Genomic DNA, 999,388 nt, shown 5'->3' with positions numbered 1-999,388 from the left:
AGTTTCATTTTCTTAAATAAAATTTGTATTGCTTCATCTCTCTACCAGCTCTATGATTCTAGTTCATCCTCAAGTTTTCCAAAGAGAAATCTCTAACTCTGACACCCACGTTGTGGCACCATCATATGTGTATGAGTTGCACATCTCCATTTATATGCTTGAAACGAGATTCCAATAAAGGCAAGACTCAGCAAAGCTATATGAAAAGAAGAACCATCTTGTGATAATGGAGCTTGAAGCTCTCAGTGTGCTCAAATATTTTATTCTTCTAAATCTTTTACTGTTTCATTGCTGCCTAGGTGGGAAGTGAGGGCTCTTAATGACTTTGAAATGGAAAATCCTGAAAGCTTTCCAAATCAAAATTTTGCTTTAAGAGTTTTTGCACAGAGAAAGTCTGTGTACAAGGGTTGTAATATGAATGGGCATTTTCAGTGCTGTTCCAATTTGCAAGAAAACAGGAAATTCTCTATGACATGAACAAAAAGAGTAAACTCTTCAGAAAAATAGACTCTGTTTTCCACAATTATTAAATAATATAAATACTCATTGTAAAAGTATAAAATATTCAAGAAATTGAATATTTCCAACCAGATGGGAAGAGGCCATTACAAAAAGTACCAAGGCAAACTGCTTCTGTGACAGCTCTGTCGGGAGAATCTGTATCATACATGTGCTATCTCCTGCTGAGAGGATTAGTAACTAAGTGATTCTAAAATTATTTGATGTCTTTTGTTGTCTCCATACCTAAAAGTTGCAGAACAGCCTCATTGTCAGCATGTCTAAAATTAATTATATAGACCATGTTTATTCTAAATATTGTCAGATGTTTGGAAATTCTTATCTATTTCCAAGGAAGGTATTTACATTCAAATTATTCTAGTTCCTCCTTAAGACAGACATTTTCTGTTGTATCCATTAAAAACTTAACAAATTGTCCTTTTCTTTCTCTGCAAGCTGGTTCTTTCTGGATGAGAACAATTAATAACAGTTCTGAATTTGTCAGCTTGTAGGACTTTATGGATAAGTATGAACTTATTTTTCTTTCTTTTATAGTACATTGCAGGCAAGGAGTCTTAAAGAGTTCAGCTATATTGTGAATCCCCGGCAAACAGTGGAGGATTTAAAATGTGGTTCCACCATTTTACATAAAATTAATATAAATTTATCAATATTTTCTAGCAGTGATGTTTTTGGCCATAGCCAAATGTATAAGTAAAGAAGGAAGATTATTTTAAGTGTCATTCTGATTAATCAGATTCTGAAAAGATGAGCTGATCTATGAAGAAGAAAATTCCTACATTACCTGCTATTCTTTCCCACGGCAATATTGATCTGTTCAGGACAGAGACATAACACAACCTGAAACACCTGGAAATCAGGTCATATTATCAACACAACATGAAACATATGCACTTCTGAATGAATAAAATGAATAAACCTCTGCATGTATAAATTAATAAAAAGCAAATCAAATGCCTGAAAACCTGTAAGAAAATGGAGGACAAGACTTACTACATAGCTGCACACAAACCATTCATTCAACTCTGCAGATAATACTCAAAATTACTTTCAAAATTCCTCTGACATTTTATGTGCAATTTATTTAAGCTAGTTCTGATTAATAATATGTCAGACATATGTCTTCATTCAGCAGGCAGTGAAGGCTGGTGCTCCTCTCCAGGTATCAGTTCTGCCAGTTTTGTTTCTGTGTTTCATTTGTGTGTATGTTTTGTGATTTGTAAGTGTATGAAAGTTAATAGCCCCCAAGTGCATTTGCTAGTTGGCATTTAGAAAGTTCATGAGAAGAACTTAAACTTTTTTATCTCAGATGGGATGGTACAACATTCCCATGGATTTACAAGAGCTATTTATCAAAGACAACACCTGCTGCAACACAAATATCAGCCAAGGTCATTTTTTTCATCTGATACGTTGCAACATCCATTGATTTTCTATCTTCTACTGCCTTTCCAGAGCATCCTCTAGAAACAGCCTTTTTGATTTTCCTTCACAATGTTCATAGCCATACCTAATGCACATTTCCAGGATCATAACACAGGAGGATAGGAGGATCATTCACTTCCACCTTCTTTACAAATGAGCTGGAAATTCTCCCGTCAATGCCTGGGGAAGACGTACTTAATAACTTCCATTAGTATTAATAGAAGTTGCCAGCATGGATTCCAGTGCATTTTATTGAGAGCAGACTTCAAATTAGACTCTGAATGTTTTCATTTATTTTTAATTGTGTAAGTAAATCCGTCCAAAAATCCAGTGGAAGATTTAGTTCCTTTCTAAACTGTTCCTGGATGAAATGTTAGCCCCTTCCTAAAGGAATAAAAATGGAGTCAATATTGCTTCTGAGAAGCCAGGTACTTTCCAGTAAAAAAAAAAAAAAAAGTGAAAACACACTTCAATGCAAAAAAGAAAAAGAATAAAAAAGAAAGGGAAAATGCTGTTAGGACTATAGCAAATTTCTGCTTTTAAATTAGGAGATTAATTATTAAAGATGAGTGGTTCATCTTTAATTTGCACCATTTCACACTTCAGTATAATCTGATGTGCAGTAAAGAATATGTTTTTCTGTCTAATATAAAACATTCCTGTCAACAAACATGTTGCTACCTTGATGACTACAGCATATCACCTCAGTTATGCCCTCCAAACTGTATCTCCTTGACAGAATGATGTCATTGTCACACTTCCCAATTGTTTTGATTCATTCAGTGTTCCTTGTTGTACATTGGAAGAGGGCTGTCAACACCATGAAATGGCTGGTGTGATACTGACAGCTTGTCAGGAAGAGACATTCTGCAGACACAATAATAAAGGAAATTCATTGAATGATGTTGTGGAAAAAAAGTGATTTGAGGTGGGTTTTTGTGTGGTTTTTTTGTTTGTTTTGTTTTGGTTTGGTTGGTTGGTTTGGTTGCTTTGTTTTGGTTTGTTTTTTCCTTATCTATTTATGCAAAGACTTCTGGAAATACCAAGTTAATTGGCAGAAAAGCAAATTACTGAATAATTTAGGACCTGTCTCTGAAGACCCACATTATTCCCTGCATCTGAAAAGAATTTTGAAGAAGAAAATCAACAATACAAATAATGACATTAATGCATGTTAGAAAATCACCTGCAGTTAGCATCCAAACTTTAGACATTGACATGGTATAACAAACAATTTAAATCATTTATTCTCCCTTTTGGTTAGCAGCATCATCCCTCCCCACTGATCAAAGAGAATTGTGGCTGTTTTCTGCCATTCTTTTGGAGAGGTAACAAAGAGAGGGGTGTTTGTGCTGGCAGATTGGTTGTTAAAGTCTTCACAAGAGACTCAGAATGAAAAAGCAAGCTGAAAATTTAATCCAAGTAAGAACAAGAATCCCCACTATGGTCCACCTAAAAATGCATGAAATTAAAATGGGTTTGGCCCAATGCTCTATAATTAAAGAGTTGTGGGCTTTCAATCAGAGAAAAATGTCATCTCACTCTCTTATTAGGTGCCAGAGTAACTTAGTTTCATTTCATGGTTCTTGCACACAAATTGCCCTTAGATTGATCAGTGTGGAGAAATTCCTTAGTGTTGTACATAGAAATTTATGTCACGGCAATTCCTGTGGGTTCTAAGGAGAAATAGAGCCATCCTAGCTGAAATTTAATCACTAGGTGTACCATGGCTATCGTGCACCAGGCACCTTCATTTTCAGGTGCATGCTATATGATTGGGAATATATGCCAGGGAATATAGGCAGCTAAATTGTTCACAAAGTTTCTTCCCTTCTCATTGATCAGTGGGAAGCATAGTTCTACATTCACAGTTCCTATTGAGCTCTGGGAGTAGAGAGGAAGTGCTATTTATTTATTAGTGGTCATTGTGGGAAGAGGCAGACAAACAGATGACTTTTTCGGATTTGGTGAGAGGCTCATTAGACCTGATATAATTTTTCTGACTTAAGAAAGGCATCTCTATGATCAAAGCTAGTCAGCCAAAAGAAGCTTTCATCAGAGTTGTCAGAGATACACACACCTAGATCTCACACATGAGAAGGGGTAGAATCGTCTACAGAGGAGATTCCAAGGCTGTTGTATCAATTCCCTTGAAAACAAAGTCACTTATACTGCAGTTCCTATATGGAGATCGAAGAACTTATATTTGAGCACTCAAGTCTGAAAGATATTTACAAAATCACCGTTTGTCTCAAATCCTCTTGACCCTTCTTGAACATCTCCATTGTTTCATTCTGCAGTTAATGTGGAATGCCTGGTTATTAAAAGGTAGGTTGCCACAAATGTTTTTGCTATAACCACGTGTTATAACCTAGAAAATACGTTGGATTCCAAATTTTGGATATGAGAAAAGAAGCTGCTAGGTTTAAACAGAAAACCTTGAGTCACAGAAGCTGGGGAAAAACCTCTGTTTGAGGGACAGACAGATGTCCCTTGTTTGGAATGCTCTGCCAAGGAATAGGGAGACGGTTGTCTGATATTATCAGATCCCTGCATAAACCCATTGTGTTCTCTCCTTTTGCATGTGTATACTCTGTAACCTGTTGCATATGTATATCCAATACCTGTCCCCCCTGTAAAATCCCCCAAGTTAAAGTGGGTTTTTCCAATGAAGTAATTCCTAAGACCCCAAGATTTGTCAAACCTGGTTTTTCCCTTACCTCATTTCTGGAAAGTCCCCAGTTGTAATAGAATGAACATGCAAGCCCCCTGTTGAATATGTAAACCATGAACCCTTTAAATATGAAGTTGTGAACCCAATAAAGCATTCCAGTTCCTGTCTCCAAGCTGGGATTGCTTAGTTATTGACTCGCTACAAAAATAGATCAGGAACATAATGAAAATCTATCATGCAAAAAGCAGGCAAAACAGCTAAAAGAAAATGACATCTTAGTCATAGCTACAGATAACTTCTTACATAGTGTTCTATCACTTAGGGAGGGAAGTTGATGTCACTTGAAGTGCCTGCCTCAGGTGAAATCAAGAGCAGATAAAGCTGGAAGCAAAGTTTTCTGTAGAGCCAATATTAAAAAACTAGTTATTCCCCAAAAGACAACTGATTTTACCTAAACCTGATTCTTAAATACAAGCTATGTCAATAGCTGTGTATGATCTTTCAGCTATCAACAAAATTCATGAGAGGTATTTGGAGGACTCAGTCCTGGATATAGACAGTATTCCTTAGCTTCACCCCCCCCCAAATATCTCAAATCAAGAAAGAATAAACATATCCAAAATCTATACTGACTGCTATGTAAGACCTTGTTAGTAATTCTGAAGACACGGTTATGACATCTGACAAATCACTGGCATATTTTCTGATAAAGTAGGTTCTGGAATAATACCCAATTTAAAGCTGTATTGCTTTAGTTAATATTCCAAACAGAGATTTTTTCAGGTTCATTATAAATTATTAATTTCATCAGTATAGGTTTTAAATGACCAATATATTCTCCTACTTGCTTAAATTCTAATATTTTTCTTTCACATGTTGATCTTGGGATTGAGTTATTTCTTTAAAGAGCCAAAATACTGATTAAGCAATGATTTATAATAAAATGATTATTTATTGATCCGTGTTCTCAAAAAATTACACAAGTTGAGTTGAGTTCAAACACTGCCAATTCTTTTTACAGCGAAGTCTCTAAACTTACTTTCACCTCTTTTGAAGTAGCTACTTACCAGATTAAGTATCACTATAGAAGTAAAGGTGTCAGAATCTAATTAATCATTTCCTGGTTGCTTTGTGTAAAATGGATATTTGATGTTATCTTTTGTGAACAATACAAATATATCCTATAGTTTCCATTTAGCTTTTTATTAGGCTCTCTTCAAATTATTTTGCGGACTTTTCTGCTCTGACAAAGGCTGTCAAAGGATTTTAAGTGATTTAACCACTGAAATAATAAAAAAAGTAAAAATAAAAAATACCATCCCTGGTGTTATTCAGTTCAGAAATTAAAATGGGAGAAATATGAGTGTTCCAATATTAAAACACAGTCTAATCACCGCACTCCAGATTAAACATTTTTGCAGAGGAATCAAAACATGAAAGCTGCTGAACTGTGGGCAGGTACTCCTGCCTATTTCATCATGTAAGAGTAATCCTCAAAGACCTGCCACATTGCAAGCATGCCTAAGAAAGGAGGAGGTTGAGAAATCTTTACTCCAGGCTCTGCTTGATCACTGTTAGAGATCTAGCTGCCAGTCTGCCTCAGAACAGCTGCAGAACAATCATCTCACCAGAGCAGATCTAGAGGGAAGTGATGGTTGAGTGAAGTCCTGATTCCTGGGTGGGATTAGCAGACACAACACCTGGAAATGTTCTTTAAATAAGAGAACAGGATTTGGGTTATTTGTTCAGAATTTACCATTGATCTACTTTTGAACTATGAGTTCAACATGTCTAGAGCACATCTGGTTCACTTTCACGCAGAAGGCAGCTGTGCAACATGTGTGTGTGTGTGTGTGTGTATTTCAGTCCAGGAAATCCCAGGCAGAAGCATGACAAACAGTTCCTGGCTTCTTCCATCAATTGACAAACATTATGGAGAAAGTCACATACTAACATGTTCCAAAATCAGTGGGTTAAGATGATACCTTCTATCTATATATCTGTTATTTCAAAATGAGATATAGGGAGATTTTTGTCTTGTTTTGAAATATCTCAGTGTGACAACTAGTGATGGACCACTGATTTGAGTCCAGTTTAGACTAGCCTGCAGTTTGATCCTGTTTATTTCCGGCATTATCAAGTCTCAAAAACTATTGTCACTAATAAATTTACTTTGTATGATCACAGATAAACTCCCTTTTACCTCCTCTTCAAGAGGAGGTAAAATTCCAAGAATTTTCTTGAGATACTTGGAGGATGAGCCACTGAATTTGGTAGTTACAAATTAGTGTGCTATGATTCCAGAGTGTCTCAGAGTAGATCTTCTGTCCCAATATTCCTACTTCTTTTCGTAACCTGCACTTGAAGTCTTCTAAGGCTAAAAGGCAAGGGCTGTGCAAGTTGGTTTTTATTTGCCTTTTATCCTAACTAGGCCCCTATGCAGAACATGTGAGAGATGTGTAGTGTGGATATTTTTCATAAACAGGCTGTGCAGTTTTGTCAGTTAGATTGGTTTTCAGAGGCTTCAGAAACAGAACTTCGGCACAGCCACCACTCACTGCAAGTTCCTCTTACATTTTTTTTCTTTTAAGATTGCTCATAAAATGTGTCTTAAAAATAAGATAGAGGGTATTACATTCCCAGATCATATCTAAAATAACCAAATCAATATGGCTCTGGTGCAGCATTTAAGTCTTTAAAACAAAAACTACCAGAATCACTTATCTGCTACTGGAAACAACACAAAAAACCTGTAGATGCCTCCAATGACAGTGGAGAAGGAATCAAGTGCAAACTGCAAAGCTTTGCATATGGATGACTTCAACACAATTTTCAGATGGCTATTTGAGTTGCAAAGAACAGTGTTTAGTACAAACGATATCTGTGCCATTATATTCAAAGGATGATATGTTCTAGGGCTTGGTAGACGGCTGATTTGTGTGCTCTTCACTCAGTTCTAGGCAATGTTGACTTGTGGATGCAAGTGAATACAGGTGAACATTTGCCAGCTGTCTTGAGAGTTCACCAGAAGACATATGGCCTTATCTTGTGGTACAGCTCATAACTATCACTGATTATATCTTCTGTTTGCATTCAGCAAATTTATGGGGGTCTGAGGTAATACTTCATGTCTAAAGGGAAGTGTGGTCCAAACTAGCAAACACTGTTTTAGGATCCAGACTCTATGATTTGGCAACGGTGTTTGAACAATCATGTTATTTTTTAAGCCAGTTTTCAACAGATTGGAACAATACAACTGCACAGCCATTGCAAACATCTTCCAAAGTTTTAAAAAACAAATCACAAGAGAGAAGATGAACAGATTTCATTAGGTTCAAGGCAACACTGAAAAATGAATGTGAACAGAGTCATAGAGACAAGTATCATTAATGATAGTTTGGAAATACTTGGAGATATAGAATTCATTGAAAAATTATTTTTTCTCCTTTGTCTTCTCTGTGCTGGCTTCCTTCCCAGCAAACAAATCTTTTGATAATGGTGATTTGTTTGAAGCGTCATTTGTTATGACTAGCAAGAGTTTTCAGAAGTTTCCAGGCAGGAGAAGAATAAAGCTTACATATCATTAAAATGGGCAAAAGTAGTTGGAAAGAGTAGATGATATCCTGCATAAAAATATTTTACAGATATCTGAGTTTGCAATCAGTTTGTTGTCTTGTTACTTATCAGAAAATTGTAAACAACTTCCACAATGGCAACCTATAAAACAGTGTTCCTGATTAGAGTGAATTAAATTTAAAATAGCCATTTAGTGGCTTCCACAATAAACTGCTAAAGAACATTAGTATTATTAAGGGTATAGGTATACATGCTTTGGGCAAATACTTCTACTGCAGTATTTCACCTATTAAATTTGAGCAATTCAATCAACCTGCTTGATGGGATTGATGGCAACATCTGGCCTGTTTAAGACTGAGAAAAATTTTTCTTTCAATTCTACATTTCTCTGCCTTTTGTCTGTCTTTGGATGGCTTTTACTGTTGTTATTTGACAGCTCTGCTAAGTTCTGAAGTCCCTGGTTGTGTATGTGAGTTTATTAATCACTTCAGCACTACTGAGTCCCCTTTTAAAACAACGGTAGAGAATGTTGAGCTTGTACCAAACTATTTCATATAATTACATATTTCAGTTTCAGCTTTCATGAAACCAGCAGTTTTACAATAGCCTCAATACAGTTTGTCTAGCCTGAGAAAGGATATGCAACCCAGATTACAGCAGGCAGTGCATGGCCAACATCAGAATTAAACTGAGTGCTTGAAGAATTTCTCCTATGCTCTGTCCCAGGTCCCAGGGAATCAAGTGGGTCAAAGATGAGACTTCCAAGATTTCCAAGAAAAGGATGAAATTTAGCCATGTAGAGATTTTCTTCTGTCATTATTTTTTTCCACCTTCTGTGATATAACTTCATGAGTTTTGCCTCAAACCAAAGGGTTGCCCTTAATCCTGATCACTGCATAAATGCCAAGGAGCAGAGTCAGCTGGTGCCTGTGGTGAAATCTTGGATAGGGGAGAAAAGTCCTTTGATTTGGCTGTTTGAATGTGAGATAAGCAACAGTCTTCCACCCCAACAGACCTCTAGGGGCGAGTCTGCTGCTTGGAGAGAGTGGCTTGAGAGTGGAAGGGGGAAGGCAGAGGTAACCCTAGAACTTCATTCAGAATTCAGACATTTCCAACTAGAATTAAAAGTTCATCCAAAATCTCACCCTTCATATTATTGCACTATTTAACTGCTTTCTGCAACAACTTATATGAATCACTTGTGCTGATGATGAATTCAATTCAGTCTGTAAAACCATCACTTACTCTCTTTGCTCTGTAAGGTACAAACTGGCCAGTGGTAATGTAACGAGATCCAAGCTGTGTATTGAAGTTTTACACATTTTAATGGACTTCAGTGTGCTGATTATACTTATAAGCAAGGGGAAAAGTATAGCCAAACTGGATGAAGATGGCCATCAACTTGTAGGATAAACATATCATAATAAGCACTTTTCATAGCAAGATTACTGCTGATTACTAAGTATCACAGCTAGAAATCAACTCATCTGGTTATTATTGAAGTATATCATAAACCAGGGGCTGGATTCTATGAATAGAAAAAAAAAACAATGAGAAAATACCTATTTCACATTTCACATTACATATTTCATGTTTCACATTTCACATTCCATATTTCATTTCTCTACCTCAACCTCATGGACAGAGATGACCTCATGTATCCCTCGAGTAACACTACTGGCTTTGTGAAGGCACACAAAGCATAATACAGCTCAGAGCACTGAGATGACAAAACTAAAAATGAACTACGGCGAAAGGAAGGGCTCTATTTCTCAATCAATCAGGTTGCAAACAAGTGGAGTGTAAGCTTTACCTGTCATTAATTCAGTGACCGGGTGTTGGTAAACCCTGTGCAGACAGGTCTCAGCTTCCACCTCAGCTTCTGTCTACCAGTAAATGAAATGTAAAGTTCTGACAATCACCCTTCCATTGAATCTCTGTCATATAGCAATTGAATTTGTTATATGACGAGATTAAAACCAGAGCTGAACTAGCTGAAGTTCACTAGCTGAAATTCATTTAGCTCCTGCAAATGGTTGCCAAAAGTGCATCTAACACAATGCAGTAAGAACAAGTTACTCAGTTATTCAAGTTGTTTCCCTAGGGCTTTGTGTTCAGGTAGAGTGCTCTTGCTAGTGGCAGGTGCCTGAAGACAGTGCATTGCCTGACATTACAGTAATAGCAGACATTGAGTGTGCTGTTAAATACACATCCTCTCAGACAGCCGATGTTTCAGTGCCTGCCCTGTGCAGGATGACAGTGATTTCTTTAGGTGATACACATGGAACTGCAGCTCTGAGCCTGGTAATAAACTTGTTGGATTCTACTAGCTTTTTTCTTATGCTGTGCCTATGCTTCATTGTCTAGTGCAGGCAATATACTTTGATTTGCACATAATTCATGTTTTGTTTTAATACCTACTTTCATAGAACTAAAAAATTGACATTGATTTGTTTATTTAAGAGGCATAAAATTGTCATGAACTCCATAGCCATTAAACAAAAATGTTATTCCAAAAAAACTATAGTAGATTCAGCTCCACTTTCATGGTCAGATAATGTATGCATTTAGTGTCATTGGAGCATGTGGTTAAGGATAACAATATTTTTACTAATATGTTAGAGACGTTTTAGAACATTTAGTTTATTCTTTTTGTATTTTTATGCATCTGCAATTTCAAAATTCATTTCATGGGCCATAAAGTTTTAATGATTTTTCAGTCTTTCCAGGTAGATCATCAAATGTATTAATTTACAAGAAATATTTGGATTTTAAATTTATTTATGATAATTAAACAATTCTTTTTAAGTCTACTGTACTACAAAGAAAAGGTACAACTAAAACCAAATATTAGGCACCTCTGGAAAAACAACCTCACTGATTATAGAAAAAAATGGAAGGTTTTTTCATTCTGTGAGGATTAAAATGAATTTTTTATTTTTTCTGAACTTTCTGTAACACAGTTTTAAAATATTTATCCATTTTCTGTAAAACAATGTCAAGGAAAGTTTTGAGGATACCTTATCTAATTTTATTTAGAAAAAAGTTTCTAAAAAGTTTCTAAAAAGTTTGACTCAGATTAGAATTTCTATTAAGTTGGCTGTTTTTCCACAAACTATTTTTTTAAAACGAAGCATATTATTTCCCCGCAATTTTCATTCATCTGTCAGAAACACTTAGTGTAAGTAGCAGAAGGCAAACTATCCAATTGCTGTTAATCCATTTTAGAGCTAAGCAAATATTTGGGTTTTCTATATGAACAACCACAGAGACACTCTTTATATTCCAAATATTTGCTTGCTTTCACCACCTTAATAAATTTTAATATTTAGATTTTGCAAAATAGAATACTTCCACCTCATAAAATGTAGTCAGTAAGCTAATTAAAAGCAAGAGAAAGGGATGCTTTAACTGTCTGGCAGTGGAAGATCACTCACTTGTCAGGGCAGGCGGTGGACACGGTACATCCTGTAGCTGAGCAGTAGATGGAGTTGCACAGAGGAGCTTCAGATCCAGGGACTCCTGAGGCAGAGCAGACAGCCCTTCCAGGAGCTGGCAGCGCTCACAAGAGAGGATGACATGGTTTGAGCATTGCCAGGAGCAACTGCAGGAGACTCAAACAGCTCCAGGGAATGCTGAGCCCAATGCTGAAAAGGCAGAGGTTTCCCATGTTTTTTTCACCTCTGTCTATACCAGCACTGTTGGGCTCCAGGCCTCAGGAACAGAAATCCAGGTTGATGCCAGCATAGACTCACTGTCAGTGAAGGAAGGATCCATGTGTGCCCTACTGCAGGAGCTTGAGCCCTACAAATCAATAGGCCCTGGCAATATCTGCCTGAGGGTGTTGAGAGCTGTCTGACAGTGTTGCAAGGCCAGTATCCATAACCTTGGAGAAGTCATGGAGGTCGAGGGATGAACCAGAAAACTGGAGAAAGGCTAATGTCACCCCCATCTACAAGAAGGGCTTAAAGAAGGCTCTAGGAAATTATAGGCCCATCAGTCTTACTTCAGTCCTTGGGAAAGTTGTGGAATAAAGCTCCTGGAAACTATCATGAGTCAAATGAAGCACATGATTGGGAAGAGCCAGTGGGGATTCACCAAGGGCAAATCATGCTTAACAAACCTGATTACCTTCTATGACAAAGTAACCTGCCCAACTGAGGTGGGGTAAGCAGTGGACTTTGCCTACTTGGATTTCTCCAAGGCTTTTGATATGGTTTCCCATTGTCTCCTCTTATGTTATGGTCTGGACAAATGGTCTGTGCCATGGATGGAGAGCTGGCTGAGAGGCTGAGCCCAAAGGGTGGTGGTAAATAGCTCCTTTTTAAATTGGCAACATGTCACCAGGGTCCCTGGGGACCAATATTGAGTCCAATGCTAGTCAATGTCTTGGACCAAATGATCCAATCTGATATGCTGTGATTCTATGAATCTATGATAGTGTCATGGGTAAGTAGTGGAGCTCAAGGAGAACACATTAATATTAACTAGACAGTGCAGCAAAGGATAAGCTAATTAAAGAATAAAGAAGCAAGAGTCAATCTTCCCAACTCAGGGCTACTGTCAGCTTTTGTAAGTTGAGCATAATCATGCCCGCTAAGGATGTCAGATCTCCAATGAAAATCCCTCTGCTTCTGGAAATGACATTAGTGTTTAGTCCTCAGTCCAGTAGTGCTTTCAATGGCACTATATGGGAACCTGCTAAATAATGTCAGGGCAGTTCTACACAGCAGTTCAAGCATAAGATATGTTCACCTGTGAATTCACATTTCGTTCACACCTACAGGACAAAGGATTGAATTTTAAAAGGCAGCAAATCAGAAAAATATTTTGATTATCAAAAAGGCATATGTTCTCAGTGTGATATAGTAGCTAAAATAGTCTTTGGATGCATGGACATGTAGGGCTGTCTTCTCATTAAGGCATACTCGAGTTATCACTCAGAGCTGGAAGCACCGCGTCCGTCTCAGGGCAGTGCTCCATGCAAGACTAATTGGTCCTGCTGAGAGGTGGCACAGCCCTCAGCTGTGCTGTCTCACACCCACAGGAAAACGAGTCCTGAAAAAAACCAAACCCACCTCACTGCTCTTGTACACAGTATTAGAGTATTAGAGAAATCTGATGAAATGACATACATGTTCTGTGGCCTCTGTTTGACTTAGTGAAAGTTAAGATGAATGAATCAGTTGTGGTGTACCAGCACAAACTCCCAGCCAGCATCACTCACTACTGCGGGGCAGCTGTCAGACCCAATGAGATTGCTGTGTTGTTTTGACTGTAGCTGACACACAGTACACATAACCCAGGGTGGTAACTGACTCCACCTAATTTTTTTAAGTGTCTACAGTACGGGTGTTTACAAAGCAGTTATCAGTCTTCAGTACAGCTAATGAACATCTGGTCTATGAAGTCAATGAGAAAGAACTCAGTTGCCTAAATATGGGTATTTGATGCCATTTGAGATGCCCTGAAGGATGTCATACATCCACACAGGGCTAGGCTGTATGATGACCCCATTCCAGAGGGAAAACAGGGCCTTGCTGCATCAGCAGCAGGAGGATGCACAGGCTGACCCACAGCATCCAACTGGCACTAGGCACTGATGTTTTGGCAGCTGAATATTACTACTGGAGAGGTATTTTTCTTCACTGAGAACATCTGTATTGGGAAGCCAGAAAGCCCTCTGGATTCACTATGTTTAATAAATTTCTATTGTCTATAATTGTCTAAACCTATCACACACATAAGCGTTATACAACCCTGTAATACTTAAATTTGGTATCTAAATCTGGAACCTCATTTCTGACAATCAAAAAGACACAGGATGATGTACTGGATGTTCCAACCTACACACTACTGAGGTACAGTGCTACTATTGTTTTCCAAAGGGCTACCTCATTTCCAGAAGTTAATTTTGGAACACAAACTTTGTCTTCCTCATACTTTCTTAAATATTGATTTTCAAGAGATGATCTCAGGGATGGAAAATTTGTAAAAAAACCAAAACAGTTTGCAGGTTTGTGAATGCAAGATACAAATACAGTGAGCTTTGCTGCAGTCTCCCTTTGAAACTCCTGATTTTATGGATATTTGCACTTTGACTAACACCTGCAAAGCAAATCTGTCATTTCAAGAGGCAAATGACCTGAGACACATCAAATGAAATTTATCAGTCACAATCACTAAGGCCAAATCTGTTTCATTCAGTGGAACAGTGTACAGTGATTTAAGGTAGCACAGGACCAAGTTAGCAACCAGAAGAGTGTGTAATGCTAACTTGGATGTGGAATTAATAATTTATTTATGCGTAACCATTTTCAGGATTTAGCTAAGGCAAAGTTGAAGAGTAGTACTGAAGAAGGTTTGCTGTACAGATTTAGGCCCTCTCTGCACTAGTCAACACTTCTAAATTCAGACCTGACATCTCTGTCCCTCTTGGAGTGAACCAACAGCAGAACAAGTGAGGAAGCCCTGTCTGAAACTTCTGCATCTGTGTCCCACAAATTGCTATAACCTCCCATCAAAATATGAGAGAGATAAAAGGAAAATCTGATCACCTGTGTACAGAAAGATGAAAATGTCATAAAAAATTCACTGTAAGAGGGAATGGATTTTCACGTATTTTGTGTTCCCTCTGGTGATGTGCTGATAAAAAAAGGTAAAGAATTCCAATTTATCTCAAATAACTGGATTTACCCCCCTATATATTTGAGTTTACTTTATCAGATAAGAAAGAAAAATATAATTTTAAATTTATAAAATGCTGAGCTTGTGATTAAAAGTAATGGGTACAAGATCTTTTCAGGTTTGATGTTGTTTTATTTTTAGTTCAGTTTAATATTTTTTTGCCCATATAGGAAGCTGGGAAAAAAATAGACAACTTTATTCAATGAGAACTGTAAAATAAAGCACAATAAATCCCTGCTATTTGCAGATATTTCAAACATGAAAACTTGAAAAGAAAAAAAGCAGCAAACACTTGGAGGAATCCAATTAATATTTTCTATCAAAAATAGAGATTTGATGTCAGGTCAAGGGACACAGTAATCAATACAAGTTATCAAATATTAGTGTAGAGCACACTTATAATCTTCTTGCACTAATGCAAACTATTTCTACATGTTTTCCCTCTTTAATTCCTTTTTACTCTAGGTCTTGTCACCTAGAACGTCACTGACAATCTACAACATGTGGTTAAAATGTCCTTTCATTTTTCACTGACAAAGCCCCCTATCTGCATCAGATGCCTCGAGCAATTCTTACTAGGTTATAAGGTTGCATCAGACAATACGTGGGTACCTGGCAGGCTTAGAGAAATCTGCCATTCACTGTTTTAGGCTAATAGCCAGGAGATCTCTCGGCCCAGGCTTCAGGCAGAGATAACAACAAGCCCTCAGAAATGGCACACAGGGACTTACATGCCTTGGCAGGCTATGCAGTGGAATGTGGAGGGAGGAGATAAGTTTTACATTCGGATGCACTGAGAAACAGTGACAAAAATTGTAATCAGATCATTATCACGTTGCCAGAATGTTCAATTCAATTATAAATCTTGCATGGATAATAAATACGTATATGCAGCCTCGGTCTTATATTTGTTTCTATATACTAAAATTTCCTTTGGCTACAGAACAAGTTTCAGTCAAGCAGCAAATTTCAGGGCCAGAAGAACATCATGGCTACAAGATGAAGCTCTCTGCCTCCGTGAATTTTGGCTTGACAGAGCAGAGGAGGAGGAGGAGGAGCATCGGGGCACTAGGCATGTCTCCAACACAGGTTCCAGCCTCCTGCCACACACAGCAAGAGGTTCCTGACTTCCTTCTGCCTCCTGACTGTTCCCAGTACTGAGTGAGAAAGGGGTTCTGAGAAACGTGGTGAGGTACTTGTTCTTCTTGGTCTTATACAAGTTTTATACAAGCCCTTGACTATGAACCTCCTCCTACATTTAGCTGCACTGACACAATTTGTGATAACTCTGGCCTCAAGCTTTACATAACTTTTCACACCTTGATGATCCAACAACCTGTTCTTAAACCCATGACTAGACTTTATCTGAAGGGAGTGAAGTTGCACTCCAGATAGGGAAAGTTGTGGGTTTTTTACTGCTAAGGGCTCTTTCACCTTGTGCACCTTCACTTTCCTTGGTGAAGTATCACACACTAGCTGTGTCACACTGCTTGGAAAAGTCTCCAGTGGGCACCACTTAGAGACTCTCAAGCCTTAAAATTTTGTGGGTTCATTTCAAAAATCTCAGCACAGCGTCGATGCTGCCAAAGTTGCCATATGGTTTTGTAGTACAAACTGAGGTTACATGTTCTTGGGCACTAGAGAGACCTGCATGAGGTAGGTAATTGTTTCAGTGGGCAAGTCCTGCTGGACTAACACTGGGTAACTGTATAGGGCAGGAATCAAATGTTAGTGGCATCAGTGTATGAAAAGAATAACAGGAAGAACAATGCAAAACCTGGTTTTTTTGGTGCATTTTTACAAGCTTGCTAAGGTGTGTGTAGACAGCTTGTAGCAGAGAGAGCAAAATATCATATGTAAACTCAGGCCCATATCATACAAATCAAAGATTTGCTATTATGTTTCTGAAACTGAGCTTTCTTTAAAACCTCTTTCTGTCAGTTGCTGAAAGCACATTTATTAGCTCAATAGGAGTTGGGAGGGTCCTCTCCTCCAGCAGAGAGCGACTGAAAAAGCCTGTATTTCTGTAGTGGAAGGGGCTTTTCTGACCAGTCTGATTAGTGAGACAGAGTAATTTATTTGCAAGCAGAGAATCCACAGTAATGTCATTTTTCATAGTCAGCCATAGAGGTCAACTATATTTCCTCCAGAGTCCTCAGCATGTCAACACTTTGAAATACATCACAGGATCAAATCCTTAGTTTATCTATCATTGCTCTCTGAGCTGAGTATCTGGTTTTGGAAGAAGTTTAGGCTGCTCTAGTTCATGGTTTTGGACATTTTCTCCTTGTGTGTTGTCTTTTGGGCCTTGTACTAACTCCCACATGGATCTAATCCAAGCAGCTCAGACACCTTAATTGTATAGATAGGGAAAAAATAATTTACTTTTCCCTTATATCTCATTAATAGAAATATTTATCATTCCAAGGACTGTTTTTCTGAGGAGAAATCTTCTCCAGCAGTGCATGAATTCCCTACAGATTATTAGCTGTATCACAACATTTTTCTAATTTATGGATGCAAATATAAAGGTGACTTAGAAAAAAAAAAAGATTCTTCTTTGCTCTTTTTTGGGAATAAAGAAAGAGTAGAAAGTTCCTGTTAAAAATTATTTCCTCCATTGTGTGTATTAAGTGTACTTTCCTGTTTTGCAGGAGTCCTCTGGGATCAATCAGAAAACTACTGTATGTATAAGAAACCTCTAAGTCAGCTTTCACTGTCTAAGGCGGGGAGAGGATTTAGCAGATTTTTTTATGTCATTAAAAATTACATAAATGAAACTTTAGCAGTATTCTTGATAGAAATTGGTTCTTAGGAATAAGTTCTCATTCCTTTCTCATGAGATACCAAGAAATAGAGCAAGGGTCAATGATCCTGAAGCACCCCTCTGTCTATGTCTTGACAACCTACCTGTCAATTCCTGAAAATTTTGAACGAATTGGCCCAAAAGTACTCTAAATTACATGGAAATTCCTCTAAATTACATGGAAAATGGTGGCTCTACAGAGACGAAAAATCCAAATCAGCACTGTTATAGTAGAAAATCTGGGTTGTTTGGTAGCATTATAGACCTCCATGTCAGCCAGGTCAAGACATCTGTAGCTTCAAGTCTGACAGCTGGTAAACAGAGGTCATGGGCAGAAGCTGAGGGTACTCTATGGGACATGTTGGAAAGCAGAGGTATTACAAGGGTTGTAGGGCACATGGAGCAAACTACATGTTGCAGAAGGGATCCATTTTTCTTAGCAAATTATCCTCAAGTGAAAAGGATTTGAGACGGAATTTTTTGCGGTATAAATCACCATGAATTTAATTATAGTAGTTGATTATCTGGTCACAGCTGCAGTGCTGATGAAGAGGGAGACTTAGCTCATGAAGGAGATTCTTGTACAGGGAATTGCTTATCTTGTTTTTTTCCTCTTATTTCTGTCAGAAGGTCAAAGAAAAGCTGGCTATTTAAACAACACTGGATATTACCAGAGTTCTGGTCAAATATTAATAACTTGCCAAAAATACACCTGTGAATGATGCATACATTCCAATAAACCATAGTAATGATAATGATGTGGGGGAGACTGAAACATTGGGATTGCTTTTCTTGCTCCAGAACACGCAATGAGTCAGGAGGACAGGAACTCAGAGTAGCTATTCATAGTCCTTAGGAGGGAGCTTCAGCACTGCTGAAGACACCAACACTGAGATTATCCCAAGTCTTATCCCAAAGAGAAGAAAGGAGGTAGAGAGTGATGTTAGTGATCAGTTACATGAGTAGAGCTCTTGGCTATTTATTGCCTTTTTCCCTGTAATTCCTTTTCTACAGGCCTACATAAGAGAAGCTGTTCTTGCCATACTCACACTAGACCCACTAGGTTGCTAAGTATGTGATTTGTTGGAGATTGTTCAGCAATCTTTAATGAGAGCATCTCTAACAGATTTTACTTCATCAATCAAAACAGCAGCATCTGCATCCTTTCTTCCCTATCAATTTTGCCATATTTTTTCTTTCCTCATTCTGGGCTCTTCATCAGCTGCATCTCCTGACAGCCTCCCCCTCGTCCCCCATCAGTTGCCACTGAAGAAAAAGATGATGATTTCCATTCTGTGACAGCATCTCAAGAAACAAAACCCGAATGGTTAACTCTAAATTATTGGGGCAACAGCCACGAGTGCCCCAGCACTTACTTGAGTGCTGGTGTCCTGCTTTTAAATTTTCTTCATACTGCAGAATTGCCAGTGCAAATCACATACAGCAGTGACCAAGGTAGCTAACAGAGCTGGCAACAGTCCAGTTTGTGCCATGCTGGGGGACATTCTGGGGGAAAAAATCCTATAGAAGTGGGACAGATACCTGCCTGTGGACACATAAATCAGACAGGTGTAGAAATAGATTGAAAGAGATAAAGCAGCAAATCTTCAAGATAAGAAAGACATTTCAAAGACACTGCTGGAATCAGAAGGGTTTGGTTTGGGGTTTTTTTTTGGCTTGTTCTACTGTGTGCTTAGCTCAGGCTAAGGGAGAGGAGATGAATTCTATGATCTAGCAATAAAACTGCCTAGCAATACTTCTCGGTAATAACTTCCAGGGAGTTTCTCATTAAAACTGCACTACTGCATTGCACATCTACACAGAGCTCAGCTTAATGGCATAGCCAACAACATAGCACCTCACTGCAACTCTCTTGTACCCAGCCTGAGTGTGATGTGTAAAATACACTTTATTTTATTAACACCCTGGTTCCAGAAGACAGAAGTTACGTGTCTAAGTCCGTCCCTGTGAGAACTGCTGATATGAACAATGACTTTCCAGTATCAGGTAACTATATCTCACTACAGGAACTATATGGATAGAATTAAATGGCAAGGACAGTCTCTGAAGGAGCTGAACACTAGCATACTACAGTACTACATACTGTGCTAGCATAGGTAGGCCTGGCAGTTCCTAGAAGACAGCTTTGGGAAAAGTGTTTCCTGGTAGAAAAGACTGATGCTTTACTGATGTTCTTGGAAACAGTCCCAGATATTTGTCCTGACAAATAGGAACAGACAGAGGGTGAGTAGTGATAACAGGGAAATGGGATGGAGAAAGAAACAGAAAGTAGAGCAAGAAGTAGAACTAAGTGTAGCACTAACTAAAAGTAAAGGAGGAAAATGTAAATCTTGGTTACTGGGATCAGCAGCAGCCTTGTAAATAAAGGTGGATTAATAGAAGTGTGACTCTTACTCATCTGACCCTAGGCTTTAAACTATAGATATATACTACATAACAGCTACATTACAAAAATTACCCCATTTAGGCAGGGAGAAGTAAAAGGCACTTTCTATGCAAATTGTAGATAAAGGTTGATACTGAAGTATCATACTTTATACTGTCCTGAGATACTGAGAGATCAGAAAAATGCAATCTCAGGTAAACATTTGGAAGTCAAGATTTTTCACTGGTTTTTTGCCTGGTTAAGGTATTTGGTGAATGCAGCCATATCACTTAGTTGCTGAAGCTTCTTCATCTACAAAAGTAATAATATTTAATTACAAATTACAAACTCAAAGGCAGGTACTTTTCACCAAAGAGCTTTTTATTACATACACTTCATCCTGCACTATTCCAAGGTCACCGAGGCTGCCAGCGCAGAGATTGAAAGTGTCTGATCAGGCTTTTCTCAGTATTTCACTATGTCTAAAATGAAAACTGCCTTGAAGTCATGTCTTACATTTCTTTCTACTGCCTGAATGTGTCTCTTGTGTTGTGAGACATTACAGAAAATGATGACCAAGAAAATGAGTTTCTGCTTTAAATGATGCCTACCCACTTAAAACAGCTTGATGCTATTAGAACATCATGTGACAGACTCACATTGAGTTAACCTTTTACTATTGCATATTCACTGCTTAATCAGATGAAGAGCCTTGCTAGCTCTTGAAAATGTTGTACCATGAACACTGGCTAATTATCATATCTTCACATATATTCAGACAGCTTCTGGCATGCTTCACTATCTGTTAGTACGGTAACTGTCTTTTTCTTTAATAATTAAAAGGTCTTAAAATTTTTCAGTTTACTAAAAACCATCTCCTAGCATTAATGTGCTGGTACACTTCAAAATATCCTCTACTGTCTAGAATGAGCCATGTGTTTCAAATTACAACAAATGGAACTTGATGAAACCAGGTGGTATACTTGGGGGGATATTTGTGTGAAAGGTGTTCTGGATGATAGCAGTCTGTATCTGTAATGCATTCAGGGACAATGCAATCAAGTTTTACTACCTCTTTTGCTTTCTTTGTGGCTTGAGCTAGAACTAACATAGGGCAATTACTGAATGATGCAAGTTGTTTGTCCCTTGAAAGAAGGTTGCTGGCATTGTGGACCATGAAAGCAAGCTCCTAAGTATTGAGGCACTCATTTCTTCTCTGAAAGGTTCTCTTCTTTTTATGGCATCACATTCATAACTTATCTCAGTCAGGAGAGGCATCTTAATCCCATAGATAGAGTAAAAATTTCTCTTAGCCATAACAGCAATAGTAAGCAACACAAGTTAGGAACTAGTCTACCTTACAAGAAAACTTTCTGAGACAACCTGATGATTTTTTAAAAGTTGCCAAAAATATTCTTATGAATCAATGCCACTGCTGACAGCATAATTCTTCTAATTACTTAAAACTTCCTTCTGCCCTAGATGAAATACAACTCTCATATCACTCACTATAGATTATTACCAGAGATAACTAGCTAGCTGACAAAAGGATCATATTCTGAATAGACACACTGGTTTAATACACCATTAACATTATTAACAAGAAAGATTCCAGATGTTTGCAAACGAAAGTGAATTCACTGAATTTTTCACCAGTTGCTCCTCTTGTATGTAAAAAACCTTAAAATTAACTGTGCTCTAGTTCACAGCCCTATATCAGTACGTATGTTCCCAAGGGCTCATTAGGATATATTTTGTGTCATACTTCTACATTTATGTGTAAATTTAAGAGGCTCATTAAGAATATTTGTGTTATAACAGTACATTTATGTATAAATCTAAGAGCAAAGGCCATAATTGAACTCTCTAGTATTTCAATAGGAAGATATATTTTCCCATTAAGAACAGAGATACTTTAGTCACAGTCATGTTTGGATTACATCAACAGAACATCAAAATAAGGCAAAATCAAAGTGAAATCTTTTTTTTTGTACTGTTCATCTGCATGAGCTGAATACAGAATGATTGCTTTTTTGTGCAGCAGAGTACAGAGGTCTTGAATCTTGTGTTAGAATGAAGGTTTAGAGCATAATGACAGACTGTTTTGCAATTACAATATTACAATTTATATTTGCACATGGAAAAGATAGATAAGACCACTATAATCTGCACACCCCCATAAACCAAATAATTTAATTTTCCTGATTAACTTCCAATACAGCAGTAACTAGAAGAGTAGCCAGTGATTTTTAAGTTTCTGCAGTGATGGAAAAACTATCTACTACAGTTCTTGTTAAACTGTACTAATGATTAAGGGCCATTGCTGTTAATAGTGTGTGCTCCACTTATTGACTAGGCTCCTTCAGGTTTAATTTCAAACATTTGTATCTTCTTACACATGTCTCTGTGGAACAGAGGTGCCCCTGTTTTTATCAGATTTCTGTTCCACATGTAAGTGTTTAAAAACGTGATTGGATCACTCCTTGTAACTTTTTTTTTGATAAACTCCTATGTACACAACCAAGATTTCATTAGTCCCTTGGCCAAATAATTGTACTGGAGTCAAGGTTCAGCTGATTATCACTATAGTCTCAGTATGCCTGTTTTAAAGCCATTTCTAATGTGGATAGAGCTCCCCATGCTGTAATCAGGCTCTGTATTCTTCCTTCCTAAATGCATAATTTTATGGTCGATTTTATTGAAGGTCAAATTAATTGCTTGCAGTCTGATTTGTCAAGTAGTTATTGTGATTGGTTTCTTTCTGTAACATATCCTAACCACTACTTATCATTCTCATTACTTGTGTCTTCTGTGAACTTTGTCAGCAGCAATTTTTATTTTCTTCCAGATCAGCAGTACAGTGTGGAATACACGAAGTCAAGGACCAATCTCTAAAAGACCCTGCAAGAGGTCCATCTTGCAGTGGCATGCTGAGACATAGCAGTTGCCTTGCTTTTAAAGTCATCTAGGTAGATTCTGGGTTCTCAATGAAAATGGTTATCAATCTCAGTTTAAATACTTCACAGAAATCTAAGTTTGCAAATTATTCCTTTTGTTAGCTCTAACTTAAAAAGAAGCAACAAATTAATTTTTTAAAAAATCACCCCTTTTGAATAGTTTATTAACTGTATTTTAACAGTTATGACATTATTTGTTTTGAACTGATGGTTGAGTTCATGCCTCTAACCCCCTGTTTACAGAGCTGCAGCATTTGCATCCTTTCAGTGCTCCAGACCCTTCATGTTCCAAGACTTGAGACTGAGTGTGGAGGAACCAGAGAGTCCTTGGCCATCTCTGCTAAAGTTATTGAATGCAAAGCATCTAAAGTCAGTAACTGGTAAATAAAATTCTGTAGCTGATGAGCACCATCCTGAGTGTCTGTTGAACTGGTTGTCAGGAGCTCTGATTGTCTCCTAATGTCTCAAAGCTGAACTATTTATTGCACATGCTTTATATTACAAGTCACAATCACTGTCTCAGGGCTGGTCATTACAGTAGTTAGTACAAAATTACACCCAGGAGAAAATCCTGTGCTAATCTCTCCTTTGTTTATCTAGTTTCATGTTTCCTCTTTTCTCAATCTTGTTCACCTGTTGAAGAACAGTGGCAGTTAATGTGCTAAACCTGCATCTGGCTCCATTCTCACCTTAACTGGAAGAAGTTGGAAAAAAAGGGTTTTCAGTCTTTAGGGATAAGCTTTCTCTTTTTTTGTTGCTTTGTTTACACCAAGGGAATTCTGTACAGTCACATTTCTAAAGCTCTGCTGAACAAAACTAAAGTATCTACTACTACTGTCCTTCAACTTTAGAATCAGAAGTATCAGAAGTATGCACGTCTGTCTAGTGGTATTTTTACTGCAGAGAGGTTCACATCATTGTTTTGACATCCTACAGCAACTGTCACTTATGCTTTTATTTGTGTCACTTGATCATACATGTGCACTCCATAATAGATGACCTGAATTTCATTTGTTGGTACTGTAACCTGGAAGTCTTAACAGAAATAACTTGTAAAATAATCCATCTGATCTAAATTCTCTACCCAGAGTTAGAAGCTCTTAAGGTGTCTGTTAATTAATTTTCTTCTTTTTTTAATATACTTTTGAAAACTTCTATCTTTTAAAAAATATTTGTTATTGCAGAAGAAAAAAATTATCACTACATAATTATTTCAAACACTTACATGTAAAAATTAAATTTCAAGAAAACAGTATTTCTTACAGAAATACCACTTGAACTGATCTTCATGTGAATATATAGGCATTTCCCCCTTGAACTTACTTGTTTATCCATGTTCCACAGAAAAATTCCTGATGAGAGCAATAACTAGGTCTTAACTAAGTCAGTGAAAGACATCTGCCTGATCTCATGACGGTGGCCATTTTTAGGTTTCTGTGCAGAGGAGCAGATTCCTTCAGTGTGCAATGTGTTAAAAAAAGGCAAGCTGTTTGTGGCTGATGAATATCTCAGAGGGCACAAGACTTGTGGTGTGCTTGACAACTCCTTCTACATTATGAGTCAGAGGAGTTTGTAACAGTGATTTTGAAAACCTGTGTGACATGCCTCTGGTTTCATTAACCCTTCAGTAACACCAATACATTAATTCTGTGTCACAGCCCAAGATATACAGAATTCTCGTGGTTTAGATTCCATATCAACCCATAGTTCATGAAACTTCTGTATTTTCCTCAGTACAGCAGGAACACACCTGTTTGAAGAAGACTGTCTGCTGCAGTCATAAATAAATTTTTCAGTCTGCTTGAAGCAGAGACAGATGTCAGAGATCTTGTCATATGTTGTCACTTAAAACACGATACGGTGATGTTGACTAGAGGTAGCTAACACAGGGTCAGTCAGACGGGTCAGATGAGAGTATTCGATGAATAATAATCAGTGTGCTGACAAAAACATATCAACTGACATTCCTCACAGTTCTGTTGTGGGTCAGATAGTATTTGATATTTTCATAAATGACTTGCATGATGGAATAAATAATGAATTTATTAAATTTCTAAGCATTATCTAGTTTAGAGGGACTGTAACTATGTTGCAAGGCAGTCCAAATTACTTCAAAAAATTAAAAAAATATTTTGGAAAACGAGGATGCAATTTTATAATTTGAGAACAACCAACAGCAGGAACACAGTATGTGAAATTATTGAGGTAAAAGTACTGCAAGTATCAGGTTAAGATGTTGTAGTAAATCTCAAACTGTAGAGAAATCTAATAACTTTGCAGTTGCAGAAGAAGTCATTGTACTTGAATTCAAAACAGCAGAGGCACATGAAGTGGTTTGCTTGCTTTCAGGTGGTTGTAGAGAGTGGTAATGTCCACCCTGAGCTGCCTTTACTCCAGATTAAACAACCCCAGTTCCCTCAGCTGCTTCTAATATGACTCTCTGTAAATAGTGACTGAACCAATATTATTTAATCTAGAGAAAAAAAGGTGATATCATATTGTTTATCTATACAATAAGAGTCTTCAAATACACAAAAGTGACCTTAAAGGGGAAGGAAACAAACCATTCTAAATATCTGCCACCATCAGGACAAGGAGTAACAAGTTTAAATGAGGACAAGGGAGATGTAAATATTGAGTAGTGAGAATAGTTTAGCTTGGTGGGGTTCTTATGAATATTGTTGGATCGTTATTTGAAGTTTGAAGTTTTTGAAAAATATTCAAGCTAGCCATCCAAGGGATGGAGGGAAAGGGTGGGATCACAGTCCTTGTCTTCTGCATGGAGGAGAATTGGCTGGGCTGCTGAGCTTATTTCCAGTTTTGTTGCACTGATTATTTGAGTTCTGTCTTGTCTGCTGCATCTTCCTCCATGCCATCCAGCAAAGGTTGCATGGTGTCTGTGGGGCTCTGACTGCAGGAATGGGGGTCATCACTACAGCCAGAAATGTTACCTGTTTACTGTGTTGCAACAGAGCTGCTGTGTACTGATCACCTCTTGTTTTGATGCTGTGAAGTGCCTCATTGCAGCATATGGCTCAGGCAGCATAGAGTTGGAAAACATTTAATATTTTTTCTCAAGCTCCTGCTGGCATTCAGTCTCATGGGACAGACCATGAACATGCTATCCAAAGAGAAGGACGTTGTAGGTGCTGGAACTACTTTGAATATTCATGGACGCAGACTATGTATGTCTGCAGCATGTCTTAATTCCTGCCTGGGGCACAGCAAATTCATTCTGACTGGCATGTTTTCTGTCTGTGATGCAGATACTGATTCAAAGCTACAAATCTCACAGGTGGAATGGTCATGTGGGTCAGATATATCCTAGAATCATAGAATGGTTTGTACTGTAAGGGAACTTAAAGACCATTTAGTTCTAAGCCTCCTGCCATGGGCAGGGACACCTTCTAACAGATGAAGTTATTCAAAGCTCCATCCAACCTGGCCTTAAATGTTTCCAGGGATGGAGAGCCATAACTTCTTTAGACAACCTGTTCCAATGCCTCACCACCCTCGCAGAAAAGAATTTCTTCTTACTATTTAGTCTAAACCTACAGTCTTTCATTCTAAAGCCATTACTCCTTGTCCTGTCACTGCATGTCTGCATAGATGCACATATCAAGATGTGTTGTCTCTGTCAGGGAGGGCTGTTCAACAAGAACTGCTCATGTTTTATGTTTTCAAAGTTCTCTACAGCAATGCAGTGTCTTTTGTTGTTGGCATAGATGTAAGTGGGCTCAAGGGATATGGTTTGCTTTGATGAATGACCAGTTTAAATATACTATGAACCTCTTTAAAAATTTACCTGTCTCTAGAACATTTTTAAAAAATAAGAAAACATAGCACATGCATATTTCATCTTTCATGGATTCAGCACTTTAGATTTGTCTTATTTTTTCCATTTAAAATAAAACCTATTTTCATTATTTTTAATGTACTTTGAAACCATCATTGCTCTGACTTCTTGGCTCAAGTAATATCAACTCATTATTACTTGAATTATTTGCATTTTTTTTTGTCTTAATGATAAGGATGATCCTTTTCAAATCAACACATTTCTGACCAGATTAGAACAGAGAAGTGTTGGCTCCAATGACACTTTAATGTATCATAGACTAAATATTCTGTTTGAAAAGAGAATTTTTCCTTGTATTGTAATTAGTCTTGTGATTGAAGCAAGATTACCTTATTTTTAAGCTCCATTACAAGATAATTTAAAATGTTTTGTTTATTCAATGAGTAAAACAATATAAGTGCTTTAGCAGGACAATATTTTTGCTGTACCAAAAATATTTTTTTTAGTTTGAGTAATAAGTCCCAGTACCAGAAATATTTTGTTCTTGTTCACAATATGGTAAATATTTAATCATTCATTGTCACTGCTAAGCACAGCTTTTTTCTAGTTCTTTCTTTACAGTGTGACATGACTAACTACTCCTGCCATTATGTTCTCATTTACTAATGTCATCATGAAGTAGTAACTTGTTGTCTTTATAATGAGATCAGTGCCTGGAAAAAACAAAGCAGAGTAATCATGCATCACATTTACCATAAATGACATATTATATAAGAGGAGACCTTGTTGCAGTCTTCCACTACTTGAAGGGGCCTCTAAGAAATATGGGGACAGACTTTGTAGCAGAGTCTGTTGCTACAGGTTGAGAAGTAATGGTTTTAAACTAAAAGAAGGTGGAGTTAGAATAGATATACGGAAGAAATGTTTTACAATGAGAGTGGTAATGCACTGAAACAGGTTTCCCAGAGAGGTGGTAGATGTACCATCCCTGGAAATATTCAAGGTCAGGTTGGACTGGGTTCTGAGCAACCTGACCCAGGGGAAGATGTCCCTGCTCATTACAGGGGAGTTGAACTAGATGTTCTCTAGAGATCCCTCCCAAGCCAAACTCTTCCATGATTCTATGACATGCTTGGGCAAGAATGGACTATAATGGATCAGGAGCATTTAGTACTGAACAAGAGAACCGCAGAAGCAAAGGAAAACAAAGTAACAGTCTCCTGACACAAGGCAGAGGTTTTGCGTCAGGTGGGTAAATGCTAGCCTAGGTGCAGCTCTGTAGACGAGGTAATTTAGTGTACCTGAGCTGAAATGAATAGAGTTTATCCAACTCTACAATTTAGCTCATGAAACAGAAAATGAGCAGTGAGGGCATGGAAATGTGAAACATAGGAAAAGGTTGACATAACCACTGAAAAGGGCCTTCTGTGGGCACCCTCTCAATACAGTGACAGAGATGTCGGGTTGTTCGCTGCTCTTATTCCACAGAACATCAATAACATGGTGAATGAGGCTGATTAAAGAAATGCAGCAAGCAAAGCAAAGGTTAACTACCAACATTATAAGCTGAACAAAAAGGAATTAGTACTATTATCATTCCTTGACTAGGATTCTTCAGAAATCCCTACCCTTTTGTACCTGGCAGCATTGGGTTCATGGTATGCCATGCCATCTGCTCAGGGCACGGCTGCTAGCATTTCCACTGTTTTCAAGAGGTACTTTAAGGTTGTCTTGTTCTTTGAGAATTTTAATAATGTCGGGAATTTTTGAGGGGACCAATGTTTTAAATTTTATGCTGTCCAGTTTAGCACATGAGGGGTAAAAAACTTTTTTTAAATGTTAATTTCAAAAATTCTGTGTCCAAATAACTGCTAGGGTTTCATCATGCTGATTACTTGGAGTCTTCTCTGCTTGAATCTTCTCAAAAAATGCTGTAAAGCATTCTCTTCTGAATACGCCAGTGTAGTTTGTATTAGTTCTTCATAAAAAATACTTGTTACATTCGAATAAAAAAAGTACTCATATTCCTTTATGCCTTAACATTTTCTCAATCTAAAGAAGAGGAGATCAGCAATGCAAAGGTCTATGTCTGTTTTAGCTTGGGTAACAGAGCTGTTTTGACAGAAGAAAAGAGAATTCACGATTTTGTTTGTGATGTAGGAGGATATTGCTGAAATTTCCATGCAATGCATCAGCTGCCCAGCATATTTTTCATGAGAAAGAACTGAAAATTGAGAATGTAATTGTCTTTCAGGCTTAATAGGAAATAATCAAAATACCCAGTTCTTCCACAAAGATGATATCATGGTGCTAAATATTGCAAAACAAGCAGAAAGATGCAGGCTACATGTCTTCACTCCCTGTTTTGTTTTGGTTTGGTTTTTTTTATAAGTAGGAATGTACTCAAAGAGAACAAGTTTCACCAATCTAATTTTTTTTTCTCTCCTCACAGTATCTCTATTCAAACTTCTTTGGTGCTCCACATGACACTGAGTACATGAGGAAAAGGATCTACACAACAGTGGCATTACCTACACAGGTGCATAAACTTTCTTCCCTACTGCCTTCAAATAATACCTTCTCCTAGTCCTGATATCACTTCTGGTTTATTGTGAGCTGAAGAAATCCCGTACTGACTGAAAATCTATATGATGTAGAGTACAACAACACCTAGACATTATATACTCCCAACTGCTCAGTGGGATCTCTGGGTGTCTGAGATGAAAGACAAGAACAAGCCTCACTCCCAGGGAAAATTGTTTTTCTCTTTTCTAGTAGGTAATGGCAATTGGCATCATCACAGTGACATGGGAGAGGGATGGAGCTCACAATCCCACTGTAAAATTGTATATAGCCTATGAAAAGGAAAAAATAGCCTCCACATGCACTGTATGGGGAAAAAATGAGCTTTTCCTGAACCCTTCTATATGATGTAAGCAGCCAGGTAATCATTCTTTGCAGGTCTAAATGGAGGGAAAAAATACTATTACAGCAACAGTTTGGGTTTTTTCCCTTGTCTAAAGAATGCCTCCAAAACTCTGAGGTTCCTGGCAACTGGGAATTTTACTGACATATAAAGTGTTACTGTGCACAAATATTTGCACAGTGTTGTGCATGCCTTGATTATGCGTGAATTAATTACTGGTTTCATTGAATAACAATTATAGTATTGTAAATAACAGCAGAAGTAACAGTATTTAGAAGTGAGAATTTTGGTTTTCTGTCCAGGAAAGAAATTGCATCAAAAGGATGTCTGCTTGCACAAAATGTAGTGAAAAAAAAAAGAATATGAAATCAAAGCTCAGCAAAGAAATAAACCATGAAGGCAAGCTGGGTGAGGTGCCTGGCCAGCTGGACAACATTTACATTCCAAGCAGCATTCCCATGATTTACTCTGAACATATGGTGAGGTCATGACTATCAAATAACTCTAGTGCAGATTCACATATCTTTGTGCCTGAAAAGAAAATTGAGGGACAAAAAGATTAAAAACTGAGCATTTAAAGATGTGTTTTAATATTTCACAGAAATATATAACATCTTCCATCCACAAGGATTTTCAAAATCTTTCTAGGGAGAAATCATTTTCTCCTTCATTGACTTTGCAAAGATATTTGATATGGTGGGATGAAACCAAAGATGAAGTTCCCATAACATCTCTTTGAATTTTCATGTTAGCTTTATTGCAACAAAAATATTTGTCAGAACTGAAGACACAATGCCGCAGTGCTTTGTCATTATAAAAGACATAAAACAAAGGCATATATTACAGTGCTTGCTTTTTATCTAACTTTTATCTATTTTCCAGCATTTTTGAACAGATAGGGAAAAAACTACAGCAGGTTAAATAAGGAATGCTAGTAAATTCCAACACTTACAAACTCACATTTAGCAATTAATATGCATATTGTACACTCTTGACTCAAGAGTGGATTCATCTCCACAGCTGCTCATTATCAACTTTATACTAAATCTCCAATTCCATTCAGTCTTCTGTGCCTTTCCCTCATGTTCTACTGTGTCCTCTCCCCCACCATATCCTTCAATTATTGAATTCCTCAGTTTCCTTCATATCTGACAACGTGTACAAGACATGCTGATTTCCTTCTTTTAATTGTTTCTGTACTTGCACTCACAGCAAAATATAGTTGGTATATACACAGTTTCCTCCGGAGTTCTGATTATGAGCTGATTTTTCTACTTTTTTAGAGCCATTTGGTACATAGGTTGTCTCTAATCTCCAAACAATCTGCTTATATAACATAGTTCATTAAGCCTCATCTTACATGCAGGATATTGTTTTGTCTCACATTCAGACTCTTCATATTACTCCAGAATCATCAGAGTCTTCTGTTATTTCTTTTGGCTGCTCTTCTTATCTGAGAGAGACTAACATGAGCTCTTCTTCCTCTGTGGCTTTTTTTTTTTTTTTGGTTATAAATAGCCTATTAACTGCATTGCTCAGGTGATAAAATAGACAAGCTAATATATTCTGCAAACTTTAGATTTCTGAAGAACCTGCTTCCTGCCTTAGGTCACTGCTAAAATCTCCCAGGATTTTGGTTATCATCTTTGTTAAAATACAAAGGTCGGATCCATGTTGAAAGACAAGTAGGATTCAGACAGTAGATAAGAAATAACTCAGGTGAAGATAATTGAAAATTTGTTGAGAAAGAAGAAAAGATCTAAGAAGCAGGAAAAGACCCCATATTACTTGTCGAAATAGATGAAGACAGAAAGAGAGAAGCCCAGCAGATGGACCTAGGCTGAAACACAGTCCAGAGGTTGAGGTTTAATTGAGTTTTGCAGTCAATGAAAGAGCTAAGTCTCTTTATTAATCATAAAGCCAATGTCTACAGTTTGTGACAAATATAAAAGGTGACACTGCTACTACCATCATATACTATGTAAGGGTTTATTATCAGCCAGAGCCAACAGAAAGGTAGAAATGCTATTCTCCTAATTACCAAAATGGTATATTGCAGCATCATGTCCTGTCTGGGGACAGTAGAAACACAAAATATCTAGGAAGTGCTGAAAGAACAGAGCAAAATAAATTCTGCTGCTGTCTTAAAAAGTAACAAATGAAGCTGTATTTTACATAGGTATATGAAGTGCTAGAACTTGAATTTTGAAGCAAACTAGATGTGAAAAACAAAATCATAGTAATACCTTTCTGATTGTCATAGTTCCACCTTTTATTCCTAGTGTCTGGAGACTTTCTGCCTGAGAGGCAATGGAATTAAAGTGGACAATTAGTCTCATTCAATTGCTGTAGTCATTACAGATTTGGAGTATTGCTCAACCTATTAACATTCAGGTTTCATTAATCCAAATTTTTGTAATGGATGAAGTGAGGCTTTATTATTATTACTGCAAATGACCATATTCCTTATGTTTTCCAACTGCATATAAAGTATTACAGGCAGATGAAAATTTTTACTTTTTCCATACTGACATCAACACTGAAGTTCAACTGCTCTTCAGACTGCTCTACTCATACTCACCCACCTTAATTTCATATTTACCTGAGGTCCAATCCTGTGTCCAATATATGGGTCTTGAGAAACACTGTGTATCATATTCAAGCAACATGAATTGCTCCAGCCTTGGATTCTTGGGAGCAAAAAGGGGGGGAAATCTGGTCTAGGTAGAGTCAGAGTCCCTTGCTGGCTTTCCTGGGAGGTTGTTTAAGTACTCTGTGTCCCCAGACGTGCTGCTGAAAGCCTGACCCTTGCCCACCAGCTTCTCCTTGCCCATCAGACTGCCCCTCACCCCCCAGACTTCCCTTCTGCATTGCCTTTCTGAGTACCTGTTGTAGACAATCTAACTGACCTACTGTCACCTACTGGCATCACAAGTCATGTGACGTGGTCCTTAAGGGTCATTTTTTGAAGCAAAGGCAGAGAAACTGTTCAGCCACCATCAATATGGTCTTGTCAGAATTTCTTCCTGTCCCTGTGGTTATTGATGAGCACTTTCTGGGCTCATGTATTCAATTATTTATGGTGGAATAAGTCAAAGGGGAGTACATTGGCTTCCCTGGCTGCTTATCAATGGTCAAACTCTCAGGCTAATCCAAGCTAAACATAGACCCTCCCCAGTATCCACATCCCAGTAGCTGCAGTATAAAAACTACCCCAAAGGTGCAAAGTATCCTGATGAGGACACCTGGGGGATGTTTCCATTCTCATTCCTTGGGCTGAGTCTAACCAAACTACAAGCTGAAAACCCAATATCAGCATTTTCTCCATAATGATATCCCACTAACACCACTTTTTTAAGGCTCTTCTGATTTAAGTATGTCTTTCATTTGTTAATTATAATTAATGAAGTGCTTCTGAAACTCCTGTGATGGAACATGACCACATTAGGATTAGTTTGCTGCAATAATTGCACCATCTTCAATTTTTCTATATTTTTTTTACCTTTAAAAGAATACCAAAAGTCCTTCCCCAGGTAAACACTACAATATTAAGTTTCTCTAATATTCTGCAATACAGAAGTGTTGTGTTGCATTGAAAAAATAACTGCATTAATTCTAAATGTTTATATTGAATTTTCTATATTGAATTATTAAAACAACACTTTAATTATTTATGTGCAGCATTGATGTACTCCCTGGTAAGAAAATTTATGAAATAGAGCTTTCAAATATAAAAGAAAGGGAAAAACGTTAATGTTTGCAACAAAGGACTCCTACTCGTTCCAGACGGAAAAGTTTGTTGTTACCTTATCCATCACAGGTTGACAGAAAGTGTTTTTCACTGAGATACATAGTTATAGGGACATCCAGATGATTACTGCCTATTCACATTCACAGTATTATGGATCACAGAAATGCACACGCAGTCTAGACTCAAAAGTAATAATTGATAATTTTGGTTCTGATAGTCTAGTGGCAGAACATATTAGAGGTTGAAATGGCACACATTGGAATGTGCAGTGAAAACGGATGCCTTGACAGAAAAGGTTTCCTGTAATGAATGCTTTGGAAGATGTGATTAATTATAAACTGCTTTCATCTCTATTAGTACTGTGGTTAATATAACTGATAGCTCAAGGGAAAAAAAAATTCCGTAGCCAGATCATTCTACAATGCACCTTGAACCTCACTGACTGCTACGGACTGTACTACAGTAGTGTCGTTAGTAAGAGACAGACACAAAACCAGGACCAGCCCTACTGAGGCATGCAGTAGTGACTCTCTGAAGACAATAACAGGCTGATGGTGCTAATCTTCTCCTAAATGACAATCTGTCTCTCTGTGCACCAGACAGGGCAGCTGGCTTGAACTCACAAATAATTAACTTGTCATGATTACAAGACTGGAAAAGGAAGAGAATGGGGTATGAGGCTATGACCCGCTGCCACAAACCCCACTTCCCTAGTCCCACGGCTGTCAGGCTGGATACTACCCTTGGTTTAGGGTTTATGGATTAATTTAAATGGAAAAGGTCCTGAAGAAATGGAGGGGAGAAATTCAGAGTCACCATTCTGCAGAGAAAGGTTCATTTGACTGGTTGTTATCCTGGTTTCCTACAGAACTGAGCTATAATGCTCTGAATACGTGCAGCCTGCTCTCTGGACTATGTAAAGACTTTTGGTAATTCTTGGCAACTTCAACTAATGCTAAAAAAAAATAAATAATCACAGACTCTAAGTTCTTAAAAGCTTTATGAACATAGAGTGGACAGGCTGTATGCAAAGTGTATCAAGTGTATGAAGTACAGTACGAGCTCATCCCCAACTGAGATATCCCAGAAACTACATTTTATCAACACACTAATCACAGAAGGAATTGTGATGGGAACTTCAACTCAGGTTGAAGTTATATAACAAATCATAAATATGCTGAAATTAAGGTCTCATTAGGAATAGTTTCAACATTTGCTAGCGTAGAAAATTCCAGAACTATTGTGGAAATAGACTTGGGAAAATCTATTTTCTTTTCTGATGAGTTTCCCAATGACACTTTTTAAAGCCAACTGTGATGGAAAGAGATGAGATACTGAAGTTAGAGAATTCCTCAGCAATTGCATATACCAATTACCAAGTGCTTTACAGTCGTAAAGCAGGAACATGATAATTTCTGAACTGTAAGCTTTCTGTAACATTTTCATGTACAGGTGACGAGAAATAAATTTGTAATTTCATAATGGAGAAGATGATGATCCCAATTTTTACAAAACCCTCTAAATTAATGAAAAGCCTTACCAATTCTTCAAAAACTATGACTGATCTGAAAAGAGGATTTTCATTTCATGAAAACACTTCTATTTCAAAATTTGTGTGTTTTTTTCTGAATTAGAGCAAGTTAAAATAGTAAGAGCTCACAGAATGAATGTTATAGTCTGAAATCTTTTATTTAAAAAAACAGTAGAGTTCTGACTCCTTTGAACCATAAAATATCTTAATATATAAGATTAATGGAAATAATAATGATCTCTTTATATAACCAAACAGGTAGAAGCTTATTTATGAAACCAACACTTTGCTTTTCTGTATTATGTGACATAAGATTGCTTTGAGATTAATTCAACGGAAGGCACATTCCAAACTTCACTTATGGAATATATTTGTTGTTTGTAGATAAGTTTTAGGCATAACAGCTCTACCTTTCATCTGACCATTTAAGGGCAAAACCACCCACCATGTTGATAAATTAATGTCTGCATCCATTTAAGGCAATGGAATCATGGATTCCACTTTATTTGCAGCATTGGAAATGTTGTGGTTTATTAACAGTAAGAATTATATATCCAAGAAGTGCAAAGTGAGTAAAGTTACAGGATAAAAAAATGTGCCTCATTTTGTCTGTAAAGCATTTGAAAGCTGATCAACTCCACTGAAGGCTACAAAACTGCAATTATTTCAAGAAATTGGGCATATTAAGAGCAGTCAATGTAGTCAGCAGCAACATACACTCTTAACTCAGAGGTCAGGCCTAAAGAGAATTCTACATTTACCAGAGAGTGATGTGGAATATATGTGTATGATAAAGAACTATTTGTTGCTCCCTGAAGATTATTAAGATATCAATTATTGAAGACATGTTAATTTTTCTTTCATCTGGATGAGTATTTATGCTCTGCTGCAGTTTTTAATAAAAGATTGTATCACTATTCCAGTGTAGTTTCTAATTAAAACAGGCTTCCTATGCACTGTGTGGCTGATTAGATGCTCTATCTGTTATGTGAGGTGCTATAGCTTTAATCTGATTCTTAGGTAGGTCCTTCACCTACATATCTATTGTGAACTAACCTATTAATATGAAAACTGATTAGAATTGTGCTACATTGTGCTCTTTATTACACGAACAAAGTGTGGTGGAATAGGGAAACCACATTCCTAGGATTCAATATGCCTTTTAACAGAATTACCAGTCCGTGAATATCAATTGTGGAATGTGCCTGCAGCAATGACTCAGTCCTGATTTTCCAAAAAGCTCTGCAAAGCAACATTATAACTTCTATACATCTCTCACAAGGAAGAGTTATTGGATTGCATCCTGGAACTGTTTATCAGGCACAGGAAAAAAAAGAGCCTTACCTTACACTTTTTGTGGTTCAAACCCTCACCTCTGCAGTAAGGAAGGGGAAAGCAGGAATCTGAAATCTGAGATGCCCAAGGCAGCTACAACAAGCTCTGAGCAGGAACCCTCCTTCCTGCTACACCAAAGTGGATGGATGTCAGGCACTCTTTTTGGGCTTTTAGTCTCTTTTGTTTTATTTTGTCTATGAAACATCTTTAAAGACATTGGTTTTATCCAGATAGATCAGAAGAAATTAAAGTAATTGTTTTTTCAACCCATTCCCTTGTCCTCTGTTTTACTCAAAACTAAAAATTTTGAAGGGAAAAATTAATATGTTGAGTAGGTATTATTAAATGTCTCGTAAGTAGTACTGGGTAATATCTTTTAAGAATAAATTTAATCTGTGAACATAATTGTCAAAATGTCTTGTGCTGTTATGGCTGAAGAATGTTGTAACTGTACCGACTAGTGGGAAGTTTTACTCAAGATTAGTATTTCTTTGGGCAACACAAGCACATTCAAAGGTGCATCCTCTGTCAAAAAAAAAACCAAAAAACTGTTGAGTTTTATGCACATAAATGACAGCAACAAAATATCCATGCAAATCAAACTCAGAAAAAATCTCTGCAGTCTCAGATTTGTGCAGCGATGGGCAGAAGGTTTCCTTATCTAGGAGGAAACATTTAAATTTGGTACATCGTTACTGAACATTTTAGTGAGGCAACTAGACTCTTATTTTAGAATGGGAAAGGTCGATTCCCTGGGGAATTGAGACCTCACTGTCCATTTTGTCATTTCAGTTACAATAGTTTGCTTTCAAATTAAGGGTATTCCCTAAAACTTCAGGCCATAAATGTATCACAAACTGTTAGAAAGAGCAGACAAGGCAGATAATATTAGGCATCTACTGAGGCACAGTGGTCTCTGAATTCTTTGAATTCTTTTTTTTACAGTCCTAGTTCTTCTGCTCCTACAGACTTACCATTTCATCCTGCCTCATCTTTCCAAATTTTCCTCTTAGCAGTTGCTAAATGAATTTTAATTGTAATCACATATAAATCACTAAAAATTACAAGATATCCATGACATTTTTAGAGACTAAGACCCCGGAAACAGGCTATATGAACAGAGAGGATTGCTGCTAGATCAAGCCTGCTGTTTGTATCGTCCATGAAAGGACCTGGAAATCATGAGGACAGAAAGTTGAAATATGCACAAGATTTGCTTATAGTCTCTGGACACTGAACTGAGAATGGAAATTTTCCATTTCTCTTTTCTGTGTCCCTCTAGTCTATTCATTAGCTATGGAAGAGCAATAATAGTAATGCAGATAAACAATCATGAAAGCTGATTGATTTTAATTTTTTTCAAGACAAAAATATACTAAAAAAATCAAAATGGGGAGAATATAGGGGAGGATTTCTAAACATATACATATGATTTAGGAGTCAAAATCTCTTTGAGGAGAAAATTCAGTAAGTCAATCTGATTCTGATTCTCCCCCTTTACTCATCAAAAACAGTAACTGAATATGTAACTATTTATTCCTGGGAATTTTTATTTCTTGTTCTGTTCCTCTGTAACATGCTCAGTAAATGAATGCTTAAAATTATCACCATGGAGTTTTTACTATGGAGAAATAGGCCATTAAGTTTCAAATCAATGTGGATGATTGCAATGGGAAACTAACAATTTTCTCGGAATTAATGCTGGAAATGAAAGACTGTGGTAAAGAAGTAAAATCAAGCTTCATTATTAGACACACTCCCACCCTTACCACAGAACTCAGAAAATTAACTTATATAAGAAACTTACCACTTTTCTGATTGTTCACTCAATGCCCCTTTCCTAGAACCCACTAAACTCAATGAAAAAATTTTTGGAACTCACATAAAATCTGAATTAATCTTTGCCTATATATTCAAGCATATTTTCACAGGATCAGTTTACCCAGGTTTATAATACCCCAAATTCATGAGAAATCTCTTGGAAGGAGGATCAGTTTTGATGAAGAATCGGTGTGCTATAAGCCTTGACCAAGAATACCAGTGTCAATCCCCACCAACAGCATAAGCAATACACACAGAAACTGCTGAAATACCTTTTTAATTTCTATAGCTAGAGCCTATGTCCATATAGGGCAAGAAGAAATAGGGGTTCAGTCATCACAGAGGGCATATATCTTATCCAAAAGGAACATATGCTGGTTCTGTAAGGCAACTTATCAAAACAGACATTTGGAAACTGTATTTATAGTGAAGAGCTTACCATCTAAGCAGCAGAGACAGTGAATGGGTAGATAAACACAGGCACAAAGCAGTCAAATGTCTTTGTCAAGGTTAGTGACAGAGCTGAAATTAGAAATCAAAGTATCTTAAGTCTCAGCCAAAGGATTTCAGATCTACTAAAGGATGAGTGGCATGAGACTTTAATGAAGTTTTAAAATTTATCACAAAAAATATCTCATGTTGTGATCTGGCTGCAATCAAATGCAGCTTCTCTGTGGAAAGCCTACCTCTTTTCTGCCTCTTGCAAAAGAAATAAAGAAAGAGGCAGAAAACAAATTGAATTTTGATGAACAACTGGAAATTCTTGTCTGCTGTTCCAGCATATTTTACTGGCATAGAACAAAGAAAAATAATAATAAAAGAAATGCAGAAAATGAAATATATAGAGATCAGCTAATTTGGATTTATTGAACCTCACTCCTTTATAGGAACATAAAAGACTGATTGGCTTAATAGAGGTGACTGTGAGGGACAGAGATTCATAGAGAGTAATATAATATTTTGATACAACTTTAATGTTGTGTCTGGACACATACTTGCTCTCTCTGACACAGTTCTGCTCATTTTTTTCTTAACCTTTACTGTCCCAAAGGCCAGAGTAGATCAAAATGTATCACATATCTGCAACACATAAAACAAACTATTCTATTTTCAGAATTACACTTTCCAAACCTTATTATTTCTTATCCGTTATTTCTTTAAAAATTACCTTTAGAGGGATTTGTGTGAATTATTTTTGCGGAAATAATACAGAACTCAGGAACTAAGCAGTACAGAGCTCAGGAAACTAAGCAGTAAGACATTATATGAGCCCTGACCATGAAGAAATCACAACTTCCTGAACCAGGAGGCTATGAGACAAAAAGATTTGAGCTGTTTCAAAGTGCTGTAATTGAGAACAGCAAAAAGGCACAGAAGGAAAAAGAGTCACATCTCTGAGCTGCTGTTTCAGCAACTGCAGCACAAGGGGCAGCTGATGCTGGTGCCAGCAGTTTCTCACACACATGGTATGAGTGTGAGCAGAAGTACGTGCACATGCATGAGAATATGTCAGAAAGGCTGCCAAAATTCAATGCAGGAAGACACGCCTGAATGATACAAAAATGGCTTTTTTCCCGCAATTACTAGTGCAATGAACAAAGAAGATCAAATTACTTCTCTGAACTTAACTGTGACACACTGTGATACAGTTCCAACAACACATGCCAAGATTATCTCCTTTCAAGTCATCTGATTTCTTTAAATTCATAGGATGAGTTTTGTGATATTCTTTGGACAATAAGCCAAATTTGCTAATCTAAATCTAGCAATGACCATAGGAAAGAAGAAGAAAACTGCTATATTTCTGGTATTAGCAGCTGGATCATTCTCTGAGGATCATCAAAAGGGTCTCAGCTGTTAAAAACACACATGAAAGGTGCACAGTGAGCACACTGCAGCCCTTAGTAACTCCAGATGAGATATTTGATGCTATGTGCAAAGCACAAGCAACATCTGTTGAGGCATAAACACTTAGTACTGAGGGCAAATGTCTTCTCAAGTTCACATAGTGATAATGAAGCTTCCCTTTGTTTGAACAATTACCTTTCAATTTAAAGAGGGAACTTAACGTTCATCTAGATTATAGGTTTGGAGAGGATATCTTGAAAAGATACAGGAGCAGAAAACTATAGCTTCATGTTAACTTTGAACCTCTGCAACACTTAAGTCTGAACTAGTCAGCCCCGCCTCCCTCGTCAATGGAGTGAAATAAGCACTTTGAATGTCTATGTCTGCCTATGGACAACTATTTTAGGAAGGGACAAATCATACCCTAGAAACATTTATTTTTCTTTGAGCCTTCTAAACTGTAAATCTCTTGAGATAAGGGTCTTTTATATGAGTTTGTGACTCCTAATGCCATAAGACATTGACATATGACTCCTAGTTTCAGTCCCAAGAAGGAATAGCCTGTGAACAAATATAAAGAAGAGGTAAAGGGCAATCATTTAGAGTAATTCTGAGCACCACCATAAGACTGGAAATGGGTGATCGATGCAAATGGCACAAAGATAGAAAGAGAGCTTTGTGGATCATTTACTTTTCTGACCTTGGTCCAGAAACCTATGTACTAAGAACTGATGGAATAAATCAGCTTGGCTAAGTACAGTGTCTTTGCCACAGGGTAAAATATTCCCTCACAAATCTTCATATCCTTCTGCAAACTTTAAACTTTATGTGCCTGAAGTAAATTATTAGCTACCACTGTCAGTGTTTCCCAGCTAATGCAATGGAAATAAGGAACAGCTTTATCAACATTGAATAGCAAGTATATATTAGAAATAAGAAATAACATGGGAGTTTTCTTAACAGGTTTGATTCCAGTTCCACTATGATTACTACAATAATTTTCCACTTAATACATCTAATACACCGCAATCCTTAAATTCAAATTGTTCATGCTTTCACAAAAATACTTTCCTTTGATGCATTGACCCATTGCATTAAAGTATTAAGTAAATTGTTTAAGAACATGAAGTGAGAATAATTTGAACCATTTTCTTTCTGATTCTTTCAAAAGGACCATATCTACCACCTAATAGCCTGCTCCGACCTCCAGTGAAGTTCATAGAAAGACTCCTATTCATTTTAATGAGGGCTGAGTTAGTCCTGTGATTCTACTAATTTAAACCAAGTATAAATGAGTCCCCTGGTTTTTAAAATAAATGGGGCAATATTACAAGGAATAAGCATGTGTTCCACAGTATTTTATTTTTCTTTTATTACTGACTTGACATCTTTTCTTATTCCAACCAAACGGCTGAGAGAGGTGAAGGACAAGAACTACTCCCTGAAGAAAATATAAAATCCTATCTTCAGAGCCTTAACTATGTTCCCAAACTTAAGAGATGGCTGTTTGCCAATCTAAACTCTCCTTCAGAGCTGGTGAGTCACAGTGTTCTGCAGTGGGTTATGGCTGGCTACGCCTCCCAGCTTGGACAATTTGAGCAACAATAAGAGGTGCCACCATTCCTCAGTCACACCTCAGCATTACCTAGAGCTGAGAGCAAACTGTTGCTGCCAGGTGTGTAATGAAAGAGGTCAGAGACAGAGCAGAAGCATGGTTGACAGTTGATGAAAAAGAGAGTGATGCAGAAAACTACCTTTTAGCTGAGACCTCAGCTGATATAGAGTGACCTAGCTCCACTAAAGTCCACTGATGTCACATCAGTGGATATCAGCTACAGAACTGGCCCACTGTCTCTGCACACTGGATGGCCTCAGGTTCAGATTGTACCCGCTGTCTGAACCACAAGTGGAAGATGTTCTGTTTTATATACTTCCATTCAGATGTAAACTTATATAGGCATACTCCTGGAAAACAGCAATTCATATTTACTGGCATTGAAGGCATGAAAACAGGTACATTATGCAGCATTTGAAACATCCACTTCAGCTCCTCTTAGGCCTTCAATAGGTTATTTGACAAAGAACTGCCAAACAAGCACTCCAGAGCTGGTTAACAGCACAACTGCTCCCTTGCCTTGGATGTACCGCAGCCACTGTGCAGCACTTTGGAGGGCTTTGTTCTCTCTCATCCCCAGGAAGGATAGAGATAGAGGAGGCCCTGGCAGCAATGGGTTGTCTCAGCCTCACATTTTTTTAATAGATGGGAAAATCTTTAGAATTTGGAAGAGTAAGACCACTACTTAGGGTAACTTTTTATTTATTCTCTTTGGGGTTTTTTTATGGCTGTCTTGGATCAGTTGCAGAGCTCTGTTCGCTTCTGAGAATTATCACCTCCTTTCTGAATTTCTGGATTTCACCAAACGATGTGATGTATAATATTGAAAAACAAACAAGCAGAGAGACTCAGAAACCATTGCTAGTAGTTGTTTTTCAGACTTTTTTTTTTTTTTAAAGCAGTTTATATTTCAAGACAGGACTTCAGAGTTGATTAATTGTCTTTGCTGTTGTTGCAACCATTATTTTGGTAGGCAGCTCGACAATATCAGTGAATCTAGTCTGAAGTTGAGTCAAAGGATACAGAAGCATTTATTTGCACCCATCTCTTCTAGTATCTAGCAAAGTTAGTGGAAAGCCTGTCGAAGGCCTTGAGTGTGGGCTTACTGAACCAGTAGGAGAGCCATTAGACATGTCTTACCTGACAGTCACTCTGCATCTTTTTCAAGGAGGATATTTTGACAGCTTATCACTAAATGCTGTTGTTTGAGATTCAAATACAATGGAAACTATGAAATCTGGTGAAAAACATCACATCTAGAGCAATTTATTTTCCAGAATTTCTGGTAGCTACTTGGTGAATATTCTGCAAATAATTAGTACTTCATGTCATTAACATCCCCATGTTTTCGTAATAATGCTGTTTTATTTTAATAGTCTGTTCCCATAAGGCTACTCATGTGATTGTGATTCATTATAGACATAAAAGCATTTGTTTTTTATCTGAAGAGTGCAGAAATCAAAACACTGCATGCAAATACAAGATAAAAGTTGAGGAGCACAAGAGAAATAGAAGAGAGAGTTACTGATCTTGCATTAGTAAGAGCCAGGCAGCACAAGTGGGACACTTATGCATCACTAAGTGCCTCATCACCATACTGAGGTCTGAAGCACAAGTCCATTTATTTAAAAACTTCTTTGGTCATGTCTGCTCAGTCCCATTCCTCAAAGTGAGCCACATATGCACGTAGTGGGCACAGACTTCATGTTGCAGAGAGTTGTATTCAGCATTTACCGTGACCTGTGCAACTTGACTCTGAATTAGTCCTGCAGAAAAACCTTGGGGCTTTTTGGTATTCTATGCAAAACCTTGCAGAATTAAGGTCACAGAACTTGCATTTATACACATACAAATACTGGAGACAGATTGGAACGTTGACATTGCAACACAGACTTTCGGGTACAGCTGACACTCACTGCACTTGCTCTTAGATGCAGTTCCTGCTTCTGCTTCTGCCCGCAGGTTTATATTTTAGACTTTTAGTCTTTAGACCTCAGGTAAGGTGTGTCAGACAAGAAATTATATGTTTTAGTTGAAGTATGATATATTCGGGTTAAGTGTAATGACAATGTTTAATGGCAAAAGAAGTGAAACAGTCATTGGTTGAGGAGTTTGTGGAAACTCCACTGCTGTCTATTTCTGAAGATAGACTAGATTAACGTGACATAGAAGATTCTGATTAGCCCAAAGACCCAACTGACAAGTTGGTCCGTTTCTCCCCACCATTTGGAATGAAATCTAGGGGAGTAGGTGTCCACAAACATTGATGTTGCAGGTATATACAGGAAAGGAGATGTATCTTCTTTAGAGCAATCAATACTTTTTGTCTAAGTAGAAATATATTTGCTTGTATCTTCTGTATTTCAGGAATGTGGATTTCCAAGACAATGAAGGCATTTGCTCAACTACCAATTCAAACAAAAGACAAGTTTGGAATTAAATGTTGACTGGAGTTTAAAATATAGATCTGCATTAAGTTTATATAGTAGTTTGCATATCTATTTGCTGCAGCAAAGCAATTCAGTTGTTCTTCTTTAGCAAATGCTCTATATCACTGAAATAATACTGTGTGACTCACTTTTTTTTAGAATGGCAGCTTCACAAATCTCAGTCCAAATTGTCTAAATGTTTGTTGCAGCAACAACAGAACCAGGTCACACCTAAAAAATTTGCAACAATCTTCCTTGCTGTATCTTGGGATGTTTCAGACCCCTGATTTCTGCGTTCAGAAGTAAAATTTAAGAACTCTAAAAAATATCTTAGCTTTTCAGGACTTTACAGGTTGTGCATTTTGAATTTTAATATGGAAATTAGACTGAAAATTATGTTTTTACAGGTGATTTGACTGCTCTTTTTTAAAATCCCAACAGAACACCAGCTTCAGTCTCTGCCTAATTTATTCATTAGAAGAAGGTACTTGTTAAAACAGCAAAATTTTAACTGAAATATGTCTTCAGATCCATAACTTAAGACAAATCCTCATCACTGCTTGCTGCTTCTGACAAGGCTACACTGGAAATTTGTATCAAGTAACATGATAATGAGCCTGCTGTTACAAAAATAATCCTCTTGGTTATTAATAATAAATAAGGTTGGACACTGATTAATTCATGGCCCATAATATTAAAAGCATTTTATGAATTAGAGTCAGAAAAAAGGGAATGTTTATGATTAATGAGTTCTTTTGAATCATTTCCAAAATCAATAGAAAAAGCTTTAAACTTCCTATGTTTAATGCAAAACACATTGCAGTAGATGCTGGCCAACACCAAATACTGCTTTTGTAATCGAGGGGCTGTTACCCAGGCTCTCAGACTGGTCTGGATGGGAAGTACCTTTCCTGCAGACAAAGGTGCCACCAAACTCTGATCTTCCCTATTTCTCAAGTAAGCTGAGGCAGGGTAACCAAAGAAACAGTAGAACATCTTGTAAGACCAGAAACAAAAAGATAAAGATTGATTTTAATTGGTCCACTTGATCTTCACATTCATTCCAGCTTTTCTTTTAGATAGTGTTCAGTGCTCCTCACAGCTGTAAGTTCAAAACTTGCTACCTCAGCTTCTGGTTCTACTTCTTCTGAAGAAACAAAAATTCTATTAACTTTTATAGAAAGAAGGTCATGGCCCCTGTGATCACTTAACAGTGTTTCCTCTTTCCTCTAAAAAAAGAGAATAGCCAGAAGGCTTGCAAAAAAAAAAATAAATTCCCCCCCTAAAGAAAAAGTAAAAGAATTCACACAGTTCCCCCCAGGGCTTAATGAAGAAAGACTTTAATGACTTTTGCCTGCAGAATCCCAGAGAAATCCTCAGGAGTGATTCTGTGCCCCCTTCAGCAGCAGTAATTCCAATGTGCTGCCAAAACTACATCTCCAGTTGTAGAAAAGTCTGAACCTCTTCAAGCAATGCATTCCACTCTTCTGCTATATTACCATGAAAACCCTTCCCCTAACACCCAACCTACATGTTATTCTTCTTCATCTGGGATACAGAGAACAGCTTTTCTCTTTGCAGCAACTTTTCATATATTTAAAGAGTGTTAACAGACTCTCAGGGTTTTTTTACTACATTTCCATTATATCTCCACTATGCTAAACAGTTCTACTTTATTCAGCCTCTCCTTGAAGGTTATGTGTCCTGGATCTATGATTGCTTAGATTTCTATCTATTCCTCTCACACATTTGCTGCACTCTGTAGCAGAGGTGAAGAGCTAAATATGTGCAGTGTATGCTAGACAGTTATGAGTTCTTATTACTCACATCAAAAGAAACTGATAAACTATATGAATGCTACAAAATGATAGTGCTGAATTTTTTAAATGAGAAGTAAATTAAGATAAAAGTTTTGGATAAAGAGGATTCAATATTCGTATTTAATATCCTGAGAAAAATGTCTTTAGAATAAAAGGCAAATAGATTTTCATGGCCAAAGAACCGGATAGGAAACAAAAAATAAATTATAAAAATTAAAAAAAAAAATTCTAGCAAAGTCCATCATGACTCTATATTGAGTCCACTATCATACTTATCAGTTAACTAGAAGGACACAGAAACTATTTTAAAAAAAGCATGTTAAAAGGGTTATCTGAAATAATCCCATCTCTTACCAGGCATTTCTTACATAACAAGAACAGCGGCATAAACAACAGTAACACCTCCAATTTTTCTTAGGTCAGCTTTTCAAGACCCCTGGTCATATTTGTTTTTCCTCTCTAGATTCTCTACAACTCTCCTTAGTCACTGATAGGTAAATCCTCCATGAATTTAACCAGTCCCATTTGGTCTCCACAGTGCATTATGTCAATATGTTCCACAGTTCAGTGAGGTACTCTGAAAATTGCTCTCCTTTTATTGTTTTAAACCCATTAAACATTATTTTCTTGACTGCCCTGCTGTTGTGGGACTGTGAGAAACAGTGAATAATCAATTCCTATTCACTTTTTTCAGGAATTTATAGGCTTTTTTCCAAAATGCCTAAATCATTTCTTTTCCAATCTAATTGTTCTGCTCTATTACTCGCCTTATTTTATAAAAGTTGTTCAAACTTTTGATCAGTTTTGTTCTACTAAATCCTCTCTGAGACGGAGTGACAAGGAGTTCACAAAATATTCATGGCTGGAAATGACATATTGGGTGCTACTTGCCCTGCCATTTTTACACAAAATATATAGCTTTTTTATTTGATCCTCTATTTTTCCAAACGTTGAAGTAAATGTAAGAAACATAAGAAAAAAGACCTAGTGTGTGAAACCTGACTGACTGTGATGCTTCCCATTTCACATTTCACAGTTCAAACACTCAGTAATTTCAAATGTCTACTAAATGTAAGTACTCTTTAATACATATATTTTTGGCACAGTTTGAGTTTACTTTTTTCCTGTCCTAATTGTCTAATCTATCTGACCACAGCTGACTAAGGTTTCTGAAGACTACTTTTAAAAACACCACTCGTGCCACCTTGATATATTGATGTGTGGTGATCTTCCCCACTCAGTAGCTGACCCAACTCTTCCCTGTGTTCTTCTATCGTTCTCAAGTCACTTACAGAATGTTTTTTTGTTCATCTTAGTGCCTCTTGCAAACAGCACCTCATTTTGCACTTTTTTTTGTGCTTACTGCTGTTGCCCATGGATGCTTATCTGCCCTTATCTGTCCCCGGCTTAATTTGCCCATCTCCACACTTCCTTCCTACATTGCCAGCTCATGTGCCAGCCACAGCAATCTCTTTCGGCATTTCATCTTCTGCACTTGCACAGTTTGCAGTCGTGCCATTACTGTAACTTTCTCAAGAGAGCTACCTATTAGCTCATTTTCCTTTTTATATAGATCTGCTTTGAATAGTAATGCTCTGAGTTTAATGATGCCCTGACAATGCAAGGATGGAACAGATAGTCTCAGCCTCAAGGATTTCCTTCCTCAACAGACTTCTGTTTTGTTCAAGGACCCCAATGCCATTATAACTTGTATCGTGACTGATTTCACTGTCTTCTCACAATAAACTGGATCTCCACAGCAAAATTGTCTGTAGAGAACAACACATCTATATGTGTTCAGGACCTCAACCTTAACATACAAATCTTAGATATATATGGCAAAATGCTTTTTCCTTTTTTTGTTGCTGTAAAAGATGCATATTCTGATGCTAATACTCTGACCACGTAAATAACCTTTTGTGAGACATAAGAGAGTAAATAATGTGATAATGTAAAGGGTTTATAAAGAAAACAAGAGTGTGGATGTATAGATGGAATATTTACAATACTGACTGCCTCCCCTGAAACAGTGTATAGTAAAAATAAGCATTCAAGAAAAAAACAATGAAAATTAAACTTTGCAGCATTATGCATAGGCACTCTAACTCCCAGACTTTGAGAACAAAAACACTATCCAAGTATGAGGAAGGTACTATGGAAGGGGTTCTCACTGGTTTCACTATGATATCACAAATTTACAGAGCTACTAAAAGGGCTACTCATAGATGTTACAGAATACAAAGCCCATTGGCCCCTTCTAAATCAGCACCTTGGAAAGAATTCCTTCATCTCAGTGCTTAGTCAACTTGAGTTCCCCGGTCACTGCATTTCTGCAAGGACCATTTTCTTGAACCTTACAACAGAACTCAGCTCTTCAAGTGAAACACCACATTCATTTTATTTTTCATGACAAATGTTAGCTTTCTTATGTGTCCTAGTAAGATCTTGGATAATCCTGCAAGAAGTTGAATTCAACTAACATGAGCAAAACCATTTATTCAACTTCAGGGCATTCAGCTATAACTCATAAATGCTGTTACCTTTAAAAGCCACTGCTCTATTTGATTATTGTTCTGACTTTGTTGGGAATGTGTCGTTATCACCATTATTCAAGTTCATTCTCTAACCTTTGTTAAAAGCCCCCTCATTTTTATAAATACATATCAACTGTTCTGCTTCACTGTCTTTATATTATGTCACAGACAATAGTGTTGTATTAGCATTTTGGTGAACTGCCTGTAAAATTCTGAGGTTTTCTTCCCATTTTTTATCTACAGAAACTTCTTGATTACATTAAAAAATAATGTAAATGTTAAAATCAATCACAAGGCTAATATTTTTTGTCATTTTTGTTCAATTTTTAGCATCAGAAATCAACCTGAAATTATTTCACAGTTATCTCTTTAACACAATATTCATATTTCATATAATATTATCTATTCTTACATTTTTTTCAATAATCTTTTCTCTGCTAACATCTATGTAACATTTTATATTCTTGAGAAACTTTTCAAAAACAAAGCAAATGTTTGTCTTAAAGCAGCTCACATTCCAGCTCACAACTGGTGGAACTCAATCAGGAAAAAACTTCAAACATAGTAACTTCATTAAAATGTATAAATAATATCAGGTGAAAAAGGAAACCTAAAAGTGATCAGCAATTAAAAGTCATGACATACAAAAAGAAAGAGTGAATGTTATTATATTTCTTAATCAGCTAAGTTACTTTTCTGGATGTGATGTTCTGTGTCAGCAACTCAGGAAAACTTCATATAAGAGTGATTCCAAAGAACAGTATAGATACTTTTAACTTCTAATGTTAAGGTTTAATAATAAACTTTCTTTTTGAAAGGAAAAGTTCAGTGTCTGCTAGTGTATGAGTCCAATTTCTAATAAGCCCTTCAGCATTAACGGAGAATAGACTCATATTCCATATTAATGGATCCCAGAAGTGCTATCTGGTGACAAATGTACAAGTAGTTTTATCTTTTGGGCATAGTAGCTGAATTTATGTGACTTGGCATGGAAAGAACCAAAATCTGCTGGTAGCTTGAGTGTATTAAATAGCATCAGTACTAAAGGCAATAAGCCAGGAGCATCCAGAGAACAAACCCAGGGTCACCAACAGAAGCAGAAGGGGACAAGATTTTTTTATCCACACCCCATAGATGGACATGGCTTCCTTATTCCTCATTATTATAAGCATTTTTGAGGACCTACACATCCCTATTGGAAAGCAGTAAACAGGAGAATCTTAGCAGTGCATGTTTCTAAGAGTGCATTTAAAGAAACAAGAAAACTTGTTTCTTTAAATGTAGCCCAGCTACATACGAGTGGGCAGGCCTGAGCACGGTCATTTCCTGCCACGAGATTCAGGCAAATCTTTTCATCTTCAAACATAATGCAGGACAAAAAAAAATATAATCATTTAAACCAACCACATCAAAAAGGATCCCCAATCTCCTTTTATCACATAAACCTTGATGCACTTTCCTTAGACCTTAGATAAAGTTGGTGTATTTCATGTTATCAAGTGTTTTTATTAATTTTTATGCAATTTTAAAGGTTAGAGAACTGTTCAACAGTAGCATTATTTAATTTTATTTTTCTACATGCTGTTTTGGATCAAAGGACCAATTCATCGATTGTTGCATTGATTCATCTAAAATATGGATTAAATAATATTTATATTGGCATTGTGTTGAGTTGGTTGAGGTTTTTATTTTTCCTCCCACAGTTCTAACTTATATAAGTAACTTTATTTTAGGCAGTTTTCCCTTTTGTCTTTAAGTGCCACTGCAAGCGAGTGCTCTGGCTGTTGGAGTTTTATGCTCAGCCAACTATATACAGTCACAGATTCTCATTTCTAGATGAAAGCATTTATAGAGATTGTTAAAACTCTCCGTCCTGCAGTTCCTCCTAGACCCTTCTGTGTATTTAATGCATATAGTCCCCAGTTTACATAATTTAACTTTGGAAAGGCTTCCTTTATTTTTTACCATGTCAGATAATGTTTTGCTCTGTTGTAACACTTCATTTAACAAACAGAATTATCCTCTGGAACTGGGTTCTGTATTCCCAAGCCTAGGAATACCAGAGCGATTAGAGGATGTCTCTTTCCTGTACCACTGTGGTTTCAAAGGTAGCAAGTGGGATCATTGCTGGCTGCCCCTTCTCTCTGAGAGAGATGAAGGTAACCAAAAAGCAGTAAGGCAAGGCTGGGAACCAGGAAGCATTTACTTCAGATGACAGTGTTTGTAGGCCAAGGTTCAGAAAGAAGCCAACTGCTGCCTTTCCCCATCAGTATCGATAAAAGAGAAGGGAGAGACAGAGTTAGGCACTGATGGTACCATGGTAGTGTTTGCATTCACTGCCAAGAGCAGCACAAACCACCTCTGGTCCAGGAACCATTCAGACACACAGCTGGACACCCATGGAGTGTTCACAACCAGGGCCAACAGATCAGAGCAGCCCTGTGGTCACCTGGCTCTGAGCACAAGGAAAACGAATGGAGCGTTGCCTGTTTGGACATGACACACCAGGAATGTCAGAGCAACCAAATGCATGGGCTGTGTTTCTCTGCTGCTTTATTAGTTATAGAGTCATACTGACTGCATTGCACTGGACTATAGTCACCCTGCATAAGGCTCCAATATGGTGACTATATGCTGACCTGTTATAAAGGCAAAACCCTCCCAATAACAAAGATTAAAAAAAAAGGTTCTGCTCACTTATTTTTCTTCCAAAACCCATCAGAACTCAATCACTCACGAGTCCTAATTCTGAAGTCAAGTTGCTACTGTTCAAGTTAAGGAGTACTTCTGTGAGCAAGACTGCGCTTTTTGTATGCGTAGGAGAAGTCTACCCTGTGTTTATCATTTCCCCAGCAAAGGTGAGTGTCTGCTCAGGCCCTGAAAACCTCGTTTTCTGTCCCAATGTTTTGGTTTTTTTAATAGGGGATGGAAGTGTAAGAAATTAGAAGGGTGTGAAATGTTGGAAGCAAAAGTATATTTGAGCACCTGAATTGCTGAGCTCACCAGCAAGCTTGCTGAGCTGAACCTTTGATATGTTTTGGTATTCATTTTTCTGTGTTTCTATCAGTATTTTGGGTTTGGACTTATTCTCTTTTAATTTTTTTCCATGTGTATGTGCGTTAATAAACAAAAGAAAATTCAGGCTGATATTATTTTCAACTGTCTGATTTATGCAAGTTTTGCCAGCTGATATACAGCATGAAGCACATGATTAATGGATAACAGCATTGTTCTCCCTATTCACACAACACACAATTTTATGTTTTTATTTCTGAAAATATGTTTGCAGTCATGCTGCAAATAACACACAGTCCTGGGGAGGCAAAATAGTATTTATATATATTTGGCAGGACCCATTTAAGTTAATATAAAATCAGTGTTCCTTGAGATTACATCAGAAAGAAGTTTTACTGTAAATGTGGAGCTATGAAGGCACTATTGTAATGGGCAGAAAGCAGTATACATAGTTTTTTCTGGGTAAAAAATTTCTATTTCCAAGGAAATAAAAATCCTAATGTTTAATCTCTTTAAAATATCAAAGCAAACTCATTGAGGCTCCTGAGAAGTAATCTTATAATGCCATCAAAATGTGAGATTACTGAAAAGCAGCACATCACCCTGACAATGAAGATCCTTTCCATACGTGATACTGGATACTCCATACGTGAGCTGCCATGCCAAACGGTGTTACTTGTGGCTTTTTGGCCTTCCTGGACTTAGGCTGTACAGATACAGGTGTCTGCTACCAGATATCACATCTGTATGAATAGTTAAATTACATCTCCTATTTTTAATTGCAGGCAATACTATTTTTTATTATTTAAAAAATGCTTTGTGCTGTGTATACTTTTCAGCTTCACTGTGCTTGGATGTTTTATTGGAACATTAGCTCAGCTAACTTGAGAATTACTGGGTAGTAAATGCACTAGTGAGGGAATTTAGATGTGGTGGGGCTTTAATTTATTTTTCAAATAAAGACCTATGGTGCAGTTTACTATTATTTTGTCTAACTATTCCTGTTTGAAAGCTATTAGTCATACCTTACTACAGATTAACCTTGCAGATTTGAAGCACTTATGAAAATAAACCTGTGATTTCAGAAGAGGAACGCACATCTTTATTTATACATGTGCTGCATAGTAGTAATTATTTTCACACATTCGCTGTTTAGTTTTAGTTGTGATTATTGATTTGAATGGATTTTTGCTTAAAGTTGATCCCTCAGTTATGATGAGTCATATTTGTCATTTAGTCCTGAGCCATGATGGTCTTCTGTTAATATTTCAGCTATATCTAGGTCTTCTGTGTCTGCAGTCATTCACTGGCCACAACTTTCCTGCTTTCACAGTAGCTCTGATCATTTGAAATGTGCTTCCTTGAGAAGAATTCCAGTATTAAAAAAACTTTATTTAAAACTCATGACTCAGGGTTTTTACTGTGTTCAGATCTTCAGTGATACTGAGCCACATATTGCTGATTCACCAGCACATGAACTCTGTAGTGTTCAAATTACTGTCTACAGATGTACAAACAACAAGTGTTTGCTCCAAAAGATTGATTCATTGCATCTGCCCTAAACACTCAGGATTCCTATATAAACAAGGAAAGTCACCTCTCAGAAGAAAATTTGCAAAGGCTTAAAGATGGCACCTGTCTCTCAAGCCTACGTAAAGCAAATATTTCCTAACAGGGCACTTGCACGCACCCATTGAGGAGCTGCCTGAACCAATGGGACAGGGAGCTCAAGAAGGGAATGATCTGAATCATACCCAGACACTGCCCTGCATAGGGCAGCCCAAAGTCCAGACCTGCAAAACTGGACTGTTAATTTAAACTGATTTTCTCCAGTTGTGGGAGACAGAGGTAGCAATGATTAGCCATAAAAACCAATCTGCTATTCTATGCATTTTCTACTGATAGGGGTTGGGAACAAGCATGTTGGTGCTTACAGATGCTGACAAGTAAGTTCCCCCTTATTTCCATGAAATTAATTACATACAGACATGGTAATCTCACTTTAGGTGATGCGAAAGAATAGTATGATTGCCAGTTTACATTATTTAAACACTCTAGAAACCAGTGCCATATGTTGACATGTATGTACAAGCACTGATTTTGAACACATTTTCTCTCTTCCTTAATGTAGCTAAATGCCTTTGCTTTCCCATTCTCTGAACAGACTGGGAGCTGTTTGCTGCAAAATCCAATTCTTTATTACATGAGACTTCAGCTAATTCAGGGACCATCTGTGTGTACTTATAACTTAAATCATTCCTTACAATGTGCTTTATATTGTGCTTGTCAAGGTTCAATTTCATCTCCAATGGTGTTGCCTGTTTACCTAGTTTTGCTCTTTCCCAGTGGAGCTTGTCAGATTCCTTCTGAATTTGCACATAAATAATCTTGAGACAGCACCATATTTTACAAGTTTTCTGCATTTTGGTGGATCACCCAAAAAGGATAGTTTCTGTACAACTAAATTGCAAAGTATAAGGTACTGGAATTGCTGCCTGTCCTAACGCAGTGTTTCCCCTCATACTGTTGCACACCACTGCCCCATGAAGCAACAACAGCAAAGTGTAATTTCCATCCTAAACACAGAAGGGGTGGGGGAAAGGGCTGTCCCACTTCAGCCTCCCTGATGTCCATGGATCCTAGTTCAGACTAGTGAGGAGGAGCAGATGTCTGGTGGAACAGTGGCTGGCACTTCCAAGAGTCCGCTGAAGATCCATGTGATACATTGAGCACTTTCTGATGGATGACTTCTTTCAGGCAGCATGACTATAGCACAGAGAGAGAGAATTAGCTCTGTTAGCTGTCTTAGGTACCAAGAGCAATGATGCCTGAGGTTGTGTTATATGCAGCTATATAACCATGTAACCATTCGTCAAAGGCCACGTTGCTGTGAATATTCTGCTACTGATATCTAAGCCAGATGGATTTAAGGTACTGCAGACATATCAGCTGCAGTCCTTCTGCACAGACATGTAAGTGTTCTTTAACTTGCCTTCTGTACATTCGCTGTCTTTTCAGAGATGTCAATACCTTTTATTAGGCTCAACCACTTATAGGAGGTATAAAGGGTATGTGTTTCTGATGAGGGATTAATCTCCCTGAACTCCAATTCTCAAGTGCATGCAGCTGGAGCTGCAGTATTGGCTGACAGTTCTTCTGCACCCTGTTCTGTGTCACCAGCTCCTCAGGTTTTATAACGCAGTTTTGTAGTATTTGTGGATTTTTCTGAAAGTCCTAGTTCTCCTACTTTAAATTTTTCATAATGTGACTATTTTATTATGGAAAATGTTTCATCTGCAGCCACAAGCACTGGAAAGGAAAGACTAACCACATGGTTTTAAAAAGGCTCAGTTACAATTACCAAAAATTGATCACTGCTAAATGTAGCCCCCAATCAGAACTGGAGACAATTTAGGCAAGTGACACATGCTGTGGTTGCTGTCAGCTGCCAAACTGCAGGGTTGTCTATGTCTTCTCATGCTGAATCCTGAACTCCTCTGAGAAAAGGTGCTGCTGGATTCATCAGCATCACAGGAGCCTGCAACTAGAGACAGGAGAAAAGAAAATGTAATCAAAAGTGGAAACAAAATAGCTTCATGTCAGATGTGAAAGGTACAAAAGAAGAGGAAAGGGAAAAAATGGCAAATCTACAGATGCTCTGAGACGTGGAAGAATGAAGCAATGGATGAAGGTGGTCACAAGGATAGGAAACAGCGAGGGAGGAGCACAGAAGAGAAGGGTGGGTGAGTCCCTGCCTTTTGGGCAGAACCGTCGGTGTGCCAGTTCCCATCTGACTCTGTCCACTCTCGTGGAGTCTTGCTCAATGGGAATCTGCCAGATGGTGATCTGAGGTGAAGGAAGGCAAATTATCATTAAACATCTGTCCAGGGACATTTTGCACTTAGAAGGAAAGGACAGTCAGGAAAAATCCTCTGGGAGAAGAAAGGAAACGCTGATGAGGGTTTACCAGGAGGGTTGCTTCTCCTTCTCATCTGTTCAGGTTGCACATAACATTGCAACAGAATCTGTGTCTCTGTTTCTGCACAATGTCAAGCATATTTCAAGAGCTGCAGTCAAATAAAAGAAAGGAAATACAGTGAGAAAAGGAAAGAGGGAACCATGGGTTTTGTGTACCCAAGAAACTCGAGACAATCCTGCTGAATGATAATTTATCTGTTCTTAAGGATTTCATTCTCCCAATATGTTTGCTGTGTTTCTTCATCTGTCTTAAAATATGAAAGCTGATATTATGGAACACATATTTTTAAGTTATTTTTTGGGTTTTGTGGGTTTTTGTTGGTTTGGAGTGGGGGGGTGGGTTTTTTTGGTTTGGTTTGGTTTGGGGGTTTTGTGGTTTTTTTGTTTTGTTTTTTGTTTTTTGGTTTTTGTTGTTGTTGTTGTTGTTGTTGTTGTTTTTTTTTTGTTTGGTTTGGGCAGGTATTATAGCATATAAATGTGTGATGAATGCCCAACTAGCACACTGTTTCATTTAAAACTCACTGATTCTTTGTTGTGCAGATTTCCTTTCCAGTTTTCTGGGAAGAACCATACAAAGGCAAGCCATGAAAGATGGATGGAAGGTGTAGGGAACAAAAGCTCTTTGAAAGGACAGAGAAGACAATGGAAAATTAGATGCAGAAAAGAAATAAAAAGGATATAAAATCTAAAGAAGTGGAAATCAAAACCAAGGCCAACAAGAACTACTTTTCTACATAAAGTTAAGTATATGTGTAATGATTTTTTCCTGAGAAACTCTATTTTTTTAAATAAATTGCACAATATTTTTGTGCATAAAATTATATCCTGCTATTGCACTATTCTACCAGAAGGCTATATGAGCCTGCTAAAGTTATTTCTCGTCTATGTAAATCTTCTCTTAAATATTTTTTTATCTCATCTATCTAATGAGTTCAAGACATCAGCAAAATATGAGGTATATTACTTAATGCATCTTCCTCCAGTATTTGAAAATTGTATTTATGCAATTTTTTGTGTACTGCTAAGACTGTGATTTCATATTTTGTCATGAAAAGAAAACAAGGAATGTCAAGTGGCATTTTCTAACATGTAGTAAAATTCATTTGTTGACATAAATATTGTTTCTAAGAGTCCAGAGTCAGCATCAAAGTGTGCTGTTTTCTGGTAATTCTGATTGCCAAACATGGCAATCAGACAGAGCCTGCCAGACAGAGATTTTCTCTCTGCAATCATGGAGAACTGCAGGACTATGAAGGCTTCCCAAGCTTCCTTAAAAATTTTAATCATCACAAGGTCTTCCCAAATAAGTGTATGCTTATTAAATGCATGATAATCTACATAAAACCAGAGGTTATTGCAGTGCCTTGACTACAGTTATGCAATCCTCACTAGAGGGACTTTTTTCTTTATTCCTATTTCATGCATTTTTCAGCAATAGGAAACAATGAGGAAAATGTATTTACTAGCTGCAAGTTGTTAAGAGGAGCTTACTATATTCAGCGTTAATGTCTAACACAGTTCTGATTACAAAGTAAGTGCTAATAATGCTTACAATGCACTCAAAATGCCACTGTGCACTCTGTCTGTTCATGTGAGATAATTAGAGTAAATGGGAGAGTTTTTCAGGTGAAAGAGTTGTTCAGTTCATCTCCTCCTAGTGCACTGCTGTAATTTTAAAGTCCATACATCATGGCTTTATTTCATTAGACAAATGAGTAATAAATAAATAAATCCATCACTGACTTGGGTTGTAACCTTAGGAAAGTTCTCCTGCCTTTACTTTTCTTCTCTCTTTTTTTTTTATCTGCTTTATCAATCTCATTAGATTTCCAAGTCAGGGATTATCTCATGACATATTTTGCTCTCAGCTATGGCTCAGTAAAAAAGACCTTGATCTCCTTCAGAGTCTGCTCAGTACTGTAATATAAAGTAATGTTAATAAATTGAGTTCAAAATAGTAATACTTCTATTGCTGTCCTTGAAGACTATTCTATAGATCAATACTCAAAGGAAGTAGACTTCAATCAAAGGAAGGAAGTTTTCCTTTTTCATGCTTTATCACAGCCCTTTTCTTCTCTGCATAACTCTGCTCTCAGCTGTTCTGCTCAGTACTGTCCTGCACACTCCTTGTCTACCTCAAAAGTCCACTCATCAAAGATTTATAATCTTTGATGAATGTTTCATCACCTCTTAAGTTAAATACACAGATTTCCCTTCCCGAACCCTCCTTTAAATCTCCCTCAGCCCCTGGATTTCATTTTGTGGTTTGCCTTTGGCCAAGCAGTATTTCGTTTGAAGGTACCCTTTTTCCTACAGACAGCACAAACAAAATATCACCGAGATAATTGATGGTCCTAAAAAATTGCTTCACAAGACCTGAAATAGCAAAGCATTCTTATTAATCCTGAATGTACCGTACTGCAGGAAAGTCACACGGATCCCCAGTGTCAGACCATAAACCACGCTTCTACCAGTTTTACTACCTTTCTGAGAAGAACAGCTTCCGTGTTTGAATTTTAAAATAAATGTTAGATATTTAAAGCAAAAGGATTCCTTTTGCTCTTCAGATGCTTAGCCAGCCATAAGGCACAACGGGAATTCCTTTGCCAGCGCTGACATCCGGCTCTCGTGCTGCTGGTGCCACAACTCATTACACTTTACAGAAATATGAGAACTGCTAGCAGCAGGTCCAGGAAGGCTCAGCCTTCCCCACCTTTTAAAGACTTTGATTCAAAATGTGATTCACAGCTCCTACATGTTTTTTTCCCATGTGGATATACATTTAAAACAGTACAATAAGGAAAAAATGTTTGTTTTTCTTTTGGGGGAGTATGAATACAACACATATTTTTTAGATAAAATAACCCAGAACACTCTATTAAGTGATGGACCTTTTTTCACACAGAACTATTTTCTCAAGGTCAAATCTGTTCTCAATGAAATCCAGAGGAGGTTCACAACTGATTGCAGTGGGATTGAGATATTACATTTAAGGTCAGGTTCTCTCCTCAGAGCTCAGCTTTCATATATGCAACGAAATCAGTGGTATGTGTTGGACCTTTTGCAAACTTTCTCACAGTTCATAGAATTATTTTTCTAACTCCAACTTAGAGCTGTAGGGACAGGAACAAATGCTAGAAAAATCCATCTGCCTGAAATATTTAGTGAACTATCACAACTTATCTAAAAAACAAAATAAGAGTAACAGCTTCAGCAGGGTTGTTTGAGTTATTTCTAGTCTTTTTTGCTTCCATTCTGTTTTCCTTTATTCCCTTCCTTCTCACACCAGATCCTCCATTCTCTCTCTCCCCCTCCTCTTTTTTCTCCCATCTTAATCCTTACATAAGAATATAAACATCCTTCTACTCTTAAGGTAATTGGGTATCTTTGTTTTTCAAAGCACATTTCTGCTGAATAAAAGATCATGTTCTGATATACTTCAGTAATGGCTTTTCATAGATATTATCTCTGAGATTTCTTGAGTCCAGCTCCGGACAGTTTCACCTGAGCAACTTCAATGCTCATTATAGCAACGGTGATGGGGGAGGTTATAAAAGTAGCCACTCACTGTCAGAGGTGTTCAGTTGCCTAAGCATAAATGTCTAATGATTAAATACCTGGGGTATCTGAGACATCCCTACAGTGGTAGCAGGCATGATAGTCTGCAACCTGCAACCTTCTGCCTGTATTTGGACAACAGAATCAAGCATTAGATGCCACTTGTAAGATGCTGTATGAGCTCTGTTCCCACAGCTGAGTAGGTCTCTGATGTCTATAACTATTACACCAGGGAGCTTAAATGCCATAGGTGTCGTACAGACACCTACATGTATATGCTTAGACAATATGTCTTGGTTTAGACCTGAGTTTCAGTCACATTTTTTCAGTTGGCACAAGCAACACTGTGATCATTGTCATACAATAACAGGGCCAAAGGATTTCTTAGCAATTGGTGACAATTTTGATGCCAAAGTAGTGTGGGCTTTTCAAAAGATTAAAAAAAACAACCCATAACCCAAAACAACCAAACCCCAAAAACCTGTTACTTAACAGTCGCTTCTAAAGGAAAGGAATGCTTACAGTCAGTTTCCTGAGACACAACCAAAATCACACCATTCCAGATAAAGCATGGGAACCATCTTATATCTTCAGTCTGCCGTGTTGAAATCTATGAAGAGGATGATCCTTATCCAGAGCAACAATAAAGCCTCTCACTGTGACAGAGCATGAGCTGCAATGCAGAAGACTTCTAAGTATTAGCAGATAATCTGGTTGCTAGAATAAAGTGATTACCATTAATCTTGTACTCAATATATAAAGGCTGCAATGTGTAAGGGGTTACTGCCTTTCTGAGATCGAGACAGGAGTGTGAATATTTTTCTAAAAAATAAAGTTTCCTTACTGCAGTTCAGAAACTATTGACTAGCTTTAGTGAACCCTTATTCAAAGATGTTGGCTCCATACACCAATTAGAGCATGGCAAGCTTGTTTGAAAATATGGTGTTTTATCGATACAAAAGTGCTAGATTAAAATCAATACTGTAACTGATGTTATTTCCCAAGAGGAGAGGCATGTACTTTATCTGTTACATACTGGAGATCAGCTAGCTACAGATCTTAATAATAACTAGACCAATAGTCCTGGTCATGCAGCAACACCAACTCATGGTTCAATCTCACACTGCTTTAGAACATTCTAATGACTGCAAATGGCAGAAGGGTCTTGAGAGAGAAAAACCCTCTGTGGAGTCTTACATGGTGGCCATTTCTCACTCTTCATGCCAGAGGCAGCTTTGATGCTCTATGTTCTTGATCCTGCAAAGTGTTGAGAAATCTGAAATAATGTTTAATAGAAGGCAGCTAGCTGTGCTCATAATTTCATCTGCTTTTGATTTACCTATACAAAGTGTTGGGAAAAAGTACATAATAAAAAATGTTGGCAAGTTGATGCATGAGCACTGTCTTTTTCAGTAAAGTAGAAACATGTGGCATTTATACACAAGAGAAAAAGGTTTCTTCTGTTGAGAAAAACCACTACCTCTAATGTTTTACAAAAGCAACTACTCTGCTTCAACCCACTAAGATCCTCACCACTGAAATTATAAAAGTAGTATTCAATCTGGGGCACAGCAAGAAAACCTAAATGTTTAGAACTTAGAGTTTGTAGAGTAGCAGTGGATTTCTACCTTCCTTCATGTTAGCAATTTTCAGCATCATTTATAATTTTACTTACACAGTTTAGGACCACATCAATGGATAAAACTAATATGCCCATTACTTGGGGCACAATCAGGGACTGTACACTTAGGAAGGAAATACTTCTGAGATTATTTGATCTTGATTGTGTTTTAAGTGTCTGAAGTGGAGCATTTTGAGGAGGCACCAAAAGGAAATATATAATTAATTATGTCCTGAAAATTTCATGGAATGTGTTTTCTGATGGAGAAAACTGGTTTACTTATGGCTCTGTCTGATCTGACACCACATGTCTAAAGCCATCTGAATGCAATCAGTGAAGCTTTCAACTGTGTAAAGCTAACACAGTCTTAAAATTGGACCCATCTTGATTAAATAATCTTTAAAATCAGCTTTAATTTACTGTATCTATCTCTACAGTAGCTTTGAGTCTTAATTTTATCAATAAATTAGCACAAGTCTATTCTAATTAAAAACAAAAATACATTCAGACACCAAGACTATGTGAGATGACACCAGGTACAGGTTCTATTAACGGAAACCAATGCTACTGAATCCTCAGCTAAGACAGTAATTAAAGCATAATATGTTGTTCCTTCAGGCTTTCATGCAATGGAGGTTATTACAAGAACTCCTTCACTTTTACCAAATAATTTACAGGGAAAAAAAGGAAATTAGGAAACAGTTAATATGGAAAATTATATAATTAATACAAAGCACTTAAGCTTTTTGAAACCAAAGTTTATGCAAAAATTCTTGATCACAGTATCACTCTTATCTCAACAGCCTTGCAAATATGCTGAGGTTTCAAATAGGAGTCTCCCCAGTCAATGAGGAGTGTAGGTAGGGTAACTCAGCTGCTCCATTACTTGTCATGCCTGTGGAGGCCATGCAGCAGGCCCAAGGTGCAGCATCTACTCCAAAGTGTATGTTCAATAAAATTACATGTTCCATCCCATTTCATTTATGTGGATCACACCTCAGCCCATGTCTGTGCAAGAAATGGACAAGGATTAAAAAACAAGCTGAAATTCATTTGAGTATACTGTGACAAGCAGAGAAAATGGTGATGCAACCCTAGACTGTTTGACTTAACGCTTGCGGCCCTTAAACTCAGGTGGATGCACACCAGGGATGGCTTTAGACACCATCCCTTAGCAGGTGCTGGCCCTTGATCTGGATGCAGAGTCCATTTCACTGTTTCAACACAGGTAGTAGTCAAGTATTCGGTTTAGATGTGACTTTGTTATCTTTATCTCAGCCATTAACACCTTCAAATTGGAGTACCAAAACATGAGGCTCCATGATGCTGGAAAAACCAGACCGAGTCCAGCACGCCTTTCTTTGCCTGCAAAGCCCATGCTAGCCACCTCATGGTCTTCCAGCCGTTTCCAAGGTGTGGAGCTGTGAGCCATGCATTTCTTGATAGCACAGAACACCCTGCTTGAAGAAAGCTTTATTTGCTTTGAATGTACTTACAGGAGTGAGATTAGCTCAGTGACTGATCAGGCTGATCAGACTGACTGCCTTTTAAGGGAAAGGGCATCGTCAGAAGGGCATTTCCCATGAAGCGTGGAACTGATTTTACAGAGCTGCTACAAGATCTCCTCATGCATGCAGAGGTTATTGATCTGGCAGCTCTGTGGGAAAGCTTGCAGATTTGGTCAGAAGTAGAGGCAAAGTAGAATTTCTTCTGTTATTTTTTTCTTATTAGTTGGATGTCGGAAGCCTTTACTTATACCTAGGAGTTTTTTTGTTTGTTTGAGTCTGTGTAAACAGCTTTAATTACAGCTCCATTAAATTGAAGTCCACAGAGGTTTTGTATTGATATTTTTATTGTGGTTTCAATCAAAAAAATGCAGGCCTGTGCCATTTTTTTACACAGTTAGGTGTAAAATCCAGATAAGTTCCAATAATGACTTTTTTTACTTTCTATAATGAAGTAGGATTACTGAGGCAAGACTTTGAAGAAGAGCAGTGCAGATAACTGCACTGAAGGCGTGTTTTTTGTTTCAAAAAAAATCTGAGATTAATTAAAGATGGACTTCTCGATTAACCTTAGATTTCAATATATAGTAATATTATAATAAATATATAATATATAATAATATAATAAACAGGAAAATCTATTTTTTTAAAGTCAAAGATACACAGCACAATTGATGACCTTGTTGACAGAAAAGCAGATGACGTTGTTTATCAAATGTAGTCTCAACCTTCCTGCCTCCTCAGATATCCACCTAATTATCAGAGATTTCAGGAAAAAAATGTTGATTTAGTTGTCCTGATGTATATTCAGAAAGTTATTATTAATAAGGATATCATTGTAATTTTTTAGCATCCAAAATATTTTCAGTGGAGGGGGAAGGTTGTTACATGTCAACTGAATATGAGTATCTAGTCTTTCACCATAACATTGATCAGAAGACAGTTTCTACAGCTCAAATGTTCCTGTCTCTCTGTTTTGCAGTTTTGTCTATTGTGACAAGTGAGCTTTGGTTTCAAATGGAAGGTGATAATGTGCTAGTCACATCATCCCATTTGATTAGTTATTTCATAAAACTATTTTGATGACTAATCACTTTTACCATGTCAAAATGAATCCTACTCATTTTGAAAGGTAAAGGCACAGAAGTAATGGATTAAAATTACATGTGGATAATGACTTTGAAATTTTTTAAAATGTAGAAAGAAACAATAGTGCTCTACACAGTTTGTAAACCACACATATGCCTATGCATAACAATAAGGGAACACAAGACTGACTCCTGAAGTCTGGTTGTTTAATAACACATATTGTTTTATTCTTTTTATAAACCAATATGGTTCTCTGTCTTAGAGTCAATTAGGTTTTATACCCTTATGATTCTAATTGGAAGTCTGTTCCCAATTTTTGTTTCTCTCATGGTTAAAAATCTCCTCATATCCAACCTAATTGCATTCTTAGCTAGTTTATATGCATTTATTCTTGTGTCAGCACTGTCCTTTACCATAAATAGTTTTTTCCTTCCTGATGTTCTCCCATAAAGGATTTTTACAGAGCAGTTGTATCCTCTCTGAGACTTCATGTGATGGACTAAACAAGTAAAGCTTTTTTAATAACTTTTTATGAAAAGGCTTTCCATCTATTGATCACCCCAGTAGCCATTATGTTTCTGATCCAGATTTTGACTCAACTTTTTTAAAAATAACCAGAAAAATCTGTAATATTTTGGATAGGTTTATTTACAGCATCTTGAACAATCCCTATGATCCATCTGTTACATCTCACTACTACATTTGAGGTTTTTTCTTTTTTATTGTTAGTTATGATGCTTTATGTATAGAATGTACATGACAGACCCTACTGTTCCCAAGACTTTCTCCACTTATAAGTTTGCATGTGTACATCTGTGTATTTCCTAAAATTGCTAGCACTTTTGTTGTGATTAATCACAAAAATAAATGTGTTATTCTGTAGAGTATCTCTCTCTGCACTTAATTTATGGATAATTCAATTCTATGCCAATATGAATAATAAGAGTCCAAAGCAATACTATTTCATAGGGTTTTTTTCTACAGAGTCCAAGTTTAAATTTCCTGAACCTCTTCAAGACAACTTCACAGCAATAATTAATCAACATCCAAGTTTTTGAAACAAGTCTTAAAGACCTTATAATTATCAGTATTGCCTTTAAATATATGATTACATCCCCATTACATTTTAGGAGAACATTGCAACTAGAGAAAGAATTTTGCCAGAAAATGTTTTCTCTGAAAAACTGGGATAGACTTGACATACCTTTACAGTCTAAACTGTAATTGTTCTTGATTTAAGAAATCTGACTCAGTACAAAACAAAATTAAGAGCCACTGAAATTCTTACAATTAAAAGTGATTGCTTTTGCAGTGAACCTCTTCACCACTGTGTATGCAGGCAGTTACTTCAAGAGTTTTGTCAGTTTGAATGAGTTTGCAAGCAGCTGTCACACATCTTTAGCCAATTTTAGCTTGTCACACACAAAAAGCTGTCACCAGAATCAGAATGACTGTCATTAGCTGTTATTAAAACCAGTTGGGTTTCTTGGAATAATTTTAAGTGAAATTTCTGTAGTATTTCTTGAACTTATGCAGGATGGCAGCATGGCACTATGGGACAATCTCCTGATCCTCAGGACAGATGCAGTACAGATGCATTTTCCCACAGAGCCTTGCAAAGCTGTGTTTCACCATAGTGTGAGAACCTCTGGGAGGAAGGATGGGCTTGGGGCATACTTCTGCTGTACACCCTCTGTATGATCATGATCAAAACCATTTTGTCAAGCAGAGATGAGGAGGTGATGATGCTTTGGTACTTTGTGTGGAAACACTTTCATGAATGATGGTGGGATTTTTGCATAGGGCTCATGGAGGGAAAACTTTGCTCATGGCTACATGCAAATCAGCTCTGATATAAAAGGCATTTAGCCATGGCAAAAGGGGAAGGTACTCTGGGATACTGACACGTTAATGTAGCTCTTTGGCCTCAGGAATTGACACTGCTCTTGTTCACACAACTCAGATCACAAGCAGTGAAGTTTGTAACTTTCCAAGCCTATATATCACAGAAAGTCAAACACCTAAGAAGACATGTTTATAGGTGTTCCTGTCTTCAATTCCATTATAAGTCTGATTAATAGTTAATGGGGGGTTTAAACTCTTCTGATATATTTAAAATAGTAAAACTTTTAACACAGTGTTATAGCAAAGCAGAAGTAGAGCCTTTTCTCATTTGGTGAAATGCTACTGCTAAAAAAACCCTCATGGTGGTGTAAGAGTGTCTACACTAACTCTTTCAGTGGAATGCTGATGTTTTAAAAATTGTACCCTCTACTCTCATAATTGGTAAGGTTTTAAATGCAGGTACAGGAGACTGCTGTTTTTCACACTGATTTCCCATGGAAGTGTTCTGATGGGCAAAGGAAACAAACCTCTAGTAATTCAATTGGAACTGTTCTTCTGCAGACTAACGAAGTTACATCAGACATAAGTAATTTTCGGTGACAGATTTTCCGTAATACTGATATTTTCAAAGGCATACTGAGGCACTCAACTCCCATTGGCTGCAGAGAGGAACAGGGTCAGGAAAATCATAGCCAAACTCTGTGCCACCTCACCAATTCTCTTGTTTCTCTGTGTTGTAAAAGTGGATTCCCTGAAGAGGATATTCTTCTTCACTTTTCCTTATCATTAAGGAAAGGGGTAGAACAACCGAATAAGCAAATAGATACCAGCATTTCTAGAGGCCTTTTGCAATGGAGTGTCAATGGACAGGAGCTGTGGATGTCTTCTACTTGGATTTCTCTAAGGCCATGGTCCTCCACAGCATTCCCATTGTTAAATTGGAAAGGTATGAGTTTCACAGATGGACTTTTAGATGGATAAGGAATTGCCTGGATGGCTGCATCCAGACAATTACAATCAATGTCTCAAATGTCTGAGTGGAGTCCAATAATAAGTAGTGTCCCTCAAGGGTCTGTATTGGGACCAAAATTATAGGCATAGACAGTGGAGTCATGTGCACCCTCAGCAAGTTTGCAGATGACACCAAGCTGAGCAGAGAGAAGGGATGTCATCCAAATGGACCTTGTCAGGCTTGAGGAGTGGGCCCATGTGATCTTCATGAAGTTTAACAAGGCCAAGTACAAAATCCTGCACCTTGGTCAGGGCAATCCCCAATATCCCCAATATTAAAGGAGCTGAGGGCTGAATGGATTAAGAGCAGTCCTGAAGAGAAGAATTTGGTAATACTGGTGGATGAAAAAAAGGGTGGAAGCCAACAATGTGCATTTGCAGCCTAGGGCTGCATCACAAGAAGCGTGGCCAGCAGTCAGGTGAGGGGATTCTGCCCCTCTACTCTGCTCTCCTGAGACCCCACCTAGAGTACTGTGTCCAACTCTGGAGTCCCCTGTACAAGAAAGACATAGACCTGTTGGAGCCAGCCCAGAAGATGACCACGAATATAATCAGAGGGTTGGAATACACCTTTAAGAGAGCTGGGGTTGTTCTAATTGGAGAAGGGAAGGCTCTGGAGACACCTTATTGCAGTGTTTCAACATATAGATCTTTTGTTTGTAAGCTACCATAACATTCTGCTCTTGCCAGTCTCCTAAGTGTAATTGAAAAATGTGCCACCCATACCAACAAAGGAAATTACCAAAATAAACCTGAGGGAAGTTTCCCTTATAAAAGTATCAGGTCACCGAGTGCAACTTCAGTGGTGGACTATCTTTTTCCAGGGCCTAGAGAGGTGGATAGGTGATGGAATCTGAAACTGAACACCCATTTGCTCAGACCCACAAAATGTTTCACTCTACCTCATTGTCGACCTAATCACAAATTCATGACTACTGTAAAAAACTCAGGCTCTGAGCTTTACTGACCCAGGCATGACACCCAGTAATTCAGAAGGGACCAATCTAAACATCTTGTTTCATTTTGTTTCATGAAGCCAAGAGCCCATATCACTTTCATTTCAGCTTTCTTGTGTGCTTCAGCAGAAAACAACCCCCCTATGTATACTTTTGGTCCACTAAAATTATATGAAATTTATCTACAGTGAATTTCACAGAGTTTCTAAGGGCAACCTTGTATATAGTTAGCCATACTGAGAAATGCATCATGTTGAGGAAAAAGAGTGAAATTTATATATATAAACATATAATGCCTGAGTTATTGTATCCTTTAAACAGGAATAGCCCTTGAAAAGAGTACAGAACTGTACAGAAAGTACCCTGTCTGCTTGTGCGACATTATAGGGAGTTTAACAAAATAAAAAGCTTAAGATATTCAAAATCAGCCTGACACAGAGTGAATCAAAGTACAGGTGTTGGAACAGGAGTTTCTAAATATTTATACATACACACATACTTATGTATATGATTTGGAATTTCCTTTCTTTTATTTGGAAAATCCTGTAGATACTCTTTCACCTAGGCTTTCAGTTAGTAAATCAATTTTACTGGAAATATTCAATTTCCCAAAAAAACCCATTTCTTTTGTGACTTAAACACCAATAATTTGACTAAGAAGAACTTTTCCCATGGTATGAACATATGTTAATGTTTGGAGTTGAACATTCGTTAGTTAAATGGCATTAAATCTGGGTGACTAGTTTAATTCACTTCCCAACTGAAATTAGAGGGAAAAAAAATTGCAAACACTTGAATTCTGAATGAAGATGCCCAATCATTGATTCACAGCTTTCATTTTCTTTGAAACCGTGTTTTCAGTCTGTATTAATGGCCCTGAAGTTCATCACACAAAGAAATCCTGTGTCTGTTTTACTCTCTGAAAGTTCAGTTTTTTCTGAAGTGGAAAGCTGGGGTAAAATGGATAGAAGTATTTTTAAAAGGTCATATTTAAAACCTCTCAAGAATCTGTCATATGCATAGTGAGGTAGATAATATTAAAGTAGAAGTAGTTGAATATATTAGGACCTTTTTCTACCAAATAATTGTAAGATCAAGTCAATTAATTTTAATGCATATGTTAGGAGAGTCACTTTTAGATGAGAAGTAGGGAAAACTCAGGGAGGGCTTGATCAGGTAATGGAGAAATGATAGATTTTGGGAGTATGGTTGTTTTTCAATCAGATGTTTAGGTGAGATATCATTGCATTTATTTCCCACTTGTTTTGCTTCTGCTCCAGCATTGTTTTTACTCAGAAGAAGATTCTTATTTCAGCTCATGTAAGAACTTGAGATACTTCCTTTGCACTGTCATGCAGACTAGGATTTCCACGGAACATGGGTAGCAGATATTGCCCCAAAATAGCTGCCACATTTGCTGTCAGTGCCAGAGTGCACACACGGGCCCTACCATCCCTGCCTGGCTCTGGAGCTCCCCCTGCCCTGTCCACAGCCTGGGACCCCATTCCAGCCCCTGGGATCATCACTCCCTGCCCTAATGAGGCTGTAGGACACGTCTCCAGCCCTGCCACAGCCCTGTCCCTCCTGTCCATAGGCTGTGCTGAGTCTGGCACACCCACAGCCGAAGTCCCATTTCCAGGAGGTGCCCAATGCTCAGGGCTGTTTGTTCCCTGGTGCCCCCAGCTCTGCTCCTGTCTGGGACCTTCTGCCCCTCAGCCCCTGCACGCCAGAGTGCAGAGAGGACGGGTGTGATCCGGGCAGCCATGAGTAATGAGCCAGCAGCAAGAGAGGAATAAATCACAGCCTTCCAGGAGATTCAATAACTTGTCAAGCAAAAGGGTAACAGAGATTCTCTTGGATTGTTAACAGGACAAAGCAGTTACCAGCTCTCCTTTATTTGGAGAACAGCAGCTGAAGCTGACTCATACAAAATGTTAAATCTTACACTGACCTACTCTACCCTCTATTACAATTACCTGGAGACCTCTGTTCTCCGTACAATATGTTCAGCTCATCAAAGTGATGTATGCACCCAAGCCTACATGCTCGTGCTGACTTTCAGGAATACATATACATATATATAAATGGATTCTTGGAAGTATATAGAGATATATATAGATGTAGATAGGACAAAAATCTCCATGAAATATCTGTATATGAAGTCAGTTCAGGCTTGGTAGTTGCTCACACAAATGCTGCCTACTCTATGGTAGGAGTTTTAACAAACGTAGATATCCAGAAAATTCAGATCTGTGCATGTATGGTATATTCATGCTATGCAGAGGAAAATATTTCTTTGTGAAGATCTAAAATAACCAATCAATCTTTTGGCAAGGAAGCCAAAAGTGAAAAGTTGTTTCTACTTAATGCCAACCTCTCTCCCTAAAAAAAACTATTTAAAATAATGAGATCAAAAATAATATCAACTAATAGATAACATTTTTCTGATGTGAATTTTCAAATATTCTTATCATTCTTGCTGTTTCAAGGTCCATAAATACTCCTAGAAAAAAAATTTGGTTACATATGTATTAATTTTTAATTAATGTATGAAATATTTCTAAGTTCCAAATAATCATTTATAACATGGATTTTATTATGAGCAGAGATTTTAACCACTGTTCCCCAGTCATCTCTGCAGCAAAGCACTACCATCACATTTCACAGATCTCTGTGCTCCCCAGCAGAACATATTGTAAACATGCCCTCAATGACCTTTCATAAGCAAGAGATTGGTATTTTTTCTTTCTTTGACCACCCTACACATCTTGTTTTGCCAATCAAAGCCTGAACTGAAAAGAACTCACCATCACATTGATGGATTGTCACATTTCTGACTCGATTCTGCATGTTCACTTCAAATTCATCTGCCTCAGCAAAAGGATTGGGACCATTGTTTTATAGACAAATGTGTACCACTGATCAATAATCTACTCTCATCAGGTCATGGAAAGTATTTACTTGCTCTCAGTGAATGCCAAAATTCCCTGCCTAATTCAATACACTAACAAATGAGGACACATTAAATGGCTTTCCTGTATGTATATGTCTATTGACAAGAGATTTCAAGCTAATCTCCTTTATACCACAGAACTATTTTAATGGTTGAATGCTTCAGCCTTTGTCTCTTCTGCGTAGTAGAGGCAATCATGTTTTCTCTTCCATAATTTCTCTTGCTTGCCTGCAGATGTACACAGAACATTTTCTCTGTAAGCTTAAAGGAACAACTTCAAATTTTTGAAGAAAAGGTATTTATTAATATTAAACACAAAGCTCTGCAAAGTTGATGCTCAGATCTGGAATTCTTCATGTCATCAACACCACCACACACTTCCTGTGATGCCAAAACAGTATAGTTTCAATACCTTGCCCGTCTGCCAGACCTAACCTAATGTATATTTTCTTGCTACAAGACCTTGTTAGAGGTTCCCTGAGTTTTATTTTCGTGACAAAGGGTTAGAGACATTATTTTGACAACTATCCGATCCAGGCCATCAAAATTTTCAACAGTTGTACATATATCACATCAGGTATTCAGAACTTCATAGGAACCTGAAGTTAATTCTTCTGTCCAACATCATGGCCTCACAGCAGTCAGGGTACAGTTGAGTCATACAGTAGTTCACTACCACCCCAGCCCAAACAGATTGTATATGAAGTGATTTATCCAAGACACACATGATTTCACCAACACAGAAACATGTTCCACTGAGTCTCCTCCACCATGACAGTGCTGAGAAAACACCTTCCTTACAGATTTGGCCAGCATTTCACCAGGTTGATGCGTTAGTTAAATCAGGCAAGACTCTCTGTGAAGCATACACCTGTAATGTTATCAGCTATATATGGCATGGGTACAAACATACCATATAATTCATTTTTTTGAAATTCAAAGATGCCTAAATAAACTTAAAAGAATAAATCGACACAAATAAAACAACACCAAACAACTCATTGAATTAGTCATAGTTCAGAGTTAATTGTCCCATGGTCATCAAATACCATCTAATTCATTATCACATTCTACAGAAAACAGAAAAAATATTTCTTTGCCACCCACACATAATATTTGCTGCAGTATCTTGCTGGAGTTAGATGAAGTATTTTCAGTGCCTTTAAATGTTACAAATTTGATTTATAATTGCTTTCTCATGTTAAGAATAGTAATGTACCCTTATGATGAGAAGTAGTAGTAATTTTATGTAAGCAGGTAGGTGGTGGTGGATATTCTTTTTTTTTTTTTTTTAAAAAAGCAATACCTCATGGCTTTTGAAAGACATCCCTGCAACTTGTGAAGTAATGAAATTCAGGCAGTATCTCTTTGTGCTACCATGACTCTGAACAAGTTCTTATCCGTATCATGTGTATTGATAAGATAGTCAAATACCACAGGTCTGTGATTTGTAAACATCTGAATCAAGGGCACTGCTACATTCCCTGATCATTCATGCAGTGGAGTGCAGCAAAACAGAACAAAGAAGCTCTTTGGAGCTCTAACTGCAATGCCCAGAGTTCAATAAATTAACTGAATATGTGGGAAGGTTAAAAGAAACAAGCTGGTTTGATTCAAGTTATAATTATTTTGCTTGTATAATTTTTGGCATTCTCAAAGTTTGTTTATGCCCTAGAAAGATATGTACTTCTTCCAGCTCCATGCAAATTATTACTCTATGCATGACCTTGTCAGGCAGCCACTTTGAGCATTTCATTGTCTTTAGGAAAGCTCTGTTTTAATTCAGCCAAATAATTGTCACAAAAGTGGTGCAGAAAAAAATAAAATTAAATCCCTGAGTCTAATCCTGCAATACCTGATTTTTTTTAATGATTTGCAAAACATACGAAGTGGACATAAGGTATTCTTAAATCAAAATTGTAGTGATTCCCATTCAAGTAATTGATAAAACAACAGCTCTAGGCAACAGGGCCATATGTATTTGTATTTCAATCATGAGACTATGTGCTGCATCTCAAAAGGGACATCTGAACTGCCACCAAAGATGTGGCTGCAGTTCTTGCTACCATGTTATGCTGACACAGAATTTGCCACTCTCTTCCCATTTCTGAACACTTGTCTGAAAAGTACAGATTCACTTGTCCCTTCCATTGTGACATGAAGTGCCACCAGAGGTTCCCCAGCTTCTCATATATTTTTGGCACAAATATTGCAGTGGTTCCCTGTTTGGATTCATTGCCCCAGAGAAGTAAAATTACTTCAGATGCAGCCTCTTTCCCTGAGCTCACTTTAGAATATTAAGCAAACTTTAATGGCAAAAGGATTTTTTCCTAACAAGCAGAAAGGTTCATCTCTTCTTTATAATTTGAAGATTTAAAAGGAAACATTGGTGCTTGAGGATCAATTCACTTCCCTCAACATTGATACCTGACACTGAGGGAATTGACATGTGGTTTTCAATTTTTTTTTCTTTTAAGAAAAGAAGCCATAAAAGATACATTAATCTAACATACATGACCTGTGGATCAAATCAGTTCTTTTTCTGTACACGTAAACACCCAGAGTGTCTGTTTTGTGCATACCCAAACTGTGTTTCATTGAGTAAGTTCAGGTGAAGAGTGTAGCTATGGAATAGGGTTCAGGGCATCTGCCAGGTGCTGCACTCTGTGTCATTACTGCTGGGGATACACTACCATTAACACTGAGGCTGATTAAAGATAATTCCTGTAGGTCTACATGACCTTTTGTTACACCTTTGAACTGCAGAGCAAATGTACTATTAGAATATAAAGCCACCATGAGAAGAGGTTACAGTGGGGCCCAATTCGCTACACAACCCCTACACCAGAGTGTCCAGTACTTGTACAAAAAGGTCTTTGAGGTCCTCTTTACCCTGCTCAGGTCCTAGCACTGAAGAGCTCCCACTTTGCCCTCCAGAACCATGGCTTTCATACAATTTAGAAGTAGCCTAGAATAGGTAACTTTCCGTCCTGAAATAGCAGTCCTAAGTACCCTAGGTTTACCAGAATGAATTAAGTGGGGTAGAAAAAATACTGTAATCAATGTTCAATTTAGGGTTGTTTAATTTTTAATTTTTATTTCTGGGTTTCAAAATTGAATGACTAATCTTCTTTATGAACATTTATATTGCACTGTAAATTTGATAGCATATATCTTTGCAGACGTGCTAAATGTTACAATATTTAATTTGATTCTACTGGTTTAGGACAAAATTTATATTAATTACACACAGCTTGTCAGGCTTAGTTTTTTGTATCTATTTCAGTCTGGCTGTAGGAAAAAATAAAAAGAGTGCCATTTCAAATTGTTTCTAAATCATCAGTGTTAAGCAGCAAAATTTTCTTTAACAATAAAGTAAACCCCAAAATTACATTTCTTTTTCCAGGTTTTAAGCCCTTATAAGAGAGATAAGTGGGATGGGAGGAAGAACCCGCTACTTAAATATTCCTCATTTAAACTTCTGTTTGCCTTTTTGAGGTCCTGGGACACTCATTAATTGAAAAGTCTCCCAGAGCGAGACATTTCAAGGAAGAAAAATTTCAAATGACATCTTTTAAATCTTACAGCCATGCATTCCCAGTACTTTCATGTGCTCAGATCAGTTTTTCTTGTAAACAAACAAGGTCATCCTTTGCTTGGCTAAGTAAATATAAATAAAATTAACAACGGTGTAATACCTGCCTGTACTCACATGAGAGATTTTGTGGCTTTTGAAACCATAAAATTAAGCCTCCAGTAATGTTGTTACTGGCTAGAATTTGAAGTCAGAAATGTTTTGCATTACCGTGTGCCTGAGCTTTTTCTCTCATTTAATACCCTTGATTTAAATGAACCTCTTTCAAGAGCCACATGCAGGCATTGTTGGTGGCATCATATGAGTAACATCAGCAAGGATCATTGCCCTCAGTCATGAAAAAAACAGGGAAAACATAGCCTTTAACCACCTGTTCCCCCAAAATAAATAAATAAAAAAATTAAAAAAGTAATCATAGTGCTATTTTGGTGGACATCCAACAGAGCAATAAAACTTGTGTACTGTCTCATTGCTTACTAGGCAGCACAGAAAACACCTGACACTGGAGCTTATTCCCAGGCTCAGAAGAAACCTCACATTTATTATTAGGGACACAGAAACAAATATGTGAAAAAAATACTCAAAATGTTTGTGGAGAGAGAAGCAAGAATTATGTTTGTAAGCATGATGTATTCTTGTAAACTGAGCCGCAGACAGAATGAGAGGAAGTACAGATCTCAGCAGTCCTGTGCTCTCTTAAATCTCCAGGAATGTCAAATCTAATCTACTATTTTTTGAACAGTCAAACCTCTTTCAGAAGATATGTTTCTCCTCCCAGGTTTTCAATACAACTGTTCTCCAAGAAGCTCCCATCTTCCAGCAAAGCACAGAATATTCTGAGTTGAGAGGGACCCACAAGGATTATTGAGTTCAACTCTTAAGTGGCTCATATGGAGATCAAACCCACAGCCCTGGAATTATTAGCACCCTGCTCTAAGCAAGTGAACTAATCTCAGGGTCTGAGTTTCCATTTTCCACCTGAATTACATCTCTTTCTTATCACACATTATTTATAAAACTATAATATAATCATCTTATCCATTCAACAGCCAGGATAAAACAGTCAGAAAAACCCAGGCTGAGTAGATTTCCAGATTGAAAGAATTAAAGTATTTATGTTTTTCCACATTAATTTATGCCTTTGAGAACTTGGTTTAAAACTACTAAGTCATCTCTTGCCACTGAGATTGTACTTTTAAAGTAAAAATGAGCTGAAAAGTTCATTTACTATGATTGTTAGACCAGGTATTGAATTTCAAAAGAGTATTTCCCCAAAGGAAAGGTCAGTGTTTTGAAGCACTGGGGAAAGGTAGAAATAACAAGGAATGAATAATGGGGCTGGAAACGTGATGAAATCAGAGAGTGCAGAAAGTGACTTCCTTCTGTAGTTTGACTTCTTCAAAACAGTTTTGATGGTGATCAGGGTAGGTGTGACACTGAGCTGCATGAGATTGGATCATGTTTTCATTTCACTGCCTATCTGCTGCTCTGCTGTGGATATTTCCTATACTAGAGCAGTTATGGTCTTCCTGACTCTGTGACACTGTGGAAAGAACAACTTGTGCTACAATTTTCAGGCCAAATTTCTTTGTCATCTAAATGTGTCATGGTTTTGAAGAAATCTTGGCAGGCACCAGGCTGGGGGGGTGATCCTAGGGCTGTTGCCCTGTAGGTTGCCACATTACATATTTACACGACCTAGCATGAGGTCCTACACCTGCATGAAGACCTGAGGTCCACCACTGTGCATCCCACAACCATGTGCTCTCATTCCAAGCTCAGTGCTGCTGAAGCCCATCAGACCACAGCAAGGACTCATGAAAGTGCAAGTGTACTCTGTGTGTGTGTTTTCTGGTCCAGCCTTCTCACATGACATGATAATTGATACCAAAGTACAGAGGAAGGGTGATGGTACAACAGTGTATCTTAACAATCTCCACAAAAACAGAAGGGAATTTAGCTTTTTCATTCACTAGCATTCACACTGTGTGGCCTGACATAAAAGTGACTGGTAGAAGGAATTGAAGACTAAGGAAAGACTACAGACTCATGTTCTTTCAAAGACAGAACCCAACTCACCTTCTCAATTATGAAGGCAGAGTTACAGATGTGTCCAGACACGTGGCAGCCCCTATGCATCCCTTGTCTCTTTGCTTTCCAATAGCAAGTGACCAGCCCCTACCAACCCCACATAGGCAGACCTGCACAACCTCTTTGGTACTGCTCACCAGCCAACACAGGTCTAGCAGGCATCTGGCCAGTGCATTTGGAAGTGCTTGCTGGTCTTAATTCACTCAGTATCAGAGGATCCCTGAGTGATTAGGGATGCACTGGTTTTAGCTGGGTTACAGTTAATTTTCTTCATAATATCTTGTATGGCACTATGTTTTGGATCTTTAATGAAAACAGTGTTGATAACACAGTAATTTCTAGCTTTTGCTGAGCAGAGCCCTTTCTGATGCTCACCCCACCCCACCAGTGAGGAGGCTGGGGGCACACAAGGAGTTGGGAGGGAACAGAGCTGTGACAACTGACCCCAACTGACCAAGGGATATTCCACTCCATATGATAAAAGCTGGGGAAAGAAGAACAAAGCAGGGGTATTTAAAATTATGGTGGCTTTCTTCCCAACTAACCATAGAGAATGATGGAGCCCTGTTTTCCTGGAGACGGCTGAACACCTGCCTTTCCATAGGAAGTAGTGAATTAAGTCCTTGTTTTACCTTGCTTGCACATACTGCTTTTGCTTTACCTATTAAACTGTCTGTTTCAACCCACAAGTTTTCTAACTTTTCCCTTTGATTCTCTCCCTCATCTTGCTGTGAGGGGAGTGAGTGAGTGACTGCGTGTGGCTGAGCTGCCTGCTGGGGTTAAAACCACAACAAGGGATTAATCCTGTAGTAATCCTGTATTTAATCCCATTGCTTGGCCTGAATGTATAAACCATTGTCATGCTGACAGGGAACACAATGTTTCTTATGGGTCACATCCTTTAACACTGGATTTCTGGGCACATTTGCACCTCCTAGCTTAAAAAGGGGTTATGGACTCAAAGGCTGGAAGCCTTCGAATTCTGTGATATCTGTGGAGCTCTCAAGATCAGGAAAGTATCAATCAGCTCTCAGTCAATTTTTTTTCATTTTATATGGATGAAAAGATGCACAGTTTTACTTAGTGGATGCTAGAACATAACTCAGAACATTTGGTTATTCAGTTTCTGCCTAGGCGTGCTTCATCACAGCCCAACCACTTCTGAAACTCCACAGGGATTACAGAACATAAGAGATAAAGGGTCTGTTTAAAACACCACAGTTCTTATAAATTCTTATCTTGTCAATTTTTCAGCTGGAAAGATAGATAGAATCATGAAAAAACATCCTAACAGTACAGAGTCCATCAGTGCCCTTAAAAGAGACATGAGCCTAGCAGTCATGTTGTATTTAAAGAGTGGATAAGAAAAAGCTAGAAGTTGCAATGTGCAAAGAAGATTAAAAGCACTTTTCCTATAGAGAGAAGCACATCTGACATTCATTCAAAGACAATGATAGCAGTCTATTAAAGGCAGGTGAAACAAAGGGACAAAGGAAAATGTGTCTAAATAAAAAATAATGGTCATGGATCTTAAAAGGACACAAAAATAAACACGTCAGGTCACTAACTGAACAATAAAATCTTAAGTGCCATTTATCACAGAAATGAACAGATATACATAAAAAGAACAATGTTCTTCACCTCAAATGGTAAATCAAAAGTATGCTTTTAACCCGGAACAGCCCAAAAGAGGGAAACAAAGAAACTCTTGTGATTCATTCTTGACATCACAGAGATAATGACATCAACTCTCAAGACAGTGACAGTTACATCTGAAGTCCCTTCTTAGGGCTTTTTTTATTTTATTAGGAACAAAGGCAATTGAAGGAAGATAGGTGTTTGGATAGTAACTTGTGCTGTGTGCTGGGGGCTGAATGAAAACTCGATCCAGCTGAACAGATATGTTTTATCGATCTATAAAAACCCATAAAACTCAAACAGTGTTCCCAACCAATCTGGTCACCATGAATTAAAAGACTCATTTCATGAGTTTTTTAATTTTCCCTCGTTCAGTCTGAGCTAAGAAGATAAGAAGATACAAATACAGATTTCTGCCAGACTGCATTTCACAGAACAGATTCTCAGCTTTTATACATGGTTTCATCTTGTTAAACTCCAGAGACATGCAGATTCAGAGAAGATGAGTATCTTGTCCATCAAGCAAGTAATGCTGTTGTATGTGTGTGAAAGGAACAGTTTATTTTAGGACTAGAAAAGGAAACTATTTTATGCAAGACTGCACCAGCCTTCCAGAGCTTGGTTTGCAACAAAATTTGCACACAAGTTTCATCTACTTGAAACTTATAAATAAGGTCTTATTCCACAGACCTGATCAAATTTCCTCAAAAAGTCATAGAAGAACTTTACTGTCTCAAATATCTTCCAGAGTCTTTAAACCTCCTGGCACAGAAGCCACTTACACATGTTGAATAGGTGCTCCATAACAGGGGAATTTATAATGTCAACCTCTTTCTTTTTAGGATAGAGGAAAATTATTATTTGCTTGATCTTTGATATAAATGGGGGCAGTTTTGATGCCACCCAGCAGACAGCAATGGTACACATACAGAGTCACATGTGTGTGTACACATGTGCCCTTGCATGCCAGCCAATCCTTTATAGTGTTTTTGAATAACATTTTGAATGTGAACTTTCTAAAATCCCACATGTCTACTTTGGATGTAGCCCACTTAGAAAATTCAAATGAAAAGCAGAAGGATGAATCTTTGAGTTGATATTCTAACAGACTTGGATGACTGAAACACACACTGCCAGGAAAACTGTTCAAGATCTCTCATGAGAACTTAATACATAATTTCAGTATCTTTACTTGTCTGGTAATGTCTCTGGAAAGCTAGTCATAATCACCATCTTAATTAAAAGATGCTCAAAATTAGACTGACAGAACCATCAGCCTAAGTCTGTCTTCTGTCAGACTCGCCATAAAATGTTCTGAAGATATCCTATATCCCAGATAGTGTGTTGCTAGTGTCTATGTGGCTGTTAGAAAAAAAAGGTTTTTCTTTGCCTTAGGAAGCACCAGAGAAGAATTCTCCTACATAGTAAATGTTACTTACAGATGGGTATTTTTCAGTCCTCAGTGTTTAAAAAAAAGCCAACCAATTTCTGCACAGGTAATATGTGTAAACCACTCAATGAAACTAGTCACAGTAACGCTTGTTTTGGTGCCAATTTCATTACTTTGATCAGTGTCGCTTCAAGGTGGAAAACAGCTTGTGGAGAACAGCTTAAAATACTTTATACAGAGAAACAAAGACATGGAAGATTTGTAATTTTGTTCCACAAAAATCACAGATGTGTTTGACTGAAATTCTAAAACTAATTCAGAATTAAGAATGAAGAAGACATGGCTAATGTCCACTTTTTAAAATTTTCATTCCCTAAATCAGAACAAAAATTCACTGAAGCTGAAAATAATTCACTGCTAAAAAACCCCAATGCAAATAAATCTGACTCAGGGATCCCTGTGTGTTACCTGTTTGTCTGACTTCAGATTGTGATGATTTAATGTCATTCCTATCTCTATTACATTCAACAATTTCTCGTTAAAGAGGACATAGGACAAATCATTATGTTGGTTTTTAGACACCTCTTACTTCTTTCTCTGTCTGCCCAGGACAGGTCAGTGCAATTCTAGGCAACTGCCACTGTTATGAACGTCTTCAAAAAAACCTGACTGTACTGAAAGCTTTTACATTTGTCTGGAGCACATATTAATCTCTAGAAATTTATTGCACAGGTATTCCTGAGAAGAAAATATGCTATTTCCCATGTCAGTCTAGATAGACCAAAGTGGAATGCATGTCTTGGTGGCTCAAGGATGTGCTCTCTGACATATTAAGTCTTCAGTTCACCAAGTTCTTAAAAGTGAAGGATCCCCATCTTCCCTGTTTCCCTTTCCTCATGGGAACATGAAAAATGTCATGGGGGAAAGCTTTAACTGAGAAAAGTGCAGAACATTTGGCAGAAGGAGCAAGTACTTTTTGCATGCTCCCATCAAATCTGCCACACTATATCTCCTTCTCTTCTCCTCTCACCAAACAAGGTGTAGACTCCTACATGGGAAAGCATGGGAGGAGTAAGGAGAGAACAGAAAAAGACTTTGAAAATCAGTGAATCTTATGTCGTGCTGCTCAGAGATGAAGCCTGGTACCCTAAACCTCCTGGGCCATGCAGACCGTTGAATTGTGTCACAGCCTTGGTTTTTTGAGGGTTGCATGGTATTCCTTGCAAGAATAAATTACAAATGCAAATCAGTTCCATGACTATCTGAAGTTCTATTCCAAAAGCAGGTGATGGGTAGAATAAATATAAATATTCGGTAAAATAACAACAAATGTTTTTTTCCAAGTTCCTGATGCACCCATCTATGCTCTATAAGGATGACTTGTGTCCTTTCAGTCAGTTCTTCCTCTGGGTATACAGAGGACTTAGATTCCAAAACCACTTTAGTACTTTTGAAAAGGTTTCCCATTATGAACTCAATCAGACTTTTTCCTGAACTTTATGAGGTCCTCTGAAATGGATGAACATTGAAATGCCTTTGATATTATCATTTTCTCTCAGAGTAATAATTATAATTAGCTCTTTTCTAATATCCTCTTTTGGCTTTAGTACAGCTAAGGCTATAAAACAGACTTGAAATTTTTCCCAGGCAGTGTTGGGAACTCTTTTGTATTTTAAGTCAATACCTAAATATAATCAGTTTTCTTAATGTGAATGAAAAGTCTGTATGAAGTCAAAGGACTTTTATGATGTTCTAGAAAGATATTAGACCCTTATTCCCTTGAAGTAACCTTGACAAGATGCCTAGAAACTCTCATGAGGAGCATTCTAGAATGTTTCCTGATTTTCTTCCTTCCTCCCCCCATTTCATAAATTTATCCCTCTCTTATTCCTTTCCTTCTACACAGAATCTTCCTTTCCAAGTGACCAGAGCCTCTTAAACATTCTTACCTCTCCAAAAACTTATTCCCCTTTCTTCTTTTCCTTTCCAAACACTCCATACACGTCATTTACAGCCGGTGTGTTTCTGCAATTAGAAATCATCTCCAAAGACACCTGTCCATGGCTCTCTAATAAACAAGCTCATGTCAAATTATTTGAAAACTGCTTTCTAAAAAGCAAGTATTCCATGTTCACCTTGCTGAGGACTGTCTCATATTTTTTAACTGTTGCTTTCTTTCAACTGTAAGAATATGGCCTTGTATTGGTCATCCAGGTGTCCGTATGTCTCTCAGAAGGTTCAGTCATTGTCCACAGCTCTTTCAGTCCTGCATAATGTCACTGAGCAACAGTATTCAGAGCACCCTTATTCTGATGAGTCTCCATTCTCCTTCTGTGTGCAGCTTTCACCTCTGATAAAGATGTAAACATAATCTTGTGTTTCTGTTGTATTCTTATCACAGGATCATAAAAAAAATTTGGATGGGAGGACAACATCTGCTGCCCAAATCCAGATCAGATCTGAAGTCAGATCAGGCTGCTCAGCTGCATCTTTAAAACGTTCATGGAAGGAAACTGTGCAACCTCCATGAGAAGTCTCATCATGTGCTGGGCTCTTCTTGTGAATATCAGGCCTGACATCCTTAAGAGTACTCCAAAGGAGTGCTGCTTTTCTTTTATACCATCTACTATGAAAAATCCATATTCTTTCTTGTCATCAAGTTACATCATCTGGGTGCTGGTACTGCACAGACACTCGAGAGACAGAATTTTTTGTGTACAAGTCAAATTATTTGGACTGGGGCACAGGATCGTGTGCAGGGCGTAGGGGATTGGACTGTCTGGTGGACACCACAGGAGTCTCAGTTGCAAGAATTCTCATGGCAGTAGCATCTTCAGATGGATAGAGTGAGACTCCCTGATATACTCTTCTGCTCATTTCACATAATCTACCTGTCCTGTTGTGGCTGTATGTGACCACTTCAACACATGAGTAATAAAATGTTATTGATTGTCTCTACCACATACAAAACAGCTTCGAAACACCTTACCAAGGAGCTGTCCTACGTGACCATTTCTGCATCTGTAGGAATATATTCTATTGACTATTTACATGGTTTGTCCATGTACAATTTGATTGATCCTGCAGGAAAAATCTCTGTGACACTCCACCCACAACATTAATCAATACGCCTAAGCAAATAAATTGGACTTGACACAGCAGGAGTAGCCCGGTGGAATCCCTGGGGCTGTCTGAAATCCCCACCTGGAGAGCTCTTGCAACAATCAATAAAATACTTAATTTTCAAGGTGACTGGTGTTTCAGACAATCCTCTGGTTTTTTAATTCTCTGTTGGAAAGTGATAATGACAGCAAGCTCAATTCCTAACTTTCATGAGATGGGGGAGTAGTAAAGTCCTGGGAGTCTTTTACTGTCATTGGTGTGTATCTCAGTCATTTCAAAAACCCATGTACTCCTCCAGGCTTTCAGTGGAAGTCTCCAGCTGAGATTGAAATTAGCAAATTAGTTTACTGTAGCAACATCAATATTGGCACAAGCACGGAAATGGATTTTAGGTTGGTAGTTACTGTTTTTAACAGTATATAAAGAAGAAGGACATTATATTCATTCATATGGTATTGGCAGGTCTCTGTTTTTTTCACAGTTTGTACCCACTTGTTATGAATGTATTTCTGTTTCTTGTTCCAGATGTATTTGTTCTATTTTATTCAACTTTTCTAATCCAGGGTTGGTACCTGATGCTGTTGTAAGTTGGAAGAAAACCCACAAAAAACCAAAATCAAACAAAATACAGAACCTTCTTTTGTTTCATACTTTATATCAATTATATTACTCTTGGAATGAAAGACTGAATTAAAATATTCTGATGTCACTTCATTAATGAGGATTCAGGGCTGACATTTCTTGTCAAAGTCCTACTTTCAGTTACCCTGGTACAACACAGTAAGGCTATTCATTTGATCAAGTTCAGAATACACTTAAACCCCAGAATTAATGAATTTGAGATTGTGAAGAGAGGGAGGGTATGAGGCCCAAAGAATCTATGACAAAACTTTTACACCAAATAAATCTTTAAGTTTTCTGGAGCATGAGTATCTGAGATGAAATGACCAGGAGTAAAAGAAATTACAATAAATAAAAATTTTCTTTTTTGTTACTTTAAACTTTTCTGTGAAAACCACTTGAAAGTCTTGGTCGTGGTACTTGTTTGAAAGGAACTTGCAAAGGAACATGTTTGTAAAATTAAGTTTCCAAGTCATTCAATCAGTATTTAGTTAAACTAAATAAACTAAATAAACAGAAAAACTGTTCATAATACAATAAATCATACTTTTACTATTGTGTATGTGTGTGTGATTATTAATGAAGACAGTCCTTAAACATTGGAAAACTGAAATATTCGTAAATACACTTGACCTGACTGGAAACTTTATTTTGTCTTCACTCTGAGGATCACAGTCAAGTTTGAGAATGAATATACAAATGAACACAGATGCTCCAATCCATGAAATATTTGTATTACTATATTTTTTCAACACAAAGCAACTTCAAAAACCTGTTATTAGGTTCCATCAGAAGGTTACAAAAGGTTCCACCAGAAAAGTTACAAAACCACCTTGGTAAAAACATAATTGCAAGTGGATATGTCCTATACAGGGACATATGTTCCAAAGGTGGACAGAAGTCCACCTATCCTGGTATCCTGTGACTGACAGCAAGTGAAATAAATGTCCTGGGCAAACAGGAGAGGGCAAGCACATGATTATTGTTCCAGAATGTTTTTCCATCTTCCTGCTATTTGGAATTCAGAGATACATTGGAAGAAATGTGACACTTTTACATTTAACTGAGGTAGATAGATTATCACTTGTACCAGCAATACTTCCATGCCCTGCTAAAAAAAAAGTAAATTACGATCAGGTAAAAAAATCAACTGATGAGCAGTGTGAGCAGTGCAGGGGGCACAAAATAGTCTCTGTTATAATTTCATCGACCTTTTCAAGATTTCCTGAGGTAGAGAGGCACTGCTGACAGCCCTTTGGGGTCTGACCCCAAACTACCTTCTCTTATGAGACTTAAGGAGATTTTCATCCTCCCTACTATTACTTTTCTTTGACTAATATAGTAAGGAAAATCTGATATGTTTAATCAGGTTAATTAAATAACTATTATCTCTTTGTGTGAATGTTATTGTTTTGGATTAACTGAATTTAGTTCAAATATTCTGAATCAACTTATACCAAATAGAAATAAACCTAGTATTGTACTGCAATACTTGCTCACATACAGTTTTCAGTGTTCCACATTTAACTTGACGGATTCCATTAAGGTAGCATAATTTCAGACTTTGAGCTGTGTATGATGACACTCCACAGTACATCAGATATTTGAGACAATGTTTTCTGGAGTTGCATTTACCTCCTTGTCTATTTCTGCTTAAAAAATTAAGCACTAAGCAGAGTGCTCAAAAAAAATAGCTAGAAAACTATTCTTATGACTATCAAGAGCAGAAACCATACTTGAAGTCTACAAATGTTGAGATCCAGAAGCTGTTGAAATCAGTGGAAAATGCTTATTGACATCAAAATTTTGTATCACGCCCAGTAGGCCAAATCTTCAGAACTGATAAAAAATTCTGTGGTGACTAACAATTTCCAACATAAAGTTTTTCTCTCATTTGAAATAGTAAAAAGAGCGGTTTCTTTGGGCTGTTTTACAAAGCTAAGCATCAAAAGGGTCTATTAGGGCGAGATTTAAGCTGTTAAAAGGGAAAATTTTACAGGCAATTTATGGGATTTTTTGCAAGTCCATGCCTTGTAATCTCCCATTTGGACAGTAATGAAGCTTTTTTTGTACAGAGGCTGTCAAAGGAAGCTTCTTTTCTTACAAACTTTATGTGTTTAAAGCTCAGTGAAATTCTTGTTGGGTGGAAATTATTGGCATGGTCTTTTTTTTACCCATTGGGAAATTACTTATCTTTAATTAAGATATGTGTCAAAATATTGTCCACCCATGCACTGCTTTATGAGGAGGAACTCTTAGAAATTTTATTGAGACAAAAACCAGAGCTGGTGACTGCAAAGGATATTTGTACCTAAATGTCAGGGGCATTCAGGTCCTTTGCCTTTAGAGGAAATGAGATGTGTGTCTTTTGTCATTGGCTTTAAAAGGAGCAGGGCTGGGTCCCGATGAAGCAAGAGCAAGATGGCAACTGGTTTTTATTTCTCCTACATTAACAGTGATGGAAACAGAGAAAAGAACTGATGGGCAGCCTGGTCTACACCAGGAAGGCCAGTGCCAGGGAAACAAGGCACATCATTGCTCTCTACAGCTTCCTGAGGAAGTGAAATGGAGAGGGAGGTGCTGAGCTCTTTTCCCTGGTATTTATTCAGTGAAAAGACTTGTAGTTCAAAGCTGCACCAGGGAAGGTTCAGACTGGACATGAGGAAGCATTTCTTTATGGAGAGGGTGGTCAAACACTGCAACAGGCTTCCTAGAGACATGGTCAATGCCCCAAGCCTGTCAGTGTTTAAGAGGCATTTGGACAATGACCTCAATATTATGCTTTAACTTTTGGTCTGCCCTGAAGTGGTTGGGCAGTTGGATTAGATGATCATTGTAGGTCCCTTCCAACTGAAATATTCTAGTCTAGTCTAGTCTAGTGTATCTCCTCACAGACTCTTTTATGTTTCAACTTTTCCTTCCTCACAATCACAGCATGTAGAGTGATCCAGAAGATACTAGGGAGAAAACAAGAGAGGATATTCTTCTTTACCAAGCTGTTTACCTCTCACCAAAATATTAAGTTCCATCTATTGCTCAGAGTGTAATAGATTGTTGTTTATACTGTGATTCTCTAGAATATGATGAAAGAGATTATATTGTTATAAACAAGCCAAATCCTTACCCTTAAAGTCCTGGAAAGTGGATAAAAAGAATAATCCCGGATTCAGTCAGGAATTCAGCAAATTCACTTTTTAAAATAAAATAAAAACTTCATTCTCATACTATTTTTTTCATAATATGACTTATTCTTTGAGCTCTGTCAGGAATTGGGATAACAGTAGTTCAGATGATGAAAATGAATTATTCTCTGATTCTATCATTAGTTTTTAGCCAGATAAGTCACTCGACTTTCCTGGTAGACATATTCCAAAGCCCCTTTACAAATCTTTGCTAGATCTCATCTTGTGTAAATTAGACCCAACTCCAAGTGAAACAGCAGAATGGAGATGATACTGGATGGAGAGAACATTGTAATGGAGAGGATATTCAGAAACCTTATGTTCTTGCCCAGAAAATTACACTCACCAGGCAAGCCCGTGAGAGCTCATTAACACAAAGCCTGGTTCTTGGCTTGGTCTGTCAGCTTGATGCCACTGAGCCCGTGGAGTTACTCCACAGCTAGATTGATGTAGCAGAGAGAAGAGAAAACCCTTTCTCATTATCTGCATCTTGTTTCCTTTACTGAAAAAGTATGCATTATTTCTTCTATATTCCTGTAAGAAATTTGTATTTGCTGGGAATGTGACAGAGTTTATAACATAACAGCATTATTATTCTTACTTCTGTTTGTTTTTTTCCAAACTGAAGTTAAGCTGAAATTGAATATTGAACTGTTGCATTTCAGCCATAGAAGTCACCTTTACTTTCTGTCTTTGATGCTTAACTAGGAATGGGTCCCAGCATCATGACCCTCCCCAATATTAGTGGAGAAATGCCAGAGCCATTTTTGCAAACTGTGGCAGCGGTATCTGTTTTTTGGCCATTCAGTCCACTTTATGTCAGCACCTGTAATAGTTCTGCTCCCACTAGGCACTGGTCAAGTGATGCAAAATGAGTTTAAGCAGAACCTAGTTTTGTTCCTGGCACAGGCAAATCTGGAAGCACTTCTTCTCAAGGGGATCTGAGAACTCTCACCTCTTACTCCACAGTAGGGTCAGCTTGGTTGTATTTATGTGAAGATACCAAAGCAATTTCAGAGAAAGAGGCTGGCCATGCATTTTCTCAGCTATCTGGAGTATCTCCTGCAAGCAACTGTAAAACATGAAAATTCATTTGTTTTCTTTACTGTCAATATTTATGTTATCTCAATTGTTTTAGGAGTTTGCAACAGCTGTGGAACCCCACCACAGAGAAATTCCTGGAATAATTATCTCTTGCTGTAGTATAATCAGAGTAGAGAATGTGACTGGGTCAAGGCTTTGGAGTTTGTTAAGATGAGATCCATGCAATGATAAAAAATGTATGTCTCTAATGTTTTGCAACAAGATGTAAAAGCAAATTCATTCCAGAGGCAGTTTTTATTATTCTTGAGTCTGTAACCTGTCATCTTCACTGTAAGTCAAATGCCAAATTACAGCAAAAATCCTGTTCTGCAAATGAAATCCTTTAGTCATGCTAATTTTAATTTTAAATTTAATTGTTTGCATTTTACAACCCTTACTATTAGCCTGGAAAGCAGTTCTACCTCTTAAATTTTAGGACACACAAAAAATCTTCTCCTGTTTAAGTACTGCAGATGTAAGTCATGATGCTGCAGCCTTACCTCATGTGCTTTTCAGGAAGGCTGTGGGTAATGAGCTGAGGAAGAAACTGGGGCTATTGGGAAGGCCTGTGGGAAGTGGAACACTTGGCACAGGAAGGATCTAGAGACCTTTGGTAGACACAGCATTTAGGCTACAAAGTCATAGGAAAACTGCATTTCATCAGTTCTACTAAAACAGTTTGTTTCTGCAGGAAAATATATACATGTAAATAAGCCATAAAGTTAAACTATTGCTCAGGGTCAACAAGCCATCAGCAGGGTCTTGTGCCCCTTTGAACTGGGACCATGCAAAGTTACTGAGTCTCAGACCCGGGGGACAGTAACTTCCTGCCAGCTTTAACACTATCTAGGTCAAACGCTTCTCTTATACCTCAAGTTTTGGATCTGGGCCTAAGCTCCCACTTCAAGGTACTTCACCAGCCAAAAACATTAAAAGATTTACTTTCCCTTTAAAGAAATTACTTTGCAGTGAAATATAACTTTTTTTTCCCAGCATGAATCAATTTTAAACAATATTTTATTACAGGAAATGAAACATACTAGGTGGAGCTGCAACATGCTTTTTAAATTGGCAAAATTAATCAAACCCCAGATTTGACAGGCCAGTAGAGTTAATACAACTAGACTTTCAAAAAATGCCCAGTAGTGAATACTGTTCAAGACTGTTACTTTCCAAATGAAAGAAAAAACTCAAGCCATTTAGATACCATCTTCTGCATGCTGTATCCCCTTGCTTCCAAAGAGATTACAGTATTGCATTCCATAACAAGTGACTGGACATGTACAAAAGGCATAGGTTAATCTTTTGCTCTAAAAATTCACTAGCTCCAGGCAGACCTCTGTCTGGAGCAACTGTGAAAGTGGATTTAAGTGACCTTGATGTAAATAACACCAAGAACAGAGATCACCATCTGAGAATATATATCTAAATCCAAACTACCACAGCTAAATGCTAGAGCTCTATGTTCAGCTGAAATTTGTTGAACATATTTGCCAACCGTTTTGGCTAATATCTAATTTTAACAGCAGAAGGTCTGCTAATCAGTTCTGTATTCACCAACTCAGCCTGCAGAAATGCTTTTCCCATTGAATTAGCTATGAGATGCACAGACCAGCTTATGAGAAGGCAAGTTATCTGGAGAGGGAAAAATAACTGGTAACACAGCACACAGCACAGCTATTGATCTGGCAGCTGATAGTTTTGAGCCTCTAATAGGACATTTCTAATAACTTAAACAAGCAGCAGCTGAAAATACTTATCAGAGAAATTAAAACAGAGGAAGAGAAGACAAGGATAATATTCCCTGAATCATTCAGAACATGAAATGAATGAAAAGAGTGCACATAAAGTTAAATGAGAGAGATGACAGGAACATCAGAGGTGAAAGTAAGATTATTATTTTTTTTTACAGTACAGTATTTTTGGAGATAATCCTCAACTTTCTAACTGACATTAGGCTGTCCTGGGATTCAGTTTCTAAACTGATAATATGGGCAGAAAAAAAATACTGCTTCCTCAGGGAAGGACACTCCTATCACAGAACCAGCACAGGGGATTATACCATTTGCCCATGCATTCCAGTCTGAAAATACATACACATTTTCACACTGTGTGTGTAAAAGAACATGCAAGATCCTGAGTTCTGGACCAGACAAATTACTCAAAGCTGGGTAGGATGCATGAGTCTAAATCAAATGTTCTGACTGAAGGAAATCTTTCATGAGTTTTTGACCACCCACTTCAGGAGCACTGAAGTCAATATGTACATGAACATCTTACTCTAAAGATTCCCAGGGACCTGAATTTCAGTTTTTATGTATGTCCAGGGTCGTATCAGTGCCACAATCTGTGTGCCAACCCCGCACCTAGCTGGAAGCAGGACTGGAAGCTCAATGGACCCAAGGGACTGTGCAAAGATTTTATTTCTCTAAAATTGTAGCTCCAGATGCATCCCTTCAAAATAAATGCCCTGGAGGAGGCATTTGCATTTAGACTCCTGTTTTGGAAGCAAGAGTGTTCCCCACTCTTTCCGATGATGCTGTTCAGCAAAGAATTTGGCTACAGTGGGGACACAGGGAACATAATTTCTACCACAGCAATTACTATAGTCCCATGGGATAACAGAAATTACAGAACTGATATAGTTACCTAGTTACCAAGCAGGCTTGTCCTAGCTCCAAGTGGATTTAGAGGATCTCACCTTTCCAGCCACAGATGTCCCTTATTCTTGGTAAATGTTAGGACATTACTGAATAAATGTCACCAGGGGCTGATGTGCTCAGGGGTCAGATATTTCATCAAGGATGACCATGTATCTGGAAATCCACACATGTCCAGGGGTCATGTGTAGTGTTACTAGTAAAATGTGGGTTTTGGAAAACATCTGGCTCACTAATCCTCTTCTGCAAGTCACAATGTACAAGGAGCCTGACCTACTGTGCCAAGACTCTGCATTCACTGTGCAGTACCCTCAAGGGCTTACTATTAAAAGGTTTGTATATTTGCTTAGATGGGTGTCTTCACTTCAACAGTGTTAATACTCCTCTGTTCCTCCTGCCTCCAACTTTGTATACAGAAAAGCTTCACAAAGCTAGAGATATTTTTTTTGTGTTGAGTAAAATAATATGGAGGATTGAGATGTTAGTTGCTGTAATCACAAAATAATAATAAATTATTATAGTCTAAGTATCTAACTTATATGATAGTGATATTCAGGCACACATTTCTCTTAACTAGACTTAGATGGGAATTACCTAAACTTTATACATACACATATATATATACACACACATACCTACATTAGATTGGCACTGCCTATACTTGTATTGCATTCATTCCAAAACTGATTAAAAGATCTTAAAAAGATAATGTAGACTACAGCCAGAAGAAAAAAATAAAAGCAAACCAGAAAACTTTTTGTGTTGCTGCTTTCCACATAATGTAATTCTATACACATGAAATCTTTAAAAAATAAATCGCAACAAAACCTCCTCCTTTCCTCATTGCAGCTTGCACATGCAGTAAATGGTATAGGAGTTACAAAACAGTTCTTGATTCAATGGTCTAATATTTTGGAATATAGAAGGGGACATTTTCTGGGAGTAATGTTGAAGTACATTGCTACACTAAAATATGAACCACTTTTATGAGGTTACACTACAGATCATTTGGATCTGCTTGTAAAACCTCTCCTGGCAAATGCTTCCTATCATATTGATTTTTGAAGAATGCTTCACATTCTCATGCTCTCAGCATGGCGTATTAGCATACAGTAGATCAAAAAATACATCTATTTTTGGGCATTTTTTCTATCAATATTAATTAACTCTTGACTACTCTAGAATGATTGAGACAGATGACAGTTTTATTTTGCCTTTTGCTGGGTATCTTGCTCACAAACTTTGAACTACATATGCATGTTTTCATGAAGAGAAAAAAAATCTGAAATTGAAATTCTCCTGGGTTTCTAGGCTCAAAACATCAGAAGAAAAATGAAGGTGTGGAATTCATACATTTAAAAGCAGAGATGGGAGAAAAAGGATGGCAGAAAAATCATTTCTGTATGTAAATGCTGTCAGTCATTGTGATGTGCATCAAATAAAAAAGGAGAACAAATAGGCAAAGTGAAAGGAAGACTGTGAAATAGGAAATTTTACCGACTGCTTGTGAACAGGGAGCTCATTCCTCTCTGTGCCCTTAAATATCATTCTCCACAAGACACTGTAGTATCCACTCCTCATTAGAAATCTGCTGACAGCAACAGCCTGAAGGCTTTGGCCATTTGTTGAAATGGAAAGTACAGCAGAAATAATACAAGCAGTCCCTTCATGTTTGACAGCTGGGAGCATACTGGATGCATGCAGCTTTTAATAGCCAACACACAAAAAAAGTAAATGTCCTAAAGAATTCACTTGTGTACAGTGCACTAACCATGTACCAAGTACATTCACAATGAAGGAAAAAATCTTCAAAGAAATAATCTTGAACTGAAAATTTTAACAAAATATAAAAGGAGCCACTAGAGATGATCTCATCCAGTACCTTGTGCTGCTCATGAATGAGTACTTGTTTGATATGTTTTTAAGAGCCTGTAAAGAGATTTTGCAGCCTTCTTCTATGACCTTAAATATATCATTTTCACAGTGATTAGAAAGTGTTTCCTAATATGTCATTTAAATTCTTACATGCCAAAATTTAATTCACTTTCCTACTTACTTTAGGCATGTAGAAAAATAGCTAATTCTCCTCTAGTGTAACCTTTGACAAATCACAATACCTTAAGTATGATTTTCCCCTTATATCTCTTTCTTTGACCAAACAGAACTAATTCCTCTATGAGTTTGGTTTTGATAGTTCTAATATTACTTTAATTACTGCTCTGAATAATCATGTGTCTCCTTATCAAATGCTATCATTAGTAATGGTGAGACTATTATTTTTATCTCACATTCCCCTTAATAATACTTGGACAATGAAAGTTTATTTGATGTCTAAATATGAAAAGAAATAGAGTGTTTCCAGATGACCAGAATAAAACTGTTCAATTACAAAAAACCCTTATTATTACATTTTTAGTAGGATTGCTGTTTATTGTCATGTATAAAAAGTCTCTTGGCCTGTCCATTGCTGGTCTTATCATCTGAAAATGTTTTGGTTTACAGACGACCTGCAGCACAGGTGAGATGTTGGAGAGCCATGCTTTGAAAAAGATTTTGTTTCTCTTCTGCTATGGAAAATAAAGCATCAGTCCATCAGTATCCTCCTCACAAATAATGTAGATTTCTCATAATTTTTGTAAGTCTAATGCAAACTTAATATTAAGTAAAGGTGCTTAAAATCAAACATATTTGACATCAAGAAATTTTTCATTCTAGTGCAAAGGTAAAGCCCTTTCAGGAGACACACAGCCTGAACCATCTCATCCTTCATTAACACATGGCATTTCTCAAAAAAACCTTGAAAGGCCTCTTGCACACTACAATCCTGCAAGGTAATAATAATAATAAAAAAAAGAAACCCACCCAAACAAGCATATTTGCCTATAACTGCTTACTTCCTCTTAACAAGCATGTCAGCCTACCCTCTACAGCAGGGACTAGCCTTGACCATAGAAGACAAAATCACTTTGTTAACTATTGCTTACAAATTTTGTACCTTACATCCTGACAACATGAACTTGTGTTACTGCATGATTGTCTATTGCTATTGCTTCCATTCTCATTAATGACTTAAAAGCAATATGAGAGAATTAAATTCAGAATGGGTTAGAAAAATCAGCCTGTTGGTCACCATGTAAAATTGCTCATGTCTACTGAGCTTTCAAAATAAAGACAGAAATTTGATGCAGGAAAGAAAGAGATCGATTTGCAAAGTTGCTGTGGACAATATCATTCATGAGTTGGAGGTTTTGTCAACAGCTGATCTGTAAATCACTGTTCTCTTGTGATTTTCACTGGGAATGAAAACTTTCCAAATCACTGTGAAGGTAGTGGCTCTTTGAATGTACAGTGTCAGATCCTAAAAGGTATATAATTTATTAAAAGTAAAATTAAGGATAAGAAGATGAGAGTATTTGCATTATTAGACTGAATTAGTTCTGTCCAGAGTAACCTCCTGTGAGAAGTGAACTCCTGATAAGGGAAGGGACAGCTGATTGGTTCAGTCTCATTGTCATCCTTTGTGTCGAAGGAAGACTTTCCCTCACTTTCCAATAGATAGAGAGGCCCAGGGAGAGATTCTGTGTAATTATTTACTACTACTACTACTACACATGGGATTCTTATCTCCTTTAAAGAATATGAGAGATTCAAAGTGGAGCAAAAACACTGTCCTGTCACCAGTGCATTAAATTATTATAGTGAGTTCAGCATTAAAGAGATTCTCAGAGGTGGAGAGAACTGAACACAAAGCACTCTCTGATCAGACATCTCCTTCCACAAAAGCAACATTTACAAGACAGTCAAATTTAGGGGAAGCAAAAAGATACTGCAGCAAGTATATTAATCAGTGTTGTGGCTTGGACTTGTGTTCAAGTATGTAAATGGAGAAACCTACCTACCCAATCACCCCAGACAAAGAAAGCCCATTCTGTGGCCCAGAGAGAAGTAAGCTTCATCCTGCCAATACAGTGCATGATTCTATTTAATCATTTTAAGTCTTTTTTTCTGTAGTATTCTAAATTTAAAATGGGAGAAATAAGTACTTTATATTGATTTATATATGCCAGTCAACAGCAGAAGAAACCTTCTGATCATGTGAAAAAGATACTTACAAATGTTTCTGTTTTGCCATTTTAAATTAGATTTGTGAACATCTGCCTGATTTTTGTATTTAATAGATATCATAGAAGTGGTTTCCATTACATTATAAAGAAAAAAACCCTTTTTCTTCAAGGTTCATGCCACCGTTTGCTGAATATTGACTATTTTGAGCTAGCACCATCTATCACTTTAATTAGGCAATGTAATTGAATCTTTTCATTCTATATGATGGCATTCAAAATCCCAACAAACTTTAAGGACAAAGCAATATGCAGCCTCCAGGGAAAATGTGTTTTCTTTGCATGCCTTTATGGCAGCATGCTTTTATATGGCAGCATCTTTACTATGACTTAGCCTGAAGAAATGTTACCTGTCATCCCATGCACTGGGAGGGTGGAAGGATGATCTTTTCAAAGGCTTAGATGTATATTAGGGTCAAATTGGCTTTGAGCAATTTCTCCAGCACCCCAAAGGATATCCTTTGTATCAATCAATCCCATTGTTTGACAGATGTATGTATAGTGCCTTTCAAGCACAAGTTCCTGGACCTCTGGTAAGAATTTCTAAAACAAATTTTGTGCCTCATGTGTTACGGAAGAAATCAGGCTACATGATCATTATAGTGTAATCTGTACACAAAATATATGAATCTGTGAGTGTAACCCAAAGGCACGCTAAGAGAAATTGAAATAAACGTGTGGGCTGAAGAAAGGCAAAAATTTAGAAAGTGACTATTTTTTAGGTTCGGTATTTTTTTCTGTAAAATATTACTTTCTTCTTTCTCCAGAAACAATTTGTGGTTTGCTTAAAATAACCCTCCTAATTTTTGTTGGTTAAACCTTAGGATTTTCAGTATTTGCTGGAAAAAAAGTGGAAAATTTGAAAATATATGATGAAGCAAGAGTCAAAAGGACCCTTGAAATTAATTGGCAGTGTTATTGCTGACAAAAATAATTATTAAAAAATTTGCAATGTCATAAAAATAAATGGTCCAAGAAGCATTGAAAATGCTTGAGAAATATTGACAAAATTATTCAAAAAATGAGAGAAATTTGAATAAAATACATGAAAGTGTATTAAATGGTAGAATGCAGTAGACAAATCTGGTAAGTTTGAAACCATGAAGTTTTCAAATATCAGCCTGTGAATACTTCTGAGTTGGGAAAGACTGAATTAATGACAGAGCATAAAAGAATCACTAAATCTAAAGGTCATAATTTTTTTGTCATAAGAGAAATGTTGTAGAATCTATACTAAATATGAATGCAAAAATATTTCTTATTAGGTATCATGTAAAAATGTAATACAGAGTAACTGCAAACTAATTCAGAGCTGGTCATATGGCCAATCTTGACTAACAGTGCAAATCCAGCTGGACTGATGCAGGAGAACAGTCAGTTAATACCAAATTTTACATCATCTGAATTAACTGAAAATATGTTGCACTGTAAAAACAAACAGAAAAACAGGGAAAAAAAGGTACATTGGCCTAAGAAACAGAATGACCTGTGGAGTGCAGTTGTTTACTGAAGCTTAGCTATAAAGCTTATTGCAACTGGTACAATGGCTGCAAATAGAAATTTCCTGTAACATATGAAGGGAATTGATTCAGACCATGTTTTAGAAACTAACACTGCTAAAAAGGCTGGATAAAACACAGAAGGCAAATTCTTAAAATGGGTGCAAAGGTCCAGCTGTGGACACTAGTGCAGCACTTCACACGATGCACAAGATGCACAAGAGAGCAAGTAATACAAGTTTGTGCACATAAGAACAATCAATTTATGTTAACAAGTGTGTAAGGCAATGAATGGTCTATATGTTTTGCTTCTGTAGTTGTGTGCTCTTGACCTTAATCTGGTATTTACACTTTTTCTGGGGTTCTTCCAGGTATGACTCTTCTCTTGGTTTTATTGGAATTAATGGTTCCTGTGATGGTGTGAAAAAACAACTCCTGGATAATTCTGTAGTGGAACATAGAGTAGAAGCATAAGAAACTGTAGTTCCATAAAAAAAGGTTTTGATGTCAAAGTCAAATAAATCTAAAAAAACACCAACCAATCAACCAACAAAACAGAAAAGACCCACCAAAACCAACTAGCTAGAAGTAAGAAATTCAGATCATTCAGCCTGGAATGGCTTGAAGTCAAAAGTGCAGACTATCTAAGTGAATTCTGTAGGAAAGAATTCCACATCTAACAGAACCTACAAAAATAGAAAAAAGTTTTATTGAAACAAATGATTGACAGAGTAGTTATCCAAGGTTCATTGTGAAAATGAAAGGATTTATCATATGAGGTTCTGAAAAAGTCTGTTGTAGATTGAAACTAATTGATATTTTCAGGAATGGCTTGAATGATGGAATGAAGCATATTTCCTGCGTTTGCTAATGACACCATCCTGGATGGAACTGCAAGTACATTCACCCGGAATTCAAACAACCTTGATAATTCAGGAAATTACCTCAAGAAGCATAAGGCTGTCCTACAAAACAGGAACCAGAACAAGATACTGATGATAGCACAGGAGTAATCAGTAACAAAAACATAGGAAAGGGACAACTGATTACAGAGTAGTTCTGCAGGGGTATATGTTGGAAAGGATTACAAAGTGAACCTGAATCTATCAAGCATTTTTGATGCAAAAAGAAGACAAATACCATCCAGCATGTACAGGCAGGAATACAGTTTCCAAAGTTCTTGAAGCAACACCCTGGAAGACTCAGCTGATGGATATTCTTGAGATCAAGTATGGTAAGAATCAGTTGGATGGAGTTTGGAGAAGAGTAATGAAACAAATCTGTAGCCATGCACACAAGTTCACTCTGGGAAAAAGAGTGGGACTGGCTGACCAGAGGAAGAGGCAGTAAAATAAATAAATAAATGAATAAATGAATGAATGAATAAATAGATATATAAATAAATATGATAGTAAAGTTAATTATAAAGTATAAAATATTTTTGAGAAAATGTAAATGTCAGAAGTGTGTTTCTAAAAATAATGAAAACAGAAACAATATGCCACTGGAAAAAGAGATATCAATAGCTATAAAACCACTTTTTTTCTGACCTTAATATTATGCATGACTTGGGAACAAATTTTTGGAATTAAAAAATATTGAAAACATGGAGATAAATCAAAAATGGGATAAAACATCATCTGCATTAACCAAACAACAGATTGTCTGAGATTTGCCTGGTTTCTCAGTAAGAAACTATTTTTAGAAGAAAATTTAAATATAGTAGGGTGTTTTCTATCTGGTTTTCAAACATGGTGCTTTATGGAAAACAGTTGGTAAAGCCTAGCTGTGTGGGAATTAGTAAATGAATTCTGATGGGAAAAGGAAATGACTTATGGAAAATGACACCTGGCCATGCTTGAGGGGAAAATACCAATCTGGATAGAGTTTACCCTTCACTACCATTGATCTTTTAAAATGTTTTTCGACAGCCTAAGCACTAAGGATAGTGGTATGCTGCTGAAATAGAGCATGGTCAGCAGAGGGACTGGGATATCACAGGGAAAGAGAAAGACAGCCATAGTTTATGAATAGTAGAAAAAGGATGAAATTCGAGAGTACCACACACAGCACAATGTGTTTAGGGACAATAAATATAAATTTGTGATGGAAAATAGTAGAGAATGGGATGAAGAACATCATCCTTGTAGGTGATAAAAACCGGGTCTCCCACCCTTCTTCCTCGGGAAACCCAGCTCCCAGAGCTGGAAGTTAGTGATGGGAAGCTGAGAGAAGATCCTATAAACCAGGAGGAAATGGTGAGTGACCCGCTAAGCCAATTAGACATCCACAAGTCTATCAGCCCAGACGAGATGCACCCAAGAGTAATGGGGGATCTGGCACAAAAGCTTGTCAAGCCACTTTCAGTCATTTACCAGCAGTCCTGGTTAACCAGAGAAGTCTCAGCTGACTGATAATTAGCAAGCATAATGCTCATCTATAAGAATGGCTGGAAGGAGCCACAGGCCTTTCATACTGACCTCAGTGCCAGGGAAAGTCATGGAGCAGATCATCCTGAGTGCCATCACATTGCACATGTGGGACAAACAAGGGGATCAGGCTCAGCCAGCATTAGTTTGTGAAAGGCAGGTCCTACTTGACCAACTTGATCTCCTTCTATGACAGTGACCCACTTAGTGGATGAAGGAAAGGTTTGTGAATGTTATCTACCTGGACTTCAGTAAAGCATTTGTAATTGTCTCCCACAGCATTCTCCTGGAGAAACCGGCTGTTCATGGCTTGGATGTGTGCACTGTTTGCTGGGTGAAAAACTGGCTGAGTGGTGGTGAATGGAGTCACATCCACCTGGTGGCCAGCCACTAGTGGACTTCTCCAGCGCTCAGTATTGAGGCTAGTCTTATTTTACATTTTTATCAATTATTTGGGTGAGGGGATTGAGTAATCCTCAGTATGTTTGCAGATGACACCAAGCTGGGTAGAAGTGTTGATCTGTTGGAGGGCAGGAGGGCTCTGCAGAGGGATCTGGACAGGCTGGACTGATGTGAAGTACAACAAGGTGAAGTGCTGGATCCCACATTTCAGGCACAAAAACCCATGCAGAATGAGAGGCTTGGGGAAGAGTGCCTGGAAAGCCAGCAGAAAGGGACCTGGGGTTGCTGGTTGATAGTCAACTGAACATGAGCCAGCATGTGCCCACGTGGGCAAGAAGGCCAGTGGGATCCTGGCCTATCTCAGACATAGCGTGGCAAGCAGGACCAGGGAGGTGACTGTCCCCCTGTGCTCAGCACTGGTGAGGCTACACCTCAAATCCTGTGTTCAGTTCTGGGCCCCTCACTGCAAGAAAGACATTGAGGTGCTGAAGTGTGTCCAGAGAAGGGCAACAAGGAGAAGGTTCTAGAAAATGTGTCCTACAAGCAGCGGCTGCAGTTACTGGGATTGTTTGGTCTGAGGAAGGACCTCATCACTCTTTACAACTACTTGAAAGGAGGCTGTAGTGAGGTGGGAGTCAGTATCTTCTGCCATGTCTGAAGTGAAAGGCTGAGAGGAAATGGCCTTAAATTGTGCCAGGGGAGGTTCAGATGAGATATTAGAAAAACTTTTTACTGAAAGAGTGGTTAGGCACTGGAATAAGTGGCCTAGAGAGGTGATGGAGTCACCATCTCTGGAAGTGTTCAAGAGGAGTCTGGATGTGGCACTTGGGGATATGGTTTAGCCGTATATATGTTGGTGTTAGGTTAACAGTCGGACTAGATGACCTTGAAGATCTTTTCCAACCTGGATGACTCCATGATTCCCTCTTTTTTTCCCCCCATTAAACAAGGAACCTGTCTCTCTACTTCATAAATTATGCTTAAAACTGCCACTTGATTTTCTTCTTTTTAAGTCTAGTAAAAAGGCTTACACTGGCACACTGCTGGTGAAGCAGCTGGAGGAACTCAACTCAGAAGCTGCAGAAAGCCCTAGAACATAAAGGACTGGCTCCTGTTGGATGCAAGATACTTGATATGACACACCAGCATCTTGGCTACATAGCTTTCCTGTGCCCCTACCATGCATTAAGGTTTCTGACATCAGAACAGAGCATGATCTGTTCTGATTTCTACATACATAGTTTTGACAAACATCAGCCTAAGCACCACAGTTTAATTACTGCCAAACTGTTGCTCCTAATTCCTCTTGGCACTTACTCAGGTGCGGTAATTTTGTCATTCTTAGTACAGCTTCCTTTTGCAGATCAACACAATCATCTGCACTGCCTCACCTCTCCGTCTTTAACATTTGGTGTGGGTGCTCAGTTGTGTTTAATTAGTCCAGTTTCTACAGTGAAGAGAAAGACCTGGCCAGTCCAACCAGTCCAGTGCTCCCAGTTATGGGACATGTACATTGCCTCTTGGGGGAAAGTAATAAACCCCTGTTGTTGTAAGTTAGACTACGTAAATTTGCAGCCTTGTTACCTGGGCAACTATCAGAAATAATAAATATGGGTCGAGATACAGTAATAGTAGCAGCAGTGAGGAACAAATAACTAGGGGCAGGCAAAAAAGATACAAGAATATATAAAAAATATTGACAGAACACAAAAAGAAAATTTAATTTTCTTCTTCTGATGAAAGAGAGAAAGATTTGTACACTGCTTTCTGACAAACGAAGAGGCAAAATTTTGAATTCACAAAACTTCGATGCTATCCTTTTAAAAGCCTAGGCAAAATCTACCTTAGATTTTGTAGTTCTGGTGCAACATTCTGGCATAAACATTAGAAAAGGGAAAGGGTGACCCAGTGAGAATAAGTGACAGAAGGAACTTTAGAAATGAGAGTAAATAGAAGAAAATTACTTTCACTTCCCAAAGGATTCCAACAGCCCTGAAGCTATGCAAATCAGTGTCTTCCTAACCTCAAGTAATCTAAAGCAATCCTGCACCTGCCCTTGCTTAAATTGTAAAACTAACACAACCTTGCAAGAAACCACTGCATGCTATAATAAGCAAGATCATTCAAGTGCAGCTCAGTAACTGCAGTAATTAAAGACTTAGTTATTAAAAAAAAGAGCTCTGTGGCAACTTAATCAAATTTGAGAGAATAATATGCGCCCCACCTTTACTGACAACTTCTGTTTTGGACTTGGGAACAGCTAATGCATTTTGGCTGAGCACAACAAGAGCTATCACTCTGCAGTAGTGATTAAACAAAAAGAAGAAAAGAAGTCTTACTGATACATCTCCTTGCTGTTTCAAAGAACCTGATAAGGAGAGAACTTGTTTCAGGGCAAGATCCTAATCCACACGGATCCATTCCTCACCAAACTGATTCACTCTAATCTAACTGTACAAATGGACAATAAAGTAAGAAATTTATTTACATTCTGATATGAATAAAATTGATTGAGGTATGTTTGCCAGCACAGAAAATCTGCAAATTCTTAAATGATGTGAAATTGTATTTAAATTTTAAATGCCTAAATTGTAGCCACTGAACAACTTCCAGTTATTCTGGAGCTATTTGTTCAAGCCTCAACCAAGCTCAACAATTTGGCAGAGAAAATATTTAGTGAAAAAAATTATTCTTTTCTTTCTTATTTTAGCATTTCATCATTTCCAGATTAAGGTATTCATTAATTACGATGGTGGAAATCTAATATAGGAGAATAGGGCAGGGTAGAACAGAATAGAGTAGAACAGAAAGAAAACATGCCCTTGTCAAAATATTCAGGTTGCACAAATGAAGTCATTTAGGAACTCATCTGAAAGGATCTCCTTTCCCAGGCAGGGGGAATTCCTTCTAGACATATAGCTTTATGTTTTCAACAGCCAGAGAAAATGAATACACATTTCTAAGGGAAGTAATAGCAGTGACTGTAGCTAAGCATGAAAGGTCTCGTTTTGCGAATCATCCATATTTTTAAAGTGCTCAGAATTATAAGTTGAAAAATTCCACTTTCTGAAATTGTGCCCTAATTTTATCTCAAAAGAGAAGTGGTTTTAGACCCTTAAGCAAAATTGGTTGAGCTCGCTGTCAACATTTTGAATATGTAAGCACAGCTTTCTGATGTAATTTAATAGAATAGTTTCCACAGCAAGAGCAAAAACTTAAACATACACTTTAAGTCTTGGCTTTTCTGTAGCTATTACTGAGATATATGAGAAAAGCAGAGCAACAACTTGAAAAGTTATGAATTTTTAAACATATGAATGATGGACTTATTTTGTCCTTGTAAAGCTAAAAGAGGATATACACACATTAGGGGGTTGCCATGGGTTGTGAAGACATCAATATTAGTAGTATCTCCCAGTTACCATATATGAAGCATACAGATTTTTGGAGCAACATTTACATACTATTTATTTAAAACTGGTTGTGACATTTGAAGCAGCACTGATACAGCTGCAATGTATAAAAGGAGAGACATGAGTCAGTTCTGTTAAAAGATTCAAAAAGAATTTAGAAGTGATTTTCTGTATCTGCTGAAATCAATCGTAAATCTTGCATTCATTCTAGTGGCACAGACCCATGTACTTATTTTTGTCTGAAGTTCTCAGTCTGCCCCACTTGAGGTCATGCAGGTTTGGAAGAGAATTGTGATTCACTGATATTCTGCTAAAAGGGAGAAGTGCTACACCTGCTGCAGAAACATGTCTAGGTGGATTTGTTTCTAAGTACGCAAACACAGGAGGTTAAAAGAATGGCAGTAAATTGATCTTCCATTGCTCACCCAAAAGGTGAGAATTATTGTGAATGTGAGAGCTCCTGCTGGATATTGAGAATAGTCATGCAAGCAATGTTGTGCAGCAAGCAACATCAAATAATGATGCTGCAGAGACCTTTATATAAAATCCTCTGTGTTTAAAAATTATGAGAATAAGCGCAGCCTCACATACAGGCAGCACTGTATTCTTTAGCAGAGAGGGATGACAGACCACCTAACACAGCATAGCCTAGCAATGAGCAGTGCAAGTGCACCAATGTATGCCTGTCACCTGTGCAGCAAGCAGATCTCTCATGATAATTTTTATGAGTTAGATTTCTTTCTTGCATAGTAGACCCCTTATTTAACATAATTTTCAGATGAATATTGTCATTGACACAAACAGGATCCCCAGAATGTTCTAAAGTGTGCACAGTGCAGTTACAAACTCTAATAGAAAAGTCATCCTGAAGGAGAATATGTGCAATAAGACCATGAAACTAAAGAACAAGGAGGTCTCTCTCATGCAGTAGGCATGCCACAGAGGAAGGGTTCTCTTCAGGAATTAGGGAAATGGGATTGGGCAAAAAAGATGGCCAATTATGGTAAAAAGGGCAAAGACAGTGAAGAAATAGAACTAGGAAGTAAGTTTACCTCTAAAATCAAGAGCTGTAATTTTTAGTAGTTACTGGACACTTTGAATTTGGTAGGAGTTTCAGATGGTTTGCTTTACTGATAGCTTTGAGCAATTTGCACCAGATTTCCTAATTGCATATGAAGTCCCTGGCAGTGACTAATAAGGTGGATGATATCGCCTCTATTCCTAGTATAGCATGAGAGCAGCAAAAAGTGGTTTAAATATGCTTGGGTCAGCAAGGTGAGCCTCAACTAGATGAGTGCAGTGATGGATGAGCTAAGATGAAGGCTTCTGCAGAGGAGGTGTCAGGAAACAACACTCATGGATAACGCCATGGCGTTCATAATAAGACAGCAGACTCAGGGAGGCAATAGGTTTCAACATATAGCTGACAACACTGGAATAAAATTTCTAGCAGTCCTACTCCAACGGAGAAATAGGCCTGGCCCAGGTAAAGATGCCAGAGTGCAGCTGCCTTCCCAGTGACTGTTAATGCTGTTCAGCAACTCCAGATTAATACAATGGCCTCCAATCACACATTTGTCACCAAAGTTGTTCCACAAGTCTAAATGCCAAAACAGTCTCAACCAGAGTCCCTAAACACCAGCTGCAGCATTTGTCAGACAGAACAGAAGCTCATCAGTTGCTCATGCAGGAAATTGAGGGTCTCTCTTTAGTCTGTGTAGTATAAGGAATAAAGGAGACAACTTTCTGGGAGCTGTACACTGAGAACTCCTCTCAAGTTTTTGTGTCTCAATGTACACACTAATTAAAAATTTAAGTGGTCAAATTACAGGCTTTTTTAAACATGAGGGCCAAATTTTATTACTACTGGAATTATTTTGTCTCACAGTTAGCTCAGTGGATTTCAGTTCTGTTTTCATTTAACTGCAGGAAGAACTGGATTTCAGTAGGTAGAAAGCATGATAAAATCTCACTGCAGTGCTGCTTTCCCCTGCAGAATTACAGACTCAAAGTAAGAGATGTATCCCTAGCAGAAAAGAAGCAGTCTGCAATGAACATAGATTCACAAATTTGAAGGCCAGAAGAAGATTATTATGAACATTTATTCCTCCTGCATAGTTCAGGCTACGGAATTTCCTACAAGTGTCAAATCCAGTAATTTACAGCTGAATTAGAGCACATATCCTAAGAATGATTGGAGTTTTTCCATAATGAAGATGCAGGGCAGCCCAGTGTGCTCTGCAGTGTTGTACATTGGCTTCCTTACCAGAAATGTACTGAGGAAATACAAATAACTTCACACTTTTAAAAATCCTTTTTTCAAGACTTTTTTCAGCATTCTTGGATATCTTATTTTTAATTAGTTAGGCTGAATTTGGTTACTGAGCTCTGCTACATGAGGTAATCATTGATAGTTTGTGCAAGTATCACCACTGGCAAACAGGAGACCCAAGACATCTGACATCTGGATGTCACTCCTGCAGTGACAAAGTATGACCATATGTAATGGACAGTGTAGGTGACCAATCCCTTCTTTGGCTCTTGCTCTCTGTTACCCTTTTGTCAGACATAGTTACTCTGAACTTGTGGTCACTGTGCATCTGGGTACAGAAATGTTGGAACAAGCAGGATGGATGTCAGGTAGTTTCCTGAGGGTGTTCAGTAAATCTGCCTTTAGCTGTGTCAAGCTTAATGTGGTACCCAAGAGAATATTTGTTTGGTGCAAGGAGCTTGCAATCATTCAGCTAACACTTTTATTAACAGATCTGCCCAAATGGAGGTTGCAAGAGCAAATTTCATCTTAACGTTCTTTCAACCAGCAAGGCTCATTTCTCAGCTGATGCAGAATCTGTTTAATTTACCAAAGTCAAGAAAGCTGCAAGAAAATCCGTTGTAACCAATGGGAATAATGTCATTTTCAAAGTCATCTCCAAAAACTCCTGCAAAAGCAGTGCTGCCTGGAAAGAACTTATTGATCAGCTTTTGTGGCAAGACCATTTCTCATCTGAACTCCAGCAAACTGCTTCCATACAATCAGTGCACCCATCAGTCCAGCCACGGACTGCATACAGCCACTATGGAAAACATAGAGAAGGGAACCAATGAGCTCCATAGTGTCTTTTCTGCCCTAGAATAACCATCCAGCTATTAAAGTCCACTCCTAGTTCAGTGCATAATTATTGTTATATTTCTTTTGGAAATGACTGACTTTTATCAGCCTTGATCACTCCTCCCCTGGAAAAGGTCAGGGTCTCCCCAGGGAAGTCCTGCTCGCAGACTGTGAGAGATTGCCTGAGAGTCATACCCTTTTGTCAGCTGACCTTTAAATACAATAATGTCAGTTTGTTAACAAGAAAGTTTCATTTGTTAAAGTCCTTGGTGTTAGTCTGACATGACATGCCTTTAAAACAGTTATCTGATTTTTTTCTGCCCTGTGATCTCATGATAATGCTATAATGTTAATCTTTGAGGTCACATTCTAGGCAAATCCCCTTCCTAGTCCTTACTTTCAAGCTTAATATGAACACTTTCCTCTGTCATTAAAATACTTTTTAAGGAAGTTCAGACATAAGTTCAAAGAAATATCATACAATTTCCAAAACCTTTTACAGCAGGGGCTGGGAGTGCTCCTTCTGTTTCTCTGTCTATGATTGGAAATTTTGGGAAACTGGGGAAAAGTTTTTGATTGATTTCATATGTCTCATTAAATCAGTGCTCTGTTCTGCAAAACAAACACTATATTCATCCTCTCTGTACTAAAGGGGCAAATACCAAGTATTTAATTAAAGACAATGAGAGTGCAAAACAGTTTTCCAGCCAAGAGTTTAGCTGGAATATAGCTGGGTGAATATGAATCATCCAATATTGCAGCATAAATTCAGACATGCTTTCCTGAACTCTCAGGCTTCTTCTGATGCTGCTTGTATTGAGAATTACAGGCATGATATTAGGTCTTTTGGTGAGCACATATATTACTGGCAGAAAGCAAGGAATTTTCTGTCGGGGGGACATCATTTTTCTTGTCACACTCTTTCACAAACAGAAGGTCAGGCTCTTACAGGTCCTCTTCTAGGAGTTACTCAAGCAGTTTACAAACTATGGGTAGCAGGCTAAATGTCAATCTTCCCCAGAAACTTGCTGAGTCCCTAGTGAACAGCCCTTCTTCCCAGGCTGCTTATATAGGATGTTTTTCTGTATTCCCAACAGTTTTCTTCCAGGGAAAACTGAGGGAAGCATGTGTTATGACCCGCCCCAGGAAAAAGGGGGGGGGGGTAACCCAGGTTTTATCAAAAATTCCTTTGGGGTGGATTAAAGCGAAGCGACACTAAATAATCGGTGTATGAAAACATATATTGATAAGATTTATTTTAACAATTTTGAATCAATAGGTAAGTTAACATTTTTGGGTGCTGTCACAACCTTTCTGGGGAGGAGAAAAATGCATAGGGGAGAGAAAGGCAGGATAAGAGCAAGGGAGAGTCAGGGAAAGAAAAACTGAGAGTGGACAGATGTCCATAGTCACCACCCACGGGGTCCAGCGATGATACTTGATAGTTGCAGCTTCCATGTCTGTCACTTGAAGTGGTGGCCTTGATCTGCTGGGGGTGAAGGAGGGAAGCCCCCACACTCCAAGAAGTTATGAATTATCATAACCATGGTCAGTGTCACGGGCCATGCCTCGAGCCTCCAACCTCTCCCTGGACCCTGCTCAAGAGCTGCTGTGTCTGGCCTGGTTCTCACCCTTTCAAGATTAGCAGAAGGAGGGAGGGGCCTGATTGCTCGTCAGATGTATCAATAGTCAAAGCCTGCAAGCTCAGCTCTTACCTTTTCAGGACTTCACACCTTCAGCACTGCAGGGAGGGAGGGGCCCGACTGCTCATCAGAGGTATCATGCAAGTCAAAAGCCTGCAAAAGTCTCCTAGAATGCATAAATCATTAACCATTTCAGTCTCTGACAGCACGTATACTGGTGACTGCCACGTAGGGATTAAGGTTATGGGACACAATGCAGAGCACACCTGCCTCCAGCATGGGCACATCCCTGAAGAAGAGAAGAAACAATGAGGCCATCTACATTTGTAAGATCTCAGTCACTCAATCCTGCCAGTGCGAACAAGGACAGGGGAAAACAGTGATGTACCATCAGAGTCTGAGAGCTGGTTAGAGTCAAGACATTGAGTAGGCGAAATACAATTGAATATCCTTTATCACATACTAGAAAAGTCAAACTAAAAATAAATAAATAAATAAATAAATAAATAAATAAATAAATAGATAAATAAATAGATAAATAAATGTCCAAACTATAGTCCAAACTAATCTGTCCAAACCATGGAAAAATGTTCTTCCAAACTCTGTTAACCACCTTGATAATGAATGTGTGATTGCTTTACACTTGCAGCACATCTAAGGATATGGATTCCCCACAAATCACTAGAGCACTGGCAGAGCTGTGCCGATGATCTGCCTCCAGCTGTGCCCCATAAGCAATGCTTCAGGCAAAGATGCACACACACACACACCTCAGATTACTTTCCTACCTCTACTTGATATATCTTCCCCTTAATGTAATTCTGAAGTTCACATCATCCCTTTTAGTCACAGCACTGCAGGCATCTCATGTTAAGGTAATTATCTGTGATGACCCTAAAGTCCTTCTTGGAGTCTAATGTACCTATCATGCTCATTACCATAATATCCGAGTCTCCATAGTATCAAGGCATCTGAGTCAGTCATGTCTGTAGAACAGCAGAGAAGGAAAGTAGATAAAGATTCAAGAGAAAAAGCATAGGATTTTTAATTATTAGAATATGTTTAGGAGGTCAAAAGGGTAATGTAAATTTTCAGTAATAAAATGAAGTCTAAGTGACAATGTTTCATTCAAAATAATAATGCTGAAATTGCTTTGAAAAAAACAGCACAAAACTGCATTGTAGGAAATGACAGGAAATCTTTTTTACTAAGAACAAATACATTGAACAAAAGCAAATTACAGTAGAAGACTAATGCCACTGCCATGTAAAATGCCTAAACCAAGAGTAATTTCATTACAAACCATGCAGTTACATGTGTGTAAGAGTGTTGTGAAAGCGGAATAAAGCTCAAAGTAAGAGAAATTCAGCTGTATTAGTATTGATGTGTAACAGTGGACTGTCATGTAAAAATAATGCACATTGCCCAGCATGTTTTCTGTCAAATTATATATTCACTACGCTCTTACAGATCTCTCCTTGGTGACTTGTTTCTTGCTGGTTAGTCATTGAGTGAACTCCTTTAACAAATGACACATACTTCCTAACATCTATAACTTTGCATCACTAAGAAAGAAAACATCAATCACACATTGTTGAACTGTGCATCTTATATATGTGACTGTATTGAGGGAAGAGTCCTGCTGGAACAATAGTGACTCAGGGTGGGAATTTTCTCACCTCACTTTACACATCTACACCTAAGGCAGTCAAACTTGATTCTCCTTACAGGTGATTACAGGCTTTTCTCTATTAGGCCATAAATGGCATCTACAAGCACTTTTCCAGTTACCAAAGGACAGCAGACCAAGCTGTATGGCTGCTGCTTGATTACTTATTAGTCCTCTGTGGCCCAGCCTATAGTAAAGTATTTTAGTGAAGAGATGGAAAGTAAAATAGTTTTCATGAATACTGTTTGAAAATCAGACATTTCTTGCTACAAATGTCAGGTTACTCCAAAAACCCTACAAGCTCTGTGGGATCTGTTGTCACGTACTGAGTAATAGTCATGCAGTTAAGTGGTGTCCTCAGCTCACTCTGTGCTCTTTTCTTCCAATTCCCACTGCAGGTACCAAACCTGGTACCTCATCAGACATGGTGAGTTAAAGGCAAAGCACTGCAGATGCCCAGAGTGGCATACCTGCTTCAAACCAGTCTAATCTGTAATGATCTAATCAGTGCAGGACATGAAGGACATTGTGCAGGACCCCCTCTGTGTTTTATTTTCATTCCTGTTGTAGCAATGACATAAAATCATGGAATCATAAAATGGCCTGAGTTGAAAGGGCCCTTAAAGATCATCTACTTCCAACCCCCCTTCCATTGGCAGGGACACCTTCCACTAGACCAGGTTGCTCAGAGCTCCATCCAACCTGGCCTTAAACACTTCTAGGGATGGAGCATCCACAACTTCTCTGGGTAACCTGTCCCAGTGTCTCACCACCCTCACAGTGAAGAATTTCCTCCTAAAATCTGATTTTAACCTATTCTCTTTCAGCTTGAAGCCATTTCCCCTTGTCCTGTCACTACACCCTCTTGTAAATAGTCTCTCTCTCCATCTTTTCTGTAGGCTCCCTTCAGGTACTGAAAGGCCACAATTGAGTCACCCCAAAGCCTTCTCTTTTCCATGTTGAACAAATCCAATTCTCTCAACCTTTCCTCATTGGAGAGGTACTCCATCCCTCTAATTAACCTGGTGGACTCACTACAATAGGTGGATGTTCTTCCTGTGCTGGAGCCCCAGAGCTGGATGCAGAACTCCAGGTGGGATCTCACAAGAGTGAAGCAGAGGGGCAGAATCACCTCTCAATCTGCTAGCCATGCTGCTTTTGATGCAGCCCAGCATACATGCTGACATGTCTAGGAATATGCTTTGCTTACAAACAAAAGAAAATAAATCTAATCTCAGACGATCAAGAAACAACTCTAGGTAGAAAACCCCAGGTAGATACTTCAGGTAGAACAGGTCATCTAGAGAGGTTGTGGAGATAAAAGCTGCCTGGACAAGGTCATGGGCAGCTGGGTCTATGTGGTCCTGCCTCAGCAGGGGTTTGGACAAAATGACTTACAGAAGCCCCTTCTAACCTCAGCCAGTCTGTGATTCTGTGAAAATTCCCACAAAGCAGCTGGTAGAAAGGTTGGTCAACAAAAAATGGAACTGAAGCATTTGTACCTGTGCCTGCAAAAGAGACTTCTGCAACAACCTTTAAATACACGGTGAGGAAGGATATCCCTGCTGCTGCTATTAGAGATTCTTGTTCAGGCATCCAGGTAAAAACAGAGTTGTAGATTTAATCTCTGCCATAGGAAGTAATTGGAATGTCTTATGTCCCTCTCTGTTCATTGGTCCCTTCCGTAGCTACTTCACAGCAAGATGACGATTTCTACTGTACAAATACAACAGATCTATCCATGTTACTTCATAACAGCAGCTTTCATTTTTATTGATTTTAAGATGATTCTTACATAGCAGATGTTACAGTTACTCTTGTTCAGCCTGCTTATAAACATTTGTAGAAATTCATATAGTTGTTCAGAAATTAACCAGTCTAGAGAAAAATCATGTGCAATAAAAAAATCCATGCAATGCCAGCACACAGCAGGGCAGTATTTTCAAGGTGCTGAAAATGCACCAAAAACAGAAGACTTTTTTTTCTTCACAATAATATGTATATAACGCAAATTGATTCTCTTAACATGAAACATTAAAATATACATGCCTCACCATGTTTTGGATATTTGGCCATATTTCGGATTGGCTTAGACTTTGACATCAAGTTCTGCCGAATTACAACCAAAATCTGAATGCCAAGTAATACAGCTTGCTGAACAATTGCAGGTCTAAAATTTCAATTATTTTGCAAATAGAAGCACTGAGCCTCACTCGTGATTCACTGGCTCACATGAAATACTGAGTTCCCAAAGAGAAAACAACAGTTCTGGGCTTTAGTCCTTGTCTTAGGACAAGCCTACAGTCTACAAGAGCCAACAGACCCAGAACTCTACAGTTGAACTGTTTATACAGATTATGTTTTGTACCTTCAAGAAGTGCTGGAGTTCCAGTACTAGACAACACCATCTTGTACCATTAGTAGTATTTTCTTTTTAATTCCCCATGCACTGTCTTAGGAATAACAACCAGTAGATGTTTTTGAGATAGTCTGATCTTCCTTTAGTATTCTGTTGGTTGTTGCAAGATGAAAGAACCACTGAAGGAATTTGTGTTAAATGTCAGTCTCAGAGAATGATGTATAAAAAAGCCTCATTCTATTTTCTGCATAGAGATTGCTTAGAATATTTTTTTAAAAATCTTTCTTTTTGGGGGAATACATATGAAAAACACCTATATGACACTGAATTTTCTTGGAATTTTAAGAATTCCTACGAGATGAGAAGTTGCCCTTTTATTTTTTTCCCCAGAAATTGACTTTGAGGACGTTTTTTTAAAATTCAGCTAATGCAAGATTGTACCTTTTTCCATCCTTAAAAGGGCTTAAATATCATTCTGATCACTAAATATAAGTACAAAAAGCTAACAAAATTTTTCCCTGTTGCTATTTTATAAACATAAATCTCATATATTTACTACAGCAGTTACTGCTACAGTACTTGTTCATGCTTTGTAGCTTTTTTATTAAGAAAATATGATGGGAGGTGGTGTGAGTAAGATCATGTGGACATACATAACTGCTTTGGAAGTCACCTTTGCTTTCATGTGGAGAAGAAATGAAGAGGAAACTCAGCCAAAAGAGAAACAGTTTTGCAGTTTACCCTCTGGCATGTCAAATGATGAGTACCTGCCCTGTGGGAAAGTGGCACACAGCAATTGTATCAGCAACGGGAAAGCTTTAGAGAGAGAATTCAAGCCAATGAGACTTGGAAGCCTTAACTAAAACTGATAGAGACAGAAAAATTGATCAAAAGCACTTTCAGGGACATGTTGGGGCTATTTAATCTTCAAATGGGTACAAGTCCCACCTAAAAAAACCCCTTAGAGATGAAGCTATTCATTAAGGAGAAGTTTAGAAACACCACTGTCTCAGTTTGAAGAGACTGGAATGTTTGCTAAAGAGGTTGAGTTATGAGACAAAACAAACTCCTCTCTCTCAGCAATTGTAAATTCAAAATTAAGGGGCCTGTAGTGGTTTGGATCTTTTTTTCCCCAGAGGCTAAGAAAAGTGGTAGACCCCAAGGGGTGGAAACCCCTGGAAGTTTTGAAGTTCTGCCCAATGGGCACTCCTGCAAAAATGTCAACATTCCACAAGCTCACCGGAAGAGATGACTTGTAGTTTGGTTGTTGAGGAGAGGTGGCCATGTTGTAGAGCCACGAGGAAGGGGCTCTGAGCCCCTTGGGCCCTCTGGGGCCTCCCAGCCCCTGGCTGGGGGGCTGAGGGGACCTGGAACAGCATAAAGCTGGGCTAGGTGCCTGTAGTTATGCCGGGAGATGTTTTCTCCATGGGCACAGAGCAGCAGCCGGCACTGACCAGAGAAACGGTGGCAGAGAGCCAGAGCTAAGAACCTGAACTGAAGGAGCAGCAGAAACAACATGCAGCACCAGAGAAAGGACTCCTGGAAGGAGAGTCAGGAGAAAGAGAGCCAGCAGCTGAGAGACAGAGTTTGGGGTAAGACTGTACCAGCCCCCAAAACTCCTTTGAGACCCTCTTGGAGAAGAGGGAGATGGACTCCTATTAAGGAGAAGAGTTTTAGACATGCAGCACCGGAGAGAGAGAGGAGCTAAGAAGCTCAGAGCGTCCCGGACCTGGACCGGGACGGCCAGATGGAATGCGGGGGGAGTTGACCTTGGTTCTTCCCCCCCTTGCACTGCTGCCACGGTGGCAGCCTGAGAGACAGGGCACAGAGGCCCTGCAAGGAGCTGAGTCTCCTGGAGATACCAGACCGTCACGAAGACCCCCTGTGTCTTTGTGATATGACGTGGTGAAACGACCTTGTCTGGGGTTACGAAGCCCACGGAAGACCCCTCGGTTGGAGGCGATGGGGCCGAGAGAGGCTTGAATACCTCCCTCGTGAGTGCTGGCAGAAAGCCAGCTATCAGCTGCTGCATGTGGAGAAGACAGACAGACTGCTGCCTCAGAAGATGCTGCTGCTTAAGGACTGGAAGGGATCTGTCCTTCTTTCCCTCCTGGACTTTTATTTGGAGGAGAGAAGAGATCTGGTCCATTGTAAATACATATGTCATGGTAGAGATAGTTGTGATCGTGTGTATAATGTGATATGGTATTTATTTGTACAGTCATTGTAATATATTCCCTTTCCCCCACTTTGAGTCTGGTGTGTTTTGTCTGGAAAAACCCATCTCACATTAGGTTGAGATGTGGGAGGGGGAATGGAGCTAGAGAATTGGATTTTGGGGCTATCTCAAACCATGACAGGGCCTTAATTGAGGAAGTGTGGGAAAAAAACCCAGAAGAAATAACAACCCTTTATTAAAAGATATATGTATGTTGGCAAGAACAGTAACAGAACACACAAAAAAAAACTAGACAATTGTCCCGTACCCAAAAAGTCCCCTTCAAACAAAAGAAAAAGTCTGAATACTTCTCTGTCTTTTAGCGCAGTTCTAATCACGGTTGGCAGGGGGTGCTGTTGGATCACTGGAGGTGCAGAGCCTGCAGTTCTCTGTGGTGACTGCCGTCAGGCTCTGGTGGTCACCACGCTGGGAGGGGGTCTGGGGGGTGGTCTCAGGTCGCGGGAGAAGTCAAAAAGAAAATGGGGACCCTTCCCCCAATGGAAGAAGGGGGAAAGGAAAGCAGTCCACCCCCACGGAACTCACTATTGTCCTCAGATGACAGTGTCTCAAGGCTCCTCCTTTTTTTCTCCCAGTGAGCACAAAAACTCTCCGATGAAAACGCAGCAGGTCTGAGTTGGAGGCAAAGACAGCTACCCCATCTCCGTCCCAGAGAGAGAACCCAGTAAACTGACTTCTCCCTTGTGAGGAGAGCCAGCAACCCCTCACAAAACTCCTCCCCTCTCCCCCCCAGCCTCTGATGGGGCATCTGTTAGGAATGCAGTCTGGCCAGCTAGGTTCTTTTGTAAAGCTAATCGCCCCCCTTGCCATTCAAACTCTGTCTTTCCTACAGTGGTGGTAGGGGGAAGAAAAATTCCCCCCCTCGGATTTTTAACCTATAACAACCACAGAAGCTGGGAAGGGTAAAACCTGAGTGAGAGGTTTTCTCCATTAAATTATATCAATATAGCATCAGGCACTAAGGATGTTCCTCTGAGATCAGGAACTCAAACTGGAAGAGAGAGAAAAGGTTGTAACAATCAGGAAAAAAAATAAATGTTTGCTACTTCAAAGATGATTACATAAAGACTTTATCACAATTGTGATAGACATCATAGGGAACCTGAATGACTTAGAACCCCAACAGGACAAGGCAAAGGGGAGGAAAGTGCTTGAGACAAGGTTTTTTTGTGTGTCAAAAGAAGGGCAATGAAGCTGTGAAGGGTCTGGAGCAGAAGTTTGATGAGAAGCTGTTGAGGGAGCTGGGGGTGTTTAATCTGGAGAAAAGAAGTCTCAGGAGAGACCTTCTCACTCTCCGCAACTACCTGAAAAGAGGTTGTAGCCAGGTGGGGGTCAGTATCTTCTTGCAGATAACAAGTGGCCAGAAGAAAGGAAATGGCCTCAAGTTGCATCAGGGGAGGTTTAAATTGGATATAAGGAAACATTTCTTCACTGAACGGGTGGTCTGGAATTGGAATAGGATGCCCTGGGAAGTGGTGGATTCACTATCCCTGGAAATGTTCAAAAGGTGTGTGGATTTGGCACATAGGGACATGGTTTAGCGTGGACTTGGCAGTGCTGGGTTAACAGTTGAACTCAAGGATCCTAGAGGTCTTTTCCAATCTTAACTGTTCTATGATTCTGTGACTGAAAGACAAAATGACTCCAGGTTCATTGTGAGTAAAGATGATCTGAACATGAGATGATCCCTAAGAGAAAAAAATAACTGGGATTTAAAATCAAGATGGTTGTGAGGGAACTTTTAAAATAAATGGTTGAGGAGTGCCAGTGTTTGCAATGATATTTTAAGGAAGAAACCTGTTGGAGCCCAAAGTATAAAGGAGAGCTCAGGAAAGACAAGTCCATTCAAGAAGGCAGAATAATTCTTCAAATAGGCATTAACTTCAGGAAAAAATGAGAGCATTAGTAGATGAAAATCTTTCCTTGGGGGCAAGCTGAAAAGGGTCAAGGGTGTCCACAGAGAATTTGTTTGAAACTAAAATAATTGTGGAAAACAAGTAGTATAACTACACATAAAAGATGTATTAGTGAACCTGTGGATAAATACTGGGTGATTAAAAGTTCAACATTGTTTCTTTAAGGGCAAATCCTGCTCTGCAAGTGCCAGAGGGTTCTGAAGGGGGTTACAAATTATTTGTCTGATTTAGTCTGACCTGATTTCCAAAGATGTTTTAAAGGAAATTGAGAATCAATGCGGTAAGAGAGAAGGTCGTAGCATGTACTAAAACATTTGATAAAATATAGAAAGCTTAGAAAAGGAGTAAATAAATACTTCTTACATATCAAGGATGTCAGTAGTGGTTTCTGTAAGGATCTGTTCTGGGACCTCTGCTGGCTAATATATTCATAAATGACCTAGAAAAGACAGTAATCATTGATAAGGTTTGCTGATGGTTCCAAGTTATTAAAGGTAGCAAGATGAGAGCCAACTGTGAAGTGTTGCAGAAGAACTGACAGGACTAATTGGGTAATAAAATGTCAGGTGAAATTTAGTGTAGACAAATGTAAAGTGATGCCCCTGTGGGAAGCCAATTGTAGCTTCAGACAAAGTGGTTTATTCTGAGCTCCCTTTTTCTTCTTGGGAGGGAGAGCTTGGGGTGTTATACTTGGTTCTACAAAAATATCAGGTCTGGACTGGTCAGGGTTATTAAAATAAAAATATTAAGCACATGATAAAAACATGTTGGACAATCAACAGATAGTAAAGAAAAAACACCTCTTTACTGATGTATAAATTCACAACTTGCCCATGCCACACCCTTCAGTTTGAAAAATATATGACTGAGAGGTGTCATACAGATCTACAAAATCACACTGATTGTAGAGAATAAGGAGAGGGATGGACTGCTCAACAATAATTCAATCAGTGTAAAATAATCCATCTTCGTCAATGTTCAACATCAATAACAAAACTAGAGGCTAGTGGGCTTCAAAAATGAAGCTAGTGGGAGCATTTTAAGAACAAGAGGAGTTGGTTCTTTGCACAATGGACAGTAGAGCTGTATTACTGCATGTAGAATATTTAAATGTTCTGCATGTAGAATATTTAAATGTTCTGCATGTAGAATATTTAAATGTCCAAGCAGAGACTGGATGAAATTCTGGAAGAGACATCCCATACAGGGTTAGTATGCAGACCAACTTTAACAGGCTCGGGAAGTCCACAGAGAGGAAAGTGTTAGGCAGAACTTTGTCCTCATACAGCTGATTCTTTCCTTATTTTTCCGTAGAGATCTGCTTATGGCCGCTGTTGGAATCAGCAGCCTAGAAGAACCATTTGCCAGGAGAGAAATTATAGGACCCACGTTCCTGTGTGCTTATGGTTTGCAAAAGACAGTGACTACTTTGTCATCAATGTGATCCAAACACTATTCATGACAGAATAAAGCTGTATGGTACCATTACAGGTACTTCTCTAAAAAATATCCCATAAACTGTACAAGAAATATATATAGTTCTACAAAATATTGGCTGCATGTTAACAGAGTTTGCACTCTTAGGTTGCAAAACATTACATAAAGCTACCTGCAGCATCTGGGCACAAGGCTGTCTATTTGACAGAGAGTATTATTCCAACTAAACAAAGGAGACAGAATAAGGTAGAAAGATAAGATGGTTCTGCGCAAATAATGTAAACACCTGTGTTGTAGAAATGGGACAATGAATGAAAGAAAGGTTTCAACTTGTGTACCTGAAATTAAGCACCTGAGAGTTCAGCAGACATCAAAGATATCCTTCAGCACAATGATACTTAACATGTGCCACAGAGGTTTAAAAAATAATGCGAGGGATTGGACACTTTGATTAAATAGATTTTGGAATCAATCCCTGCCCAGCTGGAAGTCTTATCAAAAGGATATGAAATCCATTTTGTGTAACTTTAGATGTCTACAGTGTGTCTATACCTGAGTTAGTTGCCTGAACTTCTTTTGCAGTCAATAGAAAAGTGTTTTCACCATGCAATCAGATGATCATTTTAGACATGCACAAGATAAGCTGTAATCAAAATGCCTGTTTGCTTCCAGTGACCTTAAAAGTAATATAGATAATTACCTCAGATACATAAAGCTGCACTCCAGTCACCTCAAATTTACATGAAATACCACTAATGTCCATATGTTGAGCAGAACTCAATATACCTATAATTTTGCAAGGCACTCACGTACTCAACTGATTCCACAGATGAAGCCCAATGCCTACGGAAGGATCTCCTTTTATTCTTCTAACCCCCAACACACATGCTCCCTTTCTATCTCTTCCCATTGCTTTTATTTTTGTCCCTTTGGTTGTGCATTTCAATTACTTTTTCTAACTACGGTTCTATTCCCCTTGGCTGTGTGCTTTGCAACAAATAACTGTCTTCCTCTCCCTTTACTACAACTGATCTCCTTTGCTTTCCATGTCTTAAATAGGTGCTACTCCTGTACCTTCGTGTCCCATCAGTCAACATCTTACATCTTCTTTAAAGCGAGGTCCCACATTTCCTTTCCAATGGCTTCCGTGAGACAAGGTAGGCTAAAGAACATAAAACGAACATCACAGGTTTTCTTTGATCATCTGGCATTCCAGAAAAATTCCTAAAATATTGTCAGCTGATTAAGCAAATCCAGTGAAGAGACTGCTTTTTAAGGAATGTAGTACCTATCAAATAGAATAACTTTTAAATTATACAATAAAAGCATAAATAACCAGGGTTTATTTACACAGGTACCCACATGCACAGTATGCACCTTTGGTTTTGTACCAGATCAGTGCAGATAAAGAGCCATTTTATAAGATGTGTATTCTCCAATGTAAATTAAATATTTTTACCTTTAAAAGAAGAAACAATTTACATTCTGACTCTTTAATAGCCCCTTAACATCTTTTACATTCAATTAAGCAGAGCAAGTTTACCATCAGTTTAAAGACAATTAGGATATGAAAAGCTAGGATTCATCAGTTAAAAACTAAAACCATGGTTTATTGAGCTAATTTTTTGCAACAATTTTGTTTCATGAAGATGCACAAGAGTACTTTTCATTTCAGTTTATTTGACTACTTTAGTTTAATGCTGATATGAAGCAAAGCTGTGAGATCCAGAGCACATTGAAAAAGGAGGTAAGTTCATTTTCCAGTTACAGTTTGTAAGTAACGAATGATGAGGTGTGAAATGGCAAGACTTACCCATTTTAAAAATTTGAAGAACATGGCAAGCAGAAAAAATCAACTGATGACTGATGGTTGATATTTTATTCATTTAATACAGTAATTAATTTTTCATTAAAGCTTGTTTGGGGGAGCCTTTTAATTTTTGTAGTGTTAAGTCCACAATAAACACTATGAAAATACTGTTAATTTTTAAATGAGCATCAATTAAACTGAATATCCATTCAAATGAAACTTCACACAAAAAATAATTAAAATGACAAATTATCCACTAAATAATGAATTCACCATTCATTGATTTCCAGTATAATAAAACTATAAGTACTAAGTAGCACAAGAAAAGCACATAGTTTTTGAACAACTTAGACAAATATGTAGCAGACATGCATATTTAGCTGAGCAAATAGCTTCATTAAATTTATCAAATTATATCAGCTAATTAGAACAGACTCTATTTTGCAGAATATCTTAGAGAAAAGGATAAACATTATTTAAATTAATGCTTGTTCATTTAAATGGTACTTAAAATCACCATGACATAAATCACCCATCTTGGTGCATAGTTTGCATATACACTCTGGTTTTATATGCAGGCAATGACATCTCAGTTGGAGAAGGCTGAAATCTATTCCTGTTCCATTGTTAGCTGTTGAATACTTACATTTGCAAGCCTGATATTATTCTATCATCTGTGTTTTTGAGATGTCTGTTCTAAATTAACGTAAATTGCAAGCATTGCCTGCTTAATCTGCCGGTAAAAGATTTTGTTAAGGAATCTGAGTACAAACAGAATTTCCACAGTTGTCATAGATGTAGCTAAGGCATCTAGATAGGAGAGACACACAGGAGTGAGTACATCTGCATTTTTGAACATTTGCAAGTGACAGTGTGATTTGAAAGTAAGTGAAAATAGGAGTTTCATAGTAGAGCTACAGGATGTGAAATGGTAGGAAATGATGAACTACTGAACTACAACACTCAGCTGGAGAAACTGAACACTTTACATGATTGTGCAGTGCCTCCAACCTCTTCATGATTGTCACCTAGGATAAATCAACATCTAGGATGCGGAAAGCCAAGATTAATTTCTAAAGGGCATTATGCACAGAAATAGTGCACTTGAAAATTCACAAAATAAAAAAGGAAAGCTCAAAATATAAATCCCGGGGGAAAAAATGTATTTGGCATGGATTTAAAATGATTGCATTTAGGGAACCTCTTTTGATCTAATTCACGTTACTATCAGTAACCTTGTGGAGCTGGCTACAATAGTGAAATGCAAATTTGTACAGATTAAGCAGCCAGTTCATGCTACATCAGAGGGTGCAGGAGTGAGGGAGACTACTGTAGCAATCAAAAATGCTGCATTACCTGCCAAGCAAATCCAGAGGAGATATGGCACTGACAAGCAACAAACGCAAGCCAAATAATTTCTCCCTGCCTGAACATATTTGCCACAGGGAAAATATGTATTTCTGAAATACTTGTTCAATTCAAATGCAAATAGCCCCATAATATTTGTCAGTAGCATAACTGTAGAACAAACTGACTAACTTGAGGATATAAAAAAAACATAGTCATAAATAAGGTTTGATTTTCAGAGGACATGATTTGTCGTAACTATTGAAAACTTTGAAAAGCCACAGTAGTTTCTTTTAAAGCTAGATCATGAAGGATTTATATATGGCAAATTACATACAAAATCACACATCATATTGGAATTACACATTAAATTGGAAAAATGCAGATGATTCAAACAAGAGTAAAACTTCAATTCTTGCTCTTCTCTGGCCCTTACCAAAACAGAGTAAATTTTTAATGGACATAACTAAAATATTTTTTCAAGGAAATAGACTACAAGGCAGATTAAGAAAAACAGCTTACAGAATAATTAGCTGACATAGATGTATTAAGGTAGGCATGGCCAGAAGTAATCCATTCTTGGATGATTAAGGAAATGGACAAAATAAACTCTGATTACTATCTCTAAGAAGTTGTGAGAGACACATAACATCTTAAGGACTGGAAAAGGGCTACCAAAATCTCTATCTCCAATTTAATGGGGAGAAAAGAGGACTCAGTTAAATACAGATCTAATCAGCCAAGTTTTAAATCTTGAAATACACTGGAAGACTTATTAAAGACTCTGTTTGTGAATGTCCAAAAGATAATTGGATGATAAACAATGACCAACATGATTTTGTCAAGAAAATTAATATGAAACCACTCTAGTTTCATTAAACAGCTTATTAGATAAGAAAAAAAGAAAAATATATTATATAGTTTATTTTAATAAGGCTTCTGACATTATCTAGCATGATGTTCCTCAATGTAATTAAATAAGAATAAGTACTACCTCCAAGATGAGTCAATAATTAGTTAAAAATTGGATTTTGAATTGGCTTTTACCTATGGTCTACTCTTTAGATGTTGTACATAGTCCTAAACATGTCTGATCTGTTTTTTATTCTTCTCAGAAATACTAGTTAAAGAGGAGGCTGGGCTTGTATTATGTTTCTGAGCTGACCTAGAAATTTCAAATCTGCAAAAATCCCAGCAGATGAGATGCACTATGTTTTCTCTTTCTAGAAAATTAGGCACCTCTTAGGCGTAATATGGCAAATTAGTTTGGACTGATCTGATTTCATAAACCAATATTGCATTTAATCCCATTTTCCATTTATCTCCATGTCCTAATTATTCTTCTCTTCCAAATTTGTTCAAAAGCTTCTCATTATACTTAGGTCAAACTGACAGATCTCTAGTTTTCAAGATTACATTTTTTCTCCTCTCAAATATCATTACGGTAATGCTGTTCTCACTGCTGTACCATCTCCAGTTTGACAGATTCAATACAATTCCTTGCTGCCAACTTTGAAACTTAATGTACTAGTTCTTTCCAGTATTATGCGAGGCACATTATTCTTTCCCTCTAGACTGAGCACAGGAACTTCACTTCCACTTAAAATGGACAGGCACATTCATCACTCGTTTTCTTAAAACTACAGGGAAGATGACAGTTGCTAGTGCCAGCCTTCCCTTCAAGGCCATGCTTCTCCTACCAACCTGTTCTCTAACTTCTCCAGACATGAACTCAGCAATAATCAGATTTCCTTTTGTTCCAGAAAATTCAGTTTGTCAAGATCCCTGTCGATGGTTTCTTGCAGGCGGAACAACCACTGACATGCAGCCCTCCAGAAGGTGGAAGCACCTATCCCGCATGGTGCTCATGTGTTCAGCACTCATGGATAACACAACCTGTGGGCTTTTTCGTTCTCTCATCTTTGTTCTTTCTTCGGTCTGCATCATCTTCATTTATAATATACATTACTGCAGTCGTCTCTTTTAACACTTCCAAAATATTTTGACTTCTCTCGCTTAAAATATAACTTACCGAAGAATTCCTGCCAAAACACAGTTCATACATAATATGGAGAGTATTCTTCCTTCTGAAACCTCTGTTAACATCTTGGAAGAGGTTTTCTTCAAGAAAAAGCATTCTTATTATGCAGTACTTACTGTCCTCTGCTGCTTGAGCCCTACAATCCTAGAATTAACCTTTTCTGTAATTCCCAGTTTCTTGGTTAATCATGCACAAATTTATTCTACTGAATAAAGCAAGCTGAAATTTTCCCAGTTGGTGGTGTACCTGACTTGCTATTACTTTCCCCTTCTATGCATTGTACTAATTCTAATGCCTAATTGTAATACAGTATGTTACTACTAATTTTATGCATGTAGTTCTACAGCACTGATAGCATATATTTTTCATTTTTGTCAGAGCTAGACAGACTTTTAATCCTCTTGCACATTTTTAAGAGGAATTTATTGAAATTTTGAAATAATATTGATTTTTACATACAGGTATAATAATTAATGTATTGTTTGCTTTCAAAGCAGCAGTCACAGAAAAGAATAAATCCTGTTTTCAGTGATAATGTATGACTTTAGGACTTTGGACCAAAATCCTATTTGACTCCTACAAAAGACAGTAACTTTCTGTGAGCCTTTAACAGCCAAGGTCTTGGCCCCACAAAGGATGTAGGGGCTGAAAAAAAAATTAGAGATTATTTAAGAGTACAGTTTCAAATTGATATGGTTTAAGCTGGCTCCCTGCCAAGTCTCCAAACCTTACCACAAGAAGTCATCGTCCCCCCCCCAAACCTCAGGGAGAAGAAGGAGAAAAAACAACCAAGAAAACCCAAAACGAGAGAGAGACAGTTAAAGTAAATAGATATAAATATATTTACACTTATGTTACAGTTATATACAATTGAAATATATATACAATTTCACAAGGGAAAGGGAAGGGGGAAGGGAAAAGGAAGAAAACCAAAATAAAATATATATATATCCTGATTAGTAGCCCAATATCTAGCAACTAAAAGAATTGGCAAAAAACTATCTTACTACTCTCCTTGGGACAACGGAGAGTCACGATGGAACGATCACCAGCAACCTCCGTCTCCCAAGGTCAGCAAGGCCTTACCAGGTCTCGCTCCCCAACACGACAGAATCAACAGCAGGGAACCTGCACCTCCAAGCCGCTGGAAAGGAAAAAGAGCAAAGGCCTTTCCTCCTTTCTTCTTATAGCCTGGCTTACTTAAAAATCGTAGGGAATACTGGGTAAATCTGGACCCTTCCTTGGTTACAAACTGGTCACCAAGGAAGGCCTAGACCAAACTACCACACAAATCCATGATATGAAAATTCTGCACTTAAAGGTTGCCTAACTCCGCAATTGCCAAAGGTCCATAATACTTCAGGTTTTAATTTGTTAAGTTCCTAGGCACATGAAGCTCTGCCACAGCTTATTTCCAGGATGATATCTTTCTTGATTAATTTGACCTCTTTGCTGCCTAACTTATGCCAATACACCAGATGGAGCAAAAGACTGGTCACACTTACTGGTCTCTGCTTGTGACCTCCACACTAAAAGGGAGATGACTTTAGCTAAGAACATACAGATTAAAATGCCGGGTTATCACAGTACATTGCATCTCAGTCAATGGGTGCCCAGTCCTGAAACCTCTGTAACAGATGGCCATTTCCTAAATCAGAGATTGCTACACACCTGTATAGAATAATATAGAAGAATCCTATGTTGTACTTTATTTTGGCAGAGAGAAGGAGTTGAACTTCAAGTTAAAAAACTGCTGAAATGGATCATGGTTCTGTCATATTTTTGCAAACCACTGAAATCTGACTAAACCACACAGGCTAACATTCTAGTTGGTGAAATAAAATTTTAACAAATTTTAAGGCTTTATTTGCCTTACCAGGCTGCTTACACTGAGTCAGGATTCACTGTTTTCTGTCAAAACCAGGATGCCAGGAAAAAATTTAAAGTAGACAGGTTGATGGTTGGGACTTTCATTTGGAAAGGTGGAAAACTATGAATCCACTCCACAGACCTTGTCTAATTTTTATTTCAGTGAATGCGTGATGTCAAGTATATGAATAGTCCAAGGAATAGAGCCTTGATCAGTCCTGGAATAACTTGTATTGGAAATTCAGAATGATTGCACTAAATAATATATAATACAACATGAATAACAAAATGAAGACGAAAAACTGTCTTCATAATGGAAAATGCAAGCCTACCATAGCCTCTTCAGTCTTATCTAACTGTCACTTATCTCAAACCCAGGGCCAAGCTCATTAACAGTGGAAGGCACCAGAATGAAACTGCTCGTGCCTGATTCCTGTGGTTGAAGCAGGCTAGTCCCAGGAGCTGGACAGTCATACTCTGTACTGGAAGACTAGAAGGGAACATAAGCAAATAATAACTCCTGTTAGTACTCTATGTGAGGCATTTGAGAAGAGTTTGAGAAGATAAGGATTTATGTTCATCTCTGCTTTTTCAAATATTCAAAAGATATGTAGAAATGAAGTCTAAAGATAGTCATACCCAGAATATATTGGGCAACCTGTAATCTGCAGCGTGTAGTCTGCAATGTATAAAGGAATCAAAGGGACGGTACAGGGAAAGTGTACACTCTCTCTCTTTGAGTTTATGAAGTGGTACATACACAAGTTTTAGTCAACTGCTGTGAGACACTAAAATGATTTATTAAAAAACTTCATCGTAACAAGAGCCTTGATTTCCTTCTTTATTCTCTCCTCTTTTTTTTTTTTTCTATTTTCTCTCCCCTTTTTTCTTTTCTTCAAGCTATCATACTTTGAAGAAAGCTTTGGAGAGAATAGCACTTCTATAGTGCAGAGTGGCTCTTCAAGAATTAACCAGTTTGGACCTGGTCCATGGATGTGATAGTGTCGTGCTCTCAGAGAAGGCAGAGAGAAAGCTGTATGGGCAGAAAATGTTGTATTCTAGTAACCACAGCAGGGTTGGATCAAAGGTTAGACTTGATCTCAGAGGTCTTTTCCAACCTAGTTGATTCTATGATTCTATGATTCTATGATCTTCCTGTCCCTACAAGTAACAGCAAGTTAGGCAGGAGCAATCAATATTAACCAACAACCTGACCACCTTCAAGGGTGCATTGGGTGGACAAACTAATATGTTTCTCTGAAATATAAGAAGAAAATACTGGATTTTTGTAGAGACATTTTAGCAGTGTTTAACAGCAGTTAACCACTGATACTAGAATATTATGTCTATTCCTGCCACAGAGATTGAAGAAGAACTAAAAAATGGAGAGGGGTCATCACGATTGAAGGTTTGAAAAACATTGCCTGCAACTCAATCTTCAAAGGTCTGAATCCATTATGTTTTAAAAAAAACCACCATGATTTTATTATGGGCTGTAAATTCTAATTTGAGTAACAATCTGATTGCAGCTGGCTCATCAACCTCATATATAAAGATAAAAGAAGATTCAATGACTGTAAATTGAAGCAAGGAAAGTTCAGATTCAGAAACAAAAAAAGGTGAGAATTTTAAAAAGAGGTATAATTAACCACTGAGATAACCTAATAAGATTAATGTTATGCATATTGTTAGCTTGTTGGTTTGCTTTTTTCTTTTTTAAATAAAAGGAATATTTAATTCAAGAAAATTTATTCAGGAAAGCCTTATGGCATGTATTATTCAAGAGTGTAGAACAGACAATGGTGATGATGATAACATTAGTAATAGAGAGCATACATCTATTCTGAGTGGAAGCCTGAGCTTATTCAATCCACAAGTATTTTGCCACTGGCTTGATTTCCTTGTTGTATTTGATTATATTAAAAATTCTTTCATCACATCAAATTTACTGGTAAAATAAGCGCACACAAACCCCAGCTGATGCAAAATACGTTATTTCTGAAATAATTAAAAGACAAGGAGGAAGAAATTGCTGAATATGATTGAAATCCTGCCATTGTTTATTCCATATTCACAGCAGTGCAGCACAGATGTACCAGGGCAACTGCCCATGGCCCAAGCTCATGAAAGGGATCTGGTCAAAGACAACACTCCAGGAATTAAAGGTTTGTTGGGTTTTTAAAGCCAAATCTTCAGGCACCTGTCTACATTACACCACCACAAATAGTTAAACTGGTACGACTGAAAACATGGCTGATTGTGCCAGAACAGCATGATAGATAGTCAAATCCGGCTTTGGCAGAGGGGAATGGGAACTTCCAAAGCCAGCTTTGCCACCAAAAACTGCATCTCATGTAACTGCCTCCTAGAGCAGGATACTGGGCAGAAGAGGACAGTATTGGTACATCGACCCTTCGTTGGCAAGGTTGTTGAGTCAATAGATCTTTTTAATGCAGTGTATTTGAAACATATTCCTTGTGCTTCGTAATGAAGAGTAAGAGCTGAAGTGCTTTTACTACAGAGTAGTTTTGATATAAACCACAACCCCACATTTCATTTGCTAATAGCTGTACTTCCCATTTCCAGTCTCTAAAGGAAATAATAGACAGTCTTAATGGCATTCCTCTTTTTGAAATTCAGCCTCTCCCATACAGTGCACATTATACCCAGCAGTCATTGGGGGGGAGGGCAGGACTGTGTTTTTCTTAGTGTTGAAGATTCAGTGAGCTGCTGACTCAGAATCACCTTGCTTGAAGATATGCCTTTCTCACACATTAGTCCTTTGCTCAGACCTTTGCTAGAGCCATTTAAAGAATATTTGATTTGCCACATGGCAGCATAAGTTTTGAGTAATATTCCCACAGCACTTATACTGTGGTTCAAAATAGCATCCACATACAGTTATATCTTAAGATAATTTATTTTTAGCATACAGCCCAGAGCATTTTTTAATGCCCACATTTCATATTGCATTTGTCTTTGATTTGTGCTGTGGAGAATCCCTAGTTAATGCAAAGTGCATCCAACATATTTTTTTTAGCATTTTTGAACTGACATGCTATTTTTAGACAAGATTAGTTATTCCCTCATCTAGCTACTATATTTTGATCTGTTGCTAACAGGCCTCAAGCCAGTTTTAATATGTCATGTCCTGAAAAGAAGAGGAGAGAAACAGTACAAGGGAGACATAGCTGTGTATTTATATCTGCACAACACATACAGGGTGAAGAAACTCAGCTGAAAATACCCATAAGCTTTCAGGTAGGTGGTTAGGTAGCCAAAAAGCCATCCTCAATAACTTCTTGTAAAGCAGTGTCACAGCATTTTAAGAACTTGCCAGAACAAGCAGTCCCATCATTACCCCTGACCTTGGTGAATTACTCCAACTCCCTCATCTGTGATGACCCATGCTTTTGTAACTGAGGGGGAAGCAAGGTCAGAGACTTGATTCAGTTTAGTCCCTCACCTCTCTGGGATCAGCTGGATAAGGTCCCTGCTTTGTTGGGTGGGCAACTGCTGGTAGTTCACAAGGGAAAGTGGGAATGTACATCTGAGAGGGAGAGAGCTTTGAAAGAAGTTCCTTAATCTGCCTGTCCAACAGATTCACACTTTTTCCATGTGTATTAAATGCTTTTCTACTACGAAATTAGAGCAATATTCAGTCTGTATGAGCTGAGGAAAATCACTATCAGCTATACAATTACAGAGCATCTACTAGGTTTTATAACAGATAGTCTTAGATGTAAATCTAAACTGCTATGGCAATTTTCTCTTGCACAAGAGCTGACTTAACAGTGTCTAACCCAGGAGTTTCTCCATTCATTCCTTCTGCAACCCTGAAGCCCTGCAATACAGCATTACCACTGCTAAATTAGAGGCCATAAGGACTGAGGCTTGCCAGGGCTGCTCTGCCTGCACTTTTCTTGACTGGCCTGCAACTCTAAGGTGTCTAGGGCTCATTTGTTCTCCTTTTGTTTATCTTTATGTGGTAAAACCATGGTTTTATACAGATAGCTGTAACAAGCAGTTAGTCAGTGTAGAATGAGGTGTTTATGACTCTAACACAAGGATGTCATGTAGAAAAATACAATCCTGCTATAATAGCAAAGACCTGGAGAAGTGGAGAGGCACAGAAGAGTGCAAGTCTGGAAAGGTAAGAGGTGGGCACAGGCTGGCACTGAGGTGCCCACAGATATAAACCACCCACCAGCAGGCAAAGGAATGCAGACTAGAAGCTGTAAAGATATAAGGGTCATTAATGGCTTTACACATTTGGAAGGCAGAAGATGTTTAAACTGCTTTGATGTTGAATAATCTCTTGTTATAGGAGAAGCATTTTCAACAGGAAAACATCACTAGAAAAAAAGTGTGCTTTTTTATGAACTTTGTATTTTCATCTTTTTTTTTGAAAATAAAGATTAAAAAAAATAGAGAATTTTTTCTTATTTTTGTTGAGCCAGATTTTTTCAATTATTTAGAGAAATTGGGTTTGCAATTTTTCAATATAAAAATATATTGTGAGATTTTTATTGTATATTTCTATTATATTTCTATATTAAATATTCTTGATATTTTTCAATACTTTGCATGCCAGAATCAGATTTTTCAAGAGAGAAAGAACAGAGCTTTATGAACTGCACAAGATCTCTGAACAACTCAATTAAGTCTATTATGACTGAGATGAGTAAACCATTATTTTACAAATTGATGTTTATTAGTTCTGAAATATCTATTAATTTGTTCCAATTAAAAATAAATAAATTTCTTTGTCAAGTTCATATAATTCCTTCCAGACTGTAATTTAGACCTTCTTCTCTTTGGATTTCAGGACTTTACATTGGCTTCTGCATCTTTTGTTCAAGATCTTCCTTGACTAGTAGAAAATATTTCTTAGGCTTCCCTTAAAATCTTCATTATGCTATTGATTGCAATAGGTACCTAGCTCAACTAGGTAATTAAAAATTTCTCAGTTTAAGCATATGAAATATGCCATTAAGCACAATTCTTCCACTTTGATCAGTACTTAAAAGCTTGGTTGAATTTGGCCTTGGAGAATGTTTCTTCTCTCAGAGCAGCTCAAACAATACTTCTCTTAGTAAATTATGCCCTTGTCACTGATTAATCTACTTCTGGTCCCCTTCAAAGAGAAGAGTGTTACCTTTTGATTTAGAACTAGGTCTCAGTGCTTGGACTACAAAACCTGCTCATTTGAAGAAGTAATTAACGTCTATATCACGAAACGGGATATTTATTATCAAGCTTAAGATGTTTCATTAGAGGTACAGCTTGTTCCAAGGAAAAATAAAATAGTCACTGTAACACTGAGCACTGTAATGGCCTAATGTTTATGTTCTTTGGCTCCTTATCCTCTGAGAAATTTAAAGTGGTGCCAGCAGTAAGAATTGTGCCAGCGAGAGCCACCTAAGCATAATAGGACCCACAGGAGATAGAGTTATCTCATAAATCCCATATGACCCCAGAGCACCCTACAAAGTCCTACTTGGATAGGTAACTCAGTCCCAACCAGAGCTACTCTCTGCTTTGTACTAACAGACCAGCAGTCCACCGTCAATATGAGCTGGTGAAATACCTGAAAAATAAATTGCTAGACTTGAGTGAGCATACACTGTCCTAGCTCTGATGCATGTCCGGGAAATTAAGAATTGTCCCGTGCTGCAAATACTGCACTGGCCCATGTGGCACTTAGATCTGCACTGGTAAAGCCATTCCTACCTTCTCTTAAAGCACCCGGGGTTGAAGCAATTTCTATGCTTTGCCCTTCTGAGCAGGGCAGTCACACTCTTCCCCACAGTCTGAGGTGGGGAACAAATTCTGCTCTACCTGTTGAAATTTTAAGAGATTATATCCTTAATTTGTGAGATTTACCAACTCTAATTTTCAGAGACAAGGCAAAGGAAGGTATCTCTCAGGATCACATCTATCACATCAATGAATTCCATTCAGCAGGAGAACATTTACGAAGCTTGATGGCGGACCCACATTTCAACTCAAGCGCCTCCTCTTCAGTACCCTTCTCTGCAGCTCCCAACTCTCAGCAGCTCTGCCTCTTCAACCCCATCTTCACTTTTTAGGGTAATCCTTTCAGGGCCTCAGACCAGAATAAATCTTAAATCCCTGCATGTATAATCTAGCTATGCATCTGCCCCAGACATAATTTCTGTCTTTTCTCCTAGAAGAATGGACATTAGTAGTTGGACTCAAAAGCAATTACTTTCCTACATGTGTCTATTTATGTACCTGAAAATGCAGCCTAAAGATGCCCTTATTCTTTTTCTTAGCTCTTTACCCATCTTATCTTCAGAAGATGTAGTGAAATTTGATAGCATCCTTGTCATTTAACATGACATGTAACCATTTCTTTATTTTACATAGTTTTTGTCCTCTTAAATCCAGCAAACACAAACATAAACTTTACAAAATCCAAATTGCTTTCAAGTAAAATTTTATAATTTGGGGAAAAAATTTATAGTTTATTTAAGGTTTCACAACTGCACAGCTGACGTATGGACTAAAATGTGACACTTTTAAGTACACAGTTATTGATTTGACATCCCTGGATCATAGAAAAGTAATATAGGTCTTACCCTGAGACATTGTATTTAAATTTTATATTGAATCAAATGACATTGGAGGTCTGGAAGTAGTAGGTATTAGAATTATAAATATTTGCACATGACATGTAAGTTCTCAGTGCCACACATAGGAATATTGATTTCCTTTTTGCACTGAAGGCTAATAACCTCTAATCATTCTAAGAAAGTTCCTAAACATTTGCAATGATCACATGTGAATGTTGTTAACTTCAGTTTGTCTTTAAGTAAAAGGATAATCCTACTCTTAAAAGTTTTAGGACTATTATGAGCCATGAGTAGCTATCTATAAATTAGCATTTTAAAATCTATCTCTTTCAATCTACTCAACATAATGAAAATAGTTCTATTTCTACTGAAAACAGTTTCAGCAACTTTCAAACCAGGTTCTGATAATGTTCCTTTTATATCACTACTAAAATATGGCTTTAATATGATACACCTGCACTCAAGTATTCACATCACTCCTGTAATTTGTTATGGGTAGTCACTAATACTTAAGGCTTTCATTAAAACCATTAATTTTAATGATACAGCTTATAGGCTATAAATTAGGGTTTTCCTGAAGTGCCTAGTCAAACTGAGACTTAAAAGAGTAGCTGGATCTGCATTTCTTGAATCTCTTTAATATTATTATAGTAATTTGAAACAATTATGATATCAAATATTATTGTGCACTTCTGTAACTCCTTGTATAGAAACACTGCAGTGCACCACAGAAAAAAGTTGCACTTGAAAATGGCCCATTATTGTCTATCATCACTCATTATTATTGGAGAAAATTTGGTCATATAGGTAATAACATCATATGCATCTGTCTGAAACCAGATGCACAAAGTATAATTTTCAAATATGATTTCTAACTCTGTATAAAGATGAGGTTTGATTCTTGAAGTTATTGAACAACCCGAGCTTAAATTATACTTTGTTCAACTCCTCTGAAAAATCAAGGTGAAAAATGTGAGCATTTTCACCTGACATCCCAAAGATCACCAGAAAATGTGATGGTGTTGATAATACAATCCAGAACTTCCCAGTTCTGCTTTTGCCATCAGTTATCATGAACTTTGACAGGTACTGTATTCATTTTTTCAAAGTAACTTTTTCAGAATGTACTTTCATATTCATCAGAATATTTATGATCCGGAAAAGTTGTTAACTTTTTTGTATTAATATCTTTGTCTTTCTTATTTTAAAATAGCTTTTCAGATCTTAATAATACATCTTTCTCCCAAAAAATTGTAAACTTCGGTGTATGCACAAAGCCAAGTTATTTGCTCTCCTTTCAGCATAAAAAATATAATTTATATTTATATTACCATTGAATCACTCACCCTGTTGAATTACTTTTAAAATCTCTGAGAGCCTTATTTGTAATTCCATGTTCTGATCATTAGCATCAACTACTCCTCAACTGACTACAGAAAATAAAGAACTTGATATACCCTCATGCAGAAGATGAATAAAAGCCTCTCTCAACATATTCATAAATGCAGTGTCTATTTCTATTAGGGTTCCTGAAAATGTGATCCAACTACAGGAAAAGAATGGACCATTGACTGCAGCAGTAACACTTCCTGTACCATGATGCTCTTCACTAATTTACCACTGAAGGTGAATACTCTCGACTAGGTTGAAGCAGGTCCACTGTGCCTTCACTTTTGAGCTTCTCACAAGCTATGGTGTAATAGCCACATTTTGCTGTTTTTAAGTAGTTATGTGGATGAATTGCTGTTATTTTCTCACCTAATTCTTTGCACAGTACAGAACAAAATCCAAAGCTCACGGGAGTTATTTTTTCTACAGCTTCCCATTATCAGTAGTGAACATTAACAAATCTCTTGTCTGGGTTATTAAAAGAAAGTCGGGAGCTGCATAACCATGGAAACACAACTTTCAGCCCCCTCAAGCACATGACTACTCCAAGCCATGACAGGCAAAGCCCTGGCAGCAGAAGCACATGATCCAATGGATCTGCTGACAATCTAGGCATTCAATTTTGTTTGAACTTACAGTGGAGTTTTTTACTATGAAATTTGGCTTTTCAAAGGATAGTACAAACACCTAAAAGGACAAAGCAGTTTTCCCATTAAATTGAATAAGCTTTCTGTGTGTTTACCACCACTGTTAATTTAGGGCTATGCTAGCACCTAGGGATCTGACCACAGGCCTATTTTGTTTTGGGCATTTGAACAAACACACAGTGAGAGACACTTCTGGTCCTAAGGAGCTTACGTGGCTTACAAATAAAATAGTCAAAGTATGTGGACAGAAAAAAAAGTCTCGTTTGATGATGTCTTTAAACACACACTGTAATCACACCATCAGAAAAACAAGTTGCTTTACTGAGTTGATGCCTAAGGTTCCTAAGGACGCACAGAAAACCTGCCCTGGTTTTAAAAGTTGAATCTCCATTTCCCATGTTGCCTCAGCAACAAAATCTTACTATCTTCCTCAAAGAAAAGTGTGTCTTCTGTTCTGCTGTTCAGGTGCTTTTCAAAAGAACACGTTTCACTACAAATTTAAAAACTGTCACTATCACACTCTTTTCACTCCTCCATAAGGAAAAGACTACAACCAAAGATCTTCACAAATGTCTTGGAAACAGCTGTTATCTTCCCAAGCCAGATACTCAGGATGGTGAGAGAAAAGGTGGTGACACAAAATATTATTGACATACTTCTACTGTTTTTAAACCTGCTATTGCACCATTTTGCTTCTTGGAAAATTCAGCTTCCACTAAGCATTATTATTCCTGACAGACCACCCTGTGAAAGGCTCATTTCCAGAATGAGTGCATCTTCCATATCTAAAACTAGAGAATTTTTTTTTAGTAATAGCTTCAAAGTTTTTTGCTCCTGTTCAAGCAATTCCTCATGTACCCCACACAGCAAAATCATCTTTTCATTCTAAGAGCTCCCTAGTCCTAGTACATCCCAAACTTTGGGAGGGACTGCACCTTACAGCCCTGCTGCTGGGGGCACTGAATGGAGATGCTACAAGCACACTTACTGTTTAGGAAGACAGGACAGCCAGATGCAAGCTCAGACCCAGCACAACCATTTGTTGGCACTGTCAGAAACCCCACTCTTTTTTCCTTCTGAACACACCTTGAGCATTGTTTCCAAGAACAGATTGCACAGTATACATAATATTTATCAACTAATCTTCAAAGACACGTGAAAAGTTTCTCCTCGGGGAAAGAAAAGAACTGCACATGATGCTGGATAATCATACTGCTTACAGCAGTTTCAAAAGGATTTGATAGTGTAGTCATGTGAGTATACACAAAACAGAGCAAAATATTGATACTGCTGTTTTAAATATCCCAGCAGTACCCAAACACTCCTGCAGGCTTCAGAGGAGGAGGTGATTTTGAGGACTGGGAGATATCATTTCCCAAGACCGATCTTCTTTCTGTGCTGTGAGGAGTGCAACACAGAGATCCAAATTGGCAGCTGCGGGATTGTTTCATCATCAGGGTCCCGTAAGGAGATGTCTTCCTTAAAATCTGACTAAAGCTTTGCTTCCCAGGATGTACATATATGTATGTGCTTGCTGGTCACATCCCTTCCAAGCAGAATCCTGCTCGCCCACAGAAGTTCCTAACATAAGTATTATCTCACCAAAAAGGTAAACACTTGGCTCTGGGGGCAGCCCATGATGCCTAAAATATCTGCCTCATATTTCTGTGCTCTTACAGTGCTGCTGAAAACCTGCAGAGGGAAAAATCACTTGGTCTACAGTGAAGTGTCCACACAGAATACAAGAAATCAGTAAGAAATAGCAAGGTTGTTCATCCACTTGTCATCCAGACTACTCAGCCCTTTTCTGAGGATGAGAACCTAATGGGCCAGGACTGCTGCTCTGTGTCTTTCACATTCTAGTTTGGTAATTAAAGCAGTGGCCCAAGAAGTGAAAATCCTGAAAAAACATCACTGAATATTATTCTAGGTAGTCTCTTTCATCAGCCTGCTTTGTCCTCCCCTGATAAAAGCAAACCACTGTGTAGCTCAAGAAAGCAGGACCTAAACGTCTACAAGGAGACCATGCAACTGGGCACCTGCTTTTCTGTTTGAATGGATTTGCTGAGACCAGGAATTCTGTTTATATAACAAAATCTGAATTGAGCCCTGTAAGTAGAACGAAAGTCTTGTATTATAAATGACAACTCCATGGCAGATCTAATGCACTGTGAGCTGCTCAGCTCCCAGGTAACTGTGAGCTTCCACTGCTGCAGGCAGACCTGCTCTGGTGTCAGTGTTAGCAGAGCATGATGTTCCTATGCTAGCCAGCTGAAGAAATGCCTTGGACATACCACACTGCCAGTTGGAGTGCAAGACCACTTTTCTCTCACAAAGTTAGAATGTCAGATTTAAAAAAAATATAGTTGTAGCATTGTTAGGAATCTTGTCCAAAATAAGCAGATGTAATTACAGCCACCTGCAAGAATACTGTGCCAGCCCCATACAGAGAGTTTTCTGCTGTTGCTGAGCCAGGTGAGTGCAAGAAGAGGGAGAAGAACAGGACAGGTGTTATATATCAAGTACTGAAAACATGGCTTCAGATGTGCAAGGGCAATTTCATTAAGTGCCACCACATGTGATAACTATAACACATTCAGTGCTATTTGGGTTCTTTTAACCCCATCAGCTGACTGATGCCATTTCAGACATCACTTATTGTTCTGCCTTGTCTTAAAATGTCTGCTGGGTCTTCACATACTGCAGTTGAACAATTTAGAGGCTGATGAAGGAAATTTGTCCTCCCTATTCTTCAAAGCAGCTACCTTTCCTTTTCTTTTTCATGCTGCATAAGACTTTTACTTCTCTTGACTACTAAAGATAAGCCAGGTACATATCTATTCTTTAACTAAGTTCATCCCAGCGATCACTGAAAGCTGTCAAAGCTGTTACAAGAATACTGTGTTTTTTGCACAACAGAAATGGAAAACAAATTATCCCGTAGTGTAAGTTCAAGGCTCCATAAAGCACGGACACAGAACCCAAGTTCTTGGTCAAAAACTCTTAATTATTAAACTGCTTTGCAAAAATTGAAAAGGCCATGGGAGAGTGTCATTACCAGTTGCAGTGATGCTCATTTTAATGCTGCCAGTTTCTTTGGGAATTTTGGCAGAGATGGGTGTCCATCTGGCTACAAAGCACCCTTAGGCAGGATATGGGAGCTCATTTCATTCCTCCTATTCCATGCAACTGAACAACTACAGTTAGGCATACAGAGAACATTTAGCCTAAACAAAAGGGCATGTTATGGTTATAAGCACTTATGGGGCAATACTCTTGGAGAACAGGTAGGCTAGGTTGTTGCTAACTTTTTGAGATCCTTAATCAAATTTTGATAAGATTTAAGAAGATTAAATTTCTTTAGAACTAAGGCTTAAAGGAGGAAAAAAACCCATTAAAAGACCATTTCCTTTAGACTCAAAGCTCTATTGTCTGAACAGAAAAAAATTATCCTAAAAAAATGAAGATAAATTAACTTTAAAACAAAGAACTGCAGGAAAACCTGTCTCTCATTCATGCTCCTTTACCTCCACAGACATGTTATGTACATTTTCACTTGTGAACTCTTAACTATCTGTGTATTTTGGCTTGATCCTTAAAAGACCCTATTTTACTTCTTAGACCTTACAGTTACATCACTTTAGCGTGAGCCACATCATTAGGTTTCCAATGCTGTCAAGAGCATGACTTGGCCTGTATCATTATAGGTTTGGCATCATCACAGTCTGAAATCAGAAACATTACATAATCTCAAAAGTAAATTATTTAAATGCATGAGCACTCATAAGTCCATTATACTAATTAATAAAGTATCAGAAGGCATTTTAGAGCACTAATTGATTTTTATTTATAGAGAACATGTTTATATGTCTTAATATATATGTTAACTTATCTATATATATATGTAACAAAATCTTTGTTTTTCTTAAATCAGCCTGTTGCCACCTGTTTAACTCTTTATAACTCCACCCTGAGTGCTGCTCACTCATGAAGCTGGTGCAAAAGCCATACAAGGATTTATGTTTTTCTACTATGTAGGAGTTACTAATGTGTGATAATATATCAGGTATTTGACCATCAGACAGGAAGTGATTCTAGATTTCTAGCCCCAGAAAATTTCTTCTTTCTCCGTTGTTATTTCCCATCCATCACAGGACTACCCAAGAAGTTAAAGGAATGAGTGCCAAACCACAAGACACGTATGAGTGCCCAAATGAAAACAGAAGCACTTGTTGCCATCCTTTTCTGTTTCTGTGCTGGACAAATGATGTTTCTGTTACTCTCAAAGGGAGTGCTGATTTCTGTCATTTATCAGAGATCAGTCTGTCACTGCCGGACAGAGTGGCTCTCCAGAAGAACCAAGCTGACCTTATTGGGTTCTTGCAGGTCACAGTGATGTACCCAAACATCCAGCAATCTCACAGTGGACACGCCTATCTTTGCAGCAAGCTAAAAGTAATCTAAATGAAAGACATTTTCAAGTATCAGAACTTAAAATAAAATCCTATAGATGAGCCAAAATTTGAAAGTATAAAATACTTCTTTTTATTGAAGTCCTTAGTCACAAAGGTGTCTATGTCACTCCCATGATGAGCCTCAGTGTCAAAGAAGAGGAAGAAAATGCCCTGCTGGGTCTGAAGAAGAAAATTAAATGCTAGGTGTGAAGAATTATCTCTGTGCCGCAGTCCAGTGCTCCTCCACTTCTGAAGGTAGCTGGGCAGGTGACTGGGCAGGTGACATACTACAGCTATCTCATTTAAATTCAGCACAGCTGAAGTGTGCTTCACCAGCCACAAGATCTCAGTTCCTGGTTATGGGAATAGCAAGAGCTGGCAGCTCAGATCCCACTACTTTTCCTGTGGCTACAACCCTGACATCAAGCAACACCAGCAGAAGAGGATATTGTTATTAGCGGATGCCTTACTGTGTTATCTATAGATGGGGATCAATGCCCTTCCTCTGTTTGGTCCATGATGAATACACAAAGACAAAAAACAAAACACCTTCAGAATTTCCTTGTGCTTAATAGATTTCCAGGCAGATAGACAAAAGAAGTGCTTATCCTCCCATCAAATATTGGCTATGTGCTCATTTAATTACCATGTAATCATTTTTAATGAGAATTAGAAATTTGGGGTTATTCTTATTCATTGAAATAATTTCTCCTACTACTGATGTAAACAAAGAGAAGAAATAAAAGAACCAAACACATACTGACAATTGGTGTGCATTTTTTCTACTTGTGGCTCTATATAAAATAATTTTATGACCAGGAGATAATTTTTGTCATCACTACATCAGGTTTTAATATGATATTCTTCACAGCATCTAGTAACAAATACTCAGTTATCAGCCTCCAAAGGTTTTTTTGGTATGTACTGCCAATAAAAATTAAGTTGATAGTGACTTCTGAATAAGTGACTGTCCAGATCTATTGACCCAAGAGTTAAATATTAACTGAGTAGATGCCAAGGTCAATATTCTTCTAGAGCACCAATAAATCCTGATATTCTTCACAATAAAAACGATGCACCTACTACTACATGTACTGAATTCAGTTGCTGATTCCCAGTCTTTCTGCTAGTCGAATAAAGGATCTTCAAGACAGAGGGAAATCTTTGTTATAGATGAAAATAAAGAGGGAAAGGTACAATCAGACAGCCTGGAGTTCATTTCCCATTGTGTTCTTTAAAATAAGCTGTCCGTTGTTCTAAAATGGGCCAGGAAAAGTTTCAATCTGTAACTAGCACAACATGGAGAGAACAGCTGGGTACTTAGCCACAGAGGTTACTTTTCCAGATTCATATTCTCTGACTATAACTCTTCATCCAAATTTAGGTGAAACTACAGAGAAGTAGATTTCCATTTTACACCAATGAGCTGGGCAGCCCATCTCATCCTTGTTTGGGGATCAGCTGAATTATTGCAAATTTCCTATGATGAACATTTATGAGAATATATGAACATAGATGAGAAGAGCTGAATATGGATATTTATGATGCAAAGATCTCCCTCTTCTTTTCAAATAAAAAAACCCAACAAGTAACAGTCTCAAGGAATTCACTAACCAATAAAAATTAAATTTTAATACCTGATCCCTTATTGCATTTGCTTTGTAGGTACTCAGAAATGTTGAAGTTGGCCTAAGTTACATAATACTATTTATATTTCAATCATCTGAATTATCTGCATGAGTGGTCTTGGTAGCAGTTTAATATTGCCCAGCTGCAGCTCTTTCAGACTCAATAGGATTTACTGTGTGGCAAAACATTCAAATCAGCAACAAGAAATGCAGTTTAGGGCCTGAGTGACTCACAGTCACTCAGCAGATCACAAGCAAGAGCAGGAACCAAATCAGGGTGATTCCCAGTCTGACAGATAGAATATTTATTTACCAAACAGTTTAAGGTAAAGGTTAAAAAATAATCTCTGAAGTTATAAAGTATCCAGTAAAAAACTTTATTATGCATTGAGTTTAACTCTTAACCAAGGTCAGAATTAGAAGGCAAAAAATTATTTCATTTTAAGTCTAAACAGCCCTAAAACAGCTGCTTTCTTAGTTACTATTAAGAAATCAAAGTGATCAGCACAATTTCACTGTGAAGAGCAAAATGATTAACATATTTGATTGATTAAGCATAGTAAATAGATCCTTCCACAGATAAACTACGTTACCCCGTTAAGCATCAGGCTCTAAGAGAACAGCAAAACAATCCCACTCATAATGTTTGTTTGAGGAGAAAACAACCTGTGGAAAAACGTGACCCAACAGACCATGCATAGACTAAAAACTGTTTTGCATATGGATGCCAGCATGGAAAAATGTAAGAATTGTACGATAAATAGTGTAAGTTAGCATTCAGGGTGGGAAATCCCATTCCAAGAGAAAGAAAGGTACTTTCAAAAAGCTGTGTGTCCATACCTTATCTAATAATTTTATGAGCTTTTATATAAGCTTAACAAGACTCAATGCAAATTTTCCTAATTTTTCACACACATAGAGCTTGTATAATGTGGTAGGATTCAACCTTGCTCTAACAAGCTTTTTTTGGGTTTGGGGGGATTTTTGTTTGTTTAGTTTGTTGGTTTGGTTTGGGTTTTTTTCCCGTGTGTGCTCGTTAATCCATTGTTTCACCTTACAATTTCTTTGGAATAAGAGCTATGGAGTAAATTCAGATAAACAGAATTTTTTTACCAGAGTAGAGTTTACAACTTATATGCCAAAGTGCATGATCCAATATCTAGTAAAGGAATTTTCAAATACTTGCTTGTAATGTTGCATTTTCTCCTGTGCATGTATAATGTAAAGAATACAACTCATTATTTATTTTTATACTGGTTGACTCTAACCATGGGGGAAAAGAGAGTGAGATTTTTTTTCTTATTTGCTCACTCTGCTTCTGATATTTAAATGCAAATTACCTACGGTTAGCAGGATTGTTATTCTTATCTCCCTGAACCTTGTCTGTCTTGTATCTCTTATTTTTTCTGTTTTAATATCTGTGAACTGTCTTTTTTAATTCCTACAGGCAAGTTCCCACAAGTCTGTTCTAAGATGTACAGTGGTAAATGTACTCTTCTTTCAACTGGTAGAGCCATTCATTTACATTTCAAGTCTCATGCTACTGGAAACTGGAAAATTACCAGATGATTTGTTTATATATCACTGTTTTTCTAGAGTTCAAATCATTATAAGAAGAAAATCCTATCCAGTATTCACAGAGAAAAATGTTAAACAGAAAATATGGACATATCAGATATTCAGATGACTGAATCTCAGACAATATTGTACTAGGGGAAGGGAACAAAAGCAATTTTGTAGTTAAATATTCCATAAAATATAGAAGATGAACAGCAGGCAAAGGTCTCTTATTCACGTATCTTTTTTTTCCCGTTGTGCTAAACCCCAAAATTGTAAGTCTGTGACTGAGAAGAGAGACAATGCCATGAAAATTGTGTGGTTCACTTTTTGACTTGGGAATGTACTGCCATAACTGAATTCCAATTTCCAGTGAGAGGATTTTATTGAAAACTGACGTTTCTGAACATTTGCAAGATGAAAAATAAACCAGCAATAACACCACAAAGGCATAAGCCTTATGATAGATTCTTATGAGTATGCCCATATTGCTTTAAAAAATGTTTAAGAAACTGTAGCTGAAACGAAAAGGATGGTTCCTCTTATTACAGACAACACAAACTTAGGAAATAAATGCTGACCTTTAACTATTTGATGCTGGTTTTATTCTATTAATTGAATTTAGCGTCTGTGGAAAAGGCTAAATCAGCAAATTTTTTCTATGTTCAGAAAAATGAAAAGAACCATAAAGCAGCTTTTTGTGCATAACCCTCAAAATGCCTTTCTGCCGTGACCTAAGGGAACTACCCAAACAGACCTTCCAGCTCAGGTTTTGGGTAGTGTGATGTGGTTTTCATAAGGCGGCCCTGCTTGAGCAGGATTGTTGGACCAGGTGACCTCCAGAGGTCACTTCCAAGTTCAACCATTCTGGGACTCCGTGAAGGGGAATAAATGTGTTGGTAACTTTCTGAGAAGGGTTCCTGTCCACTGTGATCTTCTCCAAGCCTATTAGGGTTTGTTCTTGCGGATCACAAAGCTGCCAAGAGAAAGTAACAAATTTCACTCCCTTATGACCTGTCAGGTTCAGACCTCAGTACAGGGAGGCCATTTAAGCACATGAATAACTTCAATATATAAGCAGTGCCGCTAAATCAAGCCTACAAGGATTTTACTTATTCCTTTAATGGGCTATCTATATGCTCAAAATTATGCATGTGCATTTTTGTTTTGACACAGCCTCAGCCTTGTCCTGAGTTTCTTTCCAGCTGAGCCCCAGCCCCAGAACAGGCACTGGTCGTTCGGGGTAGTCAAGTACTAGGGTTGAGTGACCATCATTTCTTCCAATTACAGTTTTAGGTTTTTTCCTTTCTTTTGATATTTATCATTGCTTAAATTGCAATACCTTTCTAAGCAGGTATTCCCCTCAGTGTAATGCTGTTAAGTCCTGCCCTGGAGAGTTTCATTCTGCGCTGCTACTTCAGGTTTATTGCATATACAGCCTTGCAGCTAAGCAGAGTGCTGACCTCTGGACTCTGGACAGGTTTGTTTTTTTTTAATCATCAGCTTGTATGGGGTTATTCTTTGCAAGGTCAACATTTCTGCCTATGGCCAGGATAAACCCTCAAATGCTATTTAAAATCCTTCCATCATCTTCTTTCTCCTATAGGTTCAAGGATAAACTTTTCAGCCTGGTTCTTCTAAAAAATGTGTCATTTTATTTAAATGTTAAAAAGGAAATTTGTGTGTATTACCACTTCACCTTCATGTAGGGATTAAGCTCAGTAGTAGGATTAACTAGAGAGCTAAGGGAGATGCCACCTGTGACACACTGGAAGTTTCCTTATAGTCTGGAAATGTTGATATAAACCTGGTCCTCTGGGGCCAGGTTTTTCTCCAGTTTTTGCTGTTTTAAAACCAGAGTAGCTTCACTGACTCCTGTAAGACTGTCACTTACTTGAAAATTAAATAACTCAGAAAAAATAGTCTTTAATTTCAGTCACACTGGAAGAATTTCAAGTTAATTTCTTTTTAACAGAATAAAGTTATACTTCAGATCTTAGTTTTGCTCTTGGTTAAACAAGTATGTTTTGAAAAAATAAATACTGAATAACCAAAAATCCAATATTTTCCAATCATTGCCCAATTTCTAATTTATTCTTTACGTAATATAGAACTGGATAGCAGAAAAATAATTATTTCATTACTTATGACGAAAAATAATTTATGAAGTATGCTGGAAAATTCTTTAGCTAGGAAATAGTCCTCAGAAGGGCTTGGATAAAACCAGAATCTGACAATCAAAAGACAATGTTTCATAAAATTTCTACAATATTTTTTCCCCTAGAAAAATACCTAAAAGGAAGTTATAACCTTTCCTTTTCTAAATTGCACCAAATCCAACTTCCTGAAATTTTTAATAATGTGGAGCAGGAAGAAAGTCAGAATCTTAACACTTCCACTGCAGGTTTTTAGTGCCAGTCTGTTTTCCCAGGAATTTGTTCAGATGCTGTTGGAACTGGCAACAGTACAAAACATACCAGTGGACAGGTCAGAGCGCTTATGAGCCATGTGCAGGTACTAGATGACCTTTCCTCAGTGCCAATGACTTTGACTTTAATCTTATTAGAGGTTTCTGCTGCAGTGGTGATAGGTCACTGGTGAATTGTACGGAGAACTTGTGTAAGAGAAAGGTTTCCCGTTTGTTTTCATTAGATTTATTATGGATAGATGGGCAGTGATTGTGTTCAGATCAGATTTAAGTTTTAAATGAGGCTTTAAAGTTTAGACCTGAGTTATATAGGTTTGGTTTTGATGATGGTCAAATTCTCCGGGCTTACCATGTAAGATCTCTGCCATCCCAAATCCTAAAATTTTGCTCTCACGATGTTCTTCCTATGTCTAAAGTAGAACTGGAAGAATCATGATTTTACTTTGGACTTGTCCTGAGTGTGACTCCCTAGGGATATATGGAGATTTAAATACATACATTTCATTCTTCTCAGAATTAAAATATCACTTTTTGTCTTTCAACCATCTTTCATCATCATCATCATGGCCAGTCTTCGCGAACGAAGATTTGGGAAAGGTCTTTACCCTTCGAGCCTGCGCAGTGGATTTTTTAGGTGAGACACAGTGTGCGCTGAACTGAACCCACCCTTTAATCCTGAGGTTCATCTGCCAGGGCCGAGCAAGCTCGGACGGTGGCAGCGAGGTCCTCAGGACGTAGGTTTGTTTAGAGAGACCTTCTCTCAGATGGATGGCCTTACAGGGCTGACGAGCTCCATCTGCCCGGAGGAGTTCCCTGACTGGGAATCGAACCCGGGCTGCGGCGGTGAGAGTGTTGCATCCTAACCACTAGACCACCAGGGGGCCCCTTCAACCATCTTTAAATTCTAAACATTTGCTGTCCATTTCCAGTTTCTTCATGGGCCATGTGAATGTATTTTTGGAGCCCATTATCATTCAAGTACTTCACATTCACTTGTTTTCTTCAGTGATCTAAAACATGTATTAGATTTCAATTCTTATGTTAATGTTGTGCAAGTTTCTTTGACGATAAACTCTAATCTTTCATCCATGTCTGTCCTTACGTGAGCTTTCCATGAGAAAATAAATGCCTGGCTAGTCAAGCGCATATTAAAATAAAATGCTAATAAAAATGAACTATTAAACTGAAATATGCAACTTTTAGATGTCTTCTTTTTTTAATTTTTCTTCTCTGCAGCACCCTTTCCTGGTAACACACCACCAATTTAGCTGGTAGGCCCAAGACTCTTGGGGTTCACTGGATACTGCAATAGAGCCATTTCTAAGAATACAATTGTACAAGTCAATTTGGTCAAAAACCAAGGAAAATTAGTGTCTTTCTCCTGAAAATTGACTTAAGAGGAGAGCTCTCCAAATGGGAGGATGACTTAAATGAATATTTTGCAACCTCTGTTCTCTCTGTGAAAGAAAAGATGAAGTCTAGAGATAGCTAGAGATAGCTTAAATAAATATTACTGGAGAGTTTACTGGGATCAAACCTCTTTAGTGGGATCAAACCTCTTTAGTGGGATCAATACTAGGCAAAGTTACCAGTACTCTTATCATGATGTCAGAGGTATGCTGTATTCCTGTAGCAGCAGAGCACGTATTTTATGGTCACTGCACTTTACAGGAACACAAGTACAAGAAAGAGTCATCACATTTAACTAGAAGGCCAGACACGCAGAGACATTTTTATTATATCTTAAATAATGAATGTCAAGAATATTCACAAACCAGGTACGTCAAAACGAAGGTTTCGTTGTTTAAATGCCTCTCTCACTTTACTTTGGGTTAACTGTTTCCTGTTTCACAGAATCCTGGCCATTATTTCTTGATATTCATAAAATGTTACTCTGTCACCTTGAAACTAAATGGTCAGGTGAAAGAAAAGCCAGAAATTTATCTTATTAAAACTATAATTTTTAAAGTCCAAAGTAAAAGTAAAATAGTCCACTGGGACAAATCCGGGTTTACTTGTCTTTGATATTTTCCATTTTTCTTTCTAGTCTTTTTCCAAAAGGAAATGTTGAAGTAGTAATCGTATTAAGCTTTGTCAGTCAGAACTCCTTATTTCTTAACTTTCCATAATGCCATTCATCTGAATTAATCAACTCACAGAAGGTGATTCTGTGTTTTAAAAAGGGCTTTTTTTCCCCCCATGAGATAGAGCTAGGAAACTGGCAATTGAAAGCAGATACTGAATGTATTAGTGGGATGAAGTCATCTGCCTCAACAAACAAGTCAGATTGGCACAACAATTAGGCAAGACTCTCAAGCAGTTTCTGTATCAGATACAGCTTATCAACTGGATTGGAACAGGAAAAGGGATAAAACCATGCTTTCTAGAGATAGGCCTGGGAACAGCACGACACTGTTTGAGGGATGTTGTCCTAGTGAGGTCTGCTGCCTCAGTCATCACAGAGGATGGAGATACACATGGTAGCAAAGACACAAGGGTTATTGATGTTCTAGAAACCACAGGACAAGGGTCACATAGGAATTAGGGCTTCTTCCCCCAAACAGGTGGTGGGATTAATAGCCCAACTGAAGTGCATCCACACAAATGCCCACAGCACAGGCAACAAATGGGAGGGACTGGAAGCCAGTAGGAAGGCTGTGATATAGTTGCCACCATAGAAACGTGGTGGGATAACTAGCACAACTGGAGTGCCCAGGATGAAGAGGAAGACAAAATATTCTATAAGCTGCTGGAAAAAGTCTCGCAATCACTATCCCTTGTTCTCTTGGGTACTTCAACTTACCAGGTGTCTGCGGGAAATACAATGAAGCACAGAGGAAACAGTTTAGGAGGTTCCTGGAGTGTGTAGAAGATCAATTCCTGACACAGCTGTCGAGTGAGCCAGCTAAGCAAGGTGCCTTGTTGGACCTGCTGTGAACAGAGGACTCATGTGATGGTTGGAGACTATCTTGAGCAAAGTGATCATGAAATGATGGAGTGTTTGATTCTCAGAGAAGTAAGGAGGGATGCCAGCAGAACTGCCATCTTGGACTTCTGCAGGGCAGTCTTCAGCCTTTTAAGGAGACTGGATGAGAGAGATGAAAGATGTCCCTTAAGAGGCAATCCTGGGAGGCAAAGGAGGCCAGTAAGGCTAGAAATTCTTCAAGAAGAAAATCTTAGACTGCAGGAACAGGCTGTTCCCACTGAAATGGTGAAAGATGAGACAGTGGGGAAGAAGAGTGGCCTGGTTGAAAAGAGAGCTTTGTCTGGAACCCAGGGAGAAAAGAGAGTTTATGACCTATGGAAAAAGGGATAGGCAACTCAGGAGGATTAGAATGATGTTGTGAGGTCATGCAGGGAGAAAATGAGAAGGGCCAAAGCTCAACTAGAACCTAATTTGGCAACTACTGTAAAAGATAATAAAATTTTTTTCTACAAATACATCAGCAACAAAAGGAGGGCTAAGGAGAATCTTCATCTTTTTTGGATGTGGGTGGAAATATAGTGACAAAAAATGAGGAAAAGGCTGAGATACTCCATGCCTTCTTTCCCTCAGTCTTTAATAGTCAGACCAGTTGTTCTCCAGGTACCCAGACCCGTGAGCTGGAAGACAGAGATAGGGAGCAGAATGAAGGGCAGGAAGGCTCTGCAGAGGGATCTGGATCGATGGGCTGAGGCCAACTGTGTGAGGTTAGACAAGGCCAAATGCCAAGTCCTGCACTTGGGTGACAACAACCCCTTGCAGCACTACATGCCTGGGGAGGAGTGGCTGGAAAGCTGTCCAGAGGAAAAGAACCTGGGAGTGCTGGTCAAGAGTGACTGAACATGAGTCAGTGTGTGCCCAGGTGGCCAAGAAGGCCAACAGAATCTTGGTTCACATCAGTAATTGGTGAGGCAGCACCTTGAATCTTGTGTTCAGATTGGCCCTCTCACTACAAGAAGGACATTGAGATGCCTGAGCATGTCCAGAGAAGGGCAAAGAAGCCAGAGAAGGGTCTTGAGTACAAGTTTGATGAGGAGCGGCTGAGGGAGCTGGGGGTGTTTAACCTGGAGAAAAGCTCAGAGGGCACATTACCACTCTATACAACTAACTGAAAGGAGGTTGTAGCCAGGTGCAGGTTGATCTCTTGCCCCAAGTAACAAGTGATAGGACAAGAGGAAATGGCCTCAAGTTGTGCCAGAGGAGGTTTAGATTGGATGCTAGGAAATATTTCTTACCCAAAAGGGTTGTCAAGCATTAGAACAGTCTACCCTGGAAAGTGGTGGAGTCACCATCTCTGGAGGTATTTAAAAAATATGTAGATATGTGACTTAGAGACCTAGTTTAGGTGTGGACTTTTTAGTGCTGGATTAATGGTTGGACTTGAAGATTTTAAATGTCTTTTCCAACCTGAACAATTCTATGATTCTATGATACTTCCTTATCAACCAAATTGCAACATTTCATTTGCATAATTAAATGTAATTCCTCTTGCCACCTGCATAACATGACAAACAACTGACAAGTTTTAAAAAGTTTTACAAATATATTACCCTGAAGTGGTGATTCTCCAGACTAACACAGGTCAAACCACTCTGAGCTGAGGTAAAATAATGAAAGATGTTTGAGGTAAGCAGGGTTTATGTGCACATGCATTTCGTCCAGTATTTCTTGTTTAAAACATCACAGAGATTATTCACAGTCTATGCAAGGTTTTGTTAGTAGTTTTCTATATTTCCTTTTATAACTATAGAACAACACATATTTTTTTGCCTGCTACAATACACATCTCTACTGAGGAACTGAGCTGCAGAACCTAATTGCAATATTATGTTCTCCATAACTTCTATGATACTCCAGGGAAGAAGGAATGAGAAATTTATAACTGCAAAAGGAATCTTTACACCCCTTTGGGCAGCTAGGTCTTGGAATACATTTAAATAGAATTTCAAGCATTATTACTTTAGCAGACAGTCATATTCTCTCTAACCGCATCTGGTACTCACCTGTCGTTTGCCAGTCCACCAAAAAAGAGTAGTTGTTTTTCACTTTAAAACAATTCAGAATGAAACTCTGAACAGTGGCATCATTAGATCTTTATTACAACTCAGAGTTAGTGATTCAAAATGATACTGAGCTAACTGGAAAGATTTTAATTCTGTCAGACCCATGAGAGGTGGGTTTTTATCTCATCTGAAAATAAATTAACTTGTGCGAACTCAGCAAGTCCATTAGCTCAAGTTGTTCTAGCAACTCAGGAACCTGGTGTTGTTTTTGTGAAGACAGTTCCAAACTGGGTTTCATTTTACGTGAATTTCCACTGTGCCATAGTTCTCTGTGAACTGGCTTTATTTGGTGCAAATGGTAGAGTCACTCTCCTTCTCAAGCTTTACAGGTACAGTAATGAGAACAAAACAAAATATATTTCCAGTTCAGCACCTGTGAGATCATCAACATAATGATTGAAAAGGAGAATGGGATAAATGCTAACTAATCAGCAGAGAAGAACTCATGGCTCTGTGATATTGTCATTCTTTTGGGCTTGTTTAGTTCAAATCTTTGCCACAGGAAAATCACTTACCAAACACAGAATATGATCTTGACAACTTACTTCTATTAACTGGACTCTGCAGACTATCTGAGCACATCCACCCTTTAAGACAATCTCCAGAATTCCTCACCAAACCTTTCAAAAAGCCTACAGATAATCTCAGGCTTCAAGAAGACACTGTTACGTATTTCTAGTATTTCTGATTATTTTGCTACCTCATCCTTCCAGATTGTTTGCCTGAGTCGCCCAACTGACTCTTCAGCTCAGATTCATCTCATCTATTTCCAGACACCTAATATATGTGAGAGCACATGTACTCAGTTCCTGGAAAATAAATGGAGAAAGACAAGCCGCTCCCGTGAGCCATTTGCAGTTTAGGTGGGCTGAGTCCCCCCCAGAAGTGCCCATCCTTCTCTTCAGACAGAAGAAAGATGCTACAACAACTGTGTATCTCATGAAGACCCCTAAGCAAGGCACATAAAGTTACCTGCAACTGCTCTGGACTTGCAGTCTCATACCCTTAGCTGATTTCAGTTTGCATGGGGACAATAAAATAGGGTTTTGGTTTGAGAAGGTTTTGGTAATATTGTAACACTATTTATGCTTGATCCTTTTGGCACATTTGTCTGCATGCCATTATTACATTACCTCAAATTTGTGGATTATAAGACAAGGAAACCTGATGTGTAATAATATATAATCAAAGCAGCGATAAATCCCAGGAAAGTAGATGGTATTCTTTATTTTGTTTTCCTTGACAAGTCTTTTACTTCAGTTTTCATATCGGCATTGTCACAAGGTTTTAAGATCTGCTTTCTAATGACTTCTTAGCAGAAGAAAAATCATACTCTAATAGATAGAGCTCTTTCCCATTCAACCTACAAAGCAATCAAAATAGCCATATTAAAATTGCTAACTTGAATTTTGTCAGGTGAGAAATAGCTTGAAGTAAAGAAGCAAAAATCCTTTTCTCTCATTCTTTCCAGATGCACTAGAATTGAAAAGGAATGACTTGCCACGGCCCGCGGGGGAAAGGAAATGGGACCGGGCACTGCAATTAGGGTCTTGACACAGCTGAGGTCTCGTGAAGCAATGCCAACTTTATTAGAACCAGCAGGGACTTATATAGGGTTGGAACAGGGGCTGGACTCAGGATAGGGGAGGAGTAAAGGATTGACAACTCAGGGACTCTTGGGACTGGGCAACAGGGTAGAGATAGGTGGAGTCTGGGTGTTACTAGGAGAATGGGCCAATAGGAGCTACCTCTGCACTGCACCAAACAACAGCCAATAGCAGGCAGAGGAGCGGGAAAACAGGGGAGAACAACAGGTTTTGGCGGGAAAACTGTGAGGGAAGAAGGAGACAATATGGAGGATATGATTTTTAAAACAACAAGCTGGGGTACATACAACACTAGAACTGTACAACAATAAACTGGGGAAAACTGGGAAAAAACTGTCAGTCCAATGGTCGTCACATCCGGTAAATAAACGTCTTTTCCAGTGTATTAGTGTCCATTCCAGTGTAGATTAGTCATTTCAGGGGTTATAGATCTGTCTCCAAGCCTGGTATTTCTGCCAGTCATTTTCCTCTTCCCCAACAATGACTTGCACGTTGGTGGTAGGCAACCAAACTATACATACAGAATTGTGCTAGTAGCTGAGTCTGGGAAACAAGTATGAGAGTACAGGAGGAAATGACCACACCACAGAGCAGTGCAGCTGCAGTTTAGAAGCCTGAAGGAAAAGAAAAGCTCTATATTCCCTAGAACCACCCATGCATCCATCCCTCAGTTGAGTTGAGGTGGAAAATGTAAGGTAGGAAATCATACCAGAAATGGATATTATTGTAATTAAATGGAGACCAAACTCCTGAAACTGATGTCTAACTCACACATTCAAACCCTGGAAGTCCATCACAAGAGTTGCAGCACTGACCCCATGTGAAACACAATTTCTCTTTCATCCACATGTTTTTAATTCTCTGGACAGTCTCTCTGTCTCTCTTCCCGTTCCTGTAGTGTCTGAGTGTAGTTAGATAAATTCATCTGTTCTTTCCCCATTATTGTTAGGAAAGATTCTTTTTGATTATCTTTCACTTGACATCATTGTATCCCTGATCAAAACTCCCACCTACATACATTCTGTGAAGCCTGCAATGCCTTCAGATACCAATCCTGTTTACATCCACTGCATCTTTTCTCTCCTACTAATAAAGTGCTATCACCCAACAGGTTTTTGCATCCCATCTGGCAGGAACATAACACATAAACTGCTTAACCTAAGTCTGTAGATAACAGCTCTACTCCAGAATTATTTAAACATGATTTAATATTGTCCTTTATCCTAAAATTGAGTGGTAACACATTCCTGGCAATACCTACTGGGGTAATAAATGCCTCTGAGGTCGGGACTGGGGTTCACAACAAGAGGGCAAAGGACTTCGAATATTCTCAGAGTGCTCCTAGTGCATTAGAAACACAGTGCTTAGCATGTCATACTGTGAGCAGGAAATGAAAGGCAAATAATAAGATGAAAATGTTCTGCACTAAAAATGGCAGAGGTATAACCTTCCTGACAACAAAGCAAACAGATTCTTGCTTAACATTACACTTCCATAATAATAATTATTGTTAATATTAGCAAGTTAATTAGCTTTCCACTGTACATAGTAGGTTGCAGTCAGAATACGATTTAGAATATCTGTAGCATATCTGTAGAGGTTTCTCGCAGTGGGAACTGCTTACCCAGTGTGGAATCAACAACTTTTGATGTTACAAGGTAGTTTTGTGCCCTGTTGATGTTTATTATTTCCATAGGCCAACTTTGGATTGTGCCCACTGACAGAAGCTATATTTTTACAGTACCAGAAAGAAAGAGATGCAGAAAGGGATGGATTTACAGAGGTAACTAAGCACATTAAAAGCTGAAAAGTACCTTCTTATTGGGATTTACAGAGGCATGTAAGCACAGTGGAGCCTCGACAGTAGTTTTTGCCAGCCAAACCCAGCTGTGTTCCCCAGCATTTCTTTTCTGTGTAACTGAAACTAGTTGTGTCCACACTGCTTGCAAGGGCAAAGTGCTAACTTGCACGTCCCCCTGCATTGCTAGAGCGTCCCTTCACAGTGAGCCTGCAGGTCTCATCCAGAGGAAGGCTGGGTGATGGGCAGCTTCTGTCCTGAATGTCTGCTCAGCCTTGTCCTAGACAGAGAGCACAGCTGTCACCTGGGGCACCTGGCATCCAGGGATTTTACTCCGGCCCAAAGAGAGAAATTACCCAAATGAGCATCATAGGTAAATGAGGGACTACAATTCAACAGTTTGTGACACTGGAAGTGTGCCATTAAGACCATTTTTCACTATGCAAAGATCTCAGATATATGCATTTAAATTTTCCATGGTTCGTGTTAAAAAGAATGAGGAACAATGATTTCAGTAGTTGTTTTGACAGAGACAGAGGTTCCATTGTTAAATTCTCTCTCATAGATGTGAACATATACATAAACATTAATCTAAGCATTTTATTCTCCAGTCCCAAATTTGTTTCACTCAATTTGGCAAATAGCACACTCTCAATATGTGCCTATGAGGAAATAATGTTCTCCCCTGTGCTTCAGCTTCCCTTTCCTATCAGTGGAAGCTTCTAATCTAATAATTTTAAAATTCTCACACAGAAGAATGTTTTCAGGCTTAATATATCAAGATAAATAAATTATACAAAGATGTTTGCAAAAGAACACTGCATAAATGCTGAGAGATTAATCATAAAGAACAATTATAGCAAACACACTTCGAATATTAAGCCTAAAATGTTTATAAGTGTATAAATCTTCAAAACATATCCTTTGAGCAAAGCTGTTGCTTTCAAAAGAAAGTGCTATGCAAGAAAAAGAATAAGATTACATATTTTTTATGTAAATAGAACACCATAATAATGTAGCTGCATTGGCTAAAAGCACTAATAACATCACATTAATTACTTTAAAGAGCTAAATTATCTCCCACTACAAGTGCCAAAGGTCTCTTAGCTGTAGCTGAGCTAAGACAACTCCTCCTCAGCATAAAATCTGTTCTTTATAGATACAGTTTTGGACTTAATATCTATCACATTCATATCTGCGTTAAATGAAAACCAAGAAGAGAAGACAAGATTGCTATCTCTAAACTGCTGAGGTGCATAAATATCAAGGAGGGAGATGTGTCACAAAATAATAAGAAGATACACACAGAATAGTTCAGGCTGAATAGGAGAAAAAATGTCTTAATAATGACAAGATGTATTGGACCATGTAATAATCTTTAAAGAGATATAATAGAAAGCCCATCTCTAGGGATAGGTATAAGCACACTGGAAAAAAATATGATAAAAAAGGTTGAAAGAAACAATCTTAATGTGACTCAAAATGAATAAAATTATTGTGACTGGTTTTGTTCATTCTTAATATCTTTGATTCACAGTGGACAAAGACAAAATGTAAACACACCATGCAAACACTCCAGAATCGCTTTGACGGAACCAGTTTAACAGATTAACACTTAGAAGACAGATTTGCAGGCCTATCAGTTGTTCCATGGGAGCATTTATTATTCAGAACATATATTGATAATAACTGATTATTCATATTTAAGTTTTCAAGTCTCCCTTTTCTTCCCCTCATTCCCTCTGAGCTCCATTTAACAAAAAAATACAGTAAACAAAGCATTTGAGTCTCTGATATTTATCTGTCTAGATCTTGTCAGGGCATAATCATTACGGAAATTATGTTGTCAATGAAGTTCAATTTCCCTAGCACTTTTATCTTCATTGTCATGGATATTTTCCTCCTTGTAAGCACTAACCAAATACCAAATTGATAGAAGAATGTGCTTTGTAATATTACGACTCGTGGAAAAAATACTGAAATTGTAGTCTTCTCCATTGGTAGAGGATGACATTCAGCTCTAGAACAATGAAAAAATTAGGGTTTAACTAGAATGAGGCCAGCAACCGTAAGTTTAGTCTCTAGAAATGTTAAGGTGATGCCTCAGAGCTTTTTTTGATTTTTAATTTTTATAGATTTTAGAAGTAGATGTGTAGTGAATGTAGATTTCAATGTAGCTGTATTATATCCCTTACCCTGTAGCATATTTACACATACCAAACCCTACTGCCCCATCTCATATCAATCCCTCAAAATTCCATTAGTTTAGTCTTCTTTTCAAGGTAGAATTGTAGAAAAATACCTTAAGGCCTGGACCAGAAGATATCACACAGACACAGTGACCTTCAAGCCCAGAACTCTGGAGAAACTCCAATGACTGGATGTGCTTTGAGGAAGATGAAGATGATGAAGGGGTCCCAAACGCCTCCAGACTCAATTGCTGAAGGGGCGTGTCGGGAGGTGGAATGGGGCAGAACTGAGGGTGGGCAAATTGGGATCAGATGGACATTATTATAAAATCAGAACCAGTGTCTGAGCGTGCGTGTGTGGTATGTATTCCTCTAGGCCTAAGGACTCATTAAAGCTCCTGCTCTCTTTGTCTTATCTCCTACACTAAATTGGCCTGGAGTCTTTTTCTCCGCGGTCTTTTAGGCAACAAGGTCACAGGTGCTAGAAGGATTGTAGTTCAAACAGTCTCTTCTTTTAGTTTCTTTCTCAAATCTGTATTCTAGTTATAAGACTAACTCTTCAGAGAGGAACTTCTGAAGATTCCTCCACCTTCCAAATCTGCAGCTACTTCAGCAGACAGGGACTTAAAAGAATAAGTGACTGACCTTAAGAAACTTGAAATCTCTTGTTCTAGAAAGACAGCAAAGCACAACGAAGTACAGTATACAGATATCTTCAGGATGTCATCCATGCCAGAGATCCTGTGATACTCTGAAGACCATAGTAACTCCTGACTGTTTCTCATCAATGCCTACAGATTCAGCATGGAACCAGACGAAATATTTTAGCTAATCTGACTACTATTTAGAATAGAAGCTTCATGTACAACTGTGCATACCATTCTCTCTTATTGTTGAAGAACTATGTACGTGCACACTTATCCCCTCCAGAAACAAAAATTCTGGCCCATACCTAAAGCTGGGGCACATAAAATGTCACGGCTCAGAACGATAGGGTTATTTTGATACAAAAGGGATATCCAGTCAAATATGAGGTTTGAGGTCTCCTAACCTGTCTTGCTACAAAAGTATGATACATGGCAGAGGCAAGCTGGTCTTGTCTGCTTTCTGCAGCTGAAGTCTTGATTGTGCCTGTAGTATCCTGTTATCTGCTTTTATTTATACTCTGCTGCTATAGCAATTTACTTCTACATTCTGATTGCCTTCAAAATGTAAAGGTTAACAGAATAGTAACTTCTTAAATAAAAATCATCACCTTGCTTCTCTACTTAATATGATACATTGCCTTTTAGTATATAACACGTATTTTCACCCTTGATTCCTGGCTCTCAGGTGCATGACATTATGAGCTTACATACACTCTCCATCACAACTTCAAGTAAATAAAAGCCAACAGTTCTGTTATTTTTGGCTGCTCTGCATCTCATCCCTCATTTTCACTAGCAAGAGAGAAACAACATGAGCAGTAGAGGGCTAGTCCTTGTAGCTAAATATCTCACATGCCCCTTTTCTCCTAAATAAGCATATTGTGTTCCAAGTTTCCACCCAACATCCCTATTGACTTTTCAGGGTAGGCGGTAGTGCATGCGTTGTCTGCTTCTGAGTTTGGAACACACTGATTGACAGACACACATGCTGATCAACAAACCTGAGGGTAAATTTGGCTTTCCTAAAGCATAGGGCAGTGATTTACTCCTTCTATACTTGGCTGCAAATTTTAATGGCCAGCTGGTTCATTATGAGGGTAAAGGGAGACAGATGGGAGAAAAAAGAGGCAGAAAATTCACTGTTGCAGTTGTTATCAATTGTATGTGGAGAACACAACTTCAGTCTCTCTGTAAACTGAAAATGGCTCACAATGGTATTCAAAGATTTCTGTAACTATAAAATGACAAACTATTTGACTTCCTACAGTCAGTTAGGTTTTCTAAATATCATTGCTATAGATACCCAGGATAATGAAAAGAAAGGTTTTTCATTTGCTGATACTTCCAGTTAGAATGTAGGATTTAGGGTCATTATAACTTGTTCATACCTGGATGATAAATGAATCAGCCAACATCTGGTAAGACCAGTTTTTCTGAGTAATTCTGGAAAAAACCTGAGAACAAGAATAACAAACCATGCAAATCTACTGGATAAAGCTTTAGAGAATCCAAATAATATTATAATTTGCAGATTTGTGTCAGCATGTAGCTAAAACCCTAAGCCAGAGCTACCTTTAGAGAAAAGCATATAGGAAAAACAGAAAATCCTAAAGAAGTATCTTTTTTTCCTTGAATTTGAAGACAAGTGACTTGAGGAATTAGAAATATTGTGGTTAAGGGACAAGATTCCCAAATACAGATAATATTTATGTCATGTTAATCCATCTAAAGTCGATATCCAACCTAAGCTGGTCATCTAGATTCAACTTTGTAGGAGGAGAGAAGTCAGCATTCACGTCATCCTGAGAGCAACAAATTAGCTCTTCAAGGCACCTACTGCTTTCCACAGATAGTTTAGAACACAGTTAATTTTTAACTTTCTGAAGTTTTTTAGATGACTGCTAACCAGGCTGAGTGGGTTGCTGTCAGCCAGAATGAGACACATAAAAATCATGTGAAGTACAGGCACTTTTGCTATGGAGGGGTCACAGTGTGCTTTTAGGAGGGAAGCAGAACCAAGGTACAGGGACAGTGAAGGGCTTGGCCACCTCACCATGGCAAAGGCAAAACGTAACTATCAAATACAAAACACAGTAAATTTGAAAGCAACAGAACAGCTGAAAGGAGTCCAGGAGACACCTGGACTTCAGGCTTGCCACATTATTCTACCCTACATTTCTCCAGACACTGGTTTGCTTTGGGCCCATGTCAAACTACCTCCAGTCAGCCGAGCACCTGAACACCTGGCCTACAGTGTCTCTTCTCTGGACATGCTTCTCTGTTTTATTCCTGTGGAATTTGGTCACAACAATCTTCTCAGACCGCTTCAACATGCAACAGTCTGTCGTCTTCCTCAAAAGAAAAATAAAAATGTAGTAAAGTTGTCAATGTCTTTTTACCCTTCTCCTCATCCCCATTTATTTATTAGTCTAATAGACAAACCACTCTCCTATGAAAGCAGCAAATGAAAGTTCATTTTCTCCTTTTAGCTGAGAGAAGTTCTGAATGGCAAAGTATATGTTTTGCCAGTCATCTGTGAAGATAGAGACTTTTATCAACATATTTTAAACCATCTATTATTAAGTATATACTATTTTAAAGCAGCTGCTTAATTACATCCATCTTAATAATCTTAACTGCATCCATACAGTTCTAATGAACTGTATTTTCTCACTAGGTGTGTAACCTTGGTGTGTAATTTGTCCTTTGATTCTATAACCAAAGTTTCAAGGGTCTGATGCCCCCTTGCACTTTGATTTACCATCAAGGTTTCTAAAAAGTAAGTTCAGAAGACTTGTGAAACATTGCTGAATCTCAACATCAGTGTTACACATCCCCTGTATAAGATGACATTGATGCAAAATACAGAATAAAGCAGAATCTTAGGTCCTCACACATCAGTGTTCATTTCTTAGTCTGTCATTAATATTCCCCCATACTTTTTAAGCTTCCAGAAGCCAGTAGCATTTTAGATCTGCAGGAGGTTGTGAATAATAACATGCATTAATAAGGTAGCAGAAGACACAAGTTCCTGCTGATTGCATATCCAAGATTGTTGTTAATGACTACATTACTTGCTAAAAAAAGTAAACAAATTCCTACATGGAGAGATCCAAGATCTGCTAGTTGCCTAGTTGCTAAAGAATATTAACATTTCTACAAAGAAATGCTCAACTGTGCTATCACTGTCAAGGGATGTGTTTCACAAGTAACATTTTTTTGCAAAGGGTATCACAACCACTTGAAAGTATGATACATATTCAAAAGAAGTGCAAGGATTTTTTCCCTTTCATTGTCCACATTATTATGGTCTCTAGCATCAAGTCCAACATTAAAATGGCCAAGTAATGAAGTAAACCTTCAGGTATGTAATATAAATTGTTTTTCTGAAACTAAATGTCACCCTTTTGTGCTACGATTGAAAACACCCACATTTCTTTAACCAGAAGCTTAATCTGATAATCTTATGAGTCTGCTTAGCGTTAGAATTCATCTTAGATACCTCAGTCTTTTCCATTGACTTCGGCTGAGCTTCTCCCATGAGGCTGGGTTAGGATTAGGCTGTTTTCATTTTTTATTTCATACACTTTTATTTAGGTATATGAGCCAATGCCAGTGTTGAATGAGTTTATTTTTGGAATATGGGAAATGTAAGTAGACAGTTGTATTAATACAATTAGAGAAAGTTCTTCAACATACAACAATACATTTCATGTCTAGTTTTTTAGATAAATAAAAAGCTATGGAACCCTGGGATCCACCTTACAGAACCTGACTTACAATTTTGTCAATTAGTAGTTATACAATATACAGCTTCCTGAGCAGCATCGAAGAGAAAGTGCAGGATCCAACTGTAGACATGTAAATACAATAAAACAAAAATAAGGATATCCAAATGAGAGTTAGCTTACTCCTCCCAACAAAAAATAAGAAGCAACAAGCTGTGGGCTATTCAAATAAATAACTTCACAAGGGACTGGCAGAATGAGGTACCCAATCACGGACTGTCTGGCTGCTGTATGACTCACCCTATGATCAACCATTACCTGAACTTTTTTGGTGAGTCTTCTCTGACCCAAGATGTTAACTGCCATACTACTACCATGAAATAAGCTGCTTTGTGACAAATATTCCACAGTAGCTTTTCTATGTGAACATCACTTTCCAGGCCTTACTCCTCTGCAATAGGGTTTGTAATGGTAAATTGTTTCAAAACAAATTAAACCATAATTGATCTTCCAGAATAATTATACTTGTCAGTTTACTCTTTAGTGACAAGGCTGGAGAAGACAATGGTTGAAGTGCAGTCTTGAAGAACTGCACTATGCCCTGGGTGTGGGTTCAGGCCCTTTTTCTTTTGTGGCAAATATATGTTGTTCTATACAAGGACCTGCCTAGACAAAGACACCACACCAAAAGGATATAGCACACAGGCACACAGGTTTGTTCTGATTAAAGTTTCAGCAGAGCTGGGACCATGCTCCTGGATTATATGCAATATTTCCTCATTTATAAAACATTAGAAATGCTGATTTTAAGCACTAGTATTGTGAAATGTAGATGGCAAAGCCTAGGCTGGGTGTAAGACATCTTCAGCTCTAGTCCAATTTCTCCATCTGATCAGTGGTACCTGAGAAACACACAATATACAATCATTATTTGCTTGTTTGTTACATTTTATCATGCCTGCCAGTTTATAGAGTACTAATGGAATTTCTACTTACATCTATCAGCAGCATTATGTAGCATTTATTTATACCATATGGTTAAATTTTATTTTATGCATGGATAATTTTACTTTGCCCAGTTGAAGACAATGAGGTACAAAGTGAGTAATGTGTAAAACCAGTGGGCATAATGCAATAAGAAAATTTTAGAAATGTCAGTGCAGCATATGAGCATAGTAAAGGGGGTCATTGCTCAAGATATATCACATTGTTTTGTCAGAACCGCAGTGCCTGCAATGCTTGCAGAAAGCTATTTTTGCTCTTGATGTTGCTAACAACCCTGCTTTTATCACAATCTCACAACATTTGGCATTTTTCCTGAATCCTCAGGATATGTGGGGTTTTTTATTTCTTTTTTTAATGGAAATTTCCTACTTCTTACAATGTTAGTGAAAAGTCTGGAAACATATGGGCCCAGAAAAGAGATTCAGAAATCCCCAAAACTATCATTATTTTTCATACCTAGATTTTTGATGTGTATTCTATTTGTAGGTTTGTGATACTGGCTTATCTTACAAGCTCAAGCAATTTATTATTTATTTATTTATGTTTTCATGTTTCACTACCTATATTATTGCATACTTTTAATCCTAATTAAGAATCTAGAAAGCCCAAATTTTCAAAAATTTCAGAGTAAATCTGGATACAAAACAAATTTTCAGTTTGCAGACTTACTTTTCTGCAAAAGTGATTTTGGTTTGAATCAAATGAAGCAGCAAATCAGAAAAAACTTGACATAAACCATCAGCTCCCTAGATATGGCACCTGGCCAGTGAAACTAATTCCCTCCTCAATTTTGCTGTGAAGATAAAGTACAGCAATTTTGCTGCTAAGAAGTTGCTGGGGGCTCCACATCTCCCTGGCACAGGGCAGACCTTCCACTGGACTTCCCTCCACGGGAAGGGACAAAGCACTCGATATCACATAACACAGAGGTTTTTCCCAGTACCTGGACCAGGTTAGACAAAAAGTTCTGGGAAGCTGTAAGAACAATGACTTTTAATTTATTAATTTCTTGTTAATGAAATGGTTGTATTTATCTCTATGGGAATAATGGTGAAAGTCAGTGTATTCCTAGTATGGTGATACCCCATAACCACAAAGTGACACAAACAGACAAAGAAAAGTATGTTCTGGCACCTGATACCATAGCAAAGTTTTGAAGACATCATCTGTATACAGATACGAAAATAGAAGTACCTCTTTTCAACATTCTCTCACAGCAGAGCAAATAAATGCTAGTCTTGGGTGAGCAGACTGAAAACCTAAGCCTTTCCAAAACCAGCATTGGTTTAATCTTCAATACTACTGTCAGACTCTCCATAAAGAGAAGGCACGACAGGTCAACAAATTTAGTTGGAAAGATGAGCCATGAGAGAGAGATCTAAGTAATTTCTCCCAGTGACCAACATACACATTTCTTTCCTAATTTGACATTTCATACTGCCTTTCCTCTAAAATATTCTCCTTTTGAGTTGATTAAATACATTGCTGGGTGTCCCTGCTACTGTACTGGGATTCCTGCAGAGAGAAGGATGGAAATAGGGCCAGCTGAGAGGTCTGTTTCAGGCTAGAAGAGCTGGATTTGCTTTACTGGGTAACACCTGTATGTGACTGGCATTAGCAGATGGCATTGGAAGGGATATAGTTGGTATGCAGAGCTACATGGGGCTGAAAATATGAAAACCTACTGTTTGGAAAGGGAAATAAAACATGTGGATGCTGGAACATAGAAACAGTAACAAAAACTTGTCTGTGCTAAATGCTCATTGAACAGTGACATGATTAACAGAATAATAGTTTTAGATTCTTACAAAATGCAGTTTCAAGCAGTACAGCTTCCAGAGTGAGGGATTCCACTCTGCTTCCAGTTCTTGAGCAGTCACTAAGTCTAATGAGCAGGGTGAGAGGGATGGCAAAGAAACCCCTGGAACTGCACAACGAATTGTACAAAACTGAGAAGCTTTTTCAATCCCTTTAATCATTATTTATCTGCTCTGACTGTTCCTATAGCAAAGGTATGGAACAAGCAACCCTGAAATTAAGGTTAGACTTCTTCACACGAATAGTTTTTCCATGGTGGGCACTGCAAAGATCTAGCACGTTCTCATGGAAGACATATACATTAAAATGAATGAATAACTGCAATGTGCTTGGATGAGCAGGGAGAAGCCATGGTCCACTGTCCCAAAAGTATGGGGGAAGGCCACCTTTAAGAAATCAGGCAAACTCTGTGTTACGGCACTAGGTTGGGAAATAGTAGATGTGGTTTCCATTCCCATCTCTGCCTTACTCCTCCCGCCTGAATTCAAACAAGTCTCTAAGACTTTCTCTGTCTCAGTCTGTAATGGAGCAATAATATTTTCCTGCCTCTATGGGACACTGTCATCCAGATATTGTGCTGATGGGTACAACTGAACAATCTGCCATATATTAAAAAGAATATTTGCTCAGATGGATGGTACTTTATCACTGAAAAACGTCAAGTGAATGAGGTGTACTCACTTTTTATAGGTTCCTTGTATGTGCTTTGTTATAATAAGAAATACATCACCACTGTGGGGACCTGAGTCATCTTTGTCCTCATTCTACTCTTTTTCCAGTGTTTTCCTTGAATGCAATACACATAAATCAGTATAAAAATTGAGTAATACTATGGCAAATCAGAGCTTTTGTTTTTCTCCCTGGAAGCTGCACTAGCCCTGCACTCCAAAACAATTACTACCATGTAATTTATTTTCACTTTATTATGTTTCTCTGAAATCCAAATTGGAGTTTGCTGGTTATGCAACAGCTCCCCATATTCATTTTCCTACACAATGAAACTTCAGCTGGGAATACATACAAATTAAGGATTCAAATCTTTCTAAGAAGTTTTGCAAAACTTCCTTTATAGCCAGCTTCTATCAAATCCCATTTGGTTTTATATGCTGCTGAAAACCCTAATCAGAAACGTCTGTGCTTATGGGCTCAAAACAGAATATTATCTATATCTTACCTTACTTCCCTGCAAGAATCTCTGAATAACGTCAAAATGGCATGCCTTTCCTAATTCAAACATTTGGCAAAACAGGGTTATAATAAATGATGTAACAAGAGAGATCCTAATAAGAAACATCTGTACAGATTGCTGAAGGCAATCTCAAAGTATGTCAGAGTCTAATAATTTACCACAAGGAAAAATTACTGAGAAAAATATGTAAAAAATGTTTATGTTCAATGTTGCCTGAAAAGCAACATGAACAAAGTGTCTAACAATACCACACAAGTAGACCACAACCCTCTTTTCATATTTACAAAGCTATTGAAGGGCTGGCACAGGGAAGTAAAAACTCATCCCTGACTAGCAGCTGCTTAGAAATTCCCACTGTTCATGGGCACAAGTCTTCCTGTCGAGCTTCAGACTCAGTGCTTCTGAGCCTCATTTCAAAAAAATGAGCACATTCAGCCTTAGACCATTAGTGCAGGACAGAAAAAGATGATTATCGCTCCCTTTTTGATAGGAAATCTCAGGTACAGAGAGGTCAAGTCAAAATTCTTCCTCTGATCCAAGTGTAATAAAACCTGGGCAATCAATTTCATTTACCTGTTACTTCATAAAAAAATGCAATGTGTCTGAATTTCTATCACTTTCAGCTAAAGAAAACAACATTTGGCCTCCTTGGACACCAACCTCCAAAATGACTATATGAACTTGAAGGTCATCCATCACATAAGGAATTTGCCAAAGGATGCTCCTGCATTGACCATCTTAATAACCTGATTCCCTGTGCTCCAATACAATACTTTTTTTCATTTCTTACAGGACTTTTTTCATCCATCTGCACCAGGAGGAAATGAATAAGAAAAAAGAAAAACATGCTGAAACACACTATGTTCTGGAAAGTCATAGTGGGCCCTTGCCAACAGGTAGGCAAGGCAGCCACTGAGACTGTAAGCAGAGATATAAAAGAAGCGCTCTCTGAATGTTATGCCTTTAGGCTCCAGGTGGAACAAGCAATGAAAGAAAAAAATCAAGAAGATTGGACGTATTTTGGAGAATGAATAATAAAGTTGGACAAGCAAGTAGCATCCTGTCAGCCTCTTGCTAACAGAAAGTCAACCTTTGCAGGAATTGATGCCCTATGCCTGGAGTCCAAGAGGCAAAAGAGCTGAGAGTCTTCAATGTTTTGTACTTTCATCAGCTTGGCCAGGTCTAGAAGGAAAATACTTGCAGTATTATGTAGCATTGAGTGGAGATGACTCTGCTGTACCAGATACCTGATTATGAGAGCTCAGAGACTACTGACAGTGTATGTCACTGATACTCAAATGAAAATTTTTGCTCCATGCTTGACTAGTAACTGGATTTTTATTTTTCTGTCATTCCTCAGAGCTTTTCAAAAAGTGTTTTAAAAGCTGGAAAGACACTGTTTCAAGGTTCTAGTAGTTGATAATTGTTTCTCCACGCATGAGGCTCCACAGTTCGGAGGGGAACTGAGGATGGCTTTTAAATAACAAACTCTGCTACTCAGGACTATGTAAAATATTTTTGTGTTCTATAAAAATAATGCTGATTCTGTTCAAATAAACTCACTGCTGAGATGCTGCAGTGAGCTTCAATATTTTTAGACCATTTGGGCCCCAGGCAATCTGAAGTAAATATATTTATTTTAGCTTATCCCTGGTGTAAACAGAGAAAACCTGAACATCAGGTTAAAGGTCATAATCCCATGAGCAACATCTGCTGTCTTGAATTTTGAGGAATAGTTCTGACTGCATGTGCAATAAAACTCAAGAGCTCTGCTCTAGTTCTCAATTTTCTCGCACCCCACCAAGTCTCCCAGTCCCAAAATGTTGGAACCTTTAAATTTCACCTCGTGCATCAGACAGGAGTGGGTCAGCTACAAGTGCTGGACAAGCTTCAAACTGTGACTCAGTCTCAGAGTGTCCCAGCTTCAGTGAAAATCTCCAACAAGTTTTCATTACCTCTTGTCATCACTCTGAATCAGGAAGTAAGAAACTCCATAAACTCATGTATTTTAATCTTTTTTTTTCAATCTATACTCATTTTTCTAAAGCAAAGTTTATGCTCTTCATTTAGTTAAAACATAGCAGGCAGAACGAATGGGATCTTTATGTCACATTTTGCCACATATTTTAAAGCTTATACAGTTTGTCTTAATTTGTTTCCTTTTGTTTTGCTGGAAAGTTAAGAATGGCATTTATTAATTGTTTAACTCATGATTTCCTGCTTTGGCAGGAATCAGAATCCATTTCAAAATACCAGACGCCTCAGTTATGTCTGATTATTATTTATGCAAAATTATTTCATATGTTCTGGACAAAGAAAAAAAAAATCATAAAATCATAGAGTCATAAATTATGCTGAGTTGGAAGGGACAAGGATCATTGAATTGGACAGGGATCATTGAGTCCAACTCCTGGCCCTACACAGGAGACCCCAAGAGTCACACCACATGCCTGAGTGTATTGTCCAAATGCCATTTGAACTCTGTCAGGCTTGGTGCTGTAATCACTTGCTTGGGGAGCTTGTTCCAGTGCCCAACCACCCTCTGGATGAAGAAGCTTTTCCTGATATCCAACTTAAACCTCCTCTGACTCAGCTTCACACCATTTCATCAAGTCCTGTCTCTGGTCACGAGAGTGAAGAGATCAGTACTTGCCTCTTCTTCCCTTCATGAGGATGTTGAGTGCTACAATGAGGTCTCCCCTCAGTCTCCTCTTCTCCAGGCTGAACTGACCAAGTTACCTCAGCCACTCCTCATAAGGCTTCCCCTCCAGACCCCTCACCATCCTCATGGCCTTACTTTGGATGTTCGCTAATAGCTTAATATCTTTCCTATATTGCGGAGACCAAAACTGCCCACAGTGTTTAAGGTGAAACCGCACCAGTGCCAAGCAGAGCAGGACAATTCCCTCCCTCGACCGGCTGGCGATGCTTTGCCTGATGCCCCCAGGACACGGTTGGCCCTCCTGGCTGCCAGGGCACTGCTGGCTCGTATTTAACTTGCCACTGACCAGGACCTCCAGGTCCCTTTCCACAGTGCTTCTCTTCAGCCTCTCATTCCCCAGCCTAGGCACACAACCAGAGTTCCCCATCTCAGACGCAAAATCCAACACTCGCCCTTGTTAAAATTCACACAGTTGGTGTGTGCCCATTTCTCTAATTTCTCAAAGTCTCCCTGCAGGGCCTCTCTGCCCTCAGGGGAGTTAATAGCTCTTCCCAATTTAGTGTTGTGTGTCCAAGTAGTTTATGAAGATGTTGAAGAGAACTGGGCCGTGGAAGGAGCCCTGCAGAACCCCACTAGTGACCAGTCACCAACCTGATGTTGCCCCATTCACTATAACTCTTTGTGCCCGACCTGTGAGCCAGTTGCTCACCATCACACAACACAGTCATCCAGCTATATAACTGGACATTTTGTCCAGAAGGATACTGTGAGAGACAGTATCCAAAGCTTTGTTGAAGTCCAAAAAGATTACATCTACTGACTTTCCTAGATCAACTAGGTAGGTTACCCTGTTGTAGAAGGAAATTGGGTTCAACAAGAAGGACTTTCTCCTCATGAAGTCGTGTTGACTGTGACCGGTGAGTGCGTTGTCTTTCAGGTGTTTTTCAATACCTCCCAGAATAATCTTTTCCATGATTTTACCAGGCACGGAAGTGAGACTGATAAAAAATATTTATTATTGAAATATTTATATATATAGATATATAATTGAAATTATATGTATATTATTGAAATATTTATTATTGTACTGTACAAAAATATTTATTATTGAAAAGTGTATAAAAAGTGAAAAGTAACTATAGTTTCATATGACAGGTTTTCGGTCTAAGAAGTTCACAGTCACTCAGATTTCTGGGATACTCATACGTAACACTGCTGCAGGTCCATCTCTTCTCAGTGTTTGCACGGCTTATAGACACTGGAGTGCCTATCTGCTGTGTACCTGAAGTCATGATTTATAAATAACAGTTCATAACAAACTGTTCCTCTGTTCTTCTGCTCACAAGAACTGAAATATGCATAAAACATGAGTTCTTTAGGATATTATACAGTGTTCTTGTTTCTAGTGAGGCTATTCCAAATCTAACCTAATCAAACATCTAGGTTAAACTCCCACTATATTTAAGTTTATTTATAGCAAAGCTGCTGTACTAATTCAAGGCATTTTATTTTCCCAAGTAAGCTTTTGCATAATGGTCTGCCTTTCTTGTTCAAATTACGAAGAAAAAAAAATTGGCAATGTATGAAAGGAAGAAAGCAGACATAAGAAACACATTCCTAACATGGATCTACTGTGACACAATAAAGACTCGAGTCTGGGAATTCACTGAAGTCTAGACATATTTGGAAGAAAAGGAGAAAGTCACTTGCAGAGATCTCTCTCAAAGATGATATTTTCAGATGAGCTCTAGATATCCTTGAAATGTCCTTCATCAAACCAACTCCTGACTACAGATGCAGGCTTAGTGCTTAGAGGGTGCACCCTCCCCGGAGCTATGGTGTTTTATCATTATGACTGAGTTACATCACCTTTTTTTATCTAAATAACCTGAAATCATGCCTTCACTCCTACAAACCAGTGAAATCACAGAGGCACACTGAACATTGTTCTATGCCAGCATGCATAAGAAATTCCATTTTGCATTGAATTAGATATTAACTGATAGTAAGCAATAATTTATACTGCTACACTGAAAGAGTCTTTAGGAAGAACACATACAATTGTGTTTTCAAGCTTAACTCTGTCTCCTGACTGATGATTGTTTGATTTCTGAAGCTGTGTGATGCATAAACTCCAGGTAATTATTAGGTTATTTAAGATGTAGGCAGATTTAGACCAACTATGGATATATCTTCCATATATTTACACATCATTTATACAGATGACAAAGGGTCACAGCCTGAGGGTGTTGTCAATTTATGAGATCTCAGGACTTGTCCCAAAGAATCACATGGAGCTTTTGTATTTATCAGAGATTCCCTGTCAATTGGTCATGGACTTGCAGAGCATTCAAAGTAAAGGACCACACCCACAGGCACAACTCTCTGCACCATTGAGCATTTTCTTGGCCGTGCAAGTGGTTCACACATCACAGCTGGGAATCACTCTACTAAATTGCATTTTAGATCCTGAAATTACATGGCAGCTTAACTAACACTAGAAGAGACAACATGGTTCACTGGTCCATAATCAGGTTCCATGTCGTTGTTACTAAGGCCATAAGGATGTCCCCTCTATCCTCTGCACCACTATGCATTAAACATTCCACTGTATTTGACTAAAGACATTTCTCTTTAAGGAACCTAAAACCTAGGAAAAAATTATCATGTGCAAGGACAGGAGGAATTAAGAGTCTCACCTATGGAAGTGGGCCATCACAATGGACATAAAAACTCTGACACTAAAATTCCTATGACCTATATTTATGCTATCCTAAAGAGAAAGAGGTCTTTGTCATTTCTACAAAGTAAAAACAAAGGACAGGCATTTAAATAATAGCAGGCAGTCTTACACATCTTAAAAACAATAAACGGTCAGTACTGGGAGAGATTTTTACTGGTCCCTCAACAGACTGTTAACACCTTAGCACTAAACCTGAACTACAATTAAGAGACTGAGACAAAATGGAAAAGATAGGCTCAAGGCAGAAAGACTTACAGACCTTAGAAATGGATTTCTAAATCTCTAAACACTTACAATTTTTCTGAATTGCAGCAATAACTTTTTATTGGAAACTGTCTCGTGCTGCTTTTATATTTTATCATTGTAACACCAACACGAGTGCACTTGGGATAGATATGAGGTCATGGATTCAAGCCTGATGTGTGTTTGACCCAGCCGTTGCAAGAGTGCCTGTATTTCTCCACACACCAAAAGGAAAAGGTTGCCCATTTTCAGAGTCCAAAACTGCAGTGGAACTAGGGCATGGCCCTAAAACAGCGATGAGATTAACTTAAAGAACAATGCAGTTTACACCAGATAATTTCCATACCCTCATGGGACATTCCCATGATGTATGCCTGACACCAGCACCACGAGCTGCCTGGCAAGCCTCCATCTGACATGTATGCTGAATGAATAAGCCTGGAGAGGTAAAGTAGGACAGTTAGCATCCGTGGGCAGCAGTTGGGATTTAGGCACCCTGGCCAGGGCCCTGTGCTCAAAGAAGTCCTGCTGAAAGCCATTTTTTACCACGGTCCATGCTCAGCAACACTTTTCCTCCTCCTGTGGCCTCAGAGGAGCCGTATACTTCACACTACACAAACTGTGCCCCTGCTATCTGGCCCAGGGCAGGAACCTCCCATGCAGGTTTAATCGGAAAAGGAGAAAGTCAGAATGTACCTCTGTGTATTTTCCCCGGCAAATGCCTGCTTAGGAATGCCAGCCAGGAAGATGAGCTCATTCAGACTCAAACCCACCATGTGAATAACAGAGAGTATAACTCCAGGCACGTTTGTTTCATTAATAAGTGAGTTTGTGCTGAGTGTTACAAAGCTGTTCAATGAAAGTGTAAACCTTGTCAGATCTCTCGACAAATATATCCACAAAGAGGAAGTGAATATGAACAGAGATTGAGGAATAGTATAATAGATAAATAAATAAATAAATAGATAAATAAGCAAAACAACCTCCAAAACAGCAACAAAAACAAAGCCCACCCCCTCCTTTTCCAGGCTGGATAAGATTGCCATCTACCATGTTTTCTTCCTTGGGTTACCTAACCCCAACTTTTTCCTTCTAGCAATAGATATATCAGTCTTTCTATGGTATAATATAGCTGAAAATGTAAAATGGTATATATCTCATATGTTTCAGTAGATGTTTAAATATGTTGATCTTATTTTCCCTTTGGTTTATTTAGCATATAAACAGTCTTTTTTTAGTGTTATGTATATTTTAGCTCTTCAGAAAAAATAGTATAAGTTATAGGTCAAGAACAGATTTTCCATAATACTGCTCTGTTTTTAAGCTATTGTGACTGGTAAATAAGAAATTATATTGACTACCATAACATTAAAGCAAGACAGAGAAGAACTGGCTCATGGGTTGATTCATTTCAAGAAAGCAAGAATCAACAAGAATCAGTGTCTACTTAACCCATCAGGGAACCGTGCAAACATGACTCAAAAACAGCTTGCCCCATTGTGTCAGACACAGTGAAATACAAAGCCTGCCTCATGTGTACACTTTTCAGCTCTTTTCACAGCCACAGCAAGAGGAAGAGGAGTCTTCACAAGAGGTAAATATGTGCAGCCTTCCTAGCAGCTCTCGCCAGCTCAGATGAAGTGAGTGGAAGTTCTTTGAACCAAGGAGAGCAGGACATTTATGAGCATGAGCTGCAAGAAGCCTATGGAGGTAGTGGTCACTCCTGCTCTGGCTATTACAGAGCTGTGTGGGATATCTTTGTATCCAGTCTCCAATTGACCAAATAATAAAGAAAATCCATTTTAGGAAAGTATTCACCTTTTGCCTAGCTTTTTATGTTGTTTCACTCATTAGAAACATGAAAGGAGTTACCGCAATATGACCAGCCAGCTCTCCATGCATCACGTATGATTTTTCCAGCACTGCAACCATCTGATGTGAGGATCCAACCCATCTGACATCAGCCTCATTTCAAAACGTAATAAAGATTGCAACCCCCAAGAGTAACTACTGCATTTTTCTGAAGGAAGGCAGATGGTATTAAACCAAAGAACAGATTTTCCCACAGTCAGGTGTGGGAGAATGACCACTCCTGCTTCTGCTCCAGGTCAGCGCACGAGAGGATTGACAATTATGAACAACTTTATTTCTGAAACATACAACATTATGTGTTTTAACACAAATGGAAAAAAACCCCAAACAAACCACAAATGTATTTCTGATCCTGTATTCAGAAGTTGTTGGAGGAATATCAAATCTAAATCTGTATTCCTAATGAATACAAAAAGGCTGATTCTTCACAGTTGGCAGATCAATGTGAGCCATATAACAGAAATTTGTAGCTGTTATAGTTCTTGAGTTAGAACTAGGGCTATCAAAATAAAATGATGGATGTTAAGAGACGTTTTACAGTATCTGCTCCAAACCTGCTTACATTTTGCATGTAAGTCCCTTTCTCTGCAATGTGCTGGGAAAACAGCAGACTTAAATGCTCTCAGTTATAAGTGTCAGCTTCAAGCAACTCAGGTGGGATCAACAGAACAAAACTGGCTTAAAAACAGCCCACATGAGAAAGGAACCAGACCCAGCAGCCACAAAACAGCTATATTAGCTGTTTCCATAGAAATGGAAATATAGATGCAATCCCTTCAAATCAGAGCTCTGAACAAAAGCAGGAGTAACCAAACTATTTGTAAACCTGTCATGTCAAACAGAAATTTCTGGTAGAAGGACAGACTTGCAATGCTTATAAAGATAATGTAACTGATGTTTATAATAAAAAGTCAGGCAAAATGCAGGCCCCGGTGTCTCCAGGCTGCCTTGCTTACTCTTGCTGTAGGGGGAAGGAGGAGGACTGGAAGGCAATTATACAGTATTGATTATCATAATAGCTCAATCCTTGCCTCTGGTTAGAGCAGCTTACAGTGCCCTGATGTTTCATGCTTACTGGTGCTTACCCCACCGTACATCTCCTGTCGCAGGGGCATCATTCCTCACATAGCCAGCACTAGGAAGCAGTACCACCAGATGGCACTCCCGAATGCTTGCCATCATCCCCGCTCTTGCTGCAAGGCTGCAGAGGTATCTCCCCATGAGGGAGACAGGGGTCAGGGCTGAGAAATGAACTGCTAGAAATACTCCCAGGCAGAAATGTTTCTGGGATATGGGCAGTGACATCCCTCCACCAGGCATGAATTTCTCTCGGCTATGCCTGTGGTGTAGAAATCCTTGCTCTGTGCCCTGCAGCAGTCGGGGTGCCAGCAGTAGCACTGGTGAGCCCGGCCGTGCTTCCCAATACTGGGGTTTAAATGCCAAAGTAACTGTGACTGGGTGTGCAAAGCTGCCCAAGCAGAAACTGAAAAGAACACCGAGGAGTGAGTGAGGAGAATAAGCAGGAAATTACAAGTGCAGAAGACATCAGCACTACTAGGAACGCTGAAGACTTGAAGACCCTGTAGTTGGGAGATGATAATAGTGCACTGGCAACCACAGCACCAGCAGTGTCCAGCCTTTCAGGAGGGAGCCAAAGCTCTACCACTAACCATTCTTATTCCACACATAACAAAAATCAGTTATTAGACACTTTTCTTTCACCCTTAATCCTGACCTTGGGTTTTTCATTAGCTTGGGGGAGTGCTGGCGACTCCCATCCCAGCAAGAATTTCCTGATTGCTTACAGAAATGCTGCCTGCCGCATTCCTCTGAGGAATGTCTTCCCATTTACACAGTATAAACAAGCATAGGAATGGGTAAGACTTACTTGCAGCAGTGTAAAGTGGATACTCCTCCACATGCCTTTATTTCTAAGGTTGAACTTTGACTTCTCTGCTTCTATCAGTATTTTTAATTTTTTTTTTGTGATAAAATTAAAAGAGGAAAGTAGATAAAAGCAGAAAGAGCAAAATATAACTAAAACAGCAAATTGACACTTCCTGGGGAAGACTGAAAAGAAAAAATTAATTTTATTAGGTATTTTGCATTAGACTTTATTCCTAATTTCCTAATTCTTGTCCGCTGTGGCTTCTTATAGTCATTTAATTATCTTTGATCATAACGGCAGGTTCCAGACCTTTATTCCCTATTTTTAGCATGTTGTCCTCCATGTCAGCCTCCTCTACCTGCAACTGAGTAGCAGACATTGTGGTCTTGTTAGTAATTCACTAAGTGCCCTTGTTCCTTATTAGGAATGGTTGATTTGGCTAGGCTGAAACTAATGATGGCAATAACAAAAACATGGAAAAACTTCTGACTTATTCCAAATACAAATTTCATTATTTTAACAATAAAAACCTGCTCTTCCATGGTATATTTATTCCGATTAGGGTGTTCTAGGTTGATGAACCTTCAAAATTGTCCTGTATTTTCCTTTCAGCTCAGTTAGTTACTACAACAACGGCCTAAACCACTGTTATACTTGGAGACATCAGTTCATTAATTTTAATAACTTCATTTAAATATTTCTATATTGAGGAAAATAGAGTATAGAGCTAAAGTTCTTGAAATACTACACAGAAGTGTGAGCTTTAGGAACTCATGAAACAGCTGGACATTCTACACTCACATTTTCAACACTGTTTCATAGAGCAGTGAGTTGGCTACTATGTCATAAATATCTTATTATTTCTACTGACTTTGACAGAAAAAAACAGGCAAGAAAATCCTATTTCTGAACCATCAATGGAAAAGCATGTGGTTACATCAATGCTTAAAGTAAGAATTACTTGAAAAGCCCAAAGCATTTTTGAAAGTAAATGATTAATTCTTGAAAATTCTTGCACATGTAGACAGAGATATAAAAGCTGAAAAAGTACAGAAACTCCTAATCTCCTTGATTATGCTTTCTTTAAGTAACTGCTCATTAAAATAATTTCATGCATGCCCTCCTATCATGAGTGAAAATTAGACTGTTTAAAAAAAAAAAAAAAGTAAGTAAATGGGAGTTTCCTGTGTAGTTGCAAAATCAGGTTGAAAAATGAACATAATTTCCCCTCCTCTCTCACACCCACTCACTCACAGTTTTTTTTAGTGAGATTTTCTTTTTTCATTCCTACACCTTTAGCCCTCCTCCAGGTCTTCCTTCAAACAGTGCCCTTATCTGTCTGTCTGTCTACATGCCACACAAAAACAGCTGGAAAAGTTTTGCAGCTACTACTAAACTTGATTAGATCTCAGCTTCTACTCTAACTGCGAACAAGTTTGGGCAGGGTATACTCATTCCTCCTTGTAGGCCCCTTTTCAGCTCTATGTCCAGCCCTTGTTGAAAGCCATATACTAGGTTTTCCATCACCCTTTTCCTACAAACAGTTCTAATAGCAAAACATACCCACCTTTTGGTCCCCAGAATTAGGAGCTGATAAAAACATATCCCTCTTACTTAGCAGCCAGCACAGTGTTTGTGTGATGAAGAAAAAAGTCTATTTTCTGTCCAGAGCTTTGAACCTGCCACATGTTCTCCCTGTTAATGCATTTCACAGAATCACAGAATATGCCAAGTTGGAAGGGACCCATAAGGTTATTGGAACTTCTCAGTCCTTTAAATCGTTCCACTGTGAATGACATATAGAAATAGCCACTTGATGACACCAAAGACAGAGATGATGTGGGATAGGATTTATACTTTACAAACATAAAGCTGATCAATTCCTGCTGGGAATTGAAACTTACCGAAGTTTCAGCCCTTGCTCCAAGTGCTATTTATTCAGGCAGTACAATACTTTATGTGTACTTTCCAGTGGAAGCTAGTGTTCTAACCGTGGGGCAAAATGTCATTCCCCCTCTCCCTTGAATACAAATAGCTATTTATTCTTTGTAAAATAAAAAAAGCTGCATCATGAGAAATTGAGAAATGCAGGTGCCATGTCATGAGACTGCCAAAGGAAACTGATCACAGGGGTTAAATTAATTGAAGATTAACCATTAGGTGTTGGAAAAATTGGCTATAAAACATGGTTTGTGCACATAAATGTCCTTTCTTACAATTTAACAGGGCATGTGGCATAAGAACGTCATAAAAATTTTCACATTCATATTGAAGACGTTAGTGGATTTTTTTCTTGGGCACCCAATTCTTCCCATACACGAGGCAGACATCTCATTATCAACATATAATTTATACATATCCAGGCATATAACTCCAAGTTTCCTCTGTCTACTCAAAGTTGACTCCTGCAACACTGAAATTCTGCAAGACCCAAGTCCTTCTGGAGTCCTACATCTGAAACAAGTGCAATGTACTTTTGAAAGCTGCTTACCCAGATCTAATACTGATCAGTCAATTGTTCTCTTCTGTGGAAGCTTTTAGAAATTGAGGTGACAATTCGTTATCTCACCTGGGAACTTTTGGACTCCACCAGTTTAATTGGTGTGAAGGTTCACCATAGCTACGTTATCCGATATCTGTAGGTTCTGAATTTGTTACAATATATTATAAAGTATATCGATTTAAATATTTTTTCCTCTGTTAAGTTTTTCTATTGCCATGATAACATGTTTTCCAAATGATGCTTTAAACGAACAGTAGATGATGTTGGTAGCTGTTTTACAGAAATACAGCATTTGGAGTCTTGCCCACAGAACAGCAAAGCTAAGGGTATTCATATTGAGAAAAGCAGAATTTACATTTCTAAAGAATTATGTACATGCTTCTTGCAGCTACTAATGTCAGCTTCTCTAAAGATAACCTGTTATACACATTAATTTTAAGATTCAGAGTTCCCACACAAACAAGGACACAAATATATATCTATGTATATCTATCCATGTAGGAATATAGTACAAAAATAAAGGAAGTTTAATTTTCAAAGCATTTTACAACCTTTAACAAAATCTGAATCCTGCCTCACCATTGCTTTTTCTGTCTTGCTCCTGGGATCTCTCACAGTGCTGCAGTTGTTCCCTGAACAGATATCCTTTAACCACCACAGCTGTCCACCCAGCTCCCTGCAAACCTGAGAGTCTGTGTTTCTTTGCAGGTGCTCCTGACACTCTCTTGGCTAAGTTGTGTGATTGAGGGTGCTGGTAGGACCCTCCTGTTTGAGATCTACTGAGCAGGGAAAGACTTCCCCTCTCTGATGTAACACCAGAAGTTCAGAAGGCTCTTGGAACCTCATAGCCAAGTAATTCCACACACCTCTTGTCTGTTGGCAGCTCAGTTATTCCTCTGAGCCTTGTCAAAGATGCTTGAGAGAAGTCTGAATAGGTTGAACTTTGTTGGGTAGACCAAGTTTTTTTAGCTGGTTATCAAAGAAAACTGCAGACACCAAAATTAATATTAATTAATATTCATTAATTAATTATTATTCATTTGAGCAGGAAGAATGAACACCACCACCTTACAGAAATGGTTCTGAACCTTGTATCCAACACCAGAGAACACAGGAGGCACACAGTAAGAAAAAGCAAACAGACTTCTCTATAATATTATCAAGTATCAATCTGCATCTCTTTTATTCACCTAATTATCATGTTCCACTAAAAACATTGCACCATAATACAGATTTGATCATGTTTGCATGTACACGTTTGTTAACAGATCTTGGAAGTAATGGTAAATTATTGAAGTATTATAATGACATATTTGGACACAATAGTAGCAATTTAAATAATAATGATTATTTTCTCACTTTGGCGTATACAGGTAATTAAAGTGCCCCACTTGAGAAACAGGATAATTTCTAATTCATTATCAAAAGCTTTTTACTATGACAGGTATATTAATGTTTCTAAGTAAGAAAAAAGTCAAACATGACTGTCATTCAAAGTCAGTTTTAAGATAATTCCCTCTCAAATCAGGGCTTGGCTAGATTTACATTAATTTCTTCCAAAAAGGGACCTCTAAAGATGCAGGAATCTTCAGGCAGTTGGATCTGATTAAATTTGCCATGTACAGACAAGAAACATAAAAGATTAAGACAAGGAAAAAAATAGGGAAGATTACATTTTCCATGATTTTCCCCTTAGGTTTCTAACTAAATCCTGTCTAACATCGACAGCAGTGTGTTTTAACTTTCATCTACTGCTCCACAAATTATTTTTATGTCCTGTTACATAAGTACATCTTGCTTGAGTGCAATAATGCATTAAAGGGATAATAAATAAACAGCAACATAATAAAGAATGGTATCCTGCAAAGGGCAGTGCTTGGGGACAGCATTCTGTCCAGCTGATTCTTTGCCAAGTGTGCAGCCCACGGATTCAGAAATATTTAAGTTTAAACACTTTCATTACTTTTCTAATAAAATGGAATAATGGATTCATAGTTCATCATACTAGTTGCAAATTCATTTGCACTTGTAAAATTTGCTAGGTAGAGTGAACCTAAGTACAAAGCTAGAAAATGTAAGTAAAGAATTATTTTAGAGCTCATTTGAAGAAAATATGGGAGATCCTGTGAAAAGTTTCTGAACTCTGTAGATAAAGTATCTTTTAAATCATTTTGAATACCTCAAACATAATTATAAATTCTCTTCCCTTTGGCTTCTTAAAGGACATAACAACATCATTTTCTGTGTCAATATAACTATGCAGGGCACTGATCTTAGAAACAGCTACAGGAATTTTGTACTCCTTTAATGAGCTATGCTCCTAAAGTAAAGAGATTGCTTATTTGTTTGAAGTCCAATGCATATTTAAAAATGTGTGCATTCACAGTCTAAATCCATTTGCATTATAGAATAGAATCATATAATCACTTAGGTTGGAAAAGACCTCTAGGATCATCGAGTCCAACTGTTAACACAGGACTTCCAGGTCCACTACTTAACCAGTCCCTAAGTGCCAATCCACACATCTTTTAAATCCCTCCAGGGATGGTGATTCCACTGCTTCACTGAGCAGCCTGTTCCAATGCTCGACAACCCTTTCAGAGAAGAAATTTTTCCTAATGTTCAATCTAAACCCCCCTTGGGAAAAATTAAGGCCATTTCTTCTTGTCCTGTCATTTTTTACCTGAGAGGAGAGACCAACCCCCATGTGGCTACAACCTCCTTTCAGTAGTTGTTGAGAGCGATAAGGTCCCCCCATAAGACTCCTTTTCTCCAGGTTAAACAACCCCAGTTCTCTCAGCTGCTCCTCATAATGTTCCAGGCCCTTCACTGGCTCTGTTGCCCTTCTCTGATCACGCTCCAGCACTTCAGTGTCTGTTTTGTAGTGAGGGGCCCAAAACTGAACACAGGATTCAAGGTGTGGCCTCACCAGTGCTGAGTACAAGGGGACAATCACTGCCCTGGTCCTAATGGCCACACTGTTGCTGATACAGGCCAAGATTCCTGTCCTAGTTAGAGCAGCTGAGACCAGTTCATCACTGTGTGGGAGTAACTGTGTATTCTACACCCTCTATGTCATTTCCCAGGAACTGTTAACAATAGACCATTTGCAGCAACTGCCCAGAGCACACCTGACCCCTCAGGCTATAAGATGGATGTTCCTATCCTCACACCAATGACTCAGGTGTGATAACTCCCCTTCAGGGAGTCATTAGCACCTCCACACCCAGCCTGAGGGGTCATGGCTGCTAATGGGCCACCAAGGATTCCAAAAATATCTCACGACTCACAACCACCCATTGTGGAACTCCCCGCCCTGGGGGAGGTACTAGGCTTTCCCACTTGAACATGAGTGTATATAATCTTGGGATTTCTAGGCCCACTTGTTGGATCCAGAGGAGGAGCAGAATCTCGACGGGACTGCAACCACCACTCTCACCAGCAGGTTTTCCTTTCCTTTTACTTTGGACTCAGGGGGACCATGGGGGGCTCAGCATGGGGGCCAATGAACATCATTCTGTTTGTGCCCCAAGGTGCTGGGTTATACATCTGGGTTTTGTGGATCAAACCCAATTATTTGTCTGCATAATTGTATTTACTGTATTATTTTTATTACATTGTAACTCTGATTTATAATCTCTTTTGAGTTGGGTTCATTTCTCCTGCTGGTTTACCTTTAAACCAGTATAATTCCATTGGCCTTCTTGGCCAATTGGGCACACACTGGCTTATGTTCAACCACTGTCAACCAGCACCCCCTTGGCCTTTTCCACTGGGCAGCTTTCCAACCACTCTTCCTCCAGCCTGTAGCACTGCATAGGGTTGCTATGACTCAGGTGTAGGACCGAGCACTTGGCCTGGTTGAACCTCACACAATTGGTCAGAGCCCATCAATCCAGCCTGTCCAGATCCCTCTGCAGAGACTTCCTGCCCTTCAGCAGACCAACACTCCCACTCAGCTTGGTGTTGTCTCCAAACATACTGAGGGAGCACTCAATCCCCTCGTCCAGATCATCGATAAAGATATTAAAAAGCCCTGGCTCCAATATTGAGCCCTGGGGAACCCCACCAGCAACCAGCTGCCAGCTGGATGTAACTCTATTCCTCACCACTCCGTGGGCCTGGCCATCCAGCTAGATTTTCACCCACTGAACAGCGCACCTGTCCAGGCCATAGGCAGCCAGGAGAATGCTGTGGGAAATGGTGTCAAAGGCTTTACTGAAGTACAGGTAGACAACACTCACAGCCTTTCCCTCATCCACTAGGTTGGTCACCTTCTCATACTAGGGGATCAGGTTGGTCAAGATGGACCTGCCTTTCACAAACCCACGCTGGCTTGGCCTGATCCCCTAGTTATCCTGTACGTGTGATGGCACTCAAGATCTGCTCCATAACCTTCCCCAGCACTGAGGTATTGTTTTGCATTGTCATAAATCAAAATTTTAAAACAGGGGGCCCCCTGGTGGTCTAGTGGTTAGGATGCAGCGCTCTCACCGCCACGGCCCGGGTTCGATTCCCAGTCAGGGAACTCCTCCGGGCAGATGGAGCTCGTCAGCCCTGTAAGGCCATCCATCTAAGAGAAGGTCACTCTAATCAAACCTACGTCCTGAGGACCTCGCTGCCACCATCCGAGCTCGCTCGGCCCCGGCAGATGAACCTCAGGATTAAAGGGTGGGCTCAGTTCAGCGCACACTGTGTCTCACCTAAAAAATCCACTGCGCAGGCTCGAAGGGTAATGACCTTTCCCAAATCTTCGTTCGCGAAGACTGGTCATGATGAAAACAGGCTACAGTAATTTTTAATACTTTCGGAAAAAAAAAAATCCAAGACCCAAATGTAAAATAAAACAAAAGTATGAACTATACTTTGATTTTACCCAAAGATTAGCTCAATCACTGATATGGTTTGAAGCTGGCTCCCTGCCAAGTCTCCAAACCCTACCACATGAGTTCCCCCCCTCTCCCCAAACCTCAGGGAGAAGAGGGAGAAAAACAACCAAGAAAAACCCGAAATGAGAGAGAGACAGCTAAAGTGATATATAAATATATTTACACCTATGTTACACTTATATACAATTAAAATATATACAATTTCCCAAGGGAGAGGGAAGGGGGAAGGGAAAAGGAACAAAACCAAAATAAAAAAAAAAATATATATATATCCCGATTAGTGGCCCGAGATCTAGTAACTAAAAGAGTTAGCAAGGAAATATCTCACACTTTCCTTGGGACAACCGAGAGTTGCTCTGGACCGATCGCCGGCAACCTCTGTCTCCCAAGGTCGGCAAGGCCTAACCAGGCCTCGCTCCCCAACACGGCAGACTCAACAGCAGGGAACCTGCACCCCCAAGCCGCCAGAAGGAAAGAGAGCGAAGGCCTCTCCTCCTTTCTTCTTATAATCTGGTTTACGTAAAAATCGTAGGGAATACTGAGTAAATCTGGACCCTTCCTTGGTTACAAACTGGTCACCAAGGAAGGCCTAGCCCAAACCACCACATTGATTAATTCAGAAGAGAAGTTTAAGTTGACAAGGAATAGGTGTAATATTCTTATTTTAACTAATAATGGTCAATTAAATTCAATTCATCAAGAGTAAGACACTATTATGATAAATGGCTAAATTTATTTACTAATTTAGTCTGGTGTACTAGGTACACCAATGATTTTTCTTTTTTAGCCCAAATAAGGGCACTTAAGAGGGTTTCTTCCTATTACAAGAAAAGTGAGCTGCATGGTCAGGGATGGAGCCACAATGCAGTCTTATAGTTTATTAAGTTCTGATGGTCAGGAGACAAGACTGCAGAGTACAATATTTGTCCTTGACTCTTAAAAGAATGGATGATTATTGTCATTTTAAGATTAAGTCATCTAGAAGCATGGAATATAAAAAAAAAATCCAAGTCCCCAAAAGAGTTTACAAATCTGGATTACAGCCAGACACAACAGCGAGTGAAGTAAGCAGATGGAAGAATAAGGGCTAGGATAAGGAGCAAGTTTCTCCTGCTAAGTAGTAGTCACAGCATAACACCTGCCTACTACCATCCTCTTATCACTGCAGAAAGCCAAGTGTTAGTAGTAACAAATACTGTCAAGTGCCATGCTTTTGCAAAAAGGATTGAACGCACAAAAAGTAAGCACTCATTGCAGTTAAAATCGCTGCTTGAACCATCATTTCTAGAATCATAAAAAAAGTGCCTGTGATTCAGAAGAAAAAAATACAAGCAGTTACATTCTTTGTAAAAAAATTTGTGTTGCCTTCTACATCTCCAGCAATTACCCTAGAAAATCATCCATTTTTCGAATGACCAACTAAACTTGTAACTATTCAATAGTAACACATAAATGTCAAACTAAAGGTAAACTGAGAGATGTATGTACATATAGCAGAAAACTGAACTTCAAAATAAATCATTAAGAACAGAAATTCAAGTTTATCTTTTAACTCTTTTCCCCACAGACTTTGCTTTCATAATTTATATCATACATGCTACGCAAATCAATTCAATGGAGTTCAATGCTCTCATATTTATACCAAGAAGGAGCGTAAATTGCTTTACTTGCTCTTTTTGGCTGGAGGAGACTTGTTATTTCTAAATCACAAAATTGACTTATTTTCCTTAAATGTATAGAAAACAAACCAACCTTGAAAAGGTTCAATTTTGACATATTTCTTATCAATTTGGTTACTGTTGTCTAAGAAACAAGGTGACCTCCTTCTGTTTTACGATTGAAAACATGCTCTTCAGAAAGACTTTCTGTAAGAAACACTGAAAATTCTAGTCTAATTCTTTGTTTGCTATGCATTTAATTTTTTTAAATTAAATTGGCTAACTTGAGAAGACATCAGTTTCAAAATTAATGTTATTTACATTTTGCAACAGTATAATCCCAAAGCAACAACTTTCAATATTTTTTCATGCACAAAAAGAATTAAAAAAAAATCTGACTAACTTGATTTCCTTTTGAAGGCAATGCTAAGATAATGGACTTCAGTACAAATCAAGGTACAACAATGCTTTAGAAAGATCAGCACATACACAAAACCTGCAGGTGGAAACCTGTGTATTTTTTGAGAGAAGGGCATCCTGAGGATACTAAATACCAAAACTGAAGGAGGGATATAAGGGAAAGACAGAAGCGCTTCAGAAAATAATATTGTTAATTGAGTAGGTCAGATGTTTCCTCATTCTAACAGTGCAGGGAAACAACTGCCAGCGCAGCATTCAATTTTTTGTGCAAGTAGCAAGGGCAAAAGATTTTTTCCACTGACGTGTAAAAATGCATACATGACAGTTAATCCCATATTAAATGCAGCACTATGTGGGTCCCACTGAAAATTTGGGTTCACCTACTGTAAATAAGTAAAAAAAATTTCATTATTAAGAATAATTAATATAAACAAATAATTAAATATAATATAAATAATATAGAATAATATATTAGTTTATGATAGTAACAATTCAATATTACTTTATCTGTGCAGGATGATACAACCTTTTTTTCTATTTCCAGTACTCCTTTCTATTCCACAAGAGATAAAATCCCATCCAATGAACAATTTGTCATTTTCTCTCATCACTGGAAGAGATCAGTTCTGATCTGAGACCAGCTGAACTAATACCAATTGCACACATTTAGTACTTTAGGAATGCCAATATATAAACTCAGTAAATATATTATTCATTCATTCGGGCTCCTAGGTTTGGAAATTAAGAGAGTTATTAATATGGGTTTGGAAGAAGTGTCTTAATAGTGTCAATTAATTTTTAGATTGAATTGCATATTAACAGCTTAACCTTCAGGTCAAGAGGTGCTCAGAAGCCAATTTAATATAAAAGTCAATGGGACAATTGCTATGAAGAAGTACTACTCAATCTAATAATTGTAGAACTGGTCTCCATCCATAACAATATTGGTTCTGTACAACTTTATGGCAAAGATGATGTTGTTCAATGAACAGTTATGTCATAAGACTCCAGAGACTTAGGTCTGGTTGGCACAAAATCACACACAATTACTGACATGTTGAGATTGGACAGAACTTCTGCAGATCACCTAGTCCAACCCCAGGCTCAGAGCAGGGTCAAGTAGAGTAAGTTGTTCAGGGCTGAGCCCCATTGGCTTATAAATGCCTACAAAGACAGAGACTCCATGCCCTCTCACTGTAACATGTTCTAGTGTTCAGTCACCCTCAACTTCTACTGTATGCTCTGAAAATGATCCTGGAGCTATGTGATCTTGCCTGCTTTTACCCATATGATGCATGACATCTGTATTATAAACTGCTCAGAGCATAAATCCTGATTTATGAATGTAATTCCACAGCACATGGTGATTGTAGGAGTCCTTCGAGGAATGCGAGTATCAGTATTTGCCTAGAATTTAATTCAATTTGAAATATAAAGTGAAAACAAGACACATCCCAAATCAATATATATCACAATGTCCTTTCTGATGACAGTAGGTCTTTTCCTTTTCCTCTCCACTCTTTTAAAAGCTCATTTTAAATAAATCTCAACATGTGGTGTTAGTCTCCTTATTTACCGATGGTATGTTCATTACTCCACTACCTCATTATTAACTTTGGGGTGAAAAATAATGGAGCGAAGGACTGCAGTAGCAGAACTGTGGATTGGAGGCACCAATTCATACACCATTAGCTGAAAGGGACAAAGAAGCAAGTGTTAACAGGCTTCAGACACAACACCACAGACATTAGCTATACCAAGAAAGAACGAGACTTACAGACAAAGAATCCTTATGAGAATAAAACATCATCATGGTATGAAGGTTATGAGAGTTCCAATATTATTTAGCTGAAGAAAACTAACATACTTGTCCTTGAATAAAGTCTCTCAGATTAATAAAATAATCTGTAGGATATTGCCAAAATAATCTAATTGCTCATGCAATGTTTCATCTTCATGTGTGTTTCTAACTACACAGTCAGTAAGAATGTTCTTCCCTTTGAATAGTGATAAAAAATTCAACACCTATGTCAGTCTAGCAAACATGGTACTTCTTTCATTTCCAGCTATCACATAACAAGACAATGATAAAGTACGGTATCTTTTCCTCCCAGCACAAGAAAATACATTCCTAAAGACAAAATCAGAATAATTTTACCTCTGAAACTTTTAAAATCTATTTTTATATGCTCTGTGTTCAACACTTATCTCTCAACTGAGCGCAGTAAGAACTAACTTGCACCTGTCTCATTTCATGAGGGTGGGGCACGCTTCTTTCTTCAAATTCAGTGGAGATGCCTATCTGAGAGTTTTCCTCAGGATAAGTTGGGGTTCTGTGGTCAAGCCTTAAATATTCCTGGAGACTGTGGCCTTGACCTACAATTCACAGAAGCAAAAATCTTGAATTGAAATCTTGATTGAGTGTTCTGTCTTCAAATCATTAGATTTAGGTCATTACATCAGCTGAAGCTTTTTATTTCCTGAAAACATCATCTGAGAACAGCATCAGTGACCTGATAATACCATGCAGTCCCATCAGTAAGCTACTGTTGATGGAAGCACCTGTGCAGAAATGTTTTTATTAAGAATAATGTATAACCATTAGTGTGGCTGAGCATGAAGCCATATTCTGAGAATAACAACAAAACTGCATAAAAACGTAATTCAGCTTCCTTGAATGCACTTTTGTTTATCATCACAACTCCAAAGCAAAGGCCATCACATGCTTTTAAGTGTGTGTGGACCAATTCCAGAACTATATAAACAAAATTGAATAAAACCTCGGTGATCACAAATGCATTATGTCACACCAACTGGGGCAAAGATACTCCGGGTATAGGGCAGAGACAAGGGGTTATCAGCCTCTATGTTTACCCTAGTATTCAAGTTTTTGAGTATTTATATCTCAGCCTGGAATGAAACCCTGCTAATTCAAAACAATTTTTGCCACTAACCTTAGTCTGATGATACTTTTACTTAAACATGCATCCATCACCAGATAATCTTTCAAAGCAACCAGCTTGTGAAAGCAATTGAAATGTTTTTGCAGTTGTGAAAAGCATCCACAGCAGGGAGTAGAGATTAGCTGGATCCTGATCCGCAGCACCCTCTTGCAGGGCAAGGAATGCCCCGTCCCTTCGGCTGTCACGAGGCAGAACAAGTCAGGAACTCTGTTGAACTCAAAAGCTTGGTAAAGCAATGGAGATTAGACATCACCCTCACCCAAGTGAGCTCTTTAAAGCTTCAGGTTTACTAAGGTAAAAAAGCTGAGAATTTGGCTTCAACTCAAAGTTCAGTGGTTCAGCACCACTTGCACTGAAGTGTTAAATTGACTGAGGTGTAAGTCTTTCCACCAGAATTTTGCTCATGCACAGCCTCTGAGCAGCGACAAGCATTGGGCGAGTTTCTGCAGGTATTATTTTAGAGTCATTTTCTCTAAACTCCTCATTGCACCATGCTTTAATATTTATGGAAATGTATCTACAAAACACGTAACCTCTTATAAATTTCCATGGTGATGTCTGTGTGAAACTACGCTACTTCTAACTTCAGAAGTATTTGCTAATTTTCATGACAAAAAGGCTTTGCAATCACATTAAGAGCAAGAATTTTGACATGGAAAGGTGACTCCACTCAAAGAGATGAGAGAGATGTGCAAATAAGGTTCTGAATGGACACGCTGTCACAATTTTATGTGGAACATCAACAATACATCCCTAGAATAATATGCATTCATTTTATCTTTTATAAGTTCATAAAATATTCATCTCCTTTCCCAGCCACGCTGTGAGATCAATCTCAGCAGCACTGTTAGTTCATACGAAATGTAAAATGAAACCGATTATAGACACCAAAGAGGAAAGTCTCATTTTGTCTAATCCAAGGGAAATGAAAATGCGACAAGGAAAAAAGAATTAGGAGAATAGGTCTACTGTAGTTTGCTAATCTAGGATATCAACACATAAGAGCAATAGCTAAATGTTTACAGATAATTCAATGGTGAGATAGATCACTGAATACTAAATATTAAAATGCAAAAATGAAGAGACTAGATAAGACAATTTAAGCTAGAGAGTGCACAAACTGGTGCCATGATGGTAGAGGAGTTGTCAATTCAAACCCAGGCAGATACCCAGCCACTCCATTTCTATTTTCCAGAATACCAGCCACCACGGCCCTGTGTGCTACGAGGATCTCAGTAGCAGTAATTCAGTGAGCCTCAGACTTTTCTTTCCTTTCACAGTAACAGATACTTGTAAGTGTGCTCTCTTTCCACTGTCAGGCCAAATTTAAAGGATTATTTTCCGATAGGGTGTTGTGTGCAGTTTTGTTTCCATCTTATTGTCTTCTACTGTGGTTATGTACTGGGATGCAACCTAAACTTGCATTTCTGTAGAAAGAGGCCATGAGTTGTTTATTTCAATAGCTCTTTCTAAATTTATTTTGACAGATTGTCTCCAGAACATTGTCCCTGGGGAAGTTTTTGACCTCCAACAAATTTTCTATATCTCACCTTAATAAACTCATGAGCAGATAGCAAGAGCAGCACAGGAAGTATATAATACCAAGGTTTGATAGGAAAAGAGAAAGGAAACTGTAAAAGATCACATTTAAAACAAAAGCCAATACAGAGATGCTCAGGAGAGAACAAAATGTCTCCTGCAATCTTATAAACCCATTGTAAACTCTACTATTTAAGTGAACTCCTCTCTGATTTTAACTCCACTCCCAAAGGTTGCATTTATCTTTCAGTACAGCCATGGAGACTCTTTTCTTCACATCCAGAAGAGATCAGATTTGCCCTCTGCAAGAGCTATTGTCACAACAGAAATACTCCAAAGGGTTGAGACAGCCGAGTATTAGCCATTACTTTCCATTCTAGCCAAATGTATGCTTTACAAAATGTAGAAGTTTACAAATAAATAACAGATTATTTTAAAGCACTGATGGCCAAAACTATGAAACATTTTGGTCTAAGACTTACAAAAAACCCCCAACCAAACACACACACAATAATTACTCTTTTGCTTTGTAGTACAATAAAACATGAGGTTTTTTATCAAAGTTTGAGAATTTGGAGAACTTGGGAAAAGAGGTTTTAGATAAATAGCCTAAAGTTTTAGTCTTTCTGAAGTAAATGTTCTCAAAAGCTGAAGCCAGAAAATTGGAAAAGATTATATTAGTAATAACTCTAGGTTCACAGTAGTAAAACTAAGCTCATAGAAGATAAGTGCCAATAGTAAAGATTGTAACAAATTTCTAGTGATTTTTTGGTGAAATTTGCAACTGAAAAATTAGGAATCTTAAATTTTTACCCAGAGAAAGACAGGACTTCAAATTTTCTCAGAATCCCAAGGAAAACATTTAGGACTCCAAGCAGAAGACAGTGAAATCAGCTAAAATACTCTGGAGCTCCACTCTTGGGAAGACTAGCTACTACAATCTTTTGGAGCAACTAAGAGCACAGGCAAAATTTTTTGTGAATTTGGATTTAAACACCTGACTTCCTAGTCCTAGATGATTATATGTCCTGTGGTGGATCTAGATTGTAGAGTTGAGAAGCTTATGTAAGAATAAGGCTGTTGGATAGCTGACATGCTAAATAAAAAACTGTGGAGAATTATGCCCACACTAAAATGGAAAAAATAAGAGAGAGCAATGTCATGTAGTTATCAGCCAGTCACGCAGGAAGTATGTGCTGAAGAAGGAAATTTAATGTCTTCTGGGTTCAAGCCCAATGTTACAAACAAAATTACAAGGTAGAGAACTCCATTCCTGCATAAATAGTAGAAGGTAATGGATGTATTTTATTTTTTTTCCCCTTTGGCACATGCAATACATCATTTTTTGTTTGAGGAATTCACTTATCTAAAAATGTGGCATACTGAAAATACATACAGAATTCAGTTACTTTTTTACTGAATCTGTAATATTACAGTAGGCAGAATTCCTTTCCAGCTACAAAATGCATTTATTTATGAAGTCTCACACTTCAGCTTACTCATGTGCTCAACTTTACTCCCAAAAGTACAGTGACTTACTGATTCCTATGTTTACAGGCTCGGATTTAAAGGAATAATAAAAGGCATTTGTGTTGTGTTTGCTGAGCGTGTTTCATTATGTGCTGTTGTTACTTTTACTCATAGGAAATCCCATGTGTTAGATAGACTTACATTCACACACAGGACCAGTTCACACCCTCCTGGGATGAACCAATGGAAGGGATTAACAGAAAGGTCTTGGCAAGTCACAAAGTCCTTTTCAGGCTCTTTGGGGGCCAGACAGAAAATCTGCCCGCTCACCCTCTCAGCTACGTGCTGGGACATTTGCTCTGTCAGTGACAAGAATAATCTTGCTTTACAGATTGCCCTCTATCCCTGTAAAAATGAAACAAAATTATCTTAAAGAGTGAAGCTGATGCAAAAGGACCTTGTATGAGGTTTAATTTCCTCCAAATATACTTTCAAATAGAAGACCAAAGCAAACTATGCATTTCTGGCACCACTGCCCTAGGCCCCAAGAACTTAAACCAATGATGATACGATGGCAAAATTTTATCCACATACATATACTCTAAAAAACTTATGCCCCCTGTATGAAAATGTTGCAGAGAAACACTGAATCCTTCAGTCATCCTTTAGTGACAGTATCCTTCACTCTTTCCTGATCTTAACAGGAATGACCTGCCATTCTACTCACCAAATTTCCTTGGTATCAGAACCTGAAAAATGCCATCCTTTCCTCATATGAAGATCAACTAACACACAGCTGTGCTTTGGGAAAACTGTTAGGGCTCCCTCCATTTACCCTCCCACCTCTCTGTCAAACTGCAGATGCCTGTGCTGGGGTCTTTCTGGCTCACAGTGCTGCCCTCCTTCAGAAAGCAAAGCTAATGCACCAGGAGCACCAATTCCAGCACCTCTGCAGGGTATTATTTTAGATTAATACAACTGCAGTGGGAAATGAAGAGCTCACTCAGCTTGATTTGTCCATAATACATATGAAATCAGAAATGCTTTCACTTGTAGGTCCTTTAAAATAGGAGTTTGTGTCACCACTTTTTTAGCAAGGCACCTACTTATTACCTACTGCCAATGTCATCTGTCTTAAAATGGTAATGAGTACTTAAAAAAATTCTGATCAATAAATTACTGGAGACTCCTAAGAAACAGAAAAATAACACCCACAGGATGCCCTTCCCCCATCTAGGAATATTTCCAATATTTCTTGCCATATTTATTAAAAGCTGCATTTTTGGCAGATGTCCTAGTGTTGTACATATATTGTGGTAAACATGGAGTTCTTTAGAAATTTATTTTAATTATCAGACAAATCAACAACTGCAATACTATACTAGCAGAATAACTATAAATTCTATACTAAGAAGTGGTGACCTCTTTGGTAGAGTGGGCTTTAGTAGAGCACAGGACTCAGCAAAGAAGTGACTGTGGTGAAATTTGCAAAACTGAAGGATAATAAGATGTTATGTCTTTCAATTCCTCTTTTCAGCCATTTGCTTCCTACCATACTTCTGAACTAAACAGCAAGACAAAACTCAAGGGTAGGGCTACAGAGAGACAAATCTACTGACTCTCTTGCTCTCTTTCAAAATTCCTTAGCCCATATTTGTCCAGACCAGAGACTCTGCTCCTAGTAGCATCAGGACACTCATGATGGTGTTTGGAAAAGGAGACCCTTGTCCCACCAGTGAAAACAGAACCTTCCAATGAAAGTACCTGTCCAGCTCCCCTGCCATCTTCAGCTGCCTGTGCTCATGCATATCTTATTTCCAGATTTGTGGGGTCGTTTTTGTTTTGTTCACTTTTTGAGCCTGCTTTTGTGAAGCCACTCACACTCAGAGCTTTGCAACTCTGACCAGGCCCCCACAGCAGAGCAGGTGAAATGACTTGCAGAGTATAGCTGTCAGTAATTTCTCATTGTTTCCTTCCCCTCTGCATGTGCCTCTTCCACCTTTGCAACGCAAGTAATTCTGGGACAACGTGAACCGAAGAACTCTGGTTTCCCATAGACTTATAGTGAGGCTGATAATGAGCTGTAATTGAAACTTTTCTCATTACTAAGACATTTATATGGTCTCTCAACCATGTGAATCACCGTTTAATAAGACACAAGTTCATATTACAGCCTTTGGGACGTTTACAGGACCTCTCAGCCCTACCCAGCTGCCTGTTTTCATGAAATAGCTTAATTATATTTGAGATAGATTTGGGTGAAACTGCCCAACAGCTTCAAAAGTTATTGGAGAAGTGAAGGAGACACAGCCAAGAATGATCGCACAGAGGCCTGTTTCCATAGGAACCTATAAGGAAAACAGCAACACAATTTGCAAAAAATTTCATTGCAGAGTCACTTTAATTGAAATTTTAAAAATATCTGACCATCTTTAAATCACATGCCGTAACACACGGTATGTTTTTCCTGCCTTCCCCCATTCAGTACGCTGTCTGCAGACCCCTGCCTTCCTGTATCCTGCTCTCCTATATCCTGCAGGCACAAAAACTACACTTCTTAAAGTCAGGAGGTTGTTCTGCCTGTATTTTGTCAATCTCCCCTTTGGATGGAAACTATTTCTTTAGGCAAGGCAAGCTTCACATAAAGACATGCCAATTGCTACACTACACTGCTCACACACACGTGTGAGGCATATGACAGAACTAATTAAAGGAGTGAGCTGAGTATCACCTGCTGATCAGTGCATCCAAGTTCTCGGGCTGAGGGAAGCTCTGCAGGTTGGAGTGTTGCTCTTTGGCTACTAAGGTCATTTGGGGCTTGAAGCCAAGTAGCAGAAGGTAAAGTGGTGAACACCTGGGAGGTGACTGTCAATAGATTTTATAGGAAGAACTGCCACCCCTCCCATTGTTATACCCTTTTCAGGTGTAGCACCCACCTGAACCATCAGCTCTGGCTTCCTGCAGCCACAGCAACTCAATGCCCATGAACAACTCAATAAACTGAGCGTGAAACCTCCGAGAGGAGTGAAGTTACTCTGCAAACGCCCGTAACACAGTGATCCTCGAAGCCAACAGCTGCCGCTTGGTTTTGCAGCCACCGCCCGAAGCCTGGCTGCCTCCGGTCCTTCCTGGCCACGAGCAGAGCTTCTGGACCGCACACCTTCCTCCGCTCCTTCTCGGGCAGCTCCCCCATCCCCGCGGGGCACGGATACGGTGCCCCCGGGGTGGTTCCAGGCGCTGCTGGTCCCCTCGCCGCTGCAGTGGGGGCTCAGGCTCGCCCGGAGCGGGGCTCGCTGGCCGGGGGTCATTGCGGGGCTCAGGCTCGCCCGGGCGCGTGGCTCGCTGTCCGGGCGGTTCAGTGCGGGCTCGGCTCGCCCGGAGCGGGCTCGGCTGCCGGGGGTCATTGCGGGGTCGGCTCGCCGGAGCGGGGCTCGCTGGCCGTGGGGGCAGCGCCATCGCTCCCCGGGTGCCCCGACTCGGCGGGGCCGGGGGCGAGGGGTCGCCGCTCTCCCTCCCTCTCCAGGGCGCCCTCGCCCCCCCGCCGGCCGTCCTCTCTCGCCTTCGTCGGCCGTGCCAGGCAGGCCCTCTCTTCTCGGCCTTCACTACCGGGGTAGGCGAGGCGGTGAGCCAGAGACGCAGCGCCCGCCTTCGTCCACCACGACATCGACACCCCTCCTTCTCTCCTCCTTCTCTCCCGCGCCGCGGCGTCCCCTCCCTCCCTCCTCCCTCCCTCCTTCCCCGCTAGCCAGTTTCTTACAACTAGGTACATCCCACGCGCAGGGTCGGCCGCCGGGCGGCTGCCATGGATATCAGCTAAAGCCGGGCGTGAGCGGGCCAGAGGCGCTCCCCAACCCAGCTCCCCGTCACCGCGGGGCCGCAACAGCGGCGGCCGGCTCCCGCCCGCCCCGAGCCTGCCCGGAGGAGCCCGGCTGCCCCGGGGAGGGGGGCAGAGAGGGAGGGAGGGAAGAAGCACGGACCGCAGGGAGGGAGTCGGGCAGAGCATCCCCACGGCAATGTCCAAGGGCTTGAAGAAGAAAAGCCACTGGACGAGCAGAGTCCACGAGATCGTGATCGTGAGGAACCCGGAGGGACAGCTGGGCTTCGAGCTGAAGGGGGGCGCCGAGAACGGGCAGTTCCCCTACCTGGGGGAGGTGAAGCCCGGCAAGGTGGCCTATGAGGGCGGCAGCAAGTTGGTGCCGGAGGAGCTGCTGCTGGAGGTGAACGAGACCCCCGTGGCCGGGCTCACCATCAGGGATGTGCTGGCCGTGATCAAGCACTGCAAGGACCCCATCCGCCTCAAGTGCGTCAAACAAGGTAAGGCGGACACGGCTCCCCCCTCCCCCTGTGCCCACCCCCTTGGGGGCCGGGGCAGGTCTGGGGGAGCTTGGGGGGGGAGTAACTTTGTTGCTGCAGTTTGACTTTCCCCCTCCCCGCCGGAGCCGCCCCCTCCCCGGTGGCGGGGGGAGGATGCGAGCGGCGCTGCGCGGTACCCGCAGCCGGGCGAATTAAATGTGCGTCAGTGACAGCGCTTCGCCATGCCGGGGGGGACGGACGGGGGGCGGCGGCGGCACCCCCTGCAGCCCCGGTCTCACGGGGACGGGAACCGCCCGACACGGCCCCGGCCGCCCCTCCGACTGCTGCTGCCGAGGGCGCTGTCGGTGGGGCCGCGAGCGGCCGCCCGGCGCTCAGCTGCGGAGCGGGGCTTGCCCTTGGCTTCGCCTCGCCCCGGCCGCCTCGGCGTGGGGTCAGGGTCTGCCGCCGCTCGCCGGGTTCCCTGGTGGCACCCAGGGATGGCTTCAGCATCTCTCAAGTGTCATTAGCGGAAAAGTCATTCATTTGATCCCTGGTGAAAGCGATCGCTAATCCCAGGGAGCGGGAAGCTCAGAGCCGAGTGGGAGGACAGGCAGAAAGAAACTTTTGGGAGAGAACGGCTACTCTTGCCTCCCTTCTGTGTGTTTATTTTTGAAGTACTTAAAAGGTTAATGCATTTCCAGGAAAGTCAGTAAAGACGCCACAGATGCTGTTTACGTGTTTGTTTCTGTCCTCTTTAAACTGTGCTGAGTTGAGCTCTCTGCAGCTGAACGCTCATGAGGAGGTTTCTGCTACCCCAGCAGCATTTCTAGAGTACAGGAGCTGCTCTGGGAACCGAGTCTGTAGGTGCTCCTCGGCCATGGGTGGTGCAGCGGCTGTAGGCGTATCGCTAAAGTACGCATTCCAGCCGGGCAGCGAGCCCAGCCATTGAAAACTTGGGAATTTCTGCGGTGGGAAGTTTTTAGATGCCATACATCAGAGGCGCTTGTGCTCTGCAACTGTAGCCATCAGCCTGTGCTCAGAGGACACAGAGGAGAGTCCCTCTGACTTTAGGTATAATTTAATAATTGGTGGTTTATTGTTTAAAGCATAATTTGTGATACTTCTGAATGCTTGCAGAATATGACGATTATTATTTTATCCAAACGTGACAGAACCAGTAAAAAGAATTTGAATTCCACTCAGGTCTTCAGAATGTACTTTATGATATATTCTGTTATCTCATGAGGTCAAACCTCTAAATACAGATATGGTCTGGGATTTTTCTATTTGTCCTTATGGGTAAGTTGTGTAATGTGCTGTAGATCATATCTTGACAGTCAGGCAATGCAGGGAGACACAATAGTTCATGTGATAATGTGAAGATTAGAAAAGAGTATAATGGATTCTGTCTTGTCAGTATATTGCCATCTCTGGGTACCTTAGCACCAGGAAACCTGCTCTGTAGTTTTTTCTTTTTGTTAATAATTGTAGTGTGAGTGGTCTTACTGTAACAGGATTCAAAGAGAAGCAGCAGTGGAAGTGTCAAGAAGATAAGGGTAGAATTGTCTGTTATTTAAATTCTTACTTTTTCTTTTTTTTCAAAATCTTATAAATACTTTACAGTAAGGCAAATTTAAGGTTACTTTAAGTTACTATATGAAACAGTCTCTGTCCCACCTCCTCACTGTTTTTCTAATATTTCTCTTTAAGTCAAAGCAACCACCAGTGATTCATTAATGTGTGCACCCTTAATAAAGTTACCTGTCATATGTGAATTAGGGACATTAGTCAGGCCTTTAGTTTGGGAATTAGTGCAAGTTTCTGAATGAGACATAAAGGATGAATTCTGAATTTCACCTAATTTAAAATATTTATGTCTGTATCTACATACATCTGAGGAATTTTGGTTACAATTTTGATGCAAGTTCTCAAAGCACTGGCCAGATGACTGCATGTTTGGAAATAACAGTTCAGCATAGATTCTTGGACTGAGAAAGACTTCCTGGCTAAAAGTCCTTCTTGTGCACCATCTTCCTTTACTTTGCCAAAGGGAGAGGCCTTCTAGATCCAACTTTCTATTTAAAAAAAAAAAGTCAATGGTTTTTGCATTTTACTACCTGACTCCTCCTTCAAGCGTAAGCCAGTGTAGTCCCTCCACCCCTTGGTGACAAAGCACAGGCAGCAGGAATCTGCTCTACAGTAACATTACTATTCCCTAACAGTACTTTGCAGCAGTGTGTAGGAGAGAAAAGGCTGGGTAATAAAATTTTTATGTGTTTTTGTAACTTTTGTTCTCTCTTTAATTATAAAGCACCTTTAGTGTGCTGGAACAAGGTTAATGACTCCATTATCATTGTTTCCGCATAATTTATCAATGATATCTCTGTCAATTAGAGTAGCATGACCTTGAATGCACCATGTGACTGTAGCTGCTTCTTCAATGCTGCCTAGGAATGAAGTCAGAGAGAGAACTGTGGAGGTAGGACACGACTATTTATAATGCAATCCTTAAGAGACTGTGAGTATTTCTCTTGTTTGAAAGTTTTGACAATTCAGCACTGAAAATTCACTTGTAGGTGAAATCAGGGAATGGCTGATTCAATTTACAGGAATTAGCTTAGCTGTTTTGGAGTACAGAAAATAAAGGTGCTTTCATGATTTTTCATTATGTTGTGTTTGAGTAAATACCCTCTCTTCAAAATAATTAAATACGTCATTGTTTATCACATTACCAGGCAAAATACTCCATTTAAAAAGTCTGATAAAATATTACTGTTTTATGTTAGCTGAACATCTTGAGTTAAAAAAAACAAACATATAATGTAGGAGTTGCTGTATAGTATTAGGAGGAGTAAACTTCATGAAAAACTGATTTGTAGTTCCATGATGTGATCCAACATGAACTCTCCTAAGTGTGACGCCTAATAAGTAAGGTTTTAATGCAGGAAATTATGACTGTAAGAACCATTATTATTATTTAACCTTAATTGTAAGAGTTCACAAAGAAGTATTCCTTGGAGACTATTTCCTGTTTGGTATTTTTTTGTTAGTTTTTTGTTGTGTTTTGTTTGTTTGTTTGGTTTTTTGTTTGTTTGGTTGGTTGGTTTTTTTGGTGAGCCACTAATTGTGCTACTATTGGCACAACCACAGAGATTCTCCCGAAACACATGGAGTGAAATCTTGGTCCAACTGAAGTCAATGGTAAAGCTGTCCTTGACATCAAATAAAGAAGGCAGGATTTCCTCTGCACAGTCCCATGCTTTTTAAAATATATCCCTTCCAATGGGAGAATTTTATAGGACAATTAGATTAGTTGGGCATATTGGAAATGTTCATTATGATCCTCTGCTCTCTCCAATGAAGAGAAGAACCTTACACTGCTGTTTCTTAAAGAAATACTTCTGAATTTCAAATGTGTTTGTTTTTACATGCTGAACAGTCTGGATTAAGTACTGTAGTCTTCCCACAGATGCGTAGTTGTAAAAGTAGCAGTGTGTTAAGGACAGGCATCTTTATTTGGATAAGTAATCACATGGGGAAGAGTCATGTGGGGAGCAATGTCGTCTCCAGTTCCATTCTCTGTTCATCACTGCTTCTCAGATCCACAGTATGTTTCTTCATTAATTCTCATCAGTGGGCGACACAGGTCCATGACACAGACTCCTTGAAGGGTTGCAGAAACAGCCCACTCAGTTGTACTGCATAAACCAGGATCTTTATTCTTTGTAGAGTTATAAACTTCCACAGATACCCTCAGCAGAATCCCAATGAACAGTCTGAAAACATGGATTTCAGAACTCAGGAGCATTGCAACAGGTTTTGCCCTGGAGCTGCTGCCTGATACATCTCCTTCTCAAGGAAAATGGTTTGAGTGTACTATGTAACCAGGTGATCTGACAAACTAAACAATTTAATTTACTTTTAGAAGTATTTAATGATATGACCATATGAAATACGAATAACATTGATACTTTTGTGGACACTTTCTAATGTCTCAGATTTGACTCTAAATAATCAGACTTTAGGCTTCAACCCATAACACTTTAGCTCCTTATGCAAAAAGGCATTTAGTACACATAATGTAAGGAGGCACTTAAAACCAGTTTAATTTTCTCAATCCAATCATTTACTTAATAGTAAGCATATGCTAAAATGTTTTGCTGACTTGGGCATATTTTCAAGTGTCTTCCCAGTCAGGAGAAGATTTGGAGCCTCGTTAGGATGGATACAAGAGCAGCCAAGTTTGGGCAGACTGCAGGCCTGCATCCTCCACATCTTATTCCTGGTAGCTGCGACAGTGGTTTCCCAGTGAAGACTAAAAGGACAGGAGGGTACTGTCCCAGCACTCTTTTATTTGTGAGTAAGGGATTTAGTAGCCTTGTAGTGTTTTTTCTTAATGGGTTCATCCGTAAGCTTTGCAATTAAAACCTCACTTAATTTTTTTTCTTTAAAAGTCTGTGACAAGCCTTTTGACAGAGAAATACGGGAATGCTGTGGTTTTCCACAGTTTTTGCCTGCACATGTAAATACCATGTCAGCTAATTAAAATGTTAGTATTTTGCTACAGACTTTTTCATACACATATTCCTATGTATAGTTATATTTTAAACGAATTTCTTTGGTTATTTAAAGTCATAAATAATTCTCTTCTATGTTCATTAAAACACTCTATGCATACAGATTGTCTTTCGATAGTTTTTATCCCTGGATGTCAATATATACTATCTCACATGATGGGAAGGTTGGGTAAAATTATCTTCATGAGAAGAACAGTATTTTGCAATTGAAGAAAACTGCATGATTTTCCAGATTAAAAATATGATAAGGATTTTGCAAAAAACAAACCCATAGAACTCTGAAAACCTGCATGGTTGTACTTCTGCTGTATAATGCATATATAGTATTGGAAGCTAAACTGTACTTCAGACCTGTTTCTTTTTCCTAATTTTTACTCCTTATAATTTTCCTAACTCTTGAAATTAAATTCAGAGTTCTTTTTTTACCATTACTTTATGCCATTCTTCTACTTGTCCATCTTAATTTAAAGACCGTTGAAGCTGACTTCTGACTCGTGTAGCTTGCGTTTTATTCTTCAGCTCTTCCAGAGAGCTTGTGATGTTTCATGTCAGGAACTCTGTGTTCACTGGCAGTAGAATTATGTTCATCAGTCTTTTTACTTCTCTGAGAATTACAAATGTGCCATTAAAGGATGGGGCCATGACTTGGTTAGTGCATCATTTCCTTGAAGAAATTAAATAATTGAGAGTGCTCTGCTTGGTTCCGTTGAGTCGCATATGGCAAAGTTGATTTCACACTAACACTTGTCCATCTGTTGATACTGTTGACATCAAAGGAAAGTATTGGTGTGAGGGGGTAGAATTGTGTCTGACTTATTTTATACATCCTATAACCTCACCTGCATTAATTCAGCATTTCATGAAAGACATGGATTCTGAACTTTTGCTTTCACTGTTCTTGATCTTCTTGCTCCTTATAGATGAGGAGCTCCTTTCATGACATGAAGGAGTTGATAAATTATTCATCTTCATATTTTGTATACAAGAAGTAGTGTATACACAGAAAAAGTGCTCCTTCAGAGGGGATTTATGGGAAGAGGTGGTCACAACTGTGATTTAGAAAGGGTGATGGAGAGGAAAGTGCTGCAATAGTTACAGAAGCAGATGTTTCTTGTTCTCTTCCTCATGGTGGTGTAAACAAATAAAATCCTAAACTTTTTTTTACTGGGGAGCATCAAGGCAAAGGTCAAAGAACACAGTGCTATTGCTTGACTGTGCTAACATTCTGGAATCATTTTTTTCTTAAATACATAGGTGTTTATAAATATGTGAGTTTACATGTATATCTGGGTTGGTGTTTTTTTTTTTTTTTTTTTGAGGCCGGTAGGAATTATTATCTGTAGGTTGAGAGTGTGTAAGAATTTGTGTAGTGTTGCTACAGTACTGCTCTAGAATGCTTTTGATATGAGTTTTGATGCATGATAGTTACATTGAACCCATGCAATCTGGTGGCCAAGAATGGCTCATGATTCTGCAGCAGGAAATAAAATGATCATAAACTTTGTAATAAGGTTGACAAGATGCCTACCCAAGCAGGCACAGTCTAGAGTGCAGGGTTGGAAGGTATTGATTTCAGTAGCAAAGTGCCTGTCATTGGGTTTTGTTGTTGAATGTCATTGCAGTGCTGGCCTTAACTGAATTTTCTAAAGTCACAGGGGCTGTGATCCCAACAGTATCTCTTCAGCACACCTAATTTGTTACAAATCAGCTTTTTTCCAAGCTCATCTATCCAGTAAGAAGGTGTTATAGTTTTCTGACCATAAGTTTTCTGTTACAGCTTTCTAACTGTAGGCTGAAACTACTCAATGGAAAGTTGAATGGCAGACAGAAGCAAGAGAAAAGGAAGATGCTAAAAGGCTTTAGGAGAAAAGGAAGATGCGAAAGGGCTTTAACAGAAAATATTTAGTGTTCCTAAACTGGATTTAAAATCCTTGTTGGTAATTGATAATCTCTAAAACAGTACTTACAGTTTGAATGTTCTTTTAATATTAGCCTAAAAAGTCTCATTTATTCACACCTCCTGTCCATAATTTGGAGTCTTCACTAGAAGCTGAGCTGAAAGAAAGCTCAGCTTTGTTGTTTGTGTGTATCTGCCATGTATTTATCCTTTCTACAATGTGTAAATGAACTACAAATGCATTATTTCTGAACTCTTAGCACATGCAGATTGCTAGAAACCAGACACTAATCAAAAGATATGTTGCTGTCAACACAACACTACCAGGTGTCTTCTCATTCTTATATATGTTATGATTTGTAATATATGAATAATGCTCTTTCACTGTGCTTATCAGCTTCAGATGTTTCTCCTGGATGTCTTTGATTATTTCCACAATGCATGAATTCAAGACAAAAGAAAGTAAGACAAGGAAAAAAATGGAGAAAATAAATTCGTGCAAAAGTCCCAGGAAAAAAAATTAGAGATTATTAAAGTACAGTATTGCTGGTTTTAGAAATCACGTGTTCTGTTGTATTCAAGAGAAATGTACAGCCCTGGGGAGATTCTCCAGCACAGGAAACCTGTATTTCCTATGTCTATCTTAGTTTCTCAACAGATGCTGAAATCTAGAATCATTTAGGTTGGAAAAGACCTTTGTGGTGGACTACCAAGTCCACCACTAAACGATGTCCCTAAGCACGACATCTCCAGGGCTGGTGACTCAGCCTTTTCCCTGGGCAGTTTGTTCCAGTGCTTGACAATGCTTTCAGAGAAGAAATTATTCCTAATATCCAGTCTAAATCACGTAACCCTGTGGTGCAACTTGAGCCTACTTACTCTTGTCCTATTGCTTGTTACTTGAGAGAAGAGACGAACTCACATTTTGCTATAACCTCCTTTCAAGTAGTTGTTGAAAGCAATAAGGTTTCCCCTCAGCCTCCTTTTCTCCAGGCTGAACAACCCCAGTTCTGTCAGCTGCTCCTCATCAGACTTGTGCTCCAGACCCTTCACCAGCTCCGTTGCCCTTCTCTGGACACGCTCCAGTGCCTCAATGTCCTTTCTGTAGCGAGGGGCCCAAAACTGAACACAGGATCGAGGTGTGGCCTCACCAAGGCTGAGCACGGGGGGATGATCACTGCCCTGGTCCTTATGGCCACACTGTTGTTGATTCAAGCCAGGATTCCATTGGCCATCTTGACCATGTGGGCACATGCTGGCTCATGTTTAGCTGGATGTTGAACAGCACCTGCAGGGCCTTTTCTCCTGGGCGTCTTTTTGGCCGCTTTGCCCTCAGGCTGTAGCGCTTCATGGGATTGTTGTGACCCAAGTCACTTGGCCATGTTGAACCTCACACAATTGGTCATGGCCCATTGAACCAGCCTGTCCAGATCCCTCTGCAGAGACTTCCTGCCCTTCAGGAGATGAATGCTCTTGCCCAACTCCGTATTGTCTCCAAAGTGACTGAGAGTGTCCATGATCCACTCATCCAGAGCCTTGATAAAGATATTAAGCAGGCTTGGCCCCAATACTGAGTCCTGGGGAACCCCACTAGTGACCGACTGCCAGCTGGATGTAACTTCATTCACCACAACTCTCTGGGCCTGGCCATCCAGCCAGTTTTTTACCCAGCAAACAGTGCACCCATCTAAGCTGTGACCATCCAGTTTCTCCAGGAGAATGCTTGTCAAAAGTTGTCCCTCTAAAATACCCACAATTAACTCATTCCAAAGGGAAAAATAACATTCCCACTTCTTTGTCTGAAAGCACGAGTTGTTCTTAATGCATCTGTTTCTTTCCCAAGTTCTCACAAAGCTTGTGAAACAAGTTTCTTTAAGAAACTGCTTAAAGTGGTGCTGCCTGAGAAGGGAGGGAGAAAAATATTTGTATAGGATGACTTTCATATGTGTGTGACCTTCCTATAGAAATGAAGATTTACCAGGTAGTGTTTAGTTACCACCCAGCCAGAACCATGTGTTGTGTCCCTTTACTGCTGAGATAGCACCTTGACCTCCCTGGCTCACTTTCTGCATCCTTCTTCTCTGGTACTGAAACAGTTATGGTGTCATTGACCTTCAGAAGCAGTGCAGGACCATAAACACTTAAGTCATGACTGCGCTTTTCATTTCAGATCTCTCACCTTGGGAAGCAAGGGCAAGAGTTCAGGGGTTCAAGACTATGTGAAAATGGAATTAAAAAGAAAGCGTACATGTGTTTTATAGTTTTTAGACACGACAAATTGGCTGTGTCTGCTACCACAGAAAATCCATAGATGAAGTAATGCCTCCTTAGATTTCTATATAACATTTTTCTGACTCTTGAACCATCCTTGGTTCAGATTAGTGTACTTCATGGAGCTCCTCCATACACCTTCTTTACAAACCATGGAACGCTATCTGCCACCAATGTCTTTCTTTTTTGCCTGCTCCACAGCTTTTGTGCTACTGAAGCATCTTCCTGTGTCCCTGGAATTCACCTTGAACCTTTCAAGTAGTGTGTCTTTTAGGCCTGGCATTAGCAGCAACTAGTTTATTCTGCCTGTAAGATAAATCTACCCTCTGTGCTTGAGTTTGCTTCAGAAAGCATGCAGAAACTTGTTTTGACACAAAATTTTGGCATTCCATGATTCCAGATCATGCCTGTTCTGATGGGAGAAAGCCTGGTAATAACAATCTCCCATTGTCCGTGGTCTGGGAGATACGTGACACAGCCTTGACAACATATGGTAGTTTCTGTAGCCAGTGATGGCAGTCATTTCATTGAATTATCCAGAATTATTAAATGGTTCACAGAGTTCCCAGATTACCACGCTGGGGGCCAGGGTTTTCCTTTGGAAGTCTATTAGGTCAGATGCTGAGGACAAAATTAAGATCACTCACTCTCTGCAGTCATAGCGCGTTTGTTTGTTTTTAAAACCTCAGAAAAAAATATTGTGTATGCAGGGGGAAAAGGAAAAAAACATAGATAGATTTCATCATTATGAGTAGTGCTGATGCATAGCAGAACAACTGGAAAATAATAGTAGGAGTATAATGGGCAAAATTTTCTACACTGTATACTAGCAAGTGAATTGTGTAGCTGTGTTAATGTAACATTAGTATTCCAGAGTGGAAATTCTTCCTGCAAGCAGGTACAAGCTGTCTTTTATTACTTATCTGTTTAATCTTGGTATCTTTATATCTCACATTGTCCTTGCATTTGTCAGAATGAAATGTGTGATATGATTTGTGAAATTGCACATTTTACGGTGCTTTTTGTAATATAAAAAAAAAAATCTTCCAGTTTGTTTCCTTCATGCCAATCATGAATTAATCTGCATATTTCTAATAAAATATAGCCATTTCATAAAGCAACACCTAACTTGTCCTGCAGAAGCTGAGAGGAAACAAAAGTAGGATATCAGGCTCATTCCAGGCCATCCATTTCACATGTAAGTTCTTATAACACACACTTTTCTTTTTGCTTAAAATTAGACTGAAAACTGAGGAATGGTCCTATTTGTACCCCATATGAGTTATACTGAATAGTTTCTATCATGTTACACTCACATGGCTGGTGCTTTAATATGAAATGACTGTGTTAGTTTCTGTTATTTCCTTATTAAGTCCTTCTTTGTGCTAAATCTGCATTAATAAATGTCACATAAGCCTCTCACACGCTTCCAGAATTGTATGTTAGTACAAACAAGGATTAATCCCATTATATTTTAATTCTCTGTCCTTGTTTTTTTTTATAGGAACAGCATTTTATATTTTAAAGTGTTGCAGAGTCCTCCTGCAAGTTTAATAAGCTAATGGAGCACGTAGGTGCTCCCATCATGGAATCCTCATGGAGTGGGAAAGGCAGCAGCTGCTCAACTCTTGTATCAGACTGAGGGAGGAGGTGAACACTTCTTCAGTTTAAAATATTGAGTACTTTGGTTAGGTAAAGTGTAATTACCCCCCAATTTTCCTGCACAGCCACTACATTACTTATTTGCAAAACTCTCCTTGAAGCTCAGGTCTGCTGAGATGCCTACTCTGCTCTTGATGGTATTAGGTGGTGTACTGTGACGCCTTCATTATGTCACAGTCATTACATACATTGTGTGTATATATGTATATAATAAAGTAATTGGTTTTGCTGGTATTTCTGATTTCTCTTTCCATGTGGGTTTGTTATATCTGCCTGTTACCTCATGCATAAAGTCTGAAAACTTGTGGTGAGAGAAACTACCATCTTGTAACAATTAGCACGACGATTTCAAGTCGTGAGTCTCTCCATTCTGTGGCAATGTAAGGAAGTGTTCACATTAGAGTCTAACATAATGACTTTCTTGGTAATAGTTATTGGAAATATTCTGTCTCATTTTAACATAGGATCTGTAACTCAAATTAGTCGTATTTCAGTCTTGGTGATAGAAGCTGGAAGGTGAATAAAAGTTGAGCAATGTTTTTAGATTTAAGAGGATATACCTAGTTATTACTAATGTGGAGCTTCTCTTATTGGTAACACTGGTCTGTTGTCTCATAGTCTTTCTACTGCAGCTACTGCTAGTGAAGCCTGTCCAAAAAACTTCAGTTATACTGTGTACACAGAATAAATTTCCTGAAGAATTTAACTTTTCATTTTATCTGCTTGATTATATGTGGAAGAAAATTTCTGCCCTATAAACTTCTAGAAGAATTACTGGAATTTCTGATAAGCCAGTAAAAAGAACTTTTTCAAAACTCACTCTGTTTGGTCATTTTCCAGTAAAAAGAGCATAAAAGATTTCGGGAAAAGAATGCATCACAGTACTGGAGTTTTTGTTGGGAAAATAAAGTAAATCAAGATGTTGGGTTTGCTTAATTGAAAGTCAGTAAACAAAATATTAATTAAAAGGACTTCTGGATTCATATTTATGTTGAGTATTTATGTTATGCCTGTTATACTTATGTACTGAAATACTCGTCAGAACAGATGAACCCATAAAATTTAAAAATGCCTCCTTTAAATATGTGTGAAATAGTGTAGGGGCTTGTGTACATTTAATATGACTTGCAGAAGTGTAACAGCTGCTTTGCCTTGATAGGCATTCAAGTCCATGTATGTGCTTTAAGGATAATAAAATTAATGTTTCTGAGTGTGAAAGTTGGAGAAACTGAAGATTTTTTTTCGTATCTGAGAAAGCACCTCCTGCATGTGACTAGATTAGTACCAGTTGCTTCTAGAAAAGTAGCAAATCCAGTTGGGACCCAATGGTGTTCTTTTGGGTTAATATTAAGTAGATTTCTAGTAAGTAATAAGCAACTTTGTCACCAATTGTTGTAGGAACTGGTTTCAGTGAGCTGCAGAATTCCTCCCTCTTAATCTGAACATTGCTGTCCAGCTAGTGAGGAGGATGAGACATTAAAACAGAAGTCTTCACTTGTATCCCTTTAGACATTAATATTACTCTTGTTATTAGACTATCTGAATAGCTTTCAGATACTAAAAATCATTTACAAAAAGAGCTTATTCAGACTCCCCCAACAGGGAGTTATCATTGATGTCCTCAGCTACCTCTGTGATTTCACTGTGAGGAAGGAAGCTGGCACTGCATAAAACTTCCTTGCATCTTTGGTCTCCTGACCTAAGCTAAAGGATATGGTTCTTAAAAACTCTTGGGAAATTGCTGAGTTTCACAATCACAAAGATTATATTTTCATCCCGTGTGCTGTCCTTTTATGGTTCTGTTTGTTTCTCTTTTTTGTAATGTTATTTAAAGCTTCTCAAGCTTTTTAGGAAGAAATGGTTTTTCTCAATATATATGGTTTATCCTTAGAACTTGTACTGTATTTCTGCAAGTAACGGCTTAGTTTTTTTCATTTTATTCTTTAAAAAATTAATCTCTTACAGCATGAATGTTATTATTAGTCAATCAAGACAACTGAAATAAGATCCCACGGTGACAGGTACTACAAACTGGCAGTGAAAAACAGTCACTGCCCCAAAGGGTTTATGAAGGCTAATTAGCCACAGTGGATAGGTAGGAAAAGACAGAACCACACAGTGGTGAAGTGACTTGCCAGAAATCTCAGATCAGTCAATAACAGAGTGAAGAACACCGCAGTGTAGTTTAAAAGTCTGTGCAAGTGGTGCTGCATCCAAGTAAAGGCACGCCACAAAAAAACGCTCTCAATGAGGGGTTCAATGAGGATTTCTATTGATTGCTTGAGTAAAATATTTTTGTAGGTATTTGTTTTATATTCCATGACTCCTTGTAAAGCAGAAGCTTTGTTAATAACAAAGAAGCACAAGCATGCACAGGTCTCTGCAGATGAGAGTGTGATGGAGTGTTGTCTTCTAAAATAAAACGCGTTTCAGAAATATATTCAAAGTGGTAAAGTATAGGAAACCAAAATAATATACATTTATGTATTTTAATGAGATGTTTATATTTGTTTGCAGTGCTAATTGGACATGTAGGTACATCATTCACACTGTATAAGGCATTCATTAAAATTCTTCTGACCTGTTAAAGCCACTGCCTGACAAGTGGCAAATTATAAATAATTCGTATGGGGTTTCTTTTGGGGTATTTGTTCCCCCAGCCACCCCCACTGTCTTTTTGTTTTAAAACCCTACTAATTTGTTTTGGAAATATGAAAAGTCCTTACAAAATGTTACCATGGCCAAAGTTTGGTTTGTGGAGTGACATGAACAAAACAGTAATTAAGAACCCAGTGGGAACCTCTAACTTTTCACCATGGTGGGAGACTTCAGATTGGCTTCCTCTGGATATGGCTTCCTTCAGAGCCCAGGTGTTGCTACCTTTTGACCCAAACTGGGTGGGTGTATTGGCATAATCCTAGATTTAGCCCAACTTGCAAGAAGTTAGGGCTAAGGTCTAGAGTTATCTGATGACATCCCTCCAAATTACTGAGGAATCATGGAGAAGTGAGCCTGTCCTGATGTTTTGAGGACACCTGGTCATCCCAGGCAGGGCTCCCTTATGTCTGTGGCAGTGGCGGTTACACCAAAGGTTACGCTTTGTGGCTCTGTGCTTTTGACCCTCTGTGGAGAGCTGTTGGTGCATCTGTGCTTTCACCCCCTCTTTGGCATTGGTTTCTCATTTCTCGCTGAAAACTCTTTGCTCCCACTCCCCTTGGAGAGGCTGGTACAAAGGAATACCTTGCTTGTTCTGCTGGAGTACGTTTCATTATCTAGAAGGTCTCTGTGTTCTCCTCTTTCAGTGCTGGGGGCCAGTGTGGATTTAAAGCAGCAATCAGTGAGAGGTCAGGGCAGGATTTTGCCTTGCACAAGCAACATGACTTAGGTCTTGCTGAACACACCCTTCTTTTTCAGGAGAAAGGAGCTGTATGACATTAAGGGTGACGTCTAGCCGAGGTTCTGCAATTCTTTTTTAATCCCTTTCTATGTACCACAGTACTTCTAGATCTTTTAAATAGAGCTGACACAAGCTAGTGCAGCCCATTCTGGGTATCTGACCTGTTGAAAGTACTCATGTCTCCTTTTGACAGTCATGTAGTCCTGTTTGATATACAACACCTTTCATTATGCAGTTAGTCTGATAGGACTTTGGTCCTGAAGTTGATCATGAGCACACTGTTGCCCTGTTTGCAATATTAATTCATCATGGCTTTTTACAGGTGCAATCATTGGTAGATATGAGGACAAAGGAAACCCTGAAAAGCTGATGTCTCCAGTTGATGAGCAGGGGCAGCTGGTTCACAGTGCATGGTGATATTATGCAACAATTTGGTGCAGAAAATGTGCAATGTTCTCTGTGGCCAGTATCACCAGGGAATTGGTGAGGTGAGATAGACTTGGCTCAGGCACCAGACTTAACAGTCCAAGAAAAGGTGTACTTGATGGAATAGCACTGGCATCACTCGCCTCCCAGGACCATCACCACCTCTTCGCTGTCCTCAGGTCAGCCAGTGATCAGGCTGTTCAGGCATGCCAGGTGTCCTCATAGCAGGAGGTGAAAACAGCTGTGTTTGAAGGGTGCTGGGTGATTCTGCACTGTAGAATACTGATTTTTTTCTTGTGCATGTGTGTGTGTCTCCCACTGTTATCAGTAGGATGGGATAGGTGAAGCTGCACAGATTGCTGGGCCCAGCCACATCCCAAAACAGATGACTGAGTAGTGGATAGCTGTCTGGGAGATACAGAACTTGAGCTTGCCCTCTGGGAATGTTGTGTGGGGCACCATAAAGCTGTCCCTGAAGGCAAACTTACAAGCAGGTGACCTGGATGGGCTCATAATCTGACTTGGAGACCGTCCTGTGGAGCAGGTCTATATAATAATATCCTTGATGCAAGACTACACTTGGGTAGGAGTTCCTCAACTAATATTTGAAAGATTCCCTTCTTTCTCCATTTTATTTTTTAAAAGCACAAAATGAAGCCAAATGCCAACCAAGTGCTCCCTGCCACTTTGCCTGGCCACAGGTTACACACGATGAAAAGTGTCCTATCTACTCGATCACCAATTAGTTGCAGCTCTCCAGTTCCTATTCAGACACCTTTCTAGCAAGAGACGACCCCATCACATCATGTTTATCTTTTAAGATCTGATGGATCACAGAATTAGTGTGGCATTGATCTGAATCAAAAGTTTATGCACATGTTTATTTACGTTTTGCCTAAAAACAGTGCTGTGTGTCACTGCTGAGAAGCCATTTCTGATCAAATCCAGGAGCAGCCAAGCCTCTGTGTGTTAGCCATTATAATTTCCACCCCCCTGTGGCTGGTAGCTACAGATACTGCTGTCTCTTGAAACAGCCTGCAGTTAAGGAAGGTGAACCTGCAGTGTATGATTTACACAGGAGGTTTTCCGAGGGGCAGCAGAATAAAGAGGGGAAAAAAACCCAACCAAGATGTTTCACCCCAATTGGCAAATCAAGAATCCCTCTTTATACTTTAATTTTTTTATTTTTGTTTTTCTTTTATGAAGAGCATATCTGTTGAACTCACAGTAATTATTTTGTAAATCAGATGGTAACATTTTATTATAATGTATAGATGACTTTACAAATACCAGATTTTCTGCCCTTTTTTTCTCCCTTGCTACCCTAACCAGCACACTGCAAGGGCTGTGTGCTCAGAATACTTTGAATTGTATGTAAATCATATCTTTAAAAATAAAAGGGATCTGTAGCAGAGAGGCTCCATCTTTAACTCCTGAGGGTATTTTACACATCTGGGATTTTGTATAAGAAATAAAGAAACCCCTGGAGAGGAATTTTTTGCTTGTAGTGATGATGTTGACAAGGAGTAACAGCTTCAAACTGAAAGAGGACAGGTTTAGATGAGATATGAGGAAGAACTTCTTTACTGTGAAGGTGCTGAGGCACTGGAACAGGTTGCCCAGAGAAGCTATGGATGCCCCATCCCTGGAAGTGTTCAAGGCCAGGTTGGATGGGGCTCTGAGCAACGTGGTGCAGTGGAAGGTGTCCCTGCCCGTGGAAGGGGGGTCAGAACTAGATGATCTTTGAAGTCCCTTCCAATGCATGCTATTCTATGATTAACAATATTATAGGTCATATAATTTTAGAAGTTGGCTTTGAAGGGCTATAAACTGCAGATTTCTGAGAGAACCTAAATTGTAGGTGTTCTGTAGGTTCCAGGGTCAGGTACACATTTCTTAAAATATCTGAGCCAAATGGAGCTTCCCATGCAGAGCAGCCCAGCAACTGGCCCAGCTGAAGTGGTTGTCATCCCCCATAATGCTTCTAGAGCCTGCTTCCCATAGGAGCAGTTGATTTCCAGTGCCATTCCAAAACAAACAATAGCTTCTGACTGCTCCAGCCCAGGGATGGTCATAACTACTTCCACCTGGGTTTTTTCATTAGTCAGCTTTGAGATCTTCCTTCTGCTTATTTTCCTTCAAAAAAAAATTGTCTGTTAACAGTCAACTGGGCATCATGTTTGCTTGCAAAACACTTGCAACAACACACTTTCTGCTTTGCTTGTGTCAAACGAGACCTAAGAATTACATGCCCATGTTGATTTATGATGTGCTGATTTATGATATACCGTTTGGAATTACATTGGAAATGCATGAATTTCATGTGTCCTGCTGAGCTTTCCTTTATTTTCATGTGCCAATATCAACTTCTCGGGAAATTTCATATCAGTTCTATCAAGTTCACAGCACTGTGTGGAATAGTTTGCATTTCTCTTATAGGAGAATTGCCAATCAAGTGTTTGCAGATCTTGCATTTCTGTGTGTTAGAGCTGTGTTTTAAAGGTTTATAATTGAGTTTTGCTTACTAAAGCTGTCTGCAAGCAATGTCTGTAATTTATTTCTGTCTTAGAATTGTTTATGAAACCAGGAAATTTTGGATTGTCATTGTTTTTCAGAGAGGATTGCTTACTATATGTACAAAGAATAATCTGCTCAGCAAAGAAAACTGAGGAAAGGCAAAAAAAAAGGTAGGAGTGGAAGGGACTGCTGAGTAATTCCATCGAGTTGCTTTACAGGCTACAAAGATTTGTCAGTATGTAGTGCTGGTGCTACTGCATGAAAGTTTCCATCTTTTCAGGTAACATATCCTGGCATAGGACTCTTCCATTGTTTTTTTACGAAAGGCAGAATCTAGTGTAAGAACTGGGAAGTTTCACTGGGAACTGGAGATGTCCTGCCTTTGGAACCTTGGCTGTGATGCGCAGGAGGGGCTGTGCTACAGCCCAGCCTGGAAATGGAAGAGGCCTGGAGGTGCCCTGACTCTGACTACAGGGATGGAGAAGGGAAGGGGAATTGCTCTCCCCAGTGAGACAATTCCGGGCCCATGTGCTTGTTGGAAACCATGGGAGATGAAGGGAGTTATACTCTTAGCCCTGGGACAGTTGCCTCCCCACCGTTCTTGCTACCCATCTCCAGCGAGGAACTTTGCATCCTTACTCTCTACCCTTTCCTTCAACATCACTTCCAGTTGGATTGGTGGCTAAAGATGGCGATTCTGCCATGGGGTTCATGCTGACTGTTGTAAAGAAGTGTTGCCCTGCCCTGGCTCTGTGGCACGTACCCACCTGCAGTTGGAGCCCAGTGCTGAGGCTTTGGCACCACCTCAGGCACCTTGCTGCCCCGAAGGGCTCACCCACCGATGGGCTTGTTGCTGTGCCTCTCCCACTTCCAGGCTGCACGTCCCATGGGCTTTGGGCACAGGGCAAAGCCAGTGCCCTTGGCAGGCTCCTCCATGTTGCCTCACAAACCAGAATCACCATGCAGATATCAGCAAAGTCTCATTGTAATAGATAATAATAGAGCTGTTTGTCGTCCTTCACTGTACAATACAATTCACATCAACAGAGGAGATAAATGTACTGGGTCTAAAAAAATTTCATGTTCCTCCCAATTTTTGTGAGTCTGTATAATGAGAACCTTTGGAAAAACTGTATGTTTAATGCACAAGCAATTAAGTTACAGTAGCATTAACAACTTGATTTAAATCAACAGAACCAAGGATTTCCAATTAAAATTGAAAACCTGCCTTTTCATACAAATTTTGTTAAGCATGTTATGTATGTAAAATATCCTCTTTTATTTTGACTGTTTTCTGGTTTAGGACATGCTTTTTTCATTTTATTAGTGAAAGAGGTTCAGTTTTTCTGTAGTGCATTAAAACAGATCCAGAACAACTAATCAGTCTGTGTGTTTGGGTCCTTACTGGTAGATTGGAGTATGTTCAGCATCAATCAGATAAACGCTGCTTCCTATCACAGTCTTTGATCCTGTGATTTGATAGGAGTTAATGTGCATAATCTCACTGTGTTTCAAAGATGTTGGCACTCTTAGCGCTTTTCACACTTCTACCCTCTGTTTTAAATACATGCTTTATTTGATACCTCAAATGGTAGAACATTCAATCCTAGAATCATTTAATTTGGAAAAGACCTCTGAGATCATTGAGTCCAACCTTTGACTGATCACCACCTTTTCAGTTAGACCACAGCAGGAAGTGTCACATCCAGCCATTTCTTGAACACCTCCAAGGACTATGACTTGCATAGTCATAGTTGCATTATGTTGTTACTATCATAGAATCATAGAATCATAGAATGTCTTGGGGTGGAATCAGCCTGAAAGATCATCTCATTCCAACCCTCCTGCCATGGGCAGGGACACCTTCCACAGCACCAGGTTGCTCAGAGCCCCACCCAACACTTCTAGGGATGGAGCATCCAAAATTGCTCTTGGAAACCTGTCTCCCTTTGCCCTCACTGTAAAGAATTTCTTCCTAGTACCTGGTCTAAACTCTTTCCATTTAACACCACTGCCCCTTGTCCTGTCAGTACATGCCCTTATAGTCCCTCTCCAGTACATGCCCTTCTGTAGTCCCTTTAGGTGCTAGAAGGTGCTCCAAGGTCTCCAGTCTGAACAATCCCAGTTCTCTCAGCCTGTCCTCATGGGAGAGGTGCTCCAGCCCTCTGATCATCTTTGTGGCCTCCTCTGGCCTTCCTGCAGCACATCCATATCATTCTTACGTGGGAGACCCCAGAGCTGGACACAGTGCTGTAGGTGGGGTCTCATGAGAGCAGAATAAAGGGGATGACCACGTTCCCTGACCTGCTGGTCATGCTCCTTTTGATACCACCCAGGATATGGTTGGCATGCTCAGTGGCGTTTAATGAATGTGGCTCCTGAGGAACTCAGTGTTGATAAACATACTGTCTCAAGGAGTAAAGATGTAACAACCCTGCCCCACTCCACAAAAAAAACCCAAACCAAAACCCCCAAACAACCGAACAAAGCAAACAAAAAAACCCCAAACCCTAAGAAAGGAAGAACAAACAGAAAAAAAATTATAGCATTCAAAAGGGGGTTTGGAAAGTCCATAATTTAAAACCAGTATTAATCCATTACAGATGATGTGATGCTTTAAAAACAGTGTATAGCTTGCAGCTGGTGGAGGTGTTTTTCCTGCAGCTCATCAGCACATGGCCATGAGAAGGAAACCAGGGTGCTACTGCAGGGGGTGTCAGGGTGGGCTTGACAGGTCCAGCTGGTGCTGGGAGGGAGGAGCAGTGCTGGTGCCATCTGGGGCTTTGGTGATGATGTCTGGATGGATGGAGGAAGGATTGGAGGTAGCTACACAACCACTTCTTGCCATGCCATGGCAGACCTTTGTTGCTTTTTGAAAGCTGCCTTTTGGAGTTGCTCATATGCAGCTGTACATGTAAAGGGGTCTTTTTACTATAGACATGACAAAAGAAGAGTGGCTTATCATGTATATCACTTGATACAGCACTGAGATACAATAATATCAGTGTTGTGTTTGTTACCTGTTTTAAAGTGACAAATCTACAGGTTGTTTCAGTATTTTCAGTGAGGTGTTTGAAATGTGCAGTGACATACATTTTAAGATGGTAAGTAGATTGGGCAATGGGCAAGCACTCAGGAGATCTGGACTCTGTCTGATTCTCCAGAAACCTTAAATAAATTTCTCAGTCTCTCTACCTTAGTTCCCTAATGATGATAAAATCATATAGATTATTAAACTAATAATACGTCTGTTCCTCAGAAGGATGTTCTGAGGGTAACTCGATTAATGATTGTGATGCATTTGTCTGCAGAAGCAGTAAGGGTAGCATACTAATATGACGTAGAGACATGTAATTGCTAATTATTCAATATTGACCTGATCTTTGAAAAGTAAACTCTGAAAGCTGGAACAGATCTTGTGTAAATAAGATACAAATTACAATTTTTTTTTTTTTAATTCAAGGGTGTGTTTTTCTTTGTTCATTTTCTCTGAATATAATACACTGGCTCAAGATATTTTCCATATGAGCTTTGAGACAATTTGACAATTCTCTGATCAAGTCAGTGATCTTTTCTACAGTGTATTTCTACTTTTTTTTTTTTTTAGCTGCATAGTAAATATGGGCCTTTCCCTTAGCTGAGAAGTGTATTTTATGCTGTTATTAATTTTTCAGAGGAATAGTTTCGCTTTGCTAGCTGGGAGAGCTAAGGAGGATGCTCACTGAATGCATTCTGCTTCTTTTTTCACCATGGTAGCCCATGTGCTGAAGATTTTATTTAAGCATTTATGTAATACTTAGGATCAAATGTTGGCACTCTGGGGCAGTTCCACATGATTTAATTCCTTACTTTCCAACAAAACTCTAGTAATAGAAGTTAATGTTGTTTATGATTCTTATCTTTGCACTAGATTTTTCTCCTGAGGGCATGTGAACATTTTGGAAGATATCTGGCCAAAAATATATCTCTGTGTTGCTTTGTCATCTCCTACGCTGTTATCATTCTGTGATTTGTCTATTTTATTTATTTATATAAGGAATCTACATTCTACATTATATTTCTTTGCTTTTCTAACCTTTTGCACTTCATTTTTATCCAGTATCATACTTATGGGCATTCACATGTTGGTTGTTACAGGCAGCATTGAAAGTAAAGAGAGTTATAAAAATCCCAGTCTCAGAGTCAATACTAAAGGTAACTAGACTTAACTCTTTATCTGTTTTTGCTGGATTTTAATTGCCCAAATCTTACAGGCTGGTTGCAATATTTCAGTAAAATTTGTGAGCACCAGGTGCATACAAAATAAGGCAAGAAAAAGATAAGGCCACACTTCACAAACAAGTTTTAATCTTGACTCCAAATGAAGGTGGTTTGGAAAAGGAAAAAAGTATAAGTTACTCCTTTGATTTCTCTGTTTGATATTAAAGAAATTCAGCATTTTTTTCTGAGCATAATGATTTTTTTTTAATGCCTGCAGAACTGTTTGGGATTTGTTAGGTAGCTTGTCAGGTATCTTACATGCCAGGTCTGGGGCTGTTTATTGTTCTCAGATGTCAGGTAAGAGAGGGTATAATTTTCTTTTCTTTTGCCTCAAAGTACTTTTACAAAACTATGGTTAGTTTATTTAGATAGTCTTGAAAGAGCAGTTCTTCTAAAGGAAAAGAATTCACCTGCATGAAAAAAAATATAAAAAAATAAATATTTGAGGTTTTTATGTATGATTTTGGGACAAAATCTACTGTCAGTTAAGATGCTGTACACCCTGATCACATCTGCAGTGGAGTTGCCCTGGATTCATTGACAAGAATGAAAACACAATATGCTCCACTTTCTTCTTTGTATGTTATAGTACTGGGGGCTGTCACTACTCCATTTACGGGGCAATATCTGACTTCAGTAAAGATAGATAAAATTATTATTTATCTTATCCACTTCAAATTAGGTTAAATTCCCTGTACTGAGTAGTAAGGACCAAAATGTTTGGCTGTAATGCATACTAAACTATTATCCACCAAAATACCAACTTTCAGGCACTCAAATATCTCTGCTTTATGTTTCATGTTTATTGTTTATCATAATGTCCAGTATGAGGAGTTTATGGGAAGGATTTGTTCATTTTTCTGGGGCATGAAATGTTGAACTCTGACTTGAAGTGATCTTTGATTCCATCTTTCTACACAACTACAGATATCTTAACTTATCAAATATTCATATCATTCACATGTAAATCGAGAATCCATACTCTTAAGTTTTTGTCATCTTCAGTTGTGTGTAATCTGCTGTCCACAGAGCAGTTGAGATGGATGATGCTATGAAGTCCAATTACTCTTCCTCAAACTCAAGCTCTTAGCCAATACATAAATTATAGAAATGTTTTGGGTTTTTTTCAGAACACTATATGGTAAATTACTGTGGCAGACCTATATTCAGAAGGGATCAGTACTGTACCACAGCTGACTTAAGAACTGGAAAAGAAACTGCAAATTTAGTGGCTGAAAAAGCAGTTTGTAGGTGAAGTATTTGCTTAAGTTTGATATAATGTTATAATCTGGGAACAAAGCAGTAATGTGCAAATTTTTTTGCATTCTGAGCAAAATTCAAACCCTCTTGTCAGATTTGGGTTTTAAAAATCCTCTATCAACTGTGATGCAGATGAATAGGTAGATTTTCCCAAGCAGCTGTATAAGCCTTAAGAACATTTTTGTGATTTAATTATAAATTTCTCAGATGAGACCTTTCTCATATGTTCTAATATAAACCCTTAAGTTTAGCAGTGACAAGAAGCTACTACAGGTTAATTCATAATGCAGTTAAAATTAGTATCAGGTTTACCTTGTGAATAAGGCAAGAAATTTTTAAATATATGATAAATGAAAAGTAAAGTGATAATTAAGACTTTTACCTAATCAAATTTATCAAAGGCCACCTGAAACTGAAAATTGTTTTTGCAATCCTACTTGAGATTCACCTGAAAATTGGACATATTTCGGAATTTTTTTTAAATTGTTTTAATAGTTTGTCTTTATTAAATGTTGAGCAATTCTAGATTTTATTGATTCTAGATTTAGGGATACTTGATGTTTTGGATAGCAAGCTCTAATATCCAAGATCTTAAATGCATTTGTGATAAAACTGAAGTGAAATGGCTTTTCATTGCTTCTCTGAATCATCATTTATCTTACTAGGAAATATGGACATCTAATAATTTTTCGAAAAGTATATTACAATTATGGGCCAACCAGACAACAGAGCATTAAGAAAACTTAAGTTTTGAGATAGAATATTCGCTATTGGGGTACTAGAGTGTGTAGGCCTAGAGAAAAGCATGCCAAGACTGGGATTTCCAAAGGACACAAAGGAGCAGGAAATCACTGAAGTAGAATAGTCCTCTTGAGACTTTCTCGTAGAGAAAAAGGTTTCAATACGTAGCACAATGTTGGTTTCCCCAAAGAACTTCATGATCTGGGGGACCCTGGGAGAGCCTTGTAGGACTGTCACTGGGGAACGAGGCCAAAGCTTGTCCTGTATTGATAATAAATGCAGCTTGACCTCAGTCAAAATCACAACTGTCTTTTGTCCTCAGGGATTCCATTGTACAAACTAAAACTGGTAGGGTTATTAGTGAATCTGATTTCTACTGTCTGTAGTGCATGATTTAGTTCACTAATTTGTTTAGAAGAGCCATTTGACCATTTTAGCTGTTGATTGCATTTGGTGCTGTCTGATTCCACTCAGTAATATACAGGTCTTCATTTCTGTAGAGTTCCTTATTCCAGGGGAGGAAACATTTAATCTTATTCCACATATAAAATAAGAATCAGTATTTACAGAAGGGGAAGAGAAGGTAAGCATACCACTGGAAGATGCTAACAGATTTTTTTAATGTCTCTGGAAGAGACAAATAACGGGATGGTGTGAAGAGGAGGTGAGAATTTGTGGTGGTTTTATTAATTTTTAATTTTTTTTTAATTGGAAGGACATATATTCCCAATGAATAATTGATTGACAATGGTATATTCAAGTGGTTTTGCTCTTGGTAAAACATATTGATTTTCCCAGGGTAAATACACCTGAAAAGTGGTAAGTTGGAAGGTATCTGTAATGCTACACTTAAGAGAGCACCAGTGTGAATTCCTTCATACCATGAACACAAGAGCTCACCTCCTTCTGGGAGGGTCACCTGGTGGCTTTCATGGTGTGGATGCTGCTCTGTGGGCATTTGGAATGAAACAGAAAAAGTACTTTTCATGTAGAGGAGACTGTGCCAGAGATGGACAGTGCCCAGGGTAGCTGGTCTGAGGAGCCCTGGGCTGTGTTTGCTGAGTGCACGTGGAGACAGTGGTGTCACTGAGGGGTGTCTGGTCTACCCTGCAGGAACCATCAGTAGTTTTTGTGACACATGGACGGTAAGGTTGTTCTTTCTGTCTTCTGCAGCCATTTGTGCAGAATTTCTGTATCTCCCAGTCACAGTAAGAGTTCAAAAACTTTGTGGATGCCTTGTGAAAGGGCATATTACTGGTAAATATGATAGATTTGGGAGGTATCAGTGGCAGGTGTCATGTAAATTTTCTATGGTTTCCAGTAACTTGTCCAGTATTCCCTATCACTGTAGGCTGCATTTCCTCACCTGATACACAAAGGTAAGTTTGTTTTTTTTTTAAGAAATGAATGGAGTCTGTACTGTATTTTTTTTAATTACCAGGAATAGTCTGTGGAAATTAAATATATAAAAATTGTCATCACAACCCAAAGATTAGTTCTGTGTTTCAGAATCTGCATCCTTTTCTAGGAGGCAAAGGGAAAAACAAAACAAAACAAAACAAAAGAGAATAATTTAAATTAGCTAAATCCAGTTTTAATAGATATTTGTGGGGGGAAGAGCAAATTTAGGTTCTTCAGTAGCATAATAAGGTGCCTCAGAAATTGTTGTCTCATGTACTTGAATACCATTTTATTTTATGTTTTTGATCTGACCCAGGCTGTAACATTATTTCTTTTGTTTGGTCATAGCTGATTCCTCATAAGCTCCATGCATTAGTATTCACTCAAACAATGTAAAAGTAGTGGAGGAAAAAGTAAAATTACCCTCTTAACTGCAATAAATAAGTAGCTAGGTTTTAAGACATAAGAATAAGATAGAGGTAGTGCCAAAGGTCTGTCAGAATTCAAATAATTATCTACATTTATAACTTCATGGTGAAATTTTGCAAGAAATTCAGATTTCATCTGCAGAATTGTTGCCCAGGGGAATTCTCTTCAACAATCTTAAAATTACTTGAGTTTAAAAAGTATAAATGAATTCTAAAGAGCACTTTCTAAAAAGTCTATTTCAAGTGAGTTTCAGTAATGAGAACACAGAAGCAGAGACTGAATTTATGTCTTAGTTTTATTTTTTTTACTGGATTGTAAAATCCCTTTTCCTATACTCCTATCTTACCAGTGAGGATAAAATTTACCTCATTACATGTTGTTTCACATGTTGGGAAAATCTTTTGTATAGAAGAAAAGCAGATTTGGTCTCTTATTTGTGATGTACTCAGAGTCATGTGACTTAATCACTTTGGATAGCAACTGGAACAGATAATCCCCTTGGAGCTTAAGGAAGTGCTCCAAAATCAGGGTATGATCTTGCAGTCCTCAATTACTTGGTTACTTGACCAAAGACCATCAGCCCTGTTTTTAAAGATTGGTGCTGAAAGGTATAAAAGCAGCTAGTGGGGTGTTCAGGTGGTTTAGGCACTTAGGAAAACTTTACTTGCCAGCTGCTTCTTTATACACTCACAGACTTTTCCAGACATTCCCCAGTGTGTGTTAATATGGGATTATGAATGGGAAGCCTTATTTTATTCCAACCTAAGTATGTTCTTGATTAAACGTGAGGATGTGGATCAACCAGTTCTAATTCATAAATGGATCAAAGAAAAGTGGAGGGGACCTCCTCTTTGAGAAGCAGAGGGGATCTCCAGTGGTTTCACTGAGTGTCTTCTCCTCTCCAGCTTGTTTGCTGAGGATGTATGGATGCAGCAGAGAGGAAAAAGTTATTACCCAACTGGCTTCCAGCTTTTTTAATTTGTTGGTTGGAGCAACCCTACTCCTTAATGATGACTGATAAGAGGGTTCTTGTTTGTATTTTTGTTTCCCTATCTGGGAATATCTTGCTAAAGATATTTTTTTGTTCTGCAGAATTGTTGTAGTGAAGTCTGTAGTAGCTCTGATGTTCAGGAGTTCACCAAACCCAGACACACAGGGGCCCTCCACAGTGCCTTCCTCTCTCCAAACTCCTTTGAACAATGGACCGGGTGCATAGAGAGTGGATTTGGACTTAAGGCTTTTGCTCACATTATAAAACTTGCATTGCATTTGCAGAAATGAGGAAATTTGTGGAAGCACATTTTTAAACTTGGGAACAGGTTGTGGAGTATTGTTCTTATGTTGAGCTCAAAAGCACACACTACTGAAGAGGGTGGAGCTTCATGGATGTTAAGCCTCTGTGAGGAAGAAAAGTTGATGGTTGTGGATTTTTTTCTAGAAACTGTAGGTAAACTGCATTTTAATTTTATTTTTATCATTTGTGGGTGGAGTGTCTGAAACTGTCTGAAGATACCTCCTAATCTAATTATTGAAGAATCTGAATACCTGAACACAAATAAAAAAAGCTACACAGGATTTCTCTTTGCTTAGCCTGCTTAACAGCTTATGTTTGAAGAATGATTTCAGCATCTCATGTCTAGAATGGAATACCAATAACCAGCTCAGACTGAAAAATGTTGCTTTTGCTATCTCTTAGTGAGCAGCAGCAGCAACCTGAAAAATCAAAGCATCTGTGCCATCTTCCCCATAGGAGCATATGCAACCACTGTGCAGTAGTTTGCATGCTAAAATACATACTGCCCAAACTGGGCGAACAATTTTGTAAGTTGCCTTTATACATATTTATATGAGTGAATGAATTATTAGAGTGTCTTGCTTCTCTTTACACTTCATAGTTGAAATTTATGCCTATATGATCAGGTATCCATTACACTCTGACATTTCACTGCTCAGTCACTTTCCCAGAGGATAATTTATTTATTCTTTTTATCTGCTTGTTTATAAAATGAGTATAGAAGGGAGTTTTACATAAGGGAAGATGAGGGTTTGGCTGCAGGGAGGAAATATGGAGCATAAGAGAATAGCTAGAAACCCTGCAGGCTAAGAGGATTCTCTGTTTCATGGTGTTGTTACATCCTTCAGTGGTACATCAATACTATATTATGTCGGAAGCAACCCCTGCAGTTTCCCAGCCAGAGTGTCTTGTGAAGTTTCTGAGTCAGCAGATAATGGAGACAAATTTGGAATTTGAGAGAGTCCTTAAAAGAGACTTTATTCTTTTCTTTAAATTGACGTAAAAATAAACAAAGCTTCCTAAAACCACTTTTTTGGTCTTTCTATATTTAATTTCTTTTGTTCTTATTCAACTGTTATTTTTGTCACACTTTTTTAAAGTCTGGTCTGTTTAGGTTTTTATACCATTCTCATCACTATTGTTTCTGTGTGCATTTACATACTGTATAAAATGACATGACAAACATCTGTCACATGTTGCTCTTTCATCTTCTCCTCAGGGAAGAATCATGCTTGCAGTGCTGTATTTTTTAAGACCTTTGTTGTTGCTATTTTTTTTGTTTTGTTTTTTTAAGCTATATAGATGCTGCTGCAACTTTATGTTGGAGCAGGATGGTTTAAAAGAGAATCTTTTGTACTGGAAGGAGAAGGAGGTGAATGTCTCCCCCATAAATGAGGGAAAGGGTGGCAATACTCAGCCTCTTGTCAAAACCTGCTGATATTTTTGTGGGGCTTTTTGAGGCACACTGTGAGATATTTGTGGGAAAGTTAAAACAGAGGAATTGGTTTTGCCTTTGGTTCAGCATGTGATAGAGACAGCAGCTGTCCTGATTTGTGTTTGTGATCCACTTCCAGCTTCTGTGATACTTCATCTCTTGGACAAGCTCTCCCCCCTCACAAGTGACAAGCAGACACAGTCTGCAGGTACCATCAGGCATCCTGAGCACTGTGTTGCAGTACCAGCCTTCACTGTGGTGGTGGAATGTTTTATGGGAATATCTAGGCAAGGAAAGGGTTCTGCTTACTGAGTATGACATTATCTCAGGCAGTAGATCAAGACAAATACTCTTGGAATCAGAGTTGTCTGGATGGCTCTGCTACACTGACTGATTTGGTAGGAGCCTAAGTCTGCAAATTCACATTAATGGGCAGAGAGGGATCATTGCAAGGGACTTCTGATGCTCTCAAGGCAGCTGGCTGCAAGCCCTGCTTGTTTAGTTCTAGCCAACAACTCTTGATTGCCTTGGAAGATGTGAAAATGGTTGCTTGAGTCCGGGATGAAGAAACTGCTGGAGTGGGCAATTCTTCCATCTCCTTTTAAAAAGTGTACAGAAAATACATGGTCCACCGTTAACAGAAACAGCTTCAATTTTTCTGACCAATTACATGATTTCAGAGCCACGTTTAAAAGATTGTCTCATTTCCTTTGCCTGTTTTCTCAGGACTTTATAGGATGTCCTGTAACAACACTAATTTCTGTGTGAAGGTTACTTTTACTCAGTAACATTCTAGGTGACTGTGCAACATCACGCCTGGAGTCACAGAGGCATCGATTCTGGACATGTGGATTTATCAGGGAAGGTTCAGCTGAGTCTGGCCTTTCTTGGATTACATCATGTAGTGTGTTTCATCTTAGGATTCACAGTTTTTTAGTCTAGCAAGACCATTACCATCACACAATTGACTCCACCTCATACTTACCATGTCACTTTAATAGATGGGTTTTCTTCAGGAAGGCCACAAGTTTTGGAAGTTTTGTCTGTTGTTTTTTTAGCTCAAGCATACCTTTTAGAAATATACACCCTCTTGATTTAATGTCCTTAAGGGATGAGAAATTCATGATAGGTGAAGTGTTCCATAGCTAATTATTCAAATTCTTAAAAAACCTTAATTATTTCTAATACAAGTTTCTAGCTTCAGTTTCCAGTTGTTGAACTTTGTTAGGCATTTGAATGAAAATTAAAGAACTCTCTAGTGTAAAAAATACCTTAATACTTGTATCTGGAGAGGAAGACTAAATTGCTTCTTAACCTTCTATGTGTAAACTACACACCTGAACTTTATTCAGTAATATCCGTTTTCCAGCTCTCCAGTTGTTTCTGTAGCTTCTTTTGAACCCTAATTTATCAATATCTGCTCAAAATACAGACACCAAAGCTGAGCCCAGTATTCCACTAATGATTTTATGAAGCCAGAATGCGATGCTGCTACCAATTCTGAGCACTGTTTGAATGCTCTCCTGATCCATGCATCGTGATCCACGTAAGTGATCATTTTCACATCGGATCACTTTTTCTTATCCACCACTTAGTATAACTGTATAGTTTCTTATTCTGAGACACAAAGAGTGATAGAATTTATGCCAAATTAGGCAATAAATCTGTGTGAACAGAGCTATGAATTGTGAAACTAGACCTTGTCTCCTTAACTTGCATGCTCCAGAATGTGTGTATCGTGCACAGTTACTTTCAAAGTCATAAGTATGACATGTGAGAATAACCATTTTGATAACTGCAGTGGGAAAAAAGGCAGAAGTCAAATGTCTAACATTTTTTTTGCAGTGGAAAAGAAAATGATTCTGTATTAACAGGTATCTATCAGAAAACAGAATATTGTCATTGTGAAGTGATGCCCTTTATTAGTAACCCAGACATTAGCAGTGACTTAAGCTGCTCTTAGGCACAGGCAATTCTGTGAGGTATGTTAGGAAAGGAAGAAAAAATTATGCTAGGGGATTAAATAATTGAGTCAACAAGATTAGGTAGGGCTCTTAATCATGGTTTCTCTGTCACAACTTTGAGAGGGTAGTGGAGCAGTTAGTTTGCTGTGTCACAGTCAAATGCCACAGCTGGTAAAGGGAAAAAAAGAAAAGACAAAGTCCATGCTGTTCCCAAAAGGACTGAATGTATCTGGCAGCAACCACTCATCCAAGTGAAGGGAATAGAGCTGTCAGACCACTTAGGAAATCCATACTGTAATTTTTGGATTAGGTTGGGGATATCTTGGACTTCAGCCTCAGCAGGTTGAGCTTGGCATTAGCTGGACAATGTAGGATTCTTTGAGCTGCCCTTTTCTCTTAGATGTATCCAGTCATCTTGGACAGCTTTGTACAACATACAAACATACAGCAGGTTTCAGCTATCCTGGGAGATAGTGTGTGATACTGATCTGATAGCTTGTGTGGATGCACCTTCTGGCTGGACACCTCGGTGGTCAGCATGCAGAGAGTAGGTCTTGGTTACCTTCCCATGACTAAGCACATCAAGATCAAATAACACAGAAGGAGATATAAGGGAAGATAGTAGTTCAGGGGATAAGTAGGTGAGTCTGCCACTCATGGGGAGTAAGAATGGATAGGACTGAAGAGATGAAGAAGAGAAAATGTGGTCAAAGGAGAAGAGTACTTGGAAGAATATAGGGAGAGGCAGGTGGTAATAGGGAGAGAGATTTGAAGAATAGTAGGATTTGCAGAGGGCAAAAAGGATATGTGGACAGAGAGATGTGAAGGGGGTTGGTCAGACACAGCGTGTAGTGGCAGAAGATGGGAATGTGAGCCTCAGCGTTGCTAAACTGGAATCACTAAATACTGACTCCTTCATCTGATTGGCACACTAACCCCTGGGGCTTCATTTGCATGGCTTACGTACCAAAAGGATGTGATTTGCTAGGGAAAGTTATTTCATCTACAAAAAGCAATTTAAGAAGCAGACTATCAAGAAGGTGCTTAAGGCATGAAGTATGATATGGCAGATAGGAATACAGTGGCTTAGAAATATAAACAAGAGAAATTTAGCAGCATTATTTCCATTTGTAAATGCTTTACTAGAGCACGTGTCAGTATGACAAGTAATGTTTTTATGTCTTATCACAGTAGTACTCTGCACATTTATTCTGAGCAAAGAGTAAACATAAATAACTAGGGTCTCAGATAGTGTGGGGTTTTTTAACTCTGACTTTTCAGATAAGATACGAAACTGCCGCAGCGGGGCCCTGCTGGAACATGTCTGATTGTTTTTATTTCCCTGCTTTCTCCTTCAGTTTGGCAATAGTCTGTTTTATTGTCTTGGGTCTACCAGTCCTTGAGAATGAAGTTTGCTACCCTAAAGTTGCCATCTGCATTGTGAAGGGTGACTTAGGAACTCCAGTCCTTTCACAAGATACCTAAACAGAGGTGGCATTTAGATATATATGTTTGTATTTGTATGTACATACATTAGCCTATATTACTTATATATAATAGCCTAATGACTAGATCCCTTGCCAGGAAGTGGGAGGCCCAAGTTGCAAATTCTCTTCTCCGTAATGAGATCTCAAATGTCATTTGCTACCTTCTAAGTAGATATCCTCACTCTAGATGCCAGATTCACTTATATGATGTCAAAACACTCTACACAGTACTTTTGAAATGATATAAATGTGAAGAAGTGAATGCAGGCTGGTCTGCTTTCTCATTGTTTAATTTTCTTTAATTTTGCCCTTAAAGGGTGAAGTCATTGAGATAAAATTGTCTCCTACAGTTGTTTATCACATACAATGGGGGTGTCATCTCAGCTGAGATCTTTTCATTCTGAATCATTTTTTGAGGCAGTTAAATAATTTGCTTGGTATATGAACTTATCAAAAGCCTAAAGTTAAATGTTTAAGACCATCCAACCCACTGTTCTATATATAAATCAACATAAGAAGAGTGTCTTACTAAACTGTGTGTGGTAGGTGGTTACTCTTCTGAGATTTGGGAATAGGTCAGAATTTGCTAAACCTAATTTGTCATGGAGAGAATTAACACAATATCTGTGGGAAATCTAAACTATACTTCTTATCTCATCTTTTATTATCATTTTTTTAGCATATCACTAAAGAAGCATCAGAAGTATATGTTTAAGATTAAGCTTTTTTTGGTGTTAGCAAGGATTGCAAAATTTAGTTCTTATTAGTGAATCAGAATCTTTTGCCTTAGACAATTGAAGTTAGAACATTCAACAATCCTTTTTCCTCTGAGTGATGTCAGAATTACAGTCAGCTCCATTCCTCTCATTCTGTGAGTTCCATGTGAACTGAGGTCATGCCATCATTCACTGTGGTGACTCGCTCTCTGAGTTTAAGATCAGATGAAGAGTTACTCAGAACCTTGGCCATTGGTGGCCAGATGTATTAACAGTCTTTCACATCCCTCTGGTCTTATATGGAGAGTCGTCACTGAATGAAGCTATGATGAATCATCTGCTCACATTTGATGTGGTCTGGCAGGAACGCTGGGGAACTGGGGAACGCCAGAGTGGTGAATTAGTCTTGATCTATGGCTGGTAGCTCCCGAATATGGGGTCAATAATCAGCCTGGGGATAGCACATGACTCCTATTAGCATTCCATACCTGGATTAAGGCTTACAGTAAGCACATTGAGCATGCTGTACATTTGCTATAGTTGGGGGTTTGTGTAAACAAATCTCTAGAAGTGGCACAAAAGCCACCATCCATAGTGGGACAACCACTGTACAGCTGCTTGGTGAGCATTTGGGGTGGAAAAATCACTGCCATATTTCAACACCCAGTTGCACAGTTTACCAGGCATGACATTTTTATGTAAATAATAAGATTGTAGCAAGTAATTAAGTTCTTACTCCAAAGTTATGATTACTGTTTAAGCACCAAACTATTCCCAAGTGGCACAAAGAATTATAGATATGTGCAGTTCTGAATTTTTTTCATTTTCAGCAACTGTGAATTCTTTTATGACTCTGCCATGTACTGCTTAGTGCACAGGCTTATATTAGGTCAGATTTTGGAATATAGTATCTTTCACTGTGGGAAATAAGCAGCATAGAAGGAACTTACAGTTTTGGGAAAATTGAGGCTTATAGGGCAAAGTTACGTTTTACGCTGCTACTGCAAACTGAAAGACAGCACATGAAGAATTGTCTGGAGGCTGAGATTGAGGTTCAGTTTCATGCCCACATCTCTTTTATGGGAAGAATAGCTTATAATAAAAATTACTATCTTAACTGCGTACAGACTGGGTTTACACCATACTGATTGTAGTCTGTCTACTTAGACGATAAGCTCCTTAAGATATAGGCTTTTTCTTCACACAGCAGCAATTGTTGTGGGGCCTTGATCTCCGGGGTATTTTGTGCAGGCAGTATAGTACAGTCTGTAATGATGCCTGAATAGCCAGGCTACTTAGTGAAACTCCTTCCTTCCATGACACCATAAAGTACTTTTGCTGGAAGTCTACTATATATAGAACTGTGAAGTGTTTAAAAATGAGCTCAGAAATTGCCCTGTGTGGGTGTGAAGTGTCCTCATTTATTTTCTTTTCACCTGGAATGCACCTGGTTGGTTTAGCCATGGTTGGTTTAGGAATTTTTTCCTATGGCTAAATCTTTTGTTTTGTAGCACAGATTTATTTTGGAAACTTACTATAACCATTTAATTACAGTTTGTAATTCAGTAGTTGATTCTTGACTATCTACCAGAAGTTACATAGATGATAAGAGCGGTAGGATGCTAAAAGGGATGGCTAATTATCTACACTGTTTCTAAAATGAGTTTTCTAAATGGCTAAATTTTTAGCAGCACATCAAAGCATTCTTCTTGAAGGAAAAAGTAAATCTACTCATGAAGTCTGTCTCCAGCCAAAAACCCCTATCGAATTTAAAGTTGATATGTCAGTGAATCAAAAGAATGTGCTCCTAATCTGAACACCCAGCATTTTATGAGAGTTATGGAGTTAAGGGTTCATAATAATATTTGAAAACTGGTCTTTAATTGGATGTTCCTATATCCAAAGTTTTGTTTTGGGATAGATTTGGCTTCTGTGAAATTTAGCTGATGTATTTGTTTTTTAACACATGGCGATTTGTTAATATACAATCTGTATTTTACTGTAATATATCAAATGTAATTTAAAAATAAGGATTTTATAGTTTCTTTTAAATCTGCTGATGTTTATTTAGATATAAAAATAATGAGGCAGAAGAAATTAATTTACTTCTACTTAGGCACCTCTGTGGTTTCTCTTCAGTCAATAAACCTTACATTGTGTAATCCATGTTTAAACAATCATAGATGCATAGTTCAGCACCTATATGGACTAAAAAGTTGTGTTAACTTTCTGCTTTACAGGAGGCATCTCACCCCTGGGTCATTGGCAAGTGGTACCTAGTTTTGGGAGATTTGATACAGTTAACACCTTGTTCTCACATTTCTTATCTGTAGGGACCTTTCCTGCTCCCATCAAAGGGAAGAGGACTCACTCACTCAACTTCAGGCAGAGTGTGTTTGGCTGTTTGTAGCTTTTAGTTCCTCATTGTGTTTTTTTTATTTTGGAGAGGAGCAAACAAACTTTAGAAACAGTAATCAAAAATCGAACAAAAAACAACACCAAACAAACAAAAACCCCCACAAACAACAGCAACAAAACACAGTTTGGGGGTTTTTGTGTTTGTTTTTTTTTTTTTTCCTGAGAATTAGTTATGTATTTCCATCTGCCAGGTTAAAACGTTCAAATACACTGTTAGACCTAATGGATAAATCTGGTGTGTCAAGAAAGACTTCAGATTACCAAAAAATTAATGGGCAGTGTCTGTACCATTGTATTGGTGCCTCTGAGGGAAAAGATTCACTAATGGTGAAAGAATTGGCATTCACTTTGTCTGTGAAAGGAAGAAAATTCCCTTTGTAGTAGCAGAATTGTAGTTTGTGATTCTCCAAAGTTATACAAGATAAAGGATTTTTATGGAGAGATTGTCAGACAACTATTATACCAACAAAAAAAACCCCACAGAGTGTTAGCCATGCTTTGGGCACACAGCTTCTTCTTCAGGTTTCTTTTTATACATCACAATTTTTTTTAGCTTGAAAAGCAAAAATATGAAGTCTGACTTTTCACTTCTTTTCTTCATCTTGCTAAATGAGAACCTCATACTCACTAAAAGGAAAGCAAGCCAGTGTGTGAAGAAAAATGCCCACCCCTTTCTCTCTAAAATTCACATGGCAGAGGGTCCTGAGAGTTCTCCGTTTCTCAGAGCTGTATAAGGGTAGGCAGCTTTCAGTCTCTTACAGTGGAACTTGTTGCAGTTAAGAAGTCATTCAAAGAGGCACCATGTTTACACTGCAAGAGACAGGGTTTTATATCCTGAAAAATATGAAGAAAATATTTAGCAATTCAAGGGATTGAAAGAGTAGCCAAGGAGTTGCTGTGTAAACTGACCACGAGGAGAGTGTCTGGAGAGAATTCCCACTGCTCCCTCTGCACCTGCATTGCAGTAGTATCTAGTTTTTAATTACTTTTCTCTAAAAATCTCCTTTGGTCCCTCCTGAAAGCAGGATTCCAGGTGGTAGAGTCAATTGATATAATTTGGTATAAGAGGTGTCCTACTCTTAGGTAAATGTAAATAGTGAAAAAAATATGACAAAAGGAATGATACAAATAACTAAACTCAAAAAGATCCAAACCCCACACTAATTTAGCATGGCGTGTGACCAGTCAAATCTAGGCATGAAAGAGTCCAGCTGTACAAAACAGAAGTGTCCCTTGTGATGAGAGATGAGCAACACATATTGGGTGTGCTGCTGATTTTGAGAACAATCATTCTATTTTTGGACTGTTGTGGCCAGCTATGGCACAATACCTCTTAGGGAAGGCTATTACAGTACTACCCATTATTTCAGCTATACTTAAAATTCCACCAGCATTTGCATGATAAATCTATTTCTAAAGGCTACAACGAGGCGGTAAATGTTCATTCGGCAACAATGACAGCTGCGATTAGCCCTTTAAAAAATTTAGAAATAGAAGCAGAAGTTAATGAAAAGAGTCTTGGATTCTGGCTCTTGTATACAGGAATTTAGAAGGTGCACAAGCAGTGCAGGGATGGGAAATGCCACTGGTGTAACTTTGTACAGAAGACAGAGCAATGGCTCTGGCTACCCTGTTCTGCCAGAAATCTAGCATGTCTTTGAGACCACAAACCTCTGAATATCCAAATTCTCTGAGCCATTCGAGTCCCAGCCAGAGTACCATGGAGGTATAGAGTAATGAGGACCAAGCAGGAGGTTTGAACAACTACAATTGCCAAGAAGAGCCTAATTTCTGAGGCTGAAAGGCTAATGCCATCACCCTTCCCCCTGTGACTTTACACTCTCTTACTAGTCTTTTCCAAGACCTCATTTGGCACAGATGACTGGTCCCAGAGGACACCTATATCTATTCTTCACATGGGAAAAGTGCAGCTGGCACTACAACTTTGCCAAAGCCTCACTTGTGTATTGAACTCATCACCTGGGAATTTTCCAGCAAATGGGTCACCAGTGCTACATTAGGGCAGAAAAGCTGGAAGAGGTTGCATGGTTGAGGACAGCTGCCCTTGCTCATGGATGATACCTGCTTCTGCACTGAATAGAAGGTTTTATAGAACTCGCTGGTTTTGCCATTCAGTTCATATTCTTAGGTCAGGCTGTCTGTGGGACAATTCCCATCTCTCTGGAGAGGACACAAGTGAAACACCCGGTGTGTCCATGTAGGTTCAGGCTTCAGCTTTGGTAGGCTTGCAGTGCACACAAGTGTGTGCTAGTCAAGATCGTGTCAGCAGTATGAGGGGCCAGCTTCTCTCTGGAAATGTTGTCAGATCTTTCTTGTCATGGTCCTCATACTGCAACAGACACCCCGTATGCCTGAAACACTTCAGTCTGTAATCTTTGCATTGGGACAGCCAGTCCTCCTCTTCCTTCTTCTGCCAGCAGGCTGCAGCTCACAGACATGACTCAACTATTCATCTTCAGGCCATCACCACCTGATAGTTTTCTGAGAGCCCTCTGACTGAACCATACACATTTGCCAGCTGACATGGAGGAGGGCTTGTTCCAGCCCAGATCATGCAGGAGAAAGTTCTTCCTCACTCCTACTGGACAGCACACAGGATTAGGACATTGGTGAGTCTGGTTTTGGGTCTTGTGTTTGGGAGATGGAGGGTAAGTTCAATTACCTTTAGGCAATTTTAAAGGGAGCAGCTCTGAGTTTGTAGTCACATGAAGGCAGGGGCGAGGACAAGCTGGGCTCGGAGAACAGGGTCTTTTGCATGAACTGGACCTAACACCTTAGAAGTTATTTTGCTCAGAGAAAGAGCAGGTTGTTCAGACTGTCTAGAAGGAAATGTATCTGCTCAGCTACTGCTTGTGTGAGTCTGACCCACCTGTGGTCAAGACAGTCAGTTAGGAGTGACAGCCTTGACCCTCACTTTCTTTACAGAATCATCAGGCAGAGTGGCTCAGTGTGATGGATTCTCCTGTGTCCCACTACTTCTCCAGCAGAAATCCAGGCTGCAGAGGCCACACCAACTGTGTAATATCCCGAACTCCTGGCTCCAGTAGACTTGTACAGTTGCCACTAAGCCATAACGAAGATTACCAAGAGGGTGTATGAGCAGGTAGCAGAGCTGCAGCAGGACCGTGTAGGATGGGGGTCTAGTGCAGCTGTGAGCTGCTAAGGTGGAAGAACCTGGTGGCACATAAGGAGTTCCTGGCACTTCTCACTCCAGACATGACAGTTTGACTGCCAATTTTCCTGGGAAACTCCTTAATCACCTGTTGTGTGGAGACAGCCAGGCATCTCACACTACTTCCAAGCCCAGAAACTGTTTACGGTGCCTAGTCTGCTGGCTCAGGGAATCAAGGAGGCTTTGGAGGGGGCACCTGCAAACCCTTGGATACCAATAATGGAACGTCCATAGCCTTTGGTCAGTCACAGTATTTGTTTTTTAAAATGGTGGTGGTGGTGGCTTTCACTTTGGCATTTGGAGATGCCCGGTCACAGAATGGTAATTCCAATTAAAGTTGAATAAATTCTAATTTAATGAGGAAGTGGGTAGGCTGATGGACCATTATAATAGGGCAGAAAAGACTAGAAATCTTCATATTTTTAGTGCATGTCAACAGACATATGCTGGTGCTGTAGATACTTTTTTGTCAGGTTGCCCTTAAGAACAGAGAATATTTTAATTCTCTTTCTCTCTGTCATCAGCAAGAGGGATGAAGCCCAAAGACTGCCCCTTGATGCATGTAATTTTTCTGTTCAGGTCTCAGTCACTAAGAATGGCCAGTTTCTCAGTCGTGTGTGGCAGGACCGTGCCTGATCTTATCTGGTTCTAGTGAACAAGGGTGGCCTGTATGAAAACATGTATGGGGCAATTCAGCTGGTGGTCTCTGAGTGTGCCTGGCTGCAACAAGAACAGCTGTCCCATTTTGAAATGTCATCTCTATTTGCTTATTAGTGTCCTATTGTGGTAGTTAATCCATGGAGTTTAATATTGGTTCCCTTTCAGGTCTGCTCCTTGCCAGCAGCTCTTCTATATAAGGTTAATACAGTTGCCTTGCACTTGTCAAAATGGAAAACAAATGTGATAACAATTAAAGCTTGTTTTGCACTGTACAGTATGAGTACTCAGTGTCCTTTTGGAGGACTCTGAACTTTATGACTGCCTCAGCCATCCTATGGAGTTTAATTGCCACTTGTCCCAGGAATGGAATTTGGCATGGTCTGGGAGGGCCTTACTCTGCAGGAAAGCTGCTGTGCTGAGGAAAGACTGAATGTTGGCAAATGCGTGACTGGTATTTTCTGGGCAAACCTGTGGACTTGGTGGGCATCTGGGATATTTGCTGCTGCTCCTTATGTTGAGTGCTTAGTAACCCTGTAGCTGCCCATGACCCTGGTGATGGATGCAGCTTCCCTAAGTTGTGGCTACAGAGTTCAAACAAGAATTTTCCTACATTAAAAAAATGTGTTTTGGATGAGCTTGTCTTTGCACATATTTCAATACCATCTCACTGGCAGTGCCATTGAGCAGAAGCTGATGACTGTTTGAAACTCCTGGGCACTGTGGTCATTGGAAGGGATCGTAGATGCTGCTTGAGGCACTAGAAAATGGTTAGCTTTGCCAGTAATGAAGGCTAGTACTTCCACTTTCACATAATGGGGTTTCTGTTCTTTGGCAGAAGTAAGGCACCAGCATGTCCCAGGATGTACATGCTGGAGCTCTGCTCGTGTGTGAGGAGTACCTGGTTTTACTTGTGGAGTTTGTACATCACCACAGAGTTTTTTGAAACCTGAGCGTGTGATGGTTTATATTCCTTATCATCATAATGATCATGTATTTCCTCCTGTAGAGTTCAAGGGGGAAAATATATCACATTTGGACCCTTGCTTGTTACTGCATCTCTTAGCTTTGCACATCTTCAGTGGGGAATTACAATCGGTACAGCAATGGCCTTGCAAGCCTGACAGATCTGCTGACAGTGTAAGACTTAAGAAGCCCTTAAAATAAACCCACTGCCTAGCACTGCAGCACTGATGATTGCACTTTTCCATTTGTCTGGGTCTTCTTGGAATCTTTAGCTCCTTCCTGCTTTTACTGAACCTTGCAACCTGTCATAGCAGAGTAATGCAGCATGATCAGTGTGAAGGCAGGAGGGCACTGACAAACTGAGCCCTTTTAGGTGGATAATGTGATTACCTGTGAAACAGGCAGAAGCTAAGACAGCTGGGAGGAGCACACTGAATTGTGGAGTATCTGGGGATCTGGAAAGTCTCCCTTCTTTGATGTAGTACTGAGATGCTGAACACAAGGTCAGTAATGGAGACATGAGTGGGCAGTGGTAACCCACAGCTCTCCCCTAAGGCTGTACATACCAGTGCAGTGCAGGTCCAGGCAGTTCACCCCTGGTGTTTTATTGGACTCTTTAATATTTAGTGAGGGTGGTAGAAATTTTAGAGAATTAGGGAAGTAGTAGGTTTCCATACCTTTTTGCTTCAGATTTCTTAAGGCAAAGTGAGAATTTACAGTCATGTGTCTTTAAGTTTTGAGAATAATCATGAGGTACATAGAGCCAAAAGATAGCCTAAGAATTTCATCTGGCATGGGAGGGAGGTGACAGCTTAATGTTCTCAAGGTGTTCAGTTAGAGCCAAATCTTCCAGTTTCTGATTGAATGGCTTAAACATTGCTTTATGTTAAATATTTAACACTTACCTGTATATTAAAGATGGGTAATGGCCAAATCTTTTCTTCCTTTGAAAGAAAGTGGCTCTGTCTTTTCAACTGTGCTGAACATGGTAATTTTGAGGCATAGTAGGTGACATTAGAGCAAGCTAACAAATTACACACCTATGGGGATGTAAGCAGTTATTGCCAGCATTGACACTAGTTAATTCTGCTAGGGCAGCATGGTGGCACCTTTAGGTGTGTGCAGTCTGGAGACCTCTAGATGCTGTTTTGATTTCCTTGTGTAAAGTAAGATGCCCGTGACATGTCAGAAAGCTGTGCAGTCAAATAAGGTTTCCATGGCTTTTTCACATGGATTTATTAAATTGCCTTTCTGTAGCAAGTGGGTAGCAGGACATCTGTACTTGACAAAGGGAGTTTTGAGGACAGACTAATAATAACTGTTCAGTGTTTGTATAGAGCCTTCGTTATTATTGTCTTCTAAAATGTGAGAGCATCCAAATTCTTGGGGTTTATCAACTATTATTAAAGTTTAGTAAAGGAAAACATTGGGGCGTGGGGCCAACTCTGACATCTTCGTTTAGTATGGCTGTAGTGTTAGATCAGTATTTTTTTTTCAGAGAGAAGGAAAAAAATTGGCCAAATTTGTACAAGGTAATTACCATGAAAACAGAAAAAAAAATCTTGGTCCTAAATACAGAGACAGTGATATTTTAAAGAGCTAATAACTGTTCTTTATGACTAATTTTTCTAATAAAAATCTAGACTCAGAAGGGGAAAAAAGGGACCAAACCTAGTCCTGGATGCTGGTACATGCAAACCAAAAACTAACTTGTAGATTAAAATTCCTACAATGTCATTACGCTCAGTAATACAATAGTGTGGATTTACTGTGTTTCCCTTGTAAATGCCCTTTGGAAAGTACTTAAATATGGTTCAGATAAGTTACTGCAACAGTTCTGATAATTTTCTGGGTAAATATTCTGTATCTGGAAATTTCCATACAAGGTAGTTTAGCTGCAACCATGAGGAATTAGATAGCAAGTTCATATGTGCAGTTGTGGAAGTTTATGAACTATAATACAATCTTAATCAGAATCTATAAATAGGAATGCTTAAAAGTGCAAAATATTTTCTCTTCTTTTGAGATGCCCCTACTAAATCCACCTTAGGCAGCCTCACGGCACAGCATGAAATGGGATCTGCCTCAGGTACTGAGTTATATTTACTTTTAAAACACTTCCATAAAGAGCACTATAGTAGATCCTGTGTGCTGTCCGAAGTTAATGCTCTGTAGGAGATCTTACCTAGGGCACACAGACACAAAACTTCCATCTCACTGCTCAGTGACCCTGATGCTATCAGGTGCTGAGTACCTTCAGGTTCCTTTGCTGTTGGTGGGAAAAGACCTACACACCTCAAGATCAGGCCTTTGGTCTGCAGTATTTGCACACTCATGCTGTCACTGTGTGTGCAATGGGATGGATGCTTACACTGACACCCAAAGACTGACACTGCAGGTGTCCTGGAAATATTGATAGAAGCTGAAGGAGCATTTACTTTGCTTACAGAGTAAGAAAAGCTTTAAAGCTTCTCTGGTATTTCCTCTTGAGATTTCATGCTAATATTTATGGGTTTCTATTTTTTTTTCTGTGCTTAACATTTTCTAGCTTTCAGCTGAGTTACTGGTGCTGATTATCTCTTGGAGACTGGAGACACCTCCCCCTGTCTCTTTTCTCAAAGACACTTCATAGCCTCCCCAGGTGCTGTGATCCCCAGGCTCCTGTCAGTGCCCCACTCCCCCAGACCCCTCAGGTCTCATGTTCCCTGCCCCAGCCATCAAACCCCACTGGCCTCTCCCTCCATGGGCCTCTGCAGCTTGCCCAGGGTACCAGTGCTCAAAAACAGGACTAGAGGAGGTGATCACTGTATGCAGTCAATGTTCTCTGCACTAATCTGCTCGAGATTTCTGTTCTAATGTATTTTCCTCTTCAAAAGGCTGATCAGTAAGTGTGGCAATTCCTATTACTAATTCAGTGACTTTAAACAAATCCTAGGCAACAACCAATGCTTTTCTCAAGGGAGAGTGTACTGAAAAAGATAAATGGCAGAGGTTTTTTTCCCCTTTGGTATTTTCTTTGCTGAGTATACCTGTGCATTTATATAATCACAGAGCCAGTACTAAATGTACTTTTGTTAAGCTTTGAGGTTGTTTGTTTGTTTTTTTTTTAACCCATCACAAATTGTGTTACTGGAAACGAGAAGTACACCTGGACTGTAACTAGCATGATTGTAGTTTTATTGGTTAAGTGTGGATGCCTATTTGCAATGTTTTCATGTGCCTTGAACTCAGACAAGAATGTTACTTGCATTAGTGCATGCATTTCATGGCCTTTCAGAATTAAATGGAAAAGACAGCCTTTCAGGAAGCCTTAGTGCCTTTCCATATGGAGGTAGTGCCTTGTTGTGCACATGGTGTTTGATTTCAGTCATGAAATTTCTTACCTTATGGTCTGTGTTCCTTTATTCTTTTTTATAAAGGAAAAAAATTAAACTGTATGAAACTTGATGTATTTATAATGCTGGAACTTTTTGTGTTTGGTGGGAGAAGTTGCAAATATAATTATTTTATAAGAAGAGAACAGGCTGCTATATGAAATTGGAAAGATTTTCTGGAAGGCCTATTTCTGTACTTAGGATAATAATATAGAATTATAGATTTGTATGGTATAAGAGTTGCAGAGTATGAAACAGTAATACTATCAGAAATAATTTTTTGTGTGCTGTGTGTGATTAACTAGACCTTTTCTGGTCTAGAAGTTAAATTAGAATTGATAAACATAAATGGAGTTGTCTGAACTGTAAGGTTAAATTGAAAAACTCATCTCAGGTTTACTGAATCTTAATTTGACTAAGGTCACCCCTTGTCTTTGTTGGGGAATTGATTTCCTCAACCTTCAAAAACTGGCTGGTATTCAGATGCTAGGACCCCAAGTAAAATCCAGTGCACTAAAATCCTTGGAGGCTGAAAACCCACCAAGCCAGACAGCAGTCCAGCAAATTTACTTTCCAGGACTGCATAACCTAGTAAACATCTCCTTTCCTAGCCTGAAAGCTTTCAGGATTCCTGTTATGAGGAGATAAGCACTTACCTCCTGCTTAGACTGTATTTGCAATTGGATTTAAGGAGGGAATAATTTATACCTCAGCTGGGTCCCTTGAGAAGCCCCGACAGTCCAGAATTTAAATTACTGTTTCAGGCTGAATTCTTGTCCATCTTTCCGTGCTCTCTAATCAGCACCCAAAATGCTCAGCTCCCGTGACGTGTGAGGGTGAGCACTATATGAAGGCTGATGCCACAATAGATTAGCATTTCTTTTAGTACATCCCTAAATATAGCTCTTGATGGAATGATATTAGCCAGGAAGGGAATCCCTTGCTCTCTGTGCTGCTGTTCATGGAGGAGCTTTCACCAGATGTGAAATGAGGACAGATAGTGTTGTCAGACTCTGAATGAACATTTCAGACATGGGTGCTGATCCTTTGGGTTTGAATTGTCCTGTTGGGAGAGGGGGCAACATGGAACAGAGACATTTTTGCCTTTCTCCTGTTATTTAGCAGTATCCCTTAGAACCTGTGAAAAATCCAAGTGTGAACAGATCCGTGAACTCAAATACTCATTCCCTGTAACTCCCAACCAGTGATGTACCACACCCATGGTATATGTGATCATGTGATAAAGCTTCAAGAAGAGCTCTGTGCCAAGCTTCTTATCCTTTTTCTTGTTGCTAGTATTGTCATTGATGATTAGCCCCTGTGTACAACGTACCACAATCCCCTCATAATTCAGCTGAATTTTTTATTTTCCTAATACTTCATCTCCTCTGGTATGAGTGTGCAATTGTTGGCCTGACTATAAGCATCAAAATGGTTCCTGAAGTGACTGAAATAGGCTATGGTGCTTCAGCAATTTGATACCAGGAATTGCACTTCATCTGCAGTGCCCATATTAATTCGAAATATCCCATCTGCAAATTAGCAACATAACGCCTTTTAATTTATATTTAACATCAGAAATGTTGTCAGATACATCTCTCCTACAAAAGATGGAGAAGAAGAGCTTGCTTTCATCAGTCTGCTTCCAAATGTTCCTAATAAAACTTAGTGACTTCACTTTTAAGTCTGGTGGCACATGTATATAATGTTAACAAAACCAGCTGTGGATCAGACCCTTATTGTTACTTTAGTAGAAAATCAGAAAGGTTTGGTCCAGCTGAGCAATGTTCTCAACGTGCTAAGCACCATTATCTTCCAGGAACTTTAATGAAATTGAAAGCACTGAATTAGCTAGATTGACCTGGCATGAATTAATCAAGACAGCCCATCAGCCATGCAGCAGAGTAAAGCTGAGCAATGTTTGAGTGGTCAGATATCATTGTATAAGATAGTGCTCCAGCTGTCAACAGGAAAGTTATGTATCTGAGGGACCACATGATTTTTTGCTTGATGGATGAGTAACCTGCGGGATGATAAAACAACTGGTGAAAAAGGCTTTAATTCATCTTGCTTTTTAAAACTTATATTTTTTTGATGAGCAACATGCATTATTTAGCTAATTGCTACTTTAGTCCTTTTTATGGACACTAATTACGGTAGTTCAACAAGTGCATTGGAAAGAAATATATCCCATTCATCATTGCCATGTGCATTCTAGCATAGGAAGATGGAGACAAATACACCATTTTGGGTCAGAAACTGCTGTAAGGATTCTGCAGCTGTTGAAGTTCTGAGAAAATTATTATCTGTACTCATTGAGTCAATGAGCGCTGACTCATGCTTACGTAGCAAATAGATGCTACACTTTAAGGTACAGTCAGCCCTATAATAAAAAAGTCAGATGAATTACATATGCCCACACCTTCAGTCACACCAACATTCTGCAAGTACTTGAAAGGAAATTATGTTATAGTGGGATTGAATCGGTCCAGACAGGGTGGGAGAAGGGCTAGGACATCTTCTGCAATAGATCTTGGGCTTTGAAACTCCATCCCAGAAGAAGTCCCAAAGCCCATCTGAATTTAGGAACAGAATAAACCTTTTTAACAGAATTATATTCCTGCATGTGTTTGATAGTACATATGCATCCTAATGTACAACCCAAAGGAATAGGTTGTGTTTTTTTTTTTTTTGTTTTGTGGAAATATATTGCTTTATAATTTTGTTTGTCATTTATGTACCTGCTTCATCACTAAAAATGCAGGTTAGAATTTGGATGGTACAACTTTTTACTTAGGTGTAAATACAGGCATATGCTAAAGCCTGTGCAGACTCTGTGTCAGAATATCTCAGATTCACATTGGCTCCCCCCATATTCCTGCACTTTTGTGTGTTCTTGGGTTTAGCCAGCAGCTCTTGAAGCATTATTCATGATTCTGGATCTAGCCAGGACTTCCTTCCAGCTGACCAACCTGCCAGTTACATTCAGAACATGTGGCCAGATGTGCTTGGAACATAAAAATGGCTAATGGTCCTAAGACATCCAGGAGTTAATAGGCAGGAGCTGCACTTCATGACTTCTCCTTCGCAGCTGCATAGGCATAGTCAGGGACTTTGAGAGGAAATGCTTGGGTTTTGGATCAGTTCCTGAATTTTCCATCAGTTCCTAAGGAGTTAGAACTGTACCTGCAAAAAGTAAAGCAATTTGTCTCTTCAGAAGCTTTGCTGAACCACATAACAGAATAATCTCTGACATAATTTTGTTGAGCTGTGTTTTTTTAATGGACAAAGACACTTTAAATTCCTATTAAAAGAAGAATCATGTACAAATGGAGATTACATTGGAGATAGTATGTCTAAAATTCTGCATGCTTGACAGTGATAAATTAGACCATTTAATATATGAGAAGTTCAGTGAAGCAGTATTTCAAGAGGTTGCCTACAATTAGTAGGTTCTACAAATTAATGAAAGCAAATAGAAACTGGAGTGCAAAACTCATTAAAAAAAGAATGTATTTTTAAAGAAAAGCAAGGGGATATAGGGTGGTTGATATATTTATTCACTGTAGTCTCCTATGAGACAAGTATATCTGTGAGTGAGCTGGAAAATTTTCAGATAATGGTCACTTCCATAATTTGTTTGAATTCATCATAAAATATGTCAGGAGGAGATGCATGGTACCTATTGCTTCTAATGTTGGCAAGACTAGAAAGAGATGCATTTTACATACTGAGGAAGGCCACTTCTGAGACTAACATTGAGTCTAATGCCTTTTCAAACACTAAGAAGGAGAGCAGAAACCACTGGTAGTATTTCCTCACATACTTTCTGGTTTTGTTGTTAGAGACCCTCTGGCAGAAGTCATGCTAGATATAAAAAATTAGTGACAGGGACTTAGCTCTTTGCATCACAAGCAGTAGAAGTTCTTGACATTTCTTGTCGTCTGCCCCAGCCATGCTTTCACCAGGTATTAAAATTAGCCTAATCTTGCAGCTGAGTCTCCTGGGAGTTTGTATGCCTTTGGGAGTTCTGCAGTGGCAAAGGAAAAAGAAAAAATCAGAGAAAAACAACAAGAATAAAAAAGCAACCAGCCTTGATTCAGAAATAAGTTTCTCTTCCTCTAAGGCTATTGAAAACTTTTCAGTTTACTTTATACAATCATGGGATCATTTAGTTTGGAAAAGACCTTTAAGATTGAGTCCAACCATTAACTCAGCACTGCCAAGTCTACCGCTAGAACAAGTGCCTTAATGCCACATCTACACGTCTTTTAAATACCAGGATTAGAAGCAAAGTCTTTGGAATAGCAGCTTGCAATTCAGGCCATTGCTCTGAATACTGTGCTTTAGCTTCATCAAAATTTTCTCAGGGAACATGAAACCTACGAATTCTTTTGCACCCTCAAGACTCAGTGGGTTCTGGCTCCTTAATTTTTACGCCCTTCCCCGCAACTCCTCAGACTGGCAGAGACTCTTTGCTGCTTTTCTGGCGTCTGGTCTGTATGATGATCATGACTCCTTGCTTCTGGAGCTTTGTCTACAAGACAGTATTTTGCTATAAGCACTATGCAGTTGTGCATCATTGCAGTTCACAATATGCTTTATAATGCAAACCTATTACGACAAACCCACTAGCTACAAAAATTCCAGAAGTAGTTTAATGACTTTTTTTTCTGACCTGGGATTCTGTCGCCCACTGTTGCCACAGCAGTGTCCACAGTAGTCACGGTGTCACTGCAGCAGCAGTGCAGAACAAAGGTACCACACAGACACAAAGATGCTGTGGATCTTCCCAGTGCAGTCATCTGTCATTGATGGCTTATCTCCAAAGCAGCACGTGCGGTGCCTGAACAGTGTCTCATCCCATTCCCACCATCCTTTGCAGAACTCAGCTGTGGTGTTACGTGTCTGGCCTCAGCTCCCATTCTTCATTCATCACCCCTTCTTCCTAGGCTCAACAGAGAGACACAGACATAGCGGAAAAGAGTACCGAAAAGGGCAGGGTTTAGTTGCATTTTTCTTTTCTCCTGGGAAATTCCTCTGGAAAACTCAAAAGGAAACAGCAGGACCTACAGTAAACACACATATGCAAAGTGTGCTCTGTGTCCTCACTATCCTTATGAAGTTCAGCTGTTACCAGTAAACATATATCCCACTTGTAAGACCTGAAAACAGATCATGGATCTGAGAGGTGATAAGACAGATGAGCTAAAACTCAATTATTGGATACAAATAGAAGAAGCTGTCTCAGAACTTTGCTCTTTTCCCCATTTTCACCTTTTTCTTTTTTTTTCCTGACACTGTACATGCCCAAGGGAATGATGGGTGAAGACAACTAGCCTGGACCAGGATAAGAAGGCACATAGAGTGATATTCTCCTTTGAACCTGGGCCCTCAACAGAGCCTTTCTGTAAATGCTAGAAGAAACTGAATAAATGAAGAAAATAGTTGAGATAGAAAACACGGTCCAATTCCTCAAGAAAATAAGATTTGAAGAGTTTAACAGTGAAAGTGATAGGAATTGGAACACAAAGAAGGGAATTATTTTTTTCTCTTTTCTTCTACATTTACAATTCATTAAGATCTGACAAAAGCCCTCCAGGTATCAGGGCACTCACTTCTTCACACACAGCCTGCAGGAATTGTTCCCTGTGTTGTACCATGGAACAGTTTAACAATAACAGCTCTTGAGTTAGTTTACCAGTGCTTACAAAGCTCCTCCTGTTTTGGGATTAGGAACTGGCAGTCTGGAATTGGCTTTACAGCCATCACATATCAGGTTCTCTTTCAAGGCTTTTTCTTGGCTTGTCTTTTTAATTTTATTTTTTAAGGCTGAGAGGCTCTGTGAGTTTTTAATTTTTTTTTTCAAAATTTTCAAAATTTCTAGTAGCAATATCTGATGTTTCAGCCTTGAGTTTTCAGGTTATGAAGTGTACATAGGCAAGTGTTAATTGTCATACATCCCTGTGGTAGTTTTCTGCTTCTATGTAAGTAAAGCGTCTCAATTTTATACAATTAGTCTAAACCCCATTAATTTCAAATTAAAAGCATTATTTTCATATAAGCTTTTATATATATTTCTGTCTTCCCCAACTGTAGCATAGCTTGTCTCCTATTTTAATTTTCTTATTAGTTATTGATTGAATCTCATCCGCAATTCATAAGAACAGAGTGGTTCAGCAGGTTTGTAAGCCAGATCTGGACTCGGTTTGGTGTCAGAAATACCATTATCTTATTTTTTCTAGCCTCAGTACACTCACAGATCCTAAGATCCTTGTCCTTCTTGCCTGTCTTTATCTAGCAGCTGCCGAGTGGGGGAGACTGGTGGCCAATTGCTCCCTCCTCAGTCAGTGGCCATAGGTCAACATTTAAAGGTTGAACCCACTCTATATATGGAAATTTTTCTTCTCTTTTCGTCATCCTCCTTGTTCTTCTAAATGCTCATTTGATAGGACAGTTCAGGCTTATCTGAATGAGGCCAGAAAACAACAAAAGAACAGTCTTTGAAAGAGTGGGAGACCTCTGCCTGTTGTACCACACAATTTTCTCTAGTGTTTCCATTATTGCATCTTTAATAAAATGGCATTTTTAATTAAAACTTTTCTTGAGAGTAGTTCAGGTGTTCATAATGGCTTTCTGCCTTGTATTTTTGTTGTTGTCAGAGAAGGTAGTTGAGCAGCCTTTCAAGCTTGGCATTAATATGGATTATGTTTTCTATCCCATGTGGCCAAGCCTTTCAGAAATAAATCTCAAAGACCATCCCCCTCCTTCAGATTTGATTAAAATTAACTGATAGGCTTAACAGTATTTAAAAAGGCTTGTTGGACAAGCAACATGGTTGCTTAGGCTTCATTTGTTTAATCAGATATATGAGAGTGAAGAGTTCATTCTTGCAGTGCTCAGTAGAATCTACTCTAAATTTGGAAAACATGCATTGTCAATTTTTAATGAAAATTTTGAGCAGTATGAAGTTTCTTGGTCATCCTTTTCCCTCAGATAGAAGCACAGCAGGAAATGGAAGCTGATGGAGCTGTTTTCACAATGGATGGGGATTAACCAGTTCCACTACATCATTCCACCACTCCATGGAATTTAATAATAGTGTAAGGCTCAGGATCATGGACTTGTGGTTCCCCTGGTTTTGAGACTTTATGGAAAGGAAAAGGATCTTATATTTGTCTTTAAGCTTTTGCCAAAACTACCGAAATGTGAAAGAACAGGAAGAAGTTATCTTACTACCACTGTCTGTATGCTGAAAATCTGCAACTTGCTGTGCTCTGTATTCCAGAGGCTTGCACAGCCTTCCCAAAGGTGTTGAAGGAGGGGACTCTAAAGAAAGAGGAGTGAAAGTTTTATCAATGCCTACTGTAGTTCAATATTTCACACTGGCATCAGGTGATGCGTAAAAAATGCAAAAAAAAAAGTTATATTTCTATAATTACTGAACTCATTTTGGCTGTTATACTATTTTCACCTACATAAAAGGAAGTGCTTTGAGAATTCCATCATTGTAAGAATGGTGATTGCATTACTGTAATACATTTCAGCTCAAAGCACTTCACAAACCACAGAGCCTTACAAGTATGGTATGTAAGCCTCTCTAGACTAAAGAAAATTAGTGGTCGTGATACAGCACCATACACAGCATTGGGAAGAATACACAATGCACAGAATTTTCTTTCAATCCAAAAAAACATAGAAGGTGTGCTTTATGTTCTTCATGGCATTTTCCTACTTTCAATTCGCTACTATGTAAAAAAAAATAAAATTCCAAAAATGCCTCTTCCAGATCTGCCCTCATTAACAGCAAAATTTACCCCCTCATTGACTTCTTGTTTAATTTAGCTTCAACAGTTGTTTTCTGCAACAATCTAGAATTAATTGTTCTTATTTTCAATTTCTATGAGATTCTCTGTTGCTGCACTCATGAGTTTACATTAAGGAACAGATTTGTTCCTGTGTACTTAAGGTATACAAAATCCTTGTCATAGTTATTTTTGACACTTTGATCTCTCAGACTCAAAGCCCCATGAAATATCCAGTTGCATTTCTGACACTTTCCTACTATATTTTTTATTTTGATACTTTCTTTACATTATTAGATTTAACTTGACCTGATGTATTATCTTGTTACTGACATATACAGTTAAACCCAGTTCGCTTTGCATGAACTGATAAAAGGAGCATGGCTTGTTTGTGAAAGAGAGAAATTGCCTATCATTAAAAGACTTTAAATTGTGTTTGCTTTCAATATTTACTTTATGAAACTCAAGAATTAAAACTGTTATTTTTAAAGGCTGACTCAATATGGACATTATTTTCTAATTTGATAATTAATAATCTAATAGATATTTTGATTTGTAATCTAAAAGACCTTTATTGACTTGAAGGAATTTTGATTGAACACCTTATGAAATCATTGCCATTAGAAATTTTACACATAGTTGAAAACTGTGTGAAGAAATACAGCATCATTGGAATGTTGCAGTGGAGTGTGGCCTACTACTCATCTCGTACTCTGTCTCAGCCTTTTCAGCTTGGTGACCTCTATTTAGAGCAGAGTGGAGAATTTTTTACACTCCTCTTGGTTTAGTGTTAAAGTAAGAAAAAAAAAAAGACAGAAATACTAACAATGATAAACCTGTGTTAATTATTAGTGTGTCTGTGTTTTGAAAAGCTAATGCATAATATTCAGGCCTGAAGGATAGAAGATTCATGGAATAAGCTTTTCTATCCTTTTTATTGGATTTCAATGTTTAGCACCTTGCAGTTTCTCTTAATTACCTTTTTGTAACCCGTTGGGACTCCAGAAAACCTCCAGAGTTCATAAATTGCAACTGTCGAGTATTTTTAAAAATAATATACCACATAGATGGAAAGAATTAAATGTTCTGATGGCTGAATTACATCTCTGCAACAGGGTCTGCATAAAGGGATGAAGAAACTGCCAGAGACCTAGGCCAGTGTCCAAAAAGAAGTCAATAAATTGTTCCCAAGAACTGCATCTTAGTAAGGATAACTGGATGGAAAGCAGAACTTTCTGTTTTATGGGCACATTGTGAAGACATTGTCCTTTTTTATTGTGACTCAAAAATCTTTAACGCAAGAGTTTATCCGATGACTGGGAGAAATTGTGAAACACAAGATTTATACAAATCCAGGCCAAGACCTGTTAAGATTCTGAAAGAAGAACATGGATTTCAGCTGTGGTTTGGTCGTCCACATCACCTTGGTATGACTGAGGAACTTAATGTACAGGCGATAATGAGGAACTTAATGTACTGACAATAATGACGTATAAAAGATGAATAATTAGTCGGGACAATGCAATGTCAGATGATAGCACCAGAAGGCATACTGCTGAGAATTTAAGTATAATAATAAAATCTTAGTACAATATAGCCAGAGTTGGCTTTGTGTGATTAAATAGCAGCAAAAAGACAAGAAAGATGCAAAGGAGTGGAAATGATGATGGAGCAAGGGAAGAAGAGGTTCTTGTCAGTAGATTTTCTTCCAGTTGTTCCTAAGAGGCTGGCGTGCTCTTGCCTCTGCAGATTAGAAAATTATTCAAGATCCAGAAGTGTTTCACTACGTATCATGCATCACAGCTGCTTGTGCCATGTAGTCAGCAATGGTCTTTAATTTATTTCTATACTTATGCCATTTAAAATCTAGGAGCTGTGACTCTAGGAACACGAAAAGATTTGCACATATAACTGCAAAATTTTTGGCGAGGTTTTCGGGAAGTCCTAAACAAGAAAAAAATTACCTTCAAGTCCATGTCTCCATCTTATTTACCAGTTCTGTGACCTTGGTGTGGTCTGTCTATAGGGGCTGTGGGAAAGGAGCACAGAACCACAGAGACAACTGCCTTTTTTCTGTGTAGTGGCACTGTGGAATCCTTGGAGAATCCTTTAAATACAGATGGAAATTGTTCCTTCTCCCTTCTAAGCATGCTTACATCAGCTGTATAGACTGTAAAATATGCAGATCATTCATAAGCACTCTAGTAAATTTCCAGCACCAGATTTGAACTTTTTCAACAGTGGATAATCAGAACAGATAAATACTTCCTTACCTCACTGCAGCACAGGGCAAAGATAGCCAACATAACACAAAATGAGGATAAAGAGAAGGAACTTTGCCATTTTATGTGGCTGCTCAAATTACTAACAGCAAAAAATCTTTAAAAAGTTATTTTTTCTAATTTAGGGTCAATAAATATAACCAAAAGAGCCAGTTTTCAAGTGATAAATCTCTAAAGCTTAGCATAAAACCTCAGAAGAGGCAATTTATACTGTGGGCTTCAACCATAATTTTCTTTCTTTATGTGCAAATCAGTCTAAGAAGTTTAATACATAATTCATGTATGTGAGTAAATTTATTTATTTTGATGGCATAGAACAATATTGTCGAAATAGAAAAGGATGTGAAAGCACAACTACTCTGTAGTATCCTAAGATAGCTTTAATTATCTTCAAATGTATTCTCTGTGTGTTGTCAATGGATGATTTAATATAATGCAGCTCCATTACCAGTGTTCTTTATGCCACACAAGCTTTAAAAGGCATTATCTGGCTAAAAGACAGAGATGGCCTTATTTAGAGCTCTACTTATTATCTGATCTCTGAAAGTGAGGGGAGGAAAAGCCCACAGACTTTAAAGGTTTTTTATGCTAAAGGAAGATATTTAAAACCATTAATTTAAAGCTTAGAAGTCTTCCATTGGTCATGGGATGTTGAGATGATATATAAAGGGAACAACTTTGTAATTTAAATTCTTACCCACTGTTATTATTTTACCAGCAACATTTTCAACCTACTTCTTATAAATTCCTGTCTTCTTTACTTCACAGTAGACTAATAGGTGCTTCAGAAATACCAGCAAGTCAAATATAGGGATCTAGACAGAAAAAGGTGATGTTATATATCCTAAGGAAAGCCATTTTTTTTTAAAAAAAGCAGTCCAAGTGTTTTTAAAAAAAAAGGCAGTCCAGCAGTTGTTTAGTGGATGTCACAGTAACACCAAAGGATCAGTGATTCAGTGTTTATCCATTCCTGGGGCTGCAACATCAGAAGTCTTCCTGCAGACCTTGAGAGCTCGGACTTCCCAGCGCACACTGGACACTGTGGTGGAGAGGGTCTGAGTGGACATTGTACAAACACCTTGTGTTTGATATACAGGGCATCCGGTTTGTCAAAGTGTTCACAGCTTCTCATTGCCAAAGTGATACACTGATAATCTTATCTACATGAGACATAACTCAGCTGCTTAAGTTGTTTCAGAAAAAGGTGTACCGATGATTCAAGTTGTTTGGCACAGGGCAAGAAACTCTTTGGATGTCAGGTGGGGAAAAGCAGAGTTGCAGGGGGATGTTGTTTACTGAAGGCTAGAAGAGATGCAATTTTTTTTTAAGATTCGTGTGGAAGAGTTATACAAGCAGGCAAATAGTCAGGTCAGCCACATATTATAACATTTGGCATGATTACATAAATTTTTCATGCTTCCCTAAAATTGTTGCTGACTTCTCAGATTTGTTTGGTTGTCCTGCAGGAAGCATCTTGTATGAGTTATATTCATTGCTGTTTCACACATGGTAAGTACTAGGACTGTTCATTTAAAGGGTTAAGATTTTTATTATGGTCTCATAGTTTTGATGTATTTAATTCAGAATTTGGCTAGAGTGGTGTTATTTCAGGTTTTTTATTGAAGAAGTCGTTTGCCCACAAAGCGATGTGGTATCCTGTAACAGGTCTATTTCTTGCTCAGTGCCAGTTCATTGTATCCAGAAGCTGATGTATGAGCCGAAAATACAGAAGTCAACATTAGTTAAGGCTGTTTTGATCTCCATGACATTGTTGGCTGTAACTTCTTATCCCGGTAGTATTGTCATTGAGGGTACAGGAATGACCTGCTGGAGAATTTCCAAATAGGCTTGTGCTTGTGATTCATTATTCATTAAAGGAGACAATCTGTACAGGGTTTTTAGGTAGTCTAGTATGATGTGCTGCTTTCTTTCTCATTCCTTGTTCTCTTGTCTGCTGATTAGAAACAGAGACTGAGTTTTCTGGGATACCAGGACAGCTTGATTAAAACAAAAGGCAAGAATATGACTTAAAAAAAAAAAAAAAGGCCTTGTTTTACAATGAGACGTTAGTGATATATAGAATGAGCTTAAGTGACAGAACTCAAGCCAGGAGCCAGTGTGCAGATGTTTACTTGCTGGTACTTGCTTCACCTCAGCATCAAGTCAGTGGTCCTGGAATGCTTTTCTCATTGCCCTGGCATGCTGGGCAGAGCCCCAAAAGGTGATGCTTGATTCCCCAGGAGAAAAAAAACAAGACTCTGAATGGACAAGGACAGAGGACATGTCTGTTGGACAAATCTCCTGATAAAATAAACTGGATTATTTGTGATGATGATGAATATTGTGATGTGAAAAGAATTAGTAGTGGGAAAAAATGCTAATAAATTATTAAAGGCAGATGAAATGATAAAGTGAAAGAGATGAAGATATATTTTATACAGGTACTGAAGTTATTCTGATGTCTCTGTTTTGTGCTTGAATATCCCTATAACAGATACTTTAGGAAAGAGCTAGAGAAGAACATTCCTTCTCTCATACTAAGCATCTCTCAGACAAACAAATGTAATAAGTGGTGTGAGTCAGCACTGGCTAAAATTTAAGAAGGCAAGATACTGTTTTTTGATTAGTCAGATACCTCAATTAAGAGTGGCAAATGCATAATTTTAATATAAATATTTAAAGCTTGTGCTCTGTAAGCAGTGAATGGTTCTACTGAATTTTGAATAATTTAGATCTCGTTTTCTGAAGTATAGGGCATCTATAACTTTTTGCAAATGTTTTAATTTCTCCCATGCAAAGACCATAGTTCAACAAGTTATTTGTGCATAATTTAATGTATGGATAGTCATTGACTTTAGCTTAAACTTTTAATCTTTAAGGGTTTAATTTGTTAATTGCGTTACTGAACTAAAGCCAGAGTTGTTAAAAAAAATGTCTTGAATTCAGTTCTTTGGGATGCTATAACATTCAATTAAAATTTGTAAATCACTTAGTATGGCATCAGTCATTACCCGTTATTAATTTGTACTTTGTTTCCTGACAAGCACAATATAAAAGTCTCTGTACCAGAGGGGGGACATGCTTTGCTTTGCAATGATTCCACTGTGTAGCAGCTAAGGAGGAAATGAAGATTTGAGGCATTTTCCTGTGGCAGTGTTTTCCTCTGTCACCAGGACGTGACCCTGTCCCACAGCTGTGATGTTGAAAGAGGGAGATTAGGCTATAAAATGAGGGGGAAAGCATTCACAGACTGATAGGGGAAGAAAAGACAGTTGTGGAAGTGGGATATGACATGATTTTCTTGGGTTTTTTGGTTTGTTTTGTTTGTTTGTTTTGTTTTCGGGAGGGGGGTTGTTTGTTTTTAGACAAAAAAGTCTCTTGACATCATTTTATCTGTAATTGTAAATAAACGGTGTATGGGAGTGAAGTTACCCTCTAGGGTCAGGCCTGTAACTAGTCAGAGCTTATTTAAGTCAGGGGAGTTAAAACAGAGCTTTGGCACGTAGAAGTTCAGTTAGTCAGAAATGTCTCCTCTGATGGAAAGCAAAAAAAAAAAAAAAAACCAAAAAACTTGAAAGATACTGTACCTTTGAGGGGCAGTACAATCTTGTCAGTATTTAAAATGGATTTGAGTATTGGTATATGTGACTGAAGTTGGTTCTGCACCAGATTCCTGGTTCAGTGAACAAAACCTGAGAGTCTGTGTCACTTTGAAGATAAAATAGTCTCTCTCAGGAAGTACTGTCAAAAGTCTGATGAAATGAAGTACTGATGCTTTGACTGGTTCTTTAGTTGTGCTTTGACTTCAGAGTCCTTTGGGTTATTCTTTATTAATCTAAAGAAATCACACCTTCTGGCTATTTCACACTGTTTGAATTGCTAAACAAGCCTGGCTGCTCAATTTCTAATTCCAAAGGAGTCCTCTAGATCATATGAATGACCTCGGGCAGTATTGCTCGTACCTGAAAATGTTCTCCAGATTTAGTAGTGTAGTCAATATTACAATGCAGGCTTATTTTGGGAATTTCTTTGGATCCAGAAAAGTCACAGTAGCAGGACTTGATTTTTTGGGGCTCAAACTGCAGTTCTGGGCTTGTTCCATAGTTCTGGACTCAATCTTCCATTCTCCATGTTTTTGATCCTATACTAGGAAGGCATTGAAATTACTGACTGTTCCAAATTAGCTATAGTTGATGGGTTTCTTTGATGTTGAAGTATCATTGCACAGTCTCCACAGGGAGACTATGAAGGCTCCATCTTCCCACATGGAACCTCTGAAACCTTATGTACAGGTATACTGAGTTGACAAGCCCTTCTTATGGAGAACAAGGGAGCAGGTGATTTTTTCATTAGTATCTTACTCTGTGTCTAGCGCAGAGGCCTTAATTTAGTTGCTATCCCAAAATACCAATCAAACAATAATAATGGTAATTGCTAATGATTTATGGGGTCTGGAGGATCATCATGGGATTATTGGGGGAGTTTCCTATTTATATTACTGTGTTGACTAAAAGCTGCCAGAGCCAAGCTTGGAGACTTTGTCCTCATCCTACTGAGTAATTGGTTGGGCTTTTTCATTTGTATTATTTTGCTGATGTGCTTATTGAATGTTGAAGTTACTTAATGCTTTAGAACGCAGTGTATTTTGTCTGGATCTATTAATCCCAGAAGGCAGAGGTTTCGATTTCTTTCTTTTTATACTACTCAGTGTAGAGTAAAAGCAGACTGGGGAAGAATTCAAGAGGCTGATTGTATATATTCTCTTGAGAGTAATTGTTTTTCAGGTTGGAGACATTTGGCTCAAATTCCTTTACTTTAAAGTTCTTTTCTGGTTTTCTTTTTTCCTTTAACATTTAAATTATACTGAGTAATTCTACTCTAATAATAACTTCTCTGAAAATAGATGTTGTTTCTTCTGGCTTTATTAGCAGTGATTCCTGATGTAAAACATTGTGGAGGATGAGAGATTTGCAACACAGTAGATTATTCATTAGCTGTTCCAGTAGAGATGTTGGTGGAATTCCGTTCCAATCTACTGATTATATGTTTTGAATAAAATGAGTTCAACATTTTCAATAAAATCCTAGTTGATTGGAATATTTTTATCCTTTTATAAAGGATTTCTCTGGAACATCTTTGTTAAAGGTAATACTTGCAAGATCTGGAAAGAGCCTTCCATTCCCTCCATCCCTGCTCTCTAGCTTTGTTTCCCTAGAGCCACTGTCCCAGCCTTAGATCCTCCAGGTCCTTGATGTCACTTCAATGGACTCTCATCCACTGTGTTGTCCTTTTGATTTCTTAATATCTGCAAAATCTTATAGCTCAAACTTTTCCTGCTTCACTAGTGCCTCTTGCCCCATTGTCCTACTGGTCCTGATGGCTCAAGTCCTCCTGATGATGCCTACTAAGGAGTTTGGGGCAGTCAGCAGGAGGCAGAGAAATGTGGCATTTCAGGCTCTTAGAAATGTGGAGCAAATCACTCCAATCAAACTGCAAACCCCAATGTAGAGCCTGACCTGTCCTACCCAAGTAAATCCTTAATTAACATGGATATTTCTGGCAATGCAGACCTTGATGTGTGAAGCCATCATGGCACACAGTGCTTCACATAGGTTTGATAGTCTACCCTTAATCATACAATCCCACTACTGTTACCGGTACCTGAGCTGACTCAAAGTTTATGTATACATCTTTTTGGGAAAGATAGTAGAATAGATGTATCCTGAGGCTGACAGGAGTCTTCCATAAGGACCATCAGAAAATGGTGGGAAAATGTTGTCTAAGGGAAATCTCTGTTTTCTGTGACAAAGAGTCAATATTTTTCACTGAAAAATCTAATGAAAATGAAAGCTTGTATTCTGGGGAAAGATCTGCAGGGCAAAACAAATTCTAATAAACTTTGTGAGTTTTATTAAAACATTTATTTGTTTCTCTTGCTTCTATTTCCACTCACTTCTTTCCCATTTCTCCTCATGCCAACTGTGCCACTTTATGACCCTCACATTCCCTTATCATATTCTGTCTTTCAGTTCACTTGTCATCTCCTCTGGCTGCCCCAAACACTTATCTCACTGTATTTTTACATCTCCTGCCACAAAATAAACTCCCCTATTTGTGAAAGATTTACACAATCTCCTTTTTTCTCAGTTCTTTCTGAATCATTGCTTTTTGCTTAAGATCTTCAGACTTACACCTTTGGCAGTAAACCCTATTTATTCCTTTGTTTATTAGATTCTTATTGTCTCCTGGGTAATCCTGTTCTTTGCTTTTCCTTTGCATTGTAAATTCCTTTTGTATTGGTTCTCTGAGAATTTATAGAGCATCTGTTGCTCTGACTCTGTGCCTGGCTTTCTGTTAATTATATTTGAGCTGATTTATTTAAATCTATGGCAGTGAACAACTGTATGACCTTCAGACTTGCTTTGAAATTGGGGAGTAAACATTCTGGATGATCAACAGTTTTCACTGGAATCATCAGAAAATTACACTGTTTGTTGTGTAAGGGAGGAATATGATTGTGATATTGAACTACAAGTTCATGAATCTTGAACATGAATCTTGATCCAAAAAAAGTTAATTCCACTTTAATGTCACATTTATGACCATTCCCCTGCTAAATCAAAGGCTGTTTGTATTGTTCTTGAGAGGAAATACTGCTTATGTAGATTCATTCTTTTCTGAGTATGAAAGACCACAAATATTTCCAGAATGCTAATGACATTTAACACTGTTGTTGTGTTGCATCATGCACTGTGCTGTTATTTTTTATCTTCTTCCTTTCTTTACTTTTTCTTTCTTAAGAGCTATAGAAAATAAAAGTAAAAAAAAAATAAAGGTTGATTGTCTTGTCAGAGGTGAACCAGAGCCTAGATGGATGAGAACAATCTCCTGACTGAATGATATTCTGTAACTGAGGGGTTGGGAGCAATTCTTTAAAATCCTGCTAAAACAAACCACATGACTCCCCTCTAAATTTCTTTATAGTAACAAGGTTTCATGAAGAGCATGAGATGCAAAAGCAACAAAAAGAGTGATGTCTGAGGAAGACACGTCTGGGGCTTGTTTTGTTTGTTTGATGGCACTTTAGTACCTTACAGACATGGTTTTGACAGCTCCCATTTCTTTTCCACTATGGAAAATTTACTGTAAATCCACTATATATTAAAATAATATATTTTCATTTACTAATATCAGAATTTTATACCTTCTGTTGCACACTGCTGATTTTTCAGAAGGTGTTAGGAAATGAAAAAATTATTTCACTAGATCTCAGAAATTATTATGACAAATGCTAAAATAGTATTTTGGGCCAAATTATCTATTACCATTATTTTAATGGAATTACACCGCAGGCAAAGAACTTACCCCATTATTACTTCTGCTGTTTTGGATATCACAGAAATGGCCAGTAAACAAAGTGGTAGCCTTGTTAATGCAGAGTGGTTCTGTGGGATTTGTGACATGATTGATGACTCTGCAAATTTTGGGGCTTGCAGACTACTGACAACCCTCTTAATTTAGCCAACTGTATTCTTAGCAATACACAGGCAATAGAGTTACACAGTTCAGCTTTAGTCTGGTTGTCACAGAATTGAGGGCTGTTGGTGGTTGGAAGAGGCAGAATGTGCCCTCTTAGGAGCTTACCACCATTGTCGTGCTAATCAGTGTGCTTTACCTCAGGCAGGAGTTTGGAACCACAAATTCTGCATAATTTCCATAAGTCTATGGAAACCTGCCTGTGGAGCAAGACTTTAATCATAACAAAGAATGCATTTACCAACCCTGCAGTGCAACATATGATTTCTTACAGACAAATAAGTTACTTCGTAGCGAGTTGGTGCATTACCAAAGTTGGCAAAATATGCTTCTGATACTAATTGATAATATCATTAAGGATAATTCTTTTCCCACTCAGATCTTAGAAGTGGAACTTGAAAATTAGAGTCATTAAATAAAATGTATGTCTTTGTTTCTGTAGTGAGTGATCCATATGCCTAGCCATAAGGGCCTAATGTTATTAGAGATGCTCTGGGGTATCCATGTGTGGCTGGCAGATCACCCAAGGCCTACATGACTCTTGTGTGGGCTAAAAGCTGAAAGTAGGGAGACTATCCAGGAAGATGACATGAGATACAGACTATTAAGCTCACTAGGAAGAGTCCACCTAGGCTCTCAATTGACTATTTTGATTAGATCACTTGACTGTAATGGGACTGTAAACGCATAGAACTTGATTCAGCTGACCACACATAGGTAGCTAGAGCCATCGAGTCTCCTTGGGAAATCTGAGACATCTGAGAAACCTGTGTGGGCTCACAGAGAGGACCCACACCTTCCAGAGTGGGCTGAAGACCAGGTGGACATAGTGTAGCACATGTATGTGACACAAGACACATACAGGCCTTAGTTCACATGTAAATTTCTAAATTTAGATGTGTTAATCTGTGAACTGAATGCAGTCCTTATGGTGCATCTCACTAAAACAGAGAACTTTTTTTTTTAAATACCATTTATTTTATGTTGCATTTTTTCTTAAAAGGCATTTGAATAACTGTGAATAATGTTAGCTGTTCTGCTAGAAATATTTTCTCTAAAAGTAACTATGACTGAGAATATTTATACCTGCTCTTCATTGAGGATGAGTGTCTGCTGTTCAGTGGATGAAAGGGCATCTCTATCACAGGTGAGATAGTCAGCACAAACTGCCTTGATCACAGACAGCAACAGGCTGAGGAGCTGAATGCCCCACTTCCATAGCATAACTTCAACTAATTTTTCCTCATATGGTTTACAAACTTTATCAAAGGTATACTATAAACATTAGGCTGCAGATTTTTTTCCCCCAGAAGTGTGCAGACTATCCCTATATATTTTGGTAGTAAATGCCAAATTTTTCATTTGGCTTTTTGAATTTCTCTGAGATCCCAAGAATACTATAAACCTTAACCACTTCACTGAGAAGGTTTCAGTATTCTGTTGAGTGTTTACATGAAGTTGTGGATGCGAATGAGAGAATGAGGTCCCTGTCTGATGTGTGCAAATTCTCTTCATGTGCAGCTTAATAACCACCAGTGTGGTTCTCCAGAGGACAATAATACTCTTTGATTTTGTATTTGTACATCAGAGATACCATTGGAAAATTATGTGCAAAAGAAGGGGTTTTCCCCTGACCTTGCCATTGTTTCTAAAAGACAAAAAATAAGGAATGGTGTGTAAATCTGTATTTCTAGATATGCCTGTCCACAACATTTTCTTTGAGTCATTCTTCACCGTTACTAGCTATCACTTAGTTTGTATTTCTTGTTTTCAGTGCTGAAATGAATGGGGGTAATGATCTCCCTCACAAAGGCATAGGGAGTATTAATTGGTTTGTGCTGCTCTTGAGCAGCTATTGCAGCTCTTAATGGTTCCTTTGTAAATAATAAACAGGATTGTTCTCAGTAACTTATTTGAGGATATATGATTCACTTAATGCAGATGATTTTCTTAACTATAAGAACTTCATACAGTGGGAGCCATTTTGAGACCTTGGTTAAAAACCTGCCTTCAGCTGAGTCATTTGGTGTTCTCTAAACAACGCTGATGCCAGGATCTCATTGATTCCCCTGCAATCCAGGTGCAAAGCTAATATCTGTCTATACAAATATATGGGAGAGAACTGCAGTGAGACTGCAGTGGTCTTGATATAACTCTGTATTGGGTAATGAAAAAGTATTGGGTAAAGAGAAAGTATCTGAAAAATACTCAGAGGACTCGAGCACAGCAGAAAGGTACAGGTGAGAAAATCCTCCTCCATTGACATCTGCTGGAGACACACCCAGCATGATAAACATTTGCATTTATTTTGGCAGTTGCAGTATGCATATGACTGTGCTCTTTTGACTCACAGGCAGCTGAAACAGAAATACTTGGCAGTTTTAATTGCTCAACACTACAAGTGATATTTTAAATATTGAGCTCTGTTGTAAGAGTTTTTAAGGCTGTGCTTCTCTCTGAGTGCTTTGGGTTTCAACTGTGTGCAGTATAGTAGACTAATTCTCTCTCAAGGAAAAAAAGATTGTTGGACTTTGGTACTTTTAAATATGGGCAACTCTCCAATAATTGTAATCATGATGTTCATTTATGTAGCACCACAACCCTGATTTGAGGTTTTAATCATTTTAATGGAAGGTTTTATTTCAACCTAAACTCACAAATAAGGATATTGTCAGAAAGTACAGTGTATTCTTTGACATCACTGCTACACTGAGTTTGCTTTTCTATACACCATTTATCATGTGGGGAAAAATTGCTGTTGATGGAATTTTACTTGTTTATGTTGTTTTTAAACTCAAAGAAGTTGTAGTTTGGCTATGTAAGATGTTCTCTGTTAGTGTGCTGGGTGAAAATGAGCACTTTCTGTGTCTGCAAGGGCAAACTGTTTAGTTAAAAGTGATGCTACTTACAGAGAGACAGCAGATTCCACTAACATTGTGTTCATTTGGTGAAAGACTGAGACTTTGTAGTGCCTTTTCATAGGTCTTCTGATTTCTTAGCCTGATTTTCCTCTGTTGGCTTTCACACAGGCTACTACTACTTCCCTGTTAGCAGTCATTTTGCTTATTGTGCTGTTCGTGAAAATAAGCTGATTCTGTGTGACCACAGCCTGCTCTAAGGATGATGTTCTCATCTCTCCTTTCAGGCTGGTGGCTTAATAGTCCTTGGTGGCCATGCTGCTTTTTGCTTCTGCCAAATGCATCTTTCATTTGTTTGAGTGGACACCCACAGAAACCTCTGTGCTGTTCTTTCACATCCTTCTGACTCTCCTGGGTCAGACCTGCTGATTGAGTCAGCTTACCTTACTCAGTCCTGATCCTTTGACCCTATCTGATTGCCCAGTCTGGTTGTCTGCTGATCCTGTTTGGTTATTTTTCATTCCTGCTCCATAGATAATGTCACTGGGAGATTTAAGAGAAGTCACATTGCTCAAATGGATGTTTTAAGTCTTAGGGAAAATAGCTGAGACAAGTCAGGATTGATATTTATGCTAACAGTGATAAGAAGTTTAGAACTAATGTGGCCCATTTGATCATGTTATATGACCTGCTGTACCTTACAAGCCAATTGTATTTTTTTATAACTTTTCTTCTCTTAATCCTACTTTAAAAAGTAGACTTCAAAATAGTGTATGATTTTATGTCTCTCTTAACTGCAACTTCCAGCTAGTCTGAGCTAAAGAAGAATCTCTCCAACTGTTCTGTAGCTTGCTGTAGCTCTCTTTCTGATAGATACTGATAATACAGGAAGACTTTTAATGTAAACAAATTTAAACAGCCCAGCTCTAGGGTGCTCATAATTATTTTGATTTTTCTGCCCTGATAGTGGTGCTAGGTATCTGGTAGTGTTTGAAACGCAGATTCAAACAAACTTGCTGTTGTTTATACCTACATCGTTTGGTGTCCTCAGATTTACAGGGATTTTTTTACAGAAATACCTACTGTGTGTTACATCAATTCCCAAACTGTATAAAATTTTCTGTTATGTCATATCTGACGTCATTTTCTATTCAGGCTTAAAATTTTAATAATTATATTTTCCTGTCCTGTTAAAACACTGTTGTCGTGAAATCTCATGATATCCTTTGTACCTGGTGACTACAGCACACTGCAAATATATTTGCTATTTGCCTGTTGCTTATTTATGAAACATATGCCCCGTGTTTGTCCAGTACTCTGGAACACTTCACACATAGGAGGCAACATGTGGCACCTGTTTGTAGTTAAGGAAAATGTTGCTGATTCAATCAGAGGCCGATTAAGGATTCCTTTGCTTCACACCCAAAATTCCACTGCCTGAGGGAAGGAAAGAAATGAACTGAATAAGACTGGCTGAAAGCACCATTCCATTTAAAAATTTCTGTCTGGCTGCTACTTTGTACTCGCTGAAATCCTTCCTCAGGATTTCCCAACATGCTGTTGGGCATTCACGGAGTTAAGCAGCTGCCAGCATCTATTAGCTGCTTATGAAGCTAATCATAACTTTCTCCTGCTGTACTCCTTTCACAAGGATTTCTTGTTTCCTTTAATTATTTCCTTTTACATAGTTAATATGATTGTAGTATAATTGTTTTTAATCTGTTTTCCTATATGATTTCACAGTATTTAGTATGTATAGGTGTGTACGTAACCGAAGTAAATAACTTCTAATAAATTTCCATCTTCCTGCAAGAGGATTTAATCTGTCAAGAGCTGTTGGTTTCATTCACAGGAAACATTTACCTATCCATCCCCTCAGGCTATGCAGAAGATATACTTTAGATAAAAGAGCAGCCTCTGTGCAAATAAACTCAAGATTTTTCTTTACCTTGAGATGACACACAGATTTTAACCTGAATAATTCCCATGGACTTGTGGAAGTGGGACTTGCTGTCTCGTTAGTTTTATCTATGATCTTCTGCTAGTCTTATGGCCTCATTACCCTTTCTGTACCAGTCAGAAATAAAACAATCTGACCTTTGATTTTCAGTTAGCAGTCATTTGGAATTATTTTTATAAATGTGTGTGATTTTCTTAAGATTCTTCAAAGAAATGAAAATTATTCTTAATAGTGGTGTTTTCAACACTTAATTGGTGAAATTCCTCTTTTATTTAGAAAGAGGAATTTTTCCATACAGAAAAAATATTTACCACCTAATTATCTGTGGGACCAGTGTGGTATTATATATGAGGAGCATTGAGGACAATGAAAGTTAGTGTAAGAAATTCTGTCTAAACAAATTGAAACTTTGTTCCTTTCTCTGCTGGGTTAACTACCATTGCTGTGAATGTGGTCAGGGACTTTTAGGGGGTCTTTTGTTGTTATTGTGCGGGTTTTTTTTACATTTCAAGTTAAGTATTTTTTAGCTTGCAATTTCTTTCTTATCTAAATACTTTCCTATCAATATTTTCTTTGCCACAATCTTAAATAGCCTGCTTTCAATCTGATCCTACAGTACCAGTTGACACCATCTGAATTTTCCATATAGAGCAAATATAAGATAAGGTGTTAAATATTAAACCCATAATATTATTTTTCATTATTGGTTTGAAGTGTTGTTGAATTAAATGCAATGAACAAAGCTGAGCAGGCAGCAGAGAAAAAAACTGTTCCCAAAGTCAAAGAATATGATGTACAAAGATGAAGGACAGAGAGTCTGCATTAACAAAGTCCGCTAGGAAGAGATCCTAAAACTAAATGAGTAGCCAATTAAAGCAGTTTGTTCTCACATAAAGACTAAATGCCTTATTATACCATTGATCCACACCTTAAACACTCATTGATTTTTACAAGGTCTTTCATCTGTAAAGGGTGGTAAAAGATAAAGATTTTAATAAAAATTCATTTGAAGAAGATAAATGAAGGTATAATCATATTATTTCAAGCCACCTAAGATCTGCTTTTTGGGAACAAGTAGGTTATATTGGCACATGTCATGTCCAGAGCTGGGCTGCCCAGTGCACGAAGGACATGGACTGACTGCAGCAAGTCCAGGGAAGGGCCATTGAAACACAGGATTTGGAGAATCTCCTTTATGAGGAGAGTCTGAGGAAGCTGGAAGTAGAGAAAGCTCAGGTGGATCTTAGGAATGTGTGAAGGATGGTTATGGAAAAGACAGATCCAGGCTCTTCCCAGTGACACGGGCGCAGACAGAAACATGAGAAATTCCATTTAAACATCAGAAAAAACACTTTTACTGTTAGGGTGGACAAAAACAAGGACAGATTTCCCAGGGAGGTTGTGGAGTATCCATCCCTGGAGATAACGCAAAACTTACCTGGACACAGCCCCGAGCAACCAGCTCTAACTCTTCTCTGAGCAGGGGGCTTGACAAGATGGTCTCCAGAGATCTGTGCCAAACTCATCCATGCTCTGATTATGCAATTCTGTCACACTGGGTAGTTTTCTGATTGTGATAAGAAGTTTTCTAGGAGCACAGATTTTCTCCAGCTTCTGCACAGCAAGATTAATTTTATAGATTTTTTTTCAGATTTGCATAAACTGCTAGGAGAAACACCTTTTTAATGATCATATACATAGATTTTTACAAAGAAAGATGTTGTTTTTCTCTAGGATAAGTGAGTCTGAAGGATCATAAAATATATGCAAAGAAGAAAATACTTTTCCAAGGGTGGAAAACACCAAGAGTTAATTTTGAAAAAGAGAGGTGTTCTTGAAAGGCTCTGTAACATTAGTTCAGGTTAAACCTCTGAAGAATGATAGTCTGTATTATTCTTTTAGGGTGCTCAAAATTTGTACATTAAATAAATATATTTTTTACAGTTATTTTACAAATGAGCAAATTGAGCAACAGGGAATATAAAGAAACAGCACAGCAACACAGTGGCATACACAGAAACAGAAACCTATCTAGGAGATGTAATTTCTAGACCCTGATATAAGATTCCATTGCATTAATTGAAAATTACAGTGTGTTATACAATAACTTTTGTAATAATGACATTATGATTATATTAAATCCATCAGAAGTTAAAATAATAACTTTCAGATTAAGTGGCATTGTGGAGAAGAACAGATATGTTCTTGTTCAGTGAAACAATGGTTGTTGAGGGACCCACAAAGGTGAAATCACAGCTGCAAGTGAAATTCAGCAAAACTCAAGGTCCAGAGACTCACAAGTGCTTTCAAAAAGTGTACTTTCTAGGTCTAACAACACACATTTCTGTAAACTAACAGAACCACTGGAAAATAGTGTGAAGAAAATGTTTGCATAAATATGAAGTTGGGCACAGCTGTTCTAAGAAAGCATGAAGCTAAAATAGCATAAGAAATGGAACCAAGGAATTCTTTTATGTTTAAAATATGAGTCTACATAAGAAGAGATTAATGAGAATAGTTGTGAAAATGAATTCATTTAAGTATGAGCTATTTCCTTTTTCGGACCTGTTAAGTTACGGTTTCATGAATATTTGTCAAAGTTAATGTTGCGAAGCTGAGCTGTTGCTTTTTCTTGGAGAATAAAAACTTGTTGTCTTCCTTTGTGTTACATATTCTCTTTAAAAAAATGAAGAGAATGCAATGATTAATATATATGCTGCTAAATTCTCATGCATAGTTTGATTCAGCTATGGGACGTGAACATTTTGCTTCTTGTGAAAAAGTAATGAACTATATAAATAGAGGGATCAAAGCTTAAAGTTGGCTGAAAATGATGAAGGGCCCTTCTCCTTGGAAACTTGATCTTTGCTCAGTTTTTGACATTCAAATAAGAAGAGCCATCAGGTTTTTCCAGACTTGCTCATGCAGTGTCACATCCACTGTGGTGCTTATGGTCTCATGGGAAAAATGATGCTTTGTCCAGTTGTGAGGTGATGAACTTGGAAATAATACAGCTGCAGTTTCAGATTTAAAACACACAAAGAAACAAACAAAACTCCTCGTGGTTTGCCACAGTGAAACAGTAAGGCAAAACCTTTGTTGAAGGCTGTTTGCATATGTATAAAAAAATAGTTATTATTAGAGTCTAAATTCTAATTGTGCAAAAAGCCTCAGATATATGTTTAATCTTGATTTTTATGAAGCCAGTATAATCATGCATTAATTAAACTTGCAAGTCTGTTTTTAATGAGAGGTGTTTTCTTCTTGGCAGGATATTATTTTAAATTAAAATTCTGCTTTTGGGCAAACTCATAGCAGGTTTCCAGAAAAGGATAATTTGCCTTTGCATAAAGAGTTTTTAAACATAGAACAAACTCTGTATTCACTTTTAGATTGTTCTCAACTTTTTTTGTTGTTCGTCCTTAGCTTTCTTTGTAATTTATTACAGTAGAACGTAAAGCACTGAAAATATAGTTCATTAAAAAATTCTACAAAACTGAGGACTTGAGAAATGCATAAATGGCTTTCCACAAGATGCTTATAACTTGTAATCACTTTGGCAGAATTTTTTATTTGTACATTGTAAAGAATTTTGATGAGAAAATAGACTGCAGTGGTATGATTTATTGTGAAATATAAAGTTATTTGACTAAAGGATTAATAAAAAGATGAATTAACACAACTTTTTTAATGGCTTAATAAGATTCCCTGTAAAACAATGTGAAACTTAGTGAGGGAAGGTAGCACTGGTCTAAAGCACAGCAGCCTGCCTAAGCTACTGCTGAATGGTCAGTCAGAGGTATGATTGTTTGCACTAATACCCTTCAAGATTCAAACACAAAGAACTGCATTATCTTAAGAGTGTTAGGACTTCAAAGTGATGTCTTCTGTGCAGACTTAAGCCAGTTACATAGGACATATGTCTCGATATGTCATAAAATCTCAATGTGTGTTTATAGCATGGGTCTTTAAATACTTGGACAAAAAAATCCCTAGCATTGTTTAAGTCAAATAAAATTTTGCCACTGGCTTCAGTGAATCCAATTTTTTTGCTGTAAATTGGTTTAACCTTGAAAACTTGTTTTTAGTATTGGTTATTCCTTTTTTTTCCTGAGGCAGGCCAGGTAGGTTTTGGCCTATGGAGATATTTTTGAAAGTTAAAATTTGTGCTTCTGCAGTTTCTAGTCTTATTAAGGAGAAATTGTTCTCCATGTATTGAAGTTCTGTCTTGAGTACTCAAAAATTTGCCTACACGTATATCTCCAGTGCCATACCAGATATAGTGTGGTCTGTACAAAACATCTCTGAGAGAAGGGTGGTAGAACATAGGACAAGAGAAGGAGCACAGGAAGGAGCTCCTGGGAGCACAGGAAGGATTTCCAAAAACATCTCAAGTATTGCTGGAAAGCTTTTAGGCAATTAAACTCAGGGCCTAGGTTATATGTAGATACCTAAATCTAGATTCTTATTCTGGAGATCGATATATCATGCATCTATCTATCTATCTTTTAACTGCAAACGAATGAATAATCCCACCTCATGCATTGATCTTGGCATGCACATGGTATCTCTCATCCTTTGAGATACTCAAAAGCCTTCTGGACGTAGCCCTGTGAAAACTGCTGTAGTGGTCCTGCTTGAGCAGAGGGGTTGGACAAGATGACCTCCAGAGGTCCCTTCTAACCTCAACCTTCTGTGACTGTGTGATGTTTGCTTATAAACACATTATGACTCTGCCAGTAGCCGGTGCTCATGAATGTATAGCTTTTTCCTCACATAATTAGCAGGTTTTTGGTATTGAATGTTACCAGGCTTCCAGCATATTGTTTATGTGGCTCTTTTAACAGTTGCATAATTAAAGTTCAGCACATACATAATTGTTTGCAAGGTAAGAGCCTAAATGATGTCATAAGGTTGTAGGTGAAACTGATCCGGCCCTGAGCCTCTCAGTTGTCTTCATGCTAGCATGAGTCCTCCAAAACCAAATTATTTCCACCCTGTTTGAGTCTCCCAATACAGAATGACATTGTTCCGTGGCTCTGGAACTATCCAAAATCAAAGAATTTTGAGCACATCAGGGAGTTCTGAACATGAACTGCTGGCCTCAGCACTATATCAGAGCTAAATTAGGATAATAACATATTCTGTTTTGTCAGGCTGCAGGAACTGACCTGAGAACTGTATTGGACTTGACTCTGTTGAACAGATGTTGTAATGAGATGATAAAAAATCTAATTTGTTCCACAGAGAAAAGGAACAGAAAAGTATTTTATTTATTATGAAGGACATAACCACATTAAAAACAGTTCGATGAACACATTATATATTTCAGAAAGTTGTTGCTGAATAGAGTTAGGGCTAGGGCTTATAAAAGACACATCTACAAGCTGGTATGTCAGTGGTAGCTGTAGGAGTAATGACCTACTGAAAATGCTGCAGTAGAGTGTCCAAGGTCCAGAAAACTGAAGGAGTAGAACTGGAAGCTCAAAGAGGCAACTGGAAAACCTGAGGCTGAGTGAGAAGTCACCACAAATTAACTGTTAGTGTACAAGAATGGTATCTGAACTCCTATCCCATGGCAAGAGCTAGTGTCTGTCATTTGATCCAGAAGTGAGATGCCTCCATCCATGGAGAGAGGAGTTTTAAGTCTAGCCACTTCCAGATACTTTTTTTAATGGAACAAGTGATCAGAACCTACTGCTGTCATTGTAAAGAAATAGTAGTAGCATGACAGCACCTGACTTTCATAGGCTACTGTAAGTGGGTGAACACCTCCCAGGAAGCAGGAGAGCTGCCTTCTGCAGCCTCCACTCATGTGTCTCCAAGGTGAGAACTTCAACTACCCCATACCAGGCTGATGCAGGTGGGCACCCACTCCCACGCACTCTCTGCCCAGCCTAGCATACATTGGAATGTGACTGAACTGACCCTGCAGCCTGACCCTGCAGCCCTGGCTCCACTGGTGAGCTCTGCATCCACAGGCAGTTCACATTAGTCTCTGGTAAAAATGTAGAAACTATCCAGAGACCAGGCACGATGGATCAAGACCACCCCTTCTAGGTGATTTCCCCACATATTCAAGTAGAGCCTGTTCTCAGGTAGAGCCTGTTCATCCGTGCCTTGGCTTCCTGTGTCTCCACAATTCTTGATTCCCTGTCTACACAACAGGACAAGAGTATTCCTCCTCCTACGCTGGCCTGCAGCCTGCTGGTTCATGCACTATTGGCAAGTGGCTTTTGTTCACGTCAGGAGCTTGTGATGCTGTGTGATATGGGAAATGTTTCATATTGACTGAATCCAACACTGAAGAGCTTTCTTGGTCAGGTCTTACAGAGAACTAGAGAATGCCAGTTCAGCAGAGGGCCCAGTGCAGTGCAGGGGAGAGAGCATCTACCTGGTCAAATGGGCAGCTCTCAGCATGGGCAGGGAACAACCCACCAGGGACTTGGAAAAGCCCTTTCTGGATCTGACTCATTCCTGAATAAAATGCTAAAATTATTTAGTAGCTTCTGTGAGTAAATTCATTCATTTAATGATAGGAAAATGGTGGTTTATAAATTTTAGACAGAAAAGCAATACACTACCCTTATTTTAGTGCAGCATTAGGCAAAAGCTGAATGTGTTATGTTAATGGATTCACGTACTGTTTACATTTTATTCGTACTATTTTGTTGGTCCTTAAATACAAAAATATCATTATAAATATTTTAGATGTTTTCTACTTGTAAGTTCTTTTCCCACAGCTGGCGGTCTATTTTGCCAGTTTGGATTAACTGAACGTCATCAGTTGGGAATCTAATCCATTTTAAAAGCAGAGTTAAAAGGAGGATAAATTACACCTGCTAATAACCTCCCTGCCAGTTTCCCTATTTCTTTTTAAGACTTTTTTCCCCTACTTTTCTCTCACTGTGCCAGGGTTTGATCATTCACTCACTGCTGTGAAATTGCCACTGACTTTGGGTGCAGATTTTGAAGCTCTAGAGGTGGCTGCAAGGCTCTATGTGCTGTGGGGATCTGCGGAGCTGCAGCTGTGTCGCATGATGGATTCCTGAAGCTGCTTTGAGGCCACCCCTCACACATCAGCAGTCTCATATCAGTACTACGGAGGCTGCTCTCAGTAGAGATTTTGGCATTATCTTTAAATCAGCTAGCTCAGTCTGCAGGTGGCAGAGCAAAGCTCAGGGCAGGCTGGTTTGATATGCGTGTGCCCTCAGAGAAACGGTGAGCAACTGAAGGAACTGACTACAGAGGGAACCAAACAACTGTGCCCAAAGGACCAAAAAAAGCACAGAACCATAAATTAAGGGGAGAGGAGGAACAGAAATTCTCATGAATAAACTGATAGCTTGCTTTGTATGCTTATAAAATTCATTTTATAGCACACAGACTCCTGAGTGCATCGTCTTCTGTGAGGTGCCTGGAAAACTTGTGAATGTGAGAGCATTACCAGCAGATGGAAAGCTACTACGTTAAGCTTACACAGAGTTCCCTGTTAGTCTGACTCATCCACCCACCCACCTTGTCCATGCTGCTAGTGAGGTCAGACTTCACAGGCACTTTGCCTTCTCTGCCTTGTACAGGTTACCATTCTCATACCAGCACGTGGGATGTCTCCCCTGCAGACCTGCAGGGACACTGGAACACATGTCCGTGTTCTGCTCCTTTCTCAGCTGGATCTGTCTTGGAATGCCTGAGGGAAATGAAACTGTCAGGAATGACAAAATATCCAGGTAACTGGGCAGAACCTGGGTAGCTTAAAAAGAATCTGATTTATTTATCATTAGTATATTAGATTTTCCACCAGTTACCTATCAGAATATGTCCTCTTCATCTGCCCCTCTCTCTTGGCACACATAACCTTTTGGTAGCCAGACCTCCCTCCTATTTAGTATTTTGGAGACAGGACAGTGGCTGAAACTGTCTGACACTCATTCACAACTCCCAAGATTGCCAACCCCTGCCACAGTGCATCAGTTCAACCATTCATCTCCTACAATATCTTGCAGCAATCACTTCCAAATGCTTCTCAAAAACATGTTACTCTCCCTCAGTATGCAAATTTTACAACTACAAGCCTTGGAGGAGAAATTTCTTTTGAACCTCAGGCATCATAGCATCTAACTTTTCCTGTAGACATTTTTTTCTCCAGGCCAGAAGAATATTTTTATTTGTCACATGCATACCTTTTCCAGTTTCATTAATGTAAAGGTCATGATAAAATGACTTTTATTTTATTCCAGATCATCTCAGGGAAGAAATATTTTCTATCTTCTCTGGCAATTAATCAGTAAAACCCTATTCCAGTGATGCATAAAAAAAAAGCCGCCTTCAGCAGTAAAATAATGATTAATTTATGCAATGTTTGAATGATTTTCATCAGTTAGCAGATACAATGATTTGATTTTTCTGTATAATCATTTCATCTTAGATATCTCACTTGCCAAAAAAGCCTGACAAATCTGATATGAATGCTATTTTTTACTACAGTAAGTTACATTGTATTCAGATTTTTTACATTTTGATACTTGATTACCTTAAGAGATAATTCAAAATAATTATACTTTATTTTCATTTTGAAGTTTCGTTCTTTTAAATGAGTCACTGGTAAACCTGTTAATTCCCTACTGTGATTCAGAATCCAGTCTGCTATTCTGAATAACCAGCTACTTCACAAGGTGTGTCAGTGCCCACTTCCACATTGAGCAGTTCAGTCTGTCTACCATAATCCTGTTTTTGCTCCTATGTATTCCACAGAGGAACTTCAGAAGATGTACAGGATCCAGCCTGCCTCATTTAAATACTCATTACTCTCCTTTGACTGCATGGGGCTTTTCAGCACCTTGAGTGACTTATTCAGATTTAGTGCCAACCACCTTCACTAGAAGTAGAGGGAAACAGTACAAATGTTAGACACCCAGTCTGCCCAACCTTTTTTGGCAGTGGGTAGTAGTATGCCAGCAACCACCTTATGCATTTTGATAAGGATGCTTTTCAAACCATGGGGATCTAGGGGCTTTTAAGGACAAGACAGCTAATTGCCAGTAATCTTAAAATCACTATGCAGAGCCTTGCACTTCTGTATGAATTAAGGTTATAGTTATTATTCCCTGGAACTTTTGTGTTTTATATTATATTATTGTTGTATAAAAACTTCAAGTTAGCCTAAGAAGCAAAACCTAAATTTCCACCTTTTCAATGATGTTATGTGCCTAAGTAAGAGACTACAGCCAGACTTCTCCAGTGTGCTTTCTCTTAAGAGTGCATCACTCAGTTCTGGTGCTTGGGGTAGCTTTACTGCTCATGGATGGCATGCACAGGATATTCCAGGAGTGGATGCTCAGGAAATGTCTGGCAGCATAAAATACTATACCAATTTGCAAATTATTTGGTTGATTAAATTTAAGCAGGCAGACTAACTGTGGAAGTACCTAACAAATTTTTCTGGAAAGCAGACAGTGGACCAACATATAGAAATTTAAGTGGGCTGTATGGGTTCACCTCCATGCTCAAATAGAGACTTCCCCTTGGTTTACCCATTAATAGAAACAGATTTGTGCAAATGGCATTGCCAATTTTAAGCTGGCCTTCTGAACTTGACATCTAGGAAGGTCAGGAGATAGCTGAAAGCTAACATTGACATAGTTTGCACCTTCCTTAACACCTTAATTAGAGTGTAAAGCCCACACCTTGGCTGATGATTGACCTTTTTTGTTATCACACTTCCTGGCAGAAGGTTATCAGGATTCCAGCTTTGGTTCAGAGGTGGTATCCTCTCTCAGTCAGTATACACAAAGATATAGGTAGTGTTAGTGGATTTGGCTAAACAGCTAATTCCTTTGTCAGCTTTATCACTGTCTGGTCTTTCTCACCCTCCATCTCTCCTAGAACCCTGTGTTGAAGCTGGGGGAGGTAAAGCACTCCCAAATCTTGCCAGGTAAAGAGGGAGCATCCTGGGGCAGATATGGGGAAGAGTCTCATGGGATGTCTGTGAAAGAGCTGAGGCTGTGGAGTGGGTTTTGTGGGGCTGTTGTTGGTGGAGTTAATTTGTGAGCAGTGGAGCTCTGCAAAGAACTCAGGGCTGGAGGATGTGGAATCAATTACCTTGTATTTTTGGGTGGATGGAGAGAAGAGATGCGTAACTTGTGCCAGGAGGCATGATATTTTGGAAAGGTATGTAATTTCATGCAAATTGAAAAATGTTATTTATTGTTTTAGTCTACTGCCAGATGGAGAGGGTCCAGTGGAGGGCTACAAAGATATTTAGGGGACTGGAGCATCTCTCTTATGAGGAAAGGCTGAGTGAACTGGGCCTCTTTAATCTGGAGAAGATACAGCTGAGAGGGGATCTGATCAATGCATACAAATATCTTAAGGGTGAGTGTCTAGAGGGTGGGGCCAGATTCTTTTCGGTGCTGCCCAGTGGCAGGACAAGGGTCAATGGGCATCAACTGAAACACAGGAAATTCAATCTAAATATGAGGAAAAACTTCTTTACTGTGAGGGAGACAGAGCAGTGGAACAAGCAGCCCAGAGTGGTTGTGGAGTTTCCTTCTCTGGAGATACTCAAAGCTGCAATCCTGTGGAACCTGCTGTAGGTGAACCTGCTTTAGCTAGGGGTTGGACTGGGTGATCTCCAGAGGCCCCTTCCAACCCCAGCCATTCTGTGATTCACTGAGATTGCTGGCACTTAGTGCAGCACAATTATGTTCTTGTTGCTCCTGGTGCAGCATCAAATGCTGTAGTAGTTACCCATATATATTTGTCGAAATGTGTGTAAAAATTTGCCAAGAGTGTTTCAGCATTGCTCTTTAGGAAAGTATTAACTGAAATGGGTAAGGTAATAAAAGTTGCCTTTGATGCTGAGTTAAAAACAGCCTAAATATTGAAACAAACAAAAAAACCCCCAGAAACGTCTTAAAAGTTTAGCCAAGAAGTGAATATCCTCTTCTATTTTACTGTCGCTGTTGAAGAGAAAGCTTTGTTCTTTTTTCCATGGCAGTCAGGAGACTTTTATATTGCATATGTCTCCAAAGCAACATAAGAAGAAAGTAAGTCTTGAATAGTTCATTAGTCAATTATTCCTAGTCACATTATGAATACATCTAAGTTTAATTATTTTAAGGATGTGCTTACAAGTATGTAAAATCTTCTGGTTTTAACAAAGCATACAAAATTAATATTGAGGTATAATTGAGGTATAATTTTTTTTAATAGAGGCAGAAACTTTCTCCCCTAATAAAAAAAAGTGACGAGAAATTTTGATCTGTAGATGTGTGTATTAATATTGCAGGCTCTATTGAACCTGATCCCTGGGTAGAGGGGCAGTTCATCAAATTCTTTGTTGAGTATCCCATTCTGGAAACTATGTTTATAGATACTAGTCACAGAAGCAAGTAAAGGACTAATTTTGTTGAAGGACCATAACTTTTATTTATAGGTTACATGTATTATAATTAGATATCATTCAGGAATGGTACACTTAGGCACAAATCTGTTCTGAGGGTTTCTACTTCTATTCCTCTTGTCCCTACCTGCCATGAGCTGCTTTTTAATTATTTATCTGAGATCATCGTGCTCATCCTGTCAACTCGTAACTATTTGGACTCTTCTTCACCAGATAACTCTGTGGGAGTGGTCCTGATCCCCCTCATCATTCCTTGATGGATCACAGCCAGGGAAATGCCTCTCTCTCTGTTGAGTTGCAGCAGTTGTCATAGGACAGGAAAGAGAAATAGACCAATCTCTGCCGCTCCTCCAATAAGTAAATTGGATTCTTAATCATGTAAAGTGTGTGCATCTTGGAGGTGCTCTTAGTGGCAGGAGAACATTCAGAGAGGGCTTTGGTATGTGGTCTGGTCTGTGGTGGGGAAGCAGCAGAAGGTATAAGTACCTTTTGGTACTGTGCTTGTATGGAAGTGCTACCATCATCTTGGAGACAAATGTGATTATGAATTCGTAATGTTCAAACCCTGCCCCTAACTCGGGTTCCTAAGAAAAGTTTAAATAGGTGTCATGACTTTAAGGTACTTTCCATGTGTTCAGCCTGTATTGGAAGAACTGGAATACAATGAAAAGCACTTCAAAGACACAAAGCATGGTGTCTTCTTACACTTTCTTTTGTGTAAGCCTGCTGCTACTCATTTTTGTAATAGACCTTTTAATGTGAAAAAAAGACCTTAAGTCGTTATTTTGTGTGTTGAAGGATGGGCTAGAAAACTACAGGTATTTAAAACTCAAGTCAGATTTGAGCCACTTGAGGAGTTGAACTGTAGACTGTGTTATATAATGCCAATCGTGAAAAGTCCATGAATTCTTAAGTATGTGCTTTGATACTGCCTGACAGCTTGATTTACTGTACACAGACTCCTTTACCCATTCATATACCCATCTCTCCATACTAGAACTCTGAGTCAAAAGGGATTCTCCTCACTGACGAGAAGGCTGGGGGAATCAGGCTCCTGGAATGATTCTAGACTGTAGTAGTTCCCTTTTTGCTGAGACCTAGTGTCAGTGGCACAGATTTTTCTTTCCTTTTTTTCACCTTTTTCTCTTTTTCATTCTTTGAGGCACTGCACTTTTAATTACATGCAATTTTTGCTTACAGATGGCAAAGCCAGTTGTGTTATTGTGGTACATAACAGACTGGGTGAAATCCATCTCTTTTTCATGGCATTTTTGTGTAATGTGTGCTAAAAAATCTGTTGTGCTTGAGGAACAGTGAAGTTTTTTCTCTATTCACTGTCCTTAAATGTTCTTACCCATCTTAGTTCAGATGGACTAAAAGTTTTGCAGAGCAGGAGCTGTACTGAAAGTCTCCTGATACTCCTGAGGCCTAAGGACATTAGTATGCAACAAGAAGAAAATATCTTAATTGCACTGGTCTTCTTGCAAAACCTGTTCAGTAAAGTACCTGTTCACCCTTAAATCTGTGGTTGTGTAACATCTCATAAAGAATAGAGTATATTCTTGGGCATATCTCATAAATTATTGGTGTCCTTGTTGAGTATATAATACTCCTTGGCTGAGAAACTTATGGTAAGAAATACGATTTATTTTCTCCCCAAAATACATCAGTACTTGAAGAGCAGGATAAACTCCAGTATCTCAAATATCATGTGGCAAACTCTAATGTTTGAAACTTTGTTTTGCCACAATTGGAGCTTTTAGTTTTTCTCAAGCCACAGTTGCATCTCTTGGTACTGCTTTACTGCTTCTTCATTCTTCATCTTTTGATATGCAGTGCTTGATAAGGTTTTTAAATTGGAAATAGAGCTCCAAATCAATGATGTAAGCTTCTTAAACAGATATGAAAAATGATGAAAATTTTTAAAATGTTTTGTAAGCACTTTATTTTTAACCTTGACTCTTGATTGTTAATTATTTTTCAATAGAAAGCAAAACATACATTCAGAAGGAGGCAAATATTAACTAGTTCCTGGTCTTCTTCCTTAAACCTGTCTTCTTCCTGTGCTGTCTCTGCAGTCCTTGAATCAAATAGGCTTGTAAGTCCTCCTATGCCAGAACTATCCTCTTCCAGGAACTAAATGACTCCCAGGAATTGCTGCTGTATATAACGTGAATAGTGTATACATCTGACATACAGAAATTGAATGTTTGATCATTGAGCATTCAACTGGGATATTTCTACTGTGAATAGTTTATAAGCCAGAAAGTGCCATTTAAAATTTTCAAGGAAGTGCAAAACTTTCTTGCATCTCGGTGCTTATGTATGAATGTGTAACATAGTCTAGCTGTTGACTCTGAAATATTGATTTAAAATGAAGCTATTCTATTCTAGAAACATATTTTCCCTGGAGACATAAGTAAATTGGAATAATCTCATGGACTTTCTTACATTGTGTATTTTCAGGATAACTGCAGATTCTTGTGAATCTGAAAACTTCAGTAACCAGGTCAAACTCACTATTTTTAATTTAATTTATTTTTACTTTTATATAGAACGTACTAGTTAGGGGTAACAATTTTTAATTAAATTTCTGCTATGTCACTGTAATTCATCTTGTTGTTATGTTTCAGTTTTTTTGTATTCATTGACTATGCCTATCATATATTATTGTAATTATGAAAAAGTAAATAATAGTGTTCCTTAGCAGCAATATAACATCTTATTATTCTGTTTTAAGTTCTGCCAAATGACAAACAACACTATTGTGTAGTGCTCATAACACTACAGCAAATAAAACTTTAAGGATAAATAAAAAGCTTCTGTAGAATACGTCAAACTGAATTTACTCCAGTCCTTTAGGAATAACAAACTTGTTCATGATAATTTAAATAAAGAACTGGAAAAGAGAGATGCAAACAATAAATGAAATAGGCATGGAATTCATGCTACAGAAGTAATTAGGTTATTCTGCACACAAATCAGTTCAAATAAATTCTTTAAACTATTTTTCCCCACAACAGAAAGTTTATAGAAATATTAAGAAAATAGACTACATGTATTCAACATAAAATGGCTGCTAGAGCCTTTTCAGTCTTTGCAGATTTTGTACTGAAGCAATGATCTAATAACTGGGAACGACTGACTGAGTCTTCTGCACAAGCATTGCTACATATCTAACAAATAATTCAACTTTTAAAACGTCTTCTAAATATATTTATCTCTTTCAGTACCATTAGACTGGAAAACATCTTTTGTTGTTTATAAAGTGCCACGTATATCTGCAGCACTAAGACTTTTATTAGTAATTAGGTCAATAAAATTACCATTTAAAATCCCTTAATTATCTATGTAAATGACAGATTAACCCTCGGAAAAAAACAGATAGACTCATCAGACCTGTAATGCACACTCAGAGGAAATCTCGAAAACTGATCAGTAGTAGACTCTAATATAGAAAGCTTTCACAGATCATATTATCAAATCAGTCTCTCTTATCTTTACTCAAAATAATCTAGACATGATTTATACTTGTCATCCACTGTCTTTAGACTTAAATTGTCACATTTCTTGGTTGGACTTGCTTTCATGTGTGGAGCTGCCCTATCCCATGTAAAGTGCTTCAGCTGTTCTCCATAGATATACTTTAATAATAGAAATTATACTTAGCTCTCTGTAATATTTTTATGCATTATTGTCCAAAAAATAATAAATGTCTCTGTTTGAGAGGCCAGTTGGTTCTCTTATTTCTCCGAGGACTTTTTATGTTTAAGGAAATATTCTCTGTGTAGTGTGGCTAAGCATTGCCTTCCACGGTGCTGTCATCACTGCTCTAGGATGTGCTGTACCCTACATCAGTCTCTCTCATTAATACTTCTCTTACAAAACTGTCCTTTCACATCAAGTTTCTTCCACTTTTAATGCAGTCTTCACCATTATTGGAAGCATTTACCTTGCCAGACAAGGTGTGAATAGAAAAACCAGATTTTTTTTCTCCTTTAGTTGGCCACAGATTTCCCTCTGAGGTCAGGAGAGTCACAATGTTCACAATACTCAAGTAGATCTTTTCTACAGTAGAAATTTGGGACTGTGTTCCCTTGTCAGCACTTTGATAAGATCAGCTGTGATATTGCTACTATTAGTATTACTTAGTATTAGTACATTGTGTCCACTGAGAGACAATTTGTTTGTTACTGGGGATGCTGCTTCTTTTCTGAGGACACTTTGTGTTGCTTGTTTTTCTCTTTCCTTTTTTTTTTTTTTTTATTTCCTGAAATATGCATGTGTAATCATGATTTTCCCCCTGAGACATTACTGTTCCTTTTATGAGTCTTAATATTTGGGTCTGGCAAAGGATTCCCACCTAACTTGTGCTTTATCATTGTTGGCAATTGGTAGAGATAGCATTATCTGTTGTTGCTTTTATTGTATCTGTCTGTACTTATATCCTATCCTGATTTGCTTTCCATGTTGCCTTTGAGTATTTGACAGAAGATCTGCTTTTATTTGAGAGCTCTCAAAAATGTGTTCACTGAACTTCAACTATTTGATTTACCTGGGAGGGGAATATTGTAAAGTGGTGTTTGATTCTTTTGTGAAAACACTGTAGTCCTGCAACTTTAACTTGGAGGTAAATATTTCACAGATTCAGGTGATAAGGAGTGCATAAATGTATGTGCATAAACTAGCATAATAAAATATATTATTGCCACACACTTGTGTATGAGTTTAAGGCCTTGTAGAATTTTCATTAATGTCATTTACTTATGTCTTTCACTATCTATCCACTGGATTTTTTTCCCCACCCTTTATAAATTTGGCTTTATTCACCATTGGAAAATTAAAATATTATAGAATGGTAGTAAAATTTGTCTTTCATTTCATCCTGGGAACAACCTTAAACACTTAACACTGCAATGAGATGACATACAAGCTTTTACTTTGTGGTTTTGGCATGAGTATAAGAAATCCCGATTAAAAGCTTATCTAAATATATGAATATTTTAGACTGTAATAGGATGGAGGGAATCCTCTTCAAGATGATAATATCCCTTTGGTAGTTCTACTGCAGCTAAAGTAGTTGTCTGAGCAGCACAAAGACTAGAACTTGAGGCTTGAAGAGCAAACTGGGAGCAGACTTAGGAGCCCAGACTATGGCTTTAGATTCACTGTGGTAAGAGAGCCTATGGATGATGAAGTCATTGTAGCTTTTACTGTAATAAAGCTCCCTTTGGAAGTACAGAGTTCCCCAGTTCTCTTCCCATTCCATGTACTTACCACATATGTACTTTAATGAATAAACGTGCTTTGAAACCATTGCACTTCCCCAATTCAAAGTGCAGTAACATGACAGCTTGGACACTGTCAGGGCTGATGTACATGTGTGGGTTTGTTAAGTGGACATAATGAATTTTTTACTTCTGTTCATTAAAATGGTGTTTAAATGAGATCCTAACATGTTAAGAGCATGTTATTAAGATGATGTGTGCATTCTGCAACAGCTTAATTCCAGCTGCTTTATTTTGTTGTTATGACTGGCTAAAGTGTCGGGTGATTTTTTAATTTTAAACATTGTGCCCTTTTGGTAAATAAAGGTAAAGAGGAAGCACTGTTCATGAAGTGGAATAGAGAGAGTGAAATTAAGTCCATTATGACTGAAACTTTCAAATTACTACTCTGCCAGACTGACATGTAGACAACCATCTTCTTACAGACAAGCCCACCTTTCTGTGAGTATCTGGGGGAGGCTTTCTTTATGCCTTTTTAAAGTAAAATAAAGTTATTTTGACAGGATTGAGGCTTCAAAATATATTGAACATATCCCTGCCTTGCTGCCTGACTCGACTACACCTTGAGACTTGTTAAAGTCTGTTTTCAAGCCACTTACCCTTGCTTGCAATATTTGCAGGGCGACTGTTGTGTTCTAGTTGTCATTTCTATCCTCTGGCAAGTCAAAACACAGTGCCAACAATCTGCTTTGCAACCTGTCAGCTCTCCAAGGTTGTCTCTGCTCATGCTGGTTGAACAGATTTTTTGAGCCAATGGTTTTGGGTGTTGGGTTTTTTTCCCTTCTTTTTATTTTGGAGTCGTATTCCCTTTCACTTCTGCTGTTGCTTTCACTTATTGCTTTCTTAGCCACCCAATGGTAATGCACAAAACTAGAATCTGTGAGTTGGAATTTATGTGATTCTGAAGTTCTGGAAAGTCTAGGAGGATTTGTAGCCAGTCAGCATTTCATGGAGGATTGGCATGTATATGTCTGTCATCTCACAAGTATCATAGTACTTTTTTAGTAAGAGAATTTTCATGATCAAAAGTGTGATTCTTTGGGAGACTGTGGAGAAGAAAGTCTGTTTCACCAAGACAAATGATTCCAATGCACTTGGAAAGGATTCTCCTCAAAGCTGCCTTTGGACCAAGTCCCAAACTGACATGGTAGTAAAGCTGGGGCTGTCACTGAGCCTTCAAAATGCTTAAAAAGTAATTGTTAAGATGGAAGCAAACTGAAGAATATGGAAACACATTAATTGAAATTTACCTCTTTTTAAATGGGCATTTGATTTGTTTTGTTCTTCTAAAATTTATCTTCATAATATTCCAGAGACCTGATATTTAGTGTCATGTCCTTTTGGCATTAGTCACTCATGGTGCAGGCCTTCTTAAAGGCTTGTGGCACATGGTGCATCTGTGACATTTGTTAATTCAAAAAAATTAGCACAAAATAAATTCTGAATTTTGCATTTGTTGGCTAACCTATAAGGTACTGGGAGCTACACATGCATACAAATCAAACTTAGGTCACATTATTTCCTCCTCTTGATAATGGCACAATACTCAGTCCTAGATGTTGGTGTGAATCACTGGTACTGTGAAATGGAGTACACAGGTACAGCAGGAGGTGATAGAGGAAAGGGAAGGAACTCCTTGGCTCAATGTTAATCTACTTTGAGTTCTAAATCAAGCTGGAAAACTTTTGTGCTGTGCTTCTGGGAACCTTTCTTCATGTGAAATCTCACTGTAGATGGATCACTATTGAAATCTGTGAACTAAGGAAAGGAAGAGGAACACTCTTCTAGTCCTGGCTTGGTAAAGATTTTTTTGGAATTGACTGGCTCAGCACCCAAAATTTTGATGTAACCTTGCAGCCTCGTGCTTACCAGGTATTTGATTTCTGAGATGCTGGAAAGTACTCAGATACCTGTGAGCTTGGTGTCTTCACAACTAGTGTCCTGAACTTTACTCTCTGGCACAAATTTTCTAAGTCTTGCCTATTGGGATCTGATTCAGTGAAGAACAGTCTACAGTTATTTTCAAGGAAAACAGGCCATTTTTTATTAAAATAATAAAAAGTCTTGCCATAACTTTTTTGTTTTGCAAAAATGTTCTGCAGCACTATCAACTGGAGTTCAGTTTTTATTTGTAAATATAATTTTTGTTATATTTTTATGGTAAATATCTTTATGGCTACATGAATAATATGTTAAGATACTTATGTGGGGATGTGACAGTTACAGAAACATAACTACGAAATTCTTACTTTCCAGGCTTCTTTCATTGCTATTCACAGGTGAATTGCTATTCACATTTTCCATTAGAACTGGTCATGAGTCCTGAGGAACTCATCTGACAGGCTTTGTCCAACAAAGGCTCTTAGAAATCTCCACTAGGTTGGTTTCCCCTGAAGGTTATTTAGAGACTACCAGTTTGTTTTAGAGCTGAAGGAATAGGTGATCCTCTTACCTCTCCTTTCCACAATCAGGGATTTGAACACTTTTTCAGTACTCATGTTTCAGGTGGAAGAGATTCAAATACGTGCTTGATTGTTTGTAAAGTAGAGAGTGGGTTAAGAAGGAAGAAAGGTGTAGGGACACTTCTGCCATGTCTTGTTTGACAGGATTAATTTGTCATAAAATTGTGAAAAAATCAAAGTGAATCAGAAAAGGAGCAGTTAAGATAGCACACAGGTTGTTCACCTGTGACTGGGGAGTCTTAGAGTCCAGTTATATTTCTAACTTCTGATTTTTACCTACCAGTGTGTGAAACAGTCCTTGAGGAGGCTGCAAACCCAACCTTCCTGTTTTCACCCAAGTCTCCTATGCAGATGGCCACAGACTCAAGGCTTGCTGCCTTCTTGGGCCAGCAGTTCACAAAGTATGCCTGCTCTGTAGGAGCACTTGCAACTGAGGGAGTTCCTGGACCAGACTTCTCTATACCACAACATTTAGTCAATGCCTGTAAAAGAGGGATTTGGGTCCTTTGAAATGAGGAAATTATTATGTTTGAAGTTAGCTGTGGTATAATGCTCTGAGAAATTGTTGGATAAAACTGGGGCAACTAGCTACAGGTTCAAAACAAATTGATGATTCCTGGACTTCCTTGAATGGAGACTGTTGAATATCTGGTGCTGATATATGAAACCTGAGTATAGAAAAGAATGCCTGAGACTTTCTAATTAATGTTAAAGGTGCACCTCTATCTCTCTCTGTACTAACTGAAATAGATCCCTCCCTGTTCAACCTGTTTTGGCTGTCTTTTCTCCACCTTTCACCCCCGGAGGTGCTAATGTAAGAAGTTAAGATAAATCTGATAGATAACCTTTTAGAAGTGCCTAATTCTCTCCACCAATGAGTAGATGAACTCAGAGAGATCAGCTTTGATTTAGATACCTGAATTTTAGCTTTCTAGAGCTGAAAAAGATTAATCTTTTGCTACTAAAAGGAAGCCAAGTTGCTTAAATGACTCACAGTAAGTGAATGGCATTTCTTTTTTACTTATCAATGCAATTCATAGTATTTTTACTGTTTTCAAGACCTTGGATGAACCTTACAGTATGCTAGTTTAAGTAAAATTAATTACACTATTAACTTTTGCTTCTTCAGGGCACAGTTGCCCAGAATTATCAACTGCTGTCTAATGGTGCTGTTAAATAGCATGATTGTGAATATACTTTAGGCCACATAATTTTTTTGTGGGTTTTTCTCTTTTTTATACCTTCGTCTTTTTATTATTACCTGATCTGAATAGCTGTTGTACATCTTACTCTAAGTAGTTTAAGTAGAGAATAGGGATAAAGAGTTAGCCAAACAGTCCCTTTCTGATGGATGACCCTGCTAATCGTGGCAAGAGGTTCTCTTAGAATGGTTTGATAAATAAAATTCCCTTGGAATTATGATCTCATTGTCTTTGTGTCCTTACAAAGTACCAGTTGCTGTTCTTGTAGGCTTGACTGGCATTTGATTTCTCAGGTGAAACTTCTTGCTTTGCCCCACTGGGACTGCCACTAAAAGGCTTTGCAATTTTTTAAATTATTTGAAATCTGTTTCAGATCAGACAAAGGATTTACTTCAAGTGACAACCTGTATAGAAGTTCTCTGAGGGAAATCTAGCCTACAAAGAAACCCCAAACTGTTAAAGGGAGAAAAGGTCATCTTGTAGACAGTGGAAGGTTAAGGTTTGCTTATTTTGTTATCTAACAGTATAGCTCTGTAACTAGAGGTAATCAAACACGTTGAGTGGTGTCCCTCAGGCATTGGGACTGGGACTGGTGTTAACATTTTTGTTGGCACTTGCAGCCCAGAAAGCCACCTGGGCTGCATCAAAAGCACTGTGATCAGAAAGAAGGCTGAGGGAGGTGGTTCTGTCCCTCTACTCCCCTCTGGTGAGTCCCCACCTGGAGTGCTGCATCCAGTGCTGGGAACCCCAACATAAGAAGGACATGAACCTGTCGGAGCGAGTCCAGAAGAGTCCATGAAGATGATCAGAGGATTGGAGCACTCGTCCTGTGAGGACAGGCTGAGAGAGTTGGAGTTGTTAATCCTGGAGAAGAGAAGGCTCTGGAGAGACCTTACAGCAGCCATACAGTACTTAAGGAGACCTACAAGAGAGCTGGAGAGAACTTTTTACAAGGGCATGTAGCCATAGAACATGGGCTAATGGCTTTGAACTGAAAGGGGGTAAGTTTAGATTAAATGTTAGGAAGAAATTCTTTGCTGTGAGGGTGGTGAGGTGCTGGAGCAGGTTGCCCAGAGAAGTTGTTGATGCCCCTGGAAGTGTTCAAGGACAGGTTTAATGGGGCTTGGAGCAACCTGGTCTAGTGGAAGATGTCCTTGCCAGTGGCAGAGGTGTTGGAACTACATGGTCTTTCAGGTCATTTCCAACCTAACCCATTCTGTAATTCTATGATATGACAAAACAGTTAATGCCAGAAAATATACTTACTCAAAACAGTAATCTTGTAGCTTTTGACGAAAAAAATATGCCAAGAATTCTCTCTAAATCAAATTAACTGGTTGAGCTAACTGGCAGAATGCTACTTTGTCTTAGTTTTCTAGTCTGATATCAGAACTTTATAGAATAAAGCCTAATTTCTCATAAATGCTAGCCATAAACATATATAAACAATTCATGCAGAGTTATTTTGTGGGAGTTAGAGGAGTGGAGGAGTTAATATTTATTGGTACAATGTACTAGGAATGCAGCCAGATATCGTCTAATGCAGACTGTGCTCAGTAGCAGTGAATATAAGATTAGCAGCACATGGAGTGCAAGACTGGCAAAGACAGGACTTTAATTCATAAACAGAGAAGTTGGATTTGTGCATTAAAATTGTTATTGTACAACACTGTACAAAAGACAGCACTAGAGAGAGCATTTGCCTTGACTTTACCCCTACTTAACTAATTGCTCCCTTCTAGCTGCTGCTGTTAAAATTATAAACCTCAGCATAAATACCTCCAATTTTCACTATAATTGATCATAACAAATCTTTTGCCGTCAAAACTCAGTTAAACCTTTTCAGTTCGGGTTAGTAACAATTATTCTCACTGGTCTCTTTCCTAAGATTGGCATATATTTAACTTAATGTTAGTCTGCATTTTCTCAAGGCCTGAGCTGGTCCAGGTTATTTCCATAAATCTTGCATGTCTTTTTTTTTTCCCCTGAAGCATTTTTAAGACCTGGCAGTACTGAAGATCACATAAATATATTCTACAAGCTTGGAATAAACTCCACCTTTTTTGTTTGGTTTGGTTTTGGTTTTTTTTAAGGAAAAAATGAGATTTCAACCCAGGGGGTCCTTTGGAAGTACAGTAATGACCAAGATAGAATTTATACTCTCAATAGTAAAAAAAATTGCAATCAAATGGCCTATGGGCTTTTATAGGAGCTGCATATATGAGAAATGGAATGATTTGGATTTTGGTGGTTCCTCTTATAGGAAGTGAGGAGTGAGGCTCAGGAAGGATGCCTGTTGCTTGCGAAGTTACAGGCTTGCTTTGCATCTGTGCAAGCAGTTTGCTCAGTAATATATCTTGAAATTAATAGAAAAGTATAAATAATTGGGATTACCTAATTGGAAAACAAAACCAACAAGACAGTCAATCTTATTTACACATTGGGCCCATTTTTCACACGGTGTATCTGCAATATTGTTCAAATGGCAGCTCCTTCTGTTATTGGGCTTGGGCTTGTTCTTTTGGTCCAGGGATTGTGCTGCACAGCACCACTTATGCTGGAGAGATGGATTTCATATAAGGAGTCATCCTTTATTGTAGACACTTTTTTTATTAATGGGACTATTAAGCAGCAATGACTTTTTTACTTCTACACCAAGTCTTGATGTTTTAAAGGACTCCACTCCTATTCTAGAGCCTGTTTGCCCTTGAAACAATGACCTGCAATGGGATTCATCAATAAGTAGCAATAGGCTTTACAACAGGGACAACTTAAAGAAATATTAGCATGGTAGTTGTTTATGGGGTTATCCTGACAAGGAGGGCACAGAGCCTTTGTATGTTGTCCAAAGGAGAGATCAGAGGACTTGCAGAAAACCCATTTGTGCTCTCATTGTAGGACTTGTATGAAATACTTGTATTTCAGAAAGAAATGCTGAAGTTATACCTCAGTGTGGCGGTCTTGCCTATCTCATGAAATATCTGTGACTCTTCTTTAATTTCTTCTTCTTTAGTTTTTATTAGGTACTGTATAATTTTGTAGTTACTTGATGCCACAGTATCCATGCGGTGCTCTGGCTGCACTGTTTCTTAAGTTTCCTTTGTTCCGCTGAACTAAGATTCCCCACATGATCCATGGCATAGATAACTTTAAGCACCTTTCTTCAATGTCCAACGCATTGTAAAACATTAAACTATTGTAGTCTATCCTAAGGGCTTTAATATTTTGTAATTGTTCTACAGTTTTCATTCAGTCTCCACATTTTAGCATCTGGGGGTAAATAAGTGCCTTCAAGTTACATAGTTTTTGGCCCACCAGAGCATCGTCATAAAACAGTATGAAACCAACTGCTTTTATGTTTTGTGTCAGTTGTTATGAATATGTGTTGCTTAATTAAAGCTCCAGCTTTATGAAGGAAATATCTACTGGGAAACTTCAAGTGTAATGTAAAAGTGGTAAGATGCAAGTTCCCATGATGGTGGGAAAGAACTTGACAATGTGAAAGTAGTGTGCACTAACAGGTGAAAAAGAGAAGATAAATTCCCAGGCCTTTCTTTAAGTCAGTCATATAATTTGCAAGGTACCAACCAGATGGTGTGGTGAAGCTAATGAGGTGTCTGTCATTAAAATGCATTTTAATTTTACTTCTTCGAGTGTAAAAATAATTCAAAGCCTTTTGCAGTTCCTTGAAGAGAGAATTTTCAAGTTTATGGCTGAGAATTGCAAAAGTTTTTTATTCTATGGGGCTTGGGCTTATTTTTGTATTAGTACTTGAAACTCTTAGGTTGTAAGTTTACTGTTTGGATGGAACTGCCAAGCTTTCTGTGAACATCTTGCAGTATTAGTTTGATTTGCTGACATTAAAAGTCTTGGTACATTTTCTCTCTGAACATCTAGGTTTTCTTTGTGTAGTGGAGGGATTTAAAGTTTATAGCATGGATACGCGTTTTTACTATGCCTGTAAAAGTCCACCCACATTTGGCAAAGTTATAAACATTTGAAAAATTGCATTTCACACATTCTTGGTCAAGTTTTATTAGATTTTTTTAGCAGCTACATTTCCAAAAGATTACGTATGTACTGGATGTTTGCCTCCCTAAAGAAGGGACCTTCCTTGAAATTGCTGCTCTGAGTTGAACAGGTCAAACCAGAGTACAACTGAGATCAAGGAATTTGCCTGTCATGTTTTCTAGTGAGCATCCTGTTACAATCAGTTAGCACATCACTATGAATTAAACATTGAGGATTAAACTTCAGAATGGATAGGAATTGGGCAGGTGGGTGAGAGGCTTTATTAGTTAAGTGGTAAGTGAAAAAAAAGGTGTATTTTTCTGCATGGCTAAACCAGAGGGGGGGACAGGACTGAGATAGGATGAGAATCATGGAAGGGAGCTCTGGCTGAGCAAGGGACGGGGGCTGATCTGGTGGCCTCGAGGGATTGCTGGATTGCATGAAGAGAATATGCTACAGCTGGAGAACAACATGAGAGGGTAGAGAGGCTGAGTGGGATGGCCTTGATATGATAAAGGAGTGTGCTGGATGAAATCTGTGTGGCTTCAAAATGAGTTTCACCAGGAGAACAAATTGCGTGACACCAAATATAGTTGCAACACAAACTTTGTATTATAAAATGAATGCCTTCAGTGCAATAAATTGCTAATATAGATGCATCCGGTGTCCCCCGGCAATATTTGTGTGTGCTGATGCAGAGTTTCTTAGTTATTCAGTTGTTGGCTACCCCTTATAGCCAAGATTTTTGTGGTAACTCTGTGCCCCATGTTTTTTGGCTAGACCATCTTCCCTTTTGTTTTGCATTGTGGAAAATCCTTGTGTTGGTTGACAAAGATCCTGAAACTTTTTTTCTCTAACTTGTGAATAAATTTACCATCTGCAGTCAGAGAGGATCCAGCAGGTTGTCCCTGGTGTCAGTAGAGAAGCTTCACGCAGGAGAATTTATGAGTTTCCAAGGTTTAAAAAAAAAAAGTTACCTACTGATTTAGTTCTTTTAGGAGGTTGTGCATTGTGTCTGCTCTAAGTAGATACCACATGCCTGCCTTTATTCTTTTGCATGAAATCCAAGGTGTGGGAACCTTCAGTGTCTTCAGTTTTGTTTGGAACACTGCCTCAGTTGCTTGGTGCTTTCTTGCCCTTTGGTATCCTCTATAAGCCATCAACTGCCAAACTTACGTAGATGTTTTGATTTATTTTATCCTGGCCAAGACAAGTAAATCAAGTAAAGATTCAAAACTATACAGCTTTCTATAGTTACTTATTCTCATCCTGATTATATTGTCTTTTGAGATGAATAGAGTGCAAAACCAGTTAATGCCCAACAGAAAGAAGACCCAGGGTAGAATTACAAGGCTTCTCCCAGGGCACGTGAATAAGTTAGGCCAAATCCAAATTGGATTGAATTGAGTGGAAAGTCACTGTACTTTTAACGGAAAAAGAGTTGGGGGTTTTATTAGTAACTTTTATATAGTACTGTCTCAAGAGGTTGCATTCTACTGCATTTTATGTTTGAATATGACTGCCTTGCTGCAAATGAGACCATTATTGCAACTTCAGCAGCAGCAGACAATTTCTTTAAAAGATTACCATTACGAATAATGGCACTGAGGGAGAAAAGTTTATTGCCTGCTTGAGTTTTTTTGTAGATGAAGAGCTAGAAACACAAATGTTCAAACAAGAGTTGCATTCCTTAGTTTTAATGCACACTGCTGTGTTCCAGAAAAACAGGAATAAGGGGGAAATATGTGTGGGTATGGAAAACATGTCATGAAGTAGCTGATTCATTGGCAGTGCAGCCCAGAGACAGTAGCTCCAAAGCTGGAGACAAGGCAGTGGTGTCCATGCTGGGCTGTGGCAGAGCCAGTTTATGCTGCTGGGCAGGACATCCAGTGGGACAGCAAATATGTTCCCAACAAACTTTTGCAGGGCTTGGCATCGCATTTTGCCCCTTCATCCATCCTGGGAAAGAAAGAGACCCTTGGTAGACTCTGCCCAGCTTTCCTCCTCACATACTGGAATAAATTGGTAGCAGTTCCGAACTCCAGATGTGTATTTCACATTCTCCAGTATATGTGCATGTAGGCTCTAGCTCTCACTTGAGTGGCTTCTATCTTTCAAACTTAGAGCTGGCTTGTTGGGAACCAGATTATATGTATCTGGATGATGCTGTTTTGCTAATTCTAAGTAAGGCCTTTCTGAAGCTTGCTTGTTTTTTGGCTGTTTGATGATTGGTATATTTCTGGATTGCTTTATTTTTTATTTTTTATTTTTTTTTAAAGGCAGTGTTTTACATTTATGTACTGAAATAAATCAGCAAATACATTCGAAAGTTAGGTAAATCATTTCCAGATAGTATTCTGATCATTTCATTATCATATACATAGAAATGGAAGTACAGCATTGATTACAAAATCAGAAAATATTTTTTTAACAAAAGAAATCTAAAATCTACTTAAAATTTACTACTTCTGTCACTTCCCTCATATTTTAGAATATAAAGGCATAGCATTTTGAAGTCCTAAAATGATAAAAACTAAAATTTGCATTTCTGTCCCAATTTCAAGGCTGATATGAGGTACACCTGAAGCGTGATAGGAGAACACAAGTTTCTTAAGCTTGTCTAAGTGTCATCTTCTAAACATTTAGGAAAACAGGTAATTTCACAAAGGCATTAGTTTTAAATATGGTCCCATAAATCTATCAGGAACCTGTGTTTATATCACCATATAGGCAGGTTTCTTGAAGGATGTGGTTCATGTATACTGACTTTTCTTCAAAGCAGTTGACCCATCTTCCTTTATGCAAAGTTCTGAAAGGAAGGTAGTCTCTAAGTAAGGAGGTGGAAGTGGGCTTTCCTCTTATAGTGTTTCATCAGTGCTTGTGACTAATTTTTTTTTTAATTGTGACCATTCCCAGCTCTATTTCTACTTTTCTGTCTTTATCAAAGTCTTACATTGTTGGAGCTTAATCAGCTCTGTTCAGATCTCGATTGATGCCACATAAGGATCTTGTTTGATACCCCAAAAAGAACTTGGATGTTGGGCATGAAGGGATAAGAGATGCAGACTGCAAAATTGCTAGTTTAGCATCAGCCCAAACCAGCAGAGGATCTGCCAGTGCATTGTCACAAGAGGAGGCAGCTGCTGCTTTTTAGTGCTGAGCATTTACTGGTGCATCCATTGGCAGGGTGAAAGTGAGCATTGCTTGGCCCTGTCACCAAATGTTTTGTGTCCGTAATTTTCATAACAGTTTAAATACATATATATATGTACAAATTAGTCATGTGAGTATTGTCTGACTCCAAATTTTACTTCAGAGATGTTTAATTTCTGATTTCATTTACTCACTGTAACAATGTGCATTAGCTAAAGTGCCCTTAATGCTTATGCAGAACACAAGTTACTTGACAGTCATGCCAATGACCCTCCTTATCATCAGCTGTTCTAGTCCTTCATTTCCAATCAGTTTATTATTTCAAGCCAAAATGTACATTACTCTATCTTCCAGATAATCACAGAACATAGTCTAGACTAAATTTCTGCCTTTGTTTCCCTTGCAAGGGTTTGTATCTAGTGTTTTTAGAACGGAGAACTGATGTTCACATGCAGTGATTTTTCTGCAGTATAAAAAGGGCTAAAGTAGTTTAGCATTGATGTTTCTGTTAAATAAAAAATATGAAAACTCTCTGTAGGAAGCAACATTAAATTAGTACAATTACATTTCACTCTAATCACAGCAAACAGCATTATTATTAGTTGTATTTCTACTAACTGCTGTGGACATGAAGTAATTAAAAAAAATAGAAAATATTAAGAAAAACAAGCAGAGACATGTACATGCCCCCTTTTCTTTTTCCTGAAATGAGCTAGTGACTGGCATGTCAGTAACAGCAAAACACTTCTAAGAAAGAGACTTAGGGCTAAAAAAGCCCAGTCCTTCAAATATCTGGAGACCTGTTTTCTTCCAGGCCTTGGTGGTGTAGAAGGAACACTACAATTTTGGGTTGTTTTTTTTTAAATATAGGAACTGAATCAATGTCCCTTATAATCCCCCTGCCACTTCTGTGACAAAACAAGACCACAGGAGACAGGGGGAGGTAATCAGCCTTTTCTTTCATCATGTTATTAGCTTCGTCTGTCCAGGTTGGCACTTTTTGTGGTTATGTATGCCAAATATTCAGGATTATTTGTTTGGCCACACAGCAACACTGCATGGCTTTGTAGCACTTTGGTCAGTCCCCTTTAATGTACCTCCTTTGACTGGCTTTTCTGACACTGTTTTGTTTCTTGCCCATTGGTTCATAATTTATTTCAAGTAAAAATAACCCTTTTCTACTGCTGAAATATTTCACTTACTACTCTGTTCCCTGTAGAATTAAAAATTTGTTGCTGTTTTTAATATTTTTTACTTTGGTACTGGATTTCAAGGCTATATATGCAAGGCTTTTCTTTGTTTCCTGTTGTTTCATTTACGGTACCCTGAATTCAAAAAATAAGTGTAAGCAGAATAAAATACCCAGCATATTTAAAGGTGAGAATACCTACATAGTAAAGGTGTAAATCTCTTGAGAGACGGTATCCAAAACTGTGAATTTTTGCTTGTAAAGAAATTTAGTTACATTCTTATTCCATTAGAAGTATGATTAAAGACAGCTTTTCTTAAAAAAAAAAAAAAAAAAATTATTTAAATAGGCTTATACTTACCAAAATTCTTTACATCCCTAGTTGCTTAAAAATAGTTATTATTCTTTTACAGCTCATTTTAAATTTGGATTATTGCTTTCATTTATTAAACAAAAAAATAAAACATTATTTAAGTGAAAAATGTAGGTTGTTGAACAGGCACTTTCTAGTGAAGATCAAAGTTCTAGTATGTGCTGTAGAATTTAGTACAAGTCATAGCTGTAAATGTGCCTGTATTATATTTTTTTTTATGTAACCCCTTCTCATTATTACATTAGTACTGAAATGTGGAGTTTTTTCAAAATTAAGCACCCTTTTGTCTTTAGATTCATATATAATAGAGTGATCAATAGCATCTTCATAAACTCCATTTGAACCTGGAGAATACACATCTTTCAGTCTTTGCAGAATTAGGGCCAATAATAACAGAGAGAAAGTTCACAAGTTTTGTAGTTCATACTACCCACAGTCATTTATTCAGGTGCTGATAGTGGGGAGAAATAAACACTGATTAGGCTAATAGGAAACTGCGGGGGAAATTCTGAGGAGTTTGGATACATCTAGGTTACAGTAATTGTATCTTCTCTAATTGTAGCTACAGTAATTGTATCTTCCAGCAAAAGAAAAATTGTGACTTTTGCGTAGTGATGTACTCAAGCACCTTGCTGAAATGGATTTTTTTTCTTCTCTGCTTATTTTTTTTTTCTTGAAACAATGTGATGGAGTATTCTATAATTCAGTAATTATGGGATATAGATTTTAGAATAATAATATTGGTCTTTATCAAATTCAGATGTTTTAAAATTTTAGGTTTATTTTGACCTTTCTCAGGACTCAAAATATGCATAGATATATGCTATGTACTTCTGGGAGAATGCTTTCCTGTATTTCCTTTCAAACGTTAAATTGTAGGAAGGGACTTGATTTGATGCATAGCTAAATCATTTGAATCTTTCTTAATTATTTTGAACTATGAATTTTAAATAAACACATAGACATCTTTCCATCATTGGTTCAGGTGGGAGTAGCTTTCTCACTTCACTGAACCCAAGTTTGACTGGAGCATATATTTCTCATTTATTTTAATGCGTTCCATTTCATGTCTCCAAATGTTTTTATTTTTACCCAACTCTGTGGGTCAGTTCCAAAATTCACATGCTACAACCATTCCTCTCCCCACCTCTACCAGAATGAGCAATCATATTTTATTCCTTATTCTCCCTAGTGGGCTTCTTCTGCCAGACTTGTGTTTGTTTTGTTCGCCTGCCAAACTCCACCAAATGTCTTGTTTTAAAGATGATGGGCCAGTCTCCACATGGATTCAGATGGTTCTGCAGATTTTTTGGAGGCTTAATTTTGTTTTGAGTTTTTTCCCCCCTCTCTTTTGTTTTAGACCTTTTTTTTTTTTAATTTTTACTTGCAGATTTTTTAGTCTGTAAGGCATTGCAGCTAAGATGATCTTCAGCTGAGGAGTGAATTTTTTTCTGTTCTTCCAGAGTGATAGATGTTAAAACACACTTCAAAGCAATCAGGAATTCAGAGCACTGCACGACCAGGTCTTTCACTCATTTATGAAAAAACTATCAGCTCTCCAGGAATTTGTGGTTTAAACACAGTATTTACAGCCAGTACACTTTAACAACTCTTCACTTTGTTTACATGACCTGTTAAGGGCAAAACTTATGTTCACTCATATTCTTCTACAGTCATTGTAATCCTGAAAACTGCCATGAAAGTTCGATTTCAGTAGTTCACTGCTGACATTTTTATGAAACTCCTCTGGGATGTGAATTTTTACTTCAGCACTGTGGGTAATGCCTATGTAAATCTGTCTGGGAAAATAAATCGAATTACATGCAAGACTGAAATTATTATTTTTTTCCCCCTGAACTATTTATCAATTCTATTCCATTCCAGAAAATGATAATGATGTGATTGTCCAGGCTGTCATCTGAATATTACAATGTGAGTGGGATATTTTTCATACTATTGAGAGCTCAGCCAAAAGAAACAACTATGTTTGAAATATTTTTGGTTGTTTTTTTTTTTTTTTTTTTTTTTTTTTTTTTTTTTTTTTTGTTTGTTTGTTTGTTTGTTTGGTTTTTTAATTTTATTTTTATTTTTAATTTGAATTCAAACCCTTATGTTCCTCAATGCTGGAACAACTTCCTTTATAGGGGGAATGGTTTGATATGTGATATTTCCAGGGAGACCATACAAGTGCCTGGACCAGTTAAAAGTTTTGGGGGACGGTGAAGGTTGTATGACCCCTCTTCTAAGATGTTGCTGTCACCTGTACTGTTTTAGGGAATGGGCTCTGGATGGGTTCTGAAAAATAACAGGGAATCCTAGGAATGTGCACTGATGTCAGTAGAGGTTTTCCTCATTAAAACTCTTACTCTGTGGCTTTTGAGGTCAGCCAACTGGGTGAGAAGACACTCAATGCATGGAACATGTTATAGTCTGTGGCTCCTGTTCCTCTGGTAGAGGTGTCTGTGGAGGACTGTGAAAGTTGTAATGTCCAGTGTTGAGCCCAGTTAATAACTAATATACTCTATATTTCCATAATTAAGGCATTCTAATGAGTCTCTTTTTCCACTACTCCTTTTCATCTTAGATTTTTCCCACATCCTTGGTAGTAAATTCAAGGAGAAAACCATTGCAGTTAATCCCAGGCAATAAACACACTGAGGCAAACAGAAAAATGAGTAATTTCTGCCAGTTTTCCTATTCCTGTCCTATGAAGTCTTACGTCACAATGTAGTTATCAAAAAAGACAAGGGAGGGAGAAGACAAGAAGAAATATAAATTCATTTCCTTATCCAGTTTTGCAGCTTCATGACAGTGAATTGAAAAGAGAGATTTGGCATTTGTGAATTACCCATGGATTTAGCATTTTCAGCTTGCCTGTATTTTGGAGGCATTTGTCCTGATTGAGTCTGCTGTCATTCAACTAAAATCATCTGAGAGAGAAAAAACTTTGTAGGTGACCTTATAGCATCTGTGTTTGTGAATGTTTTGATCTCAAAGTAAAACTAACTGGCACGTCTGTCTATCTTGAACCTTGTGGAGTCATTTACAGCCATGAAATGAGACAAGATCATTGTGGTATCATTTTACTCTCACTTCAAGAAATGTATAAAGCATCTGTGAGAGGGTGGGTAGTGGAACGCTTGACCCACTTTTCTATTCCAGGGACTAACACTAATGTGTTAATTTAATGTTGGCAATATTAGAAATGGCTTTTTTAGCATATATTAAGTACATAGAATCATAGGTTGGAAAAGACTTTTAAGATCATTGAGTCCCAGCTATAGATTTGAAGTTTGCATATGCTCAAGGAATGGATTAGGAGTTCTCTGTGCTTTCCTGGTGTTGGTTGGTTTTTCCTCCCTGGTTTTTTTGTTTCTTATAGAAGAAGAAAAACATGGTGAGATAAAAGGGATGTGCCACAAACATACACAAATCTTGAAGGGGTCAATGAGATTTTTAGTTTCTTCTCAGCAAACCTGAGGTAGCTAGAATTAGAAAAATTTTTGAAATTTTTAAATAAGACTGTCTAATAGACCTTTTGGGCTCTCCACTTTTTTTTCATAGAATGAAATGCTCAGTTGAAAAGGACTCATCAGGATCACTGAGTCCAACTCCTGCCCCTGTGCAGGACACCCCAAGAATCACACCATGTGCCTGAGAACGTTGTCCAAACGCTTCTTGGACTCTGACAGATTTGGTGCTGTGGCCACTTCCCTGGGGAGTTAGATTTGGGAGTTTTGTTTGCTTGTTTGTTTTTAAACAGCATGTATTTATCCTTGCCTCTGAGATGTCCTTTCCAGGGGCTTAAATTTTGGACTATGACAGTCACTTTCATTTATCTATAGGTAGCAGTGTGTAGTGGATGCTTTTTGGAAATTTTACTCTATGGTGACTACCATGAGCATTTACACCAGGGACAAAGCCAAAAAGCTACAAGACTCCAGCTTTTCTGACACAAGAAGTTTAGAGTCCAGCATTTTAAGACCATTTAAAGACTTCAGTGGGGAGAGTGGTGATGCCTTTTGTTACCATTAGTAGATCATTAAAGTTGAAGAGAGGAAAATACAAGAGAGAAAGCAAAGGCAGGGGAGATCCTACATCTGCATACAATAACTTGACTAGGATACACTAAGGTCAATGAGGAGAGGACAAGTCACCAAGTTTGAAGGTGCAAAATATGTCTTTGCTGCCATTTTCTTCGTGATGTAGATAATGGGAGACTTGGAGGTATTTTACCATCCTCTGCTACCAAAGAGTGGATTAAAATAAAAGCACATCAGAGTCTTGGTCCTTTAGGGCTTTTGGGGGCTTTACTGTGTGCTGATTGCCTGTGGCAATGTTTACCTGATTCCAGTGAGTTGTTTAAACTAGGTGTAACATGAGATCAAGAGATCAAGTAGTGTCTTTCCCTTCCTAAGGTACACTGGAATGTGATGAAACTTTGTGGATTTGTAGACTCTTATAATAGCAAATGATGATAAATTAGTTTAAAGACAACCCTCGAACAGGACTAGGATTTCAGGGAACTACCACAGAAACAGAAATAAGTCATCTGCAATTTCATTTGGCTGCATGATGCACAACAGAGAAGTTACAAATAGTGTTATTTAGGATATGGACAATAATCAGGGCTATTTTAAGTGCATCTACTGGGCTTGCTATGCGAAATTTATAGCTGGATAGTACTACTTAGTGACTGAGGTTTGCATGTGCCCTATAGGAGGCTTAACATATTGTGGATTTTTAATCTAGAAGAAAAATTATTTTAAGAATGAGGAAAGGGAAAGTGGGCCTCATATGTCCTCTCTTGTTATTTTTATTCTTGTTAAGATGGGCTTTGCCAGGACAAAAATATTAAGACTTGTCCACAGAATACATTTCGAGCCAACAGCAAATAAATCATTACCTGAGGAGAAGCTATTTGTGTGTGTATGTGTGTGTGAGTGTGTTTATTTTTCAGGAAAAAGCCAATTTGTTTCCACGAAAAGATGTGACACCATATTCATGCAAACAAATTTCAGGATGCAGAAAGAACAACCATGAAATGAGACCAGATCATTGTCGTATCATTTTACTCTCACCTCAAAAAATGTATAAATTTTCAGAAGTCACTGAATTACATTTGAGGCAGACTTTTGCAGACATGCACAGCATTTGGTTCTGCATGCCAGTTCTCCCATCCTCACAGCAGAGGCCTGCTGCAGAACTTGGGCTATTGAAGTATGTTGTCCTGCTGAAGTGTCAGGAATAGGGCATTTTCTAGTTCATATCATATGGAAAAAGCCTTATTTTGGCACACACATATCTTCACACGCATATGTGCACATATATGCGGTATGGATGCAATTCTAGTATACTTAGTTTAAAGATGTTTCTTTTGACAAAATAAATGCAGGGAACAGTAAGACATTAAATGCATAGAAGGAGAGAAAAGATAAGAAACCCAAACCCAACTCTATGGTAATGAATACTTTCTGGGATGGTCCTGAAGGTAATGGATTTGATTTTAAACTCTATAATTCTCAGAAGTGCAACTTTGTTGTGTAATATCTATCTGCTTTTTACCTTTTTCCAAAAGGACAAGCAAATTTTATTAACTTTATATTTTTTTTTTTTACATACTTGCTGACTAATACATCATGGTAGAGGACTTTGGAATCATTGGAATGTCTATCTGTGTATGGTGGGTGTAAGCTACCTACCCACCTGACAATACCCAACTGACAATAACAATGGGAAAATGTCAGATTTGTAGGAACTTGTCATTTCAGTGCATCCTTATCTGCAAAGGCCGGATTTATTACTAGGCCTATTTCTGTACATTCTGGTTGTTGGGTTGGAATAGTTGTCACTGAAGCTTTAATAGACTCACACATCAGACAAGCAGAGGGGAGTGGCAAAAGCTTTTTAATACTTCATCAAAATTGTATTTCTTTGCTTTTAATAAAATCTAGTTAGGGAAATATATTTATAGGACTTCTAGTATATTTATGAATTCTGAAATATAAGAGGAAAAGTCCCCCACGCTTGCATAGCTCTAAACCAAAACATTGCTCTTCAGACACTTTTTTTATTCCTCTGTTTTGGGTAACATCTTAGTGAATGAGTAACAAACTGCACTGAACTCCCACAGTCTGTCACTGTGTACCTCAGCCTCTTCTGTGCCATGCCTGGATTGAGCCTGTACTTTTGGCTTTTGCAAAATGCTCTTTGAACTTGTGAGTGGAGCTGTTGATCTTTCTCTGACATTTGCATTGGCTTTGTGGGGAGCTTCCCCTGACCCGTGCTGTCGGAACACATTGGGGTGTGCGTATCAGAATACCTGCTGCTCTGTTCTGTCAGATCTGTCTGGATTGTACTGCTTTGCCCTTGTCTCATCCTCCCTCTTGGCTGACAAGAGCACAGGAGTACCGTGTGTTGACAGAGGTCTCCATCTGACATTTCCAGGTGCCCCAGTCAGGCAAAGAGAGCCGCTGTTTCTTCTGCTTCCCACGCCTGTCTGCTTGCTGACTGCCAGCATGGGCCCTGATCCAGTGGATGTGTGCTCAGCTGTTTCCACTGAAACACATGTACAAGATGCTATGGGTGCACGTGAAGCAGTGAACATCTCTGATGTTGTTGTTCCAGTCCTCTATTCTCTGCAGCGTGAACATTCCGCAGGCTCCTTCCTCCTCTCAGCCATCTTTCTGCTTAACCAAAGGCTGCAGAGATGTTGCTGAGCTCTTCTCTTCTGATGTTTTATGGTCTACCCATATATAACCATAAGTGGTCTTGAAGAAGTCAGCATATAAGTGCAGAATAAATTTTCTTTTAAAAATACTTCTTCATGGGAAATTTGAAAGTGCTCCTTTCTGAATGAGGAGTTGCTTTATACTCACCACATCTAACAGGAAACAATGAAGAATGAAGCACTACTGTGGGGATACCTAAACAGTAATGATGTTAGTTAACTCTTTGCATTTTGGTCACCGAGAAAAGCAAAAATAAGCAAGTTTATGGTTTGAGGGTTTTTTCCCTACTTTTGTGTTAACACTTTAAAGTTAGTGAAATAGTTCATTATTTGATTTTCTAGGAATTCAGCAAATGGTTTTCACTTAAAAGTGTTTACTTTCTTTGAAATTTTGATTCTGATAATTATATATTTGCTCATAATTGGTTTCAAAAGGCCCAAATTGCTTTCTAGAAGGAAAATCTGCACATGACCTTTGTAATGAAATGAAGGTGTTAGTCTGAGAGTGTTACCAGAGTCTTTACAATTCTGATCTTACCCTTTCTCAAGTAAGTTGGGTTGGGAAAAATTAATTATAAACTAAAGCAGGCTGAAGGAGCACAACTGCTTTCAGCAAGAATATGTATGCTATTTTTTAGGTGGTTTTTGGGGGGGTTGAATTTTTTAGAATTATTTTTAAGTGCTTTGTAATTAAATATTCATGCTTCATTTTATTAGAATTGTAGTTTAGTCACATGCTTCTGGAGGGGAAGACTGCCAAGCATGACTAAACAGATGGATCTTCCTCAGTGTTGGTCCATTTTTGTTTTACATATTGATTTAATTGACTCCAGAGTCCCTCTGCACATTGAATACAAATGTATTGTTTGGTTAAAATCCTGGAGTCCAAATCAGACATGGATCCCACTGACTCAATGGGGAATCATTCCCAAGAGTTGTAGGACTGAACTAGCTGAACTTGTTGTGCTCCAGGGAAGCAAAAGCAGTATTATTGGCTTTCATATCAGAACTGCAGAGGAAGACATTATCAGTCTCTCAGTTAAGCAGCAACATCTCTTCAAGTTTTCGCTCCAGTTTTACTTCCTTTGTAGTTGCACAAAAAACCCTGTGGGTGGGATTGTGAAAACTGAAGTTGAGCTCTTTTGGGTTTTTCTCCTCATTTCCCAAAGCCTTCATGTAGACATCCCTTATTTTCCTTTGTCATTTAGTTTTGGGTTGTCTGGTCCCGAGGAAAACAGGCTGGAGCCAGGGAAGTATATCTGGCAAGCCAAGCAGTTTATGTGGCTCGTGGGAAGACACAGCAGTAGACTGTCCTGAGTGCACGCACGGCAGCGAGCTTGGAACCTGTCACACAGTGGGAGGTTCGTCTGGCTGAGCTGGCAGGCACAGATTAGTCAAAATGTGTAATACTCTTGAATGCAAAGTCACAACTGAGATCTCATGTCTTGATCTGGAAATTAAAAAGGACTTATGCGCAAGCAGGAAGTTCATAAACTGGCTTATTCCTTTCCACAAGCCTGCAGAAATGAAAGAAATGAATGAAAGGCTATTGAATTCAGTGAGAATTGCTGAGAACAATCAAATGAACATCTTTGGTGAGATCAAATACAGTTACAGCTTCTCAGTGGGTGAATACCCTTGAAATTTGGCAGAAATATGACAATAATTTAGGATATATCATGGTTGCATTAACTATACTTCGATAGAAAAATCACTAAAACCTCATTAAAATCCTTAGGTAAATCTTTTAAAGTGTTCATAAATATTTGCTCATAAATAAGAGCACAAGCTTGTCATTTAGATGATCACTGAAAGAAATTTCTTTTAAATGTAGTACATAGCAAGGACCTGAAATGGATTCCTCAATCAGAGTAGCTCTGACTAAGGTAAACTGTTATGTTGTGAGCAAAGGTGTTGTAGTAAATAAAGTCATTTGAGAATCTTGATTTTGGAGCTATGGTAGTTGATATGATGCATAATGGATGTTGTTTCTTTAATTTCTATGTGCTTTAAGATTTAATAATTTCCCTGAAGAAATAACTCAGTGTCAGGACTAATGCTGCATTTAATATGTGTTAGAAAAAGATGACAAGAACTGCTGCTGCTCTTGTTACCCTCAGTTTCAGAGGGTTTCTGTAGGTTATTTGTGTCAGGCAGGAAAAAAGCTTCATCCTGCTTGTATAAATTTAACTGTGACTGAGAGCAGGGAAGAGTTAGTTGGGGTCACGTAGTCACAGTAAAACCTTTGCTGAAAGAGACTGGTCTAGAAGAACGATGCTTACAAGGTCTCATGTCTTGGAGAGGAGTAAGTTGGAAGCAAAAGTGCTTCTCCAACTCTAAGGTAACTCACTGCTACAGAGCTTCCATGCCAAATTAAGTTTTTCAGAAGAGTGCACTTCACAGACTTACTGCCATGTGTTATTGAACAGAAACAAGTAACCAGGTCCCCTGAGGTAAAGGGGAAGTTAAAGGATTAGCTGGTGATGAGAGTTCTTCCCCCCCTCTAATTAAATAAAAGATTTTTATTGTGGAATGGAAGTCTGACTGTGTCTAAGCAATTCTGGTGATTGGCTCCAATCTGCACCTCCTTGGACAAATGAATTTAGGCAAATTTCTGTGAAAATAAATTTTAAGAAGCCTCGAAATTTCTCTGAAATTTGGTATGGCTGTGGCTTGCTTTCCCCTTTTTGTAAGAGGGGAAGGGACATAAAGATTTCAATGATGTCAGGAACATATAGTTTGGGAAATAAAGGGTGTAATCTTTGGTCTAAAAAAGTGCAACAGCTTGAAATCAGTGAAACGAGAGGAGGAAAAAAAAAAAGAGAAAAAGAAAAGGAATGTTGGGAAGAGTCCAAATCCACAAACCCCATAGACCTTCCACATCAGCAAATGCTTTTTGTTTTTGACAATGCTCTAAATTATATACTGGGGATAGAAATGGCAGATTTTCCACATAAATGTAAAAGATGTCTTCATGATAAAAAGTAAGTGTGTAAATAGTGATGATGTTGACAGAGGATGATAAAGGTCTAGTATAATACCAGGTGACCAAAAATAAATATTTTAAATGTGTAAATAATTGAAGGTTTTCACTTCTTAGTCCTGTATTTGTGCTACAGACAAAAGTAAGAAGGTACTTGATACACTCTCACACGTACCTCTCAGAGGCTGTGATTCACAAGGACTGAGGGTGTGTGCCTAAATTATGCAAACACAAGTAGTGTTTAGCTAATGAGACTTCTCACATGCTTAAACTTATTGACACACTGTAAGATTAAAAAGCAGATGCTCTATTTTCACTCAAAAAGGTGATAAGGTAAATAGCACTCGGGAGAAACCAGCAATGTGTGTACCCCCATAAAGTTCAGTGCAAGGACTAATTTAGTAAATAGCAGTGTCTCAGTTACAAGACATAGTCTAAGCCAGGTAGTTGTATGAGTGCATGTGCACGTGTATATGTTGTTTGGCAAAGAAATAGGAAAACAAGTTCTCAATTTTGACAGATATTATTAGATCATTCAAGCTATAAGATTCCGGTCTGTTAGGTAAAATTACCTGTAAAGTGGGATCTCTCACTAGCTTTTTGTCAGTAAGGAAAACTGTTACATTAAGATCAAAGACCAAATCAATCACATTTTATTTATAATCTACTTTTTGCCTTGTAGCACAGTAGATATATTCTAAAAATAGTATTTATGACTTAAAATGTTAACTGACAAAAACTGTTGTAAAAAATTATTTATAAGAGTTTATTGGGGTTTTGAGGTTTGTGGGTTTTTTTATTTTGAGAGGGAATGAAAGAAAATTTGGTTACTTTTGAATTCTTCAGTGAGACCATACCAAAAGTTTCTTCTAAAATAATTTAGAAATGAGAAACAGAGTTACTTTATCATTACAGTGTTTACTAAACACATAAAAATGGTATCTCTGTTACTTAGAAATACAATAAGGAGGCGGTTGCCTGGGAACGTGAGAGCTCATCTAGCTCCTCTCTTATCTGGAGGCAGGATCAACTATACCTGTGTACTTCCTGACAGATGTTTATCTGACTCTTTCTTAAAGATTTTCGGTAATGGAAATTCCATATTCTTTGTAGCCAGGCAGTTTGTTCTGGTGCCTCTCTTATACTAGAAGAGGTTTTTCTTTCAACTCTCTAACCTAAATCTGCATTACTGCAGTTCAAGGTTATTTTATAGAAGCAGAGAAGAGATTCTTTTATTTGTAGCAACTTCCATATATTTATTTAAAGAGTTATTATGATCCACACAAGTCTCCTGTAAGTTAAAGAGTATTAATTCTTCACTTAACATTTATCCCAGGATTATACTGAAATCTAGAGTAGTGTAGGAGATATAACTTCACTTAGAGTGAGATTAATTTGGAGCACTTTTAATTATAGCTCTTAATTATACCTGCTTATTCTAGCAGATACCTGCGATGTCACCCAATGATTGTCATGTCAGAATGGGAAAAATAGAAAGTGTGTATCAAGAGCTTTTAACCTCTTGATTTTGGTTGTGATTGTACTATTTTATTAATGGGTCATTTCTGTCCTACTCTCAAGTACATATTGCATTTTCGTTGCAAGTTCTCTGCATAATATTGAAACAAAGTAGAGATTGTAATGTCCAAATTTATATCAATTTGGGCAATTTTGTTACAGAAACGATATGAGATATGGGAAATTATCTTTTTGTTTACATGTAGAATTATAAGGATCCTGTTAAGAGGTTGAAGAGGTTTCAGCTAAAAGATTGCAGCAGACTTTTCCAGCTCTTGCTGATCTTGATTTCATTTCTTTTAGTAATGTTGCAATTCTAAAAGCCAGAACATTTCATTTCCCCCCCCTTTTTTTTTTTTTAATGCAGGGGAAATTGCAGGTTGAAGGTAGATATACTGAATTATTTTGAATGCATCAGATTTGCATTTGTGCTTGGCTTCTTGATTGGTTTTGTTTTCTTTTTGTTTTCATCTATGAATAAAGGTAGAATGATCCTAAAAAATTATATTATTGAAATGAGGGACCACAAATAGAGTTCAAGACAGAAGCAGAAAGATCTCTAACAATGCTGTTTTGCAGAGTATCCCAGGAAGGGTTTTAACAATGGAGACTTGATCAGCTTGAAATTTCATTTATATAAAAAAATTAAACCAAACCAAACCAGAACAGCAAACAAAAACCCCAGAACCCTAGCCTATTCCAAATGAGAGATATAAAATTGCAAACACATTTGTTATCTGCCAAATGCAGGGCTAGGGATAACCATGATCTGAACAGGAAAGAGGGGATAAGGGGGAAGGGGGCTGCTCCTGCCACCCTCCAGTGTGCCCTGAAGGACATGCTCAGCCTGGACCCACAACCCGACTGCAGCTCATCACTGTCCATCCCTCCTGCCCAGTCAACACCTAAAACACCAGTTGGGTTTAGACCATACACTAATACCTCTGATTATTTTTTTAGTTTCTCTGCAAATCACTCAGTGTTTAAAGTAGTCTTTTTCTAGATGTCAGATGGATTTCTGTTAATTTGGTTGTAAGAACAGTTCAGCCAAAAGCAACTTCAGTGAGTTCTCCTCACTTTGAGGTCAGCATGCTGTAGTGGACTGAAACAGAAGTTCAGAGTTACTCCCTCAGTAAGGTCCGATAACTTGTTACACACTGTCTCTGTGCTCTTATTCTTAATGTTTTAAAATATAATACCTATTTTTTTTTTCTTCTGCTTCCTTTCCCCAGAAAGCATAAGCCAATAACAAACAGAAAAACATCTACTTTACTTCTGGTCTATGCAAGCTTTGGAAAACCTCCTGAGCTTCACAGCTGTGGCATTCAGCTGCCTTTTATCTAATTCATTGTCATTTTGCGGTATCTCAGTGACTATGACTGTTTGCAAACATACCTTTCTTTTCTCTGTGGGGGCGGCAGATTCTTCACATGAAGACCTGAACACAAGTCATTCTGACACCAACAGGAACTTGGGGATCATTAGTTTAGGGTGGGAGTGGGGATGAGCATTGACTCTGTCCAGATATCGGATGTAGTGGGTCGTAGAGAAAGGAAACCCATTGATCTGAGCGCCGTGAGCGCCTGCTGAACGTGTTCTTGAGATGCAGGAAGCCAATTGATCTCTGAACTCAATAGGTCAGCAATCCATTATAGTAGGTCAAAGGGACGGTCTTCCTTTTAGATTTGTGATGCTTTTACCCAGTGCACTGGAATGTTTTTTCATGGTGAATTTTGAAACGATGATTCCAAAGAATCATGTCCTTTCAACTTTTTCTATTTGTGGCCTTTATCCTGGGATTCCTTGCCATTTATGTTGGCATATATGTATATGAATGTATGTAGTGAACCAAATTAAAATATGAATTCCAGTAAAATGAAAGTATTTGCAAAATTTATCATAGATTTGCTAAATCATTAATAAATTTCTTTCAAATAGTGTGATATTAAAGATGGAATTCATCTGACCAAATATATTAAGCTAAAATACATCCTAAATGCATATCCCCACAGAGTATGAAAGGAAGTTGTAGTGATCAACTAAATATATCTATCTGCAATGGAGATTTTAGGGTTGGCTTGCTTTGGGGTATTTTGGGGGGAATAGTAGTAGTGAGTTTAAGAAACAAAAGAATGTTTTCTACATCTGGCAATCAGTGATGAATTCTTGGTGTAATTATTTTCTTGTGTAGGAGAGGGTGTGTATATATATATATGTATGTATTTTCACGCATAAATAAATTTTTAATAGATATATCTAAAAAAATCTCATGCAACTGTGTTTGTATGACTAAGCTTAGACCTGAATAGCACAAAAAAGTGAACCTGTAGATAAGTATAAGGCTAAAACAAAGCATTGTCCTAAACACTAGCGGAGTTGCTGCCTAGGTTCTGCATTTTAAATGTATATCTTGAGCTAAGGTGGTTGTGGAACATTTTAAATTATGTGGCAAAAATAAATTCTTTTTTGAAAACAAGAATGTTGCTAGTAGAAATTCAAGTTGTCATTATTAAATTAGTGCAATTTCAAGAAAGTAATTAAAAATCCAAGTTTCAGTTATCAAATTAATGCAATTTTAGTGAAGTAATTAAAGTTAAGACAGAAAATTACTGTTTTGGCATTGTATCAAGCTATATTTTTGAGGTATTATCCCAAACATGTGAATAATCAGCACACACATGAATAATCAGCACATAATTAAATGAAGCACATGCCAATAAATTCAGAGACTTTCACAAGTAGAATTTTGTAATGGTAACTAATGAAAGAAACCCATAGAATATAGTCAGGAAAATATAACCGTGGAATTTAAAAACAACAACAAACCCCCTTGGTATTGTAATGAATACAGAAATTACTGGTGCCATCTACTGTTGGTAAAATAGAGATGACAGAAAGAAGTAAGCCAAGTGGTGGAAATGAGCAGGAGAAAAGAGAGGTTGAATAATTCCACTCTTTAATATCAAACTGAAGAAAAATGTGATGGGAAGGTGAAATTAGTTTATCGTGTTTCTGAGTTCTTACCAACCAAAAAGAAAAAAGAAAAAAATGGAAATAATTGAGACTGTAATTGGGAACTTTCGGCTTTTTTTAAACCCTCAAACTCTGTGATTGTTCACAGAGGAAAGCTAGGACCGGATATGTGCAATACAACTATTTTGGGATTGGAGTTTATCTTGATAACTTTATCCTGTTTTTCTTTAGCTTTTAAATCTAATGGGATCAGTTCTTTAGCTTGTACAAGCAGGTGTTGTTTAATTAATGTTAGTGTTGAAATGTCATACTAAAACGTGACAGGCAGGAATGCACTTTTTTTTTTCCCCCTGTTTGGCAGGAACGAATTTCCTTCTTTGGCTTCTAAGAAGGCAGATAAATGTTGGAGTAGTTTGAAAAGTATCAGCAAAAATAGCGCAGAGATCAAAAGGACAACTGCAATAGAAATATTTCAAGTTCTTAAGAAAAAAAAACACTAAAGGACAAGTTTCTCAACATAAGAAAACCCATTAGGAATTTAAGAAATTCAACTGCTTGTGCTTTTCAAGTGAGCTTGAAGCAGTGACAGAGGCAAGCACAAGATGTTTCTGTCTGCTTGTGTGCAGAGTACTTCCAGGGCTCTCCTGTTGGAGATTTAATCTCTTTCATTATGGTCTGGGTCATTTTTTTCCTTTTAAAACTACACCCTGCTTTCATTGAACTCAACACCAAAGGTCTCGATTTCTTTAGCCAAGGTAGAGTTTCACCCACAAGTGACCCTGAAATATGAAACTTCTCCATCTCTTGGACAGAACCGTGCTCTGGAAAGTAAGCTGTTGTTCTCTTCCAGCGTACTTTTGTAACCTTTGAGATGACTAGGATTTAATTTAAAGTTCAAGGCCAAGGAGGTGACCACTCTGTCAGTAGTCAGATTGACATATAAACTCAAAGGTCCAGTTTTGTTTCTTTGTACTGCTGGGAGCTTGTCTGGTAAACTCAGTAGGACTTTAAACTTCACTGGTGAAACAGAGATACCACACAGAAACACAGAGATAACGCATCGCGTTTATTTTAGGAAAACCTTAAAGACTTCATTTGATTACAGAAGGGGAAAAAAGTGCAAAAAACCAAAATGTAAACTTGGACTCTCATGGTTCATACATGACTTAAATTCAGGACAGCTCCCCAACAAAGCAGAATCCCAAGCGTGTACTGTTTCCCAGTCTGCCTTGGAGATTCTGGGTGAGAATGAAGCATCTCTAGTAGTTTATCTGGGAATCTGTGTCTGGAGGTAAGGAACCACTGGATGTTTCCTGGCTCCCAGGCCTGAGGGAATGTTGGAAATGCTCTGAACTGACTAAAGGCATAGCGGTCAGCATGGTTAGAAACTCCCTTCCCACATAAAGGGATTCAAGCCAGTGTTTCAGACCCCAAAGCTGTGGATTACTTTGTCAGGGTGAGGAGCATCATTCTCTTGTTTCTCCAGCTGTCTGCTGAAGTTGGCTGCTGTGCAGGTCAGGGTGTTTGGATCAGGACAGGGACAGCTGTCCTGAAGTCCCTAGACTGTTTATGCAATTCCCATCATACAACCATTTGGTTACCAACACCACCCCTGCTCTGGAGCATGGAGTATAGCCCTGACAGTGCTGCTGTTGTCTGATGGCTCAGTGTCAAGGCTTGGTTGGTGACACAGCAAGCTGTGCTTTTGGCTGCCAGCAGGAGCCTGGGTATTTGTACGCTTGCAATAACACCTTCACAGTCATCTTACTTTTAACGTATACAGTGCAGAGTTAATCCTCTCCTCCTGCCTGAAATGCCAAACAGATGGGTTTGTCCACTTGCTTATTTGCTATGATGGCACTGGAAGCATCAGTGGGCAGGCTGGAAGGCAGAAGCATTCCTGCATTTAGGGAGAGAAGGAAATTGGGGGCTTCAGCAGTTACTGACAGGGAATTCCAAAATTGCTTTCTGTACATAGAAAACAGTGAGATTTAGGGTTCCTGTGATTCACCATGAATGATTTTTACAACCTTGCTTCATTTCATGCAGAAAACGGAAGGTATTGGGTGAATCAAGCTGAAGGGGAGGAAGAGAAAGGACTGTCATGTCTCTGAAGTAGTTCAGTGCTGCCTTGAAGGACTGAATTATAACAATGCCTGTACCACTGAACTCCTGTATTGTGTTAATCAACTTGTTTAAATCTGAATTTTCACAGAAAAGAGAATCGAAGATCTCAAGTTACAGGCATGCTGAGCCCTCAAAGTTGACAGAGTTTGAGTGCTTTGGATATGTAAAGCCCAAGTAATATGAAGAGTTCTAGAAAATAACAGATTGTATTCCTTGCTAAGTGGGCTCCAAATCACTAAATATGTGCTATTTTTTTTTCTGTCTTACATTTCTTCATCTGAAAATTGCAGATAATATGATTCCCTTCCACTTCTTGATCTGAAAATTGCAGATAATTCCCTTCCTAGAAGGAGTCTGGTGAAAATAAACTAATATTTGTGATGTTGTCTGATACTATATGAAGGAATACTGGAAAAATTTTACACACAAATTAATTGTCCTGTTTACAGACCATATTTGAATGGACCACGCTAAACTAAAGCATATGGTCACACACTGAAAACTGAAGAGAAAGCCAGATTTTGAGTATCTTTTCATTGAATGAATGTTGCAATCCATCTTTTACATTAAAATGGGCAAAGGTCTTGCAGAAGAGTTTGGATATGGTTGTACAGTTAAGAATTACATCATAGTGCAGATACATGGAAGGCTATCCCTTAATTATGGCATTCTGTAAGTTTTTTGAATGTTTGTTAAGATGTAGCTGAAGTTGCTGTGGTTTTTTAATATATTCCGCCTTCTTGCTTTTACAGCCCCATTTAGTTTGTATATGTTCTATGTTGCAGCTTCTTTGCAAACACTGTTCTCTTTTAAGCTGATGATTCAAGAGTGAATCAGTACATATTAATGTATATAGACTGTGAAATTGTGCCTTAAAATGACTAAAGCCAAACCTAGGGGGAAAAATAATAAAAATCTACACTAAACATGTTTTCCTTGCCCAGATAATTGATGATCAGAGATATTTTAAGTCTGTGCCAGGAGTGCAAATCACTGCATAGATGTCTCTCAACTGTGAAATTGCTCAGACTATCCAAGGTCTATACTAGTTAAAGTATTGAGTATTAAATATATTTTCACCTGTGTGTAAAATCTGAATAGTGGCATTGTGTCTTTCTGCTACTTTTCAAGGCTTTTCCACAGACTGATTAACTCCTATACAGGACTTCAGTAATGCAGATAAAACAACAGGATTAATCTTTTCGATGTGCATGCTTTAGTTTTAGTATATGTTGCATCAAAAGCTTTTCTGTGCTGGATGTGTATGGTCTTTGTTTGAATGTTGTTAGCATTAGCTATTGTTCAGTTTTTGTTAGTATTAGATTAATGCTGCAGCACTGCTGTAAAGCTGTGGTGGTGCAAAGGCACAGCACTGATCTGTGTGTATAGGCAGAGAAAAGCTTCCTCTTTGGTTGCTTTTTTGGTGTGTGATTTTTTTATGAGTGCTTTTTTTTGTTGAGGTTTTTTTTCTATTTTGGGGTAGGGTTCTTTTGGTGGGGTTTTTTTTTGTGGTTTTTTTTTTCTGGTTGTTTTGTTTTGCTTTGCTTGTGTGTGTGTGTATGTGTTAGTGCTTTAGGATTAGTCAATCTATTGTCTGCTGCAGAAGTACTTGTTTGTCCTTGGGGAGATGAGAGGAATTTTCAGAAGGGTACCGTACAGACTCTGAATACTAGTGATTTGTGCCAGTATCTTCCCTTCAAAGTAGATGGCTCCCAGCCTTGATTGAAGTGAAAAGTGATTTCTAGCATATGACTCAATGATTTGATAGCATCTCTAAACCTGAATGGGTCAGGGGGAGAAGTCTGTGTGAAGGTTAAAACTTTGGCGTGAATCCAGGTTAAAGTCTTCAGCAGATACCCTTAAATGAGCACTTAATGCATCATCAGCTGCTACTCTAATAACACTGCATTGCCTCTGGGCAAAGTTCAGGTTTACCCTTTTTTTAAAAAACATTGTGAATTGTTTAGTGGTTTAGGATTTAACCACTCTTTGTTGGTAATTAAAGTTTCAAACATCCTATATTACCAGACTTTCCTTTCGAGATGTTTCCATACAAACTTCATAATGTCATCTAAGCCAGATGGTTAGAATTGGAAACTTAAGTCATTTTTACCCTCATTATGTTAAAGGTACTTTGCCAACAGGTACACTAACCAGGCATATCACAATAATGTAGGGGTTTGCATCAGTTTGTGAATCTAAATTACAGCTTTATTATATTATAACACTGGTAGAAATTCTAGATTCAGCTCATCTATGTATCAGTAATGTAAATTTACCTCCCTTCTCTTCCTGTCCTGAGAAGGTTTCTTAGCAGTCCTGGTGACTGCATCTGGCTACACATTTAAATAGCTATCATTAGTTTGAAGTGTGAGAAACTTCTGGAAACTGTCAGTTTTAAGTTATTATAGTAGATATGCATATTTAAAACTATGGAATTGAGATAGCAGCAGCCAGTGTTTTTTTCAGTGTAGCTTTCTCAAATGATTTCTATTCTGGTCTAACTTGAGTGAAACAATTTAAAATCAAAATGCCTAGGTTTGGTGTTTCATTTTAGTATATTCAATATTTTTTTTAAGGCTCTACATTTGAGTTTCAGATCCCATCAGAAGAAAAACTTGATTACATTTCTGGACTTCTGGTTCAGAGAGTCTTTTGTTGCAGAATGCTGCTTTGCATTTTGTTGAGCAATTTTTCTTTCTCAATCAATAGAAATCATTTCTGCTGGTGGGGTGGGGGAGGAAAAGATCAATCTAAGCTTTACAATATTTTGTTGTTGTTTTTAGTTCAGGGCAAAGTGATTTTAGACAATGTGGCACCCAGACCCCCGGTGAACGAGCTATTCCTTGCAGTGACACTTTCCGGTGACTTGGCTCTCAGTGTATTTTCTAACAGCAAGGTGACACTGCCATGAGGAGATTTGTCAGATTTGGCAATAATTAGCATCACTGGAGGCTTAGCAGAAAGCTCAAGGTCAAACTGTTTCCTTGAACTGATTTCTTTTTTCCTCTCCTAGGGAGGTGATCCTTGCAAAGAGGGGTTAAGGCATTCCTGGGATTAAATGGGGAAGGATAGATTTTTGTGCTTTTCTAGATAATTAGAGGCCTTTAGTCTCTGAAGTTCCCATCCTGCAGCTTTCATGGGCATTGATTTTCACTGGAAAAAAATTGGGGAGGGAAGAGAGAGAAAGCAGAGGAGACTGCATTACACTTCATTTATGAGAACTTGAGCTAAAATTTCAAACATATGCAAAGAGAAAATGTGCTCAGTAAACTTGGTATTTTCTAAGTGTTCGTTTTCTTCAGAAGACCAGCCTGCTACTGGGTTGTTTTAGCAATGTCCAGTCAGCAGAGTCCCGGCCATGAAACAGCAATGACCTTGCCAGTGCAGGGATATTTCTTTAGCAGTGTTTGAGCACTGTTCAGATCTTCCCTCTCTGCGATCGTGCTCAGGTTAGTGATTTGATTTTATTTTTTCCTTTCGGGAGCTTAATGCTGCATTTTTAAAAGGGAAGATGTAAGTGAAGCAAGTAGATAGAAGAGATATATTTTGAACACCTCATTTAAAAAATATTACTTTAAATGCAAAGACTGAATTTAAGCATTTAAGCATGAGTCTTTTCTTAGACTCAAGATTTCTTCACTCTTCTCTGCCAGAATAATAGCGGAGCCGTTCCCACCATAGCTGTCTGCATGGTGTGTGAAGGAAGGAGGTGATATTGCAAGTAATTATGTTGGTCTGGAAAATTATTTATTCAAATGTAATTAAAATGCCTTTAGGATTAAAGAACTGAGTAAGACTTGTTATTCTGTGATGTTAACTACCTTCTTAAAAGTCTTCTGTTTCTGGAGTCATTTTAGTAAAGAGTCTATGCAGTATCTGCCTTGCTGGCAAGCTCTCGTGAATGTTCTGTTTAGTATATATTGCAAGATTTATTTTTTAAAAGTATTGATGAAAAATAATCAGCTACTGATGTTGCCAATTCTTTTTCCAAAGGAAAAACAAATCAGATTGGCTCAGTTTTACATGTGGACTTGTGGTTCTGGGCTCCCATGTTCAAACATGATGTTTTTCATGTGTGGATTACTTACACACTTTCAAAATGTAGTGTATAGTAAAACTGCAGCATTTGCTGTCAGAGGGTTCCTGGGGCCAGTGGTCAGGGAGCTGTGGGTGGGGAACAGGATCAGACCCAGTGAGGGGAGCAGTGGTCAGACCCAGCCAAGGGTGGATGGGCAAGGCTGTGGGGACAGGGGTGGGCCAGGAAAGGGGTGCTTGGCTTGGTGGTGTGAATTTGCAAACTGACATCTTAGTTTCTGCCATATGAAATATAACATAATGGGCAGTATTAACTGGCAAACACAGAGCCATTAGCCAACACTTGCAAATGGTGCACCACAAAAGCTTGAGTTTTAGGAACTGAGGCCAACTCTGTGCAACATCATTTTATCTCTTATAGAAATTATTGACAGTAAATGTGCCCACTGGCTCACAAATGTGCAGAGTCTTGCAGCTGTCTCTTTTCTCTGAAGCAATTATAGACTCATAACGTTGTGCAGTAATGTCACAGAGAAGAGTAGGGTTTAGAGGACCTGAATGAAGGCTGTGGTCCCTTCGGTAGTTCTGGCAGTGACTGTGCTGTACGTGGACTGGAGATTTTCCTTTTGCTGCTCAGGGAGTGCACAGTTGGGTTCCAGCTGTGCTGAGTTTGATAGAAGAGGTTTATGTACTCTTGCTCTCTCAGAAGAGTTGAGTGCTAACTCTATTCACTTCAATTTATATCACAAGTTGAAGAACGTGTTATGGTGCCTTTTTAGGTTTGAATGTTTATTTCAGAAAGTTTATATTGCAGCCTTTTGATAATTTTTACTAGCTGCTTAAAGTGTGCATTTGTTTAAATAGCATCATTTTAGTCTGTGTACATAGCTGATTTCTAAACACAGAAATGCTGGCTAAAATAACGGGAAGAAAAACCCCTTAATTAGCCATTTTTAATTACTAACTGTTCCTATTATGAACTCCATAGTGTCTTCTGAAATCTAAAATATGGAATTATTGGAAATGTTCTATATTGTTTTATTGAGCTCCGAGATTCATCTCAAAGTCTCAAAGAGCTTGCTTTAAGAAAACCCCATGGTTAGTCTCTTCCTTAATATTGCTGTGCTTGAGAATAATGGTGTCTTATCCAGTGGTTATTGCACAGAATAGGACATCAGACACAGTCTATGCTTCTTCCTGAGTAACAGGAAAACAAACCAACAGTGTCTGAAATACTGGATAAGGGAAGAGTTGACTGGCTTCGCTGGACTACAAGGCAGAAACTGGCTGGAAGAATTTGATCTGAGAAGAAAATCTGTGCCCTGAAGAGCAGTGGCATCCCAGTGTTCTTGATGGAATCTACTTTATGTCTCTCAGGTTGTCTAACAAAGGCAACAGTCCCTAAATTACATTACTGTGCAAAACATAAAACAAAAGCAGTGAAAATAAATCAATTAAATTAAAAAAATAATCAATTATGTAGTCTAATGTTTCTAATGTAGTAACATCAACAGCTGCTTTAAAAAGATACCAAAACAGACCTTTCCAGTTCTGAGTGCATTCCAGATATACCTTGTCACTAGTTTGAGTTGCAAAGAGAATAATTTTGTTATTGTTACTCTGTTATCGAAATCCTTCTCATCATTAGAGATATCTGCATCTTCATTCAGTGTTCTCCAAATTATTGTAAATATAACACTACAATGTCTCCTCTTTATTTATTCTCAATCAACTGTATCATGGCCCCAAACTGCGTGTGTGATGGTAAAGTTTGGCTGTTGATTTATTGCTCATTGCCTCCTTTCTGGCACACTGAAGTCACGGGCATGATTTCCTTTTGAATCCCACTGGGAATGGAATTGAAGAACTGCATTGTTTGCCTAAAATATCCTAATTACAGAACGGTCATCAATCAGAGGTTTGGCTGTGTGCAGTCTTTTGTGTTGGTAGCTGTACAGGGTCTGTCCTGCTGGCTGTGATTTGCTTTGGTCTTGTGTTTGTTTAGAAATCACCCAGTAATTTCCCTATCCTCAAAAGAAACCGTATCAATTATAAGAAACCAAGATCCTTTCCAACCCAAAATATTCTATGATTCCATGAAGAGACTAGATGAGGGGATGGGGGAAGTAATATTCACCTGCCTGCGCTGCCTCGTCTGCTTTTTGTTCAAGGGCTTTTTGCCCCTGCAGAATCCCTGTCAGCCCTCAGGACACAAATGTTTTGTCTCACTGAGACCACAATCTGCTTTATTGCTTTGAGCAGACCTATGCAAAAGCTGCATAACAAGGCCAGCGTGGGAGCTATGCACAGTATTTTTTCCAGAGGAGTGTGTATCATGAGCAAGATGATCGTTGGTTCTGGTATTAGGATGAGCATTTCCCGAATGGCAGTGGATGGATCTTACTTTGTACAAAGAACTGTCTTTTGGATTTTTATCACTGTGGCTTGTCACCCTCGTTGTAACACAAGGCAGCTCCTGAGAAAGAGAGAAGTTATTTCTTCCAAGCTTGGGAAATGTAATTTATTATTCTAATTTTCTGTTTATGAGTTAGTAGATAAAATTGAATCACTCTTCTTACCTATTTTTGTTTTGGCTCTGGAAACGTGGTATGTACAAGATGTCTTTAAAAATTTAACATGTTGAAATAATTGTGCTTGGGGTTAGTGTGCTGTTCCTGTCTTTCACCTTACAAAGGGAAGGACCACCGAGGAACACATTCATAAAGCATTTATGGTGCTCCAGAAAGCCTGATAGAAGTGTTCTGTGCATTGATTCCACATATTAGCTGGTGGCAGACCTAGGTTTTGGGTTTGGGTTTTTTTAAGTTGCTTTTCATAGTGCATATTTGCTAAGAGATAGCATTCTTTTCACAGGATGTTGTACGTATTCATTTACAAGGGTTAAAAGGGATATGAGCTGTGGGTCAGGAATTCCCTCAGCTGCAAACTCTTTTGAAATACAGAGTATGCTAGACAAGTACAGTGTTACACTTCTTTCACATTGTTATTTCTAAATCTGGTTTTGGTGCCTGTTGGAGTCAGGATCTCAGGCAAGGTGGAGCTTTGTAAGAATGTCTGTACTGAGCCAGAGACCTTTTTATGTTATGTTCTTATGATATTCAGGGTGGAGATATACAATGGACAAAATGACATCTCAATTCTGAATATGTTAACAAAGTTTTCTATCAAATCATCTCACAGTGAAGCAGGCACTCTTTCCTATCATATTTGAATTCATAAAAGATGAATAGTATAGCTTTTGTGGAAGATTAGAGAGTGTTCAAGTAATATAAGAGCAGGGGACCTTTTGGCCTCAGAGCCATTGGGGAGGTAATTACTGTGATTGAACTGCACTGTTTCCTTTCATCACAGCTTGATGCATATACGGCATATTTTGCTTAATATTTTTATAAAACCTGTAATCTTAAGTTACACATGCTGTTCTTTGGTGCATGAAGGTTTACAGTCTGTTTAAAAGGAACAATCTGACGTACTTCATGGTTGGAGAGATGCAGTGTGAGCATTGACAGCAAAGAGAAAGATGGATCAGAACTACCAATCACTGCCACGAGGGAAGTGTTGATGAAGGCTCTCTGTGCTTTATAAACACCCAGTGGATTGGTTCCAAAGCTTCTCTTTTAACAGTTTGGCCACTAATTTACATTAGTCATCCAAGTCTAGCTCTTGCTTTTTACTGAGTCTTTCCCGCTTGATACTGACAGCACTGGTTTCAAATGGAGGACAGAGCCATAAGAAAAAGCAAAGAGACCTACTTCAGTCACTCTTACTTGTGTTGCTGAGTAGCTTTTCATAGCGCACAGAGTTGCTTTGGCCAGGAGAGAAAGCACACCACATTGTGGCTGTTAGCCCAGGTGTGAAAGGTTCCCTACTTCCTTTCCCTAAAAGGTTTACAGACAGTGTGTCCTGACAGCTGCCCTGGTAGTCATTCATTTGGCTTAAGAACATGAGTTTCTGTACTCAGGCTTGAACATACAGGGCTGCCTTCCTTCTCCATGCCAGCCTTCATACCAGGAGGTCTCTCCTGGTATCTCAGTCCTTCAGGGACAAGGCTCATCAGAGGTTTTGGGTCTTGATTTTGGATCATTTCCTGACCTTCAAGTGCATCAAGGGTTGATCAGAGGAAAATTAATTCCCATTCACTGGAATACTGAGACATCTGTAGATACCTGGAAATGTCTGAGTTCAGTTTTGCTAATTTTTCCACAAAAGCATCATTGGGACAGATTTCACAAAGTATATAAAGACGTTGTGGTCTAAAAGATAATCTGTTGGCACCATTTTTTCTGACTTTTTCAATGGGGAGGGCTTATCTTTTGGTCTTCAGTTCCCCTTCTGCCCTCCCCATGAATGATGGAGGCTAAAGAAGAAAGAACAAGGCCTAGGTCTAAGCTGATTTCCCAAGAGGCATGTACTCAAAGTTGGTTTTTTGGAGTTTGTTTTTTGGTTTTGTTGGTTTGGTTTTGGGTTGGATATTTTTTCCCCTTCTTCAGGGAGAAAAGGCACCTATCTGAACTGGGAGATTAAGTGGAAACATTCATGCATAAGTAGTCATTCCTCTGGGTGGAATTTCAAGTAGTGTGAATATATACTTAAGGTGATTATAGCTGCCCCAGAAAAGCAATAGCCACTTCTGTGTTTCATGTTGCTTTGGAAGCTGGAACTTAAGGAAAAGGACTTACCACTCATGGAAATCCAAAAGCATATCTGTCTGTCTCCACAAAGTACCAGTACCACTGTGAATTTCTGTGCCCTTATGCCTGGATCAGCAGCACGGCTGCCACTGCTGCAGATTACAATGTTTTATTCCTGCTCCTCTCTTCCCATAACTAAAGGGAAAAGACCTGATACAGGGGAAGAAGTGCCCTCTTGCTTACAACACATTTACTGGCCTACTCTGCTCCATCTCCCAGAGACACATTCTTCCCTATGTTTTGTGAGGCTATGCAATTTATCATTCGTAGTAACTGTACTTATGATATACATGACTGTCTGAAAAGGGTTTCTTCCTTGTTTTTAATTTGGAGATGTTTGTCCTTTTTAATTTTAACCCTTTCCAGACTGCAAATCAAAGATGTAACTTCAGCTTCCATGGCTGTACGTTGAAAAAAGCTTCAAATCCAAACTTTTGGCATTTAATACCAATAAAGATAAAAGCCTGAAAGTTCATGTGATACTGTGCCCTCACTTTCACAAGTGAGCTAGCACTGGTGCTCAGTGTATGATTTCTGCTCTCTTTAAATAAAAGACCAAACCACTTTAATAGGAGTGAGACACAGCTGTGTTGGCGTGTCATGCATAGTCCTCTGCAACTACCCTTCCATTGCAGATCTTTATCTCTGAAAGTGATACATAGGCACTAAAATTAGATACTTTGGCAAATCCCACCTCTCAGTGCTAGAGGAGAAAATTGTGCAGAAAACTTGAGACTGACCAGAATCCATCATAGTTTTTTGTGAGCCTTTTTTTTTCTTCTTTTTTTCCTTTATATCAGAATCCACAGAAGGGAATTTGTTTTGAGTGGCAAGTCCAAGGCAGTCCCCAAAGCAAAACAAGAGGGAGTATCACTTTGCAAGCAGTTTCTGGAATAACTCCAGATGTTAGAGCAAACTGTATGGCTCCTAACACACCCTTCCTGGAGTTGGTCCTTGCCAATAGTCAGGAACTTTCAGTCTCTGAACAGACAGCCAACTATAGCTTCAGACAAAAGAAGGGAAATAGGCATTGTCCAGAGGGGGAAACTTGTGGAACTGTATAAGCATCTTGCTGTAAAGTTACCAGTGGAGTAGAAGCCATGAAACATGGATGTGGGATCATAACATGTAGCATCTTAGAGCATCTTTGACTAAAGCCGTGAAAAACAAACCAGGATTTCATCTATAAGTTCCTCCAAAGGAGGTGCTGTTGTTAGATCCTCACTCACTATCCACATCTCCTGCAGTACACAGGTGAATTTATTAATTTAGGGCATTAGCTTTTCTTTGCCCAGTGTAAATATAAACACTTTTCATTTGCTATTAAAAATATTTATAAATTGTGAAAAGCCTCCTAGGTGATAGAGATTAAAAGTGTTTAGAAAAAGAGAATATGGAAAAGCATTCTGCTGATTATCACTCACTCCAGAGACAGAAAAAACCCTATATCCTCTTTTCTGCAATATCAAGATTTGTGATAAAAAACAGGCCTTGTGTAGTAAATAGGAAAGCCTGGATGGAATATGCAACCTTTTTTAGTAGAAACTGGTCTTGGAGGGATGTTAGCTGATCTTGGAAGGACAGTCATTAAAGACATGTCTGTGTCAGAAACAAAACTATAGCTACTAGGAAAATCATCTGGCAATTGCGATTTCATTTGCAAGTGTGCTTCAGTGACTTGGTGCTCATGTCAGTCCTCTCCAGTAATTTCTCCATACTGCATCATATCACCCTATTGACAGAAGTCAAGACCCTAAATTTGTTCATTTATAAGGAATTCACCTGCTTAGCTGACGAATGGTTTTTAACCATGTGATATTTGGAATAGTGAAGTGAAATAATTTGGGGGCAGGATATATAATAGAGAAGTAATATCCCCTGAATCTCAGAAGACCATTGTCCTCTCTTCTGAATAACTGCTTTGTTCCTGCTAGGATAGCCAAGGGGCCTGGCAGTCTTTGCATGGAGAAATTGGAAGATATATAATAGCACCTTGCAGTTTTAAAAATCAGCATCTTTTGTGGACTAGGTAGCAGTACCAAGGAGAAAACTTGCCCCAAGGCTTATAGGGTCAATAGCATGGAGAAAAACCTGTCCCTAGAATATTCTCATGCATTGTAAGTCAAGCTGATGTTTTTGTTGGGGTTTTCTTGTACTTGGTACCAGTAATAAAACACCTTGTGGTCTCTTCAAGTGTCAGAACTCATCTGAGTGGGTGATAAATGGTGTCTCACAGATTGGAAAGGTTGCTGCTATATATCTTCTCATGGCTCTCCAGAGCCAGATAAAATACGGGAAGGAAGCAGCAGAAGTAATATTCATGCCTTTTTGGCGAGAAGGCTCTAAATTGTAGTGCTGACTAGCATAAGAGCAGGATTTTAAACAAAATTCTTTCTTCATTAGGACATTTCAGGCTATCCGATTTAGCTCTCTGTTTATAGCACCTCAAAATAGATGCCTGCATGAAGTGGTGGTAACTTTCCTGAACTTTATAGCAAAGCTAACAAACCTGGCTTATTCTTCTCTTGAAGTAAAAGCATTACTGTGAATTTAATGTCTCTAATATATTAGTACTTTCATGTCTTGGTTCTATTGCTGCCTCAGATGCACTTTTTCTTATATTCATTAAAACAATCACTTTAAATAGGCCTACGTTTAGCCTACTAAGGGAAGAGAATTTGCTTAAAATGTTAATACATCCCAATGGAAATCCTTCTGGCAATGTTACCTATGTGGATATATAGATGAAGCATACATTCTCTTTGGTACTAAAGTAAAAAATTGATTATTATGGTCATTTGTTGAGTTGGAAGCCTTCTTGGATGAGACCCAGAATGACACTTGTACTTTGGAAAAGTGTTCCTAATAGCTGTAACCACAACTTTCCTCAATAAATAAACATTAAGAACACTATTGCTGTTACAGAATGCAGGTGGGGAAATAATGTGTTCTGTAATAGCATCTGCTTGTTAAAATGCCATGGTGTACTGAAAACATTAATATGGGCATTAGTTATTTATAATGGACACTTGGTGTCAGATTTGAGCAGATGTCTTTTTCAGTGGCCAGAGATAAATAAGGACACATAATTCTTAATTCTGAGCTGTCCATATTTAAAGAGTAATTAATTTTTGTACACTGGAGTTGATGATGCAGCAAAAATCCTCTTATGATAATTCTCACATAATCATAGAATCATTAATAAAGAATAGGCAAATTCTGTTTACTTGAAATTATCCTTCCCTTCCTTTCCTTTTCCTTTCCTTTATCCAGCAAGATATGTTTCCTTGATCAAAAAAGAATATTTTTCAGGATTATAATGTAATTTTCTATCAGAAGTTTTCATTATATTAAATTGGAGACCTGGTGTGCCTGTGATCTGTGATAAGAGACACTAAGGAAAAACACCAGGTAGGCATAACTTTTCTGTAACTGGGGAAAGCAGAGGAAAGTAATGGTTATAAAAATTGTATCAGCAGATTAATTTCCAGAGGTGTTTCATATTAGTAGAAGAATGTGACAATTCTTGTTATGATGGAAAGCTGCCATCCATTTTAATGGATCTGCACACATTATTAAAGAGCATAGAAAGAGAAGCAAACTGTAAAAATATATGTAGTTTACAGTTGTGGCAGTGTTTAGCCTGTTACTTTGTGAAGCTTTGACTGCTGACAAAGACTTCCAATCAGAAAGTATGTAGTACTGTGGATTTGCCAATGTTATTTGCAAGAGAAAAAACCCCATGTTTTTCCCTCAAGGAAAAAAAACCATTCAGAGGTTTTCTGATAATTTGGCACTTTTTTGGTGCTAAAACATTAGTGAGCATTGCTATCTCATTTCCATTCATCTCCTCTGGGGAAACTAGACTTTTGTAGTCCTGCAATCTCTGAATGCAGGTAGTGGGATGGAGGTGATAACTTCCAAATCAGTTGTCCAACTTAAGCCAGGCTTGACAGAAAGACGAAATTCCAGTGATTATGATACTGCAGGCTTTGGGAAAAGGAGAGTCAAATACAGTTGTTTGAGCACAGGTACGTTAGACATTGGAGAATTCACATGGGAAAGAGCTGGTGAAAATGGCCCATGCTGGACTGATGCATTTACCAATACTTTTCTTATTGTGATGCTTGTAAATAAAAGGTTATCAAATGTAGATCAGAACAACCTCATCGACTTCTGTTTTGTTCTTATGTCTGATCTAGATCTAGGAAGATTCACACTTGCACAGGGAGCCAGTAATAGAGCTGCAATGCAGCATCATGTTCTGCTTAGTTTCTTTCAGAACATAACTTCTTTTCTAACATTGCTTCTGATGTTTGTAAATATTACTCCTATTGTTTGTAGATTTTTTTAGGAAAAAACTAAAAGCTCATTTTTAAAAATGCTAATTAGACTTAAGGCTCATATGATAAATTCAAGCTAAGAGGAACCTTCTACCTCTATATTGTCCCTAAAAGTTTTTAAAAAATTTTGTCCACAGCATGTTGAGTCTTGTTCCAGCCTGAGAGTAGGTTCATTCCACAGTATGCACTGCCCTATCTTCCATAACTCTCAGTTTCTGCAATAGAGAAGACAGGGAAACTCCAGACAAATCCCATGTCAGGAACATTCCTGGATTTCACAGCTTACTGACATAGTCAATGAGTGCTGTCCCTTGAGTTGACCTTCTTCATCATAAGAAGAAAGATGGTCTCCCTACCGGTATTTATCTCAATTCAAATGTCTTTTATAGAGGTTTACAAATGTATGAAGCCATTTCTATTTCTTCTTCCAGCTACTACCATATTCACATCTGTACCCCCCTTAATTGCATTGGATGCAGAAATATCTCTTAATAGAGTGAGCACCACATTTTTCAGTGTCACTGCAGTCCCATCCATCAGGAACTTTATCTGTCACCTAATTGTATTAACCTTGAATGATTTCACTAGTTCAGCAGAACAAAAAAAGAAAAAAGCCTTTACCAGTTCTGTCATTGTACTTTAAATGTAGAAAGTGCTCAAATATATAGGCAAATAAGCACAGAGCCAGCCTATCATTTGGGAATTTGGGAAATCAGTCATTAGGCTGTTGCCCCACTACAGTGGGCAACAAAAAAAAATATAATCATCTGGCATTTCTGTTGACCTCAACCTGGAAAATGTTTTCAGAATCCATCTCAATACTCATGCTAATCATATTAAAGACACTAAAAACAGAAATTTTTGCAGCATATATTTTCTTGGTAAAATCTGAGCCTACTTAAGTTCATGCAAAAAGCAGCAGAGTCTCCACTAACTTCTCTTTCACTTTGAGATCCAGCATCATCTGGACACTTCAAAATTACAAGAAATTTCAAAGAAAAGGTTGTGAAAGCTGCTGGACATAAGATGAATCAATGACTCTTCCTTGCATAAAAGACAGAAATGTGTTGTTTTGGGCACAGATTTGGAGGAAAAAAATTAAAATTTCAAAAAGTTTTTTTTGGGCAGGGAGTGGTGGTGGTGGTTTATTTCTTATGATCCTAGATGTATGTTGCCTTATGACATAGGTCACATTAGTCTGAATTTCAAACTAAATAATCATTGAAAAGAATTCTATTACTTTGTGAAAACACATCCTGTCTTCAGATTTTGCTGAACACTTTATCTGTATTTTTTGAAGAGCCTGTTTTAAAAAACCCAGACATACCATTAATGGGACTTAGAAGCTCTATTTAAAGACTTTAGTTCTTAATTTTACTCTGCTTTGATGTAATTATGCCTGGAAAAATGTTACATACTAAGTCCCTAGCTTCATTGAACATGAGCAACAGCTTCCAGTTTGCTGTTCCAGTTACAGCAAACAGGCCTAATTCAGTGGCAGCCTGCAAATCCATCAAGAATGGTGGAAGATGTGGTTATCCCACCACACTGTCACGCACAGAAAGTACCGACTGAAAAACTCCCTTCACTTACACACAGATCACCACTCAGGACCATTCAACTCCTGGGCTTATAGCAGGAAAATGCTTTGCTGTTTGCCATGCTATAATTTCTCCTGCTTGTTAAATGCAACCAACAAGGACAACAGTAAAAATTCAGGTCTGTTTTAAGTGCTTTTAAGTAATAGGTAGTAGTAGTTGTCTGTGTTTATTCTAGACATTATAAAAAATGCTTATGGTAAGGCTTTTTGCAACATATCTATCTGTATCTTCTCCCTTAGTCTTTGCTGGAGAAGATGGGTTTTACACCAAGTGTTTTTCATTTCTTATTTGCAGCTCATGTTAAAAAAGTAGAAACTGGTATTTGCCATTTAAATAAAGGCATTGAACTGAATAAATAATTGAATTAAAAATGTAGAGTTATCTAGGCATCAAATTTGTTTAGTAATTTGTCTTCAGAGTGCCACCGTGTATGTATTTCTTTTCTGCATGACAGCTGATTAATCTGATTTGACATCTACTTAATTTTGCTAGCTAAGATATAGGGCTGAGCATCTATTAGCAAGTATTTCTTGTGAGGCACTTGCCTCAGGCTAGTTTCTTATTTAAATGAAGAGCTCTCTAAAGCACAGCAGCTAAGTAAATGTACCTGGGTGTGTTTGAAATATTATACCTGTCTCTGTTACTAATCAGAGAATGGCATAGAAATGAGACTGAAAATCAACGTGTGAAAATCAGCTTTAATATGGGATTCTTCTCTGTTTTCTTTTGAAGAGGAACTAATTAGTATTTACTTTTTCCTCCTTTTACTTTTATTATATGTCTCCTTTTTTTTCCAGGATGCTATTATTTTAGCTATTCCCATATGCATTAAAAATGTCAAGTATTTGTACTGTGCTATGATTTTAAAAGTGGCACCACTTGTGCTATTCTGGCTGATCAGAGATGGACTGTTAAGTAATCCTGGTTGAGCATTTGAGAGAAACAGGAACCAGCAGCCTCTTATATCCACATCTTTATCCTGAGCAGGGAAATCAAATGAAAAGGCTGAAGTAGTACCTGAGTGTGCAAATGTGACAGGAGCAGAGGGAGCAGCAGCTGAGGGACAACACTGTGGCACAGTCAGTCCAGCTCTCAGGTGCCTCTTGTACCCAGCCAGGGCCACCCAAGCTTCTCTCAGGAGCTCTCTGTGCAGATACAACTAGGGCCATTTAAATAGCAAGAGTTGCTCCATGTGCCGGGGAGAGATTAAATTACTTTGTATTCTGTTGATGTTCTAACCTGCTGCTGTTAAAGGCATTTTTAATTTTTTTTTTTGGTGCTCAAACAAAGCCAGAAATGGGGTGATCCCATTCTGAGGGAAATAAACCACAACCAAACCAAAACAAGAAAACCTCCAACCAAACAGAAAGAAAATCCCAAACAAAACTCACAAAAGGGGACAGTGTTTTTTGCTTGTCATCTGTATTGAATTCTCGAGTAGTTGCAATGACAAGAAAAGATCTGATGGGTTAAGGGACAGTGTTGAACAGCCGAGTAATGGGGAAAATGTTTGATGCCTCTGAGTTCTCTGTTTATGAGTGATTAATGACCAAAATGTTTAGAGAGAGAAACTACTCTTTGAAGAAGCATGGGTTGTATTTAGGTCTAGATAAAAATAAAAAATGTGTCTAGTGGAAAGATGGAATGGGTGAAGGGAAGTATCTTCTGATCATAACTTATCTGCTAGAAGTGAAAAAATAACCATTTCTTCAAAAAAGTCCTTGGTAGCTGACCTCTAAGCATACTTTTAGACCTTTTTTCCCCCATTTTTGTTTTCTAACAGATGACAGTTAAAAAACCATCTTACTATGTACTGAAACGTTTTATTTCCTTTCAATTTGCTTTCTGAAGTCTTAAAATGACTATTCCTAGACCTGTCCTTGTGGCACTTAAATAAAACAGAACAAAGTGTGTATATTGTCTGAACAGAAGCTACAAGAAAGGAGAGCCATAAGGAGGAGCATGGTTTGAGCTATGATATTGTTTTGCATTGCATAACCAAATGTAAATATTGCATTGAGAGAAAACTGCTAAAGGGAGCCACAAAGATTGGAGAATAACTGAAAAAAAAACCAAAGCAAATAAAGGTCACATGGGGTAAAATCCAGTTGAGGATCTAAAAGGTGGATTCTGGTTTGAATGTGTGACATCAATGATGGAAAAATACAGAATGAAGCTGCATGTGCAGGAGAGGGCAAGAAAAGTGAAAGTAATAGAGTTTAAGGGAACAAGAGAAAAACTGGAATAAAAGAGCAACAGAAAGATGAATAAAAAAAAAGACAAAATATTTGAAATAAGATGAAATTGACCTTTAAGAGGCTAAATGGGGAATTAAAGCAATAAAGAAACAAAATCCAGAGTTGGGGTAAACTACTGTCTTTGGCAGTTGATTCTTAGGAAACTTTGAACGTTGTATGTAAGTTTTTTCAAATACAGTGTTAATCTGATGGCACTGATATCCTCTAACCTTGTAAAAAATGTTGCTTTCAGGGAACACTTGCCACAAAATTATTTCCTGGACAACCCTAGCAATTTTGAGTGTTAATAAATAAAAGACTACAAGCAATTAATGGAACTGCTCTGTTAAGTACTTGCTGGTAAAAATCCCTCTTGAAATGCTGTTTCTAGGATTATGCCCCCTGTAGTTTTTTAAATATCCCAGAACTGGTAGAGTTCCCACTACTCCCCTCAAGCAATTATTTCACAATTTAAGAAAGCTGTGAAGATATCTTCTGAGCTCGGCTGCAGTCTTTGTCTTTTACTCAGTTAATTGCACATCCATGGACTAATGAGAAGCAACTCATTCAGTATTAGCTTTTGTCCCTTGCAAAACTGTTTCCAAGTCCCTTCATGAGTTGTTGTTTAGCTGAATTGCATATGTATTTGAAACTACTTTCTTAGCTATTTCTTTCATTTCCCAGGTCATTTTGTAACTCTCCTGTGGTTCTTTTCTAGACTCTGCAGTTTTTTCCTTTTTCCCCTACACTATGCAAAATTGAGAGTCTTGATTTTACATGGATACCATGGGGTGGTACAATAACTGTCATATCTTTATCTGCATTGTCTCTAACTTGTAACATTTAATATGAAGATCAGAATTAAGCACAGATAATCCAGGTGTGATCAGATCTGTGTGGTTTGTTTGTTTGTTTGTTTGTTTGTTTTTCTGTTTGTGAGGTTTTGGTTAGGTTTTTTTTCTTTTTTTTTTCTCAGTCTCTGGCACAGTGGAAGCATTTCCCCACCACTGTTCCCCCTCAGAAAACCCCTCAGAACAACAAACAAACATGTCATGTGGTAGCACTGCTGAAATGGAGTCCATAGCCCCCAGATTTGCTGCCATAGGCCTCCAGTGCTTGCAGCCAAGGATGAGCTGGTAGGCTCTCAGAGCAAGCCCTGTGCTGCTGCAGTGCCTCCTCTAGCATGGATGTGAGCAGTGTTTGCAGCCTGACTTTAAACATCCACACGTGGAAGATACTTGGGCAACAGTGTCACCAAGCCCTGGGGTGACAGCACCCCAGTCCCAGCAGACTTCAGAGGGAGAGAGGGCGTGTGGGTCCCAGAGCCTCGTCCCCCAGGAACTGGCAGCTCCTCAGCCCTCTTCTTCCAGGCTAGAGCACATGGTCAGGGAGGACCCAAGGAGGCAGAAATGGGGCAGAAGGCAAACTTGACCCATCAATCAGGAGCTTAGTTAAGTAAATTACTATTTTAACTACTTTTTTTTCATGAACTGCAATCCATACAGTTAAAGGTCTGACATACCTTCCATGCCCCAAGCTGGATGTAGTTTGCTATGCTGAACTGTTACCATTTAATTACAGGCATGTGTATCCAAGTAAGATGCTGCTTCTGTGGAAAATAAGTTGGTAGGTACTTGAAGATATTCAGCATAAATAAACAGGGATTGTTGGAATTCTAATTTGTGAACAGCAATTAAATATTCCAGTAAGACAACAGCGCAGTAACAGTAAACATGAGTTACTGCAGGCCTACAAATAATTTGTTTGCTAGAAGTTTTGAATTTTGTCTAGAGTCCTGCACTGGACAGTGTTACATGGTTTTCCATGGGGATTTTGGATTTAGTTTGTATGATTCTCTAATTCCAGTTCCACATCTTCAGTATTCCATTTGCAGAAATGCTCCTTGTTCTTTAAGTGCAAGTTCTGCTCTAGTCTTCTTGTGGTCTAAATTACCACATGTGTTGAATAAGGAACACAAGTAGGTCATTCCTACCTGAGTAACTTGATTTTGGTTGTACTAAGCCCAGACCTAAGATCTATCCCTGTCCTCAGCAGTGACTGCCACAGGTACTTAAGAAGGCCTCTGAAGACCACATAGTCAGGTTGTGATACTGCTCTAGAATACTTTGCTGGCTTCCAGCACGTGACAGTCACAGATTTCATAAATTTTAGGAGACAACTTGCTATTCAATAGTTGTCAGTGGATTTTTATTCCATAAACTTGCCCAGCCATTTTGTGAACTGAGGTAAGCATTGCAAGTCCTCTCGGAAGGAATAACATAGCTTAACAACTATGTTAATAGTTGCAATTCATAACAGTAATTCATAACAATAGATATGGTCATTTGGTTTCTAACTTTGAAATCTCATTCCTTTGTGGTGATAACTATTTCAGAGCCAAATGCAATATGAAATTTTTTGCTCACACATATCGCTTCATTTTAATTTATATTTCTTTTTGTCTTTCTTACCACTCAGTACCTTGAAGCTCTTCTACAACATACTGAGTTGGCCTTTGTCTTTACTCCGTGGAATAGTTTATATTGTCCCCCACATTTGTTACTGCACTGTTCATTTCCTCATCCAGATAGAACTTGCCCCTTTCCTGACTTTTTTTTTTTCTTTTGTTTTTTGCTGGTCCAGCTTTAAATATGCAAGAGAAAATAAAATTGATACATCTCTCAGTCTTGAAGAGGTTTCCTAAAGCCTCATGCAAATTTGACTCAAGCCTCTGGCTAAACTTAACAGCTCTAGAGATACACCACCTCCTCCTATCACTGACAGGCTGTTCCACCTGCCCACCGAAGATAAATTCTCTGCCTAAAGGAGGCACAGCCAAGCCAAGAGGAGGTACTGCAAAGGCATTTAGCAGAAGAGGTATTCACATCAGAAAGCACAGGAGGGGCAGATGCTGCGAACTTATAGGCAGAGGTAGAGAGGAATGAGGAAAAGGCAGCCTGGATAACAGCAGATCAGTCAACCCTGGTTTTTCCTGCACCTCTCGCTGAGCTGACAGTGATCTCAGTTTTTGCAATATGTCTTTGCAAGGTTTTGTTTGAGGAACTCGGAGGCTGCAGGTGCAGCAGCTTTTTGCTGAACTGTGGTAGTGATAGTTACACTACAAGGAATAGCAAGTGTTTCTAACAAGGTACTTCAGATGAACAGATAGTTTATAGATTAGTGTCTGTAAATTCATTGCCCAGTCCCTGATATTTTTAGACAAAATTATTAAGGTTGTAGTAAACAGTTAAGTTTGATCATTTAAAACCACTTGAAAGATATGACTAATGCATTCCCTTAACTTTTTATGGCATGACTTTTTTCCACTTCCAGATTCCAGGTATATCTCATTAAGCACACCTGTGGCCGTACATCTCCTGAATATTTTGTTGTTCAAGATGCATCTCCCTGATATTAAACTAGTACTCATGCCCTACAGGATTAGTTTTGTCTATTAAAAAAGTAGCCACAATTGTATTTTTCAAAGAAATATTGCAAGGAGCTCTGCTGTTTCCAGTTTGCTTACCAAATGGACATTGTGTTCTGGGAGGAATGGAAACAATCCTATTCATAAGAATCAGAAATTTGCATATGCCTGTTTCCCATTCACAAAGAACAACTGAATTCTTCTAGTCTAGATATTATTTATGTAGTTTACTTTTCTAATGGACAAGCAGAAATTATTTTTGCTGAAGTAAAATAAACATCTAAAGCAGTGTTTGGTTTAACAGCGAATTAACTGATTAATCATTGAGCTTTCAGGGTCAGCTCAGGAAACATCATAGAAACATAATGGAATGGTTTGGGTTGGAAGGGACCTTAAAGATCGTCTATTACCAAGACCCCTTCCATGGGGGGTTCAAGTCCTTTTGCTTCCCAAAATAACCATTAATATGTAATTTCCTTTAATGACTGTTATTAACTGTGTAGCCTCTCCTTATATATACAGTTTTGAAAAACTTAGGTCATATTTGGCTAAATAAAAAAGATTATTTCTAAATTGGTGAAGAGCCCTATCATTTTATCCCAAAGGAAGCCAAACACTGTGTGAACGTGGAATATGCAAAGTGTAGTGGATTGACTTAGCTGACGATCTAAAAAGGGTCTGTCATCAAGTACAGCAGCTGTACTATACATATATTTGAAAATATTGTTATCATGCGAAAACAATGAACAATGTAGAATGTATTACTTTTCCATTCAAGGCCTATTCTTTCTGTAAACTTAAGTGTTTTGTGGGTTGGTTTCTTTCTTTCTCTGTTTTGTTTTTTGTTTGTTTGTTTGTTTTTTGTTTCCCCTAAACTACTCAAAACAATTCATTCTGGAAAAGAACGCTTAGTAAGTTTAAGAAAATTATCAGGTTTTCATTTTGGTGAATACATCCTATACTTGTGTTACAAAGCCTTAGGGTTTAGCAGGTCACGATCCCTTGTTGCTCAAACTATTCTGATAATCTTTTTCTGTCAAATCTGGGTAGTTTGGCTTACATTGTTGCTTTTTTCTGTTAGAATCTGGACAATCCAAATTCCCCAAACAGTGACAGTTACTTTTTTACCATTACCAATAATCCAAAGAACATGAAAAAAAAGAATATTATGATAAGATTTATTACACAAGTTAATAATCTATGAAAACTTCAGTAAAGCTTGTAGAATAAAACCTGTTAATTAATCTTATGTGCCCGAATAGATGTAGGAGCATTTGAGCTTCTTAACCAGGTCAGTAGTTTAGCATCCAAAGTAGACTATTTAATAACATTTGCTTGATGTTATTGTAGATTTTCCAGTATTTAGTCATTCTTAAAAATTAGGTGTATTTATATTACTCAACAATGCCTTTAAAATTAATAAATTCAACTGTACTAATTGTATCTTCGGTTTTTAAGCGTCAAAATCCTTTTTGCATCTGTGACTTCTAGAACCAGAAGAGAACAAACACTCAGTTTTCCTAACAAAGACTCTTAACTTGTGTCTGCTAGGACTGCTGGTAGCAGCCCAGGGTATTCCTAGAACACGCTGATAAGACTTTGCACCACGTGACAGACAGTAAAGGTACCAAATCCTACAGGTAGCATTTAGCTCCCAGCAGGCAATTCCCAACTGTGCTGCTTTGTGTGTCAACCATAAAATGTGTGTTGTCTTTCTGAAGCCTGACTAAGCAGCTTTGGATATTACAAAGACACTGCTGCATGTTTTAATTTGCATAGATTAGTCTTTTTTATTACATTGACTAATCAGGAGAATATCTTAGCCCAGACATGTTTATAGCCTTGTGTGGTCGTGTTTGGCTACATAGATAAAATATCCTCTCATTTGCATGATTATTGCATGAAAGCAGTACTCATAGAAGGCCAAAACACTAATTTAATAGTCATTCCCTGCCTCTCTTCTTTGTCTTTCCCTTTTTCCTTCTAGAACCCAATAGTCCAAATCCTCACCTTTTTCCACGTCTTCACTTCAATGAAACCTTTTGTCGGCACGGACTGAGCTACATGGCTCAGTTCTCAGGCTCATAACCGAGTGGAAATATTGAATGTGGATTTGGCAGGGATGGAGTTTGCTGTGGCTGGAGATGGTGCTACTCGATATTTGCCCTTCCCCACATCATGCTGGGCAAACGGGACAATCCAGGGGAAGGAGATGAAGCCACGGGGGGAACAGAGAAAGGGAAAGATAGAGCAGTAGTTTACTGTAGAGAAAGTCTCAGGAAAACTGAGGACAATCTTTTGGGTGTCTGAAGGCCCACCACTTTTGTGGCTGGCAGCAGCTTCTTCCCCAGCCAGGGCCTGGCAGGCAGGAGGAAACACCTTGATGCTGAGCTGCTGAACTGCTTCTCCATGCTCAAAACATAAACTGCCCTAAGTAGAAAATAAATAATTGGTTTCACGTAAAACTCAATAACATAATAGGTATATGTCTTTTTATTTCAGGAAACAAAATTATGTCGAAGTGTTACTGAATCTGCAGAAATTCAGCTATGACACTTGATTCACTAAACTGTACGAATGCAGGATAAAGTCTCAAAGAAGCATCTGGCCTTTCAATTTTTCTAACAGATGGATAAGAAAATGCATAGCACAAATTCAGGCCTGAATACTCCTTCCAAGTTTTCACTGAGATTTCTATTAGCAGATTTAGGCTTTGGTATTTCATATCAAACCTTTGATACCTCAGTAATGAAAACAGAAGACATTGCCTCAGGTTCTGATGGTAAGGAGTGATGCTTAGAAATAATAAATCAGTCAAAAGAAAAGCAAATTTAAGGATTACACAGCTAAACCAAAGATTCTAATAACACATAGTGGATAAACTTCCAACAATGAATCCTAACACAGTTCTGAGAGATGAGAAAATGCCATTTGAAAGTCTGGGTTTTTTTCTTCTTGTTTGGAAAACGGGAGTTTTTTCCTAAATTGATTTTTGTGGAAATAGAAATCATGCATGAGTTTAACCTGAGTTAAACAAGTAATTAAGATAAAATACTTGGAAATACTTTGGAAAACCTTTGGAAAAGTGACAACTTTTAAAATAAGGAAATCCACATACCCGTGTGGATAGATATGAGAATTTTTCAAAAGAGTGGTTAAATTTAAAAGAATTTAACCTAAATGCTGCTTAGATAAGTTATTTAATTTTTAACTTTCTTTTTTTTTTCTGATATTATATCAAAAAATGTAAGAAACTCACCTTCCCAAGGAGTGGTGTACTTACAGCAACTGCCTGAGCAACTAGAAAGAGCAACAGTGAACTCTCTTAAGTGTTCTGGGGAGACACATCTGTCACAGCCTCAGCTTATTAGATCTAACCCCATTACAAGCCAGTATAGGCTGCATGCTCCCAGTGCTGTCATAAACAATTCACTTACTTTCCTTATACAGTCATCTAAACACTGTTCCTAGCAAAGAAAGCAGAGTAAACTGTCCTTGTAGATGGATGAATGTGCAGTCTGATTTATTCTATCAATTCTGTAAAGCCAGCTGTTTGACTTAAACCAAAGACCATGAACTACAGGCCAAGTGACCATCAGAGAGCAAGGGAAAATGGCTGATGATTTCAGAGACAGGCAGAGTTGTCCTTGTCCTTATGCTGTCACAGAAACAACAGACAATCAAGATGAGGTGAATTTGTACTCTCATGTATGTTTTTGTTTTTCGTGTGGGCTTTGACATTTATTTCTTTGCTCTATCAATCTGTATGTTACCAGTTCCATTGCTGACATATTCATGCCTTCCAACTTAAAGTATAGGATCGTGGAGCCCTCATTTGTTTCAAATCTACTTGTATTTGGAATACAAATGCACGGTAGAAGGGTGAACTGCAGAACTGTAGCATCATTTGTAGTTTTCCTCTGCTTTTCCTTCTCTCTTGTCTTTTAATGTGGGGTTAAAGAGCTGATTTGGAACAAAGTGCACATTTTACCAGCCTAATATTTTTCACTTTGAACACCTATTACATAGCGCAGTGGGATTTCAATTCTAAGCTGAAGTACAAATACTTCCATACATATTCTAGGTGATTGGAAAAGTGTATCACTGTACCATACCAGAACACCCCTTAATAGCACTGTTAAAAATGGCTTCCTGAAAATGTTTCCTAATAGCTATAAAGATCCATTCCTTACCCTTACCTTCACCCACATTCCAAACTTTTTTACTAGAACTTCTATGGTATAGTGTCTGATATTGTTATTAATACCTGTTCAAAAGATGGTGTTATGAGAAGCCGGAGGTATAATTTTCTGTTTGTGGCTTTTAACAAAACCCACCTATTTTCTGATCTTACTTACTCTGTCTAGTATCGTACAAATCATCTGAACTTGTCTGGAAATCTAATTTTGTGTTACTTCTTGCTCAGAATGCTAAGTTCTAATTTTTGTTTAGTATGCATGAAGTGTAGTTTTCATTAATTCTTGTTGCCACATTTTTAGGGAGAAAAATGAGACAGCTAGGGTAATGGTTTGTGTCTCGATTTGCCATGCTTTTTGTTTTTTAATTTCCTTAGGGTATTGTGGATTGTGGAGAACACTGTAATGGTTGGGACACGATAGCATTTTTTTTGGTAATTATATTTAAATTTTAAAAATGAAGACAGCTGTTCAAGAGTCAAGAACTCTCACTCCAGGGTGGGCAGCCAGTGGTACATTCAAATTCAGACCCATATTACTAAGTCATAATTTAAAAGTGAATTTATTGAAACTTAGTCACCTGACTATCAGTTTCTGTTGAGAATTAAATTCAATGAACATGTGTAGAGTTTTGCCATTGAGCAATCTGTATGTGTTATCATAAAATTGAGTATTTACCAAGTGAGCTTGGAAATCTTTTCCACATTCTGATTCTTGCAAGTTATTCCATTTAAATTTACATGAATACATTGCAGGATCAAGCTCTCAGTTTTCCGTTTCACTTCTTGCTTTGAATTATAAGCTGTATGCTGTTACAGGGAAAACAGAAAATTTAAGGCAACACCTCTTAGGGTTGTCTTAAGCTGCTTATATTTTGGTTGATTTACATAAACCTGGCTTGCTTCCTTCTTATTCAGCATAAAATAATGTTTATGTTCCTAGAAGGAAGCTTAGAGAGGACTGGGGGATGCACTTCACAGTAGTTGAATAGTGAGTGGCTTTTCACAAGTTCCTGGTTTTAAGTTGAAGTAATTTGAAATTTTGTTGAATTCCACTCCTTTAAGCACCAGCACAAAGGTGAATGCCAAGACTTCTGTGACGCAACTGTGCTCCTCTTAGGACATAGACCATCAAGCATTCTGTGTGATAGCTCTCTTTACATTCATATTGAAAATTGATTTACAGTTGTCAAAATAAATGATACAACTATCCAAATAAATAATACAACTAATAAGTTAAAGTTTGACTATGTTTCCTAGTGAGTGATTCAAAAAAGTAATTTGCTTATGATTCGTTCATATAATTGTGTGATGGCCTGTCAAGTCACCTGACTTTAAAAATGACTCATTAAAGCGTAGATGAAATGCATCTCAGTGATCTGCATTCCTAAATATTTTCCTTTTAGTCTCTCAGTTTCTATGACGTGTAAGACAGATGTTTGCTACCTTCCACATGGCGGGAAGCAACATCCACTAAGACTTGTTTCTTCAGTTTTGCCTTGAATACTTTCAGGTCTAACTTTTAGTTCCTTCCTGATTTTGGCTGACTTTACAGAGAGGATGTTGTGACTAAAGTATTGGTGATAATCTTTGGATTAAATCCCTTTACTGAGTGAAGTTTTTCAAATCTGTGTTGTGCAATTATTCTTTTTTCCTGTTTTTATCATCAACATTAAACATGACTGTGAATAATTAGGATCAGGATGTCAGACTAGATTTCCACTTAGAAGGTGTGCCCACTAATCACGCTGATCTCAGATGATAAAAAAGATTAATTACTCTACTCACCCTGACTGTTGCTGGAGATTTTGCTAGAAGGAACAGAGAGAAAGAGTGCAAAGCAATTAATTAATTGCTCTGTATACGTTCCACTGCTAGTTCTCTTGCTTCTCTTGGAGTATTATCTTTTCTGAAGCTTTTATGAACTCTTGTGGGCATTTAAACTAATATAATCTGTGGCACAAAAATCCATTACAGTCTTTTCTCCCCCCAGATTGTGTGAGATTACTAATCATGTTGTAAATAAAATAAAATGGCTATTGGTCTTTTCCCTCCACAGAAGATGTGGTATCTTATATGTGGCAGCAGTTGAGTGCAATTTTAGCTGGAAATGTAAATCCATAAACAAACATTAATATAGAAAGCATGTACAGTGATTTATCTACCACTTTATGGAGAGTAAAGCAGGTGCAAAACATGCCCAGGATTTTGTACAAGGCTAATTTTAATTGATTAGCATTTCCCCCTTTGCTTTGAAACCACAACCAACCGCACCACACACTGATTTTACACAGTGCCTGTAGACTACATGTACAAGAGATCAGTACATTTGAAAATAATGTTTCCTACTTTTCAAGTACACCTCTGAGGAATGAAGGTACAGTTTTAGCAGAAACCACTTAGAGATGGTGCACAATGGAAACACGAAGCAATGGTGTGGCTTGCAGGTCAGGGCTGGCCCCCAGCCTGTGGAGAAGGGCCCCAGCTGAGTTGCTGCTGCTGCCCCAGCGGTGTCGGTGTGGCCGTGGGGTTTGATGGAGTCAGGGTGATGGGTAACCGAGGGTGTGCCTGTGTGCACGTGCTCCTGGGCAGTGCAGTCACTCCTTCATTGCATGGCAAAGTCCTCCCTCCCAACCAGCAGCAGCAGTGGCAAGGGATACAGATGTTGTAGTGACCTGATCGAAATTCCCAGCATTTGTGGTTGGTGTTCCTCTGCACTGCCTCCCCTCCTCCTTGGGCTGCTACTCATGCTTCTTGCATATCTTGGTATTAATGTGGCACTCTTTTAATTCAGTTTCTTAAATAATGCAGTGGAGCAGTTTGGTCTTTGTGCAGATTTTTTTATTCATGAAGGCATAGATTACTATCATTTATTGATTATTATAGTATGGAAGATAAGCCCTAACCACAATTATGGCCCTGCTATACCAGGCAGTCAGCCAGCACAAAACCAGAATGTTGTTCTGTCCAATAGTTTTACAGTTCTTACTTTTCTGTTTTATAGAGGGAAGCTAAAGGCAGGGCATGAAGATATATCTTTTTTAATGTCACATGGGAAGACTGTGACAGAATCTGGAATTTAAGACTTTATTAATCTTAGTCCACTGCCTTAACCAGAAAAGCATTTTCTTTTCTTGCAGTAGTTAATGTTATTTACTTAGTGTAGCTAAGCTTTCTCCCTTGGTTGGTAAGAAACACTATTAAACAAAGGTATAAGATTACCATAAATCTAAACCAATTAACATTATACTCACTCAGGCAAAGACTTTGTGGTTTTAATATTTAGAGAATGTAAAGAGTATTTATTTTTACTTTAAAAGCAAAATATGTGTGCAAAAACTGTATTTACTTGTGTTTTGCTTTTCCCCTGAAGGAAGAACCAATTACTCCTCTCAAACAGAGCATGACAGACTGGAGTAGATGTTAAGAAAAAAATTAGTCAAAGTTAAAATAAGTAGTTATGGCAAAAACAAAACAAAAACCCTCTGCAAATTCAAGAAATTTGAAGTGAGACTGTAGCATGTCAAGAAGAAAATTACAGTAGGAATTTTCTGTGTTATAAATGATACTGCTCTGCAAGCAAGGATTATGTAGATCTTTCTACTTCATTAGGACGCATTCACCTGTGAGATTATGGGATTCCCTACAATTGAATGCAAATATACCCTCCTGTAGGTCTCTGAAAAACAACTCTGTGGCAGTTTAGGGGGGAGAGGAAGAAATCTAACCAAAATAATATTGATTTTTATTACTTGCAGTTTATTTGCAAAGGAGAAGGAGGAAGAGGAGATAAATGCTGTTTCTCAAGCATTGCATTTACTGTGCTCTGTGAATGTTTTGTAGAGGCCCAAGCCGTATAAGAGCATTTGCTCTGAGCAAATAAAATCCAGCACTCAGCTCTGTAAGGTGATAGTAGGTTCTCGGGTCCAGCAACCCCCCTGTGGCTCATCTCATGACATGGACTCACATTGCAGGGCTTTGCCAAACTTAGCAAATTTGTAACTTATGTGTTTTCTGAATAGTGTTTGTAGAATCACAGAATGGTTTGGGTTAGAAGGGACGTATAAAGGTCATCTAGTCCAACTCCCCTGCCATGAGCAGGGACATCTTCAACTCGATCAGGTTGTCAGAGCCTCATCCAGCCTGACCTTGAATGTTTTCAGGAGTTTTCATTCTACCCAAAGATTATTACCTTTGTTAAAGTTTTGGGTCAAAAAGGTCTGGTATTTAAAGACTAGGACTCCTTATTTATGGGGGATCCATAAAAGTATTTAAACAAAGCTCTGTCAGAATTGTGACTGTAGACAAAAACATCTCATCTCCAGGAAAATCTGGTTTGGATCATTTTTAATGTTCCTGCTAAACTTTTCTTGACTTGCATTTCCACACTGGTTTTCCTACTTGTTCTCTGTGGTCAGTGTGCAGTGCAGCAGGAAGAGCTGTCAGATACAGGGAATCCACAGTAAAAACACCCTTCTGAGGAAACTGAGTAAATGGAGAAAATATCTGGCAGGCTGACTATTTGCTGTTGGAAAAGAGTTTGAGGACAAATGGCATCAGGCTAGAAGAACTTGAAGTGTGAACAGCCATGGCTGGAAAGAACCTGGGATTGTGAGAAGAGAATGAAAGTCACTGCCACAACATCCCTGTGGCTCTGAACATGCAGGAGGGACTTCCCAACATGGGGTTTGTGTTCATCTGGGAGCACTCTGTGAACCAAGGACAACTTATATAGTTAGAGGTAATATTTGTGCTTTTGAGCACAAATTGAGGTAAAAGGTAGTGGAGGTGGTCTCAAGATACTATCTTTAATACAACCGTTTGATGCATATGACTATATCTGCATATTTATGTGTACAAAAACCTGGCTCTGATCCTCTGCAAACTTTCCTCAAAAAACCTTAATTTCATCTTTCTGAGTTTAGTATTTTCATCCTGTTTTCTATACCACATTTTTCTCCACTTCCTTTGCTTGTCACCATGCTGACGACTGGCTCCCTGTGCTCTAGAGGGATGTCTGCACTTGCAGAAAGAAACCACAGAGGTCTCAGAGAGCACTTTATTGTAAACCAAGGCATTGGAAATACCTCCCTCTTCTCAAAACAGAATGAAAGTCTGACAAACGGAAATGTGAAGCTTTGGGAAAGAAATTGTTCAATTCCTACCTCTTAACATAAATTTGACGTCTTTCAGTAGATAGCAGCCAGGAGTCTATACTTTTAAAAAAAGTGTAAAAAAATAATTCTTAGTCTTGTTGAATTGAATGGATGTACATCAGAGGGCATTGTGTACAGAAGATTTTAGAGCTTCATGTTTATACCTTCCTTTTAATATGGAAAACAGAATCAGTGTGAAGAGGGTACTCCTAAGTGTCAGTGTAAATGAAGAGTGCAAACTGCAGATTCCATTTATATTTAGAAGTGAAATTAAAATTAACCAGAAATGCATTTGGGAGATATGAAAACAGTTCATATATTCTAGGTAATGCAATTAAAAAAAAAAAGTGCATTCCAGAATAGGTTTTCTAGAGTAGTAATACAGAGTCCCTCTTATCAGGCTCTGATACTTATTTGAGGAATTCATCTTGAATAACCTGAAATTGTCCACTGATTCTGTGGTCTAAACTGAACAGAAAAAACAGTCAGTGATGACAGAGGCTCTTCTTGAAGGAAGCAATAACTGCAACCTGAGCAAAAAAGATTCTCAGGCAGAACATAAAGATCTTTGAAAGCCATACTGCTATTATTGTATCTCCTGATTTGTGGTGGGGTTTTTTTGCCTGCAGTTTAACAAAGAATTGATTAAGGCAAGGTGCAGTAGAGGTTTACAAAAGAATGAATGGACAGAAAGGAAAGCGACTTACTCAAAAAAACTGGGACAGAGTCTCAATTTAAAATTATCTGGCATTTAGTAAAAGAAAACAATTAAGCACTTCATGCACGGCTTTATGTAGAAATTCAAAATTAAGTTCTGTAGAATTAAATTGCAGAACTTGTTGCCATGGGACATCATACCTATCAAGAGGAGAAATGAACCACAGTGTGATTGGACAGGTTCATTGAAAGAAAGCAAAAGAGACCTATTACTATCTCTCAAATTCAATTTCCCCTTTATAGAGTCCCTAGGTAGTGGGTTGCTAGACTCTGGAAGGCACACCAAGGTTGTTTTCTCATTTTAACTTTTTAAAAATTTTTTTCTGATTGTGCAGATATCTTTGCATTCACTTTTTGTGTATGTGTGTAACTCCAGTTTATAGACTGTCTTGGCATAAATTTTAATGTAATTAAGGTGCTTAAATTAGACCATTGAAAAACACAGCAGAGTAAGACAGATTCTAAAATAATTTTTAATTTTTTTTTTTTTCTTGAAAGGATGAACTCCTGGCAGCTTGGAAAATTAAGTCACCTATTTGGACAGTCTGGATATCTGTTCATACTGAAAAGCCTAGCTTTTTGGGTTCTTTGGAAATCACTGTCTTTCACTGAATGTGTTGAAATGGAAGGGGACCTGTATAGATTGCTGGAGATTTCTTCTATGAAACTTCCAAAATAAGCATTTAAAGCACTTTTGAAGTAGGTCACAGTGTGCTGAAGAAATCTATTTTTTGGCAAAGCTAAATCAGAGTTTCTTTCCTGTGATTAGTCAGTGAATTTGAGAATTTATTACAAAGACATAATGATGTGTAGAGATAGATAGATAGATAGATATACATATATACTTCATGATGCAAAATCATCTGGGAAGCTGAACTGAAATGTCAAAATCCAGTAAATATTGCTGCATCTTGTATATAAATACTGATGCATAATATTTTAATAATCACATACTAAGCTTCAACAGTGTAACTGCTGCTTTTCTGCCAGAATAACTTCCATTTTTGAGTTGTCAGAAATTAATTTCATCTAGAGACAGTTTAGACATGTAATACCTTTTGAGAGGACACTGTACATAATAAAGTCAATACCTCAATAATGTTTTAATATTTAATAAAACAATTAGCCCTGCTGTTACGCTGACAAAACGTAACAGCAGTCAGTGAAAGATTTTCTGGAAAAAAACAAACCAAACAATCCACAAGAGCCCCAAAACTTTACTGTGCTGACTACTAGGGAAAGTTATAAGCTTTAATTTTTTTTATTATTATTTTTCTCCCCAGCAAATTAAGTCACTCTCCAAGTCTGAAAGAAATGAAGGATAATATACTTGAAACATTAGAGAATAGCTGGCTAGTTCAAATTCAATTCTAGAACTGAATGTAATTATTGTTAGCAGCTATTTTATGAATATAGCCTAGATTAAATGGTTGTGGTACTTACACTGTAAGCACAGAGAGCTAGGAGTCCTACTAATAAGCAAAGGATGTTTGTTTATGAAAAATTATGGATATTTTTATGTACAGCTGAATTCTTTTGCCTATATACAATTTAAAAAATGGAAAGTTTTGTACTGTATACCCAAACTTGCAATCTTTGCTAGAACTACAAGTGAGATCAGTCACCAAACTTAGTTTTAGTTTTCATCTGTATGAGGGCTGCCCGTTTCAGTTCATAATTATTAATGTATTCCAAAATGTCATTTTAGCTCCATTATGGAAAAACCGCACTCCATGGCTCTGGTTGTAATCTGAAGGGTAGGGTAAATTAGGCAAGAGGTCAGTGAAGTTACAGGTGCATAAAATACAGGAATAAAGCCTGTTCTGTCGTTTCTGAGGTGGGGAGAATCAACCTAGAAATGGTCCTTCTCACAACTGTGTTGCAGCTGTGTATTTTAGGTAAAATAGAAAGAAAGCAGTAATGGTCAAGGCCTGATGTCACTTTGATCTTGATTTGCTGTCACCTCTCAACTCTGTAGTTTACCTTAGGCCACAGGCTGCAGAACTGTTTTGTTCATGTGTTAAATCCTTGGAGATGAGAGGAACATACACACAGTGTGATGATAATCTTTCCAGCTATGTCTTTGCACTCTGAAAGTTAGAGAAATGTTTGAATTTCAAAGCCACCCTAGAGCCTGTGAACCAAAGGCTGATGGAAGAAATTCCATTAAATCCCTGAGACACCTCGGCAACATCAGCCATTGTTTCTGTGGAAGCTGGTGTTCATTTGGGAGACCAGTGGGTACAATGCATGTAAGGACACCTGCTGAAACCTGTAGGATTTTATTATTCTACTAAGTTATATATACGCTTATATACAGATGAAAGGCTAACAAAATTCATTGTTTAAAAGGAAAAAAACCTGTGCAAAAGTCTTACAATACCTCTTGGATGCTGCCTTTTAAATAAACATCTCCTGCTTTATTTCCAAAACATTAACAGGAACATGTATACAATACATTAGGAAGCAGTTTCATTCTGCAGTTGCTTAGCTGTGTAGTCTTATCCCTCATCAAACTTAGATGTGTTCTAACTTGTACAGTCACATATCTGACTACCTCCTTATTAAGATGATCAAGACTTGTTCTGTGATAGCAGGTGGCAAATTAGTTTTTAACAATCTTGCCCACTGAAAAAAGTAATTATTTCTGTGCCTTTTTTAAGGGTTTTGTTTTATGCTATTGCTTTTCATGCTGCATTTGTTATTTTCCAAACTCCTTTTGTTAACTGTAATCTGTGATTGCCAGACTGCAGACAGCCACTTGTTTGGACAAATAGAATGTAGTATTTTTCAAGTGGGTATCCATTAAAAGGCATTTCTCTCCCAATTTTGTTATTTATATGATATAAATAAACATTACAGTTGAGTTAAAGAAGAATTCTTGTTGTTCATAACAATCTCTGAATATTTTAAAATTTTATTTTTCCAAAAAGTTATTTAAAATAAAATAAAAAAAAAAAACTCTAAACCTGTGTTGTCAGAGTTCAGCTGTGTATCCAAAAACTTATCCACAAGAAGCAGGCACATACAATGACAATCAAGATGAAGACTGAAGATGTGTTTAATCTTAGTTAAAAATTAGTCTACTGTGTGACACAGGTATAATTAGAAATATAGATCAATATATACATTTACCAAAAAAGGAAAAACCAAATTTCTCTGATCAAAAACCACTATTTGCTAAAGTAAAGGAAACAAAGTCTGGGGAGTCTGAGTTACTATCTGTTTATTCCAGACTAAGCCATGTTACAGTGAAATTCTCAGATATGTAACTAGAAATTTAATCGTTATATGTCTAACATCCAAGGAATGACACAGTATAAGAGCTTAGCAAAGGAGCATGAGCCAAACTTTGAAGCTGTGTGATGTATATTGTAAGTGAGGAAATACTGATGGTTTTCAAAATAGGAAAATACTTTTCATTATGAAAGAAGTTCCATTTTTGACAGAAAAATCTCCACCAAATCTCAGTTAAGAATTTTTTACTACTGTAGATAAGTGTAGTTGGTGGGCTGCTGTTAAAAAGATATTTCTGTTATGTACTGCTGACCTCTATTGGCTTATTCCCACTATATGCTGATGTTTTGGCACTGTTGTTTTCCTCCCCTGGGAATTATGAGCTTATGTTTGATTTAATTTAGGTAGTTTTGTAGCAGGATGACAAACATTTGAGCATATATTCATATTTCTTGTCATGCACAAGTACACCCATTAAGTTACTTTTCAGTCTCAGGTAAGTCAATGGGAAAGCCATTATCTTGAAATAGTGATTTGGTAGGAGCTGCTCATGTCTATGAATTTACAAATATGTTTAAGTGGTTTTACTGAGGTGCAGCCCTAGATATACTACACTATAAAAATGAAAATAAATGCCATAGATGCAGTTTTCTTTTGCCTCTGTTAGTCAAAAACTACTTTTGTTTTAGAAAGGATAATTTGGCAAATCATCAGACTGTAACATAGTCTAATTGGTTTTGAAGTCACAACATAAAATTTAAATTGGAGAAGATATTTAACTGTGTAAAATATTCCATTCATTCCCTCATAGAAGTCAATGCCATAATGTTATTTTCTGAACATTTGCTCTAATCACTTTTTAAGTCTATTTCTGTTTGATGAGAAACTCAACATGACCTGGCAATTTGCACTGGCAGCCCAGAAAGCCAATCGTGCCTGGGCTGTGTGAAAAGAAGCATGACCAGCAGGTCTAGGATTATCTTAGATATTAGGGAGAAATTCTTCCCTGTGAGGGTGGTGAGGCCCTGGCACAGGTTGCCCAGAGAAGCTGTGGCTACCCCATCCCTGGAAGTGTTCAAGGCCAGACTGGATGGGGCTTTGAGCAACTGGTCTAGTGGAAGGTGTCCCTGTCCATGGCAGGGGGTTCCTTCCTAACCAAACTGTTCTGTGATTCTATGATTCACACACTTCACATCTTCTTTCTGGTATTTGTACACAGATGTCTAATTTTATTTGCTTTTGTAATACCTGTAATATCTTGGATCCATTCATAGCCTAAAGTCACCTTCACCTGACAAATGAAAGTCATTAAGGCATCGAACTCATGTAGAACAGCCTCCCCCCAAAAAAACTAAGATTTTTATGAGGCCATTCTTTTGATCTTTGAGAAGTGGAGACTATAATGGAGATCTATTTTCCAAGTTTGCTTTTATCAGAAAGAGGACCTATAGTTAGCTCTATAACAATGAACATAACTCTGTGGAGCGTACTCAATACGTAAAGTGATCCTCAGTGTGCACTTTTTAGAAGAAACCTTGGTTTGGAATTATTTTTTAAAGGAATAGTTGCTTTAAAAATTAATTTGTAAAAGCATCTGTGGGGTTTTTCTGCCTACACTACTGAACTGGATTTTCAGATCTTAATGACTTCACTGTCTGGAGAGGACAGTTCAAGGAAATAAATGTCTAAGAAATAGGTTTTACATCATGGCAGCCTGTAAGAGGATGATGATTCTCCATGTGAACCTTCTGTAATCACTCCCATCAGTGGGAGCAGATGTAAGAAACAGGCTTCAATGGCTACATTAGGCTCAGAATTTCAGAGAATCAAGTCCAAAATTGTTTGGGATTTTCTTATTTGATTCTCTCCAGGGAAACATAGGAAATAGCACTGAGAGGATGAATAATAAGGCTTAGGAAGTGCTTAGGGAATGCTATATCCCTCTGGGTGAGTTATATGACACATGTACAAATAGGAAATAATTTTTCTTACTCTGTCTTAGAGCTGCCAGAGAAAGACCAGGACGTTTCTAAACCATTGGGGATTCCTTCAGATCTAAAACTAGCCCACTGTCATGTACTCCTAAAACAAGCAGGGCATTCTTTCTGAAAAATAGAGGAAACTGCTGTTCTGGCCATTCTCTACTCAAAGTTCTGTTAGGAAGAACATTTGAAAGGTCATTTCCATTTCTAGAGAAATATTTCATATTTCTTGACTTTGCTAGCAATCAAAACTTTGCTAGTGCTTGCTAAGTCAAAAATATCTCATTGCATCAAGCTGGATTTAACTGTATCAAAATTCTTTATAGACCATGATTATTAGTGCTCTTGATATATACTGAAGAATTTTCCAGCCAAGTACTCTAAGCCAGTGAAAGTCTAATGATGGGGCTACTTACAGTCAAAACTAAAGTTTAGGCTTTGGGCACATAGCAGGATAATGAGTAGCAGGGATCAGAAAGATTCACTGAAGGTGAGGTAAGGCACAACCAGGGATCAGGCAAACAAAGCATGTATGCAGCAAGTGGAGTCAGGCAGGAAGAGCTTTGAACAAGGCAGAGAACAACACTGAAACACTGACCCAGAACTCAGGTTCAGATGGGCTGGCTGCCTCTGCTTTGGCCCCCAGTGAGGGGTGGTACTTACATGTCCAGCAATGGCTGTGGGCACTGTATAGTGTCTGCCTTTCGGGAGCTTTCTGGAAATAAGTTTGAAATAAGAATTACTCCAGAGCAGGAGAGATTGTAGAGTAACAGCCTCTGTGAGCACAGTGTGGTGTGGCTGCATTACAGTGAATGGAGAAATGCCACCAGACAGGTGAATCTGGCATTCTTTTTTCATGGGCTGCATCTGTGACTAGCTGTTAACTAAAATTTCCAGGTATTTCAAGAACTCTATTAAACTTTGCATTAATAGCTAGTAGTCTTTATTCGCCAGATCACTATGGATGCAGGTAACCATATTTTATCATTATGATAAGGACTTTCAAAGTGTCTTGTTTAATCTCACCTCATAAGGTATTCCATGACTGTGCTAGGAATATGCTAATAATCTAAAAACTGTCTTTTCTGAGTTTGTTTGTTTTGCTTTGTCTTTTCCCCCAGAGGGAGCTTTTTATTAATATCAATATTATTTTCTAAAAAAAAAGTATTAAAGAATTGCAGGAGAAATTTACTATTTACCCCTGAAAACATTATTAAATTAAAGCAAGAAAAATGACTCTTCTATTTCCTTTTCTTGTTTGAGTAATCATCCTTGAAAAGCTTGAAATTAATAGAAAATGAAAGTCTGAAAGACTGTATTTTCAACTCAGAGTGGTTTATCTGATTCCCACAAGAATTTTATAAATTAGATTTCTCTGTGTGTCTCTGCGACTATGCAGTTTCATAATGATGAGTGCCTCTGCATTGGTTTCAGAATAAGTTCAAACCCAGTACCGAAAAGCATCTGATAGGCTGGTACAACTCAGCTTGCAGGTGGGAAGAAGTCTGCTTTACAAGGCTCTACCCATTTCCTACAGTGGTTTTTTGTGGAGAGGCAATAAGCATGAGGCATCATACAACAGTATGATACAGTTTTAGAAAGGTCTAATTGTAGTTGTCTTTCAAACTTACATTTTTGTTTAGTGGTATTCCAAAAGTTTAGAATAACTATTGTGCACCAAGTCTCTGTTAAGCCTTTGGCAGGAGTGCTTGATATTTTAGTCTTGTAGACAGCAGTGAGTGAATTGTGCTAATTAGCACTACAGCTCCCCTGTCTCAGGGGTAGCAAGAATGTTTCTTAAGAAAAATGTCTTTTGTAAGGTGTCTTTTGTACATTTAATGTGTAAATTATCCTCTTAAAATATTTATAATAGTGGGATTGTGTAACTACTCTGAGATAGGTTTGTAAAGAGGACAGAGCCATGTGTTATGTGCAGTGGGTAATTGGACCAGTGGTGAGAGGGGCAGAAAGCTCTTTGTGTTTCCCTGTACAACTGCCAGAGCAACATAGTTCACAGCAAAGGCAGTCTGAGGAAAAGTCTTCTGCATTCTGTGGGATTTGGTCTTTTGTATTGGATTAAGCTTTAAGAGGACGTATCATAGCAATAAACTTGCATGAAGTTAAGAATTTAGAATATCTGTCCCTCAGACACCAAGGAAAAATTTAAGTATCAAATAATAAAAGTCACCCTTTCCCAAGATCATCCCTGTCGTTCAGCATAACACTAGACAAGTCTAACACCTGTGTGACAAGAGATGTGTAATTCTATGTTTTCTTCTTCAAATGCACTTGCCCTCAGAGGTTTCTGCCAGCATTACCCATTGCACCAAGGGCACTTGAGCCCTTGGTGAAAGTTGCAGTGCTCCATGTGTTTCCTTCACTTTGTGGCTGTAGGGGCTGTTTTCCTGGTGCTGTGCAGAGAGCTACAAGTGTTCTTGAAAAAGCCCTATTGTTCCAGAAATAGATTTAATGGCCATTTGTCTTCACCACCTTCACAGTCCACATGCCCCACATTCAAACAGTTCCTTCTTCTTTCTACTTCATCTGATCATGGGTTATTAAGTGGTGACTGAGGAACAGTGGGTGACACATGCAGAATGCAGTTAATTAGCATTAAAAGCACTGTTGCCAGAAGAACATCATCTGACTGGGTAAGTGCATGTCCAAACTCTGTTTTATTTGTCAGTGCCATCAATCTGAATCTGTACAAGTAAAATTGTTGATGGGCCAATGTGCTTCCTTATATTAGCAAAGCTACGTTTCCTATGACTTAAACTTTGCTCTATTAGCAGTAGTTTCAGCATAAAATAAAAGACATTAAGAGCCACAGGCAGTTTTGCTGTCACATGAAAAAACTCCCTGAGAACACTTGCTTATGCTCATTGACCACAGGATTCTTTACCTTCTTCATATAGCAGTAGTAGGAGGAGGAAGGTTTTAATGTTTGAGATACTAAGAAAAGGATGAAACTTTTTACCGAATCATTTGCAAAATAATCCCTCCTTTGGGGATTTTATTAGGTTTGACAGCCCTGGAAATGTAGTCAGATGAGGGCAGCAGAGGTGGGAGCAACGTGGAGATTGTCCCCCTATCTTTTTCTAGTATAAAATAGGAAAGCTCAAATATTGCTTAATGCCTAATACCATCTTGTTTACTTGTGTATTCCTTCTAGACCATCAACTTAATGTAGGTGAATCAGTACAATTGTAATCATTAAGATTTTGTCATTCAAACCATACATAATCCCAAAGAGTCACAATTTTGACTGTTGGTGATAAGACTTGGCCATGACTTGTAAAAGCTGTAAATCCAGAATAAATTCTTGTGTGAAATTAAATTCAAAATCTGCAACTAAACAAAAAGCCACTGGAAAATAGCATATTTGGGTGTCACCTTCCACGGGTAGGAGAAGAATACTGGATGATACTGAATATTCTACCTGAACATTTATTCTAGTCATGTTTTTCTCTTCCACATTCCCTTGTATTACTAAACATTGAAGAACATATTCTTCCACAGATTTATTAAAAAAGAAAATAAAAAAACAAGATTGTGACTGCAGGAGGCCATGTTTTCACAAAAGCAGATGGAGATAAGCCATGTTGCTGATTCATGTGGCAACATGTTAGCTGTTCTTTAAAAGTCTTTGCTTGTTTAGTACAAATGAAGTTACTAGTTACTTACTGCTTAAGTAGATGTGTTAGGGTAACAATATTGAAAGCTCTATTAGCAGCAGCTTTTACTCTGTTAAAAGCAATTCTTAAGTTTTTATTGTGACACATTTTCATTCTTTATAGTATTGTTATATTTCGTGAGAAGTTCTATTGGAAGTATTCTGTACTGAAAAATTCTGTTTTGAGAAAATTGAGTATTTTGTATGAGTATGTTTGATATTTAAAGAACTAATGAAGCATCCTTGCTTGTTGAGGTTGAAATATTTTACCATGGGAAAAAAAAAAGTCAAATGAACTTTGAGTAAGATTGAAAGGTTTTATTATGACAAAAATAATAGTTATGTCACAGTATTTTTTAATAAGTTCATCTGCACTAGAGAACATAAACAGTCTCTTGAGCCTTATTGAAAAATACATCCTCAGAAAAACCTTTTTGTATTTTCAAATAAAACTTTCACTCCTATGACAATGTTGTAGTATTGTGTTAATGGAAAATTACCTTCCTTCTTCCTAATATTCTTAGGGATTTTAGGTCCTCTTCTGAATCAGTGTTCAGTATACTGAACAGACTTCAGTATTTCTGGAATTTCTCACTTGGGAAATGCCAGTAGTGCTCTTGGGTGTTTATGTTTGCATTGTGAAAGTGCTCCCATGCATGAAGTCAAACCTGACCATTAACGATAGTGTTACTCTCATTTCCAATGTAACCAGTTAAAGCTGTTTGCAAAGTATCCAAAACTCTCCAACTAAAGAAGAAAATAAGCTGTGAATTAAATCACAGAATCTACAAGTAACAACAGTACTTTTAAGCACAGCAAAGTAATGCTTTTGTGCCTGTTACCCTCACCCCCCACCTCTATCAGCTGATCTAAAGAGATGCATCCTATTCTTCTGCTGGGCACTGTGTAACATCCCTAAAAGTATTCTGCTATCATTGTCTCACATTAGCAGTCGGAGGCAGAATTGCAGATCCTGAGGTAACACGGTCAAGGCTGCCAAAGACAATTGTGCCTGAGTTAGGAACAGAAATCAGATCATGTTCTGTCCCTCATGTAATACTAGTTCTCAACCAGAGGATTTGGTTGAGCAAGTAGACCAACAGAAAGTTGCCATAGTCCTTCTATGTCCATTTGGTTGGTATTCCTACATGTCAGTAAATTCTCTGTGATGCAGTTAAATGCTCACTAATACTCACTATGGTAGTACTTGCTATGGCGAGTGTACTTAGAAGTATGGGAGATGTTTGGGTTTTGGTTTTTTTCTGTCTAGGAACTGTGTGTAATTCAGGAAAAAAGAACGAAAAAGTGTTTTAAGTCACCATTTGATTCCCTCAATAGTTATTCGCATCCAGTTTGAGCTGTAGAAAAGTGACTGTTTCCTTGGCAGTTTTCACAAAGACGAGTTGCAATGAAAGGCTGGTTGTAAAGCACTTATTCCTGCAGGATTTCAGACTATTGTTTTAAGTTTTAGGATAAGAGCAGTTTTGCATATTTGTTTCGTCAGACCTTTCATCTGTAATAGTAATAATAACACCACTTTTCAGTTTCAAAATCCTTTACAAGTTATAATTTCACAACACCACAATTATACAGTAAGTATTTCATTTGCCCAAGGCAATGAAGAGAGTTCCTGTCAGCACTAGGATTAAAGTGAAAAGGAAAATAATGTGTATGGAGAGAAATATTTTCAGGAAAACTTTACAACAATTTTTTATTTCCTGTGAACTCCTCTTTTTTCTTTGCCTGTTCCAAAATACGCATTTCAATACTGAAGGGCTGAGAGGAGTTGAAAAAAACTAAGGGAGAAGATTTCAAGTTTGGATTTGTTAATGGACTTCTCACCTTCCCCAGCTCATTGTACACAGAGATTTAACACTTTTCTGTTCAACCTCGGTGTCAGTCTTAAACAACCAGACTGAGGAAAATGTGGCTTTTGGGGAGGCAAGAGGGAAATCTAGTGCTTGAGATTATTTAATGTACTGAAAACAATGTAATACTGCATGTCCTTCAGTGAATAAGTCAGGGTGTAAAAGTTAGAAAGGAATTGCAATTCCATTGTCAGTGTTCCAAAATTTCAGTTTTTGCTTGTACCTAGAGAGGGCAGCAAAGAGCTGCAGTTTGAAACCTCTGCAGCAGGTAACCTGCCCTTTCTGCTTTTTCTTTGATAACAGCCTTAAAATAACTCATCATCAAAGTATTTTCAAAGTGTTTTCCAGTTTTCTGACTCCAAGTATAATGACACATTTTTTGGTGGTAGCTCTAAGTTATGAGACAGAATGGTCAGAATTAACAACTTAACCACAGGCAAAGGATATTGGCAAATCGAGACAGTCTCATAATCAAAACCTAAGCTCAGTTTATCAGTCTCAGTGCCTCCAGGTAATTTAGGATATTAGAAGCAGAATTTTTATTAAACCTCTGGAAACCTATTCATTGTTAAATGCGTTGCCCTGAAAGAGAAGGCTGGATGTGTATCCCAACCAGACTTAGCAGACATTAAACTGGTTTCATTGCTCTTCAGTTCTACTCCCTCACACACAAACACTGCAGGAGCAGATGTTCTACTGACAGAGGGGACAAGTCTTTTGAAAGAGAAGGAAGGAGGTTGGGCTATTGGATATTTGGAGGGCAAATCCGTGAACGTCACATCATTAAAGAAAAGGAGATGGGTACCAGTCCACTTTCCAGTGGATTCAACCGAGATGACTGCTTTGGAGCAGAGATGTAAGAACAGTGGGATATTACTCTGAAGTCCAGACTCTTACAACCTCTGAACTTTCCCTCATACTGTTCATTATTCCCAGCTTCCTGGCTTAAGTAGAAATTTTTATCCCAAGTGATGTTACTGGGAATTTTACCACAATCTGCAGTAAGACTGGCGTTTGAGGTTAGCAGAAGTGTCCTTACTGAATATCCTGTGTTTTCCCCTGTGCTCATCTGCAGCACAGTTGCAATCTATCATGTTCACAGCCACCCCTGATTACCAGCCTGTACATTTTGTGGTGTGCAACTATGCCTGCCAACCTGAACAAACTGTGGATTTATACCAGTTGTAATTTTCTCATATTCTGGGATCTAAAAGGTCTCTGTTTTTACTGTAGTGTGCCGCTCATGTACTTTGTTTCTTTAGAACATGCTAAGAGCTGGCCCCGACCTCATGCACTGACTAGAATTGTTTTCCATAACATCCCTCTTGAAAGTAGGAATTTATATCACCTTTAAGTGGAAATTACCTGAGAGAGGGGGTCAGAGGGATATTGTTATCAAATATGAGATGGGGGAGGTAAAGAAGGCGGAGTCAGACTGCTCAATGACACGGCAAGAGGCAACAGACCCAAAAGAAAATGTAGGAAAATACATTCATACATAAGAAATAAATTTTGCTGTTATTGTTTAAACTGTTGGGGTGGATGAAAACTTGACACAGGCTGCTCAGAGAGCTTGTGGAATCACAACTCATAGAGATACCCGAAAGTTGGACACGACCCAGAGCAACCTGCTGTAGGTGACTCTGCTTTGAGGAGAGGGGTTGGGTGAGAGGATATCTGGAGGTCCCTGCCAACCTCAAGCATTCCTTAAGTTCCCACCCAGATCTTCTTGACCTGCTTGAAAACAGCAAATCCAGTAAAAGTTGCATGAAATGTTTATTTAAATACAGAAATTATTACTGATTTTAAATTAGTTTGATTCTTTTCCCTGATAGTCTCAACAAATTAATACATTATTTTTAAAACATGTATCTGTTTAGAAAATTATCTTCTTATCCCGCTGCCTGATTTCCATAAGGGAGATTTTTTTTTTCTAATGTCTGCAAGACTGCATAAATTCCCTTTAAATATTCCATTTGATAATCTTCCTTCCATCATAAAGGATTATTTTTTGGACTTCAAATGTCATTTGAAAGTCCTGAGCACAAATAAAATACGAATTATGGTGGAAATCTGTAAAAGGTGTAAAGGAAATGGGCATGCTTTTTCTTATTTTCTTTGTTTTATAAATGTTGTGACATATTGACTAAGAAATAAAATACAGCTTTTACAGAACTATGGGGGAAAAACAATACTGATTTTTTGGTAGTCTTAACTGGGCATTCCTGAAAGTCAATGCATAAATTTCTTACACCACTCTTACATCCTCACTGCTGTAGTGTGAGAACTTTCCTAGTCATGAAACAATGCTAAAAATAATAATTATTTAAAGAAAACAAAAAGCAAAAACAAAAAAACAAACAAAAACCAAACAAACAAAACCAAACCAAAACAAAAACAAAAAACCCCAAAAAAACCAAAAACCAAAACAAAAACAAAACAAAAACCAAACAACAAAAAACAAAACAAAAACAAAAAACCAAAAACAAAACAAAAACCAAAACAAAAACAAACAAACAAAAACAACAAAAACAAAACCAACAACAAAAATCAAAACAAACAAACAAAAAGCAACCAACCAAACAAACAAAAAACCAGAAACCCCTGAAGCTGTACTGAACCTTCTGGCAAAAAGAAACAAAACCAATTCAGAAACAGCTACAACATGCTGCTTGGCTTGCATCAGAGGGAATTTTCAAGTGAACTCTTTAGTAATCTCATCTCTTATTAATCATTCTTAGATGTTGGTTCTATCAGTTGCTAGTAATCTCTACCAGACATTACTTTCTTACTGTTGGTATCAGCATTTTGAGTAATTGAATACTGTTTTCATGTTCTGTCTCTTCATTAGTCATCCTATTTTTAGACTAAACTGTCATGATTGATTGTTGGTTTGGGGTTCCCTCTATGCTTCTGTTTATTCTTATTGCTGCCATGTGGACTCTGTCCAGTGGTTAACATCTCTCTTGGTGTGTGGTCATGCACCAGTCATCCTGTCTGCCAGCCAGCAGGGACTGCTACAACGATTTAGAGTTGTGGTTTTCAAGTAGATGCAATTTCTGTCAAAGCAGGGCTTTTATGAGAGTTGCTCCCTATCCAAGCCTTCTTATCTTGGAAGCTTTTCAGGTCTTGAAGCTGGAAATAAGCTCTTGAGGTGCTTATTTGGTAGAGAGGATAAGCTACTCTTTTGTGTCCCTAAGGAGTTAATGTACTGTATGAGACTGATTAATGCTGGTCACAGCTGTCCAATCGTGACAATTTACCTGGACTGAATAGATTGAAGTGAGATATGGCTGCTGATGTCCTCCTAGTAAAATGTATGCCTCCTCTACAATAGCCTGAGATGTCTGACATATTTCACTAGTGGATGGTGGAACCCATGGAAACACATGGGTCCTTTTGTACTAGCAATTTGGTTATTTCTTATCCTAAAGAAAATGCATAAGGAACTCTCTTCCTCGTTACACTTCATTTTCCTGCTTCAAATTCCCTGTCCGTGTTCCCCATGATCAACTTGAGTAACAGCATTTTTTTTAAAGTGTATTATTTTCAGTTTGTTAAGATTTAGTGATGCTCTTCAAGGTACTGGCAATTCCTTCCAACTTTGCTGAAAATTTACTTTCTGTTCTATTACAGAGGTCCTTGTGGCTTATGGTGATTGTTATTTTTAGGAAAGGAAAAGGAGTAATGTTGACTGAAGAGTATACACCAGTCCATAGTTTTCCATGCGTGGAGAGAATATAAAGATGGAAACCGTTACTTTCTGTGTAACTGTCCTTTCTTCATCATCCATGTCTGTCTTAAATACCCAGATAATATGACTGTGAGTGTCTTATTTATGTAAAAATATATTACTAGTTGTGGAAATTTCTATTTTGAAAGGTGGTGGGTAGATCCACCATTATATGATATGAAAGTTTTTCTCTGTGTCTTCTTGATCTGTAGAGCCACAGACGTGCCTGTATTGTAGCTTGCTAGAAGAAGAGAAATCAGAACAGAGTTGCCAGTGAGTGACCCCCTGGGTGCCTGAAATGGTGTGACATGTTTCTACAGGGCAAGAGTGTAAGCGAAGGGGCAAATCTGCTGCCTCCCTGGGCACCCAGGTTAGCATGATCTCATTAGCTCCAGTCCTGAGATAGAAAAGTAAAGAAACTGGATAGTAGATAGAGAAGAAGGTTAAGGATAATAAATCTTAAAAGTAAACCTTGTTTAAAGACCAGTCCTGGGAGCAAAAATCAAACTATATATTGTTATCTTCTTAATTAGCAAATAGAAGACAAGTCAAGAAATGAGTGGGTTAGGTTTGATAATAGCAGTGGGTTTGTTTGTGTTGAAAGTGATGTTTAAATTTTAGCTATTCATAGTTCTGTGTTTGCTTTGGTTTGTTTGAAAATAACTCAATTTTAATGAATTAGAATACCTGAAATATGCCTAAAGGAAATCATAACAGAGTGAAACACTGTATTAAGAAAACCAATCCAAATCTTCCTGTGTGATTCTTCTTGCCCTGCGGAATAAGAATGAATTGAAAATAAAGGATCCCAGAAGAAACTCAGAGGCCTTAGAAAAAGATAACTTTGTGTTTTGAATGAGGACTATTTTTCATGTAAGCTCTAGACTCTCTCAAAAAATTGTTTTGACCCTTGTTATGACCAAGAAACCGTTAAGGAACCACAGAGGAACAGACATTATTAAATACAGATTGCTTCACTCTCAGATCAACTTTTTTTTTTTTAGCTTCCTTGTTTAATGTTGCATTAAGTACCATTAAATCTCCCTCCAGGCTTTATGAGTCCTACTTTGTAGGTGTTGGATCTCAGGCATTGGTGGGTAGTCAAGAACTGGTGAAAAGGAATGTTGTAGAAAAGTTCAGAGGAGAGACTATGCCTTAAGGACATAACCAAAAGAAACCACTAGTCCTTAAATTTAGTACCTACAAATTTGGAGCCAGCTATGTTTTCTTGGCTTTCAAATACATCTCCAGTACCACTGATTTGCCGGCAATGTATTCTGGGTGATTCTCAAGTGTATGTTTCCTGCAATGCCTTAATTACATTTTTTTTCTTTCTTGATGGGATTCCACAAAGCTGCAAGCATGCATTTTAAAATGTACTATTAAAAAGAAAGAAAACAGTCACCAAAGCTTCCCCAGTGACTAATGTTGTGTAAATACTGTCATGGTACAGTTGGATTTATTTTTAATTATTAGGCCAGCCTGGGGAACTGCTGTCAGAGAGCAGTGATAGCCTGTCCATTGCTCGCTTGAGCAGAACAAAGGGCTTGACTTGGAGCGAGTTGCAATGCAGATAGTGTGTCTGAGTTTATTCTACCTTTCTTGTTCTCAAGCAGCAGAAATGTAATCTAGAGCTGCAGTGGAATTTAATGCTAGGGTAGATCCCTGTGGAGTTGTAACTCAGCTGTACATTTCTCAAATTAACTATAGTCTTCCTTTTATTGTTTTGTTATGGTTTTGACCATAGTTAGGAAATCATAATTCTGGTCTATCAGACGTGTTACTCTCATTGATCTATTCCCTCCTTTACTTAGTATTTTTCTTAACTTGAACTTCTTTTTCTTATGAGAAGTGTCTCATTATATTCAAATCAGCATTGGACTCAAAAAGATCTTAGGACTTTTTCCTGTACAGATTTGTTCGTGTTTTGTTCCTTAGGTTTTCAGAGGGGTTACACATATGGAAATGCTATTGAATGAGCTGAATGGGAATAAATAACTTACACAATGCATATCTTACTGTATTGTCTTGCATACAGTATGTAGTCTTTTCTTACCCTCCACTACAATAGCTCTGTTCTGTTTCTTACCCTCCACTACAATAGCTCTATTCAGTCTGACTCAGTGTCACTACTTTTCAGAAGTAGATGTGCACTAAGATGCTGCTTATTTTTTCTGTTACAGAATTGAGACAGATTGCTGAAAATATAAAAGGAGTTTATTCTATTTGTTTGAAGGAAATAATGACACACAGGAGTAGCTTATGTTAAAACAGGTTGATATTTGGGGAGAGTAGTTGAAACAACCTGAATAATTCCTCAAACTCAGAGACCAGTAAATAGCCAGGATGTTACATCTGGAGTAGGACTCCATTGCTTGACTGTGGACAGCTAATGTAATTTTAGATGTCCTGGAATATTTGTGGAATTTGCAGAGGGTAAATTGGTATGGCATAGGAGCTAATGAAGACCTGTGTTGTTCTGGATGTGCAGCTTGGTGGTGAAGTGTCCAAGAACCATCTAAAGTAACCCCAGATGTCTTCTGTTTTGGTAAGCAATTAAAAACTGAGCCTGCACTCTAAAACAGCACAACAGTCTAGCAGTGAGAGGTGGATCCCAGATGTTTTGCTGTCTTTATGTCATCGCATTCTCCCTGCGTATTTCCCCTTTATGGGTTTTGTTTGGTTGGTGGGGTTTTGTTTGTTTGGGGCTTTTTTCCCCACACAGAAGTACTGATGGTCTGGAAGCCATTTGTAAGGGAATATTTTCAGACCATTTGAAACTGAGGCTAGTTTTATGTATATGTTTATATAGATAGATTATATTAAGTTTTAGGAGCCTAGATATGGACTCAACCCACATCTTGAATCTCATGCCCACACCCTTTCTGCAGAGGTGATGCAGGGAAGTTCAGCACATTGAATGCAACAGTGCACTGTGGCATATGTGGGTGCTGAGATATTGGGAGAGCCAAACTCATCTCAAGCTCATTGAATTCAGAGGATTACTGTGGCATAAGCTGTATTTAGCATCTAAAGGAGCTATGCCGTTATTTCATTCAAATCTCTGTCAGATGAAATGTTCTTCTCAACCAGGCTTAAGTATGTACATTTGAAATGTTTTGTGTCAACAGCAACCAAAAATTATTCAGAACTTATTCTCAGGGTCTTGATGAGGAAGGAATGTCATGAAACCACACTGTGCAGTGTCAAATTCCTGCCTTTTGCACAAGAAAGAAGGCATGGAAATGCTCGTGACCCATCTGGTGCCCACAAATAGTGTGTAACATCTGGGTAGCAGAGCAGTTTGGAGTGGATGCGGAGAGATTGCAAACCCAGAGGAGACAGATATGCAGAATTATTTCAACCTTTTGAACTGGTTTGCAAGGTCCTGGGGATTCAGGATGGGTACATAGCAAATATTGGCACTCACTCCTTGCAGAGCACCAGGGTATTCTCACAGTGTAAAGGAGATCCCTAGCAGCTGTTAAAATATTAGAATTTAAAATGTTAATGTGTTTAATTGCAGGAAGTTCAAGGAAGGTTGAAAATGTCATGTACCACTTATATTTCATTATTCCTAGGTGGAACTATCCAACTCATCATTGCAGCCATTTTAGTGAGTGTCAGCTCTAATCCCCTTGAGAGAAGGCAATTCTCATTTTATAAAGGAACAGAATGGCAGAAAGACAAAAATATTATTATTCAGAGGAACAAATGAGAAGAATCTGTTATTTCAGGCTCTGTATACGTATTATAAAGGTGTGTTCATAAAATGACAAATGATCAAGGTAGCTTCTCCCTCATCTGAGAACCCCTTATCAGAGAAATTGTTACTGCATGTACTCCTCTTGTCACTTGGGAAAAAGTAGTGAGACACATGAACTGATCTACTTTCATGGGTAAAGGAAGATACAGTGTGTTAGTTTAAACTTGAGTGAAATCTCCTGTTCACTGTTGGCTATAAATACGTGTGTGGTGGTTTGAGCTGACAGACAGTATCTTGGTTAATCTCAGTAACTAGATGGTGGGGTTTCAGCCTGGAGAGATAAATAGGACTGCCATCCCCCTTGTCTGTTTGGGGAGCTGAGAAAGCTTGTGGGAGAGCCTGAAGTCTTCACAATCTGAAAAATCCTTAAAAGCTTTAATATAAAAATTTCAGTTTTCAACATTTGCAATGGAAATACCGGGGTGTGTTCTTGATGAAGTCTACAACTCAAAGGTCTTGCAGTAAACTCAGAGAAATGTAGTGGAAATCAAAATACATTCTCTAATAAAACTGATAATGCTGTCTTAAAGTCTGTTTTTATTATTCTTTAAATTTTCTTCCCTTTTAGTCTCATATATAATGTGATTAAATCTACTTGCATGAGCTACTCAGTGCTGCCCAACTATTGAGAACTGGGAATTATGCAAAGAAATATTTTCTCATCTGTGAGTTAGATTAAATTAGGCCATATGTTCTGGAGTTTGTTCCTGTGATACAATTGTATTTTCTGTGAAGACATTTTCACAGTTTTCTTCCCAGAAGGCATAGCTGTTGAAAACCTTGTTTTTTTCAGAGGCATTTTTCACATAACAGGTTAGAAATATAAAGGCAGCTTCATGCAAAAAGCAGGTGTCTACTAATACTGACAGCTTTATCTTTTGTATTCCATCTTAGACTAGCTTCATTCACTACTTTAGTCAACACCTTTTTAAAAGTCTACCATTTCATTATTTCTATTTGGATGAGAAAGTAGTATTAAGCATTTACCGTAGCTAGGATTTTATTTTTTTCATTACTGACTGAAATTGTAGTGGTAGAAAATTGGCATCTATCCACAGGTTTTTATCTACAGCCATCTACAAGTTTCCTTCTATTCATAAAAGTTCTGAGAAAAATGCAAAGCAAATATTCACAGAAATTTATTCAAATTAAAGCACGTAATTTGAGCTCAAACATACCCCTGTTGTAATAATAGAATATAAATGTTCTAGTGCAAAAGTTAAACACAGAAGTATGCCTTTACTGAAGTTCTGGTCTTTAAAATTATTAATTCTCATTGAAAATTACCTAGCCTGGACTTCCATTACTCATCCCATTACCTAATGTAATGCAGAAGATGTAGACCTGCCTAGTTAACCTGCTCTGAATTACATGTCAGGAGAAGCCCATGATTCATCAAGATAGAATTGTGTTCCCAACATGTGTCTTAAAAAGGGATCTCTACATTTGCTCTCATTTGCATTTAAATTTTAAGGGAAATGGGAATTGTAGAAAAAAATCAGTACTTGGCATAGCTTGTATAGGTGCAACAAGATTGATATTAGAAATATTGTTTTCTCTAGCTCCTATGAAAAATTTGTTCTTATGCATTAAGATTGTGCAAACATTAGTGTGGCTGATTTGTTATTTTCATGGTTAATGTGCTATCTTTAAATATCAAGTAATTCAGCTGATGTATTTTGTAAATTTAAAACACATATTTGAAAACTTTTAAAATATAAAAAAACGTAGTGAAAATGAATGGCACAATAAAATCTAATAAAAATAATCATAATAATCACATAACAAACTCTTCCCCCCACAACTATACATAAGATAGTCAAATATCAGTGTTCCTGGATGTCAACAAGGGATACAGAAAACAGCAAAATTCTTGCTTGCTTACCTCAAAATTAATTCCACATTAATTACATACAGAAAAAAAGTGTCCAAAAGTCTTAGTTTCCCCCTTCCTTTCCCTTTCCCTGTCATTATTTTTATCATTATATTGCACCTCCCTTGGCTCTTTAATCCCCCGAAACATTTCACAGTCCTGATTTTCACATTCCAGCTCTCTATTTTTTCCTGTGCCCAGTCAGCTTTGTGTTCTTCATAATCTTTCCTGCTTTCATGCACATGTGTTTATCTCCCCGCATCCCCTTATCTATTCCCTCTCAAATCTCCTTATCCTGGATTCAGAACATACACTAACCTTGCTCATGCTCCAGTCTCCCCCTTGCTTTGATGATGCAAATGGCTTTCAGTTGCCCAGCCCTACGTATATGACAGATTGCATTTTCTCTGCTACAACTGTTTCTGCCCCACTTTGGTATAGAATGACCAGGGAAGTTTGAACAACTAGTGAGTACCAATGTAAAAATCCCTTTTTTGTCACTTCCTATTTGATGACCAATACTCTGTGAATCATTGCAGAAAGCTGAAGAAAGACTGAATATAATGTTTGCTGCAAGAAATGTGTATCAGTATCAGTCCTGTTTCAAATTCTGGTCTTTAAAACCTTTGAAAAAGTCCCGTTATTTTTATAATAGGAGCATTGCTGCCTTCATTAACTAGCTGTAGACTGTGAAAGTTCAAAAGAAAATAGATCTTCTGGGTTAATGAGATAAGTAGCCTGAAAAATCTCACTGTCAATACTAGGAGTTATATTTTTTGTTATGTGCAGCAACTGTAGTTGCAGGTTTGTGTGGATTGGCCACAGCAAGAGCTCCAACCAAGGATCTCCTAACCTTCTTCCATGGCTTGGAAAGGTGACTTTACCTGGTACTGAAGTAGTTGTTGTATCTTGCCCTCCATTAGTTCATCGATATAAGCGACTATTTAACACTCTGATGTGTGTCCTAGGCTTTTTGCAGATTTCTTGATTTACTGTACTAAATATGTCAAATCTGTCCTTCTCCAGCTTTGAAGCAGAATTATTCTGGGGGGAGTGTGCTAAAACTACGTAACTTAGGGGAAAGAAAGACGAAATTGAACTGAAACGGTCAGTTGGTACAGAGAGCACCTCGCCTTGGGTGAGGACAGGTATGCTGCGTTTATCAAATTTCAACTTATTCTGAAATAAATTAACATAGGAAAGCCACTGAGCTTTCAGGTGTTCCCAGAACATGGGAACTGTCCCATGTTCTGGCAGTCAGGAGCAGGTAAAAGGGGAGCAAGTAGCTGAAATGTGTGTTGTCTTTCCTGCCTCACCCCTCCCCTCTTAGCCTTCTCCACAGAGAAGTGACACAACTGGGTGATACAGGAGCAAGGAAGGGGGATCTAATTTCTTCTGATGCTTGTGAAAATACTTTTTCTTCCTTCTTAATAGGACTCTCTGTTCTCTTGGAGATGAACAATTTGATGCACATAGGCACACTTTGCACTTCTGGTTAACATAATGTTGTTTAGATCCTGGGTATCATGTCCATTGAATTCAAAGGCTTTACTGATGTAGACATACAAATATCCTGTGTCCTAGGATGCTTTTGTAAATGAATTTTTCTTCTTTTTTTTTTAATTTTTTTTTCCTGTCCTCAGCGACTGATTTGTGTTGTTCAGCATCTGTTGCCTTTTATCACAGTGAATTTCAGCAATAGGCAGAGTGATTCCTTTCACTTTATATATAATTTTTAGTGCAGTTATAGAAGGAGTAGGAATGAAAAGCTATACAAATACTGTTAAGAAAAAAAAAAACCCACACCAAAACCAGAAAAAAACCCCACACTCCAACCAACCAATCAAACCATACTACTGCTGTGTGTAACAACAAGTGGAATGTGTTGAATTTGTGTTTCTTCTTTTGATCATTTTGACCTGAGGGGTGGTTATTCAGAAAAAAATATTATTAGAAATCTTAAGATTTATGGAATTCTAAATGGTAAAAATAAATATTTTGATTTACAAGACTATTCACCAGTTTTCACAAATGGTCAAGACTGCATTGCATTTAATCAACTTTTGAAAGGAAATGAGAATTTTGTGGAGAAAAGACCAAACATGACATGAAGATGCCACATGTCAAGTGGATGGTTTAGATCTCCTTCACTCTTTCGTCAAAAGCTGAAAAGTTTTTTTTTTTTTTGATCACCAAGATCCAGTGGGCAATTAGTGAAATTTTTATCCAACAGATTCTGAAAATTTAACAGAAATATGGTCAGATTTGGGTAAACCAAAACTGAGTTAGTGTGCTAAAGGACTTCCTTCTGATTTCTTGAGAGAGAAAATTTCCTTTTTTTTAACATTCAAGAGAAATGAAATTATTCATTAAGATGTAGAGGTCCCAAAAGGATTAAGTAGTTAATTATTTAGTACAAATCAGGTTGTTTCATTAGTATGAAAAGGCTTATGACTCATAGTATACATGAGGAAGAAAAGTACACAGGGAAGAGAAGCAAAGGCTATGCTTGTTCCTTGCAGAAGTGTATGATGTTTGGAATATGCTGTAAGAATGAACTTGCAAAGTCCTCAGAGAAGACGTGAATGGGGAAGGGAAACAGCCTTTGTATTCTAGAGGCCTTATTTTGTAGGAGTTAAAGCAGTATGCAAGGATGATAAGACTAATGAGGTAATTAAGTGGTAGTTTGTTTGCTGGATTTTTTTATAGCCTCCTTCACTTGGAAGGAGCTTAAGGAGGTTGTTATGCTGGAACTTTCTTTACAGAAATAGAGTCTCTTCCTCGAGCTGAGGTGACAGTAGACAAGGTTATAGAAGAATAAGATAAGAAAAGGACAAGATGTGAGAGATCATGCTTGCATTGGTTAAAAACAATCAGGAAAACGGGACAGGAATATGATTTTCATATTAGAGGGTATTCATTGGTAGAGTTTAAAAGGAATTTGGTTTTTTTAACCTGGTCATGAATCATCTGGAAAATGATAGTAAAACTTGCTGATGAGAGTAAATTATTCTGTATGGAAAAGACAAATGCCAACTTGAAAAGCTACACTGACTAACTGAGAAATCCAAAGGCAGAGGACAGGATGTTCAGTATTGAAAAATGAAGAATTATGCAAATGAGAGAGAAACATTTCCTACTTTTGGGTCAGCAGTGAGCACTGGGAAAGCACCATTCTGGTTTCCATGCCTTGTAAAACATCCACGTTGCTTTCCCATTTTTTTTTTCTATTTTTGATAATTTGAGCACTGAAGTTACCAGCTGGTGATTTTCCCTAAAAATAGTTTTAGTGTGAGCACAGTATGTGCCTTTTCTTTCACTAATTTTGTAAAGGTACATTACTATTGGTACAAAATAGCCATAATTAGCTCTTGTATACTAGAACTACCAAAAAAAAAAAAAAAGGAATGGGGCGTGTATGTGCTATACTGATAGTGTTCCTTTTGTTGCTTTGGGCAATCATATAGTTAAGTGATAATGATCCTGGAGATTGAGTCCATGAAACAATAAATGGCTTTTGTAGTTGATTAAATGCTAAAGTGCAGCTGGAGCTACAAAAGCCATCTCAAGCAGTAAGTATGTTATTACCTTTATGGAAAGATAAAAGGAGAATATCATAGGAATAGGAATCTTTAAAATTTTGAGGCGGGGGAAGAACAGAAAGGATAATATTTTCATTAAAAGTATTTGCAGGGTAGATATGAACCAATGCTGTCTATAACCTTTGCAATTTTGAACAAATCCAGGTCCATAATACATACATTGTTAACATTATCTGTAAAACTTTGAAACAATGGTGTGATGACACTTAAATTTGAACTGGTTTGGATCTGAATTGGGCTACTCATTTCAAAAAAACAAAACAAAACAAAAAAAACACTGAGAAGGAACACCAGTGGGGTTTGCAGCAAGAGTAGTTTTGCACAATTTTCCTAAATCAATACTAGTTCCAAATTACATTGGGCTTGGAAACTACTCTGTTCATTTTTCTTTATAATCTCTGGCCTCCTAAGGCATATCCCTCCCCCTGGCAAGTGTCTTCTATTATTAAAGGAGTTTTGAAAAGTAAGGAACTGTGGAAAGATTTAGGTCTTTCTGATTCAGTCTCTAGTTAAGTAGACAAGAGTTCAGCAGTTGAACATATGAATTCCTCGTTCAAACCCAGAGCAGAAGTGAGGTTGCAGCTCCTTTTCTCAGGGAATGGATACAAAACTTTATCAGACTAGGACTGAAGTGAACAAAAACTCCTGTGTTAGTGCTATAGCTACAACCCTGGTCACCAAGTGGTCAATAAGGAAAAAAATCATGATGTATTATGCCAAAAATATGATATCATTAAGCAGTTGTGCTTTACCGTAAATATCTGAAGTGATTCATTTTCTCACTCTCTCTGACCCAGTGAAAGACATGAGAATAGTTATGTGACACAAAACAATCCATAATTGTGTAGAAAATTGTCAGAAAGGCTCAAAGCATATGAAATCTTCCACAGTAATTACCTGAAAATCATATCCTCACTTTTGAACCAGCTCTTCAGGTCTGGGCAGGCAAATACATCAGCATCCAAGTGCATGAATTGAGCCATAAGCACACGTTCTCTGTCATTGCAGTCATGGGCATTATTTTATCCAGAAAAGCACATGGGTGTACACTGGAGTACTAGGAGTTTAAAACTGTAGACGTGGACTGGTAGCACATGGAGGACTGATTTTATGTCACGTTTAGCCAACTGTGTTGTGATCTCAGACCTTGCAATCAGAGGTAGACCTCCAGCAACTTCTGTCCAATGTATATGTCCCTGAATTTAAGACCTAAAGATGAGTCAACAAACAGATAGTGGGCTGAGCAGAACAGCTTCTTCATGAAATGTTTGGAGATTCCAGAACTACAGCTCTGGAATCGTACATTTAGATTAGCAGGTGTCTCTCCTTTCCACATGTTTTAAGATTCACGAAAAATAGTTCCGTTATGAGGGCCCAATCTGCTTCCATTAAGTCAACAAAACTTTTGTGAGTGACTTAAATGGAAGCAGACCTGAGTCCAATACAAAAACATCCTGTCACTAGAAAAGCAAACTGAAAAAACTCAATTTCACCAGGCATGCCTTGGATGTTGTATTTTTCAGATCAGGTTATATACAAGCAAGTGTTTCTAGTCTGTACCATAGCTTTAGCTTTAACTCTGCACTGAGCTTGAAATATATTTATCATAAATAAAATTTGAAAGCTGTTATTTCACTAGATCTTGTACACAGATCTCAGATGTGTTATGTGACAATAGGAAGTCCATGTTCCTGACAGCTGTCTTTCTGTAATTTGATCCTGATGAACAAAAGCTCCCAGGGACTGAATGCCAACCCTTATTCTGAATTACAGTTGTTGCATGTCTCTTTTTTCAGTCATTTGTCCAAATCCTTGCTTCATTAAAGAATTTTTAATGTCTTGGGAAGGAAAAAGTCCTTATACCACCTTTTTTTATATAGAAAATAATATACATGTTACCTTATTTTGCTTTTTTTAAAGGCATGAGAGAAAAAAAAACACATACCTGCCTTTTTCTCATGTAAGTTTAGACCTTGAACAGTTCTTAACTGAAAACTTTAACTTCATCGTGTAATTATGGCAGCATATATTCACCCAGGTGGGAAAGGTCTCAAGAGTCCATCTGCTCAAAGCAGAAGCAACACTGAATTCAGAGCGGGTTGCTCGGGGCTTCGTCAAAGTGGATCTTGGAAACTCCAAGAACGGAGAACATGCAGCCTCTGGGAATCCTGTTTTAGTGCTTAATTATTCTCACAGTGATTTTATTTTTTTCTTGTACCCAGTAGGATCCCTCTGTTTCAAGTCATGCCCATCACCTCTCTTTCTTCTGCACTTCAGTAGAAAGCTGAGGTCTATCTTCTTGGTCACTTTTTTGATGTTTATTGGCAGGCTGCAATAGCTATCCCTAAAGCCTTTTCTCAGGACTTAAAAAAAAAGGTCCCTCAGACCATGCTTTTTGAATTATATATGTTCTGTTACACCTACAGTGTCTTGAGCTCTGAAGGACATAATTAATTACATATTTTGCTGTGTTTTTCCTAAGGTCAGAAAATTTCTAGCATTATTCATTCCAAATTTGAATGTCTTTTCAAAGTGGTAACAAAGCAAATGGCTTATAGCTATTAAAGATTGGTCATAGACAATGTCTGTCTGAAATTGTTTGAACCCATAATTGCATTTTCAGTCAATAGAGTCTATTACAAGTGTGTTTATCTCAAAAAATGCTGATGCATACCTTTATGTTTCATGTACTTTAGTACATTACCTGTCTAAGGTACTGTTAGTTTCCTTCAGGCTGCTTTCAAATGGACATATTAATGCAGGGTGCATACAAATGCATAGTTTATGGGGCAAGACAGGAGTTTGAACATCTGCCTTCTGATACACACACCAGGGATCTTTTTTTACTTCAGTTGAACATTGTGCCAGTCCTCTGGTCAGCTTTGGAGACAGCAGATCTACTGATCAGGTGCAAAGGTAGCCCACACAAGACATCATGCTTTTATTACTTCATAATTACCTTCTATACCTAAATGAGGCACAAGAGATCTTTTATTACTGCATTAGTAACAGAAATCTCAAGAGAAAGCCGTGAAAATTTTAGTGTTCAAATAAACTGAGTGTGTGTCATGCCAGTGCTTCAGCATGACATCTCAGAGATTTCTCAGCAGGCCTTGTTCCTGTAGCATCTCTATGAGCTGTTGGGAGCTGAAATAGTTAAGTTTATGCTATGGGATTGTCCTGGTTTGAGACTCCTAGAATCCAATTCCTGAGTCCAAGCCCCCCTCCCACATCTCAACCCAATGTGAGATGGGTTTTCCAGAACACTACACAAGACTCAATATGGGGGGAAAGGGAATTATATTACAATCACTGTACAAATAAATATTACAATACATCATATACAAAATCTTAACAATCTCTTCTATGATAAATCAGTATTTACAATGGATCAATCTCTTCTCCCTCCAATAAAAGTCCAGAAGGGAGATCCTTTCCACTCTCAGAGCAGCAACCTCCCTTCTTCCATGCAGCAGCTGTAACTGGATTGTTGTAGCTGGATCTCTTTCCAATACACACAACGGGGGTCTCTACCCCTCTCGGCTCTTCAGCTCCAGTCGAAGGTCTCTCTCTCTCTTCCGTGGGCTGCGTAGCAGGGACAGAACTCGCTTCACCACGTCATATCATGGGCTGTAAGACCCCCATGAAGGTCCCATCCTCAGGGGATTCAAGCTCCCTTGAGTCAGAACGTCTCGGGCAGCTTTCAGTTGAAAGCCTTTGCCTCAGCCGTTCTATCAGAGCTCCTGTGCTCTGTCTCAGGCTGTTGCCAGCTTGGCAGCAGCAGCAGAGGGGGCCAAGGTCACCCCCCCACATTCCGTCTGGCTGTCCCGGTCCAGCTCCAGGACTTCTGAGCTTCTCAGCTCCTCTCCCTCTCTGGTGCGTGCTGCACTCCAAGACTCCTCTCAAATAGGAGTCCATCTCCTCCTCCTCTCTAGGAGGTCTCAGAGGGGTTTGGGGAGTTTGTTTCAGTTCTTACCCCAAACTCTTTCTCTCTGTAGAGCTTAGTCCTGCTCTGTCTCCATCAGACGTCTCTCTGTGTCTCTCCTCCTTGGCTGCAATGCCGGCTTTGCTGCTGCTTCTTCTCTCTTTTGGCTCTTTGCCACTGTTCTCTGGTCAATGCTGTTTCTGCCGCTACTTTTCAGTCCTCTGCTGCCCACTCACAGTGGAAAAACTTCCCCAACTCTTAGCTACAGATACCTGGCCCAGTTTAATACTGTTCCAAGTTCCTGCAGCCCCATCTGGGGGGTTGGGGGGGGCCGTGACCCCCCAGGGGGGCTCCTGCCCCTTCTCCTCGTGGCTTTAGAACATGGCTACTCTCTGCAACAACTACAAGATCAACCCTCTTTTCCGGTCTGGTTGTGATAATATTTATATTTTGCAGGAGCGCTGGTTGGGTCCACATCAAGTGACACCACCCCCTCGGGGCTTACCATCTTTTTTAACTCCAGGGGGAAAACTTTTTTTTCCACCACCACAGGGATGCATATTTGAGACTAAATTATACCCCTTTTGTCTCAGTTGCAAATATGTGGATGGACATTCATAGCTGGTATAAGGCTTTGGTAGCTATCCACGAGATTTTCATGTTCAGTTAAAGAGAGTAAACAAAGCTGTTTACTTGGTTCCTACCCTTGGGACTAGTAATTGAAGCAATGTAATGTTTTCACTTTTTAGCAAATGACATAGGCATCCGTTGCTGACATTTCAGCAAATGATGTGAAATGCTCCTATTATAATCCATGTTCCACTATAGTTGCTACGATTTGCAGGACTTCAAAAACCACCAAATTACAGTTTGTACTTTTTTTTTTCAGTAGTTAAATTAAAAATAAAAATGGAGGGAAAATACCCAACAAATCTAATGGTTGCACCTGTTTTCCACAAAGGTTGACATCTGGTTGCTAGCAAAATAATGCTTTTTATTCTGTTTTTTGTTTCACTTGTGGTTGCAACTATTAGGTAGGTGTGGTTGCTATAGATGAAAGAGAAGGTGTGCAGGGTAAATGAGATTTCATAAGCCACTGCATTTGAAGGTGTAGGATCATTTGGGTTCCTGATTCATGGGAACTGTAGGAGATAGACAGGCATATGAACAAGATATTCCTAGTTGCACAAAATATATATAGACAACCTACTATATCTGGAATATGTGATTTAAATTATACAGACCCTATACAGTTCTAACATGAAGGTTACATGTTTCACCAGAATTTACATTTCTTTAACGAACTGTGAAGTGTAGATTTATAGCACTTGATGACCTTTGGCAATGCAGTATATACAGCAAATAATTTTTTACTTAAGGCACACATGAATCTTTTTTCTCCCTTATTTTATCCAGTGATTACACTGTAGGTCATTGTGTCATTAGATAGTGTGTTTCTGTCTTGTAAACACGGATGTGTTTAGTGGGGAGGTAAGTGGCAGTGAGAAATGAGAAGTATTTCACCTGCTCTTGACATTATTATTATTAATTACTTTTATGGCCCATGAAAGTATGCTAGGCACTTGAAAGAACCATTAAAGCAATTTAATGCTTTCTGTAATGCTCCAATAACCAGGGATTTTTTTACGCATGTTTTTCTTTATGTAGATAATTTTAAAAGATATGCTGCAAGCAATCACCCGCCAGCTCCTTGTGCCACCGTTTCATATGATGTGTAGGGCCCTGCTGATTTGTCCTGCTTTCTTGTTCTTTCCATTTCACGAGTGAGGCCAGGATTCTGGCTTATATTGTCACAGTGCTTTTTATCTAAGTGTGATAGCTGATTTGCATTAATTACAACATTGCATTCTGCTCATGCTTAGTCACACTTTTATGTATGAAACCTGTATATGTACCTAGAGAGGGAAACTGATGTCAACAGGTGTCTTATGGGTCCACCTACAGCCTGTGGAGGACCCCACATCAGAGCAGGTGGATGCCTGAAGGAGGTTGTGACCCTGTGGGAAACCCATGCTGGAGCAGGCTCCTGGCAGGACTTGTGTATCCATGGAGAGAGGAGCCCATGCTGGAGCAGCTTTTCTGGCACAGCTTGTGACCCCTGCACCCTGTGGAAGGGACCCACACTCAAGCAGTTCATGAAGAACTGTAGCCTGTGGGAAGGACTCACATTGCAGAAACTCGTGGAGGACTGTCACCTGTGGGAGGGACCTGTACCACTGAGGGGAGGAGGCAGAGAATTCAGAGTTTCAAACCAGGAAGAACTCCAGGCATGGGGAGAGAGTGTTTCTAAGAGTTAGTTTTATTTCTCATTATCCTACTTGGATTTGATTGATAATAAATTCAGCTAATTTCCCTGAGTCAGATTTGTTTTACCCATGGCAATAGCTGGTTAGTGACCTCTCCTTGTCCTTATCTCCACCCAAGAGCCTTTCATTATATTTTTTTCCCCTGTCCACCTGAGGAGAGGAGGGATACAACATCTTTGGTTGGCACCTGGCATCCAGCCTGGTGCCAACGTTTTTGTACAATTTTATGCTTGGACCAGACTCATTAACATTTTTTCATGTAACTTGTGATAAAGTTTCACCATTGTCTTGTTAAATGAGGATGCTTTTACATTATGATACTGAATCATGCATGTTTAAGTCTGTAGCCATCAGAAATGTACAAAACAGATGGACCATCACGATCTCTTGTCATCCCTAAGCAAACCTAAATCACATCTTCTTAATTAAAATGTAACTTTTTCTTTCATTTGCATTGACTTTGAATGAATGGGAATGAAGAGCAAATGCTGCTAGGTTTAATAAGAATGAAAGTTATATTGGACATCCAGGTGGCATGCTGGAAGCACACATTGTTAATCAGATTGGTAGTATTACATTTGACATTGTAAAAGGATACAGTAGCAAAAGGCCATTAAGTGCTGTTTGGAATAGAAGTGTGCCATTTCTATTTGGATATGAGTTTTTGAAAGCGTGTATACACCAGGAGCAAACCAATTTAAACTGCTAAGAATATAGTTCTGTATTTAAAAGGTTGTCAGAATTCATGAGCTACTGAAACCCACCTATTAATTTGAGACAGTTCCATTGTCTAAAAAAAAAAAAGGGAGAAAAAATGGAGATCAGTGAAGCGTAATTGATTCCATTTATGTGCTGAAATAAAATCACAGTGACAGAGATTTGTTCAAACAGCAGGTCAGGGCAGATTGGAAGTTGTTCTAGAAACAAGTCTGGTTTTTACTGCAGATTTTTAGTGGTAGAGGTACTATATTAATATTTTTCTTTTCAATTAGAGAAAGACTGTGTTTGTGAGTGCATGCATCCTCTTGGAATCTCACAGCACTTCCCTGAAGGGGAGATCACTGCAGTTTGTTTAAAAGATCTGGAATATGGAGTCAGTATGTTATGAATGTCCAGAGAGTAGAGTGTATTTTTATAATAATAAAGATATCTTATAGTACTCTGTAACCAGAGAGCTCTGCAAGGTTGTAAAACACAGGTCTGCACGCCTGCAGGTATTGCAGCCACCTGCCAACTGCAGGGAAAATGGAAAATGCATATTAGTGCTTTGTGACAGCACAGCACACACCTGAATCAGAGAACAGGGAAATTTCTTTTAATATTATGTGCCTGTCTTGAGATTTGCTTCATTGTTATTTTACTATCAAACTTCTTCTTGGGTCAATCAGACTTGTGTAAAAATGTTAGGGGGTTGTTTTAACACCTAAATGTCCTATGTGGTGTCACCTGCTCTTCCATCTTCCTGTTTATAGGCGGTGCTGTTTGGACCACATGCACACACATACAAATGTTTTCAGAGCCCTCAGCAGTGTAGGCTCCATCTTTTGACCTTGGTTCAAAAGTGAAGTGTTTGGAGTTAGAAAATAAATCAGACGTGACTGAATTAATGTAGTAAATTAAAAAACTTCTGCCACGAATTAATTAATTGATTTATCTGTAAAAATCTTGATGTGGGAGTGGGGAGAGCCTTGACACCAGTGTAGCAGAGCTGTGTAAAGGTGGCAAATGCCCAAGGACTGTTAGGTCTGGCAGTGCAGTGATCCAGCTCAGTGCTGAGTCCCAGCCCCGTGCCAGTGGAACAAGCACCACCATTGCCTTCATAATCAGGAAGAGTATCCTTTCCTAAAAATAATAATGGAATGTTCTAAGGTCTTTGGAGGGCAAAGACCTTTCCATAAGAAAACAAAACAAAACAAAGATCTTCAATTGCCCTTTTTGTTTTTTTCTCTTTTGCTTCTGTCAGAAATAGACAAAAAAACTCTGTTGAAATACATTAAATTAAAACCTTGTATTTAAAAGGTCTTGAGATTAATTTCATTACTGAAGCTCACAGAATATCATTATTCAGCATTTTTTATGCCCTATTCAAATTGCTGGGGCTTAGGAGTTGTTTGCACTTTCAAGTGTAAAGATTGCTCTGAGGGATTTGATGCTTCAGAAATAAATTGCTACATATTTATTGCTATAAAGATAATCTTCCAAACATGAATTGATGCCACTCTGACTTCCTGAGAGCTTAGCACTTCTACTGTAGAAAAGCTTCCCAATCAACAAAAGAGGGAAGCTGCTGATTACTTTAGTAGGATTTGCTACTGCTACCTGGAAACCTGAAGGACAAAGATGACGTGATGTGACCATTAGTGCTCAAATACTCATGGAGGGGAAAAAAAAATCACATGGGTAGTTGGTGGTTAGAAAATACTTCTGAGAATTCTGTACAAAAATAGTTTTTAATTGTAAAACTATGCCTGACATCTTTTTCACTGAACCAGTTTCTGTACATCTTTAGTAGATCTAATGGTTGTAATTCCTCAGCTGAGTCATAAACTGCACTCTTTTATTTGATCAAGTTGGCTTCATGAAATTCAAAAAAAAAAAAAAAAGAAATTGCTTAATTGAAGAAGACATTTTTATTGTGAATCTACCCCTCCACTTTCTTACAACTTTCTTTTGTCCCTGTTCCCTTGGAGAGTCTTTGTAAATAGGGATGAAACAAATGGTGAAAAATTAAATATCTTCTCATAAAAATAATTCCTGCTTTCCCATTGTTCCAATCTTCAGGTAAGCAGATTGATTTAGGCAACTATTATATGTAGTATATATTTTATATTTTTCTTTAAACAAAAATGGTGATAAAGAGTTAAGAAATTAGGAATTTTAGACACTGTGGGTGCCAAACAAACAAATTCAGAGACTGAATATAAGTCAAAAATGTCTGCAAGAAGAATGACTAAAGGAACAGAATCAGGATGCATGGGTCAAGATTGATTGTTTGTTTTATCTTAACTTTTTCTAGGCCTGCAACACGGGGCTTATGAAGGCAGAGGTAGAGATAATGGATATGTTTAGAGGGAAATTTGGGGAAAAGTGGAACAAACAATAAAGTTGTAAACTTAAAAAAAGAAAAAAGCAAATTTGTTTACAAGTTTATTTTCTGTTTAAGTAGAGAAATATAGAAGCATTAGACTAAAATAAAACCCCTTAATGTTTTTTATTGGGTGAATATATTATCTTTGAATGAGAAAATCGATGTATTATTGATGTGCTAGGAAAAGATTTGTGCTCATCAAGATTGTTCCTGATGGATTAATTTTCAGGATGAAGGTGGCATTGTTTGGAATAGTATGTGACATATTTTTGTAATGCTTTAAAATTAATGAAATAATTGCTTTAGGAAACAGAAAACCAATCATATTTCCTCTGAATACAAACGTACAACATGTTCCTTCCCTTTTTACGAGCTTAATTTTACCTTCCATTACAGGTCTTTTTTATGAGTATGCTGAATTCAGTCACAGTGTGACATGACGATCACATTTATTACATGTGTGACTAAACTAAAACTATATTAAAAAAGAAATTGTTTTGGTTTTTTGAAGACACAATGCTTTCAAATACAACATACACATATTTCAGACCTGTGATTACATTTTATTTACTAGTCAGTGTCTCTGTTAATTCTGACAATATCTTTTCTGTTCTGTTAAGGATATTATCCACTATTGAAGTGAAAGGTGAGAGTTCATTAGATTTTTTTGGTCTTGGGTTGCTATTGGCAGTGAGAAAGGATATTCTGGAATTGGTAGCCTTCCTACCTCTTGGTCATTTCAATTTAAACTTCAGAATTAGAAAAGATGAACCACATAAAACCCATTCATAATCAGAGATTGTATTTCGCTGCAGTTATTCAGCACAACAGAAGCACACACCACAATTTCATCTCTCCTGCTAAGACTTAGAAGCTGTTCCAGTACTGAATAATTTTTAGAAGTAAGGCACCAGCTTCTGTTCTTTTGTGAGTTCTGTAATCTGCTCTAATCTGATACTGGTGATGTGTAGGCTCCACAGAAATCTTGGGATCAGTCATCTTTCCTGTTGGTAAAAGGTATCTCATTATCTAATAAAATCAGTAATTTTACGTTAACTGTTCATATTTTTTGTTAGATCAGATAGTGTCGTTGGGTCTAAGTGAGATGTTTTTATGTTTCTTTACCTTCTCTTTGTATGTGTTTTGCACATATTTTGTATTGTGCAAAATCTTGTTGAAAAAGCAAATCAGTTTACTGCTGACTTGAGACCGAAATAAAAGAATAAGAAACATCAGGTGATTTGGTTGCCCTGAGAGAACATCCTTTAAATACTTGTACAGCTTTATAAAAAATTATCTGATGTTGCTGAGCTGTGAGGATCAAAAGGAAAATGCTAGTATTAAGTACAATACATGTGACATCTACATGCGTCCTAAATTGAGAGTAAATTATTGAGTTTGTGGGGCATATTTGAATGGCATATAAATCTTGTATGGTTCCGAGTCATGGGTCATCTACCGCCACCACCTGCGTCTCCTAGAACGCTTCCATCAACGCTGCCTCCGTTCAATCTTAAACATCCACTGGTCAGATTATGTGACCAATACATCTGTTCTAGAGCAAGCAGCAGTCACAAGTATTGAGGCCATGTTGCTGAGAACACAGCTGCTGGGCAGGGCACATCTCCAGGATGAAGGACCACCGCCTCCCTAAGATCCTGCTCTATGGTGAACTTGCCACTGGCTGCCGCATGAGAGGAGCCCTGAAGAAAAGATACAAGGACTCCCTGAAACAACATCTCAGCCTTGGCCATATTGATCACCATAACTGGTCTACTCTGGCCTCCAATCGGGAGGCCTGGAGACACACCATCTGTAATGCAGCTGTCTCCTTTGAGAACACATGCAGGATCACTCTCGAGAAGAAAAGGCAACGCAGAAAGAACCATGTCTTGCAGAATATACCATCTAAGGAGTCTTTCTGCTGTGCCTTTTGCAATCGGACATGTCTGTCTCGTATTGGCCTCATAAATCACCAACGTGCCTGTTACAAATGTGGATAGAGCCTTCCCAAATCTTCGTTCGCGAAGCCCAGCCATGAATATATATATATATAAAATAAAATATAGGAGTAAATCTGTAGAATCCTTCTCTAGTATTAATCAAGATCTTTGGTAAAACCACTTTGCTAATAGCAGTGGACCATATTCTTTTCAGTAGAGTAGAAATAATTCCAATTGATAAATTGATTATGAGTTGAAGAAGTCCTACGTAATGAATGAAGTTCAAAGACTACTTCTACATAATAGCATAAAGTGAAGTCAGTTCTGTGGCTTCTGAAGCAGTTGGCATAGTCTGGCTCCCATCCCTATTGCTATTCTGTTTTCCAGTCAGAGACAGTGGCAGTAGCCATACTGAAGGAAACTTGATTATCCTCTCCCTTACACTTTATCCAGTGAAAAATTTCTTCACTGTAGATATGTTTTTCATAAATTTAATCCTTATTTGGGGGCTTGAAAAGATTTTCAAGTCAGTAATCTACACCTTCTTAAGTATGTTTGCATGCAGCTTTAAGAGCAATTTATACAATTCCCTGTGAGAATTTTCAGTTAAATTTTCATTCTGGTTTACTTTGTAATCCACTTTGTTCCCAAGGTGTTAACCTGCTATTTAAAGATCAGAACCATGCAAGTTTTTTCTAAATGTCACCATGACCTGCATCTAATATTTTTTATGAATATCCTGCTCATCTCTTAGTCCTTTCTGCTGTGTGATGGTCCCCAAATAGTTAAACCAAATAAGCTTGGTGCAGGAACAACATGTTTTTGGGTATGCTCTGGTTTTCTGCTTAGAAATCAATGGCGTAACACTGGGAACAAATATATAAGGAGTTGTAGTGTTCAGTGAGGTCTTTAAGGTGAGAATGATAACCTGGAACTTCATACTGTGCTAGAGAAGGTGATGGGATTTATGACTTGGGCTCTATACCAGCAAAGTACTTAAAGCCAAAGTATAGTCCCATTATGTAAATCTATTTATAGAGGTAGATATATTCCCTCTTTAATAAATGCATGCAGCTCATTAGCATTAATCGAATTTATGAGTTAACAGTAAGGAGAAAAGTTAACTATTAGTTTGAACAAATTTTTTTTTCTTTTGTAATAACATCTAATCTTTGTCTACAAGAAAAATGTCTACACATTAGGTTTGTTCACATTATATCTCAGAGAGTCAGATAGTTTTGGCACTATATTTTGGAGCATTATGTCTGTTACATTCATGATTTGAGCTGCAGCTTTTGACATTTAGCTTTTATTTTAAAAGAAGCAGAATTGTAAATTAAATTATTAAAATAATAAGAAACTTTTAGGTAGCAGCCACATATATGATTATTTTGCAAGAACAGAAACCCTTTGATAGTCTCCCTTTCACAGTGTCTTTTAAGAGAGTATTCTCACAAATTTTAAGTCATTGATACATCATTTGTTATGTGATCCTGCAATTATTAATGAAAGTTCAGAAGATTAATGTCTAGAGGTTAAAATAAGCATGAAAAATACTTATTCAACAGGATTTGGGAGGACTAAAGGAATGATTTGACATAAAGACAGAGGAGGCTACAGGCAACTAAAGTTTTGACTCTATATTTTTGAGTTACCTTAGAAAATAAGTAAGAAGCAGTGAAATATTGTCTGTGCTTTGGGTTGAAGTTTGGCCAAGTACTGCCCATTACAGAACTGCTTTTAGTTGTTGAACCATAATAATATTTTCAAATGTGAACCATTTGGGAGTTCAGAGTCTGTGGGGGAATGATGTTTGGAATTTGGTGGAGAGCAGAGAAGGCAGGTGCGGCAGAAGACCCAATGGAAATGGAAAGAATTTCTGCAAGATGTGATGAAAGGAAAGGTTTAGCAGAGGTGGAGAAGAAAAGCAGGAGACAAAACAAAGTGCTGAAGAAGGGATTTTGGAGTAAGACTGGAAGACTGATGAACCTGGGGTAAGGGATGCAGAGGGCAAAGAAAAGCCAGGGGCGATACAGCAGAATTGTGTGCAGTGGGTGGGGAAAACTTACTGCGAGCTCCCAAGGCCTGGATCTGTTATTTCTCAGCACTACTTGTAATGAAAAATGTTCATTATCAGAACCAGCTCAATGCTGCTTGTCAATTCAGTCAAAAATGAGTATTTTTTGCTCTAAGTAAAAGTGAAAAACATCTCTCTGGCTGTTGCGGTCTGGGGCAAGAGTGGGAACACCTCCCTCTGTTTCCACTATCCTGTCCCAGGCACATAGGCTGTTGCTGATGGCAGTAATAATAGCAAGGTGATGGCCTCAGGACCATACCACTGAGGAGAGCTGACAGCATGAACATCTCTTACTAGGACAGTCTGTCAATGTGGATATCTACTTATTTTGCCTCTGCCTGAAACTGGCCCTGTGTTCCTCTCTGGGTGGTAAGTCTACATAGAAAGAGTGCCTTCTTACTGCCAACCACTACTCTTTCTTTGTAAGCAAGCTATCTTGGTCTGAGCCATGTCCCTAAATAGCACCATAAGAATTTTTCTTTTCAAATTTAATTTTTTTCTTTTTTTTCATACATAAAATTGCTTACAGTTAGCTGCCTCCTTTTTTCCTCAGCGCCTCTGAAACCCATGTTTTCTCCACAAAATCTTGTCTCAATCAGGGCAAGGGATAAGTGATGATCACTGAACCAGTAACTACTCAATATTTCTTTTTAACATCAGCCATATGGTAAGTCTGTGATCATTGCCTAACTCGGTCAGGGGCTTAGAGATGTAAAGCTTCTTATGTCTTTGTTAGGCCAGATGTTTCAATTGGGAGGCTGAAGATCAAGCAGCCATGGTGCTGAATTTATCTAAAAAATCTTACTATGTAGGGAAGGGTTTTAAAAAAACTGACTCTAATACGTGCTGAGGATTCTTACCTAAGAATTCTTACCAACTATTCAAGGCTAGCCAGAATGTGACATTCCTTCTTTCCTGTCTTTTGTGGTGGTTTTCTCCAGTTCTTAGTCACAATATCAACCATCCTTTTCTTTTACTATTTAACTAATTTCAGCAACATCAGAAGGGGAAACAAGGATATTTAATTTCCAGTTTTATTTTAAGCACAGTTCAAAAGTTTCTGTAACATCTGGTGGTAATGCAAAAAACATTTTCTGTCATACTAGTTTAAAATAAACTTTCCAGCACTATCACAAAAGTAGCATTATGATCAAATTAATTCATGACAGTGCAATTACATGACAGATATCTAGTAACTTCTCACTTTGTTGCAGATTGTAATCAGACGTGCTTTAAATGCACCTTATCAAATATCACTGTACTTAAAGCTCTTTAGGACATTATTAAACTTCCTGGTGATGTAATTGCTGGGAGTGAGGAGGAAAAGTGTTATTACCTAGAAAAATAAGAAAAAAAGCTTGTGTTTTTCCAATACACATAATAGCTTTACACTGAGAATAGAACTGGCTGCTGAGTTGGCTGTCGGTGTGCTGTGGTCTCAACCAGAGCCCACCTATCTCTTGCCTTTGACTTGCCCCAAAGCTGTTCCCATCAGCCCAGGCACTGGTATTGCTGATCCCATTCCCACAGGTGTGTCTCTTACTACTGTAAATTGAAGCAATTGGATAGACAGAAATTATGCTTATCCTAAGCTTTATGCTTGGAAGGGGAAGAGAACTTGATTGAGAGGGTCTGAAACATCTCCTGGAAATAACTTATCATCTACCTCTCCTCCTCAGCTTAGGAACTGTGTTATAAACAGAAGGCTTCTACAGGTATGTTAACTAGAAAAGGAAGCTCAAAGAATGTGTACGCCCCCTTGCCCCCAGTAAACAGTACTGGTAAACTGGTAACAGATGAGGAGAAAGCTGAGGTACTCAATAACTTTTCTACCTTAGTCCTCCATAGCAATGGGGGTGTTGGTGTATGAAAAGCTGGATAGACCCAGCAATGTGCATGTGCAGCCCAGAAAGCCAAACGTGCATCAAAAGCAGCGAGGACAGCAGGTTGAGGGAAGTGATCCTTCCCATTTGCTCTGCTCTCATGAGACCCCACCTGGAGTGCTGCATCCAGGTCTGGGATCCTCAGCACAGGATGGACGTCGACCTGTTGGAGCAAGTGCAGAGGAGGGCCACCAAGATGATTAGAGGGATGGAGCATCTCTTCTACAAGAAAAAGGCTGAGAGAATTGGGATTGTTCAGCCTTGAGGAGAAAAGGATTTGAAGTGACCAAATTGCAGCTGTCTAGGACCTGAAAGGAGCATACAGGAAAGATGGAGAGAAACTTTTTACAAGGGCATGTAGTGACAGGACAAGAAGGAATGACTTCAAACTGAAAAAGAGTAGGTTTAAATTAGATGTTAGGAAGAAATTCTTTACTGTGAGGCACTGGAACGGGTTGCCCAGGGAAGTTGTGGATGCCCCATCCCTGAGAATGTTCAAGGATAGGTTGGATGGAGCTCTGAGCAACCTGATCTAGTGAAAAGTGTCCCTGCCCATGGCAGGAGGATTGGAACTAGATGATCTTTAAGGTCCCTTCCAACCCAGGCCATTCTGTGATTCTGTGATTCTTCTATGAATGTGCCAATCAAAAAGTCCTGTTTTTGCATCCAAATCCCCAATTACAAGTAATCAAATGGATTCTTTAAGACCAATGTTACAGAACCATTCCTGCTGCAGGGCCTGTGCAGAGGGTTTTGTGCCTTCTAGAACAAGAGAAAGAGGAGTTGCAATCCAATAAATACAGCTGCAGTATCAGCTACTCCTTATTGTAACTTTCCACAGTATCTCACAACACACGCCTCAATAACTGCTGGCAAGTATTGACTTTGGGAACACTAATCTCACCGCCAGCTTGTTCATGGCACCAATGAGTTGCTGGTTAACAGTGTGTCAGCAGTTGTAGTTACTGCCCTTTCCATTTCTGCCTCTAGTTTTAGAGGCATTTTCCCATGCTCTGTAATTACCAGTCAAACACCAAAGAATTAACACTGTCCATCTGACAGATTCTGTGATACTGTGTGATTGCTCCCGCTGAGGCAATAACCATTGGCTGACTGACTGGTTCTTGCAGGGGACTTGTTTTATAGCTCCATTCAAACACATTTAAGAAAACAAGAATCTGAGGAGAGACTTTATGGGCTGATATAAGTAAAGCTAAGACATTGTAGCTTACACACTGACATTTTCGGAGCTTTAATTTCAGCCACCAAATGGCACAGTCATTGAGGCAATCAATTTAGAATGACAGAAAACATTTAGATAAACACAAAATCATCTGTTGCGTAAATACAGGTACGGGGGAAAAAAAGAGATGAGTTTGCTAATGGAAGAAAACAAATAAAAAACCTGTCAATAGAAGAAAACTTCAATAAAAATGGGGTGATGGAGAGGTTCTCTCCAAATATCTGTTTATAAGGTGCAGTCATTTCAGCTTAGTACCATGAGGAATGAGAAGTATAAGCCAGCATTGAGGGCTTCGAGCCAAACCTAGCATGCTGATTGTCAGCAAATGGTGAAAATACTGTCAATTAGCAAAAATCATTCTTTATCCTCTTGCACCAAAACAGTGTTAGTGTGCCCTTTGATTGTCTGGCAGCATTAGCATGAGAGAAGGCAGTCCTGCTGATGGGAAAGGGCCTGCACAAATAAGAACATCCTGTGCATGGGTGGAGGGGCTCGTGAGCAAAGCTGCAGCTATGGCATGGCCAAGCACGTGTGGAGAAGTGGGGATGGTTGTTGGACTCAGAGGGGAACAGCATGAACCAGAGCTCTGGATAATGAGAGGAAAACTTCCTTTTTCTGCTTATTTATGTCACTGGCTGATGCAGCTAAGTCATCCCCTCTGCTGAAGGAGTGAGGAAAAGGAGGCAGTGGATCCCAACTAGATGCAAATGCCTTTTCCTTAGGTGCTTAATATTTCAGGCAGGTATGTGCAATCTGTCTTGATTCTGAGACTCAAAGGAAAGAGAGACATTAATAAAATCAGATCCAGTACCAAAATATCACCAAGAATTATTTGGGAACCATAGATACAGGGGTATAATTTCTATTTTGTTTAGGAAAATGGCATTGAAGTGAAATCTGATCTTGATTATATTGCTATAAACCAGTGGTAAGCACAGCTGAGAGCAGAAATTTATCAATAAAAGTCAGTCATAAAACTGAAAATAGAGAGAGGTATTAGAGTTTGTTAAGGTGGAAAAGGATGTGGACAGAGCATGTGAGAGCCAAACCCTTTAGCTGGAGATTTAAATTTGGTTCTACTCATCATAAAGTTGTGATCCTGCAGAGTTTCATACTGCAAAAGTGCAGAAGTGCAAAGATAACCTGAAGACTTTGAAACTCTGATCACCTTTTGCTTTAAATTGTGGTAAATGGGAAGCAATTTTTCATGATCTTGTTCTTTGAAGTTTTCAGATTGTTGAGTTCAACAATAAAAAATTACATCAGCAGCATAAAGTTTAAAGTAGTGAATTGATTTTTAAGCTCAGACAGCCAAAGGCAAAGTTCTCAGTAACATAAAAATGTTAAGCCTTGGGGTTCTGAGTCTGAACACTACTGTACATCATTTCCACTTGTAGTATAATGTGTACAGGACAAATCTAGATCTTGGTAAATGCTTTGCTTTAAATTCCACTAGCACAGATACATTAAAATCATTCACAGGTACTTAGAGCATCAGCATTTGAACAAAAGGTCTGAAGGGGAAAGAATTCTCTTAATCCCTTTAGGTCACTATCAGTGAAAATGCTGTATTACTAAAAGTGAAAACAGTTGCTCGTGGATATTCGATAGTGAAATATGCTATTGAAAAATGTAAGAGAAGACGAAGCTGATTAGGCAGTTCACTGCTTGTACACATCAGATGTGATCCTGTGGTCACATCTTTGGCCAGATGCTTCTTTTAATCTCAAAGTGCTGTGTTGCTCATTGCACCTTTTTTCTGTCCTTTTTGCAGTTTTTGTGAAGGTTTTAAGCTTTTCAGAGCTGAGCCTTTTCCTGCTGCAGGCAGCCAACACCGCATAGCGTATTGCTGTGCTCTCAATTGCTGGTACTTGCTGCTACTGCAGTAGTAGAGGATAAAAATGCAGGTTGCATCTGCCTATTCCATATAGTTGGAATTTAATAGAAAAATAACAATGTTTTGTTATTTGGAAATTGGAAAGACAATACTCAATTTAATTTGAGTTAACAACAAACCCTGAAATCACTGCTGATATTGGGAACTGTGTGGAATAAGTTTGCTTGCATTTTGCCTCAGTGATTTCATTGATAATTTCAGTCTGCTGAGCAATGTTTATTAAATTGTTCTTAATATTCCTGTTGCCAGATTGTGTCTGCGTGATTAGAAAAGCAATTCTTTTGCACATTTGTGGGAATTTATGTAATAGGAAAGATTTCAAGGGACTAAATGTGTCCCTCGAACAGGAGCTGATTTGCAGAATGCATCTTATTGTGCATCTCCTTGCTTTAACCTCGGGACGTGTTCTTTCTGCTGTTGACAATGAACTTGGGGAGAGCTGGGGTATTCCTGAGAGTGTTGACAATATTATTCCATGCTTGTACTGCATGGAGAATGTTTCAGACTTCCTCGTTTCAGAACTCAGAAGTTTTTAACCCTTTCTGCCAGCAACTTTTCTTTTATAGCAACGCACTGGACTGCAGATTTTGGAGTGTAAAAATTTACAAGATTGTTGTTAGCTTGGATTTAATGTTTCTTTGATACTGGAGAGTAAAACAGCAAGGGAGATGATCTCACCTCTGTTGATACTTTGGAGGCAAAGGTGATAATTTTTTTCCTTCTTACATCTGATATTTTCTGAAATTTCAATGAGAGATTTGGGTTGGTGTTTCTTTCAGCAATTGTTAGTTATGTAGTTATTAATTTTCATGACAATGCCTGAGCTTCTCATGGACATGGCAGCAATGAACATGCTTCTCACCTCTGTCCATCCCAGGCTATTCTATTCCAGACTTGTTTTTAACCTTGCAGTTTCTTTCATTGTGTTGGCAAACTTGCAAAACTTCTCTTCAGATAATAAGGCATGAGAATTCACATATAAAAATATGGTAATAAACAAGCTAAAGTAATGTTAAGCAGCTGGAGAAAAAACAGCATCAAAATTAATACTAGTTCTAGAAGAGAATCGGTGAAATTGACTTTTAAAACTCATGTATTATTTCCCTATTGAGCTTGTCTAGAGTGCAGGTAAATAGTTACAAAGCAAAATGTTGTATTAACCTTTTCTCCCTATTTTTAATTCACACAATCTAAACACAGCCACCGCACAGGAACACAGATAGTTCCATAAGACAGTTATTCAGCTGGAAGAAACATTAATCTTTAAATATAAGGTTGTTCAGTTTTATTCTGTTACGTATTATTTAGTGCTTTTCATGTACTATAGCTCAAAGCAATGAACTATGGTAGAGATGTGCCATGAATGCAGAACTCATCAGAGCTACAGATACAAATGCATTAGAGTTATTTTTTGTGTCTGAATGCTGTCACTTGGACCTATACGAATGATGGATAGGGATGAGTCCTGTGCAAAATAGATGTTTGCTTTTATGGACTAACCAGAAAATGTGAATCCAAGAGTAATATTTGCAAACAAGAAAGCTGTCTTTGAGATAAAGCTTTCTTTGTCACCCCATGAAAACACAATTGAATATGTGTGAAAAATGAAGGCAGAAGACATATTAGTAAATCTGAAGCAGTATTCTACTTTTTGTTTTTCTTTAATTTATTTTTTTTTCACCAGCAGCTAAAATTCCACAAAATAACCAGTCATCACATTTTCCCATGCATAACAGTAATGTGTGGTAGGAGACAGTTCTTCCCAGGACACCTTGCACTCTGGATAGATAGAACAGGAAAATGGTGGTGGCAACAACTAAAAAATGAGAATTGATGTTTGAAAGCAAATGAGTTACAGTTGTATAACAAATTAATGCTGAGCAGGTGCAGAACAATGCAAGGATTTTTAGCCTGTTCAGTCACAAGGTTATCATAATGTGCTTCCTCATCCTTCACTATAAAGGCAGGAGAGTCCTTGCAACTGGTGATACTTCCTTGGCTGCTCTGAACTGTGACTTGACCTTGTTGGATCATTTGCCTACGTCCTCAATCACATACAGATTGGAGTGGTTTGTACTTTCTTTGATATTTGAATCTTGGTATCTCTATTCCTCTTCCCGGTATCTTGCACCCTCTTATCCTTCATGGAAGTCCCCTGCCTTTAGCTGTATTTATTGAAGCTTATAAGACAAAGAGACAGGATAGAATTTTTAAAAAGCAGAGAATATTGTATGTGCTTCCTTTAAATCTCATTCTTCTGTATCACAACAGTGTGAAGGCAGTAGTCAATGACTCTGGAAATAAAAAAAAAAATAAAAAAAGAAGTCAGGTATCTTGAAAATTAAATATTACAATTGCAGTGAGTATCTGCAGTCACGTGGTATATTGCAGCATTTCTTAATGGATCCCTTGGACTCCAAAAGCGAGTATCCTTACCACTTACTGCTCTTACTATCACAGAAAGGAAACAGTCTGAAAATTGTTTCAAATGAGAGGAACAACATTACACTGACGAAACAACAGTTTCCAGGTCCTGCTACAGATAACAGTCAAATGCCTTACCTTTTGGACTGGAATTCTCAAATTCAGTTTTTGAGTATGATTTTATTTTGTTTTGTTGTATTTTTGCATCTGTGCATAAAGGTTGTGGGGTACATCTCTTTCAGGCATTGGGCAAAGTTGAATTTTTCTGTGATTATTGGACTGTGTCTGATTATTCACAGTGTCTGTACTCATGACTCTTGAGTTTGACACCTGATGTACACAGACATTAAACTCTTTATTTCAATTAAAATTTTTATTCTAAGTAATGGATAATCTAGTTAGGTGAGCTCTGAAACTTTGGAGTAAATGTTCCAAGCGGATCAAATAGACCAGACCCATTTCTTTAAAAATCTTTCCTGTGTTATTCTCTACCACCAAGGGAGGTCAGCTGGAATGCCCTACATGGTCTTTCATGACAAGTCATTAAAACAAACATAGTTTTTTCTGTGGTTATGCTATTTTTGCTGTGGGAGTTTAATAGTCTCTCCGTTCTTTTTTATGAATTGGATGGTTCTTGTACACCAGTACATTATGATTTAAAAACAAATCAGTGACCTGTTAACATGAGGTCTTGGTTCAGTGTGACAGCACTATTTTTTTATACTAGAATGTTGGCTATGGCTTAAAACACCAAGATCTTTGCTCTGTCCCTCACTCTTAACAGCTTCTTCACTGTCCCAAGCAAGCCATGATAGCTTTCTTCTCTGAGAACTGTGGATGATAATGAATATTTCAGTATCTCACTGGGTGCCAGAAAACAAAACTTATGCTGCCTGATCCACAAGGAGAAGGTAGTATGGCAAAGGAAAGATACATTATTAGTCATAAGTTAAAAGTAAATGCTGTTAAAATAGCACTAAGATCATATATGTTTCAGGGAAATGCACCTTCTGAGTAGCTAATAAAAACCAGCACCTATTATATGCTGTCGGAAGCAAAGAAGAAAAATGTCAAATGTGCTCTACTTTGTTACAGTTCTTGATGCACCCGTTGTGTGCTCCAGCTCTCAGATTGCCGTGGTGTCCCTTGCTGGACTGGGGATGTCTGTCTCATGCTGGGGACTAAAGCCAGTACATACTCCAGGGCTCCAGCTGTGGCCTCACCCATGCCAAAGGGAGGTGGGAATTACTTCCCATGAGAAAGTCATGTGCAGAAATAGCAGAAATAGCTACTCCCTCCCTAGTTTAAGCTCCTCCAGAGCTTTGCACATGGTTTCTCTCTTTGAAACCACTGAAGAGGTCTCAAACACTTTAAGATTGGATCTGTATTAGTTTAGCAGTCTTTTGCCCTAAGGATCCTGGACTGTGGGGAGGAATTAGTAGTATTTTATGTGTAGAAAGCCCAGGGTAGGATTCTTCACTGTTAACTGCTAAGGACTAGTCTGTCTGTGGAACAATTTTATTCATGTTCTTGCTGTTGATGTTCAGTGTGTCTGATATATTAGTTGCCAGAGAAATAAGAATGTCTGACTCTTCTCTTGCATGACTTTTATTATTGTTATTATTAAAAACTTACTAGCAGAGACAAAGCTGCTGTCTGATATGGCAGGAGGGACAGTCCTCTCCAGCTACACCTTGAAGTTGTATAGGAAAATAGCTTTGGGAGCTATTTGGGAAAATGTGAAAGTTCATTTACTGAAATGTGTGAATATTCTAACCAAAAGAGTGATTAAGACTCTGTTTAACACATGCCAGTTCATGACACAAAACAGCAGGGCAATACTCCAGTATTCAGTGTGCCTATTATAGCACACAGTAATGAAATAAAGTTTATGGCTTTGCAACTTGTCAAACAACTGTGTAAAATGTGAAACTAATCAAACAGGTTATTTTTTCTTACTGATCATCCAGCACAACTGATGTAGAAAGCTGCACATTCATGTAAATAAGTCTTCAGTCACCTTAGAAGAATAACTATACACCTAAAATTCTTATTTCTCTGGTTTTACTGTGGTTTGGCTTTTGTGGAAGGGGCAGCAATCAGTTCTTAAAGTACATAAGCAATCTTTTGTACTTGACTAACATTTAAAGCTGTCTTGTGGAATCTGTTTCTTGCCTTGCTCTTAGCTATTTGAACTTTCCTGTTGTCAGTAAGATCTATAAAATATGACAAGGGGATTCTGGTTTATACGCAAGTGAACTTTGAGCTCTTCTAAGACAGTGGTCACAAGCAAAACCTAAACATATCAGAATTATTATTTCAGAAAGCAGCAAAGTCTGATTGTTTAGTTCACTTGATGTTCAATACATCCAACAAGATTACAAAAATGAAAACACATTCCTGCAATACTGCAAAAATTATCCTCAAGTAACTGGTGTCTGGTATGTGAAATAGGGTGTTTCTTAAGTTTCATAGCTATTCACCCAGTAGTGTGTTTTGGACAGCAAACTGTTTGAGGAGGTAGTTGTAGCTGCTGTTTGGCAGTATGAAAACATGTCCAATGCTTCTGTGATCTTCAGCTGTAAAGACTGCTGAAGTATTCCTGCAGGGAAAAACTTCGTAAGGAAGTCATGGCTTCACCTTTGAACCACAGCAAGATGTTTTTTCTTAGTCAATAGAATAATGAAGTCTGAATAAAGTATTGCTTGTTTTGTGTTTATCTGCATTCATTTATAATGCAATAGCTGTATTTCTGTATAATTCAAATTTTATGCACTTTTTGGAGATGACTTACAATGACTTTTTTTTTTCATATATTCATAGCAATTATTTCCTGTGGTAAGTACTGGCCGAGGTATCAGTCTGTGAAACGTGTATTCTGTGAATCCCTAAATGAGCACTGCAGTGAGGTTTTAGGACAAATTCTAGACTTTGTTATATATTTGTAAGAAATTACGTTCAAATTGCATATGACATAACTTTCAATTATCAGTAGTTTAGGAGGTGATATCTGGTACAAAATATAACCAGAGACCTCAGGTACTAGATTTATAGTACAATTGCTTTCCTGATTCCAAAGCATGCTTTATAGAAGCTTTATGAAAAAGCAGATGTGAGGTGTTCTTTTTCTTTGAGGACTCTCTTTTGAAATTTGCAATTTTTTTTTATCTGAATGACAGTCTGTTTCAATATTAGTACATGAATTACTTTTAAGAAACTATATACCAGTTTCACAAAAGTTCAAAGTTATATTAAGGAGGCTGTAGTTTTCATTAGAAATGACTGAAGGTGCTGTTCAAATGGATAAAAATGAAAGGAATTTCTTAGGCATACTGTGTTTTATTTATAGTTTTTCAATATGTATAAGGCAGCATTATTATGTTTGACCAAAAATTAAAGCCTAAAATAATATATTCACATATAATAACTGTATATTATATAATAATTCATATTTTATCTAAACATAATTAAAAATAACCAAAAAAAAGCGTAAGTAAAAGCTCATATCCATTCAGCTGATGTTAAAATCTCTTGAGTTCAGCGTGCCAGGATTTCACAATCAGCCCTGCTGAGCCTCAGAAATATGTTACTTTCTGGCAGTGTCATCTGAGGATGTGGTTAGCCCAGTGTCACTTTGAGTGCTCCCTGAGTGCTGCTTACAGGCCCTGGCAGCCGCTTGCAGGATGTGGTGCCTTCTGCCTTCACACCTAGGCAAGTACCACCCGTGATTTCAGTAATATACTGAACAAAAACAATGAAAGAAACTCCTTCAAATAATAGATCTGTCAAAATCTTTCCCCTGTGTAATAGTCTTTGTACTTCAAAACATATTTGCTACAGGTTGTTAGTGCTCCTTGGAGCCCAACCTTACTCTGTGTAAGAGGCTCTGAAGGTGTAAAAGCTGATGGATATTTGACAAGTAGGTTGACATTGTTAATACACGAGATATGCCTGAAGCAGGAAGGGTGAAGAATGCTGTAATGAAATTTGGAAAATCCAGCTGTATTTTATTGGAGTGAAAAATAGCAAAGATTTTGCTCATTATAACTTGGCTGTAAGTCAGCAGTCACATACCAAAAGAACACCCGGGATAAAGCAAAGAAACTCCTCTTCAAACAGATAAAAGGATTTCTCATTTAATCTGTTTTATGTTAATAAATACACTTTTAAGATTTTGTGTTCATGCTGAAGACATAAAAATCCATGAGCAGAATATTGCCACTCCCAGCTCCTTCTTTTCAAAATCATATTTAATTTGCTTGTTTGTTGTGTAACTCATTATGACACTCACAGTCCTTGCAACTGTTATGCATCTTTCTTCATTTTCAGTCTAAAAGAGGGGTTTTTTCCTTGTTCCACAGCAAAATTAAGCAGTCACTTCTGAAAAACAATGAAATCAAACAGAAAAACCTTTAGCTCTTTCAAAGACCTGTGTTGGTACCCATGGAAAGTTGTGCAGCACTGATACCTGTAAAACAGTAGGGCTGTAGACATGTAAATAGGAAGGCAAACTGCTGAGGTGTTGCTGTACTTTGTTGGATATATATATGTGTAAAATCTTAAAATACTTGATGTTCTTGCTATTGCAAGGCCCTGTATCTATTTGAGAGGCAATACTTTACCAGGACCACCACCCACAGAGTAGGTAGGTCAGGGTGTGCAATTTCTTGTTCAGTTGTGGAAGCACTGTGGTGTATGGGAAATGGTTGTATCTGAGAAGTAAATTCAATAGTTTTACTGTTTGATTCCTGACCTCTTTGATTATGAAATGGATGTATAGTTCTGCTGCTCTTCATTGTAATGTTGCTTGGATGGTGCAGCAACAGCCTTTGGACAAAAGCAGCAAGGGCTGGTTAGATTGCTGCACACCTGGGAAGCTTTCAACTGGAATAGGTGGCAGGCTTCCCAAAGGTCAGGGGGGATATCTGGGGGGGTTATGGATCCCCTTTCTTTGCACATGTTACCCGATAACCCTTATTATCAGCACCAGCTCAAGAGGCTGTGTGAGTTGCTACCGACCAATTTGCCAAAGCATTGAGAAAGGGCAAAATACACTTAAAATTATCCTGACAAAGCAAATCCAGTCCAGCAAACCTCAGGCTAAAGCCAGTTACTCTTATGGACAGAAAGTGAATTGTATGATACCCAGGTAGTTTGTTGTACAGTTACTCTTTACAGATTTTGCAGTATTCTTTAATATCAGATATGTCAGCTTTGCTTTTTCACTGCAGTGTTTCTGAGTGCATACATAAATCCCAGTTTAAATATATGTGGAAATATAAATATCAAAATAATAAAGCTGCTCTGAGCTACAGGAATAGCCAAAGTCCTCTGTTGAAAAGACACATTTTGAATTTGTCTTTATTTCTGTGACACAACAGTTCAAATAAAAAAATGGTTCAAATCCTCCAAACTGTATTGAGTTTTTATGACCATGTTCAGACAACTTATACCAAATAAGACTGATGAAGAAAATTATTGAGCAAGACAGAACACTGTAACTATGATAAGCAATATTTCATGTCCTTGCTAATTAAGAAACACAGCAAGAAAATATTTCACTTATTTTTCTGTAGTGATGAGTTTCTGTTTTTCATAGAAAAATATGAAGCTTTCTTTATCCCTCTGAAATACTTTGTTATTAAAAAAAAGCAGCAGTTTCTTTAAAAGTAAAGCAAATTATAAATGAAATTGATAGTTATTTCATCACAATCACAGTATCAGAAATATGTTTAGAATAGTAGGAAATAGTGTATTGTTCTCTAGGAAAGAATAGAAAAGAAAAATCAAACCCTCAACTTTTTGCATTTTGAAGTTGCAGTTTTCCCCTTGCTGGGAACTACACTGGCAAAGGAGACAAACACTGAAGGTCCATCTATCTACTGAACAGGCTTGCACAGAAAACTGACTTTTGAGAGTTCCTACCCTTGGAGGCTTGGTGCTTATTTGTGGTACTTAACACACAGTTGTTTCTGAAGTGCATTAGCTCACCACTGTGTCAGTGGAAACAGAGGAGGGCAATTCCAGATGGAAATTCAGGTCTTACTGATTTCCATGATGAAGTTGCCCATTTCTTTTGTTGAGTGTAGAGGCAGTTTACAGTAATTATGGTGTAATTATGTTCACCTAATTTTAGATCTCTGGAGGCATTTGTAGAGTCTGGTTGATGTGGCATATACTAAGGAGCTGCTTTAGGGTGAGATGAATCATGTCTAAAAATGCTTATTTCTCCCCATTTACTGTAAGGAAACTGTGTAACTACCTCTTAAGTAAATGTCTCAGTTTGCTGTGCAGGAGAATAATTAGGTCATCAGCATTTCTGTGATGAGGGATTTAGTCTAAATTATTTTCCTAACCCTGCTTCACTTGGCCTAAAGAATTAAGATACACTAGCTAAAAAGAAAGAACCTTAATCAGTGTTAACATGAAAAAAGAAGAAGAATGTGGTTGTTACAGTTAATTAGCCATACCACCAAGGAACACATGAGTTCTGGTTTCAGGAAGTGCTGAGTGAAAAGGTATAAGGACTGGAAGCCAGAACTACCATCACGGATAAATGCCCTAAAACTAAGCCTTGTGCTGAATCTGTCTCAGACTCAGCAAAAATGGAAATGAGCAATGATTTAACAGTGCCTAAAATTCCCCTCTGGAATTCCCTATGGACTTGTGCTTGGCATGCCTTGTTAGTTGGGCCCAACCTGTATAGGTTTGAATCATCTGCTACAGAAGAGAGATTTGAATGCAGGTCTCCTGACACATTTCTGAGCACATTCCTTAAAAGTTGAAAGGCAGAGAAGTACCACTGGAAAAACAATCACCATTTCCTTCAGCAGGAGGGTATTCATTTCTGCCTGACTTCTGAAGGACATGGCTGCCCGGGTTGGACCAGGTACCACCGTGCCTGGATGAGGTTCCTGTACGTTGCAGAGTACAGGTTGGGGTTTGAGGCTGGGTTTCCTGTTCCTTACTTGTGTTAATTGCACGTGCAACATATCTGTTGCAAATCTCTTTTTTTCAGCGGCTTCCAGTTCTTCTCAGCTGTCGGTATGACAGCTTCACTGTGGATTCTGACTGGGAAAAGGGAAAAATCTATGTGTTCCTTAGTTTCATTCCAGCCCTGTTTCCTATATGACCAACCTCTTGGTTGGACATACCTTTTGTCAGCTCAGGGAAGCATTTCAATCTCACCTGAAAGTCTGAAGGTTATTAAAATAAATGGAAATAGAGTATACATATATGCAAATTACTTTTTCAAGGAGCAAAAGACAACTCAAAATCTGCTCCTTCCTTATATTTTTTTCATTACTTAGTATGCTACCTATGAGAGATCTGGTTCATCTACCCTCGAAGTAAATGAGAGAGGATGTTGTATTCCATTCAGTAGTGTTGATGTTATAGCTAAAAAAAAAAAATAGTGTCATTTTACTGGGTTCAATCTAGAATATGTTTGATAGTAAGACCTTACAATTATATAGAACTTTTAATTTTAAAGAATTTATATTTCCTCTGTAAAGAGGCAATGAGTTCATGTACCACCTTAGAACAAGCAGACAATGAGCAGTGATTGACACTACACAGGAGAACAGTGAGAAAGGAATCACCTGACCAAAACCAGAACTTTTCCAGACACTGGAAATAATTCCATATTTATTACTTCCTGCTGATTTTTGACCTTTATTTAATCTAAGTGAATGGACTAATGAAGTAGCACATCAGTTTTGAATGTTGACACTGTGCTTTTCTGATTAGCCAGTTTGCCATGTGAATGAGTGTACATTCATAAGCAGACATTACCATTGAATTTTTTGATGCTAATATTTATCATAATAAAAACATTCATGCTGTTACCACACAGGTGTTAAATTAGATACTTTCATTTATCAATTGAATGAACCAAACAACAGTAAGGGAACTTAGGTAAAATCAAGGATATCCCTGAAGATGGAGCTAAAGCTTTCAAATACATTGGTAATTGAATAATGTAAATTTTAAGTTATATCTTTTTTAAATTAATAAGCTTCTTTTTTTAAGAATTAAATTTTTAATGTCTTTTCAAAAAGAATTACAATCTGTCATACTTCAGTGTGTGAAGTATGCAATTGCCAATTACTATGCAACTATGCAATTTAGGCAGACATAAAACAGGTAATATCATAATATCTATGCTGTCTTTATTACACTTTCCTTTGAAGCATTTAGATTACCTACAGCCAGGAGTTCATTAGACTAAGTGGACTCAAAAGTAACCCCATTTTTTGATTTCTGAAAAGAATTATTTTATTTTTTAATTACTATTTTTTGTTAAATATAAGCTTCAATAATATATGCACCATAAAAAAAATCACTCTCTAGAGTGCCTTGTTGGAACTTCTCTGTAGTTTTTATATAGCCTCAATGCAAATACAAAACCAAAAAAACAAACAAAGGAAAATAAACTCTGTCTTGAAGCATTTTAATTTGTAATCATCTGGTTTTCTCAGAAACCAATGTACTATGGTGTCATTTGTAACATTTAAATGTATAAAATTCTTTTTATGTGTTTTTGGCCCTGTCAGGGTAAGCATCTTAGTACTTATGATGCAGACCATATAACTTACTGAGCCACACTGAAATGATTGGTTTTCCAGTGAGTTAGAACTATGTAAGGCTTTATTACCTTCTGGAAAAGTGCTTTGCAAAGACTCACTCTTCTGCACTGAATAAAAATAACTGGTTTATACACTAAACATATTTTATTCCAGTAGAAATTTATAAAATGCGAAGCTGATTAAACTTAACTCTAGGTAATGTATGTATAGCTAAGACCTGAACATTTAGTGTGTGTAGCTATTTTTTTTCTCTCTAAAGAACAATGGTAAAATGTTGGCCTGTGACTCAAATTAGAGGATACATGAGTCACCAACATGCCATGAGAATATCCGGTTGTCAAATCAAATTTATCATTTGTGTTAGCAGACTTAAGTAGAAATAATTATTTCACATTGGACTTTAGAGAATTATGTCAAAACTTTATTTATAAGTGGAGGAAAAATAAGCTGCCATTCTAATTTGTTATATCATTAGTTCCCACAGTAGTGTTTTAGTTCTTACCTGAATTTCTGTCTTGGTGAGAGACACAACTGTTTTCTAAATAAATTCATGAATAAAGAAGAAATTACCAGACTCTTAGACAAACAAGTATCTTAAGAATATGTATAATGTGAAAAGTATAAATATTCTTATCAGGAATCACTGGACTTTATTTACATACATAAATGCAGAAACATCTCTCAGTTTGGGTGGACCGATTCCTAGAAGTATAACTCTACTGATGTTTGCAAATTTCTAAGTATATTCTTTTAATATTTGTTTTATTGTAAGTATATTCTTTTTCCCAGGGAAAGTATACCTCTCCAAACTGTATCTTGCAATTTCAAAATAGCTAAGATATGTTCCTTCCAGATTTTGCTGTTCTTATGATTCCTGAAACCCAGGCAATAAATAAAAAACAAAAACAAACAAATAAACAAAACAAACAAAACACCACCACCCCCAGAAAAACAAAGAAATAAAACCAAACCCCAACAACAAACAGGTGGAGAATTAGTAAAACAGACTAAACACACCTTTTTGCACTGCAACAACTTTGATGGTATGGGGAATAACTGTTACTTCACCATTTGAATGTGGCTGTTAGTATAGACCCCAGTGTAGTTTTTAGGAAGATGGTAAAGAACTGTTCCTCAAGGTCAGACCTCTTCTTGCACAAATTTTCTTTTTCTGCCATTGACTTTGTGCCCACACAGGGTACATGGGGCAGCCAGTGCCCTTCAGTGAGAGCTGTGGACCTCACCAGTGGCTGATGAAGAAGGGCAGCAATGAGTTGGTCTTTGCAACATCCAGACTGATTCCAGTTTATCAGCACTAATAAAGTCTTTAGAATTGGGTCCTGCACCCACTTTGGAAGTCTTTTGGCTCAGATATGGAGACAAAACTGAAACCATCTCTTGAGAAAAGCTAAAGGTCTGCCATCCAGAACTGTGAGTAAACTGCTTAGCCAGTACTTGCTTTTAGCTTTTCTGATCAGCTGCTGAGATCTCAAGTAATTAAAAAGCTCTACAAAAGACTGCAGCTTCAATGTGTTGTGGAGTCTATATTCAGTTCATTTACCCTGAACAGCTATTCCACAGCTGAGATACTAAGCTATCCCTTGTCTTTGTGTCTCTGTTTAATGTGTAATTATGGATTCTTAATTGCATTTTAATACCACCTGGTTTTTATTTCTACATACTCCCTCTAGGTACACTTTAATTCATGCACAAGATGAATGTATATTTTTACTTTAACATTTTTGCAAATAGGTAATTTTGTTTGGTTTCTAGTTACAAAATGTACTTTAAATTATTTTAAAAATGCCTAGATCAATCTTCCTTACATATTTCGGCATTTTCATTAAAAATACCTGATTTAGAAGAAAAAATTACAAATTCTTATGTTTAGATGACATCTCATCTAGTGATAAAAAATCATGATTGAAAATCTCAGCCTTAAAGTTATCTGCTTTTGCACAAGACAACATAATGCTACCAAGAAGTTCACAGAAAGTTTTTTAAATCTTAAAAAATTGTGAGAGTCAATCCTCACTCAATTTCTTGTGAAAATGTCTGGGAAAAAGTCCTCCCCTTGAAGGCTTCATACTGTACTGCCCAGTTATGTTACTGGTTGGGAGAAGCCCACAGTACCTGTCTTGAGTTTTTCTTTTTGAAAGGTGCAGACCCTTAGGCATTACCCAATATTGACCAGTTCTTATCACCTGCTTGTGCAGCATCTGTGCTGTTTGGTTGACTTTAGTGGAATAATTTTTGATAAAGATTGGACAAAGTGGCTGTCCTGGGTGCAAACAGTCCATTGTGTGAGTTCATGTGTCTTTTTGCCAGAATTCAGATGAAACCTTTCCAGCTCTGCACAAACCTTAGAAAATAAAATATTGTGAGCAGAATATCTTCTAGGAGGAGTGAGGAATCCTATCAATAGGACCTTTTTTCCGGGAAAAAATCAGTGGTAGAAATCTAGGCAAACCACAGGACTAGAAAGCTTTCTGCTTCTTCTTAGTGACAGGATGATGGTGAGGAATGTCTGTTGCTTTGTATTGGGAGGCAATTAGTTGTGGAAACAGAATCCTGGAATAAAATTAGCCTGTTGATAAGGTGTTGGGGACAAAGTGAGGAAGCGGTGTCATTCAGGTGGTTGAAGTAGAAGATCTTACAGATGCAACATGAGAAGTTACTGAAAAAAAACTCAGTAGGTCTGTCTTCCTTTTGTAAGAGCAGACTTGATTAGATTTGTTTAGTGCCAGATTCATTGGAGGATTTAAGTAGTTGCAGGTTGTGAACATTTTAGGCCCCTGATCCCAAGAGGGAAATCTCAGGACAGAGTTGAGCAACCAAATTGATTCCATAAAGTATAAGAAGGGAAAGCTACTTCAAGTGGTCATTATTTTAATCTCTAAAATGTGAAAGATGAAGGAGTGTATTAGGTACACCTGAGCAAGGGGGTTTTCTTCTCATCTAATTTCTACATCTAGATGTAGTTTGGGTAGGATCTCAAGTTCCTCTCCTCAACCATCGCCACACTACTCATTAAACAAATGTATGTGCCTGAAAAATCTTCAAACCGTGAAGCCAGGAATCTCAGCTGAGTTTTTTTCATACCTAAAGTACAACCTACTGAGGTATGTTAAGGCTTTTTCTTGAATTAGGCTCAAAGCACATCAGATGCAGTTACTAAGAGCATGAGGACCTGTACATGGCTTAACATAGTTCTTTATAGTGTGAGATATAGTGTGAGATGTACATGTTCTCCTTTTGGTAACACCAGTTAGAAAAAGAAACTCCAGGAGAAGGGTCAAGTGATGTAAGTATGAATCAGTGGATGTGGAATTGATAGTTTTATCTTCATTCACAGGACTCTGTGGTTTATACATTAATGCATAGTCTCACATATTTCTGTCTAACTTGGAAATTCTTTACAAGTAGTTACTCCTTTTTTGGCAATTTAAGAAAGGGCTTCCATTTACCAATGTTTTGTGCTTGTGCTTAAAAATTAAGATTTTTTTTTTTTTTGTAAGACATTCAGTTAAAAGTGTTTCATATGTTAAGTACTTACTGTAAGAAAGGATTATAATGTAGTTGAAGCGTTGGACAGATCATGCTGTGTGGCCATAAATGGATCAAATCCAAGGATATAGCTGTTGTGAGTGTTTGACTATTCAGAAAGTAGGAAGCAGCAAATCAGGAAAGGATTTTATTAAGCATTCAGCAGGTTTTCTCTGTGCTGATATGTACAGTACTCTGAATAGGTCTGCCTGGTGCAACAGACCATGGACTGAAGTTGTTGGTACTGGCATACTCATGCCAGAAACACACTGCAAAAATCATAGAACCATAAAATGGTTTGGATTGGAAGGAACCTTAAAGATCATCTCATTCCAACCCCCCTGCCATGGACAGGGATACTTTTCACTAGACAAGGTTGCTCAAAGCCCCATCCAAGCTGGACTTGAAAATTTCCAGGGATGGGGCATCCACAGCTTCTCTGGGCAACCTGTTCCAGTGCATCACCACCCTCACAGTAAAGAATTCCTTTTGTATCTCTTTCTGGAACCTTCTCTCCTCCAGACTGAACAGCCCCAACTCTCTGAGCCCGTCTTCATAGCAGAGGTGCTCATCTTCGTGACCCTCCCCTGCACTTGTTTCAGCAGGTTCGTGTCCTCCTTGTGCTGAGGGCCCCACGCAGCTCTGAAAATAGTTTTGCAATAAAAGAACAATGTTTCAATCATTCATGGGTCACTACAGAAACATTTTTAAAAAATGTTACCAGCTAATGTTGCACTGCAGAAGACCTTGATTTGAAAATAATTTCTTCTGCCAGAAACTTCTGTATAAAAATAACTGGGTTTAAGCTTTGAAGAAGAGGTTAGAAGTTAAGGAACTGGAGAGATGACTTCCTAAAACTCATATATATTTTATTTCTTTTAATACCTCACTTTTCACCCCTCTAAAACAGGTTCTAATGGATTCTCAAGACTCTAGAGACAATTTTTAACATTACTTTTTGATAGGATAAAGTGCATCCATATGTCTGCTTTATTTAATGTTCCTGCTGCTCTCTGGAAAATAGTGCTTCTGTTGACAGCAATACTTTTTTTGCCTTACATTTCTTCAGTTAAACCTTTTGGAAGACCAATCCATATGGATTTAGGATCAAATTCTGATTTTGGTTCCACCGTTATGTAATGTGGTAGAAACAGATTTAACGTTTCAATAGATGCTTGAAAAGAATGAATGAAAAGATCCCAGTTTCTATGTCACTTCATCATTATTTTGTCCTAAGTCAGGTAAGGAATCAAGATGATATTCTTAGTACAATACAAGAAAAACTTTAACAGCTTATTCACTTCCCATACGGTATTGTAAAAAGAAGTATAAAATGAAGCTTAATGGATACTTAGGCAAATTTTTCTTGGGAGTTTGGCTAGGAAGTTTCATGTCCCAGCATGAAATCTAATTAGAAATTATACCAAAATGTTGGAGGTGGAGGAAAGTGCATTAGAAGGAGTGGTGAGGCTGTTGGTAGAAAGTTTGGAAGTGGATTGCAAGCAGTCTTTTGAGACAATGGTTTATAAATGCTAGTGTCTTGTTTTCCTGCATCAGCCTAGGATAATTTTTTTTCTCTCTTTTATGATTCCAATTCTCTTTTACCCTGTCTAAAGGCATGTCTACATTGTAACTCACCTACATAGCTGCAGTTAGCCTAGCCCAGGCAATGGAAGTCATAATCATTCCACAGCATTGCGTTGTACCCCCCAAAAAATCAGCTTTGCAGGAAGCAGGGCTAGCAACATGAGCACAGCTTTGTGATGCTGCAGCTGCATCGAGCTTTGGTCTCCTTGTGCCCCCATGTGCTCTGCAGAAGTGCTTTCCAAGACATCCTCTCTCAGTTTAAGCGTGTAAAAGTGAGCCATATGGATTTCAGCCCAGCTGACCAGAGCAGTCATTCTGCCATCTCAAACATGTATTTCAGTACTGGACGATGGTACCCATCTCTCTGTATTAACAGCAGAGAGACACCAAATGACTAGTTTGGAGTGGATATCTGACTCTTAGATACCTAAAGATGAATCACATTTTTTCTATATTATCATCTAATTTATCCCCAGATAGTGAAGAGATGGAAGATGAGTAGAGCTACAAGAGTCATGAATCCTTCAGCTTCAGTAGTCTGGATGTTTTTAACTTCGATTTTCCTGTCCCAGTATCTGTATCATTAATTCCCTGACAATTCAAAACAGCATCAGAGAGGCCTTTAAGAAATTAAAATCTGAAAATGAATGAGAGCAAGTACTGTATGATAGTGAAAATGGATGAGGAATATGGACTTCTGTAAGAATTGTGAATAGCCCAAGTGGTGCCCCAGGGTACCAGAGGACACCCAGGCATCAGCCAGTTTTCTGCCTCTGGCTTATTTGGAGTTTGCAGCTTCAGAAGATTAGACACAGGTATCTTCTTTTGCACCAAAAAATATGTGCCTTCAGTTTTGCGACTGTCCTAAAGGGATTTTGAGAGGAATCTGAAATTTAAACCTTTGCAGATAATAAAGCCACTCCGAGTTCTGCTTCATCCTATTGATATAGAAGTGAAAGATGCAAAGTATAGAAAGTGGGGACAGAAGCAAATGGATAACAAGTAGAATATAAAGAATTTGACTTAGTGACATAACACCTTTTCTCTGTCACTGTAATTCCCTTGTTTTATTTAGAAGTGTGGTATTTTTATTCAGGATTATACAGTGTAAGAGCTACAATGCTGTCTGATGTTGGGAGAAAAGTGTATGGAGAGAAGCAAATCGGTTGGTGAGAATAAGTGCTAACAGCTTAATAACCTCTGCTTTTATGCACTTGAATCTATGAGATTGTAAAGTGATTACCTTAAAGAAAACCAGATATTGTGTTTCTGTAGTTATGGTAAAAATCATATTGGAAGCAATACCAAAGCATTTTGCAAGACTCATCAATACATTTTTTAAAAGTCTTTCTTTAGCCATGCAACAATTTTATTTTTGTTAAAGCATAGCATGCTGTGACTGAAACCTACTGATGTGAAAACACCATTGAGATATTTTGCTGCAAAGATGTTTATGTGCAAATCACAACTGGTGAAGCACAGCAGCAGATTTTGTGTGAAATTTGATCTTACTCATTTTCTGTAGGTATGTAGAATTAGAATTTTCAAACACAGTAAACTTATCAGTTGCATGGTCCAGAATGCAACTTAATAAACATGCTGTTTTTACAAATTGCTTTTAAATGGTGGATTCAAAGACAGAGGCTGGTGAATGATCTTCTCAGATAGCACCTCAGCAGGAGCTTATTAGACAGCCTGGGAGGTGTGTACTTATACTGAGTTCATTCTATGGACAGGAAGACAGCGTTATTCTAATTGACCTTCAACACATAAAATCCAAGTAGATTTTTTGACCACCTAATAGGCAATAGAAAACAAGAATTTTTTTTAAAACTGTATGTACTTTATTGAATCCTTCAGCTTTCAGGTCCATATAACACTTTTAAGGTAGCCTAAATATCAAATAAAGGCCTCCGTTGGGCTTTTTATAGCCTTTTATCACCTGTTAGCTGTTCACATTTGCAGAGAAAAGTCAATCACACTGCTGTGAGGTAAGGGAAGTTCCACCACTTTTCACCACCTTTCTCCTATCTCTAATGCACTTGCCAGCAGGCAAATCTGCTGTCTGTAACAAATCTGACTCTGTTCCAGGAAACTCTGTTTAAACATGGTGTGTACCATACGCATCATTTTACCCATAGTTTAGGGCATGATCCAGGAAAAACAGAGAAAGCTTATTGTTACTGTAAGGCGAGAGAATTTGAAACCAAGAATTATCATGTTGGCTAATCAGTGATCTGCTCTGTGGACACTGAGTGCTATATCTTCCATTTTTACGGGACTTATATCTGCGGAAAAACAGATTTGGAAAGGAAATAATATTTTATTTGAAGGATCAAATGTTAAGTAGAATGAAAAATATAATCCTGTCAAATGAAGTGGTGTCCTGTCTTCTGTGCTGTGCCAAGAGAAGTTTGGAAATCTCAACAGGTATCTCATGTTCATCAGAATCATTTTCTCATTATTTTGTTCTATTTTCCTCTAAAAGTGCAGCAACTCACAAGGTATCAACAGAGTGCTTTGGGGGACAGGAGGGAGAGCAAGCAACCTGGCTGCTGTAACGTTTGCCTTGTTTAAAAAAGTGGTATAAAGGTACATCCTTAGAGTGCAAGAAGAATGTCAATGTCAGACAATTAGGCCTTCAGAAGCAGTTAAATACCAGTTAATATAGCATTATTTACTACTGAATAGCATTAACTGTCCGTTTTGCACATGTATATTCTGATATTCCTCAATATGATTGTTTACACTTTATCACTTAATATTGTATAATGATGGTTTTTCCACAGAGCAGTTGCAGATATTTCATTGATGAAGGAAAAGAGGGATACTGTAGCCAAAGACTGGAAAGAGAATTCAGAGACATTCAAATTAAAATTAAGGCGTAAATTTTTTAAGAATAAGGCCACCCAAACCACCAAAGAAAGAGGTGGTAGTTTGGAGGTCCTTCAAGCCTATAGACCTTTCTGGAAAATGCTGTAGCAACATAAATTATTAGGCTTAATACAGGAGTCACTGGTTGAAATAACATGTCCTGCAGCATGTGGGAGGTCAGACAGGATCTGATGTCTAAGGATCTAATGTTTTTTTTTTTTTTCTGATCTTGAACATCAAGCATTAGTATTTATAATCTTAAAATATAACTGCATACCTTTGCCCATATTTGGAGTAGTTTTAGATCTTTCCAAATCTGCAGCCATCAAATGACAGATCTGACCTGTCTGTGTTATGCTTTTAAATTCCCCACATTTGTGATGCAGAAATTCGGAAAATGTAATTTGCCTTAAAACAAAAATTAAGTAATGCTAAGACTGTCTCATGCTCGGTTCCATGTTTACATACATACCAAATTGCTCAGTGACATTTTTCTAACCCAGTCATTGTTTCAGTAGCCTTTGGCAGCCTGGCTATTTTGAATCTGAAACTCTGAATAAATTATTTAGAATATCCAGCATTTTTCAGTAGCATTTTCCAGTAGCATTTTTCCTGTTTGTGATGCAGTCGTTGTCTGCTGTCCCAAAATACATCCTTTTTTCCTTTGTGGTATTCTATTTCTGGCACAAGGCACAAGTTAATACTTGGAATAATAATAATAATGATGATGATGATGACAATGATAATGATGGTAATAATAATGAAAACACTAATAATATTTAGTATCTTTTTAGGTACCTGTTAGGGCAACAAATAACCTTTATGCCCCTAGAACAGAAGTAAAACAGGAGCATGAAAAGAAAGAATTTGTAACATGAGAAACGTACTTGCAATAAGAAATTAGTTTTACACTTTAGTTCATCCTGCATATCAGTGTGGATGCAGACTGGGCTCATTTTGGTTGCAGATAAACCAGAAAAATGACCAGTTGTGAGAGGCACACAGTGAGTCCATGGGAGTAGAGTAGGACCAGTACTAAGTGAGACCCCTGAAGGATGCATGGTCTGGGTGTTAAGTCCTCAACCAGTCGCTTCACCAGTCTGCTGACATTGAGCCCCACTATTTGGTAACATAGATATAACCTCTCTTTAGCCATTCACAAAGCACACAGCAGTAGTTGATAATTTTTAGGAGATGCTATAGTGCTGGCAGCATCCTCAGAAGTTAACTTTCCTCTTGGTTTTCCTTGATGTACAGCATTCCCTTTATTGTTGAAATATCTCCAACCAGTAAAGTTGATATCTCCATATGCTGACTATTCCCTTTCTGAATGAGGGCATCTGCCAGCTCTTCTTTGACAACTGGTGAAGTAGTACATCTTTTATGTGCTCCTTAAGAGCAAAACCTAGATCTTTTTTTCCTGGTGTCTTTGGTCTTTTGCTGATTAAATGATGCCTTCAGACTACAGTACAGGACCAAACCACTCTACTCAATTTTCTTTGAATGTCTCTCCTCCATTTGTTTAATTAAAGCACCAAAAATCAAAAGTCTTTGTGGAATTCTTCTGAATTCACCTGATGAATAAGATCATAACTTCAACTGAAGTTAGTCTTGAAACAGCCAACCAGTCTCCGATGCTCTGCTCCAAACTTCAACCAACATTACACATTCATAAAGTTCTTGAAATATTTTGCCTTTTTTTTTTTTTCTGGGACAAATGTGATTTGCACTTCCCTCACTGTCTCAGTTAAAACAAGAGCATTCCTCAGCTCTAAGTGTTCTTCCTCAGGAGTTCACTCTTTTGATGTAGAAAGCTAGTACTTCATCTGAGTTAAACTGACATGCTGACACCATTGCACCTTGCTTTATATATATATGCAAAAAAATTTTGATCCTTAGCAGGGGCTCTAAATTGTATTTCATATAGAATGTTCTTTGACTGCAAACAAAAATATTTTTCCCCTCAATATTACAGAGGCTGAAAGTCTTTAGGGTGGTTGGTTTGTACTATACAAATATAGACATGTATATATATTTCCTTTTTTATGAGCTGTTTCTGTAGCTCTGACATCTATTGCAAGAAAGAGGACATAGATGCATTATGTTCACAGATATGTGTAGAGCCAGTGCTTGCTCGTTTGGGACATCAAGAGCTTTAATCCTGTGATGATCCTTTCCTCTGGGGATTCAGTGTGACTCCCATGGCTGGTAGGACATGCTGTCTATTAATATTGATCCCCAAGCTGCTTTATTTTTTCAGTTATACATGCAGTTTCTGAGAACTTCAGGTACAGTAAGCCTGATGCAATCTTCATGTTCTTCTGTCATGTAAACTGACTTAGAGTTCTGGGGGATCACTTGGCAGCACAAGGAGCCTTCAGAAGTAATCTCAACATTTAGATTGAACCCTTAGCACATTTCAGTTTGAAGGGAGTCTGAAGCAAAAATCTCCTTCTTCATGTGCAGCAGATGATATGGTTTATTTATTGCATGAAATATGCATAGTAAAGTCATTGTTTCTTCCTGTGCTATCACTTTTGTCTATGTTCCTAAAGCAATAGAGACATTTGCAGAGTCCCTAAATGTAACCATCTGTTTTCTCTGCTCTGACACCTCATACCCCAAAATCTGAATGGAGACCTACTCTGGCATTAGTATTATTTGAACTTATTAGTATAGGATGAGTAAACAATCTGACTTGCCCACTAGCATTGTTCTGCATGTGAGGCCCAAGTCTACCAATATGTGCCAGAGGCCTCACAGTAGTGTTTCAAAATGGATAAAGGTAAAATAATTAAAGCCAAGTGCCGAAGTTATTCTGTTTCCTTTCAGTCTTCAAGTGCATAGAAGAGAATCCATGAGATGAGCAGAAGTTTTCTTTACCATTGCTACACGAGTATCCAAGAATCTGGCCCTTTATTGTTTTGATTTCCTTTTTTATTGCAGTCTTAGGGAAACAGGAAATTTTTACTAGCTTCCTGATTTAAAACCATAAATCTCTCCATTATTGCTGCATGCTAGTTTAATACTGTCAAGCCTGTTAAAAATAGAAAAAAAGGCAAATTGACTGCTAGCATTTCTTATATGGTATAAACCTTATGTACAGTGTATTGGACCTGTAGCACTAAAAGAAGGAAATGGCATTGGGAAAGTACAGATATTTTATGGGGTATGCATCAAAATTTCAAAAGAGAAAGGCAGGTAAAATGACAGGCACATCCTCCTTGATAATATTTGTATCTGAGGCTCTTTTAATGGCTTTGTACCATATGCTGACTGATATTGACCTTAACAGATATGAACAGATAAAGCTGGAAATGTGTAACTATTAACCCACACCTCAGTGGCTTGCCAAATTCTTTATTGCCCCATGATTTTAGCCCACTAGTTTTCTCTTTTAATTAAGTAACAACTGTGAAAATGTAATAAATTCTGTGCGAAACAGCTGAACATATTCCTGAACTCCAGACTCTATTGATTTCAGTCCAGTAGATCATAGCCATGGGGACAATGTGCCTGAAGGGTAACAAAGTGAACCTAGAGCTCTGTCATCTCAGTTTTGTCCCCTGATGTGACACCTTCCTGCTTCTGGGGATGCAGAGTGAGCAATTTTAGTCCAGCTGTAATCCTGTGTTTTGTTGTGTGGATCAGCAAACTGGGGTATTAGAGAAGTGCAGCAGCAGTCTCTTCCCTAGAGGTTGAGGGCATCACATCTCTGCAGGCAGAGTGCATGATCTTGCTAGAGTACCCACCATCTGCCTGCCTGCAGCTCCTGGGAACAGGAGCATTTTATTTCTCTGTTGAAACATATTATGTAAGCACACATATTTTGCACAATCTAATTTTGCACAGTGCACCGTGTCTCTTTTGGTCATTTGCATTTTCCAGCAGTGCTAATTAAATCAACACAAGGGGACTCAACTAACCAACCAGACTGTCCCAGAATATAAGAGCCTCTTAATGCACTGAACAGCTGGTTCAGTGCTCCAAGAACCAAGTGCTGCCTTTCATGTTAAAGTACCATTCTACACAGAAGGTACCTTTGATGGCATAAAGAAATTGCTTTATTGTCTGGGCTTAGCAGTGTACAGTATTTTTGAAGGATTTATTGAATGACATTACAAAGACTTTAATTTTTTTTATTTAAAAAATCAATCCTATTTTTTGTAGCTTTTTGAGAACAAGCTAATTTGGAGCTACCTTGTCTTTTCATGCTGGGGATCTACTGTTGTTGACTGACACAGAGATATGGGTTCGTGCAGGCTGTGTCCTTGCCTAGAAGGGAAGAACGGTATTGCACTGCTTAGAAAACACTGTCAGCAGTAAGTACATGGCAATTGTTTGCTTTGTCATCTGCAAATCTCTCTGTTGTATTTGGTGTTTAGTCATTTTTTTGCCTTAATTTTATCCTGCTAGCTTCTCTCTGAAAGAAGTAGGCAGATTTTTCTTTTCATATGTGAAAAAAAGAGGAACTGTAGGAACCATATCCTTATTGGGAGTGATTCAGAGGCAGAATTAAGAGAGAGTGTCTGCCCTGCCAGATTTCAGCAGCCAAAACACCCAGGCTCTGGTGGACACTTTGCCTTGACAAAATGCTTGCAGGAGACAGACCACCAAGCAAAACAGTGCAATGTGTGACCCAGAGTAATAGTTCTCTGATCTGAAATGTTCTAGTACCTGTAGCTGAGTGCTTTTATGACAAATATTGTCGTATTTAATTAACACCTATGTAGGGCAAACTGTTAAAGTTGTTTTAGAGACATTCTGTAGCAAACCAGATGCGTGATGCTGCACCGGGCAACTGAGGCCTCGATAACTTAATTTTTACTTTTCACTTTGAGTATGACTCAGTCTTTTACCAAAATTTACACTGCTTTGATTGTACTTTTACTGTACATCTTCAAAACTTGCCTAGTGTGATGGATGGTGCCAGGAAACCCTTTGAATGGTTTTTATATTAAGGTAGGGGGTGCTATCTGTCATGCTGTTATGCTAGTATAGCTTATAAGTTTGTCACAATAAAAGATGTTTCACTGACAAATTAGTAGTTTTTTCAACCTTACTTATTTGTACCTTCACTTGTATTTCACAAACTAATTTTTTTTGCTAGTCTTTTAATTCTTAGTATTAATTATTAACTATTATTTTAAGATTATTAATCACTTTATAAGACTGCACAAAAAAAAGAAAGATTATGTTTTAGATGTTTTCATGAAAGAAAAGGGGATTACTTATGCCTTGTTATACAGTCATTTTAAACAACAAATCCTTATTTTGTTATAGATTATATCTATATATTATGTTCTAGCTATATCTAGCATATAAAATTAAACGGTAATAAAAATTACTGATTTAGTGAAATTATGTGCTATTTCCAACTTTTTGTGTACATATTATCAGAATTTCTTTTATTTCTGACAGTTACCTATATAACCTTTATTTCTGACAGTCACCTGTATAACCACCTTGGATGCCTTAGGGAATATGGCTTCCCCAGGAAGGGGGGAAAAAATAGTTAGAGTATCTAATTACCAAGCCAGGGCAAAATAAAAAACTGAATAATATATAGCCTTAGAAGTACCCTGTCAATGGCATTAACAGTAGTCTTTTGTAAAGTTCTATGTATTAAGTCTACTGCTAGTCTAGTTATTTCTCGTTTGATTTGTTTTTAAGCCTGATAATGACCTGTTCCACTAGTAGAGCAACTTTCCTTCCAGGGAACCTCAAACACCCCACAGTCTTCATGTACTCTTCTGTCTTGACTGAAATGCAGGTTTCTTGGCGTGTATCGTGTATCACCACTTCAATGCTGTCCTACAAGGACTAAGTATTGCTGAAAAATAGCTGTAAAACAACTCCCCTTTTAATTTTTCTCAGTGTTTTACTCTTGCTTTGACTTGATATGAATGCCGTGAATGACACTTGATTCTGGAAAATAGCTTTTTGGGGAAAGGATATCCATTTCATAACGTATATGCAATTCAGTCTCGGAGTTTAGCACTTATTTTGTGAACTCTGCAGAGTTCAGATTATCTATTGCAAAACTGACTTTCCAATTGACGAGTTTCATGAGTACAAAGTTTGCAAAATGCTGTTATTCTATTTATGAGTATCAGAAAGCAAGGAAGTAATGTATTATGGTAGTGAATTTTCATGGTACATTATGAGTTCAGACTGAGATGCTGCTAAGGCTTTAAAGAACTGGGCTGCCATGATTCAGATACCCACCTAAATCATATTTTTAAACTATTATTAGAACTCATACAATGGTAGCCTCTGTGAGCTTGCTTCCCTCATAAATTGTGTGTTGCTGGGATTCTTTTACCCAGATTAATCTTTCTTTTTACAAAATGTCAGTACATAATTCACAGCCTATTAATATGGCAATATTATTTCCAGAAGTAAGGAAAATAAGACTCTATCTCAAGCAATTAAATTTGTGCAGCTATGATTTAAGTAAAATACCTTTCAAATAATTCAAGTCTGGTAAAATTATGCCACTATTCCAATTCAGTCTTTCATATTTTATTCAAAGACATGTCAGACCTCAAAGTTCCATCGCAGTTGTCTTCCACAAAGAAATTAAAATGAAAAGAGTATTAGAGAAAAAGAATATTTGTGTCCCTACTAGATTAACAGTCATATAGATGTATTAATAGAAAAAGAGTATTAGACAGAACAGTAATTTTTCCATTAGAGGTAAGGAGATGTTGCTATTTTTACAAGGAGCTGGCTTTACCCATTGCAAAGCAAGGACAGGAGAATATTTGTCCACAGGAAGAGAAATTTGAGCGTATTCCTGTAAGTTCTGCTTTTGTTTGAATAATAAAGCTTGTAACAGATTGTTTGTGAAGACCTACGCTCTATCCATGTATCTCTGAGCACAGGCTTTTAGGAGCAGGGGGAGCTCAGAGTGGACTGTGGAAGCTCTGGGTGGGGACAGCAGAAGTGGCTTTCAGTACAAGTGAGATGTGCGAGGATAATTCCTGAAGAACACTCTCTGAGCATGCCCTTCTTTCAGGTGTGCTGGGCAGCCTCCTGCTGACCCCAGGAGAGGTTGTGGGGTTTCAGTGCCAGGTGACTCACCCTTAAAACCACAGAGAATTACACTGACGTAATGAAGCATAATTTGTACCCAGCCAGAATGAATGAGCCCCACATTATCACCATTATTGTGTATCACAGATTAATACTGCATCCGAGCTTTTCCAGAGAAGCCAATTTGTGTGGTTTTTTTCTAATGAACATGCACTAAACAGCACACAGAGAGAAGCATGGGTATTTTTTGTTTTCCAAGGTATGCATTAAAAAATATTTCGCTATAGTTTGATTAAAAATAAAATTCTTACATCTTTATGACATTTTTTTATCTCCTTGGCTAATTTTGTTTATTGGACATTTGTGGCTAATGTAGATTTTCCCAGAATACTAAGCATCTTCCTGGAAATATATTCAACTCAAATAAAAATATAAATATTTTTCTGAAGCTAAACCCACCCTTAGTAATTCTGTTCAAGTGGTTTTAGTATCTTGCAGTCAATCCCTGGTTAAACTTATTCTATGAGTTCGCATCTTTATGTGCCATCAATTTTCAAAGAGACTTTGTCTTTAGCAGAATACCAATAAGATTTATTATTTCCCTTTTCCAACTGACTTCTTGAAGTCAGTTTCTAGAACTTTCTTTGGGAACTGTATCTGGGACTTAGGTTATATAGCACATATTGCCTTAGCAACTTTCAAACTATATTGTTATACCCTTTGACCAAACGAAAGGAAATTTCTGTGAGTGAGAGCATCTGAATGCCAGGTAGTATTTGACTGCTAATAAAGACTTCTGTAAATATGTACAAATTTCAAGAGAAACCTCTCCAAGCAAATGTTGCTGGGTTCTATATAACTGCACAGGATGAGTGTAGTTTCCAAAATTCTCACTTTGTAAGCAAATGTATCATCTCTTACAATTTTGTGTTTGTCGAAAGCATCTGTAAAGATAATTTTTTGCCTTGTAGTAAGTCTTGTAGGAACAATTACGGTCTTTTAAATATCTCAATAGCAAATATTAACGTTTGTGTGTAAGTTATCAGTCAATTAATTGATAAACTGGAGTCACCTACAAACAGTTGTTTCATAATTAGCTTTACTGAATTTACAAAACTGGAGTAAAAGGCAGTTATTTCCAGACAGGCTTTATAGAGAAGCAGCAGCAGTATTTGAACGTCACTTTATTTATGCACCTACTGACTGGAACAATGAATAAAAGACAAGTATTTTGAAAGCAAAGCACCCTAAACTGCCCTCTCTGTTTGTTACATGAATGACAGCTGGGCTTTTTTTTTTACTGACCAATTAAATCATGGTATTTCCCAGAAATTCCAATCTAGACCTGTGCTGAGCAGTAAATTAACTGAAGAGAACAAAACAAAGTACCTCTAAATAGCAAAGCCACAAAATGGATTTTACTAGTTAAATGTCAGTTTTTTGAGGTTAACTTGAGATAACTTTGAGGTAACAAAGTCCATGTTGCATGCTGCCAGCAGGCTTTGGAAAGTGCTGCATCTTGCTTTGCAATGGAAGATTCCTTCTGTAGCCAAGAGGAGTGGAGATCTATACTGTAATAAAAGCTGAAGTTCAGTAATCTGAGATAAGGTACAAAATGCAGATGCGTTTGGCTCAGTTGATTCTCCTGCTGACAGTCTCCCTGAATCATTACAAACTCCCTTTTTGCTTCTAGCACAGTGCACATTTCAAACAGAGGTGTAAGGTTAACCACAAAGCTAAGAAAATAAATCCAGGGCATCATATGCTTTCACAGTGTCCCTAGGATCAGTCTACCCACGTGCTGCAGTTCTCATCCTGTGGCTGCTGCAGGGTAACCTGTTTGTCTGGTCCTTACTCTGACTACCCAAGTGGAAGGTACCACAAAGGCAGGTGTAACACAGTGGTCAACTGAACCCAAGTTGTCCTTAGGCAGTGAGGATTCCTCCACTCCCAGCAGCAGAGAAAGTGGAGACTTTCTCCACTGTGAAGATCATAGAGTGTGCAAACCTTAGCCTGTCTGCTGGTTTTAGGATAGCAGGTGGAATATATCACCCACAGAGATTAGGGAATTGCATATTTGTACAGAGACATACCATCCAAATATGAATGTTCATCATGGAGAAAATCATTCATTGGCTAGATTTTATTGTGGGTTTTTTTAATACAATGTGTATATAGTACCATACCCTTGCAATTTAACCTGTAATCCCTCTAGTCCTGTATTTTAAAACTTTGGATTAAAAATGCTAGGAGGAAGAAATCAAATAATATAGCTAAGGATAGAAGTGTGTTATAAATACAATACATGTGTATGATATGTAATAGATCAATAGGCAAACAGGTTAGTAATATAATATAATCTTTCTAAAGAAAGACTGCAAAATAGTAGGATATGAAAGAGACCAATTTTCTATCAATAAACGAGGTCTTAAAATGTTTTTCATCGTATTTTCATCGTATATGACAACACATATAAGAACTCCAAGATGTAAATTGACATCAAATTCAAAAGCATTTACTCTTGAAATTTGTTTAGATCTCCATTAAAGGATAAAGGAATGGAATTTATTGGAGTAGCCCCAAGTATGAAAGAAATTAATTTTCTTCCTGAGGAGTCTAATTTTCTTGCATGATTCCCTCTTGGTTCTCCATCACTCTTTATCTTACCACAGATTCCACAGTCAAGCTCATAGATCATAGCTCACCCCTGATGGTTTGAGACTTTGCAGATAAGTCAGATGGCAGACTTGGCTGAAGGTGGTGGTGAAAGGCAGGCAGAATTTCAAAGATTCACAGAGTTTAGTCTAGGGATAGAAAGGCTTTAAAAATTAAATGTGTGATCTTCAGCTGATGACTAGGAATGCAATACATAACTCTTATAATTTACTAAATTTTGTTGTACTGTTTTCAGACTACTGCTATAGTGATTACATATTTTACATGGAAACCTGAAGGAACTTCAGGTTGAATATGTCCATTATACTATGATTAATGAAATGTCAACATTCATCTTTATATTACTCTGAGGACTATATAGATTTGTTGAGGATAATTTCCATTAAATAATAGGTTTAGCTACCGACTGTATTTTAATAATGAATCCTTATAAAATCCAGCTATGAGTTTTGATATTACTTGGAATTTTCATATTCTCTCTTAAAAGTGATTTTTCTGGTTACTGTTGCCAGTTAAAGAAACTATTAAAGTAAATCATTTTATACTGGTTCAGAGGTTTTAAATGCCTGAGATCTTTATTAATAATCAAATACTAAGATAATTCATACTTCATTTGTTTAAAAAGTACCATTTGTACTACAAACATTAGCAATTCATATGATTAATAGTAATCATCATTTTCCATTTAATGAATGCTTTCTTAAAGATTTTTTTTGAAGTTTATTACAATAAAATATCACAGAACTTGCAGGGGAAAAAAGAATTCTGGTTCTCTTCTCAAGAGGATTATTTGAGGAAAGAACCTGGGGATATAGCAGTCAATTTTCTTTTATGTTTAAAATCTTTTAGGCAGGAGAGTTTTGGAGCCCTGGCTGACACGGGCTTTCTCACAACTGGGTAATACCAGTCCCTCACTGCTGCTCAAGTTTGCACTGCTGAATTTTGTGCATCTACCAGCTGTGTGGGTTTGGAGAACAGGACAGGAGGAGGGTAATTACAGGTCACCTCATATACAATGTTAGATTGTATACGAAAGAATGAAAGAATCATAGAGATGCTTATAGGTAAGTGGACATGGTGTCACTGAAATTATTGGAATGATTAAGAGAGGTTCTATAGGATAATTTCAGGTATTCTAGATCCTTATACAGCTTTTTATCTGTGATGACTAAGATTTCCTTGATATATTCCAGAAAGAATCACAGAAAAAATATTCTTGCACTCACCTTCATGGGTAAAAAACTTTTTTAGCTCTTCAGTGAAGAAAAGAACTAAAAAATCAATTATTCCTGATAGCTGATTTAAGGAATCCATGTCTTAATTTAGGATACTGATTGAAAGGTCAGTTAGATCATCTGTGAATGATGAAGGATAAGTTAATCTAGCACCAAATTGCCTATCTTCTACTGAAGAGGTTCTGAAGAAACTTCAGCTGTTGTCAGATGTCCATGGAGCCATACCATAGTATGGATATAAAGCTCCAGGTACCACCTGAGTAAATACTTGAGATGAGACTCTCCAGTAGAATAGTCCTGTTGAAGCTAGTGAAAGCCTCGTCATTCAAGGCTTTTGACTTCGCCAAATATATGGCTTATATTTACAGTCAGAAATGGAAATTTGTTGAAAACAAAGGGAGATCCAAACTGATGCAGGTCAGGCAGTGGAAGACAGGAGGTATTTTATGCTGAAAGTTTATGAGCTTGTCTGCTTTCACAGGGTAACAATGCCAAGATATTACCTTTAATTTCCCCAGACACAGGTCATGTATAGATGCAAATATAGATCTAAAAGTCCTGCTTGCTTATAGATATTTCTAACCAGGAGTATTTATAGGAGCCAGGGAACTGAAATCTTTTACATTTTATTACCAGCAAATAAAATATCTAAGGCAAATTATTCTTGGCTGAGATGCAATTGACTGTACTGTTAAAAAACAATTTACCCCACCACATTTTAACAAGACAGTTCACTGAAAGGTTATGATACAAGATGAGAAAATACTAAGGGGTGAATACTCAGAAGTGTTTGTTGAAAAGTTATAACCATAAAAATTTGTTAAGAGTAAGACAGATTACTTAGAACTAACACTGAGGGAACAACAAGAGGAATGTTTGTGTTTAGAGTTAGTCCTTCATGGAAAATAAAATACAAGAGTAGACTCCAACTGCAGCATCGATGGGTTACCAAATAGGAACTTACAAAATAACATTTACAGTATTTAGGGCTAGAGAAAACTATAAACCTTTATCCCTGCTATTTTCTTGGAAATGGCAGTTATCTTCTTCAGTTTTGAATCCTCTAGTGAGCTACAAAGTATTCACCTGTGTATTCTTTATTGTATTTTTTTTTTGGACTTTGATTTTATACTAGATTTTATGAAGGGGAGGAGACTTGACAGAAATGCATTAAAACACCATAAAAAGATATACTTTACTCATTAAATTCATAAGTATAACATGCAAACAGAGCATTTTTTAGTTCATCCAAGTATATCTAATTTTATAATATCTGGAATCAAATTCAGTCATGGGTATGAGTTTGCCATCATGATTGGTGGCTGTACCTAAACCAGACATACATTATGCAAGAGATCATTACTGAAAGTATTTAATTCACATCCTATCTTTCCCAGCTAGCAAAGCAAAGGGATTCATTGGAGTGAAATGAAACTGAAACAGTGCACAGGCCTCAATCCAGCAAAAAGAAAAAAAAAAATAGAAGCCCTGCATGGCTGCAAGCCAGTGCATGCTCCATCACACAGTTGTCAGCCTCCTCTCATGGCAGTGGCCAAAGAACCCTTTAAATTATGGTCTCTGGGTTGGGTTTCTAAAGCTTGAGCTGTATAATTCCTCTGACACACTACAGTGCTTCCTTTTGCTGTCACATGTGGTGAGCAGGGTGTGGCCTTGGCGGGCTCCTTCTCTCTGAGCTCCATCTCATGAGCCACTGTGCATTTGTGCCACAGTGCCATGGGCACTCGTGGTCCCTGAGCATCATTCTGAACTGCTCTACTGTGGGCTGCCTGGGAATGACAGAAAAGAAGGGGGTTAGGTTCATGTCAGGAATTTTTCAATGTCTCAATAGTTTTCAATGTACTGCAAAAAGAGAAAATAAAGGGATATTGAGCTGTATAGAAACCAAGTCAGAAACCAGCTGGATTGGATGGGACCACTCAGTGGTAGTCACTGTCTGTAAAAACACTTTCTTCCTGTCTCTTTTTCTATGAACTTACTGACAGTGTCATGAAGTTTCTTCTTTCCCTCCAAAGTAAACCAAATGATACTATTTTCTGTCTCTTATTTTCATCCTTTTCGAGGACATAATCCTATTATTATTACTCATTCTTTATTTATACAGTCTGTAACATAAGCTGAAATTCACTGATGCTGAATCAAGGCTGGTTTACGTAGTTGCAATTCACTAAAGTTTTCTTACAAAAAGTCTTATGGCCCCATAATTGCACATACAAAATGTTGTTCTGATTGTACTTTCAGGATCAAAGGATCAGGCTGCTCCAAAGCTCAAGTATTATAAATAGCACAAAAGCACATCTGGAGTCAGATGTGCTTTTAAAAAGCATCAGGTAAATCTACAAAGTTTTTTAGGGGAGAAAGGCAGAATGACAGTTGGAAGGATGAACTAAAGATAAAATCTACTGTTCAAGACTCTAGAACTATTTTATTTTTTTTTAAATATCCAGAAGGAAAAAGTCATTGTTATACCAGACTTAAAAAAAAAGGTAACTTATGCCCAAAGAATTGAAAAACACCAGTTAGTTCAGAAAACAGAATGACTTTTGAAGAAGAAAATTTGTCTGTAGTTCATCTGACTGCTCTTTAAAATTGACTTTGCTAATCTTACAGTATATACTCAGATATTAGGAAAAAATCATATTTTTTCCATTGTGCTTGGAAGCTGGTAAGTTTTTTTTTTTCTCTGCACCATCTACTGGTTTTATTTCTGTTAGAAACTTGCTTCTGAATCTGCATGTAACAAATGCAGGGCTGTAGGCATCTCCTGCTGTAAATATATGATTTTGTACTCCAGTTTGGAATATGCAATGTGCCAAAAATATCAGGTGACTTTTTATGAAGTGCTTAGGAGGTTTTAGTGCATTCATTACACATGGTGAACTAAATGAACTAAATGGCTTTGTTTGAAGCAAAAGGCTGTAAATAAAAAATGCACTCTGAGAGTCAGAAATCTGTGTAGGTTCCTAAAGTTACTTACGTTATAAGTTGAGTGATTCAGGTTTGTGTCAGTGGGCAGGCTACAGCTGTTGTTCTCGAGCTGGCATTTTCTGAGGCTGCCAGAAAGCATCTGCATCACTGGGCATGTTCTGTATATTAGAACAAGAAGAGCAAGAGCTGCAGGACCTTTACTCTCTGCAGCCAATCAGAAAGGACAGCAGATTCGGAGCATCTCTCTGCAGCCTCCTCTAGCCCTTGCCTTGCCTCCTCTGAAATCTCTCAAGAAATTAGCAGGAGTAAGGATGGTCTGGTCTGCAATCCGAGCCCACTGCTCTAAACAGTGTTAGTGGTACAAAGTAGTAGACTAAGTGGCTCAGCTGGGATCCTTGAAGAACAGAGATCCATATGGAAGTTCTCAGCCTCTGGGAACTGGGCTTGCAGGTATTTCTTTTTATCTGTTATGAGCTGGGGTGCACTTTTTTTTCCCCCTTTTGATTATGAAATTTCAGTGGTTTTTTGCCTTTAGCTAAAGATGAGAGAAATTATTTATGAGCTTTTTATAAACCTGGAACAAAAGGTTTTGAAGTTATTGACAAAGAACAGCAATAATAAGATTATGGACTTGTAATTGGCAGATAAATAGGAATAGCTGTAAGGAGAAATGTATTTTCATTTATAACCATTTGTGCTCTGCAGTGACTTTCAAATAATCAGGTAGGAATGTTCTATGTTCCTTTTTACAGGAAAATCTTTATGTAGTCTAAGTCAGTAAGGCTTTTGGCAGAGGGTTCAATAGCAAATGCCATTTGAAAAATGTTTTAAGGTTGAATGTGTGAAGCAACAAGTTAGGGATCTATCTGCTTGCAATTTTTCATCTCGGGATTATATGTCAGAACTCAGAGTAGTAATGATTTTCTATATTTTTGTAATGTCAGAATATCAGAGAGGGAAGAAATTGAGTTATGTATAGACTTTTTCTTTATAATTATAAATGTGATCCATGTTCAGTATGAAAAGAAATGAGGAGGAACTATATCAGGAGATGCTTATTAATTGTGTTGGATTAGATTTGTAGATATGCCTTTCATAGTGGAACATGATACACCAGTCATTGGCTAAACAGTAGTTTAAATTGTTTTGTCCTAAAGTTATAGTAAAAGTGGCAAATACAACTTTTTAACTCAATTTTTTCCATATTTGCAGTTCTATGCTGAGTTGTTGTATTACTAATGACTCTTTTTGGTGGTGGAAATAAAATATGAACCCTTGTTTGTGATAATATCTCCTTCAGATGTGAGGTCTATTAGAAACTTTTATATGATCATTAAGTACAACCACATTTTATTCTGGTTACACATGGACTGAAAACACTGAACATTGCAGAGGCATTTTGAACCCGGATTTTTTCTTTAATAAGCAGGTGGGAAATTGGCACAAGGACATGGGAAACATAATACCCAATAATGTATTATACCTAATAATGTATTATTTAGATACATATGTAAGTAATTATATAATAACAATATGTTCAAGTTTTGGGCAGAGGAAAAATTGAAACTCTGTCTATAATCCTATATGTATTTTCTGAACTGTAAAGATGTAGCCAGTTATTTTTCATTAACTGTTTTTAAACTTTACAGTTATCAATAGTTAATAATATAGTACCAACTTCATACCTTAACCAGAAAGCTCTTTGTGCTTCTGTCCTCCATCGTTACAGAAACATGAAGGAAAATGAGCCACAAAGACTTCACAAGTGATTCATTGCTTCCATCAAGGCAATATAATTTTAAATCATGCTTTCATTTGTCTTTTCCCTGACAGGAGGCATTGTTGATAAGGACCTTCGTCACTACCTCAATTTACGGTTCCAGAAAGGCTCGGTGGACCACGAGCTCCAGCAGATCATAAGAGACAATCTCTACCTCCGCACAGTGCCATGTAAGTAGGGTGGAGATGAACAAGTCTGTTTTCTTAGTGGCAACTGGCTATCTGAATTAATGCTGCTGAGACCATTTGCAAGGCGTGAAGAGGTGGTTCTGTAGCAGTCTTCCTGTAAATAGATTTGTGGCTTGGTTCATGTCTTCTGCATTGTTGCTGAGAAATTCAGCTGTGTATTGACGAATTAATTTCTGAAGAAGTGTTTCAAAGTTGTAGTTCCCATAAACACTGGTTCTAGAATAATAATAATCTTATTTCTTCTGCAGTTCTAGAAAGCAAAACTTTAAAGAAAAAAAAAAGCAGTTTGCTTTTTTGAAATTTAAGCAGTTTGCTTAAATTGATGTCCAACAGAGGGAGTTTGATCGGCCTCATATTTCACAGTATTGTAGATAATATAATACTATAATGGGATTTAGAATGCAATGGGGCAACAGAGGAAGCATGTAAACTAGGAGATTTTGTTTGTGTGTAACAGGCATTGAAATGAAAGTAAATACTGTCTTGCATACATGTTTGTCTGTTGCCGCATATGTCAATGGTATCTATATCCAAAACATTCTGAAACCTCGGGAATCGTTTTTTTCTGTTGACAGTATTCACCTATTTTGACAGTAGACATGGAATTAAGCAGAGTCACGTAAGCCATGTCCGACTGTCAGGGCCATGACTCTCAGAACAGATCTACTTGTCTGACAGGCAGTATATCATTTAAAATGGACTGAAGTTCCGTTGCTCTTCCCTCATAAAATAATTGCTTAGTAGACATAAAATGGGTCTTCTGGTTTTGGCAAAAAAAAAAAAGGGTGCACTTTTGAACTTAAAGGCTTGACAGAGGAATGATAGGCAGAGGAAGGTATACTGAGTAAGTGTCTGTGCTATTTATATGGTAATGAATGGATGCTCTTTGAAAGCTGAGTTGTTGTGAATGCTACTGGAGGTTTTTTCTTTCATAACATTAAAGAATGGAGCTTTGAAAAGATCCACCTAAAAAAAGATGTTCAAGTGTTTCCTTTTTTTTTCGGAAGCTGATGATAAAAAAATATAAATTCTTAATTTCAGGAGTTCCATTTGCAACTGATTAGAAAGGAAGGTGGAGAAGAACATTTAAAAATTATTATCTGTATGCAGAAAATCAAAAATCAAAAACATTATATTTATGTGAGATTTATTATGAGTTAAGTTTGTCTGAAAATGCTGAGAAACATCACAGCTGAAGTGGAAATGCAAGTAGAAATAAGTTTTGAGATTAAATCCCACTTCTAAGAATGTCTGGAAGGGTCATTAGCATAAGAGTATACTTATTATAACCCCAGTAATGCTCATTAGTGCCAGAGATCCAGGATAAAAAAGAAACAAAATCCAACAGTATTGCAACTACTGCACACATGTAACAGATATTGTTGGCAATATGGGCACAAGGAGGAGTTTTTGGTGGTTTTTTTTAGATCAAGGCAATGATAAAATGTTCTAATTTGACAAGTAAAACACAGTACTCACAGAAACAAATTTGTCATTTAAAAAATATTACTACAACCATGAAGACTACAGTTTGAAACCTATAAACAATATAATTAATTTTAAAAAGTTAATAATAACTGTCTACTGTGATTAATCCATCTTCTGTTCATTTTATGTGGTTAAATTCTTAGCTCATTATTTTATTATGTTATGACCATATTTAACTAAGTAAAAACTACATTTTGAAGTATATTATAGTGTTGCAGATGACAACTGCTGAATTTCTAGGTAAGCTGACGTGTTCTTGGAGAGTTGAGGACTCTTCAGCAGTGGTGGTAGAAAAAAATAGTGCCTAACTGGCATTTTTTTAAAAAAAATTTCTTGAAAATCCTAGAAAAGTAATCCTTCTGAAATATGGGTATTTTAAAATAAATAAATTATCAAATGCAGACAGGGTGATAATGTGATTAGCTAAAGAATTTTCCATTATCAGATAAATAAAAAGGACACCATCACATAGTTCGCAACCTAGATTTCCCCTCAACCATAATTGTGATGAAGCTTTTTTTAATGCAATTTTACTCTATCTCCAGAATTCATGTTTAGGAGGGAAGAGTTCTCAGCTGATTTCTTATTTTCATATAACTTAAATAATTTTTTAATCAAAAACTTACTTTTCAAGAATACAGGTGTTCAAGATTTTCTCCTTTGGGCATTTTTTTTTAAGGTCTGTACATAGTCTAAGCGTACTGGTTATCTGTCCTAACACTGTACTTTACAACTGGTAGGGAAATTTCTTTAATATGCAGTGGTAATATTTAACTGACTATACCATTGCCCACAAGTCCAATTAATGGGTGCAGCCTAACCATGAATTTATTACAAATCTTGCAACAATTGCCAGCACAGCAAAAGCAGCGCTCAATTTGGTCAAGTTCTTGTGCAGAAAAATGGAGAGAGAAAGCCAACTGCAGGCAGCATAGCCTTTATTTCCGATGACAAAGTTGTAACACAAAGAGGGGGAAAAAAATGAAAGATAGGTGGCAACCTTTTCCCTTTAAAAATGCATTTACAATGTTTCCTCTGTTATAGAAGTTTAATGGCCAGTGAAACCATAAGAACTTTTATAGAGAGTACTCAACCTTGAGTTTTTACTGTGCATTGCTTTCTGCTCAGGCTGGCAGTGCAGGGGTCATGACCACTGGTTTCTCAGCCTTCTAGGTCAGACTGTCATTCTTTCACTTACATTAAATGAGTGAGTATTCTCTATGACACTAGGAAGCAGAGCTCTAAATCCATACCTGTTTTACATTAGAATAAGCCAATTTGAGTTAGAACAGCTGAACTGGTATTTACTAGAAGCTAGATAACTTGTACTCAAGCCTGGCAATGTTCAGGGCCAGGCTGGATAAGGCTTTGAGCAACCTGGTCTAGTGGGAGGTGTTCCTGCCCATGTTGGGGGGTGGGTGGTTTGGGACCAGATGATCTTTAAAGTCACTTCCAACCCCTTAACATTCCATATTTCAGTGATTCTAGATAAGAATTTGAGTTGTCTGTTATACAAGTGCACATCCCTGTGTGCTCCAGAGAATGGATGGGCCCAGAAACACGTGACATGAGGATAATGAATCAATTCTGCCTCTGGAATTTGTAGCCCCTGTGGATGGGATGAATTGGTTGGGTTTGTGATCCTTTACATTTCTCTATTTTTACTAATGCAGTGCCCCTTTCTACTAAATTAGAAATGACCGTGTAACCCCAAGAGTCAAATGCTGCCTTCCATAAGGGGTCACAGTTCTCAGTGACATACAAAATTGATTTTCCCTGCATTGCCAACAGGAATTACATACGTGTATCCCAGGGCAGGACGTGATTGTATTTGCAGCAGTCAACATACAGACATTAACAAGACAGTTCTGGGGGAAAGAAAAGTTCACAATTTTCCAAATTCAGAAGACCTAGCTGAAGTTTATCTCATGCATTTTCTTCTCCTTTTTCTGCTTTGTGGGATTTTAGCAGTTTTCATTTCCTAAACTTATTTGTGAAGTTATTAAGAAGCACTAACCATTGAAGTTGTCCTATAGAAAAGTAGGCATGATAAAAATAGTAGCTGTTAAACACAGGTTAGCAGTACCTGACACTATCCATCCAAGTCCAGGGATCTGGAGAAAGACCATGAAATACATGTAGGACTCTGAATGCTACAGGCTGACAACAACTTAGTTATGTTGCCTCTTGTGCTTGGTAGTGCTCTTTGCAAACTGCAGTTGCCATGTGGGCAAGCAGCTTTCCAGTCCTCACTAATGTGAGAAGAGAGAGCTCTAACTTTGCGTCATTACAAGAATAAAGCTTTGAGGAGAGTACATCACAGGAAAGCAGTTTTGGTAGTGACAGTCATGGTCAGACCTGTCTCCTTTGATATGTCCTTCAAGCACTTGCAAATTCCATTTCTTTAACAGCTGGCAAAATAGTGTATCTATGGTTGAAAATAGAATCTCTGTACGCTTCCTTCCCAGATAGGGAATATAAAATGATAGTGGAAAACATTTTGATTAAACAGCTCTTTAAAAAGTCAAACAATGACAAGCTGATTCATTAAAGTAAAAGTTCATCTATTAATTTGAAGAGATGCTCATTGATATCCTCTGGAATATGACCTCAAATCGACAGTAGCTCAGATGAGTTAGTCTATCCTGCTGCCTCGATGGAAGGTGCAGCCCATAAACGCATTCTTTATAGTGAAAATATGAAATAATAACAATAACAACAATAATAGTAATAAAGTTATGGGGATGAGTATGTTTCTTTCCTAGTTTTTGCATTTAGAAAAAAATTAATGATGTAAGAATGGAGAGGAGTGGGTGTGTGGCTCAGGCTTAGTGCACTGGATATTGCAGTATTACTACTAACACAGAAGCTGGAGGAAGGATAGTTTGTTTAAAACATTCGTCAGCAGAAGAGAAAAAAAGGTTCAATTTGTGACTCAGCCACATGCTATATGTGAGTGACCACAGGCAAGAAATGGAGTCATTACGTACAGCAGTTCCCCATGTACCAAATTGTGATAACAAATCCCCTTTTTGCTTAGTTTACTTATTGATGTTTTGGGTGCTCTGCATTAGGTGAATATAATTAACACACTGGACTGCAAATATTAATTCTATGAACACTTCATAATATTTTTCCTTTCTGCTGTGACTTCTTTTTTTTTTTCCCATCTTCTCAGAATATTTAGATTTGTGGGTCATTTTGAGTCAATTTAAATAAGAGCCTCATTTTCAAATATAATTTTGTTCTATTGTGTTTTAGTATAATCTGATCTATATACAAATTTAGCCTACATGCTGAAGTGTTGTCTGTGTACTGTTGAAATGCTATATATTGCAACATACTTCTGCTTATTGTCTAGCCTGCTTCCCAGAAACAAAAGTACATGCAGTGATATTTTTTTTTCTGGTGTTGGTTTTATTTGTCATATACAACAAAGGTAGCACCATTAGCTTATATTTCTGTGATACTGAAGTCAATAAAATGTGTTTCTACTTGAAGCCTTCAGGGAATTCAGTTCACACTTTCAGACCTGATGAAATCTCCACGTACAAACCAAAGCAAAACAAACAAGGTCATTCCTTCTGTCAGAGAAGTGTATTACATTGGGAAACCATAAGTCATTCATAGTCTGCTTCATGGGTAGCAATCAGAAGTAAAGAACTTGTGAGGCTATGGGAGACTTTGCTCTCCTGGTGATAGGTGTTGTCATAGTTTATATTCCTTCGAATACATTTTATATTAGTCACAATAATGAGTAAATTCTGAAAGAAACCCCTATTACATATCCAGATTTTCTTCTGAGGTTTCTGATTTCCATGTTGAGCAGAGTTGCAGAAGTCAAGTGGGCAGTAACTATATATTGGTTGAGGGTATCCCTAAGAAAGAAGCTCTCTTTGCATAACTCTGCTACTCTGAATAAGGATGTGAGATATATTTGACTAATCTATGTTTGGACAAATATGAAGCCTTCCAAATATTTTTTTGAAAAATAGTTTTTTCCTTTTCTAAGAAGTACATAGCCAAGAACATTCAAAGGGGAATGTGTGAAACAGACTTGCCAGTGGTTTCATATATTTATCTTACAAGGTTGTTCAGTGGAAAGTATCTTACAGGAGAGATTGTCAGTTAAAGATCTGCCTGTTTGGCATCATACAAAACTGTTGTTAGTATAAAATAACCTGTGCTTAGCACACCAAACTACCAAGAAATGTCTGCATCACTGGAACTAACAGCACCTAACTTTAATGACCACTTTATTCTTCAAGACAGTGTCAGCTATTGCTTCAACTTTGATGGTTCAGAATAGAGCAGTGCAGAGCTCTAGGAAAATGTTTTTGTTGTGTATCTAATGAAGCACACCTCCAATGTGTATTAAAGTGGAATCATTGGCAAACATATTCAGCCTTTTTGGTATCTCAAGGAAAATTAGATCAAAACAGGTAATTATGTGAATTGAGGGCCCCACTGTGCTACACTGCAGCACAGCCACATGTACCAAAAGATGAGGAGAAGGTTGCTGCTTCAAATAACTGACAGCCTAAATAGAAGAGGCAAAGATGAATTGACAAATAAACACAGGGACAGTGCCTGAGTTGTCCTGCCTGAGGTAGAGCGGTGGTCAAACCGGTGCCTGTGGACCTTGCTTTCTTTTCCACTGCTACATTCAGTGTTCCTAATAACCCGCTGGAAATGCACACAGTACAATGACCTGTTTCTCTGAAGATGCTGGGAATGTCTGGTTAAATGAGTTTGTCTTATGCATCTTTCCATGTGCTGTCTTGGGAGTTTTTGTCTGTTTCAGAGCAGAGTGGTAAAAGCTGCAATCAGCACTGTGCTACCTCTCCATCAGTGGGTACAGAGCATCTTTAGGCTGCATTGCCATCAGGAGGAAGCAGTGGATGAAAAGGAAAAAAAGCAAAAAATAATTTTTAGGATTTATTTATCAAAGTAAATTATGATTTTATTTTAGTTAAAGTCTAGGGTAAACAGGTGGCCAAACTATGTCTACAACTAGCAATGCTGATGGAAAATACTGTACTGTTTGTTAGTTATGAGAGGGAAAAAGAACATTATACCTTCTTTTCTCAGAAATTTCTCAGTTCTACATATTGGGAGCATTGACTATTATCTATTCTGTGACTAAATACTCAAAATAACAGGTATTCAAAGAAAATAAATGCTGTTCAGGATGAAGGGGGGAAGGAATGTGTCTGATGTAGTATAATGCAGTATGAAGCGATAATAGATGTAACAAAATGAAGAGCAGTAGTTGTGTACCACTTCTGATATTAGAGGTTGAATGTTCCATAAAGATTCTATGAAGACATTAAACTGTTTTTATTGGCTGTACTGTTACAACAGTATCTGTTTCTCAGAGATCCTTGCACCCAAATCACATCTGTAAGAAGCTGAGGCTGCTAATTCTGTCCTCTCCTCCCATTCTTTCACTGCTTTCTCCTCCCTTAAACATCATGCTTTTCTCTCCCATTTTCAAAACCAAATAATCCAAAAGCAGTAAGTATTTTTAATAATGCAGTGCCAATATAAATTATTTGTCTAACAAGTAACCTAATGCCTTGTCCACTGGAGAGTTGATATATAGCAGTGAAAAAAGGGTAAGAAAAAGTTCTGAAATTTCAAACCCAATTTTTTTAAAGCAGTTTTCCAACAAAAGAATATCACATATGTTCCTTATTCGATGTTAACTGGCTTGTGATTTAGAGAGTTCTGAATTCTTGAAGAGCTCTTAGAATCCATGGAATAGCCTGCCATTTAATGATTTTGTCTCTGGCAAGCAGCTGAGGTTATTTATTTGTGATATAACATATGTATAATGGCAGATGAGAGTTAAGTTACTATATTGTGCTGGTTGTCCCCAGGAATCGATCCATTTTTATTTAAACTTTGAGGAGGCTTTCTAGTGTTGTAAAATGGGTTCTCTAATTCACATGATACCAAAAAGACAAAGGATAGTGGCAGTTTTACACGAATTTTGATGACAGCACTAATCTTACTGATTGCTTGAGAACTATCAGGAAACTAGAGGGGCAATAGCATGAATCTGATGAAGTACCTTGTCTCAGCAGAACAAGAATAGCAAATAACAGAAGAGGCCACAAATAACTTCTTTCACAAGCATAAGTCGTGGTTCCTGACTAGCCTCAAGCAGCTCAAAGTTTGGGTAGAGGCTGTATCTCCCTATGACATTAGGCTTTTTTAACCTGAAGGCCTTAGATGTATTATTGACCTTTCTCCTTAAATAACCGAAGTATCTTAGAAATTCTGAGTAACAAACATGATGAACAAAACTTGCAGCATTATTGAATGTAAGCATTCCTATGATTTCTAAACCATTTTTTATTTCGTACATGAACTTTCTGAATCACCTTCTTGATGTTAAAAGATTTAGAAATTTATCTTCTAGATAGGTCAGAAATACGATTTTTTTCTTGAGGTAAGCTGAGATACTTTAAACTGTCTTCTCTCAGCTGTAGAAGATAAACTGTCAGAGATACAGGATAATATTTACTTGGAGATTTTCATCTGAAGAACAACTGAACAGAGAACATGGAGCACCAACAACTGCTGTTAGAAATTCAGAACAATATCAACAAAAGAAAAAGAGTTGTGTAAAAGAATCAATATTCTGAATTGGGTGACCAATTAAGCTACTAAATCCATACTTGCATCGTTGAATAAAAAGGTCCAGTATCAATTTTGGCAGGATGTGCTTCTTTTGTTTTTCTCTTCTGGGATTCTCATCTACAATCACAACAAAAGCAAAGCAGTGGAAGTGATGATGGATGTCCTTGGGAATAGATCATCTGGTGCATACTGAGCATTTGTATGAATTGTTAAGCAATTGGCCGAGTTCACTGAATAACCAACTCACATTTATGACTCTGAAGTGCTCCTGAGGTTCAGTGGTATCCTCACACCAACCTGGAACCCAGGTCCTTGCTGGTTTGTTTGGACACTGTGCAACCAAATCTCCTCCTTTGAAAAGGTCACGACTACATTACATTAATGATATTATTATATAACTCAGACTGCTTTAGACCTTTTTTCAAGATTGAAGATTTTTTCACACCCACACATTTAGAGAAGAAGGCACCATTCATATTTTCTGTGCCTTATGTAAAAAAGAAAGAAATTCAAATCTTTTGTGCGTAATAAGCCAGGGTCAGTGGGCTACTGCCTCTAGTGGCACCATGTTTTTGATTCAAGAGTAGCCTGGCTAAATAAATCCCTTTGAGAAGAAAAAAAATTAGAGAATTAAGATTACAGAGGTGCTTTTAAACATCTGAAGAGTGAATAAAGCTTTGGTTTCACCAGTAGGGTTGAGATTAATTTATAATTTATTGGTGGAAAACTGTTATGAGGAAACTCCTTTTCTGCAAGTCCTTTTCTTTTTATTTTCCTGTATCCTGAGGATACTGCTGTCCTGGTTTTGTACCCTGACAGTTTGTCAAAACTTTGTATTTCTCCTGTATCTCCAGGTTTTGATTCTACCCAATGCATTTTTCTTTTTCCAATGTATTACTGTTATTAACATATCAGCCTCCTGACTAGCTATCAATCTAATATGGATTATTCAAATAATTCTGTCAATTTTATTTCAGCAAGTCTGAATAGGGAAAATTTCTTACTTTGGAGATGGGAGAAGTATATTTTGGTTAAAAAAATAATTATAATAATGCAGAGGTTCCGTACTGTATTTCTAATGAAAGCAGGGATCTGGATTTGAACACAGAACATGTTGTAATTTCAGCTTTAAAATTCTTCTCTTTGAATTTTAAAAGTGTGGCAATAGATGCTTGATCAGTTATTTCATTTGGCACTTGTTAATAAAAGAAACACAGAAATGTGGTTTTGTATTTCTTTTTTTTTTTTCCTTCAAGCTTCAAATCAAAACCACCTACTCCTTGCAAAAATTGAATTATTTTTTTCTGCAGAAGATTCTGTGGAGCGCTCCCTGGAAAGCTTGATTGCAGGTGTGTGAGGAATCATGCAGTAGAGTCCTGTACTGCTATGATTCACACATTTCACAGGACACTTCTTTTATTGGCAAATGCACATTGCACTGTATTCGTTCTCAAAGAGCTCTTAGAACCCAGAGAATAGTCTGTCATTTAATGACCTTTAATTCAATGGGAAATGTACACTGGTGGTGGCATTCAAAATGGTGATTTGGCAAGATTTCCTTTCTTATGTATAAATAGAAGTTACTTTTACAATTTCCTGATTGTAGCAGCATGTATAAAAAACTTCTCTTGTTCCCTTAGAAATGTCCTGCACTGACTTTAGATAAAATGTTGAGTGATTCTAAGCCTCTGCAAGTTCTGTAAGCTTGTGTAAGGTTGTCAGCACTACCTACATTTGCTGATTGGGCTTGTGTTGCTGGTGTAAATCTATGCAAACCCTCCATAAACCTCTGTGTAACTTTTCTCTTCTGTACAGTCTCATATAATAAAAAGGTTTTCCTTCTTTTGCCCTGCTAGTGGGAGCGACTGGGAAAAAGAAGATGTCAGAAATGCATCCCTGTACAGTGCTATTATACAGTGGTTGACACTCTTGGTTAATAGTTGCAATATACACAAGTTAACACAACTTGGTGCAAAGCCCCTCAGTGCCTTCATCATGCAGCTTCTCCTGGTTGCCCCAGGCTTTACTCAGTTATAGTTGATGAGGTTCAGATGGCTGCATGTTTTAATTTTTCATGTCTGTATAGACACAATTTGTTTGCAAAAGAAGGAAAAATCATTCCATGTGTATAAATGCAGGTAATCTAAAACATTATGGGCAGACTGAGGCTCCTCTAGTTATTTTACGGCTTTTTGGAAAGCACTGATGTCATACTAATGGGAATACTTTGCTATATCAGATCTGTGGAGTGGACATTTTATCATTGCTCATTAAATCCGTGTTTCTATATGTTGTCAATATCAGTACCTAATCATTCTTATTTTCTCATTATTAATATTTTTGTATAATTTAAGAAATGTAAAGTATAAGATTATACTTTGTATGATAGTCTCATTGTTTAATGTTATCTAATTAGAATAACTCAGAATAATATGGCTTGTAATCATATTTTTCAGATGAAAATTAAAAAAATTATTGAAATAGAGGCAAAAAAGACAATATTTATTTAAAGAAGATGATGCTAATACACTACTGAATTTTGGGAGCTGCTAGAGTAAATTAAAAATAGGTTTAAACCATTCAAATTCTTCAGTGGCATCTGACTTGGCACATCGCATTCACTTAGTGACCAATACTACCAGAATATTGCTGTGAAGAAGCTAGTATTGATGCAGCTAAAACATCATCTTGGTAGTATATACAGCTTACAGTGACAAGTTGTCTTGTGTCTGAACAGCATGAAATAGGAGGTGTCTGCATGTGTGTCAAAAACTGCTATAGGTGCCTAAAGCCATCATTCTTTGTCATATTCCAGTTACTTTATATTTCCATAGTAGTCCAAAGGACCTGAGGGTTAGAACCACAGAGACACAGGCAGGTTTAGGTAGACTTTTGGGGTTTGTCTAGATCTGTGGTCATTGAAATCTGCCTTCTTTTGTCATCTGACTTACAAAGAGGTAAAATTCCTAGTTGCTTAAATTTTCATCAGTAAGAGTACTTAAGCCCCCGTAACATTGGTCTGGGCAGTTGTTCACATAAAATAAATCAAGTTCCTTACAAAGCATGGTAGAATTCATTGCTTTTGTTGGAAAAATTGCTAACAGGGAGAAGAGAAACACCCCACTCCATATGACTAAATCCTGGCCAACTCCCTACTCAGAAAACTGTATTTTGGTGTCTGACCCTGAGATGAGCTCAGTTGGTCAGAGCGTGGTGCTAATAACACCAGAGTTGTGGGTTTGATCCCTGTATGGGCCATTCACTTGAACTTGATGATCCTTGTAGGTCCCTTTCAACTCAGAATATTCTGTGTTTCTGTGACACTAAGCCTTCAATAACTGGTCAGAGAAAGGAAGCTTGTGACTTCAGGCTGCATGTTTGACACAGGTTGCAGAAGGTGGCTTTCACTGAAGCTGATGCTTAAGGCATGGAACTCTAGTCCATACAATAAGCAAGGCACTTTCCCAAATATACTTAAAGTTTTATGTCCTCTAGATAAGCTCGTACAGCTGCCTTCTCACGGATGGGATAAAAGTCAGGCTGGTTTCATGTTTTCTGTTTCTCTCTTCTACATCCTGTGAGGAGATGGTGAAAGGTACAGCTGAGTAGTGAGTCATTCTACTATTTAGGGTTTCATTCAAGGAATATGTGAAATGTAATGTTCCCCATCTATTACCAAAGTCAAAGATTATTCCCCACCCTGTGCATCATGTAGAATGAGGCTAGCTATAATATGTATTATCTAATCTTTAGTTTATCTTTATGTGCTTCAAAAATAATGATAATTTCCTATGGTGCTTCAAAACTTGCCATGAGATCATCAGTCACTTTTATCTATAATGCAAATGTGTCTGTACTTGTATTATGGATTGGGCACCAACTCACTACTATTTAAATACACAGTTAAAATTGTACTTACTCAGAAACAGGGCAGTTGGAGCCAAAAACAATTTAGTAATCTGGATTTTAAAGCTGTCAGAGAATAGTTGTCATTCCGGTTTTGTACTTTATAATGCAACGTCCTGGAAGAGAGTGATGAATTTTGGAGTAAATCCTTCCTTTCATCGTCTTCACAAAAAGAGAGCATCTAATTACTCCTTTCCTGTCATTATCCTCAATTTGCATCTCCCAACTCTGATAGGTCTGGTGGGCTTTTGCAAAGATTTTTACTTTTCAAAATCTTCTGAGTAAGATGCAGGATTATTTCTGGCCTGGATTACAGCTTTTCAATCTGAACCGAAGAAAGCAAGTTGAAAAAAACCCAGCATATCTAAGGGATTCGATGGGGACCTTGCTTCCCTTAGCTTCCACGTTTTACAAACAGTATTAGGAGTCAATGTGGCTCTGTGTTCCTAAGAGCTTTTTTACCTGCTCAGTTGAGGAAAGTATCCAAGCTCTAAGTTTTGAAGAATTTCTTTCTGTTAAGAAATTCCTACTTTACTGAAATTCTTTTAAAATTCTGAAAAAGCAGTAAAATCTGAAAGAAAAAAGAAGGCTTCTGCAAGATGCAAATATATTGTCTCTCTTTGTCCCTATTTTATTAGATGTGGAAGACTTGAGCAACAATAATAAACATGAGAAAATGTTAGTTCTTGTATAATCCTCCATTAGCATCATAAAAGAGAATTCTGAATAAAGATTAAAGGTTTGTTTTTTAAAAAGAAAAAGGTTACAGATTTAAGTTCTCTTTTCTACAAAAGAAGAAAACTTGAAAGAAGATGAACATAAAGGAAAATTGAAAATATAAAGTAGATGGGTTTGTTACAAAAACAAGTGTCTTTTCTTCTGATATTTTGTGTCCATCAGGCAGTGGAGAGGCCTGAAACGCAGACACATCATGGGAAAAACTGAAGTGCGGCTTTGTTCTTTAGCTCAGTACAGACCTTGGAATTCACAATGTCATTTTTCAATTACGATTTTATGCAGTGGGCAGTATGCACACATATCAACATTTCCATAACACTGCAATACTATTTCTTCTTTTGGTAACTTTAGGTCAGGTGAACCTAATTAATACTTAAAAATATAAAGATTCCAGCTGAAATTCTAGAAATAAGGTTACAATGTTTTGTACTGAAGGAACAACCCTTACAGAGTTGCCTTTCAAGGTCATGGGTAAAGCTCAGAAAAAATACATTAAACATTAACGTACCACGTATATCACTTTCATTTCAAAAAAATAAAACTCCCCTTATAAATTCCTCACAGCTCATTGGTCACTGCAGCCTTCTAATGGTAGTTTTCACTGAGTTTGGAAACATGGAAGGGTTACTGAGGGCGTGTGTTTAACTGCACTATGGCCAGAGGCCAGACTGTGCTCTTGTAGAAAGGCAGGAGCCTTCCTGACTTGGGCAAGAGCTTCTTGAGGATCACAGCATTGCTGCCATTGTTAAGGACAGGTTATGTCATAGACTGCAGTGCAAAGTGCAATAACTGATCTTTTACTCTGCTTTGGAAATGTCTGTGCTCATAAACAGTTGCCAAAAACTAGGCAAAAGCTGAATTTTAAGAGAACAGTGATGGGTTTGGAGAGACAATAAGCTCTGAGCAAAAAATGCGCCTCCTATCCTCCCGTGGAGTGACACCTTGCAGGTCTCAGGGTATATGACGCAATATTAGACCATGTGGTAGTCATCTGTGAAACCATTTAGGTGGTGAAGGGAACATCAAAGGTAACTTCAGAAGATAAATTTATAAAGGATTGTGTGATAAATTGAAAACTTTCTACAGTTTCCTGATTTTTGTTAATATTCAATCTGAAACCAGACAATTGTTTTCGACTGAAGATCATCTCAAATCCAGTTAAAAATATCCATGTAGTTAAAAAGAATTTATTTCATTCCTTGAAGCCTTTTCTGAAGTGATTACTATTTATTTACCCATTTCTGCTCCAGCCAATCTTAAAGGAAGGAAGAAAACTACCACCTTATCTGGTTTAAGCAGTAAAAATAAACCGTAAGTCACTTGAGGGATAATTTTAACCTACTAGGTAAAACCATAAGCAAAATTACATAGGAAATGTACAGAGGAACAGTCATAACTTGGAGCACAGTTTTTTACTGCTCGAGTGAAATATCATCATAAACTTTCATTGAGTTGAAGTGAGAATTAATTTCATTCTCTATGTCCCTGGTAGAATTTTGTTAAATTACTGCAGGCCTTAACTTTCTGCGTGATGGAAAATAATGCACCACTTCCCCAGACAATACAGTGAGTTTTATAGCAGCTTAATTTTCTTTCATTATGTGGTTCCATGTAGGACCTATAAAGATGTGATCTGCACAACACTAACAATCCTTCAAAGTTAAAGCTTGAACAGATCAATGTCTTTGGGTCCATTACGCTCAAAGCACAAAGCACATCACAGTGATGGCCAGAAGGATTAATAAAGGTGTAAGACTACACAGAAATAAGAAATCCATGAGTAATTATGGAAATAGACTCAATCTCATTATTCCAGAAGTCATACACAGGAGGCCCTGAGTGCTCTGGCACTGTGTTCTTTCATTCCACTTTTATTCTGGTGCAGGATCGTGGCACAAGGTTGAAAATGTATTTTCTTCCTGTTAGGTACTCTAACAGAGGTGCTATAAATGTGTTTATAGAAACTGCTTTTAATTTAGTGCTGTATAAGTACAGAAGGAGGAGAGAAGGGGGATCTTGAGAGAGAGAGAGAGAGGAACATTTAAAATGGGTTAGTCTGTATTTTGGTTCAAATCATCACTGTGCAGAGCTGCTCTGTTCCACGTGAATGGTGTACTGTCCCTGTTCAGACAGTACTGTGCAGTACTGCAGCATGTGACAGACAGAGAAATATGTGGTCAAATGTAGTCTCTGTGGTACTGTAGTCTCCTTTCATATCTCAATTCTCCTTTCATATCCCATAGAGAAACCACACAAAATATGGGAACACAATTTCCTTGGCCAATATGGGCTGTCCAAATCAATAACACCATCCTAACCATTTCAAAGTGGTGGCTGTGTCTGTTGTAGAAAAAACTCATAGAGATGAATAGAAAATAGTGACCCTGTAGACTGGTGGGAAGTGATTGCTTTCCCTCCATTTTCACTTACAAAAACATATGATGTAGTTAAATGTTGCATTAGCTTTCTCTCCACTACTCCATCCATCTCTTAGAGCAGTGTACTTCCAACCTTATTTTCCAATGACATGTGCTTCCAAGTTTGAGATGAGAAAACTGATTCTGAACGATATAGCCAATTTTCACTTCAGGAAGCTGAAGAATATTGCAACATCTTGGCAAATATTATTCTGCAGCTATTGCATCAAAGCAAAATTTAAAATATGTCCCTTAGCACACATATAGTTTTCTGGGGGTTTTTTGTTTGGTGGTTCTTGGGCTTTTCTGTGGTGGTTTTTTTTTTCATGTTCTGTGTAGTATAATTTAAAAGATTGGGAGTCAGAATTTTGGTTGTTTTCTCCGCATCCTTGGTTAGATTCAGGATTCTGGCAGCTGCTTTGTTAAATAGTGGCCATATATTTCTCTTTCTGTGTCACTGAAAATCTTGAGCAGAAGAACACAGTCACAGCCCTATAGCGTGAGAGAGACTAGCAGTAAAGAGAATTCACCTTCCTGTCACTCTCCAGCTTCACAAATGAGTTCTGCAATAGCATAGGGAAGAGATGAGTATAGATAACCAGTCTGCTCTAACTTCAGGGGTTCACTCATCAAGGCCAGAAGTACGTGAGCATTACGAGAATAACTCACCTATTCATTCTCTGCAGGCAACGTGAGCACCAATATCACTCTGGTAAGAATTTGGACTTGTTTGCCATCCACAGAGGCAAGGATTTGGTTCTCTATATGTCACTGTACCAGTAACACTGCAATAAGACTATTGATTGGATAGAATTCTGCTGTCATGTGTTGTTCTGCTATCGTGTATTGTTCGTGCATAACACTTGAACAATGGGTCAGGATCCTTCAAAATATTTCAGATGAGTAATGCCATGAAAGTAGAAGTAATTGTTCTTAGAGCTGTTTGGTGATTTGAGGAAGCAGTCTGTTTTACATGAATGCAAAGAAAAGAAGCTGACAACTAAATAAACTACTTCTTAATTCTTAATTTTCTTTTCGTTTTCATCTGTTTTATTTTTTCTCCTATATTGTACTGATCAAATGAAAATTCAGTGCATAGCAACTAAAGCATGCATAACAATTCTATTTCTTTTTTAAGAGGTTGAATTTTCTGTTTATCCCCTGGTGCTTCAATCTGTGTAAATGTTATATAAATTATGATGTATGTTGCTGCCTATTCATACCACTTGTAGTTATTGCATTCATACATGTTGAGTGACTGCAATGCCTACATGGATTGCAGAGGTGAAGGGATCCATACTTGGCCCTTGGTGGGCCACACACGGCATCCTGTAAGATCAAGGTCTAAAGCATAGGACTCTCAAGGATGTTGGTGGAACAGGGGACTTGGAGCATGTCAAAAGCTGTACCTGACTGATATAACAGCTGAATTAGGACTGCAGGTAGAACTCTTCTCATCCTCTTTTGGAACATATTCTGTACGATGAATTTTAAGTTAGGACTCTTAAGAGTTTCAATTATTCTGAATGCACACCGGCAACCAATTGTCCGCTGATGTCAGTCAGTATAATTTCATTACTGTTGGGAATTTTCAGAAATCAACACTGTTTCAGGCTTTAACCTTTTATGATAACCAGGAAACATCAAGTTCCTTTTCCAAATGATTACCAAATGCAAACAGCTCTCTAGATGTTATGATATAGATTGGCACAAAAAGCTTTGTTCATTGTTGAGCTGAATATGTTCCTGAAATATCAAAATAATTAAATTGGTAGTTTTGTAGTATTCTTCTGTAGAGATTTCTAGATTACTTTGCTCTCCCAAATTACTAAAGATATTAACTAAAAGTTTAATTGTAGGACTGTGAAAGGCTGCAAATGTGAAAACCAGGAGCTTTATTGTTTTCTTTAAATAATATGTTGTTATTGTCATTTGCATAGTTTAAAAAACAAGAAACAAACAAAACCCATTCCTCACCCTCGGGTTTAAATTAAGAAAACTGTTTTCATTCATTTTTATGGTTTTGAAATAATTCACTTTTGCAGGCTAATTTTGCAGTATAGTAAAGATTGTTGTAATTGCTGCCTAGGAAGGGATACCTTTACCAAGGTTATTTCTGTCACTTCTCCTCATTTATTTGTTTAATCTTTACCTCTAAAAATAAATGTCATGTTATGGCTTAAGCTCTGTTACAAGCAATAGCATACCTGAGTGCAGCTGTAATTGAGGATCTACCTATTCTTCCCTTTACAAAATTGGATGAAGTCTTCACAGTTAAACCCAGGTGCACCAATCACAGTTGAAAAAAATGGCAGGGTGAAAAAGTGCGATTCTGTGTGGTCTCATTTTCATAAACATTATTTTGACTGGGCTATTTCAGCCCATATGTGCTTCTGTGAATAGAAGCAGAGAAGACCATGAGCTAGCACTGTTCACATAGGCAAGAGGAATTAATTTCCTTGAAAGAAAGAACAGTATATGCTGGAGGGAGACAATGTGTTTTTAAGACAAGAGAAGCAAGATCATGTTTTATCTTATCATTCTGAAGAAATCAGGGATAAACCAAGACATTTTAAGGAGCAAATGTAAGTCACAGGATTCAATTACTTCAGTGATGATTTTTGGACTACAGTGACATTTGTAGAAAAGATATTCAAGCTGTTCCAGGTATTTTCGCAACAGCACAAGCAGGGTCAAAAGAAACAGGTGAGGGTGAGCCAGGACAACAGCTTGGTAAAGAAGACCAAACTAAGGACAGAGGGGAGGAAAAAGAGAATGGAAAAACATAGAAAGAGTTGTCAGTGATGGATGATGCGATAAAGAGCAGAGTCAACTATTGAGATCTGATCTCTTTCTGGAGATTCAGAAGCTGTGTAAACAGCCTTTTGGTCAGAGGGAGGGTTGAATTATACCTTTTAGACTAAAAAGGACAATAAGTTGAGAGGTAGAAAATAGGTTGCAGCATGGCTTTTGCAGTCAGTAGGGTGTGATAGGTTGAGGAGCACAGAAAAGAGTGTGAGATGAGCAATCCAGGAAGGATAATCCTGGCTAATGGAGTTTGAATAGGGCTTGGCTGTAAGTGGCAACAACAAGGAAACGGATAGAAAGGAACATGGAGACAATCAGAAGGAGGAGGGCAGATACAGGAGAAAGACTTCAAAACAGAAAGAGTGAAGAATCACCAAATAGTAAAATCATTAAGGTTGGAAAAGATCTTTAAGATCATCAAGTCCAATCATCAACCTGGCACCACCACCATGTTAACCACTAAATCATGTTTTCAAGTGCGGTATCCACAGATTTTTGAACACTTCCAGGGATGGTGTACACTTGCACTGGTTTATGCTGATTTTCTGCTTAACACAGAATTGCAAGTGTGTGAGACAAGGCTGTGGAGTCTTGTGGGCATGAGGTTCTCTAAGGTAAATGAAAGAAAAAGGGTATATTTTTCACAAGACTGAGATGGCAAACTTGTGAGGGAAATATTGTGTCACAGGACCATTAAAAATTGTATTATAATAAAAATAAGAAAGGACATGAATTAAAACTACTAAACTAGGACATTTTCTAATTTTTTAGTGCTATGGTTTACAGGTGCAGTAATTTTCTTCTGTCATAACTTACAGTGTAGAGGTAGTCATACAACATTTTTTTATTTTTTTTTCCTCCCAGGGTATAATAACATCTTAAGGGGGATAAAAAATATTTAGATTTTTATCTTCCTTTGCTCCTGCTTATAGAACTGGCAACACTAAAGAGTATTCTGGAAAAAAAGTTTTCAAGCTCACTTTAATGTAAAGTAACTACAGCTTTCAGTAAATATGAACACTGAAATGATTTCTTAGTAGAAAGCCAAGTATTGCTTTAAATATTAGAAGAAAAAATTTAGTTAGCCTTCTCAGGGAGACTGTCTGCCCATAAATTTACACTTTTTTTCAAATCTTTAATTAGTTTTATTCAATTATTCAGATGTTATTGAAGGAAAGAAAAAATAATAAAATATGTGTTGGCAGTTGCAGCTACAAGTCTTGAGTGATACAGAAAACAAAAATAAAGATTCTGAAAAAGTAGAAGCTTGCTTAGAGCATATTTAGCCCAGTGTTCATAAAACAGAGATTATGTTGTTTATTTACAGTAGCTGTGTAAAGCTTATGTGAGTCATGAAATAATTAATAACATGTGAGAGAACTACTTCATGATCTTTGTGCCAAGCAGGCATTTATGTACCAGCTGGGAAAGCAAGTAGCATTTTTTAGAAAAATACAGTGGAGCTATGGTAAAAGAAAAGAACAATAATTAATATTTTCTGCTGTCAGTTGATGTGGATTATGCTCTTTTAATCTCAAACATTTCTCCAGGGTTTCTGTTAAACTCAGAAACACTTGAAATACATTTTGAGTGCTGGGGTAGCTCAGAAAAACATTGCAATGGTATGTTGGTTAAAATGAGAGATGTTTTTGTGCAAGTGATAGTGTGAACTGAGATTTCAAGGAGTTTTCTCCACACAGCAGCACTACACAGTGTTCCTTACCAAAAAATGTCCGTGGACTGTTTTACAGTCAGAGGTGCTCAGACATGCCCTCGTTCCATACAACTCTTGCAAGGAATCAGAAATAACTCCAAAGTCTGCAGGAGGGAAAAGAGTGAGAAATAGGCAGTGTCCCCTATGAGAGATGAGATGGTTTTAACCAAATTGTTGCAGTAGAGGAGACTACTGATACGGAGAAAACCTCTGTGTTTAGTTTATTTTATCTTTGGAGACTTAGAACATTCTGGATTAGCTGAATATTTACAACAAAATCAGTCTTGAATCTTATTTATTAGCTGGCATTCCCCTTTGGTTCTATGTGTCTCTATTTTACTTGACTCAATATGTTTGCATCTGAGCAAAGTAAGAATGTACATATGAATAGTTTCTTGGCTAATTTTTTTTTTTAATAAGTATTTTTAATCTCACCTTCACAAGTTGTAGCCAGGAGCTGCCAACAGCTTCCTATTAGTGACATATCAGAAGACCCAAAAGAAGAATATTCTTGAAAAAATATTTTTATGTTCAGTTTAGTCACATAATAACTTTGCTGTACCAGGGGTGTGCAAATTAACAGATAGTGAAATGACTTAAGCCTGTTTAATTTAATTTACTTTAAACATGAATAAATGATCATGAATGTGATGGTTTCTGTTATAGGCAAGATGCAAGCAACAGTTTACTACAAGAAAGATAGTTAAAGCAGGAGCAAATCGAGATATGCTGTTTTCAAATGCACAGAATGAAACACAAATTTTACCAAGCTTCATGAGATTTTATGCTAAAATTGGCCATATGTGCTGTAGGAAATTAAGGTTATCCTGTGGCGAGAAGTGAAAATTGTTTAGGGTTAAAAAAGTATCTGCTTCATTTTAGATGTCTCTTGTTTCCTGCGTGACCTTAATAAAGTCACTAAACTTTTACTGCAAAATCATTTTATTCATATACAAACCAAGAGAAATAACAACCTTTGAAATTTTCTTGTGAAGGCAGATTAATGAAGATTCATAAAATTATTTTATATCACCAAGTGCAGTGTGAAATGGAACATGCCATCAAGTTAAATATATTTAGTTAGTATTGTCAAAATCAGTCTAAAAAATTACTCAGATCAGAAAAAAAAAACATTCCCAGGTAGATTTCAAATAATGACATATTACTACAGTCAGTCATTTCAGGTTTTGTTTCCACCCTCTCTCTGTAAAAATTCCTCACTACATGTTTTAGTATAAGTCACAATATGTATGCTCTGGAACCCTTGAGCAGGGGATTTTTGTTAAACCCTAAATTTCTAAGATTTCATAACATTGTGGGAGGATCAGGACTTTTTTTTTTTTAATCTAAACCCATGATTTTTATTTTCATGGTTATGTTTAATAAACATATGATTTCATATCTTTCAGGAGGGAGAACATTTATTGAGAAAAATGCTAAAACATTCCTTATATGAGTTATCTCCTCAACTTCAAGGTACCCTTATGCCATGAAGACAGTCTTGGGGGAGAAGGTATTTTAGCCTCTATGACTTAGTTATTTAGATTATTTTTCATGTAAAGATGGTGAAAAAAAGATAAAAATAAAAATAAATCAACCTTTCTAGACTCATTATCCAAATATGGGACTTCAAATACAGATCTAGATCCATTAATAATCTGTAGGTCAATATTAGTTTTAGCTAGTAGAAGTTCGGTTAAATGGAATTTCTGCAGTACATTTGACTGAGGTCCAGTTCTTACCTCTTACTCAATTCTGAGTTGAAGATTTGCAATTAAATTTGCTGATTGTAAGCTTGTTATAGGTCTTAGAGGATTTCTTCTGCAGCTCAGAGTATCTCTGATTATTATTATTTAATTTCTTACTTATCATTTTAAATATGTAAACAGAGGTTGACAGAAATGTTAGAAGTGTTATGGCCTACTGTGTTCATTGCCCTGAAAACTGTTTTGTGAAGTATCTTGTTATTGTCACTTTCACATTCAAGCACAACTTATATGGACAAAAAACATTCTTGTTTCTTTTTGATAATTTGTATTGGAAAATAATGCTTATTCTGTAGATAAAAACATCTCTAGTTGGGCTATGACACAAAAAGCATTGTAGCTAACACAGTTAGTGACTTAGATGTCAAGGTCTTCAATTACACATTTATACCATAGACATTTTTCTAGGAGAAAGTAACAGCTAAGAAAAATGTGAAGTATCATTTCAGTGGTGTACCACATATATGTGTGAATTAAGCTCCAAACATCCATTTTCAGATAATGTCTCATAGCTTTCAATTCAGTAAACACTGTATAAATAGTGTTTTGATCAATGATGTAAGAAAAATGCCATTCGCTTCCACAAAGAAAGTTTGCCTTTCATTTTTTTCCAGTTTCATTTTCTCCTTTTATAATAGAAGGTAAGAGTGTGTGACTCAACTGAACACAAAGAAAGCAAAAACAGTTTGAAGCAAACAAAGAACAAAAAAGCAAAATCAGGCTGAAGGACACTTTTACAAATAAGCATGAAAGCAAATACACGCATGTTAACACATTAAAGTGTATACTTTTATTATATAGGTTTTATTCAAAGATGATGTTCTTTCTGGACGAAGTAAGGAGCTATATTAAGTCAGTTAACCTGGGAAATTTCATAGCCAGGGGGTTGGAGCTTTTGTAAGATGAATATGTAAAACCATCCAGAATTTTCTTCCAGGCAAAGGCAAGAGAAAATCAGAGAAAGATTTAATGTTCAAATACCCTAAAAAAATATTAGGAGTAAGTGAAGAATCTACAAGGAACAGGAAAGACAGTTATCAGATAAGAAAGTATGCTCTGTTCTAGTGGTTGGAAAGAAAGATTGAGAAAAAATGAAGGTGAACTAGACCTTCTGGAGAACAAAACAAAAAAGTAGATCATTTTACCACCTAAGTAGAAATGAAATAAGGAAAGAAGAAAGGCAGTTCATTAGGAGGGGGTAATTAGGATTAGATATACTCCAAACAAAAGAGGTCAGTAAGGATCATTTAGAACCTAGACATGGGGGGAAAAGAACTACTGAGAAAGTGTGTAAATATTAATATAGAGCTCATTTTAGGAGAAAAACACCTTTCAGGAATTTTTTTTTTATTTTCTCAACTCTGTAGAAAGCAAAACTTTAAAATAATTTTGAGATGTTGAAAAAGCAAAGTCAGAGAGATGAATGGAAAATGGGGCAAAATACAGCAAGACTTTCATAAAGGGTTAAAAAGGTCAAACCAATCTGATAGTTCTTTGATGGAATTATCGATTTTATCAGCTGAGGAAGTGCACCATACAACTAATCAGTCGGTAATTCATTGTGATGTTTGGTATGGAGAGATGAGGAGTAAAGTTGCTATGTAGTAGATTGATGCATAAGAGGAGTTTTAGTCACCCTCTATAGAAAGATTCAGGAATGAATACCAGAGTAATAAAGAGAAATATTTAAGGTAAAAGAGGTTAAAGAAATGGTTAAAAACTGAATATGAATTCATTAAGCCTGTAAATTAATGGCACTTTTGAAAATCTGATGGGTTTTGGTTTTAATGGAGCAAATTGAGACTAATTTTAAATATATGAATGAGGCTACCTTGTATTTTCGCTATGATTGTGAGCTGGACTTGTTGTCAGAAGGAATATCTTTCTAGCTGTTGTCTCCTATCCTGTACGTGATACAGCCATTCATCTTCAATGATGTGTTTGCTTCTTAAAGTTAAAAATACTATAATGGCAGTTAATTTATTTCTTTCACTCTGTTTTTGAATTCATTTCAGAACATGGTGACTTTTTTTATTTTTTTATTTTGCAGTCTATTAATTGTTATTATTTCATTACTGTGTAAAGGATCTCCATGTTCAAAATGCCATGCAAGCACTTATTTAAAAACAGTTATTGTTTTAAAAGTATCATAAGTAAAAATCTAGTGGATGGACTATAAGGCATGTTGCAGAATGAGGGAGTATTCACAACACAAGCACCTTTTCTCTCCCACATGGACTGTTTCTAGTGCAGAAGGGTCTTTGGAAAAGAAGATAAAAATTTGACAATCCAAAACTGACAGGTAGTTTGTATAGCACTAGTTTTATACCAAGAAAAAAAAAAAGAGTGGTATGTTAAACCTTTCCTGCTATTAGAGTAATTATGCTTATCCTATTCCCCTCCCACTCCCTTGTGTGTGTGTGTGTCTAAATAAACTCAGAACATAACTGTAGAAGTTAATTGTTAATGAAATAACTTTTTATGATAAATAAGATCTACAAAGCAAATAAAACACAGCGCTTCTACTATTTAATGTCATCTCATCAGTACAGAAGTGCAGATGGTCACTCACCCAATGCAATGAGTAACCTGGAGGAAAGAGGCATTTTGCAAAACAGTAGTAGCTTCAAACTCATTCTGTGTAGAGCAAATCTTGTGTGGTAAAAGGAAGGTGGCTGCAGCTATCGAATACATGGCATAAATATGTTCACACCTCCAAAAGGTTGTTTGCACAAAGATTGTCATTGTGAAAAAAAAAAAAAAGAAAAAAATGTATCAACTATACAGGATATAAGTTCCTGGATAGTTATAATAGCATGAAGCTTTTGTTCTTTTGAATAGAAACCTTTTTACCCAGAACTCAAGAACAATAAAGAATATTTAATTGACAATATTGAGTTAGATGTTTGCTCCTAGAGTTTTAGATTCTCAAAACAGAATTTAAAGTAGTGATTCTCTTTAGGAGTTACTGATGCATGGGATGACATAGTATTTTAAGGCCATTTAAGTCACTGAGCAGCAATCATCCATGGGGTGTACATCACCCAACATAATTACGTTCTTTGGCTATATGGAATGATCAGTAGTAAAACTTGTTCATTTCAATCTCTATAACTCTGTTTCTGGTTATTGAAAATTAAAAGCCTTGGGTTTTATGTTTATTTTAAAAAACAGTTTCTGTATTTGTTACAGTTTTGACCATATTCGTGTGCCATCAAAATCATGATGTCAGTACTTGTGAGAAGACTACATTGGCATGAAGTGGTTGCTAACCCTCTCTCAAAGTGCAAAAAACCCAGACACGTCAAGAAAGGGCATTGCCTGCAGAATCTATTCACAGGAAATTTTATGTTCTCTCTTATGAGAGAGTGGCAGCATTGCCTCTGAATTCCAGCTGTGTACATTAAACCATTCTGCTATTTTGTAGATTCATAGAGTTTTACTAAGAAAATGAGTCTAGAAAATCAGCAGTGTTGCACCTATTTATGCTTTTATTCTCATTTTATCTTTTGTATTGATTGGCTTTTCAGGTGTTTGTCTGACTTAAGATTTGAGAATTGCTCAACTGCTACATAGCAGTCTCAAAATTAATGTCTTGATTTACGAAAGTCTTTCAAAGGAAAATATTCAAAAATTCTAAAAAACCTATCCCGGGGGTCTTTTAATGGTCTTTAAGCTAAGTGTATCTTTCATATACAGTCAGAAAGATACTCAAGGAGTTCGGCAGGAATTTCCAGACTAGCTGGCTTTGTAATCAGCCACCAATGGCAGTGACAGCTGCTATCATTGCAGATCTATGTTTATGAGAAGCGTAATTTCCCTTCTCACTTTCTAAACTGTAACCTACATATTAGTATCTTCTCATTTTCCTTATGTTCTTACTGTACCTCACATATCCTTCCTCATTCCTGAAGGAGACCCAAATCATCCCTTCATTGCTTTAAGGAGCATCCAGTCTAAGCTATAGTATAATCAACTCCATATAAGCAGAGCTGAAAGCTGTTGTATTTTCCACCTGGTATAAGCATCACACAACTAAGATGTTGCAAACATGTAATGAGTAAATGTCCTTACAAGAATTTCTCATTTATGTAAATGTTAATATATGTGGAATTTATTTATTATCAGCTACAAAAACTGGCATGAATACCATGTTCACAGCCTGTCTTCCTATTGTCATTAGCTTTAAATATCAGAAACTACTAGGACTTTTCTTTCTTTATGTTTTGCCTACTACTACCATAATCATTTCAGTCAAAACATCATTTTGGTAATCCGAACCTATCAGTGAACACTGCTTCCTTGAGTACCAAAATATTTCTTGGTCACATCCCATTAAGTTGTGATGGGAACACCAACATTGTATTGGACTCACTTTTAGCCAACAAGGCTGCACCAGTGTAGAGTTGTGGTTTTGCTTTGGTTTATTTCTGAGTGTATTCCAAACCATACATTTGCTCTATTCTGACATTTACCCTGGGAAAAAATGCTCACTTCTTTTCACCATTTATACACATAGGCTAAATTAGCATCTTAAACACAGATGTCTAGGTACATAAAGTTGGAGGGGATAAGTTCCCCCCCGAGTCAATATTGTGTCAATTCACCTCTTGCATTCACGATATTAATTTCACTTTTCTGTCATAAATTTGCATATTCTCCTTCAGAAGGTATTTTAAATTCTTTGGCTGTCAAAAGGCCTTTTGACAAGGATAGTTTTTTCAAAAGTATAGAATCTTTTATATGCCAAATTATCAAGGAAATTTAATTCACTTTGAAGTATATATGAAGGAACCTGCATTACGATTGATTCTTCTCCAGGACTTTTTTCTCTAAGGTGAGTTTAGACAGGCAAAAGAAACCCTGCAGCTACAGGGTCCCAGCAGTACCTTACTTGTAATGATTTTTGCATTCAACATTTTACATGAAACCTTTTGTATATATTATGTGAGTGATCTTCAGCTCGTTCTAAGTTAATTCCAAAGGGGGCTGAGGGAAAGCTCTGGAAAATGAACAGAGCTCATTTTTAAAAAATGAGCAAATACTGAACTGAATTCAGCACTACCAAATGCAGATGAGAGCAGAAGGAGCTATTTTGTGGCTAATTTGTCAGCAGGTGAACAACTCACCACCACTTCCCTGCCCCAAATGAGGTGTAAAAAGAGGAAAATGCTATCATCACTGGTGCTGTTTTCCATTGACTCTTGTTCAATGGAAAGTGAAACTCTGCCTGCAGTAGGAACTAATTGAGTTTGTCTGCTCTCACACACATCTGCTCAAACTCCAGGGAGTGTACTTAACCCCTTAACTTATTTTACACTTTTTCATAGCTCCAAAAATATGATAAAGTTTCAAAACTCTAAAACCCATGGCAGACTTTCCTTTAAGTCTGGCTTTTCTGGGATATGCTCTTTGCAGACACCCATTTTGGATGTCAGAAAACAGCCTATAGCTGAAAAGACATTGACAAAATCTATTTGTCATATACAAGTAAAAAGAAATTATCATCCTTTTATCATGAGATAGAAATGAACAGGGGGAAAAGCTGAGTTTAAGTATCTTATTGTATGCTAATGAAAGCCTGAGATTGCAAATATTTCTGTTACGAGTCTGAGACATTTTTAGTTTCCTAGAGAAGAGGTCAAGGATCTATCAAGCTAATTCTGTACAACCGATTCTCTTTGGTGTTCATACAGTATTCATAACAGGACATGGATATTTACTACTACTTCTGAAGTGCCACTGTATACAGCTGATTATAAGATAACACTGCCAAAAATATAATGAATATAATCCTAATTTAGTTCATTCAGAATGTGCATTCTCTGATGTACTGCTGCCATTTTATTTGAGTCAAATGAAAGGGGAATGCTTGATATAATTTAAATAATCTAAAGTCATATATAGCTGTTTTTTATTGTTTGCCAGCCTGAATAATGACATGCTTTCTTTGACATGTCATAATAATGCTGTGGTAAAGCACATACATTATGATTACATGAGTTAGTAACCAAGGAAACTAAATTGGTGTTGTACCAGTGTCCTCCAGAACTTATATAATTAAGAGCCTGTCAGGTTTTCTGAGAAAGATCTGTGCTGTCTCAGGACTCAACAACATCCTTGTAAAATTGTGATATGCAGACAGAAATGTAAGAGGTGAGAGAGCAGGTACTGCATCAGCTGTAACACACTTGTTTTTGTCTGTAAAGGTGCTCATTGGCAAACTATATACACAGGTTTTATATTTGTCAGTGGCTTTTTTGATGTCTTCCCGGTTGCTCATTGAAAGCAAATGCCTCAAAAATAAAGCCTTCCATTAAAATTGAAACCAACTCTTGCACTGAAATCCGTAGCTGTTGAAAACATTGGGCAACTTCCAGATGGATAAAATTGTAGGCTTGGAATTATTTTAGATGTTCTCTACATTAAGACCTTCATTCATTTTGCCTAACCTGAGGTGAAAACCCAGTCCAGTTTCACATGTACCCAACTTGAATCTCAGTCATATGGAGACCTTACATCAAGACATAAGGCAAAAGTATCTCAGGTAAAGATAAGTTGTATGTGTCTTTGAAGACACTCAGAGGAAGATCATATCCACTTGGATACCTGAACCTGAGCTAGACAAGGAGACCTTTAAAGGCACTTACCTCTTTCTATTTCTATTTACTACATAGCTTGTTAAGACACTTGGGAAAACTGCTTCTGTAAGTGCTTAAAATCTAGGCAGAGTTGAGATGGCTGAAATGGGCAGATTGGATCCCATATGCGCATCCTGTCACCCATACATCCTGTCACTGGAAAACTTGGTCAGTTCATGTAGTTCAAACCAAGTCAGGATCAAAGCAGTTTTACTAATTTATTAGCAGCATGTGATTTTCTGGCAAACTGTACAGGATCAACCAGTGAGCACCCTCACAAGGTCCCAGGCACAGCCTGGTGCTGGTCCCAAGCATTGCATCCCACACTGGCACTTCTCTAGTAGGGTGCAGATTCTCCACTGCCTCTCTTGAGGAGGCAGTCCCTGATGCTGGTGGGGGGGCAGCTGCTGGCAATGACAAACCTGGTTTTGGCTACTGCTGTCCCCACTCCCAGGTGTCTCACCAGTGTTAAAAATTTCCACTTTTCCTTTATACTCTTTAAAGCTGATACCTTTTTTGTTTTGGAAGTCTCTGTAACTCACTGTTCCTGTTTAATCCAGCTAATGGTCATCTTCCTCCTTAAGATAATTTTTGGAAAACACCTACTTACATACTCTTAACAACCCTGGTTACCCAGTCCATTTTGCTAAGGGTTGTCCATGAAAACCCCCCACAGATATCCCCTTGTTCTCCTATATTAACTGGGGACAGGTGCTATGTGGGGAATGGGTCAGATCCTAGTTGGTCTGAACAAATTTGGAAACCGAATCTTGGTGAACAAGAGAATCTCTGGTATTTCAACATTTGGACTCTAATTTTGAAGAGGACCAGAGCTGATTTTGATACAGTTTTCCAACCCTTTGTTTTTGGTATATGTGGTTCGCCTTTTTGATTTTGGATTCAAGCCAGAAATGTACATATAATTTCCACATTTTTCATAGGAGGTCTTCACACTGTGTGTAACAGTGAATGCTGCTGTTTGTACCCATGCAGTTCTAAAGTATTATTGTCTTAGCGTTATGAATTTTTGCAGTCTGATTTTTTTTTGTCATGTACAACAAGAGCTATATAATTGACAGCACAGCTAAAATGGTGACTTAATGCTTCCCTGAAAGCAAGCAGTTGAAGCTTAACAGCTTCATAGTATTTCTGATAATTTTAAAAGCACACATACTGAAACTCAGAAATAGTTTGCTGTGAACCACAAATAAAATATTGATGAAATATACTCATAATAAAAAATCTTATAACATCACTTTTCCCTGAGTGTAAAACATGGTCATTTCCCATTAATCTTTATCACTGGGTGAGTCTGGGTAGTATGCAAAACTCTTCTTGGACTAAGGAGTAAATTATCTGACATTGCATCTGTTTATCAAATATACTGGTTCAGAAGATTTCAGAGCACAGAAAAAGAAAACACAGCTTTTCACAGCTGTCTCAAATTCCTCATATAACAACAAACTATTTTCCTAATATTTCCAATGATCAAAAATGGCATCTGGTATGAAATGGGTCATGCAATTACTGAACACACAAAATGCCCAAAGTCATTGGGTCATAGCTCCCTAACTGGTGTGTGTGGAACATCCCTTCCTTTTGTCTGAGTGTGAGACAGGATGCCCACACAGAGTTTGCTGTCAGTAAGTTTAAGTGATTTCTTCAAGAATTTTCTGGAGATGTATTGTTGTAGAGGCATAGGACAAATATATGTAACATTTGTAATTTGAAATATTAAAAATAAATACAGTGGTCTAATAGCTTCTATGTTGCCAGATGTGGAAATTCTTCATACTTTTCACAGGTAAGAAGTGACTGTGAAATTTTTGTCAACTTGCGATTCAATATAGCATTGTTTTCTGTGAAAGAACCCATTTGATTTTGAGGGCATTTAGGTATTTGGGTCTGCAATGAACTTTCTACTGTTTTCTAACTGGCCATGATGTGAAATCAAACACCATAGAGCAGAATCAAGGTCAATTCTGGCATGCAGCAGAGACCAATGAAAAAAAAGATGATTGTTGTTACCACGCACTATACCATAAAGATGCAGACACTGTAATATTTTTCTGTCTGTACACTCCACAGTTGAATGAAAATAATATGGTACAGGACAAAAATTGTATCATAAAATCATTCTGAAACCTCCTCCAAGCTGTTGTCATGACAAAGGAGTCTATTGAGAATGCTTTTAATTCAACAATGTTTCAGTGGGCCTTAAAAAATGTGAGTTAGAGCCGGCTAGAAAATGTTCCTGAGTAAATTACAACCTGGTATTGTCTTGTCTCTGTGTATTTTAGATCTTGTTTTTCACCATAACCTCAGTATTTTGAGTATGGGACATTTTTCTGCTTTGTGCATTGTCAGAGATAATTGCTAGACAAGTTGCATTGTAATAACAGTGAGGAAGAAATCACTCCATTGTAACCCCCAGTCCTCATATAGTGTATGGAAAATGTCACAACACTGGGAGGCCCATTCTTCAGATCTCTGAACCTGAAAGATGTCAAATTATCCCTGTTTGGAATCTTTTATGGCACAACTGGAGCAATCTCAAATTACTTCTGCTTATGATTTCAATTTAGGACTATTTTCAAAATAATCTCTCTGGAAAAAAACCAGCTTTCATTTTTCCCTGTAATTCTCACTGTTTATAAGGAAGAAAATAAAGATATGATTGGTCATTCATCTGTTCAGTGTGGTGGCTGCCATCTCTGCCAGAGAACACAGTTAGAGAACAGATTTATTATATGAGCGTTTCAGAATCAGTAATAACACTAATTAGTTTTTTCCTGGAGAGAAACCAGAGTAACCCATCTTTTTGTCTGTGGAAAAAAATAGTTCAAGATCCAGCTTCTGGAAATAGAAATTTGAAATATTCAGACTGGAAATAAAATGCTGCTTCCTAACAAAGGGGGCAATTTGCCACTGAAGATTTGCTCTTAGAATAACTGATCAGAGAAAATGAGAACCAATAGTAGCAGAATCACAGAATGGTTGAGGCTGAAAGTGACCTGTGGACATCATCTTGTCCAACCCCTACGCTCAGGCAAGGCCATCCAAAACCAATTTCCCAGGACACTGTTGAGACTCCACTACCTGGAGTCCTCCAGGTCCTTTCCTGGCAAGCTGCTTTCTGCATGAGAATACTCCAGCATATATTGGTGTGTGGGGTTGTTCCTCTCCTTGTTGAACTAGCCATCCACAGACACTGGAAAGATTAATTTCTTTAAGCACAAGACAATTTTTAATTTTATAATTGGAAATAATAATTCTTTTTTCCTGTAAACTAAATTATTTGCTGAGGCTGCATTGTACAGGTTTGTCAATACAATTAGATTAATTGTTCTGGCCTAACATTAAGAAGTGCCAAAAATGTGAGCTGCCTAACATGAATCAACAAGAGCAATTTTTATTATTTTAATTAATTTTCACAAAATAAATAAATACTCCTATTATAGCTGAGTAATGTTTCTTTTTTTAAAATTTCAACTTTAATGATGTGCTATTCTGTCCTTTTCAGGAAACTTGAAGGATTGAAGGCAATATGTAGTAGTTACCATTCTAAAAGCGAAAGGTGATGATTTACACATAGTTTAGAAGTAGTGTGTCCTAGTCTCCTGATTTTTAATGTGTAAGAACATGTAATCCACTGTGAAGCAACAGATTTTCCCATTTTGATAAAAACAGAAATGGTCAGAAGTGTTCTAGATATTAATTATTGATGGCACCATTACTGACCTCGAAAGTAATTGCAAGGAAATAGTATTGTACTTTCTAATCTGAAGCTTAGTAGCATTGGAACAGAGCTCCTAGAAGAGGCAACTGGCAATTATTTGCGTGAGGAACTGGATTTTGACAACTGTGGCTTTTCCAGGTCAGAGAAATTTGTCTACTAGATGTGTAAGAAAGATAATCCTGTCACCAGGAAAGTGAAAAATAAATATGAACTGGATGGGCAGCAGGACAATTTGAAATTGAATGTATATAAAAGCAGTAAAAGCAATGAGAAGATAGGTAAATGCTGAAGAAAAAAAAGGTAAACATGCAAAATTCAGTTATTCTACTTGGGAGAGAAAGCAACTTGGAGTGTGATTAGGACATCATCTGAGATAACTGCATGTCAAACTGTTCTCCCAGTCGTTGTGATATAACAGTACATCTTTTCTTGGCTTTCTGTTAGCATGTCACCTGGCCTCGGAGCAAAGGAGGTGAGCTAAAATGGGTGCACTGGAAGATTATGATGAAATGAGTATTCCTGCAATGGATGTAGCAATCAACCTGTCTGTGTCACATAACTTTTAATTACAAAGAGAACCACAGAGAAAAATTAAATTGGAAAAGAGCAGCACGAAACTAAGAGGCTCTTTGTTGTCTAGAAATAAAATTTCTTAGTGTGGTTGCCTATGTTGCTGTGCTTATGTGTACAGAAATCCCAAATCAGAAGAATATTTTCTCCTAAGTACCTCAGTTGCATCCAAATTGGAGGAAGGATATTGTGGTGCAGGATAACAAAGAGGTTATCTAGTTTGTAAAAACGCAGCTCTGTCATGCCCTAAGTGACTGAGAACACCAGATTTCTATAATACATCAGAAGAAAAATTAGTATTGACTTAGTCCTAATAAAAATGCAGGCCTTGAAAAATAATTGAGTGTGAGGAATAGTATCCATAAAATAATTAACTTGTCTTTATGATGAATCACAAGTTGAAACTTCCTTTCTGTCACCTCATTTTTAAAAATAGGTATGTCAAAGAAATGGGGGAAGAATTAAAAATTATACTAGAAATGAGAACTCAGTGTTTAGTTAATCACAGTTGTAGAAATGTCACAAGTGAGCAAGTTCCTAAATAGTCAGAAAGGCAAGGACAGAAACAAATCCTTGTGCAAAGAATGACACTGTTTTGAAAGGGGGCACTATTTGCTTTCTCATAATTTCAGAGAATTTAAATAAGCTCTAAATAAGCTCAGCTATACTGAGTCACTTATCATTTTGAGTTGCTGTCTTTAGGAAGATGTTGAACAAAATGATGGATGATTTTGAGATGTTAAAATGTCTTGTTGTCTGACATGTTGACATCACTTTTTGTTTTTGCATTTCCGCGAAGTTATAGCCTACTTGAGCGAAAATATATGGTGATCTCTTCTCTGTGGTGACCAGTGACAAGACCCGAGGGAATGTCCTGAATTTGTGTCAGGGAAGGTTTAGGTTGGATATTAGAAAACAGGTTTTCACCTAGAGGGTGGTTGGGCACTGGAACAGGCTCCCCAGGGCAGCGCTCACAGCACCAAGCCTGACAGAGCGCAAGAGGCATTTGGATGACACTCTCAGGCACATGGTGTGACACTTGGGAATGGTCCTGCGCAGGACTTAGGGTTGGACTCAATGATCCTTGTAGGTCCCTTCCAACTCAGCATATTCTGTGATTCTGTAACTGATTCTGTGATGTGTGATTTCTCATATTTCCACTAGTGGGGCATGGCATTTAATCATGTTTTTAAGGTTTCCTGGTCCTTTTTTCCCTCCTCAACTAACAGGTATCTCCAAGATGTATACTAATTAGGAAAGTGAATCTTCCCCTTCATCAAAAGTAGCATGAAGCTTGATTTAAGGGAAAAGGAGTCACAGAAACAATATCAGGGGAGACAATAATCAGGAGCAGTGGATATGGACATTCTGTGGGGTTATGGGTAGGGCTTCTTTCCAAAAATACACAGACCCATTCTTTGGTTTGCTAACAGTGCTACCTTGAAGGGAGGCTGTAATGTCTGTGTCCTCTCATGTACTCATGCAATTTTAGATGCTTTTTTCCCCACAGAAAGACATGGTACCCCTCAGAGAATACCTTGCTTTTTATCTTTTGGTGTGTGCCTCTGACATTTCCAGAGAGCTTTTAACAGCTTGAATTCTGCTTTCAGCTGTCTCTGAAAAAGCCCTGTTTAGAGGGGCACACATTACTTTTGTGGCAACTATCTTTTCTCAGTAATTCTTAAATAACCCACTAAGAAAACCTAAAAGCAATGCATGCCAACAGCATTTGTCTCAACATTATTTTCATGAAAACTGTGTTCAAAGCTACTGTTTTCTAGAAATTTCTGGAGTACAGAATTGTAGAATGTAACATTTTTTATATTTTCCCATTTTTAATGTCTCTTAAGGTAAAGTGTTTAAATTGTGAAAATGCTCCTTTGATTACTCTGGTCAGACTTAGCTAGAGAGATGTGAGATGAAGGATTAAAGGGAATAGCAGTGCCTTCTAGATGAGACATCACAGAATACTGATGCTACCACAGAGTTTGCAGGTCTCTTGCTTTTTGTACACAAATAGTAAAATAAATTATGCAAGCTTTCAGAAAAGACCAGACCCAATACTACCATAATCACTGTTCATGAAGTAGTGCAGGGGAAAAAAAAGAAAAAAAAAAAGTAGTAAAGAGAAAAATAAAACTTATGAGCAATAGGAAAAACACCTAGATTTGTACCAAAAATGCCTTCATTAAAGACGATGGAATAACTACAGAATTTTTTTGAAAGAAAAATTAATGAAAAATCTTAATTCCTACACTGAAGCCTTCAATAATGTCATCTTTATTTGTTTTTAAGCTGAATGTGTTTTAATAGGCTCCACTAGAAGATTAAATGAACTGTTCCATTAAAAATGGAACATTTTATTAAATGTTTATTTTGGGGTTAGACTGCAATCTGTTAAAAAGAGCAACTCTTCCAAAACTGTCAGAGTAGATCATGTAGGAATTTGAAAAATGCAGAATATTTACTTAAGAGGAAATGGCCTAAGGAATTATTGCTAATTTTAATTAAGTTTTTTGCATACCCAATTGGTCTGCTATATCTGGACATCCTTAGAACTACTCATTTTTACAGAACACTTCATGGTTGCTGCAGTACCTTCTGGTAATTCATTCACAAAGATTGCTTGCCATTTGATCTTTATTAATGCAGAAGTGGAAGGAACAATTTATTTTTAGTATGGTTAAGAAAAAGTATTCGGTGAAAAAATAATTGCATGTGATACTGCGTCTTCAGTGGACTTATTACATTCATCATTTTTTGCTTTCTGCTCTGTGTATATTGCATGAAATATCCTAAAAAATTCTCAGTGGTGTCTACGTGTTTTCCTTTCCTACAGAAGGGAATATGTTGGCCATTTGAGAGGCCAGTTGAGAATGTTGAGCCACTGAAACGTTACTTCAAAGTGACCTGCATAGGCCAAGCTGCACTCAAAGGCAGTTTGCTAACTGACCCATGAACTTTATGAAAGATGTGAACTTGTTTAACATGCCATCTGATAACCACTAATGGTGTATTCAGGGTAGCTAAGGCTTTCTCCTCTTGTCCATCTCTTCTCTGGCATCCAAAATAACTTTACATACTGTCCCATTTTAGAAAATTGCCAAGACCAAAAGATCAGTTTAATACTCCTGTAAAAAAAAGCCAATTCTTACAAAAAAAACCCCAACCCAATAAACAAACAAACATGCACCTCCCCCCAAAAAATCCCCAACAACCAAAACCAAATAAAGCAAAACAAACTAAAACTCTTCCACCCTTCTCCTAAAGCTATAATTCAGTCAGGGTAATGATATAAAAGAACAACAGCCCAAGCTGGGCTGTTTTGATGGAGTTTTTTTCTGAGCATATGCATAGACTGTGCATTAAAATCCCTAACCTAAGAGCTACAAAACCACAGGTGCAGGGAGATTATGAGAAGTCTCTGGGTAATTACACGAGGCATTGTTTTTGTGTTTTCCTGTTGTCTTCATTCAGTGGTTATAATTAGACTGCTTATTTTACAAAAAGCTTTTTAATGAGGTTCCCATTCCAGTTTACCTGGCAGGTACCCAGTTTATCCCAACAAATTTCTAATTACCTCCAGTGAGTTGAAGGGAAATGACTTGCCAAAACTACCACCACTCTTTGACCAGGGAATCATTCTAACTCAATGAAGATAGATATCAAGTTTCTTAAAAGAGCCTTAGAAGTCAGTAGTTTACAAATGATTCCTCCTGCTGGTGAGGAGCCCTTCCTGGAAGCCGGGAGCTTGCTAGGCACCTTGTAGTTCCTCACAGGTTGATTGTAAGGAGTTTATTGCCATGGCAATCACCAATTCTTTTTCTCAAGTGAGATGCTGTTTTGTTACAGTCTGGTACCAGCCCATGAAGGTTACTTCAGAGAACAAAGTGGGGAACAAAGTGTGTATTTCTTTGTATATAATGCCTTTGATATAATGCCTTTACTAAGATCTTTTCCCTCTTCCTCACCAGCTTAGGTGGGAAAATTTTGTTTCTTTCAAAGAAATGGCTTTATCTCAGTGTTCAGAACTTGAACTGGATTATTTTTATTTGGAAAGAATGTCTGATTGATAAGAGATAGCAATGCACAATGGGAGGCATTTAGATCAGAAGAAAACCAATCAATACGGGATTTTTTGGGGTAGAAAGTGTGATTCCGCAGGGATCTACCTGAAAGACTTTGAAAAAACCTATCTCCACCTGATTGAATAACTGGACCTGCAAATGCCAGTCTTCCACAGGAGGTTTTACTTTGGGCAAAACAGTTGTGGATTCTGGCAAACTCAGATATGAGTCTACTCTACGTAAATCAAAATAATCAGAGATGTCAACTTCATTGAAGCTGACATTCATACCAGCATTCCACCTCAGGAAAATTAAAATCCTATAGTAATAACAAGGTATTAAAAATGCCCTTCCACAGAAGGGTTTTGGTTGAGTCTCACAGCCATCCTGAACCCTGCAGCACAGTTGTCATGGGCACTTACTTGTGATCAAACAGCTCCATGAACTAGAGTTTGGCTGTTGATGATCAGAAAGTGCCTTTGTGGATAGAGCAGCCTTTTCAGCAGCCTCTCTGCTCTCAAGAAAACGAGGCACAGCAGGGTGTCTCTACAGGGGGGTATTTTCATTTGGAGAAACAGCAGTTTCGGTAATGAACATTTTTTATCCTGATGCAAAGCTAAGTGACACTGATAGTGACCTGATAACACTGAAATACAACTTGTCCTTTAAAGCAGAAGGAAATGCAGAAAAAATACAAAGGGAAGGTGGATCTATACACAGGAATTTTATTTCTATCTGTCCCATGGATAAGAGATTGTTTAAAAATATGCTAATGTATATACTGCTTGCACAATGCACTGGAGGGTGTATGTCTTTATTGGCTCCTTAATCATTTTAGGTATACTTTACAGTTTCAGAGAGCTGAAGTGCCTGGAAGCAAATAGTTTAAAGAAGCAACTTTCTCCCCACTTCTTCTGATCCAACTCTTTCCCCACTGCTACCCTATCGAACACATGCTGTAATCCCAGAATAATTTCAATTGGAATGATATTCAAAAATCATTAAAAATTAATAGTCTGCAGATCTTCTTTTTACTTAAAGCACTTGTTAGATATTTTCCTTAAGGAGGTAAGCTGATCCATCTTACTATGGTATTAAGAAATCATGAAACCAGTTAGGACATTAATACAAACAAGGTGTGAAAGTATGTTAAAGCTAGGAAGTAACTTTTCATCCCACCCAAATGAATGTCTATGGGAAGAGCACTTTGGATAATATGTTTTGTCTGCTCTTTCAGGTTACACACAGACACAGAGATGCACACTCTCATACTCATTCCAGCGTCCTGGACAGCACTGCTAGGAAGATGAAGAATATTTCCTTTGAAAAGTAAGAATAGGATTTGGATGGCACTCAGATTTTGTCTGGACCAGTGGACTAGTGTCAGTTTTGGCATTCCTAAATCTGAGTGGGAACTTAGTCTTGTCAAAATTCCACACTGGAGTAAGGCCTAGGCAAGCACACATCTGTCCTCTAACTTTTTTATTTTTGTATGGACGGCCAAAAGCATAAGCTAGAAGGGAATTGTTCTTCACCAGGTGGATTGGGTGAGACACTAGGGCTGACCATGGTGTGTATCTGTATTTCAACCTGTCTCTAGGCAATCTCTGTGCTGCCCAGGGTGTCCTCTTCTCCATGGGATGTGTTAGATGGCAAGCCTGCCTCCAGTGTGCCCTCGTTTCTGTGAGGGCTTCTTTCATCTTTTTGTTCTAAGTAATGAGGGATTAAAAGTCTTTGAGAGAAAAATAAGGTCAGCTGAAAGAGCCTTTTTTATGACTGTACTTCTCAATTGTACAAAGCCTTAAATAAAGCATCTGACTTGGCATAAGAGCTCAATGCCACGAAAATTAATATCTGAGAAATGTATTCATGTTTCCTAAAAAAGTTAAGGGTGTAGTTGTACTTTTCTTTCTTTTTAGATCTAGGTCAAAAAATGTCAGTACCTATCAAAGAGGTGAAGCCTGTAAAAGAAAAAAAAAAAAAGAAAAAGAAAACCACTACAGAGTGTGCAAATACTTCCAAGGACACCATCACTGTCAGTCTTAAAAAGGAAAGAGGTTCTTCCACATACAGGGTATGAGCACAAGTGGGAAAGTGGGTTTTTTACACAAAATCCATAGAGAGAAAATGCAGAGTTAAATTCACTATCCAACCAAAATTTGAATATAATTTAATATTCCATTCCTTTTTCTTTCCTGAGAGGAATCAGTTCAAGTTCTTCATTCCAGACAATGGAATAAAAACAGCTTTTAGCCTAAGGTAATTACTCATTATCATAATCTTCACAAGAACTTCCTCAGACGGACATGAGTGTACCTGGGGATCTTTAATCAAATTGAATGGATACTTTCCTTTTGCTAATTAAAGCTAGGAAGTTTGGTGTGAAACAAATTAGCAAAACCTGGTTGTTCTATGAAATGTTAATACAGTACTTTACTAGCACATCTTTGTGTAATTGAAACCCAGTATACTATCATAATGGTTCTCTAGAAATGCATATTGAAAAAGAATAGCTTTTTGAGGACTGTGAAGTATTGTATTTAATTTAAGAGGTGGAAACTCATGCTGATACTGCAGAAAGCCATATATCACCACCTGTTTTGAATAAATCTCAAAAATATTCATGTTTAATACACATCAAAAAATTCCATGGAGTTATATTTACTCTTTGTGGTAATATTCAACATAGATTTGCCAGGAGAGAGAGGGATTTCAATGCAGATGTAGTCCCTTCTCCCACAGCCACAAAAACAATGCATGCACAGGTGCCAAATGTTTTATGACTGTCTCCCGTGCAGGTTGGCAGCAAATGCAATGAAGGTGAGTATCTGGTCAACCATTCAGTTTCATATTTTTCCACTAATTTTTCAAGTTTTCCACTACTTAAATTGTTTAGACTAACATATCTGAACCCATATATGTGAAAACTCAGCTTACATGTGCCTCTTTGCTTTTTCTCTGGTGGTTTTTTTTGCCATTATCACATACAACAAACATTAGCTTTAGACAATAGTTTCATTTCAGAAAACTAAGCATCAAGATTAATTAGGCATAAGGCATTATTGTTTTAATGTGAAAATGAGTGCTTCCATAGAGGACTGTGTGAATTTAAATCCACCTGAAAGGATAGGCATATTTGAATAAAATGAATTCAGCAGATAAGATTAACATTGAGTTGTTTAATTTGTGCCATACTAATGTTAAGTTGAACGAAATCCAAACAAAATACATCAATCCTTAAAAAAAAACTAGTTAATGTAGCAGAAGCAGTTGGAGATTGAGCTTGAATCTGTGACTTGTCCTATTGACATTAGTGAAACCATATACAAGTATATATAGAATATTCTTAAATAGTTTTCATGGATAAAGTCTTAAGAGGGTTAGTTGTAAAAAAAATATATGGTCATGTGTAAGTTATGCAACCACCATGCTATCAACAAGGACTGAATTTAAGATCTTAAAAATGCAAAACCCTACATAATATCTTCACTAATTATTCTTAAGATCCGGATTCTCACCTGTGACTTAACTAGCTAGGAGAGATTCACTCAGTTGCAGGTACCAGCATAATGTACCTCCACTCCACCACACAGATGCATTCAAGCTGTGTGAATGTCCTCCTATGGAGGATTTGAGCATGGAAGTACATAAAGTTCTGAAATTAGGCAATAATATTCAAGCTCCTAAAGATAAGGCAGTAGATTTCAACTAGTGTATGAAATAGAAGTTGAGCCTAATTTCAACTTCATTGTCTAATTTCAGTGCTGAACAGTAAGTTAGCAGCAGAATGAGATTAGAAAGGACCTTATGACTGCTTGGCATTTTGCGGTTTTCCAACAGTTAATATTCAAAGCAGGATATTTCCTTTGTCACAGTTTAGTAAATGGGGTTTTCCTGTGTGGAAAGGTGTGGCAGTGGTTCTCATATGCCTTTGAAAATGACCAGCGTCTTTGTATATTTCTGCACTGTCAACATTCAGGTACCAATTCTAATTCCAACAAGTTTATTAATTCATGCACCGTCTTCAGGTATAATGAACTGTGTTGAATCCTGCAAAGCTTGGGAGTGTCATCTGGGTCACTCTTTGAGTTCAGGGTAAAAATTGTCACGCAATATGTTCTGAAAGTGTCAAGTTGCTGCCAAAGATCAAAGAGATGAGGGGTAGCAGAGGATCTGAAACTTGTAACAGAAAAAGCAAAGTACTATGGCCAAGGAATTACTCTTTGTATTATAATGCATCTGGTCTAGGCCTAGTTAAACTTGCAGATTTCTTTAAGGAAATCAGATTTTGAATCTTCCTTTACCTCAATGCTTTCTACATTGTGGACTAAGAAATTATCTGTGCATAGGCAACCTATATATCGTTGACATTAAAAATACTGTTTCCATTTAAAATTCTCAAACTTCCCTGAACCTTTCAGATCATGGAATTTCCCTAAGCTTATACTGTGAAATAAATACATTTCCTGGACAATGCTCCTTGCATTAAGCTCTGCTTTGTTAGTGAACTGAACAGTATATTCCTTGTAAGAAAATTGATCAGGGAAATCTGTTGCTGTTTATACGTGGTTTGGTCTTCTGGTTCAATATGTCACCAAGAGAAGACTTTAATTTTATAGTGTAAGAACTTCCAGTCAGAAGACAGAGTGAGTAAAAGTGAAGTAAAAGTTACTTTGCAAATTATTAAGGAACAGCTTCAGTCACTCATCCAGTAGAGGGAACTCTAATACAGTACATGGCAGGTGACCTGCAAAACAGAGTAGTATCATCAACACAAAATGTAAAATATATTTATTCTAAATATCATGTGTAAAGCAAAGTACCTATTTCATATGTCTCATTTACTATTTAGTGAGCTTATACCTGTTGGCTTATTTTCTGTCCTTATTTTACTTATATCTGTGGTAGCAGTTCATATGTCTGCAAAATTTAAGGGATTGATTGCCAGTGGCAGCATTACAGTTCTAATAGTTTATAAATATTACAGAGAATGTACCATTGACCATTTAGGTGAAATTTGGCCAGAATAAAAAAAAAAAAAAAGATTTTTTTTTATTAGAATTTTTTAAGATGTCAGAACTGTGACAAAATGGCAGATAGTAGTCTCTCTCTCTTACAATGACTGGCACATGTCCTTTCAAGGAGAGAGAAGCAGTTTGCAACCCTAAGACATAGTAGTCACCAAGAAAACCCAATGTTGTACTAAGATACCTTTCTATGGAAAGTCCCAAAAAGGAACTAACTCACTTTCTTTTTTTTTTCCTTTTGTTTTTTGACCTTTATCACCTGAATATACTTTCAGCTGGTGTTTCACTGTTTCATTGTTTTTAAGTCTTTATGTCTTCAATCAGTCATCATTCTGTCATTTACCATTTTCTATTTTCTTTTTTGTTGTCCTTAGATACAAAATGTCACCACAAAGGTTGATCACTAAATAGGTTTCCTAGGGAAATTGTTTCTTGTTTCTTCCAAACTGTTAAAAGTCAGAAATAGATGTAACATTTCTCTGATGCAACTTGAACTTAAGATCCTTCCTATGTCTGTCTTCACCAAATAGCCTTAGTTCTTCTCCTACACCACACTGAGCATTGAGACATTTTGTTATTTCTACACATTCTATGGTCTTCTATGAAAGATAAGAAAATGTTTAAAAAATGCAAAACCTGCTGACATCACTGAGAATTTTTTTAGAGAATTTTTTTGAAGATTTTTCAAAACATGTGCACCTCGGGTAGGGTATTCGGTATTAAGATCTCACATGAAAAGGGATTGAATCATATGGTTTTAAAGAATATTTATGCTTATAGAAAAGACGAACATCCCTGTGTATATGATGTGTTGGTATTTCCAGTGGCAGCATTTCAGGCTCTGTGCACAGCTGTGAAACAGAGCAAAAGTCTCACCCAGCATCTGCTGTGGATTCGACAAGTGCCTTGGCTGTACTTGCTCAGGCACAGTACAGTGCCTCTGCTCTGCTTATTTCCAGAATCAAAGTTGCAGAAGGACAGGCATTTAGCTAACTAATCCTCCTTCTTCATGAAGTGCCCTGCTGTATTATCTTTTTCAGATGAAATTCGACTTAGCTTTCCACTGTATTTAAGTAATAGCTTTTTTTTTTAAGAGGAAATCATTATGGGTCATCTAGAAATGATGGTTAATAAAGGAAGTTTCAGGGAACTGGGTTTATTTCAGTTACATAGCTATAAAAGCCTGATCTTTGATACTGTTAAAGTCAATATTAAGCTTCCTTAGCATCTGCAGAACCAAGAGGCAAAAAGGTGCAGGCATTGTTATGATTTTTACCAATAATATTTTGGAATTGCAATAGAGTATAACTTTTGAAGAAAATTGGAACCAAATGAAGTATAGATGTGAAATGTAGTCCTTCTGTTTACTCAAATCTTTTACTGGATTTGAATCCTTCTTCCCTAGGAATAAGTCTAAAATGCTGATGCTAAGATGTAGCACAAAACCTAGGAGAAAGTGAAGCCATGCATTCCAGAGGTCAGTTCAGAATATCCTGAGGATGCCAAAAAATAAGGAGGAATAACTACATGTTTACCTTTTACTTCATGGACACTCTTGAATATGTCTTGATATCCAGATACAGAAAAAAATATCCGTGAGGCTGCAGGCTCTGTGCCTGTTCATAAATTCCCTGTGTTCAGTGCTTTGTATTAGATTCCAGTAGAGTATCCTCCTATTCAATGTATCCTGAATCAAATATGTTAAATGCATCAAATTTTCTTTTAAATTTGTCTAAAAACAAGAGGGACAAAGAGGTGCCTCAATGAGGTTGGAGCCCTTCATCAGAGTTCTGCAGTGGTATGAGACTCGAGAACATCACTTAGGTTCTCTGAATAATTACCCTAATGCCAAATATTTCATTTTATAGATTGTATGTCTAAATTATGCATGAAGTGGACAGTCAGAATATGACCCTTATTCAGGATATTTGTGCCATATGTTACTCTCAGGTTGGGTTTTCTATTCTCTGCTCATCCAGGATGGCAAAGCAGGATAGCTTGCTTTGTTTAGAAAAACAGTTTCAAAAATAGAAAACTGTAAATGCATATTTATCCACCCAAATAATCTGAAAGCACCAGTCTTGACAGATATTTCTGGCTCCTGAAGTACAAATGCTAAATGTTAGTACTTATACAACCTTGACACACCATGTCTTGTGTGTATTTACTTTAGTTGTTTGTTTCAGGATAATTTTTGCTGATTTTTTTCCCCTCTTTGTTTTCTGATCTATGTCTAGAGGGAATTAATAAGCACCAAAAATTTCCATAGCATCTTTTTTATCAAATAAGCAGGTTTTTTCTGCAGGAAAAGGACTTCGTTGAATTCAGTGCCTCCTCCAAGATGTTTTGCAATGTCAATTCCGATTGGTATTGACAGAGGTAAGAAAAAGAAGACCAGAAAAGGTATAAGAACTTATTTTCATTAACTGTTCATAAATTGATTGTCCTTTGTGAGAGGAGTGCTACAATAATGCACAATTACCTGTGTGTCTCTTGCATTTTCAGAACACTTTCCTTGGCATTTCCACCAATTGCATAGGAAGCCCTTGCTTTTTTTTGTGATAAACACTTTTCTGTATATAGAATGCAAGGTGAGTCTGTGCAAAAAGATTGCCAGTTTATGTTCTACTTTTCCTGATACTGCTGGCATCTATAATATTTCTCATTTAGCATGTTAGAAATTGATCTGAATAGTTACTGCATTATTCTAAGTGATGGAAAGGATAATAATTTCCTAAAGTAAATGCATAACACATCATACAATATTAAATAAAATGTGTAAAGGTCCACATATACAAGACAGGAAGGTAATTTGATCTCTGTTAAATTATTTAGAGCACATTTCCACTTAAGTAAGGAACTAATGATAAGCAACCAGGTGAAGCTTTGTACATTGATTTATGGATTTGTATTAAAGATTTTGCATGGTTGATTACAGTTCAGCAAGCTTGCAGGGTCCCTCTTGTATATAGAGCATTTTATATTCTGTGTATTGAAATGAGAGTTGGTGTTTAGGTTTCCAGTGCAGACATGTGTGACAAGATGGATGTAAAAGGACAGCCACTGAATTAATAGATTTCTTTTTTATTATTATTTTTACTTCTGTCATGTACAGTGCCAACAGAACCTCAGGAATGATAGATTTCTTTAATGAATTTTGTCAGTACATCAATATGCTATATTTGAAGAAAACATTGAACTGTTTTAAAAATTTTTACTATCTTGAGTTTTTTGGAATGTTACTAATTAGTAGAGTATACTATACCTAATATGCAGTGGATGTGAATGGTACAGACAGCAGGATGGCTGAATCTGATTTACTGGAAAATATTCAACAGGCCTTTTTAAAGCTGATATTATTAGCAGATTCGATTTTCCACTGAAGCCAAAACTAAATCCAGTATATTAATCCACATTATAGTTTTATAATGAATATATCATTACTAACTTGAAGGAGTTTTACTTTCTACATTTACATTTGTAACATAATATTCATTGAATGTTCTGCATCAAAAGATAACTGACACGCTGACCAAGCAAGAGGTCCACAATTCTTGTCTTTCTGAAGAGCAAGATGAGACAGAAACCAAGCACTTGTCTGGCATGGCATGCAAACCTTTGCAACTGTGGTACATAAAGGTGACTGAGCTAATTTCCTGATTAAGTAACAGTTTGGCCTGTGGTTTGCTGACCTCCCTGAGAGAGCTTAGGCTGGATGTTCCAACCAGTAGCTCAGAAGCAGCTCTTGGCATTTGACATCCATTCCCAGACATGCTTAATATTCACTTCCTTCTGTGAATGCTCCCCTACACAACATGAGCCAGCAAGATGCACTAAAAGTGTAAGATAAATTTGTAGTGCTTATGATGCCTTGAACAATGTGCCTGCTTAAGTACAAAACCCAGAAGGTATATCTGCTCCCTACAACTCTTAAAGAAATAAAATTGATAGACCCAGCATAGCCTCATGGATCAGTGGGTCTAGAACTCTGCAACTACAACTGATGAGGAATGCATTAGCATGATGTTCCAGAATCCATAGCTGATGTTAAATATATGTCTTTAACCATTAGCATAATATTACTTTCTTCCATGTAAAATGGGATTACTCTTTTGAATAACAGATGAGAAAGAATTCAGTAATCCTTAACCTCTGCTAACTGATTCAACCAAGCAGCCTAAAAAGGTGTATGAATTTCCTATATATAAAACAGCAAGAAGAAAATCAGCATTTGATCAATGAATCGTGAAAGTCAGAAGGGCATTTGTAAAAATAGCTGATTACGTTCACTTTATCTGCTTACCAGTCTGCTTGTTCCCAAATGTTTGCTTCACAAAAGATGATAAATACACACTGAATTTTCTACACATGTATGTGCAAACTCATGCCTCAGCAGAAAGCAAAAATATGTATATAAAAGATCTAAATTTTTCATTTCTGACCTTAAATGTTTATTATGTTCAGCCTCAGCTGAGGATTTATTTAATTCCATTTTGATGCCATTTATCACCTTTACAAGGTATATATATGGGTAGTGCTGTATACATCTCTCCAAGATTCCATTATTATGTTATCTGGGCATTTCACAATTTTTATTCTGTAAATATACAGCACTTTGCAATCAAGAAAACATAATTGGACTCATCATTCAGTTAGGAACTTAGGCACACCATTAGGGAATGGTTAAGGAAATAATAGTGGGTTTAGCATGTTTCAAAGTGTTTTTTTCTATTTTCTGGAATTTTTTTAAGTGACTTTTAAATTCAGATAAAATTGAAACTCTTTCAGTGTGTCTAGTCTAGTCAGACCTGTGAAACAGAACAAGATTACTCTCACCTACCTTTGTACATTTATAATGAAAATTTTACATTTGAGCTAGTTGCTAAACTCATGTTGTAGCCTTCAGAGGGAAATGGGTGTTGAAGGCGAGTCATCTTGCCTTATTAACCACACAGGGAATCTGAATAAGTAGGTGAGATATCTACAGAGAACATGACTAATTAAGCTAAATCTAACTCAAAGCAATTAGGTAACTTGGTCAAGACCATGAAAGAGCATAACAGGAAGCTGAAGTAGTATTTTGCCATTCCTAGGTCCGTGTCCTAAACTCTCACACAACCTGTCCTTCTGTGACCTCGATTACATTCTTATCTCCTGGTCTTAGTACCTGTAACAGTACAGTCATAAATTATGCAGTGGAATTTATCTTACTGAATTTCCAATGCCTATGATGTGGCCACCAACACAAATACTAGGTCACTTGAGGCTCTGGTTATTAAAAATGTATTGTAGAGGTCCTTATTCCATTGACTATCAGTGGACATTAAAGGATTATCTCAAAAGTGAATGTTAACATGGTCTCACTGACACAGAGTGTGAGCTTTTGTAAACATAGGGAGTTCATTTTAGACAGATTGGATGAAGGCAACTGAGAAATCAGATATTTGGGGAAAAAAACCAACTATTTAATTTCCATGATTCAGAAAAAAACTGAACAGGAAACTCCTCCCAGGATTTTTTTCATGATTTTTTTATTGATGATGCCACTGTTTGCGATTTGATCCCATTTTTTATTCCGGAGAGCAGTATTTGCTATGAGGAAGCATTTGTCTCTGGATGTTATGCACATCATGATATACTTTCAAACTACATTCTCATACATTACATCCAGTAAGATTAGAATCTGTAGCACATAAAATATTTTCTACTTTTTGGAGAAGAAGATTTTATTTTATGCTGTGTTGTTTCAAAGTAAAAGCTATGTAATCCTGATAGGCAGGTACGTTTTCTAGTTTTTGTGCTCCCATCTAGTTAAAAAATCTTCTCAAGGTGATGTCAACTCTTTTTTTTTATTATTATTTTTTATAATAAATGATATATGAAGTCTTGAGACAAGAGATTTTGTTGTATTTCATGAGGGACCTTAAGTCAACCAAAGTGATGAATTGTGTGACCAGGAATGTCTCTGGGAAGCCTCTGGTTTACCAAGATTTACGACTTAGTAAAGGCTAGTTGTGTACACTGACTCAAAGAACATGTGAATCAACTAAGAGATTTTGATTTGAGTATCTTTTTCATTCATTTGAGCCCTAAAAGAGCAGAACCCTTTCTCTGTATGTCCCATTTCTATCCCTGAATCTCAGTGCAAATTCTGAGGCTAAGAAATGTTGAGGTGTGACTTGCTTTTTTGTTTCAGACAGCTCTGTAAAGAGCATAACAAAGACAACTCATAAAAGTTCAAGAAATATTTTAAAATTGTGAAAGGGGACAAGGCAGAAAGTAGTGATGTGGAGTGATTTTCTGCACCGGGGTTTCTGTTGAGTACTTAATTATCACCCCTATTCTCTTTGCCTTCTGAAGTCAGTGAAATCACTCAGCTGAGTAATAGTGCAAACTTTCAGAAAAACACACCTCAACAGGACAGACATTACAATGAACTCAGATAAGTTACAGTACCAGTGACTACAAATGAAAGAGTATTGATTGTAAGGAAAACACAAAAACTAAAGAGAGAATGATGTTAAAAACAACTGAAGAGTTAACAAGGAAAGGTATGTGATCCGTAACGATGATGCTCTTACACGTTTTGACAATAAACGTAATGCTCATTATCAAAATAGATATTTTATGAAAATCAAAGAAAAATATGGACTTTGCAAACTGTACTGTAATACTTATTTTCAAAGTCTTAAGGATTTCCCTTTTCTTTTTACTTTTTCACATGTCACTTGCTGATGAAGACACAGAGTGTCTGTATTTCTAATAAATGCAACTGTCAGAATAATGTAGTTGTACAAACAATTATGTTATGACACAAGGTGCACACATATTGAGTGCATATGGGAAAGGGCAGGAAAGAAGACAGAACTTTGGTCATAGGCAGAAGTTCCAAAATAAGGAGTTGATGGTCATTTGAAAAAAAAAGAAAAGGGGAAAAAGAAAAGGTTTTACTAGTCGCTAAATACCAAACCTATCAGGGACTTGAATGAAGAACTTGAGTCTTGTAGTCTTTAGGAAATAACTATGTGAAATAAGTGCTTACTGTTGAGGACTCAAAGGAGTTAAAGTATTTAGAGTTTGCTGTACTGAATTACTAGAGAAGCTGCAGAAAACAGAAATTAATATTTGATATGTATAGTATGGGCAGCAAAAGGGAAAAGAAAATGAAAAGTAAACAGTTCTATAAAAAAATTACTATTTCTTCTATTTAGGTCAGCTTCTATATTATATGGTAACCTGATTGTTTTGACATGCTTTTGTGCTGAATTTTAGTATAGTTGAATAATTTTATTACTTGGCTAAAGAAATAATGTGAAAGGGTCCAGTTCTGAATAGCATGCAATGATATTAAAATTTTAGTTGGAACCAAAAGCTGTATTATGGTGATGGGGGAGTAACAGTGTAGTTCCAAAATATCCCATTTGTTGCTTACATCCTAATAAACAGAAGAGTAGCGAGGTCAGTTTATGATTCAAATAAGAGTTGAGAGAATTAGACTTGATCTGGGCAAGGGCTGGTCTTGTATCCCCTCCACAGAGGGCATGTTGTGGGATCCTTATGCTTTTCCTAAGGAAGCAAACCAGAGCCTCACACTTGTGGAAACAGAAACAGCTCCAGGTTTTTTGTTGTTTCTATGGAAACAAACTCCCACTTTGTTTACGAGGCAGAGGAAATGCTTTTTAACGCATGAATTAAGGAGACGAAGCATTGTGCAGAACAGGTGAGTCTCCAAAAAATCTTAGGAGTCAAGACTGGAAAAGCTAGTTGTGGCAAAACCAGGGCTTAAAAAGAGCTCATCACTTTGCTGGTTAAATGGAGGAGAAAACCAAGGCATCAGCTGCTGCTTTAGGGAGGATGGATCGCTGCTATTATGTCAACGAGTGTTTCAGAGGTTCCTAAATTGTATTCTGTCTCACACTCAAAACTGCCACATTTGAACACTGAAAAATGTTGTTTCACTTTCAGCTAAATGCACTTTAATGTCTTCTAGACAGCCATAAAGCTGAGCAGCAGGCATAATTCTTCAAAGAGGATATAACATCCAATGTGTTTCTTGATTATCCAACTCAGTCTGATGCTCTGCAGATTTCCAGTGCCTCACTTTTCTATAAGGATTTTTCTAATAGAATGGATTCATTTACCAACTTGGATATCTTTCTTTATGTTATACTGTGAGGATTTATCAGTCCCCATCAGTCTGTATTTTATCAATCTACTCTCTATAAATTTCCATAATAAGAAATGATTTTATTTCATGATCTCTGTTAACTTGGAGGTAATATTTGGCTTCCTGCAACATGTTTTCAACACAGCAACTTCAGGAAGTTTGGCTGCAGGTCAGTATTTTGGTCTAAAGTGTTAGGCCCAAGTAAAAAGGTTCATGAGGAAAATGATGGGATCTATAAATGCTTTGTAGAAAGTATATTCTTTCTTAGAATCATCAGGAAAAATCTCAGTAGTCAAACCTGTGCATCCACCAGTCACAAAATCTTCACTGCTATCCTGTGAATACCTACTTTTTCCTGCAATGGTCCTCAAAAATCTGCACTAATAAAGTAGAATATCATAAAACATCTCAAGTTGGAAAGGAACCATATGGTTCATTGTTGTTCTAGGTACTGGGTATTTTACTTTACTAGTTACAGCTTTGTAGTAAATCAATATTTTAGAATGATATTGGAATAAATGCTCTTAAATACCTTCCACAAACTCACTGCACAAAATAATTTGCATAGACGTGCTTCTACTTAGAGGTAGTAACTCTGAGACTACTGTGCAATATGCTGCCATGTCTGCGAGCTTCAGTCACTGACACTGGTTGTTTGGCTTTCATTTATACTGTTTATTCCTGCATTTTAAGTGAATTGATTAACCTCAGCGATTTTAGAGACTTTCCTAAATGAAGTCAGGTGGGTTTATTTTCTGCAATAACTCGGAATAATGCACGGTTGTAATGTCTGGTGAGGCTCATGCATGTGACAGCAAACTTGAAAGGCAGGAGATGGACAAGTATTCAGAAGATTGAGGTTAGGATTAACATTGTGGCTTTTTGTTTGATTCATTCAATCACAGACATTTGTAAGAATCTCTCATGACAGTTCTATTTCAAAGTTACCCAGTAATCCCAAAGGCAATGGCATTTTTGTTAGGTTCAAATACAGTTATATTGTTCTCCATTCTAGCCCCTTGACATTTTGATAGTTAAATAAAAGAAACCTGTCATCTCAGTTATCATCCTAGGGTCATGCAATTTTTAGAAAATAAGATTGGATAAAAAATTAGGTAGCACTTCTACACATTTTTGCTTCTCTCAGTCTTCCAGTTCAACTAACAAGTGTTCCTGATGCACGGTGAATACCCATTCAAAAACAAAATGAGGATTCATTTACTGTGGTGACAGAGAAATGTATTAATACTGACTGTGATACAATAAAAGATGAAAAAGGAGAAAAAAGACCTGAATAATGTGTACTATTGACTGATTGCCCTGCAATTTCATCATGTTATTTGGTACTGCATATTATTCAGTGACAATTAAATCTTATTAGTTTGCTTTCCTCATTTATTTTTTTTTTAAACAGCGTTTGATGCCAGGGAAGCTGTTGAACATTGCAAGTTGGAAAAATACATTTTGCTCTCACATATATCTAGAAGACCACTGGTTTGATGGGGATCTTACAAGTCAAAGTAAAAGCAGTTTATACCTTGAGTTACTTTGTTAAATTACATGCACAGCTACCCTTGGAGTTTTTCTTCCTGATGATGCTGTCTTCATTTTGAACTGCTGTTTTGACATTTGTAAAGTTTTAGCAAATGCTTCAGGAAAAGGTCAGTTTATAGTGACATTTTCCCTTTTCAAAAACCTGTGGAGAGGACAATGAATACAGGTTTAGTTGATAAGTCATTACGGATTTAAAAACATGTCTCTTTTTTACTGTGTTTTAGAACACTTGCTTTTCACAATCTTGTTTTGCTTTTGAACTGCTGCTAGAACATTTTGAACATTTACTAGAAAGTTCTTCTCATAGAACTCAATTCTGAATGTCTTCCTTGCACACTGTTAACTTTAAAAATATTTCACAGCTTGGAGGATTTTGATACAAGAGTCGAATGTTTAGAAAACATAGGGCTAGGGTGTTAATATTATCAACTTATGTCCAAATACACTGAAAGAGCTCCTGCAAAAGCTGCCTACATACCTGTGTGGTTGTGCAGTATTTGCTTCTGGTCCCATCTGCTGGGGCTGTGTGTGCAAACATTTTTTTCCACCACTGGGTCATTTCCATTTGTCATTCTGTTCTGTAGTGGTTTGAAATCCACCAAATAAATTAGCAGTTGTCTGGTAACATGCATCAATACTTTCTAAAATCATCAGAGATTCTGTCAATGATACCATTGAATAATTTACTGTTTGGAGAATAAAGGTCCACTTATGAATGAGAATACATCATCAACTTTTTTTTCATGTTTTCAAAATCAGAACATTCCACTGCGTTCTCTCTGACATATTTTGTGACAAAAAATATGACAAAAATATAATAAAGGAGAAGAATTGCACTTTTTCAAAACTACTGAGGTACAGCATGAGAAAATATATTGAGAAATATATTTTTTCCTCGATATCAGTATATTCCCTGTCCCTGAGAATTCTGTACTTTCAGCTCTCCAGGAATTATGTTGTTGCCCCACTGAACACAAAATCTGTTTTTATTAAAGCAAGGCCTATTAACTTTAAATAATAAGCACTTAGAGAAAAAGTGTAAGAAGCTGTTCAATGTTTCTATTGACAAGTTGGTTATTGGGAAATAAATGCCATAGAAAAATATCCATAAATATATATTTTTAACCGGGGCATTAACACCATGAGTGCTGTGTGTTTAATGATTGAAGGAATTGGCCTTTAGTCATTATGCATTATACACTTTTTATACAGCAATGAAACTGAATATGCAAACTGACCTTTTCTTTGCATGAATTAGAATAGAAATTCTACTGAATTCTCAGGACTGTGTGTATGTAACTCATTAAAGCTGTCAAATTACCTGTGCCCACTGAGCTGATAGGATAATACCATAGCAGTACTTTATGTGACCAGATGATAGAAGTCCCATGAGCAAAATGGCTCAGTTCAACTTAGATGAAAAGACTAGTCAGGATATCTCAATAACATATATTTAGTCAAACGTTGTATAGCCACTCTACCATCAGAAAGCAGAGAGATCTGATTAGACATACTTGCTGAATTTGATGGATGAGGAGGATGAAAATACCCGCAGCAACATTCTACCCTTTTTGAGAGCCAGCAGACATTCATGTGAATGTTCAGTCTTTCTCAGTTTTCTATTTTTCTCCTTTCATCATTTTAGAGGGGATTATTTTTCAGCATCATATTTTTCAGCATACATAGCATGGTCTTATTGGTACCCTCAAAGAAAATATTTTTGATTCCATGAAGTCAAAGCAAATTTTTTACAAAATGTTTACCTCTCTTTTGACTGACCTACTTTGTTTCACAAGAGTGTCATCAAACAAAATCTATGTTCATATGTAGTTAGTAAGAGGCATGTAGCTATCAAACAGATGTGTTATTACTAGGCCAATGAGAATATGCATAGCATATAGTCTTCTGAGCTGCTACTGTCCTACTGCTTTTGGTGGATTCACTTACAAAATGATAATATTGATGGCAGAACACTTTGCCATATCTTAAGTAGAAATAGCATAGATGTTTCATTAAGTGATGCTTTGCTTTAAAGGAAATAAATATATTTACAAGTTGTTTTCACCTTTTAGCTTTCAGTTGCAAAGTCTTGGATTGAAAATTGCAAGAAAATGGAAATGCAAGTGATATGCAATATAGCATTCAAGCATGAACATTATTTGCTATCTTGAATTTTGCGTTTCTTCCTCTAATTAAAAAAGGAATCATCTGACCCATAAGAACTTTAATAGAGCTTTCCTTGAAATATTAGCCATATTTTAAAAAGGATTTTTTATAAGATTTGTGCTCTTTTGACATAACTTGATTTAGCATTGTTTCATGGGTTTCTGTTGGTAACCTCTTCAAGTATTATACTTTATTACCTTTCATGTGTTTGTGTTCAAGCCAAATGAACAGATTGCATGAATTATTTATTTTCCATACAAACTAAATAATTCCATTAGATATTTGAAAGGGGGTTTTGGTTTTTTTTTTTCATTCTTCAGCTCAAAGCAGTGAAACTTTCAAAAATTTACAGCTTAAGCTCTATCAATGAAAATCTCTTTCCTTTCTTACTCTTTTCAGTTTTGTTTCTTCATGAAAATTCAGTAGTGGAAAGAAACCTGCCAGCAGAGCAATTGCACATCTGACCTAGTTCACTCAATCTGAGCAATAGTCCATTCTGTTTGTAATTGACTAGTGATTATTTGGGAATTTAAATATTCTGTCTTTTATGGAAGGGCCTAACTGAATTTGTTTAGCCTAAATATTCAGTGCCAGGAGGTTTTAGTTTATACTCAATACTCCTAAACATATATGTAAGCAATTAAATATTAAATACTGAGAATACAATTTAGTTTTGTTTTGATTCTGTGATTCAAAACTATATCCTTACCATAGGTCTGTGTACCTGCTGGGGTTAGGGCATGAGTGCCTGTTTTGAGATTGTTGAAATTAACCATATAAATAAAGTTAAACATATATGTGTCCTTTTGCTTTCTTAGACTATGATTTTAATATGAAAATAAAAAAGAATTTAATGAGGTTTGTAACCTACCTGAACCAAAATAGAAGAGTTAACTATGCTTCCTTATGCCACTGCATTTTTCACAGCCTATAGTAGTTGTCAGCTGGAGTTACTTGGAAAGCATAATTTTGAGCTTTCAGTAGTACAAGAGAAGTTTCATGACAGAAGTAAGAGATATATTCTCTTCAGTAAAACCTGCATATTTGGAAAGTGTTCAGAAAATAACAGTAGAATAAGACTGATTCTAATTCTGGAAAAGCTGACACAGAATCCAAATCTGAACATATATAGTACAAGAAAAAAAAAAATTAAGAGCTAACTTGATCATGCAAGGAAGTATTTAAGAAAGAGGTACCTATGGACAAAGTAGTTTCTGAGAGTGGAAACTTTTTACTTTAAAAGACAAAGACATAATCAAAGCTACAGCTGGGGACTGGATGTAGCAAGATCCAAAAGAAGACGAAGGAGAGTAGATAGCACTGCAGCTCTCTCTGAAGAAGGGCAGTGGATTGTTCACTTGATTGTTCAGACTCTATTTCTATACTCTTTTACTGTGTTGAATTGATTTCTATTGAACATAATGGTACTTAAAGCACCTGGCTTAAGTGTAGACACCTGTGTTCAGGTTTCTTAAAGCAAATCATTCCTTTCATATTTTTCTAAGGAATATTCTCTAGTCAAGGAGACACAATTGATACAGGATTTACTGTGTGAAATCCTGTATGGGCCACACCTTTGAAAAGGTCAGATGAATCTATCATATCGCCCTGTGAAAGGCATGCATTTTCCTACTGCCTGGAGCTTTCCTTATTCAGTAGCCGTACCTACATCAGTAGTGGAAATAATAAAGAATTTTCAAGATGCTTTGTCCAATATATCAGCTGAGCTTTCAGGTTGTTCTGTGCAGATCTGGATGGTTTTGGTAATGATCATACATTTTTGCACTTATGTTAAAGAAAGGAAAATAATGGTTTATCCTGTAGATAAATATTGAACATTGCACTTTATTCAGACATCTCCCAGTGAGCATGGAGGGAGGTGCACTTGTGTGTACTGCACAGGGCTGAGAAGGCAAAGGGTACCTTTAGGGACTAGCTGGAACTCTGAGTACTGATGCATCAAGTGAGATAATGTAGAAGTCTTATGCTGGTCCAAGGTTCCATTTGCATTCCTGGATGATGGTGGCCAAGTCAAACACAGCAGCAGTCTGTAAGCCAATTAGAAATGGCTTAGGTTAGTTCTGTGCTAGAGGTTAACATCTAAAATACTGCTGAATTAAGATAAATGAAGAGTTTGTAAGAGATTTAGGCATAAAATATATATCCTATAATTCATATCTGCTCTTTTAACTTGAAAAAAATCTTTCTTGTAAAAGGTTGAAAAAGTAATAAAATAAAAAAATAATAAAGAAGGCGTCGCATTTATATATTTTTGCACTATGCAAATGTTGATTTCAATATGGCAAGTAATCAGAGAATTACATATCTAAATGTTTTTTATTACTTTAGAAATAATGCTGCATATTCTCACATGTTAATGCAGTGCTATGCCATTTTCTCTATCTCTATGAATAATATTATTTTCTTCTAGATAGTTTGCAGTATACTTCAAAATTCATTGCTCTCATATTTCTCGTTGGTCATTCCAGTGTACACTTATATTCTTCGTGGTATTAAAAAAATAAAATTTCTTCTCTTTCAGTCACTTAAAGTGTTCTGTAAAAAGTATTGAGTATTATAAAAAATCAAATTAGGGACAAATATGTATTGAATGTGTTTTCTGCAAGGCTATAAAACATGTTGGAGGAATGCTTAATTTTACATTTAGTTAAGAAGTTCATCTCTCTTCTTTTTAAAGTTCCATATCATCTCTCTCTGAGATACCCAATCACTTCCACTTCCACTGGTGGTCTGCTGGAGCAGTGGTGAATTTTTTCTGTAAACTGTTTGCTTGATCAGCTTTCGATTTATTACTATGTAAAGTGCTTTGAAATATCTTGGATATTAAAGAAGCTTAAAAAAAACCCCAACCAAACTTGTTATATTTGGTTCTGCGTAATTCTGTGCACACTCTTCCAAGGATGGAAAATTTGTTGAAAAGATTATAGAGGAGGTCAGACTGGCAAATCACAATGGTTCCCTTGGGCCATACAAAAAGTCTATGACTAAATAACTAGTAGCAGTATTTGTAAAGAAGTGAAAAGATAAACACTATTTTAGTACTTGAAAAGTATTGCACTTTTTTAATTTCCAATAAAGTTAGAGAGAAATTGCAGGTCTCTTTTCATTTATGACATATTGTAAGTATTAATCTCTTTGAATTTTGTTTATTCTGTTTTAGGAGAGTAAGTGAATCATCTCATCAGCTTTGTGTTACTTCAATATGTTTGTTCTCATTTTGAAAGAAAATAGAACCATTGTAATGCTCTCTAATCATTTACATAACATGTTTTTACAGCAGGAAGAAAAACATCCTCAAGCTATAACCTCTGTTGTCTACTGTGAAATTACTAGTATTTATTTAGGGTATGAAGTCTGAAAAATATAGTAAAAATTCGTATCATAAGACATTATGGAGATTATCAGATGATCAAATTTAACTGGATTAAAAATTCAGAAGTGGCAGGCCTATTACTTTGCTGAAGAAGTGTTCAACCCTTCTCTGAGATGAGATGTGCATGCTCTAGGACCTAGGCCAGGAGTTTAAATTTATAAGAAGGAAGATGGGTATATATATTTTAAGTGCTACTTCACAGTGTTGGGTTTTTTCATCCATTTTGTTATCAGGAAGATTCTAGGAGTGTTTTTTTTAAAATAGAAACCCTGATTAAAATTAAAGAATCCAACACTTTCCCTGTTACAGCAATACTAAGCCTCGGTACATTTCAGAAAGGTTAAGGTACACAAACTTTTTCACCTATCTAAAATGCAAGGAAAACCTGCCATTCCCTTGACATTCTTTGCATTTTAGACAATAGAAAACATGTGAAGCTGAACTGAAAGCTAAGAGCTTCTTATGATATTGGCAGTACTTCTGCCTTTCCGAAGAAAGGTAAAAGATACTGAGGAACCTGTAAATTTTAGTGCAGTAAAAAAAGAGTAGTGGTGAGTCTAGGCGTAATTCTAATTTGTTGAGATTTCTTTACGTTTTCTCTTTCCCCAGCAGTCCTTCTGGGGTCTCAGTTCAATCTGACTCTCAGAATGAGTTTTTCCTGATGAAAGAAGCTTCAGTGGAGTTGGAAGACCAAGGGAACAAGTGATCATCTTTGATTCTCACAACAGCTACCTCCAGTACAGTTTTTTGCACAGCAATGAAGTCAGGGAACTTTTCCCCAAGCTTGGAGAGAAGTACTGTGCCAGGAACAATAACTAAACAGATTAAGTGCAGTAACTTTTATAACTTTTATATGACAGAACCATGCAGTGACACTCACGATGCAATACGATTACAGTATTACATCTTTTCACCCACAGCCAGGGATCATTTCATTCACTCTCTCAGTATGGCACAAGGCAGTTTAATAGGGCATAACAATGCTATAAAGCCATTTGGAGCAGGAATAAAGACTGTCCTAATCATATGAAATTCTAACCAGAATTTTGCTGTAGAGTAGGAACTTATGCAAAAAGAGCACCACTTCCTGAGAGCCAGAAAAAAAAGTAAAATAGAAGTTGAAAATCCAGGTCATTAGAATAAATATTTAAGAATTTTATGTATCCACCAAAGTCATCTTGCATACTATCATTCTCATGTTTATGAGGTTTAACAGTCTGTATTTCCTGCTTGAAACAGTCTTTCTCATAACCTGATGGGAACTAAAGAAAAAAAGATAATAGGAACGTTCTGTCAGCTTTGCTTGCAGTTAGTAAACCTATCTTTTACTGACAGAATTTTATCTCACAAAAATGAGATCTGTCCCTTTAATGATGAAAATACATGAAATAAAGAATCCTCTTTTGGACTTTTTGTGTACATGAAAAACCACATTGCCAAAAAAATTGTTCTTTGTGCATGTAGCTGCTCCACTCATGAAAGATAGGTTTGTGATCTCTGACTCCTAAACTGCAGATGTCTGCAGAGAGGATCAGGCCTAAGCATCATATTTGAAAATAATTTTAACTAATTGTACATTATCATATGCCAGATTTTGTCAGCACTAAGGAGTGGTTAAAAGACACATTCATATGTAGTGCATGTTCAAAAAGTCTTGTTCCAAATATAATCACTTAGTGACAGGACCTAGCAAACTGTGGTAAAAGCTCGTATGCAAAGTGTGATTTTTCCTACGGTCCTGGTTGTTCCTCACAGTAGCTTTGAAGACTCATAAACCTGTGCTCCCTTAGCCAAACATAAGATAGTTGTTTTCAAATCAAGCTATCTTTCATGCTATTTACCTTTCTTATGCTGCACCCAGAGTATCTTGCAGGCTGGTTTTTACACTAATAAAACCCAGTGGAAGGCATGATTGGGGACCATTAACCTTTAGAACACAAAAAGCTTAAGCTCAGGGAATATTTCTGAGCTACCTCACAGGGCTTTGAAGCCACTGCTTCCATCCTTCATCTATATTGCCTGAATTCATTTTCAGGGCTGATAAACTGTCAAGTGAATTATGAGACATAGGCCTTGGGTTAATTTATAGAAATGCTCCTTCACTGATGCTGAGTAAATCCACCTTTCTTTTTTGAGTATACCTGATTCAGCTTCCAGAACTATCTTATTTTGCCCCATTACAAGCTCTGCATTTCAAACTCTTCTTTCTTCATTCGTAAAAAACTAATTTACTAAACAGACTATTATGAGGAGCATTTTTTTATCATATGTTTTACACTCCTGCAGATACCATAGTAGCAATACAATATGTAAACAGATGGTCAAGTTGGCTTATTAATTATTTTTTAAATAAGAAGAGAAAGTCTGTCTCACAATACTGCCAGCATTTCACCTGTCAAAAATGAGTTCAAAGGAATAATTCATCTTTTATCTTTTTATATTCAATGGCTAGACAGACTGCAATTTATCCTTATCTGGCTAGCTGAGTTCTGAGGGAATTACAAGGAAGTTCTGTACTTGCCAGTTAATTTCAGTGTTAGGTTCTGGCTCTTCATTTCCATATATATTCGGTATAGGTAATATGGAACTGGAAATAGCTTGACTGTTCCTTTTTAATTAACTATTTTGCATATTTTATAAATGAGGAAGACAAGTACTTCAAGCTGAGATATTTAGATTGTATTCCCATGAAAATTGCTAACAAAAAGCAATTAATCACTACCATGTTATGTTTGTCTTTGGGTATCTCTGAGATTGACATTTATGTTCATATTTAAATATTTGTATGATTGGGCATTCAAATGTGTGATGATAAATAGAGTATAAGTTGTCTTACTGAGAGAAAAGTTATGAACATTTTTTTTTTGAAAGAGACACAAAAGTAAACTATTTAGAGTAGTTTGGGGGGCCTTTTGCATATATAATTGTAGTGTCTTAGCACTTCAATTTGGGTAAAATCTACTTACACTTCAATCTTTATAGCATATGCATGATTAGTTCTCAAATCCTGTATCAACAAGATCCTTTTCATGGTAATGGTTGTAAAGACCTCGCATGTATAGCAATTATAGCATAATATGCCCCTAGAGAATGCTTAGATTTCTTAGTAATGTGTAAGCATTACATGGTTTAACCCCAGCTGGTAACTGAGCTGCATACAGCCGCTCACTTGCTGCCCCGGGAGGGGGAGAGAATCAGCAGACCAAAAGTGACAAAACTCGTGGGTTGGGTTAAAGACAGTTTAGTAGGTAAAGCAAAATTCCTGTGCACACAAGCAAAGCAAGACAAGGAATTCATTTACCACTTCCTAAGGGCAGGCAGATGTTCAGCCATCCCCAGGAAAGCAGGGCTCTATCGTGCATAGAGGTGACTTGGGAAGACAAACATCATCATGCTGAAAGCCCCCTGCTTTTTCCTCCTTCCCCCAGCTTTATATACTGAGCATGATGCTGTATGGTCAGCTGGGGTCAGCTCCTTGTGCACCCCCTGTCTAATTGCTGATGGGCTGGGATGTGGAGCAGGAAAGACCTTGACTGTGTGTGAACTCTGCTCAGCAATAACTAAAATATCCCTGAATTATCAACACTGTTTCGAGCACAAATCCAAATCATAGCCCATACCAGCTACTGTGAAGGAAATTAACTGTATCCCAGGCAAAAGTAGCACACATCTGAAAACGTAAAAGTTCTGTGGATGAACATAGTTTATCAGGCAGCCATGAACTGTAAAAAAGGCTGATGGAAAGTATTTCTTGTTCAGAGAACTGGTACTATACCTGTCATCACATAACTAATAGTTGCCAGCTCCTCTGTGGTCACTTCTTTACCTGGAAATCTCCATTATGTGTGCACTCATTACAAATGTTTTTAGCAGTGAAATACAGATTAGTAAGTATGCATCCTGTTTCCTTCAGTATCTTACTAAAAAGGCACTACATTGCTATGACATACCTCAAGCATTTAAATATTTGAAAGCAAAATGCATAGAATGGTAATGTAAACCCAACAGATATAGCTTCAGAGGTCTTTAAACTTTGTTATATATTTGGCACAAAGAACTGTGAAGATCTGCAAGGAGAATGATTTTTTTTTTCCATTAGAATACTTTGAAGCAAGTTACTTTTTTTGCTCTGCTTTTTTTCCTGACCTGAATAATTAGAATGGTAATATGTTCATAGATCAGAAATGTATTCTAAAACTTAATTCACTCAGCACCATAGACAATTAGTATTGAAATGGTAAGCATTATTTTCTGAGGTCCTGACCTTACAAAGAGCACCATGTAAGAAAAACTTGGAAAGAGCTAACTCACTGCATGTGGAGGAGGGGTGTGGAAGGAGATGTAGGAGGTGAAAGAGGTTGTGGTTGATTGGCACCACTTACAAGCCTATCATGGAAATGACTGTACTGGTAGGCATTTCCCACTCCCTGCCTTTTATACCCAAGACTTGTCAGCTGTCCTGAATTTCTTCACTTTTCTTCCTATGCATAATCAGAAAGCCATTCTGTCCAAACACAGATATCTTCAGACCTTATTGTAGGGTCTCAATAGCCCCATGGTAAAGATGTTTTCTGCTGTCATAGCACAAAGTTCTTACGCACAAAATTATCCAGGTAAGACACGGAGCTGCACATGCATACTGTAAATCCATCCAGTGCAAACCATTGTGGCTTTGCAGAGTTGTGGTCACAGCCTCAGAGAAAGGACTGTTTCTTCTCTAGGTTTTATGTTGCTCATACTGTTTTGTCCAAAATTAATTAACAGAATATAATAAGAAAAATGACCAAATATAATAGGACAGGGGCTGATCAGTCATCCTTATTGTAACAATGCATTTCTTTTCTGTTATTTACCTTTAGAAGGTATATTGGAGTTATAAAGACTAAATTGATTGTGTTTTCTAATTAAGAAGAAAATGAGGAAAGGAGCTGAATATTTATTTCAGAATTGCAGTGTACAGTATTTAAAATGCGTGACAAGCTACAGTCTTGCTTCCTAATTACTTAGTCCCTGTCACTTCTCATTAACATGTAAATCATGTTATAAACATAGTAAAGGTGGAGTAAAATATGTCCTGAGGGGAGGGGGCATAGTGGAAAATTGCTCTGGGCAGTGTGGTGATGAGAGTGTTTCATTTGCAGCTCATCTGTATTCCACTCCCATGGGAAGCTGCATATATGAGATTTAAAGCAATCATATTTTCTTTGTCCTAGGCTGGAGTGGTTGTTGCATTTAAACAAATTGATCTGCAGGTTTTGAATTATCTACAAGGAAATTAGCATACATATCGAAGTCTATCAAAAAGATTGAGAATTCATTTAAGGAATAATTATATTCTTCTTTAAAAAGAAAGAAAAATTTCTTTCTGATTTTAGGTGATAGTCCTGAAAATAAGAACATTGTTAATAAGATATTTTGATTCATAACAATCCACCAGCAAAAGCCTCTTGGCCCCTTACTATATAATAATGGATTATACAAAAATAAGACAACATTCAGAACACGCAGAATTACTTATGTTAATTAGTGAAGTTATTTTAAAGATGAAGATATGACTTCTATAAACTCACCTTTTAGTATTTAATATTTGTGAGAATAATTGTTTCAAAACTAATTCATGCTATACCATTTACTTACTTGAAGGACTCACCTGATAAAGAGGCATCAAGACCTATAATTTTATTGAGAAAATCAGTTTATGGATATAACTTTGCTCTTAATTTACTTACCTGTCACTGAGTGAATGATGAATAAGGGAGAACTAGAAGGTTTCTTTCTCAAACACTATGCTCAAATATAAGGAAGAATACATAATTAAAAAAAATAATTCTGGTGCTTTTTTTCTCTGTGGACAACTAGTTTAGAGTCCTTTATCTGAACCAGAAAACTGAATTTGAGAATTTCATCTTGCTGTAATCAAATTTGCCAATAGCTCATGAATAAAAATATTTGGATTAAATATTATAAAGGAATGAGTGGCTTATATGTATTTAGGGTTAGTAACCTGATTTAGTTCAAATTTCACTGATCTGGTGAAACATAGAAATAAGGGTTATAGAAAGACAGAAAAGAGAGGTGAGAACTTAATTGTTTCATTAGAATTAGCATATAGCACATAAGTATATATGTGATATGGGTGTATCATATTATACTGTACTTTTTAGCACTTTCCATATGAGTATGTCATCATATTTAAAAAGGAGATATTGGCAAGTGATTAGTGGACAGCTGGGACTTTTGGCATAGAGGATGTGTATTTCACACATCTAGAGCTTACTGAAAAATTTAATATTGAGGAAAAGATGAATTTTCTATCCTGTCTTGAGAAAGGTGAAACAATTTTCTTTATTCTGGGGAGAAGGATTATCTCATTCCCTGGCTTCTGCAGATTTTCGTGGCAGCTGTTTTCCCTAGACCATGACTTGTTATCTGCCATTACATCCACTTACAAAGCATCAGTTCTATCATCCCACTAAAATGATGTGGTATGGTTAGCAATAGTTTAAGTGAAAGTATCAGCTTTGAGCTACATTTACACTGAAATGATTTGGACAATTTACTTACCTCTGAGTCTTCTTGTTTCAAGAAGCCAGTAATTTTAGGAAGACATTGTATTCACGTGTTTAGTGTTACCTTCACAGCCAAAAGATCTAGAGATCTATATTTTAGTGAATTAATTGAAATTTTAGACAGTGCTCTGCAGTGTTTCCTAATTAGATGGCAAGTACAGTACAATAACTGCTCCCTCCGCTTGCCGTGTGGTTTGCTGAACATATGGGGCTTTCAAGCAAAAAGGAGATAATGGTCACAGTGAACACGAAGTGAACTTTAAACTTCCAGAGCAAAGAAAATTCAAGAGATTTGTGAAGATGAAAATTATGAGAGAAGATTTTTGATGAGTGGAAACAGAAAAGGAATGGTCCTCAGGATGGTTGTATGCAGGGATATGGGCTGAAATACAGTTAGTTGTCATCACATTTTTTGGTAGAAGTCAGTATTGAAAAAAACCCATTGATTATTACAAGTTATGTTAAAAGTAAGAAGGGTGATTTCTCTTCAGCTAAAGATGCCTGCACACAGACTTGCCTCAGCATAGCAAGAGGCGAATTAAAGTGGGGTCAGTCACTGCATTGTGATGTTACTCCCTAAAAAGAGGGAATTTAGTCCATACATGAAGCAGGATTCTGGCTAAGGGGCCAAAGTCTGTAATTTAGCAACAAGCTGATCATAAGATGGATTTATAGGCCCTGGTAAACTTGTGGGCTTGAGTCACATAGGAGGAAATGTCTTTGCTCACAGTGGTAGGAAGAGGGAGGAGATGGGAAGTGACAAGTTCAGGTTTCTCAATGGTTATGTAAGGCAGCGCCAAGGCAGGAGGAGAGAAGGCTGCCAGGAGGGTCAGCAGCCTGGCTGACAGGCAGCTGAGCTGCACTCTCAGCCCGGGTAGATCAGCAAAGCCCCCATGGGGCTGACAGGAAAGGTAGCCATTGCTGTTCCCATCCCATCTGCAAGGGCAGCAGAGTCACAAGTGCTGAAGAAATTGCAAGTCAGCACCTTTCTGAACCTCCTGGGGGCTCTGGGTCATGGGGGACAGCACCATATATAGAAAAAGTTGCTTTTTAGCAAAGGTGGAGAAAGGAATTCACAAAAGCTCGTGGTTTGTCCTCTGACACTGCTATCTTTTAGTCACTCAATGACACTCTAGCCCAAAGGCAGGTCCCAGATAGGTCAGGCTAAGAGACCTGAGTGTTGATCACCCATTTCCTTAAATCCAGTAGTTAGTTACCAACCATCACAGCAGCATTCCACCATGCCTTCTTCGTTGGATCATAAAAGACCCTAACTCTGAGAAAAGGCACTTCACCTTCCCTTTGACCCATCCCTGACCCAGTTTCCTGAGGGCACTTTTGCTCCCCAGCCTGCAGATCTAGAAGTTTGTAAACGCACTCAAAGGTTTTGCACATGCATAGGGCCAGCAGGAATCTGGGACCTGTTGAAAAATAACAGGAAGACAGTGAAAAGGTGTCCTTTGAAATAGAAAAAAGCCTCTGGAGGAGTTAGCACAGAGGTACAAGATCCTTAAATGTATCATGTACTGAGAGGGAAAATGTGGGGGGAAAAAATATGAGCACCAAAAGCAACCTTTGGGGCATTGCAATAAAGAAAGAGTGGGAAAAGGCTTGATCACAAGGTATGGGTGGGCATTACAGTGAGGAGATTCTCAGTGGTGTTTTACAGACAGTAATTATTTCTGCCTCTGCTTGTCTTTTGTTCTCTGTGTGGTTTCTTAGTGGTTATTTTAAAAAATAATCAAAAGACAAAGTTGTAAAAGAAATGTCAGCAAAAACTGTTAGTTTCATCTAACAATAACTAGAGAGGAAGAGTTAAGTAAACCAGAAAATGGCCAATTTAGAATAACTTCCTGCTAACCAAAAAATTATGTCAAGCACAACACAGAAAATGAAAATTGAAATAGAAGGTGGGGAGGAGTTATGCACTTCGGTTCAATTTTTGCATTTGAATTCTGACCTGTTATTAGAATTTTCTGAGCCAGACAGAAAATTGAAGGCAGCCTGGGAACAGTGCTCAATGACAGTGACATTCCCTGACAGAGCATTTCTTTGCATATCAGTTGTACTAATTGTATTCAAACTGACAGGGACGGTTTAACCCATTCACCAGGGGAATTGTCTTGCTGCGAGACCAGTGATCTATGTTTTCATTTAGATGTCAATCCAGCCTTGTGCTGTGTATTTTAAAAGTAGAATTAGCCTTAAATGATTATACTAATATGATAAACATCGTCTCCCCTTGAAATGTTGCACAACAGAATCTTAAAAAAGCAACTTGTTTTCTCCTGCAGAAAAACTTAGAAAACTAAGGGGTTTTGCCCTTTTCAAAGCCAGGTTGAATGAAATCACTTCTTTCCTAGGGCAGTTTTCTTTATTTGACCATAAATGAAAATAATTTTGAGCATCAGAAAGTGTTTTGCCTACACAAATATCCAGAGTGCTTCATACAATTGGAACAACTGAAATCCAAGTGCTTGTGCCATTTTCTTCCAGTGTGAGTGGGTTATCATTTTTTACATGAGAGGCAGGAGACCCTATCAGGATGGAAGACTGGAACATCAGATGAAAATCACTTATATACCTCCATTCATTGTAGAAATTATGCTGCCCATAAAAAACTTAATCGTGGGTGGAAATGGAGAGAGATGAAAATCTTGTATGACTGGCCAAGCTCAGAGGGTTGGAAGCTGCTTTAGATGCACATTCAGTTGTCCTTTGGAAACTGTCAAGCCTTATAAATACTTCCTAGGCCTGTTTCTCTGCTTCTACAACACTGCTAGCTCCTGCAGAAAATATCACCAGAATAAATCTTCAGAAATTGCACCCTGCCGTTGGGTTGTACTGAAGATGATAGGTGCCTGAATAGACTTTTGAAATACAGATAAAGTAGTCACTAAATAGAGTTATGGTGTGGAAAACTCAATGATACAGGAGAGTTAGTCTATTAATATAAGGTGTGAGCTTAATTGCGAGTGGAGGAGAGGGGAGGGGATGGAGAGGAGGGGAGGGGAGAGGAGAAGAGGAGAGGAGAGAGTTTACAGGTAAACTTTAGAGCCTGAAAACCTGTGGCTTTTAGCATACAGCTGGTTTCTGCCTTGTGTGAATAGTTTATATACCATGTTAAGAATTATGGGAATGACCCACTCTTATAAAAGACTGGGCAAAGAAAACAAGCAAAAAGTTTGAGGACAATTCCAGGAAGAAAAAAAACAAACCAAACCAAAACAAACAAACAAACAAAACAAAACAAAACAACAACAACAAAAAAAAACAAACAAGAAAGAATTATATGCAAAAGAAAGAAGAAAAGTTTTATGGAGAGATTAAAGAAAGAAGGAAAAAACAGATGGAAAAAAGGAATGAAGATAGTTTGGGTCTTGCAGAAAATCAATATAGAAATGTTAGCTTAAAAATGTCTAATAAACCATTTGACATAGTACACAAAGCTACAGTACCTCTGTCAATGTATTTGGTTGGGTTTTATGACAACTTTTCCTGTACCAAGCTATGAAGACAATATCCACCTGGTAGCCCAGAGTCAATTAGTGTGCTGTAGTTTTTTATTTAGATGGAGTCTGATCTCTCTTTCCACGGACCCTTGAGAAATAAAGTCTGTAGAGCACTCCTAAAGCTTTTAGTGGAGATACTTCAGAATTTTCCTTGCTGAAAGATGAGGGAAAACTTAAGCTAAGTAAATAACCAATGTGACGGTGAATGAATGTTTAACTGAAAGTAATGGACATTGATCCAATGTAAAGTTCTTTTAATAGACCTTGTTTGCAGGCTTAACATTAATTTGATCAATGTATTTAGCTCAGGTAAGGGATCTGTGCATTACTGTATAGAGCTCACGTTAATGTTTAACTACTGTCTAAAAATCCTTACAGATATAAAAAGAAATACATTATTAAGTGCACGTATTCCCATGCCAATCCTAAAATGAAAGACAGATGATTTGAACAGGTTTAATTTTATGTAACTTCAGTCCTGTTAAAGTGAGTTATCTAATTTCATGCTAGTCACACAGGCTTCCTTTGCAGTAAATGGAATAAATAGGCGTAGCTGAAAGATAAATAATCTGGCCTACTTTAGAAGCTATTTTAGGATGAAATGTATTATCTTTTGGAGGTGCTTGTTTCTCTTTGACAACAATGAAGAGAACCTTCAATGACTGGCCTAGAGTAATAGATTTAACTTTTAGACCCCTAAAATATGGCAAATCAGTTACATCCTTTGTTACATGAAGGGAGGTCAAAGTGTAAAACACTGTTCTACCAACAAGCAGTGTTCTCATCTTTTTTCACAAAATATGAGTTGTTGTCTGTTATTAATTCAGACATGGTGTAATTCAAGAATCATCTGCTTTTTGTTCTGCCTTTGTTTTCTCACTGTTATCTACAGCTCTTGCTGGTCTGTGTTTCAAAGGCTAATTCACAGATGTTTATGAAGAGTGTGAATATGATGTATTATTTTTAAGGTACAAGCAAACTTTATGGAGGATTTATATTTCCATATTTTGTATGCTCTGCTGAATAGCATAGTAAAGTTAAAAATATCTTCCAGTATGAATTTTTTAACAAACAAAATGTCTTTAGATGTTTCTGAAAACTGCATAGAAATAGAACAGAAAAAAATACCAAATGTAGAACAGCACATAGGAATGCAGCTTATTTTGATAGATGACTAGAAATTGCTTATTCTTTGCTCTCACATGATGACTAGTTTTGAGTATGTTGGCAGCAGTTCCCCAAAAGCTGTCCTGAACTTTTGTACCTGTATCTGAGTTGTGTACTTCTCATAGTACCACACTCATCTTCTGGACATTTTCCCAGTGTTATGTAGAAGCATCCTTGTACATGGATGAAAATATGATATATCCATAAAACATACACAATTATCTTTTTTCCTTTGAATGTTTGAATCTTTCTGTTTTGAAATGCTGATTGTAATGAGCCCTGTTGTTTTAAGTAAATATTTGGGGTTCCATCTGAGCAGATCTCTTCATATGTGGCAAATGGCCTTGTTACAGACTGCCAACAAGATGCAGTGCAGAGCATACACAGTTGTGGTTTGAATACATGCAGCTGCATGTAATTCACTGCAGAAACTGAAGATCTGCTTTTGTCATTTGCACGTGATTGGTTTTTCTTATGATATCAATCTCTTTTTTTCTGCTAGTTTGAAATTACAGATTTTTACTGAGTAAACTGCTGACTTCTTTATTCTTTTTTTAAGAATTTTATTTTACTGTTTATTATAAGGGCTTTAAAACAGAAGCCACTGTTAGCGGAGCTACTCTGTAATTGTGATGTTAAAGCTGTCAAGGACACAAAATAGCTTCAAAACATTTTGACTGAGTACAAGTGACTGTGCTGCAGTTTTGAGATTGTGGTTTGCAAGTCAAGTGTCAGTAGAGGTAACTCATTAGCTACAAGGCTTTCAGTAAAAGACCTTACAGTGGATTGACAGTCACATAATGTTTAGCTATATCCTCACAAGTGGGTTTTTTTGCAGAACACAGCTTCTCAAAAGGTTTGCTTCTAGGTAAGCAAACATCTTTATGTTGGGGGCCCAGATGTCAGTCTCTTCCTTTTTAAGATAACACCACAAGGTAAGACTCTTACCTTTTTCAAAGTAGACTAGGCCATGAGATGAACTGTCTTCTTGCAAAAGTATTCACAATGTACAAGTATCCTGAAACTTGCTGACCTCTTGTTCCAGACCCAGTGTAAACAGAGCAAGGGTTTAATGAGACATGTTGAGGACCAGGTGGATGAGGAAAAATGCTGTGCCATATGCACTGGAGAGTCATAATTTGTTTAAAACCCCTGACACCGTAGCTGGTTTTGTTTTTCACTTTTTTGTTTTAAACATGATTTCAGATAGTATTTTCTTCTGAAGTCGAACCTGACCTGTATTTAAAAGAGAAATGGAAATGGAGCATCTCACGTAAGAGATGTCTTAATAAAGAACACATGAGCAACTTCAGTTTACTGAAGTCATTAAGAGTGCTGATTAAGAGTGTATTTTCTTACCCTCTTATCGGACTCTATGTGTCAGTCATCTGGAAAAAAGTCAATAGTGTCAGAAAGATGACAGTCAACAAGTTTCTTGAGAACTTTTGATGACTAAAAAGTGGATCTTTTTCTGTAAACTGCCATCAATTATGTGTAACATGTCTTTTGGTTTCAATATTCAACGGCGAAAGCAACTGTGATTTCTTTCTTTCTAAGCAGTAAGTTTATACTAGGTATTTCAAAGACATTTTAGTGAAGGGAAATGAAAAGGTGATATTTTTTACATGAAGTTAAAGGATTCTGTTTGAATCACCACAAGATTCCTCCAGACTTGATGGGAGTTTGAATAATCTTAGAGACTTTTTTAATTAGTGTGGAAAGGAGTGTCGATAGAAAAACCTCCAATTGAGGATAAACTATTTTATATATATTTTATTTTATAGATTTGTAAATAGTATCAGAGCTATTGGAAGATGGAAAAGCTACATCAGACATATCCCAGGCATATGGAAGGAGAAGAGGGTTGAGGATTCTTTTTTGGAACTACGTCTCTCTGAGAGGAAGATTCCAACAAGGCCATGAAAGATTTACCCATTAAGATTAGTTCAAATCAAATAACAATTTGAGACAGGTTGTTAACTTTGGGGTTTGAGGTTTTTTTAATATTATGTTCTTAAGAAATAAATATTTGTTTTTAAAAAATAAGATACCAAAAGGATACTAATATTTTCCCCTGTATTTTCAGACTATTTTTTTTAGGACTAGAAAAATTATCTTGTGATTTCTCTTATTTTGTCCTTGAATAGACACAATTGAACATTCCATGCTTTTTTAAGCAAATCAAATGTGGCTCAGATAGTCAGAGATTACAGTAAGAAAATTATGACTCTTGAAACACCAACACTAAGGGCATGAGACTATGGGAGGCAGAACCCTTTCTAGCATTTTTTTACCCATCCCCCTGAACAATAGCTTTGAACATGGACATTAAAGAAATACTGCTTACTTGTGTGAGAAAATTTGTCATTCATAGTCAGGAAGAATCTAGTCATCTTTTTGTGAGTGCACCCTCAGCAATTTTGTCAGCAACACCAAGCTGCATGATATGGTCACACTGGAGGGAAGGGATGACATCCAGAGGGACCTTGACAAGCCTGAGAGGTGGGCCTGAGCAAACCTCATGAAGTTGAACAAGGCCAAGTGCAAGGCCCTGCATGTGAGTTGGAGCAATCCCAAGCACAAACACAGGCTGGGTGGAGAATGGATTGCGAGCAGCCCTGAGGAGAAGGACTTGAGGTGTTGGTTGACAAGCTTGACATGAGCTGGCAATGTGCACTTGCAGCTGCAAAAGCCAACTGCACCCTGGGCTGAATCAAAAGCAGCATGGGCAGCAGGTCTAAGGAGGTGATTCTTCCCCACTATTCCGCTCTTGTGAGACCCCACCTGGAGTACTGTGTCCTGTTCTGGGGCCCACAATATAAGGACATAAACCTACTGGAATGAGTTCAGAGGAGGCCACGAAGATGATCAGAGGGCTGGAGCACCTCCACTATGAACATAGTTGAGAGTGTTGGGGATGTTCAGCCTGGAGAAGAGAAAGTTCTGGGGCAACCTTAGAGCACCTTCCAGTACCTAAAGGGAGCCTTCAAGAAAGCCAGAGGGGGACTTTTTACAAGGGCATTTAGTGATAGAACAAGGGGGGGATAGCTTTAAACTGAAAGAGAGTAGGTTTAGATTAAATATTAGGAAGAAATTCTTCAGTATGTGGGGAAAGAGAGACTGGAGACATTGGAAGAGGTTGCCAAGAGAAGTTGTGGATGCCCTGTCCCTAGAAGAGTTCAAGACCAGGTTGGATGGGGTTTTGAGCAACCTGGTCTAGTGGAAGCTGTCCCTACCCATAGCAGGGGGATTGGAACTAGATGACCTTTAAGATCCCTTCCAACTGCTTAACATGGTGTGATTCTGTGATCTTTAAAGCACAGATTGTTCAGTTTAGTTGGTGTGGAATTTGTGATTGACTGTAGTAAAGACATTGTTATTGAATGGTCATAACAGAGTTATCCCTCCTATCGGTTTAGGATTATAAAATGCCTTCACAATGTTTTGGTTAACATCCTTAGTATTGCACTTAGAAAAAGAATTAAATATATTGCTCATATCTGACTTTGTACTGATAAATTATTTTCTGAGAATTTGATTTATTTATGGGACTTGGTATGAAAGTTAGGATACCTCTGCCAAAAGTGCCAAGGGCTAGAGAGGTTAAGATGTTGGCAATATAGTGATTTAATCAGTACCTCTTAGTATGAGTTAAAATACAATGCAAATTACAGTGTAGGAAGACCAAATAGCCAAATAAAAGTTTTGAGTAATGTCTCTTATTGCTGGAAAATCAGTGACAGTATATTGTCAATATATTACAGAACTTTTTACAAGGAAGTAGCAATGATATATCAACAGTGTATCAAAAGTAATCACAACTCCAGCAAACTGTGTTTTGACAAATGAGGTGGGATTCACTTTGTTTTGTTTTTTCTTTTCTTGAATAGAAGAACTAGAAACATCTACTTGAAACCATTAGCTCTGCTGCAAAAAAAAGGAAAAAATATTTCCAGGATGCTTTAAAGTACAATATATCGAAGTCAAATGAAATATTAATGGTCTAGGAATCTACTGGTATACCACAGTCACACAAACAGACATCAAAGGATTTCCTAGGTTAGAAAAGAGCTATCCTTGTGATTGTGGAAATTGAGATTACAATTGGAAGAAAGGCGTTCTGAATTTAATAAATAAAAATAAATAAATTCTCTGAATACGAACTAATAGGAGACCTCTCTACAAGTAACTATGAAATCAGCAAGGATGTAAAATGGATTCTGTATTTAAAATAATTCACAAAATTACTGTGTGAACTAATTAAAGAAGACTAGAGGGAGTTTTATAGCTCGGGGTGTTGGAAATTAGAGTGGATGAGACACTAGGGGGCCTGTTCAAAAACCTTTGAAACCTTTTGAAGTCATCAGAAGCTTGTCCCTTGAATTTCAGCAGCTTTAGAGTCAGCCATAGATAGTTGTGCTAATGGAATTATTCTCCATTCTTAAGCTATGCAATACATCACCTGAAAATGTTTTCCATTTTCTGACTTAGACATTTCTAAGTGTAGGAGAGTATAAACACTTATAGTTTTATCTCTCAGAATTAAATTAGTTTCAATATGAATAGAAAAGAAGATAGATTTCCCATTTATATGGCATACAGTTATATATTTCCATATTTCTCAGTATTAGTAAAGGATATGAACTCTGTTCTTTGCTAAAATTCGAGGTCTTCTGCTAGCCAAGTTACACAGAAAGCAGTAAATTTTCCAAGCATAAAATTAATGCTGAAGACAATTTAGTAACTGAATAGGGAGTCAATAAGAAATGTAATTTCTCATTATCATTACTAATTAACTAAGTGAAGAAGTGTGGACTCTAATATGGAATCTAACAGGAAAGAGCCATCTATTTCCCATAAGTTTTTAATCAGGTATTCCGACATTTTAGAATAAAATTTTTAGAATACTTTAAAATGGATGACTACATTCCATTACTCTTGCATATTCATAACTCAGTGGGGTTTTTTTCAATAAAAACCAGAAAAGTCCATATGAAGTTTAACTTTTACTCCTGTAAGTCTTGCAAATCTGTGTTATACATAACTGTATTAAAAATTCTCAATCTTCCTTGAAGGACTGGACTCCATCAGGTGTTTGTGCAGATATTTCCATGTATTTGTCTTTGCATGTGCAGGTGTGTGCATGTGCTCCCTAAAAAGCCAGCTGGGGGAAATTACTCTTCCAATCCTTAATGTAACGTCAGAACTGGATGAAAATGTTAGCCATGGTTTTTGGAGATGTCTCTGAAATCAGTGTAAATTCTGACCCTTAGCTGTGGCATACTGAGTAACAAAATAAACTGGAGGAGAGCCAAACCACTGGCCAAAGAACGCCTGTTCCTGTGCCAGTGACCAAAGGGATTTGCCTGCAGGAGTTCGCTCTGGAGCCATGCCCATGTGAAATGAAAGCAAAATGAAAGTGGCTGATACTTGCTCAATGCAAATCTCTTCTGAAGTAGATCTGCTAAAGAACTCCTGACTATTCCACCCCTGTCTAAAGTGTCATTAATTTATATTTCTACATAACCAAACTTTATACCTTCTAGCAATCTAAGAAACAAGACTAGTGTATCCATTCTTAAGGTCATTAAAAGATGGCAGTTTGGGATACCTTTTATATAACTTGAAGATCAAAGTTAAATTTGTAGCCTTTTTTTTTGGTCATAATTTTCCACTCTGTACAGTTAGAGCCTCATCCAGCTAGTTTTTGCTTAGGTGAAAATTCCATTGGTGAGCACCATTCATGTTTATCTTCTTCAGCTAAATTAGCTGCTCATGGTTAATAAAATGCAATGACCAAATATATACATCAATCACTTAGAAAATCAAGTAAAAGTTTTTAAGCTTTTAAAAGCAGCTTTCATATTAAAATGGTGCTCTAAAAACATACCTGTGAGAAGAAACAAATGAACCTTAAAATAGTGCTAGATCTGGTTTATATTAAACCTTTGTTTTCCCCAGATTTGCCAGGAAAACGAATTTTAGTTAATAAAGTTTGAGTACATGTTTAAAATACCTAACAAATTGTAGTTCAAAAAAAAGTCTAAGTTGATCTATTGAAATTTACAATTTCTATTCATCCCTCAGTGGTGAATTTGTGTCTCTAAGGCTTGAATAATCCATTCAGTAGATACCACTCAAGAAAAACAAGGTAAACAAAGAAGTGGAGTTGAAATCCGGGACAATGATATTTTAAAAATATCTATTCACATAATTTAATTGCAACAGCAGAGTTTTTACTCATTGCATTTTGTTATATCTGTATTTCTCATGGAGGAGTAAACACTAGCTTTTTTTTTCCCCAAAGATTAATGACATTCTGCCCAGGCTGTTATAAATTAGCAAGAAACAATGTAAACTGATGCAACATCAGTTCTATAAACTTGAAGTTATTCAGAAAAAGCCCTAATTTTCTTTCCATCATGACTAAATACAGAATTAAAAATATCTGCAAGTGTATAGTTTGAAATCAACTGAAATATAGAATCATAGAATCAACCAGGTTGGAAAAGACCTTCGAGATCATCAAGTCCAACCCTTGATCCAACACCACTGTGGTTACCAGACCATGGCACTAAGTGCCACATCCAGTGTCATCTTAAAAACCTCCAGGGACGGTGAATCCACCACCTCCCTGGGCAGCCCATTCCAATGCCTGATTACCCTCTCTGTAAAAAATTTCTTCCTAATATCCAACCTAAACCTAGCCTGGCAGAGCTTAAGACCATGCCCTCTTGTCTTACTGGTAGCTGCCTGGGAGAAGAGACCAACCCCCACCTGGCTACACCCTCCTTTCAGGGAGTTGTAGAGAGTGATGAGGTCTCTCTCCCCTGAGCCTCCTCTTCTCCAGGCTAAACAACCCCAGCTCCCTCAGCCTCTCCTCACAGGGCTTGTGCTTGAGTCCCTTCACCAACCTTGTTGCTCTTCTCTGGACCTGCTCCAGCCCCTCAATGTCCTTCCTGAACTGAGGGACCCGGAAATGGACACAGCACTGCAGGTGTGGCCTCACCAGCGCTGAGTACAGGGGAAGAATCACTTCCCTGGTATGGAACAATATAAATTTTTTTTTAGTGTTCCCGTAATAAAGTATATGTTTATGTTGGTACAAAGAATGAAATTAAAATGCCAGTGCTGTTCATATTTTTTGGAAAGAAAGCTCCACAGTAACTCTTTTAGAATTATAATAACATGAAAAAGTGGTAATGAACCGAGGATAACTCTGTAAGGGAGGCCAGACACTCAGTCCTGACAAAGCTGGTTGAAAGTCATTCTGATCTTTTGGCTACAAACAATCCCCAGTGAATAGGATTTGACATCAAATTTTGTCAGTGACTCAGTTTATGTAACAAAACCATTACAGACTAGACAGAAATGGCATGCTCTACTCATAGAAAGATTAGGGAAAAAAGGAACTATAGGCATTGCATAATTTCCCTTCAGATAAGTTACATGCAGGATGGGCTTCATACAGGATGAGATTCTTGAAAAAACCCCAGGACTGACAGTCCATGGATTGACAGCATTCAGGCTGGGTTTGGACAAGTGCATAATTGAGTGCTGACATCAAAGAAGGAGTGGGAAATACATCCTCTCTTTGACCATAATAGAAAAAACGCCATGACGAGCAAACTAGGTTTGATAAAAGACTCTTATGTCAAAACAAACTAGTACCAACAATTTTTACTAGAGTTCAAAGCAACACTGCAATGTTTTCCAATAGTGGGAAAGATATATCACATCACAGAATATTGTTCTATGTTGTCCTTGAATACTGTAAATTATTCTTTTGCTATCTATCCATAAGTAAGATAAAATGAACGTTCATTTAATATGCTGTACATATTGGTATATATTTCTGAGGTCCTATTTTCTTCCATTGTGTTTCAGTTCCTAAAAGCTACTATTCCACTGAAAGAAAAAACAAACAAACAAACCCACAAAACTGCTATGAGAACAAAAATAGCAAAAACTGGTAGTCATTCAAATGGTAGTATCAGTAAGTTTTAATTTAACCCAGGAGTTTTTTCATCTCCACAGGTAAGGCTTAAATAATGGTTTTTTAAGTATTTATAGAATATTTTCTTCTTCAGATATCAAAATACTGTGAAAAGATATAAATCAGGACTTCTTTGTGGAGATGTGAAACTGAAAATGTAGTTAGTCACATAAATTTCCAGAAAGTTAGTCAAAGACTTAGGAATAGACCAGACATTTTATTCATCACTTAAGACCCCTTACTAACCAGAAATTGATTTTAATTTCATTAGATATAGGATTTTCCCTTTTTTTTTTTTTTTTTTTTTTTTTTTTTTGTGACAGAAAAGATTTCCTGTGTAGCTGGGAAAACAGTTTCAGTGCAATTTATGACCTTCTAGAAGTTTCATGATTTTTTTTAATCATGAAATTAAGATTTTTGCAGAATCATTGAAAGGCTCAGATCTTATAAGGTCAAGGTTAAAGTAGTTTGCATATAGACTACCAGCAAATTAAAGGAATACAAATATTAGAAAAGGCTTTCTATGATTCGTGGATTGACAAATTTCAGATTTTATTTTTTGGTAGTGCAGTTAGTGGCAGCAGAGATATTAATAACCAGACATTTGAAGAGTGATAGTTATTTCAAAGTTTCAGTAAGATTTAAAGATCTATTTTGCTGTTTTCTGTCAAAGCACAGAAATTTCTTGACCCAAAAATCTAATTTCTAATAAGGCATAAAAGAAAATTAGAGTAGTGTCTTAGAATATGACGTCCAAATAAATAAATGTAGAGACGAATTGTATATCAGCTTCCCTCCAGGGCCCACATCTGTGAGCCGGGATCCTTTCTAATGCAACCTGAATTATTAGGTTGTGTAAATTCCTAAGTTATTTCAAAATTTATTTTCTGTGAGGAAATATTTTTTATATATGAAACAAGTAGGATGGCAGAATCCTTATGCAGAAAGGTGAAAGCTTATTAACAATATGAAACATATTTAATTAGGTTACTCTTCTATAATCTAAAAGCCTGCAAACATAAATATTTATTTATTGCATCAAAAGTTTTAAATCAATTTACTCAAAGAAGCTAAACTTCAATTCCATTTTAACTCTGCAGAAATATCTATATGATGTATTGAAGAAAGGAAAGGGAAAATAGTGGGAAATGCATTACATCTCAGTCATGAACATTGCTTAATGATGCTACTAGTAGTCTTATAAATTCTTTTTGTATGAGATTTATGCTTAGGTTACTAATAATTTCAGGATATATTAGGCATTTATTTTTGCAGTCTTCATTTACAGTGGGCTGTTGCCATTCACACTTCAATATATGATTGCTCCAAAGAAGAAATTTCTGTCTAAACTGAGAGATGACTGGATATTTTGCGACATTGCAAAAATCATTATTACTTCCTGTTGACTATAATAAAAAAAGTCTTAATAAGGTGAGGCAATTTTATAAAATTAACTCCATCAAATAAGACTGTTTTAGTGCACATGTAATTGGTCAGATGCTTCTAACACTCTTCCTCAGCAATGTAATGTTGTTTGCTCAAAGATATTCCTCTAGCTTTAGACATTATCTCTCTGAAAATTAGTAGCTGATAAATTAGGTGCTGATGGGGAGCCAACAGAGTGCAGTCAACTGTGAGTGTGAAGATAGCACTATTTGCATTCCTTATTATTCATAAAGAATTACAGGACGCCCACACATCTGACATGATTAGAACGCATGAGCAGTAGATTAAAAATCATTCTGTATTAAACATACAAAATGAAGTGGAAATGAAAATACATTTTCACCATTATAAGGAAGTGATGTTTGTTCAGTATTTCCTAACTGCTCTCAGCATTTCTGTGCCAGCTGTCTTTTCAAGCAATGAAAAGCTTTTCCTTTCTGTTGGAATTCTCTGCCTTTAGATTTCAGTTAAACTTATTGCATAGGAATTACATTAGAGGCTGTATTGCAAACCCTAAGTCACACTGGAGCTGACAACTCGGAGATAATATTTCTCCCTTTTTTTTCCTCATTTTAAAGTTATTTTAATGTGAATTTCTAATAGGAAAGATTATTATTGAAGTTAATGTGTCCGGCTTAAAGGGTGGTAGAATGTATCTGAATCTTTATATTCTGCTAAGCAAGTGTAAACATACCTGTCTTTAAATAACTACAGATAGCAGTGTAGGTTCAGTGTTGCAAAAGATATGAGAAGAGAAACCTAATAAGCTTGGAAAGATCCATGTCTGGAAGTTAGTGTGAAAACTCACAGGAGTGAAAGGGAGACTGTTCACAACATGAGTATATTTTGGATCAGCACCATACTCCTGGAATGACAATATATGTCCAGAAATGTGTTACTGCTTTCATTTAACTTGCAGTTTTCACAAACCTTACGTTTCTCCCTTCTATGAGGACTTTCAAGTCAGATGAAGTTCGTTGATATTTTGTGGCAGAAATCTGATTGACACAAATGTATATATTATTTTTTAATCAAAACCTTCAATCTCTACAATCAAATGCTTAAATTCTACTAGACACTTACCCTGATACCGTAAATCAGTAATAATTCCACTAAAATCCCACTGATTTGGGTAACTTTTCATGAGTCGACAGAATCAGCTGTGGTCCAGGTGGCAAGGAGCTATGTTAGAGTGCTGAGCCTGAGGTTATAGACCTATTTTGAAACCACACAGCTTCTGGCTCAGGAGGTTATAGAAACAGTGATTTTGTTTGATTTGACAATATCTGTCATACTGTTTGAGCAGAATTTTTCAAACACTCTCCAGGAAAGATAAAGAGCAGCAGAGGGGATTGCAAATTAAATCACAATGGGTAAGAGTTAGGCATACTTAGCTTCTGAGAGACTTAATGAACCTTCATTGCTTAGTTAGCATGATAGCAGAAAAAATTTGAAGATGGCAAATGCAAAATAATGAAATATTTATTTGAATTATCCATAAACCTCACTGGACCTAAAGATATTGAAATTACTCCTACTGAGGAACAAAGTAACATTATAGAGTTTTTTTAATAATTCTGTTTAGTGCACAGGAGCTTTCAAATAGACAATGATATTAAAGTGATCAAAGATCAAATGGAAAATAATATGGAGAGCATTCAGTATCATCAGTTTAAATTTCCTGTGCTAATTTTTATTCATTTCATTTAAGAAAGAATTTGGAGAGCAAAATAAATAGGAGCAAAAGACTTTGAAAGTCATGAAGAGAGCATGAGAATCTGAAGGTAACTTGTATAATCAACAAGTAAGATGTAGTAGTAAGATGTAATACATTAGAGACACTAGCAATGTAATGATAGCCCTTATTGTATCTTTTATCTTAATACCAAACAAAGGGATTACTCACTAAAATTGAAGGTAGTCACTTATATTGAATGACAACGTGATTACTAATTTTCTATTGTCCTTTCCTTTGCATGATGTTGAATTTCTCTGTGAATAAATTAAGACTCAGAGTTTGAAAGTATTAAAAAACACAAGAAGAGTTGTGTGAGGCTGAAGAATACCCACAGTCATATCAGATAAAGCACGTCCTTTTGAGAAGAGATACAAACTCATAGATTTCCGAGTTTAGGACAAACCATTAACTAATGTCATTTTTTTGCCTTTGGGCCGATTGTTTCATAATTGTCAACTGCAGAGTTCCTTTCACCTTCATTTGAAGCATGGGGTGGTGGCCTCTGTCAAAGATGTGGTAGTAGATTAGATGGATAATTGGTCTGATGCTTTATGACAGCTCAAATAATTCTATGTAAAGTCAAAGTAAAGGAGAAGAAAATCAAGCTTCTACATTTATCTAAAGATGAAAGCAACTGTCTAGTGTAGTGGGTATTTGTGAGGAGGCTAATTCTTGTAAGAATTTTTGCTACATCTAAATAATACTGAAGTGAGAATTTCTGGAGATTGTACCAAAATGCAATTCATTGTAGAAATAGCTTGTGCTAATTTAGGTTCTGGAAAAGGTTTAAAGCTGTATGAGCATTACTACTTTTGCCTGTATTAATTACTTGGCTATGCTGCAAGCCTCGTTCACCCAGGCAAAATGCACCATTAAGTGTGGTGATGTTCATTCTGATATCTGAGCCAGCTTGCATTTGACCAGTGATATATATGTGTGGAATACCATTTCTGCTGTATGTACTTATCCTTCTGGAACAAACGTCTATCAGTGAGTGTGTCAGCCACTTAGACTGGTTATAGACATTTTAAGCCTTTTTGGTCCATTAGATTGACAAGATAAAAATAGATGTAGCTACTTTTCAGCATCTACATGATTACCAGATCCGTGTAATGAAGTCATCTCTTCATTAGAGAAATAGCAGGAGCAGTTCTTTTTATCCTGAAGAGTGCTTGAAAGAGAGTCCTTTCCTTCCTTTTTGGCTTGCTTTTGCCTTTCAAGGAGAGTATGCACAAACAGCCCTGAGTTATATTTAATGAATGCAACAACAAACTTTCCTTCTATGCAATCTCTGTTGCTTAACAAGTACACCAGGACATAGAGAACATTTTGTTTTTCATCCATGTTCTGTTGCTTTTTTGTGTCTGTTTTTGCACTGTTTTGGGCAGCTGTGATCACTGGAAAGACAAAATGCTGATCACAAGATGAAATGAAACTCGGAAAAAGAAACAATGTTTATGGGAGGAAAAAGAATATATGGATAAAAAAGGAAAATGCCAAGACATTATTCTCAAAACAATGTATCTTATTTTCAATAATGACTAATATTTGAGTTCTGTAGTTCTCTAGTGTTACCTTTTGATAGGAGTTGATTACCTACTTTAGACCACTTCTAAAAATTCCAGTATGATTTGGTTAGAAAAAACCTGTTATGGAAAAAAAAAAAACCAGAAAAACAACATTTCTTGATAGACTGCTTGTCAAGTGACAAAAGAAGAGGAGCAAGACTGTAAAAATATGAGGTCAAATGGTCTTGACCACCATGGATTTACAGCAGTAGCTTTTAGAACAGTACTTAACTCCTAATATCTAATGCCAGACACGTAGTGAGCTCTTGAGCAAGTCATGAATTTCCTGTGTGCATTTCTATAAGTAGCTGTGTGATGACCCTTATAACCCCTGGGCTTCTTGGGGTCATGGGGCACCTGGGGCATCTTTAAACCTCGTCTAAGCCATACAAGTCTTCCAGGCTGTTAGACAGGCTCCACTGAATCAGCTCTTCTTTGGTTGGCTGACCAGCAACAGTCCTACTGGATGACCAGTGAAATCAGAAACACATTAGATGGATTTTTTTGTACTGAGAACAGTACATAGTATGCATGAGTGATGGAGTAAATTTTATGCATTGAACTTCTCATATTTTTATGCAATGCCTGCTCTTTTTTGTTTTTCTAGAACTTTGGTTAGTTGTTTGTTATTTTATATCTTTAGCTAGATAGTGTACCTGAAAAGCACAGAATGGTAAAAAGTCCTCTAGACAAGAAGATGGTAGCATTTTGCTTTGCCTTGCTCAAGATGTAGTTTCTCTGGAATTAGGACAGTGCTTCAGCCAGAAAGCAAATTTTTTTTTTTTAAGCTTAACATGGGATTACTTAATCTAATCATTTGTCAGTGCCTTTATTTTTAGTATTTTCTGACATTAGAGGGCTAGTGATTGAAACCAATCCTCCCGCTGATTTGCCCACATTCTTCCATGTAATGCCTGGATTTTTCTGGGAAGCTCTGACCAGGAATTGCAGTGGTATGGCAGCCTGCTTAGCTCGTGCAGTTGAAAGTGGCAATTCAAATGTCAAGCACTGAGCGAACAACTGATTTCCATAGTTCCATAATTAAGTCCTTTCTTAGGCATTTATAGTTCAGCAATGCAGCCTTTCTCATTTTGCGGTCCCAGGTGTGAGAAGCAGCTGGTTGGCTGTGCTTGCGTGGGTGACCAGCTGTGCCTGGCACGTATTCATGCAAGAGAAAATTGCAATGCAAAATGTGCATAAGAGAAGATATGTGTCCACAGGTTGGTACCACAGACTGCCCCATACAGTAACCAGATGAGCCTTTGCTCTTCTGACAAATGAATGTATCAGATTTAGTTGTTCCACAGACAACTCTACCTGTGCAGGGATGGTGCAAACACCATATAAGACCCGTTGGGAACTCAAAATTACATTTCATGCATAGACTGAATTAGATATCTATGTTACATATAGGTATATACTTACATTTTGTGTCTGAGTCATTCAAGTTGAGATCCATGTGTAAATGTTAAAAATCTGGTATTTGCAATTAGAAGTTGTTTGACATGTAACAGGATGCCACTCCAGAATGCACAGAGATAATGAAGTCTGAATGTGACAAGATTTAGATTCATCCTAAACAAATGAACTGTATTTAATCTTGCGAATGCTAATATGATTAGAAATGAAAAAGGAAAAAAAAAGTGTTTATGTCAATGTGGTTAATAGCCCATTTTTTCAAATTATGATAACGTCTTTCTTTCTTTCTTTTTTAGGAAAAGACACAATTATGACAAATGCCAGATTCTGTATTTTTCATTACCCTTGGTTACAAATGCTGGTATTAAAGTTGACTGATGCACATTGCACAAATATGATGCTTTAAACTATGGACCAAAACACAAAGTAAACAGTCTCATGTGGCAGACAGGAATGAGTAATCCTGGACAAGCACAGGCTTACCAGTAATACAACCTTTAGGCTATACAGTTTTGCATTCTTGCTTTATTAGACATTCTCTAAAAGAAAAAATCCTTCTCAATGTTAAATGCCCCAGCTGGACAACAACTACATAGACTGATAAGGAGGCTGGAGAATATACTTACTTCCAATATATCTCCCCATAATCCAAGTTTTTAGACTTACCTGCAGTATGTGCATACAAAGCATTCAAACATAATTTTTCAATCACTTGTAACAAGAAACAGCTTAAAATATTGTTTTGTTTTGTTTATGATCTTGTTTCACAAGATTATGAGAGTTTCAGCAAAGTTCTAATTTTAGAAAGGTGAGAGACATAATTTGAATGTTGAAGAAGAGTCATAGTAGTGAATAATGGAGTAAAGGTTGTTTTGTGATAGGTGGATGAAGAAACCTGGGCTGCTAAAGGAGACAATGGGCAAAACCAAGATTGGAAATAATAAATAAGTACTGGACATGGGCTTAGAAGATAGATCATGGGCTTACAGAGTACTAAGCAGAAAGAGATGGAGAAGATGAATGACTCTGAAGGAGGTCAAATGCATCCATCGAGACATGGAAAAAGAAACAAAGTGGGCTGATGACAAGGTTGAGCAAGTGGTAAATGGATGAGTTGATCCATGACTGAAACCCAGTCTGGGAGGTGGTGCTGAGGAATTGAAGGAGATGTCATTGCAGTTACCAGTTACCCAGTATGAAAAAAAGAGACTTCAGTAGAGGAAGAGTTCAATTGGCATTATTTTTCTCTTTATTTTCCTCAGTCTGTGTAAGCTTTGAAATATTACATGTGTCCTATCTACAGGCTCTGAATTTTCACCATGTCCATAATGTAATAGATAGAGCTCAGGAACTGTTTGATTCATAATGCTTTTTCTTTCTTTGAGTATTCACTCATATGGATTTAGATTTATATATCTAGATATATACTTAAAGAGAATGAAGACAGTAAGATAGGTTGGTAGACTGCCTGCAGTTTTCTCTTCTTATATTAAACATGAATATACTGAGTGCTAGAGCTGTCGTCATCACACAATCAAGGTTAAGGCGCCATTGTGGAGCTGTAAACTCAGGAGCTAATCTTTTTGAGGGCTTAAAGAAATTAGGTGAATTAATCTGATCCTGAAATAAAGTACCCTTTTTATATGGAGGGATGGTATTTATTCATTACAGGCAGCCTTCTTCCCATATGATGAATATAGAGGCAAGGTTGATTTGGCTTCTTATTTTAAAGAAAATGTCTTTGTCTGAAACATGGAGGAAATCTTGTGAACAAGATTTGTCCACAAGTGTCATTTGGCTACAGGAAAAGACAACTGATTCGAAAGGCTCTCTTCTCCTGGGATTCTATTTCAGGAATTTTCAGATACTTTAAAAATGGATGTAAAGGTGAATTCGCATCTTTCCTTACTGCTCTCCTCTAGTGTTGTTTCATTGTTTCTCTTTTCTATATTTGTAGATTATAGAGGGCAGATATAATTTGAACAATTTCATTTCCAGTGTGCAATTAGCATACCAGTATAATTGACCCTATGGTTTTCTTCCAAACAGAGCCAGAAAGGAGCACTTCACTTAATGTTTCTTTATGAATTCCATAGTTAGTATCCTAAATCTGGGCCTGGGAAACGTCTCAGTCTTGCTAAAACCCACCACTCTGAAACTGCTTGAGCCCCACGGCCTCCTGTGCCACAGCTGTGATTGACCTTCTCGAAGTCTCAACATGCATTTGTGTGAACTCTAACTGCTTTTAATTTTTTAAGAATAAAAAAGAAAGAGATTCGGTGGGGCAAGTTACTAAAGGTAAAATTTTAAAATATACAGCAGTTTATCCTGCAACGAAAGCCAGTGCCTGACAAATAAAATTATAGCAGCAATAAAAGAAAAATATCCCAGTTTACAAAGCTAATGATATCTTTGGTAATTAAGATACAAAACTAATGTAAACACTGCAATTCCTAACACATAGCAGAGCTGGTGGATTGTTTTTCTCTGTTCTATTTCCTTTTCTAGTGAACAGATAACAAGTTCATGGTTTAAGTTGAGAATAAACTGTATTACAACACTAGGTCCTTAATTATTTGACCATTTGGAGTACAATTAAATATCTCTAAAGTTTAGTTAGCATTCTCAAGTTTCAAATGAAAAACTGAAGGACATTTTAAATCTAATTTACTTAAACAGCCAAAACAAATCTTACCATGACTGTGAGCACTTACCAAAGTTAATCTCCACTTATGCTTTTTATAAATTGGGAAAACCAACTAGTTTCAACCTTTTATTTAAACCTGGGTTTCTTTCAGTGGTAGTGGACAGACACCTTGTTCAATAGGTATTAATATCTTGAAATACAGTAATTTTTATTCAAAAGTATGCTTGCTGTCATATGATTTGAAAAAAAAAAAGTGTAAAAACCTACTAAAAGTTTAAGAGACCAGATGATATGGCAGTAATTTTTTATTTAGGTTTTCTTTCCTACGAGTAGTTGTGCAGACTTTTCAGCTGGAGATTTAGATGATCAGTAGGCACTTTCAGTTAATTGACTCTTATGATTAAATAGTGAGACCATCTTTTTTCACCCAGTTTCTATTTATTCTGCATTGTCCATCTGGAATCATAAAAGGAAGAGAAACAAAATGTTCTGAAATGTGTTCATAGGCATGTATTCGTGATTTGGTATTTTTGGCATAATAGCCCATTTTGATGATACCTGATTACAGGAGAGATATGCATTAGCATCTATCTGTAATTTGATTTTATCCTGATCCCATTTCCTGCAGGCTTATATTTCAAACTGTATGTCAAACTGTGTATGCAGCAAAGCTGTCTGGCAGCAAAGTCAATTGAGCCAAGTAGGTATTTGCTAACAGACAATTTGATCCTTTACCTTCTGCACCTTTTTGAACCCTTCCTATCCTACACTGCTATCATTTACACCTCACAAGCCAATGTGAAAGTCATTCCATGAACATCAGTAAAAAACAAAACCTGTCTGAAGATTGAGGGAGCTATATAAATGCATACAGTATTTATTTTTAAAGAGCAATGCATTGAATAACCCCTGAAAGATGAGGGGCCATATTTTTTCGTCTGTATGATGCTGACCATTTTTCTTGCTGATGGATGAATTTATTTGAATGCAGAAAAAAAGACAATGTGATAATAATGTAACTCCACCCAAGATGATATAAATATGTCAATATACCAATATGCTAGCAGTTTGACCCTACTACATGCAAAATTCAACATTTAAATAGTTTCTGTGTTTTAATACAGAGACTTTAGACAATTTAGTCCCATGCCAAAGCTATATAGGATGAAAGGGAAAAAATGGAAGTTGAAATCAGAATGCATAAGCAAAAAAAATTAATGCAAAAATTATACAAAATATCTTTTTCAGGCTGAATATACTGGTTAGAGTTGCTGTTTTAGCCATGCACAAATAGAAGTCTGAATAGAATAGTCCTGTCACTGAGTTTTGAGTGGGCAAGTGTGAATGATGGCTATTTTTCCAATCTTGTCAAAGAAACCCACGGCAGTAAGAGCAGAATATATTCTCAGTATAAATGGCTATGACAGCCACAAACAGGCACCCTAATGTGGTACCCACAGTTGTAGTCAACAACTACTGCAATCTGTCCTCTACAACACCTCTCTTTATTTTCGATTATTTCGCGGCTTGAGGCACCACCAGGCAAGTTGCTTTCCTTCTCTGCAGGAGCTGCCACAGCCTGTTGTGCCAGTGCTGTGAAGTGCTGTGAGGCTCAGGGTCACTGTGAAATTGAGAGAGAGGGGGCAGAGAGGAAAAATAAGAAGGCAGTCAGAAGGACAGAAGGGAAAATGGAACAAAATCTCATTTGTATCAGATAAGATTGTGTCAGTGCCCTGGTACAAATCAGAAATGCCTGGCTGTGCTTGGCTAGATGTCCAAGTGATCAGGGCTCACTAGCAGTGGATAGAGTTTCTAGACCACAACAGAGACTTGCTGGTTTTTGCAAAGGATTATCTCATGAATTCTTACATCTTTCTTTTCAAATTAAAAAAAAAAACAAACAAAAAACAACAGGGCGAGGCAGGGAGGGGAAGAAAGGAGAGAGAGACTAGAATTTATTTTATACAGTCTCATTTCTGACATCTTTCAGTGCACAGTTTTCTCATGTTCTCTATTCTGGTTTGTTGGTGAAGTTCCTAACAGACCTTGGATTTCCTTGTCTGTTCTTTATGTCTGCGTTCAGTTAGTGGTTTGTGGCCTTTTTGTACTCTTTCTATCAGAATTCCATCTTAGCCCTTAGCGTAACCCCTTATCAACTGCTACAACTTAGATGGTAATTGAGATAGATCTATAGGCCCTAGTTACAATAGATACGGACACAGTGGGCATTCCCAGATGGTGACTGTCCATCACTTTCACATCAGTTTCTCTCACACAGTTCTACTCTGGGGATTTTTCTGGCCAGATATTACCTGTTATGCCCATTTGAAAAAAGACACAGAATGATACCCCATGGTTCACCAGTGACTGGTTTTAGTGCTTGACCTGAGAAATGCTGAGGAAAGATTTGTTTAAGACCTGCTGGTGGAAGATTGGCTGTTGTTTTAACTGAGCTGAGCAGTAGGTTGCATGGTTACCATGCTATGTACCTCAGAGATAGCTTCAGTACCTGGAAATGCCCTGCTCAGGGAAGCTGAGTGAGGATACTTCGGATGTACTCAGTAACCCATACGCTGCTTTGAAGCCTTCTTTAGATATCCCTTATATTAGCCATTTCTAAATTTATTTGACCTTGACATCACCTTTTGTCAGTTTACATGGGCAAGCACAGTTGTTCTGCAGATGTAAGAGGTCACATTAGAAATTTGTCATTTAAACTGTTTTTGTAGTTGGAAGAGTCTTTTTTTTTTACTTCGTATGTGAAAAAAATGAAAAATATTTTCCCCAGCAGGATAAATGTATACATTTTTGAGCCATGTGTTTACATTTCTTTGCCTCCTGGTGAATTTCTTTTACTAGTGTTTCAGTTGACATAACTGCTACAGACAGAGTAAATAATGACATTGTTTGTAGGAGTCTCAGAGAAGGCCGCTTCTGCAGCTGTGGTCTTTTTTTTGCTTTCACATTTCCATTTGTATGACCTGACACTTGCCTGGAGCTCTACACTTTTCTGTTACAACCTTTACCTGTAGATTGCAAAGAAAGGTGAAAAGTCCTGTATCAGATATATTTGCTATATGTTCATTGTTTTAATTGTGATCACAATATCATAGAATTATTAGGGCTGGAAGGGACCTCTGGAGATCACCAAGTCCAACTCCCCCCACCAAGGCAGGGGCCTCCAGTGCAGGTTACACAGGAACGCATCCAAGTGGGTTTGGAATGTCTCCAGAGAGGGAGACTCCATGACCTCTCTGGGCAGCCTGCTCCAGTGCTCTGCCACCCTCAATGTAAAGTTCTTCCTCAAGAAGAAATGGAACTTCTTGTGGTTTAGTTTGTGGCCACTGCTGCTCATCCTGTTGCTGGGCACCACTGAAAAGCCTGGCACCATTTTCTTGATACCTGCCATTGAGATATTCATATGCATTAATGAGATCCCCTCTGCCTTCTCTTCCCTACGCTAAATAGACCCAGCTCAGTCACTTCCTAAGACAGTTGCTCCAGACTCTAATCATCTTTATGACCCTCCACTGGGCCCTCTCCAGTATCTCCTTGTCTTTCTTGAGCTGTGGAGACCAGAATTGAACACAGTACTCCAGATACAGCCTCACTAGGACCCAGCAGTGGGGGAGGATCACCTCCCTCAACTTGTTGGCCACACTTTCCTGATATTCCAGGATGCCATTGGCCCTCATGGCCTCCAGAGCACACTGCCAGCTCATGGTCAACTTGTCATCCACCAAGACCCCCAGGTCCTTTTCTGCAGAACTGCCCTCTAGTAGGTCAGCCCCCCTGTGCTGGTACTTGTGGTTATTTCTCCTACACTTGCCTTGGTTGAACCTCTTTATTGTCTCCACTCAACTCTCCAGAGTATCAGGGTTCCACTGAATGGCAGCACAGCTTTCAGGTGTGTATCAGCCACTCTCCACAGCTTCATTTCATGAGCAAAATTCCTCAAGAGTGCATTCTATCCCTTTGTCCAGGTCACTGGTAAACAAGTTGAGTAAGATTGCAACAAGTTGAATAAAACAAGATGATAATAATCAGTTAGAGCTTTAGGTTGAATGGCTCAAAGTTTCTGCAGCCATTTGCACAGAAGGCAAGGATCACAGATCCCCACTGCCTGCATGTATCTGTCTTTGTGTTCCCTTTAAAAACTTTTGAATTTGTTGTATTTTAACTGCATGTGACAGAACTAGAGGACTCTAATTAATTAAATAATTATATTTGCACAGATTTATAAATGTTTCAGTTGGACATCAAGGTCAATCAGTCACAAGACACTTCTATAACAAATCATGTTTATTAGTTCCAGTGATGCCAGAACTTACTATTGTCTTTTGTGAATCATTCAATGACTTTGGTGCCAGAGGATGTATAAACACACAAATGTGAATCCATGACTTTTGAACAGTCCAGATTTTCAAACTTATATAAAAGCAATTGAGATGGTGTTTGAGCACCCAGTAAAATGTCAAATACCTAACAGGCTTTCCTGTCTGGAAACCTTGGGTGTTAACTGTCCAAGCATTTTCAAAAGTCTCTGTGTATCTTTGCAAGCACATGAGAGAACATTTGTTGTACTTTTGTAAGCACAAGCAACAAAGATACCTTTTCAATCTAGTGATGTGCTCATTTTGAGGGTACACTGAAGCTCTAAATTCCAAATTTCTCTCTGATTCTCTGCAAATAAGCACATGGACAAATAAATTAAAAAAAAAAAGGCTTTAGATTTTTCAGTGGACTATCTGGAGACATCTTTCTTTCCCGAGGTACATTATGAATATTTCACAAGGAAGGTGCAATAATCAGCTAAGCATATAAATCTGAGATAGTTGCTTAGGCTTTCCTAACAGTCAGCAGAAAGAGATAGGTGCTGCTGGAGGCTAATTCACCTACCCTGAGATAAGTACTAAAGGTAAGTAGAAAACATTGCCCTGTGGACATTCCTGTCTCTTTTTGTAAGGCAGTCTACATGATTAGGTTAGAGTCGACATCTATTATTTCTGTTGCTAAAATTAGCCAAAATTAATCCCTCACTAGTCTGCAAATTGACATATCAATTTCTGTGAAGTAAAAATATTCCTCAATGTGAAACAGGTAAGATCTGCCCCTTAATATTCCTTTAAATTGTCTGTTCTATTTCATATGAAATTCTTCAATATAGTTTTGCCATCATATTTAAAACTTAAAAAATGAGGGCCAGTATTCAAAAATGAGTACTTTAAGTATAGATTCTGAATCCTTATTTTTTCAGAGCCTAAAGCAACACCAAAACTTCCTTAATCTGATTTAGAGCCCAGAGATTGATCTTGATCATGCAAGCATTTTTCCTACTGATTTCCCATTGTTTGCAGTTAAAGTTTCGTATTGAGAACTTTACCTTAACCACTCTATAATCGTATTCATCACATCTCAGTGTCACTGAAGTATTTATCTTTGTCATTGATAGATAAACAGTGCCAGTTCTGTGTGAAAGTTGAGCTGAAAAGGTTTTGCAACTTATTACTTAAGGAATACTAAAGATGTCGATTTATCTATGCCCTCTGTAAATATATTCTGGAATTCTGCTAGAAAGAATTCAGTCCTGTATCTAATTAATCAGTTTGTGAGGAGTTTGTGTTGTTCTCCTAATCCACAAGAAAGCAACGTGCCCTCCGCAGGGAAGTCTGCAATTCATTATCTCCACTCATAAAGTAACATCAAGCTTGAGAATGTGGAAGAATTTCTTTTTTAAAAAAATGGTATTAAATTTTCTTTTAAAATATCTCAGTACAAAAGACTCCAGTAGCAATGAGCCTGGAAGCAGCTTACATGCTGCTTCTAAATAAAGCTTTTCTTCCAGGCTCCCTTTTTTCTCACCTCATACACACAGGCACACACGGGACTCTTGGCAGTTTCTGCCACTTTGTCTCTAAAAACAGACAATAGTCTGTCATCTTCATTGTAGGCCTTGATGTTCTATTACACCAATGACAATTCAGGCACAGAGAGCTTCCAAGCTTGGCAAAGGCTGAAATCTCCTCTCCTGCTTCCCACTCATTCACCATAAGCGTGTTGGAAGCATAAGAAAAGAAGGAATGCAGCTCATCTGGAAACATGAGCAGCATTCATAGCCACCACCATGCCCTGGAGCAGCTGATCTGGCAATGCCACACTAACCACACTTCAAGGGACAGAGCTATACACCTCTCAGATATTCCCTTTCCTGCTCTGTACCATTAATCTTTTGCTCATTATCAAGGAATTTTCAAGGACTAACAGAAACAGTTTTCTTCCAAGACTGATATTTCTGGATGGCTGTACAGGAAGGGCAACCTTCAGATTCTGCTAAACAGGCAGTGGATTTACCTTGGTCTTAGTTTGCAGTGTCTTGCAAACCATCAAAAATAGAAAGGGGTTCCATATGTCACTGGAAAGTACTTTTCTGGAAAAAATTAAAGAAACTGGAAATCTACTTTTCTGGGGGAAAAAAAATAGAAAAAAAGAAAAAATGTTATTTACCCAATATTTTATTTCTTTTTTTTTACTATAATGTGTAAGAACAGAAATAAATACCTTCTGTTTGTGAAGTATATTATAAAAATATTTTTATAACTACTGCTAATTCACATTGGCTGAATATAGTAAGGAAAACAGTGTACATTTTGAAGGATTGTTTTGGCTTTTCTAAAAACTATTCCAAGACCAACGGAGGTGTTACAGATGTGAGAAAGGAAATTGGATTCTATTCCCTTTTTGTGCCATAAGCCAGTATCCCTTGGTCAGTTCAGTAAAGGATTGCATAAACATGGGGATAAAGCATGGATGCAGTCATTTTCCACTGGGGTCAGTGGAAATCCTGAGCACGTTTGCTCTGGAAACCATGGACAGTAGAGGTTGGTACCCAAAGCGATGCACCAGACAGAGGCAGATGTGCACGGCTCTCTGCAGGGTTACATCTCTCCCGCTGACACGTGCTGTTACTACCTATCAATCCCCAATAATTTATCTTCTCCTAATAGTGTGCATCACATTTTAAAAGGCACTTAAAGAGGACTGTCAATGGTATCTAGAAATACTGCAAGCAAGGATTTTAAGACAGTTAAGTTGCAAACACCAGTGCACGCTGTCTACCAACTGTGCATTCAGAAATACCATTTCATTCTTTTATACAATGTAGTATTGTTGAGAAATCAGATGCAAATAAACATTACTTTTGAAAAGATGGAGAAGGAGGACATTTTTGCATTCATTTAAATAAAAAGAAGTGAGTACAGTTGACAAGATTTTTTTTCTTCACTGCTCGATGTGGTATAATAAATCATCCTTGATGTTTCCCCCATTTTATTATCATTATCTATGGATAAGCTAGAAGTAAGTTGATTCTTTATGAGCTATGACATTCATCTGAAAAACAAGACTAAAAATTCAGTCTCCAGAGAAAAAATTAAAATCATTAGGGAAATATGGAACAGAATGCCTAATCAAATGATTATATTGGATGAAGGAAAACCGTGATTTGGCAATGAGACATTTTCCTTTGTAGGCAGAATTAACTTGGTAATTATAATAAGTTATGGATTTTGCAATTATTATTTTTTAGAAATACATAAATGTCCAAAAGAGTGGATTTCAAAACAACAGTGTTTTCAACATGAGAGAAAATTGTACTAAACTCCAAATTACTAAATGGAATTAAAGTTTATGTACACACAAAAAATAACTGTAACTCTGCAAGTAAGCTTAGTTTGCATCAAAAGCATAGTATTTACTGGTGAAAGCAGCAGCATGTGACCTGGAAAAAATGTAGAAACACTGTACAAACATGCAGGAACAGAGTTAGGAATGTCAAAGCCCTCCTGTAGTTAAATCTGGTAAGGGACATGATAGGCAACAAGAAGCAAAAACAAAACTGGGGCAAATGTGTTCCTGCTGCTGAACAGTGCAGAGTACCTGGTGATGAAAGATGTGGGAAAGGATGAGGTACTGTGTCTTGTTTACCTTGGTCTGTACTGGTAAGACCATTCTCCAGCAATTCCAGATCCCTAAAACCAGTAAAAAGTCTGGAGAAAAGAAAACCTTCCCTCAGTGAAGGAGGATCAGGTAAGGGAACATTTAAACAGATAGGATAAGATAGGACATACTGAACTATGGTTACGTCCCTGATGGGATGTACCCCTTAGTACTGAGGGAGCTGGCCAGTAGCTGCAAGGCCACTACTGGTTATATTTGAAAGGCCACAGCTGGGTTCCTAAGGACTGGCAGAAAGCAAATGTTAATCTCGATCTAAGAAGAGCAAGGAGGAGGATCCAGGGAACTGCAGGCTTGCCAGCCTCACTTAAGTCCTTGGGAAGATGATGGAGTGAAAAATCTTGGAGGCCGTTACTAAATGTGTTAAGGACAAAAAGGTGATTGGAAATAGTCAGTATGGATTTATAAAGCAGAAATCATGCCTGATCATGCCTTTGTGAAGTGAAATAACTAGCTTGGTGAATGAGAGGAGAGCAGGAGATGATGTATATCTTGACTTTAGCAAGACTTTCCACACTGTCTCCAATATTATCCTCATAGACTAACTGAAGAAGTATGGATTAAATAAATGGACTGTGAGGTGGATGGAAAACTTGTTGAACTGTTGTTTAGAAGCATTGTGGTAAGCCACCCAGAGTCCAGCCTTTGAGTTAAATCTGTAATATGCAGGGTAACAACGAAGCAATAAAAGCATTCTGCTTAGCAGGTGTCTGAAATTTGAACCACACTGTATTGACAGGTTGGTGCAATACAGAATAGACATTTTTTGGGGGTAGGTTATGCAACTGCGTTTTAGTCCCAGGTAGTCATATCTTAAGAAATACCTACTCTATGCTGACATGGGGATTGTATGACTTGTGAGCAAGGTTGGAAAGTGGATGTGGCACAGGATTATTCCTGTAAAAGTACTTTCCTCACCTTTGGGACATCTCGAACTGTCATAATGAATGAGGAAAGACAGAGAGGATGAAACCATGGCAAATTTACTCTGCACTAACATAAACTGCTGTCTCTCAATTATACTTCAACTTCTAGGTATACTCTCAATTTATACCTACAGTGAGACTGTAGGTATAACTCAAAGAACAAGATTTCAGTATGTAGGTACAACTGCAAGGAAGATTTTTTTCCTGCTGCAAATATATCCCCAATTATCTTTCAGTTGTTTACAGAGTGATTATCTTTCACTATATAAATCACTTGACACCATATAATAATGTTGAAAGGAACAGCAGTTTAGGCAAAGTCATACTTCTCACATGGAAACAGGACTGCTTTAGAATGTTCCCATTAGATTTACTTTATGCATATCTGTTGTAAATTTTACTGAGTTGAGAAATATTCTCTTTGAAGTAGTGTATCTAGATCTATATTTTGTTACAAATGAGGTTAGAAATATTTCATTATTGATTGTGTGATTAATTAGAATGGTAGCTAGAAGGAAACTCTATATTAATGTTCAAGTGAAGTTGGTTTGTTTTTCTTTTGTTGGATGAAGTACTAAGTATATCAAGGGAAATTGCTTTGGAATGAACCAGCTGATTTAAAAGGGTTAACAGCATTTCTAGGAGGGAAAACCTATTTATTTCTTATCTGTCTTGTACCAGAGAAAAGTGAGTCACATGGAAAATATTTTATAACTGTAGCTAAGCTGTTAATTAGAACACTTCTCAGAAACAACGGATTTTGTGAACAAAATGAAACAAATCTTTGATGGAAGAGAGCAATTCAGAGCAGTTAGGTAATACTTTTGCTTATAGTTTTCTTCATACTATAATTAGAAGTTTCTGATTTTAAAATATGTATTTTTAGGATTTGTAGATGTGTACTAAAATACGTATTTTAAAAAAATTATGTCTTGTTTAGAAAAATACTCATATCTCTAAGTATAACAGCAGTGCTGTAACAGCACTTTTTTTTTTTTTATTCTTTTACACTTAAGTGTGCACATCTCCAGCACAAAGCTGTGTTAAGGCAGTGGTGGTAATAAGCTTAGTTATTGGTGACTTTTTTTTGAATAATAGTATGTTTCCTGAAAAATGCAGTTCAGGGTTTAAACTCCATGAGATCTTTGCTTTAAGTTCTTAGCTGAAGTATAGAGAGGGAAGGGAAATATCTCATTTTAACTTTTTTGGAACTCAATATTGCAGCTTTTCTATTCCAAAGTATGACCTTTAGAAACTTTTGTATAAAAAGGAGATTTTTATTTGGTTGAATACACAGGAGAAAAATTACTTTGTTTTGGAGGGGACCTCAGACTTGATGGGAATGTTATGTAGGTGAAAAGGAACAGATAATTGGATTAATGATCACCAAAAGTAAGCATTAGTCATGCTAGTGCAGAAACAAATGTCCAGCATTTACCTGCCTTTGCCATTGTCATGTAGTACATTCTGTATGAAAGCTGAGATTGGAATGCAGTCATTTCTTCCTGAAACATTCCTCCCAATTTTAAGCAGCAGCATAGTGGTTTTAGGCATTCATTTCCATTCTGGAAATTTGTCTTTCTTTGAGTTATGTAGCTGGAATTATTCAATAAAGTGCAGGTCCTCTAAAAAATTGGAAACCTAACATGAATAGGGCCATCATATTGTAATGTACTATTATTACTGCAATGCTTTTTCTTTAAAGAATGCCAATGTCTGTAAGCCTTGTCCATTTGTTTTTCTGGTAGAAGTTGCTTAAAGGGACAATTTCTACAGTTTGTTAACAAAGATATGAGAGCAAAATTGAATCTTAATTCTTTATTCTGTTATTTCTCTTCAAATAAAATCATGCAAGATAATCCAGTCATTGTCACCCATGTGGGCTGGTAATATGAGGAGAGCGTGAACTTCATAGACTTTGCGTGGAAGCTGAGGTGCCCTTGCACTTTATGTCAAGCAGCCATCTCCTGCCAGATAGGAACTTGGTGAGGACCCATGCAAATCTGTTGGGTTTTACTCATTTTGTGGTGAGCTGCTATGCACATTTGCAAACCAAAATTAAGCGTCCAAAGTGCCAGTTAAGGTCAGTGCACAGCATCGTAGCTCAACCCCTCAAAAACCAGCTGAAGAGACTTTGCTCAGGCAGTAGGTAGGATAGCCTGATTAGTAGACCTCCTGATTTTTAAAAAAACCCAGCCAAACCTACAACTAAAACTCCTGCCTCCTTCCTCCAATGAACTACAAATCCAAGGTGGCCTATATATACTGACTGGCGATGAGATATAAGCAGGTAGGTTTTAAAGCACTTTATAAGAAAATATTGGAAATTCTATGTAAATTCCTAAAAAAATTTAGAAAAAAACAAAAATAATGTTGTTGTGTGAAATACAGTAAAGGAGAACTTTAAAAATCAGTACCTTAGTTATTTCACAAATATTTATATTATATTTTCACATTTGATTATACAATTATTTTAAACATTTTACATTTGCTAGAATCAAAAGAAAAGTAACTTTCATTTTTTCATATTAAAAACCAGGGGCTTATTGCAAATATAAGCACAAATAAGGCACCTGATCCTAATGAATTTAACCAGTAAAACCCACTGCTTGTTACTGGCTGGCTACTTGATGTGAAAACTACAGACTGCCAAAAGAAAAAAAAAAATTTCTTTGTTGAACAAGAAGTGTTTTACAAATATTGAGACTAAATTTATGCTGTATTGTGTGTGTACCACATGTAGGCACCTAAGATTTCTTACCTCTTGATGCAGACACTGCAAATAACAACCTTTCATACACATGGTGAGGAGTCTTCAGACTGAATAAAACAGCTGAAGAAAATGATGCAGAAAGAGATGAGCATTTGGCATGAATTTTAATTTTTTTATATATGTGACTGTATTAGAGTTTAGCTAAAGAAATAGCTTCTGGAGGTACTTGAATAGTAAGAAAATCAAACATTTATTTTATTCAGAAATAACACTGTATTATATATCACACTAATCTTGAAGTACAAAACGTCTCAGTGAATTTATTGTATTAAAGAAAAAGTGCATGTCCTCACTATACACATCTGTTTTCACACCACTCTTGATGGCAATATCAGATCATCATTAATTAAAATAGACACTGAGTTTTTCTTTGTGTATCCATCAAATCATGACTATATGCTGTGGCAGTCTGAAGGGAATTTGCTTTAAACAGAGTTGATCTCAAAATCTGAAAACCACCTTACATGGGGGAACTGCCTCCAGAACCAGCATTATGCTGCATCCCATCTGGGGTATTTTATCTTTCAAATGAGAATCAGGCTCTTTTTGCCTCTGCTTCTACTGTCCTGCCAGCACAGTGACGGAAGGTGAAGAACATGTTCAAATTCACATGACCATCAAAGTGTAATTTTGGTACTCACAACTGGTGACTAAAATGCAATGTGATTTTTTTTTCTTTTATTTTCCTGAGCTTTGGCATCGTCTCAAACATAAGTTGCTCTATTTGATTTTACCTCATCAAGTCCTATGGATAATAATGGATCCTGAAGGTGTCTGATTTAAAATGGTGTCTCCTGAACTTTTTGTTGCCATGGGTAGGTAACAGAGCACCTCAAAGGCTGGCTTCCTGTGACATTTTGGAGGTATTTTGAAAATCCTATTCCCAATGTTGATGGCATTGGCTTTTCCTCCTTCATGGGCAATGCAAGCCCTCTAGCAATAAATTCAGAAATATGACACATTATATTGATTTGACAATCTTCCTTTCTATCAGATAAACCATTAAATGAATGAATTTACTTTATGATAACTTTAGCAACTTATTCAGTCATTGAATTCTCATCACTCAGTAATATACTGATATCAGTACTGCTGGATCACCTCCCAGAACTACAGTCAGTTGGTCATTCTTATCAGTACTCACATTTGTTAACCTACTCTGCATCACCTATCCAAGCTCTGTCTTTACAGAAAGAAACACAGAGATTTCTGCTTTAGTCTCCTGCCTTGGCATGAAAATTAAATGCAGCACTGCTGTCCTTTCTGACCTTTTCTCAGGTTTGGCATGTTCACTTTTGCTGAAGTTATTTTCTATGAATAAGCAAACTTTTTCCCATATAGCTAGTTTCTTCCTTCAAGTCTAAATGTTTTGTCTTGCTCTTCAGAAAACTGACGTATCTGCATCTGGTTTTACACAGTAGTTTCTCAGCACTTGAAATAAGAAATACTGTACAACAAATTGTCCATACTGGAGTAATGCAGTTACAGTATAATTAATGCAGCTTTCAGGGCTCTCCTGCCTTCATTAGTGTGTAAGAATATTTTCCATTCATAATTCTCTCCATGACAACTCATAAAATGAACAGTTTGTGCTCATTTTGTGCTAGTACTCATTTTGTTTCTCAGTCATCCAAGACCATCTGCACGTTCCTTTTACTCTAAAGACATATATTTCCATTTCAAATCAACTCACAGTTTGCTGAATATAGTAACCCAAATACTGTGATTTAAGACCTCTTTAGATAAAATCAAATACTTTAATTTCTTCTTCTAAAATTCCTGTGGACTAGGTACTTCTTCCAACAGTATGCTACGTCTTGAGTATGTAATTTGTCTTTAATTCAGGTGGCCCACAATTATTTACAGTTTTCCATCTTAAGTTGTATGGAGTTTAAAGCACAGGTACTGTGTTTCAATTTGCATGATGTTATTGTAAAGAATGTTTCCCCCAAATCCATCAGAAGTCGGGGAAAAAATGAACTCAGAGCTGACTTTCTGAAAGACTAACACTTACAAGTTGTTATTATGACAAAACCAATTTTCTTAGAAAAACTGTCTCCTCCTGAGTCTGTCCCATGTCCTTTCATGACTGCAGAAAGTGATAACAGTGAGAACACATTTTGTGCTCTGTTCCCGCAGCATATTTTTCTGTAGTTTTTTTCTCTCCTTTCAAGAATACAGTACTTCTGCACTCTCTGTCATTAGGAAAAAAACTTACAGGATGAAATATTTTGAGATAGCTCTCATAACTCTCATAACAAATAAGAATTGTCTGCTATTTAAATACTATACATTTTGGCCATTAATTTTAATTTCGTCCAGAACTTTCTCACCCAACCTTTGTCTTTATTAAGGATGATGATTTTTTTATTATTTTTTTTAATCTGAAATTAAAAAGGTGAGTTCAATGGTTTAAGAATGGTCAGGAGCAGGCATGTAAAATCATCTAAAAAGAAACTATGCATTTCAATTATAAACACAAGCTGGGGGAAAAGCCAAGTAGCATTTATATATTACACTGCTCCATAACATCCAGGTCAGTGGATGTGACCTGAGTGAAACTAAGTGCTTCACTCTTCCCTATTCAGGGACTAGGCATGTTCTTTCACAAAGAACCCGGAACTCAGCACACTCCTGCACCAGACAGGCTTTCTGCTGATCATTATGAACCCCCTGCAAGGAGCCTTAGCCCTGTACATATTCTTTCAAAACCAGAGATCTGTAAAACATCTGCCTTCTTTTTTTTACTTAGAAGTAGTGTAACACACAGAGGTTGATGCTATTTAGATTTAAGAGAAACCAATAATCCATGTCACTTAGTATATTAGTAACTCCAGCATCCAATGATGGGAATTATGGAAATAATGGGAATGATGATTATTCTTCTCCTGTAGTAATGTAGTCAGGAGTGAAAAAAAAAAAACCAACTTCCTTTTGCCTAATTGCAAAAGCATCTCAGCTTTCAAGTTTTGCAATAGCAGTATCCACCTAAATCCACTTCAAGTCTTTTATAAAAATGGGCCTGCTCTCATATTTTAGCACCCACAAAACTTCACAAAAATCAAAATTGGTGTTTATGGAAAGTAGTCCAGCAAATTAATTGAAATATATATGAGTTACCTACAGATTTATGAATTTCCCTCTGTAGCCTGATTCACAGCTAACCACCGGTGGTTTTACTTGTCATATTTAAACTCTGGGAAATGAGAAAATATAAAATTAACCTTAGCTTTGCCTTTGCTAATAGGTGGTCTGCTATATATATTTTGTATTCTGTTTTTGCAGATAATATAAAAGAATCACTTCACTTACTTCACAGAAACACTTTTTCCCTCCTCTTAACTCACTCTATATTTTACCGCTCTGCCCTGTCATGCACCGCTTTTGGAGATGGGCTGTCACAGATATTCCCAGTGGCTTTTGCAGAGGTAAAATTGGAGTGAGTTAGACTGAGCTGTCATGTACTGTAATTCTTCATTTTATGCTTTTCAGAAGGTTTAATTTTCCTGAAGTGATACTCTGAAAGAGATATTAGGGAGAGTCTTAAATGCGCATTAAAAAAGTTGGGGTTTTGTCAGAGAATGTGATTTCTTAATGTAGGAGCGTATAGATTATACCTGATTTCTGCCATGCAGGAATATTGTCTTAAGATTGAAAACCTTACTTAAACACAGAATCCTCCTACAAAAACAACAAAACAAAAATAAAGCTCAACCAAAAAAAACCACAAAAAAACCACCCACAAAGTAACAGAAACTAGAAGAAAACATTAAAAGGAGAGACTAAAATTGAACTGGACTGTTGGATGAGTCGAAGGCACCCCACAAACAAATTTCTCACTATGTGAAGAGTGCAAGAAGGACATTTTAGAAAGGTGCTAAGGATGCGCCTGCCTCTTCAGCATGGCTGTCTCCAGAGAAGGATATATGTAGCAGTGTTTTTGAAATATACAAACTGTTTCGTGGTAAATAGCAAAATAATTTGCGGAACTATTTTGTCCTTATGGTAATGTAAATGTCATAATTAAAGCTATCATTTGGCATAGAAACGAGGAGCCAGTCATGGTTTGTGTCCATGGCACACAGTGATAAGCAATGTACTTTGTAGCAGTATGAACACTGGACTTTTAGATTTTGGTGTGTAAACTTGACTATCGTCCAGAAAAACATTAGAAAAATGTCCTAAGGCTACAGATTTTTTAGATGCAGGATGATGAGTGTTGGATTCTTGGACCAATTACAGACGTGTCCCATTTTATCTTAGTTTTGCTTTTTCTAATTATGTCTAATTTACTATACGATGATGGGGGGGAAGCCTTCTTTACACCTGCAATCCTGAAGATTTCATGTCTTTTATTATTCAAAGAACTGTTGATACAGATGTTATGCTCATAAAAATTCACATGCATATAATGTTTCCTACAGTGATCCCCTGTACCTTATGAGCATAATTAAACCCTGCAGCACAGTTAAATGCCATTCTGGTTTCATAAACAGGTAAACTGAGGCATTCCAGTCATGACTTGCTAAAATTACAACAGTTTAATGATAACATTAGCAGAGGAAGCCGGGGGCTATGACTACCGATTGTTTGATCTGAATTGTAAGAACATACGGCCTCCATTAACCCAGACTGACTTCAACTACAGCCACGCTTCTTTATAACTTTGTATTGCAAATGTTTCACTTGCATTAAGCTATAATGGTTGTTGACATTTATATTTCATCAGCTACCTCAGTTCCAAGAGCCTTTTTCAAAGGGTTCAGCTTTCCAAAGCCACATGATAAATCCCTTTTTATACACTCACATTTTTCCCTTATTTCTTTCCTTTGAGTTTCTACCCTACTCTACAAAATCTCATCGCTATGACCCTGCAGTGTGTTAAGCACACTTTAAAATTCTCTGTCCTTTCCTGATGATTTGTTTCATTAGTGACATTCTTCAAATCAAATGTACCTAATCCATGGTTCAGTCTACTAACAGGAAATCGGTTCAGTGAACAGGGTTTTATGTAACAAAAGAAGTGCTCACTTAGAGAGTACTTTTAATACTTTGTTCATTGAAAAAAATGCTGACTTTCGGATTTTTCTGACTTTAATGCTCTGGTGTTTCAGTTTGGATTTAACTGTAAATGAAAGCCTTCGAAAGCCATATAATCCATCGATCTCATAGTTGCTGAAGCACAAGTTTCATGGTACATGAACGTTTTTTATTCTTTATTTTTTTCTCTTTTAATTATGTCAACTTTGTTACTTCCAGGCACAGTTGATTCTGTTGTCTGTTCTGCTGTACAATTCTTAACCAAGGTCCAAATGTCTATTTCATTATATATTTGTTTATTTTTGGAATATTAATTGCAATCCCAGCATCTGAGTACATTTGGTGGGAGTAGGGGATATCCTCTTTTTTTATGCAATAAGTACTTCAGTTACTGGGCTGTTGAGGCTTAGGTGTTCTGCTTTGAGATGTGGGTATCTAAAGATATAGTCATCTCAATAGATTTATGGGGTTTTTTTGTTTACACAGACTTTTAACTATTTCCTGAGACATTTCCTGAGACTATTTCCTGTAGCCTGACAGGAATAAGTTTTTATTTCTAGTAGCTTTCCAGAGGGGGTATTGATATGAGAAACTGCTAGAGTGCAGATCATTAGATTATCTTATCACCTCTCAAATCAGTTCAACTAACTGCACAGTTCAGTGTTCTAAGGAAGTGCCAAAATCTGTTGTCACCACCACCACTGTTAGCTTGGCTGGCTTTCAAAATTGTTAATCTATTGGTAATTCTCCAGAGAGAAAGCTGGACTTTTAGGTCAGGAAAGGAAAACAAGAAAGAGCAATTATGCCAAAGGAACTCTGTCTGGAAATTATAACAGAGTTTAAGGAATTATTATGCCAATTAAATATATTTATTTATTTGTTTGTTTCCTCAGGGAAGACCGATTCCACAGTGTTATTGATTAGAATATTTAGATCCTAAAGTAAAAAGGTCTTTTTACTGAGTCATGTCATGATTCTTTTATTCCTTCATTTTTAAATCTAGTAAAATAACCTCTATCCCACAAAACACAAATGACCTTGTGTAGCTCAGCTATCATTAAATTATTAATATAAATACAATTTATAATAGAAGTATGCATGGTGATCAGATTTCAGTAAAAGTAGGTTTCCAAAGACAGGAAGTGAGAAAAAATCATCTAGAACATGAGCAAGAATTATATAACATGATTTTATACTCTTAGTAGATAGTTGAGCTTTTTTCTTATGATTCCTTTCATGGATTTTTCCATTGTGCTTCAGTGGGAAACAGATATTCTTTGAAAATCTTAGCCACAGAATCATGAGACAGTTGCATATTTTCTATGTTCAGATCCATAGTTTCAAAGAGGAGGCATTGTGCTACTTTCTGTCACTACTCCTTGAAGCGATGGTCCAGCTCATCACTCATCTCTGATGATTCTCTTCCTTCCCTCTGGAATACATAACTCATAAAATAAGCTGCATAAATGGCAGTTTTAACTATGCTCTAAATAGGAAGAAATTTTCTCCTTATATAGTCTGCTCGACCTTCTGAAAGAGAGGACAGAAGCAATCCAGCCATTCATTATCTATTTTTCAATTTAGAATATGCTTTAGCTGACTGTAGCCTGGTCTGAAAGAAATGAGTTCTCCACATTTCAGTCATCTGTTTTTGTTGTTGTGATGAAATACCAATAGTATTCAGTATGCTACTGGCAATAAGATCATTTTATTGATTAAGCAACTCTTCCTTATCTAGGACTACCTGTAAAATGGAATATTTCACTATGACGTGAAAAATTGAATAGCATAAAAAGAATACCAAAAGCTCAATGTAGTATCCACAGTACATCCCAGTACTGATGAATAACTATTCTTCTTTATTCACCATTAAAAATAACATTAATATTCTATATATGAAAATTGCTGCCAGTACCATCACTGGAATCAGATGAAACTTATTTGCAAGGGAGAAATCCACATGTCCCCATATGAATCCTGTAGGGAATATGAGACCAGCAGTAAAAATCTATAAGGCAAGGTTTCAGTCTCATTTAGGAGTAGCCGTGGATAAGTTACTCATTTTCTACTCTTTTGTTAAAAAGAAAAGTCCATCTGTATCATATTTTAGGTGAATAGCAAGCCAGAGATATTTGCAATACAATATTCTGTTTGTATTTTCTGCTTGCTACACTATAACAAGTTTCTAACAACAATACTCAAAGTTAGTGCTTATTTTGTCAAATTCCCTATAAAAAATTGGAAGGGTTGAATGAATATGCACGGAATTTTGGTATATGTAACCTCTGTTCATAAGAATTTTTTTGTCAGTGGAGAACAGTGAGGTAAACTGTGATATCAGAAATCTTGACATGTATGTCAAAAATGGGTTTCTCTTCATGTGTGAAGGTGTTCCACAGAATAAAGAAAAATGCAGTGGAAGAAGAAGATTAGGCTCTTGGTGTTGAGTCTGACAACTGGATACATTCCTGACACTCTGGAAAATCAATACTTGCAGCTACCTGCCTTCTGAAGAGACTGTGTGCTTGGGATGCCAACTAAGAATTGTAAATCATAAAATTTCCACCTAAAGTATTATTGAAGATTGAGCTTCTGGTATTATTTCTGACTTTTACATATAGCAACTGCAATTGTTCATCTGTATTTTTTCTGTTTCTAATGTTTCTATTGCATAGGATATAAGACCTAGGAAACCCTAATTCTCTGCAGTTCTACAGTAGGTCTTCTTATTGACAGTCACTACCCATTGCCATAATTTTTAGCTCAGATTAGTAGAAGAACATATTGCTATTTTTTTAAAAGGGTAGTGGGGGTTATTTCCAGAAGATCTCTTTATCTTGTATTGCAGCTAACAATGATCACATTTGAATTCAGAGATTTCCTTTAAAATCTTGACTTGTCAATTTTCTTTTGCCAAATGTGGGGCTGCTTAATTCTAGAATCCTTACAGAAAATAACATTTCTCTTGCATTTTGGATATGTCGTGATGTCCATCGTAGTCAAATGATCAGAAATGCTTCTAGAAAAAATGTTTTTATTTGTGCTAGCAAATTCTAAGACCCATTAGAAATGAACTATTATTAGGAGTATACTGTACTAGAATTCAGTTTCCATTTGACATTCACTCTCAGTGTCTACAGTGTGTGTGGCATTATTTCATCTACTCTGGAATTTGAAGGTATAGTATCTCAGTGATAAAAAGAGCTCCTGGCCTTGTAATGAGGATCATCACCTTCCTCTTTTACTGCACGTGGAAGTAGGACCTGTGATTTTGTACCACTGTGAGATCTTTGCAAGAAAGAGCTTCTTCAACCCAATATGCTTTGTAGAGACTAAAATTCAACTCAGACCTATGAAGTTTGTCTTTGGGAACTGATTGGTGCCAGACAGACTGTTCTTCATCCCCAGTTACCAGGCTGTGTAATGACCTGCATGTTAGCCCAAACTGAGTTCCAAGTGATCCAGAGTACGCCTATAATTTGTTCATGGTGTTTGAATGTGACTGCATTTGTATGCAACTTTGACTTAATCATTCTTGTCTAAAGGATACATGTCCCTTTTCTTAAAAATATGTGGATTTTACCCTTCAGACTTCCAACTTTATATTGCCTGATTTTCCTACTGTGTATTGATAAGTGCTTTGACTGAAAGTGGATTTTTGGTAGAAGGTAGCTTGAAGCCAATATAAGCAGTTTTTCACAGCATTTCAACAGTTTGATTGTTTCACTTGAGGATACTTTTTTTTCTTTTTTTTGTGTCTGAATCTTCCAAAGCACATTACATGAGTGTTTTGCTTGCTGTGAAGAAAGAGAGACTACTTCTTATTCTGATGGGGAGGCCATCGCTGAGGATGCACTTTGAATTCCATGTAGCAGAGTAAACCTACAAAAGCCACAGACTAAAAGAAAGATGTGAAATATATTTTCAGAACTCTCTCAACTTTTGAAAAGAAAAAAATGCTTGCATGCTACCAACTCCACAAAACTGGTCTCTTATGAACCTTGTGGTTGATCTCCAGAATGAGCTCTTTATTCAGACCATCCTGATTTTCCCTACCCCTTTGTATCTTCACAAAAACTTGATAACTTTAAGATGAAAATTGCATTATAAAAATAGTTTGAAATTGGCCATTATGCTCAAGCTTAGTAGTGGAGACTGAAGGACACACTGCAAATGCATATATGGGTATATGTCATACTCAGATCTTCCTTTCCTCTCTTCTTGCTTCCCTCTCATAATGCCATTACAGAAACCTGATTTTCCATAAGAAACCAAGATTAAAAAATTTCACTGAGTTACACTAGTGAGTCTGTACTGACTTTTGGGATTCACTCTTGATTTATATCTGTCTGAGAGTTAATTAAACTCTAAGCCTTAATGAGATCATTTAGGAACAGACCTGCAAGGCCAAATCATGTGGCTTTCTACAGGTGAGTAGGGCCAGTGAACTGACTGGGATTATTCAGCCTTGTAAGTTTTTGCTGAATCAGGTTTTTTGGTTATAACTGGTCTTTCAAGCTCTGAAGAGAATATGAAATATTAAAATGTGTTTAATACATGAAAGAAGATTAGTAACTACAGCGTCATTGCTATGGCTGTAGTGAACTAGTTTATATAACTACAAACAATAATTTGAGGATTTCTATAAAGCTTTCTAACATTACACAGTGTAAAAGAATGCAGTATATCTGACCACGTATATATTAAAACAACAAAACTGTAATGCTTGATACAATAATTATATTGACTGTTCCATGATGATATTATCAACATTAAATATAAGGTAACTTAAGAAAATAAACACAAAAAATGCAGTTTGAAGAACGAAAGGGAGAGCATTTTGTTTCAGACAAAAGGTTCCTGCAACAGTAAATGTCACTATAAAAGAAAAAAACAATTCAAGGAAGAGAAGGGGAAAGATGGAAAGTCTTAAGAGACATATAATTAGAAGAGACGATGATAATGTACGTAACAGAGCAATTTGTGTTTCTGTGGTCCGAGGGCCGCTGGCAGCGGGGCTCTGGACGCTGCTGCTCTCCAGGGTGCTGAACGCTGAAGGACCGCCAGGTTGGGCAGGAGAGGAACAGAGGAGTGATTTAAACAGGAAATATGAAGTGAATGAGACCAAAACTACTAAAAAATTGAAATATTAGATTAGATGGTTTATAAGAAGTAAGAATATGCAGTAATTTTATTTATCAATTAATTTATTTATCTACTTATTTATTTATTTACTTATTGAAGTAGGGATTGCATTTCGTGTACCCTGTGCTATTTCACTGTGGTTCTTATAGGGAATGTGTATGTGCATGTTTTTGCATGCTCATGCACAATATTTAGAAAAGAGTTTGATGTGTTCTGCTGACACAAGCTTGCCATTGTTGCATTCCTTGTGCATTAGATCTAATCAGAGATATACTTCCATTCTGCTTTTCATACTGAGTTAATTCCCTCTTCCAGTGGGCAAGCACACCACAGAGTGTTTCATTTACTTGTCATGGTGAGATCAGGAAATCTATTGTTAATTATTATGGTTTCAATTCCCAACTCATCTGCCTATGTCAGATGTGCCATTGTGTGTTTGACTATTAATGACTAGATGGAATATTATGTACACTATGAATATGAGGTGCTTTTTTTAGGCAAACTGTTCTTGAAAGAAAAAATCAAAATGGTACCAGCAAAGTCTGATAGTCTCTTACATAACTGATCAATAATTAATTTAAATACAGAACTCTCGGTTTATGTGTGCATATAGGAAATAAGTGATTCAATTCGTTAGACTTTTAAAATGGACATAACATACAAAGACACATCTTTTAAAACAGCATATGAATACAGAGATAGATACTATTAACAATAATAATAGAGCACACATTTATTAACCAGAAAATATTACCACACATATGTAAAATGCTGAAAATACAGGAAAAAATGAAATAAAATAACTGAAATAGCATCTGATCAATCATGTGTCTATCATACCTCATACTTACAAATAGATACAATTCTTTTATATGTATTTTGATTAATTTAATTATTTCCTGTTGTTAGTAGGAATTACTCAGTCAAACAAACAAAAAATAGAGAATTTCAGTTTAAACTCCTAGCCTATAGAGGTCCCAGTGAGTTCCCCACATTGAGAGTTTTAGAGTGGAAGAGCAATAGTATGAAAAATGCTTACCTCCACGTCCCACATAATATGAGGAGATGGGGAGGGGAAATCAGCCATTTCTCCATAAAATGTCTGTTGGCTTCCGTGGAAAGTTACAGCCTTTTGTAAGTAACCATTAGGAGATACAATAGTGAATGTGACATCATTCTGTAAGTACTAAGCTGTGGACTTGGACTATTTTTGCAAAAAGTAGAGGACTTCCATTTTCTTTTACCAAGGTATTATAGCATCCCCATATAAACATGACTTATTTTAAACAAAGTGTGTTAATAAAGTATATACAAATAGAATACCAAAACTTATTTTGCATTCTTTTGTGAGTTCCTTTACTTTATTGTGACATTAAGTAAATAAATAAATAGAATTTTCATAATTACAATTATATAGGAATGTAATAATAGAATTAATGCCTAACAAATTGATTTTCTTATTTTGTTATTAGTATTATATTAATCCAAAATTTTCAATTGAAATTTTGAGAACTGTTTCAAAAAAAGGTTGTATCATACATAGGGACTCGTGAACACTGAGCAAACATGCAGTTGAGCAAGTAATCTCTAGCAAGTAATAACTTGGAAGCACAATGCAGTAATATTAGTGGGAGAAGGCTCAGTCAAGAGCATTGTTATTTTGCAATATTACATTGATCCCTCCTGCAAATTTTAACTTTCTTATTCTTTATCTTTCATTCCTTCTAGTAGTAGGATCAGCATTGCACAAAGGATTAAAAAATGTTTCCTAAAATGTAATTTAGTTCTTCTTAAATCACAGAGAAATAATACAGGAGTAAAAACAAAATCATGTCATTATTAATTAACCACAGTGATTCTTCAAATTTACACCTTAATTGTCATTTACAGCTCAGAAAATAATTTTTCTCCCTGAAAAAGTTTTACAAATCAAAACTTGTTGTGCTTAACTATTTAACAGAGGAAGGAACAAACTTGCAAAAAATATTACTTTTATTTAAAATTGTATTTAATCAAACTACCATTTGCATAAAAGGAGAATTGGCACAATCTTTGACCAGTTTTAATGGATTTAAGTAATCTTTTTTGCAACACACTAAGTGATTTTAGACATTTACTGTCCTTACAGTTTCAGATCTTAAACTGGATGAAAGAGGACTAGGAAGCAGTCAGGAAGATAATGACATGGTTTTATTTAATTCTTTCCCATAAACAGCTGAAATCTAGGGAGATTCTTTCCAAACTATTCTATCTATTTCCTCAAAAGAACAAGCAAAATTATATTTTTTCCTATTGGATAGAGGATAGTTTTGCATAATTCAAAACATGATGCCCTCCCAGTTCCAGAGAGGGAAACTATCAACAGATGGGCAGAGTCATAGATGCAGAAAGACATTTCCAACTCTAGCTTCAAATAAAGTAGGTCACATGCTGTAAACTCAGACCAAGTAGAGCTTTAATTTTTGCAGTCAGTACTACAAGAGTTGTGTGATTAGGCTGCTGTTTAATAAATGTGACATGTTTCTCTGGGAGGAAGGGGAAGAGGTCCTGTAATAAGAGAAGTGTGCTGAGAGAGTCAATCAAGTGCCATTGGAAGAAGAGGTCCACACTGTGAATAAACCAGTAATTGACATCTTGTAGCTTCCCCTATTGTAATTCAATTATACTGTATCGAATTCCAACAGGGGAAAGCAGTAGGGGCCCAGATCCTCGCTGCCATGCTACCATAGACCATCCCACTAACAGGCACTGGAAACCAATTAAAAACTTACTTATCCGAAATAACACACTTAATGAACACACTGACTGAAGAGGACTATAATTATCTTCTCTTTCTCATCATGAACCTGAACAGGCAATATTACAGTCTCAAGGAGAAACAGTTAAACTATCCCAAGAAAGTTAAATTAATATCCTCCAAAAAATAACCAGGCATTTTTATGGGTTTTTCCCCCCCATCGCTACCCACCTCTTTCTGCCAAAGTTATTAAGACTACTGAGTTTAGCAGTTAGATGAAGATATTCAGTATTCTCTGAAACACAAGTCCCAGAATTGGTTTGCAAAGAATTTTTGTAAAAATTTGGCTGAAAGTTGCACATTTCATCCCCCAAACTTTCTACAAATTGAATAGTGTGGAATTTAGTTAAACCCTCTACAAATTTTGTACAAGGGAACAATTCTTTCCACTACACAGTGCTAGTGAGGCTGCATGTGGAATACTGTGTCTGGATGGATCTCCTGGAGCAGGTCCAATGAAGGGCTACGAAGATGATTAAGGGACTGGAGCACCTCTCTTATAAGAAAAGGCTGAGGGAGCTGGGCCTGTTCAGTCTTGAGAAGAGACAACTGAGAGGTGACCTTATCAATGTGTATAAACATCTGAACGGAGGGTGTCAAGAGGATAGAGCCAGGCTCTGCTCTGTTCTACTTGGTGCCATGCAATAGGAGAAGAGGCAATGGGCAGAAAATGATGCACAGGAATTTTCCACCTGAACATGAGGAAGAGCTTCTTCACAAAAGGACTGTAGGTGCAGCCAAAACCCCAACCAAATCCACCTCAAAATTGGTAAACTTACTGATTCTAACTTAGAGTATTTCTGAGGGTGCAGAATACTTAAAATAGTGTCAATGCTACTTTTACTGTGGTTTTCTTCATTGTATAAATTATGTGTGTTACTTGTAGGCATTAGGATATCCTCACTCATCAGTAATATTGATGTATAGGATTTGAAGTCAATAGTGGTTTTCCTTCTTTAGCACTAATTTTCAAACATGGACTTGCAAATTCTACATCTGAGGAGTAATGGAAAAAGAAAAAATTCATGCCTGTTTGCTGCACAAATTCAAAAAGACTTCATAAATACATGACATATCCGTTTTCTTACTGATTGAACATAGTTTCATTTTTAAGCATATACCTTTTTGACTTGCATATAAATAAACTAAAAAAGATGTAACCTAATTCTATGGCTTCTTTAAGGAATAAATCCAGCCTTAAGGCTGATATATATTATAAATAAAATAGGGATTTTTATTGTTATTTTATGTTGATATATGCGTGTTTTTACTGTTTTGAAATTAACATTGCAAATATTGAGACTATTTCTATCACAAAGTAGACCATTAATTTATTTTTGTCATGCCTCAATAATTTGATTATGTCTGTGTTGTTGTTTAAATTAAAGCTCTAATTTTTAAAAGAGTATCATTTAAAACCAGTGATTCTTCTGGGAAACTTTCAAATTCCTCTCAAAAGATTACAGGCTATAAACTTAATGATTAAAAAATACTGTATTTACTTATTGAGGCAAGTATCCGTTTTTACAGATTTTTATTTTGCTAAGTATTAGTGCACACAGTTTCCAAAACATAACTGTTATATGCATGTTTGAGACAGGTTTTCATGCATATTTATTATATGGACGGGTTTAATTAATTTGTATACATCTGTATATATATTTATGTATCTATGTGCATTTATACACATAGCCTTTAGATGGAAGATAATCCTCCAGTTTCTTCCAGTGGAATAGGCCTGTACTTACTACTGCATAAACATGTAAATTCTGAATGTCTTGTCCCTGACAATGTGTATGGCAGCCCAGACATTATGAAAGGCTTTTTTTGGAAGTCTAAAATAATTGCTCTGTTTCTTAGAAACTAAATTAATTTCTTTTGAGAGTCATAAACCATAGTTTGCACTAAATGGATGACCACAGCATTTCATTGTTGAAACTCTGTAGTGTACTCTGCTTTGTTAAAGTGGACATTTTTGATGACTGTAATAAGTATACATAAGATGTGATCCTCTTGCTCATCAAGAAATTCATCACATTCAATGGAAGTCCTGTGCAGAATGACACAACTGCATTCTAGTAGTTGATTTTAGGTTGGAAATTTTGTTGAGCTGCCTCATGATTTACACAGTATTGTAACTACTATGAGTATCAGGCAGTGTAATTTGTGTCTATTTGCCTTTTCAGCAATGACAGTTTAGGCCTATTTCTTTACTAAAACCAAGTTTTATGTTGACTTTATAGCAATAAAAAAATGTTGCCAATATCCAAGTTAGAAAACACCAATATGTATGTCATTCTGTGTTCTGAGTTCTGAAGACATGTAGCTTGGCTGTCCCTCCTAGGCTCTTCAGATGACTTTCTCAGCTGACTCCCTCCTCTTTGACCCATTCTGGCCAATATATGTCATTACCCTTCTTTCATTCTTGTTGCTTCAGGAAAGTGAGAGTAGAAAACTATTAATAGAGTAACTGCATGTGGATATACAGAGTCCCCCAGAATTGCAGAATTGTACTTGCAACCAGAAACTTAGATGATTAAGATGGAGTTGTTTGGTTCTTCTGTCTTTTGTCGGTTCCTATGGCCTTCATTGTTGGGATCATCATAAACACGTTCAAGTCTTAAGTGTGCAATAGTCATTAGATATCTTTCTACAAGAATATGCTTACTTTGGCATGACAGGAGTCCTACTTCTCAATTTCTTTTCAACATATAATTAAATTAAATGTAGCAAAGCAAAATTCCATTTTTTTTTTTTTTACTATGAAGACTGGTTTGAAAGAATGTCATATATTATAGTTATGGGATTTTCACTAAGCCCTTGGACTCAGTACTGGCTCCTGCCTAAAGCTCATGGACTATGGCAGAAATCTGGGCTGTGATCAGAAAGATGTGAGGCATTCCTACTAGAGTATTACTAAAGAGGATGTGTCAGGGTTAAAAACCTTAAGTCTCTGAAAGTCAGAGACTTTCAGAGTTGTTAGTATCAGTCTAGTAGAGACCAACTAGTAATATGGTGCAGATAATCCGTAATCTCTCATATAACTCTTTTCCCTCAGTATCCTAAAGAAATCCAGGTGGCTTCTTTGTGTGCTTATCTAAAGAATTACTTTATATCATAGTAGTGATAGTATGGAAACTAAAAGGTGGAAATTTGCATTCTGTGTGTAGTGCCAGAAGGACTGAAGTGTCTGTGCTCAGATCTGTAGTTATTATGAGATGGGTAAATGGTTATTTATTATATTCTTGGCAACATTGGGAAGCATTAGAAGTGCCTGTGCTGGATAATGGATGGATGAGTAGGGTTTCTGTCACCTGAACCTTTAAGAATATGGTCACAGGAAAATGGACTTAGATTTCTTCTGGAATAGGTGATATATCACATCTATACATTTAAAGTTTCTCAAAAAGACTGATTAAATGTGGATACCTACTTTACTCTTAGCTTAGTTTTGCAGATGTTTCCTCTTTGCTACCATTTCATAATCAATGCAAAGGAGATATGGTGGGTGAAATTCTGGTCTCATTAAACCTCATAGAATTTCTTTAATGGCAACTGGGGTTAAAAACTGGGTATTTTATCAAGAGTCTTTGTTTCTCATAAGATTTGCTTGCAGCATATTGTTTGCAAGTAATTCTGACTTCTACAACAATATTTGGGTATTTCTGATTACTTGGCAATAACTAGGACTCTCAGAGAATCTGAATTCTTTCAGTCTTTTAGAACCTAAATTCCAAAGCCCTGCACAGTATGGTAGCTTTAATCAGGGTAATCCATGGGAACAGGGCCATTGGATAAGCTACAATTCAGAAAGTCAGGTTTACATGTAGTGGCCCTTATGCCAAAGATATTTTGAATTGCAATATAATAATGTGAATAAAGGACTAGTAATTGTTTTCAGTTGAGTACGGTCCATTTGCTGATGACGTATTAAATATGGCTTCAGCATAAATATTTAGGGATTTTATTACAAAAATTTACAATTGAAAAGAATCTATAAAGGGGTACAGAACCAGCATCTAAGAAAAAATAATAATAAAAAATGTTTATGTAGGAATAAGCCCCTACTGTTAAATATTTAGGAGGGTCATGGTATCCAAACTATGTGTGATTATTACCACTGAAAAGTTTAATTACTATCTTCGCACTGTGCCTGCTTGTGTGGATTGCTTAGCGGAGAGCTGGAAAAGCAGAATGCCTAATGATCTCCTCCGAGCTCTGCTTCCCTCTCTGCTTTGTAATGTAAATGGCTAGTTTGAAACCCACCACGGATCCCTGCGCTCAATCCCCGAACATCCTCTCTGATTTTAACCGGAAGATCACCTGACCGCCCCCTGAAGCTGCCCTTTTCGGAGGAATCTCGGCGGCGCTGGGTCGGGCAGGGGTAGGTGGTGGCCGGGGCCGGGGGCCGGCGGCGGAGCCGAGCGCCCGGCGCTGCCGGGGGCGGAGGGAGCGGGAGCGCCGGGAGCGCCGCTGCCTCAGCCCCGGAGAGAGGGAAAACAAAAGAGCTCAGCTGCAGTTTTGTGTTGCTGTGTCTGGCTTAAGCAGAAGATTCTAGACATTCGTGCCGAAAAATCAAAGCACAGCTGAGACTACATCTAACCGGGAAGATATTTTCTACCCCCAGGATGGGCTGGATCCAGTACAGGTGGTTTGCGGATCATGCGAAGACAGACGGGCTGAGAGCCATGGAAAGGTGGGATAAGGCGCTGTCTCTCTTTCTTGTCTTTTTTTTTTCCCTTTTCTCTTTCTCTTTGGATTTGTAAAGCGGTATAGCCGGGACCTGAGTTGAGGTCACTTAAAGAGATTAGGTGGGGATTAATTCCACAAAACAAAATCAAAATGAGAGGCACTACTGTGTTCAGACAGATGTTGAACCCAAACTTGGGCTGAGTTGGACTTGCTTTGAGCGATTCTTGTGCTGCTTTTGATGTTGCCTTTGTTTAGAATAGTTCCTGCACAAAACACAAGGCTTTAGGACGAGCTGCATGCTTCTGTCACAAATTGTCAGATGACTGTTCCGATGCTGGTAGAATTTTGCCAGTGAAGCTGCAAATGAAGGCTTTGGAGGTTAGGTTTGTGGAAATAGGAAGAGCTGTTGACTTTGAATTCCCTGTGATGCGGGCATGGTTAGAAGTTGAGCTGTGGTGGTTGTTGTGCATTGTCTGAATCGTAACAATGGGCAGTTTGAGTAGAGCAAGTTTGAATGGTGTTTCTTCAGCAATTCCAAATGCATTTCTCTCCTGTGATCTTTGGCTTTTCACAAAAGGCAAGGAATTTGTTTGGGGGTTTTTTTGTTGTTTTTTTTTTTATTTTTGAGGAAGAAGTCAGGAGATTTTTTTTTTAAATATTGAAAATAGAAGTGAATTAACATTTTTATTTGAATGGTTGTTGTTAACACCAGCATGCCTAAACATCTAAAACATATCCCAGCAATTTCTCATTTCTCCTACTGGGCAGATGCATTTCTTTTGTTCCTGAATTTTTTTCCCTGCCTTTTTAGAACAAAAGGCATTTGCTTTTTTCTTTTTTTTTTTTTTTAGTGGCAGCAAGAGAGTTATATACAAATTAGCATTTTGTACAGGTTAATGCTCTGCTTCACTCTGAAGTAAACTGCCTTAAGGTATTAGGGGAAAAGGGGGTGGGCAAACAGGGGGAAGCTTGACCGATGCCCAAGAAATACTGAATTCAGATGGATTTAGATCATATAGAGAAGCAGACATTTATCTGTAACTGGATTTCAGCTCCATGTCATGCAAAATCTGCAGACCATAGCAGGGAGATTCTTAGCAACCAATAAATCAGATTTGTAATGGGCCTTTAAAAATGTCTGTGAGGGGTGACTGCCTGGGTCCCCTTTGGCCAAATTAAGATGCAATCTGACAGTACAGTGGCATCTGTGTGCTGACATTTTCTCATGAACCTAGTGAAAAATAGCTCCAGATCTCTTCTTCAGTCCCCAAAAGACAGTTTCTGAATGGCCATGCATTTTCCCCCTGTATTGTTGTTTGTTATAATCACCATTCTCTCTGATAATGTCTGACTGGCTTGTTTTGCTTTGCTTTCTTTGACTGTTTGACTAGCTGAGGGGATGTAGTGGACAGTTGTTTAACCTGAAATCAGCACCTCATGCCAGTACTACTGCTAACAAAAAAACCCACAAAACAGAAAATAAAAAAAATGCATGTTGCAAATGTGTTGTATAAATACTGCTAATAAAGCAGCTTCTGCCAGTACTGCTGGAATTAGGTAAGTGGGTTGAAAAACATGTGTCTTAGGTAATGTGCCACCCACGATACAGGTGATAAAGAAATGCCAGCCAGTGGTGAATGCAACTGACAGGTAAAACTGAAAAGCCTAAAAAAAGGCACGGGAATATAAAGTCCTTAAGGGCCAGAGACGGAGGTATTGGTACAAGCATTTGTTTATCCAAGGGAGAAGTTCACAATCAGATACTACAAGAGCAAGGGAGGAGGAGGAGGGAGGGGGGCACTCCTTTAATTGTAGTACAAGTGTGTTCATTGGGAAGAGCCTCATATGGAATGGCTATTCAGTCTGACACCACAGCTCTTCTTCAGTGCTCCTGAGCAGGAGTTGCAGCCCAGGTGTGGGAGAAGCCTCTGTCCGTGCATGTGTGGGGTGAGTGCAGGGGAGTGAGGAAGGGAACCCTGTTTCTCCAGAGTGATCTGTGCCAGGGAATTCATGAGACAACAGGGAAGTTTGTTCCGGTCGACGCCGCTTCTTTAAATATTCCCTGAGATAAAGGGGCTCCATAGCACAAAAGTAGGGCAAGTAGCAGGCAGAAGGATAGCTGTGAGAAGTTGTGAGTAGTATGGATCCTCTCCAGAAGATGTGGCTGGTGTTTTTTGTGACTGCTTAATAGTGCCTATGGAGACTTTTGAACAATTTCTGTATTTACTGGACTCCCCTGCTTTCTCTCCAATTTAAGGTTATAGTTTCTCTGTATTACAAATACAATTTTCAGCAAGAAAAGAATAAGCTTTAGAAGCTTCCTTCAGAAAACAAATGGTATAAATATGTTGCCATTTACCCATTGCAGGAGACATTAAATTTTAGTTGCTCCTTAAAAAGCATGTTGTGTGCAGTGCTTATAAACCCCACAAATGTTACTTGCCAGACTTGTTACAGTCTTTTAGATTGATTTTCCTAGACCTAAATGCTTGGAGTTATGGTATAAAATTCCACTACTGCTGGAGAAGTGTGAAAAAGGAACCTTAATGCCACATGCAGATCCCATTGCTCCTTTTGTACAGGTAGATAATTTGACAGTTGTAAACATTTTGCTTCGTGGAAAGTGACACAATTGCACAGTGGGACTGTGAAAAAGAAAACAAACATCTCACAAACCATCAGACAAACAGAAATGTCAACAAGAGATATTCAAATAGAGTTAAAATGGTTTGAGTAACAGAAAGATTCCAGATGCCTAATTCACACTGACCATAGTTATAAAACACGGGAGTACAGCTACAGTTTTAGAAGCTAAACCAAACCAGGCTGATTTTAGAGATGTATATGTACATAATCAGAAAAAAGATGAGAGTCTGATACTGAACAGGAACAAATTAGATTTCGGAACTTAACTGGACACAATAAGAAAAACTGGATTGAAGATCACCATGGACAGAAAAGTTTCCAGAAGAAATTAAATGAGCAAGCTTAACCCAAATGAAATGCAGACATCCAACTAGGAGCATTGTCAATCAATTTGATTATTAACTGCAACATCATTTGAAGTGGGTTTTAACATTGAAAGTCTGATTTAAAAAATGAAGCAAGACTTTTGACTTTTATTCTCATTACAAAATAAAAATTACCCAGAGACTTTGCTTGGAAATACACGTTTTCTCATAGTGCAGCACTGACACGTTGGACCTCTGTAAAGGGGGAGGGGGAAACAAATATAGAAATAAAATGGTGGCACTTTGAAAATTTCTCACCATGACTTTCTGCAAGCTCTGTAAATACATCCTGTGGATAAACATAAAAGGTCAGCGTCATCTTCTGGCTGTGATGAAAATAAATAATAACAAGAATTAGATAGATTAGTATATACTAACATGTGAAAAGACTCAAATCCAGAGTGCTGAAGTCTGAGAAAATTATATTTACGTTGAAGCAGTCCAAGTAGTGATTGTCAGTGTTCCAGCTGACAGACTCAGCAAACAGCCCACCTATTTCCCATTTCAGCAGCAAATGCCTATACAGAAAACATCATACTCTCTCTGCAAAATAAGCTTAAGAACATTAAAGGCCATATAGTATTCCCGGTTGCCCTAATACAACCAGTTTAAATCAAGTTTGTTGTGAATTATATCAATATAACGGCCTGACTGTAGCCCATAGGGCCAAGAAAAGAGTACGGTCAGCATAATTTACTTTTTTTTTTTTTTTAATAAGGACATCCCAGCTATTCCTCTGTCATTGCTTCCGCATGTTTATAGCACATCCCAGACCCATGTGTCTCTGTTTCTAGCACCAGATAAAAATTTCAACCAGATCTCTCTCTTGTCACACTTGCAACTGTTTTCTGGCTATGTTATGCTGTGGCATAAAGAGGAATATGATTTTTTTGGTGACCTTTGGTGTTTGCATACAGAGTATACCCATGTATTAGTGACTGCCCACTGTTTTTGTAGAAAATTAAACATCAGTGGTAGGGTTAGCTGAAAACTGTAAACTAAACACTGGCTGGATTTGTTCTTTATCTGAACATGGAAGATTAGGTTGACTTTGTCAACTAAAGAAAGAAAAACACTCTCATCTGGAAACATGCGAGATACTCGAACATTATGGTCTTATTCCTGTCACCCTTCTAATTTCTTTGTGTTTTTCCTCTCATACTTTTTTTCCTGACTCTCCACAAACTTCTTTACTTGTGTAAACCTTTGATTTGACCTTACCAACTTTTCCCTCCTAACTCAGCTCCATGTTCTGGGACAGTGAGAAACAGTTTCTGCCACCAGACCTTTCTTTGATCCAGGTGAAGTAAAAATGTAATGCTGGGGATGTAGGTTGTACAGAGGTGCATATCCAAATGCCTACAGAACACGATACTCTCAGTCTCATCAGTCTCCCTATGACAAAAAGGAAATTATTTTTCATTCCAGCATCAGCCAGACCTACTGTAAAGAACTTAACCGATATTCCCATGGTTCAAACTGCTGAAGGAAGTAATGAGAGCTAGTGTCTTTCTTGGGACACATTTATGATCTGAATCTATATCCTGAATACATTCATATGAGTGGTACTAAAGGAGAGTGAGGTTTAGGGCTCAGTTCTGCCTCTCTTGAAACTGGTGCCAAATTTCAATCTAGAGATGAGACAAGAGAACATTTAGTAGGGAAAAGCTGATCTTGCAGAGGGGCTCAGATTAAAGACATTTTATCACCTTAGTGGCAAAGAAAACAAGCAAATAGGATTCACAGTGGGTGATCACTGAACCTCTAAACCCCCCTTATGGAAATGTGAACCAAAATAAAAAGTGCCTGGGAAAAATTCTTTAATCTGAAGGTATTAGGAGTTAAGTCTTTACAGCCATGACAATCCCCATTGACAGAAATGCTCATAACCCAGAGGTGATGGAATACAAATGGGCATGGATGTGGGAAGCATTGCAATAGAGAGCACATCACAATAAAAGCTCTCTTTCTCAGTTATCCTTTCCTTTCCAGTCAAATAAATAAATTGCAGTGATGTACAGTGTGAAGAATTATTGCCACTAGAGTGCTTTTCTGATGACGGAGATGACTTAAATTATAAAAATCTGTCCCAGATAACAGCAAGTAAAGATTGCTGGAAGTTAGTAAAGGTTTAGGAACTCTTAGGTTCTAGATTCATTCAAGCACACTAATTGGATATGGATTGCCTAATTCCAGACTTAGTCATCTGCTGAGAAACCTGCTCTGATGGGAGCACAGAACCTTGGCACTCCTGTGCTGCTCGTGCTCGTGCTCTCCATGTGTTTCTGCTCCCAAGGTCCTGGCTAAAATCTTCAGGAATTGATGTTGGCCAAAGTTATTAGAGTGATTCTGCTCATCTCTGTGAAGCACAATGGCAGAAGCCATGATGAGTCCAGGAGGTGATAGTATCCATAATGAAACACTGGTGAGCAGAGCCTCAGCAGGGACAGAACCTTCAGGGCAGAGTTCTCTTTCATCCAAGGATTTTTCACCTTCCAAGTCAGCTTCTTGCAAGAAACTCTGAAAGGTAACTCGGTAACTCTGTAACGTTATGCAATCAGATACAATCCAGCATTTTATAATTTAACAATGCTGTAATCCAGCATGTAACCCAGAGAGGAATGAGAAACAGTGCCTGTGTTATTAATTAGAGTTCCCCATCACATGGTTAGGATCAAGTACATCAAAAAGCAAAGCTTAAATATTACACCAGCCACTGGAAGATTCTATAAATCTAGAACATCTAGAGGGATTTACAGATGGCTGAATAAAGGAGCTTGGTCAGATCATAGTTGTTCACTGTCTTGCATGACTGAGGCAACTGGAAGTGCGTGTGCATCTGTCTTCAGAGCTCTGCAGCTCCTGAATGACAGAAGACAACCCTGCAATTTTGGTGTTTCTTGTTCAGAAGATGTGATAGAAATAGGTTCTGGGAAACATGAGTGAGCAGTTTGTGGAAATGTGGGTATCTTTGCCTCATTTGCTTTTATATTTCTGCACCACAGAAATCTTTATATCATGACTGGTGGCTATCCCTTAGATAGCACTAAGAAGACTGGGATGCATAAAAGGAAGGGGTAGCTCAAAACTTCCTTGGCTTTTGCATTCCTGGATTTTAAAACCTGGAATAACTGAGGGGTTAGTCTGTTCCCATGTTTCATCTCAGCCATCAAGTGCTGTTGTCAAACCAACTGCAGCAACATAACCATCAAAAAACACCTGCCTCTTTGCCTTTTGGAAAGTCCTTCTGAAAAAGGAGGAGTGTGCCAATAGGGAGCCCTTTATTGTGTTGGGTTTTTTTCTTCTGCAGATTCAGCAGGTGCTATATATTATCCTTTACAACCTTCAGCCATTGGGAGCTAGGACACTGTAATTATGTTCCCTGTTCATGGAAGTTACTGACTGTTACTGTGTGAAATATGAGCTCTGCTCAGAATTCAAAACTAAACTGAGGAAGCATGTTTGCTGCTGCTTTCATACCACAGAATAATGATAGTGTTCATTTACAGTAATAAATACTCTCTGCCCCTTAAATGGTGGAACCTGTATAAAAATACCTTGTTGCTAATATGTAAAGAAGTCAAATTCCCAGTGCTGAGAGTTCACTCCTATAAGTAAAATTTTACATTGGTGTAGTTCATTTTATTAAATAATTTGTAGAGGTTCACTCCTTCATAAGTGTGAAAAGAAACTAGGAGGCTAACACAGAGGAAGTATACAACCACTTTTAAACAGAAGTAACTTTCAGTCATTTCTGTAGAGGTACTCAGATCTCAGGGCACTTCCCAATAAGTTATCTTAATTGCACATTGCTCTTGAATGTTTATGTGGGTCGGTCTGTAGGTACCTGGAGTCAGTTCCCTCAATGACTCCATAGCAAAGGAGAAAACAAAAGTTGGGTTTTCAAGCTCCTGCAGCTCCTACTTTTTGCAACCTCATCCACATGAGAATTGCCTACTGTGAGGTTTCCCCACTTTCTGAGTAAAAAATGTAGCCTGGTTTTATCTTGCTCTTTTCTCTCCTGAAGTTATTCAGAGGAAGTGAGATATAGTGGGTGCCTTCTGCACTATTCCATTAGGATAAATAATGTATGCTGTCTATTGTGTTTAGAAGAATGCTTCAAAGAAAACTCTCTATGGCATAGTTGTGATAACAAGCAGGAAAGAAATAAAAGGAGAGAAAGCACAAGAAAATGTAGGTGCTTTGGCATCTGCTAGTTCAGAATTGCAGTATTTGATACTAGTGTGATTCCTTTGCCACGAGTCTTGGCAGTAGCCACAGCAGTCCACAGAAAAGGGTATGTTGCCTGTTGCTGCCCTAAAAACAAAGAGAAAGTTTATTCCTATGTACCTCCAGAAGATAATGTACAGACTGTCCTTGGCAGAGGCACACTGCACTGAGACCAGCTCTTGAATATTTTCTTGTCCTGTTCATTCTTCTTCCCACTTTCATTTTAATAGGAGTCTCACATGCCCACATGGTCTCTCACGGAAGTGACCATGGCTTTTGAGAAGCACTGAGGTTCTCAGTTTGTCTCTGCTCCCATCAGGTGAATGAGTCTGTGTGTGATTATCGCTAGAAGTGTTGGTGCACCAGACCCACCAACTCAGGTGTGGTAGATCTTGAAGGTAGAGGATACATTCTTGCCCTCCTACCATACATTACTTTTTATTGTACTATATGTTTTGTTCATCACTTCTGTGTGTAAAGATTAGTATATTTGAATTATCCACTGTAATAAGAATATGTGATCAGACAGTCCAGACTCTACCTCCACAGCAGATACAAAAATTATTGGCAAAATATCCTAAATGTTTGATATGAAACTTGCTTCCTCAGCTGGAGTAACAGCAAGGGATTTGGCCCAGCATCCTGCTTTTTTACACTGGGAAAGAGTAGAAGCATCAGGCAGTATAGGGTAATACTTTCGTTTTATACCTCTCATTTTCCAATTTAAGTTGCCAAGATACTATGATATTTTCCAAGTGATATGACATTCTTGTTTTGAAGCACAAATAGATGTTTATGTGGCCACACAGTGCAGAAGAAATGTCATTTCCAGTGTTGGTCCCATGAATACATGCTCAGTGGTGGGTATGGAACCAGAGCTTTGCATCTCAGGGTGACCCAGTATGGAGGAAAACTTGTTTGTTATGTCTTCATTTGAGCTTACTGCTGCCTTGGTGATGATCATATCTTCAAGCACATCAGACCTTCCTGTCATCATTAGAAATAGTTTAAAACTTGAAAAGTCAAAAGCTTTGAGTTTTGGTTAAGTCAGCATGTAAATCTGAAAATGTGTTTCATTTGTGATAAACACATTTTTGTGCATATGAGTCATGCGTGGCAAAAGCAAGGTACTGTAATCCAAAAAGAAAAAAAAAAAGAAAAAAAAAGAATCAGAATGAACTCTTTTTTGGGAAGTTACTATCAAAAAAATCTATTAAAGTGTTTGACGTAGAATGTGCCTCCTCTTCTGAGTTCATAATATTCTCCTGCAAATCACCCTTTCTCTGTTAGAGGAACATTTTCCTTCTTTTTTTGCAGACATGCCTTTCAAATGCCGGTGATAAGATTAACTTGGTTGTGCATATGAATTTGGTTTGCCTATTTGTTCATCCTTTTTAGGGTTTTCCTGCCCTTCCCCTAAGGTGTGAGGGCAGATTGGATTGAAATAGATAAATGTAGATGAACAAATGCATTTTTGTCTTTGAGTGCACAGTATCTGTTTTTTCTTAGAATTACTGACCCTCTCTGAAAATGGTTATCCTTGAGTCTTGACTAGAACACCTCACACTGACAGAGAGAATTGGCCATTGTCAACAAAAGTTTGTAACCAGCTATCTCTGCACTTGAGAGGTCAGTGGGAGAGAACATGTTTAACAAGGTGAGTGAGTGTCATGGAGGAAGACAGAGCATGGAGGGCAGCTGAGACCAGAGAGCTTGGAATAAAACTTCAAGAAGGAAAAGAAATCCAACAATTTATAGAGAAACAGGAAAGGCAATAAAAAGCAAAATCAGGAGAAATTAGGAAGAAAGATTAAAATGACTGAAGGCAGAAATAGGAATTCTTATGCACATCCTCAAGCTGTCATGGTAAAGAATATAAGCCCTACAGCTTCTCCTTAACTTCTCCATGGAAATAAAACAATTATCATGAAACTATTCTATTTTATTCTTCAAAGAAGTTACTTAAAAGCAGTTCCCCATTGTGGAAAGACTTGACATCAAGAACAGTTATTGTCTCTCACAAGCCTTCTTTATGGTTACTGTTTAACTCAGAAGCCAGAAAACTGACACCCAGATGTCACCATGCTACCTTAACAGAAGTGGATGGTTTTGCCTTATTGGAGCTGAGGAGTGGGGAGAAAAATTTCTTTGAAAAGAAAAATAATTCTGAGCTGGATTGTGTCCTTTGGTCTGCACAATGAGTTAAACCAGTAAACTTTCCTTCCCCGGGTGGGAGAGGCTTTCAGGGCAGTAGGGTCCTTCACTTCCACCCCAGGCTCTACTCCTTACTCATGATGCTCATACCATTCCTCTCTTGATCTCAAACAATGTCTCACATCATGATTTCCCCACTTCAGAAGGACCCTGGTGTGTTCTACTGGGCTCCTCTCCATCGGGGCTGTTTGGGGAGGGCTTGGTGTCAGGGTGTTTGCTGTGGCAAAAAGTCTTTATGCGGGTCTTCAGCATCCTGGTGAACCATAGGCTGTTGAGGAAGGAGAGGGGAGGATGGTGAAGATGGAGAAACCCAATCATTGTGGCCTCTACACGATGTCCCTTCTCATGTGAAAAGGGAGAGAAGAAGCAGTATAAGAGAAATGGTCCATAATCCCTGCTGCTTCGTGGCATATTATTACATGAGAGTAAGAGATAAAAGTGTGCTTTTTGATAGAAAGTCACATTCTAGCACTTTGCCACTCAGGTTCTTTGAGCCTGAGCCTGAATGAAACCTGGCTAAATAAAGCTCTAAAACATGTGCTTTATCTTAAAGTCCCCGAAGAAGAAGTGTCTTCACTCCTAAAACACATTAAAGCTTTATTACAAACCATACTCTGATCTCAACCACTGTGGTGTAAATCTGCAATTACTCACTCAAAATCAGTGGTATTATCCTAGCAGTGGAAGAGAACAGGTTCACCCCTTCCTCCCAAGCAGAGGGATGAATTTGTTCCACATTGTTGGCACTGCAAAGTTCTCATGACCTAGTGCTGGCACTTACTTTCATTTGGATGATTAGAATTAAGTATCACCTTCCTTTTGCAATTATACTAAATTTAGTTAAATCATTATCTTTTTAACCTTCTGTCTACACTGTAGAAAGCTTACTTTAGCTAAAACTCACCCTTTTTTATTTTTCTTTAGAATTCTATGCTTAGGAGTGTTTCCCAAAACATGGGAATGAATGAATAGTAAAAACATGGAGAGCTAGTTGTCTCTGTAATGTTGCTACCAATGTTTTTCAGTTTTCACAATGAGAGATGCAGCAAATTTCAGGATGGCACAATGTTTGTAATAATGACAAAATTGCTGGGCTTATCAGAGAAGAGGCGTAGATGATGGCTAATGAGGAGTCAATGTTGCAATATATATTAAAGTTAATATTTAGGATAGCGGCAGGTAAGACTGTAGGGCAAGAAGAGTAAGAAGGGGCCCGTGTGTCAGAGGGCTGATAGAGCAGCTCTCAGAACCTGTTTCAGCCAGTACATTGCAGAGGTGCTGACCTGACCACATCTCTCAGATGCAGGCAGCCTTGGCAATAGACAAAGAGTAACTGTGCACAAGAGATGTGAATAATTTTATTTGCTTAGACACTCTCCTTTTGCACCCCAGGTGGCAGTGTCAAACTGAGAGGATATTCCAGGAAATAATCAAGAGTTCATTTGTAGGACCATTAGTCCTAATCCTCTCATCATCCTTATTTTTTTACAGTAATATCATGCACTATTTTTAGTGATAGTTGCTCCCTCTTTACTAGTCCTTCACAAATAATTCCTTTTTCCCCTCATTAAGATGACTATTTACTTATTATTTTTTATGTCTGATGCAATATTTTCTTCAGGTCTTGATCAGCATCATTTGTACCCATTTATGAAGAGAAATTTATTGTCCACCTTAAAAGGGTCGTGAACATGCAGTTCTACATTTGACGTGCTCTGTACCTGTACAAATGTATTCTACTGTTCCAGGAATTCAACATTCTTAATATAAAAGCAGATTGTACAAGGATTACTTTTTAAAAGTGTAAACCATGCAGTATTAAAGCACTCCAAAGTACTTACCCATCTGTAATGCAAAGAGAGATACTAAGAGGTTCATATACCTCTTAAATTAGAGTTTTGCACTCATTTTTTGCATAGTAAGGACCAAACCTGAAGACTTTATGTGTAGTAGAGGCAAAAATAATAAATTATTTAACAATTTCCCATTAATGAAAACCAAAACAGTGACCAGCCATTTACATTACCAGAGTCATAACACTGCATCACAGATTGCATACTTTTCTTTTAAATTAAAATACCTGTACCATTTTTTCAGAAGTGTAGAATCGAAAGAGACCTCTGAGCCATTGAATTCAGTTCCCCTATAATCATGGGCAACTGTATCATATATTCTCCTGGATAAGCATATCAGTTTTTGTACACTAAATGTGTGGAGCACACACTATGTTCTCATCTGTTATCAACGTGTTTCATTGATTTCAGTGCTGTGCTCTATTCACCAATTAACTAGGCATATCACCTTCACTGACCCAAATACAGACATTTTGCAGAATAATCTCTCATCCAGCAGCCAGATTTGCTGCTTTATACTCTTCCACCTGTCTAGCTGCATTGTGATCATATTTTTTCTCTTCTGAATTCCTTTCTTTTTTATTTGTTACGTTAGAGTCATAGTCATAATATTAAGTAATGGGCGATTTTTAGATGAGTCAGTCAATTCAGGGGAGAATAATTTCTAATTTTTGTTTTTAAAATAAATTTATTTTAAAATTGTGTTCACAGTAGAGATTGGTTTAACTTCTGTTGCCGCAGTACACACCCAGTTTGTGTCAAACAAACCTAATTTATTAACGCAAAGAAGCTTTGTCCTTAGTGCCTCAATCAAGTCATGTACTGCAGAAAAAAGTAGATCATTCAGCTGTTAAAAATGCTTGATGGTGAGACTTCCATTATGCCAAATCCTCCTCTGAACTCTTGGTTGTATCTGTGCTGCTGATGGATCAGATGGATCAGTGAAACAACTCTCATGTATAAACTTGATTGCCGTATATGCTGCGCTCTCAGTTCAAATATCTGACATTTCATTATGTTTAACCCCTTTAACTGTGATTTTTGCTGTGTTATTCATTAAGTCTTACATGATTTTAACTTTAAAGGAGTAATGTCACACTCCTTTGATCACATCACTTTATTTTATTTTTTGTGCTTCCACATTTTAACATCATCTTAAGTCTATCTTCCTGTGACCTTACTTGGTCCAGACTTTGAATAAAGAATTTTCTCAGAAAATTAATACAGGCCATTCCTTCTACACTGTTTTGTTGTAGGGATCTCAAAAAAAAAATCTGTAGTTGACAATTAAAATGAATGATCCATGAGACTATTAGAATAGTCTCTTGAGTACTGGAAAACAGCAATGAAGAAACAATTTTTTTTTCTGTAGAGCACCCAACTCTTCATATTAATAGTCATCCTTTGATCTCCCCCTGGAGCTGACAAGATAGGAAGCTAATTGGTAATTTTCAGGGTTTATATCTTCTACTAAAAAAAAAAAAAAGGAGAGAGACAATTGCAAAAGCATGTTTCACATCAATGGGGACTTGCCTAGTTAAAGATCCAGACAGGCAAAAAACAAAATCTGGATTTCTAAACAGCAGTTTAGGTACTGTGCTAACACAGTCCTATGGTAAAAAATAGTATTTCCTGCTCTTCAAATTGTAGTTTGTGTCATAAATTGTATTACATGAACAATTACATTCCTTGTGGGGAAGGATGCTTTTGTTTCTTGAATATTTGTTTTATCTGGTTCTTTAAAATACTGTTACCTTGGCCATTAAGAGCTGCTGTGACTCTGGGTCTCTAGACCCTTCTGTCAATGAGAATTCAAACCACTTGGTTTACAGACAGCATCGCCTGCAGAGAAATTAGAGACTGAACTCAGTAGTGAAGTGGTAACTTCTAGCTATATTCACAAGTGTCTCTCAACTCTGAGATGTCACTTGAGAAAAAGCCACGTTGCAAAATGCTTTGAGATGCTGCTTTTGAAGTGACAAGAGGAGACTGACAGATGGGAGAGCAGGGTAATATCAGGTACAAAAGAAGCAAGAAATGGCCACATATGGACGACTGGGTGCTCTAGCCTTTGATGAAAGAGATGAGTGACTTAGAAATACATAAAAGCAGCTGCCAAGCTTTCATTGGCCACATCACTGAAGACAAAGTGAAAATCTATTTATTTAACTTTTGGTTGGAGAAGATATTTAGCTTCCTGAAAAACTCGTTGTTTTTTTTTTTTTTTCTGTGAGAAATGTTGTATGACCTGTAAAGAGATGACTGAGGAACAGAAGAAGTACCACAGTGACCAGTGAATTCTTAATGAGAAATACATTTTCACATAAGAATTTCAAAACAGAGTATACCTCTGTAAAAGCTGCCATTTTGGTAAACACCCACAAGAAATTACTGGGAGATTTCTATAGCTGACATTGGAAATGTAAATTAAAAAGAAGTTTAAAAACTCTTCACGCATGTAACATAAAGTAGGAGGAGTGTGTGCCATGCTTTTCATCCCATGTAGCTTACTGAAAACATTGATATCCCAGGAACGAATTGGCTATTGGTTCTGACAGAACAAGTCACAGGAAAGAAATGTGATAAAATTACAAGAAACCAAGAGGTAACCATCCAAGGATTGTACACCTACATTCAAAACTAACAGAAACGAAAGAGATATAAAGTCACTCCAAGAAAAGCGTTAGGACCTGTGTCACAGCTTGTGGTAAATGGAGAAATAATGAAGAAAAATGTCATACATTTGTTTAGAAAATAACAAAGAGATTGACATAGTAGGAAGCTGTGTAATTGCTAAAGGAAGGATATTATTATTTTTTCCCATTAACCTGATGATGGTGTTAGTACAGAAACCAAATCTGAAAAGAAAATATTGTTGTGAAAACAAAATCCAAAGTTGGTAAGCAACTGGAGGAAAAAGCAGAAAATTCCTGCTGTTGATGGGCATTTCTAAAGAAGCTGAAATCAGAAAAAAAAAAAAAGTAATTTGGAAATTACAAGGAAGGAAAGTAGTGGCTAGTGCTTTACGCTATGCTAACTTTGTGTAATTACCAAGCCCTTAATGGGATTGCTCCACTATATTACTGTGCCAGCTGAAACAAAGCTTGATCCCAAAAGAGGCTGGAAAGAAATGGGAGTCACTGGGATAGCTCAGCTCATTGTTATTGTTGTTTTACGTAGCAATTCTGATCTCATTAAGATTCATATAGTTAATGAAAAAAAGGCATACTTGGGAGTTTGAGAAAGACACTTTTATTTTTAACTTAATCTACATTAATGTAAAGCTTTCTGTGTTTACACTGTGAAAGTGCTGACACAAGCTGAGAGCCTCTCATAAAGCAAGTTTATTTTTCAATACATCAAGTACAGAATGCACAAAAAAGCTTACAAAAGAGGAAAGCATATCTCAGAAAGACAGAATATTCAAAATACATTTTATTAGCCTAAAAAAGATGCTGTTTCTCATATAAATATTTTATTTGTTTTTCCTTAAAGACTTAACCATAGCCTGTGACATAAATTTTATAACTCTATAGATACATCTTTTTGAGATTCATTGGGAAATGTCCAATATTCCTTCTCAAACCTTTCATATAAACTTAGCTAGAGGTTTTACTTAAAGCTAAAGCCTCTCATGAAGTATTAAGGCTGTCCCAGCTTTTCCCATTTCATTTCTTCAACCATGCAGTTGAAGAAATGAAAGTACTAATCCTTCTCAGCATGGCTTTTAGTTCCAGGCAGAACAGGAGTTCACAGAGCAGTGGGACTCAGATTGCGTCATGCCTGGGAGCCACATCCCATATTGCCATGGCAATGACATACAACAGTTTCTCCGAGCTGTACCACCTCTACTGGATAGCAACAACACAGGTTGAGCAGTACATCTGATTCTGGAGTTTTTATAACCACATTTGGTAGAGATGAGTTGTGGAATCTGTGCATGTGTGTGTGTGCTGGCTAGTTGTATCGGTAAAAATCTGAGTTGCATGTGTTCACATGGGCTCTGTATGGCAATAAAACTCACTAGCTTTCCATATGTAGGTTATGCTACACTAAGTGCATCTTCCTAAATCTGGGAATTATAATGATCTAAAATATAACAATAAAACACAGATTAATGTCTGTGGCAAAGTTGAGGTTTTGACACAAGTCCTTTTGTTGTGTCCCTCACAGATGTGATTTGGCTGAGCTTTGCTGGGCTGAACAAACTATGACTTGGCTTTTTAAAGGCAAAGAGAGCACTGGAGATTGGACTGGGATTCAGACAAGTTCTGAGTTTGTTTGGGCTTCTTTTTGATACTGGTTTAGTCTATATCCATACCTAAGTCTCTAATGCCTTTGCTCTTTTGACTATGAAATACAGACATTGATAACAATGCCAGTTGTTCTATGCAACATGCTTAAAATGAGAGATTAAATACATGACTATGCATTTTTCCAAAGGATTTTCTTATCGATAATAAGAATTACAGCTTCTTATAGCTAAGATTTGATATCTACCTTACATGAATACTGATAAGCTCATTTTTAAGGGCTTATTGCTGAATATTCTATACACATCTTATTTTTGTCCACGTCTTTCCTGAGAATGTTGGCACTTCTGTCAGGTGCATAGCAAGTTCCATATATATATCCACCTTTGGATGTGCAAGTGTAAGGAGAAGAGAGCTTACTTATAACAAAATTGCTCTCAAATTTCACAAGTTATCTTCTTCTGCATTGGAAGTTGTTGGAATATATATGTAAAATGGAAGAAAAGGATTACATTTCTCAAGTATGCTCATCTTACGAGACTTGCTCTCCATTGATTTTTACTCAGGGTCTCTGACTCATGCTAACTTGATAACAGAAATTGTCGCTTTGTAGGGAAAAAAAACTTCAGCTGTGTAGCTTTAAAACTGATGAAAGGTTTGTTTAAACACTGGGAGCATAATCAACTTACCTTAAAATCATCTCTCTACTCGAGATGAGCACGGTGTTGTCTCAGTTTGGGAGAATGAATGGTGCTGATGTGTCTGGTACTTTTTATAACACAGATAGTGCTTATTTGAAAAGCAACACATCAAAGTGATTCAATGCATTAATTGGATAAAAGGAAAAACAAGTAAGTCTCTAAATGAAGGGAACTTAATAATACTGGCAGATCTTTTGCAAATAGAAAAGTATTTTCTTTGTATATTGCAGATTTTTTCTGAAAGGAATTTTTTTCTTTGATTTAGCCTTGATTAAATGTTTCAGGGGTAAAAAATCCAATTATACCTAAACTCAATGTGTTGAAAATACTCAAAAGAGAACTTAAAGCTAATTGATGTATCTGAATTCATATTCAAAGTGAGGAATTACCTAACATATGTCTGTAAAGCATTGTACCAAGGTGTCCGTTTCCTTGCAGCATCTTTCTTCTTTCAAGATATTGCCCTCAAAAATTTCAATCAAAAAAAGCAAATCTAGTATCGCAAATGTACTGATTGCTTTTCAGTCTGAAAGCAATCTGTCTGAAGAGTTCAAACCGCATGCTGAATTAGTGGATCAGAATTCTCTAACACTCTTTTCTTGACTCCAATTAACTTGTTTTCTGACCTTGGGGAAAGTCATTGGACATTTTTTTTGTCTGTGTATCAGTAATATAATGATAATGATGTTCCTGTAATGATGTTTAGGGTTATTTTTTTTAAATGCATTTATGCATAAAGAGAGAAATGCTGTTACTAACTTTCCAACCTCTTTAAAATGAAAATCTCTAACTGGATGTTACCTTTTGCATTTGTTGCTTTTTGCTCTGTTTCTGTTTGATTATTGAAGTGTTGTTAATGTAGCTGCACCTTATCAAGGGCAAAGGTATAATTTTATGTTTCAGTGGCCTAAGAAGACAGACACCAACAGAAGAAACCAGGGAAGTAGTAATGAGTTTCCTATTGCTGTACTGGGGGATGGCTGATGAGTTCATGTGCCTGAGCTGGTAAATTAAAGCAATTGTGAAAGCCAATGTGAAAGCAATTGGATGGTTTTGTATCTCCCTCCAAGCTTCATGAACATCGTATATCCACCAGACAAAACCGGCATGTTATTCCTCAACCAATGCTACCAGTGCAGTATGTATTTACAATGGTCTTGTAAATATAGGTAGTTCAAAGGCAGCGTATGAGGGATAAAGCAAAAGGCTCTGGGCATCTTTCCTTTGACATTTTGATTTGTGGATGAAGCCTGCTCTGCTAAAAGAATTTATTTTTATGTGAGATCTGTTTGGCTCTCGGTTTAGCACCAAAAACACTCGAAGTATGCTATTTTTTGACTTGGTGTTGGTATCAGTTCTTACACAAAGCTGTAAAGTGAATAAGCTTAAGAATAATTTGAACAGTTATTTCTAGTGTGTTAATTAGAATTGGGTTAAGTGAGGACAAACCAAGACCATTAGACTTTAGAGTGACTGTTCCACTTAACCACAGACCGCTGGTCCACAAATCTTTTTTCTAGTCATATAATTGCTTTTCTTGATTTTTGGGTCATATTGCTAGGATGTCTGATATGAAAGAAGTACACTAATGCTTACTCTGCTGACCTTTACATATATCAATGCTTTTAAAAGTGCATAAGAGAGGATATATGTGTATAGACAGTACATAGCAACTCCCTCTTTAACTCATTGCCTTACATTCTGATGAATAGATCCTCAGTGTCTCACATATAGGTCAAATAAACAAATATAAGCAGATCTAAATATGATGTAATTAAATATATTTTGGGGGATTAGCTTCAGTTGCACCATTGTTAACTTCAACCATTCATCTTTTTTTCTTTAGTGATGAAAGTGAACTTTTCAGGCCCTTTTATCAGCTTTGCTGTGACATGCATTTCAAAGGAAATGCAATTTTGTCCATGCCTTACTCAACACTTGAGAGAATAAAGGGGAGATTTAGAAATTGTGAAATGTATTATACAGAATGATTGTTAATTCCCTATCTGGTATGACTGGAATTTAGTCAACAGAAATGCAATGTGGCTTATAGAAGTTTTTGAAGTATGAAGGCTGTGATTAAAAGTAATTAAATATTAAAATGTTTTAAAAATAGCTATGAATCCTGATTCAATAGAAGGATATTTAAATATTGTTCTTAGATGAGGTATGTATTTTCTGAGTACCTGATGACTTTACTGATTCAAGTCTTATACCACTATTAAAATGACATCAGATAGTTTGGTTACAGAGCAGGTTCTGTCATCTTAATGTGTAGCAGTCTGCCTGGGTAAGCTGTATGAAAATGTGTTTCAGGTACATTAAAGGAAGAGCACTCCATGAGTTAGAGGATCCCCCCCATCTGAAGGTCTGTGCCAATGCACTGTACAAGGGTGAACTGGCAAAGTGTTGACATAATTTCACTTTCCCTGTAACCTTTGGTAGTTGTTGCATTGTCTTAGACAGCAGACAAATGAGATCGTTGTCTATTTTGGAAAACAGTTCTCAACAGAAAAAAATATATTTCTGTGCCCCTGGAAATCAGTAGTAAAACTTCAGCTGATTTCTGTAGAGTTGGGACTTACATACTCCTACAGATGCAGAACAGGACCAGGAGAAGCTGCAACATCAGCTGCAAAATATTAATCTTGTGGATATCCAGGAGCAGTCATACTTTGCCCACACCTAACATCTGTTGTCCAGAGAATTACATTGGTTTTTCCCAACCAGGAAGCAGGCATGGCTTAGCCTTTGTGAGGTACCTATATGTTAGTGTTCAGCTACATGCATGGGGATAAAGTGAGATGTAGAAGTATCCAGAAACACAAAGCAGGCAGGTCAGGGACATTGCTGCACCACAGCCACAGACTTCTCTCCTCACCAGTAAACAAACTCTTTTTTTCAATTTCTCTACAGCTCAAGGACTGCAACAGAAGCCAGAAAATATACTGTCTGTTCCCACTGATTTCCAAGCCTGCTGCTAATTGAGACATAGCACTAACTCTGTGATGCTGGTGTATGTGACAACTCACACCCATTTACTGTCTATTACTGTTATTCTTCTGGCTTTAGAAACTAAATCTGGCATCACATTTTACAGCTTGGGAACAGATCCTACGAGAAGTAAAGCACTAAGATGCAGTCAGAAGTGTCTAGTCACTAGTACCAGTCACCATGTCAGATCTCAAAGTGCCTGGATTGGTGTTTGACAGGAGCCTGTTTGTTAAGAGAAGGGAAACGTTTGTTTTAAAAGAGAATGTCTTGGTAGTCACCTATTAAAATAACAATTACAGCCTATAGAATGGTAGTTCTGGAGGTACTCTGGAAATGTTTTGTTTGTCTTCTACTCATCCAGTGCAAAAAGATTGTTTAGATAATGATGTCTTGAGTTTATTAAAGAGGCTTTTGCAAGGCTGACAGACCAGAAATCTGAACTTTCCTAAAAAGACACAAGCCGATCCTACATTTTTGCCCATATAAAAATATTGCAGTGATAGCAAACATTTCAAAGACCAGGCATTTTAAAATCACAGCAAGCAGGGGATCACTTGAAGCATTGTTCAGGAGCCAGAACGTCCCTTCATTTCCCGGGATGCTGCTTCATTTTAGGTAGTAATTTAGAATATATCTGTACTGCAGAAGATAAATCAGCGTATCCCTTCAGTGTTGCCACTAACAAAACATGCACAAAAATGCCTATTTTGAGTGTGCTAGCACGTGAAACCTGTCCTTGCTGGCTCCTTGCTGCTGGGGTGAGATGAACTTGCTGCACTACCCAGGGCTGCAGTGGAGACAAGCAGGTGTTCAGCGTTCCCTCCTTGATTCTCCCCAAACCTCCCAGGCTGACTTTGGCATCTCTAGTTGCTTATTCCTATGTTCTGGTATAGAAATTTCCTTCAACTTTCATAAATTGTAAATAATTCTTGACCTAACTCTGTTCTTGCAGCATTTATATACCACTTTCCATCCTTCAGCCAGCTGTCTGCAAGGCAGCTGTATCCACCGTGTTGGTCTGGTCTTGGTGATTAGGGAACTTCTTCCCTCCCTGTAAAGTCTGCTAAGTCAGATAGTCCCACACTCAGGGATCCACATGAGGCCCTGCCACAGTTTGCTACTATCTGAAATTAATATTTAAGCCTGACAACATATTCGAAGACCTGTGGTGTAGGCTTAGGACGATTCAGGCTTCAGAGCCAAACCTAAAACTTCCCCAGCATTTTCTCTCAAAAGCTAACTGGAAAAAAAAATCCCACAAAATTTCTGTATTAACCATCAACTTTGGAAAAGAGAAAATCCACAATTCCTAATTCAGTGCTTATCCTAGGATATACTTCCTTTATTAAGAGGCTGAACTTTTGCCTGAAGTTCTGGTGCCTGACTCAGAGAAGCTGCATCTGCAGTAAACAGTAGCACTCACCACCTCAATGTACCTGTAAAAAGCTGCTTAGAGAGAAACTATAAAGATTTTCCAGTAGAGAAAGGGAGGAGAGTATGAGAGCATAGAAAGGTCAACCCTGTCTGTTTAGGGCCAGGCTCTTCATTTAGTGCACTGAGGGACGCTTCATGCTGGAGGGGAAGCTTTTCATGCAGTGTCGGTTTACATTTGGCCAGAGGAAGAAGGATTACCATCTCCTTTCCAGCAGTGTGGAAAGGAGGCCACCATCCCACTCATCTACAGGCATGTGGAAACAGTGGGGGAAATTAAACTCACAACAGCTCACACTGTTTCATGTGTGCAAGTTGGAGATGGTGATATCCAAAGCAAACACTGCCTCCAACACTTTGGCTGCAGTGGCTCCTATAGACTGCAGTGAGGCTCAAATCAGCACTAACTGACAGCATTTTTACAGGCATTCAAGCATTCAGAAGGGACAAATGGCTGAGGAAATGGGTCTGCAGCCCTTGCAAAATCTTTCAGAGTTTTTTTTTTAATATCTTTGGGAGTTCAGTTTCTGCAGGCTGGCCAGATATGGCTGCAAAAGCACGCTGGGCCATCAGCGGGCTTTCTTTGTATGCCTCAAATCTAACCTACTTATCTAGCAACTCCAAACCAGTTTATGAACACAGCAAGCTTTACACAGTCCATCCTTGCTGCTTACTGGTGCAGTCTGTCCACAAGACCGTCCAATAAGCTTCACACAATTTTCAGCCCATGACCCAATCTTCACACTCTGCTTCACGGCCTTGAACACAGAGCACTCCCACAGCTGATATAGATATCTTATGGCTGCACAAAGGACTTCACTCTCAAGATTGTCTATTGATTACCATTTGTGAGCCCTGAAATTCCCTCTATTACTCTCCTGTGAATCACTCCAAGCTACTCTGAGAAATTTGCTGCTTTTTCTGCTCTCCCGATAAGTCACCACCTCCTTCTCATAAGCTGGCAGCTGATTGAAACGGATATGAGATTTTTAAAGCATTGAAATAATATTTAGCACTCTAATTATATTTTTGTAGGTTCTAGTAATAATAATGTAATATTGATTCATCAGATCTCAGGCTGGAAAACTCAGCAAGTCAGCAAGATTGGGAAATGCAAACCGATTTTTAAAGGCACCCTGTTTTTTTACCCTGTAATGAAATACTGACTTAAAAATTGTGATTTTTGAGAAATAGTGAATATTTTTGCACGCTTTTCCCCAAATGAAAACTTTAAATAACAAGATATAGATTTGTATATGACGGATTATGCTAGAGCAATGGGGTGAAAAAATGAAAGGGAAAAAAAATTAGTTATAACAATTCATACTAGGTTAGAAAGAAGTCCCATCCCTTCTGGCATTATAAGACGCCTGTGGGACGATGGGGTGAACTCGGGGTGAGCGTGCAATGCTGGAGAATAGAAGATTGAGGTGTGAATTGCTGTCTTGTTTACTGTATTTCTTTCTTTAGAATCCTTGCTAGAGTTTAAAATAATCTATCTTCCTGTGGCTACTCCTGTTAAATTTATTAGCTATTCGTAGGCATGGAGATCTGTCGGGCCGGAAGGGCACTGGGCTAGAGGAAATTTGCTTTGGCCAGTGTGGCTGAGGATTCATGTAAGCTCTGTGGCTGAGGATATGATTCTGTTTAGTAATGGACACATTCCTGAGGCTGCAAAACCTCAGAAACGGGTTGTTATTCTTTCCATTGCACACACATCTGTCCCCTCTCTGCTGGAGATACAGAGGCAGTCCTTGCACTGAACATCAGCTGCCAACCTAAGGTGTTTTGGAGATCCCAAGGACAGCTTAGCTTTAGGTATAAGACATAATCAAGAGGAAGAGGACCCATGGAACAAGATCAACAAAAGGTCACAGAGAGAAAGGCCATTACATCCCTGTTTTAACAGCTGCCAAGCTGCATGGGCCTGATGAAGAGATGTCTGGAGGTCTGTGTGAAGCTGCACACAGGGCTCAGGGAGCTCAGTTAAATGAGCACTTTTCACCTGAGACAGCTCTGTACTTGCCTCTGCCAGTCTGTGGATGAACAGGTCTGGCTGCCTGCGGACTTAATATTCCCCAGGCTTGCACAGATCTCTTCCTTAATGTTCTCTAATGGATAAATGCCAGCACAGTGCAGTAGATAAATATGTGCTACCAGTACTATTGACACTGAAGATCAGGCATTCATACTTAAGGCTTATTTTCCTCATTTGTTACTTACTTAACTAGAGAAAGTAAAGGGAAAAGGTGCAAGAGGCAGAGTATTTTCTTGAAGGAATAGCAGCAGTAATAACAAATCAGTTGTAGTGGGTTTCTGTGGTTGGGTTTTGGTAGTGGGAGGGCTACAGGGGTGGCTTCTGTTAGAAGCTTCCCTTGTCCTGTGGAGCCAATGCCAGTCGGCTCCAGGACGAACTTCCTGCCACTGGCCAAGGCCAAGCCAATTAGGAGTCACAGTAATGCCTCTGTGATAACATATTTAAGAACAGAAGATTGTTGCACAGAAGAAATTCCAGCCAGGGAAGAGCAGAGTGAGAACATGGGAACAACAAGGTAGACACCAAGGTCAGTACAGAAGGGGGGCAGGAGGTGCTCCAGGTGCCGGAGCTGAGGCCCTGCAGCCCTTAGTGCAGACCATGGTGGAGCAGCTGTGCCCCTGCAGCCCATGGAGGACCATCAGGGTGCAGAAACCCACCTGCAGCCCATGGAGGAGCCCATGCTGGAGCAGGTGGATGCATGAAGGAGGTTGTGACCCTGTGGGAGGCCCAAGATGGAGCAGGGTCCCGCTGGGGACCTGCAGGCCATGGAGAGGGAAGCCTGTGCTGGAGCAGGGTTTTCCTGGGTAGGACTTGTGGTCCCTGTGGGGGACCCACGTTGTTACAGCTCATTCGTGAAGGACTGCATCCCATGGAGGAGTGACCCACGGGACAGTAGTTTGGGAAGAACTGCTGCCCAAGAGGTGGACTCAGCCTGGAGAGGTCCATCAAGGACTGTCCCCCGTGGGAGGAACCCCATGGGAGCAAGGGAAGGACTCTTCTCCCTGAGCAGTGGCAGAAACAACAACTGACCGTAACCCCCATTCCACGTCTCCCTGCAGTGCTGGGGGGGAGGAGAGAGAAGATGGAAGGAAGGAGGGGTGAGGGGAAGGTGTTTTAAGACTGTTTTATTTCTCACTCTTTGTCTCTTATCCTGTCAGTAATAAATTTAAGTACCATCCCCACTTTGAGTCTGTTTTGCCCGTGAAAGTAATCAGTAAGTGACCTCTCCCAGCTGTTATCTCAACTCATAAATCCTTAGCTGTTTTTTTTCTCTCTCCTCTGTCCAGTTACAGAGAGAGAGAGAGAGAGTGGCTTTAGTGGGTACTTGGTATCTGGCCAGGGTCAACCCACTACATCAGCCTAGTTATTGAACTGTTCAGAGCTGTCAGAAGGTAAGAATTTCCTGTTCATTTTTGATGGCAAATGGGGAAGGCAATCTATTCCCCCTTTTAACCTCTTGTTCTTGAGAGAGCTCACCCTTTCAGCAGAGAATTTGAGTGATAGAACTCATATAGGCTTCAAAAAGATCAGATGGAGATGCCAATGGCTTCATAGAGATGACATCCTGAAGCTGGGTTGGTCTGTTTAATGGAACATTACCCAGCCATTGAATGAGTTCTAAACAGTTGCCTTGATAGCCTTTTCCTAGAAGAGGGACCACAGTACATGAAATCCAAAAGCTGCTCAGTGAGTTCATCAGGGGTCTAACAAGCAGTTTGCAGAAATTGCTTGAGCTTGATTTTAGGCAGATTTATGGTTTGGGAGTTTTTTCAAGTTCTAGTTACTACAGGAAACCCATTGCTCAACTTTTTGAATGACAGTAAGTAAATGCACATAAACAGTTTTCCTCCCTCACTGCCCCGTACTTTTGTTACTTCAGGCAGACAGCTAAATGGGATATGCAAAAATCCTACAGTCATGTTCTGTGAAGTGCTCACAAAAGCAGAATGCTTAAACATTTCAGCTCCTCACTATAATGAAAAGAAAAGAGCAGACAAATATGGCTGGGAAAAGCATGGCACATACATAAACCCCAGTCTAAAACATAACTGCTTGGTCGAGTCTTTTGAGAGAAATGGCTTCAACTCAGTATCTCTGATAACAGCATTCATCTCTGCACACAGCTTCTAGCCTGTGGATGAGAATAGGTTTGGAGGAATGTTTCCTGCCTTTATAGCAGGTACACTAGAAGAAGTTTGAATTAAGTAATTATAGAGCCAACTCTGTGGACCAATAGAATAGCATGAAATAGCATTACTTCAGAAAGCCTATATATTGTTGGTAAAAATTTCAGCATTTGTCTTCTTTCATTAGACAAAATGTCAACAAAAGTTTGGAGGCCTTCAACTTTGGAGTTTTGTTATGGTTCATACTGAACTAAGAAACTTGCTGAAATTGTGATCTGAGTTTAAAGTGGGGGGAGGAACACAGATGTCTCCTGTAAAGTTGGTTATTCTCCAAAAGTCTTGAGTTTTGTTTCTACACTAACTTTACAAATGTAGCTAGGATTTTATAAATAGATATCATATGAAATGCAACATGGCCTGTGAAATTGGAGCAGCTCTTGGCCTAACCTCCAAAAGACTCATTTGGTTTAGCTAAACCTTGCCAAGTCAGGAGCTGATTTGAAGGCAATTACCAAGCCATATGTTGTCCTTATCTTAACACAAACAAAACCCGTTCTTTTATAACACAGCTCCTGCACTATCACGTGTTCCTTCACAGAACACAGCCCAGTCTCACACCAGTGGTTGTTTCCCTTTTGGCTGTGCCCACCTCTGCCTGCAGCCCCTGGCCTGCTGGCTGGCTCTGCTGCCCTCCTTTCAAGCATGTTTTGGCTTGGCAGCCTCCACAAGTATCCAGCTCCCTGGGTGAGATGCCATATGAGCCGTTGCCCATAGCACAGGAAAGGAGAAGCAGGAAGGTGTGATTATTAAAGTCAATGACCACTGCCTGCACCCATACATCCCGAGGCCCCAGGGTGCAGGTCACATGTGAAGTATTATAAAGTTATGATGATGGTTAAGGGGAAATGCCAACTGGCCTATAGTCCAGAATAACCCAATACATGAACGTGGCTTTGCTTCTGCTGTGTGCTGAGCTTTAGGGAACATATGTTATTAACATGGCTAATAAAAGAGATGTCATGATAGTTTTGTTAATATTTTATGTGCAGGGAGTTCAGTAAACTGTGGACAAATCTTGGGAACCAGGCACGGAGCGTGTGTATCGTGCAAAGAAATTGTCTTTAGGCAGAAACTATTTTGACCAGCTACCTGTAACCCAGAAATCTCAGATGGAAAATTACATTTAAGAAGTGCTTTTGACAAGTGCTGTTTTCTTGGTGTAAAAAGAAGAAAAACATGCTGAAAGCAGTGGCATATGTAATTTGTTTTGGATTCATTGCAAATCAGCTAATGCTTTCTTCCACAGGTTCCTTCAGTGGTAAGACAGTAGCTGAGAAGGGCAGCAGTATGGACTCATAGGACTGACCTGTAGAAATTAGAGAAAGAAGAAAGAATAAGAAAGAAAGAAAAGAAGAAAAGGAAGAGGGGAGGAAAGAAAGAGGGAAAGAAAGGGAAGTAAAGGAAGGAAGGGAAGGAAGAGGGGAGAGACAGAGAAAGAGAAAGAAAGAAAGAAAGAAAGAAAAAGAAAGAGAAAGAAAAAGAAAGAAAGGAAGAAAGGAAGAAAGAAAGAAAGAAAGAAAGAAAGAAAGAAAGAAAGAAAGAAAGAAAGAAAGAAAGAAAGAATGAAGAGAAAAGAAAGAAGAGAGCATGTAGCCCTTCCCTAGTGAATAAATACAATATTTTCCTCTCCACTACTTTGTACAGCTAGGGTTTTATTGTTCATTCATTTGCAAAGAAACACATGTTCTTTCTCATGAGACCAGAAAGAGTTTACAAAGCCCCTTAATAAATACATTTTATAAAAAAGCCAATAATACCATGGCACTGCAAGACCTCAACAGAAACACTGTGCTTTCTGAAGTCTCATGCAAAATGCAAACTTATGTTTAGCACGGACAATATCTACACTACAATGTATTTCTAGAAATCAACCTGTTGATGATAGGGATCCAGGTGCAGAACTTGAAGGATTAGGCTCAGCCTTCATCATTGCCAAGATTTTCTGTCTGACTAGGAGTAAGTTCCAATTGTAAGGAATTGGAATCCCATTTAAATTGGGATGATGATATTGCTGAATGTCCTGCATGTGCACTGCAATCATGTTTCAGTAATGGGCACAAATTGGGAACATCTCTTACCAATTCCATTCCTATCCTATCCTATCCAGTCCTACCTTATGCTATTTGCAACACCGTCTTCCTTTTCAGATGACTGAATATGCCAATGCACAGTTTGCTATCAATAAACATTACATGGTCTTTAGCACTGGGGAAGGTACAATTCCTTTAAAGTTATGGTGGAAGGCCCTTGAGAAGCCTGTGCCTTGACTGCTAAAATGGGATGTTAACAGGAAAATAACTTATAATGCCAGCTAAATAATTTATTCTAAAAGGTATTATATACAGCTACAGGATATTTTTTATTTTCTTCTCTACTTTGAGAAGTCGAACCAAACAATCTTCAATATCCATTGTCCTACTGATTTTAAAAACAGATGCTTTCCAATATATATATTATTTTTCAAAGACTCTAAACAATTTCTGTTTGAAAAGTTTTATCAATTAATCTTAAATTGGGAAAATGCATTATTTGATCTATCTAATTTAAACAGATCATGAGAGATAGCTGCATAGATATTTATAGCTAGGAAGAACCATTCTGATCAAGTAGTCCAACTTTATGCATATCTCTGAACACAGAATTTCACCTGATAATACCTAAAACAGAGGGAATTATTTTTCCTTACTGTGTTAGCAAACATCATTAGGCCTAAGAACCTCAACAGAATTTGAGTAGATCTTTATGAAAAATTTGCATCTCAATTTAAAGGTGATTAAAGATGCGCCAGTCCATCCCAGTGCTGCAGGCAGCAGAACAGTGCACATATAGGATAACTAGCAGCAAATGAGATGGTGCTTTCTCTTATGTGCCACATCTTTAAATGGAAGAGCCTCTTCTGGAAGCTCAAAACCAAGCAGAAATATGCCCTCTTTTCTTTGTCTCTCTTGTCTGTTTCCTTTCTCTAAAATGTCATTAATATGAAAGTGCAATTTTTCGTTATTCACTGCACTTGAAATGCCAATTGTGTCATAGCCCTCTTGCCACACCATGCTCTTCACTAAAATCCCCCTGTCATTCCTCCCATACAGCTTCCCACAGTCCCTGTAAGCCCACCATAACACAGGAATACATCCCAGTAATGACAAGGTCCTCTGCCGCTCTCTGGCTTTGCTGCTGTGCAGAGGACAGGACACAGAAACATTTTTGTGCACTGCTGATGCCGTGTTAGGCCACATCTGGAGTGCCAGTGGGAGCATGTGGCTCCCAGGGCCAGGCTGGGGGAAGGCAAAGGTTTGCTCAGTGGCAGATGATGAGCTAACCAAGCTTCAGTGATGCTAAATTAGACTTTAAGGCATTTAAAGTAAGGAAGTAAGGTGACACGCAGTCATACTTGGGGGAGGGGAGGAAAAAAAATCATTAAATGTTCCCAGATTAGCAAAAGAAATTGTTGAACTAAAAGTGTGGCTTTAAAATGCCACTTTGTCCGCTGGAGGTAGGAAGCTGTGTCCTGCTCTCCCATCCATTTCATTGTACAGTAATCCCATTGACTTTCATGTAGTGTTTCATGATTTACACTCATCTGAGATAAACACAAAACCCAGTGTCTTTACAAGTCATCCATCTTTGTTTGTGGAGAGCTACTTGTGAGAGAAACAGCTCAGCCATGCGTAAGGGGAAGTCATAATCTGACTGCACGATCTGCAGTGGCACATTGCATTATTAGCTCCTGAGTACTTGTTTTATAGCACAAATGGACTGAAACACACCTTTTTTCCCCCCCCAGCTTCAGAGAAACTATTTTTTCTTGCAGATCAAACTATGACAATACTAGGATACTAGTTTTTCTATTTTGTTCATATTTTCACATTTTATGCTGTCCTGGTATATTTTCTGCAGTGAATTTGAGCTATGCTTACTAAAAGTGGAAAAATACACTCCAAAGATGTGAAACTCTCTTTCCAGAGACCTTGATTTTTTTCCTTTCTCAAGGTCCTGATGTAGTTATAGCCTTCACTGCCTGCAAGATCTACGGTGTGAATTGTGAGCTCTTTAAGACGGCATCTGGTTTCAGGGAATCATATTTTCTACTTTGCTGTGTTTCTTTTGCTTCCATTTGCAAACATGGGAAGAATGTCAAATGATCCATTCTTTGTGTGTGCTGTTCTAAATTGTTGCTGGTTTAGAGTACACTCAAGAATAATGTTTTTTCCTGATGTATACAGTGAGTGTACAAAGTTGCACAGATACACACAAAAAAGAGATTACAATCACTTAACTTTCTTCTATATTATGCTAGTGCACTTTAGGTAGTGATCATGTAATAAGCTGAAAAAGATATTACGTATTATTTTATTTTAATTTAAATGAGTTTTCATACATTCACCCCCAGAAAAGGTAGAAAAATATAGAAATAGCCCAGTGGCCTATAAAAACCTTCATACTTTCTTTTTTCTTTACACTGAAATTTCAGGTTAAAGGGGATGATCTGTGTATTGTACACTGTAATTGCATGGCCTGAAATCAGGAATTCCTCAGATTACTCAATTCTTGCTTCACAGAGCAAACTGGAAACAGTGTTGACCGCACATTTTTGCTTTGTTTCTCCTGTAACTCTGTTCTGTGTGATGTATGCCCTCCAACTTTTACCCCCTGCCACTGACATGGCCCTACACGAGCGCCAGGAGTTTTCACCTTGCACGTTGAATGCCTGTGGTTTCCTCTGAGCAGTAGTATCCTCCCACTGTCTTCCTCTACAAGTTGACCTTTTCCTCACTCTGTACTCATGCAGAATTCATAACTGACAGTAGTCCAAGGCAGTGACTTCTTTTCTTGTCTCATCATGCTTTGATACAGTTCTTCAACGTTATCATCATCATATGCATAGTGAAATATATATAGCTGTATAGAAAGGTAATGACAGACTAACTTTAGTTTAGACAGTTAATTTATCCTTATAGACTTATTCTGCATTTCTCTCTCTGAAGGAAATTTCATGCCTGAAATTGCATGAAGCAGTTTGTTGGAAAGCTGTACTAATAGTAGTGGTATCCACCTTCTGACCAATTGATCTGTGTTACAGATTTAAAGATTGCAGCACTACAATGTCAACTCAGTTTTCACAAAGTTATTCCTTTCATAAAGAATCTTTGGAAAGATCTATAACTTTTGTATTTTGCTTTGTAATTATTTTCTGTTAGAATATGTAAATCAAGCTATAGGCCTGAGAAACTGAGCAAATTGAAGACTCGAAATAATTGACACCGCAATGAAATACAGCAGTGGGGTACAGCACACTTTCCATGGCATTATTGGAGATGTTAATTTATTCTGTATCACATTTTTATTTTCAGACATTTCCTTTCTTTAAAAAAAACCCTGAACTAACACATACTGAAACATTCTGACTACTCAGTATTAGATATTTCAAGTTAAATATCAGTAGTCCTTCCTGAATGAACCCCTGATTTTTACATGTACTAGATTTCTTCAGATTCTGAAGTTTCAAAATGCTCAGGATTCTAGAAAAATGTGAACACAGGCTAAGGTGTCTTTCTTTAAGTGCTTACTTTTGAAAAATGAGGCCACCAAGTATATATATATATATATATATATATATTATATATATATCAGCAAGACGAGAGCACGATCTTAAGCTGTGCCAGGGGAGGTTTAGGTTAGATATTAGGAAGAAATTCTTTACAGAAAGCGTAAGCAGGCATTGGAATGGGCTTCCAAGGGAAGTGGTGGATTCTCCGTCTTTGGAGGTTTTTAAGATGAGACTGGATGTGGCACTTAATACCATAGTCTAGTAACCACGGCAGTGTTGGATCAAGGGTTGGACTTGATCTCGGAGATCCCTTCCAACCCAGCTGATTCTATGATTCTATGATAAATATTTGGTCACAGATATGGTGCTGAAAATGCTGTTTTCTGTACTGACTTTAGATCATATCTCACATATCTCTTCACGGGCCAGCGTTGGTGTGTTGTAATGGTAAGCCTAATTATAATAATAGATGCAGTAGTCAGTAGTCACTTTTCAGCACTGAATGGATTTTTCAGTAACTTATTGAGTCACTAATTCCTCTCATGCAGGCTATGAATAGAAGTGATTTTCCAGCACTAACCTAGAAGAAAAATAGTCTATCTGTTATCAGTTCATAAATCTATGTCTCCCAGTACTTGCAAAGTGACTGATAGTCTATTAAAAATAAATAACTTTAAAAAGTGATGTACTGCATACAGAATAAAGGTGTAGATTATATTTATACTTCATAATAGTGCATTCTGTACACTAAAAGTAGTACTAATGATTCCCCTGTTAAAATTTCCAGCTGCAGAAACTGCAAAAGTTTATATTTTATTTAAACATATTATACACATAATACACCAGTCAGAGTGTATTCGCCTTTTAAAAATCAAAACTAGTGGTAGTGCAGATTTCTGGAATATCTCCTGAAAGTTTCTCCAGTGGTTCAGTGTCAGCCTGTAGTTTGTTAGTATTTTGTAGCTGCAGGAGCTGGCCATGTTGTCTGAGCTGGGTGCTACTGTGGGGTGTGCTAGAGGACAGGAGTGCCAATGCATGATTTTGGTATGTGTGGGACAGTCAGTTTTGGAAGTGTTTGGTTACCTTAAGGGACCTGAAGCAGTATGACATGAGGATTTCACATAAGAACAAATGCCTATCCCTTATGGCCAGTGGGACTATTCCTGGAAGCACAACCTGAAGATTTAGGAGAAGCAACTGGGGGGGTGCCAGTTTGACACCTGCACCTTGCCATACATTGGCTACATTTTCTGTGCTCTGCAGTTTTCAATGAGAAATCTTAAGATACCTGAGAGGAGAAGTATTTAATGTGCTGTGGTAGTGATGAATGACTGGGTAGAGCATTCCAAACCAAAGAGCTTTATGGCTAAGAAAATGGTCTTCCTTGTAAGTCTAGGTAAGTGTCACAATACATATTTGGTTTCAGAGATTTCGCTGGAAGCTAGCTTAGACAGAAGAGAGAAAAATGAGATAAATAAAAGCATTAAGAAGCATATCTGTAGTCTTTCTTTACATGATTCTCTAGAGTCTGTTAAAGGTAAGATTTTATATATGGAAAAGAGCATTCTCCCTCCTCCCTTTTCTGCCGGGTAACCATTGTTCTTAAGTCGCTACTGTCTATGGCTAAAGGCAGGAATAAAGAGCATTATAATAATATTACTACTTTTTATAGTATTAAGGACTATATAAAAATTATGGAGGGATATGGACTATTAGCATGTGCCTGAACTATGTTTCGAAGGGCATCTTAAGACTGTTTAAGACTGGCTTTGCTGTCTATCCAGATAGCCAGGTAGATCCTTGAGTTACAGATTATACTCAAAAGAAAATGTGCTTGGGAATCACCAGGAGAAAAATGTAGCAGCAGGACACTGTTTAGGTGGCTTAGTGTGTTGTCAGAGCACAGTGCCATATGCAGGTGGAGCAGTAAATGACTTTGCAATCCTCTTGACCTTCTCTTTATGCAAGTTCTTGAAAGTCCAAGTATTAAAGTCACAAAATATTAACTGGATGACCCTTAAAATGCTATTTTTAATAGGCAACTTTCATTTTTTAATATAAAGAAACCAATTTATTTTCATTAAGAAATAAATCTAAAATTCAAGAGAGATGTCATGATAACAGACATATTACATGATTACATAATGTGCACATATTATTGTACTACCTGTTTTCTGAACAAAGTCATAATTCCTTTTTACTGAGATGCTAAAAATAGCTGTGGCTGTGATATATGTCATGAGTCATAAATCAATAAGAATGTTCTGCAAGACAGTCTATTGATTTAGTGCAATTAAAGTAAAACATCTATTTTGGACTTCTTGACTGTGTGAAAAGGGTAGCACTTTTGTCAATAGATTGTCTTTTGGATGTAGGGTTTGTTCAGTTGTAGTCCAGTATTATTAAAGTATATTTGTTATTTTGTATGTTTGCCTATCTTAGGAGATAAGGAGACCTGGTAAAGAGGGAGGAACTAAAGAGATGCATTTATTCAAATATGTAAATTCTTCATTTAGAGTGCAAACATACCAGTTTTTTAAGGTGTATGGCATCAGTGATAAAAATATTATCTGAGTAGTCACACAATCAATGTACAATTGAAATGTGACAGCATAGATGAGTTTGGAAATGCATTAATCTAACTTCTTGTTTTCAAAAAAGTGAGAGGAGCCACTGACACCATGTGGAAAACTTGGAAAGTGCCTTTTACAAAATACTTTCCAACTTGCTAGCCTGTTACATCTTTCTTTCTGACTCATCCACTGTTGATAGGACAGGGTGAAGAGGGAATGGTACTCCATGAGATTGCAGGCTTTTAAAGGTGAAAAGGCTGTTCCTTGTGCTTAAGGCCACATCTACCACAAAAGACCATGGAGCAGGGATGACTGAGTTGGATTAAAAGAATTCATGTCAACGAAATCATACTGTCTGGTCCACAAACCTGAGAGTCATGGGAGTCTGTTAACAGCAGAATATATAGTGCTTTGAAGATAAAAGTGGGCAAAGAGTGTCTGCATGCATTATGTGTCTGATGGCAATAGCTTACATGTCTCTTTATGGACCAGGTCCCACACTGTAGGGCCAAAACTCTCTAAGTACAGACAAAAATGTTCCTTATCTTTTGGGATGTGGGTATCTTCCTTTCTCAATATCTGTTTTCCTATCTGTTGATAATGTTCCTGAGAATAAATCTTCCTCCTCAACCAAATTTCATAGCAATATTTAGACCAACACATTACATAAAACAGGATTTAGTATTACCTTCAGAAAGAGAATATTATCAGATGCCAAATGTACTACAGGCATTCTACAGGAGGGAAGGACACTGTTCTGGAATTAAACCTTTTTCACTAAATATTCCTAGATGTAAAAATGTCCCAAATAATGTACTGGAAGAGGCAAGAAGCATAGATACATACAGAAAATTACTCAGATATTGTTTTCTCTAAATAGAATGGTTTTGAAAGCACAGAAATGCTAACAGCTTTCTAATGGCAAGAAAGATATCCACCATAGCCATCATAAATGAAACATTTTTCTTTCTCTTTCTGAAGAATATGTTTAGCAGAATTGTGATTTATCATTCCTATTTGTGACAAAAACATTTGAATGAATTTTTGAAAGATTTGTTAAGACATTCAATTCAGCTGCAAAAGAAAAAGCTGTATTAAAAATTCTTTGACTTCATTCAACTTTTTCTTCACTGAAGTGCTCTGTTTTGCTCCAGTGTGCATGTATGATTTAAAACCAGGTTTTCATTCATTTTCTATGTAATTATTTCAATTGTCTGCTTTCATTATTGAACTCATTCATAATTAAGTGAGACCCATTAGGGTCTTCTACAGTGCTGTCATTAGCAAGTCTGGATTGTTTCATCCCTTTTATGGAATTAATTGCTTATTATATTTCTATGGTGTCCTATGTTTTATTTAGAATAATTATTATTAATTTCCTTGAAGAAAATGTGTAATTAATAAAATATATTATGAAGCACCAAACATTCCCACAGATGTATTGGCCATTCTCATAATTTCCAGTTTATTTTTCAATAACTTTTGGTTCATTTAGGAAATCTATTCACTACATCACAGCATTATTTAAATGAAAATGCTGATTAATGAAGGAATCTGATAATTTTTATTAAGAAAAACTGAGAAATAAATTTGCCATTTAGGTCAACAACTCACAAGTAGGCCAGCAGAAACTAATGATGAAAAGTGATTATACATTTACAATATGAAATCACACACGGAATATTACCATACAGATGTTTAGTATCTTGTGTGAGGCAAGTTAACATCTCTGTGTTGACTTAAGGTCTAATCAATCCGAACTGATTTTGGTGTTTATTGCTATGCCCTGTATCTACTGCTTATTTAAGATGTATTCTATCAGTCTAATCATGCTCAGGTGCATGTAGCATAAAATTATAGTAGTCTCAATAAGTGTGTGATTGAAGAAGCTGTGTAATAAAATAGTGTTTTGGTTTTTAAAGAGTGTTTTTGTTTAACACCAATGCAAATTCTGATGGAATAATCTTATAACATTGTAACATTCACACTATTTTCAGTAATCATGTTTTGTTCCCATTCGGGCTTCAGTCTTCCAAGTGATGGTTATTTGGAAGGAAACTTACACTTAATCAGATTCCTATTTGAAGACTTGAGAAGTCCTGACAGGTCAAGAAATCTGTTCATTTTGGGCAAATAGAGAACCAGGGCCTTTTTGAACAAACCAAGGACTTAAGCCCAAGAACTTTTAGAAAATATTATATTTACTTTAAAAATATGAGAATTTTCTAACTGCATGCATTTGTGGCACTCTGAGTTCAAGACACTTAGAAGGAGATTGTCTTTATTTTGCTGCTTGCAATTATTATTTTTAATTGTCTTGGTATGTTATCTGCCCTACAGTCTCTATTTTTAGTAAGCTATTTTTTCAAGAATAGTACTATTGCTGACCTGACCTTCAAAAGACCATCTACTTTTCATTTTTCCAATAGGTTTTAACTTACATGTTGTATTTATAGCTCTGTTAAAATACAACTTCATGGTAAAGTGGAAAATGATACTGCAGTAGTTATTGAGTCCTTGTGGCATTAGAAGCATTTCCTCCATAACCTGTAAAATATGGAAATTCTAACAACGTAGATAAGCACTTCAGTAATGCCACCATTAAAAACTCTAAAGATCTACTTGGAGACCTACCATTTATGTCTGCTTATTACTGCTATGTGAGAAGTCATTCATTGCTCCTCATGAGTTATTTAGGGAACTTGGGCTTTTATTATGGAAACAACTAAAATGTGAGCAGGCAATCAGATCCTGTGGCTACACAGAGAATTCCATAACTCCTATACCATAACTTAATATTTGAGATGTTATTACTTTTATATCAGAGAAAGTAATATGGTCTCAACTATAAAAAAAAAAAACAAACCAGCTTTTTCCTTTTTCTAAGTCTGTTGAAGCAGCATGTTTTGACACATTAAGTGACTTCAAAAAGCCTCATGCAAAGAGTATGAAAGAGGTTCCACTTACCATCAATATTATTTCCAACTAAAAATACCTCATTAAATGATAGACAGATAGGGTCTGGAGGACACTGGCAATTTTTGTGCATGGGTTAGAATTAAAGGAAGATTCAGGTAACTTTGTGCAGAAGACAAAGCGCTTCAAACCAACCGGTGACATAAAGTTTCTCTGTGCCCTCTAACCAGTTACCTTTCAACTTTCCAGCAGAAACACTTTCCCCCATCTCTGCTATATGCTTCAGACTGTCCCTTTCTTCAGGTGTCTATAAAACAAGACTTTGGTGTTTTCTTTCTTGTGTTAGCTGCCTGTGTTGGACAGAAAAGGAAATTTAACTCATTTGCTACATTTTAGCCCACAGTTCCTTTTCATGGCTTTGGTGGGCACCTGCCATCCAGGTAAGGTCAACCTACCATAGCAGCTGAAGAAAAGGAAAATAAAGCAAAAGGCTTGTGATTCAAGACCAGGATGGGGAGAGATCACTCACAAATTACCATCATGGGCAAAACAGACTCAACTTGGAGGAAAAAAATTAATTTACTGGCAATCAAACCGGAATAGGAGAGTGAGAAATAAACCCAAATCTTAAAAACACCTTAACCACCACCTCCCCACCTTCCCCCCCTTCCCTTCTCCCCAGGCTAAACTTAATTGCTGAATTTTCTACCTGGACAAGCACAGCAGGATGGGGAATGGGGTTGTGGTCAGTTCATCTCACATCGTCTGCTGCTTTTTCCTCCACAGTGGGAGGACTGCTCATACTCTTCCCCTGCTCCAGTATAGGCCACTCCCATGGAAGACAGTCCTCCATGAACTTCTCCAACTTGAGTCCTTCCCACAGACCAGAGTTCTACATGAACTGCTCCAGTGTGGGTCTCCAAAAGGGTCACAAGTCCGGTCAGCAAACCTGCTCCAGTGTGGGCTCCTCTCTCCGTGGGGCCACAGGTCCTGCCAGGATCCTGCTCCAGCATGGGCTTCCTAGGGGGTCACAACCTCCTTCAGGTCACAACCTCCTCCTGCTCCTGTGTGGGGCTGCTCCACCGTGGAGTTGAGGCTGCAGGGGCACAGCTGCCTCACCATAGTCTTCATTACAGGCTACAAGGAAATTTCTGTTCCAGTGCATGAAGCACCTTCTCCCCCTCTCTTCACTGACTAGGTGTCTGCAAAACTCTTTCTCTCTCATATTTTCACTCCTCTCTTCTCTGGCTGCAGTTGCTCCTGTATAGCAATTTCTTTCTCCTTCTCACAGAAGCCCCCCACTACCAAAACCTTGCCACTCAAACCCAACACAGCAGCTCTAATCATGACCCGTAGGAGTGTCTCCTCCCTTGAATTGGGCACACCAATTTTCCACCCTCCTTCACCCCAAGGCATACTCCAGGACAGATATGAAGAGAGCAGGTGCTTGATACTGCTGGAACAGAGTGTATCAGTATACTGAGGAAGCCAAGGTAGCCCACCCTGCCTCTAAATCCATTGTTCATCAGGAAGCAACCAAGTGGTTGTTGAGACAAGACCAAGACCTTACATTTGGAGTGTCTCTGGCTGTTGTGTCTTGGTGGCTGAAGAGCTTGTGTTACACAGATTTCAGCCATCTAAATTTGTCCAAAGCTTTCTGCATCTGATTTGATGTGCACAGTTGAGAAGAATTATATCTTTATCCAGGCTTTAGACACACCCTGGCTTTAGGTAATTCTGGGTTTTATAACATTGTTCTATATGTCAGCCCTGCTAGACCACTTCCAAAGATGAACAGATAGTTTCTGTAGCCCAAAGAAGTTCTTGGAAGATCAGCACTGAATGCGAAAAACATGTGAGGAAGGAAATAACTTATTATTTGAGCTGGATATTGGTATCAAATTGCTATTCTTCATACTGAATGTAAAAAAAAATTACAAATAAAAATAGGAAAATTGTATTAGAAAAATATGCTGAAAAGGTTTCTGCACATCTGCTTTCACTAAGTGACTGATTTCAATAATTAGCAGCAAACATGCAGATCCATATTTGTGCCTTCAGATATCCTTGTTTAACCAAGTATTAATTAATTAAAAATGAATGTAATTATGCATGTTTATCTTCAGCAATATTCTCCTTAATAATTGGTACCAAATAAGTAAAATTTGAAATGGAAATGGAAACTCCAAGACTTCTTTATTCTAATGAACTTCATTTTACTGTTTTAAAATCACTTAATACAAAAATTTTGAGACATTGGAAAAAATGAATTTTAGTTGTGATAAACACACCTAAAATCAGGGCTCAATCTAGTATTCCTGCATACAGGTTCAGGTGTCTGAAAATCTATGTTTATATTTAAATATGACCAAATCTGTTATTAGCTGATAAAGTTTTCAAATCCCATGTTTTGCCAATCATGCAGAATTAGTAACAATTTTTGAAAATGATGGCTTAAACTAATTGTTGAAAAATACTTTTTCTTTATGGGATTCTTTTAAGGTTGGCCATTGTTCATGCAGTGAGACCTGAGCTTGCTGATACTTCATGTCAGTAACTGAGTGGAGGTGAGTGGGATGGCTCAAGTCCACAGTTTAAGCTTGTCCAAGAGGGGTTTCAAGGAAGAGTCACTTGCTCCCTGATGTCAGATTTGTGCTCTCTCATTTGACAGTGCATATTTGATCCAGAGGAGGTACACAACTGCATTATGCTGATCTAGCAAGAACACACACTACCAAGTTTATGCTGCGTTTAAGACAGGTTAGACTTGCAGAAAAATCCCTAGATTGCCAATGCCTAACCTGGGAAAAAAAGAAATCTTTCATTAGAATTAAGTTATCAAAAATATTTTGACATGTTTGAAATGACAATGTGTGTTAGACCAGGATCAGCACTTTGTGTCTTATGGTTATGGCATTTTTGATCTGGTACTAGGAACTGTAAAGCTGGATTTACTTTATCACTGAACCTCATCTGGGAGTCAGCAGGACTATCTACATGGGAGTTTTCTGTTTGAAAACCCAAAGACACTGACATCTGGTTTTTTTCCGCTTGTAATGCCACCAAATTTATTTTCTGATAGATGATAATAATACTTTTACGCAGTAAGTGAAGAAATTTATAGAAGCTGTATTTATCATATATTAAACTGAACTCCTATATACCTAGCAGACTAGAATTTTTGCGAGTCATTCCAATCCATTGGATAAGTACATAATTACATATTTAAGAGACAGAGATAAACATATAGTAGAGGTATCAGTGAGGAAGGTCTTTAGCTGCTGTAAATTGTTATAAATTCCTTTGGAGTACATTTATAGTAGCTGGAGTTTTAATCAATATTATGCATGTATTTATGGTCTAGACTGTTCTACTATTTGTGTTAAATGAACAATAATGCCATTAAGGCAAGTACTAAAGAGGAAATTATCTTTAATTTTATTGTGTGAAGAGTAGATCTTTACCTGTGCTTAATACTATTGATTTTAGTGAGAATATATATGAATTCAATTATTCTTTTCCTTAAATGTTTGTCAGAACTGCATTTATTAGATGCATCCTAAAGGAGAGATTGTGCAGGCTGAATGAAAGGCAGGGGGGTTTTCTCAAAATTTGTTGTAATTCTTACGTCTTTTAGTTTCTACACTTAGAAATTAGCTTGCTTTCTTCCTGGTGCATATTTATTATACAAAAATAATGGGATTCGGCTAATCCTATTCATTCTCAATAGAGTTAAGAGGACTTAGTGAATCAAGTGGCTCATTCTTTAATATGATGCTCATTAAACATGATATCCAACAAAGCTAAATAGACATAGCTGACCATGGGTGAGATATACCCCTGAGCCACAGTCTTGCAAATTCTTTTTCTCCTTCTGGATTCTTTTCCTGGGATCTTGAGGCAGCTTGTGTTACCTACCATGACATGCAGCTGCTAGAATCTGAAATGAGATGAGTTAATGGCATTGCATTATCTCCTGATGACAAATCCATTAGCATATGTCACTGCTCTCACTTATAATTCAAGTCTCTCCTTGTTTGGTGCTCATTGCAAGGGAAAACCTGCAAGCTTTTATATTTCCATTTCTTTGCAAATGTTTTGTACAGCTTTATAAGGCTGAGCAATGCATTCAAATGATGGACTAATTTGTGTGTTATAATGGCTATACATAGATTTGTTGTCTTTAATTATTCAAAGTCTTCTTTGTCAACTGGAATGACCTACAGTATATAATTCATAATAATTATATTAATTATGAATTACATGTGTTATTTTACTCTACTAAAATGAAAAATTTAGATAACTGTTCTACACTCTTTTTGAATAATTTGCTTTGCAGCAACTGTATGCAGCATACAGAGGCAAGTTTTTATTGTGTTTACTCTGTGTTAAAAGATTAGGGATGGTAGAAAGAAGCTATCTTCATACCCAACTTTACTGACTCTCCTGGGACAGGGAGTAAGGCACTGCAGAGCCTGGAAACTGCAGTGTATTCCCTAGGATGTGATGAGTTATATTATGCTGGCCCTTCAGGGTGGTGACAACGGAAATCTCTGTTCAAACACAGGGCAGCATTGAGCTGGGAAGTAGCACAATGGTTGGCAGATGCCGTAACCTGTCTAACTGTTGGGTTTTAATCCTGTTCTTTACCTCCTGAATTCAATGAAATAGGCATGAAAGATTTGTACTGAGACTTAGGAAAGAGATTTGTCAGACTTTGGTGAGACAAGGGCGAGCAGTGAGGAAGGGTAGGAAATGTGTTCAAATGCATAATAGTTGGAAAAAAGCAAAGGCAAGATAAAGTGGGAGAAATGAAGTCAGAAATGGATGAATAATTGTCCTGGGTGCAGGCAATAATGAAACATTGATCTTTTGAAGTGAAGATCAGGAATTTGTAAGAAGCCATAGGTGGGGAAGAAGTTATTATGGTCAGAGAGTCAGTTAGAGTAGGGGACATAACTGCAATGACTTAAGAGCAGGATATAATTGCCTTGTCAGAATATCAGTCAGTGAAAATAACTATATAAAATTGCATTAAATTTATAAAATAAATTGGTTGAATAACATACTTAAATAATACCTTTAAACTGACTACATCAGTGGACAAGAGAAGAGCTGTGGGTCTCTTCTGTCTGGATTTCTCTAAGGCCTTTGACACATTCCCCCACAACATCCTCTAAATCATCTAAATGAGAGGGATATGGACTTGATGGGTGGAGTGTTCAGTGGAAATGGTTGAATGGTTGCATCCAGAGGGTAGTGTTTAACAGCTCAATGTCCCAGTGGACATCGTGGACAAGTAGTGTCCCTCAGGAGTCCGTATTGGGACCAGTACTGTTTAATATCTTCATCAATGAAAGAGACGCCCTCAGCAAGTTTGCAAATGACACCAGGCTGAGTGGTACTGTAGGCAAGCCTGAAGGATGGGATACCATTCAGAGGGACTTGGACAAGCTCAAGAAGTGGGCCCATGGGAATCTCATGAGGTTCACCAAGGACAAATGCAAGGTGCTGCACCTGGGTCAGAGCAACCCCTGGTATCATTACAGGCTGGGGGATGAAGGGATTGAGAGCAGCCCTGCAGAGAAAGACTTGGGGGTACTGATGGATGAAAAGATGGACATGAGCCGGCAATGCACACTCACAGTCCAGAAAGCCAGTTGTATCCTGGGCTGTGTCAAAAGCAGCGTGACCAGCAGGTCAAGCAGGGTGATTCTGCCCCTGCTCCTCCCTGGTGGAATACTCTGCTCCTACCTGGAGTACTGCTCTGGAGTCTTAAACACAGGAAAGACATGAACCTTTCGGAGCGGGTCCAGAGAAGGACCACAAAAATTATCAGGGAACTGGAGCACCTCTCCCATGAGGACAGGCTCAGACAGTTGGGAGTGTTCTCTCTGGAGAAGGCTCCAGGGAGACCTGATTGTGGCCTTTCAGTACTGGTGTCTTCATTTTGGGTGAGATAGTTTTCTGCATAGTTGCTGTTGCAGTGTTGTGTTTTGCATTTAGTATGAGAATCATTTTGGTAACACACTGATGGTTTAGTTGTTGCTCAGTAGTTTTTACTCTCTAAGTCAAGGACTTTTCAGTGTCTCATGTTCTGCCAGCGAGCAGGTGCACAAGAAGCTGGGAGGGAGCATGACCAGGACAGCTGACCCTAATTGGCCAAAGGGATATTCCATACCATAGAACAGTACCATACCATACCATAGCATACTAAACTGAGGGGAGCTGGCTGGAAGGGAACAATCAGGGCTGGGGGACAGGCTGGGCATGGGTGAGTGGGTGGTGAGAAACTGTATTGTTTGTCACCTGTTTTTTATAGGTTTTATTCCTCTCTCTCTTTTTGTTATCTCCCTTTTCATTACTTTTCATTATTATTATTATTATTGTTACTATTACTATATTTTATTTCAATTATTAAACTGTTCTTATCTCGACCCATGAGTTTTACTTTTTTCTGATCCTCCTCCCCATCCCACTCCCTGGGTTGGGGGGGAGTGAACATATGTCTGTGTTGTACTTAGTTACCAGCTGGGGTTAAACCATGACAAGGAGGCTTATAAGAAGGATGGGGGTAGACTTTTTAGCAGGACCTGTTGCAAGAGGACAAGGGATAATGATTTTAAACTAAAAAAAAGTAGATTCAGACTTGAGAGAAGGAAGAATTATTTTATAATGAGGGTGGTGAAACACTGGAACAGGTTGTCCTGAGAGGTAGTAGATGTCCCATTGCTGGAAACATTCAAGGCCAAGTTGAATGGGGCTCTGAGCAACCTGATCTAGTTGAATATGTCCTTGCTCATTGTGGAGAGATTGGACTAGATGACTTTTAAAGATTCCTTCTGACCCAAACTGTTCCATGATTCTATGAACATCAATGGTCTTTTTATAACAAGAAATTTATTTTTTAACTTAACCTTTCTTGGAATCTACAAATGAAATAGTATGGCCTATATGCACTCTACCTAGCTTTAAGCATTTGACTGATGCATTAAGTTAGGTCAAATACCGAAGTTAGGTAATTGATTGGTGTTTAGTAATCGTTTTCCAGGAAGTGCCTAGACTCCTTAAAAGTATCCAAGAAATGAATGTCTTAGCAGGAAGATTTTTCCCTCCTAGCATATGTGCTTCATTTTATTGTCTTCCTAATTATTCATATTCTATAAATTTGTCTTTTCATTATATGAATTCTTATAGAGTGTTTCCTATTTTATAAGATTTATTGCTAAAGTTATGGCCCCATCTATGTTAAATACTTGCCAGCATAGATGTTCAGCTCATTTAGCCAGCTTCAGCTGCCAAATTCCAATTGACACAACTTCAGAATTTAACACATGCATTTCAAGTTCTTTCCCTCCCCAGTAAAGTCCTTCAGGTGGAGACAATACAGCAGTGGGGACATTTCACTCATTATTATTCACTCATTGTTCCTTTATGCTTTTCTTCCATTCTAGTTCTCTTTCTCTCATTTTACAATAGGAACTGATGAGGATTCTCCATTTTAGGGAATCACAGCATAGTTCTTTCAAGGCTTACCATGCAGTATTTAAACTAATTGGCAATGGTTAATGGTCTACCTTTTCTCAGTTGTGTTAAAGCAATCTGCACTGCTCAGAGCTATTATGGACAAACACAGCACCATAAAAAGTACAAAAAATGCAGAGTGGCTTTAGATTGGAAACATAAAGAAGGGCAAGTTTCTATGCATCCACCTTGATACCTTCAAACATTTAAATCTGTCATTGTTTTATTTTGACCTTTGGACCATAGGTTGGGTATTTTTAATTTGTCCTTTTTGGACTAAGTTTTCATAAAATTTATTATTGCTGTTTTCTTCTTACAAGTTCAAGATATTAGCTCTTTAGGAAATAACTTGTTATTAAATATTCTACAGATATAGAAAGCGTAATTAGGCTTCCCTGGAAGTACTTAACAAAGGAAGAAAGCCCTCACTGCCACTATCTTATGTATAGAGTGACCAAGGCAGAAAGTTGAATCATTTCCCTGCTACCTCTATATTTCCAGATTGGAGCCTCTTACACAGAACCTAACATTTTACTGACTCAAATTTTGAAAATTTTCTGAACAACTCTGTGAATCTTGTAATTCCATATAAAATAGGTTTATGTACCCTCAACCATGCATGGTGGTGAGCAAATTCTTCATTCACTGACTTTGGTAGCTGAGAGCACTCAGCATTTATTAGATGAAATCCTTTCTAATTATAAATGGGGAATGAGTCAGGCTGTTCCAGTCATGATAAATGAACCTGATTAAACATTTTGTGTCAAATATAGCACAGTGGAAAGGAAAGTTAAGAGTGAGTGGATTGAAGGGCTGCATAATTACCAGGAATGGAGCTCATTCATTTCAGGGAGGCAGTGCTGTGCAGCAGCATCAACGCTGCGAGGTCAGGAGGAGAATTACAAAAACGATACAACTCTGTTCTCCACTGAAAATCAACCTGGAAGCATGTGTATTTAGCTTTCTGGCCTCCAGGTACCCTCTGAGCTTTGTGTGGTTTTGCTGTACATGCCTCAAACTTTAAAGGTGAACTGAGTGTCTCCCAGTGACCTGCTCAGACCTTGACTGGAGGGTTCATGAATCTTCTGGTAGAATTGCTAACAAGGTGCTTATGCAGGCTTCTGAGAAAAACCCAGCTGAGGCAGATAAATAGAAAAGGAAATTATTAATAACAGAAAGAATTTGAATCTATTCTCTATTATGCCATATTTATACTATATTTTAATTGATTCTGAATCTTAAATGTCTGATTTTATAATTGTAGATAGTTATTAAGCCAGTTCTTTAAATCTGATTAGTTTCTACTTAAATTTATGTCTGTGAATGGCTGTTTTATAGCATTTCTCTTGATTAAGAAAGCCACATTGTTTTCTTTTAAGTTTTGCTGGGAGTTCTGACATGTACTGTCAAATAAGGGGAAGAGGAAAAGAAAGAAAGGATAAATGTCCTACCATTTTGTTGAGATTTAATAAATAGAGGATTTTTTTGTTACCTAGACTAAAATTTATAGAGCTGTTGGAAAATGTTTGCTGCACAGGACTTGAATTTTGATTCCCTGCTGGGATTGTTTGCTGTAATATTTTTTGCCATACCTGCATTGCAAGTTCCAATATGAAACCTGATAGTATGGCCACCCTGGGAAAACTGCAAAGCTGGCAATCAGCTTCTTCCATGTTTCAGATGAAATATAGATAGAGCAAAAATCTTCAATCCCACGAGGACCCATCCATGAACTTGACTCTACATACACCATTAAAGTACTGGGGATATGCAAGGGCTGCAGAATTAAGCATTTGTGTCATGATCCAGCATGGAAGAGTGCATGAGAGCCTTTGACATGTCACCAGTCCCTAGCATTTTCTTGAGCTGACTGCTTGAGAAACCACTATAAACTCAGTTGCAGGATGGAGAAAATGCAGTACCTACTCTTTGGGGGTGATCTTCAGAAGAGCTTGTTTTGAAGGCGGGTCATGCTATGGGGAAGCCTTCATTGGCAGTGCTGTCCTCTAGCCCTGTCTGACTCTGTGGCATCACATCCCTGCACAGCTCATCAGCAGGCTGGTGGGATCCCATGACAGGAAGGGGGCCATGCAACGGCACACCAAGCCTAGGATATGCCAAATGATGGGATTATCATAAATACTGCCTGTGTTTTGACAGGACAGGAATAATGGCTTTCTTCACTGATCGCTTCTCACCTTTCAACACAAGCTTTGTGGCACATCTGAATACACAGAGCCATAAATATCTGTGGCCATTAAAACATTCAGTCTTATTTCTAAGGTAGCTTGTTTCTTATCTGTCATGGGCACTGCAGGCATCAGTGGCAGACTTCTGTTTCAAAGCACAGAACAAATACAAACTTCTCATCAAAACTGTATCACGAAAATGAGGATACAGCAAATCTCGCCCTGGTTTTCCTTTTCATTTTCAAAATGTCTTGTTTTGTAGTTGTTTTGTTTTGCATGTGAAGTCCTTGGGGTGTCCAGTAGAAATGTCTGTCTTGTGGTTTATTAAAATCTCACAAATTTAGTAAGCTGAGAGCAAATAGGACTGGAGACATCAGGCATGCTTTGTACTGCAGAACTAATTCAGTATTAATTTTGATGAGAAGCAATGTCATACAAAGATATAGAATCTTTGATTACTTTTTTAATATAATCCATTTCTACCTCCTGATCACATTTCAAGGACACATTTTTTTAGTGATGCCCATTCCACTAAAGATTTTCAAAGACTTTGTGTATGCTTCAAATTTACCACATAACATAGAAGAATATGCTCCGTGTGCTTTCAGGATACAATGTGTACCAGATAAATTAAAGAGTGTTCCGTTTACTATAGAATACAAAGAAAACTCAAAACAGCAACTTGTTTTTTCTCCTTAGAGAATAAATTCAAGGATGATATTTTAAGAGGAACTAAATAATCCGTTCCATATCTCTCTGGACATGCATGAATATTTTTATTTCAAATATATAAACAATAAAGAAGAAAAAAAATGTGATATTCTGCTTTCTTCAGTGCTCTATAATTTAGCAGTGACCTTTTTTAAGTTTTATTCATAAAACATATTGTTTGAGCAGAATCTGTGTGCTGATACAGACTTTTGCACACAAAGTAATACCATTACACCCTAGTTAGCTGCTGAAAGTCTTATTAAAAATTAATTATTTCTCCTTTTTCATTAGTTTTTGAGGATTTTTTAATTTGATTTACTTTGGATAAAGTCACCCAGAGGTTGAAAATTTAGATTACATTTCTTTGTAACTGTAAATCAATCAAGATCTTTCCGTTCCCTTTGTTATCTTATCATTGTCTAAGACAATGAGAATGATCTCTGTGTGTTACAGTTCACCATAATTCAAGACCCTGATCACCTTTGCCATATGTTTCCCCCATGAAAGCATTTAGGCAATTCTCAGCTTTTCTTCCTCCACTCCTCTTGGGTTTTGTCTCAAGTTAATACCTTCCTGGATTTAGCTCCTAAATTCTCCAAAAAGTGAGATCTCATTAGTAGTAGTGTGCAGGACATAATCCTTGGAATTTTCTGGAGCATAATGGTAAACTATGGTGCCATCTGAAAAAAAAAAGTGCCTATTACTATTAATGTCAATTAATCAGTGTTCAAAGACAAGTCAACCTTCCAGTTTATTGACAGGAGTGTATTAATAAAATCGTGCTTATAAAATTAACAGGCTGTAAAGGAGAAGACTGAGTGAATTAGGGACGACAGGTCTTCTAAGTAACAGAGAATGGACCAGGGAGTTAGATTCATAGTATTTTGTAAATATCTGTGGCATAGATTATCCCCAACTAATTAGTGTGTCCTTAAAGCCGAGGAAATACTTCAGCTTTGCTCTCACCAAGATTTTTTTGCAGGTAATTGTGTTGGGAGGCATCTGCTCCTTGAATTCTTGGCTAATCTAAGCACTGATCAGGAGTTGCTGCTGACACTTATGAAGAATGAAATTTAGTCAGAGGATTAAAAGGATTAGAAGGAGTTTTTAATTATTCAAAGAATGAGGACCTGAAATGAGCTTCCAATATAAGGGTCAAGAACTGGCTGGCTTCCATGTGAAGGGTTGATCACTTGATGTTCAGGGGTATTAGGCATGATGAACTCCAGCAGGAGGCAAGTGGATTTAAGGGCTTAAGCAATTTCTCTTCTTTTGAGCAAACTCAGGAGTCCTTGCATCAGGAAAGATCCAGTAAAACAATGTTGTCAGGATCCTTTTCCTGTGGCTGCCTAAGAAAGTCTCCCTAGTTGTAGTCACATGGCAACATAAAGCCTCAGGCTATAGGCACATTTTGGTATAAAACCGGTGTGTCCCTTCTGGAGTTACAGTTTTTTCACCAAATCAGGAAAAAACCCCATTAATTACTGTGGTTTCTATCTCTCTCTCAAGCAGGTACCATGACTGTTTTTAGACGCCTCCAGACCTTTCCTGGTTCTTCATAATGATCCTTTGAGATAGCAAAATCTTTTGCAGTGGAGGAAATCAAGCAAAGAGATTTTTCTGTAGAATTTAATGCTCTGCCTTTGTCCTGGTAAGAAAGGATTTTTGCACAGACAAACAACCTGTCTTGAAGAATAGGCAGAATGTCAGAACCCTCTCTTCTGTGGTAGCTGTTATGTGTGGTAGCTACACCACAGTAGCTCATGTCAGAGCTCAGGTCATTTTTCAGAGCAGTGCATTCTTTCGATGGGCACACCTGGGAAGTCGACGTGACTTACTTGCCTGCGGGATGGAAGAGAACTGTCACTGGATTTTTTGGGTCCCCAAGCCACTGCCTCATCTCAGATTTGTATCTATGCTTTGACTGTATTGAGACATTTTGCAAACATATTCCCTGAAAGCAGCAGAGAAACTGCCAGTGATTACATGGCTTCTTTAGTGAAAAAATAGTGAAAAGTAACTGAGACTCCAATCAGTTGTGATTGTCAACACCTCCCTCAGTGCTGGCAACCTACTGGCAATGCTAAAACAGTCTATAATCTGGCCTTCTCTCAAGAAAATATCACTCTAAACTAGTAGTCTTGCCAGCAGTTATCCTAGTTCGAATCTCTTCTGCTTAAGTAAGGTAGCTGCTTTACTTTTACCTCGAAAACTCAAGAACATTTTGAATGTATTTTGATTAGACTGATGTTTGTTCTTATAATAACTAAGTACAAGTATACACACTTTTAAGTCTGTAGCAGATTTCACCCTGGTTCATCAAGAGATGTTGTTAATACGCTTAAAGGAACTGGCAAATGCAGCTAAATTGAGCTGATTCCATTCTCTCTAATGATTCTGCAAAAGTTGTGATGACTGGTTGTTTCCCCTTGCCAGGCATTGTCATTCCAGTGTCCCTTGACTAGGTCCCGTTCTTCTGAAGTTTTCGAGTATTGTAGTAGAATCCTGCCCTGAAATACAAACCCAGACATTATTATTAGAAAAAATTCTTTCTTCTTAAGCAGTATTCACATGCAAATATAGAACCATGCTTGTGTACCACGTTATATATAAATATCCGTATGAATGAGTCTATGTATGTTTCTATTATGAATGTGAGTGTATGAATAATAGAGTTTTCTTCTGTTTCTCTGTATCAGAAGATGGACATAACTTCTGATTGTTTTCCTCTTCTCCTTAGCTGTCATCCCTCTCCACCTTGTATGTCAATACTTAACTAATTGTTGCTTCCTCCTAAAATCCAGTTCTATCAACATAATTAAAATTTCTCATCACTAAATGCTTTTGTTTTGTCTTCACTAATGGAAATATGATTATTTCTGCCAGGTCTATTCAAAATTTCTAACTTTCCTTCCCCTGAAATCTCTTAATGGGAAAGTGTGGGGAAGAATGTTTTCATTACATCTTTTTTTCCCTGCCATGCACTGTTCCCTCCCAGTCCTGCTGTTCTAATCTAAGTGTGAAGGCACCATAAAAATCTCTGTACATTCTTGATCAAAGACAGTTCAGGAACAATGACATTTATGCACATCCAAATGTGGTGGAATTTGATAGAAAATGTCAGAAAACTTGCTATCTGCTGAAAAATTCTGAGCAAGTGAGGAAACTGAGCTCTGGCAGGTGGACTTCTTTTAAATTTAGCAGGCATAAATTAAGATGTTACCATCTTTGCTTCCGGCACACAACTTTGTTAAAGGTTATTGTCCCAACAGCAATGGAAGCAAGAGGAATATCCTTATGCTGATTCCTCAGTTGCTGCTGTCCTATACTTTGTCCCTCAGCTTAAGCTGAGGTTTATGTTAATACCACCCTGTGAATGGCAGTGGCTTGAAAACTGGTATGTGTTTCTTCTGACATGCATATTTAGGGACTACTAACAGCCATGAGTGCACAAAGTGAACTAAAAGTACTGGTATCAACTTGCCCTGAGTCTGCTGTATCCAAAACAGTCAGTCAGTCTCCAGCTACAGTCTTTAAAAGGGAAAACAGAATTAATGGGAAATTTGGAAGCCTTCATTTTGGCTGGAATATTTTTAAACTAGTTTTATTAGTCCCATCAGTGACTAATGTGTTGTTTTCCATGAATCAGCTTTCACTATATATGACCATGCTGGCTCTATGTCATCAAAAAGATGACATTACTTCTCCATGTTGCACAGTACAAATGACTCCAAGATTGTTTCTGCTTCTTTCTTTATTGTTATTACCACTAAGAGCTTTTATACATGGACAAAGTAGTTTAGATGATGGGATTTTTGTTTTGTTCATATTCAGATTACACCAATTTGTTTTACCAGCCTGGGATGTCACTGATGGTGTTCCCCTTAATTACCTTGCCTGGTAAAGTTGAATCACGTGCTGAAGGTCTGGTGCTTTGTTGTTGCATATGTGTGAACAGCTTTAAATGAATACAAGTGCTAAAAGATTTCACGTAGCTCCTGTTTCCAAAGAAACCACTTTCCTGCTGTCTGGGCATGTTCAAAAAGGGTAGGTCAATTGTAAGCTAAGCATAAATGGTACTGCAGCTTCACACTGGGAAAACAAACAAGAAAAAACCAAGGTATGACAGAAAAGCTGATTGTGATAATAAAGCATTAAAGCAAATTTTTTTAACACTTGGATTGGTGAATGGTTGAGAAGGTGTCTCCAGGGATAAAAGCAGAAGTTGATGGGAATGTTCTCACTTTTTGAGTTTCTTTGATTAATTCTTTTCCTTCTTTTTCCCTTCTTCTCTCCTCTACGCAGCTATTTGAATTGGACCAAGGAAAGGGGAGGTGGAGCAGGGTGAGATCCATCTTGGGAACTTTAATATTTACATATTGCTTCTTTTTCCATCCTTTCAGTATGGGAGACAGCATTTTAAAAACCTTTTCTGGCTTGTGTCTTTTTCTCTGGGATTTAGATTTACATTTATCAGCATTATCTTGCTTTACCAACCTATGAACAAATCATCACCACCTAAAATCCTGGGGTTTAGTTCCCTAATTCCTGCCATTCTCCCCCAAAATAGGATGAACATTTCATTCTCATACTAACAAGGACTATAGTGACCTAGGCCACATTTGAGTTGCACATTAGAAGAGGAGAACTGCTAAGTGTCAGGATGTGAGGGCAAGCAAGTGTTAAGGAATTGACTAATCTCTAAAATCTCCCTTTTACTTCAGCTTGTTCAATACAGCAGTCTGCACTACAACATTGGCTAACAGCGTCTGCCATTAAGAGCTATCCTTCATTTCAAGGCTCAACCTTCAGGAAATATTAGCTCTTTTTGGGTAATTAGCATGGATCAGTACATATCTGTGCTGCCTGGGACATAAGAAGTAAACAAGTTGTTCCATTGAGAGATAGAGAATAAAAAGTCTGATTTGCTCTGGATGTTTATCCTGCATTCCCACTCTGTCTACCCTAGATGCAGACAACCCTATCCGCCTTAGTCCACATTTACTCTTTCAGTGCTGTTAGTTCTTCCTCTGGTTGTGACTCCCAGTACCCTCTTTCCTTTCCTCGTGACAGGAAACCAATATGAGGCTTTCCCTTTGTAGCATTTCCATAGTTATTTGGGCTAAGAAGTAAAATCACTTGGTCTGCTGTAATGACAGGATAGCACTGACTGAGCAGAAAATCCATGAGCAGACATTACAGAAACTCACAGAATGGTTGAGTTTGAAAGGGACCTCTGGAGGTCATCTGGTCCAAGCAGGGCCACCAGAGTTGCCCAGGACCATGCCTAGACGGCTTTGACTCTCTCCAAAGATGGAGACTCCACAGCCTCCCTGGGCCACGTGTGCTAGTGCCCAAACATTTCTGCAGGGGAATTGCAGCATCTGGCTGGTCATCCCAGTCCAAAACAGAAGCGGTTTGCATCTTATTTTGATCACAGTTATCTGTAAATCTACTGAAGTCAAGAAAGGGACACTTCATTTATACTGGTGTCAGTAAGGTAAAAATCTGCCGAGAGGCTCTTATTCTTACATAGTTGTCTGCAGGGAATGATATGGTGTTCTTTAAGCAGCCAAAATAGTGAATTTTTGTTTGGTTGTGCTTTGGGTGCTTTGGTGGGGGAGAAGGGGAAGTAGAAGAGGTTATTATTATTTAGAATAAAATATAGCACTGATGTAGCTAGAGCACATTTCTGAGGATTTTTTCCTGATATAGAGAAATAATATTAGCAACAGGTTTCATTTTTTGACCTATTTTTCTTCTACTGAAAGGAATGAGTCACTAAAGAAAAGAACTTAAATTAATTTACCTAAGTACGAGTTTATAAGTTGTTTTCAAGTCACCATTTATTATTCTTAATTTTGCTGCAGAGGAAAAAACTGAACCAAACAAACCAACAAGAAACAGACTAACCAAAGTTGCTGTAAGAAGTGAGTGGAAACTTTTTTAGTGAAAAATAAAGTAACTTTATTTGGGGAGGCATATTTTTTGCTGATCTGTTTTGATTGCTTAGATAAATGGCCTAGCAATTATGAAATTTTTGTATTCCTAATCAATTCTTTATCACTACAGTCTTTCCTCTTGAGAATAATTTCATGTCGTTGGTGACATTTACAAAGTGAAAAGGAGTACAATGAAGATGAGTAGCATTCAGTACTAATATGAAGATTATAATATGCCAAGTAATACCAGTTGTATATTTTACTTGGTGTAAGTGGTATCACAGACCTTGATGCTTCAGGATTTTAGGAAATTCTCACAATTTTTTTTATGAGGCATTTGTTCTCTGTCTAACTACTTTACCAACAAGAATTTGCACTTTCAACAACCTAATTATCGTAAATAAAATACAGCATTATGTTAGATACAGAAAAGTTTATCTCACCCTTACCACCTTTCATACTGGACTCTGTGTGCTGCTATCCACTACTCTGTTGTTTCTGTTACTATTTTACATATGGTTTTACCCTTATTTTAGGATTCAACTCTTTACCAAGATTTCCTTTTTATCAATATTCCAAACAATTGCTCCAAGACAAGCTGTATTCAGAAGAGAACATCTTTGGAAAAAACATTTGGGCACTTCCATTTGCCCAATATGCCTATTTGTATAAAAAGAAAATTATTACTTGTTTGTAACATAGATTGCATTTTTATTCCTTTTTTAATTTGTTTTTAACAATAGGAGGTTACTTTTCAAAGATATTTTAATAGATCATGCTAAGTATTTGCTATCAGCTTAGTAACACAATTAAATCAGTGATCCTAATGCAGTGTTTTAGCTATTTTTGAATTAGTTTCTTAAATGTTATCCAGTAAAGCTTTCTAAAGTCTGTTTAAAGTAGATATTATCCCTATTTTAGAAAACAGGATCTTTGCCAAGTTCACACAGTCCTGTGCCTGGTAACAAATAACATACTATTTGCAATTCGCACTGCAAAGTGGAGTGATGTGAACCCATAGATTCATTTTTATCCCCCTGCAGTTGCACTGTCTGAAACAATTCAAGACAGTCTGCATATATTTCCTGTGTGACAGTCCCCCAGAATAAACCTTAGCTGCTTCAAGAAATATTCCTGAAAACCTGCCATTCTCACATTTCCTTACCATTCTTAAAATTCTGTATTTTGCTTATTAAACCACTGCATGGTGAACTGGAAAATTGTACCAAAGTCTCTTTCTTTTTTTAATTGAAAGTGGGAAAAATGGGAAAAGGATGGTCTGTCTCTGATGATCTTTGTAGGAGGTTGAGGACTGGAGCAAAAAGCCCATATGAGAGTGTTACCTCTTCCTAGAAAATTTAGAAGTGATAAACATTTTCAGACACATTATTTTCCAGGACCCTTCCCTTCCTTACAAGTTCCCCTTCACTTGTCTACATTGTGGATCAGTAAAGCCGTAGGATTTCCAATGGTAGATTTTGGAACAGAGCATTCTCCTTGGCTCTGGAGTGTTAGGCAGGACAGTCCTTGGGGGTCATAGCATGGAGGGCACTAGACCTGCCCTCAGATTGCCCCAGGAGAAAGCCTGAATTTTAACTTCTTCCTGGTTGGACTTCAGAGAAGCATTTTTTCAAAGAGACATCGTGATTCCTGGCAGCACAGTGCTGCAGTTCCCCACTGCCTTTCTTCAGGATGAGCTCCTTGATCCTCCCCAGGCAGAGCTGGAGGACGTGGCTGACAGGGCACCTGCCTTGATCTGCTCTTTTCACTGAGGTGTGGGAGAAACATCACACCCCAAGAAGGCCCTTCCAGAAGGCCATTGTCACAGGGATAATGTTAAGGGCCCTTCAAGAGAACAGAGGTTAAATATAACAGTTCATAGCTATTCTGGGAGAGACTGTTGCTGATAGACTGTGTAAACAGACCAGCTGGGAGGGACAAGGTGCACAAGCAACTTTCCTCCATAAACTCCTTTCTCAGCTGATTTACCTGCCAAAGATTCAATAAAGATTTAACATCCTGTATAGTTGTAAGGTTCAGCAGCACAATGTCATGTTTGGTTTTTGCTGTACTCTATAAAGTCCTATCCAATTCAGGAAAGTGTTTCTTTGTTAGGAAGTAACTTGTAAAATGTATTTGAAGGACATCTGCAGAGAGTCAGGATAGCTTTTTGTTTAAATCAAGGATGTCTTAGAGTTATGTTGGCTAGATGGCTCCCTTTCAGGTTGATGTACTGTAGGATGCAGTGTGACTGCTGAAAATTTAGGGCACAGGCTTTCTGAGCAGAACAAAAGCAGCTTATTTGCAGTGACTATCTATTTTTTCCAAAATATGCTCATTGAAAGCAAAATGATTGAGTGAGACTGTGATTCAAAACAGTAATTTAGTGTGTCCAGTTATAACAGTCCACATTTTAATGCACTTTGCATGGAAGAATCTAGTGAAATGACACTACACTATCAGTAGAAATAAGATCTAAATCCAATGCTTACTCATTCAGTTGAAATGAAGTTATCAGCAAGGATAAGTTATCCCATCAAACAGCAACCTTCACTGACTTCAACAACAGATTAATAAGAAATCAGTTTTTTTGAGAAAAGAAAGAAAAAATCAAGTTTTATGTGAAACTCATGATACTTTGTAGTCAAAGTCTGTAGTGTTATTTTATATTGATTTCTTTATAACATTCTTTGAAAAATACTTCTATTTCAGAAGTTCTCTGTTGCATCCTATGTCAATATTGTTTAAAGATGTCCACACATACCATAATATTATTATATTTGTGGTAGTTGATCTGAAATATACATATATTTGGAGAGAAAAAATCTACTGTGTTTTAGGAGACAAAAGGAGCACAGTCAGAGACAAAAATCAGGAAAAAAAGAAAGTTATCTCCATCTTATGCAGAGGATAATTGACAATACATGATGTAAACACCACACGTCCTGCTATGTATTTATCTATATTATTGATGGAGAAGATCTGTTGTGGACATGACCTATGAAATTCCTTTTTACAAAACTTCTACTTTGTGCCTAGGGAGTAAGTTTTAAGTTAAACATTTTTCAGTACCTGCTACTGACCATTCCTTATTTTAGAGACCACCTCATCTGTAGGTCTGCAAGAAGTGAATACTTTTGATACAAAAGGGTACAAATTGATGATAAAACCATGACTCTTAAATAAGAAATGGTTTTGTGACTCTGGTTTTATTGTGCTATTTTCTTTGGTACCTCATTTACCTCTGTATAAACATTTTAACAGTGCTATTGTGCTACAAGAAAATAACTACCATGCTAGAGTAAAAAAAACAGCAATGGAAACTGGTTTTGTTTGGGGTTTTTTTTCAGTCTGTTAAATTCCTCTAGTTCCTGGGAAGGAATACTGAAAACATTATAAGCACATGAAATAAATAAAGCCTCAAAATTTGTTGTTTTATAGCAGGAAATATGTTTGAAGAAAAAAAAATCGTGTAAACTCGGGGCTGATTTTAATGTAATATAGAAGAAATATCATTAATGAATAAAGAAGTGCAGGAAGATGAGGGAATGGGCATGGAAATAAATTGCCAACACTGAATGAGATCAGTAGACATAAAAGAACAAAGGTTGTGCAATAGCATGATCTCTCAGATAAATGGTAAGAACCAGGATAGAAAATACGATTCTGTTAAAATCTATCACTGCATGTATGGTAAGAGGTTCTGTTTGGATGTTATGACTCTTTTGAAAGCTTTGCTGGTCAGACAAGGACGTAGAGCAGAAGCTTTGCCATGAAATCAGATGTGTGAAAACTGCAGTAAATTTGTTCACAGTGGAATATCGTAAATGTCCAGCTATATTCTACCCCACTTTCAGCAAAGTATTATAGAAGTTGCTATAGAAAACAGACTGAATGTTCATGAGTTTATTCAGTTTAAATTAAATGGAAGAATAAACAAAAATAAGTCTGTAGTTAAACACTTGAATGCTGAAAAGGAAGACTGAGAGATTAAGAAAACTAATTAGTGAAGTCAACTGGAATGAAGAGCTAGAGGATTTTAATATAGACAAGACCTGGAACGCAGAGGCTGACCTAGAGTGCATGCAAAAACTATGAACAAATTTTGAAAGGAAGAATAATTAGGGATATAATGATTAAATGAGAAAGGCATCATAGTTTTACTCAGGTTGATCATGCTAAGGTTGTCTATTTCTAAAATAACTGATTTTTCTGCAAAACAAAAGCAAATAACTTACTACAAACAGAGCTAAATTTAATCTGTCAGAATTTCAGAAAAGCATTTTATATGGTGTCACATAGGAAATTATCAGGTAAACCTTAGAAAAAGAGGATTAATAAAAGAACTGTGGGATAGTGGACCATAAAGGAATCTAGTTGACAACAGCAGGCTTTGCTAAAAGGGCACTATTGGTCTGAAAGGGACTTTATTAATAGAACTAACAAGGATCATTATAAGGACAAATTGTATGTAATGATTTCTTTAATTTGTTGGTGTAAAATACAGGATGTAGATAAATTTTCAGTACAAAGAATGAATGGAATATCATAAAAGAGTACAAGTAAGGTGAAAACTAAGAATATTTGATTTAAAAATCACATAACTTTGCACTAAATATTTCTGCTATAATTTGGAGACTCATCAACATGAAATGTTGATGGGGATAAAACAGCACGGATTAAACAGCATGGACTAATTAAACTGATGTGACCATGTCTGCAATTTTATGCATAGTTGAGGTAATGAATATTTGAGAAGACAAACTGGAATTGTGTTAGGAACAGAGAAAGATATTATTCTACCAGTTGTATTATTTTATGAAAGGAAGGAGAAAGAGCTGGATGTTAAGAAAAAATGTGTGGATAAATGGGAATAAATTGGCCATGAAGAGATGTTGGCTCAAAAATGGAAGATGTACCTTATTACTCAAAGATGCTAGACCAGTTTTTCTGAGGGAAGTGTAAGAGTAAAAGCTGGTAGCCTTATGAAAGTGAAGATAGGACCTGTCTTTTCAGGAAGAGTGATCTGGATTTGGTAACTCTTTCAGTCATTTCTCTTGCTTTACATATGCAGCCATAAATGCAGACAGATATTATGTGTCGTTATTGTATTCCTTACCAGGATTTTTTTTGCAAATTGCTATGAACTTGACAAAGGAGAAGCATTAAATTATTTCCAAAATTATTTATGCCTAGTATCTATATAAAGCCTAAGTTTTCAAAACATTCTGCTAACACATCTGACATTCTGATATCCCTACAGGTGGGCATATATTGTTCTTGGTTTCCAAAACACATTACCTTGCTCAAAGTTATACTGCAAGCCAGTGGCTAAAATCAAATTGAAGGTCCCTCAGACACGGATGGCAATTTTTAGTTTTAAACCCTAAAGTACAGTGTGATTATTTTTCAGGAACAAGGTGGTATGAATGGTTAAGAAAAAGGTTGGCAAGAACTTTTTTTTCCTAATTAGGGGTTCTTCAAAACAGGATTATTTCACTTATAGTCCCTTTGTTCATTCTGTATCAGCATTACCCAAGCATTGTTCATTGTTATGCTTAGAAGGTAACACTAAAGAGCCTATGGATGGGTAAGCAGGCAGCACTAATTCCAAATAGTAATAAAATTATAGGTATGTAAACCCAAGATGATCTCATTAAAGTAATAAACTCAGAAGGATTTTGAAGACCAGATGGAACTCCAAATAGGAAAATCTATAATGGGACATAAGGATGCAAATTACCCAGAGCAGAGTTTTTCCACATTTGAATCTAGTTCCTTATGTCATAAAAAGATATATACATAAAATACAATCTGTTAAAGTTTTTGTATTGAAATCAAAATTTCTAAATAGATATACTTTGGATGCTTCCAAATTAATATGTATGGAAATGTTACCTTTCCTAAAAAGATGCAGTAGAAAATGTCAAACTTTGTATGATGTGTGGAATCAAAATTTCACATTCAACATATCTGCAGCTTTTCAGAGGCTCTGTTACCTGTTTACGTATGTGTACATGAAAGTACATTCACTGAATAGTTCATCTACAGAATATTAAGGAACTTATGGATAATTACAGATCAGTTGGAGACTTCCAGTTTAGTCAGTGTCCATTATTCTCCCTTTATCTCTCTCTGCTGAGTTTTTGTAGTAGGAATCATGCCAGAAGGATTTGCTCTGTCCAGAATCTGGGCAGTGAAGTGCAGAAAGAGCCATCATACTGGCTTTAGAGATCCATCTGTTCTTCCTATGCAAATAATATTGCAGTACTGGAAAAACTGGCTACTTTGAACATCCCTTTATGACTATCACAGATCTTGCTTAATTAGTATCTTACGATAACTATCAGAATGTTTCAGTGTTGGAAAAAGCCCTGTATATCTCTCTCCAAAGACTGGTAGTGCCTTTATGTTAAATTTCGAACTTGTGTCCTACAGCCTTGTTCACAGTCCCTCTCCAGCAGTCCATTCAGGCTTGGTGGGGTTTTATTTGCCTTTTCTGTGGAAAAAATGCCTGTAGTGGAAACAGTGAAGACTGATAAAGCATTCTGAAGAATGGAATAAGTGGATTAGGATGTCTGCTGTATGAACAACTATTGCCTCTGAATCAGTTTCTATCATATATAGAAAATATGTAAGAATTAGGCATGAACAGGTGTTGGCTTGAACTTAACCCTTTGTATCACAAGAACGGATAAAATGTATGTGCAACTCCACTCTTAATGGCAGAGAATCAGATGAAATAGGAAGCAAACACTGTATTGTGTTCATTCATGGAGTAGTGTGTGGTGTCATTCTGTGGAGGGCTCCAGGGGAGAAAGTAGACATCATTTATGTTGTGTTTTTTCAAGAGAAGATTATTGACTTCTAACAGTGCAGAGACAGCGTTTAGCACTCATTTTCAGTTATTAGTATGACTGAAAAGTTGAGCATTTAACAATGGCCCAAGTTCTTGAAGTTGTCCTCTGACTTTGTTTCCTGGACATGCTGGCTGGCCCTGGCCTGGAGATCACCCTCAATAGCACTTTTGCAGTAAAAAGGGAATATATTATTTTGCATAGAAATGTCAGGTGCAAATCTTTTTATGCTTCCTTCCCTTCTGCTACTTCTTTCCCTTCTGCTACTTCTTTCCCTCAGTTACCAATTTTAAAGAAGACTCCTGTGGGGATTTGGCACAAGGCAAATAGAGCAGCTGGCAATCCTAAACAGCAGAACAATCCTTTTAGTCCTTTTGCATTAATTGATCTTAAGTCGTTCCTTAAACTACATTGCTTTACACTAAGGTCAGTTTGGTTTTCAATCAGTTTGTAAATCATTATAGCAAATAGATGTTTTGGAACCAGCTTGCCCTGTTGCCATAATCTGATCTTGTTCTAGAGATAGGCTGGTGAAGGTGGCAAGCTGCTTCACAGTAGTAAAAGTAAGACCACATATAGTGTGAAAAGTATAAAAAGGTTTGCAACGTATTTCTTAATTGTTTTGGAACTGGAGAGCAAAATGAGGGTTGCACTGCATATTTGTGATTATTATTCTGGGTGACAAATGTTCAAAATAACCTTTAAGCCTCACTCCAAATTTTAAGTATGACATTACAAACCGCCTCCATCACAAAGCTTATAGTGGACAGACAGTGTGTATTTTGTACTAACCACAACTAACCATCTTACAGTAGGATTCCTTTTAGAAAGCAGTCAGCATGTGATGTGGACAACATTCAATAATGACCTGCCAGATTCTGACCTCACCCTGGTTTCACTCCAGCAGGAACTCCAGTGGAGTTAGAAGAAGTCAATGGGATTACCTGAAATTTACACCACAGAATATTAATTTGGAAGCTGGCCCATGCCTGGCTAGCATCTCCTGAAGCAATGTTTCTATTCTAGCTGTTCTTTGAAGTTGATATTCTTCTGGTTATGGTGGTTAGAAGACTACCCTAACTTTATTTCAACAAAAGGTGGTTATCCAGTAAAAGTGGAACATTAAGTAGTAATAACAGTTTGTCTGTTTTCAAATTTCGCATGCTGTATTCTTCTGTTAAGCTACAAGTGAATTTGAATCCTGTTTCAGGTTCTAAACATAGAAAAGGCTAATTTCAGAATGGGGAATGATGTATAATCATCAGCAAAACAATTAAAAGCAACATAGACTCTAGTTCTTCTGAAAGTATGGACTGGACAGAACCATTAGTATGTACAAGTTGATAATTCTAAAAATGGTGAAGCATTAGTTTAATGAACTGCACTGAATAATGGATTTTAGTCTGTTATTTCACATAACTCTTTCCAGAGTAGACACATGGTCAAATATATATTTCCTCCAATTTTAAAGCCAAAGAATATGCCAGAATTTTCCCAGAATTCTAGGTTCTGTGAGTTAGGGAAATGTGAATGTATCCTATTGGTCATTACTATTCATAATTATAGATTATTAGTAAAGATTGCTAATTCTCCTAATGCAAGAAAAATGAACATTTGGTAAATTTTAAAGTCCAAAAGGCAGGTGAAAGGACTGTGGATTTATTTTAAAATGTTATTTTTTAAAAACAATTTTCACAGTTTGTGAACTAACTGGTTTTTTAGTTGTGATTGGTGGAGCCTGAGGAGAGGCAGAGTACTGTCTGATGGTGTGAGGTTATTTATTTCTCTGAGCAAACACCTCACCTTACAGACTCATCTGGGTATTGATTTTCCTGGGAGAGAGAACCATGCCTGAGAGTAAGTCATAAGAGTTAGTCACTTTGTAGAACTCAAAAATGCATTTTAAACACTTCTAGAGGGGGAAGTTTTTCCTTTATACCTTTGCAAGTCTATCAGTGTGGAATCATGGGAGTATGAATTCATATTTGCCATCAAGGGTATAAGTGAGTTTTTTAGACCATGTGTTATTTATTTGCAGAGTTAAACTTCCCTAAGAATCACTAGTGAGCACTTCAGAACAGAAGATTACCCTTACAATGAGGTTTTAAATTCTGTTCCAATTCAGTTTCTTTACTCTCTGTTTCTTTCTTCATTTACCTTCAGAATCCGTTTACAGCACATAAAGACAAATTAGAAAATAAAGCTGGTATAATTGAACATATTGTTTGGGTTGTTTGTAATAGCTCTTGAGAGAGAAGGCATTCATCTGAATATTGTATTAGGATTCATACTTTCTACTTCAGTTGCTTGCTAAGTCACATAGTGCACTGGTTATATGGAAAGAAACTTCTAAACAAAGTCAAGATATGGAAATATATATCTAATTTCACTCTTATGTATTCAGTCTCCCAATTATATGATGCTGTAGTGACATCCAAAATCACCAATTCAATTAAGGACTATAGAATAGGCCTTTATACATTCTATACCTCCCAGCACGATTATCTTCTGTCTCCCCTTCCTGAATAGCAACAATATACTCAGGGCTTTCTCTGATGCCTTCCAGGTCTGCTGTCAAACTTAGTGTGTGACTGGATGTAGCAGACGTATAAGGTTCTTCCCTGAAGATGGGAATGGAATCAGCTTTTCTGGAAATACATGTACCATATTTTAGGGGTGGTGGCAGGATTTCCTTTGGTAGTTCAGAAAACCTATATCTTCTTTTAATAATACTATTAAAATTTCTTCCCTGTATAAGATCTCTTTTTGATGTCTAAGGTCAGACTGAAGATGGGAATAAGAATGAGGGTTCTTAGTGTATATTGATGCAGTTTTACTTTCTCAAATGACACCTCATGTGGATGACTAATTCTGCCCCTTTCTGCCTTCTCCAAACCATGGTGAAGTCGAATAATTGCACAGATTTTAGACTACTTAGAATGGTTGACCTTTAAGCAGAAAATGATTTTCAGTCCTAGTTAGAGAGGAGATTGTACTTTGCTGTGGTAATTAAGAGAACTGGGATATTAAAGTTAGTTTAAAGTATATTCATGGAAATGAACTGCATTAATATTAGAATTTAATCATGATGCAAGAGTATGATTGAGAATTTTCATATGTGAGGAAGAAATAAATGTCAGTCACTCATCAGTACTGAGCACACCAATGGCTTAAGTTAACCCCTTTTCTTCTCATTGCAACTGGCTGGGAACCTCCAGATGTTCATCTACTGCGTGTCATCCCAGCCCTGGCAGTTTTCATCTGAAAGCTGTTAATTTCTTAAGATGAGCTAACTCTGTTGCTTGAAATCAGGAAACTTAAACTGTCAGATAAACTACTCACAAATGCATGTTTGTACCCTTGTTACTCAAGGAGAAACAATTTTATTTTGGAAATAAGGAAGAATTGAGCATGTAACATCAAATCAATTTTAAATTTAAGTAGTTCAATCAGTTGCTGGAACTTTTAATTGATATATTCATGTGTTTCCCTCAACCTGGAGAGAAATCACTTAAATGCTTAACAATGTCACAGAATAGGAAAAAGATACTTTGAAAGCATAAAAAAATGGTGAGGGTGGGTTCGGTTTGATTTTAAATATTTGACATGTATCTGAAACTTAAGATGCTTCAGACAGGCAGTGGCCCAGCTTGTCGTGCATACTTGTTGGATCCTCTGTTGGATCTACAAATGTTCATAGACCCACTTGACCTACAAACTAAAATGTCGTAAAAATGTCATTTTAATCATCGGTTGTGACTGACCGTGTTCCACAAACCCAGGACTTCCACAAATGGTTCATACCTGAACCTCTCATCTTCTGTGAGTATTAAACCCTACTTTCATTTGAAAAGCTCCATATCAGGGAAAACCTCCAACATAAAACTTACTTTCTGCCCTGGATTTTTGATTCTTCATCCTTGATGTACATTTAAGCCAATGCTGCACATTTACTGATTTTTACCCACTTTGGTTATAACAGATGTACTAAGCAAATTTGTCCCCAAAATGCCATTAGTGAAGCAATGTTGAAGAGAGTTGTTCCTTGAAGAAAAAAATCTGTTAAGAGACTATTGAAAAGACAGAAATTAGTAAGGTGGTGCTGTCTGACTCTCTTCCTGTAATACTAGGCTATTTAAATTTTCATTCAAGTGTAACTGACATTGATGTAAAGGTGATAAATAATTTACTGAAGCTCTCAATTACTAACTGAAGCTCTAAAGGAAGACCTCAAAAGCCTGCAGATTGTGAGGGACATGTACTCTGGTTCTGTGCAGGCTGAACTGGTCCTACCTCGGCAGTTGCATATTAGCACCTGGCTGAGCTTTCAAGATTTGCTTTTGAGCTTTTTTTCCTCTGAATAACTGCATCCTCACCTGGCGTGCTGTCCCCAAGGCTGCTCAGTGACTACAGAAGAGAGTGCTACAGTGACAGTTTCAGATGGCAGTAACACCCAACCACATATGTACTCAGATCTGCAGGTTGAGCAAAAGATTTTCTCCCCAAATTTGGCTATTTCCCTCCTTCAGTCGTTATCATAGAATCATAGAATAGATTGGGTTGGAAAAGACCTCCAAGATCATCAAGTCCAACCCCTGAACCAACTCCAATTACTATATCATGGCACTAAGGACCACGTCCAATCTCTTTTTAAAAACCTCCAGGGATGGTGAATCCACCACCTCTCTGGGTAGGCCATTCCAATGCCTGATTACCCTCTCTGTAAAGAATTTCTTCCTAACATCTAACCTAAACCTCCCCTGGCAGAGCTTGAGCCCATGTCCCCTTGTCCCATTGTTGGCTGCCTGGGAGAAGAGACCAACCCCCGCCTGGCTATAACCTCCCTTCAGGTAGTTGAAGAGAGTGATGAGGTCCTTCTCCCCTCCAGTCTCACCCAGAGCAAACAAATGAAAGAAACAACAACCCACAAAATAAAGCAAAACTAGGGAGTGTAAGAAGGGAACAGGTCCAGTAGAGGTTCTCCATGACTTCTCTAATTTTCCTTTTGCAAAGAGTTTCACTGTTTTCAGTCTATGATTCTTGTGGTTTGAAGATATTAGTCTATGATTCCTGTGGTTTTCAGCCTGACTGAGATAGTGCTACAGCCTAAGATAGATAGCTCAGCTAACACAATTAGTAATACCAGATGATGATTTATGAATTGGCTTGTTGATTCTGAAATGGTTCATCCCTGTAGTGCACAGGGAGGTGTGTAAATTTTGATCAGTTTATATTCAAAACTTCTTTCAAATGGGACTTTATAAACCCTAAAATTGTTTTTCCAACTTACTGCTTAGAAACAATTATAGCAAAAAAAGAAAAATTATTTTTAAATATGCTAAGAAAAAAGAGACTACTGTCCTTGGAAATGCTGTTAACACATTTACAGAATCTCAGAAAGCCACACAATAACTGTGTATTTAAAATCTGCAGCTCTTCATCAAATTTACTCAGATAATTTTGTATATAAGAGAAAACAAAACATATTCTTTAGTATTGCTTCTTAAGCTGCCTTGGACTTTACAGGTCTTGTTTTGGCAGTTCTCATGCATGATAGCAGGCACAGAGAATAAGGGTGCAGCAAATATTGGAAAAGAGGTTGGAATGGATTTTTCTTTTTCTCCTTTTCTCCTTTCTTCGTGTCTTTCTCCTTGATTTCCTTTCTTTCCTCTCCTTTCCCCTTTTTCTTCTTTTTCTTTCATCCCTACTTTTCCTTTCCATCTCTTTCTTTCTTTCTCTTTCTTTCTCTTTCTCTGTTCTTTATCTCTCTCCATGTTGGTTGGTTGGTTGGTTGATTTTAACTGTCCTATGGCTTATTATAGATACAATCATTTTACTTTGAAACTATAACCATTTATGAAATAACATGGAATGCTTTCAGCCTAAAAGGGGAAAAAAAAAAGGAAAAATATTCACTGAAGTATTTGTAGGATTCTGTTTCGAAATTATGCTTGTATTGAAAGGAAAACAAAAGTTAATCAAGGTGTTATTTTTTAAACCTATTATAAGCTTGGAAAGCAAAATTACATATCTCATTTTGATTAACAATAGTTACTCGATCCACACAATGTAAAAAGGGATTTTTTTCAAATATTTTTCAAATTCAACCATAAAAAGTCAATTATTTGCATAACTGTAATCAGAATTGTAGCTATCCATGCTTCCTTCGTCACCTTCCCATCCTTCCTTTCCCTCCTCCCAGAGAATTGTGCTACAGTTTTGTTATACATCAGTTGATCTTTAAACATTTTTTGTTGTAGGCTCAGTGTGCTCTGTTATGTTTCAATTAAAAAAAAAAAAAAAGTCATTTTTAATCCAAAATATGAAGGTCACTAATTAGCTCATTTTTGTTCCATGACAGAAGAAACAATGTTAACTTCCGTAGCATCTAAACTGAATATAAATGCCTCATTAATCTTAGACATATCAAAGCAAGTCTTCAAAGATGGATGACAATGTAGAAAAATAGCCCTAGAGAGGAAGACACAGAAAGATTAGACAGTGTTTATTATCATAAAGACATTCTTACGTGCTTTATAGACTAGGTGATATCAGGGCACAGTGCAAGGTTTTGAAGAAGTAAGGCATTGTGTATGATGCCTTAAAAGACAGAAAATAACTCCCTAAAACTCTTTTTGAGTACTAGAAAGCAAAAAACCCTCATTTATTACAGCATGCCAGATGCACAGGAATATTTTCCAAAGTGTGCATGCTGAACAACATAGGTGTTACAACTTCATACTATCATCTAATTACTGTATTTGAACATTACCTCATCTGTTACACCCATTTCCCAAACCATCCCTCCCATAGTACCACCCTCACCCTATCCCTGACACACCACCCAAAGCTGAGTCAGAGGTCTCAAAGACCACTATCTTCATCTTCTCTTCCTCTTCCTCATCTCCTTTGACACAGTGTTATACCCTCTGGAATGGTTTCAAGGCTTCTGGGTGGCTTTGACCGGTTCTTGTCAGATGTTACATCTCTTTCTCAATCCAGTTCACAGATAGAGAAACCCTTTACCTCATTAAAACTATTGAAATTAAGAAAAAAAAAAGAAGATAGAAAACTGGTACAAAAGCACTAGTAAACTGGATTTTAGGCTACATGTGTAAATAGTGAGGTTGATTTCAGAATTCCTGCCTAAGCTATGCCAGAGGCTCTTTAGTTTTTACATTAGTTTATATACTTGGTCAACAGAAAGCTTCCTTCTAGGACAGGGTGCTTCCACTTGGTTGCTATATATTTTATTGCTTTCTTCTCAGGGGTTCCTTGGAAATGCATTAGGAAGCACACTCAAAGTCCAACTGGACTCAAAGCAGTGCCCTGAAACAAAATTTGTGCAAACATGAAGCAGCATCCCATCTGGTGGAAGCAATCTGCAGGTGATTCAGTTTTCATTTAAATGAATTAAACAAATCAATGGATCATTTGGATTTTACCTAATCATGTATAAGTCGGAGATGAAAACTTATTCGTTAAAATTGAGGGCTAATTATTTCTTAGAACTACTACACAGCTGGTCACAGAAGTTTTCCTATGTAAAACTAAGGATATTGATATTTTTATTCATTGCAGTTAGACTGGGAAGTCAAAGTTGATGGGTTTGTGGGTTGTATTTGGGAATATTTCAATAGCAAATATACAATATTAATTACATAAGATAATATAATATATAAGCCAAAATGAATAGGGATGAAATATTAAAATGCTAATGGTTTATTTCCACACATTTATTACAACTTCTTCAATTGACATGTTCTGACAATGCACTTTAATTATAATGAAGCTGTCTTTCCAGTTGAAGAATCTTCCACTGTAGTAATTAAGATTTTCTTAGTTTTTCAGTCAAAGTACTCTAGAGAATTGCTTATTCTTTCAAAGTGTTTCTTTTCAAAGAAAAAAAAAAAGAAATAACAGTTATTTTATAAAGGGTTTGTCGCTGTTAAATCTAACTTAAGTAACTCTCTCATGAAATCAGGATGATTTCTTAATGTTTCTTAGTCAAAAAAACCCAAACCAAAACAAAACAAATAAACCACTAAAAAATCAACCAAACAAAGCCACAATATAACAAACTATTCTTACCTTATCAACAACCTTCTATAAATATTCTAGGAGCATATGAGAAAGTTGAGACTGGTGACTGTTTTGTGGTTGTATTTTTTTTCAGAACATTTTAAACATCATCTTAAATCCGTTTTATACTTTATTTCAGTCATCTGGCTGTAAAACAATTTACCATTCACAGGCTAGTTGTTGTAGCTGTGAAAATTTGTGAACTATAATATCCTGACTTACAATTTATCCATGTTTCTTGTCTAATAATATTTTTTTTATATCAGAGAAATTGAAATATTGAAAATAGATGAAACTCAGTAATATCACTTATACTGAAGAGACCAAATCATATTTCTTCACTGGTTGAACTCATTTTTTACTCTATTTCCTGAATGGAACTTCAAGAGACAATGCTAACATTTTCTTTTTGCCTATTGGTATTCCTGATAAAACCTCAGAAAGGAGATTAAAATATGATTTCTGCAATATTGATGATTTCTGCAGTGCTGTGTCCCAGTGCTAGCTTTGTCCTTTGTTGGAAATTTTTATTTGATCATTAGAAGTTTAATTTGAAGTACCATCATTTGGCTTTTAAAGGACTACCCTGTTTATAGGAGATTATACTGGAAAGGTGCATGAGCTATCTTACAAATTAAAAAATTCTTTTATGCTTCCACAAAAAGAAATGTGAGAAGAGACCACAGTTTCAGGTTCTGTTTTATTAACAAAGCTATGAAATGACAGTTCCTTAAGTGAAACTGAGAAAATTTAAAAAATAGTAAAGAAAAAAAGAGAGACTCTGGTCTCCTATATAAACAATAGCCTTTGCCTATTACATCCTCACATTGTAATTAGATTTATTATGGCTGTATGCTCATGGTTTGAGTAAGTGGAATATGTGATGTGAGTTTAATTGGCTTATGTGTTGTGCTGAGTTCACTAGTGAATTAGAGCCTGCCTTGTCCTGCTGCTGTAGAAAGCATCTCTTGTAAAAAAATCAACCATTCCACCTCAATCTTTCAGAAATATTCCACTGTAAAAAATGCTCACATTTTCTAAATTATATTGGAGACAACCCATCCAACAAAGTAGCTATTACCTCCTGCATTTCCTCTCCTTCTCATCATATTTGAGAAATCTCTGTTCTTCTGGGTCTAGTGCAAAACCCGCTCATCAAAAGCACAAATTCTCTTTTTATTCCTGCTACAGGCTTCAGACTATTTCTAGCTGCTCAGAGAATGAATAACACTGGGCAGCTCATTTCATGTGTCTGTGTCTTTATATAGCAGTTCTGTGAATAGAAGGAATAAATCTTAACCCATCTCTGAGACTGCTGAATGAAGTATGCAGTAAGAGCATCTTTGTAATGAATATTACAGATACTCAGAAATAATCATATGTAGTAATAGAATAGCATACTTGCCCATACTTTAGGTCTTCCTGCACGTACATTACACCAATCATATCAAGGTGAATTATGTCTAGGGAATTGGAATTTACAGTTGAATGGTCTGAATTTGTTTCTCTTTTCCATTTACTTTTAAAAACAATTGTGAGGTCTATTTTAATGTTGCCAAGAATAATGATCAGGTCTAAATGGGATTTAAACATAAACAGGTAAAAATAGGGGGAAATTAATTAAAACCTGATCCAAAGAAAATGTTCATATCCAGTACAAGATCTTATGGAGACTGAAACCAGCTGATAAAGTGTATGACTGTCTTTGAGGGATCTGTTACTATTAATACCAGGTGTTCACTGCATTTCTGTAAAGGCTTTTTACAAACTTCTCCTATTTATACTAGAACATCTAGACATTTTTTTCCAAAAGTGGATAGTGAAGAGTAAATCATTGAAGTACAAGTTTCTGGTAACCATTCCCTTGCTAGAGAGAGAATTGATGGCAGTCTCAATTAATACACTTTATGGATTTTATTGTCTTATTATCTCAGGAGTGGAGAGTGACACTGTATTTCAATCATGCGGCAATAATTAAGAAATACATAACATGCAAATATTTGTCAGAATCTGTGAGTAATCTAGACTGAGCCATGGTCTGACATCCTGTCTGGTCAGATGAGATCATTTGAGTTGTCTTTGTGCATCCTAAGTTCAGATTTCCTTTTTGTTTGAAATCAGTAGACATGCATGGATAGTTAAGTCCTGTCTGCTCCCCTAGGACATCCATTGTATTGAGGACTTTAAAAAACAAACAAAAGTTAAGTCTGGTTTTGCCAGGTTAGTTTATGATTATGCAACAGTTCTCTTTATTTCTTCTTGCTTTTTTAAGGAAGAGAGTTCAGTTTTGGTGTTGATGAGCTCTATACATAGCTCTGGCTGGGCTTTTTGTTGCAGGATTTATAAAAATATATACATGTGTGTGGAGCATTCTACAGAATGCATATAAAATGCACATAAATTGAGCATTGAAATAAAATGCAGTAATAAGTATAACCTGTTTAAAATAATATACTTTGAGTAGAACTGTTTTCAGTACTATTTTAACTGACTAAGAGTGTTGGATTTTTTGTAATATACCTATATCAAAATATTTGGTACATGATGGTTTGTAGTTTTCCCTTGTCTGTTTTGCAGGTGGCATGGTATGATACTTCCAAAAATATAAAAATTAGTAATAGAAATGTCCTAGTCTTTGCTTTAGAAGAGATCAGTTATGTACAAAATTTGAATTTGTCTTATATGGTTTTGGACAAAAGGTAAATTATGCCTTAAATTAAAGAGGTGTGTGCACAAACTGTGCACATTTGCATTGCTGAGCTCTGTGATTTTCTTTCTCCTTTATCCCATATGGACTGAAGACAATGATAAAGTTCCCATGATTTCAGCAGTTCAGGATCAAGACATGGTTCACAATACTCAGCAGAGTAATTTAAAACAAAATTTGCCATTGCTGATTGCATCATATGTAACTTGTTTTTAAAACCCAATTTCTAACATGTCCTTAAAATCCCAGTGCTTGGGGCATAACTCAGTGTACTGAGGTCCAAGAGGTGGACCTTTGTTTGGTGTTGGAACAGAATCCTGTCTGCATTCTGTTCCCTGTGCTCTCTGCTTTGCACTTCAGGGACCTGACCCACAGTGACCAATACCAACATACATTTCTCAGGAATAAAGTGGAGAGGGTGAAAGTATCTAATAAAGAAAGTCACTGTGCTACCAACCTTGACTGTCACCCCACACCTCAGACTGAAATACTTACTCTTTCTGAAACCTTTTCAGAGATAGTTTCCCAAACCTATACATCCACAAGTTGCACAAACAAGTGCTAATGGACTTGAGTTCTCCAAACATTTTGAGACCACATAGTCACAGAGCCCAGACTGGATCACCACAGAGGCTGGGGCAGGAATGTATATATGGGAGACGGAGGAGAATCAGGTCTTTCCCAAAGGATTTCTGCCTTTCTTTCACACCCAACTTGCACCCTGCACGTGGCCAGATCTGTGGTACTGGTCTCCTTCTGTTCTGCAGTGATTTATACACAATGTTTTCTGAGCAGAAGGACACTGGACTTCCTTGAAAGTAAAATCTAAAGGTGCACATGCACCTGTTTGGGAAGAAGTGGTTTTGAAGGTTCTTGTCTCCCTGTGTGGTCTATAGACAGTCTGTAATTAATGTAACATCGTATTGTCAGGTGTTTGCAACCATATATTTCCATCTGTGAAAATCTAGCCTGCCCTAAATTTCAGTGAAAGGCAAATGTTTCTGAAAGCACAGAGCTGAACCCACAGAAGACTTACTGCAGTTGTTTGAAATGTGAAATTTAATTTATATTTAAGGAAATCAAGACTCATGGACTAAATAGTTTTTGTTGTTATGAAGCCATTGGATTTACACTAGGAGTGGATTTGGCCTTTATACGTTATCATGTAGAAGCTGTCATAGCTCTCAGATTCTTCTTACAGAGGAATAGGTTCCCATAAACCATGTAATCTCTTCCATACCAGACTGTGCATTTGATTTCCTGCCTCTCCAGGAAATAAAAAACTGATGTCTGCTATATAGGATAAGGCCAACATATGAATCAGTACTTCCATATATCTAGAAAAGTGTCTGACTGTTGGTTCTGGTGGGGAATGGCATTATTGTTATTTTCTTCTTTTTATCAAGCAGATTAAATAGATTTGAAAATTCCTCAGTCAGCAGTAAATAAGTGGAAATATCATCACAAAATAGGAAACCAACCGAAGAGCTGAATTTTTGGAAGTCTCTAAAATGGCACTAAGACTGCCAATGTAATGGAGGCTTACCAAGACATCTGAACTAGTGTTTGTATCTACAGATATTTGTATCTCTTAGAGGTTGTGTTAAGGGCGAAGAGATAATGATAGAAAAGATGCAGCTGAATATGTGCCTGCTTAATTAATTTTGATGTTGTAAATGTTCTAGGTATTGCTCTTAGCAGGATCATGTTAGCCTTTACTGTGTGGTCATTCTATTGTAGTCCATCCATGTTGTTCCATTATTCAGCCCCTGAGGACTGTTTATGAAGTGTTTGTGTGCTACTAGAGTTACAGGATGAGTGTTTCAAAATGAGCATGCAATTTATGTAAAAAGAACTGCACTTGTATAGGTGTAAGACAAAAAAAAGTTGTTGATAATCTTTAGTGCACACTATTTCCCCAGATGCTTTACAAATTAAAATAACAAGCCATAAGAATTAAATGATAAAGAGGGAGAAGAGGGAATTGAGAAGAAATGGGGTAAGTAGTGGTGAAGGGTATTTTCAGTTGGGATTGTGATATGAAACAGAGAGTTGCAGGAACAGAGACATAACAGGAGTCTAATCCAGACAACATGATCTGCAGGGACTAAATTGTCCCTCACTATTTAGAGTGGAATTTTGTGTATTGCCATTTCTTTAGTGAAATGTATTAGACATGTAACACAAATATTTAGAACTGAGGCAATTGTAATAGTCCATGGATACTTGCAGACATCTCAAACTCTAAAATGTCATTTTATGCAAACAAGCAGGATGAGAGCAGTATCAGTCAGGGTTCTGCCCAAACCGCACCTTTGGAGCAGTATCCCAGCTAGTCTGTCAATGATTCAGGTGATAATAAAAGATAAGAACCCTGTAAATGCAAGCAGTCAGTCTCAGTCTTGTTATTGTTATTTTTACTATCCTGTGCTTGTCTGCTATCTGTAGCTTGAAGTGTTTCTGATTTTGGACTCAGCAACTTTTCAGCAGAAGAAGATAACGTCAGTGTTTTAAATTTCTCATTCCTATGAGCTAAAGATTGTACAAGCACATAGATATATGATCCCTTCAGAAGAAGAAGGTCACAGAGAGGAGGCGAAGCAGCACTGCCTTTAAAAATTGCAGCAATGACAGTAAATGTCTGCAGAATTACTCTACAGGAGAGAGAACTTCTGCCTTCTTACAATGTGCTCAACATGTCCATCCTCAGGAGTGAGCTATTTGTGCCCATAGATTGGCATATTTATAGCTCCTCTAGCTGGCCATAGACATGGAATCCGAAATTAGTCCTCCTTCTCTTCCTGAGTAGGTGGAATTATTTTCAGAGCAGTCAAAGTCTTTTAAAGTCTCAGGAGAAATATTTTTACATGGCTGATGCAGAGTCCTTAAATGGAATTGCCTTCAGGGGGTTTCACGTATGTTTCAGTTGATTGCATATTTAAAATCCAATCTGATGAAAGCAGACAATCACTTACATAGTGAAAAAATTTCAGGAAAGATCAGCAGAATTTATGTTTTCAAACAAATCTAGAATAAGGAAAGGTTGTTATATGTTACAGGCATATTTTTATAATATAGATACTTAGTATATATTCATCTGTATTGCAGACAAATCTGTCATATAAAACTCAGCAGTAATATGTAATAAGCAAATGTAGCTATTTCACCTTATGATGTTCATCTTTATGATAATGAGTGAAAAAAACTGTATACATCTTTGCAAATGGTGATAGAAGTAGCAATGTTCTTCCAGACTTTCACTTTAAATTATCCTTAAGGAATTAATAAGCTACTATGAAGTGAGCAGACAATGCTGAGATATCTTGGTTGTTCTGCTAAAGTCTACCCAAAAAGAATTTTTGCACACTTTTCACCTCTTGGCACTTTATTTTGAAAATTGTTAGCATGTCTTGTGGACATTCCATTTGTCTTCAATGTATGTCTTTGCTTTTTGGTTAACTAGATTCTGAGCCCATTTTGGGGAAAGTAATCTGAACAAAAGTTAGTCATCCCCAACTTATTTACGCAGTTAGACAGTAGGTGGCACTTGCTTGGTCTGTCACATGTAACATGAGCAGAGTCACTATAGACACTTAAGAAGATGCATTTCTTAAATGTTGGGTTCAGGGTGGACATCTCAGTGTATATAATCATATGAAAATTCTTTTGGAGTTGAAAGAGTGTTTTTTGTGATCTCCCTCTAATGAAACACCAGCTCCAGTATTCACTACCTCACCCATTATTTCTCTAACACTGCAGGGTAACATAAAGATATTAAGAATGGATTATTATTAATTTTTAGCTTGAATAACTTTTCAATCTATCCCAGCGTTTTCATGCTGTGGAAATAAGTACTAATAATTTTGCCACTGTTACTGACATAATATGATGATGAAAAAACTAGAGTAGAGTAAAATAAAATAGAACAGACTTTAAGAGGATTTTTCACATGTGAGAGTGGTTGTATCCTAAAAGTTAAATGAAAACATAATTCAGTTTGTGCATTCAAAGTCTAGGACAAGATCCCAGTAAAGTTTGAAGTTTTGGTGCATTTGTGCTATATTTACATATTAGACCCCTGAATGATAGGTGTTTTCTAAATAAAACTTTAAAATGCAAACCCCAGAATTTCTGAGCATTTTGTTTCAGTCTTTTTATCCTGTTTCTCAAACTCAGCTGAAATCTGCAGTGGTGGCTCTAGGTGGCACATTCTAACTGCTTCACTAATGCAAATGGCTTACGAAGATGTCACCTCTGGGTCAGCAGTTCAGGCTAATGAGTCTGTGTACACTATATCAGGCTATATAGTCAATGTACATTGAATATATATGGGTGAGCTCATTCCAGTACCTGTTGGATTGATACGGAACATCACATTTGGAGGGAAAACTCAAGAAGTTAGTGAGAAGAGACTGGAAAGCTGGTCCTTTCAATAGCACATGGTAGCAGAAATCACAAGATATTTTTCCTTCTGCAACCTTAGTTTTGTTGTTTTCTTATGTGTAGAAGAGCATTGTGTTTGCAGTTTTCAGAACAGGCCTATCCACAGGTATTAAACAAGAATGGAGTTTTAGAAGGAAACAGAGTGAAAATAGACAGTAATTTCATAACAGGTGCAGTATGTGCATTGCTCCCTGCCTTGCATTTATTTTAGGCCAAGTTTTTGTGTGTCAAACTGCACTGTGGGATGACAACACTTTTTGAACACTTTAACTGAAACATTTTTGGTAATGCAGTATTTTTGTATTGTCATAAACTATTGTAAAAATAATAATAGAAAAAATTTTGAAACATAAGAAGCAAAGTTTCATTTTTTCATTTTCCCATTAGTTATCTTAAAATAAACTAAATTAACAAGCTGGGTTTAATTTTTATCTCTTTCTGCATATTGCTAACCAATCTGAAATCTGGAATATTTCCAATTATGTGACATAAAATGGTATAATAGTACCTTTTATTGCATGAAAGTGAAATGATTTCCCTTCATACTGTGAACCAAATTTAGAAGATCATATTCCGACTGGTGTAGAAAATTTATACAGTGAATTGTCATTATGTTTCTGAAGGAATGGATGTTAGGGGGGAAAAAAACTTGTGATATGAAAAAGCCTAGTATATCTAGGAAAGACACTGGGTACCTCTAAACACAGTGGGGAAAATGTTTGTACTTTGGGCATAAGGTGATATTTTCTTGTTCATCTTTCAAGGTTAAAAAGGCTTCCAATACTTTAACTGAATTCCTCTGAACTCTGGAGTTTAAACATTTTAGGTAACACATTTAAAAAACTTTATTCTTATATTCAATATCGCATTGCTAAAAACAGTTACATTAGTTGTATTGTGCATATTTTAGATGAACTGTCACTTGCACTGGGACTTCTTTTGCCAACTTAATGCCATTTTCTGCTTTCAGTCATTTGTAAAGTATGTTTTGCTTGAAGTTTTATGTTGTGTACTTTGCACTGGTTTCTTTCTCTGGTCATTGCTTTTATTTAACTTTAAAAGTTACAAACAGGGCCTATATGATAGAATTATATAATTTAATCTCAGCCTTGGTAAAACATCAATGTATGATTAATTCTATGATTAATTACCTTTTTTCTGCTGGTCATGTTTTTGTGGCAAAGCATATGAAGTAAAATCATTCTAGAGCACCTTGTGGAATGCAGATTAAAACTCTAGGATGTGAAATGGGAAGAAGGATGAAATTACAAGACATTCTCTTTTTTCCAAGTAGAAACTAATTCCCAATCAGAAGAGAAGTAGTATTTTTCCTAGTAACCAATGTGTAGACATCATTCAATGAATAAATATAACATGATGTTAAGTTTTACAGGATCTGCCACACTATATTTACCTCAATACAAAATGTCAGCAAAAATATTATCTCTTCCAAAAATAAAATAGCCTTGTATAAGCATTTCATAAAAAAGCAAAGTTGTGCATTTGAAAAGTACCTCTTCATATATTGGATATGTTTTTCTGCCAAAACAGCTACATTTTATAAATTTGTTACAACCAACATAATAATGGGTAGCTCATTCAAAACCTTTTTAACAGAAACGTGGAATTCTCAGTAAGGATCTTTTACAAACCTTCTTCATTTCATCATCAAAGTATCTTGTTAAATAAGCTGCAGAATCAAGAAGTCCATGGAGAATGAAAAGTTAATTTCAAATCTGTTAATTAAAGAAAAGTAAAGAAGTGTGTTACCTATGGGAAAATGTTAAGTCTCCTTCACATCTGTACCATCGTGCAGGTTAAGGAAAATGGAGAAATTACATATTCCCTCTAGGGCCCTTGTTATGTTACTGTGTTGTGGTGCCATTTGAGGTAAGCTTCAATCCAGTCATTAGTTTTCTTTGACAGCATAAAATAGTTTTATGTATAAAAAAATCATAGTATACTTATAAACCTGTTTGTGTTACTTCTGTGTTCCCTGTTCAACAAAACTGAATCATTATGCCACAGCACAAGGGAGATGGCTTTATAGGTTGAGATTTTAGGTTCATCTGTGTCCTGTTCCTTATTATGAGTATGATGTAACATCAGCATGCCTTGGAAAACATATAGCTTTACAATTGTGTACAGCCTGTTGTGTTGGTAACATTCCTTCTGTTAATACTAATTACCAAGGATGAGTTCCTTCAGGGCTCCTGCGGGGCCTTAGAAAAGCAGAGTGCTGAAGATCTTGTATATCTTCTTTTAATAAACATTACTGTGGTTACTTTTATATAATATTTCACTTTTTATTATGCACTTTATCTGTTAGCAGAAGGCAAATAACATTGTTTCTCATAAAGAACCAGATCATTGTTTAAAATATAATAACCTTCATTTCCTATTTTTGATTCCCATTGATTGGCTTACTGTAACCAAATTATAATATATTCCTTGGCTCCATTTTTGCATCAGGTAACATTTTCTTAAATATTCCTGTTTACCAGGCAGATGGGGACAAGAAGGGATAGGTGTAATTGTGCACTCATGATAGACTTCAGTGCACATGGCATAGTTATTGAGAAATCTGCTACCTGTTTTGGGAGTTGTGTTAGACACTCTCCAACATAGGGAGAGGAATAGAAATGATCTCTTCTAAATGCAAGTTTTTATTCTAGATACAAAAGCACAGAAATCTGAAGCAAAGTCTGGTGGTGATGATGCATTCAAACTTTGCTTGCAGGAAGGCAGCACAGTCCTGGGCATTTGTAATTGATGCAGTGGCTGCTTTTATTGATAAACTTTATTATCACAGGATCATCTAATAATTAGCCTGTGAAGGATCTCTGAAGATCATTTGAGCCAGCACTCCACTCCCAACAGGAACAACTGCAAAGTTATAACTGTCTTGGATGGTAGAGCATGTCGCTCAAGACATTGTTAAGGTGACTTCAAGCATCTGCAATGATATACAGTCTCTCTGGGATACCTGTTCCAATGCTTGATTACTTCTGATGTAATTTTTTTTCCCCCTCTTAGTATTTTCATTGATAGTGTTGGCTACTTTTTCTTTCTGTATATTTGGCATTAGGCTGAGAAAATTAATTCACCACTCATTCTTGGATGTCTCTTAAAAAAACTCTTCTATATCTATTGGCAGATCAAGTTTCAGTTGGAAGCAGTGGACTTTTTTTTTAAGCAAAGGAAAAGAATGACCAGAGAGTGACAGTTAGCAGTCTGATTGGTCACCAGTTCTTGAGCAGCACTGAGAAGTCTTTAGACTCTGGAACTTGAAATCCACGAAATACAAGTATGCAAGATAAGTGTCGTACATCTTGCAGACACTGTAATTTATCCCTGGATGGATAGAGGTATGCTGTTCAAATGGCTGGAAGCTGGTGCTTCTGTATCCATCTCATCCAATTACCTGCCTTTGAGAGAGGCAGCTTGAGGAAGAGTAGGGGTACACTACACAAAAATCAGTGTACTAATACTTCTGTAGCTAAAATCGTCACTAACTTTGTGCTGAATTCATAGTGTCAGAAGTTCTACAGCCAGAGGGGATCATTATGTTCACCTTGTCTGACCTTCTGTCTTACATAAAGGATAGATTTCTTCAACCATTTTTAACAATTAAGACAAATCCTTAAAGATACAGAGGATCAACTACATGATAATAATTCAAATTGTTAATTAGCCTCTTTATTATAAACATACACCTTTTTTTTAGTCTCAGTGCAATCGAATGGCCAGCTTCTTGCTACTAGATAGATCATGGTACTAAAAATTTTATGAAGAGCATAATTATTCATTAAACCAAATGTCTGCTTTTAAAATATTTTATGATTGGAGACATCAGTCACTCTTCCATAATGTAAAATTCAAAATATTAACTAAATCCTTCCATTGCAAGTTTCTAGAACATACATACCCTGGACCTGCATCTGATTTGACTGATTTCTTTACTCTTCCGTCTCTCATCTTCCTGTTATCTGTTTATACTCTACTTACTGTAACAGAGTCAACATATTATGAGTTCATTTACTTTCTGTGTGTTTAAATCTGTTCATATAATAGCACAAAATCTTTAGGGACTGCAGGATCATTTGAAAAAGAATATATACGTGATTCTTATATTTTTCCTTCCATTTTTAATTGCTAGTAAATTTATTTCTAGTATATAACTATGCATCAGGTTTTACTGTACCTGTGTTGTCATTACCATTATGGAGTTAGTGAACTTAAGTAAGACTGACATATGTTTCAGCTTTTGTACCATTGTGACTTTCAACTTTTTCAAGAAAGATCAACAAGAGGACATTTATGTCATTGTAGGTTTTACTTTGTTAGAAGGGCAATCATAATTACTATTAAAATATCTAACAGTATAAACTTAGGTGAAACTGTTGTCAAAAATTAACACATCTACATAGTCAGCAGCATTCAAGGTTAGAGAACCAAAGAATGAAGACAGATCCATGCTGCTATAAAACAAGGCCTTCTGGGGTAGTGCAGCATAGGGTGATGGCAGAGAACTTGATGTACATTTGTTCTCTATTCTTGTGTCTTCCTATTGAGGATACCTTTGAAAGAGCTTAGGATCCATTATGTTTTATCTAAGGATGTTTGCTTTGGGAGCAAGGAGTTCCATTTCATTCAATAAAATGTATTTCTTATTGAGATGGCCACCATGGAAAACCAGTTCCCTTTGCAATACTAATAGCTTTAGCTTCATAACATTTTCTCTGTGAAGTCTGGTGCATCTGCCCAACTTGTCTACTAATTTTACTTAGAGGGCACATTTATGGATCTCATACAGTTTACTTATTCTTCCATAAAACAACATCCCACAAGAAACTCTGCACAAGAATCCATGAAGGTTTAATAGGTGATACAGTGATGCTTTGTGATGTTAGAGAACTAATTCACCTGCAGTGAATTCCTTGACTTTATTGGATTCTAAGACAGATAAAGCAGCAGTAAGATAGAGAGTATTATTTATTGTAAAATTTTAGACTGAAATTAATATTAAAGTATGAGGAAATTGTGCTATGTGATTTATAACCTTGATTTCAATTACTTGAATTTTTTTAAAGCCACAGGTCGACTTCTTGGCTGGTATAAATCAATAAAAATGCTGTTATTTATGATAGTTGCAGATATGATTACATATTGTTAGTTTCTTCATAACTCCATTCTTTCTTTCATATATTTCAGAAGAAAAGCCCCACAACCATAAATCAGAATGTCAGGAGTTGTAGAATTGGTTCCTGCAGGAGATTTGCATCAGCTGAGCCCATTTAACTTGATTATTTTTTATTTGTAGCTGATCAAAAATTAAACACACTATACTGTGCTTTTACCTTCTTAAGTAGTGACAATTTGGACCTGCTTTGAAAAGATAAGAGATGGGTGTATATTTATTTTAAAGTTTTGTTAAATTACAGGGAAAAATGTAAAAGTGATACAGAATTTAGATTGTTAATAGATCATTTCAGATAGGAATATAACATACTCCCTCTAGTGATGAACAAGTCATTTCCAAATTCTTCATAAATTTATAAGAGGGCTTATTAAAAGTGTTGATGACTAGTAAACTTGGAAGAAATCTTTTACGTTCTGTTGGTACATGGCATGCAATAGGCTTTATTGCATACATATTTTGAATAATATTTCAACAAGGAGTGGAAATGTTTCATTAGATGTACTTGAATTCAGAACTTCTGGACATATATCATCATCATTAGTTCCATTTTCTGTGAAGCTCCTGTGAATCACAGAACATATTGGTGGTGAATTAATTTTCTCTATACAGATAAAAATAAATTCACAGAAAACACAACTGTGAGTTAAATAATAAATAGGTCAATTTTCACTCATAATTCTTACATCCTTAAATCTTCATAAAGTGTCATTAAAATTCAATGTTCCTTATACAGATTGATGTGCAAGCAATGCATAGTGCAAAAATTAGATTCAATGGATATGCAAGAGGTAGGTTTATGCAGTAATTATAGCATTACTTCATGTATAATTATTATCTTTATTAGATGTAATTTAGGCAACCAGTATAATTTAGATACACAGGCATCTACTACTTTAATAAAAATATGCTTGCTGCCCTTGACAGCTTTGTGCCTTAAGCAAACACAGTGTATTGAAAACTCTTCTTCTTCTTCTTCCTCTTCTTTATGCTTTCTTCCTGTGGAGTTAGCAAACAAAGCTCTGTTGTTGCTGCCATTGTTTTATTCTACTTTCAGGAAACTGTTTACTGTAGCTAAAACAAAAAAGACTTTGGTTCTAGTAATTTTTCTTCCTCAAGGTCAACTAATTCAGCAACTAGTTCTTGACTTGGTTTTCAAAACCTCAAAAAGTGTTATTGTAATTTTCTTTTAAAATCAGGGAGGCTTTTATACTGGAATTCAAATTAAAGTCTTTGAAACACAGTCTTTTAAAATACCAAACAAAACCAAGAAAATTTCTTAAAACTAAGAAAACTAGTTAATAAGTCAATGAACTTAGTATTAAACTGGGGAGATTAGACATTAAATTCACAGTTTGATGTGAGCTCTAGTTACTTAGTCGTTGAAGATATGCTATTTTTTTATGGTTGACAAAGATGCTCTATCAGTGGTGCGCCTATGTTTCCTGTGGGTTGATAGTTTTGTCTGGGGGATTTCCTGAGTTCCATGCCTGTTTGTGGTAAACTAGTACTACAAAGTGGGAGTTAAGGTTGAAATTCAATCTGGTAACCCGTCAGAGAAGGTACATGATTTGAACATTACTCCATGTGAGCTGGTTCAACAGCTGTACAAAAGAAGTCCTACTGAGTGGCAAACCTGAGGCTTGTTGGTAAATGAGGAGAAAAGTCACTCCCCATGGTGTAGATGACTCCTTCCTTCTGCTGAGCATGGTGGCACAAGAGTTGATGTTGTTAGTGTTGATGTGTTCATGTGTTGCTGTTCCCATAAAATACTGCAGCGATGCCTTGTCCTTCCAGAGCTCGTTGTTGTTCTCCCCTGGAGAACAACAGTATTAGCTGAGGTTTGGCAATTGTGCTTACAGCAGTATATCCTGACTAGGACTGAGTGAGCACAGCAGTATTCATGTTTAAGCAGCTCAGTGACAAATATTGTGTGCTGCAAAAACACAAGGAAGGAGCTTGAGCCAAAATAAGCTGCCTGTCTTCCAGTTCTCCATCACAATACCAGTGGTAGCAAGTCAGCCCTGCAGTGTAAGTGTAGGGACACCATCTTTTCCTAGAAAGGAGTACAATGCTGAAAGGTGTCCCAAAGGAGACAACTCTCCCCTACACATTCTTCAAGATTAAAAACATTTAACTTCTTTTTTCTTTTTTTTTTTTTTGTTATGTGGATTTTCAGCATTATTGCTCTGAGTGCAAATGTTTCTACTGCATTTGTGCTATACGTCCAAACTTCATTAAACTTTGGGCGAGTGATCTCTGAGACATATTTAATTTCTCTGATTTCTCTGAAGTAAATTTTAATTTTCACTGATATTAGTAAATTTGAGGCCAAGGTTAAACCTTATAAATTATTTCTAAGTAATGGATCAGCACTCCCTGAGTTTTGATGAAGATGTATCTTTATGATATACTATCTTTCATTAATAATGCTTAAATGAAGTTTCTGCTTCAGTTTCACCAAAGAATGGAAGTGCTCAGTTGTTATGTAAATGACTGGGACATATGTGACTTCATGACATAGCTCATGACTTGGTGGGTACAGCACTCTCTATTGATGATTATGATGTAGTTCTCTTTTTTAATGTTTGTGCCCAATCATGTTCCCATTTTGGTGAACTTTAGTTTTGCTATTGACTACAGGAGTAGAAAGGAGAGGTCTATTATTATTTCACTTGTTAACTTTAGGGAAGTCACTTCCAAATTATTAGTTATCAGATTATCATTAGTACAATATTGTCTTTAATGCCTCTTGTGTTATCTAGAAACAAAACCATAGTTTAGGGGATAAAAATCAAACAGCAGAGGAGAAGTGGTAGGGTACAGGTCTTAAAATCATCTCTCAGTTTTCTATAACCATGTTTTTAATGCAGTTTGAAGTGCAGTTAATCTGATTAATTTAGTCTTCAGAACTGGTTTAAACTGACTTTTTATCTCTCTCCTACAGGAGTCAAATGGAGCTGATGTTCTCTTGCTCTTTAGCTTCTCAGATGCTCATTGCTGATTTTCAGCCATCCCATAACATTGATGATGTATCAGTGTAGAGCTCTTGAGGTGAGCAGTGGGTATCACTGAGAAAAAGTGCTGTGTTCTACCCAAGGCCAAACATGCACTGCACATCCTTTCTAATGGTTGAAGTCAGAGATGTTTGCTGAGGACATTTTGGTTTATTATATCATTGCCTATCCTGCTTAGAATTTACTTTCAGACTTTAGAAGCTAATTTACATTCTTGTGGCTTATTGTTGGTTACCTATCTTTATATGTTTTGATTCAGATTCTATTCGTAGACAAACTTCTCATGAGCTATTATCATCTGAGTGTACTGATAGTAGGGTCTACTTGTTGGATTGGGCACTGGCTGGAAATGTGCAGGTTTGTCAGTGGTATGGTTTTCATATGAGTTTAAGGAGATTTTCTCACTCTTTGTAACTCCAGAGATCTTTTTGAAACAATCATAATTAATTGAAGTTGTCATTCTTGAGCCAGTGGACAAGTTGCCACAATGATCTGTTTGAATCCAACTCATCGACAGCTAAATTGGCCAAAAGTGTGAGCTGTCCCCTCCTAATAACTGAGTCCATATTTTAGACAAGTGCCTTCCAGAAAAGTGATGTTTGGATCATTTGAGAGTTTCTTGGTGGACTTGTCTGTTGGGAAAAGATGCCAAAGACATGAAGGGTCTTGGCTGGATTTATCTGGTGAAAGCCCTTAGCTGGGGCCTCGTGCTGAAACTCTTCAGCTTGGACTCCCCTCGCCTAACTTTTAAGCATATATTAGAGGCTCATAAGCAGGAGGCTACTGATATTAAATGTCTTCTGAAGTCAGTGGAGAAGCTAGAAGGGTCAGTCTGACTAAAAACTCTCTGCTGAATGCACAGGAAGCCTTGGAGATTCATTTGTACAGCACAGGCCTGTTGTATCAGCACACGTCCAAAACCATCAGTGGATATTTACCATTCCTTTTAGAGCTTAAAATTAGGATGGAGCAGCAGAACAGTATTGTGTTAGTAAAGAAAAGCACTACAAATCTGAAGACAAAAACAAAGCACAAAACCCTTCCTATTTTTACAAGAACATAGGGAATAAGCACTTCTCCCAGGTTCTCTGCTAGCCTCTTTGTGCTTCTAAATATGGATTTTCACTGTATCATGTGGGATATATATGCACACATTACCACTAAACATTAAACCAGTGTGTTGCTATAGACAGTTCATGGAGGAAAATCAGGGTGTTTGGTGTAGAACCACTTGTATCAGTTGTGTAGAGTTAGGTCATACATGAATATATCTATTGATTTTAAAGAGTTTTTCCCAAACTGTACAAAACAATATCCCCTGAAAATCCATGATACTGTGTTAGATAATAATACCATGATTTCATCTTATAATCAGAATGTAAGTTCTTTCATGAGTGGGGGTAAGAACACATGGTTTTGTTAGCCCAAGCACTAAGGACTATATTTAACAGTTTTCAGAAACTCAGTTTCATCAAAGGTGGACACCTACTATACACTAGTTATTATAACTGCTTGTTATTCCCCTACCCTGAGAAACAGAGCAGCTGCTGTTTCAAGAGATCACAAGAAAAGGAATGAGACTAAAAGGATAATACCCCCAAAAATGTGTTTTAAATCTTTTAGGGCTACTAGGTATAATAGGAGTAAGAGCATACAGTAAAAATACAAAATACTGTGCTGTATTGGATTCATGAAGATATTTTATTTTTAAGAGAAACTGTTCAGCTACAGGTATTGACCACTGCTCAAATAAGGAGAAGCTAAGCTGGCATGAAGATTTCTAGAATTAAATTGTCTGAACATGAGCCACACTTCATGACAAGCACATTTGACAAGCACAGAATGAGCTATGTAGCAGTCAATGTATGTATGTCATGTACACCACTTCCAGTAAATTGTCAAGTTATAAAGTCATCTCAGATTTTACAACTGTTGAATGCAGTAGCACTTTTACATACTGGGATTAAGGGACCACTGTATTGATGGCATGTGCTGCCAGAAATAAAACCCCATCCAAATAAATAAAAAACAACCAACAATGTATTAGGATTTGGATCAAGAGAGATGATTAGTGTGAATAGTGTTACTGTATGTAGCTATGCAGAGCTCCTGAATTGAACTTTGAAGGGGCAGAAATGCTAAGATGCTTAAAAGGAAAGAAAGAGTATCATTAAAAATAAGGAATATTCACATTTCTGAGAGCTGGGGAGCTAGAATCATTGACCCACACTCTTCAGGGAGTTCAGCTTTATGATGCTAATTATTAGAGCTACAAATTCTTAAATAGTAATTAATTGCATCCATAAAAGTGAAAATAGTATAATTAGATATGTTTCAATTTGATATAGGTACTTTTAATTTACTCTGTTTCCATCAGTAGGAACAGATGCTAGTTCTTGCTATCTGTTTGGAGCTAAAATAACTGATCTCTAGTGCCTACTGAATTGAATGTTGCAAAGTTGATTATCACAACTCATCATATCAGAAAAGAAAGCCTCACTGTACATGAAAAGCATCAAGTTTAATTAGCCAACCAGAGTAACACCAACACCTTTTCCTTCCACACTGCAGAATACAAGTAAAACATCAAGGTCACACCTGGGATCTGAAATCTTTCAGGTTGTTCCAAGACCTTCTTTATTCAGACACAACCTTCCACCTAATACTTAATTTTTTTCTGGAATGAGGAAATTGCTCCTTAGTTGGAGTGTGTAGTCCTCATGAAATGACCTTCAGCAGTGCTGTAGTTACACCTCAGAAATAATTCCTCTAGGAGATAAGAATAGCAATGGGCTTCCCCACATTCAGAATTATGTGATGTTTATTTCCTCATCTTCACTGTATTTGACTTCTTTTGAAGGCAAATCTAAGCTTATTTTTTGTCTACCTTCAAAAGAAGAATGAACAAGGTTTTTAAATTTGTTTTTAAAAAAGGAAGATATTCATAATATGTAAATCTGCATCATGCACTTTTAAGTTTGTGAGTATGCTATAAAATAATGGCTTCTGTATAAATAATTTATTCAACTTGTTACTGAGGAATCATTTTTTTTTTAATTAATGTGAGTTAAGATGAAAATAGGGGGTTTTTCCTAAAAACAGGTGGAAAAAAATCTGTTTCAAATAGCTGCTTTTTTATGCGGAAAATAATTTAATATATAAACTAAGATAGTTTCAAAATAATAGGTTTATTTTCTGAATACCATAGTAGAAGTATTCCATGATGCATTTATTGATCTGAAAGAAAAATAGATTTTCTATTCACTCTTTTGAAATGGGCTTTGTAGAACAGAAAAATAAAACATTGTGTTTTCTTGGAATTTACTGTGTAAGGTCATAGTTCATTGAAAACTTTACGAGAAACAGTGGAAGAAAAAGAGAAATTGAAAAAAAAAATTCCCAAGGCCTTCACATCTTTTATTGTGCATGATTTGTACTTTTGCTGTTTGTACTGGAAAGCAAGAGGAGGAAAGAAGGAACAAGATGTTTTGTCTTACCCTAGAAGCTCAAAGCCCTCCACGGCATGTGGTGGCGTCCCACAGTAAGAAATCCTGTCTAGCACTGATGGGATCCCTACTGAGGGAAAATACCATTCCCTGTGTCTCAGCTCAGCACTTCTTCTGCTGTCTGGATAGCAGTTGGCCACCAGGGATTTCAGCTGTGAGTTTGCTGGAGGTGTTGCATGCAGTATTGCACAGCCACGCATTCATTTCCTTGAACTTGTTCAGTAAAAATGAGTGCAGCAGTATCTGCTGTTACATAGGAGCATATTTTTTGTCACCAGACCAAGGTCTGTCCACTGTCTGGTGAATGGTGCAGAGTTTTGGCTCTATATATCAACTTTTGGGCTGAAAGCCAAGAGAAACAAAAATCGAAACAAACTGTGAATGGGAAGATAAAAAAAAAAGCCCAAGTAACTTGTAACTTTCTTCTACCATTCAGACATCATCCATTGTAGTTTTCCAAAGTACTTTTTGATTCAGATAAAGACATGTCCTCTGGCTTGGCTCTTGCTGCCATGCTTTGTGGATAGATACTGTTCAGAGGTACAGCAAAACACAAATCTGAAGGCTGTGGAGAGAGAAAAGAAATATCTGCTCCATTTTAAATACAGACTTTTTTTTTTCATTCATACATATTAAGTAGTTCCCTATCTTAAGCATAAACTCCCCTCATTTTTCTGTATGTCATGTACCCTGACATATAATATAACCCTGAAAATCCTTTTATTGATTCATACTATTGATTCATTAATTATTTGTTCTGTATTATTGACACAAAATTAAAAAAAAAAGACAGCTGAAGTGTGTTTGGTTAGGAATACATCTGTGGATGATTTCTATGATAGTCTATTCCACAGCCCCTCTTTTAATGCCTCTCAAAGTAAGACTGTAGATTTAGAAAATCCATTTTTAAATATTTTCAAAGATTTAGTAGCAACACCTAACAACTTCACAAATCCTTTTAGAATGTACTCTTAAACAGACATTATACAGAGCAGCTGGCTTTCTAAGTTTGAATAAAATATAGAGAGTGAATAAGAATATTAGTGTTTTTTCAGTTGAAAAGTTATTATTGCAGGCATTGAAGAACCTTTCAAGGTACACTGTGCATGATTTAAGAGAGTTCTTCAGCTCTCTAGAGTAGTAAGTACAAGCTGTGTAACGAAAGTAATCCATAAAAGTTTATTCATAATGTTAATAAAATCAACTGGTATAAGAGCAGGTTCTGTTGTTGATAGCAGAAATGTTGTCTGTTATACCAGAAGTGGGGTGTTTCCAGGATTTCTGAAAGTATGTTTGAATGATGTGCAGTACAAATAGATGTGTTGATGTCACAGTTGAAGAAACTATCCCAAATCTCAATAATATTTCCACTGATGCTCCCATCAGTTGGCCTGTCAGCAGGAATAACAGATTTTCTAGTGCCAGACAAAAATTCAGCTGTAACGTCTGACTGTTTAGCAGACCTACACATGCCAACAGACTACAGTTCTCTAGCTGTATAATCTATCCCTTTGAAGATCTGCAAAAATCAGACATTTCCCAGAAAAGACTTTGTTCCTCTGAAGACCATGAGAAATCATGTTCTAATAAAGGTTCTCTAGTAGTATAAAGCATTATGCATGTAATTAGGTGTACCTTTATTTTCTTAGTAACATCAAATGTCTCTGTCTGGATCTCATTAGCAGATGATTTTTATAAATCTGTACGGAAATAATGTTCATGCATACATGATTCTCTCATAGGGATGCCCTAATGCTTGTCTTCATTCTTCATATAGTTCTCTTGTGCACATATATTAATTTTCATGTAAAACCTGTTGTTTATAGTTATAATAAAGATTTATGGCCATGTAAACAACTTTGTGCAATAGGAATCAAAGTCTAAACTTCCAAAAGCGGCAAAAGTTTGTCATCATGTTTTAGTTTATATCTTCACCTGAAAGAGTGGAAATACGTGAAAGAACACTGAATTCTAAAGTATGTACCAAAAAAAAAAGACCTTCGACTTTATTATTTATTTATTAGCTTGACATGTTCCTAATTAACCAAAATAAAATCCTGGACTTCCTACCACCACAATCTATCACTCATTTATCGTCAGATTTTCATTCTCAAACATTGCTTCATAGCAGTTTGCTGTTTTCTTTCCTATCTGTTAGAAAAACTACTATGGCCTTTTAGTTTTATAAGCATGAAAGATATTGGGATATATTGCAGTGGTATTTGCTAAGACATTAACATGTTTTATGAATAAAATCCCAGTGTCTTCTAGAGCTTTATGGCTGGGACTAATTCTTGCCTTAAAAAAACAACCAACCAAACAAGCAAACAAAATACAAAAAACTTGAGGCAGTAATGTGGAATCCAGAATGATACATAACTGATTTTCCTTTCATCTTTTCACTTTTTGACCACTGAAAATCAGATTCCTTCAGGCACTTGGCTAACCCCTGTAAGGACTATACTTCCAAATGCCTGAATACCCATAATTTCACAATTTGTAATTTTCCAGGAATTATGTGGAATATAATTTAAGTGTTTATGATATCTGCATTAGCAACAGCTTTTCTAATTTTTTTTACAAGTGCCTTCTGCAATCTTCCATGCCTAACTTGACACAAAGTATTCACACTTTTCTGTCAATAGCTTTTATCTCTGAAGTCTATTGTTAACATTTTGAAAGCTACTCTTGCCAAAGATGATGAAAAAAAAAAGGTGTTTTATTTGCTCTAATTGGCAATGAAACTTATATAGTGGGGCTTAATGCAGGGTCAAAGTTCTTAAAAGAAAGTACCCAGCAGACTTAACAAGGACTTCACCAACAGCAGGAAAGTGACCCAATTTGTGCCACAATTACCAGGCAATGAGTGACATACCCTTGTGGAGGGAACACCCAGTATATCGGTCCCTGTCACAGGATAAGAGCACAAATGTTCAATGATCAAATCCTTACATTGCATCGTAGGTAGCTCTGGATATGACACATTTTATTTTAAATGTGCCATATGACAGTTTATTTTAAAGAAAAGTCTTCAAGTATCTGTCTCAGCCTGCAGCTATTGGTGCTGCATTTCTTCTCTGGGTACTTCTTGCTGGTTCCAGTGGTCCTCTCATAATTAACCAACTAAATAAACAAATAAAAATCCTTCCTACCTGCAGTCCTTAGCTAGAACTACTGTCATTCCCATCTCTGAGTTTTACTTTTCTGTTCAACTCCAATATGAATTAATCTTTACAATGCATAAATTATCTTTGGGCTGTTCGGTCACAAAACCAAAAGAACAAATAGAAAATTCAGTCTGTGTGTAATCAAAAGCTCCTGAATGCATATTGAATCTTAAAAAAAAAAAAAAAAAAAGGTACTTCACAGGATATATGCATCTGGAATCTAATAATCCTGCTAATCACCAGGCAGGAGCTTATCTAGCTTACCTAATGCATATGTCTCAAGTTTAGAAAATGTCAAAATCAAAAGAATTATTGACTGAACGCATATTTTCTCCATAAAGGACATTCTTATCTCTAAGTGCATTGTAATTCTCAAGTTCAGGAATTCATTGCCTCTGTTTTACACTATAAATATAAAATATATTGGCCTAAGAATTATGTGGTGTTACAGAATGTGGGCACTACAACCTAGTGTACATTCCCTTAAGACTGCTTTTCACAATTTTATGTTTTTCTTCTTCAGCAAAAATCAAAAGGTATCAAACAACATCATGAATCCCAAAGTATAATAGAAACTATTAAAAACATGGATCTGGCATTTTTTTAAGGATTTCTTTTGATACAACTCAAATTCACCTAGTTTCAGTGGACACTAGGTTGAACCATGTAGTTAATCTGTTATTTCTGCTACTATGAGTAGATACTGATGATGCACAAGGATTGCAAACTTTCTTTTAGTTTACATGAATTAAACACCTAGAAATGAAATTATTACTTCTATGATGAAGTACGGTTAAGTGCTTTTTGCTTTCTACTAAAACTTGGCTGGAAAATACTGGACATAGTAAAACCACCGTGTTTCTTCCAAATAGTGACTAGTTTTTCTTTCTGTGTACAGGTAACTGTGCAAATAATGTTGCAGTCTCACAACTCAGCAATTGGTAAATGCCTGCCTTTCATAGAATCAGAGAATGATTGGCACTGGGAGGGATCTCTGGAGATCATCTTGTCCAACCCCCTGCTAAAATAGGTTTACCTAGACTAGGTTGGACATAATCGTGTCTAGACAGGGTTTGAATATCTTCAGAGGAGACTCCACAACTTTTCTGGTCTTCCCGTTCCAGTGTTCTGTTTCCCACACGGTAGTTTTTCCTCACATTCAGATGAAACTTCCTGTGTTTCAGTTTGTGCCCATTGACCCTTGTCCTGTCACTGGGCAGCACTGAAAAGAATCTGACCCAGTCCTCTCAACACCTGCCCTTAATCCTCTCTCAATTGCCTTCTTGCCTCACTGTAGAGCATTTAGCATCTTTGCTAATGGTCTTTGAATTGATTATCATCAAGATCTTCAGGATCACGTTTGCCAACAACCTGCTTATTAATGCAGTTTGAAACTATTACCCCCAAAAAACATTTTCAGGAATATGGAATTCATTCTTTTGCTTTTTCAGGGTTTTTTTAAAGGGATGCATCAGAGAAATTGCTGGTATTGCACACTTAGAAAGGGGAAAAAACCTTTCTTCCACATGACCGTTGGCAAGAAGGAACTTATGCCATTGTGGTTTATGTTGTTATTATGAGAATTATCATAAACACTTGAAGCTTCGGGCTTTGTAGTAGATCTAAAATCACTTTACTTGAAAATTATGTTTATTATTCTCTTCAGCTGGGAATTCAGTAGATCAAGACAAATGTGGTGTTTCTCTGCTTAATGCATTTAGTAATTTGACAAGATAGGTATAATTTCCCATACATTTCAGTTCCTCACAGTAATAGTGTTTCAGTGTAATTTGGCACACAAACAAAAGAGCTAATTAAGCATTGTTGAATTTTTCCAAGGCAGAGTGTATACAAGGTCATACCAAGGGCTCAGCTGAAGTTTATTAAAGATTAGCAGTCTGTTTCTGCAGGAGGGATCCCTCCAGTTACTGTAATGTGACAGCCTGGCATTCCACAACAAACTGTTGTACAGAGCAGAATTACAGAAAAAAATTTCAGTAGAATGTCTAATAAAAGGGCTTTATATATTAAAAACATTTTTCTCTTTATATTTTGTGGCATTTGGAACAGATAAGCACAATAAGACACTACTTGCTTCCATACACTTGGAAAATGATTCTAGGAATAGGTCATTATGTAAAAAAAGGACTAGGCTATTCCCATGCCTTTCATTTACACTGTAAATCCTTGTGGCAAAGACACACTTTTGCTTTTGGATTTACCTCATGCAAAAGGAACCAATCTGTGAATTCAAATACAAATCAGGTAAATACTTATGAAAATGTTTGGATAGTGGCGTGCCATGTTTGCCATTAACTTACAAAAAAAGGGCAATAATTTAGATATTTATTATATGTGTATAAGTTTGGAGCATTGAAACCTGTGAGCACAGTCTGTGAGCAGGTATTGGACCATGCAGGGACTCAGACCTTTACTTCTACTTTCCTGACCATCGTATAGACTGCTCAGGAACAGTACTAGTGCAGTATTATCCTTGTGATGCTTCTGAAGACTGTAAAATATTGATTATTTACCGTGCAAGGATGAAGTGTTCTTTAAAATGTGTCTATGGTGCTGAGCACAGAACGTGTTTCTGAGTCTTTCCTGTCATAGTTCTGGGAGTTTTAACTAACATTCAAACTCCTATGCTGACAAATAAAATAATTTACCTCTTTCTCTTTTTCATAACTACATGGAGTTAGCAACAAAAGAAGTATTGAGGGAGTACCTTTCCTGTTTTTGAATGTAGCAGAGCTGGACAGAAACTAGGAAGGCTCAGTGCTTCTAAGAAGAAATATTTTCAAAGTCAAACTGTGCACCTTGTTCCCAAATAAGCACTAAAATATTGTAAATCTGTAATTGGATCCTGTGATTAAAAAGAGACATGTAAATTCCTAGTTGTTCTACCTGTACAAAGTGATGTGGAGCTTTCCAACCCCAGAGCTCTTCTAGAATCAATAATTCTATACTTCTTTACTCATAATGGGAATCTTGTCTGAACACTACATGAACTGACCATTTCTCCAATCTGCACTAGCAGTCAACATAAAAATTCCATGTTATTTATTGTTCCCCATAATCATATAAACAGTATTTCAAAAATAGTTTATTGCTATGAAATTAACACACACTTTTTTTCATCCATTGTAAAGATTTCTTAGGTGTCTATATACCCTCAGGTGCCTTAAACTCAGTTAAAAGGAAAACACTCTTTTAAAGACTATTTATGTAAACAGCACCTAATTCCTCTCCTGGAATATAGTACCATCATATAACACAACAATGAGCATGGAAAGCCTGCACTGAAGTATAGTGAATCACCATATTTCCCCTATAGAACAGAAGAAACAAACTGCAAAGGCAAAGGGTCTTTTTAAAAAATAATAATAAAAAGAAGATAGACAATATAGATTAAATATTTCTAAACTGTACAAGCTATCCATCTTGAAGCTATAAATCCAAACAAAGTGGTGGCTCACTGAATGACCTTAATATTGGTTTTGAGAGCAGATTGATGAATGATGCAAGTAATAGTCATGAAATCAAAGGTCAAGATCAGTCCAGATTTTGCAGACCAAGATCCTTTAATTTCTGAGGTACCTTCACGTTGTGTGACAGCACTTGCTTGAGTGGACTGGTCATGGTTACTTGCAAGCTACTGGTTTTGTATCTTCCACAGCAACAATAGATTACATTTGTCATAAGTACGCATAGTGCAAATATCTCTTGCTGGTTTTGATCCTGAAAAATCTAAAAGTATCGTGTTCTTTCATTATGGAATTCAAAGATTATTTTTTCATAGGTTACCATGGTAACAAAATGGTAACTGTGTTCCTATTTTTATTTTACATTAATAAAAGGCTTAGTATTGTACACAGTAGCAAGTGTGTCCTATTAAGCCTTGATACTGCATAACAAGAGGTGTTGTGTTTCTGTAGAAATATGAGGCTTGGAATTAATCCTTTGTTTTAAGTCTTGAATCACCATAGGTTTCATGTCTGTTTTTCTGTCTATACGAATGAAGTTAAAGACAAAATCTATTAAGAAGTGTAACTCTACATTAGGTTAAAAGCAAGGAAAAAGAAATTTTGCCTATGATCTATAAGATTTCAATATATAGATCTCAATGTTCAGACCTTGACGGGTGTTTAAGATGCTCTAGTAACTGTGTCCAAGTCTGTAAATCTGCACATTACAAACTCTATGGTGCTTACAGAAGACTATAAAGGATGATAGAAGTATTATTAGCAAGAACTCAGTTCCTCCAGGGCAAAGGAGTAAAAGAGGCAATAACCATTGATTATTCCATTAGCCAGGGAATTGCTTTAACCATTTCCAAAATCTCAGATCTCCCAGGCTGAGGGAATGAGAACAGATGCAGGAGGGAAATGGGACTCAGTAAGATTTTATCTAGAGGAATAAAGTTCTGCTGGGGATGGAAACAAACTGCTGTACCTGGGGTAAGAGTCGCCCTGAACTCAGGCAACTATTGGTCATGGTTTGCTCTTTTTTCTGTTTTTGAAGGAAGTGACTGTTCCACCTCTAATAGATGTACAACCCTCAGTATACAATACAGTGCAGAGCTCTTGGAGCAGATTCCCTGAGGATTATGAGAAAAGAGGCGGAACCTTCCATGTTACCATGACACTGTTATCTCCTGGCATTGTAGGATAGACACAGCAGGTATAGGTGACCAAATTTTGCAATTTTGCAATTTTTCAATCATCCATTATGAATGACTGCTGAATATCTATGTGTTTAAAACAATTTACAGTGTAGTAACACTTAATAACATAGAATAATTGAAAATTTAGATTGCGAGGGAGCACACTAGATCATCTGGTCTAACTTGCCACTCAAAGCAGGGCTTACCTCCACATTTTGTGTAACTTGTGTTTTTGTCTGATGAATAAACTTCTGATGATCCTAGTTTGGCTACCTAAAAAAATAGTAAACTAGAGATACTCATCAAATATGCCAGCTTCTTTCCTGTCCCATGTCTGGGAATAGCACAACCTTGATTTGCTGAAGTGTTTTATGAGTAAGATACAGTTCCTGTCAATAGGAATTTTTCACTTTGAGAGTGAAAATTTTCTCAGGAGAGAGCATGCAGATCAAACATGTGATGTCTGTGCTGTTAGCAGAGCTCCCAGGAGTTCAGGGGTTCAGCAGAATTCCTGTGCTTCTACACGGTTCTCTCAAAGGGCTGGAGATCACTGGGGATGCTGCTGCATTGCCAGGGGTCAGATGATCCATAGGAAGTAAATTCAGCATGTTTATGGATAATCCAAGTGTCTGAGTGCTTTAACCACACCATCTCTGAACTACAGTAGTAATCACAGAATCACAGATTCACAGAATGGGTCAGGTTGGAAGGGACCACAGTGGGTCATCTGGTCCAACCTCCCTGCTCAGGCAGAGTCCTCCTAGAGCACATGGAAAAGGATTGCATCCAGATGGTTTATGAATATTTTCAGGGAGAGAGACTCCATGACAAAGGTCAATCTGTTCCAGTATGTGGTCACTCACACAGTAAAGAACTTCTTCCTCATGTTCAAGTGGAACTTCCTGTGCATCAGTTTCTGCCCATTGCCTCATGTCCTAGTGGTTGGTACCACTGAGAAGAGCCTGGGCCACCCTCTTGGCATCCCCCTTTCAGATATCTATACACATAATGAACTTCCCCCTCAGTCATCTCCTCTCAAGGCTGAACACACCAAACTCCCTCAAGCCCTTCCTCATAAGAGGGATTCTCCAGTCCCCCAGTCATTCTTGTTATCTTCCATTGCACTCACTCCAGGAGCTCCACACCTCTCTTGTACTGCCCAGGTACTTGAACCTAAAACTGCCCAGAACTGCACACAGTACTGCAGATGAGCACAGTACTCCAGGTAATAATCCTAAAGCGCCCATTTCTGAAAATACAAAATTCACAGAAATGAACAGCCATATGAGTTTTCATTTTAAATGTTGAGATGAGAAGGGAGTAGGAATCAGAGCAATTAGGGAAAGAGTCTTACAGACTTATCAAAATACATTCCCATGTTAGCTACCAAAATACTAACTTCACAGGCTCATTCAGTCCTTGCCATAGATATCCAGGCTATCTGTGAGAAGAAAAATGTCTCTATGGCAAGCATTTGAGTTAACCTGTCTAAGGCACTTTTATGTCTCTGTGTGTCCAACTAGCAGCAAGGAGGCTGGACAGCTCTGAAGGCCATCCAGTGCTTTGGCAGAGCTGAGCGCTGGCCAGTGGGAATCACTGATAGCACAGGAATCCTGTCACTGATACTGAGAGAGAACCTTGGCACTGCTAATGTACTGTTTGTGGCACATAGGTCTCCATTAGATCTAGATATAGAGTGGGATTCAATATGAGATTAGGACAGCTGCATTTGGTCAGTGCAAAGAAAAATTCTGTGCATTTAGGGCAATGCAAGGGAGAGTTACAGTACAATATTTAAGGTGGTGGATTAGTAACTGAGGAAGAGACAATGTCTTTTCCACAATTATAATGTTAAACTTTTGTCCAGAAAGTGGAAGATCTGATTTCTAGCCACTGCCTAGTCTTTAAACCAAACCCTGCATGTGTGATTTAATCAGTACAGCATTGATAAAGAATTGATTGACAAAGATGTTTCAAACACTCTGAGAGTGAGGAGAACCTAAAAGTCTCTCATTTCCAAATGGACTTTTGAGACTTATTTGGTGGTTTCAATGAAAGCAGAGATAAGCTGACAATGATAGAGTAGACCATTAGGAAATCAGGTCAGTTTCAGATGATTCTCTTCTAACATCCCTTCTGTATCCCATAATTTCTGCTAACTCAGCCAAGTCACTTCTCAGCATGTATGAAATATTGACTGTCAGCATTTACAGAGTTCTGTCATCCAGAGATGACAATAGAGGCAATAACTAAATATAAACACCTTTGCAGTTTGACAGCATGATTAGCAGGTGATTTTAATCCCACAGGCCCTAAACCCTAACCATTTGCCAAGTCCACTTATGGCTCTGAAACAAGCAATGTGGATGTAACCCTTAGAGATTTACTTATAGAATTATTGCTTTGTATACTAAATAAACATCTAAAATATCATAAAGTAGATTAATTGTAGACAAGATTATGTTTTGTGTTACCTCTGAATGCCTAATGTCACTGAGGGACTTTCTAGTGATGTAAGAAGAACAACAGTATGACAGGTTTTCATTAGTGAGGATAAATGCTATGGATCCAAGTAATGATTGGCATGATCATAAACCTCTGTCAGCTTCAACAAACGTAGCTATACTGTTTTGAAAGAGCTACATAATATATTCTGTAAATGGTTTACTTTGTAAATTTTCCAAATATTTCAAAAAGATCATTCCATATTTAGGCCATGTGCTTGACAGTGTGTCTTTCATCTTATTAATAGGCACCACAAGGCCACATAAGGAGGGGGAAGTTCCTGGTGTGGACTATATTTTCATTACTGTTGAAGATTTTATGGAATTGGAGAAAAGTGGTGCTCTCTTAGAAAGCGGGACATATGAAGGTAAGTAGACTTTTACTGCTAAATTTGTATCATGTCTCCATTGTACGTTTTTCTAATTTGTTGGAATTGCACTGGGACATCCTGTTACAAATGTGTCACTGCTACTGTTACCAAAAATTTGTGAATAGCCATATGGCCATTATGAAAATATTTTCGTATGTAAAAGCTAAATGGGTTCATTGTAATTTTAGTGTATTATAGTTGTTAAGAGAAACATGATAATACATGTTTCAGAGACAGGAACACTAGTCCTTTGCACCAAGTAATCGAAGACATTTCCACATGCTTGTTTAACACAGGGCAAACACACTCTACAACTCACACTCAGTAATCAAATGTAAGGCTGACACTTTTCCTTTGCATGTGTGACCCTACAAATAGCTATCTATATCAGAGGTTGAAACCTCACTGCCTAAAGTAAAAGAGGAAGGATTTTCTGTGTCATGTCTTATGGGCTTTGTAAAGTTACTGAAAAGAACTTGTTACTTTTGTAATATGACAGAGGGATAAGAACTGTCCTAATGATTGTATTAGAAGATGCCTGCCTATGGGGCAAAGAGCCAGCAGCTCATTGCAGAACACTGCTTCCCAGGAGAACTGATGATTCATCTGATTTTAAAACTATTCCAAAACACAGCTGTCCTGAAAGTGAAACTACTGTAAATAGGAGTGCAGTTACATAGAAGAGTATTTTAATAAAATCAGAATAGTGATACACTATCTTAAACCAGATGTTTCTTTAGAAACACACTAGTATTTAAAATAGCTGAGTAATGGATAATGGTTTTTTACTGTAATGTGCAAAATTACAGGGAACACCTATTATATGAAAAATATGACCCACACATATGAGACTCATACACTGGGTGAGTGGAAAGAAAAGCAGCCCCCTATTTCTGCCTTCTAGAAAAAGAAGCAATGAAGACCTTTTTTGTCCTGACTTTGTCCCTGTCAAGGAAAGAATCTGAAGATAAATAAGAAGCTATTCACCCCCAAAAAATCATTATCTGAGTTATAAATAGCAGCAAAGAAGGTAATCCTTCTAATCAGCACAAAGTATCCATTGCAAATTAAATAAATTTTTATTAAGAATTATATCAATACAGAACTTGTAACAAAGATTTACATTAACAAAGGTCAAATAAAGGAAAGTGTATAATCTTTTACCTTTTGACTTTTTTCACCACTGTCTGACATGTGATGGTACAACTTACCTAAACATTAATACATCACAATTTTACATTTCCTGGAGATTTTATCAGACTTTAAATAACAAGTCTTTCTTGAAGTGTCTTTTTGTTACCTTAGGTGTTTGAAACTAACATTAGAGGAGCTTAAGTGTACCAACCACCAAGTCTGTCATTGCTTGACCATGTAATTTCATTAGTTTGTAGCAAGGTTGTAGAGATTGAACTGCTATGTTTAATTAATTCACAATGCTCTTCTGTCTCTCAAGGGATACTGAGATGTGTCTTTTAATACCAGCTACCAGAGCTGAGTGGACAACAAGGTGAAATATTAGTTGCAGAAGTCTGCATAACTCCTCAAATCAGCTGAGGACCCAGCTGAAGAGAGGTCCAAAGCCGTGATTGTGCAATGTTTGTCACGTCATTTGCTTATCACAGATGACAAGTTCACTGAAGCCAAGAAGTCAGAAACTAAACATAAAGAAAAAATAGACTCAACAGACCAGTTCTGCCTAAAGCCTGTCTTTGATTCCCACATTTCTTAATCATCAGATGTGCATTCTGACAAAAAACAGATAATATCTGTCTATTCATTATGGCAAATAATAGGTAACACCTTCAAAAATATAAATAGTTTACAGATACTGTTTCTCCTGTTCCTGTGCAAATACTTTTGGACATTACCTTACAAAGTTGTACCCTCAGTTTCCTGATTAATTCTTGACTGTAGCATGTTCCTCTGGAAAGAATTTTGCTAATCATCCCATCATAAGTTTTCCTGAGGACATTAAGTTTGCGGTGATTAAGTTTACTGGTGACAATTAAACCAAGCAGAGCAGAGAAATTTTCAATTTCCCTCATAAGGAGAAGATGATTTTTGAATTCTTCCATAGATCAAGCAGCTTATGTGAGCATGCATATTCTGGGAGATGAATTTTGTCTCCTTATCAACACTGGTTATCAGATCTCTGAAACAAATCAGCCTTCTTTTTAATGATTCTCAGTGTTAATAGATTGGTTTTCAGATTTCTTTTTTTCTTGTCTTAAAAAAAATCATTCTATATTTAGCTAAGTTTCTATAGTGTAGCTGAATCAATCTATGCTGATTGTCTAACTACAATCCCTATGTACCAGTTAGTCTCTACCAGTAAATTTTTTTAAAGAAGGGATTTCTCATTTAGTTGAGATAAAGAGACAGACTGTGTACATGTATTGTTTTTTACCACTTCTTGACTAGAAGGTTTTGTTCAGTCAACTTACCTTCTACTGAGTTAATTTCAAAGCAAACTAGAAAGTTCCAGGTAAACCAGAGGAGAAGGAGATCAGGTAGAGACTTACCTGACACTGAGTGTTTGTATTGTTCATTGTAGTACTTGGCATTGTTGGGAGTGGGGCTATTTTCTCATAGTAATGACAAACCTAGTGAAAACATTCAGAAATTTTGTTCTAATGCAAATGTTCATTTTGTTCTAATGCAAGCAAATAATAGTTGTGATTCCAACCTGGACAGGACATAATCCAAAAGTGAAAGCGGTATTTATTCTTAGAAAAATATAGTTCTATAGTTCCTCTTTTTTTTTTTTTTTAAGCACACATTATTTTTTGAGTTTTAAATAGATCTTTAAGTTATAAAAATGTCTGAATTAAAAATAGGATACTGTGTGACCTCCTTACTACTTCAGGCTTTCTTTGCCTACCATTCTTAGTGACAACTGTGAATGACTGTTGTATTCCAAAGTACTGTAAAAAAGCAATAGTATGTTCATGATAAAAATTCTACAAATCTTCTACTTTTATCCGTTTTTCAAATATGAAAACATTTCATTTCAGTAGGACTATTTCATTATTAATTGACCTTTTCTACTCATGTCTTTTTGAGCAACTACTAGGGAAAAAAAGCTATCTTTATAGATATGAATTATTTTAAACATACATAATGATACATAAACAGTTGCTACATGTTTTGCAGCTTACCTGTGGCAAAGTTCTCTGTCAACCTAGGTAACAGTATTCAATGCAGAACAAGAGAAAGAATACAAGGGCCAGTTTTACTCTCACTCAGATTAACAGTCCAAGTCACATTAACTTCAGTGACATTGTCATTGCGATTTGAATTTGTAGTAAAATTACAAATTTTGTTATAAACATTTATGTAAAATTAAAAATTTATTATACACCAGCACCCTCCTATTTGGGGTGAGGGGTGTTTGCCTGAAGCACACCAGACTCATTTATTTGGAAGTCCTTGTATAATAGCACAGCCAAATCCTAAAGGTTTCACTTTGTTTCCTTTCTAGCAGAATTTCAATTTACTGTACTGATTAAAGGAATCCTGGTTTGGTTCAAAGTGATAACTTCATTGGAGATAAAACACCAGCACAGCTGCATATCCAACACAGATATTGGGATAACATAAAATAACCATGATTCTGTAAGCAGAGGAGGAGGTGTTCCTGTGCAGAATGAAAACCACTGTCATGCAGACTCATGTAACACAGGAAGACATGTCCCAGCAAAATAATCCGCGTTCCTTTCCTAATGAAGATCATAGATGGTCTTTAAATTGACATAATGTGTCAATCTATAAAATACAGAAGAACAAAAGCTGTGATGAACAGACAAATTGTGTGTGTATGTGTGTGCTGTCTTTTACGACTTCTCCAATAGGAGGCTTCTCTCAGCGTACTGTCATCTCTCTGATATGTCAAACTTCTATGGAGACTTCATGGGTCACTGACATCAAGTGTTGTTCCCATCTCCTTATTACATCAGCAAAATTTCTTAGCCAGTGCAGCATATCAGTAGACCGAAAATGTACTTGAACTGTGTGTTGCTTAAGAATGCCAATGCTCGTACATAGAAATGTAACACCTTTAGTTTTATTTCCAAAACCCGGATATGTTAAGGTACGTGATTTAAGGTTATGGTAAGACATCATTATGAAGTGCTAATAATGTAACAGTGTAAGAGCAACACATGCCATGGGTAGAATTGCCTTTTAAAAGTAACATATGCAGTAGCAGTACTAGAAAAAATGAGAAATGTTCAGTGTATAAGTGCTGTAAGAAAAAGAAATACGGTTGTTGGTAATCCATAAGGACATAAATGTATTTCAAACACGCAAAAGCAATAGGGATTTTGGCAGTGTGGACCTCTATAGCAAATGCAAACACAAAATAAGCTTGTTCATAACTGTTAAAGATGTGGCAAAAATAAGAAGATAAATTTATTCAACCAGTACACCTATGAATAATGTACTAACTCTTTTTTGCTATCAAATTTTTGTTTGCCTCAGAAGATATCCATAACAGTTGTTTTGTAAAAGACATTTTGTTTGCTATTAATATAATAATAGTTCTTAATTTACCCCATGACAAGCAATTATTTTAGTTATTGTGCCATTCATTTTGTCAAAAATCCACTTTTTATTATTTGTTTGATTGTTTGGAATTGTCTCAAATTCGTTCACTGGTGAAAATTCAAAGCTCACTGAAGCTATTTAACCACTTACATGATCATGGACTTTCCTTGGCCCCACTGAAGTTCATGGTAAATTTCCAGCTGGCTTAAATGAAAACAGAATTGCGCCCATATTTTTTTTACTGATGGAGTATTATTTGGCAGAAGACTGAGTGTTAGCTGGAATTTCCTTAATATTCCACGAATCTGTAATTATTAAGCCTTTAAAAAACAGGTTGAATACATCCCATGGGTGAAATCTTAGTGTTCTGTGTTACTGGTTTATTTGAGGACACAAAACTTCCAGTTGTTTTAGGCACAGTTTTAATGGCTCAGCTTACATGTTTTCAGTTGAGTCGTCATTATGATGAGCTCCATTAGGAAGGAGAGTGTGGGTTGAAGGCAGTGTTTTGCCTGAGACTCTTCCAGCACGCTGGCACATAGGCAACACTGGGAGGTGCTCTGATTCCATTCACCTGGAAGCAGTCCTTATACTGTCTCCTCAAGAAGACATTAAGTTTTACATAGGCTTTCATTTCATCTCTCGAGCCAAATTTAGCCTAAAACCTAAATGATCTAAACGATTCTGTTCAGCTAATGCATTTTCAATTAACATTTCATTTTAATATCTGTAAATTTAAAACAACTACTCCATCTAGGCAATGGAGATTTTAATTACTGCTTTGTGATAAAAATGGTTTTATAAAGAGCTGGTGTTTGATTCCAGTCATTTTGATTCCATTCTTCCTCGTAAAAATTGTAAGGTATTCAAAATTCCACCCACTCACTATATGCAGCATTCCCTTGTGTGCTGGACATCCTGAGCACTCTACAGCAGATGGATATAAAGGAAATTAATCAACATAAAGATAATAAAATGTTACCCTCCTATGACCTAAACACAGTAGTTAATGAAATATTCTGATTTAAAATGGAAAACAAAGGAATCATGGGGATAGATGTATAGAGATAAAAATAGTAGTCCTTCAAAAGCCGTGTCTTTTAACAGCAGAAAGTGTTTTCAAGGGCATAGAAGAATGAAATGGGATACTTGATAGTTAAGATCATATTCCTGTTGAAAGTGCCTCTTGAAGTGGTAAATCGCATATAATAATGCCCACTTTTCACCACCATATTCAGTGAACATGTAACTGTGGATATTTCAACATCTGGGTCAACAAATAGGAGAAGAAATCTTAAATACAGTCAGTGTCTTCATGACCTGATTGGGTTCTTTTACCTGCCCTATATTAGTAAGAATTTATGGGCTCTTTTATGTTTCCTCCTCTACTCTTGGGGCAGAGACAGGAGTTGAATCTCATCATTAAATATGAAATGTGCAGTATGTAAATGGTCAGAAGCTCAAAAATGTAATGCCAGTGAATTTATTGACATGTGTAAGGAATCCTGTCTACATTTGTTAATGCATTTTAAGTCATAAAATATCACATTTCCTTCTTTTTTTAAAGTTTATTTAATTAATTTCTCATTTTCTCATGGAAGTGATAAGGAATCAAAATTGAAGAAATATTTTTTCCTTTCTCTATGAAAATCAGCTGCTTTTAAAAGTTACACTATTGCAGTGCAAAGGGTGACTTTCATAACTTCTACAATGCCTTTTTTAACTTCCTGAAATGTGGGATTAGTGTGGCAGAACATATACTTTGTGTCTGTTCTGAAGCTGTATAAATTCTCATTATTTTGATAATTGATATTCCTGGTGTGTGGTTGCTTCTGTCTTAGGAAATCAGGCCTCTGTCTTCACTATCATCCAGAGACAGGAACAGGAACACAGGTGAGATCAAAACTCTTTGTGAGTGATGCTGCTTGCTTCCTGCTGCCAGGGTTGTCAGGTGAGAGGAGTTGCTCACAGTCCTGTTGTAGTCCTCTCACTCCTGCCGCTTGAGCTCTTCTCCCTTTTCTGCAATAAGGCTCATGGTAAGAGGGTGCTCTCCCCTGTGTGGGTCCCATGACAGGTCACCATCCTCCATAACAGACTGGTGACACTTCAGCAAAGCTGCTGGAAAGCTTACAGACACCTGAGGCCGCAGATCATGTCAACAGACAAATACTATTATTTCATAAAAATTGAAGATGTGGTCAGTTTTGATCTACTGCAAGAATGTGACTAATAAGAAAAGATGACATCCAGATGTACATCATAATCTACCATTTAAAGGGGTCACCTGGGCCATGTGTGTCAGTATAGGTCAAACCCACTCCCATGGGCATCCAGGTAATAGAAGCTTATGTGACAACAGTTTTATGTGTGAAATCAGAAGAGTAGGACCATTCTACCTTTGAACATCTTAACAGTATCCTGATTCAGGATGTGATGATGTGATGGCTCCTTCCTCCAATGCACTTCCAGATGAATCAGGGATTTATCACTGGCTTCCCCACAGCTTCTAACAGGGTTCAACTGAAAAAAAAACAACAGCCATTGAAATTGTCTCTCTCTCCAGGAGCATTTGATGGCTGCATCCCCTGCCCAGCAGATGGCCATGGATACATTTGATCTGTGTGTGTGTTTAGTAGGCTGTGACTGGGATGCACTTGACTGAGGTGTGGTGCAGTCAGCATCTGGACTGAGCTCCCTGTCTGGCCTGTCAGACGTCTCTGCTGCTGCCCAGGTAGAGGGTGCCAGGAGGCCAGAGCAGTGTTTCTGTCCATCCCAGGGTGATGGCTGGTGCTCTTTCTGAGTCAATGTCCAGTGCTTCTTTCAACCACTTTCAAATCACATATCATCTGATATGTGATTTGTTGAGATTCTGTGGCTACCACAAGCAGAAACTAAATTGTCAGCTCAGAGTTGCTTCAAATGTTATCAGCTGGTAATTTTCCCAAGAAAATCGGCAGAATGTGTGTTCCCCAGGAAGACAACACTTTTCTTTGCTCATGTGTGTTCCCAGGATGAAGAACAGGACCAGGTGCAACAGTGCACAAATTATTGGGGTCTGAGTGCTCCAGAAACCCTGTCTGCTCAAACAGGCTCACTGAAACAGCTGTCAGTGTACTTTATTTTGTATGAAAACTAGATCAGCACCAAGAGAATCTCAACTGCAGGGAAATCAAGAAAGAAATTGTGCCTTCATGCCTTTTTCCAAGCTGGGTTGACCACCTCAGCCCAGGACCTCAGCCCTTTACTATTCTATGCAGTCACTACCAGAAAGATATTAAAAAACTGAAGTGTCCAGGCAAAAGTAATGCAAATTACCAGGAGAGCTGTAGGGAATAAATTTAGAGAACTCATCAGATAGAGCTTTGTTGAGTAATGATTGAGAAGCTCAGAGAATTTAAAATGTGTGAACCTAATGGATGAATAAAGATAATTCAAAGTTGGGCAAATAAGTAACCAGGGCTAATGTGATGAAGCTGGAAAAGGTGAACATTTCAATTCAATATTGGGAAAAAAATTTTCTCATACTGATGTCACTTAAATGTTATAATAACCTCCAAAGGTGGAACCCAAGTTTCACCCTTAGAAAGTTTAAAAGTAGTTATTAGTAGAAGTATTCCTGCACTAGTAGCGGGATTAATTGAAGGCTGTAGTATAGTATTGTATACATCAGTATACTATATATTAATGCTGTCTGTGTGACACATTAGGTTTTGACTGTAGGGTTTTTCGTGAAACAGGTCACAAACAGTTTGTATTTGCATTTCAGTTACGTTTCTAACTGAACTTTGCCTGCTGGATGGATTGTGCTGTTTTAGTTTAAATTCAAAGTGTGTTAGAAAAAACGATCAAGCTCTGTACAGCCTGAGTTATGAGGCTATCACACTGATATGACACATGTATCTGTACTTACTACAAAAGATGTAAAAGAATTTAACATTTCAAATTACAAATCATTATGATGTGCTCTGGAGAAAAGTTTAGCTACATTACTCAGTTACAGAGGTCTCCATTTTTCAATGCATTACTGGAAAGACACAGTATTTGTTATATCCAGTTTACATGCATTTATCATGCTGTTATGTCTTTGTGAAGTTCCTGTGGATTTTATATCCTCTTGGATGCTACACATTCATATTTGTGATAGTCTTCATTATTAAGCTACAGATGAAAAATTATCACCTTCCTGTATCAAATAGTATTCTGCTAAATATCATAAACTGCAGTCCAAAAAGTGTTTCAGAAGTTCTTTTGAAAACAAGTGGAAAAAATCCCCTTTCCATTTCCGTCAACCTCAGAATTTTCCAACAGTTATATTTTCTAAAGACAAGGTATATTGAAGCTTCCATAACACCTTCCTATGAATCAAAAGATTATGATTTTTCTGAGTATGTTCCCTAAATCCTTGCCTTTTTCAAAGGCTAACAACTACCTTCTCTAGTCTTTACTCCCTTAATCACCGTAACTTCTCAAACATGATAGAGAATGGTCCCAAAACAACATCAAGCCAATTTCCCAGCATTTTCAGATGCATCCTAACCAGTCCTATGGACTTGCATGTATCCAGCTGACCTAATTAGTACCAAATTTGATCCTTCTATACCATGGGTAGTACCTGTCCCTACCATTCTTTGCTCCTAAGCAAGCACCTGAAGGGCCTGGGAGTGAGTAGCAGACTTTGACAGTAAAGGCTGAGGGAGTGAAGACACTGAGTCCTTCACCAGGTTACCATTTCTTATGCTCTCCATCACTTGGTCACCTACCACACTGGGCAGCAAGCCCACATTCTCCCCAGTCTTCCTTTTGTTGCTGCCGTGGCTGTAGAAACCTCTCCTGCTGCCCTTGATGTCTTCAGTAATCTCATGTCTAGCTGTCTTTTGGCCTTCCTAATTCTGCCCTGTGTATCCAGGACACGATTCTCTATTTCTCCTTGTTCGCCTGTCCGTGCTTCTGCCTTTCTGACATACCTGTTCTGAGGAGTTTCCTAAGAGCAAAACTGACCCTCAGGGTCTTCTCTTGCTTGCACAATGTTCTATAAAACCAGAATAAGGCTTCTCTATACTAGCAAAGATTGCAATTTCTGTATTGCCATTCTTTTAGCAGAAATTGCTTTACAGTAAGACATAAAAAATTCCATTTTATGGCCTTGCAAAGAATTATGTGTTTTTTTGAAATCTCACTTTGATTACTCTGTTTCAATAGCAAGGTATTGTGGGACTTTGCAGTCCTGCTCACGTCCCTGGTCCTGGTTGCTATGGTGGACTTCAGACAGGTGAAGAAAAGTGTGCAGCCTTCTGCATGCTGGCACAAAACAAGAGAATGGGCTTTCTGTCAAGATGAACTTGGAATAATGAAGGACTTTGAGAGAAGCTGGTTGTGCCAAGTGCAGAATAATGCAGTATGAGTGTGGGAAGAAGGCCTGGATTTGTATGGTTAATCGAAAAGAAGGATTCAGCTACTGATACAGCTTGTTCTGCAATAGAGTTACATTACATCCCAAGTGAGCTAATTAAAGAAAGATAAAAGACCAAAAAACACAACACTAAAAGAAGAGTTTGTGTTTCAAAGCAAGGAAGTTTCTGGTTAAAACAAAACAAAAAACCCTAAAGATATTAAAAACAAATGAACAAAACCTTTCAAGTGTAGGGAAATCTGTATTTTGGTTTACACAGTTTTCAGAAATAATTACTCTATGTTTTACCTTGTGTAAATGAAAACATAAGTAGATCTACAGGGTCTTTTGGCCAATGGAAGGCTCCCCTTGTATTTCCAATAAAAATAATGGAGAAACAATCAGCAACTGAGGTTAAATATACTGCTAGAGAATTAAATATAATAGCCCAGATGATGACCTACATTTACAATTATTTTATTTTGTGCATACAGGAAAAAATAGCTAAGAATATAGAATAAACTGTGAAAGATACTACTGATGCAGAAGAAACCTATATAAGCATAAGGAAAATGGAATATATTCAATGCACCAACACTGAAAGCAGTACAAGAGAGGGGCTGCAGCATCTGCAAACTGAGTGGTTCTTCAAGATTTAGATCTATATTTCCAGACTCACTTAAGGATAAGTCTAAACTCCTTCAGACATCACCAGAAACAGATTGGATAAGAGCTAGCCATGACCATGGTGGGTTGATATCTGACATAGTTTAGAGCATCCTCAAGGCTGCAGAAGATTAGAGGAATGCAAAGACAAAAATCTTGCTTTGATCTAAGTTCACCCCCAAATTATGTACATATTCTATCAATGAACTCAGGACCACAGGAGAAAAATCTTCAATAAAAAAAATAATGTTTAAGTCCTTCTGAATTGCATAGTGACGTGCATGACAAGAATACTGAACTTTCAAATTGGTGATGGGGAATCAAATACTCTTTTTGTCCATGGGTAGACACATTTGCAGGGTCTTCCACAAGCATTGGGGTCGATTGTAGGGAAATGATACAGTTGTTTGTCCTTTGTGTTCTGTGCATATGAATGCTCTTCCTAATAAGCATAGAGGTTATAGGAGTTTTAAACAAAAGAATTGTTGCTATTTGTATTTACATGGTGTCAGAGAACCCCAGGCGTAGACTGGAAACCATTGCCTAGGTACTGCAGAAGCAGAGAAAAAATGGAGAAAGCCCTTTCCCTTTATGATTGCATCATGGGGATTTATGATTGCATCATGGGATGAAGGACAATAGATGACAGCAGTCAGTAGGGAAAACAGCTGAATGTCAAGCAGTGTACATCACACTGTACATCACATCACTGTCACAGCTGTACATCGGAACACTTAGAGAGAGACGAAAGAGGTGTGAAAGGGGTAAAGAGAGGTATTGAAGGGGCAGTGGGCACACACAGAAACACATGTTACATCTGAATATCATAAAACCCCTTTTTACTGTGAAAGTGTCCCATGTGTTGGCACAGGTTGCCCAAGGAGGTTATGGAGTATCCATCTTTAGAGATATTCAAACGCCATCTGGCCAGGGGCAGCCTGCTCTGGGTGACCCTCCTTAAGCAGGGAGTTTGGATGAAATGGCCTCTGGAGGTCCCTTCCAACTTCAGCTGTCTGAAGTTTGTGACATCATAGTGTGGCTATAAATAGTTCTTCTTGAGGGCATGTCAGGAGCAACAGGAAAATACAAGGAGATTTTGTAAGAGCTGGTGCTAACCAGAAGAGGAAAGGTGAAAGCAAATGCTGAGCTGAGTAAGGACTTATGCAGGTAATAAAGCCAGTATGGAAAATAAGTGAGGAAGGAAGAAGAGGTGGGTGCTGTGATGAATAAAAGGGTGCTGGTAAATTAGCCAAAAGTGGCAGAATGAGAGTTCAAAAAGTAGGCAATTACAGTGAGGATTTTGAATGGCTCTTGCAGCTGAGAATGCAGTGTTCTCTCACTCTGAGGAGGTGGAAGGTCCCGTCACTGGGGAGATCTGGGAATGGCGTAGCTCATGGCTGCTTTCTTGCCCAGTTTAATTAAAGATGTTACATTTGTTTAATCACATGCAAATGAAGAAACTGAATGATGTCATCCCTTAAAGCATCATTAGGAGAGTTAATTCACAACTAAAGAATTTTAAACCAGAGATTCCAATATGGAACAATATTATTGTCAGCATTTTTAACACATTCTCTTGAAGAGAATTGTATTCAGTCTGGTTCATAAAAACTCCAAAAGGATTTACCTAAAGCAAGCTAGTTTACCTATTTTTTATTACAGTAGGCTGCATAAACTGCTTACTATTGCAAAATATCCCATTAACCATTTTTTATGATAAGGCTTTGAAATGCTTTTGCAAAGAGAAAAGGAAGAAGGTGCAGGTCTTTCCTCCCCCCTTGTCCGGTATGTGCAAGGCCTGTTAGAGGCTCCACAGCAGAGGGATACAGGCTGTGAAGTAGATCCCACACTCGCACTGTTTCGAGGAACACTTCACTTCCTACAGATTAACAGTGTGCCAAGGGAAGGAGTATCCTCCTCACCAAGCTGACACTTGGGATATGTCAGACAGAAGTTTGCTTTTTCATTTAGACCTTACCAAAAGCCACTGGCTGTTGTAACTTCATAATTGAGAGTCCTTCGAGAAAAATTCTGTCTAACCTCCCTGTGGAGATTTTGGTTGCAGGTACTTGTGTTGGTAATCCCCAGCACACATTTTGTTGTCATATTTTTCCCAGCTGTATTTGGATACTAGTCTGCTGAGCATAAAAACTCAGCAGCTAAAAGAAATACAAATTAAATCTCCTACAGGCTACTGAAACTGTTATTATCTTCAGAAAACCTCTACTTCTCTGTCTGAGACAGGATAAAAATCTCTTGATCGATGAAAATTCAAATTAAAACTCTGACTGATTCAGCTATAAAAAATATGAAGGGAGATATGGTATGAAGATGTGCATGATTATAAGCTCAGTGGTGAGATTTAGCTGGAAAGACAAAGGAAGGAAATCAAAATAATAGAAATGAAGGAGCTATCCCTGTAACACTATTTAACAATTTCCCTTCGTAATCTCATCTGGCAGTGCCTTTACAGCATCAACCCCCAGACTTTTCTGCCTCATTGCAACTCCCACATTGAGGGGTTACTGTCAACGTCAGGGTGGGCTCTTCTAGCTAAAGGAGGAACCTAGAGATGAAGGCAGTATGCTTGGTTGATTAGGGTAAAGCAAAATATTGTATTGTCACCCATAGGAGGGGTGGTGGTCTTGCCTTTTCCATACTGGATTATCCCGAAGGGTCAGGTAGAAAGCACTAACAGGACCACAGTTAACAGGAGGTGCTTTGTGTCACGAGGAGGCTGAGCTGACCATGGCGCAGTAACCCTTTTGCCTCACCTTCAGTGAAAACTCAGGGAAGCAAGGAGAAAGATATTTTTAGGGACTGTGAGGTGAAAAGTTAGTATTATCTTCTATGTTGAGGCTTAGGTTAAATTAGTTGGAGCAGAACCTGCATCTGTGACTTTCTGGATTTTAAACAGTCTCTACATAAATTCTGTGTGCTTTTTTGTTTTTATCAGTTATGAGTAATTTGCTGCATCCTAAACTATTTTTGACCCTAGATACTACTGGTTTTTATCAGTGAGATCACATGGGGGGGGAAAGAAAGTCATTCCAAGCATAATAATAAAAGATGATGTCTTAGGAAAATTGTTCTGGTGTTTGAACATTTCATGGGCTCCCCATTATATGTATTTAGAGTGTGTTTGGCGTGTTTACCTTAATGGCACATCACATGGCTTGTACAGAGCCTCGTTTTTATGTGTGACTTCAAATGGGGACACAGCTGATAGAAATCAAGAGACCCTTTTTTTTGAAGTGTGGCAATCCAATTATATAAGCAAGATTTGGGAATAGACATAGACTAAATTTTTTGAGATGGGTTTTTTCCTCTTAGAAATGCATTGTCTTACAGAATACTGTTAATATATATAAAAATGGGGGGGTAGGGGGGCAGTTTTGTTGTTTTAATTAGAGGTTACAGTTTCCTCTGTTTTCAGAACTGTCATAACTTTTCAACTTGTCTGTATAATCTTTATTTGTAAAAAGGAGTTGGGCAAAGCACAGTGATACATTTTATAGTAGTCTTCATGCAGCTAACTCCAATTTACAAAATAATTGCTTTGCTGCTTTATCTTATTCTTTCTACTCCTCATTCTGAAGGTGCTCAGTAAGACATTAGTTTGTGAGATAGCATTTACTTTCAGAAGTGCCATTCCAAATAAGTCATCAAGGCAAAAGAAGGTAAAACAAATCAGCTACTTTCAATGCTTTCCCTGTATGTTTTTACTAGAGATTGAAAAAATTCTTCACAGCACCTCTACTTCATCAAGTCCAAAAGTTTGCATGATATGTGTTATGAACAGAACATTCAGCTAAAAATAATTATTGAATACCATTCTTTCATTTCATTTTGTACATCTTCATTGTATGAATGACTTAGGAATTCACCAGGAAAAACAGCGTGTGACTGACTGGTTATTCACAGTATGTAACATGAAGTGTTTGGCTTAATGCTCCTAATCATCCTGTAGAGGCATTGAATTCTCGCTATTCTCTATATTGAGAAATTTAGTTCTTAACTTTGGGTGCATTAAATTACAAGGCATATGCTGAAGGAGTTAAGTAGATGAGGTGAACACTGCTATACAGCTGTTTAAGATCCCAGAAGAGGCTCTTAGCAGAACAGGGATTGTATTCCAGGGCTGATGATGAAACAGAGGACAGTAAAATGCATCAGTCTTTTAGAGTACTGGGTACAGATAGAGAGACATTTTTATTGATAGCTCTGATGAGCATAAATTCAGAGGAAGTCAGCTCTAAAATTCCCTACGATTGCCAAAGAAGCCTGACAGGTAGGGGTCAGGTTCCAGGTTTACTCATATCAGTAAACCTGATATTACTCAGTGCCAACCACTTTGACATTTCAAGTGGCTATCTACTATCTGACAGACAAATTGCCACAGTCTGTCTGCTCTTCTTGTCTGGCACAAAGGGTCATCCTCAAGATCACAGGCTCACAGAATTTTTTAGGTTGGAAGGAGCCTTTTCAGGTCATCTAGTGACTAGCTTTGTGACTGAAGAGGGGGCCGCATATGCTTCCTACCTGGGCTTTAATAAGACTTTTGATACTGTTTCCAACAACACTCACATAGAGGAGCAAAATATGGATTAGATAAGTGAACAGGATGGTGGATTGAAAACTGGCTGAACAGCCAGGTCCAGAGGGTTGAGATCAGTACAACAAAATAAGTTGGAGGTAAGACACTGGTGGTGTATCCCAGGGGTTGATACTGGGACAATACTGCTCTTTATACATCTTCATTAATGATCCAGAAAATGGGACAGTGTACCCTCAGCAAGTTTGCAGATGATACAAAACTGGGAGAGACTGATACAGCAGATGGTTGTGCTGCCATTCAGATGGACATGGACAGGTTGGAAGATTAGGCTGAGAGGAAACTCATGAAGTTCAGCAAAAGGAAATGCACCTTGGGAAGAGTAACACAATGCACCAGTACATTATCTCTAGGCAGAGCTTCAGGCGTTCCACCTGCAGTCTCACAAAAAGGTCACCTCACCTTCCCAGCCTCTCTTTCCAAAAGAGCCTTTATCCAGCTATTGCAGAAATTTAGTTGTTTGAGTTATTGCATCATGTCTCCATTAGCTCAATGACTGTAAATGCATGTAGATTTCTAATTCATCCTGTTGGATTCCCATGCTGTATCCATTATTGTCTACGTTTTTCAGGGAGGCACACAGGTATGTTCATTCACCAGAAGTCTCTAGAGATTTCCCCACAAGATTGTTTCATAGGCATTTCCTTCTTTATGGGCCTATGCTTGAAGTGATTCCCCTTCAGCATTGTTTTTGTTGATTGCTTTGTCCCTTCTCTTCCCATCTCCCCTGGGTCTTAGCTTGCCTATTTCATCCACAACTTGCTCGCTTGCTTTTTGAGAAATCTCCACCTTTCCTGTAATTCCTAGTTTAAAGCTCTCAGTTTGGCCATCCTTGTCGCACATTGTATGCTTCTGGTTGCGTGCTTTGGCCGCAAGAACCTCCTCCCTCATTCTGCATCATTATGTTCTTATCCAGAAATGGATTCCAGCCTTCTGCAGTTGTAAGCTTATCAAGCTCTATCTCACAATCATAGAATATCTTGTCCTCATTTCATATGGAAATATTGCTCTAGAACATTTCTTCTATGTAGATAATGGTCTCTAATTTCTGGATTTTGTTCCTTGTAAGCCAACACAATTCACTTTTATATCAGTACTGGATTTCCTTTACATGACTCTTTGCTTTGGTAGCAAATCAAGTGTCAAAACTTAATTGCCCTTTGCAATTTTGATATATCCTTGAGTATGAAGGATATGCAACATAGTTCCCATGCGAGACTGGAAGATATTACATATGGCATGTACATATTGCATTTTTTTGTAATAGTTTCTGGAGGCTACATGGGATAGCCTATGATGTGTGAAATGGCATTAAAAATTATGTTTAATTACCAGTTCATTTTTCATTTCACTCTTACATCACCCCTTGCAAATGTAGCATCTTTGTGTTCCACCTCATCCTTGTTCTGCTAAGCTGAATGAACCATTTTGGTTTAGTTGCTTCCTATGCAAGGGTCCATGTCAAACTCTCACAGTGAAGAGAGATCAGGTTACTGTGGCTTGTCTTCAAAGTATGTTTTAAAGCTCTGCATAGTTTTAAGGTCAGAATAGCAGGCCACTGTGTTCTTGGATTTTTTTTCTCTTTCCTAAATATTGATATTTTATTTGCTCTTCTTCAAACATAAAATTTGATAAATGCATTTAATATCCTAACTACTAATCCACGAGGTCATGTACTGGTTTTCTGCAGTGAAGGTTACCTCTTATCCTTGTTTTGAGAACACTGAACTTTTCTTTGCCATTCTACTTTCCCCCCCACATTCTGCAGGGTATAATTACAGATATGTTAATTCCTTTTCGGTCATGTAAAATAGCTGTAAAGAGTAATAAAGAGGACAGTGAAGTGAATTTCAATTGCAGAAGTAGATTAAGAATCAATTAATCAATTTGTTCCCTGTGTTCTTTTCCTGTAAACTCCCCCAAAGCTTCATGCTAAATCTTCTCCTTTCTCTGTTTAGCCCATAATGGCTGGAACTGAAAAGAAAAAGCATATGAGGTATTCAGTCCTCTGAAATACATGCTGAAAAACTCAGGGGAGGAAATTTAGAATGTCTTACTGCTCAGACATAAATGTTTTCTTATCAGCACTATCTTCTTTTATGCTGCTACCATTTTTGCTTTGGCATTTCTCAAGGAGTGTCTGCAAAGGTAGATATTTCAAGCAGTAGGAATCCAAAAATAAATGCTCTAACCATAATCATTCCAGGTATTACTAAATCTTGTTTATGTATTTGATTACCCCTGGCTGGCTCACCTTCTGGCAAGGAAAATTTGTCATTTCTGTAGGGGGGAAAGGGGGAATGTTTTAAAATAACTTCCTAAATAATAACACAAACCAGAGTTAATCATTAGTTTTACCTATCAGATGTCTGAATATTTATGACAATTTATGTATTTTTCATTTGTAATCAGTCACTTGGGAAAATGAATATATGAGTGCTTCATAAAATGCTATTTTTTCTTGTTTTACTTAATATGAACAGACTAAAATTAAACGGAATGATAGAAAGGAGAGCTAGTTAAGTCTTGTCAGGTCATTGAGGTTGTCTGCCTGCCAACAAAGCTATGTTGCCTGAGGTATATGCAGGTGCTTTGTTTCAGTCTAATTTTAAATGACTCATACAGTGCAGCTCCTTGCACCACCTCCCTTGGGAGACAATTCTGTGATCTGACATCCTAATGGGGAGAAAATCCTTCCTGATACTTGGCTGGAGATTTCATTTTGCACAGCATCAATCCACTGTTCCTATTTGTATCCACCGAGGCCATTCAAAATCATTTTTCTTCTTACTGTGGGTTTGACCCTCCTGAGAGAGGTAATGATCATATTCCTCCCTGATTTCTCCCACACAGCATTCTGACTTGCAATTAGTTCAGTCTACTATTACTAAACTATTCATAAATACTTTCTAAGTATTCCTAGAATCATTACATATACTCTTATGCTATTCTTTCCTGATAGGCTTTTTTTTCCCCACTTGTTTTTTTGTCACTGAAATGCTTTGAATTCTGGATTCAAGGTGTAAGTTATCAACATGTCACTTCACTGCAACTCCACCAGTCAGTGCTCACTGTCATTTCTCCACCAGCTTCACTAACTGAAGAGAGCTCTAACACTCTCCTAACTGGCGCGTGAATGGGTTTGGTGTATGTAATGTAACCTGGGACCTCATCACAGAGCATCATAGGGAGGGAGAAGAGGAATCAAGCTGAAAAAATAATGGAAAGGCTGAAAGAAATATGTATTTACAGATTTAACTGGAGGGAGTAAGGTGGTATTAAAATTAAATATCCTTTGATGATAGCAATGAGAAATTGCAGGATGTTTAGTCTAGAAGAAACTAAAACTTTGAGGTACCACAAATTCGTGCGAGATAACAGGAAATTAAGTAGATAATATAAGGGAGGGGAAGTGAATCTAGACTATCCTTATTACAGCAGAAAGTAATTTATTTTTTCTTCAGACAACAAACGCACAGGAAGCCATCCCATCTAAGGTTTAGCTCACACTAGAATTGGCTTAGAAAAGCCTCATGTTCTGTGGCACAGAGGAAGATCAAGTTAATGGTGCTCGGGTCCCCATGGCCTCTATACCCAGGCCTGCTCTTCAGGAGAATGGAGTCCTACAGCAAGACTTCTAGTCCTCCCCTTCAAGAAGGCTGAGAAAAGAACTCCCTGCCCATAGAGGCAGCCTGGAAGCTTCATGCTCTGCACTAGGAGCTCCAGCAGGGCTTGGGTACCAGCTATCATTACTTATTAATAACTTTGCTTTATACCAGCAATTTTCCCCTGATATATTGTATTTGCAAGTCAGATCAAGTACAGAATACGTCCTTTCTCTCTTAGCTAGAATCAATTCATTTTGTCCTTCACTGATACAATCTTTTTCCTGCACACCTTCACTGATTTGTGGCTCCTTCTTAGACACATTATTGTTCTTCTTTTCATGGCAGCAAATATAGATTGTTCCAGGAGGAGCTTTTATTAGTCCCTCTGGGATGATGTTTGCTGATGCAAAGTACACCTTTGCAACTTTTAAGCTTCCCCAGCCTTATTCCAAATAAATGGTTTCAATGGTGGCTTGTGAAGAACTGTAAGAATAAATAACTTAAATCCCCAAAGAACTTATTTCTCAACAGTTAGTGTTTTTGCTTTCATGGAAACTGTTTCTTAATAAATACAATCAATAGCTCATCATCATCTTCACCAAATATTCCAGTGTTCACCAAGTCATTGATTACTCATACTTTTTAATAAGACATATTTATCTCTTGCTTTTGTTATTACTTGTAGTTTCTAGACTTTGCAATTTTCTATCTGTTCTGCTATCTATGTGGTATACTGTGCAGTGATATCTTTTCCTCTAGAAAACTTATGAGCTTTTTTGAAGATCTGTGTTTAAGATATATTTTTACACAACAGATACATTCCTGAATGGTCCCACGTGAACCATGAGTAAATAACTGAAACTGAGTATCTTCACCTATACTTGGAGAGCAAGGATTGCAATGAACTAAGATAGCAGTAAGTTCAGTAAAACAGACATCAAGGAGGCTGAGATAATATTGCTTCTGAAGCACAGCAGTAAAATGAGATTTCAAACCTGTGTGTGAAAGGGAACTATATATAAGCAATTTGTCTCCTGGTATCCAAGGGTGTCCATTAGGTTCCAGGCAAATCAAACTTACCTTAGGAGGAAATATGTTTCTTTTTTCCCCCCAAACAACGTAATTTTTTTAAACAGATAAAATTACATCAGTAGTATGAAAGAAAAACAAGGCAGTAAAGAAAGGAAACATACAGAAGGAAAATGTATAGACATAACCTAGAAGGTTCCAAAAAGGTCTAGTGAGGACTTTCAATATTAGGAAAAACATCTTAGAAAAAAGAAAAGATAAAAAATAGTGTACCTGAAGGACACAAAACACTTAATTCTGAGATACATTCAATACCTTTGGAAATTTCAGGAGTTTGATTAAAACTTTGGTTGAATATTAGGTAAAAATTTCCTATCATTAATCATAATTATTATGTAAGTTATTACAATTAATTTATACAGTAAAAGCATTAAGGCTTGAATAATATTAATTTTTAATTGAATTAAAGACTTCTTACACTAAGACATATTTGCTGATATATTGAAATCAGTAAAACATTCTTGAGAAGACGTGCCTTATGTTAGCAGGAGAGGTTTTATAAGGACAGAACTCCCACTGGTTCCATGAATAAGATAAATTATCCCAACAAAAGGCGTTCTTTGCTAGTATAAATATGTCCAGTCTGGGGCTTTTGCCAATGCAGTCGTGTTAGTTGAGGAGGCTGTGAGGGATATTTTTTCACACTTCCAATCAAGTTACTGTGACAAAAATCCTGATTAGTCCTCAGTCATTTCCAAATTAAAGGAAAAGAAAATTAGAAATCTAGGTGATCTTCCTCTGTCTGTTCTAAGGAGAGTATTGAGGCATATGTGATGTTTCAGATAATTAAGAAGAATCGTTCTTAAATGTTATATCATCTAGAGTACAACATCCAAAGCTAGAAAAAATTGTGTATTGCTTTTCATAATTTCATCAACACCAGTTTCAATAATCTGGTTAAAGTTCTGGCTAAACAACTAACACTTAATGACCATACCTAAAGAACCAAAGGCCTTTTTTTGAAACGGCATGTTTTATAAATCCGCAAAGGAAATTAGTTTGTGACAGTGAACACAACTGGATCACTGAGTGGGCAAGTGGGATTTGATTCTCAAGAGATTCACAGTAGTCTCGTTCAGGTGATTCATATCCATAGTTTAATGTTTGAGTCGTGAGGTGCGATTGCATCACTGGTACAATAACACTTCTGAATTGTGTCTCATACTGGAGCAGCTGCAGCCATCAATGGAAACTGTCTTTCTCTAGTCATCTTATTACTGGGACAAAGCTGTCACACATCATTTAGCTGAAACATTCTATTAAAAAAAGGTGAAAATAATCATGATGTAGTTCTAACTTTTTCTATATGTGTTTAAAATATTAATTCCAAAATCAATGCTTATGTTTTCACAGTACCCTATGCTAAAGATGCACATTTCAAAAAGAAATTAATTGAGTGTTTGGAAAGCAGATCATGGGGTATATATTTGGTGAACATATAATGACACTATAAAAGTAAAATTTGTAACACATAAGATAACTTATAGTTTTGAGAAATATACCTGAATGCAGTCTGCATGAAATAATGTGAAAAATATATGACTAGAAGCACCTTATTGCCAGTAGGAAATAGCTATCATAAGGCTAAGAAAGTAGTTAAACTGAAAATGACTTATGATAGATTTAGAAGTTTGAGGTTTGGATATTATAGACTTCGTTTTATCGTCTTAAAGTCACTTACAAGATCACCATTCTATCTAAATGTAAAGTTATGATGTACTCCTCCAGGTTAGTTAATGAACCTGGAAAAGCTGAAATCCAAAGATGCTGATTTGTGTTCCATTATCAGTGAAAATTATGTTTTCACGATAGTTATCAAAAAGTATCTTAATGCATTTGAAATATTCCTTCACTCTAGTACACTACTTGTGTGTACTCTCATTTTTCTGATTCTCTTTCAGCTTATTCTGTTCTGGGTACTTGAATCTCAGCAGATATATCAACAATCAATTTGAATATTTGTTGCAGACTTCCCATAAACATGCTGTTTCATGATTGTTCTCTATTTAGGATTTTTCATATTATTATTCCTGTAATAACCTAAAACATATGAACTCTTTGTTCAAATCAAATCACTAATCATCACTCAGAATTTTAATAATCCTTGAAATGAACTATCCACAAACTAGTTACCCACACACAGAGCTCAAGCAGTAAGAATGGGTAAATTTGAGAAACTGTGAAATGAAAGACACATCTTTATAGTCATGTTCTTTGGCTTCTTTTACTTCACGTGAGTATGGACTATTAGTATAGTGAGTAAAAAAACTCTTTTCACAAGTGCTTAGGAAAAGGTCTCTACTGCCTGCAGAAAATACTTAATGGGGCTCATAAATTTTCTCATATACTTTCATATCCTCAGAGTTTTTTATTATTACAGGAGGCTTTAAAATCTCAGGATCCTGTATTCGGAGTCACATCTCTGGTGTTAAGCAGTTTTGTTATCAATTATCTCAGCATTAACTGAAGTAATGATACCATTTCTGAAGATTTATCTAATTTTTGAATCCATTTACTTTAGGTTAAAAATTTAGATTAAGATGATTGAAAATACTTGTGGCAAAAATCTTAGAAGTGCCGACATGAGTTAGAAGATGTTTGAAGTGAGTTGAATTTAGGAAACAAAACCTGACAGAGGAGTAAGCTGTAAGCAGTGTGGATAAAGTAGATTTAGAATTTTACCTGATTACTCAGAGTATTTATGTATTTATTCAATTTAATTTTTAATCGAGCCCAGAGAGACCAGCATAATGAAAAGATTAAATGATTAATATACCTACAGTGAAAAAGTGATTGCAAAACACGCTCTCAAATATTTGAAATGTGTAAATGTCAGCAGGGAAGAAGGTTATTTAGGATGTTGTGAGCAGTATTAGTAAAGTAGCCAGATTAAATTTAAAAAGAAAGGATCTCATCTAGCTCTCAGGGTTTATTTCTGACAGCAAAATCCTCCAGGGTATAGAATGTTTTTTGAAAAGAAACAGAAGAAAAGTTCTTATTTAAGAAATTAAAAGTAAACTAAAGCACAGACTGAGAAAGTAATTTGGGGAAATTATTATCCTAAGTGTCCCTAGAATCCAGCTTTAAGAACAAAATAAATCTTTCCCATCTGTACTTCTGATCAAAAATGCTAATTTTTATGTTTATTTTACAAGACTCATCTTAGTGTCACATGGTGAATAAGTGTTTATTTACATTTTTTACAAGATTTGAGAAGTTTTTGATTAGTACTATGAATTAAAATTCTTACTTTAAGCTAAAATGAAAATTCACAGCAGAAACTAACATCTGGCTACAAATAAGATAAATTTGGTTTTCACAGGCACTAATCTGCCCCCATGTCTCTTGTATATTAACTGCAATTTGTTCTCTATTAATTAAAGATTTCAGTAGTACTTGACATTTAGTTTTTCTTTTGATATTTAGTGTAGAAGTTTTAAGGGATATTGGATGGGGACAAGAACATCAAAGAGCTCTGCTTACCTATCAGATACCCAAGATCACCCATACCATTTCAACTACTGCCAACAGAGACTGTAGTTTCTAGTTATCTTCACTGGGGATGGTAACAAAAAAGACAATTGTCCCTAAAAGATTTTGTGATGCTGACACAAATGGTTGGAGTCAGTTCACTGCTAAGATACTTGTGTCTAGGAGTCTGCTGTCCCACTGCAAATGAGATACAGTTAATTATCCAAGGGGAGCCTGGAGAGGGATTCAGCTGATCAGCCACTAGACATCAATTCAGGCTGGACCAAACTATTCCCTCCACTCCAGAGACAATGAAAGGCCGGGGAATTTCAGTTGCTTCAACAAAGTTCTTTACAATCACTTGGGAAAATGTAGGCTGCCTTTTCACTGGGGGGGTGTGACAGTAACATAGGAGCAGCTCTTTAAAGAGAACCATTCACATGCTGTGGTCCCAGTTCTGCACTTGGTACATCCTACAGGTTAGGCTCTATCCCAGTCTTGCAGACTGCCCACACTTTGGGGGCAGAGGACATCATCTGTGTTAGTGTCATCAGAAAGGAGTAAATACAGCAATGCATGGTAAATAGGATTAATGGAGGATTGGATCATATATGCTTCTGATACAAACTCAAGTGCTAATGTATAGACAGACCTAATGTGTCTCACTGGACTTTCAGCGGCTATTCCAGAAGGGCACAGGTCTCCCATGGGTCCTGTTTCAAATCTTCCAGTCCTGTGTGAATGCCTAAGGCATCTTACCGGCTCCAAAGCTACAGAGGGCACTTATGCTTAGTCAGCTGGACTGTAATCCTGATCTCCTGCGATCTGTATGTCCTGGGAGTTTATACACTAAAGGTAGACACCTAAGTTCAGAATTTGTTATTGATTGCCCAGTCCCATGCAGGGAAATGAAGTTACAAAATTCAGTGTCAGCCTCTGCTAATGTTAACAATGAACTTTCTATTGCATCAATTGAATCTTTTTTTTCCCCATTTCTGGCATTGCCAATTGTTTCGAGGTTCACTTCATGCTCTAGTTTCACATACTCCATTTTTCACTTATATTTATGTTTGAATAATGTAATATTTATACATTTGATCTTGGCATCCAGTGAATGCTAATGATAGTTAGATGTTCTCTCAGTCCTGGAAGAACCAGCAAAGAATTTTGTAAATTACACATTTCTTATCACATAAAATCTCAGACAAGTATTTGACTGTGTATCAAATGCCTCTAGCTCGCAACTGCAGAATTAAACTAGAAGATTTGGGAATGTGATCTGTCTTCTGCTTTACTGTAGACAAATATTTCCAGTTTCCTTAGTTGGTAACCTTGTGGTCTTTGTTTTATCCAGCTTCTAGTAGCCACAGTCTGGAGTGAAATTTGGTAGTTAGTCAATAGTTAGAGCTTGAGAAGGCTCTCTTTATACAAACTATAGTATCATTTTGTTCTTTAGATAGATGTTCCCAGAAAGAATGATATAAGACAGGTTGGTGTAAAAGTAGCCATGAAGCCCACATCCACCATTAGCATCTCTGGTATGGTACATGTTCCCACAGTAATATGGGGGGAAAAAAGTCCTATATTTAAAAAAGGTAAATAACTACAGGATAAGCCATCTTATAAATAGTGGCGCTTCTCTGTAGGAGTAAATGCTGAAAAGATGGTGTGAATGCTAAATGACAAAAGCAGACAGATAACAACTCCTTCCAAACAATTACAGTTTTTCTCATTTTGTTTCCCTTAGATTGTCATAGCATTCATAGCCATGGGGGAAATCAATCTGCAGACAGAATGACTCTTGTAGGACGAGCTGAAGTGTTAAGAGAAACCTAAAATAGTCAAAACTGTGCCATGGTCTAGTTGACATGGTGGTGGTCGATCATAGGTTGGACTTGATGATCTCAGAGGTCTTCTCCAACCTAATTGATTCTGTGATTGGTAACAGATCTAGGGAGGATTCAGCTGAGGGCTAACAAGTCACAAACTGATTCAAGCCTTCTTCAGGCTTGAATCATTGACTCCATTCTCTGGTCTGTTAATTAACTGCTGGGTTTTTCCCCCATCTCTTGCTAGTATTGAAGATATAACCCATGCTTCTCTTAATTCCCTATGTATTATAGCTTTCAGATCAAACTGCCCGTAAAAAGGAAGTGTAAGAATATTTTGCACACAGCCTGACCCATTAAAGTATTTCATTAAATGACTCACTGAAAATAATATAAATTATTCCAAATCCTGGTGAATCTAAGTCAGCTGATCCACTAGTTTATAAATAGCACAAATACCTTTGCTTGCTTTCATGCTGTCTCTAGCTATTACAGTTCATTAAGATCAGAAGCATGTTGCTTTTCTCTGCTATTTGGATTATTCAAGCCATTAAGAAGACATAGGAGTGAGAGAGAAAATCATGAGAGCTTTTGTGTCGATATTGTTGCCAGGGAAACCACTTTTTATTTTAGTGCATGGGACACTAGTGTCACTTTGAGTCTTAGTTGCAGAAAGATAGTTTCAGAAGAAGGTATCAGGGATAAAAAACAGAATTAAGGAAATCCTAAACTTCTATTGTGAAGAGAAAAAGAGTCATTCAAAATGTTTCGAAAGCATCCTGAATGACCTGAGAGTTTGGGGTTTTTCGTGAATCTGAATAGGATTTTGAAGAGAATGTTAAAGATGACAGATAGGAGAGACTTTTGGGTCTCTCCAGACACATCTTTGACAATTTCACATACCTTTTTCTGTACATGCATCACCATTTAAGCAGAATGGATAATATCTGGCTGGAATGAAAAGGAATATTTCACTCTCTCCAGAACTGTCCTCTGCTCACAGCTATCTGCATAAATTCACTTGTACCCTCACATGCCCAAAAGGGTTTCCTGACTTAACCCAAACAGTCTTTAACAATTCTATCATTTAAAGAGCTTTATAGCCCACATTTCTTTTAAGAAAACCTTTAAATATAGTTTGTGAAGCACAATAATAATTAATTTAGAAATTAAAACTGGAACAGATGCAAATTCAGTCTAAAGCTATGAAGTCCATATAACACATGAGAAATTTCACCACTGGATTACCTTATGTCATTTAATGCTCATTTGACATTCTCATTTTGATTGTTTGATTCTTGAGCATTAAACTGTAAATAAAAGGAACTTAAAGCAGCACCAGTAAAATCATTTTAAAAGTAATATTTGTTCTTCATTCTTTAAGGGAAGCAAACATTGACAGCAATAAACTTGCAATATCCCTTCATCTCTCACTATGAGGAATTGGAGCATTCAGCTGGTGGCTGGATAAATAATGTGTAAAGTGCTCTTTTCAAATTACAGTATTTTTTAGATTCTTATTTCTTTTTTCTCAACAGAATTTATCTTAACTATATGCATTTCTTTTTTTTGAGGTTATTGGATTTAAAAAAAGTATTAATTAGGATTGATTTTATACCTTAATTATATTTCAAGTAAACATAAGAAAGCAGTATAACTGTAGTGCAAGAAAAAATACTTCTGTGCTGGTAGGGGCTGAACTAGATAATACTATGTGTTTTTTCTGCCTGTATTTTGTGATATTCTAGTCATTAAAGCACCCGGAAGATGACTGATGGTACTAAATAAATAATAAGTTTTGAGTGATCCTTTGGAACACTAAAAAGCACAAAACTTTTTAGAGCAAGTGTGGATTGCAGTTATTCCTAAATAACATCAAATAGATTCCTAACATTAAAGCTTACTGTCTTCACATTGGTTTTATCTCCTTCTTAAATTTCTTCTTTCTGTTGCCCACTCAGTGGGAAGTGGAAGCCAGTTTTTCCTGGATGGGTATCAGAATCAGGTTACAACTGGAGACAATTTTACATGTTCAAGTTTTTTTCAGTCATTTTGTGAAAACTGTAGTTTTTCAGCTATGTTTATTGATGTGTCATTGACACAGTGTTTTAAGCATAATTTAGGAAGGTGTCTTCCTTAACAAGTCACATTAAACAGATAGAAACTGTACATCAGTGTAACTTGCAGCAGGTCAAGGATTAAAAGTCAGATTCCAATCTTTCTTATACCCCAGCACATACTATAGCTATAACCAAATGTCTAAGTATGTTATGACCTGGATGGGTGTGAAACTAGATGAGTGAAAACTGGATGTAATTTATTATATAATTTATGGATATATAAATTTTTAAGTCTTTTTGTTAAAGAGTTTATTTAAATAAATAATATCTGATGAACAGCTTATTGTTTTGGTAGCCTAACTAGGAGTCAAAATATCTAGGGAGTTTCTGTAATGTGGAATGTTGATAGAAGTCTTGATAAGAATATACCTCCTGCTTGAGCACTTGAACAAAAGATTGTTGATGTGAGTATGTTTACATCAGTTAAAATTCAGATTACTTGAAATTTCACTTTGTGCTTGCTTGGTCAAGGTTACAGTCTTTCAGTGGTCTGTGATGCATTCACGATATTGTATATAATTTATTCTTCAGTTATAAAGCTGTAGAGGTAACTAATATCATCTCATGTATCATTTTTGCTCCAGCAGTTTGTCATGCAGTTGCTGTCAATAACAGAATGAAATCCATACTTTTATATATATACACATTTCATTATATTCTTTGATTTTGATACAGGTCTTCTTGTTATGTAAACTTGAGTACATCCATCTCTCTAGAAGGTTTCTCAGTCATAATGGCTTATTAGGAAGCAAAATATTTCAAAAAAGTATTTGTCTGTGTTAGCTTGTCACTGTTAAGCTTAAGTCATTTTATTCTCAGAGCTCTGTCTGTGTAACAGCCCCACACACATCTTTCTTATGCATCAGTAGGTATAAAATTGTTTATAAAAATGGCATTTTCCCGGTAGACAAGCACCATAACTTTCTGTGCTTTTAGTGTGGTTATACATACACAGAAACCAAAATCCAAACATCTGTAAACAGGTATTTTACTGGCTGGAGAGCTGTTTGCTAAATGGCGGGTGACTGACTCCAGAGATATCTGCATTAGAAGAGCTAAGTAAATGATAGTAAGTTATAAAGTTTTCTCATGAAAGAATGATTAGTCTGGGGCACATTTGTGCAGGTCATGATTTTTTTTCTCATAATCTGTGGTAGTTAAAGAGCATAGCAAACCACCTTAAATGAGTGGGAGTTCCTGCTTTAGTGTTAGGGCAAAGAGATAAGGTGGCTGTAGTACCTGGGAGGTTACATCATCTTTGTGTATGAAGCTGCTTGCTGTCTCTGTCCAGTTGTGGTGCATGCAGTTCAAGCAGGAAGATGACAAGTTGGAGAGGAGTTCATAAGAAATATTAAAGGACTGGAAAACATGATTTATGTGGGATACTCAGGCCTGAATCTGTTGGGTTTAGCACTATAAAGGTGAAGGGGTGACTTTGTCACATCTTGCACATTTCTGCAGTTTATAGAAACAGGTAATAGATAGTTCTTCAGTGTCACAGCCAAAGTATAACATGATCCCCTGGCTGTAATTTGAACCTGTTCAGATTAGACATAAAGCAGATGTTTTTAGCAATGGAGGCAAATAATGAGATACTCAGGTTTACCATGTATTAAATTTTTAGAACTAAGATTGGATTTTTTTCCTAAAAGACAGGCACAATTCAAATGGCAAGTAATTCAGGGATGGATGTGTCCACAAAGATACCATGATATGTTACAATCTGAGAACTTGGATATGATCCCCTCTTACCAATTAATAAGATTCCTATAGGGAAGAAGAGTGATGGCTTGTCTTGGATCACACTAGCTCCTGCAGAATGCTGCTACGAGGAGTGTTTGATTCTGTTGGTACATTCCCGGTAGTGACAAATGCCAACAGGCTGGACAAGGTCAGAGTTGGAGTAATCCCAAGGCAGGAGTCCTTTTTCTGTCTGTACTCAGGTCAGAAGTTGTGATTGCCTGGTGCAGGTGCTGTTTCATAGCATCATGGATGCTATGGATGCTATTTCTGGTATCCTCCGCATTCACAGCAGATGGGGCCATCTAATAGTTCTGGCATTCCCAGTGTGCCACCACCGGTGTGACACTGTGGGCTTTGGCAGTTTTGCACATAAAGAGCTGCTGCAAGTATGATTAGGGGGTTGTGTGGTTAAGGGGCATTGCCAGAAGGCTCTGTGTGAGGTGCAGGCATGGCCCCCTGAACTGCAGCCAGCCTTTTTGGGCACTGCAGGAGCCTGCACAGGTGCCTTTACGCCCAGGTCTGATGCAGACACTCTGCTTGGGCATCGCACGGCACACGGGCCATGTGCACGTGAGATTTTGGCTGCTTAGCAACTGCATAACAGGGCTGTCCCAGAAGAACACACCGTCTGTTTAGTCTATAAATGTAAAATATCCATTTAAAATCTGCACAGTACATCTCAAAAAACATTGGAGCTCTCTCTACTTTTATAATGCCAGAGGTATTCGACGTTGTCAGTGCAGCACCTCCCCAACACAGTAGCAGTGCCAGAGGTGTCTCATAGATTGTAGCTGTGCAATGCATTGACCCCTTTATGCGGTGAAAGCTCCCTCTGGTTTTCCTCCTACCCTTCCTGCCCTGTTCCACTCTGTAGAGAGCACCATCAGCCAGGAAATTGCATCATTTTCAGTCAGCTTAAATAAATACCAATGTTTTGAAAACTAAAGATTCACAGTGTGTATAGGAAACAACTGTGAATTGCAAAGCATGCTTTGGCAAAACGGTTCTTTAAAATATGACTCTTAATCTCAAACGTGTTCTTTTATAATATGTTTGCTAAGAAACTGTAGTCAAAATTAGACAGACAAAATATCAGAATGCAAGTATATGAAATTTTAGGGATAGATTTGCTAAAACAATTCACATTTGACTGTTTTTCTAATCCTTCAAAAATTATTTTTGGTTCAACAATTTTTACTTAAATTAAAATGTAATCAGCTGAATAACAAATACCTTCTACCTTCCTCAGAGTAAATAGTTCTGCATGTTACCTGTTCAGTTGCATTTCGTGAAATGCTATGTCTGGAGAAATAAGAAAAAGGAAAATAACGTGTCTATTAGTTTGTTAACCTGCTTTTCAGTTGGTGACTGATATCTACATTGGTAGTAGATAAGTTACATTTAGCTCAAAAGCTTCCATGAAAAAAGTTCTTATTGAAAAAAAAATCAGCATGGCAATTTATAAAACATATTGCTTGGGTGAAAAAAACATGCATATTCATGGTAATCCATACATTACTTTCTTCACATAAAGTCTCTGAATGGATTTTGTCCAAAGGTTTCTTACCACCAGGTAATTATCTTCTAAAACTGTCTCTCCCATAAACTGTCTTGTTGTTTAGTGAACAGACAGACTGACATATGAGTGGTCAAGTGACCTGTCCCAAATCTCATTCCAAGTTACAGGCATACCAGCAGAATGAAGCAGTCCTGAGTGTTTTGCTTTCACATCTACCCAGTACAACTTTACATACACTTACTACCATTCAGGTTTCTGGATTGCCAGTTAGTCAGTTCTCAAATGCACTTGGTGTACAGCAGTCTTTGTTTATCAGTCATCTGCAGGACATTGAGTTCTGCATTTGGGAAGTTTTTTTGACTACTAACTTGAAGTGTCTGTATTTAATCTAGGCTTGCGTAAAACTAAAGGAGATCTAGAGACAGAATACAAAAGAGTTGGATATTAAGGTAATGCTAGGGCCAAAAGAAGAGTTAATGAGTTAAAACATATTTGCATACTTTATTGTGCAGTGTTTGAGTTGGATTCATTATGTCAGTATGACAGCTGGATTTCACTCCTTTCCTGGGACACTGACAGACATCCTCCCCAGCACCAGCTGCCCTGATGGAGATGCAGCCACCTTGGCTCTTCACTGCTGCTTTCTCCCACCCCTCTCTTTCTCACAGTTCCCTCTGGTCTACTTCAGACAAAATCAGCTAGAGTACTTGTGTGAACTATCAGTAAGGATGATGGTCCAGTGACGGAGCAACGATGAGCAATAGGGGTCAGGCACAACTTTCGCTAGCCTTGGTTTTATTCCAACTTGAACACTGCTGCAGTCCAAAAGTCATTTGGGGAACTTTACACAAAAAATAGGTCTTGCTCAGCAAGGTTAGCGAATATAGTGACAATGACATCTGTAAAAGCAATAAATATAGTTCTTCTGGACATAAAATGTGCACAGAAATTCAGCATTTCCAAAGAAAACACAAAAACTTTCTAGTAGGGAGGCACTGATGAAATACATGTTAACGCAGCATTTTAACTAATGGCACGCAACAGCAAGTTTTAGGATCATTCTGAATGACATTTTTAATGTGGAACATCCAGCTTAAAAATCAGAACTGACAGTAGCTCTGTAAGTTTTTCCTTGCAGCCTGCTCAGTAATCATCTAATCTTGCCTTCTGTCTGAAGATCCTATTCTTGTGCATTCTCCATGCCTGGGTCACCTTTGATCTTCTGACACGGTGAACCATTAACAGCAGGGCTTACACTGTTGACTTATTTTATGATAGTGGCTACATATTCCTTTGATTTACTATAAATTTTGGTTAGAATATATGTAGTGTCCTAGCAGGGGAAATGTCTGTATCACCTTGTCATTACTCTGGTGTAACTTCAAACTGGCAAATCTGCAATTCTGTAAGTTTTGCATACTGAGTCAAGTTCAGCTGTAACAACTGGCCACAATACCATCAAAGCTCTTTAGAACTGAACAGAATTTGGTAAACTTCATGCAAAATTATTAATTTTGCAAATTTGGCCTGCTGTAATGGTGTTTTAGTATGAACGAGTCAGACCAAGTGTTAACTGGCTATAAGTATGTACAAGGAGCATACTATTTTTAGAAATAAGAAACTCTGCTCGGTTGTCATTTATAGGATTAAAGACACTGATTTTAGAAATGCTATTCTAAATCTATGTCAGGTAAGAGAGTTCCTTGCAGTTTCATCTTAAAAAGGGATTGTTGATATTGCCCAAATAAATTGTTCTTCAAGGGCCTCTGCATATTCCCACTGGCAACTGCTGGTGACCTAGTTGGGGTCAAGCTAAGATATGCTTTTAAAACTCTCATGTCAGTGAATGAGAAATCTTGCTTAAGCATGACTTTACTATCATCTGTATGTGTGTGTAAACACAGGTATATTCATGTGCACACCTCTAGCTGCACAAGTTGCCATATTTTCAGATGCTAAGAGGAGATATAGGTTGCTCCATAGAGTATTATGTTATCTGCTAGTTACTACTTTCTGTAGAGGACTATACATCATACTTCTGCACACATAATTTGCCCACATGTTCACAGACTGGCACTAGAGCCCTGAAAGAACTTGTCCATATCAACTAGCTGAAGACTGGCATCCACATCTAGTCCCAGTTATGTCTGGCCCTTCTTATTCTTCACTCTTTCAGGGGCAGGAATGTAACCTGTGGGTCTCAAAACCTGCAGAAACAGGATACTTCAGAATCTCTGAAGTATGCCCAGTGCATACAGATGCCCAGCAGTTAAAAGGCCAGAGTGAAGAAATATTGCTAGGAATTAATTCATAAGAATCCAACCTATTCTGTAATAATGTATTCTAACTTTCAAGAGGGAAAAATGGCAGTGGCCTTTTGAAAGTGCATAAGGCTTTGCCAGTCTAGGCAAGAATGATGAGGAAGAAGGGTTCCTGCCCTTCCAGTGCAGTCCTCTGTTCCTCACTCTTTCTCCTCAGCCCACACTTTTTTTTTGCTACTTGTCTGTTCCTGTTCTGATTTCTCCAGGTTGGAATCAAAGCCCCTTTGCTTTGAAGCTCAGCTCAGCACTAGGCAAAGCATTGGGCTTCACCGTTGCTAAGAGCTGCCCGTCCTCTCCCAGTTGCATGTTTGTGCTTTGACAGGGTCAGAGCGTGATTGAAGGGTTAGAGATGCACAAAAGCAGAGAAGGCTTGAAATTAAATGGTCTTTGAAGCTTTTTCTTAACTAGCCTCACTCTGGCACAGACTCCTGCCTTAGGGGGATGATCCAGTGGAATAGCAATGACCTAAAGCTACTGATCTACCTACTGAAGCTTGCGGGGAGGAGAATTTATCTCAGAAATGACCATATGAGAGTATCTGAGCTTCAAATAAATGTTTGTAAAAGATGTACATTAACATTAAAAGGATGAGAACTTTAATTTTTTTTTTCTGACTAAAACTGGAGCTTTTTTCTGAAATACTGAATGCTACACAGAAACAAAAAAAAAAAATGGAAAAATCCTTGGTGTGTGAGACCTTTATCTCTTCTCTCATTTATTACTAGTACCAATGGAGTAGCTGTCCTAATTAAAAAGAACTTGCCCTTTCAAACAGAGGAGCTGGATTCTGATCCAAATGGCCTTGTAGAAAAGAGATTGCTGAATGAAGTCATTACTCTAATTAACATTTATGCTCCTAATGTTAACAATGTACTTGCAAAAGGAACCAGTAGCATAGATATTTCTCTTTAAACCATCTAATGGTCTGGCATAGGTACTGATTTTAATTGCCCTTTGGTTATCAGTTTAGACAGATCTGCTAGGGGTAATTGCACTGTAAATCAGATATCTCAAGAAATTCACTGATGAGCTAATGAACGATAGTTGTTTGCGAGATGAAGCTGATAATGCTTATTTAGACAAGTGGTGTACTTGAGTTCTGTGTTGCATATGGAAAGACATGACCATTCACCAGTAACTAGGTAACAACGTCTTAGCTATTACTCAGTCCTCTTCATGGTTTTATCTTCCATTTTCCAGGATTAGCCCAGTCCCCTGTGCTTTACATCTCTAAGCTGTTTCTGTGATTTTTAATTCACAGAACTGTAGTTTGGAGCCTCGCATCTCTGTTTGACTTTGTTTATATATTTCTTGTCTCCCTTAGCATAAATCATAATGACAGCTTAATTGGTTTATATTTCTGAAGCAGTTTGAAATGTGAAGTGTTGCATAAGTGCTCAAGGTTGTTATTACTTTGTGACTCTTCCCAACCATTTTCTGTCCAGAATGAAAATTAAAGAGAAATTATTTGCCATTTGCAAGAGTAAATATGGTGAATCCTGTCATAAGTAATCACTCAAGGATCACAAAAAAACCCCACCTTTGTTCCACAGAATTGCACTTTTTAAATGCTTGAACTTTGCGTTTCCTTCATAACACAGTAAATCCATTAGCTTCACTGCAAGTATTTGATTTATGCTCATGCAAATGGAGAATCACATCTTTGATATCTGTGAGAGGGTAGTTTCGTGGTGGAATAAAGGTTCTGGAAAATACAGGTCTTCTCTAAAGGTGTAGCTATAATTAAAACATTGCCCCATTTGATAAACTTAGAATTAGAGATTCTGACATCTTTATTTCACAGGAGGAACATGCATAGTTGTACAGTCTTTAAAGCACAGTATTATTACAGATTAGACTAACCCTCTAGCTTTTCCATAGGACCAGGCCAAGGCTTAGCATTACCAGATAATTTTTATGAGTTGCAGTGTTCAAAAAATAAAGTCATATCAAGACAGATGTATTTAATTCCCTTTTTTGCTTTCACTGGCTCACAGGGCAAAGTTAAGAGGTATCCATGACAAAGTAGAAAAGTCTTTTACCCCAGAACAGGATTTTAGGATCAGAAATGAAGCAGGCAGGCAAAACAAGGACAGCCAACAAAAGGTAGCCTGGGGCAACACAGTGTGTCAATGAGAAAGGGAGAGATAAGAAACACTTGGACAGTTGTGTATGTTGGCTTCAATCTGTAATGACGGTGCAGACCACACATCAAAAACATTTGGCTGTCCTTGACAGAGAATGAAAAGAGCCCAGATTTTTCTGCTGCCCCTTTTTTTTTTTCCACAGTCAACCCAGTGAATAGCAAATCATTTACTTTACCTCTGTTTTAATTATTTGTCTAATGGCCTTCAGACAGTTATTTAGATATCATCTTTAAGAGACAAAGTGAAAACTCTTCATCTTTTAACAACCACTCTTTCTGCTGTTGATCAACTGGATCTACAGCTCTCGCTGTTGTGAACTTCGGTTATATCTTTCTTGTGTAAATTAAGGGCAAAATTTCCCATATCAACTCCAATAACACTTAATTCAGTCAGCAGTGACAGCTGCTTTATTTCTGCCATTCTGTGCATGCAGAAACCTCTTTGACCTTGGGACCAAACTGTCTATTTGTGCCTAAATTCTGTCAGAGTTGAGGAATGAGTGGGAAGCACCTACATTTCCCACACTTTCCCAACAGTCCTGCCCATGCTCAGAGAATGTGTAATTTGAGTTGGACGAATGGCAAAATGCCCAGGCTCTCATGGTGGTGATGACACTTTCTTTATAACCTCATGGCCACTTTCTTGGTAGCCTCATGTCCAAAGAAAAGAATCAATGGCAGGTCAGTTTGTTTAATGTCTCACTTTGCACTCCCAGTGAGTGCCTTAGGTACTGGACAAAGGTGACCCTCCACTCCTGCTTTTGGAAGAATGACATTGTGAAGTTTATGATCTGTGAGGCCTGAAGAAAAGCAAGCCACAAGTGGCTTGATTATATAGTTTAGGAGCAAGAATTAGGGGAAAGAAAGCTCATCAAGCATGACCAAGTTTATTCATTAGAAACTCCAGGACTCCCTCTTTCCCTGTTTTTCTACTAACATGTGAAAAACTCACCTCAGGCAATATCAATTACATCATTCCCCAGTATCTAGTAGTTTGTTTCTAATCTGAAATTTTCTGAATGATTAAAAAATAATTAGCTTTTAAACCTTCCTCTTTCTTCCTGGCTGAAAGTTGTGTTATAACCCAGGCAGATTGTGGGGGTTTAGGACATGTTCTTGGGACTGCAAGTTGCCTCATCCTAAATCTCAGTAGTAACTGAGCCCTGGATGAACTAAAATTTTTTGTTATAGCACAAATATGCATTGGTAGTAAAGGTATGGATTAAAATTCCCATGAGAAAGTATCTATATCTCTGTCATATTGGGGCCAAGGTGGTAGACAGTGAATTGAGTAAAAAAATACCATGTTAGAAAGAGTCATCGTACTGGCTTTAAGGGAAACTGGAAACACAGAGTCTCCATTAAGTGCTAGTTATTGCTTAGTATTTATGGTTTATAATGTCAAATTACCTTAGAAAACCTGATGATTTGCATTAATGGGGCAAAATAATAATTTGTTGATGAAAACAGAATTTATACAGTTTTTTTCTCTGGGTTTTTTTTTTTAAGTTTCTTTGTTTATTTTCTTTACCTGAAATTACTGTGAGTCTCTGAGAAGTATTTTTATTTATTCTGACAACTCCTTAAAGGAAGACCAGTAGGGAACATCTGATTTATTCATGTTGTGCAAGATTACTATCCAGGACAATCTGCAGATGCCTTTTTAGGCACATAAGGCAAGGATTCCCCATGTACCTCTTCAGCTGGCAAGATAACTTTCTCTGTTAGAAGCCTGAATAAATGAATACAAAAACTGATTGACTACGGGGATCTCTTTTTTTTTCCTCAGAAAACAAATCTGAAGAAAATGTCAGATGAAATTAACAGTCTAGAGTGCCTTCGTGAAGCTGTCAAGGCACTTGGAGACAGGTTTCCAACTATAACACAGAGAAAATACCACTCCGGAATTGTATAAGGTGTCTGTAACAATTTTTAAAATAAACCTAAATTCCTATGAAAAAAAGAGAAAGGAAACACAGTACCAATCAAACCAGGGGTGGGAGGCATCAATCCAGCATCTTACCTCAGGCAAAAGACAGATCAGACAATTCTCAGGACTATAAGACCTCTGCAGTACCATTTTCCTGAGTAAACTTCACCTGGCCCCTGCTCCCCTACACATGGCATTTTCAGTTAGATCTGTAGCAGCTGTGGATTGACTGAACAAATGAGGAATCTCTCAAACACTTCTGGTATAGTGACTCTATGTTCTTGAAATTCATTCCCATTTTTGACCCAAAACTTCATCTTAAAAACTTTTAGCATATTCCTTCCTTCATCCTGCCTTATTACCGAAATATATTTGATTTGTATCACTGAAATATATTCGATTTTTATTATAAGAAGTTCATAATTTTACTTGTTTTTTTCAGAACATCTTTTATTTCTGTAATTTCTTTTTTCCTTAAAAAAGTCTGGGCCAACACTGTGTGCAATAAAGTTCTTACACACATTATTGAAGATGTGCATTGCATACTATTCTATTTCTTCAGTTTGCTTATTATTTAGCAGAAGGAAGCTGTCACTGTACAGTGAGATGTCTACAGTAGTACCAGTATCTCTCTAGAAAGGATAGTCATTTAAAACACAATGGTTCCCTGATTTGCATTAATCAATAATAAATTTCATTTAATGTGATGCCTTCCCCTAGACATATTTTTTTTGCTTTTTTTTTAAAATCCCTCTGAAGCTTCAGAAACATCCAGTCCTGTTGCCCAGACTAAACGAGATAATTTTTTTTCTAGAAATGTTCTTATTCTTTTCTCATCTTTCCTTTCTAGATAATTTGTAAGGGTGTAAAACCAAGTAGGCACTACTGCCAAAAGGGAGAGACTCTGCTGCAAGCTGTTCTCTAATATGGCAAAGGATTTTTTGCTTCTACAAGAACCTTAGCAATAATATATAAAATATACAAGGGGAAGTAGAAAAACCTTTACCTTGTTTAGTCTAAGTCTTTAGATGAGGGCAGAAAATAATAACATGATTTAGTTTGCTGGTGATTAAAGGTCTGAATCATGTCCTCTATCATTAGTAATCTTAGAAGTATCTGGACTTTCTTGTAAGGTCAACAGCCAAACCCCATGTATGATTCCAGAGGTCAGTTCATCCCACCTAAGATCACTACCCAGGACAGATGGGTGCAGAGAGTTCTTTACTTTAGACACCTATCTTCTAAGCAGGAAATGTGAAATCAGTTAATAAACACTCTGTATCGTTTAGTGGTCAGACACAATGGCAAGTGACAATTCAAGGCTTGTATCCAGACAATAACAGCCATCTCACAACAAAAAAGAAAAGTGTGGGGGAAAGAAGCATTTTGGTATCTCTGCTTAGCTGTAGCAAAGAATACATTGCTTAGGAATTGAATCATGTCTCTTTTCTGGGAAAGCAGAGGTGTACTACTGCCTTTTAAAGACGAAGTGAGATGACAGAATTGCTTTAAAGTGTGCCAAATACTATAAAATAGTTACTAATGTATTTATCAAGCTGTATTGTTGCATAGTCTTGTTCCAGTATCCTGCATTCATACCTGTGTGATTCTTGCTTGTGAAGTCCAAATCCCATTTTGTATTTATTATTAAATCCTGTCCCTTTGTCCATGATTTTCTTTAAATATGTAAGAGTAGCCTTTTAAAGAGCTCTATCTAGATTTTTCACTTCTGGCACACTGTGCTCAGTATGAGATCAAAATATGAAAGTTAAAGGTCATTTCATGTTTGCTGGTGGTTGGGAGATCTGTGATGATGTGCAGTGCGTGCCCACACTGCTGCATCTGATAAGCAGTCCTCTCTCTTCTAGACCATTATCTAAAACTGATGTGTTCTGCTTCTCAGAGAGAAATACAAACTTGTATAATATTTGGGAGAAATAAGGTCAGGACCTTAATCTTTGAAGAATCTTAAAGCAAGACAATTCTCTATCTGTAGCCACCTCCACCTGGCCTTAACACAGGATGGTTTATAGTTACTTTATCTGAAATGTATTTACACCTCCAATCCATGGGATTCCCACATCTGACAGGAGAACTGTTATTTCCCTACTGTGAGAGATTTAGTGCTCAAGAGGATTGTATCTGTTCACATGGTTTGGTCTTGGTAGAAATTAAAGGGATGATGAAAACATTTTAGGCAGTATTGGATTTTGTAAAGGTGAAATTGTTCTTTCTACTTGCTTCTTGTACTCTTATACAGAGCTTTAGGGATTAGTCTTGCATATGTGCTTAAACCTGTAGATGGGCTATTGCAAATAGCTAAAAGATTAATTAGCAAAATCTAAGGAAGGTAGAGTATTTATAGGTAAAAGCCACTCTAGTACTTAAAAATGGGAAAAAAAAGAATAGTTAAAAGGAAAAGCAGCTAAATGGAACTTTGAAAACAGGAATGAAGAAAACTTAGGAGTCTGAACTGTCTGAAATACACTAAAGCATGAAGTGAAATCTCTGAGAAAAATATATTTTTTAATATGAGAATTAATTTATATATGCCTTAATTTTGGGGTCTTCAAAATTTTTAAAAGTCAGAATTGTTTTAGGCCACCCCCTATGCATATCTGATATACTATATCAGCACCTTAAGGTTACAAAAATTAATTTGCTACTGATATTTGTCTTGAAAAATACCAACTAAAAAATAAAACCAAACTCATATATCCTTACTTATACAGTCTTTCCCAGTCTGTATGGAAAAGAGATATTCTTATTGGGGGCAGTTGATGTCCAATAGTAAGAGAACAGCAGGTCTGTCATGCTGGAAGGTTTGACAGCCCGTCTGTCTCCATCTCTGTATTTGTGAATTTAGAAACTTCCTCCACAATTGCATTCACTGGGGGCCAGAACACTCTTGGGCAAAAATCCACAGCTATAATTAGTGAGTTAATTTTAATGTAGATGAATAGACAATCCTGAAGCCAGTTATTAAAATGTCATTACTTGACACAGAAGTTAGCATATCTGCCTAATGTCTGTTAGCAGAAGCTGCAGAGACCAACCCAAATGAGAATTCTGCCTGGGGAAGAGCAGAAGCAACACAAGGCATCAAAAATCTCCCTGCCTATGGGAAACAGCTGGACAGCCACTGCCAGAAAATGCTCAAGCGTTTGTTGGGAATGCACAGGACCCAGGGACATCCAGAAAGTATTTCTTTTGAGTAGCTTTAATTATAGCTTTAATTATAGGTAAAACCCAATACAGATAGAAAATAGCAAGGAGGGGAGAAAAACAGACTTTGTAACAAGTAGCCCTAGGGTTCTCTGTATCCAACAAGTACAGAATTAGTAACTCATTCAGACAGCACTCCCAAAGTAAATAAATTTTAATTTGTATTTTTAATTCAGACATTAATGTAACATCAAGGCTCAGAGAACTAAGGAATCTGAATTCAAGGGCTTAGTTAGAAAAAGAAGAGGAAAGATATCTGGGACCTTTAGTCTTTGGCTGAAAGAAATTAAAAGTAGCCAAAAAGAGAAACTAAAAGTAGCCACAAAGATCATAATAAACGTGCTTGTAAAAATTTCAGAGAATGCAATAGAAATTAAGAGCTGTTGTTGAAAAACATAAATGAAAATCTATATTTAATAACTTTTTTCTTTAAATTCTGAGATCGGAACTAATACCTCTCCTGGTTCTTTGCCATCTTAATGACACAAGTTCATAGTGAAAATAATATCAATGTAAATCTAAAATCTAAAGGCTTCAGAAGGCTTCATATTTTAATTCCACTCTCTTTGGCGTCACACTAAGAGTTCTGCAACTGTAATCCATCATGCAGCTTTGCAAAACCATCATGAAAATGTATGAACCCAAGAACAAAATCTGCTCACCCAGCCTTACAGCAATGATTAAAGAAGTCCTAATTATAGTATAGTCACCCGTCAAAACAAATTACTCAGGGTGAGTGGGTGAAAAGAAGTTTTCTAGACTTCCTTAAGGAGGTGGTAATTGTCTTGAATTTTGTTAAAATACATCACTAATTATATTTTAACAGAGTCTATGTACTGTTTTCCTCTTTAGGAATTTTATAATATAGTTGTAAGAATATTGAAAAATTAATTTTTCAGTTTTAAAATATGCTATATTTGTGTTATTTGTACCGCAGAACATGTTTCAGGACGTACCAGAGAATGCTCTAGATTACACATGCAGGTGATCAGAAATGTTCCAATAAACTGATTTCATAAGATGGCAATTAAATGGACATACATCCATGGCAAAGTGATGTGTGAGTACAGTGAAGTGAAAGCCTAGTGACACTACCTGGTTGGCTCGTGGAGGTCCACAGACCCTGCATTTAAGAATTCCTTCCTGTTTTTGACATCCATTGCACACAATGGAACATGATGCTCAAGAAAGTGGTGGAATCACCATCCCTGGAAGTGTTCAAAAAGCTTGTAGTTGTGGCACTTAGGGACATGGTTTAGTGGTGAGCGTGACAGTGCTGGTTTAACAGGTGGATTTGATGATCTTAGAGGTCTTTTCCAACCCTAATAATTCCATGATTCTAATACCAAATCCTTCATAGAAGATGTCTGCAATCCATTCACCTGGGATATGTTGGTCATGAAAATGGAACACAAAGTTTGGATGAACCACATATGGTCTTATCCTGCTGCTTATACTACTAGTGTGTTGGGCATTCCCTAAACAATACCAAAACCATAGGCTTGCTTTCTTACTGTGTTTTGGAGGTTGCCAGAAACCTACACTTAAACTTGTATTCAAAGAATGTGCAAGGTGAGGACTCCAGACTGCAGTAAATTTGAGCCTGATGTCCCAGGGCTTGCAGACTGTGGATTACTATAGATGGAGATATTTTGTTTAGACAATTCTTGGAAGATGATTGCTTTACTTAATACCAAAACATTATACAATTTCAGTGATCATCAGTTAAATGCTTAAAGCTAGGTAGAGTGAATATAGACCATAACACTTCATTTGTATGCTCCAAAGCAGGTTAAGGGAAAAAAGCCCATTGATTTTCATAGAATAGTTTGAGTTGGAAGGGACCTTTAATGGTCATCTAGTCCAACCCCTTGCAATAAGCAGGGACATCTTCAGTTAGATCAGGTTCCTCAGAGCCTTGTCCACATTGACCTTGAATGTTTCCAGGGATGGGACATCCATTACCTCTCTGGAAAAGTTGTTCCAGTGTTTCACCATCCTCATTGTAAAAAATGTCATCCTTATTATCGAGTCGGAATCTACCCTCTTTTAGTTTAAAGCCATTACGCTTTGTCCTATTGCAACAGGTCTTCCTAAAAAGTCATCCTTCTTATAAGCCCACTTACTTAAAAGCCTCCCTGGAGGCTTCTCTTTTCCAGGCTGAAAAACCCCAATTCCCTCAGCCTGTCCTCATAGGAGTGGTGCATCATTTGTGTGTCCCTCCTCTGAACTTGCTACAATAGGTCCCTACTTTCTTGTGCCTGGGACTCCAGACCTGGGCGCAGAACTCCAGGTGGGGTCTCACCAAAGTGGAGCAGAGGGGCAGAATCACCTCCCTTGATCTGCTGGCCACACTGCTTTGGATGCAACCCAGGACACAATTGGCTTTCTGGGCTGCAAGTGCACATTGCCAGGTCGTGTGCAGCTTTTATCCACCAGCACTCCCTGCTCCTTCTCCTAGAGCTGCTCTCAACCTGCTCATCCCCCAGCCTGTGTTGATACCAGGGGTTTGCCCTGACCCAGCTGCAGCACCTTGCACGTGGCCTTGTTGAACCTCCTGAGATTCCCATTGGCCCACTTCTTGAGCTTGTCCATGTCCCTCCGGATGGCATCCCTTCCCTCAGACATGTCAGCTGAATGACACAGCTTGGTGTCATCTGCAAGCTTACTGATGAGTGCACTCAGTCTCACTGGTGATGACACTGATGAAGATATTAAACAGTCCTGGTCCCAGTGTGGACCCCTGAGGGACACTGCTTGTCACCGATCTTCATCTAGACACTGATTATAAACCAACATAGATTATGAACAGATGCTTCGTGTTGTATGCAATAGGCTTCTAGTAATAAACAAATGCACCCAACCTCTTTTAATCAAATAATAAAATATTTACATTTGTTTGCATTATTATGTAAATTAAAAATTAAGCAAATTTCTACCTACCTAAAACTCTGTATATCATTGCAATCCATTAATTTTCAATATGTATTTGTTTGAGAACTGTTAAAATATGACATGTAACTCAAATCTAGACAACAATTAGACTTCAGACCTTCCCCTTTATTATCAATAGTGAGTGATCACAAAAGCAAATATGAAGACCTTTAACATTCATGATAACATTTGCAGTTATTGTTTTCATAACTGAAAAATAAGATTTATCTTTAATTTCCTAGAGTTTTGGCTGACATAAAATTTTGACTGATACTTCAGCAATTCAGAGTTGTATAAACAGTAAAGACAGATCATTTTAAATGAGGGTGTTGAATAAGCAGAAGCAGGTTTGTATTTGTAGCTGGGTATTGTTTCATCCCACTCTAAAAATAATCATGAAAAGGAATGTTTGTCTGTTCTGGGCTCAGAATATGAGCAACACCATAGCTGGAAATATTCATACTAAAAGTTTTTGGCTCTCATTTTCTGTCTGCTTGTTCATTCTTACTATAATTTCCTAATTCCTCAGCACCATGTTTAACTTTTCATAACACATTTTTAAACTAGACTTTTTCTTATCTTAGGTAAGATCAGGAAGGTTCAGGAGCAAAGGACACTGTCAGTAATAACCTCCTTCCTCCACAGCCTGATGGCTCAGGCTGGCTGGTCCTAAGAGCTAAAGGTGCACATCCTCCTCCACAGCCTGGGGTGCAGACCTGGCACAAAACCCTTACTCTCCCTTCTCTGTCCAGAAGGATTGCAAGTGGGGGTGTCCACTCTGTGCTGCATTTTGACTCCTTTCCCACAGAACGGGATAGGGACTAAGAAAGCCAGGCAAGGGGAAATGCATGTAGGTCAGTCCCTGCAATGGAGCACAAAGTAGAGCACATCATGGGAGACACATTTATAACTGTGCCCAGTAACTGGGATCACTGGGTGTCAAGCACATCACTGTAGTGACTGTCAGTTGGTCTGAGACTTCGTTATCATTTGAGTATGATGATTTTTCTGCTTCTTTGCTAGTGCCCAAATACTTTGTCTTTTTTCTGCCACAAAGCAAGTTGGGTTATTGCTTCACCATCAAACACTTTATCAATAAAATAAAAGTCTTGCTACTTCCTGACATAGGTGAGATCAGGTTCAGGAAAAAAAAAAAAGGCTGTTTTGTCCTCCTTATATTCCCTTTCTTTCTGCTTCTTGAAAGTTTTTGACTTCCTTATGCGGTCTCTGTCATCAGAGCTAACCTCCCCAGTAATTGTTTGACTTCCTCCTTGCACTATCAGGGAGACCTTTTCATACAGCTTAGGGGTGGCAAGGGATACTTGGTAATTGTATCTGTGCCACAGCTTTCAAGCCACTTTGGCAGCCAAGTCCAATAGGTTAGGGTAGACTGTCTTCAGAGTTCAGCTGCACTCAGAACCAGGTGTGAACACTGAGGCAATCAGGAACAGCAGCCACACGGATTAAGCAGTGGTGTTTTTTCTGCACTGCCTGTCTGCATGAAGGCTTTGATTCAGGTCCAGCGCAAAGAAGTTAGCTAAAGCTCTGCTGGATTAAATCGACCTCTTGACTCTGTGCTGGGGTGGCAGATGAGTACACACATTATTTTAAGTACAACAAGGAGGCCCCTGAGTAATAGAGTGGCTGCACTTAGTCAAATCAAGGGAAACTGTAGCCCCATACTTTGCCTCTATTACTGCCCTTTGGTAGGTATTAAGGCATAAAATACAAGAACAGGGAAGGCATGCAGAGTTACGTTCTGCACTCCACCAATCTGATTGTATGGAATTCTTGATTCGGAATTTGTACCTTTACATTTAATAGGCTTTCATGGTCTTTTTTTCTTCTATGACTTTGTATAATTGCTTTTTGACTGTATTATGATATTGGCATTACCTGACAATGAATGTCACTATTCTCTTATGCTGTATGAAAAAAAAACAACACTTCTTTTGCTTGTTTTAAACCTGCTGATTTCTTTGGGCATCCTCTTGTTCTCATGTAGTGAGAAGCCAAGCATCCATTAATTGATTTTCTAGGCACTTTCCCGGTGTTCTCCTGTTTTTATACATATCTGCCATATTCCCCTTCAGTTGTCCCATTTCCAAGCTGAAAACTCAAAATCAATTTAAGCAGTTCCAAGGTTTAATTGCCCTTCTTTAGTTCCCCCGTGTAATGTTTGAGAGGCAAGTACCAGAACAGCAGGCAGTATACAAAAGAGAGGGTACTATGTGGTTTTGTCTAGTGCTACAAAGGTGTTGTCTGGTTTGTGCTCCATTCACTGTTTTAAAATCTTCTAACTGCTGGTGTTTTTGACTGCTAATGAGCATGGAATTTATGTTTGCTTTTAGTAGGCTTTCTCTTTTTAATTTTTTTTTAATTAATTTCTTTTTTAAAATTAACCGCAACTGAAATTATTTATTTGGTGTGCCTTTTGTACCTACAGGAATGTGAATTTCAGTACCTTATGATTAGTGTTTCAACAGTAACCTCTTGAAACAGCCCTGGCCTTGCTCAGGCAAGGTGAAAAAGAGCTGTTTTTATCAGAGATTTTCCAAATATCATGGTAACAAAAGTTATGGTGTTTAAACATTTAGTCTCTACATTATGCCTAGATATGACATTTGTTAAGGTTTTATGAGACAATCTCCCATTAGCTCTAGTGTTCTAAGTCTTAAGTAGGGAATTTCAAGACTCTGAGAATCTCTTCATGATAAAACATACAGTTTATATTGATTCTAATTTTTTGTAATGGAGCATTGCTCCTTCATTGGGGTGGCTGTGTCTCTCATCCTATATAGTCTTCCATTGGAACTGTATGGATTCTTTTAATAATTTTTTATGATGCACTGATCGTATGAATATCTGTGGACTAGTTTCTTATTTTTATTTTTGCTTTTTATGCATGTTTTTGAATTAATAGGTAGATCTATAGGTAGGTAGCAATTAATAATTCAAAACTGACTTTTAAATCAATGGTTACTGGGTCATAAAGCACATAAGATGTTATGTTAGAGGACAGAAGTTGTAAATTATATTGCATTTTCAGTTTGAAACTGAATGAGTTAAATCCTCGTTGGCTCCTAATCTTACATACATATTTTTTCTTCTATTTTTATATATGTGACATTCATAGGTTTTTTTTTTAGTGACTTTTATCTCAGTCTCCCTCTAATGCATATGGTCAGTCAAAGTGAAAAAGTGTTTAATATTTAAAAATAGAATGAGAGTGTCCTTCATTTAAAACATCTCATCTACTATTCAGGATATTAGCATTACTGCTAATTACTACTGCACTGGATTTTGTATGACAATGGCAAAACTAAGAGCAAAGGGGAAAAAGCCAAGGTACTGCATTTTTAGTTTCAGTTTGTGTTACACTGGTACCATATCCCTAGGATACGTGTACTAATATTTATGGAATCAGTGGAAATCAGTGCATACTTCACAAGTTTTGTGAAGTTTAAGGCATCTGTGCCACTGACTGAGACTGGTTTTTTTAATTGAGGAATCCTTTTTTCAAAATATGTAATATTTCAGATATACACTCTCGCCAGTAAAGGTAACATGTTTCTAAAGCAATAGAAAAGTACACTTCCAACTGAGCACTGCCTCCAAGGCTGTTGGTTTTCAGGTGCTCTGAAATAGCCTGTCCTATCAGAGACCAGATCTGATTTTTGACATATTTTGGAGGTACAGTTTTGTGAGTGGATCAATGTGGATTTCCTTTCCTCCCCTTAGACTCCAAATCCTGCTCCCCTGCTTTAACCCCGGCAGTCAGAGAGAGCTCCTGCAGCCTGGGGGAGGTCTCATCACAGGCAGCCCCACAGAGGCACATCTCACTGCCCTTCTGGGGCTCTGGGTTAAACCTTCGGCCAAAGAAAACCTTCAGCAACTCAAAGTTTCATTCAGCCAGCCCTAAGCCCAGAGTGAATGTGAGGGCCATTTAACACAATAAATTTTTCTAGTGTATTACGATTACTGAAATGTCTGTTATGAATATTGTTTTGCTAAACCACTGTGAAAAATTCACAGAGTATTCAGTAGTTGCAAGGCTGCTTAATTACTTAGCTGTATTGAGATGGTCATGTAGCTGAACCTTGTAAGTTATTGGAAACACACAGGAAAACAAGTACCAGTAATAATTTTTATTCTGCCTGCAGAATGTCTTTTATGATGGTTTACTGTGAAGGTATAACATAGGCATTTATTTTTGTCATGCCTATATGTGGTTAAAATAATTTTTGTCAGTTACTACAACTATTTGATCATACTGAAGCCCTAAATTGTGGGATAAGAAATTAAAAAATGATCATACAGTCTACAAATATTTTCAGCAATTTAATATCCTTACACCGGTGCTTTTTTTCCTTGGAAAAGTTTCTCAAACATGGACAGTATTTTTAGTTTCCCATAATAAATACTGTAAATCTTCTTGTAAAGTGTCCTGTTCACTGCCCTTCAAAGCAACTTAGAGATGAAAAAAGATAACTGCATAAATAGCAAGTTTTCATCTTTGTGTTTTATATTACTATTTGTGTTTTTTCTATAAAGCACATGCTTTTTAAAGTATTTTTATTTAATTATGTTACTATTTTATTTTTAATCATATTTTTGATGACAAATTTGCTGTATCGGTAAGAAACCAATTTTGAGATCAGATGTGCTAGAAATGCAAACATATAGATATTGATAGATAAGATGAAACCATGGTCCATCTAATATAATAATCTTTCTCACAGAAAATAGATGACTCAGAGAAAGTTGCCAGAAATTTAATGAGATAAATAGAGGGTAATCTGTCAGCCACCTTAAGTCTTCTCACAATTCCATAGTACTTTGAGATAATGTTAAGCCCTAAAGCATAGAGTTTCAACTTTCTTTGAAAATATATTAGCATTAACTATTACAAATTTTGAGCTCATGAATGGCAAAGATTTGACAAATATGAAAACCAAGATAGTTCAAACATTACTGAAAACTGCAAATCTCTGAATCATTGAATGATTATTTACTTTCTAAGCAGGTGAAATAATTTGAGGGAGTGAAAATGACACAGCATAACAAATAGTCAATACTTTTATCATCATTTTGATCCTTCAGAAACTCTTGTTTCATGGCATAAATGTTGTAAAACTAATTTGTCCTAACTAATGATTTGAAATAAGAAAACAGCTTTGGTATGCTAGCTATTTGTCAGGTATTTGGATGAGAGGAATGTAAATTTAGCCTGTTAAAGAAAGTGTTATTGTGATAGATGCTTGTGAGCATGATTTGATCACTAGGGGTACCACCAAGAAAATTAATTACCATTTCATGAAAGGTAAATATTCAATTTCACTGAAAATATTCTGTACTAATTTTTGTATTAGCTGATGAACCAGATCCTACCTCACACAATCCATTAATCTAAGACAAAAGAAGCAGCAGCAGCATATGTATTTCTGCAATCTTATGTGTTATTCCTTTTCTTTTCTTTCCAGACAACTATTACGGCACTCCGAAGCCTCCAGCAGAACCAGCTCCGCTGCTGTTAAATGTGACAGATCAGATCCTCCCAGGTGCCACTCCCGGGGCTGAAGGCAAACGTAAAAGGAATAAGTCTGTGAGCAATATGGAGAAGACAGGCATTGAACCACCAGAGGAGGAAGAGGAAGAAAGACCTGTGGTCAATGGAAATGACGTGACAGTAACACCAGGTCTGTTCTTCCTTCTTACTTTGCAGTGCGTTTCTGTTATTCACAGAGTCCTCAGTTACCTCCTTCTGCAGTGAGAATATGCATGTTCAGGTAAGGATATTCTTGCAAGAGTGAAAGCCAGGAATTCTGAGTAATAGGATCTCTCTCAAGTCTAAAACAAATTTCTTAACCTCTATTTTGGGGAGTCATCTCGCTTACCTCAGCTACTGTAAAGATTTCTGTCTGTTAACGAGTCCCTTTGAACCCTCTTTATAGACCAAAGAGAAAAATACCTACTCTTTGAAGGTGGTTTGTGTGATTAGATTTTGTGGTTTAGATTTCCAGGTTAGGAAATCAGTCACAAGTGCCTGTTTCTCTCTGTTGACTACAGAGGGAGTCTGGAGAACTGTAATTTGGTCAAATGAATGAAGTCTCTGTTTCAGATCTTCTTGTTCTCAAATGGTGATTACTCACTAGATTGTTCATCACATTACGAAGTGAACTTTTGTAAATTGTTACAAAACCTTAGCAATATTGTGGAATAGTAAAGTCATCACATTAACACATTTTTGGCAGTTCCAGTGAAACTTAGCTGGCAATACTACCAGGAAGACCCTTCTCAGCAATGTTTCAGAGCCTGCATAAAGCTGATAAGGGTTTCAGGTGTAGTCCTAAAAGACAGCTGTTCTTTTACCCCTTGGATCATAGTGATTCAGAAAAAAAAAAAAGGTGTTCAGTGTACTGACTGGTATCCCAAGTGAGAACACTCCAACCTTCTCTGAAGCAGGTAATCAACTTACCACTCAACATTTCAGGAAGGCAATGTTTTACGGTACTTAATTTTTATTCTGAAATAGCATTTAAGAAATGATTTTGTTGTTGTTCAAGTAGAAAATTAAAGAATCCAGACTTTTATATCCCTCTGAGAAATAACTCTGTGGATCCTTTTTGGTAAACTTAGAAATTTAGAAACAAATTATTAAAATAGACGTCTGTAGTGAAAACCATATGGGTGAGAAGATAAAATGAAATACTGCAAGTTCTCTAACTGTATAGGTTACTGTGAAACAAAATATCCATTACCTAATGTTCTAAGCACTGTAAAAGGATTTTCATACTGCAGAGTCTATATATACCTTTTTTCCTCCTACTGCCTTACAAAGTATAGCAAATTTAATATCTTCTCATCAAGGATGTATTTGCCACATGCCTTACTGTAGCTGTTGCCTAACGTTACACATAAGGGAAAATCCCTGTACAGAACCCATCCCCATCTAGCAGGAGGGTATCAGGGAGAGGTGGGGTGAGTGGGTCTGGTTCTTCCCCTCATGTCTCCGAAGGGCTGCAGTATTGCTCCCTGTCCACTGCTATCACATGCTGTAAGAGCCTTGCTCATCCCTTCCACATGACATTGCATCTGTTGGCATTGCTCTGGCCCTTAATGCTTTTGCTGCACATTTAAGCAGGAAAGGATGAAGCTCAGAGATCCTTACATAAAACATCAGCACTGCCTCTGTTGCCAGGATACTTCCACAGTGAAAGAGGCAAAGGCAGGATTTGGTCTCTGATGTGTATTGTAGAAATCATTAGAAAGATCATTCTCAGTAGTTATTCAAAATGTGCCACATAACAGACCATTGCTGAGGAGCAATTTCCAGGACAATATGTTTCAGCTCCAAGTGGATCAAGGCACTGTTTACCTGCTTTTTTCCTTGCATTCTGCACCTATAATTTTCTTCTCCCAGGCAAAATCTGTGTGAGCAATGACTAGGCAGCACCCAAGAAGCAGGAACTTCTGTGCTGTGTTACAAAATTAAATACATGAGCATGGGTGTAAGACAGCCCCTCCTCCTCCCTTTCCTCACCCCCCCAAAGTAATTCCTGTCGGTGTGGCCAGCAGAACAAGCGGTGCCTGTGTTGGCTCTCATGGTTTCATAAGCAGGGTTTTGTTGTTCAGATACACTGATTGAGGACTTTGGGGATTGTAGCAAAGCAGCTCTGTACATACATGCTGTGTTGCCTTTGTTGGGCAGTGTGGCTCCCACAGACCCTGTTACTGCAGTAATTTTCTCTGTGAGCTGACAGAGGCTTACTTACCTCTAAAATGTGAGTGCATTTGTAGTTTCTGTCTTTGAACAATCAGGAAAACCAGAATATTTTAATTAATTTATTTATTTTTAAACTCTCAGCGGAGGGAGCAATCTAATTTTTATACAGAAACAGCAAAGGCAGAGTATTTGTTTTTTCCAGTTCTTTTAGAAAGTGTATTCTATTTTAAATACTTCACTTCTAACAGGGGGCTTTTATTAACTATAGGACTCTTGGGACATCTGAAACATTGACACGTTTTTAAAGATGCTCAGGAACTTAATGGCTTATTAACTGCCTATCTGAGCCTCTCAATTCAAAGGACCACTGTAACACCTAGGACTACTAAGTTAAAATAGTAACGGGTTTAAGATGATTCTGAAGAAACCCATCTTTATCGGACCAATTAAGTGACATCTGTGGTTACAGAGATCTTTCTGCTTTTGGTCTGAATTTTCAGACAACTTTTCAGCATCTGTTAACATAATTTTTGCATCTGTTGAGCTTTATCAATTTTCCATTGATACCTTCCACATGCCTTGCTTCATGTCCATCAAATTTCCCTAAGACAGTTGTACTTGGACAAACTTGCCATAATCGTCTTCTTAGTAATTTGTGCTGCCAAATGTTTTTAATCCTTCTAATTTTTGTCATCTGTCCTCAGCCCAGAACCCACTTGGAGTCTTTCTCAGTGCTTCAGGATGGGGCTTTTGGCCATTTAGGATGGAGCACTCTTAGTCCTTCATCCTGGATCACGTTCTCTTAGGACAAAATAGTGTCATTTAGGAGATGGGATTTATCTCATCCAGCTTTAGTAAACTGTATGCCTAAATGCCTTTTTGTTTCATCTATTTGTCTCTGCTTTCCTGATATAAAGTAAGGAGGAAGAGGCAATTCCAAAGAGTAAGAGAACGTAGCTGTTTTAGATACCCATTTTAGGAGATCACCTCTACAATTTAGAATGATTAATTCATCCTACAGATGCAGAGGAACCTAGATGGTGAAATGTAAATCAAGAATCTTATTATTTGCCAGGAAGCAAATATGAGAGACATATTCTATAGATCAGTTGTTAAAATGGCCAAGTCTAGAGTTAGCACTAGATTTCTTACACTTAGCGTAATTCCCCACACTACTGGGTGAGACATCTTGCACCTAAGAAGCCTTTCCTGATGGACAGTGTTCAAATTAATGATTTCTGCAAAACTGATGCTTTGACAAAAGAGGTAAAAAGAGTCTTGTTCAAATTGCAACCTGCAACTTGTCAGACATTCGGTTTTTACTGCTGTTGCTGTGTCTGCAGAGAATTAAGTCAGTCTCCTTCGCAACCAGCATCATGCTTTGACACAATGTTGGTCATGTCACATTTGCTTCCCACTTCTGACTGATGAAGTATTTGCCATCTAAACTCCAGAAAAATCACCCTAACCTTGAAGGCATGCTTATGTATGTGCGTCATTCTGACATTACTTGAGCAATGATAAGTTGCACCCAGAGAATAAAGTTCTGTGAGGCTCAAATTAATTGAGGGGTAAGATATGACATAAAGTTTCATAGGATGATAAGGAAACAGAAGGCCAGAGCCCCAATGCCATTAATCATCATGCAAGGTGCACTAGTCCTAGGCAACAGGTTGAGTTTATATTTTTATTATTACACAGCAAAGACAGCCAGAGGAATGAAAACAACATACACAGATTAGAATAGATTACTTAGGTCATCTGAGTTGGTCCTTCCAGAATAAGAGAATACGTTTTCAGACTTCACTGCCTGAATAATCTGTAGCAGTAAATAGAGGAATAAAGAGACAAGGTACTCTTACATGGCAATTTCAAGTATTAGACCGTAAATAATAGAAACAATTTGAAGTGCACACGACAGCATTGATGAAGGCTCAAATGCTGAGACTATCACAACATAACTACCAGTTAATTTTTTTTTAAACAGTCACCATATTGTCTATGAACTGCATAGAGAATATGTCATATCAGCAGTAATATTTTAACTGCCGATATTTGGAGCTGGGTACTACAGAGATGAAATTGTGGTATTTAATGATAAATACTTATTTTTAGCATACACATTATCTTGTTCTCTATTTTGTCACTTCCCAGGACACTCACTCTTGAGAAACTGTGCTAATCTGATTTTGAAAACTGGACCATGTAATCTGTTTTGTAGTGAGACAGAAGCTCCAGTAGACTATTTCACTTGACATAAAATCCATTGATTGTTTTTTTATAGTGACAAAAATACTTCTGGACTCATATTATGGTACAAGTTTAGGATCTTTTTTATATTGTATATTGTCTGAAGGTAAATATTTGTACTCGCAGTGCATTATTGTAGTATTTCAAACTTTATTTGTACATTAAAGACAGTGATAGTTTTTAACCAGAACTCAGTTGTTTGGGATTTTTTTATCAAATCAGATGCTACATATGAATGTATATTAGCAGAAAAAAAAAATTAAGATGAATATCTACCTTTCCTGGAGTATGATAGATACATATAACAGAAAATAAGATGACACCACGGGGCTGTATTCCAAATAAGGGTGACTAGGATGTCCACTGTGTAAAACTTACAGTTATTAAATGGCATTAGACAATTCCACCTTAATTGCTTGGGGTTTAGTCATCATGATGCCTTCTCCATTATCAAAGTAAGTTATTAAAAGATAATGATCCAGTAATTAATTATTCATGAGATCGGCTTTAAAATAATTATATTTTAAGTTGTTAAATAAGCATGTTTCTCTTTTTTCCCCTGCTGTATTTTGATAGCAATCTCTGGTCTTAGAAAAGCTCAGAATATTTTTTTCTAATCCTCAAGGCTTAATTTTCACTTTTATTTTTTTCTGTTATCATGAGGGCTGGGATTTGTTTATGTAGTTATTGAAAGAAAATCGAGAATCTGACCCCTTCAGACTTGTTGAAAATAAGCTCTTGAGGAAGAACACATATTAAAGATATCATGGTAAAATCCCAAGACACCGCAGTGTCACCACATCTGTGGTCTGTCAGGCCAATTGGTTGATCAATAGTCATTGTGTGTGATGCACCTGTGCTCCAAATGTATTTGTTCTACTGCAGTTTATCTGCCATGGGGTCCTATGTCTTGTATTCACTTTAATCCGTACATCTCCCTTCCTGTAGCAAAAATGTGGTCAAGACTGCAGGCAGCCACAGGAATATAACTCACAGATTTGTTCATGATGCTTCAAACAGATGAGGACTTACTTTTGCAGAGATAAGAACAAAACACCCAAAAAATTTTTCAGCAATTACATTGTCCTGTTCTCAGGGGAAGTGGAGACCATATATTGTGTCTGCTTTGCAGGAAACTTTTATATAGTTGAAAATGCTTTCGCTATCTATCAATCTTTTCTTCTCAAGATTAAAATCACCTGTTTTTCAATCTTACCATGTTTCCAATATCTTTTTGGTTGGCTAGTTGGTTTTTGTTTTGTTTCTTTTCTGTCATCTGAACTGTTTCCCATCTTTCTCGTCATGAAATTCTTGAAACTTGGCGCAGGACTCCTCATTAAACTTTCCTGTAGCTAAAGGTGGAAGGACCTGTATTGCATATGTTTGCTGTTCCTGGCTATTATGATGCTTGTTTTTCCTTTGCAATAGTATCATTACTGGTTAAAGATGATGGTTAGACATCCCTCACAGATCCCCATACCTCAATTACATTTTCACTAGGAATTCTGCCTAGGCATTTGCTCCCTATCCTGTATTTTTACAGTGATTGTGGAATTTTGCATCAGGTAGGTGCCCCATGTTTTGGAAAGCCAAGGTAAGTCAGGGAGTGGTAGATAAGGAGAAGGGGACTTCAGCTCTCTGGAATCCTGCTACTCTGTTGTGGGATGGAATTAAGCAAAAACTGCATTTGTGTCTCTTGCAAATTCTTTTCTTCCCACAGACAGATTCATGTTTCCAAGCAGCATAAAATTATTGTAATACCACATAGTTCGAGTTACGATTTAGCAGCATGAGCTGCATGTGGATGTAGAGCTATAGATCATCACCCTTTTCAGGACTGTATCTGTTTGGTTGTTTTCATGTTATTGTGACAGGTTATATGTGTCAGTGTCAAAAGTCTTTTTTTGGGATCATGAAAGCTATATCTACCATTTCTCCCCAAGAAGCAGCACCTGTTACTCTGTCATGAAAAGAAAAAAGATTAGTTTGACACAATTTCTTTCTGAAAAGTCTTGACAAATATTTATGACCTCTGAAGAGTTTACATGTAGGTGATTTGATTGCTGGTTGCAACGCTTCTAGGAACTAAAAAGAGAAAGATGTGAAGTTGCAGTTTCATAGGTCTTCCTCCTCCTTTTTTACAGAAAGACACAATGGCCTAATTGAGTAAATTATTTCAAAGGGAACTTAGGTACTCAGAAAGTAAGCATATAAAACTACCTGAAAACCTAGATCATAGGTGATTTGCTGAAATCAGCACTGGGTCTGTACTTTCTGTTTCTTTTCCCCATGAAGTCTCAAAGGTTTATTTTAGCCATAAGACTGCCTCCATGGTTCTCTCTGGACCCTAGGTTTCATTTCATCCAGCTCTGCCAATTGAGAATGGCTGTTTCATCAAAGTTTTACCTGACCTGTTCTCTGCCCACTCTACACCACATTCTTTAGCCCTGTTGCTGACATTAATTACATTAGTCATTTAATCACAGGTGATTTTTTCGCAGTAGTGACTGAGGCAAAAAGAGCACTAATTGCCTTGGGGTTTTTATGCATCATAAACTATTAGCTTTCCTTCCTTCCCACATAGAAAAATGAGTCTGCTTTTGCTATTGTTATTATTATTACAGAAAGTTTTGATATTACCTCTATTGTCCCTGACTGTATCCCACTTTATAGACTGACTGTTCTTTTTTACTGTTAGATGCCCATGTTGTTTTTCTGTGTTCATCCTTAAAAATTTAATCTGGTTTTCACCTTTTGTACTATTCTTTCTCAAGTAGCACACCATTGAAAAGTCATGGTTTACTCAAAATTATCTCTGATTATACTTACTGTTTTTGTTTTTCATTAGAACAATTTGTACTTGCACTCTTACTATTGTTTATTTAATCTTTATCAGTTCTCCTAAACTTTTTATCTTTTACCGTTGCTAGCCATAACATCAAATTTATTGATTCTGTGGGTTTATTAAAATCTGGGCTTTTAAAAATCGTTTTTGTTAATTTTTTGTTGCTCTTCTTTCTTGATGTTGTAAGCATCACTAATTAGAACATTTCACCCAACTTGTCCTCCACCTCCTACATGTTTCACACAGGTATCTGCATAGTTCTTTTCTCTGGGTGCACTGTTAGTTCATTTAATAAATTGTCATCTTCTTGAACTTTATTGTGGACTGCATTGTTGACATGTTGAAGCGTTTGGCATTGGCTGTGGGAAACTAAGCTTCCCACAGATTATATCAGCAATGAAATCACAACCACTTTCTATATGGTTAATATATTGCTATAAGTTGATGAATGTCCTTGATTTTTTTGGTATGTGGATATAGATAAGGCAATTACTCCATATACTTTTTTTACTTGAAAAGGATCTCCAGTCTGTAGTAAAACAGCAGGGGACTTGTTTTATATGTGTATACTTTGAAAAGTTAAGACACAAGACAGTAACACTGCTGGATATGAAGCTGCCTTCTGCTCAGTGCTTACTGCTAGTCTGGGAGAACTCCTGGGACAGAATGAGCCAGAACTCTTTATTAGTTTCTTGTTTCAGTTTGGTTTTATTGCTTTATTTTCTTTTATTGCGTTCCAGATAAAATGCACGATCAGAGGGACCCTTGTGTGTCAACCCAACAGAATTTTTCTTTCTTTCAAGACTTGCAGTTCATAGAGTCTTGCACCCAGTAAATTCTTCACCATTAATTTGGATATCCAAAAGCCATAATTTTTCTTCTCTTTTAGAATCAAGTGAACATGAAGAGAAGAGTACAGCTGCCTCGGGTGAGGTATCTTCCCCTCAGCCTTGTCCTGCACCAGGATATACTCAGCCTGAAGAAGCAAAGGACGATATGGATGTAACAAAGCAGACCAAACCTGAAGAGAACGATGACTTGGGCCCACTACCTGATAACTGGGAAATGGCTTATACAGAAAAGGGGGAAGTCTACTTTATTGAGTAAGTCTTATTTCTTCTATTTCTAATAGCTGTAGTGTATTTAACTGGGCAGGAAAATGGTTTGTGTGGTGAAGTGGAGCATTGCACTCCTTCTCATTAAAACAGCAGGAATGTTCTGGCTGTCAAGGCTCCTGGGGCCTGGTGACAGTTCCTGCATTAGTGATTTACATTGAAGCCTGCTGGTTTTTAAGATAGGTAACTGATCTGCTTGCTTTGATGGCAACAGTTAAAGTTGTTGTTTCTTCTGTTGAAAGCAAGGCTTTTTTGCTTTTTTGGTGCTTATGGGAAAGTCACACAATTGCTGGATTTGTCCTTCCTTATGTGGACAGAGGTGGAGAGGGTGGAGCTTTCTACCAATTAAAGGAGAGAAAGATGGGTGGACTGAAAACTAGCTAGTGAACAGTAGAGGGAGACCATGCTATGTTTAGAAACGAGTGGACTATAAGGAGTATTATGTGTGGAAGCTTTTTCCTGTTGGTAGACTATACATACCTGTTACTAATTAGTCAACTCATTGAAGAAATGGATATGACAGTTCTTTATTCTCTAAGTGCTCTCATTAATCTATTAGAGAGTGTCCAAAGGGTGACTCTCCAAAGGGTGACTCTCCAAAGGGTCACACAAGGTTGGTGAAGGGTCTGGAGGAGAAGCCTTATGAGGAGTGGCTGAGGTCACTTAGTCTGTTCAGCCTGGAGGAGTCCGAGGGGAGACCTCATTGCAGTTACAACTTCCTCATGAGGGGAAGTGGAGGGACAGGTACTGATCTCTTCACTCTTGTGACCAGCTACAGGACTACAGGAAATGGCATGAAACTGTGTCAGGAGAAGTTTAGGTTGGGTATCAGGAAAAGGTTTTTCACCCAGAGGGTCGTTGAGCACTGCAACAGGCTCCCCAGAGAAGTGGTCACAGCACAAAGCCTGACAGTTCGAGAAGCATTTGGACAACACTCTCAGGCACATGGTGTGATTTTTGCGGTGTCCTGGACAGGGCCAGGAGTTGGACTCAATGATCCTGTTGGGTCCCTTTCAACTCAACGTATTCTATGATTCTGTGAATAATATATGTTACCAGAATAAAAATACAGCAATCTGAGTTCATGCAATAGTGTGTTCCACAAAAGAAAAAAGAGAAAGGAAAAACTAGCATCTTCATCAGCAGAACACTATTACAGAGGTAGCAGTAGCATTTATGTTTACTTTAAGGTACTGCCTTAATTTGGAACATTAGCTGCTATTCTGATTATTAGTAGGTAGAAATAACATTTGGTGGTGTCAATTCTGCTTTAAGTCCTGTATTTAATGTAAAATGTTGTGACTATCACATGAAGTGTAAACAAATGATAAGAATAAAGTTTATGCATGTGACTTTTTAATGAACACTGGCATGACCAACTACAGCTTCTGGCATATACAAAGCTGAAAATAGCAGTAACTGTTAAAACATAAGTGTCTTTGCTAAAAAGGGCAAAAATATGCTTATTCTAGAAAAAGAGTAATTATAGTAACTTTTCCCAAGCAAGCAAAGAAGAACTAGGATGACCTCAGGGCTACCTCAAACCCTTGTTTCCTTCCTACCTCTCTCCCAAATTTAATTTTTCTGCACATATTGAGCGCTCTGAAAGAAAGCAGACTGAATTATGTGGCACTTTTATTTTACTTGTAATAAAAACCTCTGATACATTTGGGGCATGGAGGAGGGGATGATGGGTAGATAACTAAAACACCAAACTGTGAGAGCAGTAAATACTGCAGCAGGCGATTTAATAGAAATTAAATGTATATGTTGTAACAAATACAGGGAATGCAAATAGCCCTGATGCTCTACAGAGCAGCCATTCCACTCCTCAAATTCCTTTGATGTCACAGCTTGCTTCCTTTCCTGGAAATGCTCTGGTTTACAGTGCAGTTCTGACAATGCTCATCATTCACTTCCACTAAATGAATGTTATGTAAAGCAGAGAAATCAATCAGAGGTGCAGACTGGATAGAAAGCCTGTTGTAAGGGCTTCTTGCCCTTGGGATTATATTCTTGAACAATGTAGTTGCAAAAAAGTGCAATTACACATCTGGAAAAATACCAGATTATTTACTAGAATCCTAGCAAAGGAACAACTCTCTGATCGTTTGAGTTTTCACATTGCACAGTCTTCACAGGGTTAAGTAGGAATGTAATGCTGTGGGGATGCTGTTAAATTGCCTCTTTGTTTACAAGTCACTTTGGTTAATGGCATGAAGAGACTCCATTTGCTTTCACAAAAAGAGGGAAAGATAAAAAGACAACAAAAACCTATTTGTCTAACAACATCTCCCTGAACAGTAGTAAAGATTGTACTAGATTATTAAATAATAGATGAAAACCAAACATTTTTAAAGTGTACATCACAATGACTGGGAAAAACAGTCACACTAGGCAGCATCTTTTATTGCTTTATTTGAGGCTCATGTGAATTGTACCTTTACACACTAAAGACTTCTAACAGTAAATGATCTCAAGTTCCAGGTTGTCACAGGTATACCCAAAGATCTTAGATTTTGTGACAGCATTTTCATTCATTCACCTCAAACTAACCTCTAAAATTTGTATGTGATCTCATTTATCAAAACTGCCATCAAAATAATATGGCAGATTTACAGTGAGAGAGGAAGTGACTTCATAAGAAGAAGGATAACTATCTGTAGGCAGGATGTTTGTTAATCATTAGTGGTTCAGTTAGCATTTTGTAAAGCACATTGGAAGGAATTTCCTCTGCCTTAAGGACTGCAGAAAGGAAATAAATATCATCTACCAGATTCACTGAACAATTCAGAGTGTGGTTGTATTTTAGAGCATGTCTTGGTATGTTTCTTCCTTTCTTTTCCTGTCTGACATAGGTGCCTGACCTTATGTTTACCTATTTTAGCATTCACAGGCAGAACAGGAAGAGCATCTCTTCTTGCAAAATAATACTTACCACTGTTTTTCAGGAAGAGCTACTTAAGTACATTTCTTGGGCTGTTTCCAGCCCTCCTTACGTATGAATCCCAATTTTCAAATACAGACACACACTAACAAATAGGACTCCATCTCATACATTCAGTTTCATTGAGAGCATATGCTAATGAGAACATGAAATAATTAACAGACTGTATATAAATTGGAATACCATCAAAAAAACCTCCAGATCTGCTCCTTCTTTCCTACTTTAAATATGACTGATGAGTGTGATGTATTTTGGCATGCTTAAATAAATTATAACCATCACTGATTTTTAGTTTTTCCCTCTCCTACAGCTAAGGAAAGGCTGTGATTCCCCATAGCCTTCAGACTTCACCTTGCCAACAACTCTCAAACCACATACTAGAGACACAAGCTTCATGTTGTCCTCACAAAGTCAGCAGATGCAGACTGTGTTGGATCCCAGGCAATCGATGTTTGCTGTGAATCCAGTGCAGTGTTGAAGGGAATAAAAAAGGACCAAGATACTCATTGCATCTTCCCTTATGTGCAGTCAGCCTTAAATGTGGCCCTCACCAAACTGTCCATTTCCATCCCATACATTATTACATTATAGACTGTCCTGTACAGTTGGCTAAACATCATAATACTTTTTTGTATAAGGCAGAATTGGTTTTGTCTCTCTCTCTCCAGCCCTCTCTTTACCTATAGGCAGCAGAACTCTCTGGAAGGAGTGTGGGGCCAATAGATGTTACATAGCCCATAACTAAAGCTATTTGGCTCTATGCTGTTCAAAACCTTATATGGTTTCCTTTGCTTGTATTATATTAATAATTGTTTTCATAGCGGAGAAAGGTCTAGAGTAAAGTCAAACCTTTTTAGAACATCTTCAGGTCCAGAGAAGAGAAACGAGGATGGTGAAGGGACTCAAGCACAAGTCCTATGAGAAAAGGCTGAGGGAGCTGGGGCTGTTCAGCCTGGAGAAGAGGAGGCTCAGCGGAGACCTTATCACTCTCTACAACTCCCTGAAAGGAGGTTGTAACCAGGTGGGGGTTGGTCTCTTCTCCCAGGCAACCAGCAGTAGGACAAGAGGGCACGGTCTTAAGCTCTGCCAGGGGAGGTTTAGGTTGGATATTAGGAAGAAATTTTTTACAGAGAGAGTGGTCAGATATTGGAATGGGCTGCCCAGGGAGGTGGTGGATTCACCGTCCCTGGAGGTTTTTAAGATGAGACTGGATGTGGCACTCAGTGCCATGGTCTGGTAATCACGATGGTGTTGGATCAAGGGTCAGACTGGATGGTCTTGGAGGTCTTTTCCAACACGATTGATTCTATGATTCTATGATCTTTAAAGGATCATATTAGTTGACTTGTGGTGATGATTTTTAGGAGAATATAGCCACATGAGTTTTAACAAGCCACTTTCCACTACATCTTCGAGACATTCAGTCTCTTACTACTTGAACACCTACTTCTTCAAACAGCACAGTCAGCATTGCCTTTTGGACCTGTTGCAGTATCTTTTTTAGTTGTTAAAGCTGCCTACTTTTTCTTTCCTTTTTTTTTTATGAGAGCACAATAAAAGACTGAAAAACAGCTATAAAAAAGTCCTTTGCCAAGGACTCTCCTCTTCACTGTAAAAAACAACCATTAAGTTTTTAAATACAGCTGGTGCTATTTCAGGTGATATCTGAAAAGAAGTACAGCTACAAATTGGAAAAGTAAAATCCTGACCTAGTTTGTTTCTAAGAATATTGCTACTGACTTCAGTGGGATCAGTATTTCTTCATAGTAATTTTTGAGGTAGGAAAGTGTTTTGACTTCAGGAACATTTATCCCAACATCTTGCTTACCTGAAGAACCGTGATATATCTAGTTGTTCCTGGCTACTCCATCAGTTCACCATCAGAAAACAGGATGTATTAGTTAAGCCTGAATACACCACTGAATTCGATAACTGTGTTTTGTACTAGAAGATACTACTTAAAGGTGGAAGTATACCCTTCTGCCTGCTCAAGATTGCAGATATGATTATAGATGTCTGTAGTTCTTTTCCCTTGTTTATATGTTGGATCAAATTTGTCAGTTTTGATCAGCATAACAAATCAGATTTCTAATGCTTTTTGGACTTCAATATGACATACAGTGGGACAGGCGACAGAAAAGATCCCTCTTTGTTTCTTTCTCCTGAGACCACTTCCTTGCCTCCTGGCAACTTAATTAGGAATGGGGAGATGGTAGAACCGGAAAGAATTTGTGGAATGCTGAATTCTTTCTTTTTCTTTTGCCTTTTGATGTTATAAAGACATTCTCAGTCTGTGCTAGTGGTGTGTTGTCCCTTGCTCTCACTTGCTGTTTTTATCTATGCTGACGTCCAGGTCAAACTGCCAGCTCAACTCCTCTTGTCTTTCCTCACTTTATTATTTCTTGTCTTTCCCCCAAAGGTCTCTGCTGCTCTGCTCTGCAGAATTCTTCTTCCAGCACATTTCCTCTGATGTATTTAGTGTTGTTATAACTTTTCTCCTTTGTATTTATTGAACTAGAAGATTCAGCTCACCTGTCTTGCCATATAGCATTAGGTATCTAGTATAAACCAGTTGCCAAGACTCCTTCTGTGGTCACTGGAGAGAGATAATTACCTCCAGAGGCTGATTCATCCTGTCCAAATACAAGGGCAGAATTAATTTGCAAAATTGTAGCTGCTTCTACCAGTAGAGATGTCCTCAGATATCCAAAACTACGTTTGCAGTAGTATGTAATTTGTGTCAAGAGAACACTTTTGAAGGAAATCTTCTGGTTGTCTTCACACACTAATTCAGTTCACGTTTCAGTGTACCCACACTAAATTACTTCCAGATGAAGCTGAAAAGAAAGTTGATCTCTAGGAGTGCACTGAGTTGTCTACAGCCCTGGACCCATGAACTCAGTCCATGAGACCGGATTTAAATTAAAACCAGCCTGAATTCCTTCTGATCTAAACTATGTCCATATCTAAATTAGCAATATCAACAGAATTCAGAGTGAAACATTTACTGCTGATGATCCAGCATCCATAGCTTCTAGGTCTTGTCAGGTGCCATAGGCTGCATGCCTGTGAATGTAGTGCATTAACTGAGCTCCTGCTGTGTGTCTTCTGGTTTAAGTTCAAGTGAAAAGCTTACAAGTTTGGAGAATTCTCAGTATGAAAATGAAAATAACTGAGAGAGAGATTCACTTTGAAAGTGACCTCCTGATATGAGCCAAAGCACCACTGTTGAGGCATACTAATAGCCCAAGAATCTCCATGGTCATGACAGATATGACAGAACTCGTTAAAACCAGCACCCTTCTGGAGTAACAGCTGGAGGCCGTTTGGGACGTGCCATAGCACACATTATGTCACTAAGAGCATATGGTTAGTGGGTCCCACTGGAAGATAGGTAAGATAAATTATTCTATATAGATATCTCTCCCTTGAATAGAGAGGAATCCTACATATTTAGCTGTGTAATTTCTGTAGTCACATGAGGTGAAGCCCATTCTTTATCAGAAATTAATTGCCTAAGTCAAAGAGAATTACTTCAACAGCAGAAATTACCATAGGAGACTTTAGGCATTTATATTCCCTAAAAATCTTGTATAAGCATCTTCTGCTCCTGCAAATGCCTAGAGGCACCACCACTGTATTTGGGCTGAGTACACAGATGGTTTTGGGCAGTAGATAAGCACTTAAGATTCACAGGATAGACACTCCCAAACCCAGATCTCTTAAGGACCATGTACTCCAAGCACATCTAACAGACCAGCAGCATGAAATGCAACACAAACTAGCAGCCATAGCTGCTGCCATGCAAACCATAGCCAGAGGACAACTTCCTTTTGTGTCTGTTCCTACATGTGTGCAAAAAATAGAGGTAGCATCCCACAACAGATGGATTGCAAAATTGCTGGTTTAATGCTTTGTCATCCTTTTCCCTCCACACACAAATTACTTGAAGATCATTACTGTGCTACTTGAAAAGCTCTGCAGATCTACAAATCTTCAGCATATGAAAAGGAGTTAGTATTTTAGAAGACAGGGGGTCTATAGTGCATTGTGGTTTTCTGCCTCATATACTCCCCTTTGCTCAAGTTGTTATATCGAGGACCAACTTAAATGTAATGTATTCACAATAAAAACCCGAACAAAGCCATGTGTTCTGTCTCCGATGACACTGAAGCAGCACATTGGTAAATACCCATTTTGAATTGCCTTTCACAATAACATGCAAATTACAAACCTTACAAGACTCACAATTTAGAATAGGTTTGCAGTGCTTTCAAAAGACATTAAGGCTATTCCTGTCAGTAACTACTTTCTATATTTCCTTCAAAAATGTTTCAAGAGATTGTCTGAAGGCTCTGTTAGTACAAGAAACTTTATCTGTCAAAGTGCTTTAAACTGACAGATTGCTAACACAAATCCATTATATTCAAATCTTAAGTAAAATAATATACTAACAAATAATTACAATAAAAACACATTGTTAAATAAAAAAGCCACACTCCTAATGTTTTTTGCTTCTTAAAGATATGGAGGAATATCCAGTGAGATTTCCAGAGAGGCTCTGATGCTGGTACCTAGCTCCAGTGCTATTAACAGGGAACAGAGGCATAACGAGTCTCTGTGAAGTCTTAAAAGAAAATCTGGAGAAGAAGAAGAGGTTGAGTCAGTGTTTCTGGGAAGTGTTCTGAGCTTTCTTTCACTCTATTTAAACCAGTTGAAGGATATTTTTTCTACATACATTTAAAATTGTCTGTAACTGATATCAGAGGACTCTGATTATGATAAACTATTTCTGCTAGGTGCAAGTACTTGGTAAAGAGCGAGGATTCAAGTTAGCTCAGCAATAATTATTTTATTGACTTTTGCCTATAATATTAAGCTCAACTGCCTTACTGAGTGACCTTTTAAAAAAAAAATTGCAATACACTTCAGGCCTATATATGGTTTCTATTTTGTGTATAGCAGGTAACAAATTAGGATGAATTTAAAAATGTTGTACTGTTCCCATGCTCCACCTGCTTGAAGCAAGACCAAAGGGATCCTTTATTAACTGCTTTAAAAGTTTCCAAAATCTGGAATTTGCTCTTGATTTTAAGACAGATTCTAAGACATAAATTGTTGATTTGCCAGTACTTACCTCTTAGCTCAGTTGTCCTAGCAAGTAACCAAAATCATTGAAATTATATAATTATGGACTTTCTAAACGCGTCTTTAATGATAAGGTATAGTTATTGCTGAGCAATGAAGCATTGGCCAGTGGAAAATGCTGGTGGAGCCATAGCTGTATTTCTCACAGGACACTTTTGTTGCATCACTCACTCTCATTCAATCAGTGACAAATGCACCAAATGCCTGTTTGAGCATTTACTCCACAACTGCTGCTGCTATTCATCTGCAATTCATTCATAACTAATCCATAAATCCCCAGCCCCTTTTCCTTCTGGTCTGTCCGTAAGACTTCCCAAATGGACACACATGATTAGACCTAGTGGAAAGGCAGGCAGGTTATGCCTCTACAGGGTTTTTAGTGCTTAAAAGCATTAACTATGCACAGCCTATCCAGCAGGTAGTTGTTAATGTTACTTTTGCTGTTGGTGTTAATTTGGGCAATTTCGTGTTCCTTCTGTCTTCTCTCCCATAGTTAAAGCTTTCCTATCAAGGCTTCTTTTAAATTATATTAAAAACTGTTGAGGAGATAAATGTTGTCTCCCTTGAGCTTTTACAGATTCTAGTTCATTGCAGCTGAAGAGGGAATAGACAAAGCCTTGGGACACAGGGGAGGTGGTGTCCCTGCAGCCTACCCTAGGACATTCAGTAAGCCAGCACCACTGTGCTTTTTTACTTCCTCACATCCCCAGTGTGTCCCACCTGTGTGGGGAAGAATCTGCCACTCTTCTGTATCTATAGCTGGCTAACCCCAATTCTAGTCCTTGCTTGAAGAGTAACGGGAGGTTAGTCTGAAAAACACTGCATAGCGTGAGCATGGCACTGTTGTCATGTAGTCATGTCTGTCATCCTCCTAGGAGTGTTTGTGTGTTGTGTACCTGGTTGCTAAGATGATCTAAGCAAACAGCACTATGTAGAGCATAAGTGGACATTGATGGTACTGTAGAGATGTTAGAAAACAGGTGGGGGTTGATTCTGCCTTCTTTGAAGTCCTGTCTTCAGATCAGGAAAAGATTTCTTATCCACTGGAGCACCTGTCTAGAAGCACATGAAGTGCCATTGCAAGAGGCAGCATTTATGTTTAGTACACATGATAAAGTGGAGAGCCAGGGCTAGGGAAAAGGCATGGATATGGGTAAGGAGGAGAGGGATGCATTTCAAAAGGTACTTTCCTCCTTGAGTTATTTGTTATAGATAAAAGTTCTTGCGGATAAGTTTTGCTTTTACTAAGTAGCTGAGTGGGTTTGAGTGACAGCACCTAGAAGATTCAGTGCTGAAAGAGCAGATGTAATGAAATATCATCTTCATTCTCTGAAATGTTGCTGCAAACTGAAGGATTGCTCTTCTTTTTGGAAGAGCTGTTGATTTTTTAGTTCATTTACAGTTTTGTTTAGTATGGCCACAGTGCACAAAACTGGAAGAATCAGTCTTGCTGGGTTTATGGAAGTCACATTTATGCTGAGGGAAACCATAACTACTTGCTTGCTATTCTCAGTTTCAAAGAAAGCCTTGGAGGTTGCAGTTCAACTAATTCACATTTTTAAATATTGATACTGAATCTGGCTTGTTTTCAGTTTGGCACCTATCTTTACAGATACTTGAAAACTCATTTCTCAGGTCTATTCTGGAAGTGTCATAGGGGTTTTCAGGGCTGATGAATTGGTCTGTTCCGATGGATGGACTTAGAAGGAAAATATTGGCCAAGTGACTTGCAACAGTTGGCTTCTACTATTGCTGCTGCTGCTGGCTTGTTTGGTGGCTGTGTACAGTAATTTCATGACTCCATGACTCCATTTTCTTACCTTTAAAACAGGGTTGATTATTTCCTTGTAAAATTCTTTGAGATTTGCTCTATACCACAGCAAACATTGCTAACAGTAGTCATATATATTACTCTTTTAAAGCCATAGGAAATATCTATGATTCTGATTTAGTGCCTGCCATCAGTGGGGGGCCCTAAAATAAGTCAGAATTAATAGCTGGGAGAGAGTGGCTGTTGTACAGACATGCCCACACTCCAGAGGTGCAACTGCAACTTCCACAGGTACGTCCAAACTTGCTCTGAGCTCTGTCCCTGCTAATGGGGTACCCATGGTGGCATAGAGCTCAGCATGTGCTGCTGGATGCACCCAAATAGCTCAGTGGATGCCAGGGTGATGAGCCCACGCTGAGCTCCACGCTGCTGCACTGACAGCATGTTGCCAGCATCTCCCCTAGTTAATTTAAAGCTAGCTCAAGTATGTCTGCACAAGCTGCAGTTAGGCTGTGACTGCAGTATAAAAATGCACCCTACAGGAGACCATGGGCAGCCAGAGCTTCAGAGAAAGTGTCTTAGTTACACTTGCAATCAGGCACGGGCTGCTGGCATCGTTTCAAATTCCCCTTACCTTTGGCTCATCATTCTTCATACTCTGTAAATATATCTCTGCTCTCAAAGTAAGCAAAGGGTTTGTTTATCCTCGCTTGTCATGAATGGTGTTCTATACTAGATAATACTTTAAAAAATAATTTAAATGTCTCAATTTTCATTTTAGTTGCCACTTTATCCACACATAACTCTCATCTACCTTCTTTCCCATCCAAAATGTGGAGGAAGCTTTAACACAGTGACAATAATGTTGAGAAGTAGGCACTATCTATAGGTACTATTTTTAGAGAGAGAGAGAGAAATTGAGGCAGAGGAAAATTTATCTGCCATGGAAGGCAAGGTGGGAGAAGGAACTGGTTCTATGCATTTAATTTTCCCTAGAGGAAGCAGTGGTATTTGGATCACACGGACTGTATCAGTAACTCACCAACTGCCAATTGCATCCTAATCCACTTTTTGCCAGGTCCCGTTTTTGTACACCTTATACTAATGTTTATAAGAGAAGTCGTAAGCACACTTTAAAATGACACAGCAAATTAATAATAAACTAAATAATTCAGAACTGTATGGAACAAGCTTCCTCCTAGGATGTATAAGATAAATAAAACCTGGGTTAGAAGTGTCTCTGAATGATGGTATTGTAGGAAAGGCATCTCGAAAAATCAAGGAATAATGATCACACCCTTTTCTGGTTTATAGTCTTCCTTTCTTAATATATTTACAATATGTGGCTCCAAATTTAATTGCTTATGAGCAAGGTACAAATTGAAAGTATCTGGTTTTAAGTCTCATTAGCTGCACTAAGTATCAATTCATTTGGCAAAATAATCTCCCAGAAAACAATTTGTGCCAGTTGAACGCTGTTTGATGGCTGATTTCTCAAAGATCTATTCTGAGTAGAGAAAGGAACCACATGATTCATTCAGCTTGTGCATATCTATTTTATCTCTATAGAAGGATTATATATGGAGAGATAAAGGTTTGTTAAACAAAGTATCATTAATCACCCTGTCCGGAAATGTAGACTTTGCAGGAGCATGCTGTAATTTGCATCACTTTTGCTATACCTTGTCAGTGCTGCTGGTGAGAAATAACAAACCTGTATTTATGAAAAGGACAGATTTAAGATGAAAATAATTCTGTCCGAAAACTGTGAGAATGGTACAGAATCCTGTCGCCTGCACTCGTTCAACGGGAGAACACTGTATTTGTAATAAATTCCTTTTGCTCTGGATGAGTTCTGCATTTTCAATGAGGTTAACTTGGCAACATTCTAGTTGATTTTAATAAAAATAGCTGCTTTGAGGACAGGGAGCTGAGGTTGCCAAATTTACAGCTGCCTTGCACAATTACTCTTACACCTCCTTCAGGGCTACTTAGAACCAGTAAGCAAATTAAGTGTATCGATTGCAATTTTGTTGGACTAACCCTTTTTTCTTAAGGAATAAACTTGATTCCTTTCAGTATGTGTCTGCTCAGAGTGATCTCTTTTCTTTTCAGCCATAATACAAAGACAACATCATGGCTGGATCCACGACTTGCGAAAAAGGCTAAACCTCCAGAAGAGTGCAAAGAAAATGGTAGGTGATTAAGTTTTCCTTGCTGCTCAGAGGGGATTTGCCTTTGTGTGTGTCTCTCTCTTTCAGTTCTTACAAAAATCAGGCATTTGGGGGAATGATGAAAGGTGTTTAATTGCTGCTTTGGTTAGAAGCCATAAGTGATACCAGTTCTCAGTGTGCCATGTGTTTCTGCTTTTTATTCCCCTTTCTGATGCTATCCAAAGCTGAGGATCACAAGTGTGTTTTCTGCCTGTTGTGTGTGTGACTCCGGGACTGACCCTCTCCCTCATCTCCTACAGAGAACTTTGGTCTGCAGAACAGAATCCCTTTTCAGATTCTGAGCTTTTAATCTACAGGCGATTCAATGCATAAGGGAAACTAGCAGCACCGTGGGAATATGAATATTGTTTGATTTGTATTTAAAGGTACAGTGCTATGCTATTTAGTAGCCAATTTAAAAAAATAATGTCTGATAAAACAGGGTGTGGGAGGGAGAAAAGAGATCAGTGTCTGTCAGAGTTCAAGGCTGGATTTGGGGGGTACTGCATTGTTAATGCTTTAAAATTTAAAAGCATATGTACTGTTGAGGATGCTTAAAGGAGCTGTAGCTGTTGTGCAGGAGAGACGACTATGTTGACAGATTCAGAGATATGAAATAATACAAATCATATCAAACTATCTTTGCATTCGGTATAATTTCTAATTTTTGTCTGGTAAAGTTTATCAGTAATCAAAATCATTTAATAAAGTAAAAATAAAAATGTGTTGCAATAGGTCTTTTTCTAATAAGGGGTTTTTTTCATTGTTTTATAGTTCCACGTTAGTTCAATTAGTCAGTTAAGAAGTAATGATTTCTAAAGACTGCTACTTATTTTATTGTTGTGAGATACAGAGTATTAAATACATGCATGCTATGTGCATTAATTCAAAGCATTTAAAATATTTTAAGTGTATTAGTAGTTTTTCATGTACTGCATCTAATTTATTTTAAATTTTCCAAAATATATGTGTTTGGTTAATGTAAATACTATTAATAGAAAGAAAACTCAGGGCTGATAAAGAGGTCACTGAGGAGTTGCTGACTGTATGAATTGCAGGGTCAGTGCTTTGGTAAAAAATATTCCTAGGGTTTTTTTATAAATAGCTTCCTTTTCAAAGATTGCTATATTCAAAAAATCCCTTCTTTATTTCAGCAGCAATTCTGACGTTCTCCTCTGACATCAGAAATTATATGTCTGAATGATTTTGTGATGCTTATTCCAGGACTGACAACACTAGCTCCCAGAGTAAATTCTACAGTGAATATAATAGAAGTATGGTACAGAAACAAAACAAGGGCACAGGAGTTTTGCTTTCTAAATCTCTCATGTTACTTAGATGAAGCTATATTTTAGCCTGCTCCTTAAGAAATACTAGTGGGAAAGGCAGGAAAAAAATCCACCAATATCTATGCAGTAACATATCAGAGATACTTGGAGTATGTGTTGCTTTTTTTTCATTTTTTTCTTTTTCTATTAGCTGTTGTATACTGAGATCACAACAAGCACTGAAATGTCAAAAAAAAAGTACCAAATTATCTGAAACAATTTAAAATTAAGATTGGTGCATTAAAGAAGCAGTATTATTTTGTAGTTATTTGACTTCTGAATTATTGAATTACTATAGTATGCTGGGTCATGTTCTTTTAAGATTGCTCAGCTCATTAATGCAAAGTACTTGGAGTGATGCATAAAAGACTTTAGGGAGAGATTTGCTATTCTTACAGCAATTGTTCCTGTAACATACTCTCTTTTCTAAGGTTCTTGTGTTGTTTGAAAGTGTCGTTTGTCTTTTTTTTGTAATATAATACCTGCAGAAGAGAAAGTTCTTAAAAATCACTGATATGCTTTAAAATGACTGTCTTGCCATGGAGGTCCAACATCAGGGACTTTCCTATAGCACATGGGGATTTGGAATTTTTGTTTAATCTCATTCAAGAATTAATTTCAACTATGGCTTGGTAGTTGTTTTTGCCAAATAGCTTTTCTGTTACATTTTGTGACTTTGTGATTTATTCTGGCAGATATTACTCAGAGATACAAAATTTTAGAAAGACATCGGTGTTTAGATAGGAAGTGATACTTACCTTGCTGCTTTATCGCTGTCTGACTAACCTGTGCTTTTCATTGACATTCATTTTGTCACATCTGAAATTTGTATTAATTCTCTGAGATACATTATGACGTCCTTATCACCTACCAGATTCTGATATCAGGTTTTCGTTGTGAACAACTCAACTTCTGTGTTCTCCTTTCAATGCAAATCCTGCCAAATCCTCCTTCTTCATTCTGCCACCAGCGTGCAGCTTCCACACCAGACAGTGTCCACACAACGTACAATATCTGAGTCCTGATGCTCTGAGCTAGTGATGTTGAGGGCCCCCTCTGCTCCAGGCATTTTCTGTCTTCCACTTTCAGCTCTTCTGTGCTCCTTTGCCAAATATGATTTCTTCATTATCTCTGGCTTCTGTATCTGCAAATCCCAGTGCTTGCTCATTTCCCTTTGCAAAATCTGAATCAACCTTCCAGCACATCCCTCCTCTTGAAAAATTTTCACATGCCTTTGCCAAGAGATTGACAAGCTCTACCAAGTGAAGCTTTCTTTACTTCCATGCTGTGGACTCTTTCTCTTTTCCTTTAATGACACCCACTGCTCTAAATCCTTTTGTAGGTCAGGAGGTTTTAAGGCTGATCTTTTTTTCTGTCTCTCTCGTGGAATTTATGTGTGATTTTCAGCAAATTACTTTGACTTTTGCTCCGTCAGATCTACTCAAATGGCAGGTCTTTGAAGCAAGAACTGCCTCTTACGTTTGTATGGTGCCGATCTGAATTTCATAATATAGTAAGCAGAAATAGCTGACAATTCTTCAAAACCAGATGCAATTTTTTACCCATTTCTGATTTCCTCCAGAAAATCTTGATGTTAATAAAAATAATTGTGTTTTCTCTGAAAATATGAATTAAATATTTGGTTTTTTCTGAATTGAAATACTTCTTTTAAATGATTATTTTTTTTTCCACATCAAAATTAGTTAACCAATTTTTCTGTGTAGAGTACTACAGAAGTTATAGTTCTGCCCCTTCTGTTTCTGTGAGCTACATTCACTGGTTGCTAAATTTTCTGTAAAGTCATATAACCCAGCAGGCTCACAGGATTTGCATGATTACGCGTATAGTATGTGAGTGGTCTTCCAACAGAGTGTGTTCTTTGGGAGAGAATAAGGAAAAGAATGACAAGTCCCATAAGGTAGTAAGAAATGTAGTTTAATATTGAAAGGCAGTTCAGCTGTAATGACATGAAATATCACAGGTTTTAGGAAGTTCATTTTTTGTTAAGAAATGTAGCGATCATTTTTTTCAAATTCTCCAATTCATTTAAGGGAACTTTTATCCTGGAAAAAATTTCAAAATTTTTTTCGATATCCAATTTGGAGATTAAACAGCTGTTGAAATTTCCTGTGATCAGATATGTCAAATTTCACTTATTTCCTTACCACAGATTTTACTAATTTCATTATTAATCTGTCGCAAGCAGTAGTCTCCATCACTCTTAACCCTCCCTTTTTTTTATGTTGGCCTCCTTTCTCCTATCTCCTAGTTTTCAAATACAAGTAGACCTACAACTATAAATAAAACTTTGATTTCACCTAGTGTTCATCTGTCATCTGTCTTTCCATCTCCTCTACACCCACCAACTTGACTGTAAAATATAGATGTTTATGTAGGGTGAATCAAGTTGCCTGTGTACTTCACTGACTGTGAATGTCAGCTCTGCTTTGACAATTAGAGGTCACAGACACCTGATTCACATGTAAACACCGGTATGTAGACAGACTGCTGCATTTAGGTGTCTTCATCTGGAACTGAACCCCACCCTCCCATCACATTTTGTCAGGTTATGCTTTTCCCTCTTCCTGTAGTCATAGGCAATACTTTCTGATGCATTCACTGCCTTCAGTTCTTCAGAATTTGTCTTTGGTCATCTGATTCTTCACTATGCTGTAGTAAGACATATCAACCATTTATATTTTTGTTTTATAGATGACCATAGGCATGCTGGTTTTGTGGGTAAAGCATTACTTATTGATTCCCTGACATATATTTTCACTGGAAACCAAGTAGTGAACTTTTATCTTATATGGATACCATTTGTGTTTTCGGATGCCTGCTAATGACAACTTGTAGCAGATGAGCACTTTTCTGTGAATAGGTTTTTGTTTGATTGTATCAGCCTTGAGTTTGAAAACAAATCTTTCAGCAGTCCAGGATACAAGGCGGTCTGGGACTTTTTGGTTTATTGGGATGTATTCATATCAGAGATTTACATGTGAAACTTGGGCAGAGCACTTCTATACATGGCCAGAAGAGGAAGTGGAATGAAGAGCAAGTGCCCTCCACTGTGTGAAAAAAGCACTAGCAAGACATCTTACAACTCCAGAGCAAGTCCATGTCTCTGTTGAAGGAAGGATCCCAATATGAACTGGGAGAGAAGGCTAGTGTTTGGGTTTCATCTAGTGCCATGTGACCCTGAGCACTGTGTCTCTCAACATGGTATTCTGCTCATTGTTTCTGACAATTTTTTCTCTCGATGACTTGTAGAAAGCTTTTTCTTCTTTTTTCTCTCTGCAAACCAGATTAGCCTATACAGGCTAGAAAGTAGCTGCTGAGGTTAGGTTATCTGTTGAAGATATATTTATCTTGCAATATATTTATCTTTGAGATACCTGTATCTCAGCTAAGTTTAGTTAAAAACTAACAGTAGACTCAGATTTTCACAGAGAAGAATGGTAAACAGTCAAACAGTACAAACCCATGAAGTTCATTTCCCCAGGAAATCAAAGTAGAAAGAAATATCATCTTCAAAAAAGTAGGTTTTTATTCTTGATGAAAACCAGGACTCCTAAAATTATACAAGTCATGACTGATATCTAATGCTATGTGCGAGTTACATTGTGTGTTAAATAGTACCATTTGTTCCACTATAGTTAAGGGTTTACCAGCATTACTATTTTAAACCTTGTTTCCAGGGAATTATATTTGCTGTTGGAAATATGTTGAGGAGAGTCTCTTTTTTAGACTTAGTACCCACGTAGCTTAATTCTTTTCTTCAAATGCTAGAATATTTTTGGTTATTAAATAGGTCACCATATGAAATAATACTTTTTATATAGACTGAGACATGCCTGTATACAAAGAGGTCATTACTTATTTTATTAGCAGTTTGTATGTGCATTTTTTCAAGAAAGCTGTCCCAGAGAATTTTAGCTTAGTGCTAATTTATAACACGACTAAGCCATAAATAAATAAGGACCACAGAAGAGTCTGTCTCTAACACAGGTTCCAGCCTATGGCAGCCATGCAATTCATAAAAATTTAGTTGGTCTGTGTTATATTTCATTATTCCCGTTGGCATCAGTTAATAAAAAACAGCTGCTGACCACACTGAAAAAAACCTTTCTACCTACCCACCTGTCCATCTAATGTGAAATTTCAGAAATACTTTAAATGGGTTTAACTCTTCTTCACTGAGGCAATTTGTAGGCTGACTCTAAACCTTAGTTAATATTTTCCATGAAAAATACGGAATCATTTTGTCTCAATATGGACATATTATGTGATTTCAAATGGGAGGGGAAGCATCGTGGACAATCACGATGGGCACGAGGGTGGCCAAGGAATTGGACTGTCTCTGTGAAGGGACAAGGAAACAATTTCCCATCACAGCTGATGTGGGCACCTAACCAGATACTTACTGCAACAGCTGATATTTGGAGTCCCAGTACCTTAAAGGGAATCCAGATCCTTGTGTTGGGAATTTATTCATGGGTAGGATATCAAGTAAAAAACAGCAAGCCAAAAAGCCTGCGCAGTCAAGAGGGAGATCACTGAAGACAGAAAAGAGGAGAGGTTAATCACAAGCTTGCATCTTGAATTTTTATCTGTTCCAGAGCTTAGCAAAATATTCGAGGCTCTGAATTATTGCATCCACCTAAGAGCCAGACTTTGTCATCCTCTGTATCCTCTGTTGAAGACCAGTCCTCATTATATGTGTTTCTCAAAAAAATGGGGGGGGGGCTATTTGTTGTATTTTAAAGCAAAAGGTTCTGCATTACAACCTGGAAAAGATACCATCCTGCAGGTGAGAAAAAAGTTTTGAGTATGTTCCTCTGCCAGGTGGGGTACAGAATATAATGTCAGATTAATCAATCCAGAGAGAAAAAGTGGAGAGCAACTCCAGAGAGCATCATAGAGCATGACACTGTCCCTTGACATTTTAAACCATCTCTTCTGGGATGCTTTGAGTTCTTGTGCCAAGGACTGTTGTTTTGGGTTTTTTCCCAAGGGCAAATAAGCAGTGCTTACAGAGTTCAACTGAGAGTGCCAGGCACACAGGAATAATTTTGCTGCAAACTTTGATACTGCTCTGCAAGCGATTTTCAATTCAGACATCAAACCCCTTCCTGTTCCAGGCCTGAGTCATGGCCAGGGACTGCCCATAATGCACTTTTGCCTGGTGGCTTTGTGATAGGAACAAATGACAAGGAATTAGGAAATGGATTGACAGACTACCAAATTCATTTGCAGTTTTGACTTAAATCCAGGTGTTTCCAGATGATAAGAATATTGCACCTTTAAACCAGAGAGTTTTTACTTATAACTCCCTTTTGCAGATTATTAACACCATTTTAAGTAGTATTTAATCAGTTTTGTAAAGGAGCTGGCTTTACTTGTAATAATATTGATCACAATGAATTTTTTTTCTGGTTTTTTTTTGACATATTGAACATAGTTTTCTCAGCTTCCATTTTCAATTTCAGGTTAATTAAACTGTAACAAAATATTTTGAACTATTGTGACCTTTGGAAGGGCATTTCATGCTGGCAACACCATCTGGGCACTAATTGACCAAAAAAACCTTCCATGCCAAACTCACAATAATAATAATAAAAATAAGAAAGGGGTCACCTCATTAGAGTTTCTTCCTGGGAAGAAGACATTTCTCTGGGCAGCCTGGTTCGGTGACACATTTTAGAAGAGGAAGTTTTAGAAGAAATAAGTTTTTAGACAAAATAGTTGTCCACATGAACATACCTTTGCTGTCTATGCCCTGGGCAACCTCCTGGTGTCTCCCTGGGGGAACTCTAGCAGATAGTGCTTCCTTGGATCACACTTGTCAGTGTAAGAGATTAGTCCTTTAAACCATAATGGACTAATAAGTATTACTTTGCTTTCAGAACCATTACAGTTTCTCACAGTCTCAGCCATAGAAATCCCTGTAGAGCTCTAACCTTAATCTTAAATAGAGTCCGTAATTGCAAGGACAAGAATGAATAGAGGTATAGGAAAAAAATTCTTATTTCCCCAATAATTCAGCTAGGATTTGGCTCTGCTGCACTCACTGCTCCCACTGCTCACCCAGACTCTGCATTTAAGGTGGAGATGCCCAGGATGCAGAGGCATCCCACAGCTCCTTGCTGTCACAGCTCACAGCCTGCAAGGATCCCTTCCTCTGGAGGTATTGGCAGCTCATAGTAACTCTTTCAGCAACCTGAGTATTTTAAAGGTTGCTAAATGCAGGCTGAGGAAATTACTAACTTGTCCCATGGTCTTCGATGAGGCAAATCACAGGCTTCCATTCTAATTAGTTCATGATATAGTGAAAACAAATCACTTCAGGTTTCAGTTTTATAGAAGAGGGTCATGTAAACATACCTTTCATATGTCTGTGAAACTTATTTGCTTGTAAAATGCACTGAGATTCTCAGTTGAAAAAGGTCTTAGAGATAGGAACTATTTTTTGGTTAATGGCCCTTTCCACTCTAAGTCTTTATTATAACCTGTATAACAAATGCCCACTGTAATGAATGCAGCATGTTCATTAGTCATATAAGATATACTGAATAATACATTTTAAAACAGCAATAAAGGTTGACTATTATTTTATAAAACTTTCTCAAATTATAATTTAATTTCAGAATAAAATAAATACATTCACCAGTGCTGTACCCCAAAACAGAGCCAGCAAGCTGGAGCTAACGTGACACTACAGTTTAAACTACACTGCAAAAGAAAGGTCATCCAAGGCTACACGACCACTACAGAATGGCTGAGTTCCTGCTGGAGCTGCTGAAGCTCCTCACATCCAGTTTCTGATAGCATCTCTTTTTCATTTTGCTGCCAAGTTAACTGGCTAAGCTTAGGTAGTTTTCATCTGGAATGTGTAATGAAATTTAGAAAGGGAGGGAGAGAGGTTTTGTAAACTCATCAGGAGAAACACGGCCAGAGTTTTAACAATTCACGTCTTTAACAAGCTATAAATTGGATTCCACTCACCACTGAAGCAAGTAGCAAAATTCTTATTGAGTGCACAAGGTTGATTTTTGCCACTAAAATGCAAGCATTTTGTAATATAAGAATAGAGGTGGCCTGAAATATTCCTGCAAGGACCACTGAAAGGAATGGTCCTACCTTTTCACACAGAAAAGAATTCACAGCACCACCTTTTTCAAAGATCACACTCAAAGTCTTGACACCAGTAAAGAACAAAAGGTTGAAATTCCTTTAAAATATAGTTTAATCATAGGTAGAAATCAGCACACATGATTTTCAATCCTATTCTCTCTCTAGCTTTAATCCTTCAACCCTTGACTTGTCAATGATGCGATATATTTAACTAAGGGGGTTTGTGGGATTATGTTCATGACAATATGTCCAGTTACGTTCATTTTTATTATTTCTCCTCCTTCTGACTTTTTTATGAAAGCTGTTGTTTTTAACAGTGATAATTAATGAAAAAGGAATGTCAATCTTCACCTTTTAAAAAATTATTCTCCATAATCACCTCATTTTGAATTTCATCCAGAAGGTCAGCAATTTCATCAAATTTGTAAGTTAAAAAACAATTTGGTGCTCTTTGTTGTAAAATTTACCTTCTTGCAGAGGCCTGTTGAGTATTTCCTGGCAATTATCTCGAAGTCAGTTGCTGACAGATAAGAACTATGATGACTTGCTAAAATCTCTAATAACACTTGTTATTTTTCAGGTAGCTTTAAAGGCAAAATATTTGTCATTTTTTCCCAACATCCTTAGATTACTGTTAGCTTACAATGCAATACAATTACAGAGAAGATGAATCCAAACTTTTCTGTACCATTAGCAGTTGAGCATCACAAACACAGTTACCTCAGGGTTTTGTCTTAATATTAACTGAATTCTTTATACTTATAACTTCCATTTTCTTTTTATTTTTGCAATATGCTTTTAAAAAGGTCTGTTGTTTTCTTTTTGTGACACCTGGGCTTTGATTTTAGCCTAAAATCTTCAGTGTTGGAGTCCTTGTTAAATAGAACTGGAAAATCCTGTCTGAGAAGAGGTATCCTATATTTAAGATTTGACAGATAATGCAGCACTTTAAAAAGGCTCTGTCTTTCATGACTAATACCCTTCCAGACCCAGTGGCAGATAATCACTGTTTGTGGGACAGAAAGAAAAAAAAGTCTTGGTAACATTTAAAGATTTTGAGAAGTGTATCTGCCTGAGTGGGAGGAAGGCAGAGGCACTTGATATGTGGATTTCTATTGCAGAACCATTGGAAGGGAGGAACTGCATTTTCAGAATTCATGGTAGAAAACTTTGGAATAAGATAAGCGGTTATAAAAGGTGGAAAGTATAAAAAGCAGAGATGTGGAGAACATGTTGTTGGCTATATAAAAGGAGTTTGGGATTTGTGATGCCTTTAAAAATTAGAATTATTTCAGCATAGCAAGGTGAAGAGGGAAAAATATCTCTAGATCTCAGGAAATCCTGCACCTGATAAAGATAGGAAAAAAGGAATGGTAAGATAAACAGGCAGGATTGTGGAATCCAGACAGGAAATGTTAGAATTTGTTTCTTTTAAACATCAGACCTTTATAAGTAATTACACTGAACAGAATACAGTATAATGTTTCATCAAAATAATAATTTCTGATTACACATTCTGGTGAAGTGTTGGATTTTTGTTGTCTACCCAATTGTAAAAATCAAAAGGCCATAGAAATGCAGAGTGATTCCAGATGAATGTAGTCACTTGGTATAAACAAACACAAATGAGCCTTACTCGTATATCAATATGTGCATATTTCTGTAGCCATGCAGGCCATGTAGCAGCATTCTTGTAGCTCCTGAGACTGGGAGGCTGCCCAGGGATCTTCCCTGTATGACGATGGAACACCCAGTTCTTCCATTGAATCCTCTTCCTTCTGATGTATGAAAGAGGGGGGAAAAGTCATATGAGAGGGAAAAAGTCATATCTTAGTATCAAAACTGTTAACAATAGTGAGAACTAGCAACTTTATCTGGGAAATTATTTAGTCTAGATAACATCTCACTATTGATAAGCTACACCTTTCCTGTACTGGCACTGCAGTGATAACATGGCTCTGCTTCACTCTGGAGGTAACTGAGAAGCTACAGCTTCTTTTGACTGCATAGTTAAATGTACTGTACACTGGGCTTTGTTTCAGTGTACTTTTGCTCAAATAGACTTTGAAAAATATGAAAAATGTTTTAATTTTAGAAATTTTTATTTCGTCTTTCAGCTCTGACACCTCCATGAAAGACATGAGTTGCTTTGTCCAAAAGTTTTCCTGTTTTGGAAGGAGAGAACAGAGTTCAAGGGAGGGATTTATCTTTTTAATCTGCCTTTTTTCCTCTTACAATCGCAGCTGGATTTCTCTTATCTATTTTTTCTTAAGTAGTCCATGATTTTTCCTTTTTGCAAGAAAAATTTTTCCTTAGAGAGTTGTAGTTTACCTTCTCTATAACAGAATACTTACTTGAGGAAGTAAGGTTTTTCCTTACAGAGGAACACAATTCTGCATTTTTTACTCCTTTAACAAAATTTCAGTGACCCCAGTTTTCTTATGACAGAAATAGAAACATTCAATCCATATCTGAGATCCCTGTTCCTTCTATTTAAAAAAGCATCCAGAATAGTTGTATATCACTTTCATAATTAAACACTTCTAGAAATACTACACCATTCATTATGGTCATGTGCTGAATCTGAAAGTGTCTGCCACTGCTCCTGCAAGATGGAGCTCATGTTTTTCATACTGAGCAGTTTGCTCAACCACCAATTTATCTTCAACTTACGCCATTTTCTCAGAGGTTTTCACCATTGCAAACAGGGTGAACAAAGTCAGATTTAGCTATTTTGGGACTGATACATTTTGTATACTCAGACGTTCACCTTTTGAGGGTTTCTTTCTGGAACTGATCCCCTGGTTTTCTCCACTGGACTGGAAGAATCATTTAGTATCTCTCTGGTTCAGCTGTGGAAGTGGGAAAGGTCTCCCATCATTGGTGGTTGGGAGGGCAGGTGATTTTGTAGACCTTTCAGTCCCATCACTGCTTTTTCAGTAGGTTTAGCAGAGACCATTAGGCTATTGCAAATTGTAGCTCCATTAGTATTCATTGAACCTGCTATTTTTTTTCTGGTGGTTCACTTTGTTCAAAGAGACAGTTATTTCCCTGTTTTTTACCTCTCAGTTCTCTGTGGTCACTTTCTGTGCCATTATATTTCTGCTTGGGCAATAGTCCCCACCACTGTGTGATTTATTTTGTTCTCTTCACAACTGAAGAATATACCTTTATTTGCAAGTTCTACATTAGTTGTACAAGACTGTACAGTGTTTCTCTGATGAGCACTGAAAAATGGTATGGAAAGACCTTAGATTGTATGTCTCCCCAGCTTTTAAAGACATGACATATAATATCTGTTCACAACTTTTAAAGTCATTTCAACTTTCTGTGGTTTATCTCCTTCTTGTCTCTTTTCTTTCAAATCCTTGAAGGATTATATCACCTTTAGTTTCTCACCATCTTTCTGTTCTCATGCTACCCTATGATGTCTGGTCTGGACATTTGCTGAGTAGTTTAGATTATTCATTAAATGTGGAGTTTAATTTTTCAGAAATTAAATGGTAGTTTTGACTTTTGTTGGTCTAGTGAAATTATCATGAAAGTAGAACAATATTGCCTACTTGCTGCTTGCTACACTGATTCCTAGAATTTACACAGCAATTTTTTGTTTAAAAAATTCCCAATTGTAGCTACAATGTATCTATTAACATGTAAATTTCTATAAATAAAGCGAACAAGTAATGTTGGGTAGAAAAATATAGTCTTAGATCTATTTCAGTAAATGGTATTCCATTAAAATTTTATTACTTCCAGCTTGAATTCTATTGTGTTTTGGTAGGTGAAATGGAATCTACAACATTAACCAGTTAAAACCAGTAGAATTTGGTCTAGCAAGGAGTAAAAGCAAATAATCCTGTAAGAAATATAGATGTGAGGTTAAGGAACATTTGCCTTAGTAAGAAACTGAAGAATTTATTCTATCTGCACTATCACTAGGTAGGCAAAAGAATAAATTGTTATGGATAAAAAACATCAATAAACACACTATAATCTCTTACTTAAGCATTGGTAAGATTATAAGTGACACTACTACAAGAGAAGGGGACAGCTAGCTAATCCTGTTGTTGCTGATTTTTTAGGTTAATTTTGAAAGAGCCCTACAGATTTATTATGTGTTTGAAGAAGCCCAAATAAAGTCTCAGTTAATGAAAGGTGATAGGGGACTTCTTTAAAACCCACTGAATGGCTTCTGTTGAAATCCACTGAAGAGCATAGGATTAGGTGGAAAGACATGACATCTATAAGAAGGAGGATTTGCCTTTTTATCAGTGTAAGCTCCCATCATTGATTGACTTGAAGGGTTCCCTACGCAGATGAGGAGTGTGCTTTTTGAGATTTTGTTTATGCAACACCAAATATTGTAATTATGTCTTATTGAATATTCTTTCCAGAGAGAACAATGTTATTCTGGTGGCAGTGCAGTCCCCATTTAAATTTTGTGTGCACACAGTGTTTATTCTGGATTGTTTATGCCTTTGTGATACATTTTCCTTCTCTCACTTCTAATTGTTTTTGAATTACTGTAGCAGCAGTCAGTGGCAATTAATGACTGATAAGCAAATTGTATGAGTGCTGGCCTTCTTCTCATGATTACCGGGACACTTAGAAAATCAAAATCAATGCCACCAGTCCTCCCCCTCCTTGGATAAACTTCTCTGCCAGTCGTCATTTCTAAGTTACTGATCTGCTTGTGTTTCCTTCATTTGTTCTTGAGGTTCACAAAAATGTAGTAACTTTTTCTCCCTTTGGAATATTTTTTATCAGTCTACCACATTTTTTTGTTACATAGTTCATAATCTAAGAAACAGACATAATGGCAGATTCTCATTTATTTTCTGGGATAGTTAATGTGCTCCATTATTGACATAGTAATTAAGTTAGACATTGTTGTTACAAATGCAGAAGGCTTTGAAAAATCAATAAGAAAAAATTTTAAATGTTTGTCAGATGAAAAGGTGGAGCTGATATTTATGTAATGTCCTTCTTTGCAAACGAAAACCTGTGTCGTCAAAAAGAAGGCTGGCATTAAAAAGTTAATTGTACTGTAAGTTCCTGTTGCGTGGGCAGTGTTATGCAGAGGTAGTGAATTTACACATACTTCAGAGTGCATTCACTGTTATTAGTGTGGTTGTTTTAATACTTGGGGCAGTAGTGAGGGCGTGCTCATCTCATGTCCCATTGACCTGATCTGGCTGTTTCTACCATTCTAATCACCATAACTTCTGAGTCGATGGTTCTGTGTGTTGCTTTTCTGCTGTCCTTATGTATGCAGATCTCCCACTGATGTTGCTGTAGGGACCTATGTAAGAAAAGAGGAATATTGATATTCATTAGTATCATGTGCAACTGAGAGGAGATGTTTGAACTGGGAATATTGCCCTTCAGCTTCTGCTGTTGTACATTGCCTTTCACATGACTCAATGCCCATCAGATGAGATTTTGTACAGACTTGAATTTGAAGTTGAAATAGTGCCACTGTGGATTTGATCCTTCTGAAAACTGAGTCCCAGCTTATATTTTTTAAACATTATGTGGAACCAAATGCCGGTTCAGCTTTGGTTACATATTCATACGCACAGAATTTTGCAACACCAAGCAAAGCAAGATAAGCTCTAAACTGGGTGAAAGAATTGTGGATCTTTTCTTGAGTTTCTCCTTCTGTGTAATGTATTCCCAACACTGTAAATCTTTGAGTTTAATGCCGAAGATGTATTTTCTCCGCAAATTTTAAACATTGCCTTTGGGAATTGCTCATCAAAGCAGTTGAACTAAAAGGATAACTGAGTTCAGGTGTTTCTAGGCTGCATAGTTCATACAATGTGGATTTTTGTCATGCTGTGATGAGAGTCCCTGATGACAGATAAGAAATTTCTTGCTATTGTTAAAATTAAAATCATGTATGGCTACCTCAGCTTGAGTTTTACAGAATGTTGTTCCTGTGATGGGCTTGATCATAGCTTAAAGTTGTGTTTTTCTTTGTAAAGTGCTTTGACATAATTTTTTTTTTCTCGGAAGATAAGGGAAGACAACTCCTTTGAACCTTCAGCACCAGAACAATGCTCTAGGATTGTCTAAAAGCAACTCTATAAATTGCAGTTTTTTCAAGCATATTCAATGTTGGTATTTTTCATGGACTGGATGAACTTGGAAAGTATCGTCCTACAAAAACTTTTATTATGTAACTGGGTTATGAACTGTAGAAGTCTTTTTGGTCTAAATTTATGTGTGATATTTGACCAGAAAAAATAATTTGAAAAGCGGCTTTTATTCCTGGATAAATGAAACATGGTTTTCTTTCTATTTTAGCAACTTTCCAAGTTGTTTTTAAAAATAGTGCCTTATTAAGTGAATTAGGGTTATTTTTTTTTTTTTACATTAGCACTATAGAATTGAATTAGAAACAATTCTGGGTCTTTTTATTGTGATTCGGTAGCTGAAGGAAAGTTGGATCTTGTGCTGAATAAAGATAAATTCCTATTTTGTACATAGTGAGGATGCCGTAGTAAGAGCATCAGATCTGTTTTACTGGTTCAGAATAGCTCTCTGTCTTCCTGTGTCCTGTTTCTAAGTACTGCTTGGAGCAAATGGCTGAGGAAAGACTACGAGAAACAAAGCAGACATAATCTTGTCCGTCTTGCACCTTCCTACTTCTTATAGAATCTCTGGGCTGGCAGTGGTCTAAGGATCATTGTGCTCTAACTGTCCTTTATAAATGAGTCTAATTCCTTTTTAGGGCCATTTAACCTTTTCCAGCCTCTGGGAAGGGTTTCATATACCATTATCATATCCATTTATGTGATGTTTTTCCAGGAGGAGAATCCTACTCCATGAAATCTCCCACTGGCAAACCAGGTTTTTCACATCTCTGATGACATTTCCTGTTCCCCCCTGCACCTCTGTGGGTTCTGCTACCTGCTTTTTGGGTTCAATGACCAGAACTACACACAGTACTTGGAACATGATTGCACTGCTGATGGCATAATGGTGTTTTGTGTTTTAGCATCCCTGAGATTGCTAACATTCTGTTTGCTTTTTGAATACCCCTGGGCTTAAGCTGGTGTCTTGAAGATCTTTTCCCAAAGTGGTGATAATTACTTTAGAGCCCATCATTACCTATGTGTGTGTATGCACAGTTAGCATTATTTTTCCCTTTGTGCATTTCTTTGCATTTATGGAGATTAAAATTAATCATCAATTTTAACACACAGTATTATGAGATTGTTCTTCAAGTTCTCACAAGGAGTTTTAATGTGATTATCTGGAATAAGCTTTCAGAGTCTTTCATCAATATCTCAGAATCAGGAAAGTGACTTCAGAATTACAAGATCTTGAGAGGGAATGTATGACAATTTTTATTTACCTTCTTTTTGCTTGATCCCTTAAGATAATTATTTGCATAATTTTATCCACCCGTAAAATGGAGTAAAACCATGCTAGAAAAGCCAGAAAGAGAGTTAATACAATCATCTTGTTTCTGAAATGAAGGCTTTAGGAATACATGGTAACAGCAGCTCAGTTTAAATAGCCGAATTTAATTACTCCACAGAAATTAAACCAGCTGGACCAGCTTACCAATGGAAAAGTGGGATATTGAAATCCAGAGCTAGACATGGACTCTCTGTATCTGTAGACCCTTCAAAGGATGTTTCGGCTCACCCTTACCCTTTATGCTAAATCAGGTGGATTTTCCTTCTGACAACCTAGTCCTCCCAGGCATGTAAAGGGAGTCACTGGGGATTGACCCTGAATGAGAGTGACATGGAGGTCTTTGAAGTAGGTTAGATGCTTCCCACTTCAGTCTTGGCAAGCTCCAGGAAAAGCCTTCTCCTTTATAGTCCTGAGGCATCTAACCAGGGTGGGGGATTGACAGAGAAATGTATTTAGTGTGGGATCTCTGGCAAAATTGGCCTAACAAAGCAACAACAGCCATCACCTTCCTTTTCTTTTGCAAGACACAATAAGCCTTTCACACTTGTCCTTTATCTCCATTGCCCTGCAACTTCTGTTGATGCTACACTACTGAAGAGCTCTGTAGGAGGTGGACAACAGCCAGATTCACTAGGCAAAAGGCTTCAGGCTTCACTTTGTTGCTTTGAGTATATTTTCTAGAATCTACTAGGTGTTTTGTTCTTAAAGGCAGTATGGTTATTCTGTGACAGAGCCCTGAGTCAGGACTGTGTCTAATTAAGCACTACAAGTAAAGGGGAAATTTTGGTGGTTTTATCTATATATACACATACACACACAAAATTTTTAATTTTAAAAATAGTTTTCCTGGGTATTATCTATTCGTCTGAGAACTCTGAAGAACTTGATTGAAAAGATAAAAAACTGGGGCTAAATTTAAACTAACTTCATCCAAATTTGGAAATGTGAAGCATGAATATTGTAGTAATATTAAAAATGTTAAATTGTTCTTCAAGATTAAACAGTTTAAGAATTACAGGAAATAAATCTTGTAGCTTTATAAGATTTTGCTACTGTTTTATACCTCCTAAGTAACATTAAGCAACACTGAGAAATGGAAAAATAAAAATAAAAAGAAAACTTTGCATTAAAGGAACTTCATGAGAAATAATGCTAATGTTTAATTGCAACTTGGTGACCCAGTACGTGGTTTATTTTGGCTTTTTAGGAGTATATAATACTCAGAAATTCAGATTCATTTGTGATTTACAAGCATCACAGTTTAGTGAAACTCTCCTATAGCTTGGTAAACTGCAGGACACTGCATCTGGGAGTTTCTGAATAATTTATCTGAAGTAATGAGTATCATCATGTGATGCTGTATCAAAGCAACTGCTCAAGTGAATGCCAGCTGGGTACAGCCGTTGTATATCAAATAGTCGCTTGAGTTGTCTCTCTGGAAAAATTAGAGAACATAATGAGCAAAATTAGAAAACCTGGGGAGCAGCCTCCATGGATACCTATTAGCAAGAAGTAATTTGATTAGTGTGAAATCTGTAAAAGTTCATTATTTACAAAGTTTACAAGTGTTATAAGAGAAATATATGTCTACACACATCTATTTATGCAATATGGACATAAAAATAAATAAAGTGTGAGTACTAGATGTACTTATTTTTCTGTATCAGCTTTATGAAACACTAATAGAGTATTTATTTGCTCAGAATCTAAAAAGGACTCATTTCAAGCCCAACAGAAGCTTTTGGGTTGAGTTTCCCAGAAGGCTTTATACAGTCTCAGTATAAGTAAATGCTTCAAACGCAAGATCCAGGAGAGGCTGACGAAACAGATTTGCTAAGGGAAGATACACAGGTCTGTTAAGTATTAGATTGATGTTTTTATGAGGTAGGTGTATTGAAAGTGCCATTTGTGCCCACTCTTCCTGATGCTGACTAGGAATACAGAGACATGACATGCAGAACTGAGAGAAGGACAGACCTGCAGAATTTTCAGCGGAGTCAATGGATGCTGCAGCTGGTCTGCATCTCTCAGAATCAAGCCCTGCTCTTTATATTATAACTGCTTTTACTATCCTGTCTCCTAGTAAATCTAATATCAGAATGGTTTAACAGTGAAGTTATTTATGACACCTTTTGGATCCACAGCTTTAGGTCACAAAACTAATTTGATAATCTATTTGTGTCAATGGCTTTTGTAGCTATGGCTAATTGGTTTTTTTCTGAGAGACATGAGAGAAATACTGCTTCATGAGGTTGTCATTAGCCTGGGAAAAAAGAGACCATTGATTTGAGGCATGAATAGAATGGCTTGTAAGCCAAATTACTAGTTGGGGATTCCCAAATGGCTGAGGGCACAGCCTGTCTGATCCTACCAAAACTCAGCATTGCAGCGGGGAACTCTCTAAACAAAGCATTATCTTGTGATGTTGACCTTAAATCAAGATTTGTTTGAAGGAAATAAACCAGAAGGCTTTTATTTTCAATAACAAATTTGAAATGCACTAACTCAAATATGATCCAACCCCCAAAAAAAGATCTATGACAGTTCACAATGACGACATATTTCTTTGATATATTTAGGTACATTTCTTTAGTGTATGAATGCAAGGAAAATACTCTTCTATAGTACATGAAATGTGAATTATTGCAGCATTATTCTATTATATGGAAATTTGAAAGTGGAGGACTGCATAACAATTCTCAAATATTACATAAACCAATGACACTCTTAAATTGCAAAAATAACCAGAAAAAAAACTATGTACATCGAGACAATGGGTTTGTTTCTTTTCCTTCAAAGATATAAGAATATTCTTTTCAAATTATAGTGCCCTTTGAGAGACATTAGGAATGACAAAGTGGAATCTTTAGTTATCCAAATTCAAAGACCTGCTCATATCTTATTTAAAGTCAGCCTGCTAAAAACATAATATAAACATTAAATGCATATTGGAATGGTCTTATAATTTATTGAATTTTGCTAGCTAATATCTTTTTAAAGGAAAAAATATTAGTAAATTCTCTGACCTTAATGTGAAATGGTCCATTCCACATATATGTATAGAACCGTACTTTTATCAGCACATCAGCTTGTTTACAGTTTCATGAAGAAAGGCTAAAAAAAAAATTATAAAAGCAACTTACAATATTTACAGGCTGAATCAAGCATTTTATTATTTTCTGTCTTTTTGCTTTGTATGTCACAAAGGTTAACTGAGCCAAAATGAAAAAGAGAAAACTGATCTCTTTTAAAAATCTAATTTGACCTATAGATTTTGGACTATTATAGGAACACAGATATTTGTAGTAAAGCCCAAAGTATTGTGATTTTAAAAAAGTCGTATTTTTAATTATTCCAGTTAAATTGCTAAATCTGTGATGAGAAAACAGAGCTTTCATTTAGCCTTGTGAATCTTATTCATTAACCCTTTAAGAGAGCTTACATCACCTAGCCATGAGTAGCACATTCTGGCACCAAAACCTTCACTGAAATGTTCAAATTGATTTACCAAGTTACTAGTTAGCATAGATGGACAAAGCTTAATAACACATTTTGAGAAAATGCTTTTACAGGAGCTTCAAACATACTGTCTTAAGAACCAGAAAGTGCAGTTCTATTTTCCATTTTGTGGAAGGTGAGATTTGTAAGTGGTTTTGCAATGCCTCTGTTAGAGCCCACTGTCTATTCTGCACAGAACTGCTGTGGTGGTTGCTGTTTGAGGAGCTTTTGCCTGTTTTGTTTTTCTCTGTATCCCAGGTACTACCCCTTTTGCCTGTAAATTGGATTCTGAGGATTCGCTGATTCCCACTCCCTCCCCTGGCAAGGCAAGGCAAAACAAAGATACAACATAGTCTACTGAGTACTGGAATTATTAGTGTTAAATGCTCTGTCATTACTAGGCTTAAAATTGAGTTATTTGTTATCACTTTGAATGCCATTCTGGAGTTCCACTACAGTTAGCACTGCACTGCTTTCATTATAAAATCAATTTCCTGGAGATGCCTATCTCCATTGGTTTAATATATACCACATTGAAAGTTGGCATAGAGGTGCTGGTGCTCTTCCAAGGTAGAAGTGCTGACTACTGAAGAGGAGGTGTAGTTAAAATAGGAAAAAGCAATAGATTTCCCATGTTTCAGACTGGCTGTGTTCTCCAAGCCTAAAGGACACATCTCAGCTATATTTGTACTTAAAAGTAAGTCCCTGTTTGCACTTCAGTGATGTGGGGAGCAGCTCCCATTCCATCTTGGCTGTCTTTTGAGAAGTACCTCCTGATTAATCCCAGCCGTCCTTTTTCTCTCACCTCTCAGTTGTCCTTCAGTAGGTATTTTCATAAGGATGTACTCTAGATTCCATCTTCAGTAACCTTCACTACTCCCATACTGAGGACGTGGAAAAGCAGAGCTCCTTTTGGTATTGTTGGTGTGGGCTGCCTCACTTGAGAGGGACTCATGTTTCCCTGAAGTGATCTGTCATTTTGAGTTCTCACTGCACTGTAGAAGGGGGATGCTGTGCACAGCTCTGAACATCCAGGTTTGAGTGCTGCCAGCACAGCCACACAGAACAGAGCAGGCTCAGCCGCCCTGTGTTCAACACCAGGTCACCTGTATCCTGCAGATTTCAGACTAGGAAATCCCCACAGTAAGTGAGAATGTAAAATTTATTCAACATGGAGAAGTTTATAGCTCCCTTTGCTTACACTCTGGCAATGTCACTGCAATCACAAGGTTACAGGAACAACAAGGGCACTACATCATGCTATTAATATGTCTAGTTTGGGGCTGTTTTAAGAGGATTTTGCAGCTTTAACAGTTTTATGTGCCTACGGATACTCTTAGTCGTGGATTTATTAGGATATTTTTTCTCTTTAAGTATTATTAGATACATCTTCAGAAGTGGGGTTTAAACCTGTCTTTTTTGAGGTAATTTAATGAGTATAAAAAGCCCAACTTTTCTTCCTTAAGACTAGAAGGCTACTTCAACTCTTAAACTGTTTATCATCCTCATAACCTTACTTTACCTCATTTCTATTTATCCTACTTCCTTTTCCACCTCTCTTTCCCTCCCCATCCTTTAAGTGATCTTAGCAGATGCTAAAGATGTCAGACTGATAGCTCTGCAGATATGGACTTTCTCTGTATCAAACTTTAAAGATGTTGTTAATTCAGGAGTAAGCTATGTCAGTCCTATATCACAGATTATCTGTCATGGACTTTACCCAGGCCCCTGTTTAGAGAAGGAAAATCTATACACCATGTTCTTTATCTTCCTCAATGGTGACTGCTGAAATATTTGCAGATTGACCAGTAATGATGAATTAGTATGTAACAGGTGTATGCTAATCTGCATCATGTCATTGTGTCCAAAGCTCCATGTTTGATGGCATTTGTGCTGTTAACCAATTACAATCGTGCTTATTTAGTATTTGCACCACATAATATCCCAGATAAACCCACTATAAATATGGCACTAAAAGCACAAAACTGAATGCCACAAATTCTGAGCTAATTAGAAAAATCTTAGACAGAATGAGAAAGAAACTGTGATTTTTATATATATATAATTTATTAAATTCTGCTCTAATTCCCTCTTTTTATAACAATTTAACCTTTATATATTTTTTGCTGTGTGTCATAAGCCATGCCTTTTTTCTCCTGCATTTTTCCTTTTTAGTAACTTCTATTTGCTTCCTTGATGTTTCTTTTATTGATTAAACTCCTCTTTCTGCCTGTATGTCTTTTAATTAGGCCTTTGCCCATCATCCCTCTTTCTTTGGAGTTTATCCAAACTCTAAGTCCCTAATTCTGTAGCCAGCCTTTGTGTTTCTGCAGGCAGGTGCCACTGCCCAGGCACATACCAGTGAGGTACAGGGAATTGCAGATGTCATTGCTCTGCCTTTTGTGCTTTTGTCTCTATGGAAATTGTTCTGTTCTCTCAGTGATTACTTTTCCCCCTAGATCCTGGTTGGATTTTTTTCTCATCATGCTCCTCAGACAAAGGATGTCTTCACTACACAGATAGCTGTAAAATCCTTCTGTAGGCAAGGTGGCTGCATGTTCACAGTGTTGGACATGTCAAGTCAACTTCCACTCAGTGGACCAAAAGAAAACCTGAAAGGTGATTTTAGTTCTGCTGGCTTCCTGTTCTATCATTTCAAGAAAATGTTTTGGGTTTAGGTTTTGTAAATCTAACAAAAACTTTACCATTGTTTATCAGGATACATACTCTAATTTCAGGATTATCACCCTCCAAGAGAAGAAAACCTATGGTCTAGTCTTGCTCTTGTTCTATCAATAGATATATTAATGCACTGATATATAAAGATTATCCTTATCAGTTCTTTTTATTTGTTTAAAATGCCTTTTTGAAATCATCACTATTAAAAAGCACATATCATCTTAGAAGTTTTAAATATTAGTTCAGAAATCCACCATCTTTTTAGAATCTACTGTTCAGGCACTGAAGGCAAAAATAAAAGCTATCTGCTGCAGAACAGTATTATTATATAAAATTAATAATATAAATATAAATTTAGTGTTTGGCAATTGGCAACAGTCACCTCTTTGACTATTATGTAATGACACGACCAAATGTTAAATTAAACATTTTCTGTTATGATGCTGATAATCAATACAGTAATATTTGTGTAAATTTGCTATGTAATCTAAGGTGGATGGGGAAGTTATGTCTGTATTATATTCTTGCTTTATTTTTTTTTTGCATTGATTTGATTCTGCAGGCACCATAGTCTTTTACTGGGCAGATTTACTCTGCTGTCTAGTTCTAAACTCTAGCTAGTTCTAACCATCTAGTCCTACCTTAAGCTCATGTGTATCAGCAATTTGAAGTCTCTTACATGAACTTCCTCACAGCCCAAGGAGCAGTCTGAGCCCACACATGCTTCTGTGATTGCAATTCCAAAATACACCTCATGACTATTGTCAGATGGAGACTTTGGGTGGACTTAGCAGTAGAAAGCAGCTCCAAAATCTTTTTAGTACTACAAATAGATTCACTATTCAGCAATTTCAACCTTGTGATTGTCACTTTTGGGCTACTCATTAAATGATCAGCTTTCAATCACCTCCTCTCAGCTGAGAACACGAACCGCAAATTTAGTTGAAGATAAAAACAAGTTAGTTTTATATTTTGGCTCTGAAATTTGACTTTAAGTGCTTGCACAGCCATTTTGCATGTTTCTACTACATTATTTTACTTCAGGGGATGAACAGCAGAGATAAGCAGCTTTCTAAGCTGTTATTCACCTGTTCCTGATGGTGCAATCCATCCTATTTCCTGCTAAAGATTGTGATAATTAACTTGGTAAACTTGGCACCTGTATGAAGGAAATTATTATCCAGCAGAATTGTGTCTAAAGCTGGTGCTTAAGCAAACATTTGACTGCACCTTGAGTTTCTGCTTAGCTCCCCAGGAGCACCCATTGCTTTATTCTCTGGAGAGTATCTAAAATACAACTCAGACTTTCCCTGAGTTTGGCATGGTTTCACCTTCCTGAGAGAAAGAACTTACTCAGATGATTGAAAAAGGCATCCTGGCATAAGGGAAAGAGTTTTATTAAGTGGACAGACAGGACATGTTTTGTCGGCTCTGACCTAGACTTGCAGTACAGACCTATCCTCAAAACTTGTGACCATGAAGTACAGAGAGTTTTGAAGACCAAACCTTTTGTACCAGCTTCTTTATCACAATGAACACTAATTCAGTAACTTAATGTTCATCTGAATGCATATTGCAATGCACAGTCCATTATTTTTCATTTCATAATTTAACATGTCATTTTTCCAGTTTGCCACTTGCGACTGGCATTTTTACAATACATTTTATTTTTCAGACGTCTTTTAGTGAATCACTAAATAGAGCAGCTGTGATAGCTATCCATTAATTATATCTATGTATTAAAGTCTAATGAAAATATGACTTTCAAGGGAAAGTCTCCTATAGAGCCTAAGTAGTGGTAGCTGCCTTTATTTGGTAGTTGAATTGGTGGTTGATTAAATATTTGTATAGACATTTGCATAGTTGTATTAACCTCAAGTATTATTTATGAACAATTTGCCTTTGGGATTACAATGAAGAAAAGCAGTGGAGTTTTTATGTCTCAGTGGTAATTAGTATTGCCTTGATGCACATTTGCACTGTGCCAAGCACAGGTAATCAAAAATCACCTATGTGTCTGCCATGGCCTTTTTCTTGATTTAGTCTAAGCCAAACAGGACTCCTGTACTTCAGATACAGAAAAGTAGACATGGTGCCTTATTCTTTCTACTCCAGTTTATAAAAGATGAAGTAAAAATAATCTATGAGAGTCTAGATGTCTTTTAAGATAGTAAAAAGTGAGTGACGTGCAATATGGAATCAGCTATTTGGCTTCATCTGGAACCAGAAACTGAAATCAGAATGCAATATATAAATGCATTCATAATCTTGTATCACAGCTCTCCATAGTCTTGTGACTCCCCTTTCCCAGATTACAGCAGACTTGTGTAAAGTCAGATATGAGCAACCAGGGGACACAGTATTAACCCAAAAGCCAGAGTCTCCCTATGGGCTGGGGCTGGAAAGACCCCACAAACTGCATCTGCTAGAGGGGGGCAGAAATGAGAGTTTAATTATGCAGACACCTACACAAGTGATTCCTGGGTCTTGGAGGGATTCCCAGGACGATACATAAAAGCCCAATGCAGTAGGTTTCTATTGCAATCTCATTCAAGAGTCAATAGACTGAAGCTTATGCTAGGGAGGTAGACCTGTTTCATTGATTACTAGAACTTTCTCATCCTCTGTTTTGTATAATTCTGACCTTTTTCTAAATGAAATGGAAACTTTTCAATTTTCTCATTGAAAATAGAGGCAAGTGCTGTCAGCAGGAACTATAGACACACCATTTCTGTCAAATTTGTGCTTTTCGTGTCAGTTTTTTCTTTTTGTTACTGGTATGCCATAATGCTGACAGCTTTTATTCTTTGAACAAAGCCTAGCAAGGAAGTTTCTGTTGAAATGTGATTATTCCTTTCACTGACACAGATGGGGACTGTTCACAGTTACTTCTGATTCTGTAACTATGCTCCTGAAACTGTCACCCTTCACCTTGTTGGTTTTTTTCAGATACCAAATATTTTCTAGGGACTGGCAGAATTCCAGATGAAGAACCGCTATGCTCCTGCTGAAATCATCATCAGAAGTCCTCTGTATTTCATCTGCAGTGCAGTCAGGAGTAGATTTTTCTTATCACAAATACAGAATATTCCTTCACCTTGTATTCATTTTTTTTCTTCATGAGCCACAAAAATAAGCTTCACTATGGCTACATTAAAAAAACGTTTCTCTTTAAATGCTAGAGTTTTTCTATTCCTCCTAGTGGGAAAAGGTGGAATTAGTATTTATTGCCAGCAAATTTAATACACCATAAGAAATAATATGTCCATTAGTTCTCCTCTTGGAAGGTTTCAATGTGCCCCAAATGGTCTAAACCACTTGACATTCATTTCATTCATTATGTGGCACCCACTACATCTCTGATACAGCAGTTTTAAGCCTTCAACAGAGAGAGCAGCTTTGAACCTCCCTCTTTGTCCTAACCTGACTGGATATACATGAGCCTATCTCCCTGCTCTCTTCTGTGAACTCGAATTTGTCATGGATTGACTGGTTGCATTTACATTGGAAATAGCATCCATACAGTTTCTGGCAGTCTAAGTGGATCCTGCCTGCTTTCCTTATGTGGACTGCAAAGAAAATCCCGAGATCAGTAATATGGTGCATTTCTCTCCCTGTTGCTTACCTCACTAAAGATCAAGAAATCCTGATGGTAAGACATCTGAAATAATTGGTAATTAATAAATCTAAATTAAGATATATTTCCTCTTACACTTGACACATAATTCCACTCTCCTATTAAAGAGAATGAAATGGAGGAAAATGGGATGGAAGAAAATGGGATGGAGACGTGGCTAAACAAACATAGCCTGTCCAAAGGAAAGAAGTGAATCCAGATAAGCAGAGAACAGTAGTGGGACCTGAGATCAACTTGTTCTAAATTACCTCTTGGCCATCTTTGTACTACAGTCATCCAACACTTACAATGGATCTAACTTTCTTCCATTAGCTTCTGACAATCTAGGAAACACAAACTTCATTGAAACAATCTCGTTTCAGACAGGAACGTGGGCATTAGGAGAATATGATTTGTATCTCATTCACCCCTAATATACAGCCACTGATTCATACCAAAATTATAACTAATAATGATCAAAATGATCACCATAATAGTTACATGTGGCAAATACAGTTTCCTGCTACTAGATTTAGAAAAAAATTATATTCATGCATAGTGTATTCATAGTCTTTTCAGTTGATTTTATAGAACTTTTAAGTAATCCCTAGGATTCTTTAAATATTTTTGGTATTTAGAATCAAAACTCTTACACTCCTTTAGATTTCATCTTCATCAAGGAAGCCTTGATAAGTATAAGGTACCCCTTTACAATTTCCTCTAGAAATTTCACTTAGATGAAACAAAATGCAGACTGTAATAAAAGACAGTAGAGAAGAATTACAGAAAGTGTTTCTAAATGCTTGTGCTGTCAGTGTTTTTAAAATAAGCAAAGCAGCATTATTCTTAAAATAATTTTCTCTTGTTTACCACTTTTTCTGCTTCTTCTATCTAAAAAATTAATCCATTCCTCTGTGTAGCTGCTGTTGAACTATGGATTGCATTCCACATTTAGCTTTGGTGACATTAAAATACATGTTACATAGTCTGTCTGGAGGTGATAGATGTCCTTTTCCTCTGCAGCCTCAGAACCCCAAATCTAATCAAGTTGCTAAAGTCCTAGGGGAAAGGCCGGGATCCAGTAGTGCTAAGGAAGATGATGGACAGGAACTGTATAAAGGACAGTTTAGTAGTGAGAAAGTCCTCTTGTCTTCTTTGTTAATACTTTCTAGAAGAAAATTTATAGCAAAAATGTTGAAGAACTTATTCCAGTTCAAAAAAATTAAACTTTCCACTGTGATTCTTCTAGTGCTCTTTTTAGATTTTGAAATTAGAAATCTGCAGAGTCTACAAGGTAGAAGAAATTACTTCTATAACTTTTCTGTAGATCAGTTCAAGAATGTAGTGATTCAGAGTATTGAAGGACTAGGAGAATTCATAGAAACTATTAATGCTCAGGATTTTTTAGCAGCTTGACAAACTAATCATATTTTTTCTTCTACAGAGTTGGTTTGATGTAGAAAAAAAACCCCTATCTAATGACAAGAAACTACTATGAATTCGACAGCTAATTCGATAGGGTTTTTTTTAATCCATTGGGGTTTTTCTGGTTTGTTTTTTTTTTCTTTATCAATTCAGCAACACAAAGACCTTTATCATAGTGAAAGAAAAAATACTCAGATTAATAGATACAGAACATTTATGTTTATGTGTCCATTTGTGCAGAAAAAGCTTTCTTTTGGATAAAAAAGCAGAAAAAAAGAGCATTTCTGTGGGTTTTTTTCAGGATGTTGTAAAAATTAAAAAAATAGTTATTTCAGTTTATAAAGCCAGGGCAATACACTGTTCAGTTTATTTTTTGTTCCTGATTGTACTGTTAAAAATGCTGATTTTTTACAAAATGTCTAATTTACCTTTTTACTGTGGGATTGAAAATTAGGAGTTCTAACATTTTTATGTTTAATTAGAAGTGGCATAATAGATTATTTTTTTTGTGAACTAGTTCAATTCTGCATGAAAATTCCATTTTTGAGACACTGCTATAGTTCTACTGTTTTGAACTGTACAGAGAAAGCAGACAGAGGGTGGTTCTTGCTGTTTGGATTTTCTCTCTAGGGCAGAGCACCTTGGAATGTTCAGTGAACATTGAGTAAGAATATATTGATAATACAAGGTGTTTAAATCACATTGTGCATTCTGCTCCAAGCACTGTGCACACAGTATTGGATCCTGTAGCACTGAACTACATGTTTCCTCAAATTCTGCTTTGTGGACCTAGCTCTCCATGCTTAGACATATGGGGTGTTTCATAACCAATGCTTCTAGGTTAGTTACACATCACAACAAACCAGAATTTTTTCAGCATTATAATCATCTCTGTTTCAGGCAGCCATCAAAAACGGAAAGTTTTCCATCTGCACTTTTGCTTTGGATAGGCCTGAATTAATAGATTTTAAAGCACACACACTAGACTCCTTAGAGAAGAATTCAGTGTATTTAAGAAAAATGTGTATTTGTTAAAAACACTGGAGGTAGAGTCTTCCTGAGAAATAAATAACTGGAAATGGAAAACAAATCCTATCTAGTTTCTCACTGTGATTGTTAACAACACTAGGTGGTATGTCATGTTGTCAATAATAAAGAAAAAATACTTAAGTAAATGCATTACAGGTGACTTACTGTTCTGCTTTGGTGAACTTGCTGTATCATGTCCTACAGTCTTCATTAATACAGTCAGCAAAAGATAATGGTAATATGTTGCCTGAAATTGTCATTTAGGAGACTAAAACCACAGTTAGAAGAGAAAATAAAAATCATAATTTCCACTGAGTCATGTATGCCAAAGTTCAGTGTGGTATGAACTGCATCTTCCTCACTGTATGCATGTTCCTTTTGTACAACTCTATTTATATAAACAATAAGAAATAATTTTTGTAAAATCAAATTAAAAAGCAGAAAAACAGTCTATAGGTGTTAGAGTGTAATGTAAAATTTATACATTTACAAGAAAATCCAGGTTTCCATATATTATTCTTGGTGTTTTTAGAATATTCTCACATTGCTTTCTTTCTTCTTTTTGTAATTTTTTTTTGACATATTAATTTTGAGAGGTATCACTGAAGTTGCTTAAAAGACATATAGGTGTGGTGCTTAGGGACATGATTTAGTGGTGAACTTGGAAGTTCTGGGCTAATGGTTGGACTTGATGATTTTAAAGGTCTTTTCCAGCTTAAACAATTCTATGATTCTGTGGTTCTGTATGCCTCTTGAGGGCAATAAAACTGTCTCTCATGGCACATGCCCAGGGCTTAGAAAGAGAGATACCTTCCACTCCTGTTTCATCACTGTGCACCTTTTTAGTGCCTTGTAATTATCAAATGTTTGGGGTCTTTTTGCAGTGCTGTGTTATCCTGTAATCTAGAAATTTATTTTTTCCATTATTTACTGCAACTTTAAGGAAAATCAGAAGTCTTCAGAAAAACTACTAACAGCTTTTTAATAATTCTACTTCTAGGAAAAAAGTTTCTGTTTCATTTTCACTTTGAGGGAGCACCTTGTTTATTTCTAAGGAGCTGAGGGCTGTCCCAGGAGTCGTGGTGTTGACTGGGAGCTTCCAGCATGGTCCTGAGTCCACAGGCGCTTGGGGAGCTTGGGTGCCTGCTGCAACCCCACACACTTCTTGGGAAACTGTGCTGTGGGGGAGAAGCCACTTTCCATAAGCCAGTTTTCTTTTAATTCAATGAACTCTACCCCTTAACAAAATTAGAAAATGCCCCTAAGCCTTGTTGTGTTCTCCACTCTGCACCCTGGGCCCTGTGCTGCCCATTTGCAGTAAAGTCTCAGTGCAGATTCTGCACAACACCAATCCCCAAATTAGTTTCAGTTCCTTGTAAGATTCAGGTAGAAGATATGTCCCTGAAAGCTCTTACAAAACTTACACAGCTCTTAAATTTACAATTGTGTCCAAGATAAATGCATTAAAATAATAAAAACATTAAGCAGATGGGAAACACCAAAATTTAGGCTGCATTACCGACTGTGGTCCAGTCTTTTTTGTGTGAATTGAGATACGTGTTAATTGCATGGTTTTATTTAATAGAATTCCTCAGCTCATTTAGTATGGCAAACATCCAGCATGTTAGTTTTACGATAAATGGTTAAAGATTTACAAAATCTTTAAGTAATTAAAGATTATTTTAAAATAGGATGCATTGGACATCTTAAGCCATCAGTAACTGTGCTTCATGCTATCATCTACCCACTTCTCTACCCATAGTCTTCCTTCAAATTCAAGTAGCTTAACCTGATTACTGAAAGTGAGATTTAACATGTTAAATAACACTAACAAACAAATATTTACAACTTTGTACGTGTATTTTAGCATGTCCAAGTTCTTAGAAAGAAAATGAAGTTTCTAGCAACATTTCCTCTTAAGTGGGAACAAGTTTCACTCATTTTAAAGACAAGGGAAAATTCTCATTGTGAAGAGCAGTGACTAAATATTACAAGGTATTTTGAAAGGAAGATCATAGACTTTGAATTAATTGACAACTGAATTATGGTCAAAGAAAAGTAGTTTTTCTTTAGCATTTAATGAGAGTTACACAGCTGCAATTGTGTTGAGAGAGAATATTAAGTTCTTTAAACTTCTAGTCAGCCTGTCAGAGATTCAAAGCACTAAATAAAATGGTTGAGGAGCAGTTGAGGTCTCAGGTCCCATGTGTCCCACCTCTTTCTGGTGCCACTGGGAGGTGCAATATTTTTCAGAACACTTAATTGCAGTTTGTTGTAGAACTGAGGTATCTTTACTGGTATTTTGTCTTCATATGACAGTTGCTTCCATTTTTAGTCTTGCATGGAAAAAAATGGTAATATAAGGAAGCAAATTAAATATCCTAGGTGAGAATGTATTTTGCAAGTGGTTAAAACAAAAACTTAATATGTAAATATGTAAATACTAAATAAAATCGATTTTGTTTGGGTTTGTTTGGGTGGTTTTTTTTAATTCCTTTTGGAGTCAATATCAGTTTCAAAACTGTAAGAGAAGAAAAATCATCAGGCAATGCTAGGTCCTTAATCTTCAGGGTTTACTCCTCCACGCTGTCATTACTCATCGATAGGCTGACTGATGTGAGCTGGACAACTTTCATGTTATTCTGAAGTACCGATTTTGACAAGGCAAAATTAGTAACATTTGCAGAGTGCTTAGCAAATCTCAGTTATATTGGCAGGCAACATTTATTTCTTCAGCCTGGAAGCCCTAGAATTGAGGATGCAGGATCCCAAGAGAGGATAATTCCCTTCAGAGAAAAGTTTATGTCAGCTTTCCCTTCAGAGAGTGGATGAATTTTAATTGGGTGCATCTGGGACTTTCCCCATCTCCCAAGTTTTCCTGCTGCCTTCCAGCTCTAGCAGGGTCAGGTCTCCCCCGCTGCTGAGTTGCATCTGATCCTTTGAGAAAGTCTCAGTTGAGATTTCACAAATATAACTTGAGAAAGTGTGCCTCCATCTCCATATTTACAGCATTAACAAAGCCACATCAGAACACTGTAAGATAAAATACACCAGATATTGAAATGGAGGAAGGGAGTAAGTTATGCAATCCTTTATTGAGGTTAGACAGCCTCAAAAAAATCACCATTACAAAACTTCTAAAATGACAGAGAAACTTATTTGATCCATTTTTTTTTTGTGGTGCTATATGTATGCAGAAAGGGTTACAGGAAGGTTTACGAGAAACAGATCCCTTGGAAGTCCCTAGCCCACACTATCCCCCTATCCCAGTCCCTCAGTAATCTCTATCATGGTTTCCGAATTCATCAATTAGACTCTTCCTGGTTAGATATATTTACACCTGCATCAGTGAATCCAACGTAACTGCAAGGTATTTCTCTATCACATATTTTGTATTCCAGATTTGGAAATGTGTATTGATTAGCTATTAGTCCCTAGTCCTTCCCATGGAGCTGTTAGATTTTAGGGAAGGTTACATTAATGCTCTAAAAATTGTAGGTTTGTCTTAGTTTATAACAAAAGCAGAGGACTGGTTTTCTTCAAAAGTAATGCTAGTGAATGTGTGGTTCTGGTTATCCCTGAAAAGGAAAAACTCTTCCAAAACCTGTGATCCTTTATAGCAGTAAAATTTGATCTCACCTCTCTGTCCTTCAGACAGCCTCACATCACTCCCCTAATACATTAGTAACCTTCCCCACCCTGATCTCAGTGAAACATCAATAATTATCTCTATCCAGAAGTCCAGTACCCTGCAGGAGGTTTGTGTCACCTCTGAGAGTGTGCCTGAGTGAGGAAGGGAAGCAGAATCATGTCTGACTGTTTGCCAAGAATGCAGAGGAGAGTGATACTGCCAGCAAGAACAGTGTGCTCAGTGGAGCAAGGCCAGAGGGCATGGAGCAGCCAGAGAATTTGGGTACCTTGCACTGAAGTCAAGGTCAAGCTGAAGGCAAGATCAGGATTAGTTCTTTTGACATGTTGGGTTTTTGTTATTCTTTCAATTCATAATATTTTTTAAGAGAAATATGTCAGTTGATGGGAAATGCCAAGCCACAGAACAGTCAGCTGCTACCTTAAAATACATACTTTAAAATATATCATCCAAATTCTCTGTCTCTGATCTGATGTCTTCCCTACTGACTAGCTGGAAGAACATTTGAGAAAAATCACCATGCTTGAAAGTTAGAGGTATCATCAAAAGAGTGCAAGTGAAAAGGAAGATGATGCTAGAAATGCAATTTGACGGTATTGAAGTTCAACCTATATAAGGCTGCAAAATGCTGAAATTTCATTATGGACATCTAATTAATATTTGTTGTTCTTGATGTTTGCAATGTCTATCTTGGCACTGGATGCTCATGATACTTCTCTGTCTAGTTTCATCAGATCTCTGTCTCTGATCAGATCTCTATTGAGACAGACTTTGATAGAAACCCACTAAAGTTATTCCATCACATGAAAGTCTGTGTCTTGGTAATATACATTTTTAATTGGTCAGAACTGTTGTTTATGCCATACCAGACAGTTCCTTTACAATCTCATGTTTGCCATTTAATAGACTATCAGGAAGTAATTATCGGGTTTGTTTCACTTTGTCAGATTGGCTGCAATATCCTTCAACTAGGGATTCAGATATATTTTAAGTGTTGAATTGTGTGTCCTGTCTGGTTTTCAAATGGGAAAAGTACACACTAATATAACATCCCAAAGAGGAGTATCTGTTTGCTAAAGATGCTGAGTAGCATAATTCTTAGATGATTCCTTATTTCTTTTCTTTTTATACATGAACGGAAAATAACTCATAAACCTAAGCATTGTGATATGTCATTAATTCTGTATAGACTCTGTAACTAACGTGATGTTCAAATCTATAATTTAAATGAGGCTTTGCACTCGATCTAAATGAACACAGGAGACAAGTAACTGTAATAGCTTGCAATAGTTGACCTGGCGGAGCCATTTTGAAATCATTTGAGAGTAATATACTTGATCCTGCAACCTTTCCTCCCACAGACTGCCTGATTTCAATCTTACAGTTCCAACAGAGGCTATTAGCCCAGCATCATCTATGATTCATGGGGATGTGAAGAATGAATGCATTATATATGGAAAGTAACATTTTGATCTTTTGGCCATAGTAAGATGTTGGAATTGAGAGGGATCAAAACTCATTGTTTGAATCTTGTAGCTGAGATGATTCTGAGGTGATCAACACAGGTGCATAGAGGGGATGAATGCCGAAAGGCTTCCCTGTTGCAAGCTGGAAAATTTAAATATCTTGCCATTGAGTTTGTCTGTCAGAACAGGAACCTCTCTGGGAAGGGGGAAATTCCTCTCTGACTGACAAGTTATAGTCCTTTCCTCTCCTTTACTCATTTGGGAGGTGGAGTTTCAGGTAAGACCCTTGTTCTCAGAGGAAGCCAAGATTGTGACCCATTGCATTTTCTGTCCTCTTCTGCGAGAATTTTAGGAGAGGCAGGAGAAGCAGAGATGGGATCAGAGATTTGAACAACCCTGGTGGGGTACTTAAAGAGCAGAATACATTTGGTGACAGAATAAACTACTTGGGCAGGAAAAAGGGAAGATGTGAAGTAATGATGTGTTACAACCTTGCCACCCCAGTCAGAGCTGGGCTAACCTGACTCCTCACTGTTCTCAACTGTGATAAGGGGATGCAGGATGTTCCTGCTTCTATGCACAGGCACTAGCTGAGATTAAACGTGAGAAACAAGACATGAACTTCTATATGAAATTGCATGGTATAGACAAAACCAGCAGAGCCTGTGAATGAAAGGATGAATTTACCTCACTGCTACTGGAATTGCACAGAGTAAAACCGTGCTGCCAGCCTTTCCCCACAGGCACACCCCACACCTGGCCTTACTGTGTCTGCAGTGTGCATTGCTTGTGGCTGGGTACATTTGTGACTTGCTCGCTGACTTGAAGAGCTCCCAAGAAAGAAATCACTTAGGGTAGTTGACCTTCAGGCCCTGGGATTCCTGATACTGAGGGCTAAATGAGTTGGAAAAGCATAACAGCATCCCTCTTAATTTCTCGGACCTTTTGTGATCAGGACCACCAATAGCTCCCAGGAAGGGCAGTAGTTGGGTCCAGCAGCTGGAGGCTCTATGGAACTAAAAATATGTAGACTGAGGATTGTTGAGGCATCTGTGAGTCAGGCAGGGAAAAACAAGCTGGGCGTGAGGAGCAGTGTTCCCATTGAAGCTACAGATGCTGCAGGCTGTCAGAAGGGGTGTCAGGCCAGCCTCCACAGATCCCACACCTGGATGGCTGGTGGGGCTTCTCTGAGGTTTGATATGGAAAATAAGACTCACTCCCTGTGGATGCCAAAGGCTTTCTTGGTTGGGCTTAGTGACATTATGATTCTGCTCTTTGCCAACAAAATAACCTAAACGGACTAGAAGAGTAACTGGAAAGGGGAGGGGAGTGGGCAGAGAGGCTTTGGACCTCTCAGCCTCTGATTAAGTGATGTTTCCTTAACAACATTGGAGTTGGAGGAATAAGCCCCCACAGATAATATCTGAGGCTTCAAACTGTCTTCCTTTCGCTCGTCAGAGGAAAAAAAATGCCTGCTCCTGTAGGAAAGGCATTAGTGTCTCAGGCCTGTGGGGCATGGCAGGGCAGGTACTTCTCTGAGGGCTCTTGTGCTTTTAAGTGGCTCCAATTATTTTTTAACAACTAAGTAGAGTGCTCATTAAGCATTTTCTTAAATCAAAATGATGACCTACAAGGTCATGTTAATTAAGCAGCACAGTAAGTCAGTGCGAAGACGTTCAGTTAGTACAAACAGTAGGTTCAATCCTGCATAACACCATGCTCACAATTGATCCAGGTTTGTGTTCATCCTTGTAATATTAAGAATTTGTAGGACAGGATCATTGCACAAATAAAAATTGCTGTAGATCAGTCCAATCTGACAGCAGCCACAGGCTCATTATGTGGTTGTGAGCAGTACTGCTTTTAAATAATACTGATCAGAGCACTCTGGCTTACTGTGACCAGGAGCAATGCCAATTTACCCTGCTGAGAAGAAAAGTTGACATATTCCAAGACTTTTACTTGCTTTCCAGAGTTTGTCATTTGGACTGGTGTGGTGAAAGATCATACTCAGTGATGAAATTTTACAGTTGAATCATCGTGTTTCAGCTACAAGTCCCATTAGCTGGAGGAAGCTCTGGCTGTCAGTCACCTTCCAGCTCCAGTTTGCATACCACAGCCTGGGTTGACCATGGATTTCTCCTCTGTGAACCACTTTAGATGTGCTGAGTCGCACATGTTCTTGAAGCACATTTACTAGCCTTCACCTCCCTATGTCCCAAGGCTTCTCTCTCACTGTTTCTGCACAGCCCTGCCATGTTCACATGGGAAACCCATCCAGCTGCTGGATCTGGGATACACAAGATCCCAGCAGAGGGAAAAGCTGTGGAGAGGCACTGCAACCAGGGGTTCATAGTCACACACAGCCCTGTGCTGCCGTTGGTCCTCTTGGGCAATATCTTGTTGACGAGCTACAACTGTATCCCGTTTCATTTACACAACATTCCCTTCACAGGCCCAGTACTTTTGTATCCATATGCCCCCTTATTTAATGTCAGGAGCCTGGGAAATTCACAGGATTTGGCACTTGGCATCCCAAATGTTTGGACTTTGGGAAGATGAAGCATGTATTCTCTTACCAGGATTACAGAAGTTTAAAATCAGTAGTCCTCTCAGAGGGTATATGGGATTGTTATAGCTGACAGACCTCTATGGAAATGGAGGAGAATCCTCTGAAATACATATTTGGCTCTAAAACATGAGGACGTTAGCTTTTGAATTTAGGTGTTACTTATGTAAAGGAATTAAAAGGCTTGTTTTGTAAATGTCTGCAAGCAACTGTACACCCCACTGAAAAGTACCAGGGCTTGGAGCATTCTTGCTAATCCGTGTTTAAAAAACACCAATTTTCTTTTGATTATTAATAGAACTCTACAATACAGAGGATTTATACTGTTTTCAATGCATTTATATCCTAGTCTTTTCCATCCAAACAAGAAGTTAATAATTAAAATCTAGACATAAAATATAAAAAAAAAAGAAAAATGCAGAAATTAAAAGTTTTGAGTTAGCAGTTTACCTCACGAAATATTAAGATGTTAAGGTGGAATTTAGTGCCTCATGTTACAGTATTGTACCTCTTACCATTGCTTCTAAGTCACATGCATGGGTGGCTATCTGGTTTTTTGTGTTCAGTATTCAAGGACATATCTCTGCTCATGTGAACTGTGACAGCTCTGTTGAAGCCAGCAGAGCTCGGACAATATACACCAGCTAAGATCTGCCCCTTAGTATTCACCCCCATCTGCTGTGTGACTCAGTCATACCAGAACTGCCTAGCACCTGCCTGCCTGATGTTTTTTTAATGAGTTGAACTCTTCATGTTGGGTTTGTGTCTCTGCCAGGTTCCAGTTTAATCACATATAATTTTTAGTGTGAAGTTTCACCTTGGGCTTTGAACTTGTAGGCACAGAACAAAAAGTCCTGTTTCTAGAGGAAGTTACATAAGTAGTAATAATAATAAAATCTAGAATATAAGGCAAGTATTTTAATTCATAGGTTATGACATTCAGCTTTTATGAACAGGAAGAGGAATTATCCTCAGTAGACAGGAAATAATGAGGTTGACCCATATTCCATAATAGTGTATGAAAATTAACTAAAGATTTGTGTAGCTAAGATAATGAGCACTTGTATTTAAATTTATAGCCTGGCCTAATTGCATAAAAGTTTGTGGGAGAAGATGTGTGTGTACACTAATAGATTAGTGGCTGTCTCTGGAGTTTCTACCCAGCTCCTGAAAAGCAGATCGGTATGTAATAAATCAAACTCGAACGGTTTGCTTGTAGAATCTTTGACTAAAAGTACCCTAAGATGCATGAGACCTGCTTTCCCAAGAATAGGATGTTCTTTTTTAACTTTCAGATTAGAGTCAATATGTGATGTTTCTTTTGCAGTAGACCGAAATGCATTTATTTAAGTAATAAAGTGTATTTATCAGGAATTAAAACTGTCACTGAGGAAAAAAAAATTAGCTGTGACATCCTGGGACCATGAATATCAGCTTCTAGCAAGCTGTTTCAAAAACATAAATACCAACTTATATTGGCATTTCCTAAATTCTTAATTTGTCCTTAGGATAAATTATTTTAATCTTTAAAATTCTGGGTTTGGAAAAGCATTGTAATAGAGAAAATAGAAACACACACAAAACTTCTCTTTTAATGCAAGTGATCTGTGAATTTGTTAGTTATCATAACAATAAAGTGGCTTTGGAAGTGTTTGATAGGTACTAATAATATTTTTTGTAGGGTTTTTTCTACTGTTTTTCTGTGAATCTGAGTTTCTCCTGTATTTTCCCAGCAATTAACAAAATAGAATAGATTTTCAGTCTGTTCTAATATTGAAAGGGAAAGTTCCCCTGGCAGTAAATTAGAACATTTAAGTGAAATAAAATGTCAATAAAGAAACATTTTAGAACAGGAAGTAAAAAGAATATTGCTAATCTACTGAAATGGTAGGAGAAATTTGGAGTAACAGTGAGCCATCTCTTTAACAAGGTAGGAATTTCACTCAACAACCCGCACTCACGTTGTCATAAGAATACATGTAGCCAAGCTCCACTGGTTGAAATATTATATATAAACTTCGTTTGAAGAAAATGATTCTGGAACATAATTTCTGTCACTCACAAAGGACAGCCATCAGGGAGCACCTTCAATGTGATTATTTAAAAATTGAATATGCAACAAATACTCAGATAAAGAACCCTTTAAACTGCATGTCCTGGTTTGTTTGTAATTTATTCTAAAAATGAAAGAATGTTTTTCATTGCACTGTTGCTGTTAAAGACAATCATTTGGGACAATTTGACAACATCATATCAAAGAAACTCAGGCCCACAATTCTGTCTTTCATTTTATTTGCAGGGATCTATCCTTCATCCCTTCATGCTGCCTTTCTGTGTTTCACATTTTGTTGTGACTTGTAGAGTGTTACTGGTGAATATTCTTTTTGCAGCCTGGAAGGAGAGTCCATCAGAAAAGACTGATGTAGACAATCCACAACATGCTACCAAATCACAAAGTTAACAAAAACACACACACAATTTTCTTAGTGGCTGTTTCTTGCAATAGAAATTACAACATTTTTACAGAAATCTGTGGGGGGTTTAGGTTATTGGTCTTGCTTTGCAGAATGTTATACTATGAGCATAGGCTCTCCTGTTGCTGATCAACACTAACAATGTCAGATGCTTCAGAGAAAAGTACAGGAAACCCAGAAGTGGCAATTAAAGTTTAATTTGAATTAGAGGAAGTTTCCTCTTAACCTTCATTAGCTTGCAATATGACCTCAATCTGAAGGACATTTTTCCTTCAGTTATTATCACAAATATTCATTATACTTATAAATTGCTAAACCTGTTTTAGATCCTGTTAAGTCTCTGTGATACTTTGTGGTGCTGATTTCTCCAGGTTGTATAGAAAGAATTTATTTCTGTCACTTAGATTCACTGCCTTTAGGTTTCCTATTTAAATGAGCAGAAGGGAAATAACCATATTCAATTTACTTTCTGTAAACCAATTTGTAAAATAACCCCCATTTAAAACAGTTCTTATCTTTTGAACCTCCCTCTGTATAGAATTAATTTACCTCTACCTTTTTATTCAATGCTAATTAAATTCCCTAGCATGAGAAACAATGGCATTGACTACACCTGGCCTGCATTACTACCCTGGACCACAGGCAGTCTTTCAAGCTATTTTTACACCCATTGTATTGTGTAGGCAGAAGAATTTGCCCATTTAGTCCCCTTCACAGAAGTTGGAAGGGGAAGCTATGAAAGCTTTTTCTCTTCTCTCTGTGTGGCCAACTCTGTTTTGCAGTGGTTCTGTCCCCTGTTGATGGGCTTGGGTGTTTCCCAAGAGTCCAGCTTCTCAGGATATTTCTAGAAATATTTCCAGTGCTCATAGGAGGAGATAGGAGGCAATCATGCTAATGGGAAAAAGGTTGGAAGTGAGTGTCTGAACAGCAGCTGACTGGCAGTGAGTGGTTCCCAGGAGAGCTTATTCCCAGATGAAATGTGATAGTGGATGACATGGTGCTGTGCTCCCAGTTTCAGATAGAAGAGAGGCAGGAATAATGGAATGAAAGGAGGAAGACTTTACTGTATGCATTCTTGTGACAGGTGATGCCAGCACTTTCCTAGGATAGGTAGTGTGCAGTGTAACTACCCAGATTGGCTTGTTTTGCAGTGGCATGGCTGGAGGCTACTGAACAGCTGGAGACTTCCTGAACCTATTCATAGGTCTTGTTCACAAGGGTTACAGCATCAACGATATGCAAAAGCACAAGATGCATCTAAAGCTCCCACTTAGAGCAGTAACACCTGATCTGCCTCAGAGCAGTCATTTAGGGCATTTCTGAAGGCAAAAAAGATGGATGGCTGATGAATTCAGTCTCAGACCTTGCCTCAAGCATGCTCTTACACTACATTGTAAGTAAAACTGTTGTGAGTTTGGGAATATTACATTTTGTGTAGGACAGATATCCTAATAAATTTTGTTACAGAAAAATCCTAAGAAGCTTTCACTAAAATTCTGATCAACTTCCAAACCAAGTAAATATGCCAATGACCACAAATTCTGCTGCACTTGGGATAGCTCTTTTCCATGTGCCTAAATAAGATGGCGAGAAAAAAACATTTTGTTGTCCAAAGTATTTGGTATAAGATTTTCTTCGTAGTGATTTTCCTAACCTTTGCAAAAATATAAACCAAAACTATTGCTATAGAATTCTAAAAACAAATTAACCACAAATACTACTCTTGCAGCTCCAGGGAAACTGTCTCATTAATGCTGTGCAGACTGCTGTAACAACTGTATACTTTTACACCTATTCAGCTGAGAAGTAAATATCCAATATCAATAAGACAATTTTATTAGCTAACTGTACAGTGAAATCACTATTTCAGCCTATACATTTCTTTAGTATCAGAAGAGAAGCTGGAATAGTATTAAACATTAAAATAATTAATGGCTGGACCTACTTATATACTAAATTTTCTAACTCTATTGTTGGATGCTTGGTACTATGTAACTGCTAAATATATTGCTGAATGAGATTAATTAACAGTATTTCTATTCAGAGGTCAGATCACCTTTTGTGGATCTCAGGTAATAGAATCCATAAAACATTATTTAGCTGCTGGGTTTGTCAGATGGAATTTCTAGAGCTATAATCCACTGTCTGCTTTTTCATTTTACTTAACTGTTTCAACTACTCTGTAGTAGTGTGGTAGTTTAAATTGGTTTAAGTCTGTTTAAAACCCAATTGCTAATTTTAATATACAAGTGATTAACTTGTCCAGTTTCCTTTTCTGTCACTGTGCACAGAAATATACAACTGATTTGCTTTTGTGACTCTGAATTCTAGTCTCTTCAGAGACCCCTCAGGTCTTTTAGATACTTTGAAAACTTGTGTCCTTGCTCTAAGTGACATTATTCGCATGATGCTATTAATTTATTTACAGTAGTATATTTCTGCCACCAAGTATTCAAAACCAGAAACTAAAATTTAATCTCACTCTGCATTCCATTTGAGCTTTGAGGAAAACTAGGATTTTTATAGGTAGGTTGGCTTTTCTGTGAGCATAGCAGTGTGAAATGGGTATTGAAATACTCACGTGTGAAGAAAATACCAGGTGTAATTGTCTTCCTGAATCTTATTATACACGTGGAGACAAAACAAAACTTTGGTCTAAACAATATATTTCAACACATGATCACACAAAGAAAAAGAGACTGTTAAGTAATGCTGTTATGATAACAGAAACATACTGCTGAAAATCCAAATAGATTAAAATTCAGTCTTCTTGTGCAATTTCAGTTTGTGTCTTGTTCATATAGACTGTTATATTGTCTTTTTGTTACATGCTTATGAGTATTTTCCGCTAGGCTCTCACTTCCTTGAGTACAGAGGACTGGCCTTTGTGTAGTCTGGCATGGCTCAGAGCACTGTAGATCGGACTTGTGGCTGTGGGGTGTTTTTGCTTCTTTTGCGAAGCACTTGATGCAAGGAATTGCAGGAAGAAATGGTCAAGTGGGGCAGTTTGAACACTAATTTATCTTGCTCTTGTTCAATGTAGCTCTGAAGACCTGCACTCTTTACACTGCAGTTTGGCGGTGTTCATTGTTTGGCTGCTGAGTTCAAGACTCTGAAACCCCTTCTTAAATTTTCAGCTTTAATTATGAAATTTTAATTATATGATTTGTGCACACTCAGAAAGGACAGAATCTGCAGAAATTGTACCTGGTCATGTGCAAATTGCAGGTTTTGAAAAGTGTAGTGATTTTTTTTGAGTCTACAAAAGGCCACACTTGATATAAAAACATTCTCTTTGTAGGTTTAAGTTCTGTTCCTAAGCAGAAACTTTCTTAAAGCATTTCAGAGTCAAGATCTATTGATTTTTTTATCATTGTCCCAAATACATTTTTCTGACCTTTTTCTAGGAAATAGCTGGACCACTTTAATTTCAATTTTCTATCAGAAGTTCAAAGAAAGTAGAAGGAAGGTTTTGAGGGGAGTTTTCCAGGAGCTTGGTGACAGACAGTCATAGGGACCAACACTTCCTACAACATAAGGTTCCTGCTCCAAAGCCACTACAAAGCCATTCTGTAGAGAATTTTTTCTTCCAGGCTGATGTCCTACCCAGGAAGGTTCTCCTGTTTGCCTGCAACACAGCCAGGAGAAACACCTAGGTTCTGGGCACATATCTGGACCATCACATTTGCCACTGGAATCATGGGCTAGTTGGTTTGAAATACAGTTGCCACCTGTTTGAGGGTGAATGTGGCCCTGGTAGAATGGATATACTTCTTTGTGTGACAAGTTTCCTGGACAGTTTCTCTCTTCTGTTGCTTGATCAGAGAGTGAGGCCACAGGAACTGGTTAGATCTGTTGAGACCTGTGGAACCTGGCTGTAAGGTACCATCCCTGCTTTCATTCACGCAATACTTATCTGACCTTTGCTCCAGAATATCATGGGCTAAAACTCCCACATTATGACTGCTGATTTTCTGCAATTAAGTTTCTTTTTTCTTTTTTCCGCAAGACCAATTATTTCTTCTTTCTCTTTAAATCCTAAATTGAAGTGAGTCATACTTCAGGCTTTAAATGTATTTGAGGAAATCCTGATGAATTTAGTTTAAAGAGACAAATCAGGTAGATTTCTCTTTTCTGAGAGACTGTATTGTGAAGATGTTAGCATCAGATATCCAGACAGGGTTTTATTTCTTTTGTTGGATTTTTCTATGTTCTTTTATAAAATAAGTTTAAAATGATGGAGTTAAAACCCTTTAAATACGTTTGATTTCCAGCATGGTTTTACATTTTAAAAAGATTGCAAAAACTGAAGTTCTGTAAAGATGGTAATGCAATGTTGTAGCTTGAACTTTAATATATTCTACAGGATGATAGTACAGACTCCAGTCACTGCCTTACTAAGATTTTTTTTCCTTTTGGTTTGGTTTTCCATTTATTTTAGAGCCATTCTCTGCTAGCTTGATATTTTTGAAAGAGGAGAAAGCAATGTCAATGTTAAAAAGATAATACTGTGAAGACATCCACTGAATTATAAAATCAGGCCTCATATGTCTAAAGATTCAAGAGTGAGATCTATGAAGCATTGTGTGCCTATAGATGCACAGAACTGGATGCATGTATATTTGGGTGCCTGCTCTGCTCAGACTCCAGTCTGGCTGCTCTTCAGTCTGCTCCTGGAGCTGTGTAACAGCATTACTGAGGCAGTGAGCCCAGCTTAATACACCATAATTTTGTTCTGAAAATGTTTAGGTTTTTTCCCCATATTTTACATGCTACACTAACAATTCAAGTGCCTGTACAGTTTCTGAAGCCTTTCCAAAGATGAATTTATTATAATACTGTTGTCATAGTTTCCTTGGTCACCTGCCATTCTCCAAGATCTCTGCAGTTTTTTAACTGGTGCTTCATTACGTCGGTCTGATACTGAAGAGAAATACCATATTTGTACTATCCTTTCAAAGCATCCACCAGGATTGCTGGTTTGAAGCATTCTGTGACACTGTATGATGATGATGATGCCTGTGTACCAGGAATAGAACATTTCAGTAGTCAAGGATTCCAGATGAACTAAAAATTTTGCCACAGAGGCATTGCTGTCTGTTGCATCATTCAGTGTTTTCAGATGTTGTTGTGTAAGAGGTTATTAAACATGCTGATTAACCTTGCTCAAATTTACAATTTTTTTTATCCAGCATAGATGTAATATTTTTTATTTCCACCAAGCACTCTAGTATAGCTTCACATACATATGTAAGAGCATCAATAAAAGATTTATATGAAAGTCGCTATTTCACTGCAAATTATAAAATGTGAATCATATTACATTTTACAGGGACTTCAGAAAGTAACATAATTGTCATAATAGTTTGGGGAAAGGATGAAGGGAGAAAGTCAAATTTGAGAAGGAGTAAAGCTTCATTGTAACATTTCTACAGTAATGATTTTATCTACAGGTTTCTACTTCAAATTAGGAGAATGAAATTGCAAGTCAGAATTTGGCTTTTTGAAGCATCTGTTCTAAGCATTGAAAGTTTTCAGCTATTTTAGCACCAGAATCAACACAGTATATCACTTGCTGTTTGCAAGGTCTATTATAAAGTATATAGCTGTGGTCACTTCTGGCTTCATCATTTGCTTTTAATTTTCACTTGGACAAACAGACTCCAGTGTAATAAATTTAAATAATATACAGTAACTAGGGCTGAGAAATTATTACCATATAGTCAGCAAATACCTAATGATACTAGAGAAAATAATTAAACACTTAATTTAGAAGTTACATTTTGATGCTTGCATAATAGCTGTAAGCAGTTTATAATTTTTCATGAAACTAAGTATGCAAAAAAATACTTTTTAAAATATTATGATTCAGCACTTAGAAACTCACACTTTCTGTGAGAATGTTTGTTTCCAACATTTATTTCAGAGGTTAATTTTGAAATTTTGACATAGCATAAAAATTTGCCCAATTTCCATTTTTTTTCTATGATTGGAAAGAATCAGAAGCAGTGCAGTGAATCACTAAATTTTCATTATTACCTTTCTTCATATATTCTAGCTCAACCTTATCATACATAAAGATGTTATTGACTACAATGGGAAAAGTAAAGAAAAAGCTGATGTGAACATAAAAATGACATATATTTATGTATCTACCTGTTCCAGTAAATCCTAAATGCTGTAGTGTGAGACACTAAACATAAAATGGATGTTTTGTTAATCACGTCCATCATAATCTTCAAAGTCTTGTTGTGGGCAGAGGTTTACCCAGTTGCAGGTTTAAACATCAGGCCCTTGTACCTCATTGCTTTCTTAATCCCTCCTCTGCTTAATCCCTGCCCTTTTGTGCAAAGTTAAGCAGTAAAAAATATAGAATATGTGTAACTTTTTAGTCTAGTTAGAAGGATGCTCCCATTATAGGAAAAGATGTGAACTCTAGGTTCTACCCTGTTAAATAAATATTCATAAGAATTGAAAAAGCAAAAGCAAATGAAAATGGTTGCTTTTTGACTGAGCACACTAGTAAGGCTGTACTTCTGGGAAGCAGTGAATTTCCTTCAAATCTCCTCTTAACATGAACGCCATATCTCAATGGGGACTACTTGCACACTGTGTTTAAATTAAACAATTATCCTCATGAATCTCATGAATCTCATACAGAAAAAATATCAGCAGCCAAATCTTATTCCCAGTTTCTGAGTAGTTACGGAGTGACCAATTTATGATCTTTAGGCAAATTTGCTTATCATCCAACTCTATTCAGAATAAATATTGTTAAGCTTAAATTCTATCTTTATCATATTTTGGTCTCTAGTTATGGATTTTATGTTCTTATTACGTCATTCCAAGTTTCAGTGAAAAAATTAATTCCATGCTAATTTCTCAATTTACAGGACTATTGTCCACATTATTAATTGTAATTAGTATTATCTGATCCATAATCCATGTTTGGCTCAAACTCAAGGCTCTCAGGAGTTAATCCCAAAACATATTGCAAAGTCAAAAACCTGGGAAATAGGATGAGTGGAAAAAATTGGAATTACAACTACTGCATGTGAAACCCTGCTGAGAATCTTTTGCAGAATTGTATTTTACAAATCCATCTTCTGAGACTGAAGGTGGCTCTTTAAATCATGCTGAGAATAGTGTAGTCTAGTGGTTCACAGACAGTCAGGAGTCCTGGACTCTGTCTCATGCATTGCCAGGGATTTAATGTGTGACTATAGAAGTTGCATCTTTTTGTGTTTCAATATCCCCATCTGCAGAAATGAGCATAATAGTATTTGCTTAGTTTATCTGAGATTTAAAAACATTGGTGTATTCTGAAGATAAGACATTATAAAGCTAATGCTTTTCCTGTAAAACAAAATGGGAAAAAATTCTATTTTTTTCAGTTGAGTATTGCTACCCACCTAATGAGCAAAACATGTTATTAAAGGGAGTATTTAGAGATAATTTTAATAGGAGCCGAGGACATAACTGCCATTTGTGCCTTTGAAAGTATCCCTATTTCTGCATTCCATCAGTTCTTATGATAACCATTGCTTCTGTAGGTAAAACATCTATGCTTTTAGGAAACTAAGTAGACCATACATACAATTATGGTAGCTCTAAATGTCATGAGTTCATTTCTGATTACTTTCAGTGCAAGCAAATCTCCTTTTTATTGACTTTAATGTGAATTGGCCCGGGTCCAAGGAATTCAGTACAAGCTGTAGCTACCAATCTCAAAGCAACTTCATGCCACCAGTAACAACAGCTCCACATTCAGAGGCAGGTGCTGTTATTTTGTCAGATTTAATCAGTTAATCTCTTGTTTTAAATGCCATGAATCAAAAGCACAGTTTAGGCTATCATATCTAAATGCTCCTTAACAAAATGTTTTTGTATTTTGGAGGTATTTTGGAGTAGTCTGTAATCACATATCAGTAGTCTTGTGAAAAAGGAAAGCTGAGCACAGAAACCAGGTTTGGCATTTCATATGAAAAACATTCTGCAAAGATTGTTGAAGAAATTAGTTATTCAACTATACATTTGGAAAACAAGTATTGCTTTGAGCAAGTAATTTAAAGAACAAACATAAAATACCTCAGTAGTAAGGATAATGCTGCAGACAACCATGATTTACCTGTAGTCAGCACATAAACTCTGGAATATAAGGATCCTTGCAATTCAATAAATGCTGAGTTGTAACTAGAGGCAAATTCAGGCTTAATTGAATAGAAACATATCTGCATGTTCTGGAAATCTCAGAAAAGCAAAAATGTTCAACAGTATGGCTCAGAAGATAAAATACCATCTATCCCATTTTATCAATTTCTCCATCTGCTTCCATCTCAGCCTGCTCATAAGAATATAGAATTCTTCTCTGGTTTTGCTGTTTAGCGTAGATAAAGCTCTTTTCGTTATATATCTCAGATAAAAACTTTTTCATCAGTCCTGTGTGTCTTTATTGTGTTTGCTTAGAAGTTTTGCAGAATAAATAATTTTTTATTACTGTGTTTTTTAGCAAATACTATGTTTTACCACCGCTTAACCTGTTGCTGCTTTAACTTTATGATTATTAATATTTACTCTCACAGAGCATAAAAGATAGCCTTTTTAGAAGTTACCAAACAAACCAGTATTAGCTGATCTCAGCCTAGAAGAATTTACAATCTAAGAAATCTCTTGACAATTCTAGTGCAGCCAACATAATAAAAATCAGCTTTCAAAACGTGTTGAGGGAATGCCTGACTAGCTCTTAAAGGTCTTATTCTGCGTGAGATGTAGCAGGATAAATTTAGTTTGCATGCAGCTTTATGCTGCCGAGTCTATTGCTAGACTGTTTCTGAGATCCAAGATCTCCTTCACATCAATGTGCTGCAGTGGGGGCTTACACACTACGGACTGAGGGCAATATGTAGTACCTTTTGTTCAATGGGAGTTATTGGTTGTTGTCAGTCCAGTCAGGTTTTGCACAATGCACTGCATCAGTTCAGAGACCTTCAGGTGCTCTAACATTATGATTTTGGGGGAAGAATGATATATAAATGGCTAATTATTATTTGTCTTCTGTCTACCTCAACTAAGTAGTGGTAATCACACCTTGCTGGACTGAGAAGCACACCTACAGCATAATTAAGAACCAACAGTCCTTAGAAAAGCCTCTTTTTGACAAATTTTACAGAAATCACAGCACTTCTTAGGATTTCTGATTCATTTCCAATGCTAATTCAGGGCGATTCAACATGAATTGTTGAATATTGTTAGAGATAACACATTAAAAAATTTATTAAGAGGGAACACATTTGTGAGAAGATAAATGAGAATTGAACTGGGAATCTGGAAAAAGTATTTCTTAACAGTGACTGGTTGGAAACTGTAGAGAGAAAAGAGGGAGTGGGAGGAGCAACAAAAGAAGAAAAGTAACTTATATGTAGAGAAACTGTAATTCCTCGAGACAAGTTGCCCCCATTCCTACATTCCATAGACATTCACATGACCAGTTATCCTTAGTATCATAGAATGGTTTGCATTGAAAGGGACCTTCAAAGATCATCTAGTCCAGCCCTTCTGCCATGGGCAGAGTCATCTTTCACTAGACCAGGTTGCTCAAAGACCTCCTTCATTTCTACTGAAGATTGCAATTCCATTGGATTTTTTAATATGATTATTAGCACATAATTTTTCCTCCTTCTTCTGAAGATAAAAGGGAAACTGAAGAATCCAGTAGATCTATATACCTTAAAAGCAGAACCTTGAACACAGGGATTTTCTATCCTTTTCATATATCTAGCTCATTTTTAACATTCTGTCCTTGTGCGTGCATGAATTGTTCAGAATTCCTCTGAAGGTTAACCTCGTAAAAGATACCCTTATTCCAGAATAATACCCACGCATAGCAATAACTATAGAAAAGCAAAGCACAGCCTACCTTAATCCTAAATTTCTTTCAAAGGGGAATAGATTCTGATGAGAAAAAGAAACAGGGTTGAAATGAGAAAATCTAGACTTGCATTAAAGCACTAAACTAGACAAGTCACGTGATTCATATTAAAAAAATAAAAAAAAAAAAGAAAAAAAGAATTTTGACAGATCAGGATATATAACACTACCATTTGATGCTGTGAGGACCACTAATGTGTGGTCTGGGATTTTTTGATATATCAGACATAAGAAGCTTACATATTCTTAAGCTATTCAAACTGTAGCTCCTGGAATATTTAATTGTAAGAAAAAATAAAAGTGAAGTTGCTGGTCAAAGATTACATCAAGATCTCTGATGATAGTAAGAGGAAATAATGAAAGAACCTGGAACAACAGTAATAATGGGAAGAAAGAGTGGGGAAAAAAGAAGAAGAATATTGAAGGAAAAGAGGGAGAGAAATTGGTTTATTTAATTTAAAACTATTACCGTACTCAGCTCTTCATTCTTTAGTAGATTTTTTTAGTAGATTTATCTTTGCTACCTTTTTATATGATAGTGATTGGGTGTTAGTGTGCTATAATTTGCTTCTATACTAGAACATATGGCAACACTATCTGGTTTTGTTATTTTGATCTTTTTCGTCTTGCATCAACTGCATACAAATGGTGTTGCAAGGTATTTTCGTTGGCAAATGTGAAAAATAGTCTGTGGCTGTTGTCAGTCTACTATATGGTTTGGAATGGACATCAGAAAAGAGACTATCCTAACTGAAGATTACACTTTGATGTTTTCAAAGTCTGCTTCTCCACATTTGTTTTATTTCTATTGTTCATTTTATTATCTTATATCTCTTTGAAAGGGAACGTGAAATGCTATAAGTAGAACCTTTAGCAGAGATTTCCATTTTCTGACTCTAGATAACACAAAGGTTATCAAAAATATTCATTAAAATTAAAACAAAAAAAAGAAGGCAATACAGAGACAAAATCTGGTCTAGGGAAAACATTAAGGGCCTTTGTATGCTATCCTTAAGAGATCAAGGTATTATTTTGGGAGAGAAGAGAGAAGGTTATGCATTTTATTCTACTCTCCTTTCTTCTAAACATTTTCTTCTACTTAATAAGATTTGCATTAGACATGAGCTTAAATCAAAGAGTGCAGACATACACTTTTGGATAGATTAAAAATTGAATTTTATATTCATATTTGGCATCTCAAGACCATTCCTATTGCAGTAATTGAATTAATTTTCCCTTTCTTTAATCCAATATTCTATTCTCATAAGATTGAGTGCTGATGTCCTTGCTTTTTCGATTTTATTGTATTTTTTTATACTTTTACAGTTGCAGTCTTTAATTTTCCTTAATATCAGAAATGTTTATAAATTTATCAAAATATAAGTGGGTAAGCCTACTTATGAGGCAATAGTTTCTCTTAAGGACTGATTTCCTTCTGACCATTAGATTAGCTAAAATACAACAGAAAAAAAACTCCTTCGAGAGTTCCTGTTTTCTAAGACAGTGGGAAATGGACAGTTACGAGGGGTTAAACTCTGCTGCTTCCCATCAGTAGTGACACTGGTGCAGGTTCTTTGGGAGAGAAGCCCACTGTGCTGCAGGGCAGAGTCTGTGCAGAGCTGGATCCCACCAGGGCTGGGCAGCAGGTGGGTGCAAGGACCACCCAGGACTGGAAAGCTGTTGCCAGTGGGAGATGAAAATTCATGTGTCCAGGCACAGAAGTGTTCCTGCTGCAGCAACTTCCAGATTGTGTCTCTATTTCTTCAGTCTTTCTGCCCTGCTAAATATTCCTTCTTTTTCATTCCTGTAGAATTACACAGATTATCTCAGGTTTACACGGTGTCGTGAAAGAAAGGCTTTGCCTTATTTGTGTAACCTTGACTCGTAGAAAACTTAACGAACAATATGTGTAGTGGAGTTGTGTGCTTTGCATCACAATTTGAGTCCTTTGTTGAGAGATCTTCCTCGTGAAAGACAAGTGTGATTACACAGAATAACATAGTTATCCATAGATCCACAGGAAAATTTCCAGTCCTTTAAAGATTTTTCAAATGTTTTCTCTTGGAACAAAAATAAATAAATCTATTACTATTAACAGTTAAGAGAAAGATCCCAAAAGCAGATGGTAAAGCTTTCATAAGAAAGAGAACAGTGCAGAATCATGAGAGGGTTGAATATAATCTCCCATCATTCAAGGATTATTGGATCTGTGAAATGGTTTAATTGTTGTCTGCTTGCAGTGAATTACTTCTGCTACAGCAAGGAAGGTGCTGTTGCCTGTCATTTTTAGGTCAAAACAGCCTCCAGACTCCAGATTTTACTGTGTGAACACACAGAACTGAGAATTGATGATTACTGGGACCTTGATACTAATACAGCATTTTTTATGATTTCATTGGCTGTTTCAGTATATAGTAGCAAAGTGTGGATGAGAATGCTTGCAATTGATTGCTATGAAGAGCTGGTGTCTCAGTTCACTTTATTAAATTATTTCAGAACCTTGGTAATATCTCAATGGCTGAAGGTTGACCTGCAAATCAAACAGTGGGCAGAGGGCAGAGTTTAGGCCAGAGATACTGGCACCAGTTGCTTTTAACTGCCCTGTTCTGAAGGGACACAAAAATGATGTTTGTAGTGTTGCAGTTGCTCATGAGGTGCCTATTTTTTTCAGGTAAGCAGGTATTGTCATACCTAACATAAGAGTGCAGCATACTAGAAATATGAGCAAACAACATGTATTGGGTTTGCATGGCAAGGTTTTGGTGGTGAGTGGCTTCGGTGAGAAGCTGCCAGAAGATTCCCCCTAGCCCGATAGAGCCAGTGCTCCAAGATGGACCTACTGTTGGCCAAAGTCAAGACCTGTGATGGTGGCAGGACCTCTGGGAAAACACAGTTAAGAACGGGGAGAAAGAAAAAAAAACAACAGCAGCCAGGAAGAGTAGTGACAATATGTGAGAGAAACAACCCTGTAGACACCAAGGTCAGTGGAGAAGGAGGGGGAGGAGGTGCTCCAGGTGCCAGAGAAGAGATTCCCTTGCGGTCCATGGTGAGACAGGTGTGTGCCCCTCCGTCGAGGTCCACGGGAGAGCAGAGATCCACCTGCAGCCCTTGGAGGACCCTACTCTGGAGCAGAAGAATGTGAGGAGTCCTCTCCCTGGGAGGAAGGAGCATCAGACAAAACACTTGTTAAACAGACCACAACCCCTGTCCCCCTGAGCCGCTGCATGGGAGGAGGTAGAGAATTTGATTGGTAATAAATTAAATTAATTTCCCCAAGTCAAGTCTGTTTTGCCCATGAAACTAACTGGTGACTGATCTCTCCCCATCCTTATCTCGACCCACAAGCCTTTCATTATATTTTCTCTGTCCTGTCCAGCTGAGGAGGGGAGTGAGAGTGGCTTTGGTGGGCACCTGGCATCCAGTCAATGCCATCCCACCACATAAGAATTCAGTGTTGTGAGGGTCAGACTATTTAGGACAATGTAAAATTGACAGACCTGATACAGCCCATACTTATTCTGTTTACAACTGTGGTCCTAAAACAACTGAGTGGCATTAATAACTTTTATTAAAGGAAGACAAGGAAATGCAGATATTCTCAGGAGAACCTTAGACCAGCATCTAAATGACTTTCAATTTTATAAAATCCTTGTGATGCTAAGCACTCACTGGTGAGTTAAATATTCATATCGCTGGGGTTTTTTTATTTTAAAGGAGCAGCCAGCGCATTATCTTAAAACCATATTATACAAGCCCCATTTTTTTAGATTTTCTGCAGATATACACAGATTCAGCTTCTACAAACTCAGAATTTATAAACACAAACATTCTCCCTTCTTTAGGCTTTAGGATACAAACTGCATGAACATTTGTTCCTGTTTTAACTTGCAGAAGATGCCATCGTCTTCCATCACTTTTAGGAAACCAAAGGGTATCCTGTTTATTACTGACTCAAACACTTACAAAAAAATTTAAAGGGGTAAAAAAGCTAAAAATAAAATTAAAAAAAAAAAGGAGAGAGAAAAATGGAGGAAATAGAACTGACAAATGAGAAGAGATTAACAATTCAAGGAGAAAGATAATATATAGAGGGAAATGAGCAATTCAGGGCCAGTCAAGCAAGACTTGCCCAGCCATCATGCCAATTGTTGCATCATGTCTTCCTCCCCTCACTGGCACACTGATGCTTTCTCTCAATCTTTCCACCCATTTTTCATACTTTTCTTGTTCCTTTGCCATTTCTTATCACCTACTCATTTTTAAATGGTGGAAGGAAAAAAAAGAGATTAAAGACAAAAAAGAGACAGTTGTGAAGCAACACTATGTTCACTTCTTCCATTTTAATTCCTTTACTGTTAAACAGTACAGATTTTCCTGCAGCACCAGCTGCCTTGTGTAATTAGAACTGCAACTGCAAAGTGGAAAGCTAATACATTTTTATCATTTTATTGTGTACTAAAAGGCTGGCAGAGCCTGCCTCTGCCACAGGTGTTTGAAGTGCTCTGACCGAACCTGTTTACAAACATGGCACTTGCACAACTTTCTTTGTCAGTGGAGCAGAGAAAAATATGCACCTAAAATGCATGTAGCATTCAGTTCTCTGCATTTGTAAGAGTTCTTATAACAGATTGGAGGCTTATTTTTCCCATGATACAGAAATAATCTTTCTCTGTGAGCATAGACCAGTGAACCAGATGTTAACCAAGCCTGTCAAATGCAAGCACCTAATTACATATCAAGGAAGAAAATAAACGCTGGTTTAAATCCACAAGTCCTGAGTGCAGTTCATCACAAGAGGCAAACTTAGGAACTGAGCACACATGTTCAATAGGTATATAACATTTTCCTCAAAATAATTAAAGTTCACACAGGAAAAACATAAATAGCTGTTGATAAGTGCACACAGTGAATACATCGTAAATTACAAATAGACTTAGTTTAGCCCATTCTGCTGCATCTGAAAGCTGTGGATAATAATCCCAGCACAACTTTCTAGAGCAGTAGAGTGCCTATCAAGAGAGATGTAAAATCAAGTCTCTTCCAGCTCTGCTTGACTTAAAGATAATAGTGTCTACACCTGTCCAATATAGAAGTCTCAGTAAAATTTTCATCCTCTGAGTTCTACCTGCAGATGACCAGTACAGTTTATTAAGTTTTATGGAGACTGCAAATGAATGAAAAGAAATATAACCAGCAACTAAAAGTTGTTCTATTCTATGCTTATTTGCTTTTCCCTGGTTATTACACAACTATGTATAGTTACAGACAACAACAAAAGCAATCTTAAAAAGTATTTCTTCTTCTTGCAATTTCTGCAGTTTGTCTGATACACTCTGCTGATTTAGGAGCAGCTTTGGTTGAACAGTAGTTTTTATATTTTCCTTTAGGCCCTCATACATGTATTTTTTAAAATAACTGAGGCTCTAGTCAGTAAGGTCATGCTGCTGCCCTTCTTACTGAGCTTTCTGAACAGGGTGTGCTGACGCTGAGGTGACCCAGACTAATCACTCTGTCTGAATTATTCTCATGGGCTATAGGGAAAAATCCTCAAAAAATTTCAATCAAGTATCACAAGGTCAGTCTGTAAAAGGCATGTCTTTATATGCTTCTGGTTGATTATTTTTAAGCTGGTTTACAGAAGAATTAGAAAGGCATAAAACAGAGTCAGGCAAAGCTAGGCTGAAATGAGATACTGCACTGAGAGATCTGTTCAGCTGTTATGTTTAGTGTTCTTGTAGGGTCTATTCTGTAGCAACTTTGTGGTAGACCATACACCTTTTGGGATAAGATGTAGGGGAAGCAGTTTGGAGGGTCTCTTTTGTTTAAGGAGTTGTAGTGACCTTGATATTTAAGGAGCTGAAGAGACTGAAGTACAGTAAAGAGCAGAAATTAAAAGACTGACAGGAGAAGAGGCATTCAAATTGAAATTTGTTTATTATGCCACTGAGTTGGTACAGCTTCAATTTGGAGACTTATCTTCAACTATTAACCACAAATGCAATCAAAATTAAGCGATTTAATTTAAATAATTAATTTATATAATACCAGTGCAAGGGCATACACTGAGGAAAAGGTTACTTTCTGTTGTAGATCAGTTGCTGATTCCAAAATTGCATATATCAGTATTGTGAAAGTCAGATGTCTTATCTCTCTGGGTTGATGCTTATGATAAAGGCAGCCATATGACTGGAAGTCCCTGACATGCAAATAATCCATTGCTGCACATTGATGAGAAAAGTGAACAGACACTCTCTTACAATTAACTGTTGTTTTCCATCTCTCTGTCCCATTTCCATCTCCATCTCTCTAACAGAGTACCCTCTCAATCCCCTCTTTAGTGTTGGGGTTGATATTTTATTCACTCTTATGAAGCTTTTACACTGAGAAGGAAGAGAGGAGGGTAAAGGGAGTGCAAAATACATGTGTTGTCACTTTTTATAACATTGCAGCACATAAAGTCTTGAAGGAAAAGTTACTTAGAAACCTGATTAGTTTGTCATTGTCACAAGTCAGTGTATTAATCGGACACAATTGCAAAGTGCCCTTATGAATGCAAACACATTCTGGTGTCTGGTGGATTAACAAAGGACCACGCACCTGTTTCTCATGCAAAGTTCCTTTCTAATGTTGTCACAGAACCATACTGAGAGTGAGTTTTGGCAGATGAGATTACAATTCAAATAAAGAAAAATAAGCTTCTAAACTCATACATATTTCCCTGTCATTCAAATGACAAGGGATTTTTTAACATAATGTTTAAAGTATGGAGTGTCCTCATAAATATAACTAATGCATAATGATGAATAAGTTATGACAAGAATTTTCAGAAAGCAGTTACATGCAACCAAAGCAACTTTTTATCTATTGTGCAACAAAGCAAAAAGTAATAAAAGATGGGACATTTAAAGTTCTCACCCTTGACAAGGCAATGAAGCCACTGAGGACAAAAGCAGACACAAATCTTATTTCACTAGTATAAATCAAGAAATTCTGCTTCAGCAGATACAGTGTTAACATGAATTTTCCAAAGTGCTATGTAGTCTTTCTCATCAATTGTATTGATTTATCTATTTCATCAAATACTATTTAAACAACTACTGTATCTGCATTAGATATATATCCAGCTAAGTTCAGAACTGTAAAAACATATTATTAAAAAGCATAGTAGTCATGGGAACAGATCAGATAGAAAGTACATTGAGGAGGATTCTTCTATCTGATTGTATACAACTTCATTGGCCACTTGGAGATAAAATGGAGAAATGTAAGATACATTGTACTTGATCAGAGCACTAGTGAATTTAATCTGCTCTCAGATTTCCATCCAAGGTCAGTATCTGATGACTCTGAGGCAATTGCAGCGCATCACAAATAAGTAACATACCTTTGCAATTTAAAAGTCTGGGCAGGATAGCTTTTTATTTGTGGACCACCCACAGATAATCAATTCATTGTAAGCATACAAAGTAGTTCTTGGTTATTTTTTTTCCATTACCACTACAAATGCTATGTATTTCTCTCTCTTTTTATAATATGTCTCTCCATTTACCTCACTGACCTGTCAAATAAAATCAAGTAATTACCATTTGGTGTAATAACAAGGAAGGAAAAAAAAAATAAAGAAAAACAGAAAGCATTATTCTATGTGCTTTACTTTGAAACATTGACTTGGAACTCCCAAGGCCCAGTGAGAAAAAGGCAGTCTTGAAACAAATGCTTTCTAATGTTGATTGAAATTTTAATTAAAGCTCAGTGTTATTATTTAAAAAATCATTCAGAAACACGGCAAAATAACCTGTTTGACCAGGAAAGATGGTTAGAGGAGATAAGGAATTAGTTTTCCTCTGTGCAGAGGAACAGCTTGGCTGTATGGAGGTCTCCAGTGGGAGGGACATGGAGAGTCTGTGGGGCAGGCTCAGAGGAGAGGACAGTAAAGGAGGCCATGGTGAGTTGTTGTTACAGATCCCCTGATCAGGGTGAAGGAAGTCTCTGATCACAGATTCTGCCTTTCATGGGAGACTTTAAACTCTCTGACATCTGCTAGAGGGGCAGCAAGGCAGAAGACAAGCAGGCAACAAGATTTCTGACAGTTTTGGGGAATAAGCTCTTGTTACAGGTACCAGATGAGCCAATGAGGACTGATGCACAGCTGGATCTGTTATGAACTAATGTGCTGTTTTAAAGGTAAACTGGCAAGACAAATCAACCCAACTCAAAAGAGATTATAAGTCAGAGTTACAATTTAATAAAAATAATACAATAAATACAATTATATGGACAAACAATTGGTTTTAACCCAGAAAACCCAGATGTATAACCCAGCACCCTGGGGCACAAACAGAGTGGTGTTCGTTGGCCCCTGTGCTGAGCCCCACATGGTCCCCCTGAGTCCAAAGTAAAAGGAGAGGGAAAACCTGTTGGTGAGAGTGCTGGTCTCAGGGTGGTGATCACAGTCTGGTCAAAAGTGGTGGTAGCAGTCCCGTTGAGGTTCTGGTCCTCCTCTGGATCTGATGAATGGGGCCAGAAGTCCCAGGATCCCAAGATTATATACACTCAGGTTCAAATGGGAATGCCCAGTACCTCCCCCAGGGTGGAGAGTTCCTCAATGGGTGATGTGAGTCATGAGATAGGTTAGCAGACATGACCCCTCAGGCTGGGTGTGGAAGTGCTAATGACTCCCAGAAGGGGGGTTAACATCACCCATAACTATAGCCTGAGGGGTCAGGTGTGCTCTGGGCAGCTGCTGCAAGTCGTCTGTTGTTAGCAGTTCCTGGGAAATTACATGGAGGGTGTAGAATACACAGTTTGGGTTACACCCACACAGTGATGAACTAGTCCTGGGTGCTCTAACTAGGACAACTAACAGGAGATGTGATAATTAACGGCAGCTTTGGTTACAGTGGCCATGAAATAGTGAAGTTCAAGATGCTGTGGCAGAGGAACTCAGAGCATTGGCAGGCATCAAACCCTGACAATGTCATTGATGATACGTGGAGTCCTCTGAGAACACATTCCTAGACATCTCAAGGAGAGGGTGGTGACTGAGTGTGGTGAGTTGGATACTAGGTGCCCACCACTTCCCTTTTCAGCTGGATGAAGGGGAGAAAATTAGATGGGGAAAAAAATTGTAGGTCAAGATAGAGGCAAAAGCAGTGGTCGTGTGGAAGCAAAGGAAAAGACTTTTTTCTCTACCTCCCACCAGCAAGTGATGTCCAGCTACTTCCCAGAAAGCAGGGCTTCAGCACACACAGCGATTGCTCTGGAAGACAAATGTCACAAATAATTAATGCTCTTCTTCTCCTCATTCTCTTAGCTTTTATTACTGAGCAGACATCATATGGTATGGAATATCCCTTTTGTCAGCTTGGGTGAGCTGTCCTGGCTATGCCTCTTCTCAAGATCTTGCCCAAACCCAGCGAACTGCTGAGATGGGAAAGTTGGGATGCCAGCATAGCTCAGCAGTAGCCAAAACATTGGTGTGTTATCAACACCTTTCTAGCTCCTGGTGCAAAGCACAGCACTACAACCACTGCTGTGGGGAAAGGTAACTCCATCCCAGCCATATCCAATGCACTAAGAACAGCTAGTGTGGATTTACCCAGTGCAAATCATGCCAGACCAGCTTGTTTGCTATGCTAAAATGTGGAAGAAATAGAAGAAGTGGATGACATTTTCCTTGGCTTACTCAAGTCAAGGACACAATATTTTGTGTATCACATTTAAGATATTAAAAATCCAGATGGATGGAAAACTGTGCAGGTAAAACCTGGTTGGGTGTTGAGGCTCAGAGGGGGGTGGCTAATGGGCCATGCTACACCTGATGGCCTATGGAAGAGGAGTACTGAAGTGATTTATAGATGAATATGTCCTATTTGACATCTCAGTGTACAGAGGGAGGCAACAAAGTCAGCTTTGCAGATGACCCCACAGGGACCAGTCAATGTGGTCAAGGGCAGAGTTGCCACTGGGACCTCACCAGGCTGGAGGACTGGGCCAGCAGAAACTGTGTGAAATTCAACAAGGACAAATGCAGAGTTCTACACCTGGGCAGGAAAAAAGTCTTGCGACAGTACAGGCTGGGAACTGACTTGTTAGACTGCATCTGTAATATTCAGACCCCAGTGATACACAGGAGTGAGTTCAGCAGAGGGCCACTGAGATGGGCAGGGGCAGGGGCACTTGCCCTGTGAGGAAAGGCTGAGGGTATTCCTGTTTCTCCCTTAGTAAAGTGTGGCACTGAAAATAGCATTGAAAGGTGTCATTTGGGTTTGTTACAGGGTAATGGACTTTTTTTATTGTTTATACAAGAGGTTAAGAGGTGAACAGCTAACTAAAGTTGTTGAAGCAAATATATGAATTTGAGATACTGGTAACAGAATACCTAGCAGCCTCCCATAAGGTCTAGCCTACACTGTTAGCAGCTACATACTTTTATATGGGTCTTTTTAGGTCAGTAGCCAAATAGAAGGTTTTAGATTTTATAACAGTAAATTCAGTGACTCCATAAATTCACAGGGTATGCTGTTAGACATTTAACAGCAAAGGAAATAGTATAAATAAATGAAGAGACTGAAAAGCAAATAGAAGAAAAGACTAACATCATGAGATCAGGCATTTATTAGATAGAAAACACTGGTTTGTAACAAGGCTGAATTGATACAGTCAGTAATGAGATACAAGCACTGAAAGATTTGAACATACAAAAGATCAAAAAGAGTGGTTCTTTTCAGTCTGCTTTTTTTCAAAGTCGAAAGAATATAGCATAAAACAGCTGTGTTGATAAAATCAGTTTCAAAGGCAGAATCTTCCATGGTGGAGCTGTACGTGGCACAAAGCAAATCTGTTGAACTTCAAGAATACAAATTGATAACACAGGATGCAGTTGATGTACTCGGGGCTCCTTTTCTGCTGGTAAAATGAATGTGCTGGTGATGGTCCCTTTTCTGTGCATGTATGAACTTTGAACCAACCAGCAGTGCTGCCACAGCTCCTCAGCACGTGGGTGTGCAGCCACCAGGGCATGTGTTGGGCTTCTACAAAAAGTTCACATTCTGCACAAAGCTTCATCCTGAAGTGACTTAATTCCTAACAGGGCCCACATTAGGTAGTTTAAAGTTGTGAACTGTGAGGATAAGAGTTGCAGTGACTCTGTTTATATGTACCTCTTGTTATATTAGAAATGAGATAATGTGTAATTTAACACAGAATTCAGAAATAACCCCAAGCTATTCTTGGAAGCTAAGGCACACTGCTGTTTCCAGGGGAGACTGGCTGCATTCATATCCAGTCTCTTGAGCAAGAACTTGTAGCTAAAAGGTGAGATTTTTCAGCCTTTCCTAGTGGTCTCTCCTTCCCCAGCAAAACACCAGTCTCTTTAGTGGGAACTGGGAAATCAACAAGGAGCTGGTTTAAGCTTCCTTCTCCCCAAAAGTTCTGTAATACAAACCAAGTACCCAGCACAAATAATGAAGGAGTAAAGACAGAGAACAAGACAAAAGGATAACAAGATTTAATGAAAAAAAAATTAAAGTTTTAATAATATTTTTTCAGTATTTCTGCTTTCCTTAAATCTATTCTTTATAAACACATGAAAAACAGGATTTTGTATTTTGTTTGGAATCTTTTAACAGAAACTCTTAGCTTTCTCTTGGAAAGGTTCATGGAGAGTACTCTTAACCAGCTTCAGCTATTGCCCACTAAACTGTTGAAAATTAAGTTCCTTATTAAGCCTTTATGAAGGAAAACATCTCAGACACTGCCTACAGTAATCTAGATAAGTTATTATATAAGTTATTGTATAAGTTATTTTCCCACTTATTATTGTTAGTATTTTTTATTTTTATTTTAATTAATAGCTAACAAGCCCTTTATGGACTCTTTTTTGATAGTTAAAACCCAGTCATTCAGTTGATAATTTTTTACTGTATTAATGCAAATCTTGATTAGAAGTTACATGGTTCTGCATGTCAGAGGGATCAAGTACACCTAATGTTAAAAAATATCCCTACTATTGGCAATATTTCACTTGGTAGCAATGCTGGGAAAAATATTATTGAATCGATAGTAATATTTAGTAATCTACATTCTGCACAATTAAGGATGTAGCATGTCAGAACAAGCTGCACAGAAGGAAGAATATGTATTTATCAGATGCGAGTGTTACTTAGACATTTGTTTCCATTGTGTAAGTAGAAATTTTGCATAATGACATTTTATTTGTGAGAATAAATTGTGCATGAATGCTTTGTGATTACAAACAGAACATAAACAGTCATGACTCTAAAATTTGCTGGTATGAGAATGGCAGTTGGAGAACATGAGTTTAATTGAAATAGAGCTTATATGGCTTGATTGGAGGTGGTACATTCCCTAAGTTTTCTCTGATAGGAATAGTGAATTTGTTTCTTGCTGTTGAGGTGGAATTGTCCATCCTGCCTATTTAGTTATTTTCACTGAGGCAGTGAACAATTAAACTTCCAATTTTTTTATCTAATATTTTTCTTTCACAGCTTTGGATTTGTATGCTGGCAGAGAGAAGTCCATGTTAGTAACTGCATTTGCCAGCTCAGGCAGTGACATTTGAAACAGGGCTGAGTTGAAGAACCTGTTGAGGTAGTATAAAGAATGTTACCATAGTATATACCTGTCAATTTTTGTGCTGTTTTTGGAGCTCCCAGATGGTATGCAGATAGGTGACCTGAGAGAATTCACACAGGTATGTGGGTACTAGGTTAAGTCCTGATTTTAAGTGAGCAGTGTTATCCTCTTTTTCCTGTATGAGAGTGTTCAGGAGTCGCAGCACAACTACAATGTGCTTCATGTGTCATCTGGGCAATATAGGCATGCACTAATAGAAGTATTCAAACCAGACATCTCCAACCTTCAGCTCCTGAGGGAGCAGCACAGCATGCCAGGAGCAGCATCCACTCCCTGAGAATCTGTGTGCTATGACTCAGGTATTACAGGCAATGTGTTTTTTTGTGTAAGGTGTGTAGTGAGGAACACCAGTTTAGACCTACAGATAAATATTTGCAAAGACTGTATCTCCTAGAGAAACTGGAAGAGTGTGACACTGCATTGTATTATGGAGCTGCATGGTGTTTTGTAACTTTTAACCCAGCTCTTTTGGTACCCTCTGTAGTAGGTAACTGACTTGAAAAGGCAAAGCTGAGTTTGAAACAGGGAGACAGAAAAGATAAGGGAGAAAGCAAGAGATAAAACAAACACAGGCTGTTGAGTGAAAAGATAGTATTTTTCTGAAAAGTCTAATATACACGTTAGAAAAGGATTTCTCGCCTGTGCCTGGGTGTTAACAAGGCAAGTGAACCAAACTCATGCTGACTTCCACAACTTCCACATCCTTACTGATAACATTTTAAGTAACAGTAGGCATTATATTTTTTTTTCTCTCTCATGCTATATTCTTTTGTACTATACAAATATTTTGATTGCAGCTGAGTCAAAAAATATGCTCTAATCTTTCTTTCCAGCCTGTCAATCAGGTAGGGACACAATGCTGGCTGTTGTTCTGAAACCTTGAGAGGTTTTTATGACTCCCTTTAACACAGTTAGTACACGATAAACTTCAGAAAAATTAATCTTTGGGCTTGGTAATGTGCTTTTTCATCTTGGCACATTGAGATCCAAAATGTACTCCTTCCTCTGTCCCCAGAGAATGTTAAGTGGCACCATCAAAAATCATTCTGAAATGCAACAGCTTTCAGAAGGCAGAATAAGAGCATCTGGGCCATTAGCATAAGCAGTCTGTGATGAGAAGGCACTACAATTGATTATTAAAGTGACCTCATATTAGTCTTTCCTTTTCTTTCTTTCTTTCTTTTATTTTCTTTTTTTCTCTTCCTTTCTTTCTTTTTTTCTCCCTTTCTTTCTTTTCTCCCTTTTTTTCCTTCCTTTCTTTCCTTTCTTTCTTTCCTTGAAAATACGAAGGCTTTCATTACCATTGGGGATTTAACTTTTAGAAGTGCAGCTCCTTCTGAATTAAAAGCTTACCCAGGTGGTTACTGAGAAAAGTGTCTTAGTATAAGCAGAACCTCTTCGGTCTTTTTTTTTTTTATTATTATTGCTTGGCTTTGGCTAGATGCTGCTTTTCTACTAAGGAATAAAGCATGAAATGTGAAAACTGGAGGATATAAACATACTATACAGATTATCTAGCACCTTTACATCCAGTCGTGGTGTCAGCATTGCAACCACTGCAAAAACTATTACTGATTTTTAAATGGTGATTTTGTAAATATTTACAAATTATTTGTAAATATTTATTGTAAATATTCCTGAACAGGCCCTGCACTAGATGATAGGAGGACCTAGTACAGTTATTGAAGATTGGGGAAGGTAGATTTTTAAGTTTTTTCCTTCTGAATGGAGAAAGCCTCTAGGAGTCAACAGACTTGAAATACATGAATGGTAGAAGTGTTGAGCTCATGAAGATGAAGACTTCATATTATATCACAGTATTCATGAAACCGGTACTTGCAAAAATTGTACATGAACGAGCTTAGTGGTGCTACAAAATGAGTATCAGCTGTAAGATATAGCTCCCTTCCCAGTTTAAATCGTGGTGGCCATCAGTAATCTCCTTCACTAGTGTTTTATAACAATTCTCTTTTACAAATGTTTACTATTCACTTGCATCCCTAATGATCATCCCTGGGCACAGTGAAATCAAAAAGGGAAACTGTAATGCCCTCATCCCTAATATGGCAAACGCTTAGCTTCCTGTTTTATGAAGCACTAAAGTGTTTCTGTCCTGTAATCTTTCACTTCAATAGTAAAAAATGGAATAGATGCCACTATTTAATGTAATGAAAAATAATCACAGTGCTCCTGAAAGCTAATGTAGCAGAATATTCTTCTTATAGAACCTCTGTAGTAAACTACACTCCACTAACCTTATCTTCCGTGCTTGACAGGCAGCAGCCTGGGGTTTGTGCTCTAGCAATTCTGTTTTACTGGTCAACACAGAATTTTAATTAAACATTGCTTATAGACTGCATCATAAATGGAAAAATAAAATTAGAGCATAGCCTTACATGGGGTTTATTATGGCACATGAAGGTGATCTTATTTTTCTCCTAAACCCGTGACTATCTTATGATGTTACATAATCAGTGGTTCAATCACAGAATCACAGAAGCGGGTCCTCTGTAATTTGTCCAAGTCATTAAATTTTTACAGGCTTTTACACTAGAAAATGGGATTTTTCTTTTACCTTCTCAATAGTTGTGCCAGTTTATAAAACATTTACGTATTACTTTAGGAAAAAATAGGCCAATAGGTTAATAGTGAATCCTCAAGTTATTTCAGATTTTCATAAATATGTAAAATAAAATATGTCATCTGCATCTATATACTTTAAAGTGTATACATTTATAGAAAAATACCTACTTTAAAATTTGGGCAAAACATGGGGTTTTTTATTTCATAATTGGAAAAAACTACATCTACTAATACATTTTGGGAGAGGGGTCTATGCACACGTGTGTGGGGGAGTACATCTTTGTTTGTGTGTATTTTTATGTACAGGTTTTACCAATACTTGCCTCACTTCTCTCTAAGGAAACATAACATTAGATGGGCATATGAAAGCAACATTAAGTTAATTAGGTTACATGAAAATAAAGGTTACATGAAAATAAAATGTACTGATAGTATTTAAATTGTTACTTTATATTCATCCTATATTATAGGGTTTGGTTAAAACATGATTTTTGGTAGCAGATTTTTACCTTATTTATCATGCATGCATTGGCAATGAAACTTACTGCAGGGGCAATACAGGATTTGAGCATCAAGTTCTTTATTTTTGAATATTTATGGTTTATATTACACAGTCTTGTCCCAAGATATACAGGGCTTTGTGGGAACCATTGTACGGTCGAACACCTATAGTTTTTACTCAAGTTCTGACCAGATCTGGGAAGAGCATCACTAGGGCTTTCTAGTGCTTAGTGTCTTGACAATAAGCCAGTGACATGCCCCTGCATCAAAGCAGGACTGCAGCCTCCTGGGCTGCAGTTGGCAGAGAAGGACCAGCAGATCAAGGGAAATGATCCTCTACTCAGCACTGGTGAGACACAGCTGGAGTGCTGGCTCCCAGAGCTCTCAGTACAAGAGACGTGGACATAGAGAGGTGGAGTTCCTCATCTGCCAGTCTCTGGCAGAAGGTTAAATCCTTCATTGCAGGATTGGAATAGGGTCCAGAAGCATCCTCTGAGGGCAATGCGGCATGAATACCACAGCAGTCCAAGCAGGTTCACTCTAGAAAGGATCAGCTATTACAAATGCATTTAAGGAAGAAGTAACAAGCAGAGATTGACATTGTCTTTTAACTCTTTAATCTCCCTTTTGTCAGTCAGTCTTTGCTTTCCCATTTGCTTCTTTGAGCATGTCAATAATTGTCTATTCACATTGTCAGTGTAAAGAAAAAATGCTCAAGTCATCCAGAAGTACTTCCTTATGACCAGTTTAATGACTGTTCAGTATGATCTACATCAGTTCTGTTCTGTCTAGTTCAGTAGTCATTGTCTCCAAACAGTTACTTTAAAAGTGCAACTGAGTATAAAAAGAAAAAAAAAATCTGAGATAGAGAATTCCAGAACCAAATTTTCTTAGAGAATCTCAATACCATTTACCATACATTGTGCCATAGTCTTCAACTGCACAGAAATCAATACCTGTGCGTGGTGGGAATACACATCCTTTTGTGAGTCTCCTCCAACAGAATCATCACATCTGGCACTGAGGTTTTCATTCTGTTCATGTCAACTGAGATACTTGTTGCATCTGTCTGGTACCTTTTAAACACAAGATGAAGTTCTGTTGGCAGTATAATAATGGTTTAAGCATTCAGTGTGAGTGATAATATAATATGTATGGATGTACATAAATATATATGTGACAGTTTGCTTATGCATGAACACAGATTAATTTTCAGGATCATTACATTAGTGCTTAAGCTTTAGTTGTTCATACCAGAATGTTTTAGGGATCTCTGTTTCTGCAAAACATAGTTAGCTTTATGTCCAGAGGACACTATATCTTATTTTGGTTTGTACTTCCATGTACTGCTATGTACTCCTATGTCCCTGATATATAACTAAGCTTTGGAACAGGATGCCTTTGGAGGCTGTGGAATTGCCGTCACAGTAAGATGAATATTACCAACTTCTCGGGAACATTTCAGTATACTTACTGTATTTACATGGCTGGAGGAAAACTCTTTTAGTTCCTTCTAGACCAACTTTTCCAGTATTCCTAGGAAAAAATCTCAAAAAGCAAAGTATTTTTTGTGGGTGTAGGTATTTGGGAAAATTGAATGCCCTCACTTTCTCTGGGAGTGATGTCACACAAGATGTGCTACAGTTTTTGGCTGGCACAACTGCTTGAACAATAAAGGAGCTCAACTAAAATGTGCTGTTCTAGAGACTTATATCTGTGTTTGCATACCAATTTTCAAGATACTACTACTTGTGGCTGCCATGGGGTGTGTTCAAGATTTGGCATTTGCTTTGGTCACTGTATCTAATTCCTCTATCAAGTTATTTCCCTCAATACCTAGCAAAGATCCACAATTTTTTTATTAGAAATCTTAGCATTCTGTACTGTATTTACTGAGAGAGATAACTCTTTGTTTTTCAGAGCTTCCATATGGCTGGGAGAAAATTGATGATCCCATTTATGGCACTTATTATGTTGAGTAAGTTCCCAAGTTCAATATTAAGTTGCTATTAATATGTTATAACCTCTGCAATGGTGGTATCCTCTGCAATGCTTAACCTGGCAAGGAATGGGTACAATTACTTGACATATTAAACTAAGGGTATACCAGGAATTCTCAGTCTTCAGTGCAGTTAATGTGTCCAAATACATTCAATGTGTCTCAAATCAGTGACTCAGGCATTCAGTCATTTTCTTTCTCCAGGGTCTGGTTTCATGGTACCATTCCAGCTGATACTTGTACAAAGATCATATTCATTAAAGAAATGTTGCATTTTCTATGTGAGCTTTGGATATCCAGTGAGGCAGAAACCTTGTTAATCAATAAATGGAGCAAAGCATAATCATTTTAGCTCAGTTAAGATCCATTTCTGGGTAGTCCTTCCTTGCTGCAAATCAGGTGTTTATACTGTTTGTAGCAGAAGACAGGTTATTTATATGCTGCATACAAAATTTTAGGGATATTGTGTTTTATTTTGTATTTAAAAGTGCAGCTGAAAAGAAGAGAATATAAATTCTATTTTCATTGCACAATCCTTGCTTTCATTTTTTTTCAGATTTTATTTTAGTCATGAAACAAGAAAAAAATCTAGTTCCTCTGTGCAAAGGGCAACAGAAAGCTTTTGTTTGAGGTAACGGTAGAACCTGGCCAGTTCATGCATAGAATAAGTAAATCTGAGAGATTAATTTCTCTGCTTTTTACCTTAACACAGTGAATGAGATTCATGTAAAGTGACTCTAGATTCAGAATTGTGATACCTGCTCCGACTGGTCAGCCCAAATCAGCTTAGTCAGTCCAGATTCAAGCAAAAAGATAAGTAATACCATTAAATTACTCCCTCTTGTTCTGCCCAAGTTATTTTATGATGTCCCAAAGTGGGTGAGGGCTGGAGTTCTCATATCTCTTTGTACTTAGCTCCCTGAAGATTTCTGCATGTGCAATTATGCAGCTGCTGGGTGTAAGTAAGTCTTCTGTCCCAGTGGGTTTAGTGTATTTTGGTCAGTAACAGGTGTTGTGTGATTTCTGTCCGTTAATCACTTGCTGAGACCCCACTTGGTTGTCAGCATGGCCCAAGGCATTCTGGCACTGGGGAGGCTCACACTTCACTGCAGAGTCAGAAAAGGAGCAAGTGTTTATTTCCATTTCATGTCCAACCACAGGTAAACAGACATAAGGCACCAGGCCCAGATGTTACCATGCAATTACCCACTTTAGGGCTGTTAGTGCCAAATTATTTAATCCTACCACAGATAAGATTTGTGGATAGATACATCAAACCTACTGCAGTCTCAGAGGTTTTTAGAAGTGGAATAAATGTTCATGGAATGGCATTAAAACTGCAACCGCGCTAAATTCAAATGGAGTTTTATAGACAGTAAAACATAGCTGCACTTTAAATTGCTGTCTGAGCTCAATAAGTTTGAAACAGAGATTGCTTTCCATTTTTCCTGCTAAAATGTAACAGTCACACCTTTTTTATTACCAATATTCAACAGATGAGTTGATTTTTAACTAGATAAAATCAGATTACAATAAATTCTCTTAATTATGTCGTAAAACAGGGTAAATCATGAAAAGCAAGATTACGAACTTCCACACATTCAAGTCCAGTCCAAGTTTACATGCAGGCCTACAAAACTGTCAGTGAAGGAAAGGCTTGTACTCTGCTCACTGATTCTTGTATCCCATGGGAAGTTTGTAAGGATGAGCAATGAGACAGACTCCCTTTCACCTTACAAGAAGCAGCCATGCTCAGCTCAAATATTCTGAGGCCAGAGGCAAAGCTAAAAAAACCCCAACAAAACAAAGTAAAGAAAGGAACACCTCTTGCTAGTAAAGTTAATAAAGACTAATCACAACATATTTGCAAATTCTGTTAAGAAAAAGGCTCTCCATTATAACTTCCTCTCTTAATTATGCATGAATATAGGTGTGAGACCTTATTATAATTTCGATTTGCCTTATTATGCAGATCCAGACTTCATTTGTAAGGTGTAGACATTTGACATAGATGAGAAGTGTTTGCTATAGGTTTGTTAACGTTCATGCACACTGGTCCTAATTTATAAACTAAGAACGAGCAGCACTTAGCTATGCAGGGCTATGGAGAGAAAGTAGTTATTAGAATGCACTGGGTCTTTCAGTATTCTAATTGCCAAAAGATTGTTTCTCTCTTTAAGGATGATTAACTACAACACAGAGCTCAATCTCCAGACATGGGCTGCTTAATTGAACAGCTAAATTAGCCATACAGGTAGTTATTCTGGAAAAATATACCTCCTTGACTTTCAGTTTCTGAAAATGCTCTGTTACTACTCAAATAGAAAAGGTTATTTCAGGTCTTTTTGTCATTATAAAGTATTATTAACTGGAAAATGTGAATGTAAAGTGGAGTTAGGGACTAAGTTATGCATTAGAATGTCCATCTTTTAGGCATCTTGATCCTTCTAATTACTTTGTTGGGTTATAGAAAATTCCAAAAGCTATAGTCACAAACTACCAAAAAAACCCCATACATTAAAGCAGGTAAGAAAAGGAGATAGATTAAACTCCTTCTGCTGGTGCACATGCTTGGACCTGCTACCATTTTGTCAAGGCTCAGCACCTTGGCCATCAATTAAAGTCTGCAAACTAGGGACTATTGCCCATAAATCTCCTAAGGATGTGTTTCAGTTAAGGACATCTAATGTGAACCTCCATCACAAAAACAACTTAGTCTGGCCCCAGTGACTCATGAGATGTCTTATAGGGTGGCTGGTGCTAATAGTACCTTCTCATAACACAGAGATAGTATTTTGACATCACAAGTAAATGCAGCCCAAAAGTAAATCCTACCTCTGAGGGTTTGTCCCCAGTTAAGATATGGTGAGCTAACAGAAGACAGCAGTACCAGCTACCCCTTCTTGTCTGCAGAGGGAAATTCAGGGTTCCCAGGACTAGAAAGCAAACAAAAGGCTGCATGATCCTCCTGTACAGCCACAATGGCACTAGGAGAAATTAGCTGGATTAGTCTTTGGATTAGGCTGTCAGATTTAATATGCATTATATAAAGTAAGGGAAGAAAATTGAAGTTAGAATTGTTCGCTGAATTAGATACTATGAGCACTGAGTAATAAATTTTTGACTACTATCCAAAATCTGTTTTAACCACAAAAGCACTTATTTGTAACCATCTCTAAAACTCACATTTGGCTTGTCTTATTAAGGCATAGGTTAGTAATATCTATTTTGTATGATGTTCAAGTAGTTAGATGAAAGGCTAGAATATCCTTTCAAGAGAACTACTTAGCTTAATAACTTATTTCTCAGGTAAACTCATCAGGAGTTATTTTTCTGATTAATCTATGAAGCTTTATAGCACTTAAAATTGCATAAAAGGGACATGTTTCATGTATCATCAGTCTGGGAGCATAATCCATTATTACTGACATAAAAATGACTGATTATCAGAATAATTTTCTTTTCTTTGACTCCTCTTTGACACAATATTTAGTGCAGTTTTTTGAATTTCACATTGTGCTTTTGAAACTGTACACTACCAAAAAAACTGTAAAAATATGGGAATAAATTGAAGCTAAAAATTATTAAGATTGCACCAACAACTTGAGGTGTTTCAAGTATCTCTGTTAGTCTTCCTATCTGACCTGATAGGACAAAGTGTCACTTTCAAGATAGCTGTTATCAAAGACATTTCTGTGTAAATGGACCAAACTACAACTTAAACTCTACCTAGAAACTGTAGATAGGCAGTAGAAAACCAATTCTAGCTGTGATATCAGTGCCACAGTAACTATTGTTCCAAGAGCCGTGGGCACATTATATATTTGCTAAAATCCCATCTTTTTTTATATCACAGAACCACATATAAATTGGAACTTAGGTCTGTGAGAGCCCTCCTGCAGCACTGAGATGTGCCCTGCAATTATAACATGACACTAAGCATAGTTCAAGGTCCTAAGTGAAGATCTGGAGTCTGATCTTGGGTACTCATTACATCTGCAGAATGTGGCACAAAAGCCATGGGAAACCCATGCTCTTTCAGAGGGCAGGTGAAGAACAGGCCAGGACACTTTAAAGCCTCTAAAGAAGATATGATCCCTATGCTGTAGCAACCATGGTTTTAACGTTATCAAATGCTAACATAAAACAAGCTAGAAATTGTACCCGGTATCTCTTACTGGGAGCTGTTCAGTAACTTCCCATTTCTCCTTGTAAGAAGACTACAGATTTCAAGTCTGAAATCCTGACATCTTTAATATATTCTAGTATTTACTTCCAAATATATTCATAGAATGCATTTATATATCAGAATTAATTCTACTTGAATAAAAAGCTAAAACTTCTTTGATCTTCTGTCATAGAAGACTCTCTTTCACTGGTCTTCCTGTAAATACAACCTTTCCTATAAATTCATTTTATTTGATCATGGTGGTTAGAACTTTGTGTAGTATTTCATGTGATAGTTATCACTGTCTTGTGTAATGGTAAAAGTAGTATTTCCTTTACAATATGGAAATACATCACATGATAGGTGGTAGCATGAAATGTACTTTTTTCATGCTTATATTAGTAGTTCAGGATTACCTTATTTATTGTATGTAAGTCTTGTCTTTCTTTATTTTTACCTAGGAAAGTTTGTCTCCCTTCCATCATAAGTTTCTAGGTTTGCAATAGACTGAGATGCAGAAGACCCTGACAATTAATAGAAATGACAAGCAAAAGTCTAGGAAAGGAAAGCCCACCATCTTAAACAGCCTGTTTGAAGAAGGAAAGAAATGAAAGGGACTTTTTCTGTCTGCAGCGTAGGCTAAAATTTACAAGAAAACTATTAATCAAAATTTTAGAGTACAAAAGTAAGTTAGCAGCCACTTGAATGACTTACAGCTGTGTGAACAAAGTAGCAACTTTAGGAGTTATCACATTTACTTTGTCTCATTAAATCAAATATTCTTTTACATGACTGGAAGTCTTTTCATTGCATTAACCCTGGCCACTAAATTCTATTTAGCGAGTGTATCGCACTCCCATAGGACTTACTCCCTTTCCTCTACCTCACTTCCTAATGGTGATTCCACTTACTTTCTTTGAAGCACTGGTAGGATCAGAATCCCAAGGAACCTGAAAAGTGCTTAATGTGGCACAAAAGGTCATTTCAATGAAAATTGAAGATATTCAACCCTTTTAGGATCTTAGCATTTCAAAAGTTCCTAGTCACCTTTCCAAGTGCTTAAAGCCCGTGATTGGGATTGGATTTTCAGAACTCAATAGATAGTAGCCCACTGAGAACAAATAAGCACGTTTGAAAGCCTACCCTTCTGTACAAATGTATTTACTTCCCCATAAGAGTGTTGGAAACACAAGCCCCTTTTCTTAGTTGTGATACTATTGTGATCCTATCTTTCAGATTTGTTCCATGCAGCCTACTAAATTGTTTTGCCTTCTTCAGAAAACATGTGAAACATATCCCCAGACAGGATTGTCGGATTGCTCAGTGACTGATGAAATGTTTTGCTTTAAAGAATTAAAATCAAGAATATGATAAGATGTATGTAGTTAAGATAGTAGTTCTAAACAAAATATAGAAAAATAGTGGTGTAATTACAGAGGTGTAGTTAATGACCTATCGTAGGAAATGTCAAACTTCAAGAAAAAATATGTACCTTAACTTTTCTTATATTTCATATACTGATCTATGTACTTCTAATCTACCACCTGACTTAGTTTCTGCATCCAATTTTTCTGTACAACTGAGCAGACATACACCATAGTATTAGAAAGGAATAATCTTCAGTTTATTTTCTGTGTTAGATTTATTTCTAAGTTGCTATCATAAGAGCAGTCTGTGTTCTAGGCTTTTCCTTTGCTGTAAGTGATGGAGTAATTTCACTTACAGCTGACCAATAATAATGCACAAAACTGGATCAGAGCCTTTGAATCATGCACAGAACAGTGCTCATGCTGAAGACATGAAAAACTGTTGCTGTAGCATGCTTCAGCAGTGCTGCTGTTAAATATGTTCTCCCATTGATCAAAACCATTTGTCTGTAGCAGAGTTTGGCATATTGAAATGATAGGACGCTGCTCAGTGGTGTTCATTATGCAGCACAGATTGTCCCCTACAAAGCTGTGTGGAGTAGAAGGGACGTGCTCAGGCCCGTTGGGGGTTCATAACAGTTCACTCTAACTGCACACACCTTAGTCACATACATTATTTTATCATTTTCCCCAACTGAACCGAATTTTTAATCAAAACCAAATTTTTTCCAGCCACATAAACAGAAGAACTCAATTTGAAAACCCTGTCCTAGAAGCAAAAAGGAAGCTACAGCAGCATAACATGCCCAACGCAGAACTTGGAACAAAGCCTATGCAGGCCCAAGGTTTCCGAGGTACAGTACTGTGTCAGCTATCTTAGTTAAGATGAAAGTTCCTGCTCTTCTGGTTGTGTGACAATGGTTTTGTCATAGTGATGCCTTAAGCCCCTAATGGTTTTTTATTTTTCTAATATTTGTAAGACTTGTAAGTTTTATAAGTAAGTTTTAAAAGCAGCAACCTTTCACCCCCCCTTGTCCCTTGTTCCTTTCCCTTTCTCCAGCACCCTTGTTTATACGTTCCTTAACCCTCTTACCCCATTCTATCCTCCCTATCATAGCCCCAAATCTAATAGAAAATGTTTAGTCTTTTGTCAAGGCAAGGCCTAGACAGTTGACAGAACAGCATATCTGGGCCTAAACCACAGCATAGGTCAGGAATTAGGTAACTATGTACCCTTTGTGCTCTGATGATGCTGAAGATGGGAGGAAGTGGGGGTTCCAAGATACCCCCAGACCCATTTCAAGGAGGTGGACCCAGGGCGGACCAGAGGAAAGGACACAGGGTGGGCACATCTGGGATTGGATGGATGGTATTATAAAATGTAACCTCTCAGGAACTGGCTGGCGCGCGTCCTGTAACATCTTGCCTTGGCAGAATAAACCCTTTCTTATCTCACCCCTAATTAACTGCTCCTGGAGATTTTTTCAGCACCAAAATACACCGGCAACAATAGTGTGATTAGAAGAGTAGTGTTGCCGATTCTCACAATTTTATCACCTATATCCTAACAATTTTCTCCCTTAAATGTCTGAGTTCCAATAGTTGCAGGACTCATGAGCTGCCTAAAATGCCTAAGTTTCAGAGGTGCAGAGGAAAGAGAAAAGTCAACTCTAGTGTTTCCTAAAGGCTGAGAAACTGAAAGCATGATAAGAGCCCTAAAGTAATTTTCTAAATAAAATCATAAATTCTGTCCCTGGGAATGTACTCTCTCTTGAGCACCTGAGGTTGGCAACACTGAAATAATTAATTGTACTTTCTGTAAATTACTCTTAATTGATGTTTGGTATGTTTCTAAGCTAGCTCATCTAGCAAGCATCAATTAAGTTAAAAGCCTCAAGCATGGTGTTATAGGAGTTTACAAGAATACAGCCACTTAGTAACATAGAAATAAATGTGCTTAAAATGAGCTGTGTAAGCAGCAAACAGTACTGGTAGAGACGAATGAGCTTTAACGTGAGGTTACAGCCAGAGAATGAGGCTTGTTCTCCTTTGCAACAGTAGCAAGCTCCTCATCAACCTTACCTAGACCCAAATTTGCCCGCCTGCGCCTCGCCCCCAAGAGGTCTCGCAGCGTGAATGACCTGTCCCAGTGGCGGCGCGACCCCGCCGGGACGCGCAGGCTGTACGGTACGTGCTCCGCTGCCCACCAGCCCCACCGCTGCAGCTGCAGCCAGAGCAGCTCAAGTCACAACCTTTGCACCTTCCTGCAACCCTTCCTCACCACGTGCAGCATGGGAGAGAAGCACGGGGAGCCCCCCACCACCCACACCACACGAGGCACGCGGAGAGGGGACACAGAGGTTGCACAGCAGTTGTGTGTGTCACTTGTTGGATGCCAAAACCCCTGTGTGTCTGGAGAGAAAAGCTCACCTAATGTTTAGCTCTTCTTGGTAAAAAATGGAATGAGATGTTCACAGGGGATATTTTCCTCATTGTGGTTGGAAGGGAAATTGTGAAGAATGTATTACTTTGTAGACAAAGCAGAATTTATGGGTTAGGAAAGAGGTTTTTAAATTACCTCACAGATCATTTTTATTGTTGTAATTATTTTAGTGACACAATATCCACTTCTAAATGTATTTCTAATATGAAAGAATATTTATAACTCCCCATTTATGGCTGATCTGCCATAGATAAGAAATATGTTTTAAGTTTTGTATTAATACAAGAACTCACAAATATTTTCCCTGGAATGCCTGCACCCTTTGTTTTCTTGCTTTTCATACACTGTCACTTTCTGTCAGCCAATATTGTTGTCTGCTGTCCCTGCTGTGTTGTGAATAGATCCGAACTTTTGTCTTTCTTGTTTGTGTTGACTGATGTAGAAAAACCACTCTTCACCCGTGATGCATCACAGCTGAAGGGGACTTTCCTCAGCACAACTCTTAAGAAAAGCAACATGGGTTTTGGATTTACCATCATTGGTGGGGACGAGCCAGATGAATTTCTCCAGGTGAAGAGTGTTATTCCTGATGGGCCTGCAGCACAAGATGGGAAAATGGAAACAGGTAATTAAGAAGGTTCCTCTGTTCTTTTGTATGAGAAATAGAATGAGAAATATATTTCTGAGTCTCACTGTCTCCATGAATAGATACATTTTTCCATATAACTTTTTGTCTCAATATGTAGAAAAGGTAAGTTTCTCAGTAAAACTTTCTTGTAATTTTCCTTTCTAATAAATGCCAAGTAGCTTATTTTTCTCATTTCACAGTATTTTAAGGGAGAAAAGATGTCTGCATTCTCCTACATAAAAATGGGATATGATGTTCTTTGGTTTATATGCTGTTTACTTAAGGGGAATCTGGAAAGAGATAGGCAGAGAGAGCACAGACTACTAAGTGCAAATTTATTTATTTAGAAAGGATGTCGTTTCAAAATAATCTGTTGAGTCTGATCCAACATTGTTGTCATTATAGCCACCAAAACAAGAGTTTTCAATGTGGCCTATGGCACATAGGCATTTGTGTCCTATTAATAAAGAATCTGTGAGAACTAACAAAAGAAAAGAAACCACCTCTGAAGAGATTTAAAGCTGCTCAGAAGATCTGGACCACCACTGGGAATATTTTCATGTCTGCAGATTGATAAAGATTGCAAACCACTGTCTGAAAGGTTTGTCTGGTCGTGTCAGGTCTGTGTATGAGTGAAACTGTTGGAGGAAGATAAAGTCAGTTTCCAAGCAAGCTGACATCTTCTGGGGGAGAAGACAATCAGAGAATAATAGAATAATTTCAGTTGGAAGGGATTTCCAGTGACTAACCTCCTTCTTAAAACAGGGCTAACTTTGTGTTGGTTCGCGTTTCTTAGGGCTTCATTCATGAGACTTAAGAAAATTTTATAGGACATAGATTCCACAGCCTCTGTGGACTCCTGTCCCAGTACTTTACCACTCTCATGGTGAAGATTTTTTCCCAGACAACCTGTGGATGCCCCATCCCTGGAAGTGTTCAAGGCTAGGTTGGATGAGGCCCTGAGCAACCTGATCTAGTAGGTGGCATCCCTGCCCATGGTGACGGGATAGGAACTAGATGATCTTGAAGATCCCTTTCAACCCAAACCATTTTATGGTTCTATGATTTTTGTTCTTTAGATACAGTTGGGCTTTCAACTGCTGCAGCTGGTTACTAGTGACTGAAGTCCTGTGTTTGTGCAGCCCTGTCACTCTGTACCATCCGCCCCAGCAATCCTTCTTCCTCAGATAATAAGTCAGGCTGCACATTGATAATGAGATAAATGTGCAGAATTTACCTTTCCATTTCTCATGAATACTTTAAAATAAAGAACTGCTAGTTTGGGATTTTTCTTGCCTCTGCAGAAAACGAAGTAGTCGCCAGATTCACTGTGAAGATAATTTTGTAGACTGTGATAACAAATCACTGTGGATGGACCACAGCAGCAGAGCAAGATCCTTTTAGTATGTTACAGTACAAGAGGCAGACACAGAGACACACATAGGCACAAATAATGCTGATGGAATAGTCTCAAGTTATGTTTCTGGAAATTTCCTTTCATCCTTCTTTTATCATAGTAGATGGGTGATCTGGACTATCATATGTCAGAATAAATCACTCTGAACTCTAGTTTATTCTGTAGGACTTTCCAGGACTTGGCAAGTAGGAAGTGTGAAGGTTGTGAAAAGCATTATTAAAAAAAAAATTGCTTCAGATGTTATTTTATAGCTGGCATGATGTTTCTAATGCCAAAAAGATAAACAGAAAATTTGTATGAAGTAAAATGTAAGAAAGAAGTAGGTTGTTTGCACTGGTTTTATAAAAAACAGCTTTTTTTGATTCTCATTTCTTATTGCCATTTTAACTTAATGCAATTTGGTTCCCAAAGTCAAAATTTATTAAATTAGCTTGTTAAGCTTATACAACAGAATTCCTGAAGTTCAGAAGATTTCAGTAATGTGAAATTCATTTATCCCTAATATTTTCATATTACCTAATACATGACATGAGTGCTTTTCCTTGTTTGTCGTGGTTTAGCATTCTCAGGTGCACCAGTCAAATATACTTCCTTGTTAATCCTTCTGAATAACCTGGGCCGATAATTGGTGAACTTGTTCATATGGAGTTCTTTTCTCTGGAAAGCAGGTATCCTTGCAACTTACTTAAATTTTTAGCTTGAAATTGAATACAGATTTCATAATACTATTGATGATGAGTATTGTAGACATGGATGAGAATAAATAGGAAAAAGGTGCTTTAAAATGTATAGAAATAACATTGATTTTTTTTTCCTGAGGTAACTAATTCAACTATATTAAGAATGCAAAACAGAAATGTAAATTCAAATACATAATCACTCTATAATAACTCTATAATCCCCAAACATACAAAATTACATCTCAGAACAAATTTTGGTCTCAAATGTCTTCGTTGTTAGAAGTCACTGAGTTCTAATGTAAAGTAGCTGGAGAATCTCAGACTAATGTTTGTGGCATCTAAAATAGATATGAACACTTGAAGTAATTTCCAAATATGATAGTGGTAAACTGAAACAGTATGTTTAAGGTCAGAATGTTTATAAAAGCACTACTGTTCAGTAAAGTGCTTGTATTTCCTGCTATCCAATCCTTTTCACACTTCCTGAAGTAGGATTTCTCTTCCTCTTCAGCCATTTTTACAGTCTAATCAACTGAAGGTATGAAAGCCTCCCAGGTTCCATCAATTGCTTTTTGTTCATAAAGCTGTTAAAATCTTTTGTTTGAAAACTACTTGAAATTACATATGTTCCATTTTTTTTTTTTTGTTAGGTAGGCATCACTGGATGATGAATAGAGCTTTTAAAATAGATTTTATTTATTCTTTTGATACAAACTGTGTGTTTCTTAATTTACGTGCACTCCAGCTATGATCAGATTCATAGGAAGCTGTGATTAATGATCAAAACATCGTATTGTGGCAGTAGGACATCATAGTAGAAAGTCTGGGGACAGTGACAATGATCTGTACAGCAGCCTGAGTGTGAGGGATAACCACAGGTGCTGGTGCACCCAGGTCTAATATGATTCTGGACCCTGTCCCTTGCAAGGCTGACACTATTCTTTGACTAAGTGGTTATAAAAATCTTTGTGCTTCAGACCTGCATCAGATTTGGGGAAAAAAAGAAAGAAAAGGCACCATCTCTTTCATCTTACTTAATCTTGACCAGAGGCTGAAGACACCATTACTGTACTTCAAGCTAATTGTTAAAGAAACAAGCTCTTAGAAAACTACCAAAATCTAATCCACCCAAAATCTAATATAGGAGTCTGATACAAATGCTATTCAAAGAGTGAGTCTGTGTAAGATATTGTCACCCTCTAATGTGATCATAACAAAGTGAGTTGACCTGCAGGTTTCAAAACCGAACAGTTCTGAACTTCATCCTTTGGAACAGAGAATCATAGAGTCACAAAATGGTTTGGGTTGGAAAGGACGCTCAAGATCATCCAGTTCCACCCCCTGTACTGTGAGGAGGAACACCTTTCACAGGACCAGGTGGAACTCCAGGGGGTTGACCACACCACACAGCTTGGTGTCGTTGGAAACTTGTTGAAGGAGCACTCAACCCCAGGGTGCAAGTCACCAACAAAGATGTTAAATGGTGCCTGTCCAACACTGACCCCCGAGGAACACTACTGAAAGCTTGGAAGCCGCTGGGAACATGTAAGCAGCTGCTTGACAGTGACTTGGCATTGCTGTGATGCTATGAAACAATAAAGCAATGAGGCAAACAGAGTGCACTGAGATGCAACAGGAGATATCTAAGGTCCTGACAATCTCTCAGCACCACTTGGTGCCCAGTGCTGGGCACTAAGAGATATTTATATTTGTCCTAGACCCACAATAAAACTCACAAGCAGACTCAGAGGAACCACATCTCAGTGGATGAGTCAAAACCAAAGAAAATTGCATTCCTGATCCCATTTGCCAGATGTTTCAGAATTCGTAAGGGCTCTTATGCCCTCATGTAAATCTAGCATCTGTGAGCTAATGGCTGTTAATAACACTGCAAATGCCTTTCTAGGACATGTTTTAGCATTTGGAGCTCAATCAAGCTGCTGGATATGAACATTACACTCTACAGCATCTATGTCTACCTCAGGACAGCCTAGGAGCTGATACCACATTCTTTTCTGGGAGGTTACATTCCTTTGTCTTGTCTGAAGCTTCATGCAGATGATAGAAATGCTGTCTGTATTTAAGAGGCCCCTGCATCCCATTAAAATGCTGAGTGAACGTCACTGGTGAAAGACTGCATCTACATGAGAAGATTTTTATACAGTGAGTGATTTTGAATGACTGCTGTTCTAAGGCAAATAAAGTTTTGTGCCTGTGGCTGAACCAGATAAAAGCTCGAGCTGTAAAGGCAAATTCTTTCCTACAATTCTCAAGGTTATTCAATGGACTGGATAAACTGAAACACTCCCATATAATCAAGCTCAGGGAAAGATTCTCACTCTGCATTTCAGCAAGCTCTGTTTCCTTTGGTGGAAATTTCCAGGAAACAACTCAAAGACATGGTGAACAAGTGGTTAAATAATGGAGTCTGGTGATGACCCTTCTACTGATGAATAGCTGTGGTGATTTAATGTTGAACTTTCCAGAAACATATATATATATATATATACACATATACATATATATCTGTGGTGAAATGTCATAGCTCAACAGTGTGAATCAAGAAAGGGGAAACATGTTCTTTCATTTCATCTGCCAGGCATACACTTGGCCAGCTTTAAGATGCTAAATCATCTGTAAACAATGCAGACTTGGGCTTTTTTAGATATTATTCTCTCAGGAATGGTAGTTTTGCTATGTTAGTTATCTGTTCTAGAGATAGAAATTCATAAATTAAAGATAAGGTTCAGCTAACAGATACAGATGTCTACAAGGCAGATGTCTACACCTACCATATAAGTAGACCTCTACCACTTTTACCTGACTGTAATAGGATGAAGGCTAGAGACTAGAAATCTAGAGATTGGTCCCACATCTACGACTGAGAATTTCTAATGCACCTCAGAGATCTCCAAAGGGAATAAGCCAGCTGTTAAAAATGCTGGAAGGAATGATCTATGGCCTTGCTGCTATCCTTGGACCTACTGTCAAGTCCCATAACAATCTTGTGCATATGATGAATTTTTCAACAAGCTGAGGTTACTTTAAATGTAAGCAAATTGGAGAAGCTGCATTTGTTGATCTACAAAGTCATAAATGTTGTTATTTAGCTGAATAAGAGCAAAACCAAAGCCATTATCAGGTGATTGACCCTACAATGTCACTAAGCTTAGGGAATAATTATCTAGTTTCATTAATGCATGTTTTTTTCACAGTGAGGCTAATATCTTACAACCTCTATAAGGAGTACTCAAGACAGAAGGAATTGGGGACATCTGCGAAAGGATACAGTTTTATAAGTTAAACAGATCCTTAATCCTGCTCCCTGTTTATCCATCATCAGTTCATATGAACAAACCATCTCACCTAATGTCAGATTAGATACGAAGCAAGCTGTCCAGTTTCAGCAACAGAAAAGATGAACTATGTATGCATAAAGAATGCCTTCAATCCAAAAAGCAAATATATTAAAATAAAATCTATGTTTTGGTAGTCATCTGGGAATGTGAATACTGTTGAAATATCACTAAAGGACTCAATGTATCATGAGCACTCACTATTGTACCTATCTTCTTTTTCAAACAGGTCATGTCTCTCTCACATGTTATCAGTCAAAATCCATCTGACAGTATTCTTTTACAACATTCCGTTCCCTTGGTAGCCAACTGTTTACCACAGCTACCACCTCACTGACCAGGAGCTTGATGAAGAACTAATCACACACATATGTAGGGCTTCATTGCCACAGTACCAGAAGCTGGCTGAAATTTAGTTATCTCACCTGTCTGACACCACCTCGTCCAGTGGCTCCAGGAAGACTGGCCTCACAAAATTAAGGCACGGTGTTGGAACATGAGAGATTGTACTCCTAGTTGAACTGCTGAGGAAGGACTATCTTTTCATTACACTTATGCATCTCCAGGCTAAAACACTCTTTTAATACACTCCAAGGCCTCATCAAGTGTCAGTCTTGCAGCTGCAAGCTGATGCCCAGTGATAGGTCTGTGAGAGCAGAGCAGCAGACATAAAACCAGCTTGTGTTATCAGCCTCCCTTAATACCCCTGCTTTCTTTGAAGCTAAGATGTTTCATCTGAGCTGTTTTACTCTAGCTAAGACTGAGCATCTCTCTCTGTCTTCATATGTTGCTATTTATCCCATGAAGTTAAGAGAAGGGAAATTAACTGTTTGGAAAGTAACTAACAACAATTAGAAAAATTACTTCAGGCATCAGGGAGAGTGATTTCTCCCACCCATGTTAGGCCAGTCGGTGTGGATTTGTGTTAATTTACTGCTTGCATTCCAACATCCTTCAGGAAGATGATGAAATGGTGCAAAACATGGCAGAAACACTGTATTTGCTACTGGTACAACCGAAACCCACTGTTCCTTTCACCAGTGGTACTGGTTACATTATCTTTTTGTAAGCCAAACCAGAGGTAACTATTTCTTAAAAACCTCAGCCTGGTTTTCCAGTACAAGTCTTCTTTCATTTCACAATTTATTTTGGCTTTTCAAGGAGTGCACAGCATCCCACTTCATTTAATCCACTCTGTGTTTCTCACCATGAAACTTTCACGTCATATAACTAATGCCAAAACTGTTCAAGAGGTGTACAGTTAAAATCAAACCTCTTTTAAGAATCTATCAGTGTTGCTAGTCCTCACAATTTTATCCTGAATCTCTATGTAACCAGAATTCTTTAAAGCACAACTCCTAATTATTTTTTTGGTTGTTTAAAAGGGACTAAATGTAAATCTTAGCTTCAATTTTATAGGATAAAAGTTTATATTCCTCTGTCGCAGAGGAAAGTGCTGAAGTACGACCATGTTATATTTAAGAGGTTTCAAGCATAAAACAAAACAAAAAATACCAGTTTCATTATTTATTTGATATCAAGTATTGAGACTCACTTTAGCTGGGGAAAGGGATATGACTAGTGGTTTTAAATGTTTGATGATGACAATTAAACTAATACTTGCATCTTAGAAGTAGTAATAGCAGTTAAAAACTTGGTAGCAGAAAAAGATTATTTTTCAATCTCCCTTTCTTTTGTGTTCTAAAGCAGGCAATTCATTGAACTCTGCATGTAAATAGAAAAGCCAGGAGACAGCACTTAGGTTGCTAGAAATTTTTAGTACTGGTGTTACTTTTTCCTAAGATTAATTTTCCATTATATTTTTTGTGTTGCTATGGCTTTCAGATAAAATGAACTTGTTACAGTGGTCACAGTTATATCTGTAAATTTCTCTTTATGTTAACCAAAGGACTGAGAAATGTGTCTACTTTTGTCACAAAGTTACTGATTTCAAATCTCCGTGAGGTTCCTATTTTAGTGTTTTCTTCATATTTTTGTTCTTTTGATACTCACTATGTTGTTAGGTATTCACGAAATGATAACCAGGACAGAGATGAGCTTAGGCTAAGAAAAAAGTATCTGTATTTTGTATACCACACACTTAACTGTCTACATCTGGGGTCTTTACGTGCACCTTGTCAGTTTTTTTTGGTTGGTTGGTGTGATATTCAATATTCTTGTGTTCTCCCTGAGCTGCAGAAAATCCATGTGTCACTATCTCTTCTGCCTGATATGGAGTTAGAGGTTGAGTTTATGTCGCCCATCTGAGCTACTGAGCATTCATTAAGTAGTGCATACAAATAGAAATTCCTCAAGGTACAGAGGCAGCTACTGATTCATTTTAGCCCTGTCATTTGGCTATTCCCTTGAAGTCTTCAATTAAAATTATTTATGCAAACCAAAACAGCAATTACAGTAGAGCATCTAAGTTGGATCTCAAAATGCTTCTGAAAATGGACAGTGTGTTCATTAAGCCACAGGAACAACTACAAAAAAATTCTTAGGAACTTCTTGTCTTCACATCACGTGTCTCATGAGATGATTATGGGTTTGCACTATTAGTACTAAGGAACTCAGAGGTTTAGCCTTAAAGTTCGCCATAACATAGAAATTTTGAGAATTTTCTATCTCAAGTTTTAGACTTAGTACCTTCATTCAAGGTGCTTCAAAGCAGAACATTAAGGAAGATAGATACCCAAGTATGGTGACAATAGGGAGGAAAAGGTTGCCTCCAGCAGATAACTGAGACTACCAATATTTGGGTGCAATTCAGTTGCATAAACATAGGTGTCCAGTGCCATTAAAAGTTCCAGGGATCCCACCTAGCCTCCTCCTGCCCTTCCAGGGGTCCCACCTAGCCTTCTCCTGCCCTTCCAGGCAGCAGTCTCTTAAGTCCTGTATGGTGCCTGCAAGTTACATGTGAATATCTCAAATGCCCAAGGCTATTGTAAATTACATCAGACACCTGCTTAAACAACCTCTTTCCTCCTTCAACAAGGAGTGCATTGATAGACTCCTTTGTTTTTCCTTATCATCTGTTGCAGCAAACAGTGATTAAATAATTACTATAACACTTTTGGTTTCTGACAATCTTAAGGATATTTGTTTCCCCTAGCCTAATTCAAAGCTCACATTTGTTGTTTTATGAATACTTAAAAGAAACTACAAAACCCCTTTTAAACTTAATAGGCTTAATTTTCTCTCATTTAAGTATTCAAACAACAACATTATAAAAAGTCTGATGATTGAGTTCAGCTATGGACTGGGGATTATAAACTCATTTTCATCTCCAGCACTTATAGTATTTTGCTTCCATATATTACTGGCACCCATAAAGAATATACCAATATTAGGATTAAGTTATATGCGTAACATGTTTTCTTTCCTATAGTGACTTTTCTTCGGAAGACTCATTTTCTTCGTCCAGATAATACACAAAAATGTAGGAGGAATTTGAAAAGAACAGCAATCTTTTATTTTACTTTGATAAAATCTATGTTGATACACAGGAGGCAACTCATAGTATGCATGGTTTGTGGCATTTATTTCATTTTGAAAGAAATTTACATTTTTTTACACTATATTTTGATCTATGTTTATCAGTCCCAAGAATGATAACGTTTGCTTGTTACTTGAAATAGTAAAAGAGTTGAAGTTCTGGGTTATGTAACTATGTTGCGTTAGTCTTCTGCAGGAGAGAGTATATGGGCAGGTCTGCCTATATGTGGTAAGTTTTTTTCTAATATTTAAACCATTAGAGCAACTCTTCCAGCACCAACTATAGAAAGCTGAACATACTTGATTAGAGATGGCTGAGGTCTGAACATGTCCAGCTGTGCCAGTACTTCACTTACTTTTTTATCCAACTGTTTTACCTTTGACCAGATTCTCACTGCATTTACATTTTTATTTAACCCAGAAACCAAAGGTGAAGTAATTTGATGGGCAGAAAGGACATAATGGAGATATGATCTATGCTAATATAAAATTCCTGTCTCTTATGGACAAATGCAACACAAACCATATGCATAAGACATACACACCCTGTTTAACCTGAGCTACCAGTCTGGGTCTCTGTAATATGAGTAAATGGAGATCTTCTGGTGCTCAAAGGGGCCATATCTTGAGCAGAAAATGAGATCATACAGAAATCAAGAATTACAGTGAAGCAAAATGTGAGAGAGCAAAGGTGAAAAAGCAGAAAGGATATTGGGACACAAACTATCCAAGTATGCATAGTCTCACATTCCTATTAAGTCAAGATCTGACTGCATGGGAAAAATGACCACAAAGGCCAAAATCATAGGCAAGGATACTAAAACTATCTCATACATATTGCAGTATGCAAAATACAAAGGCAGAAAAAATGTTAAATGATTTATTCTATCTACTATCACATACCAATACACCTTTATCCAATTTTAGTGTTCATATTGTCATACAAACTTTTTTTGTGTATGACAAGCCTAGGAAGCCCATAAATTTGTTCTTTGATCTGATCTCCATCATAAGAAATCTGCAGATTCTGCTATTAGCATATTTAACTTTGGCTAGGAGATAATAAATATGTTGCCATAATCCTCACATTTATTAGGACAGTTTTTGTAAGTTTTGCAAGTTGTCCATTGAGTCAACAGTGTGCAGTGAACTCAGTGGCTGCCAAAAATGCTGCAGTTGCAGAAATAACTTTTCTTCTATCAAATGTAATTAAAATCTATCTCACGTGATTTGGCTATTTGTATGAACAGACAAAAAATGTACGTTGAAAATAAGTCATCATCTTATGTACTATTTTATTTAATAAATAATCTTGTCTTGTTTGTTAACAACAAGAATGATCTGTCAGGTCAGACAGAGTTTCTTACTATATACAGAGATGACAGGGAAAGTGAGAATTTCATATTGCATAATGAAATTAATCTAGAACTGTACTTTTCAATATCTTTAGCCATGCCACCATTGACTTTCTTTTGTTTTGGCATATAGGGCTTTATTATACAATTCAATTATCCAAAAAAAGGAAACATTTAGCTGATTTTCAGAATTTTATTTTCATTTTGTATTAAAAAATAAATAAATTAAGAGTGCTTATTCAGCTCTGCCTCCACATTTGTGCAACCAAATACAATCTGTATCTATATTAAAATATAAGAGTTCAGAAATTCAGCTCATTGTTTGCCTTTTACTATTCTTTGAGAACAAATTTTAGAGCTAAAATTTAAAGCAAATTTTAATCCTTTGAAAATTTAAGAATAAATTAATTAATGACTTCTAAGATACAATTTCTGCTCTATAATTAGAATGAGAAATATCTCTCTTGACAGTTAGCAAGTGTTTTACTTGAATAAATTTGTTAACATCCCTGTATCTGAATTTCCCCATTGAAAAGAGTGGTTTTAGAACTTTGTAAAATCCAAGAATTATTGCAGGTAGCAACTTCCATCATAACTACTAAAAAATGTTAGTTCGATAATGTTAATTAATTAGTTAAATAATGGAGTTCAGCTTAAGATATTAAGGCCAAATACTGTGAAAGTTCAGTTGTGCAGTATACGTTGAAACAGAAATCTGTGTTTAATTGTATGTGGATCAATTTTTTTTGTCACTGCCCTGAATTTATCATTTGATGTGTGGCACAATGTAATATTATCCAGAGTTGCATTAGAGATGAGGAAACATTTTCAAGCATATAAATCATATTCCAGGAGCTTTATGAACATTTAACTAATGGGGGCTACAGAGACATTTCAGGCAATCTTATTGTAAGTTCACTTCTAAAGCATATTTCACTGTCTCTTGCCGTAATCAGGATATTAGCAAAGATGCACCTCTTATCTGACCCTGTTTAGTTTCTCACACAACCTTTGTAAGAAGAGCAAAGTTTATTCGAGCACTTATGCAACTGCCTCTTTGTAATTGATGACTCTGACATTTTAAAAAATGGCTTGCTTGCTTAAAGACCTGTAATGAAAATTTCTCAATGACATAAGGAGCACTTTTGGAACCAGGAGGCAGGCATGGAGTGAATCCTGATGAAAACTGAGAAGTCCCTAGAGAAATTCTTCCAGCCTTTTCTGTCTCTGCCCCACAAAAGTCTTCTCCCCTCCAGCAGTCACATAAGTGCGGTATTGACTCTGAGTCAGTGGATGTAGGTGGAGCTCAAGATGCTCTGCTGCTTCCATATGCTCTGCACATGCAGCAGTGGGAGATCTCTGGGCAGCACTCGCTTCTCCTCATCCCCTCCTTTGGTAGGCACCAGAGGGAAGTAGTGCCATGGTGGTGTAGTCAGGGTCCCCTAAATGCTGCTCTGCTCCCATGCCCAGTTAAGTGAGGGTTGTGTACAGGAGGTGGGCAATTCTTGGTGTGTGGAGCTTGGATGTTTTGCCAGGTCTCAGTTATCTGCCTCAGGAGGTGACTAGATGTTGGAAGGAGGAGAAGAGGGTCTCATCTCCAGAGACTGGGTGCAGAACTGGGAGAAAACTGACTGGACTGGGATATGCTGGAGCTGAAGATGAGATAATTTGTTTTTGTTCTACAGGCAGGCAGGGAGAAAAGGCAGTAATTTTATGCTCAGAGATGGCTGGAGAGTGGGTGTTTCTATGCATGTGTGAGTGTGTAGGAGGCGGGAGGGGGAAGGCAAGGTACTAGGGAAAAGAAGAAAGGAGCTCTGCAAGAGAGGTCTGAGAGCGGTGATGTGAGTACAGATCTTTTAAACACTGGCAGTTTCACTCCTTTTATGTATTGCTTTCTTCTTCAGCTCCAAATAGAAGTAAATTAAAATTCTTTGTATCAAACTAATCTCTTCTGCATTAAAATCAGCATCAATGTACGCAGTATTTACTTTCTTTGCCATACTGAGCATCACCTGTAGTGGTGCTGGGGAAAAGTCAGATAACATTGGACACCATCTCTTGATAGCTCTGTTCCTTGAGAAGTTATTCATAAGCTAATAGTGATTCATGAAACGTGTTGGATTATGCTGCTGCTCTGTTATTTGTGATCTCTTCTGTTTCACTTTTATGTATACAAAATAACAAGTCTCAAAAAGCAGTTTATGATTACTGGCCTCAAATCACGTCTTTTAATCCTGTGAACCCATCAGCTCTGAAGATGTCAGGGCTGAGCTGGGGGGTGCATGTAACATGGTGAAGGGCTGAAAGAGTACTGAAAAAATTGAGTTTTCTACTCTGGGGTGATTCCAAAAAAAACAGGCAGGAGGAAGAAGTGGGAAACTGGAAAATTAGGAAATTGAGGTAGTGAGGAGAACCTGACAGTACTTTCATGTCTTGTAAGGGAGAGGTTCAGATCATGGTTTAAAAAAACATCGTTGTATGGGAATATGTGAGGCTGCATTAATTATATTCCCATCACTATTATGTTACTGGAATTATTCTCCTGATATTGGGCAGAGCCTCAGCCAGTGCTCTCTGTACCCATCTTGTTTGATGGAGTCTGGTTGACCTTCTTCCACCAAAGCCTTCAGAAAAGTCCATGTGCTACAAGGTAGACTGGTGGGGTCAGACAGGTTGTCCTCAAGCATCCATCCATGGCACAGACACTACCTCCTGTCACTGGCACCAGAAACCACACGTGTATTTAACTTTAATAAGTGGGTTTGAGGGTAGATTCCTCTGTCAAATTCCACATGAAATTCATGCAATACTGCAGTGCTACACACGGTACCAAAATACTGGTCACTTTTATGTGTTTACACTGTTAATATCATTTTAGAAGGGTGCTTTATTTTAGTGAGGAAGAGTTGTTCTAACACAAATTAGAAAAGTCAGCAATACTATTATCTTATCTCTGGTCATTTTCCAGGCATGTCACAATGGCAGTATCATCACTCAGAGTTCAAAAAAGCTTCCTTTTTTTGGCAGATTGCTTTTGACAATCTGTTTAGTCTGTCTTATTCCAATTATTTTCTGCATATCAGACAAGAGTATATTTTTTTAGACCAAACTTGATTGCATCAAAAGGAAATGCTGTTGACTATTATATAAGAGATTCAAGTGTTTCTAGTGCAATTCCTATTTATTGAAAAAATAGTTCTGAATTGTTTTGAGAAATGGGGATAATATTAAGAATTGTACTTCGGCAATTGTTCATGTCAAAAATTCTACTCCAGACAAGGTGCCAAGCTGATGGATTTTTATTTTAAACTGTGCAGTGTTGTAAATACTATCTTTCAATAATCTTTTCAGTTCTGAATGCAGGATAATGCAAAAGAGCACCATGAAGCCCCTCAGTGATACATATGTAAAAACATTCGTTATAATACAGATGTTATAATAGCAGATGTTAGCTATTATTATATTAGCTATTATTGATTATAACAGCAGATGTTGAATGTGTGTGATGAAGTATTTTTATCTATGTATGTCTGTGGGTAGGTGTGCCAAAGGTGTATCTCTGTGTAAAAATATACATGTGCATATGTGAATTTATAGATAAAAAATAAACATACAATAAAGTCCATTTCAGAAAAAAAAAAAGAGGGAGTTCTTTCTAGGGGCTAGGAGATGTAGATGAACTATAATATTAATTCATTAAATCAAGTATTTTTACAGATATATCATCAAAGGGCTCCATGGTGCTCTTGTACAGGGATCAACCTGGTCCCAGGGATATGGGATTTCGACTTTTCCATGTAGAAATATATCCATATTTAGAAGTCAGTCTCATTTTGCATGTGTGTGTCAGAATCAGGAGCTAATTTTCTTCCAGTATGAATTCCATGTTGGACATGCTTTATCTTGGGTTGACAGAAAAAGCCAGGCTTTCCCTGATTTGGATCTTCCAGCAGTTAAGTTGGACAGGAGTTGCAGTGGCTATAGCAAGCAACACCAGGTTGTCTCTCTGTCATTCCAACTCTCTCTCTCTTTCTTTTTTTCTAATAACTGGAATGCAGCTGAGGGGAACAGCCAGATCAAATATGAGAAAAAGGAGGGACTAGAACAGAGACCCTAAAGCAAAGGATAAAATATGAAGTGTGAGCTTGATAAAGACTGTATCAAAATCTGTTTGCAGAATGCAAACATACCAAGTGCAATGCAGACAACCTTTAATTGTTTTCCAAAAGATTACCCCAAATTTGGAGTATATAATACGTATCATAAAAGGCACTTGAAACAATCAGAGTCAAGACTGGAAGGAAGTCAATGTGTATAGTCAGTACCTGATAGCCTTTCTGTGGCTATGCAAGCAGCCCCATCCAGTTGACAAGCAGAGTGATGCATAATACCTGTACAGTATAATTGCATCAACTTCAACAGACTGCAACAAGATTTTTACTCTTTTTTGGAGTGGCTGCAAGTTCTTCTCCCAAATATTAGAAATTACATGAGTTTTAGCTTTTTTGTAACCTCTGTTGCATCCTACAATAGCAGTTTTTAGGGACAAGCTAAATATTAAACCTACTCTTAAGAGTAATTTAACTGTCTTGTTCACTGTAGCCTTACTATTTGATTGCTATCAGTGATGGAATTAGATATTCTTTTATATTCTGTTTTATCTGTAAAAGAGAGAAATCACATTAAGCTCATATTTTTTTTATTCCTTTTTCTTTCATCTCTTTGCATTTCAGTCAATTTGATGCAACTGTATTATTTTGCCATTGGTTGAAGGCACACCTCGTATTTTTCTGTTTGAATTAGGCAGTGTGTCTGTCTTTTAATTTGGAGAGTGAGAGATATGAGGAAATTGCAGAATGCTCATGTAACTAATTTCTCTTTTAATGGCAACCATTTTTAATCTCTTTCACTTCTTGTTGGTATCTGAGAACATCTGGGTCTTAGGTATTCAAAATCCTTTTTATGCCTTGAGAGCATCCTTCCCAAATGGATTCTATTTATGTAAGTGAAAAAGAAGAATATGTTATCAGTCATCTTAAACAGTCTTGCAAAAGCACATTCCCTTTAACTGCACAAAAATAACCACGCAGACAAGAACTCATTCTAATTTTCAGTTTCGCTGGGGGCAGGGGGATGGTCTTTTTGTAGAAGAAATGTAGAGTGGATAAGAACCAAGTTGGGAAAATACTTGATTATAATCCAAAGTTGAACCTGAGTAGACTCCAGTGGAGCAGAAGCACATCTGTTATGTGCAAAAGTTCTTCCCTGTGTGTGCAGATGGCTTGCAATAGGTCCTAGACCTCATTTTTGATATTACTTGTTTTAATGTTGGTATAATTTTTTGAATACCAGGACAGAGCCTTTAATATGTTTGGAGAACATGCTGTTTGTACAATTATCTGCTGACTGGCAAGGGCTGTGCAAATAAAGAAATACTTTTCAGCTTCCTTGGCCAGCGTGTGGGACAGTAGGCACTGATATGAGGGATTCGTGTTATGTTTTCCCCACACCATTAAATTTCTCCTTCTATTGCTGATAGTATTTGTTTTTTCTTTATTTCCATGTCATTGAAATGACATTATCAGTTCCACTGTTCCCAGCCCTCTTGTGCTAGTCTGGCTTGAAGGGATCTTTGGTTTTACAGAGCCTTTTTTGAGAGCAGCAGCCTAAAACCGGACATAGAGGCAGATGCTCTCCTCTCTGTCAGGGTAAAGGTTGTCCTGTGCCTTCAAGCCCAAGCAAACACAGGTGGAAGAACATGTGCCACCTCTGCTTATCAGAATCTCTGCACCAGAGAAACATCTGTGCTTGCTGTTCTATAAATTCTGTACTGCCTCAGAATCCAAAACATGCTCTCCAGATTTTAGATTAGATGGACCACTTATTCTCCTTCTAAATCAGTACTGTTTTGGAAACTAGCTGAAGATATATGAATAAGTGTGAAAATATGCATATTTCTGTTTTCTAAAAGTGCCTTTTAGATGAGTTCTACTAGGTGGAACTGTGATATTCAGCATTTAGTTTGCAGCTCATCGCAATAAATTTGGGAGGAAAGTGAAGTCAGAGAATGAAAATGTGGTCACTACAAACATCAAAGTTATGCTCCTTTCTTTTTATGATCTCTATCACATAACAAATAAGGACATTGAGAAGCATTCACATTAGTTATCCCTATCATATTAAATCATTTGCAGAAGTAGTGTTATTAATTATACTATAGTGAAATGAACACCATGGTATCAGATTTTTCATTTCATAAACCTCCTCCACTGTCCCAGTTAATCTGAGTACTCCTTGGCATGAGACTCCTAGCAGTGCTGTTACAATAGTTCTGTCATAACAGATAATAATACACATATTTCTGGAGCAACAGTGAAAAGATTGGATAGTTTAATTCTCAATAAAATCATAGAACTTTCAGAACTTGTTTCTTCACAGTGTTTAGCTGTAATTCCACTTATATATTAACTCTGCAAATCCAGTCTTGACAATGTTTCAGTAACAGTTTACAGTATTCCAGGCTCACTAGACATTGAATACATTGATTGGTTCATCTTTATGTATGTAAAATTTGTCAAGGCTAAACAATTTTGGGATTCCTTGATGAGAACAATTAAGGACTACCAGTTTGAAAACGATGTGATTCATTCTTCTAAATATTAATTGGAAACATAATGTATCAACTATTAATACTACAAAATTAGGAAAAATAATTATATTTTGTAGTTGTAACATATAGTACATTGATATCAATTATTGTAAATGCTTGTTCTATTTTATGAATTGTTTTATTGTCCTATGAAGAGGTATAAAGTCTCCCTTCCATATCATCGTAAAATCCATGGAATCCAAATGCACTGAATTCATTCACCCAGCCATGCTTAACTTCACTGGTAGGACAGTATTATTTATGGTGACGTCTCTCTTTTGTTAGTGTCAACAGCCCCAACTTTGATTTGAGTGATTCGCAAAGACATTTTGGGTTTCTTTTCATGAACTTATATCTTCTAGTTTATAGTAAATGCAGAGAGAGCTAAAATAGACAAGAAGCCCTACTTTCATTTTTATACCCAGGGTTGTTTAGGTTTTTTTAGTTTGACCTTAGGTAACCAAATACCTGAGTTTCCCTGATTATAATCCCTACTGGAAATAATGACTGTGTCATTTCACTGTATTTCTAAAAATTCCAGTTGGCGTATAAGCAGTTGACACCTGACTATGTTTTTTGTCTGGAAATCACTTTCTGGTAGGGCATGTACATGAGCATTGCTTGCATACAAGTCTGAAATGCCATAAGAAGCAGAAAGAAGCCATTTTAATGCAAATTGCCCTCATTATAAAAACACTAAATTTTGGAGCGGGATTCACTAATATACTCCAGTCTGTTTGTGCCTTCCTGAAACAGGACAGGGCTCTTAGACATACAGCCAGTTAGGGTGTTTTTAAAGATAGGGGAGAACAAAGCACGGAGCACACGCACATAAGTTTCTGCTGTCTATCACTCTGCTGCTGGCATTCACATACCACATTCTTCCTGCTCTTTCATTCCTGTATCCCACAGCAGTCATGCTCATCCATTCCTCACCTTTAGTTACCTCCTCTCTCTAATGTGCTGCATCCATTCATACATCATACTTTTACCCTTCTTCATGCACTTCTCATGCAGCAGTTCTTAGAAGGAAGTTTATGGAATGGCTATCCCACTTTTCCACTAATATCCTTCTATTGCTACAGCTACCATCTCCAATGGGATGGGACACCACAACTTGCTCTCAGGTTTTGATGGACATAGAAGCAAAAACTCTCAGGACAGATGGTGCCAACCTTCTTTGTTGGAAGCAGAGTAGAAATATTGTATTGAAGCAAATGACAGTAAGTGGTAGCCTTTTAAGGAAAAATTAGATACAATGATAATTTTGGGAAGGATTTTTTAATTACAGGCCACCTATGGGATGATTCACAGTGAGAACATTAGGCATACTGTGAGACTGCTTTTTCAGTCAGAACAAATAGTCTGATACAGGATCAGAGTCATTCATAATAACCCATTTTAATTTACTTTTATTCATCAACTGATTAACAAATTAATAAATTTAGACATCTAGAAAATTATTTTCTAAAGCAGAAGATATGGCATTTTCTCATATACCACAGAGTATTAATACCACTTCATATGTGAAATCTGAACAGAATTTGATGTATCCTGAATGCAGTTTAGTTTGTGCTCAGTGTTAGGATCCAAGCTGAACCCCCTACACTGAACTAGAAAATGATAGAGTATTTACCCTGCAATGGTGTTCTTATTGGTCAGATATTTACTGCAGTGGAAATGAAGTCACAACAAAATTGTGACTCCTCAGTGCTATAAACCATAGAAGAGTACTGCAAATTCTACTCTCAGAAAGCTTACAAACTGAAACAGAAAATAGAGAGGTTGGATGAGCCATACAAGGAGGAAAAATAGCTAGTGGGATATTGGATAATCCTCATTAAAGGAGAATGGGATTCTTACCCATAAAGCTGTAAGGGTGAAAAGTGACCTTTTTCTAACTATTATAAGGCTGAAATTTTCTGTGTGTTATAAAGCAGTTTTAAAGAAGGACCTTGGTGGGATTTTGTAACTGATTTTTCCTCCTTCATCTCACAAAAAAAATATTATGCAAGATGAATTTTGTGGTTTATACTCATTACTCAAAGTGAAATGGAAAAGAAAGCATAAATATTCAGTAGTGAAGGTGTTAAATTGTTTTGCAAAGAATAAAAATATATTGTCCTTGAAAATGAGTGCTTGGCTGTAAAAGAGGCTGTAAATGAGTGCTCTATCTGTAAAAGAGATATTAAGGCAACATTTGCTTGGAAGGAAGGTCAGTTTGATAATACATTACCCTCTATTAACCTGGAAAAATACAGCGAAGTCTGAGAGAACCAAAAGAAACTCCATTATTTCTCTTTGCCATACTATTTTAAAGCAAGTAATATATTTATATATACCTGAAAAACTGTTGAGTAGATCTTTTGGTATAGAAATTGTGTGAGAAACTCTTTGAAGTAGAGGTAATTTTTTTTGCCATACATTTGTACATACATTTTTAGCCATACACCATACATATGTGTGAGACATGAGTTAATGAATTGGTAATCAAAAATGGCTTCATTTCAAATGCACTGAGGTATTTATATGTAGTAGACTATTAGTAAAAATCCACTTATTTAGCTGGAAATTATTTCACTGTTTTGATTTATTTAATTTCTTGTTAATACAATGATTCCTGTCTTTAATTTTGCATGAAAGCATTAATCTGCAGTAATCCAGACTCCTTTTGAAGTATCTATCTCCAAAGGGTGCTGACCTTGTAAAACCAGTTGACTACTTTCAAGATACAGCAAGGTTTGAGGATTTAGATATGTGTACAGCTATGAGTGCACGTATAGATATTCTGAATTTCTGGTTTGGCATGACAGTATAAGGTCCAATAACTAGGATGAAGCAGTGAATGAGCACGCATTTTGTTATAACAAGGACACAAGATGTTTAATCGGAGTCAGATTCTTCAGCATAAAGTTTGGCAGTGAATTTATAGCATTAACAGCAGCATCTGGGACAGCAGAAATTGTAAACATTTATCTTGGGAAGTATGTGGATGCATATTATTATTGTAAATTGAACTTGCTAAACAATACATCATAGCAACACCTTCAGATTTGGTGCCTGGCGTTCAGCTCCACATCCGTGGTTTGGCTCTAAAATACGCTGCTGAGTGCTGGCAGCTCACATTGATCTCAGTCAGCAGAATGTGGACCTGGACAATGAATACACAAAAATTCCACGAATCAAAGCTATAAGTCTTAGCTCTAAATTAAGTTAATAACCTGACTGATAGTCAAATCAGATTTACACCGGTCTCAGAGTGACTGCTGGTGAAGTTAGGCTCCTGAATGAGCCCTCTTTGCAAGTGCAGCAAGAAAAATGGATTATTGATCCAGCAATTATGAAAATCGCGGTCTTAGTAAATAGATAACAGAGTTATAAAACTGACCCATTTCTGGCAGCAATGCCCACTTCAGTTACAGGGAATCTCCTTGGAAACCATAATATCTCCAAAACAGAAATGAACTTTCAAGTTATACCTCCATAGATTTTAAATTGAGACTAATCCTACTCATCTATCTTTGCACATTTTTTTTAAGTGTCCAACAAAGTTCTGTTACTTTCACAAGGTACTAATTTAGTATATGACTAGTTATTCTTGTCCTCATGATGCTACCATTACTCAAAGAAAGAAAAAAGCTCTATTAACCACCTCAGTTCACAAGTACAACATGACTGCCTATTACTAAAAACTCCCAGTCACATATATATATTTTTTTTTTCAATCTATAAAGGCATTTGTCACTGTGCTGCAGCATCTTTGTAAGTGCTCCATCTAGCTCCTCACCTCATCCTTCTCCCTCTTTCCTTCCTGACAGTTTATATCAAGATTTAGCAGTGGCAGTGGTGTGCAGTTGACAATGCTGCCGAAAATGTCTTCCACCAGGGACAGGTGGCACATTGCCAAGATTCCCAGGTGGGCACAGGGACTGCTTGGTATTTAGATCATGCTTTGCTATACCCTTATGCCTTTAGGCTGTTGGGAGGCTGGCTGGGCTACTTCCCTCCCCCTGGGAGCCATTACCTAGATAAATGTGATGCACTGCATACAGAAATAAAATGTGCGTACAAAAGCAAATGTGTTGTAAATTTTGACCTCCTTTTTCTAAGGAAAAAAAAAGGGCTTCATTTCTGTATGAGCCTCTGCACACACTGACACCTTTCAAAGTGATCCCAAATAGCTATACAAACATTTTTTATCTCACTCTTCAGATCCACTGATGTTCTGTCACGCAGTTCGTTCACACCGAGCATTTCAGGATGCACAAGTAGTTCCTGCAAGCAAAACTTAGACAGAACAGGCTTACATAATTTGTAAATAAAAGGCTGCCTTGAAGTTTAGACCTTTTTCTTTTTATGAGGTCTTGCCTTCAAAATACTTATCATCTTTCAAATAATTACTTTTTTTTGTAAAGTGGCAGTTTTAACATCCATGCTATGCTCTTGAATGCTTGAAGAAGTGAAAAACTGTCTATCTAGGAAGAGAATTTGCCTACTCTTTACCACTTTATGAGCAGCATTCATTTAAGTATGCTCTTGCTATTGCTTTACTTACTTTTTTTTAATCTACAGTGTTTCATGTTTACTGGATCAGCAAATAATCAAGGTCTTTAGATTTTTCTGGAATGGATTTTATTTTGCTCCCCAAAAAAGTTAAATGCCTCTATTTAAACAGCTTCTACCAGTATATGCAAAATACAAATAAAATGGAAATAGTTTTTTCTACTAATCCACATCTGCCTGAGTGTAATTACATGATACATGCTGGTTAAGCAGAAAAATTTTGAATAGACGGCTTTTTAATTAGGCATATGCATTGGGTCACAGTAGAATTAAAATGGGTTTTAAAAAATTGATTGTATAAAAATGGCACCTGCTTACTCAACAGATCTGATTCTTGGGTAAAGTTGCAGATATGTGTCTGTGTCACATCTTTCTGTTGACCCCTGAAGCCAAGATTGGAGCCAGTGTGCACAGTCCTTCCAATGATGGGAACAGATTTTAGCCCAAGTTAACCACTTCTACAATGATGCTTTGTACAATTACTGACTCAAATGTGACAAACAGATGGTTTGCATCTGTGGCTCAGGTTTCAGCAAGAAGATAATCTAGGTCTGTCTAATGCCAATTTGAGTGCCTGAATGCCTGGGAATACATTTTGGCTTCACTTTTTGTCTGATTTAAATAATACTTTTTGTTGAACTGATTTTTTCCCCTGAACCTCAGAGTCCAGTGAGTGAAAGGAGGATCTGTGTATAGTGGTTACCTGTCAGCTCTGCTGAGTTTGTCATACATGAGTAAAACTTTCTGTATGTGGTGAAGACTGGGAAATGGTTCTTCCGTGCCAGTATGAGCAGTGATATTTTATTGTTCTCACATACCAGCAAGCGGTCCTAAAATTATTTCTGAGTGCAGAGACAGCTGAGCATTATGTCTCCCAGCAGCTCTTCTCATTTCACTGTGGCTGTTGCAGTACTATCTATCAGAGAAAGTTGTTATAAAGTTAATAATAAAGTGGTCAGTTTTAAATTTAGTTCTTCCAATCAGTAGCTGTGGTTATTGTATGAATGTTCTTCTCCCCAGGTGACATTCTTGGTACACTTTAGCAGTTATTTTAATGTTCTTTTTTAGAAGAAATAAGTAAGAATTTTCTTGGCAGATCCTTTAAGTATTTCAGTATTAATACACAATAGTCATCTTACACTGCAATCTCCTTTAAGAAGTTATTATAATTCAGAAATTTTTATTTTAAAATAAGGGTAATTTTGTAATGAGTATTAACAAAATTAGGGCCTTAAATAAATAAATAAATAAATAAATCAGGCTGCCATGACCTGCAGGATCCTAGGCTTTATCTTTTGTCTCTAAAAGTTATGCCATCAGATCTTAGCAGCTACAGCCAAATAGGTTTTACAAGGTTCTGTGGAAGTTCAGAGTACAAGAAAACAGAGAATTTCTGTTTATGCAGAAATCTTTTACATCCAAACAAATTCCTCTACCCATTTGTAAGAGAAATTATTTATTCACACACTGAATTAACATGTATGGCAAGTGGAAGGAAGCTGGGTTTCCAAATTTCAGAATACAATCTGGCTGCTACTGTTTAACTGAAAGATCCCTCACACACTAGTTCTCTGTCCTGCTACTAGTAACTGTATGAATGCACTAATAATTGTATGAATGTGTGAATGTAAAAATGGCTCATTCCTAACAAATCTTTACATCTTTCCTGACCATCAATCAGGTGCTGTTGTTATTAGAATTACCCCCGTGTTTTATATCTCACTGCTGGAAACGTGCTAACACCTCTGAATTTATTATTAATAAGCTCCAGTGCCAGCAATCTTGCAGCACTTTGCAGAAAGAGAAGACAAGGTCACTGCTGAGAAGTGACAGAAATACATAGTAATGACAGCAGAGAGTGTGGGTGAGCAGGTGAAGGGAAAGCTTCAGCAATGAAGTAATCATGTATTCCTGGTTCTGAAACTCATGCAAAGCTTGCATATGCAGAATTTAGAGTATATGGTTGAGAAATGCCAGTAGGAATAAGTAATGCTGGAGAAATTAGTAGAGTTTACATGGGCTATAAATGCAGCAAAAAAATATGCAGCCTGAGTCCTGCAGAGCTGGTGCTTCCTGTGCTGACTTGCCAAAACATGGGCTGGTTTGAGCTCCATTGCTATTGGCTTGTGCTGGCTGCAGAGAGGTAGCAGAGCTGTCTCTGACGCCCACCAAATCACAGCATTCTGTCATATTTTAAACACATAAACCTGGTACTAAGAGCATGATCAAAAATGCCTCAGAAACAAATGAGACGTTTCTACTAAGCTTCAAATGTGATTAAAACTTAACAATGAAGATCTAATCTGTATTTTTTGCTCTGCATTCAGACTTCTCAGTTTAGTGAATTCTAAGTAATAATATGAAGGGCAGTCCAGCAGACGCTTCAGTTCACTGAAGTACAGACAGGAATCCAAGTGCACAAGAAACGAGAAGAAGAAATAAGTGTTTGTATACAAATAGTGGGAACATGGGTAGGAAAATGGGGGAATTTTACCTACAGATGCAAGATGTCTATACAGAAAATCTAGGAGTAATAAAAACTTAGCAGAAACAATAACTGGAGTCACTGAGTAGTATAGGTTCTTCAGAAAGTAGGGAAATAAAGCTGTTAACATTACATGAAACTTTAGGATAATTTGTGATGAAATTAGTTATGTCAACAAAACAAATTCTGTCTGGATCAGACACTTCAAGTATGAAGAAGTTGTTTTTTTTCAGAATTAATGCTTGTGGAAAATCTCCAGGGTATCAAGTTTAATTCTGCAACATTATTGTAGAGAGGAATGTAAAAAAGAAATTGTCATTAAGAGATGTTGAAGCTCACAGATTGCTTCACCAGTCACTAAACCAGCAAAAGATAATGATAATATAGATCTGGTTTTTGCTTTGAAATGTGTAGATAACAAAACATAACCTGTGGTCAAACATTCAGGCACTGAGTCCATTAACATTACATGACAAAATAAGTAATGGTCAGCAAACCTTAATAAGCAAGACAAACTAGGTAAATAAGTGAAATATTATGGGGCTTTATGGTCGTTTCTGTGATGAAGACATCAAATTTCATCAAGTGCAGCATTTTGTGTTGAATCTGACAGCAGGGGACCAGGTTCAGCCATCCAGGAAGTCCCCTCCAGACCCATGTTCCTAAATTTGTCAGTTAAATGCAAGAGCCTTAAGTAAAGCAGAGGTAACTTTGAGATGGTTTGACAACTTTTGTTGCTGTCAGTATTCTTTAACATTCTTCAACTCAATGGTGAATTTGGACATTGGCTGCCAGACAGAAGAATCTGCTCTTGTGACAGTGTAGATGTTCGAGATGTTGGCCAGTTTGTCTATTGTCTGCTGTACTGAGTATCTGTCAAACCTGACACTTCCAGCTAGGGAGTCTGCTTCAGATGCTTTCTCCAAAGATCGGTCCTCCTGGTCTCCCTTATCCCTGAACAGTAAGATAAGGTTGTTATGGTGTGTGTGCAGTTTGTAGAGGGTAGTGAGGAAGACGAAACTGGGGAGAGTACCCGATAGTAAGGACGCTGAAGTAGGGATGTCCACCCTGGAGAAGAGAAGGCTCAGGGAGATTTTACCAATCTGTGTTAAGTAGCTGTGCAAAGAAGATGGAGCCAAGCTCTTTCTAGCAATGCTCAGAGACAAGAGGCAATGGGCACACATTCAGACACAGGAGGTTCCCTTTGAACATCAGAAAACACTTTTGTCCTGTGAGGGTGACCAAGCACTGGCACAGGCTGCCCAGAGCGGGTGTCATGTCTACCTCTTTGGAGATTTTCCAGTGCCACCTGGACATGATTCTCAGCATCTGATTCTAGGGGATCTTGTTTGAGCAGGGTTTGGACAAGATGACCTCCAGAGATCCCTGCCAACCTCAAACATTCTGTAAGCAAACTCCAGTCATTTTAGTAAGTTTAATTCTAAAAGTCAGGAAAAGTTTGTTGCTTAATATAAATGTTCTGCATAACTTCAAAGATACCCACTCACTGTGAAACTGTGATTTCTGGAGGCAGACTATGGCTTGCTTAGAAAATCAGACAGGAATTATGAAGTGGATCGCTATTATGCTTGTCCATATGCACCCATTATTATTGGAAGCAGCAGCAGAGAACGGGCAGAAAAGATGCTACAGGAGCCTTTAAGGGAGTTTTACTAAAGAAGAGAGGTTTTGAACTTTGCATTAGCATGGCACTAGCTCTGTAATTCTCTTAACTATCTCTCTCTTCCTACCAAATGCTGGGTACTTCTCTCTGTGTCAGCAATGAGGAACTCACAACCTGGAAAAACGAGTTAGGTTTGGAGAAACTACAGTCAAGAGATTAATTTGAAGGATTTCTGAAATTAACCCCTTTTATTTCTCCTTCCTGTCTCATGATCTGAAACTCTCTTTCTTCCCAGTGTAACACCACTGTAGCTCCTTCCTTTGAGTTGAACTCATGCCATTGTGCTCATCACAATTTAACCTTTGGCTGTACATTCTCCATATGACAGTACAGCATATGGGTCCCAAACGGTTCAACTGTGAGTTACAGCTTCAGAGTGTGCCCAGACATGCTATTCAGGTTATACCTCAGAAACCACAAAGAGCTTTAAAAATATTGATTCAGGAAATGCTGAGGAATTTTCTGCAGTCTTGTGAGGGATAATGCAAGGTTATTATTTGAAGTTCTTACCCAAGACCTTCTAATGCTCAGCTTTGTCTGTTCAGTGACTGGAGAATAGGGCTACTTGGCCTGTATATTTCCTGACTGCACTCCTTTTGCAAAAGCTAATTTCTTTTCACCAGAGACCTATGTAATGTCAACTAGCTCGTGTGATTTTCTGATATATGAAAACCATACTGGCTTAAGTTTTATATCATATCTAAGCTTGTCCAAATACATAAAGTGAAGGGATGAAGACAGGCAATGCTTTACTTGCCCAGCACAAAAAATGCATTTTTCCTTTTGCACTCTGCTTATGTATTGTAAGAGAGGATGAACAAACAGATTGGTCTCCTCCCACCACATAGCTGCGTTGCCAGCACTCGGGAAAATAAAGACTGCATGGATTAAAAAGTCGCAAGGTTACTGTTAAGGCATAAGCTACTGAAATAGGAGGATGCATTGAAGAGTTCTCAGTTCAACAGAATCAGTCCTATTGTGAGCAATGTCAGCCTCACTGCTAATGTGGAAACCAGGGATGAGAATGCAGGTAAGATCTTTCTATACCAGGGCATGAACAAATGACAACGAATTGCAGCAATTGCCACAATAATTTGTACAGTGCATTTTTAATTTCTATTAAATTTTGCCTTTTGAAAACTGCTTTGCTTTCAGCTGCTTGGGAGTAAAGCATTGGAGTTCTTTCAGCACTGCCTGTGAAGTGACCTTACTGCTTTTGCTTATGTTTTGAAATCTATTTATGATGCACATTTAAGAAAGCATTTGCAGCTCCTAAGGCTTATGTGAATAATATTCACAGTCTTTTAAATAAGCTCTGTTAGCATTTTTTTCCCAAGACATCCTCTGAAGAAATCTTTCTCTGAATCACAGTTTGTGCATATGCAATTAATTATTGTCAGGCTCTTAGACAAACTGATCATGTGGGAATTGACCATTTCGTTTTCACATAGAAACAGCCTTTGCCTTTGCCTTTGCCTTTTGCTGTCTCATAGAAACAGCCCTTGCACTGGCATCCTGATGATGCTCTTTTCCTCAGTTTGCTTGATTAGATCTTTTGATTGAAGTACTTCAAAGACATAATTTCATAAATACACTTGAAGCAATTCCATGAAAACCACCTCATCCTCCCTTAATCATTCTCATTTTATTGATGATTTTTCAAATATGTTTTAAAAGCATTGTGTTGTGATGAGTCAATTATTGAACTGTGTACTTTGCAGATATCTCACAGTGGTAGGATAATGGTAGGTTAATAAGAAAATCTTCACTTAGAAAAATATATTAACTTCTAGAATTTTCTAACCAAACATCCCTCTCCTTTTCTATAAAGATGCAAACTGCTTCATGAAAGTGAAAACTGATTGTGGGTCATCAAACTATTCTGAATATTGTTTGTACTGATCCCTCATTTTCATTTTAGTATGCACCTTAATGGCAACTAACGATATTTATGGCTCTAAATATAGAGATCTATTCTAACAACAAGAAGGAACGTGAACTTATTTCTGAACTTTTCAGTAGCAGTAGCTGGTTGGTGCATGAGCAATATGGAGACCCATAAAAAGCCTGTTGACTTAAAGAATTCTGCTTTCATATGTGATGTGACTGGTAGCTCTGCTATATATGTGACAAGATCTGGAGGTAAAGGAATTATTTTGTTTTTATTTGACCAGATTAGGTGGAAATACTAAACTGATTTTCAGACATTTGGCTGAATTTTTCTAATAGCAAACTATTATAGCTACCTAAAAAATTTGTCCTGTCGTTGTCATAGAACCATCATGGTAATAACAAAATGCCACTAAATATCTCAATGTTATGCAAGATAGGTAGTTCATGCCTAGAATTGGAAATGATGGTTGTAGTTCAGAATGTCTGATGGCAAGTAATGACATTTAACAGAAAAATGTCAATATCATGATCAATGCAAAAAGTGTTTCTTTATGCTTATGCATGCAGTCTTGTATTCCAATTTCTTATTCCTTGATTCTCAAGTCCACAAGTACTTACTACTATTTTTATTTTTTTTTTAGTCTTCACCAAACAATGGTATTTTTTGACAACACACCCTCCAAATAATCTTCCGTTGTATCTTATAAAAAAAGGTAATCTGTGCCCTAGACTGAAACAAATTGGAAAAATAAGGAAGAAATGTTAGGAAAAGGTGCATATCTCTACCTAGGTTAATTTTCCAGCTGTGAGATTCCACAGAAAATAACTGGTGCTGTCATTGTCTCCTTGTATTACATTTGCTGGCAGACAAACTTCACTTTTTTGTCTCTATTGAGTCAGTATGTTGATTGAATTTACTGTATTTTTTTAGTAGACTTCTATCTCATTTCAAAAAAAATTGCACTGCGTATATGGTAACTGAAGTTGTCTCATGTTGTCACTGTTTGTTCTTCTCGTTCTAGGTGATGTGATTGTCTATATTAATGAAGTTTGTGTCCTTGGACATACTCACGCAGATGTAGTCAAACTCTTCCAGTCTGTTCCTATTGGTCAGAGTGTCAACTTGGTGCTATGTCGTGGATACCCTTTGCCCTTTGATCCTGAAGATCCTGCCAACAGCATGGTGCCACCCCTTGCAGTAATGGAGAGGCCTCCGGTAGTGGTAAATGGAAGACATAACTATGAAACTTATTTGGAATACATTTCTAGGACTTCTCAGTCTGTTCCAGACGTAACAGATCGACCACCACACTCCTTGCACTCCATTCCAGCAGATAGTCAGCTTGATAGCACATTCCCACCACCTGCCCATGATGATAATGTATCAATGGCTTCTTCTGGGGCCACCCAAGCTGAACTCATGACCTTAACCATTGTGAAAGGGGCCCAGGGCTTTGGCTTCACTATAGCAGACAGTCCTACAGGACAGAGGGTGAAGCAAATTCTAGACATTCAGGGATGTCCTGGTTTGTGTGAAGGTGACCTCATTGTTGAGATCAACCAGCAGAATGTACAGAACCTGAGCCATGCAGAAGTAGTGGATATACTTAAAGAATGTCCTGTTGGAAGTGAAACTTCTTTGATTATCCATAGAGGAGGTAAGTTTGGAAAGTCTGTACAATTACAAAAATGTGTGTAAAAGGTTCTAAACCATAAGACATACATATAATCACTACATCCTTGTTTGCTAGATTGGAAATTAATTTCCATGTTGTGGGAGGTAACACCATTGGTTTTGGAAAAGTGTGTCTTCAATTAAGTATCCTAGGCAAAATCTTGCAGTTTGTTGTACATTCCTTTTTGTGTTTTGAGTGTCAATGGTCCCATCTCTGTATAAGGATAAAACTAGGCAGTTCCTTTCACTCCATAATAGTTTGTGTGGTGTCTTCAGCAAACTCTTGTAGTCCCAAAGCAGTGCTGCAAGCTTTAAATATACTTGTATAGATTGACTCATTAATGTAGATAAAATCAGAGCAATCTATTAGCCCTTTACAAGGTTACTGGTTTTCATACGCCATTTTGCCTCCTCTTCCTTCATTGTAAAAATTTTGTACAACAGTTCTTTGTTTTTTTCTTTCTTAACAACAGAGATGCATGGTGTTTGTTTCTCTGATTTAAAAAATTAGTTTCTAGCAACCTAGTTTTTCTGACCAACCTGACAAAGTAAGTTCGAATATTCACCGCTGGAAGGGGAGAGTCAAGACTTATCTGTAAACAAGCAATAACAACAGAAGAAGTTTTAAAAACTTGACAGAGATAAGTTATTTCAATAGCTTTTAATATTTTAGCCAAACAAAATTTCTTTTATGGTTTGAGATGAGCATCCATCATAATTTATTATTACCTCACGTGAATAATGATTGGATTTTTTTTAATTAAAGATCTTTGTTTCTCTAAAAGCATTCATATGTCACTTAATGTGCATGACTCTGTGCTTCAAAAGAAAAAAAAAAGAAAGGATTCTATGTCAAAATACTAACTACTTTACTTCTGAAGAGTAGAAGTTGGGAAATGAAGCCTTAGTGTTTGCATATGCCAAATGTTTGTCATTATGAAACCTACAAATCCTTAGGAAAAGGAATATAGTAACATTTTATCACATACAGAAGTAATAAACATATTAAAATATCTATAGATGCACATTGTCAATAAAGTATTTTTCATATATATATGTAAAAGAATGGTTTATAAGAGACAGAATCTGACATTTCTTTGGAATGAAACCAAATTAAGAGTGATAAGTAAATTGGAGTCACTGTAGTATATAAACTTGGAGAAATTTAATTGTTGCAGAGGTGCTGTATTTGTTAGTATTAAACCTGTTTTTACCTAACATCCATTAAGAATCTGGAACAGTGGAGTAAGCAACTTTTTTTTTTTCTGAAGCAGTTGACAAATTAGGGAGAATTGCATAGTCAAAAAAGAATATAAAGGGTGGAATTTTATTTAGGAAAAGGCACACTAATCCCCCTCTAGAGGAAAACAATTTAGAACACCAGTCTTCAGAGAGAAATGGAGTGTGAAATCCAGTATGCTGAACAAGCCTGAGCAATAATAGACAGCAAGATAGATATTTCAGCAATTGGTGCAGGACAGTAGCAAAAAACAGTAGCAAAAAACCCCGTAGCAGCAACATACTCAAGCCTATGAGGATAATTACTCTCTCTCAAGAGTATTTCTTCTTAGAGCATTGATTCATGATCAAAACAGCTTGACCAACATGACAGTTTAACAAGTTCTGGTACATTAACTGAGCTGTGGTTGTTTTCTACACATCACTGTGGCAGGTAGGAGATACTACAATGAGCTCAACACTCGATAAAAGCAGTGTAAATCTACACCATCTGGTCTTTTCTCAGGCCAAACACTGAGGTACAGCTGACACATATACTAGGTCCAAATGCAGTAACATTTAACCTTCTGTTGCTGGGGCAGGAAGTGGTTGGTTGCTTTAGAGAATGCAAGGAAGAGGAAGAGAGCATGTTTTGTTCATGGTAAAACAATGACCAAGACTAAAGCAACTCTTAGGAAGTACTACAGAGTCATTTAACTTAATGGGATGATACAGAGCAACTGCAAGTTTACTATCAGAAATTCTTGTACATCAGAAAAAATGACTATACGTTAATGGAAGGTTCTGACACTCTGAAATTCAAAAAAAAAAAATAGTTCACTTATTTGAGTGATGCAAAAGAAGTGAAAAAATAGAGTGTATGAGTCAAACCTATTCTACCTAAGAGATGGCTAAATCATAACTTAACACAAATATGAGAACAGTTTTAAGGTTTCAACTTGGGTTTGGTTTCTTTGGTTTCTTTTTTTTTTTTTGGTAAATTTATAAGAAAGGGGAATTTATGTGACTAAATATACACCTATAACTCAGGTTACTATACCTGTGCTAGTCGTCAGGTCTCCTTTTATAGTCCCTGTGCAGAAATAAGCTCTTCTAGGGTGTAATTCATGTAATTCCACTGTAGATGTTTCATATAAGTCAGATATACCCTAAAAGTATATATTCTGTATGACAGACTATAAAGGGAATTGAAGATGACTGTTTCAGATGCATGTGTTTATCTCATGTGTTAAAGATAAGAAACAAATGATAGCATTTGGTCATGTGAGATAATCTGAACACAAAACAAAATTCAAGTACTTACAGAAACCTGCTTTGATTCTAGAATATTTAATCTGTGACACCGGTAAAACAAGGCATACTTTCTCATTACTCATGGATCCAATTTTTATTTTATTATTTCTGATGTGTAATGACACTTGAATAATGCCGTCCTTTTCTATCATTACCCCGTGCCTCCTGTCTTTAACATCTCATTTTTAAGATTAAGATCTAAGTGCTGCTCCTGCCTGTGGATGAGGAAGGCTATGTTTTGCATAAGGTTGTGTGTTACCTTGTAATATATTCTGTCTCTGATATGAATATGGCCTGACTGCATAGTTTACAGTGGCAAATCCATTTCTGTAAGTGACTTAATTTCTCTCTTATCCAGCAATCTTATCTACATTGCAGACAAGAAACAGATCGACATTGACTGAGATATATTCTCACAGCATCTCACACTGGGAAAAAATACTCTCTGGGATGGACATAGTTTGCATGTTATAGCATTTAAAAAACCATTGTCCCTCAAGCTTAGAAGGTAAACAGCCAGAGTATGCAGGGGAAGGAAGGGTCTGCATGTTTAAAAAAGGTGGAGGGAATAGCAATACTCAAATTTAAAGAGACCACTAAAAAAACCTCTCTGAACCAACACCAAACAGAGACGTCATAGGGTACAATCCAATAGGAGGAAATCCCACTGAATTCATAGTCTACTCATTTTAAAATTTCTAAAGCAGAAATAACAATTTATCTGTTTGTTAAAAAAAATGGAAATAATATTATTGTCTATCAAAAAAAATAGAAAGCAGCTCTCTAGCACTAGTTAGACATCTTACTATCTTCTTTCTGTTTATTAGACAGGTTCTTTGCTAAACACAGATGCACCAAAATAGTTCAGTTTCTTTATATCTGTTTTTGCTGAACAGCTGTATTGTTTCCATTGATTACTATAAGCTGACAGATGTGTTTGTTCTGGGAAAAAAAAAAAAAAAGACTGGAAAAGGTAGTGGAAAAGTGTTTCCTAAAAAGTGAAAAAAATAATAAGGAAGTAAAATAAAATAAAATAATACCCAAAGAGATTTACTCCTTTCCAGCTTTGCTTCAACCTTCACACTTCATCCTCGGTTTCTGCAGCAGACTTCATTGAGTATAGACTGCTGAAATAGCGTGGAAGAGCTCTCAAAAATCAGTCTTTCTGAATGTAGATAGAGAATAAATTCTGCATGAGTCCATTACTACTGAAAAACAGCACTTAGTGGTTGAAGTGGTACGTACCAAATTTATGTAGAGCAAAATATTCCCTAATGAGGACATCAAAAACTGGTTTTGGCGTATTCTACTAAATGAGCTATCCATGTACCTGGCATATGCCATCTCTTTTGGGAAGTACCTTTGAAATATATGAACTTATAGATAGCAGCCCAGCTCCAGAAGTGTTCCTGTCTGAAAAAGAACTGACAGATTCAAATGTAGATCCATCAAGACTATGTAAGAAATACTGTTGTTAAGGAAACCTGCAGACAACCAAAGATTGACAACTCATAACAAGTGTTGTGAGTGAAACATGAAAACTAAATGTAAAAAGTGGGAGCCTGACAAAGTTCTTATGTCAGATAGCTATTTTATAATCATGGAATCAGAGAATGGTATAATCCAAGCTGGCTCTGACAAACTGGGACTGTTAGTATGAAATGGAGCCAGAGGAGTGATGCATTGTCCACACTGTTTAGTTGTCCTGGGACTGGACTAAGTCAGCTGCCAGTTTCATCATGGCACTCTATGGGAGATAATGTGGGCCACATGCAATTCTCAAAGTCAAGATGAGGAGGGAGAATTTAACTATGGAGTTCTAAACTGCATGAATAAAAGAAAGGCCAAGTATCTTTCTCGTATTTTATATAAACCCCAGTAGAAGCGTGTAACTCCTCGAAACCACTAAGAGATACCAGTACATCACACAAAGCATCAGCAATTTTCAAAACAGACAGAAATTTCACCAAAAAAATCTCTGAATATTCTAGTGGATAAATCCAACCACTCAAAATGAACTGATTTCAATGGAAGGAATCCTACACCCTCAGTGCAATTTCCATGGACTTATCTCAGATTTGTCTTTCTACCCCAGAGATGATTTTTTTTTTCTAGGTTTGCTATTTGTCCTCAGCTCATTCATCTATTTCTCCAAGTTATTGTCTCTTGGGAAGGCTGCACAAGATCAAGCTGCAGGCAGCATCATTGCCCTGCTAACACTTGTCTGGATCAGGAGTTTCTGATCTCCTGGTCCCATGACCTCAGCCCACCACTGATGTCTCTATAGCTTTTATTCTGATTCTGCAGTTCTTCATTCAAAATATTAACAGACTGCCTGGTGCCAACTGGAGAGCCTGTGTCTCATGGCTTGCTCACCCCCAGTTCAGAACTTTCTAGTCACCAATCCTGAGGGTTTAAAGAAACTGAGTTCTTGGAAGCATGTTGCAGGTTTTTGATTTGGGACTTATGGAGGTTTTCTATCATCCTGTTGTATCTGCTCTTTTATACCCCTGAGTCATTGGCAATTTTTTTCATTTCAGTTGCTTCTAAGGAACCCAGTCTTGGTTTAATTGCTTCCTATGGGTACTCTAAGTTAACAGCAGTCTCTTCATGCTTGTCTTGTTCATGAAGGTATGCTTCTTTCATTGTCTCTGAGAAGAGATATTGGGAGATACAATCTGATCTCTCCCCTGCTTCCTGATATTTCTCCTCCTCAGACATTTACTTCAACTGATTCCTTTTCTCTCATTTCTTGAAAGTACTCTAATGTTAAGAGAAATATTTAGCCCTGTTGTAATCTTAAATGGCACATATATCTCTTGTTTGTGAGTTTAAGGGACATTTGCATATGAACCTAGTAGTGAACCACTGACATGTTTGAAGTGAACCATATGATCCACTGATATCTAGAAGTTAAAGACATAAATGTCTTCTGTCAAACATGCTGCTGACAACATCCTTTTTCAGTTTTCTCTTTCCAATTTGCCACAACATTTTGCCTTGCCATCCCTCTAAGAAGTGCTCTGTTATTCTTGGATCCATTTGCTTTAAAACCGATGGAAAACAAAGGTTCATAGCTGACCTTTTTCCTTTCCATCTCAAAATTATGAGCTTTTTTTATTATGTCATAAATTCAACAGTTTCCTCAGCATGAGTTCTCTGTACACATATCCTTCTCATGCTGGTTTTGACTTGTTTCCCTTTTTTGTGCTCATTTTTGTTTCTATTCTTAGCTAGTAATGCCAGAAATATTTTATGATCAAAAATATTGTAAGTCCTGCTACATTGTCCACTTCACTGACTTTGCTGTTAGATATCATATTGCCCTTTTCCCTACTCTCAGCCTTGGGCACTTGTGCCTTCCTACCTTCCCTATGTAGAAATCAGTATTTTGTGCAAAATAGTTTCCTAACAACCTTGTGAGAGGGACAGTTGTCTTTCCTATATTAATTTCAGAAATAAAATCTCTGAAAGATTTTTAGAAAACACTGTTACCATGCAAGAAAAACTGCTGTTATATCAACATAACTCCTGAAGCACCGTTTTCCCAATTCATTTTACAAGGTATATCTCACCTTAGAGAGTATCATATTTTTAGCTGTGAGATATGTACTGTCCTAATAACCTTCAAATTATTTACATCCTTTTTGCCCTACACATTGAGACTGGTTTATACACTGGATAAACTTGAAAAACTTTTTAAGCATCTTGTTGCAATTATCTGGCACAAAATCTATTTTAATAAATATTAAACATGTTATAGCAGGTAAATTAAAAAATAAGTTACATATATAGCCTCATTTATGAAGGGATTCAATCTAAAGCTCATTAGTGAGAGAAATGGTAACTTTTCAGTAGCACAGGGAATGACAAATTTGAACAGAAAGAGTTAGGGCAGGAGACCAGTTATCCTAAAATTTGCACTAATAAAATTTTCATATCTTTTTTGTATAGCTCTGAGTAGCAGTGAAACAGTGTGCAATTGCTTCCATATTTCTGAATAAAAGAAAAAGAAACCATAGATGTCCTTGATGAATATGGATTCCTTAAAAAATAGACATCAATAATATTTAGTAGCTATTATGTTGTATTACTGGAAGTAATATTAATTGCATCGTGTTTCGAAGTGGTAGTGCTATGGTTTTGTTGCTTCTTTCTTATTAATGTTTGTACACTCTGTGGTACATTTGTGGATAATTTTGCAGAGCATTAGATAAATCTTTTTTACATATATTGCATAGAAGGTTTTTAATGACTATTAGAAAGCATTTTGTTTCAAAAGTACTTTTATTATTGGTGAAACTGTTTTCTAATGTAGGCTTATATGGTCTGTGTGAAATTTGAGCAGTGCTTCTCTTAAAACTTTTGGGGACACTTCTCCTAATGATGTGTGTGCCTAACTTGTTGACATTAAGAGGCATTAGTTTGCACACTGGAGAAATAAGTCCCTTTAGAAGACCTTTTAGCAAAAAGAAGCACGAGTGTATAGACATATATTCTCATCCTTGCATGTCATAAAGAGGTAACTACAATTGCTCCAATGGCTATTTTACCATTAAATTCTTATACCCCAAGGTAAGGCTACAAACATTGAGCAGTCAGACCTTATCATTATTGGGTCTACAAAGAGGCTTGCCATGCACCTAGGATTTGTGCAGAGCTGCAGGAACTCTGCCTTCAGGACAGGCAACTACTTGTCTCTGTTGAGGAGTGAAGGGACCATTTGTGTCTGATAACTGCAGCCCACATCATTGGTAGAACCCAGGAGCTCTCTTGGCAGCACTGCAGACTGGTTTCAGTCTTACCTATGTTAGTGAATGAATTAATACTAATTGAAGAACAGTTTGTTTGAGAAAACAGACTTTTTGGCTTGCCTGCATTGGAATCTGGCTAGGCCAGAGAAGTTTCTTCTTTGTTCTTGCAAGCAGTATTATCAGAAAACTAATATTACCTTGGGTTATCTTGGACTGTGTATCTCAGTGAAAGATGACATCTTTTGAAGCCAAATACCTCCCCAAGCATGGCATGTGGGAGAACCTACTGCTGTACTGAGGCATGAAGAAACTTGGGATTTTTTCCCGTTGCCCATAGTCTTGTGAGTGAATCTAGCCTTCCTTAGAGGAAATCTCAGCCTAGGAATGGAGAACTACAGAGCTGGACTCTAAAAAAGTACCATAAAACCTGTGCTTATGTATCAAGGCATGCCTAAAGTTTAGTCTAAATGTGTTGAACAATGTTTTTGTTGGTTCAGTATATAATGTAATGTCCTATTAAACAACATTTGTTGGGCTTCCAAATCTGTTGTCAAAGTACATTGTGTAGACGTTGTGATGTGGTGATTTGTAATATAGTGCAATATTTTATAGTAATAAAGTAAGCTAATACACTATGAAACAAGTGAGTACATTATCTATTATGCTACAGACTTGAGACACAGCACTGGGGAGATGGGAAGGTGTACTTCCAGGCACTTCCTAAGCCACTTACAAGAGCCACAAAACTCTTTTGGCCCCTGTGTTCTGCCTATCCAGTAAAAATGTAGAAACTAAATTAATCTTCTAAATGAGGTATTAATCCCTGAACAATTCTTTAAGCAACTTTCATTTACGTTCTCAAAAAGGAAAGGAAGGCTTTAGCAATGGCTACGCTTGCTCTCTATGATTAATGCTCAGCTTTTTTTATTTTTTTATAAACCAAGAGTATAACATTTATTAAATACAACACTACCCTTCTCAGGAAGCCTCTGGATGACTCATAATTCAAGCACAATCAAAACCAATACAAGGATTCATACACCTTTGCTGTGTCACCTTCAGATTACAGTATAAAAAAGGACATGGAAGCCAAAGCTGTCAGGCACAAACTCTGAAAGCTGACTCCCAAGTGTGTCCAAACAGATTTCTAAAGGAAATAAATTGCTTTCCAAAACCAGATTTGTCATAACTTGGAACAGTATTTCAGCATGTAAGAAACACACTGAGCAGTGTTCCTATTTGGTAAATGAGATAAATTTTGACTTTTATTTATTTTGTACCTTTTATAACCATAAGCAAAAAGAAGTCAAGCTTTCTGTACACACATTCGTGGGGTCACCTTCATTTTAGTGTATATTTCAGTTGGGTGCAATGGACTTTTTAGAGTATTTTTTCTATAATGAAAGCATTTTTAATTTCATTTCATGTGTTCTAGACAGAGCACTTCTAAAGATCCTGTCATAATTAGAAAAATACTCCGTATGCATGAATAAAAGCACAAATGCAAAACCTTTGAATGAGAAAATATTTTAATGATCTTTACATCCATTTTATCAATTAATTTCCATTTCTACAATTATCTTTTTTCTCTAGCAAAAAGTTTGCTAATATTTTAAAGGGATAAATGATCATGAAGATAGTAATAGTAATAATAACAATACCATTTTTCTTAAAGAGTTAAAAAAAATCCATTGCATAATACTTCAGGGATTGGTTGACATCATAGAAAAGGTTTGCTGATTATGAGAAATGCCACAGTATTATCTGCATATATTTTAAGTTTAACTAAATTCACTTGTCAGTACAAAGTCAACATCTTTTTTTTACTATCCATGTGAAAGAATTTCTGTATGTTAACTTGTTCTTAATAAATGTGAGGCATCTGAAGCCAAGCAGTGCCTCTCTACTGCAGTATAAACATTTTCATATCTCTGAAGTAGAGCAAAAAACACCTTAGTCTGTTCCTTAGGGGAAAAAAAGAATGACCAGTAGAGAAATACTGTAAATAGGATCCTAGGGGGATAGCGTATCAGAAGACCTGGCTTCTCTTTTACATCGCTCTTAAGCCTCATATTGTTTAACATGTGATATTCTCAGGAATAAGTATCAGGAAGTAGTTAGTAAAGATGGAAAGAGCAATTCAGCTCTGTAACCAAAATCCAGAATGGAATCAATGGAAGGTCCTAGAGCAGCCCAGAGAGAAGTCTGGGAAAAGTCCACAGGGCTTTGATCTGTGGCCAGTGAGAGCCAACAAATGTGGTGAAGACTCCATCCAAATTCTGCCCTTCTTCATTAGCTCTTTCCATGTTTTGCCAGTCCTTCTTCAGTCTGCCTGTTTATTGCTTGTCATTCTGGCTCCATTTTCCCTCATTTGAGCAATTCAGAGAAGCTGTCATTCTTGAATGTCAGCCCAGGCTTTGAACTTTGCCTTGCTTTGAGCAAGAGTTTGGCCTAGCCGAACTCCAACTGCCCCTTTCAAACTAAATAGTTATAATATTCCATGGTTCTCCATATTTCTTATCTTTAGGGGCCCAAGGTGCTAAAAGAGAGGGTCTCTGATTGAACGTATCATCATCTGGATAATTTTAAACTTCTTCCACAGTACTTCTCAGAGAGAAAGAGAAGCTTTTAATCTTTTCTCCTTATTACACCATACGAATTTCTTTAAATATGAAAGTTCTTTAGAGCTAATGCAAACAGAAAGAATGATGACAGGCTTTTTGATTTCACCTTTCCAGATGTGGTCCCAGAGATTACAAACACAACAAATTATTCTTACACTATTGAAAAACAATGCGGCATTTATTTACTTATTGTGTTGCATTCCTGAGAGATCTCAATGGCTTGTGGGGTTGGCTCTAAAATAGAAACAGCTAGATAGTCTGATCCAGCTAACATTCACTAGATGAACACAAACTACAATGATTATTTCTACTAAGGTTCATGTTAAATAAGCAAGAGGTTTGTCTTGTAACTTGATCATTGCATAGCAGACTTTTAACTTTATCAAGTTCTTTATCCTAATAGCAGCACATTAAGATGCATTGTACAGTTTCAGTCAAAATAGTCTTTCTTAAGCATTCATCTCACAGAAATTAATTGTGATTCTCTTTTTTTTTTGCATGTCCCTAAAAGTAAATAAGCTGAAAATCTTTTAGGTGCAAAATACTTCAATTTATCTTCCCAGTCTTGCCTTGCAACACATACAGCCATGTTCACTTCAGCACTTGTCATCAGGGATCTTGTGTAGGCAGCTACAGTGAATCCTTCCTCATCTGATCTGGGCAGCAAGCAAGGATCCCTGTGTGATGAGGAAAATAGGCACCTCTAAGGTGCCATCAGCTACTGTAAATACCTAAAGTAGCTTGACATTAGTATTCTAAAAGAACTTATTCTTCCCTGTTGATTATTAAAGATTTTTTAAAACTCATCTACTAACGTTTGATATTTAAATTTCTACTCATGTTTGGTCAGATGAATTCCAACTTAACTGTAAAAAAATTAGATTTCTAGTCTACACTAGTCAAAATAGTTACCCCTATGGCCAGTGGTGGAAAATAGGCACCTGAAGATGATGACTTACATCATTGTATTTAGTTATTGCCTAGGCAGCTTGTTCTCTGGGTTTGACCCTCAAGCTCTATGGATTATAGAGAAGTCTGGCAGAGGACCTTAGTTTAACTGACCAGCCAGATGGACAAGGGTGCATGAGTCCTACCCACACACCAGAGGCAAGCATAGAATAATCAAAGTTATTTGAAAAACCCTGCATTATCACAAAAGCTGAAATCTGTCTCATTCACTATGGCTAAATCTGGAATGCCATTTATGCTACTGTAGAAAGCAGCCTCAATTTCTGTATAAAAGTGAAGTTACAAATGTAGACTTGCAAAAAATATTTCATATTAATATATATTAATATCTTTATTAATATTACAACTTTTATTGCAAAATTTAATTGTTTCTATATAATGAACTTCTATAAATCTTTACATGCAACAACCCCACTCCCTATTTAAAAATGGAAACACATAGAATTAGTATGGCTTACATTGAATTGAAAAATTCTATGTAAAATCAATTTTTTTTTAACATAATTATAAGCAGGAAATCAGGGAGAGAATTTATTTTTAATGACCTTTGTCTAGGAAAAGCTCTTGGCTTTTGACTGTGTTACACTTTCTATGAAAATCCAGTGGGAAACAAAATCAGTACTCATGCAGTTGGCAGAGAGATTGGTCCATGCCATTGGATAGACGAGTATTACTGATAAAGAGCAATGTGGAATACTTAATAAATTAAACAGCACCAAAAAGGAAGCATTTTTGTCCACTCATTGCAAATTAATTCCTGAAAGAGAGCAAGGAATGCAGCCCAAACTTGCCAAAGTGCTTTTGAATCATCATGAATAATCAGCTGAGCAGAACATCAAAATGAAAAATGCAAATTCATCACAATTTTTTAAAACTTTTTGTTTATATTTTTCTTAGTAAGATGCCATTGGTAAACTATTTTATTGCGCTTAATGTTAACAAAATCAATGAGATCCTGTTCCAGATTGTCTTTCCTTGCTTCTTAAGTTCATGTGTGTCCTTCCATTTTATTTTTCCATTTTTTCCCATTTACTTCAAAGTTAGTATGTGACACTTCCATGTACTATGCAAAGATGATCCAGCATCTTGCGGAAGTGCTCTCTTTAACTAAAGTTTCTATTATTTTAGACCTGAAATACAGGATTTCTAGAGGATTTTCCATACAGTTCTTCATTAGCAAAAATAATGGCTGGTTCAGCTGTCCATGTTTCCTTAATACCTATCTCCTGTAACACATCTCATTTCCTTTACGAAAAACTAAGTATATAATTTCAGAATTTATTTCCTGTGAGGAATCTTACAAATTCATTAAAAGCTTGTAGAAATGAAAGAAAAGGCCCTTGTTTGGGGAAAGTGGTCTAAAACAGAGCTGAAAGGATAGAAACCAGGCAGTGAAAAATTAGACATTCAGAAAAGATGTTTTGGGTTATATAAACAGTGCTCAAAGGACTCATGGTGTAGGATGATCCTTTTTTTCAGCAGATAGGAGGCACAGTCCCTGACCTACAATACTCAATGTATTAGAATCTGTTGGATATAAAACTGCTTGAAAGCCATTTATGGTTACCATGAGTATATATTTACATAAAACAGCTACAACCATCCTCTGTGTCAAGTAGATAATAGCAGTCTGATGGAGAGCTTCTCTTTGGTTTCTTCCAAGCATGTAAGCTGCCTTCCATCCTGAGAAGTGCCTGAGTCAGGTCCTCCTCCTGTGGTGAAGGCAGATCACTCCTTCCTGAGGTCCTCCTCATGGAGAGACATTTGTAATGGCTGTGGGTTCTAAGCAAGGAGAGGAAGAGTCAGGGCAGAGAGCTGGAGATCTGCAGCCTAATCCAGCAACCTGCTGAGCGGAGCAAACAGCAGACACATAGGCCACGAAGGGAATGGGATGAAAATCTTTTGGGGACTAGCAGGGAGTATACAGGGCTTTTTATAACTCAGGAACTCATTGATTTCACTGGAAACAAGGACCTGTAATGCAGGGACATCGCGAGCGGGGCAAGCTGTTCAGAAACCGCTTTGATTTCTATATCCTCCAGTTATGACTTAACATTTTCTCTATCTGAAACATATGTATTTTAGTTATAGTATGATAAAGCTTGGTGGTTTGTGATTTTGTTTGGTTATATATAAGAAGGAGTCTGTACAGATCTAGATAAAATCTTTGGCCAACCTGGGATCCAGCTCAGGTGGGAAGAAAACATCAAATCAAAACCACTATCTGTCTATATTGCCACAAAATAGAAAGTAATTTCTTCACCAATTTGGCTTATTCTATACACTGCAGATTGAAGGCTTGAATGCTGGATGATGCTTTTTCTTCCAAACTGACATAATTTCTAAGGCTATTTAAATGTGACTTAGTAATGAAGAAAAGAAAATCACTAGAAATTCTGCAGATTTCAGAGATTTTTACAAAAGGGGAAAGTTCTATTACACCAGTTTTACAATTTGGGGTTACAAAGACAAAATTATATGCGTTATTGTAATTAAGTCAAAAAAAAGAGGCACAAATTGGAATACACTGCTATGACTTTACCTTTTGGTATTTAAAACTAATATATTTGGAAAAATACACAGACCTCAAAGAAATAAAAAATAAATAATAGTGGTTTAGAGTGCAATATATTAAGTAAGAAAATAAATATTTTCTGTATTGAAAATAATATTGCAAATTAAAACAAACAAACTGAAGTAAGAAAAATAGACACCTCTGAAATTTCATGACTTTCGTGTTTATACACAGAATTACCCATTTTTATTCATTAATATGTGATAGCTACTTGCACGCTGTTTTTTTTTTTCAGTTTGCCTTAACAGTACCAAAAAACCAAAAGTACTTAACTTTACCAGATTAAGAAGAATTATAGATATTTATCATGTCTCCCATTTAAGGTCTCTTTATATGGCAGAACACACAACTCAGAACATTCTTCAGGGAAAATATTGTTCAATGGAGGATCTGAAGATAGTTTTGTTTGTTTTCAGTTGTACATTGTTAATATTTTCAAATTGCAGCAATAATTTCTGAATTACTAAATTCCGAATAGATGAACATGCAATTTCTTTTAACCTAAAATGGGGTTGTAATTGGTTTCCTCTATCCTATGAAATATTTTAAGTTTAAAACACCTCCTACCAAGAGAGTCCTAGACCTTTTAAAAATTTCACCAAGAGAATATTCACTGAGAAACTCGGTGAGAAATTCTAGACTGAGCAACTCAGTCTAGAACTGTTTGTTGCCTGATAGATGAAAAACTTATTTATAGTATGAGAAGCAAAGGCCTGCTTATTGTAGATTGAATTACTTCAGGCTTCATGTTATCAGGAATGTCTAATATTTAGTGCTTGATAAATATTAGATGATCCTGCTAAATGTTAGATGGTCAGTAGATATTTCATCTAGAACTTAACTAGAAATTTCATGAGATCTGATTTATTTTTTTTTTTACAAATTAAATGTTCAATACATTCTGGAAATGCAGCTGCTTTTCACAAAAATGGCTTTAAAGAATCACAATTCACCAATGAAAACTCCGTATCAGAAGAGCACTAACAAGCTTTGAATTAACCTTTTCCTTTCTCTTCCCCTGAAGTAAATCTTTTCTTGTTGATCCCTGTGAGACATGAATTATTCTTTTTAATCAGCTTATAAGAGTTAAAACCAGAATTTTTTAAAAAAGAACAACACTGGGGAAATGTCATCTACAAGCTATTTCCTAATTTATCTGATTGGGATTATCAGATTAGTAAACCTGTATTGTGACTGGGTAAAAAGCATACAGATCTACCCTTAGTGCCTTTCAACTTATCTATTCTTTGGGGAAACCCAAGGAGAAAGTAGTATGACCATCATGGTTTAATTGTACTGTTCATCCAGATTCCTTCAGCCAGCTATGATCTTCAGGCATAAATTCACACTTTTTCTCTTGTGATCATAGGGGGATATTGAGGTATAAGGGTAAACTGAGGAAGAAGGTATTTTACAGATCCAAAGGCTACATCCAAGTTTGCTTTCTTATGCGGTAAATTCTGAATAAGGAAGGACATACATGCTGGGTACCCTAGCAAGTCTTTCTAAAAATGCTAATTTTTAAGGTTCACAAGGTGCTTCACAGTTGTCAACACTATAATCTCTTCTGTTTAATTTGTCATGTTTATGTACTGTTCCAATTTTCTCGGTGTTGAGGGGTTTATTTCCATTACATTAGACATGTCATCTGAATCTCAAGTCTGAAACCAATTTGTGTTCCTCTGAGAGACAAAGCACTGTCACAGGGAAAAAAATTTACCTATTCACAGTTCTTTCTTTTCCTTGTAATACATTCATTTAATACTCATCACTTCCCAACTATCTTGTCAGGATCCTTTATCAGCATCATTTTTTAGTGTTCTGTTCATTAACTTTTTGAAGTACTACACAGGACTACATGTGACCAGCACACAATCTAAACATCATAAAATTCACATCAATACTGTTCCTCTCTCATTAGACTTTAGGACACAGCCGTTCTTTATGTTAATTGCTCATCTCCAAACCTTCAAGAATTCACACAAATGTGAAATTTCTCAATGTTTTTTTGCAAACCAGCTCATCTTGGTCAATTTATCATGCTTTATATTCTTCAGTGTTCTGTAGTGCAATAGCATCATGCCAATCAATCATTATTAGTCTCTCATTTTTAAATTTCAGGCTCCTATGGTCTTATGCTAAACCTTTTGAACTTTATGTCATTTTAAGCATTATAATTTAGATCACTGTAAAGCTTTTACTAATTCAGTTTTGTTCTCCTTGATAAGTTGAATAATGAGAATTACCTCCTGCCTGGCAATGTGAAAGCAAAGACATTTATCTCTGGTAGGTGCATGTCTGTGTGGACAGTATCAAATCTTCAGCAGTTCAAAGCAAAGTGACTTATCTGGAGGTTCAACCAGGTAACTGTGAGTTTATGACTTCACTGTTTTCTTCACAATTTTATTACTCCTTGTACATGGGCCTTCTGCTAACATCCCTTCCCAAATTTTCTGCTTTTCAACACTAAATGTTATACTTTCACAGCTACGACTCAACCATGTAAACCTTGGCTCTTGTGATAAGTTTGGTTTCTCCACTTAGTCTTCCCTTTCACAATCTCTGACTGTTTGTCAATATTTCTGTTCTACCTGAATCTCTATAACCAGAAATAAACTTGTCTGTCAAGCTAGTGTGAAGGAGCAGGAAATTGGAAGTAAATTATTACTTTAAATAACATCTGAATCCAAAGCATCAAATAAACATGCTGTTGCTTATTCCAGCTTTCACCACCGTGGCCAAGTGGCATGATTACTTTTTTATTATGTTGCCACTGAGTGTTTGTCATTCCACTATGTGGTATGAAAATGAGCTAATTATGCTTAGCACACCCCGTCTTCTGACTGTTCCCATTTTCACTGAAGAGATTTTAAAGGCAAATCAATAAAATTCAGAACCATGCAGACAGCTTGATGCATATTAAACAAAACATTCTGAAGTTAGTACAGTGTAATTTAATAATGACAGAAAGGATGTCAGAGGAAGCCAGCAAGGTCTCTAACTTAACTTGTTGCTTTATGATGAACTTTTGTCCAGTGCTCCCAAATCTCAGAGAAATCAGGAGGAGTGAGACTCTGAGCTCACTAACAGCATACAGGACCATCGCAGATGCACTGGGGTATCAAGAAATCTTCACTGGAATGGCAGATTAAGGACAACAACTGAAGCTCTGAAGTTTTCCATAGATTCCATGTCATATCTGCCAATCTAGCATAGATTTCTGAATAACATAAGGTGTATAGCACCCTTGGAACTAGACCTGTGGTTGTGCATCTGTGTTCAGTTCCTAAATTACAGACTGTGACATGAAAATTTAACTGTCTGAATACTAGTATCTAAATTTGCATCTATGTGTCCATTATAACTGATAAGGGCTTCGATAGTGCCTAAATGTTGGCATCCTATTCTAACTGAGATGGCCTTGGGTATTCCACCTTACTTCCCACCTACAGGTTTTTTGTCACAGCTGGCAATGCCAGGGGGATACACATCCTGGGTGCGTGAGGCTGAACAACGTGGTATGGTGGAAGGTGTCTCTGCCCATGGCAGGGGGGTTGGAACTAGGTGATCTTTAAGGTCCCTTCCAACCCAAACCATTCTATGATTCTATGATATTCAAAGCCAAGGTCTCTAGATGGTCTAGATAGCAACAAGCACGATATCTGGAAAATTATTCAGTACAAACAACAGAGTCCAGAGGGTTTTTCAGGTCACTATGATCTTGCCATATCTGTTTGATTAGCTGAAATCTTTCTAAATTCAGTTCTCTGCTGTTCTACCTCAGTTGCATGGTTCACCACTACTTCCAATGTGCTGTTTTTCTGTTTCTTGTTAGAGGGGGCCATTGCATTGCAAGTTCTCCCATTCAGAAATAGTTATGTACACCAAGGGCATTTCCCTAAGTTTAACTATTTTTGTTCTTTTTTTTAGGGATTTTTCTGATTACTGTTTCAGTGATAGGATTAGCTGGTTTTCAAATGATCAGGACACAGGGAAATCCTGGGATGGAGAAGACTGAAAGTTTGAGCAGGCATCTGAAGAAGGAGGTAGCTGAGAGAAAATATGGTGGCAATGAAGGAATTTAGAGGGGGAACTGAGAGCATAGTTGTCAACACTAAATATCTGGTGACTTCTTTTCATCTTGATATGAAGCTTACATACAGGCGAAGGAATGGATTTATTATATAATATTTGTCCCCTACACTTGCTGAAGACTTTTTCTGAACATACTTTCAAGGAAAGGACTTTGGGACACTGTATTTAAACAACTCCATCTACATTTTAACAGAAAATATTGGGAACGTGCCTTGATATCCATCAAAGTGACATACCATAATGTAAACTGAAATTTCTTTATTGTGCTTAGAAAGTGTTAAAGCTAAATGGGAGCAGTGTCTAAAAACATGAAAGAGCAGAGACACTGGCATAGTGAAGAGTTTCTGACTGTCAGAGAGCTCTGAAAATACAATGCAGTATTCCTGAAAAGTTTCTGAAGCTTAAATTAGCTTTCAGTAGAGCCAGGTTGAGTTGTCAGACGTTCTTAGCAAGAACAGAAAGTCTTTATAGGTATGGCAGCACTTGCAGGTCCTTCTAGAAGCAACAGTCACAAGCTGTCAGGGTTCTGAAGTCTCAATTTATATTCTAAATTATGTTACTGGTTCAGTGTGTACGACATACTTGCTGTGTCTGCTCTGCTCAGGGAGAGTTGCATGCAACAATATGCTTGCCCAAGACAGAGCATTGCTTTCATTACTAGGTCTCACAGTATTAGAGCAGCACAGTTAAGAGTGTAATGCTAGTGTGGACACGTGAACTGGTAGCATGAACTTAGCAGCAGTCAGTGGACAACACACATGAGCAAAACTGGAGATTCTTCAGGGAAAATTTCCTTATGCCAGACAAAAGGTTCTTTTTCTTGTCTATACAGAAAAATATCTTTGACCTTTTCAAAGTGTTGGTACAGTCTGCAGCCTGTGAGCAAAATTCTGAGATCTCTTGCTCATCATCTGTTAGTACCTATGCATTGCTAACTGGGTTAGTATTTAAATAAAAATACATATTTTATAGATATCACTGAGAAAAACAACAGTTCAGCCAGTACTACCTGCAGCTGCAAATCATAAACTAGGATATGAGCCAAAGGGTTTGAACTTTTAGTAGGAACTTCTGTCATAAAAGACAAGAGGCAAGGGTCTGCCTCAATTCCATATCTTTTTTTTACTCTAAGTCAGGTTGTCCCAGTAAAATCTCTACTGAGTCATACTGTAGCAGCATTTTCTATATTCCAAGACATGACTGTCCTTCAGATAATATGGTTTGCTATCAACAAGGTAATAAATGTGTAACAGAGTAACAGTGATCTGGTAATAGGTGCCGGAAAAGAGAAGACGGTTCCTGTAAAAGTGAGATGTTCCATAGCTGTTTAGTCAGACTTTGTCTTTGGAAAATAATTTACTCTTGTTAAGCACATACAAAGCTACTTGTTCCAAAAATGTATTTTCCATTTCCACAAATGGACTTTTTTTTCAACCTCTAGTTGAAAAGCATATAAGCATATAAGCATCAAAAGCTGTCACTGACACTGATGCATTTGCCTCTGCACTATTTTAGCTATGATCCAGAAATTCTCTGCTTCACATCCAGATTAATCAGAAGGAGATGGTATTTGTTGGGTTTTTTCCTAGTTTCATAAATTATTTTGAATCTCTGACTGGTTTAATAAGAGCTGTAGCAGCCAAGTAAAATAAATACCTGTATATCCATTAGAATGTAAATGAACTCATTATTATGCCAGCTTCTGACCTTTTCTCTTGGCCGTATTCTTGCTAGAAAGACTCTTTGCTATTCATGAAAGTGAAATTTAATAGTAACTTGAGATTCTCTAGCGTATTTTAGATTATATTCTCATAGATTTAAGTGACTGATGAAGGTCCCAGCTTGAACAGCAAGTACTTCTGTCATTTCTGACTTCGAATAGCTATCCTTTTTCCAATTATTTGTGAAGATCGGAATACTGTTGAAAATTTATTGCTTAAGCAGACTAGGACAGTGAAACTTCATGGACTGCACAAAAAGTGCTCCTATGTATAAAAATCTGAATACTGATTTAGTACCTGATCTCACAGTTGTTTAAGGTTTTGTTTAAGTTCTATAGACTTAATATTAGAATCATGAAAAGGTTTAGGTTGGAAAATACTTTAAGATCATCGAGTCCAACCATTAAGCCAGCAATGTAAAGTCCACCACTAAACCATGTCCCTAAGTACCACATCTACACATCTTTTAAATACTTTCAAGGATAGTGACTCAACCAATTCCCCGGGGAGCCTATTTTTTCCCAATATCCAATCCAAACCTCCCCTGTGCAACTTGAAGCAATTTTCTCTTGTCCTATCTCTTTTTACTTGGGAGACCAGCTCCCACCTTACTACAGCCAGCTCCCTCAACTGCTCCTTTTAAGACTTGAGCTCCAGACCCTTCCGCAGCTCTGTTGGCCTTCTCTGGGCATGCTCCATCACTTCATGTCTTTCTTGTAGTGAGGGGTCCAAAACTGAACACAGGATTCAAGATGTGGCCTCCACTGCAGCACTCCAGTCGTGTGAGTCATCCCACCACATTTCTGTGATGGCAACTATATCATAGATTTCCTGCTGTGCTGTGGCTTCCAGCTCCTCCTGTTTGTTACCCATGCTGTGTGCATTGGTGTAGACACACTTTAGTTGGGCTATTGTTCCTGCCACCTTTTTTGAGGGAGAATCCCTAATTTCTATGTGACTATTGTCAGCTGCTTTCGTGGTTTCTAGCACGTTGATAACCCTCATGTCTTTGCTTCTGCATGGATGTCCATCCCCTACCTCTGCTGAGACAGCAGACCAAAGGACCTTGCTAGCGCACCATCCCTCAAACACTGATGTTCAGCAAGCCTATTTTTATCCCTTACTCCCCACAAATCCAGTTTAAATCTCTTTCAATGAGTCCTGTTAACTCCTGTGCATAGACTCCCTGATACTCCTAAGCCTACTCACCTCCTCTCAGAGCTCTATCACTGAGCACAGATGTTCCTCTAGCTGGGAGGTGCACCTACTTACCAAGTCTGAAACTCTGAAAAGAAATACAGGCTATGACTCATGATGCCCCCAAATGAACTGGAGTAGAGATAAGCTGTAGAAGGTGATACCCCAATGGACTCTAAAGATCCAGCTGAACTTCCCATGAACTGTGCCTGCTTTTTGCCTTGCACCTTCATAGAGCATTTTGTGGGCAGGAATGAATTCATTCTTCAGGATCACTTTTCACGGGTTAGTAGGCCAAAGAGAATGAAAAACAATGCTGTTTTAAACTGGAGCACTACTGCTGCAGTTTCACTTGGGTTGAGATCAGGAGCAGTGGAGTAGTAGAACATAAAGCAAAATGCCACCACAAGCTGCTATTGAAGATCAGTTTGTACCGTGGTGAGTCTTTTTTGGGGGAAAAACTGGTTTTAGTAACATCTGAGTGTCTGTATATTGCCATAAAGAAGACAGATGTATTTCACAGTTTTATTAAACTGAACCTGCATTTGATGTAACAACTGATGACTGTAACCAGCCTTCATCTCAGTGCAGCACAGTGCTATATCAGTTACTTACCATGCCACTAGTGTGTAGCGTTCTGCAGGGGAAAAGGCACTGGGTCTAACCATATGGAATGTTGTGGGCCTGGTCAAAGATGATGGGTCATTCATCTCACTCTGATGTGGGATGTGTTGATTTTTGACCCATTGCATCAGGTGCCATCCCAGCTAAAGACCAAATGGATCCTCCACAGCATGGCACCGTCACTCTGAAGGACAGCTGACAGCAGGACTAGCTAACTATGCTTGAAGAGCTAGAGCTCCCAGTCTTCTTACACCTACTCTTTATTTCAAGGTAAATCAACTTTTTGTTGTTGCTAGAGTAAGAGCTCAATACTTAGAGCTGTTTCAAAAGGATGGACCTCTGAAAAAATATTGTGTGATAATGATTGACTGTATTAGAAATTGAACTGCTAATTGCTATTCCCTCTATATCATCTGATATTTTAAATATGACACAATCAATTGAAACTTTTTATCACCTGCTTGTTTTCATAAGTATTATTTCCATTTATTTTAATTCATTGTTTCCTTTTAGATTTTGTTTACTGCAGTATAAAAATTAATTGAATTTACTTGTTCTCATTGATCATGTTTCTTTTCCATAAAAGAATAGAAGAATAATTGAGTTAATGTTATATATTTGTTCTATGTACACATTCAAAAAAAATTACCTCTCCTGCAAGTATTTTTGGAATTTTAGCTGTAGGATGTTTTGAATCTTACTGAGTTAGCCCAATTAGCTTTAGTTCTCTGTACCCAACCTGACCACATTTAGCATAGTTCAATAAAACATACAGAGGGAGAAGTCAGGTGTCACATGAATGGTAAGAATCAGTTCTCTGCATCCTCCTAGTCTGAACTCTCAGAGAAGTTCTCCACTGTTACATCCCTTTGAAATTAATGAATATTTGACACCTTTGGAACTGAGACCCCGGTGTAGAAAACTGATAGACATCTCAGAGATCCCAGTAAGAGAAAGAAAAAAACACAGAAAAAGAAAAATCTACTGCTACAGTAAATTTATAGAGTAACTTTTCTAGAAAGGCAAACTTTTGCTGAAGTGTTGTCACATGGATGTTGATAAGGTGTCTGTGGAGTCAGTTAATGCTCTGAGAGTGCTCATCAGCCATCTGTTCTGTGACTTCCAAGCATTTAGGAAGGAGAAGGGTCTGTGCAGTGCTTAGGACAGCTTTGCTCAGGAAGACATATGCAACAAGGATACTAAAGCACAAAAAAACCCCAAAAACAAACAAACAAACAAACACAAAACAAACAAACAAACAAAACCAAGAAACCAAGTGAAAGCTAATGAGCTTTCACCCATTAAAAGTGAAAGTGCGACAAGTGGTGTTGGAGGGATGTTGACTTGCCCTGAACATGCTTTAGATTAAAAAGCTTTATCTTTGATGCTGTTGAGTTCCTCCCAGCAGCACTACCACATGCCGTCACTGCAGAAATCAAACTGTTCCCAGGCTTCAGTTTAATTATACATACACATCTGCCACAGAGGTGAACATCATTAAAAGTTCTAAGATTTAGCAATAGCTACATTAGTTGCTTATGATTTTGCAAAGTGTGAAGAACTTTTCCAGTAATCAATACAAAATAGTGAGAATAATGAAGATGGAACTGTAGCAAAAAGCATCCCCGTGGCAGCAGACTAATAATCAAAGGCTGGTTTTATATTCCTGACATTATGGAATATGCCAAATTCAGGATTTTTACTGAGAAAAAAAAAGGGGAAACAAATCAAGACTCTCTTGCAAATGCTCTAAGTCCTGTTTGATACGTTACTTTTAGAAAACTGAACTTTTCAACAACAAATCCTGGCTAAAGTGTAAGGCACATGATATCTGTAAGCATATTTTACAACAAAAGCATACTTAAATTTGGATATAAGAAGGAATAGATACAATGAGTGTGATGTGATTTGTCTTTTGTTACAGGATATCTTCATCAAAAAGGAGAAGTACAATAAAATGAAGCTGGAATTTGCCTTGATCTGGGGAAAATAAGTTTTTTTCACTCTAATATATTTGAATCCAAAATCTTTTTTTGGTTCTCAGTGATTTTTAGTAAAGTCACAACACAGAAACCATCACAGCTCTGATTTCCAGGGAAGCTCATTTTGGAAGGTGGTAAATACAACTTACAATGCAATGTAAAAAATAAGTTTTCTAGCACTAGTTTTTGAGGAAATGTAATTCAGATTTTTTAAAAACATGATTGCTACTGTACCTCAGCTTATCTATTTAAAATTAAATAATTAAAATTTCGATATGTGTTGGCTGTACCTTATTACAGTTTAAATGACCAACACTGAATAAGAAGTAATTATATTGGGGAAACACTAATTTTGCAGAGTAGATGAGGTTATGTATTTTATCTCACATGCTTACATGTTGCCACAGTGTTTTCCTGCTAGCATGTGGCTGAATGGTGGTGGTTGCTCTTTAATACAAGCCAGTAACCCTACTCTCCTTTCCAAAACTAATGCAGGCCTGTACTGACTGTCTTTACAAGGAGTGTTAATAAAGAATTATTTTAAACTAGTAGGAAGATACTGGAGTCTTCAGAAAGTGGGCTAGAGCTTATGTAGTGAAGCTGCTACAAGAAGGGATGGCCGTCAGGCACATGGGTGAGCCAAAAGCCACTCATGGTAAGAACAGGCTGCATGAAGAATTTATAGGTGGATCTAAGCTGACTATTATTATTTCAGATTTTAAAAGTGTATGTGGATATGGAGGTGAGGAGTGTTTATATGTATATAATATTTTCAGATAGATACTCTATAGATACTCTGTACTCTTCTGTAGAAGGCATAGGAAGTTGGACAGTAGGGGTTTGGGAGTTTGGGGAGGGAGAAGTTGAAATGTGGAAGTGGGATGAGGTTGTCAGACCTTATCCAGTATATGTATCTGATTGGATGTGAGTTGATTAGAAGGCTGAGCAGCACTAGTACTGTATTAGTACTCAACAGCTGAAAGCTGTACTTTGGAGAACAAATTTCAGTCCTGTTGATAAATCAGTATCAGTATATGAACTGATGCCAATCTGGTGACAGCTGTCATTCATGTGGAATCCCACTGTCTCTGGTGGGAAATACTCACAGTGTGTAAAGAGCACCAGGAAGTCAAGGGAACATGGGGTGTTGTGAACTGGGGTCAAACTAAGTGAAAGTCCACTGCTTCTCACTACCAGCTGTAGAAGTGGCTGCAGAAGGCTAATGCTGTTGAGTATGCGCTGAATACACATTATTAAGAGACATTCTTAATAATTTTAAGCCTTAACTTTCTTCATGTAGAGGATTTGGTCCCATACTTACGCAGAGCACTGTTTAAAAGTGAAAGTTAGAAGGGTGCGTGCAGTTTACACAGGAAAGTGCATTTTGCTTTTATGCCTCTTCGTGTGGAGTTTCTGTTACACTTACAATGTGCTACAGATGCATTATATACTCTTGAATTCATGAATTTGTAGCAATGGTTGCATGTGCTTAAATACCAGTGATAATTCTGGACATTTGAAACACAACAATTATCCATAATCAGTCTCATGTTGAATAACTGATAATGCTATATATTCTTTAAAAGTCCGCTTTGTTTATACTGGGGAAAAGGATGTTTATTTCAACTGAGAATGCAGATCTTATGTGAAGCAATATTAAAATCTCCAAGAAATACATGAAAGATATAATGTATGGTTTTCTGTATGAAACTAAGCCTTCACCTGTTTAACCTAACACCTAGTCTTTGGCAGAGGTGAGAGACTATCTCATCTTACATGAGGTCTAGGTGTAACAGCTGAATTTAAATCTGAAGAATGGATTTTAATATTCTTTCCAAGGTTTGTTACCTTTAGAGATTTTTGCTGCTGTAACATGCTTTTGTACACATATGGATCTCCAAATTTTTTTTAAATCTTTCTTTGGATCTTTTACTTCTCTGGCATCCTATATATGTTAGTTTTTTCAACATAATTTCATGCTGTGTGAATAAATATTACTTTTTATTTGTTTTGAGTGTAGATGTTGTCATTTGTATGTTGCAGTTTGTGCCCATAACCTCCAAGCTACATATAAGTCCGCATTCTCTTTGTTTAGGGGAATAATTGAATTCTTTTTAATTGAGGATTTTAAAAAAAAAATCTTCATTTGATGTATATGTCATTTTTATTTGATTTATAAATACTTATTGTATTTTTAATTGATAGTAAATTTTTTCTGATAACTCCAGGATAACCTGTTTTTAGATGGAGATAGTAAATAAATGGGTAAAAAATGACCTTTCAGTTTAACTGGTAGTAATTTTTTCTGACAAGAAGTTATGGGCAGTGCACCAGTACCAGTGGTAGAGAGCGTTGCATCTACCAGTATTTTCTGAACAACAAATCAGGGTAGTAAATTGATTTGGGCAAGCCTCAAGTCTTATATTTAGCTCTGAAAGGAAAAGTACTTTTTAGATTTCACTCTTATTAGCTGTATAGAAATATAACAGATAATAAAAAGGTAGCCATCTGCCATCCAATAAGTTATTACATAAGTTTCTGCTACAGAATCTTTAATACTGAAAGTGATGTAGCCAGGCCTATCAAGGATGCCTGTTACCTCAACTTGAATTTGCAGATGGAAAGTAATCTGTCTACTTGTTAATATAGCAGTTTTTATCCAGGCACCATAGAGTCAGTAAACATAAACTTCCCCAGGATTACTTTTTCCAATATACTTTTTTCCTTTTTAAAAGCACTATCAGCCTATAAATCAAGATTACTGAACAGCCAGTGTTTCACGACAAATGGCTCAAGTGCTTTTACAGTGCAAGATATTTCAGTTGAAATGAATTAGGTATAGTGGCAGAAAAAATTACCTCATTACCACAGAATTCTAGGAACCTTAAATACTGTGTACAAATAAAATTCCTGTTATGATTTGTCTGTAGCAAAATATTACTCTAGTGCTCTCATGATTTTAATTTTCTTTCTAAACTCACCTTAGAAAAATAAATAATAAAGTCAGTACTACTCTTCCAGCTGAATTCATTTTTTGAGTGAAAGAGCAGTCTTCCTGTTAGATATCTCAGTTTAAACCCAATTTCTGTTTCTGACAAAACAAATGAACTCTTTCTCATTAGCTTTTAAGCTTACCTAGGAAGATCCACTGAGGTGTTTTTTTAACCTGCTATTAAACTGAGAATGAGTTTTTTAATGAAAGATATTCTGAAAGCTGGTATTTTAAAAAGTGTGTTCCAATATCCTTTGAAATGCTTGTTTTTATTTCATACTTATAAGGTTTTTAATGTTATGCTGCATAAGATAAAAACAGTGTTTACAATATGTATTTCAAATTACCTCATTTTATGAAAAAGACATATCCAGAGTTTTAAACATTTATAAGCTACGACAGTTAAAATTCAGGGAAGTCACCGAAGCAAGTTATCAGTCAGTCAATAACTAAGGAAAAGGAGATAACTACTTGTGTAAAAGAGGTAGCCAGGTCTGACCATTTGCTAACTATGACCAAAAACCAGGACAGCATTAAAACAAGTAATCCTCCCAAGACTTGGCCACTTTATCTAGACTGATGAAACAGTTATTTTTCTCCAGGCTTTTCTTCTAAAAAAATCTCTTGTATTATTAGGTTTTGTTGATGGGATGTTCTGAATGCTTCTTCCTAAAGGTGCGACTGCATTTGACACATCAATACCAGGTCATTTGGTGTCTTATCCAATGTCCAGCAAGACATTTGGAAGTCCTTTTGCTTAGTTCTTTTAATTTCAACCTAATCCCATGCTGTTTGTAAAGTATGGCAATGATCTCAATAGCTCCACTTGCATATATATATATATATATGTATGTGTGTGTATATATATATATATATTTCTATGTATTTTTTCTTAGAAATTATCCCTTGTGTTTTGTGTTTTCACCCCTTGTGTGTAGAGAATTTTCATATCTATCAATATTATCTGCAGACCTGAATGAGAATGGGAGCATAGACACCACTTAGCCTCCACTCTTTATGCACCAGAAAAAGCTGCTAACATTATTTTTTGTTTATTTCAGGTTTCTTTTCTCCATGGAAAACTCCAAAGCCTGTAAGTTCCCTTTCAAAATTATACGCATTCAGTTCATAAGATGACAGTCATTCAAGGCAAATTTCTGTAGGCTTTCGTCTAACCCTCCTGTTACCAGCTCATGAGACGCTTCTCAGCAGTGACACAGTGACACAGCATCAGGGGTGGCCTCACTGGTAAGCTCTGAAGGTCTGTTGCCTTGGAGTCTGCCAGCAGCAGTCTGGAGAAAGGAACACCTCAATGTTAAGAAGAGTGTCAAGAGCCAGAAATGCAGTGGCTTAAGAATAAGGGGTCTGGAGGAGAAGGCAGCAGAAGTTTGCAAATTCTTTTAAATTGACAACTTGCACTTTTTATGGTTTACAAGTGGCTTGAGTTTAACATCCTCAAAGTTATTGTTATTCTTTCTTGCACAGTAGATCTAGAGGTGCAAATAGTCAAGAGCTTGGACTAGATAATTTACTGAGGTGCCTTCTAGTCAACTTTTCTGTGTTTCTATGATTTTGGCATTAAAACACAAGGTATAAATACTTTTCCTCATGTAAGACTGCAAGCAATGATTGTATAAATTCTGTTAACACCACATTATATAATTTTTTGAAGTTGTGACAACATTCACAGTATAAAAAGAAATCACAGGCTATTTTTGGTTGTCTGGTTTGTTTTATTTTTATGGGGTTTTGTTTGGTTTTGTTGTTTGTTTTTTTAATTTGGCTTTTTTATTGAGATTGCACAGACCTTAAAGAGTGCTTAACGCTTATAAGAGGTGTGTAGAAGGAATAGAGATCTGACTGTGCCTGAAGGCTTCTAAGAACGATAGGAATAACAATAGCAATGTCTTTTGAAGGACTTACAGCTTTCTTATTGAAGGGTAGGCAGGGCAAGTATGTTGAATCTGAACAACTTCACATACTCTCATATTGGATCATGGCATGCTTAATGTATACCAAAATAATTTTTGTAGCCTGTCAAATACAAATAGCACTTAATTAATCAGCTGATGTAACTCCATCAGACTACTTCAGCTTGTGGTGCTTTTGATATAAAAGCCTAGGGGATGTATGCAATACATTGGAATAAGTATTGCATAAGTTGCTTTATTCATCTATGTAGCCGGACATTTGTGAAAGTAAATCAGACTATTGAGGGCTAACTTGTTCTCACCAGTTTACAGTTCCTGTCTGACTGGGGCATTCAACTTTTAATCTTCGGTAAAAAGTGAGAAAATAGAGAACTTGGAGCTTACTTGTTAAAGATCCACTTTCAAAGACCTCCTATTGTCCATACTTAGCTTCTTTATGTACATGTCAGATATATAAATATCAGCATATTATTGATGATTGCACAGTTTTGTTATATAAACAGTACAGTAGTTCATGCTTGAGTAGCACTTGCCAATAATCAGAATCTAGAGAAACAACCTAAGTGATGTAGTTTTTCTGCATGTCTGAGGAAACCAGGGATCACAGAATAATAATATAACACCATTGTATGAAGGTACTGTACATGAGTGAAGGCTAACTGTTCACAGTTACTCTATTTTAGGGTACTGTCAGCAAGAGATTTTACAAATGATTAACCAAGTTAAGGTCATGTACATTTTTCTGTCTGTCACCATTTTTATCTAGAGGAATAGTCTGACATGAATTTGTAGTGTCCAAGACATAAAGATAAGACTGAAACCAAGTGCCCCTGCAGCACTGAGTGTCTGCAGACAGTCTGAAGCAGTAAGGCCAGCACAGGAGGTTTAGAAATTCTCCCCAGCACCACAGCACAGACCTGTAGCTGTGTAACAGCAGAGTAACCTGGGCTGACAGATATTTCCTGTGGTTCCTATGTACAGAGTCCATATATTATATATGTATATCATATATAATAGGATTAGTACAAAATGAATGTGAGCAATGTCACCAAACCATTACCCCAACTTTATTTGATGCCCTGCACTCAATACTATGCCTCTTTTCCAAGAGTGTCTTCGTCTGTGAGCTGACATTATGATAACTCACGGAACACTATGTGACTATTTAACTAGTTGATATGGGTTTGGGAGATATAATTCCCCTTGTTTATCTGCTTGTGTAACTGGTTATGTTAGCAGTATTACCTGCAACTAAGAATGTTTAGCTCAGTTTTCAACTTCACACTCGAAGATATAAAACTAACCAGCAAGCAAGAATTAGGCATATGGGACCCAGCAGGGTTTTGCCAACTAATCTGAAGTCTCCTGTCCTTTCTCCAGGGAAAAGTTTGGTCATCAAAGATAATTATATTTTCCTTTCTCATTTTAAAATCTTTTTTAAAATATTTTAATTTTATTCAGTTTCACATTTTGAAAGAGGTAAATGATCTATTTTACCAACACTGTCCAAGAAATCAGGAAACTTTTACTTCTATATACACTTCTATATAGGCCCTTCTATATAGGGCTCCACATGTCTTTCTGTTCCATAGCAATAAGATAGATAGTTTGATTTCAGTGACTTGTATTGTGGGTTTTTTTGTTCTTAACTGAAGGTAAACCCCAAACATATTTCTCCAGTAATTTCCGTGATCATAAGGAACTTGAATTGAGCCCAGTTCTCCTTTCCTGTTTAGACATAGGTGTCATAATCAGTTTTGTTTCTGCAGACCTTTGAATTTACATTTCCATAATGCAATTCTATACTGAATATATGCTTATACATACCAGACATAATTTCTTGAGGGCTATCAGAAGTAGTACTCTGACATTCATGTAACTTACCACAGAGGCTAATTTACACAAAATAGAGGATAAATTTATCTTGGTATAAAGGGTACCTGAAGGTACCCAAGGTACTTTCCTGTACCTAAGCTATTTCAATGGCAACTCAGTTATTTCCATATGTCACTGTATTGCACAGGATCTACATACCTATAGTGCCCTCATATCAAATCCTAGTTGCATCTTTTGTACCTCGCTGAAAATAAATGTGTCTTCCTTGATCAACATAGCAAGTATTGAATACAGTGTTCCATATCTTCATAATTAGTACTTAACAGACTAATACTTTCATTTCTCAACTTAAATATCACATCCAAGACTTATTAATGTGTGAGAGTCATCCTGTGATTGACTGAGGTACCTGGATATTTCTTTTCTTCATTGTTCCAAATGAACCAGCCCTGCTTACTGCTGAAACTCTGACAGAAGCACAGCTGTAATTATAACACTGCTCTGTAAAAGAATGAAGTCCTCAGCAATTTAAAATGGCCAATATCCATAATCTGTTCATTCTTAAGTATGAACCTAGGAAGGTCAGTTCACCTGGGATATGCAGCATTACACTTACTCAGCATGTTAAACATCTGTAGTCCACACATGAATTATTCTGATGCAGTTAATCATCAGAATAGACAGCAAAGCCTACCTGCTGAGCCAAACAGCTTCTGAAACCAAGGAGCTAAAGACTAACAATAATCACAGAATTTGTAGACTAAGCTTGCTATAAACCTGCAATCATCTTTGATAAGGCTCTGCTGATACAACAATAGACATCAGTGGAATTTGGTTACAGTTCAGTTTGTTTCAGAGGCATTTTTTGTGTAATTAACATTGTTGGATTATGTGTGAGAACACACTGTTCAGGAGACTTTACCATCCTTGTCCTCAAGAGAAGTCAAATACTCATTTCCTGGGATAAAAATTTGTGTTTTGTTTAACTTAGCCTTTTCAAATAAGTTTGCTAATGCATTTTAATTAGTAGACAACTTCTTCAAAAATAAAAATGCAGATTCTCAAGCCTTCTTTTGCACAGCCTTTCATATCTTCAGACTTGATGTACTTGTGAGACTGCTGAAGACAGTCTTGGAAAAAGCACGGATTGAGGTGTCTTTCATGCACAGACAATACACTGCTGTGTACTTCTTTCCTGTAAATGGTCTGGAAGAATTGAAAGCTTTATCCTGTGCTTAGAAACTTGGTTGGATGATGCCAATTTAGTTTTTGATATACAAAAGGAACAGTAAGAAACCGTAAGAAATGAAAAAGACTCTATCAAACTAATGCTCACTTTTTCTCACTGTGTTCTGTATTTTAGCACTGAACACTAGATGCTCAAGTACCTGCTGTAATAATTTTCTCTTTGGTTTTTATTTCCTTTTGTTTTGGTTTGGGTTGGTTTTTTTTTAATTTTCAGTTGAAGCTGTAAATTCTGCTCACAGTTGCAGTAATCTACTTCCCCTGGGCAGGTAGCTATTTTCATGCATTCTCAGGAGATACAGCATTAAGATTATTCAGTTGCTACCCAGTCCAGCCCTTCTCTGTTAAGGGCTTTGTCTCATTGTGGAAGTCACAGTTTTTGCAAACCTTCATCTTTATTCTCCATATGTTTTTATTCCAGATGATGGAACGATGGGAGAATCAAGGCAGCCCTCAAACAAGTGTGTCTGCTCCAGCTATGCCACAGAATATTCCCTATCCGCCCGCTCTTCACAGGAGTTCATTTCCTGATTCAACAGAGGCCTTTGATCCAAGAAAACCTGACCCATATGAGCTGTATGAGAAATCAAGAGCTATTTATGAAAGTAGGCGTAAGTGAAAATCCTGCTGACCATTTAGTATTTTAAGCTTTTGCCTATGAATGTGTCACTGTTGACATAATTTTCTGTAATTATCTTTTGTAATTTAAAGAAAGAAGCTATGAACCCAGTAAACAGAGGCCATTATAAGTGATTCAAAAACTCTACACTTACATATTTTCCCAGCTCTGGCCTAGATTCTGGTGTTTGACTTTCATAGTGTATTTTTCTTATATTTTTGCTCTCCTCATTTTGACTGTTAAATCCTTAATGAAGAACAGTATATGTGCCACCATGTTTTACTGTGCTATTTTTCTTCATGGTTAACCAATAGGAAGATGTGAATTTATCAAGGAAAAAACAGTTTCACTTACTTTCCCTTCAAAGTGAAGTTTTTTAAAAAAATTTCAAGTGTATTTGTTTTTATAATAATGTCTTTGTCAAGTTTTCACATTATCATTGGTGGTTTGAAAGTAACCCCTACCACCAAGTACTATTTGAAGACCTATACAAAACAGTACTGAGCCATCAAGATTTCCATCTTGATTTAATTTCTCATGTTTTTGAGGAATATATCACATATTTTTCACAGCAAGGGCATTACTTCCTTTCTTAAAGAACATTTTAACTAAAAACATTGTTCTAAATTGTCTGGAGCTTTTGTACTTACTTATTAAGATAATTTCTTAAAAATAGCTTATTATTTTACTGAAAGCTTTTTCATCATAGTCATTACTTGCACATGCCACCTTTCAAATCATTTTATAAAGTACTTGAGCCTATAGATCAAATTATGTTATAGATTACACATAAAATATTCCAGCTGATCCAGACTAGCCCATTAATATTAGTTGAGCCCAGAGGTCTGGAATGTACAAATTTCTCCAGCATGCAAAGGGATAGTCTAAAGGAGATACATTATTGTCCCAAACACTGGTTGATGCCATTCTTACTTGCCTTGGCCCTTATGCATTAGTTACAGCATCAGCATCTCTTCTTTAGCTTTGCTACTTCCAGTCCCCAGCAGAATGGATATGCTGGAGGAACATCACGGTTCATTTTACATCAATTCTACATGAACTCTAATCTAGTGCCTAAGTTGCATCTCATATTCCCCAGTTCTTTGCCACTGTGGCCCGTGCCACCACTTTCTGCCACCGTGGTCCTGTTAGGGGAACAGTTTTCAGTAGAGATTGTCACCCTAATACTCACTTTCCATAATCCAAACTTTTTTTTTTTTGTTCTGGCAGGGGGGTGTTTGTGGGGTTTTATTTATTTAATAGGTACCTGAAATTAAGATCCCAAATTTAAATCTAAGTACTTAAATAAATTGTTGACTTTTTTGAGGAACCCTAAATATGGATTTGAGAACATACTTTGGACGCCTATAAAAAGGATTTAATCTTCAATTATAAACTATTAGACATAGGAACTAAGCTTTCCACGTAGCCCATGCTGGCTGGTATATTAATAAAGATCATGTACTAATGCAGTATGTTCCTCTGATCCAGATGTTATTCTTGATGGGCAGGATTCTCAAGACAATGTACAAATACAGGCTATAATTTTCAAAATTTTAGAACTCTTTGAAGTATGGATCAGAATGCTGTGTGGAATGGGTCACACAGGTTTGAAAGAAGCAGTACTAGCTTTGAACAAAGTTTGGAAATAGTTTTCAGACATCTCTCCTCTTTCACTTTTTCTTGTGCATTAAGAGCTAGAGTAAAAAATAAAAAATAAAAAGATTTACCTGAGCTGAAATGCTGTTCCCCAAAGTGCAAGGATTTTGTATATGATAAAGGGAAAATAAACCATTCCATAGTTTTTATCTGCTTCATACCTCTGCTGAAAATACACTTGGCTTCATATACTGCTTTAGGGAAAGGAAAACCCTTTGCAACCAGTCACTTCCCATATGGATAGCTTCTGGAGGTGAAGTACTTTAGCAAAAATCGTTTGACAGAGTCAGAACCATCTTCTGTTGTTAGTCATCAAGCCAAGAGTGCAGACTTGAAGCACACTGGAATTGAAACTCCATAGAAACAAACATCTTTGTAAGACAATTAAGAAAAAGTCATCAATGCCACATATATATATGAGATACATATTTATACAACGTCTTCTTTCATCTCAATCTCATATGAAGAGTTCTATATTAACAGAATTGCCTAAATATTAATGAAAACAAATAGGTTTGATCCATGTTTGCCCTCCATAAACCCATGGGAATATAGATCTGATGTCAACTACAAAGATTGGCTTACACCCCAGGTTATATATTGCACCACAAGATATATTACAGTATTCAATAAAATAATTAAGTGATTCATTATTGTTCATGGGTCCCTTCTATGAGTTTTCTGAGCACTTCTTTGACCAATATGAACTCTAGTTTTTTACTGATATAATCTGCTGTGTTCAGGAGCATATACTGCACCACAGGAAGAGCTTCCAACTTGTAGGTTGGAGTTATGCTAAAGCCTGTGTTTGAATGGTATAATTGCATTTGAAATCTCTCCAAGAGGTAACTGGAAATTGTAAATGAGCCTTTTTCATCCAGCTATCAAGAATAATTAAAAATCATGAAGCTACTAGGCCTAAAATAAGAAAGTGAGGGATGGAAAGCAAGACTGCAGTAATCGCTCCTCCCAGACTTCCAGCAGAGTCCCATCTTCTAGCTAATCCTGAAAACTTAAATTTGTTCTCTTCTTACACCTCTATCCCTTCAGCATTTTCTCAAAGCCTTGATTCCCAACCAGATCTTGTCTGTTATCATTCATATCCTTTAGTCATAAATAGCTGCCTCCAAAGACCTCTATTCTCCCTGACATTTTCTTTCATGAATACCATAAGCACACATCTTAGCAAATTCAATTTGTCAAGCCTTTGATTGCTTTTATTCTCTACATAGTGCTACTGTTTCCTGAAGAAAGAAACAACAGGGAGGAAATCCATTACTGAGTCAAGTAATTGTCATCTAATTTGAGTATATAGGAGAGACAGTTTCAAGACAGTAAAGTTTCCTACCATATGGCACTGTCAGGTTGGTTATCTTTGGTAAGATACCCTAAATGTGCACAGCAAAAGTTCAGCTACTTCATTTTTTAAGTACTTCTTATCTCAAAGCAAGTTTATCTTATCTCCTGGCAGGACCTTCTTTTCATCTTCATCTTCTAAAAATAGTGCAAAGAAGTGAACAATCATGACCTGGAAAATTCAGAAAGAAAGAGAGTGCTAGATTTTTGTTTCTCTTACAGTGAATCTCTGTAACTAAACAGTCCATTTTTGTACTGCTATGGCTCTGAATTTCTACAGATCCTTTTATTAGAGGGTCTCCCTGCAGTCAGCACTCGCCAGGACCTCATCAAAGCCTCACCAGGACCTCATAAAAGCCTCCTGCTCCCCAATCAGGGAGTTAAGCAAGTTATGCATCACAGTGTGGTTCTGTGGGGAGCACAAGTGACGTGACTCAAAGCAGAGCAAGAACTAGACTTGAGAAGCCTGATTTACAGGATTTTGCTCTAACTCATCCCTACCTAATGATAGCAAGAAATAGGCTTCAAGCAGGAAGTCTCAATGAAAAAGGATGATTTTCATTCTAGAGGAAATGTTTTTCCACCTAAGGAACATGAAGAGCCTGCAAGACCCTGTGTGATAGTGAGATTTCAATTTTTAATGATTACATATGAATTACAAAAGACTACTGCTTCTACAGGGGAAACAGTTTTATAGAGACAATCAAATGATGCATTAGTACAAATCCAGAGTGCAACTCAATTTTGTAAGTCATAGCACCTGGAAAAATTGTTTGTCATGAGTTAGCTGTTACCTGTCAGCTCCTACCTCTTAGCTGTCACCTGCCTCTGCTGTCACCCATGAACTGTGCTCAAAGCTCTAAGTAGCCAAAAAAGGAACACAAGGTGTTTCCAAGGACTGAGGAAGATTACCCCATCGTCTGAAACAACTACTTAAAAGCTAAAGAAGGGAAATTGTTTTCTGCTTGCTTTCTGTCCTGTCTCTCTGTTTCTGCTTTTTTTTCTCCTGTTTTCTTGTTTAGTTTTTTTTTCCTCTCTTCCCCCCTCCCCTCTTATTTCTTTTTCACGGTGAAGAGAACCTACCTAAGTTTCTGCTGTGACGTTGTTTTGCTAAACTCAGAAACAGAGGAGAAAACCTGCTCAAATAACTGGATACTTTTTCTTTTTTTCTATCCAAATATTAATTCTAGGCAAATCTTTTAACTCCTTTCTCCTTAAGAAAACTATGAGATTATAAGTGACAGTGTGACTCTCCTGATAACCATGGAAGTTAGGTACAGAAGCTAGAAAATGAAATATCAAATCAGGAATTTCCTATTAATGAAAAAAAATTATGACTTGATATGCAGCAGTTGTTACAGCTGTGACTGGAGCTCCATAGTTATCTTTGGGAGAACTCATTCTCTTGAATTTTACATTTTTGCCTTTATAAATTCTCCTTATCCTTTCTTGCATTTTATATTGAACTCTGTTTATTGTAAATTCACAGTTTAATAACAAACTTTGTTCAGAGGCCTGTGTAGGCAGATATTAGTCAGACAGGAGACACAAAGCTGTTGGGAATCATAATGCCATAATATTTCTCTAGTTGTAAAATATATAAAAGAAATTTGGTTTTATATTCCTCTAAGGAAATCAGTAAAATAAAACATTTTTTACAGTGATTAGGTTACATTTGTCCTTCATTTAGTGTGGTAGCCAAGACTGGTGATGTGACACAGAAATGCCAGTAGGAAGAATGAGAAGCTGGTGATAAGCTCTCATTAAAAGTGAAATCTGAGCAATTACAGTTTAACCTTTAACTGGAAGCACAAAGGTTACTTTCTTCAAAATCTCCCATGTTATTTTCTCCTCTGACCACAGTATTGTGAATTTCCCAAGTCCCTTTCAAAACTATCAGCTGTTTTATGCACTGCAATTTTGTTTGCTGCCAGAGATTTAGACAAGCTGGAAAAGGACCAAAAAGTAAAGTTCACCAACAGCTGTGAAATATGTAAATAGCAAATGTATTATCATCATTAGCCTCCATAACATAAGGTGCTTTCTTATGCAGATTTATAAGTACCCTTCTCTAAGGGTTACAGACAAGCAGTCCAGTTCATATTCACAGGCTACCTTTCCTCTGGAGTGTCACTGCAGGTATTCAGCACAGGTATGTGTTAAGGTAGGGAAGGTTTGTCAGACAGCATTATACTGACTCATAATGTGTAACTTTGAAAATATCAATCTTGCAGAAAAATACTAAGGCAATCAAGGTTTCCTAAATTTTATAATCATGGAAGATAAAAAAAAAAATATTAGGTGTCTAGAACTGAATGCATTATCACCTGAAGGGTTCTATGGCATAGTCTACAGAATTTTCCTGCCAGTGCTTGTTGGCTGAAGAGCTACACAGTTACATTCTTAAAAACTGAAGGAAATTTTTCCCATAATTTTTACTACATTTTTTTTCAGACAGTATTTTCCTGACCCAAAAAAATATTACCTCTTAACAATTTTTCCCGTTTTTGCTCATTTCTAGTCTAAAAAAATTCACATTTTGTTTATGGTGCTTTAAAAAAATATATGTATACATATGTATGCAGATGTATATATACATTGAACTATGATGACATGAGATACATAGTATTCTGAAGTATCATATAAAGGGTATGGGTAAAGGGTTTGAGACTACAAGTTAGAAAATCAGGTTCTAGGTTCAAATCTTCCTTGAACTCAGTTTACAATATCTTTCAATATTTCTATTCACCACTTAGTGCCCTTTATGTCAGTAAGTCATGCCTGCCTTCACTTAGTAAATAAAAGTATTGGAAATTGCTAATTAAGACATATTATCATCAAACTACTCCTTGATCTAGAGTATGAGCAACTAAGTTATAAGAAGGTAATTTCTCAAAGCAATTGTCAAACAGCCCATTTTCTTTGCATCTATTGCTACCCCAAGCATAGAAAAAGTCTAAGAACTTATATTACTAAATGAATGTAATCCTTTGTTTTTAATAAGAAATCATACATAATGAAAGGAGAGGAAATTTATCCGTCCAATGTCAAATAGTTTTGTATTGTTTGTCACTGAAGAAAGAGCTACTCACCATGACAAAATGGATTTGTTGCTTACAAGAACTGACAGTGAAACCCAAAGCATTTTCAAATGGAATTATGAGTTTATCATCATCACAGTACCATGGATGTAAAATGATTTGATTGCTGGATTGCAAAGTAGGTCCCAAGTGACCTCTGCTAATATGAAGTGTCAGTTTTACAGCTGATGACAGTATTAAAGATGTAGTATTCCTTTCTCTTGAACAATTTACACTTTACTAAAAGGTATACAAATAGATTTTGATCTGCAAAGTGGCAGTGTGTACTTAAGAATTCAAAGTAATAATTTAAGAAAACTGACTTGCAGGCATTTGGGAGTTGGCCACAGGTGCATGAGACAAATGGGTTCTGCATTGCCTGTGTGCTGTGTCAAACTGCTGCTTGCACAGCGCTGGTAAGGGCATTGCAGCATGGTCACATTCATTCTTCTCATTTTTGAAACTCCTGTTTACCTAAAAAGCATGGCTAGTACTGAGATGCTGAAATATAAATGTGCCCTAGTGCTAGTTTTGTTCCATGTGTTTAGCATTCAACAAAGTCTGATCTAGAAAATAACAGAGTATGGAAAATAAATATTATCATCCCTATCTTTCATAATTCTCCCTCCAGAGAATACCAGTGGCTCCACTGGTGTAAATAAGAATATCCTTGTGTCATGTTGTAGGTGAATTGTGTTCCTGTGGCTCTATCTTGACAGCAAAGAAACATGCTATTTTCACCACTGATTTCATTTAAATCAGAATTGTGTCCCAGATGTTGTCTATTGCTTATCTCTTTTCACAAATATTTTGCAGTTTTCAAACTATGAGTGTAATTTATTTTACACTAAACGTGCAGACGTACAAGCTTTTTACTATGCTATATTCTAATAGCAAAATTAATCTTGGCTTTACTTCCATCATAGAATGGTTATCAGAATTATTTGGGTTGGAAGGACTTAAAGATCATCTGCTTCCTGCCCCCAAATCTTGATGTATAGCAAGATTCTTCAAAATGCACAGCTGCATCCTCGTTCTCCAGAGTACACAGTCGTCCCTATGGTGGAGATTTATTTTGGTTACAGTTATACACAAGTAGCAATTAAGAAGAATAATTTTTAGCTTTACTTTCCCAATTCTTGTTTCTAGGACAGGTTAGCTGAACTAAAAAAAAAAATGAAATCAGCAAAATTACTGAGTATTTTATTATTCATTCAAGCTTACTTTATAATTATTTCATTGCTATTTCACATGAAAGGCTACAACTACTCATGGCAATGCAGCTGCAGAAGTTCAACCAGAAGGGCTTCATATGGAGAATACAGAAATCTTGTGTCATCATTTTAAAACTTTCTGCACTTCGAATGCCTGTTCATGATGGCAGTGTTGGGCAGTCTCATCTCTTTTTCCTGACCCCTCCAAAATGGCCTTCTGCTTCCTCATTTCCTGTGAGGTGAAGGCAGAATGGTTAACATATTAGAAAAATTTCTATTAAAAGTTTAGAAAATGTCAAAATTAATTTAGTAACAAATAAATGGAAGGTTTCAAATTGCCTTCTGTAAAAGTTAGTTTCCTATAAATACTAATTGACAGATTTCTATAAAACAAAGCTTGCTGGAGTCTTTCGGTATTCTGTTAAAATTACCAGTTCAGTCAGTTTGTTCTTAGCAGATAGAAGACACGAGGATAGTTGAGGAGCAAGACCAGCAGTCCTTCCTCTTCACTTGGAACTTGCTTTTCTGTAGAGTCTTTGAACACAGAACTATATGAGTTTTGAAAAAAAAATATTTATCTCTGCATTTGAAATGTGGAGACCTTGCTAATTCAGTCCCTTCTTATATGCTAAATGTTCTACACAGTTCTTTCCTCTTTTGAAGTTTTCTGCTAGTTGCCAACAGCTTGGCTTGTCATGTGAGCACAGCTCTCTAGAGTTTATATTCTAGAGAATATATTCTTTTCAAAGTAAAATAATTATGTCAGTGACATAATCACAATTATCCTGTACTGCACAAAGACCCGTACTGCTGACAGCAGATTCTCCTAAAATGAACGTTGCTTTGTGTTTACCAAAAACACAAGTCTGCACTTAGTTTTGCCTTTCTGGTGATCATACATTTAAAAGCTTTAAGGTTTGATTCAATGTCTTCAGCATAGCACAGTTCCAAGTTTTGTGTGTGTGAAGTCCTACACTGCAATGAGAACACATGCTAGATGCTGAATGCTTGATTACAAGATGATAATTAACTCTCTTCATGAAACTCTACATGAAGCTCTGCAAGGCAGAGGAACAAAAGCCATATCAGACTTCATCAGATTAGCTTTGAAGGAAACTACCTCACTGACAGGCACTTTTGCTTGATCACAGACAATAGTTCACAAAAAAGTCACTGCTAACTTATTTAAAATATAAGGTTGTATGTCTTGACAGAGCAAGTCGTTCCCTAATTTGTCACAGTTTGAGCATGATGGTGTTTCTTTCACTTTGCTACTTGAGGCCAATTCTGGGGGATATTAGGAAGACTGCAAGCAGAAATGGAAACACAGAATGCACCAATCTCACAGCAGCTCCAAAGAGCAATTCTAGCTGAGTGACCAAGAGAAAAAGCTTATGTCCTTTCAAAGCTAAAAGCTTATGGAGACTACCAAGATAAAATTGCTTTCTGTGCATTAAAATCATTCTGTCTCTTTTAAGAATTCCATTAAAATCTTGAAAGGCTGTGAGTAAAAAAATCATTTCTCCAAGTTTGCAGTGGAGCAGCATCAGTTTTAAAGGGTTTGGTTGTTTTTTTTCAGGAGTTGTTCTGGTGGAATATTTTACATTTAGATAGCACCTCTCACCTGAAGGATCCCAAATCGCTGTACAAAATCTGAAGCATGTGAAGGAATTACCTCCTTTAACCATCAAATTAAAGATGGGTAGCCACCTATAAACTAAAATAACATAGCCCACATGACACAACTCAGCTCAGAGAGGGAACACAAATAGAACAGGAACACCAAATCCAAGAGGAAGTTCCCATCCAGTGAACCTGAATTTGGACAGGTCATGGCTGCTATATAAATATTCTTACCAAAAGAGTCGTAAGACTTTCAGTGACTTTCATTTCCATTTCTGGGAAAATGTCTTTGCTCTAGAGAAATTAGTTCAGTGTTGTCTCAAGTGAACTGTGAATTACTCAGCTGCTGCCATTACAGCCCATGCTACCTTTAGGAAGCCGTCCACCAGAAGGCAGGTAGCTTTAGTCCAAATTCTTTCAAAGTGTTATGGAGCTTCCATAGAAGTATCTCACCACATACATTCACATATTTCCAGAAGACTTAGCTAAAATTGCCGGCCTACAATGCATTCTCTGGCTTCTTTCTTCCTGGAACTACCTACTTAGAATATTAAATCCACACCTGTCTTCCTTCTGTCTCAGAAAGATAATATTTACTCGTCACTGTTCTACAAATGCTGATTGAAAGACTTTAGCCTGTTTATACCATGAAATATCCATGGTATGATATTCTGGTTTAGAGTCACATGAATGCATTAGTGCTTTATTTGCCCTTTTGTTGTGGGTAGGCCAATGGATGGCCACCTCTGGTTTGGAATGTTTTGCAATTCACTCCGAATGCTGCCAAGATAATAAAAAAGAAATTCTTGTTCAGAATGTTGCAAATTCAGCAAAGGAAGCATGACTGAATTCAGCTAGGGACTCATTCCCAATTCCTCTAATGTGGGCAAAGTAGTGTTATCTGAAAACAAAACAGTTATTTGCTGCATTTTGCCTAGAGAAATACAAATACTTTGAAACCACCTGCATGAAAAGTGTGGTAAAGGGTTTTGCCTGCATTTGCCTTCACATACAATCAGTTGCTGTTATTGGCAACGTACATCCCTCTAGCAAACTCTTGCTCTTCTTGATGATAAAAGACATTTTGCAATTGCCTTGTATAAAGGCAGTGGTCAAGTCATCTAAACACAACCATTAAAATTTCCCTCTTATTGCTGTACTTGAATAAGGACAAATATTGTCACTAATTTTCACAGCTTAAAACACACTACACACTAACAATTTTACCTTCATCAGAACCTATATTATGTTAAAGAAACATTACCATCTTACCATCTGTTTGACTTTGCATAGAAATAGATAGGGAGGTCATCATCTAGCAGGAATATTATATATACCACCTAAAAAGTGAAGAAGGAGGGGAGAAGAAAAAAAATGCAAAAAAAAGTAGAAATTGCACTTTAGTAATTTGAAACACAGCAGAGAAATTGATGCTGCATCTTTAAATAACTTGAGAAATGTATTTCATCTTTAATTCCCCATTTTCCTATTCAGAACAAGTGCTGCCCAGGAGTGGTTTTCGAGCGGATTCCTCTGGCAAGTATTCTTCAGCCTTTGTTGTTCTGTAAATTAGTTGTCCTTCATTTTATGTTTTAGTTATTCTTCTTTCTTTATCATTTCTCCAAATAATGGCCAGTCATGACTGCCCAGTCACCATTTTATTTTGTATGATTCTTGTGGGGTTATAGAATGCTTAGTCTAAATCTTTTTATAATAGATTTGCATTTTGAGAAAGAAAAAGCATTTCTTTTTCCTCAGTCAATTTTTGTGTATGTTTTAGTGTGTTTTATGTGTACTTTCATACATTAGTGTTCAATCTTTAGCATAAAAATGTATCTCTATAATTCATGCCCAAATCTAAACTTAAACAATACTTTTTGTAAAACTGAATTTAATTCTATCCCCTAAATATGTCTTGGGCTGTAAAAATGTAAAAGCAAAAACTTTCAAAATTGGGAGATTTTTGGGGTGTTTGAATCAACACTGGTCTTGTAAAATGGCAATGGACTTCTTAAAAAACCAACAACATTTGATTTCTCAGTGTGATTATGTTAAATGAACAGTTAAAACAGGCATCCCATACCAAAAAAAGGCTATCTTGACAATCTCATTAAAGTCTTTTCAAGTCCTGCACAGTTTGGACAGAGTTCCTAAATTAAATATGATATTGGCCTGGTTTTTTATACCCCAGCAGGGTTTATACATTGAATAACTGTGTTAACACACCAATTCTTTTTTCCTTTTTTTCTTTGATGATTTTCATACTGAAACCTTTATTTGCCAGCTTTCCTCTTTATAAATATCAAGAGGAAATATGTATGTTTTTTTAAAAGGCTACTCTCATTGTAGACCAGCAGACCCATTACTGTTTTCAAGCTTTTCACATCTTTCAAGAGCATCTGAAACTCAGATGAAGTTATTGTAGTGTTGTGTCAATCACAGTTCACAATTTCTAATTACTTATATGAAAAAAAGTTTCACCATCTTCATCAAGGGAGTCCTAATTAGTTTTTCTTTTTAGCAGATAAGTTGAGTACACCTAGAAAGATTGTAAAATTATCACAGCAAAGCTCTTCATCTTTGCTTTAATTGCAATATAGAAGAGATTTAATAAAAAAATTCTATATCAACATTTACAGCATCATCCCAAATATCAGATTTAACACTGTAAAATCACATAGCACTTGTTCATCTTGACTCACACAGGAAATCAATTCATTGTCTTCAGGGATATAGTTTCTCAACATTTAAGAAACAATTGCATGTATGTTAATCAGTGTCTAATTCACCTACCTATTCAGGTGAATACAGTACAGAAAGCTAGCTCAGAGTAGATAATCACATCTTCACTTGTGAGATCTCATTGTTGTTCAGTAACAATCTATTCTGGTACCATTACATTTAAAGTAAATTCCCCGTCATCCAGGAACCAGAATTTCCCCATGCTCTTTACCATCCCCACTGTGCAGCAATGGTCGGATCACAGCTTGTCCAATACCATTCTCAAAGTCATGGGGGAGCCAGGTGATTTTATAACCTAGCAAAGTGAATTGGTGTGGTTTTTTGTCTTCTAGGCCAAATGATCAGTTAAGAAAGTTTTCATTTACACAGAAAGGAAGGAACTAAATTCTATAACTATAAAAAAAGAGAATGAAGTTACTAGCAGGCAAAGCTAAAGTTCTTGTTCTAACATAAATGTGTACGGAGGCAAGCAGGAACAGGGAACATTGTCATTCTGGCACAGGATACCCCTTTTATATGATCAAAAATATTGACTTAAGGTGAAACTCTCCTTTTGATGAAACTGGTAGGAGACAGGACATTAATGTGTATTAAGTTGACAGGAAGGATAAGCTATGTTAATTCAGTATTGGCTTGACTCCCGTGTCTGCAACCTATTCATTTCTTCTTACTTGGCATGAACCACAAGGTGCTAATCTAAGTTAGCAAGAGAAAACAAAAAGACACATTTTCCATGATGAAGTTATATTAACCAACAGTTTGCAGTACACTGCAAGGCACAGGAGCATAATTTTTCTGTAAATAGAGGTAATTTTCTCTGTATGATCAATTGAAAATCTGCTCCAGCAAGAAAACCCAAGATTTAGTCTATCTAACAATCCTTTGTGAGGAAAAAAAAAGTACCAGAGTCCTAGAGAAGTAAGCACTGGAGGAATATCAGATGAAATGTAATCATTTACGTGGGTAAGAACACTTGATCAGTGTATATTCAAGAATAACCAACTGCTGCCACGTATCAGTAGGGGCATCCAGTAAATCTACCAAACATGAGCTCCTGTAGGAAAAGTACATATTAATGAACAGCTTACCTGTCTTTCAGAATCAGGAAAAAAGGGATCTCAGTAGCAGCAGGGCTTTAGAACATATTTTCTATCAAAGATGAACTGCCAATATGGAGATAAACTGAGAACCATGGGAAAGGAGTTTAGCAGAAGTTGGTTGCTCAGATTAATCTGGTAACTGATTTTTTACACCAAACAAGCTTAATCCATTTATACTTCAACCAGAAATTTTACAAAATGCCAGATATAATTGAAACATTTTTACATTAGCCTGGAGAAGACAGTGCTTATCACGAAATGTAAAGAGCTATGGCTAGAAAGCAGGTAAACATTCCTACTAAAAGAACAGTTTCTGAACTGAAAGGCTAATATTATTGGAGAGCCTTGCATTAAATCTTCTGTCTTATTTTCATTAATGAATCAAGCCAAAAAAAACAAGGGTATAAACCCGATCCACCTTCAGAGAGGTAACCTGAGGAATCTATGGTGTAGCTGTCTCCAGACCAGTGCAGAGGTGGTCAGTGCAGCCAGTAGAGTCACACCATACCAAACAGGAAATTGAAATAACCAACAGCACCAGCGGAGGAAGCAGTCTTGTGTACTAGTCAGTCACTGGAGATACTGTGATATTACTGCAAAAAGTAAGTAAATTTATGGGATGCAATCCGTCAGTGAAAACTCTGAATGAAGCAGGTGACCTAGCAACAAAGACCACAAAGAAACTCAGACCTTCTTTGCCTGTGTCTTTACTAGTAAGGTCTGTGTGCTGTTTGCTTGCAGAGGTTTGCAATAACAGGAAGCTGGACTAGATGACCCAAGGGTCCTTTCCAGTCCCATGTTTTGTCTCCTTAGCGGGACAGAAAAGAACATTATTTTTCAAAAGCAGTTTTCAGTGGCCTGGTAAGAATTGGCAGAGAATGGTCTCCACAGACTTCTAACCTTTGGGAAGGAAGGCTCTTCTGAGCAAGCGTGGTGGCACAGTCAGTTAATCCAAAGGCTTCTGAACTGTGTTAGAGGTCATAAAAAAGTATGCCCATATACAGTATTTTTTAACCTAAACCTATTCCTGGCCAATCTGGCTTACCTACTCAGTTTTAAACAGGAAGAAAAACAGTGTCTTTTAGAAGAAATAGTACCTGTTATTTTGGAGTCTGGTGCCAACATTAGTTTGGATGAGCTTTGTCAGTGTATCTGTTTGAGGGATGTTTTCATCTCAGTTTGCCAAAGCAAGTATTCTTCGCAACCTGACATTCTTGTACATTCCCAACCGTACATATTCATTCACATGTGTGCAAATAAAGGTAGTGCTTGGTTTGTGACAGACTGCTGGAAACAGTGCCTTTGAGTGTTAGACCTGAGTTACAAATGGTGATCATACTGTATCTATCTACAAAGCTCTCTCCCTAGTGATAAGCCTCATCCTTGTAGGCACAGCAAATCAGGTAGAGATAAAGTATTTCTTTAATCTGAAAATTCCTTTGCCTCTTACAACTTGTAAACAATTTGCATTAAGTTAACATATTGTACATGCAAAAACTTTATTTGTTCTTTTATATACTGTTGAGACACTTATCAAATAAATTGAAAAAGTCAGTATAATAAGCTGTTCAGTTCTCTTTGGATTCTCAATATATGACAAGTAAGTTGGTAGGGAAAGGTAATACTTTTATTTTACCAACTGAAATATTTGTGGTTCAATCTCTTACCAATATAGATTGTTGAAATAATGCACTATGCTGCTATCTATAGAGGATTTTTAATTGCACAGTCATAGTATAGGACCAGTGCATGTAGTTCTGTATTTGTCTTTGCAAGACTTGACTGAAATAGATTCAGCTTTAATCCCAGACTAAACCTGGGATCTGCTCAATTCCACAGTTTATGAGGTGTTCACTGATGGCTCTGAGGGGAGATCTATGAGAGATGCTGCAGTACCGTGTTTCAGCCATCTGTAGTCCCTCATGTCCTGAGGAAACAAGGCACAACTGGTCACACCATGAGCAGTTTGCTGAAATAAACCTACTCATTTCTTTTTGTCTCTGGGGGTTAGCAACAAGCTGACCAAAGCTGTCATAATATGTAGACCAGAGTGCAATTCCTAGGAATGACCATTCCTGTTAATCACTGTCTTGCTTTAAGTGATGAGCCTAAAGCATCTCTGAGCATGCAGACAAAGCAATAGTCACAATAAACAAGTTCTTAGTCCCTTAAATGCTTACAGTTTCACTTCGTAATATTTGAAATTTTATTCAATTATTCTTATTTTTGACCCAGAACAATAGGTTCTTTCAAGTGAAGCTAAAGACACTTTTATAAGAAAATGTCTTTTAAAAGACACTTTGTTCCTGAATTGATATTTTCCAGGACAGAATATATTTTTACAGCCAGGTTACACGGGCATATGGAAGCACAATCTTAAGGATTCGGAAAGCTGTTGAGACTTTAATTGGGTAGCTTTAAGGAGTTCAAGTTAATGATGCTAGCCTTCAGTTTAAACCCTAAGACTTAGAGGCTTATAATGAGAGCTTTCGTCAAAACTCTTTATTGAGAGTATTACCTGAAAGTGAATACTTAAAAGCTACATTACATAAAAAGACATACTGTTCTATATCTGTGTTTGGAACTTAAATGACCTGTAATGATTTTCATCTTTTGCAACTTGGACTGATGTATCTCTATCTCCCATTTCAGTTTATTCTTTTTAGGGTTTAATGAACTGCAAGGAAAACACAAATTAAATACCAGAGGTGGATGAACAGCAGTCCATTATGCAGTCAGTTTTAGGAAGAAGACAACTTTATAGCCTCTATTTTGGACAGACTTTTCCAGTTCTGTTCTTCTATGAATGTATTCTAGTTTGGTTTAGTGTATTCTACTGAACATAATCATCCTCCAAGAGATAACCTGCATTTTCAATTCTCTTCCTTGTCTGTGGCCCATCTATTTCCACCAGCTCTAACAGGATGCCATTAGTCATGTGCAATGAACACAAGGTGGGAGGGAAGATGGTGCAAATTCTCAAGACAAAGCCAATATGCTTTGCTCAGTGGGATTTCCCTTTAAACCAGGTCCCGATTACAAGGAGTTGGATGTTCACCTTCGGAGAATGGAGTCTGGGTTTGGCTTCAGGATCCTGGGAGGAGATGAGCCTGGACAGCCTGTGAGTTATTTCTTCCTGATTTTCCTTTTCCTTCCACATTCTAAAATCTGTGTAAAGGTCAGAAAAATATTACTACATAGCTGAACCCAAATGAATACTGTGTTAAGGCTATAAGTAAAATGGCTTTTATTCATCCATAGAATAAGACAGAACTCTCAGGTTGTTCACATCTGAAAGATGTAACAGTAAATTAAGTTGGAATCAGAAGGCATTAAGGTAGAAACAGTGCATCACTCATCCCATTACTGCAGAGTGTGACCTGGTATCTTTTAATCTTGACTTTCCAAACCCAAGTTTAAGCAGAAGGTTTTAGAAATCAGATTATGTAAGACTATCTATCAGCATGTCCAATGTAGGCAGACTGTATGCATAATATATGCATAAGGTTAAAAGATACTGTCAACAATGCAGTTTATTTCCAGAAACACAGAAGGCCCCACCAGGGAACAGTGGTCCATGTTGCAGGTTAGATGTCAACATCATATGATACATCAGGCAAAAAAATAGTAGCTTTATACCATTCAGAGGGAGACATCCCTGTAACCAAATAACAGGTAACAAAACTAACATAGATTCACTGCAGCTGAAATAAATATATAACATAAAACATATACACAGTATTTAAAAGAAATATTGTAGAAGCCCAGAGGATACGGGGCTAATGTGTGAGACATGAGAAATATTACATATTTTGATAAATTAATGGTATATCTAAATACTATAATTTTGAAAGAACAGACAGAATTAGTACTCCTTCAGAAAAAACTTAATGATGTAACCATATTTTGGCAGCGAGGACTAATCCCAAGTCAATAATAATAGTGTTTTATTATCACAACCTTATGCACAGTCTGAGTCCTGTGTTACCACATTTCTGACATAAGGTATAACTAATTAATAGATTTATATATTCCCTAGTTGATGGATTTGTGTATTCTGTATTCAAATGCATACAGAATAATATAGTTTTCATTCAAGAATTAACATTAAACAGCACATGGCTCTGAGAAATAAAGCTCTTCTATTTTAAAATTTTCAACATCTGTCAAAGTACTGATAAATATTAATAGTTTACTGATGTCTCCTGTAAAAAAGAAAAAAATACACTCTATTCTCAAAAAGATGCTTCAAATGCTGATTGAAATGCAGATATTCTAGTTTAGAATGAGTGTTTTGGAATGATTTTCAAATATAAGTTATTATTCTACAGAAGGACTCCAAAACAACACTGCTTCTTCATCTACACTTGTGATAGATGTGTGCCTGAAGCCCCTCTGACATTAAACTTCCTTCCATGGAGCATGTCTCACTGCATATAAAATGAGGCCATCATCTGCACATTCTCCAACTAAGCATTTTTCCTGTCCTTTCTAGATAGCCCAGCCAGTATGGTTCTCAAAGCTCACCTACTGGATGAAACCATTTTACCATTTTATATCTGTAAAGAAATGGCACTAGTGGAAGGCACTACCTCCAAGACCAGGTTGGCTGGGGCTTTAAGCAGCCCAGTGTAGTGGAAGGTGTCAATGCCAATGGATTTCTCTCCCCTATTGCAGGGAAGTTGGAAGTAGATGACTTTTAATGTCCCTTCCAACCCAAACCATTCTATCATTCTAGAGCTTTTGGAAATGACCCTCTAACAGCTTCAGACAATAGTGTCTAATGGCATTTCCTTTCTCCCAGGAAAGTGTCCCTGGCTACAAGGCTGCTCAGTATTCTGGGGAAGTCTCTCTTAGTGTCTTCTTTAGTGCTTTTGTCATTACAAATGGATAATTGAGTAGTCACAGACTGAGCATCTGACTGACTCTGCAAATTGGAGGTTTATAACAATCTCATGGGAAAAAGTGCAGTTCAAATGCCTTATTTAAAAGATGATTATTTATATAAAATTGAATAATTTCAACCTAAAGAACTGAGAAAAAACTCATATAGAATACCCGATATACTGATAGTTATGAATACATGCCAGAGTTGTGAGAGACTTGAGTCTCTGCTCAGCAGTCCAGTAGAAAAGGAATTTTGAAACAAGCCCTTTGCCCCACAGCTACCTGCATTATACACTGAACTGTTACAGAGGAAAAAGGTCTTTCTAGTGTCTTTTCAACAAAGGACTGACCTGACTTTGTTGTCCAAAATCAAAGAGTCATAGCTGGATACCAAGTGCAGAGATAAGCACCTTGCTGTTATTGGAAAGCAGGACCAAAAATGCTGCCTTGTGTGAACCACCCTCTAAGACACTTCACTGTCCTAGTGAACAATTGCTCCCAGCCCGTGCTTAGCCTCAAGGTTGCTATCTCTATTTTAATGCTTGAAAATACAAAAGCATTTTTTCCCAGATTTATCAGTCCAACGGGATTTATGTCTCCCCACAAACCATGTCTTAAAGTCCTCAAGAGTTAATAAGATCCTAACTGGAGGCTGAGGATCCTAAGGTAAAAAGGCACCTCCTCAGAACTGTGTTGCAGTGCTGAATTTCTCAATTCTCACTCCCTCGTTGTTGCCCACCTATTTGTTTTCACTGATTAAATACATCACCAATAAAGAACACAGATACACTCTTCTCTTTTTTTTAGTGTCCCTCTATTTTGTATTCAAAGTACAAGACTTCTTAACTGTTTTCTCCCCTCCACTGCTTCCCTGCTCCCCCATGGACAGCCCGCCTGCAGCCTCCAATTTCTTTCACCTCCAGAGAAGGAGAGGCAGTCTCCAAACCCCTGCTTTTCCTATGAAACAAGAACCGAGACACTTTGAAATTTTTGTTTCAGGTCTCCTGCTGTGCAGTCAGGTAATACAGAACAAAAGGAAGCTTTTGTCTTTGTGGTTTGATTTCTGAAAAGGAATATGGGTTCTTCAGCATAAGGCAATAACTTTTTCAAAGAAGCAGAATCCAAATAAGTTTTTTTAGAAGGATAATACTGGCACTATAGAGGGACTGTAGCTTAGTTTCATTCTAGTTGTATCATCTACATGGCTCCTTAGAAGAATAAAGTGCTGCTGAAATATTCCACTTTCCGTATTTGTAAGCATAAAGATGCTTTTGAAAGGAAATACTTAAACTGAGAAATTTCAAATCTCAGGAGTGTGGGTTGTGCCAGTTCCAATCACCTCTCAAATCTACTCATATCGCCATAGGTATTTCTCATATCTCCCAGTAACTTGAGGATTTAATCTGGCTCTGTTACAGTTAATTATAGTATCACTGAAACATTGCAAATACACATAAATTGGAACTTTCCTGATGTTGAAAATTGCTGTCTCAAAAGGGAGATGTATTTTGGATACATTTATGCAGGTCAAAACTCAAAATCACAGGAACGTGTACATAATTTTACTAAGAGTTTTACCTTTTCAACACAGATGGACTGCAATCCTTCTCAAAAATGTCTGCAAGATGCATGTTTACATTCTTTTTATTATCAGTGCCAGGATACAGACACTTCTAAGACATAACAGATGTCCATTGAGCAAAATGTTGGTATAATGCATGGGAAGTCCTATTTTAGCAGTAATTGGGCAGAGTTCAGATGAATAGCTTGTATTTAGACATCAGAGACATTAAAACTAAGTGAATCACACCTTTTATCTGTATATACCTAATTTTACTATATGCCTGTGAAGCTACTGTGTCATATTCAGAGAAACTGAAACACAAAATCAAGTAATTACCAGGAATCACAAAGAAAGCCAATATCAAAACAAATTAACATGTATCAGTTAATAGAACCGGGCTTCAATTGCAGATTGTGCTCTGCCACACTCTTCCTAATTCCAGAATTTCTCATGTTTAATCTCAAGCGCTAGGAGAAACTTTCCTTTTTCTCTCCAACAAAATCTTTATCGCTTACATGTCGTCATCCTATTCCTCACACATTCAAAGCAATCTCATCCCAGTATGAAACTGCATTACAGAGGTAATATAATCCTGATATATATTTTTCCAATTTGTGTTTTGCATGTAGAATTGATAACTATTATGGCAACTACTCATCCATGAAATGAGAGCAGATGCTGGATAAGAAACAAGTTCAGACACAGAAAATGAAAAAGTAGAAATATTAAGCTATTCTTGCTATTAAATATACAAGTAACAGATATGATGGCCCTCATCTTGACAAACACACCTGAAGTGTTCAAAGTTGGACCCTGCTACTTAGGTTAGGAGTCCACCACTGAAATGAGTAACACAATCACATTCCCAGGTGGACATGTGAAATATCAGCAATAATTAATTAGTCAAAATTAGAAGGAGTTTTTGCACTTTGCTGTGGATACTGGTGACCTAACGTGCTGTGATTTGCATTTGTGTTTCTCCAAAGGTTAAATATGCACAAATTGTTCAATATTTTGACAGACAAACACAAAAAAACTTAAAGAGCTCAATAAAACCAAAGGAAGAAGATTCTCCCTGTAATCTTCCAAGCTGCAGAGGGCTATCACCAATCTCTTCGCAAGAGAACTAGGAAAAAATTCTTACTCATATGCCCAACTGGGAAGATTTTGAGAATACTCTGTGGACATCTAGCTAAACATAGCCTTGGAGAGCTTTTTTTCTGTCCAGTAAAGGAGCATAAATACATATTTCATAGTTGGATTTTGCACAAAGTATTTGCCAGAGCTTTGAGGTATATTCTTTCACTATTTGAAGAACAGAATGGAGAATCTGAAACTCTCTGTGGCCACTCAACCTGGCGCTGCTTAACAGGATCCCAGGAACACCAGAAATCAGGAAAACGCTGCATCATGTTCTCTTTTTGCTAAGTTTTGAAAGCAAAAGTAAGCCAAAGGGAGACTAAAAATTGGGGGAAATTCTCCAGGTTCCACATAGGTTTTCATTTAAACACTCTGCTGGGATATTTGCAACTGTGCAACTAAGACCACAAAAAAACCCACAGGAGCACCTGTGTGACTAGCACATCTAGCCTTTGCAGTTCATCATGAAAAGCAGTGCTTGATAGCTTTTTTCTTTTCTTATTTAAAGTAGATTGTCACACGGCATGTCATATCCATCATTCTATGCTCACTGTCACAGTGAAAAAGAGAAAGGAAAACTTGGAACACTCTCTGAATGCTTTAATATTCTTTCAAAGAAAGCAGGTTTTGTTTGAATCAAGCTCAACTGTTCTACCAGTTATTCCACAGGGAAAATATATATGTCTTCTTCTAATAAATTATGTGAAATTATATGTATATAAAGTGGAGAAAATTGTTAAAAGTTTTTGGACAGGTTTTTACTAGTTTATACGCCCCATACAAATTACATTTAAATGTTGATTTGGGAAAACAATGTCTGCCCAGAGCAAGCTGACATTTTTCCTCTTTTTTTCCATTTTGTTAATCAGTCACTACCTAAGCAATTATTCATTCTAAGTAACAACATTTTAATATAGCACTTCTTTTCTCCTAAAGAGTCTGAAAGCAAACTCTGTGTAGTGGGGTCACTGCCACTAATGATCTCAGGTGCTTAATTTCAGGTGTTTAAATCACACAGCAGTGAAGAATCTTTGATAAGAAATATGTAGACTCACTAATTTTAAGTCAAAAGGATCCTTACATGGAATTAATGTTTAGATCTTCTGCATAATGTAGTCTGTAACTCCACACTCCTTAGAGATAGATTTTCTTGATTTGAAGGTATCAAGTAGATTTTCCTTAGATTGGGATTCTCAGGTGTGTCACTCCTATGCAGGTAGGAAACACCTTCTTACCAAAGGCAAGGAAGCAGAGCTCTCAGACACACAGATCTCTTCACCTGCACTGAATCGCCAGCCTGATTTTGGAACAAAGGGAAAATCAAAGCAACGTTCATGTAAGTTGGAGGCTCAGTGTATAAATGACAGGATTTTGTTTCTTTGCTGCCTAGATTCTCATCGGAGCAGTAATTGCCATGGGCTCAGCAGACCGAGATGGTCGTCTCCATCCTGGTGATGAGCTGGTGTATGTAGATGGGATTCCAGTGGCCGGCAAAACCCACCGATATGTGATTGATCTTATGCATAACGCTGCCCGAAACGGGCAAGTGAATCTTACTGTGAGGAGAAAGGTGCTACCCACGGGTGAGTGAAGGCTGGGAAAGGTGAAATGGAAAACAGATCCCAATGCTAGCAGCACAAACAGGTGCTGTTCTTAAAAAACAGAGGAAATAAAAGTGAATGTTGGTGTCATTTTGAGGAAAGAATAATTGTAAATGTGTCCCTTGTTTCTGTGACAAAAATACTACAGCTGAGTGTTGTTTCCTTCAGAAGTGGAAACAGTATTGGCAACCCTGGTGTGGTGATCATGAGTGCTCTGGATTTGTTCCATGCTGTCTTGGTCTGTACTGTCTCCTCTTGTCCACTTTTGGGACTAATCGTTCACCCAAGTTAAAGCCGTTTGAGCTGACTGTGTCAATAAGCAATCAGAGAAAGGCTCAAAGACTATTAACTGTTCAGGGCAGGAACCCATTTCACTCTTGTGTATGTTAAAAGCCCATTTCTGGTCTCACTTATGTCATCTGGAATTTCCCCCCGAACTGCAACACAAGTTGGCTGAAAACCTTCTGTAGGGCACAAGTGGCTCCTAGGAACAGGGCCAGATTCTCCCATCGAGGAGACACATTCAGAAAATGAACCTAAAACAATATGAAGTATTTGTAGTAAATTAGATGTTTAGACTAGCTTGGTCTCAAACATCAGAACCTGGAGGAATGTGTGGCAGCATCTAGTAAAGCTTTGATGGGAGAATTTAATGCCGTTTCATTGCAACCTTCGCTTACTCGAGAAGAGAAGTTTATTTAAGAACTTTTAAAACATTTGTGGTGAGTACACTTCACTGAGGCACCAGAAATGAGCAAACCCATATTCCCAGCCTGTCCTGTCTTATGCCTCCCTGTGCCCTAGATCCACTGTCGCTGCCTGCACCATTCCCCTTCGCTCCCCTGCCAAAAAACCGCCCTCCCACTCACCTTCGTGTTCTCAGTCCCCCTCCCACTGCGGCACCGCAGCTCCCTGACAGCCACGCTCTCGCGGGACTGACTTTCTTCTGTTACTGACTCCAGAGTCCTCCAGCCAGAAAACTCCCCCTGCACCCAGCGCGACGCCCCCTCGCAGCTCCCCCAGCGCGAGGAAAATGGCCAATAACCAAGGTAATCCGCCGAGTCCTCGCCTTTAGCGCCTTTCCCGGGTCAGCCAGCTGTACAGAATGCAGGCAAAATTAGCAAGAGGGTTAGCACAGAGTGGATGCCAGCCTTTGCTGCTGCTTGTTAAGTATTAAAGGGTCTGCAAGCCAACCTGGTCTCCTGGCACAGAGGATGAGGCAAGCTGGTAAAACACCTGAAGTTGTTCTTGGGCCTTCAGAGTGCCATACGAGGGAATATGGTGTGTAACTCATTAATATTTAAGCATTGCAGGAGCTGAACAAGATTTTAATGTGTTGTGTTATAACATAAGCTTTGTGAAAAAATTTTAAAACTACTAATGTTGGGCGTGACTGCAAAACGCTATACTAATACATCAAGCCAATTAATTTCATGGGAATTTCTCACTAGCGTGAATGCATACAACAGAGGGGCCTGGGGGTTTCCTTGCCTATAGTTGATATACATATATTAGCCCTCACCTGGAATCACCATTTTTCACATACACTTACACAGATCTGGAACAGAAAATCACAATTCACAATTGATTAGGAAAATGTGGTATTTGGAACAATGTGGATTAAAATGCCATTTTTTCACAGCCAGAAGAAAAATTTTTCTGACGAATGTCTATTGCATAGCTGACAGTCAAATAGCCATATAAACTTTTCCTCCTTTATCTTTCTTTTCCTATATTTAATGGCATTCAGTTGCATTCTTTTATGGCCAAGCCAGCCTTTGGTCATTCTACAGAGTAAGATAATTTTCTTTCTGTTGCAACCCTACTGACATAAACAATATTCAGCATTCTGAAATGTGACAGCCAGAAAATGAGATCTCTCTTGTCACTGACTATGGCATTTATTTGCAGATTTGGTTCAATAACTTTTGGAGATTTTCAGTTCCAAAGCAGGAGTATAATAATTGTTTGTTTTTCTTCCTCTTTATACTCTCTAATTACTTTATTTCATAGTTGCAGAAGGACCGCTAAAGGACACACCTGACTGAGAAAACAGCTTGTCCTTGGATGATGTTTATTTTATTAATGTATACACACTGAAGGTCTAATTTGCAAACACTCTACCTAGGTTGTATGTGTGTATGCGTGAGCTCCTCACATGTTCAATAAAATGACTCTGCCACTCTTGTTGCTCAGAACAGAAAACATATTACTTACATTTATCTGAAAGTTCTGTATTAAAACTGTCAATAAATGCTGATTTGTGTAAACAACTCAGATCTGCAAGGAATATAAATCTTTTTTCCCATCTGGAGAAGTAACTTTACTGTTTTCAATTGCCAAAATGCTTGCACTAAAAAATGTGTAATCCCAAAAGTTTTAGCTGGTTCTCTGTTTTTGTTACTATAAAGCAATACCGAGGTGTGGATGGACTCCATTTTCACTTCTGCCCTTTTGAACTTCCCAGACAAGAACGTCCTCAAACTCTTTAAATGACCACTGCTTCTGCCATGACACCCACAGAAAAACTACTTGTGATTATTTTCATTGTATAACTACTCTGTTCCATGAACATCTTTTGAGCATACTAATCAGCTTGTAAGAAAAACATAATGCAGCTAATCCTAATTACTCTATGCTAGCTCCCTGCTTAAATTCCTGTAATCCAAACACAAATAATTTTATATGGAATTAGAGAATCACATTTTCCTCTTGATGAAAGATCAAGCAGCAGATAAGGGAATAGTGCTTGCTAATGTTTTTGCAATCCAGACAGACACTCTTTCTCACTTTACTTTCCCCTCTTCTGGCTATCTTAGCAGTGAGGGTTCATGCTTGCTTTATCTGATTACCCTTGAACGTTCTGCATAATTGTGTGGATTCCTGTCTCTCTGCATCTATTACAGCTCCTAGTTTAATACTTGCAGTAGTCTGGGCTGTAGACAGTCAGCTGTATTCATGTAGCATTAGCAAATGTACTGTAAGTCACAAAGCCACTGAGCAAGTCAGACTGTGACACTAGTGTGATTTACGTTGTAGGAGAACCCTGCCCAGAGAATGGCAGAAGCCCAGGCTCGGTGTCTACGCACCACAGTTCTCCAAGAAGTGACTACACGACTTACGCGAACAGCAATCACGCTGCCTCCAGCAGCAACGCTACTCCCCCCGAGGGCTTCGCGTCTCACAGCCTGCAAACCAGCGACGTGGTGATCCACCGCAAGGAGAACGAGGGCTTTGGCTTTGTTATCATCAGCTCCCTGAACAGGCCCGAATCTGGGTCCACAATAAGTAAGTAAATCATGTTGTTCAATTTATACTTTTCCAAGTTTGCCCCAAATAAAAAGAAATAAATTAATTTAAACCTACCTGCTAATAATTTATCGCTGGAGAGATTAAAAGGGAAGGTACTCTTAATGTTGCTGCAGGGGCATTATTTGTCTGTTGTATTTTGGGCAAAACCAGAGGTTATTTTGGCCTCTCGGTCACTGTGCTTCCCACATTCCTTTGGCAGTCAGAGTAATACAGGATTTACCCACAAAGTAGATTTTCTCTGTTACTACGTCACAAAGAAACTCTGCGGGCAACCAGTAGGATTATATGAATAAATTATTCCCCCATGTCCAACTGAGTTTTTTGGTTTTGGTTGTTTTTTTTTTTACTAAATCTAGATGAAGTTCAGGAAGTTGAAATAAAAGCTTAGATCACAGTAAACCCTATGAAAGTAGCTGTCCAGTTAGGGGACTAAAGAAGTAACTAGAAAACGGGAAAACTGGTTAGATGCAGGTGCAGAGAGGCTGATTTTTTAACCGGGTGGAGTATAGAGACCGTAAAAATTACAACTGTGCACAGGGAGATGATGTATCTCCCTATACTCAGTAGAATCCAGATTCCAAGGTCTGCCCTTAATAATTATAACTTGCTTTCTGTTCAGAAAAGTAGTGTTTGCTGTGCGTCAATTTTATTGCTTTAATACAGGCATCTGGTGCCATTTGAGATGTCCTGGGTAGATCTAGGGAGAGACCAGGCAGATGTGACATAGGACTTACAGAAGACTCAAACCCTTTGGTAGTGGCAGCTGCAGGCACACGGAGGCCTTTGGGTCTTTCCAGTGACGTTTAACCAACTGAATGCTGAGCCCACTGGAAGAAGGAAGCAAAATAGGCTTCATGTTGAGAGGCATCTGCATCCCCCACCAAATCTGCCTGAAACTGTGAATGCTAACCACAGATGAAAAACCAAGAGAAGTAAGAACATTTATAATTTTGCATGTTGCAGCCTAATGCAGTCCTTTCCCTGCGTTCAAAACATGTTTTGAAGGAACTGATCTTTAGCCCAAAGCTGGCACCTGACAAAATCACCAAACTTTACTCTTCTAAATTCATAACTGAAAACCAGCTAAGAGAGTACGGGGAAAACCCTATCTCACAATAGCAAATTATCTCAGAAAACTTCTTTGCAGTATTTCATGATCATGCAGTTATTAAGAGAGTTGCTTTTCATGTTACCTCAGCTGAATTTTAAAACTCCATGATTGCCAGAATTGATATTGTAACAAAACCATAGATAATTAACCTCTTGGGACTCTGAGTTTTCACTTTATTGAATATAATAGCCAACTGGAAGTTTTTTGTAGAAGATCAGAAAGGAAAAAAAAATAATCCATAGAGGACATTAAGATACATGCATATTAATCAGTTAAGTCAGTCATGAATTTTTCAAAAAAAATACTTCATAGAGTTTGTGGTTGGGGAGATGGAGAAGGAATGAGGAGAGGAAGAGAAAGAGAAAATGCTCAAGCAACCAAAAATTCTGTGACTGGAATATTCTCCTGAAGACTACGGATCCAGGTTCAAGATCCAGCTTTGCCCCTTACCCTCCAACATGTTCTTACAGTACTTTCTGCACAAGCAACTACATAGGTAGTCATTGTTGATGCTCAGTTGGACATCTCCAATAGTAAAGGAAAATGACAGTCTGCTATGGAAGTGACAAGTGAATTTATTCAAATAATAGCTGCATTGAATTTCAGTGATCCCAAAGAGCACCAAATCCTAAGTTTGCAAGAACAGCAATGAACAAAAAAATTACATTTACTGTAGACAGTGACAGAACAGAGAAGAAAATAACCTTTCTATGTGAATTCTGTTACAAAGCTGTAGTAGAAAAAATATGCTGAAAATTACATGATCTGTCATCAGTCATAAAAACAGTCGAAAAACCATTGAGTTTTTGTAAAGTAAGAGAGGTTATTTTCTTTACTTAATTTGGGTGATGTAATTTTGGCTTTATTAAGAGGAGCATAGCCATTATTCCAGTGTTCCTGGTTTTGGAGCCAGTGCACTTGTTGACAGTTCCTGTGTCCCCCTGTGGCACAGAATGGTGCTGTGTAGGCATACGGAGTGAAACGTTAATGTTGCAATTGCAAAGCAATTCTGAAAGAATCAAAATAGGCAAAATAGGTCAGAAAAGGAAGTATCTTGTAGTGCCAGACACTATTAGGAATAGCATAACCTAAAAAGTTGTCTCACTGGGAGCGTCCTCAGGGCAAAGTATGGAGAAGAGTTCCTTTGATTTAAGAATGTTTATTTCAATTACTCTACTCCCTTCTCTACTTTCTTGTAGAAGCAAAAGACTTGAGGTTTTGGAAGTATAAGTATCATCATCACTTTTACTCAAGAAGGGACTTAATCATGCACTGAAAGTATTTTTCTTGTTCTTGAAATCATACTTACAAACTATGTTTTACAATCCAGTAAATTCCAACAGCTCCTGCTGAGAACAGGAGCGTGCACTTTTTGTCACTAGGTGCTTGTGCTTCAAGGACTGTTAAAATTGAAGTAGTCATTACAACAAAGTTGCTACTAGCTACAGAGCTGCAGGTTCATTGGTTTGCTGCTTTGTAGTTGACCTAAAGCTCAAGGGTTTACACAAAAGCTCACACTCCGTTTACCGTGAAAGGCTCAGGAGCTCCCAGAATTAAAAGATGTCACTATTGTTCCAAGAGGCTTAGGGTCTTGGTCAACATCTTCTTGACATGCTGTTATGATCCAATTCATTAAATTATTAAAGAGAGATGTCTCTGCCCAAAATAAGTTGCAAATGAGACCATATGCCAAAGTCAACAGTACGGATTTTTATTTAACAGTAAATGTGAGGTAGAGAGAGAGAGACAAAAATAGGAAAAAAGAGGAGGGGGAGAGAAAGAGAGTGACAGACAGATTAAGTAGAAAAAAATCACCATTCCATGGATTCCAATGGCATCCTGCTGGTCCTCTTCTTGTGGTCTTCTTGGTGTTGAGAGTCCCCGTCTTGTTGAAGTGATGACTGCAGTCTGGATCCATTGAGGGAAGCCCTGGGTGGTGAGAAAAGAAGCCTGTGTGGTGACAGAAGAAGCCCCAGAGTATCTTGAGGGAAGAAGCCCGTGGTGGTAAAGGAAGTCCCATATGATGTGAGAAGAAACCCGTATGGTGGGCGAAGAAGTCCATGGTGCTAAGGAAAATCCCAGGGATTTTTATTATGCTTAGGCTAGGTAGAAACACCCCCAGTACCTCCCCTGAGGTGGGGAGTTTTACAATGAATGATGTAATACTGGATCACAGAACATTTCATGAGTCTTTGACACCTTTAAGACAGCTGCCTGTTCCATCAGCACAGTTGAGTCCATTATGGCCCATCAGCAGAGATTAATATCTTCAGGGTACATGTTCATTGTTCCGGTAGTTCCCTGGAGGAGAGGTATCACAGCTGAGTCATTTGTTTAAGGACAGAGAAACACTACCCTGCCTCGCAGGATTTGCCTCTTTCCTTGCTTTGCACATCGTCAACTTGCCCCTTGATTGTCTGAGCCATTAGGATTCCAGTTTCTCACACTTATGGATACATTCTTCTCCTAGGATAATTGGACAATAGTACCACCTTTATCTTATCTCAAGTTCCTGTCACAGTCCAAATTAGTAGGTGTATTCAGGAAGGGGTGGACTTCGGTGAGCGGTTGCTTCTTTACGCAATTTGCTACGGTGGACAAAAGTACTTCAGTGATTTTAACAGTATTTAAGCCATTAACTATTTCAGTCTCCCACACATTCTCTGCAAGGGATTTGTTGTTGCAGTTGATTTACAGGCCTGCCTTTGCCTTGCAGAAATTTTCAAAATACTAAATGCAATTTTTTTTGCTATTGATACACAGAGTGAGGACAGACTACATCCATAATTAGAGAACAGACTATTTTTCCACATTTTGTGATAGGCAGCACTGTAGTAGCTGTCATTCTAATAAATAAATGTTAGGTAGTTTGGAACCAGCCCTTAGATCTGGATGTCATTTTTACTTACTGGTACTTTCGTAAGTGGCACATTTATTTTCCTGTGTCGATAGTGGTAGAAATTTTGTTTCCCCTTTGTCAAAGCTTTACTTGGGACGTTCTCTAATCCAGCGTGGGAGATTATCTTGCACTGAACTGCAGTTCTAATGTGGGGCAGATCAGGAATGGAAAATGAACGACAAGGATTGAATGCAGAGATTTCACAGGGCAAAGCAGGGGCATAGAAAAGGTCAGCCATGCTTCAAATTTTTATCAGTAAAAGAAGATAAAGTGGATAAATAAAGAACTGTCCTTGAGTGGTATATCCAGGAGCAAGTCATTTTGCCTACTGCAGAGGATCTTAGGGTGCTAAGAGATTAAGAAAGAAAATACACCTGTCCAGGCTCCTGACCTATTTCTAGTGTAAGGATTGACTTCAACTGCCTCTAAAATATATTTTTGTGCCTTCCCCCACATTCCCTTCCAACATTAAAGGGTACTATGGCTCTTGTCCCTTTTCCAGATAGGAGAAATTACAGCTAAAATACTTAAAATTTAATTAATTAATCTACACTTTGCATTACATTTAGGGGAATATTTTTAGAGTATCAAGATAAATTCACTATCTACATCCCATGGAAAAGCACTTGCATTGTGGTGGAAATAGACAAAATGAGATTTCAAGATGAATTTGTCCTAGAGTTTTATGGAGTACATTTGTCCATGCCTACTTCATATCTTCCTGCCACTTTTACTGTATGTGTTTGAGATGCAACTTCATCTAGGAAAAGAACTTGTGATTCTCTGTAAATCTTTTAACATCCTAGTCTCCATAGAAAGAAACCGTGTTGTAAACAGATTTAGTTAACTTTCAGCTTCCAGTGGAATTGGAAAATTGGCAATATTTCCAGGATTTTACTGTAGCAGGTACTGTCAATTAGCAGTTAGAAAGTGTAAACAAACTGAAAATACAGGTATAATCAATAAACAATTTTCAAGAAATTAAAGGCAGATGACTGTTCATACTTTTTATGACCTTCCTCCTGCTTAGCAAAAGAGGAATTGTAGCTTTAATTTGTCCCTACACTGCATATGCCAATGCCTGCTGGATTTTCAAAACATGATGAAACAGATCCTAATGAAAAAAGTTCCTTTCATTTCTGAAAACATGCAGTCTTAACTGAAAAACATAAATCCAAGCTAAACCTCTGCTGACTGCAGAAAACAGCATTCTGAAATAAGTCCCATTCAGCCTAGAGTTTCTTTGAACTATAAAACCCAGCTTATTGATCAATGATAACTGTGTGAGCTAAGTTATTTGTGCAGCAATTTCTCCCATACTTTTCCCAGGTAAGATGGTGCCTGGGGACATAATTTTCTGTGACCCATCTACAAATTCTAAAGAAAACAAAGCATTGGAAATTAAGATGTCTGTCTACCTCACCTAGGACATCTTTGGAGCATAAGCAGTGAAAACCCACCCACAGTGTGAGTCCCCCATGGAAGATATTTGCAACTTTTGGATTCTCATTTCTATGTAGCTTTGATATTCAAGTTTGAGCTGTTCTTCTGCCTCTTCAGTTATAAAAGCATACTTTCTAAGCATGTTAAAGTGGTAGTATAACTTGACCAGAAAGAAAGTGCTACATGATTTAGTTTTTCAAATCAACATAAGCAGTTAATCATAGTGAAATAACTTTAAGAAATGAAATAGATTTTTAATATCATCAAAATACATTTCTGCAGTTTGCAGGCATGAAATACTCCATTGCCTATTTGATATTTTGTGGACAAAAAGCATGGAGGATCTTAACCACTTCACTCCCTTCTCTAGATGATTTCTGTCCTCCAGCATGTTCCTGAATAGGTCATTTGGACCTACAGGTGCTGCTCTTGTGTTTTCAAAGAACAAACATTGCAAGTTTTCTTAGCAGAAACCCATCAAGGGAATCAGGGTTTTTCTAATGATTCCACAAGGCCCATTTTGCTTTCATGAGAAGATTGAATTAGAGTACCTAAATTACATTAATTTTTTCTTAGATCTTCAGCTTTCTAAGATATGTGCAATCCTTCCCACCTAGATCCTTATGCCTTTGGTATGCAAGCAAATATGCTCCATATTAGAACACAGTGGGATGTTTTAATTCATGGATTCATTAACCTTATAAACAAAAGGGATTATTTTCATCTGTAACTCTGCAGTGTGCCACAGAATTCTATTTTACAAATAAGCACCACATAAAACAGCCCATCAATATCAGGAAAATATTTTTTAGCCCTGATAAAAAGTCTACCACACTCAAGCTTTCCAAATTTTAGATTATTCAATAGCAATGAAATTACAGATGTTTACATTTAATATATTCATCCTATTAAAATCTGATATGCTGGAACTTGCTGATTGAATGAAAACTCTTGCACGTTTGGAGAGTTGAGAATATAATAAATATTCATTTGATTAACTGTATAACATTGAAAAGTACAGCTGGCTCAGGAAGGTTCATTTGCTTGGTTTACTATCTGTATCTGTTAACATTAAAAAAGATTGCAAAAATTTATCTGCCAGAGGGTTTAATAAATAAAGCAGAGGTTCAATTTTTTCCCCTCTGACTGATACTTTTTGATATTTAGATACTATATAGAGGGAAAAAAATAGGAAAGTTGCTTTCTACAAAATACAGGCTCGCCAGTTATGTCTAAAAGTACCGAATAGATGTAAAATAATAATTATTAATAAAAATTATTGATGTAAATCAGAAAAGCATTATTTATTGATAACATCATCATAGAATCAGCAACTTCTAGTGCTTTCTCTTTTTTTTAGGTCTTTCAAATGAGGAGAAATTAATTTCATTTGCAAAAAACAAGAGGTTGATAGATATATCAGTCTTGTTTAACCTATTTTTCAGTGATCTGGATGAAGGGACTGAGTGTACCCTCAGCGAGTTTGCTGATGTTACAAAATTAGGAGGAGTGGCTGATCCACTAGAAGGATGTGCTGCCATTCTGTCAGACCTGGACAGTCTGGAGAGTTGAGTGGAGAGGAACTTTAATGAAGTTCGAACAAGCAAATGGAGGGTCCTGCATCTGGGGAGGAATAACCCCAGGCATCAGTACAGGCTGGGTGCTGACCTGCTGGAAAGCAACTCTGAAGAGAAGGAGCTGGGGGTCCTGGTGAACAACAATCTGCCCATGAGCCAGCAGTGTGCCTTCATGGGCAAGAAGGCCAATGGTATCTTGGGGTGTGTTAGGAAGAGCATTGCCAGAAGGTTGATGGACGTGATCCTGCCCCTCTACTTGGCCCTAGTGAGGCCACATCTGCAGTGCTGTGTCCGGTTCCAGGCTTATCAGTACAAAAAAGTCATGCAATTACTGGAGGAGGTCCAGTGGAGGGCTAGTAGGATGATTAGGGAATTGGTGTATCTCTCTTATGAGGAAAGGCTGAGGGAGCTGGGCCTCTTCAGCCTTGAGAAGAGGTGGCTGAGAGGAGATATTTGCATACAAATATCTAAAGGGCAGGTGTCAAGAGGGTGGAACAGACAATTGGCAATTGGCACAAACTAAAACAAAGTTCATTCTGTAAATCTTCTTTCCTCTGAAGGTAACCATGCACTGGAAGAGGTTCCCCAGTGCGGCTGTGAAGTCTCCTTCTCTAGAGTTATTCAAAACCCACCTGGATGCAATCCTTTACAACCTGCTCTGGGTGAACCCGCTTCAGCAGGGAGGCTGGAATAGGTGACCTCCAGAGGCTCCTTCCAACCCCAACCATTCTGTGATTCTGTGATACACAGTGTTAGAAGCAGTATCTGTATTCAGAAGCAGCTCTAGGTCTGTGTACAGCTGACCCAAGCATATGGACCCTCAGATGTAACATCACAGAATTTACTTTTTCTTTTTTGTGACATGAAGGTGTGGGAAGGATATTAATTTCACTCACGGAGAGGAAAAGTGGGTGACTTTTATCAAAGAAAAAATATAGAGAAAAATGTTAATTTGTAGTTATCAGTAAATTTCTGAAAACAGATCTTATCCACTTTCTGAATGCAAAGATTATTTTAAATCAACTCAGTGTTTTGAAATAAGTGGATCAAATTTTTTGCAAAGTCTAATCCAGGCATATGCTGCCACTGTTCAAATGTACATGTTTGGAGAACAGCTTGTGGCAAATTCTTACAAGAGGTATGAATAGGTTTCTAAAAATTTTTAAGGACAAGTGGAATTATTTACCACCAGTCAAGTTATCTGGGACTTCCTTTAATTATTACATTACATTACATTATTTTATATTACATTATTAAATGTTCTGCTTAGATAAAATAAAGGACCAGAGATGCTATTTAAGAAAAAAATATGTGTCAACAAAACCCTAGTTAAATGCCAGGCATGGGAGGTTTCTTCCCAAGAAGAGACCTACCATCCTGGGAGAGACCAAATAGCCATGCAGCTCTGCACTGTCCCTTGGCTGTGACCAGTGGCAGAGAGGGCATTGCCTACAGCACCTTCCCCAGACATCTCCTCAGCTTTCACAGCCATTAATTTCTGATTTAATCTGCAGTGGACCCACCCCTGTGAATTGGTCTAATCCCTTTCTAAAGCCTTTCATTCTGGCCTTCCAGAACGTTGCCCCACCTTCTCTCTCTCAAGCTGTAGATAGGGAGTTCATGAACATAGCAGGTTCATTCCTTCAAGCAGAGGGTCTTTTCTGCTTCTTTCTGCCATGCTGCCTTTCTCTGAACCTTTGTGAATACATTGCTATGATTTTTGAGATGAAGATACTGAAACTATCAGCAATACTTTAGGTGTACACTAGTAACTAACAATAATTTGTTTCATTTGTTATTGTTTTTCTAACTCTTTAAGACCTATTGACTGTTTTACTGATTTTGTGTTTATAGAGAAGTAGGAATACATTTCCAGGTCTCTTGAGTGATAATAATTAATTTAGGACTCATCTCCGCTTAAGCTTAGGCAGGGTTATTTTTTCCCTATGTGCATCATCTTGCATTGCTTTTCATGAGATCTTGTCTACCACTTCACTGAACCCACTCAGTACTGACGGTTTTACAGCTCTTCCATGCCTGTTGTAGATGTGACCATTCTGAACGATAAAATTTCTCCATTGTGAAAATTCACAATTGATTTCTACCTTTGTTATTAGCTTTTAGCTAATTAATCTTCTATGAGAGTAGTTCCTTCTTATCCCTTCAAAGTAAGTATTTCACCACCAAAGGCTCTTAAAAATTAAGTTTCCCAACATATTCTAATGTGGTCTTTTTTGGTGAAGCAACCTGCACATCATGTAATCTGCATCCCTTAGAAGCGCTCATGTTTATAAATAAAACCTTAAATAAATCCTCCCTTCCCAAGGAAGCAGCGGGGACTATGGCAGTCAGGATATGGTGGCTTAGGAGGATTCTCAGGCAGAGTTCCACTGGGAAGAGATGCAGAGACGAGAAACTCCTCAGGATATTACTTGGGAGGGAAGGAGTTTTTCTTCGTTTTAGCTAGAAATGGACATAAACAAGTTTCTACTGGATGGCTATGAGTTCCCTTAGTAAGTCACTGGATTTGCACATAAAACCCTGATAGAGCATTACAGTGTCACCTTGAATCCCTTGGAGATTTAGAGATTCAGATTCCTTCTGCAAAAGCTTTCTACACCCTACTCTGCAGCAAGATTGTATGACAACACATGGCACCAATACAACCTGAGAAGAGGAGCGTTAAATCCTCAAATACAGTAGAATCCTCAAGTGCAGTAGAAAAGGTACCTTGACAGACACAAGCTTTGTTTTGATGTTCACCTACTGTTGATCCTTTCATAACATGAATATTTAGAGTGGGTACCTTTATCGGGAAGGTAAAGACCGTTAGGCTTAAGGGGAAGAAGAGAAGAACACAAAGTTCCTTCTTCTCCCTCCCTTCCCTTTTCTCAGGATTTGAATCAGAATTAGACTCTCGTGGCTCTTCCACCTCCAGCTTTGATTTTAGCAGACATCTCAAACATACAGACATCTGCTCTATTCACTTGTCAGGTACAAGAAGTCCAACAGAAATTGTTCTGGCAAATTAATAGGATTTCCCACCCCCCACCCTCCCACACCCCTCACCACTGAAATGATGTCTCCACTTAAATATTTAGTCTAGCAAAAACACCTTTAGGGGTAGAAATGGCAAGTACAGAAATTTTGACTATGGCATATTTCATGTTCTTTCTTACTTCTAAATTTCTACTTTTTCACATAAGACAGTCTCATTTTCAGATCTCCACTGATATGTAGTAAAAACATGACAATTTCAGACAGATCTTTTTTTACATATACCAGAATCAGGTACATTTTAGTGTTAGTTTAAATGACTCTTGGTGATGCTTTAAGAATTGATTTGATGAAAAAGGTTTTGTGTGAATATAAACTGTTTCAGTGTCAGGTTACTCTTTTACTTGTTTACTCACTCATGTACATGCATGGCAGTTATACATCTGCATTGAGGGCAAAATAAACACAATTTTTGTAGAAAGTGGGTCTATTCATATTTAGTGTATTTTAAAACATAGAAAGATTTAGACATTGTGGCATAAGTTAGGTGCTTATTTCCTAAACAACAAGACATTTCTGAAGTACACTAATTGTGTCCGTATTACTAAAGCCAAGATTTAATTCATATTCTTGTCTCAACTATAGTGGTAAAGAAGCATGCAGTTTGATTATGCCTTGCACTTCAGAGTTCACTTATACTTTCAGTTCTCAGAAAATTAATTTTTAACACTGTAAAAACACTTGCATCCATACTAGAAACAAAGGTCACTTTGAGGTATGTGTATTGTGACTTCATATGAGATGTGCAATCTGTGTTAGTCACCGTCACCTTCAGAGAATGTTTATCAGAGGGCTGAGAAATTTGTTCTGCAGCAATGTATTCTGAACACATCTCCTGTTAGATTAGAGCTTTGGTTTATAAGAGCATTGATAGCCTACATATTTCCCAAAAAGTGTTTGAACAATCTTTTCTTTCACTTTTCCAAGTTCTCTGTAGATAATAAAATTTTAAGGATATATTATTTTTGAAAAATGAAACAAAACTCTTTTTAAACGCCAGTTGCAGATAGATAGTGGGACTGAATTGCTTTGTGCTAAGTTTGCCAAGGCTGAAGTGTGGGATTGGGGAAGGGTGCTCAGACACCATTAGGATACTAATCGAATATATAGTCAAATTTAATTGTGATAAGCATATTTATGAGTAGTAGAAAGAAAGAGCCTAGAGAAAAGAGTCAGCCATAGCATATGCATTCAGTTAAAAACAGAGGATAATAGTAAAGAAACACTGGGTGAAAAATCAAGAAGAAAATTTAGAAAATTCAATGGAAAATGAGGGACAAGACAGAACAAGAGCATGGATGAAGTAAACAGAAAGGTGGAGAACCACAGAGAAGAACAAAAGGAGAAACAAAGTTGTTCCATAATGTTTTGAGAAGGGGCTGAGATGTGATGTAGTACATGTCTATGTACTCATAGTTATCTATAAATTCAATTCTATTCATATATTATTCATATCTAGTTAGAGAGCTGCACATCTCAATAAATCTTCTGTATTATTTCTATTTATCAGTTAACATATTTGAATGGAGGAGAACAATTTCATGAACCCTGGGCATTTTCAGTAATTACATCTATTTGTATATAAAATAAATCATGTCTGTAGTGCCTCTATTGCAACATACAAATAAAGAAATTCTGTGAACTAGGAGGTGGGAGGCAATTTATGACTACTACTTATTGTGCAAACTTATCCCCTTTCCCCTGTTGTAATGCCTTATTGTTCTCCTGATCTGTTTATTATCTTGTTACGTGCCGGGTTTGCAAAATAGTTGAACTATAAACTTATTTTGGACTTCAGATATATATATATATATGCACCATGTATATATACGCAGCTGGATTCTGAGTTTTTAGTGAAAAAGCACAGCATTAATGCAAATGACATCGCATAAGAATTTATATCCTTACACGTTTCTACACGAGCCGTTTTTTAATTCGTATTGAACTTTCTTCCAAATGAACTCATTTCCTTTTGCCTGTGAACATCACCATTTTTTTCAGCATACGTTAACTGTGACTATTGTTTCTTGTCTAGCTGTGCCCCATAAAATTGGGCGGATAATTGATGGAAGTCCTGCGGATCGCTGTGCAAAACTTAAAGTTGGAGACCGGATCTTAGCTGTGAATGGCCAGTCTATTATTAACATGCCTCATGCAGATATTGTGAAGCTAATTAAAGATGCAGGTCTCAGTGTAACACTTCGCATCATTCCTCAGGAGGGTAAGTCAATGGCCCTTAAAAACAGGAAGAAAATTTTAAGTAGCCTCCAATTAGCTTAAATTATGTCACTGCTTGAAAGAGCATCTTTTGTTCTGCTTCCTCAGCTGTAACGTGCAGCAGACCAAAATTATGGGCTTAGAACTATCTCAAATAGGATCTGAATTCTTTAAAAGATTCCCACTTATGAAAAGGGCATTTAAAGCAAACCTGGAGGAACCTGAGAGACAGAGAGAGATGATGTTAATGTGTTTTGGAAAAGCACTCTATAAGAGAGCCAAGTTTTAACTTTGTTCACTTATATCTTGCCAAAAGCCAAGCCAAAGTGTGGCAAAGTGATTCACAAGAGACTGCAATGGCATTCACCAGGCTACCAGCTACCTGTGACAAAGAGTGATGTGAAGAAAACGTTCAGATTTGGCAGTTTCCTCTATCAGTATCATGTAGTGATATAACACTATAAATGCACAGGGCAGGAAAAAACTGAACCCTAAATTATCTCATTTGGAGGGTGAGGATAAGGGGACAGACTCATTATTCTGATCATTACTCCACAGCTAATCAGTGAAGATCTTTTGATGTTGGTTCCATGGGGTTTGGGGCAGATTTCAGGGCTTTTTTTTAGTTTAACAATGTGCTACACTGCGGCATGAATTGTACCATATTAATGAGACTATGGCTTTATATCTCAGCAACAAATACCAGTACAGCTGGGAATGTCACACAGCAAGTAATGGAATTACTTAATGATCCATGGTCCAGTTAGACGACCTTCATCTTCTGCTGCTGCATCCAGCAACAGAACAGGGAAATAGTCTGACACTGGTCATGGACTTCAACTGAGGGAACTCATCTACTTTGTTAAATGAATTCAGTGGAGGGAAAACCACAAACGTACACAAATTCAGAATTCACATCAATTAGCAACTGTATGATTACGGAAGGTCAGCTTTGCAAGCATCTACAAGTAAGTGTGATGCTTCATACAGTACATGCGGTTTATTTAGACCTCTCTGTATCCAGGTTAAATAACATAATTAATAGTTCGGTGTTAGAGATAGATACATTAAATTAGAAAGAAAGCAGAAGTGCATCTGAGTTGTCATGCTACAATGTGTTCTCGGGTGCTGGTGGTAAGAAATGATCTGTGCCCAAGGCATGGCTTCCCTGTGTGACTGTTTGACACTGGACACCTCATTTGCCTTCTGATATTAGATTCCCAGCTTATAAAAATTGGGAAAAAATCTAATACCTCTGTAATATACTTTCAGGTGAAAAATACCATATAAATGCAAAGCAGTTTTAGAAGCAGCTCATGATTTGACTATTTCATCCATAGTTATGAGAGTAATGTAGAAACGAGGGACAACATTTCCAATCTTCCTCTCTGAAACTTGCAATACAGAAGAGACTCACAGATGCAAAATGGGCAATTACAGCCTTAAGCATAGTAATTACACAGACAAGTATTGCTTATGCCTGCATGAGGAGTGTTTTAAGTGCAAATATACATGCTTTTTTTGATAATTAATCCTAAACTGAAAATGTTTTTAATAAAGCAGCCAAAATTTGTAAAATAATTATGAGCATCAATTAGGTAAGTAGAGAACCACTAGAAATGTGCAGTCATAGGGAAAAACTCAGATGTTAAAAATTAAAAAATAAAATAATTAAAATAGATTGAAATGTAAAACTAGGCAAGATCCTGATCATGTGTAGCTATTGCCATTAGGGGGGCTCTGCCATACCATACAGAAGTCCATTTTGGATGCTTTGTTCTACACCACACTGGCCTCCCTCATTCTGTTGCAAGCAGGAATGAAAAAATGCAATGTGTGCCTTTGCTGTTTATAATGCAGAACTTCTGCAGTGGTCTGTCATCTTGTGGCTGGAGTTTCTCTCATTTACACTTTTTAGTAGGTAAATGGTGAACAACAGAACTGTACAAGTGTGTTGGAATAAATATGTTTGTTATGAGCTCAGTGCCAAATGTGTCTTCCCCCAAGCACAGCAGGAAGCCTGAAGGAAGATCGGCATCCTTTATTTGTAACAAGTCCACAAGACCACATTCCCTACACCAATCTCTCTGTCTTTTTGAATTTTATGTTGTTTGGAAAGAAGGATTCTGTTTCTCTGCAGTGTTCCTGTGTGAAACCTTCATCCCTTGACACAGTACAGTGAAATAAAAATCACTTTAAATGGTTAGTCAGAATTTATTGAGATTGGTTTTACTGTTTTACTGTTTGCAGTCCCCAAAAATTTAAAAAGACAGGAAACTCCTGATGAGCTCAAAGACAGCAGGAGTTAACATAAGGACACAATGTTTATAACACAAAAGGTGTTTTGCCTTTTGTGACAAGTCTGTCATCCCAAACAGCGGTGAAAGCACTAAAATTGTTCATTCTCTCACAATGAAAAGGGTTTTTTTCTAAATGAAAAGCATTTCAAATGTCTAGTAGCTATGCTAAAGCACATAGAGAACAGGAAGGTGATTCAGGACAGCCAGCACAGCTTCACCAAGGGTAAGTCCTGCCTGACCAATCTAGTGTCATTCTACAATGTAGTGGCTAAATCAGTGGACAACAATGGACAAGGGAAGAGCTATGGATCTCATCTATCTGAACTTCTGTAAGACCTTTGACACAGTACCCCACAACATCACTCTCTCTAAATTGGAGAGAGATTAATTTGGTGGGTAGACTGTTCGAGGGATGAAGAATTGATTGGAGCTCAGTGTCCTGATGGAGATTGGTGGTGTCCCTCAGGGATCCATACTGGGACCAGCACTGTTTAATATCTTCATCAATGACATAGACTGTGGAATCAAGTGCACCCTCAGCAAGTTTCAGATAACACCAAACCGAGTGGTTTGGTTGATACAACTGAAGAGCAAGATACCATCCAGAGGGACCTGGACAAGCTTAAGAAGTGGACCCATGGGAATCTCATGCACTTTAACAACATCTGGGTTGGGAGCAACCCCCAGTATCAGTACAGGCTGGGGGATGAAGGGACTGAGAGCAGCCCTCTGGAGAGGGACTCAGAGGTACTGGTGGGTGAAAAGCTGGATGTGAGCTGGCAATGTGCACTTGCCTGAGAACCAATTGTATCCTGGGTTGCATCACAGGAAATTATGTAAATTGCCAGAAGGTTGAGGGAAGTGACTCTGCCCCTCTACTCCACTGGTGAGACCCCACCTGGAGTGCTGCATTCAGCTCTGGGGTCCTCTGGACCTGTTGGAATGAGTCCAAAGGAGGGTCATGAAGATGGTCAAAGGGCTGGAGCATCTTTCCCATGAGGAAAGGCTGAGACAATTGGGGTTGTTCAGCCTGAAGAAGAGGAGGTTTCACAGAGACCTTATTGCAGCCTTTCAGTACTTAAAGGGGGCTTGTAAGAAAGAGGGGAACAGACTTTTTAGCAGGGTCTGTTGCCATAGGACAAGGGGTAAGGTTTTCAACTAAAAGAGGGTAGATTCAGACAGATATAATAAAGAGATTTTTTTACGATGAGGGTGATGAAACACTGAAACACATTTCCCAGAGAGGTGGTAGATGCCCCATCCTGGCATCCCTGGCAAAATTCAAGGCCAGGTTGGAGAGAGCTCTGTGCAACCTGGGCTACTTGAAAATGTCCCTGTTCTTTGCAGGGCAGTTGGACTAGATGACCTTTAAGGGTCCTTTCCAACGCAAACTATTCTATGATTCTATGGTTCTAGGATTCCACGATCATTATTTCTATGCTTTAAAAGAAAATGTGAAACATGGAAGCAATTTACCTTGTTCAGGTGGGTTTTTTAAATAATGAAGGTATAAACCAGAATTATAGAAGTGACCAACATTTTAGATTACACAGACTGTCAAAAGGATACCATTAGGTTCAAATATCTTAAAATCTAATTATGACCCAAGAGAGTAAAAACAACAAAGCATAAATTTGCAGAGGTAGCATATGAAAAAAAATTATTATTGTCTACCTTTGCCCTTTATTAAATGCTGCACTGTGACAGGTCTTTAATCTCCCACTTCCCATTACACAGAGTTGAACAGCCCAGCCTCAGCCCCCAGCTCGGAGAAGCAAAGCCCCATGGCCCAGCAGCACAGCCCCATGGCCCAGCAGAGTCCCCTGGCACAGCAGAGCCCCGTTGCCCAGCAGAGCCCCGTCGCCCAGCCACCGCCTCCACAGCCCCTCCAGCCACAGGGACACGAAAACAGGTTTGTTCATTTTCTTACATGTCTTTTTTTTTTTCTTTCCCTTGTATAATAGAGGTTTGGAGTCAGGAAGATATTTTTATAGCAGGTTTTATCTGTGATGTATCATTTGCCAGCCAATTCTCATGTGTAATTTATGCATATGCATTAGCAAATTTATCTGTAATGGAAATTAAATGGTAGGGGGATAGAAAATTTCTGACCAGCTGTCTATATAAAAAGCACACTTAGGCTGTGCGATGGTACAACTTCATGTGACCTCCAATCAACACTATTTAGTTTTTGGATTATTTTTTAGCAAGTTAAATGAGGCTGATTACACTGACTGTCTTTATGCTAATCTTCAGTAACCAACACACACAACCAAGACCCTCCTCCCCAAATGATGCTGGTTACAGGATTGTAACTTTTTGCTTCTGAAGATACTTGAGTTCAGTTGTGATTTAGACACTACGCCCTCTAATTCTCCTTGCTTAACAGATGTAGTACTTTCACTTGCCCAAAATTATCTTCTCTCTATTAGTCACACTAGGAAAATTAATTTGCCTTATATTTCATTGAGTACTTTTTCCAAAAGTGATCACCTCCTAGAAGACGTATGTTTCTGATAAACTTCAATACAAAGCTTTCACGAATGTCTCTGCTCAGTTGGAAGTCAGAATTAAATTGGGAATTTTCAGATGGGACCAGCAAAATTATATAAAGTTCCACTGAAAAGTGTAAACTATAATTGGTCATATCACCATTTACATATTCAACAAAAATTGCAATGGCTCCACCTGTGCATAAAAGGTTCATTTTCTAAGATACAGCTGTGGTCATATGTGTCTTAGAAACCTGCCTAAGGATGGCTTTTATTTCAGAAAAAGGTCCATTACTGCTAGTTCATATAGTATTATTTTTCACTAGATTTTATAAGTTAGATTACAACTTGTTTATATAACCACATACATTGTTTCTGCACCAAAATACTATAAGATATTTAAAACTCCTAGGAATATTACCAGACATGTCTGTGTCATATTGGCCTTTTTAGCCACCAACGTGCTTGCAACAAACATGGGTAGAGCCCTCCCCAAATCTCCGTTCGTGAAGCCCAGCCATGATGATGAGGAATCTTAACTAGTATTTTTACTTCCAGTATTAAGAAGGCTCAGTATCATGGTAAACCTGTTTGTTCTCTGTCTTCTTTTTACAGGATCGTGATACTGAGTAAAGAAAGTAAGAGGATTGCATGTTCACGTGCAGGTCTTATTATAGATGCCACATATGGGTTTTAAAAGAACACATGGCAGCAGGCTATTTTAATCTTCTCAGAGAAGTCAAAGGGAAATAGTTTAGATATTTTTGTGTCTGGTTAGACATTCAGTTTATTAAAATTATTGAGTAACAAGATTTGCCATAATGTTACTGTAACTGTATTAATAAAGTAACAACATTTTGAAACATATCTGAAACATTTTGAAACATTTAGATTCAGATTATTTTTATATGTAAATTAACATAATCAAAACAATGCTCTCATTTTTTCCAGAATGTAATTTCTTTTAATCAATAAGTACATTTCAAAATCCCTTCCACAGTCTTTATGTGTCTCTGTATCTTCATGTATCCATGTACATACATGGTCACTTGGTTGACTGAAAACTTCTAGTCCATTATTAAAGCAGAGTTTTAAATGTCTATTACCTGTATGGGAAATAAGTATTTCCTTCAGCAACTAGGGAAGAATGTAAAAACATCCACTATATAAACATTTTTGTTAAAATCTTAACCAAACTACTATTACACAATTACCTTGCTATAAAGGTTCCAGACTTCCTTTGTGCTTCTTAGCCTTACCACATGGCTGAGGTATGGAGGTTTGCAATAAGAAATGTTTTTTACTTCACCCTGAAGTGTGAAATACCATTATGCACTGATTCCCATGTGGTAAGGGAAATTCCTAACTGAGTAAATTAAACAACTAGTCACTGTACCTCAGAAAGTCACATCGTCTTTGAAATTTTAGGACCCATTTCCCTATAACCAGTTACCAGTTAGAGCAATATTTTACTTGTTATTAAATTCTTCATTAACCAAATTTATTTTCCTTTCACCCTTTGTTATTTCTGTGAATAACTACTTAGGACTTACTACAGACTTTTAGCCAGATAGTATTATCTGAAGTGTAGAATAATAATAAAAATAATGCACACTATATTAACAGATGTTATATTAAAGAATACCTGTCATTAAAAAGATAACAGCTAGGACAAAGAATGTATGTTTTAAAAAAGAATGTCTTTTTTTAACCTTAAGAAGCTCACAATAATAATAGTTTATGTCAGTGAAATGGGCATAAACCACACTGATGTTCCATTTATTCTATAAAAATGTTAATTCTGGAAAAAAGTATTTTATAAAGTCAGTGAATTATTTTGTAGTGAGTATAGTGGGCTTTTTCACATACAGTTTCATCTTCCAAGCAGGCAAGGTAAGTGGGACTCAAGATGTCTTACTGTTCCTGTCCCTTTGAGTCTAATCCTGATCCCACTGATACAAACTGGAAAATTGCACAATATGACCTGAAGGAAAATTGCTTATGCCCATGTTTCAAAAACGCTCACTGTTTTTGGATACCTTGAGATGTTTGCTTCTCTGTGAAAATTTGTTTTGTGCAATTTTGCAGTTAGGCAGGTTGTTTCCCTTCCTCAATATTGCATGCAATCCATATTCCTAATGGTTTGCAACTTTCTGAAACCAAGCCATTTCACTTTTCTCAGTTATAGGTCAGAAGTAAAAGCCAGACAAGATGTGAAACCTGACATCCGGCAACCTCCGTTTACGGACTACAGGCAATCGTCGACGGACTACCGACAGCCTCCGCTGGACTACAGGCATCCTCCAGTGATGGATTACCAGCAGCCACCACCTCTGGACTACAGGCAGCCACCTCTGATGGATTACAGGCAGCATTCTCCTGACACCAGGCAGTACCCTCTGTCAGAGTACAGGCAGCCCCAGGTACAAACCCAAACACTCCTGACCAGAAGGCATTAGGGTGTGTGGGGAGAGGTCATGTATGCTGGTAAGGAAGATGACATTAGAGAAGGAAAAGACACATTTGTTGGCTTTACTTCGAGTTGCTATTTCTCTGTAGAGGAAGTTACTTCTAAACCATTAAAATTAATGAATAACTGTGTAATCTGTAAAATAACACTACATTTATAATTGTGTGAATATAATGTTAAATAAACACTGTTTTTAAGGTACTGGAGAGTTAAAATAAAAATTCTAACATAAGCTGCCATTGCATAAACAGAGGAATTTTTTCATTCCTAGGGACATAGTCATCAAACAATGGGTGTACTTAGGTCAGACTGCATTTCTACAGCATTCTTGAAAATTAATATTTTATCTAATTGGAATAAATAACTAAATGAATGCAAATTCCGACTGATAAAATTATGTTTCTGTTGGTAATAGTCTGGATGAGTAGAAACTAGTTTGTTTAACTAGTTTCTTTGACATCAGGTATGATCTGACAAATTCAAACAAATATACCTTAGATCAAGAATTATGGTACCTTGGACAAGACTCCACTGATGACAAATGTTTACTGAAAGCTGTGAAGGTTGAGGATTTAGCTCACAGTTCAGACTTTCAAACAAATCATCCTTTCTCTTTACATAAAGGTAGGACAAACAGGTCAAAAATATTAAACAAGAGAATGTAAACTTCTGGACACTATATGCTGGAACCATGTATAGATGATTTCTATGTCCATATTTTCAAAGCCAGACACACAAACCAAATCAAGAAAAACAGTGAAATTCTAAAATGGGATCCAGAGAACCCTGTGAAAATACTATGCATTTCAGTATCTAAATAGCAAATCCTTATGCCCATATGCATACCCTATAAGATGCTTTTTAGCATCTAGAGAGATGCTTAGACTGGCTGTTTCTTACCATCTCCAGTTCAATTCTCTAATCACTAGACTACACAACCCTAGCTTGCTCTTTTTTTTCTGCTGCTCCCACAGCTCTTGCACCCTTGACTGACAATGGATCAGAAGATAAATAGCAATTTCCCTCCCCCCGGCCCCTGCACAGAGGTGGTAGTTGGGGCCAATCAAGGGAAAACTGCAAAGGTGAATCTCAGTCTCTGAAGACACAGAAAGGGCAAAGGGCAAAACTCAAATGTCCCCCTTCCCACCTCCTCCTCAAGGGACACATTTAACCAAAGTGATGAGAATTGCTATACTTTGTGACTCCATGCAGTCAAACCTGCCGATCACATTAAGTACTTCTTGGAATTTAGGAGATGTCTCCTATCAATTTTTACTTGCAATGATGCTTATACAGCAACTGCCTTCTACCTCTCTTGCCAAATCAACATTTCGGCATAGACATAAACATTTATACCCCTTTCATGGGTGCCATGAAAGTATTGAGGGTGAATATGGAACCCATCTCAAGAGCTTTTTGTACCAGGCAACTGCTGTAAAATACTCTTTCAGGGTGTTTTAGACTTAGGCATTTACATCTTGCTACAGTGTCTTTTCAGAAATGGCCAAAATCTGTCAGTGTGTAAGTTCCCTTTGTTTGTATCAATTGGATCAATGCATTTTTGATGAGTTGTATTTTAAAGTTTTCTTGAATGTATACCACAATGTTCATGTAGTTAATTATCTTTCATTTTGTATTTGTCTGTACAGGACTTTGATTATTTCACCGTTGATTTGGAAAAAGGAGCCAAAGGGTTTGGGTTTAGTATTCGAGGAGGAAGGGAATATAAAATGGATTTGTATGTGTTGAGGTTAGCAGAAGATGGACCAGCAATAAGAAATGGAAGGATGAGGGTGAGTAAAATACAGTGTAACTTTTTTTTGCAATATTTACAGATGTGTTTGTTGGTAGGGTCAAAGAGAAAGCAATTTTTTAATCTCTGATCAAGTTTTAAAGAACTAATGCCAAATACCTTTATAATATAAACTCATTTTGTAGAAATTCAAGAAATTAGCTGATACATATGGTAGATGTGTGTAGTTTTCTTGTAGAATAAATATATTATTACTGGTTGATAATAGCTTTTACCCTGTTATAAATTTTCTCATTATGTATTTTCCTTCTTATCTAAGCAACTGAAAAATTTCTGACAAAGTTTGATGTTTCTTGGATAATGATACCATAATTAATAGTTATGTCTCTAATCACAAAAGCAAATTGATAACTATAGGACTTATATTTGATAACTTGGAAACCCAAGACCTCATCTGTGTTATTTTTCTAATTTAAGCAAGTTACCTTTGTAGTGTTTGCTAAATTTGTTTATTGATATTAGTCAATCTTGTTTGTAGGGATCATGATTTAAAAAAAATGCAAACACATGTTCTATGTAGGAAAAATAACCTAATCAAAAATAGATGAGTTTAATCTGTCCAATTTTGATAAAGACAAGGTATAAACTCATCCAGGCTTGCTGGTACTTTGCAAAATAGTGAGTACACAAAAAGGAGAAGGAAAGAACATAGGCAAGTCTACCAAGAGTCAACATAAAAAATTGTTTATGTATCTAATTAGTGCAGGCATGTTCAACCAGTATATAATTATAAAGATGGGCAATGAAAATTGCGTTCTGTACAGTGGCAATAGCACATTTTAAAAATGTCATGGTTGTTACACATATTCTCTTTCACAGTTCTAGCAATTTGATCAAACTGGGTGTCTTACTGAAAGAGCACTGTGTTTCTGTGTATAACTCAGGAGATTTACTGTGCTTCAAATCAGTCTTAACTTAGCAACTTAGTAGAATTAAAATTCAGTTAGTCCCCAGTTATGTCATGGAGTGAAAGCCCCTGGCACTGGGAGCTTGCACAAGGTAATGGTGGCATAAGCAGCCCCTGTGCTGAGGAAGCCAGTGGGGTAGGCAGGCAGGCAACTGGCAATTGAGAAATACTCCCACAGTATTTTTTGTGTCAAATATAGGTGAATTTGTGCTGCAGATAGAACTTTAACTTAAGAATATCTTCTCTGGTGAGTGTTTTCATTCTTTCCTTTCCTGTAGCATTATCATAGTGTCTTGCTCTTAATGAGAAACCATAAGCAAGATGTACAGTAGCAGGCATAATGTGATTAAAGATGGGGAAAAAATTGTGCTTTTAAAAAGCTCTGGAATCACATATTTGGAAACATATGGCTAAGAATACAGAACAATAGAAGAAGAACACCTTTGAAGAGGGTTCATTTCAAATAACAACCTGTATTAGGTAGAAAACAAACTTATTAAAATCTGTGCTTCTAAAGTACTAAAGGATAAAATTAGACTATCCACACTGTGAATAGCCAAAATATAAAAAGTGCATAACACAAATAGGGTTGGGGTTTTTTTCAATGACTTTAGGAAAATTCCTGTATGTTTTAATGAAAATTGTTAATATACTTTCTAAAATAACTTACTTCAAAGTTTTTTCATTGTTGTGGCCACATTACATAGCCAAGTGTTATTCTGGCCAGATAGTTGTAACTGGGTTTTTTTTCTCTCCTTTAAAAGCATCATTCTTTGGAACCAATTTTACCCTGCAGCCTTGTCACTAAGTCTTGTCTTTTATTCTCCTGTTTAACAGACGTTTTAACCTGACAAATGGGTTTGGAACTTGCAAGACTTTTATCTTCAGTGACCTGTAACTGATGGACGGCAGAAGCTCAAAAAACAGCTTCTCCAAATCAAAAATAGAAAAAAACTAAAAATTAATAATTGCTGAAAGCAATAAAGTACACAGGAAGATGAACAAAGGAAGCAGAGTTCTAAACTTGTATCTCCTTTCCTAAGTTTACATCACCTGTTAAAAATGAAGGTTCATTCCCACTTCTTGGCTGAGACCACCAGCCTGCTTGCTGCATCTTTGTGAACCTATTTCACAGGTTCATCTCCATAGCAAAACATGGAAAAATCAGTTCAGTGCTTCTTGCTTTATATACCAACATCATTAAAGATCAAATTCTCTGATCCTAGGCTTTCAGCACTGGGGATAGCAAACCATGCTTTTGTGGTAGGATGTTATCAGGACCACTTTCCAGCTAATAGTTCTAATGACCTACTTGTTTCCATTATTGCTTTGCTTTCTGTTTCCTCCCCCTTGAACAGCCTTCTTTAATTTAACTGAAACCTTACGGAAAAAACATTGAAGCAGTTGACACAAGATGCAAATCATGCTTATAGAAAAATAATGCACAGAACTCCACTGCTACTCCCACTCATGAAGCAAAGGGGAAAAAAAAAGCAAAACCGGCTAGATTCATATAAAATTCATATAATTCACAAAAATTCATATAATGAACATGTTACCTGTAAAGCATTTATATGTAATAAGTAAACATATTTCACAAATAACATTTTGTCTTCAATATAGTTATAGCCAGCAAAAGTCCTGATAAAGACACATTCACATTGATATAAAACTCCCTATTTTACAGAAATAAATAAAATAATATAAATTACCTTAAAGTAATAGAGCTGTATCTATACTAGTGGGTTTATAGAATGGTATAATTGAAGCAATATGATCTTTAACTGAAGACAGCTCCAGATAGGCAAGTCAAAATCTGTATGTTTACTCTCTTAGTGGACACTGCAAAACTACCATAATGGGATGTACAGTGTATAGCTGTACATCAGCTATATTTCACTTGTACACATGTTAAAAAATCTGAAAGTCTATCAGTATACATTCAAAATGTTCTGAGGTCTAAACATATGTAAATGTGTTGGGCATTACAGATGCAGAGTATAAATTTAAAGAAGTAAAAGCTATGATTATAGGAAAACAGATGTAAATAAAGAACCAGAATGGAACTATCTCTTGCAAAAGAAAATAGAGTAGGTACATTACTGAGCAAGGTAAGTATGAAATAAGTACAATATACCAATAATAGGAGCAAAAAGAAATTGAACAAAAAGGCAATGATGAAACAACATGAAGGAAGTGACATCAAAATTGGGGCATCCTTCTGAGAATTTCGCTTTGATCTTCAGGCTTTTATGAACTCCTGTGAGGCTTGTGAGCAGATTAGAAAACAGATTCATAGAATAAGCCCTGGAAGTGATGGTCTTCCACTGACCCTGCCAAAACTGTCTGGATTTGTAAAAACTGATGAAAGGGGGAAAAAGGTTTCATGAAGTTTGTTATTGCATCACCATTTCCATCATAAGTTCTGGTCTCCCTTCCCATTGGGGTTGGCATACCAGGCACTTTGTGTTTTTATTGGAAACAAATTCACCAAGGACCATTCCATTTTAGGATTACAAGATCTAAAATAGTCTTTAATTGCCCTTCATGACAGATGGAGCTTTCTACTTTGATTTTCTGTGGAATTGTTCTGGGAACTGGAAAGGTAGAAGAGTGGTGAGTTGATGTCATACAGAGTTCATCAGTCTTACCAGTATATTGCTCTTCCACAAGGATCCCTTTTGTCAGCCTACATAGACACTGCATTAAGTGTTCAGGTTCAAAAAATTATTCCCTTAAAAACAATTTTAAAACTTTCACAGGCTTATTACACTGTTCGTAGTCATGGCACCTTCACGTGCACTGAGACTTTATTTGGGCCCATAGACTCTGCAGAATGTCCAAGCATGCCTCCTAGTTGAACTTGGATTCATCTATCACTAGACATGGAAAGGAAATGCCCATCAAAGGACCTAGAAATCTACAGGAAAAAGTGTTTCTTCACATATGTCCTCTGCCTGCATTGTTGGTAAACTATTCTCAACCAGTGTTGGAGAGCCATAGCCATAACTATGTAGCTTCGTATAAAATCATATATCAGGTCATACACCACAGTTAACTTTGGCAAGATTTTACTGCAATTCATGAATAAAACAGAGAGATTGCTCACAGAAGACTGCTGTAAGGGAGAACCTCACCACTGCAGTGGAAGTAAACACGGATCCCTCTTAATTCTTACAGCTGAGCAGAAAGGAAGCTACAATGGTGAATTCTGAAAAGCCTACCTATGTCTGTGCTCCATAAGACAAGGATGTGTTAAAAGAACCACAAAAAACATTTGGAGAATTACTGATGTCTTTGGTATCTTATCTTGAACTGACAGAGGTCTGAGCCATTTCTCAAGCAAACGTAACATCAGGGGAAAAAATTGGAAATAGCTGATGATGGCAATATTAAAAAATGAAGTTGCAAGGCCTAGTCCCAGAGTAGGGCAAGAATATGCCACACACACTCTCAGTGGCAGTCATACTGAGTTGAATCGGTCACCAGAGACAAGGGGTGTAACACAGGCAACGTGGAGCACAATCCCCACAGCCTCTGAAGATTTGGCCACTACTGGCAACAGTTTTGCAGGTCAATTTAGATAAGGCTCATGATAACTCTTATTTTATTTTTACCTCATGGTGAGGACAATGACTGGCAGACCTCTGCTTGCAGATCTCTATCCCTTCCTGTCTTAGAGATGGGGAACTACTGACTGTTCACAGGAGAATTCTTAAGCATGGTTGTAGAGTTTGCTAGACATGTGAGATTTAATCAAGAGATCTCTTATTGCCTTGAATGATATCTCCTGCAGCCAGCATGTTTATTGAAACCAGCGTCAAACAAACAGCCTGTGGCTGAGAGCTGCAAAGGTACAGAGTAACGCAAAATTCTTGAAGAATAAGGGCTTTTTTGTACACGGTGTGCATCTGTGTCATTTTGTCACTTTGTGAGTTACATCCTTTTTTTCACATCTTCCACAAAAGTAATACATCTCATCTCTGACGTTTCTGGTTTCATTGTCTTGTCAGCTCATTTTTCTCAGTCCATATGCACCAGTTAGCCCTTCTCCAGTTTCTTCATATCTCCTTATGCAACATTATTTTTCTGTTGTAGATTTTTCTTGTATATCTGCGGAACAGTCATCTGAAATACAAGCACAGCAGAATTTTTTTATCTGTCATGATTTGCAGTCCTGCTTTGACTCTTCAATCCTTTTTCCCATTTGTTGCTTTTTCTGTGGTGCGGATCCCTCTTTTTGTTTCAGTTGTACACAGTTGGAGATAAAAACAGGCACAAGGGACAAGAAGCTCCTACAGTGTCAAGTATGAGCTTCTGTGTTACATAGGAATCTGTGTGGCCTTGCTTGGTCTGTTCCAGGTTGCCAAATAAACAGCACAGTAATGCTCACAACAGTAACCAACCTGTGCTGTGGACAGGTTCATGGCATTCTGCAAACTAGCATAATTTGTGTGTTTCATAATTTCCCTTAATAATAGCATTCACACTTTCCTTATTTGTGGTTATTCAGAAACCTTCACCCACCTACACCAAGAATTATTCCTAACAAAAAGGGAGAATTCAGAATTCGAGAGCCAAGGCTCAAAAAATGCAGGCAGACAAGAGGGAGTCTGTCTCTTATTTATAATGAAACAGAACTTAAGTTTCAAATCACAGAGGACATAAGTATTATATTTGAAACTGCTGTCAAAATCCATGTATGAGCATTCAACAGCATTCAAAACTGACATTTTTGTCGTCGTATATGTCCTAAATCATGTTTGCAATGAGAGGGACAGAGCACCTATGAAACTCATAATCTGATATTAAAGGCCTCTCATGTCACAGGAGATGTAATTTTAAATCCCCTTCGAAAAGCCTAGAGATAAGGCTTCTAAGCAGTTGGGTGCCATGTAACAGCTAGCTGTTGCTAACTATGTCTCCCAGAATAAATTAATTAGCATTAAGGCTCTTCAGGCTTCTCAAAGGAGTAGGTAGTATGTGGGCATCTGGGCTCTGTAAATGCTGTATAACAGTGGAGTTTAACAAGGTAATATAAACCTATCTCCCTGGAGCATGACACTCCCAAACATTTTAAGTCAGGCACCCAGAAACAACTTGAATTTCTTCTGGGTTTGGTGGACACATAGTCAAAGATGAGTTAATTATGTCCCTACAGTGTTTGTAATGTCTTTTATACAACACAAAACAGAATTCTCTCTATTTTGTTTTCATCATGGGGTTTTTTCCCATTTCAGCTTTCTTGATTGCTTGTTGTTGCACACATTTAGTTTGGTATTCATCTAATCATTTTTTCACTGTATCTGTTTTTAGCAGTCCTTGATTTCTAGGTTTTTAAAAGATCTGTCTTCTGTTTCCACCAATTAAGGAATCATTCTGTGTCTGAGGCTTGGACATAATACAGCTTCCATAGACATTTCTTTGAAATCCATGTCAACATGTGTAAAATATCCCTATTGTTTTTTAAATGTATTTTTTAGTAGATGTTGTCTTGCATCCCAGAGAAGACAAAATCCAAGTAGAAATGGTTGGGATGCCACATACGGTTTTGTGACATTCCCATTGCATGGCCCAATTTTGTACCAGAAGCCACATTCAGTTCATGTAGTTTCACACACCATGTACCTTCTCTCCACACATTATTGATGTTTTAATTCAATCCCTCCAAAATAGTCTTTGTTTTTTGCCCTGTTGCTAAAGGAAATGGGTAAATATGAAAAAGCACTGATCATCAACAGGACTGATTGTTTCCTGTCAGTGGCCATCAAATAAAAGTTCAAAAGGAAGAAAGAACGGTTTCTTGCTCTACAGTAAACACAAATCTTTAAGAGCACATTGCCATGCAGACCCCACAATTTGCACTGGCTCCTCTCTGGTGTAGAGCCTCTCATAGATTTCTTGTTAATGAAGAACAGAGCATCTGTTTGGGATGTAGATTTTTTCCTGCAGTCTGAAGTGGAAAACACCTAAGGTGTCAGTAAGTACAGTTATCAAGAAGTAGCTCAGCTCAGCTTGATGGTGATTAGAGCAAAAAGCATTAAAAATAGGAGAGAAACAGTTGTCACGCAGTAGAGAGAGTGGGTGACAGACACAGACATTTCTATATCCAATCAAGAAAGCTGCAGCAAGGAAATGGGAAGAATGCAAGAATAGCTTGATCGGTTATCATCTTTTTACAAACATTTAGGGCAGTCACAGTATCCAAAAGTGAACTAAGGACTTACTGGTTTAATAGTTAACATTTGCTATAGCAGACTTTGGAATCCTATTTTGAATTGGAAAGAAAGCATAAGATTGACATATGCTGCTGAGAATCTCCAGATTCTCCAGGTCCTAAAAGGCAGTGAAGTCTTATGTTCAGAATATTGGAGAAAAGTGGTTATTTCTGTTGGAAAGCCTCCTGCAAGTTTACTCTAGTAACAGAAAAAATAAGGTGGAAGGAGCAGTGGGAGGTCCTAAGAGCCAGAAAGGTCTTCTCCAGGTGGTGTGCTGGGCACAGTGGAGATTCAGCTGCTGAATACTTGATGTGAGTGAGGACTTGAGAAGGCTGACAGAAACTCCAGCGAAAAATCACTAATACTTAGATATGCCCGCGCATAAAGGACTGAAGTATACTCCAGGAGCACTCCAGGAGCATACGATGCTCCACCAGCCTTGATTTGACTAAGGTCTTGTGTATACATTTACAAGACAAATGCCTACAGAGTGATTCATCCCAGTTAAGTAGCCACTCTTTTCTACATAAGTAGCTCTTATTCTTAAAACTTGCAGCATACCTGGCTTACTTCATGCAGGAATATAAATCTTACCTTCATCGTAAGCATTCAATGAATGTCAACACTGTCATTACAATGGAACAAAAAAACAAAGATATTCTTAGTCCCATCCACTTATTCTGTGATTTGTGATCCATCGGAGCAGTACAGGAAGATGTTAACTATGCTTTCCCACCGATTCTCATGTCCCTTTGGGGTAATCTCAGTCACACTCCAATTCCCTACTACATACATCACTGTCCAACCTCACTTGTAGTGAGGCTAGGTGTGATTGATCTGAACTCAGAGAATTCAACTGGGATACTCAAGCATATGAGCTGGATGCCATCCTGTGGCAAGAGGAGCATGATACTGGGTTCGTGTAATTGGCAGAACTCGAGGAAGAATATATTGACATGCAGACATAAAGCTGAGCAACATTCTACTGTCTGCACAACAAAGAAATGCAAAATGAGGTCCTCAGGGATCCTGAATATATTTTGACAGTATAAAAGTTTAATAAATCAAAAGTGGATTAACTGTAGGTGAACTATTATTCAGCATTTATTCAAAAAGCTATGTGCATCTTTCAGAATTTGTTTGCAGAAAGGTAAGGAGGAGTATTCCTCTCACACACCTAATTAACATAATTCTTGCAAAAATGTATTCAGTTTGATACATTCAAAGCATCCTTGTGACTCTGTCTAGTAGCAAAATCCTTCAAGCCAGCTATTAAAAAGAACGAGTTAATAATCTCGATAAAAATAGTTTAGTATTAACTTTAAAGACTAAACTACTTAGTTGGAAGGCAAGCATCATATTTAAATCTGGAGTTTATGGAATATTTATAAAGGCTTTCAGGTCTAAAAAGTTAATTAACCCTAACTTAAAAAAATTAAGAATCAAGAGTGTTAGAAAAAAATGAACACACCAAATGATGCTGTTCTGATAACTGAAATGCTTTGTCCAGCAACAGGAATGACAGAAGCAGCTTCTCTTCTTTGTTTTCCCCAACCCACGACAAGTGGAAACTGGGAGAGGTCACCTCTGAAGGTAAAAGGGTACAGATATGAGGTCCATTCCTATGGCCCACCCGCCCAGTATCCTCACTCCAACAAGGACAAGTAGAGGATGCTTAGGAAAGGAATGAAGGACAAGTATGAAATGATTCTTCACTGTGCATAACACACAAGCCCCTGGCAATCAGCAGTTTATAGAATTTCTGTGCTAGAACTCACAGTTAGTGTCTAGGACTACTTTTTAACCATTTGTTTCAATTTACTCATGCTTCTGACGTTCCTTATCTGCTGTGTCAATGGATTCCAAGTCTAGATGCCTTCATTGTTAGGGAAAAAAAACTCCTTTTTTTTGGTTTGTCGTTACAACATAATAATCTTACTTCATCATTCTCCATATCATTCTTTATTCTGATTACCTATATCATATCCACCTTTTTCCCACTGAAGCTTATCAGTCTGTTTCATCTTGCCTCACAATAGAGCTGTTCTTTATGCCTGACCAGCCTCCAAACCATTTCTCAATCTATCACATTCATTTGGAGGTGGAAGCACTGGAACAATCTGCAGTTTTCAACATATTAGTGCTCCTAAATGACACAATGGTGGCTTCTTCTTTATTCTACATTCTCCCCCTAACAGTTAATATTCTGTTTGCTTTTTTGACTGTGCTGACATTTTCAGCAAGATACTCACAAGGACTGTGGGATCTGTCTCTTCAGGGGTAATGGCTGGCTTAGAGACATTGTGTATGTGATTTTCCACATGTACTGTACTTAGTGCTTAGCACTTGGCACTGCTGAATTTCACATGCTGCTTTAGCACACAGGATCGTGCTATCTTCTTAGAGCTTTTAAGTTTAAATTTTACAATCCTGCATGGTAATGTGTTGCCTGCAAATCTTATCACCCCAATCTTGAACCTCTTCACCATGCCACTTACAAGTATGCTGAACAGAATAATCACTGTGGTAAAATCTTTTGATTGTGAAAATTGACCACTTATTTAAAGCATTTTTTTCCTAGAATTTGATCTCCTACCTAGAAGACCCTATTCTTTTTCATTCCACAGCAGGGCCTTTACTGAAAGCTTTACTATTAAAAGCTTTCTGAAAATGTCAGTACACTAACCAGATCACATTTATCTCTATAGTCATTGAGAGCTCCAGTGACCTGCAATAGATCTATGAAGAATGGCTTCCCTCTACAATAGCCACTACACTGACTCTTCCCCACTATATCATCATTATCCATGTGCCAGCTAACCCTCACCATCCTTATTGCTTCCTTCCATCTGCTCAATTGAACAAGAGACTCACTTGGTTACATTCCAAGACCGTTCTTAAAGACTGGTGTCACACTTACCACTTCCCATTCCTCTGCAATTCAGAAATTTACTGATTTAAGCAGTAGATTATATTCTATAGCCATAATTTCAGCAGCTTCATGTCCAAATTCCTTTACAATTGAGGATAAAAGTCATCTACTTCTGGAAGTCTCTTACTACCCATTTCATCAGTCTGTTATAAAAATCTTTGCCCCTGCCGTTGGATTCAGTTCCTCATTCACCCCTGTGGTGAGCAGATCCTCTGCAGGAGTTTTGCTGCTCTCCTCTTTAGTGAACATTGGTGCAAAAAGGTAATCTGTTTTCTGCAGTCTTTTCTACCTTGTGCTCAAACTATATTTTGGGATGTGACAGGCCCCATGCCTCTGGTATGCTTGAAAATATCTTCTAAGGTCTAACATTTCAGCATTTTTCCTTCTCAAAATGTCTGTGGTTTTATCTTTAACTTCTGAGAGTTAACAGAGTTAACTTGTCAGAGTTAACAGAGTTAACTTCTCTTTTCTGTTTTGCTGCTTGGATGAAACTTTGGATGAAGCAATTTCCGTGCTCGGGCTTCTATGTAGGATTTATAAAATCAGCTTTTCAAATCTTGAATTGGCTTTGCTTTTCCCTGATGGGAGCTGCCTGAGACCATCAAGAAAACACTAGAAAATTTTCTTCTTCCTTTTTCACAATCTGTGCTGGTTCCCATCCATGATTGTAGTGGTGACCTACATGTTATTAATATTACATTATGTTACACTGAGGAATCCCAGCTCTATTTTAAAAAATTAATAGTATATCAATTAAATCCAGTGGGGATTTTCCTTTTATCTTTCACACCTTTAATTCACATATACATGGATTGTTTTGCAGCAATGTTGTGGAAGGCATCAAGTCTTCTGTAGTACCAGAAGTCCACTTTGCTTTCTCATTAGCCACCCACCACAACAAACTCCATTTCTCTCTCCTGCACTCACTAGTCTCTGCAGACACTCAGTCATGCACACTTTCCACTTTCCAATCTCTCTTTCTCAAATAGCATTTCTAACATTTCTCCCTCTCTCAGGAAAAGGTAAAAAAGTGAAAAGAAAAAAGCTAGAGCACCTGCTGAGGAGCAGTGCAAAGGCCATTTCTTGCTCTGCACCATGTCCTGTGGCCCCTCTTTTCCCATCTTTTGGGCAGGAAGCAACAGCAGGAACGAAGGGCTCAACACTTCCAGGGGTAAGAAGCCACAGCTGCTTAAATAGCTGGTTGGCCACAGAAAAAAAAAGAGTTTGTCACTCTAAACCTTCATGGATGGTTGGTTCAAAAGTGGCATGGGAAACGTTATTGTAATTCCTCCAAAGATAAATGCCATGTCTGCTACTGAGACATCCAAGCTCACATACCTAAAATGCACTGGAGGGAGTCCAAGATTAACAATACCCCATAGCTTTGCTCAGGCTACATATTACACCTGGGATTTCCAGGCAGTACAGATTCTCTACTGTGAGGAAATTTGCACAGCAGACATCCAGCCCATGCCTAACTCCAGACAACAATATTAGAACTTGACAGTACTTGAAAATTCACCAAAATAGGTATTCTGGAGTTGCTATTTGGTCTCCAAGTACAGACAATTTTTCAGCCTTTTGGAGTCATTAACAATAACAACAGCAACAAATAATATGTAAAAAATGTTTATGTTATAAAAATAGAATGCCCATATAAAAAGAATTAAGTGTAAGTATAAAATGCATTAATAAATTGACAGCTAGCAATGCCCTCCATACAAATCATTTGAGGGTGCTTTTATCATTAGAGTTAACATAGAATGAAAATGTGCAATTAATTTAATTTCATGCAACTGGGAACTATACACCTGCTTAGAGACTGTTCCTCATGCACTGATGGAGGCAAACATACACAAGGCTATCTTCTTAGTTTAAAAGCAAGGAAAAACCTCTTTACTGCATTAAAACTATATGTGTTTCTTTCTGGTTTACCTTGCTTCTGAAACTCTCTTTGTATGTATGGTTGCTTTTTTTAACAAGACCAGTAATAATTACTATAAAATATGGCCAGAACAAAGGCTCTGCATAAAAACTCACGTGTATTAGAGGCACTTTATTCTAATGATTTGGAGAAGCTTTGCAATTTTCTTACTAATTAACCTATCAATAGCAATGTCACTTAAACATTCCTTAGTAATATTATCGTCTCATTATTGCCAGAAAACATGCTGCCCAATTTTATAGCTCAGTTGTTCTTACACACAGATGAAGTGTCTGAATTAACTTGAACTGAAACAGATTTTTTTTAAGAAATATTTCCCATAAACACAAACTGCTTTCGTAATTACATTTAAATCATTAATATTCAAATTTCAAAGCATTAAGGCGGGGAACCATTCTGTGTTTACTTTGTGCTTGCACACTGTAAGAATACAATAGAGAAGAATTCTCTTTATGAAAGGGCATTGGGTGAGGAGGAGAACCAGTGGGTTTGGGTAGGCCAAAACAGCATCGAAATTCAGCAAGGGTCACATTCTTTAGGAAGAAAGAAACACAATGTAAAATCAATGTGTGTAAAATTTCCAGATTCATAGCTGCAAAGAGCATGTTTCTTCAGAATAAATACAGCTCAGGCAGCAGACATGCAAGCTTTCCAGCCTGTCTTGCCAATGTCCTTCAACTTTAAGCTGGCGAGAACATCTGGAGGATGTGGAGGCTGATCACTCCTGTGTTGTAGTCTTTGCTGAATACTGCCAGGAAGGTTACAAATCAGAGCTGATGCCAGTCTGGGGAGTGTCCACGAATGCAGGGCTGCCTGTTGGGAGCAGGAAAGGGAACCATCCATCTGTTTTGCATGACCGGCCACCAAACAGCTGCCAGCCTTGCCAAGGGCTCATCTCAGCTCCACACACAGATCCTGTGCTATGACGCCTTCAAATTAAATTGTATTCCAAAGAGCTGAAGGTAGGCTGTGGCTTTGTGAGATTAAAATGCTGCAACTCAAGGGCTGTGCTCTCAAACACTTTCCCTGCTGTTTGAGGGTTTAAGTCTTGGTGATTAGGATGCATGTGTCCTCTCAGGCTGTTATGCAAAAACTGTACACAAATGGCATCAGAGTTGAAGGTGTTATCATAGAGATGGCTAACTCTCCAGATCTGGGGAATTGTTTTTTCTGTTAATTTCTTAACAAAAATAAAATCAAAAAGTGTAATCTGACCAAAGACCTAAATGCCATGCAAAGCGATAATGCTGCTATGTTGAAGTTTATCTTTTAATATATTCTGATGTTTCATCTGAAAAGCTTTATATGTCCACAGAAGGCAGCTTGCTGAAATGCCTATTAAAAATAATGGTCTGATATTCAAATGTGTCACTTTCCACAAAAGGAGATAATGCTACCCAATAAATATTGGGTCATACCCAATAAAAGATTTAGACTTTCAAAGTTTGATGCTGCAACACCTGTTAGGTGGCTGATGTCCCACTAGATGAAGAGTGAAGATTAAATGTGTCAGAATTATATCCAAACAGTCTTCAAAGAAAGTATAAAAGGTGACAAGAGAACATAACATAAATATATTTAAAGAAACACGAAGAACTGGAAAAAAAGAGGTCCACTGCTTGCTGAGAACATGCAGATGGCTAAAATACTGATTGCTTTCTTTTTATGAGTCTCCATTGAGATGTTCAGAGGAAACATAAACAAAGAGAAATTGGTATAAATTGGAATAAAGAGAAAACTTTAAAGCACACATAGATTCAAGTTTTTAGAACTTGCTGATGTTTGTGTATGCTCAATGACTAAGGGAAAACAATTTATAGACTATTAATAATTATGTCCAAGAATTCATGAGGGTTCAAGAAAGTTAGAAGCAGACTAGAGAAAGTGAAATATATTCCCTATTTTTAAAGTCAAACAATAGAGAAAAGTTCCTTTAACTTTCATTCTCAGAAATAATCTGTGACAAATTTTAAAAAAAGTTGAGAAAGTCCATCAACATGTGAATCATGGAAAGCAAATCTTGTCACATCTGTCTAATTTCTCTTTCTTATGTCTGATTTTCATTCTTATTTCTTTGTGAAGAAAGGGGAAGGAAAATGCACAATCTTCTTTTCACTTTTCAGCGCCACTTTCTATGAAATTCACAGGAAAAGGATGAGGAATAAGGTTCTAGGTGAAATCCCTGTAAAGTGATTACTGAAAATAATCCCTCTCAAAGGCTGCTTTGAATGGTTTGCTCCTGAGTAGTAGTTATGAGTGTGAAATTACAAATGTGGTTCTGAGGGTTTAGGATGAAACCAACTCAGTTCAATATATCATTAATAATTGGAGAACCATTGATAAATAATAAAATAAAATTTGCTGATGCCAAGATGTTCACTATTCATAAAGAGTTTAAAAGCATTTTGTGGTACTGACTTAGATTTCAAAATGAAAATTTCATACTAAAGCAGTCAATCTGATAAAATTCACTGAGGTGCACTGTGCTCAGTTTAGGGCAGAGAAATCAATGTAAAATAGGGGATAACAACCTAGACCATACTGCTGGGCATAATCTCAGAATCCAAACTGACTGTGAGTTGCAAATCTGATATTACAAAAAGGCAAAGGACTCATTTTGGGAACCTTATTAGTAAGTGTTTCTCCTGCGTGGGAAGAATGTTATAATTTTGATCTATTCTGCCTACCCCCCACCTTTGTAATATCTCCAGTTTGGAGACCTGGAAGGATCCAGAAGAGAGGTATAGAGAAATCCCATGTGTGGTGTAAACTGCAGGATCAACTTTTGATCCTAAAAAGAGCAATGAGGATCCCATATAACAGGTACTGTTGGTTTTGGACCTGATTTTATGCTTGCCGTTACCTCTGGCCTCATCTTAGTGTATCTTCAGTGTGTGGGTGTATCTAAACTCCTCTTAAACAATCACAGGATTTAAAAAAGACAGAAATAGCCCAATAAATCTAAAAATTAATTCTACAACAGAAAAGATGAGAGAGCAAGAACATTTGAATACCTGGACAGAGAAAAAGCATACAGCATGGTTTCCTCCTGTATCAGCCATAAGAGACTGAATAAAAAAAAAGAAAACAAAACAAAACAATAAACAAACAAACAAGAACAGGAATTTGTACCTTACTGACACATGGGAAATCACTCCTCAGTCAAGATTTTCTCTTTTATGTGAATTTCCCAGATATGAGTGTAAAGTCTAATTGAAGCTTTTCTTGGGGTAAGAGTGTTGGCAACTTTTCTCTTCCTTCTTGTTTTCCTTATCTAATCAGAGCTGGGCTTGTGCTGCAAAGGCAGTATAGTTCAGTTGTACATCAGTCAGCCACCAGACACAAAATCACAGAACACTGTTAGCCCACTGCTCTTACAGCTATTCATTATACCTCTGGTCTCACGCTTTCTGATGTAAATTTCAGAGCACCTAATATTTCCAAACTTGTTTCTCTCCCCTCCTTCAGTCACATAACCAAGATGCTGGACTTTTCTAACTTTCCCAAGTTACTTGCACATAATATTTTATAATAAAAGGAAATACCAAAACAGCTACATGCTGTCTACAGAGAAAAAAAAATTCTAATTCAAAAAATACAGAAAAGGTTACATTAATACAAGATAGTTGCTGCACAGTGACCAATGAAAACAAAAGAAAGGCAAACAGCAAGGAAAAAACATAACATTAACTTAACCTTTTTACATATTAAACTGTATTAAAATCTTTCTGTCTTTCTGCTCTGGAGTGCAGAGAATTTTATTTGAAGGACTGTACATTCTCTAGACAGCTTCCAGTACTCATTTTAAAAGCTATTTATCAAGGAGTGTTAAAAACATGTCTTTCATTTGCTCTAATCTGGCACTTATCTCAAAACATGCTAACAAGAATATTTTAAATACCTTCTGCAAAATATGGACTATTCAGGCAATGTGACACCAAAAAGAGCTGTCTTTAATCCTGTGAGTTTACAGGATTTCTACTGAGTTTAATTGTTTCATGACATTTAGAAACAGGTTTTCCCAGACTGGTTGTTATTTTGTCTGCCTTTGGCCTGACTAGTACCCTCATGGGGATGCCACAATCCATCTTCTGTCTGTGTTACAAAAGTGGTAACACAGATTTTCTATTTTTGCTCTGAGTTTGTGCACCGGCTGCATTCTACCAAACAATCAAAAAGTCAGGATGATGCAGAGACCTGTATGGCCAGACCTGGGGGAGATCTCGCCATGATCCAGGGAGCACCTTTGCTGCACATCACTGTGTCCTGGAGGTTGTCAGGAATATTTCAAGTTGTGCACTGTGTGGTACAGCCAAATGCATTTTTCCTAACAGAGAAAATCCACTAAGGAAGAAATTTGCACTGCAAAAATAAGGCATTTCCACACAAAAATATCCTGATTTTTTCCTTCACTGTTCATTCTGCAGTGTTTACAAAGTAATAGCAAGGCTATGATGTTTTATTTGGATCAATGGCTTTTTGGTTAAGCAAGGTACCAGCACAGATTGCTTGCAGGATCCTGGGAGAGTTCCTAAATCAAATTGCAGCTTCTATTGACAAAGTATGAATTCCTATTGAGAAACACTGCGTTAAGTAGCATTCTTTCTGTCTCTGAACAAAAGTAGTGACTAGATAACTTCTTGACATCCCTTTCAGTTATCTTTGATGCCAGGAGTTTTGTTGACATTTCATATTGTGCACATTTATTTGGTAAATGCTATATTTCAAACCCAGGAAGGAAGACATCTGAAGGATTACGCTTTTAGCTGACAGAAGTACCATAGTAGCAAAGCAAACATACAGAACAGAAAACAGTTCAGTATCCAAGGCCAGCTAAGAGTTGGTTTTGTTAAGACAGTCTTGTAAGAGGAAAAGGAAGTGCCCGTCATCTTGAAGTCTGTATAATCTCCTTAGAACTGTCTCTAGGATGTTCTCTAGGATATATGTTGTTTTAGTGTAGTGGGAACACACTGTGAGAACACTGTAGGTGCACACTGAGGCAGGTATGATCCTGCTGAACAGATCTGTTCCTCTACCAATGATAAAGGAGTTTGCTAAACCCACTCAACTGAGACCCTCATGCACCCCCTCTTGGCTGCCCATCACCTGGACCCACACCTCTACCAGCACCAGGAGATCATCTTCCCTCTGGGCTTCGCCGGGGTCACCCCTCCAGTGGGGTTGGGAGGCTTCTGCAAAACATGAGCTCCAAAGGCTGTGGTGCTGCTAACACAAGGCTCTCATGTCACCTCCCCATGTTCCTTGTTTAACTTTCTCAAAGTGAGTGGACAGCTGTGGTATCACAACACTGAACAAGCAGTACAGCTTCTGCTCCCTACAGGTGTTGACTGCTGTGCTTACTAGACACAGCAGAAAGCAACTGCTCCCCTGCACAGGGAGAAGGTTTCTAGTGTCAAAAGCCAGCCAAAACCAAAACATGCAGGTTGGAGGAAAAGTTGGGAGGGAAATTGTGGTGCACGAGAGGCACAGACATCAGTGCCACATTTTACTGCTGTAGAAATAGAGGCAGAAAAATAATAATGAAGCTAACTCTGACTGGAAAGCTGGCCAGGAGATGAGTAGCAGAAATCCATAATTAGAGCCCTGGAGTTGGCTGCTCGAACTAGACAGCTCAGCCACAGGCTGTGCTTACTCCCAGCAAAATACTTCTGTGGTTGAAATAGTTCAAAGCATGCTCTTTGAACTCCAGCAAACCTGCATGTCCTGTGCCATAGCACTAACCTTTCTTTGTTTAATAGTGTGGTTCATAACAACTCTTGATTTGGTGTGAAACTTTAGTTCCAAGATTTAGATATTCAAATGATGGAAGTTTGTATTTGTGCTTTGAACCTCTCTTTTTTCACCAAGTTAAAACAAAGTTCTTCTCAGGTTCACACAACACTGCAAGTTAAGGTGTAGCAAAGATAATGTTCCAGTGATTCCAACATATCAAGCAATTCAACAAAAACCTCTTACATGTAAAAGATGTGAGGCAAGTTACAAAGGCATTACACTGATTTCAGCAGAAGACAAGCAGCATTTGATTTACCATATTCAGAATCCACTTTGGAGGTTATTTGATCTGCCAGTAATATCCCTCAGACAGACAGGAACAAATTTACCTTGATGTGTCTGTCTGTCATTCAAGTAACCTGTGATCCATTGAATATGTCTCTTTCTGAAATGCTCATTTTACTGCAATTCTGTCTGACTCAATATTCTTCTTACCTGACAGGTAGGAGATCAAATAATTGAAATCAATGGAGAAAGCACAAGGGACATGACACATGCCAGAGCAATAGAGCTAATCAAGTCTGGTGGCAGGAGAGTGCGACTGTTGTTGAAACGTGGAACAGGCCAGGTCCCAGAATATGGTGGGTTTTTATCTTTACATTTTTCTATGTGCATGAACCTATATAAATTAATTATATTGCTTTTGAGTTAAGTGGCAATTGAAGATATTTATATAGTGTAATTTCCTGGGGCATATTAAGTATGGGCTTAAGTGTTTACCTGAGTAGAGGTGGACTCACACGTCTAAGTGTTTGCTTAGCCAAGACCATGTATGTGTGTACATCACTGTCGCCTGCTGCCCTCCCGACACAGGCAATGGTTTGTAAGATGTGCATTGGAGGAAGCACTCTGAACCTTTTAGGGGACATCTCTGAGTGTGCTGGGAGTTGCTGATTTGTCCATAAACTCTCCTTTTCTTCCTTTATTGGTACTTCTCTGTGCATTTTCAATCACAGCAGGTAATCTTGTTGCCATGAAATTGAGGGGCTCAAGTTGAAACACAAAATATTTACAGGAATGTACTGCTTTCTTTGACAACTTTACCCATTATATAATCTCTGACGATATACACGGATGATCAAGTAGAAGCCAATTCTCAATTTAAAAGGGGACTTTGCTCATTGTGGTGAGAAAACAGGATCTATTCTTCTCATATTTTGCTTCAGAGGGACTTTGGGGACTTTTTTGAGTATTTAAAAAAGTGTAAGTCATTTAGATAATGTAGAAACCTTATTTCATAACTGCAATGACAGGAAGTAAAAATAAATTATCCAAAGGTAATTTCAAAGACAAAAATCTCTTTTTTAAAACTGAAATCAGGGTTTACTCTGAAATCAGGTTATATATTTACATAAGTTCTATGATGTGCACCTCTGGGCCTTATATCTCTCAGGAAAAGGGTTATTTTTTAATGAATAGTCCTTTACTTCTTTATGCTAGGAGGTCCAAAACTCTATTAAACTTTCTTGTGTTACTTTTGAAGTTCCAGCATCTTTTCCTATTAGAATCAGAAATTACAGTAACATTTGAAAATTCAGAGTAATACTTGGGCTTAACTGTAGGTTCAGGTCAGTCTTTGTTGCCAACATAAATTCGTTATTTCTCTTCATTAAGTCAGCTCCACCGAAAGTCAGTGTGTTCCTGGCTGTCAGTACATATGGTAATTGCACCATTATATTCTCTAAGCTGGAGCTAATTCTGTGACTAAGCCAATACTTAGGACAGTGTAGGTGTTTTTTCCAGCTTTCAAGAGCTTCTGAATAAGGCCAGAAAGGGTGGGCCATAACCCACTCATCTGGTGATAAAGTTAGTGAATTATACTTTTGGTGAGTAGAAACGAAGCCAAAGTGGTTTTCAGGGGTTCTGATAAAAAGGTACTAAAACATTTAATATCCGGTGTATAATCCTTTCAGAGAGTCCTCCAAGAGAATTTCAGATCATCTCCAAAACTTTTTTGTGGGGAGAGGTGGATCATTTTTAATGAAAGAACAAACAAGCATCCAGGACTGATAAAGTGATTAGTAATCCTTTTCAAGTAGCAGAACCATTTACCAACAGTTCTCTAGTTCCTCAGCAAACAATTTAATAGATCCATGAGGCTGCTATGAGCAAAGAATCAACTGTAGTTCAGACCCATTCCAAATCTTTCTTAAGATCCCAGTTCTGAATGGCACTTAAACAAATCCAAAATTGATTTCCATTGTTTATATAATCTTATAAATCTGTATATTATTCCAGAATCATAAGAAAATTTATATAGATGTAAAAAAATTTCAGTGTAAATAGCATTACTTTGGGAAAACAAATCTTCCAAAAGGTGTAAATGTGCACAAACCTTCCCTACCACAGAAGATCACAAGTAAAAAATGCATATAGAAATCCAGACACAGCTTTAGTGCTAACAGAAAGAGACAAAGTGATTTTGCAGTATTGTTTAAAGCCAAGCTCGCCATTTGGAAAGGCATTTGGAATACTTGGCATTAGTTGAGTAAAAATGCAGAATACTGAAAAATAAAAGTTGCTCCAAAGAAGTGCTGTTTAATCAGACCATTTTCCTAGCTGCATCCCTAGCTTACAGCTCCAAATGGGAGAACTAACTAGCTGTGCTTGCAAGTTCTTTGTCCTACTGCACTGAAAAAGTGTTCAGGAGTTACTTCAGATGTTGAAGTCCTCCCTTGGTCATTTCCCAAAGCTATGAGAAATACTCTAAGAACAAGGTGCCCCTAAAATCCAACAGCATCCTGCTTTAATTTTAAGCTAGAAACAGAAATTAACCAGCAGAAATGATTAATACTGGAGAGACCACATCTGAAGAAGGTCATATTTCAAGGGTAAGCCATTATGCTGCAAAGAACATCTGTTAGAGACCTCCAGAAAGAACATCCTTTCCAGATAATGGAAAACCAAATGCAGAGAAGACTGTGACATAAAATGTCAAAGAAGTTTGAGGATAAAATGGTTCTGAGAACAGCATATGGACTAGTCAGTATTTAGTAGCTCTCTTCCTGTCAGAATTTCACAGCTGAAATGTAATACAACTAATTGGAGCTCTTTTTACCGAAAAAATCAGCTTCTTTTTTTTTTTTTTAGCAAGAACATGTCAGAAATATTTCTTATTCTCATTAGGGTCCAGCTCTGGAGACCATCAGTGGGAAATAATACTTAGCTGAGCATAAAAATGCAAGGCTGGAGGACTGAGCTAGTAACAGGACTGCGATGGTGGTGTGTAGCAAAAGCCTAGGGAGAAATGTAATAACAGTGCAAGTGTAGCAGGGTCCTCTCCTGGATATTCTCTCTCAGTATCTGACAAGCAAAATGGTCAGGGACTTCCCAAGTCAGTTGTAGTAATGTCGCTTAAAGATATTTCCAACAGCAGCAGCATTTAGATGTACAGCATTAAAAAGAGGAAACTTAAACCAACCAGCCCAAACCATCACATTATCATCTTTCAGTCTCCAACTTCTTGATTTTCCCTGTACAATACAATCAATTTTTAAATTTTAAATCTCAGTGCAATGTTTCTGTTAGTACAAAATATGGTGGTATATATTTAAGTGCAAGAAATATCAGTGTTTGAATGATGATGTGATTGACATCAGTAAACGCATTGTTAAGGGAAAATCATCAACTGTAAGAAAGTGATCTGTGAAAGAAAAGAATGCGTATTGAAAAGAAGAAAGCACGTAGGGAAGAAACAAAGAACAAGCTCCTGGGAGGGTGTAGGTCTCCTGAATGAGTTATGTCAGTTTATAATGCCTGGAAATCTGTACATCTTGGAAAATTCTGGCTGAGCTGAAGCACTATTCCAACCTAGGGTAAGAAATAGTGTGCTGCAAATGCATAATTTACCTCCACTCCAACTGCTGATTTTGCTTGAAAACAAATGCCAGAGATCCAAGAGCACTTCAGAGGTAGAAATCCCCTTTGTAGCATGTATGGTATCATCAGAATGTAAGGGAACAAGCACAGATATGATTAATGCTCCAAAACAATCGCTGACTGCAGGGTGCAACAAAAGAAGCTTAGAAAACAGCTGTTTTATCACCCAGCATCTCAGAACATGTTTGCTGAGGGTAGGGATAGCCAGAGGAACTGTGCTTCCAATGAAGGTGAATTATTGCAGCTCATCCAAACCCGGAGAACATCAGCATCATGTTTCATAGCAAATAGTCTGCCAGCTGTGTTCTCCAGAGAACCAAGTCGTAGTAAGAAATCACATTACTGTGCAAGGAAGACTAGGAGTACTGCTGGGAATCCTGATCCTGAAACATATGTAATGCCTGAGAAGTCTGGCTGGAGGGAGTGTGAGATTTCAAACATGTCACAGGACACAAAACTCACAGTCATCACTGTAGCACTGAGCACTTCTCAGACAGGCATTAAAAAATATTTGAATAAAATGACAGACCAAGACTTTCCTTGCAATGGTTGCCTAATTCCCTGAGTATGCACCTACCTAAGAGGTTACTGACTTTCAGCAGGAGCTACTGGGTGTGCAGCACTTCCAAAAATCTGCTGTATAAACATCATAAGAAGAACATGTACTTTGTATAGCCAAACACTGGGATGAAGTGCCATCCCTAAAAGTAAAATGAGAGAAAACTGTTCACAAAATCCCAAAATAGTAAAATTAAAAAGGAAGTAAAACTGACAAATAAGTCTTTATCCAGCAATGAGTTCTGCAAGAGGTAAGTTACCTCTAATCAGCCTCAGAAAACTACAGTTTTCTCTCAGAACAATTACTGTTTTCTCTAAATACCTTTGGAGGAAGGTACCTAGGAAAGCCTGGGATGTTTCATTCTCCATCCCAGCAGTCCTGGCAGCTTGCTTCTTCTGTCTTACTGCTCCTGGCCTTTCCTGACTGGAATTTTCATTACTCACTGCTACATTAAAATATATAAGTACCTAGAAGTATCTGAAAGTAATGAGTCTATAATCAAATTACTGCAAACAGGGTAAAAAGGTGACGGCTGAGGCACAGTTAGCACTTGTAGATGGACTCTATCCCTCCTCCCTGCCCCGGATGCTTTCTGTCTGGCACTCTGGAAGGAGCAAAAAACACTGAATTTCACCTGTGAGGAACATCTTCCTACTTTTGGGACTACAAAATCATCTTATCAGGTTTGATATCAGGTTTCTACTCAAGTTCCACTCTGTTTTAAGTTGCTTAAGAGCTCCTGCAGGAAGCAGGATTTTAGAGACTCCAGACCATTCACAATGAGATTTTGGAAAACTTTTCCATTGTCCTGTGTTGAAGTATGGATCTAGCCCTGAGTGTGCTAGCTCATGATGTAATGCTCAAACACACAGAGCCATGAGAACTGGAATCCTTGAGGTTTGGTGAACAAGGAATCTGTGTCGTGATGATGGTTGGTGCTTTATGGATTTACACAACAATGGTCCCTTTACCTCTCTCCCCCTGCTTTGTTTGGCTTTGTTAAAAGACATGTCCTGGAGTTGAATTGTGTATTTTTGGAGTCTCTGTTGCTTCACACAATGCTAAGTTATGTACACAACTCACCCCATGGGTTCATGAGACTCAGGTGATTTTACAGAACTAGAGTTTAGATTCAATTTTGTCTATTTAAGGCAGGAAGAGTTTTGTATGTGAGAAGTAAAGTTTCAGCATACACAAATTGCTGGTTAACAGATAAAAGGTACAAGTTATTTAGCAGTAAGTCATTTCTGAAGGGCCTTGAAGAAACTCTTAGCTCCTGTTTCAGCACTACCCCATCAACAAAACCAAAAAATGTCAGAGTTGATACCAATACAAGGATTTTTCATACAAATAAATTGGCACAGTTCTTAAACACTTTAAACCCTTTGCTTTTGATTTGTTATGACTCCTTCAGGAAGCACCTCAAGATGTACTCTATATCCATAGTCCAGGTGAATCTATGTCCTGAAATATATATGTACAGTAGTTTCAGTAATCCACTAATATTTAGACTTACAGCATGCTTATTTGTCTTAGCTTTACAGAAATACTTCTTTCCTGTTACATATAAGCTTTTTACTCAGTCGTTCTAAACTTACTAAGAATTCTCTGCTCTAACAATAGTAAAATGTCTTTATGTCACTGGTTCTGTTAATTCTAATGATTGGTCCTAGGCTGTTCCTCCCCTTCCTTTAGGAATGGTACCTTCCAGTCTCTCCATGTGCATGAAAAGTGACAAGCATGGGTCCCCATATTTCTACTTATTGGGCCACCCTAAAGACACGGTTTGTAAACTCTGCATGTATATTATCTTTCTAATACGCTTTTGTTTCTCACAACTGTTAATTGAGTATTTTCCAACTTTTTCTGACATGCTAGCTCACTTAATAGTTTCTACAGTATTCAGCTTTTCTTTCATAACTGATTATCTTAGTCATCAAAGCAGCTATGAATTCTACAAGTGTCTTTTAATATCCTAAATAATAAGTTCTTCATGTTACACTGCTGCTAGTGTAAGGAACACTGTCATAGGTCTGCTATATATCCACTTTTTCTCATGACAAAAATTTATCCTCTGAATATGACTTTTCAGGTAGAAAATCTTAACCTTTTGAGAATCAAAGCCATAATTTTCCCAGTCTTTATGGAACTTGGCTTGCAAAAGTATTAATAATATGGAGGTGGAAATTAGATGCCGATCTCAAACAATATTTATATGCAGCCTCTTGAAGAAATAGCTAAGGTAAAAGTGAAGACTTTTTGAAACATGCTGTAAGGCAACACTCATTTTTTAAATGCCATGGTTATGCTGAATTCACACAAAGCACTTTGCTCTTGATTTCAAGCCATTTTCTTCATAGAATCAGATCCAACTGCACAGATTGTTCAGATACATCTAATTTGTAATACAGAGTCATGGCCCAGATATGATACCTGGAAAGTAAAGGAAAAGGAAAACCCATTTTTTCTATTTTCTTATTGATTGCTGTCATCACAGAAAACACAGAAGTGTTCAGATGCATTCAGCTCTGTGTGCTGCTGACTTGCACAATGTAGTATATTTGCTACAATTATAAGGACAGTTTTACATGTTGAACTAGACAGATTGGAAATAGAAAAGGAGTTTTACCCAAAGGTGTTCTTCCAGCCTTTGAGGTTCAAGCAGCTCCCCCAGCGTGATGCCCACAGAATTCCTGCCCCCAGAACCCTGGCAGGAAGTTGTGCTTTAAGTTTTCAGTCTTGTGGGTGCAAATCCAGATAATGTAGTCAATTGCTTGCATGTGTTTCCAGTTAGAGCTTAATCTGTGTCTATAAATAAGAATTTTTTGAACACAGGCACCTGCCTATACTTTGCTGCTGCAGAGCTGGGCACATATAAGGGTATTTGGAAATGTACCCATGTAGTTCAAGTGTGTATGTCACCATCAAAGACCTCCTAGCCACAAAGGGTAGAAGTGCAAATTGCACCATTGCTTGTACTCTCACCTTACCTCTGCTTTGTTCTTCACTAAATGTAGCTCAGAGAGATTGTGAGGTTGGATAACCAGGCTGACATTAGGGCCATTTTGCAAATCCCAGTTGTCAGTTCAATGAACTGCAGTTCCAGCCCAAGTTCTATGTGTTTATAACCACAGCTTTCTGGGTATCATCTTTATTTGTCCTCCTGTAGCATAACGTACACAGGAAATAAGTGTTTTTCCTAAAATAAATAGAAATGTAAATCCTCTATAAATATAGCTAAAGTTATTTTGCACAGTCACACAGCTGTGAATCGTTCTCATTATTTATTTGGCAGAAAGTGTTACAACAGAAATTTTTTCTCAGTAAAATGTACCCAGAAAGTCAAAAGCACTTTAGTTCTGGTCAACATCAAAACTGAAATACTTGATTGATAAAAAAACAATGTCATGTCAAATGAAAATATGTTTGTTATAAAATGTTTCCATTTCCTGTGTTTTTAATGCAAGAGTTTGGAGGGGAAGGATTTTCCTAAAGAGCCTATCTTGATGGGGCTTATCCCAACCAAAAATGTGGCCGATTCATGAGATCACTGAGCAAGCAGTCAAATTTCCTGATGCAGAACAGATATATTGACCAATCTAGTATGCCTTAGGAGAGGCCCTACCATAACGTTGTAGTGCAGTCCGTTATGAGCCCACATTTCACCCAAAGGAATTGTTCCATTTTGTATGAATAATCACTTCTGGAAGATGATCAGCAGACTTACTTGAACTTAGATATAGCACAAGAGAGATGCAGGTAGTTTGGAAGGTACATGCTGATCAAGTGATACCTGCCTATGCTTCCTTGCACCATGGATTTGGTAGCCCTTACTAGTGACCACTGCATTTATACTGGAAAAAAAAATAGATTAGAAATTGGGATCTTATATTGTGGTTTTATTGTTTGAATATAGTTATATCCTTCAGAAATCTCCAGTCTGCAGTCTGATGCATTTTTCTGTTTCTTTCACTCCATTAGAATATCTGAAGCTTTTATGTTTGTTTAATAAATGGTTAAAGCATCTTGACCTGTACTTTGAAGATATTCCTGCCTTTTCAGAGTACTGATCAGATGATCCCATTCATCCTATTTTAATGCTCGTTTTAGAAATCTCTAGAGCTGAGATTGGGTGTTATTCAAAACTTGAACTACCCTGTATATCATTCATCTGATGCCAGTGTAAAAATCAATAGCCATTTTGGAAAAGTGCCCTTTTTGTCTGTGACCACCTTGGTGGAACTGCAAACATTCATTCATATTCCTGCTGCATTTCCAATACCACCTTCTTATTTCTAGCAATACCAACTTAATTTCAGGAATCTGTGGTGTGTTAAAAAAAAAAAAAACACACCATAACTAAATGAACCAATATACTGGTTAATAAAATTGGTCTACAACCATCAGGCAATTTGAATACGGGCTCCCAAAGGTTCTACAATGTTTTATTGCTATGGGTAAAAACTATTCAAGGGCAAAATTGAATATTAAAACCTACTTAACAAACATGTCTTTAGTATTTAATAGATATGTAGCAGCTGGCAGAAAAACAGAACATGCTTCTATTAAATAACAGTGGATGTGTATGTATAAGTGGGTGCCTATAGTTATTTCTGTCTTACAGCAAATTTCTATTTTAAAAGATAAGTAGAACTCTTACATAGGTATCTCTTGATATAGAAATAGAAAACACAGTTTTGAAAAAAAGAGGGACACTTGGGAAGACATTTTCAGTTTTGGGGTAATGTTTTTGAGCTCCAGAAAATCACTACCTTTTCCTTACTTTTTAAATGCAAAAATACTGGGTCCTTTCCATAGTCCTAAACATTCTTTAGCAATTACCCTCCCAGTGGCTTTGGCCAGTCTATCTGAATACTCTACCACAGGCTTCCCCCCTCTATATAACAGGGATAGTAATATTTACCTACCTATCTCATGGGAGTGTTATGGGGATTAATTATTTAATGCTTGAGAAGCACTTTAAAGATTAAAATTCCTAGTCGACTACTCAGTATTATTATTAAAGCAGAACCTCACTAATCCACACTCATTATAATCCACACCAAAATTGGCAGTGTCCCCCCACATCTGAGCAAAGATCTAATAATAAGGCTGTTGAGCAAGTTCTCTTATTACTGAGGCTTAATTATTATAATATAATATTCTGGAGTAGATTTACTAATATGGTGTAAAGTGTAGATAATTACAGCTAAACTCCAGTGAATAAAACAGATGAACAAATATAATCTCTGGTTTTGCTCACATAAAGTGGCAAGCAGATTTACCAGCCAATGAGGGGAAAGTCCCACCCACAAATCTTTTTCTAATATTTCTTTTCATGACTTCCTGTATTTCCATCCATCTGACAATACTAGAAGATAATACAGGACCTGAAAGAACACAACCATCCCTCTGTCTCCACAGTATCAGTTTTTTCCTTTCTTCCTGTAATCCAGATAAATAGGGAAAACAGGAATTCGGTAACACTTCCTGTGTCTTCGCAGCTTGCCATAGGATTAAGTCCAGTCTTCTGTTGCAGCATAATATCCCAGAAAATTCCTCTCCTGCTGCTCATTTCACAGTCCCTCACATTTGCCTCAAGCCCCCAATTTATAATAAGACTTCATCACTGCAACTTGTTCTTAAACATAGTTAGCTTCCCTACATATCTGCAGTGGTATCCTTGCCACAGAAAGCTATGAATCGAAGGGAGCAATATGAAGGCACAATGCAGGAATATTCCTGTACCATCCAATCAAGATGTATCAGAAAAGTCTTGCCAGTAGCCTGATGCTGTGATGCCCAAGACTAAATTAAACTAACAGGGCCTCTCATGACTTCTTGTCATTGGCATCAAAAATATGATGAATATAAATGATCACACAGAGAGTGTCACAAAAAAGCTGTTATTCCAACCATTAGTGAGGTGAAGGCAAGCTATGTCCATGGAGATTTGCAATTGGTCTTGCCTCTGCCCTTCTCGTTCCACCATCCCAGAGTGCAACTCCTGGATGATGCCTTGTGGCCCATCTGCAGGGAAAGGTTAGCAGAGGTTGTGGCCTCTATCAGATTTCTCATTGCTTGTTACTCCTAGCTTGGGGAAAAAACCTTAGGAAATGAAATGCGTGTGTTTTTTACTTTGACAGTATGAGGTAACTGTGATTCTCCAACCGATGCTTAACAAACATGTCCATAGAGCATGTTGTATTTTGTTGAGCAACAGCAACACATATGCAACCCAGAATTTTGAACATCTGGGTTTTCTAACACCATGTAGTTTGTGTTTACTCATTAGGAGCTGAATATTGCAACGTGACATTCATTTATTTGTGCACTTCCATCTCATTATTTGGTTCTCAGATAAATTTGTTTCAGTGTCCCAGAGATATCAGATACCACAACAACCCCGACAGCAAGTGTGGTCCCAGGGTCAGCTCTGCACCTTCACTGACTAGAGGCCCTAAACTACTTCTACAGCTTCTGCCCTAAGCAGAACACAACTACTGGTTCATGAGCTTTGTGCCCTGAGTTCAAACTTGGTTGTGTGTTTTGTTTAAGTTCCTGCTGAGCTTGTAAGTGAGAACCTCAGCGCCTGCCAGAAACAACTGTCTAGGGACGTTTCATATACAGTCAAAAGGCTCTGACTTCCTCACTTATTAAGTAAATTTTATATATTATCTACATACTTTTAGTAGTGACAGCTATTTATTGACCTGACAGAATGTGTTGCCTACTGTTAACACTCATTTTAGCTGTGATAATTAATAATTTTAATATTTAAGTTTAATTATATGTGTAATATCCAACTCTTCAATTATTCAGTCTCTGCAGAATGTTTTTCATTAATACCACACATCCTATTAACATATTTATGAACACCTTTTATGACTTAATGTGGCTTAATTCTATTAATAAAAACTAATTTTAAAGTCATTATCTTTTTTAATTATACACTAACTTCCCATGTAGATTTTCCAGCTCCAGCATGGCTCTGGAAGAGAACCACTGAGGTTTCTGCAGTTCTACTCTACTGGCTGACCACACAGAAAAAAAATAAAACCTTCTTTACTGAAGGCATGAGTTTCTTTTACCTGAATAGCTGTGATCTGATAAATATATGAGTGGTCACAAGGACCTAGTGAATGATAATGTGTGGTTAGGGCAGCATCACTCAAGACTAGCACTTAAGTTGTTCACAGACTTAACATTGCCACTGCAGTGAGGACCTTGCAGCAGGAGATAAAAGCACTGTACAGGCTGCAGCTCTTCCTTTCAGCTTCTTCAGTATTACTGAGTAATCCTGCAATATTTATGCAGATAGATTAACTTGATTCAAGGAAAAATCAAATCTGCCAAATTCACTCAGATAACTGAGCGTGATGATTTAAATATTTAAAGGATAGGATTGTTTACTATATCCATATCTATTGAATAAACTAAACTGGGTCTTGAAATGAGAATGTGTACTCATAATCATCTGGCCTTAAGATTCACAGCCAGAAGACTATTACAGTAAATTAGTAAACTGATTCACTAAATTAATTTACCTGTTTCTGAAACACAACCTGTTTGTAAGTGTGGTTCTTTATTTTTTCCCCTCTCCCATTCTGTGCTTTGGCTAACTTTTCTCTGCATAGGAAAAATACCCTTTTCCATTCTTGCTATTGCAAGGGCAGTGTTAAATCTCAACCCTGTTGTGAGGTGTAACTGATGTTGTTGGAGAGATCCAAATGATGTAGAGATGGGGTGCTATTACAAAATCACAGCAAATTGCTTATGGATGTGATTTATTTTTAAGCGGTGAACAGTGGCAGAGTAACACAAAAAACACCATTAATGAGGTGAAGGCAAGCTTTGTCCATAGAGGGATTTGCAATTGGTGCTGCCTCTGCCCTTCTCGCTCCACCATCCCAGAGTGCAACTCCTGGATGATGCTTTGTGGCCCAGCTGTAGGGAAAGGGCTAAAGCAGCACCCCAAGTCCCGGAGGCATCCAGTCCACTGCTCTCCAGGGCAGAAACTTTGAGTGCTTCTGAATTCATTAACCATCTCCTGTATTAGGCTGAAATGTCTCAGGCCACTTACTTGCAGTGGCCTGTGTTTGCTAAAAAGCGTCTGATGTGGGATCATGGGCATAGATCTCTGTGTTCATCCACTCAGCTTCGATCCACAGCCTCCAAAAGGGCTTCCCATAAGGAGCTCCCCAGCACTGGTTGTGTACGTGTTCAACAGAAGAGCCCACATCTATTTCCAGAGGTCTTTTGAGACACCTCTCTATGACCCTGTGAGGCAATTAAATTATTATCTCAAATGGTAGGGACAGTAAAATACTGATGAAGCAGGGCCATAATTAAAGAACTAACTCAGGGAAAGGAATTTACTGAGAATGTCCTGGGTATAATAATGTAGGATCAAAGCCAGTACAGAATAAGAATGCGAACTCTCCAAGTCAGATCAATCACTTCCCATGTTTCTTTGTTAACCATATTTAAAGAATATGTTACATAAAAAATTGAAAAGTGCTTTCATCCATAGTGCTTGCTACAGATTAAAGCAAACACAAATCAATGTGTGTGGTTTTCTTGTTTCAAGAAAACATTCCACATTTTTCTAAAGGATTTTTAATTTTTTTTCCTTACAGAATACAGTTTTGGTTTCTCTGCCCCAAGTTTAAATTTTCCCTTTCTCTCTGTTCCCTTAGCTTGAAAACCAAGCAACATCTCTTGAGCTTCTCTAGATTTGGTCTTTCAAGCATAGCTAACAATCTGCTCTGTCTGAATTGTTGTAGTAATTCTCAAATTAGATCTCTGAACATGAAAGCATTTGTCTAAAAAAGTCTATACCAAGTACAGAAAAGGTAATAAAAGTGAATTTTACCTAAGCTGAGATCATTCAAAGCCTCATCAGATGGCCCTTGCGAGGACTCTGTGTAAGGACCATATCTGCTGTAAAAATATTTAGGGCATCTTCCATTTAATAATTAGGTAAAGTATACAATGGAAAATGGATATAATGAACCCAAAGGAACTAAATTGTTGCTCATCGGTAATGATCAGTAACATGAAAAGAAGTAGGGCATCAGAGTATCAATGGCACTGGGAACTGAGCCAAGCAGGATGTAGAGTTGTGCTTCCCAATGTTGGAATAGGTCAGTGACTGAATTTTCTGGATGTAAAATTAAACATCATTTACAGTGACATCTCTTCAGTGCTTGTGGATGTCTGTAGAAGCCATGCCACCAATAGTAGTTGTGGTGCCCATCTCTTCCAGTATTTGACCAGTGACAAAAATAGAAATGCATAATGACTTTGGTGACAGAAAGACTAGGTCTGGCATTGTTTCATACTCCAAATGTCAGTCTTTCTTAATGAATCATTCTATTTTTGTGAAAATGCTGAGCACAAAATTTAAAAGTAAAAGATGTTGGGACTGAGATGCATGTTTGTTTATGCATGTTTGTTTTCCTGTAGTCTTTCATGGCTTTGTTAACTAAATCTGGTTACCCTGACCGACCATCCTCAAACCTTGCAAAGACAAATGTGTCAAGCCAAAAAAACCCAAATTACTAGAAAGCAGAAAGATTCTACTCTTGAGCAAAGCTACATTTAAAGTTACATTTACAAAATTCTCTAAATATCCAGAGTCTCCATGAGTCACCAGTCTACTAAGTACAAACAGGCAAGCAGTATAATGAATGGGGTTACATTGAGATAGCAATGAATTAAATTAGATTTTCATTTTATCAGAAACAAAACTTCAGAATACTAAACTGATCACTTAACTGCATGTGAGGGAAAGTAGAAGTAGTTCATATACTAAAAAAACTGAATATAACCTGGATTTATTTTTGTAAATGTATTTGGAATGTGTGTCATTTCTGTACATAGAATTATCACTTTGCACCCATAGCACACTACCATCATAGCTTAGAAAACCGTAGGAGCAGTGCTAATGATGGAAAGGCTATCCCACTTGGTTGTGTCCACACTGATTGACCAAACAAAGGACCATATCACAGCAGAAGGTGCCTAAATCCATTGATGTTTGCTTCCGGAGCTATTGGTGTTCAGGGATCTGAATGGGGATGAATTCAGTGAAAGGGGAGGCAAGTAAAGTGTAATTTTAAGCTAAGCAAAGTGCAATTTGTGAGAAAACATTTACATAGCATATTGAATAATTAACAAGAAGTGCAAGTTTATAGTCAGAAGTACAGGCAGCCTGTAAGGTGGGGGCAGAGTCCATTACCAACTCACTTTCTGGGAGAGGCTGGGGGAAAGGGTGGCATATAGTGTCACGTTTCCATAAAGCTGATAGCTGGACAGAAAGTACCAAGGGTTCTTCTAACCATCAAAACCTTAGAGAATCATTTATTTCATGAGACAAAGGGTGCTGTATGTCTAGATTGTGGAAGTTCCAGGATAAAAGATTAAAGATTCTTTACATATTCTGAAATATCCCTCCTCAGAGAGTGTTAAAGAAAAGCTGCAGGAGACCAATGCAATCAGGAATATCAAAGACATGTCAAGCTATAATGAGAAAGAGCAAAATGCATTCCTGATGTAACACTGCCAACATTAGTGGATACTCACCAGGGGACAATTTGTCCCATTTTTGTTATTAGCAGCATCTGTAAGAACTGTTTGCTACCTCCTGGCAATCCATAATTTCAGACAAAAAATGGGGCGGGGTGGGAGGGAATAAAGTATCATATTTTTTATTTAATCAAAATCTCTTTGATTCCCTAGGAAAATAATTCTAGGAAGATATGAGAACAGCTGCTTAGACATTGCAGAAAACATTTCATTCAGACTAATGAAAGCATTCAAATCTTTAATATATTGTACATTATTCACATAATTTGAAAATTAAAAAGGCAGAGATTTTGTACATAAGTAATAAAATGTGATATAATTTTTACTCTTAACATTACTATGAATTATTCAATAAATTAATATTAATAGTTTATTGATAATTATATCAAATGAAAAATCACACGTCCTTGATAAACTACCAAGCAATTATTTGAAATATTTTGATGTTAGGGGAGAACCTATCCACAAATCAGGGCTCCAACCTCTTTTGACCTGAGATCCTGACAGAGTAGATAAGCACAGCAAGACTAGACTTGACAGAATCTTAGAAAGGCAATGTGTAAGGAAAATATAAGTAATGCAGGAAGTTAAATAAACTTATCAGGAGGCTGAGCTCTTTTCTCTGTCTTAGTACCTAGGCAATGCTCAGAAATTAAGATGGGCAGAGCTCTCTTCTCCATTAGCAGTAAAGCCAGGTTTCTTTTGTTAGTGATTCAGACATAAGACATCAGCAAGCACTGAATCCAGGTAGAAGAGTGAGCTTTAGTTAGGAGAGTATCAAATAGACACATGAGAGTAGTGCCCTCATTTCCATTCCATTGAACATGTGTAAGCTGACATAGCAAAAGAAATAATTCGTGTATGTGGCAGTTCTACCTCAAACAAAAAAACCTTTCGATGGAAAACTGCTGCTCCTGGTGTTTTCCCCTCATCACTCTTCTTCCAAAATGGCTGTGTTCATCTCCTACTTGTCCTCCCACACACTCAAGATCTTGTGTCTGTGGCGTCTCTTACTCAGTTAGTAATTTACTCCTTGCCTGGGAGTTATGCAAACCAGGTCATAGGTGAGTCATTCTTACACATCCCATGGAGAAGTGCCACCAACCTGCATGACAGTAGCTTGTGGAACCTAAAAACCACCCAGAAAACACCTACTAAATTACACCAAATGAAATGCTATCACAGTGACAGATTATGGTGCTGCTCCCAGCTCATTTGTTTTGTCTAAATTAGTAGGTCAAGGGAGATTTTATCCCTTCAAGGAAGGGAGGAAGGCATCTATTAGCCTTCAGTGAGATGTATACCTTTGAAAAACAATTTCTCTCACAATAAGGATGTTATCCATGGTGACAAAGTCAGAAACAAATTTAAAACTACATTGTCCCTAACTCTCCCCAGCAGTTTCAACTGAATGTGATATCCTTCTCATATGCTTGCAAGTTGTTTGGGCATTAGTAGTTCATGCTCTATTAAACAGTTCCTCCCAGAGGTAAAAGGATAAAAAAATAAAATCGGTGCTCTGTCTCTGTTTTAGAATGTTTACAAAATGCTTTGAGATATGTTGGAATAACAGACAGTAAAAGTAGGTTATGTTCACAATTAACATAAAGGTTTTATAAAAAACTTTGGATCAACAGAAAAAATATTCTGAAATATTAATAACCTTTCCAAAATGCAGCTAGAACCTGAGTATAAGCATAAAGAGAAATTATTAGTTCAGCTGCTCTGCAGGATAACATTTTGCATTTTTCTCCTGTTTGTATTAGTTATGGAAAAGCAATCATTTTAGTGCTGGTTGAACAAGTCCAAATGAACCCTTATGGCTTGAACACAGCTCTTTAAAAGGTTTTTCTTTTGAGCAACAAATTACTCATATTACTGCATTTTGCACTACTCTGGTAATTTTTATATTTTCCCATAATGTTCAAACATTAGAGAGAAGTCGCTTACAATACCCTCACATCAGTATTCTCCTCACTAGCGAGTGACATATTGCAACAATAGCTTATTGACATTAACTTCTACTAAGGCTGAGGATGACTTTCTACATAATGTCGTTTCATTTGAAAGAAAAAGCAGGTTAGGTTGGGTTTGGCTCTGTCAGATTGATGGTACTTAAACCTTAAAGAACATCATTTGGTTCTTACTTGCAAGTGTTGTATTGCCACAGAATATAAATGATAGTTTTATTTCAATTTTTTTCCCCAACTACTGGAAATACAGACTATTTTAAACATACTGCAGCCAGTGACCCACCTGGGATTCTCCTACAGCCAAAATTCCCTTACAGATGTGGCTACCAGTTTTCTTGTTTAGTTGGCCAAGTTGTCCTCTTTTTAGGGTTTTCTGCGGGAGAGATAAGATCCAGTAATGCAGTAATGCATATAATATGGTATATTCTAGTTTATAGATGCCTATATTTCACTATATATATTTCACGCCTATATATCACTATACGTAAGAGATACACTGCTTCACTTTTGTTGAAGTACACTGTAACCTGCTACGATTTCTCACTGCAACATTTGGTTGTTTTTCTGCCCCCTTTAAAAAAAGAAAATATAAGAAAAAAAAAAGAAACTTGTCTTGGGGGACAGCCCATTAATAAATCAGTTCTCTCATCTCTAGGGAATAAAACAGCAGGCCACTCACCCCCAGGTCTCTTCCCCTGAGCGTCCCAGAAATAACTGGTACCATATTGTCCTTCATGCCTCAGAGGAGCCACAAGAGGTGTTTTTTCCACCATTCTTCTCAATAGTGGCCCTCTGGCTTGTCCTCCCTGAGGAGGAACAGCTGATTTGAGCATAGTGGCACATTTTCCACAGAGGCAGTCTTGTTACCTGAAAGCATCTTGCTGCTGCAGGCCATTTGGTGTTTTTACTGGTGTACAGCTGATACTACCCAAAGTAACAAGTTATTTCTGTAATCAGAAGCTCTCAAAACCTAGGACAAGACTGGATAATGGCCCACTACTCTTCACTGCCATTCAGTGAAAAACATCTCATGGACAACTGGGAAATAAGACTGTAATTAAGAAATATATTGGTCAGGTCGACCCTCAGCACCACCTCTACCCTCTGGACAAGTGCTGACGCCATGAAAAGTACAAACTTAATTTTCTAAAGCTCGGGGTGGCTTCTTCAGAGCTGGCTCAGGTACCTTGCTAGTGAACGCAGGCGGCTTTATGCTGAGACCCAGGATAGTTTTAGTGACTTGAGCCCCATGCACAGTCCCTGATTCAAGTGTTAAACAGAATGGGATCCCCTGGATTTCAGATCAAAAAAGAGCCAGGGTAGGGTCTGTGCCTCCCCCATCAGGCTGTGGTCTTGTACCAGGGTAGTGGTGCTGAAGAGCAGAAGAACAAGCCCATCAAAGTCGATGCTTTCTGTAAGCAAACTCTTAGGAGCTGATCACTCTACATCCATGAGCCTTCCTTTTATCTTTTTCTTGCTCAAGTGCCAAGCAGGGAGCAGATGGTACATTACTCAGCCTTAACTGGAGGGTAAGAAAGTGTGATTTCTTTTTTTTTTTTAAATTCAGTTGAGACCCTCAGCCCATTTAGATTCCCAGCTCAAGGTTTATTTGTCTTACACAGAACGTGTACTTTCTATCCCTCTCAAATGCTAATCCTCTCCACACATATGCTCATTATGCAAAAGCATATGACAGATACCATCTGGGAAAATAAATAGCTCCTCAGCTAACAGTGCTGCTCCTTCCCTTTACGTCACCCCCCTCACTATTGTCTCTCCTATTTTTATCTGCAAGACAGCAATTACTCAATCTAACTATTAACTTAAAAGTGCCATTTTAGTCAAGCAAGCCACAGATCCCAGGCTGGGCAGTAAAACCCATTCTATTTTTCAAGATGGGCATCCTCATGAAAATTTGAAAGCAGTTGTAGCACTGAGAAAAAATACACATTACCTTTCAAAGGGCAGTTGATATCACTGAGAGATACTAGTCCTGACCTGCAGAAGTCCATGCTTGTTTTCTTAACTGGGTGGTCACATTTTGTCCCACATGAAACATGCAGCTCTTGCCAGAAGTTCCACCTCGTTTCCATGGATTCCTGTGATAGTCCTTTGTCTCTGACAGATTATTGCTCATACCGTTCAAAGACAGGCAATGGTGCTAAACAGAGAATGACATAAGCCAAGTTCAGTGATTTCTCTAACCTCTATGTAGATGGGTAAGAATAGGAGTCATGCTGTCATTAATCATGATGGATTCATTGTCTGCCAGAATGTTAATCAAAAGAAATTAGGATGTATATGCATTAGAAAGGCATCTCAGAATATTCTGATTTTTAGCAGTGGATTAGGAAAATCATTGCAATTCAGCAAAGGAGATGTCTATTTATCGAAATTAAACAGGATCTGCACAATCCAAATATATTGTGTTGAGGCTAAGTAACCAGGGGAAATTCAAAATGCACGACCAGGAGACTCAGCGGCTGACACTGTGATATAAAGGCAGAGCTTTGTAAGTACCCTATAAGAATTGTGGGGCCATAAACACTGCAATATTATATCTGTTTAGAAAAAATATAAGACAGAATTCAATGATGACCTTATCTGAGCTACAAATTCTTGTCAACTATTATATGCTTGTAGGGACATGTTTAATAGATGGCAGATAGTCTTTCTCATTTGTCCTCAGAGACAGCACTGATATTGCCCAGCTAAGAAATCCATTATAGAGCTACAAAAGAGGCAATTTGGTTTCATGAGCACGTGCCTTTATTATTTTAAGAATAATTTAACATAGGCAGAGGAAAGCAGAACCTGTGTGGAAAAAAAAAGACCAGGGTTTTCAGCATTTGCAGTTACGAGCTTCTTACTTCTCCTGAACTTTTTTTTTGGTGGAGACATTATTTTTGTTTTCCTCCCTATTGACTCCACTGGGAGTTTCACCTCACCTGAAACAGAGGGGTTTAAGTCTGGTATATGGTTTGGTTATCAGTGTTGCTCAGAATACATGTGCATGTGCAATACACACCCTGTGCTGCTGAATACACCCTCAACTCTCTTCTCTTTGTTGTTACAACAGACGAACCAAACTCCTGGAGTGCTCCCTCTGCCACCTCCCCAGGTCTGCCGGAAGTAGCTCTTTCCCTCGAAGACATAATCTCACCATTATCTTCATCACACATAGCCCCACCCTCTGACCCTTCTCACCAGATAAGCCTAGAGCCAACATGGGATATCAAGAGGGAACATGATGTAAGGAAACCAAAGGAGCTTTCGGTGAACGGTCACAAAAAGAAAAGGTTAGGAGAACAAAGAGAAAGGTCAGCAAGTCCTAAAAAGGTAGACAGGTCAAAGCATGAAGAGGCTTCTTGGAAAGGATATTCAGAAAGCAAAAATAAGACCACTGATGGTGGCAGGCCCACCTCAGAAAGCAAAGCGGTGGGACACAGCATTATGATCGAGGCTGGTGCAAGAGAGCACGTGTGTGCTGGAACCAGCAGTGATGAACAGTTTGGGAGGCTGAGGAAGCCAGAAAGCAAGAGAGGAGGATCTCTTAGCAAAAAAGAAGATCACAGATCCACAAACATCAGTGAGAAGAAGTCAGCTGCAGCACCTGACCATGTCAAGATCGATACAGGTGCTACCAAGACGTACAGTAGCAACCGCTGCAGCTCGCCTGGAAGTGATATGGACCACAGCCAGAGGGAGCCTGATGGGAAACCCAGCGAGTTCCCCAGGAAGGGACATCTCCACTCCATTAGCACTCGCAGCACCAACACCACTGTTCGAAAGGCAACGGTCTCCCCAGGGCCATGGAAAATCCCTGGCTCAGATAAGCTACCTAGCGTCCTGAAGTCTGGTACTTCTGCCATGAGCAGATAAGCAAGGGACTGTTGCCCTCTAACTGTCTCAAACTGACGCAGAACATTCTTCTTAGTTTTTGTCTCACATTGGTTTGTTTTAATTTATTTTAACTATCACACATATACACAAAGCATTGAGGAATGAAAACATTAGTGTGTAATTCCATGACAATGTGCACAGTATCTAATAAGTTCAAAAGCATATAGTCAACACAGAGATTTAAAATCGACCCTAAAGTCCCAGTTCCATTTTAGGGACTTTGGCAGCTATGGAAGAAACCAAAACACTATGAAGGACAGTACATCAGAGAAGGATAGTGCAGTGTAGCTTTAGCATTTTTTTCCCACTGCATGAAGGACTTGGATTTCATTCAAACTTTATATCAAGAAACTGGAACAAGTTAGAGCAATCACAAACTGGAACATCGCCTTAAATAAAACTGCACGGAGCAAGCTGAAAGCGAGAGAGGATCTTTTCGTGGAGCTAAAATGTTGTAAATAAATTGTTCTCGACATATCTAGACAGGGGTTAAAGGGTTTCTTTGAAGCATCTTTCGGGACTGTACACCCATGACACGTCTCCACTGTTAACGCTTTGGGATAGTCCACGTGGTACCCCGTAGCATAGTTCACTGGGCGCTAAGGGAGGAGTGGGGAATCCAGTGGATTAGTTTCTGTGATACCATTTCTACTGCCATTTTTGTGAACAAACTATGTTTCTGTACATTGGAAAGGAGTTAGGGTGGAGTTGTATTTGAAAATTATTCTCAAAAGCGATTTATTACAGGTTCCCCAAGTACTGTGAGGTAGCACACAAATCAATTGGTCAGGCTCAAACCCCAGATGTCTGCAAGGCCCTTGTAATGAAAGGAGGAGTGCTACAGAGAAAAAGCTGCCGTTTCCTTAAGGAAAGGCCTTTCCTTCCTGCAGAAGATGATAGCATCACTTATCAACAGTGCTTTGTTTCATACCCATCCACATTTATTTAGGACACTGTCACCTTTCATCCCCTCAGTTTGGCAGAGCAGGTGCCTTTCAGGCACATGTAAACAATAATTAGACTGGTTTCTGAAATACAGTTGTTGGTGTCCTCATTCAGTAAATTCAATATATTTCCATCTTTAAAATTGTTTCCATTTTATCATTTTTTCCCTTTCTCAATTTTTTTTTCTTTTTGTCTTTTTGTTTTTATCTTTCTTGCTTGTCTGTTTTGAATTTCAAGCCTTAAGTGCCAGGTAAACATTCCAGTCTGCCTTCACAGGAAATAACTCCGAGTTCAGTCAATCAGTCATTATCTTGTTTCAAAAAGATGCGTGTGTGTCTGTGTAAGTGTGCATATGCTTATTCGTCTGTCAAAATTAAAACAAAATCCTGGGCAATAATACATTGGTAATTTAAAAAAAAAAAATCATAAAGCTAAGTACTGTCAAAAATTCGTATTTAAAAATTATTGTTCACTAGCAATCTTAGTTCCTCACATGCTCTGCTGAAAAACTAGATTGAGATTGGCTTTGTTCCAAGAAATTAGCACATTACTGTATGTCTCAAACATTGCACTGGACTGTGAAATTTATAGACATGTTTCTTCCTGTCCAATTATTTGAAAAGCCTCAAGTCAAGGATTTTGCAGCTTTCAAACTTTTTTTTTTAGAAAGAAAAATCCATTTATAATTTCTAAAAAAGCACAAGTCCATGTAGCTGTTTATAAAACTCTTATTTAATGGGAAAAAAATAAATCTTTAAAAATAAATCTTTATCCCCTGAACTAGAATCCAATATAATTTGCCATTAATTTATTGAATCTGATTTTGGACAATGCTTCTGTAGTGTAGATGCACGTCCCAGTATCTTATTTTTATGTATAAAGAAAGCAAACAATGAAATCTGAAAAACAGTTGAGATTATGCTTGCATAAACTCTAATTTGCACAGTTCACAGCTACTCCTTGTGCAGTAATTGCTTTATGCGGCTGTAATCGATAACCTGTGAAGACAGCACATCATCTAAACCCCATTCCAAATAATATTTCTGTGTAGTGTTAGCTGTGAATTTACCCTGTACAGCTCTATCTCTATAAATATAATTCCATGTATTAATAGTCACAGAAAGGCTGTAAGTGAGCAACTATTTTTATGAAACGCACCACTATGGATAAATTAACTTTTACAGAAATCTTGTTTACTGTATGATATTCTAAACCACTGTCAAATAAAATATATATCCAAAAATCTTTCTTTTTTCAATTGTATATAGTCTGTGTTAATTTTGAGTAACAAGTGTTACCCTGAGAAACAATCATTTTCATGCATATAAGCAGAGTTAATTAGCTACTGCCTTACAAAAAAGGAAATTATCCATTTTGATTTCTTATTTCCAAAGAATGGTACAATTTATGAATATACATGTAGGTGACCAAACAAATTCCATAATGGCAAGTTAAGGCCTATGAGCTACACAGACACAGAGAAATGTATTCCTTGGTGGAGAAGCCTAAACTCTTATTCTCCTTCCAGTCCCAGGAGACATAGGGGTAGTAGACAGACTCCCAGCACTGAGAAACAACTTCTGAGCATACACTTTATATAAAAAAATAATCTGAGCATATACCATATTTACCACAGAAATCTGGCAGTTCTGACTAGCCCTAGGAAGGTTTTATTGACAAGCTGAATGAAAGGGGCATAAGTGCATTTCCAGTTTACTTTGCAGAGATAATGTCTTAGAAAACACCACAAGGGTATAAAAATATTGGTAACCAGACAGTCTTCTGGGGCTGAATACACTCCTCATTGAACAGAACAGAAAAATGCTCCCTACCTTCAGTTAGGCAAAACAAATCATCAGTTTACAGACTGTAGACACCGTAAGATGTGGAAAACTAGCAATATTTTTTCACACAAATGTGACATTTGAAAAAATAAATATTTCCTGTTTCCTTAAAGTATAATTTTCTTCAGAAAATAATTATTTGCCTTCATACAACCTGAGTCAACTTCTGCAGAGCCTTGTTTTTCAGAAGATTGATGTTCCACATAGGAAATTTCAACCAGCTGAACTAATAACATCATTTTGCATTACAATAAACACATAGCAATTAGGAAACATCTTTGATACTCAAAGAAACATTTACTGCTCTTTAAATAGCTGATATTTCCATGGCTCGAAATCCAAGTGTGTGCCTAATTCAGACCCAGAGGTATGGCAGGCAAATGTGCTGAAGCCATATAGCCTTATCCAACCTAACTTTTTCTGTTAATAACATCTTTTCTCTTTTAAACATAGTAATACAGCATTTGCATTGCAGTGCCATTCCTGTGACCCCTTTTAATCTCTCTTGTTCATACCTGTGCAATAATACAAGGAAATAGATGCTTATTTTGATGCAGACTCTCTGCTCCAAACTCCAGTGCAGCAGTGTAAGTAGGCTTACCAACCTATGATCAGCAATGCACATTTGGGGACAAGTTTTGGTAAAACCCCATAGAGAGATGCTGGTGCAGCCCTTTTCTTAATCAGTGGCAAATGTGGGCTCTGGGGCTCATTCCTTCTCCAGGTGTTTCTCTGCTTTAGGAAGTCCACACAAACTGCAGAGTCTGGAGGAGCAGGTTTTCAAACAAGTTTAATAAAAAAGCCATAAAATTTAATAACTCCCACAAGGTCTCACCAAAGATGCCATCCTCTCTTCCAGAAAGCTGCTGGACTGACAGCATTCTTCATTTAGTTACAACAGAGAACAGGTTGCACTTGTTTCACTACACTGTGGTCTTCTAAACAGGAGGGGCATATGTCCATGGGCTACAACCTACTCCATGGCCTCAGTGATAAGACTGCTAACAATTTAGCCCCAGCTAAATAGCTGCCTGCTAGGAATTGATGCAGGAGTTCAAACATAGCCCCATTTCTTCACCGATATTTTTCATCTGAATGTGCAGATGAATCAGCATTGCCAAAGAGCTGCTTATCTTCATCAAAGATGAGATTCCATCCAATTAGTACCATCTCTGCTGAACACAAACATCTCATGCTTAGCCCCCTTCATATCCTATGTGCTCTCAGCACCACCAGATCTATTCTGAATCTCTTCTTTTCCTCTACAGCTCCCCACTGCTCTTGTTTTTAATCCTATCTCTAAGGTAAGTGCTGCTGCCTTTCAGTAAATCAAATCTTCCATTCTTCATTTTCTCCTTCTGTCCCTCAGAACTTCATCTTCCTCTTTTTTTCTCTTTCTTTTGGCACTCTGTCACCATCTGGCATCATTTGTCACTCTCAACGTCTCTCTGCCACGTCTCAGCAGCTCAATGTGACGCACCTCTCCTAAGAGATGTCACGACCAGTTACACACCAAGACATTAACACGCTCCTGGGTGTTATATAAACATACAGACACACCTAATACCTTGCACTGAAGCCCAAATCACCTGCCTTGTCCTCCAGAAACCGCCAGTGGTTACTCATTAGACATACTAACTCTACATGCAGCCAGCAACTACCTTTGCAAGTGCAAATAATGTTTTATCTTCATTGCTAAATGTCTGTCGTGATAATGGTTCAAGCATTCAGGCTGGGTTTTGTGGATGCAACATGCCGTGATCTCTACTGGAAGTCTCTAAATTTGTTTTACAAAGGCAAGAACAGGCAAAGCTGCAGGCACATTTCTGTTTTAGCCTTTTGTACTCTTTTTGTACCTCACTGCTGCCACAGAAACCCAGAGCCAGAACTGCAGAGGCATAAGTAAAAAACACCTCAGCAAACGAGGATGTCACCCTCCAGGTTTCTCCTTGCTTGGAGGGAAGCTTTGCTGTGAAGGGGAACCGTTTTTTGACATGCTGCCATGGAGCTCAAAGCTAGAGAAGGCTTTGGACTTGCTGAGGGATGACTGATCCCATTAGGGATTGACTTCACATCTGTAAGTCTCCAAAAGAATCCTTTCCCACTTTGTCCTCTTGAAGCCTAGAATATTTTCTGTAATTGCTGCTAAAAAGGCCACAGAGGCATGGCACGCTGCCTGCTCTCATGACTAATAGAGGACTTGGAGAGAATTGTCATGGCTGTGTCATGTCACCTCTATCATACTCAAGGACTCCCAAGGCTCTTTTACTATCTGTGTAGAGGCCCAGAAAAGCAGACTCTCAGAACCAAACAATACCTTTACCTTCACAGTTGTCATCCAAACAGTGAGCCACTTTAATTAGCCGTCAGTCCCAAAGGGAAATCCAATGCACTATCTGGACAGAAACAGCTGTGCTCCAGCCAGGGCTCGCACATCACCAGTGCCCCAAGCCCCTCACAGGTCCCCTGCTCAGCACTCAGGACTGTCCTCTCCCTTGGAGCAACAGCCTCTCCCCACCACCCAAGTAAGTACCCATAGTCTCTGTGTTGCCACCACCCTCCTGGTGGCACATGCTCAGGGCACACATGCTCAGCCCAGCCTTGAGGGTTCTGCAATATTTTTCTTAGTATTTCTAACGACAGTTACGTGATCACACATTTATCTCCATAGCTGGTACCTGAGCTTAGAGCAATTTTTTTTTCAAAATATCTTGTCAAGACACAGTAGCATAAGCAATATCTCTGAATTACAGCCAATCTTACAATTATGTTCTGCCATTCCTGTCTTTAGTGCTTTTATGGCAGTAAGTCACTCTACCCGTTCAATTAATCAATAAGAAGAGTTTTGCTTACAAGGTATAAATGTATCTCTTTTAAACAGCTGTAGGAACACAAGTGCACAAATACCCACTCATACTCACACACACAGGAGCCTGGAGCATCATCTTCCACTCCCACTCAGGAACTGCCCAAATAACCATGTCTGAGATGGATGGCTGTCCCTCTCAGGAAAAAACCACGTATGGATGCAGACTAATCCAGAAAGCTATTGTTCATCCACAGATCAACTGCTGTAAATGTAGAAGACATTTAAACTGAAAAAAAAAATAAGCAAGAAATTGTGTGGGGAAAAAGAAAAGGAGTGATGGGACTTTCTGTGATGTGGCCACATGCTGACCTGCTCTTCGTCATGCTGACCTTTCAACTCCTTCAAGCATGAAAAATTGAAAAGGGTGATCTATTAAACCTGACAAATGTTGCAACAAAGCACTGTATGTCTTGGGGACAGCAAGAGAGTATCTTTGGTGATTACACTTCTGAAAAGAATTAATTTATTTAAGTAAAAGGCCTGGGCTGGTGCCAAGGAGAGGAGAGGAAACTGTCCTCCAAGGGCAACGCTGATGGGCTCCTCAGACACAGACTAATCCCCCAGTTTCTCCAGAGGTTGCAGCCATATTGAGCAGCATCAGCAGTGGGCTTGGACTGCCATGATGGGCTGGCAGCAGCAATTACTTTCCTGGAATGTAGGAAGGTTGAAAATCCAATCCCTGGGATGCTTCTCTTTATCTTTGTGCCCTAGGACTGGTGCATAGCACCAAGGGACAGCTCTGTTGTCCACCCAAAGATGTTGTAGATGTGGAAGCAGTGGAAGGAGTAATTAAAATATGAAAGTCAACCCAGACCTATGGTGAGAGCCCCATTGCAGCTGTAAGCTGGAAGAAAGGTTCTGAGCAACTGCAGATCCCCATCTACATCAAGAGTGAGATCGGGGCACTGGCATCTTTCTATCCTTTCTCCCTCAGTAAATTGAAGTCATTGCTGTCACTGAAGCCACCTGAATTATTTTCACTGCTTTTCTAACACTCTACAAGAAATGTGGATTTTACTTCCTGGACTGCCCTTTGCTCGAAACCAGTCAACAACAGGCACCTCAAGCAGTCCAAAACTCTCCTGCCGCCACCAGGCAGCAGGACTGCCCATGGCTCTGAAGTTTCTTTTCATACATATGTATGGAATCAATGAATTTTGGTGTTAGTACTTTCCAAAAGTGATTAAAAACTATGCAAAGAGCTTTAACTAAAGTACTTTAATAATTGCAGTCCATAAACCAGAAAATTGTTCACCCTGCCACTAAACCAGCAACTATAAAGAGCTAGAGTTAAGTACCTACTTAATTCAGGAAGAAAATCAGACCTTTCCTTGCACAGTCCAGAAAGCTCACCATGTACTAAACACTTATTCCAATTAGCACTTCACTCACTCTAAAGTTTCTAAAAAATAAGCCCAACAGGCAACATGGAGCACTGGAATGTGTTAGTACAGAATATTTCAGAGTACCTGTCAACCCTTGAACATCACAAACAATGCTAAATTGATTACTCTTTTATATCATCCCAGCAAAGATGAATGCCCCCTCCTGTCCCCTATATTCCTGGTACTGCCCAGCTTTTCAGGTTGGTTGCTGGTAGAAAGAAGCCCCGATGTCACCGTGCCATGGCGGCTTCTGCGGGTTACAAAGCTTTTTTGGAAGCACCTTCCCATCTGACTTGCACACCAGCACCACAGCATGACCCCTGCACCCAGGAGCCTGGAGAACCATCCCATGGTTTCCAGTTGAGAAGGGGTAACAACTCTGGGCTGCACAAACTCTGGGCTGCATCCCTGGGCATGTGGCACTAAATCCTATGTTGTGACACGTCCCAACAACTAGCACCAGCAGCAAAAGCCTCCAAACTAGCCTGGTGCCAAGAGCAAAAGCTCTTTCCCTAACCACCACAGTTGATACTGAGACTCTTTGTACAGAGTGTATAGGTGTACAGCCCCCTTAACTAGACTATTTATTTCTTTGTCACATTAATTTATAGTAAGGCACACTTCCTGCAAGAGGGTAGCTCCAGCAATACTTCTGCCCTGACTTCACATCACAGTACAAGATCAGCTTCACATCAGCTTTAAAACTGAAAGAGCCTGGCCCCAGGCTCTGCTCATGGAGCATCTCTGGAGGATCAGTAACCTCACTCCCTGTGGGAAGGCTCCTCAAGCAGCCTCTGCCCAGTTCCCCACTCTTGTCTTTCATCTTGTTCTCTCTATATTAAACAGTTTTCATTCTGACATAAAAATTGCAAGTGCAGCCCAAATTGATCCCCTCCATACCTTCAGTCCCCTGAGGTTAACAAGCAGGTCTCTACCTCACAGTTTTGTAGGTCCATTATGCTTTTTGATTAGCAGCTCCTTCTCAAACTCAGTGGCTTTGGAATAAATTCAGAAGGTTTGATAGCTAGCGTTTTGAAAACTGATTGTTAAAGTGTTTTGCAAATTGCATAAAAATTATTCATATTTCAGCTTGATTTATAAGCACCAGAATCCCTGGGCTTCATTAGCTGCAGCAAACACCCCAGCAATGGGACTGGAGGTGATTCCACCAGAGCTCTCTATTTTTTTCAGCCTTTCCCACTCAGGCATCTGTGCTGTGCTCTGCAGGGCCCAGCAATCCTCGTTGCTCATGCAGCTGTTCAAGTCCAAAGGGAATAAATCATGGACCAGCCTAATGACACTCCACCCCCCTCGATTTCCCCATTCATTTCAGACATTTCCCTCGCACCAGGAGGACACAGTAAACAACATGCACAGCAGTGTCCCACTCTGCCACCGTCAGCCCAAGATCAGGCTGGCCTGGGGCGAACTACTCTGCAGAATCAGATGCTGATTTTCCCCATCCAGGTCCGGATTGCCTCCTGGTGACCCAGCCAACACAGAAAAGTGATTGGGGACCCCTGATACAGGACTGGCCATGTAAACATTGCAGACTCAGGTGGAATAAATGAGTCAAAGTGGAGTAGTGTGAGCTGTCCCTATATAACAGTAGCAATTACTTTTACATCAAACTACCAAGCACAGAAACCTCAGGCAGCATAACCTGAGGGACAGTAAGGAACTATTATATGTTCTTTTATAAAAGATTCTATTGAAGTAATAGATTAAAAAGCAAAAAGGCTGTTGTAGCATGTGAAATACAAAGTATGAATTGACCCATTCATTTAATGGCATCCCTTATTCCCTTTTCTTGCAGTTGGAGCCAGCCTTTGTATGTTGAAAAGCTGTCCATGGCCAGCTTTTATAGGATACGGGAGTGGTGGGAGCTGCCCTGTGGGAAATGGGGAGTAAAGTCAGACCAAGTGGGCAGCTGCTGCCGTTGCTCAGTGCTCTGGAATGCAGCACATGCCTGCACATGGACAGACACGTGTCCAAGGCAGAGAGAGACGGGCAGCTCCATCACTGGTGCTGACTCTTCCTCGCAACCTCACTGTTGGGAAAGGACAACTTGGACCTGTGATCCTCGTGGCCACTCCAGCCCCCAGCAGGCTTGCTGCCAGGCTGGTGGGACCATGCCACTGGCATGTAGGGTATGTCAGCCATGCAGGCATGGCCCTGCTAAAGCTCTTCTGCTCTGTATACAAAGTTATTTATAGGTAGAGTTGTTTTATCTATAACCCAGGAAAAAAATGCAAACATTGTGTTTTCTAAGGTCTTTCAGTAGAAAAGTCATTCATCAGTATAATAAAAAACAAAATGCTTTAAAAGGGAAAAATTTGGCCTCTAAGTCATAAATAATACACATAATCATAGAAGTCTTATCATTAGCTAATATTGCACTATTTAAATTACTGTGTAAGTATGTGGCCTTAGGGAACTACCAGATATTTTATGATGTCTAATGGAATCAGGGCATGAAAACACAGAACAAAACTGGCACAGGAGAAACTACCAAGTCATAAGAACTCAAGTCACAGCAACACAGTTACATAGACTGACCTACAGCTTAGGTAACCCAATCAATTCAATCTATAAAAAGTAAAGAAAACTAGAATTACATAAACTTATAATAGTAGTATGAGAAAATCAATTCATTAAAAAAAAGTCAAATTTTGAGTCTTTGGCAGAGAGGAGATATTCTGCCTGGGCTGCTATCTTCCAGGTGTCTAGTCAGACTAGCACCACCTGGAGTCATCTTCTCAACAATAAGACTTTTCCACCAAGAAGATCACTAATTTCTTCTCTGTGAGTTCATTATGTCTTTTTAAGTAACTTTCCGCTTTGAAACAAACTTTTTGACAAATGTTGTGTAGCGTGTCACTGTCAGCAACTCAAAGGACACATAGCCTTATTCAATATTGGGAATCATAATCAATGGATAAGACTATACTTAGACTTACAGAAGATCTGAAAGCACAAATGTCCCGAATGACAGCAAAGGAACTCCTCAAAAGATGCATTAAGGAACAGGGTGGCACCAGGATCCCAAAGTGACAAACACTAAGCACAAATTACCAATCACTAGTCCCAAGAACTGGGAAGAACCCATTTTAAGGCACAGCCGAAAACATAACGTGAATATCCTGCATAGGATGACAGTGCAAAAAAGGAAGCAAGGGGCCACAAAAAGCAGTTGTGGACCCTTCAAGACCAGGGTCAAAGGACAAAGAGAGAAAATAATTGTTCCAGTATCACCTCCTTTGATGCTTTTAACATGAGCAGCATTGCTGTGTATCTGCAGAAGTTCCTCCATCATATCTGGCAGAGAAAGAGCTCTGTCCTTGAGGTTCCCATTTGCCACATTCTGCCACTGCAGCCCAAGCAGCTGCCTCTATGAGGGTACCTTTTACTATGTCATTGGGTAAAGAAAATCAGGATTTTAAAAGCAATGTGTGTGTGTGTGTGTCCTCTCCGTTTCAGCTTCCCTCCATGACTCGATGATGCTGCAATACTCAGAGGCACAACCAGTCATTATGGATTAAAGGCAAGTCCTCACCCCCTGCAAACATTTATACAATACAGAGAGAGAGCAAGAATAACCAGTAGCCCAATGGTTAGAAAGATGAATGTTAGTGTCCCAGGTTCAGTCCATGCTCCAGAGACTAGTGGGATACAAGTACATAGCAGGATTCATCATGTCCAAGTTTAGATATTTACATTCCTCTTACTCATTCCAGGTTTTTTGCAAAGGAGACCAGTGGGCACTTTTAGAAAGAGATTTTGCCCAACACCTTTAGGAATTAATTAATTGTTCTGCGGAAAATCTAAACCTTTCCACTGACTAATAAAATATTCCCAGATGCCTTCAATTTCACACATGTCCTGAGCACATCTATAGGATCAGTCTGCAAGAAGGAGCTAAGCAGGTAAACCCCAAGAGTTCAGCTGGAGTTCTTTGTTCTGTTATCTGTGTGCCCCTGTGTATCTCCACTCAGGTGCCCAGGTTGGGACAGGGGCTCAGCCCCACAGGCACACGGGAGGGAGCTGAGCTGCAGCTCTGCCAATCTGGGACAACTTAGAGGATTGTCACCAGTACTAATGAGGCAAGAAGGTGACCGGGCCCTTCTGAGAATCGAGACCTTCCTACCCAGGGACTTCTGCTGAGATCGAAATTCCCAGTGCCTGTTACTGCCCTCCACGTGCTGCCTGCCCTGATGCAGCCCCAGAACACACGTGCAGTGCTCAGAAAGTAACACAAGAGTGAATAACTGCGGGTGTCACAGGTTTAAAAGAACGAATATTTTGCAGTGCATCTAACTAGCAGGTAATTAGTGATGTGTTTCCAAAGGTGTCACGTTGGTAACTTACAGTCTCTCTTTCCAAAGTTCACATTTGCATTGCAGATCCTGTGTCCTTTTTCAAAGAGATGGTTCTGCTTTTCACCGTGATGTGCATTCAATGCCTAGAGACCACAGTTCAGGGTCAGAGAAATAGCAACAGGTTCTTACAGAATATGGAGGAAATTGATACCTGGGTACTCCTTTCTTCGTTTGGGGACACAGAAGCAGAATTTTTTTCTACCTCATAGCACATGTGGTAGGATTGGTGAGGAACAGAAAAGGAAACAGAACTTCCCTGCCTAAAAAGGGCACAGCAAAGAGGAGCTATACATGCATAGATACACACACATGCTCACAAAACCACATCCTAACAGTGGCACAAACAACTCTGTTCAGAGTTTCGCCACAAAGGCCTGATGTTCTGTCATACTGGGATCATTTTGTCTTTTTATCATGATACCCAAATTTTGCATTATTTTTTTTTCTTAGGGTAATCATGACCTTGTATTTATGTATATCAAATGATCATTCTATTCTCAGGGAAATAAAAGGTGACTCATATGAAAACAACAAAGTAAATGTGTTTAGTAAGCACCGTCTGTACCATGCCTGAATACCAAAATTCTCTTTAACTTCCTTGGTTTTCTGAAAGATGATTAGGGGCTGGTGTAGAAGCCCAGAATTTAAGGGGTTCATGTGTAGGTCTCTGATAGCCAGATGGTTGTGGAGCCAACCAAGGATCGTTGGCTGTAACAGACAAGGATTGTTGGTAAATAACATGCTGTGGGAAAGAACAAGACGCATCTGGAGAACAGGAACATATGGAGGTAGGGCAGCACTTTCCAGGGACAAACATCCTTTTTCTGGTTGCTGGAGACAAGAACAACACAGTCCAGCACAAGTGCAGGGACAAGACGGAAAAGTGGGAATGGACTGTGAGGGGAAACAAGACCACCCAAGACTGCCAAAGCCCCCAACCCATTTCCAGAAAGGTCTGAAAGAACAGACTGTATGTGATAACTAATTTGCATAAAAACTAAGAAACCTCTTCAGGGTAGAGAATATTATCTACAAAAAGGTGCCCCCACCAAGTTCAGGCACTGCCCCCAGGATCCTGGACATCCCATCAGCTGCACTGATGCTGGAACCAGGACCGGTGATTTCTTTCTTTTCTTTCTTTTCTTTCTTTTCTTTCTTTCGTTCTTCTCTTTCTTTCTTTCTTTCCTTCTTTCTCTCCTTCTTTCTCTCTTTCTTTTTCTTTTCTCTCTTTCTTTCTTTTTCTTTCTTTTTACTTTCTTTCTTTTTTTCTCCCTTCCTCACTTACTTCCTTCTCTCTCTATCTCTCTCTCCCCCCTCTTTAATTCATCTCTTCCTTTCTTCTACTCCCTTTTACCTTACCACTTTATCCAAAACCCCCTGCCACGTGCTTATATAGTAGATCAGGGACTAACATACCAGTTTCCATGCCAAGTGTGTAATTTACTAATAAAACTTCGTGAGTTTTTGCAGACCCTCTGAGTTTTGTCGTTCCTTTGACCATAAGCATTTATGAATCTTGGGTGCTCCCTTCCTCTTAAGGGTGGGATGACACAGCTGTTTTAACAGACAAATTAATTATACCTGTTATGCCCCCTGCACCACAAAGTGACATTGGTAGAAGAGTAGGATATTATGCTCATGATATGCATAGCTGAACTATGTTTGTCTACTCCAGAATTAGCCTATCCAGGATTTTTCATATCATAAGAAAAAGGAGATTGCAGCACTACCTAACAATGACTGTAGTTACAACCTACTTGCACCATTCACAGCTCACTTAGACACTCCATTGCTACTTAGTAAGTCACATAAAGGGTACAATACAACCTGGGGCACACTGGAGGCAATTTTTTATTTCTTACCTAGGTGGTACCTTAATCAGTTGGGTTTGTAATGTAGGGATTTTGAAAATAGGAATTCAAAAGTAATTTTTTTCCTAATCCCTTTTACTGACTACAGCATTTTTGTTTCCTTCTAATATTTCCTCCAAGGAAGCAAAAAAGCCTTTGAATTAAACAACGTTAGTTGTCTGTTACTGGATAGTACAAAGAGAGACAGAAATTAAGGACTAACAATATTCTGAAACTAGCATGACCTTAAATTACAGCAGGTTAATAAATCACTTCAAATGTAAATCTCTGTCTGCTCTCACCTTGAGATCTGAATACCTTTAATCAAGTAGCATAATAGAAATTTTGATGATCAAAAGCAGTAACTGCTGTTGGAGTGAGACTACAAGTTGGAGAGACAGCTGGGACTTAAAGTTTGAGCTGTTCAACAAAAAATGCTTTGGAAATTCAGTCTCTCAGGAACTCATAAAACATAACAAAGTGTTGCAAAAGATTTCAGTATTTAACCAAAGCCATTGTAAAGCTTGTAAAGCCCAGCATGAGTGATCCAGGTGGGAATTCAGAGGCACCAAGGAGATAGGAAGAAAACAAAGAGACTTTGGGGCAAGTCACAAGATCAATGTTCACAAGTATGACTGTGGGATGGGTTGTGGCAGCCTGCATCCAGTAGGGCTCTTCTGTGATGTCATTCCCCTGGGACAAGAACGTTTGACACTACCAGAGTTCAGAGACCTGCACCTTGCAATGCAAGCACACAGGGTGCTCAGTAAAGCCAAGACTCACAAACCTGAGAGAATCAATGATAAATGTGGGGTTTCAGCCCTGCTAAGGAACTAGAGGGCAGCTGCAGCACCAGCATCCTGACACTGCTGTCCTGCAGCAGCTCTTTGTGGGAGCTGAGGCAAAGGTCCAATGTTGCTCATTCTATGGTCTTTAACATCAATACAAGAAATGCCTGTATGCACCTGAATTTTTTTCTTTAATTATCTATATACCAAAACTCTGCAAGTATCAACAGGCATAAGCCTATTGATATCAACATATCATAAACCTTCAGTCTGAAAATCTGGGAGAAGGAAGACATAAGGGTGAACTCAAGACAGAAGAAAACTCAGTGTGGCATTAACCCCCTTTGCATACTTCCCTTCCGACATGGACATTGTACTGTTAAATTTGAGGAGTTCACGTTTTCCTGGGCATGTTCTTGTTCATATATTTGCTCTCTAAGATCTTGATAGTGGCATGCAAGGCAGCATAAAGCTGTCAGTTTTCTCCCTGTTTATCAGTATTATTGCTTACAGTCACAGAAACATCCTCATCTTAGAGGCATAATTTATGGGCGTGTCTGTCCCTCCCCACCTGGGAAGCTTCTAAAATGGGAAAAAAAATCCTTGCAAGAATGATAAGTTTTATAAAACTCCTAATCATATAAATCAGAGTAAACCTCTTGTGAAATAAAAGTGAAAACTTGGCTCCACTGAAATCAAACATAAACCTTTTATTTCAAGGTGGACAGAATTTCACATAAACCTGGAAGAGAAATGGGCTGAGGTGCCTGGTTTATTCTAGTGCAGGGGAAACATCCCCAGCAGAGTACCAGGCTACTTTAGCTCTTCAAGTTGAGGAACACAAAAGCCAGAGATCTCATGCCAAGTCCCCTGCTTGGCTCTACCCAAAATGAGGAGTAATTCTTATGTATCACACAGGATTTCAACACATTCTCAAATGCAAATACCTAGATTTGCTCCATCCAAAACCAAAATAGTGGCTGCAGGTGTGTGGAGTCCTGCAGCTCCTCTCTGCCCTGATGTCTCTGAAACTGAGCTGGCTGGGAATATGAATACCCACAGAGTACCACCCCCTAGCTTAGAAGCATGATGCACAGCAGCCATTTCTGATTACCAGTGTAACAACTGCAGTCCAAATAACCCCTTCACATGAAATGAAAAGCAGGCTTGCCAAGTTGCCCTTCCCTGCTGCTTTGTGCCCCAGAATAGGCAACATTAAAGACACTTTGGCCATGGTTTTGTTTATCCAGCATTTTCTGATTGATATATAAACCAGAGCACACTAAATGCATGTATCTGTGTGTGTATTTGTATGCAGTCCCACACATTTGAGCCAATTTCTTACAGCAGTCTGCACTAATAAATTTTATTCATCGCTGGTCCTCAGGTTCCTTCAGTTTCTCAGCAGAGAACCTGGGAAGCCAGCTCAAGGGGAAGGACTGCTGCTCTTTAAACACTGTGTGCCCCCCTTCATGAAATGCTGGTCTCAGGAGGAGGCAGAGCCTGGCTTGCAAAGGATGAGTAATTGCCTTCTGGAAGTGAACTGCAACACTCTGAGCATCTGTGCCTCCAAAACGTAGTTTTTAGTCCCCATCTGCAGGCAGGATGGAGCAGGGCAGCTCAGCACCCCAGGTGGGCTGGGGTAAAGCCATGGCACTGCAGGGGAGGATGAAGAACAGCTGTTCTGTGCAAATCATGGCAGAGATCTGCAGATAAATTCTAGTCTACCCTTCATCACTTAATCACCAGCCAGAGCTTTAAGGGTCTGGTCTCCTCACATGGATGTAAAGGGGCAGCTGTCGTGCAATTCTCTCACAGTCAGGCCCTGCAGAAACTTGGGGTGTGAATCAAGTGCTGAGGCTGATGCCTTGCTCTGGTGACTCAAAGCACCCCTCAAACAACAGCAGCTTCCCAAGCCTCACACCAGACTGGGATTTCATGACAGCTGGAAGTGAACTACCTGCTCAGACAGCAACATATGGATCAATTACATGAGCAAATCCAGATCAATTCCCAGATTTCCAGCTCAAGGAAACAACTAATAATGAATTTGGGGAGAAGGGTGCGTGCAGTTGAACTCAAGCTCCATGGCACCCGTTCAGAGGCTCGCTGCTCCCTCAAACACCAATAACCACCAAGCTCCTGCTATACCAAAGATTTTATCTGCTTGATAAACTGGTGCCCAAACTCTAAGACAGTAGGGAAACTTTCCTTACTCCCTACACTGGAAAGTGGTGATTGAGACCAAGGTTTTGAGCTTCAGCCCAAGGCAAAAGAAAAGCACAACTCAATCAACACTTCCAGGTAAGATACTCTTCCCTTTGGCTGAGGAAGCAAGAGGAATCCAGAGGTTTTCATTAAAGTCCACCTTCCAGCCCTTCCTTGTTTTAGGAGGTTTCACCATTGTTTAAGTACTCTCCCTCGCCTGCTCACAGACAGCTTGCTAATATAGGTAATATTACTCAAATTTGTCAAGAGCAATTCAAAATCCCATCAACATCACCAAACCGAAAAGGATAACATTAAACCTTAAGTCCACCTAGTCAAGAACTGTACTTTCACTAGTTTCTAATGAAAATTACTTTGTACTAAGTTTGTCTTCATTTTTTTGTTGTGACACAGTCCTTTAATTAATACATTTTTACAGCCAAAGTAATGGGTTTTCTCTGTCATATCTGCCTGATAATATATCTTCTAGAAAAAATGAGATTAATCATTATTTTAAAACATTGGCTTCATGGCTTTTTTTTTATTTCATTTATGATATCTGCATAGATAAATCAAAAAAAAAAAACCAGTTTCCATCACCTTCCCAGAATGGGATTAATTTACCATAACAAAAATGGATGGGGGCATCAGAAGTGCTTGCTCCAAATATTCTCACAGTGACTAATACCATGAATATGAAAGGCTATCTTCACTGATTCTAAGTTACAGATAGATCTTGGCAGAAAGGAAGACAGAGGAAATGAATGTAATCACTGCAAAATATGTAAAAATGACAGAGAGAGCAAAGTCTAGACAATATGAGATGATTGCCTTGCTCTCCAGCTTGGAATGCAAAGCTCGTCTTCTGATTGTTCTGAGGTTTCAGCTGCTGAACACACATCTCTCTTCAAACCCATATGGGCAAGTAATTTGCCATATGTTTTAGTACATGGCTCAAGTACCCATAGATGTACCAGTGCTAATGCTGAAAATAGAAAAAAGCAAGAAGTGCCACCCATGTCTCTCTGACACATTAACAAGAGGGTGGAGCATTCCAGGATTGTTTTAAAAACAATACCAGCCCTCTGGATGGTATCTTCTCCCTCTCCATGCCATGTGAGCTTTCCCTGACTCCCAGAGTCCTGGCCACAAAGAAAGCAATCTGGGGCTTTGGGTTGATGGCAAGTTGAATATGAGTCAACAGTGTGCCTGGGCAGCCAAAAGGGCCAACTGTGTCATGGGTAGCATCAGGCACAGCATCGCTGGCCCGTCGAGGGAGGTGATTGTCCTGTTGCACTTTGCATTGGTATGACTGCACCTGTAATACTGTGTGCAGCTTTGGAAGGCTCAATATAAAAAGAATATAAAGCGTCCAGAGTGTCCAGAGAAAGGTAACCAACATGGGGAAATGTTTTGAGCACAAGGAGTGGCTGAGGTCACTTGGCTTGTTCAGTCTAGAGAACAGAAGGCTGAGGGGTGACCTCATGGCAGTCTAAAGCTTCCTCAGAGGGAGAGGGGGAGGTGGTGATCTCTCTCTGGTGACCTGTGACAGAACAAAAGGAAATGGTCTTGTTCTTTCTTCTCCCCCCATGCACCCAGCACACACTTCTCCTTCTCCTGTGTCTCAGCAATCCATTTGTCTGCTCCTCCCAAACAGATCATGATTCCTCTCTCTGCCAAGTTCATTCACACACAAAGACATCACTCCATCATAAAGCCAGCATCTCCTGCAAATATTAAAAGACAGTGTCAGCTGACGATGGCTTATTCAAAGGGGAGTGTGCAAAATTTCTAAATATATTGAAAAAAAGTCTGTTATTATTGAGTGGAGTAAAGCCTAAACAGCCTGTGTGACTTCATGTACTTACTTTTGTTTTGCTGATACACCGTTCACCTGAAGGGTTGTGAAAACTCAGAGCTCCTGGTTTAAATCATGCTGGGGACACTTGCACACAGGATATCTCTGGTCCTTTGGGTTTGGTTATATTGATGCTGGCTATAACTATTTGCAAAACCATAGTTTTCAAACATTCAATAATTTACTCCTGCCTAAATCCGACATCTTAAGCCAAAAAGGCAGGACTTCAATGTACCTTCAAGTAAAAATTTGCAACCTGATACTAAGATTTTTGTCTCTACAACATCAACTAAAAATAATAGTATCACAGGCATAACCAGATAATCCTGCTGCTGGTATTAAAAAAAGTGCATTAGTACAGCACAGAAATATTGAGAATAGGAATATTCTTAGAAGAATAATACTCTTATAAAGAATAAGAAGAAATGGTGCTTCTAGCTGATAACTCTGTAGTGCCTGCACACAGAATGCCCCGTGCTCAGCCTGCGGCAGCCCCAAGCAGAGGAGTGTTCTGTGTGTGCATACCCTCACAGCTCTATCCCAAAGGCTCTGGTAATGTTTTCTCAAATAACAACTGTATTTGAGTAGCATCACAGGGAATTAACAGTCCTGCAGTCTTGCTTGTTGATCTTTGTTGGGTTTTTGTCTTTCGGTTTTGTGTTTTGATAAAATGAAAGCCTTTGCATTTTTGGAGCATAGACCTGCATATACAAGGAAATCTGAGGCTGAAATAGGCACTTTGTGCCCATTGCCCCTTGTCTTCTCCACGTGGCGCCTTGTGAAGAGAGAGCCTCCATCCCTTTTGTAGCCACCCCTTAAGTACTGTAATACTGTGATGAGGTCCTCCAGAGCCTTCTCTTCTCAAGGGAGGAGAAACCTAAGTCCTTTAGTCTTTCCTCATAGGGCAGGTGTAGATGGTGGCTTGATCATCTCCTGGGTCCTATTCTGGATCCTCTTCACCCTGTTTGCAGCTGCATCTAAAGTCAGTAGATGTTTTTTTAAAGCACAACCACTACCCAAATTATCTAATCTACATAGTTTTCCTGTACTGCAGTGATAACTATTAGTTCTATAGAGCTGGGCTGGTATCTTGATGAGCAGAAGTCACAGCTGCTGTTAGAAGGAGCTGGTTCAAAACACAAGATCTGGAGAAAAGAGCATTGTGGTTCTCAGTATATTCTCCACCTGTGAGCTCCAGGTGTTAAATCTGTATTATCAGTAGTAACTTCAACAAGGCATCAATCCAATCTTCAGTGAAACCCTCCTTACCTTCATGGGGTGTTTTAAATGTTATTTTCAAGCATTAATAATCTATTTTGCCTTTTATTTCAAGAAAGCTTACTGGCCCAGTTAAGAGAATTTGAAAGAAACAAAATATAAAGGTAGTGGCAAAAGCTGCTATGCTAGTCCCAGTAGTGCACTCTTTGGCTGTGCATTATTAAGCCAACACAAAGAACATTTTCAGGAACACCATTATGCTGCTGCATAGAGAAAAATGTTTCTGATTAGCATGTACTCGATATGCTTGGAAAATTAGTTCTCCTTCAGAGAATTGCAGCAACAAGTGAAACATCTGTTGTTTCCTCAAAGTTATAACAATTATTTTGCAATTACTCTTTTGCGTACTTTGAATTTCTAATTCTTTATTTTTATCTAGAAAGCCAGGATTTGTGGTGCAATTGAAATTCACAATGTGCACATATGTGTGGGAAAGAAGAATAGGAAATTATGGCAGTCCCTAACTGCAGTGTTATGTCACCTCAAGGCCAAAATTGTTGGCCATCTACATTATTTGCATTCACTGTATTAATTACACTCTATACACAATGGGAATTAATCCCATTTCAATCATTTCAATGGCTCCTATTTATTTCAAGGTTGATGCCAATGATCCCTATTGTTTGTAGCCACACAATATGCTTTCTGCAGCCAAAAATCCAGCTTCCACCCACTCACCACAGTGCATTGCTTGTGCAGCTGTAACAGTACCAAATGCTCAGGGTATAAACAACACTGAAATAAATTGTGTTAAAAGAAAACCACAAGTGGGTTGGAGTAGCAAGCAGCATGGCAGCAAAAATGTGCAGAGGCACTCAGGAGAGACAGAAATTGCTTAAGCCAGCTTCACAAGCAGTGAAAACAAGTCACAGCACAGGCTGGCAAGAGCTGCGAACAGTCAAACCCCTCGACAGCACAGGAGTGAAAAGACTGACCAAAGGCCTTGTTCCATGGTAACATCCACATTCATATCAGTAGGAATAGGTTTGTCTCATTATATTCAGTTCAGATTATCTGCTATTAAGAGCTATTGCTTCAAAAGTGATGAACAAAGAAGAGGTGAGAAATGCAGATTAAATATCATATTTTGCTCTTCCTGCTGTGTTTGCCTGCATAGTAACAGTATGAGTGCTGGGGGCCACAGCCTGTTACAGAAACAGGGCTCCAGCATCAGTCTCCAGGGGTCATTATGAAGTTATTTCTGCCATCTACATAAGGTGGATTAATAAATAACTCACCAAATACACTTAGAAGCAGTCTAACTTAGCATAGGTTTACAAAAGACTTGGAACTAGGACACCTTGCTGAAGGACAGGGGTAAAATGTCAGTGGTTCCCCCCTCTGCGAGTTGGAGATTTTTTTCTGCTGTTTTCATCTGCCCTGCAAACACTTTTAGGTCAGCCAGCAAAGGCATTTGAGAAATATCTTTGGCTCAGCTGCAAATCTACAGCCTGAAGATAACACAGGAAACATATGGAAAGCCTTGTCTCTGTCACCCCTACTCCCTTTGAGCACAGGGTACCCTTGATTCCAGCTGCCAAGAGGACACACATCACAGTGGCTGCTCTGCACAGGGATCCTGGCCAAGCAGGGAGGGCTCTGCTTCTGGATGGGTTTTAGAGATCAACGGCATCACACCTTCACATCTGGCAGCAACGTTGCCATAAGGGATTTCCAATGTAACACGCAAAGAGTGAAAGCAGCATTACCCCTAAAATTCCTTGCCAAAACAGGAGCTGCATTTCCCCATGTCTGGAGTCAAGTTCAGAGCTGATCTTACGCATCCTTCAAGTTACTCATTTCAGAAATAAAGACACAGATCTCTTCAGGTACTCAGGTACCAGCTGTGCCTGTTTTGAGTGTTGCCTTACAGATCAGCACCTGTACAGAGGTGGGCAACTCACCAGCTGCAGCTTCACAGTGCAGGGAGAGATCTGAGTGCTGCTGCAAGACTATGGAATTCACATTTGGAAAGCTTTTCTAAGAGAAAACTAATAAAATAGAAAAAGAAAAGGAAAAAAATGTCTTCCTTTCCAGTGGCAGCTGAACTAATGACACAGCTGTGAACTCTGAAGGCCTCACTGCAAAACAATACAGGAAAGTCATACACAAGAAATCCCCTGAGTTAGGTGGCTAAAATTTTTGCATCTGATTTTAAATTATCCAGATTCTTTTCCTTTTACACTCAAGGGAGAAATATCCCAGAGGATCATTAAAATTAGTGTCAAAAATCAACAAATTTCCCTCTAAAGGTAAATGTGACTTTCCAGAGACTGTCAAGGAAGCCCTGGGTCAATTTGGCATCAAACTTTTAGACAGCTCAGGCCAATCAGCCCTACACAAAGTGCATTATCATGGCCAATAGTGAGCAGGGCATGCAGAGTTGTTGGAAAGTGACCTTTCACCAGGATCAAATCCTTATCTCTAGGCTTGTTGTCTTTGATCCCAATGAGCACTATTGCAGAGATGGTTTAATGAAATACTGGAGTGCTCCTTCACACAGCAAACAACTATTTCACCAAAATTAATTGTTTTAGTGCCAACTTCCACTTGGGTGCCATTTGTTTAACTGCATTTTTCAATTAGCCAAGTAATTCACTTCCCATCTATTCACATGCACAATACAGAGCAAAAGCAAAAGATTTCACTTGATTCATAACCATGTGTCTTGAGACTTGGGCTTGGACAGTGATATGGGCAGGAGGCTGCCACCTCCTGAAAAATTTCATTACCAAAAAAGCCATACTCAAGGAGCAGGAGTTGTTTGTAAAGGCAGGATTTGAAAAGCTGGGGGTGTTTAAGAATGCAAGCATGCCTAAACACAAAGTACTGTCATTTTTAAACAGAGATTGAGGTAATAAATTTAATCAGTAAGAAATGGAATATTTTGGGGAGCTTCTCCCAAAAGTGCATATGATTTCTTTTGCTTGAATTGAATAATCAAACACAGGGGAAAAAACAGAAAGTAAAATGGACAAATCTTTCTGCAGCATGACGTTATTTCTTACTCCAGATCATAAACTTATACAAAGTTGTACTGGAAAAACTGAGTCTGGCCAGCCATCTGTGCTATTTATTTTACCAGAGGTGCTTATGTCCATACTCAATGTTGTAGCTTCATGTCTCAAGATCTAGAAAGGAAAAGAAAATCTCTCTTGACTTCTCTCTCCAGAGAATTCCATTACTGATAGCAGGAGACACAGCTTACAGCCCAGAGAATTGACTTTTTATCATGAAACTAAATCTGCAGCAACTTCAGATTTCTGAAACTTTGATTAAAGATGGCAAGTGTCAGCTCAAGTGTAAAACGATTAAAGAGAGGAAAAAATAGGGAAGAAAAAGGTAAAAATATAAATTTAAAAAAAAATTACATTATTTAATAACACTTTGGGAGAGTTATTTCTAATACGTTGAGGTACATATTGACTTTCCAATGCTTAATCTAAAATAAATAATCTGAATTAACTCTATAGAGATCTTTTACATTTGCATAATTCAGACATTCCATTAAGGCCTACATGTACCAAAGGTAACTGGGGGAAACTCTCAAAAGACGAGCTCATACTGGCAGATGGCACTAAACAAACTGGTTTCTTTGCCCTTTCATATTTATTCCTATTGCCATAGTGCAAACTTTCAGTGGTGAAACCAAGATGGGAGTCAGAATGTGGCTTGAGCTTTCACATTAATATACAATTAAAATCCATGGTCTTACATACCTGCTTATAGATAAAACTCCATAGGTAAGCCTCCATGTCTTTGGTATGACGGCACTAAAGCAAGATCTTGATACTTTGTTGCCAGAAAGCTCGATCTGCCTTAAACTTGACAGAGTATCAGGCAGGATGAATTGGGTAAGCCACAGTTATCTACAGCCATGGGTTGACACAGCCTTCAGCCTGCAATTTGACCAGGACAATTTGACCAGCTGCAGCTTCCTCAGTGATTTCTGTAGGTTTTTTGTTATTATCCCTGAAATGTCCATTGCAGGTTCTGTCCTCTCTCAGTCCTTATCAGGGGAACCAGCAGCACACTACAGGGAAGATCTTGGTGTCCTTTTTCTATGGAAAAGGCTTCACATGAAGGCCCTTCTCAATGCTGCCTGTATATCTAGAGAACATGCACATGCCAGACTCAAGGTTAGCAGTGACTGATCGCTTGAGACAGTAAGGAGGAAATCTTGTTTCCACCAAGCCCCGAGCAATGCTGCATTCACAAGTTGTATTTAATAATGCAGATATTCAACTCTGACAGTGGAATTGTCACCAGAAGTGGGTGAGTAGTTCCAGATATCAGAGGTATCAGACTCCCTTTCCTTCCTGAGTTATCCCTCTCACAAACCGCCCATGGCAACCTTGAACATTTCCCCCTTCCCAAGAAGGCTGTTTGGTTGCTGTCACCAGGGGGGTGTATCTGCTCAATCAGGAAGGCAATAGGCAAAAGGAGCAGATAAAATGAGCAAAGCTGACATAGACATCTCTATTAGCCCAGTCACAAACATACAAGTACAGGTATCTTCCAGCTGTTTTGCAGAAATATTTTTGACTCCAGGATGAGACACTCCCTAAGGCCCAGCAGAATTGCCAAAATCACTTCCTGGCTGAACACAACTCATACAGGAACTTCAAAGGACATCTCCAGGCTCCATCCATCACCAATGACAAGACACTGGTGATTTTCAGGAAAAGGAAGTGTCAGCAAAACAGGATCCTGAAAACCCAGCAGAGACTGATTAGTTTTCCTAAGATTGACAAGGTAAGAAGGCAGTATACTTGGGAGGAAAGCCACAGTACAAGGGAAGACTGTTGTGGTGCTTTGTTTTTTTTTTTTTTAAACAAAACAAACAACCTGGGCACCTTCTCAAGATGATTTCCTCCGCTGTCTTGGAAGAATTACACTGGAAAAGATGACTACTTTCCCCATACAGTTTGTCAGTTGCTATTTATGACTAAAAGATTTGCTTCCCTATCTCCTGCACCAACACATATATATTTTTGTGCAGTCATGAAATAAGAATAAGATTGCTTTATGGATTAAGAACAAAGAATCATGTATTCCTCCTTCAAAGTCCTCTCTTACATTCCAGCAAATTCACTGCTGAGAAACTGATAACAAAAGTCTACCTAAGGAGGCAGCAGTACCAACAGCCTTTTCACTTCCTTTTCCCTCCAACAGACAAGTTGTATGCCTTGGAGTCTGAAGTATCCAGTAAAAAAACCAGCTAGTATCACCATCTGTAAAAAAGATAATTCTCTCTACTGTATGCTGCTGGGTGCCAAGGGTGGACCTTCGAAATTTGAACCCGTAATATCCTTAAGCATTACCTGGAATGAAATATGCTCACAGTCCAGAGAAATTTTTGGAAGTTACTAAATTTGATAGCTACCAAAGGGTTTTAAATGCCCCATCCACAGAAGAAAATATGAAGAACTAATCCAATTATTAAAGTATCTTTCTGCATTTGCCTGTACTTTAACTTATGCTGTTCTATTCTGGCTCAGACCAGGCTGAGGTAACATCATGACTGGGGTTGTAAAGGGTTGTAAAATTATTTTTGGTTTTTACAACATGTAATCTGCACACTGAAAGGCTCACTGGACCCTACCAGAGACAGTAAACTTACAAATAGGTTTGCAATGGTATGTTAAGCAGGCAGCACACAGATAAAACCTCCTAAAATTCACTTCTCCAGTTTTCTGAAAGATCTTGTGTCCCTTCAGATTCCAAATGTGGCATTTAGGAGGATACACACAAATTTAGCTCCATGCTATGAGCTGTAGAAATACAGCTCTCTCTTTAGGAGGTATCTGAATTTCCCAATTGTAACAACAGTGTAAGACAGAGAACACAGCATATGCTGAGTTTGTGCCTGAACACAGACAGCTGCTTAGATTCCATGTAGAATTTTCTATTGGATGGGAGGCAGAATTGATAAATATGGAACATGATCTGAAGCAAGACAGTAATCAGCAATGCATTGGTCCTATCATCTTCAGCTCCACAACTATTTTGGAGAGTACTTAGACACAGATGGGGTCTGGACTGAGGAAACTCACACTATGCATAACATTTTCAGGCAGTACCTGAGAATTCTGGCACACTAGAGTGTCACCTAGAGACAGATGTTAAAAAGAATGGCTCTCAGAAGTTAATTTCTCTATGCATGCAGTGTCTTTCATGATTGGCAATAGAAATTTTAAGTTGTAAATAGTCTACATTTGGAATAAGCTTAGAAGGTGAGCAGTGTAACCTGCTGCCCAGTTATCAGGGGGCATGGGGATACAACTAGCAGGACAAGTTTGAAGTCCAAACACTACACTGTTGAAAAGACAAAATGAAGCTAATTAAAATGGGTGTTTGAGAGCTGTTAATAAAAGAGTTTTCTGTTAGAAAATACTTAACTAATTAGTAAATAGATAAAAATATGCAAGTTATCACAAATTATTTCTGTCCAAATATGCCATAATATGTTATTGAAGCTTTTCACTTTGATTTCAGTACGTACTTTAGTTTGTTTGTATTTTGATTTGTACATGGAAGGATACCTTGTGACATAATGACAGTCAAAAAGGTGATTAAAATTGATACCTTAAATCCTGGTGAAATAGGACTGAATTTTTTTTTAATATTTTGAAAATAGAAAGTTATTTGGAAGGTGCATGTCCAGTAGTCTTAATAAAATTTGACTCCTTTGCATAACTAACAGTGTCTGAAGGTTTGTGTTCTTGCAATAAGGTGCAATTCTGACAACCACCATTTGCATTCCGTGGACCAGATTTCTCTCCCAAACACACTTTAATTCAAACAGAATATATGGATTTAAATCAAAACAAGCAGACTCAGAAATACGCTGGATGTTACTAAAAGATATAGCTCACCACATTGCTTCTTTTCTTTTTTACCATCAGCCATAGAAAGCTTTATTCCAAGCCTGATCACACTTTCAGTTACAAAACACGTGGCAAAAAATAACAGTTAACACTCAAGATCTGCCATATTTCTACTTGTCTCTACTCTTATACTGGACTTTCCACATTGAGGGATGGAGAATAAATCTCTCTCATTTTTTAACATAATGAATATACCTAAGGGTAGCAAATAAAGGTTTTTATTATTTTTAATTTCATTTCAAAAATCTTTTACTTTCCCCAAGCCGCCATTTGTTAGTGCAACAATCCAGCACAGTGCTAGTTGCTGAGGTATACATGGTTAAACTAATTTCACCTTCAACCAAAACTGCAGTGTTTTCTCTCCCTCCTTTATTTTTAAAAGTAATGAAAGCCATATATTCACTATTTCACATTTCTAAAAATAATTCCACTCTAGAGTAAAGAATGGTTTTGTAATAATGACAGGCTGTAAAAAGCAACAGCCTTAGCTTTGATCACCCATAGAACTCCTGCTGTCCTTTCTTTTTTTTTTAAATATATTTTGTGCAAAATTAAGTTCTGTGTAGGTCTGTACCATAATTTGGAAAAAACTGTGTATAAAATGTACTTAATTTTTAAAAACAATCTCAACATCAAACAACACAGAAAGGAGAAACAGATCAGATACAGCTGAAGTTTTCACATGAGAAACTAAATATAGTATGTTCTTAAAGCTCCAGTAATACATTCTTCCAAAATCCAGAATGCACTTTGGTCATTATTAAACATTAGTACAGAGGCAAATAAAATACAAAATGCTTGTTTGTGTTGCTTTATATATAAAAATATTTTTATACCACATAAGTTTAAGACCCATTACTTCAAATCTTTCAAGATTCTGAAGATTAGCAAACACAGTGCAACGTTCAGATTCTTGTCACAAAATTACTTATAATTTTTCAATATGAAGCCACTATTTTAAAAACATAAAATGTAAGAATACTCGCACCTGGTGATATTAATCCTCCCAAAAGAATTTGTAGAAGGAAAATTTGTTCAAAGTTCATTTGTAGACGGAAAGTTTGTTCCAAGTAACTTAACTCTACAGGGATGAACACATATTTTTGTCACACTGAAGAACCAGGAGTCTATATGACTGGTCCATGTGGGAGGCAGGAACAGAAGGCAGAGGGAGAGGTGTGACACCCACGGCTGTGAAACCCCAGTGGAAAGAACTAGGGAATGACACCTGCTGGGGAGGAATGGGAGGTTATTTGAAGACACAAATTTGCCCAATAACAGGCTTCATGAGCTCTGCTGCTCACCAGAGAAACTTGTTCTCTGTGTTTAGCTGTTCTTAAACTTCAATGTGGTAAGAATGGCATATACTATAGTGTACAAGAGGAGAGCATCTACCTATCTTTTGCTAAGTCATTCATAGCATTCCTTTCACCAGTAAATAATTCTTGTTTAAATACTCAACTTCAACATATAATACATACTGCTCCATAGTTCACCATAATATATTCCAATTAATATACATTTATATGTATAAAGTTTCTCATTAAAAGTAACAATAAAAAGTGCACATGCACAGTCAGAGCTGCACAGAACAGCCCAGTATTTCAAATAAATACAATATTTAGTTTTTATCAAAATATCATACAGCATGGTAACCATTTACAATTATTGCTCTAATAAAAGTGTTTTCAAAGAACACTTGTTGACTTGTTAAATAATACCTTATCAATATCCCAGGATATTCAAACTGCAGCCTAAATGAGTTTAGATCCTGGAATTACTCAAAATATTAGAAATTCCCACTTGTTTCTAATAGTAATATAAAATATTTCTGCTACCTATCATACTGTATTGTCAGTACTTCGTGTTTTGTATGTGTCTCATTTTTCTATTGCAACCAAACATCTATTGATGTTATGTTGTCCTCATAAACGACTGATACAAATGAAACATTCTAAGCAATTTTACCACACTATCAAATGATTTCCATATAGTGTTACTGTAATTAAAAATGTCCAGCATTGGCTTCAGCTGTAATAACAGAGTAATTTAGTGTAATCTATTTTCAGGATTTCAAGTTCTCAGACACACAGTTTTTGACCCTTCATAAATCTGACCTTTTCCAAAACTAAACAAGTAAGTTTGAAAATAAAATATAAATGTCAACTAAAATGAACATAAACCAGGGAGAAGATGAAATAAATATAAAGATTGCACAAGACAGATGTAAACACTTCAGTTTTCCAAATGACATCCTTGAAGAGGTTGTAGCATCTGAAATACGGATTCAGTGGCTGCTTTGAGGCAGTTTTGTCCATCAATGAGCTTTTCTATAACACTGTGTTATTTCATCTTCTTTCTATACTGTCAAGATTTGATCTTCCAGAGCTGCAAAAATTAGGGCAGTACATCAAGATTACTTCTCATCTCAGTTTTCTGTTTACCAGAATTGCAATAGCAACACAATTTTTTTTATTATTATTTCATTTGCTGCATATTGTAGGATACACAAAATACATTTTACATTCATTTACTTCTAATAGAAAAAAAAATAGGTAGATATAAGCAAACTCAATGGCAAATCAAGGGCTCTGTGACAACTACAAGCTTGTGGAAACTAACATGCCTCTAAACCTGAATCTTTAAATAGTTTCCACAGTTTGTAGTTGAGATGGGGCCAGAGAGAAGGACCTAACGAGGCAGTCCTTCAGCCAGGACAAAATAACACTGTGTAGGATTGGTCATGGTAATACTGTATCTAATGTAATACTTTACTGCAGTGCAAGGATAGTCTGTATCTTTCTGCATCCCTTAAAGAGCTACATAGTCAGCAGTGAGGAATTAAAGAGAGAAATCAAATCTGGGATTTGAAGAAAAATTAAAGAACGTCTTGCATTCATGTGTAGAAATATCTCCATGTTTATGTCTAAGAATTCCTGTAAGTGTCCTAAATGAAGTCACAAAGCCATGAAAATGAAAAAAAAATGTTAAAAGGGCTGCTCTGACAAATACATCATTATTCTTCTGATACAGCTTTAACTTATTAACCATTTTCAAACAATAAATATTCTAGTTAATACAGCTAAGAACCAACAAGGTTACAACGTATGATCCATCTATCACAATATTCTGAATGCCATGGTGGAAAAAAAGGATGTTTCTCAAGTACTTACCTTTAGATTAAATCCAAGCAAGTCACTGATGACACCAGAAACAGCTGACAGGATGACAACTTGGGTGATGTTATAAAGCAGTGGATTCATTGTAAGCCCATATAACCTAAAGGGACTGTCCAGTTCCTAATAATGTAAAATAACAGAATCATTAAAAAAGCAAAAATTACACAAAGGGGTTTTTGCTCACATACATATTGAGCAATATTAGATAGTTTAGGAAGTTTTCAAATCCCAGTGGAGTAAAACATTCTATATTATTTGGAAAATAAAAAACAATGCGCAGGAAAATATCCGTCACGTTAACTGACTGCTGACTGATGGTGTCTAAATAACCCTTCAAAAAAATTGGGGGTTACTCATCCATAGCATTTATCAATATGCACATGGAGTCAACAAAATGGAGAGCTAGGTGCCATCATTTTAGAATTCCTTATAACTTTCCAGAAATCACCATTGGTGTTGAAAGAGTGAGAGACAGCAGAACAACAAAAAATAAGAAAGCTTTTCCATAATGACAGAAGGCTACCTCACTACTATGAAAAATTAACAGTATCTTTCCTATTGCAATTCCCTTCATTTTCCATTAATTTTGAGACTAATTACTGATCAGCATAACCAGAAAGGATGATAAAGGAAAAAAATACTAATACTCATTTGACTGCCAATATTTTACTTTTTTTCTATTGGAAGAAAAAAATAGCCCAAATTAATCTGCAACAAAACTTGAACAAAGAGGATATTTCACCAGTTTTCAATTACTGGTGTGTGAATACAGTTACCCAAACTTTTCTGGCCTAGAAATATGTCAAATAAAGGAAGGAAAAAAGTTTCAAGATATAAGAGTGGATTATATAAAATACAACAACTATCCACTGCTTTGGTCCTTTAATATTTTCTAGCTTTAAATTCATCCTCATCCCTCTACTGCATTACATCCTGGGCCTTGAACAAGGTCTTATAAACCCTTTTTTAATAAAGAAGAATTTCAAAGCTCTGACTCTTCTTTCAAAAGAAGTGAAATAAGAATGAACAACCTTTTCATTGGTATAAAACTCTGCTGCAAATACAAAAGATATAAAAGACATGATTCTGAGAAGGACAGCAGAGAAATTCTTTAAGGAAAAAGTTTTTAGATTTTGGATTCATCTTACCAATTTTCTGAGTAAGAAAACAGTCAGAATATTCAATATAATCTAGTCTTTAATGAAAGTTTAAAGATCAAAACCATCCAAAATCAAATTAAAACTCATGATTCCCTTTAGCTACTGGACATGAAATACATAATTGCGCTGATTGGGAGCTACCAAGAATTTATTTAAAGTTCATAGCAGGTGGCTTGAAAATATCACTTTTGGGTACATTCTCACAGTAACTAAGTGATGGCCTGAGTCTGAGATTTGTGCCACAAAAGCCAAGTCCCCTACTGAAAAGGCCATGTCAGTTGATACATTTCTGGCAAGAGTAAAACATGAACACTTTTTTTGAAACACTGAGAAAAGTATGAAAAAGACGGAGCAAATCAGTCCAAGGGTTGATCAGCATCCTGCCACTAACTGCAGCCACCTACCTCCTCACAGCACACAAACATTTCAGCTCATGACATGATTCCCTGAACCTGTTGTGCTTGGTCTAGTCTACTTTTCCTTGAAACCAGATAATTTTCTGCATCCACAGTGTCCTTTGACCAACAGTTGCACGAGTCTGTTACCCGATTCACAGAGAATACTTCCTTTTGTTTGCTCCAAACCCAAGTCCTAAAAGCTTTGCAGTCCCTTATTCTTATATCAGGAGATATAGTCAGTAACTGATTAACCAGGCTCTCCTTAATGCTGTAGCATAACTCTCAAGTTGTTGCTTTGTCAGCTTTAAGTCCTTTCTGACACCATCAGTCTTCTCATGGAAAGTGAGAGCTGGCTCGGTTAAAAACCGAGTTTAAGCTTCACTTTAAGCACTGCTCCTCAGCACACAGGAATCAACAGGTTAAGTGATCAGAATTATTCAACTGGTGATAGAATGAGACCACAAGGCCTCAAGTCACCACTGCATCAACGTTCAAAACAGACAACAAAATTGCAACCCCATCCAAGGGTTCATCATCCTGTCTACCCTGAAGTACCTCCTCTCACACTTCTCATATGCTGTTAAAGAGTAAAACTTACTGTATGTAATAATAATTTGCAATCTGCAACAATAGCAACACAACACTCTATGAACAAGTAGCATCTCTGTGAAAGAGATACAGAGCAAATTTAAACCAAAGCATACTGTACTGCCTGCAAAAGTAACACAAGTGGTTCTTTAACCAACCTATTCTGCTTGTTACATATAACACAGGAATACTATTTTAATCTTACCTTCAATAACTTAGTAGCAAGTTTTAAAACATTGTTCACTAGTGTCAGTTCCTCCTTCTTATTAGGCTTTTTCTCCATTTTCAAGTACAAGTTTATCTGATTTAAAAAAAAAAAAATACAAGTATCACCGCTTATTCAGAATTTAAAGGAATTAATTTGAAAATATTTAATATTACAATGAAGTGATTACTTAGCAGGCAAATGACAGAATTGCAATGACATTTCTGCAAGCAAGTAAATTTTTTGTTTCCTTTCTAATGTTTAAAAACAAGTACTAGCTCAGCACCACATGAAAATACAATGTTTTATGATATAACAAAATACATTTGACATTATTTTAGCAACAACTTCAAAGTTCAGTCCAATCCACAAATTAGGCAAGAAAAACCACCATGAATGTATGGTTTGCATAATTTCTGTTTCCTCCTTCAACAATTGCCTGAGGTTTGTCAATTCATTCCCAGGTTTCTATACTAGTAGGCAGACTGTACAAGGCTTAAAATCCCCAGAAGTTATTGAATAGATTGAAATGCTAAAACACAATTCTCCTAAAGTGTAATTTCTTTTAAAAGATTTTAGTATAATTTAGTACTTCATGAGGACCTTGAGTGCAGAAAATCAATCTTTCCAGTGCCTTGAAATATTTGAAAAATTATTAAACTCTTCATTGCTATAGAAGAACAGTATATTGAACATTTCAATATTTCTGTGATGCAGACTTTTTCAGGTCACTGTTTCTGAGTAAGAGTACAAATTTGCTCTCTTTCAACCTTCTAGCAATTTTGAAACATCAGTTTTCATTTTCAAACAACATATGTTTGATAATCTAGACCAGACAAAGGCTAGTTTTTTCTTTTCTATTGCATACAAAAGAAAATCAAAAGAAAAAAAATCTTTTAAAGCCATTAATTTCTTCTTTTAGGATGACAACCTTCAACAAAATAAAAAATGAACAGTTTAGCAATGTGCTGAAGTCTTTCTTCAGATAACACTTACCAAGCTATGGAAGCAAAGTTGCAGAAAGGAAATGATGCTATATGATGCTATGACATATTTAACTACCTTGTTGTAAGGTGGTTATCGAAATAAGGGCCCACAGACATCTAAATAAAATAACTGAATATTTTCAGATTTCCCTAAAAGACCACTGTAAGATTCTTACAGATTATAAAAAATAAAAAAATATGCCTAATATATTACAAGGTATGTTAAGCTCCTGAACTATCAGTTTCATTTTAAAGTCAAATTATTCTTTCAGAGGCAAAGATATTCCAACCTTTAAACAAAAAACTACCAATTTCAACAATTCAAGATTTATAAACAGGACTAAACTAAAGGCTCTAATTAGCAGCTCTGAAAACCCTAGGAAGGTTCAAATCTCTTTTAACAGTTCATAGAATCATAGAATCAACCTCCATGGACAGTGAATCCACCACCTCCCTGGGCAGCCCACTCCAATGTCTGATTACTCTCTCTGTAAAATACTTTTTCCTAATATTCAACCTAAACCTCCCCTGGCACACCTTATGATCGTGCCCTCTTGTCCTACTGCTGGTTGGCTGGGAGAAGAGACCAACCCCCACCTGGCTACAACCTCCTGTCAGGGAGCTGTAAAGAGTGATGAGATCTCTCTCCCCTGAGCCTCCTCTTCTCCAGGCTAAACAATCCCAGCTCCCTCAGCCTCTCCTCATAGGACTTGTGCTCGAGTCCCTTCACCAGCCTTGTTGCTCTTCTCTGGACCTGCTCCAGGACCTCAATGTCCTTCCTGAACTGAGGGGCCCAGAACTGGACACAGCACTCCAGGTGTGGCCTCACCAGTGCTGAGTACAGGGGAAGAATCACTTCCTTGGACCTGCTGGCCACACTGTTCCTGATCCAGGCCAGGATGCCATTGGCCTTCTTGGCCACCTGGGCACACTGCTGGCTCATGTTCAGCTTCCTGTCAATCCAAACTCCCAGGTCCCTTTCTGCCTGGCTGCTCTCCAGCCACTCTGTCCCCAGCCTGTAGCGCTGCTTGGGGTTGTTGTGGCCAAAGTGCAGGACCCGGCACTCGGCCTTGTTGAACCTCATCCCGTTGGAATCAGCCCAACTCTCCAGCTTGTCCAGGTCTCTCTGAAGAGCCCTCCTGCCTTCCAGCAGATCAACACTCCCCCCCCAGCTCAGTGTCATCTGCAAATTTGCTAATGGTGGACTCAATCCCCTCATCCAGATCATCACTAAAGATATTAAATAGAACTGGGCCCTTGAATCGGGAGAGGACTTTAAATGTGTATATGCACAGACATCTACCACATCTATTTTGAGACTCAAAACTGGCAAGATAACAACTTTGATCAGACCATACATTGTTTTTTGCTCAACAAATGCACGAGATCAATTAAAAACATTTTCAGAAGGACTTGAAAAATTACAGGCATATATCATACAGTCAAAAAATGATCTTAAATTACATCAAATGACTCATACTGGTGCCTCTAAGCCTACTCTCTTAAACAGAAATAGGGATATAGCCATCTCTCAGTATTCCTTACAACTTTTGAATAAAGTCACACACTTATTTCAGAAAATGAGCTTCAGGTTGTAAAGTGTTGTTTCACCACATCATAATTAACTCCCTAATCCAAACTATTTTAATACATCTAAAATGTCTGACACCTACCAGATGAAGGACCTGTTTAGATATAAAAATATAGGTCTATACAAATTCTCACCTGCTCTGTAAGTAATATTGAGGTATTGCTGTACTTTTTACTAGTTTCAGATCCAAGAGTAACAAATCTTAAGAGAAAAAGAGTTAGTGAAATGCACCAAATTACGAGTTCCCAGTTGTAGTGACAATCAAGGAAGATCTCATGCATGTGAAGCAGCTGCAAACAAAAGAGTGAAAAAAAAATCAAAACTTAATTGGAAGTAATAATTATATTACAATATAAGACAATAGATATCTTCATAACTCTGAGAAACATTTCCCAGTAATGAATATGTCAGGTTTTTAGGCATGTAAGAGTTTTGATGCAGTGTCGATTTAAAATTATGATTCAAAGATACAAGGTTTGAGACAATATATGTTCTGAAAGGCTTAATCAGAACTTAAGACTTTTCTTTTCATGTCCCTAAAGCAATAGAAAAAAAAATACACTCTGAGGTAATTTTAAACTCATGTTCAAACTTGCAAAGACACTATATGGGATAAAAACCAAAATACACCCTCAAACGTACTAAATTTTATGTTAAGAGTTATTGCTAAATTACATTCTTAATAAAATACTTACAGTTAGCTACCAAGCAAACACAACAGAGTTAACTACGGAAGAAACTGTAAAAACCAGTTCAGAAGCTCCTTTGAAACAGAAGCTCCAAGAAAAATCTTAAGCAGTAGAAATCTTCTTTAAACATAGATTTGCTTACTAAAAGATATTCCACTAGAGGGCAGGCAAATATAGCCAACAAGCTTGTTTCTCTCAAAAATCATCAAGGTCAGTCTCAACTGTCTCTGCAAAAGTGTGTTTTCATGTAAAATGTTGGGGGAAAAAAAGTGTCCCAGAAATCACAGTGAAAAATGAAAGAGGACAGAGAGTTAAAAAAATAATAATGAATCAGAGAATATCCTGAGTCAGCAAAGACTCACAGGGATCATTGAGCCCAGTTCCTGGTCCTGCACAGGACAACCCCAAGAATCACACTGTTCCAGGTGCAGAATCCACCACTTGCCCTTGTTAAACAACACACCATTGGTGATTGCCCAGCCTCTTATTTTGTCAAGGTCATATTAGGAATTATGCTATAAATAAGTTTCTTTAGCTACTACAGAAAAATAATCCATTAAATTAAATGAACAATACAAAATGGAGCTCAATCTTCTGAAAAGCTGTAACAGCTATTACTAGTTTTTCACTGTGGTCTTCTAGCTTACTAGAAATCACTATGCAAAAGGCACTCGAAATTGTTTTAAAAACTATTTAAGTCATGGTTGTGTCTATACAAGCAAATTTTCCTCACCTGTGCACAACAGATAAACACAACTGAGATAGTCAGTAAGAAGGCAGATGAAACTATTACATCCACAGAGCGTTGAGGACCTCGACGCTGAAAGCAAAGGATATGCACATACATTAATGAAAACCTAATGGCATAACTAATTAGAATCACATCTTGAACCTGTGTTTCATCATGGCTCACAATCTGGCAATCTAAGTTTTATGCAACATACTAGATCTCAATAATATCAATACAATTGAATACCCCTGAAGGTACATGAGATGAACTCAGATGCAAGCACTGAAAGATAACTGTGAGAAAAGAAATTTTTCACCACTTGTTCAGTCAGCTCCTTCGTGATGTGTAGTAACTTTTATTTAGGCAGCATTCCCCGACATAAATTTGACACAGTACTGGGCTTCAATCCCAAGTATCAAATCAATGCTAACAAAAGGTTTCTGGACACCAGATCACAACAGGATATCAAGATATGACTTCATATGGTTGGCATTTTTCACCACTTGCCTCTTTTTGACATACAAGAGCTGTTTGTACCCACTGAGCTTTTCCTCTTTTTTTTTTCTCGTTAAAGAATTAGACATACAGTGCTGCACTGAAACCTGCACAAGTTATCACATACATTTATTTCTCAACTTTATTCTCCAGACATGCCACTGTATAAAAGTGAGAAGAATGGGAAGTGTACACATGCAAGGTACAACCTTGGAACTTGGAGAAAAAGATAGGAAGCTTAACTATTGAAAAAAATTGAAGTGCAAATTCCTGCTGCAGGGATGCACACAGTACGTCTGTAGTGAGCTGGAGTGTTTGGCCCACGCAAGACTTGAAATATGTCTACACCCCTGCTCACATCTTCACAGGTGGACACATGTACAGGAAGTGTAATATGCAGGTGTGTTTTGGACAAATGCTCTGTCAGTATGTGCCAGCAGTACCACTGCAAGAAGACAATCCTGCTCCTTAGCTGCTTGTCTCCATTCCTCACACTGTGCTTGGCACAGGCATTACAGAGCTGCCCAGTGAGCCAAGTAAAGCAACAGATGGAGGTCAAAATTACTGTTCTTGACTGGTTATTTCTCAGTTGGGTCAGTTCCCTATGCACCTGCCTCTGACCACTGACTGTTTTTTTGTTAGCCACACTATTATACAAATGTTCCTGGTGTCATAAGAAAAAGTGGAATATGTAGATGTGGTTGTGAGGAAAGAAGGTAAGACATTCTCTCCCCAACAATGCTACCATACTCATCAAAACTACATTCTATTATCCAAGTAATGTTATCCTCCTTTCACCCCAACCAGCACCACACTACAGACTACAAAGAAAAAGATGTGTCTCAAATGTAAAGTTTAAAGGACATCTCTTTTTTACAACATCTCTAACAGATATTTCCATAACTCAAGGGGGCGATGTAAATTTATCACCTCAATTCCTCTTTAAATGATGCATCTTTCAAATTTAAGATTTTGCTTTACATGAAAAATTTTGCTTGCTTATAATTCCCCTTTCCACAGTCTCCAGTCTCCACTCTCCTTAATGTTTTCATAAAACTTTTCCTACTTCTAGAAACTACTGATAGCAGATTTCAGGGATCAAAATGTCTTACAGATAATACATGGGCATAATTTGTAGCTTCACCTGGCACACATATAGCACAAATATATATATAAACAGTCTTGCTTTACAGATTAATAAAGATTAATAACACAATAAAGTGTGTTAACGACACTATCTGGTGAGGCCCTTACAATAAGATATTATCGGTATTATACTACAAGTGGTCAGTTTTTACCCAACATACTCAGCCCAGAGACTTTTCTGCTAGCAGTAGTAAGACAAGACTCCAACTCTGAATACATTCAGACTTTATTCCAAGGTGAAAACCAGACATTTACTTTCTCACAATCTGCAGACACTGCTGGTGCAGAGTCACTAAAATGAAGCACATATGGGAGACATGCACCAATAGTAAGTGCACAGGAGATATAAACTCAGACTAGAATACCAATCTTCCATCATCAGCATAGGAGATATTTTATGTTAAAGCATAAATACATTGTTTTAAATTTTTTTAGATGTATTAAACATATTAAAATTTTATTAAAGCAAAAATATACGTTATTTTACCTTTAGATAGGACCTGAGAGAAAGCCACATTTTTATATTCTGTACTTTCTTCAAGCGGAAGTGAGGAACCTCTGATTTTCTTGCCCTTCTGGCAGATGTTAGATGACCAAAAAGTTTGGCAAAGAGTAGCCTCTGCAGAGAAGAAAAAAAAATTAACTGTTAATTGATTTTCAGGGGTATTAAAAAAAACAAACGGAGAAAAGGTTTTGCATAATATGTCAAAGTAATGTACAGTGTACCAGTGTAAATTAAAATATGTTAATATAAAGCAGAAATAAGTACAGCATATTATTAAAATGAGGAAATACACTAAACCTTTTAAAAGTCTCCATATTCTAATGATAAAATTTAGCTACACTTGGAGTTCCTTTCTTCAAATTTTAGACAACAGAGCCACTAAGCTTTTAAAATTTTGGCAAAAAACCCTCAAACCTGTCCATTATTTACATTAGCGAGCATCTGTATCACAGGAGTTACTTTCAACAGAAATTATAATTATTAGAAGCAGGTTAATTCTATTCTACTGTATTACATCACATATTTTGACCACAATTTAAGAACAGCAAGTATAAAAAATTTTCTCTTACAGACCAATAAGTGTCTATATTCTGCAGCTAATAACGTTGCTCTCTTAAAAGTTTAAATTGCAGTAACAAGCAATAGAAGAACAGGTGCATTAGTTCAGACAGCAGCTGTCACGATCTCCAGCCACAGAAACAACCTAACAACAAAGCAGTCAGGGCTCTTGGACAGGGTCTGGATGGAACCATTTTGGATGCCCCACCCCTGGAAGTGTTCTCAGCCAGACTGGATAGGGCTTTGAGTAACCTGGTCTAGTGGAAGGTGTCCCTGCCCATGGCAGGGGGGTTGGAATAAGATGGTCTTTAAGGTCCCTTCCAACCCAAACCATTCTATGAATTAAAGGTTTTGAACAAAACACACTGATAGAACAACTGGCAAATTTATAGAGTTCTTTTATTGAAGCTCCTTCTGCTTTTGGAAGACTGAGACAAAGTGGGACATGACTAAGCATTGGATTAATGCATTCAGCCAGTTATCCCTCAGAAATGCTCTCCAGGAAAAAATATGTTTAAGTACAGACTTCAGTCCATTGCAACTGAATCATCTAAACTGCAAGCCCACTGAAGTATTTGTCATCACTGATCTGTGAATCACAGGGTGCTGAAGAAAACAAGTTTAAAATATCCAAAAAGTCAAAAAATGCAAACATCAAACTTCGTTTTGCTTCAGATGAAGCATCTTGGTTTGCTGTTCGTACCTGTTTATACGTCCTCTCTGCTACACATAGCAAGAAAAAGAAAATCCACACTAGAGACACACGGACCACGAAACTTATAATAACCATTGAGAGAACCAGAATGTCTCCATCTGATCCAAATGCAGTCATGCAAAGTTCAGCAGCAGAATGTGTAGCTAGTTGTTCTAAGTCTTTAGCTTGGGAAAGCCGAAAGACAAAGGGCATTAATCCCAAGATTAAAGATATGACATTTCCAAAAATCTGATAACCAATTCCTGGTATATAGCTGTTCACCTAAAAACAAAAGAGAACAAGGCATATTTTTAAGTTTGGAATGAATTTGGCACTAATTCAATAAATAAAATATTAATGTTTCTGTCTTAGCACAAAGAACACTATAACCTGATAAGTTACATGAAAACTTCAACCAAGCATCTTCATACTTTATTGTTAAAAAAAAGGAAGTCCTCAAAGAGCATTTACTGCACAGGAACCAAGACAAATAGTTTAAAAACCCAACAACATAACATTGTAAATAAAATCTAGTGCATGTTCCTGTACTGAAAATTCATTGAACACTGAATTAGCAAAAGGCACCAATCAGACTGTGCTGCTTAGATCCTTTATGTTGCTCCTACTTGTGTTCTGGTTTTAAGTTGTATGCTTTTTAATGGAATCAAAGTGTTTACAGTGCAGACATGACTGGAGTTCTGCGGTGCTGGCTATGGCTTTGCTAAGTTTACTTCTGCTGTGGATTGTGCCCAAACCTGTGAAGTTTATGAGTCAGGTAGAGATCAGAACTAGGTTTGTGAATACGTTGCTTTTTAACAAGTTTGGGATGGTAAGTATCAACTTGCCAGAACTAGGCAGAGTTAAGCTCTGCAAGGATTTTATGTCCAACCCTACAAAATATGGTCTATATTGAATAAGAGCATGACATCAATTTAAAGCCTGTCTAACTGTTTTCTGAAAAGGAGTACCAGGAAAAAGAGGGAAGACTAGTGAGATATCCCACTGATCCTCTTAGATGTTTGCTTCTTAAAGAGGAAAGCTTTCTTTTCCAGTCCTAACTTTAGCATCCAAATACTCAGATCTGTTTATTCCTAACCCAACACATCATTTGATCATCAGAATCAAGGAGATGAATACAAATATTCACAGCATCGCTTTGTAACAATAAGAGAGGGTGGCTGTGTTAGCGAGTACCTAACAATGCAAACACATTTCATTGTCCCAACACTCAAAATCTGGTAACTCTTTAATCTGCTAGTTACAAGTAAATCCATGATGTAAAACACAGAACAATAATGAGAATAACAGATACTTTGAAACAAAAACCCAAACAAACAAATTAAAAAACCCACAACCAAGCAAACCAAACCAAAACAACAACAAAAAAAGAGAAAACACCAACCATAAAACAAGCTTATTTTCGGTAGTGCTTAGACATCTAAATACAATATTTGCATAAAGTTAAACAAATACTCACCCTGTTCATTATCATACCACTGATTTCAAGCACAGACATATCTGCTTTCTTACAGTCATTACCCTCCCATACAATTGCACTTATTTTTTCTAGTCCTGGATTCAAAGTGTGGATCCAAGGTAAATGACTCTGGGAAAGATAAGGAAAATATTCCATCAGAGTGAAAAATCTATTGTCATGTCAATACACCTTTGTCAGCAACACAATGACAAAAAAACACGCTTCAGACTGACAAATATTGCTATATAGCATTTCTTTCTACTATATATTAACATCATTCCTCAAAATCATCCACTCCTTTTCCAAGAAACAGCTGTGATTACAGGGGTCTCTCCTCCAAACTCTATTTTCTAACAGTGATGAGTTACTGTGATTTAAGGATTTATTGGCTTTTTTTTCATTCAAACATATCAAAGAAGAGAGAAATATGAAAACAAGGATCTACTTATAAGTCATCCTTAATTCTGCCATGTTTAATGGATTTTTAAATTATTATTATTCTTCCCCTAACATTCTGAAAAGTATTCTTCTCAGGTTGAGCCCAAGGAAAACACTTTTTTCTATTTGCTCTTATTAATATTTGTGTACTTTACAATCCTTGTTAGGGATAAAGACCCCCCCATATGCAAACTATATTTGGCAAGACTCAGAGCTCTCAGACTCAGAGGTAGGTGTCTAATCAACACCCACTGCTCCAAGAGCCAAGCAATCCCAGGCCAACCTACTGAATGCACTTACTGCTGAGGGACCTTTTTCTGTAACCACAGAGCCAAGTGAAAATTGAAGGATATGAAAAATGTTGAGGTGACAAGTTCTGCTCAGGCCATTTCTTGACTTTCCTCAGCCCTGTCTCACTTCTCTCCCATTCAGGTGATTAAAATTGCTCTCAGCTTTAGTCACCTGGCACTATGTGCATCACACTACTGAAAGCGGTGGTGCTGGCTGGGAAAAGGGCATGATATTATTTTTTAATTTTAACTTATCATTGATTAAAAGTAAACCTTTATTTTATTTTTATTTTATTGCTTGCTTTATCAGTGTTTATCTGAAATCTTTGTATTCTGCTAAGTGCTCGATTATCTCCCTTTTTATTTCCATTTGATGAAAAAAAATTATTTATATTATTTAAACAACGCAAATATTTTTTGCAGGACTTTCTTAGCCACAGATTCCCAAGGTCTTCCTCTAGAGGGAGTATCAACACCAGGAGCTGAATCTCAAAAATTCAAAATCTGCAATCAAACAGAAGAACCCTCAACTGCAGAAAACCCAAGTCAATATACATACTGCAATTCAACTCACTATTTCAAGGCTTACACTTCTGTGTTTTATGCAATGCAAACAAGAAGAACTAAAAATAAATCAAAAAAAGCAAAGACTGTATGAAATTCAAACTGTTATCTCTTTTGGTTTTGGGGGATTTTTTTTGTTGGGGGGATGGAGGGAAGGCTTGGCTTTGGGGAGCCTAACTTTTTAAAATCAACAAATACATCATTTTCAATTCTGGCTATGAGTGAAGAACCTGTCTTTTGAAATTCTTTTCCTCAGTAGCATTAACATCGTCCCTTGCATGACATTCCTTAGTTCTGATGATGCACTACCCATATATATGACTTGTTAACCCAGAAGAATATTACACATTCTCTCCATCTCTTTACTTAAGTGGTTTAAATTAGTCATGTAATTAAAGATAAGATACGTACTACAAATAAAACTGGTACTGAACAGCACATATGAACAGTTTTCATGAAATGAAGGCTAAAACTTGATTGTTAATGATTGAGCATTAATAATGCATTCTGTCCAACATTAGCCTAAGACAGGTAACAACTGAACTGCTATCCAAACAAACACCAAATTTTCAGAAATTACTGTCTATATGCTGCTACAGAATACCATTAAAGAAGGGAAATAAAATTATTAGCTTTCAGGCAAAAAAAAAAAGTAAATAGAATTAGGCATATATAGTATACATGTGACATCATATAAATACATATATATAACATTAGATACTGTGTATTTCATCTTTCTATTTGATTTTTCTATATATACATTTATACATAAAAAACCAGAAAGATGTCTGATAAGTGCTTACAAAAAAGTAATTCCACTAGAGAAAAAAAGAGGGGGGGAGTCCCCATCCAGGACCAAAGCAACAAAAAACAAACAGAAAAAACAAAGAAAAACCTCAAAGAAACAAAACAAAACCCCAAACCAGAAAAAAAACCCAACCAAACAGAACCATGAACTAGAACTAAGATTCAAACGCTCAATAAGCTATCCAATTTTTGCATATTGTCATATCCTCTTCCTTTGACAAATTAATGACTGAGTAGGAGAAATCAAATTTTCCTTGTTTTAATTCTATCAAATCACTTTGGCTTTGTTACTTTCTGTTATAGAGTTCTTTCTCCCAGGCCTCCTGTGACATGTGATAAAACAGAAAATTCTGAACTTGGGTGTAGTGTAAAAAAAAAATCAAAATTGGCAGATACCAACCTGATGAAAGGGGTCATCTCTGTATTCTTTCTTCACGCATGGATTCACTTGAGGGCTTTCCACATCTGTCTCACTGGTACAGGAGGAGTGACACTCTGCACAGTGCAACAGGTCCTCCCACAGCACATCTTCGGTTTCCGACTCCGGTCTCGCACTCTCAGAATCCTGCCTGGAGCTTGAACACCGAGAACTGCAGCTTGTACCAGATTTAGGTGTATCCTGAAATTGAAATTTGCATTGGAATTAACGCAGCATTTTTATTCTACAACGTTTCTTGGTAGAACAGTTAGAAAGTTCAAATTAGTTAACCTGTGTTTATCTGGGTTTTTTATGTTCCAATCCATCATCTTTCTCACCAGAAAGATTTAGATGTTTATTGAAGATGTGTCTAACAGGCTGCACATTTTAAGACACTGTACAAAAAACCAACAATCCATGACTCCTGCTTTGTTGAGGAAGGGATCACATAAAGAAGAATCAAATCATACTAACTATTAAAAGGAAATAACAACTTTACAGATTTTTAGAACTCATTAGTTTAGAATTTAACAGCAACTATCAAGCTTCCAGCTATGTCTCAAACTTTGAAGAATTGACTCTCAAAGTCTCCTAAAATCACATTGTTACTACTTATATATCTTCTCAGAGTGAGTTTGTTTGCAGACAGTAATGCATCAGGTAGAGAGGAAAGGGTACACATAGCTAATGCCAGTTATATGCAGTCTGCATAGTCATACATAAAATTTTAATTATTTTAAATAATCTGCACTTGAGAAACAAGTATGCCTTATTAAACTCAAAGCTTACCCAGATGTTAGATAAAGAAAGAAAAATATTAAGTATGGGACATTCAAATCTCCCAGTGCATACACATGAAATAATCTATAGTTGTCTTCAGGACAAGAATGTGGAGTTCTTAACTACTTTCCATAATAAGCAGAATCCATTTCCTACAACACAGAGATGAAGTATTAAAAGCAGTACCAGCCTACTCATTACCATCCTCTGCCAATTTCCATTCCCTCAACACAAAATTTACTTCTTTCTACTAATTTTTCTTGAGAACATACACAATTTTTTACACTGAAAAAAAAAAATTAAGCAATGTTTCGACAGACATACTAACTTATTATCATAGAATCAGCTGGGTTGGAAGGGACCTCCGAGATCATCAAGTCCAACCCTTGATCCAACACCACTGCAGTTACTAGACCATGGCACTAAGTGCCACATCCAGTCTCTTCTTAAAAACCTCCAGGGACAGAGAATCCACTACTTCCCTGGGCAGCCCATTCCAATGTCTGATTACCCTCTCTGTAAACAAATTCCTTCTAATATCTAACCTAAACCTCCCCTGGCACAACTTATGATTTGTAATGCATTACTATCTAAAGAAATGTTCTTCAATCTCTCTGAAAACTACGTATTTTATGTAAAAAATTTTGTAAATAAATATTTAGAAAAATTTGGTCTGAACTCTCTCATTTTACCAAGTGAGGGATAACATCAATGCAGAAGAAATCTGAACTATTTTTTTCTTAAAAATTAAAAATTAAGTATTTATAGAAAGTAGTCACTCCTGGATACCATTGAGGGCTGAAGTTACTAAAGTAAGAACATTAAAAAGAGCTTGCTCAAACAACAATTAAGTTGACGAGTAAACATGAAGGTAAAAGAAAATGCAGGACAGAATTTGAGAGTATATCCACTGACTTCACTAACTTTTTTTTTTTTTTAATACAAAGAAAGCTTTCACTGACTCTAAAACTATTGTTTCATTTCCTTTGTAATTGTGTGGGGGAGGCGAGTTGGGAACAACAAAGAAAGGCTTCCTCTTTCATGGCATCAGTCAGATCAGTAAATGGGGAACAGGGTGAAAAAGTACTGCCAGACCTACACATGGAGCAAATTTTGTCTCTTCAGTTTCTAAAGGTATCTACACAGCCTTCCCTACCTCTGAAGTATTCTATGCAAGAGAAAATATATTTAAGCTAAGAAAAGAAAAAAATCAACTGTAACAGTGTCTTTCTGCTTCCTCTTGTCAAGCACTATAGCTGCACAAGGATACAGTCAAGAGACATCTTCTGTAATACGAAACAAACAGTTCCAAGTATCGACCTGCTCAATTATCCTAAACCACACATGCAAAAGGCACTCAAATCAATAAGCCTTCTGGATCTTTTTAACCAAAGTCTGTGAGAAGTAAGTGAAAGAAGATAAGATCATCTAGTAAAGTTTCCTATGCAAAGCACCAAGGCTTTGCAGTTGTGATCAGAGAAAGTAATATCTGAACTCTTCAAAGGAGACATTTCTTATATCAAGTAGAGAGCCTACTCATGAGGCTCTGCTTATCAAACCCACCTGGCAGTGGACTTTTGTCAGAGTTGATTTTATTCTTTACACTCTTTGGTCACAGAAAGTGAAAAAACAGCAATACAGCCTTTAAAGTGTCCTGTATATCTGTTAAGTTGCACACCATTAGCAAAAAAGAGCATAATTAAATAAATAAATAAATAAATAAATAAAACCACAATAGGATATCCCTTTCTCTTTCAATGTCTGAGTCCTTACAGTTAAGGACTCTGGTAATATAGAATCTATGAACTCCCCTCTTCATGATGTCATGAAGTCTCTTAAAATTTCTGAATCTTTATGCATTAACAATTTCGTTAAGACTTCATGACAATATTTTAAATTGTTTCAACAAACATGAGCGAATGAAAACTCGGAGTAAATCAGACTTCTCCACAAGAAAGCCAGTGAATCCAAAATACAAACTAAATGGAGAGAAACAGGAGCAGCAACGTGATGAAAATTTGTATACTGTCAATTACTACTGTTTCTGTAACAAAGCTAATTTCTAGAAGAGATAACCAGTGTCAAGAGACAGTAACAGAGTTGCCATAACCTGAGGCAAGATGTACAGAACATATTCTAGGCTCCTTATAACAAATTGAAAAATAGGATGAAGCTCAAACAAACTAAATTAAAACCTCTTAATTTCAAAACACTGTCATTAAACTAAAACAAAAAAATCTCTGTCCCCCATCAACATGACTTCCAAATAACAGACTACTAAAATCCAGTACAGGAGAAAAAAAAGTTTGAGGAAAACATACTTATTCACTAAGAAGTCAAGAAGTTTTAACAATTTACAGACAAGAAGCACCAGAAATGAACATACCTCCAGAGGATAATGTTTCTTGTAATGGTGAGATTTCCTGTTTCGAAGCGTACAATCACTAGAAGTGCGTTCCACATTGCGACGTAAAGAATAGCCAGTTTCAGGCCCTTCTTCACTGGAAACTTCATCTGATAAGTTTGTCACAATCCTGTGAGTATCCTGGTGCAAGAAACACAGTACTAGTAAGACAGTCATATAGACTAAGCCTTGTTCTCAACTACTGAAATCAAACTTCTTTCTACACCTTTAGTATCTATGCTCAGTTAAACCAGATATTAACATATTTTCAAGTGTCAAAATTAATTGGTACCATTAGCATTATGAAACAGAAATTGTAATATCAAAATAAACATTTTTCAAATGAAGGGCTAGTTTATATTATACCCAAGAAAAATTCCAACATTCTTATTTTAGATGTGATTTTGTCTCAATTGAAGCTAGCAAGAAAGGCTTAGAGGAAATGTATTTACATTGGGGAAAAAATTATAACAAACAAACAAAACCCAAAAAACCCCACACCAAAAAAACCCTAACAAAACTGTGATAGCAGACACTCTAACACAGAATTATCAACACACACAGTACAAAACTAACATTTACCTCTTCTCCCAAGGATAAGGTGCTACAGATTGCATGCTGAGATCACTTATTTATTTCACTTCTCATTTCCCTGATTTTAAACTATAGTTAAAGTATCCCTTACAGTAACAGAAAGAAAAAGGGCAGCAAAAAGATCAACTGTGAAAAGCTTTTTTGTATATTCTCATTTGTTATGAGATCACCAGAAAGGACCTTGTAAAGTTTCCTTCGGAGTCTTCCTGTCTTCAATGAAACACAAAAAGGACAAAAATAGCAAAGTTGCTCTCTGGGAATACAACAAATCCTTCCTCCCCCTGCAACATCATTCTCTCTTCCATGACAAACTCCACTTTCTGAAATGCTTCAAGGGCAGGACATTTCCCCTTTTTGACAGCCGAGTTGCAGACAGAAATAGGGACAGGCAGAACAGTCTGGGATGTCTTCTCTACTGTGTTTTGCACTGACACTGAAATGTTTTGATTTTCTTCAGAGGAAGAGATGAGAAGGAGAGAAGAAAGGACCCTATTCTAGTCTCTGCCAATTTCTCTTTAATGTAGATCTCACAAAGCAAGTTCAGCATAGAAACATCTCATCCATTCTATCAAAGAAATTTAAAACTGTTTAAAAATCCTTTTTCTTAAAAGTCCTTGATTTGATGAATTTCGTGAAGAACGTAAAACGCTTGGAACTGATAAGACAACTGAACCTCGCTATCACTGCTGAGAAAGCACCTCCTGCAGAGGAACAAAGCGAAGTTCCTGCTCTGAGATGAACCTTCATCACTTTCATTCTGACTTCATCATCATTTGACAAACTAATAATCTTCCTTCGAAAGCAAGAAGCACACTTACTTTGTGATGACTGTGATTGCTGAAGACCTCTCTGGCTGTCGAAGTGCTCCACCCCGTCTCTTCTGGCCTGATCACTTCACAGCGACGCTCGTGGGCCTGCACACATTCCTCACTGCCTTTACCTGTCTTTTTCCCATCAAGGGACACGTAGCCATTATCAGTCTCTGTGGATTTATCTATTGAGTTCTTTGCTTTCTTAGACCTATATTTAAAACAAATACATGTATTAAATTAATTATTCTCTCAGTTATTTCCCAGTCTAAGTCCTGCTTATTCCTCTCAGATCCTGTTTTAGTTCTACTACTAAGATGACCACAAACAAACAACATTAACACTTGATGCAGTATTTGTAACTATTTAATCTTGTAAATAATACTCATTATTTTGTAACAATTTTAGGAAAGTATAAACTGTCAGAGTGTGTGAATGAAATGTGCACCATTATCTACTGAAAGAAAAGGAAATATATTTTTTAAAACTAAAACTTTCGCAGCAACTTTGGCAATAGAAGAACCACAAACCTCAAATGTAAATGAGAAACTCCTCTATTCCATCTTAACGAGAAAAGAGGTATGACAGAAGTTGCTTTAAGGATTATTAATTCAAAGCAAGCATGCAATTTCCTGAAGTTGCAAACATGCCTTTTATTACTCTCTACACAGATATTTTTTGTTGTTTTAAATACACTTTGCTTATTGACAACTCTGCTAAACAGAAGGGGATTTACCTTTTCCTGTATTATCCTGTAACACCTCAGTAACATTTTTAAATATATCTTACAAACACAATAATTAAACCTTTTTTCAAAGCATAAAATCTTAAGACTACTTATAATGGTGAAAAGTCTTCCATAACATCCTCTAGAACCAAGGCCCTTTACTAGTCAATAGATGTAGCAGCAAGACTAATGTAAGAAAAGGGCTTTCTCAAAGCAAACATTTGGATGATTACACTTCCAAACTAGAAAGTGCAGTGGATGAAGGAATGAAAAGGAATAACAGCTTGCTACCTTACTGACAGAGACTACTTTTAGTCTTCGATTAAGCTTCTGTATTCTCAAAGTAAATTAGATTTTACTTGTTAGCTTCTCAGAATGCTTGGTGGGGAAGCAGGGGGGAGAGAGGAAGAGGAGAGTGTTATAAATTAAGCTTCCAGAATTTTTTACTTTTATTACAAGCAGAACACTGGGCAGAGATCATAGAACTACCAAGAATCTGTCCAGTTGATCTTGTGCTCCTATGAGGGAATATGTATTGCCTTTCTCTTTAAGGAGTGAGGCATTCTGTGAGGGCTTGGATTACACAGCAGAAGATTAAATTCCTCTTTAGTATGTACATCAAACAAATTGGGAGAATTTGGATAGTCGCCTCACATTCCTTCCAAGATAAGGTATCCCACACATAAAGGGGAGTCCTGAACACAAAAATTCATTAGGAAGAGCTGGATAAAATGGAAAATAAACCAAAAAGGACCAATTCTGTCGGAATGCAGACAAAATAATGAAGAGAAGGGACAATGTTACCATGGTGTTTCATCTTCCTTTTTCATCTTTAATCTCATTTCCTCACCCCTGACTAGAAAAAATCTAACATTTATATTTCTTTTAAAGCAAAGGAACTGCTGCTCCACTTCTCTTACATGAAGCTATGGAACTCACCTAGTATTCTCTGACCTACTCCCAAATTCTTGGCCAACTTAATTTCTAAAAGAATACAAAACCATCAGAAACACTTTCTGCAGCTACTATATATTTGCATGGATTAAGTTTTATTACAAGCTTACAAAAGTAAAGAGCCAGCACATGCTTTAGCATGTGTGGTGTGCTGGAGATCAGTCAGTGAGCCTCCTGTTTGCAGACTGCCAATGTGAGAGCTCACATAAGGAGCTTGAATTTTCTAGGTCCATTAAGATAATCTAAAACATTACTGAGGCTTTGGACAAAAAGGTCAAGCTATCACCAGTAAACACACTAGAACTTTATTTCTGTGCCATTCCTTAATGCCACTGTTTAGCCAAGTTAATGAAGACAATTGACAATAGGGAAAGCTCCAGTTATTATTGAATGGAAAACTTTGCTTTTCCATGTTTGGAATAAAGCAAGTACTGTCCTTTAAGTGGCAACTCACTGTAAAAGTTTCAATAAGGTCAGTTGTGAGTACTAAGGAAGTAGTACTAATATTAAATTATCTGCAATAAGGAGGAATCCAGAGCAGCAAATTTGTAATTCATTAAATATACTTCCAGCACTATTTAAAAATTTCTTTTTAACAGTGCAAAAGCAAACACAGCTCACATCACATGCACACACACATGCAGTCAGACACACTTCCTCCACAACAGGAGTGGATTAACATGACTATTCCAAGTTTGACTTGAGAAGTTTTTATACATTTTATAAAAAATTTTAAAGCTACTAGGAAGAAGTAACCTCAAACAGTTGAATAAGAACAGATAAAAGAAAGGACTTAGACATATATGGACAGTTTGTTCAGACAGGATTTCACTACTCCAGCAATGTTTAAGTGCTAAAATCACAAGAGGAATACTACCCATCTGATATCAATTAAGGCTCATTCTGAAAAACAGGTAGCTTGTCTGAAGTCTTTATTTGCTTCTAACATAAAAGCCAGTTATCTTTTGTAAGAATCCCTAAGTTTAAGTGTAAGCCTCAAGCCAGAAAGACATACATTTAGGCTTAAAATTAGACTTTCATGCACTATATTGTGCTAAAAAAACAAAAAAAAACAAAAAAAATAAAAAAACACAAACAAACAAAAATCCCCCAAAAAACCAAAACAGTTTTTCCCTAGCAGACAGAAATGTATAGTTTCCTAGAATTACTATATATACATATATCATAAATCAACTTTTACAGTTTTATGCTAGAACTAAAAGTATTTAGAGCAAGGCAGACAATGCCATGAATAAATCCAAGGTCTTAAAAGGTTTGAACATGTGCAACATCTAAGTCAAGAATGACTTAGTCTTATTTATGCATCAGCTAGAGAAAATACTACAGAAGATTTAAATCAAATTTCTGGAAGACTTTAGATTTTCACTGTCAAGTACTCTATTCCAATGTATTACCATTGGGATTGGTCACAAAAACTCTCCTCCCTGTTCCCACTGTGAAACTTTTAGAGAAGTTATAAGATTTCCACTGGAGTAAGGACACAGAGCAAAGTCTCAAATCAGTACTACCTTCTGAATAAATCACCTGTTTGGATATTGCCTTCTTTTCCAGTGAAACTATTCAGTATTTTCTAAACTGTCACTGTGCTAGATTAAAGTACAGAATTATATTTTATCAGTCAGACTGAGTTCTGCCATTCAAAAGGATATTTATTGAATACACAGTTCCAGATTAGCAATGACCTGAGTGTAGGCAAATGATCTAAGTACACAGGCTCCTGCCCTAAACCAGAGAACATAATTTCTGAGGTTAATTTTGAAATCATGTATTTATAATCTATATTTAAAACTCCAGAAAATGTATGTCAAAGCTTAATATATGTGAAAAACTGTCGTAAATAAACACTAATGAGACAGTCTAATGTGCTTATCTAAAGAGCTCCCAGATATGTCTTAGGAAACAGGACAGATATTCTTTAAGCAACATTACCAAGCGGTCAATGTACTCCACACTGTGCTCTTGCTTCCTCACTCCCAGCCCCACTCTGCCACCCCACACTGCTGACAAAGCTGTTTGCATTACCATGAAAAAAATTACATGAAGAAACTGAACTGCATGGTTGAAAAAGAGGTTTTTTTTTTCAACTAGACAAGTTCCTCATATGGTTTGTATGGCTCCAGACATACAAACAACTGTGCCTCTGCAACTGAAGAGGTGACAAAGGACTAAGGGCTATTTACAGCATTCTCAGTCACTCTGTGCTCTTTTATCCTTTGAAGATACTGTATATGTTAAGTAGTAATCATGGAGGCTTAACATCTATATATATATACACACTACCTCTCATTAAATGGTTTAAACAAGTCTTTAGAGTAAGTTCCACACAGCCCTTCTCAACTGAAAACAGTCTGAGCCCAATAGGAGGAAAGGTAAGGAAAAAATGAATCTTCCAACACTTCTCTTCTTATTGAAGATCAGTATCTTCAACGAATGGAAAACATTTAAAAATTTACAAGACTATAATCAAAACATACAACAAAGTAATGCATTCAGACCCGAAGAACAGCCATGGTGCCTATTACTGTGACCTACAGTTTATCAAAGCTAGATTAATCTACACAGGAAAAAGTCAAGTGAACTCTCCTCTTGCAATATTTTAAAACATTGTTAAAACCTCTTCAAGGTTTCAAGTAGATATTCCCAGAATATCTTATATATAACTTATATAACTTATGTAACATAACATAAGTTTTCCCAGTGGTTAAGAGCACATATCACAGGTATGACAGACATATTAGTGTTGCCATATTTAAGATGCAGCATGCACAACAAAACATCAATGTAATAACTTTGCAGTATCCCTTTTCTCAATTTCACACTATGAACAAATTTTCACTTGTTAATACATGCTGATACATAGCACGCAAAATACTGCGTGTATAGCATATCTTGAACACATACTGCTATAGAATGTTTGTTTTTTTAAAAAAACTTTTTAATTGCCCAGGGCACTAAATCAGCAGATTGATCCTTTCCAAGATAGCTCTGGAATCCAACAGGTTTAGGTGTTTCTTCTAATTATAACAAAATTTATCTTCTACATTTATTTATAAACTAAACACTGTGCCTATTTGAATCCTGAAAGCTTTTCCTTCAGAAAAAGTGTGTGATTTGATGACAGTGACAGAGTTCAATAAGCATTCTTTCCGAGTAATAAGCAGCTAATGTAATAAAGTAAAACTGAAGAGTTGAACTGAGAAACTGAGCTGGTTTGCTCCTGATAGCCCACACAGAGTACTCCTAATTAAATAAAAGTTAATTCTCTACCTTGCTCTCATGAGATCCTGCCTGGAGTACTGTGCTAAGCTCTGGGGCCCTCAACATGAGAAGGACATCAATCTGTTGGAGTAAGTCCAGAGGAGAGACAAGAAGATGATCAGAGGGTGGAGCACCTGTCCCATGAAGACAGGCTGGGAGAGTTGGGTTTGTTCAGCCCAGAGAACAGAAGGTTCTGGGGAGATCTTACAGCACCTTCCAGTCCTAAAGAGGGCTACAAGAGAGCTGGAGAGGGACTTTTTAAAAGGGCATGTAAAGACAGGACAATGGGTAATGGCTTCAAACTGAAAGAGGGCAGGTTCATATATAAGGAAAAAATTATTTACTGTGGAGGTGCTGAGGCACTGGAACAGGTTGCCCAGCAAAGCTGTGGATACCCCATCCCTGGAAGTGTGCAAGGCCAGGATGAATGGGGCTTTGAACTTGGTCCAGTGGAAGGTGTCCCCGACCATGGCAGGGGGGATAGAACCAGATGATCTTTAAGGTTCCTTCCAACACAAATTATTCTATGATAATTCCATATTTTTTCAGAATTATTGCATCAGCATTTGCAAAAGTCAAGAAACAACAATTAGTACATTTTCAAATACTGAGATGAGTTTGCTATTAAGAACAAAAAACTAGATCAATAGAAGTTTAATCATTACATCAATGTTTACTTATTTAGAAAAGGGATAGTGCATCTCTAACACATACGTAGCCTTAAATAAATACAAACCCTGATAAAAAGAAAGCAGCATGCCAGATATCTCTGAAGACAGCGCCAATACTGCAAGAGGTGCTTGTACCGTAGCTCTGCACTGTTCCCTCCTGTGTGTTATCTGTGGTACTAGAGCCATCTCCTTCCCTATGTACTTCCAAATGTGCTGCTTTCCTTAATTTCCTTCATCAAAAGAGATTAAAATTGGAAAGTAGCTTTGTAAGTGCAATTTGCTAGTTCTGTAATGTGTTCAGCAGTTTAAGCATGCAAAAACAAGCAAGATTTCAAAAGTATTTTGCTAAAGTTTTATCGTATAAATTTTATAAATTCCATTTAATAAAACTAAACATTGCACATTATCATAACACTTAAACACAAAATAAATTTCACTTCATCATCAGAGGCTTAGACTACAAAATTCACTACTGCAGGGTTTCCCATTTTAATGGGACAACTCACAGTGGCAAACCAGTCAGTGAAGTACTTGGAAGAAAGGTTCTACACTTCAGAGAGCATCTCCTTTAATGTATGCTTCCCACAGATCACTGGACAGTATTGCATAGTTATAAAACTACATTTGCAGTAATATAAACATTGTCACTCTATTCAGATAGAAACTGTTTTGAGGCAAAAATTCAGATTCAATGCATTAAAATTCAAATAAAATTATGCATAAATTAGCCAATGCATAAAAGTTAAAGAGCACAGTTAAGCACCCATTTTAAAGTTTCAAATAAAAACAGAGCACTAATTTCTCATCTCTTGCAAAATAACCCCCTACATTTTTTTCATGCATGTTCTTTACAGCAGTTCAACAATCCTAAATGATAAAGTACTTTAACACAGACTATACCTTCTTCTTTTACCCCCTGTGCTAGGAGGTGGCTTAGGAGTTCGTGTTGAAACAATCTGACAGTGCACAGTCCCAAGTAGCAACATTAGCCATATCGGCCCAATGACTTCAGTCAGAGGTATATTATGTGGGCTTTGGGCTGTATAGAATAGCACTACAGCAGCAACTGGAAAAGAAGGGAAATGAAGTTGAGTTCAATATTTGAAATGCCTGAAATGGCCTACTCGTTATATGGCTTTTGTTAAAACCAAAACCAGTCAGTTAGCCCTTTACCTGCATTTAAATCACCTCATGTAATTCTGAGAGAGAAATCCTAATTGCTAAAAACCAGGAGCAATAAAGGTTTAAACACTTGCCTACTGTCTTAATACCTATCTTTAATTTCACACTATATTATAGGTATTGCTCAAAAAAAAAGGTGGCAGAATGAAGGTGGGGAAAAGCATTTGGAAAGCTATATCTGTCATGAAACAACTTTAAATTACAATGAAACATTTGCAGGAGAAAAAACCAAAAAGCAGCTTAAACAAATGGAATTCTAGATCACCTATAATGACACAGCACAATCCAACAAGTTAAGTGAGACTTGAGACTAGAAACTCTGTATAGTAGAATGTATTTTAAACTCCATATTCCAGTTAAGGGACAAAATTGCCCATCTGGATAGACAGCCACTTGTAAGAGCAACCAAGTATATATTTCACATATACTTGTGTGTATATTTTTTAGCAGTGAGGAAAGATCAGAGACAAAGCATGTAAACTACAAGCTAGTTCAGCTGAAGTGACAGGACTCTAACTAGCACTTGTGGTTGGAAAAGGAGGAGCTTCTAATTCCATCACTAACTAATAATTTTGTAACCCTATAACCACTTTCCACATACAGCCAACACCCATCCAGCTATTCTTTCTCCTGTACCCACAGCCCGACCACTTAGAAACATTTTTACAGGCCCCAGGTCAATCTGAACACATTCACCAGGTGTGGGGCAGGCAGGAGAGGTAACCCCTCTCTTTTTCTGCTTATTCTATGTCCTTGCCACTCTGCCTCTCTGGCTTGGAGTACTGTGTCTACAAATCAGCTGAGAGAAACTATCAAAAAAAAAAAAGCCCAAAACAAAAAGCACAGAAACTCCAAGACACAATTCAGAAACAGAACTGGGAAATAATTATATGTTCCTACCACATACCATGAGAACTTGGTTTTGTTCTTGTACTACTAAGAAGTTAAAGTCCCATAACTTAGGCCTACTCCTAGCTCAAGAAATACATGGTATAAGTTCAATAGTTTTCACCAATTCTCTACTGAAATTAATCGAAAAAAATGCAGCCACATGCAAAGCTACATGCCACATTCAAACACCTAAAATAAATCACATGAAGCCACACCTAACAGCAGATACCTGGACGTGATGTTCTCCACTAAAAAGAGATTCAATGTGTTTTTCATTAACTAATCTTTCACAAGGTAACCAGTATTAAAAACATAATGAACATATGAAACAACTGAAATATTCTTGATTGTGGAAAAACTATTTCTAATTCCTCCTCAGTCTTTTTCCTAAATTAAAGCACAATAGTCTTGCATAGAACACACAGGGTATCTTTTATTATTACGTGTGGAATAAGTTTTTGCTGCATGAGGTTTCTCAGAAAGACAGTATGCATCTATGAGAAATCCAACTTATTAAAAAATAAAAAAAAAAAGGTACAGATAGCAAAAGGTACAGATAATGTTGTCTCTTTCTAAATGAGCTTATCTAGATTCTCACACATACATTAGCTTCATGAGGTATAAGTGTAAAGAAGTAGTCAATTTTGACTCCTACCATAAAATTAGGATAAACATATTCTTCTGAGAACACAGAGCTCCAGAGATCCATGTGAAATGATTTGCAAGAGTAGGTCTACACAAAATAATTTTAAACTTCACTACTGCTACTTAATAGACATTTAGCAAAGCAGAGCTGTCTAGAAGAAATCATGTTCCAGAAGACAGGAATCTGTAGACTGGGGACTCCCACCACAACGTTTCACACAGATTAAGGAAAATGTTACCAATCTCCTGATCTTTCAGTGGGAGGGGAGGGAAATCCAAGAATTTCTTTGTGCCCAGTGTGTCAATATGCTCTCCTTCAGGTTATCCAAGAATTGGTCCTACCAACAGGTAGGTAGGAGTGGTCAGAACAGGATTTCTCACAGCACTTTTAATTATTTCTTTACATATTTATAGTATTTCGACTTCCACTTTCCTAAAACAGTGGTTTATTTTGTGAAACAGACACAAATGAAATTATATCACACTGAGCAAAAAGTTGTCTCAAAGAAAGCAATCATACATTTCAAAGACCAACAAGCATTTATTTTTAGAGCATTTAAGGCTTTGAAATACTTGTAATAGCAAATTTAAAAAGGCATACATACTTATGTATCTCACCACCACAGTAAACAACCATTACATCACTGTTAAAGTTTCTTGCTTCATACTTAAGAAATACATGATAGAGATATGCATTGTACTTTCACTCTTGATTTTCCCATTAGAATATAAAAACATTTTTAAAGTAAAAATGAGGTACTATTATATATTAGATAGATAAGGAGTCATAAGAAAAAGGTTTTACTTCTACCTTAAGTCACTGGCCTGTTGTGTGACCTTGAACAAAAAACATTTGTCTGTAGTTCTCTTATCACACATTGTGCTAAGCACTTTACACTAAAGGAAACCAATGCAAATAAACCTGGAGTTTAAATGTACAGCCAAGGAAAGAGCTTTTTCTACAGACTTACATAAATGCTAGCAAGTATCCTCTTAAACCTAATCAATTTTAAAGCAGTAATGCAGTTCATAAATCTATAGAAAACACTTCACAATTAAAGAAAATAATTTAACTGAACATATAAACAAAATAAAATCAGACCATTTTACAACAATGTCAGTGAGAATCTGTCATGATGACAGAAAGTCCAAGTTACAATACAAAATCCAGATTCAGGGTAGAATTATGGCTGCTGGAATTTGAAATTTCTTTTCTTACTTTTCCATCATAGATTCTTGACGTTTTGGTGCTGCCTTGCCAATCTTGTTAAAATCAGTAACTGAGCACAGTGCTTGGGGGGGGTGGGATGGAGTGTGTTTTAAATAGTTTCCAATAAGTAAATCTGTCAATTTAATTTCATTTCCATGTTCTTTTAATTTATTTCAAAAACTATCAAAAACTCTGCAGCTAATTCAGCACAGTTTAGATATCAAGTATTTAAAATAGTTTATAGAGTGATATGGAATACAATTAATTATTTTATTTGTTAATTCACAACCTCAGAAATATCAGAAATACTTCATCATGTTATAGGCTATATGGGTTAGGGAACTGATGCATTCCAATCATAACTTAGTAAATCACAGATCTCAAGAAATCTGAGGGGGGAAAGCATTAATTATAAGATAGCTCTGTAATTAATGTCCTAAAAACTTGCTTGCACTCAGAATCTGCATTGTCTTACTATTTTGCTACTTTTAGAGTCTTATGAAAACTCCATATATTTTTAAAATAAATTTCCCAATAAGAATATAAAAAATTACTGTTTCTCAGAATAAGACACCTATGAACATAGTAACTAACTACAATTTCTGTCTTTTACTACCTATATTACTACAAATGAGTTTAAAATTATTAACACTATGAGATCTCTTACTGTAGTACAGACAAATGCTAATGTATGCAACAATACTTCTTAGGAACCTATCTCAGAAATGAGGATAAGAAGGACTTTTGATAAGAGGTCACATGAATATTTGCCAGCATTGCAGGTCTTGAGGCACTGGCACTATGAAAATAATTTTATAGCTGCTAACATCACCAGATGAGGTACTGTCATTTTTTTTTTTAAAGTCCCTATCTTTTTTAATTAAAATTTCCAAATGATATAGTGATTCACAACTGAAAGGACAGATGGCAAAATTAAAAACATAATATTGCATCTTAATTGATTTCAGTGGAAAATCTATTAGTCATTTAGCTTCTCAGGGTACTTAAGTTGCTCCCAACTTTCATTAACCTTCTGTTCCATTTCTGTTGTACCTACTTCTGAAACACTTATTCTTCACCCTTTTAGATACTGACTCACTCCATTACATTTCTTCCTTTCTAGTTTTCTTCTTATATATTACATATATTTAAGAGAATCACAAAGTCAGATTGCTCGAACACAATACTGAACATCCCAAAAGTTGTGAACTCCATTCTGTTTGTTAACAGTTTCCCAATAGCCCTTCTATAATCTAGGAAACATAAAATTAAGATGCACAGTCTCCCCATTGCAGTAGGAAAAACAGCAGAAGCACAGAGGACAGTAAGTCCCTCATTTGCCAGTCATTCAGGAGCACAGCTGAGGTCAGACTGAAGTAAGTTAGAAGGTCACTGCCTCTCATGTAACAAAATAACATGTGGAAGGACCACTGGAAACTGGTCCATCAGATCACCCTATGAGGCTGCACAAGCTGCACACACCTTGGCAGGCTTGGCCTTGCTTGTTTCTTGATCAGAGCTCTTGATCTGCACAAGAACCAGACACACCAAAAATCGAAGGCAAGATACACTCCCTAAGCCAAAAGTTTCTTCAATATTGCTCAGTCCTGAACTAAATTAGATAGGCCTGAAAACCTAAATTATACACAGAGGTGACAAACTAATGTGTGCTAAATGCTGAAGACAGTCTGTGAGGAGATCCTTACATTTTTCATTTTGTCCCTAATATATATGTAAAAGAAATGTTAATGAAGAGACAGAAAATATTGGAATGAATCTTAACAGCATAACGTGAACCAAGTAGCATACTGCAGCTTCCATACAGTTAAAATAAGGCATTCAGTTGAAGCTGATGCTGTAATCCAACTCTACCTTGGAGAAGGTAAAGAACAAGCAGCCAGAAAAAAATGACCCGTGATGTCACTTGTAGCCACCACCTGTAGAAGAACGGAAAGAAAACAACTCTCACGATTCCTTTGCGGGTCAAAGATGTCCAAGGACTTTCAGGTTTTGCTTTAGCAAAAGCAGATCCTTAAAAAAAAAAAAAAAAAGAAATTTAGATTTATTTCATTCTTACGGCTAATAAAAAACATCTAGTTGTACAAAAACTCTACTCTAGCAGAGTAGTTAAGATAGTGAAATGGTGGAAGTACGAGATTTGTTCAAATAATTGTGTTTAATAATTGTTCCTTTAAATAACTATCTCCTCCATCCAAAATCGGCATAAATTGTTGGTGCCCTCTTGGCTGCCATTATCAGGAATTTCCAAAAATTCCTGTATTTTGGAATGTTTGAATAACAAAGCATTGGCATTTCTTACTATGTCAAAATTATTTTTAAATAAATTACTAAAAATTGCTTTTTCATAGAGGTATCAGAAACTTGTTATTAAACAATAAGAAGTCTTATGAAAACTATATGTCCATGCATGCACAGCAGAGCCCTTTCCAACACAGCAAAGGGATCTAAAATATCAACATCTGTAAATTGCTCCAGTCATGTCATTTGGGAAAATGGAATAAGGTTGAGAAGCACTGAAGTGGATCTGTCCAACTGAGGACTAGCCTCAGGAGCAGGGAAGCCACCCAAAGAATATTTTTGTCTCTCCTTCCACACCATTTTTCATCTCTCTCATTGAAATGTCCTTTCTCTCCATTTCTTTTTCTTCCTGCAAATTCCCAGCTAGAAAAGTGTGTAACATTTACTTAATGGGGATGTGACTTAAATTATGCCAAGTTATTGATTGGAAATGGCAACTACTGCATGCTTCTATGCCATTCCCACCTCATTTACCAGCAGAACTGGTATTAGTGAGCTCTGTGCTGCCACAGGTAAAACACTGCCAGCACTGAAATTGCTTTAATGCCAACTTAGACATCCACGCAGAGCAGTCATTTAAATGTTATTCACTTACATCATCATACTTTAAAGTTCAAATGTTATTTGATTTTGTTTCTTTCTCTCACATTCCCATTTTTAAAAGGTTATATTGTAATATTGCACACTCACAGATGTTAAAAGAGATAATGACAGGAGGGGGAGTTCAAGTAATACCCTTTTGGAGTTTTTCTGGACCCATCATTGGAACCATCAGCTCATCTCAGGTCCATATCCCCACGCCCAGATTAGGACAGAGGCAAAAAAGCAGGTGGAAATCCAAACCATGGAACAAACACCATGACCAGGCCCCTCCCAGGGCTGTCCCAGAAGAGCCATCAACCCCACTGTCCAAGTGTGAAACACTCACAATGAGTCTCTGGGAATAGCTCTCCAAGTCACCTTTCAGAGGAGAAGGAGATGCTGTCTGGGCAGGTGGGACTCACTAAGGGATGCAGGGGAAAAGCTGCTCATATTGCCCAGACTTACTATAGGACAGTTAAGGGATGAAAAATCTTATATTATCTAACCTTCTATTGCTATTTTGTTATTTAAAACAGGCAAGAAACAGTCGTGGCCTGTACAATTTCTATTTTGCAGAAACTTCAACATAACCTTTCCTCTAGATGTCAGAAGATTTGGAAGAAGTTTGAGTGCCTAGTAATTGGAGATTTCTGAACTAAAAATTTTTAAATGTTTATCCATGATAATGCACAAGTTTTGGGTTTTTTTCCAAAATCTAACTCTATACAGCAAAATTTAGATCAAATTCTTAAGCCTTCAGTTTAATCTAGACTTCATAATTCACCAATATTTCCTATCCACCCACTTCAGAGAAGGGTTATATAGGGTTGCTGTGTTTTGGTTTGCTTGGGGTTATTTTAAACTTACTAATACACTCTTGTTATAAGACACAGAATGGCTGTTATTATTATACTGAGAAATGCAGCTTTTTCTAGCTCAGACCTACCTCTTACAAGATCAACATCTATGAGGTCTGGTTTCACATGCCCTGTTTTCTTTGGTTTGTTTCTCAAACCCTGCAAAAGACAAATACTATCAAAACACATTCATGCAGATAACACACATTAAAAAAGACAAAAATATCTATGTGGTCAGTAATTGTATTTAACCTACACTGCTACTGAAAATTCAGACAAATATGTCAACTTCATAGATTTAAAATCTAGAAATTAAACATTCCAAGGAACAATGCATAATAGATGCCTTTTAAACACTTTACAAGCTAAAAAAAACCCAACCAATTACTGACCCATGAGGCAATTTTTCAAACACAGTTACGCACTGAGAACTCATCTCCCATAGCTTGGCATTATGCAGACAAAGTATGTACACACTTGCAAGAATTAGTAATACACGTCTATTAGGTTTTCAGAACTTTTGCAACAAATTACATTCCTGAATCTCTTTTCTCCTTAGATGTCTAACGAAACTCCACAAAATGCTTACATTGCAACTCTTTAATTCCAAACCTAGACAGCAAATCACGTTGCAATGCAGGAGCCACTAATCAGCAAGTTCTCAGAAATCCAAATTCTAGACAAGTATTGAATTTTTTCTTCATAGTGAATATAAATTAGCCAATTAAAAGGAGGGGAAAAATCCCACACAATAGGAAAGCAGCAGGAAGAAAGGCAAGTTTATTTTGTCTTTTAGAAACAGCATCTTCCATCACTGAAGAACCAAACTCTCTTGCAAAGCTTTCAAGTTTGCTTTTAATGTTAAAATGTGATGCTGTACTCTCAAGTCTCAGAGACAGTTGTGAGTTTATTCTGCTCCCTTTAGATTAGACTCTTGGTCACATTAGCCAATAAGGAAACCACAGAGTACAATTCATGCAGAGTAAAATAAAATATTTCAAAAAATATTTAGGATACAAATGGAAATGTTATGAAAGTCATTTAACTGTTTTCATTCAAAAAGCAGTTACATTCACTGGCAAGTTGTACATTTCTACCACTGCCCTATTTCATTCACATGTAAAACCACTTATTACTTAAATGTAAATATTAAATATAGATGAAAGCATAAAAATGAAGTTATTATCAACGAGAGACAGATCAGTGAAATCTGGAAATGTTAATCTTTATACAAACAATATCAAGCAAAATGTTCAACTGAATGCAGCTCAAAGTATTTCTCACATCAAAATTCAACTGGATTTATTTTCATGCTGAAATAAAGATAAAATTAAAAAATCAAACTGTTTACAATGAGCTAGATATGTAGTCATTACCTGATGTGTCTATTAGAAAAATGGGAGTTTGTTTGAAACAAAACAAAATTAATACACAGAACTGAAACATGGGTCAGACAAAATGCACTCTGAGAATGACTAATACAGAAACCAGTTGTACTGTAGACTTAGGCACTGCAAAGACCTTAGTATGCAAAATTTTTACAGAACAGCAGTCCCAAAACTGCAGTAACTTTATGCAGAATGAGAAAAGAAGCCCATAATTAGAATTAGAAATTATAATCTAGAATCAGCTACAGATTCTTGTGAAATTTTGCATAAGCGAGCCATTCCATTTCATAAAAAGATCTGAAGCTTAAAAAGAAAATGCTGAATGATATAATAATTTTCAAATGTGTTAGTGCTTACAGGCCACAAGATCTTTCTTGGAAGTCTAAATAAAGATGTGCCTCTTAGAAGAAATAATCCCCTAGAAAAATACACATAATCCTTGGAAAAATGTACCACTGTGGCTAAAATTATGTTTTCATTTTAAAGAAAGAATTCTGAAAAAAATAAGTCAAGTGTATAACTTGATGCAACTTTCATGGGAAAAGAAATGGTGACTCATTCCTTAAAAATTCCATTAGTCAAACTGCAAATGTTTTCAGTGTCCACAGACTACACTGAGTTGGTTCTTGTACTTTTTGCCACATACAGTGAAAGAATTCCATTTATGCAGATGCAATTTCTCCACTCTCTTAATGCATCACAAATATCTGTAATATATATATGGAAAACAGCAGTGTTTCAAACTAAGATTATTTTTAAAAAATATTCATAGTGTTTCATAATGCTCAGACCTATCCAGTTGGTTCATATAATTTCTATTCAGCACCAAACACATTTCAGCTAAGTAATAGGAAAAAAAAAGTTTAAATAAAAAATACTTAAAAGTAGGTGCTATTATTGTAAAAGTCCTTTTAAAATTAGTCTTAATAGATTCTATTATAGTTCTAACTAAATTATCAGTTTATAGTAAGAGAAACAGATTTTCTACTAAAAATAAGAAGTTTTCAGATTTTTAGTAAAGTTAGTTTATAAATTATTATATGATTATATAATATACACATATATTAGATATATTCATAAATATCAAAGTACTGTAGGAGCTTTGGGATTAAAGCACTAATGTGCAATGCCTAAACTTGGCCGTGTGCCTCACTGTTATCTGTATTGCATGAAACTCAATCAATACAAACTGATACAGACACCATCAGTAGTTTGTTAGTTATTGTACTCCTGAGCCAAACGAGATGGATATAGATTAAGCACAGGGCAATATTTGCAATAATTATTTGAATGATGTGCTATTACACAGCAGTTACAAGAACTCCTGTCATAGCTGTGACTGGCTTTCATGACCATGGGAAGGACTCTTCAGGCACCCTTGGGCTCAGCCACGGGGCTGAAACACCTTTGGGTCTGATTTAATGTGTGTATTTCTGTACAGAAATCAGGGAATTCTGTAGCTCAGGTTTCCACAGAAGGCAAGCACATCCCCCTGCATGTTTTATTTAGCTATTTAAGGACTGCGGCAGGAAAAAACCCACCTCCAGGGAGACTGAAGCAATGCACCTTTTACTGATGTTAAGTATTAGCAACATGTTGAAATTTGTGCAGCAGTACCATACTTCTTGCATGCAGTGTTTGAGCAAAAAAAGGTTAATTGCGAGGAAACGTTAACTGAATTAACACCACAGAGTATGACATAATATACAACCCATAGAACTATCTTATATAGCATCAATTTTCTCCAAAGCAATTTAGCAATGTGGCAGACACTGATGGCACTGTTAGTTAAACCAAAATGCACAGAACACTGTTAACTTGCTTGTTCAGAGAAACAAAGCCTGAGGTACTTACCAGTCTAATAAACTGTACAAAACAATGACAGCATCATAAAGGAGGAAAAGTAAACTGCAGGTATAAGGTAACTAACTGAAAGCAAAGAGAGCTCAGATAACTGACATTAGAATTCATCAGAAAGAAAAGCGAAAAGACAGAGGTAATAAAACAACTAAGCCCTGGTTTAAGATAAGTGAAAAGAAAAAAAAATGTACTGAGATACAAAAATGTGTATCACATTAAATGCTGCAGAGTTATTAATTATGTAAAATAAATAGAGCATAGTATACTGGTTACATTTGGTTACACTCCAGAAGTCTAGTTTTACTTTACCACTATTAAATACCACCACATACAATGTAAATTACGTGAGCGCACACAACCACCAAAAGAAATAAATGTTGAAATGCTGTATTATTACCTTTATTTCTCTTTGCTCTACTGACTTTTCCCATATTTGTTGATCATATGCTCCAATCTAAAGAGAATACAGAAAAAATACCACCATTAGGATTTAAAAGACATTGATCAAACAAAATCAATCAACCTGCAATGACAGAAGCATGAAGCCAGCAGGTTATTTGCTTGGGAAGGTTTGTTTACAAAGCAATCTTTATCTTCTCCGCTCCATCTTGGCTGGACAGGATCTACCTAATCTGTACAGGAGTTGTGATACAGGGCAGAGGTGAGCCAGGCAGCCCCAGCCGCATCCCGGGCGTTGTGCAAGTCAGAGGACTGAGAAGACCACGCTCCCTCCCACTTCAGGTCAGGATTGCAGTCTCTGTACCGACAGAGAGCAGAACTGTGGCAGCAACACTGACACGGTCTTTCAGTTAACTTTACAGGAATACCACGCATATGTAGCTGAACCCATACCTTCAATTAATTTATTCTTTTTTTAAACTATCTCCCTCTCTAATTCCCATTTCGTTCCACCCACTTTTACAGCTACATGGTCTTTAGTGTTATCTCTTCAGAGCACACAGCAACAAGATATATGGTCAAGCTGCTAATCAACTAGATTATAGGCCAGGGGAAACTCAAAGAATATCAGGAAACTGCCCTTTTCCCGCCAAAGCACTGAAGAAAACGTGTTCCTAGTAGACCTATTCCCAAATCTGTTCACTCTCATTTAGCTGCTAGTCTATTTATTCATGAAACTCTTCCAAATAACTTAGTTTTATTAAACCTGAGCAAGTTTTTGGTTAAAAAATTGAAATAAAAAGGAAGCGTTTTCTCCCAAGCTCTAACCTTACCTCAGTGTTGTAGAAAACTGTATTTGTGAGAGCAGAACCACAGACTATTGAGCTTTAAACCCAGTCAGCAACTAGGCACTACACAGCAGCTCACACATAGCCCCAGAGCAGTTACTGTGAAGAAAATTAACTCTATTCCAGCCACAACCAGCGCACATTGGTCTTGCAAGCACTTAATAAAATCCTAGCACTAAGACCAGTTTCGATGGGTTCTGTCATTTTAAATAACCATCAATACAGGTAGCTATAGTTAAGAAATTACTGTGCACTTATTTATCCAACATAGAGAGCCACTCTATGACTGTCAGATATTTTGAAGAAGGGCAACCTTAAACTTCAGGAAATTCCCGTGTAAGACAGTGACAAGAACAACTCAATATATGAGACCATATATCCAACTTTTGTAAGAAGTTATCAAAGACCATCAGTGCTTTGAACTCTGCATGAATAGTACTTCTAGGTAATATTCAGCAATGACCTGTTTTATTCTGGCAATTTGAAAGCCTTGCCATCCCAGCAGTTCTACCTCAACATATAGATCACGTGCACACATGTGTGCACACACTGCTGGTATCTGGGGTTTGATTCAGATGACAAACTTTGAGCAGTTAAGTGCAGGATCACTTTTAGGTCATGAGGGAGAGACAGATGTGGCTCCTGAGATCTTTTACTAACATGCAGAGCTGATACAAGCAGCTCAGTCAGACACCTGACAGAGGCAAGAGGAACAACTCCCACTATTTGAGCAAATCTGCTCAAATTCAGTCTTACTGCAAGGGTATGACTCCTCCTTCCAGTTCACAACTGCAACAGACACAAAAGACCCAAGCACAAGTGCACACACCTTGTACCAGAAAACATTATTCTGATTTCTCTTTTATTATTTCAGCCTTCATTAATTTAGATGTTATAAAAGAAACAAAAAAAAATAATTCTTGGTTAAAAGGATCTTTTAACCAAGGACCCAACATAAATGCAAAAATATACCCAGGGAAGCCAATAGGCAAACACATCCATAAACAAAGAAATCTAAAGGCATCTTTTGTACCTCTAAACCTCACCAATCATGAAAAAATACCAATAATAATAAAAAAATTTCTAATTTAGAGCAGTAAAGCTCAAAGTACATCTAAAATTCGAAGTGAGAACAGTAAACTGAATTACTGAATTGTCCTTTCTCAAATTTAAATATTTCCCACTCACAAAAGCTAAAAATTTCTATAGTTTGCTACTTTAAAACTTTGGGGAAAAAATCTACTGACTTTTTGGTAATAATAAATACTTGACACCTCTCATTTGGAAAAAAAAAATGAGACTGTGAAAAATAACTAGGGAGTCAGGCACTGTACTGGGCAGAATTAAGCACTTACTACAATTAAAGTAATTAAACCAAAGGAAGTTTAACAGCTAACTCCACCTGGATAACAGCCAGCAATTAAAAAGTCAATATATTGAATAACCACTCCACCCAGTATTTATATCTAATTGTTCTGGCTTTTTCTCTAAATACATTTCAAACGAATTTTCAGGCCTTCCTGGTTTTCATTAAATTTGCTAAGAAGAGCCTCAAGTGAAATTTTTGTGCTGCATAATATTGTGTCCTTCCCTTCCCACTTCAAAAAGAAATAAATTCTTTCTACAAGGACAGAGAAGGGGATGCAAGTCTCCATTATGCAAGAACCAAACTCGGAAGGAAGCCTTTGTACCAATAAAGCTGCAAAGCAAACCCTATTCCTAATTCCATTCATAGCTGAAACTGGTGTAGAGTTGAAAGTCTTTAAAACAGCATTCTTCTTTTAGACAAATAACAGGCCATTTTTTGAAGGAAGTCTGGGAAACACAGATCCCAGAAGACATCTGAGGCAAGGAAGTTGACTGATTAAAAATCCTACAAATATTCCTTTTCCCTCCCTAGGGAGCACAGCTTCCATCTCCACATAAAGACAAGAAGCGGGGATTTTGCCATTCACATTTTTCTTTCAATGTTGCCCCATAAAGCAACTTTTCCAGCAGCAGGTAAAATAAAACGTGAAAAGTACTTTAAAGGACATGGTCTTTTACAACTGTTTTATTGGAGGAGTGGATCTGTCCGATCACCTCTGATCAATTTTAGTTATTAAAATCTGAGCACAGGATTACTAAGTAAGGGCATACTGCTGCAAACCAAGAGGAGTTAGATAGAATTGCAGACAGCAAGTACCATTGCAATCTCTCACTATGTTTGGGGTTTCTTTTTTAATCTACCTAGTATCACCTCTCTGTGTTTTAACAAAGTTTTAGAAGCACTTCAGAGAGCAGGAACACATGCCCCTCAGCACATCAGATTTAGACGTGATACTCAAGTTCCCCTCTCGCCATCTGCATAGGTATCTCTCTATACTTCTCTTCCAAGTGTAACAGAGGAAAACACTTGAAAACAAAGCCATCATTATAAAGTAGCATACTGGACACTGGCACACTTCATTTACCACATTAAACAAAAATAGGTAGAACCAGTGCTACTGAAACAAGACAAGTGAAAAACACAGCCAATAATTTGTTTTCTCTCCCTTATGTCAGGAAAGCACATCTAGAATTTGTGAAATTCTTGCAGAATTCACTGAGAGGTGTTTTTCATTTACAATAAACTAAATTATAACATATAGTGATTACTAGAAATGCTAGACACCTGTATGAATTAAATGCAAGAACATAATTTGTGAATTAATTGAAGAATGTAAATTAATATTAGCAAACCTTCCCAGTTTTAAATTATCAAGAGCACCAGTCAATTCCATCTTTGAAGAGTATTTGGAAAGTATTTACATTTGAATTCTGTTTCATTTTAAATCTAATGTAAATCTAAACCAAATGTAGGCTCTGGTTCTTGGCTATTCATGTAATTCTTTCAAATTGTACATACCTCCAGGACACTGAAAAGAAGCCTAGTATCTAGCAATGCCAAAGAAATTAAGGTCTAAAGGCAAAGAAAAGGAAGGAATAACCTTCCAGAGATAAGATCAGGTTGGAATTTGAAGAATTTAAATATACACAAAACTTGATCAAAGCAAGGTTTCCCTCAATATGCAACTGTCCCCAAGGCTCCTCCACAGGCATTCAAGTTTCCTTGTCTGGAACTGTTCCAAAATTAATGCCCTGATCAACTCCAGTACTTACACACTCCTGAACCCACCAGCTCTGCCTGGAGTCTCATTCCTTATAGTTGCAAGTTCTGCAGTATCCTTCAGAGAAAATTTAAAGTACGAAACACGAGAGTCAAAAAAATTGTACAATTTTTACGTATACAACTATAAGAAAGGTTTTTTAAATCTCTTCAAAACACAGTGCAAGACTGTTTGTCACTGACACATTCAATCTATCAGTCCAGTCTACAACTGGCAATAGACTTTTTTTTAAGTAAACTATACAACATAATATCCCAATTTTAATCTGATTTCACACAGAAATTTATTCTAAGTTATTTCATGAAATAGCTAATCCAAAAGGATCTGAAAATTGTACTCTATAGCATTTTTTTATTTAGTATGATTTGGTAGAAAATAAGTTAACAAAAAGTTGGATAACAAGCCTATCTTATCATTTTTAAATATATCTTTTATCACCAAGAATCAACAGCAACACAACCCTGTTGTAGGAAACTTGTCAGTAATACATTACAGATATTAGAACTTGTGGAATAACCTGCCTGCAGCAGAAGAAGATAAACTAGCAGATGTTATTTTATATACTCTTAGTTTAAACTGTGCATCTCAGGCCTCCTCAGTGCCCAGATTCTATCCAGTCTATCCAAATCTTACCTCTAAAGAGTTCAGTTCTCAAGACCCCATGCCTCAATAAACACCAAGGAAAGAAGATGAAAGGAATTCTGTTTCTTTACATATTTGCAGAACTAACAACCATTCTTCAAGCAGCTATAAAAATTTTTGGCATATAAGAGATTACATGCAAAGACTGACAACTGCAGCCACTCTTTTGCAATGGAAAAGCAGGGGTTTAGTATCCTAAATTAACTAAGCATAATAAACTTTCCAATATGTTTTCTTGAAAAAAAAAAGTTTTCTCACAAGTAATTAATTGCAAAAAAATTAACAAGTTGTCTGTGACTTGGCATGAGATATTAAGCTATACAATTACACATTTGGTAAAACTAAACTCATCTGATAGAGCTAGCTCTTTACTGAAAGATTAAATAAATTTCAGACCCTTTTTAAGTGCAGACTCCTCATAATGTTTCCAGTTTTTAAGAGGTATGTGCACCTCTTGAAACTATCTAAAATAATTGCACTTATTCCTTCCCAATGGAATACATCAGAAAGCACTTGATAACATTTTTTTATACACCTAAAATTTGTTTGGCACCTGTGCAGTTTGGTTTTAGAACATTAACAGCAATTAGCCTAAGTAAACAGTTAAGCAACTGAAATAAAAATTGCTGTGTTTTCAAACAAAGCCCAGTGGAAAGGGCTTTTACACTGTGTGATATTTCTTCCCAATACCTTTCTCATAACAAACCACATGCGCATCAAGATTGAATTTGAGCTTTGTGAATGACACTGATATTGGCTTTAAGCTAATGTAGTGATGGTATCAACCTGTAGCCCAATACTCACAAGGCCTTCTGATTCTAATGGAATTGATCAATATTTCAGGAGACATTTATAATTTATGACCACGCAGACTAGTAAAGATTATAATCCTAAGAATACATAGTATTTCCTGTTGGATCTTAAAACTTTAATGTTTATCAATAATGAAACCTGCGTGCTAAGCTTTGCTCTTTAAAACCTCTAAACACTTTTACAAGCCACACCACAATGGTATTACAAATCCAAAAGATAAAAGATACAAGATACAGAGTTTGGTAAAAAAAAACCAGTTGTTTCCTTGGACTGTGTACCAATGTAATTAAGAGTCTGACACCTTATTAAAGCATTTAGTGCTAAAATATTACCTAATATGCTTTACTAACTTTTATAGTCCAACATTACTAAAATAGCTACATGATTTTATGTATCAAATCTAGTATTAAGATATCAATATATAAATAATTTCTATACATGTAAAATTATGAATTTTAAAAATATACCTCATTTTCTCAAAACCCAGAATATGATTATTAAAAGTTATTTTAAACCCCTTAATTTTTTACATTAACTGATCCCCACTGCAGCAAAGGCAATACTCTAGCAGCTCAGTAGTATAATTATCTCTGTTTAAGTAGATTTCTACTCTTAGGATGATTTGCTTTTTCAGGATGTTTTTCATTTTCAAGGGTGGTGGATTTTTTGCAATTTTGTTTGTGGTGGATATGTGGACCAGACAAGCTAAGCTAAGTCAAACTTAGCTAATAAACCACAGACAGAAATCATCATATAATAGTTGTACACTGTCTGCTAAAAGCAAAGCATTCAGAAACTTTTAGTCAAATAGAAAAGAACAATGGAGGAATTAAAGTTGTATATATTAGGGGTAGAATTTTGAATTTATAACTGCAGAATTATTACTTCTGATTAAAAAAAATTCCATGATTCTCCTGCCTTCTCCTGAAGGGAGGAGAATCATGGAATTTGGCCCCAGAAGGAAAGCTGAAACCAACTACTACTAAGTGTGAAATTAAGCAATTCCAAACTTTGAGTTATTTATTCTTAACTATTTGAATTGCCAACTAATGACCCGCTTAAATTCTGGTAATAACTGCAGCAGCACTGTATTTACAGCCATTTCACTGAACACTAATTTTACCAAGGCTTACTTCAGAGACACTGTCCCTTTCAGAGTCCAATAATAGGTAATTAAACATTTATAAACTATGTATTAATAGTTTTTCTGGACTATTCTTTACAGATTAATTCTTGTTAACATCTGTCAGCTGTGCTTATTTATTGCCCTAATGGTTTACAGATTTTAGTGTACCTACTAAAAACAAGAAACCATTTGCAGGTTAAATTAAATGAGAATACAGGAATAACCAACACCTACTCTAAGCCATGTCCTAGTGTCATGAACTGGACAACAGGGGTAACTTTGGGTACCATTTCTTTGGCCTTACACGGACTACAGAGCAAAACCTAAAAAGAGGCACAAACTGAATGTGATTCCATTTCCGTAATTAATGGCAATTAAGCACGATCTCATATGATAATGTTTATCTATCTTCAAATTTCAAACTAAATTCTTCATGGAATCGCAGAGATTGGAACCTCCAGGGGTCATGTAACCCAACCTCCTGCACAAAGCAGGTCCAGTTACATCAAGTGGCTCCAGGACTTAACCAGTAGAGTTCCAAACCTCTCCAAAGATCGGACATTTCACAGCCTCTTTGGGGTGCTGTCTCAATGCCTGGCAAACCTCACCTTATAGGTTTTTATCCTTACACCTAATCAGAATTTCCCACTTTTCAACTTGTGTTTATTGTTTCCCCTGCAGTCCCTGTGCAGCTCTGACAAGAGCCTAGTTCCATCCTCTCCATGGTCTCCAAAGCAGGAGAGGTTGTAGCAGTTAAGTGCTCCTTTTTGCCCTCTCTTGTTCAGGCTGAGCTAACCAAGATCTCTCAAACTCTCTGCACATCACATAGTTCAGCCTCGTAACAACCTTGGTGACCCTCCATTGGGCTTGGCAAGGAATGTCAATGCCTTTCTTGTACCACTCAGCCCAAAGCTGGACACAGCATCCTAAATGCTGTCTCATATGAGCTGAACAGAAGGGAATAATCCTTTTCCTTGGTCCACTGGCCACACTATTGCTAACAACACCCAGTTGCTTTCCAAGTGTTAAGAATTTAAGACCTCTGTAACTTATTTTTTCACAATAACGTACTCGCACAAAACAAAACAGTCTCAAGATGTAACTGTGGCAGTCTCATTATTCAGTATAATTCCATGAAGACCACTGGAAATCCAGTAATTTTACCAGTGTTGTAACCAGGATTTTAAAACAGCATTGCCCTTACGTCCCTGATCATTTCCACTTCCCATAGCACATTTTCCTTGTGCCACTGCATCCATCTGGGTGGCTGAAAGATCAATCAAATCAGTCAGGAAGAGAAAAGAAAATGTTATATTATAGTTTGACAATGCCTAATGACATAATTTAAGAATCAGAAAACCCCTCTCAAGATAGAGAGATTTCATCTTATTGCTCCCCCATAAGGCAGGTTCAGCTCCTTATAGATTCACAGTCTTAGTTTTAACTGGATTGGTTCCCTGACCAAATTCACTAAGTAAATGTACAAACTCTGTGGGAAGGCAAAGCAGGCATGGGAGCCTACAGGCAGGCAAACTGCAAGCCTGCTTAGTTCAGCCACAGCCCCGATTTGAGTGATCTTTTCTGCAAGATTCAGAATCTGAAGTTTTGTCTGACCAAACAAGACACTGAAGGCAAACCCCCATTAGGTCAGGCGACTACTTGAGTACCAAATCCCAGCACTAGGTGGAAGGAAACTATCTAAATATACGTTTTCTTCCTCAGTGCTTTCACAAATACCAGCTCCCACACTGGTCAGGTTTCGGCACTTGAGGGTGGACCTTTTCAAACCAACACAGTTTCAGCTTCAAAGTTTTAGGTAAAATAGACACACAGCCTGTCCATTTGGCAAAAACTGCCTTTGGTATCAGGGTCACCAATGCATCACATGAATTCAGTGACAGGAAGGAAATGGTTGGTTTCATGGAATGGCATAATTTCCGTTTTATTTCCTCCTTTATTAACTTCATTAACAGAGAGACTGTCTGAGCAGCCAGGGATCAGGTTAGGAAAGCTAAAACCTTGACAGAATTCAACTTGACCAGGGACATCCAGGGCAACAAAAAATAGCTTCTTCAGATTTCTTAATGATAAAGGGAATACCAGGAAAAATATGGGCCCTCCCTGGAAGGAAACGGAAGACCTGGTTACCCAGCACATGGAGAAGGTCAATGTCCTCAACATTTTTGCCTCAGACTTCACTACCAAGTGCTCCAAGTTGCAACCTGGTCTGGTGGGAGGTGTCCCTGCCCATGGGGGGGACTGGAATGAGATGAACTTCAAGGTCCTTTCCAGCCCAGGCCATTCTGTAATTCTAAGAATATAAATTGTCAAGTATAATCTTGGGCTAATGAGCTGGAAAACACTGAGCATTACAGCTCTTAAAGCAATGCCATTAGAACTCTCATTTTGCCCTTTAAAAATACGAGAGAGGAAACATCTCATTTGTTTTATGGTGCCCTTTAACAGCTGTACTCAAGGGACACCCAAAACAGCAGAAAGCTGCATTGGCAAAGTCAACTGATAAGCAATCAGATGCAGGAGTCAGCTTCAATTCATTAAGTTCCATTTTGCCTTCCCATACAACCATCCCCAAGAGAAGGAACAACATAATTGTACAAATTTGTTGACAATATTGCAGGAGAGAAAGGTCCCCATTTTAGCAGCAAGGTTGTTAAGGTAAAATTACATATAGCTTCCAAACTGGAAACAAGACTAACAACTCCATGTCTACTCTTATCTGTAAAACTTGAAAGTATTGTAAGAAATAAATGCAAAAAGTTACAAGTAATAGATGCAATATTTTAAATTATTAAGAAATGTATTATTTTTAACATCCATTACTGTTACTGAGGCAATAATTCAAGTAAGCATAAAGTATCCATATCATACAAAAGACATACCACCAGATACTGAAATTGTTTAAAATTTGTGGGGGTGTCAGATTTTTTCAGAGGAAACATTAAGGTGGTTTCTCTGTAAAATTAATCCATTACAAAGCTGAAGCAAATTCAGTATTCTGGTAAATACACTTAATCCTAAGGATATTAACTAACAAAATGCATCTATGTAAGTAGTAGCTTGGTAGCTGCCTGAAATCCTTCCAGAGAGCAATGCAGACAACCCTGCCACTCCCTTTCATTGCAAGAACCAGGGCAGCTCCAAGGGCTGAAAACAAGCCAGACAAACCCTGCGTGACACACAAGGATCTCAGCACTGTGCTGAGTAGTGCAATCAGAAACACAGCAGAGGTTTAATTTATCTTACCTACAGAGCCAACCTGTATCTAGCAGATTTCATGCCTTGCAAAAGTATTTGTACCAGCTGGGAAATGCAATCACTGGAAGCACTAAAGCTCTGTCCGTGCAATCTTGTATCTCAAATAAGAAGCTGCTATAATACATTGAAATCTTACAATCCAACTTAACTCAGAATTGATTACTGTATTTTTACAAGACAGTAATCAAGAGCTCCAGTGCACTAAAAGCAGAGTAAGTCTATTGCCACAACAAAAAACAAGTTTACATAATAAAAGCTCTGACCTTTTAAACAATTAAGAGTATTACTAAATCATCCTCGTGTGAGGAGCTCAATTTCAGACAATAGCATGAGTCACGGATAAACATGCTGTTTGCAAAACTTGCCTAAAGTAGGGTTGGAAGAGCTTAATTGCTTAACTCTTTCCATTAAAGGAATATAAAAACGTCTCTTGTTTGAGAAACCGACAGACCTCTGAAACTCAGTAGAGAGACACATAAATATATCAAAAAATACATTAAAATTGAAAACTAAGAAACAAAAGGAGCAAGCTCAATATTTCTTACACAACCTCAACCTACTTAAATACTTCTTAGTCACGTATGACTAGAAATACCAGAAGTTCTTCATGTTACTTTTTAGGGCATTCATACACCAATTTATCAATCTGAAAATACCTCCCCAAAACAATTTATATTCTCATTTTATCACACAGGCAAATCATACCAATTTGATCAATACTGACTGCAGCCTCGGTTCTCTTGCCCCATTAACAAACTTCTACTGCCAGAATGTGCTAAGTTTTGATCCCTCCCCACTTCAATTCCAGTTACTGCTGAGATGAATCAGGAGATCTAAAAGACAAGGCAAGTGGGACAACTCTGATAACTAAAATAAAGACTGAAATAAAAATGTAAAACTCTAAACAACCACCAGTTCACAGAATTCAGTAGTTTGCCATCAAAAGCAACGCTATAATAAAAAATGTATCAGAAAGGGAAAAAAAAAAAAGTCTGCTATCAACTAAACACCAACACAGCTTTTTCTGTTGCCCAAATTGAAATCTTTCGGGCAAACAACAAATCCATGCAAAAAATAAATACTGTGCCATGTAAGAAATGAATACATAAGTAAATAAATAAAAAGACCCTGGGTAAAAGAGTCTAGATACTCCCAGGAACAGACCACACCACACTACTAAGTCAGAGAACCCCTTGGGGTTGCCAGCCTGATCCAGAAGAACCCTCAATACGTGGTACCTAAGAAATTATAATCTAATTAGCACGAACATTTGCATGAGATGCAACTTTTCTGCCATACAGCCATTTGTCTCATAACATTCCACTTCCTCATACTGAAAGCAGCATAACTTGCTCATTTGGCAGAACCAGTCCACGTGTGGATTGCAATTAAATTTTGTTCATACCAGGGAAAATACTGGCATCTGGTTTATGCAAGATCTTATCCCTCCTGAAGATAGCTCAGTTTTTCACGAAGTAACAGAAGTCACCTCATCACTACTCCTTTCCATAAAGGCACCATGAAATTTCTGATCAACGAGACCTCTGTAGAAGCCTACAGAGATTTGCAGCAGAAATATTGTTGTTGTTATGAACTAAAAAAATGGAAATGTGTGTGAAATCACTGGAAAACATGACAGAACAATGATTAAAAGAATGATCTGTACTGATAACGAGTAATCCTGTTGGGAGCAGTGCCCTGGGAAAAGTAAAATTGAGGAATGTGTTGTTTATATCTAGACCAGAAGGCCTGCCCTCTGTAAGATCACAGTACAGTGACTCTTCAGAAGAAGATCCTGCCTTTCTAACACCAGGAGGATGGAAAGTTGGAGCATATCACATATGGCATTTCTTTTCCTGTATGACCAACAGGAAAACAGACACGTATTAAAAAAAAAAAAAACCAAAACCAAAAAAACCCCGCAGGTAATAAGCATGAACTTCATTTAAGATTTACAGAGTTAGAGGCTCTTTCTTGCATCAAAGGACCTTTTATACATATAAAGCTGAATACCATAAAAGATCTGTCCAAGGACATCATCACCAATGAAAACAACCTCAGAGACCTGACATCCAGCATCTCTTTCACTGCACAAAGGAGGTCCTGGCCAGACCAAATGTACACACAGCTTGGTGCTTGGAAGTACTATCATTATTCTGATACCACTGTACTGCGAGCGAATCAAATTTATGAGAGAATGAGTGCAAGTGGGTAAAATGAGAATGGTTTCCCCCTTCCATGAGATCCTGCATTGCATTTTGTTACATAAAATCTTTTACAAGTCATCTTCCAAGCCTTTAAAAAATGGGATTGGACCTGCAAACAAGAAACTGTTCAAAACCACAGTGTACTTCCACTGATATTTTTACAAAAATACTCTTTGTAAAGCTTAAATAAGAGAAAGAGTACACAGTACAAAAAAAAAACAAAACAACAAAACAAAACAAAAAATCCTTATTAAATTGTGAATTATTTTCACATTTTTCAATATGTAGTTGAACAATTGCTATAAATTAAGTCAACAAAATTCATTTTTCTGCTTTTTCAACCGCACATTTAATTTACAGTTGTAAAAACCTCAGCAAAGCATACCAGAATTGTCTTATTTCTAGAAATTAACTGTTGCTGTGTAGAAGTTAACAAGAATTTCTGTTTTGAAGACCATTGCCATCCTTTAGCCCAAGGAGAACAATAACTCACAGAAACTTATTAAACCACTGACAGCCAAGAAAAGAAAATAATCATTACACCTTATTTATGTCCTTAGTAAAGATGCACCTCTCAAAGTTTAGCAAATTTTTCAACTTTTTAAAAGCAATTTAACTGAATAAACCAACTGGCATATTATTGTCGAGGATATGATCAATGGGAAATAATAAATTAGAAAGAGATATCAACATTTCTATGTGCAAACATGAATCAAAAGATACAGTAATTAGGCAACATTGTAATTATCTGTATCTCCAAATGAGAGATTTTTCTCTCCTCTCCCCCCCCCGCTATTTTTTTTCCTAACGAACTTCTAAAAATCCCTACCTATCTCTGTTGGTTATGGATTACACCATTTTTTGTTGCTGACAGAAAATACATTTCAATTCTTACTTTCTACTTAAATACAAGGATTCTTTGCTGAGCTATGGAAACCACATACCTCTGTACATTAATTAACACTCTACTAAGAATGAAAATTTTCTTTCCTTTTTCCCATAGCACAAGTAACCTAGGGAGTAAGGAGTTTTCAGCATAGACCAAAAGCAGTTTCATTTCATTAGATACAGTCACTAAATACTTGTTGAGTTTTGGAAATAGAGTTTCGAGCTACTTGCTCTCATACAATGCTAGCAAGCAATGCAGAAGTATTTTACATTTGTTATACTTTACACATAAGCACAATAAGCCACCATAAAAAAAAAAAATCTTACCTTCTTCTGGTACCAAACTATAGCATCAGTTACTTTGGACGCCATTTATTCCACTGAATTCACAGAGTCATTTTAGGCTGTTAACAGAAAGAGACAGAAATTTACTTCCACCTTCCATGTGAAGGGTAAGATAGGGAATGTAGAAACACTCCCATTACCTGCAAAGCACTGAACAGTTGTGTTTACTTTTACTAAGAGTTTGGGTTTTCTCCTCTAAGCAAACAAAAAACTACAAATCTGCTGCTACAGGACATCAGAAGCCTCAGTTTTGTCCTTCCTTCACAGTAGAACACAGGCTGCACAGAGATGATCTGTCATTGTCTCACAAGAACCTCATGAGAATTATATTACATGCCCCTTTTTTTTCCTGATAAATTAAGCAACCTATAGTTATTAGCCCAGCACAGTATTCTGAAGTCCAGGAATAATTATGTTATAAAACACAAGAAAAATTCATAGAGATTATTAGATATGTTTGGGAAAAAAAAAATCAGTGCTAGAACTTCACTAGTCATAAAATTAATATCCTCATGAAAACAATAGAACAAAACTAAGTCAAAAGAAGAAAACCAAGGAAGAGAAGCATGTTTTACTCTAATGGTAACAAATAGCAATAGCATTAATTAATCTTTGATGTCACTGTCATTAGTTTTCAATGTGGAAAAAAACCAAAAGCCAAACTTCCAGCCTACATAAAACATTTGTACCTTGAAAATTAAGTTTTCTTTCATGCAATAAATCAGCCAGAGTTAATTCAGGAAAAAAAAAAGGAGAAAATAAACATAAAAAGCCTTCAGGTCACGACTCTCTCATAGTGGGGAGCCCAGAACTGGACTCAGTACCCCATGTTGGCCTCACTGATGGCAAGAAGAAGGAGGGGTAGCTTAGCCACCAACCACCAAACTATGCCTCAAAATCGGCCTCTCAGAAAACACAGAAAAACAAACAAAAAAACAACACACACACCCACCCCACCAAACCACTAAACACGGAATTCTGGGTTTATTTCTGATAAAAATATCACTCTCATAACATTGTCAATAATATTATGACCTATATTTCTTCACTGAATGGAAACAAGAATTATTAACTCGTAGGCAGTTTTTATAGTGAAAGATTAAATGTGATCTTTATCTTTCTCTTTGATTTCAAGACATTTGTTTACAGCTTTCGCACAGATAAGAAAAGTAAAATACAATGCAAGATCCAAGAAATGGAATGGAAATCAAAACTGTGCAATAAATTAAAATAAGTGTCTTTATGAAACGCCTAAGCATTAGAGCAACTCATGACACTTTATTATATGTTGTTCATCACCAAAAATTTCAGGTTTTTCCTCTTTTTAAAGTAGATATTAGATTACTTGATCATACCAGCTGTTAGTATAAAAATCACAAACACTCCCTCTACAAAAGCCCTTTCAACACAGCCATCTGCCAAGACATTTTTTGGAAAGAAAAATGGGCAAAATGTCCAGCATGCAGCTGGATAAAACCACCATGCCAGGCATGAGCAATTGGCTCACAGGTTGGGCACAAAGAGTTATAGTGAATGGGTTCGTATCAGACCAGCAATGGGTCACTAGTGGGGTTCCACAGAGCTCCATCTTAGGCCCAGTTCTCTGCAACACCTCCACAAACAATGTGGACTCCAATGTCTTTTATACAACTTCAGATAAAGTTACAACCCAAGAGAAAGAAATGTCTCAGAGAGCTTAGACTGTCACTGCAAATTTCAGAAATATCAGAACACTGATGATTGGTGCAACTGAGCAAACAAACACCACAATTTTCCCACTGTTGATAATATCATCATGTAAGTCACATCAAGTCAGCTAAAGCTGGCAGCCATGACTGTGTCAACATCTGTAATTGTCCCTTATTTGTTTCTGATAATAGAGTCTGTTTCTTCTAAAAGCAACTACCAATTACTAAGAATTCATTGGCACAATAAATATAAAAATATTTATATGGCTTAAAGCAAGAAGTCCAACAGAGACTTTGATATAACCTGGTATATCACATAGACTGGTCACCCGTCTTTCTCACACATACAAAGCTTACAATAGGATTTGCTTTCCTGTTTGAAAACCTGTTCAATTAAACTTAAATTTAAAATCCTTTGCTACATTGGACTAGAGACTCAAAGTGACACAAATCCCTTCCCCACACACACAAAGTCTTCACATGCATGACCTAAATCACCACTGCTCAGGGTCACACCTGCACCCTCGCCTTCCCCTCCTTTGAGTCTTGAAGGATCTATAACTCCTTCTCCTTTCTCTTAAACCAACATCCCCTCTCACACATAAAATACCCTGCTTCCTGCCACCATAGTCACAGGATGAGAAAAAGGTTGGAGTAACTCATTATCAGCAGTAAAGAACTGCTGAACCGGCACAGAAACCTTTCCCTCAATAGCTACATTAACTTGATGTCTCTCTCCAAGGTCAGTGATTTTTCAGGAAACCAAGGTTAACTCATGCATCCAAGACTTCAAACTGTGCCAAATATGGCTAAAATTGGATAAACCATTTTAAAGGCAGTAACCTTTGTTTGCAGTAGTTTTCCAACTCACTCAAAAATCTTTTGCCTCAAGAAACAATTACATCACAAAATTATAAGCCAAGTATAATGAAGTAGTTTTACTTGATTTCTATCAACAAATGTCTTATTTAGATTATCCATGGTTTTTGTATTTTCAAGAAACTCTGTACATTAAATCCTCCATAGAGTCTATTTTGGTGGCATTTAAAGCAGATTTGCATACACATTTGCATAAACAAATGCAAATATGATGCTTACAAAAGTAAATATGACAAAATCATGGGATGGATGTCTCAAAACAGTGTGTGCTAAGTAAAAATACCTCTACAAGGAAATATCACATGCTTTCTTCAAGAGATAAACAACCATTTCTGAGACAACACTGTAATGAAAGGTGAAAAAGCTTATTTAATTATTTCTGGGCACTGTTTCTGGTTGCAGAGACTTGGATTTGTCTGTGGTTTGATTTTTTTGGTTTGTCTTTTGGTTTTGGGGGGTTTAGGGAAGTGAAGTGAGACTTTATGAGTTTAATAGACTCGGCCTGAAGCTAGCTCATCTGGACGAGAAATGGATGGTAACAATTCAAGGCCCTTAAGCTGCAGCCCTGGCTCTGACCCTGCATCTGCCCACAGCTCACGAACACTTCAGATTGGGACAAAGTATCGCAGCAATTTCAGAACTCTGCATATTTATTACAGGTTCATCTGTCATTCACAGCTGACAGTTCATATTGATCCTGAAATCAGCCTGTACAAGCCATGCACATCGGTATCAACCGGGTAAAAGTGAACAAGTCAAAGCAGCTGACAGACGTGCACAAGCATTACAGAGCGCTGCCTGTTCTTCTGCCTGGTTCTCCTCCCATCCTCTCTGGACCCATCCATCTTTTCCGTGTTCTGTGTTGAATATTGGCATCTGGGATAGGGACCAGCTTTAGCACTCAGTTGTATAATGTCCTGTGCAGAGTAACTACCGCGAGATTAACTTAATCTTAACTAGCTGGAGACTTAATAGCAGGACAAAAAATACTCCCAACTTCAGAGATTAGACAGAGCATCCAAATATAAAAGCTTGATCACATCATCTCTGTAACATTCAACAGAGCTGTTCATTACAATTCCATCAAACTCACAGTTAATGCTATGAATAACAAGCAATATTTTTTTTAATCAAAACTTCATTACTTCCTTAAAGGTAAAAGCGGATTATCTAGTTCTAGCGATCCCTATTCAGAAGTGGAGTTTCTTAGCTATTTCCAGTTTCAGGGCATAATCATATTCCATTTTAAGTACACACTACACCCCACAATCAATTGAGGAGTTTCTCAGAGGCCACAGAAATCTATATTTAGATGTGTTCAGGTAGCTAAATGCATGCAGCACTGCAGTGCCTATTGTGTAAGAAAAGATTTAAATAAATTCAAAGTAAGTATATTTAGAAATTTTACTCATATCCTCAGGGTTTTGGTAACCCTAGTCAGACAAATGTATATATTTCTAAATGACAGTCTACAGTAAATGAAAGCAATCTGAATTCTGACACAAGCCCAGAATAAAATTGTGTTCCTTGTAGTGACAAAGAAAACAAATGACAATTTTTTGAAGAATATACAAATCTAAGCAGTGTCAACTAGCTTAATTAAAAATTAAATTACTAATTAAAAATACAAAACAAGCAAGGACACATAGGCAAATAGTTCTTTCCTTGCCTGTAAACACTGTGAATCACTAAATATTTCAAGGAACCTGTCTCCTCTATAACAATCCCAACCTGAATGGTCAGGATACCATCCAGCTGTTGAGTCAAGACTTGAATGTCCTTCTCTACTCATTATGATCATGGAATGATGAAGCGATCAATTTGGCACGTTCACTATACATCAGCAGGGGTAAAATTGCAAATCTGTGGCATTTGTCTCAAATGTTTTTTAAAAACACCACTGATTTTTATTACCTTCAGAAGAACTTACGTTCACAGCAAATAAAAGGCGGGTTTAAAAAGGTTGCTACATAAAGCCACGAGAATACTAGAAGATGGTTTCAATTGCTCTCCAGGATAGACCTTTTACCATTATTAGATCCTCCATATTACAGTTTCACAATTACAGACATAATTTCACTAAGATTCCCTGTGCAGAGTAAGAAAAGACAACAAATCAGAATAGTAAAGCCCATGGCCTAAACTACTAATTTTGTAGGAACGTTTGTATCACACAAACTCTCTTAAAACATTACACCTGCTCCTGCACAGCTAGAAAATAACTTCCATGACGTAAAAAAACTCACTTTCCAGGTTCAACATCAAAATACAAGTTAACATTATCATCTGATTGCCAATATTATTTGATACTTTAAGTTAATTTTAAATGAGCCCAATAAACAGTCACATTAGGCATCCGCTGCTGACTGAAAAGATGCTTCTGCCATGACGTACCAAACCAAGGCAGGTATCAGTGTAACACAGATACAGCACTAAACTCACCACGAGTCATCCTTCCCACACTCAAATCCAGGGGAGTTCTGCCACTGCCACAAAGAAGGGGATAAATCTTGAAGCAAGGTTCCAAAGGAAGCATTCTTTTTCATGTGCATTACAAGTAAACTATTAAACCTACATTTCCTATTTGAAGGGGAACATCAAATACTATGTGATGCACTCAGTGTTCTTTTTAAGTACTTTATCTATGCATCTGTTCTGAAAAGAGCATTTCAGAATTGCAAATTGTATACAACCAAATGAGAAACTTGTCACTCCCAGGTTCACACCTTTCAGTGGAAGTTTTACCATATTCCGTTCAGCTAGCCTCAAGAAAACCTGAAGCAGGTAAAAGGGAAGGAAAAAGTAAAGTTAAATTAAAAAAAAAAGAAAAGAAAAAACCAGACACTGCTAACTTAAGGACTGTATCCAGCAACCAGCATGAAAAGTACTCTTGCTGCCATGCCTGCCAAGCCCCCCCAAGTTGCTGTCTTGCAATCCATGGTCATAATAGTTTGTAAATAAAGAGGAATTAACATACTTGCTTTCCCCAAGGAACAACAATTCTACTAAAACTGGATACCAGCATTCCTAACAAAAAACCAACAAAACCACTGAAAACCCAAAATACAATCCCCCCCAAACAACAGATAAAAAAAAAATTGAACATCTCTAGATGTATATTTGGGGAATTTTTTGTTTGTTTGAGGAGTTTATCAGGCCAACAGCATCAACAACAAAATATGAATCGGTGTCTATGCTGGCTGCTGTGTAACAAGCCCTGTACTTTTTGAACAGAGATGTACCAAACATGTCTCATATACCATGACACATACAGAGACTTGGCAGCATGTCCATGCCTGTCTGTGCCTCCAGTAAAATGTCAGGGACTGAAAAACTGATACTTTCTCAGGCCTCTGCATTCTGCCCACAAACCACTGCATCTGATCCCACTTCTGCCACTGCACATTTATTCTTCCTTATAAGCTCATGCCCTTTATCACTTACCAGCCCAGACAGGAAGATCTCACAGATGTAGCACAGAGCTTGTAGCGAGAAACAGTTTTCAAATTCTGACGGGAAGTAGGCTCGGCTTAGCCATCTTCACTTCCACAGCAAACACACCAACACTTGAAGCAAGAAAGTACCACAGAAAATAACTGTCTCCCAAGGAATACTTGTTTTGCCAGAGAATTACACAACTGTCTGAAATAGCAACAAAATGTTGACTATTAGGATTTCTGAGATTTATTTCAGGTTCTGGTAGAAGAACATTGCGTGCAGCTGCTGCAACTGCTGCAGCCGTTTCTGGAATCTATGCCCTCAGCCTTAAGGTCTGTGCAAGTTTCCTAATTTTGTTACATAACTGGCCCATGGCTCCATTTGAAGTGACATGACACAATCTCATAGATACCTTACTCATAAAAATAGGGGGGAAGGACTCTTCTACAGAGAAATCCAGGATTCCACACATCTCGTAATTTACCCTTGAGTCAGCTGAAGTATTCATAAATTAGCAAAAAGCTTCTACTATTTAAACATACTCTACCATTTAATAAAGTAGACAAATCCAAATCCTTAAAGGAAACTATAATCAAGCTAATTTTGCTTATCTTCTATAAGAGACATTAGTTTCAAAATTCCCATTAATCCAAATACAGTAATTTCTGCTAGCACGATAGATCCAAAAGCCATTTCTGAAAATGCTGTATCTTTTAAAAAAATTAAATTAAACACAGTATATGGTCAATCTTGAGTTCTGTTCTATTTAATTCCTGGGTTTTTTGTACTAAATACCATACATATACATACATATCCTACTAAACATTTGTAAACTTGTACTGAGAAATCCTTGAAATATTGCAGGGATTTGCTCTTACAACTGTCATAACTTTATTAAAGAATAGAATATCTATACACACCAAGTTTTTAATTTATATATACAGCCACTTTAACAAATACTTGAAAAAAAACAACAAAACAAATACAGTATCCACCTTGAAATAAAATGCTAGGCTCCTTTTCTCCTTCATGTGATTCTAAACACAATAAATCTTGCTCACTGGAAATTCTGACTTGTGTTTAGGAGGGCTTGTTTATCTGTCACCAGGCACTGCACAGCAGAGTTGTGGCTTCTCAATGACTACAGTCAGGAAGCTGAAAACCACTCCTAAATCACCAAGTTTGCATCATGTTCTACAAATAGTTATCCAGCAAGTTTTTGAAGCAGCTGAGGCATGAAGTGGCTGAGCTGTCAGAAAAAGCTGCTGTCTCTTGTAACAGTCACTGTTCTGCAGGAACACAGTAGCAAATGCTGGATCTCTATTCTTTAAAAAGTCTCTGGAGCGATCCAAGCAAGGAATTGCAGAGTAACAAGCCTTACAAGTGTATCTGGCAAGATCCTCAAAACAATCATTAAAAATGGAACACCATTATACCCTAAAGACTATCTGATAGGGTCTAATCAGCAGTTTCTGCAGAGGAAGATCATGTCTCAGTCTATCAGTATTTCTGAACATGTCAAACTAACTGATAAACACGAGCAAGTGATAGAACATACATGGACTTTCAAAGAGCCTTTGGAAAGATGTCAAAGACTTCTAAATAGACCGATGTCTATGAAAAGCAAACATTGCCACAGATCAAAACCAGCCAGAAACACTGAACAAAATTTGGAGTCAACCTTCTTCACTGCCATTGGCTAACTGGATAATGAAGATTAACAGCAGCATCCAGACTGCATAAAGTGGCCTAGTGATCACCTGTTCTGATGCCCAGGAGCTCCTTGGATCACCCATCACTGGCCTGTAGCTCTTCCATTCAGTGCCAGTCCAAGGCAAAGTGCACACAAATCCCTGTTCTCCTTCACGTAGAAGCATCCTAATCCCAAAACTAAACTCAGACTAAATCTTCCTAGTCTGGTCTCTATGTTCCACCAGCCTTCATGTGCTTGAGTGCTCCGTAGTGACAGAGGCAGACACTCGGGGCCTCATCCAGCATACACATGCCCTAGTAGCTACCTCTTTCCCAAGGTCTCATGTTAAAGGATGAGAGCATCCAGAAATCACAACTTCCAACTCTCTAAGTATGCCAACCATCAGACTTTTACTAGAAACACAAACACAGACACTCATCACACCGCTGCTTCATCGGGCGCTGACAGCTAAGGGTGGCTTACAAATAAATTGAGATGCCCCACATTCCTTCTGGCTTCCAGAACTCCGAAGAGGGAACTTCCAGCAGAAGCAATCACTCCCTAAAGATGTGTAAGGTCCACACAACTGATGGCGAAGGTGAGAATGGTCTGGTAAGGCTTCACAAGGGTTTTAACCACTCTAAGCAGTACCACCACAGTCACTACCCCTCCTCAGTCACCAGCTCCCACTCCTCTTTCTACCAGCATCAGAGCCCATCACACAGCAGACAACTGTACCATTAACACTGTTAATCTGGACTAATTAAGACTATTTCCCCCTCCTCCTCCTCCTATTTGGACCAGTAGATTAGCATTTCTATAAAGTACTGCCTAAATTAAGTCCTGAAACAGAGTGAACTGAGTCCTGCACTATTATTCCAAATTTTAAGCCTCTGTAAATATGTCCAGTGACTTGCTGTATTTATCTTTTACATTTAAGGGAAGAAAAGAAAACCTGAAGTAGTAACATTTCTAGATAACAATTAATCTTAAATTGGCAAAGCTTAAGAATACAGACTAACTTTTACAATGAACAGGCAACAAAAAATCAACCATGTCAATGTTATCTATAAGTGTTATATGTTACATATGTTATATGCATACCACTCAAAGCTTTAAAAACAGGTATCTCAAATCCAGAAAGGAACTTTGGCAGATCAGGGAGCTCTTCCATCCAATATACTACAGTCAGAAGAACACAGAGACAGTTGAATAAATGAGGAATGACAAGGAAAACACTGCAGTACAGTTCTATTGGTTGATTGCACAACCTGATTTGAAACACACATATTTTACTGGAAGAAGAATATTAAAATAATGAGGGAGGTGTTCTGAGAAGGCCTATGAATTGCCAATCACTTAAAGGACTCTCCTGTTGAAACAGGTAAGCATGAACAGGGAAAAAAGGAATTATAATAGATTAAATGAGACGTTAAGAAATATACAGAAAATCCAGTCAAGAAAACAACAGCTTTCAATAATACAGGGAACTTCATTCATTAATTGAGTTGAGAGGATAGCAAAGCCAAATTTTTAACAGAGAAATATTATATTACAACACATAATTGGACTGTTAAAGTCAGTACCACAGGAAGTCATTGAAGCCAAGACTTTACTCCCATTCGAAAAGAAAGCAGCTATTTAAACACACATTAACAAGAAGCGGGGAAAAAAAAATCAACACAGAGCTGAGGGAATCTCAAGCTTCATGACCCAGGATGCAAGAAAACATCCAAAGAGATGACTGGGCTGTATTTGGCCATACAAACACTCCCCTTAACTCGACCCCTCCACGGCCAGAAGCCAATACCAAGGAGAGCGTGTGAGCAACACATAGAACAAACTGTCCCTCAGACAGATCAACATGAAGAGTGTTCAGCTGCCAAGACAGCATCTGCCAACCACCTAAACCCCAAAAGCATCTGGCGCTGGCCAACTTCCAAAATGCAAGGCTTGCACGATTTCATATTTGATGTGATATTGCTTTAATTTCTTCTCCCACTTTGCAATTGTATTTTATTTTTTAAGAACAGAGCAACAAATTATTTGCAAATGAGAGTTCAATCCAATGCTTGGACTCATTCCAGGAAGCCATCTAGGCTCTCTGGAGTATGTCTACCAAGACCACCTTAAATGAGCAAAGAATTAAATGCTGAACATTACATGTTTCACTTAAAGAGTATTCCCAGTGGAAAACAAATTTGGAAAAAGATCCCCTTTACACATGTAAATTAAGAAATAAGAGTACAGCTCTAGGAACTCTCTGATATCCTTCCCTTCAACTATAAAAAAACCCCACACCACATACACAAGCTGTATTTCCAAATTTCTTGACAATATAATGGCTATCTCTATATATATGTACATGTTTGCTCTAACTTTGAAGTTGCCCTGAGATAGGGTTGGACAAGACTGATGACTTCCAATGACCCCTTTCAACTAAATTATTCTATGATTACATGTAGAGCATACCCAAACATTACACAGCAATACATTATAGCCCTAATTACTATTTTTATCTCTACACGCAATTTATTAAGCTCTTTGTGTTCTCCTTACAAATTTGAATATGATTTCTACAAGCAGTTTACCATTTCCTACGCACTCAGAAAGGACTTTATGAATAACATTACAGTAAACTCAAGGGAGAAAACATGATAATTAAAGCTTTCAAAGTCTTATTTTTCACACCACCACCTATATTTGAGTAAATGGTGGTCAACCGTCCTTGACCAGTCAGAGGGAGTAGCACCCCGACAGAGGTATCCCAAGAGTTTTGTTTTGTTTCCTTCATACAACAACAAAAAAATTACAGAAAAAACAGGCCTACCTTGCCCTGTGAGCATAAGCAATTAAGTCTGTTTTTACCAGTGTCCCGTGGCTCCCTATTGTCCTGCTCCACCTCACCCATCATTGTTTTCCTGCCCCCCACCCATCTTAACAACCATCCCAACTATTTGGCTGCTCCAGTACCTGCAGGCACCATGATGGCTCAGAGCTCAGTACACAGACTGCCCAGCAGTTGCTCACATTTGAAGAGGTTAGGGACTCAATTATAACTGCCTTTTTTGGGTGGGAATATTAATTTGGCTCACTACCTGTCAAAAGTTTTATAAAAATTTTATAAAAACTGTGTACTTAATGTCTTTTAGTTGCCACTAACTTTGGTTTCATCATCTGAGAAGTGACTCAAGTGGGAGAAGACAGACAATGAAAGTAATTGTACAAGCTTTTTGCCCTTATTAAGCCTTGCTAAAAATTCACATAAACTGTCCGGCGATGAATCCATAGACAAAGCTGTTTATTACGAAAAGAACACCCTCCTAGATAAAAAAAACCCAAAACAGAACCCAATCTTTGACTGTCATTGCTTTCACTCCCATGGGTCATGAGAAAAGAAAAACATTTCTTCAACAAAATTTCTTCTATAAATCAGTAGAAGATACGATATTTAGAAAAAGTCTGGGAAAACAGCATATGTAGCTTTGGAGAATTAGGAAAGAAATTATGTCCACTGCTTTCCAGTGACCCCTGCCAGCTGTGACAGGAACAGCAGTGTTCAACTCCAAGAGCCCCGTCACTCTTCATTGCCTGGTCAACTGCCCCAAACAACGTTGATGGAATTCTTTAACACACCTCTGTCCCGCTCTAATACACAGCAATAACCAGTTTGAGTTCTTCCAGAATTCACACCAATGCCCAGCAGCTATGGATACACCTAGGACCAACTTTTTGAGACAAGCTGAGCTAACTCTGCTTTAGTAGAAATCCAGTTCTACCAGAATATCCGAAGTGCTCCATGGAGTTCCCAAAAATTACTGGTAATTTACTGGTATGTCACATTCCACACAATACAAGAGGAAAAAAATTCTAGTACAAGCATTGAATTAAACCAATTAAGTTTCAAAATTCTTTTTCAGGTGACTCAGGCTTGTGTTTTATCCTTTGTAATATTTATATCCAAAATAAAAACATACATTGGCAGTAAAACATAGCAACACAACATTTAACTGCACAAACATTCCACTTCAAACATGGATCAGGATCTTAAACGCACCAGTTCCAGGCACTGCTCTCAGCCATCACCTTCAGAAATGAAAATTGCTCATAAATACTGTACAGTGGAGTCTGTGGGGGTGATGTGCGTGCATACATCAGTTCATAAACACCATACTGGAAAAGAAATAAGACTTCTGAGAAAAAGATTATCCTTTCCAGGGAGTTACAAATAAAGAGGCAAATCAAATAAGATCACCAAAACCTTCAGAGCTACAGAAACAGCCAAAAACATACAGCTATTTATAACCCAGAGATTTATTCACAGAACACTTTTAGCCTCTTAACCCCAGGAAAACAAAGTCTCATGCCAAGTGCTAATGTATATAACAGAAATATATCCTTCTGCCACGTACTGACCACTCCAAGTGCAGCTAAAGATATTAGGATTCACTTACTAGGATTAACAGGTTATTTCAAGTGATGCACTTCTCCCTGATAAAACAGATACCACCATCTGTTTAACAGCATCAACAGGAAGATATAAGCAGACAAATTACTGATGACACACTGTATTTAGCTTCATTCCTATTAGAGAAGTCGTGTGTCCAAACTGTAAAACCAGCTGTATTTTCTGTAGGAACATTTCATCACTAAGAATTTCAGAACGTTAATTAAAGTTCTTTCAACAAGTTAGGTTTTCCAATTAATTACTTTTTCCTGTTAATTATATGACAGAGGGATAAGACACTGGCAAATTTGGAACAAAATGCAAGACTCAGCGGTACTACATTTCAAGTGACCAGTAACATCTAAAAGCAATAAAAGGCAAAACACCAAGCACAGAGCTTGACACTAAGGACTAAAACTAACCCTGAGTCTGATACACGTAAATCACACCCACTCAGAGACTATAGATGAAAACCAAAAGTAAAAGAAACAAACACCTGGATATTTCGACTACCACAGAAAAAATTTTCCTCAGCTTCTTTGTTTTTTCAAAGAAAAGACAGTAAATAAAACACCAGGGAAATGAATGTGACAGCAGGAACTTCACCTGATGGGAAGTTACCTAACATTTTGATTCCCAACTTGGAAACCAAGGGCAAGCAGCAGTCAGGTTGTCACTGGTCTAGGATGGAAAATGAAAGAAAAGGAATAAGGATTGAGAAAGAAAACATTGAAAGAAGAAGAAGGCACGTAAAACTCAAGAACACGGGAGATGAGGACAGAGGCGACTGTGAAGATGCCGAAATTCAGGACCTTTAAAGGGAAGAAGAGAACTCCTATCACCTGACCCGGGCACTGGGGCAGCGCTCGGTGCGTCCGAGCAGCTCCGCGGGGAGAAGGAGCCTCACG

The 999,388-nt window shown here is 37.6% G+C and overlaps 2 protein-coding genes across 14 annotated transcripts; one reads left to right on the top strand and one right to left on the bottom strand.

Moving 5' to 3' along the window:
- Positions 1-189,224: 189,224 nt before the first annotated feature.
- Positions 189,225-910,466, top strand: MAGI2 (membrane associated guanylate kinase, WW and PDZ domain containing 2). Of its 9 annotated transcripts, XM_018068100.3 has the most exons (24): positions 189,225-189,543; positions 407,009-407,125; positions 618,113-618,232; positions 666,869-667,084; positions 675,096-675,309; positions 687,303-687,382; positions 753,287-753,344; positions 759,633-759,754; positions 761,786-761,968; positions 790,574-791,209; positions 818,353-818,384; positions 822,725-822,908; positions 833,349-833,390; positions 838,726-838,817; positions 844,678-844,870; positions 845,851-845,937; positions 847,928-848,176; positions 860,323-860,508; positions 864,542-864,716; positions 867,479-867,719; positions 869,416-869,559; positions 887,817-887,955; positions 893,508-893,596; positions 907,455-907,625. In XM_018068100.3, the coding sequence occupies exons 1-24, from the start codon at positions 189,243-189,245 to the stop codon at positions 907,509-907,511; spliced, it is 3,957 nt and encodes a 1,318-aa protein (XP_017923589.2). In that variant the 5' UTR covers positions 189,225-189,242; the 3' UTR covers positions 907,512-907,625. The 9 variants fall into 9 exon arrangements, with proteins under 9 accessions (XP_017923589.2, XP_017923583.2, XP_017923582.2 ...); XM_018068094.3 differs by lacking the exon at positions 893,508-893,596 and having other exon boundaries at positions 867,485-867,719; positions 907,455-910,466; XM_018068093.3 differs by lacking the exon at positions 893,508-893,596 and having other exon boundaries at positions 907,455-910,466.
- A 24,102-nt stretch (positions 910,467-934,568) lies between these two features.
- Positions 934,569-999,166, bottom strand: PHTF2 (putative homeodomain transcription factor 2). Of its 5 annotated transcripts, XM_018068089.2 has the most exons (20): positions 999,102-999,166; positions 998,091-998,206; positions 986,318-986,394; positions 973,040-973,096; positions 972,637-972,648; positions 969,484-969,553; positions 967,509-967,667; positions 962,609-962,774; positions 961,774-961,938; positions 956,087-956,288; positions 954,657-954,815; positions 951,473-951,691; positions 948,974-949,102; positions 947,506-947,778; positions 946,227-946,358; positions 944,102-944,188; positions 942,814-942,969; positions 940,103-940,198; positions 937,746-937,871; positions 934,569-936,960 (listed from the first exon to the last, which is right to left on the bottom strand). In XM_018068089.2, exons 3-20 carry the CDS (start codon positions 986,360-986,362, stop codon positions 936,940-936,942), a joined length of 2,274 nt encoding a protein of 757 aa, XP_017923578.1. In that variant the 5' UTR covers positions 986,363-986,394; positions 998,091-998,206; positions 999,102-999,166; the 3' UTR covers positions 934,569-936,939. The 5 variants fall into 5 exon arrangements, with proteins under 5 accessions (XP_017923578.1, XP_017923579.1, XP_008927131.1 ...); XM_018068090.2 differs by lacking the exon at positions 999,102-999,166 and having other exon boundaries at positions 998,091-998,450; XM_008928883.3 differs by lacking the exons at positions 998,091-998,206; positions 999,102-999,166 and adding an exon at positions 992,347-992,544.
- Between the last annotated feature and the right edge of the window lie 222 nt (positions 999,167-999,388).

This window comes from Manacus vitellinus, unplaced genomic scaffold (genome assembly GCF_001715985.3).
Source record: "Manacus vitellinus isolate BGI_N305 unplaced genomic scaffold, ASM171598v3 scaffold_13_pilon, whole genome shotgun sequence".
Lineage (NCBI taxonomy): Eukaryota > Metazoa > Chordata > Aves > Passeriformes > Pipridae > Manacus > Manacus vitellinus.
Note: the sequence above shows the minus strand (reverse complement) of the source record. Positions and strands in the feature narration are given on the sequence as shown.

Excerpts from the sequence above, each read along its gene's own strand:
- MAGI2 (XM_018068093.3), top strand. The coding sequence starts at position 189,243 with ATGTCCAAGGGCTTGAAGAAGAAAAGCCACTGGACGAGCAGAGTCCAC. Across the intron at positions 860,509-864,541 it reads TCGCATCATTCCTCAGGAGG|AGTTGAACAGCCCAGCCTCA; the intron begins GTAAGTCAATGG and ends CCCATTACACAG. Across the intron at positions 864,717-867,478 it reads CCACAGGGACACGAAAACAG|TTATAGGTCAGAAGTAAAAG; the intron begins GTTTGTTCATTT and ends CACTTTTCTCAG.
- PHTF2 (XM_018068089.2), bottom strand. The coding sequence starts at position 986,362 with ATGGCGTCCAAAGTAACTGATGCTATAGTTTGGTACCAGAAGAAG. Across the intron at positions 961,939-962,608 it reads ACAGGGGGTAAAAGAAGAAG|GAAATTAAGGAAAGCAGCAC; the intron begins GTATAGTCTGTG and ends CTTTTGATGAAG. Across the intron at positions 940,199-942,813 it reads CAATATTACTTACAGAGCAG|ATAAACTTGTACTTGAAAAT; the intron begins GTGAGAATTTGT and ends TTTTTAAATCAG.